Genomic DNA, 1,153,433 nt, shown 5'->3' on the forward strand with positions numbered 1-1,153,433 from the left:
CAACTTAAATGGCATTGTATTTTTTTTATTTCAGTTTCTGTGTGTTCCTTACTAGTGTATAGAAATACAATTGATTTTTTAAAAAAGGTTTTTATAGATTTATTTTAGAGAGAGAGTGAGAGAGCACACATGTGAGTAGGGGGGAAAGGTAGAGGGAGAGAATCTTTAAGAAGACTCCCCACTGGGGATGCTTGGGTGGCTTAGTGATTCATTGAGTGTCTGCCTTCCACTCAGGGCATGATCTCAGGGTCCTGGGTTCGAGTCCCACATTGGGATCCCTACAGGGAGCCTGCTTCTCCTTCTGCCTATGTCTCTGCCTCTCTCTCTGTGTCTCTCATGAGTAAATAAATGAAAAAGTCTTAAAAAAAGAAGAAGACTCCCTGTTGAGCACACAGCCCACCCAGGAGCCCCTAGAAATAAAATAGACTTTTATATGTTCTTATATCCTATTACCTTACAGAATCATTAGTTCTAGGAGTTATCTTGTAAACTCATTGGGACTTTTTAGGTGCAGAATCATGTTATCTGCAGGTAGGGACAGTTTTATTTCCTCCTTTCTCATTTGTGTGCATTTTATTTCCTTTTCTTACCTATGGTAGAGTTTCCAGTACTGTATTAAATGAAGTGGTGAAAGTGAACATCCTTGTCTTATGCCTGATCTTAGAGGAAAAGCATTCAGAATTTTATGATTAAGCACAATCTTAGTTGTGGTTTTAGGAGATGTTCTTGACTAAGTTGAGGAAGTTCTCCACTATTCCTGGTTTCTGAGAGTTTTTATCATAATAGATGTTTAATTTTAGAAAATTCCTTTTCTACAGCAATTGATATGATCATGTGATTTTTCTTCTACTTTTTAATGTGGTAGATTATAATTGACTGATTTTCTAATGTTAAGTCAGCCTGTCATCCTTGGAATAAACCTAATGTGGCCATGGTATATAATTCTCATTATATATTGCTGAATTCTATTTGCTGCCATTTTGTTTAGAATTTTTGCATATATATTCATAAGGGATATTGGTCTGTATTTTTCTTCTTTTGATATTATCTTTGGTTTGCTATCAGGGTAGTGTTGGCTTTCCCATGAATTGACATGGAAAGAGATTGCTTCTATCTTCTGGAAGAGATTGTATGGAATTAGTGTCAATTCTTCTTTAAACATCTTGTTGAAGTCTCCACTGAATGTTTTTGAGCCTGAAGATTTCTTTTTGGGGCATTTTTAAAAGATTTTATTTTTTTATTTGAGAGAGAGTGTGTGTGTGAGAGCACAAGCAGGTGTAAGGGAAGAGGGAGAGGATCAAGAGGACTCCTTGCTGAGCAGGAAGCCAAATGCTGGGTCAATCCCAGGACCCTAAAATCATGACCTGAGCCAAAGGCAGATACTTAACCAACCAAGCCACCCAGGTGCCCCTTTTTTGTGCATTTTAAAATTATGAATTTAATTTTCATAATTGTTGTAATTGTTATGGGCCGTTCAAATAATCTATTTCATACTTGGTGAATCTGTACTTTTCAAGGAAATGATTTGTTTCATCTAATTTGTCAAATTCATGTGTATAGACATGTTCATAGCATTCCCTTGTCATTCTTCTATGTCTCCAGGGTCTACAGTGATAGCCCCTATTTCATTCCTTTATTAGTAACTTATATCTTCCCTCTTTTTTTTCCTGTGTCTTTCTTGCTTTCTTAAAATTAGTCAATTTTATTGATCTTTTCAAAGACCTAGATTTTTGTCCCATTGATTTTTTTCTATTGTTTTTCTGCTTTCTGTTTCACTGATTTCTGCTCTTACCTTTTCTTTTCCATCCTTCTGCTACCTTTAGGTTTATTTGCTCTTTTTCATTTCTTATGGTGGGGATAAAAATTATTGATCTGAGACTTCGCTTATTTAATGTAAGCATTTAGTGCTACAAATTTCCCTCACAGTATAGCTTTAGCTTAAAATGTTGTATTTTCATTTTCATTCAGTTCAACGGATTTTAAAATTTCTCTTAGCATTTCCTCTTTGGCCTTGAATTGAAGTGCAGTTCCACTAAGGCCAGAAAATATACTCTCTATTATTTCTGGTTTTAGAAATTTTTTGAAGTTTACTTTTTATTACTGTGACTTATTTATATTATAACTGGAGGTTTATACCTCTTAAACCCCTTCACCTATTTTACTCATCCCTCCAACCCCTTCCCTTCTGGCAACCACGAGTTTGTTCTCTGTATTTATGAGTTTGTTTCTGGTTTTTTGTTTGTTTGTTTTGTTTTGTTTTTTTAGATTCCACATATAAGTGAAATTATGTGGTATTTATCTCTGACTTACTATTTCATTTACCATAATACCCCCTATGCCCATCTATGCTGTCCCAGATGGCATAATCTCAGGTTTATTTTATGTTTTATGGCTCACAGTATGGTCTCTTTTGGTATGTGTTCTCTGAGCATAAAATGTGCATTCTGCTTTTGTTGGATGAAGTGTTTTATACATGTCAATTAAATCCAGTTGGTTGATGCTTCTGTTGAGTCTTATATTCTTGCTGATTTTATGTGTGGTTTTTCTATCATTGTTGAGAGAGGAGGGTTGAAGTCTCTGACTAAAATTATGGATTTATCTATTTTCCCTTTTGGTTCCATCAGCTTTTGCTTTATATATTTGGTAGCTGAGGTGTTTGATGCATACACATTTAGAATTGGTCTATATTTTTGGTAGATTGACTTATCATTACATAATATCCTTCTCTATCTATAATAATTATCTTTGTTGTGAAGTCTACATTTTTGGGTAAATTTATATAACCATTCCTGATTTCTTTCAATTAATGTTTGCATGGCATATCTTTTTCCATCCTTTCAGTATACCTATACCATTATATTTGAAGTGAGCTTCTTATAGTGTATAGTAATTCAGCAATTTAAAAAGAATCTACTCCATCAAATTCTTTTAATTGGTATATATGTTCATTTACTTTATTATTTATTTATTTATTTATTTATTTATTTATTTATGAGAGGAAGAAAGAATGCAAGCAGGGGGAAGAGCAGAGAAGGAGGGAAAAGGTGGAGGAAAGAATTTCAGGCAGACTCTATTCTGAGTGTGAAGCCCCATGCAGGGCTTGATCTCACAACCCTGAGATCATGACCTGAGCTGAAATGAAGAATCAGACTCCTAACTGACTGAGCCCTCCAGGTGTCCTTGTTCATTTACATTTAATGTAACTATTACTATGTTGGATCTAACCCTACCTTGTTGTTTTCTGTTTATTCTGTTTTTCTGTTGCTCTTTTTATTTTTCTTGCCATCCTGAGGTATAATTGAGCATTTCTTTAGAATTTCATTTTGATTTTTCTGTTGTGTTTTTGAGTGTGTCTCTCTGCATAACTTTTTTTTGGGTGATTGCTCTAAGTATTACATTATATATTCATAACTGTCACAGTCTGCTGATGTTGACACTTTGCCGGTTCAAGTGAAGTGTATGTATAAAATGTATTCCTTACTTTATGTCCCTTTACTCTCTCCCATTTGTATTATAATTTCCTCAAATATTTTATCTAAATATTTTGAGAACTACATTAGATGATGTTATAACTTTTGCTTCAACCATCAAAGATAATTTAGAAAACTTAAGAGGAGAAGGTAAGCCTCTTTACTGATATTTTTTATTATGTTATTTCTTCCCTCCTGATGTTCCAAGATTCCTTTTTTTTATTGTTTTCTTTCTTTCTTTCTTTCTTTCTTTTTTTTTTATGGAACTACACTTAGCCATTCTGTTAAAGTAGGTCTGCTGATGACAAATGCCCTTAGTTTTCCCTCATCTGAGAATGTCTTGATTTCCTCTTCATTCCTAAAGGCTTTTTTCTCTGAATATAAAATTCAGTGGTGGCAGTTCTTTTCTTTCAGCATTTGAAAAATATTGTGCCACTTTCTTCTGACATCCATGGTTTCTGATGATAAAACCACTGTCATTTGAATTGTTTCCCCTCCAGGTAACACCTCATTTCACTCTGGCTGCTTTCAAGATTCTTTTGTCTTTAACTTTTCAGAAATCTTGGCACAGATTTCTTGGGTTTATTCTATTAGAGACTTGCTCAGCTTCTTGATTATATAGATTATTTTTTGCTAAAATTTGGAAATTTTCAGTTGTTACTTTTTTCAAATACTTTTCCAGCTCCACTCCTTTTCCCCTCTCCTTCTTGGGCTCCAATACTGCAAATACTAGCTTTTTATTTTTTATTATTTTTTAAAAAGATTTTATTTATTTATTCATGAGAGACATAGAGAAAGAGAAAGAGAGGCAGAGACACAGGCAGAGGGAGAAGCAGGCTCCCTGCAGGGAGCCCGATGTGGGACTCAATCCCAGGACTCCAGGATCATGCCCTGGGCAGAAGGCAGATGCTCAACCACTGAGCCACCCAGGCTTTTTATTTTGTCTTAGTCCCACATGTCCCTGAGGCTTTATTTGTGTTTTACTAGATTCCTCAGGATTTTCTGTATGCAAGATTATTCATTTGCAAATAAAATAGTTTTACTTCTTTCCTTCCCTTTTATTTCTTGTCCATGTCTCATTATCCTGGCTAGAACCTCCAGTACAATGTTGAATAGCAGTGGTAAGCACCACCTATCTTGTTCTTGATTTTAGGAGGAAAGCATTCACTCTTTCACCATTAAGTATATTAGTTGTGGGTTTTCCATAGATGCCCTTTATCAGGTTGAGAAAGTTCCCTCCTATTCTTTGTTAAGTGTTTTTATCATGAGGTGTTGAATTCCTTCCGCTGCCTTTTCTGCATCTGCTGAGATGATTGTGTGTATATTGTCCTATATTTCATCAGTCTATTTTTTCTCTTTCAGATTCTTAATTTCTATTGTTTTACCTTTCAGTTTATTGATCCTTTTCTCTGTCTTCTCCATTCTGCTGTTGAACTTATCCATTGAGTTTTTATTCTGGTTATCGTATATTTTAATTCCAAAATTTTCATTCAGTTCTTTTTTATATCTTCTATTTGTTAGCTAAGATTTCCTAATTTTTAGTTTGTTCAAGTATAGTCATAATTTCTCACTTAAGCATGTTTATATTGTCTGTTTTCAAATTTGTGTCAGATAATTCTAACATGTTTCATCTTGGTGTTGGTATTTGTATTTGGTATTTGGTGTAATAGTTGTTTATTGATTTGGTTTCATCATTCAAGTTGAGATCATCTTATTCCTGGTATGACAGCTGATTTTCTGTTGAAACCTGGACATTTGGTGTACTATAAGTCACTAGATCTTATTTAAATTTTGCATTTTAGAAAGATTCTTCTCACACTGCTCTCATGGTGGGAAGGGGGACTTTACTTCAATACTGCCAGTGGGGATGGAAGTCAAAACAGGAGGAGAGAATAGGCTCTTTTTTGCTCCTGGGCAGGAGTAGGAGTTCAGTCTCCCCACTGGATCTCTGCTGTTAGTCTCCTGGCTGAGGGGATGGGGGTGGCACTTTGTTACTGTTCCCCATCATCTCCCAATGTGCGGGGGTGAGCTCATTACTGCTGAGCAGTGGCAGAAGTCCTAACTCTCCACCAGGTTTTCTCTGACACCCCCCAGTGATAGAGGAAGGGGTACCTCATTATCACCCAGTGGAATTGGAAGTCTAGGCTTCTTGAATGATCTCCACTGACAGAGGGTGGGAGCGGGTCATGTCTTTACCTCAGAGATGAAAGTTGCAGCTCCCTACCTTCTGTGACACCACTCTGTCAGGAGGGTTGAAGTGCCTTGTCACAGCCGGGTGAGGGTGGAAATCTAGACTCTCCACTTGGCCTTTGCTAGAAGGAGTGGGGTGGGGCTACTGTGATGCTTGGCTGGAGCAGTGCAGTTGTTGCCTAAAAGTTTTCTGTCTTTACAATTGCCCCTTTCTGGTTCTTTGGCTAGAGAAAATAATCTTTTCTTGGGGCTTCTTTCTGCCTGCAACCAATGACATTTCTGAGTTGCTGGCTTCCTTTGTTCCAAGTCTGGCATTTATAAGGCCCAAAGAACACCCAGGGAAACTTCACTTCGTCATTCCTGGGATCTTGAGGTCCCCAGCCAGTGTCCACCTTTCAGTTTCCTTACATTTCTTTTATATGTAATGCCAGATATTCTGCTAGGCATAGCAGGAGGAATATAACAAAACACATCTGCTCCATCTTCCCAGAAATCTTCCCCCCAGATTTTAAAAACTGCCATTTCTAGCACTCTTGGAACCCCCATATAAATTGCTTCATGGTGCTGATGCATTCACAGCGTGGTTAATGCCTTGAGATGGGGATTCCAAGGGTCTCAGTTTTAATGGAACACTGTGCACAAGCTCCAAGAACTCCATTTACATCCAGTCACATACTTCCAGTCGCATACTTCCAGTAATTTTAATAAATTGTCTGAGGGAGTTTGAAAAATTAGAACACATTTACTAATAATTTAGGTTGGGCAATTATCATTGGAAGTCATCAGTTATACAGTTAGTTAACAAAGGTGATGAATAAGAAAAGAAGTAAAATCAAATTTCAATTCCATTTATCTAATAAACTTGACTATAAAAATACCACCCAATTAATGGGCTATCAGGCAATGCAGAAGATGAGTGAGCACAGGAAGTCCCCACAAAAATCTACCATTTTTAGGGGATTGAATCAACTGGCTCATACTCCCTTTATAATCCTTATGACCTCACCAAGTCTCTGTTTCTTATAGTCTTCAGGAAAAAGCAAGCAAACAAGGAAAACTGAAACCTCATCCGGACTCACTCTGTAAGAAATTCAACCGCTTCCTGAATATTTCTACAGGTGGAGAATTACAGATGCCTCCTCTCACTGTAAACTGCTTCCAGCTTTGTCTTACTGACTTCTGACTGTCTACTTTCTGCTTCTGCTGGCTATTGTGTTCTCTTGGCATTGCTTTGCCCAGACGCTGACGTGGCTGCTTTCTCTCCACTCATTTCCTAAGACACTGCTAATATAGTGTTTTGTGGGTAATAGGATCCACCAAAGATTTGAGAATAACAAAGGGGAATTATTGCACAAGACAAAAAACAACCTAAAACTGACCATCCCTGCCTTAGGTGTATCTTGCTGCTGGCACTCTAACTTCTGACTTGAGCTCATCAGGGGAAAATTTTAAATCTCTTAATATTAAGCGATCTAAGCAAAGTCATTTTCCTCTTTTTGTCTTGACAAGAACCAGGGAGCGTATTTATAACCAAAGAGCCATTAAAGCATTTCCTTGAAGGAAAGAATCATTTTCTCCCTGAGAATAAATACTACCTTCTCAAACATGAAATTGATTGAAGTCGGTTTTTTAACAGCATTTATTCCAATGCTTTAAAATGATCGTGATTTTAACCAAAAGGCAATTCATATGGTCTGATAGGTTTTCTTCCCCAATGTATGAATAGATCCACATGAAAAAACTTTCAAAGTTTTAAAGCCAGTCAGATCTTAGTGCATGCCTAACAGTCTCAGCTTTCTTGTCTATAAAACTGGACAATATCACATACTTTCAGAGTTGTGTTGTTAGTATCTTGCAAAATGTGAATACCATAGAAATGTCACCTGGTCTTCAGCACACAAAGCACACTTAACATGTTAGCTGGCCCTTTCACGAGCAGAGCAAAATGAAAGGAAATATTTGGGTGGGAGTTACCACACCTTACCAAATACATGAGTCTCTCTCCATCTGTGATGTATTTACTTTCTACAATAGAAAGAATTTCAATAGGGTATATGAAGATCAAAAGTGACTCAGAGGATAAAAGCATTCTTAAGAATGCCTTCTTCCCAAAATAATCTTTCTCCATACCTCAGCCCATCATTACCTCAGTATATTATCTTGAGATTAAAGACATGAAAAATTATCTGTTAACTTTTATTTTCAATTTTTGAGGTTTAAATTCCATTGTTATTTTCCTAATGTAATGTGCTTTTTACGAATGTAAAAATATTTATAAGAGTTTTTAGGTTCATGTACAACTTCACTTTCCCTAGTTTTTTTTTTTTAATTTTTTATTCATGAGAGACACACACACAGAGAGAGAGAGAGAGAGAGAGAGAGAGAGAGAGAGGCAGAGACACAGGCAGAGGGAGAAGCAGGCTCCATGCAGGGAACCTGACGTGGGACTTGATTCCTGGTCTCCAGGATCATGCCCTGGGCTGAAGGCGGCGCTAAACTGCTGAGCCACCCGGGCTGCCCTCCCTAGTTTTTTCTCAGCCATTCATCCTTCTAGAAGTGTGGGGTTTTTAAAAATGAACCCATTATGACGGAGGAAAGAATAATAACTAGAATTTTTTGTCACATGCTAAACTGAGTCACCCCACTGATCTCCCCTACCAGATCCTCTGAGCATTCTGTATCACTAAATTGTTTGCACAGCTCGACTTGACAACACCCATTTCCTGTGGGGCAGAGAGGTTTCAAAGCCAGTTTTGAACTCTCTTCCTCTCTAGTTTAGGTATGAATGGCAATACCAAAAGGTAAGAGATGACATTCCGAGGAGGCTGATTCTAGACTTTCAAATGCTTTTAATTTCAAATCCTCAGATGTTAATGCCATTTCTGTCTTAGTTTGGACTTCCCCAGAAGCAGAGCCTGAGAAAGGACTGGTTTACTTAGGAGGAGATCCCAGGAAGTAGGTGTATAGGGAAAGGGGGTGAGCAGGCCCATGAAGGAGGAAAGCTCCTCTGTGTGCATTATCATGGTTGTTGCTGTGTGCAACAGGATCTCAATTCTGGGATCTCTGGCAAGTGTAGAAAATTCCTTCCAGAATGTTCCATCCAAAGGATGAGAGGCTGGGCGTTTGTCTACTGGTTCTCATTCTCCACTAGTTGATGGTGGCCCCTGGGGTGTTACCTCCTCACACTTCCATGTTATGCTTATGTGAGGGCTGAGTAGGCTCCTAGCCTCAGAAATAAAAGGCTCTGAGGGAGAAAAACAAGAAGGCTCACCTCATGTTTCAGGTGGATATTGTCATGTGAGCCCACACCCAATTTACCACCAGAACTATGGCTGAATTCATAGGTGAGCCGAGAGGATGTGTCACAGGGTGCCAAAGCCATTATCTGTAAGCATATTGTCTCTTCTGCATCTACTGTTGCGCACTGTGTCTATGGGGGTCATCTAAAAGAAGACTAATTAGTCTAGTCCCAACTACACTGGCATGGAAGGGCACTGTTATTAGTCACCCCTATGGGTGTGGGGCCCCTGAGAAAAGGATGGTCCTCCTCTATCTTCCCTCCAACCTATCTATACCTTTGTCCATGATCCCTTCTACAGAGCACTTTTATGGGACTGTGAGGTGTAGTGTAGCCTCAGCGGGTCCAAGGGGTAAAGCAAAACTGCTGTTTAAGGGAGCATTTCACTTGGCCACAAAAGAGAGTGGCAAAGAATCATCTGATCCTGTCTAGGATGTCTCCCCTGAGCAACTCACCCGGCCTCTTCACATCTGTCCCTGTGACCAGGACAATCCCCAGGCCAAGTTCTGTGCCCGATGCTGCCCCTTATTGGTGAAGTTGTTCCACATGCCTTCCTGGGTCTACTAGTCTGTCCCCCGTGTACACCAAGAACTTATGGAGCAGCACACCATGCCTTCATTTCTCCACTTAAGACCTTGTGCAGTGCTCAGGACACAGCTTCTCTGCAAATACTTGCAGAGGCAAAAGGGAAGGAGGAGGGAAGTCTGTTGCTGCAAGACATCCCTGTGATTTGCTCATATCACAGTTACCAAAGAGAATTCATCTGACACATGCGGGGACTTCCCAGAACTAACCATTGGAAGCACTGCTTAGATGAAATCTCTTGCAAAACACAATAGTTACTTAGGCACTTACTTTTGCCTTTATTATTTTTTAAGAAAGAGATGCTCCAAGAGCCAGTGACTCAGACCACCAGGTGACTTGGCTCTGGTTTCCTATGAGTCAGGCCTACCAGACAGCCGAGGACAGAGGTGAACAGGAAACAGGCTGAGAAAAGCCAGAGAAACACAGTCAACACAGACGTGGAGGAGGCTTCCGGAAGCTTCTGCAACCCTCTCAGGCCAAAGGGCACATGGAGCCACAGACTCCTGGACACTTACAAGTGCATGCAGCTATAATCCCTTCAGCTTGAAGTGATCTAGGTGGCCGTCAAGAATAGGTTGTAAAGTCCCCAAGTTAGGACCATTTCACATGGGCTCTTTGTCTTATTTATTTGTTGGGTTAAAAAACAATCCAAGATGTGAGTATTCATACTTTGATAAACTGTGAATTTTCCCTCCCTTTTCTGTTCCCTACATCCTCTCTCCTTATTCTGACATATTGACAATCCTAATATTTGCCCATTACACAGAATATGTACCAATTAACATCACTACATGAATCAAGAAAAATTAAAAAAAAAAAAAGTTGACTGCTTCTCCTTTAAAAGACAAAAACCCAGAGTAACGAGGCATATTTGAACAGAAACTGCTACAACCCCGTGCCCCTCACAGTCCTTAGCAGCTGCCTGGACTTGTCTGATCTAGTCCTTAGGATGTTTACCATCAAAAGTGTTGCCCGCTACAGAAATGTAGGACTCTAATTACACAAATTGCTAAGTGTTGTGAGCAGGAAATCACATATTACATTTGTAATTCTATTTACCGTGTGCAAATCACCTTCCCTATATTCCCTATAATTTAACAGCAATCTTGGAATTATTATCACTATTTACAGATGCAGAAACTGAGGCACACTAAGGTTGAGGGACATGACCTACTTCCAACCAGGTGGATCCCAGTGCTGAACTCAGGTTGTCTGAGCCTAAACAAGACTGTGTCTCAGGTTCTGTGGTAAACCCCCACCAGTGGTCACTTTCACCCTCCCTGATGCTCCCTCTGTCTCTCTAGCAGAGATGCTTCCCCCTTAGTCCCAGCATGTGGATGACTGTCACAGATAGTGTGCAGCTTAGAGAAATAGCAGCTGCATCTTCAAAGAGAGTCTGGTTCTGATACCTCTGTTTAACATCTGGAAGAACGTTTCAGGTGTATGTTTAGATGAAGTTAGAAACTTTGAGGGAGTTGAGCATTGCTTAAGGGCCATTGAACAAGCAAGACTATAGCTGGGAAAAGAAAATCAAGAAGATGAGGGCTCTTCCAGAGCTAGGAGGAGACAAGGACATAAGGTCAAGGGTCAAGAAGGGAGGGGTGGGAGTGGGGCAGAAAGCATCTGGCGCAAAGATCCATGTGCTACACTAGGCGCTCCACCCTCACACTCACCCAAATCTGGCCTTGCTTTTCTAGCCCTTAGTCCTCATGGACAGAGCTCGGTGCCTGGGGTCTTTCTAAAAAGAAAGCTAGCTTTCTAATGTCCTAGAAAGGACTAGCTCAGGACTCTAATGTTGGCCATGTCCTAGCTCAGGACTCTTATGTTGGCCATGTCGGACTGCCCCTGCTGACCAAGACTTTTGTGGAACAGAGGTGGTTGGATTTGCTCCTAGGTCCAACCCACTGTAGTAGGCAGTTGCAGAGGCAGCACAATGGTATTCTGGGGTCTCCAGACAGCCAGGCTCTACCAAGATTTGGAGCCGGTCAGCACAAGAAGGGGAGCCTAAAGATGGGGCGTTGATTGGAGACTGGGACTCCAAAGCTGCTCATAGTTTTAAGCCTTACGCAAATGCCAACAACTCTCAAATGTGTATTTCTAGCCTAGGCTCTACTTCCTAGCTCTAGAGTCATTCATTGATACTACACATTTGGATGTGTCATTGAAATCTCAAGCTTGTTTAAAATGGAATTTGTAACCGTTCCTTTCATGGGGGACAAGCCAGGCTCTGGGCATCGTCCCTGAATTTCTCCCCCTTGCTCCTACATTCAGCCCAATACTATGTGCTGTATGTGCTATTGGGCCCCCACATCTATCCACTTCTTTTCAACTTCAAGGCTGGCTCCTGGGGCCTAACCCCCACCACCTCCTACTCAAATCATTCAATTCACACCCTTAGTGGCCTTCCCACTGAATCTCTGTCACTGCAGAGTAGCGAGAATGATTTTGCCAGAACATGAAGGAGATCATCATTCCTTGGCTCAAAACCCTCCAATGGCTTCAGAGCAGAATCTAAACTCAAATGGTGCAGCTACATCACCAGCTTCACCTCAAAGCCCTCTTCCCCCACCTTTCCACACTCTGGTGCATTTAGCTCCTCTAAGAGACCAAATCCTTTTTCAATTCAAGGTCTTCAAAATGTGGTATTCTCTCTGTCTGGAATTCTTCCCTCTTCACCACCTTTGCTATGGCTGCTCCTTCTTATACATTCAATCTCAGGATAAGTGCTACCTGAGACCTCCCAGAGCCCTTTCTAGACTCTCAATCAAAAGAAGGTCCTTTTCCTGTTATTGTCTCTCAGAGAGCATTTCCTAGCAAATATCAGGATCTGCTATTATGTATGTATGTGGTTTACTTCTTTGATGCTTGACTCTCCTGCTGAACTCTAAGCTTCATGAGGACAGAGATCCTGTTGCTCTGTTTACCCCTGTATCCTGAGAGCCAGCCCAGTATCTGGTGTATAAAAATGTGGTCATAAGTAGTGGCTGAATGAACGAATAAATTTTAAAACAGAACAAACTAATTTGTTCTCTCAAAAAAGCTTCTGGCCTTCTCCCCTCCAGTCTCTGACTATCCTCAATTTAATGTGTCAGGATGCATATGCTTGTCAGGCAACTCAGAGAAGCAAGGCAAATCCCTCCCCTGGGTCATGAGCCAAACCCTTTCCCTCCTTTATTAATTTAGTAGATAAGCCCATATGTAATCATCATCTTCTATGACATAATAATAATGATATTAATGGGGCTTTTGTAATTTGTTGGGTACAGTCCTTTACTTTCCCATCTAGTCCTCTATAGAACCCCATAATACAGTTATTAGCATTTGCTCCATTTTACAAGGAAGAAAATCAAGGCTTAGTGAGTTGGTGACTTTCCATGGATTGGATGCTATAACCAATACGCAACACTATCTCTCAGATGTTCACAGGTATTCAATGTATTTTGAGATTCAGCCAAGCACTTAAGTCCCTATGTATGAACCAAGCACTATGCCCAGTGTTTCTGTTCACATTCATATTTATTCCCACAACAACCTTGAGGTAGGTCTTTATTATTCTCATTTTTGCAGAAGGAGGATCAATATTCCAAGAGTTGAGGTACCTTCATATGGTTCATCGTGGAAGGGCCAGGAATTGATGTAGCTCCCTGCTCTGAAGTCACTACTCTCTCCATTCCTGCATATTGTGCTGCTCTGCCCAAAGAGAAAGGAGCAGAGGGAACCAGGACTTGACTTGCCCATGCTCTGTTCAGAGGGTGTGGCTGGACAGACAAGCCACTCCTAGAGTAGCCCTTGTTGCTCTTCCACTGCAAGAGTGCTCCTGGAAAGCCATGGGACAGCAGAGAAGACAGGCTTTGGAGTGATATGGATGCCTATGTAATTCATGGCTTTGCCCCTCACAAGCTGAGTGGCCTTGTGCCATGTACTCAACTCTCTGAGCCTCTGTTACCGCTAAGAACTCTTTGAGGCTTTGATACCATTAAGGGGGTCCTGGTGTCAACTTCATGGGGGTTTTTTGTGGGGATTAAATAAGACTACAGAAAGAAAAACCTTAATAAAGGGGTCAGCACGTGGTAGGTCCCTGTTGGTAGGTTTGGTATTTCCAACTTCCTGCCCTCTGGGTTCTCAGGCCTCAGGGAGGAGGCACTATAATTAGGCTATTCTGCTGTGGAATTCCTTAGAGCCTCGTGCTTCTCTTTTTTTCCTTCTATTGTCTGTCCCTTCCTCTCCCACCCACGATTTGAAGCTGACTGTTCTGTCTGCAGGAAATGTGTTAAATGAAACAATGTTTGTGTTTGCGCCTCCTTCCACGAGCTTTGCTGGCATGTTCCTCTGTTCTGGTCCTAGGGGAGCATCTGAAATGTGGTCAGGTTTGCCCACTAACAGTCTCACAGGCATAATGCAAAGAGTTACTAGAAGAGAAATTTCATTTGCAGAAAAGAATATAAAAGTAACATATTCAAATGGATATAGATTTTAGAGACCAGGTCTGGGTCCACATCCTAGTACTGTTATTGACCATGAGTCCAGCTATGTGGCTACCATCTCCAGTGGTCAGTGCATAAGATTTTCAGAATCTGATCAGAATAATGAGGGGCAGTGTTTTGAAACATCTGGACAATGTCAGGCACATTGTAGATGCTTGATAGATGAGTATCTAACAATGCTTGGCATCTAACACAGCTGGCCACAGGCCCAATCTAACCAACTTACCTGTTTTTATAAATAAAGTTTTATTAAGATACAACCACCCCTTTTGTTTGACTTATTATCTCTGGCTGCTTTCATGCTACAACACCAGAGTTGAGTAACTGCAATTCACTGTTAATGCTTTCCTCTTCTTTTAGAAACTAGAAAGCTGCTGTAGACTCCAGGGTATGTGTACAATGGCTATGGGGTCCTCTAGTAGCTACCCATTTAGTGTGTCAGCCAGAATTAAATTCAGCTACGTGAACAGAGAACTAAAATTCAAAATTACTTAAACATGATAGAGGCTGATTTGTCTCTTGTACAAAAGACTGGAGGTGGGCAAATCTAGGGCTGTTCTTGCCTACAAACCCCTCAAGGGTTTCACCTTTCTACTTTTTATCCCTAGGATGAGGCTTTCATCTTCACAGACCAATATGGTGACTGAAGCTCCAGCCATCACATTCTCATTCCAGGTGCCTGCATAAAGAAGGGGATGAAGAAAAAGGAGTGAAATGTATGAACCAATTCTCTTTAAGGATGGTTCCCAACAGATGCTACCTGACACAATCTGCTAATATCTCATTGGTCACACAGGCACACTGTGTAATGGAGGCTGGGAAATGGAGCATTAATCCAGGTGGCCATATACAGATGAAAATGGTGGTGGTGAGAGGTGTTCTATTTACTAAAGGAGATGGGGAGAACACATATTGAGGGGAAACCAGTGACTGTGCATGTCTTAGGATTGTTAGCTAAAAATAGCAAAAACCCAGTCTTCAGTAGTTTAGGTCACCAGGACTTTCATTCCTTAATCATCAAGAAATCCAAAGGCAGGTAGTCCAAGCTAGCATCCATGCTTCCCCTCTGCCTCTTATTTCCCCAGGCTGTGATCTTCTGGTGGCAAGATAGGGGCTGCAGCCTCAAGCATCAAATCCCTATCCTGCTCCAAAAGTAGCACTCAGGAGATGGCAAGGGAGGGCTTTCTTCTTATACTACTTTTCTTTTATATTCCTGCAGAAGTCCCTAGAAGCTTCTCCTTCCATCTCCTTTCCCAGCCTTGGCTCCCATGCTGGCTCCTTGGCTCCCTAGATCGGCAAAAAGGAATGGGATTGCCAAAACTGGTTGTCATGACTTGCTGCATGAGCAAAATTAGGATTCTGTTAGCAAGGAAGAAAAGGAAAGCAACCTGTGAGTGGAATACAATAGAAAGATTTACTATTAACAGAGAAGGGAAGAAATAGTCATTGCTTCCCCCTGCCTGGAGGAACAGGATACTTAGTCTTTCTGGATAAAAGGCAAACAGTGAATTGAATTTGGATCATATTCTCAAGCCTCTTATGGCTGCTATTTATTATCAACATGTTTTGTATCATCACAAAATCTGGAATTAGAGGTAAAATCTGCTCCATAAATCTTTAGGCTTGAACTTTCAGTTCAGTACTCTGCAAGGTGCTGCCTCCACAATGTTCAGAGCTATTTTCAGGTGGATGTTCTGGAAAAAAAAAAAAAAAAAGCAGCTTCCTAAAAATAATTTTGCAGTGGCAATCCTACATCTCCTGGAAATGATGCACCTTATCTTGTTGATAGGGTCTGAAATCTAATGGCAGAGTCATCAGCCCTAACTGGACTGCTGGTAGTAATGAGATTAAATTCCTCTTCCCTGAAAATAGTCCTCATCTTCCAGCACAGCCCAAACAGCACTTTGCAACTTTATCCAGAAAGCCTGATGTTTAAGAAGAGCAAGGGGCTGCCTTCTCTAGATTTGCAACATAGAGTTGGAAGCTTAACATAATAGGCAGTTTGCCTCATCCAGACCTTTCCCCTAGAAGACAAAAAGAAAAGTGGTGTTCCTTGGGGGTCTTCCATGTGCTAGGTGTTTTATATATATTGCTTATCAAAGCCCTGCATTTGTAAATTAGGATGGTCTTATTCCTGTCTAAAACTCCCTTACAGGCTGGACATGGATGAGACTCTAGTTGGCTGAGTTTGGGGCTTGAGGCTGGTGGTCTTCAACTCTGAATTTAAGTATCCAGACTTGGAAAGAACCAAAGGATGTACTCAAGATAGATTCCTCAGCAAATGCCAAGTGTCCAAGTCTAATAACCCAACAATATTGCAAAGAGGAGGAAAGGTTGTAAGAAGTCATAGAAAGACCGGTTTGCACAAATAAAGTTCAAGGGCACATATGGTGTGGGAGAAGCCTTAAAGTTTTCAGATGTTGAATAAGTGTTGAGAGACAATAACAAGTGAAAGAAGCATCTTTTGTTTGTGATGGATGATCTTTTTTATATGTTGCTAGATTTAATTTGTTAGTATTGTTTTGAGGGGTTTTGCTAGGATGCTCATGAGAGATATTGATTTGTAATTTTCTTTTCTTGAAAGTTTTTATCTTATTTTGGTTTTATAGTAAGGCTGGCTCCATAGAGTCAGTTACAAAGTATTCCATCCTCTGCATTTTTTTGAAAGAGTTTGTATAAATTGGTACAGTTTCTTCCTTATATGTGTGGTAGAATCACTAGTGAATCCATCTGGCTTAGGAGTTTTCTTCAGGGAAATATTTTCAAGTATAAATTTAATATATTTAGGGCTAGTAATATGTATTTCTTCCTGAACAAGTTTTGGTTGTTTTATCCTTTGTTCATTTCATCTAAGTTGTCAAACATTTCAGCATAAAGTGAATTATAATATTTATTTATTATACTTTAATATCTGTAGAATCTTAAGTGATGGCACCTCCCTCATTTTTACTATTGGTAATTCAAACTAATATTTAATTGATCTCTATTTTTTAAATGTTTTCTGCTTCATAAATTTCCACTCCATCTTTTCTTCTGCTTACTTTGGGTTTCAACTTGCTCTTATTTTTCTAGTTTCTTAATGTGGAAACTAAGATCATTAATTTAAAAGGTTTTTTTCTTTGCATACATAGGCATGTAGTGTATAAATTTCTCTCTAAGAATGGCTTTAGTGGCCTCCCACAAATTTTGGTATGTAATTTTTTTTCAATTTCATTCAACTTAAAATGCCTTTTAATTTCCCTTTTGGTTCCTTCTTTTACCCATAGGTTATTTAGATGTGTGTTACTTAGCTTCCAAATTTTTCCAGTATCTTTCTGTTACTGATTTCTAATTTAATTTTATTGTGGTAAGAAAATACTATGCTTGCTTTGAATCTTTTAAAATTTAATGAAACTTCTTTTATGGCCCAGAATACTGGCCATCTTATAAATTCTCTGTGTGTACTCGAAAAAAATGTATGTTTTATGTTGTTAAGTGGAATGTTCTATAAATGTCAATTAGGTCAAGATGTTGGTAGTATTGTTCAGCTCTCCTATATCCTACTAATTTTCCATTTGTTTTATCAATTACTTAGTTACTGAGATCTCCAACTGTTATGGGGAATTTTATCTTTTATATACTTGAAATTCTATCAATTTTTGCCTCATGTATTTGGGTGCATGTATGTAAGGAGCATAAACATTTAGGTTTGTGAATCACCTTTATGAATGACTGCTTTATCAGTATGAAATAGTCTTTGGTCTGAATTTGACTTTGTCTAACATTTAATATAGCCATTCCAATCTTTTTGAGGGGAGATGGGGAAGTGGTGTTAATATGGTGTAAATTTTTACTCTCTTTTATTTTTAACCTATTTGTATCTTTGATTTAAAGTGCATTTTTAAAAAGGATTTTATTTATTTGTTTGAGAGGAGAAAGAGAGAGCATGGGCAGGAGAGGGAGGGGCAGAGGAGAGGACAAAGCAGACTCCCTGCCAAGCAGGTAGCCCCACAGGGGGCTCAAGGACCCTGAGATCATGACAAAGCTGAAGGCAGCTGCTTAACTGACTGAGCCACCCAGGCACCCTTAAAATGCATTTATTTTAAGCAGCATTTAGTTGTATCTTCTTTTTTTATTATCCAAACCAAAAATCTCTACCTTTAATGGGAGGGTTTAAGCCATTTACATTTAATTGATCATTGTTGTTATTAGTTTTCAGTCTATCATCTTGCTGTTTGTTTTCTGAAACAGTGTTCATGAGGAGGGTTTATTATGACAATAAACCTTTTCACAGTAATAGAGGATTGGCATTATATGAGGAAATAACTAAGGGAAAGTTCACTCTTAATTTACAATTTATACTCAGCTAAATATCACTCAAGAGTAAAGGCCAAAAATGACATATTCAGACCAAAACCAAAAGAATGTACCTTGAGAGCTTGTTTGGAGGTTCTAGCAGGGGAGCGCAGCTACTCGTATACCCTTGATCGAAGAAAGGTCCTCTTCTATCCTCTATCGGGGATGGTCGTCCTCTTCCACAGAGCCGGCAGCTTTGGGAGGGATGCACATGGAGCGGTGAGGGAGGAAGGGAGGAGCCTCGGTGTCCATCGAAAGATAAATGGATAAAGAAGATGTGGTTTATGTATTCAATGGAATATTACTCAGCCATTAGAAACGACAAATACCCACCATTTGCTTCCACGTGGATGGACCTGGAGGGTATTATGCTGAGTGAAATAAGTCAATCGGAGAAGGACAAAAATTATATGGTCTCATTCATTTGGGGAATATAAAAAATAGTGAAAGGGAATAAAGGGGAAAGGAGAAAAACTAAGTGGGAATTTCAGAAAGGGAGACAGAACATGGAAGACTCCTAATTCTGGGAAACGAACTAAGGTTGGTGGAAGGGGAGGAGGGTGGGGGTGGGGGTGACTGGGTGGCGGGCACTGAGGGGGGCACTTGACGGGATGAGCACTGGGTGTTATTCTGTTGACAAATGTTGACAAATTGAACATCAATAAAAAAATAAATTTATAAAAAAAAAAAAAGAATGTGCCAGAATGAAGGATGCACTTAGGATGAAGAAAATTGAATCCAGAAGGAAAAAAAGAAGCAATAGAGTTGGAATTAATATGATAAAATGTAAACATTTATTTGGTCTTGGTAGTGAGTGTATATGGGTGTGAAAATTTTCTATGCTTTTTGTATGTTTAAGATATTGTAATATAAAAATAAAAGTGCCCTAGAGAGTATGGTATCATGGAAACCAAGCTAGGAGAGTGCTACTGTGTAGAATGATGCTGAGAAGTAGTTGGAGACAGAAAATTACCTATAGTTTTTCAGGATGAAACCTATTGATGAACTTGACAGAAGCAGATCAGTGGCTTTGTGGAGGAAGAACCCATTCTGGTCTATGATTGAAGAGTCTATGAAAGGTCAGGTAGAAATCTTGTGACCAATCTCTTAAGCATTGCTGCTTGGCCAAAGGATCAGACCTTCTCTGATCACCCCCCCAACTTTATCAAAATGAGACAACCTATATACAGCCTTTCTGTGGTTCCTTTTTGCTGGCAAAGCTTGGATTTCATGGGCTAACATACAAAATAGGATCTGGCTCCTGCCCACCCTTGGAGAGTTAACATATAGGCCTACATATCTGAGTTGATATCCTGCATTGGAAATGCCACTTGCCTGCTCAGACTTATGTAGCTCTTTTTAATTTCTAGGTGCTTATTTTAGCTCCCATTTTTGTCTGCCTTAATTCCCCCATTTCCTTAATCATCTTGGACCTTTTGGTATTAGATTTGATTCTATTCATGATCCATTATATTCAATCTTATTTTCTTTTTGAGAGAGATCCTGACTTCCTACTTATAATACCATTCCCAAACAGGCCATATTCTACATATGTTTTGTGTCTTACCAGAATCCCAGACCTGATGTTTCTGGCACATTTACATTCTTGTACAACCAAAATCCTAGCCAAGCAGAATTTTTCCTTCCATATCTCTGATGGCTATTTGTTCAGATTATTCTTGAATATCTGCAGTGATATGAGCCCTCATACTTAAAGGTGCCATGTTTCACTTGGGACAACTCTGGTTGATAAAATATTTTATTTTGAGGGAAAAAAGTACCCCCCCAACTCCCCAACCGAGTCCTAATCAAAGCTCTAGAATGACAATATTTTTGGTATTTGAAATTAGAAAGTTGCCAGTTATATGAGTTAGACTATTGGATTAGAGTTCCAGCTCCCACACTTGAGCTACCACTCTGAGCCTCAATTAACTCATCTATATATGAAGGATAATAAGAGTGCTCACTTTAGAGGATCATGTGAAGATCACATAAAATAATTCACATAATATGTTAGTGCAACACAATGACTGATGCAGAATGAGCACTCTAAAAATGTTAGCTCTTACTAAGCATCAAAGAAAGATATTTTACACTGTAGGACCTTTCTCCCCTTCAGAAGAGCTAAACTGTTCAGGATTCTGAACCAGAGGACGGCCCCTTGATTCAGGGTGGAGTACGTTGGAAGCTTCACTCAGACCCGGTGCTTGCTGGGAAGCATCAATACTTGCATTAATATTAAGGTGAGAAGACAAGGTGCCCTGAGGTGGTCAGAGAGCACAACTACCCCATGCTGGCACCAGAACTTATAGCCAATCTACCAGTGCTCACCATGTCATAAGCTCCAGTGTTATTCATAGTGGTGATGTAGTGGAAGTAAGCATACTTTTATAAAACTCTATGGTTCTAAAAATTGTTACTTCATCTCCATAGGACCCAATGAGATTGGCATTATCATTTCCATTTTACAAATGAAAAGAATCATGAATGAACCAGGGTCAGAAATAACAGAGTAATTGTCTTCTGTTGACTGACAGCTTTCTACTAAGTTATTTTACCAGGTGATTTTGCATATGTTACCTCATTTTAATTAAAAAATAAAATACCAAGTTACCCATGAATAGGGACCCATTTTTAGATAAAGGAATGTAGATTCAGAAAGGTTAAGAAACTTCTCCAGAGTCACATAGCTGTCATAATCCATTAGCAGCAACTCTATGTGCTTTTTACATTCCCTGCATGGCCAAGGAGAATTACATAGAACACTCTGAACAGCTTCAGGTGGAATGGAAATGACAAATAGCCATATTGGCTTGGACCACATTTTCTATCAGGTATGTTATAAATCTTGCTCATGAAAGAGGTTCTCTCCTGTTCCTAATTCTGGTTCCTCAGCATGGAGGAGTCACATTCCTTGAGGGGGAAAAAGCTAAATTAGTGAGTGCATCTGGGGATCCATCTGCAAAATTAGAAGCCCATTCACACCAGCCCAGTGGGTGGTCCTCAACAATATGGAACTCCTTGGGTAAATCACCCTTCCTATTACTAAAGAAATGGAAAATGACAGTTGAGACTATTCAGAGCACACTCTCTGCAGCAATTACAAAGATTTTGACCTTGGTTAGGATATATGAGAGAGCTACTGAATTCAGAGAAAGCCAAGTGCAAAAATGCCAACCTGATGTGCTGGCTTAGAGATTGAGGTTTTGAAGTCTCTTGTATTTTCAAAGCAAAACATCCCTACCTCACATCATTAATAAACCTGGCCACAAAAGAGGAGGGAGAAGTGGGTTCTTATTCCAGTGAGTGTGGTAGTGGCACTAGCCACAGCACCAGGGGCCAGTGTAGATGGGTGATTCTCATCCAGGGGAAGTTTTCCTCCCAAGGAATATTTGGTGATGTCTGAGACATTTTCCATTATCACAACTTGTGGAGAGAGGAGCATGCTATTGGCATCTACTGGATAGAGGACCAAGAATACTCTAAACATCCTATAAGCATAACACAGTTCCCTAAAACAAAAATTATCTGTCTCAAAGAGGACAAACTGGTTATCAGTGAAGAGAGACTCCAACAGCTAAAAGCCTCAATAGCACATTTACAGGTTTTCAAAAAGCCTGATGGGGATGTTCTTTAACAGGTCCCCTAAGAGCAAGGTCCTAAGGTGAGAACTACCATCATGCTGGTGTTCATAGGCTAATTCACTCATTCCTTGTCAGAGGATCTACCTGGGAAACAAGTCATGAGGTTGCTTTCTGGCAGGAAGCCAAAGCAAAGGGAAGAAGTTGGGTGGTAGAAATAGCCAGAGCTGCCTGAGGTGGGCACACCTGTTTTAGTTGGAGTCCCAGAATTACCTGTTGAGATGAGAATATGACAAGGGAGTTGGGGAGTGCAAGATCCAGAAGGGCATAGGGAGATTTTGGGCAAGGTCCACCAAAAACACTTTTAGCCTGACCCCAGGGGAACTTTGAAGTATAAGTGTTGCTCTGGGGTACAAGTTATACCTCCAAATAGGGAATGGATTTGAATCCTCCTACACCCATTAGTCATTAGCTATAGGTAATAATGGAGAAGTAATTTCCTTGGGGCTCCCAGTGCACAGGGTGCTCTCCAGTTGCCTAAGGGTGTCCTCAGGAAATCACTGCATGCTCTGACTGTGGGCAGAGGAACCAGAGGGAAGGCACAGAAGTGGTAGAAGCACACAGGTAGGAGCACACAGAAGGGGTAGAAAGGGATCTGAAGGGATCTGAGCCAAGCACTGACACTGGGTGCCACACACTTATTTCATCAGAGGGCACAGGCTCAACCTGAACCCCAGTCACTTATGGGGATTTCCATGTGCAGCACAGCTACCAGTGACACAAGCTCCTCATCTGTGGCTCTTTACCTCACTGTCTCTGGGAACCAGTGTCGCGATCAAGCTTTGCACAGGTGTTTGTTACGTTCCAGTCCTTAGCTTCTGCTCTAGTCTGGGTCTCTAGATTTGAGTCTCCCAAATCTCCACAATAGTGCATTCACTGGTATAAGCCTCCTGTCAGGGAATCCAAGTCAAACCCCCAAGACTGTGCCCCATGAAAAACCATGAAGGCTTCCTTACTGTTGCTGCAAATACTGGGGACCTGCTTATGGTCCCTCCATGAAGCTGGAGTTTGCTTTAAGTATCTCACCCTTCCACTGAGTGGGGAAAAACAAGTTCCTTTACCTATTTCCACAGAGAGCCGACAGGTGTCCAGGGTTTGATTCAGCTGCCCTAACTGACCTTGTTTGGAGCATAGCCCACTGCCAGCCTGCTGGTTCCTTGCCTTCTTTCTCGACCTGTGTCTCAGGATCACTGTTAAGTCCTCTGCAAGGTCTTGCACAACAGTTTAGTGAGCATTTTCTGAGGCCCAGGCTTGCCCTTTGTCTCCCAGCACCATCCCAGTGGCTCATCATTATATTTCTTCCACATAAACGTGATGCTCTTTATAAAGGAACTATGGAGTGGGGCACCTGGGTGTCTCAGTTGGTTAAGCATTCAACTCTTGGTTTTGGCTCAGGTTATGATCTCAGAGTCCTGAGACGAGTGTCAAGTCAGGCTCTGAGCACAATGCAGAGTCTGCTTGAGGATTTTCTTCCTCTCCTTCTCCTCTGCCCCTTTCCCTGCTCTGAACTGTGTGTACTTTCTCTCTCTGTCTCTCTCTCTCTCTTAAATGAATAAATAAATAAATAAATAAATAAATAAATAAATAAATAAATAAAATCTTTAAAAAAAAGAAATATGAGGAATAACAAGACTTCCTTCCCCTACTTTATATTTTAAACAGATTATTTTATTTGTGTGTCAGCCCTGGTGTATTCTTGTACCTTTATTTATTTGTCTATTTATTTATTTATCTATTTATTTACTTACTAATTTACTTTAATTTCTCTGTCATTGTCTTAGATATGTTTTTTTTAGAAATAATCCACAATTAGATCTAATCTGAGAATCTTTGCTTTTATTTGTTTCAAAGATTAATATAGGTAGTCTTATTTCTGTCATTGTAGTTTCTGCAAACTGTTTGGAATTTTTATGCCTCTTTGCTTCTTTGTTTCCTATCTTTTTTTGTTTGTTTGTTTATTTGTTCTTTTTTGCCCCGTGACTTGAATGTTGTGAATTCTATTTTTCCTGGGTTATGATTACCTTTACATTTCAAAAATAGTTGATCCTGTATTCTTTTATCAGTGTCAAGAATGAGACAGGACCAATTGGCCATCTCCACAGAAAGTGGATGACCTAGTTAGTATACTTTCTTTCTCACCCATGTCCACCTCTAACTTTCCAAGGTTTTTTTTTTATATATATATATAATCTTGGTTTTTAAACCCAAGTTAATAATATTGTTTAATTGTCAATATTTTTCTTTTCATGATTATTTTACATTATTAAGAATATTTATATTTATTTATAATGATTTATATTCAATATTACATTTACATTTTTAATTAATTATTTAGAGAATAACTTTACTTTAACCTCTATCATTGCTCACTCATTTCTTTCATATTATGTTTTCCTCATACTGGGGTTCTATATTGTGATTTGTTCTTAAGATCACTGGACAGGATCCCTGGGTGGCACAGCGGTTTGGCGCCTGCCTTTGGCCCGGGGCGCGATCCTGGAGACCCGGGATCGAATCCCACGTCGGGCTCCCGGTCCATGGAGCCTGCTTCTCCCTCTGCCTGTGTCTCTGCCTCTCTCTCTCACTGTGTGCCTATCGTAAATAAATAAAAATTCAAAAAAATATTAAAAAAAAAAGATCACTGGACAACTTTTTGGGAAAGCAGAATGCAGAAGAGACATGAGTTGTTGCATTCCCCCTGAGACTTCGTCTGTCTGAGTCTTCTCTATTTTCCTTGCCTCAAATTTGTTCAATTGCCATCTATAACATCACCCATTTCTTTCTGATCTTTAGAGTTGCAGAAAAAAATGTGAACCGTGAACTTGATCATTTTGTTCATTTTATTTATATGGCTGCTTATAAGATTTTTGCCCCCTTATTCTTAAATTTAAAAAAATTTCCAGGGGATTCTTAAGTGTGTACTCATTCTTTATATTAATTTCTTTGATACTTGGTAAGCCCTTTTAATCTAAAGATTTTAGCCTTTTAAGCTCTGGAAAATAGCTTTTATAAAACCTCCTGAATCAATTTTTCATGACTCTTATCTTTTGCTCATGATCTCAATCTTTTTACACTTATAGGAAATCTTTTTACATTTCTGAATAATCAGATAATTTATCAAACCATCCTTCAAAATCAATGAGTCTCTTTTCTCCCTTATCCACTATGTTATTCATGCTGTCCAAGATGGTTTTCTAAATTAGGGAATTCATGTTTTCATCAGAAAGCAATCTATCCTGATTTCAAATTTCTCCCTTTTCATCAGTGCCATGTCATCTTGAATCTTGCTGAGAATACAAATTAGGAGGATTTGTCTCCTGTTCCCAGGTTGCTCCCAAGGTTGTGACTTGCCCAGAAGCAGGCAGTTTCCAGCCCCTGCAGGAGGTCTTGTGTCAGTCAGGGCTGCCATTGTCCACAGGAGACAGGGAGAACCTGCTGGGGAGAGGACTAGGCAGTGGGAAGATTCACTGTGAGCTGAAAGCTTCTCTTCACAACACTTCAGCAACCTAAGTTTTCTGGAGTCCTGCAGTCCTTTCTTAGGACCACTGACAACTTTAGGCAGCCCAGTTTAATTAACTGTGTTCACCATGCCACAGGCTGGCTGATGGTGAGCATCACTGCCAGTCATTCCATATAATGGGCACTAGTATAGCTCATTCGTTCATATATTCATTCATTCACTCATTCAACAAATATCATTTGAGCACCTCTCTGTACAGAATCTCATTCTACACATTGAAGATATGATGACACAGTTAGTTCTACTCCCATAAGGTTTTTATTATAGTGGGGAGACAGTGTACAATAAGTTGATATATAATATCAAAGAATTATAACTGGTATGAAGAAAAATAAACAAATCCAGGGTAAGAGGCTAGAGAAAGGAAAAAGTGCTATTTAATAAAAATGGTCTGGAAATACCTTTCTTAAATCCATTTGACCAGAAACCAGAAGAGAGTGGGGATGTGAGCCAAGAGGGTGTGTGGAGGAAAAGTAGTCCAAGAAGGGATGGCAAGTAGAAAGCCCTGAGGTAGGAAGGTGTTGGACTTCCAAAGGAAAAACAAAGAGGCAGATGTGCCTGAGGTTGCATGAGGGAGCAGAGCAGGGGTAGGACAAGTTCTGAGAGCTAGCATGTTGTGCTGTGCTTGCTTCATCAGACATTCCTATGTGCATCTGGACAGTACTCGGGCTTCTTATGGGAAGGCTGCATCATTCAAGATGTAAGGCCAACTCAGCAACATAACTTTTAGCAAACTGCATCTCAGCAGCCCAGCCCCAGCATGTAAGCCACAAGCCTGATACCTGCTCTGATGAGTCCTCGGGCTACCAAAGGGCTCCTTGCATCAACCTCTCACTCATACCCACAGTGTTGGCCAGCTTCCTGCCCTCTCTTGTTCACAAGCCTGGTGTTAAGCTTCAGTCTTCTTGGCCTGAGCCTTGAAGCTGCTGAAGGCCCACACCATACTCTCATTGCAGAGGAGAACCAGACGGCCCACTGTGGCTTCATCAGGGGTCCATTAATCTGGTTAGTGGACTAATTTCCAAGTGGGCTCAGCACTGCTGAGAGGACCACTTACTGCTTCTGCTGTTTGGGACCCTCCTAACATCTGCCAAAGTTTGGTCACCCTGGAAGCCTCTGCCCTAGAGTCCTATCCTTCACCTCAGCCCTCAGTCTTCCCATGGCTTTCTCTGTCTTCTACAGGCTTGTGTTTCCGTGGTCTTCATGCATCCCACCCCAAGCCTGTCTGAATTTTTACAAGTGGGCACCTAACCACCTCACCCTGCTCTGCATCCGAGCTGGGTGATATACAGGGACAAAATCACATCCAGATTTTCATAAGCAAAAAAAAACTTACAATTAAGGAAAAACAAAAGGTTATCTTTCAAAGGAGAGCTTGCAGGATTAGGCAACCATCTGCTTGCCTCTGTTCTAGCTGACCCAGCCACTGAACAACCTTTCTTAAGGGTTTGAGTCTTTCTGAAAATTTTGGTTTGTGCAAAACATTCATCATATACACTGTCAAATTTTATAGCTCTAAATATTTAAGACTACTGTTAGTAAGAACTTAATATCCTTTCTCTAAGTAGTTGGCTAAATATATATTGATTTTTATCAAGATAAATTTACATCAAGAAATTCTTCCCTTGCATTCATTTTGCAGAAATCTATGTGGATTTCTCATCAAAATTTTTTGACCAGTCATGCTAAATGTTAGGATCTATTCCAAACCACCTGGCAGTATAATCAGATGAGCAATACTTGAGTGAGTTATAGGGTCTACATATCACAAAAAAAAATGTCTTGTATAGTAATACAGGGTCTTCCCTTAAAAGTCATTTTTTTCAGAACATAAGTAGTTTCTACAGCTTATAAACGAACTGAGACAAATTTCATTACTTGTCACCCACCCACACCTATAAAGGTACCTGTCAATTAACAGAGTCTATGTTGTCAAGTCACACAGTTAATGGCATTAATTGATCATCCTGTAGGCTGTGTTTTAGGGAAGATAGCCCAGTGTAATATGGGACCAGCATGGCAGGTGGCTCAATGACATTTGATCCTAGTTGACCTCCATAATGCCCCACACTCGATATTGCCAATAGTAAGAATGCAGTGCACTGACAGAGACTATGTGTCTTCACAGACTTTTTTGACCTTATATCACCTTCCAGAGAGCCTGGTCTCCATAAGAAGTCCAGTTGACTTGAACTATTCAGTGATGATTGCTATTTGTGAAAGAAAATGATCTGAATCAAGCATCACCAGATAGGCTTTAAACTTGTCTTTGGAGCCAGTCCACTGTGGATTATGAAAAACTTAATCTTTGATGTTGTGAACAGCAGCTGCTTTGACCAGTTAACTTTAGAAGATAAATTGACCCAGGATATTCTAAAATTCACAATGTAAGCAGTCATTTTTCAAAACTCTTTCTTGGTAGTAGAAGGGGCACAAATTATTAATATCCAACTTAAACAGCAGTAGTTCACAGGCTACAGATTCCATTTGTGAAATTTAAATCTCTGAGCAGTGACTGATGTGCTTGGGAAAAGTGCCTCTTCAGTAAGCCACAAGTTCAGCTGTCCTAGTCTAATTTAAAGCAGGGACTGTGAGAAACTCTCATATGGCATGTGGTGCTGTCCCACCGATGGCAATGTGGCAAAGCAGGGCTATAACCACAGTAATAACTTACATTTCAGAGACATAAGCCTACAACTCATGCAAAATCTGCCCATCCTCTTCTCCTCCAATCCTCTGCTCCTCCAAACTGCAAGGGTCCCAATGTGCTCATGAGTGGTTGTCCTTTCATTGTCTGGTCCCTTCATTGGTGCTCATCAATCAGGAAGCCACCCAAGGGTGATGCCACTACTGCCTTTCTTCCAGAAAGACCCCATTTTCTTAGTTTGGTTTCCACCTGAAGGAAACCACAAGGCAAGGATTTGAGCAGAGTTGCCTTATCTGGGACATAATCCCAGACATAATCCCTTATTTGAGACATAACGCAAGCAGGGAGGAGAAGGAAGTTAATAACAGATATGTTACCAAGCCAGTCATTATCTTTGACAATTGAAGGTTAATTCCAATGAGGAATTCTGGAAATCAATGTAGGAATGACACCTCTGAGAGAAAAGGGGTATTTATATACCAACTCCCAGAAGTGATTATTTGAGGGCTGTTAGGGGTAGGGGTCTTCAGGCCAGTGCAAGCCCTTGAGCAACTGGAAGGCTGGCTGGTGCGCATTAAAATAGTAAGACCCCAGAGAAGATGAGTAGGGTGGTCACAACATCTGTCTATGGAACTTCTTGATTGTCCTCAAGCTGAAGAGACCAAGTAGACTGCATTTCCCATAGGCCTTACTCTATCAGTGGGCACATATCCATGGATATCTGTAGGATACATTCTCAGGCAGAACCGCCTGTTTAAAGGAGTGCACATTTCCTAATTTTAAGATATACTGCTAAATTGCGCTCCAAGAAGTGTTCACCAACTGATACTCCAGCTAACTGCATATCGGAATGCTATGTGGGATCCTGGTGTTCCCTATTACAGTGAAATTGGTCGATTTGTGGTCTTCAACCTTTTTGGAGGGAGAGTGAAATTTATTCCGTATAAAGTTATCGAACAGTTCTGTGAAATTTAACACATGTGTACAGTCATGTAACTACCACTATGATTAAGATAAAAAACAGTTCCATCACCCCCAACAATACACACACAGCCCTTTGTACTCAATCCTTCCCACCCCCCACCCAGCCTCTGACAACCATTAGTACATTTTCATGTCTATAGTTTTGTCTCTTCCAAGTTGCCATGAAATCAGGATATGTAACTTTTTGAATCTAGCTTTTTAAATGCAGCCTAAGGCATTTGACTTTCATCCGTGTTATTGGGTATCAACAGTTCATTTTTTTTTTTTATTGCTGAATTGGAAGTACTACAGTTTATCTGTTCACCCAGTGAAGAATATGTGTGTTCTTTCTGGTTTTGATGATTATGAATAAACATCTGTGTAGAGGTCAACATACCTTTCATTTCACTTGGGTAAACATCTGTGAGTGATATTGCTGGTCATATGGTATTTAACTTTATAAGAAATTGTCAAACTGTTTTCTGAAGTAGCTCTATCACTTTGCATTCCCTGATGGAAAACAAAGGGGTTTCAGTTTCTTCATACCTTCCTTCATCAGCACTTGGTATTAATGGTGTCTCTTCTTTTTCCTTCTTTCTTATCTTTTCCCCTTCTGATTGGTGAGTAGGAATATCTCGTGATTTTAAGTTTTATTTCTGTAGTAACTAATAATATGGAGCATCCTTTCATGTGCATATTTGTTGTTTATAAATTTCTTTAGTAAAGCATCCGTTCAATTCTTGTGTCTATTTTAAACTCGGCCGAGGTTTCTTTGTTTCTTATTTGTTTGCATGTGAATGTCCAATTATTGAAGAGATTATTTTTGCTTCCATAAATTGCCTTTGCAAATTTGGTCAAAATGAAACAAGCATATACATGGATCAATTTCTACACTTTGGGGATCCCTGGGTGGCGCAGCAGTTTGGCGCCTGCCTTTGGCCCAGGGCGCGATCCTGGAGACCCTGGATCGAATCCCACATCGGGCTCCCGGTGCATGGAGCCTGCTTCTCCCTCTGCCTATGTCTCTGCGCCTCTCTCTCTCTCTCTGTGACTATCATAAATAAATAAAAATTAAAAAAAAAATTCTACCCTTTGTATTCTATTTCATTGATCTTTGTGTCTATACTTTTACAAATAACATGCTCTCTTTATCACTGTAGCTTTATAATAAGACTTGAAATCCAGTAGTATGAGTTCTCCAAACTTGTTCTTTTCCAAAATTAGTTTGGTTTTTCTTTTTTTTTAATTTTATTTATTTATTTATTTATTTATGATAGTCACAGAGAGAGAGAGGGAGGCAGAGACACAGGCAGAGGGAGAAGCAGGCTCTATGCACCGGGAGCCCGATGTGGGATTCGATCCCGGGTCTCCAGGATCGCGCCCCGGGCCAAAGGCAGGCGCCAAACCGCTGCGCCACCCAGGGATCCCTAGTTTGGTTTTTCTAGTTCCTTTGCCAGGGTCTAAAAAAATCTTGCTGGGATTTTGGTCAGAATTGCATTGACTCTATCTGTCTCTTCAAGTACCTATAAGTCAGCTTGGAGATCTGACCCTTCTAATTCACAAACATAATATGACTCTATTTATTTAGGCCTTTTTTTTTTTTTTTTGCCTTCTTTTGCTTCTATTTCTTCCATCAGTGTTTTGTACTCTTCGGCACACCTATTCTGAACACATTCTATAAAATTTGTACATAAGTATTTCATATTTTTGGGTGCTATCAGCATACTTTTTAAATTCCATATTTCAATTGTTCATTGCTAGCATATGGAAATATGATTGATTTTTTAAAATTAACCTTGTGTTCTGCAATACTGCTAAGCTCACTTACTATCTCTAGCAGCTTTTTGTAGATTATTTTAGATATTCTATGTAGACAATCATGCCATCTGTCAGTGGAGACAGTTTATCATTTCTCCTTTCCCAGAGATGACTGTTGTACTGGCTAGGACCTCCAATACAATGGAGAATGGGAGTGGTGAGAGCAGAAATATTTGTCTTTTTCCAACCTTGGGGGAAAATATTCAGTCTTTACAGTGAGTATATATTAGCTAAAAGGTTTTTTTGCAGATGTCTTTGATCAGATTGAAGTAATTCCTAGTTTGCTGAAAGCTCTTGCCTATGAATCCTCATTGAATTTTGTTAAATGCTTTTCTTGCATCTGTAGAGGTTATCATACAGCAATTCTTCTTTAGTCTGTTGACATGGTAAATTACAGTGACTGATTTTTAAATGTTGAACAAAACTTGCATTCCTAGGATGAATCCTCATTAGATATAATGTATTATTGTTTTATATATTCCTGGGTTTATTTTACTTATACTTTGTTGAAGATTTTTGTATCGATGTTCACAAGGGATATTGGTCTATAATGATCTTTTCTTATAAAATCTTTTTCCAGTTTGGTATTCAGCATAATACTGGCCTCATAAAATAAGTTGGGAAGTATTCCTTCCTCTTCTATGTTCTCTAAACATTTTTGTATAGTTGATATTTTTTCTTCCTTAAATGTTTGGTAGAACTCACCAGTGAAGATATGTAGGTCTGGAGGCCTTTAATTACTAATTCAATTTTTAAATAAGAGATAGGACTGTTCAGGTTATCTATTTCATTTTGAGTTTACTTTGGCAATTTCTGCTTTCAAAGAATTTGTCTATTTCATCTAAGCTGTCAAATTTTTATGGGCAGAAAGCTATTCATAGTATTCTCTAATTGGCATTTGAATGTTTGCAGAATCTGTAGTGATATCACCTCTTCTTTTCCGATATTTGTAATTTATGTCTTCTGGGTTTTTCTTGGTCAGTCTGGTTAGATGTTTATCAGTGTTATTAAGCTTTTTAAAGAGCCAAATTTTAGTTTCATTGGCTTTTTTCTTTTATTTTTCTGTTCTCAATTTCATTGATTTCTGTTTTTATCTTTATTTTTCTTTTCTTCCGCTTGTCTTGGGTTTAGTTTGCACTACTCTTTCTAGTTCTCAAAGTGGAAATTTAGAACCTCACCATCCTTGGATTATCCTTCTTGTGTTTGAAGATATAATGAGTCTTTTGTCCCATTATAGAAATCAAATGTTGCTTTCTCAGACTCATTGTATCTAAGCTGCTGGCATGTGACATAGGTTCCACCAAACACCTTCTGTTCAGAAGTGGGAAATAGGAATAAATAGGTGAACATAAAATCCTTGAGAAGGTTGGTTGTGAAAGTGTCTAGATCTACAGGAGTTTCAGAGGCAGAATTGGTGTCCAGTGCCTAACATCACTGGTGCAAATTGCAAAGTCTAAATCAAATGTGGGAAGCAGGGATATTTTAGCTAGAATGGCCTCCATAGTGTGGTCTAGTGTTCCAGCATTGCATCCTACAAAATTATCTCTAGATCTCGTAGAAATTCCCTCCCAGGAATACCTTTCCTGCTTAAAATCTTGGATTGAATTCTCTTGACAACTAAGAACCTCTATTGATAGATACATCTTTAAAATTTTTACAGTTCTACGTGTGTCAAATGGTACCCATCTTTATTGTTTAATTATGACTGCAGTCTAGAACGTTTTCATATATATATTTGACCATTTGTATACCTGCATCTAAAGTGCCCATTCATATCTCTTGTCTTTTTCCATCATAACAGCTTTTCTTATTGATTTGTAATATACACAGACTCCATTCTAGCTAATAATCCCTTTGTATTAAATATACTGCAAATATTTCTTCTGCCTGTAACTTTCCATCTAACTTTGCTTATGGTATTTTTTTTTATTGTTGTTCACAAGTTTTTCATTTTTATGACATAACATTTCTTAATTCTCCACTTACATTCTTTTGTTTCTGACTTAAGAAGCCCACATCCAACATTTTTTACATGAACTATCCTATTTTATTCTAATACCCTTAAACTTTTATTGTTAACTTCTTAATGCCCTTTGAATGTATTTATGTGTATGATATAATGTAGAAGTATAATATCATTTCTTTTTAATTGATATTAAAATTTATTGAATGGTCTAGTCATTTATTCTTCTGCAAATGCTATTACAGAAAGATTCAAATATGTCTATATATAATACACAGTGAATCCTTGAATGTGGAATATTTGCAAACTATTATGAAAATATACTCCATATACAAACACTAAATATATTAATATGTAACTAACATTGTGTAATTATTTCTTCATTTATTTCTCACACGATTCCAGGTGGGATTGTGTATAGGGTTGTGCCATTCTTTCAGTATTAGAAGTGACCAGTGGAATATACTAGAGGGACTGATTTTGCATTATCTTCATCTTGTTGGCAGAGCTCTTGTTCATCAAGCATTCTCAGAGGCCCCACACTGGTCAGACTTTTAATTAGGCAGGCTCTAGCTTTAAGAGCTTTCTGCTTGGGCTCCTAGTGCATTCAGTATGTGCATGGAACAGGCACAGAAAAAGAGCCAAAAATGTGTCCTTGGCTGTCATTGGGTAAAGCAAGTAGGGAAAGGAGGAGGGGCCAGCAATTTTTTTCTTTTCATTTTGCCATATGGAGCTGTAAGGGAAAAAAAAGTCTCAGAACATGTCACACTAATCCAGGAGGCTAAAAAGGAAAGCATGATATTGGGCAGAGCCCCTCCTGGTTAAGGGTGAAGAATAGCAGAGGAATGCTTTTCCAGCCTGGGGCCAGCTGCACCTGCTATATTTGGGGTCAGTCTCCTTGAGGCAATGCCTCTGCAGGAGTCACCCAGGGAATTCCTGGGAATTTCCACCCACTTCCTCCCCTCCAAATGGTAGCAAGTGTCTTTTCACTCTGACAGCATTTATGTTTGCATTTGGTTTAGGATAAATTGTCAACTCACTCAGGCTTCTTGGAGAATCCACAACAACCAGCAACTTTTTAGGAATGCAAATGAAATTTTCTTGTATGTGCTATTTTGTGTGTATGCTATTTTCTTTATCATATTTTAAAAAAATATTATGTTGAATTAAAAAAAAATTATTTCTGTAATATCCATACCCAATATAGGAATTGAACTCATGACCCTGAGACCAAGAGTTGCATGCTCTTTGGACTGAGTCAGCCAGGCATCCCTATGTTGAATACTTGAGAGCAATGATTTCAGTACTAATGAAAGACACATAGGAAAGGCAGAAATAGTCATGCAGACACATGCATGTAATAGATGAGATTGGCAGTTCTTTGGTGAAGTTGTGCCCTGTAGAGCTCAAAGGGAAGGAGGGGATGCCTTCAGTTTCACCTAGGGAGGAAAGTTGGAGGGTCCGGAAAGTGTCTCTGAGGAGGTGATGCTGTCATGGTTCTCACTTCCCCTGTATCTGCCAGGGAGAATGTTCACCCTCCATTTCCTGATTTTTCTTGTTAAATATCCACCTTTTGTCTCAAGGCTCACAAGCAGACCTATCCATACTCTTTTGTAGCCCTCTAGGAGATCTGAACCAGCCTCCAGAGCACCCAACGTCTCCTGAGCCTACCAGACAAAAAAGTGAGGTGGCTCTGCAAGAGATGAGGGAAAACAACCCAATCCCCCCACACCAAGGAGTTCTTGGCAACTGTGGAGGAGCTCAAGCTCCATGGGCAGACGCTAACCAGGACCCCAGCAGGAGGGTCAGTATTATGGGCAGGAAGGAGGGTTCCAGGAGACTGCTATCCCATAATCTCACTGAGTGTCTCTGAATTAAAGACCACTCAGAAGGTAGATGCCAAAACAAGTCATAAGGAAGTCTGCAAACAAAACAATCAAAACAAGTCTACCAGAAACTCTGTTAATTACCACAACACTCCCATGCAACTTGCATTTTTATTACCATTTTACAGATGGTGAAATAGGTACAAAGAAACTCAGTGGCTAGTCAGTTCTGATTTTAGTATATGTGCTGCCAAAGCAAGCACATGCTAGTCAGTTCTGAATTCAGTCCCACATCTTCTTCCCATGAGCCCCTCCCACTCTACTGCACTTGGGGATCCAGGGTTATATTTCAAACCAGTGGTTCCCAGCCTTCCTTCAGCCTCCACATCACCTGCGTTCTAAGGCTTGCCCATCAGTATTTCCTAGATTCCCACAGGAATTTCACCAGGGAGGTAGAAAGGAGGCCCTATCTCCACTCCCAACCCTCTGCAGGGGGACATATCCAATTCAGAGGAGGGTGTCTGGTTGGAAAGAAGCTCCTCAGAAATCCTAAAGCCCCCTCCAGGCCACTTGAGAATCCCTGATCCAATTAAACTAATAGATATGGGCCAAGGTTACATAATTTTCTTCCTGCCCACATGACTGCCAAATCCACTCCCAGGGACAATTTTGGATTAACATTTGACACTCCCACTGCTAGCCTTTATTCTTTGGTTCGCTTTAATGTAGGAGTTTATCAAAGAACCACATTTTCCATCTAGTACACTCACATCCAGAGCAGGTGTGAAAGTACGGATAGTGGGATTCCAGGTGAAAGGGGCTCTGTGGCTGCCTGACACAGAGCAGGGAATTAGAAGACTGGAAAGGGATGGGTACCAAGAGCTGGGGCAGCAGAACAGAAAGACCCAGTAGCACATGCTAGTAGTATCCCAGCCACATCCCCCCAGATAGCCCTAGAGGGTTCCTGTAGCCAGCTGATACCAGCACTGTTGATGGCTGCCCGGGTCTCTTGGCCTGAGGGCATTCTCTGGCTACAGGCACATGCTGTGTCCACATACTGGTCAGGCTGGAAGAACTGGGGAGTAAAATGCCTCAGAATGTCTCCCAGCCAATGAGGGATGGGAGTTAGTGAGCAGAGACTGCGGTTTCCTCACACACTGGTGAGAAATTCTGAAGTATGTTCTCTTGTTCTCAGAGACCCAGTGGGATTGAGTCCCAGTGCTCACAGAAGTGACATGCTCACTAACGCTCTTCGAATTTTCTTCTTTTCCTCCACCTGCCTCCAGGTTCTCTCTCAGAGTCTGCTTTGAGGAGACCCAGATGAAGACAGACGCCCATGTAAACATTTTCAATCAAGCTCTTTCCCTGGCTCCCAGACCACGCCCCAGTTGCCTGCAGGATACCTCCATGGCATCTCCACCAGCCTCCTCATTTGAGAGGGAACTTGCTTCTCCTCTCTCCTTTTCTTTCAACTAATGGTATGGGGATTCTCTTCTAAGATATCATCTCCCCCAGCCTCAGGGATTAATTCAAGTGGCCCGAGTTAGATTAATTGAAAGCCAAGATCAAGTCTTCTGTTCACTGGGGAGAAAAATATCTTCTTTTCCAGCCCCAAGAAATGATTGTCACTTGTGAGTGGGAAGGCAGAGTCTGCTAAGAATGGAAATGAGGCAGGTGCTGTCAGGACCCTGTTATTATCCATGGGGCTTTACCCCTTCGGAAGTACGAGCCCCTCCCAACTGCATTTCTGCCTATGGGTTTTCTCAAAAATATCAGAAGACTGTGCTCCCTGAGAGCACAGCAGCTGGAAGTGCCTAGGAATTACTTCTCCCTATGAGCAGCTCTCTACCAGTGACTGGTGGGAGTTGTCACCTCAGCTTCTTCACCCCTGGAGCAGGGAGCACCGATGCCCATGCTTACATGGTTTCCCAGAGTTTCATAGTGGAATCAAGCTTGGGGCATGGAGATGTCCCAGCTGCTTCCATTTCCTGTCTCATTTCCCCACACCCCCACTGGTACTTCCTGCATTTCCCAAGTTTTAGTCAAATCCTTGCCTTGAGATCCACTTTGGGGGAATCCAAATTAAAAGGTGACAATTTTAAGGACAGAGATAAAATAACAGAAGGGGAAAAACCTCTTCTTAGCTATCATTTGGACTGGAGATCAAGCAATGTCTGAAGAAATATGTTGCTTTTTATTTATTTTGCTTAAATAGATCTTTTTTTTTTTTCCAGTTGCAGCATGGAGTCTTAAAAGATATATCTAAAATCCCACAACAGCCACTTGTTCTGCCATTCTACACTACAGGCGGTCTCAGCCTGAGGTTCTCAAGCACTCTCCCCACCTACTCTCATCTTTAAGCACAGACCAGATGGGGCTCCTTGCTAAAACCCTCCAGGCCCTTTCTTACACTCAAGGGATCCTGGCCACCCTCGCACACTTGCCCCTTTCTTTGTTTAACCGAACACCACTCATCTTGCGGGCCCAATTCTGAAGCCTCCTTTTCTCCTTCCTGTAAGAACAAAGTGTCCTCTGTTTTTGGTAGAACATTGCTCCTCCTTCATGGCACTTTCCATGTTGCTCTTGTGTTTGTAATAGGAAGGAAAAATTTGCTATTTAAATTACCAACTGTCTTAGGGGCTCTGAGATGTTGCTTTTGTTTTGTTCTTTGGTCTGGACTCTGGTTATGCAGGTGTGTTTCCTTTGTGCAAATTTATCAAAAGGTATGCTTCTAATGTGTACACTCTGCATGAATGTTGCCTGTCAATAAAAGAGTTTGTTTAAAGATAAACTATCAACCGCATGGCAACCTGGTGGCAAAGAGAGTCATTTTTTCCTCTGAGCACTATGATGCATTCAGTTGTACAGCTTTGGGATTAGGAGCTGTGTGAATGACTCACCCAAAAGGAGGAAGAGAAGCCTTGGAGTTTTCCTGAGTGACAAAGGGGTGTGGGGCAGAGAGACGGGGGCTGGGGGCAGTAGCAATTGCACAACGCCACTGCTACTCTGACTTTCTACTAGCAAGGTGTTATCGAGGCTCACCAAATGCATGAGTAGATTTTTCTGCTGGACTGTGCTAAATGGCTTAGTTCCATGTGTCCGCTGGCACAGAATGAAATGTTATTAGCACACTTGATTCAGGAGCTGGCAATAAACAGCCTCAAGAGAGGGTGAACTCTAGAATTGGCATTCATCGCTGAGAGGACATGAGACCTTATGGGGCCAAGAAATTGGGTGTTGAAGCAAGTTTAGTTCCTACCAAAAGGGCCTGGACATGATATAATTTTCTCAGTATGTTTTTTTTCTTCTTTATTGGGTCTGTAAGTGTCTTGAGGCTGAAGGCAGCAACTGGATACATAGATAGATAGATGGATGAATAGATGATAGATAGATAAATGATAGATAGATAGATGATAGATAGATGCTAGATGATAGATAGATAGATAGATAGATAGATAGATAGATAGATAGATGGATGTTATTCTTGTAGCTGCCCTCTTTCCTCAGCATGAAGAAGGTGCTTGATAAATTTCTTTTTGTGTGAATTAATGGGAGATGGAAAGAAATGAGGGACCTGGGTTGCCTGGATAGCCAAGAATGCTCCTGCCTGTAGAAGGAGCCTAATAGTCCATAAAGAATATAAATTTTCTATTTGAAGAGCCAGGTGGGCATCTCAATTTTACCACTTCCGGCTTTGGGCAAGTGACAACCTCTTTGAACTTCAGTTTCTTCAATACAGAAAAGGTGTATGAGGAAAAAAGTACTTTTGTAAACTGTAAAGTGCTTTTCCGATTTCTATGTTGGAAGGGTCATTTTGAGGACCTGCATTCTAAAATGACAGAACTTACCTGAACAGTTTAATTTTTCTGCCCCCAAATGCCTACCCCCCCCATGTTTGTTGGCTCCAGCATAGTAGTTGTAACAGTCATCTGGAGTGTAGAAATGCAAATTCTCATTGATTTAAATTCACACAGAGCTGTAAGTGATTCCTGACAGACTCTCATTCAGAAAGGCCAGGTTTTCTTTGGTAGGAGGATCTTGGGAATTTCAGTGGGGTGGGGAGAGGATCCCAGAGAAGGGACTGGGCCCTGAAGTGGCTTTATCTCAAACCCCATCAAGAAAAGGCACTCATACCTTACTTTGTGTATTGTCACTGCTGTGAGCTATCATCACTTAACCTGTTAAAGAGGACAGATGTTATAGAAACTTTGGAAAGGCATAAACCAGGTGTGGAATGTGTCTTCTCAGAAGTAACACCTGCAGGAGGAGCTCCCCCTCCAAGCACCTCACAGTAGAGGCGTGATGTTTGCCAGATGCACCCTCCCAGCATCCCTGCAGGGCCCTACCCCATAGTAGCCCATTATAGTTATCCTGTAAATCAGGCCTTCTGACTTGTCTATGGTTAAGAATCCTTTGGCAGTTTTATTCAAATGCAGATTCTAGTTCAGCAGGGTTGAGGTGGAGCCCAAGATCAGCATTTCTGACAAGCTCCCACAGCTGATTCTGACACTGTGGGCCATAGCCCAGTTTTAGGAGCAAAGCTATATAGATCCTTGTTGAATGAATGAATGAATGAATGAATGAAAAATTAATTTATTAAATTTGTTATGTATATCATCATCTCCATCTCTTTCATCTACTAAGAGACTCTTACCTGTCTGCCCCTCCCAGGAAATTGCAGCCTGTTATTTACAGCCAGCTGTCTGACAGGAAGCCAGGATCTATCTTCAGCCACCGGGGCCCCATCTCTGCTTTGAGCAGCAGCTGCCTACCCTCGTCGCCCCTCCCTCCCCCAGTCTGTGCTCTGTAACTCACCAGGTAGCATTTGATGTGAAGATGAAAGGACCAGCACACCTGGGTGTCTGCACCACTCTTCAAGCTCCACTTCCTCGACATCAATCACTCCAACCCTCTCATGGATCCAAATTAAAAGCTGGGCTACCAACTTATTGCTGTAACACATTCTGCCTCACAGCTGACCCCAAGGCCAGCTCCATCCAGCCTAAAAAGGGGTGGTAGGGCAAGCTACATGGTCACTTCCCTCACTCAACCTCTGAGGACAAACCCAATGTCCAGCTGATTGTCATTCTCCTCCTGACCCCCGCCCCCTGCCAGGTGATGTGTTGGAAATATCTGGGAATTGGAAGTAGAGAACACCATACATCTTCAGGACGTGCCTAACAGCACACAGTCTGCCAGGTATTCAGCCTCAGAGCAGCCTGATGGCAAAAGTTCTTCTACAAACCCATACTGATAGGATAGACTATATATTGAGAGTACCAAATACAAACAAAGAGCTTGGCTTCCTGTTTTCATGACTTCTCACTACACAATGGTGCCACGAGACTGCCCCCTTCCATCTGAGCACAAAAAAATCTGACCTCAAACCACAATCTACCTTTCTCCTGAAGTCTGCTACTGAAAGCAGACTTCAGAACCTTCATCAGAATGAATTACTGAGGATAAGAATACCTCCTCATCTCCAACCTCAGTCAGATTTTCATCTTTTGAGTTCCTTTTGATGCACCCCTTTGGACATGGAGAGTATTCTTTCTCAAGAGGATTTGTTCTGAACACAACTGATGACTCTTGAGGACATTTGGGAGTCAGAAAATTCAATCTTGATTTATTTAGCACCTTATAAATCCCAAAGACCATCCATACTGCTGAGGACCCTGTGGCCAACAAAACACAGAGGCCCCTGCTCTCATAGAGTACACATTCTACTAGGTGAGGAGAAAAAACAAATGAGTCAATAAATAAGATATTTCTAGATAGTGTGACAATGCTGTTAAAGTCCATTAAACAAGGTGATGTGATACAGGATTTCAAAGGGTCAAGGAACAGTTTCATGAAGAGGTGACATTTGAATTGGTACCTGAATAGTGAGAAGGAGCCAGTCACATTGAAACCCCATGGCAAAGCAGAGCATGTCACCAGCACAAAGTCCCAGAGGAGGGAAGACTCTTTGAATGTTTCAGGGAGAGAGAGAAGGTCAGCATGGTTGGAGCATGGGAGTGAAGAAGGAGGTGGGTTTGAAGAGCAAGGGCAGATCACGTAGGACTTTGTAGTTGGCTCTAATGCAGTAAGAATCCCTAGAGGGATTTTGGGCAGAGGCAGACAGGATGTGACTTACATTTTAAAGAATATACTGGCTGTTATGTGCAGGAACGATGGAGGAGGAAGGGCACTAAGTCAAAGTGGGAACATGAAGACCAATCAGAAGGTCATTCACCAGAGAGCTAATGGTAGTCTGGACTAAGGAAAGGGCTAGATTTGGAAATTGTGACAAAGAACCTCATGGGAACCTCCAATGGATGGCATCTTTATCACCCCACCCCTACAAACTTCTGCAAAAGTGTCTTCCTGCACAAGTGATCAGCTGTGGAACACACTCCCTAGAAGCTGGAAGTTTGTCCCAGTGTCCTGGTGCCACGAGACTGCCCCCTTTCATCTGAGCACAAAAAAATCTGACCTCTAACCACAATCTACCTTTGTCCTGAAGTCTGCTACTCAAAGCAGGGACAACTAATCAATAAGCAACAAATTATTAGTACTAAATATTTTGTTTCAACTTAAATTCCTTAAAATTTGTTCTGAGTGGGAATCTGCTATTTCCTAAAGTGTGTTCATTCTAATTTTCCTAGGTCTGGACCCTCAGGGTGAAATTTCTGAGTGGAGAGCTGCTTAATCATCTTCATTCTTTCATTGCTTCATGTAATCAAGGCCAATGTTTGCTCACAGCCTATCGTCTCTGTCTTTGCCCTTCATGACTATTAGGCTCAGCAATGTGTAGTCACTTAGGGAGACCCAACCCCATTCCAAGCTTTCCTGGTGAGCAGTAATTGAGAAAGGTAGGAAAGTAGTAAGAATGGACCTATAGCCTTTGGCATTGTGAAGGTCCCTAAAAGCTTTTTCTTGCTATTATAGGATAAGATCTGAGGTCTAGGGAGATAAAAAACCATAAAATAGTTGTTGTGGCACCCACACATAAGGAAGAATGGAAGTATTTAAAGCTATGGAAACCTTATCTGAACTGTGGTTAAATCACTTGAATGTCGATAAAAGAATTATTGAGCAAGATGGGATTTCCTGGAATTCTTGACAATTTTCCTCTATTTAATAGGCTTTTACAACTGGAAGGAATCAACAAGCCAAATTCTCTCATTTCAATGAAGAGGAAATAAGAGTCCAGCAAATGAAAGAAACTTGCCTGCAAATAAAGCAAATTGGTGGTTACCTTCACCTAGTTTATTTCCAAAAGGAGAGCCTGGGACCAGGGCTTGCCTGCCAGTTGCACACTTTGGGAAATGACTCTAAGTAACAGGAGTAGACTGCTAGGAAAGGCAAAGTGAAGAAAGAGAAAGCCAGCTTCTGTCCCTAATGGTCAAGGGTTTCCCCGTGGGATATTCTGGACAGTGGAAATCAGAATGGCTGAGCAGATGCTCCAGGCTGACCCGAGGCAGACAGGAGAGATGCACAGTGGCACTGAGATGAGCAGCTTCCATGTTTTTCCAACACCCTTGGCCATCACTGACCAAGGAGGAGGCTGAAGCCACTGGACATGTGCAAAGGGTGAAAGGCAAGTTAGAATATGGAATTCAAATTCACAAGTATTAATGCTTGCTATGAAATATTGCTTTTAAAATAAGACTGCCAGAATTCCAGATTACTGAAAGATAAGGTACACATTTAACAATACTTTATTTAACAATAAATATGAAAATTCAAGGCCTAAAATAACAACAAACAGTTTAAGCCATCCCATTTTTGATGGGTCTTGACCATGAGAAAGCTTCTCTCTGTTACTGATCCCAACCCTCTGGCTTGCTTCTGCCTCTTGGGGCCACACAGAAAAAGTCTGGTCCTTCTACCCTGTGATAGTCATTTTCAGATCTGAAGAAAATTGTCATGTTCCTTGTCATCCTACAGACTCATCTTCTGACAAAAATACCTACATTGGTACACAATTCTAGAAAGTGAACAGTAAAATTGTTTCAAAGAAACATAATATTTTAACGGAGGTGACCTTAAATATATTATAAATATGAATTCTAAGAGAAACTTCCTACATCCTTCTTCCACCTCCCTATTCCAATGCCAATGGAGACTTGGGATGTCATTATGTTGACATTTCATGATAAGGTGTTTGAGCAGCTGGTTTATGGCTTGTGGTGCTTTACAATACAGTTTTGAATAATGCAGTTAATCCTGAAATGTTATTAAAACATCAGATTAGCCTCTGTGATAAAACAAGGTGACCTGGTTGGTCACAAAATCCTGAATGCAAAAAAAGAGGGCTTACTACCACAACCATGCAAGGAGTTTATATCAAACTCTTCTCTTTCTTCTGGGATGTGTCGAATTTACTTATATATTTACTTACCTAGGCCTTGCCCAATTATTAGAAAAAGTTTTGTAGTCATTTACACAAATATAGACATGATTTCAAATAACATCAGTGATAAGTGGGGACAAAGGAAAAATCAAAATAAACCAGGGGGTGAGTCAGTCCATAAAATAAGAGTCAAAAGTTCATATGCAAATTGCTCAAACTGGGATCCTGTCATCTTGAGGTCAGATAATGGAATTGTAGTCATTTGGAAATGTTACAGGCATCCCTAAGAAAAAAATATCAAGCCAAGGGATGAGAAGTTTCACACAGTGGCCTGAGCTTGGCAGTTTAGAAGCCTCCCAAGTCAGAGCATTATTTTCAGAAGCAAAGTCTATTCTTATTTTCTAGGCATCTAATGTTTCTATAGAGTTATAAAGCATGAAAAACAAAAGTACATATTGTTTAGGGATATATATATTTATAGCACAAAGATATAAAGACACATGTGGGAATAATAACTACCAGATTAAAAAGGACACTAACCTCCAAGATGGGAAAGAGAGGGAGGATCTCATCGAGACTTTAACTCATCAATAGTATTTTATTTCTTTTCTTTCTTTTTAAGATTATTTATTTATTTATTTATTTGACAGAGAGAGAGAGAGAGAGAGCACAAGCAGGCAGAGAGAGGGAGAAGCAGTCTCCCCATAAAGCAGGGAGCCTGGTGCAGGGTTTGATCCCAGGACCCTGGGATCACGATCTGAGCCAAAGGCAGACATTTAACCAACTGAGGCACTCAGGCACCCCAATAGTATTTTATTTCTTATGTTGGATTATGGATATGTGGTTTATTATGCTATTCTTTGTACTTTTATCTAGATCTAAAATATTTCACAGTTTATATTTTATTCTGACTGTTATAGTGGCAAAAGTGAGACAATAAGATCATTTAGGAAGTTATTAAAGTTGCTCAAGGGAGACAGGAAAGTAAACTGGACTAAAATGATAGAGGGAGGTGACATGTAGTACTATGGGGATGACCTAGAGGGAATGATTTGGGGCTAGGATGGGGAAGGATGTAATAACCATTAGATCTCTTTAAGTATATGAAGTTTGAGATGTTTGATAGGCAAACAAGTGAAAATGTTGTGTAGATGGTTGAATATACGAGTCTAAAACTCAGAGGAAAGATCTCGTCTGCTAATTAAAATTTGAGTCATCAACACATACATGTTTTTTATGTATCCAAGACTATAGGAGATCACCTGTAGAGTCTAAATAGAGAAGAGAGCCAAGGAAAGAGCCTTGGGCATTTCAAGATCTGGAAGAGAAGCAGCAGCAAACCGAAGAGTCTGATAATCATGGGCATTGAGGCAGGGAAAAAAAGAAAAATGTGTTATCTTAGAATCAGATGAAGTAGTGTTTCAAAGATGGGAAATGTCAATTGGATCATATGCTACTAAAAAGTCAGATGAGGACAGAAACTTGACCTTCAGCTTTGTCAAGATGTAGGGCAAAGGCAATTAAAAAAAAAAAAAAAGCCCTATCAGTATGGATTGAATGTGCCTGGAGTGACTGGGATGAAAATGAGAGGCAAGAAATTTGAAAGATTTGCTTATATTTAAATATTTTGATGAATTTAGTCATGACTGGGAACAGGGAAATGGGAAATCTGGAAGGGGATACTGGATGAAGAGTGTTTTATTTAAGGTGGGAGATGTTAAAGTATATATGTATAAGATGACCTAGTTGAAAGGGAAAAAGTGTTAATACAGGACAGGAAGGAGATAATGGCAATAGGGAATCCTTGAGTTGAAGGGAGAGGGAACCAGGGTGAAAGCAGGGCTCAGACAGGACATGGTGCAAATCTTCCATTATAAATTGGGATACAAAGGCAGGCAGAATGGCAGATGAAAGGTAGAAGGACAAGTTCATTCTCCTCATTAAGTTGTTTTTCTCTGTGAAATTGGAGTTGAGATCATAGCTGAGATTACGAGGTGAGAGGATATTAGATGCTTACGAATAGAAGAGAAGTAAAATAACTGTTTGAGAGAGGATAAATTTATTGGAGGAGAGTAGTAGACATGTCTGAAAGTGTTGAGTGCTCTTGTGAGATCTACAAATTTGAGGAGATTTAATGTCATTTTCCCAAGTATTATTCAGCTTCTTGGGCACAAACATGGAGTAAGAGAAGCAGTACTCCGGGCTGTTTTCCCAGGAGTAATTACTAGGGGCAAAAGGTGTTTACAAGGAGACAGTTATATTGCATTGTCTATATAACCTAAAAGGGGTAAAGAGGGAAATAGACAGTGAAGGAGGTGATCAAAGATAAAGTCAAAAATTTGGAAGCTTCAATAAAGTCAGATATCTTCTGCCATGGCAGGACCAGAGTAATGAGATAGAAGGAAAGGCAATGATTGTCAGATAAGTGGGATATTTTAAAATGGAGAATTAGGTCCTGATTCGTTTATTATGGATGGGAAAGTCTAGACTATACAGTGCCCATGAGTGATGGCTAAAGGGCGATGAAGAAAGAATGGTGACAAAAGAATCAAAAACACTCACAGCTACCTAAAAAGACATTGATTACTTAACAAAAAGAATAAAAATTAAGATTAAAGATAAAATGCAAATGGTCTCAACATGGGAAGATACTGCAGTGGGGGAAAAGGGAAATGAGAGAGACTAGAAAAATAAAAACATACCAAAGTCATGTTTTATTTGGAGAGGGGATATAAACACTTATTAACTTTAAGTATGGGTAGAAAAAATGTGTTTACATGTATTTATTTAAAAATTAAAGGTAACTGCAGGAAGACAAGAAATAGTATCTAAATTATTAAGTCATTAAGAAGAAAAAAGATTAAAGAAAATCCAATCAGTTCACTAAAAAGCAACATGAGGGGAATGAGAACATAAAATATGGTAAATATAAAACTAGAATAAGATGGCAGGAATAACTTTAATTTGTATAAATTAACTGCAATAAATGCAAATGGTGAAGGTAGGAGGGAAGACTTCTGCAAAAGCTGAAAGACAAACTTGGAAAATCCTTTGACAAAAAAAGAAGTAATAAAACTGAGAAAAATTTTAATAAAAAACCCTTTAAAGATTCTGAAGATTGGCCAAAGCATACAACAAATTGGATGTGCTTATAAAATGGGAGGAGTCTATGACATTTTAGTTTGCAGCAGTTTCCATTTCCCCCAACCTCACCTCTATAGCAAAGGGTTTCTATCTTCATGGGGCAGGCCACAAGACTGGCAGCTCTCCTACTGAATTGATGTTATTGCAACATAAGGCAAAGGGATTGATGTTATTTGCAACATAAGGCAAAAACTATATATACACAATGGAATATTAGTCAGCCATCAAAAGGACAAATATCTACCATTTGCTTCGATGTGGATGGAACTGGAGGATATTATGCTGAGTGAAATAAGTCAATCAGAGAAAGACAATTATCATATGGTTTCATCATATGTGGAATATAAGAAATAGTGAAAGGGACCATAGGGAAAGGAGGGGAACCGAGTAGGGAAAAATTAGAGAGGAAGACAAACCACGAGAGACTCCTAAGTCTGGGAAACAAACAAAGGGCTGCAGAAGGGAAGATGGATAGGCGGCTGGGGTGACTGTGTGACAGGCACTAAGGAGGGCACTTGATGAGAAGAGCACTGGGTATTATACTATATGTTGGTAAATTGAATTTAAATAAAATATTTTAAAAATTATTTGGCTTTCAAAAAGAAAAAAAGAAAAGAAGGCAAAACTTCCATGTCCAGGATGTTATTAGCTTTAAAAAGTAATATAAGGGAATACTATGCTATGAAGACTTTTATGCCAGCAAATTAGACAACTTAGATGAAATGGAGAAGTTCCTGGAAAGGCAAAATTTTAAGAAAATGACTCAAGAAGTTTTAAAAAATTGACTAGACTTAAAGAAGTAAAAGCATTGAATTAGTAATTAAAAATTTTCCAACGCGGAAAAGTACTAGCCCAGATGGCTTCACTGATGAATTCTACCAAACACTTAAAGAAGAATTAACACCAATCCTTCAGAAACTCTTACAGAAAAAAAGGAAGGGAAAAAACTTTCCAATTCATTCTCTCAGGCTAAGATTTCCCTGATACTAAAGTCAATATCTCTTATGAATATATATGCAGAAAGTTCTCAGGAAATTATTAGCAAACTGAATCCAGCAACATATAAAAAATTATATAGCATGACCAAATGCAATTTATCCAATATTTCAAGGCTGGTTTAACACACACACACACAAAAAAACACAATTAAAGTAATACACTATGTTAATAGAACAAAAGACCAAAACTATTGGCCATTTCAACAGATGCAGAAAAAACATTTGACAGAATCTGGCACCCATGAATGATAAAACTCTCAGCAAACTCAGAATAGAAAGAAATTTCTTCAGCCTGATGAAGTGCATCATAAAAAACCTACAACCAATACCATACTTAATGATAAGTGACTACATTTTTCCCCCTAAGATTGGAAAAAAACAAGGATGTCTGCTCTCGCCACATCCATTCAACCTTGTACTAGAAGTTTTAGTTAGTGCAATCAGACAAGAAAAAAGAAATTAAAAGCATCCCAGTTGGAAAATAGAACTAAAAATGTTTTTATTCACAGATAATGTAATCCTATAAGTAGAAAATCAAAATAATAGAACTAATAAACAAGTTCAGTGACTAATAACAAGTTAAATATATAAAAATCGTACTTCTACAAATTCACAATGAACAGTTCAAGAATAAAATTAAGAAAACAATTCCATGTACAATAACATCAAAAAGCATTACAAACTTAGAAATAAAATTAACAAAAGAAGTACAAGATTTGTGCATGGAAAACTACAAAACATTGCTCAGAGAAACTAAAACAAATCTAAATAAATAAGTATTTATGTTTGATTCATGGACTGAAAGACTCAAAAATGATAGTAACTCTCCCCAAATTAATTTATAGATTCAGTGTAAGTCCTGTCAAAATTTTAGCTGTTTTTTTTGCAGAAATTGTCAAGATAATCCTAAAGTTTATATGAAAATGCAAATTACTTAGAATAATCAAAAGGATCTTAAAGGAGAAGAATAAAATTGAAGGGGTTTCAAGTCTCAGTTTTAAAACTTACTATTAAGCTACAGTGAGGTATAGTATAGAATAGGATAGTATAACCTTAGGAGTAGACATAAACAGAATTAAGCATGCAAAAACAAGCCCTTACATTTATGGTCAGTTGATATTTGGATGATTTGTCAAAGTAATGAATAGCTTTTTAAACATGATTCTGGGACAATTGGACATCCATATGCAAAAAGATGATTTTAGATCCTTATTCTAAACCATAAACAAAATTAACACAAGATAAATCATTGACCTAAATGTAAGAACTAAAACTATAAAACTTTTAGAAAAAGCATAAGAGAAAATGTTCATGACTTTAGATTAGGCAAGATTACTTAGATATGATACCAAAAGAACTCTCTATTTTTTTAAAGTATAAATTTGACTCCATCAACATGAAAAACTTTTGCACTTCAAAGACACTATTAAGAAAACGAAAAGACAACCCACAGATCAAGAGAAGATATTTGTGAATCATATGTCTGATAAAAACTTTTATTCAGAATATGTAAAGAACACTTACACTTGGAAAATAATAATAAAAGACAGAAAACCCAATTTTAATTATTTCAACTGTATTTTATAGTTTTAAATTCATTTGATGTTACTGTAAACGGAATTGTTTTCTTAATTTTATTTTTGGATTATTCATTGCAAGTATATAAGAAAAGAATTGATTTTTAAAATTTTGATCTTACAACTTGCAATCTTGTTCAACTTGTTTATTCATTCTAATAGTTCTTCAGAGGATTCCTTAGGATTTTATATATAAGATCATGTCATCTTCAAAGAAAGGTAATTTTACTTCTCTCTTTCCAATCTAGATGCCCTTCCCCACAATCCATATTCTTGCCTAATTGTCCATCAAAAGCTCCAGTACAATATTGAAGCAAGCGGACATCCTTGTCTTGTTTTCCATCATAGAGGAAAAGCTTTCAGGCCTTTGCCATTAAGTATTGTTTGTTGTGGGATTTTCACAGATACCCTTCACCAGGTTGAAAAAGTTCTCTTCTATTCCTACTTTGATAGTTTTTGTTGTTGATGTTATAAAAGTGTCTTGAATTGTATCAAATATCATTTCTACATCTATTGAGATGATCATGTGGTTGTGTCCTGTAGTCTGTCTATATGGTATATTACATTAATAGATTTTTTGGATGTTAAACCAGTCTCATGTTCCCAGGATACATCCTATTTACTCATGGTATATAATTCTTTTTATATGTTGCTGGATTCAATTTGCTAATATTTTATTGAGGATTTTTGTGTCTATATTCATAATAGATAGTGATTGATAGTCTTATTTTTCTTGCAATGTCTTGGTCTGCTTTTGGTATTAGGGGAATACCTACCTAATAGAAACAGTTAGAAAATAGTCAACCCAATTTTAAAATGGGCAACATTTTTAATTATTGCCATTATATTATGAGTAGTTATACACCAACAACCTGATTAAATTAGAAGAAATGGATACATTCAAAGAAATATACAACTTAGCAAGACTGAATCTTGAAGAAATAGAAAATCTGAATAGACCAATAACAGATAAAGAGACTGAATTGAATCAGTGATCTAAGACCTCACAACATAGAAAAGCCCAGAACTGGATGGTTTCCCTGGTGAATTCTTTTTTCTTCCCCCCCTGGTGAATTCTACCAAACATTTAAAGAAGAATTAATGTCAATACTTCTCAAACTCTTCCAAAAAATTGAAGAGGATGGAACACTCCCAAACTCATTACCAGTATTATCCTGAATCCAAAGTCAGATGAAGATATTATGAGGAAGGAAATCTACAGACCAATATCCCCGATGAATAATGGATGCAAAAATTCCCAACAAAATATCAGCAAACCAAATCCAACATACAGTAAAAGTAGCATACACCTTGATTAAGTGGGATTTATCCCTAAGAAGCAGGGATACACAACATACATAAAACAAAAATGAGATATGCCACATTAACTGGTACACCTCTGGGCAGATGGAGCAGCTACACTGTACCTCCAAGCTACTGTCACCAGCCACAGCCTGGTTGGTGGCTGCCACTAATAAACCAAAGCCACCAGACTTCAGAACATTGTCTCCCAGGGGCCTGGCCTATTGCTGCCTACCATTCCAATGCCAGCCTGGCCTTCCTATGTGCAGACATTTTTTTCAATAAATATAGCAACAATACTGTAAGTGTATTTTCTCTTCCTTATGATTTTCTAAAAAAATATTTTATTTTCTCTAGCTTACTTTATTGTAAGAATAAAGTATATAATAAATATGGCATATAAAATATGTATTAATTATAATGTTTCAGTAAGGCTTCTGGTCCACAGTAAACTACTAGTATTTAAGTTTCAGGATAGTCACTTTATACATAGGTATTCGACTGCATGGGGATTGGTGCCCATAACTCCCACCTTGTCCAAGAGTTAATGGTAAGTGGAACTGCATCAAGCTTCTGGCTAGCAAAAGAAATGATCAAAAATTGAAAAGGCAACTGGTGGAATGGGAAAAACATTTGTAAATCATGTATCTGATAAAGAGCTAATATTCAAAATATATAAAGAACTTACACAACTCAATAGCAAAGAAACCTAAACAATCCAATTTAAAAATGGACAAAGGGGGATGCCTGGGTGGCTCAGCAGTTAGGCGTCTGCCTTTGGCTCAGGGCATGATCCCAGAGTCCTGGAATCCAGTCCCACATCAGGCTCCCTGCATGGAGCCTGCTTCTCCCTCTGCCTATGTCTCTGCCTCTCTCTGTGTCGCTCATGAATAAATAAAATAAAATCTTTTTTAAAAAATGGGCAAAGGACTTGAACAGATGTTTTCCTGAAGAAGATACACAAATGGCCAATAGGTACATGAAAAGGTATTCAACATCACTTCATAACTATGGAAATGTAAATCAAAACCACAATGAGATATCTATCACTTTACAACTATTAGAATGGCCATCATCAAGAAAGAGACGAGATAGCAAATGTTGGCAAAGATGTGGAATAAAGGGAGTCCTTGTGCACTGTTGGTGGGAATGTAAGTTGGTATAGCCACTAGGGAAACAGTATGAAGTCTCCTCAGAAGATTAAAAATAGAACCTCTCTATGATCCAGCAGCTCCACTTCTAGGTATATATCCAAAGGAAATGAAAACAGAATCTCAAAGAGATGTCTGTGCCCATGTTCATTGCAGTATTACTCACAATAGCCAAAGTTTGGGAATAACCTAAGTGCCAATGGGTGAATAGATAAAGAAGATGTGATATGTGAGGGAATAGTTAGTATTCAACCATGAGAAAGGAGGAAATCCTGCCATTTGCAACAACTTGGATGAAACTTGAGGGCATTATGCTAAGTGAGATGATCCATATAGGGAAAGACAAATACTGTATGATCTCATTTATATGTGTAATCTAAAACAGCCAAACTCATAGATACAGAAAATAGAATAATGACCATGGACAGGAGTGGGGAAATGGGATGATACTGGCCAAAGGGTACAAACTTGCGGGTATAAAATTAATGAGTTCTGGGGCTCTGATGTACAGCATGGTGATTATGGCTAATGATACTGTATTATATACTTGAAAGTTGCTAAGAGACTAGATCTTAAATATTCTCACCACAGAAAAAAGATAATTATGTAAAATGATGGTGGTGTTCGTTAATGCTATTATGGTAATCATTTTGCAATATATAAGTATATCAAATGTGTAAGTGTATCATATCAAATGAAACTATACACCTTGAACTTACCCAAGACTATGTCAATATATCTCAATAAAGCTAAAGGAGGAGTGGGAATGAAGGGAGGATTTGTCTATCCCTCTCATTAAATAACCCAAACCTTCAAGACATAGAGACTTTGAATACCATAATAATAAACTTGATGAGAGAGAGAATCTAGAAATAAAATCTAGAAAAAATTTTCCGTGAAGCAGAAATCATACAGGTATATTCTCAGACCACAATGCTAAAAACTAAGAAATCAGCATCAAAAGGATAGCCAAAAAGATTGTCTGCTTAGAAATATTAAAATATTTCTAAATATAAGAAAGACAAATACGGAATGATTTCAATATTATGAATTCTACTATGTAGAATTTAAGAAACAAAACAAACAAGAAAGGCAGGGGAGAAAGAGGGGGGAAAACCAAGAAACAGACTCCTAACTATAGAGAACAAACTGCTGGTTACCAGAGAGGAGGTGGGTGGGGGTATGTGTGAAATAGGTGATGGGGATTAAGGAGTGTACTTGTGATGAGCACCAAGTATTGTATGTAAGTATTGAATCAGTGTATTGTACACCTAAAACTAATATTATACTGTATGTTAACTACCTGGAACTTAAATAAAAACTTAAATATTTTTCCAAAATAATTTTTGGATAACAAAAATAAAATGGAAATTATTACTATTCAAAAGTGAACAAAAATGAGAATACACCAAAAGTAGTTCTCACGGGAAAAGTTTAAATTTTTTTTTTTAAATTTTTTTTGTTTTATTTATTTATGATAGGCACACAGTGAGAGAGAGAGAGGCAGAGACATAGGCAGAGGGAGAAGCAGGCTCCATACACCGGGAGCCCGACGTGGGATTCGATCCCGGGTCTCCAGGATCGTGCCCTGGGCCAAAGGCAGGCGCCAAACCGCTGCGCCACCCAGGGATCCCGAAAAGTTTAAATTTTAAATGCATATATTAGAAAACTAAAAATCTTTAAATGAATTAAACATACTACCAGAAAAATTATACAAAAGCTCTACAGAGCAGTTTCAAAGATGTAGGAGCATTTAATAATGATAAAAGAAATTAATGGGCCAAAAAACCAAAGCAAGAATAACCAATAAGAACTAAATTCATTCTTTGAAAAGATCAACAGATAAACCTCTGGCAAACCTGATCAAGAGAAAACACAGAATGGGGCACCTGGGTGCCTCAGTTGGTTAATTGTCCAACTCTTGATTTCTGCTCCAGTCATGATCTCAGGGTGGTGAGACCAGGCCCCAAATCAGGCTCCATGCTCAATGCAGAGTGTGCTTAAGATTCTCTCTCTTCCACTGCCCCCCCCCCGTGCTCACATTCTAAATAAATAAATAAATAAATAAATAAATAAATAAATAAATAAATAAATCTTTAAGAAAAAAATACAGAAGACACAAACAATATTAATGACAAAAAGAGATGTAGGTCAAAGAGGAGATTGTTATAAATTTAAAAAGGCTAAATATATGGAGCACCAGGGTGGCTCAGTCAGTTAAGCCTCTGCTTTTGGCTTGGATCATGATTTCAGGTCCTGGGATCAAACCTCATATCAGGCTTCCTGCTCAGCAGCAGTTTGCTTCTCCCTCTCTGTCTGCCCCTTCCCTGTCTCATGTTCTCTCTCTCTGTCTTTCCTGTCAAATAAAATAATAAAATTAATCTTTAAAAAAGGCTAAATATAAATAGCATAATTACCAGCAAATATGAAAATTCAAATGTAATAGATGATTTCCAGGGAGAAAAACAAATCTTAAAAACTTACTAAAGAAGAGGCCAAACCTGAATAGACCAATATCAATTGCAGAAGAAATGAAAAGTTAATTGAATAACTTCCCTAGAGCAAGCAGCAAGTGGAGATGGTTTAAAAGCAAATTATGCCATACCTGAGAAATACATGTGCCCTCTGTTCTAGTAATTCCATTTCTAGGTATCTGCCCTAAAGAAACACTCATATATGCTCAAAGAGTTGTGCACAAAAGCGTTTCTGACTTTGAGGTTTATTATAGCCAACGAAGTAGAAGCAATCTACATTTCTCATCAATCATGAAGTAATCAAGGGAGCATGGATATCCTTAGGATGGAATACTATGCAGCCTTTAAGAAATTGAATTTGACCTCCATATATGAAAGCAAAAAGACCTCCAAAACATACTGGTCAGCGAGAAAATCAAATTAAAAAACATTGTGTTTGGTATGATCCCATAATGTAGCAATAGGAAAGTAGATTTGTGAATATATATCCCTTTTTATGTGAATGTAAAGAGAGAGGGGTTGAGAGTAAGGGGTTGAGAGTATGCTGACAGTGGCTTCCTTTGCAAGGGTGGCATGAAGAGGCAATGCCACTTCTGTATGACTACTTTCCAAAGAGAATAGATTCAGGTTTTGCTTGTATCCATAAAAACAATAACTCTAACAATAAAACAAAGCTTTCAAATGGAGGACAAAGATTTCTCACAAGACAACTTTTAAGACCCTTTGCAGATGTAAACTTCCACCATTCATCTCCGTCATGGAGACTAGACCCTTACAAAGCAACAGCTGTTTACATTTACCATTCCATCTCCTGGCTGGGCCAGATCAAATTCCTACTTCTCATGGGGTACCTTTCAGAGCTAGAGGGCATTGGCAACTCTGAGTAGTTTCTCTCCAAAGATGCTTTTCTTCCCTTTGTCATTGTTCTCACTTGGCCCCTAAACTCCAGAAGTTAGGCACCCCTGTGGTAAGATTCAGCAGCTGTCTTATAAAACATTAAGTTCCTTTCTGCCTGAAAAACAAAACTCTGTTTGTTGTTTTGCCCAGAATAAGAGTCAAGGAGATACCTATCTGCCCAGCAAGAAAACCAGGTGGGATTGGGGCTTTGCAGGCACACCAATAGCTGCCTGTCGGCTCCAATCAGCTCTGAACTCACTGGTGACACCATCCATTCCTCCATCCTCCCCACTCCTCTTGTTGGGTGACCTATGACCAAGAAACCTGGCTCCATTCCCTGTTGTTTTGCGCATTTATTTACCACTCCCACCTCCTTGTCTGCTGATGTGTGCATGAAGGTCAGGAGCAGGAATACTACTGGCCCATTTTGCCCATAATCCAGTTTTACTGCAAAGCAAACTATCCCCAAACCTATGGACTTAAAATAATGGCTATTTATTTAGCTCAGGCATTGCGAAGGCCCTTCATTGGGCTTGACTGGGCAGTTATTTTCACCTCAGCTGGGCTCCCTTGTGGGCCTGCAGACAGTTCCAAGGCATGCCTGTGGTTCTGCTTTGCAGGATGGGCTTGCTATCAACTGGGTAACAGGGGTGGCTGGGACACATGTCTTTTATCCCGCAGCTGGCTAGCCTGGGCATGTTCACGTGGTGGTGGCACCTATACAAGATGGTTAACAGGCCATTTCCAAGAATTAACTTCTCAAGTAAAGAGAAAGAAGAAACCCCACCCTATAATTTACTGTCCTGTACAACGTCTCTAGACAAGCTTATGGTTAGCAGAGGTTGTCACGCATACCACGGATTCCTAGCTCCTCAGAATCATCTAGTCCAACTCTCCTTTTTGTCTTTGTTGCCATGAGGAAACTCACCCCTGAGAATCACAGGAATTTGCTCTGGCCCAGCCAGGAGATAGAATGGTAAATGTAAACAGCTGTTGCTTTGTAAGAGTCTGGTCTAGAAGGCTCCATGACAGGGTTGAGTGGTAGACGTTTATACCTGCAAGACAAAGGTCTTGTTCAAAGGGACATATATCTTGAGGGCCCTAAAGATCTTCTTAAATCAGATTCCCCTGCAATATGTTACACAGATTTTGGATTTCCTGCTCACCTCTATCCCCAGACTCTGAAATGACCTGGAATTCTATCCCTTTGGGAGACCTGGAGAGCTTGGAAGAATCAGAAAATAACTTTCATTCAAGCCCAGGTAATGGCAGCACATTTCATCCTGCTGGTGAGAGCAGTTGCTCTCAGTTATTCATATGCACTGTGATTAGGATTCTCCTTCCTAAGAGAATTCAACATCAAGGGTTGTTTGGAGGAGAAGGAAAAAATAGAACCAAAAACTTGAGCTGTCAAGTAGAGAAGCCACCTACAAATACTGGATATTAACATTCAGGTCTACCTTCATGGCTGGTGACCTCTACTCCTCAGCTAAATCCAAAGACTTACAGATTTTGAGATATTTAGTATAGCAAAATATGAAAATGTCCCTCAAATATACACTCCATACCTTTCTTCTCCTCAGACACCATCCCCATGATTTTTCACAGTGCCTGAGCCTGTCTTCGGAAGGTAGGCAGGGGGAAAGGAGCATCAAGAATGCCCTTTGCTGGTATCTCTGGTCTGAAGCCCAAAGAGTCACCTACAACTGGGTTTTGGAATTGCATTTTCTGCCTCTGACTCCAAGAACTGATGATTCACTTAAATGATGAGCATAGAGGAAAAAAAATCGAGTTACATCCTAGCCATGCTAATCCCAGTACTGGCACTGGCATTACAAAAATAGAGAGGCAAAATCTTGGACTGTTCGATACTCATAGTCTAGTAGAGACTACAAACAGATATTCTAGTATTTTTATAGCAAAAAGATAACTTCTATAATGAAGTATGCCAAACTAGGAGCAAAGGGGGAGGAGGACCAGTCATGAAGCAGGAAGAGAGTAGGGGTAAAGACTCAGAGGTGAGAATCATCAAATGAAAAGACAACCTATGGAATGGAAGAAAATACTTGAAAACTATATATCTGATAAGTTTAATATCCAAAAAATATGAGAAACTCATAAAACTCAAAAGTAAAAACACATATATTCCAATTTAAAAATGGGCAGAGGACCTGAATAGATATTTTTCCAAAGAAGACATCCAGTTGGCCACATGAAAAGATGCTCTACAGAAGTCATCATCAGGGAAATACAAATTGAAACCACAATGAGATATCACCTCACTAGTGCTGGAATGTTTAACAAGTGTATTAAAAGACAAGATAGTAAATATTGGTGAAGATGTGAAAAGAATCCTGAAGTACTGTTGGTAGGGATGTAAACTAGTGCAGCAACTATGGAAAACAGTATGGAGTTTCCTCAAAATATTAGAAATAGAAACATCCTCTGATCCAGCAATTCCATTTCCAAGTACTTATCCAAAGGAATTGAATCAGAATCAGGATCTCAAGAAAATACCTGCATGCCTGTATTTATTGAACTGTTCTTCACAATAGCCAAGATAGGGAAACAACCTAAATGTCCATTGACAGATGAATTGAGAAAGAGAATGTGGTACATTCATACAATGGAGTAGTATTCAACTATGAGAAAGAAAAAAAATCCTGCCATTTGCAACAACATAGATGGACCTAGAGAACAGTGTTCTAGATGAAAGAAGCCAAATGCAAAAGGACAAATGCTATATAATTTTACTTATATTTGTGATCTAAAATTGTCAAACCCAGAGAACCAGAAAGTAGAATGATTAGCAGGGGCTCAGGGTAAGGGAAATGGGAAGATGTTGGTCAAAGGGTACAAAGTCTGAGTCATGCAAGATGAATAAGTTCTGGAGATCTAAGTTACAGTGTGGTGACTATAGGTAACCACACTGTACTGAACATCCAAAATTTGCTAAGAGAGTAGGCTCTGAGTGTTATCACACACACACACACACACACACACACACACCACATACGGTGACTATGTGAGGTGATAGATATGTTAATTACCTCAGTTGTGATGATTATTTAGCAATGTACAATTATCAAGTTGCACACCTTAAATATGTGTAATTTTTTAATTAAAATTTTAATTTAAAATTTAATTTAAAAAAAGGTTCAGGGGCAAGAGAGAGCATGGCTGATTCTTCTGGGGGCACCTGGCTCAGTATTGTTGGGGCAACATCAATGAAGATACAAGGGAAGAAAAGCAGATATGAAAGAAGTCTGTTATAAATAATTAATGTGATCTGGTGGCTGGAAGAGAAGGGAAAGAGTCAGGACTCTTGAAGATGTGTTTACTTGGGCCTCAAGGTGGGTGATAGGAAGAGTTAATTGGCCAAGTTAAGGAATACTTAACTTGAGGGGACCAGCAGGTGCTGAGACAGGTTTGGATGGAGACAGCAAGTAAGCAGCTGGGTGTGGCCTCTATGGTGGGAGGAGGAGAACAAACCCTTGGGGAAACAAGCCCTGGTCATTTGGTACTGGGGTGGCAGCCAGGGGGTGGGGGAGCAGTGGGGTGAGGTGGGTTGGAGGAAGAGGGTCTGGGCTGCAGAGAGGGACTTTTAGTGAAGCTGAGGCAAAGAATGTGGAGCCCGAAGGAAGAAAGGAAAGAGCAGAGAATGGAGCCCTGGGCAACACACAGTTTACAGGGCCAGAGGAAACTCAAACTGGAAAGGAAGGAGAGGCTCGGAGGGGGGGTAGGAGCCATCAGTGTCATCTGCTACTGAGAAACTGGGGCGATAGAGCGTGAAAGCGGGCACTGTACTGGCCTCCTGGAGGTCACTGGTGACGTCAGTGGGAGCTTTTACAGTCAGGCAAGGCTCTGTTCCAGTGAGATAGGAATGACAGAGAGGTCAGAGTGTGCAGGCAGCTGGTACAGATGGCACTTTGAATGTAATGAAAGAGCATAACGGCATTAGGTGGAAGGGAATACAGCATCTAGGAAGGGCAACGCTTTAAATAAAGGAGACTATATTTAAATGTCATCTGGAAAGTGGGATAATAATAGTGCCCGCGTAGGACTATTATAAGGATTAAACTAGAGCACGTATTTAAGGGTATTCAGCAAAGTGCCTGGAACTTAGTAAGTATCCAGTGAATAGCCACTATAATATTATTATTATTAATTACAATAATGACAGTAGAATGCAAAACACCATGAGGAGACAGAACAATTGATGGCAGGAGGAGGCAGGAAGAAAAAAGGTCCAGAATGCAGGTGAAAGGAGTAATTTTTGTTCAGAAAGGGAATTCATTCATTCAACACACACCAAACACCTACTATGTGTCAGACAGTCTGCCAAGTATTGGGGATATAAAAAAGAAAACAAGCAAAACACTATTTCTGCCTCCCAGGAGCTCATAGTCTAGAAGGCGAGATGAACAGTGACTCAACCACTATTGTGTGGTGTGATGGCGCTAAAATCAGGACTGTGTAGAAGAAACCCACAGAAAGGGACTCTAACCTAATGTTGGCCAGTGGGGGTTGGAGGATCCAAGGAAGACTTCCTGCAACAAGTGATGTCTAGTCCTAGCCCTAGTATCTATAGACAGAGGATAGGCAGCAGGGAGGTAAAAGAGGGAGAAAGAGGAGACAAGGTACAGCAAATGAGGAAGGGAGTGGAGGAATTCACACCAGGATACTCTTTCCTTCTGTGCTGGCACAGTCTTTTTGAGGCTGGAGAATGGGTTTGGAGCAGCTACAGAGGAAGGGAAGAAGGGGCTGGGACATCAAAGAGATGCTGAGTGGTGTCTAGGACACAGGGAACAGAGATGTGTAATTGCCCCATGGCAGCACTCATAGGCTTGAAAAAATCCTCACCTTAATCAAACTTTAGTCAGGGTCCTGTAAGCCCTCCTCTCAACCTTCAACCTTGGCCTCCTCCTTGCTGTTGCATAGCCCAGTTTTGGCAAGAAGCCTGCTAAGTCAGTTTAGAGAGAATCCCCTCCCCCACCCTTGATATCTGATCAAATTCCTCCCCACCCCCACTCCCCACCATCCCCCAGTGACACCTGATCACCCTGGCCTACCTTCAGCAAGAATCCTGTTAGGTCAGCTTAGCAAGAATTCCTCCTCCCTTACCCCTGATGCCTCCTCTAGTATAATTTCCATCCACCAACTCTCTCAAACTGCTCCTCAGCTATAAATTCTCACTTGTTCTTACTCTGTTCAGAACTGAGCCCAGTTCTATACTGAGGCCTCTTTCCTTGTGTTGCAATAGTTCCTGGATAAAGTCTGTTTTTCCTGCTTTAACCTCAGGCTGGCTCAGTTCTCTTTAACAAGCCAGACAGGTGTGAAAAGGGTAGATGTGGTTTCTGTACTATGGGGCAGGCTGAGGGCAGGAGAGTTAGCCAAAGAAAGGATGATGGGATGCCCTCTGAGATTAGGGAAGCCTAGAGAGGGATGAAGGCACATGGAGTCCAAGAGTGGATGTGGTAGGAATTGGGGGTCAGGAAGCCTGGGTGGACAAGAGGCAGAGCTCAGAGAGAGACACAGAGCAGCCAGCAGCTCCAGGTTGGCAAATTCAGGGGCTGCCATAGGCATGGAGGGGAGGGGATAGTCATGAGAAGTGAGAAGCTCAATGAACTATGGGGCACTAGGATGATTACCCAGGAGGACCTAGGATGGGAAGCGGCCTCATCTCCATCACCTTGATGAATGTGGGGGTAAGACCAAGGTTGGGGCTGAGAGCTAAGGGGCTATTAGCTTAGGCACAGCCTGCCTGACAACAGGGGCACTGCATTCTGGATTTACAACCATTCTCTCCCATTGTTACCATAAGTACTCAGGACAGCTTGTGCCCTGGCTTTCTTTTCCTTTTCGTTTTTCTTCCTTTTTTTTTTTTTAATTTAAAAATACAGTCTACGAGTATGAAGAGTGACCTATTTTCTTCCATCTGCAAATTACATTCTGATGTTCACCCTGGGGCTGTTCCTTTGTTGCCAAGTAGGCAAGGCCAGCAAGTACAAATTTACCACTTGATTAAGGCACCATGATTTGCTTTTAAATATTATTATTCGATGACTTCAAACTCTCAGACCTAGAGGTTTTCATTCAACCTCATCAACTAGACATGTAAAAGGCAATTACAAAATAGTGCATGAAATGATGTAGTAGGACTCTGTGGGAACACACTGGAGGGGCCCAGGCCAGTCTTGAGGCTGTCAAGAAAGGCGTTTGGCTTCCAAAGGTAATACCTGCCTTACTTGTATCCCTCCCCACTTTGTCCAATCAGAAAGACACATGAGATGTTAATGCCAAGCAGCTGAGGGCAGAGGGGAAGCAATTTTCTATTATGCTCTTTGGAGCAGTAGAGATGGGGAAAGGACATGGGCCTTAATTTGGATTCATCAAGGAAACTATTAATCAAAGGCTTGAAAGGCACATTCCCAAACTCTAATCAGCATCAGATTTTGAAAGGGTCATTGGCCACATGAAAGAGGGTGCTGCTCCTCCTACTCCAGGAAAAGGATCCCAGGTATCACCCATCTTTAACTTGGGCCCACTTTGCTCCTCAGTCTCTTGGCCCCATGTTTCCAAGACAACAAAGTCTCAGATAAGTCAAATGCTGGCCAGTGAGTTGTCCTTTCCTGAAATAAATCACCCAGAAGAGAGGTGCTGCTGTGGGCCCAAGCAGACAGTTGTTCCCAAAGCCATCGGTGGATAAGCCCCATTGTACATGTGAAGAAGCTCACTGAAGACCAGCTGAAGACAGGACGCCATCTTCCTAGGAAGTACAGAGGCCTATGGGAGAGACATTCAGGATTGAGGAGAACTTGAGACACACAGTTTTCCAGAGTGGCTGCACCAGTTCACATTCCCAACAGTGCAAGACGGTTCCTCTTTCCCCACATCCTCTCCATTTGTCGTTTCCTGTCTTGTTATACAATGTCATTTAAGAAAAAGCTTTCCCTGCTAAACAGAAGTTTGAAAATCATCTTACAATGGCTCTTCAACTTCTCCATGTGCAAAGGGAACAGAGTAAATCAAGATGATAATTAAGCATGGTACCCATGAGAGAAGTCATCTACCCTATGCTAGGGTAGCAGCAATCCCAGCCCTTGATGCACACCATCCCTCCTGTCTCCCATGCACCCCACAAAACTGAAGACCCTAAACCTCAACAGCTCTGACTACATTGTCACAGTATTCTGTGGAAGGTCCTAAGAATAAGTATTCATAAAACATACTTCACCATTCAGTGCATAGCAATAAGATGGTGCCCAGACATAAACCAAGGACAACTGAAAGAAGGGAGCTTTGGTGGCCAGTAAATAAAGCCCTTAGAAGTGAAAAATGCACCCCCCAGATACAAAGAGGCCCAAAGGGAGATTTGTGGTCCCAGAGAAGCCTTGCTCTCTATCTGGTTAAACAGGTTCCTGAAAAATCACTTTAATTTCATTCCAAGAGGAAAAAGATACAAACTAAAAGAGTTGCTGGGGGAAAGAAGTGCCTGGATTCCTAACTTCACAATCATTCAACAAATATTATGTGCCAGGCAGTCTACTTGATCACTTGCCCTTGTAGAAAGGTGAGGTAGGGGAAGGGTAGGAAGAAAGGCCATAATCCACAGAAGCCAAGCAGGAACCCAGGAGAAATAAAACCTGGCAACTCAAAAGAGAAAGTGTTTAATGCAGACCACTGGAATCCCAAAGTGTCCATAATTGCCATGTAAATGTTATCAACCATTGAAGCTACCACATGCTTTAGAGAGAGAGAGAGAGAGACCATCAGATTTCAGGTGAAATAGCTAGTTATGGAGAAACTGCAGAAATGCCCTAAAGCAGAGGCATAAACTGGTTGGCCAGATTCATTTGGATTAGTTGTCAAAGTCATAAAATTGAGAGTTTTTACATAAAAGTCCCAACTTCCATTGCTTGTTTTTTTTCTGAAAACTGAACTTGACAAGGCTGGACCCAAGATACTGAAAGGTAATGGTGAGTGGTAGCTGGGTGGTGCCATTTAGATGGGGACACTTTCACAAATCTTTGTAGGGAGGGGCCCTTGCAACATGAAGAATAAGATGTGCGTACCTATGTAGACATTGTGATGAAGATGGACAGGAAAGTCATCACTGCTGGTGATAGTCCTGTTTCTTTGCTTTTGCTTTTGTTCAGGGTTCCATCTCTTTGCACCAGGCCCTGTTATCACAGACCTAACTCAACACAAGTTAAATCTTCTTGTATTAATCAAATTGTATTAATCACATCCTGATTGATGGACATACCAGATCCTCAGTCAACCAGGAGGTACAAGTGAATAGGGTCTAAAAAGATCCATTTCTGAGGAGATAATCATGTTAATTCCACTTGCTGAGCATGGTTCTAAGTTCTTGGTAAGTGATATCTCTACTTATCTTCATGACAGCCCTGTGAGTAGGTCACATTGCCAACTGCTTTTTATGGATGAGAGAGCGAAGGTTTACAAGTTGTAGGATCAAGATTTGAATTATGGGGTTTTGCTATATATTTGGCAAGCTGAAGTCAGAAGAAGGAGAACCCCAGGCTGAGAGTAGCCCTGCTCAGGGGAGACAATGGTATGAGAGTGTTCTCCAGACCAAAACAGAAGCAGGTCCAGATCTTGAGGAATCCACTTGCAAGTATGGGGCACTTGGGAAATGAGAAATTAGCACCAGAATACTTGCCTTATGAATGTCAAGGAGCTGGAATCCCAGACTGGGGGTCAGATAATAGCAGAAGTTAATATTTATTGAGTTGGTGGCAGGGTGCTACACGTGAAAACTCATTTTTTCTCAACAGCCTCATTGTACAGATGAGGAAAATGAGATACAAAAAGAGCTTCAGAAACTGGCCTGGTATCACAGTTAGGAACTAGTGGAGCTGGGATTGAAGCTCATCAGTTGTTTCCAGAGTCTATAATCATAAATCCTACATTTGCCACCTCAGACAACCAAGGGCCAGCCAAGCAAACAGGACAAAAGTTTAGGTGAAGGGATCTTCTGAGGATGTTGCAGGAGCATCAGGAGGCAAAGTCTGGACAAACAGAGTCAGGGACCTGGTGGAGGTGGGTCAATCTCAGAGGCATCAAATCCAGATGTCTTGGGGGTATGGGAAAGTGCAGGTTCTCCCATCCAGAGGAGAGGGTCATCCAGAGCCCATTGAGCAGAGAATTGGGCTGAATCTGTGAATTCAAAATGAACATCCTTAGTCAGAAATTTCTCCTTTTCATATTTACTCCAGAGAAGCCCTCATCAGTTTCCTGCTGTGGATGGAGTGTTGTTCAAGGATGATGATTGCCACACTGTCCATAATAGCAAAGAGAGGGCAATCTAAGAGTCCATCAAGAGGGGAATAGCTAAGTCCATTGTAATCAACCCATACTTGGGGAACATTCTCAAACAAAAAGCACACATACCCCTCATGAAAAGATTCTGAGACCAATGAGGCAGCTGTGGGGCTGTAAAAGAGGCGTTACCAGTGGCCATGAGGAGTGCAGTAAGCTGATGGCCTCCAGCTGCAGAGCTCTGGGGATTTACTGCAGCATTTGTGTTAAGGCCATGATTTTCCTGGGTGTCCCCCAGCCAATGACAGAGCATGGTGAGGTTGTAAGGCCTAAGCCATTTCTGCCAAATAAGGCGCTCCTCTAGGGGGCAGTCTCTGAGCTTCCCAATAGCTGACGGAGACCCTGTGAGATCCCCATCTCTGTGCTGTCCCTCCCCAGCTTGTCCCCCCTATCTTTCCAGGTATCGCCTCCAATTAATCTCTTCTACTTCTAACGGCTCTCAGTGTCTCTTTCCTAGAGGACCCTGAACTGACACACTTACTGAGGAGTGAAAACAGCAAATTGCAGGACAATGCATACACTAAAATACCATTTATGCAAGTAAACAAACAAGTACATGCCTACCTGAATTAATATTTTTTTAAAGACAGAGGAAAAGAAAAATAAAGGAAGGAAAGAGGGAAACTTGTACATAAAAACATGTATTTTTCTATGCATTGAAAAGTTCTGGGAAAAGCCCACTCAAATGGCAACAATAGTTATTGCTTGGGGTGGAGGGAGGAAGTTAGGAAGTGATAGTGAATAGGACTTCAGATTGTGTATATTGCTATATTTTTCCTTTTACAAGGAGAACACACACAGGTGTTACTTACATAATTAAAAAAATTTAAGACATATACAGGCCCTTCAATTGAGACTGACTTTTCTCAAGGAGGATCCGCAGCATCTCAGCTGAACCCAAAACCTTTAGAGTGGGGACCATGACTACACAGTAACGTTCCATCCAGAAGGTATCTGCCACCCCTGGCCTACTCCCATTCCCTATCTCTGTTGGAATAGCTAATAGCCCAGTGATACATCAGAAAGGTGTCCAGAAAGATCTATGGAGTGTTTTAAATTGCATGAGACTTTGCTGACCTCCCTGGCTGTACTGTACAGAGATGCCATAACTCCCCACTACAGCGTCTCTGAGAATTGCACTTGTAAATCTTCCCCCTCCACCTCATGTGGCATGGAGAATCAGATAATTGTGGGTGACGCTAAATCTAATCAGCTGCATAGATGGTTCATGCAGGAGGAAACCACATTTGTTACTTATCTGCCAAAACTACCTCTTTCAACTTTGAGCTATCAGTCTTCTTTCTCTCTTTCTCTTCTTTCTCCCTGACTCTCTTCTCCATTTTCCCTCCTTCTTTCCCCAGGGCCTTTAAATAGTGCTGAAAGGGTGGCTGAGAGGTGAAGAATCCCAGCCTGGAGACTGCGTCCTGGGCACAGGCTGGAAGCTTCCTCGTTGGACTGCTGGCCTGTGTCCTCTACCTGGCCTTACTGACACTGACAGACTGGTGACAGGTCAGAGGTCTGCAATCTGGAAGCGGTGTCGATGGCTTTCACAGTGTGCCTGGAGGAAGAGAGAGCAAGCTAGCTGGGTCAGGCTATTACCATTTAGCAAATTACTATTATTTTTATTTTTAGACACCAATAAAAATGACATCTGGGACCAGGGCAGATGAATGTTCTATTTATAGAGAACTAGAAGTCTGAGTTATGGCTGGGGGTGCCCAGCTGAGTGTGCTAGGGTGGGGAAGCTTCTGGGAGGAGATGTACATCTGGCACTGCAGGGGCAAAAGGGAACCCAACTTAGGAAATGAGTTCAGCAGAAGTTTGAGAGGTCCCGGAATTGTTGTCTTACCAAGTCTGAAATACCCAGTATCTAACCAAAGGATGTCTTAAATAATATACCATCTTCCAGATGTCGAATGTCTAGTGTCCCTGGCTCTCTATTCATGAAATGCTTCCTGGAGCTCTGTGAGGAGGGCAACGTCATCACCACTCCACTTCTGAGAAGAAAAAGTAACACACCTAAAGTCCCATAGCCGATGGATGTCAGGGCTAGGTTTGGTGCCTGGTTCTGTTGAAATTATCATGTTTCCCTTCCACCTACGTCTCAGTAACCTGCCTATGTCGTCAAGGCAGTCAGACCAGGGAAAAGGCCTTTAAAACTATCTCATTCATTCATTCATTCATTCATTCATTCTACAATCACTGAGTCCTCAATTTATGCAAAGAAAGTGTTGGAGGAGGCACAGAGGAGGGCAAGAGATTAGCTCGAGTGCCAGAAGCATATGGTTCTCTAGCCAGTTGTCCCACCAGCCCACTCCCTCTGGACTGCACCTCCCAACTATGGAGGAAGAGTTGCAGCAGACTAGTGTTTCTCAGACTAACACAGAGGGCTCCCACATTGCAATCCCAGAGGCTCTTGCTAAAAATCCAAGTTCTCAACCTTACTCCAGATTCATTGAATTAGATGCTCCAGTCAGGAACCCACTTGGGAATTAAAACAAACAAACAAACAAAAAAACTGCAGTTGATTCTAAGGCTCAGGCCAGTTTGAGGACTACAGTGAAAGATAACACTGAATGGTCTACCTCCCCTGATGGGATACGTAGAAGCCCAAGTGGATCCAGGGCAGACAGATGAAAGCAGGTGGGTGACATTACACACGGGCATTGCACTGGGTCGCAGAAGGAACAGGGCAGACGAGGAGAGATGGGAACTCAGAGGAAGGGTCTGTGATCTAGATGGACTGGGCATGGTGTCAGAGGATAGAAAGCACTACTGGGGCTTGGGGCTGGCTGGCAGCATATAGGTACAGAATGAGGCATCTGGAATCTAAGGTCACTTGTAGATGTCAACATGTAGAGAATCTATAAGGCAAAGAAGGCATAGAGGAGGATGAAGAAAAAGTGAGTTTGGTTTTAGACATGTAGTGTTTAAAGTCTTAATGAAGTATATAAGCAGACACAGCTTTTAGGTGGTTGGGGGTCCCAACCTGGCATTCATGTGGGGGGAAGGGACCACCTTAGACACTCATGAACTTTAATATCATCACAGAGCTGGGTTTAAGCTGCCCACTCTCATCATCCTCCAACTGAGTGGCCTCAGCCAGGTCAATGGACTTCTTTCAACTTCAAAGTGGGTACAGCATTGACCTTTCAGGGTTATGCTGAGGATTTAATGAGATACCCTATGTAAAGTCCCTGGAGCACTCTTGGAAAAAATCAATCTTAATTCACATTCAGGATCAAAGTTAACATTGAAACCGTGAGCCAGACCATGAGAGAAAAGAGTATGTGGTAAAAAGAAGAGATTAAGGCCTGAACCTTGGGGAAAACAACAGTGAAGGGACAGCAGAAAGAGCAAAAGACACACAAAAAAAGAAAGAGCCTTAAGGTCTGAGGAAAACCAATAACATCATGTAGTCAGAGGTAGCATGAGTATTGGGGAATATTGGCACTCAGGTACCCCACACCAAGGTTTGAAGCCCTGCCTCCACTTCCTAGCTGGGAACTGAGACTTGCTGAAGCTCTTTCCTCTAACGTAAATCTGGGGTGACACGACTTACCACATCTGTCAGTTGTGAGAAACAGTTAAAACGCTCTGGGTAAATTTTACGTTCCAGAGGAGGAAGTCAGTGAATGCTAATCAACATTATTATAATTGTTATACAGGCAAGGCTAGCTAGTGTTTGGAAGCAGAGCAGCAAAGGGTGTCCAATGCCATAGGGAGATAAAGAAAAATGAGGACTTAAGGGGAAAAAACCCTGGATTTGTGATTTCCCTGAGCAGAGATAGAGTAGAAGCCAATTGGCAGGGTGTTAGGGTATCGGCTCAAGATAATGAAGATGGCTGGTATGAACTCCTGCCTGACTGTGTCCCAACTTTTTACAAGTCATGGCACACACAGATAATTATTATACGACATATTGAGACAAACCATTGAGGTCACTCAAAATAACAAAAGACCTGCCCAGGAATTCCAACTGCCCTATCCCCTATCCAGCTGCCCTGAGGGCTGAAGGGATCAACATGCCAGCTTTCTGTAACCATCCCAGTACCTAGGCACTACGGCACCATACCAAGTGGGCACCTGTCCCCACTGCTTAGAGTGATTACCAAAATGAATTTTCCCATGACCCACTTGTTTTAAACAGGGATCAGCACATTTCTTCCATAACTGACCAGCTATTATAGGATTTGTCGGCCATGCATTCTCTGTTGCAACTGTTCAACTTGGCTATTTAAGTGCTAAAATAGTCAGAGGCACACAGAAATGAAGGAGTATGGTTGTGTTTCAATAAAACTTTATTTACAAAAACAGACGGGGGGCTGGATTTGGCCTGCAGGCCTTATTTGCCAACCTCTGACTCTGAGCTTCAAAATCTGGCAATATACTTCCACCAGAATTACCAAACATACAAGACTGACTAAACTTAAAAGAATTGGCACTACCAAATTTTAGTGAGGTAATGGATAAACTGGAACTTTAACACATTGCTAGTGGGGCTATAAATTAGTGTAATCACTTGGAAAAACATTGACAGTCCCTACTACAGCTTAACCTACATGGCCTACAATCCAAGAATTCCACTTTTTGGATATAAATCCAACCAAAATAAATGTATATATGCACCAAAACATATATATAAGGATGTTTATAGTGAATTTATTCATAATAGTCACAAGTTGGAAAATGGTCAAATGCCCAGCAACAGTAAAATGGATAAATAAATCCTGTACATTTAATACAATGGAATACTACACAGGAATGGAAAAAAATACACTCTGCTGCATGCAACCATCTGGGTGCAACTCATAGACATAATATTGAGCAAGAGAAGCTCTAGGATTCTGTAAATGTAAAGTTGTTGAACAGGCAAAACCAGTCTATACTGATAGAAATCAGAAAAGTGATTGCTTTTTCAGGAAGATATGGGTTAAGATCCCTTGCTCTAAGTGGGAGTCACATGTGTGTATATATAAAAAGATTCACCAAAATGGATATTTGAGTTTCTGTACCTTATTTTATATTACACCTCAACTTAAAAATATGTAAATGAGTAAACACCAAAAAAATGCAGAAAATTCTGAATCCAATATGCCTGTCTACTTGGAAGCCAATAATAGCATACTTCCCCTACAGAGTCCATAGGACTGAGCCAGTCTTTGGGGGCACCACGCTTGGCATTGGTAGGATTAGGAGTTTTAGTAAGATTTTTTTTTTCCTTTACTATGCTGGGCATTGATAGTTCACTGGCCTGGGTTAGAGGGACCCTAATATTTGCCTTCTGTCAATGAAATAGTTTCCAGGTGGTGGCCAAGTTAGAGGTAGAGGGAAGGCAGGGGTTGATATAGGAATAAAGGTGTAGGGTGGGATTAGGTGACAACAAATGACAATGAACAAGATTTATAGAAAACAAGCCTTGCTCCCAGTCACTCAATGAAGGATTCCAGCTCTTGCAGGCCAGGATTCCTTCTAAAAGGCCATTCTGTGATGTGATGTTATCTGTCAATATGGGAAATAACAGTGGTCACAGCATGGAACATATACCTAATGCTTAGGTGCTTTGTAGACATCAGGTCTCAGAAGACCAGGGACCTTAGGAAAACATTACCATAGTTACTGTACTGTTAAATTGTCTGTCAGTGTCCTGGTAAGTCTGGTAAGTTCTGGTAAGTCTATACATTGACATCTAATCTTGTCCATATGCATACATTAGGAGGGCCAGCTTTTCCTTGGGTTTCCAACAACATGGAGGTCTGGCTTTACTAGGTAACTAGGTAGGAGCACAGTTCAAACACTGTTATTTAGGTCTGCCCCTTAAATCTGGGTCCTTTTCCAACCTTTGGCTTTCTTTACCCCTGGAAAGAACACCTCCTGCTCTTCTTGTTACCTCTTCAAATTCTGGTGACTGAATGAGTTTTCAGAGGGGGACTGAGGGGTTGCAGGGGACACAGGAAGAGAAGTCAACATCCATGGACCCCTACTGGATTCTAGATGTTGTGCCAAATGATTTTATAGTTCTATGCTGTACCACACAGTAGTCACTAGCCACGTGTAACTATTTAAATGTTTAATTTTCATTAATTAAAATTAATTAAAATTTGAAATTTATTTCTCAGTTGCTCTGGTCACGTGGCTGGTGGCTACTGTATGGAAGAATGTAGATATAGAACATCTCCACCATCACAGAAATTTTCACTGGACATACCTATATATAGACTCTTTCCTCTATAATCCTTACAATAATCCCCTGAAACATTTATAAGTTAGAATGCAGTGGACTGCCTGTAACAGAAAACCTAGGCTCAAAATGACATTAAAAACAAATAATTTTATTTGTTTTTTAAATAATAATTTTAAAATAAATAATGAATTTATTTCTACTTGGAGACCAGAAGAAGTGTGTTTCCAGGCACAGCCCAATCAATGTGTTGCCAAGGACCCAGGCTCCTTCTGTCTCAATGCTTTGCCATTCTCACTACCGCCTTACATCAATCTAGTTCCTCATGTGGCTATAAGATGGCAGCCAGTGGCCTTTGGGGAAAATGTGCTTCCTTATTCATACACCAAGAGAAAGTTAAAATACCTCTCCTCCAGTCTGATTGGACCAATAGGAGCCATGGGCCTTTCCCTGAACTAATAACATTCGCCAGGAAGGGACTGCTGGGGCTGCTTGGGATAAGTCAAGATTCCTCTATGGAATTAGAGGTTAAGAAACCTGAGCAAAATCAGGGTCCTATTGGAAAGGAGGAGGAAGAGAAATGTGTAATGGATAACCTTTAAATACTGCAGTGATTATTCTTATGCCCATTTACAAACAAGGAGACTAAGGCTCAAAGGCATTAAGCAAACTACCTAAGGTTAACAGAACAGGTATGTGATAACACAGAGGATCAGTCTAGGGTCTGTCAAAGCCACTGCTCACACACCGCCTTGCCACACAACACTGGATATATTTTGTCATTGAGTAGCACAATGCCACTCAAGTGGTTATCCCCTCACTTCTGATTAGTAGCAACATGATGATTAGCTAATAAGACAAAGCAGTAATGAACTTGCTCTGATCATCTTTCTGTGTAAGCAACTTCTGGTTATCTGTTGAACAGAACACATTATGCTGCTTTCCTCTCCCAACCTTTCCTTTTATGTTAAATATATGATTTTTATCCTCAGAAGGGGGATTATCTCAGAGCAGAATTGGCAAGGTTAAACACTATCTATAAAACACATTCAGCTATGCCATGAAATGAATTACATAATATATCAGTCATCTACCTGGCTTTCAAAAACCTGCAAATGCATTTCTGTTCGGTATGGGTGAGTATTTTATATTTTGCCTCCCTTCCCATGAAGGTAAAAATGACCTTGGTTCTTAGGAAGTGAAGATATATTGAACGGGTTAGGATCAACACAGTTCCATTTCATTTAGTCTCCACTAAAATTGCAAGGAGTGAAAATAGAGCTGGAATTTATTTTACTATATATTGCCTCATTTGAACTTTAGTAAGGCATTAGCTTCTAAGGAAAACCCTCCCCCTTCCATAATCTCTTATTGATGGCATGTTAAGGAAATTGCCTTGACTTTATTGATTCTGAGCTATGAGGTACAATGTACCCGGTGGTGTGTTAAACTGAGAAAGGTATGCTGGGCTGGCTATACTGCCTTGGAGATGGACTCAGCTGACAGCCGGCACTTTGGCCCTACCCAACACCTATGGCCATTCTCCCCAAAGAACAAATTAATGGGATGCCAGCCGTGTAGGAGCCTTCTCTCCATGACCTTGCTTTAAAAGAGGGAGCCCTGAAAGGAGAGGAGCCTTGCATCCTGAAGAGGGAATAGCAGGACAGGACAGGACCCCACTCATCTACTCATCAGCTGAGGCCAGGTCTGCTCAGTCTATCCCTTTCCTGGAGGGGTTGGAGCAGGAGCCAGGTGGACCAGAAGGTGTATGTCTGGCCAGGTTGCTTAAGTTCTGGGATTCTTGAGGCTTCAGCTGTGAAATAGTCTTGGCAGGGTGAAAAAAAGTTGCTATTTTGACTGGCACCAACATCCCTTTGCTGCATTTGTCCAGGAAACTATTGTGATGGGCCACTCTAGGTGAGTCACCCACACCTGGAGAATAGCCTACAAGCACACAGTGAAACAAGGTGGCAGCTAATATGCTCTGCACAAAAAAAGTTTCCAGAAGTGTATGGGGCTGGGAGAGAATCAGGTGAGCAGGTAAAGATGAGAAGCAGAGATGGAAGGAGAAGGTTGTGGGTTGATCTGATGAAGACAGGGTTGTTGCGATCAGGAATATCCAGTAATAGTTTAAGTCATCTGTAATAAAATACCAACTGCCACCACCAGACTTTGATGAAGTCTGCCATTCACACAAAAATTGGTTCAGGGTAGAATTGGAGGGAGGACAGGCATAGACTGAGGAGGAAGGTCAGCATGGAGCAGAGGGAGGAAGTGGCCCTGGGAAGTAAGTGGGGTTGACATAGTTCAGATGTGAGCATCCACACCCCAGCCCAGGACCTCACTGTTATCTCAGAACCCAGCTCAGTGTTGGACACAGAGAAGACCGTCAACTGTCCCAGGCCATCCCAGCCACTGAATGAACTTGTCCACCTTTGATGACCCCCAAGCCATAGATAAAAACCCCCTCAAGCCTAACAAAAGGACAGTGTCCCTTCTTTTCTGAACATGATAATAAGCTTATTTTCTCAACAGTGAGGTCAGAGAATGGTGTAGGTGAAACAAAGAAATCTATTTTTTTTTCTGGTATTAACTGACTCGTATGGCTGCATTCTGGATGTTATGCTAACCAAGCCTTTCCTTTTTTTCCCCCATCTTAGCAAAAAAAGTGCAGGAAGCTGAGGATGGGTGTGTCTGTGCTGGAGGTGGGAGGAAATGGTAAGGGTCAGGGAGGTTCTAAGGACAACAGAAAAGTCCATCCTATCAGGTAAGTGGTCAGCAAATGCGTGTGGAATGAATTTCAGCCTGAGATGACACTAGACATTATATAGGTCACGGGCCAACAGCTCAAAAACCTCCAGACAGGATTGAGTGAAGAGAGATGGGTAATGAGGGGCTGCTGCTCCCAGGAGGGCTGGTGCCCTTTCTAAGAGCACTAGCCTCTTCTCAGCTCCAGACAATTATTGCCAAGCAGGTACGTGAGTCCCCTGTGGCTAGATCTGATTTTTTTTTCCCCAAGAAAAGCCAGAAATGTGGATTTTCATATAAAAATATCCGTTTTGAAACATTGGAAACCGGTTCAAACAATTTCAAATGCTGTACCAGTCAATAAAAATGCATCTGCAGGTTGGATCCATTCCCCTCAGATGTAGAATAGTGGTTCTCAGACACAAGTAGGCATCACGGTTTGCCACAGAACTTAATAAAACAGGTACACTGGCCTCCACCCCCAGAGTCTCTGAGCCAGCAGTGGTGGGGTGGAAGCCAGACAGGTGCCTGTCTAGCGAGTTCCCAAAGATGCTGATGTAGCTGGCCCTGGATGACACTGGAAGATCCACTGCTCTTGTTGACCACCAAGATCTCCAGGCTCTCTGCCCTGCCAGGGACTGCTGGGGTCTGCCCTCTTCTTCAGGGCCTCCTGCAAATAAAGTTCTCTGTGAGCCCGCTCTCTATTTAAAGCCTGCCTTCGGGGCATGTTTTTAAAATAGAAGCACAAGGCTCTAATTCTTGGGCTCTTTCATTTCCTCATAATATTTTCCTGGCAAGGTCTGGGCCATAAGCATCACATTGTCTTCTCCGAGTCCCAAACCAGAATATTCTTTCCTGGAGAATCAGGTGCCCCAGTGCTCAACTGCATTTGATCATGTTAATATTAGAAAAAATCCAATATAAATCCTCTTGGTGTCAGGGGTTCTGCAAGGTTGCTCTAATTGCCTGAACCTTAAAATACATTTTTAACCTCTTCTGCCTTCAAAGTCAGTTCCAACAAGGCCAGGGGAGATGTCTACACCACTGGGGTTCTCATTAGGGCAGAAGGCCACAGTTTTAGTAACTCAGGGGGGTTGGAAGAAGTAGCACATGCTTATTTTTCCAATAGAACTATGCTCACACAGGATTTCCGCTATGACTTGTGTCTTTTCAAACCCAGAATTGCAGAGATGACCAGATCTTGTCCCTTACATAGGCCCTGACTAGGATGCAGTAAACCCCCTTCCTTCACTGTCCACAGAGAATAATGCAGAGATGGCTAATGACCAAGTTTGTATGGTGGCTCAGAAAGCTAGAGTTACAGGAATCTGGCAGTCCTAAAAGACTCATTGCTAGGGTCCCAGGGTGACCATGCACACACACCCATCACAACAATGGATCCAAGAACTTAATCCCAAAGTCCCAAATGCTTCCTTTCACCCTAAATGCCTGCCCATCTTGGCCTTGAAATCTCCTGAAACTTTCTCACTGATGAGAGATATAAAACTAGCAGGCAAGTCTTAGAGTAACCTTCATGTCACTGTTTGGCATCTGGGAAAGGCCACTGTCTGGGTCAGGATGTCACAGAGCAAGCGAGCTCAAGCAACTGTAAACAAGATGGTCACAGGGCCAGGGCTCTGAGTCTGGAGGGTTCCACTGGAGAACTTCTAACTCAGACAGTTCCTCTGGCTGAAGAGTGAGGTTCCTGACCTGGACCTTCACGGGTAAAATCTAGCCTGGGAAGCTTGCCAAGATCCTGCTTTTGGAAGCCTGCCACTGGAGCCCAGGCTTCCCAAATCATTCACCTCACCCCCTCCCCCACTGTCTCTGTCCCCTTTGACTGGGGTCTGGGGCTGTGCTCCTGCCACTGTTTACTGCACTGGGTGCTCCCTGCTGCAGCTTACACCCACTTCCCTTGTCTGGAATCGGGAATCTTGGAATTGGTAGACCCTAGAGTCCTAAGTCCCATCTGTAAAATGTGTGTAATGATAACTGAGAATCAAATTGGACAGTATCCCTGAAGTTCTTGGCAACCATGAGCTCCTACACATCAGAAGGTGGTGTCTGTGCACTCTGGCTCTTTGTCTTGTCTCACCCAAGTGTTCTGGTTCCTTCCAGAGTGTGCAGCAAAATCTAGGCATGGTTCCCTCTAGCAAGGATGTTCCCCAGGGAAGAACTGGAAGGGAGGAAATGTAATTTGGATAAAAGAAATGAGGTAAAGGTAAAAAAATAAATAAATAAAGTACCTTTTTGAAGGGAATCAGCTCTGAGTGCAGGAATTAGTTTGGAGGCAGAGTCTCCCCCTCCCCACCCTCTGTCCCCACTCCCTTGGGCCTTCTAAGAGCCCCCACAGCTTTACCTGCTGTATGGATGGCCCAAGGGCTGGGCCACGGAGAAGCCCAACTCCAAAGGGTCCCTGCCTCCAAAGGGTCAAAGACAAAATATAAAGAGGCACTGTCAGTGAGTCCAAGGGCAAAAGCACATGAGCACACACCTAGATGCCAGTCCTGGCTTCATTCTTACCAGCTGTGGGTACTCATCCAGTGACTTCTCTTTGAGTCTCAGTTTGTTCATCTGTCAAATTGGGACAAGGACACCCATCTCATGCTGTCTTTGTGAGGACAGCAGGATCTACGTGCATGAGTTTCTGCCTTAGATGATGTTCCCCAGAGGCAGAGGGCAGAGCCTGAGACAGGGATTTGGGTATACGTGGTTTGTTAGAGGAATGCCCTTAGGAGAAGGGGAACAAGGGAAACAAGATGGCATTGGGGATTCTACTAACCAAGGAAGTGGTCCCAGCTTTAGCTTTATCCCATGAGGAGTTCTGGAGCATTACAGATCACAGTCGGCACCACAGACTTGGTCCTTCCTAGAAGCCAAGGGCAATAGACTTTCATACCTTCATCAATCAGTTGTTGTCTACAGGCTGTCTATAAGTAGAGAGGGAAGGGAAGCCTGATGGGGAAGCCTTCTGGGAGAGATGGCTCCCATTCTGCTGAGAATAATTCTCTGGAGGAAGCAGCTATGAACACCTTGGAAACAGTGTGGATAGCAGGTAGGGATGGGCACCCCCTGGGTGAACAGGATTCATGTAGGGACCACCAGTATTCACCATTCACCAATGCTTTACTTCTTTTTAGTACTTCCAGCAATAAAACACCTTGCTCAGCTGGTTCAGAAGCACATCTGCCTCATCTTGACTTTGGTGCCATCCTGAGCTGCATCACAGCAAGACACTAATGGGTGCCCTATCCCCACAGGCTCATAACCATACCATGTGTGTACATGTCCCCCTCTCCTGACCTCACAGGAAAACAGGCAGAAAGTGGGCAGGGTTGCTTTGCCAAGAAGAGAGATGGATTCACCCAGACCAGTCACACCCTTGTCTTTCCACAATTCCTAGTTAAGTGGCTCTTCTCAAAAGGCTGAGATCATGGAATGGAGCCTTGCTTCCCAAAGTGTGGCAGATGGAGCAGCAGCATGAGCATCACCTGGGCACTCCTTTGGAAGGCAGACCCTGGAGCCCTGCCCCAGAGCTACTGACCCAGAACCCAGTCTCACAAGCTCCCAGGGTGATCCATGTACATCCTGAAGCACAAGACTGCTGGGGCAGATGCTTCTCTTCTCTCTCCTCCTACCACACCACTGGCTCACCTCCACTGGAATGCTTATTGCATTTGCTGCAATTTTCACACTTGAATTTTTGTGTACAAAAAAACAGTGGTGAGATGAAGTCGACAAGGAATCTGGAGACCCACAGATCGGGGTTTGAAACCCTGCTTTGTCACTGGCTAGCAAGGTGGCCTTAGGCAAGTGGCTCACCACTCTTGAGCCTTTATTTTTCTCCACATAAAATGGAGAAGATAATTTCTACTTCTCAAGGTTGTTGTGAGCCAAGGTAGTTAAAATATCTAACTGTCCCAAGCACACAGTAGGCGGGACAAAAAAAATCCCCAAGGCCTAATTTAGTGTTTGTCATGTGGTAATATTGAGGAAATTTAATTGAAGTGAATGGAGTGGAAGCAGGCTGACTTTCAGCCTCCAACACAACAGAATGTCTGCAAGGAGGAGGAGGGTTTCAGAAACTTTGATCTTCCTGCTTGCTCTTGTTTCTCTTGCCCTTGATGGTTTTCATATCATGTCTTCAGCTGTTGACATGCGGAAGTATTTGTCTCTGCCTTGCACTATTCAAGAGGATGGATAGAGATTCATGGGCATAGAGAGCAGGGCTAGAAGCCAGGTGGCCTTAACATTTGGAGCTCACAGGCTGACCTCCAGACTTCAAAGCAAATGTAGGAAACTGATGGTATGTGCCAAATTCAACCCTGGCTTCTGTTTTGTTTTGTCTATGCAGATTTTAATTTTTTTTTAATTGCTGGAAGACTTCTAAAAGCAAAAGAATTTAGGAAAAAAAATCATCTGACTTTCTGGCTTTTCTTTTAAGCCATACTGACATCATTCAACCCCCACTGTCTGGCAACCACTGGCTGGAGCTGAGAGCAGCGGCTGTCTTTGGCAGGGCCTGCCCTTTCTCTTTTGCCACACTCCACACCTTTCCCTCTTGTCACCCTCTATCACCATACTGTTCTCTGTTCAGTTCCAACTCATCTGTCTTTCTGGCCTCCCCTTGACTGACACTTGGAAAAGGCAGAAGGCCCCAGGTAATTTGAAAAAGACTTTGGCCTCCTAGAATCCATGGAATGAAGCTTTAGATGAATTGTGTCATCCTTTTAAGCATCAGAGAGGCCCCTCAAGATCCAATATTTTATGTCTCTCACCATTTGAGCACTTAGGGTGTGCCAAGATTTTTGTATAACTTTCGTATTTTATCCTTATGGTGGTTCTGTGAGATGGGTTCAGTTTTATGGATGAGAAAAGTAGTGCTAAAAGAGGTAAATATGTTGCCAACAATCACACCAGGGGCCAGCAGCAGAGACAGAACTTGTGAAAGTGTGAATCTAGCAGAGCCCAGTGTCCCCAAGCCCTTGTCTATAGGCTTAGTATCATATACGTGCATATACCAGGTTGTAAGAAAATAAAAGTCCATGAAATAAGAAAAAAAACAACTAATTCCACCATCAATCATTTATAAGTTTTGAAACCAGTTGAAAAGAAAGGGAAAAAAATCAATCAGTAGCAAATGTTAGTAGATGTCTACTCTTTCACACGCCCTTTAATTTATAATGAATTCTCAAGAGCAAACTCTCCTCCTGATGAGTATGCTGAGGTCAGAACAGGCCTCCTCTAAGACCTGCTGTACACCTGTCAGCAAGCAAAAAGTTGACTGGGGCCTTGAGCTGCCCACACCTTCACATGGGTCTTGCTGCTAGTGGCCAGCCTCCCCCACCGAGTCCTACTCAGCCATGGAACCTATGGGCCCCTTGTCACCCGGCTCTAGTTTCATGTGACATTCTCTTCACTGACACTCAGAATTCCTCCCCTACCTCCCCCAGGCTGGAATGCTCCAGGAGTACGGAGTAAGAGGGACAGGCTGGGCCCCAAATCTGCTCTTCAGGCATAATTTTATACTGCATTATCACCCTCATTTGTGGAGCCTCTTTGAGAAACACTTCTCAGCTTTCCATCTGCTGTGGGGTCTTGCTGCTTTTACACACTGACAGAATGTTAAGAGTGGAAGAGGTACTATTTCTGCATTCATATAGACCCATCTCCTCCCACGGGGATTCCTTCTTCAGTACCCCTGACAGAATGGTGATGCAGCCTATCCATATACTTTTAGAAACATGAAACATATTACCTCAGGGGGGCATTCTGCTCTATATTTCAGAGCTCTGAGTTTTAGTAAGCCCTCTTTAAACCTTCCAGAAACCCACTTCATTTTTATACCATTCATCCATCAGCAAACTTGTGTTAGAATACATTCATTTTGCATGACATAATTTTACAAGTGACAGAAACCCCAAATTAGTCCCCCCCCCCAAAAAAAGGCATTTAAAAAAATAGTTTCAAGTGAGGCTTATCTCAGAGTTTAAAAATGCCACAAAGGACCTGGTGGGGCTCTCATTCCAATTTGTCTGCCATATTATTGCCCCATGAATCTGCAAGCAATCATAGTAACTCCTGGGTTATATGCTTCGTATTAGCAAAATGGATGCTGTGGTTCCAGGCCTCTTATCTAATCCTCCAGAAGAACCAGAAGCAACTCTTTGGCTACCTTTCTCAAAGTCCTAAGACTCACTCTTACTAGCTCAAATCAAGTCATGTATGGATGTTAACTAGATTTATTGTGGCGATCATTGCACGATGTACACAAATACTGAATCACTATGTTATACACCTGAAACCAATATAATGTCATATGTAAGTTATACCTGGAAAAAAAGGAAGTTTAATTGAGACAGATATCCCTCTCTTGGACCAATCACTGCAGCCAGAGAGATGAGATATGGAGTTTGGGTGGGAAGGGGGAATTGTCCATCCAACTCAAACCAAAACCCTGAAATGGGGGAGGAATATATTCTCTAAAGGAAAGTGAGGATACTGTTGGCAGTAGAGGGGGAAACAGATCCTGAGGAGGAAGCCACAGATGTCTTTTACACATCTCTGCTTTGTGCCAGCCACCATATTCGTTACTGAGGATGGCAAGTCAAAAAAAAAACCCAATCCCTGACCAAGGAAGCTAATAGCTTGGTGGAGTCATTCATTATGACTTATGGAATTCTCATAAGTGTCCCTTTCTGGAGTGGAGAGAACATATCCTCCTTTTATGAAATGCCTCTGGGCATTTGAAGACACTTTGCCCACCTCTTCAAAATCTTCCTGGAGTTAAACATCTCTGGTTAGTCTGGTTGTGAGCCCTCTAACAAGGTGTGCAAGACTTAGATCATGACAGCCCCCTCCTGTGGATGATGTGAACACAGGGTGCAGAAATGATGGTACTAGATTAGCTGGACCCTTCTTCCTCGAAGCAGTAGGTTTTGGAACTCGGACTGGAGTGCATGGAGTTTATCTGGGAGATGGTCCCAGGAGATACCAGTAGGAAGGAGGGAAAAACAGCTAATGCAGAGTGGCCACAAATTATCACTGTGGACAGCCAAAAGCCCAACCATCCCAGGGAATTCTGGGAGACCACATAAAGCATACTGTCAGCAATTCCTCAAGGATAGGAGGCTGGGCAGCTATCCCCCAATTCTCACTTGTCATGGGGTGAGACCTCTCTGAGAGTTCTCTTCGAAAGTGTCAAGGTCTTGAAAAACAAGACTGAGAAACTGTCACAGATTGGAGAAAACTAAGGACACACGACAGCTAAATGCAACATATTGGTCTAGCTTAGATCTTGGAACAGAAAAAGGGCCTTAGCAGAAAAGTGGTAAAATTGAATGAAGCACATAGTTTAGTAAGTCAGACTATGTGGATGCTGATTGGTTTCTTAGCTTTGATAACTATGCCATGGTTATATTAAATGCTAACATCCAGGGAAGCTTCTGTGAAAGGTATACTAGCACCCTCTGCACTGTATTTGCAGCTTTTCTGTAAATATAAACTTATTTCAAAATAAAAAGTCTTAAAAAAAATCAATGCTGGACATCTTTCCAGTGCAATAGAGGTCTATAGTAACATTTTTGATGACTAAATAGCATTTCATTGTATAGGCATACCAAATTTTATTTAATCAATATCTAGTTTTTCCCTCAAGTTTTTCTGTTTTAACCACATTGAAATAATAATTCTCTTAAATTCATTTTTGTGTACTTGCCCTTAGGATAAAATCCAAAAAGTAGAATTTCTGGGTGCATTCCAAATTCTCTTTTCCAGTTTCTGAGTGCTCCTGTGCTTGTGTCAATTGCAACTCCTTGGACCACACCTTAACATGTTGAACTCAGATCTCTAGGGGTATAGGCCTAGGGATCTGCATTTTCATAAGCAACCCAGTGATGTTTGAGAAGGCTGGTGTGGTCTTGGCTTGAAAAAAGAAAGAGAGAGGGACACCTGGGTGGCTCATTGGTTGAGTGTCTGACTTTGGTCCAGGTCATGATTCCAGGGTCCCAGGATTGAGTCCTGCCTCAGGCTCCCCACCGACAGCCTACTTCTGCCTCTACTTATTTCTCTGCCTCTCTCTCTGCGTGTCTCTCGTGAATAAATAAATAATTCAAAAAAAAAAAAAAAAGAAAAGAAAGAGAGGGAGAGAATGAACTTAAAGGGGTTGTGGCTACCTTGGTTTGCCTGCGTCTTCCACAAAGCTTGAACTGACACCTCATATGATATGCCTACTTGGTTTTCTTAGCTCAAGAGGCTGCCATCCCAAAGGCAATGACTGCACTCATGCCATCAGCAATTAGTTCTGGGGTGCAGAATCTGCAGAGTATTCTGGAGGAAACACGGGGTTGTGGCCAGGGTGGGTGGAGCTTTGATCTTTTCTAATCCAAGAACAGAGTTAAGTGGGAGAACAAGGGAGAAGCTGAACTGCCATCATCTCAGAGTACCTCTTGTCTCTGCAAACCCAGTAGCTGAGGATGGACATCACCTCTCCTGCCTGGCCTTGAAGAGAGGAGAGCAGTATTTCCCTTGCCAGAAAGCTGTCTTTTCTGCTTTCCAGGGTGACCAATTCATCCTGATTTGCTAGGACTTTTCCAGTTTTCATGCTGAAAGTCTCATGTCCCAGGAAACACCTCAGCCCAAATGATCTTGGATGGCCAATCACCCCAAGTGGCCCAGAGAGAACCCTAGGCCCTAACTCAGAAAACTTCCTCCCCCACCATGTGGCTAGAACAAGTTCCAGACTCTGAGGTGTTAGAGGAGGAGTCCAAGATGCTCCCTAACTCCTAGATCTGACACCTCTTCCTTAACACCCCTCTTCCTTCTCCCACCCCCTTTCTCCAGCCTGCCTCTGCCCTCAAGCTGCCTTCTAGGCACCTGCCAACTCTTATTCAAGTATTAAAATGCAGTGCCACTATTGCCTTCTCCAGGTAACCTTCTCCATCTTCTCCACAGATGCCCACCTCACCAAAATCCTGCTCTCCCACTTAGCAGTCATGCGAATCTGGGCAAGTAGGTTAACCTCCCTAAGCCTTCCTTGCACCATCTGTAAAATGGGTTTTATAATTCTGCTTGCCTCATAGAGGGAGTACTGGGTTAGATTAATTTACCACATAGTAGATACTCATTGGGAGTTCTTTGAATGAATGCATGACTACGTAGAGTTGAAATTCAACTCAGAGCCAAAAGCTAGCAATGTAGGCAATACTTTGTTCTTCTTTTCCTTATCTCATCTATTACTCTGTCTCTCTATACCTGCAACTTCCTTTACCACAGGAATTCTTAATCTTCTCAGTGTTGTGAACCCCCGTGGCAGTCCGGTCCCATAGACCCCTTCTTAATGTCTTCAGGTGAATTAAATAAAACAACAGATTATAAAGAAAGCTAATTACATTGAAATCATTATTAAAATGTAAAATATAATTTTCAATGCAGTACTGTATAGCTTCTATATTAACACATTAAATAAAGTCTACCAGCAGGTCTTATAACAACTACTATTTAAATAGTGAACTTAATGATATTTTAAGATAACTTCAAAAACATTAAAGGAATAGAAAAACATCCATGATTTTTCTTGGTGACAGTCCTGCTGATACCACAGTTTGTTGCCTATGTTTATAATTGATGGAAATGCTACATTTTATCTAGACATTAGTAGAAATAAAGATGTAATGGTTCACCTAGCCAAATTCACAGACCCACTGACTTCTACCCTTGGGCCCTTGAGGGGAGGTGTCTGTGGAACCTAGGTTAAGAACCCCTGCTGTCCATGCCAGCAACCTTGGAACACCACCCTGAGAGCTGCTTCCCTATAGCCTGGGGGCAGAGTTGAATGCATGTTCCATGCTCTCCCTGCTTCTAGAACATGGGATTGTTCTCATGCTAACCCTTAGGAACATTCCTTACACATTAGGAACATCACCATATAAGCATCTTCTGGGCTCCAGAGAGCTTGTCTGTGGGGATGGTTTGTCACCTGGTCTTTCTGTGGCTAGAGTGGCTACAAGAGGCCACAGCCAGTGATGGCTCTGAGTCCCCAGACAGATTCCTCTGGCAAAACTCATAGTGGAGGGTGCCTGAGTGCCTCAGTTAAGTGTCTGCCTTTGACTCAGGTTATAATCTCAGGGTTCTGGAATCAAGCTCCGCATCAGGCTCCCTAGTCAGTGAGGAGTCTCCTTCTCCCTCTCTCCCACCCCCACTCATGCTTTCTCTCTCACTATGTCTCTCTCTCTCTCTCTCTCAAATAAATAAATAAAATCTTTTTTAAAACTTCATAGTTGAGGGATGCAGGCTGTGCCTCATTCTGGTAGGGCCTAGGCTCCCACAGCTCAGGATCCTCTCTTTAGGAAACAATACAAAATTACTAGTATAAAATCAAGTATGACAACAAATACCTCAAATGAGAAAAGAAATGACAACAAATTATAAATATTAAAAGCTGACAATGCAAATATCACAAAATTCATAAAAATAGCATATTATTTTTATTAAATAACTGCCTATCTCTTGTCTAAAATATTTTCCCCTGCATTTATTTATCTGCTTTCTCTTTGATTGCTTCATAACATGACAACAATTTTATAATATTTTATACAGAGCCAACAGAAAGATAATGAAGTTTTTTCTCTAGCATGGTTGAGCAGATTTTTTTTTTAATTATCAATAGTTTATCAAGTTTTCTTGTAGCTTCACAACCCATTACTGGTAAGGTCATAGACATCTTCAGGATTATTGTCAAAGTTGGGGAGTCTTTTCTAAGCTGGAAGTTTTTCCAGCCAGAGCATTTCAGGTTTTCTTTTTTTGTTGTTTTGTGTTGTTGTTTTGGTTTTTTTGTTTGCTTTTTAAATATTTTATTTTTTTATTTGAGAAAGAGAGAGAGAGCAAGCAGGGGAAGGAAGAGGTGGAGAGAGGGGGAGAAGCAGATTCTCCCTGAGCAGGAAGCCCAATGTAGAGCTCTATCCCAGCCCGGGTAGCTCAGTCAGTTCAGCATCTGCCTTCAGCTCAGGCCATGATCTTGGGGTGCTGGGATAGAGCTCTACATTGGGCTCCCTGCTCAGGGAGAATCTGCTTCTCCCCCTCTCTCCACCTCTTCCTTCCCCTGCTTGCTCTCTCTTTCTCAAATAAAAAAATAAAATATTAAAAAAAAAACCCAAAACAACAACACAAAACAACAAGCAGTGGCTCATCTTTATGCTTTGAGTTGGAGACACTCATTAATAAGTCTGTCACCCACACTGTCACCAGAGTGGTCTACTGGGAGGTTCATGCCATCACATCTGACACAAGATAACTTCTGTTTTGATGATACATTGCAGAGAACTGAGTCTTTCACTTACATGTATCTGGCAAATGGAAGAAGTTTCCTCAGACTACATTCCAAATCTTCTTTCTCCTCTACACTCCACACAGTTCCGGACTATGAACCTTGATCTGTGTTGCGCATCATGTGACAATCTGCAGCTCTGCGCCTTTGAGATCCGGTGCCCAATGAGTCAGCTCTGTGAGTGGTAACAGATTCTTGGAAGTCCTTTCCACATGGGATCATCCAGCATGACCTAAGCTAAACCCCAAAGTGACCATGAACGGTGTCCTTCCACACCCAACTGAATGAGTGACCAACTCATCTCTCTCTGGGCCCAATCCTCAAATTGCCTTTGGCTGCCTCAATAGCACCCCACCCTGGAGCAGGATGACAGAGGGGATGTGGAAGAGGGAAGAGGTGTGTTTGATGGATTGTGGTAAACTACCATGGCTTTGCAAATTCTACAAAAACATGTCACCCTGGAAACACTTTGTGAGGTCCTCCTGGGATCTTGGAAGAGGCATGTGTGAGTAAAACAACCTCAATAAACATAAAACTTATGTTTCTTTGGTTTACAGAGATCAGCCCTGTTCCCAGCTGCAGGTAACAGAAAACTCAGCTTATAGCAGCTCCCAAAAGCAGAAATCTCACTGGTGCATATACTGGAAGTCAAAAGTGGACAGCCTGAGGGATTGATCCAATAGTTCCCAAGAGACCCAAGTTCTCTCTGTCTTTCCTCTCTGCCCTCTACAGACCAAGCTTCATCTTATACCCAGCAAACTTCATCTTATACCCGCACCCTCTCTGTTCTTGAGATAGCTGTCAGAAGCCACTGGCCATCCGCCTCCTCTAAGCACTTTCTTAAAGCCTCCAGCCACTCCCTCCTTGAGTCTCGTTGGCCCAAAATGGGATGCCCACCATTCCTAAACCAATCACAGGGCAGGCCCTTGGAATGACTTGCCACCCAATCAAGTCTGCCCCGGGAGCTGAGGTCAAGTCTCCAACCTTGCTGCTTGCTGCCTCTCCATGAGGGTAGAGGAGCCAGTCTGTTGCAGTTTCACAGGGGTCAGGGGTCAGCCCTGGCCAGTAACCTACTGAGAACATAGTCATTTTCAACATCGGATCTGTAGAAAGAGGCCTTCAGAGCTCCAAGCCATCCATTCATTCTTTCATTTATTCAGTAAGCTTACAAGGGTGCCTACTGGGGCCAGGCCTGGGCTAGGAAGTAGGGAGTCAGAAGGGACTTGCATACTGTCCTCATCCTGCAGTGATTGGGCCCATTGAGGAAAAATGGAAGTAAGAAATTTGACCATAAAAATGTAGAATGAGATGATCTTAAAGACAGGAGGAGTCAGGACAGTCTTGGAGGCAAGAATACCAGTTTCAACCTAAAGGGGAAGGTGAGGGAGAGGCTGCTGCAAAGAGAATGATCCAAGGGTGCAGAGGTCTCAGCGAGGGGAGGGGCAGGTCACTCTGCATGGCTGGAGAGCAGGGGAGCATTGGGCCAGAACTGCCTCTTCCTGCTGGCAGGCAGTGGGCACCTGGCCAGGTCTTCATGCTGGCTTCAGGCCTGAACTGCACCTTGAAGGTGCTAATGCAGGTAGTGGAGAGAGAGCAGCATGGTTAAATTCAGGTTTAGAAAGACTGCTTTAAAAAAAAAAAAAAAAGAAAAGAAAGACTGCTTTTTAAAGGATGTATGGAGCAGTGAGGGGAGGGATGCCAGCCAGCAGTTGAGCAGAAATTGCTTCAAATCCTGTGTAGTTGGCTGGCATGGCATTGACTCTGAAACAGCCCCTGTGGCAGAGGGAGAAACAGGCTCTCTGTGGGGAGCCTGATGCAGGACTCGATCCCAGGACCCCAGGATCATGACCTGAGCCAAAGGCAGATGCTCAACCACTGAGGCACCCAGGTGCCCCTATACATGTGCATTTGTATATGTACATGTGTGTTCGTGTGTGCTTGCATATAAATGTTTGTGTGGATTCATAGTGTGTGTGTGTGTTGTGTGTGGGGGCTGGTCAGACAACAGCTTTCCTCCCTCTCTATTTGATGGTCAAATACTTTGTAGAGATCCAGAATCACGTAGGAAAGGGAATACTGAGTTCAGTATCTCTGAGAAATCCCTCTTCCCTTGAAAAACCTGAAATAGAGAAGGGAGTAAGTGCTGCTCAGAGAGAGAGCACCAGCTCTGCCTGAGTCAGGATGTGATCTTGGGACAGATATTTTATGTTCCCGGGTCTCCATCTCCTCCCATGTAAAACAGGAAGAGAATTCCCAGTTCTGCCTACTTCCTGGGAGGCTACAATGGAAAGGAGAGCATATATTTTGGGAATATAAGACTTTCTTTTAGCAGGGCACCTGGGTGGCTCAGTTGGTTAAGCATCAGACTTTTGGCTTTGGCTTGGGTCATGATCTCGGGATTGTGAGATAGAGCTCTGCATTGGCCCCCGTGCTCAGCAGGGAGTTTGCTAGAGGATTTCTCTCTCCCTCTTCCTCTTCCTCTGCCCCTTCCCCCACTTGTGCTCTCTATCTCTCTTTCTCAAGTAAATAAATATTTTTTAAAATGATTTCCTTTTAGGATCATCTGTGTGGAACAGTGTTACCACACTGGACTGTCAATTGATGTAGACTTAGTGTTCTTGTGATTGATCAGCGCTCCCAAATTCCGACTGGAAAGGCATATTCCTTCCCTACACACTCTGGGGAAAGACAAGAGGTCCCCAAGTATCACATACATATTTGGAAGAGATGAAGACTCAACAGGATCTGACTGTGGAAAATTAAGAGTAACTTCCAAACAGAAAACATTCCTATCTTCAAGTAATTGCTGGAATGAAGAATAGAAAGCAGAGGGCACAAGCAACGCTCCCACCCCTCTGAGAACAACAATACAGGATGACAGGGTGGTTGTCAAGTGTAGTAGGGGGAAATATGCAAACAGATCCAGATCAACCTGAGGTAAGTAATCAATCAGTAAACATTTATTGATTACTTACTGTATGCCTGGATGAATGTCATTTCACCAGTCCTTTGTTGGTTTTTTTAAACTATGGTTAAATATACATAACACAAAATGTGCCATTTTAACCACTATAAGTGTACAGTTCAGTGGCATTAAATATGTTCATGCTGATGTGGAGCCATCACCATGTCCAGAACCCCTTCATTTTCCCCATTACACATGAATTCCATACATATGAGTACCTACAATAGTCAAATTCACCAATTCCTTTAAGCAGATGTCATTTTTTTTTACATTTAATTTCTTAAACAATAGGGAAACAATAGTACAGAATTGACACCCTGATTCACTGATTCACTCATGTATTCAATCAAGCTAGCATGCCTAGGTGCAAACTACAGAGTAGTTGTCCTCTGCCGCTTGATATGAACTATAGAGAGACAGGAAAAACATAAAAACACCTCAGTAACTTCTGAATCGCATTTTTGCAGAGGGCTGTGGGAGAGCTGGCAACAAGGAGAAAGGATGTATTTTTGAAAGGATAAAGCCCCCTTATTACAGCATTACACAAAATTCCTGCTGCTACAGTTTCCTTCAGGAGAACTCCAGGCGCGGTCAGTGCTGGTGTGTGCAAAACAATGAAGACATTCTGAAACTCTGTTTTCTAAGCCAAGAACAAGCTTCAGGAGTGCAAGGAAATGTCACCACAAAAGTCTGAGGAGATGAGGGCCCCCTGCAGACCACAATGATTCAGCTTTTCTCTGCACTATTGTTCCCTGGCACACCTTGCCTGGCTCTCCCTGAGTGTGGAAGGGGCAGCCTTGCAAGGGGAAAGCCTTTTGCCAGATACTTCTTAAGCTCCCATTGGCTGTTTGACTCTAGGTGACTGATGGCATTAAGGGTCAGGGCTGTCTGTTATATCTTGTGTGTGTGTGTGTATGTGTGTCTTTGTGTGTGTGTGTGAAGCAGAGACACCCACATCAGTCCTCTAGTGTTCTCCCAAGGGAGATGGAGCTAGTTGGCTGTCCCGCTTGCTTACATGAGATCTAGGGTAAGCTTTTTCCACCTCTGCCCTCTGCACTACTCACATTTGGAGCCAGATAATTCTTTGCTGAGGGACTGTTGTGCATCCTGTAGAAAGTTTAGAAACATCCTGGGTCTCTACCCACTAAAGCCTTGTGGCACTGCTCCCTTGACACACAGGTTGTGGTTATGACAACCCAAAATGCCTCCAATCCTTGCCAGGTATCGTCTGGGAGTAGGGGTGCCAGATTTAGAAAATAAAAAATTAAAAAGATGCCTAGTTGAATTTGAATTTCAGATAAGCAAGGAATCAGTTTATTATATTTGGGACATATTTATACTAAAAAAATATTCTTTTGGGGGAACAAAATCACCTCCACCTTGGAAGCAAAATTACCCCCCATTGAGAACCATGGATCTAGAGTGACCAACCATCCCAGTTTGCCCAGAAGTATCCTGGTTTTAGCGCTAAAAGTCCAGCATCCCAGGAAAACCTTCAGTCCCAAGTGAACTGGAACAGTTGCCACTCTAGAAGATCTACCCTCAATTCTTCATGCTGGTTTCAGCTTTCTGGCTCCCTACAGGCTCCCCACAGGCCTTGGGAGATGCTGGCATTTTCAAAGCATGGAGAGGCTTCCTTACAAGATTGACAGATAAAGCCTCCGTGGGAACTACTAAATGGTCCTATTTTTTGCTGAATTGATTTGCAAACACAACCAAAACATTACCAATAACAGCTTGAGTCAGCCTTCAAAGTGGCCTATTGATTTTGAAGGCCTCAGAGTAGTTACTCTTCCCAGAAAAAAACATCCATATCCCAGATATTTCACCTTAAATAATCCAATACCAGAGCTAATGGGACTTCCCCCACCAACAATGAGACTATAAGTATGCTTTGGTTTTCCTATAAATCCTCAAGATGGATTTTTTTGTGGGTTGTTGTTGCCTTAATTCAGAATTGTATTGACTGGTCTCCCCCCACTGCACCCTGAGCTGTTACTAAGCAACAGAGGTGGGGTTTTTTTCTGTCATTTTATATTGAGCAGAACAGCAAAGTGGGGTGGAGTGGAGGGTGGGGTTCCAGAAGCTTCTTCTGTACTAATGTTGCTATTGCTACCCATGGTGTTAGTCCACCACAGACCCCATACCCCACTCTTTACAATTTTTTTTTCCATAGAATTTGACTTTTGGCAACACAAAAAGGAAATCTATCTTGGATTTCTTAAACCCATCAAGTTTCCAGTCACTTAATGGATACCTTACACCTGTGTTAGTTGGTAGTGTATGGGAGCAAAAATAAGATGTTTCCATGATATTACTCAACCATCGGAAAGGACAACCTACCATTTACATCAACATGGTTGGAACTGGAGGGCATTATGCTGCGTGAAAGTAGTCAATCAGAGAAAGACAATTATCATATGGTTTCACTCATATGTGCAATATAAGAAATAGTGAAAAGGACCATAAGGGAAGGAGGGGAAATTGAATGGGGAAAAATCAGAGAGAAATACAAAACCATGAGAGACTTATAACTCTGGGAAACAAACAAAGGGCTGCAGAAGAGAGGTGGGTGGAGGATGGGGTGACTGGGTGACTGGCATTAAGGAAGGCACGTGATGGGATGAGCACCGGGTGTTATACTATATGTTGGCAAATCAAATTTAAATTTAAAAAAATGTTTTCCAAGAACTTGGAAATGAGGCCTTTCCCCAAGAACGAAACTGAGAAATTTCACATACAATGGCTGTGACTAATTTGGTAAAATGTGCTACTGAGAAGTCTGGGCACACCACAGAATTCCCTTAGGGCTTCTGGACATTATCACAGCAGAGTGCCAGAGCTTGCCTACACCAGCTCGTTGTGCCACTATACACAGTTCTACCCACTGGTAGTCTGAAATCAATCTTGGTGGGTGTATTTATTACCATGGAACTTGGCAAATACTATGTATCAGGTGTTTTTGATTTGTTTTGTTTCATTTTGTTTTCCTAAAGAAAAAGCATTTACTACTAGTCTACTATTGAATAGAAATATAGTTAATAGGTAGAGGCCTGGCCAGTTGAGCTTGACTGTGTCTGGAAAAGAACTATATAAAAAGCCTGGCATTGAAACAGGAGTCCTGAGAATTGGTCGTTCTCTTATCATAGCTAGCCAGGAAGACAAGGTCCAGCCCTTGTAGACATGTGACCCCATCTGGGTGTCAGGGGTATCCTGTGTGTTGAGCTGCTTCAAGGTCCCTCAGGGACCTTCTGAATATAACTTGGCTTCCCAAGTTATAACTTTGGATTATAATCTAGCCAGTTCCATTTCTGTATTAGTAAATCAGCATTCCAGGCTTACATGTCCATCTTGGGGGCACAACTGTAGTAGTTACTGGCTCAGGTATTGGAAAGAGTCACATCCTGGATTTGGACCTCAGCCCTGCTACTCTCCAGAAGTGTAATCTGGAGCATGTTGCTGTTAGTGTCCTTACCTTCATCCTTCTCCCTGATTAAGATCCAGCTCAGCTTTCCCCATCTCTACAAAGCTCTTACCTACTCTAGTGTGCACTGATCATGTCCTTCTCTAAACCATTTATTTTGTTTTATTTCTAGTCTTGTCTCTACCAACTAAATTTTATGATGCTTGAAGACAAGGACGGTGCTTTATATGACTCCTTTATTCCCAGAAAGACCTGTCCCTGTACTGCCCGTGTGGCATGTGCCTGATACAAGCTCATGGAGAGTTAATTAATACAGATTCTTGGGGATGTTCCAGGTGGAGTACAAGGTATGTTTCACACCAACCTATTAAGTGTCAAGCCCCCCACTGCACACTGTGTGCTCTTCCCTTATTTCTCATCTTAGCAGGTGCTCTTGTCTCAAGGACATGACCCTAACTGTATCAGTTAGGATGCTTTTGGATGCAAGGAACAGAAGATTCCAATGCACAGTTGGCTTCAACAATAAGCAAATCAAGAAGCAATATAATCTAAAAGTGGATACAGATCAGCAGCCAGGTGATACTCCTTAGAGACCTAGGAATTTTCCATTCTACTTCTCAACCATCTTGGATGCTGGCCTGTCCTATGGATGATAGCAAAATGACACATCAATACCAGGCACTCATGACAAAGTCCGCAGGAAGAAGTGGTACTATCTCTCTCTGAGTTTCCTTCTCAGGAGAGCATAAACCTTCCTGGCACGCTGCCTCCTCCACTGCACACAGGGTTTCCCTTGTATCTCATTAGCCAGGAGAGGACTACATACACTTTACTTAACCAATCACTGGGCACAAATGACCTTTTTTCAAGTATTGTGACTGCTCCTCCAGGCTCTGCAGGCTCTCCCAACAAAATGGGGGGGATAACTTTTCCCTCTTCTGTAAATCTAATAAAGTAATACAAAAATTCCTTTAAATTTTTAGTGAAAAGAATTTTAGCAGGGATGCCTGAGTGGCTTAGTGGTTAAGCATTTGCCTTTGGCTCTGGGCGTGATCTGAAGTCCCAGGATCGAGTCCCACATGGGGCTCCCTGCATGGAGCCTGCCTTCTCCCTCTGCCTATGTCTAAGCCTCTCTCTCTCTCTCTCTCTCTCTCTCTCTCTCTCTCATGAATGAGTCAAAAAAAAAATCTTACAAAAAAGGAATCGTAACAGAGGCAGGCAGTGCCCTGCCAGTATTTCTTGGACTTTATTATTACACTGTGTGACAAACAACTTCAAACCCAAGTGTTTATATCTTGGGCTTGAAGCCCTTATCCAGAACCTGGGAAAGCTGCTTTGTCTTCAGGAAGCAGGCCAGAAGTGCCAGGGCATTATCATCTCAGCCCCCAGAAGTCCTCAACCCATGATTCTCAGAGATGGTGTATAAATGCCTCAGCTCCCTCACACCTGGAGTAGTGGCAGGAGGGGTGAGGGGAGTGCAGATAACTCTGAGGTGTGTGTTCTACACTGTTTCCCAGATTTCCTCACATATTTAAACTCTAGGCACCTCCTGGCTCACTTCACCACCCTACCTTCCCAGAATCCTCATCTTAGGGTCTGATTTTGAAAGAACACAAGCTAAGACTATAGCCCTGTCTCCTCTTGCAGCCCAGACATGACGGGACTAAATGACCTGGAGGAGAGACCTCAAGTTTGCATCCCAAACATCCTCTCTGACCACTCCATGTGGAAATGCCCAGTACCTAGTAAGCCCTTCACATGCATTGGCTCCTTCTCCTTCTTGCCTCAGAATCACATTCTCAGTAGAAGCAGAAGTAGAAGCAAGCAGAGCAAGGTGACCTCTCATTTGTAATTCCGGCTTCTCATTTCTGTTTGATTATCTAAGGAGTTTACTTTCATGTAACTTAAGGGAGGTGTTCTCTTACAAACAAAAACAAACGGGGTGGGGGGCATTTCAGAGGTGGAGCAAAGAAAAGAGGGAACAAGGAAAGACAAAGACCCCAATATATTATCTACAAAAGGCTCTGGTCGTTCTGAGGGGGTTTCAGCCATCGAAGGGGATGCTGCACTAATAGGTGTAGATTACAGAAAGCACATTTTTTCTTATCTTTTTAATGGAGGAGATGTCAGTATGACTGTCCTTAAGAAGTCCTGGCACTATAATTATACCAAAGAACCGAGTGATATTTAACTCAGGCTGCAGCTAACCCTGTTCCCTGCATGATCACCTTTCTCAGATCATAGCCTTACCTGGGACAATCCTGACAGAGGCTTCAGTCACTCATCCTAAACCTTGAGGACCAAAGGGGTTTCAGAATTTAGAATGTATTTCAGAAAGGTGGATTTGGTGCACATCCCACATCTTCTACAACACCCCCAATGGGCTTTGGGACCTCTCCTAGTCAATGGCATTAATATTTTTGCAGCAGCATGTATACATATTCACACCAAGTGAGATCAATAAAGGCTATAAATAGCCTCCCCTTAGTGCAAGTCAGATATTTCTGGCAAATGAGATAAGCCAGATCAGATTTTGCTGCTACTTAGATTATAATTAACTTCTGGCTTTCAGAGCTTTTTGGATCTTGAGATTGTGGATAAAGAATTAAACAATAGAGGAATGTTTTCATACCAATACATTAACATTTCAAAAAGTAAGTGAATCCTGGCTCTCATCCTAGGTGAGACCTCACCAGTACCCATTTGTGAGAGCCCAGGTGGGGCTAGAGAAAGCCTCAGCCCCTCAGTGCCTGGGCTGGGCTTGAGTCTTATGATCATTTATGTTATATATCATACAGTTGAATGCTAGAAACTGCTGGAACCTCAGGAGCCAGCCAGCAAGAAGGTGGCCAAGGCAGTCCTCAAAGAGAAAAATGAAATGTCATATCTTAGGGACAAGTATGGGGATGGTATGGTCAAGGCTTAGGCTGGGAACAAGGCAAGAGGACCAGACATTCCTATTTGGCACTGGCATAGGCATCACAGGCAGGTCAGCTGGCCTGGACAGACAAACAGTGGCTGAGCTGGACTTCCCTCCAAAAGGCTCCAGTGAAAAGGTGCATTCGTTTTCTGGACACAGAGGCTCTGGTCCTCCCCCACATGAAAGGATTAGGTCATCAGATTAGTGAGGGAATGTCAGGACTCAGGGGATGGCAGAGTGGTTTCTTTTTTCTGAACCACTTAGTGGTATATCTAGAAGGTGTGTTTTTGAACATGCTGCAATCTCTTATCCATCAATTATTAAAAAGTTAAGTGACTTTGGTCTCCAGCAGTCTTCTCTTCCCAGCAGGGTATAATTCAGAAGGTGGACAACTCGGGTTTGATTGTTTCACATCTAGGACTCAAACCTTAGCTCTCAAACCTTTGTTTGGATCCTGAGTAGCAGGGCCCACAGTGGAACAGAGATACAGACTAGGTTAACAGGCAGGCAGGACCATGTCACCTGCCTATCCCCAAACAACCCATTTACATGGGGCCCAAGAAACTCATGGCAAAAGGACTTGAACAGTGTCAGTAATCAGAGTTCTGACACATAAACATGTTTTGTGGATTGGAGGTAGGTGCCATGAGGACATACCCACAGGGCCCAGAGAAGCGCTAGGCACATTGCAGTTGTCACAAATAATAATAATAAACACATAGATAACCTTACAGGACCAGGTTTTATTCTAGGTATTTCACAAATTAACTCAATCATAACAACCTCATGGGAAAGTGTAGCTTATGTTTTGGGTCCCACATCATGATACCTCATCTAATCCTCGATTTTAATTCAGCTTCAATGGGGAGCTGCCTCCTAGGACAGGGCCCCCAGGTATGCACCTATGGCCTGCCTCATGACTCACAAAATCACTGAAACTGCAGAAGGCAACTCAGTCCTCTGAAAGGCAAGGTGGGTAACCCCTGGTGCTGGGCCCCCACTCGAGGCAGCTCTCCATCAAGCAGAGCTGTTAGTTATGAATAAATGTTCCTGCTACTTCTTCACAAGGACAATCCTGGGGAACCCTGCACACTTTTCAGAGGCCTCAGTGCAATGAGGCTCCCACTGTAGGAGCACTGACCCTGACAAGGCGTCCTGACTCTGGTGCTTCCCTCCTTCCCTGCTCATCTACCTACTCTCTCACTTCTGTTTCCTGTACAAACTCTACCCAAATGTACAAACTCTACCCAAGTCCTAGTCTCAACTTTGTCAGAGGCCCAAACCAAGACAGACATATACTATTATTGTATAGATTTTTTTATTTTATAGGTAATTGGTCCACAATGAATATTTGCTGTTGACCAAGTAGGTTAATGAATGTGAGGCTGGGGCAGAAGAATGGTTTGAGCCAAATATCAAAAAGGAAAGATGGGATCATCAGTGTGGTTTGTGCTCCTGGGACTGAGAGTGTCCTGACATCACTGTGCAGACATCTATCCGGACCCTGAGGCAGAATGTGTGTGGCTTGTAGGAGCAACTCAACTTGCCTCCTCCTGAAATCTGAGGCTCCTGGGGGCCTGAGTAGCCTTGCCAAACTTGCCCCATCACAGATTGCAGTCAAAAGGAACTATCCTCTTCTGCCCTCTGGGAGTCAGGCACCCCAAGGGCTGAGAACCTCAGTGTCTGTAATAAGCTGCAGAGATCTGCTCCTGAAAACTTTGCCTGGGTGAGGGCTGTCTCAGAGGGTCTCTGACATGTTGGGCAGTTGTGGCAGATTCCAGGGCCATGTAGCATCAGGCGGCTCAGTCTGGAGATGAGAGAAGAGTGGGCAGGACCCCTGGTGCTGCCTAGAAGGGCTGCAGGAGAGTGGCTGCCCACCAGCAGCCTAGCTAGGAGAGCTGACGTTTCTCAGCATGGCCAGCAGCCCCCATAGAAAGCCCGGGCTGGGCAGGGGATAATGACAACACAGTGGCCACCAATAACCTGCTCTGATTCAGAAGCCCCCATAAGCTGTTCTTGGAGACTCCCAAAATCACCTTGAGATGGGGATTGCAAAAAACTAGAGTTCTTATGAACAATTAATGTGGTATAATTTGTCCTCATGAATGGTAAGGCTTAGAGATAGCTTGTTACAAGGCTGTAACTTAGACAAACATACCTAGAGTTCCTCACCTCCCAGCCTCACTCATGGAAGTGTGACCATGGTTTCTGAAGACAGGCTGCCTAAGCTAGAATCTCAGCTTGGCCACCTACTAACGTACCTAGGACATATCTATAATACATTTGCCTTTTTTGTAAAATAGGTACAATATTAGTAATTGCCAGGGGATCTGTCAGGAGGATTAAATGAAATTCTGCATTTACACCACTTAGCACATAGAGTAAAACCCACTAGAGAACATTATTACCATCAGCACCCTGACCCTGCCCACAGCTTCTCAATTTTCAGCTAAGGCTACAACTGCGAATATTGATCATTTTATTTGGTTGTCCAATTACCTGAACCCCTGTTGTATTTGGAAAACTCCCCACTTTATGAGCCTTCATGGCCTTCAATGTCAACCTGCCACTGTAGATGCTGGCAACGACAGAAATTGCAGCAGTCTCTGCAGCCAGGGCATAGACCATCTCCAGCACCCGCCAACCCTGTGCCCGTGCTCGGCTTTGACCCAGAAGCTGGAAGCAAGGATGGTGGACTTCTTTCTCTTCCTCTGCTGCAGGTTCAAGTTTGCAGCACGGGAGTGGTAGCAATGCCACTGAGGGTTCAATGGCCACAAGGAGTAGAAGCTTCTCCAGATTCCTTCTGCCATGTGACTGTGAGTGTTGCTCCAGGCTGTTATTCTCCAGCTCAGTCATTTGTCTCTGTATTAATTCTCTAGGCACCTGGTGTCCTTTTCTTCAGATTCTCTTCTGCCTCAATCAGCAAAGGTTGGCTTCTGAAGCCTATAGCTAAGAACTATGAGTGATACGACCACATTGCAATGGAATCAAGCCACGGCCTGGAGCTCACAAGGCCTCTCCCTATGAGTGCCTCCTCGAGTCACCTGCAGTCCTATATTTCTAAATCTGAGGCCAGTGCAAGCCATGACTCATGAGGCCCTCATGGCTTCTTGCCTGCATTACTGGGACGCCTTCCCCCAGCCCAGGCTCCATTCTAGTCAGAGCAACACTGCTGGAATGCATGTGGAATCCACCACCTTTTCCTTCACTGGCTCCTCCGAGTCTTCAAAGCACTAGGGGACGCGATACATCTATGCTACGTTCTGATCGCTTCTCAGTTGCATCTCCTTTCCCCACCCAGCCTCTGTCCCCAACACGTAAACACCCACTGTACAGACACACCATGTCTCATTGCTTGTAGCTCACAGGACATGCCAAGCACTAGGGTCTACTCATTCTTGGTCCATCAAGACTTAGTTCAAAGGTCACACCCTCCAAGGAGCCTCCTCTTCCTCATATGGATTAGGTATTAGAGTCCCCTGGGCATGCATCTATTCTCAAATTTTTCTAACTCCTTGATAATGGTCTGTGTCTTTGTAAGCATACATTGTGATTTCCTGATGACAAGGATGTGTCTTTTATATTGATTTCCTCAGCAACTAGAGAAGGGTAAGATTTGGCCAATGTCTGCTGAATTACTGAAGAAGCAATTGTTATGTTGATCCATTTCCTCCCTCAGATTCCCTCAGTCCTTTGTTAGGATCTTTTTCTGAGTTTTTATGCTGTTCTGCAGTGCCCGATGGTTACTGGTGAGCATGTCTTGTCCATCTTGGCCATTATAGCCAGGGTCACGTATCCAGTGTTTGTGAATTTGGCTTAATCTAAGCCAACAAAATGAGGTGGAATCCTGTGTAAGCTCATGCTTACCACACAGCAGAATTGTTGAAAGCCTGTCCAAATCCCTTTGGGGATGCTCCCACTCTTTTTCTTCCCCATGGTCGGTGAGCCCTGCCAGCCCCTACCCACAAAGGCTCCTTAACACATGAGCCTGGGACTATCTGATCATCTTCAGACTAAGAGAGAGTAGAACCCAACTGCTAGAACGCTCAAGAGGGACTAAGTGTGTGACAGGGCTTGAAGGGACAGGTATAAGTGGCCCTGGACCAGAGACCCAGAACTCTGGACCCTCTTCCTGACTTGCTGAGATCCAGGCTACTCAGCTCTCTTTCTGAAGTATCTTGAATATGTCCAGGGCCTTTTTAGAGACATATCCAGCTCTGCCATCCCCAAGGAAATCAAAGAATTCCACATAGTAACCTACAGGTGATATGTGTATAGATGAGGTAGATGTATGCAGACTCTTTTATGTCTGTTCTCCAGGGCCTTTGTTTTAAAGCAGCTTAGGACAAAACTACCTACTCTCTTCTTACCCCTTCTTCCCACTTATTGCATCTTGAGTCATCTCAGGTATGGCCTTGTGGACCCCTGAAACATTGTTCCCAGCCTCTAATTTATTCCACTCCAAGAGCAGTTCTGTTTTCTATCCCCTTCCCCCTCTCCTTCTAGCCCATTCTGTAGGGAGTGAAGTGAGGCTGACTTGGGTCCCCCACGTAGTTACCCTCAGCTTCAGCATATTCATCTGTAAGATGGGACCAATAATATCTATTTTGAAAAGTTGGTAATGAGATAACCATGCTAGTACTCTAAAAGACATCCCATAAATGTTGGTGCTATTCTTAACTCTGACTCTGGCAGCCTAAGGCTCACTGTATTGAGAGCCATTCCTGGCAGCACTAGAGTGTAAGAGAGGAGGGAGAGAGGAACCAGTAGAGCAGTGAGGATGCCAGGGATGAGAAATGATTGAGCTGTTTTACAGCAGTAGATGATGCTTCCAGCCTTGAAGGAGTGGTCCCTGAGCCACACCTGTCATAAAGCATCAGGAAACATCCAGCAGTCAATTCCTTAGTTTCTAAGTGTTTAAATACAAACACAATCAATACCGGCTCTGATTGTTGCAGTGGCCCTTCATCCTGAGGTTACAGGGGAACCACAAACAAAACAGAATGCCAGCCAACCTCTGCAGATGGACCACGCTGTTTAGCCCTTAAATCATCTGTTGCATTCTGGGTGTCAAGGGCTAAAACTATGCACCCACTAGTATTATCTCCATCTCTATGGTGATTTTGCATAACAGGGTAGCCGAGCCTAACTAGAGTCATGTGATTCTATGCACAAATGGAACTGGATTTCCACCTTCTTAGGTCAGATTTCCTAAAGGCAGAGCCTGCCAGCTCCCTACCCTCAATAATGCTTTCCATTTCTAGAATGCTTATTGCTTGTCATCTAAATCCTACAAAATCGTTCTGTGAAGGGAATAGAACAAGAATACATTTCCTCATTTGAAAAAATAGAGAACAAGACTCAGAAAGTGGCATTCAGCTAGTAACCCTAAGTCCCAGGCTCTGTAAGACTCCAAGATCAGGTCTCTCCATTCTCTCTGTTCATAGTCAATGTTTTAAATTTCTACCACTAGCTCTCCCTCCCCTTGAGAACTTAAATAGTCCTGCTTCTTCTCTGATACCCTGCACATAGAGTTGTCAGTTTGCTTATTAGTCCACCGCCTAGACTGACACTTAATCATGCTCATCTTTATAGCACCAGGTGTCTAGTATACTCCTGCTTTCCACATGAAGTCCATCACCTAGCAACAATGGTAAATGTAGCTGGAAAAAGAGCCAGAACAGGCCATATGTGGCCTTGGACACCAGGCACAAGAAACTACATCTAATCCTAGACTAGAGATGCAGAAGGTCTTAGACAGGGCTATAGCATAATCAGATTAGCATAACAGAATGGGCATGGATCTGTGTGGAACACCACAGGAAGGGGTCTCCCATCACTGTTTTATAATATGACAATGCCTAGAACATGAGAGAAATTGGTGCTATACAGATGAGCAACACAGAAAATAAATGAAATGGATGTTTCTGCAAGTTTCTCTTGTTAGACTATGAAGACAGATATCCAGGTAACTCATGTTCCCTTGGTCCTTATTCTCTCTGACTCTCAAGAAGGCACCTTCTCAAGAGGCAGAGAAAAGAAGATTGTGCCAAGTCATACTCCCATCAGCAGTGTTTGAGAATATCAGGTGCTCTATATTCTCAACAACCTTGATGTTTTCTGGATTTTGTATGTATTTGTTTTGCTTGCCCCTTAAACTCTTCACCACTTCTACACCTCCATCCCTGGAGCACATATGGACTGTTGGCCCTGCAGGAACTCTGGAAACTGCAGCTTTTTCCATTATGTTACACTTTATTGATGGTTTGGTGTCTTAGCACCCTCTGTAGACTGACATTCTAGGCCAGTATGCCCAATGGGCCACTCCTTCCTTACCTAGCTCTAGAAAACCCTCATAGATATAGCCGGGTTACATTCCCATTGGGCTAGCCCTCATTTTCTGAGTCTCAAGAAAGCATACCAATACAAGTAACAGTGGGGATTTCATAGGGATTACATCTGTCCTACTTTTTTAGTGAAGCATTTATAAGCTTCAGTTCCTTAATAATTACTAGTAGCAACTTTCTTGGTCACACCTCACCAACACCACAGGTTTGCCAGCAACCAGCTGTGTGATCCTAAACAATTTTCTTCCTCTAGCACCACTCTCAGATCTGGGCAAGCAAGTGGAGTCCCTACTCCAATCCCTATACCTTGGCACCCCACTGTGCTCCCCTTGCTTTGGAATATCTTTCTCAAAGCATTCCTAAGAACACTTATGTACTTGGAACCAGCCAGGGCCAACACTACTATTTCAGCAAGGTATCCTAAGCACAGATTGGGATCCATGTGGGTCTCATCCCCATTTCTCCTGTCAAAATGCCCTCTGACCTATCCCATGGATAGTGTTGACCCAATACCTTGAGGGACATCAGGACTCATGTATATGAGGTTGTCCTAGGGTGACCTGATAAGCAGACTGCCCCTGCTGGCTGATGTGGTATTTCTATTGAGGCATTGCATGAGATTGGGCTGCCAGAATGGTGCTGATATGCTGATTTGAGGTGATTCTCATCACATCAGACACAAGATGAGGTCAGGGCTCTGGGCTTACAATAGCTCATCATCAACTCTTGGCTCTGGGCCCTGTGCATGTGCCCCTGGGCTCTAACTCAGTTGTGTTCTGACCACAGTGCCATGTCTAGTCTATAGTTCCCGAGGGTAGCAGAGGTATTTTACTTTGTGAACCCTCTGCCATGGGTACATAGGACAGCTACCCCTTACCTACCACAGGCTCTGCTCCCTCTACAGTTGGCTGCACCTATCTCTTCCAAGAGTTTCAAGCTGTTACTCCACAAAGCCAATAGGTGTATTGGATCAATGTCCTTTCTTCCCATCAATCAATGTAGTGACATTGTGTCTTTTCAGGTCAGTGTTAAATGATGCTGGAGAACAGATGACTATACCTTGTGTTAATAGCTCCATGAATGAGCCTTGGACTACCTGCTAGTGTGGAAAGCAGGGGTACAATCAACATTGAGAGTGATAACAGTTTAGAAATGCAGTGATTACAGCCTAGAGAATTCAGTAGAAGATATAGTTGGAGGACATGTTATTCTACATTTATGCTATAAAATTCTAAACAGGGAAGGTTTAGCGCCTGCCTTTGGCCCGGGGCGTGATCCTGGAGACCCGGGATCGAATCCCACGTCAGGCTCCCGGTGCATGGAGTCTGCTTCTCCCTCTGCCTTTGTCTCTGCCTCTCTCTCTCTCTGTGTGACTATCATAAATAAATAAAAATTAAAAAAAACATTAAAATTCTAAACAGTAAATTTAGCATGACCAGAAAATGAGGTATCATTCATATTTTCCAGAATATTCTAGGTAAAATTTGCATTTATAATGGTGATGGTCAGTTTTATGTGCCATCTTGACATGGCAGCAGTCCCACATTTTCAAGTAAATATTAATCTAAATAGATATGATAAACATCTCTAATAAATTCACTTCATGTGAAGATTATCCTGACATCCAAATGAGCCTCATCCAATCGGTTGAAAGACTTTAAGTGCAGAACTGAGGCTTTCCTGAAGAAGAAATTCTGCCTGTGAATAGGAGTGTTGGCTCATGCCTACGAGTTCCAGCCCACCTTCCCAACAGTCTTCCTGAAGGAGTTCATACTTGCTTATCCAGCTCTCACAATTGCATAACTGATTTCTTACAATAAATTTCTTAATGTATACATATCCTATTGATTCTGTTTCTTTGACCCTGACTGATACAGTGATCATCATCAATGAAGCACAGTCACAATCTCTGAGAGAGTCACTGGAAGCCATTATTCACAAGTAGCACAGAACATGATGCAATGCCATGAGTAATGATAAGACCAACATTAAATAGATGGCATTAAGGAACCACAGAAGCAAGAAGATCTATTTTGTTTCAATACAAAGAGGTTCCAAGGAGACATAGCACTATGAGTGTTGCTATATTTTTCTCATAGTAGGAGATATTAAATTACCCAGGTGTATTTCACAATAAAGAACGTGAAGAGATGGTTCATGAACCAAAAAAGGAAGACACAATGCCTGGAGTCCACAAAGAATATTCAATGCACTGACAGGACAACAAACAAATACACATGTGCCTCTTCTATACTCATTATTCCAAATCTTCACTGATAAATTACTATGCCTTATATGGGTCCATGAATTTTATAATGTCCTTATTAGAAAATGATTTTATTTCCTAATTATAATTTTATTATTATTATATGTATTATATTATTTTAAAATTATAATTTCTTATTATTGTTTCAAATTTTTTATATAGACCGGGACCCTGCATAAACTATTTTCCCAGAACTCACACGCTCTAAGGATGATCATGCCTTCTTTTCTTGTACCTTTCCCCATTGGTAATGAGGAATTTGACTGGTTATTCTTCATAGTTCTTTCCAGCTCTAATATTCTGATTCTTTTCCCAAGGAATTCAAAGCACCTTTCATCTAGAGTCAGAACAAATTTCAGCCCAGTGGGTGTGGGGTTTTAAATTTTGTTTAAAGAAAATTCCCCCTTCACTTGTCCACTCAGAACCTCTTGCTCCATTCAGAGAAAAGACTCCACTGCTCCATTCTCAGACCAAGGACATCCTCCTTAGGGTAGCTCCACTTAGACTCTCATAGCAGATAAATAACCCAAGCCAAGTGGGTTTGTGTTAGAACACCAGGCTCACATCTTTACTCTCTCATACAGTGCACTTAGCCAGGAGGCCTCAAAGCAAATTATGTCCTCCTCTGCCAACTGGGCATAGTCACACTGCCTAGACTTGACCTTAAAGCAGTGTAAACCATTGCTGCAAGTATATCCATTCATGTTGTTTTGACTCCTGTCTAGCACACACACTTCTGCATGGATGAGCCTGTACTGAAAGGGATGATGGACAAGGACTCAGGGGCCCAGGTCTGGCTCTCCCAGCAGCTATGTGAAACTGAGAAGATTCTTTCTCTCTGGACCTCAGTTCTTTTAATCTATAAAATGAGTAAGTTAGATTAAAGCACTAAGGTTGCTTTTAGTTCTCACATGCTATATTTTCTTTTAATATGTAAAAGGAATTTGAAGAGAAAGTACAAATAATAATGTAACACTCATCATATTCCTTCCACTCAAGATATATATAAATATATAATACACACATACACATGTGTATTTCTGCATGTATGCATATATAGTTTTTAATTTGTGTAGGTAACAAATTTATTCTCCTTTAAAAAAAATGAAGAAATCCAACATTACACAATGCCTTTGACACTTAAAGGGGCATCTGAATTAGCAGTCCTGAAATGGCAGTCCTTGGCCCTGGTTCACAGAAATGTTTGGTTTGGCCAACAATGTGTTTTAAAATGTGAATGCTGATGTCTTCTGATGGGACGTCTGTGCCCTGGTTCCATTATAGATCTGTCCCCCCAACTCCCTATTCACCATACTTCACTCACATTTACACATCTCACCAAGCCACCAAAGGCATTTGAGTTTGTGAACATCAGTTGATTATGCCTACCTAAGAACAGAAATAGTAAGAATGTTTCCTGTCCTGTCCCATTGCACTTCCACTGTATCTCCCAAGAGATATCACACAGGCAGCTAAGCCACTAAGAAGTCTGTTCTTTCTGCAGTGGATATACACAGGAAGAACTTGAGCTTGGAGTGAACAGACTTGGCCCCAGAATCCAGCTCCACCCTTGGCTTCTTTATCCAGAGCTTTCAATTCTTCATTTACCTTCCAGAGATTTTGCGGTGTTCAGCAAAAGCATCTGGCGCAGAAGAGCACACAGCGGGAGCTCAATAAATGCTAATTCCTTCTCTCATCCTGTTGCAGAGTCAGCATGAAACTCTCTCCAATTTCTTCTCCAGGGAAAACGTCTCTGGGGCCCACCCAAGCTGGGTTGTGGTGTGCAACTCCTCATTAAGAGATGTGAAGAGCCTGGAAATCGAAAGGCTGGAGTAGAAGACAGAGTGGGGTTGCCTGTTTTATTTCTCTTGCAATCACACATGACCACAGGGAACAGCATCATGAAGAGGGCAAAATGTGACAGTGGCATAGGTCATATGCACCTGCCCTTCCCAAAATGCCTAAGGCAGCATATCTTCTGGAAGCCCCCTCCCCACCTTTTCTAAGCATGGCAAAGATTTCTTTCAAAAATCACATAGCAAAGGAAGCCAAAGGAATGTTGGTGCCTGTCCCTAGAAGCCACATATCTCTATTTTTGGTTCCCAGGAAAGCCCAGTACACTGTAATTAGCATAATAACATGCTCTCTTCCATAAAGACAGATGACACAGTTGACCCCAGTCCCCATCTGGGCACAGGACGTGTGCTGTGGGTTGTTTTGTCAGCTGTGGACTTGGATTATTTGTTAGTACTCTTTCATCTAGTTTGGACTGGGACCAGGCATTTGCAGGAAGATGGGGAAAGATGAGTATCGGGTCAACTCAGCATCTGAGGGAAGAATGGGTAGACTATGTGGAGTGCGGGAGGATTGTGGGTGAGAGTAGTATAGAATTTGGCTCCTGAAGTCAGCTCTATAAAGACCAACTGGCCCTGACCTCCTTTGGGAGTCAAACCCTTCACTCTCATCTTACCTGAGACTTGGTGGACTCAGTGCAGGCCACTTTTAGTCTTGAAAGTTGACTTCCCCTTGGAGATACCTTCTAATACACTTCAAAATTCAGCGTCCTGGCAAGATGTCAAGTGCATACTCTTAAGCCAGCCTCCCTGAACACAGCGAAACCAAATTACCCATAGATATGCAGCCATGGAGCACTATACATTGCCTATGGAAAGAAAAATGAGGACACACGAAGAAGAAATGGCATCAGGTCAACTCAGGTGTAAAGCTTTCTGAATACCCTGCCTTTCAGATAGCACTGTGCAGCCCCCTGAACAGTCCCTTCCCACTCCTCCCACCATCATGATTATCTCTCTGGTTCCAGTCTGCTCCTCTCCCAATCTGGACTGTGTTCCTCTCACAGATGATCCAAGTCTCTAACATCACATTTACATGTTACAACTCTTTTGGTTTCTGCCTACCCTCACTGTCATTTTGCTGGCCCTGGGGAAAGTAACAAAGAAATCTCTCACCAAACTTTGTTGTCCTCATTTGTAAATGTGGTGATCTCTTAGGCCTCTTCCAATCCAGAAATCCTAATCCCAAAAACAGCTTGTCCAACTGTGAGCAACCTGATATAAGCCTATCAACACTGCATGTGTGCATGTGTATGTATGTGTGTGTTGTATATAGACATGTAGGGAGAGGTATGTATATATGTTAGGCCATCTTTTATAAAAGCCATCACAACCTACAATTATAAAGACCTTAGTCATGCAGATTGTAGATTCAATCTTTATATACTTAATATAGGCAGGGTAGGTGCTGCTACTCACATCCAGATCTGACTTTGTGACCTCATGCTGCATTCGTGGTAAGCAGACATGCTAAAAGTTCTTTCTATCTCAAAAAGAACAGGTAAATGGGGCACTCTTCCTCTGAGTTCTCTGAGCCAGTATAATACTCTGGCATTCAGCAGCTGTGTACTCATGATCAAGTTACTTCACTTCTTTGAGCCTCGGTTTTATCATGGAGGGAATTCATATATCACAATATAGCTATGAGGATTAAATGAGTTTGTTCATGGAAGTGCTCAGCATAGATCTGGCCCATGGAAACCAATAAATAATATTATGTAGATTACTATTGATACTAACATGTAAATGGTCCCTAAAATATTTCTTACCACATATATTCAGAATAGTTTTAATTTTAAAATCCAGTAGCAATACACCATTCCTAGTGAAAAGCATGAATCCAAAGTAAGGTCAGATGAGCAAGTTCTAAGGGGACATTTGAGAAACCTGATAGAAGGAAAGGCACCACCTCTTATAAAATTTTGTGGTCTTCCAGATTGTAGTAATGCCGATGATTCATGCATAACTAACACAGAGCATATTGTGTGTCAATAAACAGAGCTGCCCACAAGGAATGGCTGACAGGTCTCTTTAAAGGAGCACCAATCCCATAAAAGGCCATAAATAAGAATGAACAATAGCAAGAACCTCAGCTTTCAACACAAGACACATTTCCTGCATGGGGCTGGCTTTAAATGCTTAAGGATCCAGCTGGAAACAGCATTAGGCAGAAGCAGGGTCTGCAGCCAGGTCAGCTCCAGCTATCTTCCATGTTGAGAACCCAGCTCCTTTGCATTCAGGAGGTTTGGGGTGAATCCTCTTCCATATCCCAGATAACCAGCTGCTCCCAGGCATGACTCTTGGGGAAAATCTTTCTGGAGCCCAGCGTGATTGAAGCATGTGTCCTCTCATGAGGAGGTCAATTACAAAGTTTCTAAAGTCAAATACGATGGAATCTATCTCTCCAACCAGCCCATAGAAAGAGTCTCACTCCACCATGTTTGCCTTGTATGTGACTATTGAACACACATCCTGAAGCTTCTGGGAGCCTTCTCTCTGAGATATTTGGTCCTTCCAAACAAACCTATTCCATCTTTGAGATGTAAATGGGAATGGAGGTTTAAGCATCTTAGGAAGAAATCCAGAGAGAGACAGAAGAGACTAAAGTGGTGAGCTCTAGCCCAAGACTTGGGAACCCTGAGTTCTGGCTCTGGCCTGAGTGATCTCTATTACCCATGGCTGGGGGTTGCAAACAAAGCTGACCTTCCACCTGTGGATGGGCTCAGGGAAAATGCCAGTTTCCAAGGTGGAGAGGGTGAGAGGGCCCTGAAGCCCTTGACACACTGAGGTCCTACTCCCTTTCCTTTCTCTGGATTTAGTCTATAAAACGTCAGTCCTGAGCTGAACTCTCTAGGCCATGCCTTCTCAACAGGAGTGGTTTTACCCCTACAGAGGCAAAAGTTGTTTCAGTGAGAAATTATTAATCTTTACATGTAAAGCACAGATATCCTCACAGTGCACAACATAAAGATTAATAACATATTCACAGCCTGTCTCATTGTTTGGGGTTTCACAGAGGGTGGATAAAAGAAGTTGTCCCTCCTTGCAAGTTCCGGGTCTTCTTGAATCCAAGGGATCACCAGACATCCTGTTTCTCCAATCTAGTTCTGGCTTTAAGCCAATTATCTATTCACTCTTTTTTTTTTTTTTTTAATGTGCCCTTGTCACTGAATGCCCTGATGTTGAGTCCTGGAGCAGGGATTAGAATATGTCCATGGTGGCACTGCCCAGTGGAAGCCATCCACCATCAGACAAATGGGTTAATTCTGGGAAGACATACTGAACACATGTAGCATGTCTAACATCTCCTGTCCAGAACTCTGACAAATCTAACCAGTTCCAAAATACAGTCTTAGAGTGACCAAATGGTTTATCACCCAAACAAGGACATTTCAGAGAGGAAAGCAGTACTATTAATAAGTACATCTGGACTGCAAGAGTGCCTGGGACTGCCCCCAGATAAACTAAAATGCATGATCTTTATACTCAGACATATCTATGAAGGACAATCCATAGTAATAGATGGTACTGTTTGGCCATGCACAGGGTCAGTTTGGGTTGTCACACTGACCTAGGGGCACTCCTGGCATGAGTCAGTAGAAGTCAGAGATGCTAAGTGTCCTGCAATATACAAAATAGTCCAGGAAAACAGGGAATTGCCTGACCCCAAATGCCAGTTACTACTGAGAAATAACGATTGATACGGTAGGATACTAATAATCATCAATAAGGATATCAAACTTGAGATGGCCATCTCAAACACCCTCAGGGCCAGTCAGGGACCGAAGGAGACATACCCCTTCCTAAGACATTCAAGTTCAGTTCTTGAAAAAATACTGTAGGGACGCCTGGGTGGCTTAGTAGTTGAGCGTCTGCCTTCGGCTCAGGGCATGATCCTGGAATCCAGGAATCGAGTCCCACGTCGGGCTCCCTGCATGGAGCCTGCTTCTCCCTCTGCCTATGTCTCTGCCTCTCTCTTTCTGTGCCTCTCATGAATAAGTTAATAGAATCTTTAAAAAAAGAAAAAGATAATGTCAAGCAAGACTTCCCCTCCATGGCACCAGGTTGTCATCTTTTACTAAGGGTTTACTGATCAGAAAAGATGTTTTGATATATTAAGTGAAAACAAGACGCCACTAATCAGTCCAATCCATTTTACATATATACATGTATGTATGCATTTGCATACATGTATTGTCTTGTCATATGTATACCCACACATGTATTTGGAGAACTACATACATATATGTATATCAGTGTGGGCCTGTGTGTGTGTACAAAAATTCTGGAAGAATATGGAATGCGAAGGGGTGACAAAAAAAGTAGATGACCCAAAGCTTGAATGTTTTCTCCTTTAGAGTGTCCTAGGGCTATGTGATCCTGAAGACCTGGGATCAAGTCCCATATCAGGCTCCCTGCATGCATCCTGCTTCTCCCTCTGCCTGTGTCTGTGCCTCTCTCTCTGTGTGTGTCTCTCATGAATAAATAAGTAAAATCCTTAAAAAAAAAAGTTTCCTAGGGCTATGGGGAAATATGAAGCTTTTTAGTAAGTATTGGCAACTGCTTGAGACAGAAGGCCCCTGAGAAAAGTCTGTGAAAAGAAACAGCAGCCACAACTGTAGGGTCTGGCCCTGTGATTGTCATCACATCTCAAATGACTCTTGCTAGCCCTCAATCAAACTTCTGATAGACATAAATCTACACCCCTGGGCCCAGCCTGCTGACCCATAGGAATTGGAGCAATGCTGACGGGTGGAGGTACAGACTGAGGGGGGCAGGAGGGAACTGGCTGCAAATGAGCAAACCATTCCCACTCCCATGTTCTCTTGTGAGGAAAACACGTGCCCTGGCCACCAACACAATCACTTCTGGGCTCAAAAACAGGAAGAAATTCACTAAACACTACATTGCTAGCACAAAGAACTGAGAAGTTTTGCCAAGAGTACAGCCCCGTCCTGACTGGGGCGTCAGCTAAGTCTTTAAAGGAGGACTCCACTGCAAGGCACATGATTTCTGAGGCAAAGGGGAAGTCCCCCCTGCCCTGGGCCTCCTCCAATGGCTCAGAGATCATTGTACATTAGGCTTATGGCAGGCAAGGGCGCACCAGGATTATCTCCTCATTCATGTGGGGGAAGACATCTTTCCCAAGGTCAGTTATGCTAGGTCCCACCTTTGCATGATTTCCCTCACTACTCACCCCAATCCTATAATGAGATAGGCTCCACACATGTACTATTTCATTTCATCCTACTAGTAATCCCTAGGAGGCAAGCGGGACTGTCCCTATTTTACTGATGAAGAAACTGAGGCTCTAGGACTTTAAGTCCCATAGTTAGTGCCGCAGTCTTTACCTTCTGGTGCCCACCCATCACTGCACACCTCCAGGGAGCTAGCAGCAGGAACTGACAAATGTCCTTTGTGGGCACTGTAGCCATGGATGCTGGCTTTTCTTGGGGCTAATGTCCAAAAATGCAGGGGGCTCCGGAACTAACCCTTTGCAGACAGGATGTAGATGAACTGATTTATTGGCTCTGCCACTAACTAGACATTAGCCAGATATATTCCCCTATGGGGTGCCTGAGTGGCTCAGTCAGCTGAGTGCCGACTCTTGGTTTCAGCTCAGGTCATGATCTTGTGCATTGTGGGATTGAGCCCTTCATTTTGTTCCATGCTTAGTGTGGAGTCTGCTGGAAATTCTTTCCCTCTGCCCCTCCCTCCATTTGTACTCTCTCTCTCTCTCTCTCTCAAATAAATAAATCTTTAAAAAAGAAGAAAAAAGAAATCTTTTCCAGCAACACCTGGACAAGTTAAGTGTAAAAAAATAATGGCATTTGTTTGCAGTGAAAGTTGAGTGTGGAGTAAGGGACACACATTGCTTTCTCTGATACTCAGATTCCCACCCTCCACCCAAATTTTGTTAAATGATGTATTAGTTATCTATACCTGTATAACAAACAACCCCAAACTAAGTGGCCTAAAACCATACCATTAATCCAGCTCATGATACTGTGTCCTGGCAACTGGGACTGGGCTCAGCAGGTGGTCCTTCTGTTCTTGGCTTAGCTGCCTCATGCACCTGCAGGCAGACACGGGTCAGCTGTTGGTTGGCTTTGTTGACATTTCCTGTACTCTCATGTCTCTGAGGCCTGCCCCGACAGCTGGGCTGACTTAGCTCCTCTGGTCCACTTGGTCTGTCTTCATCCAGCAGGCTAGCCTGAGGCTTGTTCACATGACTGTACAGGTTTTCAAGAGAAAAAAGCCTTTTGAGTCATAGGCTCAGAACTGGAAGGGTGTCACTTCTGCCAATTTCTATTGGCTAAAGTAAGTCAGAAGGCCAACTCAGTTTCAAGAAGTAGAGAGACTTCACCTCCTGAAGGGAAGACCGGCAAAGTCATATTGCAAAGAAGCATGGTTGAGGAATAATTGTTGTGACAAATAATATACCACAACTGGTTTAACATAAGTCCTAGTAGTATCTACTTCTGGCTTCCCCAAAATGGTCCTTGCTCCTGCCCCACCCTCTTCAATTCAGGTTACCTTGAAGAATCCTAACCAGGTAGAGGCTAACACTCATTTTTCACCCCATTTTCTGTATCTTGTATCTCATAGTCTTTTTTAATTCTTCTAGAAACTTTCACCTAAGAAGACAGACCCCTGCACACGCACCCAAATAATGAGGGTGGAAAAACCCATTGCCTCTTAGGACCTAATCTCAGCTGGATCCCAATCCATTTTTCCATGTACCCATTCTTTTGAAAAAGAATTTATTGGGTACCTGTAATATACCTACAGTGTTCTAGCATGTCGGAATATAAGGAAAAAGCTAGAGTCAATTTCTGCCCTCATGGAGTTCATAGTGAGATAAGTAGACATAAAGAGCTGAGGATTGAGTTAGCTGACCCATGACACATGTTAATCACTCAATAAATGTTAGGTATTATTAATTGAAGAGGTGTTTTAAAGATTACCTGAAAAACATAAATACAAAGTTTAGCTTGATGTCTAAGATGCAGAAACATTGGATAACTGTTTTCCATTGTTAATTAAAGTCATTGATTACCTCCCGAAACACCAAATCAATTGGGCACTTTTTCCAGCCTTCATCTCATGGGAATGCATTGGAAACTATCCATAACCTTGAGTGTTCTGTTTTCTGGGTATCTATTGACACTGAAGTCCTCACATGGCATGACCAAGATATCTACCCAAGCAGGCCCACTTCCCAGCCCATGTGTTTATTGACCACCACACTGGGCATTGATAACAACAGCAGCCTCTGCAGAGTCGGGGAGTAAAAGCCAAACCACAGAAGACAGAGACATATTTGGGGGGGGGGTGAAGAATAAAACCATAGGAATGTCCCTGTGGAATGACAGAACATGGAAGATGCAGAGAGAAGAAAAGTGGATGGATCTTTTCCAGCTATGGGCACCCACAGGGCTATGGAGAAGATGGAAGCCCAGTCCCTCCAGTGAAACAGGCTTGCACAGGTGCCAGGATAGGACCCTGGAGAATTGGGGCATGGCTCCTTTCCTCCTGCCAAAGATGATGACCTGGCCTCCAGACTGGTCTTCGAGGGAAGCCTTGCTGCTTCCCCCGAGGGCCAGGCAATACCAGCTCCTTAAAGAGAGGAAAGAGGTACGTGCAGGCTCTCTGGAAGTGTTCACCCAGTGCACCAATTTATCTTCATTGTGATTCGGCAGTTATTTACTGCATTCCCATGGGGGCAGCGCCAGCTGGAGCCAAACTTGGTAATCGTTTCCTGCCTTATCCTCAGCAATTGTGCATTACATTCCAGCTGATGCTACGTACACCGATATAAATTGTTCACCAATAAACACGTCTCTTAAGAGCCTTATTTATCTTTGGGAAGCTTCATGAAATAATCATACAGATTCATCATGCCATATTCTGCCCTTAGACTTTATAGGAGATCCCCATTAACTTTAATGTGGAAGGTTGTTAGGTGTCTATTTCCCCCTCCCTTAGCATAGATCAAGGTTAGTGCATGACCAATAAAAGACATATTTTTCAAAAGACCTACTGGATCATTCCTACCCTCCTCCTCAGTGACTGCAAAGACGTCTTCTCCCAGGATGATTTCTCATGTTTTGCCTTCTTCACAACAGAACAACTTCCCCTCTACGCTATTGACTTCAGCCCCCACTTCCAGTACACGCAGGTCTCATGATGGGAAAATCTTCTTGCATTGAAATGCCAGCATTCTATCCTCCCCTTCACCCAATATCTTTCTCCTCACTGTTTCCAGTATAAAGATGTTCTCACTATTGCCACCAAAATCATGGCCAGCCTTCTGTAGGTATTCCCAGCTCCTGGATGGCCTCTGCCCTTGGTCTCCCTCCATTTTATACTCACCTGAAGGTTCTGATCCTGTAGGCTTCAGTCCTCACCTGAACTATGTTGCTTCCAAATTTCTGATTTTCTGTTGATTGATTCATTTGTTTTGGAATGGGCTCTTATGTTAGGGTAAAGGTTAAGCTGCTGTGCCGAAAATACCTCCAGTAAATTGTGACCTTAAAAAGATTGTGTTTTCTCTCTCACATAGCAGTCTTGAGGCAAATGAGGGGCAGCAGCTCTGCTCTTCATGGTCATCTCAAAACCTCGGTTTTCTCCATCCTATTACTCCATGGTTCTTGGTTCTATGGTCAAAGCCAAGTCATCAGCATGTTGACATCTGTGTTTCAGCTTATGAGCTCAAAAGATGAAAGATGTCTTCTCTTGTGTGTGGGGATCACCTGGAATTGATACTTTCACTCCCTCCCCTTGACCCACACTTGGTCCCAGAGATGCATCTTGGTGCTCATGCCCAATGTCAGTCCTGCTGCTGTGTATGAGAAAGGAGGAGAATGGATTTTGTGAACCTCTAGCACTCTCCCCACAGTTGTGCTTGATTGACTTACTTAGGACTGGACTGCTCAAAATCAAACATAGTTAAAAAGAAATCTTTCCTCAGAATAAAATTTGTGTAAAAGAAAGAAAGAAACGCCAAAGAGGTAAGTGATAGACTCTGTTGCCATGCCTCAAATCTTTCTAAACTAAGACATTCTTTTTAAAGTTAATATAAGAAAAGGCCTTAATAGCAAGGGGTCATCCTTGGCTCCTTTCCCACACACAGCATATCTGATCCATCAGCAAATACTGTGGGTTCTTCCTCCACTGTGTATTCAGAATGTAACCATTCTTCACTTCCAGTACCAATCAAAACAACCATCAACTCTCTCCTGGCTTATTTCAATAGCCTGCTAATGATGCGAATTCTGTCCTCCTACAGTTCCATACTCAACACAGCAGCCAGAGTAATCCTTTAAAACATAAATCAGAACTTGTCACTTCTCAGCTCAAAATCCTCCAATGACTTCCATCTCAAATAGGAGTAAAATCCAAAATATTTACAAAAACCTACAAAGACTACATCTGATCTTGTCTCCTACCAGTCTCCCCCTGGGCCCCATCACTTGTCACCCTTCTTCTGCTCCCCACTCCTTCCAAATATGCTATAGCTACACTTGGCTCCTTGCTGTTTCTAAAACATTCCAACCACACCTAACCCCAAGGACTTCACACTGGCTGTTCCCTCTAACCAGAGTGCTCTTCCCCGAAAAACCCAGATGCCTCCTGCCCTCATATCCTCCTTGTCAAATGCCACCTGCTCACTGAGATCTTCCCTAATTCATCCACACAAAGTGGCTACCCCATATCCAGCTGTGTGCTGATAAAAGCTTAACACCAGCTGCCCTTGAATTGTAGCATTTTACATGTGTGATATAAATAATTTCACCACGACCAATTTCTAGCTGAAAACATGAGGTCACTGAATGAAGGCTGGGAGGAGGGATGCACACAGTTTTCAAGAGCTGGTACAAGGTAGCTGCAGGTTACCATTGCCCACATTTCCCCAGCATTCTCTCCCTTTACCTATTTGCTTATTTTGTCCCTATCACATGATAATATTATTCATTCACTCACTTGCTTATTAATAGTGGGTGTGTGTGCCCCAGTAAAATTTGAGTTGGATGAGGGCAGAGACTATAACTTCACCTTCATAGCTCTACTATCCAGAGTATCTTAGGCACTCAGTAATATTTTTTGCAATGAATGAATAAATGAAGGAAGGATATGGCAACTCCCCCAAGAGAAAACATTCTCATCAAATGTATGAGGAAATGCTCTTCCCCACTTGTACTAATTGTCTAAAGCAGTGCCTTCCATCAGGAGAGGGAGGAATGCTGTCCAGAGAGCATGAAACAGTAATTCCTTAATTGAAACAACTGGAGGAGTTGGCTCGACAGAGAATGTGCACACTAGAGGAACCTGGAAGAGGATCAAATCTGGCAGGAGCCGGGGCAGGCAGGGGGATCCTCCCCAGGTTTAAGAATCAGTGAAAACAGATTCATATAGAATATATAGAAGATTAAGGCCAGCAGGGTGGGTGGATTGGTAAGGGTTCCTGGACAAAAGGGTCAGATAAAGGGAAGACAGTAATAATACAAGAAATGCAATTGAAGCAGATGTGGGGTACTGTCTTAGCTATAAAAATTAATAACACAAGTTTTAATGGCAACAGGCAACGTGAGTAAAGTTGAACAGAAAACGGTAGTATCGTATAAAGCTGGTAACATTACAAATTGGTTCAACCCTTTTGGAAAATAAGGTGTAGTAAGGAGAATAAAAAAATGTTTATAGCAATTAACTCAGTAAGCCTATTACCTGTATTTTACCCAGAGGAAGGATTTAATAGAAGAAACCAACTATTAATACAAAGATGCTCTCACAGCAGTCACCATCATAGCCAAAGTCAAAAATGATCTAAATGTTCACTAATAGGAAATGACTAAATAAATGATGGTCTAGTAACTCAGTGGAATATTTGTCATAAAACTCTAAAGAATAATTATGAAATCATATAGCAATACTAATGATGTTTACGACACAATGTTGAGTGAAGACCAAACTATATATAGTTGACTAATAGTTGCAAATCTTTAAAATTATATTCACAACAAGGCTATGTCTGAAGGAAATGTGCAAAAATGATTTTGGTGGAAAGGGGATTTTTTTTTCTTTTCTAAAATCAACTTTATTTAATCACTAAAGTTTTAATATTAATAAGCTTTTGAAAACAGACAATTATTTTTACACAAAAATGGAGGGTTGAAGTGTGGAGAAAAGACGTCCCTTCTCTTGGTGGTTGGTCCGCCCCATGAAATCCACCAGCACCAGAAATCGCCAAAGAACATGGGGATGCAAGCCCCCTGCACAGAGTGCCATCTCGCCTGGCCTCAGTGAGCACTCCATCTGTCCCACCTACTAAGTCTGGGGCAAAAAACGGCTGTGACACTGGGTTTGTGCAGCCTCTTGGGCTTTCAGTAGTCATACAGCATTTCCTGCCTATCAACAAGAAGAACAGCTTGAGACAATGAACTTCATGAGGACACTTCCTGCCTTTCCGGCAAAGCAGTGAGCAGCAGCCCAAGGCTCTGCAGCCAGAATGGGAAGACCCAGCCTTCCTTCGTGAGCAGCTCAGTTAACTTCTGCCCCTGGAGCCTCTTCTGCCGACGGGGAGCTGGGGGCTTCTAGCAATTATTCAATTAGTCTCTGAGCCACCGTACCTTGGTCTCAGAACCCCCCTGAGTGCAAGAGTCAAAGGGGCATATTTTTTTTCCTCTTGCAACTTGTCTTTTCTAACAGCTTACTTTTCCAAACTCTTCCACACTGCACAATGGGAGTCACAGAATGTCACAGAGACCATACACATCAGGGTCAGATTATCTATTCCCCTGGCTCTGGACAAAGCAACACTTTAAATCCCCCATAAAAATGGTTGGCAGCAGTCACCTGAATCTTCTCCAGAGAAAAATAGTCTCCAACCTTCTAGGACTATGCTAATTTGCAAGGCAAAGCAGTGTCCCACAGCTTGGCCATCTGAAAGTGCCACTAATGTAACCGCTCCTACACCATTGCAACTTCACCAATCACATTGCCCCCCTCCTTGGCCCTCAAAGCAAAAAGTGGCTGCACATCAGAAATACTAAAGGCACAGCTCTATGCTTCATTCAACTAATCATCACAATTTTATGTCGTAGATACTGTTAGCATCCCTATTTTATAGATGACAAAACTGAGGCAGAACAAAGCTAAGTAACCTGTCCAAGGTCACACGGTAAGTGGCAGGATCAGGGCTTGAGCTCCTTTGGTCTAATTCTGGACCTACCTACCTCCACAGTGTCTTCTGCTTTCCTCTACATGACTTTGACCCTCAACAAAAGAAGCACAGCATTAACCACAGAGAAGCTTCCAAAATTCAATTGGCCTCCTAAAATATTTCTGAGTTGCTAGGAATTCACTTAAACACAACTGTAAACTTGCACTGATGACCTGCCTCAGGGGAGGCTGAAAAGCATCCCAGCAAAAGGCCAAACAGGCAAACGTTTCTTTAAAAGTGAGCCTCAAATCCACCCCCACCCCTGTGCTCTGGAAAAAAAGTGGTGAGTCTCAAAGTAAAAGTTTAATGGTAAACCTTAATCTTCATCTTTATTATATACATATATACATATTTTATTTATTTATATATAAAATATTTTTATACAGCCCCAGTGGCTCAGTGGTTTAGCGCCGCCTTCAGCCCAGGATGTGATCCTGGAGACCCGGATCGAGTCCCACGTCGGGCTCCCTGCATGGAGCCTGCTTCTCCCTCTGCCTGTGTCTCTGCCTCTCTCTCTCTCTGGTCTCTCATGAATAAATAAATAAAATATTTTTTAAAAATAAATAAAAAATAAAATACTTATAGATAAATAGAAAATAAAGTCTTAAAAACAAAAAGAAGAAGGTTGACAAAAATCCTGTGATACCCCTGGGCCTCGGTAACCCTGCCATGGGGCCCCGTGACAAGACAGAACACAGAGAAGAAAGAACACCCTACCTTCAGAAGAGGGGAGCATGGATGGTGTGGATGGGGGCAGGAGAGCTGGTAGGAGGCAGGGAGGCCAACTTCAGCCCGAGGCTGGCAGCCGCAGACCTCAGAGTTAGACCCAGGAGGAGCCTCCCCCTCAGGGCCTCCCTGAGATATCGCCGCTGGGATAGGGTCCTTCGGTTCAGTAGTTGGGAGGAGAATATGAAATTATGGGAGCAAAACATGACCTCCCGATCACGGTAACTTCATTTATCCCCACAGGCTGGCAAGGAAGAAAGAATACCCAGTTCTAGTCCTAAAAAGCAAAGCTAATTACAAAACTTCCTCTTCAAAGCCCTCTGCTTTTTCCCAATAGCCTACAGGAGAGCTTGGCCTCCTTCCGTTGGCACACGAGACCCTTCGTGATCCCATTCCCACCTCCCTCTGCAGCATCGGCTCCCAGGATTGCAACACCCCCAGAACCACAGTGCTCCCCTTCTCCCACAGATAGACCATGGCTCGCTGATCTCTGCACCCGTCCTTCTGTGCCCTCTCCAGAAAGCCCAGCTTTCCTTGCCCTATGCCTGCTACTTATTTTATAAGACCAGCCAAGCTGCTGCAACTCCACAACCTGCCTCTCCTTATCCTGCCTTCTGCCTCCTGCCCCCCAGTTAGTCAGCCTTACTTTTGGGTGCCAGACACACAGGGTTCAGCTTCATTTAAACCTCACCACATGGTGTTATAATTGTTGGTCACCCATACCTGTCTCCCTCGCTCTGTCACGAGCCACCAGGAGACAGCCATGCCCCTCTCACCACTATCTCTCCAACCCACTCCTATCTACTTCCTTGAGGTTCCTGAGTCAAACCCTGCTAACACATGGACAGGATTAAGTCAGTAGGTGAGGTGATCCAGAGAAGTCTTTTGGAAATCTAGGTAGCAATAGATGTTTGTTGGAAGGGCCGAGATGTTTGTTGTGCGCTAAGTGATTCAAGGACAGGTAACCAGGGAAATTGACCTATGTGACGGTGCTGGGGTGCAGCCCATACTCTGTGACTATTAGCTGAAGTCAGGCTCTCTATTGGCCCTGATGTCTTGTGTCCCTGCATACAAGACTGGGTTTGCACGTGTAAGGCCTTCCTAACAAGACTGTAACTGTCAGAATTTCCCTAAATTGTTCATGGGAAAGCCCTTTTTAATGTAAAGATCAGTTTTTCATTCAAGAGACTGGGAGAATTGGAACATATGAACTGGCCAGTTGTCTCCTCTTGCCATGCTCCGATGCTTGCCTGGGTCAATGCCACCCTTCTGCTGTCCCTCCCTGCCTGGTTCCCAAAGCACCTCTTCCCTGCTGCTCCTCCCTGTCTGCTGCCAGGATCATTTACTAGGCCAGTTTGTTCAAGCTCCCTGGCCACATGATAAAGGACAGTGTGCACAGCACTAGCAGTTTCTATGATGCAGGTCACTCTACTGAGTCATCTGTCACTGTGTCATCAAACATACCACTTTCTGAGCATTTGCTCTCAAAAATGTCTCTGGCTATTCAGATTTCTAAAAGATTCCTCTTATGGATTGATTTTAGGGTAGAGACAAGATTATCCAGCCTCCTGGCTGAAGAATCCTCTTGGTATTTTTAACAGGTTTGACAAAGAAGTCTCAAAAATAGAGATAGGAATTGGCTTTTCCTACCTACCCCAGAAGATTTGCCATTCTGAAATGAATTCATCCCTGGCAATCAGCCAGGAACCCCTTGGCTAGCATTCATCAGAAAGCCTGCCTTCTTGGCTCTTAGGGAATGCAGTAGGATTGCCTGAGAATGAGGGCTGGGGGTCCCTCCTGTGGGAAGACTGAGCTCAGGTCTACACTATCAGGCACCAGGAAACTCCAGTGTGACTACTCAGACTCAAGCACAGAGCAAGGTATGCCTTGGTTGCTGAACAAGTTCCACTTAGGAGAGAGAAAAGTTGGGGCAGATGTGGAGCTTTCCCCCTTCCCTGGTCTGGCTGCAGGATGTTACTCACCTAGTGAACCAGCTGCACACAGTTCACAGGTGGACTTGGCCCAGGGCATCAGAGCACTCCTGGGGCTGTGGGCCTTTGGCCGTGGTCTTCAGAGGCACTGATACTGACCCCAGAATATACTATATTCCCAGGGTTCCTGTATCCACCTAGGCAGACACCTGGGGTTTGAATTAACCCTCTAAGAGCTAGTCTGGTCCCTGGAGTAGAACACAGAGCCTGAAGAGACTTCCCTACCATTACTCTCAGCCATGTCCAGTTCTAGGCCTGATTCTTTTCTAATTTCTAGAGGGTCAATGGCTCCTCCATAGAATTCCTTGGAATAAAGCCTGGCTATAATCTAGTACCTTAGTGTAGGAAGAGAGTTAGCTCAACAAAAGTTAGTTACAACAAAATTGTACCCAGCAAACCGAGCTGCTTCTAGGAGTGCTCCAGAGCCATCTGACTAACCGAACTATGACTGGGGAAAGTGGGGTGCCTGGCAGGAGGTATCAGCCAGGGGAAATAAGAAGCTACCACATAAGGCAATATATACTAAGACAGCCAGGGCATGAAGAAAGCAAGATAGCCCCAGTATGTGGCTGGGCCCTGCTAAGTGAGCTTAGAGTCAGGAGCTGAGTCAGAGCCTGGGGCTTCACTCCTGAGAACAGATAGCTTTATCTGGGCTGGGGAAAGGGGCAGACAAGAGCAAGGGCAATGCTGAGCCCCTCTGCAAGGGTGAGGCATAGGCAGCGTCCCCCAATTGCAAGAGTGAAAGAACGACCAGAGCAGGGGCTGGGGCAGGGAAAGAGCTGCTTCATTTCCTCTAGCCTGAGGACCAGAATTGGCCTGGAAACCTCCTGCGCCTATAGATACTTGACAAGGAGTATCCACCAAAAAGAGAGAGAGAGAGAGAGAGAGAGAGAAAGAGGGAGAAAGATTTCACATGGTATCAGCCAACGGAAGGAAAAGTCAGCTCATGCATGGGACAGAGAGTAACATTCCTTCCTGCACCCACGTAAGTCCTCTGAGGCCAAACCAGCCATGAGGTGTTTGAGTTCCCCAGAGAACCTTCTTGGGGAGGGGTCCTCTCATCCTCAGGAAAGACAACACCTCAGAGATTTTCCTGCCCTTCTGGGTTTTTAAGGGGTAAAGTGCCTGAGGCTCTCAGGATTGCAGGACAAATACCACCAAAGTGCAAAATTATACAAACTGGATTATAAAGGAGAAAGGTTCTCTTGTTTTTAAGGTCATAGGACTTCTACACCCAAATGAACTCTGTCCCCCAAAAGCGTCACTCTGGAAAACCACACACAACTTATGTCTGGCCAATGCCATTGCTGGAGATGTTTTGAGAAACCTCCTGGGGTGACCTTCTGAGACCATTTACAAGGCATTGAAGAGAAGCAGTATCATTGCCATAAAACCACGCCTGTTTTTGTTCAAGAATATTAGTCAAGACCTTTAAATTACTAGGATCAGAAATCTAACTCCAACTAGTTTTCCTTGTTTTTTTTTCTAGTTTCAAATGCTTTATAATTTCACATTATATATTAAGTTTGTGATCCATTTTTGAATTTTTTATAAGGTGTGAGACTTATGTTAAGGTTTTGTTTTATTTTGTTGCTTATAGTTGCCTAGTTGCTCCAAAACAATTTGGTGTAAAGGCTATCTATCCTCCATGGGATCATTTTTACACCTCTGTCAAAAATCAGTTAGGCATGTTTGTGTAGGTCTATTTCTGGATTCTTCATTCTGTTCCATTGATCTTTGTGTCTATCCCTCCACCATTCCCAGACAGGCTTTATTAGTATAATTACTCAGTAAGTCTTGAAATTGGATAGACTTGGGGATCCCTGGGTGGCTCAGTGGTTAAGCACCTTCCTTCGGCCCAGGGCATGATTCTGGAGTCCCAGGATGGAGTCCCACATCAGGCTCCCTGCCTGGAGCCTACCTCTCCCTCTGCCTGTGTTTCTGCCTCTCTCTCTCTCTCTCTCTCTCTCTCTCTCTCTCTTTCTCTGTCTCTCATGAATAAATAAAATCTTAAAAAAAAAAGACATTGGGTAGACTTACTCCTAACACACTATTCTTCTTTTTGAACATTCTTTTAGCTAGTGTAAGTTTATTTGCATTTCCATAAAAATTTTAGAATAATATTCTGTATCTAAAAAAACAATCATCCTGGGATTTTGATTGGAAATATGTTAAAACCATAGAATTAGTTTGTAGAGAATTGATATATTTATTGTGTTGAGTCTTCTAATCCATGAATCTGGTATGCCTCTCTACTTACTTAGATTCTCTTTGATTTATTTCATTAGAGTTTTATAGTTTTCAGCATACAAGTCCTGTACAGGTTTTGTTAAATTTACACTTACGTATTTCATTTTTTTTTTACTTAGTGATCATAAATGATATTGTATTTTTAATTTCAAGAATCACATGGTTACTGCTTGTGTATAAAAATATAGCTGTTTTCTCCATATGCTCATCTTGTATCCTATTACTTAACTCACTGATTAAACTTAGGAGATTTTTTTTTTCTTTCTTTTTCTGGTAGATTCCTTGGGATTTTCTACATAGACAATAATGTCATTTGCAAATAGGAACAGCTTTATTTCTTCCTTCTCAATATGTATGCCTTTTATTTCCTTTACTTGCTTTATTATGCTGGCTAGAATTCTAATACAGTGTTGTTTTAGAGTGGCAAAGTAGACATCTTTGCCTTCTGATCCTAGGGATAAAGCATTCAGTCTTTCACCAAAAAGTATAAGGTTAGTCGTAGGGGTTTTGTAGATGCTCTTTATCAAATTGAGAAGATTCCCTCTGTTCCTAGTTTTCTCGGAATTTTATTAATCATAAATGAACTTGGAATTTGTCAAGTTCTCTGCATTAATTGATATGATCATGTAATTTTTTCTTTAGCCTGTTAATGTGATGAATTACACAGATTGATTTTTGAATATTGAATCATCATTCCATCCTTGGAATAAACTCCATTCCATCTTGGTATATAATTTTTATATACTGCTAAATTCCTTTTGCTAATATTTTGTTACAGATTTTTAAATCTGTATTCATGAATATATAGGTCTATAGTTTTCTTTTTTGTAATGTTTTCATTTGGTATCAGGATAATACCAGCTTCATAGAATGAATTGGGAACTGTTCCCTCCTTTTCTATTTTCTGGAAGAAATTTGTGTAGAATTGATTTAAATGCATAGTAAAATTCTCCAGTGAAACCATCTGGGCCTGGAGATTTCATTTTGAAGAGCTTTAAATTTAGAAATTCAATTTCCTTAATAGTTAAAGGCTGTTGAAAATTATGTATTTCACGTTGAATAAGATGTGATAGTTTGTGTTTTTCAGCAAGGTGATCCATTTCCTCCAATTGTCAGATTTGTCTGTGAGAGTTGCTTACACTGTTGCCTTATTATCTTTTTGATGCCTTTAGGGTCTGTAGATGGCTCCTGTTTCTTTCTTAATATTGGTAATTGATATCTCTTCTCTTTGTCCTTTTGTCAGTCTTGCTGGAGGTCTATCAATTTTATTGATTTTTTTCCAAAGGACCATCTCTTTATTTCATTGATTTTCTCTATTGTTTCTATTTTCAATTTCATTGATTTCTGCTCTTATCTTTATGATTTCTTTCCTGCTATTGGCTTTGGGTTTATTTTGCTCTTCTTTTTCAAGATCCTCATACTTGGGAGCTCTATTACTGACTTGAGACTTTCCCACATTTCTAGTGTATATGTTTAGTGCTACAAATTTCCTGTTAGCACTGCTGTAGCTGTGTCCCACAGTTTTGAAATGTTGAATTTTCATTTTCATTCAGTCTAATGTATGATTTTATTTCTCCTGATACTTCTTCTTTAACCCATCGATTATTTAAAAGTGCATTGTTTAGTTTCCAAGTACTTGGAGATTTTTCAGTTATCTTTCTATTATTGATTTCTAATTTGATTTCATTGTGGTTAGAGAATACACTATGTAAGACTTCAATTATTTTCAATTTGTTGAGGTTTGTTTTACTGGCCCAGAATATAGTCTATCTGGTACATGTTCCACAAGCACTTGAAAAGACTATAGTTTGTTGTTTGGGTAAAGTGTTCCATAAATGTCTATTAAATCCTGTGGTTGGTTGACTTTGTTAGCATCTCTTGATTATCTTTTTTTCATTTGGTTGAGATGTCCCTGGTTCTTGGCATTACAAGTGATTTTCTATTGACACCAGGACATATTCATTTTATAAGTCCGATTTTCATTTAAGCTTTCTGCTACAGTTGGATTAGGAGTGAGAGGCCCTCATCACTGACCCGTGGGATGAAAGCACTGGCTCCCTAAATGGCCTTCTCTGACATCACCCCTGGCGGGGGGTGTTGAGATGCCTTTCTACAGCCTTTGGGAGGCTGGAGGTCTAAGATCCCAGTTGGATCTTTAGTGGCATGGGTAGAAGAGAGGCACATATTTTTCTATGGTGTTTGGCTGGAGTAGAGCAGTCATTGTCTAAAAGTTTCTGCTTTGTTAATCTGCCTCTTTCCTTGTCCTTTGGCCCAAAAGAACAGGCTTTTTTCAGAGCTTTTAAAATCTGTACCTGATGATATTTGGAAGCTGCTGGCTTCTTCAGATCCAAGTTTGGTGTATATAAGGCAAAAAGAAAACCCAGAAAACTTACAAGCATATCATTCCCTTGGTCCTGAAGTTCCTAACTGCTTCTCTCCACCTTTGAGAGTCCTTATGTTTGTTTCACATATAATATCTACCGTTTTTAGTTGTACTTAGAGGTAGATGAAATAGAACTATGTCCACTCTACCTTCCCAGAAACAGAACTCTAATAGAACACTTCCCATTAATTTCCTTCAATCTTTTTTCTATGCCTTTAAAACTGAAAACTTTCTGTACATACAATTATGATTTTTAAATCTCAGCTTATACTGTAAATATGATTTTAATGGGCACAGAATATTCCATTATATTGATAACATGCAATTTCTGAGTCATTTTCTTCTTGACCATTTGAATTGTTTCCAATATTTTATTGTGTAGTTCCTTTTAATGAACATGAGACTTGTTTCCAAGGGCTTACTAGTGTAATTACCACTGTAATTAACATTTTTGTGCATACAATATTATTTCCTTATGAGAGGGTTACTTTTTTCAGGATGAATTCCTAGAAATGAGGTTACTGATCTAAAAGAGAAGAATATTGTATATAGTGTATTTTTTAAAGCACAGTTTGAATGTGTTTATAAGAAACATCTGCAAAGACTTGCCTATAGTATTTGGATTCAAAAAGACCCAAAAGTGTTCACTCCCACTTCAATGCAAGGCTGGGAAGATTATCAGCTTTGACTTAAGCAGGTGTGACCATCATGGTCCTCCCTGCAGGACTCCTTAATCAACCTGCAAGTCAAGAATCATTTATCAGTGTTTGTCTTAGGTATATCACTGCCAAGGAATAATCAACAAATCCTTTATTACCTACTGTCATAGTTCTTAGCTTCATTAGGATGTATGTTTTAGCAATAAATTGTTTTAGAGCATTTGCATGTGCTATGGTTAAAGTTTTTATAGCTTTTTTGTAACATTAAGGCTAAACATGCACTGTTCAAACCAGTAGACAGACACTTGCCATATGTGTGGCCCCCTAAATTTAAATTAGCTAAAATTAAAAATGCAACAACAACAAAAAATTCAAGTTCTCGTTTGCACTCACCACACTTCAAGTGCTCAGTAGCTCCATATGGCCACTGGCTACTCTGTTGAATGGTGTGGATTACAGAAATTTTCCATAATCACAGAATGTTCTATTGGACTGTACTGGTTAAGCAATTTCTCTTCACACTCAGCTATCACAGAGGACCTTTGTTTCGTATTATCTTTCCAGAAATCAATTCAGATTTAGAATGAAGTATATCTTCCTACTTACTGAACACACAAAGGAGCACCCTACCAAAAGAAGCCAGAGGTGATAATAATCACGAACAGCAACCAAGGATTTACTATGTGCCAGGCACTCTGCTACACACAGCCACTTCCCCTCAACCCCATATCTCATTTAAACTATTTCAAATGAGAAATTCCAGTAGGGGCAAAAATGTTATCCCATTCATTAAAAGTAATTTGTTGGGAAGAAACGCTTTATGACAGTGCTTAGGATAGAGGGTGAGTCTCCAAGATTATGCCCAAGGAATTCGAGGTGCTGATTGAATCACTCTGTGGTCATTTGTTTCTCTGCGAGGGAGCCAGCAGAGGACAGGAAAGGGTAGGACTAGGAAAGTGTGAGCGTGCAACATGTGTGAAGCTCCTCAGTCTCTTGGAAAAGTGTCCTGTGATGTAAGAAGCCTCACATACAGGCCTGGGGACAGCAGTTCAAGGAGAAAGGAGAGGCATCATGGGCCGGGGTCTCCCAGAAAGTCAGAAAGATGTCAGTAAAATGCTGGAGTTGACCTCTTGCTGGCTGTGAGACGTTGCTCAAGCCTCAGTATGCTGGCCTGCAGTTTGGAGACAGTGCCACTTAACACAGATATGTGCTTGGGGCCCGCATTGAAGAGATACAAGTGTTTTACAATGCTGCCTCCCAGGTCACCCCCAGGCTTCATGCCTTTGTGGCCTAACAGAGATGGGCACCAACAGAGCCATTGAGGTGGCACTTGTACTCTCTGGCCAACTGCCACAGGGCTACACAGCATTGAGGAAGGGCTATCTGTGTTCTTTTGAGAAAGAAAGGGTGGCTTTCCCTAATACCCATTAGGCTAGAGCTGGTGAGTCACCAGGACTTGCTGGGAGAGGAGACAGGATGAAGTCAGCCCTTTGGGTTCTCCCAGTAACTTACTCCTAGCCACCTACCCCCCACTCCACCCCCTGCACAGAGGAGATGCTTGGTATTGCCAGAAAGCAGCAAGGTGCATCCATGCAATTCTGTATGTTGTGGAGTGGGAACCCCAGCACTCCCTGAGATATTGGGCTTTAAACCTGTCACAGTAAATAGTCAGGAATTAATACACCAACTCCCCAAATCTGGCAATATAATTTGCCATCTAAATTGTTATCTTCTGTGGGACGGTACATAAACAAAATGAGCGGCTCACAGGGACCTTTCGGCAGCCCTGTGCTCATGGGTAATGTTCTTCCCTGAGGAGGGGGAGGAAAAGTAGTTGAGGAAGGGAGTTGGCATTTCACAAATTCCTGCTGCGAGCCAAGCAGAGAGCTAGGCACTCAGCAGGCACTGCCTCTTTTATCTCTGCAACTGTCCTATGAGAAAGGAATTACCATTCCCACCATGCCAAAGAGGAGTGCAAAGGTCAGAGTCATTTGCTCAAGGTCACAAAGCTGGTGAGTTAAAGAATTGCCTTGAGCCTCGGTGGTGGTGGTGCTGGCCCAAGTTTCACGCTCCACTGAATCAAGTCTTCAAACAGTTCCTGGGAGAAGGAGCCAACACAAGAGAGTGATCAGCTCTGTAGAGAATGCCAGCCCCCAGAGGGATTCCTTTTGTCTTTTCTGTGCACCTCTGCCCCAGGGCTGTGTCCCTCCCCTGCCAACAGCCACCCCAGCCTCTCCCTCAAGAGGATTGTCTAAGGGCTCCCACAGCACTCCGCTCACATGAGCAAAAAGCTGGCAGTACCTAGAAGTTTCTGACCTCCCAGGTGGCCCTTAGCCAATGACTGACTGTTTCAAGGCTATGAACGCCTAGCTTGGTTGCCTCGAGTCAGGACAGCTTCTAAGATAGGACATGCTCCAGAGCATCTGGTGGGCCCCTGTGGAAGCTGAGACTCTGCCCGAGCTCATAGCCTTGCTTGGCTTCCACCCTGCCCTGCTCCTCCATCCCTTCATCATTTTCTTTGAAAGCACCTCCCAAGAAATCAGTTTCCCACAGATCCTCAACTCAGGGCTTGCTTCCAAGACAAGAAACCCCCAAGACAGAACATTTCCTCACTGAAGGCAGCCAACTTGTGTCTGGGACACAGCTGACTGAATGACCTTTGGTTCTCTTCTCCACTAATAAATTACTTGAGGCCAATCCCTTTCTCCTTGTCCACCAGAGTGCCTGGCTCATAAGTCTTTGCCCTATTGATGAGTATGGACTGATAAAACGTGTGTGGGATCCCTGAGTGGCTCAACGGTTTAGCGCCTGTGTTTGGCCCAGGGTGTGATCCTGGAGACCTGGGATCGAGTCCCACGTGGGGCTCCCTGCATGGAGCCTGCTTCTCCCTCTGCCTGTGTCTCTGCTTCTCTGTGTGTGTGTGTGTCTTTCATGAATAAATAAATTAAATCTTTAAAAAAATAATAATAAATAAATAAATAAATAAATAATAAAACATGTGTGTTCAAACGTACAATGAGTCATACTTTAAACCCAAATCCCCAAATGCAGATTTTTAACGTCTCACTCAAAAAAGGTATCCACTCTCCCCAGAGAGATCTTAATTTGACTGGTGCTGGTTGGTAGAAACCAGTTATATTTCTTGTGTTCAATAGTTCAACTTCCCCCTTCCCACCTTTATCTAGAAGATTCCTTTTTTGGACCTTCTTTATCTTCATCTCCAGACCTTCCTGCGCCTTGCTCAGAATGAAGAGGCCAGTCCTGCTTTTAACTGCCTGGTAGAGATAGAATAAGACTCTGCCCAGACATACCCCTGCTATGGCTTCTGTTGCTGCCACATGGGACCACTGTTGAAAACTGGTCCTTTGAATTGGATGCATGCTCCTGCACTGAAGTCAGAGCCACAGTGTCCAGCCACGCAGGCTACAGCCCCACTCCAGGGATGCTATTCCCATTCACTGCCCTATGACACAAGATGTCAGAATTGAGTGTACTGCTTGTACAACTGTGCACAGTGGCCTTGCTTGTGCAAGCCCCTCACTGCCTGTGGTACCCTCACTTGGGTGTTGGGGTTGCAGTTCTTTAGATTTGCATTCAGTGTCCAGCTGGTTCCATGGATTCAATCAGAAGATCGTCCAGCCCCAGCTCTGCTCTCCACATGGACCCTCCCCTCCCCCCACTCCCCAAACCAACACACTCCGGCTCTAGACCCTGCTGGTGAGCCCGGGTCACCAACCTAGACCTCCCTTCCGCCTCAGCAACCTCACCATTGGGACTCTTGATGTCCTCTGGCCAGGATGCCTTGGTCAGGATGACCAGGGAGATATTAATATCTCTGAACATTGACAGCTTTAGGGTACACCAGTCATTTCCCCTCTGTTCCTAACTCACTCAGTGTCCACCTTCTTACCTGGCCTCCCAGGTAGGCCTGTTAGGGGCTGAACTGTGTCCTCCTCAAAATCCACATGCTAAAATCCGAAACCCCTGTACCTCAGAATATGACCTTATTTGTAGATGGGGTTTCTCAGGTAAAATGAGGTCATTGAGTGAGCCCTGCCCCAGTAGGACTGGTGTCTTTCTGAGAAAAGCAGAACACTGACTGGTACAGAGGAAAGATCACAGAGAACAAGGGGAGAGGTGGCCACCTCCAAGCCAAGGAGAGGGGTCTCAGAGGAAGGCAACTCTACCAACACCTTGATTTCAGCCTTTTTGGCCTCTAGAACTGTGAGGAAATAAATTTCAGTTGCTTAAGCCACCTCGCCTGTGGTATGTTGTTGTGGTGGTCCTAGCAAATGAGGAGAACATCCCTTGTAAACTTCCCCACCATCTTCCCTCCTGTCAGCTCTGCCTCCCAAATGGTAGAAGGAAGAGCCATCCTTGTTCCCCTAGGACAGCTGAGACCCCCTTATCTTACATTCTCATGATAAAGAGAATGCCAGCCCCCAGGTTGAAGGGGGGTTGAATGCCATCTCAGGTTGAAGATGGCTTCCTGCATCCCCCAGCCAGAGAAGGGGCTGGCACATTCTTCCATGACAACTGTTCTATCACCAAAGTCAAAGCTACTCAGCTACCCCCACCAGCAACCCACCCCCCAGCTGGGGTCTAAGAGCTTCTGTTCTTGCCTGGTACTGTGAAGCAAGTGTTGGTCCTCCCCAGGCTGTAGCCTGGTAACACCCCTTACTTCTCTATTTTACCCTTCAGAATTGGAGAGGGCATCTACAGAATGTTATTTTTCGAAAAATTTTAGCTGCCCGGAAGGAAGCCATTGCTCTCACACAAGAAAAGTAACCTGAAGATAATCTCCCTCATGTGCAGAGCTACCCTGAATGCCTAAGGGACTTCCCCAGAGAGATCCAAGGCAACACTGGACCCCAGAGATGGGAGCCACTTCTAATTTGATTCCCCGGGTCGCAGGGAAATGGAAGGAGGTGGCACAGGAAGAGGGAGGCTGGTATTTTCTTTCCACTCACAGGACTGCAGTATACTTTACATTTCCCAAAGGCCATAATTATTTCCCGGAGAAGAAATTCAAATGACCCAGATAGTTAATTCAGCGAGATTGGCCCAAAAAGTATTTACCTAAAAGGCAGTTTTGTCGAAAAGAACATCACAACATTGTCAGGGCCTGCTCTCCTTGCCTGAAAAATGCAGGTGCCAGATATAAGGCTGAAGCCTAATATAATTAGAGAGAGCAGGAGGTTTGGGAGTTTGAGAGGCAGAGACAGAAGAGGGCTGGAAAATAGGAGAGAGGGAGGAAGGATGGGAAAGTAAGGTGGAGGGGGAGAGAAAGAGAGAGATTGAGAAAGAAAAAGAGGAGAGGATTCCCATGAGCCACCCAATGCAATGACCAGGGTGGGGCTGTCCATGAACTCCCTGGATCCTAGGAATTACCTCTGCATGGAGAAAGGTAGAAGTAGATGAGTAGCTTATTTTTGGCTACCCCCATCTCCCTTCCATGTTCATCTCTGACTGAATGAACTAGGGCCACCTGGTTCAGGTGGTGAAGAATGGTTCACCATTCTTCTAGGGCCACCTGTCCCTTCTTCCAGAGGGCCCCAGGTTCTCCCCACCCGCATGACTGAGACTCAACTCTACGATTTCCTGCTTCCCCTAATGAAATACTCATTTCCTTAGCACAGGGAGCTTAGCTCTGAGCCTAGAGGGAACTCACTGGTGGAATTAACACACACTGATAGCTACCATGTGCCCAGCACCTTGCCCAAGTCCCTTGACCAGGGAAGGCTAGATGTGAACCAAGTCATCATTGTGCAAACAAGAAAATAGAGCCAATGGTGTTCTACAAGAGCATGACAATGTTAGTGTAAAGTGTCCCATTTGCTATAAGAAAGCAAATATCTATTAAGCAGTTATTATGGGCCAGAGACTGTGCCAAACCTTGTGTTGTAATTTTATTTAATCCACAAAAACAATAAGTATAAATATTATCTCTATTTTGCAGATAAGGAAATTAGGAAGAGAGCCAGGGCTGACTTCAAGATGCCATGCCCTTAATCACCATATTACTAAGCCTCTCAGCGCAAGAAAATGTTGTAACAGACTCTCAAGGTCCCTCTCTCCACCCTCTTATCCCTGTCCAAAGAACAACCCAGGCAGCTACCAGTAAGTTAGCCTTCAACCCCTGAACTCATGATATGTCTCCAAGACAGCTGGAGTTGAGTGACATGGAACTAAAAGGGCATCCTTACAGAGAGGGACTCCAACATTTGTGTAGCTATGGTATGGGTTTGCAGTGTCAAGCAGGAGGAGCTGTACCCACTTAATAACCCTGACGTCTCCCCAAGTCTGACTGATTGAAAGAAGCCCATCTTGAGACTTTGGTTGCCTGCAGGAAACCCACATTCTTCCTTGCTCCCCAGTGCAAGGTCAGACCCCAACATGGGACAGTGGAATGTGTTGGGAGGTGAGTCTGTCCTATAGGGCATTCATTATTTTGAGATCCACAGTGGCAGTACACCTAAGCCATGCTCTCTGCCATCAGCCTGGCTTGTGAAGAAGCCAATATTTCACTGCCAACCCAGAGGTTCCTCAGCCTGCCTCAGTGGCTCAGCATTCAAGCGGGAAGAGAAGAGACGCACTGTTTATTGGGCCTCCTCCAATCTCAACAAAAGACATTGTTTCATGCTGAGCAGGAATGGAGAAAGGGTGGAGTCTCTTAGAGGCTAAAGGTAGGCTTCAAATAGTTAGGCCAGTCATAGGCCCTCAGCAAAGCCAATCACTCAGTCTGGCCAATGAGGGTTCAAATGACTTGGAGCAAAATGAACAAACATGTCCCTACTGATCCATCATTTCAGGCATTGTGGCTCTATGCATAGGAAAGTACGCGTAAGTGTTTATTCAAATAGGAACCTATGGCAGATGGGGAGGATGTAGAGTCTGTTTATGTGACATTTAAAGGAGCCTGCTCCCAAGGACCAACATTTCTGCAAGCCTAAGAACAGAGCTGGGTCTGCCAGCATTATCTTTTACACACTACATCAGGCTTATCCCTTCTACGGGGGACCCTATGGGTCAGGGACCACACAGGACAGAAGCTTAACTCTCCATATGATCCTGGGCATACCCATCACCCAGCCTCAGCTCCCTCCTCTGCAAAGGGGAAAGAGCAGGACACCACCACCACCCCAGGTATTTGCAAGGGCTGACATAAAAGCAAACATTTTGTGGATGTTTGCATGCTTAGTTTGAAGGAATAAAACCGTGTAGGGTAAAAAGACTACTGGGAGTGGGGAGAGAGTCCAGAGTCCATGAGAGGACCCATCTGAGAGTTAAATGCAGTTAGCGCTGCTTGACAGAGAGCAAGGAGAGCCCATGGGCCAAAAACCAATAGTTCTACAGCCTTCTCGGGGTTCCGACAGCATGCCACCTCACCCGGAGTAAGACCAGCACCTGTGCATTCAGTCTGCGCCTTCCCACACATCCAAGCATGAAAGCATAGCTCAGGGGGTCAACAGGACCCCCCATTTCCCATGTGTCCGCCTGGCTTCTCAGTCAGAACATAGGCTCCTTGTGTCACACAGGGCGCCTCTGTGTGCCCCGCAGACCTGGGCACAGAGCTGGTACAGGGCAGACCCTCCATAAATATTTGCGGATTGTCTGCCAGGAGGGAGGCCTGCCTTAGGCCAGCTGCATCCCACATCTTCGGCCACCCCTCGACCTGCGATCGCCTTTCAACCTTGATGCTGCAGATGGAATGCGACTTCTACCCACCGTGGAGAAAATTTTCCATGGCACTCAGAGGGGAGAAAAAGCCAGGCGGGTCTCCAGAAGGCTGCAGGGCCACCCCAGGGGCCCTGTGTAAGCATCATCAAGCAGGCCTTTCTGGTGACAGGGGGAAGGCTCAGGTGAAAGCTGGCTTTCCCCCATGCTGGGGCATCGTCACCTGGGATGTTCGCAGCAGAGCCCACAGGAGAAAGAGCGGATGCCAGGGCAGGAAATCCCAGCAGAGCCCCCACACTCTGCAGTGACGTGAGGCCCTGGCCACGCCCGGCCACCCGGCAGCTCCAGCAGGGAAACAGCTTCCTTTTGTGGTCTGACCCTGGCTGGCCGCCAGGGCTTCAACAAGAGCCTTGTGATGTGCACTTTTGAAATGTGTTGGTGGCGCGGAATGGCATGTCTAACTCGTGTTTAATGCCCGTCAGCGTTTATGTCTCTTTCCCACGCCCACGGATGCAGACTGGCTGCATGTGGGGACTGTGGTGGCCAGCCGTCTCAGTGCCTGGCCGTGCGGCAGGGGCCCTCTCAGGACACGCTTCCTTTTACCCTCAGCCTACCCTCTGCCAGGCCAAGGATGTGGCTCCCTTGAGAAGGGAGAAGAGAAGGCAAGCGGGAGCTATACTTAATATCAGCTGCTGGACATGTGTTAGGTTGTTTTCTGTGAGGTGGCAGGGCCCCTGGTTTGCAGGTGGGGAAACTGAGGCTCAGAGAGGTTAAATCTTTCTTGGAGGATAACACAGCTATAACATGATGGAGCAAAGTCCAAACTCCAGCCCGACTCCTCCAGGATTCAGACTCTTCCCAGACACCTCCACCCGTCTCCTAGGAGGTTCGTTCTCCCCAGGATCATTCCTGAAGGACAAGGCAACAGTGGCCACAGCCCACATTCCCACTGCCTACACCCACCTCCTGATGACCACTGGCAACCAGAGTTTGGAAGCCCAAGGGAGGCCCGGTCAGCTCACTCCAAGCTCATGGTTTGCTTCAAGAACATTCTATTTGATTTGGGTTGTTAATTCTCAAAGTATGTCTGTCAAAGTTCAGAAGTTACCGTGCTTATTGTTTTTCCACGATTTTCTTGTTTTTCTGTTGTTTATTAATTATGGCAGCTTCTGCCTGACGGTCCTTGGAGAGACACACTTGGGCTCCAGCATGTTCCCTGGGTGGTCTCCAGGAAACCCAGACAAGAATCGTGTGCTGCTTTGTACTGTGATGACACAGCCCTCTACATTCCTGCAGCTCACAGGAGCTGGGGAGAAGCTGCTAGAACCACACAGTGCCTGTCTTGGGCTAAGTTCCCCTGGAGAGATTAGAACAGAAAAGCAGGTACATGGTTTATCTAGGAGACCCACAGTGAAAACTCCAGAGCAGCAGCAGGCCATGTGACATGGGGAAGGAGAGGAAGAGAATATAGGGGATGTTCCTGAGCAGGCTACTTCTGGGGGCACCTGAGGCTCTCTAGGAAACAGTAGGACATGGCCCAGAGTCTGTGCTAAAGAAGATGCAGTGTTTATCCACCAGTCGTTGGTTTAGTTCTGTCCCAGACAAGCCAAACCCTGTGACCAAAATCCTCAGGCAGAGAGAGAGACACACATGCCCAAGTCAGAGCCTGATAGTAGGCCTGGAAACGGTGAGTACCAGGGGGATACAGGCGGGTGCTCCTCACAATGGGGCCGTGTCAGGTACCACCACTGTGGGACAGAGCTCTTGGGCTCGTTCCCCTCTCCCTCCTTATGGGCTGTAATTTGGATGATACTACAGCATGGGCTCTAGGTCACTTTGTCTGTCTGCACTTTCTCAGGCATCTCAGGTAGGGAAGAAGGAACTGGGTGTCACTTCCCAGTTTTGGAGAGTTCTGAGGGGATGTGGCCGAGGTACTTGGACTTGTCATCCATCAAAGGCAGACCTTCCAGAGAGAAAAGAGGACAGACCCAGAGATCCCTTAATGCACCAGGCACAGACACTAAGGCCTCGGTGACCACTTGCCAAGCTGGAGGACTGCAGTCAAAGCTTGCAGTAATTGTGGAATTTGCATGCTCTTCCTGGTAGCTGTCTCTTAGAAGCAAAGAGGACCACAAAAAAAAGACCAGTCATGGCTCCTCCTGTAGTCAGAGAGAGGAGCTGGGGCATAGGAAGGATGGATCATTTGTAGCCTGGGGGAGGGTGCTGTGCCACTCCCTTCCTTTTCATTATCCAGTAAGAGGCCCACTGCTTCCTTTCCTTGCCCTGGCTGATCCCCCTCCTTGCCTTCATCTCTGTACGTGCCTGGCATCTCTCTTCTTCCCGCTGTGGACTTCTGTCCCCATTTAGCTTCTCTCTCTCTCTCTCTCTCTCTCTCTCTCTCTCTCTCTCAGCCACTGGGTCTCTAAGGTGCTCATCATCTCCTGTCAGACCTCTCTCTTCATTCTCTCTGCACCTCTTCCCCTCTCCTCGGGCTCCCCTGAGCCCCTTCCCCCTCCTCCTTAGAGACTTGTGCACCCCTCCGGGCAGGTCTGGAGTTTCAGTGATGGGGCTGCCTAAATCACCAGGGACGGGCACTGGGGGGCACAGGGCATGCACATCCCAGCATCCCAGTGGCATGCCCAGGCAGCAGGAGGCCTGACAGCCTTGTCCATTGCCATTGCCAGGACAGCTCCCAGCCTCAGCCACCAGCAGCCCTCCATTCGCCCTCCTCCTCTTAGCCATGATCAACATTTCAAAAGGGACGCACAAGCCCTACAGTGGGTTCCTATAATTCACCCAAGGGTTGCGCCTGCCTGCCTGCCTTGAGACAAGCTGCATTCTTCCCTCTGAGTTAGCTATTTTTAAGAAGGCTCCCCCTCGTTTCCAGTTCCCATTTCAGCCCAAGCGCTGAATTAGATTCTTTCTTCATTTTGTAGGCTCCCCCTCTCTGTTATTATATAAAACCATTTCAGCCCTTAAGGAGTTGGCATCTGACATCGACAGCTTCTGAATCCCCAGAACAGAGAAGGGAAGGAATAAACAGAAGGGAGGGAAAGAAATGTTCTGTTTCTGCTCCAGGAATATGAATCGGCGAGAGTTAAATAGCAACAAAGTATTTGGTGTTAATCTTTAATATTCTCAGAAACTTCAATCCCTGAGCTGCCATTCTCCAAGTGACTCTGGCGCCTCTCACAAGATATCACACCTTCTATTATGCTCTAAAAAAAGTACCCACCAGAGGGGAGTTCTTAGTGATTAGACTGCCAAAAAAAAAAAAAGAGAGAGAGAGAGAGAGAGAAAAAAAGAAAAAATCGAAGGTGCTCGTTGCTATTTATAGGGAAATGACTGAAAAGGATGAGACATGGATTCCTTTGCCATCAGTCTGGCCAGTTTTAAGCAGACCCTGCCTGAGCTCGTTCTGTGATGTGATCTCTACCTTCCTCCATATCCAGAGTCAGGGAGCAGAGAGAGTGGCGTGTGACAGATCTCAAGGGCCGCAGCAGCATCAGGAAGTGGAGGCGGAGAGAGTTTGGGTGTCCCCACCCTGGGTGCCTGTGCCCTCCTCAGAGGAGGAGGTGAGCCAGACTGTAAATGCGAATGATAAGATTCTTCCTCTAAACTACATGTGTGGCCTGCTAGCTCCATGTAGGTTCCTCTAGGCAGAGTCTGAGCCCAGGATTCCACCAAGGGCAGTTTATCTGGGAGGGGAACCCAGGAAACACCTGCAGGGAGGTAGGAGATGAGAAGGAAGGGCCAGACAGCCAATAAGGACCATAACATCCAGCAAGTGACCCCTGTGGGCACCTGGGGCACCCTGAAAAAGTCAGAGAAACAGTACAGAACATGCACCTCAGAGTTACCACACCTGAAGGTGAAGGACCTGGAGTATTTGTCTACTGACTCCAGCCAGTCCTTGACTGAGGGCTACAGGAGAGAGGGTGTTAAATTCTCTGGCACTCCGAGCTTGTGCACACTGGCTGCAGAGGACACCTCCAGCGAAGACATGCAGGTGCGAACTGTTGGAAGTACACTGCAATGGTGAGTGAGAGAGTCAGCACCCACGGCAAATATCAGTGACCTGTATCATTCATGTTTGGGGCTAGCGCTTCAAAATAAAGAGTGGGAATTGAAATTAGACGGATGAACGTTGCCTTTAGCATGCCACACCTCTTTTCATTGGGTGCCTCCTGGGTTTCTAGGCAACAAGTTACATTGGGTTTGGAAGTCTTTGCCCCAATACCATAGTCTTTGGAATTTTTCCCAGAGGAAAGTTTTCTCCTCCTTTTGCAGACCGAGGTGCCTGGACATGAAGTCTTGTCCTTACCCTAGATTGCCTGCGGGGCTTTCTGAAGCTGAGAAATTCTTTCCCCTTCCCTTGGCACCTGTAGACCTAGAGTTATGTCCAAGCGAAACAGAGCATTAAGGAGGAAGGAGATGAGTCACTCCCTCCCTGCCTCCCCACCAGGGCTCCCCTCATGTCAGAGTCTCTTCCCAAAACATGCAGCTCTTGTAGAAACACTTAATATTATACGACATGTCTCCTGACACCCTCCCTCCATCCTGGTTCCATGTGGTCAGGCCCAAGCCTCTTCCAGAATGGCAGTCGTAGGACCTAAGTGGCAGATTGTCAAGGAGCTTTTCTCCAATGAATGACTAAATGAAGGTCCTCAGTGCCTAATTGAGAAATTCTTTGGCTACTCCAAGACCTATATTATCAGGTCTAAATCCCCTTATATATTCAAGGCTCTTTACAATTTTCTACCCTGATTTCCCACCCAAGGTTCATGTTTACCATTCCTCTCCATGGCTATTGACCATTTGGCCAAGATGTCACCATTTTTCACTCTGATGGGCTTTGCATGTGCTACTTCCTCTGCCTGGAACACTCTTCCACTTTCCTCTGTCTGTTAAAGGGCTACTGTAATCCTTTAGACTCATCTCCAAAGTCCCCTCCACCATGAAGTCATTTCCAAATCCTCTAAGAGGTGCAAGATGGTCAAATAAGCAGACCTAGCAGGTGTCTGAGGGACCAGGAAACAGAGACAACCAATAGCTCTTTTTAAACAGTTTTGATATTTCTAAAAAAAACAAAGACAGTCAAGTAGCCAATATGCAAAATGCTCTGATCTAGTTTGATCAGAGCATTTTTTTGAAAAAAAAAATACATTTTATTTTTGGTTATGGTTTTGTTTTGTTTTGGCTCATCAAGCTTGGAGAAAGTTACCATCAACCCTTTTGGAGCTTGGGACCTCTAGAGTTCTTATTATTGCCTCTACTTACAGGCATTAAAATTATTTAATCATCTATTCATTCATTCATTCACTCACTCAGCACACCGGGCAAGGCCTGTGGCCTGGGACATGCAGGTCACACACTCTGGAGGAAGTAATCAGCACATTACAGATCGTTAGGACACTGTGAGATTCCTGATCATTTGAAAGGGCTGCCCTGGTGAAATAATGACACTAGTAGATTCTAACATAAACTAAATATTCAGGAGTTTACACTCATATAAATAAACATGTGAATAAATGAGTGGCAGAGAACGGATAGCTCTTTCTTACACTAGAATTCTAATTAATACCTGCACAAGAGGTCATGCAAGTAGGAAATCACCATTTGGCAATGACCACATTAATAATGGCTGTAGGTAAGAATCAAATGCCAATGCTAAAATTAGTGGGCTACTGTCTTCTAAGAAACAGGATATTTGCATAGTCTCACAGACTTGGCTAAGTCTCATCCTTACAAGGAATACATTAATTACAAAGGGAAGAATAGCAACTTTGTGGTGGAGACACCTGGCAGACATCACCTCTACCAAGTGATCAAAGTCAATATCACCAATGATAAGACAAGATGACATTATGCACCTCCTGACATGATGTACTAAGAAGGACATAATATCACTTCTGTGCTTTTGCTGTCAAAAATGCATAACTTCAGTCTAATTGTGAGAATACATTGTACGAATCCTGTAGTAAGACACATTCTATAAAAGAAATACCAAAAAAAAAAAGAGAGAGAGAGAAATACCTAGCATTCTTCAAAAACACGACAGTCATAAAAGGCAAGGAAAGACTGATGAAACATCCCAGGTTAGAGGAGGCTTACAGGATACCTAAATGTGGGAAGACAATGCAGACTCTTGGAATGAAAAAGGGTATTAGTGGACAACTGGTAAAATATGAACAAAGCCTCTGGATAGGTTAATGGAGCTATATCAGTGTTAATTTCTTGGCTTTGATCATTGTACTAGGTGATGTAAGACGTTAACATGAAGGGAAGCTAAGTGAACAGTAGACAGAATCTCAGTGTACTGTTCAACTTTAAGTCTGAAATTATTTCAAAACAATGTCAAAAATATATGGGGGGAAATCCTGCTCTATTTCTTAACCTCACGTTATCACAACACCTGAGGGATTGTTCTAGAATATTTGTTTTGTTTATTTGCATCCCTGCAAGCGTCTCCAGGAACTAATTCTTTCTGGGATCCTTGTGATGCCAGTGCTCCAAAGTTTCATATCATTCCCTCCTCCAACACCCACTCCGTGCATTTGGGGACCATTGCTAGGAGGTACAAAGGGAGCTATCGAAAAAATTCTGGATTTATTAAGCAGTGCTGCTTAAACATCATCATGCCTTTTATGAAGAGAAAAGACAATGCACTGGTAGGGTGATACGTAGATTGTTCCACTCCTCCTTTATCTACGTCCCTTTGTACTGAAACTTTCCGATCCTATTCCCCACCTGGAATCAGTGCTGGCTTCATACTTGCTCTGACCAACAAGCAGCAGAAGAGACACTGTACCAGGTTTGAACCAAGCTGCAAGAGGCCTTGCATGCTTTTGCTCATCATCCTGGAATCCTGTCCCCTCACCAGGTGAAGAAACCCAAGCTAGCTGCTGGAAGATGACAGGTCCTGTGGTGCAAAAACAAGCCAATTGCCAGCCAAAACCAGAAGTGTGCATGAAACCATACTTGATCTGCAGGCTTTCCAACTGACCACAGACTCATGAGTGAGCCCAACTAAACCAGAAGAACCACCCAACTGAGCCTTGCCCGAATTCCTGACTCACAGCAGCATGAGCTAGACAAACGGTTGTTGTTTTAAATCACCAAGTCTTTGCACTGTTTATTACCCAGCATTGGATAACTGATATAGGTAGCAATATATATCTGATATATCTCCATATCCTGTATCTCCCATAGCCCTAAGCTCAAGGACCAATAGTATTATCCTCTCTTTGCCTCAGATAGACAAATGCAAAGACGTGGACCCTTGTTTTAAACAAAGATGAGACCCAATTGAAATAATACCAGAGAGATCTCCTCTCCTAGGTAAGGTAATTTGGACACCTCTTCCCAAAAGGAAAAGGAATCTTTGCAAAGAAGTTTTACTGGTTGAGGAAGCAAAGCACAGGCAAGATCAGCTAGACAATTCCTTAGTAAGAGGTCATCAGTATACCAGGAGCTGCTGGGGCAAGGGAAGCAGAGGTAATGGTTTTGAAGGGCAGGACACTTTTATAGGATAAAGAATAAAGAATGAGGAAGAGAAAAATTGAAAATATCTGATGGGCTGGGGCCACATGGTCAACTTTGGGGTGAGAAGGCCCAGAGTTGGCTTAGGGTTGGGGGTTGGCTGACCAGACAGACACTATTTCTGGTCAAGCAGAGCATTGTTAGGAACATGAGTTATTTGACTAACCTCATATTGGCTGATGTGGCACCCCAGGCACAACAAGCTCTATCTCAGTCCTAGAAAGTTATTTCAACAGAAACAATGACCAAGCTTCTCATCTGAGAGAACAGCTACAGCACACCATAGTTATGGCTTCTATGAACATATGTAGCCTGACTCTATCTAAAACCTCAAATTTCCCCTTGCACTACTTATCAACTCCCCCCACCCACCCATACACACACAAGCCTTGTCCTCACACTGTGCCATGCTGGGCCCCGAAAACATGAGTGTCCAACCAAAGCACTCCTGCTGGGGATTAAGCTGAAATTTTAATATTAATACACTTTTCCCATCCCTTGGGAATTTTGCCCACCTGTTCCCAGCTTCTGGGAGGCGTCTCCAGCTCTGGAGATTCCGTGGCTGGTGCCTGCCGAGCCTGCCATGTGTACTTCCAGCAGCCCTGACACACCCTCCTGCCTCACCCTTGCCAGCCCTTTGGCTGCCCATGTTCCCCTCCTCTTCTCTCTGAAAGCCCTTTGGGATGCACTTCTCCAGTGTGCTGAACTCAGCCCAGCCTGCTGACTCTCTGGGCCTCGTGCAGCCCATGGAGGCTTTTACCCTTCCCTCCGCCCCATTTTGCAGTTCTCTGAGAGGAGACTGTCCTCTTCAAGAAGTGTTAAATAAAGTCTGTATCACCTAAATTGTCTTCAATCATTTTTTTAACATTTCAAAGGTCCCCCTATCCTGGATGCTATGAGAGAAAAACTGGATATTTACTCTTTTCTGTCTCCTTGGTCAGGATTCAGCACGGGTCACTGAGTGGAACACTCTGTCTTTACCTACTGAGGACACAGGCACACTTCCCACCCAAGGTGACAGGTTGTTTCTACTTCAGGAAGTGCCTTCTTGCCCTTGGAAGACAAAATGGCTCTGCTCCTCACAGCATGAGAACTCTGATTTTTCCAAGAACTGGCCATCAGAGCTGAGGACAACACAGCCCAGCTGCACAGATCATAAGAAAGCAATACTCATCGAATATCAGACTGTCCCAATATTTGAATTGAGTAACAACTTGTCATGCATTCTGCTGGTAGGATGCTGCAGGAATAGAAACTTATTTTGCAGAAAAAAGGAGCAAAATAGTCAAAAGATATGTGATAGTCAGGATTTCTTGTTAGGCAGGCAATAGACTACACAGAGGAGGCTTTCCTTGACACAGGTTATCTTGATAGCAGGAATTACTTGCCCATCCTGCCTTACCTGAGACTCCTTCCCACACTAGCCCAGGCTGCCTCCGTGCTGCCCACCGAGTTCCCCAGAATGCCATGGGCTACACTTGGCTTAAAGCTAAGCTTTAGTAGAGTCCAGCCCAACTCAACTCTTTCTCTGTTTTAACCCTAATATGTAAGACAGTTATTAAAATCAACAACAGGGCTCTCAGCCACATACCCTCTTGTTAACTCCCATGATTAACCATGAAGGAGCCAATAAAGAATACGCCACCCCTCGTGATCAATTGTACAATGATGACCTCCCACTCCTGAGCCTGAGCTGTCCTGCCCCTTAAGGCCACTGTGAAGGGCCCAGCATGAGCTGGAAGGTCAAGGGCTGCAGCTCTTGGGAGGCCCATCTGCTTTCAGGGGCTTGCCAGTGGACAGGTGGGCATGAGGAGTGCCAAGACTGGTCCCTGACAGAGGCTCTAGAATGGTTCCAATTTGTGCCAACCTTCAATACCTCTTGGAATAAGGCCCTTCTTCACATAGTCCAGGTCTTATGGGTTGGCGGGAGAAGTTATTACCCATGCCTGCCCACATGGAGCCATATCCTGTCTTTAATCAGAAATACCCATGCAGTAGGCCTAAAGCTGAAATTCATTTCCTCCTACAGGGCTGGAGCAAACTTTTCCCAGGGAGACAGAGTTTTCTCAAGACACCGTTTATAATGTAAGTCCCCCCAAGAAGCTGAGAAGCATCATCTAGTAAATTATATCAGACATGGGCTCCCCACAAAGTAGCTCCTGAAATAAGGATTCAAGTGCAAGCAGTTTATTTGGAATGAGAGAGACTGGGGATGTTAGGGAATAAACAATGCCATGTTGGCAAGTTGGCTACAGGCTCACTAGAGTTTAACCCCCTGGGAAAACTGGGAACTCATGTACATTATTTGCACGTTAGCTGGGGCATTTTTATACCAATTCCTGCAGTCTTGATTTGAAGATGAACCAGTTGGGGAAGGAGGAAGGAGAAATGGGGGGGTGTTAATTCCTAGCATGTCCATTCTTTAATGTGGATCTGTCATGTGGACTTTGGTGGCCAGATGAAACCTTCAGGAAAAGAAATAGAACTTCTGGCACTTGGGAATCAGTCCAGCAGACCACCCTGGAGTAGGGCAGGCTAGGAGGATAGGAGGGATTCCCAGTGGCCACACAGGCCCCTCGATGTGACTAAGGCAGCAGTGATTATTCTAAAGGATACTGATATCTTCCCTAGGAGCTGGAACCTGTGATGGCAGCTGAGGAAGGAGTTCACCATTTCCCAGTGAGGAAAGAGAGATTCTAAGAGGTCCTGTGACTTGTCTACAGCCACACTGTTGATGAGCTGCTCAAACTCTCTGATCCCAAATTCCAAATGTTTGCTACCTGACCAGTTGGCCTGAGTGGTGAAACCAGGAACAAAAGGATGGGGCCTCAGATGGACAGGAAGGACAGGACATGTAAGAACAGATATCAACTACCTAATTTATCAAGCAGTTGTTATCTGCTTGGTCTTGCTCTGAGTGTTTTTCATGAATTTTTTCATCTCATCTTCATGGTAACCTCCTAAGTTTGACACCACTATTTTCCCCACTTACAGATGAGGACACTGAGGCACAGAAAGGTTAAGAAATTTTCTGATGCTGTGAAGCTAGGATGGGACAGACCTAGGGTGCCAACCTAGACAATTCATCTCCAGAGTCTACGTCTGTTAGTAAGACAGACATCTTACTAATCCCACCCTGTCTCTATATTCTCAACAAGTTTGCTCATAGCCATGGCTGCTTGAAGGCTACTGATCTCTCCTTGACTAAACCACACTTCCTAGAATTTTTTGACATCAGCAAAGGGGCCACAGCTGATGAGGAAGTCAGGAACTTCTAAAACATCTAGCTGTCCACCTCAGCAGAGGCAGCAAAGCACGTAAGCAGATTGGCTCTGAGGTCTACAGTGCCAGACTGGAATTCCGAGCTCTCCCTTCAGGCATCTCAGCAGGATTTGAGGGGCAGCCATGTACCAGACACTGTATTAGGCTCCATGGCCACAAAGGTGAGAATGGTAAGAACATTCAGCTGATTCTATATCCAGACAAATAATCAAGTATGAGGGCAGAATGAAGACATGGTCACATACAATGACTCAAAAAAAAAATCTGCCATGTATCCTTTTTTAGGAAGCCTCTAGAAAATGTGTTTTAGCGAGACAAAAACATAAACCCATAAAGAGAAGAATTGCAGGGGTGTCTGAGTGGCTCAGTCACTTAAGCATCTGACTTTTGATTTTTAGCTCAGGTCATGATCTCAGGGTCGAGAGATTAAGCCCCACATTGCTCCAGGCTCAGCTTGGAATCTGCTTGAGATTCCCCCTCCCTCCTCTCTGCCTCTTGTGCTCTCACTCTTTCTCTCTCTCTAATAAATAAATAAATCTTTAAAAGGGAGAGAGAGAGAGAGAGAGAGAGAGAGAGAGAGAGAGAGAGAAGGAACAACAGTAAATCAGAGCAGAGAGTGACAAGATAGGCCAGGATAAAGGATCTGTGCCATCCTAGAAAGTAGTTATGATGGGTAGGGTGTGCACACAGGTAAGACAGCAACAGTGTGGGGGTGGGAGGGGAATGACAGGTTAGTTGATGGATTTGAGAGAAATATTGATAAGATTGACAGATCTGCAGAGGTACTGGGTATGCACTGGGGATGGAGGAATCGCCTTGGATATATAGACAATTAAGCAGAGTGAAAAAGAGCACTTTTTCAAGCATTGAAACATGATCATATTATACTACTTGATCCATTAGTGAGCAATAGTTTTATAGTTTTAATGGAAACAAGAATTTGATTAACCTTGTTAATCAAAGTTATGGTGTTGAGATTGAGGGAAAGGAACAGTGTAAGTGGTGGTGGGATGTTAAATTCTCAACCATCATAAGAGAAGTCAAATAGCGTACAAACTGACACATCAAGATATAGTACAATATTTAGTCAAGTGTACAAAAGGAAGTCAAAAGGTACAAACTTCCAGTTATAAGATAAATAAGTTCCAGGGATGTAATGTATAACATGGTGCCTATAGTTAATGACATTGTATTGTATATTTGAAAGTTGCTAAGAAAGTAGATCTTAAAACTTCTCATCAGAAGAAAAATATTTGTCACTATTTGTAGTGATGGATGTTAATTGCAGTAATCATGTCATCAATACATACATATATCAAATCATTATGTTGTATACCTAAAACTAATACAGTGTTGTATGTCAATTACATCTCAGTTTTAAAGAGGAAGAACTAAATTTTTTTAAAGAAATAGTACAATAGCTCAATACATGCAATAATATATATTATTTAGTGAGGTAAAAAAAAGAGGTGAAAACCTTTGGGTATTTGGGGTCATGGAAGGGCAGAGGAGCCAAGAAGGATATTCCTGTTTTATATTTTAAGTCTTATAGTCCTATTTGATTTTTTTCAACCTATTGATCTTTTCAACATGCAGAATTTACTTGCAAGAAATCTAAATTAATTCCTTTACAAAGAGCCACCAAAAAGTAGGAAATATTTTTGTTTAATTTCTTCAAACTCTTGATCCAGTGGTAATGCATAAATGCATCTGTCACTATGTAGGACCTTTATTATTAGGAAATCAATACCTCCCTACCCCTGCTACAAACATTGAACAGATCCTTAAGAAAACTAGTCTAAAAGGCAGCTAAGAGGACAGTCAGGCCAGGGTGCCAGCAGCTATGTTCCACTTCAACCAGCAAAGGCTAGTTTTAACTGAAGAGAGGGAAAGCAGAATTAGGAATCGTGATATTGAAATTTGTGGTTCATCAGTGAGGGCAGGCTACCACCCCCTACCAGCTCATCACTGGCACTTCTCCAGACTCACCAGTACCCTCCTGCCCTTAGATATGCTATGGCTGACAGTGACCCACAGCAGGCTTGGGAAGTATCCACACTGATGGAAGCACATCTTCCAAATCAGCCCAGGCCAAGAGGAAGAGTTTATTTCAAAGGTATTGAAACTGTGTCAAACCCAATTAAAGGAGAAAACTCTAACCCCCAAAAGTTATCTAAAAGACAAACACGATATTCATATTCCTGGGAAAATGCAAATAATTGTTACAGGTGAAAAGATGTGCTCTCCAATACTTTCATACATAGTAAAGATGGGATGTTTTCTTAGGTGGAATGGGACAGATTCTGTGGAAGCAAAGAGGCCCTTAAAATGTCTTCTTTCATTCCCAGGCATTTGTTTAGATTACCAGCAGGACAGTAGGATGACAGAGGGATGCTGAGTTGGCCAACTCCTAGATCAATGACTCAGCCTCCCCCACCTCTGACCTGGTGTGCAAGAGAAGCCTGCAGTCCATCTCATAGGCCTCCTGCATTCCCAGGGCAGGGGCAGACACATTGCTAGGAAAACTAATTCCTCAGCTCAGGAACCCCACATGGTATACCATGAGACTAGCACTCACAGCAGAAAAGGTTGATCCAAAGTAGCTTTGCAGCAGCCAGAGCCAACCAAGGGTGAGGTGAATTCAGAAAGGCCCAGAGCTGAAGGCCCCCATCTCTCTCAATTTTGGAAATAGCACATACTGCCCCTTGGTTTTTTCTTTCCTTTTGCTTGGCTGAACTTCAGAACTGAAGTAAAATCTGCATGTGCCTCAGCCAAATATTACCCTTAATCATGCTGCTGCTACAACGCCTAATAATACTTTGTAGGATTATATTGCAGAACAAACCCTTCTCATACACATCAACTCACTTGACCCTTAAAACTGCCCAGTGAGGTTGGCAGGGTGTTTTATAGACAATTGAGGTGTAAAGATTTTGAATGTCTTTCCTGAGAACGCCCAGCTATTAACCATCAGATGAGAGTCATGATATTTCTACTCAGTTTTTCTCCACAAAGGGAATGAAGGTGGTAGTAGTAAATGCACATAATAAAATAGTGCAATAAGCAACAGAAACAGGAAAACATAGGAATTAGGACAGGATATAAGAACTGAGAAGAAAAAAAATCTCAACAAAGTCCTGCCCAGTTGGTATAATTGAAGATACCCTGGCAGCCTAAGCGAAAAAGGAAATAAGATTAGTCACATAGGTTTAATTGTAAATGATGTGCCAAAATCAAGATCCAGCATCACACACAAAACTCAACTTGAAAATGCTTAGATCCATTTCTCATCCCAAAAAGTAGGCTATTCCTCATTCAGGAAGCATCTGGGCCCACCAGCTAAGGGCTCATCCCTTGAAATATACAATCCTGTTACTGGTTTAGCACAGGTTCTGAGAACCGTAGCAAGGCTCAAAATAAAAATCTTCTTATCTGAGGCTCAAAAAGCTAAAACTTCCAAATGGAGTGATTGGTTCTGTCTCCTCAACCTACAAGAAAATCAGTTCCAAAGTCTTAGAGAAAAGTCAAGAAAGGATTGGAGTCAAGTCAAGGATTCCCCCCTGAAAAATCTAATTATATCTCATCATCTCAAAGACTCAAGCTTCCATCTGTAGATAGGAAATTAACCCTCCATCCTGAGCTCCTAAAACAAGCCAAATGGAAACTGTTACATAATTTCAGTTGTATCTGAGGAGATCCTCACAAAATGTGGTAGGCACTTACTGTTTACATCTTCCCAGCATCTCTCCCTCTTTCCTTGCTAACAGAACTCAGTTTTTCTTCTGGGGTCCTGATGGGTCAAAATGTCCCACCACTTCATTTGGCCAAGAGATAGGAACATAGCTCAACTGAGAACATTGAGGTTCTTCTAGAAATTAGAATTTTGAATGGACAGATAGAGACATCTCATGGAAAGATCCCAAAGAAGAGAGCTCACCAGTTTTTACTAAGATTTTCATGGATCTGCTGATTCTCCTGGCCCTGGTGATTCCCAAGGCCCATTTGATCAGCTTTTTCTGTGATTCTATCAACTACCCAACATCCTTCCAATGAGTTGTTTTTTAAAATTAAACTAATAAGTGTTACTTTCTGTTGCTTACTATCAGAGAAACCTAACAGGTCCATAAAGAAATGGTACCAGTGAGTAGCCAAACCTTGACATCTCTTTATTACAGGCCAATACAATATAAACCAATCAAGCAGTGCTTATCAGAAACACCTGGAGGGCTTCTAAACAATCTAGATATGCATTTTTTAAAAAACTACTCTGGTGATGCTGATGCCCATGCATAATTAATAATCCCTCCTCTAATGGATGACAGCAAACCTGAGCTCTAATCCCGGACATATTCTATTCTATATGACTGGGGCCAACCCTTAATCTCAGCCTTTGTTTCTCTATAAAGTGAATGAGGTGGTAGCTGTGGGTGGGGGTGATTCTGGAGAACTGTCCAACAAAAGTGGGGGGCCGCTCCTCATCCCAGTAAATTGTGGCTGTGAGGGAAAGAAGATCTGGGCTTGCCAGACCTTTCAGCTTTCCACGAGAAGTGGGATTCAGTATCATTTGCCATAAATGGATGGTAATCACAAAAAATAATGACAAGCAAACAGAATTACTAAACTCTATCTGGAAATGTTGCCTGCTTCAGGCTCTGAGCCAAAGGCTCATGGCCTCTTCACTGCAAAGGGAGATTAAAAAGAGAGAATAAAGCTTACCACTGTCTGAGGGAGACTTTCTCCTTCACGTATCAGTGGGAGTACTGATAAGGACATAATTATCATAATGTGATTCAGTGTTATTCAGTACTGGATCTGTGGAATCCATGTGCAACTGTCCACCACCTTGGTCATTCTGGAGCCTTTGAACCTCCCTTCATGCCCAAGCTGGATTCCACACTTCCTGGTGAGATTTTTCTGCCTGCTTTTGACAGCCAACATGGAGGACATTTTTATGCCATCTGGCCTGGAATTCAGCTTGAGCCAGCATTTTCTACATCATCCCTCACTCTCCATCTCTTTATTCCTGCTGTTTCTTTCCTCCACTCCTAGATCCTTCCATACATCCTATGCAGGGTCTAGTATCTTTGTATTGTCCTTTGCCCCAAAAAGAGGAGAAGCAAAGTACCCAGCCATGACTGCAGAGACAGAAGGTCCTGTTATCTCCTCATGGAACAGATGGGCTACTCAAAGGGACCAAATGACTCGTTGCAGCACACAATTGGCAGACCTGAGGAACATTTTCTCACTTATTTATCCAATATATTTTGAGGACCTCTATTCTATTCCAGGCACTGTTCTCAGGATTAAAGATAAAGACAGAGCAAAGACTCTGCCCTTCACAAAGAGAATGCAGGATATTTTCTAATGGTGGTAAGTGCTGTGATATAAACCCAAGCTGGGGTGGAAGTGGAGAGAGCCTGGGACAATGTTTTGGATAAATGGGTGATAAAGAAAGGGCCTCTTTGAAGAGCTGATATTTGAGCACAGGACGAGAATAAAGTGTGCCATGCAGACACCTGTGGGAAGAGCGTTCTAGGTAGAAGGGAAACAGCCCCAAGAAAGACAGACACTTTATATATTTGAAAAGCAGCATGAAGGCCAGTGTGGCTGGAGCAGGGTAAGTGATGAAACTTTGGGGATGAATACAGAAGTAATATGGAGCTAGAACATGAACCACTATTAAGAATTCTTGCTAAGAAGCTATTTGGTAAGGCAGCCCAGGTGGCTCAGCGGTTTGGTGCCGCCTTCAGCCTAGGGTGTGATCCTGGAGACCTGGGATCAAGTCCCACATGGGCTCCCTGTGTGGAGCCTGTTTCTCCCTCTGCCTGTGTCTCTACCTCTCTCTGTGTCTTTCATGAGTGAATAAATAAAATCTTTTAAAAAAGAAGCTATTTGGTAGAACAGTGGCATGATCAAGCAGTTTTGAGGAATATTAGATACCAACTTCTAGGCCCCAGCTCAGCGCTATTTACAGAAGTCCATACTGCTTCTTTTTCCACCTGGGCCACTAAGCATAGCTGCACAAGTTGTGTACTGCCTAACTACAGTTCACATGGACTATTATAATGCTCTTTGAATTGTGAAGTGTAGTGACTATATTACCTTCTACCCCTGGAGGCTCAGTTAGACTTAATCTCATCCTGGTGTATGAGCAAAGCTAAGCACTTCTGGTTCAAGTTCTCATTTTCCTTACTAGATTGTGACATGGTTGGTCTGGGGGTTGAGGTGCACTTTGATGGAGAACCTGAGGTGAGGGAGAAGTTCAATCTGATCTCCAATTCCCCTCACTCATTATCTTCTTCCCAAGACCTGTGATTTCAGAAGCCAGAGGACAATGGAATGAGCCAGCACCACCTCTACCAATGACAAATCTGAGTTGCTTGGCTCTTTGAACTGGGCAGAGAAAGAGTGAGCCTCCATTCCTCTGAGGCTATAGCATATGTCCTGCCATTAGTAGGTATGAAAGAGTAAAGACAAACTCTTTTTGTTGCAGTTTTTCATTACTTCTTGTTGTTTTGTTACACACCCACACATCCACCCCAACCCCTGACACATAACACACACACACACACACACACACACACACAATTAGTCAAGGTCAAGTGAGTCATCTTCCCTGGTCCCCAAAACCTCACCTAGGACCCCCTCTCATATCCACTCCTCTACTCTATTTGCCTACTTTCTGATCAGATCCCTGACTACATTGTAAATAGCAGCTTAAAACTTAACTCACTTTGCATCACCCCTGGACACAGGCAGAGAGACAGCAGCTTGAGCAAGTGACTTGTGCAGATTGATTGTCCAGCATAGCTAACAACACCTCATTTTGGGAGAATATTTATCTTTGCATCATTGGGGTTTGGGCCTGAGATTGTCATGAAGTGCTAGCATCTCACAAAGCCAATAAAACTCTTGAACAGGGAAGTATCATTTTCACAGACCCATTTTTAGAAAGCAAGTAGTTAATCAGACATAGCAGCTAATTAGCTGAGCTGTGGAAGGAGCTACACATAAACATCTTGCTGGGAGATTCAGCAGAGAGAAACACACAAGGAACACAGTGTCTCACTTCCTACTCCTTCCTGCAGGGAGGAAACAATAGACTAGGACCCATCCTACCTGTACATCACAACATCTCTAAGGTAGCTGGCACCTTTCCCGCTCCCTTTCACCCATGCAGAGCTGCCCTGAGAATGTTCTTAGCCCAGTGGGGCAGGTGAGCATATCCCTACTCAACCTTATGTCCTCTGGCAGAATATCCTTCTAACTGGAGTCTTCTGTCCAGTTCCTGTTATAGGTATCTATTGGTGTGAAACAAACATCCAGAAAACTAATGGCTTAAAGCAGTTTATTATGATCTCTTATGAGTCTGTGAGTTAGCTGGGCTCAGCTGGGTAGCTCTCACTTGATGTCCATCATGCAGTGATAGTCAGATGGCAGCTGGAGCTGTCTGAAGGCTCAGCTGCGCTGGTCATCCAAGATGTCTCCCTAATGGCTGGTGATCAATGGTGGCTACAGGTGGGAAGCTCAAATGGAGCCCATGAGTGGGGTACCTACAAGTGTCCTCCCCATATGGCTTGGGTTTTCACAGCATGGAAGCTGGGTTCAAACAGGGCGCAAGAGACCCATGTAGCAGCTGCTGGGCCTCTAGTCTCAGCAGGCTCAGATCATCATTCTGCTGCTTGCCATTGGGTAAGCAGGTCACTAAGTCCTGCCCAGATTCAAGGGAGGGAAATTAGAATCTGCCTCTTAATGTAAGGAAAAACATGCATAGGGAAGGAAGGAAATGATGGAGGCCATTTTTGGAGACTACCCAGTTCCCCAGAAGAGGCCTTGAGTTGATGATTCTTGTGCAAGCAACTGACGCAAGAAGTGCTCCCAGGAGAAACTGAGTAAGAGAATAGGGGAGCACATCAGGAAACAGGAAGAAGCCCAGCAGGAGTGATTTGGCGCAAAGTTCTAGCCTTACCCTGAATCCAGAGATGAGTGCTAGAGTTTATGCCTGAGAGTTTGACCCAACTTGAAAGAAGGAATGGAGCCTTCCTGTTTCTACACCTGTGAGTAATTTGCTGGTGCCCACAGAGAGACATAGAGGTGTGAATACCCAAACACTTTCCTATCTCTCTACATGACACAAAGTGGCTCCCATAGACCAAGGGCAATCCTCTGAAGAGTCACATGAGCTGCTGTGTAAAGCAAAGCACACAAATGTTAGGGAAGGGGTATATGGAAATGTAAAAGGGATTCAAAAGGACCTGAGCAGAGCACCGTCTGTCTGCTACAACTGACTCAGGTGGTTTGGGGAGAAGATGGAGAAGTAAGGATTTGTCATTAGTATATCCTCATGCATCATTTTGCCCCCAGCTCTTCCATGAGGTGGGGCTTGAAATCCCCATTTATATAGAGAAATCCCACACTCAGATGGATTGCAACTTACCCATAGAGCAGGATCTGAGCCCAGAACCATATGGTCCTGATGTCTGTGCTCCATCCTTAAACCACACTAAAGTCACAGAAGAGTAGGAAACTTCAGCTAACAGCTGCCTCCTCACCACAAGAGGCATGGATGGCCTTCGGGTAAAAGGCCTGGGTTTCCCTCCAGCATCTGACAAAACCACACCATTTGCAGCATGCTCTCCACTGCCACCGTAGACGTGGCAAAGCTCTCTGCCACTTAAGTCATGTTATTCTCAAAGAGGTGCTGAGTGGTTTGTCCTCCATTTAAGCAGTGGTTTTCAATGTGGGTGGGAGTGGGGGTGCTCCTCGGGGACATTTAACAATGTCCAGGGACAGTTTTGTTTGTCACAGGATGGGGGTGGGGACATTGTTACTGGTGTCCAGGAAGTAGAAGCCAGGGATGCTGCTAAACATCCTACAATGCACAGGGCAGCCCACTATTACAATGATCCAACCCCAAGTGTCAATAGTGCTGAGCTTGAGAAATCTTGATTTTAAGGAATAAGTCTCCAACCAAGCTAAATGTCCAAGAGGATAGAAGGCAGAGGAGCAGGGACTCTGCCTACTTTCACGCGACCCAAATGCAAATTAACAGTGAAAACTGAATTTTAGGTGGCTAGTTTTTATCTTCACGAAGTACAGCTGGCTCTTTTCTTTATTTTAGCAGCATGTACTGGTTGGATTTACTGAGTCATTCTACATTCTGGAGTGATAATCACCCACTGACTTATGACATTCTTGCACCAGAGAAGATACCAAACCACCTTCTCAAGGGAAGAAATGAACAGTAGTTAAGTGATATTTAGCAACTTTGAAGGCAAGAAAATGGATAGTAGGATATGTTGCCATCATGGTCTGCTTTCTTCACTTGCTAGTCTATAGCTTCTTAAGCTTCGAAAATAATGATGTGTCTCAGCATTTGGGAATGTGGTATGTGTTCACCTATAGATGAATTGTGGCCATAATTTCCTATGACTGATCGTACTAAACATACTTAAACATCCAAACATGTGTTTCCTTTCAAAGTAGTCACCTTGGGAAGCTGTACACCTATATTTTTTCAAGTATATATTTTCTTTAAGTTGTGAAAAAATACACATTATATAAAATCTATTATCTTAGCCATGTTTAAGTGTACAGTCAGTGGCATTAAGTCATTCACACTGTTGTGCAACCATCACCACCATCCATCCACAAGCCTCATTTCATCTTGCAAAATGTATACTCTGGACACATGAAATAATAACTCATTCCTGCCATTGCCTCTGGCAACCACCATTCTACTTTCTGTCTCTATGAAGCTACTTTAGGGACCTCATGTAAGCAGAATGATGGAATATTTGTTTTTTTGTGACTACTTCACTTAGAATAATGTCCACAGTGTTCATCTATGTTGTAGCATGTGTCAGAATTCTTTTAATTTTTAAGGCTGAATAATACATCAATGTATGTATTTATCATATTTGGTTTAGCTATTCATCCCTCAATAGACACTTGGGTTTATTTTCCATCTTTTGGCTATCATGAATAATGCTGCTATGAACATAGTATACAAATATAAATATCTCTTCAAGTTCCTGCTTTTAATTCCTATGAGTCTATACTCGGAAGTGGAATCATTGAATCATAGAGTAATTCTATTTTTAGTTTTTTTGAGGAGCCCCCATACTGTTTTCCACAGTGGCTACACCATTTGTATTCTCACCAACAGTGTACAAGGATTCCAAGTTCTCAACATCCTCACCAACACTTGTCACTTTCTGTTGTGTTGTTTTTTAATATCTTAGCCATCCTAATGGGTTGAAGGTGGCATCTCATTGTGGTTATGCACTTATTTTGAACAAATCTGCCGTTGCTGAAAATATTTTTGAACTTCATTCTTTAGAAATGCATTCCCATGAAGCTTAGAACAACAAAAGAAAAAAAACTCATTACTTCAGAGTCATATACCTTATTTATAATCTAAAAAGGTCTTTCTCACTTTGAAAAACTGCTGGAATTTGCCAGACTTATCTCTGAGCAAATCTGGGTCATTTCTAAACATCAAATCCACTCTCAAAGAACCAAAGTTTGCAAGATATTATCTTGAAAACCCAGCTTTATAATGGATTTAGGTTACAGTTTAGAATAAGATTATGCCCAAGGTTAAAGTAAGACTCGAAATATTCACTGTTCAATGTAGTCATAAGCCACATGCACAATAGTCATTATCTGACTTAAGCCAAGCCTTGGGTAACCTTGGTATTAAATGGATATTTTTTATTTTGATACCATTCCTGTTTATAGTATTGAGTTGCCAAATGTGGCATGCCCTTTACTGGGTGATGAGAATATAAAAATAAATAAAACAGTCCTTCCAGGAAGGCACACAATCTGATGAAAGAGACAGACATGTGGCAGATGATTACAATCAGAGGTGATATTCAATATGTTTTACAGCCAATGGGGTACAAGTCCCTGACCAGTCAGAACAGAGCAGGGTCCTCCCTAGTCAGAAATTAAACTTTTATTTGCTAGATTATGAGATCATCCACAGATTTCAGAGAGAGGCTGAGGGCTGGCATGGGGTTAGGGTGTAGGGTTCTCAGTTCTGTGTTTGGACAACCGTGTGTGCAAATCAGTTGAGTACCAGCACTGGTACAATATGGTATAGTTGGTGCAAGCCAAGGGTGGGCCCAGAGGAGGAGGTTATTAGCTGGGCATATGGTTGGATGCCCTGCCATGTCCTTTCATCCCACTTATGACTTCAACCACAGCTACAGTGGACAGTTCCACAAGCTGACTGTGTCCTACCTATCTCAAGCACCACTGTCTTTCCATTTTCTGCCCCAGAGCTGTCAACACACTCCAGCTCAATCCGGAAATGAAGGGTACTGACATTCCCTTAGGCAGCCCTCAACCAGTGGTAGGGAAGGGAGGAGATAGGCTGGAGAGACACTTGCCTCCTTTTTCAGTGAATGGTCCTTCTCCACAGTCCCAGGAGCGAGATCTCCATAAAGCATCTGTATACCAGCTTCTCTTCCCTGCCCCTCACTCCTGCTTCCAGCAGTTACTCCCTGAGCCCTTAGCTCAGACTCTGCTTTCAGGTGAACACAAGACAGGAGGAATCAGGGAAGGCATCACCAGGACAACAAGGTTGAAGCTGCACATTACTTCAGAATAGATTAGGGCACAGAGATCTCAGAAAGCATAGTAATCTCAAAGCAACTGACCTGGTCTGCGGTGAAGACATTTGGAAACATTGGCCTAGCTCCTTTCAAAAGCCTCCCCCTTTTGGACTAACTAGTGTTGACTTTCCCTACACCTGTGTCAGCCCCCACGTCTACCTGGGGAGTGCCAATTGAAGAGAAGTTGCATGAGCAAGTAGAGTTCTAAAATCTTATCCACAGAACTGTTTTTGACATCTTTGTATATATTTTCTTAAATTCTTGCTGTCCTATAACCATAATTTTTATTTCATCTTTTCCTTTTTTTGTTATCTGTGTCATTCATCTTTTCAGTTATCCTTTTGCTCCCTATTCCTGATATTTTTGCTTGCTCATCCTTAGGACCAATTTTTATCACCAATTTGAAGCCCTTCGAATTCTTCCTCACTGTCTCTCACACCCATACCCACTGTTCCTCTCACACTACCACCTTCAGTGGAGACTTCATCACTGCATGCCTCAGTGATTGCCAGCAGCCTCCTGCCCCTTGCCACCATAGTCCATCCCCAGGAATATCATCTGCCAGACAGATGATGGGATTTAACTGACATCTGGTTAGGGAACCCAGAAATGCCAAATTTTACGTTTGTCTCAGTGAGCTTCTGATATGAGTTTACCCTTATACACAGGGGCAAGTGAAAAACAAGGTACTGTTTTCATATTTTCAGGCTTAAAATCCTAATGTAGGACTTTGTAGAAAAAAAAAGACTAGAGAGCATGTCTGAGTACCAAGGACAAGGAAGATGTCTTTCCCCTCAGCTCAAGACAAAACTCTCCATGGTCCAGGACCCAAGACTGAGGAGAGGACACACATGTGCATATGACTGCAGAATAGAGAAATATATGTGCTTACTCTTTCAGCTGCCAGGAAACAAGAGGAAGAAAACAGAGCACTGAAAGAAATAAGACAAGAGAGCCTCCTTCCAAACAGGATGTTGGAGACAATAATGAGGGGGAAGAAAATGACTATAAAATGCATCTGTATGCTCAGGTTAAAAAGATATTTGTGAAACAAGTAGACAATAAATAATCTGAGGCAAAATGGGCTGACACCAAAAAAGACAAAATCAAAATTACAAGGACAGTAGAAAAAATATATAGGTAGTTTAGTTTTGCATTAGTGGAATCTTTAAGGAAAAATGGAAGGAGTTAAGTCTAGTCTCTGTAGTTTGGATATCACAGAAGCTTAACATTATTTGTGCATGCATTGAAAGAAAATTATCAAGTTGTCACCAAGAAAGGACTACACAGAACAAAATAAGGTACCCTGGGAAGTCAAACTTCTCCCTGTGTTATCATGACACAGTGATACCTGGAGGGAGACGCACAAGTCTAGTGTGAATCTAGAAGTGGGATCATCCAGGGTGGCATAGATACTTGGTGGAGTCAAGAGGGAACAAGGAAATCATTGTCCACACATCCATACTGATCACCCTCACCTAACGAGTTAGGCTGATGTTTCCTCCTCCAAGAAAGAATGAAAATGGGTGAGAGATTAGGCCATGAGTATATTTCTCCATTTAGAAACCTACCCACAATGGGGGATCCTTGGGTGGCTCAGCGGTTTGGCACCTGCCTTCAGCCTAGGGTGTGATCCTGGAGTCCCGGAATCGAGTCCCACGTTGGGCTCCTTGCATGGAGCCTGTTTTTCCCTCTGTCTGTGTCTCTGCCACTCTCTCTCTCTCTGTGTGTGTGTGTGTGTGTGTCTCATGAATAAATGAATAAAATCTTTAAACAGAAAAGAAAGAAAGAAAGAAAGAAAGAAAGAAAGAAAGAAAGAAAGAAAGAAAAAGAAAGAAAGCAAGCTACCCATGCTTTTTTACTTTTCCCAACCACTGGGCTCAATAGTCAGGTCTATTGTCAGTCAAATCTGAACTGACTCAGGGAAGAAAATCCAGAGTATCAGGAATACCTCTTCCTTCATTCTTGTGATCTCTCTTCTTTACTTTCACTCCATAAACAATGCTTCATTTGCATTGCCCCGAGAAATCTCTGAAGTGGGTCAAGAAAGGCCACTCATTTAACTCCCAAGCCTACTACCTAAGAATTTTCCCCCATTCTGTATCCCAGCTACATCATCCAATCTAGTTCATCAGAGAATGTGATGCAAAGAGCTGAACCCCAAACCAGTAAGATAAAAATGAAATTAATTTTCATCAGACCATCACAAAGTTTCCACACAAAAATTAAATAAAATTCTTAGAAAATACAAAATTTCCAAAAATGTCATCCGCCCTCCATTGTTGTCTCAGAGAAAGTATAGTCCTACAATCAAATCTCTCCCACTTTGTCTCTTGGAGAAATTAAAGTTGCACAATATCCTTTGCAGAGGTGTTATTTATTTATTTATTTATTTATTTATTTATTTATTTATTTATTTATATTTTACATAGCCCAAAGCTGAGATATAGCTCTTTGGAACCTGTGTGGAATCTTGGTTTCTCCTTTAGTAGCTACCACATGGGCTAGCTGCTTGCTGGGTGGGAATGGTGTTGCCCTTCCTTCCAGGTAAGATTTATCCAATGCTAAGTTTCCCATGGGTCCCACTTTCTGAAGTTCCAAATAAATGGGCCACATAAGAATATCTCAGTCCAATCTCACCCCATAAAATATAACCTTTCACTCCAAAAGCTTATCATATAAACATTTTCTTTATGCCCAAGAGAAGGCTGAGGGAAGGAATTGTGGTGAGAAGCACAGCTTCAATCACATCACTCAAAACCTGAAATGGCTCTCCAATGTTTAGACAATGAAGTGTTATTACATCTTCCTGGTATTCAAGGTTTTCCAATATCTGGCCAAAAGTTGTCCCTCCACATCTGCATGCTGTATCTGCTGTTCTCCCCTCCTCCCATGTCCTCTCTCTTCCTGCCTGCCTCCTCTCTAGACTCAACTCCTTAATTAAGTTCAACTCAGGGGCACCTGGGTGGTTCAGTGGTTAAGCATCTGCCTTTAGCTCAGGGCATGATCCTAGAGTCCCAGGATCGAGTCCCACCTTGGGTTCCCCGCCTGGAGCCTGCTTCTCCCTCTGTCCCTGCCTCTCTCTCTGTGTCTCTCATGAATGAATGAATAAAATCTTTAAAAAAAAAAGTTCAATTCTGATTCCATCTTTTCCATGAAGCTTCCCTGGCCAGCCACAGATACTACCACCACATCTCATCCATCCCTGAACTCAGGGACCACAGCTTGTGCTATTCATGTGCCACTGAGTACACACAGTCTCTGGCTACCTGGTGGCAAAGATGAAAAATCATACCCTCTGCACAAAAAAAGGTGATCACACCCTATGCAGAAATTGGTTTTAATAACCAGAAAAATCTCACTCTACAGGGGTCTGACTTTTTATCACTTAGTCTTATATGCAAAGAAGAGAAGCTATTCTAGCCAGGTTACGCTGGAATGAATTATTATAGGATACCCACAGCTTAAAAGATAACTGAAAGTACTCAACAAACAAGTTGAACTTTCCAAAATGACTCTCAAAACCACGGGAATAGCCGAGCCACCAAAAAGCAACTGTGTCTTTTACAGTTAGGGAGCACTGGGGACTTCATCAGTCCCATAGTCAAAAGACCATCACATCTGCCATGATCTATCTATACCATTGGAAGCATGCCCCACGGCACCCTGCCTTTTGACACCCTTAGAGACAATGATTGGACCCTGAGACCAATATGGCTCCATAAGTATGCTAACAACGGAAAGAGCAGTAGCTAGACATTTGCTCGCTTCAGCCTTCCTACACTCATGTGAATGCACCTGATAGGCTAAGTCTAGATCCTATCTAGAACTTGACCTGTAGGGGAATCAGGAAATGTAGTTCTTGGCATTCCAGCCTCTACAGGAAGACTCTATAAAAAGAGTGGAATGGCTGCCACAAAACTATATATATGTTAACCTTGCTCTGGTCTGCCCCTCAGATTCACACATAATTGAATTGTCTGTGGTACCTAATATTTTTTAATTCATTTTGGTAACCACCATTCCCCTAACTCTGTCAAACAGTTAATAGTCTATAATCTACACATGAACATTTCAGTACACTAAGTGTACGCAGCATTTCTCAAACTTTAATGGAAAAATTATTACAGACCTCCAGTATTTGTCAAAATTATTTTTATTACAATGTTATTTAAACTGTAGAAACATAAAAATAGTTATAAAATTCTCATGGTTACAAAATCTAAAAAAAAAAAACTATAAAAACCATTTTGCAAATTATAAACACAAGCAAAAATTCCAAAGTGAATGAAATGGAAACTAACCACATTTCTTTAGCATGATTAATGATGTTGTTTTGTTCAAAGTAAATCATCAACATTGGACCTAACAGTGGGAAAATTCATTTGCACGTCTTACATTTCACATGTTAATGGCTTGCTTCTTTTGATTTTGAGCAGGATGGTCCATTGTTTCAGTCACTGTCAGTATCATTATCATTATTTTTCCGTTTTAACAATGAACTCATTTTTAACCACTGATTTTTAATGGGCCAATCAATTTAATGGTGCATTCCCAAATAGAGTGCTGAAAATTTTAAAGCACCATTTAATGAAAACTCCTTCAGTGCACAATTACTAACACCCTTATTGTTAATGAAGTGTTGAAGGTTGGTTTGTACAAAGAGGTGGTCCATGTAGCACAGCCCTGTGCTGTGACTATGGTTCTAATGGCCACAGCGCAGGCTCTGAGAAGTGGTACACTTCTGTACAACTCGTTCCTCCCACCTCCTTTTCCTATATTAACTACTGTAAGTCCTTCGTTCCTGTGGTTTTTTTTTGAGCTTTACCAACATCCTCATAAACATAAATATAAACAGGAACAGTACTTGGTTGGGATAGTTCCCATGACAAAAGGAACGCCTACCTTCAAATACACAAGAATAAGACAGGAAACCCAATAGGAAAAAATGTTTTAAAAAAAAATAGGAACAGTCCATTCAAAGAAGTAGAGGTTGAATGGCCAATATGCATGAGAATTGATGCTCACACTGACACAATTAACCAAATCACTGATTTAGTTTACTTAACTGTTTAACAGTCTAATTAATGGAATTAAAATAATTATGAGATACCACTATATATCCATGAAATTGGCGAAATTAAAAAGTCAGACAGTACCAATATCTTGAGCATAATGGACAAATATTTGGGGGAAGGAACATTTATTGACTAAAGGTTAAAAAAAGAAAAAGGTGCAGCTATCCTGAAAGCAACCTAGTACTCTTTAAGTATGCTTATAGTCTGTGACCCAGAGAAATCCCACTTAGGTACACATCCAAGAAGAGTTCACACCCTTCAGGTCCATGAAGGAATATGTGTGAGGATTTTTTTTGTAACATTTTTTTTCTAGCAGAGGTTTTGTGATAACTGAGACATGCATAATTAGGGGAATGGATAAGCAAAATATGATGCCAACTCATTACAAAACACACAGAAGCAACAGACATAATGAACCAGAGGTTCATATGGTAATGTAGATAAAATCTAAGAAAGCTTCATATTGATTACAAAAGTTAGAATGGGATCTCTATTATAAACCAAAAACAACTGCATACAAAAATACTATGTGCTTTTTGAAGATATGTACCTATTTCAAGGTACCAAACATCAGAATGTCTATGGGAGAAAAGATATAAGTGAGTGAATGTGTGATATATCTTGAAAATAGAATCAATGGGAACTGTGTTATAGATTGGAAGTGGAGTTTAGAAAAAGGGAGGGATTAAAAATAAACACCAACATCCTGGTAATATAGAAAATCAGCCTACATGATGCTGACAGAAAAGGAGAATGTTGGAGAGGGACATTACAGGAGGAAGGGAGTGAAAACTAAGAGTTTAGTGTTTTTAATGATGTATTTATATATTTGAGAAAGAGAGAGACAGCATGTGCAGGAAGGGCAGAAGGGGAGGGAGAGAAACTTGAGCAGACTCTATGCTGAGCATGGAGCCCAATGCAAGACTTAATCTCACAACCCTGAGATCATGACCCAAGCTAAAACCAAGAGTCAGATGCTTGGGATGCCTGGGTGGCTCAGCAGTTAAGCATCTACCTTTGGCTCAGGGTGTGATCCTGGGCTTCTGGGATCAAGTCTCACATCGGGCTTCCTGCATGGAGCCTGCTTTTCTCGCTGCCTGTGTCTCTGCCTCTCTCTCTCTCTCTCTCATAAATAAATAATCTTTAAAATGTAGTCAGATGCTTAACTGACTGCACCATCTAGTCACCCCAAGAATTCCGTTTTAATTGAGGGATCAAGGATCATCCAAGTAGAAATGTGGAGTTGAATTTACTTAAATGGGTCAGGACTTCAGAAGAGAAGTCTGGTCTAGTTTATTATTTCATTTACAGGCTAACCTGCTGTAACAAAGCTCGAAATACAGATGTTTAATAAAATAAAATTTTAGTATGGTATGACTCTGCTCCACAAGGTAATTCAGGGGCCCAGGCGCTTCTATCTATTCCCTCCACCATCCCTAGAGTGTGCCCTCACTGGGATTGACAAAGCTAGGTTACTGCTTTGTCTGCAAGGGAAGCAGCCCATGGGAAGGAAGGAGGAGGGAAGGTCCAAGACAAATGACTTGTTTTTAAGTTGGACTTGACCAAAAGTTGAGACTTAACCACATCACTTCTGCTCTCAACCAACTGGCTCAAACTTGGCCAAACCTCAAAGCTGGCCATAGCCAGCCACAAGACTGGTAGAGAATGTTGCATCTAGCTAGGAAGCCCAGGGGTTGGCTGCAACTGAATAAAGATGGAAGAAAGGGAAACAGGTCTGGGGGCCTGCTAGTGGTCTCCCCAAGCCAGCAATTATAGTCATGAGTGTACAGGTGGAAATAAAGCCAAGGGAGCAGATAAGATAGTGTAAGATGATGGTATAGATAACTAAGGAAACAGGGAGACCAAGCCTAAAGCACTTTTAGATTTAATGATGGATATTGTAAAAGTAGACTGAAAACCAAGGGAGATATAGCAGAGTGGGGTGTCACAGAAGCTAAAAAACGACCCAGGGAACAACCCCCCACTAGCGATACATGATAGTTTATGAATACATATCCCATCTTCTTCCCCTTGCCCAGGGCACCATCTCTCAAGGACTCCTGTGGACTGAACCCCAACTTGCCCACAGAGACCTGCTCATTAACTCACATTGGATCTGCTTTCTTTCCTTCCCAGTCTCACTTCCCTAAGCCAATGATGCTTCCTGGGACCTGCTTTAGGGGGGTACCCAAATGCAGTCAAGGCCTCAAAATGCACTCTGTGAGTGTTATTATGATACTGCTTTTATGACTCCACACTTGTTCAGGGTATGCTAGGGTTGGAGCCCTCCCTCAGGGCCCCGGCTGCAGACTGAAGAATTTATAACAAAGCTCATAGGCCTATATCTCTGGGTCACATCATCCACACTCCCGCCGCCCGGCTATGACAGATCAGACAGCTACCTAAATTTAATGCCCCACTGAGCTACAACAACCACCACCAAAGAAAGGGGGGATGGGCAGAAAACCCCACCAGACACTCCACTCCTAAGAAAATAAATGAAACCTTGGTCTCTGATGGCAAGGTCAGGAGATGTTTTATTCTCACACATTTGCTATGTCCCATTACAGGCTGGATTCACGAATCCTCAGTCTTTATCTTGACGCTATATTAAATGGGAATTAAAATGAGTGATAGTGATCACTTCTCACAGGAGGCTCAGCCCTCACTAGGACAGAGCAGTTGGAAAAGCTGAGCAGAGCAGCTGACAAGGCAAGGAGGTAGTTCTCCAGGGACCGTAGGGACAGTGCTTCTGGTCCTTGGTGTAAATCCTGCTCAGCACCTTATTGCCTCATCAACTGCTCCCCTATGGAAAGTGGAGCCGCACAGAGGACCTGGCATTTCACTCTGCCCAGCATTTAAAGGAGGCCCTGTGTAATGGAGCTGCCTTCCTGGGAACAAACAACTCTGAGAGAAGAGATTGATTTGAGGTTGAACTTTAGATTTCAAATATTGCCTCAATCTAGATTTGAAAGTTTGGTTTAACATCTTAAGGTTGTGTCTGTGTTCTAGAAATACTAAACAGGGCAGAGAGAATGATGAACAGCTAAAGAATAAAACCTCTTCCATCTTATTTTGCTTTTGTGTCAAGAAAATTTATAGTCATTCTTAACCTCTTTTGGGTCAAGTACTCCTGAGACACTGATGAACGCTCTTTAGCTTGTCCCCCAGAACATATACACCCAAACACAGGAAATGCTGCCTACCCTTCCACTGGCCCTCAGATGAAGGACCTCTGCTAAATAAGGAAGAGAGAGAAGATTGAAAATAAGAAAGAACAGCAAGAAGAACAAGAAGGGGGGAAAAGCAGGAGATATGCTTGAATGGTACTTTATAGATTAAAATCACCTTTACATATGCTAACTCATGAACGTCACAGAATAGCCCTATGGGCTAGGTCATTCTGCATGGGAACTCATAGGAGGGGCTCCCAATCCCAAACTGAGGGTCAAATGGTTCCAAGGCATCTTGAAAGAAGTGCCAGCCAAAGTGAGACCAACCAGGAGGGAAAGAAGAAGGTTCAAGGCTGAGAGGAAGCAAAGGTCTCCTGGTAAGAGAAAATGTGGCTGAGTATGGTAGGTAACCCTCCATCTAAGACTTGTTAGCCCACTCCTCTGCTGTACTCATACCCTACAAAGGCTTTCCCTCTCACTGAGTAAAATCCCATGCCTTACAATGACCTAGAAAGTTCTGCATCATCTGTTCCCCTCCCCCTAATCCCCACTGTCTTTTGGACTTCACATTCTATTTACTTACTCCCAAGGCAATCATACGGACCTTTCTGTTGTACCCCAAATGCATTAACCCCACTAAACGCTCAGGACCATTGCACGTCCCATGCTCTCAACTTGGAAAATTCTTCCCCCAGCTACCTGCTGTTTGCGGATAGGGCTGTTTCCCTCACCTCTGCCTTTCCTTTACTCAGATAACACCCCTCAGTGAGATCTTTTCTGACTTCTTTCTTCCAAACTCCGCAAAAATACTCCCTGTCCCTCTCCTCAGCTTTATTTTTCTCCTTAGCATTTACCACCACCTGACATTTATTTCACTTAACTTGTTTATTCTCAATCTTTCTCCACTGGACTATATGGGGAGGACAGATATCTTTGTCTCTTTTATTCACTAGGATTAGAAAGTTGCCTGGGACATAGTAAATGCTCAACAAATTGTTGTTCTAAAAATGAAGAAATGTAGAAATCCTTAGCAGAAACATCGTCTTGAGAACTCATTTTCCATGGTAAGAACTAGAGAAAAAAAAGTTCTGAGTTCTCAAAAGGTTAAGAGCCCTGAAATAGAAGGAGAAAACGTATGCCATAGGTTGGAAGGAAATAGCTTTCTTCTGCCCAAATGGAGAGGATTCATAGCTAGCAGTAAGAGAATCAGCTAGCTCAGCTACTACGTGACCTCTGATTGATATTCTGAGAATGGGGTGGGGGTGATGGATTTCTCAGATAGGAAGAGGGTATTCAAGGGGCAGATGAATGACCTTTGGCCTTCCTGGTATAACCCAGAGTTGCTGGAAGAGTCCTGGAAAAGATTCAAGTGCCCAAGACAGGAAACAGTGATTCAGGCCCCTGGGGACTAGCCCTCGAAGTAGGGTTTGAGGTGAGGACTGGGTGTGCATCTGGAACTCTTGGAGCTGGGGCAGTGTGTAGAGGGCTGAGAGGGCCAGTGGACTGGCAAGGCCTGTGTGAACACATGGATGGTATGTGGACAGGTCAACCAGTAGCCACAGCAGGACCAAGTACATAAACTATAGACAAGATTCATGCCAACAGAATAGCAAGGCTGTGAATCTCCCTAGAAATGTAAATCTTTCCAGACACAGGGGAGAAGGAACAGGGAAGAACCCTGAGTTACCAAGTAGTCACCAAGACATTGAGTATTGACCAGTGCAATTCACAGAGACAAGAAGTGAAATGGTGGTTGTCAGGCACTGGGGGCAGGGAGATTTATTTGATGGATATGGAGTTTCTGTTTGGGATAATGAAAACGTTCTAGAGGTGAGTAATATTGATGGTTGCACAACAATGTGAACAACTCATTGCCACTAAACTATACACTTAAAACTGGTTAAAATGGGGGGAGGGTGTCTGGATGGCTTAGTTGGTTAGGTGTCTGCCTTTGGCTCAGGTCATGATCCCAAGGCCCTAGTACTGAGCCCCACATCTATGGGGCCCCACATCCATGGAGCCCCACATCCATGCCTAGCAGGGAGTCGAATTTCCCCCTCCCTCTGTCCCTCTCCTGGCTTGTGCTCTCTTTCTCTCTCAAATAAATAAATCTTTTTTAAAAAATGGTTCACTTTATTTATTTTTTGTTAATGATTTTATTTATTTGAGAGAGATAGAGCATAAGCAGGGGGAATGGCAGGCAGAGAGAGAGGGAAAAGCAGACACTTCACCAAGGAGGGAGCCTGACTCCAGCCTCCATCCCAGGACCCTAGGATCATCACCTGAGCCGAAGGCAGATGTTTAACTGACTCAGCCACGCAAGCACCCTTAAAATGGTACATTTAATGTTATATATATTTTATCACAATAAAAAAGATACTTTTTTAAAAAGCAGCATTAATCAAGTTACCTTGAATTGGCAAGAATACTTTTCTTTCTTTTTTTTTTTTTTGCAAGATTACTTTTCTCTACTGCTGAGCAGAAAAGAGGACATGTAATAATTTGAGTCAGTTATAGAAAAATTAAGTTTCATTTTTTCCACAGCTGAGCTCAGTAACTATGTAAATACTCACCACTCTCCCCCAACACACAAGTATTTTTGTGGAGCTCTAAGTGGTTCACATGACTAGGTATATAGTGGCACAAGAGAAGTGGGAAGAGGGAAGAGGGAAACAAAGCTGGAGAGATAACAGTGGCCAGATGATGAAGTCCTCGTAAGTTTTGTTAAGGAGTTTGAGGGCATGAGGGAGTCATTGAAGGGGTTTAAGAAGTAAAACAAATTTGGGGACAAGGGTGCTTCTGTGTGCCTACTTGTGGTCAGAAGCATATAAAATTAATTAATTAAGAGAGTTGGCTCTTCCAACCATAAGACCCTGACCAGTAGGCCTGGAAGCAACTTCAGAGAACATGGAGACCAATATCTTCATGTCAGCTGGGCAAAGCCTTGAAAGAGGAGCACATTTCCATCTACAGACAATGAGGTTGCAGAGGTAGGGATGAGCCAGGTTGGGGAGGGAATGGTTGGCACCAAGACTCTTCCTAGAAAGTTTATCCAAGTGGTTCTGTGCTGGGTAGACTATTGGGAAACACTGAAGAAAAGAGCAAGGAAATTTTAGATTGTCATAAGAATGATTTTCCCTTAAGCCTCCGGAGCCAGACGAACCTGAGTCTGTAACCATGGCCTTCAGCTGGCCACCTCACCACCGCAGAACCCTGTTGCAACCTGTAAATGAGAAGTTCTTGATACACATCTCAGGAGTTAAGCGAAATAGCAGCTCAGTGCCTGACACACAGTAGGTGCTTCATAAATACTTGCTTAAAATTCAGTGTCTTCCTCTAGTCAGTCTCACTGGCCAATTATCTACTTTATGAAGATACTTCACATTTATTATGAAGATACAATTACCCACCTTGCAAAGATACTCCTATTGTGAGACAAGTAACACTATCATGGTTTTCCTGGCTCATTACTGAAGCCCACCCCCTCTAGGCACCCAGAAATCAACTTCACCCCATGATTTCCTCCACGGGCCGGTCCATCCCAGAAGCATATAAATGCACGTGGCTGGAGACAATGATGGGATTGTCTGACTAGACATTTCAGGTGGACATGTAGAAGCCTGTAAGTTTCTGCCTCCCATCCCATTTTAAGAGGACACACTGGCTAAGATCTGTTAGAAAGCATCTTCTCATGTATTAATTATGCCCCCACTAATTACACAGGAGGGTTCAGGCAGCATTATGGGAAGGGATGGGCACTGAGCAGCGCAGGAGAAAGATGACAAGCTTGGCTTTTGCTTTGCACCTGGGTCCAGTCTGAATTCAAGAAAAGATTTTAACAGCTTTTTTCTTCATTCTCTACATACAAGGAGTGGAATTTTGCAATCCCTCATCTAGGGAGCCAGGAGAGCTATATTGGTGATGGGGCTGGACATGAAGCGGAACAGAAGGGGAGCATCTATGTATCTATATCCAGGACCCCACAAAATGTAGGACAATACACCCCATATTTAATAATAGGCTTCAGAAAGAGCCAGGGGAGGGACACTCCCACATTCAACATCTACCCCCCATTGCAGGAACACTATAAAGTAAAAGAAGAGTAGGTATCTGAACATTGAGGAAATGTGGTGTCTATTTCGCAAGCACAAGAGGAAAAGAAAGGCTGCAGGGTTTGGGTCCAGAATGAGGACCCAATTTGCCTTCCCACCCCAAACACACACACACACACACACACACACACACACACACACACACACACACTAGGAGCTCTACTCTGGAGCCATCAGCCCAAGAAAATGTACCTATAGAAAATCCATCAGGCCCAAGCTCCAGAGAAGCCAGCCTACCCCCCATACTCCTCCCCACCCTCCAGGAGGCCATCAGCCTATGGGATCAATGACTAAAGTCTTCCCAGAGTGGTCAGTGACCACTGACTGCCACAGAAAGGCAGTCACCAGACAGTCTGTGGAAAGTGGACACCTAGAGCCATCCAAGGACAATCCACCCACACTCTTCCTCAAGGTTTGGCAACTGCAGCCACCTCCCCTGACTCCTGTCTGCTACCCTGGACCAGATACTCCTGGGGGAAGATGAATCTGTAAAAAAAAATATATGCACAGCCCAAAAATATGTGGTATTTATTTACAAGGTGGTGCTAGTGAATAGCTCATTTATCCTGAGGGGAAAAAATGGGCCAACTGAGTGCCTTCAGGCTATTAGAAACAGTCTTATGGAATCTTTTAATATGTTAAAAATTTTAATAATCGAAATAACACATGTTCATTGCAGGAAAATGAAAACTAAAAACTCTTCTACATAAATGCATGCACATGTCCACAAAAGCACACATAAAAGAATGTTCTTTGTAATGCTGTTCGAAATGGTAGACAAATGCTTAAATAGTAAATAAAAGAAAGTACTTAAATGTCCAATGGGATAGAAAAGGTTGAGTAAATAGGATGAAAGACACAGCTTAGAGAATCCAGTCAATGATATTGTAATCGTGTTGTATGATAACAAGTGGTAGCTACACTTGTGGTGAGCACAGCATAATGTATAGAGTTCTTGAGTCACTATGTTGTATACCTGAAACTAATGTAACATTTTGTGCCAACTATACTTCAATAAAAGAAAAAAACTACATCCTTGCATAATGGAAAGAAGTTAATGACAGAGTCCAGTGAAAGAGGAAGGCAGAGAACAATATCCATGGTATGACTCCACGGGTGGAAAAATTACTTTAAAAGTTTTTATGCATTTACAGAGAAGAGGGTCTGGAAAGATACCCACCCTTGAATATTGGTTACCTTCAAGGGGATAGGAAAGGGTGAGAGGAGCAGTCTTGTATTAGCTTAGATATATCTGAATCCCTTGAAAGTTTGAAAGTATTGCTTTTCGAACTTAGAATAGAGAAATGAGAAAATCCACATTACCAATAAATAAATAAAAACCCCGCAAAACCCTGGAGATAACTCTTCTGGTGTGTGTCTACTCTTCTAGGTCTTGTTTGCAAATAAGACTACACATAGCTAAGATTTGTCTCTAAATAATAAATCGTGCACATCTTTCCAAGTCAACAAGCAAACATTACAGTTTTAGGGACCACCTCATATTCCATTGCATGCATGTACTATATTTACTTAAACATTTCCCCTAGGGCACCTGGGTGGTATAGTCGGTTAAGTATCTGACTCCTGGTTTTAGCTCAGGTTGTGATCTAAGGGTTGAGATATGGAGCCCCTTGGGTTCCCCACTCAGCACTGAGTTTGCTTAAGATTCTCTCTCCTGCCCCTATCACTCCCCCCCCAACTCTCTCATGCACTCTTTCTGTCTCTAAGAAATAAATAAATCTTCAAGAAAAAAAACAATCCCCTATTGGTAGACATTTAGATTGTTTCTCCTTTTCTTTCATTCTTTTTCAAACAAAAACCATGCAGTTATGAACATCCTTATTGCTAGGGTGTTGCTTGTAATCATGATTACTCCCTTAGAACTAAGTCCTAGAAGTAAAGTTGTGGGGTGAAAGGTCGTGTATACTTTAAGACTTTTAATACATATTGTCAAAGTGCCCTGCAGAAAGGTTGCAAGGTCTCTAATCCCTTATCCACAAAACTCTGAAAACTGATAATGCTTTCACAAGTTGAATATCTAAGCTTATTTGGTGTCAGACCCTGATCTGAATGGACACAAGGCTATTTATAGTCTTTTTTTTAATCTCACTAAGTATGAATATTTGTGCATTTCAGGCAGACACATAAATATGTGTATCACCCTGGTTCCTGAGGGAGTGTTATATAATATACAATTTATACATCACACTGCTTTTCAAAAATCTGAAAAATTCTAAATTCCAACAAATTTCTGGCCCCATAGGTTTCAGGTAAAGGATTGTGGACCAGTCTTAATTCATGCTTCCCCAAGCAGACTATGAGACTGTCATTTTCATAAGTTGTTTTCATCTTTGCTAATCTGGTTTTTAAGAATCTTAAGTGAGGTGAGGCACTTTGTCCAAGCTACCTGACCATTTGAAGGCCTTCTGATGTAGCGTGTCAGCTGCTATCCAAGCCTTGGCCCCGCTCCCATAGGTGAGGCCCCGGGGCCGCGCTGCTCATCATGTCTTCACATCCCCTTCAGGGACCACTGGCCCAAGGCATCATATCAGCTCTTCCTCCACTATCAGTGGGAGTTTCTCATCTCTGGTTTCCACTTCCAGCAGGTGGGACACTACTCTTTTCTAACCCATCTAGCTACTGAAGGAGGGAAGAAGAAGTGGTCCCACAGCAGACACAGGCTCCCTGGTAATACTGTTACTTTAGGAAATCTTGTTTCCTGGAGCCTAGGACTCTGACACAGGGTGCTGAGTCAGTGTAAATTCCACTGAAGCTTCACACAAACCATAACCCATGCCTCTGCCACTGAGACCAACCTACCCACCAGAGCCATCCTGCAAATAGGATTATTTTTTTCCACCATTGTCATTTATATCAGTCAAAATGATCATGAAATTATAGATAGAGCCATTCAGGCAGATCGAGCCTACCAGCCTGACTGTCATATAACTAGGGTCAAAAAGGTTATAGGAAACCCAGGCATACCGAGTCAAGGGAGCATCTTGGAGGAAGTACCCAGGGGCAAGATAGGCCAGCAGGAACATGACACTGATGTCCAGGATTAGGGACCATCATAGCTGCCCCAGGTATCTGCACATTGATGGCCATGTCTGTCATACAAATGTGACTTTGAAGCAGAAGGTCAGTCCCTGGTTGATGCATGCAGGTTCCTCCCTTAAGCCTGAGCTCTGAGCATGTCAGAGAATCATGCAAAGGCTAAGTGAAGGCATCAGGAATACAGTTGGAGGGGCTACAATCAGAAATGTGTCTCAGAAAGTGTGGCTAGGGCCTGAGGAGGGGACACTGAATCCCAATAAAACACAAACCTGAGACATATGGGAATAGCTGCAGACAGTGTAACCACTAACACCCAAAAAAGAGTCTTGACACAGAGCCTTCAAGAGGGCACATGTGACAATTCATGTCCTCAAGACAAACAGTGTTTCAGTAACAGTATCTGAATGTCCAGGACCACTTAAGTAGGGCTTTGGGAAGGAGGCCAATGAGATATGCTGATATATCTAAACACGGTATTTTCCTATGGCTCTTAATCTAGGTTACTAAATGCCTTCATACATTGGTGCTAGCACTTTTGTAAGTTACTTAAATTTTCCGTTCCTGATTTTTCTCATCTGTAGAGTGAGGATTGTCATTAGGGTCAAAGGAGATCGTATCTGCAATGCACATGAAACAGGACCTGGTACATGGTAAGCACCCAATAAACATAAGCTAGTGTTGTTGTTGTTTTATTATGATCTTGAGTGGTCGGGATCCCTGGGTGGCGCGGCGGTTTGGCGCCTGCCTTTGGCCCAGGGAGCGATCCTGGAGACCCGGGATCGAGTCCCACATTGGGCTCCCGGTGCATGGAGCCTGCTTCTCCCTCTGCCTATGTCTCTGCCTCTCTCTCTCTCTCTCTCTCTGTGTGTGTGTGTAACTATCATAAATAAATAAAAAAAATTTAAAAAAAAGATCTTGAGTGGTCATTAATATTATATAAGAAGAGGAAAAGGTCTTTGTCATGAGCCTGGAAGGTGTCTTATGGAAAGTAGTAGAGAAAAAAAGAAAAAACAATAAACAAAGAAGGTGTCATTATCAAGATTCTAGTTTCAATTGCCAGATGACAGGGAATACTGAATTTCTTCCAGTTAATAAAATGGATGTGAGAAGACAGAGGAAGAGTTTGAAGCCCAAGCAAAGAAAAAATGAACACACAGTAACTGAGGGTGTTTCAAGGAAACCTATAGAATCCTGGTGGCTGGGCAGTGAGCCCTGAAACTGAAGATGCAACCGCTGCACTTCTGGGGACACGCCAGAAAGGAGGTGCTGGTGGCATTAGGGGGATTGGAGCATATGCAAAATGAGTAGCTTCAGAAAGAGAAACACTTTCTAGAATTGCAAAAGTTGGAGAAAGTTAGAAGATCAAAGATTTAAAGAAGGGCTATACCATCTTGTACTGAAATAATCTCCAGTAGCTGAAATATGTCCCCAAGAGAAACATGGAAGCCAAGATAAAATGGATTCAGTGCTCAGTGCATCAGTGAAATGTCACAAGTCTCCATTACTTTGGCCCTCCTGGCCAACCGAGAGCTTCACCCAGAATTTGGATTTGGAATGTACAGCCCGTGACAGAAGCTTTCCCACCCCAAGATGGAGAGGCAGTCAGCCTGGAATGTGGGGGAGGGGACTCAGGGAAGAAAGAGGCTATGGTGCTCTATGGTGCTATGGTGGGAGGGATGCAAGGGCCCTCAAATGAACAAACACCAACTCGATTAGTTTCAGGTGTTCACGTTCCACTCTAGGCAGCAGAGCTGGGCTCTGTGTGGACATCCTGGCTATGCACCCACATTCCATGAAAGCCAGCCACAGAGGCAGAGAGAAGCTGTCTGTGTCCCACTAACCATTTCTAAAAGCCGCAGAACTTGACTTGTTGCTTGACAAATATCAGATACGCCTACCCTTGGTAAATTAGGTAAGAAACGTAGCCCCACAAAAAGGAGGAGACTCCGGTTCTGAAGAGATACCAAAAGTAGCTTCAGCCCACTTTAGGGAAAGAGAGACTTCCTCAGAGTTAAGGGCATATCATCAAAGAGTTGTGAAGGATTATTTCAGGATAACAAGATCCCTTCAGGAATTTCCAAGCTAGAATTCTAAAATAAAGTGGCAAGAGGGAGAGAAATACAAAACAATACTGCTTATTTCGTGAGTGTATATACAAAACTTTATATGTATATATGAACATATACATATATTTATATATGCATGTTTCATATATATTTATGCGTACACACATATGCAAATATCAAAAAGTGAATATTTGCTGACCATTACTCCAATTTGATTTATCACTATATATATGAACTATATAAAGAAAAAAGAGGGGACAAATATACCAAAAATATCAATAATGAGATTCTGCACAGGACTAAAGATGATCATTTTCACTTTGGGATTTTTTTCTCTATTTTTGAATTTCCAATGTTTTGTGTTTTGGATTGGTTTCTTAGAGAAGATGTTAGATCTCCATGCCCTGCATCCCAGGGAACTCCTTGAGCCTTGTAGAAATGTGCTCAGCTTGTCCCTAGCAACCTCACAAGAGGCATAAATGAAAGGATACAGCAGCTAGGCCCAAAAAGTCCAGCTACGCCTTTCTCCCACTCTGAATCCTCTACAAAACAAAAACGAATTTTTCCATGGTAACCTACAACCTGCTCCGTTAGACACAAAGGCCACTGGCAACTTTTAAATAGCAGCTTCATGCCCTATTCCTCTTCACATATACAACTTGAGAGAGAGAAAAAAAAAAAGCAGTCCAGAAAAGGTATTCCAAACTGTTATGACTGACATGTCAGTTCAAACTGACTATGGTTATCTGGTTAGTGAGAGCAAAGATGATTACTATCCTATTTCTTTTTACTGTTGCTCTAATATGAATTTTTTAAAATAATGACAAATGTAAGTTATACAGCTATACCAGAAAAAATGGTCTTATTTTAAGGAAAAGAAAAAGTAAAACCTCATTGCCTCTCCATGCTCTCAGGAGAAAATTCAGTCTCTTTACATAACTCATTAGGCCCCATACGATCTTGTCCCTAACTGTTCAATGACGTTTGAAGCAACTGGTTCAACTCTAGGAGGTTGTTGTTTTTCTTAGTCAAAAATGGTCAGTTATTGGCAATTTTATGTGGTTGAACATACCTAAAGCCCTCATCCTCAGCTGTGTGCTGCTCCCCAACCTGCAAGCCCCAACCCCTTCTCAACCTCCATCTTTCCACTACCTACCCCACTCTGGCTTCCTCTCCCTTACTTACTTCTACCCTTTCTTCAAGACTTTTGGCCTCTCTGTCATTTCTTGGATACAGGATTTGGGCCCCCTTCTAGGGGCTTCCAAACATCCCATCCTTATTCACTCATTCATTCACTCAACAAATCATTATTAATCACCAACCATGTACATGAAGAAATATGTGCACACACACAAATGTAAACACCAAAGAGTGAATATTTGCTGACCATTAACCCAATTCGATTTATCACTATATACATATAAACATTTGTGACACAATATACAAAGAATACATATCACCATCTAGCTGAAATCTAAACAGTGGGGACACAGTAATGAAAAGGGCAAAGTCAGTAACCCCTAGTCATACTATACAGTAATCTGCCCTGGTTCCTACTACTAATTTCCACTAAACCGTGACCCCTCCTAGGTCATGCTCCATGTCCAGTGCACCATCACACAGCCACAGCTCCACATACCTCTCATAATACATGCCAGTTGAATGAAAAATAATGAATGCCTTAATTTCATCAAAGTTTGTCTGACACCTTATTTCTCTTCTGTTTCAGTTTTTTTTTTAAAGGTTATAGCTCACAACTTATCTTCTGACCAAAGGAAACAGCTGATTAAAGAAGCCCTCTTTTGTTCTGGATTTCCTGGCCAGGTCGAGCAAGTCCTGTTTGCTTTGACCGCCTCTGGAGTGCTTGCTGGGTGAGGTCAGGGAAGGGAAGGAGAACACTGCCTGCCTGTTGTTGGTGTGGCAGGAAGCCAACCACAAGCTCCCGCTGTATGGAGAGGAGACAGGGGTGATAGGAGAGATGGCAAGATAGTGACCAGCCTAGATAAACCCCAACCTGAGGAGAAATGTGTATTGAACCCTTATGCCAGCCTCAGGACCTATCTAGCAAAAGCAGCCCATATGTAATCAGGCCACAGAATTCGAGGGCACCCAGGGACAAATAGGGAAACCAAGACACCAAGCAGAGTCAGTACTTGCCAGGATCATAGAGCCAGACAGCAGCAAAGCTGAGAGTCAAATTGTAGCTTGCAACACACACACAAACACACAAACACAAAAAATTGTAGCTTGCAACACTGGAGTCCTTGCATTTTCCTGGAGGGGCAGAGCTGAACCAGGGGAGGCAGGTGTAGGCTGTCCAAAACTCATAGCTCCTGGCTTCCACTCAACTCTAATGACTTTGGTGATTAATCCACCCACAATTGTTTACTGAGCACATATTACATTCTAGCACCTGCCTAGGTAGGCAGTAGTGGGGAGGTGAATTCCCACCATTGAAAATCCCTACAATGAGAGTGATACAACTTGTGGTGCCCATAAAGTTGTGCAACTCACCTGGGTGATTCTGAGTCTGAGGCTTGGGAAGCCTCTGAAAGGGGAGGTGGCCTCTTCAGCCTACCCTTCCCAGAAGCATAGTCTCTGCTCTCTGAGTGGAAACTTTTACTTGTTTAAAGCGTATTAGGAATCCTGAGAACCAAGATAACACACAGAGGGGAATTGGAATCTACAGCGGGCCAGGCTCTGTGCCAGGTATAGACATTCTACATCCTTTGATCCTCAAAACAATTCTCTACAAATTAAGAGATTGAGGCATCAAAGAAAAGATTGAGAGGACTGAATTTTAGAGTACTTGCTGCAAAGTCCCCAGCATTGTATTGCTTCCTCCAAGGCATTTAGGAGTTGGTCCATATTGGAGAGCATAGATTTTACAGAACTTTTCTGTCATCTCAAACTGTTCTATTAAACAACACTGAACAAAACCATGAGAGCTCACAAAAGTGCTTTCCATTATCCTGCATCTTCTACTCTCACTCCTTCCAAAAGTAACCATGAAGCAAAGGACATTTAGGTACTCAATAAATATTTGAGTATGAATAAGGAAGCTCAATAAATATTTGAATGAATGAGGAAGCTATGGCCTGAAAACCAAGAAGAAAGTGACTATAGAGGCGAAAGTGGAACTGATTTACCTGAGAAATATTCACTACCTGGTTGACAGCTTGCACAGACCAGAAAATTCTTTCTCTATCACCATCCCCACCTATGAAAACACAGAGATGAATGGTGATATAAATCATTGGAGCAATAAAATGTGTACCTACCCATTATCTCTTCAAATGCTTCATGTCTGACTGTGTGCATTCATAGTAAGCATTTCAACCAGACCAAACAGTGGCTAACTCTGATGGGGGCAAAAGTGCCTTTTTAAAGTGAAATTTTAAAATCTTATTCAGGCCAAAACTTGAGAGGTAGGATCCTGGAGCTTCTGTAACCTAGTTCCTTTCTGGTACAGATGGGGAAACTGAGGCCCAGACAAGCAACTGGCCCATGTCCCACAGTTAGTTTGAAGCAGAGTTGTTCTGCCTATCTGACACCTGGAATTCAGACCAAATGAGACAGATGCTCCTTGTCAGAGTAGATGGACCAAGGAGCGTAAAGCTCAGATGGCCAGAGAACCAAAATTGAAATCCAGCTGATGAAGAAACCAGGGCAAAATAAGACAATAGATTTGGAACAACCCCAGGACAGTAGGGTTGACCAGATGTATGTTAAGAAGAGGAAGAAAATTAGGAAATATCCAAGTCGGGCAGCATCAAATGTTGGTAAGGTTGATGGAAATGGGCACTCTTATGTACTGCTGGTGGGACTGCATGTTGGAAGGGACCTTCAGAAGACAAGTTTGCATTGTCTAGTATAATTTAAAATGTGCATTCCTATGACTCAGTAATCCCAATACTTCTCTAGAGAAACAGCTACATGAGTGGACACAGAGACATATATAAGACTGTTTGTGACAGTATTGCCTACAATGGTGAGAAATTAGAACAACTGAAGTGTCTAACCATGGGGATGAATACATAAAATGCAATCGATCCACACTATGGAATACTACCATTAATTAAATAGAGCATAGAAGATCCATCAGGGCCACCATATCCTACTTACATACCATACCTTTGCATGAATTAGAGAAAGATACCGGGATCCCTGGGTGGCGCAGTGGTTTGGTGCCTGCCTTTGGCCCAGGGCGCGATCCTGGAGACCCGGGATCGAATCCCACGTCAGGCTCCCGGTGCATGGAGCCTGCTTCTCCCTCTGCCTGTGTCTCTGACTCTCTCTCTCTCTCTGTGACTATCATAAATTTAAAAAAAAACTATTAAAAAAAATAGAGAAAGATACCCCATCTGGGAAACAAGTTAGAGAAAAGCAGCCCTCCCTTTGGGCTAAGCTAGCAGAGATGGGCTGAGTTTCAGCCTCCTTCATGCCGTCCCAGCTGTGTGACCAGAAAGGTGGCTTCTGAGTTCAATCCTACCAGCCTGAAGGACTGTCAAATGGAAAAATAAGTTGCAGTATAGCATATAAAATATGATGGCTTTAATATATTTAAGCACATATTCTTTATATTTTCTGTGGGGATATAAGTACATTAACATATATGTTAATGAGTAGAAAAAGGACAAGAAGGGTATGATAGCTGTTACCTCTTTGAGGAAGGGGGGCACTGTTGGTCAAAGTGGACTTTAGTCTTATCAGAAGGGTTCTGATTTAATTTCTCACAAGGATAATTCATTTCTCTATAATTTATATAATTAATTTTTAAATTAAAAACCAAAAAATAGAAGTTGGGTTTTTTGAGCAGAAGGAAGGATTTGTGTCATCCTAGGTGATACCCACCACTGTCACAGCCACCAGATTTAAAGGCACCCTGTTCTATGGGCTGAAACCCACATCTGTCCATTCAGGACCTCACATTTTCTGGGGTAGAAAGTGACAGATATCTCAGATGGGATGAAAGAACTTTTTAAAAATAAGAGAATAAGCCTAGTGAGACTCTCTCCTAGGTATGCCTGCAGACAACCTTAGTGACTTCAACTCCAAGAACCCCAGCTTCATCCCCAGAGAAATGAGAAAACAATGAGAGAAATGGGGGGTAGGGTATGGAAGAGTGTCTCCTCTCCCCATCGTTTTCCAGAGGCAGCATTTCCCCAATGCAAGGAGTACCTGTAGGTCCCAATGGAAAATGGTGAGAAAGTCAACACACCAACTTGAGCAAGATCAAAGGAACCATCCAATGACTTTTAGGGGCTTTATCACAGTGAAAAGAAGGTGAGGGAAGTTGACTGGACTTGAAATTGTTTTTTTAATGGTTTGATTTCACGCTCTTCTTGTTGCTTAAGTACCATTCATCTTCCTCCAAATCTCTAGCAGGAGCTTCATATGGCTTGGCAGCTCAATTTCCTCTCAGCCTACTGGATCATACAAAGGTCCCCTGGTCACTTATCTAGGGAAAGCGCACTGGGAGCCATAAGAACTTGCACCACCAGGTCTCAGCATCCCCTTCTTTGCAAGATTTACAGCCATAATGGGAATGGATTTATATCTCAAAACACTTGCTACTCTTGTCATCCCCATTCAGAAGCAGCCCTTCTTCGAGTGTCCCTGCCTTGAATACTATTTAATGACCTCTCAGAACAATTGACCACTCAGACAAGGAGACTTCACTGAAAAGATGATGATGCCTGATATGAATGTACAATTCCAAAGGAACAAATAATCCCACACTATGTCCCCCACTTCCTGTATCCATCTTCATTCCCTTTGCCTAGACCACCCATTTGTCATACCTGTCCGTCTGTTGGTATCTGCTCTGGGGCCATGATGTGCTTACTACCAGGTAGCATTTCTATGTTGGGCACTCTCTGCCCAGAGAGAGGTCCCAGTGACATTTCCCAAGGCCCACTTCACACAAGAGAGGTTTGGGTCCTGCAGCAGAGCCAATCATTTCTCTTCCAGTGACTGAGAGAGAAGAAAAGATCTGGAATGAAAGGGTAGCAAACAGAATGATGAAAAAGTAAAAATCTAATTCAGCATCTAAAAAGCTGTAGCTGAGAAAGGAGGAAATGCTGGCTCCAAGCTAATGTTCCATGTGCTTGTCAGCATAATCTTGTTGCTATTCAACCTGATGTGTAGAGACATCTCACAGTTGAGCTGCTGACCAGCCACAGTTGTAGCTCTTGCTCTGGTCTCTCCATCTCCCAGGCTTGCAGGGTGCAGTCCAGTCCCCTTTGTCCATGTCCCTGCTGCTTCTGTGACCATGGCTGCCTTAGGTGGTTCTCCTGGCAGTAGTCTTGAGGCAAGAATTCAAAAGGAAATTGTTTGAGAAGTGACCTCAGGAAACACTGAAGGGGAGTGAGGAAGTGAGGTGGGGAAGGAAAGAAAGTCAATAAAGAATGTGTTATCAAACCTATTACTGTGAGTGAGAGAGACCCAGCCCCCTCAGAGGCTTCATACAAACAGCATAATGTGCACTTCCAAGCTGTTCCACTGGAGGGGCAAAATGTTGGGGCATCTCTCCTCCAATGCCCATCCACCACAGGCTGAGGGCTGTTTCTGGGTCTTAGTTCATCAGCACTTCTACAGCCTGCCTAGCACACTTCCAAGAGAAAGCCTCAGGCCAAGAGCTGTATGTGCATTCAGTAAGCAGCTGTACCATACAGTGGACAGTGAGCTCAGGAATACGGGTAGTGCACCCACCGACACTGCTACTATTCTTAATCCCCATTTTGCCTGGCAAACTTGCACTTATGTTTCAGGATCCAGGTGAAATGTGACCTTCTCTGAGATATCACCTCCTTCCTCACTGTCTCTCCACAAAGAAGAAATGAATAGCTTTTTCCTCTAAGTTTTACTAGCATTTTACACACATTTTAATTAAACCAGCAACGATGTTTTTTTTTTTCTATTTTGTTGGACTATTCTTTTTCCCAAGCAAACTGCACAATACTAATGAAGAGATCAAGTTTGAACCATCCAGGCATCTTAGTCTCTTCACCCATTTATAATTTGTATTTACTGAGCATATGCTCTGTGGCAAACACTGTTTTAAGTATCGGGGACACAGAAGTAGGAAAAAAAATACTAGGTCCCTGCTTTCTTAATTTTAACAGTTGTGTGTGTGTGTGTGTGTGTCAAAAGATGACAAATAAAAACAAACATATAATATGTTAGTGGTGATAAATACAATGAAGAAAAATAGAGCCAGGTATGAAATAGAAACTAAATGTGTTGAGGGTAGTCGTCTATTTGGGATGGTCAGGGGAAGGCCTACTCTGATAAAATAGCATTTGAATGTGGATGTTGGATAAAGTAAGGGAGTGATCCATTAGGATATTTGGAGAAAAGGTAATCTGGACAAAAAAAAAATCAAATGTGCAAAGGCTCTGTAGTAAAAGCATGCTAAGATATGTTCTGAGAACAGCAGGAAGTGCATAATGCATGCCCAGCTCATGGTTGGTTTCCTGGTGCATGACTGTAAGATCCACTTGCGATCTCTTCTGAGTTGGCCAAGCTGCTCCTCATCCTATACACATCTCAAGCACCACATTTATCATAGGATACTACAAACATTTGCAATGTCATCAGGTAAGAATGGTGTCTTTTGATCATTTTTGTGTCCTTGGTGCCACTCAGTACCCAATCTGTAGCCTGTGCTGAATAGGTTCCTTAAATTAAAGTCATCATTATTCTCCATCTCAAACTTGGGAAAATAGGGATCAAGTCACAGAAAGCACTCATTCAAAGGGCATACTTGCTTGCAAATTAAGATGCCTATGGATATTGGGAACTAGATACAGATTTTTCTTTTACATTTTAACTTCTCATTTCTTCAACATTTTCTCTGCCTATCCTGAGCTTGGTGGTTTCTTTATTTTTTTCCAGTTTTATTGAAGAAATAATTATATATATCACCATGTAAGTTTAAGGTATCTATATAGCATGATAGCTTGATTTACATATGTCATGAAATGATTACAGCAATAGGTTGAGTTAACATCCATCATCTCATATAAATAGAATATTCAGAATTATTCATGTGAGCAACCATTCTTGGGTGGAACTAGGCACTCTTCTGGGAGTTATAATCCTAAAATGTATAGCCTTTCCCTAAGAGGCATTGGATTGAGGCAAACTGTTGAAGATATTTTACAAGCTGACCAGAGAGAATTTTTTGTGCTTAAAAAACAATGATGTATTACAACCTTCATGGATGAACACAGCCTTCAGTCCTCTAGAAATCACCAATGATCTAAGCTAGAGCAGAGGCAGCAGCAGCTCAGGTGTTGACTCAGACAGGCCCAAGTGATTGCATGTTAAAGTATTAACAGATGACAGCACATTCCAGAAAAGTGTGTCATGAGCCTTGCCATTAATAAGGACATTTGGGGTCACAAGAACATCAGTGCTTCATCTGTCTAGCACTCTGTGCCTTTCCTTTGGGCAGTTCCTATTTCAAATATACAACTGAAGGGAGGGGGCTTGGTTAGAGGGTCAGTGACTCCATGAGGGAGGTACGATTAATATTACCATTTTATGAATGAATAGCCCAAGGTTCAGCAAGATGAAGTTTGTGCCCAAATTTACCCAGCTAGAAAATAATAGGGCCAAGGGTCAGACCCAGTTCTTTGTGATTCCAAGGTCCCTTCCCTTCATTGGAAATGACAGGGAGTAGAGCAGCAGCAGAATAGAAGTGTTACAAACAGGCACTGGAAGCTGCCATTGAGGCCACTTTGTCCCTGTAAGCTCAGGCCCCAGAGCTCAGACAAGAGAAGAAGCAAAGGAACCAAGCATTTCCAAAGAGCGGAACCAGCTTTAAGAATCAGCTGAAAGGATGCCTGGGTGGCTCAATGGTTGAGCATCTGCCTTCGGCTCAGGGCGTGATCCCAGGGCCCTGGGATCGAGTCTGGAATCAGGCTCCCCACAAGGAGCCTGCTTCTCCCTCTGCCTATGTCTCTGCCTCTCTCTGTGTGTCTCTCACGAATAAATAAAATCTCTAAAAAAAAAAAAAAACCAGCTGAAGAAGCTTCAAAGAACCCATATGGATTTTCAAGAGTTACAATTTCTCATAAAGACTCTAGCCTGGGGGGGGGGAAGGGCAAAGTATAATCTATAAAGGCAATAGAGCAGAACAGTCTACAGCCAGGTCAGGAACCTTTGGGGACAGATCTGAAAGCACTCTCCTTTCCCAGGAAAACAGGAGCCAGATTAAGACCAAGACAAAGTCTGTGGAGACTTGCTTTATATCTAGGAGGCCACTGGAGACAATTCAGAGGGACCCATTTGAAGAAAATATTTATATGGCAATTCTAGTAGGCTCACCCTAGAAGTACTCCCAATTTAAAGTCACCCTTGACCTATCATTTGAATCTCTTCAGAAAGCAACTAGCCCAGCAGAGTATTTCTAAACCCATCAGCAATGAACCTGGTATCAATATTTAATCTCAAGGGGAAGAGATCTATACTGGTCAGGGCTTACTTGGTTCTCAGTGACAGAAATTCATTTCAAAATAGCTTTAGCAAAAGAGGCAAAAATTAGTATCTATTAGAACCACAGCATAAGAAGGCAAGGCCACCTGGAACCAGGGACACAATGGCAGTCCAATTCCCCCACCTCATCTCTTTCCTCTGCTCTCTGTTAGGAGGCTGCATTTCCTTTCATGAAATGAAACCACGGTTCCCTGGAACTCTAGAACGTGTGCCAACTTCATCATCAAGAAGAAATCTCGAATTAGATAAATCCCAGAAAAGACCCTTATGTCTCCAACCCAAGACCAATCACTGTTGTCAGGGGCTGAAGCACTGTGATTGGCCACATCAGGTCAAGAGCATGGGTTACCAGGAATGACAGTCTTTACTAAAACCTCATGCAGTTTTAGGTATCAGTTGGAGGAAGAGCCATTCCCTGAAGAGACTAGAGGTATAGCAAAGACAAGGCCCTACAGCAACTGCTGGGAGCTGAGCAGCTATACCCATAGTATCTACATTAGCTCCTAGATATTTCCCCCTCACCAATCCAACTCCATCCTTCTTTATGGGAAGAAATCTACTAAACCTATTCATTTTGAGAAGTAAAGCCCTAATGTGATCTTTGTTATAAAGAATAGGAACAGAAACAGACTAAAATGTACTGCTTACAGGACTCATGGTGGTTCTCTACTTCACACAACAAGGTCAATAGTCGTGTCCACCTTGCAGATGAGGAAAATGAAATTGAGAAAAGCAAAAGTGATTGCCTTGGGTCACACAGGTAGTCAGTGGATGAAGCAGACATCTTTTCATATTAGTGGCAGTTTTATAGATGAGGATATATTTTCCAATCTATGGAATCTCTCTTCAAGTATATTTGTACACTGGCCTGTTGGTAAGGTACCCATCCTAGGGTAAGCATCTTATTCAGCATTTTGCAGGTTTTTAGTCCTCCCACCTATGGATATCTGCATAAACATTCATAGCCTGTCTGAAATCCAAACTCATCAGGAAAAATTACCTGAGGCCATTGAATAATGGATTCTTACTTTGTGTCTTTTGTTCTAGTGGGAAGACCCTTTACCAATGATTGTGACATGCTCTGACTGGGCCTTCTTATCAACATAGAATTGACACTCATGCCCTTAGTGCTAATGACCTCCACATTCTAAAAAGATGGCACCTCCCTCATGGCTTCTTAAGAGGCAGCAGCAGTGTTCATTCTATAATCAATCACCAGCCCTGCCCCTGGGTAGTACCTATATGGAAACACTGGGGAGAAGAAAGGAAGTGGGGACCAATGGAGAGTTCTGTGTGGCTTTTTGGTAAGCACAGTGTCCCTGTCAAGACTAAACGACATGCCTCCCCACTAATGATGGGGAGATAGGAGAAATTTCTCTTCACACCAGTGGGAAGAATGGATCAGGAAAATCACTCATGGATATTTGGGATATCTATAAGAAGAAAAGATTTCATCTCCTCCCTGGCTTTCTCTAGTGCTGACAACAGGCAGAGAGGAACATGTTTGGAGAGTGCTCAGGGAATTTGTAAATGTCTCCTGAAGGTGAAGAGTACATGTGAACATCTTCATCTTATTTGAAGAAAAGACTCATAAGAGTTCCCAGGAAGAAAAAAAAGGGGGCATCTCCACTTCAACAGAAGAAACACAGAGGTAAAAGGGGAGGCAGGAAGTATGGGGCTGCCCGAGTGTCCCCCAGGCAAGAGAGGAGACATTCCTTCTGAAAGGATATTTGGACCTGAACTGCCTGTGGGGAGACATAGTCACCTCTGAAGAGTCTTTAGCAGTAGAAAGAGATGGAACAAAACTGAGTATTGCTCCCAGGAAAACCACATACTCTATTCAGAGATGGCCATATCCAAAAAGACCTCAAGCTTCTGACAGAACCGGATTGAACCAGAGAAAAACCAAGACCACCTCACCACATAAGAGTCATATAAGTTGGCCCCTTCTTCCCATTCTTCCCCCACTGCCTCAGTACAGAAAGCTAGAAACAGAGGGAGGGGGAATAAGGGAAAAGAAGACCATGTTTTTCATCCATATAAGTTCTCTGAGCCACAAGTCTAGACAGCAGTGGCAGAGGAGAAATGGTATTGGATAGAAAATTGGTGCTTTTAATGGGACCTGGTTGTGTTTAATCACTGGAGGTGGCCAGAAAGTTATGGAATCTGCCAAGATAAATTAAAGATCAAAGAAGTAGATATTACAGAGCACAGCAATGAGTAGGGAAAAAAATCTTGTGTTTATATCTCTACCACACTGAGTGTTCTCAATGAACCACTTACATTTGGATTCTCCTAATTGACCCATTTTCTCTAATCCTGTTGAACAGTTCAAAGCTCTTCTTTGTTTCTATCTGTGTGGCTTATTTTCTCTTAGCAGACAGACTTTCTCTGGGTGGCTAGGAAGAAGGCCAGCATTCTCCAATTCCTTATTGATCCATAACCCCAGGGATAGGGCCCTTCTCCAACACCAACTGAAAAATCTGAGAAGGACCCTGATTGGTCTTACTTGGGTCACATGACTCCCTATGAAGGGATCAGAGAGTCTTGTGACTGCCTGCCCCCACCCATCATGTTTGAAGCTAGAGATGTGCAATTCCCCAGACCAAGGAAGGAGAGTGTTGGAACAGACAAAATACTACTGATGTCCCATGTGACACCAACATGTGTCTTAAGGAAGAAGGGCTTTCATTCTTTCTGACATCTTGGAATTCTTATCTTTCTACACACTTCTAAAAGATAGTTTAAATCATCAGGGGTTTTTAAAAACTCTTTAACAGGGGTGCCTGGGTGGTTCAGTCAGTTAAGCATCCAGCTACGGTCATGATCTGGGGTTGTGAAATCAAGCTACGTGTCAGGCTTTGTGCTGGGCATGGAGCCTGCTTAGAATTCTATCTCTCCCTCTGCCCCTCTCCCCCTACCATAATTCTGGTATACATACTTCATCTCTCTTTCAACCAAAAAAAACCCCAAAAAACAAAAAACAAAAAACCCTCCCTTTTTTTTTTAAACAGAATCACGTAATTATGAAAGAGAATAAATATGAATGGTAACAATTTCTTTATTTTCCCAAAAGTTATAAAGGCCCATTGACAGAAAAAAAGAAAAAGAAAAGGAAAACTGTCTGGCCACCTCTTTTCTTTCCTTGGGCAACAACCAGGGCACCTGGAAAAAACTAATTTTCCTTTCAGTGGAATTTAGTTCACTTATTCGTATCTTGAAATATCTGGAAAAGTTAGTCATAAGTAGTATCCAAATATCTAAGCAGGACATTAAATCAATTACTCTTCAATCCACCTCCACCCCTGAGACCTCCAGTTTGGTCTTTAGTTCAAGGTACCAAAGATTAACTCATAGGATTTCAGGAAGGTGCTAGAGATACACAAAATAGCATATTGCTAAATATTCCTCTTCCTTTCTTACAAGACTAATCACAAAAGCTATGCCCTCTCTGACCGGCCACCTGCCCAAACCTAAGTAGAACTGATCACATCCATTTTTGTGTCCCTACCATTGTTCTGAAGTCTATTAATCATACCAGGAAGGATATAATGGTGGCCATGTTCATTTATCTCTCTCCCTCTCCCTGGCTATGGATTTCCTAGGGGTTAAGGTTCAGTGTGATTCACCTCTGTGTTCTTAACCTACATCTGGGAGTGTGGCACAAGTAGCAATCTCTGGGATGGATTGATAGATGGATGAGTGGGTGGATAATGTCAAGAGTGTCCATGTCCAAGGTGGTCCATGAATATGAAAGCCCAAAGATATGTTACGGATCCAGGCCAGGCAGAGTCTCCTTTTAGACCTGCACTGTCCGGTTTGTGTAGCCACTATTTGTGGCTTTTTAAGTTTAAATGAATTAAAAGTAAACAAAGTTAAAAATTCAATTCCTCAGTCATATTAGCCACATTTCAAGTTCTCACTAGCTACACTAGCTAGTGATTACTGTTTGGAAGGCACAGATTATAGAGCATTTCCTTCATCACAGTAAGTTCTATAGAGCAGTTTAATAGAAACCAAAAGTACATGCAGACTGACCCAACAGCATGTTAGTAATCAAAGCAATGCAAATAAGAAGCAGAAAGGACCAAATGCCAGATGACAAGGCCAACCGGCAGAGATCAGAATTTCTACAGAAACCTCGGAAGACAAATGAGGTAAGTTTTGGGGATCACACTTTTGGTTCCCACTGACTGCCTGCCTCTTCCCAGGCAGGAACCAAAGTCCAGCCAGTGGGAAGCGGTAAATAGGAATAGAAGGCTGGAGTGAGGAACACAGCAGCTAAGAACAAGTGTAGATTTGCCCTGCACCTTCTCTTTTCCAGGGGAACCCTCATACTTTTGAGTACAAACTTGTCAGGGGAGAAGCAGAGATAAAGAAAAACAAAATCAGAGCATCTGGACATGTCAGTTGGTTGAGTGTCCAACTCTTGGTTTCAGCTTGCGTCCTGGTCTTGAGGTCATGGGATCGGGCCCGGTGTTGGACTCCATATTGGGCATCCTGCCTGCTTGGGATTTTCTGTCCCCTTCTCCTTCTGCCCCTTCTCTCTCTCTCTCTCTCAAAAATAAATAAATAAATAAATTTTAAAAATTAAAAAAATTTTAAAAACACACAAAGAAAAACAAAGTCACTTAAGTAATACTTTCTAGCAAGCCCTTAATCTTTTTTTTTTCTCTTGATGAAAAGAAGCCAAAAATAAAGATGTGGAAGGAATTGGACTGAACATTCAACCCAGAATTTGCCTATGTATAGATGTCCCAGAATTCAACCATTCTCCCGGGTGAGGCTTGGTGAACTTACCCTATTATCTTTGCTTACCCTATCCCTGACCCACTATCTGGCTCAGAGCTGGTATACAGAAAATGTTGTTGAATTAATTGATTACTCCCCTTTCATGACATAAAGAAACAGTCTAGTTGCCCAGAAAAATGTTCATTTGTTAAATGTGGGCAAGAAGGGAAACGATATATCATTTAAGCCAGTGGCTGCTAAAGGACAACATCAAAAGTCTTGGTCCTGACGCCGGTTTGAATTCTGCCAGTAACTAGCTATGCTCCTTGGTCCTCAGTTTCCTAACCTGTGAAATGGAGCGCTTGTTCTGATGTGCTCCGTGGCCTTCTCAGCTTGGTGACAATGGGCCATGTGTTTACTCTTCCTAAAAGTGCACAAGAACTATTTCTGTTTTCTTTTTGGTGGGGATAAAGGATTTTATTAAGGGGTTTAATTAATCCCTCTCCCCATCAAAGGTGAGTTTTGGAGCATCCCCAGTCTGACTGGGGCCAGCTTAAAGTGACCTGTAATTAAGTTGTAAATCTGTTCATGATTGAGCAAATGTTTGCCAGAGACCACAGGCTGGGGAGAAGTCTTCCCTAACTACAGGGGAAAACTGGAAGCCTGCCTGGGTGACAGACTTATGATGCAGAGGGGAGAAGAATGTGGAGCTCTGAGAATGGGCTAATGTAGAATTGCAGGGAAGAAATTTAAACAAAAACAAAAACAAAAAAACAAGGAAGCAGGCATCTTCTGGTGGGTAAGCAAAAAAATAAAAAAAAAGGCAGGGAATAACATATAAAGCTATCTACATATCTTGTACTTCACACATTTGTTTTTACAAAAAACAAAAACGAAAACAAATGCTAGTGAGTTCAATATCATTATACTCATTTTTATAGATGAACCTGAGGTCAGGAGAGGTTTGGTTTGCTTCATCCATGTTGCTGAGAGCCTACTGTGTACTAGGAACAGGTTACATAGCAGCAAACATGATAAACATATTCTCAGCCTTTGTGAAACTTAGAGTCCAATGAGCTCTCAGATACTGAACAAATGATGACCCAAATAATTATGTACGGTTGACCCTTGATAACACAGGAGTTAGAGGCACCACCCCTCTGCACAGTTGAAAATCTGAGTATAATAATATACTATTGCTAGGAAGCCTTACTGATAACATAAATATTTGGGGATCACCTGAGTGGCTCAGTGGTTGAGCATCTGCCTTCAGCTAAGGGCATGATCCCGAGGTCCTAGGATCAAGTCCCGCATCAGGCTCCCTGAGGGGATCCTGCTTCTCCTTCTGCCTGTGTCTCTGCCTCTCTCTGTGTCTCTCATAAATAAATAAATAAAATCTTTAAATTAAAAAAACAATAACAGTTGATTAACACATATTTTGTGTATTATATGTATTATATACTTTATTCTTAAAGCAAACCAGAGAAAAAAGAAAATCATGAGAAAGAAAAAGTACATTTACAGTACTGGGCTGTAAAAAAAAAATCCACAGGTAAATGGATCCATGCAATTCAAGCCCATGCTATTCAAGGGCCAACTGTAATTATAATGATGTGACATTCCCTAAAACGAAAAGGCTAGAGTGTTCACTAGGTTACAGGCTGCCTAACTATCTAACTGGATGGAGAGATCAGAGAAGAGCTCTGGGGAAATAAGTGGAGACTGAAAGGGTTTGGGAGAGGGACCAGGTGAAGCAAATGGGGGCAAGAGGAGAGTCTCTTAGCTGAGTAGCCTCAGAGAGTTCCCCCCTAATCTCTCAGACCGTGGCAGAACCCATGGTAGTGCATTGTTCCTCTTTCTAGCCCTCAGCTAGTTTGCAATTACCTAATAGCTTTGGGGATTTTTAGATTGATGTCTGCCTTCTGCAGTAAGCACAGCTATAGGAGAGCTTTTGGTCTCCACAGTATGCTGAGCACCAAACCCAGGACCAGCACAGAGAAGATGCCTGATACCATTTACTGAGTAAATGAATAAAGCTGACAAGTATGGGAAATTTGGTAATTAAAGAAAAATGGGATAGCAGTTGATCATAATTATAAAAACCTGACCTGTGGTTAGTATAGGGTCTTTAGCACATTGCCTAACACCTAGTGTTTATGCTGTAAATGGCGGTTATCAAAGAATAACTACAAGGTAACTGTAAGCAACCTAGAGTTATACAAATACCTGAAACTCATAAGCTATCAATACCAACTTTTGAAAACCTCCATACCACCTTCTCAGTTTTTGATCTGTACCATCTGGACAATTATTTGCTCAATATTTTTCTTTAAATCAACCCAATGTATTACTTTGATAAATTAAATGGAAAAAATAATCGTTTTTTTTAATAAAGGAGAACTGCAATAAACATAGGGGAATCAAAACTGTTTTGACTAAATTCAGATATTAATGTCTGAGAAATGTTCTTTTCCTGAGGCCTGCTCTCCCTGTTTCAAAAGAGAAGAAATAACTAAAGAAACTTCTTTATGTGGATAGAAACTGATCCCAGATAGAAGGAAGGAAGTACAGGAAGAAAGGTAGTGAAACTAAAAAGTTAAATATAAAAAAAATGGACTGTTTAAACCAAGAGTGATAATAACATGACATACATAGAAGTAAAATATATGACAATGAGAGTGAAAGGCAGGACAGAGATACATGGATTTAAACTGTTGTAAGGGTCTTGTGTTATTCAGGATGTGGTAAAAATACTGATTTAAGATAGACTACAATAAGTTAAAGACACACTTTATAATTTCTAGAGTAACAACTAGAACAATGATACTGTGAAACACAGCAGAAAAGCTAATATGAGAGAGAAAATGGAAGAAAAAGAGGAAAAATAGCAAAGGTATGTTGCTGAGGTGGATAAGAGGCTAGCACCAATTTGAGATTTTGGTGTGTCTAAAAGAAACTTAGCAAGAAAACAAGCTTTGTGCTTTCAAATCAACATTTTCTAAAGCTGCATCTATGACCCATCAGAAATCCCCAGTGAAAAAAAAAAAAAAAGAAATCCCCAGTGAGGTGGGTACCAGGGTTTAAAATCTGGCTTACCTAAGGGATGTGACAAGGAGGCTATCTCCTTATTCAGAATGATGTTTATAGTCGCACGTCCATACCCTCCTCCCTTTTCTCAGGGGCAAATCTCAGAGCAGAATTGGGCTCTACATACTTTATATTAGAGACAGATACTGCTTCTAACCAGAGGCCCTCCTTCTGACCAGTGATTTTCAAGTACAGGTGATTTTGCCACCAAAGGGTATTTAGCAATGTCTGGAAATATTTTTGGTTATCAATTTGAGGGACTGCTACTAGCACCTAGATGCCAGGGATGCTGCTAAATCCTACCATGCACAGGACATCCCTGAAAAACAAAGAATTATCAGGCCCCAGAATGTCAATAATGCTGAGGTTGAGAAACTCTGCTTTAGGACACAATTAACCACAACACCAAAGTGGAGGCTTGCGTTGAAGCCAAGAGGCAAGGAGTTAGCAACATGGACTGTACTGGTCCTGAATTCCAGACCAGGAGAAAAAAAAAATTCAGCCTTGCTTCCCCAGGCTCAAATCAGATCATCATTAACACCAAGGCTCTTCTCAGCAACTTCGGTCACTGATTCTAGAACACAGATAAAGCTCTAATATCACATAGCCGAAGTCCTGGAAATTAGGTAAAGACGCTTCTGCACCATCAAACTGTAGAGAGACAGCATTGTGTGATACAGTTAAGAGATGCTGTTTTGCACAGTGCATCCACAAGGTCTACAATAAGTAAATCAATAACATCCCTAATTATAGAGGACCCAGTGGTCAATTTTGTGCTTCGGGCAGGCTCTCAGGGAGACGGAGTTGTTTTACCCATCTTTGCTTTACTTGGTTCTTTGCTTTACTTGGTGTGTTCTTTCTTTCGTTGGCAGCTGTCGATTGCACCTTCCAATACTCACCTGGGAACCTGCTACCAGGCACAGCTGCCACACTCGCCTCCTCCTTGGCCAGAGTGGAGGCTCCTGGAGCTAATGTGCTTCCTCCACAGTAATACCAAGCCTCAGGGAATCTGCCCTCCTGTTTCCTGCTGACAGCTAGGGCTCTGCAGAGCTTCAGAGGCAAGAAAGCAAAGCTCCCCAGAGTCCCAGTGCTCTTGGCAGGCATCCCCAGGGATTCAGGGCAGGTGAAGAATTCTCATAGGGGCAGGCTTTCCTCCCACTCGATGGTGGCATGTGTGAAGCGTGAGGAGAGTAGGGCAGCTGTACGTAAGGCCAGGGAACCAGAGGGAGGGCTAACACTCCTCCGAGACTTCTCATGTCCCCAGCCTCTGTCCTGACCTGGAGTCTCCCTATTGCTTCTCCAAAAGCAGCAGCCTTGGGAGGTGTAGCCTGTACCCTTGGGGTAGGCAGTATATGGCTATGCTGAGATCATGCTGGTTGGTTACTCAGCTGGGGCTGGTTTGACACTGAAGCTGTTGCTGTTTGTGGTCAGTTTGCCCTCTTGGGCAGCTCATCCACAGCTGGAGCTAACACCTGGGGCAGACTGCACCATGCTCTGGGCCTGCATCTGTGGGGAGCAACCACCACTGGAGCCTCCCACAATTACCCCAAATTCAGCTTGTCTGCAAGTTCATCTTCCCCTAAACCTGCCCTTCCTCCTGCCTTGGGCAATGTGTTGAAGCTAGAAACTTGAGAGCCACACTCCATCCTGCCCGGCTCCTGCACCCAACCACTCACCAAATACAGCTAATTTTACCCTTTGCTCTCTCTCATGTCCATTCTCTCCTCACTCCCCCTCCTCCATTCCCATTGCCTGGTCTTTTTCTACATGGGTCATCTCTTACCTGAATGACTGGAGGGTCCCCAGCTGGTGTCCCTCACTTCCTACCTCCTACCTGACTGTATGGCCTTCTATGGACACATGGATGTATGGATGTACAACATCTACCCTTGTGACTTTTTTTTTTTCAGAAACATGATTCTGACCCTTCCACCCTTCTGTTTAAAATCCTTGGAAGGTATGCTCTAGTTTCCAGAAAACTCCAAATTCCTTTGTAGTGGATAGAAGTCCTATTGGAATCTGACCCCTTCTTTTCCCTTGAGTTCATCTTTGACCAGTCAAACCCCAGGGAGTAATAATTAGACAAGTTAGTCACAGAGGGCAAAACTTTGGCCTCATAGTTTGCCTGTTTTCAAGGTCATTCAGGGAGAGGCAGCCATCTATGCTAGAGAAGCCAGAGTTGAAGCCTCCTGGCTCAGATTCTACAGAGCAACAGCATCCACTGCTGGCCCCAACCCCTGTTCATGGTCCTACACCCCTCAAGAGAGCCTCTCTCAGTATTCCAGACTCCTGCCAGGCCATGCCTCTCCCACAATCACATCTGACAGACAGTAGGAGCTTTGAGCTAAGTCCACCACCTGCCTGTCTTGTTAATCTCCACCGCATCCCTATGAGACTGTATAATAATTAGCTCCATTTTGCAGATGACCAACTTGAGATCCAGAGGTCAAGTAGCTTGCCTAAGATCCCACAATGGAAAGTGGCAGAGCTGGGGTTCATAACCACAAGCACACCCTACACCAGGAGACCATATTGTTTCCTGGGTTCAGGAACCCAGGGTTGCTTTAAAGTTCAAAATGGGGAGGGCACTCTACAGTGTGTTTTGTGTGTGTCCTTCCAGCATGTGTTTTCTTCTGAAAAAATGTTTTCACCACCTTTGAGAATTTATGCATCCTTTTTAATAGAGAGGATTCAGAAGCATTTTGGTGGTGAGTTGCAGCTTGGCCTACCAGTCATGAAGAATTTGCCTTGGCCAAATTTGGGGGGGAAAGGAAGACGCTCTACTTGGTCACTCTGATTCCAGAGGCTGTAAGCATAGAACCTCAGTTCAGGAGGTGACTTCTCATCCAAAAATGCCCAGAAATGAGTTTATGAATTTAAACCCATTGCCAGGGCTCTGCTAGGTATGGGAGAGAGTGCTCTGGCATCTCAGAGACAGTAGCTGAGTTATGTGGGTTCTGTATCTCCCCTCCAATATGGAGAAAATCCTAATCACTTCCCATGGATGACAGGAGGTGAGACCACAGCCCAAAAGATCCTGGGCAGGGAGAGTCTCCGCTGAATTGCACAAAAAGAGTTGTATCAGTTGTGAAGACCTGCACTTGGGAGCAGAGCTAAGACTTCCTTAAAAACTGGATCCTCGGGGATCCCTGGGTGGCGCAGTGGTTTGGCGCCTGCCTTTGGCCCAGGGCCCGATCCTGGAGACCCAGGATCGAATCCCACATCAGGCTCCTGGTGCATGGAGCCTGCTTCTCCCTCTGCCTGTGTCTCTGCCTCTCTCTCTCTCTCTCTCTCTCTCTCTCTGTGACTATCATAAATAAAAAAAAAATTAAAAAAAAAACTGGATCCTCAACTTTCCTTTCTCATCCTTGTGACTGTTCATCTATTTTGTTTGGGCTTCAAAGTCAGTGAAAGCATACAGCATAGGTTATTCGGGAGCTGGTTCTGAGGACGTGGCTTCTTCCTTCAAAGAGGTAACACAGAATTCAACACAGGTTATCCACACTCCCTGTGCAGTACGGGAGAGCGATGCTTGAGATTTGGAGGTGAATCTGACCAAAGGGCAGTCTTCTGGGTGCATGTGTACTCCTGGCATTCAGGAAAACACTGCTTTCTTAAGATTTATGACTTTATTTTATGTTTTAATGCTTTCTGTCAAAATCCCAGGATACTATAGTGACTGATGGGAAGCAAGGAAAGGGAAAGAATACTCTATGTAGTGGAAATAGCAGAGATTAAGGTTTAAAGTGAACAAGGTAGCAAATGTTTACTGAGCACCCATCACACACTGCCAGCTGATTTCCAGATAAACAGAGTTCAGGGCCACACACCCTCAAGGACACTCCAAAGGATCCTGCAATGCCTCTCCGGGAGAATGAAGGCCTATTTGTCAATTCTTCCAGCCAGGGGACAGAGAGTGGCATCTCAGAGGGGCCCCGATTCATGCCAACCCCTCCCCAACTATTAGTGCAGCCTCAGAAAAACCAAGTCCACGAGCTGACCCAGGGCAGGGTTTAGACAAGCAACTTCTCTTTGCTCTTTCTCAGTTCTAAGCCTCTGGCACAGTCACACACGCATTGGACATGAACCTGGTCCTGCTGATGTCTGCCCAACCTCACCGCTCTGACACCAAGGAGTTCTCCTAATTTTTTAGGAGAACTCACCTGGAGCCTCTTGCAGAACAGCCAGGAAGCCCGCCTTGAGGGGATCATGATGTCCGCAGCAGCCCCTCTGCCCATTCCCACTTCTGTATTCTAGCCTCTCCTTCGAAATCAATGTATTCAATACAAAGGTACAAAATGGATGACAGTTGTTTTTAAATGCTGGTTTCATGCCCCTGCCCAAGGCACTCTTTTGTTCTTCTATTTAATTTTTACATCAGATCTGTGATAACAAACGCTGGGGCTGATTCATCAAAGGAAACTGATAATCACTAACTATACATTTTATTTTGTTCATTATTTTATTAACCCCTGATTCTGAGAAATATTCCTTCTGAACAAGCTGGATGTTGGCATAAAATTATTAACAATAAAGAGGTCTTTTTTGCATAGCAATAGGTTTATTACCTGCCAGCTGCAGTAAGTGTGTGGGACTTGCTTTGTGGCAGCAAACAAAATCTAGCAGACACCTTTCCATCTGCCTCCAGGTAAACAAATACCTTGTAACTTAAGGGCTGGGCTATATTTTGCTTTACAGAAACGTACCCATCTTGTCCTGGTTGTGATTCCAGGCAGGTGGGAAATAGTAGATTACCAGGGAGGTAGGGTCAGAAGTCAGGCCCAGGGCAGCCCCTAAAAAGGCAAGGATGGATAGGATGTCCCAAGGATTGGTTGGGGTGGCACCTTGGGTGACCCAAGAATCATTGAGAGCAGCTGAAAGTGTGTGCATCAACCATATTTATGAAGCACTTCCCAAATGTACAGCCCTCAGCAGAAGTCAGATGTATGTAAGCAGAGGGTATTGGGACGATTCTCACCATCTTTAAATCCCTTTCTTACTTTGGGAGAAATTCCCTGGCTTAAGACACCCATGCCTCCTCAATATAAAAGCTGGGATTTCTTTTGCCCAGCTGTTCTTGCCACTGAGTTGCAGGTGGCAGGTTTGGGGTCCACCAATCTGACACATCCACTCAGAGACTCTGAGCAGGAAGCCAGTGCCCTAGAGGTTGTGGTGGCACACAGAGTCCACACTGCTGAGCAGAGCAGCAGAGTCTTCAGCTACCAGGGACACAGGTCCCAAGTAGCATTCAAGCACCAGAGTCGTGGGCACGGATGCGATACTTGTGTCCAGAGGTATATTCTGTTTGTGATAGAATCTGGCCATGGTTCTTTATCAGTGGGCCTTCAGCTTTGTTCCCCTAAACCTCTCAGAGATTCTTCGAGTTATCTAATACTCTTGAACAAATTCTTGTCCTGCTAAGCTGGCTGAGTTTCTGATGTTTGAAACCAGGGGAACCCAGACTGATCCAAGCTCTCTATAAGCTGCAAATGACAGAAGCCCAAAGGAAATTTGCTGAGTTGTGAAATTGAAATAATCCAGGAGAAATGTAGCTTCAGGTATTGTTAGATCCAGGCAACACAGCCAGCTATATAATTTGCAGGGCTCAGCACAAAATGAAAGTACAAGGACCTTTTTCAAAACTTGTTAAGAATTTCAAGATGACAATGTAAGAGCATTAAAACTAGCTCAAGGTCCTTCTAAGCTCAGAGCCTTTTGTGACTGCATAGATTGCATGCCCTTAAAGGTGGCCCTGCCAGGGGCTCAAACAATGTCGCCAGGCCCCCAGTGTCTTTCTTCTCTAGCTCTTGGTTCCACCAAGTCCCAACTGATCCCATGCCTGCACTTGCACTCCAACATTCTAGAGAGAAAGGCTTGTCTGGATTCATACAAACAGCCAAATGAGACTCAGGCCAGTTGTACCCACAGCGTGCCTGGGCGTGCTTACCATAAGTACACTGATTAGCCAAGGTGTTGGCAGGCTTAGGTCAGGCCCCCAAAAGCTGCTTCTGAGAAAAAGATTAGTGTGCAGGTGATTTGTAAAGGACGTGCTGCCAGGTGAGACCTGTAAGGACACAGGGAAGTGGAACAAGGAAAGAGAGGAAGCTAAGCAGGAGTGTGATACCTCGGAGGGTGGCCTCACTTGATGCCATGGAGTTTAAGTTACATCTGAGGGCAGCCTGAGTGGCTCAGCGGTTTAGTGCCGCCTTCAGCCCAAGGCCTGATCCTGGAGACCTGGGATCAAGTCCCCTGTCAGGCTTTCTGCATGGAGCCTGCTTCTCCCTCTGCCTGTGTCTCTGTCTCTATCTCTCATGAATAAATAAATAAAATTTTTAATAAAATCTTTAAAAAAAGTTACATCTGACAGTTATCCAGACCTCAGACAAGGAAGATCGCATTTCTACTCTCCCCATCTGCATCCCTCAGTCATTGATTAAAGCCACTTCCCATGTGGGTGGGCACATAAATTCCCAGGCACTGCTGAGTCTCTATGTGTATAGACTGAGGGCAATCTTCTAAAAAGAAATGCAGATGCTACCTGTTGGAGATGAACACGAAAGTGTGGAAGAAGGGTCCCCAAATGGTACAGCCTTTCTGTGATGTGGGCAGAGCACACGCCCCAGTTCTGTAACATTAGCATACTGACTCTGCCTGAAGTAGCTCTCATAAAATGCTGAGGTACGTGACCCTGAAGTCCCACTGGGAATGTTCTTGTGTGATGGCTTCAGCCAATGAATCAGGAAATACTAGGTGACAGGCCAAGAGTGACTGCGAGATTCTATCTATTTCTGAGCTTTTATGTACCTAACATTTCAAAAAACTAATCTTAGGCTATCTGAGTATATAATCCAAAATTCATATTCCCTATTTTGAAATGAATGAATTGCCTACCAACGTTTGCAGGAACTGTGTGAGCTGCTGAGTCTTTCACAGGAACAAACTTTGTACAAGGTCTGCTCATATCTTTTGACACCTGCACTTAGTCATGGGTGACTACATACTGCTCTTGAGAGATGCTTATCATTTGCTTCATTAAGGATGGGATCCTAGGAGAACAAGTTAATTATTAACAATAAGATATATGGATAAATTTTTATTACAGTTTTGTTGAAGTAGAATTCATATACCATATAATTTCCCTATTTACAGTGTATATTTCATTTTTATTTTTTAATTTTTAAAAAATATTTTATTTATTTATTCATGAGAGACACACAGAGAGAGGCGGAGACATAGGCAGAGGGAGAAGCAGGTTTCCTGCTGGGATCCCAATGGGGGACTTGATCCCAGGACCCCGGGATCATGCCCTGAGCCAAAGGCAGTCACTCAATCACTGAGCCACCCAGGCATCCCTATTTCAGTCATTTTTAGTAGAGTCAAGTAGTACAACCATCACCACAATCAATTTTAGGAGATTTTCATTACTCCAAAAAGAAACCCCATACCCATTAGCAGTCATTCTTGCTCCTCACTCCAAAACTTCAGTGCTAAGCAAAACAGTAGGCAGGGCTGGTGGACCATTCCTCTTGTTCCGGATCTCAGGAACCATCCAGAAAGCCCAATGGGAAAGAATAGTTCTGGAAAGTCCCTCAATTATCTACATGTGCTTGGGAGTCTTAAGTTTAGAGTGCCTTTTTGATCCCCAGCCTCAGTGACTGGCAAATCAACAGAAAGAAAGTAAAGGAGAGGCCATATCAACTCAATCGAGCCAAGCTAATGAATCTGGCCCAGTGTCACAGTCCAAGAGAAATGTGAGTGTTTGCCTACGCAGCTATCCTGAGGGCAGCAGTCGCCTCTGGCACACGAGGCAGAGGTGTGGCCTGTTTCCTTCCTGAACACCAAGGCGATGTCAGGTCATTCCCTACACAGGCTCCACTTCTCCAAATTGAAGCTTGGGGAAAACAGAGCATTCCCTACACAGGAAGCTGGCGATGCTGGTTGAACCAATTTATGCACTTCTGTAAAAAAAAAAAAAAAAAAAAAACAAAGAAAGAAAGAAAGAAAAAAAAAAGCTACTTTTCTTTTAAGGAGAAGGGAAAGGCAAGGGAACATCCAGCTAAGCAAGTTAGAAAATCCTTTAGAAATAAATTGACAACACCACTAAGAGATTCTGTCTGACCATTTTTTTTATTCTTCCAACCGAGGCAAAGAGTTTAGAAAAAATAATCTATGAGACCTAAGGTCATTAAATCAATTAAACACATATGTGTGTGTGAAAGTTTGCTGTATAAAAATCTTGGCTAGAGTGTGGTATTACTGAGTTAGATACATTAAGTAAACACTCATTTGAAGACCTTTCCCACTGGAACGTAAGAATAAGGCAGTGAAAAGAATACATTTTCTGAACATCACATCGGCCCCATTAGGAGAGCTCTGTGATCACATTATTATGTGCTTTGTCTTCAAACAGAGACTTCCCTGTCTTTTTCACCCATAAGCAGAAAAAGTCCTCTCCATGCTCATTATCAGGCTCCCGGAGCCCGTTCTCTCTGATGTGCCTCCCTCCCTCACTTTGGAGCTCTACTTCCTTGAGATCTGTCATTGTCACCTTTATTATAATGGAGTCTTACAATCCCACAGCTAGTGACACTCAGGGGAGGAGTATTCTGATGAGGAGGGTGGGGGTACCGGGGGGGAGATGTCTGTGATGGAAGTTTCCACAGAGGCTACACTGAAAACCCGTAGAGAGAATGGAGGACAGGTAGGGAGACAGGCATTTCACCACCCAGTTCCTTTCCCCTGGTCTCCTGCAAGAAACGTCAGAAGGGCCCTGGAGGGTATCCATGAAAGGAGATCTTGCATTATTCCAGTTGCATTATTCTCTTCCCAGGTACACCAGGCAGGATCATACACAGTTGAGTAAACAGGTGGAGATGATGCATTTTCTTTGTATCCTTTGAGGGCAAAGGGAGTGTAACACACCCATGGGACGAAGGAATGAAAGCTGGTATCCTTTCCTCATGTTCAATAGGGCCTCTGACTCAATGGTAGGCCAGTTAACCAGACCAATAAAGCATGATGAGTTTCTTTCCTTCTAAGAAGAGACTATGCCTCAATGGGTGTTACTCAACTAAAAGAAAGTCGAATATCAGTGTGTATGATTTGACCACAATTTGGAGGGTAGAATTGGCTTGCAATATCACAAAAAGAGGCACCAGAACTGCAAGAGCAATGTTTTTAGAAGCACATCTAAGAAATTGCCAAAAAGATAGGCAGCAATAAATCAGAAAAGGTTTAATTCTTCCAGTTTGTCTGCTTTGGCCAAAACAATAAAATTTAATCAAGTTCATGTGCAGATATGATTTGCATGACTTGTTTAGCATTCTACAGATGAATACAGATCAGATCTATTGATATATCTATCTATCTAGTTGGTTTGTTTTGATTTGTTTTTTGTATTTTTCTCCCTAAGAGTGAACTGTCAAGACAAAAGTAAATTTTAAATGTACGCAGCAATGTGCTGAGTTGCAGAAGGATCCTGTGGATTTACAAAATTGTTAGTGGCCCTCTCAATCCTTTCTATTATTATTATTATTATTATTATTATTATTATTATTATTATTTTGCACTTGCAATTAAAAACATGCTGCAATCTTAAGAGAGATTGGTTCCAATGCCATATGAAAATGGTACACAAGTTGCTCTGCGCTTTTGAACAGAGTAAGAGAAAAAAATGCAGAGATGTGGGAAAGGAAAAAAAATATTCACTTTTAAGATGAGATAAAATATGGGCTCAGTAAAGTGAAAGATATAAGGAGGCTATTCTAGATAGAGAAATACTATAGTGGGAAACTCTTCTGCTAGTAAAGGTAGTACAGGCCAAATTAAGAGGAAAGAGAAGCAACCAGTAGGCATCTGCAAGAGGAAATAGGTTGGGGCAGTGAAATATGACACTTTGCTCAAAGTAACCCAAGGTCATTTTCAGAGCAGTGGGTGATCCTGGAAGAGACTGTCGTGAAGAAAAAGTCCAACAAAGGTAAAAGTTGATGAACATTTACTAGGATAAATTCCAAATGGATTAAATATATAATTAAATCTAAACATTTTTTAAGTGTTACTAGAAGACATGAATTTCTTCCTCTATAACTTAAGATGGAAGCATTTTACCATGACTCCAAATTCAGAAGAGACAAAAGAAAAGATTGAGTAATTTGTCTACATTAAAAAAAAAAAAGAAGAGGAGAAAGAGTGAAGAAAATAAAACATTTTACAAACCCCTTAAAGACAAAGAACAAACTGGAAAAAATATTCATATCATAGACAAACAGCTAATTTTCCTGTCAATTTTATATAAATTGAAGAGGCCACTAGGCAAAAGATACGGCCATCATTTCATTGAATTAAAAACAAAAATAGCTCAGATACATGAAAATATCAACTTCACTTATAAGAGAAATGCAAATTCAAATTACATTGAGATATTTCTAAAATTGCAACTGTTTGATGACTGGCTACTAAATTAGGTTTTCCCAGAAGCAGACCTTGAGACAAATAGTTTATTTGTAAGTAGTGATCCCACTTGGGAGGTGATCACTGAAATTGCCAGCAGGGAAGTGAGGAGAAGGGAAAGAAGTTATGACAGGCTGTGTTATCAGGCCAATTGCCAAGATGGGTATCTGGAGCTCAGCTGGGAAATAAGGAGATAGTGCAGAACACATGTCAGAGTTATCCCCTCAAAAAGAGAGAAAGCAAGGTGTTTATCTACCAACTGCTTGACCATCACTTTTGATGGCTGCTCGTGGGGAATTAACTCTCAGACATTTCTGCTCTGTCTCCCACACTCATGCAGACCAAGCTTGCTTCCTGAAGCCAGAAAAAAGTCCTAGCATAGAGATGACAGTCTAGAAGGCATGGGTACGGCACGACATCCTCCTCTTCCATTGATGAGGCTGCTAGGGAACAGGCACTCTGGTACGTTGCTAGTGAGAATGGAAAATTGTTATGACATCTATGGTAATTGGGAGTGCCAAAGAATTATTGGCAATCTGGCAATACCTAATACTGACTCTGTTCTCCTGGTAAATATATACCCTTTGACTCAGCATTTATTTATTTTAGGAATTTATTCTACAGTTAAAATATGCACATTTAGCAAAAGGCACATGAGGGAGATTATTTATGCAGCACTATTTGCAACAACAAACTCTTGGAAACAGCCTTATGTCCATCAACGGGAAGGGGCTAGCTAAATAAATTAAGGTGCCGTGGAATGCCACACAGCTATATAAACAAATGAGGCACTACTCTGGAAGTAGTGATGTAGTGAGATTTCCAAGATATGTTGGTAAGTGACGAAAGCAAAGGGCAAGAAGATAATATTGTTTTTTTTTTTTTATAAGAAGGGTGGTGGAGGCAAAGTAACCCAAACTCATGTTGACTTATATATGCATATTCTCTATGCTGGCAAGATACAGAAGAAATTAACGACAATACAAAGGTGAGGGTTGTAGTGGTATAACTGGTAGATAGGGTGAAATATATATAAAATTATGAATACATTATTTAATTCAAAAATTAAACTTAGAAATACCAATGGATGTGGGTATCGGGGGGAGGTAATGGAATTATGTAGCACTTTTTCATTCTGTTATATATTTCTGATTTCTCTGAATGTTTTATGTGGTACATGTACTATGTGGCAATATAAAAAATAGTACATATAACTAGTAAGTACAAACGAGGGAGATAAGTAGACAGACAATGGTTGAAAATAATCAAAATGGAAAATTTTATTGGGCTAGGTAAGGAATAAAAATCAACCGGCTGTGGCTAAAGGGGAAAAATAATTCATTGGAAGGGTGTTGGATATTTCATTGAATCCGCAGGAAGGCAGAAGCAATGGATGCGAAATAAAAGCAGAACCATCAGATGACTATACTGTGGCCATGGCTCCACTGGACCGAGTTCCTTCTGCCATCTTTAAGGGAACGGGAAGTCAGACCAGAAATTTCAACTGAGCCCAAGATGTGGCAGCTTCCAGATGTCAGCGTATGAGGCAGGTCACTCGGCAGCAGAAATGTGAAAGCAGATGGCCCAGAACTGGGTATAGTGAGGACATCAAAGGGACGAGAGACTGAGATTGGAGGCAGACCTTTGAAGAGGACCCTAAGATTGTGGAGTCCCACCATGCCCAAGAGAGTGATAGAGCATTCCAGCAGGGGAATTGCCAACACACCCACAAAAATGCCCATAACAGGGCCACCTTTCAACATTGGTCAGACCCACAGAGCAAAAAGCCAGTTTACGACAGTAACCAGTCTGTGAGGAAATGCCTCTTTCCTCTTAGCCCTAACCCCAGACAGGTTAATAATAGCAGCTGGGCAGTGGGGAAGATGTGATGGGGAGAAGGAGTCAACCCATCCTCTTCATAGTCCTAGCTGGGATGGAGAGGAGAATTTTTACCTTCAGCTGGAGATAGAAGTATACACAGATAAACCGAGACTGTGTTTTGCAAGTTAATGACCACAGGACTTTGTTACCTGGCAGAGACCAAGAAGGTCATGGGCATTCATCTCCTATGGCTTCCACTGGTAATGGCAAATCCGCTCCCATGCTGGAGGCTTAAGGAGGTGTTGGGTGGGGTAAGCAAAAAGTTGCTTGTAGGGGTGGCCATCACAAGGTCAGTGAAGTGACATTAGTATAGTGATTGAACATCAAATCTACTCTAGCTTCTTCAGCTCACTTGCTCCTGTTTCAAAGTCCCAAGCAGAAGCATCCGATTGATAAACTGAGATCTTGAGCCTATGCTCCAGGCACCATGTTGCTCACGATACTCTACGTGATGAATTCGCTAAATTTAGGAAAAGGGTTTAGATGAAACTGATATACATGCCCTCTACAGGGAAGCTCTGCATTCACTTTTGTTGGGTATTGCACCTTGCTGAGTGCCAGAAGGGTGAGGAACGGAGGACAGGATTCTAAAAAAGAGTGACATAGACCCTGCCCTCAGTGAAGTGGAGTCTCACTACATTATAGCAAGGACAACACAAAAGTATCTCACTTTTATCTAGAACCTTACAAGCCTAAGAAGCTCTTTAATGTTAATTGCATTTGCTCTGGACACCAAGACAATGAGAAAACTCTCTAGGGTCCAACACAGTGCCTGGCATGTGCTAAGTATTCAGTAAATGTTAGTTCAATGATTCAATGAGCAAAGGAATGAATGGGTAAGGAAGAGTTAAGTCCACTGATAAATGTATGGGCTTTGCAACTGGTCAGTCTAGTTCATAGCTCAGCCTTGTCAAGTGGAACTCACCATGATGATGGTTCTTTATCTGTGCCTTGCAATATGGTAGCCCACGTATGGTTACTGAGTGCTTGAAATGTACTTACTAATGAGGCTGGGGAACCGAATATTACTTTTATTTAATTTTAATTTATTTCTGTTTGAATTAAAATGGCCACATGCAGCTAATGGCTACTGTACCAGACAACACAGGTCTGGAGTTCTAATTCCAGCGTGTAACCTGAGCAAACTCTTTAATTTCCCTAAATCTCAAGTTCTCCAAATGGGAAATGGGAAAAAATAATGTTTCCCTACCCCATTATCTGTGATGGTTTAAAGAGGTCTTATAGGTGAAAAGGTGAAGTTCACTGGGTTGTCAAAGGCAAGGCTTCAAATTTGGCAGAAGCTCAACAAATGGAAGCCACCATTTGGATTCCTGGGACTGCCACCACAGAGCTGACACCAAGACTCAGATTAGAGAGCCTCTCCAGGTCACATGGCTAGGGCACAGCAGAGTAGGAATCGCGTCTCCTCTTTTCCTTACCAGGATGGTTTTCTCACCACCAAGTTAAGCAAGAGCTTCAAAAACCCATTTGGGTACTAAGAATTGTCTGTGCACTGAAAAATGAGTCTTCCCCATATGTTTGCGATTAGTATTCAAATTCATGTCGATTCCACTGGGATTAATAAAACATAAATTCGTTTAAAAGCATTACTGAGTTTATAGGAGCTTTTTATCACTATGTGGATTCTCAATCGGCACTAAAAGTACAACTATTACCTGAGCTTTCTCAGAATCTTTTGACATTGAAAAGGCACCCTCATCCTCTTTTTTGAAAAGGTTAACACCTTCCCTAAAGAAGGGAAAGACAGGGGAGACCCCACACACAAAGGAGTTAAATATTCAGAGAAAACGGTGATACAAGAGACTCCATCAACCAGTATATATTCTAGGTACATTTGCTAGAAACGTGAATGGCAGTTTTTACCAGAGGGTTTATTTAAAGTCAGTTAATAGAAAAGATCAATGTGTAATTTCCTAAAGGATTCTGCAATAATCAGCAGCTATAATAAATAAAGCTCTGAGTTTAGAATGAAGCACACCCATTCAAATTGGGTGAAATAATGCTTTAAATAAGCAGATTATGTGAAAGATTTCAGAATTTTAATAAGCGGTCCTGAGTGGAGTGAATAAAACCCAGAAAGTGCACATGAGGATTCATTGGGATGAAAAAATAAAATACTGCAATTCCTTTATTTACGTTTTATCTAAAAAAAAAGCCAAGCATCACTAATATTTCATGTATGCACTGATAGCAGTACATGTGTATAATTTAAATAAATATACATCTGAAGGTGCATATTCAGAATTGTTTTATGAAGAAGATTGCTCAATGCAAAATCTTTAGAAATTTTTGTTTTAGAAGACAACCAGCTCAGGATCAACATTAGTAAATGGATCCTAATGATCAGTTAGTGATTGGTGAAAACAAGCCAAAAATTGAATCATCTTAGATATATTAATTAGCTTGTGTAACAAACCACCCCAAAATGAGTTGGCTTTCAACAACAACATTTTTTTTTCTTTTCTTTCTTTCCTTTCTTTTTTTTTTTTCTTCCCTGAGAACCTGCACAGTGTCAGTAATCCTGACAATCTAAGAATACAGGTTCCGAAAACTAAGTCATATGAGACAGGGCTGAGAGACCAGGGATGGTTTACGCTATGAAAAGAGAACACGAATGGGAAAGAGAATTAGATGTTAGACATTTACTATCTTGATTTCTTACAGCTTATATTTGAATATAATTTATAGTGGGAGGAAAAATATTTTGAATGGACAATCAGTTGAAGCCACAGAAATAAAAGCAGTTTTTTTCTTTTCCCTAATTGATTTCAAAATCACAATTTTATAGAACGATATGATTTCAGAGAGTTACATTTGTGTGGAATGACACAGTCAGCTGACATAAAATTACTGGAAAATCCTGGAGGAGATGTATATATTACATACTTGTCAACTTTTCTCATTTTTACCAAGGAATTTCTTTCTTCTCATTTTAAAAGAAAACCAGGGGTCTTTGTTTTTTTTTTTTCTTTCCCTCCACCAACTCAAATTCTCTAATTGTAAATTCAAAATATGAGCAGATGTGAAGATGGCTTTGGTATAAACAAAAGAAAGATGGAGTAAAATGCATGCCCATCACTGCATGAGAAATGGTAGGACAAATGTACGGCACCTCCGCATCAGAATGATAGTGACAAGTACCTCTTGTCCACCCAAAAGAAATATGAGAAATAAAATCTATTTTAAAGAAAACTTGTGCACATGCAGTGTCCCTTCTGGGGATAGCTGGAATAGTGTTCTGTTTGAATAATCTTATATTGTCTCCCAGAACTAAAATTTCTGCAGAGTCAAATCAAAATACTATAGAACTCTGTCCCTTATTTAAGAAATTAATTGAATTTATTCCAAGATTTAGAATTGAAATGTAAGATCATCCAATAAAATAGATTCCAATAACCAAGAGCCTTGAATACTTAGACCATGATAAAAATGTATAGTTTTTTGCTTTTAACAGACAACAAACCAAGGCTGCAATGAAAACAAAATGTCATCTCTTTCAGTGGCATTCCTGGAAGAAAAGTCAGAAATGACTAGGTCCTTACTCCAAAAGAGCATTTTTTAGTCAGGAAGTTAAAAAAGTTTCAATCTGTATGTTCCTCCACCTTCCTAGGCCCAAAGGTATTTTTTTGCTGAGTGGTGCAAAACAGAAAACGGACATTTGCTTCTGGCATTGTGACCTTCCCCAGGTCCCTGTCCGAGCTGCTTTGACGCAGTGTATTTCTGGCACATCTTTGTGATATAACCAGCAACCATTATCCATAAATGCTCAACTTGACAGCAAGTGAGAGTCAAAAAAAAAATTCTCTTCTGCATCAATGAAGAGTGCCACACCACAAACACATTTCTTTTATAGGATAGATGAGTTTTTAAAATATTAATTCAGATGGACAACTGCTCAACACTTATTTTTCGTTTAGCCGTACACATGAATCTACCTAATTTTTGTTATAAAACCAGTCGAGCTCTTAAATTTTATAAACTATCTCTAATTTTTTAAAAAAGAAATCTGTAGCTGGTCCATACGTTTTCCAACTAAGACTTAGGACAAAACCTCCACATGCTTAAAAATGCCATCCCCTCCACCTCTGTACATACACATAACGCCCGATCCAACTCCACACTTATCCACTGATGACTAAACCATTTGAGATGGCTTGATGGGGGCCAAGGGGGAAAAGGGCTGGGGAGGATTTTATTTTTTTTTTTACAATAGGCATGCATATATTTACCGAACAAGACATTTTGCTCTGTATTTTGCTTTAGTGTGTGGGGGGAATCATAATTGTATTTAGACTTTATATGGCATGGGTTACTCAGTTCACAGCAGAGGCACCTGCAGCAAATTAATTTGTTGTAGCACATTAATTATCTCATAGCTTCTATTTAGGCTGCAGCTGTTGCTATTATGTTAATAATATTTTTTATCACCACTGTATACAACAGGTTATGGAAATAATAGAAATATCTCTTTTTTGGGGGGCTTCCCCCCCGTCGTTTCCATTTTTCTATGTCAGAAGGGAAGACTGAAAGAAATTTAGGCAAATTAAGCCCCAAAGCGCACTATAATTTTCTATTTCTGAACCGATTTGTAAGAGAATGGGTCACTGAAATTAGCAAAGAATCACCCCACACAAAGATGGCGCGTGCAGAATTTGTGAAAGCGAAAAAGAAGACGAAGGAGAAGCAAAAGAGGGACGGAACACTGCAATGCTGGGGTGGTGAGTGTTTGGATGGGGGCGGGGAAAATGCTGCAGTTTTCATGAAATAATAAGGTGGGGGAAAAGAGGCATACAAAGAGTAGGTTTTTCATTGTTTGTAAAATATAAACACAGATGAATTCTGTCTTTGGTTTGTTCATGCTTTTCACTCTGCACAGCAGGGATGTTCTTAAGAAGTTGCCCTCTGCGAAATTTCACTAAATGGGAACCGTGGACCCTGCATGATGGGATTATAATCACACCAGCCACTCCTTTTACATAATTTTTTGTTTAAGATCCAGTAAGACTCCCTGTTTTTAATATATATAAAGCAATAGACATGTATATGTCGATAAACTGAGAGTTTGCGTCCCCATAGCCCAGTGCAGGCTACAACAAAAAACACCGGTGATATCACATCTACAAATCTCAATGGATTCAAAAACAATATGAAAATTTTTAGCTGGCAAGAACATGTCTGCTGCCTGCAGTCCCTGCAATAGCTCACCATGTTGCCTACTAACCGAAAGATCAAAAATTATCGATTTCATGGCGCTGCGTGCTCTGGAAAGAAAGGCTACTTTAAAATTTGCATTGTTTAAGAAATGAGTTAAAAGAAAAGAATCATTTTTTTTTTCTGAACGCTCTGGAATGTGAAAATGGCTTGTTTTAATCTTATCCATGATTTACTATAATTCTATTATTTTTAGCAGCTGGAGTCCAGAAATGATTTTTTTCGATGAATTTAGGATTTTGCCGCAGTGTACATCTGCAGTCCCAGAATCCTCCGGTAAGTTAATCCTTCTTGCGATGGGAAACGCCTTTAACCTTCTTGTGAATGAGATATCTGCAACCATTTTGAAATTTTTAATAGAGGGGTGTGGGGTGGGGTGGGGGGGGCGTGTGTATATGTCTCCAAAGCGTGATTTCCTTGCAATGCAGCGGTATTGATCTTATTTCTTAGAAACACTGAGAAACATATACCTTTGTGTTCTTTAAATATCATGGATGATGTCTCCATGGCTTTTCCTTCACACTTTCTATGGTAGCCATTAAATGTGCTTCCTTAGTATGGCAAGGACTGTTGTGTCAAACCAAGGAAGGCCTCGAGGACATGCAACTCCAAGCAGGAAGCGTGTTCCTGGCATAACTGAAGCCGCCATGATCACAGCTACCACTGCTGCTGCCACGGCCACCACCATGGCCATCGCCTCCCACCACCTTCACCGCCCCTCCCTCGCTCTGCAGTGCACACCCGATGCAAGCTTTCCACAGTGGCTCTCCGCCCGAATTTGCCCAGTGGGTTCCTAGATTACTCCTGTGTGCGAGAATAGCCAACCATGTAGTCTGACAAGAGGTATTTACAACTACTTAGCCTGTTCAGCTGGAAAGAAATCAAAAGATAACACTGAATCCTGAGATGATGTATTGCAAATCAAAAGTCCCAATCCATAAATAGCCACTTGATGAGCTGCTAAATGAAAAGCTGATCTGATTATTGTCCAGTGTTCTCACGTTGTCAGAAAGAAATATTTTTAAACAGAACTTCTTAGGGAAATTGGGACTTACTATTCATAAATGCATGGAATATTATTTACTCTTACCTTTCTGCTGGGAGAGGTTTCTTCCCAAGGAGATTCGGATATAGAGTCCAGAGGAGACCACACCCTCGTTTCACAGCTTATTTTCTACTGTCTCTGTTTACGTTTAAGTTGGATTGATTAACAGCCACAATTATACATTAATTTAAGGGAACTAATCAAAAGAAGCCAGTCACTCATTCCCCTCTCTCTAAAGGAAGCTCATTGTCTTAGTGCTCAATAAATGTTTAATTAATGGATTTGATAGTTAACTATCCAAAAAGTGAATGGGCCTTCTTTCCAGTGCTGACTTGACTAATGTTTCTGTTGGAAGCGTACAATCCGAGCATTTTTTTCTGTGCCTAAAGGTGATTCAAAAGTGTATGTTTTAGTGAAGGGGCGCTTTTACATTTCAGGTTCCATGTAGTCACTGCTTGATATGCCAATGGTCTAATATCATGACAAGTAATACTTCCTCTGTTAAGCCAGCTGGAGACACTTTGGGTTTCTAGGCACAGAGCCTGAAATTTAGAACCATTTGTCTTCTGCATTTTTGTTGTTGTTGTTGTTGCTGTTGTTGTTTAATGCAGTCTTTTTCATTAAAATGGATTAATTTATGTCAAACCCCAATGGCCAGCTCTAGAAGAAAAAGGTGTAAAAAGATAACCAAGTGTTTTTATGAAACATATTGTCCAAGGTCAATTTTGAAAAAAGCAATTTGACAAAACCACTTATTTCACCAGCTCATCAGGTATTTTGATGCTTCTGTTTCTCCTTGGCTTAATGTTAGCATTTGTCTTCATTTCACAGAAGTTATTCATGTCATATCTTTGGTGAGACAACTGGGACAATTTCTGTTGTTTGAGAGAAGCAAATAAAAATTCTGAGCAATCTGTTACATTCAACAAATTTTTTCTAAATGCTAGTTACCCACTAATTCTTCAGTACACTTCAATTTGATGGGAAAAACAGCTTACTGTATTGTCGCAAGTTTTACATTTCCTTTAATAACATTGTGTTTGCTTACAGCATTAGCAGGGATTTAAAAATCTTAATTCCAAATTTAGATCAAGATATCTAAGTGATAGAAAACGCTTCAATTATTTCGGCATCTGAATAAAGAAATACAAACATACAAGAGTCTTATCCCTTAGATGCTCGAATGGTGCAAATGTGTCTTAGCCAGTTTTAAGAGAGTGCAAAGAAACAAAAGCAAAAACACCACAGAAGCTGAGTATAGAAAAAGGAGACATCCGTAAAAAAATTCCTCAACTATTGATTAATCAGTCATCTGATTTCAAATGTCTGACTCTAGTCAAACCAACTGCATATTCCTTAATACTATATGCGAGGATTAAAATTGGGGGGGCGGGGATCGGTGCCTGGAAATGCTATTTACAATTCGACTTTATACGAGAAACACTGCTTTGACGAAATAACTTTTTCTGTATGATGTGTTTGAATTCTGACTCGCAGAGCTAATCACCACTGGCTTATCTCATTCTACAGAATTACTAGCAAAGAGACAAATGAGGAAGTAATTCCAGACAATGGATCTCACCAAAAATCATCTTAGTGTGTGTACTTTTTCCACTAGTGTGGTCATAGCAGTTAAGCGCTACCACTGTATGTAGTAAAATATCTTTAACACGGGGGAAGAAACTACCCACGATTGTTTAAAGAACACGTTGGCCCCGAAACGTTAGCTTGCCTAAAGCTACAGATGCTACTCCAGGGGTGAATAAGTAGGTTTTCTGCTCTTACCTATGTATAGAGACCTACTGTTTGCATGCATTAATTACAGGGATAAAAGCCTCCAGACAACTTTCACTGTTGCTTTTTGCACTCTCCATTGCTTTGGAGGAAAAATAAGCATAAACAATAGACAAACTGAATCGATCATAATCGTTTCAGCTTTAATCAATGCCAATCTCGCTGGATGACAACCGAGACCTTTCCAAGGGAAATGAAGACTCAACTTCGGCCTATTAAGACGAATTAGAAAGTGTTTTTGAGGAGTCGAAAATCAGCTTAAAAAAAAAAAAATCGCAAGCTGCCTAATTGATGACTCCTTCCATAAACAGCATCATCGATTTCTCCAAAGTATTACCTTCGAAATGCATTTCCTCCAAAGAAACATCCCCACAAATAAATCTATTGATAGTCGCACCCTGGAACCAGATAAAAATGGGACCTGTAAGAATCAACCTAACTGACGGGGCTCTAGAGCTCACCCGTCCCCACCAGTCGTTTGCTCCCAGCGCGACTTGTTGAACTGCGGCCCGGGCGCCCGTTCTCCGGGGAGCTCAGGCCTGGGGGCGGCGGGGGGGGGGCGGATCGCGGGCGGCCCGGCCCCGGCTCACTTCCCGCCGGGACGCGGGGTCCACGGCCCGGACCCTGGGGGGCCGCGCGGCGGCGCACGGCTCGGGGAGCGCGAGGCCCAGGCCGCCCAGGCCGCCCGAGCCGCCCGAGCCGCCGCTCCCCCGCCCCCGAGCGCCAGCGCCGAGAGGCCGCCTCCCGCGGGCGGCGGGCAGCGGCAGCGGGCAGCGGGCGGCGGCAGCGCGAGGCGAGCCGGCGTCCGCCCCCACGGCCCCCGGCGCCCTCGCCCGCCGTCCCGCGCCGCCGCGCCGCCGGGCGACCTCGCGCGTGTCCCGCCCGTCCCGCGGGGAGCGGCCGGGAGCGCGCGGGAACGGGCGGGGAGCGGCCGGGGAGCGCGCGGGCGCCCCGCCCCGGCCCCGGGCGGCGGGACGGCGGCGAGCGCGGGGCGGCGAGCGCGGGGCGGCGAGAGCGGGGCGGCGCGGGGACTACTTTCCGCCGCTCCCGGCGCCCCGCCCCTTGTCCTCGCGCGGCGGAACGCTCCGCGCTGCGCCGGCGGCGGCAGGATACAGCGGCCCCTGCGCGACTTATAAGAGCTCCTTGTGCGGCGCCATTTTAAGCCTCTCGGTCTGTGGCAGCCGCGCCGGCCGGGCCCTGGGAGCGCAGAGCAGGGGGAGGCGGAGACGGAGGAAGGTCCGCGGAGCAGCTCCAGCCCCCGCCGAGCCGCCACCGCAGGCCGAGGACGGTCGGACGCCAGCGGCGGGAGGAGCCTGTCCCCCTGAGGTGCTTGGGCGCCCCTTCCCTTCCCTTCGCTTCCGCGGCTGCTCCCGCGGCTGCTCCCGCTGCCTCTTCCGAGCCAAACTTCGTCGCGGGCGCGCGGTCCCGGCGGAGGCCCGGGGTGGGCGGCGGGGGCCGCGGGCTGGGGGCGCCGGGGAGGCGGCGGGGGCGGGCCGCGCCCGGGGGGCGGAGGGCGGCGGGCGGCGGGCTGCGGGCGGCGGCCGGGCCCGGGTTCCGGTCGCGCGGCTCTTCGGGGCCCCGGGGGCGCCGCCGGCGGGGAGGGGGCGACGCGAGGGCGCGTCCGGGAGCTGGAGGGCCGGCGGGGGCCGGCGGGGGCGGGCGGGGGCGGGCGCGGGGCGGGCGCGGGGGCGGCTGTGGCTTCCGTCCGGGGGCTCCGGCCGCGGCCGAGTTTGGGGGAGGGACCCTGCGCCTCGGGATGCTCCGGGCCGGGGTGGGGGGCGGGGGGCGGGGTGGGGGCGCGGGGCGGGGGCTCCGCCTTCCCGGCCGCAGCGGGGAGTTGGGGTCGGGGCGCCGGGCCTGGGACGCCGCCCGGGTCCCGAGTGCCGGCTCGGTGGGGCCAGTAGACTTGCTGCTCGGATTCCTTGGTTTCGATCTTGAAGGGACGAGTGAAGGGAATTCTTGAGAGGATTGTTACTGTTTTTTTTTTTACCCTTTACCCCCTGCGTCTGTGAGTTTGGCACTGGTGCCTGTTTAGGTCCAGGCAACTTCAAACCTTAGAGGATCCAAACTCCTAGCGCCGACGTTGCACACACAGACCCGTGCCCTGCGCGTGTATTTTCTCGTACCGCGCGGGTGGGTGAGAGCGGCGTGGCACGCACCCGAGGCCTCTGGGGTTCGTGGCGGCGGCTGTGAGACCCTAGTAAGGGCGGGGGCGGGGGCCGGGGCGGGGGCCGGGGCCGGGGCCGGGGGCGGGGGCCGGGGCACCTGGCTTACTGTCTCCTACCGAGGGAAGGGCGGGATTCGGCTTCGGAGCGCCTCGGGAATCTTGTTGGTAGAAAATGATTGATTCAAATACTTTTATGGCAGCGAAACAGGATTTTTAGGGCACTATTCTTTCCCGCAGGGTGAACTCCACCCCACCCCCACCACCCCCACCACCCCCACCCCGCTGCGAAATTGACCACATAGAATTCAAGTGTTGCAACTTCTTTTTGAGTGTTTTGTTTCGGGGGAGAGGATTTTGAACCGAGACTTAGGAAGTTCTCAAAAAGCCTGCTCCTGGATCCGCGAAACTTAAAAAGCTTCGGCAGTTGGGTGTAGTTGTTTCCTTGGTTTTCTGTTCCCTTTTGGAGGGAGCATTGTCTCCATACTTTCTATCTTCCAGACATCTGTGGTCTCCCCCCCCCCCCCCCCGAGTTTGTGAGTCGTGAATGAAGAGAGACTGGCCTGCTGGTATGCAGAGGTCGGCAAAAGGAAATCGAGGAGTGGTTTTAATGAAATGAGAGCTTTGTATCATGAATAGTGGTGGCTTAGACTAGACATCAGCTTGAAGAGACGGCTATCCTTTGATAGAGTCTAGGCTAATGTTTTTCAGATCGCTGAAGTTATGAAGTATTTTGTGTGGAATTTAGGAAGCTCTTGCATTATTGTCAGTTGGTGAACATTTTGAGTACCCTTAGGTACCTTCGTGTTAACTCGTCTTCGCGCTACAAAAGAGTAGACGCAGCTTGAAATGTACAAAACGCTGCCGTTAGGTGTCTGCTTAAGTTAGTGACATGAATTTCTGTTTTGGAGGCTTTGTTTTGGGTCCAAACCAGGAGCTGCTGCAGTGTTTATTTTACTTTAACATTTAAACCCACACAATCTCTAGATTTAAGACAAAAAGTACCATTAAGGTTCACTTGAGAATATCGTTTCTCAAAATTTGCTTAATTTGCACCCAGTATTCATTACTTTGACCCAGTCTTTGTTCCGAAGGCCATGTACAAGGCCAAGGCCCTAAAGTGATTGCAACAGTAACTTGAAAAACTTGCAGAAGACTGTTCTATAGGATTAAAGGAATGCTGAAACTATTCAAGTCTGAAGTCCTTGAAGGGGAAATAAAATGCACTAGGAAGTTTAGTATAGCATGCAACTTAGAGCCCTTGTGTGGAGTACTAAGCTTGCAACTCTTCCAGAGGCTGGAAGTCATTTTAAATAGCTTTCAGAGAAAGCTAAGCTTTAGAAATAAGGTGTTAATAAAGTAAAACATTCACTGGTCGTCAAGTGTCAAGAAATATTCTAGTTTTCCTTCTTTTGAACTAATTGTTAATCTTCGTCTTTTGCTAAGATGATTATGTAGAATGCATGTATACTCCCAATATTAAAACTGACCTAGCTGAATTGAGCTTCCTTCTGTTACTAGTTATGACTAGAATAAAAATTGTTCATATAAATAAAGTTTTGTGTGCCTGTTTTAATAGGTACTTCCCTCCCCAAATAGGAAGGGAAGATGTGAAGTAGGCAGATTTCTCAAAGGGTATTTGAAGATGTAGCACTTAAGGAAACTGTGTAGATATCCTTTTGTATTGTTGGGAGGGTAGGAAGAGGAGCATAACTATCGTTGATCTAGCTAGGGATGTGGATCACTCAAAAGTTTGAATATCTTTTTTATGGTTACAAGTAGCAGTGAAATTACAATCGCCAAAAATGGACTCAGTATATTTAGTCAAATGAAAGTTTTGTGTTATTGAAATGAAAGAACATAATCTGCCCAGTTATAACATGAATTTGTTAACCTTTCATGGTTTACTAGTTGTTGATAATCAATAATTGCAGACAGGTAGGTGGTAACTTTTGAGCTTGGTTGGAAGTATGCTTAACTGCTAACCCAGCTTGAATGATTTTTGTGTAGGACAAACTTCTAATAAAGTCTTAAAATTCTTGTGTAGTGCTACATACTGACTTGTGACATCGTTTATGAAAACGTTAGTTGTATTAACTTTGTTTTCTTACAGTAGCTCTCTTGCTGGGAATTGTTGGGGATATATCTTTTGTTGAAATAGCTTGACTAAAAAAAACATTTTTATACCATAAAAGTAAGTAGTAAACATAGCCTAGGAACTGCTTCTGATTATTCCAGAGCATGTAGCTGTTGCCTCCTGTACCCTTATATAGAGGATACTGATTTGCAGAATCCGTTCTCATTATTTAACAGACCATTGTTTATGTAATACCGTTCTAATTGTGTGATAGAGAACTAGGCTAAAATAAGTATATACTTAGGTTCCATGAAGGGAAAATACATGATTTGTGTTGCTTGAAATGAGCAGGAACTAACTCGTATAGTTTTTCATCATTTAAACTCAGGAGAAAGTTCTTTATTTCCTCTGTTTACTTAAGAATGCTGCTTCTGTTTTTGGGTTTCATGCGAGACAGCTTGACTTGAGTTTGAAACCTAGATCCATCTGCGGAGGTCTGAACAAAAAGTATGCATAAAGTCTACTTTCTCTAAAGAAAAAGATGCTCTTAACAGAGAAAGTCACATTAGGAACCCCTTTTTAGAGTTTAACTGCCTTTGTGAATTTGTTAATTGTGGGCACCTCTTCTAAGAGTCATTACCCACCCCTAGAGTCTCCTTCAAATCTGAGGCAGCAGCAGAGTGAGAGTAGTGTTAGGGCATGTTTTCATTGCATGCTTTGGTCATGTTGAGTGCCCTCCAGTGGATATAATGTAATGCTTGTGATTTTTTTTTCCCCCCTCATCAAGTTTGTGTGGAATATATTTTTGAATAGTTCTGATGAGAAAGCATCAATCAAAAAACCTCTTGAATTCTAGAATAACCTATCTATATCAATACTGGTAATTAAAAGATTGGCTTGAGAAAATGTCATCTCAACCAATATTTATAGGAGAAAGATCAAAGTTAAATTAGGGATTACATTTAGTGTAAGCCACTTTAAGTAGGTTGAATATATCATGGTGATAAAATTAAAAACTCTATAATAATTTGGCGGTAAAAGATCATGTGTTTTGTCATCTTAAAGAATTACAGAAACTAAAATACTCAGAAAAAATTGTCAATTTGTCTAAAATCAGTTACACAGTAAAACATGAATAAGTGCTCAACTCAGTTATATTATCAAGGAATATTTCTGTTAAGAAATAGAAACCAAACTAGCTCAGTGTATGTGAACTCTAGACTATAATGCCCTAGTTATACTATAGGCTCTTATTGTCTAAGGTTGTGGGTCGGGATGTACTATGCCAATATTTTGCCCTTTAAATTTTTCAGTAAAAACCTTTCTCCCTATTCCTGCATTAAAATTCTTATGTTTCTATTAATAACATTATTTTATAAATATCCTTGTTTCAAACTGGATTCTGATCCAGTTTGAAATTGAAAGTCAGATATTAATTTTATGGAAAATCAGTTTAGAAAAACTTTAAAATGTTGCCTGTTTTCCATAATGGGTGGTTGAAGTGAAATCGAAAACTTGACTGTGGAGAAGTACTGTGACATCACTTGCTCCATTTGCTTTTGAAATTTAATTTTTTGAAAACATTGATTTTTTACTATTTAAGAAATATATTATTATGAGTTTTTTTAACACAGCAAGAATGCCTTTCTTTATGTAAATTATTGAAAATAGATTGTGTTTTTTCATAAAGGATCATTTTTGGAATTAATGTTCAAGTTGCTTCTTAGTATTTGCGTCATTTATTGTTTTTTAAGGTCGAATAGCTGCTGTTCCAGTTTTCCAAGACTTTTCATGAGATATGGATGTAGAAGTTCTTTTAAAAAGTTTGTACATACAGCTTACTTAAAGATTCTATTAGGAACTAAATTTATCTCTTGAAATTGGCTGCTTGTCTTCATTACTATAATATACAACATTTTGACATTCAAATAGGTGACTAAAGTAAGATTGCTTTCATAAAGCCATAAAGGATTGGTTTTCTATTCTAGTGGGAATGGCTACTCATGTTTCTAGGATCAGGCCATACAGGGTAACTGAGACCTTGTGGAATACAATAAATTGGAGAGTGTAAGTCCAGTCGAAGTGGCCAGGCTTCAGCAGTTCCAGCTTGTGTGTGTGGGACTATAGTTCATGTTGCCACATCATCTGTGTTGTTGTTGTTGTTGTTGTTGCAGAATAATGTGCATCCTTTGATTTGCACATGTTGGTGAGTGAAATTCATGTTTTAAGACACTATTAAGCACAAATTAAATATACCTACTGCCAGTTTGTAACATCTTCAGTAGTCCCACTCAGAGTAAGTTCCTTATGGTAATGATTCTACTAAATGACTGAGGATAATACGAGTCTGTGGATTCATAATAACAGGAAATAAAACTATTAAATTATTAGGGCCATGTTTAGGTCCTTGGAAAATGCCTTCTATCATTAGGAACTTAAAAGCACTTTTGTTATTAACTCGTTCGTGAAATCTGGGAAACTCACTTGAATTTAGGAATTATAGTTTTGGTCAAGGAAAAGGAGAACTAACAACTCGATCATCTTAATTATAGTTTTTTAAAGTGCATTTTTAAAAGAGATACCAAAACTTTAATCTGTGAAGATATTAAAAATGCTGGACATATTCTAGCTACGTGTACGTAGTCCTGTCAGCCTGAAGTTGTATTGATGTCTTTAAATCATGTCCTGGTTTTTATCTGAAGTCTACACTTTTAACATAAACTCGTATCAGACCAAATCCAAAACTTCAGAGCAAAGTTTAGATAATGAAAGGTTAATTGAATGTAAGCTTTACTTAAATTAATGCATACTACTACTCAGAATACGTTTATGCAGGCAGTTCAATAGATTTTGGTTAAATCTTTTGTTGCTAAGATAGAAGTTTTTCATTTCCAGAATTAGAAAAGTTGAGTGTTTAGTCTGCAAACTATGTCTTTAAATCAAACTGTGTCTGGGCTGAAAATGCAGTGCATAGGGAAAATGCAGTATCTGAAAATAATGCTATAGTTGTGTATGTATATGATACGGTATAGAATACAAACAAAACTGATCAGTGGAGTTTTCACAGAGCAGCTCTCTCAGGGATGCTTTCTCCTTGGCCTATCCCACTATTCCTATGTAACTTTACTGTAAAATTTCTCTTGTAATATTCTAGAAATTTCCTACCTCTTTAACTTGTTGAAAAGGCTACCCCCTCTGCCTCCAAAGCAGTTTGAATAGTGTGAACAGCTGGATAATGCTGGGGTGAAAATGCTTCATGGCTCTTCCCATTTTCTACCCTATTTTTTTCTGTCCATTTCTTCATTAATGTTCCCACAGTTTTGTTTTCATAACTCACACATTGTTGTACTGATAGTTTCCTTTTAACTGATTTGTAACAGGTTTAATAATTATTTTAAAAATGGGGGGGGGGAATATTTTTAAAAATGCCTTAAGTTAAGTCAGTCCTCATGGCATACAAACCGTATCTGTGATTAATAAATCTTATCTTAAATGCTGATAGCTGATCTGACTTGGAAGTAAAAGATATGCAAAGGCCAAAGGGTTAATTTAATAAGCTGCTTTTATTAAAAGGATTTTAGGATAGCTGAAATAGCTGTGATATATGTGTGCATACATACATTTTATTGTATGTTTTTCATGTAAAAGTGTGAGAAGTTAGATTTACTGCAGAATTTTGTGGGAATGCAGTTTGAAGATGATCTTAAATGATTGTAGTAATTTGCTACACTGAGGGGTAGTTGTTATAAACTTTTTTTCTTTTTAAGTATAATTAAGTGGTTTGGGGGTAAGGATGTAGGGAGTGAGTCTGTCTTTGAGTTTTCCCAGATACTAGATGAATGCCATATGTGTAAAACAGGAACAAGGGCTTCTTGGAAACATTTTTCTACCTAACTGTGGAGATTCCCAAGTTGTATCCCATTCCACTGTGTAGAAAGTGTTGGCTTAGTTAAATTCTCTTCTGAGCTGCTGAAAGATTGCAGCAGTGTCAGACATTACTTCAATCTACTTAATAGTTGAGTTAGATGCAAAAGAAGACATTAAATGTTACAGGAAACCTAGTATTGTGAACATAGAACTCTTTGGATAGGTTAGTAAGTTTAGTCTCTATTCTGGCAACTCTCGTTATTTTTTTATATAGAAGATATTCTGTTGGAAAAGCCACATGAGACTGTGAAATTAAGTTTATATTGTTTTTCTAATTATGAATATTTCTGTGATCCATTCATGTAGTAAAACTGTTATTCTGTATCTGATAGTTGTCCTGTATGTCATTATTTCCTACCTTAATTCTGCTGTCATTTTTCCTGGGTCCTGAATCAGTGCCAATCTGATTCTATTTCCCATTGAATAATAAGTGAGGGGTTAGAAAGTTTAAGAGATTAAAAGTCTTGGAATATCTGAAGATTGGGGGTCAGTTGTGAGGCAGAGTAATGATAGTTAAATTGGTATTCCAAAAGTGGAAGCTGGGAAATATGAAAATTTGATTTTTTTTTTTTTTTAAGAATACTTACTAATTATGCTTGAAGACTACCCTGGCTTTATGCTGAAGGGCCTCGGGTTTCTCCCTCTGCCTTATACCCCAGATCATACTACATTTCTCTAGAAAGCTCTAAGACAGGAAGACTATTTAACCTTCTCCACTCTTCGTGAGTCCCATCTCGCCCATCTGAAGCTAAGCAGGAACTCCTTCACCACTCTGTCAATCTGCATCAAGTGTCCATCTTTAAAATGGAGGAAACAGTATATCTTGGTTAGAGGCCAGTCCTGACCGATGCGTTTTCAAGGATTTTGTTCTTTTAGTTATACCTGACTTTTCTGTGTTAGCCTTGTCCCTCCAGATTCTAATCCCATTGCTTTTTTGGTCTCCCATCTGCCACCTTTTATCATCCTCCTGAAATTCACTCAGTGTGCCTTCTATAACTCATAGTCATCAGCAAACCCCTTTTATTTTCAGCATATTTTGGGAACGTTCCCTTCTCTTTTTTACTCCTACTGTAACCTGGCTTCTCCCCTGAGCTTACAGCTCTCCCAGTACCTTTTTTGCACACCTTTTACTACTAAACCAAGAGGTAGAGAAAGTGTTTTTATTTCTCATTGTCACGTCTTAACCATTTTTTCCCACAACTCCAAACTTTGACTCTCATGCCATCAAATTATACTACTCCCTACCACTCTTTATTTCAGTCATCTACCAACTTCCTGGGGAAGTGTTGGGATGTTTGAGAAGAAGAAAAAGTGAGGGTCCTCTCCCTCCTTCCTTGAACACTTTATTAGCTTGGCTCACTGTCGTCTTTATTTCTGTCATAATTCTTGGTGATACCAGTGTTCGTGTAGAGCAGTGATACTCAAAATGTCATCTGGTCTGAACTGTTTGTTACTAGTATGGATTATGATAAGGGGTTTGTGCCAGAATATAAATCACCTGTCACCAAATTCACTAGTTGAGTGCAGTTGACTTTTTTCGTAGCAAGTCTTTTTTTTTTTTTTTTTTTTCCCACAAAGGAAACTGTGTTGATTTATAATCTGGCACAAGCTGCTTATGGTGTCCTGGTCTGGCTTGATAAAAAAGATGCTTCCAACATTCTGGCCTATTTATTAGTTCCTTCGTTTCTTCTCCAGTGATCTTATTTTTCACTCTAAATCGCGTCCACATGTTGCCATTGTCAGGTCTTAGAATACCTTGCCTCCCCAATCTCATTTCAAGTGTCCTGCTGTCTTATTCCTCTGGTAAATACTTTGAATTCTAACAGTCCTTCGGCTCCACCAGAACCTATAATCTATCCAAGCTTTTCCGTATCCTTCACCCTCACTTATATCTAGCTGAAATTTCATGTTGAATCATAATCACTTTCTTGTATATACTCTCAACAACTTCATCCCTTTCTGGCTTCATGCCCAATGGCCTCTGTTCTGTTAGTTCACCCTCTTTTATGACTGTATTTCTTTTTTTCTCAAACATCCCAGTACCTCCTCCCCTGTTCTCACTCATCTAATGCCCTTGCTTTCTATTTCACTAAGCATATTGAATAATTGAAAGGATTCCTGCATGTTTCCATATCCGTGACTGTTCCCTTTACTTTCTCTGTCACTGTGGATGAACTGTAGTGTTTATCTCATTTTAAAACATTTTTCTTCCTGTCTCCCTATTCACACACCACCTACACAAAATACCTTGAAAAAATTTGCTTATATACACTTTTATTTTGAACCGCTACCAGCAACCATTATTAAAAAATTTTAGTCCTCATTTCATTTATTCTATGAGTAACATTTGGCATAGTTGCTTGAAACACTTTTTCTTTGGCTTCTAGGCCACTGTGTCTGCTAGCAGGTTTTCTTTGTACTTCATTGGCAGTTCCTTCTTAGTCTCCTTTACTTTTTCTGTTCTCTCTCCGACCTCTTTGTTTATGTGGCTAAGAGTTTGTTTTAGGACCACCTTTTTAAAAAAAAAAAAAAAAACAACCTAGTTTCACAGCTTTAAACAGATAACATTAATTTGCTGTTAACTTACAAATTTATATCCCTAGTATGGGTTTCTCCCCTGAACTCTAATGCTAATATCTAACTATTTTGAAAAAAAATTAGGGGTGTCTAAGAAACATCACAAACTTAACGTATCTAAAACTGAGTTCCCAGTTTCCCCTAAGGCTGCTTCTCTTAGTTCCTAAATGCAACGGATTCTTTCTGGTTACTCAAGCTTCTAACCTGATTGTCCTTGACTCACACAGAATAACTAAACCCTGTCTGCAAATCTTGTGTGTTCTCCCTTTGAAAATATCCCAAACCTCATCATTTCTTACCATAGCCATGCCATTGTAATCATTTGGCTGGATTACTGCAGATGCTTTCTCACAGGTCTTCCTGCTTACACCTTTGTTCCTCTAAAATGTAGAGGAACACAGTAGCCAGAGTAATCCTTTTAAAGCAATAGATCATGTAACTTTTCTGTCCAGAAACCTCCAGGTGCTTACCAACTCATTCAGGAAAGGCACAAGCCCCTCTTTTCAGCACTATCGCCTACTACTTTCCCCCTCCTCTTCTGTGCTTAGTTTTTTCCTCCAACTGGTCAAGCTTGCTCTCCTAACGTGGTTCCCTTCCTCACCTCTTTCATGCTTTTTCTTGCCGTCCTGTCTAAAATCATAGTCCTTCCCTAACTTCCTATCTCCTTTCTTGCTTTATGTTTCTTCTTATCTTTTATCACTCTGTAATATAATAGATAACACAATATTTTATTTTTGTTTTCTTTTTTCTTAGCCTACCAGAAAGTAAGCTCCAGAAAGACGGATTTTTGTCTGTGTCCTTGACTGTTTCCTTCCCAATGCCTAAAGTCATACTACATAGTAGTAGTTACTTGGTAAATGAGTGCTGAGTGAATCATTACCTCATTTGGATATTCCAGACCTTTGCAGAGATGGTTCCTTCTTGTCATTTATGGCTCATGTACAGATATCACTTCCACATTGAGGTCTTTCTGTTCACTCGTTTTCATTTCATCATATTCTTTTATTTGGTTTGTGGCATTTAATTATACTCTGAAGTAACATTGTTTGCTCTTTCTTCCTCTCCTGGTCTTGTCTTAATTTTGTGTCCCTGGTACCCAGAAGAGTGTCTGGAAGTTACAGGTGTTCCATAAAGGTTTGTTGGCTGGGGGAATGTTCTAGAATTGGACACCCTTTATTTTCCTCCAGCTAATGCCCCATTTATTTCACTGCTCCATTTCACAGTGTGTCCCTATGGATTTGTCTCCACTTTTCATCTCCCATTTCAGTTCATGTTCTGCTATCGTGAATAACTTCCAGTAAATATGCTCCATAGAGCTCCCTATTGGATCTGTGTGTTGACCCAACTATGTGAATGCTTTGTAGCTTTAGTCTTGCTGGACTACTTAGCATTTGGTATCTTTTTTTTAATTTATTTTTTCGTTTTTCCTTCTGTGACAGCACTCACCAGTTGAATTTTCTGTGGTGGTTGTCCAGTATGGTAACCACCAGCTACATGTGGCTATTGAGCATTTGAAATATGGTAATCTGAAGAAACTACATTTTTTTTAATAAAATAAGATGTAAATGTGTAAATAACCACATGTGACAAGTAGGTACCGTATTGGACAGTGGAGTTCTAGAAATATTCCCCCTTCTCTTCCCCTTTATTGCAATAAACTCAGTATCACAACCTAGAAAATTGTGCAACCCAGATACCCAAGATTCTTCTTCTTTTTTTTTTTTTTAAGATTTTATTTATATATTCATGAGAGACACACAGAGGCAGAGACATAGGCAGAGGGAGAAGCAGGCTCCATGCAGGGAGCCCAATGGGGGACTCCATCCTAGGACTCCAGGATCACACCCTGAGCTTAAGGCAGACACTCAACCACTGAGCCACCCAGGCATCCCCAAGATTCTTCCTTAATGCCTCTTATACTACTTTAATTTCTCTCATTTATTATAACCAGCCTATTGTAATCTATCTTTAGATAGAGTACTAGTACTAGAGACATACTTTAGAGTATGTCTTCAGTGTAGGTATTTTTTGTGCTTTGTGCAACTACCCTAAGCCACCACCATCTATCACCTGGACTATTTGTTATAGTTTCTTTATAGGTTTCCTTTTTTTATTTCTTGTCCCCTTTCAGTTTTTTCCATTATAACCAAAATCAGTTTTTAAAAACTCAGTGGATCTTGGGGCATCTGGGTGGCTCAGTCAATTAAGCATTCACATACACACTTAGTTACAGCTCAGGTGATGATCTCAGGGTCCTGGGATTGAGACCTACCTCAAGCTCTGAGATTAGCAGGAGTCTGCTTGAGATTCTTTCCCCATCCCCCCCTTTTTCTCCTTCCCCTGCACGTGCTCACTCTCTCAGGTAAAATAAAATCTTTAAAAACTCAATGGGATTTTTTTATTTACCAGCTTGCAACCTTTCATGGACTTTCAGTAGCACTTAGGGGAAAAAAATGAATTCCTTATGAAAGGCCAGAGAGCCCTACATGATTTGGCTATTTTCAGTCTCATCTCATTGTACTCACTTTTCCACTATAATTAAACACTCTGGTTTCAAGGTTTTGTTCTTAAAAGTGATCAGGTCTTCATGATTCTGGGCTTCTTCACGTTATTTCTTGTTTCTGGTATGTTCTGCTCTATTCCTTACATGCTGTGTTTTACATCCTTTTTCAGGTCTCTGCTTTTGAAGGTTACCGTCAAGAAGCCTTTGGCCACTCTTAAGTAGGAACCTTCCACTTTCCTCGTGTCATTCTACTCCCTTCTCCCGCTTGTTGCTTAGTTGTACACCTATAGCTCTTTGCAGTTGTTTATTCAGTTATTATCTGTCTCCCTATCAAGGATTCAAGGACCATGTGTGTTTTAATTGCCACTGTCTACCCAGAATCTATTACACCTCCTTGCATGTAGCATTTGCATAAACATTTGTTGAATAAATGAAATTTATACATATATTATATTTATGCCATTGATATTACAATGTTCTTGAACTGTTGAGAAAATGAAGGAATTGTTGGGAAACTTGTGGAACAGAAAATCGTGATTAACATCACGAATTGGCAAATCAAGAAAACAAGATAATATACCAGTGAGGCATTCTGTATACCTCCAGGTTATGGCTCATACTGGTGTATTTTTGGACTAAAAATAGAACAGAGATTGAGAGCTATTCCTTGAAGTTTTGTTTTGTTTTGTTTTTGTATTGAGATAATAAAAGTAGTCACATGTTGGAAGTAAAAGCTTTCTAGCTCACTCTACTTTCTGTAATTTGCTACTCTTCCTAAATATGAGAGCCTCATGATTATGAAACCTTTTACTATGGTAAGGCTGTCAAAGGCAGCAAAACTGTTCTTTGTTTGGGAGAGTGACATAAACTTCATGTGCATGGTGGGGTATAGAAGATTGCTAAAGATTAAGTAAGAATCAGGGTGCCTGGATGGCTGTCAGTTAAGCATACAACTCTTGATTTTAGCTCAGGTCATGATCTCAGGGTCCTGAGATTGATCGAGCCTTATGTGGGGCTCTGGTGCTTAGCCTAGAATATGCTTGAGATTCTCTCTCTCCCTTACCCTCTGCCTCTCCCCTGCTTGTGCACTCGCTTCCACTCTTTCTCAATAAATAAAATCTTTTTTAAAAAGCAGATTACAGTAAGAATCTGTGTTGTCTTAATGATGAGGTGTTTGTTTATTTTTATTTTTTTTGATGAGGTGTTTCTTAAGGAGCTCATCGTGTGGTTACTCTGTGAAGTCACATTCGTTTTATACTTAAGTTGAGTCGCTGACTAATACATACATAAGAGTTAGATCATATGCTTCTTCTGCAGTGGTAGCCCTTTGCAGTGTGAGCAACATGTATGGCATTTTTAACAGATTTAAAAATGCAATACCAGAGTCCTATCCCAGCTCTCCTGGGTTTGAGAACCATGGGGATGGCGCAGAGTCCTCTCTATTTTTTAAATTTCCAGGTTGAAACCATTGGAAGGGTCTGGTAGCCAGTTTAAAAGGTCCTTCAAACAAACTTGGAGGTCTTCATAGAAGAAAAAAAAAATAAGAGGCATACATATATTGAAGCCGAATTCTGGTTTAGTCTGTGCTGGTTTTAATAGCCTGAGATGTTTTTCCCAAATAAATGGTCTTGATGTGGTGTTCATATGTCATTTGTTCCAGTTTAGTTTTTCACATAACCTGTTTCTGAAGATACAGGCAGAGGCAGTATATGACCTCAGGAACCTATTCACTTACTTAAAACCACTTTCTGTTACTTGTCTTCACGTTAGGTTTAACATAGTTAATTAAAATATAAACTCATTTTTTATTCTCAGTGAAAGTATGTAATAAATAGATGAGAATGGGCAGCTACTGTCTTCCACCTGTTTTTGTATGGCCTGAGAACTAAGAATAATTTTTATATTTTTTAAGGGCTGATTAAAAAGGTCAAAAGAAGGACAAGATCTTATGACATGTGAAACTACATGACATTGCAAATACGCAGTTTCCATGAGTAAAGTTTTATTGGAATACAGCCATGCTTGTTAGTGTGCATATTGTCTGTGACTGTTTTCACACTGTAATAGTTGAGTAGTTGCAACAAAGATCTTTTTAAAAAAACATTTTTATTGTTGAGGTATAGTTGACATATAGTGTTGTGTTTCATGTGTACAACATAGTGATTTCACAGTTCTGTACATTACTCACTGCTCATGATGATAAGCCTAGTCACTGTTTGACACCATACAACACTATTACAATATTATCAACTATGTTTCCAATGCTATACTTTTCATCTCTGGGTTGTATTTATTTTATAACTGAGAAAAAAATACAAATATATAACTGGGAATTTGTTACTTAATCTACTTCAACTATTTCACCCATCCCCCACTCCTTCCCTCCCTCTGGCAACCACTAGTTCCCCTTATTTATGAGTGTTTGTTTTTTTGTTCATTTGTTTTTTAGATTCCACATAAAAGTGAAATCATACGGTATTTTTCTTTGTCTGAATTAGTTCACTTGGCATACTTCCTGCAAGGTGCATCCATATTGTTATGAATGGCAAGATTCCTTTTTTTTTTTTTTATGGCTGAGTTAATATTCGATTGTGTTTGTGTATATACCACATCTTTATCCATTCACCTGTGGATGGACATTTAGGTTGCTCCCACATCTTGACTATTGTAAATAATGCTGCAGTGAACATGGGGTGCATATATCTTTTCCAAGTAGTGTTTTTGTTTTCCTTGAATACCTATCTGGTTGTGGAGTTACTGGATCATATGATATTTCTATTTGTAATTATTTGAGGAATCTTCCATACTGTTTTCCACAGTGGTTGCACCAATTTCCACTGCCACCAACAGTGAACAAGGGTTTCCTTTTCTCTGTATTCTTGCCAGCACTTACTGTTTGTCTTTTTGATATTAGCCATTCTGGTTTGTGTGAGGTGATACACATTGTGGTTTTGATTTGCATTTCCCTGATGATGAATGATGTTGAGCATCTTTTCATGTCTATCTGTAGATCTTCTTTGGAAAAATATTTGTTCAGGTCCTCTGTCTAGTTTTTAATTAGACGTTTGGGGGCTTTTTTAGTCTTGAGTTGTGTAATAAGTTCTTTATATATTTTGGATACTAAACCTTTATTGGATATATCATTTGCAAAACATTTTCTACCATTTAGTAGGTTGCCTTTTCATTTTGTTGGTGGTTTCCTTTGCTGCCCAAAGCTTTTTATTTTGGTGTAGTCCAGTTTTATGGTCTACAAAGCCTATAATAATTACTATCTGGCCCTTTGCAGAAAAAGTTTGCTGACCTGTTTCAGATAAGATACACTTTTCATAAATTCATGTTCCTAAAGGCATTTACGAAGTGTCATAGGTTATATATAATTGTTGGCTATAGCCTTATATTACATTTCATTTTTCCTAAGGCTTAGTGTTTAAACATTTTCTTATGGGCACATTCAGTCCATCAAATATTTAAAAACTTACTATGTGCTAAGCACTTGTTAGATACAATGAGAAACTAAAGATACAGCCCTAGCCCTCACAGAGTTCACACATTGAACTTTTTTTTTTTAAGGCCTGTGTGCTGTATGGTGGGAAACTTATAACAAGTGAAAAAGAGGAAGGTTATTGCTAAGGAACATAAAGCAATGCATTAATTACTTCTAGAAGTCAGTGAGTCCCTGCCATTAATTCTGTCTATAACCTGAACCTAGAGATTAACATCTAGACATAAATTCTTTCTTGAAAGAAACTCCTATCTCCTTGGCATAATAGACTCATGTTTGAAAATTTTTCATTTTTTTATCAGCAGTAGTGCTATCTAGTTAGGCACAGAGTCAAAGTATGAAGCATATAATGATTCACATCTTAGATGGATTTCTTTTTCTTGTAATCTCTATTGGAAGAATGTATTTTTTTTCTAACCTTTCTCTTGCATTGATCTGCAACATTGTGAAATACTGACCTGTTTATTAGTTATACTCTGAAATTAACTGCTGCTTAGTCAGGCTTTTAATCTGATAATTTGGCAAATGATGTAGACATTATAAGGTTTCTAGAAAGATTCAGTGAGGTAACATTAGGTTCAGAACTAAAATTATTAAGCATTTAAATATGATACAATATTAAATATGTCAAGGGCAGAATTAGATGTTTACCAGATACTACAAGGCAATATCCTAGAATTATGTTGTAAAATACATTTAAAATACGTCCGTCAAATCTGTGATTACATTGTGATGCTTAGAATAGTGCCATTTTGATAGAAAAAGAACTGAATGAAAATCTGTATTAAATTACTGAAAATAGGAAAATTATTGATAAAATTAAATTTCATTTGTCAAAATATTTTGAAATGCAGTAAATTTGATTTCCTTGCTTTCAGAAACATTTTTCCAGAGAATGTCTTTTTTTAAGTTTTTTGGTTTTGTTGTTGTTTTGCCTTGAGATACTAATGGTTGGCTGAGAAGGTTCCACATTTCTTTAGCAGAAAGTCTTTTTTATAGGCCACTTAGCTTTTATGCTTAAAAACATTTCCTTAATGCTATCACTGGTTAACACATAATGGGGCTAAATGATAAGTTTTCTTGGGCAGGCATCATTTCTAATACTAATGTTTTCTTCATATAAATTTAATTCTGGGAGTGTATTCAAAGATATCTTAAAATTTGCAAATGCTGTGCATATTAAATATGTGTTGAATTTTTTTCCCTATGTATCTTTTTTCATTCTTTCTAATGGCTACATAGTTATCCACTACCCCTTCTCACTTGGATGATGTACAATTTCTAGTGGCTTCCTGATTGGCTTCCCTGCTTTTCTTTTGGTCTCTCGTCATCTTTTTTTTTTTTTTTTTCTTTTTAAAGGATTTTCATTTACTTATTTTAGAAAGAGAGAAAGTGAGAGCAGGGGGAAGGGCAGAAGGTGAGGGAGAGAGAGAATCTCAAGCAGACTCTGCTAAGTGCAGAGCCTGATGCAGGGCTTGATCTCAATACCCTGATAACATGACCTGAGCTGACCCCAAGAGTCGGATACTTAACTGACTGAGCCACCCAGGTGCCCTACCATCTTTTTAACATACAGACACTAGAGTGAACTGTAAAAGGCCTAAATCACAGTACATTCACCTCCAGTGGCTTCCTAGTGCACTTTGGATTTCATTCAACATCCTTATTGATCTGGTCTTTTCCTCGTTTCATAGTTCCCTCACTTCTCATTATGCTGGTGATCTGTAGTACCTTTCCCAAAGTTCATACCTTTCTTTACACATTTTCTCTGCATGAAGTGTTCTTCCCCTTCTTTAGTTGGCTGACTGCAACTCCTCTTCTGCTCAAATGTTCCTCCATCATACCTCAACTCACTCTTACCTAGAGTTGCTCTTCTCAACCAGTCACTGTTCTCACCTTCTTTATTTCCTTCACAACAGTTCTCTTTAAGTTTTATTTTTATTGCTTAAATTTCTAATAATGCAAGCTTTACTAGATGTATGAGCTTGATTCTGTGACTCCTCGTCACTGTTACTGCAATGCCAGTAACGTGAAAGGTGTTAAATTTGTTCAGTTATGAAAATATATTTCATTTAATGGATAAATTATTTTTATTTATTCCCTTGTTGATGAGCATTTGGGTAATTTCCAGCATTTTCTATGAATGCTTCACTGTGTAGACCTCTTGGCATGCTTCTGTGAATATTCCTGCAGATTACATTTATATTTTAAAAATGTGGGCAGCCCGGGTGGCTCAGAGGTTTAGCGCCTGCCGTTGGCCCTGGGGCATGATCCTGGAGACCCAGGGTCAAGTCCCACGTCAGGCGACTGCTTCTGCCTCTGCCTCTGCCTCTGCCTTTGTCTCTGTCTCTCTCTCTTTCTCTCTCTCTCATGAATAAATAAATAAATAAAATCTTTTTTTAAAGATTAAAAATTTAAAAAATAAATAAAAATGGAATTTCAGAGTGAGAGGGTGTTTATATTTAATGGGTAGTGCCAACTTCCAAAAGGTTTCTGCCAGTTTAACTACAGTTAACTCTTGAATAATGTGGGAATTAGGGACATCAGACCCCATGCAGTCCAAAGTCTCTGTATAACTTTGATTCCTCCAAAGCTTAGCTTGCTAATAGCCTACTGTTTAGAAACAAAAAAAAAAGCCTTACCAATAATATAAACAGATGATTAAAAGTTTGTTGTATGTATTATATATCGTATTCTTACCATAAAGTAAGCTACGGGAAAGAAAATGTTAAGAAAATCATAAGAGGAAACACATTTATTACAGTACTGTACTATAAAAAAAATCCATGTATACAAGAAACAAGTGTTGGCAAGGATGTGGAGAAAAAGGAACCCCCTTGCGCTGTTGGTGGAAATGCAAACTGGTATAGCCACTGTGGAAAGCAGTATGGAGTTTCCTCAAAAAAATTAAAAATAGAACTACCATATGATCTAGTAATTCCAGTACTGGGTGTTTACCCAAAGAATACAGAAATATAAATTTGAGAAGATATATATGCACCCCTATGTTTATAGCAGCATTATTTACAATAGCCAAACTATGGAAGCAGACCAAGTGTCCATTGATAGATACTGGATAAAGATGTAGTTTATATATATAATGGAATATTATTCAGCCCTAAAAGGAATGAAATCTTGCCATCTGCAACAACATGGAGAGAGCTAAAGAGCATAATGCTAGCTGAAATAAGTTAGAGAACGATATACCATATGATCTCACTCATGTGGAATTTGAAAAAACAAATGAGCAAAGGGAAAAAAAAAGAGACAAACCAAGGAACACTCTTAACCGTAGAAAACAAACTGATCATTATCAGAGTGGGGGCTGGGGATGGGTGAAATTGGAGGTGAGGGTTAAAGAGTACATGCATCATGATTAAAAAAAAAAATCATTAAGTGGACCATGCAGTTCCAATCCTTGTTGTTCAAGGGTCAACTGTATATTCTTAGCAGTGGGAATTAATCTTTTCAATCTTTGCCAGTTGGATAAGCAAAAAAGAAATTAGTTTCAATTATATGTGTATATTTATTGCTTATTTTCTATTTTTCCTTTGAAATGATGGTTCCTGCTCTTCCTCTGATTTTTATTTTCTTAATAATTTTCCTTAGTTCTTTGCATACTAAAGCCTTTAATCATATTCACCTGTCTTGTGATCAGCATGTCATTTTTTAAATGACTTTGTATGCAGTGGGTTTTTTGCGTAGAATTTAAACATTTTATGTACACAAATGATCCTTCTGGTTTCAGAGTTTCAGGTCATGCTTATATTTGGCTTCTTACCATTGTTTATTTCTGTATATACTGCCCTTGCTTATATATCTTGTTTTATCTCATTGCTTTATTTCCTACATGTAAATATTTGATGAATGTAGGTTTAATTTTAATATAGTGAAATAAAAATAGATGAAAACAGGATAAAAGAAATTTTTTTAGAAGATAAGCCCACCTAATACATAATCCTGCCTCCCATTACTTGAAGTATTACCCCTTTCATTTATTAAATTACCATATTATATCTTGGTGTTGTCTGATCACAGTACTCTCTTAGCCATTCATATCCCAAATACACAGATCTTTAATTGCTGTGGCTGTTGATTTATAATGTATTTTAGTATCTGATAGTTATTTCAGTCTTTTTTTATTATTATTATCTTTATACTTCAATTCCAAATGAACTTAAGAATCATTCATTTTCACTGCTGAAGAAATCTGAGAATTTGGCGGGGGGATACATTAAATTTGTAAACTAAGTAAGAGAAAACCAACAGTGTCTTTGTATAATACAAAAGCTTACCTCTTGTGTGTACTTTGTTTTTATAGTTGCTTTTATGAATGAGATCTTTTTGCGATTATGTTTTTCTAATCTCTTTGTATATAGGAATTTGTGTATAATGGCCCCTTTTATTAAAAACTTAGCCTAACCATTTTCTGTGCAGCCTTATCACACTGTAACTTAAAATGAGTGTAAAAGGGGTCTCTAGAGTCTTAACAAAGAACATCCTCAAGTTTAAAAGTATTTAGCTAATCATCATTTTTGTGAACTGGAGAAAAATAGGACTTTCAGTAATGGGAACAGACCCTCCTGCAGAGCTTATAGTTTTTAGCCTTCTAAAATAGACTTGTAGCCTGTTTAAGCTTCTGTGACTGCTGCCTCTTTAAGGAAACAGGAATATTTATTTTATTCTCCTCTTTGAGACTTGAGTTTGTAAGGTTTATTAGCTAGTTTAACAAAAGTATACATGAAATACTTGTGTCTTTTTTTGGACAGTTAATTGAAAAGATTAAAGTACAAAGATTTTCTTATTTTAAAATCATATTTGGAGTTTATCTGAAATGCCAGTAAGAGCTATTTCCCTATTTTATTTTCAATCAGAATATGCAGAATATGTTAAATGTTACATTTAACAAACAGCCATGTAATCATGGTGACTCAGATTAAGAGACCTATGTAATTTTGCTGTATTTATTTGATTAAAAAAATGCTGAAAAGTTGAAGCCATCTTTAATACCCTTCCTTCCTGATTTCCTTTGCACCCAGGTATTAAAAAGCTAGCATGTCACCTTTGTACTTTTACTGCATAAACAGTATTAAACATTTTGTTTCTTTAACTTAGCTGACATAAAATTATATTTGGTAACTATAAAAATGTGTGTGTAGGTAAAGGCTATTTTTTATGTACTGTTGAAATAACTTTTAAAATATCTTTTTGGTTGCCTATATTAATATGGGCTGGAGAAAAACTATCTGCTTTTTGTAGTAGTGATTTGTTCTTAGAGTGGATAAAGTGAAAGTGTGTTTTAAAACATTTTCTTTTTTTCTAAAGGATCAGGACTATTTTAGGATTGTTACTGATCAAAGATGCTGTGTGAAGCTCCTCATTGGTGAGATTGAGGATATATTAGAAGTGCAAAAGAAATTACCATAGTTGAATTATTTTAAATAGTAAAGTCATATTATCAGACACAGGAGGCCTAAATATGCTATCAATGATTATTCAAGGAGTTTCTTACATACAAGGTATACATGTACTCTGTAAAAATATAAGAGAACTGCGTTAAGAATGTGGCAAGTTAGAAAGGCTACATGTTGGCAAAAAAATTAAGCATTTAACTTCAGAATTTAGAACTTTCTAGGTGGGGTGGGGTGTACATCAGATGGTTGGATGTGGCTATTACAGACTATCCTGAGGTAACGGTTGATGCTGCTCACATCTTGGTAGGCTGGCCACTCATACAGGGCCTTCTGTGAAAATTGCCTGCTTATGCTCCATCAGTATTATGGAGCTATGTATCAAATGCCTTGTAAGTTCTTTAACTTTTAACCCAGTAGTTGGAGCAATCCTAATGTGGAAGAGAAGTGCAAGAAACTAAGAGAATCATTTATATGGAAACATGTTTGTTCAGCATTGTTTGGATAGCAAACTAAATGGGGGAAGACAAACTTAAATATTCAAGAAAATGGGAGATATGGTTAAATTACAGTGCAGATACATTATACAGTGCAGATGAAAATATTTTAAGGGTCTAAAATACTCGGAGTTTCCTATGTTTATATTGAAAGTATACCTAATAGTAAGTTTAGTAAAATACTGAATTTACCAGAATGTCATTAACCGTGAGTATCATTTATTATGGGAATGACAAAAACATTACTTTATGCTAAGTGTATATATTACTTTATAGGTAGGGTAGAGAATAGAGAAGACAATAAAATGAAGAAAAGAGATCATTTGAGAAATGTCTTAATTTTTCCTAGTCACAGGCAGTTCATATTTTTTTTCTCATAGCCATTTTTACACCTATGTATTTAAAGATACTACAAAGGGCATTAATGTTAGGACTTTTGGAGGAGCAAAAGTGGCATTAGAACTTTGTTTTTTATTGGCCGGTGTAGGAAGACTCCTCTCCTCTCTGAATACACAAAGACATAGCTGAGGAGTAAAAGTAGGAAGGAAATTATAGTTGAGTTGTGATTTAGAATTGTTAGTGATGAATGAAAAGTGCCCAAACAAGAAAATTTGAGATTATACATTTTTTAATGGACAAGGTTTTAGTAGTGACAGTTAATAAAAATGTGTATATATGTGCTTTTAGATTTACAAAGCAAGTTTTACTTAGAACTGTTTTTAATCTCTGAGGATTTTTCAAAAATTTATCATGCTCCTGAATAGAGTTGTGCTTTCTTACTTGAAAACAGTTAGTGATTGGCTTTGGTTCTTCTAGTGCAGGATATTGGAAAGTGAATTGTTGGTATGAACTGCCAGTATAAAACTGTGGCTTTATAATAGATCTGCTTTATTATTTTTTTTAAAGATTTATTTATTTGTGAGAGACCTACAGAGAGAGAGAGAGAGAGAGAGAGACATAAGCAGGCTCCCCTCAGGGAACCCGATATGGGACTCGATCCCGGATTCTGGATCCTGGGATCATGCCCTGAGCTAAAGGCAGACACTCAACCACTGAGCCATCCAGGCATCCCTGCTTTATTTTTACATAGCAGAGTCACTCCTAGTTAGTAATACTTGAATTTTGTGACATATAAGGTAATATAATTTATCCTAATGGAAACTGGAGAAGTAAACTTTAGTGTAAAACATGTATCATGTCAAGAATTCTCACATAGACTGACAGAAGGCTGTTTCAAGTACACTAGGTGAAGTAGAGGCTCCAGTTCACTCCTTGTGAAATTGAGTAGCAGCTAGTAAGGCTAGTCTTTTATAAAAATGGTGTTTGCAAGAAACACCATCCTTTTTGTAGCCACATAATGAATTAATTATGTAATTAACTTTATAATTATTCTGTAGGAGGGCACAAATATTACATATTATTAATGGTCATTAAGGTGATATGAGTGTTCATTAGATAATTGTGTCTACTTTCCTGCATATTTGAAATTTTTCCTAATGAAAAAGAAAAACCTAGAATGCTTAAGTAGTCATGTTAGGAAAGCTGAAGGAGGGATCCCTGGGTGGTGCAGCGGTTTGGCGCCTGCCTTTGGCCCAGGGCGCGATCCTGGGGACCCGGGATCGAATCCCACGTTGGGCTCCCGGTGCATGGAGCCTGCTTCTCCCTCTGCCTGTGTCTCTGCCTCTCTCTCTCTCTGTATGACTATCGTAAATAAATAAAAAAAAAAAAAAAAAGAAAAAAGCTGAAGGAAAAATTACTCATAAGTAATACTTTGAATAAAGGTATGGATCAGGTTGAACTTTTCACCTAAATAGAAATTATTATTATATATAGAGGATGTTTATTTTTTCTATCCCATATCTTGTTAAACCTTTATAGATTTTTAAATAAAAAAAGATAATTTTGAGGTAACTGGAAAGAATACATGTTTAAATAACAAAAAGAAAAAGGAAGGATGCATGTATCCATTACCTCACTAAATTGGATAAATGGGCAATCCTGATCACCCTCTTTCTTTGTAAAAGCACCACTTGGTGGGGATAAAGCTGGCAAGACCCAGAGGATTCTAATGTAGTTTGTACTTAGTGATCACTTGTATCTACGAACATTTAGTACATCATGATTTGTTAGCATCTTCCCCCCTTTATCTTAAGTTAGTATGTAATGGACTTCTCCCCATTTTTGTTTCCCCTAATTCTTTCTGAAATGCCTATTAGGTGGAGCTTTGATATACATATATATCAATCATCTTGTTTCTTTTTATATTGAGCATCTTTCTCCTTTATGCTCTAGGAGTTTTTTTTCTCAATTTTGGTTATCTAGTGAACTTTTATTATCTCCAGTCTTTTTGAGGGTAATTGAAACGAATGTGTTTCCTTCCCCACCCTTACTCCTATTTTAAAGTTCTGTGTTACTCTGGAGTCAGTTTTTCTTTTGGTTTTTCTTGAACTTTTTCCTTTGATTTTGAAGGTTTTCCTGATGTATTTGGTAAGCCTTGGTTAATTGGGAGCTCTAGGATTGGGCCCCTGATGATTGGGAGGGTGTGGTGGAGAGGAGCCAGCCCTTGAGCTGAAAGTGCTGTCCATAGGAAGAATGAAGAAGGCTTTCTTTTTGGGCAAGATTCTGGCCTACTTCTCTTTGGACAGTATATTCAGTTTCTAAAGAAATTTCTAAAGTGAATAGTTCTCATATTTTTGGTAAGTTGGATTTGTCTGCAGAATAATGTGGGGGAGTGAGTTGGTATATACTGTTAATTATGTAGATCCCCATTTTCCTTCCTGCTTATTTCTATTTCTCAACCTGTTGGAATGACACTTGGCTTCCCTTACTACATAGAATTGTAGTGAAGAGCAAGAATAATTTTTATGTATGCTCCATAAATTTTAAAGTACTATAAAAATAATAGTATTTACAAGACCCCAACATATAAATTGATATAAGTTTGGAATAGGAACTTGCTTTTTTTTCCATTGAATCATTATAAATTATGGTCAAAATATATAGGTCAGTCCCCATAAACAGATTTTACCCAGTAACATGGTTAAATGTCTTGTCTTTACATCAACAAGGAAACAATACTGTAATTTTTTTTTTCCTTGAAGCCATATTCACTTGAATCTTGAACAATGTAGCAGTTAGGGTCAGGACCCCTGCACAGTCTGAAATCTGCGTGTAACTTTTTGCTTGCCAAAAACTTAACTGATAGCTGACTGTTGACCAGAAGCCTTACCAATAACATAAACAGTTGATTAATGCATATTTTGTATGTATATCATAGTGACTGGTTTCTGAGCCTGGTGGCATTAGCCAAAGGAGGAGCCCAGTATAGAACATATTTTTTTAAGTCGCCTTTCTGGGAAATATACCTGGGAGCTGGAGTGGAGCACTCAGTTTCCAGAGAGGTGGAAAAATAAAATAAAAGCTAAAATGCAGCTTCAGTGAGTAGAGAACATGGGTATTTCTTAAAGTGTGGTCTGTAGAAATCTTCATTAAAAATTTAGGTTTCTATGCCCCACTCTAGTCCTGTTGAATCAAAACATTAAACACATAATCCCACTTGGTATCTTAAAAGATTTTTTTTTTTTTTAAGAATTCATGTTTTTTTTTCCTTTTTTTTTAATTTTTATTTATTTATGATAGTCACACAGAGAGAGAGAGAGAGAGGCAGAGACACAGGCAGAGGGAGAAGCAGGCTCCATGCAGGGAGCCCGACGTGGGATTCGATCCGGGGTCTCCAGGATCGGCGCCCTGGGCCAAAGGCAGGCGCCAAACCGCTGCGCCACCCAGGGATCCCTTAAAAGATTCTTATTGACAGGAATCACCTTATTTTCTGACCTTCATTTTGTCATGTAAAAAAAGATCATCAGTTGTGTTTCTACTGTGGACACTAAACAATTGTATCCACAACTCTTGTTATCTTTACATATCAAGTGACCTTTGTGGCTATAAAAATCTAGTACTGCAAGAGCAATTTTAGGAATAATTAACACATGCTTCCTTTACATAGAGCAAGTAGGACTTCAGTGTCTAGTTTCCAACTTCTTTAAACATTTAAACTCCTTTTTACATGGATAGAGTACTCACTTCATGCTTAAATATTTTAGTCCATATCTTTACATATTGGTAAACCAATATGTTAAGTTGTAGTGCAAGATATACTTGTTTATGGGAATACTTTGTGATAAAGGAAATGTTATTATTAGGAATATCTGGTGGTTGTGAGCCTTTAAACACAGTTCTCATTTTCAAGTAGTTTCCTATGTGATTCAGTGTTTTCCTGACAATTACACAGTGAGGCCAAAATGTAAACATAGATGCTAGGATTTACATATATATAAATTATGTATTTATATATATAGTACTTTTGTAATATATGTATATATTTTGTAATGATCAAAACAGCATTCTGGTCAGTAATAGTTGTATTTATAATACATCATTGCTATAAATTTGAACTAGACAGATTTTACTAAAAGGGTGATTATTGTGTTGCAGATTTACATTTGAAAAGTAATTTTAGTTAGTAAAAGATCTCAAACCCAGTGTTCTGATCCAGTCAGCAAAACCTGCTTTGTATTTTAGATGTCTTTGTATTGTATCAGGAAAGAAAAACCATTAGTGAAAATCTAGTGTTTTTTTAAATTCCATGTCCAGTATCACCAGAAAGATCTCTGAATTTTTCAGTGAAAGAAGTTAAAAAGAGAGGGGAGAGGTCTTTTGGGAATTGAATTTGAATAGTTTTTTCCTACCTTGGCTTTCACTATAAATTTTCTTCATCCTCAACAATAATTAAGCTTTCTGACATCCTGAATAACTGTAATTTGTATTTCTACCTAAAAAGAGGTGTTTACTAAAAGAGGTTCAGCAGTGGTGGAGCTGTGGGGAGTGTATTAGGGAGACCATGGAGTCTGGCTTTCACTCTCACATGGTAAAGGGGGATTTGGGGGCTTTTTGTGGATATAATCCATGATGTTTAGCAGGTCATCCTAGTGACTTAAAAGTACTAAAAACAAACTAATTTTAAATCCTAATGACTTGATTAACTCTTTTAGGGTATCTGAAGCACACCATACAACGGTTTTGAAAATCCTGTGTGGGCAATGGCTACCCAAGGTTTGTATCAAAAGTCTTTAGTTACTGAATCGGGGCTCTGCTTCATTGCCATTAACCCAGTCTGGCTCAGATCCCCCTGCTTTACTCTCTCCCTGCTTACTTGTCAGGCTACCTTTTGCTCCATTTTCTGCTCACTCCTCCTAATGGCTTGGTGAAATAGCAAACAAGCCACCAGCAGGAATCTAGTCTGGATGACTGCTTCTGGAGCCTGGATGCAGTACCATTCTTCCACTAATTCAGTGAGTAACTGTTAGGTGGTCCCTTAAGAGTATAGATATTTCATCACTGAGCTAATCCTGGCTATCGTTGTTTATTCTTGGCTGACTTTCAGATTTGACTATTTCTAACAATATTTCAATGGGTCATCACAGATATTTTAATGAATATAACATCTCCATGGTGGTAATGCTAATACTGTTTGATTTTTATAGCTGATTTGATGGAGCTGGACATGGCCATGGAGCCAGACAGAAAAGCAGCTGTTAGTCACTGGCAGCAACAGTCTTACCTGGATTCTGGAATCCATTCTGGTGCCACTACCACAGCTCCTTCTCTCAGTGGTAAAGGCAATCCCGAGGAAGAAGATGTGGATACCACCCAAGTCCTGTATGAGTGGGAACAGGGCTTTTCTCAGTCCTTCACTCAAGAACAAGTAGCTGGTAAGTATTTTATTGCCTTAATCAAAGTTAGAAGGCAATTTTAAGAATGATTCTTTAAAAAGTTAGTATGTAATAGCCTAAATAAAATGGTGTGGTAAAGAAAACATGGAGTGATTGTGATGTTACCTTTACCACTTAGGGTAGCACAAATTCAGGTGAATGCTGAATTATGGACAGTGAGTGTTGAATTTATTTTTTCCAGATATTGATGGTCAGTATGCAATGACTCGAGCTCAGAGGGTGCGGGCTGCTATGTTCCCTGAGACATTAGATGAAGGCATGCAGATCCCATCTACACAGTTCGATGCTGCTCATCCTACTAATGTCCAGCGTTTGGCTGAACCGTCACAGATGCTGAAACATGCAGTTGTAAATTTGATTAACTATCAAGATGATGCAGAACTTGCCACACGTGCAATCCCTGAACTGACAAAACTGCTAAATGATGAGGACCAGGTAAGTAAGGACATGGCTAGCTTTTAATCTGCTTTAGAGGAAACTCTCAAGGAGCCTCAGAATGTTTATCCAGTATCAGTATTTGAAAATCATAATTCTGTCTCTTAATTCCTGTACATTATAGGTGGTGGTTAATAAGGCTGCAGTTATGGTCCATCAGCTTTCTAAAAAGGAAGCTTCCAGACACGCCATCATGCGTTCTCCTCAGATGGTGTCTGCTATTGTACGCACCATGCAGAATACAAATGATGTGGAAACAGCTCGCTGTACTGCTGGGACCTTGCACAATCTTTCTCATCATCGTGAGGGCTTGCTGGCCATCTTCAAGTCTGGGGGCATTCCTGCCCTGGTGAAGATGCTTGGGTAAGAAAACATGGTTAGGATGCTTGAAGCTAAGGAGGAGAAGGGTGCCATCACAGCCTTTCTGATGAGGCTGTTTTTTTCTTCCCAGTTCACCAGTGGATTCTGTATTATTTTATGCCATTACAACTCTCCACAACCTTTTATTACATCAAGAAGGAGCTAAAATGGCAGTGCGTTTAGCCGGTGGACTGCAGAAAATGGTTGCCTTGCTCAACAAAACAAATGTTAAATTCTTGGCTATTACAACAGACTGCCTTCAGATTTTAGCTTACGGGAATCAAGAAAGCAAGGTAAAAGAATTTTTCTGAGTATGGCTCATGGAGCATTGGGGAATCCAGTGTTATGTCCTTCTGTGGACTCTTGCACATTCTTTGTATGCCTCACCGTTTGTGTGTATCCTAGAAAAAAAGCTGGACATCTCTTTTTCTTTAAATATTTGTTTATATAAGGCTAGGTGATAAGGATATAGTGGGCATACTTAGAGCTTTCATACTTAGGTGGAAGATAGGCACTAATTAGAGATAATAACCTAATTACTATTTAATTCATGTATCTGGAAGAAGTAGAGGGGCTGTGATAGCATATACGTGAACCACACCCTGCTTGGAAGGTTTAGAGAGACCAGTGGAAGGAAGTGATAGTGGAGTTCAGTTCACAAGGATGAGGAAAGACTGACTAGGTGAAGGTCAGAGAGAGGAAGTGACACCTTTGAAAGTCCTACTGAGAGAGGAGAGGGATGAATTTACAGAGTAAAGAAGAGGAAAGGTTTGAGATGAAAGTATTGAGATTAGCAGGGCAGGTCCTTCAGGGCCTTGTAGAATATGTTTTAAAAAAGTAATGGAAAGCAGTTCAGTATCAGCAGAGGCATGAAGTGAGGAGATTTGTTTTTAGAAAATCAGGATAGTTTGGAAGTAGGGGTCTGCAGGAAAGTAAAGGGCAAGAATGAGTAATTATTTTATGATACTTCATTTTAAGTAGGTGAATAATGATTAGGAAAAGCCAAGAGCCAAATCATTAGGAGTTCTAAGCACCTGTTCTGGCTCAAATTTTCAAGAAATCTGCTTTGATATACCATTAATATATGGACAATACTGTTGTATACCAACATGGTTTCTGTTTGTTTCTTTTGTTCTGATCAGTGTGAGAGGAAGAATATTGGGGAAAAGTTGAGATATTCTTGGGAGTACTGGGATGCCTGATTTTGAGTGGAATGGTGTAAGAGGGGCTAAATCTGGGAATGGGAATCTGGGGTAATGGGGTTCAGGGATATATTTAGGTCAATGGCAAGCTGGCTGAAATTCTTGTATGATAAAAATGGGTTGGTAGTGTGGCTTTTCTTGGGCATATGGTGAATATTCCAAGACTAACAATATTATATACACATCTTTTTAGCTGATCATTCTGGCTAGTGGTGGACCTCAAGCTTTAGTAAATATAATGAGAACCTACACTTATGAGAAACTCCTGTGGACCACAAGCAGAGTATTGAAGGTGCTGTCTGTCTGCTCTAGTAATAAACCAGCTATTGTAGAAGCAGGTAAGTATTCTGAGTCATGTGTACAGCATATTATAGTTCTAATTAGATTACTTGTCTTAGGAAAAGGGTAATACAACTTGACCTTAATGGGCTGAAACTGAATAGAACCAGTTTGCAGCCAAGATCACATTCAAAATATATGTGCTACTTGACACCTTGCATTGGTGCTGTTTAAGCCTCATTTAGATAGAATTCTTGTTAGCCATCAAAAATGATGGCTGATTACTTGGCACTCTATGTTGTGTGCATGTTAGTAGCAGAGGAAAGGAGTAGGTGGACCAACCAGGGCCTTTTGTTTTTTTATCATAAAGATAGTTACTCTTTAGCTACCTAGCATCAGTTCTTTCTTAACCCACTTAATAGTATTTACCTGGACTCTGAAACCAAGTTTCATATCAAAATTGGAAGAGGAGAACTATGAAAGCATTTATTAGAAGAAAATACTGGGAATAAAGTGTAGGGTTGGTAACACCTATTTTTCTCACTTGTCTAGAGTAATTTGAGAATTTGTGGGAGAGAGGGGCATTATGATTACCCAGGATAGCAGCTGGCACTGAGACAGACAGGTGTGGCTGCATTCATATTCAATAAGGGGATGAAATTCTGCCAGCTATTCCAGAAATACGAGGAGTGCTTGCAGAAAAATGCAGAGTTTTGGATTTAATTGGAATCCTTGAAGTGAAGTGATAAAGTCAGTAGGTAGCTGGAAATGTGTATGGGACTGGGGACCTAGGTGTCTCCATTTTAAGAAGTTAGCTAGGTTATTCTGCTGTTCATTTGTGTGTTCGGAAGACATTCAGCACCTGTGTTTCAAGCACTGGAATAAGCACGTGGTCTGCATTGGCTAACCAAGCAGATAGGGCCCCTGCATTTATTCTTCCATTCTGTGAGAGTGACAAAAATATGTAAAAGATGGGGGCATTACAACCAAGAATGAATTCTGTAGGGGAGAAAGGAACAGCAAATACGGATACAGAATTAACAGGGAGGGAGGAAGGAGGGAGCTTCCCTGAGAAGGGGGGATGTACGGTGGGATTGCTGGATGAAAATGCACTTGTTAGTTATATGAGAAGTGGGGATTAGATGCCTTCCAGGCAGAGAAAAACGTATGCTGTGTCCTAAAGGTAAGAAAGAGCCTGTTGATCTCTAAGTGCTAAAGAGGAAGAGTGTGTAACTAGAATTTAATGAGTAATGAGTGAGTAGCCCAGAATGAGGTTGATGGGCTAGGCAAGGACCATATTTGCAGGACTTTCTAGGCCTGTAAGATGTTCATTCCTGCCGTATTTCAGCTTTAGAACCACAGATGTAGAATATTTCGTTCAGTTTGTAGTGTCAGGTGGGATCCAAATTCTAAAGGGTTCCTTAATGTTATGCTAAAGAATGTGGCCTTTGTTTTATAGAAGATGAGAAGTTACTAATGATGGTTAAGCAGCGGCACAGCATCAGCATCACAGTGGGGTGTTTAGAATATTAATACTAACAATATATGACAGTTTGAATGATCAGAGGCAAGGAAGACCAGGCCACCTAGATGTGTTATAGGCTTCTAGGAATTAAGCAGTTTGGTATTAAAAGTACACAGCAAAAGGATGACTTTGAGATTTCTGAAAGAACCCATAGAGTATAATAACTTAGGGGCTTAACAGTACAACCAGAAGTGGTTTGTGGAAGGGAGAACATTGGTACCATGAAGATACAAATGGAACTACCAGGATAGGTTGGTTAATATTTGGAACAAGGTAATTTAAGATGTGAAAATACTCAGAGTGACTATAAAATGCAGGGGAAGACTAGGCTAGAAATTTGGGAGTTGACCTGTCAGTGTAGGTGGGAAGGGGGTGTGTGCCTCAGAGGCATCTGCACGGGACTCTTATCTTAACCTTAGGCCTGCTGAATCACTGTTTGTGTTTTTAAAGTCTATGGGCTATTCTGATAAGCAGTTTGGGGTTGAGATCATCCACCCTGTTAGAGTGAATAGTAAAGGGAGGGAATGAAATCTGTGAGGGGAAAGAAGGTTGAGGGGAATCTAGTCATTTAACAAATGTTGAGCATTAGCCTTATGCAGGTCCCTGTGTTAGTAGCTGGAGGTGCTATGAGGAAGGAACCAGATAGGGATGATCCTTGTCTTGTAGAAGAGGTAGACTTAATTTTAAAACAGACTGAAAAGGGGTACCTGACTGGGTCAGTTGGTAGAGCATGTGACTCTTCATCTCCAGGTTCATGAGTTCAAGCCCCACATTGTCTTTGGAGCCTACTTAAGATTAAAATAATAATAATAAGATAAAAAATAAAACAGACCTGAAAAGATGAACAGGGAGACAAGGAAAGTATCTCACTACATTCAGAAGTGATTTCGTAGGAGAGAGATGGGTGAAGTTAACCCATTATGTGGGGAATTAAGCTTCCATTTAGACTTCTCAATCAATATAAAGGTCTTTCCTTAGGGTCCTAAACCTTCCTGACACGTGTTTTGGAGTCAGCATCTTTCATGTAATCCTTGGTAATAAGTGTTCCCATGCCTTGTTGAGTTGGTCTTACATCGTTTCCTCAGGTCTTTGCTGCTTTGCTCAGATGTCACTTTCACACTGAGATGTCCTCATTACACTACTTGAAATTGTAGCCCCCACCCTCTTGTGTTGTTTTTTTTTCCCATAGCACTTAGTATCATCTGGCATACTATGGAGTTTCAGTTTATTAACTGTATTTGTTTATTGTCTGCCTCCAGCTAGACTGTGAGCTCCACGAGAGTAGGGACCTTAGAATATTTTGCACATTGGTACAGCTCCAACTCAAAACAGGGCCTGGTATTGGTCAATATTTTTGAGATGATTGAATGGATGAAAGGAAATAATACGAATATTACCTAAGGAGGACAGTGGAGATAACGAAGGCTTTTTCCACATAGGGAGGAACAGTACTCGATAAGTTGTCACTAGTTGAGGTGAATTAGAAAAGAAAGGGAAACTGAGCAACAGCCTAACAAATGAAATAAAGGACTTAGATGGAGGGGGTAAACTTTGGCAGTAATGAGGGACACTCTCTAAGACTAGAGAAGACAGTGCTGATAGGACTTGCCAGCTAACGGCCATCACCTTAGATCTTTTTTCATATCTTAGGTGGAATGCAGGCTTTAGGGCTTCACCTGACAGATCCAAGTCAACGTCTTGTTCAGAATTGTCTTTGGACTCTAAGGAATCTATCAGATGCTGCAACTAAACAGGTAAATTTTGAGTATGCCAGTGCCTTGGTGATAGAATTAAGATGAATATGTACTGAGCATTTGTTTTTATGTCCATAGGAAGGGATGGAAGGTCTTCTTGGGACTCTTGTTCAGCTTCTGGGCTCAGATGATATAAATGTGGTCACGTGTGCAGCTGGAATTCTTTCTAATCTCACTTGCAATAATTATAAGAACAAGATGATGGTCTGCCAAGTGGGTGGTATAGAGGCTCTTGTGCGTACTGTCCTTCGTGCTGGTGACAGGGAGGACATTACCGAGCCTGCCATCTGTGCTCTTCGTCATCTGACCAGCCGACACCAGGAAGCAGAGATGGCCCAGAATGCTGTTCGCCTTCACTATGGACTGCCAGTTGTGGTTAAACTCCTGCACCCACCATCCCATTGGCCTCTAATAAAGGTAAACTGTCAATCAAAAATAGGTTGCAGAATTGAAAATGATCCACCTCTAGCTGTTGGATGGCTGTCTAGGCATAAGGGATTTGCAAGTACGAATCCTATTCCTTAGTAAATAGGAAGTATGGCTGGGGTGGGGTTCTGAAGTATTTTCAAAGTCTGTGCTACTTTTAGGTGATACCAGTAGTGTGGTGGGAATTTTAGGCTAAGAAGATGATTTTGTTGAGTCACATGCCCATCCTTTATTCTTCTTATCTACAGGCTACTGTTGGATTGATTCGAAATCTTGCCCTTTGTCCAGCAAATCATGCACCTCTGCGTGAGCAGGGTGCCATTCCACGACTAGTTCAGTTGCTGGTTCGTGCCCATCAGGATACCCAGCGCCGTACATCTATGGGTGGCACACAGCAGCAGTTTGTGGTAGGTAAATCTGAATAGTGACACCTAGCTATTTAAAAGGAATGCATAAATTCATAGGATCCTGAATTCTTTGGTCATTGGTTCCCTCCATCTTCCTGCCTGCAGGGCTGTTTGCTAATGATTTAAAAAAAAAAAAAACTGACTTGTTTCTGTAGCTGCAGAAAAGATAAAGGAATAATGTGGCTCTTAGTGATGTTGATTTTGACCTCTCCATTACATCATCAGTCTTACAAAGAAAGCATGGGTGTTACATTCTGCTGTGGGGTTAGGCACTTCATATAGTGTTTTCATCTAATCCATACAGAGGTTCACCTTCTTAGGAAGTAGCAGAACCATAATTTGAATCCCAAGTCCATCTGATTTCAGAGCCCTTATTCCCCATTAGAACACGAATTTTGCCTGTAAGTATGTAACACATTTTTTTACTATGTCTTCCAGAAATGGTTTAAACCATTTTCACAGACCTAAGGATACTAATAAATTTCGAGAATAAGTAGCATTTCTGGAATCTTTACCCAGATTGATAATCTCAGCCTAAAGTTTTGATGTCAGCTTTGCAGTCTTTAAAAAGCGACGTTACAAGTATCTAACGAGACATTTATTCCTTAGAATTTATTTTTGAAGATTCAGGTCTTCAAAGAGTTTTCTCTTATTTAATTAGGTTACTTTAGAAAACAGGAGCCTACCAGAACAGATTTTGGGCATCTCCTATTGCTAGTTATGTGTATGCCCTCATCATAGGGCTTTGCCTTTCTCTATTTGTTCCTTTTGGTATTGGCCTGTCTCCAGGAGGTGGCTTACAAGAATGCAAAAGATACCTTTTATTTTCAGTCTTTTGTCTAGGAAGAAAGTATTTGAGTCTTTATAAAAATCAAGTTTTGTGTCTTTATGAAAATCAAAAAGCCACTAGAAGCAGAATCATAACCTTTTTTAAAACTCAGGAACAGGGAAAACGGATCGTACCTACATTTTGCAAAAACTAACTTCCTTCTCTCGTGTAGACTACCCGTCAGATAGTTTTGGAGGTTGTGAGGAGTGGGTCTTCCACTTGACAGCTCAATAGAATTTTAGCGGTTGGTGATAAAACTTTCCTTGGCTTGCACCCAATACACATAGATATACAAAAATAGAGGGAACATATGGAAGAAGAGCATTTGTCAGTCTGTGCATTAATTTCCCATCCTTGTGTATCTTCTATATATTCCTTTTACCTAAAGTGGTTGGTGTCTTGACTGTAAGAACGTTATCTTTGGGATTCTGAGTATTTCAAAGCTGTATTTCCTGTGTGCAGTATGGGTGTGGGGGAGGGGTGCAGCTTGAAATCAGTGCCATCATGAGCCCCCACCCCCCATGTCCATAATGTTCAGTCATGGAATCCTCTTTCATTCCTAAACCATTTGCAAATTCTGAGGGAATGTGAATAACTAGTCTAGGTAATGCTACTCCAAAATAAAACCTTTTCATTTATTGACTTTAGAGAAGAGAATACCCTATTTGTTAACCATGTTTCTTTTGGTAGGAGGGGGTCCGTATGGAAGAAATTGTCGAAGGTTGTACTGGAGCCCTTCATATCCTAGCTCGGGATGTTCACAACCGAATCGTAATCAGAGGACTAAATACCATTCCATTGTTTGTGCAGGTATGTTGATTTCATGTGAAGTGTTCTAGATTTTATGAGTCTGTAAATAAAATTTCAGGATTTTAATGAAAAGCAAAATTTCAGAAAATTAGGGACCGAGTTAAGGGCAGTTTTTCATCTATCTCCATTTATAATGACAACACTCTGCTCATATGCCCCCTGCCAATGAATGACAAATGGAATCTCTGTACTGTTTGCTCTTTTTGTTGAGTACATTTAATTTTATGAAAAGTCCCTTTGTTTTTCTGGGGCAATAGGAGAAGCATTGGGACTAGAGCCTGAAGAAGGAGGATACGTCATAGTCTGCTTTCGGGGTACTGAGTTTTGGAGCTAGGAGAGCTGATATGGGTTGCCAGAGACAGGCCTCCAGCCACTTCCTGTTTTGCCAAATCCAAGCTCAACTAAAACTGAAGAAAGGGTTTGTAGCCAAAAATGGTCTAGAAAAGCTGTGTTCAAGAGCATCAAATACCTGAGAACATAAAGTTCGAGAACATGATTTAATGCAAGTACTATAAATGCCTTGTTTTCTCTGAATTGGGAATGTTTGCACCATAATGGGGTGCTTGCTGTGTTTCTTCCTTAGATTTAATTAGGTTTTGTTTGTGTTTTTCTCCTTAGCTGCTTTATTCTCCCATTGAAAATATCCAAAGAGTAGCTGCAGGGGTCCTCTGTGAACTTGCTCAAGACAAGGAGGCTGCAGAAGCCATTGAAGCGGAGGGAGCCACAGCTCCTCTGACAGAGTTACTTCACTCTAGGAACGAAGGTGTAGGTAAGTAGAAGAACCAGAACCTTTAGCTCATATATACAGGAAAGCCTCAGCTTTTCCTCAGGGGCTTTTTTTCCTGTCCTCTCCCAGCAACATATGCAGCTGCTGTCTTGTTCCGAATGTCTGAGGACAAGCCACAGGATTACAAGAAACGGCTTTCAGTTGAGCTGACCAGTTCTCTCTTCAGAACGGAGCCAATGGCTTGGAATGAGGTAGGCCATATGGACATGTTTATTTGGTAGCGTGTGGTTTCCCCTCCAAATGCTCGCACATATTTATTTGCATTGTGTCCCTGGCTTGAATATCTGTGCTTTCTGCTACTTTAGCAGCCGCTGTGAGAAAGAACCACAGCTTTATTTAAAATAAAAAAATAAAAAAATTATTTATTCATGAGAGACACAGAGAGCAAGAGAGAAAGAGAGAGAGGCAGAGACACAGGCAAAGGGAGAAGCAGGCTCCATGCAGGGATCCCAACGGGGGGGCTCGATCCTGGGTCTCCAGGATCATGCCCTGGGCTGAAGGCAGCGCTAAACCGCTGGGCCACTGGGGCTGCCCAGAACCACAGCTTTAAACAGACTATTCAGAATAAATAATGCTGCTTAACATTAGAATTTGTGAGGGACATGGGTGGAAAAAGTATCAGCTTAAAGCTTCTCTTTCTAAAGAGATGCTTTTCCAAAAGGGAAATATGTTTCCTTTTAAGGAAAGAGGCACTCTATTCTGTTAGCTGGAGGTCAATTTATTGATGTGGTCTCTTTAAATTTTCAGTTTTTCATCTAGTTTTCTATTTGAAATTCTGTGAATTTGTCTTCAGTATTTGTCCTCAGTACAGAATTGTTCTTGAGGGACACCTAGGTGGCTCAGTAGTTGAGCATCTGCCTTCAGCTCAGGGCATGATCCTAGGGTCCTGGTATCAAGTCCTGCATCAGGCTTCTTGCAGGGAGCCTATTTCTCCCTCTGCCTATGTCTCTGCCTCTCTCTCTGTGTCTCTCATGAATAAATATTAAAAAGAATTGTTCTTGAAACATTAGAACCACGCTGAAAGTTCATTCAGTTATGCTACATAGTCATACAGTGGATTATATGAATGGAAAGAGATCCTGTAGATTGTTAGGTGAAAAAGAAAAGCAGATTGCCAAACAGTGAGTAATGTGTTAATTGGGTTTTTAATGGGCAGTGTTAACATGTTCCAGCTTGTGCTGTGTACTTCCCCAAACCTGTTCCTCTCCCAGTCTTCCCATCCAGTTGCTCAGGCTTAAAGTCTTCTTTCATAGAACATATCCTGTTTGTCAGCAACTCCTGTTGGAGAGAGACACCTTGCCTGTTTTGTTGACTATTACATTTGTTGAAAGAATAAATTAGTGAATATCTTTAATACTGTGTATAATGACAAAACATGTTGCTCTGGGTATCAGGAGTTAATCTTTTTTGAGGGGTGGAGTTTGAAGTATTTCTGTGAGTTCTTTGTTCCCTCTGTAACCTGAAAATAAGTTTGTTTTCAGAATGTTAGAGTATACTTGAGAATTTTCATTTTTGTTTTGTTTCCTTACCTTGTACCTATTTATCTAGACTGCTGATCTTGGACTTGATATTGGTGCCCAGGGAGAACCCCTTGGATATCGCCAGGATGGTATGTGTCTCAGATTTCTTGATTAATTCCAGGTCAAGCCCAAGCTCCCAAAGCTTTATCAGAAGAGCTGGTTTGCTCATCTGGGAAACCAGTGTTGGCAGGAGAATAGTGGCAGCAGTTAAAGGCACGTCTGAAATTCCAGAGTCAGCAGCAGTAGCTCTTATGGAGCCTAGGGAATTCTGGGCCGCACACTGAGCTGGCAGCAGGATCACACCAACAAATACGAGTCATGACTACGGGGCTTCTGCAGCTTAGGATATATTACAAGTTGCCTTTGTGTTCCCTTTTTTGGTCAGATATGCTGTAATATCTGTGCCTGCAGCCCACCCAGGAAGTGAGAGGATGGGGAACTCAGGCCCAGGCTCAGATCTGGGTTGGGTCTACACACAGTTCTATTATCAGGGTGTTACGAAAAGCTCATTCAACTCTGGGTAATATATATGGAGCAGGGGGTAGACCGTGAACAAACGCAACTATTCCCCTTATGTTTATAACCTCATGTGGGTTTTCCTACTGCAGCTCATAGAGCTGTCTTATGTGACAGATACATAAATGTCAACCCTTAATGTAAAGGTTTCTTTGGAAACAGCAGCTTGAATTTTCTCAGTACTTTTCTGTCACTGGACTTTGTAACAGATAGATTACATCTGTCAGACCGCCTTGCTTTTTCTTTCATCTCTTGCCCATGACTTGTTGATCCCTGAGCATCATACACACAGTAGACTGCTTGCTGCCCTTCCTCAGGGATTTTGTTTCTCTACCTAAGCAAACACAGAATGTTTAGTGGTAAAATGGATGGTGTGGTTAGAACCTACAGGTCTGCCTCTGATGGAAACAGACTTTGTATAGCCTCGTGGGTGGCCTGGCACTGAGTAATGACTTGGTTGAAGAAGGCTAGAAAGGCCTGCTTTCTGAGATAAGTTCACTGCCGTTGAGGGCCCACACCTCAGTGGTAACTTTATATGTCTTTCTCTTCTTTACCTCTGTCCTTTGACCCTTTTGTTGCCACCCCGACTCTTCTAGATCCCAGCTATCGTTCTTTTCACTCTGGTGGATATGGCCAGGATGCCTTGGGTATGGACCCCATGATGGAGCATGAGATGGGTGGCCACCACCCTGGTGCTGACTATCCAGTTGATGGGCTGCCAGATCTGGGGCATGCCCAGGACCTCATGGATGGGCTGCCTCCAGGCGACAGCAATCAGCTGGCCTGGTTTGATACTGACCTGTAAATCATCCTTTAGGTAAGAAGTTAAAAAAAGCCAGTTTGGGTAAAATACTTTTACTCTGCCTACAGAACTTCAGAGAGACTTGGTTGGTAGGGTGGGAGTGGTTTAGGCCTATTTGTAAATCTGCCACCAAAACAGATACGTACTTTGAAAGGAGATGTCTTAGAACATTTGAATGTTCTCAGATTTCTGGTTGTTAAGTGGTCATGTGTGGAAGTTATTAACTTTAATGTTTTTTGCCACAGCTTTTGCAACTTAATACTCAAATGAGTAACATTTGCTGTTTTAAACATTAATAGCAGCCTTTCTCTCTTTATACAGCTGTATTGTCTGAACTTGCATTGTGATTGGCCTGTAGAGTTGCTGAGAGGGCTCGAGGGGTGGGCTGGTATCTCAGAAAGTGCCTGACACACTAACCAAGCTGAGTTTCCTATGGGAACAATTGAAGTAAACTTTTTGTTCTGGTCCTTTTTGGTCGAGGAGTAACAATACAAATGGATTTTGGGAGTGACTCAAGAAGTGAAGAATGCACAAGAATGGATCACAGGATATGGAATTTATCAAACTCTAGCCTTGCTTGTTAAAATTTTTTTTAAATATCTGTAATGGTACTGACTTTGCTTGCTTTGAAGTAGCTCTTTAATTTTTTTGCAGTAACTGTTAGTTTTTTAAGTCTCTCGTAGTGTTAAGTTATAGTGAATACTGCTACAGCAATTTCTAATTTTTAAGAATTGAGTAATGGTGTAGAACACTAATTCATAATCACTCTAATTGTAATCTGAATAAAGTGTAACATTGTGTAGCCTTTTTGTATAAAATAGACAAATAGAAATGGTCCAATTAGTTTCCTTTTTAATATGCTTAAAATAAGCAGGTGGATCTATTTCATGTTTTTGATCAAAAACTTTATTTGGGATATGTATGGGTAGGGTAAATCAGTAAGAGGTGTTATTTGGAACCTTGTTTTGGACAGTTTACCATTTGCCTTTTATCCCAAAGTTGTTGTAACCTGCTGTGATACGATGCTTCAAGAGAAAATGCGGTTATAAAAATGGTTCAGAATTAAACTTTTAATTCATTCGATTGTGTCACCTTTTTCTCCTTTTCATTAAATGGTTTGTGAGGATACTTCATTTATTCAGCTTTATCCTGAGGAAAACACACAGAGTGAAAAAGTTGAAGTTGTAATGAGAGAGAGCCCCTTACCTCTAGATGGGATTGTTTGCCAACTTTAACAGTGGGCCCTGGGTTAAATTGCACCAGAAACCTCAATTCAGAGGCATGTAATGTGTGGTCTTTGGGCTACGTAGAACCCAGCTGAAAGCTGGCTTTCAGCTTCCCCCACTTCAGACACCATCAGAAGGTACCTTTCCATTAAGGTAATAATGAAGAATTATAACTCCTGGATTTGGATTTCAAGCACCTTCACATAAATGTGACTTATTTGGAGAGGGGAATTCCTTCAGCTCCACTTTGAACTGAAAACTAAGATGGTTTAAGTGATGTTTATCTTGAACATAATCAGAGACCAGAATGAGCCTTCTTCTATCTGTCTGCCAGGTAATCCTGTCATCCTGGTGCTAGATCTGACAAGCTTAGTTCATCCCTAAGGACAGAGTCAGTAGACCTGTTGTGACTTGTGTTTTGGTCTTTAGAAAGTGACAGTGTTTTGTGCTTAGGGGGAGCAGTTTGAGTTACCAGGCATTACTATTTCATTAAGATCATGACTATTAGATAAACATGTTCACTTCCTTTTGGTTGAAGTTCTATGAAAGCACCTGTGGTCTAAAGTGTAATTGGGATTGGAGACGAGACCCTGTACCTGGTGAAGTGGTTGGTTTTAGGTTCCTTCCAGTGCATGACAGAACCATGCCAGCATCACCAGAAGCTTCACTTCATATAAGGTGCCCCAGCACGGCGTTTCACTTAAAGAACTTTGTAAAATCAGAAAACATTTTCAGAGCTTTGCCTAAATTCTTTATAGTTTTGAAGTTCCACTTAAGAATGTAAAGTTCATTAGAAACGACAAATACCCACCATTTGCTTCAACGTGGATGGAACTGGAGGGTATTATGCTGAGTGAAGTAAGTCAATTGGAGAAGGACAAACAGTGTATGTTCTCATTCATTTGGGGAATATAAATAATAGTGAAAGGGAATATAAGGGAAGGGACAAGAAACGTGTGGGAAATACCAGAAAGGGAGACAGAACATAAAGACTCCTAACTCTGGGAAACGAACTAGGGGTGGTGGAAGGGGGTGGGGGTGACTGGGTGATGGGCACTGAGGGGGACACTTGACGGGATGAGCACTGGGTGTTATTCTGTATGTTGGTAAATTGAACACCAATAAAAAATTATTTAAAAAAAAAAAAAAGAATGTAAAGTTCAGGGCAGCCCCGGTGGCGCAGTGGTTTGGCGCCGCCTGCAGCCTGGGGTGTGATCCTAGTGACCCAGGATTGAGTCCCACATCGGGCTCCCTGCATGGAGCCTGCTTCTCCCTCCTCTCTCTCTGTGTCTATGAATAAATAAATAAAATCTTTAAAAGAAAAAAAATGTAAAGTTCATCTGATTCAACAAGGTGATTCTGCAAGTATTCCATAATACAAAGGCCAAGACATTTGGGAAAAAGGAGAGGGCAAAGCTTGCTCTACCAGTGGTCACTGCCTAACTAGGAGTGTAGAGGTAGTTAACATTGGTTGGTACAGAGGCAAATATGGAATAAGGGGAGAATGGAAGATGTGAACATAGTACTTTAGAGGTCGTACTGGAGGTCAGTGTGAAAAGGGGCTTTTTAGTAAAGGATGGAAAAATTGGTGACCGTTTGGAAAAACAAAATGCAGGGGAAAAAAAAATCCATAACCCGCAAAATACCAAGATTTTAAAGACAAGTAGGATCAGTATTAATGATTTTTCTTTTGCCTCAAACTCCATTATTGTGGCTTGGGAGAGCACTGCACGTCCAATAATTGCTATGTTCATAGAAGAGAATGGCTGTCCTGCAGTAGAGAACTACAGCTTCACACAGCAGTGTGTGGATCCTGCAAACATAATACTGACCAAAAGCAAATCATAAATGCATGCTGTAGGACTTCGTTGATTAAAATAAAGGACAAACTGGAGGACATCACCCATGGATGGTAAAAACAAAAGCAAGCTGCTACAGAAATCAGAGTAGTGGTTACCTGAGGACAGGGGGCACCTGGCAATCGATCCCATTGCAGTGTCCACCACTTAGCTGAAGAAAGAAGTTCTTCTGTGTTGGAACAGATGTTATAGACTTGAGGCTTCAGTCTGGTTATTTGAATCCTTGACGGTGAAAGATCTTAAGATAAAAATGCTTTTTAATTTTTGTTTTGATTTCTGTAATAAAAACAGGTCTGAATCATGCTGTTTGGTTTATAAAGTGCTGAGAGTGTCCTGTTGATGGCCATTGTTCTGTCCTCTTAGAATTTAAGGCAGCCTTACCTTGAGTGAATTCCCCCACCAGCTGCAATTGCAGAGTTGAGAGGCAAGGCCAAGAGGATCATGCTGCTTGTTCCTCCTCTGCGGGCAGGCTGGGGGGGGGGGTCCCTTTGCCCTCCCCACCCGAAAAAGTAAGCTAGGAGCAAGTGACAGGCCACCTCTATCACCTGTATGGAAGGGCCTGAGACCGTCACTTCAGGACTCCATACTTCCCTGGTCCTCATTCGAGGCTGTGACATCTGTATTCCTTCCTCTGCCCCATTGAAGTATGAGGTTTTCAGGGCCTCCTGAAGTTTGGGTGATCTTGTCCTTGCCCCACATCCCTCCCAGTTCCTTCCTGGAGCTCCTATTACAGCTCCTGCATATATCCATAGATTCTGCCACTGTGTTTTTTTCTCTCATGGGGGGTGGGGGTGGGGGTGGGGGGAGAAAAGCGGATCTTCAAGCCGAGATAGGAGAGACCCGGTTCCTCTCTCTCCTTGGCCAAGAGCTTTAGTAGCCCCCAGAGTTTCCCTTTCCTGAGCTGTGTCACAGGGATAAACCTGTCTGTGGTCACAACTGACCTGAGAACCTCGTGAGGTCATCTGAAAAGCCTTGGGGTACTCTGGGAACCAGGAAGAGCTAGATGAAAACAACGGTAAGAGCAAATTCTGTTGCTGCGACCTACAAAACCATAGCCTTAGTTGCCCTGATGATTTTTCCCTCCTCTCAGGACACCTGTGGCTGCAGTGTGGCTCTTCAGAGGGACAGACCCCTCCTCTGGGCACCTGCTCTCAGGCTGTAAGGATGGGAAGTCTTGAAGCTTTGGGCCTGCTGTTAATGGAGGGAAAGAGAGTTCTGTGCGGCCATTTGCCTGGTCTCCTCCCTAATTTACCCTCTGGCGTCCTACCTCTGCAACATGTGACATCATGTCTGGAGAGGCTTGACCCGTGGTTGTAGCCAATTAAAGAGCAAATAGCTGAACCATGAAGGTAGGGGGAATGAGGGCCAGTGGGTGTCGTTCTGGGCCCCTTGCCACTGCCAGAATTCCAAGAGCTCTAATGGGCCGGGAGCCCAGGGCCAGCTTTCTCTTAGAACTGGAGCCAGCCTGGGAAGCCAAATGTGAGGATCTGGGCCTCACATGGGGAGGGCGAGGAAGGGTTAGGCCACCTCCTGCTCACCCAGCCAAGCCTGTTCATGTGTCCTGTGCCTGATCTCAGTGGGACCATGGGTGCTGCTTTCCACGTGGCACATTTATGAGAAAAAAAGGATAACTCCAGGATGCCAACCTCCCATCAGTCTGAAGCTTGGCATGGGCTTGCCTCAGAGCCCCGGCACTGTGGGCTGTGCACTCTAGGCCTGCTTGCCCTTTGCCCACTCAGATACATCTTTCCTGAAAAAGGCAATGTGGCGGGACTTAAGGCCAAGAATGGTCCACTCAACAAAACCATTCTGGAATGTTAAGATTTTCTCGTTTTCCCTCAAATAGCAAAGACTCCTGCTCAGCTAAAAAAGGTAAAGAAGAATCTTCAGTGCTCTGAAATACCCTCCGGGAAGACCAGGCATGGAATTCCAGAGCAGTTCACCCGAGAACTGAAGGACGGGAGAGAACAGATTTATTTCCTAGGAAAATAGGGAGACATATGCCTGTCCCTGGACCCAGCAGGCAAGGTAACTGGAGCCAAGGGCCAGGCCTCTTGCTGCTCAGTCCCCCACTCCCCCAGGAGTTCAAGCAAAATCAGTGGGGTCAGGGGCCACATGGGTACACAGCCTGAGGTGGGGCACATCCCCCAACAGGACTTGGCCTGGAGCCTCCTCACCACTGGCAGTGAGTAGGCTGGGAGAGGTGGAAGGAGACTGCCTGCTTCCGGCTGGGCCACTCTTGCTACCTAACTGCTCACAGCACAAGCTCTGGCTACCCCACTGAGGGACACACACAGGTTGTGGAGTTGGGGTCCTTCAGTTCAACCAGACTCTGTGGCCTTGGGCAAGCGGTCTGCCTCCTCTGAGCCTGTTTTCTCTCAGGAATCAAAGCTAAGGCGACCTGCTGTGTAGGTTGTGGTGACGAGTAAATAAGGTAACAGACATATGTTCTTGATGGAGTTGGGCATAGAGCTGCTGTTTTCATGACTAAGCCACATGGAAGCTGGCAAACTACCCAGATCACTGGGGCTGTTGGTGACAGTGTGACCAGCTTCTCGTGATGCAATTAGACAAGGCCACCTGTGTGCCCACTTGTGCTTCTGTGGGCTGGGGACAGTGTCTGGTAGTGGGGCAAATCCCCTCTTTCTAAAAGGCACAGAGCGTGGGAGCTGGGAGGGGGCGGCAGCTATTGATCTAGTCTAGACTTGCCCTTTCACTTTACAGATGGGACATGGGCCCCAGAGAGGCTGAGGAAGGGCCTGGACTTGCTCATGTGGTCCAAGCTGCCCAGGACGCAGTCCAGATTCAAGAGTAAGCCTTCCTCAGTACGACATTCCCAGCACCTTTCTGCAATGTCCACCAAATATTTTCATGTAGGAGGTTTAAGGGCATGTGAGGGAACATAGGAAGAAACTGGAAAGGTTCTAAGGATTTAAGGGGGTAATCAGTAGGACTTGGCATCAAAGTAGAAGCCCCCGCCCTTTAGATGGGCAGACCTTCCAAGAGGCCTGGGTTCCTCAAGCATTTTGCATCCTTTAGGCAAACTGCACCATTTGCCTGTTGGTGGAGCCTTGCCCAGCCCTCCCCAGGATTCTTGGAATCAGTTTGTCCCTGAAATGAAGAAAAACCAGAGAGGTAGAAGTGAGAGGAAGACGAGGCTAAAACCAGTTTCCAAAAGCTTGCTCTGGAGCTGCGGCTAGTTGAACATTCATGCCTACTCCTGTCTATTAAATCTTCTCTGGAGGAGAGAGCTGCTCACAGATGCCACAGGCTGAGGACTGTGGCTTCTCATCTACGTGATTAGCAGACAGGCTTTCTACCTAGCACACACAGGGAAAGAACATTCTCAGAACAGCCAGCAGACCCATGGTTCCCAGATGCATCCTGCAGGAATGAAGCATCCACTCCATTCTGAGTGGGTTTCCTAGGGCCCAGAGTTAGAACACCTCGGCCAGAAGGTTCTGGGTTTAGCTGACTTTATTAGGTCCAGATAGAGCTACAGTGGTGACCTATGTGGTGACACCGTGTAGCCGAGGGCTTGCTGCAGAGCAGGCTTGTGCTAAGTGCCTTCTTGCCTAGTGTCCAACAGCTTGCAGGATTTCCAGGGCCAGGGAAGCCACCCCACTGTCAGCAGGCGAACTGTGAGAAAAACCAAAATAGAAACACCTTAGCCATCTCCAGGGCAAAATGCCCCCCGTTTCAAAGAGGCTGGACTTTTTGTACCTGAGTATCTGATGGACCGGCTACTTCGTAAAACTGCCCCTTCATCATCTTGAGGTGCAGAAACAGGATACTCAGGCTCTGGGACCTCAGTCGGCCCACAGTCCCAGGGGGGCTCAGAGCTGGCCATGCTGGCACCCCTAAACTAGGCCTGAGCTCCTGGGCCCCAATCATCAGAGCCACTTTGGCCAGGTACGCTGATGCTGAGCTCTACGGGCGAGTCAGATGGCAGCCTGACGTGCTGAGCCCGGGTCCTGCAACAGGCCTGCCCAGAGCCGGCCTGCGGCTGACTTGGGTGTCAGGGCCGTGATGCCAGGCCTGCGTCAGCTGGTGGCTCTCCCTGCTCCATACTGCCACTTCCTGGCCAGTGAGCCGGAAGGCTTTGGGTTTCTTACTCTTACAGGTGTGGATGCCCAAATAAGAGCTTAAAATGGAAAATTTGTTACTGGAACAAATTGAGACACATTTAAACCTGTGCCTTAACAACTGTTAGCAAGGAAAAGAGGGACATACAGCACTGCCCTGAAGTATAAAATTAGCTCATGGCACACTTGGCTACACAGAAACAGGGCTGTTGCCAAATAACCCGGGGTGGGGGTGCTGCGTAAGAGGCGGGGCGCAGTGGACGGGGCTGTGGTTGAGAGATGGTGCCGTGCATTCCTGCTCTGCACATCAGAGGGCCCAAGGGCTGGCAAGAGTGTGTTTGAACTCAGCCGGATCCCAGATGCGTCAAAGCTAAGCTGGTGGAGTCCTGCTGCCCACCTGCAACAGGGCAGCCCAGAGGCCCCAGTGACAGGAGGGTACTCCGACCCCTGGCAGAGCCACATTGGAGCAGAGGTCTTCAGACCTCTGAATAAAGCCCAAACAAGACCACTTCATAGCAGCACCCTCCCCAGGCCAGGTCTGCCCGGCGTAGACCTTTCACCGCTGGGGTGCTGAGCGGGGCTGCAGGAGAGGCTACCAGCGTTGTGGAGCCCGAGCCATGTTTTGACACATTTGGTCCCAGTCTGGGTCCAGCTCCGTTAGGTGCTGGCTTCGGCCTAAGGCAGATGGAGGCCCCTGCTGGATGAGGGCTCCCGCAAAGCCAGGCACTGCAGAGGAAGGGGTTTGGGTGCTCTACGCTCAACTCCTGTCTGCTGGGGGCTCTCCCGTGCCCTCTCTGGCACACCTGCTCAGAGGGGCTTCACGCACAAGTCCAGTCCCTGGGGACAGATGGTGCATGCTCCTCACAGCAGTGCAGCCGGAGGCCCGCAGCCCAGCCTAGGGAGTCACTGTCCACGCCTTAAACCACGGGGACCAGCAGGGTGAGGAGGGCCCGTCCCCTGCGACAGCAGGCCTGTTCTCCCCCATGCACCTCACAGAAAACACAGAGAGCCTACCTCTCTGGCTTACACTTGAGAGGCACTGGGTTAGTCTAATGGCACCCCTTCTCCACAGACTTCCAGCAATGCCCCAGCTACATATTTTTCTTCAGATGAACACTGAACCCAAAACACCAGGTTGCAGAACTCAGAGAACCCTGTGGTTCTGAAAACAAACCACCAGGAAACGCTAGCACCCATTCCATGTCTTGTGCGCCGAGTGAAGGCCGGGAACCCCTTATGAGGTGGGTCCTTCTTCTCCCCAGGACCGGGAGAGCAGCTGAAGCTCGGGGGGGGGGGGGCCTGTGGCCCCCACAGACTCCCTCAGCTTGGGACAATGGCCCGACCGCAGGCCGGCTCTGGCACTGTCACTGTCACACACAGTGAGCCCATGTACAGTACATCACCTTCTGACCAAAAGGGTGGCAACCTTCTTACTCCCAGATCATTTTTCTTTGGTCATTTGGCATTAACAGTTCAGATAAGAGTATAACAGTGTGTAAGCCCTACCCCCCACCTGTCACCACCTCTCAAGCTCAGAGCGTGTGTGTGGCGGGGGTGAAGGTGTCATGGGATGACCCTTCCCTGTGGCCCTAATTTCACCGAGCATCAGCATCACTGTGGAGATGCCCACCTGGCAGTTCGTACCTTTACAGCGTGTGACACAAGCCTGGGTGACTGGGCAGCCCAGACTGTGGAGCTCACTTCCCTACATTGCACATATGGAGCATAGAGCAGAGGACTAGGAGGCTGACCTAACCACAGAGTGTCAGCTTCTGGGGACACACAGTCTGTTCTGCAGCTTCCAAGTTTTCCCTGCAGACATGGCCAAAGAAGACGGCCCGGTGCTGTAGAGCACGCTGAGCTGTCCATCCGGGGCGCAGCCCTGCCCAAACCCCCGCGATGGGGTGGTGATGAGGCTGTGCGCGTGCAGGGTGGCCTTCTTTATGAGAAATGCTTGAGTGTTTGCTGAGCCCAGGAGACTGCACTGCCCCTCCTGAGCCTACTTACCCTCCAGCCGGGGCAAGCCACTCCAGAGCCCGCAGGAGGCTGCCTGCATCCTTGAGACTCTCCAGGTGCTTCTCATTGGATGTGACCTGCAAGGGAGGGAGAAGAAAGTGGTTGGATGGCCCATCCCTGACTCAGGCCCCATTGGAAGGGTACCCCGAGTCTCAGGCTACCGTGGCATTAGGGGGGATACCCCGAGACCCATCCCTCCAGGGCACTGCTGACCAGAGCATTAGAGGCAGACAGTATGGCCCCTGGGGAGTGAGCATGAGTTCAGGGTGGGGTGCCTCTGGTGGGTCCCTGAGGAGGATTTGCGTTCTGAAAGCTTGAACTTCTGAGTTAGAACAAATGATGGTGAATGAACTTATTCAGTTGTTAGAGCCAGGACTCCTTGGGGCCCTGAGGCCAATGCAACCTCATATGGACAAAAGATTCACAGTTCTGGATGCGTGGAGACCTGGGGGGCCTGAGGAAAGAAACACTGATAACCAAACCCCTTCCAGAGTACCCTGGGGGTGGGCCTTTGCTCATTGCCACAGTCCTGGGAGGAACAGGAACAACATGAGAATCTCTGACTCTGTAGCGCCTATGAGCTGAATCATACACTCTCAGGGCTGAAAAGGCCTGAATGGGAGAGGATCCAATCCCGGCTTCTGGAGACCTCCTCATAAACCCCTCCATAAAAGTCCATGTCTGTGAGGCAAGGAGAGAAGGCCTTAAGAATGAACTTTGATCCTAGTATTATGCTTGTTCCTCTTTTTCTTTTTTTAAAATTTTATTTATTTATTCATGAGAGACACAGAGAGAGGCAGAGACACAGGCAGAGGGAGAAGCAGGCTCCCTACAGGGAGCCCAAAGCAGGACTTGATCCCAGGACCCTGGGATCACGCCCTGAGCCAAAGGCAGGTGCACAACCATTGAGCCACCCAGGTGTCCCAGACTTGCTCCTCTTAATTCAACCTTTGTGTCCTATTTTTGTCTTCATTATAAAAAAATACTTTATAATAAACGTTTGCATGGCACTTTACCTTTCAGAAGGCACTGCAGCCTCCTGTCAATTGCCTCATCTATTCTTTTTATTTATTCACCTTGCAAGGTAAGCATGTAGCATGCTTTATAGATGATAAGGTAATAGCGGCTTGGCAAGATTAAGGAGCCACAAGAGAGGTACATGTGGAGCCTGATCCTAATCCTACATGAAGCTGGAACCAGACTGGCCTCAGCTGCCGCCCCACCATTCAAGTGTTCTCTGTCTTTCCATTTGATCATAGCAGCCAGGGTTGGATTATCATCTCCCAGGTTCTCAAGAATAGGGCGAACATTTCTTAATCACTTGTGGTGATAGGAAGGTCATGGGGGGTAAAAAGACCTTAGTGCAGACTCTAAATTACGTGTGAGTGAATTTGCACCTCCACTGAGATCCTATCCTACCTTCTGAGTGTGCCAGCGACCAGCTGCCAGCTCAACTGCATCAGGTGTGATTTCTGCAAAGATTTGCATCTTAAAAGAGCTGCATGTAAATTTGTTCTGAAATTACACCCAACTTGATGAGTTCAAAGACTGCTATTTGAAAACGTCAGCTGTAGTTCAATTATGTCTGAAGTAAGCACAAATGTACACTACAGTGGTCTTCAGAGAGGATTCCCACCTGATTTTTCTCAAAACTGTTCCACATACAGCTTGGTTGAGCTATGTCCAGAATCACTGCCCTTAGCAGCCCTATCATGGGATTGTGTGTAGAGGCTGTGCTCCGAGGCAATTACCCCACAACTTGCAAAGAAATAACGAGACTACATTTGCTCACAAGGCAAGTTAGAAGGTGCAAATAGAAAACTACAGTGAGAATGAGGTGATCAAAGAAAGAGATCAAAACAGCATCATGTGCAGCTGATGTCTGTAGCCATAAATGAAGCCAAAAGAAGTCATTGAAAACTATGTGCTTTGGCCACTTAACTCTATTTTATTTTTATTTTTAAAAAAGATTTATTTAGAGAGAGAGAAAGAGCGAAAGTGTGTGTGAGTAGGAAGAAGGGCAAAAGGAGAGAATCTCCGGCAGACTCCCCACTGAGTGAGAACTCCTCATGGGGTTCCATCTCAATGACCCTGAGATCACCACCTGAACCAACACTAAGAGTCAGATCCCCAACCAAGCCACCGAGGCTCCCCTTAACAGAACTCAGTTGAAACATCAGTTATTGTATATAAGTTGCTGTATATAAAGATGAGTTAATTAGAAAATAAATATTTTAATATCAATCAAAGATTTCAGTTCTGGGTAAGACAAAGAAAACACATGCTACCCTTTCCCTCTAAATGCAGTCATAAAACCTGAATAGAATGCACAGCACAGATATTTAAGAATACTGAAAAGTGAACAGCAATAGGCAGACTGGGGAAAGGCACCAGATTCAAAGCACCAGTAAATTGGTGGTGAACCCAGAATAGCTTGGCTTGAAGTCAGCACTGTGGGGCAGAAGAGAGAGCTCCAGGAGAAACCAGGCTTGAGAAATGGGAAAGGAAACTCCCAAAAGCTCACAGAGAGCAGATAATATCCTCTAGGTAACTCCCCCACCCTTTTTCTCAGTTTTCTTGTCCCAGGCCCTAGGCAATTCTGTGGTGGCAGCAGCAACAGCAGCCAGCACAGGAGCCCGGCCCAAAACTACCCCCCTCCCACCTGCTCTGTTCTCACCAATGTTTGGCCCAGACATGGCAGTTGTGGAAGTGAGCAGTTTATGGCCAGACAGAAAATGGGAGATGCAAGAAACCAGGAAAACATTGGAGAGATAACAGATCAGAAGAGCTTGAGAAACCGCATAAAATTGTTTATAAATTCCTAGGCTCACCCTCAACCTGTGTATGCATGGAACTGATCCAAATGGCATACCAAAAACTTAGGGAACTGAACTAATAAACCTCTGTCCACATCCCCGACTGACACCTAGAGGATGGACACACAAGATAGACCCAAATAGCATTGCAAATGCTTAGAAACTGACAGGACATTGAAATTACTATTCCAACCTGCATCCTGATCATAACCAACATAATTACTTGTTCAAATAAAAGTATCAATATTCTCTGTGGGGTTTCAATTAGGCACAGTGTCTCATAATATAATATTTAAAGTAACCAAGATAAAATCCAACATTGCTCAGCATAGACCATAAATGACAATAAACAACAAAATGACACAGATGTTGGAATTATCTGACAAAGACTTTAAAGTCTTGTAAAAATGCTAAAACAAGCAATCACTAATGCTCTTGAAATAAGTATTAAAATGTAATGTAATACTCTTAAAACAAGTATTAGAGGAGAGGGGTATTAAAATAGAATCAAGAGATCCCTGGGTGGCTCAGCAGTTGAGCGTCTGCCTTTGGCTCAGAGTGTGATACTGGAGTCCTGGGATCAAGTCCCATATCAGGCTCCCTGCATGGAGCCTGCTTCTCCCACTGCCTATGTCTCTGCCTCTCTCTCTCTCTCTCTCTTTCTCATGAATAAATAAATAAATAAATAAAATCTTTAAAAAATAAAATAAAATAGAAGAGAATCAAGTATTAGAATAGGATGTGAAAAATTAGAAGCTATAAAGGAGGACCAATGAAAATTTAGAACTAAAAATATAACCCCCAAATTTTAAAAACCATGCCAAATGGATTCATTAGTATAATGGAAAGAAGAAGTGAACTTGAAGATAGATCAATAGAAATGATCCAATCTGAGCAACCAAAGATAAAGTCTGAAAACACAAATAGAGCCTCAGGGACCTGTAGGACAATAACAAAAGGTCTGTATCACTGGAGTTCCAGAATGAGAGGGCAGAGCATGAATGGATAAAAAGTATTAAAAAAATAAATCATAATTAAAACTATTCCAAGTGTGATGAAAGATATAAATCTATAGATTCAAAAAAGTGAGAGAGACTCAAACAAGATAAACCCAAAGAATCCATATCCAAATACATCATAATCAAATTTGCTCAGGACAAAAAATAATTGTGGATGCAGGCAAAAAAAAAATAAAAAGACAATACAAGTTATGTATAGGGGAACACTGATTTGAATTATTGTGATTTTTTTATCACATTGAGGCCAGAAAAGAGTGACACACTTTTAAAGTGCTAAAAGAAGTATCAAACTAGCATTTTATTCTAGCAAAAATTTAATTCAGGAATTTAGGTGAAATAAAGACATTCTCAGATGAAGGAAAACCAATAGAAGCAGAATTTCCCTAAAAGAATTACTAAAGGAAACTCTTCAGGAGCACCTAGATGAGTCAATTGGAAGAGCATGCAACTCTTGATCTCAGAATCATGAGTTTGAGCCCCACATTGGGGTAGAGATTACTTAAAAATACAAAATAAACTTAAAAAAAAAAAAAACTCTTCATAAAGAAAGGAAATAACACCAGAAGGAAACCTGGACTATTAGGAATGAAGGAAGAGCAACAGAAATGGTAAATATCTGGGTAAACATAACATACTATTCCCTTCCTTTAAAATACATTTGATGGTAGAAAAGCAAACATATAATACTGTGTGATGGGGTTTTAAACACATGTAGATAAAAGAGAACTGGAACTGGGGGAAGGGCAGAGGAACTTATAAGGTGGTAAGGTTTCTATATTGTAATTGAAATTGTAAAATACCGATTATAAGTAGACTGTGAAAAGCAAAGTATTTTATCTTTTTTAAGATCTTATTTGAGAGAAAGAGATAGAGAAAGAGAGCAAGCACACAAGCACTGAGGAGGAGGGGCATAGGGAGAGGGAGAATCAGACTCCTTGTTGAGCAGGTAGCCTGACATGCAGCTCAATCCCAGGACCCCGGGGATCATGACCTGAGCAGAAGGCACACAACCAACTGCCTGAGCCACCCAAGTGCTCCAAAAGTAAAGACTTTTATAATCCCAATGGGAATCCCTAAAAAAAATAAAAATAAAAATAAATAAAAAATAAAAAAATAAAAAAATTAGTAAAAATTACTATAGACAAACTGTACTCGTAAAAAATGTTAAATAAGTCAGGAGAGATACAAGCAAGAAAATGAAAACAAAGGGGATAAGCCTAAATAAAAAGGTAGACTATATCCTAACATAAGAATTACATTAAATGTAAATGATCCAAATTCAGCAAATTAAACAGATTTTTCAACATGACAAAAAAATTGACCCAACTATATACTGCCTACAAGAATCTTAATTCAAATAGAGTAAGACAGGTTGGTTAAAAGTAAAAGGATGAAAACATGTATACCATACAAACATGAATCAAAAGAAAGCTCAAGTGGCTACGTTAATATCAGGCAAAGAAGACTTCAGAACAAAAATTTGCCAAGGACAAATAGGGACATAACATTTTAATAAAAAGATTTAATAAAAAGATTTTAATAAAAAGCTCAAGTGGCTACGTTAATATCAGGCAAAGAAGACTTCAGAACAAAAATTTGCCAAGGACAAATAGGGACATAACATTTTAATAAAAAGATTTTGTTATTAAGATATAACAGTAAATGTGCACTCACTTAGCAATAGAAATTAAAAATACACAAAGGAAAAACTGATACAACTGAAAGGAAAAACAGATAAATCTACAACTGCAGCTGGAGGCTTCAAACCACTCTCATAGTAATAGGATGAGCGGAAAAAAATAATCAGCAAGGATACAGAAGAGTTGAATCACATCGTCAGCTAACTGTATCTCAATGGCTTTTGCAGAGCACTAAACCCATCAGTAATAGAATACACATTTTTTTCCCAAGAACCCAGGAATGTTCACCAACATATACAATATCCTGGATCATAAAACAACTCAACTAATATAAAAGGACTGAAACCATATAAATTATATTTTTAATCATAAACTAAAAATCAATAAAGATGATAGGAATATCCCAAATCCCTTGGAAATTCATCAACTTACTCCTAAATAATTGAAAGATCATTTTCCCAAGGAAATCAGAAAATATTTTATTAAGCTTTATTTATATTTTTATTTAATAAAATTTAATAAAGTATTTTAACTTAGTAAAAAATGATATATCAAAATCTGTGGGATGCTGCTAAAGCAGCACTATAATTATGTGGGATACTTTTCAATCTCTCAGCAATATGCAAACAATCAGAAAGGATGCAGAAGTTTTATACTACAAGATGAACAAACCTGACCTAATTAACACATAAAGAAACATTCATCTAACAACTTCAGAATATATATTCTTTTCAAAGGTACATGGGAAGTTTTCAAAATATACCACATGCTGGGTTATAAGGCAAGTTTTGACAAATTTCAAAGGTATTAATCCAGCAAAATGGGTCAGGATCTATATGCTAAAAATTATATAGAATGCTGATGAAAGAAAAAAATCCCTAAATAAATGGATATACTATGTTCATGAATTGGAAGACTCAATATAATACAGTTATTAATTCCCCCAAAATACAGGTTTAATGCATTTCCTATCAGATTCCCAGAAAGTTTTTTTCTTTTTTAAGAGAGAGAGCATGCAAGTGGGGTGAGGGGGGAAAGGGAAAGGGAGAAAGAGAATCCTAAGCAGACTCCATTCTAAGTGTGGAGCCTGATGTAGAGCTTGATCCCAGAACCCTGAGGTCATGATCTGAGCTGAAATCAAGATGCTTAACCAACTGAGCCACCCAGGCACCCCTCCCAGGATTTTATGTAGATAAAGAATAGCTGATTCTGAATTTGTATGGAAAGGCAAAGGAACAAGAATAACTAAAACAATTCTGAAAAAAGCAGAATAAAGTTGGAGGAACCACACTACAAAATTTTAAGATTTACTATATAGCTACAGTAACCATGATGGCATGGTATTGGCAGAGAGACAGACATACAGATCAGTCACACAGAATTGGTAGTCCAGAAATAGGCCCACACAAATACTATCAACATTTTGACGAATGCACAAAGGTAACTGAATGGGGGAAAGACAGCCTTTTGAACAAATAGTGCTACAACAAAGGATGCCTACATGCAAAAACATGAACTTACCCACATATCTTATACCTTAAACAAAATATTATTCAAAATGAATAATGGATCTGAATGCATAAAATCTAAATCTATAAAACTTCTAGAAGAAAATATAGAAGAGAATCTATGTGACCTTAGCTTTGTTGATGAGTTTTTAGATACATAACAAAAGCACAGTCCCTGAAAAAAAAATTGAAAAATTGGATTTTACCAATATTAAAAACTTTGCTCTTTGTAAAATATTGATAAGAGTAAGATAAGCACAGACTGAGAGAAAATATTGGCAAATCACATACCTGATAAAGGACTTTTACCCACAACGTAAAAAGAACTCTTAAAATTCAACAGGAGAACAAACCATCTGACTATTCAAATGGGCAGAAAATCTACATAGACACTTCACCAAAGAAAGTATTATGGGTGGCAAGTGAGCACATGAAAAGGTACTCAATGCCATTTGTCATTAGAGAAATACCAATTTAAACTGCAATGCTATTCCAATACATACCTATTTGAATGGCTAACATTCAGAAAACAAACAAAAGCCCGCCGGGAAGCAGAGTAGCAGAAACTCTCATTGATTGCTAAGCTGGAATGCAAAATGGTACAGCACTTTGTAAGACATTTTGGCACTTTCTTATAAAATTAAACATGGTCTTATCACATGGCCCAGCAATTGCACTCTTAGGTATTCACCCAAGTACACTGAAAACTTAGGTCTGCACAAAAGTCTGTATCTAGCAGCTTCAGTCACTAAAAAGTGAAAGGAACCAAGATGTCCTTCAACAGGTAAATGAAAAAAACAGTGGAGATACCTTTCATGCATTACTTGGGATATAGGTTTGACTGGGTTTTTAGAATGACAAATCAGTAAGGTCTGGATGATTTTCAAGAAGATAAGAGTTTAGTTCACCTTGCTAAGTTATTTTGTCCTGTGATACTGATTTATTTATTTATTTATTTATTCATTCATTCATTCATTCATTCATGAGAGACCCAGAAAGAGAAAAAAGAGAGAGAGAGAGGCAGAGACACAGGCAGAGGAAGAAGCAGACTCCATGCAGGGAGCCTGACATGGGACTTGATCCTGGGTCTCCTAGCCACCCGGGCTGCCCATGATACTGATTTCTTTAATTAGTCAAACTAGGAAATATTAGGACTTCCAGTGACTTTGAAATGACCCTGAGGAGAGAATTACTCTGTTATTCCAGAGTGGGGGCTCCTCTCTGGCCACTGAAGGTTATAAATTAAGATGGGGGAGCACTTGGGTGGCTCAGTGGTTGAACATCTGCCTTTGGCTCAGGTCATGATCCCAGGGTCCTGGAATGGAGTCCCACATCAGGGACTCCCTGTGGGGAGTCTGCTTCTCCCTCTGCCTATGTCTCTGCCTCTCTCATGAATAAATAAATAAAATCTTTAAAAATTAATTAATTAAGATGGGAACCAACCTAATTTTAGAAACATCCCACTGTACCTACCAACCACATAGTGTGGCCCAGAACCTTCTATTTTCTCGGTACTTAAACTTTTTTGAAAACCAAATTGTGGGTCTGCTCCAAGGCCATCCTACCTATCCCTTTTGTACTATGGAAATAAGAGAATGTTTGGGGCACACTGGGACCCACAGAAGAAGGTCAATGAAGTAGAAGTGACACTTGTCCACTGTGATACTGAATTTCTGGTTCAGCAACTATTGGAGAACTTCTCATGACTGTGATTAGAGTAGTCAAGAATTGCAGGGACTCTTTAAGAAAATAAATAATGTAAGAGTGGACTGGCAAAAAGTATGAACATCATACTTCTTCCTGCAATTACTATTTTCATTACTAGCTCTCAGTTAATTCCCATAAGCCAAGACAAACAAACTCAATTTGGTTTTCCAATAATGTTCTATAGCAGAGGTTCCTGGACCTCTAAGGGTCCATGAGTGGATTTCATTATTTCAAAACGTCCACTTCCTGTGAAAAGAGTCATGCCTGCCTCACATTCCTCATTATAATAAAAATATATCAAATATATCAGCTGAATATGGTGTGGTTGTCATTATCTCACCCTGAGACATCTGTCTCGTAGCTGTGTGGCTAAAATCAATCAAAATGGAAACATGAATTATACTAAATACATGCAGTTCCTTTGGTAGACAGGAGCACTAAAAACATGGGGTGTTCAAGAAAAAGATCAGATAAAAAGTTGGGAATTGGAGCTTAGAACCAAGATCATCTTAGAAAGATTGTTCCTCCAGTGCTGTTTAATTGAGGATACATTAAAAACAGATTGTATACTTTGGGCAAATACACAACTTATTCAACCTGCTACTGTGGCTTGAATATGGTGCATGTCAACCGGCATTCATGCATCACTGGGTAAAACCAAAACACTGTAAGGAGAGGCAGGTGTCCTGCAGAATCAATCTTCAAATTCTCTGCCTGGCTAACAAATTGTAAGGTAGTGACTTTATATGCACACCCTACAGGACAGTTGGGGTTGGCTCCTTTCTGGATTTCACTTTCCCAAAGGCAAACTCACAAAAAAAATCATCTTCTATCCCCTGCAATGGCAGGACATTGAAGTTGGTGAGCTCCTTCAGTTAGCAGGTGAGGCTGTGACAACAGGGAGGACAGTGGCTTATCCAGGTCATGGTGGCCACTGAGGGACAAAGCCAGGTCTGGTGCCTACACTCCTTATCTAAGGCCATAAAAAAGGTGTGAATAAGAATGTATTTTAATTTTCTATCTGTGGTATAACATGAATTCATCCTCATAAAGATGAATGGATAAAGCAGATGTGGTCTATGTATACAATAGAATATTCCTCAGCCATCAGAAACGACAAATACCCACCATTTGCTTCAACGTGGATGGACCTGGAGGGTATTATGCTGAGTGAAGTAAGTCAATCGGAGAAGGACAAACAGTGTATGTTCTCATTCATTTGGGGAATATGAATAATAGTGAAAGGGAATATAAGGGAAGGGAGAAGAAATGTGTGGGAAATATCAGAAAGGGACACAGAACATAAAGACTTCTAACTCTGGGAAATGAACTAGGGGTGGTGGAAGGGGAGGAGGGCGGGGGGTGGGCGTGAATGGGTGACGGGCACTGAGGGACACTTGACGGGATGAGCACTGGGTGTTATTCTGTATGTTGGTAAATTGAACACCAATAAAAATTAATTTATTAAAAAAATAAATAAAAAGAAAAGAAAAAAAAATATGACTCACAGCATTGTCCTCATGAAGCTCATAAAATGTTCCAGTGTGAGTTTCTCTGTTTAGAAATGGTTTGGGGAATGGAGAGATACATGGCTCCAACCAAGTCAGGCCTGGGCAGCCTGTGGGGTTTGTTTATGAGTGTGTAATAACATCTGCCTGTGTTTTCAGTGATCCTGAATGTGTGTGGCAAAATTAAGCCTAGGTAGCTTCAGCTTTCTAACCAGAGAGGCCTCCAGACAGGTCCAGGCAACACTGAGACTACAAAAATCCAGGAGATGAAACAGGCAACAGGGAGCCAGCCCAGGTGTTCCCTGGTGCTTGTTATTACAGACACACGCTTCACAGAGCGGAGGTTTGTTTTAATTCCATGGCCCTCAGATCTCACAAATACAAGTAAAAACAGGCAGGTAACTATGACAACTCTACTTCAGAGAGTTTAAATTAAAAAAAAAAAAAAAAACCATCCACCGGGCCCCTTTATTTTGTTCTCTTAACATATACTTTGTCTTCTCTCAGCTGAGGTTTTTAGGTGACTTCAAAGCCATTTTACCAAACGCATATCGAAACATGTCATCTATCCCCTTGCCATGAGATGCCAGAATAGAATCTGGGGAAGAACCTCTGGAAGGTGAGATGGGATTCGGAAGTTCCTCCCCCACCCTCTGCTGGGTGTTGCAGTGCTCACTGTGGGCCTCTCCAGAAATTTCTTGAGCTGTTGCCAGGGTCCTGCCTCCCACATTGACATCAAAGCAAGGCAATATTAACATGCACTGCTCTGCATCCAGGCCAGTATGCTTGCTCATCATGCCTTCGAGGATGCTGAGCACATGTGGGGTAAAATGGAGCAATTCTCATACAGCTTTCAATGGCCTCAGGGCATCCATGCCTTCCCTGGAGTCCATTTAAAAACTATGTTCTTGGGCAGCCTGGGTGGCTCAGTGGTTTAGCACCGCCTTCGGCCCAGGGCCTGATCCTGGAGACCCGGGATCGAGTCCCATGTCGGGCTCCCTGCATGGAGCCTGCTTCTCCCTCTGCCTGTGTCTCTGCCTCTCTCTCTCTCATATGAATAAGTAAATAAAATGTTAAGAAAAGAAACCTTTATGTTCTTCAACAAAAGTAAGTGAGGCCCCTTCCGACCAGGACTAGTAAGCAGGGGGATGACTGGAAAGAAATCTAGAGGTATCCCTGATTGCTGTCAGTAGATCCGCTGATTGGTCACTAAGCAGTGAGGGGTTCCAGCTAGAACCTACACTAGGTTCTAGGGAAGAGAAGGGAAGAGACAGGGAATAGACAGGGCTTGCAGAGGAGCTAGGCCCCATTGCAAAGCCTTGCTCACCTAGATTTGGCCCAGATTCCCACGAACTCAGGCTCTCTGGAGGGAGCCAGAGATCTTACACTAAGCCTGAATGGTACTAGGGCATGCATAGCACCATCTCTGTGTCCACACTGACCACTATGGAGGGATTCTTCTATGCTCTACAAACAGCACAGCTTAGCTTTCATTTGCAGTTGAACAGCATTGAGGTCCAGAGAAATGATGGTAGCTGGAGTATATTGATTCCTCAAGTTGAAGAAGACTGGGGCAGAAGAGGAAGAAACTGGCTGACCACCTCTTGTTCAAGAGCACCCATGGGTTTCTGTGTTGAGTTCTCAATAAGAATTGGGCAGCAGGGGAGTGTGCACAGGGCATTAGCAGGTGTGCAATGCTAAGGCTAACAGGCAAGGCTAACAAATCCTAGGTTTCAGGTAGGAACTGTTGGGATCCACCTTTGTAAGACTAATTGAGCTATAAGGCCTAGGAGTAAAAAGGCCTTGGAATTTGGGTCAAGAAAGGAAATGAACACTTTGACAACCTTGAAAAATAAATACTAGAATGCTCACTTCCCAGAAGAAATGGAGGCTAACAAGGCTTCTGTGCTTTGCCAAAGTTTGCAGGCTGGCAAGCACTGGCACTGAGATAGGACCCAGTCTCCCCAACTTTAAGACCCCTCTCTGTTCTAAGAGATCATTACATTCTCACATCAGCTGCTGCACCCCCTGTACAGCTGGGGTTGGCTGGTGGGCTGATAAATACCCTCCTTGGTCAGATGCTGGCTCTGGCTCTGTATCCTCTGTGCCACTGTGCACCCTGCCCCTTGCAAATCATATGGTACCCTTTGCTCCCCACCATTGTTGTCGACTCCCATCATTTCCACTGGGAGCAGGGACCACAGAATTTCTCTTCTAGACAGAACTTGGTTTTCCAGGTGTTGACCGAAGTACTCTGTGGGTCATCATATGTACTGTCTGCTGAACGGTTCCTGATATGGGGACCACAACTCATTTGGTGATATCCTTCAGCATCTGGCTACCGGAAGGCTTTGTGCATCCCTCTTTGCATCCATGGGTGGAGGTTTGTCCTTGCTAATGATGGGAAGTGAGTTATAAGTTTTCTGGAATGCCATTGTGGACTATTATTTGTTGTTCTCCTCACAGTGAACCTATGAGGAAGGTCTTCTATGATTCCATAGATGGGGTGAGGTTGCTGGTTAATAGTGGAGCTGAGATGGAGATCAGATATGGCTGACTGCATTGCTCCTCTTGCCCTAATCATCATGCTGCCCTCTGCCTCCCCCATTCAGGGTCTGGATGTAGGAACACTGGATACAGAGCCAGAGCCAGCATCTGACCAAGGAAGGTAGGACCAGGGCCTCTAGAGCTAGGGTCAATGTGGTGAACGCTCTCCTCTGAATGGATATTTCCAGATTTGGAAAAGCACCCAGCAAAGGAGGATGGGAGGTAGGCAAACATGTGAAGTATCAAATTGTATGGACTTTAGTGAGAACACACCAGTGTGGGAGGATTTTCTTCTTTCTCTTGACCTTTCTTTCCTCCTCTCGGGTCCTTATGCTCTCCAGTCTAGCCTGACACCTTCATTCTCCTCTCCTGCCCAAACTCCTGCCTGCACCTGTGGGCACCTGCTAAATCCAGGGGACATGGAAATAATATGCTGAGGATTTGAATGTTTTTCCTTTTCATCCCATAAGACATGATTATTTTCTAGAAGACAATTATCTCTATCTACCTCCCTCATTTTAGGCCAGCCAATTCTCTCACCTCTCTATGGGGCAGTCAAAATGCCCTTATTGCTTAAAACTGTACATAATTATATCAGTTTCTGGCCATTAAGTCTAGTACTTTAAAGTGTTGAATATAATATAGCTGGTTTGGGAAATCTTTTAGGCCTAATCCAACTCACTAGCTACAACATCCAGGTCCAAAATATGTGAGGAAAAAGCAGTTTTAATTGGCAAAGAATTATAATTGTGGACCTTGTGTGGATATAAGGATAGACTACAGGATGGCCCAGAAAAAGCTCTAGTGAAATACAGGATCAGTACATGCTATTTTCCCCAGAGGACCCCATCCAAGTGCTTAGAAAGGCTAATATGAGAGAATGTATTTCCAAGGCAGTGGTGTTAGGATGTCAACCACAGGAGGCTGGAATCATTTCCTCACAAGAGAAAACACTCAAGGTAGCAATCATCAAGTGATTTGGAAAGTGTGAGAACTTGGGTCACAGGAAGTGAGAAACTATGTAAGTAGATAGAATTTGAACTTGACCCAAGAAAGTTCCAGCTCATCCTTAGGAAACTATATGGTCATACTGAGGTATCTATATACTAACCCGCCGGCTGCACCATGGTCCAGCTCACTCCTGTCCTGCGCAAGGCCTACCACGGGGGCCACTTAACCATCCGCCTTGCCCTGAGCGGCTGTACCAACCGGCCTTTCTACCGCATTGTGGCTGCTCACAACAAGTGCCCCTGGGATGGCCGTTTCGTGGAGCAGCTGGGCTCTTATAATCCACTGCCCAACAGTCACGGGGAGAAAATCATTGCTCTCAACCTAGAGCGGATCTGGCATTGGATTGGCTGTGGGGCCCACCTCTCTAAGCCTGTGGAGAGGCTTCTGGGTCTTTCTGGTTTTTTTCCCTCTGCATCCCATGATGATCACAAATGCTGAGAGGCTGTGAAGGAACCGGGCATGTGAAGTCCTCTTAGCATCTCAGAAAACAGATACAGAGGCTACAGAAACAAAAGCTGACTTCAGTGAGCAGAGAACATTGGGAGAAAGGTCAAAGCCCTCTTAAAACACCCGTGCAGAGCTCTTAGTTGTATTAGATTTGGAGGTCAAAAAAAAAAAAAGGATCCCTCATTTGTGGTATGGAGTGTGTGTGTAAGGGTGGGGCTTTGAGGTGGGAAAGAAGCAGATAGAAGTGGCTTAATTATTTTAAGATTTTATTTATTTATTCACCACACACACACAGAAGCAGAGACATAGGCAGAGGGAGAAGCAGGCTCCATGCAGGGATCCCGGGACTCCAAGATCATGCCCTGAGCCAAAGGCAGATGCTCCACTGCTGAGCCACCCAGGCGTCCCAGAAGTGGCTTAATTAAAGCACCCATTTCCAGCTCTTTCTCTGAACCTTCCAGTGGATAGGGAGACAAAGTAGAGCGATGTCGATGTCAGGGCAACAAGTCTAAATAAGCCTCCACAACTTCCTTCTTTCCTCAATTCCTCACTCCACCAAATAAGGACACTGTCAGCTATGTGTCCTATGTGCTGTGATGCTATGATTCAGCCATTATACATAAGGACAATTAGGAAAATGCTTTCAATGTAAAGTAAAAAACACAAAACAAATATATACGTCGAACATGACTGCAATTATATAAAATGGGTATAGCCTAAGTTTGAAGTCTGTGGTGTTATAAGAGAATTACACATCCTCATTCCCAAGGCCCTCAGTTTAGTTAGAAGTGGGCAGAAATAAACCACAAGCGTACCCGAGGTGACACATGAAAAGCTCTTCTGGCAACTATAAAGGGTCCTACACGCATTAGTATGATTCTGTACTCAAGATGATTGAACACCTACTATGTGCCAGACCCTATTTGGAGTCTGGGGATCTAGTGGTGTCAAGTCAGAGCTATGGCTGTGAGAAGCAATGAGAAAGTAAACAGAGTAATTTAAGATAGCAGTAGGTACCATGAAGAAACTAGAGCAGGAGGAAAGGAGGAAGTGTGTGTGGCTGGGGGGGATGGTCTCCCTGAGAACAGAATGGTGAGAGCGCCAGCCATGAGAACTGTGCAGGGACCTGTATTCTGCAAAGGCAAGAGCAGCAGCCACACAGGCCTTGAGGTGGGAATGATGCTGTGGATACTGGGGGCAGCAGAAGCATGGAGACAGCTGGGAGAGACTGTGCAAATGGTCCAGGGGGCGGCCACAGGGACCACATCCAAGAGCTCACCTGCCAGCCCTGGATCCCCAGCCATGCTGACTTGACCCCTCCTGTTTTTCCTCCCACTGAGCCTTCAATTAGGCAAAGACAAGACGCTGCCTGGACCTTTGTCCTCAGTGGCAGAGACAGCACCTTCCCTGGTAAAGGTGTGAGGCAGCAGGGAACTAGGGGCGGTGAGTGTGCCAAATGAGCCAACCCCTTATTGTAGGTCAAGTGTCTACACAGTCTCCTTTGGGGAGGACAAAGTCTACATCCTAGACTTTGTGATGTGGAAACAGAACCCTTAAGGTTTCTATCAGGACTCTTCAAAGAGGAGGAAAAGCTGGACATAGAGACCTTACATTTGAAATGGGTGACATGATCCCATACTCATTCTCAGAGTGGAAGGGAGATAAACTCATCCACAATTACTAATAATCTTTTAAACAGACTTATTAGATGAGAGTTTTGGCTTTTGGCGACTACTTTATGATAAATGTTGAAACTATTAGCTAAATTAGTGAAGTCTTCAATCTCCTCCTGTCAACTTTTTTTTTAATTTTTATTTATTTATGATAGTCACAGAGAGAGAAAGAGAGGCAGAGACACAGGCAGAGGGAGAAGCAGGCTCCATGCACCGGGAGCCCGACGTGGGATTCGATCCCGGGTCTTCAGGATCGCGCCCTGGGCCAAAGGCAGGCACCAAACCGCTGCACCACCTAGGGATCCCCTTCAATCTCTTCCTGAAACACATGACTGAGGAAAAAGTTGGTTATGGCAGACCATGAATTCTGCTTGTAGGAACATGCTCCATGAACAGAAACACCTTTGCTGCTGTGAAGTCACTGCATTCGCCAGTACAGGGAGGAGATGACATGGGACTGGGGCCTAGTCACTTGTCCCCACAGGCTCCAGGGAGGCCATGACAAAGGACTACAAGGCATCAAGTTGGGATTTGTTAGGTTTGGACAGAGGGCCCCAGGGACTGAGGGACATGAGTGGTTGAGGCAGCAGGATCTAGAGACTGAGCTAACACCCCAGGATCCTCAGTGTGGGCTGGGCTTTGGGTCTCCAGTCAGGAAGGCAAGTGAAGGAAGACTTTTGGCCTGGTGGGAAGACCCACAGCCAGCAGCAGTGTGGATGCAGGTTTTCCCGGGACTCAGAGGCAGGTGGCTTCCATGAGGCTCACCATCACCTCAGCAGCTGCCTCAGCATGTGTCAGGACAAGGCCAGACACCAGCAAGCAGAGCTGGTGGGCATGCCTAAGGCAAGGGTTGACTTATTTCTTCTTCTGCCTTGCACTGTCCTTTAAACTTCACCTTGTACTTCTGGGATTCTCAAAAAATTGGGGGCTGCTGAAATTTCCTCAAATTGATAAAACTGGGAAGAAAATGAAATGGAAAGAAAAATTAAAGCACATTTGGTTTACATGATTAAAGCCATAAGGCACCAATTAGTCAAAATTTAGGCCAGATATTGGCTGCCGGACAGCTGAAAATTCCCATGGTGGCTCAGTTAGTTTTGTTAAGAGACTTAATCAAATACCAAGAGATTCCATTTGGAAGCATTTTAATAATGCACCATTTTGAGAAAATGAGCAGCCCTTGTGAGCATCTTGTCCTCCCCTCCCTTGGGCAGACCACAGCATGAGGACATTCTTTGTGAGGCCTTGAGAAAGCCTGGCTCCAGAGAAAGAGGGGAGTTGTGGTATCCCTGGATTTCACCTCAGAGAGGCAGGTCAGCTCTCAGCTGACCCTCAAGCATCCATTATGTAGTAGCTAGCTGGTGACAAGGAGCTGTGTGTGTGGTGAAGGTGGGTGGGCCTGGGAAACTCCTAGGAGAAGCCTGTTCTACTTTGGGGGTGAACCTGGTGACCCACGCAGTGCTGAGCAAAATTGGTATCCACAGAAAACAACTTCCCAGACAATGATCAAACTGGCTTTGGGATAAAATTAATTGAAGCAAAGTCTCAGAGACTAGGACAACATCAAGGAGCCTAGGTCTTCCTCTGTAAAAGGCTCTGGCAGGCTGAGTTGACCAACCTCTACAGGCCTCTATCCCTCATCATTGTGGGGAACTCATAGGGCTGGGGACGGGGAAGCATGGCTGTTGCTGGTGACTGGATAGGGCTCAGGGTCCTAGAATCAAGGGAGTTGTGGCTACCATATGGCAATCACTCCTCCCCTTGGGCCACCCAGGGCACTTTAATAGAGATGCCAGAGCTTTGGTCAAGGGAATCTCTAACTGGTGGGTCAGAGCCTCTAGAAAAGCCTTGGGTTCGCTTCAGACTCTGCTCACACATCTTAGTAGGCCAGAGTGGGACACTAAGAGGGCCTTGCAGAGTTGAGAGCCCAGAGCTCTGAAACTGACAGGGACTCCAACTCAAGCTAGGCCAGGTACCATGGGGGAATGCTCAGGAATAGGTGGTTTGGCCATCAACAGGCTAGATCATTGTTTTCCCACATTGTCCTTAATGGCTCACAGGACAAGGTCAAGACTCTTGGAAGTCTAAGAGTATTATCCAAGATGAAAAGCTTTCCATGCTTTCAGATGAGGTGGGACATACACAACTTACATGTGCTTCATGAGCCCCAGGTCAAATGCTTGCTCAGGCAAGTTATGTTGTAGTCTTCTCATGGTATATTAGAACATCTGGGGAAATTCAGGAGGCTGGCTCCCCTGCCCTATTTTTCTGTGTGAAGTTAAGTCATGACTAGCCTTTGATGCACAATACCCTTCCTTCTGGGGTCTGTGGGTCTGTGACGATCATGCGATGTATCCCACCTTAGGACAAACTTGTGCTGTAAGGGCCTTCTGAGCTTCCCAAGGCCAAGAAGTCCTGGTGGAGCATCCTTAAAGGCCCCCACACTCAACTATCCCTGCATGTGGCTCCAGAAAATAAAGCCTTCACACAGGGATGCTGCAGAGCCAGCAGAGGAGCAGCATTTGCAGTGCAGCTCTCAGGCCAGCCCCTCCTCTGCTCTGTGGACCAAAGTGCGTACCAGTTACACAGACTCAATCAACCTAGGGGAGATATTTTATATCCAGACCAAACTGGCACTCAACTGTCACTGACTAGTTCCTTTTTTCCACATGACCCAATTGAGTGAAAAATTAAAGCAAGCTTTATTACACTCTTCTGAAATTAGTTTCACAAGAGTTTTAGAACAGATCAGGATTCTGGGAAAATTAAAGTGTGATAAGCATGACACCCTTATTTTGTATTTAGAGTACAATTACTCAATCATCATTCCAAGATATCCCTTGGCAATGGATAATTTCATCTTCCTCCATTAGCTTCACTAATAATTTCAATGTACATCCATGAAAAGAATAAAGGCCACAGACTGGAAATATTACATATCAGCTGACACGTCCTTTTATAGAAAATCCTAGAAACAAATATTGGGCCTAGGATAGGTAAGTGAGTTCTAGGAATTGATGGTTCTGTGCAAATGCACAGTCTTCCAGCATATGAATGAGGTGGTTTCAGGAGACAGTAGTGTATTCCAAAAGCTCCCTTAATTGGGGGATATTATGAGGCTACCATCCATTTCACCCCACAACAAAATGCCACCATGATTCAGTTGCTACTTTGATGAGATGCTCTAGTTCATGACACTGAAACAAGAGTTAAGATTATAGGAATTCTGGGACTATTTTAAAGAAATGCAACTTTATGAAAAACAAATTCTTATGCAGATTATCACTTAATGGACCTTCATAGGGTTCCTTTAAACAGTACAGTCTCCATGAGTCTTTAAGTTACTCAAATGATAAAACATTGGTTTTACAGTTTCCTATAAAATTAAATTACTTAATAAAAGAGAAGTGTACAATAAAGTACTTGAACATTACTATAGTTGAAAGCGTTCTGGGGAAAGTCCTTGACTCTTTGGTGGCTCATGTTTTTTCCACCCTCAATACTTTGTGTGACTCAACCTTCAGTGTGAAGGTACAATGAAAGTACTATTTATTAGTATGAACTGTTATGTGTGAAAATTACAGACTGTTTTCTGTATTAGTTGGAATATATATGTATATTCTAATGTATATATTAGAAAAAAGCACATGTACATGCATCACATAAGCAGCCCAGGATAATGACAGACAAGATTGTTATCTTAGGTTGGAGACCAAGAGATAGATCACTCAGAGAAAAGATGATTTGTAATATACAGTAAAAACTACCTGCTCAAATAGGGGGCCCAGAGTTCAGAGAAAAGAGAGGAGGATGGACACATTCAGATTGGGTGGCTACAAATGCCCAACCAAGAGAGGGTCTGGGAGTCAAGACTAGACATCCAGGTAAGGTACTCACTCCACCCAGCTGAGGGTCCATGACCTTGAAGCAAGCCCCTGACTGACCCCATGTCCATACTGCTTACTCCTCTGCCCAGGAAACTCAAAGAATCACTCTGTACTGTTATAGGGTCTCAGTCTCAGAGTTAGGAAGTACAAACAAAGATCTTAAAGCCTTTCCCTTCCTCTAGATCTCTTTTTCAGCTTTTGTTGTTTTCCCTGAGTGTATGGAGATGGGAGGAATCAACACTCATCCAAAGTTCAACCTCAGCCTTTCATGCTTGGATCCAAGGTGGCCATGAGACCTTGAACTAGTCCTACTAATAATGTGTACTAAATGCTTAACTGCAGGCCAGGTACTGTTCTAGGCACTCAGAGATGAATTAGCTCATTTGAGCTCCTGAGCGTTACACCCTGTTAATGTTCCCATTTCATATATGAAGAGACTGTGGCACAGAAAGGTTACATTTTGAAGAAAGTTATTAAAAAGCAACACTGAAATTCAAATCCATAAAATGATGAAATCTGAGAATAAAGTGCATTGTTGTCTCTCATTTTTTTTTGTATTAAAACAAGTGGCAAAAACTATTACAACAACTTCTATAAACATGATATCTTTCTAAATTATTTCTTTTTAACCATCTATATCACATGTAGTTTTTACCTAGTTGATGCAGGGCTTCTAAAATTGTGCTTTTTACATTTTTCTATGTTCTTTTTCTATTTCCTTCTCACATTCATTTTTTCTTCATGTATTAATAATTTTAATAGCCTTACTGAGGCTTAATTGACATGAAAAACTACAAAGAAATTATAAAATCTGCTAAATTGTATGTATACATACAATTGTATACATATATGAAACCAACACCATACTCCAGATCGTGAATATATCCACCATCCTCAAAGTCTCCTCTATTTGTAATCTCTCCCTTCTCTCTGCTCCCATTTCCATGTCCAGGCAACCACTGATCTGTCTTCTGTCTTATATACTATTTTGCATTTCATAAAATTTTATGTAGATGGAATCAGTATATATTGCCTAGCTGCCTTCACTCAATATAACTATGTTGAGACTCATCCATGTTGTAGAATGTATCAATAATTCATTCCTTTTTATAGCTGAGTGGTACTCCATTGTATGGATGGATATACAAGGTTGTTTATCTGATCACTTACTGATTGACTTTGGATTGTTTCCAACTTTGGGCTATTACAAGTGGAGTTACTATGAACCCACATATTCTGCTGGTGAGAATGTCATTACCACTTCTAATGACCTTCATTCCTTTGTGTAGGTACAGATTTCAATCTGGTACTCTCTTCCTTCCAACTAAAGGGCTTCTTGTAGTGCAGGCCTGTCTGCTGGTAATGAATTCTTTCAGCTTTTCTATTTCTGAAAGTGTCTTTTTTTTTTTTCTTTTTCTTTTTGCCTTCGGTTTTGAAAGATATTTTTTGCTGGATATAGAATTCTAAGTTGGCAGTTTTTCCATTCACTATTTCAAAGGTGTACCCTCATTGTCTTATCTCTTGCACTGTTTCCAAAGAGAAATGGGCTGTTATCTTCATCTCTGTTCCTCTGGGTGTTTCTTTTTCCTCTGACTACCTGATTTTTTCTTTATCACTGGGTTTGAGCAATTTGATTGTAATGTACCTTTACTTTTCTTCATGTTTCTTGTGTTTGGGGTTCACTGAACATATTGGATCTGTGGGATTATAGCTTTCATCAAATCTAGAAAAATTCCAACTACTATTTCTTTGAATAAGTTTTCCTGCCCTTCCCCTACCTCTTTTTTCAGGGACTCCAATGACATATATGTTAGGCTACTTGAATTTACCCAAAAGTTCACTGATGCTCTTTATCTTTTTATTATTTTTTCTGTGTCCCATTTTGGATAGTGTCCATAACTATGTGTTCAAACTTAGTAGCTTTTTTTTCTACAACATCTAATCTGTCGATTTCTATCAATGTATGTTTCATTTCTAAGAGTTCTATATTAGATCTTCTTAAAAAGAAGCATTTATGTCTCTGCTTAAGTTTTTAAGTTGCAGAATACAGTTATAATAACTTTTAACATCCTTGTCTGCTAATTCTAACATCTGTGTCAGTTCTGGATTTTTGATGGATTGTATTTTTCTGCTTCATTGTATACCTTGTAATCTTTGATGCCAGATATTATGCAATTTACCCTGTTGCTTGATATTTTTGTATTTTCATAAATATTCTTTGTTTTTGTTTATGGATGCAGCTGAATTACTGGAAATATTTTGATGCTTTTGAGTCTTGCTTTTTTTGATTTGTTGGGAAGTCAGGAGCACTTCTCAATTTGGGGCTAATTATCCCCTGCTACTGGCGATTCTATTCTTTACTGTATATTCTATCTTATGCCTCATGAATCTTGAGGTTTTCCAGGTAGGCTGGTGGGAAAGCTATTCCTGGCTCTCTATGAGCACTGGGCTCTGTTCCTGTTAATCCCTTTGGATAGATCTTTCACTGGCCTCACACATAGGCACTGATTATTACTCTGTGGACTATTCAAGAGGGACCAGCTTTAGGTCTCTGAGGTTCCTCTGTATGCAGACCTCTCCTCTCTAGTGCAGTGTCCTGTGATCTCTAGCTGCTCTGGTCTCCCTGGACTCTCAGCTCTGTGTCCAGGAGATCAAGAGATCTTGCCTCTAGCTCAGTTTCCCCACCATATACTGTGGCCTGCAAACTCTTGAGCTGAAGCAGTAATAGTCATCATCTCTCAGGGACCACTATCTTTATCTTTTATGGCCTGTCTTAAAAGCCATTGTTTGTTTATTTCAGTTTGGTGGTTGTTTTTGTTTCAGGCTGGAGGGTAAATCTGTGCCCTCTCACTCCATCCTGCCCTGAAGCAGAAGTCCTCATGTATTAATTTGTAATGCTTTCATGTTCAAAATTTTTCTAACCATTTCTCTATTGGTGGGTACCTGAAATGTTTCTAGCTTTTCCTTTTTTGGGCACATGCATTAGTTTGTAGTATATTTTAAGATCAGACAGCCACACGGACAGCCAATGATGCATTGATATTCAGTCACAGTGGTGATATTTTTCCTCAGAAGGCATAAATTGCATTAAGAAAAATAAAAGACCTTGTGCTGACTCATGGGTTTAAAGATGGGTGGTAACCACAGAATCTCAAATTCTTATTTGTAAGAATATTTGGGCACAGAAATAGCCAAATTAATTATAGGCCTTGGCCCAGAATACACAACTATAACCATATCAATCCAGAATACAAATTCTGCCAGGCTCCATTCACTGTAGTTCATTTAGGTTTCTGAAACCTCAATAGGCAGTGCGGTCTATTACATCCCAAAGAGATGTGCTACAATCTGTTGGGTCTCTTTGTGTCCTATATCTCACGACCTCATGTGTCTAGGACTTCTATCTATGTGGTGGCAGGAAAAGTAAAGGGTGAAGGGAAAATATGCCACCATCTTAGCTACCCAAATCTGGCAACCCAGATGCAGTAGCTGGTCCACTGATAGTTGTGTGTGAGAACACCTGAGATGTGTGTGTCCTGCACTATTCACCACACTGGCTCAGAGGCCGACAGTCCAGTGGGACCGCAGTAGAGTGAGCCAGGTATTCCCACAGCCTTCATGAAAAGATGTGGGTGATTGTGTACAGCCTGCAGTGCTTAGGGAATGCCCTAGAAGATGTCACTCATTTATTACTTCCTATAAAGAATCACATGACAGCGATGAGAACAAGCAGAGCTACATATATGTGATTTGCTATGTGGGCTTTCGGGATCATGAGGTTGGTAATCCCGTTACAGAAGAGACCTGGGAAGTTCTTCTCTTTACCTCCTGCCCAGTTAGAAACAATTTGCTAATTGCAAAGGACAGTTTAACAGCACTTTGTTAGGGGTTACAATAAAGCATTGGTATGGGTTTTGCTTTTGAAAGTATTTGTCTTATTTGACCTGATATTTAGGTGATTTTGAAGCAAACCATTAAGTACATAGAAACAAAACATTAGATCAAAAGATCAAACTTAAAAAGAATGCCTACAAGATCAAAGCCTCTTGTTCATCCTCTCTTGCTCCAGGAGTGTCTAGCAGAGGGAGAAAACATTTCTTTTGAGAAATATTCTTTTCAAAGAAAGATGAGAATCTGACTTTAAGAGAATGGCCGAAGGGTGGAGAGATGATAAAGGGTGGGGAAAAATCAGTAATGGCATTCAGAGCAAATCTCTCAGCTACTAGTCCAGACAAGCTGGTGCATCCATTAGATGTTTGAACACTCACGAGAGAACAACTCAGCTGCTGGTGAACTTGCTCAGAACCCTTCCTACCATCTGCAGGGTCCAGAGTGATGCCATGTGTCCATTAAAATGGTCCACACATTTAATGCCTGACTGAACATTTTGGACGGTCCCTTGCTGCTCTGGACCATCCCAGTCAAAGCCCCAGCCCTTGTACCCTTCTTATGGCTGAGTGGGGAAGTTAGAGGATAACAACAGATGACAGAAAAAGAATCAAGGCTCAGAACAGACTCACTAAGAGGCAACCCTCAGAGTCAAGAGCTCTTTGTCTTTGTTCCTTCTTTTCACAGTTGAGGACACAAGTGTGATTACATAAAATCACGGTCTGTGTGGAAACCAACATGAACAGAACCAAGAGGTAACCCATAAACTGGGAAAATAGTGGGGACATGGATCACAGAGGGCTCCTTTCCCTGGCAAAAAGCCACAAATCAATAGGTATAAGATCAACTAAAAACAAAAACAAAAAAAAACAAAACCTAAAGGGCAAAACAAGAGCCCAGAATAAAAGAAACTCACATGGTTTTGGACAGCAAATTGCACTAAATCCCGCTTGCAGTAAGGAAAAAACAAATTACAACCACAGCAAAATATCATTTCCACCTACTGCCTGGCAGAGATGAAGCAGCCAAGGAGGGAGTGGGAAAGATGTCCGTAGAGAAAGCTGCCACTTGTGTCAGCTGTGTGTCAGGAAGGAGAGGGGACACGCAGGCTTTTCTAATAGATGCATAAAGCACGTGTGGACTGGTAGACGGGAAAGGGTTAGCAATGGCTGCCTTCAGAGAGGAGAATTTGATGGCTGGAGAAAGGTGGGGAGGAGTGGTCGATCATTCCCTCTCTATTCTCTTTATTTTTTTTTAAGATTTTATTTATTTATTCATGAGAGACACTGAGAGGCAGAGACACAACACAGGCTGAGGGAGAAGCAGACTCCCTGTGGGGGGCCTGATGTGGGACTCAATCCTGGAATCACACCCTGAACTGAAGGCAGACATTCAACCACTGAGCCACCCAGGTGCCCAATAAAGAGGTCTTAAAAAAAAACACTCTATGATGAATGGCAAGGCCAGGGTGGGGCTGAATGTGGGGGCGATAAGGAGGGTGCACAGAGCAGAGACGAGGAAGGCCACCCAGCAGGCGTGGCTGGGGGTTGAGGAATACTAAGCAAAGGGCCGGGGACTTGGTTTTCTAATAAGCACGAGGGAAGAAAGTTGTTCCTGTTTAACTTGGTGGAAGGAAGGAAAATCAGACCAAGCAGCAGAGTGGGATACAGTTTCCTGCTGGCTTAAGGACTAAAAGGATGTGAAGAGAAAAACAAGGCAGCTTCCTCTTTCTGCCCTTGGGATATGGGTTTCGGCTGTGAGTGGAATATGATGCTTATCTTTATATTGACTTTTCTTGGTCCAAAATTCAGAAACAAAAGCAGAGCAAATGGGGGCCCTGTGGGGTGAAATCTGGTTGTGTAATTTCGCTCTGCAAAGGACAGGATGTGGAGCCGTGGCCAAGGGAGGACACATTATAGCTTCTTTCTCCTTTCACCCCTGAGACACCAAAACTCTCTAAGGGTTTGAGCCTTCTTCAAACGCCTCTGGCTAGAGATTTGAGTCCGTGGAAGCAGTGTTCTTCTCTCAACCAAATCCCCACAGTTAAGAGCCTCAAACCCACCTAGGATGACAACATTCGCCAGAGTCCAAATATAGGAAATAGAGTCATTCTGCAAAGTACTGCGCTGAGGTTGACATCATGTTTGTTCATAACACTTAGTCCAGTAAATCTTACTATTGGCCAGGGATGTACATTTGATGACAGGGTCTACACAGCTGGTTTTCTTAAACTAGAGTTGAAACTTTTTTGTATCGTGATCCCATGTGCCTGGGTATAAATACAAGGTGATTGGGTTAAATGTCTTCAGAGTTACTTCCAGATCTTTTTGAGTCTAAGATGGGTGTGAGCAGACCCAAATGGAACATAGTGATTTCTTTGATGAAGAGAATTATCCAAAAATTCAGTTTGCTTCTAACTTATCCTTTGTATATAGTTTTGTGGGAAAACTAAACTTCCAGTAATTTCACAAACAAAAGATGAAATATAGTATGTAGTGGACATCTCTGTGGCCACAGAAATCCCATCTCCCACTTTTTGCTTCTTATCTGAATCCCAATTTTGTTTGGGTATGCGCTTCTCCTCATGGCTTGCCTCAGGGAAGTTGAGCCCACCGCAGCCCCAGAGGTTATTTCTAATGAATCTGAGCCAATCCTGGTAAACAGAATTCCAGCCAAGGCACTGATCCTAAGTTGGTCAAGGAGACTTTAGGGGAAATCTGCTGGGAGCTTCTTGAGAAGGCTTCCTCTCCAAGACCTAGGTAGGACCTGGAGCACCTTGTTGGGTCTATCTTGCTGTGATGTCTGGAACTGCCGCCAATGGCCTGCTCCAGTCCAAGAAAACAGCTCATGTAAGGAGGAAGGCAATTCAAGAATGAGAAGCAGGCAAAGCCCTGGGACCCCCTGTACCTCTGGATTCCTTCTATGAGATGTAGCATGCTTACACCAGTTTGACTCAGAGTTTTTATAATTTGCTGATGACAAAAGTGATAATACATGACCCTAAGAATGCTTCAGGGGACCTTATTATACCCCAGTGGATAAGCAAACACCTGCCAAACCCAACATGGACCTGCCTGGTGGTGTTTACTCAGAGAACAAACCGTCCTGGAGGTAATTCTTTGAATGGCCAGTTCCCAACCTAGTCTTGAAATGTGACGGTCAAAGATGGTGAACCTTTGGGTCCTCCTTTGTTCACGTTCACAACAGAGCAGGTACTCCCACCAGCTGTCAGGGATGTATAGCAGCAAGCACACTGTGGTGGGGAGGGAGCTCCACTGACAGTGCTGTTGGGGGTGCATCTGAAGCATCTGGGCAACTCCTGGGGCTTTCCAGCTTTTTCTATCATAGCTGCATCTCCCATACATTTAAAACTTTTTAGTTAACCTATTTAAGTTGTTCTATTCTGGCTGTTGTTATGGCAATCATATACCATGTACTTAAAATGTTCCTAATTTTGGAATATCACACCATCATCTGAGTGCACCAACCATTTTAAAATCATGGCTATGACTTACTGAGCTTATGGTTCCAGGTATGGGAGGGAGAAGACTGCATGAAAATGACTGAAATAAATGATTAAATCCCCATGGGTGAGTCTATCCTCTGAATTCTTAATTATATTTTACAGGCACCTGGACCCAACACCTCCTTAAAATAATTGTAAATACCGTCACAAAACTCCCTCAGATTTTTAAAAAAGTTTTAATTTATTTATTCATGAGACACACACACACACACAGAGGCAGAGACATAGGCAGAGAGAGGGAGAAGCAGGCTCCTTGAGGGGAGTCTGATACGGTACTTGATCCCAGGACCCAGGGATCATGACCTGAGCCAAAGGGAGATGCTCAACCACTGAGCCACCCAGATGCCCCCTCCCTCAGAAATTTAGCATTACTGAGGACACCCACAAAATACAAGGTGAGTGGAATATGATTTTGCTGTCTGGACCCAAACATTTTATGCCGACAAAGGGTCAAAGCTGAGGGGAACTTCTGCAGGATGAAAGCCTGAGCAGGATCCTCTGACATCCCACAGAATCTCAGGCTGATGGTGGCTGCAGAGTCCAAGGTCGACATGGCAGGAGGAATCCCAGGGCATATTCACCCCGCCTCTCCTCATTGTACGGAGGAACCAAAGGCTCAGGGCTAGAGGGTGGAAGCTCAAAGGACGGAGCGAGTCAGTCTAGCTGGAGACTGGACCTGCCCCTCATCTTCTCCATTAGAGCAACCTTATTTCAGTATAAGATCTGGTAAGGTCTCTGCCCTACGACATCACAGGGATGATGATGATGGCAACACCAATGATGATGAAGACAGCTAAGTTCACTGATGATTTACTGTTTGCCATCACTTTGCATGGATCCACTCATTTAATATACAACAGCTGGACAAGGAAGATACTGTTACTACCTCCATTTAACAGAGAAATTACGGCAGAAGTTAAGTGCCTTTCACTCAACTGGAGAGTGGAATAGCTGGGATTTGAACCCTCCCAGTCTGGCCTCAAAGGCTCTGCTCTTACTCTTTAGGTTATACTGCTTCCCTTCTAGGCATTTGTCATCTTCAACTGGCTTCCACTCCTCAGTGAGCTCTTTTTAGTGCTGTGGTCTTCTCATTGACTCATGGGCTTGCACTGGGGAGGGGTTCAAGGAGACCCAAGTAATTGGACTGAGCTGTGTTCCTAAGGTGCTTACAATTGGTGCTGCCCCGAATTGTCTGGACTCCTCTAAGTCATGAATTTCCTGTGGACAAGGGCTATGGCACTTATATCCTGACTACTATGTCTTGATACTCAGGACCACTGCTACCCTTCTAAGCTCTTGCCTCTACACAGGAGCCCTGGAAACTACAATTCCCAGACTCCTTTGCCAGCAGGTGCCACATTAGATTTTGCTGGTGAGATCAATCACCTGAACTTGGGAAGGTAGGCAAAGAGAAGTCAATATTCACTGGAGGCCCTGCAGACAGTCACTGAAGGATTTGCAGATGGCAGATATAAGGTAGGCTCCGTGGCAGAGGTAATGTTTCCTCTGTATCCTGAAGGATTAGACCCAATTTGCAGAGTGGAGAGGAAGCAGAATGACTCCCTATAGAGAAGATGGTGTGAACCAAGGCAGGAAGGTGTGAAGAGCATAATGAGTCCAGGGCCCCAGTATGGGAGTGGTATCAGTGTCACTGGTGGTTTGCCATGGAGGATGCTGAAAGGCAGGTGGAGAGAATGTACAGGGCCAGTTGTAACGGGTTTTCTGGGTCATGCTAATGAGCTTATATTTTATTCTGTCAGTAGAGGAAATCGTGAGAGATTTTTTTTTTGGAAAGGAAGTGATCAGACTTGTTTTATAATGATAATGTGACTTTGAGAAAATATGGACAGTGACAGTGATGTGAGAAGTCCCCCACTTTCATCCAAACACACTGAAATGTCGAGAAGCACACAATCCAAATGCCAAGGAAACACATAACTCAGTCAGAAAGAAAGGGATCCCTAGAGAGTAGTGGAAAGCAGGGCAGGAAGCCAAAGCCTCTGGGGAACTTGACCAGGGACAGGCTGTAGCATCAGCCTGCTGCATGCTGGAGGCCACAGGCTCCAGACTTGCCAAACCAGAGCTGAGCTTCCCAGCTGAGGCTGGGAGTCAAGATGATCTGTCTGGCTTGTGCTGCAGGTATGGGGAACTGTCCGCCAGCTGAGGACCATGTGAGGACGCTGCTGGCTGTTAGAGTCACTGATGGAAAATGAATTATTGGTGAGACATTAGAGGCCTTTGGTGAGGGGTGACATTTGTGCTGAGCCCTAAAGTAGAGAGGAAGTAGCCACACAAGGAGCCCGAGGAAGGGCGGAGCACAGTGAGCAGAGGCAACTCCAGGCCTAATGTCTAGATAGCAAGGGGCCTGGAGACAGGGTGCTCTGTCCCTGTGGCTGGAAGTTGATGAGGGGAGCAGAGGCCTATGACATTTCAGACCTCTGCAAACAGAGCCCCGGGTGCTGTGATGTGCCACCCCAGGGCCAGGAATGTGCTCCCTCCTTTTAAGAGTCCATCCATCCTTCAGGAACCTCATGTCTCCTGAAGTTTCTCTCCCTCTCATGCCTCTACGAGGGCCTGCTGTGCTGCCTGCTGGCCTGGTCATTGCTTATTCACTGTTTCATTTCCCTGTATAGGAGCTTTGTGATCCTGGATTCCTTCTGGAACCCTAACTTCTGCCTCTCTGTAATCACTGATGCCTGGTGCCTGCAGGGGGCGGGGTGGAGAGGGGGGAGGTTCTTTCTACTATAAACACTTTGAAAACAGAACAGAGGGAGTGCGTGGCTTTTCAATTTTGAGACTGTTGCCATACAGTCCGAAGGCCACGTGAACATTTTCAGCATATCACAGTGGCAAAGAAGGAGACAAAAGGATGTTGACAATGAACCTGTTTGAAGGATGGGCAGACCTTTCTTCCTTGAAACACAGACCTAATCTGAGGGGTCTTGACCCTTAATACACATCAGAATCATGTCTACAGCTTTGAAACACAGAGATTTCTAGACCCCTCTAGACCCAGCAAGTCAGAATCCTCAGGGGCTCTGGGCAAGCGCTCTTTAAAAAGTTCCATAGGTTGAGGCGCCAGGGTGGCTCAGTTGATTGTCTGCATTTAGCTCAGGTCATGATCTCAGGGTCCTAGGATCGAGCCCCACATCAGGCTCCCTGCTCAGCAGGGGGTCTGCTGCTCCCTCTGCTCTTTCTCACTAATAAATAAATGAAATCTTCTAAAAATTAAAAAAAAAATAAAGTTCCATAGGTTAAGAGCCAATGAAATCAATTGAAACCGAAGAAAACCTCATACTATTAACGGATTTGATTTCTGTTCTCTCCAATGGGCCACAGTGATGCTTTCCAAATCAAACTGCCTTAGCCAACGTAGCCGCCCTCACGGTGAGAGGCTGAGGATGGCGAGGCTGTCAGCAGTCTTTCGATGGCCTGATGCACTCTCGTGTTGCAGACGAGCATGCGCATCAGCTCAGTGTCCCAGGCGAGAAAGGAAATGAAGGATGGCCTCCTGCGTGCCGATGTCATACCCACACTTTTCAGACCTATAGGTCAAAGGCCTAACACAAATCAACATGTCCACGGTCAACAGCTGACTAGACCTCACTTTGCCTTAGGAGTTTACAGTAGATGAAAAGCTGCCTATCTCCACTGAAGAGACTGCATCTATCATTGGACTCTGCTAATGAACATAAGAATCAGACGCCCAAATAATACCATATACCACATATGGCAACTGACATTCAGTTTAAAATGCACTAGAAGGACAGTAATATTTGGCTTACAAGGTTAAGACACAAACTTATACCAGAAAACTACCAAAACACTCCTAAAAATTGGTGTTTGGGCTCTCTGATGGATAAATTATTTGAGGTTTTCTGTCAATAAGGAGAGATAGCATCGGGACTCATGGGCAAAAGTACTGGCTTTTCCTAAGAGTTTAAGGCTCGCTATTCAATCCCATATTGGTCAGTCCCCAAAGTGATGTGTAACTTTAACACTCTGCCATAATTATCCCTGTGTGCTCACGGTATTTTTCCGTCTTTAAAATAAACAAATAAGTTAACCAGAATTAGTGCTGTTTAAAAATATTTAGATCTTCCTAGTCTAATTTTTCTCCTTTAAATAAAACAGGAAACAAGATTTTAATCTAAAAATAAGAAATAAGAATCCCAGGGGTGCCTGAGTGGTACTGCCGGTTAAGCATCTGACTCAGTTTTGGCTTAGGTCATGATCTCAGGGTCATGGGATTGCACCCTATGCTGGGCTCCATGCTCAGCATGGAGTCAGCTTGAGATTCTCTCTCCCTCTTACCCTCCTACTCATGCACTCTCATATAAATAAATAAGTCTTAAAAGAAAAAGAAACAAGGGTCCCAGCTACCATAATTACACCAGCTGTTGTTGAAGATTAACTCACTTGAGAGTTATGTTCTCTTTCTCTAAACTGTGTATCAGAAGAGGGGTAACCCTGGACAGGCTATAAACTTTCCTGCATATAGGGGATCCTGGAATCAGGGTCAAATAGAAGAAACATTCAAAATACTTAAGAATTGGCATAGCATGGGACTGAACAACCAGAATGGGCACCATGGCCAATCTCACGTGGTACACACTGGAATGTTCAGGATAGATCTCAGCCTGGGATAAAACAGCAGGTTTGGAATACCCAAACTCTTTGGAAAATCACTGACTCTAAAGAACCTCAACAATTCAGTAAAAATGGCTGCCAATTATTCTCCTCTAATATAGTCACACCTTTGACGATATAGCCATGCAACTCCTCCTATCAAGAGGTAGGCTCTATTTCCCACAGCTGATCTTGTGACTTGCTTTGGCCAACAGGATGTGATGAAAGTAATGCATCAGTTCCAAGCCTAGGACTCAATGCACACTTCCATTCACCCTTTTGGACTTCTGTCTAGGAGAACAAGCCCTCGCCTAGCCTGCTGGAGAATGAGAAGCCATATGGGATGAATTGGCCCAGCCAAGACCCCATATAATGTGAGACAGCCCAGCAGACTTGCACAGCTACCTACTTGACTGGTAGCTGACCAACAATGAATGCGATAGCCCAGTCAAGACCAGTAAAAGAATGGCCAGCAGCTTCCAAACTAAATGGCTGACCTGGAAAACTGTGAGACATTAAAGTGGCTCTTGTTTTAAGTTCACAAGTTTCAGGGTGATTGGTTAATGTAGCAATATTTAGTGAGTATAACTGGAGGTCTCCTAGAAATTTGGATGGGGAGACTCTTGTGTTCTGTGATCCTCTGCTCAAGAGGAGTAATTTGTAAACCCAGTGAACAGATTATTTTTGTGTTGCTTTACTTCCAACCATAATAGCCCATATATTTTCCACATTGCAAATTGTAATTTCTATTACAATAATTACTAATGACCATAAAATATTCCACTGAGAGAGTAAAATATAATTTCCCTGATCATGCCCATGTTGGTGGATTTTTAGATTCACTACAATTTCTGAACTATAAATAATTTCCCACATCTACCATTGCCCATGTTTCTGGCGATTTCTTTAGGATAAACTCTTAGGCACAGAATTACTGAGTCAAGATCATTAATTATATATGGCTCCGGAAACACGCCAGCTGATACTTTCCATAGGGGCTGCATGTTTCCTGACACCAGCAGGGAATGGCCACTGGTTTCATCACACATTGCCAGTGCTGGATTTATTTTGGGGAGGTACAAATTTAGTGGATGAAAAATTGAAAAAGAGCTTTGGTCACATTTCTTTGACTGGATGAAAGCCTGGGGCAACCATAGAGCTGTCTGATTTATATACCACTGGATAAATGAAGTTGGCATAAAATTTTGAAGATGTAGAAAACTCAGGAAGAGGTAAATGTGACTCAGATATTTATTTCTGGAACACTTACAGCAGCTCTAAATTGTGAAAACTGGAGGGTATTTATCTGCTTTTCTAAAAAGAGTTTTCAAAGGAGGAACCCTCATTTCTACAGAGACAGTATTTGTGTACAACTTCCCTCTAAATGTGTGTCTACAATGGGTATTATTTAACACAATTATATTGAGGAGATAATAATGATAAATTGACAATGAATAAACCCTATGGGATCTCAGTTTTCATTGATCTCTGTATTAAAATTATTCTTCAGTTGCAGAACACTTCCCAAATAATACGAGTAGGCCTGGGAGAGGCTTTGTCTTAATCAAGGCCTAACAATATACAAATACAGCCCCATGCCAGTCTGATGAGGCTTCAGTACACTTCCACAGCCCACCCAGGTAGTCATGAGAAGCACCACGTAGGTTCCAGCTAGGGGTGGGGGGAACACCCTCCCAGGCATGATACAGGTGATGTGTGGCTAACAGCAGTTAAAGCACTGACATTTATAAAAGAGAGTTAATTTTCTCTTTGCAGGAGACAAGTTCTAGCTTGAAATGTTATGCCCCATTTCTTACATTCTGGTAGGTTTGCATAGCAAACGAACAGGTGGGGTTATAATTAATGCTCTAGAAACTGGGCCTAATGTTCAGCATATCATATCCATGCAGAAACAAGGAGATTCCACAAGCTGCTGAGCCCTTGTGCAAGCCTAGCCAAGACCAGGTCAACCCCAAGACTGGAAGAAAAAGTCAGATTATGCCAGGGGCATAATCTCGTATGTCTAGTAGGGATCTCAAATTCAACATGTCCTAAAGTGAACAGAACTGAGCATCAATCTTGTCCTCAAAAATCAACTCTTCCTGCAGTCATTCTTTTTTTAATTAACATTTTTAAAAGTTTTTTATTTATTCATTTGAGAGAGAGAAAGAGAGCAAGTGAGAGCACAAGCAAGAGAAGTGCAGAGGGAGAGGGAGAAGATAATTTGCTGAGCAGAGAGCCCCACTCAGGGCTCCATCCCAGGACCCTGGGATCATGACCTGAGCTGAAGGCAGATGCCTAACTGACTGAGCCACCCAGGTGCCCCTCCTGTAGTCATTCTTGATTCCCTTTCCTATTTTGTGCCCATATCCAAACTGTCAGGAAATCTGTCAGGTCTATCTCCACAGTGGATTTAAAATGTGACCCCTTCTCACCACCCAAACTGCTACCACCCTGGGCCAAGCCACAGTTATCTCTGTCCCTGGTATTGCAGTAAGTAACCTGTCCTTGACCTTCTGCTGGTCTCCTCCCCCTGCTCCCACCCCCCATTCTCTCCACACTAGTGGCCTTGGTGCTGCTCCTTGAATCTGCCATGCCTGGCTGTCATTAGGTTAGGCACATTCCTATCTCAGGGCCTTTGCACCTGCTGTTTCCTCTGCCTGCAATGTTCTTGTCCTAAACTCTCCTACAGTACTCACTCCCCCACCTCTTTCAAGTCTTTACACAAATGTCACCTCTCAATTGCTACCACAACCCTTCATGCCTTGCCTGCCCATACCTTTGTGAATTTCCCCCTAGGACTTGTTACTTTCTGATATCCTCTATCATTCCCTTATTTACTGTCTACTTCCCTCCATAAGAATGTAAAGTCCACAAGAGGGATTTATGTCTGTTTTGCTTCACTGACACATCCCCATATCTTGGAACAAAGTCTGGTACATAGCAGGTAAGCATTTGTCGAATTGACTTTTTCCTTCCTCTTAATTTTAGACCCAGAATCAGAGATAAGAAAGAGCATAATTATGAAACCCCCAACTCCAAAAAAGGTCACATTAATTTGGAGTCATAACAAATAAGACATTATTATTACTCACTAATAATATTGTTACTAATATTTCTGCAAACCAGTGCTTCACCAGGGCTGGCATTCCTGCCTCAGTTATGCTATAGATAAGCTAGAAGCACCAGGACACTTTAAACAAATAAGCAAACATCAGTCCCAAGGAAGGTTCATGAGCTCAGATCCTGTAATACAGACTGAACACTTTCTGGACCCAATAAAATTAAATCTTTTATCACAGCCTCCCAAACTTGTGACCGTTTCACAGGTTTTGGGGGCTTTTTTCTGATCTAGAATAATCAGGACCCAAAGTCCTGGTGGGGAGGTAGCCGAATCCAGATTGAGAAGGATGATCATAAAAGGGGGGTCTAGTAGGATAGAATCCCTCAAGCTCAGGGACTTGTTCAAGATGGTGCAGCCACATGGATGGATCAGATCCAGAAACGGTCAAAGGGTGCTGTTGTATTTCAGTCCAGAATGAAAAGGTGTGATTTCTGAGTCATTTTTTGCCCGGGGATCATCCACACTGCTTGCCGCTTTCATTAGTCAAGCCTGAGCACTGAGTGAGATGGGGAGAAATCAGTACCCTGCAGGGATGGTGCCATTCATGCAAAAAATATTATACTAACTACATTTTTTTCTCTCTTAACCAGCTGGCATTTTATTTCATGTTTAAATGAAATGCTATTCAATCTTTTAAGATGATGGGAAATGTGCATTTCAACATAACAATGTTGAATACAATGGACTAAGGCTTCCCAGGCCTCAAGATAGCTTCTAATTAGCTCTAAGTTACATGCCAGGAATGGATATAACATGTGAGCACTAACTTATTTAATGGTATACAGCCAGCTGAAAAAGATTTCAACCAATCTTCATTTATTTAACTTTTCATTAATTAACAACTTAAACACTGGGTAGAACGGCTGGTTGATCACAGTTTTCTACAGAAACAGGCTATGTTTAGAGTATGGCAAAGGAATGCATCTGAGTAAAAACATTTAAGTATCTATTAATATAAATGAAGAGATATGACAGGACATAAACACGAAATAAAAATTTGGTTGGCACTGAATGCTCAGTGTCAGATATGTCATCATTAACAAATTTCACAATCCAAATATCTGTAAAGTATCAAAATACTTGTTTGTGAAAAATTAGTTTGAATCCCTGATGGATATAACACCATTTGGGAAGAGGAACTCTATTTCTAAGAGTTATTTGATGTTGATCATTATAGTAAAACTCAGTTTAAGGTTTTAAAACCATCTTGGCATCATGATTAATACAATATTTTTATGATATTAATAAATTTAACAGCTTCTATTTACGAAGGTCACTGAATCCCAGGCCTAACTGGTGATGAATGGTCATGCTGAGGATGTCAGAGTCAGAGCAAGAGCATGGGAAAATGAGAATCATTTGAAGCACTTGGGTGAAGAAAGTGGGCATTTCATACCTTACAGGAAACTACTTTTATATATCTAAGCACTGTAAAGAATGTGTGGCTAGTGGAGACTTGCACAGACATAGTTAAAGAATCCAATTATCAGTTTTAACCGTGTTTAACTTTCAGAGATAAATGGAGTTTTCTTCAATTTATTATTGAGTGGAAACAAAATAAGATCTGAATTAAGACTTACTAAAATTGTTTAAGCAAGTCAGTAAATCGAGCTTTTCATATGTCTGGGGTCCAGAAGGAGAGAGGACGTGGATGACAGTAGATGCTAACACCACCATCTTGGCTCTCACACATCTGGTGGCCTTTTGAAGGAAGAATATAAAAAGGTGGAAGGCTGATGAGAACAAAGCCATGAAAGATTATTTTTTGGATACTCAAGTCAATGATCAAGAGAGGTATTTTTGTGGAAACTCAGCATGTTATAAGAAGCCATTTCTTTTAACTATTTTCAAAGTTCTTGAAATATTTAGAATATTGCCCAGTTGCAGCCCTGTTTATTTACTTCCAATTACTCTCCCAAAAGTTCAGATTTCAAGTTGCAAAATGGTCCTTATTTAAAGTGAACAGATCATTTTAAAATGAAGGGAAATGATAAAAAAGCTCTGATTCTAAACAAGAAATTCACGATGAATGTCTCTTGAGGAAGTACAGGGAATCACAAACATTTCAAGTGATCTAATGTTAGCAGAGCAGTTATCTTTGATTCCATATCTATCAAATTTAGATAAATAAGTTTGGTTAAATTTTTAAAAAATCAAAATAATTTATTCCCTGACTAATTTGATATAGAAAATTTCATAATATTCAAGAATAAGTGAATTTTTTCTTAATATGAAAATATTACAACAGCCTGCAGCCAAAGACTGGAAGACAGAATTGTGTATTTACGTCAGAACAAAATCAATATCATATTCAAAATTCATAAAACATCAAACATTCAAATACAAATGAACAAATATAATTGTTATTTAGACATAATGATTTTTAAAAAATTACAGCGCTGCTTCTGATAATAATTACTTGGTATTGTCTTCTTCCCAGGGTTTGGGAGAAAAGACTTCATTCTTCTTGAGGAGCATTTAAAGAGCTTCCAGTTCAGGAGCCTACACCGATATTTGACTCTGCTTAAATCAAGATGATCATTGAAGGTGTCATAGCAAGAAGTAACTCTAGGGAGGCTATTAACAATTTAGCATTTGTAGTTCATGCTGAAATGTTAATTTCACTTCCCAAAGAAAACGAGAGAAGAGGTATTCATTAAAATTAAGATCTTGTGACTGCAGGAGTGTGCTACCACATTTCTACTTGAGCACATTCAGAGTAACAACGCAAATGTCTCTGCAGAGCCAGAGAGGTTAGTGAGGTCGCAGCTTGATTGACTTCTCCCGAATTTACTTCTTCACACAGTAAAATGCAGACAACTGACTTCTGATTATTCAACAAATGGAAGGGAGTCTGGATACATGTCTAGCAGTGTTCTCTGAGATAAGGGGTTCTCTGGGCCAGGTAATATGATATTTTAGAGCCCAGCTGTAAGTCTGTCTTCTGCACTGTTGTTTTCTTCTGACCTGCTTGAGTCTGTAACTCAGGGTCATCTTGGGTAGCAAGTCCTGCAGATATACCTGTGCTCTGAGGTAAGCCACATTGGGAAGGGCAGCAGCCTGTAGAAGTGCCCAGGATTAAATCGAGGAGATACATGGTAGAGCGTGCAGTGAGAGGGGACAACCAAGTGGTGTTCAAAGATCTCCTGGAAAAGGAATAGAGAGCCTATAGCCATGCCAAGTGACTGTTACCACTGGTATATGGATACTAAAGGAAGGACACATTAGAAGGTTTGGAAAGTTGCAGGAGTGAAGGTACTCAGTATCAGTGTAAGATAGTGAGCCATCTCAGACATTTCCTTCTTCAAGAGAACATGAATTTGTTGGCGCAGTAGAATCAGAAACTTAATGTAGATAAATATAACACTTGGGATCATGGTTTTTAGTAGCAAGCTGCAGAGATCAACCCTGGCTGCTCTAAGCAGAGAAAGCTACTGGGGGCTCACAATTTTGGGGGGAGCTGAAAAATTTGAGGCTAAGCTTCCAGGGACAAAGCTCACACCAATCACCACCTCTGATACAAGGTATTCCAGCTTGCAGCAAGGCCAGTTCTGATTGGAAAGGCCATCATAAGACAGTCATGACTGGCAGCAGTCCTGTTTTTGCTCTGAAGTGCCAGGAAGTCAATCTGGCAAAGTGAGATCCCATCACTTCTCCAGATAGCAAACTCACCATCCCTTGCTTATGTCACTAGCTCCTACGTCAAACTTTGCAATGAGGGGGTCTGACACAAATGGCTGAAATCACTTGTCTGTGGCTCAGTTGCAAGGGAGCCAGGAATAGCAAGTACATAGTATTATCATTAGAGATGGTCTTTGTTTCCTGCCAAGAATTATAAGGTAGGAAACATTCCCTTTTTATGGAGTTGGGTACACACACTGAGCCACCAAAATGATGGTTAGGCCTGGAGGGGGAAGATTTATACCTGGAGAAAGGAAATTCCAGCCCTTTGTAAAGCTGAGTGTTTTCTCCCTTTTAAATGATTACATATCAATATTGATAAAGATACATCGTGAGAAACTTCCATTCCTACAATAGAACATTAAGATCTGGATAGACTAGAAATTCTCACATTATAAAAGCCACATGTGCTGATAAAATATTCTCTTAAACATACAGCTGAGTTAGCAAGGAAATAAGGTAAATCCCCAGCAGGAAAACATGAGGAAGAAATTAAAACATTCGGCTGTGTTTGCTGGTGTGGCTGCCTTTGAACATGCTTATTTTGGTACCCCAAAACTTGAATTTCCAGTTCCTTTCTCAAATTTATCCAAGGTCTCAATTTCTGTCCTTATGTGCTGTGGAAACTCAATCTATATATTAATCTCATTGTGAACTAGTACCAGAATAAATTCTTGGACTGGCACCAATCTGTGGTTCACACTTTGAGAAGCACTGCTTCTAGATTTTGTTAAATCAATTATACCTGCTAACTTTTCAAAGATCATTGCTAAATAAAAGGGAAAGAACATATATCTTTCAAACCAGTAGAACAGAAAAAAAGGTATGTATTTATTTACATTACAATCAGTTTATTAGAAGCCAGGAAAAAACAGAAGGGGAATAAATCAGAAATACACAAAACAATAGAAAAAAACTAACTCCATATAGGATCACAATAAGTGCAAATGGAATAAACAGACCAGTTAAAAGACAGAGATTGTCAGATCAGATAAAAACAACAAAATCTAACTTGATGCTATTTATATGACACTTACCTAAGGCATAATAGAGGGAGTATGGCTTGGGGTAAAAAGATGGAAAATGAAATAACAAGTGTGACAGTTAATTTTATGTTTTAACTTGGCTAAGCCATGGTACCCAGATATTTTGCCAAACACTATTTTAGATGTTTCTGTGAAAGCATTTTTTTAAGATTATTTATTTATTCATAGAGACACACACACACACACAGAGAGAGAGAGAGAGAGAAAGGCAGAGACACAGGCAGAGGTAGAAGCAGGCACCATGCAGGGATCCTACGTGGGACTCGATCCAGGGTCTCCAGGATCATACCCTAGGCTGCAGGCGGTGCTAAACCGCTGCACCACCAGGGCTGCCCAGCATTTTTTTTTTTTTTTGGAGAAGATTAACTTTTAACTGGTAGACTTTAAATAAAGTAGGTTACTTCCATATCACAGTGGGCCTCGTCCAATCAGATGAAGGCTTCAATAGAAAAAGGCTGATACCACCCACACCTCTCACTACCCCTGACCCAAGAAGACGGGAATTCTGCCAGCAGAGTGCCTTTGGATTTGGATTTGAACTGCAATTCTACCCTGGGTCTCCAGCCTGCTGGCCTACTCTGCAGATTTGGGGCTCACCAAGCCTTCACAATTATGTGAGCCAATTCCTTAAAGTAAATCTCTTTATTCATATACATATATATGGAAATCTAGTATAACTCTCCCCATCCACACACTGTTAGTTCTGTTTCTCTGGAGAACCCGGACTAATACAAGCAAAAGAAAGGTAAAACAGATCTAACAGATCTTAAGGCAAAAAGCATTATTTATAAATGAAGATGAAGGCCCAAACACAGTGTTAAGAGAAGAATTCTCTATGAAGCTGCCAGGAAACTAACAATTCCTATGTTGTATACATATAAATACCACAATCCTAAAATATATGAAGTAGAAATGAACAAATCATAAGGAAATATTGAAATCGATAATCAGTGAGAGATGTGTCACATCCCTCATTGATTGGTCTATCAAGTGGCCCAAAACATCAGGGAGATCATAGAGATAGGAATGTAACACAACTAGTAAAATCAACATAATGGCTATACATAGAATCCTGTACTCTAAAACTAAAATATACATTTTTTTTCAAACCTGAAAAAGTGCAAAAAACTGACATTAGGCTACAAATAGTCTCAATTAATAGCTAAGAACTGACATCATATAGATGGCATTTTCTGACCTATAATGCAATTAAAATAGAAAAAAAAGTAAGTTTTTAAAAACCTCATGAATTTTGAATATTTATTTATTTATTTGTATTTTTTATGGGAGTTCGATTTGCCAACATATAGTATAACACTCATCCCGTCAAGTGCCCCCCCCCCAATTTTGAATATTTAAAACATACTGCTAATGCAACAGAGAGAACAAATGGAGCACAAAGTATGTTTAAAGGGACATAGAACCTATTTAGAACTAAGAAAAGAATAAAAGGGTTACATATTGAAATTTCTACTTTTTAATTAAAGGTCTACTGCAAGGACAAAGTCGTAAGTGCTTTTATTAGAAAATAAGAGAAATTTTAAAGTTATAATGGAAGAGAATGACCATCATACAAGTGAGAAGTGGTTACATTTAGGAGGGGTCTGAGCAGAATGTCGGAGGGGAGGGACTGGCAATTGTGCATCCTAAACTATATCACGGTCACCCATCTGGTCTGCATTATAATTATTCTTTAAATCATGCAAATATGTTTACCCTTCTGTATGAAAGATATTTTACAATAAAAGAGAACAATTAAGAAAGCTGAGTTAAAAGTGTAACTGAGAAAGTTATGCAAAGAATAGCAAAATACCAGAATCCAGCTCCATGCTCTTTGTAAGAGCCACTTCTAAAAAAGCAAAAGGATATATAAGAAGGTTGAAAGTAAATATGTGGAAAAAGACCAACCAGGGGAGTAATGCTTAAAGAAATTGGGCATAACCATATTAATCTAAACACAAAAATAGACCTTAAGATAAAAACCATAAACAGGGACAGAGAAAGTTACTACAAAATATTAAAAGTTTCAAATCATCAGTATGACAGAACAATTCTAAACTCCAATATATCTAGTAAAATAGTGTCAAAATATAGGAAGCAAAAACTGATAGAACTCTAGGAGAAATCACAAATTTACCACCTGGCTGATAATCAGGCATATACAAAATTTAAGTAGATATGGAATATTTGAACAAGATAATTAACAACCTCAGTGTAATGGAAAGAGAGAGAGAGAGAGAGAGCTTTACACCTAACAACTGAAGGATGTATATTCTTCTAATGCACACATGGAACATTCATAAAAAGAGATAATATATCAGGCCATAAAGCAAGTCTCAAAAAATCTGAAGAACCAGAATCTACAGAGATCATGTTTCTTGACCATACACCATTCCATCAGAAGTTAATCACAAAAAACCAATTCACAGGTTTGGGAATCTAAAACCACACTTAGAAATAACTTATGACAAAAAAAAAAAAGAAATAGCTTATGATTCAAAGATGGGATGATGAAATGGTTTTTAAAAGTTAGGTCTGAGACGTAATAAAAAACACCATATGTCAAAACGTGTGGAACGCAGCACAAGTGGACCAAGGAGAGATATTTGTAGCCCTAAATGCTTATATCAGAAAGGAAGAAAGGCTAAAAAGTCATGAGCTTATTATGCAAATGAATTAGAAAAAAAAAAGAAAAGCAGAATAAATCTAAGGTAACTAGAACTTGCTACAGGAACAAAGATGAATGAAAGAGAAATGAGTGCACACCATATAATCAACAAAGCCAAGAGATGGTTGTTAAAGACCAAGAGAGTAGATGAACCTCTAGCAAGGTTGCTCAGGAAGAGAGAGGACACAAAACACTATTAGGAATGAAAAGACGGGCATCAACACAGATGCAGCAAAGATGAAAAGTATTAGGGCACTTAGCGGCTATGTGTCCCATGGGCAAATTATTTAACCTCTACAATGCTTTGGTTTCATCATCTGTAAATTAGGGTTATCTAACGTGCCAGTTTCATCTAATTGTCGGGAAAATTAAACTGGTTAATGGATGTAATATACCTAGATGAATCCTTGGCAATAAAAGTGAAAAGTAATACATCTAGTGCTCACTAAATGTTGGTTGTTGCTGCTATTGTTGGTGTGTAATTATTTGTTCGTTTCCCCTTAGCTAGTTGGATTATTTTATTAGCATTTTATAAGATCAGCTTTTGGTTTTGCATTACTTCCTATTTCATTAATTTCTACTCTTATATCTAGCATTTTCTTCCTTCTGATTTCTCCCGGTTTAATCTGTTACTCTTTTACAGGCTTCTTTGGTTGAATAATCAACACATTTATTTTCAACGTTTCTTGTTTTTAACACTAAAAATGTCCCTCTAGCCAAAGTTCTGATGTGCTGCCTAAGTCAAGCTATTTAATTTTATTACTTCAATTCTATAGTGGTTTTAAAGCCCAGGGGTTCTCTGACAATCCTCCTATCAAAAGATGAAGTGTAATTTCCTGCTTCCCTCAGCCTACTGACTTGACCTGGAGCAGACATAAGTGATACAGAGTGACTTCTGAAGGTGGGTTATAAAAGGCAATGCAGTTTCCACAAGGTTCTCTAGAGATGGTCATCCTTAGAAGTAGCCACCATGTTCTGGGGAAGCCCAGGCTACGTGAAGAGGCCGCGTAAAGAGATAACATCAATTGCCAGACTTAAGAGTAGCCTTCAGATGATTCTAGCCCCCAGCCTTTGAGATGTGCCAGCTGATGCCCCATCGTGCAGAGGAGCAGAGACAAGTTGGCTTTACTGAGTCCAAGCCAAACTACAGATCTGTCAGCAAATAAATTTTTTTAGGCCAGTAAGTTTCAGTGTTGTTTGTTTTATGGAAATAGATGACCAGAATAGTTCTAAATATTTTCAGTTTGAACATCATCAAATTCTTTTAAAGCCATTATTATTCAAGAGTAGGTATGCCACAGTTCCCCATGTCCCAAAATGGTAGTGGTGGTAATGGTGATGGGATGGCTTATTAATCGTTTCTAATTTAATTTGACTGTGGTTAGAGATGTGGTCTGAGTATATAATTTATTTTAAATTGGTTAAGAAACTTTGAGATAACCTCTAAATTTCCATGTGTCTTTGTAAAGAATACATCTTTGTTCAGTGCAGGCTTTCATTATATATGTATATGTGTGCATATGTAGATACACACATGCATACATGAAAACACTTATCTAATAGACATTATATATGGGTCTCCCATAGGTAAGTGGTTTTCAAATGTTTTATTCTCAGAACCCTTTACATTTAAAGGAAATGAAAACCCTGAAGATCATCTGTTCATGCGGGGACTATTTATCAATATTTATTGTATTAGAAATAAAAAATGAGACATTTAAAAATATTTATAAATTCATTTTAAAATAACAAAACTATTCATATCAGCAATTGTTTTTAATATTTAAAAAATATTTTTCCTAAGAAAGAAAATTTCAGAGCAAGAGTATAATTATTTTACATTTTTGCAAATTCTTTAATGTCTGATGTATTAAAAGACAACTGGATTCACAAATTTGTTTTTGCATCCAATCTGCTGGGATATATTGTTCTGAATGAAATATACAAAGAAAACTCAGCTTCACACAGATATGTAACTGGGAAGTGGAGAAGTATCATATTCTTTTCAGATGATTGTGAATATTCTTCTTCGATGCTACACCAGAAGTCAACAAGTGAAGTTTCTTAAGGATAATTGTGATGTGGACTGGAAACCAGATCAGTAAACTTCCCAAGCCCTTTTTACTTGAAAATCCGTTGGTTTATCTTGCACTTGGAGTAGGTCATTAACCATACAAAATTCTGTAATCTCCTGTGTTTTGTCATCTCAAAAATACTCATCTACTGAATTGTAGGGATCTGCCGAAAATGTTGATATATTTTGTGATAGAATATAAAAAAAAATCACATTAATTAATATCACCACTGATCTCACCAGAAAAGTCTTTACCTATTGGAACACTGTCAAACTCTCAGTGGTGACTATTATGTATCCCTAAAATTCTAATTTTTCCTTGAAAACTCTATTTTATGGCAAGAACTGCTGTTAGTTGTTTTCCCTGAAGTGACAGACTTCATTTTTTGAGAAAAATACTTGCTAACTGCTTGAATCTAACCATAATTTGTTAGTAGCTGTTCTTTTGAGTAAAAATGGTGTTACGGGATTCTGGAATGGCAATGTGACGAGCTCCACAGACCCACATCCCAGTAAAACAAGCAAAATGAGTAGAAAACTTTTTAAAATGGTGTCTAAAATTGTCTGAATAGCAAATGAAGAAATACTTATTCAAGAAAAATCTACTAACACACACAATGATAACAGTGAAAGTCTATGGCAGGTCAACCACAATCCTTTCCATTCCCTTCCAGCTCAGCATGATGGAAACTCCATTGTAAACTGGTGTAGCAAAGAACACAGAGCTCCCATTCCTGCCAATTCCAAGTTAGGGCCTATGATACACCTCCAAGAGGGGCAAGACACCAACATTTTTCATCCTGCCCAACTATGTGTTGAAGAGGCTAAATTCTGGGTAAGTACAGCTGAGAAACTGGAAGCTCCCTTCCTTCGCCCAGTTCCTATACAGACAGCAGATGTTCTCTGTCAGGTGTGGCACACTGAGAACGGTGGTGCCCTGGTTTCCCTCACCCCAGGAAGTTCATAGGGCAGAGGTTCCATGCTGGAAGAGATAAGCTGACATGGCCAGAGGTTGCCACCTCTATCCTATCCTGCTCATAAAGCAGAGGTGTCACTCTGAGAGAAATTGGCCACTGTGCCCTCCCCCAGCTCCAGAGTTGTGGCTCAGAGATTTTGTACAAGGAAGAGGCAGGCCATAAGAACAAAGAACTCCAAAGCTGTCCCCAAAGGAATTGACTTTATTGGAACAGAGTGTGATGAAATTCGAGCCCAAGGATGTTCTAAAAACAAGCTTTTGGTGGTAAGCAAGTAAGGGAAGGCTAGTAGCTTCATCATAGTAGCAGGCTAAGTTGCAGGCCAGCTTCTTATCAGAGAGAACCATGAAAGGAGCTCAAAAGAGAACCCTCCTGGGGTCAGAACAAAAGTTGAGGACTGGTCTCAAAACCCCTGCAAAGGGGTCCACATTTATTTGGACCAGAATGCAGAACAATTTTTACCCTACAGCATTCTCATAAACAATTACAGCAATCAGTAATTAATAGAAGTTTACAGCTAGATGTGATACCAAAGAGGCAGACAGCTTAACAGAGAGATCAGGGAAAGACACAGACAGCCTGGTAAAACCATGATCATCCCAGGGTGACTGTGCAAATGCCCAAGGCAGAACTCTTGAGAAGGCTGCACAAAATGCTCTATACTGTGGGGAGGGTGAAAAAAAATAGACTCTACTACAGTAATATTGTTAGTCATGGAACAAATTAAGTTCCATATTAAATAATTAATATTGTAAGTCATGGAACAAATAATAATAACAAACTCTGGGGGGAAGGGGAACCAGTAACCAGAATTGCTACAATATATTATCTAAAATATCTGGTTTCCAACAAGAAATTAGGACTATACAAAGAAACAGAAAAATATGATCCGTACAGTAAAAAAAAAAAAAAAAAAAAACAGGAAACAACTGTGATAGGACCCAGATGTTGGATTTAACAGACATGAACTTCAAAGCAGTATCAGAAATATCCTGAAAGACCTCATGGAAATCATGTATAAAGAAGTAAAGTGTGATGACAATGTTCATCAAATACAGAATATCGATAAAGAGAAAATTTTTTAAATATGAATTCTGATTTTGAAAAGTACAATAAATGAAATAAGGTCACTAGAGACTCCCAACAGATTTGAATAGGCAGAAAAAAAGAATCAGCAAAGTTAAGATATATCAATAGAGATTATGCAATCCAAAGCACAGAGAGAAAGCAATGATGAAGAAATATGAAGGGAGTCTTAAGAAATGAGACACCATTAAATGTACAGTACAAGTATAATGGGAGTATCAGGAGAGGAGAGACAGGGGCAGAAAAAATATTCAAAGAAATAATGTCTGAAAATTTTGCAAATCTGATGAGAAGCAATCTGCACATCCAAGAAGCTCTCCAACTTGACAATAATAAAGTAGAAATCTTCCCTGAAATTGAAGCTGAACTTACTTCTCACTTCAATTGTGGGTCATCATCTCACCAACTATCCAGGCAAAATCTAGTGTGGTCCTCTGTATTATCTTGTTCCCTCACACATTACATCCAACACAAGAGCTACTCCTGAAGGCACTACCTTGAAAGTACACTTCAAATCCCTTTATAGCAGTGCATCATCATCACCTGTATCTGTACTTACTTAATGCAGTAATCTCTTAACTAGTACTCTGCTTTAACTCCTGCCCACCCCAATCCTTTATTCCCAGCAGCACCTGCACCAAACTAACACTTATTCTGGTATCCACTCATCTCTCCTACACCATCCCCTCTCACCTACTGCATTTTGGCCTCACTGTCCTATCTTTTCCTTAAGCAAGTCAAATTCACTTACCATAGGTTTACCTGGTGTTCTATAGGCCTAGAATAGTCTCTTCTACATGACCAGCTCCTACTCAGCACTCAGGTCTTGGCTACCAGAGAGGCCTCCCTGACGAACCCTTCCCTAGTCTTTCTCAACTAAAAAATGGGCTAAATACTGAATAAACATCTCTCAAAGAAATGGCCAACAAGCACATGAAGAGATGTACAATATCGTCAACCATCAGGGAAATACAAATCAAAACCACAAGACACCACTTCATACCCACTAGGATGACTTTTACTGAAAAGACAACATAGCAAGTGATGATAATGTAAAGGATGTGGAGAAATCAGAGCTCTCATACACCACTGGTGAGGATATAAAATGATGCAGCCACTTTGGAAGAGACTCTAGGAATTCCTCAAATGATTAAACATAGATTTACCATATGGACCAGCAATTCCATACCCAAGTGAAACAAAGGTCTATACTAAAACTTGTACATGAGGGGCACCTGGGTGGCTGAGTAGTTGAGCATCTGCCTTTGGCTCAGGTCATGATCCTGGGGTCCTGGGATCAAGTCCCATATCGGACTCCCTGTGGGGAACCTGCTTCTCCCTCCACCCATGTCTCTGCCCCTCTGTGTCTCTCATGAATAAATAAAATCTTTTAAAAAAACGTATACATGAACTTTTATAGCAGTATTATTCATATTAGCAAAAGGTAGAGAAAACCCAAATGACCATCAACTGATGAATGGATACAATGGATATAATATAATGTAATTATTTGGCAGAAAAAAAAGGAATGAAATACTGACGTGCTAGAATATAGATGAACTCTGAAAGCACAAAACTCAGTGAAAAAAGTCAGACACAAAAGGCCACACCACATAGTGTGTGATTCCATTTATATGAAAGGCCCAGAGAAGACAAAACTTTATAGAGAGAAAAGTTGGTGATTGCCAGAAGCTAGAGAAAGAGGGCAAATGGGAAGTGTTTGCTAATGGGTATTAGGTTGCTTTGGAGGTGATAAAACTGCAGAGATGGATGCACAATTGTGGATATACAATCCAACATTGATTTGCATACTTTAAATGAGCTATATGAATTATATCTCAACAAAGCTGTTATAAAAAAACAAAAACTAGTATGTGGTGCCCCCTTCCCTCAACTGTGTGAAGCTCCATGAAGGCAGGAACGTTTCCATTTACCATGTATGTCAGCATCAACAATAGCATCTTGCATGTAATAGGCATTCAAATCTTAAGTGAGTTAACATCTTGGAATATGTTTTGCATTTTTTTAAAGATTTAATTTATTTATTCATGAGAGAGAATAAACAGAGAGAGAGGCAGAGACAGACGCAGAGGGAGAAGCAGGCTCCCCAAGGGGAGCCCAATGCAGGACTCAATCCCAGGACTTGGGGATCACAACCTGAGCCAAAGGTGTAGACACTCAACCACTGAGCCACCCAGGCACCCCTATCTTTTGCAGTTAGCCCATACATTTCTCTATGCAATTTTCTGCTTCCTCCCTCTCTCCCTTCCCTCCTTTCTTTCCTTCCTTTTTTCCTTTGAGAGCGAGAGCACATGAGCAGAGAGGAAGGAGCAGAGGGAGAGGGAAAGAATCTTAAGCAGACTTCCTGCTGAGCGCAGAACCTGACTCAAGGCTCAATCCCATGACCCTGACATCATGACCTGAGTCAAAATCAAGAGTCTGAGGCTTACCTGACTGAGCCTCCCAGGCTCCCCAACTCTTGTGCAATTTTCTAAGTTAATATTGTAACAGTCATTTTCTAAAAACGTTAGTACTCTCATTAAACATTTTAATGCTTGAATGATTGAATATTTTAATGTAATAAATAGTCACACATCTATTTTCTTAGCAAATCAAATTCATTTCTTCTGATTTGGAAACATTACCACTTTACTTTTTAAGTTTTCACCCCACACAGCTGATTATTTATAAAGGTAAATATCCAACATTAGGATTTGAGAAGTTTCTATGATGGAAGAAAAGATAACCCAGTTCAGCTCCAGCCTGCTGGTCCCTCCCCCACCCACACACGCATTTACCAAATTACAAATATTTTTTTGTTGGTCAAATATATATTCCATCAATTTTATTATAGTGGGAACCTCACCATAAATGGCTGATGCTGAACAGAATTGGAATTCTGATGGAGAAATTTACCAGAATATTCTAGAATGTTCTGATTTATTCCACAGTGCTACCTAAACCACAAACCAGGGCTCTGGCACCCTCTAGAATAACTTTCTGTGGTTATAGACAGGAAAGATTTACTCTCTGGTCCTCAGGTTGGGAAAGTTGCTGCCAAACTCCTTTCCTTTGATATCTGTTTACTGTTAACTCACAAATGCTGCAGGGAATCAAGCAACACCCCCCCCCCTCCTATTGATGCAGTTTTATTTACCCTTTAGCTAATGGGTGTATCCGATACCATTGTCCCAGGGATTAATGTACAATATTAATGAGTCTAAAGGAAAAAATTGTTCTCAACTCTTTATCGTACCTCTTGAGAAAATCCCAATGGAGGCAAATATAAAGAAAACATGACAGAAAAAAAAATCTCTTTGTTTCCATTCTTCCATTTCATGACTGGTAAATGGCAATGAATAATAATAGGTGGGATTTTCTCTGGCACAGAGAATTGAGAAGATATTTTTAAAAATTTGGGTCTCAAAATTGCACTTTGTAGAAGAAGTGTAATACTCTAAGAAGTCCACGTGGGTTTGAACTGTGTTGTTAGGCTAGTTTTAAAAAATGGTTATTTTATATTTGAATAAAAATTGATATTTGAGTTTGGTTTTAAATTCAGTAAGTTGGCATATTATTGTATTTAGTTTCTAGTTCAAAACTTTAATTTCTTAAATGCAAACATAATAGTACTGAAAGGCAGAGAGCTGGAAAGAAACACTACAAACAAATCTTTTGTTTTGGAGTGTAGCTACCACTATCCTAAAACATTTTACTCAGAGTGTTCTATATAATAAGGGTACTATGCAGCGTGCTGGTAGGAAGAAAAGTCCTGGGCTTGTAATGTGCCCTGAGGGAAATCCTGCTGCACAGGGTCAGCCAGTCACCTGAGTCACCTCAGGTGCAGGCAATCAGCAGGGTATTCTGTGAGGTGAGAGAAATCTAGAACTACATTTTGGATACCATGTATCCAGTGATTGTTTATAAAGAAAATGGGTGGCATTTGGGTTAAGTGCTCTTAATCAGTGATTAACCTTTCTATCATTACTGGTAAAAGAAGACAGATCCATTTAAAACATTTACTCCCAGAAAAAGTTAATTTTGTTCTAAACAAAACTCTGGAGGAATCCGTACCACTGATTAGAGGATGGTGGAGTCTAAGGAGTAAAGGACTGGGTCTGAAAAGGTATCATTAGCTGTAACAGGTCTATGAAAATGAGTTTAGATATGTCTTACATCCTTTAATGAAATGGGGTCCTTCTTTCACTTAAATGCAATAGTAAAGCTAGTACAAGATGGCCCTGGAAATGGCTGTATGAACACTCAGGCAGCCCTGGAAATGGATGTGCAGGCTGTGTTTCTCCCACACGTCTGAGGGCATTTTCTCTGGGGGGTGGAGGGGGTGCTGTGGGCAGGTGCATGTGAGTGCTCATGACTGCAACTTTCCTCACCAACCAGGTGGTTTCCATCATAAGAGCTGCAGGCCACCTTATTTCCACTGAGATCTCAATGGGTCAAAAGACTTAAAAGTACTTTTCATGTTGTAGGTGCATGGTTATTGTAACTCATCAGAATGAGCAAGGTGTTTAACGGTTGTCAGTTCTGGGAGAGGCCAGATCAAAATGGATTGAGAACCTGCAAGGCTGTGGCTCTCTCAAAAGCTAGGTTCTAGTAAAGAAGAAGAAATATTTGCACATATCGTTTTATTAGACTAAATACTGGAACATGGTTAAAGCAAGCACATCTCCAATCTGCTACAGCAAATGCCATCGTATCATCATATTTGTTTCTTAAACATCTAACACTATTGGGTGTTTACCATATGCCTGACACTTTCCTAAAGCTTTGTATGATCATGTCATGCAAGCCTCCTAAGAACTACACGAAATAAGCTTTGCTATTTTGTCCAATTAATAGATCTGGAAACTGAAGTCAGAGAGGTTAAATAACTCCCTTAAAATCACTGAATTAGGAACTGGAAGAGCTGGAGTCCCTGAATAATATCCATAGAGCCCAAGCTTTTATGTATTCATTCCACAGTGATTTCTTTGTCTAGATAGATACAAAAGTTTCTCATAACTTAATATGACTCAGATGTGATAGACATATGCTATATTTTGAGTGTTTATGGTTTGAGACAAATATAAGCTTGCACTTTCTTTAAATTACTATATACACAGCACATGACTGGAGAATCTGCTACCTCCAGCTCTGCTGCTTTCTGGCTATGTGGCTTAAAGGAAATTTGAGTGGTTTTGAGTCTCTGTCCCCCCAACTATAAAAGCACAGATTTCTTGGGGGGGATTAAAGATAATATATGTAAAGCATCCATCTCATTGTGAGCACTTGACAAAAAGCAGCCGTTATTATTAGGAGATAATCTAGGGGAAAGTCCTGTGTAAACCATGCCATATGAATCAGAAGGTATCGCTATTACCGCCCTGGTAACGATGATGAACATGTTAATACAAGTCAACTGTTGGAGTCAAAGCACATTCTACAGGAACAAGAGAGTGACTAGGTCCCCCGGAACCTCATATACATGAATATAAATTCCTCCAGGGTCGCTGGGACTGAGGGAACCATGCACGAATTTTGCCCAGTCTCAACAACCCAGGCTGGGAGCTGAGCACAGTTGCTCAGCGCCTTCTGTCCTGAACAAGAATCCTTCTCAAGGGGGAATATTGCTCCTGAGAGGCCCAGCCTTGAACGACGCCATGTCGGCTGCACTCTGGAGCAAGTTTTGCATCCAGCAATTTAATGCAATTATATCTTACTGCCATTTTTTAAAGCCTGGAAACTGTTCATGGATCTTAATTGCCAGGTCTTTCTGGTTCTTACTTTTTTCCCTTTATAATGCAGCAAAGTGGGACTCTGGGAAGGTGCTTTCTTCTAAGATCTCACATTTCCATTACTACTTCAGGGGGCACCTTTAAAAGAAGAGGAGAGGTGTTAATTAGGGTGGTTATGGCCTCTAAAAAACCATTCCTGGTCTCCAGTGCCCTTTAGAAAGTCAGCATTAGTGTGAAATGGGCTAGGGGTATAAAATATTCAACAACTCTTGGGGATTGAAGCCTTACTTCCTCACACCCAGTGCCACCCCCACTCCAATGACTACAGCGCCCAGAGGCTAGACTGGGGTTGCAGGTAAAATTTCCATTCCATTCCCTTTGCTCAAAGTCAGTCTCTCTCTCTCTCTCTCTTTTAAAGATTTTATTTATTTATTTATGAGAGACACACGGAGAGGTAGAGACACAGGCAGTGAGAGAAGCAGGCTCCCTGTGGGGAGCCCAACGTGGGACTCAATCCCAGGACCCCAGGATCATGCCCTGAGCTGAAGGCAGACAGACATTCAACCACTGAGCCACCCAGGTGTCCTTAGTCTCTTATTTGGATTGTTGTGGACAGTGTTTTTTTTCAAGTGATGCACCTACCCTAACTGGACTATAAGGTAGTTTCCCTCAAGCTAGAGACCATCTGCTTCAGAATCATCTCGAACTGGATAAAAAGCTTATTCCAGTGCCCCACTCCAGGCCTAATGAACTAGGACCTTTGGCAGGGATCAAGAATCTGCGTTTCTACAAAGCTCCTAGGTAATTCCCATAAACACTGAAGTTTGAGAACCACTGGTGAAAGAAATGGATGCTGACTTACTTCTGGCCAAATTATCCAATGCTCAGCATGTATTGCTTGCTAGGCTACATCACAAATATATTAAATCTATATTCAAGATTTGTGCTTGACTCAAAATTAAAACTAAAGAAACTGAAATAAACGTGTGCCAAAGATTTACAGGATGACATTTCGAAAATGAAGTGAAAGGGACACATTGTAGGTTATCTTTATGACTGGGAATTAGGGAAAGGCTTCTTAAGCAAAGCTCACAATGTACAAACCAAAGACAAGTTGATAATTTTCTGGTCAGTGAAGGACACGACAGACAGTCAACAAACACGACGGGCATGGAGATTAGATTTTCCATCTTTAGATCTGCATATAAATATCTAGAATATATCAGCAATATCCGCATATCAGCCAGGAATACCAACAGAAGCATGGGCAAAGGATATGAACAGGAAATTCACAAAAGCACCAATTTGCAGAGAAATGCAAAATGAATTTACAGTGAAATACTACCTTGCACCCATTAGAATGGATATAAGTGCCTGACAAACAGTAAGGCAGGTAATAATGAATGTTGACAAGGATGTATAAGAGTCAAGAACGCTCATGGACCACTGTGGGGGCTTAGCCCGCTGCAGCTGCCCTGTCAAACAATCTGTCAGGACTTACTGAAAGAAAAGATGCCCCAGTATGGTCCAGCAAGTCCATCCCCAGCTCTCTATTCTGGATGCAAAGAAGAGCTGGAGTCCCTGAATAATATATGTAGAACCCAAGCTTTTATATATTCATTCCACAGTGATTTCTTTGTCTAGATAGATACAAAAGTTTCTCACAACTTAATGTGACTCAGAAGTGATAGACATATGCTATATTTTGTTCACTACATGAACATAAAGTAACATGAATGGGGTTTTTCAGTATAGTGTTAGGTAAAAACTGTAAAACAAAACAAAAGAAAGAACATGATCCCTTGAATAAGAACAGTATCACTTGTGTAAATTAAACGTACATGCATACATATATAAAAGAGCTCTCTGCAAGTGGATACTGAGGCAGAAGAAAACAAAATAGCTTATGGCTGAATTACAACAACATAACAGTGGGCATGGTACATTGAGGGAAAGAAACTTTAAATTCAGATATAAGGCAAAGAATGAACATTTTTCTTAACTAGGAGTTAACAGTATCTGCTAAATACAGTAGTGGTCTCACTGCTGTATTTACAAGAAGTTAATTTGTCAGCAAGCCAGGAGCCCACATCCAGGAATCCTGCACCCAAGCATGTGACCTGGCCTCCTCCACAGGGGGCATGGCTGGTAGTAAGGATGCCTACAAGATCCCGAGTGTGCCCCTCCCCCAGTCCAATCCCACTTGCAGATGGTGAAAAAGGCAGATCCACTGGGATGTTCCTGGGGGGACAGGTATCAAGTCAAGAAAAACTAACAAGCAAAATTACTGCAGTTCAAGAGCCCCAGGAACAGAAAGACCTGAAGATTAAAAACAAAAATAGAAAAAAAAAAGTAGATTTGAAACATTTCCTCTTTCTTATGGGTGGTGGAGGTTAGTTACCTCCCAGCATTCCTATGTGGGGAGGGTAGTGGAGCTTGCACCTGGTTATTTTGCACTGTTTCATGATCCAGCAACAATTTGGTTGTGTTGCTTTGAGGAATTCTGACTGTGGCTACAGGTCTGGCCCAGCAGGAAGCCAGGCCAGCCTTAGCTCAGGTACTGAGATGGCAGCTACTTAAACTGGGGCTGAAGCATTAAGAAGGTAGCCCTTTCTCTGCCTTTCCATTCAGTAAGCTGGTTCTGAGAATCTCTGGTGTGCTAGGCCTGGGTTAGGGACAGAGCAGGGACACAGGAAGATACAGGCCTGGCCCCTGGGGAGGAGACATCAAGCTCTTGTCACTATACCACCTATTATTCCATAGTCATTAACCAATTCTCTGCTGAATAAGAAAGCTACACTGAGCGAGGGGACTGCTGAACATGTGTTTCATTTAGAAGATCCTTTATTAAATTCAGTGCATTTATTAAGTGTCTACAAAGGCATGTAGCAGAGATAGCAACCCTGACTTAATGCAGCAGGGAGAGTAGATGGGAAAAGTTTAATAGGAACTCAAGAATATAGAAAACAGGCTCAGGTGCAGCTACTATGTACAGAGGATTAAGTGCCCATTTGGGGGGTGACAGCTCTGTGTGCAGACAGCATGCAAGGGGCTAACTTAGACACAGGGAAACAGGGTTTGGACAAGTGGAAAGAACAATGAGGGAAGATGAAAGCAAAGGCAAAGGCTAGAGGTGGAGGGCATCCTCTCTCTCTGGGACTCACCTGCCATCATTTTTCTCTTCTATTTCATCAAAGGCCATATAAGGGCATTTCCCTCTTTCACCTTGTACACTGTGATCATAGGAGGGTTTCCTTTGCTTTTCTTGTTTCTCAGTTAGCGTCTTGTGACTAACTATGCAAGTTTCACTCTTGCATGGAGGAAGTACTGTACTAAAATATTAGGCTGGAAAAAAATTAGCAACACAAGAGAAAAATGAATGATCACCTTACCAAACAAGGTAATTAACTAGCCAAATGAGACGACTGCACTAGGAGGGAACTATCAGGCTTGTTTCATACAGTGGGAGACTGCCCCTCATGCCCCTCATGTCTTTGCAGTGCAACCTACAGTTTTCTGATGGTTTAGGTGATAACGCTTTTCATTTAAGTCCATCTTGACACTATTGACTCAGTCCATAGTGATCGTTAGATGAGTATAACGGCAATATTCTCCTAAGAATCACCAAGGTAATGCCCCCTTTTCTAAAAGTGACAGTTTCACTTTAGTTGCTCAGAAAAATTAGGACATCCGAAAGAAGCCCAGGAGGTACGAGTGTCCTGGGGACTTTGAAGAATTACAATGAAGTACAAGTTAACAGACTAGGGACTGACACAACTTTTCAAAAAAAAAAATATATATATATATATTTTAAGATTTTATTTATTTATTTATTTACTTATTTATTTATTTATTCATTCATGAGAGACACAGGCAGAGGGAGAAGCAGGCTCCATGCAGGGAGCCTGACATGGGACTTGATCCCCAGACTCCAGGATAACGCCCTGGGCCGAAGGCAGGCACTAAACCACTGAGCCACACAGGGATCCCCTCAAAAAATATTTATATTTAAGTATAAGTTATTCATTGGCTTTTTTTAAAAGATTTATTTATTTTATTATTTTAAAAGATTTTATTTATCTATTCATGAGAAACACAGAGAAGCAGAGACATAGGCAGAGGGAGAAGCAGACTCCCTCCAGAGAACCTGATATGGGACTTGATCCCAGGACTCCAGGATCACAACCTGAGCCAAAGGCAGATGCTCAACCACTGAGCCACCCAGGCGTCCCTATTTATTTATTTTAGAGAGAGAGTACATGCATGCATGGGAGGAGGAGAATAGGGAGAAGATCCAAAGCAGACTCCCCTCAGCATGGAGCCCAACATGGAGCTCGATTCCACAACCCATGAGATCATGACCTGAGCTGAAACCAAGAGCCAGATGATTAAGTGACTGAGCCACCCAGGTACCCCTCCCTATTCACTGGTTTCTTAGACGAAAGATGAGTTAAACTCTAATCAAATACAAAAAAGAAATCAGATTTTATGTTATTACATAAAGCAAATACTTTCAATTCAAATACTTATCCATTCAGTAAATTCTAGAATTTATGCTGTCTTGGTAGAAAATGGTTTTGAGAGACATAGAAATTGCATGTGAGAAGCCTCTGGAACTGAAAAACTGTTTTTAATAAAAGAATGGATTTTATAACACATGTGTATGTATATGTGTGTATATATATATGTATGGATAATACATATTGTAAATGTATATACAAAATTCTGTAACTACTGACACATATGTATATATGAATATGTCCGCATAGATGTATGCATTTATATATATAATAAAATAAAGCCAGGCCTTTATCATACAGTATACACAATGACTGGATTCCTGTATCCGCCACTGGTCATTAGTGGGGGCAATTTGCTTCAGCACAGCTTGGGCTCCCCAAGGACAGACTGCTCTGATCTGTTCTCCCATTCTCTCTGCAGACAGCAAATCCATAGCATTCTGATCACGAGAAGAAGTATCATTACATTTCACAAATCGATATGGACAACTCTTCAAATTTGATTTTTGACTACAAGTCTGCAGCTAATTCCTGCAAGAATTTCATTATTAACTGAAGTGCAATTTAGAATCTGTGATTGAAACGCCTGCTTGCTGCAATCCCCAATTCTCCTCTTCAACTAGATTACTCTACATTTGTTGGAAAATGTATTAACTGCAAGTTAAAGAAAGTGGTATTTACATGCTTGTATACACATAGGACGACTCATATGGTAGAATAGTATTACATACTACCTCCTCTGTTTAAAAAGGGTAAAAAGAAATATATTAGATCAATGGTAGACTTAAGGCAAATGAAGCTTAGAGTCAACAGGACACAGGTTGGGGAGTTTTGGAAATAAGAGAAAAAGCTCACACAAAATGCATATTTTGGGGCTTGTATGTAAAGTCTGCTTTATAGATGCTCTGAGCTGTTTTTAATGAAGTTTCTTTTTTCTCTCCCTAAGTCACATGACCCTGATTGGTGGGAATGGACAGTTTAGCTATTTCAAGGTCCTTTAGAAATGGTTCTCTTTGATAATGTCTGGGGCTTTGGCGGTACTCAGTGGATACACTGGCCAGACTAACAATCACCAACTCAGAAGGCAGATCCCCCTGTCACCCCATCGAGAGCAGGATCTGTAGAACATGGTGGCAAATGTTTTATGTAAGGACTCTGAATTGAATGCAGTGTCTTGATCAAGCAGTTTAGGAGTAACTACTGACCTGACTACCTGACCACAGTGAGGTCAGTGTTTGGTAACATTGCATTTATATGTTAGGATCTCCATCTTGGTGTTTCCAAGTGCTTGATAAGTAGCCCAGCCCAATACTTTGGGCTGAGTTATTTTGTTTATTTTTTGGTGAAATGAGATTTTTTTTAAAGGGTTTGGAAATAAACTGCTGGTTTTGGGGGGGGGGCGGGCAGGGAGAAAACAGAACATCTAGCACTCTCTCCATTTACCTTCACATCTTAAGCAATGTTCTGGAAGAAGGTATTTTGATAGACAAAGTCCATAGAATGCTTTGTTCTGAAGCAAACTGCACCAAATCTCTCATCTATTTAATTTAGCTCATTATATCATGTGTACTTTTTAGTCAGACCAAAAATTTGCCTCAATGGCCACTGATAACCTGCTTTTCCTTTAGACCTTTTTCTCACATTTCTTTATAGTGTCTCATTTGCTTTGACACTGGCATCAGGTCACGGCTGCCTATTTTCTCTGTACCATCTGGAACCCACACCAGTCCAGCACTCACTCAGAGAAGCTGCTTCGGAATTCCTGATTATTAACATAATTAACACCTTCTCATTCTAGAACAGGCCACTAGTCACCTTTCAAGTGAAGCAATTATGGAAATAAGACATCCAGATGTGTAGTAATTTCATAATAACTACACACCCATGTAGTGCCAGAGAAGGCCTCGAGGTTTCAAACCCGCTTAAGTATGCAGTGATGCCAATTAGGATGATAACTTGTATTTATGTGGCGCCATCCTGCCCCACCAGCCTAAACTAGTGCATCAAGGCATACAATTAACAGTCACATATAAGGAGTGACAATATTGGGAACACCAAGCATCTTTTCAGAAGGGAATACGGGCAGAAGAAACCTTAAGGGCAAATGGCTTTTCTCTTCCCATGGAACAAGCTCTCCCAGTGAGTCATAGCTGTCCGGGAGGGCAGAATGAAGCTCTGGCGTCTTCCTTCCTCAAGTCTTCTAGAAAGAGGGGTGACACTGACAGAGATGAAGACTTGGCATGTCTGAGCCTGGGGCAGGGAAGGATGGTGGGTATGCCAGATGTTAGCACCCACAGGAGTCTGGATAGTTCAGGGTGGTCATCCTAGGATGATATAACTGAACAGGATAAATGTGCAATTCAGCAGCAAAAGACGAAGAACCTACTTGTGAATACCGCAGGGAGATAAGGCTTTGCAGCAGCAGGTGTGAAAAGATGGTGTTTGCACACTGCGTCCACAGCGCCATATGGTTTCCATAGACAGTGATGTGATCATCAGTGCCACTGACCAAAGACCTGAGTTAGCATGGGCAAGAGAGGTGGCCAGCTCCGTCCTCTACTGCCAGACCACAGACAGAGCACACTCACTTCTGGCCAATGTGGTTTCAGACAAAAGAGACCAGAAAGCTGGAGGGTCTCGAAACCCGGAACACAGCAAGAGATGTGGGACACTGAGAGAGCAGAGATCTGACTGCGATAAACAGATGTATCTGGGTTGGCCTTATTTTATTGTCAGAGAGCAAAATTAGATTCATCTAATTTTGGAAACTGCAGGGAAGAAGTTCCATAGAAGGCATACACATTTGCTTAGACATAAACTGGACAATCTGTTATAGTTGTTGGGGTGGAGGAACTGGTGCCCTGAGCACAGAGGTGAGGGGAGGCTACCTCTGAGACTCAGCCAAGGAAAGCAAGTCCCACAGAGTGGCAAATACGCGGGTGACAACAATGACAAAACCATGGCCACGTTCCTACATGGGGTCAGACATGTAATCCTCCTCAGTTGCCTGTTCCTTTATTTCATTGCCTAAGAAAATTTTTTTAATTAGCATGGAATAAAATGGACTTTTCCGTATATAGTTTTATGGTTTCTGGTATGAAAATTGCATTTACCACTGCCACAATCACGATCCAGAATGGTTCCATTGCCAGAAACAATCTCCCTCTGCTGCCCCCATTCCCAAACCCTGGTAACCACTGATCTCTTCTCTGTCCCTAGAGTGATGGTGTTTTGAGAGTGTCAGATAAATGGAATCCTATTCTTGACACTGGCTTCTTTGATTCAGCACAACATCTGCAAAATCCAACCAAGTTGTATGTATCAACAGTCCCAATTCTTAAATAGAGGGTAATGAGGGACCTCAATTGGCTACTTTGGCTACTTTAAAATCTCTGTTTTTTTTTTTTTTTTTCAGATGTTCTAAAATTCTTGGTTCTACCTGGGGAGCAGTGAATCTAGTTTAAGGAAATTATAGTATCTGGTGGCACTCATGGATCTTTTTCTTTCCACTGGTGCTTATTTTAAAGAAAATCTAAATTCTAAAAAAAGCCCCAAAGCCCACATCACTATAAAAAACTTAAATGCTATGGATGAATACACATAAGTAGGAATAAGAAAATGAAATTTTGCCTCTACAACTTACACTTTTAATGGGACACACTATTAATGGTTTGATGCCTATTCCTATGGACTCATTTCTAACCTTATCTAGTCATAGATAGTCAATATTTATAAAAATGAAATCTTATTATAAATACAGCTGTGCAACCAAATGTCATATGCATCTTTTTCTATCAATACATATAGTTGCACCATATTATTTTTAAGAACAGGATAGTCTTCTATCATATAGATGGGCCAACATTTACATAATAGGTCCCTATGGATGAACATTTAGATTATTTCCAAGTTTTCATTAAGACAATATAGCAATAAACACCTTTATTTATATATCTGTTAGGGTTTTAAACCATTTGAATAAAAAATAAAGCTCTTCCCAAAAAAAGGGGTATTTGTTGGAAAAGCATATTAGATTTGACAAATGGTATTGCACTGGGGACTAAAAATATAGAAACATACAGGATTATTAAAATATAAGTGCCAGAATTCAAGTTCCCTAATTTGTGTGAGCATGAAGATGTTTCAGATTAATATCACATTAATTGGCCTTAACTCCACAAGACCAGTGTTTCCTCTCTGGACAGTTAAATGCCCTGAGGCTAAGAGCTGTTTCCTGCCACAGATTTTGCAATCCTGCTGTCACTGAGCTTTCTGGACTTGGTGCACTAGAGTCAATGTCAGAGATTAGAACTGGCCAGCACAAGGACTGTGTCTCTAATCCCTAGCATGCCTATTTCCCCCTTGTTCCATTCAATCAACTTCTGCCAGCTTATCTCTCTCCCCAAGTGTCTTGATTTTGCTTTTGCAAGGAAATGGACCCCATACTGACTACTTTTTACAAGTCTTACAAATTATCTGGCAATCAGAGCCCATTTGGTCATCTCCCAAGGCTGGCCACTGCTCACGTACTATCCCCACTCCTCAGGCAATGCTTACCTCGGCAGTTCTTATAGGCAAAACCAGTCAGGTTGGGTCTAACTATTCTCCTACTGTTCTACAAACTCATCCAGGAATGAGGCTGCAGGGACCCGAGTTGTAAGTGGAAAAGCAATGATGCTACAAGAAGCAGGTGCATCATCAAGGTGAAGAGTGCAGAGTGAGAGGCTCAGAGCCAAACCATGGACTAAGAGGTCTGTTGACCCCTAAGTCATCTAAATGTTCCAAAGAATCTTCTGCCTCCAGCAGCACTTTGTGGCTTAAAGTACTTTGATGCCCACAATTTCACTGCAGAGTAGTTCCAGGCAACAGAGCTAAGCCTGGAAGCAGTCCAGCCATGGCCATGGAAGGAGTCTGGGGTTCTGGGCTTTTGCTAAGCCCTGCTGCTAATGCTCACAGTGGCTACAGAGACTAGAAAGAAAAGAGGCAAGGGTGCAACAGGGAGCCAGGAGGAGAGGCCCAACTCTGCCCATCTCTGGGGGCAAGGGTGGTCCCCAAGATCTGGAGCTTAGCATTTGGCATGGTAGTTTCCCAAAGATGAAAGGGTTTGCTCATGTAACACACACACACACACACACACACACACACACACACACACACACATCCCTCTCATAAAAATACAGAAGCAGCCTCAGGTCCCTGCTCTCTGGCTTTCATTTAACTTTCTAATGAACTCTTTCAGTCACAGCAGCCATTTGGGTAAAAGAAGGGAGTTGCCTTCAGACAAACTTAGGTATGGGTTAGCTCTGTGGGTCAGGCCTGCAACCATTCATTAGGGTAAGAGATCTCGTTTATCCTGACTGAGTCAGGCAGGACTGTCTCCTTGGGGCCAACAGTTGAGGAAATGGCACAGCAGTGATACACATAAGGGACTCGTCAAGAGAGCAGAACAATTGGGCAAATCAATTCAAACTGGGCATGTGCTCCTGGGTTCTTGACAGCTAATCTGCTCCAATTACCTAAAGAAAGGAGTGTTCTTGGGTTAATAATGTGTGCAATTATAGAATAAAACCTGTTTAACATTCATTCCTTGCTCTTATCTTAAAAAAAAAAAGGAAAAACACGAAGAAAAATGTGTACCTAAGATTATTCTTATGCTTTTTGTTTCCTGTCCACACTCCCAATCCCAGGGTAACAAAAATGTCACAGTGTCCTTTAGGATTCCTCCTTTTCTATATTTACCTACATGTTTTCTTAACTATTTTATAAACTCAAAGGAAAAATAAACTTTTTCTCTGCAATCCACCTTCCTCTTCATTCCCAACCAGGCCAGATTTGTAGACTCTTGAAAGTTGTTGGAGACAGATTTCTTAGTACTTTGTTTTCTCCATTTGGAATTTAATGAGAGTTCCCCAGTAACTCCACTGATCTCTGACTGTTAATAACCTCAGATTATTCCTTATAATCTGCCTTATAAAAAGCAAGTGATAAATATTCATTAATATGGAACAAGTAGATATATTACTAGAAGAAAATACACCAAAATTATAACAAATTTATCTGGGAGTATGGTATAATTTTTCTTTCCTCTTAAATGTATTTCCAAATTTTCTATAAGCTAAAACAAATAGTCTTTAAAAATTTTTATTTTAAAAATAAAATACAATGTGAAAATGTACCTGTTCTAGAAGTACAAGATCATAATTAAGTGAAATAAGATCTTGGGATTTGGGGTCTTAGAATCTCCTGGTTGTTTCCTTAGTAGCTGCTAGAAATCTGAGCATGACTACTGTATGGCCTGTGGGCCTGTTCCTCCAGAAAGCAGAAATTCTCCAGCCAAGAGGAAACAAATAAAACATAAACCAACAGACTACATTTCCCTTTCAAAGATTATCTGTCCTAAAGGAATCCATTATAAAGCAAATCTGGGGGCCTTATCAACATTTGTGAATTCCAATCAAACATTCACACGATTTCAAGAAAATTCTGGAAAACAGTCAAGCCCGAGCAAGAATCAACTTGATTTCATCATGATTAATGACACTAGTGGTACAAAAGGACAATATTTAGAGCTTCCTATCTTCCCAGTGACAAGTCTTAGTTGGAAGCCAGAAATCTTGGCTGCTCAATAGACTACGACTAAGCTTGCACCTTTGCTGCTTGGATGGCCAGATGGTGTGGCAGGAAAAATCGTTTAAGATCCTTTCTTTAGCAAGGTTGGCATCAACCTTTAAACCAACTTTAATCAATCTTTAAATATACTTTCTAGTCATCTCATGTGGAATTTCTGAAACCATTTTCTTTTCAAGCAAAGCATCGTGTGTTGAGATCCACAGGGCAGGATGATAACACACTTCTGAATAACTTGTGCATGGCCATGCCTAATCCAGACAACACAAGAAAGAATCTTTCCGGAAGGTTCCATCTTAGACTGTATCAATCAGAATAAACTGTGAGGACATCATCCAGAGAGAGATGTTTCAGATCAATGCACTGAACAGAATCATGCAGACAAGTGTAACCTGGATCATTTCAAACTGCAAACTGACTGCCAGTGGGATCTACACAAGTTAATGTTATAAGAGCAAAACCCAACAATGTACATGGCCTCAACAGACATGCATTCACAGACAGGAACCAGTTTACAGTTGCTGCTCATTTCTGTCTATGACTGTGAGACTTTCCACATCCTTTTCAATGGAGATGTGCCAAAAGAAAAAACAAACAAACAAACCAGAAAAATTAGTGCAGAGAAGTTAGATACCCAATCAGAAATGGGGGCTCTATGCTGGGCCTGTGCTTGAGGAAAGAGGTGAAATCAGTAGATGTCTCCACCCGCCTTAGCCTACATTCCTTTTTCTTTGTCTTGGTGTCCAGTACTTTTTTTTAAATTCAGAAATCTTTCCTACCTTACCTAGGGTAATGAAGGAGAGTGCCATCTTATGATAACCTTCATTTTTGTCTAAAACAAAATGGTTCCCTTTTGTCATCCATGCAGGAGCTATTTCACCTTCCATTGTTTGCTGCACAGGACAGAGAGGGCTGGGATGCTGGCTATTTAGGACAGGTATAGCATAAAATACACCATGAATGCCAAGTTACTAAAGCTTCCAGGCCTGGCTTTCCTATTTTAGTGGACGGGGACTATTTATTATAAGATCATAAGATCTTGAAAGGAGAATGTAAGTTCACAGGACAGGACAACTAAGGAAAATCCCACATGCACTGGCAAAACTGAGAGTAGGGGAAGGTCACTGTTGCAAAATTGCTTCTTCCCCTCTCCTCCTTTATTAGAAATGTGTTGCTATGGTGACAGGAAGAGGGCGGAACATGGGAGGTCTGTGAAAGGTAATGCAAATTGGAGAAGACTTAACTTACAGAAACTTTTGCTAAAATTATTTTTGTGAATAGGGTTGAGAGGCTGCCTCATCTACTCTCAGGTGGAGGCCTGTTGAGTATCTTGAGGTCCTATTGGCCACCTGGTTCTTTGTTTCCCCCTGTCATGTTGGGGGGATCCCAAGCTCTGGCTAACACAGAAGATGTCTCACCTATTCTGGGTTCCTTCGAACTCTACATTTCTGGACCTCTGCAATTACTTTGGGGGATTTTTTTACAGGTTATTTTTCTGAGTAGGGTATGAAAATATATACATATAAACAAATATATAGAGACACCTGGTTTACCCATCTTTAGAGGTTCCGTGCTTGTCCATAAGTGCATGGTATGGTGAGCTGTGGGCAGCGACACGGATGCAGCTCTGCAGGTGCTTCTCTGGGCCCTCTTCTGCTGCCACCCCTCCACTTCCACACATGTTCCAAAGGGGTGGCAGGAAGTCCCTTTGTGTGGCCACATACCATTTAAACAAAGAACCAGTTCTGGGTCTTTGAAGTTTACTGCCTAAGAATAGATATCTGAGATGTATGTATTAAAAACGAGAATGGATTTGAAGGCTTATGGAAAAGAATTAACTACAAATCATAAAAAAAGAAAACAGTTTCACGTCTAATTAATTTTTGTTTTCATTCATCCTTTGAAGGAGTAGAAATAAAGAAGATTCAGACAGAGCGGGGAGGAAAAACTGAACAGGGCTCTGGAATGTCATAGCTAGAGGGGAAAGGGCCAATCAAAATGATGGCTCATTTCCTTGGGACCAAGAATTTAAGGCAGGATGAAAATTTCTAATACTGAAGGTGACAGAGAAAAAGGGCAATATGGGGAAATTGATACTGATAGGAAACTGCTGGTTATACAAACATGAGAAACAAACCTTGGACAGTTGTCACATGATTTTTAAAAGGTATTTTTAACAATGGCACCCAATTCCTTCTTCATAATAGTATTCCTTGCAAGACAAGTAGAGTGGATAATTAAATCATGAAACAGCACTATTACACATGCTCATTAAGTGTGCAGTTGTAAGTTAGCTTAATTTGAGTTAGGACCTAAGGCTCAGGCCTTTAATGCTGGCTAACTTCATGGTAAGATGATCTGAGGGTAAAGCATCAGATTTCATGACCTAGGACTTAAAAACTGGTGACAAAAGTAATCAGCAACTTTGAATATTTATCTATCTCTATTTTCACTTATTTATTTTTTTTCTTTTTTTTTTGTTTTTTTTTTATAAATTAATTTTTATTGGTGTTCAATTTACCAACATACAGAATAACACCCAGTGCTCATCCCGTCAAGTGTCCCCCTCAGTGCCCGTCACCCATTCACCCCCACCCCCCGCCCTCCTCCCCCTCCACCACCCCTAGTTCATTTCCCAGAGTTAGGAGTCTTTATGTTCTGTCTCCCTTTCTGATATTTCTCGCACATTTCTTCTCCCTTCCCTTATATTCCCTTTCACTATTATTCATATTCCCCAAATGAATGAGAACATACACTGTTTGTCCTTCTCCGGTTACTGTGGCCAAGTTCAAAAAGGGTGTTGCCTGAGTTCTCCTCTGGGATTTTGATGGAATCTTGTCTCACATTTAGATCTTTCATCTATTTTGAGTTTATCTTTGTGTATGGTGCAAGAGAGTGGTCCAGTTTCATTCTTCTGCATGTGAATGTCCAATTTTCCCAGCACCATTTATTGAAGAGACTGTCTTTCTTCCAGTGGATCGTCTTTCCTCCTTTATCGTATATTAGTTGACCATAAAGTTCAGGGTCCACTTCTGGGTTCTCTGTTCTGTTCCATTGATCTATGTGTCTGTTTTTGTGCCAGTACCACACTGTCTTGATGAACACAGCTTTGTAGTACAACCTGAAATCTGGCATTGTGATGCCCCCAGATACGGTTTTCTTTTTTAAAATTCCCCTGGCTGTTTGGGGTTTTTTCTGATTCCACACAAATCTTAAAATAATTTGTTCTAAGTCTCTGAAGAAAGTCCATGGTATTTTGATAGGGATTGCATTATACGTGTAAATTGCCCTGGGTAACATTGACATTTTCACAATATTAATTCTGCCAATCCATGAGCATGGAATATTTTTCCATCTCTTTGTGTCTTCCTCAATTTCTTTCAGAAGTGTTCTATAGTTTTTAGGGTATATTTTGAGAACCATTTGAATGGTAAATGGTTCTCTAACCTTTTATTTTCAGGTTGTAGGTGTCCTTCTGTCTAAAATGAGTCTCTTGTAGACAGCAAATAGATGGGTCCTGCTTTTTTATCCAGTCTGAAACCCTGCGCCTTTTGATGGGGTCATTAAGCCCGTTCACGTTCAGAGTTACTATTGACAGATATGAGTTTAGTGTCATCATGATATCTATTTAGTCCTTGTTTTTGTGGATTGTTCCACTGAACTTCTTCTTAAAGGGGAGTTTTAAGAGTCCCCCTTAAAATTTCTTGCAGAGCTGGTTTGGAGGTCACATATTCTTTCAGTTCCTGCCTGTCTTGGAAGCTCTTTATCTCTCCTTCCATTTTGAATGAGAGCCTTGCTGGATAAAGTATTCTTGGTTGCATGTTCTTCTCATTTAGGACCCTGAATATATCCTGCCAGCCCTTTCTGGCCTGCCACGTCTCTGTGGAGAGGTCTGCTGTTACCCTAATATTCCTCCCCATGAAAGTCAGGGACTTCTTGTCTCTTGCTGCTTTAAGGATCTTCTCTTTATCTTTGGAATTTGCAAGCTTCACTATTAAATGTCGAGGTGTTGAACGGTTTTTATTGATTTTAGGGGGGGATCTCTCTATTTCCTGGATCTGAATGCCTGTTTCCCTTCCCAGATTGGGAAAGTTTTCAGCTAGGATTTGTTCAAATACATATTCTGGCCCTCTGTCCCTTTCGGCGCCCTCGGGAACCCCAATTAAATGTAGGTTTTTCTTCCTTAGACTGTCATTTATTTGCCTTAATCTGTTTTCATGGTCCCTTAATTGATTGTCTCTTTTTTCCTCAGTTTCCCTCTTTGCCATTAACTTGTCTTCTATGTCACTCACTCGTTCTTCCACCTCGTTAACCCTCGTCGTTAGGACTTCTAGTTTGGATTGCATCTCATTCAATTGATTTTTAATTTCTGCCTGATTGGATCTAAATTCTGCAGTCATGAAGTCTCGTGAGGCCTTAATGCTTTTTTCTAGAGCCACCAGTAGCTGTAGAATAGTGCTTCTGAATTGGCTTTCTGACATTGAAGTGTAATCCAGATTTTGTAACTCTGTGGGAAAGAGGGCTGTTTCTGATTCTTTCTTTTGAAGTGAGGTTTTCCTTCTAGTCATTTTGCTCAGTGCAGAGTGGCCAAAAACAAGTTGTATTGGAACACGGGGGAGTATCACTGGTCCGTCCAGCTGGTCTTCTGGGGGAGGGGCCTGTTGCGCTGATTTTCAGGTGTTAGCACTTGGGGGAGCTGCTCTGCCCCTGCCTGCTGCAGGGCTCAGCGGGGGTTGTTTACCCCGTGGGGCCCCAGGAGGATCAGCCGCAGTTGCTATGGCAACTCTGGAAGCCTGGATTCAGCCTCCGCAGGAACTATGGGGCTCGGGGCTCTCGGTTCTCCGTTCTCCGTCTGCAGGGCCTGGAGGCTCCGGGGCGGGGCCGCTGATCTGCTCAGCTCGGGGCAGGAGCGTCCTCGCTGTCCTGGGCCCTCCCGGCCTCTGCCTGTCCCGGGGGAGGCCGGATCCTGGGCTGTGTCCCGGCGCCCTGTGCTCCGGGGCCTGCGCTGTTGGATTTGGGCTCCCGCCCTGCAGCCCCCTCCCTGGAGCCGCTCCCGAGCCCCTCCGAGCTGCTCCGGGTCCCGCCGTGCGCGCTGCAGCCCTTAGGGAGCTCGGCGCACTCTCCTGCGCTCGCAGGTGTCTGTGAGTGTCCCCGAGAGCCCGAGGGCATCTCCGCCCTCCTGGGTCCTGCTCCAACTCCCTGCGAGCCCCTTTCCGCCCGGGAAGGTTGGTGCAGCTCCTGCTTCTCCGGGACGGGGCTCTCCTGTGCTGGGGACACTCGCCCCGGCCCTAGCCCAGCTCCTGGCAGGGCCCCTCCCCCTCGGAGGCCTTTTGTTCCTTTATTTCTTTTTCCCCGTCTTCCTACCTTGATAGAAGCGCGAACTCTTCTCACTGTAGCAGTCCAGCTGGTCTCTCTTTACATCTCAGGCCGAATTCGTAGATTTTCAGGATGATTTGAAGGTTATCTAGGTAATTTGGTGGGGACAGGTGATTTGGGGACCCTGCTCTTCCGCCATCTTGCCCCTCCCTCTATTTTCACTTATTTAATGAATCCCTAACAAGTTTGGTAAGAATAGCTTCATCTTTGTATCAAGTTTAATGAGATTGGAAATTATTAAAATATGGCTTGATGGTAGCTGATAGTTTCTTGGGAACACACTAAAAATTCAAGAGATGGTAAGACAAAATGAAAGACTTTTTCCCTCTTGCAAAAAAAGTTACAACCACTAATGCCACAAGATTTAAGAAAATTATGGCCTGTGATGAGTATAAGCAAAGAATGCTAGTGTAATGCTAGCCTACGCTACAGAAATTGGTCCTTGCAAAACAGGTGTGTCCTGGAAGCATAAGATTTAAGGGAGTTGGATGTCAGAAGAGTGAGGACCGAAAGAAAAGATGTAGTGGTCTTTGAACCTCACTGACCTTCTCATCTCACATTATTTCTTATCTTAGATATTTAAGAGTTGTCTAGCCCAAGGCTTTTGGGGAATATGCAATCAATCAATCAATCAATCAGTGGAAAGGAACATATCAACATGAGGTCACTCAAATAAAAAATGCTCCATATGCTTATAAAGAAATACTTAACTTGAGAACAGGAAAAGCTGCAAACTTCTTTGAGAACAAGGCTTCTTTAAGAACAAGAGAGGGGGAGAGAGAGAGAGAGGGAGAAATGCAGACAGAGGGCAGGCAGAAGGAAGCAGCTCTGTCAGCTGAATGCAGATACAGTCTCTGCCACCCAGCACAGGAGCACAGCTTCCACCCAGATTTTCTCAGCTCGTTGGAGGGTAAGTGGGGGAATCAGGGCTCCCTCAGTTCACCAGTCCCAGCCTCAGGCACTCCTAGCAGGATCCCAGTACTATTATCCGGAAAATCTCCACACTAATGAAATTGCCTCTGGAGGAAAACACTTCTGTACCAGAGAGAACAGCCAGCAAAGGCTCTCAGAAAATAGCATGCACTAAAGGTGCCCCCATATGAAGTTTCAAGCCTGTAAGGAAATGCAACAGGAAATGATGGTGGTAGAACTTCAAACCCCTCTGAAACTTCCTCCACTGTTACTGGGGTCAGTTTCTTCTCACCAGGTTTCAAGGGTAAGGAGTTAACACTCTAGAGGTTTAAGGAGAGAACTTGATGGTACAGGCGGGCGTGGGGCTGGCTCAAAGGTGCGGAAGAAATTTCACCCCAATCCATGTCCACCCCTCTTTACAAACACCCACGGTCTGTCCCTCCTGTGACTACATCACTAAAGCCCTCAGGTGGGTCTCTAGCACTGGCAGTTACAGAGCCTGGCATCGACTGGCACCCAGCAGGACTGGGCTCTGGGTGGCCAGCCACCCCTGCGTCCACCTGCAGCATGTGGGATGCCCTGCACAGGAAGCCATGGGGTTGCAATCCCACCGTCACTTGCTGGGGGCGGGGCGGTGTGGAGGAGTCTGGTCCTCTGCTTCCTCATCCAGGAGACAGGGGAAGGGGCTGCACTGTGGCTACAAACCACCTTGCTGAGGCCGCGGACGATATTAACTCCATATGACAAGTGCTCTACAGCTCATGCTTATCAAATATCATCTTGTTGGACCATCAAACAATCTTTCTACCCAGGCCTTAGTCCTGTTTCTAGACGGGTAAACTGAGGCTCGGAGAGAATGCGTGTACATAATGAGTCAACTGCCAATCCACTTCTTACTCAAAATCCTGATAAGGCTCCAGTTTTACATGTCTGGCCTGTAGAGTGCTACCATATAGTATGTATTTTTATGCATATTTAAGAGTAGGCAATTTTGGGGGCACCTGGGTAGCTCAGATGGTTAAGCCTTTGGCTCAGGTCATGATCTCAGGGTCCTGGGATAGGGTCGTGGGTAGGGCTCCTGGCTCAGCAGGGAGACTGCTTCTCCTCCCACTTGCTCTCTCTGTCTCTCTCTCTCTCTCGCTCGCTCTCTCACTCTCTCTCTCACACACACTCTCTCAAATTAATGAATATAATCTTAAAAAAATTTGGTAAAATAAAATTGACCATTATTCTCACAGACTCTTTGCATGGGCTGGGGGGCAGGTAGGGACAAGTTCAGGCATAGGAGCCACTGTCATCACCCCTGTCACTAGTGTAGTCAAGGGCCTGTGTGGAGGAGGGAGTTCCCCAATTCCCCTGTTCTGCCGGGTGGGGTGAGGGAAGGGCAGGCACCCGAGGGGCATGTTGCCACCAAACACTCTCTGCTAGAAGAGGACAAAGCACATGCAAACATACACACATGCATGCATGTGTGCACAAGCGCAAACTCGTACACGCATACACATAGTATCTTGAGGCCCTGTGGCCCAGAGTTCATCAGCATCACCACCAACTGAAACTGCTCACCGCTTTATAGTTTACAATGCTCTTTGCATGATGTGCTGAGGCTCTGCCAGCCTCATTTCCTAAGGTGGGATTTTCAAAGCCACTTTGCAGCCAAACCAGTCTCAAACACAGACAGTAAGTGCAAACACAGTTCCTCTTGCCTTGCATGAACCAGAGGCTCAGCCCTCTGGGTCTGCCATCTAAACAGGAATCCCAGTCTCAGGCAGCTCTGGATGTGGTGGCCCTTGAAGCTCTGAGATGAGGGGACATAGAGACCCACAGGGAGAATGTGTGAGTCTTTCTGTCTAGCCTCGTCCCTGGAAACCAGAGGGAAAGATGATGAGAGCTAATCAAGTTCTCAGAGCCCCACACCCTCTCTTCTCTCAAAGGCAGAGAGCTTTCTCAAATGGAACAAAGCAATTTCTTTACCAAGAGAGCTTTTATGTTCACCTTCAAAATAGCATTTCTGCTTTGCACAGAGCCAAAAAGAGGACACCTTCCTTGAAAGAAGGTAAATAAGAAGAAAGTATCGAGGGCTCCAATTTTTCTCCAATAGGATCTGAGTGCTTCAGTATAAGGGTGCCTGGCACCTGGGATTTGCCCCCTGCTCCCCAACAGTGACACAGGTATGGGGAGGATGCTGCAGATACAGCAGGAAGTTCCTGCTGGATGCTGTCTCTGCTGCTCAGAGGTCCAGGCCCAAAGGTCTCAGCATGACAAGGGGGCATTCCCTGCAGCATGCCCAGGAAATTCCCAGGTGCTGAGAAGAAACACCAAAACTTAATTCCTGACTTATGTGGGGTCCTTATTAGCTGGCCTTGCCCATGAATAGCTCTCAATTGGAATACTTTTCTGCACTGGGCTTGCTACAGATTCCCTCCTCTGCTGACCTTCTGTATAAAACCCTGAAGACGGCTATAAAAATACCAATGTGATCGGATAGAACAAAAACCATTATGAAACAAATCCCAGTTGCCTGGACATAATGTGCCAGGAAGTTCTCAAGTGCCCAAGGGGAACTCCAGGGAAGAGACACCATGTGCTTTGGAGAAAGAGCCATGCATGAGGTAGGGGTGCCAGCTGTGGGCAGGAACCTGGGGTAAGCTTCTGGTGGATACAGCCAACACTCTGCCCATCCCCTCTGGTCTCTGTGTGTCCATCCACAGTCCTGGCCCCGAGGCTCCCGTCAGAAGTCTGCCCTTGACCTACATCTGCTCTACCCATACTCCCAGGGAGCAGCAAGTGCCTCAGGATGACTCTTGCACCTGAGTGACATGGAGTGCATGTATGGAGCCCAGTCCCCTGGTCTCAGGAGCCATCCAGTGGCCCTTGTGGAATCAGGGTGAAACCACCCACCATGGGACTCTGCCTGAGATCCCAAGCTTGTTTGCCTTTCTTTCCTTCTATGTCTCATGCTTCCACCTTCCTCACAGGTTTCTCCCGAGAGCACTTCCTCAATAAACTAACTGTACCCAAATCCTCACCTGCGAGGCGATTTCTGAAGGACCCACCCTAAGACAGGTTCTGACTGGAAGGGACCTGGGAATGGGGCTCCTCTTAGGAGGCGGGAGCACAACAGTCTGTATCTACTCTTCAATTTTCATGTTGGGCCTCCAAAGAACAAAGGTGGGAACTATACTTTAGAATCTAGAATTCTCCTTGCAGCTAGAGGAAAACAGTCCTTTCTGACACACTACTTTGCTTACCAGTGTATTTAATCAAATTCATGGCTAAGGACTCATCTAGTGCCACTGCCTAACACATGTGGGCAGTAGGGCTTGTAATGGCTGCTGGTTTTCTCAACAGTGATTAGTAGTATTTGCATAAATTTGCAGAAGCACTTATCACAAAAAAATAAAGTATCCACCTAAGCAGTGCATGAAAATCAGCATAATATTAACCAAAAGAGGAAAGTAGAAAGGAAAATGTCACCAGAAATTTTAACTTATCCATCTTCATTCTTCCCCTTTAACACAGTTTTGCTGCTGCTTATGTCACATTTGCATAATTAAATTGCTGGGAGTCTGTGTTTTAATTTGGATGGAAAGTATATATTACTTCTACTGTGTAAAAATTATTTGATGTTTTATTGAGTTTTTGATGCTCAGTCTTCAAATTACTAAAGAGAGAAAAATAGGTTGAGTGTTTCCATCCTCCACTCCACCCTACCTGACCACGAGGTGTGCAGATATTGTGAGATGGTTACAGGTAGAGAAGTAAGGCCAAATAATTGCGAACAGATACAGGCTTCAGAGAGGCAGTGGAGCGTGGGGGACACATCCAGGCCAGTCTGTCCATGTCGCAGGGTCTTGCCACCAGTTTGCTGATGATGTCAGGTAGGAGTCATTTCTCTCCTTTTTGTTCATTTAAGAACCATCTATTGATGTCTACTCTGGGCCAATGAGGGAAACCGTCTAATATGGTAGTGATGAGCCACGTGTGGCCATTTAAATGTAAATCTAAATTTAAATCAAATAAAGTTAAAATTCAGTTCCCCAGTTCCACCAGACACATCTGATGTGCTCAGCAGCCACCTACGACAATGGCTACTGGGCTGGGTAGTACTAATCTACATTTCCAATTGTAGAAAGTTCTACAGGACAGTGTTGAATTAGATGATCTCTAAGGGTATCTCCATCTCTAATGTGCTACAATTAAAGTGATGTAACAAGAAGCCTGAGTTCATACTTGAAACCACCTGCGGCACAAAGTTGAAGCCTCTGCCATTTTATAGGTGTTTGCTGGGAGGCTTTCATGGAACTGGGTGGGCATGAGTGGCAAACATGGGAGACAAAGGGGCAGGTTTCTCCTCTGGAAGGCAATCAGAGTCTCCCAGGAGGAGACAGGCATGTGTACAGACAGTTTACTGAGTGGGAGCTAAGGATGGTTCCTCAGCTGAGTATAGGACCAACCTCCTCCTATTTCCAAATGGAAGCCTGTCTGTTATTCCACTGCTGGGAATATCCCAGGCCAGCATTATAACTGCTGTTGCATCTAGATCATGTTCTCCAACATGTGAGCTCTTCATTCTCCTACCAATCCTGTGGTTATACCATCAAGGTGTTGACATAGGCAGGGTTATGTTTCAGTATAAGCAACAAGACAGAAATAGGATGACTGATATGGGATTTACCTTATGTGGCCAGGCCTGGTGATGATATGAGAGTTTATGTTATTGTTCAGCAAATATTCACTTGGGTTTGGCCATGTGACTTGATTTGGCTTCACGGGGTAGAGATACTTCCCATCTCCTTGATTTTGGGCCTGAGCATGTGACCTGATTTAGCCAATGGGGGGTGTCAGTGGACATGACACAGGCAGAAGCCTATAATGTACTCACATGATTTAGATTTCTGTGCTTCTGCCACTTGCCTGAAAGGACCCAGCTCTGACTAGTCCACTGGCCTTGAGGAACAGAGCAGAGCTGGATCCAACTTGTGGGCCGGGCCAAAGCCTGGATCAGCAGAACTCAAGTGACCCACAACATATGATCCAGAAAGAAATGCTTATTGGTGCGATGCTGTGGAGCTCTGGGTAGTTTGTTACATTACTGTGCATTATTGTGGCAATAGCTGATGGTGCGAGAGGGGAGGGATAGGCCCAGTTCAGGGAAAGGACATGGTGTGAAGCTGTGATTTTATTTAGTGACTAATCTCTTCTGAGGAGCTAGCCTGGCAACACCACATCAAGCATGATGAAGACAGACCAGGTGGGTTCTGACCACCACCGTTCCACCTGTGAGAGCTTACCTTACTACAGAAACATGCCCAGACCAGAACAGCAACTCAAAAAGAGAAGCATGGATGTTGCAACCAGCTCTATCATTATATCATAACTGATTTCATGGAAGACATATGTGCCCAAGTAATCGTCACCAAGCACATAATTTGCCTCTACTGTCAATTTTTTTAGGCCCTATAATTCTGAGGGAAAGGGGAAATTCTGAAAATAACCTCATACCTCAAGATCTTCATTTTCTCTCTTCTCTCCCACTTATGTTATCATCAGAGAGGTCTAGGCAGAAAACCACCAGCTTGTAGCAGGGTCTGGTACAGGAGGACAGACCCACAGAGATACATGAGCTATTCTCCTCACCCCACCTCACTCTTTGGCCTGCTTACAGTGTAGTGGACAAGACCTCTCATCTCTGTGCCTTGGCCTCCGGGCTACTCTTCCTGAGAATTGGTGGTAGGGCGTTGACTAGTCCCTGTGGTGAGGCTAGAAAAAAGAAGGACTAGACCAATGAAGGGCTGGGGGCCACAGTCAAGAAATCAGGACTACTGATTGATGGCAGTCCTGCAGGCTCCATGAGAGGAAGCACTGCTAAGCATCCCCACATTTTACTTCCCTGTAAAGGATGATGCTTGTCTCTCAGAAGATCAACACAAATAACTAGATGAATTGTAACAATGTACTTGAGAGTTGGCTCATTTTGTTTTGGAAATGAAATGGAACCTGAAGCATCTGTAGAACTGTCTCTAATACCAGAACATTCCCTGAACTATTTATAAACAAATTTTGCTATAGTAAAAGCAAGGCAAGCATGGAATTTTTAGCTGAGGTGTTAAATTAGGTGATGTTAGGAGAAAAAAATACTTTCAATATGGTTTGTGCTGAGATGTGGGGGAAGGAGAATAAACTGCCATCATGGATTAGTGAGTTTCCTTCCTGCCGTTGAAGTGCTAGGTCAACGGTGAGTACAGAAGTATATGCGGAGCGTGCATTAATGAGCTGAGGGTTCAGAAGCAAACTTCCCTACCTGAGTTCTTGTGCATGGGGCCAGGCTACAACACCCAGCCATATCAGAAGTGCACAGCCGCGGCCACTTCACATCCATGGGCAAGAAAGCAGATGGGACAGGAAGAGGCCTGCCCACAAAGCTGACCTACTGTGCTACAATCTAATGCTTTCATGTTGCATCTCTATAGAGCGTGACATTTCTACTAGATCTCCCTCATCTATGTTGCAATTAAAGCTGATTTAGGGGCTCCTAATAATTAGGATTGTTGCTAATGTCATTAGAGCTAAAGTCATATAAGAAATATGCAAGCAACTCCTGCCTAGTAAAGAGCCAAATGGACAAAAAAGCAAACCTCCAACAGGCTGAAGTCTCATTTTAATTTGAACCCTCACCAGTTCCTATGGTCATATAAATTGTACAGAACAATGAATAACCCTCTGCTGCCATGGAAGCTTCTCCCACAGCCTCATGCTCAACAGCTTTTTTCTTTCCCATCCGGACCGGGGAGGAGATTACCCAGGACAAGATAAGAGTGAGGACCTGCAGCAGAGCTGGTATGCTTATCTCTGTGCTTTTACACAGTTCACAGGAAGAACAGCTACTGCCTTGGACAGCACTTGGGGCACCTTATATTAGCCTTTTATTTTTAAACACTTTAAAGAAGATCACATCTGTTAATGCCGAGGTTTGATAAGCTTTTCTTTATTTGCCCAGAGCGTTCTCCTAGCAGCATCACACCAACAGTGGAAGCTGGGCCAGCTCTGGGTAGAAGGTACACCCTTTGGCCTCAAGCAGCTCATCAGAACCACGCTAAAGCTGGGAGCCCCTCCATGTGCAAGCAAGAGATAGTATCTGCAGGAATCAGGAGGTGGTGGCCCCTTGTGCTTTCCCATGAATTAGGGCAGGTAAGCCCAGAGAGCCTCAGTGTCCCTATATAAAGCTTGATCCAGCCCCCCAGGGCTTGCTTCCCCCTGGAAGAAAGGAGGGTCCTGTGGACACCTGGGGCCATACCAAGGTTGGCAACCTTGGTGGCCAACCTTCCATCCAGGGCAATTTCATTGCCTGACCTCCAGGGCCCACTATCCTGAGATCCACAGCAAGGTCTCACTCATACTCAGAAGCCATCCTGTAGGGACAGGACACTTGGTGTGCACCAATGCTTTCTCATACTGCATCTTTAATAATTTAGTACAAGTCTCTCTTTCCCACTAGGCTTTGAGCTCCTGTGGCCGAGGGAATTTTTATATAAATTTTACTTCCTGTGCCTGGCTCAAACGCATGCAGGATTTCAATTCTTTCTCCTTCTTCTTCCTGCCTCTGTCTTTCCTCTTGTCCTGTCTTCCCTTCTTCTGGATGGTTGAATGTCCTCTATGTCTGTTTAATGCACTCTGCTAACTGCTAGTGGGGTGTGAACAAGACAGTTCCCCAAAAACCATGCGGTCTGCATGCAGGAGCTAAACATAACAGTGACATGAAATGTTACAATGGGGTAAGGACAGGATGTTACCTCCCTATAGTCAGAACTGTAAGTGGAGACATGCAGAGACACCAGTGATGTGCTGGGGCAAGAAGGGAGGACAGGGGGTAGGGCTGGGAGGGAACAATGTTCCAGGTGGAGGGGATAGCTCAAAGACAAGCCAAAGTATGGCCAAGGAGGAGAGTTGATGGTGGCCAGAGTGGCCGCAGTCAGAGTACAGGGAGGATGGAGAGGCAGTGGGAACTTGCCGATGGGCTTAAGCTGAGCAGTATGATGCTTCCTCCAGGTGCTCAATAAACATTTCCTGAGGACATGGCATATACTTTCACTGGGATACACTTTCCTGCCACTTATATGGCCCACTGTTCTTGGGTGGACACATCATGACTGTCAGGACTGGACTTCATTTTATTTGTCTCTTGAGAGTTCCTAGCGTCTTCTTGTTCATGTCTCACAGGGAACACTAGGCTTCCTTTTCAAAGAGCATGTGCTCTATTTCTCACATACTGAGGTCCTTGGTACTCTTTCTCTGCACAAGGTGAGCGCAGTGAACATCGGCTCAGTGTTCCTATCAGAGGCCTGGATGTGGGGCCCAGGAGGGCAAGAGGCAAGTCCACAGGAGGTGTGAGGGAAGACAGAAGGGAGGCTAGTGGGGCAATGAGAAGAGTCCTGCTATTTAATTTTTGTATGCTTAGTTTAATATTTTCAGGCTTTTGGCTGTTCATTTTCATTATTACAAAATGAATAAGAAGTACTTTTATGTGTGTTTGCTGTAGAAAAGAAATCTAAAGTAAAATAATTGAAAAAGATGACAGCAAGTAGGGCTACTACATCCTTGAGTTCTCTTGTTCTAAAATAATTCATTTTAAAAATCATTTTCCAAGTAGTTTTAAGTATACCACATTGAACATGACAAAAGAATGCAAGTCAGTCATCTGGATTTGAGTGCTCTGTCGCATATAGACTCACTGCTTTTTCTGATGAGCTTCCAACTTTTCTAATGGCTTAAAAATAACCTATAATACATGAGTCATTACTCAGGATTTATCTTCAAAGGACTCCAATTACAGAATTCAGTCACTAGAATCCCCCCTTTTAAACATAGGAACAAGTATTCAGGAAAAAAAAAATCACAGAATCCACAAGTAAGGATTTATACTTTTTTTTTTTTTCCTGAACAGAACAGGCACTAAATACAAGTGTCATCATTGCAGTTCTGAGTTCAAAGGCACAGTGCATCGGCTTTAAAGTTCATCCCGGGACACCTGGATGGCTCAGTGGTTGAGCATCTGCCTTCAGCTCAGAATGTGATCCTGGAGTTACAGGTTTGAGTCCCACATCGGGCTCCCTGCAGGGGAGCCTGCTTCTCCCTCTGCTTGTGTCTCTGCCTCTCTCTGTCTCTCATGAATAAATAAATAAAATCTTTAAAAAAAAAAAAGTTCATTCCAATAGGAAACTCAGTCCAAAGTCACACATGTGCTAACTAGTCTTGCCATGTATATAACTGCTTTCAAGCCTTTAGTATGTCTCTTTGTTTTTTGGGTGAATCATAAAATAAAGAATTCTCATTTTGAATATTTCCAGTATAGACTTCCAGTATAGACTTTTTAGACTTAATCTAAAAAATAGGTGAAGCCTGAAAGCTCAAAACACTGCAGGGAATAAGCAAGATGGGTACTTTCCCTGGCTCTGAAAAATCAAGAGATGGCCACGGTCCTTCCAGACCAGTCTCTGATTGATCTTGCCAACTCCATTTCTTCCTCCTCCTTTCTTATATGCATTTAACACTCCGTCTGAGACTTCCTTTCCTTCTCTATATATGGCTCTCCCTTTCCTGCTTCCATATTCTTTCTCATGCAATTCCACATCTCTGGAATGTTCTTCCCTCTACCTCTGTATATCCAAATCCTACACATGTATTGAACTCATCTCACATATGACCTAAGAAAACTGCCCTAGTATCTGCAGAAAAAAGGAGCCTCTCATCCCAATGGAATCACTGAATTGCATACTGCTGGCATGTGCCATCTACTCTAGGCTCATCGAGGGCAGGGTAAATCCAAGGTGACCCCAGGGCATGGCTTGATTTACAACAGCCATCAGTACCTGCTCCCTACATGAGCAGTAAGGTATTGGCAAGCTATAAGCAGGAAGATTTGCTGATTTAGTAAAATTTAAAGTAAATGGATGGAGGCACCAATCTTAACCACTAGACCACATACGTGTACCCCTATGTTATTTCAGCATTATTTATAATAGCCAAATTATGGAAACATCCAAGTGTTCACTTCCATTAATAAATGAATAAAGAAGAGGTGGTTAAATATATGTACAATGCAATACTATTCAGCCATAAAAAGAATGAGATTTTGCCATTTGCAACAACATGGATGGATCCAGAAAGTATAATGCCAAGCAAAATAAGCAAAAGAGAAAGACAAATACTACATTGTCAGAGAAAGACAAACACTACATGATTTCACTCATATGTGGAATTTAAGAAAGAAAACAAATGAACCAAGGAAAAAAAAAGAGAGAAACAAACCAAGAAACAAACTCTTATCTACATGGAACTGCTGGTTACCAGAGGGGAGATGGGTAGACAATGTATCATTGAATTATACTTCTGAAATTAATATTATTGTGAATATTAGCTAAACGAATTAAAATAAAAACTTAATTTTAAAAAAAGTAAATTCATGGAGAAAAGGCAGAAAAGAATAAAGGTCTCGGATATGAATGAAGTTTTGGTACAGTAGTACTGTTCACAATCCAACATTTCTAGGGCCCAAAACAAGGTGCCCTAGAGAATAAGGCAAAAGCTACCACTTTGGTTTGTCAGCCAAATGCCAGGGGATTTGTACAAGTGCCTTACTTACTACACTGTTTTATTTCTCAAAATAGTTCTAGAATGAATGTATTAGGATCCCTGTTTTACAGAGGAGGAATGGGGAGTCAGAGAGGCTAAGTGAGCTCAGAGAGGCCCAAACTGCTAAAATTCCTTCTGCCTCTATGTCCCACTCCCTATGCTGCCCCAAGAACACTATACTCTAAGAGAAAGAAATATAGCAGCACATAAACTACAAGCCCCAGGAACACAAAGGCAAATGTAACTGTGAGACTCTTCTGAGCATGGGTACTTTTACAGCAGGAAAAAATCAAAAGAGGTCGATAGAGGTCCCTCACATCTGCATAATGCATCATATTTCTTAGTGTCCACACTCATGAATTTACTCACCTATTAGATTCAACATCATCTGAATCAGTAAGATATGAACAAATAGGGTTTGGCTGGGCCTTGTCAGAGTGCAGTAGAACCCTAAGTCCTCAGCTTTTGGAAGACCCCAGAGATGCGAACACTTTCTGCAAGCCTACCTGGAACCGAAAGACCTGAGGAAGTGAAGCGCCTCATAAAGCTGTGACCAAAGTGGGTTCACACTTCCCCACATCAGTCTCTATGATATAGAGATGGAGTGGTGGAAGTCTTCAGTCAAGGCTGCAGTCTAGCACACCTGGTAAACCAGAGGGTCTCCAGGGCTAAGGCCAGACTAATGGTCACAGGAGATGGAAGGCTGAACTCCTCCTGAGTCCATATACCCCCGCATCCAATGTATCATTTACGGAGCTTATTTTTCCCACAACAACAAAAGTGCCCATCCTTCCCTCCCTCCATATCTAATGTAACTCTTAGAAGGCAGTCACAGACCCTTGCCATCTGACCAGGAGCAAAAAAAGAAAAGCACCTGCTGAACAATATTTGCTCAGAAACTGGAGATCTCTGGAATGATCCTAAGGAAGCCTGATTATCTTGGTTGGTTGCTGAGAGCTTGTCTCCAACAAGTCCATTCCACACAGGATGGACTTGAGCCAACCTCCTCTGCCTCCACCTCCTGCATCTGGCCCATTCACTAGCACCCAGCACATCACGGGCATGTGATTGAGAGGGACATGGAGGTGTAGTTGTCGAAGCAGCAGTAATATGATTGCTAGTAGTAGTAGTAAGCAGCAGCAGTGGCTTCTAAAGTCCTACCCTTCCTGTAGAACTGGACTCTGGGAGGAGCCAAGTCAGACTTCAGAGGGCTAAACTGGAATCTTTGCTACCCTCACTCTGTTTATCAAATATGAGCATAAAACTAATGACCTCATGGAGCTCTGGGAACACATATAAAGCAGAGAAGTTTCTCCCTGGAGGTTTCTCACTATGGAATGTGGGGCCCAAGGTTCCTTTTTGTCATTTTCAATGCCATAGCATAATTTTTCTTCATGTGTTTTTTTTTTCCTCTGTAAAGTGAAGGAAATATCACCATGGCACCACTGTCAAGGCCACACATATCTTTGTGAAAAATAAGATGGAGATTATTTTGTCCATCTTGCCATTATTAATATGGGCATAAATTCCTTTGATATTTCATGGGTATATTTCCAGGCACATGGTAGACATTTTAAAATTTAACACTACATTATGATAAATGTGATTTGTGAAAGTCATTTCTTTACAAACACAGATCTTTTTCCATATTTTAGGCAAAACTACTATCCATCATCTTTAGCATTCCCATATTTAACCTGAGAAGATAATAAAAGTGTAAATTGAAAGAATCGTTTTGTACTATTCTAACTCAGCTATCTCTTTCTCCCTTCCAGGGAAGCAACATGTTATCCATCTTTTGTTTTTGATTCTATTTTTCTTGTTTTTTATTCCAAGGCCCGGGCCTTTTTAAGAATGAAAGTTATAGATCCCTTCTCCAGAAAAATGTGCATGAGCAGAAACAAAGTTTTCATAGAACTAATTATATTTCATGGGAAGTTTATTTCCTTAACATAAATACAATGTAGAAATAATCTTTACAAAGAATTATGTAGCTTTCACTATCTTTTTTATGTGCTTATTGAACATATAAACCCCACAAGTGATCCTGCTTAAGAACAAACTTCAATTTGAAGGCTCGCTGTTATTTAGCTTGAGTAAGAAACTGAAATTATGGTATTGGTGCAGGATAGCCAGGTGGGCGTGTGGGGCGGGAAGGGGAGTGTTTTAACAGTATAACTAAAGCTAAGCCTGCATCAAGTAACACCAGAATCATCCTGTATTCTTTGTAATGAATTCGTCATTTACTCTTCACTATGTCTTTCAAGAAGTGTCTGAGTTTGGCAAGATTCCCCTCACTGGAACTGCCTCGGTCATCATTGAAAAGATCCAGAAATCCAAATTTCCATTTTAAAGTCGGAGCAGGAAAAGCCCCCAAAGGTGTTGGCTGCTGTTTCCAGATGTGTGCAGATTGCCTATTGCAGAGAAATGAATGAGGCTTGGTCCTTTTGGAGACCTTGCCACCAGGCCTCTTCCTCCAGCACTGGGCCGTTCATTTGCAGGACACCTGCCTGCAGGCTCCTCTTCCAGAATGGAAGTTCAGTCAAAAGAGCACATGACTTCTCAGGAGCACCAGGAATAGGAGCTGAAGGACCTGGTAATGAAAGATTCTCCTCATTCATATGGCCAAAATTAAGTGTTCCATGGTCAACTTCTCCTTTTCAGCTGTTTTCAGGTGTATTCCTTTTCAGTTCACACCAGAGTGCTCTGGACTCATGACAAGTCAAGCCACCTGAGTTATTCTCTGGAAAGCCCATAAACTCTAGGCACTAGATGGGAACTTTACACTCTGTATCACAGCTTGACCAAACCCTTTAGAAGCTGGTGAGTCAAGGCCTTGGCTCCCCTAAAAGACAAGTTAGCACAGCAGGAAATACTTCCATGGGATTGTTGGTGGAAGGCCTGGTGCTAGGGTGTGTGGAGGCAGAGACTTATGCCCTTTCTTCTTCACAAAAAGAGTCAAACCAGGAGCTGAAACAATACACATCTGATGGACAAAAGCTGTGGCCTGGTTTCTGGAAATACACCAAGAATTGCATCCAGTTTCAGCTAATGAAAAGTGGCATAATTGCCAATTCCTCCAGGATGTATTTAGAAATAATTAGAAATTAGAAACTCCAGGCATTCTAGAGTAGTATCTGATAGGGAGTGCTTCATTCTTTGTCTTCTCATGGATGCTCCCCTATCCCCCCCAGGTCCTCCCTCTGCCCCCAACATTGCTATAGGAGCCTTACTGGCCACTTAGACATAAAGCTTTCCCTTGGAGACAAACCCAAGCTTCTGTCTTTTCAAATACAGCCATCTTCCCTACCACATGTGAATCTCCACAACAGAGGGATAGGTGTGTTGTGTGTTGTGTCCACTGTGACTACTAGGGTCACCCCCATTCACTGGGTAGAAGAACTGACCTTCCCTCCTTTCTGGGTCACCTTCTAGGGCATACATTCTCAACAGGGTGATATTGATCCAAAAGAGGTGAAAATTGGCTCTTGGTAGGGGCAGGACTAAATCTTAGATATTACAGTGATTTATGGCTCTCCCAGGGACCAACAGATAGACAGAAAGGCAGAATCTCTGCAGTATTAAAATTTAATAGCAAGAGGCAATTAGAAAAAAGTGTCTCAAAAGGTTCCCTTGGATGCATGATGATGATGATGATGATGATGATGATGATGATGATGATAGACTGACAAATACCACTCCAGTGTATTTGAAGAATGGGGTTGGTGTGTCTCTGGACTGTCATGTTCTCTGGCTGTGGTCTTGTGCTCTTTACTAGGCTGTAGGCATCTCTGCAAGGCTCCAGTTACCACCTGGATTCAGGGACCCCTGACTCCCTCCCCCATCCATGCTCCAACTATCACTGTAGCCACCGAGGAATGGTGAGGGTCACAGCACACACTGTTCTTCCTTCCTTTATCCCTCAAGGCATCACTGACTTGATTAGTATTTATAATAGTATTCACTGAGAGTTTCAGAAGGAATTTGCCATTTTAAAAAGAAGGCTAAAACTCTGTATATTAAGTTTTGGTGTTCCCCTGAGGTCTTCACTAGTCCTGCCACTGGGGTCCCCATTTTTAGCCACTGCTTTCCCTTGCCCCTTCATATTTTGGGGACCCCGCTCTTTTAGGTATAAGGACATTTTTCCCATGCTCTGGTCCCAGGTTTAGGACACTCTGACCACCAAGAAGTAGCCAAAAATAGTTAATAATCATAACAGCCCTTTTGATTTGGCCAGGAGAGCAGTTTAGCTGCTCTTAACCTAACCTACTCCTTTAGATTTCATCTCTGCAGAGCCCAAAGTCCAAGTCGTGGAGGAAGGCAAATGACTCAAGGGACCTAACCTAAGGTGCTGATTAAGAGGGAAATGTGTGTGCCTTTGAGGTCAGACAAGGGCAGCTCAAAAGAAAGTAGGGCATATCCATTTTCAAATCTCAAGCAAACTAGACCTGCAGCACCTTCTACCCACTGGGTGTCAAAATGGTGCCCATGGAACTTGGAATCTGCCTCTTGCCCTGCTTTCTCATACTTTTAACTCTGCTGGACTTGCTTTTGATGTCAGCAGTAGATGGTAACCTTCCTCTTTAGGCTTGGGAATCAAAGAAACAACTTGACTCTAGCCTCTTCCAGGGATACTGCCTCCTGCTTACTCTGTGAAATTTGAAGCTTGGTGTTCATTGCTCCTGGGTATCCCCCTCTTAGAACCCTCTCTGGACATCAAGTTCCCACTGGTTAGAACAAGCAGGGTTTGGCTCCACTAAGCAATGACCTACCTCGCTGAGTATAAACCAGATACTGTTCACTCAAAGGGCTGGGGAAACAGGCACAAATTTGTACTGATGTATTTGATGAGCAATCTGTTATATACTGGACATGAAATCAATAATAACTAAAGCAAAACAAGGAAAGACTGTGTTACAATTTTCCAACTTATTTCCACGGGTTAACCTACTACATTAGCCAGAATGATGCTAGATGAAATAACAGTTCCCACCACTCCCATCACCCAAATCTCAGGAGCCTAGAAGTTTACTTTTGTCTCCTCTAACAGATGGTTCAACACAAGCTTCAAAAGGCGCCTGCTACCTGGTACCTCAGAGACACATGCTTCTTCCACCTTCTGGCTCCACTGTCCCATGGGTGGGTCTCAGAACCCTCTGTATCCAGCTGGCAAATGGGCAAAGAGAGGAAAAAGCAGCTTTGCCTCCTAAGGAAACTCAACCCAGAATCTCACATATATGTCTTCCCACAAGCAGCTAGAATCTGAATGCAAGGGATGCTGGGGTATGTAATCCCGTTGTGGGCACCATGCTTAGTGCATCATTGGCCACTCTGTGGCCCCTTCTTCTCCCATCAGTCCACAGTGCCTGAGCAGAGGCTGTGCTAGAATCATGATCTCACAGGGAGGGCCTTATGAGACAACGAGGACCAATTTCCTTTTACCAAAAGGTTTGAGTGACTAGGCAGGGGCCTCTTATTTCCCAAGGATCATTGGCTGCCATTTTCATAAATTGCATCCACTACAAATCAAGCTTCTCTGGCTATCTCTGAAATCTGTTTTCAGAGATTTCAATGGAGAATAAGTTTTAATGGTTTCATTTACTCCTATCTCATTTATGGAGCACATTTGCAGGTAATTCTCACTTTTGTTAAAGTTTTTGATTTCACCTCCTAAATTACAAACACTGGGTGGTAACATGCTTCTTGCTCATTAGGACAGGGAGCTCTCTGAGGTCAAGACCATATAGTAAGTACTCTTTATTGTACTTTCTGCTTCTAAGTTAGGAAGCAGGCAAAAGCTTGACAGAGGCCAGCTTATACAAGGCTCCTGGAATCTCAGGAAATGAGGACCCCACTCTGAGGCAGATCTGCCAGCCCAACAAAGAAACTGTTTACTAGAGTATAACTTAATTTCTAAATCTGTTTTCATGACAGGAACATATAATTGTAGATAAGAACTACTGTGCGAGCCTTTCCAGGTAAACACTTGCCCTCTGTTATACTGTGGAAATCCAGAATAGCTAACTGACCTCACTTTTACCTTGTGGATCTCCTTTCCCCAGTGATCTGGGTCACTGCCTTTCCCTTCCCCCAATACACGTATCAAAGCATTGATGTGTTCCTATTATGTTCATCATTTTTGAAGGAGTTGCTCTCAGCTCGCCACCACATTGGAAAGCAGCTAGAAAACTCTTATTTGCCAATGAACTGACTGTGCTGATGGCAAAAACAACTTTCCAAGAGTGCCTACCTATTAAGGAGAGCCTGTTCCCCCAAAAGAGATCTCTGGTGGTAGAATTTTAGGAACAGATGATGGCTTTCAGGGAAGACAGAGATACTTTGAGGTGGAAAGCATTCCTAGTCCTCTTCAATCACCCTGAGAAATGGTAGCTTTTGGTTTACCCACATCTAAGACTTGCCCTGAGAAGAGGGATCCAATCCTGGGTTGAATCCCAACCTCCAAACTGCGTGCCCTTGGGCTCAGCAAAAGCTTCACAGAACCTAACTTCTGCTTACAGCTCATTACTGCACCCATCCTGGACTTAGTGATGTTTTTTAGAGTCATCGTCTCTATGGATACATTTTTAATGCAGATTTGGGGGTAGAAAGTCTTCAGGGCAGTATTCATAATCAATCAGCACTTCCTTATTGTAAGAGAGCTGATTGTCAAGATTGTTGTTTGGGAAAAATATTGTAGAAGATCTCAAATCAAACTGTATAATCAGCACTTGTGTTTTATGCAAATTAAAGACATATTCTTACACTGCATCACAGGAGCTAATCATCCCAGCACCATCACTCAGAGAAAGCATCTGCCACCCGAAATTTAGAACAATAATTCACAGTCCATGGAACAGTGCATCACCACAGATTAGACTTGTTATAAATTTATAATGATTTCATATAAAAACATTACATTTTAATAGTTTCAAGAAATGACAGGGTAGGGCTGGTATAAATGTTTAACTAGCACTTGTCTCATATTCACACTTTGTTTATTTCATTACTGGGTATGCTAAAATGAAACAGCTAGCTTAAAAATGTCATCAAATTCAAAACAGAAAACTTCTGAACACTCTATGCAAACCAGATTGCTAGCCCCAAGGATATCCCACAGCATCTTTTAGATAAACACCTGGGTATGTCATTTAACTATCAAGCCATTTTCCCTTATGCGTAAATTGTTTATCACTCTAACCTTGGTGAGATGAAAAATAGGTCATGACCTTCATAATTGAATTTGTGTTCATATTTGCAGGCCACCACAGAGGGGCCCTGTCCCCTTATGTTCCCTGTGCCCAACTGCTCATTGGCTCTACTGTGACTTCCCATATTTTTCTATAAAGGAAAGAGGATCACTCAAAGAACATCAGGTCCTATGAATATGAGATTGAGATGTGACAGTCATCGGGATGTGTCAGACACACAGACAAGGCCCGAAGCTGCCTGGCAGGAATACATTTGATTTGTTATCGTCAGATGTATATTGTCTAGTGTCCTGTCTCTTGCTCATCTCTCTTTTCTCTGAATTGTCAGTGATTCTGACTATTCTTTTCTGATGTGATCATTCCTACAGCTCTAGGGATGTGGCAGCATTATAAATCATAACATCAGCAACTATATCCTTTATGTCTCCACTATTTATTAATTGTAGACCAAGCAGATTTAAAACTCCATGCCATACAAGCCAGTGCAAAAGGGTGGTCGTGAGACAGTAGGTTTCATAGGATTCCTTTCTCTGGGATTTTTAATTTTTTAAATAATTTCCGTAACACTTAAATCGTTATGACTAAAAGTCACATGTTACCTATACAATCAGAAATTAAAAATAAAGATTTAATTTTGTTAGCTAAGGAGGAAAAATGTTTCTCTGGTCTAGGTGGTCCATAAGGAAGACAGGATTGGTGTGGAAGGCAAGGTGAAACCAGGCAAAGCCCATTAGAGCCGAGAGCCTGGTGAGCAGGTGCAAGTGGCAGGTTCAGGTTGCGGGTAGGAGCCAAGGCTGAGGGAGCAGGAACTAAAGGAAGGGGTGAGGACAGCTGGGAAATGAGATGCAAGGCAGAATGAGGCCTGGCAGTTCAGGTAGCAGGTGGAAAATGCTCCCTCCTCATTCTTGGAGAAGTGGAATGCTGATGGATGAAACAAGAAGGCTCAGGTGCAAGCTTTAAGTAGAGCCTGCAGGTTGAGAAGGGACAGGAACACCAAAAGGTGTGATCATGAGTAGCAAGCAGGGACTTGGGGTACAAGTGACCAACAGAATCTAAGCCTCTTCTATTTCTCAGGCATCTTCGGCAACCATGGGGAAGTGCTGGGACCCTATGGCATATCAATTGTTTTACGTGGTGATTAAAGGAAATGGTGACCCTAAAAGCCTGGTATATGTGAGAACATTTGGGTGAAGCTCTGATCCTTATAGTAACCTACAGGGCAGATGCTAAAATCGCTAGTTTATTGATAAGAAAAGAACGTTTCAGGAAGTACCTTGGCCAAGGTTTCCCAGTGTGGAGCAGAGGCTTAGACCTACACCTGAAATTGAAACCTTCCTCCTTGTGAATGCTATCTTGGAAGGAAGAAGTAGCAGCTCCACTCAGTAGTTTGCATCCACCTCTGAGAATGTGTCGGTGCAATGTGGGGCACACCCCACTCCCCCAAGTGCCAGAGCACTGAGCTCGGAGGAAGGCCACACTAGCTCCAGGCTGTGTGAGAGCCAGTGAGATGAAACTACACACTGTATTTGGTCTACCTCCCTCAATGTCAGCTCCTCTGAGTGGAACACCAAGATCCCATAGCTACATAAGCAGGGTGGAGAGTTCCCCGGGACTAGAGACTGGCCTGCCCAACGCCCAGCGTGGCACAGGGTAGGGCTCAGCACATTTGGTGAATGCAGACATGAAATGGAAGTGGCTCTGGGATTGGTCTGCTGCCTGCCCATCCAACACTTCACCTACTGTCCCTGAGGTGGTCTCCCCCACAGGAGACAAGGAGTTGATGAATGCCACTTAGTTCAGGCTACTGCAGCAGGTGTCATAACAGATCTAGATTTTGATCTGAGAAGGAGAGCCATGATCTCACTTTGGGCTTAAAGGGGTTATTATTCCAGCTGCTGTGTTGAGAACAGGCTGTGAGGGAGGGTGGGGGTTGGAAAGTCTAAGGTACAACAGCCAGCCAAGTGACGGTACGGAGCAGGCCGGATGCCATGAGGCTCAAGTTCAGGGGCTTGAGGGAGTAAACACAGAGGTGACTGGAGAGGCAAGGGACTGGCTGAGCCACCTGAGGAGTGAATGTAGATGGAGCAGGACAACATGCTATCCCAGAAACCCAGAGAGGAGAGTTTCTCGAAGGGGAGAGCTACCATGTGGCACAGGCCACGTGAAAGGCAGGTGGCGGGCTGACGGGTCACCAGCTACCACAGTGAGGGCGGGGTGGGGGTGAAAGCCTCACAAGCTGGATCCTAAGGGGTTTTACAGGGGCGGGGGGGGGTGGCAGGGAAATGCAGCATCGAGGCAGGGATGTGGGGCAGGAGAAATTGTTTTCTCCTTTCTAAAGGCAACTGGAGGGTATTATGCTGAGTGAAATAAGTCAATCGGAGAAGGACAAACATTGTATGGTCTCATTCATTTGGGGAATATAAAAAAATAGTGAAAGGGAATAAAGGGGAAAGGAGAAAAAATGAATGGGAAATATCAGTGAGGGTCACAGAACATGAGAGACTCCTAACTCTGGGACAAGGGGTAGTAGAAAGGGAGGTGGGCGGGGGGTGGGGGTGACTGGGTGACGGGCACTGAGGGGGGCACTTGGCGGGATAAGCACTGGGTGTTATGCTATATGTTGGCAAATTGAACTCCAGGGAGGGAAGAAAGAGGAAAGAAGAAAAGAAAAGAAAAGAAAGAAAAGAAAAAAGAAAAGAAAAGAAAAAGAAGAGAGAAGAGAAGAGAGAAGAGAAGGAAAAGAAAAGAAGGAAAGAAAGAAAGAGAGAGAGAGAGAAAGAAAAGAAAAGAAAAGAAAAGAAAAGAAAAGAAAAGAAAAGAAAAGAAAAGAAAAGAAAAGAAAAGAAAAGAAAAGAAAAGAAAAGAAAGAGAGAGGGGGGGGGCAGGTGATGTAACAGCTTACTGCGCCCGGATGGGAAGGACCCAGCTAAGGGGACTGTGACAATGCGGGAGGGATGTCAGAGAAACATCCTGGAGCAAGAGGGAAGAGAGGGCGGGGGGCCGAAGGGGAGGCCAGGAGGTGAGCGGCATGGATGCCGGGAGGTGGCCACGTTGGGGCAGGAGTTGGAGGCAGCTCTCTCCCAGCGAAATATGAAGAAAAAGTCATCAGCCAACAGAGAAGATGGGGGGGGGGTGGAATAACGGGTTTGGAGAGCTTTCAAAAGATTTGAACTAGAAAACAGGAGACTTAGATTTGATCGAGAGAAAACTGATTGGATGACATAAAATTTGGGGAAAAAATAAGCTGATTTATCAAAAGTGCTCATTTATTATCCTGCTGTTTGCCAAGGGCTCTTGAACACAAACTCCTCTCTTCCAGGGGTCAGGACTGACACGGGTCATTCCCTGAGCAGGCAGACGACCGAATCCACCAGAACGTGGTGCACATCCTCGGTATAACTGCTTATAAGCTCAAAGGCTATACTGCTGAAAATACATCATTATTTGGGGATTATTTTACATCACAACATTACTAGAAGTTTTCATATCCTAGCATGACTCACTAAGACTTTTTTCAAAGGAGCATCTTAGTGGGTGGTGGGGGCAAGAGTATTTTAATTTGTTCCCCGTACATTTCTGTGAATGTGTAATATTAATCATGATGATAAAATGCAGCACCTTACTTGAATTTTGATATAATGGAGGCGTATTAAGTGCAAGTTTCTGCCATAAAATCTTTGAAGATAGATGCTAATGCTTTGGTGTTGTTTCTAAGGAAGGTGGCTCTATTTCTAGTGGCTCTTTTTTGATTTTATGTTATTATGAAGTTGGAACTTCAGCCATGCTAATAAAATAGCAACAACAAACTAATCGAATAAGGCTATGCTTGAAATTTTAGCTGTTCATATCACATGGGTCACTGTGTACTTAGAAAGGAGCTCAGGGGCGCCTGGGTGGCTCAGTCGGTTAAACATTTGACTCTTGATTTCAGCTCAGATCATGGTTTCACGGTCGTGGGATCGAGCCTCGTGTCAGGCTCTGAGCTGAGTGGAGTCTGTCTCAGATTCTTCCTCCCTCCCTCTCGGCCCCTCCCCCACTCAAACACACACATTCTCTCTCTCTCAAAATCTTTTTTTTTTTTTTAAGAAAGGGGCTCAAAACAGTTCAGCAAAGACCAATTTTTATTTAGAAGAGTTTTGCTGATAAGCATGTTTTACTATAGCCTAGTTTCCTGAGGCACCATTGTTAGATACCTCAGTTATCCAGAATAACACACTTCTCAGCCCTAGCAGAGGGTTAACATTAAGAAAGATGGTTGGAACTAGTAAATTCATTTCAGGTATGACCTGAAAACTGGCATAGACGTGTGGAATTGAAGAACACGAAAAATGCCACCATTGAGAGTACTGTTGACATGTATACTGAAAGTTCCCAGGAATGATGGCACCAAATTATTTGGGGATTTTTTTTTTTTGAGAAAATACAACTTTAAGGGAAAAGCTAGAATTTATAATTGAATTAGAGATTGATACATTCAGGTTACTGAAAGCAGAGATCAGTTAGGAACATTCAAATTAGAAACATATTTATAAAAGTAGGCCCTGGACGATTTTGCCAATTCTTTTTTTTTCCAATTTTTTAAAAAATTGTGATAAAATACACCTAACATAAAATTTACCATCTTAACCATTTTAGGTGCATAATTTCCTCCTTATTTGAGGTAAATATGATATGACGTACACTATTCAAGATGATGATAATGGTTAAAGATGGTAAGGTAAATTATGTGGGTTCAAATCCCAGATCTACCACTTACTCATTTGGCCCCCTATGCCTCAAAAAGCAGCCCTAGGGGAGCACATATTAATATGTGCTCCCCTAGGGCTGCTCTTATATTGTCCAGGTCAATGACTCAGCTTGGTGGACAGCCCAGAGAAAGCACTTGACACATGTTGGCTTTTACATCATTATTAAGAAGGGGGTCAAAACAGTAACTTTGAGGAAAACTATTTCCCAATCTTTAGTGTCATCTGATGAACAGCTGGCAACAGTAACTGGAATTCCCTGCACTTAGCAGCAGAGAATATTCCACGTTCATGACAGCTCAGAAGATCCAGGCACCCTACCCTGGATGCGGTGTTTCTGGAAAGTTTTTGTGTAGTAACATAGTTTCCAGTGTCATTTGCTGCAGCCATGGCACTGACGTGCAATCTGGCTACCCACCAGCTTTTGGGGTGGTAAAGGAGGCAGTAAGCCTGTGCACCTCTACACTGTGGACTCTGAAAACCATGCTGCCCATCCTCAGAATGCCTCAGGGCCACTGGTGAGACTCAAACCATAGACTCCAGCTCTCAGGGGCCAACCAATTAAGCCTAACAAGGCACAAGGAGCTCTTTTGCGGGGGTGGAGGGGGTGGGGGGGCACAGAGAGATGCCCACAGTAATTGGCAACAGCCCTCTGGTTCCCCAGGGCCTATGGATTCTGTGTTGGCAGCAGGGAAGGGCCGAGGAAGGGTCAAGACCTTGAGGGAGGCCAGATGGGATCACCTGGCTTCATGCATAAGTCATGAGCAGCTCTGCTGATGGCTCTGAGCTCTCCTGAGCAAGGCCCAGCACGGCCGATCCCTGATTTGGGGAAAGCAGGCCACAGAGGCCTCCTCTGTGCCAGGAGATTGCTGCTTCACCACGTCTGACTGGGACAGCAATAAAACTGACTTCCGAGCTCCAAGGCAAGCAATAAAACTATATGCATTACGCAGTGTGCATTCCAGTTGAGCCGTCACCGATGCCCTGGGCAGAAGGTGCCTATCACAGACAGGAAGAATATGTGTTCTCAAACAGCAGTGGTGTTGACTGAGAAAATCAGTGTGCTGGAAGTCTACAGCCTGGTAGGGTCAGACACCTGGGTCCTGAGTATTTGTGAAGACACTTGCCATTTCCAAAGTCTATACCTGTACATGTGTATGTATGCTTTATTGATGGCTTTGTGCTGTGATAAACTGTGTGCTGCACTATTATCTCCTATAATCCTAACGTAAATGCTCCCTCTGGTAAATTGTACTCAGATTTGAGATGTCAAATGACTTGTTCAAGGACACACAGCAGGTAAGGGACAGAGAAGTCTGAACCTGCCTATCTACGTCCATGTGTCCTCTCTCAATCCAGTCACTGGTGATGACTACAAGGGCTCACTCAGTAACTCCCCTCCCCATTCCCACTTCCTGGCCTCTGCCCTCAAACTGATCGATCAGCAACAACACTGGCTCCCTGCCCTCTGCCAGACCGAGAGCTGTGCCTTTTGTCCACATTACTGCATTATTAATGCATTTGTAGGTGGATATTATCATTTTAGCAGATAGGAAAACTCTCGTACTTTCTGCTAGCCAGTTTCACGGGATTTTGTAATCAATATTCTCTCCCTGGTATTTCTCTTCTAGTGCTGTTGAAAGTCTTTCCCCTTGTGAATTCTTTACTAGTTAAACTAGCTTTAGAAACAGAAACCATAAACAGTATGTCAGCTTTGAATGTTATGATCATGTTCAGATATAAGAAAAATTAAAATAAGAAATAAAGGGGTGCCTGGGTGGCTCAGTCGGTTACGTGTCTGCCTTCAGGCCAGGTCATGATCTCAGGGTCCTGCGATTGAGCCCCACATTGGGCTCCCTGCTCAACAGAGGAGTCAACTTCTCCCTCTCCCTCTGCCCCTGCTCATGTGCACTCTCTCTCTCTCTCTCATTCATTCTCTCAAATTTTTTTAAATAAATAAAAACATTACCAAAAGTAGATGTTAGCAGGTCTTCTAAAAATAAGCGGACACACACAGATTAGAGCCCCAATCCTCTTCCTTGAAAACATAGCTGAAAGTATAAGCAGCTGGCTCAAGAGAGACTGGATTCTGAAAAGAGAATCTCTTAGACCCAGATCTTTTTTTATCACCTCAGTAACCATCCACTCTGGATTTTCAGGAGCAGACCCTAGAGTAGTGTTTTTCTTTTCTTCTTTTTTTAGAGTAGTATTTTTCAGAGTGTACACATGAATCTCCTGAGGGGACCATGCTGACATGCTGATTCTGATTCAGCAGACACGGGGTGGGACTTGAGACTCTGCATTCAAATGTGCTTCCAAGTAATAAAGCTGCTGTAGATCTAGGACCATGTTTTGAATGGCAAGGGGTTGGAGGTCCTGTGGACCCCATCACACCATCAAACTAGCCCTGAGACAGTATTATTTCAGCCTGTTCACTACACTCTGGATTCAGAATCCAGAAGTGCTTTTCATTGGTAATCTCAGTATCTGGTCTGCAAATAGTTGTTTTTACTGGGGCACGCCCTGGGTGAGAGCTGCTTTATGTCCCAGTAAACAGTAACACTGGCCTCATTTAAAAGAAATAAAAAGGGAATAGATAAAATTTGACTGGATTTTTTTGGGTGTTGAGTTTGATTAAATTCTTTACAGATTTTGGATACTAGCCCTTTATGTACACTTGCAAATATCTTCTCCCACTCTGTAGCTTGCCTTTTAATTTTGTTGACTGTTTCCTTTGCTGTGTGAAAGCTCTGAAACTAATAATACACTATGTTAATGAAACTGAATTTCAATTAAAAAATTTTTTGACAATATACAGCACTAGCCCTCATGACCTTGAGCTCTGAACCTATGAAAGTTGAATGAAACCAATTCAAAATAGCCTCAAATAAACAGCAGACATTTTTCATGCCCTAATGTTTTTACAATTATTGAGTGAAAAATGTATTTGGGAAAGAAGACAACTAGGCATTCTGAAGCCTAGAAATTAATATAGTGTAGGAATAAAAATGATGATGGGGATGTTGATGATAAGAACAAGAGGTACATTTCTGTGCAGTTATGTTCCATGCATATGCTAAGCATGTTGCTTACACTACCTCAATCCTCACAACAGTGTTATGGTAGAAATATTATTTCTATTTTTCATATTAGAAAACAGAGATCAGTGAAAACAGATTACTTGGCCAATTATTTGCCAAATAATAGTGAGACTTGAATCCAAGGCTGCCCAAACCCCCAAGCCTCTTCACCAATATGCTGAATGAGCTCTTTCATTGGGAATGCAGAACAGGCATCTTGTCAAAGTTCAGACTTCACCCACCTCAATGTAACACTACATCCTAAAGCTGTATCAAATAAACTAAAGACTTTTTAAAAATAAACTTAGGACAATTGATATTCTTGATTAAAGACATAGATCAAATTGGTTTAAATAAAATATTCCATATTGCAAAGAAACCATTTGGATAGATTCACTGTTTACCTCAACAAAGGGTTATCTGTTAATCACACATCTGAAAGGCTGCCCAGTTTAGATCTGCTAATCCAGAAAAGACAGACAGTCACAGTGGCACCATTGCAAAGGCCAGAGATGCTCTCAGAGCAAATAGCAAGCAGCATTTGGGTATTTAAGGCACCCCATGTAGAGAGCCCTTGGGATCAGAAAAGGAATCCTGGTCAAATGGCTTTATGGCTTCCCTATGAGTTCAATTCCATTCTTGAAATCCTCTTAAGACTTGATGAATCACCAAACTCTACCTTGAACCTAATAATACACTACATGTCAACTAACTAATTTAAATTAAAAACAAAGAAAATACAGATTAAAATACATCTTATAACTTTTTAAATGGCTGTCCTTAAAGACAAGAGACATGGAGATGGATGTTAACCAGACTTATTGTGATGATCATTTCACAATATATACATATATCCAATTAAATTGTACATCTGAAATTAATGTTACATATCAATTATATCTCAATTAAAAATAAGAAAATTAAAAATGATATGAGATGAGAAAAAAATATGTACTTCAATGGAAACCCAAGGAACCTGGGCTAATTACTTTGCTGGTGGTTCCCATTAGCTCAGCATCAAAGAGGGTGACTATTTATTTAGATTAAATACAATGGAAAGGGGATGGAATGGTCTTTTATTTGTATTTATAGTTTTGGAAATATATAGTAATTCCCTAGAAAATATGTACTTCCAAGAGTAATAACATCTTATATTTTAAACAATCAGCATCCAGTTCAATAGATTCTATAAATGAAATGCCCTAAACACATATCTTTAGAAAACACACCTGACATACATAGAGACGTATACAAACACACACATACCATTGTGTATATGTACAGCTCCACAGGAGAACAATTTGCAAAAAGATACACAGTAAGTATACAAATACACTTATACATATAGCCTATCAGCAAATTGCTCTCCTGTGGAGGATGTGGGGTAAACGTCTACATACCACAGTCAAGTATATGCTGTTCCCTTTGCCAAGAGGGTAATTAATTTAGGCAGATTACCAGACCTGTAGTGCTAATAGACTACCCATGAAAGGCTGTTGGATTTTCTGGATCCATCTGCCACAGTTCCTAACATTTCTCTCATTCTGAGTTCAGAAAGAACTCTTCAAGTTGGTTTTATAAATAATTCAGTTGGCTTTTGTCAGAGTGCATTCTGTTACTCAATCTCTCCACTGGGTTTTAAAATTCAAAAGCCATGTTTTGTTTATGAATGCGATAATCTTTCAAGTCTTTATGAGGACACTAATTAGAATTTTGTTTTTTAAAGTCTTGTTTCTTATTTTGTTGTTGTTGTTGTTTATCATTTTTTAACCACTGGCTTTTCTGGTTCACCTGTGGCCATTCTTTAGCTACAGACTTTCCTCAAGTGTCCAGTAATTGATTCTTCTTTGTCTATTCATATTCATAAATGAGATCTATATGAGTACTGGTAGCCTGATGAGCCACCTTAGGAATTTATAAGATCTCACTTTGGATTCCTTAGGGAATCTCCCTTAAGCAGAGGCTGCTGAGGGCAGTGTGCAGCCTTGCCCTGGGAGAAATGAAGGAGAAATGAGTCAATTTAAATTTAGAGGAGGAACAGGATCTGAAGATTGAGCATCCACTTTGGTGGAGGGCAGTGGCTTTGGGGGGCCGGGGCAGCCCCAGCACGGAATTCAGTTACCCTTGTACCTACCCCAGGGCATCTTGGAGAAGTTCCCGTGCTAAACAGGTCCAAGGATGGGGCCAGGGCCCAGTCTCTGCTCTCCCTCTGAGCCCCTGCTGCCCCTGAGCCTGGGATTCATCCAAAGTTTCTTAATAAACCTGCTTATTTGCCTGTGGTGATCTGAGGTCCCCTAAATTCTGAATACCCTTTTTGTTAAACTGGTGTTTAACAAAATTGGGGTCTTCTAGAAGTTTCCCAAATTAGACATCTAGTACTGATTCTTTCCCCTGTTTTCAGTGAGACTATACACTTTGCTTATTTTAATTTTTTTACATTTGTTTACTTTTAAACATATACTGATCATTTTGATGGAATTTGTGGAGGTAGTCAAAGTAAAAACATGAATTTGTTACCACCGTGATTTAAAATCTCAAATCATTTAGAAATGTGTCAATATGTGTGGTTTTAATTTTAAATATTTTATTTAAATTCAATTTGCCAACATATAGTATGACACCCAGTGCTCATTTCATCATGTGCCCTCCTCAGTGCTCCTTCCGCAACCCTGTTTCCCAGAGTTCAGAGTCTCTCATGGTTTGTCTTCCTCTTTAATTTTTCCCCACTCAGTTTCCCTCCTTTCCCTTATGGTCCCTGTCTATAGGTGGTTTTTATGCATATGTATATATGCATACACAAATATAGGTTGCGGGTGTCCAGAATAAAACTAAACATTAACCACGGTAATTGTACAGATTACAAATTTAAGGATGATTTTCTTCTTTTTACTCATATATTTCTCAAGTTTTCTACCATGGCTATATATTTCCTCCCCCCCTTTTTTTAGATGCTGTAAGTTTTTCTTTATAACAAATTCACATAATATAAAATTCATCATTTCGAAAGTGTATAATTCAGTGGTTTTCATTATATTCACAAAGGTGTGAAACCATCATCATAACTGGTTTTGGATCACGTTCATCACCCCCTGAAACCCCATATGCGTTAGCAGTCACTCTCATCCCCTCCCTTTTGAGTCTTGGCAACCACTAATGCTTCTGTCTGTGTAGGTTTGTCTATTCTAGGGCTTCACATAAATGGAATTATACAGTATGTGGCATTTTGTGTCTGACTTCTCTCACTTTCACTTAGCACTAATGCTCTCAAGGTTCATCTTTGTTGTAGCACATATCAGTACTTTGCTCCCCTTCATGGCTGGATAATAGTCCACCGTATGGGTATACCACATTTTATTTTGTCCATTCATCAGGTGACGGACATTTGAGTTGTTATCTTTCCAAAGATAGTCAATAATTCAAACGTTCCCCCATAAAACATATGGTTTTCCTATACTCTTAAAACCTGCCTGGTACCTGCAAATACCTGGACAGAATAAGCAGACATTCTTGCATTAACTGGTAGTCAACGAATAAGCCAAATCTTCTTTTCAACATGGTGATGGTATCCACATATGTTGATTTCTATGGTATTTACAATCATTATTTCAGAACAGTAGATCTTCCTTCCAAGAATGTCATCTTAGAATCTATCTTAGAATCTATCTCATTCTGTCACATACAGCATTCAGAAAGCAGTACTTGTGCAGTTTTGTGTAAAACCTGCTCGGACTGTGAGGAGAGAAAAAAAAATCTATTTTGCTGCCCACTCATAGAGTGCAACCTTTAGAAAGAGATTATTTCCCTTACATTCTCATCAGGGACTGGCAAAGAAAAGTATATCATGTTATTACAGAGCCTGGAAATGTAATGACTTCCAGGTTGCTAAGCAACGCTGCAATGTTAAAGGCCCCAGTATCTGTGATCTCTAGAGACACTCTCAAATTTCATTAAAACCTGCTCATAACCATTACACAAAAGGTCCATGTGGAGTTTATAAACAGGCTTCATTTCTTGACATAATAATGAAGGAACAACAATAACAACAAAGCGAGTGGCATCAAAACTTTTGTGATACTTAAGGCTAAATATTTTGGAGTCCCAACTAATGAAATCTATCAAGTTCCTAGGAAGATTTCATAGAAAGCAAGCACTACCTGTTTATAGTAAATAAAAGTACTTAATATCTTGAAAAAATACACTGTGTAGAACTTTTGAGACTTTCTTTGAATAAAGGATAAATACATCCTAAGTATAAATCCAGAGGGGAAGCAAGGATGATTTGAAATGAGAATTCCAACCATTATCTGCTTCAAGGAAGGTCGTGAGAGTGGCAATAGGAAAAAGCAAAATGTCACAGGTTAATTCTTAGGAACACCTTCAAAACATTCCCTCTAGCAATGGCGTTGGAAAAGCTAATCTCTAAAACAAAAAGTTACGGCAGGTCTCAATAACGATCACATGGGTACCCCTGGAATGCTGGTGTAGGATGTTGACTCAACACCCTAAGATGCTAATGAGACTTAATCTTTCCATACTGCATGTGTAGGCCACCTAACCTCCTCAACTATCTCCTGAGGTTCTAAGGAAAAAGAGTGGAAGAAGACTGTGCAGTTTGCTCAGCGTTACTCATCAACCCTGAATCAAAATATTACAATATAAGTAAATGTCTACAGACATAGATCAGGAGGGTCACTAATTATCATGGTTGACTTTGAAGGCAAATTCCTAAATACAAACTATGCCTGCATGTGGGATCATCAAATTTATTAAGTTAAAAGAGTCGTTACAGGATGGCAGAGGGTTCTTATTACCCAAATATTTATTTTCAAAACCCAAGTCTCCATGAACTCTGACTGAGCTGGGAAGCACATGTCTTTGGGGGCATATATAAGCTCACTGATAAACTGATGGGTGGTTTGCTGTCAGGCGCTCACACACAAAAGTGCCCAGCTGGGCTTAAGCAAAATGTTTTTCACTAGTTAGCGTATTTGTGATACACAAATCAATTGCAACATGAAATTCAAATCTTGCAAAACATACAGGATTTCATTACCCAAAACCTTTGAAGAGTGAAGATCTAGGAGATAGATTGGATGATCACCAGCTGAAGAAGGGACAAATATCTTCAGGTGTGAAGATAGGACAGACACTTCAAAAGGGAATGCTAATTTGAATAGCAATGGAAAATTCATGAAGACTTTAAATAGTCTGGCAAATGAATGAGACCATATAATGTTTGTCCTTCGATTGACTTTCACTCAGCATAATACCCTCCGGTTCCATCCACGTCAAAGCAAATGGTGGGTATTTGTCGTTTCTAATGGCTGAGTAATATTCCATTGTATACATAGACCACATCTTCTTTATCCATTCATCTTTCGATGGGCACCGAGGCTCCTTCCACAGTTTGGCTATTGTGGACATGGATGCTAGAAACATCGGGGTGCAGGTGTCCCGGCGTTTCATTGCATCTGCATCTTTGGGGTATTAAATCTCCAGCAGTGCAATTGCTGGGTCGTAGGGCAGGTCTATTTTTAACTCTTTGAGGAACCTCCACACAGTTTTCCAGAGTGGCTGCACCAGTTCACATTCCCACCAACAGTGCAAGATGGTTCCCCTTTCTCCACATCCTCTCCAACATTTGTGGTTTCCTGCCTTGTTAATTTTCCCCATTCTCACTGGTGTGAGGTGGTATCTCATATGGTCTCATTCATTTGGGGAATATAAAAAATAGTGAAAGGGAATAGGGGGGAAGGAGAAAAAATGAGTGGGAAATATCAGAAAGGGAGACAGAACATGAGAGACTCCTAACTCTGGGAAAGGAACAAGGGGTGGTGGAAAGGGAGGTGGGCAGGGGGTAGGGATGACTGGATGACGGGCACTGAGGGGGGCACTTGATGGGATGAGCACTGGGTGTTATTCTATATGTTGGCATATTGAACACCAATAAAAAATAAATTTATATAAATAAATAAATAAATAAATAAATAAATAAATAAATAAATAAATAGTCTGGCAAAAAGAAACATTCTAAGATGGTGCTAAGAAGGTTAAATGCGCAGGCTATCATTCAATTGTGATAATGTGAAAGACGACACACAAAAAAGTCTAGAATCACTGGTAGAGTCCCATGTGATGGAGTGGAAGGCCAGGCTACAGGCTGCCTTGGCAGGCTCAGAGCAAGACCCGCCCTCTGCTGTCTCTCATGGGAACATGATCACTCTGGGTGGGGTCACCTCTGCCCTGGCTGAAGTCAGGAGTCCCTGAATTCTGCAGGCTCTCCCTCACGCCTCACCCATCCTGTCTGCCCAGAATGGTTGGGACCAATCTCCTCAGGCACTTCATCCTAGTTTACACTGGTCATTGTGCAAAGCCAGGTCTCCCTCTTCCCATGGATTGTCATTCCCAAAAGGCTCTGTACAGACCTTTCTTGGGCTCCCTGTTTATCCCTCTTGAACTTTGTGCACTGTGCCCTTTGAATAGTCACCAGCAAAATCTCTTGTATCTTCAATCTCTTCCCAGAATTTTCCCTTCACTTTGTTGCTCTAACTGAAAGTGGGCTGTTCCCTCAGAATGCTGCCTCTCCTACAGGTACTCTCATTTGTTGAACCACTGGACCTGGAGGTGGCTCCTTGGTGCTAACTGATGCTTGCTGACAATTCTCTGTCCCTCCTCCATTCCCCCTTCCTCAGCTTTAAATCTAATCTCCCAGAGATTGCCATCTGCTACTCTTCCCTGTTGCCAATATAGGATCACTTGGTCTACAGCTCACTTCCCTTGTCCTCAACACTGTTCTTATCACAGTGCTTGGCAATATCAACATCCACAGAGAGGATTCTTTTACCATCACTCAGTTCTTTGGCTTTTCATCCAATGATCTTGGATTCCTTCACAATTCAGACACTCATTCCTATGGTTTTACCCTAGACCTGGTCATTATCATTAACTGCAGCCTTCCAGAATCCATATGCAAGCGTCTCACATTCTGATCACCACCTCCTATCATTCCTCCCTCCAGTTCAGACCTCTCCTACTTGGAATTCCAGACCTACGAATCCAAGAGCCAACTAGACACTCCCACTTGGTTGTCTGATTGGCAGCTCATATATAACATATCCCAAACTGAGCTCCTGACTCCCCCTGCTCCCCAGACCAGCTCTCCCTGAGTTCTGACCATCTAGGATTTGGCTTAGACCAAAATTGGACTCATCTTTGACTATTCTTTTTGTCTTGACCTATATCCAATCTGTTGGCAAACACTATTGGTTCTCCTTTCAAGATCTGTCCAAAATGTAACCACTGCAAGCCATGATCAGGAATGTCCTGGACTGCAGTAACCTCCTGGCATCTCTTAACGCCGATCCTCTTCAATGAACTAGTAACCAGGTCAATCTTAGGCTCCTGCTCAAAACTCTCAGGATAAATGCCAATCTTTACAAGGGCTTACAGGGCTGCAAGGACTTCCTCCCTCCACCTCACCCTCTCTACATTATCTCCCTTGCATCCTACATGTCTATTCTTCACTTAGATATCATCCTAGTAAGACCTTCCCTGGCCATGTTATCTCAAGTTGCAAATGTCCCACTCTACTTATTTCTTTCCTGCTATATTTTTCCTCTTAGTGCTTTTACTGCCTAAAATATAACATAGTTATATTTATATCTACCCAGTTATCATTTCATTCTCGCAGAAAGCTTCAGTAGAACAGAGATTTTTGTCTGTGTTGTTCACTACTGCATCCTCAGCCTTTAGAACCTGTCTGCCACAGAGAGCACTACTTGCTGAGTGGCTACTCTTAGTGAAGACCTTTTCTGCATAGTGTCACAAAATACTAAGTAGTAACTCGTTATAAGAATACCTTTAGGGGCACCTGGATGGCTCAGTAGGTTGGGTGTGTACATTCAGCTTGAGTTGTAATCCCAGGGTCTTGGGATCAGGCTCCACATCAGGCTTTCTGCTCAGAGGGCAGCCTGCTTCTCCCTCTCCCTCTGCTGCTCCCCCTGCTTGTGCTCTTTCATCTCTCTCTCTAATATTTTTTTTTAAAGAGAATGCCTTTATAATTTGTTAAAAGACAAAATCAACTCACTTTAATAAATTTCAGAATTTTTTTTCAAATCAAGTCCCAAAATATATCCTAACATTATTTACCACAATTGTTAGGTGGCTAGTTTATGTGAATTCACACCAAGTGGTTATTTTTCAGTATCACTGTTCTGGAACAAAAAGGAACTCCTATGTTACAAAACCATATGCCTAAATTTGGTCAAGCACTTCTGCTGATCAAGTACTTATCACCACCACTCCCAAGAAGAGGTCATATTATACTTTTAAATTCAAGTTATCTAAAAACTACAATTTAAAATATTCACTCAGGAGCAACTAGGTGGCTCAGTTGACCTTGATTTCAGCTCAGGTCATGATCTCCGGGTTGTGATATTAAGCCCTGTCTTGGGCTCTGTGCTGTGCATGGCACCTCCTTAAGATTCTCTCTCTCCCTCTCTCTTTATCCCTTCCTCCTTCTCTCCAAAATAAATAAATAAAATTAAATAAAATATATTAAAATAAATAAAATACTCTCAGATATTTAAATATCAATTGAAAATCATTTATTTTATCTTTAGCTTTTTCCATGATTATTTAAAAACTGAAAATCTGAAACCAAATTCTCGTTCCTCATTACATACAGTGTATCTACTTGAAAACAATCTTTTTAAGGAAAGAAACATTCTTATGAACATAATATAGATATTAACTATTGTTTCCTTCAACTGGTGGAATTCATTTAAAATTAATGTAGATTATATAAAAGGAAATTATATGTAAGATAATTTTTAAAATAAAAATATTAAAAATATTTAATGTAGGTGTTCACATGGGGAGGATGCTTAGAATAATTTTCTTTGCTGTTCACATCCACAAGGAAGTATTTTTCAAACACGTTCATCCTAATACTTAAATACTTTGAATGCTCATTATTTTGACATGGTTTTGTTAAAAGCATGTCATTAAGGAAATCCCACATAACCAAGAGAGTCTGTGGTGTTCTGCATAACAACACTGCACAGTGGGGCTGATGATGGTCAAAATGATCACTAAAAATCAGGAAAACTCCAGAATTAGGCATAATTACTATAATTTGAACCAGATAATAGGTCCCTATAAATGGGAATATTCAAGGTTTGAATTAATAAAGGATCCTTCAGAGTAAGCTGCTTCTTTTTTATTTTTTTTTCCTCCCTGGTTGTTAGGATGCTATAGAACATAAAACAATTCCAAGGACTCTTAGCTTCTTATTTACAATGTACACTGGGTGCGTTCTCAGGGAATTAATATTGTGGAAGACAGTAGCATCTCTAGCAGGTCTTTCCTCTTTCTGAGAGATGTTCTACCTATTGCCAAGGAGGGCAGGTTGGTCCTTTCCACACTTCAAAAGTTCCCTCTCTCATGCTGACAAATAACCTATTTCTTTTGCTCCATGAACATCATCCCATTTATATAGTTTTTACCCTTTGGTTTAAAAAATTGTGAGGAATACAGATATTCACACAGTGCCAAAGTATCTCTCCAAGGATTGCTTTACAATTGCAATAGGAAACATATCTGCAAGATGGAGAGATGTGGCACACAGGCCCTTGAATAAGCAATCAAACTGAGCCCACAGGTGGGGCAGCCGGCATCATATGCTTCCTATGGGATACAACATGAGGGATCATTGCCAGTGAGATATTCTAACCAAAAACGTCATAAAGAAACAATCATACATTCTAAAATATTGAACATTCTACCAGTCAACTGACTCAGGCTCTTCAAAAAGTCAATTTCCTGGGGGAAAAAAACAAAAAGCAAAAAACTCTTCTAGATTAAAAGAGACGAAGGGAAGGCTGACTGGCTCACTGGAAGAGAATGAGACTCTTGATCGTGGGGTTGTATTGTTTGAGCCCACATTAGGGGTAGGGGTTACTTAGAGAAAGAGAGAGAGAATGAAAGAGAAAAAGAAAGCAACAATTAAATTCAGTATGTGAGCCTTGACTAGAATATGGTTCTTTTTAAAGATTTATTTATTTGAGAGAGAGAGAGGGAGGGGCAGAGGAAGAGAAAGAATCCTCAAGCAGACTCCCTGTTGAAGTTGGAGCCCAACATGCGGCTTGATCTCGTGACCCTGAGATCATGACCTGAGCTGAAATCAAGAGTCAGACGTTCAACTTACTCAGCCACACCAGTGCTCCAACTATCATATGGTTCTTTAAAAAAAAAAAAAAAAAAAAAAAAAAAAAAGCTACGAAAGACATTTCTTTACAACTAGGAAAATCAAATGTGAACTGGAGATTACCAATATTATGAAACTATTATTTTCTTAGGTGTGATAATGTTGTAGTTAGGGGCCAAATGTCATGATGCTTCAACATTCACATAATTCAGAAAACACAGACACATAGAAATAGAGAATACAGTAAAATGGTAACAATTCTGATAACAATTCTTGATAACACTGGTGTCCTTTCTACTGTTCTTTCAACTTTTCTGTGGTTTTGAAACTTTTGTGATAACAAGGTGGGTAAAAGTATCACAAATGGCAATCTCTTTAGAGAAAGTAGAGAAGAAATTTTTTCCCAGAAGAATTTGAGGAAGTGGGCAGGGAAGATGAACCTCTTGAGGAAAAGTCAAAACAGAAAGACAATTTTGCTGCCCGGGGGACACAAACAGATTGCGCGAGAGGCCAGGAAGGTGACCAGCCTCGTCCCAAAGAGCCTCCACGTGGGAAGGAAAGGAGGGAGCGGGTGCATGTAGGGGGAAGATGAAGGAAATGTGAGGGAGGATGAGACATGTTCAAAGTGGATTTCAAGGAAGCTTTCTGTTACATGCACATCCTGAAGAAATCTCTGGCAAAGAGCTGCATGCTCCCTCAGGCTCTTGAGAGGGACAATTGTTTCTCAGCAAGATAGAAGTCTCCATCCCGAGAGGGATTGGCTATCAAGCACTCTATGCCACTGGCCGTTTGCTTTCTGAGTCTGTCTTGCTCCAAAGCTTAGGAATACTTCCTCGGGGAATTAAGTACAAATTCTAGGCAAGATATTGCTTTTTCTCTGTTGGAAAGAGACAAGTCAGTCATTCCGAGTTCCTAATTATCTTGCGACCCTATGGCAATCACTGGTGGAGAATGCTTGTCCAGCCTAACTACAAATGGATGTGTATGCATTCGGGGAAAGATCCCCCTTGCAAACCCATAAAAGCATCCCTCAGATTTTCAGAAGAATTTTCTAAGTGGCCAGATTTCACAAAAATTTATTACATTTACTTTTTACTCATTTACACAGTGTTTCTCTTAGAAATTTCATTGGCTTCATAATCTTCCTTTGTTTTTCCCTTCAAGAAAATAAAACAAAAAATAATAATAAAAGAATAAAGCAAGAACAGAAGGTCTTACTGCAAGAAAAATAAGCTAGGAGGGAGATAGGAATCATTTTTCCTTTTTGTTATACCTCAAGAAACATTTCTTTACCTTTCTAATAGAAATGAGGTCCTTTCTGATCCTAAATCTATAGCTCATCCTAAAACAAAGGATGGCTGCAGAATTTCTAGTTTCCTCATGTGGTGTCCTCAAAGCTTTAAAGACTCTGTGTGAAGAAGTGCTGTCACACTGATTTTCAGCAACAGAGCAGCTCTCTTCCCATGCTGGAATGAAAGGACCAGGGGACATACATGAGAATTTGGAAGGGAAATGATTGTAAGCACAGGGAGATTTTCTGAAAGCCATAGGGTAAAGGGGCTCCAAAAGATAGATACCTGTAGTAATCTTTAATACTAACCCTCTTCAGAGAGCAATCCCGAATTGCACTCCTGCCACCTCTGCTGCACCAAGTAGACAGGTGGGCAGCTGACAGGTGTTAGACACATCAAGCATTTCACAATCACCCTCCCACGGAGCACTTCTCTGCTTTCATAAAGTAGTCAATAGTCTATGTTTAAGCCAGTTTTACAGAACAAGTCTGTGGCGGTTTATGTGTAGTCGATATTTTGAGTGTCGAAATAAGCTAGCTTTAATTAAGTAACGAGTAGCTAATCTATAATCATTACCCTGGGAAAACTGCCACTGATATCAAGTTTAAGGGAAAGGTAAACATGGGAGCACCTTGCAAGGTTCTATCGCACTTTTAAAGCTAGAACACAAAGTATAATTATAAAACCTCCCAACTTTCTGGTAAATTACAATAGATAATTAAATTCTTAGGTTTATTCAACATTTTCTGGAGGTTCTAAATACAGACTAAATAAGGAAGGGCACCCTAGGGGCAGAACATATCCCAACTCCATTGGCACAAATTAAACATTTGGTATCTTGAATCAGTTATTGAAAATTGTGATTTTAGGGCAGCCCCGGTGGCGCAGCGGTTTAGCGCCGCCTACAGCCCAGGGTGTGATCCTGGAGACTCGGGATCGAGTCCCACATCAGGCTTGTTGCATGGAGCCTGCTTCTGTCTCTGCCTCTCTCTCTCTCTCTCTCTCTCTCTCTGTGTGTGTGTGTGTGTGTCTCTATGAATAAATAAATAAAATCTGTAAAAAAAAAAAGAAAAAAAAAAGAAAATTGTGATTTTAGAAAGTAATTGTCACAATCTTGGGACTATGACAGATATTTCAAGAATACAGGCCTTTTTGTGTGACACACTGGGGGGAATCTGTTGTATTATGCTCAAAGATAGCTCTCTGATGACCGTGGTTTACCTGTTACTGATGTGCTATTATCTGGCCTTGTAAACTATGGGGCCACATGTATTTTGATGTTACCCTCTCTGGATGAAACCAGCAAGCTCAATTGGCTTAGGGAAAGAAAGTTACTCCCCTATCAGGATGTAAAAAGACTCTTCTTCTTGAGAAGTGCTCCTGGAGGGAGAGTGCATTTGGGTGAATATCCTTTGAGGAAGATCTTCAGGAGCCTGTCTTTTCCTTCTTAACTCCTTACAATCAGGAGGCTCCACCTATCAGGCTTCCTCCATCCAATTACTGACACCAGGTAATAAATCTAGAATGGTCCCTGCTTCTCTATCATATCTGGTTCCTTTAGTCCGGTGAGGTGAGGTGAGCCTGCGAAGCTGGCCTCCTGAAAGCCACAGGAAATCTTTATTTACTTTCTTTTATCTTTCAAGTTCCTGTCCTGTACATATCTGCCTATCCAGTCTCCTGAGAAGCGTGGCAGGGATATTGTGGAGGAGACTGTGGGCTAACTAAATGCCTTATGACGTCCCTCTCAGTGTGACCAATGCATCTGTAAGACACTAAAATGAGCTCATAATACACACAGTGAACAGCAAAAATGAACAACTGCCAATGATGAAAGCAGAGATTTTATAGGTATTTCTTACTCAGCTCATTGGATACCTATTAAATACCCATTCCCTGCCAACTACTATGAGAAAGCTTTATTTCCTAGAACAGACAATTGGAATTCAATTAGATGCTGCCACTGCCCTTTTGGTTCAGAGGTCAGAATTTCCTAATTCTAGAAAAATAGTGTCCAAACTCTAAGTGCTACTGGAACTGTCTGGTCTTTCCTGACCCTTTTCTTTCTTTCTCTTTTTTTTTGTGATATATTTTGTTTAAATTCAATTTGCCAACATATTGTATAACACTCAGCACTCATCTCATCATGCGCCCTCCTTAATGCCCATCACCCAGTGACCTTATCCTCCCCCCACTCTTCCCCTTCCGCAACCCTCTGTTTCCCAGAGTTAGGAATCTCTCATGGTTTGTCTTCCTCTCTAATTTCTCACCAACTTCCCTATTTTCCCTTTTAGTCCCCTTTACTACTTCTTGTATTCCACATGTGAGTGAAATCATATGATAATTGTCTTTCTCCAATTGACTTATTTCACTCAGCATACTACCCTCCAGCTCCATCGATATTGAAGTAAATGGTAGGTATTTATCTTTTCTGATGGCTGAATAATATTCCACTGAATGTATGTGTGTGTATATATATAACACCTTCTTTATCCATTCATCTGTCAAAGGACATAGTGGCTCCTTCCACAGTTTGGCCATTATGGACACTGCTGCTATGAACATTGGGGTACAGGTGTCCTGACATTTCATTACATCTGTATCTTTGGGGTAAACAACCAGCAATGCAATTGCTAGGTCATAAGGTAGCTCTATTTTTAACTTCTTGAGGAACCGCCATACTCTTTTCTGGAGTGGTGCACCAGCTTACATTCCCACCAACAGTGCGGAAGGGTTCCCCTTTCTCCACATTCTCACCAACATCTGTTGTTTCCTGTCTTGTTAATTTTCTCCATTCTCACTGGTGTGAGGTGGTATCTCATTGTGGTTTTGATTTGTATTTCTCTGATGGCAAGTGTCGCAGAGCATTTTCTCATGTGCTTCTTGGCCATGTGTAGGTCTTTGGAGAAATGTTTGTTCATGTCTTCTGCTCATTTCATGACTGGATTGTTTGTTTCTTGGGTGTGTTGAGTTTGATAAGTTCTTTATAGATTTTGGATACTAGCTCTTTATCTGATATGTCATTTGCAAGTATCTTCTCCCATTCTGTAGGTTGTCTTTTAGTTTTGTTGACTGTTTCCTTTGCTGTGCAGAAGCTTTTTATCTTAAGTCCCAAAAGTTCAGTTTTGCTTTTGTTTCCCTTGCCTTCATAGATGTGTCCTGCCAGAAGTTGCTGTGTCCTGGCCCTTTTCTTGTGTCTCCCATTCTAGCTCCCTAAATTTCAGACCGTTTGCTCAGGATGTGTTTCCTCCTTCCAACCTGTGGACGACCTTGCCAACTTCATCCCTAAAGGGATTGTTCCTGTGGAACTTCTTTGGTCCCTCCACTGTAGCACTGACTGCACTGTTTTGTAATGACACTGGGTGTTTTTCTACTTCTCTAGTAAAAGGCCCTTGAGAACAGGCAACAGGAAGATCATATTTTACTATCTTAGTATCCTTGGTGCCATGATTGCACATAGGAATAATTCTACTAAATGTTTTTATATGAATGAAAGAATATATCTCCCAAGTGCTTTCTAGATCAAAATTTGATCAAAGTCAGCTTGATGAATGAATGCCTACCCAGTCCATGTCAGTAATGGGCAGAGCAGCTGCAAGGCAGCCAGCTGCTTGGAAAGAGCACAAGAAAGGGGCAATCTAACTTGGACTGATACCAGCTCTACCATCTCCTACTTGGTGGCCTTGGGGACATTACTTGACTTCTTTGAATTTTATTTTTTTTTATAAATTAATTTTTATTGGTGTTCAATTTACCAACATACAGAATAACACCCAGTGCTCATCCCGTCAAGTGTACCCCTCAGTGCCCGTCACCCATTCACCCCCACCCCCCACTCTCCTCCCCCTCCACCACCCCTAGTTCATTTCCCAGAGTTAGGAGTCTTTATGTTCTGTCTCCCTTTCTGATATTTCTCACACATTTCTTCTCCCTTCCCTTATATTCCCTTTCGCTATTATTCATATTCCCCAAATGAATGAGAACACACACTGTTTGTCCTTCTCCGGTTACTGTGGCCAAGTTCAAAAAGGGTGTTGCCTGAGTTCTTCTCTGGGATTTTGATGGAATCTTGTCTCACATTTAGATCTTTCATCTATTTTGAGTTTATCTTTGTGTATGGTGCAAGAGAGTGGTCCAGTTTCATTCTTCTGCATGTGGATGTCCAATTTTCCCAGCACCATTTATTGAAGAGACTGTCTTTCTTCTAGTGGATCGTCTTTCCTCCTTTATCGTATATTAGTTGACCATAAAGTTCAGGGTCCACTTCTGGGTTCTCTGTTCTGTTCCATTGATCTATATGTCTGTTTTTCTGCCAGTACCACACTGTCTTGATGAACACAGCTTTGTAGTACAACCTGAAATCTGGCATTGTGATGCCCCCAGATATGGTTTTCTTTTTTTATTTTTTTTTTTATAAATTAATTTTTATTGGTGTTCAATTTACCAACATACAGAATAACACCCAGTGCTCATCCCGTCAAGTGTCCCCCTCCGTGCCCGTCACCCATTCACCCCCACCCCCCGCCCTCCTCCCCTTCCACCGGTTTTCTTTTTTTAAAATTCCCCTGGCTGTTCGGGGTCTTTTCTGATTCCACACAAATCTTAAAATAATCTGTTCTAAGTCTCTGAAGAAAGTCCATGGTATTTTGATAGGGATTGCATTATACGTGTAAATTGCCCTGGGTAACATTGACATTTTCACAATATTAATTCTGCCAATCCATGAGCATGGAATATTTTTCCATCTCTTTGTGTCTTCCTCAATTTCTTTCAGAAGTGTTCTGTACTTTTTAGGGTATATTTTGAGAACCATTTGAATGGTAAATGGTTCTCCAACCTTTTATTTTCAGGTTGTAGGTGTCCTTCTGTCTAAAATGAGTCTCTTGTAGACAGCAAATAGATGGGTCCTGTTTTTTTATCCAGTCTGAAACTCTGCGCCTTTTGATGGGGTCATTAAGCCCATTCACGTTCAGAGTTACTTGAACGTCTTCTTAAAGGGGAGTTTTAAGAGTCCCCCTTAAACTTTCTTGCAGAGCTGGTTTGGAGGTCACATATTCTTTCAGTTCCTGCCTGTCTTGGAAGCTCTTTATCTCTCCTTCCATTTTGAATGAGAGCCTTGCTGGATAAAGTATTCTTGGTTGCATGTTCTTCTCATTTAGGACCCTGAATATATCCTGCCAGCCCTTTCTGGCCTGCCAGGTCTCTGTGGAGAGGTCTGCTGTTACCCTAATATTCCTCCCCATGAAAGTCAGGGACTTCTTGTCTCTTGCTGCTTTAAGGATCTTCTCTTTATCTTTGGAATTTGCAAGCTTCACTATTAGATGTCGAGGTGTTGAACGGTTTTTATTGATTTTAGGGGGGGATCTCTCTATTTCCTGGATCTGAATGCCTGTTTCCCTTCCCAGATTGGGAAAGTTTTCAGCTAGGATTTGTTCAAATACATATTCTGGCCCTCTGGCCCTTTCGGCGCCCTCGGGAACCCCAATTAAACGTAGGTTTTTCTTCCTTAGAGTGTCATTTATTTGCCTTAATCTGTCTTCATGGTCCCTTAATTGATTGTCTCTTTTTTCCTCAGTTTCCCTCTTTGCCATTAACTTGTCTTCTATGTCACTCACTCGTTCTTCCACCTCGTTAACCCTCGTCGTTAGGACTTCTAGTTTGGATTGCATCTCATTCAATTGATTTTTAATTTCTGCCTGATTGGATCTAAATTCTGCAGTCATGAAGTCTCGTGAGGCCTTAATGCTTTTTTCTAGAGCCACCAGTAGCTGTAGAATAGTGCTTCTGAATTGGCTTTCTGACATTGAAGTGTAATCCAGATTTTGTAACTCTGTGGGAGAGAGGGCTGTTTCTGATTCTTTCTTTTGAAGTGAGGTTTTCCTTCTAGTCATTTTGCTCAGTGCAGAGTGGCCAAAAACAAGTTGTATTGGAACACGGGGGAGTATCACTGGTCCCTCTAGCTGGTCTTCTGGGGGGGGGGCCTGCTGTGCTGATTTTCAGGTGTTAGCACTTGGGGGAGCTGCTCTGCCCCTGCCTGATGCAGGGCTCAGCGGGGGTTGTTTACCCCGTGGGGCCCCAGGAGGAACAGCAGCAGTTGCTATGGCAACTCTGGAAGCCTGGATTCAGCCTCCGCAGGAACTACGGGGCTCGGGGCTCTCGGCTCTCCATCCGCAGGGCCTGGAGGCTCCGGGGCGGGGCCGCTGATCTGCTCAGCTCGGGGCAGGAGCGTCCTCGCTGTCTCGGGCCCTCCCGGCCTCTGCCTGTCCCGGGGGAGGCCGGATCCTGGGCTGTGTCCCGGCGCCCTGTGCTCCGGGGCCTGCGCTGTTGGATTCGCGCTCCCAGAGCCCCGCAGCCCCCTCCCTGGAGCCGCCGCCCGAGCCCCTCCGAGCTGCTCCGGCCCCGCCGTGCGCGCTGCAGCCCTTAGGGAGCTCGGAGCACTCTCCCGGGGCGCAGGTGTCTGTTAGTGTCCCAGGGAGCCCGAGGGCATCCCCGCCCTCCTGGGTCCTGCTCCAACTCCCTGCGAGCCCCTTTCCGCCCGGGAAGGTTGGTGCAGCTCCTGCTCCTCTGGGACGGGGCTCTCCTGTCCTGGGGACACTCGCCCCGGCCTCAGCCCGGCTCCTCGCGGGGCCCCTCCCCCTCGGAGGCCTTTTGTGTCTTTATTTCTTTTTCCCCGTCTTCCTACCTGGATAGAAGCGCGGACTCTTCTCACTGTAGCATTCCAGCTGGTCTCTCTTTACATCTCAGGCCGAATTCGTAAATTTTCAGGATGGTTTGAAGGTTATCTAGGTAATTTGGTGGGGACAGGTGATTTGGGGACCCTGCTCTTCCGCCATCTTGCCCCTCCCTCGACTTCTTTGAATTTTAGTTTTGAACCTGTAAAATGGGAATGATCCCTGGGACTGACCTCTAGAGTTGCCATTAAACAAGACAATGTACCAAAAGTCCTCAACACAGGGACTAGCACAGAGTTATAAACATCTGCTAACTACTTTTTAGGGGCCAGACACTGTAACATGATGAAGATACAGTGGTGAAGGAGACCACATCACTGCCCTGGTAATATGCAGATGAGAACAGGAAGTAAGCCAACAGTTAGAAAAATGGCTGCCACAGAGATAAGGACAGGAAGCAGTGGGATAGACAGGACGAAGGATTAAATTGGTCTCGGAGTAGGTGCTGGCCTTATATGATTCTGAGTAATCTGCTGCCATTTATCTCTGAATGTACTGAACTCAGTATAAAGTATGAATAGAACTGAGTTTCAGGATAGGCAAGTTCCAGGCCTCAGCTGAGTTGAATGGGCCCCAGAATCTCCAACCGTGTTTTACACAACTTGAACCCACTGCTGACTGACCCAGAGTAATTTAGAAAGCTTAAGATTTTAAAACAGACATCATAGATGGCTGGCCTGCAAAAATGATGGGCATTCCTGCATAGCTAAATCAGAGACATCAGGGTGACGGTGACTGGAAGGGCTTTTCTCTATGAGACAGTAAAACTGGGTATATAAGTCTTGGACTGAAAAAAAAACAAAAAACAAAAAAAATAAGTCTTGGACTGTCCAGGCTGTTTTTCTTGTTAAGCAGTCATCATAATTTCAACATGGAACATTTTTTATCTTGCTTTCTAAATGAAAAGCAAGAAAACTCCAGGAAGAGGCTTCGTGGTTCCTTGGAGAAATGGCTAACTCTAGGGCTGCTGCAGAAAACAGGTAGAAAATGAACCTGGAATATCATGTTAAGATGGAAAGTGCTCAATTGCCCAAAAATAAACCCACACCTACATGTTCAGTTAATCTACAACAAAGGAGGCAAGAATACATGATGAGGAAAAGTCAGTCTCTTCAATAAAGAGTGCTGGGAATACTGGACAGCTACATGCATAAGAATGAAACTGGACCACTTTCTTATACCACACACAGGAATAAATTCAAAATGGATTAAAGACCTAAATGTGAGACCTAAAGTCAGAAAAATCCTAGAAGAGAACACAGGCAATAATGTCTCTGGCATCATTTCTCTAGATATATCTCCTGAGGCAAGGGAAGCAAAAGCAAAGATAAACTATTAGGTTTGCATCAAACTAAAAAGCTTTTGCACAGGAAGCCATCAACAAAACAAAAAGGCAATCTATTAAATGAAAGAAGATATTTGCAAATTATACATTCAATAAGAGGTTAATACCCCAGGGCACCTGGGTGGCTCAGTGGTTGACCATCTGCCTTTGGCTTACGTAGTGATCCCAGGGTCCTGGGATGGAGTCCCACATCAGGCTCCCTACAGAGAGCCTGCTTCTCCCTCTGCTTAAGTCTCTGCCTCTCTGTGTCTCTCATTAATAAATAAATAAAATCTTTTTTAAAAAAAGAGGCTAATATCCCAAATATATAAAGACCTCACATAACTCAACATAAAAAAAAAAAACAATTTTAAAATGAGCAAAGGACTCAAACAGATACTTTTCCAAAGAAGTCATAAATATGGCCAACAGGTACATGAAAAGATGCTTAACATCACTCATCATCAGGGGAATCCAAGTCAAAACCACAATGAGATGTTATCTCACACCTGTCACAATGGCTAAAATCATAAAGACAAAACATAACAAGTTTTGGTGAGGAGGTAGAGAAAAGGGAACCCTTGTGCACTATTGGTGTGGACATCAACTGGTGCAGCCACTGTGGAAAACAATATAGAAGTCCCTTAAAAAATTCAGAAATACCATATGACCCAGTAATTCCACTACTGGGTATTTAACCAAAGAAAACAAAAACACTAATTTGAAAAGATGTAGGCACCCCTATGTTTATTGCAGCATCGTTTATATCCAAGATATGGAACCAAGCTAAGTGTTCACTGATAGATGAATGGACAAAGAAGATGTGGAGGTATATATGTATGTGTCTGTACATATGTGTTTGTGTGTGTATATACACTATATATACACAATGAAATATATATATGCAGTATTATACAAATTTATATACTCTACCATAGAAAGAACAAAATCTTGCCTTTTGCAACAGCGTAGATGGACCTAGAGAGTACTATGTTACGCAAAATAAATCAGAGAAAAAAAAATACCACGTGATTTTAGTTATATGTGGAAGCTACAACACACAACACACAAAAACAGAAACAGACTCAAATATAAAGAACAAACTGGTGGTTGCTAGGGGGAAGCAGGGCAGGGTATGGGTGAAATAGGTGAAGTGGATTAAGAGGTACAAACTTCCATTTATAAAATAAATACATCTTAGGGATGAAAAGCACAGCACAGGGGATATAGCCAATAATATTGTAATAACTTTGTAAGGTGACAGATAACTACACTCATTGTGGTGAACACTGTGTAATGTATAGAAAGAACTGTTGAATCATCACTATGTTGTACACTTGAAACTAATATTAACATTGTCCATCTATACATCAATTAAAAAAAGAGTACACATGTAATTACAAAAAAAAAAAAAAACAAAAAAAGACAGAAGTGCTTAAAAAAAATGATGGAGGCCTGTCAAAAGCACCGCAGACATCCAGAACAAGTTCCCACTGGCCATATAATAGAGAGCAGTGGGTTACAAGACAATGAAGAAAGGAAAATTCATTGAATCTATCATGATAATAATAAAAAGACAAAAAAAATTAAATGGAGAAGAAAACATAGAAACAACCCAAATGTCCATCAACAGATGGAAAGATGTTGGTATGTGATATAACACATAATACATATGTATTCCACATACATACAGTGGAATATTACTCAGCCTTAAATGGGAAAATTCTGGCACATGCTACAACATGGATGAATCTCAGATATTACATGAAGTGAAAAAAGCCAGACCTAAGAGGGCAAATATTGTATGTTTCTACTTATATGAGGGACTAAGGGTAGACAAATTTATAAAGACAGAAAAATTTTTAAGATTTTATTTATTTATTTGAGAAAGAAAGAGAGAGCATGAGCAGGGTGAGCAGCAGAAGGAGAAGCAGACTCCCCTGCTGAGCAGGAAGCCTGATGTGGGGCTTGATCCCCAGACTCTAAAGTCATGACCTGAGCCGAAGGCAGATGCTTAACCTACTGAGCCACATAGGCTCCCCTACAGACAGAAATTAGAATGCATACAATACCGTTGAACTATATAATTAAAACTAGTTAAGACTGTGAATTTTAATTTGTATGTTTTATATATATATATATATGCTATATGTATGTTATGTTATATATGTTATGTATTGGTTGTATATTATATATTATATACTTAGTTATATACTTAATATATGATATTAATATATAGTATATATAACATCTATATAGCTCAATTAAATGAAAAGGGATAAGCAGCATCAGAAATGACTTCTGTTTTCACATATATAGGTCAAAGTTACTTGGATTCCACTTTTCTTTCACAAACAGACTCTAACTGGCCCTTTATGTGATGTGTCAGAACCTGTAAAGAAATCGTTTCAAGGTAAATCTCTATCTCCCTTCTAATCTGTCATCCACAATCTGCCCTGTAGATTTAGCTTTTCATGCCCTACAGCTGTCTATCAAATTGGCACAAAAGTTGTCTTGAATATAAGCCTCTGGAGCATCCCCAGCCTCCACTGCCAATGGGCCCCCTCAAGATATCTGAATCTAGAGATAAACACAGACTAACGAGCCAGAATATGATGCAGATCAACCGAGCCTCCACTTCATAAATTTTAACAACAGCTACTATGTATAATGGGCTCCCAAACCAGCAGAGTAATATTTACAGTAAAAAGAAAAGGAGCCAGTTTTCAAAAGTACTTTCAAATAAATGTCAGCTCTATATATTTATAAAATTTGAAACAAAACAAATGGGAGTTGGAAATGATGGAAGCTAGAAAACCTCCATTCTACAACCACTACAATATTAAATACAATGACTGCCATTGAATAATCCCAGTGATAAAAATTCACATCACCAGCGAAGGCGCAAATAGACACCATGAGTCTCTGGATGGGATGGAGTGAGAAAGACCGTTTCCCTTCTGGAGTTTTCCTAAATCTAGTCATCAGAAGACAACACACAGACCCAAACTGAATGACAGCCTACAAAATGCCCAGCTATATTCTTCAAAAACATCATGCAAGATAAAGAAAGACAGTAGGACTATTCCAGATTAAAGACATGTCTAACAACATGTGTGATCCTGGACTGGATACCAGAGGGGAAAATAAAAAGGCTATGAAAGACACCATTTGGGCCACCTGCCAGAATGGGAATATGGATAGTACATCAGTAAAAGAACTGTATCAGTTAGATTTTTTGATTTTGATTACTGTGGTTAAAAGGACATCCATTTTGTTTGAAAATGTACCTTTGATGCCTTAGGGGGTGAGAAGGCACAATGTCTCTAACTTATTCTCCCACAGTTCAGAAAAAAATTATGCTCATAAACAAACAGGCAGAACGTGATAAACGTTATCAAGAGGTGACCGCAGAGAAAGGTAACCAGGGATTCTTTTACTGAAATCAGGTGGAAGAAAATCAGTCCTCTCTTCCATCAGCTGCCACTGAAGTCACCCACCCTGACCCTAGCTCCTGTGTAGACTCACCATTCTTCTGAGAATCTTCAACAGAAGCTTCTGTTCTTTTGGGTCCTCCTTAGATGTTAGTAAATCAGCGAAGTTCTCTGCATTTTCAGGAGACAGACTGTCTGGGTTTTCCCCTCCATACAGCTGAACCAGTATGGACAAACACTTGGATGACACTTCAAAAATTTCAGGATCCTCATTTGGAAGCTGCAAATGAACAGAAAGGACTACTTAAGTTCATTGAGGACTGTGTTGGTATTCCTCAAGAAACACAGAAAAATTTGGCTCAATGGAGAGAATGTCAGTCCAAATGAGTGTAAAGATTGAGTAATTCAGTATTTTTTTCAATCTCTTTCAAAATGCATACAAGAATTCAAGGCAATGGGGCACCTGGGTGGCTCAATGGCTGAGCCTCTGCCTTTGGCTCAGATCATGATCCTGGGGTCCTGGGATTGAGTCTCATATCGGGTTCCCTGCTCAGTGGGGAGTCTGCTCCCCATCCCCTACCACTGCCTATGTCTCTGCCTCTCTCTCATGAACAAATAAATAAAATCTAAAAAAAAAAAAAGTCAAGGTTAATGGCACAAAATCAGGAGAAAGTTCCTCAGTCTTTTTTTTTTTTTAAAGATTTTATTTATTTATTCATGAGAGACACAGAGAGAGAGGCAGAGAGAGAGAAGCAGGCTTCATGCAGGGAGCCTGATGTGGGACTTGATCCGGGGACTTCAAGATCATGCCCTGGGCCAAAGACAGGCACTAAACCGCTGAGCCACCCAGGGATCCCCCTCAGTCCTTTCTTGAATCTAAGTAAAGAAAAGCCTGTAACAAGCAGAGGACCAGCATGTATTTTATATGCTTTCCTAATAGGTGAGTACATTCACAAGAATGTGTGTGTGTGTGTGTGTGTGTGTGTGTGTGTGTGTGTGTGAGAGAGAGAGAGAGAGAGAGAGAGTTTGGAGGAATGGAGAGTTTGAGCTTTCAGGAGCACAGCCTATCCATTCTTGCTTACTCTCGACTTGTTTAGGAAAAATCTACTTCCTCGAAGATATAAAGGAACATTCTGAACTTGTCCATGTTCAAATTATTGGCTAAACAGGTGGGACAGAAAACACTGTTTCTGTTATGTATTACAAGGTATAATATGAATGATAATCATACTACAAAGCATTTTCACCTTTTCATTTTTAAAGTTTTATTTTATTTGGAAGAGCACGAGATGTAATTCCCGTGCCATACACTTCACTCGTTTAACAGGTACAATTCAGGGACTTTTCATACATTCAGAGTTGTACAGCCACCACCACAATCAATTTTAGAATTTTTTTCATTACCCGAAACATGAAATCATACAAAATATGATCCCTTCTGATTGGGGTCTTTTATTTTGCATGATGTTTTCAGGACTCATCCCTGCTATAGCAGTATTTCATTTCTATTTTTATTGTCTAAGAAGACCCTGCTGCGTGGACAGACCACATTTTGTTTATCCATTCATCAGTTGATGGGCATTTGAGTTGTTTTTACTTCCTGGCTATTATGAACAATACTGTTATGAATATTTCTAAGTTTTTGTGCAGATGTAGGTTATCATTTCTCTTGGGTGTATAGAAATGATTGCTGGGTCATATAATAACATATGATAACTCTAGGTTTAACCTTTTGAGGAACTATCAGACTGTTTTCCAAAGCTGCCAGTAGCATCAGCAATGTAGGAGGATTCCAGTTTCTCCACATTCTCACCAACACTTACTGTTATCTGTATGTTTAATTACAGCCATCCTGGTAGATACCGAGTGGTAACTCACTGTGGTTTTCATTTATACTTCCATGATGACTGAAGATGTGGTGCGTCTTTTTATGTGCTTACTGGCCCTTTGTACATCTTCTTTGGAGAAATGTCCATTCAGATCCTTTGCCCACTTTTAAAATGGGCCATCTGCCACTTGATGATTGAGACTAAGTGTTCTTTATGTATTTTAAAAACAAGTCCCTCAGCAGATTTTCAAAAATGTTTTCTAATCTGTGGGTTGTCTTTTCACTTTCTTGATAGTATCCTTTGAAGTACAAAACATTTTATTTTGATGGCTCCAAATGTATCTACTTTTTTATTGTTTGTGATTTTGGTATGATACCTAAGAAACCATTACCTCCTCCAATGTCCTGAGATTTATGCATCTAAGAGTTTTTATACTTTCAGCTCTTATGTTTATTTTTTCTTCTAAGAATGTTTTGGCTTTTACACTTAGGTCTTTGATCCATTTTGAGTTAATTTTGAATGTGTTAGCAGGGGTCCAACTTCATTCTTTTGCATGTGACTTAATCTTTTATTTTGAGATATCTGTGGGTTCATATGTAGTTTTAAGAAACAGTACAGAGAGATCTCATACATATTTCATCCATTTTCCCCAATGGAAACATCTATAACTAAAGTAGAATAGCACAACCAGGAAATTAACTTTGATATAATCCTTTGACCTTATTCAGATTTTACTGCTTTACTTGTGTTTGTATGTATGTATGTATGTGTATATATATATATATATATATATATATATATATATATATATATTTAGTTCTATGCAATTTTATCACACAAGTAGATTTGGTAATACCCACTATCTTAAGATAAGGAACAGTTCTAGCATAAAGATTCTTTTCATAGCAAAGGCCAACTCTCTCCCTTCTCCAATTCTAATCCCTGGCAACCACTAACCTGTTCGTCATTTTGTCATTTCAAGTAAGTTACATAAATGAAAGCACACACACACAGTGCATATGGCTTTCTTCACTCAACATAATTTCTTTGAGATTCATCCAAGTTTTTGTGAGTATCAACAGTTCATTTCTTTTTATTACGGAGTTGTATCCCATGGTATAGATGTACCACATTTTAACTACTTGCTCCTCAAAGGAAATTTGAATTATTTCCAATTTGGAGCTATCCCAAGTAAAACTACTAAGAGAACATGTGTGTAAGTTTTTACGTGAACATAAACTTTCATTTCTCATTGACATAAATGCCCAAGAGTACATTACTGGGTTGAATGGGAGGCTCGTGTTTAGTTTTTTAAGAAGCTAGCAGATTGTTTTCTAGAATGGCTGTACTATTTTAATTTTACTATTTTATATTCCTAGAAGCAATGAATAAGAGATCCAATTTCTTAGCATCCTTACCAGCATTTGGTGTTATTGGTATTTTTTATTTTAGCCTCTCTAGTAGGCAGGTGGTGATAACTCATTGTGGTTTTAATTTGCATTTCTCTAATGGTAACTGATAGTGAATATCTTTTCATCTGTTCATGTCTTTTGTCCTTGGCTAACTAGATTGTTTGTAGCTTTATTTTTGATATTTCAGAGTTCTTTTAATATTCTAGATATGACTTCTTTTTCAGATATGTGGCTTGCAAACTTTTTCTCACAGTTCGTAGCTTGTCTTTCCATCCACTGTATTCTTTTGCAGAAAGAAAATTTTAATTTTGATTAGGTCCAATTTGTGGTTTTATTTCAGGGGGATTGTGCAAGTCTAAAAACTCTGTCTAGCCTTCGGTCCTGAAGATTTTCTATTTTTTTCCTAAAAGTTTTAAAATTCACATTTAAATAAATTAATTTTGTATCACCTATGAGGTTTAGGTAGAGGTTCTTCTATTTATTTATTTTTGCCACCAAATGTACAATTGCTCCAGCATCATTTTTAAAAATTTGTTTCTCCAATGAATTATTTTCACAACTTCATTAAAAAATCAGCTGGGCATGTTTGTGCAAGTCTGTTTCTGAGTTCTCTATTCCGTTCCATTGATCTTGGTGTCTCTCTCTCCACCAATAATGCACTGTCTTGTTACTGTAGCTATGGAATAAGTGTTAATACCAAGTAGAGTGTGTCCTCCAACTTCATCTTTTTCAGATTATTTTAGCTATTCTAAAGTCTATTATTTTTCTACATAAATTTTAGAATAAGCTTGTCTATTTATTAAAATTTTTTATTGGAATTTTAGTAGGGATTGCCTTAAAACTGTCAATGGAACTGGGGAAAATTGACATTTTTAGTCTGTTGAGTCTTCTAATGCAGGAACATACACTGTCTCTCCATTTAGGTATGTCTTCTTTCATTTCTTTCCTCACAATTTTGCAATCTCAAGGATATATATAGGTCCTACATACATTGTGTAATATTTATATATTAATACTTAATTTTCTTCGCAAATTACAAATGGTGATTTTAGTATTTGTTTCCACACGTTCAATGTTGGTATAGTAATACAACTGATTTTTGTTTGGTGATCTTAAATCCCACAGTCTTGCTGAACTCATGTATTGATGCTAAGAGTGTTTTTGTAGAACCCTTTGAATTTTTTACATAGACAATTGTGTCACATGCAAACAGGGATAGGATAGTTTTAGCTCTTCCTTTCCAAACAGGATGCCTTTTATTTCTTTTCTTGCCTTAATGCACTGACTAGAACTTCCAGTAGTGTATAGTGATAAAAACAGGGGGAGCTGACACCCTTGCTTTGTTCTCAATCATATAGAAAAGAGGATTTAGTCTTTCACGATTTAGTATGATATTAGCTGTAGGTTTAGCATAGATGCCCTTTATTAGGTTGAGGAAGCTCCCCCTCTACTTCTAGTCTGATGAGAACTTTGATCATGGGTGCTGGATTTTGTCAAACACCTTTTCTGTAATAATCGATACGGTCATGTGTATTTCTTTCACTTGTTTATATGGTAGAATACATTTATTTTTGAACGTTGAATAAGCTTTGCAAATGCAATAAATCTTGCTTGGTCATTGTGTTTTTATATATTGGTGCATCTAATTTGCTAATATTTTGTTGAAAATGTATCTAAGTTTATAAGAGATATTGTAGGTTTAGGTTATGTGTTGTTTTTTTGTAGAGTTTTTTTTAAATATGCAAATATAAAAATTTATTTTAAGTGGCGAACGCTTATTACAAAAATTAGCAAATATCTGGGCCTTTTCCTTTTCAGTTTCTCAGTTTTATAGATGAAGTGATAGAAGGGAGTGACCTCGGTCCTTTCCCATGGCCTCACCTGGAGCGGTCGAGTCTATCGGCTCTCTACCCGTAGGGTTTTTTGTTTTTGTTTTGTTTTGTGTAGCTTAGCATGAGGGTAGTAGTATCTTCATAAAACTCTCCTTAAAACTGGCATTGAAAACTCTTCACATGTTTGGTAGATAGAATTCTCCACTGAAATCATCTCAGTCAGGAGAGTTTTTTTTTTCTTTTCAGAAACTTTTAGATTATAAATTCAATTTCTTTAATGACGATAGGACTATTAAGGTGTTTATCTTAGTTGAGTTTTGGTACTTTTTAAAGATTTATTAATAATAAATAAATATTTATTATTTATTAATAAGTAAATAGAGAGAGAGAGAGAGGCAGAGACACAGGTAGAGGGTGAAGCAGGCTCCACGCAGGAAGCCCGACGTGGGACTTGATCCCAGGACCCTGGGACCACAACCTGAGCTGAAGGCGGCGCTAAACCCAAGCCACCCGGGCTGCCCAGTTTTGGTACTTTTTAAAGAATTTGTCCATTTCTTCTAGTTACAGAATATATGAGAATAAAATTATTCAGACTATTCTATTATCCTTTTAATGATTATAGATCTATATTGACATTTCCCGCTTCATTCCTTATATTAGTAATTTTGTATTTTTATCTTTGTCAATTTGCTAGAGATTTTTCAGTTTCATTGCGTATCAGGCTTTCGTTTCATTGATTCTTCTGTATTGTTTTCCCATTTTAAATTTCACTAATTTCTGGTCTTATCCTTATAATTTCCTTCATTTTGCTTGCATTGGGTTCGTTATGCCTTTTTCTAGTTTCTGGAGGTGGAAACTTAGATTATTTAGATCTTTCTACTTTTCTAATGTAAGATTTTGTTACAAATTTAAATTTTGTTATAAATTTTCCTCAGTAGTACTTCAGCTGCATTCTACATAGGTTTTTAAAGATTCACTTATTTTGGAGAGAGAGAGCAAGCATGAACAGGGGAAGGGGGGGGAACGGTAAGGGAGAGAACCTTCAAACAGACTCCCTGCAGAGCATGGAGCCCAACATGGGGCTCAGTCCCAGGACCCTGAGATCATGACCTGAGCCAAAATCAAGAGTTGGTTGCTTAACTAACTGAGCTGCCCAGGCGCCCCTGCATTCTACATATTTTGATATGTTTTCTTTTTCATTTAATTTTATGGATTTAAAAAATTTCCCTCACAACATTCTTTTTGCCCCATGAATTATTTAAAGGGTATTTTCTTTTTAAATGTTAGAAATTTTTCTATGGTCTTTACTGACTTCTAGTATGGTTTCATTATGGTGAGAGAACCCTTTCCATAATACTTTATTTTACATTTGTTAAGGTTTATTTTATGGCCCAGGATGTGTGAATGTCACATGGGTACTTGAAAAAAATATATCTATTCTGTTGTTATTGGATAGGGTGTTCCATATATGTCAATTACATCCTGTTAATTTTGTTGTTCAATTTTTCTATATTTTTTAATGATAAATTTATTTTTTATTGGTGTTCAATTTACCAACATATAGAATAACACCCAGTGCTCATCCCATCAAGTGCCCCCCTCAGTGCCTGCCACCCAGTCACCCCCACCCCCCACCCTCCTCCCCTTCCACCACCCCTAGTTTGTTTCCCAGAGTTAGGAGTCTTCATGTTCTGTCTCCCTTTCTGATATTTCCTACCCATTTCTTCTCCCTTCCCTTCTACTCCCTTTCACTATTATTTATATTCCCCAAATGAATGAGACCATATAATGTTTGTCCTTTTCCGATTGACTTATTTCCATTGAAAGATGAATGGATAAAGAAGATGTGGTTTATGTATACAATGGAATATTACTCAGCCATTAGAAATGACAAATACCCACCATTTGCTTTGACGTGGATGGAACTGGAGGGTAATTTTTCTATATTCTTGATGATTTTCTGTCTAATTGCTCTTTCAATTGCTGGAGAGTAGAGTTTCGAAATCCATTATAACTGTGCATCTGTCTATTTATTCTTTTTGCACTACCATTTTTTCCTTCATATACTTTGAGGTCTTGTTTAGCATACGTACATTTGGAATGATTGTCACCTCAATGGGATTGCCCTTTTTTATCATTATCCAATACCGCCATCTCTAGTAATTTTTCTTGCTCAGAAGTCTACTTTATCTGATATTAACACAGACAGTTCTGCTTTTCTGAAGTTAATATTTGCATCATACATACTTTTCAACCTTTTAATTTCAAGCTGCCCATATTATACTTGAAGTGAGTTTTTTACAGACAACATATTGTTGGATCATGTTTTATTACCCATTGTAGCTAACTTAGTCTTTCAATTGGTGCTTTTAGACCATTTACATTTAAGGTAAATATTAAGATGCTAGGGTTTAAGTGCAATATGTAAGTTTATTGCTCATCTCCTGTATATTTCCTCTGTTTCTTGTTATTCTGTCCCCCTGCCTCTTTTCTTTTTAAACATTCCTGTGGGCTACTTGAACATTCATTTTATGGGAGTAAGAGAACTTTAATTCTCAGTAGTAGTTTCCTAGGATACCATAACAATGTACCACAAACAGGTGGCACAAACAACAGAAATTTGCTGTCTGACAGTTCTGGAAGCTAGAAGTCTGAAACCAAAGGGCAAGGCCACACTTCCTTTGACACCCATAGCAGATTCCACCCTTGCTTCTTGCTACCTTCTGGCAATCATTGGCATTCCTTCACTTGTAGCTGCATAATTCCAATCTTTGCCTCTGTCAACATGTGACATTCTTCCTGTGTGTCTGTCTTCACATGGTTGTCTTCTTATAAAGACACCAGTCATAATGGATTAGGGAGGTACTGTCCTCGACAATGACCTCATCCTAATTACATCGGAAACAACACTATTTCCAAATCAGGTAAAATTCTGAGGTACCAGGAGTTAAGATTTCAACATATTGTTTTGGTGGTGACACAATTCAACCCATAACACTTCCTACCAACTTTATTCCTTTTGTGCTAAGCTGCTTATTTACCTTGGTTTTTCTGCTTCTTGCACTTATGCTCTCCCAAATGTCTAGCTGTCTTTGGCTTTTCTATTTTATGAATGAAAGATAGGGCAAATTTTTATAGGCAGCTGGTATGGATTTTGTTTTCATTTGTATAAATCTCTTTCTTCAGCTGGCTTCCTCTATGTTTTTTAGTTTCCTCAAATTCTACAATGCTTATTCCTAGGTCCTGACCCTATAGTAGAAATCACATCAGAGAGATAGGTCATCCTTTTTACAGTGCAGTTCTTGACTGATTATGCTGGAAAAAAGCAGAGCAAAATGGATAAGGGGAGGCGTCTGATTGGTCTGCTTGTTCTAAATATTAATCTTCAATTAGCCTGGGAAATGCCTCAGGGCCTTTATCAGTTTTTTCACCTCACTCTCAGTTTATAGATCTTCTGCATCTGTTCCTACCTTCTGGTTAGTTTTCTCCTATGTGCGTTTTGGGTAATAGGTTTCTTAACTATTTTGCTTCAGTCCCATCTGCTTTCTATCATCTAGTAATTGCACAAAATTTCTTTTCCATTAACAGCTTCCCTTTCTGTTCTCCCTAAAATTTAAGATATATTTAATCTTTTATTTTTATAGATCGTCAGTACTTGGAGAGGTAGGCAAAGGTATTCTGGCTTCTATTTCAATCTACTTTAATATTTCTTCATTTTTGAGTTAATTTTATTTCATTGTTCAAATAATTGGAAACTATCATAAGCAACATTTTCAAAGTGGCTTATTTCTTGGAGAATTGTAAATCTCATAGTGTGTTTGTGGGGCATTTTTGGTGCCCCTCACCCAAAAAAAGACTGTGAAAGGTATAAAAATCCCCCCAATCTTCTCTGGAATAACAGGGGAAGTATATAGCCAATTGCCTACAATAACAAACCAGCAGACAAAAACAAAGAAAAATGGCAAAGCAGGACAATGATGCTTAAAGGATGGAAAGCAAGTGAGGTGAGTTCTACTCTTGTAGCACATTCCTTAAATTAAAGAGACATTATAAATTAAAAGTCTCAGAAATCCAAAGCAGCTAGAGCTCACGGGACAAAGTATCAGAGAAAAGACAGAAGGGCAAGGCTCACTCAAAAAGAAAGATAACCTGGATAGCAATTTATCCATTAGATAAAATCAATTTATAGTTAAGGACCTTCCTATAAAGAAAACTCCAGGCCCAAAGGGCTCTACTGGTCAATCCTACCAAACATTCAAGGAAGAAGTAATACCAGTTCTACACAAACTCTTCCAGAAAGTGAAAAGAAAAGACAACACTTTCATACTCATTTTATATGGCCAGTATTACCATGATACCAAAACCAAAGACATTCCAAGAAAGAAAACCACAGACCCATAGCCTGCATGAATATGGACAAAAAAAATTTTCAACAAAATGTTACACTGTACCCAGCAACATATTAAAAGGATTATAGGAATGCCTATCTGGCTCAGTTGGTAGAACACATGACTCTTGATCTTGGAATCCTAAGTTTGAGCCTTACATTGGATGTGGAGTTTACTTAAAATAAATAAATAAGAGATTTGGGTATGTAATTACACCTCAATAAAACTGCATGTATATATATAATACATAAAAACTCTGACAATTCAATAACAAAAAGACAAAATCCAATTTCTAAAAGGGCAAAGAAAATAGACATTTTTCAAAAAAAGGGTAGAGAAATCATCAATAAATACAAGATCCTCCACACTACTAGTCATCAGGGAAATACAAATTAAAAAAAATAATTAAAAACACAGAAAAACCAAGAAGGTGAAAGACCTATACACTACAATCTACAAGACATTGATGAAAGAAGCTGAAGATGACACACAAAGAAATGGAAAGATATTTCATGCTCATGGATTAGAAGAATATTCTTAAAATCTCCATACCACACAAAACAATCTACAGATTCAATGCAATCCCTATTAAAATACCAATTGTATTTTTCACAGAACTAGAATCATTCTAAAATTTGTACCGCATCATAAAAGGCTCAGACAAAGGAGTCTTGAAAAAGAAGAACAAAACTGGTGGCATCATGCTTCTTGATTTCAAAACTACAGTAATCAGAACAGTATGGTACTAGCACAGAAGCAGATACATAAATCAATGGAACAGGATAGAGAGCTCAGAAATAAATCTATGCTTATATAGTCAAGTAATTCATGCCAACGAGTCAGGAGTACTCAATGGGAAAAAAAGTCTAATAAACGGTGTGGGAAAACTGGACAGTTATGTGCAAAAGAATGAAAGTGAACCACTTTGTTACACCATACACAAAACAAAATTAAAATGGATTAAAGCCCTAACTATGGACCTGAGACTATAAAACTCTAATTAAAAGAAAGCTCTTGGACATCAGCCTTAGCACTATTTTCTGGATGTGTATCCCCAGGCAAGGGAAACAAAACCAAAACCAAACAAAAACAAAACCAAAGGACTACATCAAACTAAAAAGCTCTGCAACAGCAAAGGAAACCATCAACAAAACAAAAAGGCAACCTACTGAATGTACAAATGGTATGTTTGGTAAAGGGTTAATACCTAAACTATATGAAGAACATATACAACTTAGCACTAAAAAACAAAACAAAACAAAAACCAACAATACAATTAGGAAATGGGCAGAGAGACATTTTTTCAAAGAAGACCTATAGATGGCCAAAAAACACATTAAGAGATGCTCAACAACACTAATCATCACAGAATGCAAATCAAGACCAAAATGTCATATCACCTTCACACCAGGCAGCTAGTATCAAACAGGTAAGAAATAAGTTTTGGTGAGGATATGGAGACAAGGAAACTCTTGTGCACGTGGTGGGAATATACATTAGTACAGGCACTATGGAAAACATTATTGAAGTACCTCAAAAAATTAAAAATAGAAATACCATACAATTTAGTAATTTCACTCCAGGGTATCTATCTGGAAAAAACAAAAACACTAATTTGAAAGGATATATGTTCACTGCAGCATTATTTACAATAGCCAAGACATGGAAGCAATCTAAATGTCAATCAATGGATGAATGGAAAAAGAAGATGTGGGATATTAGTCAGCCATAAAAATGAATTAAGTCTTGCTGTTTGGTATAACATGGACCTAGAGGGTATTATGCTAAGTGAAATAAGTCAAACAGAGAAAGACAAATGCCATACGATTTCCAAAAAACAAATGAACAAATAAACAAAACAGAGCAACAAAAAAGAAACAGTCGTAAATTCAGAGAACAAACTGGTGGTTGCCAGAGGGAAAAGAGGTAGGAGGCTAGGTGAAATAGGTAAAGGGCATTAAGAACTACAAACTTCCAGTTATAAAATAAGTCCTGACAGGGATGAAAAACGCAGCATAGAGAATATAGTCATTAATGCTGGTAATAACTTTGGTGACAAATGTTAACTACTGCTACTGTGGTATCTCATAATGTATATAATTGTTGAATCACTAGGTTGTATACCTGAAACTAATATAATACATCAGTATTGAGTATACTGTGCATCAAGTATACTTCAATTAAAAATAATAAAATAAGAAAAAAGTAAACTACTAAACAATATCTCTCATGAACACGGATACAGTCAGTCCATAACATCATATTAATAAGTAAAAAAGAAAAGCCATATGATCATCTCAATAGAAAGAGTATTTATCAATATTCAACATCTATCTTTTTAATTTTTTTTATTTTTTTACTTTTTTTTAAAAAAGGTTTTATTTATTTATTCATGATAGACATAGAGAGAGAGAGAGAGGGGCAGAGACACAGGCAGAAGGAGAAGCAGGCTCCATGCCAGGAGCCCGACGCCGGACTTGATCCCAGGACTCCAGGATCGTGCACTGGGCCAAAGGCAGGCGCCAAACCACTGAGCCACCCAGGGATCCCCTAACATCTACCTTTTTTTAAAAAAAATATATTTTTAGTTTATTTATTCATGAGAGACACACAGAGAGAGCAGAGACATAGATAGAGGGAGAAGCAGGCTCCTCATAGGGAACCTGATGAGGGACTTGATCCCTGGGCTGGAATCTAGCCCTGACCCAAAGGCAGATGCTCAACCATTGAGCCACCCAGGTGTCCCTCAACATCTATTTCTAACAAAAACTCAGCAAATGAAGATAGAAGGAAACTTCCTCTACCTGATAAAAGGCATGCTTCACCCTGAGATCAAAGACAGGATGTCTGTTCTCACCACTTCCATTCAACATCAAATGGGAGTCTCTGCCCAGAGAAGTCAGGCCCAAAAAAGGGGCATCCAGATTGGAAAGGAGGACACAACTGCTTATTTGCGAAGACATGATCCTTTCTGTAGAAAATCCAATGGAATTTACAAACAAACTCCACTTTTATACCCATAAATGAGTATAACAAAGTTACAGTATTCAAGAGCAACATACAAAATCAAATGTTTTTATATGTAAGGAACAATCGAAATTGGATCTAAACAATACTATGTATAATAACACCTAAAAAAAATTGAAAAAAACTTAGATGAGACAAAGGATGAAAGACCTGTATACTGAAATACACAAAATATTGGTAAGAGAAATTAGAAGGGACCAAAATAAAGGGAGGGATATACCTTTTTCTTAGGTCAGATGGTTCAATTTTCTTAAAATGACATTCTCTCCAAATTAGCCTACAGAGTCAATGCAATTGCATTCACAATCCTAGTAGTTTTTTGGTTTTTGTTTGTTTGTTTTGGTAGAAACTGATAAGTTGATTCTAAGTTTCATGTGGAAATGGAAAGAACATAGGATAGCCAAAACAAATTTGAAAAAGAACAAAAGTTGAAAGACTAACATTACTGGCTTTCAAGACTTATAAAGGTGCTCAAACAATATGACAAAACATAAACTTCAGTCTGTACCTTTTACCTTATAAGGTATATCCGATACCTTGAAATTAACTAAAAATTGTTGATAACACAGGTGAATTCTAGTGCTAAGATAGCCCAGAATCACTGGGGAACATCCATACTCAATCAAAGAAACTAAGTCCTCAGGAATTGCTGAAACTCATTTCATTCTTAAAAAAAAAAAAAAGTGGCGGATAGACCAAAATATAAGACTTAAAGCTATAAAACTTAGAACACTGGGATAAATCTTCTTGAATTTGGATATGACTGCAAAAGCATAATTTACGAAAGGAAAAAAGGTAAAATGAACTTCATCTAAATTTAAAAATTCTCTTCAAAATGCACTGTCTAGTTCATAAAATGCTTAATAAGTTAGATATTACCACCACTTACCCCATCACAAAGTGTCCCCCTCTTTAAAGAGACCCATGAAGAAGCCTCAAAGAGTAGAAAATATTTCCTGATCCCAAGGAACTGTCTCCCCGCCAACCTGTCCCACTTTCTGGGCAAAGTACATCTCCTAAATGGTTGTATTTCCATTTCTGTGTGGTGACCAAGATTCTCAAGGCCAAAACCATGACTCAACTTTAGCAATTATGTTAGACTTCATACCTGTATAGAAACTTCACCCTATCTCATCTTCGTTATTTATGTTTTCTACTTTATTTAGAATTGCCAGACTTAAAAAAAAAAATGAACACCCAACTTAGTTACAATTTAAGATAAACAAGGAATCTTTTCTTAGTGTAACTATGTCCATTTGGCATCTTGTATTTTACTGTCAACACTAAATTTACTGCAAACATTCTTATCAGCCAACTCAAACGCTAATGGAAAAGATAAATACGTATATACACACACATAACTTAGAAATATCTCAAAGTAAACTTACACTTGAATTCTTAAAACTATTTTAAAACAATTAAAAATCACAGTTGTGTGTCCCTTTATTCAACTTACACAATACAATAATGCATTTGAAAGTTGTTCTCATTTTAGATTTTATTTTAAAAGTACTTCCTGGTGGTAGTACTTTGTCAAAAATACGCAGGAATATTTATTTTCAGAGATGAGAACAAATTAACCAAGAAAGAAAGAAAAATCCCTTATAATGCAGTGTTTTTTATTTTTATGCTGTTTAAAAGCACCTTGAGAACAGATTCGGTCTGTATTGTTAGGATCTCTTTAACGAGATTTCACATTTGACCATCCATCCCTGTTCTTCTTCATTTTAATATATTACTCCTGCCCAAATTCAGCTAAAGAGGCAGCAGAAAATATCATTAAGCTGATAAATGGTGGTAATTCCAGATAACACAGCCCAAGGAAGCACTATTGCCCACAGACTTGACATTGCCCCTTGCCCTTGAGAAGGATATTTTTTAGTCTCATTGACCCCTGGGCAAATTATATTCCTAAAGGTGAACATTTAAAGGGAAGAAAACCTGTCACTACCATTATTGATTTAGTTGTAAGTCTATATATCATAGACCAGAGTGCTAGAGGAAAAAAAAAATCCAAAAACAAGTTGAAAGTCATAGGTTGATCAAATTGGTCTTGACTTTCAGGGTTCCTCTAACTGTCCTGCCCAACTCTTGTAACAAAACTTTACATTTTTCTTGTCACTACAGAATAGGGAAACAGAGCTCTTTTCAAAACTCAACGCAAGTCCAGATAGGAGGAGATTTAAATGATTCTACTGAAGCAGCAAAGCTGCAGAAACAGCAGAGGGATTTAAGTGGATTTCATTGACATGGGATCAGAGAAAGATGCTCGAGAAAGCCACTTGGGAAGTAACCAAATGTTCCCTCATGCTTCCACTTGTGCTTCTTACAATCTGTTTTTCACCCAAAAGCCACAGTGGTTGTTTAATCAGATTGTATCACTCTTCTTAGAACCTCCAGTGACTTCTCCCTGCGTTTAGAATACAGTCTAAACGCCTGGCGGTGATCCACAAGATCCTGAGCAATGAGACAGTATGACTGCAGTGAATGTGCCAGAAGCTAGGCAACGCAGAGAGGAGAGCGAGAGGACATGGAGCCTACAGAACATCAGTTAGGTCCTCATGCACTGCCAGAACCACCACTGGCTGGCAGAGAGATTCTTAGGGAGATATTATAGGCAGTAGATATTATATTGGGTGGTAGCCGATCCTCCCACCATGGGTGTGGATTTGGGGAAGCTCTGCTTTAGGGAGGCCTCATTGTCAGTTCTACTACCACCCCTCCTCAGAAAATTCAGGAATGCTTTATCCTGTGGTCCTGTTTGGTTACTCCTCAGCTTCGACTGCTCTAGGGGAAAGTCTGGGCACCAATTTGGAAGGCATATACTATACTACTTGGTCTTCTGCATGTGAAAGTTGGAGAAGAGCATATGAGAAATCAAATCTGGAGCTGTTCATAGAGCCTGTGGAAAATGCCCCGGTTCTATATCATCCCCTGAGGCCAGAGGTGCTGTGGAGTTTCAGTGAGAAGGCCAACACCTGCCACCATGCTGGCACCTTCGTGGGATTTTTTTGGGCCAGAGGCTTCCTCTGCCCTAGTTTAACCCTGCTACAGGTTTCCTTTTGTCCTTCAGAAATATGTTGATCTTACTACTGATTCCTGTTTCCCTTTCTCTGCATCATTATAAGTTACTTCTTTTTGAATTCTTGCACTTTTCTTTTAAAGGCATCCTGTGAGAGACAGGTGATGAGTGTGCCAGAGAGAACAGTGGAAAGAGGCCATCCTGTCGGAAGATTTTCATGGCAAATCTCACATTTATCCTATAGGATTATTTTGATGAACTAAAAAAGTGTGGATGGAATTAGGATAAAAATTAAATTTGAATATGAATTTGGGAAGAATCTATATTTTTTAAGTCTTACTGCCAGGTACCCAGCATGTCTCTCCATTTATTTAGGTCATATATTATGTCTTTCAAAGTTACCATGTAATTCTCTTTTCTTTCTTTTTTTTAAAGACTTTATGTATTTATTCATGAGAGACAAAAAGAGAAGAGACACAAGCAGAGGGAGAAGCAGGCTCCCTGCAGGGAGCCCGATGTGGGACTCGATCCCAGGACCCTGGGATCACAACCTGAGCTAAAGGCAGATGCTCAACCACTGAGCCAACCAGGTACCCCCTGAATTTTCTTGTTACATTTATTTTCAGCCTTTTTTATGGGATGGTTTTAGTCACTTCTGTAAAAGCCCCCCCCCCCATTTCTATTCCTATGAGACAAATGTCAGCAAAAAGAAAAGCTTTTGGTTTTGGGTGTTACATTATAATCCACCAACTTACTAAACTTTGCTTTTAAGTTCCAACAAATTTTTTACCTCAATCTTTTTTTAGGTATAAAAATTTTATCAACTTCAGTAATGATCATTTCTAGATTTAATATTTCTCATTTCTAGATTTAATATTTCTCTTATCTATAAGCCCCCATCTCCTTGCCAATCACTGTTGATTATTAGTGGTAGAGAAAGGTATTCCTCTTTTAAAAATTATAATGAAAATGCCTTCAGTTTTATTTAAAATGTTTACAATGTGGATGGAACTGGAGGGTATTATGCTGAGTGAAGTAAGTCAATCGGAGAAGGACAAACATTATATGTTCTCATTCATTTGGGGAATATAAATAATAGTGAAAGGGAATATAAGGGAAGGGAGAAGAAATGTGTGGGAAATATCAGAAAGGGAGACAAAACATAAAGACTCCTAACTCTGGGAAATGAACTAGGGGTGGTGGAAGGGGAGGAGGGCGGGGGGTGGGGGTGAATGGGGGGCACTTGACGAGATGAGCACTGGGTGTTATTCTGTATGTTGGTAAATTGAACACCAATAAAAAATTAATTTATTAAAAAAATAAAAATAAATAAAATGTTTACTATTAATTTATAGGAAGTAACTTTCAATGTGTACAGAAGATTCACTGTCTTAAATAGTTTTAAAAAATAAAGAATGGCTAGTTGAACTTCCTAGCATTGATTATGACTATGTTTTTAATCTCCTTCAACTGCCTAAAATATTAAATTATGCTTTTCTAGTGCTTGAACTTTCTAGAATTCCTGTATCATATGCTAGTTGGTTATATTGGTTCATTAATATATTGTTAGATTTGACTTTTTTAAAAGATTTTCTTAGCTATATCCATAAGTAAAAGTGATCTGCAATTGTTCTTATTTTAAAGTAGGTTATGGCATTAAACTCATTATAGCTTTAGGAAAATGAACCAGAAAGCTTTCCATATTTTTCTATACTCTGAGTTAAACAGCACAGGAATGATCTGTTCCTTGAAAATTTAGAACTCACATGTATAACTACCTAGACCTCTAATCTTTTAATGATAATCTTACAGATGCAAAATATCACATTACTACAATCCAGTTGTCTGGTGAGGTTTTTTTCCCCCATATTTTAAGCTTTTCTTTTAATAAGTAGTGGAATTCTAGTATTTACCCTTCTAAAAGAAAAATGTTCTTTCCCTGCAGCTACAGAAGAGCAGATTATATTCTGTTCATAAAATAGTCCTTGAAAAGATAATTTATAATAAAGTCTTGTAAGACAGAAAGGGTGATTGTGTCCTATGAAATCAATGTTTAACTTTTAAAACATAAATGACTCTGACTGGTTATTCTACCTAGTAATGTTTGCTTTGATGATAATACTTATATTGACAACCTTTAATTTCTACATGGTAAATACATACTTGCAAGATTTCTTTTTGAATTGGCATATCCTGCTTTTCCACCTGCTTGTGGTATAAACAAATTAGACTTTGTAGATTCCTATTAAACAATGAGATTAAGAGACTTACATCACCAGTGATCAAATTTTTACTTTTGAAGCTTGATATTTTTATCTATTCTGATGCCAATTTTGATAATTTATAATTTGCTATATAATCTACTTCTTTGTATTTCCAAAGTCAATGCCTTGATGTGATACATATTTCAAATGTGAGTGCATGTGTGTCCTTTTTCTAAATGCTACAGTCACAGAATAGGAAACATTACTTTTACTTGTAAATGGACAAAGCAATTTTATAAAGACTCGGAAGATGTGGTGCTGGTAACAATGTAGGAAAACAAGTACATTTCTACATCTTTAATTAGCATATAAACTGCTAAAATCTTTTGGGAAGTTATATGGTAATGAATATTTATTGAAATTTGAAAGCACCTTTTAACCTAGCCATCTTACTTCTGGGTCTTATCTAATTAATGGAAATGTAGAAGTACCAAAAAACATATAAAGATGTGTATTGTATCATGTTTATAATAGCAAATAAATGGAAACAACTTGAATGGCCATCCATCAGGAGATGTTTGAAGTGAATAAATATTAGTACATTTATACTATGAAATACCATGCAGCTGTTAAAAAGAATAAGATTGATGTGTAAATATTGACCTGAAAGATGCTCATAATATGGAGATAAGTAAAAAGTTACAAAATATCTGTATATATACTATGGCCCTATTTTGTTAGGAAGGAGACCTAAAACAAAACAACAAAAAAATCAATGATACAAGTGCATGTGACTGCAAGCAAAGTGAGAAGAACTGCAAGAACACATGCCTAATGTACCCAGTGGTTACAGTAAGGGACAGTTTAGTTCTACTTTAGGGGGTGACTTCAGTTTTACTTTAACCATTTCTATACTATTTGAACTGTTATAATGTGCTTAACACCACCTTGTGTAACTCAAAAATCTGAAACAGTGTTAACTATACACACAGATACATAAATACTAACATCTGGCATAAATCTGTCTTCCTTTCCCTAAAATTTAAAAGAGGGTAAATATCCTGGGTGCCCTCTGTCATGACCCTCAGGTACTGACACAAGGCAAATGAAAGACTTATTATAACCAACAATAATGCCTGGAGAAAATGTGAAAGGCTAAACCAATCTTTAACAGCTCCACTAACAGACTAGTACTTCATATGACCATCAATTAATGAACAAAGCAATTTGCAAATACTACTTTTTGGTTATAAGATTCAAAAACGTATTACAGATTATATAGTTTATAAATCTGTTAAAATTACTGTATACTGGGGACACTTAGTCTGTTAAATGTCTGACTCTTGATTTTGGCTCAGGTCATGATCTCATGGGTCATGGAATCGAGCCCCATGTCAGGCTCCCTGCTTGGCGGGGAGTCTGCTGGAGATTCTTTCCCTCTGCCCTTCCTCCCACTTGAGCACTCTCTCTTTCTCTTTCCCTCTCTCTAAAATAAATAAATATTTTAATGGGCAAAAGACATGAACAGAAATCTCACAAAGGAAGACATGGACATGGCCAACAAGCACATGAGAAAATGCTCCGCATCACTGGCCATCAGGGAAATACAAATCAAAACCACAATGAGATACCACCTCACACTAGTGAGAATGGGGAAAATTAACAAGGCAGGAAACAAAATGTTGGAGAGGATGTGGAGAAAGGGGAACCCTCTTGCACTGTTGGTGGGAATGTGAACTGGTGCAGCCACTCTGGAAAACTGTGTGGAGGTTCCTCAAAGAGTTCAAAATAGATCTGCCCTATGACCCAGCAATTGCACTGTTGGGGATTTACCCCAAAGATACAGATGCAGTGAAACGCCGGGACACCTGCACCCCAATGTTTATAGCAGCAATGTCCACAATAGCCAAACTGTGGAAGGAAAAAACAAACAAACTAACTAACTGTGGAAGGAGCCTCAGTGTCCATCGAAAGATGAATGGATAAAGATGTGGTCTATATATACAATGGAATATTACTCAGCCATTAGAAACGACAAAATACCCACCATTTGCTTTGATGTGGATGGAACTGGAGGGTATTATGCTGAGTGAAATAAGTCAATCTGAGAAGGACAAACATTATATGGTCTCATTCATTTGGGGAATATAAAAAATAGTGAAAGGGAATAAAGGGGAAAGGAGAGAAAATGAGTGGGAAATATCAGAGAGGGAGACAGAATATGAGAGATTCCTAACTCTGGGAAACGAACAAGGGGTGGTGGAAGGGGAGGTGGAAGGTCAGGTGGGCGGGGGGTGGGGATGACTGGGTGGCGGGCACTGAGGGGGGCTCTTGATGGGATGAGCACTGGGTGTTATGCTATATGTTGGCAAATTGAACTCCAATAAAAAAATTAAATTAAAAAAAATAAAAATAAAAATATTACTGTGTACTGAATGCAGGATATTAAAAAATACCTGAAGTCCTCTTCATATTAAAACCATTCCTTTCTAAAGAGCTCCTCTGGAAATATAGGTTTGAGCTAGAGAATATACCCCCAAAGGAAAAAGAGAATAAAAGATAATACATTTATCCCTATAAAGGGTTTTTATTCTATTAAAAGAATGGATATTTTAGAATAAAACTGAAAGGCTAATAACATTCAAAAAAAAAAAACACTTCTTAACAGTAAAATCTTATCTAACCAGGCAATTTTTACAACTGGAGGAAGAAAATTCTCTAAAATCAGTTACACATAGTTATGGCTTTATTATCTAGACATTTATTATGAATTCCATAAGGTAAAGTCTCAGCTCTATAAACTAATGGTTCATTTATTCAAAGAGACTGATCCAGAATTAAAATTAAATTGAAATTGTCTAAAGTTTTACACTGTAGGACTCTGTTGCCCTCAAAGCACCTTTACTGGGATCTCTGCCCCCATGTACCTTCGTGATCAGCTAGGCACTGCAGAAGACTTGATCACTGGAGCTGAAGTGGCAGTTTTCCCACCAATAGAGCTGTTAGGGCAGCTAATTTTAGAGCTACAATGAAATTGCTGGAAATACCCCCGGGTACATTATTTCAGCACATTAATGAGGCTGTTCACAAAGAGAGTTTATTACAATGAGATAGATGTTTATTAGATCAGTAATATGATTACAGAACATGCTGTATGGTAAAGGCCTCTGGGAGCCATAGGCAGGATAATTTTGCAGGCATTAAACAAAACAAAAAAGCCAAACATCATTATCAAAACTGCTAACTTCACTGTATCCCGGTTATGGATAAATACCCGCACTATTAAATATCCACATAATTTTCTTGCTTCAAGTATGATGCATAGGCAGACTTTCTGAGTTTAAACAAAATCAAAGACTTTTGGTGGGGGGTAGAAAAAATAAAACAAATCCCACTTGGAGTGTTTGCTGCTCATTTTAAATATGGCCCACTTCTAAAGACATCCAGGAATTGTATTTCAAGGCTGTAGCCATAATGGGTTTTTCACTGCATGTTATTGTACTACTGAGTAATAAAGATAACACCAGCATCTATAATGATACAACAAAGATAAAAACAAACATGGGGGGTAGGGGGGAATTTACTATGTGCCAAGTACTTTGCTTGGAGTTCCTGAAGCATTGGTTGTCCTCCCAACAATCCTATGAGGTATTAATACTTTCTCCTTTTCTTTTTTTTTGTTTGATGTAGAAATGGATACTTACTAACTTCCCCATGGTCATTCTTCTGGTAACCGATAAAGCCAACTTAACCACAGGTAAGTAAGTGGATGTTCAGAGATGACCCAAATGAATCATGGAAATGCCACCATGTCTTGCCAAACAGGCTCACACGGAATGTCAAATCAATTAGTTAACATTCTTTGGTTTTCCCTTTGTAAAGATGCAGTCATTTCTCTTTTTGTTGCTATTTCCTATAAATGCACAACTCCAAAAATGCTATCAGGCTATTAACCCTACTGACAACAAAGCAACAGCAGTTTCTACAGCTCAAAAACCCAGCACACATTTTAGGAGGACAAGATATTTAAGGACCAGGTTGACAAAGTAAAATGCAATTAGTATGACTTTGAAGTAGGTCAAGGTTTCTTTAGAGAGATAGATACATAGATACATAATATATAGATATTAGATAATATATGTATATTATTTATCTATCTACACATAAAATGCATGGCAAATTACTCATTATCCATCAAGGAGTTTTTTTTTTCAATTAATTTATTCTCTTAAGGGGGAATGTGAGTGGACAGAAGAGGAAAGGGAGAGAGAATCTTTAGCAGACTCTATGCTGAGTGCAAAGCCCAATGCAAGATCAATCCCACAACTCTGAGACCACCACGTGAGCCGAAATCAAGAGTCAGACACTTAACTGACTACACCAACCAGGTGCCTCAATCAATGGAGTTTTCAACAGTTTTCTTCAACAATCCCAAAAGAAACAGCATAATTGAGTCTGACTGTTTCTCTCTGACGAACCAGTAAAGAAGTTTTTCCATGGGGGAAACCAATCCTGAAAATACTACTTTCTCTAGAGGATCACATTATAGTGCAAAGAATAAACATAACCACTTATATTAAAGAAATGGTATTTTTATAAAATAAAAATAGTAGTAGCAGGTGCTACTCCCACTTATCTAATAATTCTCTGACAGAAGATACATAGAATCAATGAGACAAAATCTTAATAGTATTCGATGTCTGAACTCTTTTACAAATATGACACCACATAGATGTCCACCTTACTCCTTATAACACAATAATCCTGAATAAATAAAATATCTAAATGTCAAACAAAGCATAGAAACACTAAAAGAAAATATGGCAAATATATTTATATAACCTTGGAATAGGAAGACCTTTAAAACATGACAGGAAACTCAAAGGCATGAAGGAAAACACTAAAAAAATTCACTACTAACAGGAAACCATCTTTATAGCTAAAATGCCAATAAAAACTAAAAATACAAAGAGAAAATGAAAACATATTTGTTATAACAAAAGAAACTTAATATACAAAGAACTTTTTTTTTTTTTTATGACAGTACAGAGAGAGAGAGAGAGGCAGAGACACAGGCAGAGGGAGAAGCAGGCTCCATGCACCGGGAGCCCGACGTGGGATTCGATCCTGGGTCTCCAGGATCGTGCCCCAGGCCAAAGACAGGCGCCAAACCACTGCGCCACCAGGGATCCCTACAAAGAACTTTAAAAAACCAATAGGAAAAGGTAAACTAAGTAGAAATAAATGGACCAAGATTATACTAAAGGGATTTCTAGAAAAAAGACCCACAATGAAATGAATACAAAACATCAAAGACCTACAATGTTTCATATGTCAGAAAGGCAAAATGTCACAAAAAAGTCAGTATCAGCAGGGCTGTGGGGCAAGGAGCAGTTTCTATTTTACTGAGAATGAAAATTGGTACTCTACCTTTTGAGGACAATTTGGCAATATATATCAAAATTAAAAATTTATAACTCTTTCACTTAGCATATTAAACAATTCTCCAGGGACACAGAGCCAATAGGGGTTATGTAGATATGCAGGAAGAGATTTATTATGAAGGACTGGCTCACATAATTATGGAGGCTGAGAAGTTCCACAACCTTCCACCTGCGAGCTGCAGGCCAAGAAAAGCTGGTGGTCTAGTTCTCATCTAAACCTAAAGGCCAGAAAGCAGAGGTGATGGGTGGAGCTTGGGGGCAATGGTATAAACCTCCTTTGAGTCCGAAGATCCAGAAACCAGGAGCTCTGCTGTATGAGGGCAGAAGAATTTGATGTCCCGTCTTAAGCACAGAACAAATTCACCCTTCCTTTGCTTTTCTGTCCTATGTAGACCTCAAGGGATTAGATGAGGCCCACTCAAGCTGGTGAGGACAATCTGCCTTACTGAGCCTACCATGAAATGCCAATTACTTCCAGAAACACCCTCAGAGACACACCTAAAGATAATGTACCATGCATATTCACTAAACACTCAGAAGGGAACTATTCTGCTCATACATCAGGATGACTGACTCACTTTCATTTGCCCTTTTCCGAATCATTTATGTGAGGCCCCGGCATGAAAATATCTCAGTTTATTATTATTTTATATTCTTTTATATTTGCTCAGTATTAATGCTCAAAGTGTTTCCAACTAATTACTAAACAATAACTATTACACAAAAAAAGGAGTTTAGTTCTTCAATATTCAATTTATTTTACTCTCAGTGATAAATTAAGAGAAACTGATTACTGGGTTAAACATTGAATTTTCTGTATTTGCAGTGTTTCTGCATGATGGATTTTGTAATTATCTTGGTCTCCACATTCCAAACAGCTTTGAGGTCTCATTTACATGAAATGTGAGTTTCCTATTTTTTGCCTCAAGTCTATCTTTAATTATGTACTAAGCCATAATTACAAAATAAGTTATGAGTTGAAAATTTTATCCTTCAATTCACACTGACAAAAAGAAAGATAGGAACAGCTTAGCCACACAATGTATACTTAAATTTACTTCTCTGTAAAATGAGTGGTTGTCTGCTATATTTGAAAATGTGCAGACCAACAAGGCCTGTCAGTGATGGTGGCATGATTACAGCAAATGAACCCCATGTGCCACGTTTTCAAAGATGTCACACTAAAGTTCTTGAAGATGGCTTACTCCCAAGGACAGACTTGGGACAAGTTAGGACAGTAACCTAACTACTAAAGACCACAGGGAATCCAGTCAAAGTGAAAATAAAAATACCTATTAGAAGATACATACATATGTTTATAATGTTAAAGAATGGTAAACTGGTTTCTTTTTTTTTTTTTAAGAATGATAAACTGATTGCTAATGAGTATGCTAATGAGGTCAAATTGATTGAGGTTGATGTTTCCCAATTATTTCATCATATCATGAAGGCATGGCCCAAAATAAGTCAAAAATTGCTAAATAAAATTCTATATGAGAATAAATTATAACTTTGAGTTATATGAGTACAATTTCATATATGAGTACAATTGAGTACTCAATTGTACATATATGAGTACTCAAATATGAGTACAATTACTTTCTGGCCCAAGGGATACTTCATTTTTATTTTATTACTGAGTACAATTGATACAAATGTTATATTAGTTTCAGGTGTACAACACTGAACTTCTCTATATATTATGCTATGCTCACCCCAAGTTTAGCTACCATCTGTCACATCGCAATGCTATTATAATATCACATACAATATATGTCTAAGATTTCCTATCCTGGGGCTTTTATTCCCATGATTATTCATTCCATAACTGGTAACCTGTATCTACCACTCTTTTTCACCCATTTTGCCCATCCTCCCACCCCCTTCACCCTAGCAACCATCAGTTTGTTCTCTGTATTTATAGGTCTCATTCTGCTTTTTATTTATTCATTTACTTAATTTCTTAGATTTCACATTTGAGTGAAATCATATATTTGTCTTTGTCAGCCTGATTTATTTCATTTAGCATAATATACTCTAGGTCCATCCATGTCCATGTTGTCACAAATGGTAACATCTCTCATTCTTTTTTATGGCTGAATAATATTCGTGTGTGTGTGTCCCATTTATTGATGGGATATTTAGGGTGCTTCCATATTTTGGCTAATGTAAATAATGCTGCAATAAACACAGGGATGAATATATCTTTCTGAATTAGTGTTTTCATTTTCTTTGGGTAATTACTCAGCAGTGTAATTACTGGATCATATAGTATTTCTATTTTTAACTTTTTGAGGCATCTCCATACAGTTTTCCATAGTGGCTACGCCACTTTACATTCCCATCAGCAGTGCACGAGGGGTCTTTTCTCTCCATATTCTTGTCATTACTTGTTATTTCCTGTCTTTTTTTACTTCAGCCATTCTGACAGGTATGGGGTGATATCTCATTGTGGTTTTGATTTGCATTTCCCTGATAATTAGTGATATTGAGTATCTTTTCATGTATCTATTAGCCATTTGTATGTCTTCTTTGGAAAAAATTTCTATTCAGGTCCTCTCCCCATTTTCTGTTCACATCTTTTTGTGTTGCTTAGTTGTATAAGCTCTTAATCTATTTTGGAAATTAATCCTCATTAGATAAATCATTTCAAATACCTTCTCTCATTCAGTAGGTTGCCTTTTTGTATTGACAGTTTCCTTTTACACAAAAGCTTTTTATTTTGATGTATTCCCAGTAGTTTATTTTTGCCTTTGTTCCCTTGTCTTAGGAGACATTTAGAAAAATGTTGCTATGGCCAATATCAGAGAAATTATTGTCTTTGTTCTCTTTAGGATTTTATAGCTTCAGGTCTCATATTTAGATCTTTAATCTATTTTGAGTTTATTTTTATGTATGGTTAGAAAGTGGTAAGTTTCATTCTTTTACATATAGCTATCTAGTTTTCCCAACACCATTTATTGAAGGGACTATCTTTTCCTTGTATATTCTTGCCTACTTTGCCATAGGTTAATTAACCATATACTCATGGGTTTGTTTCTGGGCTCTCTATTCTGTTCAATAAATTTTTGTGCCAGTACCATACTGCTTTGATTATTATAGCTTGTAGTATATCGTGAAATCTGGAATTGTGATAATTTCAGCTTTGTTCTGCTTTCTGAAGATCACTTTGGCTCTTCAGGGTTTTTTTGTGGTTCCATACAAATTTCAGTATCATTTGTTTTAGTTCTATGAAAAATGCTACTGGTGATTTGATAGGGGTTGCACTGAATCTGTAGATTGCTTTGGTTAGTATGGACATTTTAAGAACATCAATTCTTCCAGTCCATGAGCATGAAGTATCTTTCTACTTGTTTGTGTCATCATCAATTTCTTTCATCAGTCTTTCATAGTTTTCAGAGTACAGGTCTTTCATCACCTTAGTTAAGTTTATTCCTAGGTATTTTATTCTTTTTGATATAATTGTAAATGGAACTGTTTCCTTAATCTCTCTCTGCTACTTCATAATTAGTGTATAAAAATGCTACCTAGTTCTGGGTATTAATTTTGTATTGTGCAAATTTATTGAATTCAATGATTACTTCTAATATATATATATTTTTTTGGTGGAGTCTTTAGGTTTTTTCATGTCGTCTGCAAACAGTGACAGCTTAACTTCTTCCTTACCAAATGGATGTCTCTTATTTTTTTCGTTTCTGATTATTGTTGCTAGGACTTCCAAAGGGATACTGTAAGAATAGGAAAATGTAACGTTGCAGGTAACCAATATTTTTTTTAAGAATGTTTCTGGTTGATATTTTTATTTATTTATTTATTTATTTATGATAGTCACAGAGAGAGAGAGAGAGGCAGAGACACAGGCAGAGGGAGAAGCAGGCTCCATGCACCAGAAGCCCAATGTGGGATTCGATCCCGGGTCTCCAGGATCGCGCCCTGGGCCAAAGGCAGGCACCAAACCACTGCGCCACCCAGGGATCCCGTGGTTGATATTTTTAAAAAACACTATACGATTTATTTGTAAATTATCATTATCTCAAGTGAATTTTAAAATGATATGCCTTCAAGAGGCCCACAGAGTTCTTCTTATCTAACCATTATCTTGGTGGTAGGAAATGGTCATTATAATTCCCAATCTTTCAAAAGAACTGGATGAAAATGCTACCTTTACACATTGTGTCAATTGGTTTCACTAGGTCACTGGATAACGACATGGTAGGGGCTATCTGCCTCAAACAGTCTGCCTGAGAAGAGAGACCAAGCAGCTATGGTCTTTCGACAGTAATTAAAGAGCAGACCCAGGGGCTGCTATTGGTGATGTCCTCTGTAGCAAAGGGACACAATCCAGCTCCTTCAGGAAAGTCATCAAACTATAATTACAATTCACAATGACCACAAGTAATATAGATCCAAAATCTCATCTGCTTTTTTCTAAAAGAAATTACTAATCTGATCATTTCATGGATATAGCACAGATCCCAAGACAAGGAATCTACTGAGTCTGAAAGTAGAACATTTTTATGTCCTGTAAAGTTCTACTTTAAGTAGAACTTAAAGTTTTATGCTAAGTCATATCTAGTACTTAGATCAAAAATATACATAAAATATATACCATAGCACTACAGAGTGTATTTACTGCCACTTTTAGTTCTGTTCTTAGTTTTCACTCAACAGAACAGTATGTTGACCTTTACTGGCAGAACTAGAGTGAATTCTGTTGATAGCAGCTACTGTGAGAATTGCAGAACTGGTAAATATTTATGAAGTTTTCCTACTGTGCTGGCCACTGGCAAGAGGCTGGAAAGGATGTGTGCTCCTGAATCATCCAAGAAGCTTCAAGTTGCCTATCAGATATGAGTCTGGGATTTCCAATCCTACATTTAGGAACAAACTGTTTACTAAAAATGGTAAGGTATATTAGGAAAAATGCTCAAGATTCTGAAGCTAAAATACACTCCAGATATTTCTCTCCATCTGATGGAGAGAATGTCAGGTATCTTTAGAAGGGAAAGAGTTGGCGGTAAGCTAGCAGTAAGCTGCCTTGCTTGATTTCCATGTCTTACATATTATACTCTGGGCAGAGCAAAAAGCACCCTTGGTCCTCACTAATGCAGTGAACAGATGCCTCTGTGGCTTCCTTTGGGCCACTCTTGGAGTGGAAAAAGGTTTCTGAGGCTGAGGTTGAATGTCAATTGTCCTGTGCCCTCTTAAAGCATCCCTGCCCTACCTCAATGAACATCAAGCCTTTCTGTTTTATCACCGACACCCCAAATGAAAATGGAAAAAATCTGAATGCCATCACTGATTTGCCAGAAATGTGCACATACTGGTTTGTTAACTTTCCCAAGGAGGCAATCCAAACCTACCACTTTGATTTCTTACTCTAATTAAGGGAATTTCAAGCAGTATCAAGCAGATGGAATGACTTCTTGAAAGGATGTGAGAGAGAGATTCTGTTTATTTTTTCAAGCTCTTTTGGTCCTTTTAGAGTACCTGAGAGTTAGGTTCTTGAGGAAGAGAAGGCCACGGGGAAAAGTGACAGAAAATCATGTACAGACATGACATGAGGTTTGAGACTAGGGAATGAGAGGGTAGGGTGGCAATGCCACAATGTCAGGGGACATCTTAAGAGTCAGGATCACTATTTTACTTTTTCCAAGGTCAAAATACCTACTGTGTATCCAGGGTTCATGTTTATTATAACAACAACAGCAAGGAGGGGGAAGGAGACAGCACAGAAAGGCATTTTTTAAAAAGCAAAAAACATTGACAAATATCCTGTTAAACCCTTAGTATAAATAATCCCACCATTTCTTTTTGTGCACTTCATATAAACATATATTGAGAATAACATGAATAACATAAGTCAGCTCATAATATAATTTTGTTTTGGCATTTAGTATATCTTATTCATGCATCCCACAATTATTTATTAAGAGCTTGCAATGGCTTAGCACTTTGAAAAGTGCCAGGGATAAAGCTGAGAACTAAACAGATATGTGGCTGCCAGTCAAGATAGTGTGTGACTTCAAAATTTGCACCACTATCTCCACCATAATGAAAATAAGAAAAAAATTAAAGATATAGATTAATATCTCTATGGACCAGAAACAGAACAAACACAAAAAAGTCTGAGACTCAAAAGTACTGAGAAGCAGCAACCAGGAGATGGAATTTCCAATGTAAGTGAGATCACCATCCCATATAGATCAAGGACAAAAGCCAGATCCAGAGTATGAAACAGGGGTTAGGGTTCCCTGTCCACAAAAGGAAGCTGAAGAAGCTGCTCTAGCTTTCAGGCTCTAGCTAATAAAGGCGTTTCTTCTATTGTTGAAAACAGCAGCAACCGAACCTGAGCTAAGTACCCTGCAGGCTCAGTGCCTGCATCTATGATAAACTCCAGTTTCACCATGAGATGGAAATTTCGGCTTCATATCTCTTTCGGGATTGAGGGACCCAGGGAAGAGTTGAGATAACTGCAGTACCACTAGGCAGAGAGGAGTTGGTGCAGAAAAGAAACAACAAAAAGAAAACTTAAAAAAAAAAAGGGGGGGGGGGATCCCTGGGTGGCACAGTGGTTTGGCGCCTGCCTTTGACCCAGGGCGCGATCCTGGAGACCCGGGATCGAATCCCACGTCAGGCTCCCGGTGCATGGAGCCTGCTTCTCCCTCTGCCTGTGTCTCTGCCTCTCTCTCTCTCTCTCTCTCTGTGACTATCATAAATAAAAAAAAAAAAAGAAAGAAAAGAAACAACAGCACCACAAAACACAAATAACTCTCACTCTTGAAAAGCCTGAGTAGGAAGGAAGCCTGAAATGGAAAAAGAGAACTGCCAAACACAACAACTACCAGGTGTATTAACTCACAGTGAAATGAAAATAATTGAGGAAAATAATAAAGAAATAGTAGAGGAATGACTTCCTATTTTTTAACAATTTTCTTGATGCATACTTGGCTTACAATAAACCACACATACTTAAAGTGTACAGCAATCAAGATACTGAACATATTTATCCACAACCTTCAAAATCATCTTTTCACCAATATCTGACCAAATTCTGATTACAGTAGTTTCACAGTAAAGACTTACTATGAAATCATTAGTGTTAACCCTCCAAATTTTTTCTTTTTCAATGTTGTTTTGGCTGTACAAATGTCCTTTGTACTTCATGTAAACTTTAGAACCAGTTGATCCATTTCTACAAAAAAGGCAGGTGGGAATTTGATTGAAACTGCATTGAGTTTACACATCAATTTGGGGAAAACTGGTATCCTAACAATATTGAGTCTGCCACTTGTGAACAAGGTATATCTCCATTATTTATAAATTATTTTATTTCTCTAAGCATTTTTTTTGGTTTTCAATCTTTTGTCAGATTTATTCCTGTATTTCATATATTTCTGCTACTGTAAATAGCATTATTTATTTCAATTTCCAAACATTTATTGTCAGAAATAAAATAGATTTATGTATATTGATCTTGTTTCCTGCAACACTGCTAAATTCTATTATTTCTAGTAGCTATTTTTTAGATTTCATTGGATTTTTTTTTGACAAAGATAATCAAGATATCTGGGAATAGAGACAGTTTTACTTTATCCTTTCCAATCAAAATAATTTTTTATTTCTTTTTCTTGTCTGACTGCACTGGCCAGGACAACAATACAATGGCAAGCGGAAACAGTAAAAGTAGGTATCTCTGTGTTCCTGACCTTAGAGAGAAAGCATTAAATCTTTCAACCATCAAGTATGATATTAAATGTTGGTTCTTTATAGATATCTCTGCATCTATTAACATGAATATATGGTTTTCTTCTTAGTTTGCAAATGAAGTATACTAGTATGTTTCTAACCAATCTTTGCATTACTAGGATAAATCCCAGTTGATGAAGATGTATTATTATTTAATGTATTTGTTGGATTCAAACTTAAAATTTTACTTAGAATTTTTACATGTTCATGAGGGATACTGATTGGTAATTTTCTTTTCTTGTAATGTGTTTGTATGAATTTTGGTATTGGGGAAATGCTAGTTTCAGAATGGGAAATAGTATCCCATTTTCAGTTTTCAGGGAAAGTTCACTTAAATTTGGTATTTCTCAAAATGTTTATTTGAATTTACTACTGAAGCTATCCAAGTCTGGAGTCCTCTTTATGGAAATATTTTTCTAAAAGTTCAATTTCCTTAATAGATATAGAATTATTCAGGTTTCTTTACTTCTTTCTCTTCTCTTCCTTCTTTTCTTCCTCCCTCTCTCAGTTTCTTCCTTGCTTTATTTCTGAGCTTTGAGAATTTGGCTCTCTCAAGGAATTTGTCCATTTCATCTAAGTTGCTGAAGTTAGCATAAAGCAGTTTCTAATATTCCCTTATTTTCCTTTTATTATTTGTAAAATCTGTGGTGATATTTCTCCACATTTCTCTCATTCCTGATATGGGCAATTTGTGTCTTCTTTCATTTCTCCCTATCAGTCTGGCAAAGGGTTTAGTAATTTTGTTGATCTTCTCAAAGAAGTGGAATTTAGTTTCACTTATTTTTTTCTTTTTTTTATAATAAATTTATTTTTTATTGGTGTTCAATTTGCCAACATACAGAATAACACCCAGGGCACATCCCATCAAGTGCCCCCCTCAGTGCCCGTCACCCATTCACCCCCACCATCCCCCTCCTCTCCTTCCACCACCCCTAGTTCGTTTCCCAGAGTTAGGAGTCTTCATGTTCTGTCTCCCTTTCTGATATTTCCTACCCATTTCTTCTCTCTTCCCTTCTATTCCCTTTCACTATTATTTATATTCTCCAAATGAATGAGAACATATAATGTTTGTCCTTCTCCGATTGACTCATTTCACTCAGCATAATACCCTCCAGTTCCATCCACGTCGAAGCAAATGGTGGGTATTTGTCGTTTCTAATGGCTGAGTAATATTCCATTATATACATAGACCACATCTTCTTTATCCATTCATCTTTCGATGAACACCGAGGTTCCTTCCACAGTTTGGCTATTGTGGACATTGCTGCTAGAAACATCGGGGTGCAGGTGTCCCGGCGTTTCACTGCATCTGCATCTTTGGGGTAAATCCCCAGCAGTGCAATTGCTGGGTCGTAGGGCAGGTCTATTTTTAACTCTTTGAGGAACCTCCACACAGTTTTCCAGAGTGGCTGCACCAGTTCACATTCCCACCAACAGTGTAAGAGGGTTCCCTTTTCTCCGCATCCTCTCCAACATTTGTTGTTTGCTGCCTTGTTAATGTTCCCCATTCTCACTGGTGTGAGGTGGTATCTCATTGTGGTTTTGATTTGTATTTCCCTGATGGCAAGTGATGCAGAGCATTTTCTCATGTGCATGTTGACCATGTCTATGTCTTCCTCTGTGAGATTTCTCTTCATGTCATTTGCCCATTTCATGATTGGATTGTTTGTTTCTTTGGTGTTGAGTTTAATAAGTTCTTTATAGATCTTGGAAACTAGCCCTTTATCTGATAGGTCATTTGCAAATACCTTCTCCCATTCTGTAGGTTGTCTTTGAGTTTTGTTGACTGTATCCTTTGCTGTGCAAAAGCTTCTTATCTTGATGAAGTCCCAATCGTTCATTTTTTTCTATCATTTTCCTGTTTCCTATTTCATTGATTCCTACTTTGATCATAATTATTTCATTTCTTCTGTTCATTTTGGGTTTCATTTGTTCATTGTTCTTCTTATTTTCTAACATAAATGTTAGAAATCCTTCTTATTTTCTAACATAAATGTTATGTTATAAACTTCCCTCCCCTTAAATGCCATTTTAATAGGATCCAAATTCTGACAGAGTGTTTTTATTTTCATTTAGCGAAATGAAAATACTTTCTAATTTAATTTTTTATTTTTAATTTGATCTATGATTATTTAGAACTATGTTGTTCCAAATATTTTTAAATATTTCAAGTATCTCTTATTGATTTCTAATTTAATTCCATTATGATGGGAGAAAATATTTTATATGAGTTGAACAATTTTTAATTTATTGAGCCTTCCTTTGTGGCTCAGAATATAATCTATCTTTCTAAAATGTTCAACCTGCACCTGAAAGAATTTGTTTTTTTTCTTTGGCTGGGTGTTCTATGAATGTCAATCAGGTCACACTAAATGATAGTATTACTTAAGTATACCATTTTCTTGATTTTCTTTCAGTTTCTTCTATCAATTATCAAGAGAGGATATTGAAATCTCTGGTGAAAACTGGATTTATCTTTCCATCCTTGCACTTCTAACACTTTTTTGTTTTGTTTAGTTTATTTAGGACTATTATGTCTACTTAAGTGATCACTTTATCATTAGAAAAATGACCTTCTTTATTCCAAAGTAACAATCTTTGATCTGAAATTCATCTTGTTTATTATTAAAATGGGCATTTCAGTCTACTCTTGACTAGTATCAGCTTGGCATTTTCTTCCATTCATTTTCTTTGAACCTACTTATGTCTTTATATGTACAGTTAAGTTTCTTGTAGACAGTATATACTTGAGTCTTGTTTTTTTACCCAGTATAACAATTTCTGCCTTTTAATTGAGGTGTTGAGACTGCTTACATTTTATGTGATTGTTGATACTATTAGGTTTAAGTCTATCTTCTTGTCATTTGTTTTCTATTTGTTCCAGAAGTTTTTGTCTCTTTTCTCTTTTTCTGTCTTCTTTTTTTAAGATTTTATATATTTGAGAGAGAGAGAGAGAGTGAGTGAGAAAGAGAGAGAGATCATGAGCAGGGGGGGCAAGGGTAGAGGGAGAAGCAGACTTCCCATTGAGCAGGGAGTCCGATGCAGGACTCTATCCCAGAACCCTGGGATCAAGAGCTGAGCTGAAGGTAGACGCTTAACCAATAGCCACCCAAGCACCCTTCTTCTGTCTTTTTAATTAACTGTTGTTTATTATTGCATTCATCTCCTTGGTTATTAGTTATGCCTATTTGTTTTGTGCAGTTGATGCTTTAGGGTTTAACAGTATCATCTTTAATATAATACCATCTACCCTCAAGTGATCTTATTTTGTGCTAGTATAGGAATCTTAGTATACTTTCACTTCCTCATTTCCAGATTTTGCATTTTACATAAACACATGCTTTTATAAACCTCACAATACACGTAGCTATTACTGTAGTTTAAATGGTCAATTATCATTTAGACAGATGCTAGAAACTGAATTTAATCTTGTTAAGTGTAGGACACCTGGGTGGCTCAGTGGTTGAGTGGCTGCCTTCAGGTCAGGGAATGATCCCAGAGTCCTGGGATTAAGTCCCACATCGGGCTCCCTGCATGGAGCCTGCTTCTCCCTCTGCCTACCTATGTCTCTGTGCCACACTCCCTCTGTGTCTCTCATGAATAAATAAATAAAATCTTTTTAAAAAAATCTTGTTGAGTGCTTGATATACATGTATTCCTAAAAATAGTCACAAGGTATTTTTTTCCTGGGAGGCAGTTAATTGGAAACAGTTTCATCCTTTCAGATCTTTTAGGATGTGTTAGGTGGGTCTGGAGCAGTCCTTAGTCTAGCACTAATTATTCCCCACTACTGAGGCAAGATCTTCCTTTCCAATGCTCTGTGAATTAAGAATTTTTTCCAGTCTGCCTGGTGGGAAAAAGAACTATTTTTGGCCTTATGTGAATAATTGACTCTATTCTCTAATCCTCATGGGCTGTTTGTTCCTGGCCTTGGGTTGTTTCCTCATATACATGTACTCTGCTGAATAACTGAGCGAAACCCTCTGCAGCTCTCTGAGATTCTCTCCCTATGCAACTTTCTGCCCTGGGCACTCAGGTCATCTTGTTCTGTTCCTCCTCTCAACTTCATCTCAACCTGGTCTTCAGTCTAAAACAAAAATCTCATAGCATACTCTTGTTTAAAACCCTTCCAAAATGCACTATTACTACCATAGAATGAAACTACAACTATATCAGATGACTGACATTAGAAGAAATGATGCCTTAGTTTCCTGTAGATTCTTCAGTAAAACCCAAGAGCTCACTCTCTGTGACAAAAAAAGCTATAAGAGTTGAGACAGGGAAGTGGCCAATCTACAGAAAAAGGTTTATAACTGGAAAACAATGAGCAGGCCATACAAGGCAGGTTTAGAAGTGACCATTGGGAGCTAGTGCCCAGGTGCTATAGACATTGAATTTCAAGTGCCACAATCTTGGGAAACAAGATAATCTTCAAGAATTCTATAGGGGAAAATCAATCCAGGGAGAAGGACTAAGACTTTTGTACTAAAGGAGTAGATGGCATATGGGGGCCAGATTTCTTCCTTTCTTAAAGTGCTTAATTTTTAATTTTGATATGATTTTGGACCTACATGAGCTACAAGTAGTAAAAATGAGCTCACTTTACTGCCCTAAATAGTAACATCTTATTATGCCATAGTATAGTTACAACAAACAAGAATTTAATATTGAGACATTACTATTAACTAATTTATAGACCTTTGACAAGTTTTGTCAGTTTTTCCACTAATGTCCTTTTCTAGTCCAGGATCCAATATGGGATTCAGATAGGATTTAGCTATCATGTCTCCTCAGGTTCTGACAATTTGTGATAATCCATCGAGTTTTTCTTGGATGTTAATGACCTAGACACTTTCGAAGAATACTGACCAGTTAGTATGTAGGATAACTTGGTTTGACTGATGTTTCCAAATGATTAATTTTGGTAAATGCTTTTTTGCCAGGAATACCAGGAAGTGATATTGTACACCTTTCAGTGCATTATATCAGTAGGTATAGGATGGATATCAATTAGCTTATTACTTGCAGTATTAACTTTGTACACTTGGTTAGGGTGGTAACTATCAGTTTTCTGAACTGTAAAAAAGAAAAAATAATAAAATTTTTCTTTTACTTAGTATTTTGTGGAGAGGTAATTTGAGGTTTTATTTCTTATTTCTCATTATACCTTTACTCATTAATTTTAGCATCCATTGGGATCCCTGGGTGGCGCAGCGGTTTGGTGCCTGCCTTTGGCCCAGGGCATGATCCTGGAGACCCGGGATCGAATCCCACGTCGGGCTCCCGGTGCATGGAGCCTGCTTCTCCCTCTGCCTGTGTCTCTGCCTCTCTCTCTCTCTCTCTCTCTGACTATCATAAATAAATAAAAGTGTTAAAAAAATTTTAGCATCCATTGATAGTGCCATATTTCATTTGACTTAGAAAAGCAAAGTGACACTGGTTATTTAATTAAGACTTACCCTTAGTGAAAAGGCTTACATATGTTTTTCACGATCTGTCTCTGACAAGTTTTCAAAGTACACTTCTTGTCATTACATTGGAACACCCTGAGTTCGGATTCCACCATTACCATCAGAGTCCCAAACTTCCAACTTACACCTATGAGTATATCCTCTGGGGTGTACAACCCCGTAGTCCTTCACCCATCCCCATACTATATCTGCTCGGTACATTGTCATCCATTCTTCAAACAAAATTCAAAAAGCCCTGGAGGATTTGGGGAAGAGGAAGAAGCACAGGGAACCTATCTCTCCACCTGGACAACAATTGCAGGGGCAGAATCTGCCTGGTGGAACTTCCTAGGAATTCTGGAACCTACTGAAGGCTTACAACTTCTAGGAGAAGATTTGACAGTAAACAGGTTAATTTTGGTCAATCTACTCTTAGGACAGTAGTAGTTGCCCATTCCCTACCCCAAGCCCCATGACAGGCAGCTATTCCTGTGTTGGGGGGCAGCTTACACAAAGCTTACAGGAACTAAGATAGACCAAAAAGTCTCAGTCCTCCAAATATCAGGAATAAGTTCTTTAGGTACTGATTGCTGCTTCTGATTACAGGTGCAGACAAAAAGGCAGCCAGCCAATCTTCTTGCACCTCATTGTTGAAAGTCACACCCCCTCTGTATACAGTGACTTGCAGATTTAAAGAGACATCATCCTTTCCCCTCACCCTACTGTTTTTCCTCTTTGGGGAACCAGATGTTGCAAAGCAGCAACATATACTAGGAAAATTAGAAAGTAACCACATGTAACCACCACATGCCCAGGGAAAGGCACACACTTAGAAAAGACCTGGAAAGACCTTACATTTGGCAGACTGGTCCTCAGCACAAAGACAACCTACAACAATCAAAAATATAAATTAACCAAACAACAAGAAAAAAAATATCAAACCCTAGGGATAGTGGGAAAATCTTATTTGCAGAGTTACCACTATTAGATTCAAATGTCCAGTTTTCAACTTTTTTTTTTTTTTTTTTTTTTTTTTTTTTTACTATCAAGGCATACAAAGAAACAGGTAATTGCGGCCCATTCAAAAGAGATAAGTACATCAACAGAAACTGTCCCTGAAAAAAACCTAATGGTAAATGTAATAGACAAAAACTTTAAAGCAACTATCCTAAATATGCTCTAACATACTAAAGAAAGCTGTGTAGAAAGTCAAGAGAACACTGTACAAACAAAATGGAAATGCAAATAAAAAGAAAAACCTAAAAAGATATTATGGAGATTAAACAGTAAAGTAAATGAACTGGAAAAGTACACTAGAGAGATTCAAAGGCATATTTGAGCATGAGGAAAGAATCAGCGAGCATTAAGACAGGAAAATGAAAATTATTGATTCCAGGGAACAGAAAGAAATAGATTGAAGAAAACTGAACAGAGCCTAAGAGATGTGTAGGACACCATCAAGTGGGCCAACAATATACATTTTGAAGGTTTGAGAAAGAGGAGAGGGAGGGAGGGAGGGAGAGAGAGAGAGAGAGAGAGGCAGGCAGATATAATATTTGGAGAAAGATTGGTTAAAAACTTCCCAAATTTGATGAAAGACCTGAATATAAACATCCAAGAAGCTCAATCAGCTCCAGGTAAAATCAACTAAAAAAAACCCAAAAAAACAAAAAAAATCCCACCCATATGAAGACACACAAAACTCAAAATTTCAAAGGCCAAAGACAAAGAGAATCTTGAAAGCAACAAAAGAGAAGTGTCCTAAGTCTCAATAGGTTTTAAATGATAGATATCACACAAAATATCTTGCCCAACAAGATGAATTTAGAAATCAGTGAAAATACAAAAACTAAGTCATTCACAAATTTATAGAAATTAAACAACACATTCTTAAACAACCAACAGAGCAAAGAAATCATAAGGGAAGGTAGAAAATACTTACAGATGAAGGAAAATGAAAACACAATACACCAAAATTTATGAGACATGGCAAAAGCAATGCTAAAAGGGAAATTTATAGCTATAAATGCTTATATCAAAAAATAAGAAAGGCCTCAAACCAATGGTCTAAATCTACAACTCAAGGAACGGGGGGGGGGGGGGGGAGAGAAAAAGAAAAAAAAAACTAAATCCAAAGCTAAAAGAAGGAAATTAAAAAACAAAACATTAGAAGAAAGATAAATGAAACAGAATAGAAAAACAGAGAAAAATCAATGAAACCAAAACTTGGTTCTTTGAAAATATCAACAAAATGGATAAACCCTGAACTAGATAGACAGAAAAAAAGAGATGATTCAAATTACTAAAACCAAAAATACAAATGAGAATACTATGGCCAATTCTATAGAATTAAAAAGGATTATAAGAGAGTATTTGAACAACTGTAAGCCAACAAATTGGATACTCTAAATGAAATGGGTAAATCCCTAGGAATATAAAACCTACCAAGACTAAATCACAAAGAAATAGAAAATATGAATATACCTATAATTAGTAGAGAGTTTAACTCAATAATCAAAAATCTCCTGACAAAGAAAAGCCCTGGTCCTGTGGCTTCACTGGTGAATCCTATCAAACATTGAAAAACATCTAGTTCTAATCCTTTTTTCAAACTTTTCCCCAAAATGGTAGAAAATATTTCCCAACTTGTTCTGAGAGGCCAGGATTATCCTGATACTAAAGCCACACAAAGACAGTCTAAGAAAACTACAGATCAGTATCACTGAACTGATGCAAAAATCCTCTTAAAAATGCTAGCAAACCTAATTCAGCAGCATATTAAAAGTACAATACACCATGAGCAAGTGGGATTTGTTCCTGGGATGCAAGATACAAAAATTCCATTAATATAATACAATACAAAATACAATATAAAATTTGACCAATATAATATACTGCAATACTACTGAAAGCAATACACAGAGTCCGTGCAATCCCTATCAAAATCCCAATTATGTTTTTTCAAGAAATAGAAAACCCCATCTAAAAATTCATATGGAATTTCAAATGACTGTAAGTAGCCAAAACAATTTTGTAAAACAACAACAAAACTGGGGGACTGAGACTTCTTGATTTTAAAGCTTACTATAAAACTACAGTAATTAAGTCACTGTGGTCCTGGCATAAAAACTGACATACAAACAGAATAGAGAGCACAGAAGTAAACTCTCCCATATATATGGTCAAATGATTTTTCACAAGGGTGCCAAGGACATCCCATGGAAAAAAGGACAATTTTCCAACAAATGGTGCTGAGAAAACTGATATCCACTTTCAAATGAATGAAGTTGGAACTAACATATACAAAAATTAGATCAAAATGGATTAAAGATCTAAATGTAAGACCTAAGGCTATAAAATTCTTAGAAGAAATACTGGATGAAAGCTTCATAACACTGGATTTGGCACCAATTTCTTGAATATGACACCAAAGGCATAAGCAACAAATGAAAAATTTGCACAGGCACATTGGGGCATGAAAATTTTGTACATCAAAAGACATTACTGACACAATTTTAAAAAAAGCAACCCACAGAATGGGAGAAAATGTTTTCAAATAACATATTTAAAATGGGTCAATATCCAGAATATATAGAGTGTTCTTAAAATTCAACAACAAAAAAACCAGATTCTAAAAATGGGCAAAAAATATTTAAATCAATTAATAACCAAAGTGAAGAAATACTTAGATAATAATACACTTATACTTGGTGACTTCAATCGAGCTCTTTCTACCCTCAATAGGTCTTCTAAGCACAACACCTCCAAAGAAACGAGAGCTTTAAATGGTACACTGGACCAGATGGATTTCACAGATATCTACAGAACTTTACATCCAAAGTCAACTGAATACACATTCTTCTCAAGTGCACATGGAACTTTCTCCAGAATACACCACATACTGGGTCACAAATCAGGTCTGAACCGATACCAAAAGATTGGGATCGTCCCCTGCATATTCTCAGACCATAATGCCTTGAAATTAGAACTAAATCACAACAAGAAGTTTGGAAGGACCTCAAACACGTGGAGGTTAAGGACCATCCTGCTAAAAGATGAAAGGGTCAACCAGGAAATTAAGGAAGAATTAAAAAGATTCATGGAGGGCAGCCCCGGTGGCTCAGCGGTTTAAGTGCTGCCTTCAGTCCAGGGCGTGATCCTGGAGACCCCGGATCGAGTCCCACATCGGGCTCCCTATATGGAGCCTGCTTCTCCCTCTGCCTGTGTCTCTGCCTCTCTCTCTCTGTGTGTGTCTCATGAATGAATAAATAAAATCTTAAAAAAAAAAAAGATTCCTGGAAACTAATGAGAATGAAGATACAACCGTTCAAAATCTTTGGGATGCAGCAAAAGCAGTCCTGAGGGGGAAATACATCTCAATACAAGCATCCATTCAAAAACTGGAAAGAACTCAAATACAAAAGCTAACCTTACACATAAAGGAGCTAGAGAAAAAACAGCAAATAGATCCTACACCCAGCAGAAGAAGAGAGTTGGTTAAGATTTGAGCAGAACTCAACGAAATCGAGACCAGAAGAACTGTGGAACAGATCAACAAAACCAGGAGTTTGTTCTTTGAAAGAATTAATAAGATAGATAAACCATTAGTCAACCTTATTAAAAAGAAGAGAGAGAGAAGACTCAAATTAATAAAATCATGAATGAGAAAGGAGAGATCACTACCAACACCAAGGAAATACAGATGATTTTAAAAACATATTATGAACAGCTCTACGCCAATAAATTAGGCAATCTAGAAGAAATGGACGCATTCCTGGAAAGCCACAAACTACCAAAACTGGAACAGGAAGAAATAGAAAACCTGAACAGGCCAATAACCAGGGAGGAAATTGAAGCAGTCATCAAAAACCTCCCAAGACACAAGAGTCCAGGGCCAGATGGCTTCCCAGGGGAATTCTATCAAACGTTTAAAGAAGAAACCATACCTATTCTACTAAAGCTGTTTGGAAAGATAGAAAGAGATGGATTACTTCCAAATTTGTTCTATGAGGCCAGCATCACCTTAATTCCAAAACCAGACAAAGACCCCACCAAAAAGGAGAATTTCAGACCAATATCCCTGATGAACATGGATGCAAAAATTCTCAACAAGATACTAGCCAATAGGATCCAATAGTACATTAAGAAAATTATTCACCATGACCAAGTAGGATTTATCCCTGGGACACAAGGCTGGTTCAACACTCGTAAGACAATCAATGTGATTCATCATATCAGCAAGAGAAAAACCAAGAACCATATGATCCTCTCATTAGATGCAGAGAAAGCATTTGACAAAATACAGCATCCATTCCTGATCAAAACTCTTCAGAGTGTAGGGATAGAGGGAACTTTCCTCGACATCTTAAAAGCCATCTACGAAAAGCCCACAGCAAATATCATTCTCAATGGGGAAGCACTGGGAGCCTTTCCCCTAAGATCAGGAACAAGACAGGGATGTCCACTCTCACCACTGCTATTCAACATAGTACTGGAAGTCCTAGCCTCAGCAATCAGACAACAAAAAGACATTAAAGGCATTCAAATTGGCAAAGAAGAAGCCAAACTCTCCCTCTTCGCCGATGACATGATACTCTACATAGAAAACCCAAAAGCCTCCACCCCAACATTGCTAGAATTCATACAGCAATTTGGTAGCGTGGCAGGATACAAAATCAATGCCCAGAAATCAATGGCATTTCTATACACTAACAATGAGACTGAAGAAAGAGAAATTAAGGAGTCAATCCCATTGACAATTGCACCCAAAAGCATAAGATCCCTAGGAATAAACCTAACCAAAGAGGTAAAGGATCTATACCCTAAAAACTACAGAACACTTCTGAAAGAAATTGAGGAAGACACAAAGAGATGGCAAAATATTCCATGCTCATGGATTGGCAGAATTAATATTGTGAAAATGTCAATGTTACCCAGGGCAATTTACACGTATAATGCAATCCCTATCAAAATACCATGGACTTTCTTCAGAGACTTAGAACAAATTATTTTAAGATTTGTGTGGAATCAGAAAAGACCCCAAATAGCCAGGGGAATTTTAAAAAAGAAAACCATAGCTGGGGGCATCACAATGCCAGATTTCAGGTTGTACTACAAAGTTGTGGTCATCAAGACAGTGTGGTACTGGCACAAAAACAGACACACAGATCAATGGAAAAGAATAGAGAAACCAGAAGTGGACCCTGAACTTTATGGTCAACTAATATTCGATAAAGGAGGAAAGACGATCCACTGGAAGAAAGACAGTCTCTTCAATAGATGGTGCTGGGAAAATTGGACATCCACATGCAGAAGAATGAAACTAGACCACTCTCTTGCACCATACACAAAGATAAACTCAAAATGGATGAAAGATCTAAATGGGAGACAAGATTCCATCAAAATCCTAGAGGAGAACACAGGCAACACCCTTTTTGAACTTGGCCACAGTAACTTCTTGCAAGATACATCCACGAAGGCAAAAGAAACAAAAGCAAAAATGAACAATTGGGACTTCATCAAGATAAGAAGCTTTTGCACAGCAAAGGATACAGTCAACAAAACTCAAAGACAACCTACAGAATGGGAGAAGATATTTGCAAATGACCTATCAGATAAAGGGCTAGTTTCCAAGATCTATAAAGAACTTATTCAACTCAACACCAAAGAAACAAACAATCCAATCATGAAATGGGCAAATGACATGAAGAGAAATCTCACAGAGGAAGACATAGACATGGCCAACAAGCACATGAGAAAATGCTCCGCATCACTTGCCATCAGGGAAATACAAATCAAAACCACAATGAGATACCACCTCACACCAGTGAGAATGGGGAAAATTAACAAGACAGGAAACTACAAATGTTGGAGAGGGTGCGGAGAAAAGGGAACCCTCTTGTACTGTTGGTGGGAATGTGAACTGGTGCAGCCACTCTGGAAAACTGTGTGGAGGTTCCTCAAAGAGTTAAAAATCGACCTGCCCTACAACCCAGCAATTGCACTGCTGGGGATTTACCCCAAAGATGCAGATGCAATGAAACGCCGGGACACCTGCACCCCGATGTTTCTAGCAGTAATGTCCACAATAGCCGAACTGTGGAAGGAGCCTCGGTGTCCATCGAAAGATGAATGGATAAAGAAGATGTGGTCTATGTATACAATGGAATATTACTCAGCCATTAGAAACGACAAATACCCACCATTTGCTTCGACGTGGATGGAACTGGAGGGTATTATGCTGAGTGAAGTAAGTCAATCGGAGAAGGACAAACATTATATGGTCTCATTCATTTGGGGAATACAAATAATAGTGAAAGGGAATATAAGGGAAGGGAGAAGAAATGTGTGGGAAATATCAGAAAGGGAGACAGAACATAAAGACTCCTAACTCTGGGAAATGAACTAGGGGTGGTGGAAGGGGAGGAGGGCGGGGGGTGGGGGTGAATGGGTGATGGGCACTGAGGGGGGCACTTGATGGGATGAGCACTGGGTGTTATTCTGTATGTTGGTAAATTGAACAGCAATAAAAAATAAATTTAGTATAAAAAAATAAAAAAAATAAAAAAAATAAAAAAATAAAAATGGGCAAAAAACTTTAACAGATACTTCTACAAAGAAGATATGCAAGTGACAATCCAAACATGAAAAGATGTTCAATATTACTAATAATTAGGGAAATGCAAATCACAGTTATAATGAGATATCACCTCACATCCATTAGGATGCCTACTATCAACAAAATAGAAAACAACAAGTTGTTGGTTTGGATATAAAGAAATTTGAACCCTTGCACACTGTTGATAGGAATGCAAAATAGAATGGCTACCGTGGGAAACAGAAGATTGGTTCTTCAAAAAATTAAAAACAATTATCAGAGGATCTAGCAATTCCATTTCTGGGTATACATTCAAAAGAACTGAAAGCAGGGTCTCAAAAAGATACACCTATGTTCGTAGCAGCATTATCCACAACAACTAAAAGTTAGAAGGAACCCAACTGATCATTGACAGAGGAATGGATAAGCAAAACGTGGTACATAGATACAGCAGAGTATTATTTAGCCTTAAAAAGCACAGAAATTCTGATACAAGCTACAACATGGATGAACCTTGAGGATGTCACGCTAAGTGAAATAAGCCAGCCACAAAACAACAAATACTGTGCGACTCCATTTATATGAAGAACTATGGTAGTCAAAATCCTAGAGACAGGAAGTAGAATGGTGGTTGCCAGGGGTTGGGGTGAAAGGGAATGGATATAGAGTTGCAGTTTCACAAGATGAAAAGATTTATGGAAATGAACAGGGGTGATGGTTGTACAACATTATGTATATATTTAATAACAGTGAACTGTATAAACAGTGGTTCACATGGTAAATTTTACATATATTTTACCACAATAAAAAAAATTGGAAAAAAATCCATCCAGCCCTTCCTCCTTGGCCCAACTCATGTAGTTAGTTGTTCCCGCCATAGGGCCTGATGGCACCCACAACCCTATCACAGGATCTGCTATATTTTATTGGGTGATGGATTTGCTAGTTTGCAGCTGTTCCTTGACCTTATGCATGATGCTTATGAAGATCTATTGGAGATCCTGTCTGTTTTCTGAGGAGTATACTCTGGATCTCTGTAATTTACGAATTTGTTGTCAGGAGGCTGCAGGTTTACCGCTGAAATTGCTGCTAGACATTTCAGTGAAAGAAAAGTTGTCCAGAGGACATGATGGGAGACGAATAGTGGAGGGAGACGTGGCAGTGAGATTTTCAAAAAGTCTAACGTAGAATAGCTGTTGGCTGCCAGAAAAGGGATGTCACTCATTCACTAGAGGGTAGAGGAAGCTGGGAAAGGACAGAGAAGGTAGAAATTTAGTATTATAAATTTTTTTTGCTGAGGAAAATGGGATTATAAAAGGTAGAAATGAGGACTTAAAACCTTTTACAATTATGAAAGTAATAAATGTTCAATTTATAAAATCTCAAATACACAGATGGGTGTTCCAAAAACAGAAATCACATGTACTTCTACCACGGCAGGCACTGTTAAATACGCCTGTCCTATCTACCCCTCTGCAGTTGCAGGCAATCATAAAAATGACCGTGCAAACTTTAACCATGCAAAATGATCCTAATGAATGGGGAAATTACAACTATTCCATGACCTTTAAAACTTTTCATTTCTCAATATCAATTACAAACGTACACTGATGTGCAGGAAAATAAACAATAAACCTAGTATTTATTGCTACAACCCAAAACACTAGAAACATTGAGAATTAAGATCATTTTTTATCTTGTTTTGTTGTTTTCTTAACAAGAGTAGTTTGGGGTACCTGGGTGGCTCAGTCAATTGAGTGTCTGATGCTTGGTTTCGGGCTCTACAACAGACATGGAGCCTGCTTCGGATTCTCTCTCTCCCTCACACTCTGCCCCTCCTGCTTACCGCGCCCCCCCCCACCCTGGCTATCTGAAAAAATTAAAAATTAAAAAAAAGAGAGAGTAGTTTGAATAGTACTTGCTGCTTTTTCCTCATGTAATTCACCAGGAAGTGTATCGTTCCTATGCCTTTGGGAAACTGTCTTATTCCTTTCTAACTCTGGCTCGACTCCCAACATTTTATCCTTTTGTGCTTTCACTGTTGGAATATATCTCCCAGAATTCATTTTTTTAAGATTTTATTTATTTATTCATGAGACACACACACACACAGAGAGAGAGAGAGAGAGAGAGAGAGAGAGAGAGAGAGAGGCAGAGACACAGGCACAGGGAGAAGCAAGCTCCATGTGGAACCTGATGTGGGACTCCATCCTGGGACTCCAAAGGCAGACGCTCAACTGCTGAGCCACCCAGGTGTCCCTCCCAGAATTCCCTTAATGTAAAGGGTTTTTTGTTTTTGTTTATGCTTTTTTTGTTTGTTTTGTTTTGATTTGGTTGTGAGTTTTTTGTTTTTTTATTTTTGCCTGCATTGCTTCCTCTGAGACTTCATTCTTTTCTTCAAAACCACATTCCTTATTTATAAAGGTGATCTCACTTCCACTAAATTCCTCCGGCTGCATATCTAGAACCTCTTCAATGGCATCATTGTCAACATTCCTAAACTCTGCTGCTTCTTCTGCAACTCCATTTACATTAGATTCAAATTTCCCTTCCAACATTAATGCTTTGAGCTTCTTTGTTGCCCTTCTGTCTTTGCTGCACAATTCGCTTTTGATTATCAGTTTTTGTAAAATGCTACGTGGATTTATCACTAGAAGACAAGGAAGCAACGCAACCACATACTTTGCTGTCTGCGGATGAACTAAATCATAAATGCAAAGTGAATTATAAAAATAATGCTAATTTAAAGTATATATACATTTTGGATACATATAAATTTTTGATGATATATACTTTGAACTTTTTATTACATTTCAAATTAGCATCATTCTATAATCAATATATATTCTGATATTTTATTTAGCCTTATATTACAAATATTTTCCCATGCTGTTAAATATGTTTGGGAAATAGGATATTTAATGGCATAGAGACTTCTACGCTAAGAATGGAAATTAATTTCCCATTGAGCAATATATAAATTATTACCAAAGTGTTTGCTACTGTGAGAGTTTAATGGTGTGAGAATATGTTTACAGAAGTCATTCAGTACTTCTCTGATTATTTCCTATACATAGATTTTCTAGAAGTAGAATGGCTACACTAAAGGATGTAAATAATTTGAATCAATAATTTGATACAGACCTATATATATTTTTAATTACCTCTTTTTTAAGATTTTATTTACTTATGAGAGACAGAGAAAGGCAGAGACATAGGCAGAGGGAGACCCAGGCTTCCTGTGGGGAGCCTGATGTGGGACTTGATCCCAGGACCCCAGGATCATGACCTGAGCCAAAGGCAGGCACTCAACCACAGTCACTCAGGTTGCCCCTATTTACCTCTTTTTGTCCCCAAAGTCAGTTTCCAACTGTGAAGATTGTGTTACATTTTTAAAAATTAATTTTCTGTTATTCATAGCATGCTTCAATGTGTCCAGCGAAATTAACATTGGACATTTGCACTTTTGTTGTTGTAAATGGCCCACTCAAGTCCTTTACCCACTTTTCTCTTGGGTTCCTCTGTCCAATTCTAGGTGATTTATATGATATCTTTCTATAAATCATCTCTTTATAGACACTGCCTCAAAAATGAACAAGTATGGAACCCCAAAAACCACAGGCTATTATTGCCTTCCTGCCTTTTGTTACATCAGTGAAATGCATAAATATAAATTCATACCACAATTCTGATGTGTTTTTAGCTGGTTCTAATAACTTTTAGAGCTGGTTATGAATCCACTTACTAACACTCACTTTCCTCAGTGATGCACATAAATTCAACCATTAATTATAAATCTTTTTTAAGTCAAAGCAAGTGTACTGGGAACAGAGAATAAAGTACACCTCAAAATTCTTTATTTAACTAGACTTTGATTTTGGCATGACCCATGTTTCATAGTTTCATATTCAGTTCTCTGTCCCTCAAACTCCTACTTCCTCATTTTCTTCTATTGATCTGTACTGTTACCCTGGTCTTGTTTTGTGAAACAAGTGACATGCTTTCATATTAAAGCATTACTATTTAAAAGAAGTCCTATAAAGGGGGCAATAAGAATAAGAAAGCGTTTGGGTAATCATGGGTGAGAAGGATTTTCTAGAGGAGTTGCTTTCTGGCACCAGTCATACTCCATCACATAAGTGAACACTTGCCTATTCAACTTTGCACTAGCAGATCTGGAGAACAACCAAATGCTATTTAAAAACCTATCATGGAAAAAATAAAAATAAAAACCTATCATGGGACACTTGGGTGGCTCAGTCAGTTAAATGACTGACTCTTGATTTCAGCTCAGGTCATGATCTCAGGGTCCTGGGATCAAGCCCCGAGTCAGGCTCCACACTTACTGGGGAGTCTGCTTGAGGATTCTCTCTCCCTCACTCTCTGACCCTCCCCTGCTCTCTCTAAAATGAATAAATTAATTTAAAAAAAACCATATTGCTATATTGCAACCACTTCAAGATAAAGGTATAAAAAGTAATGGCAGAAAACACACCTGCAGTTTTGGGAGTCTTTCCCACAGCTACCCAAGTCTAAATACTGAACATCAGGATCCTGAGGGGTCTCCTGTTAGAGAATGTAATGATGCTGTGGCTTCTATTTTGATGGCTCAAAAGCTTTTATGCTCACCACTGCTGTGGGGAATTCTAGGGCTGGGTTTTTATATTTTGCAGTTAGTACAAGTATAGCAATTTCCAGAAACAGAAGTCCTTGAGCAATGCTACCTGCCCTTTTGTATCCTTTCCTGTCAATCTGAGGCACAATATGGGTTATTTCAGGAATATAGGCTGCCCAGTGAAGGTCAGGACAACTGCCAAGAAGAGGTCAACCTCTAGAGAGAAATCCAGATGATGTAATTTTTAAGCAAAGGAGCTGGTGAGCCATATCATTACCACTCCCTAGGAGGTGCTGGCTTAGCCAGGGCAGGACAACAAGGATACAGACAAACTCACTGGATAAATTTGTACATGAACCTATGCCCTACCAGATGCGGTCTATTCTTGGTTATACTAAAGGAAGGTAGAAAACATACTGCATTTGTTAGCAATTAGCTCATTTTCTTATGCAAATATTAATCAAATCATGAAAGTAAAGCTGAAAAGAAGGGACATCTAAGCCAAGAGCTGAAAGCTGAGGAAGAGTCAGACAAGTAGAAGGAGAAGGAATATGTTCTAGACAGAGGCATGGGAAATCAAAGTACATTTAAAGAACTGAAAGAAGCTGGGATGCCTGGAGGCTCAGTGGGTGAGCATCTACCTTTGGTTCAGGGCGTGATCCTGGAGTCCTGGGATCGAGTCTCACATCAGGCTCCTTGCTAGGAGCCTGCTTCTCCCTCTGTCTGTGTCTCTGCCCCTCTCTCTGTGTCTCTCATGAATAAATTAATAAAATCTTAAAAAAAAAAAAGAACTGAAGGAAGCGAGGATATAGAACACAGAGTAGGGCAAAGAGAAAGAAGAGATGAAGCTAGAAACTAAGTGTCAAATCATACATGGTTTACAGAACCTGTTAGGAAGTTAAAATTTATCCATGAAGAGTGGGGGATCATTGAAAGGTTTTAAGCCAATGAGTGACAAGTCTTGCATTTTAGAGAAAGCATGCTGCTTCCACTGTGAAGACGACAGTGGGCAGGGCAAGAACGGGCATCCCAAGGAGAAGGCCCCCAAGGCCCTGCAAGCACAAGATGGTGGTGGCCTTTATGACACTGCCCATGGGAGTGAAGAGAAATGACAGTTGTGATGTGATGAGCTTCAGTGGCTTGACTGAATAGGGCAGGATGGCAAAGGAAGAGAGGCCAAGATGATGCCTGCAGTCTTGGCTGGGCAACTGAGGGGAAGTGCATTTCATTCACTGACACAAGACACAAGAGGAGAAACAGTTTTAAGGAGGTGATTATGGGTTTGTTTTTACCCTGTTGTGTCTGAGATGCTTATGGTGCATCCAGTGTAAACTCCCAGCAGGCAGGTGGGCAGTGGTTAATTGGAGAGAGGGATATCCCTATTAAACAGGGCACTAACTCCTTGGAGCAGTTGCTTAGTAAAGAACTATCGAGGGATCCCTGGGTGGCGCAGCGGTTTGGCACCTGTCTTTGGCCCAGGGCGCGATCCTGGAGACCCGGGATCGAATCCCACATCGGGCTCCCGGTGCATGGAGCCTGCTTCTCCCTCTGCCTATGTCTCTGCCTCTCTCTCTCTCTCTCTCTCTCTCTCTCTCTCTGTGGGACTATCATAAATAAATAAAAATTAAAAAAAATTAAAAAAAAAAAAAAGAACTATCGAGATGCCCAACTTCTTGGGTTTGACTTTGCAAATGTACTACTCAGTACCTCTGGCCTCCGTCACCATAAACCATAATCACTATAAACTATCACCTAGATTTCAGGCCACTGATGATGAGGGCAACATGCAAGAGAAGGAACAGACAAGTCCAAGCCCATTACTATTTAAAGAGAAAAATCTACTTGGTTATTTCTTGAGAGAAAGAAATTAGAAAATAAAAAAAAAAGAAACCTTTTCCCCCCCATACTTAGTAGGGTACAAGTTTTAAAATTGCACAGTGATATCAGAAACACGAATTGGTAAGTATCATGTTGATACAGACTAAAATGTTGCTACTGGCAGAATCATTAACTGCTTTGGAGATGGCTCAGATCCCTACTCATCTAGCACAGGAAGGAGCTCACATCCTGATGCTCGGTGAGGGCTGCCATCCTGACCTGACAGCAGAGAGCCATGATCTCAATGGCCAAGAAGCCATGGTTAATGTGAAACATATAGACCAGGCTACATACTGCATCTCAGACATACAATAAAGAAAAGTTTTCAAAAATAGTGATCTCCTTTAACTTTGAAAATGCCTACTTTAAAAAAAAAAAGAAAAGAAAATGCCTACTTTTAACTGAGGGAAAAGGAGGCTGTAGCATAATTCCTTAGAGCAATGAGTTATCTAGTTATAAAACTCATAGGATGTACAGCCTAGCTTCTCGTTTCCTCTTCTTAAATACAATATTTAATTCAATTACTTTGCTTTATTTTTTTTTCAGGAGACATGGTCAATCGGTTATACCTTTTATTAGCCAGATCTTATACTATGTTCCAGTTGAGGGTTCCAAGATCCCCCTGAAAATGTGAATTGTGCACAGACCTTGGCATACAAGAAAGTGTCTGCATTTTTCTGGGAAGAGGGTCTAGAATCCTCAGATTCCTAAAACAGGTGACATTCAAAACAGACTAAGAATCACTATGGCTATGTTCTAGTATGATTCTACTACAGCATAGAGTAAAAATATAGAGCATAAATTAGGGGTTGACAGATTTTCTTTTCTCTTAAGGATATGTTTACTTTTGTAGGACCATTATCTGGAAAGAACCTCAAAAGGTAACAAGTTCATCCACCTGCCTTTAGGCGAAATACCTCCAAAATTATCCAAGTCAGATGAAAACTGAAAGTCTGTTTATTTCTCCCTATGGGAAAGTAATTCCAGCACCTCATTCTGTAACCTATTACATTTTTTAACAACCACTATAAAATTTATCTTTGGTCTATATGTGCTCTAGTTTAGGTCCTAAATTGCCTTATTACTATTTTTCTTCACTTTATACACAGCAATAAATGTGTGTTAATCTTTTCCAGAGAAGATAGATGGCAATGTTCTTGTCACGGTCCATTTTTAAAACCAGTGATTCTGGTGATCAATGTGTATATACACAACACAGCTCACACAAGTTAGGCAGACGTCTGGCCATATACTAGAATATAAGTGTGATCAAGTTACTGGTAACGAGAGTTCACCGTCTCAAAGAGCTAGGGGGAAATCTCACAGATGACACAGGGCAGGAAGAAGAGACTCTCCTGCTGTTTTGGTCAGTCGGAAGTGTGAATGTGAAGCATCTGGTGAAGATCCAACTTAACCACCGGCCCAGAAAGTGTGGTCCGTCAACAGCCCTCAGCCCTAGCCTGACGTGTGATTATAGTTCCCTTGCCCTCCCCAAGGAAAACTGTGCACTCCAGCCTGCCATGTACGCTGGTAACCTGACTCCCTATTCCAAAGCCTAGCTTTGCTTCCTGTGGTCCTCTTTACATGAATACTGGGCCTCCCACCAACAGTGGCACCCTGTCCCAATATTGCCTAGGATTCATTTGCACACTGAAGGGTTGTTTCCTGCTTTCCCAGGGCAGTGGACCCACTTTGGCCCCACGGCAACCCAGGAAATTTGTCCATTGTCCTGCGGGTTGCAGTCATGACTTCTCCAATAAGATCTGACCCAGAGCGTCAGGGTAGGGGTGCTCCAGATCAAGTCTGCCCTCCCTTGAGTACTCTTGTTCAGCTTTCGGGCACCTTACAGAGTTCTTCCTAAATCTTAGGGTTACTCTTTTTTTTTCATAGTTAATAATGTTTTATATTAAAATTCTCCTATTTAAATCACTGTGTGGTTTCTGCCTTCTGATTGGGCCCAGACTGAAATAATCACAATGAAAACTTATTCTTTGATTACACTCATGGGTAGTACTTGCTAACAGTGCATCTTCTATTGTTCTTAGTTTTCTTTCTAGTTTAACTGTATTGTGGTTAAAGAATGTGGTCTGTACAATCCCTACTTACTGGAATTTATTGATATCCTTTTAGCTACTGCATGGCCAACTTTTCATTTTTTTTATTTTTTTATTTTTTATTATTATTTTTTTTTATGGCCAACTTTTTAAAGATGTTTCTGGAAAACTGAAAAGAAGGTACAGTTTCTGTTTTCAGGGTACAGAGATGGATCTATTTCTCTTAGCTCATTCTTATTAAAATATTTATACCCTTTATACGGGGGTCAGCAAACTTTTTCTGTGAAGAGCCAAAGAGTAAATAATATAGACTTGTGAACTATAAGGTCTGTGTTGTAACTCAACTCTTATCAAGGAGCAAAAGTAACCACAGACAATATGTAAACAAATGCTCTATGTAAACAAATGCTCTGTGTGGCTGTATTCAATAAAACTTTACTTACAAAAATAGGCAGTGCAGGGGTGGAGGGCACCTGGGTGTTCCTGGGAGCCAGCCCTGTGTCCATCAGGCTCCCTGCTTAGCATGGAGCCTGCTTGTCCCTCTCCCAACCTCCTCTGCTCCTCCCTGTGCATGCGCGCACATTCTCTCTCTCCCTCTCTCTCAAATAAATAACAAAATCTTTAAAAAAAAAAAAACAGTCAGACAAATGCAGAATCCACTCTAGGTAAAACTTCTAGGACACTCTTTTTCACACATATATTATAGACCAGGTTTTGGTGTTTACTACATTCTCAGATTTGCTTTCTTTAATAGGTCAGTTTATTCTAATTAGATTTATTGTCAAACTTCTCTTTGATCTTAATTTTATTCTTATTTTATATTTTCTTTCTAAATATTTTTTAATAGTAAGTGTAAGGTTTAATGTACAAAAAAAGCTTTTAACAGAACCAAGAGAAGGATTCTACAATGATAAGGAATAAAATTCACAGGAGGATAGAACTATGAACCTTTTTGTGTCAAATATTAGAGCACGGAACTATATAAACAAAAGGACCAAAAACACACAGGATGAAATTCAAAAAACTCAGCAGTATTGAGAGGTTTAACTCCTCTTTCTCATTGCTTCACAGACCAAGTAGATAAAAATAATGATGCAGAGCAAGGGTTAATAAACTGTGGCCTGTGGGCTAACTCTGGCCCACTACCTATTTGTCAATTTTTAAAATTTTTATATTTTATTATTTTTTCAAAAGATTATTTATTTGAGAGAGAGACTGAGAGAGAGAGAGAGAGAGAGAGAGAGAGAGAGAGAGAGAGAGAGAGAGAGAGCGCATATGCTTGGAGGGGCAGAGGGAGAGGTAGAGAGAAAATCTCCAGCAGATTCTCTGCAGAGCGCAGAGCCTAATGCAGGGCTGATCCCACAACTTGGAGATCAGGACCTGAGCTGAAATCAAGAGTCAGAAGCTCAACAGACTGAGCCACACAGGTGCCTCTTCATCTGTCTTTCTTAAGATATATCTTCTTCATTTGTCTTTTTAAACATTTTTCTCTATAATTATTATCCTATGTTTCATATATTGCATCAGTTTATATATATGCATATATGTTTTTTTAATTTCATGTCATTTTGAGTCTCTTATATAAGAGAGTCCTAGTTTGTGTTAGTCTTTCTTCTGTTCATTGGAGCCTCATCTGTTTTCTGCCCTTAGCCTCTCTGGGTTCAGCCTCCACACTCTGAACTAGAGCGCCCATGTTCTATTTTCCATGTAGCTTCATTCAAAAGGTATTTTACACCAAACATCCTTCCACTCTGGGGCTTGGGGATGTTCCCTCAGGTTGCAGGATGTTCCCTCACTTCATTGTGAACTCACTGCCACTTTTTTTGTGGGTGCTCTACTCTGCATATGCCATTATTTAAAATAACCCAGAATTGATGGATTTTTTTCCTCTCTTTTTCTCCTTACCCCATTGAACCAAACCTTTATTTGCTAAATACAATTAGGTCGAAGGAATTATTCATCCAAACTGCATTTGCCTTCCTTTGAAAGGCACAGAGCAGAAAAAGACAAATCCTAGTAGCTTTGAGAGAACTGAGGAACTGCCTCTGTCAAGACTGAAAGCTACCAGACCTGAGTTCCCAGGGGGTTATAGGGACTCTCAGCCTTTGGATCCCCAAATATGGAGAGGTTTTCAGGAGTCTTCATGGAATTTCAACAACCTGCCCTCTGACTGGCTGCTCTGTAGGAGTCATGAGTCTAGGGACTGGGTCCTCTTCAAGTTTGGGTCAAATTGTTTAGTTGGTCCAAATTCCAAGTTTCTACTAGGCTCTTTCCATATATTTGGTGGTCTTGTGTTATCCTATTTACTATCTCTGTAGAGATTTAGGGGAGTATGTCCTAGGTCGACGTGCATGCTTCTGCATTCCTCAGGAGTCCTATATGCCAAGTTCAACTCTAAAAATATCTTTGTGAGAGAGAACTGGTCTCCATAATGATTTCTTCTTCCTTCTTGGAATTCATTTCTTAAATTTTCTACCACCCATTAAGAATGGATTTGAGAATCTGCCTTAAATACCTATTGAAATGAGTGATAAGCCATCTAGTTTTAAAATAAAGTAGAAATTTAGGGATGCCTCTGGTGGCTTAGTGGTTGAGTGTCTGCCTTTGGCTAAAGTTGTGATTCCCAGGTCCTGGGATCAAATTTTGCGTTCGGCTCCCTGTAGGGAGCCTGCTTCTCCCTCTGCCTATGTCTCTGCCTCTCTCATGAATAAATAAAATCTTTTTAAAAAATTAAAATAAAATAAAATAAAGTAGAAATTTAGTATTCCTGGGTCAAATAATCTTCTGAAATTTCTTTTGGTTCTAGCTTGGAAAGAACTAAAGTGGCAGAGAAATTCAAGGCATCATGAAATTCAAGTAAAATTACTTTCACCTCAGCAATGTTCTGAAGGATGCACAAACAGGTGAGCTCTTACCAGAGGAATGAGCAGGCTGATGAGGTCTGTCAGAGGTTTGCTCAGCAGCAGCAGGTCCTCCGCAGCCTGAGTGTCCCCTCCTGAGCCAGACTTCTGGGCCTTGAGCAGGGAGAAGAAAAGGGAGGGGTGTTGGAGATTAGTCGGTTTGGCCATAGGAGACAGATCCACTCAGTGTAGGAGAGGAAGGGGGCTGAGGAAGCAATGCCCTGTGGCCCCCTGAGGAGTAGCCAGCCTTGTTGTAACAGGACACAAAGAGCACACCCAGTGCCACTGCCACCAGCACGGGCTACACAGGCAGACCTGGGCAGTCCACAGCAATACCAACACTGTCCCTGAAAGAACAATGTTGGTGTTCATGTACTATGGAGGGGACTCTATCTTTCCAACCATGCTGAGATGAGGTGCTGTCACCCCCATCTTTCAGGTGAGAAAACTGAAGTTCAGAGAAGTTAAATAATTTGTCAAAGGCCCTACAGACAATGAGAGACAAAGCCGGACTCCAAATCCCAGATGTTCATTTCTCGGGGGCATTTTTATGCACACTATCTAATGCATACCATCATCGTATAGTTCTGCTAGGCTTGCCTTCTCTGTATGCATGTGCATGCTTGAATAGCATCTAGAATATTAGTCCAATGAACCAGTGCACGGGGAGGCCCCAGACACAGGTTGACATTGCTTAGGAAGGATGGGCTTAAATTGCATTGGAAAGAGGAAATGAGGAGTGAGCGGCTCTACTTGGAAGTGTGTCTTCTTCCAGGAGTTTTATGAGGCGGTCTAGTCTCTGCTTTGAGGGGTGAATAATTTTATATTGAAAAAAGGCACAGACTATTGTGCTTGCTCCAGTATATACACATTACATTCACACACTTTCTGTTTCTAATTTTACTCAGAAGAAACCAAACTACTTGTATGCAATGATCTCTGCCAGAGCCTTCAGAGCAGGCTGTAGACTGCCTGTCTTGGATTATTAGCCTGGACTCCAGGACCCTTCTCATGAAGGGCCAGCTCCTTCTGGACAAAATTTGAGCTGCTTGCTTTCTCTGGCTCAGAGGGACTCGATTAAAAAAGCATACACCTGCCTTTTAACAACCTGCACCTCTCTATAGCCAAGGGGAACCACAGTAATCTTAGCACGGAGCTTCCCTCTCCGCTCCCCACCCCCACTTCTGGCCTTCCCAACTGACTTTACCAGAAAGGTAGGATTTCCTTCCAGAAAACAAATGTGCAACCCCAACCCAGAGGTCTGAACCCTTCTGACCCTTGGCTGTTGATCCCGCCTTCTGGAGCACAGTGGGAGATAGAATCCTGGCCTTTTCACATTAACACATCATCCTTTAGAGCAAACGGATTCTCTCTTGGGAAAGATCAGACAGTCTTGCAAACAAGCACCTAGGCCGGGAGGGGGCATGATGGCACTGCTTCCTTCCCAAACGTGGAAGCAAGCAGATGGTGCCACAAGAACAAGTGGACCCTGTGGGACTCTTTCCATCAGGACATCCAGTGTCCTCCATATCCTCTAAATCTACATAGTCATTTCTTATTGTTCCCAAGAAACATCCAGACTCTCCCCCACCAAGATTCAGGTAACACCTCCTTGCAAAGCTGCCAAGGGTTCTGGAAAGAGCATGCTGCCTCTCCACACAACAGAGAAGTTCACACCAGAAATGCAAGAGAAACTTCTCTCCTTACAAAAATATGGGACTGCAGCGGATGCTTTGTGCATGGAGGGATCCCGGCAGGGGCTCCCACAGTAAGAAAAATGGAAGCTGAGCAACAATTTCAGAGGCCCAGGCCCCCCTCCCCTCTCTATCTCAGGTCCCTAATGTCACACTCCCTAGAGGCAACCTCTTAATACCCAGATCTATGGCCCACTGTGTGCATTTTGTAAAGGGCTCTCTCCACAGCAAGGAAGTTCTCTTTCTGCTATGATATAGCTATTGTCCTCTCCATTCAGGTCCTCTGCCCTTGCCTCTGGTCCATGACTCACTTGCCTCTGTCATGGCCATAGGGTAACTTGCCCCACTCCCAGGCATCCAGTGTTCTTGACCCATCCAGTTATAGTCTAAGCAAGAGAAGATGGTAGACTGCACTGGAGCCTGAGCAATAGGGTTTGAGAGAAATGACTGGACTTACTAGATATTTAAGGTAAAATCTATATTAGTGGTAACACATTAGATGTAGAATATGAAAAAGAAAAATTTTAATGATGACTCCCAGGTTTCTAGTATGCACAGCAGGAGGAAGGTGGCTGACCTTGTGGGCAGCAGAATGTTTTGGGGAGGCAAATGCTGAATTTAGTTTTGGACATGTTGAATTTGAGATGACAACGGGGTGTTCTATCTAGCGATCCTTTTGAGAAAGCTGCTGGATCTCTAAGGATGAATTTCATGGGAGGACTCTGGGTGGAAATATAAACTTAATATTCTTAAACAGATAAAATCTGGGAATGTCAACTGATGAGCCACTTTTATTATTAAATGGCAATATGTCATTACTCAAAATGAGATAAAGGAGTATAGCATTAAAAGATAAAAATAAACAAATGGCCAGGGGAAATATAATTCTATTCTATCTAACTGCTACATGAATCTAGTGGCAGGTAGTAGGTACTCAAGAGAGTTGTTAAATGAAACACGGAGGTGGGCATCTGGGTGGCTCAGTTGGTGAAGCACCTGCCTTCGGCTCAGGTCATGATTTCAGGGTGCTGGGATCGAGACACCTACATCAGGTTTCCCACTTAGCGGGGAGTCTGATTCTTCCTCTCCCTCTGCCCCTCCCCCTGCTTACTTTCTCTCTGTCAAGTAAAGAAGTAAAATCTTTTTTAAAAAATTAAAAAAAAAAAAGAAACACAGAGATAAGGCAGTTGTAGAGAACAGGAGAGAGTCAGTTCCTCAGGTAGCTGCTCTCTGACATCCCTAGCAGTTTAAGTACAAAATGGACAAGCTGCAATGGTGGGGCCCAGGGCAATTCAGCACTCACCGTGCTCCCCAATTATCATCACATGTGTACTCACAATGCACAGATGACATGATTTGGCCCCTACTCTGTAGGGTCTTGTGGTCTGCTCAAAAGGATAGCATGCTTACCAATGACTGGGCTGAAGGCAGAGTGTGAAAAGTGACATAGAGGTGGACCCAGTTGGAGTGGTGAGGGGAAGTAAGAGAGGGTGACATGTGACTTTGTCATTTTGATGGTGGGAAGGAGGTCTACAGGGGAATAGTGTGGAGGGCGGTGTTTCAGGGGCTGGGGACGGTAGGAGGAAAGGCACAGGGAGTGAGATACGAAGAGCCGAATGTTTGGCGTGGGTGTGGACAGCGCAGAGGCCTGGAAGGCACCCTAGGGCTGGATCATACAAGGCCTTGACTATCTCACCAACAAGTATGAAGAGCCCATCTCAGATAATGAGATGTTGTTGAGGTTTGCCAAGGAAGGGAGAGGCCTGGTGAGGATTAGAGGCAATGGCAGAAAAACCTCCCTTGCATTCAGCAACCAGGCAAAGGGTAGCTCATGGGCAAGAGCAACAAGGGGAACATGACAGAGGAGTCCAACTGGATAATTTCCAGAGCTATGGAAAACAGACTACAGCCCTCACTAATGATAGTCTTTAAGTGTGTGCAAGTCAAAGGAGGACTCATGGCCACATTCCAGGCTTTGAGCAACACCACCAGCACGTCTGCAGCACCAGCATAGAAACAGTCCATGTTCTAGGACTATCATTTCGCAAATGATAGTCAAGGCCCAGATTGGTGGTGGTGGTGGTGGCGGGGCGGGGGGGGGGGGGGTGTCAGGTGACCTGGATTTTAATATTGAATTGGGCTTCCCCAACCCCCAAAACTCGCCTAGGTTCTCTTCCCATGTTTACCCTGCAGCATTCTGTAACTCACAGTAGCTGCTGCTCACAGATATAATGGGATGATGATTTCCTTGCCATTTGTGTACTGACGGTCTTCCCTCCGAAACTGCAAGCCCCCTGAGTGCTAACACCCTTCCTTTCCAGATCCCTGCTGAATTCTCAGAACCTAGCCCTGTCCTGGGTGAATAAGTACAAAAACAAACCATAAATTACTAGTTCATAAGCCTTTCAGGAGTCAGTTTAGTCTCTGAACTATTTAGAACTATGGCCTGAGCAGCCTCCCACATGCCAGGACACAGACATGAGGAAGTCGTAGTCCACAGGAAGCCTTCTGGAAGCAGATTCCTTCTGGAAGCAGGGATGTGAAATGTTCTTGCTGTTAATGATGCAGCAGTCATTTCCTGCTTCCCTTCCCTGAGCCCGGCATATACAAGATACCACCTATACACATATATTCACATATATTTTCTTCTCTCATTTAATTCATACAATGACCCTGTAGGGCATTTCTTATCATTTCTACTCTGTACATGAGGAAATCAACATTAGGCAGGTGAACTTGCCCAGGGTCATACAGGTGGAAGGTGGTGTGGGTAGGATGTGCATCCAAGGCATTTTCACTTGCAAGGCCCATAGCACACCAGTGAGTCTGGAGCATGTACTGGTATATCCACTTCCATATCTCCCCCATACAACCCCCAGGAGGTTAAACCAGGGCTGACTTTGAATAACAAGGCATGTTGGCGCCAGGGACTAAATTTCCGATAGAGAGTCTAACAGTGCCTTCCCATGGTCCCCACCTCCCAAGAATACATTCTTACATCGTATCACGCTCCTTCCTGAAAAAGAAAATCTAAGCACTTATCATTTTAAACACTGGCAACCCTCAATTCTTCTACTTTACAGTAGTTTCTGTTAGAAGTAGATCACATTTTGAATGCAGAAGAATCCCCAGGGTGGAGCATGTTTATAAATGGAAGAGGTGACTTTGGGTTTGGAAAGTACTTCTAGCTCCGTGTTCTAGGAGGATGTGTTTTTGATACACATGCCATTTCTTTTTCCAGCTCTTTCCCCTGATTCAATTTCAAAGACTCTGTCAGACTGACACCAGTATATGAAGATCAAAGTCATAGTCAAGGCCAAAAGCAATATGTGACAGGTATTACGGGTGAAGATTTAGAAAGATGTTAGCAGTAAAACATACAGTGGTGTGGAAGAAATGAAAAAGTAAGACATAGTGATCTACCAGTATACTAGAAAATTTTTAAAAAACAGAATAAGAAAATATTTTGTATTAAGGAGTTTTAAAGATCCTTGAATCTCTCTTTAATCACTTGTAATAAAAGGATTTCTATTGTTCTGGAATTTTTAAAACTTCTGATCCCTTTTATCTATAATCTACAAAACATAATCTTTTACAGACTGATATCATCAAAGCATCTTGCAAGAGTACCTATCGACTGCACCTTGAAGAATTACCTAAAACCACTGTCAAGGCTGAAATAAGAAACAACATTTTCTGAAAAAACACTAGAAAAAAAGAGGAAAAGAGAAGAGAAATCCATGACTCAGAATTACAGAAGTACTTAACAGTGCTCTGTTCATTTGCAATGACTATAGATGAGCAAATAAAAAGAACTAGGTTGTTTGAAGGCCACTTCCACCTACCAGCTTTACAAGTTTGGGTTAAACATTAACTATAATGTTTACTGAGGGGATCTTGGAATTATTTATTAAACCATACTAGACAAGCTAAACACTTAACTGGCTCGACTTGGGATAAAAGATACCATTTATCAGAATGATGAATACTACAGACTAAACCAGAGTCTGGGGAATCATTCTTGGCTCTGCTACTATGACTCCTGGCAAAGTATCAAAACAGCTTGGTTTCAACTTGAGCTTCTGCATCTAGTCAAGCCAGGATACTACCATTTGATGTATATCTCTTGCAATTTTACCAGGATTTTAAATATAGCAATGAACTCAGTTTGGCTGTGTGCTTTCACATAATCTAAGTACCAGCAGACTCATTTAGTTAAATGAAATACATATGTGTGGGCACCTAATACTCAACAACAAAAAAAAAACTACTCAAACCCACATTCCCTTCCTTTCTTACAGCGTGACACAAAGTAAATCCAGGTTATAGTTTGGGGCAAATTGACTTTTTCAATGATCATACTGATTATACTTCTAGTCCTCAAAAACCATCTTGCAATTCCATGTTACTGGTCATAAAAGGAAGTGAGAGAATTTGTGTGTTGTACATGTATGTCTATGTGTGTACCTGTGCGTATACAAACACGTGTATGTGTGTGTGCATGTTTGCCTAAAATCTTAATCCATTGTCCATAGCAAGTTAATGCATCCTATTGAGTGTAGGCTGGAGTGCCGTCCCAACACTGGTAAGATGGCACACTGCTGGGCTGGTCCAAGGGTGCCTGTAGGCAAACGATCTCCATCAGGAGACTTACCCAACTGGGGCCTGGCTAGTCTTTCCTTTGTCCTTTCTTGCTTTCCTTTCAGATTGTGTGATCACTGGGAGGGCGCCTCGGTGGCTCAGTCAATTAAAAGTTTGGCTGTTGGGCAGCCTGGGTGGCTCAGTGGTTTAGTGCCGCCTTCAGCCCAGGACATGATCTTGGAGACCTGGGATCAAGTCCCATGTCAGGCTCCCTGCATGGAGCCTGCTTCTACCTCTGCCTGTGTCTCTGTCTCTCTCTCTCTCTCTCTCTGTGTCTCTCATGAATAAATAAGTAAAATCTTAAAAAAAAAAATTCTTCTTAAAAAAAAAAAAAAAGTTTGGCTGTTGATCTTAGCTCAGGTCCTGAACTCAGGGTTCTGAGTTCAAGCGCTGCATTGCATGGAGCCTATTTAAAAAAAAAAAAAAAAAAAAAGTTTACAGATTGTGTGATCACATTATGTATCCTTGACATTGGTCACCCCAATGACATTGGTTGGTCATGCCCAAGATGGCTTATCTGGTAGTCTCTACAGAATCATATGTTCTTCAAAAATAAAGACAGATTAGAGGAAGATCAGAGGAGAGAGAGAAGGGGAAGTATGACATGGTGTAGGGGTATTCAAGGCACAGCAGAGGCCCTGTACCTGTAGAGCCAGCCGGACAACACTGGATGTATAGGTCAGCATCCCGTGCAGAATATCAAGCAGGGAGAAGAGCAGCGCAGCCGCTGTCTCATTGTTGTTCTTATTGTCCACATCCAAGCACAATGTGGCAGTTTCAGTGAACAGGTCACAGACGTGACGGACCAGTCCTAAGGGTAAAAAAGGAGAAGGGTACAACATGCTTCATAAATTACAAAATAATGTGTCTCAGAAACCCAATGGGGCAGGCGTATGTGTAAACTCGAAGCAGTCCTTCAATTGCACTCATAGCAGATAGCCCCAGGCATGGTTTTTAAAAAGGCAGGTTTCCAGGTCTCACTCCCAGTCTGCTCAGGAGCCTGAGATGTGTTAAATAAGCTCCCCAAGTGATTTGATGTGAGGGTTCCCCAAATTACACATTGAGAAACACGATCCTAAGTGAACAGGCTTCACAAGAAGAGAGTGCTCCGGGGCACCAGAAGGAAACATGTTGCATAGGAACATCCTGTCCCCAGGTTCTCTGAAGGTACAGTTCTTCATGATGTGGATCAGGCTTTACAGGAGAACCCAGGGGACCCAAGGATCTACAAGTTATTGGGTCACTCCAAGAGGATAGAGCAATGAAGTGTATTTTTTTCCACATGCATTCCAAAAAAAAAAACAAAAAACTGAAATGAAGATCAACTATGATTTTAAGAAATCTGACATTTGGAAATTTCTAGGTTCTATCATTTTGTCTCTGCAAACCTCATACTAAGTTAATAGTGCAGGTGGTCTTCAACTTTTAGTTTGATGTAGTGTATCCCAAAAAAATGCATTTTCACAAGTAGGGGCATTGTTGCTTCCACTTGAATTGACATTTTTATTGATATTATGTATGTAGCATTACTCTTTGAATTCACAAAAATGATTCAGATGTAAATGTGGTGAAAATACAACACACAGTGTTATAAACCAGGACCTTTGGCATCAGTAGATCATCTGAATGTTCTAGAAAATTAAATCTTCAAAAATAACTATTTTACACAGCAGATGGTGGGGGGAGCTATACTGTAAGGTGGACTTTACTGGTCCTGCAATCCATTTGTCCCTAGTTTTCAGATGATCAATTGGATGAAAACTCTGCCAAGCACATCCATCCAAGCTTTGGTTATCTCTTCCAAACAAGGCCATTGTCATTTCCAGGAAAGCAATTTAGTTCTCCTAGACAAATGCAGAGTAATTCTTAGATTTCAAAATTAATTAATTTTGTCACTGAAGGCAGAAAGAAACCAAAATTATAGAGGCCTCATTCAACATTGCACTCCTTATGACAAGGGCTGGTACAAGTCACAAAGCTGAGGATAAATATATTTGAAGAGAAGGTAGAATTAACTATTGGCAAACTTTCTTTATCAATGACAAAGTTTTGAGGTTGGGTTTTTTTTTAAGATTATTTATTTGACAGAGAGAGAGCATAAGCAGAGAGAGCAGCAGAGGGAGAGGGAGAAGCAGACTCCTGCTGAGCAGGGAACCTGACATGAGGCTCGATCCCAGGACCCTGGGATCATGACCTGAGCCTAAGGCAGATGCTTAGCACACTGAGCCAGCCAGGCGCCCCTCGATGACAAGGTTTGCTTGCACATATCATCAATGACACACAGTACAGAAAAGCAATTATTATGACATGCACATGACACCAGAAGGCATTCTCCTCTGAGGTAGGCAGCATCACTCACTCGCGTGCCATGAATCGGCACACTGGTATTCATGAGTTGCAGGTAGGGCAAAAGGGCTATAAAGCACAGTGTTTGGTAAATACATGTTGCAGGAAGTTTTCCTTTGAGGGTTTATGATTACTTTGTGACACATCACGTAGATGGTCAAAGGTGCAGAGGGTGAGTACTGGGGAAGTGTAGCTATGTGAGCAGCAGAGAAGGATGTGGCTTTTCCGAAGGAGAGGTGGACACCTGGACATCCAGCTACCTGCTGCTTGATTCAGACTAAACAGCTGGTGAGCAACAGTGAGCCATCTTCCTAATCTTCATGCAGGCTTCAAGGAAAGAGTGCAAACAATGACTGCAATCGAACCCCCACTGGGATGGAAAGTCTTTCCGGTCTGCTATGTGGAACAGCAGGCAACAATTGCCAAGCTCTGACTTTACACACTCAAGTCACCAGCTGTCAGGGAAGGTGCTCATAGGAGATTAGAAATGAAGCATGACATGAAGTATTTCTCCACAGCAGTGATAATGCCAGCAAGCTCATTAGTATGATGTCAAGTGGTCTATTCTCAGCCATACATTCAGTGCTCTTTATGGCCAGAATTTTCACTTCAGGGTCAAAATATATGTTTTTCTCATTTAAACTTTTTATTATGGAGACGAAGAAAGACACATGATGGTTTTGTAAAAGGAATCCCCATCACTTTCCTCAATAATTATCAATAGTTTTGCTCATCTTAGTTTAATCTAGTTCCACTTTTTTTTCTTATGATTTTAAAGCAAATACCAGATATAATCTTATTTTTCCTGTAAATACTTCTGTATAGTCAACAGATAAAGATTCTTTTAAAAAAAAACATTATTACCACTTAATAAAATGAAATTTATTTACTATGGGTGATACCCAGCCTATGTTCAAAACTCAACTGTCTCAAAATTGTCTTTTTTAGGATTAGTTGCTGAAATCAGGATACAAACCAGGTCCACACATTTCATTTGGTTGCAGACCTTAAGTCTCCTTTAATGTCTAACAGTCTTTCCCCTGCCTGCAATTTTCATGCCATTTATTTTTGGAGAAGTTAGATCATTTTTTCCTGTAGATATTCTTGTGGTTCCTCCATCCCTGTATTTCCTGTAAAATGGTAATTGTAGTGACCAGAGACTCCATTTAATTCTGGCTCAATTATTTTGGCAATAAGACTTGGGGCTGGGTCTCTACATGTCCTGTTGCATCATATCTGGAAGGATACACTGTCTAGTTGTTCCACACTTAACAATGTTAAAATTGATCAAGTTCAGGAGTAGTTAGCCTAACCCAGTCATTATAAAGTTTCCCATCAAATGTTACCTACTAATGACCACTGTCTAGTCCCATCATTTCATTAGACAATGGTTATATAGTAAGTTTCTAATTCTATCATTCCTTCTGTATTTTTTCAGCTGGTTTTCTTCTATAAAGAATCTTCTTGGGGTGCCTCAGTGGCTCAGTCCATTAAGCATCTACCGTTGGCTCAGGTCATGATCCTGGGGTCCTAGGATGAGCCTACATCACATGGAGGGGGAGAAATCCCTGCTCAGCAGGGAATCTGCTTCTCCCTTTCCCTCTGCCCCACCCCTAGCTCCTGAGCTCTTAAATTCACTGGTGTACCTTCTCTCTCTCTTTCAGAGAAAGAAAGAATCTTATTTTATTAATGGTTTGGGTATCATAAAATATGGTTTGTAAAGGAAAGACAAGATATATGTTTGATAAACGTTTCTTTGTTATCATTTACCAGTTTTCAGAACCATGATTTTGGAGTATTAGCAATTACCAAATGTGACAAATGGGGGAGTGATTGGGGAAGCGAGAAAAAACCAAGAAGTTACTAAATTAGTTCATTTTGTGACATCATTGTGAATACAGTGGATTTTTAAAGAATACATTTTATGGATTTCAATGGATTCAATCTTTTTTTTTTAATGTTCAACTTATTTCCATCTTTGGCTATTAACAGCCCCTTGAAAATGTCCTAGCCTTTGCTATAATATGTCCCAATTTCATCTCAGGAATTCCTGCCTCAAAGATATTAAATAAAATGAATTAAAAAGCTTTATGAAGAGTTTAAAAAATAAAAAATTCCTGTCTCAGACTGGGCATTAGCTACTTCTCCAAAAATCTTGGTTTAAGAAGAAACTGTATTTAGAAACCACAGTCTGAGGACCAGGGATGCTCATTGCTACAACGTCATTGATTCAGTAGACAGAGATAAGAAGTATACATCCAAAAAAAAAAAAAAAAAAGAAGAAGTATACATCCATAAAAGAAAAACAATGACTTCATACAAATACTTCCAATTTCAGAGTCCAGAAATGGGCCCACACTTATATGGGTCACACAAATTTCAACAAGTGAATTCTTTATAAAAACATTCTTTTCAAAAAAAGGGGGTGGAAAAACTGAGTATCCATATGGAGAGAAGGATTCTTGACTACTACATCATATGATTTGCAAAATTAATTTCACATGAATCACAGATCTGCACACAAGAATTAAAACTGTAAAGGTTCTAGAATAAGATATAAGAAAAGATCTTTGTAACTAGGAAGCAGGCAAAATTTCTGAGGTCTCAAAAAGTATGGATCATTTAAAAATGAATAAGTTAAACTTCATCACAAAATTATTTACAACATAGATATCTAATAAAAAGCTTATATCCAGAATACAGTTCATATAATTCAATAATAAAAAGATAATCAATTTTAAAGACTGGTAAAAGACTTAAACAGTTTGCTAAAGATGTTGGTCAATAAGCACATACAAAATGTTTAACATCATTAGTCACAAACAAAATGCAAATTAAAATCACAAGATACCACTACACACAAACAGGAATAATTAATAATGAAAAAAGCTGACAACACCAAATGTTGGTAAGGATGTGGAGTGACCAGTACTCATCCATTGCTGATAAGAAATAGTTGCAGTTTTTATTAATTTAAATAAACAGCATATTACCTAGCAATTCCACTCCTAGGTTTTTACCCAAGTGAAAACCTATATCCACTGAAAGACTCATTAGACCTTTGTTCAAAATAGCCCCAAACTAGAGTATAGCCTAAGTGTCAATACGAGAATGGGTGAACACATTAAGATATTCATACAATGGAATACTAGTCAACAGTAAAAAGAAATGAGCCACTGAATCCCACAAGGACATGGATGAATCTCAAAAAGGATGTTGAGAGATAAACACTACAAACAGGTATATAAACACAATGGTATGAATACATTTACATAAGGTTCTGAAAAAAAACCTTTTTTTTTTTTTCCCAGAAAAATAACCTGAGATCAGAACAGTAGTAGGCTCTAGGGAAGGGACAAGATAGAACCTTCTAAGGTGATGGAAATCTTGCATACTCTGACACAGCAGTCTGTGTGGGATGACAGCATTTACTGAGCATTGCTCTATGTCTGGCAATGGGCCTCTACTTGGCTTTTTACATTTTCTAAAAAATTTTTTAAAGATTTATTTATTTATTTATTCGAGAGAGAGAGAGAGAGAGAGAGAGAGAGAGAGAGGCAGAGACATAGGCAGAGGGAGAAGCAGGCTCCACGTAGGGAGCCCGACTTGGAACTTGATACTGGGACTCCAGGACCGCTCCCTGGGCCAAAGGCAGGCACTAAACCGCTGAGCCATCCAGGGATCCCCAAGCTTTTTACATTTAATACCTCACCTGAATTCTATAACAGATCTGTTAGGGAGATGCTAATATCTCCATTTTATATAAACGAAAAAAAACAAACTCCAGAACAGGTACTCAAATAACAAATTCAAGGTCACAGAGTTAAGTACAAGTTATAGAAGTGATTTGAATCCATGTATAACTCCAGAGTCCATATACTTTTGTCCATATACTTAGACTCTTAGACCAACCAGTGGGGAACTGAGACCAAAAGACCAATGAGTAGGCCACTGTGATCATGCCATAACCAAGTGGTGGTGGGAAGCAAGGAGGAAGGCAGACACATCACTAAAGAAGTGTGATTTGTTATTTGGTGGCAACAGTGGAATGGAGCCAGAAAGGGTAAGGAATAGGAGAACTGTGTCAGCACGGGAAGACATGGGGAGTGAGTTTTCTAGGCACTGTAAATTAGCTTTTAAGACATGATGAGTCTGTGATAACATCTGAAAGCCAATGCCCAGAGGCAGCTGGAGATTAAAAACTAGAAACTGGATGGTAGTTGAGACTGGAAAAACAGAAACTGAAGACAACCAGAGAGAGTGGAAGAGTTCCCGGAGGATAGTCAAGACAGACAAGCAAGATGAGCAGCACTGAGCAAATCCCAGACAGGGGCAGGGTTTATAGAGGAAAGGAAGGAAAAGGTGCTCATAGGGAAATCATCCTGATAGTATCATCATCATGTCATAGAGAAAAAGGAATGATGAAAATTTAAAAAGAAAAAACTGTCAAGGCTGTTTAATTGCCACAGTTCATAACCCTGAAGAAAGTTCACTGACTGGGTCATTTCCAGGCAATTAATGCCAGTCTTTGGTAATCCTTTGGCCTGAAGTCAAACTTCAAGTTACTGGATCTTTCTTGGTGCACTTTCCCCATAAACCCTGTACGCTTTGACATGTTTGCTTCCACACTGCGCCCAGAATTTCCCCAAGAGGGAGTTAGGGAATACTGCTTCTTGGAAGGAAGGACTTGAATCTGCATTCACATAGGCTGACAACATAAAGCTACCCACATTCACTATGGAAAAAAGTGAGGGACCACTCCTTCTCCCCTCATCTTACCCCAGGGGACTCAAGGATGGGATTGTGAATATTGGCAAAGCTCTGTGAATAAGCTGAAACACAACACATTCTACTAAAGTGGAGGAATAAATCTAAGGAGGCAAATGGAGGGAAAGGAAGTTAACATTCCCCTATTTGTTCTTTTATTCTCCACAGAGAAGTGTTAGTCAAGAGAAAGATACCCTCACCTCCGAGAGAGAGAGAGAGAGAGAGAGAGAGAGAGAGAGAGAGAGAGAGAGTCAAGTTCAAGGACATTGCCAGGACTGTATTCTTCACAGTGAAAATTCCCCCAAGGATTCAACTGTCAGTGGGCATGAGTGTATGGCTCTTTCCACTCTACTCTTCCACTGAAAAGACTGGTATACAGCATAGTCAGAGGCCTCCATCCCTGGAAAAGGCATGGGCATTCCTTTCATTGTTTGGGTTTTCTTTTTTTTTTCCTCTCTCCCTTCTCTCATCCAGACCCAGTCTGAGATTTAGTAGTTACCTGTGGCTTAAGTCAGCTCTGTTCCAGAGCCCTGGGCAAATGTACAGCCCTTGCTGTGTCTCCTGCCTCTGTTGGCACAAGCTGGTACACATCTGTGTGAAGCAAATAGGGAGGTTCTCCTGCTTGAGTGTTAAGATGCAAGACTGATATTTCAATACTAAGGCAAATACAAAGGGAAAGACACAGCCTACTTTGTTTCTAGTAGGGGGACCTAATATAGGAAGTAAGGCTAGACACAGCCTTTTATGGAGACGAGCACAATAAAGATTTCTGTGCCTTGCTTGCCTATGAGCTCCCTCAGAGATGCTGTACAAAGGCATCTGAAATGGTGCCTTAGCATTTCCCAGTCCTCTGGTCAAATGCCACCATAAGAACTTAATACTCCATCCTAACACTTCCAAAAGAAATCAGAATTCATTAAGCCACAGAACCCAAGAATTACTTTGCATTAATTACACCCAACTCATCAAAAATAAAATCCAAGAATTATTTTGTATTAATTATAAGCAAATCTCTAAAGGAGTCATCCCCATGAGTTATTTTCAAGTGTTTAATGTTCTGGGAATATTAATGTGCATGAGCTATTCCCAGCTCCTCCGGTCATTGTGTCCTGATTATATTATTACTTCTTCAAAATCTGTTAGAGAGTTAACATGAGAGCACACTTTGAAACTCCAAGCTTTTGAAAGCAATTTCTATTTCTATCATTACTGATTCGAACACAACATTCTAAATCCAAACATAACCTCCCCAAACTGAGGCTTCCTTGTGGATAATTTTATATTTGCATCATAAAACATGTGGCCACTTCCCCTTTAGTGAACCTGGTTCACTAAAGTCACCCTGAACAGACAATCTGGAAGAGGAGTATAAAAGATAAAAGTATCTGTGAAATTTGATGTGGGAAACTCATTCTTTCCCAAACTGATCACTGCCATACCCCAAATGCAGAATCACAACAAATCAGTTGAGTTAAAAGTCTACTTTTAAACAGAAAAAACATGCAGGGTGAACGTGGTAATGCCCATCTTGGACACACTGGCAGGGTAAATGGAGTCGTCTGTGAATTGTAGGGTTGGGAGCATCCAAGCATGCAAAACCTGTTCTGGCTGAAGCAGCCACCCACACCCATACAGACATGACCCCAAATGACCCCGTTTCTCAGGCTCAACACTTATGAACTATTTGAGTGTGGGTTTTTGCCTGTGTTATTCCAATCCCTTCCTAAGAGACCCTATGTGTCCACATTGTGCCCCAGTCTCCATTCCCCTGTGCATTGTGGCCCCAATTCTGCACCTTGGAGCTTTGGCTTCACCCTATATTTCAAGCCTTTACCCTCACACCCTGCCCAGGCACCAGGGCCAGACTCCCAAACTGGCCAGCTTTCCTCAGTCAGAGAGGGATGCTGAACAAGTTTCACTTGATGCATAGGACATACCAATTCATGAAATGAAGTAACCTGCCAAACCCAAAAACTGACAGTACTTCATGGTCAGAGGCTGGCATTTCTCAAATATGCCAGAGGCTAATGTTTTATTTTTTTTTAAGATTTTATTTATTTATTCATGACAGACACACAGAGAGAGAGGCAGAGACACAGGCAGAGGGAGGAGCAGGCTCCATGCAGGGAGCCTGAAGTGGGACTCGGGACTCGATCTGGGGACTCCAGGATCACACCCCAGGCTGAAGGCAGGTGCTAAACCGCTGGGCCACTGGGGCTGCCCGAGGCTAATGTTTTAATTAAAAATCTCTCCCTGCCCCCATTGAGTCCCACGTCCAGCTCCCGGCATGGAGCCTGCTTCTCCCTCTGCCTGTGTCTCTGCCTCTCCCTGTGTCTCTCATGAATAAATAAATAAAATCTTAAAAAAAAAAAAATCTCCCTGCCCCCAAAACCTGAAAGGACACTCTATATGAGAGTATCTTTAAAACAATCTTGCCCCAGCTCCCTTGAACCCAGTGTTCCCTGAACCCCCAAGATTCAAACAGAATGGGTCTAGCACTTAACTCCACAGAGGAGAACAGCATATTGAATTATTCCAAGTATAAGATTTATTCTGGTCACCTTCCCAGGAGACCATAATGCCCTTTTCTGTTTGAGGCAGAGAATCACTGCATTTTAGCAACATGGAAACCTACTTCTATATCCCCTGCTCTATGCATACTTGGGAGGTAAAAGTTTTGGATAGAAAAACTCAATTACAAAATCACTGAAAAGAGAAGTTTAACACTTGAAGGATTTATGCACTGAAGATAAAGTAGCTTAGAACTAATTTGCACAAACATAACCGGAGCCATTTTTGAAAGGGAGAACACAAAAAAGTAGAAGTGGATGCTAATTTCATATCCAATACTTAAGATCCAATGCTGTTTATGACTAGTTCAAAAGTAAATTTTATTAACTTTCCAATTTCTACCAGGAAGTCGAAGGTATAACAAACGATTGATCATATATGTACAATGCTCAGGAAAGTGCTGGAAGAGAGTAGGGTGGAAGAGCAGGGAAGGAAACATTCTCAGGAAGAAGTATGACCCCTCTCAGCAGCAATACACTCCGGGATCTGCCCCCAAAAGTGTGGAAAGCTTTGTCCAATGGAATTTTGACTTCAGTGTAGCACTTGCTGAAGTATGAAGGGGCTTTTATGAGCTGGGCCCTGAGCTAGAGCATATCCTCTGGAGTTTGACATACCACATCTTCCCTCCTTCCTTTTTTCCTTCTCTGTGGTCTATCTGAGATAATAGGTAAACATTCAAGAAAGAACATGCATCATTCCTTCAATCCCGAGTTCATTTGCAATATGCTGAGCATTTGCAATGTAAATTTTATAGTGCTCAATAAGGAAGGAATGAGAAAAAAACCTCAAGAGATGGGCCCTTCCCTTCAGGGCCCTTAGGAAGATAGCCATGTGTGAAACAGATAATGGAATAAAATGACAGCTTGGTGCTATCAGGCAGTGGGAGTGATGATCCAATTCACACTTGTCATTTTGTCTTATACTCTGTAAAAATGCAATTAATTATTTGTATGTAAAAAGCAGGACACAGACAATACAAATATCCCTGACATCCTATTTTCTCAAAACTCATCATACATAAGGGTTTGCTATAGGGGGCATACGAAACACATGCAAATACAAACATACATATATGTGTGGAATGTAGTCTGTAGCTTGCTATTTTTCACTGAAGAATGTATCAGAAACTTCTATATCTTACCACAGTATACATATATAGTGTTAACTTGTTCTTTTAAGGAACTGTTCTTTCAAGGGAACTGTCCCTTTTTAAGATGAAATTCCATGATACAGCTAACAATCCCAAGAAGGAGGGGTAAAGTTCAGGCACCCCTTGGTTATTGTGTAGCATTCTCTCTACACAAAGTGACTGTCCCCAGCCACAACCAGCTGTTTCATTCCCCTGGAGTTCCAGAAACGGGGGCAGCAAAGGCAAGTTCCTCTCTAAGGAAAACACTGAAACATTTTAAACAGGGAGTGGCAGTGGCAATGCCTCATTTCAAGGACCAGTGAGCAAGAACGCTAGGCTGTAGTGAGGGTGGAAAGGAAAATGATGAGAGAGGAAGAGAAACTTGGGGAGACCCAGAGGCTCTGAATGTCATATTTGGGGGCCCTTGGTTCCAGCTGTCTCTGGGGGCCAGGAATTAATCTTGGGCTGAGTTCCATCAGACATGCTCTCACTGGTAAGACTTTTTTTTTTTTTTTTTAACATAGCTAATCTGAATTTCTGATACACATAGGTAAAAGTCCTAACCAGCTCAAGGAACTGTGAGTTCTAATTGTGTTTTTAAATCTTCTTTTTGGGGGCAGAGTATCAGTCTCCCAGGTGTCAAATTTCAAGTTCCTTATCTTCAAAAGCACCATGATTTCTTGACTCCATGCATTATCCACTTCCCTCACCTTCCCTTTCTTTCCATCTTTTTTTTTTTTTTTCCAGAGTCAAGGTCTTCCTGCAGTTCCAGGTCACCTTCTTATCCCCAGAGGCAACTAGTTTCACTCTTTTACCTACTTATCATTTCCCTGCATTTCTCTAGATAATACACACTTGTATTTTTTGAGTTGTAGACATTATCTGTTGACTTCCTCCTATGCAGGGAGGACGATGTAGCTCTTTCCCCATGCCCTACCTCACATGTAAACAGTTTCCACTCCTTATCCCTCCACTATAGGCATCTCTACCAATCAGATTGACAGTAATTACATTGTTATGACTGTATAAACACTATTCCCAATTAAGTCCCATGGAAAACTATGATTATTTTTTCTTTCCTGGGCAACTTCATGTTTTCTCTAGAGTTAATAACTTTGAAGACTTGACTCATTTTAATGGTGCTTTGGGAGTGTGGTAGGATGAATAATGCCCTCTCCCCAAAGATATCCATATCCCAATTCCTAGAAACTGTGGCTGTCACTTTATATGGCAAAGGGAACTTCGCAAATGTGATGTGGTTAAAGATCTTGAGATAGATTACCCTGGATGATCCAAAGGGGTCCAATGTAATCACAAGAGTTCCTTTTGGAGTGAAGCAGGAGGTCAGAGTGAACAGGAGATGTAAACACAGAAGTATGAGGCTGGAGTGACACCGGGCCGAGAGGCAAAGGACTCGGGCAGCAGCTTGGGTTTCCAAGGCAAGGAAACAGAGAAGCCTCCAGAAGGAAAGAGGCCTGCCAACATCTGGACTTTAGCCTCCTGACCCCCAGAACTGTACCAGAATACACTTGGGTGTTGTTATAAGCCGCTAAACTTGTGGCTTTGTTACGACATAAATAAGAAGCCAAATACAGGGCAGCCCGGGGGGGCTCGGTGGTTTAGCGCCACCTTCAGCCCGGGGCGTGACCCTGGAGACCCGGGATCGAGTCCCGAGTCAGGCTACCTGTATGGAGCCTGCTCCTCCCCTCTGCCTGTGTCTCTGCCTCTCTCTCTCTCTGTCTCTCATGAACAAATAAATAAAATCTTTAGGAAAAAAAAAAAAAGAGAAGAAGAAGCCAAATACAAGCAGGAAGTAGAAGTAATTCCCTGTGTGGAGCCTCCATCCTAACCCAGAAGGCCTTAGCCACTTCCTGATGCTGAGATGCACTTTTGAGTCCACCTCAGCTGAGGGACCAAGAATTTAGAAAACCCCAGTCGGATGATATGGGAGACGCTCTGTATTCACTACCTTGTTCTATGGGAAAAATATATGCAGTGGCTCATTTTGGGTTGGCCAAAAATAGGGAAGGAAACTATATCATTCAAATTATAGCACAGGAAACTCCTTGGACCTGGAGCCACATGTCTCAGCACTATCAGAACCTAACAGGATTGACTGTGCTCAACTCACTTCATTCTCCTGAGCCTTAATTCCCTTGTTAGAAAATAAAAGGAGCACTCTGTGGTATTGGAGGTTTCTCTTAGCTCTAATGTTTTACAAGTCAGAATGTGGCAAATGAATATAATACTCATTTACTCTAAACCTATTAAAACTCCACAGGGAAAACACTTTCCACATACTATCAATAAAGATACAAGATAACAATCTGGTACTATTTATAAACCAATACTCTAGAGCTAAAAATGAGATATTAGAATAAGCCATGCAGAGAAACAGTGATGATAGTAAACACCTGTATTGCTCTTACCACGTGCCTAGTACTATTTTAACTGCTTTAACAGATATCTAACCAAAAGTCCCTTTGACTCCATTTTACAGAAGATGAAACTGAAGTTGGGAAAGGATGAGTAACTTTGCCACAGCCATCTGGCTCCAGTCTATGTTATTACTCACTCTGCAAGACTGCATTTTTGTAACTGAAATGACTGCAAATAGAAAAGGAGGAAAAGAAGGACTATCTGTGAAGTTTATTTTGTGAATACAAAACAAAATACAGGGGTACCTGGGTGGCACAGTAGGTTGAATATCTGGTTCTTGGTTTTGGCTCAGGTTGTGATTTCCAAGTCTCGAGATGGAGGCCTACATTGGCTCCCGCATCAGCGGAGAGTCTGATTAAGACTCTCTCTCCCTCTTCCTCTACCCCTCCTCCATGCATGCAGGAGCACGTGCTCGCTCTCTCTCTCTCTCTCTCTCTTTCTCTCTCTCTCTTTCTCAATAAGTAAATAAATAAATCTTTTTTTAAAAATACAAAAAAACGGGCAGCCCAGGTGGCTCAGTGGCTTGGCGCCGCCTTCAGCCCAGGGCCTGATCCTGGAGACCCGGGATCGAGTCCGACGTCAGGCTCCCAACATGGAGCCTGCTTCGCCCTCTGCCTGTGTCTCTGCCTCTCTCTCTCTCTCTCCCTGTGTCTCTCATGAATGAATAAATAAAATCTTTTAAAAAATACAAAAAAAAACCCAACAGGTTTTAAAAAGATGTAATTAGGAACAGATAAGGCTAAGAAAGGAGGGAGGAGGGCAGCACATACCAAGTGGAATCTCTCACACCACTAGAGAAATATAAAGGGCTAAAAAATAAGCAAACAAGTAGAAGGGACAGAAAATTGCCACACTGTGCCTTGAAAATAGATCTGCTTTGTTAAAAGTATTATTTTGCAAAAGTTATTTTAGCATTTGTACACAGCAGGTCTGTTATCCCATGACAATCTTCTACTTCAGTTACATCTTTCTGCATTAGTTAATTAACAGGTGCCACTCACACAGTGAGCCCATCAAGCTGCTGCAGGAGACATGGAGCAATATTAGATATTCAACACCAGTGCTGTCAAGTAAATGACAACAATCAGCAGGGAATGCATTTCATTTTCAGTCTTCTGGTGGAGAAAATAAATATTAGTTAGGAAGAATTTGATATGTACCTTCTACATATCAAGTTTCTGAAAAAAATTTGAAGTCATATTGGAAATCAATTCAAGCTATAAAGGAACTTATAAATGCTCACTTAAATATGAATCTAAAAAAATGAAGCCTGCAGAAATAACCATAGAGGAAAATAAATGAAGAAACATGGTTTAAAAAGCTGAAGAGCATTTAAAAAAAAAAAAAACAGAAGAGCATAACACTCATTCTTTACCTCCTTGCACTTGACTTTCTGATGGCTCTTATCACATCTAACCTTTCCGAAATGCTGCCATCTTTTTTTGGCTTATAGGATGCCCTACTCTTCTAGGTTTCCTCCCCGCCCATTCCTTCTCAGTTTCCTGGAGCACTTTTCTCCAAAACCCCACAATCAAGTGTACTTATCTGATAAATGTCTGTGTTCCCTACTAGACCATAAATTCTACAAGACCAGAAAACATATCTGTTTGGGTTGTTCCTATCTTATCTAAGCCTAGCACAGACTGTGGCTCATAGCAGGTTCTTGAGAAACGTGTGTTGAGTGGCTAACATTACATGACCAAAGAAGGGCTCATTCTAGAAATTCACAGCTGATTAATCATTAGAAAACCCACTATGGGAAATCATACTTAACAGTGTATGGAAATAAACAAAGATCACCCAAAGGAGAACAACTGGAGGCTATTCAAAGCTTGCTATAGCAAGGGAGTCAGCTACTACCACTTGCATTTGGCAGAGACTCAAAGGCAGGCAGAGGAGTCGGAAAGCTTTATAGTAAAAAGACAGGAAGGCTTTGGGTATGCACTGATTCACCGTTGTTGGTATGGGAAAGCTGGAAGCAGGTTGACTAGAAGTAGGGCATGTTATATTATTGATTTAGGGAGCAGATTTGGCTTCCTGGGCTAGGTGCTACAAAGACTGGGAGTTAGTCATATATGAACTGGCCACTGGCCATTTCCATAAAGCCTCTCAGTAGTGGAGACATACCCACTAAGGCCAGGAACTGGAAAAGGATGCTCACTCCCAATCTTCATTCAAAATTCTGTTGGCTAATTTAGCCAAGGCAATGATATTTAACTACTCTGATAGTTAATAGGCTTCTCTAAAAGCCTACTGAGGGAGGGGATCAATGAGATTTGAAATCATTAAAAAAATGAAGCAGAACTATACATATTGACATATACATATGTTTATCACATCAAATATGGTAAACTAAGAGGAAATACACATAGAATAACAGCATTTAGAAAAGGCATTTTAAGAGTCATTTATTGAACATGTCCTATTTCTCAAGCACTGTGCTGTTTTACAGACATGATCTCATCCAATCTGCCATGGCCTCCTAAATTATCCTCACTACCCTACAGATGAGAAAGTTGGGACCTTCCAGAGAAATGGAAGTGAGGCACAGCTCCAGACCCAGATTCTTCCTCATTACCTAGTACTGCTTGGTAAGCCTTGTACATGAGGAGAACCCAGCTCATCAACCCAGGTAAGGTCACTTTTAAACTTTATACCTTTCTGCATTAATGAAATGTTTACATTGAATACATGTTGTTTTTATATTCAGAAAAGTTACAGCTATTGCACATCTCTAAAAATTAAAAAGAATGAATGATAGAATACTTTTTAAAAAATATTTCATGTATTTATTCATGAGAGACACAGAGAGAGGCAGAGACATAGGCAGAGGGAGAAGCAGGCTCCTCAGAGGGAGCCTGATGGGGGACTCGATCCCGGATACTGGGATCATGCCCTGAGCCAAAGGCAGATGCTCAACTGCTGAGTCAACCAGGTGTCCCAAATGATAGAGTACTTTAGACACTTGTAGACTAAAAGCTACTGTTCAGAGTTCAGACTGAGCCTCTGAAACACCATGGACTCATTCTGATAATTTTGTGAGGCTTGTTCCACCTTGAAGGGAATCTAAAGAGTCTTAGCCATGAGAAGCTTGATACCAAGGAAAGAAATACTACCCAGTGTCTTGTAGGACATCCAAGTGCTGGCTTTGCCTGTTTAGATGGCTTCGGTGCAGGGGCATAATGTGAAAATCAAGGATAGAGAAAATGGAGGTGAAAAACTGATACACTCTCATCATCCTTCCTGGAAGTCTCTGAGCAAAAGCGGTCTCATCCATAAGCTCCAACCTGGTCCCTCTGCCTTCTACAAAACTTCCACCCCCTGCCTCCCTGAGTCACTCACCTCATGTAAGTCTCCCTCATATCTCCCTTCATCTGTCTTTTTCAACTAAGCCAATTTCTCAGTTCCAAAGGAAAACTTCAACTGGCCTTGCTGCCCCTTGAAAATACCATCCTATCCATTTTTCTTTTACTGACAATGTAGACAAATCTGCTTCCTATTTTTTTCTGCTAGTAAAGCCACTATTAGAGTTTTCAAAAAGTACTTTACCATAAGCACTTCATCTCTTCTCAACACTTGTTTCTCACTGCTATCCTGGGTTCTCTATTGCTCATCACCAGCTGGTTTGTCACAGAATACTTCACTGGACAATGGGATGGTAACAGGATCTTTCTGAAGACCAGAGCATCTCTGGAGGGCCCCTGGTGTTATGATTTCATTCTCTAGCTTGGCCCAGCGCTTCACAATCAGTGGGTGAATCTCCTCTGATAATACAACCAAATCCTACTAACAACTTGATGAGGCAAAGAGTAACACCATCTCCCTTCCCGGCACAATCCTTTCCTCTCATCTGACTTGGGTAAAAGGGGACAGACATTTTCCCTCCTAACCTTCATCTCCCCTGAGACTATCTGCAAAGTTCTTTCCAGCATAAGAAATGTACTTGTGGTGTTTTCAACCTACTCAGCACTAATAATACCCTGAGAGCCAGTAAACACAAGTTCTATTGTGGATTACTTACTTAACTGATGCTACTCCAGAAAGACAATTCTCAGATGTCACCTTCCACCAATCTTGGCTAGAAAAATTCTAATTGCTGGATTCTAATTATAAAGCCTAAAACACAGGGTGTTAATACACAGGTTATGACCATGATTATCCTCACATATGAATTCTTTCACTTTTCCAACTTATTAATTGGAGGACACGAATCCCAAATCGACATCTTCAGGAAGAGGTAAAAGGCATAATGAGTTTTTCCTGTCCCTGAAATCTGAAACTTTTTTGGCAATGCCAATTCTTCCCTCTCAACACAAATGCCTGACACGGAGTCCAAGTTGCGCCCCTTTTCCCACACCTCTGTATGCTGCATCAGCTCCTTTTCCATTCCAGGTTTAACTTGTAGGTATCACCACATACCTACAATTACTGTTTTCACCTCCTGAAGATCTGCTCCCAATCTCCATAGCCATCCTGCCAGCAGGGTGGCCTAATCTTGCTCAACATCAATGCTGGAATGTCCCCACACCACTGAGAGAGCCTGAGTATTGACCAAGCCATCCCTTACCTGGCCAAGCATTCAAGGCCCTCCACACTTTGGTTCCAGCCAAGCCTGCCAACACAGACTCACTTTTCCAGTCAAGATGTACATTCCCTGTCCTCTGTGATCTTGTCCTTCACTCCTGCCTCTGTGTTCTGCTCCCATTGCTCTTTCTGGCTAAGGTAGCCTCTCTTCCCCATCCTGCCTCCAGCCTCCACCTCACTTGGCACACTTTCACTCACCACTTTCTCCTTTGAAAGCTTGTTTACTCCATCCATTTTGCAATACTATCCTGTATTGTTACTTATCCTTTCACAGAAAATGCTTCTCCCTAACTAGACCACAAGCTCCTCAAGAAAGGAAATATAACGGAATGAAAAAATGTATTTTAGAAATATTGAGTACACAATATTTGAATTGCACAAGGTGCTTTTTGTGAGTTCTACAGTGTCAATCATTGTTTCAAATATAGATGATATTCAGCAAATATTTTTTAAATGAACAAATAAATGACTAATTCAGACCACTGCCGCTTGAGTGTATGAATATATCTTGTGCATCATTCTACCCAGAGCCCATCTCAGTGGACTCAATAAATCTGTGTAAATGGCAGTGAGAAAAGCAGACAGAGGAAGGGGACAATGTTTAGGTGAAGGTTATGAATATCACAGGTTAGACTTTGTTGTAAAAGGAAAAACATTCAGTGTAAGAGTAATAGTTGCTTAGAAGGTAGAAGTGTCATTTATAACAACAAAAGATGAGATAATTAAGAATAAATGTACCAAGAACTTCTAAGATCCACATGAAGAAACAATATTACCAAAGGATAAAGAATCAGACAAACAGGGACACCTGGGTGGCTCAGTGGTTGAGCATCTGCCTTTGGCCCAGGGCATGATCCTGGAGTCCTGGGATCTTTTTCTGTTTCTCATGAATAAATAAAATCTTTAAAAAAAGGAATCAGACAAATGGAGAGTCATACCATATTTTTGTCTAGAAAAACTCAAAATCATAGACATGTTGATTCTTCCTAAAGTAATCTATGAATTAAAAGTAATTGCAAAAACGTTAGGAGTCAACATGTTTTTTGAAACTAGACAAGCTAATTACAAAGTTATTGTGGAAAAAATCAAAAGGTAAAATAGCAAGGAAACTCTTAAGATAGGTAAAGTAGTTAGGAACTATCCCAACCAAATGTCTAACTACATAATAAAACCATGAAAATTAAGAGTTTGGCACTGACATGGGAATAAATAAAAATCAAAGAGAAAAATGAAAAGTCTAAAAATCTGCACAAAAACATACAGCTATTTAATACAATGGCATTGCAGATTGATGGTGAAAAGATGGAACATTCATTTAACGGTATTACTGAGGAGCCATCAAATAATAAATCTTACTTTCAAGACTTAAAACCAAATAAGATCCAGGTAGATCAATAACTTAATAATCAAAACTGAATTCATAAAAGTAACAGAAAAAAATCAAGGATAGTTTAGAGTTAAGAAAGCATTCCTAATAGAATACAAAACCCAGAAGCTATAGAAGATTTATTAAATACTACTTACTAAAACTCTGATTTCTGTAGCAAAATACAACATTATTAAAATGAAATATCAAATAACTAAGTGGTAAATATATGCATAACATATCACAGGAGTCAACTTTCACTTACCTGTAAAGAACACCAAGAAACTGATAAGAAAACACTAGAAACACAGGAGAAAAGTAGTCAAGAGGAATATTTCCAAGGGAAGGAAATACAAATGGCTCTTACATAAAAGAAGAAATGCTCATAATAAGTAAACTTCAAAATAGAAAGAAACCTGGATGCCTGGGTGGCTCAACAGTTGAGTGTCTGCCTTCAGCTCAGGGCATGATCCCTGTCCTGGGATCAAGTCCCACATCAGAATCCCCACAGGGAGCCTGCTTCTCTCTCTGCCTATGTCTCTGCCTCTCTCTGTGTGTCTCATTAATAAATAAATAAAATGTTTTTAAAAAATTAAAAAATAAAGAGAGACTAAGAGAGGACTATGATATCTAGCCATGACAGTATACATGGTATCAAACTCATCCTTCTATATAAATAAGATTAAACCTAGACAAAACATATGACATAACCCTTTTTCAGATGTTAGATAACAAACAGTACAGGACTCTGTTTCCTGAGAGAGGAGATGCATGAAATAAGCCCTATAATCACCCTGGTATTTTTTCTGTCTTTCCTGGCATTTCTCGTATTGAGGTACTTTCCAGATGAAGGCATGGGGTAGGACTCAGAGCAAAGCAGCCTCGCTTTGCTGCACAGCAGGAGACTAGAGCTAGGGTTTGCTGAAACAGCTGTAGTTTACCAGGTAAACTAATGCAGAGTGTGCAGCTGCTCAAAAAAGCAGTTTTTTAGAAATCTGCATAGTGGTACCCTAAAGTCCTGGGTCACATGCCAAGATGTCAGTTGGATGAGATTCCAGGTAGTGTGATAGACAACAGCTCCCTAGAAGATGTGGGTTAAAGGGAGAGCCTGAAATTGCACAGAGCTGGGAGACAAGGAGTTCTGGCAATCCAGAGAGAATAAATCATGCTAAATACTCTGAGTAATGAACTGAGACCTCAAAAAAGCCACATCTTATTAAAAAACCCATGGGAACAAAAATTAAAAACAAGGCTTGAAAGAGTCAAGCTGAACTACCAGTAAATTAAATGACAGCTAGAAAAGAACTCAATATTCTCTAAAGACATCAAAATTCAGACTCCTTACTGTGCCTGCATAACTGCTACCATGCAATAAAAAATTATTATACATCGCAAAAAATCAGAGAATGAGAAAATGTAACCCATAACCAAGAAAAAAATACATTAAATGGAGACATCAAGATGACCCAGGTTTTTAAAGCAGCTTATTAAAATATATTGAAAGATATAGAAGAAAATATGGTCATAATGAATTAAAAGATCAGAACTCCTTAAGAAATGAAAACAATAAAGAATGGAAATTCAAAAACTAGAAAGCATACTATCTAAAATGAAGTTTTCACTGGTTGGCATCAAGAGAAAACGAGAGATGGCAAAAAAAAAAGTGTCTGTAACATAAAAGATATGTGCAAATTATCCCATCTGAAGAAAAGAGGAAAAGTGTAAATTTTAAAGAATAGAGACCCTAACAAATCCAAATAGACTATTATATATACACACATATGCAGTATATACATAATAACTGGAGTTCTAGAGGAAAAAGAAAAGTAATGGGGGAAAAGAAATATTTGGAAAAATAATAGCTCATGGTCAGCCAAATTTGATAAAACAAAACAAACCGTAAACTTGCAAATTCAAGGAGCTCAACAAACTACAAGCAGGAAAATTATAAACAAAACCATACCAAGGTAAGTTAATAGTCAAATTAAAGAAAATCAGGGACGCCTGTGGGACTCAGTGGTTGAGCATTTGCCTTTGGCTCAGGTCATGATCTCAGGGTTCTGGGATCAAGATCCACACTGGGCTCCCTGAGAGTAGCCTGCTTCTTCCTCTGCCTGTGTCTCTGACTTCTTTCTGTGTTCTCATGAATAAATAAATAAAATCCTTTTTAAATTTTTCAAGAAAATCAAATATATCATATCAGAAGTAAGAAGGGACATTTCCTAATGATGTAAGGGTGACAATCATAAATGTAAGAACACTTAATAACAGAGTTTCAAAATACGTAAGACAAAAACTAATACAACTAAGCAAAAATAGATCCAGTCATAACTGGAATTTTTAAATACTTCTCTCTCAGTGATAGAACCACTGAAAAAGAAATCAGTATATAGAAAATTAGATAAAAAAATAAAATCTGAATAGCTCTCACAATCGCCTTGAGTTCAACAAATTTTACAGACTATACAGATATACAGTCTATATCTATATCCAACAACTATTACAGAATACACATTTTTTTGCCAGTACACATGAAACTTTCAAAGACAGACCAAATGCCAGGCCAAAATAGCAAGCCTCAAAAATTCCAAAAAACTGAAATCATACAAAGTGTGTTATTTCAACATAATTAGAAAGAAATTAGAAATAAGTAACAATAAAGTATCTAGAAAGCCCCCAAATGTATGAAAAGTAAATATACTTCTAAAATACAATCAAGTTAAAAAAGAAATCACAAGGAAAATTAGAAAATAAGTCAAAATGGGTGATAATGAAAATACAACAGGGCTCAGCTGAAGATCTATAGTTCTAGATGTTAGAAATGAAGAAAGCTTTAAAATCAATTCTCTAATTCCTCACCCTAGGAATCTAGGAGGGAAATCCTCTCCCTTCAGGTAGGCCCAAAGTAAATAGAAGGAACTAATAAAGATAAAAGGAGAAATCAATGAAACAGAAAATAGACAAATATTACAGCTTCTTTTAAAAATTAATAAATTGATAAAAGTGAATAAGAAAAGCACAAATTAAAAAATACAATAGAATACTATTTTGTAATAAAAGGAAATGAAATATCAATACATTCTACAACATGGGTATACCTCATAAATGCCATCAAAGTTTAAAAAGCCAGATACAAAAGATGATATATTGAATGATCCCATTTATATGAAATGACCAGAAAAGACAAATCTAAGAAATCAAAAGCTGAAATGGGAAATCTGATCCAGCAAAAAATCTGCCCTAAATCTCATGTCTCTGTATTATTTTCTGTCTTATCAAGTTTGCTGACAAATTAAATATCATGCTCAATTAAAATGGACCCTAAGTGCTTCCCCTGGATCCACTTTATTCATTCAATCAGTCATTCTCTTGCCAATACTTTTATTGAGGTAGGAACTCAATTCTTACAGGTAAAGAGCAATTGAACATTGGTTTTCAAAGTTATTTTTATTGATGAAAACTCTTTTGCTCAAATGTATCATGAAGATCCCCAAGACATAAGATGATGAGAGTAGGGGTGTTCTGTTGAAATGAAGAAAAGGTATGTTGGTTGTGATCTACCTTTGAACAACTTCTCTCAACCATCCACTTTCCCCTTTTTTTGGTGGTCTAGACAATCAAGAGTTGACTACATTCAAAAGAAAAATCCAAATTAAATATTTGCAAAACTTCTGAAGCACCAAAATGGAATCCTAGCATTCCTTGGCAAAGTCACAACTTTTTTTTTCTGAACTGTAGGGTGCTGAAGGCAGGACACCTTGGGCAAATTTTTATTGACTGGCATAAAATGCATGGTAGGCTCCCAGCCTGGGTATAATCTACCACAAAATGCAAAGGGTGGGAGTTAAGTTTTCACTTCTACACAAAGTAGTTAAACTGGAGGATTTTTCAGTTGTTCAATTTCACTTTTGGACTTTTGCTATGTGGCAAAAAAAAAAGTTTTTAACATATTAAAATTTTAATTACCGTATTAATTCTGCAAAAGCTTGCCAGCTTTACAAAAATGATGATGATAAAATAATACCTGCTCAGCACAATGAGGCAAATGACAAGGTTGTCTGTGGCCAGGGACTCCCTGCCTAGAAAGCCCACCATGCCCGTCCTGCCCACCTGTCCTCATGATGTATCTAGCCTATATAACCCACACACAATGTACCACATACCATGGCCCAGAGTCTCCTGCAAGCTTTTTTTCCCTTGTCTCTGCCAAGAAGATTCCTCATAAGGATTTAGGACTTCATAAGAGCTCCTCGGCCAAAGGTTCACTGGACATTCTGTTCTTGCCTAAACCTGCTGCATAGTCCCTATTTGTCCCTGTAATAAGTGTTAAATTCGGAAATTTGTTCTAATTTTACACTTTAAGCTTTCAACTATTTTGCTAAAACATCTATTAATTCTTCTGTTCCATTGCTGCTTTCATTTGAACTCCGAGTTGAATATTTGATCCACTTATCTTCACTTTTCTTATTTAGAATAAAAAGAATTCAAACCTACTTAATCCAAGAGCTTAACTGAAAATACAGAAAGCATAACATATAGATTCTCTGAGCCTTTTTCTAAATAATCTGTAATTGTAGTTCTGATTTTTCATTAAATATATTTTGATAGAATCAAAAGAACATATAAATAAATTATGAAGCATAATAAAATGAACACCCATAAATGTTATACTCAACATGAAAATTAAAATATCACCAATTCCATTTAATCTGTCTGGATAATCCTCCCTAGATACATCCACTGTTCTATATTTTATGTGTTTTATTCCCTTGCTTTTGCTTCCACAGTCTTATTATATGTATGTATCCCTAAATATATTGTTGGATCTTGGGTTTTATAAAATTGGTTATTTTACTACATGTGGAAACATGTGGAATTGTGCAGCTTGTATTGTTTTCTCAATGGTTTGTGCATTTGGCTTTAATACATTCATCTCATGGCTAGAAAATATCCTAGTGTAGAATTTCACCATATATATCTCCGTTCTTCTACTGATGTTTACTGGGGTTGTTTCCATGCTGAGTATTTTTGTATATTTCCCTTGATCAACATACACAAAAATTTCCCTAAGATTTGTAGAAAAGGAATTGCTCAAAGGATATACAGATGTTCAACTTCACAAGGTAGTGTGTCTACCATCCACAGTGGAGTTATAAATGCACACTTCCATAAACAGTGTTCACTTAGATCCATAACTTCACCAGAGATCCAGAGCCAATCTAATAGTATAAAATGGTATCTCATTGAGAACTTAATTTGTATCTCCCTATTATTAAAAAGGCTTTTTTCTATTGATTATTTCATATTTATTTATCATTTATCTCTTCTATAAATGCCCATTTACTACTTCTTAATTTTCTATTGGATTGTCTTTGTCAGTTCTTCCTGAATACAGGGAGCTCTTCATAACCCAGGAAGTTAATGCTAGGTCAGTTACATATGTCAAAAATAGCTTCTCTTGACTTATGCCTCATCTTTTTACTTTTAGATAGTGTCTTATGATAAACAGATTTTTAAAAATTTAAAGTACTCAGGGATCCCAGGGTAGCTCAGCAGTTTGGTGCCTGCCTTCGGCCCAAGGCGTGATCCTGGAGTCCGGGGATCGAGTCCCACATCAGGTTCCCTGCATGGAGCCTGCTTCTCCCTCTGCCTGTGTCTCTGCCTCTCTCTCTTTCTCTCTCTCTCTCTCTCTCTCTCTCTCTGTGTGTCTCACGAATAAATATCTTCTAAAAAAATTTAAAGTACTCAAATAAATCAGCCTTTTTTATGATTAGCGTTTAAAAAAATCTTTACATATCTTAAGATCATAAAGGCATTCTCCTACATTTTCTTCCAGAAATTTTACAGGATAGTCTTTCACATTTAAATATATAAAACTCCTGGACTTGGTTTTCATGCATGGTATCTAGTAGGGGTCCAATTTCTGTTTTGTCCTCATACTGAGAAATAATCATTCTTGGAGCATTTACTGAATACTCCATCACTTCTCCAGAGATCTGCATAGCCCCTTCCATCATGGAATAAAGGTAGGGCTCTATTTCTGAGTAATCTTTTTATCCCTTTGGTTTTTTTGACCATATTGTAACTCTCACAAGAAGTCACATTACTGCAACAAAACTATCTCAGGGAGATGGACATTTCTTAAGGTCTAATTAATCCATCAGTGGATGTCTCCTGCTTCTGGTACAGGGAGCACAGAGGCAAATAACAAAGCCAACAAGAGATCAAAACTTGGTTGTTAAATCAAATATGCATAAAACATTCCAAGGATTATCTATAAAAATAATTGTGACATCAGCTCCTCTTTATAATATGAGCATGCTGTGATCTAAGGCTGACCTAGGAAACAGAGAAGAGGGCTTGGTTTTAGAGGTTTCAGGTCATGGTTGTCAGCTCAAGTCCTGTAGGGCATCCTACCTTCCTCCAGACTTCTTCAGTGACAGGGAATCACATCAGAAGAGCTCTCAAGATCCTGTCCATTTTTTTTTTTGAGAGAAAATTAGAGACAAAGCATGAGCAGAGGGGGAAAGGCAGTGAGAGGGGGAGACATAGACAGACCCCCTGCTGAGCAGGGAGCCTGATGCAGGGCTTGATCACAGGATTCTGGGATCATTCCCTAAGCGGAAGGCAAACACTTAAGTGACTGAGCCACCCAGGTGACCCAAGGTCCCGTCCATTCTAACATTCTCAAAAATAGTTCCTGCTAATGCCATAGGATACCTAAATTCTTTACTAATCAATTATGTAGTCTAGAGTGTTGAAAAATATTAAAAACACTGAGTTCTGAGCTGGCTGCAAAATTATCCTAAATAATGATGTATATCTTTCAGTTTAACTTAAAATATAACATATATGTAATTTGTATGCATGCTTTATACATCATGTGGGTTTTTTTGGGGGGGTTGGTTTTTTAAAAAAAGAAGAAACCTGATGATTAAAAGCTGATATTTTAATGTTCTAAAACGTCAAAAAAAGGAAAAAAAAACCCCACACTCTGTCCTTCTGAAAAAAAAAATCTGAATCTTACTCAGGATGCAAATAGATTTTTATAGTCAGCAAGGACCAAAAACAACAACAAAAGCTTTTGCACAGGGAAAGAAACCATCAATAAAAAGGAAAGGCAATCTATTGAATGGGAGAAGATATTTGCAAATGACATATCTGATAAAGAGTTAATATCCAAAATATGTAAGAACTCCTGCACCAAAAACCCCAAACAATTCAATTAAAAAAGAGACACAGGACCTGTACAGACATTTTTCCAAAGAAGACCTACAGAGAGCCTACATGAAGAGATGCTCAACATCACTAACCATCAGGAAAATGCAAGTCAATACCACAAAGATATATCACTTCACACCAATCAGAATGGCTAGTATCAAAAAAACACAAGAAAAACAAGCATTAGTGAGGACATAGAGAAAAAGGAACCCCTACACCATTTGCGGAAATGTAAATCGATGCAGCCATTGTGGAAAACAGTACAGAGGTTTTTCAAAAATTAAAAATAGAAAAATTTAAAAATTAAAAATAGAAAAACATTAAAAGTAGAAATATACTATAATCCAATAATTCCATTATGGAGAATAAAAGCACTAATTCAAAAAGATACATGTGCCCCTATGTTTACTGCAGCATTATTTACAATAGCCAAGATAGGGAAGTAACTTGAGTGTTCATTGATACCTGGATGCATAAAGAGGATGCACATATATACACACACAATGAAATATTAATTGGCCATTAAAAGGAAGGAAATCTTGCCATTTGGGACAAGATGGATAGACCTAGAGGGTATAATGCTAAGTAAAGTAGATCACAGAGAAAGACAAATACCATATGATTTCACTTATTCATAAAATTTACAAAACGAACAAAAAACCAGAAACAGAAGACTCGACTACAGAGATCTGGTGGTTGCCAAAGGGGATGGGGGTGGAAGGATGGGCGAAATAGGTAGAGGGGATTAAGAGGTACAAACTTCCAGTTATAAAATAAATAAGTCAGGGGGATGAAAAGTAAAACATAGGGAATACAATCAGTAACACTGTTAACAACTTCATATGGTGACAGATGGTGACATTTATCTTGTTGGGCACGTCATAATGTATATAATCATTGACTGTCTAAGTTGTACACCTGAAGCTAATATTGTATGCTACTGCTCTTCAATTGAAAATAAATTTTAAAAATGTTATCACTGATACCACTACCACCACCAAAAAAGCAAGGCCATGTAAAGAGGAGCTAGAACTAGAAACACTGAGTTCTAGTACTTCAACATTCAAAACTAGTCATTGGAATCAGTGCTTTAATTTCAGCCATAGTAAAGGCCATTGTGGTTGCGCCCAAAGATATAAAACCAAAGCAAAGAGAAAACAACAAAAACACTCCATGAAAAATTTTACAATTGTTATTTGGGGTGCTTTTTTTTAAAACTGGAAGTATAATTGGCAGTGTTATATTAGTTTCAGGTGTGCAGTATAGGATTCAACAATTCTGTACATCACTCTGTGCTCATCATCGTAAGCGTACTCTTCATCCTCATCTATTTCACCTATCCTACCATTCACCTCCCCTTTGGAAACCACCAGCTTGTTCTCTGTATGTTTAGTCTGTGTTTTTGTCTCTTTTGTTTTGTTTCTTAAATTCCAACACTAAAAACAAAACAAACAAAAAACAAAAACAACCTGATTGGTGACTTGATTTTTAATTAAGACTAGGGTATATTCAGTTGGTCAGGTAGAAAATGTGTCCCTCGCACATGCCCCCCACCACCACCCCCGCCACACACACACACACACACACACACACACACACACATACACACACACTGGTATGACTCTTCCTTCACATCTCTGCTCAAATGCCTGCTCAAAAGCCTGCTTAAAAGACAGGCTTTCCTCAGTCATCCTGTGCACAACCTCCATGTCCAATGTTCTACCCCGTTGTGGGTCACATCATGATCTAACATATATTTGACACACAGATTGCATTTTGCATTCTGGGGGAGAGAACCCAAAAAGGATCATTATCAAGACCAAAAGCCTTTGTTTTATCCACTAACCAGTGCCTAGAATAGTGGCTGGAATACGTTCTCATCAAATATTTTAAAAAATGAGTATGTGAATGACTAAATGGATGGAAATAAAAGCCACTTCCATTATTTGGGACTATAAAATGGCTCAGGGCTTCAGACTGATGTATGCAAATATGGAAATATAGAGCATAACTTTGAATTTCATTTTCCATCAATGTCTGATTACCTACTGATTAAATCTGACAACCTCCAAAGGGAGAAAAATCATTATTAGATCCCAACCTATCGTCTATAACAACCTAAATGTAACTAATGATACATTTTATTATACATAATAACTTTTAGAGGGAAAAATATATGGCCATACTGTCACCATAAAATTTTTCAAGGAACTTTGCTCTATATTTGAACACAGCCATATAAGTGTATAAAAAAGTATAGTTATACTTGACTTATAAATGTAAACTGTAAACATATTTAAAGTTGTTTGTAAATACATCATTTTGAATCTAATCATGAATTGTAATTTAAAATTCACTGAGCTGTTGCTTTCTATCACACATATATTATGTGTCTACACACACAGAAATGGACACAGTGTCCCTTCAAGGGAAGAAAATGAGCATTTTTCTCAATGACATCTAGGTGCCATATTAAATTTTCAATATAACTAACTAACAAAGACATTATCCCTATCTTCTAGATGAAAAAGTAGTTCACCCATGTACTGGCTGGGTGCAGGAAGGTCACACACTACTCAGCTATCACATGGTAGTGCCAAATGACAATCCAATCTAACTGACCTGAATCTAAGGCACCCATTTACCCCATGTTAAGCCACTATCTGTATATATAAAGAGTACTTGACTCTTTTAAGGAACCTTTTCACTGATGTGTAGTGGATATCTAAGAGTATAAATATCCTAAGCACACAGATAAATTTTCCTCAAACTCAACACATGTAAAACAGCCCACAGCTAAAGACAGAGAACATTACCAGTGCCTAGATTCCTCTTGTACCTCCTGCACACATTATCGCCCTCCCCCAAAATCATAACTACCCTGACTTCTAAAATTAAGAATTAGCTGCTGGTTTTATATTTTGTACAATTAGAATCACATGTTACGTTCATGAGATCCACCTATATGACACTAACAGTACAGTATTGCTATGTGGCACTATATTTGTGACTACAGCACATTGTATAGAAATATTCTCATGTTGATGGGTTTTTGAACAGTCTCTACCATTTTGTTATTACAAAGATTATGCTATCAACATCCTTGTACATATTTCTCAATGTTTTGTAGGTTTGAGTGCATAAGTTTTGTCCCTTAGATTTATTCCTAAGTATTTGATTTTTGGGATACTACTATATATGGAATCATCCTTCAATTTTTTTATTGTTAACAGAAACCTGGGTTTTTTTTATATCAATCTCATATTTTTTTTTTCAATCTCATATTAAGTGATATTTTATAGTGACCTTATAACTGGTGACCTTGATTAATTTGCATATTAATTCAGTAGTGCATTGATTCTTTTGAATTTTCAAGGTTCACATTCATGTCATCTGAAAATAATGGTACTTTTATTTCTGTCTTTCTAATTCTCATGCATCTTTTTTTTTTTTTTTTTGGTACCTATTGCACTGGATAGGACCTCCAATACAGGCTTAAAAGTAGTAATGGTAGATATGTTTGATTTTTTTCAATCTCAGGGAAAAATTGTCATTATTTTGATATTCTGATATTCAATATGACCTTTGCTTTGGGTTGGGTTTTTTTTTTTTTTTGAGATATTCTTTACCAAATGAAGGTAGTTCCCTTCTAATCTTAGTAAGCCAATAGTTTTAAAATCATAAATAGGTGTTATATTTGTTAAATGTATTTTCTGCAGTGTTAGTCTTTTAATTAGCTATGTAGCAAGAAAAACCAAACTAGAAATACCTGTCTCACATAACCAGTACATACATTAATGCAATCATCTTAAAATTAGATTACAGAGCACATTAACATTTTTATCAATACTATAGTTCCTTCATCCTACACTGCTGGCCCTAACATTCATTTCTGTGGAGGGAGGAAGCCAGAAGAGAATCTCAGGCCTCCAGGGCACAGAAGCAGAAGCCAAAGAGAAGTTACTTGGGCTGCTATATACATCTACCCACTCATTTTATGGCCCTGGAGATTATTCCAGCAATACAAACAAGCTGAGAGCATGGTTAGATGGGTTTCTTAATTGTGGATAGAGTATATACTGTAGGGAAGAGAGTGGAAGCTGACAATGATTCATACAACTTTCTTTTCCAAGTTTTAAGGCAAGAAGCAATAGAATTGCAGAAATCCTGGGTTATAGTCACATTTTTCTCTTGCTACTGCTTTTTCTTCTCTTTTGGAATTGTCTTTTACAATTTTTCTTTACCTTTCCACCAATTTTTTATCACCTCCTCTGTTAATTTTTTTCTCTCAGATCTCTTTTCTTGCTTTCCAACAAGAAAAGCAAGTCCTTCATTAATGAACCCTTCTCCTGTTCTCTAGCACTGACGCAAGTATTTTCTTATTTTTAATCAGAAGTCTCCAAAGTGATATATCCATTGGAGTGTGTTAAAAAAAAAAAAAAAAAAAAAAAACAAAACAAAAAACTTAGGACTTGTTATAATTATTTTTACCAAGCAAACAAGAAAACCCACCAACAACTGGTCTTTTCACTGCATGTATTCTTCTGCACAAAGCTAGGGGTATCTGAGGATCCAGACAAGAGGCTGGGGACAGGAAGTCCCAGGGAAGCAGAGTGGGCACTGAGTTTTTTAAAATTTCACCACACTGGGACATCATAACAGTTCACGTACCTCTGGTTCCATGGATGTATCAACTGTACTATGTCACTTTGAATTAATTTAAAAATTAATAAAATAAAAAGAGACAAGTGCTTTATAATGATCCCTGCAACAACAAAAAAGTGAAATTGAAGGTAATACTAATAACACAGGCATATAAAGATCCAGAGTGATTTTGCTCGCAGTTTTCCTCCACCACATCATGATGTTAAAAACAATGACAAGGTAATTGAATATGAAAAGAAGCTTTAAAAATGGAAATTACGACAACTACTACTGTTACAATGAACTTGCTACGTATTTTGTCTTGATACTTTAGCTAGAAATATGAATCTGTCAAAATTAACAAGAAAATGTAAAACTAAGCACCCAAATAGAAAATAAATCTCTGTATTTCATGTGATTCTAGTACCATTCAACATTTTATGAAACGTAATGATAAATATACAGAAGCCCCTATGAGGATTCACACTGTACAATAAGTCAGAGAAAGCACAAACCATAAGGACACTTTTCTTCTCATGGTAAAAACGGCTAAAATAACATCCAACTGAAAAAACAGAACCTAACATTTAATCTTTATCAATGAATATTGTTGGCAATATCTTTAAAATATTGATGAAAACTTGAAGCAGCAAGTATTAGAACAAATTCTAAATTATGAGAGGGTGGATCACAGTATAGTTATTTCAGATTTATTTCAGTCATAGTCTTAGGAGATTCTGCTCCTACCAAAAAATAGTCAAATAATTATTTTTTCTATGAGTCACTAAAGAAAAAAATGAGCTGGAAATGATATATTCTTGACAGTCAATAATTTATTTACTAGAGATGTTTTTATTAAAACCTGTGTAAGTAAAGTCACAGAATATGTGCTTTGATATCAATTTTTTATAAAAGTATTCTTAGGATAAGGTTGGAAAGACAACTCTAAGTGAAATTTGTTTCTCGCCTCATTCACTGGCAAACTGCTGCAGTAGGGTTACTGATTGACACAAATATACAATGTGTTAGAGGAAAAATAACAAAATTAAATAAATATCCATACATATGACTATATGCATATAAATAATTTATGGAATATGAACTTTGTACAAGACAACATTCTGACTTCTTTACATTCATTCTCAGGTAACATCTGCAACAGTCCTCTACTGGATATTATAATTAAACCTACTGTCACAGGTGAGGCCACTGGACCCAAGGTCACAGTGGCTGTCAGTTGTATAGCCAGAGCTGGAACCCAGGCAACCCAGCTTAAGAGTGCCTGATCCAAACACTAGGCCACTGATGTGGTTAGTTTTAGAAAAACAAGATCCTGACAATAGGCAAATCTTTACAACATTTTGTAATAAGATGCAGAATGATCAGAAAAACACATGGATTCATTGATTATCTCATGGCTAAGATGCTATCTCATGGCTAAGATGCTTCAAGTTGTTAAGCTTGAAGATGATTTATGCAGTTTTTTTTTTCTTTACAAAAAAGTACTTGCTGAGATTCTTTGATAACAAAGAAGTTTTAGGTGTGCTATCAGGAGGTACTTACACACATATGCACACTTCATTCCTTAACACACTCTTCACCCATTCCTCGAAGGTGAAGAAGTTTAAACATTGAGTGAAAACGTTAACTACTAATAGAGAGCATTAAAAAAAAAAGATATTTGATAAAGTTTCCAGCATCATCTGAATTGGGTGGCTAAAAGCACTGTAGGAAGATAGTTCCCTAAAAATCTCAAGTCTATTCCATAAGGAAAATCAGAGAGAGAAAAAACCTTTAAACATACAGTGCAGGAGGTGGTTTTTGTTTTTGTTTTTAAAGAGCCATGGCCATTATATCATACCATATACAAAAATTAATTTGAGGTGTTTCATAGATCTACATATGAAAGGTAAATGATAAAGCTTTAAGAAAAAAGCACAGGAGAATATCTTTGTGACTTTGGCTAAATTTCTTACACAAGGTACAATAAAACATTAACTGTTAAAAGTTTAGATATCATTAAATTAGTGACATATACTCATTAAATTTGCCATTGAGGAGTATAAAGTCCACTACAGAATTGAAGACAGTATTTGCAATATACAAAGGAATCTCATCTAAAATACATAAAGAATCCTATAAATTAGACACCAAAAAAGCCAATGTTAGAAATAAGTGAAAGATATGTATGTGTTTTCTAAAGCACACTTTAGAAAAGTGCTTGGCAAAATCTACTGAAGACTAATCTACATCTTCCTTAAGATTCAGGAATTCTGGGATCCCTGGGTGGCGCAGCCGTTTGGCGCCTGCCTTTGGCCCAGGGCGCGATTCTGGAGACCCGGGATCGAATCCCACGTCGGGCTCCCGGTGCATAGAGCCTGCTTCTCCCTCTGCCTGTGTCTCTGCCTCTCTCTCTCTCTCTGTGACTATCATAAATAAATAAAAAAAATTTAAAAAAAGTTTATTAAAAGATTCAGGAATTCCAAAAAAAAAAAAAAAAAAGACTCAGGAATTCCACTCGTATGTGTATGTGTGTGTGTGTGCACACGCATGTATGTAGCCAAAATAAATGAGGGGATATGGCCACAAAAACGTGTACAAGAATATTAACAGCAGCTTTATTCATAATAACCATAAAGCGAAAACAAGCCAAATGCTCATCAATAGGAAAAGAGAAGGATGCCTGGGTGGCTCAGTGGTTGAACGTCTGTCCACCTTTGGCTCAGGGTATGATCCTGGGGTCTTGGGATCGAGTCCTGCATCAGAACCCCCATGGGGAGCCTGCTTCTCCCTCTATGTCTTTGCCTCTATCTGTGTGTCTTTCATGAATAAATAAATAAAATCTTTTAAAAAAAATAGGAAAAGAGAAACTGCAATATAGTCATACAATGGGTTACTATATAGCAATTTCTTAAATTAAAAACACTCATAAAAAGGAATAAAGCGAATGACTTTAACAAGAATTATGCTATGAAAGTAGCCAGACCCAAAAGTGGATATATTTTGTATTTCTTTGATATGAGGTTCAAGAGCAGACAAACTAATCAATAGTTCTAGAAATCAGAATACTAATTAGCTCTGGGTGAAAGGTGGACTGGAAATGAATTTGAAGGAACTTTCTGCTGTAGTAAAAATGTTCTTAACTCTGGATCTAGATGTTGGTTTCACATATGTTTTACATATGTTCATCCATATGTAAAAATTCATTAAACTGTATGCTTAAAATTAGCCTACTTTATTACTGCCCGTTAAAGCTCGATAAAAAGTAAATAAAATATGACCAAAAAAATTTGAAGCTATTTTCATACCCATTTAAATGTTTTCCAAGTAAATCACAGCAGGTCTTGAATCTATATAAGAATGCAAAATGTTTCAATTAGTTTGTTAGAATAGGCAATGTTCTGGGAAAATGATATTTTGCTAAATAAATAATTAACAAATCTTTGCATAAACGGTTTATGGTCTTGAAAAGAGGTCTCATTTAGGAAGCAGAGTCAATAGTGCACATTCTCCATGCAGCTCTATGCACTGTTATGAGGCTCATTTTTCAGCTATACCCACCATTAAAACCAAGTATCAAAATTACTAAATCAGAAGAAAATAGAGAGGTCACAGAGTAGGAATAAATATTTACAAAACCCATATCTGAGAAAGGACCTGTAGCCAAAATATACAAAGAATCTTTAAAGCTCAACAATAAGAAAATAAACAATCCAATTAAAAACCGGGCAGCAGTTTAGCGCCTGCCTTTGGCCCAGGGTGCGATCCTGGAGACCCGGGATCGAATCCCACGTCGGGCTCCCGGTGCATGGAGGCTGCTTCTCCCTCTGCCTATGTCTCTGCCTCTCTCTCTCCCTCTTTGTGTGTGACTATCATAAATAAATAAAAATTAAAAAAAAAACTAAAAAAAAAAAAAAAACGGGCAAAAGATCTGAACACATACTTCATCAAAGAAGATACACAGATGGGCAGCCCCGGTGGCTCAGTGGTTTAGTGCTGCCTTTGGCCCAGGGTGTGATCCTGGAGACCCGGGATCGAGTCCCATGTCAGGTTCCCAGCATGGAGCCTGCTTCTCCCTCTGCCTGTGTCTCTGCCTGTGTCTCTGCCTCTCTCTCTCTCTCTCTCTCTCTCTCTCGCTCTCGCTCTCTCTCTCTGCCTCTCATGAATAAATAAGTAAGATCTTTTAAAAAGATACATAGATGGCAAATAAGCCTATGAAAAGATGGCCCACATCACATGGTGTTAGGGAATTGCGAATTAAATGAGATAACTACCATGAAATCTACTAGAATGGTGAGAATTCAAAATGCTGACACCAAATGCTTAGTGAGGATGTGGAGCAACAAGAACTGTTGTTCTCAACTGGTGAGAATGCAAAATGGCACAGTCACTTTGGAAGATAGTTTTACACTTTCTTATAAAACTACACATAGGCTTACCATACAATCCATTGACTGTGCCCTTTGGTATTTACTCACGTGAGCTGAAAAAACTTTATTCATAATTGACAAAACTTAGAAATAACCAAGATGTCTTTCAAGTGGATATACAAACTGTGATAATCCAATGGAATATATATGGTAAATACAATGGAATGTTATTCAGCAATAAAAAGAAATGAGCTATTAAGCCACAAAAAGACATGGAGAAATGTCTTAAATGTGTATTGTGGGTGAAAGCAGCCAGGACAAAAAGGCTACATACTGTAAGATCCCAAATATGGGAAGGTAAGACTACAGAGACATTAAAAAGATCAGGGGTTTGGAGTGAGATGAAGGATGAATACATGGAACACAAGAGGTTTTAGGGCACTGGAACCATTCTATATGATCTTGCAATGGTGGATACAAGACAATGTGCATCTGGCAAAACCCACAGAATTAATTATACAATACAAAAGGTGAACCCTAAAGTAAACTATGAATTCTATATAATAATAATAATGTATCAATACCGGTTCACCAATTATAACAAATATTAACATTAGTGTGTTACAAGAGAGCAATCTGTGGGGGGTGGGGTGGAAGAAGGGGGAGAGACAGGAGGCTGGAGGCCTCTCTATACTTTCTGTTGAATTTCTCTGTAAGCCTAAAACTGTTTTTAAAAAAGGTTTATTTGAGGAGAGCACGTGCAAGAGCATGAGTGGGAGGGGCAGAGGGAGAGGGAGAGAGAATCTCAAGCAGACTCTGCACTGAGCATGGAGCCCAATGTGGGGCTTGATCTCAGGACTCAGATCACGACCTGAGCTGAAATCAAGAGCCAGATGCTTAACCACTTGTGCCACCTAGGCACACCGAAGATTTATTTATTTGAGGGGGGAGAGGGAGAGGAGGAAAAGGAGAGATGGTCTCAAGCTGACTCTGTGTTGAGTGCAGAGCCTGATGTGGGGCTGGATCTTGTAACCCTGAGATCACCACCTGAGCTGAAACCAAGAGTCCGACACTTAACCAACTGTACCACACAGGTGCCCCCTAAGACTGCTCTTCTAAAAAAAAATTTTTTAAGACTACTAATTTAGAAAAAAATAAACTAAACCAAATCTGCAAACTGCTAATAAAATGCTAAATCATATTTTCAAAAATGATGAAGTGTATCTGATTAAAAACTAAAGTATTTCACACATTAAAATAAATAAAATTAGTTTTAAAAAAAAACCTTATTTGTGTCTCACCATAAAGGGAGCCAAAGAGCCCCTGCTTTCCCCCATCTCCACAAGGACACACAAAACACTGCTATAGATCCAGACTCTGCTTTAGGGAGGAGAGAGAGATAGATTTTGAAGAGACTATAAATAGACTTGCAATCAGGCTATTTTCAACCAGAAAAGAATTAGACAAGAATTAGACTCATTTAATTGGAAAGTTCATGTTTGGGAGAAAAGTTTAAGATTTTTTTTTTTTTGGTTCTTTTGTTTTTTTCATTTGGACTTTGCTATGCAGTTGAGATGCAGCTTGTGAGAGGTTTTCATCTGTACATACATACATTTCTGCCCCTCAACAATATATGAGTCTACATCATAAGCAACATATATCAGACATATCACCTTTAAAGTAACATAACCCACAAGGTCAAAACCGGGTTTCTATTTCCATGCTGGTATTCTGATAGCACCTCAGTGGGCTCTCCAGATTTGGGTGGCTGGTTTTCCTTAAAGAGACAGCCACCTTGCCAGACTCAGAGGCAAACCCCATTGACAGTGTTCAATGCTAGATGGCTGCGTCTTTGAAAGATGAATGCCATTTGGGATTCTACTTCTTACAACTGCTGCTGTTGCTCTTATTATTATAGGAACTGTTCTCTCCTCATCTGATGGACTCACAAGCACATACCAAATGCAATTATCTTTAATTAATATAATTTTTCAAGTTCATTTGTTCCTTCATTCAATCAAATATTTAGAACAAAAATGACAAGCTTGATGTTGTACCAGAAAAAAATCCGGATAAGCATCCTTTTATCCAATATCAAACACCTGATTAGGGTCTTAGTAAAACCCTCTGGATTGGCCATTCTGTCAAGACATGATTCGGAGGACTGAGCACTGAATGGTCATGTCACCAATCTGTTTACTGCTTCAATTTCATAAGATAGACTCGTGCCCAAACAATTATCCCTTCTTTTTTCTTTGTCAGAATGCCAGAGTGAATGCCATTTCTAGCTGTAGAGTGCAGCTGGTGGAAGCCCAAGATAAAAGAATGCATGTCTTTATTCCCTAGGCAGAGATGCCTTTTCTAAACACTGGCCATGTCTCAAACAGAAAGAAAATGCAAGCCACTGGCCACCAGGGACATCGAGAAGATGCTACACCGTGTCTACAAAAGGAGGGACCTCAAATCATCAGTAATTTTTGCCTCAAAGACAGAGGGCACTGTTCCAGTCCATTTCTTACAGCAAACAGAACTAAAGCAAAATCTTGGTTCCAAATGAGAGGCAGAACGTGCTGAACAGTTGGTAGTAAGCACTTTGTATCAAATACTTGGTGTTCTGGAAACAGAGGTGCCAGCCATTGCTCAAGGCATAGGGGGTAAAGGGAGCTAAGGTTTAGAACCTCTGCATCTTGGGGTCATCCCAGCTGCTTTCCCACTGTGGGGGTCCCATCCTCAAGTTTCTGCACCTTGTTGGCCTCGCTTCCCTCATTTGTACAACGAGGGGTTCTAATAAGTGACTTTTAGGAATATCCCAACTCTAGACAATGGGATTCGAAAAAGGGTTACTGAATGAAATGGAAGGAAACAAAATCCAAATCAGACAACTGTGTCCAACCGGAAAGATCTTTTGGGCATGGGGCAGTGAAAGAAAGATAGGTGTTAGGAAGGAGGTGAGGACAAACTATGATGCTTAGACAGATTCCTTTGTGGTACAAGTTGTTAAGAGAATGGGAGATAGATGGACTAATGTATTCAGCCATTTATAGCTAATATCCAAGAGATACCCCAGAAAAAGACTGGATTAAGTCCAAAGTTTGGTGCTTATATATACGGAAGATCACTTTATTGTTTGCCAATCTCCCCTTATATTATCTGTAGGTGGAAAGAGCTGATACCTTACATTTTATTAAAAATGTTAATGCTACATCATTGCTCTCTGGGGACTCATTTTTTTAAGCGTGTAAAATTCTACCTTTTACAATAAGATGCATATACTGATGTTTGAAATCTAAGTCATCTCTTGACATTTGACTAAAAGTCAAAGCAGTGGACCACAGGACAAATAGAACACTTCACCCATGAAGGTTGACTATTAGCTTCGTTTCATGGTCTGTAAATGAGTTATTAAACTCCTCTATAAAGTTTTATTACTGTTCTAATCCCATTAATAACTGTCCTCGGTTTAAATGGCCTACTGTTTGCTGAATATGCCAGCGAAGTGCTGCAGTAATTGCTGCCTGACATTAGATTTTTCTCCCTCTAAAACTAAAGATATAAGAGAGCAGGCGTTAGAGACACTATGCAACACTGATTATATCCTTTAAAGGGAAAAGGAAAGAGCCAGATGTTAGCAGTCTCTCTTTGTATGGGGAAAACCTGCTTGATTCCACATTTCTGTCTTTAGTTTCTGAGCATTTGCAGCCTAGACAGAAGGAAATAAAAGTGAATGTGTGTTTCAGCACATTGTGAAACCACTTAGGGAGAAAACAATTTACATCTTAATAGCTTCCTTTCATTACATTAACTCCTCCTCTGCTTTTCATCTTGGAGACTGCAGGAATGTTTGCAAACATTGGCAAGGATAGGAAAGAATCACAGACTCTCCAGAGTGGTGAGGAAGCTCTAGAGGACTTAAGCCAGCTTCCCACTAGTGTTGGAATCGCTTCTCTGGCTCATCTCCCTTCCAGACATGTGGCAATCACTTTGCCCAGAAGCTGACCTCTCCACACTGGTCTTCAAATCACTGGAAAGATCTTTCTTATGTTGAACAGGAAGTGGGTACCCTGGAACCTTCACTAGGGCTTGAGGTCTTGCCTTTTGGAGCGACTCACAGCATAAACCTCCTCACGTTTCATGGCAGAGGTGGACACCTATCTGAACACAGTGCTGGGAGCTCATCAGGCCTACAAGCCAACATCCCAGCATCTTCTGTCACTCTTTAGGATGAACGGCTTCCAATCATTCCACTCCAGAAAAAAACTGCCTCACCATCATGGGTGCCTTAAGCCAAGCAGCCTCCAGTTTCATCTGCAATGTTTCTTTAGTGTTTCATCCAGAAGTAAACTCAACATTCTTCCTCACACCAGGAGACACTGGAAGCCCCAAGACTGAGATATCAAGTGTGACCCTACTGAAACGCAGTGGGGTAGAGATTTGGAGTTCAAAGTACATATGACCATGTAGGGGAGATATGGATAGGAGTAAATTCATAACTGCCATCATGAGAAACTAACACAAGAAACATTTTATTCATTTTGAACATTTCACACACTTAAAATTAGTAAAATAATAACTTGAATTATTTCTTTTTACTTGGTTGATGTGTGGTAAGAAATTTTCAGGATCTTTTGATCCTACAGTTTCAAGAAGTTGCTTCTAAACTAGATTTACTATCTTGCAAAATACATGTATATGAAAAATATATGTTGAAACTTGGTCTCTTGTGTCCAAAGTAGCTGGCTGGCCACAAAATATTCACGGCTGTCTTTCCAAACTGGGCAATCATCACTGGGAAGTGACTGTTCGGTCTTGTACCCCACTGCCTGAACTCTCTGCAATCTAACATGGCTGTGACACTTGCTCTCACCCATGGAATGTGAGCAAGGGGATGTGTGTTCCTTCCAGTTAGGATTCTTTCTCAATTATGGTAAAATACATGTAACATAAAATCTACCTTTATCTCACAGTATACAACTGAGTGACATTAAATACTTTTACAATGTCATGTAACCATTGCCACTGTATCCAGACCACTTATTATCATCCCCAAAAGATTTTGTATCCATTAAACAGTAACTCCCCATCCCCTTTTTCCTAGGCCTTGGTAAGTGCTATTCTTTCTGACTCCATGAATTTGTCTATTTTAGGTACCACATATAAAGTGGAGTCACACTGTTATTTGTCCTCTTGTGCTGGCTTCTTTCATTTAGGGTGTTGTTTACAAAGTTCATCCATGTTGTAGTATATATCAGAATTTTATTTCTTTTTATCACTGAATATTATATTGTATGTATATTTTGTTAAGCACTGTATTTTGTTATCTATTCATCCGTTGATGAGCACATGGGTAGTTTCTGCCCTTTGGCTATTGTGAGTAATACGCAACTAACATTTGTGTTTAAGTATCTCTTTGAGTACTTGTTTTCAATTCTTTTGGGCATACACCTCAGAGGTGGATTGCTAGGTCATATGGTAATTCCATGTGTTTAACTTTTTGAGGAATCACCATACTGTTTTCCACAGCAGCTGCGCCATTTTACATTGCCATCAATGTAAGTATTCCCATTTCTCCATATCCTTATCAACATTTCCCTCTTAAAAAAAAAAAAAAAAACTAATTGTCATCCTAATAGGTGTGAAGTAGTATCTTATTATGGCTTTGATTTGCAGTTCCCTAATAACAAATAATATTGTGCATCTTTTCATGTGCTTAGTGGCTATTTCCATGGCTTCTTTTGAAAAATGTCTATTCACGTCCTTTGCCCATTTTTGAATTAGGTCGTTTGTGTTTTTGTTGTTGAGTTGTAGGCATTCTTTATGTATTCTGGAAATTAATCCCTTGTCAGATAAATGATTTGCAAGTGTTTTCACTTCTAAGCTGGGATTCTTAAGAAGGTGTGCCTTCTTCACTGTTTTACTCTTCTGTCTGCTGGATACGAAAGACGCTAAGTCTCAGGGGAGTAATGGAGCTATGAAATGGAAGGAGATGGACACCACATGGAAGAAAGCCACCCACTGACCAGAAAGGCCACGAATTCTACTATTTATACAACTGAGAAACTTCCTTTGTATTAATCTACTAAAACTTTGGTTCCTTTTCTCCACAAGCTACCATTCCCCAACCCAACACAGTCCTTTTACCAAATATTCACAGTCCTCCTGATTGTATGATCTAGGAGTTCATAATTTCCATCCCCTAGATCACATGGCCATTAATGCCTCTTAAATATGGTCTCAGGCATTCCTTGATCAACCCTCCTTTTTTTAAAATTAGCACAAACTAACAGCATCATCATTTTGTTGAGACAGACTTATCTGGAGTTCTGAAATCCCTCTATTACTCTTTTTGTAAATGACATACTTTCCATCCTATGAACTTAGCACCCCTATTTTCTCTGTAACTTTTTAAGAACAATGACTGAATATAAACTTGCAGTTATAAGATGAGTAAGGTGTGGGGACCTAATGCACAGCATGGTGATTACGGTTAACAATCCTGTATTGTATATTTGAAAATTGCTAAAAGAATAGAACTTATATGTTCTCACCACAAAAAAAGGTAATCATGTGATATAACTGCATTATATGTATACTAAATTCAAACATTTATACATCTTAGATATTACACAATGTTATATGTTAATTATCTCAGAAAGAAAAGAAAGAATTCACAAATAAATAATTACAAAAAAATAACAATGGCTTGGAGCTATTTTTCAGTACACAGCATTATAACCTATTTGAAATGATAAAGCTTAACTTATTTTAAATGGCTGACACTGTCTTGGAATCAAATAATTTATCTTGGGCTTCATGTCTCTCATTCCAATGATCTGCTTATATGGTCCCATGTGAGGAACACTTAGCTATTTTTAGTACTTACTTTTAAATACTTAAGCTAATTTTATTAATTATACATGAAAGTTTTACATACATTATCATTTAATCCTCCAACAAACATACAAAATAGGTACCATTATCCTAAAGAGATTAAAACCCAAAGTATCTCACAGATTAAGTCACAGACTCATGATTCTAACTCAGCTATTTCAATTGCCATACCATGTGACCCTCTTTTACTTGCATGCTAACTTCTCAAATTCTTCCCTAAATAATAGTTTTTTTTTTTTTTTTAAGTGTTTCAAAAAATCTCTCAGGAGAGCTTTGAAATATTGAGAGGAGGCAACTCTGGGAAATGAACAAGGGGCGGTAGAAAAGGAGGTGGGTGGGGGGTGGGGGTGACTGGGTGACGGGCACTGAGGGGGGGCACTTGATGGGATGAGCACTGGGTGTTATTCTATATGTTGGCAAATTGAACACCAATAAAAAATTTTAAAAAATATATTGAGAGGAGGCCTATAGATTCACACCTTCTATTATATGCCCCTCCCTCCTCTTTAACATATTTTTAATCTCATTTAATCAAAAAACTTGTTAAATGTCTTTTTTCCTTTTACTGAAGAAAACTTTTTGGATAAATGATAATATGGCTTTGATATTTCTGGGTGTTTCTGGCATTATGAAGCCTAAGCGAGAGCTGGTAAAGATATTCCTGGGAAGGAGAGTAATGGTGCACAGGCCCTTCTGATTCAAAGAAACCTGAAAAGAGAGATAAGTGGACAGTTGCATCTATCTAACACCTAGTCCATATTTTAAAATCAAATACAATAAAAGATGAAAAACGAGATCACTGCTCAAAATTGCTCTGCTAAATCCAAGATTATGGTCTCAGCTTCTGCCAGTGATTTTCAGTGTGCTCCAGAAAGGATCTGCCCTTAGGAGATCAGCAAGCAGGATCCCAAAAGTGAGGATAAGATAAGAACTGAAGAAAAAAATCAGTCAGCAGCTCAAATTGTATTCAATTTGGCAGCCTTAAAAGAATCCAGCACACAATGCCTCATGTAAACATATGTGGAAGGGAGAAAGATACAAGGTACATCACTACAGATGAGGTCAACAGATGGAAAACACAGGGTCAGGGCATTCTGTGGCTGAGCTCATGAGCAGAGTCTCAAAGCCCTTACTCTAGAAATGGAATATGAGCACTATACTAGGTGGTCCACTTTCATTCAGTCAGTGCATATTTACTTAGCAACTCCCATGCACCACGAACTGTGGAGGGGGAAGTCAGTTGTGCATGGCAAAGGCAGGTTCTGGACTTCATGGGGATTTCTTTCTAGCAGATGACAGGGACATTAAGCAATTAACTGCTACTTCCTATTTTAATTAAAGCTGTAGAAAGCACAACAGTCTCCCTGAAGGAATATCAGGGAAGGGTTCTTTGAGAAAATGGTATTTGAACAGAGCTCTGAAGGCAATAAGGAGGGAAGAAGGATGAGGAATGGCACATGGGAAGGTGGAAGGTGTGGGGTAGAAAGAAGCATGGTACACAACAGAAATTGAGATGGGGTGAAGAAGGCCAAAACACAGGCAGCAGATGGAAAAGTGGCTGGAGATGAAGTAGATGGAACAGGAGCTCTATGCTATGTTAATGATTCCATTCTTGTTCCTACAAACAGCATAAAGTTAACGTAGGGAGCAATATAAGATCTGCCCTTGAAATGATCATTCTGCCTGTTGCTATATGAAAAACAGACCTGATATCCTTAGGAGTCAGGAACGCAATTAAAACATTTGAAATTTTAAAAAAAAAATTTTTTAAGATTTTATGTATTTGAGATAGAGAGAGAGTGAGAACAAGAAAACACACACACGAGCAGGGAGCAGAGGGACAGAGGAAGAGGGAAATGCATGCTCCCCACTGCAGTAAGCCAGATGTGGGACTCCATCCCGGGACCCAGGGACCACGACCTGAGCCAAAGGTGGATGGTTAACCGACTGAGCCCCCCAGGGGCACATGAAATTTTAAAATTCAGAGCAAAAGAATTCCTGAATTTCAAAATAGACAACCCGAATAGACATTGTACCAAAGAACAGTCACTAAGCCCAAGAAAGAATGCTCAACATCATTAGCCATCAGGGATATGCATGTCAAAAATCATGTGAGCTATCACTTCACACCATTAGGATGGTCATATAAAAAAGACACAAATAATCTTTTCTTTGTTCTTGATGGCTAATCCTACCAACCAGAATAGGTCACTCTGCATCATTTTTTCTAAGATATGACATGCCTTTTTAATCTGCACACTTACTTATTTATGAAGCATTTTCTATGGTTTTAAAGTATTTATCTGGGGATCCCTGGGTGGCGCAGCGGTTTGGTGCCTGCCTTTGGCCCAGGGCGCGATCCTGGAGACCCGGGATCGAATCCCACGTCGGGCTCCCGGTGCATGGAGCCTGCTTCTCCCTCTGCCTGTGTCTCTGTCTCTGTCTCTCTCTCTCTCTCTGTGACTATCATAAATAAATAAAAATTTTAAAAAAATAAAATAAAGTATTTATCTGTTCAATTTGCCCAGGTCTCTCTCTCTTTCTCTCTCTTTTTTTTTTTTTTTTAGAGCACCAATCATCCTTATTATGTTCTATCTCCTTCGCCCATGATATTGACCACTTCCTCTACTTGTAATTTTAAATCACCGGTTTCTTTTGTGTCCTTATGAAGACTTCCTGCTACCTGATACTTTCCGTTGTGTTGACTCAGTTTTTTGCAGCTCCTGGTGTGGCTTTCATGTCTGTTGACAGGTCATTTCCAGTGTCACAGGCTAAAGTTCCCTTCTTCCATTTCTTCCCAAGCTCTCCCAGTTTGCTGTTCATCTCTTTCTCTGTTCCACGTCTCCCCCTGAGCTCCTGCATCTCTCCTTGAGGTCCTTCTCCTAGAGTGAGTCTATTACATCCCTCAGACTTAGAAAATGTGTGTCCTTTCTTTACCTTTCACATAAGTTCCCTTCCTCCAGGTTTTATGAATGGTTCCTTCCTGAAGGTTACTCAGCTTTGAAAAATAACAGGTACCTGCTGAAGAAATATGGACAGGGCCAGGGCCATGGCCAGTGTGGTGGTCAGCATGAGTGGAGTCACTCTGCAGCCTCCATGTACATCTCTTCAACATTCAAGAGACCAGTGTGGCCATGGCTAAGTCAATCTGGACAAAGCTCTTGCCAACATCCCACCTTGCCACATTTTTTGAGGTCGCTGCCTTCAGCTGGAAGGCAAGTTCAGAGATGACAGAAATGGTACATGAGTGTGGTCTCCCCTGCAGCCCTCCACTTCCCCTGGGTGCCCTAATGCCCCTGTGGTTTGGAACATAGGGACATCACCACCTGGCTGACTTGTATCTTGTCACACCAGTCACAGACTCATTAGATGTGTCATTCAGGGCTGTGGCACATATTTGAGGAAAATATACACCTTGTTTAAAGTCTAAATGAGGTGTATACTGCTCATTTTTGTACAGAATTCATGTTATTTGGCAGGTATGCCTCAAAGGTTTTGGCTGGAAGTTTTGCAGGGTTTTTTTCTTTCCCACTGAAGATGCAGTTGGGCTTCTGTTTTATGTGGACTTGGGGATATAGAAACAAAATTAAGTGTTTTTTTCCCCTGTTACATTATCCAGAAACATTCAGAAGTTCCTTAAAAAAAAAATCGAATCTGCAATTCATCTAGCAAGTAGTTTTTTACCAAGCACAGCACTAAAATAGTAGTAATAATAGCTATTATTTGTTGGAACTCTATTATTTGTCAAGTGCTTTACATACATGATCTCATTTAAATCTTCCCAACCCTGCAAAGAAGATTTAAGCTCTACTTTATCAACGAGAAAACCAATTTCATGGCCCCACTGTGAGGGCAGAATAGGATGATGGAATTTCAGATCTCTAGATTTTTCATTTCATGGAAGAAAAGCTCAAATAATGTACTCCCTCTGAGAGTTGGACATATAAATAACATGGTAAGACAGGGGACTGGCCACAGCTCATAGGCAAACATGCCCTCAAGAAGCAAAGACTTGACAGTCCAAGCTTGAGTTTGCCTAATAACTCCTATGTCCTGAAACCACTCTCCAAAATCCTGCCTTCTACAGGTCAATGTTTTTTATTGTTTTCTGTTAGAACCTCAATCTAACTGCATACATGAATTTATCATTGGAAAATTTACAGATACAGACATTTATATATAAGAATTTCATTTTATAGCTTTCTGGCCAGGGAGTATTTTGTTAACTAAGGCATCTCTCCTGAGGGGTTTCAAAAGTCTCTTATAATTCATTCACCTGCAGAATGCCTAGATAAGTATGACTGCCACTTTACAAGTAGGCAACCAAGGAAATGGGGTAAAGGGGAGAATACTGGATTTTCCTCTGATTCATTAAGTACAGTAAGCTATTGGTTAGTATGAGTGGCAAGAAAAGATAAACTTTGTCACAATATAAGCTGAAAGAGAACCTTGTGACTTACCTCAGAATTCCACTAAAGGAAAATACTGTCCGATACAGATCAAGCTCAGTTAAAGATTTCCCAGATACTTAGTTTTTTTTTTTTCCTTTTATAAGGTTTTATTTATTTTAGAGAGAGAATGAGCATGAGAGCAAGTAGGGAGATGAGCAGAGGGAGGACAAGCAGACTCCACACTGAACACAGAGCCTGACTTGGGGCTTGATCCCATGACCCTGAAAACCATGGCCTGTGCTGAAATCAAGAGTCAGAGACTAAGCCACCCATGCACCCCTCCAGACACTTACTTTTATCTCATCCCCACACACATCTTTGAAAACTGAGGCTGCAGTGTGTTCTAGTCCAAGAAAAAGATATATCGTAAGATTTAAGCTGGGATCTTTGTTGTCTCCAAGTTTTATTACAAGTCTACCTTTATCCAATTATTAGCTTAACAGAAAAGGGTTGTCAAAGCATCTTTGAGAAAAGAAAAGCCCCTTTAGCATCCACCTTATAGCTCACGTAAGTTTGGTACCATTATCATAATGAATAATTTCATGTCAATTTGAGCAATGCCCATTCTATGTCCAGTTAAACTTCAACTTTTTTTGAAAGCACTCTTTACACTGCTACAATACCATCTTGCACATTTAAGATGAGGATAATTTCTAACAGAGAAAAGCTACTGAATTAAATGTATTCTTCAGGGGGATCCCTGGGTGGCGCAGCGGTTTGGCGCTTGCCTTTGGCCCAGGGCGCGATCCTGGAGACCCAGGATCGAGTCCCACGTCGGGCTCCCGGTGCATGGAGCCTGCTTCTCCCTCTGCCTGTGTCTCTGCCTCTCTCTCTCTATCTCTCTGTGACTATCATAAATAAATAAAAATTTAAAAATAATGTATTCTTCATATAGGCATTTACTTTAGATTTATGTAGATATGTTTAAAAACTCTTTGAGGCAAATAAGGGCAATCTGTTAATGCAAAAGGTTTCAAGATATCAAGATAGTAAGAAGTTATAAAAATTCAAATATGTAATGAAAGTGTTATTTATTTTTATATATTTTTTACTGGAGTTCGATTTGCCAACATATAGCGTAATAGTGCTCATCCATCCTGTTTAGTGCCCATCACCCAGTCACCCCAACCCCTCACCCACCTCCCTTTCCAGCACCCCTTGTTCATTTCCCAGAGTTAGGAGTCTCTCACGTTCTGTCACTCTCACTGATAAAAGTAAGTGTTAAACATATACACGTTCTTGGGTAACAATACTTTAAACTAGATTATTTGTGCTTTTTTTAAAACATTAACATTTACATATTAAGTGAAAGACATCAAACACAAAGACCACATATATAGGATTCCATTTATAGAAATGTCCGGATAAGTAAATCCATAAAGATAGAAAATAGATCAGTGGTTTCTGGGGACTGGAGAAGAAGTAAATGGGAATAACTGGAGGGGGAACATGGAGTTTGTTTTGGGGTTTTTTTTGAAGTCATGACAACGTTCTAGAATTAGACAGTGGATATAGTTGTATAAACTTGTGACTAAAACCACTGAAATAGGAATTTTAAAATGTTGAACTTTGTGGTATATGAATTTGATTTCAATTTTTTAAAACTATAAACAACTAAAATTTCACTAAATACATTAGAGTATTTTTTAGAATCATCTTGAGAAACTTTAACACATCAATCCTTAAAATCTAAGTTTTTCCTCCCACATCATGGAATCCCTAAGCATAAGGGCACAGAAACTGCTGTTAGGTACAACAGGGCATTTAGAAAGCTGGGGGTTCAGAAAACTGAGGTGGAATGCTTGGGCCACTAAGGAAATTAGGCCTTGGCAGTCAGGGAGTCACACTGGGCCCTTTGTAGCATGGCCATTAATGCACTGAGGGACCAGCTGGACTGCATCCAGAACTAACCAGAACTGTAGAAGACCCCAGTATCATCAGGTCCATTAGAGTTGTTGCTACTTAGGCAATCTGTTCATGTTAAGGCACAGCTTAGCCTAGAGTGAGCTCCAGCCAACCTACGGACACAAGAGTCAAAATAACAGGATTTTTGTTTTAATTCGCTGATTTATGGGGTGGTTTGTAATCTGACAACAGCCAGTAGAACCTGAAAATAAACACCATCTAAAATAAATTGGTATAACTGAATAAATTCTCAATAATGGATGGAAGTAAAATGAATGTCAAAATCAAGGAACACCATGCATTTTGAAAGATATGTTAAGAAGGGCTACTATAAATAGCTACACAGGGTAGTAAAGAAATAAATAGGTCTCAACAGCTGTGAAAAAAAAATCAGTAATGTATTTCTGGCATCTTAAACAGTGAGATATAAAACAAATTGTGATATCACCATCATCTAAACTCTACCTGCACACTTAATTTGGCCAAGTATGGTATTCCCCCTGCAGGGAACTGAAATAATCAATGTTGTCTAAGTAGCTCTGAAGGGGGAAACTAGAATCAACTAGGGTAGAAATTACAGAGAAGCCAGTTTCAGCTCAATATAAAGAAAATCTTCCTAACAATTAGAATTTTTCAAAGGTGGAGTGTGCTGCTTTGTGCAAAAAAAAAGGGCTCTCTAATGCCAGAGCCATTCACACCGTAATCTCTCAAGGTGACAGCCAATAAGAGATTCCAGCCCCAGGCAGGAGCTAAGTCACTGCAGGATTTTTTCTAAACTGGATCATCATCAGCCTCACCTAAAACACTGGGCTGATCTTTACAAGTTAGCTGAGGGAGGCAGGTAGGTAGGTAGTCTACCAACCAATTACCTAATTCTCCATTAAAACTGAACTATTAAAAAAAAAAAAAAACTGAACTGCAGGGGTGCCTGGATGGTTCAGTGGGTGAAGCCTCTGACTTTGGCTCAGGTCATGATCCCGGAACCCCATCAGGTTCCCTGCTCAGTGGGAGTCTGCTTCTCCTTCTCCCTCTGCTCCTTCCCCACCCCCTATATTCCCATGCTTCCTTGCTCATGCGCTCTCCCTCTTTCTCTGAAATAAATAATCTTAAAAAAAAAAAACAACAACCATACAACACTGAACATCAGTCTAGTCACAAGTTTCCAATTGATTTTAAAGCTTTCAATGGCTTTAGACAAAAATAACGGCCCTATGCAACCCGAATGGACCAACCAGTTCTGCTGACTTTTACTGCTGCTCTTTGCTAGTGTTCCCTGTACTGCAGCCATGTCCACCTCCCTGCCATTCCTCTGACAGGCCAACCACATACCCGCTTTGGTTCTGCACTTGCTTGTTCAGTTGCCCACCAACACCCAGTCACCTGCCGGACTCGCTTCTTCACTTCTTTCACGTTTTTACTTTATCACTTCAAAGCAAGGCCATCTTTGGCTACCCAAAGTAGAGTTTCTATCCCACACTGATCCAGGCATTTCCTATCCCTTTCCTCCTTTTATTTTTCCCTCAGTACTCCTCACCATGAAACATCTAATGTTATCTAACATAAACCTCTTCTTCATTTATTTGCTGTTTATCTTCTCGACTGGAACATGAGTTTCAGGAAGGCAGAGATATTTATCAGTTTTATTCATTGCTGTGTTCCTTGCACTAGAACAATCCCTGGCATGCACTATCTGTTGAAAAACTGAAAGAACTAGATGGGGACGGGGTATCAAATTATCTGCTTTTGTAAATAAATTTTTATTGAAACACCCTATTCATTTCTTTATGCACTGTCTATGGTTGTTTTGGAGCTCTAAGAGTGGAAGTGAGTAGCTGCCACAGAGGCTGTGGCCACAAAGCCAAAATAGATACCATCCAGCTCTTTTCTAGAATAGTCTGCCGACCCCTAGTGCACTGGTTGTGGTGCTGTATGAAGTTATGGTTCTAAATGTCTAGGTAACTGAAATAGATTTGAGATGGCCCTATGTTCTTTGCAGCTCCTGGAACCTCCCTTCTAAACCAGCCTGACTTAGTGATTTCCCTCAACCTACAGCATGTGATGGAGGGGGCATGAGATCTCTGAGGGGCTTTGCAGCTTCCATGCAGGCTCTTCCTGAATGTGGCTGCCATGTTAGGAAGCCTGAGGGAGCCCCCCTCGAGGATCCAGGCATACGGTTGAGCCCAGCCCAGGCTGCCAACCCACGGGGTGGGGAGAAAATAAATGACTTATTATAAGTGACTTAGTTCTGGGGTGGTTTATTATCTAGCAAAGGCTAACTGACTATAAAATTTATTAATTATCATTTTTAGATTAAACCCTTAGGACAGATGTCTACTTTTCTTCATATACCTTCATACTATTATAAGGGCAGCAGGCTCTTCCTTAACATACTAATTTATATCCAATTTTCTGTTATTTCTTTTTTGTTGTTATTTCTTAATAACTAAATTTTATAGATGTTGACTTATAAAGATTTAAGAGTAGTTTTGAGAAACTTTGGGTTAGTTATTGTATAACAGAGGTTGGCAAACCATGGCCAGTGGGATGGCCACCTAATTTTGGAAATAAAATTTTATCGAAACTAGGTCATGCCCACTCATTTATGGATTTCAAAGGCTGATTTCCTGCTATATTAACAGTACTGAGTAGTAATGACAAAGACTATGGGGCCTATAGGAAATGTTTGCCAACCTCTACTGTACATTATTTTGAATCTTAGTCATAAAAGTAGATGAATATAAGACAGCTATCAAGTACACCTTCAAAGCCCAAACAACTCTCAGTGATTTTCTGGTTTCTTAAGTAAACACCAATCCAGGGAGTCTTATAATAAACCTAGTAAGAAATGAATATTTTGATTTCTGACACACCATAAACCAATGGAGACAAACATAATTTCTTTAAATGCTTCTTTCAAGGTGCTACAGTGTTTTGGCTGCTGCAGTCTGTCATGTAAATACATCTTTCTGACAGCTCTGCTGGTAAAACTGAGCTGGAATTAATATCCATTATTGAAAGGTCACTGCACAGGGATAAGCTAGCAGCCAGTTTTAAAATGTTAATAACTCTGATATTTTTCAAATGTAAACAAAAGGTCTTACTTTATTTTATAATTCTCTCCCCTAAATGGTTCATTTACAAATGAAAATGTTTAAGCAAAAAAACCCTGAATTACACAATGCAGTTTCATGCTGGTGATATGTAGTGACTCTACTTACCAGAGTTTGTGTGCTTTGTGGCATGGCTACCAAGTAGCAGACACTGTACCGCTACATACTTATTTGAATCTAAGATGCCACGATCAGAAGAAACAGCCTTTTATTATATACCACTAAGAAAAAAAATGCTGCCAACTGCATCATGGCACACACTTTATCACTTAGAACCCCATCCTACACTCAGTGTAAGTGCTCTGAGACTTCTGATGTGGAGTTTCTCACAGATTACCTTTATATGGATATAAAAAGGAATATATAAGTAAAACTAATTGGTTAAGTTCTTCCAAAAAGTTCTTCCCCTTTGGAGGAGGACTCTTGTCATTTTTCAACTCAGAACCATGGATGTCCATTTTGTTCCACATGCTCTGTACCATCAAAGCACGGATACAAGAGAGCATAGCCGGAGCATGCCCCACACAGCACTCTTACCGTTGTAAGTGCACAGTCTGAGGATGAAACTCAGCTGACACTGGCCTAATACAGTGCTAATATGAGGCACTTGAAAGCAAGAATAATTATTTCTTCTTCTACCTTATATGGAGATGATTTTTAAGGATCAATGTTGGAAATATCTCTGTTTGGAAGAGGGAATTTAATTCTGTGTGAATTGTAATAAATATGTAAACCAGTAACTGAGCCAGAACTGATCTGAAATAAAGATTACCAACACTAAATTCAAAGCAACCATGTACATTCAAAGCTGTATGGTGACAGGTTGCCAATGACTCTTCATGTGGCCACATTCCAGTGAATCTTAATACACTCTGGGTTTGCAAACATGCATCGGGTCTTCACCCAGCCCTGGAAAAATCAACCCACACATTGAGTAGCCAAGGAGTTTGGAAAGCAGCAGAGCAATGATAGAAAATCAGACCTGGTGCTCCTCTCCAGAGACTGGAAGCAGACTATTCTACAGGCCACAGGAGCTCCTTCCTACCCCTCCTTTCTATCCTCTGCTAGCAGGGGCCGGCAAGGAGTTCCCAAAGTCTGTACTCTGGGAATTCCACTACCCTTCCTCATCCTGCCATCTTTGCTGCCTGATACCTCTCCTCAGACTTACGACTGTGTGGACTCACCAGGCCCACTATGTATTTCTACTTCAGCTGCCACAAACAGCTTATGATCCCAAATCATTCATCCACGATCTCCTGCCATCAAGACAGAAAAACAATTTGGCACATCATCTTTCAAAGGCAACAGCCTACCCATTCTCAACCCCCAAACCCCTTCCACAGTGACCTTTGGAACACAGAGTCATCAGAAAAATCTCTCAAATTGTCCACCCCTTTCCATCTGGGTGGTGTCACCTTATTACATACTGCTGCTTCTAGACCAAAGATTGGCAAACATTTTTCTTAAATGGCAGTATGGTAAATATTTCAGGCTTTAGGGACCACGCAGTCTGTATCTCAACTATAGACACTGTCATTATACAACAAAACAAGCCAAAGATGCATGTAAATGAATGGACATGTCTATGTTCCAACAAAACTTTATTTGTAAAAGCAAACTGCCAGCCAGCAGGCTACAGTCCACTAAATCTCAGATCAACAGTCTCTACCACCTGCTTCCTCTCTCCCAACACCCTCAGACCACTAAATCACTTCCACTTATTCCCTGAGCACAATATTATTACCATTAACTAACGCTACTCTTGCCATAATTATTTTTGTGATTTCAGTTCACTCCACAAATCCTGGAATGGGGCCAGATACCATGAGAACTGAAGCTTATATGGTTGGGGGTGAGGACAGACTACAAGAGGGAAAAATATATATATAAATGTAAAATCTCCCCTCTATGAAAGAGGGCCCTTGACACATAAGCTTCATTAGCTTCCTGGTAAATCTGTCTGTGCTTCTTCAGGTGCTCTGGCTCTAACAGCCCATTAAACACAAAATCTCTGTAGCCATCGGGGTCACCTCATAAACAATCCTATGCCTGATCTCTCATTTCCCTAAGTTCCTGTCCTCTAGCATTTTGTCCTTCATCCCACCTCAGCCATGTATTTCTGTGCATTCATGAACCCATAGCTGCAACCTCTCTAATCTCAATTTCAGACGTCTTGACTCCTTACCCACTCTCTCGGCCAGCCAATAGGGCTACTAAGAATCCTACAAGCACTACTTCACAGTATCCTAATGCTCAGTCCAAGTTAGAATGCTTTGAAGGGGTTCATGGATGGGTTTTTTTAAATTTATTTATTTATTCATGAGAGACATACAGAGAGAGGCAGAGACATTGTCAGAGGGAGAAGCAGGCTTCCTGCGGTGAGCCTGATGCAGGACTCGATTCCAGGACCCCGGGATCCTGACCTGAGCCAAAGGCAGATGTTCAACAACTGAGCCACCCAGGTGCCCCCTGGGTGGGCTTTTTGTTTAATGGAATAAATGCCAGTAAGATTTACAGGAAACCAAGGTGGTGATACAGATTGTTCCTGACTTTGCTCCTCTCAAAACAAGTCACAGCTACTCAGGAACCAGACACCATTGAGAGAATTCTAGAACACAGAGGTGATGCTGAAGCATACCCCTGTATGGAAGACACTGAGACAGACCACATTAGAAGGATAAGAGAAGCAGCTATGTGTTGGCCACATTGTCCCTCCCCCAGGCCACCAATCAGCACCATAAGGAAAGTCCCTCTGAGCCATCAATTCCTCCAGCAGGGAAAAAGGAACCCACAGGGATGGCCAGCAACCCCCCAACATTGTGGGTGGCTATGCAGGAGCCCCGAGTCTCATCTTGCACCACAGGGATCACAAGGGGAATCTGTAGGGCTCAAAGGCTGGATGTCTAACAGTGAAGTGGGGAGGGGCTAATGACATCCAGCACAGGGATCTTGGCAGACTGAACTTGTACCTGGGGAGCCCAAGTCATAATCTCAATGAATAGCTTTCTCATCTGTAGATTCACGTTGGGGGTACACTGTGACAAGAGGACTCAGTGCAGGGTGCAGATCTATCTGATTTGGATCTTTGAACCAGTTTTGCCTCCCTAGTGCCCAGTTTGCCACACCCAAGCAAGAAGCTGAATCACTGCCTGGGCTGCTATGCAGAGTGAATTCCAGCATAATCTGACCAGAAGGGCTGGGGAAAACTGGAAGCAGTGTGGCCCAGTAGCACTTGAGCCAATAGGCAGGTGAGCAGGAAGAGCTGATCACCCCCAGAGGAAAGCCAGAACTGGGTATGGAGCATCCCTGTACTACACACAACAGGGGGATTCAGGCATGGGAGTGGCGACACATCTCCACCCACCGTAAGAGTATCATCTGGCCCCATCTGACCAGAAGAGCTAGTGACAAATCCCAGAAGCTGTGCAACCTGACCGCACTTGAGCCAAGAGATGGGCAAGCAGAGCCAAAAGTTTTCAGAGCAAATCCAGTGGCTCTGTTCAGTCAGAGAAGTCAGACTGTAAGTTGGCTTCACTTAAGACAACAAAAAGCTTTGCCAGCTTTAGAGCTGCTTCTCCTACTGTGCCCACCCAAGAGATCTAATTCAGAGCCCTGCTGATTGCTGAATATAGCCTTCAGCCAATCTGACCAGGGAACCTAACCAGAGCATGCAGGAAATTATATGGCCCATTCAATAACCCAATATACAACAAAGAGCACAGGTTATGGTTTCTCCCATCTGTAGAGCCAAACTGGAAGCCTCATCTGACCACGGAGTTCAGTATACACTGTGACCTAATTCACATTTGCAAATGAGTTAGACAGATGCTCTGTGCCATCCTGCTGCCCTCGCAGGACAGGGAGGCTAATTCATAGCTCTAATCTACTACTGAATAAAGTAACCCAGTCTTAACCAACTAGTAAACCTAATCAGAGAACCCAAGCATCCATGGAGCCCATCCCACTGCCTCAACTCAGGTAGGGAATGGAGCCAGCAGTCCTATCCAACTATTCAAGCACATCTCCATCACTGTCCTCAGGGGACAAATAGCTGCCTTACCACAAAATAGACCAAAATAGCCCATTCTACCTGCTCAAGGTAGACACACTCAGAAACCCAGCAGACACACTCAGAAACCCAAACTGAGCTAACTGGTGAAGAATCATCTCTGCCAAAGCAGAGCTGTAAACTTGAGGGTCTTGATTACTCAAATGTGTGGATATCAACCAAAAAAATCAGAATCATGAAAAGTCAGGTAAATAGCACACAACCAAAGTAAACTAATAAAGTTCCAACCACTGCCCCAACCCCCACCCCGCCAAAATGGAGATCTACATACTGGTAAAGAATTCAGAATAATCCTTTTAAGGAAGTTTAGTGAACTACAAGAAAACACAGACATGTAAATGAATCAGGAAAACAAAGTATGAACAAAACAAGAAGTTGAACAAGGAAATAGCAGCCATCAAAAACCAATAAAACAGAAATCCTAGAGTTGAAATATACAATAACCAAACTGATGAATTCAATAGTTTCCAAAGTAGACCCAGCAATACAGAAGAACAAACCAGTGACATGGAGCGTAGGACAAGGTAATTACACAGTCACAGAAGCAAAAAGAAAAAGAGAAGAGTGAAAAAGTCTACACGAAATATGGGGACACTATGAAAAGAAACAATATTCACATTATGGAGGTTCCAGAATAAGAAGAGAAAGGAATGGGAAGTATATTTAAAGCAACAATGGCTGAAAATGTCCAGAAAAACGGGGAGAGAAATGGATATCTACACGCATGAGACCCATAGGACACCAAATCATTTGAACTTGAACAATTACAGAGACGCAGTCTAATAGTCAAAAGTCAAACACAAAGAAATAATTAAAGAACAGTAAGAGAAAAGAAGGAAGTTACGTACAAGGGCACCCCCATAAGACTACTGACAAATTTATAAGCAGAAACATTTAAGCAAGGAGAGAATGGGATAGCATATTTAAAATATTCAAAGAGAATAGCTGTCAATCAAGAATTCTACATCCAACAAATCTGTCTTTCAGAAACGAAGGAAGAATAAACTTTCCTCAAAAAAAATAAAAATAAAAATAGGAGATCATTACCATCAGAACCGCCTTACAAGAAATACTAAAGGAATTGCAAATGAAGAACTAAAACTATCTCTATCTGTAAATGACATTATTTTATATAAGGAAACTCTAAAGACTTAACTGAAAAACTGTCAGATTTAATCAGTAAATTCAGTAAAATTGTAGGATACAAAATTTAAAAATCAGTAGCATTTCTATATATTAACTATGAATTTTCTGAAAAAGAAAGAAGTCCATCCCAATTCCAATAGCATCAAAAGCAACAAAACGCTTAGGAATAAATTTAAGTAAGGAAGTGAAAGATCTCTACTCTGACAAATGCAAGCTATTAATAAAAGAACTTGAAGAAGAAAGGAAGAAATGGAAAGGTATCCTATACCTTGGATAGCATGGATTGGCAGAATTAATAGTGTTAAAATGTCAAAACTATCAAAAGCCATCTATATATTCAATGCAATCCCTATCATGATGCCAATGACATTTTTTTTTTACAGAAGTAGAAAAAACACTCCTAAAATCTACATGGACCCATAAAAGAACCTGAATACCCAAAGAAATCCTGAGAAAGAAGAACAAAGCAGGAGGCATCACAGTTCCTGATTTCAATCAAGAATATAAATCTGTTGTCATCAAAACACTATGATACTAACAAAAATAACCCAGACAAATAGATCAATGGAAAAGAATGAAGAGCTCAGAAATAAATCCAAGCACATATTGTCAATTAATATTTGACAAGAGAGCTAAAAATACTTGAGAGAGAGAATGAAACTGGACCAATATTTTACACCACTCATGAAAATTAATTCAAAATGGATTAGATATTTAAATTTAAGACTTGAAGTCAAGAAAATCCTACAAGAAAATATAGGAGTAAAGCTTCTTGACATGAGTCTTGGTTATGACTTTTTGTATGTGATACCTAAAGCATAGGCAACAAAACCAAAAATAAACAAGTGGGATTACATCAAACTAAAAAACTATATAGCAAAAGAACCCATCAAGAAAGTGAAAAGGCATATGAAATGAGAGAAAATTTTTTCAAACCATACATCTGATAAGAGGCTAATATCCAAAATATAAAAAGAAATCATACAACTCAATAGCAAAAAAAGTAACCCAATTAAAAAATGAGTAAAGGACCTGAATACACATTTCTCCAAAGAAGGTACAGAAAAGGTCAAAAGGTAAGTGAAAAGATGCTCATTAGAAAAATGAAAATTAAAACCACAATGAGATACCATCTTAATGCCTATTAGAATGGCCACCTTCAAAAAAGACAAGGAATAACAAATGCTGGCATGGATGAGAAAAAGGACCCTGGTACACTGTTGGTGAGAAAGTAAATTGGTGCAGTCACTATGGAAGATAGGATGAAGGATCCTCAAGATATTAAAAATGGACCTACCATATAACTCAGCAATTCTATTTCTGGGAATATTTCCAAAGGAAATGAAAATACTAAATGAAAAAGATAGCTGTACCCCCATGTTCATTGCAGCATTATTTACAATTACTTAAAGGTGAAGGTTGGGGGGAGGAGAAATAGGAAGAGATAGTCAAAAGGTACAAGCCCCCCATTGTAAAAACAAGTAAGTACTAGGGATGTAATATACAACCTGATGACTATAGCTAACGCTGCTGTACGATATATAGGAAAATTGTTAAGAGTAAATGCTAAGAGTTCTTGTTATAAGGAAAAAAATTTGCATTTCTTCTTTCTTTTCTTTTTATCTTATCCGTAGAAGATGGATGTTAGCTGAACTTATCATGGTAATCATTTCTCAATATATGCAAAAAAAGACCAGCATGCCATATGCCTTAAACTTATACAGTGATGTTATGCCAATTATTTCTCAATAAAACTGGAAAAAATGCTTATAAGAAACTAACAAAGATTTTGCGAGACTTATATTGTAAGAAGCACCACTGATGTATATACTAAAAAGAACAGGGGTAATTACTTTTAGAATGAAAAGAGGTTGTAGGACCCCAAACATCTACAGATAGGAATCAGGCTTAGAATCTTACTCAGCTACAAATATCTTTTTTTTTAATTTTATTTATTTATATATGATAGAGCGACAGAGAGAGAGGCAGAGACACAGGCAGAGGGAGAAGCAGGCTCCATGCCAGGAGCCCGATGTGGGACTCGATCCCAGGACCCCAGGATCACGCCCTGGGCCGAAGGCAGGCGCTTAAACCACTGAGCCACCCAGGCTGCCCAAATATGAGCCATTCTTATAGAAAAAGAACCAGAATCCAGAATTTAGAGGCAAGAACCATAGAGAAGCATTTGCAGGGAGAACTACTCTCAAAGCAAGGGATTTTTTTTTCCCCCTGTGGAACAAAGATGACTCAGGAAATGTGTCTGCCCAAAATTTGAACACTGTCATGCATCAGTGACAGCTATGTACTTTTGGTTTTTCCATTTAAATGAGAGTTCCTATGATGGTCCTTCTTTCCATGTCTCCTCATTGTAGTCTAGAAATGTGGCATAGAAGGCAACTTGCATCCTCAGTTCACGGGTCTTTGAGTTTGAGAGGACCAAAATTAAAGGAGCTACACCTGACAAAAATTTCCCCAACAGGTCTCATGTATATCTAGACTTAATTTAGATGACAACATCCTTGTTATGAAGTCTAGAAGAAACCAAAATGTCCTTCGACTGGGGGATGGATTAAAAACAAAACAAAACGAAACAAAAACCTGTGGTATACCCAGACAAATAGAGTATTATTCAGTGCTGAAAAGAAATGTGCTAACAAGACATGAAAAGACATGTGGGAACCAGAAATGCATATAGCTAAGTGAAAGCCACAGTCTTAAAAAGCTACATACTGTAGGATTCTGACTATGCCATCCTGGAAAAGACAAAACTATAGAGACAATAAAAAGACAATTAAAAGGAGAGGCCATAAATGGGGGCAAGGGTTACATGGGAAATCTGTCTCTCCCTCTCAATGTGGTTTTAAAACTAAAACTGGTCTGGGACTCCTGGGTGGCTCAGTGGTTGAGCATCGTCTCCCTTTGGCTCAGGGTGTGATCCCAGGTCTGGGGATTGAGTCCTGCATTAGGCTCCCTGTGAGGAGCCTGCTTCTCCCTCTATCTATGTCTCTGCCTCTCTCTCTCTGTATCTCTCACGAATAAATAACTAAAATCTTTTTTAAAAAAATTAGAAAAAACTGGTCTAAAAAATAAAGTCTTTAAAAAAGTTCTTAATTTTAATGTTATAGGTATGCATAAGATGTAACATAATGCCATCTTCAACTCATCCAATCTCATTTTCCAAGATGCCTTGGACTAACTATATATGTTTTTATTCTGATTGATAGCAATAAGCCTAACTACCATGCTTATACTTCTTGGTTTCTCATCTATAACAGTTCCTACAGGAGGAAGGAAACTTTGAGCCCTAAAGGAAAATAAATGAACTTAGAGAAACTACCACAATCTCACCACATTTCCTATTTTTTTCTGATAACATTAATATTATTTATAGATTCTCAAATATCTACTTTGATTTGTCAGCTTTGAATAGCACTTCCCGAGTCCCTGCTATGTATGATGAGGAAAATAACAAATAGGCAAAAATCAAGACTCAAAATGAATTCTAAGAAGCATGTACCTTGTTCATAAAGCAGCTTCATATTTGAATCTTTGCAGGCAACCAGATTGTTGAGCAATGCAATCACACTTTGCATGGTGTTACCCAGGATGTTCTCCTGATGCTCCTGCAATAGATCACAATTTGCATCATAACTATACAGAATTGCAATTACATCATGATAGAGACAAATGATCAAGTGACCTCCATCCCTTCATTCTTTGCACAAGGTTAAATGATTATCATTCTGCGCTCTAATGAAGCAGATCCTCCTGCGGTAAGGCACTCCCCATCAGTGAGTTAAGTCAGCTGGGAGGCAGCACGAATCATTCAGAGCACCAGTACTACTGCATGCAGTCCCTACCTACAAGCTAAGTGACAACCACACAGCCCCCTGTGCTTTAGATGGGCGACAGAAGAGTCAGAGTGACTAGAATCGACTAGGTAGAGCTTAGGAGACCACACCTGAAAGTAACTGAGGTTACAAAATAAAGCTACCAGGTCACAGAGTGATAACATGCATCAGAGTGACCAGGGGACCCTTGATGGACACATGGTTTCCAAAGCTTACAGAGACACCAACTTTGCATCTAGCTCTGAAGCTGCTCTGTCACCAGATGTGTGCCTCCCAGTAATGACAGTCACTTGATGTTACTGGTCTCACCATCTAGGTCTGCTTGATATTAGACAAGAGGTTTGCTTATCAAATACTGGTGCCTAAAAATTTCTACATTTCTTTAGAAACACACACTTAAGAGTAGATGTTAATGTCTGAATGGTCCACTGACACCAGTTTAAGAAGATGAATATGGAAGCAACGGTCTGCCATCAATTTCATCTAATTATTCATATAGTTGGCTGGAAGGAAAGGGTGATTAATAAGCACAAGATGACACAACATGTTACTCATGATAAAGTAACTAATGATACATAGGAAACCTAGTCTAGTCGAGAAAAGAGAAGCTAATAAATCTTTGGGGGGTTTTTTCCTCACTTTTTTTGGTCCCATTCGATAAAATAACACTTCTGTTCCTTTTTCAAAGACTAGCCTGTCAGCAAATATAGGTCAGTTTCATTGGCGAGAAATCCATTGTTCCTTCGATATACACATTTCTTACAATTAAATGCACCTTTTCTATGATGTTCGTGGTAATATTTTTGCCTCCTTGTGAAGCCAATGCTTCAGTTTTCCCTTATACTCATAGGGTGGGTACCACTTGTTGGTATAGGCATTTTCTTTAGTACGAAAGATAATTATCCAAATCCTCACTACCCCTGAACACTATGAACCCAGGACTGTACCCTGGCCAACCAGGTTCCTGGACTTCAGAGTCCCTGCAAAATAAAGGCCTCTGCCAGCCCCACAATTCAGTTTGCAGAGGGGCATAAAGCCAAGGTGTGCTCTGATAATTAAAATGAACTATATTCATTGACGGTCTCTAGGATAAGATATTTGATGCAAAAAATAAAAAAGAGACCAATAATCCTATAGCCAGACTGGGAGAAATGGTTTCTTTTCTTTTCTAGCCATTATCAAAGACATTATTGTTTTTTGTTGTTGGTTTTTCAAACCATTCATACACTATGGCCTTTAATATAAAGTGAAGGCTTTGTAAAGAGTAGAGAATTCTATTTAGGTACTCTTCTCTCTTGTATATAAATATGCTTCCTCCATAGTGCTGGGGAGAAAGAGTCCCTGCTCCTGCTCCAGAGGATGCTGTAGTTCTCGGCGGTGGGGTGGGGTGGGGGAGGGAGCTAACATAGCTACTACTGTGGCCCATGTCATCATTTCTCCCAGGAAGAATGAAATACATGCAAAGAGTGGTTGAGAAGGTGTAGAAATGAGTTAAACACACTTCCAATAACTTCTATCAAATTGATTTATTTCATTTCTCTTAGCAACTTTAATAAGAATTGTTCTTGCTGTTCACAACCCTATTAGCCTGCAGGGGTAAATGATGCATTGGAAAACACCACAGTAACTGAAAGTCAGAGTAAAGGATTATAGGAAGGGAGAAAACAGGGGGGTACATATGTGGGGCCATGGTTGTTCTCAGGCACTCCGCAAGCCTGGTGTAAAGACAAAACGGAAACTCAAATTTGGTTCAAAGATGCTAGGTCAAAGTCAGAGGGGAGGGATGATCCTGATTAAACACTGGATTCCCCATTAGATGCTCCTCTAGGGCAGCCCTTCAGCCCAGAAAGCTAGGATTGAGTTTCAGAGTACAAAGATGGTAATAGAAGGCTAGATAAAGTTCTGATGTCTTTTTTTTTAAATCCTCATGGCTTATGAATAAAAGGAGTCCACACCATTGGCATCTCAATGCATGCAAGTAAGCAGTGCAAGCAGAGAAAGAAGTGGCTGAGGACTTGCAACAGCACCTTTGGCACAGAGTCAGGGGGCCTAGGCACCAGCAGCCTCTGTTCTGATCTTGGCCCTTGGTAAAGCAGCCATGTGGGCCCAAGGCGAGCGACAAGGCAGTGCTGAAATTTGTAGACTATCACTCTGTGCCATGGCCTGTATCCCAGGCACGTAACCTGCAATGCATCTCATTTAATCCTCAGGGAGACACTGAAGTGGCTACAGTCCTCCTTTATCTACAGATAAGGATATTGAGGTTAGGGAGGTGAAGTATCACTTGCCAAGAATCACCCGACACTTCGACAGTGAAGCTGAGACTGTCCGTGGGATGGCAGAAGCCATGCACCTAATCACCCTGCAGCACTGCCTGGTGACCACAGAGATGGGCTACAAGAGAGGAGAGACAGTATCAGAGCCACCAGCGCATCCCAGGTAAACCCATACCACCTGAAGACCCACAGGGTGAGGTGGGAGGACTCTAAAGGGGCCCAGGTTAGGGGGGTAGAAAGAAGCAGAGAAATACTGAGCTGGGGCTGCTATGGTAGCACTGCCCTCTCTGGGCCACCACCACTGGCATCTCCCAGCTTTGTGAGAGCCCTCCATATATACCACAATGTTGTAAGACCTACAACCCACAAAGGAAGATGGAAGTGGTAGGCAACTATAAGAAAGAAAAGAATAAGTATATTACTCCAAAGGCTGGAAATATGTAACTTAAGCTCCTGACCACAGCCCCATTGCTCAGACACTCAGCATTAGCCCTGGCAGATGGGTAAGAAAGGCAGCCGAGCTCTTCAGAGAAGGCATCACTGATGGTGCACAAAGCCACAAAAGGCAATCCCACTGCATTTTAGGATTATGACGAAAGTATTTAACTCCTTTACAAATAACCCATCAATAAGCACGGCTGACCTAATTTGTGTGCCTAATGCCATCATGTATGGACATTTAATAAACAGAGCACTTGAGAGTTCTAATAAAACATAGCGTTTGCCAGTAGAGATAATTAGAATTGAAGCAGCAAAATTCTAGTGTTTGGCAACATAGATGAAACAACTTCATTAAAATGTACAGCTTCAGCAAATGAAAGGCAGGGGAGCACTGGACCCTGAAGAATCAGCCTTCTCGAAACTAATTGCTTCAGTTCTTAAAGAGGACAGCTCTGAACTGCCAAGGGCACGGCAAGGAAACACTACTGAAGAATGATCAGCCTTCCCAAAGCGGTCTCACTGTAAACAAAGCATTATACTTTATTCTAATATCTGAGGACGGAAGTGGCGCTAGAAGACTTCAGATGGCCAGACTCAACAGATTGGCAGGGGTCTCAAGAGTCAAGGCAGGAAACACCTTTAGCAATTGAAAGTAATGATGAACCACAGTCACACTCTCTTGCCCTTGGTGTGGGGTCAGAATTCCAAAGACAGCAAATTAAAAGACAATCACTGGTACCCTGGGAGGTTAGAATCCAAGGGGAGGCTGAAAAGCAGAAGCACATTCCAGTGTTATGAACGTGAAATTTATAATCTCTTGGGAAGAAACACGGGCCTATCCTATTCAACACACAGTGAGATCACATTTCAAGGAAAAAAGTGTTTGCACGTTGTACTACAGGACGCTGGTGTACTGTGCACGTGCTCACAGAGTGCAAAGATGCTGCTCCAGGACAGAGTGGGGTGTCCACTCACTTTCCTTTTTATACCTTCTCCCATACAGCTAGATCCCAAGACATCTGGAGCCCATAAAAGACACTTCGGAGCATTTAGATGAAATAAATGTACTGGAGAAGAGGACACTTTTCATATTACTGGTTTTTTTTCACAGGGCTGTACCACACACAGCTCAAACTCGATAGCATCTAAACTGAACTCATCCTGTCCTTCCCTGTCACACACCCCTCTTTGGTTTCCGATCTCAATGAGGGCTCTACCATCTGTCGACCAAGCAGCCATAAATCCTAGAATCACCTGGGGCTACCGCCTCTCTCCCACCTCCCACACCCCATCAGCGATAAATGCCCCTTGATTCTCCCCCACCCCCTTCTTTAAGCTCTCCTCTGCCAAAGATAGGATGCTTGTCATCTTTGGTTGGGACTGCCACAAGCTCCCAGTAGAGTCTCTGCTTCTCACTTCCCTCCCCTGCTAACCAGGCTCTTATTTCTCAAGTGGTAGGACTCATCCCCATTCCTAGGGCCTAAACCTGGGGCCTGCAGGCCCAAGGAGCATACTAGAGTCCATACTAGGAGCCCAAGGGGGAAAGTCATGGCCTCCCACCATCCAGTTTGTCCAGAGCCTGGGAGATTCAAAGGCTGGAAGGGTGGGGAGGCCACCAGACCCAGGGGATGGCATTAGTGAGGGGCCTCTAACTCCAGTGCTCTCAACCCCAGAGAAGAATCATGGATTCTGGATTGTGGATTTTCGAAATATTCTCGTGACTTATTGAGCCAAATTCTGACTCCTGGAGGTAAGAAACAGGAAAGAGAACAAGCTGGAAGGAGCACAAATATAAAATCAATTTCTCTCATTTCCCTCATAAATATATATATACACGGGATTTCCTGGGGAGGAAGGCCAGGATTTGGGCATCCGAAGGGGGAATGCTTGGGGTATGAAGTTGGTACTGCAGTCACTACCACTGGGCATTTGCTCTAGCAGTTGTGAAAGAGCCAAATAGCCCCTCTGCCCTGCGGTCAGGGCTGCTGGGGCCTTAGCAGGCTCTCTGGAGGCTGAGGGAGAACCTCAAGCATGCTCTTCCCCATCCGTAGCCAAAGACGTGGGACTCTGGCCCTAAAAGCCTGGAGGTATTGAGTTAAGTCCCTTCTTTTATTTGGGTCATCATATTTCTGATTAAAGATAAGAGAGAAAAGAATTTAACTTTTTTAATTTGACTGACAGATTATTATAGAGGCCCTCTAGCAGCAGCAAATACAAGTTCCTATTAGCAATACATTCCAGCTGGCACAGAAGGGAGGCTGTGGTTCCAAATGGTACCACTTGCCAATCAGTATGCTGAGCTCAGCTTGAGAATTCCAGTCCTCACTCAACCCCAGTGGCAGAGTGCTGTGGATACCCTCCTGGCAGGTTAACTGTGATCACTTGGCTTGCTCAGCCCTCCTGCTCTTTCACATTATTTAAAAGCTTCTGGAGGAAACTCCTATCCTCTGGGCTCCTGTTAAGACTCTACACCTCAAGGCAGGCATACTGGGCCAGAGCCAATGCTGCTCAAGCAGGAGAGCCCAGGCAATGGGGATGGAGGGAAGCAGCAGGGACCCGTGTCCCCAGGGGGGAGACTGTGCCCCTGTCATTTGCCTGCCGGGGGCATTGACAGACAGGCCCAACTGCCCCACAATGCCCCAACTGAGCTAACCCAGGCCCGAAGTAGGGGGGATAAGAAAATACAAGCGTGCCTCCAGACACACAACTCTTACCGCCTTCCTGTCACATCCCTGCCACTGCCAAAATAATAGATAATTGTAAAATGTTACAAAAATAAAGGCCTTGACAAACTAATTTTCACTCTTAAAAAAATTCAGGCTAGATGTTGTTTGCTGAAGCCAGGAGCTGTGGGGATGGCTGCCCTTCTTGTTGGAAAGTGCCATCGTCACCTTCCTGTGCCTGACTTCATCACAGCCTACTGCATGACTGGTGGCTCATCCAGTCCTTGCCTAACACCGAGCCCTTGGAGGGCAGGACTGAGATTTTTAATCATGTCCCCAGTGCTAGGTGCAGTGCCTGGTAGGTGGAGGCCTCTGGTAAATTAACGGGAAAACAAACTGGCTCAGAGTTGCTCAGGGGAATACAGCTGGGGAAGGGACAGGTAGCTCATGGGATTCTCCATCAGGGAATTAACTTGTCACTGAATAGAAATTGCCTTCAATTAAATAATTGATAAATATTTCTTGAGCAACAAAAATCATCTTCCTCAAGAAGTTTAATAGGGTACATACTTACTTTTGAATATTTGCAATAAATGATAAATTCAGACCTTTCTACTTTAAATAAAATACATAAAATCTCTCCCATGTGAAATAGTTGTCAAGAACTCATGAAACACTTGCATCAGCATGGAAAATACATACTCCAAAAATTCTGAAAGGTGTTGACACAATTTTTTATAAGATTTTTTATTTATTGAGAGATAGAGAGCACGAGATGAGAGAGGGGCAGAGGGAGAAGCAGACTCCCTGCTGAGCAGGGAGCCGGATGCAGGGCTAAATCCCAGAACCCCGAGACCATGACCTGAGCAAAAGGCAAGATGCCTAATTGACTGAGCCACCGAGGTGCCCTGATGCTGACACAATTTTAATGGCACTCCTCCATTAAAAATGACTGCTCATGAATATAAAGAAGTGTCCCATCTTAAAGAAAGAAAATATTACATAGGGTGAATGATAATATCAATACATTCAATTATCACAAGACAGTTTTCAATTAACAGCTGTCTTCTGCAATGGCAGTTTGCAATGTGCCCACACTGGGAGGGAGTTTACCAAGTATTGGTAATCACGACTCCTGTCTCAAAGGAGTACCAGCAAAGTCTGCAGGAGAAAGACAGTGGTGATTGGCAAGTTTATTTGAAACCAGGTTTTCAGTGCACATAAACAGATAGCGTAGTAAAGCAGAAAGGAAACCAGCCTGAGGAAAGTAAGAACCCTTGGCCTGCCTCAAACCAGTAGGCTAAGCTGGAGTGAAGCAAGAATCATACTAACTGACTTTGGAAGAATCTTAGAGAACTTTCGAGTTCAATCTCTTGATTTTAAAGGTAAGGAAATTGAGGCCCCATTAGAGAATATGAGGAGTAGACCAGGACTTCAACTCAGAAGTGCCTCTTCCTTCCCCATCACCTAACTTTGTCCTCACAGTTCTAAAAATCACATCACGGAATGCAGAGTCAAGTAGGCAACTTTAAAAACTGATTTTTATGTTTTACTTTTTTACTTATATATATGTGTGTGTGTGTATACAGCATGACATATATATATATATATATATATATATATAGTTGCAAACACTGGAGTAATAATATAGGCACTGCTCCCAGGAGCTATGGATTCAGTTGCCCTTAACATCTCTCTGCTAGTGGTAGGTGGGCTATTTCTTAGGACATAGGAATACCTCAACATAATACCTACTGACCCCCCACACTCCAAAAGCACATAATGTCTGGATCACACTGGATATTTCAACTAGCTTTTGTTGCACAGGGCTATCTCTAAGGTGGCAAATGAAGGCCTAGCCATCTCACTACCTGAGTTGAAATTTTAAAGGAACACTGTTTTCCAATAAATTATTCTGAGCAGGCAACAAATCAGACGTCAGGGAACTGCAAATACATACATTGGATATTTACAAACCAGCAGCATAAGGCGGCCCAGATCTTTGTCACTCACCCTGGAATTTGGTACACTTGGTATTTTATGCATGATCACGGTTCTGTTCTCAATCTCTATAACCGAGGGCAATCAGCTTTCCTTTTCTTAGACTCTACTTAGATAACAACAATCATATTTGTATAATATTTGTATAATCATTTTGGAATATTCAATACACTCATTTTTGGCCACACAATGATAGAAAGTATACCATCTTGGGGAATAAATTGGTCGTAACGGGATAAAAATCACCTGAGGAATTTTTCATCTCCTAGATAATAAAAAAAATGTCAGCAAAGACCCAAAATATTAACTGGAATTGAAGATACTCTAATACAAGCATAAACTGGGTACAAGTATAAAAGTATTAATATGGGTCATGCTGGACAATTATGGGCAGGGTAAAGGGGTCTTGTGTTGGAAAAAGGTTTGGGAGAAGGGATCAAAAAACAGACACTGAGCAGACAGCAGGGCATGTGCTGGGAACACAAGAAAAATAAGGAGATTCCAAAGGAGTCAGAAGATTGGCCAGCATGACCAAGGAAGAACGTAGCCATTTACATTTTTGGAACCTAGAAGGGGGCTACTGAGAGCTTAAATTAATTTCTTAGACCAAGCCAATCTGGGCATCTCATAAGGACCTTGAGATATCAGCCGAAACCAGATACCCTTCTTCGACATCTGTTCTGGGACAAACCTCTATGGGGGTCTTGGCTGTATGCTGGACAACCAAGATTCATCTATGGAGTGTCCATTTGTTCATACTCACTGCCTCTGGATCAAAGCAACAGTCCCACCAGTCCCTGGGAAGTCCCTTAAGTTTAGGAATGAGGGAGAAGTGAGGAAGAGACAGGGAAGGGTATGGGACTTTCATATTTTTAATTCTTGTATCTCAATAAATGAGCTTTAGCCTCAAGAAATTACATATCAAGATAGCTTCAATAAGTTTTCTTCAAGCAGGTCAAAGAGAAGATCAGAAATTAGAATGAGTGCTAAATAGGGAAGGACAAAGGATAGAAGGGAGAGAGACTGGGGAGGATGGGAAGGAAGAAAGGAGGGACTACTGGATTTCCTCAAGAAAGAAAAATGAGCCCAGAAAGGATAAGCTCAGGGTGCAATCCCAAGTCTCCAGATGCTAAAACACAAAGTCTCTGCATCACAGGGCAGCTGGTCACCTCAAATAGGAACTAAAGGTCAGCCAAGTGACCCAGTATGTATCTGGCCACTGGGTGCCTCCAAATAAATGCTGACCAACATGTCAATGGGAGATGCACAGAGACAACAACTCAGGGCCCTGCCTATCAGCACTGCCTAGTATCAGCCCCCAGGTAGCTCATGCCATTCTCAACAGGGAGGAGAGGAACAAAGGATTCAGTTTCATGCCAAGCCCTTCAAGCTATTTCTCAATTCATGGATCACATGTGTTAGGATTGTTTTCTTGCTGCCACACTCTCACCTAGCCACCCCACCCCCCACAGTCCCCATGAGTATATGGAATAATAGTGTCACTGTCCCTCCTGGGTGTGAATTTTGATTAGCTGCAAATGAAAAGATGTGCAGTCCCCTTGCACAGACCAGCTGACATGGGATTCTCCATTCTGTTGACTTGCGTGACAAAATGGATGGGCATGTCAAGTTTGTTTGTGTGGGGTGCACAGAGAGGGGGAGCTGATCTTTAGGACGGCTTCCCTGAGCTGTCCCTGAGTTTCTGAGACATGCATATGCCACTCAAGAAGGACTGGAGTCTATTCATCACCAATCTTATTGGATAATCTTAGAATTTCATCTCTCAGGGCACAAGTGGCACATTAAACAACCAAACCAAACACACACGTGCACATACACAAAAACATACCTTGAAAACTGTTAGGGAAAGTCATCATAAAGATGTGACTGCCAGTTGACTCCAGGCAACTGGAGGCTCCTCACCTCCTCCCTGTCCTTGGAATGTGGGTTCTGCTTGCCTACCCAGCTCCCAGAGGTTGCTTCAGAGACATAGCCTCGAGATAGTGATGTGGTGTTGAGAACACCTGCACGGTATAGATGACTGAACCCAGTTAAGGCCTCTATTTATAAACTTTTAATGTTTGGCAGACAGGTGCAGAGATCTACTGCCTTGCTACCATCCAAGATAAGCCACATATGTAAGTTCCCTTTGCTTATTAAATTGCCACCTTCCACCCTGGAGTGACCTGCCTGTTTCTTTAATCTCTCTCTGCCTTCTAGTACCAACATTGGTTTCATGGTTGTAGAGAGTTGTAGACAGTTGTGAACCAAAAGCAGAAGAAATAATCACTGCAGCTTCAATTCTGAAATATTTCACGTCACTATGCTCTGAAGTTCAACACAATGTAGGCTCTGCTCCATCAGAACAACTCCAACGGCAATGACTTTGAGCCAAGTCATCGTCACCAGGTCCAAGGGCAGGGCAAGAGGCAAAACCTCAGACAGTTGGAAATGTCATTTAAAGCCACACAGAGGATAGGAAGCCCTTCCCTGCCAGCAACTGAGCAAGACAGAGCACCCAACTCATTATTTTGCACAAGCTGCCACATCCAGATGCAGGGTTGAGAGTTCTAGCAGGGTCACGCAGAAGGGCAAGCCCTTCCCCTGACACCTGCAGAAGTGCGCAACCAGTGAGAAGTCCCCTGCTGGAGTTTCAGGCTGACCTCCAAGGTCCTCCTCTCTTTTAACATCCTTACATGCTAAACCCAATGCTGTGTCTTCCGGCAATGGAGAGAAGACAATGGAGTAAGCACTACTGAGAGTTGTTTATAATGCAACCAGGAGGATGTTGAGGAGGTGGGGATCATGCACATCTTCTGTCTCAAATTCTCAGATTTTTTTTCCCTAAACTCAGCTAAAAGTCAAAGAATCTACTTAGGTTATAATGGACATAAATGGATTTTCTGTCTAACATTAGCCCTAGCAACCAATCACATGTAGATTAATGTAACTGTAGATAAACCAGCATCAATCACTTTTTCTTCAATACAACTTATGTAAATCCTCTCTTTCCACTTTTTTATTTTTTTAAAAAAAGATTTTATATATTTATTTGAAAGAGAGAGAGAGATAGGGTGCAAGCAGGGAGAGGAGCAGAAGGACGAGCCCATGAGCAGGGAGCCCACGAGCAGGGAGCCTGAGATGGGGCTCAATCCCAGGACCCTGAGATCATGACCTGAGCGAAAATCAGGAGTCAGCCACTTATCAGACTGAGCCACCCAAGCACCTCCTCTGTTTCCACTTTATTTTTTTTAAAGATTTTATTTGTTTATTTATGAGACATATAGAGAGAGAGACAGAGAGAGAGACAGAGACAGAGAGAGAGAGAGGGGCAGAGACACAGGCAGAGGGAGAAGCAGGCTCCCGACGTGGGACTCAATCCTGGGTATCCAGGATCCTGCCCTAGGCCAAAGGACAGCGCCAAAACGCTGAGACACCCAGGGATCTCTGTTTCCACTTTAAAAACTCTAACCTCCTTTGTCTCTCCACAGCACATTTTCGATTTCAATCAAACGTCTGTCTCCTGGATTGTAATCCCAAAAACTCCCAATTAAAGCACATATTTTATTTTGCAGCTCACAAGTTTTGTCTCTGATGCTTTTTAAATGAATATTTCAAAGTGAGGTTAAATAATATCAAATCTCTATGCTTTCTTATAGTCAAACAGAACAGTTCTGCAGTCTCAAATATTTGCTTGTGGAATGTAGCAAAGATCACTCAAAGAGAAGTTTTAGTACAAGACAGGTATCCCCTATCCCCATCATTTCAACAAGCACCTAATCAACCTAAGAACAAAAGGTTGTTGGGTGAAACAATGTCCTCAGAATCCTGCCTTTCCTCAGCCCCCAGAAGAATCCTAAATACTACATGCCACCTGAGTTACCATGAAGTCCAACTTCATCACATAAGTATTGTGAGAGGGAAGCAGAAAAGGAAGGCTTAGGAATTATTATCCTCTTAATCACAGGATTTTACAATACAGAAAACAGAACTGCCTCAGACGGAATGAATGTAAGCTCTCATTTTTTAAAGTGGTTTTAATGTGAATTTGCGTAAGTTTTAAAACACAAATACATACATGTATATATACATATATATGAATACACACACACAGAGGACTTTATAAATATGTGAACCTTTATAAATATGTGAACAATCTGACTATTCATTATGTTGAGTAGTTTGCCCAGTTGATATCCTTTCGTGTTACAGAAAATAGTATATACTACTTTGAAGGTAAAAAAATGAACGATCTCTGCACACAATTGAATGTCATTCCTTCAATATCCCTAGTCATTCCTTGGATATCAATTCCTGGACTACTAAAGACCAGCCCATGTCAGGCTCACCCTAGATCATGATGACATGCCCCAACCCACACCAGACACCTTCCTTTGGGGAGCTGATCATCCAGTGGGAAGGCAGGGAAATAGAATGGGCTGAGGGAAGCATGGTGTGCTGACTGTGCTTAAATACAGGGGGCGTAAGACCCTGGCAAGCTAAGAAGACCAGAAAAGGTTTTAGGGAGATGGGAATGGAGCTGGGCAGGAACAACCAGCAGGCTTGGAAAGGTCTAGGACTTGAGGAAGGGCACCAACCATGGGACTTGGGAACCTGAGGTTGACAGAAATGGGACATTCCAAAGGCACCCTGAAGCTGATTACTCTGAACAGCTGTCTAAGACTTTTGTAATCCATACTAAATCTCAGCTAATAATAAGTGCCTGGGAGAGTAATTTCTTTTGGATTCAGTGGAGTTAAAAACAACCTAGATATACTTCAATTAAGAAAAAAATCTAAAGGGGTGCCTGGGTGGCTCAGTGGGTTAAACATCTGCCTTTGGCTCAGGTCATGATCTCAGGGTTCTGGGATGGAGCCTCATGTCCTATTCCCTACTCAGCAGGGAGCCTGCTTCTTCCTCTCCCTCTGCCACTTTCTTACTCTCAAATAAATAAATAAATAAAATTTTTTAGATATCCCTAAAAGCTGGAAGTACGTTGTCACTGTAACTCACAGGAATAAATCAGTTACATCACCTCTGCACAGAGTGGGCAGGAGTGGCTCTGTGTCATTCTTTAGGTCAGCTCCCCAGGGCCCACTCCCTGCCAGCTTCTCTCAGCTCCTCACCTTATCCATGGCCAGTCTTCATCACCTGACCTCAGTGTGTCATCTTCTGCTTGTACTCGCCCCTATGGCATGGAATTCAGACAGAACCTAAAGTAACCAGAGTCCACCTCTGGATGGAAAGACCAACACTGTCTTTTTAGTGACACCAAACAGAAGGTACACTACTTTCTAGGGACTTTTCCAATATATGGATTCTTACCTATCCCTACCTATGAAGTTGTACAGTCTGTAAAAAGCTAATACTGTTTCTGATTCTGTTACTATCTACAAATAGGATTTAGCTGTGGATATGCTTGAGGGCCAATTATTTCACCCTTGTAGGGGCTGGTTCTGGGTGATGACTGAAAGCTAGATTGGGTATCTACAGAGGGATGAGGATATACTTGGAGCCAAAGGAATTATAACTTATAAATAAATAAATTATAAATTTATTAGGAATTCTTAAAAATCCTCAGGGCTTCTGCACTTCAGAGACACTTATCGGTAAGTCTTAGTTTTGTTTTTAACTCTAGAATCAACCTTCTTTTGTATGAAAGCTCTTAGATAATGATACTTATAAGTTTAAAGAGATCAGGTTAGGAAGAGAATGCAAGATACTTTGGATGTAAGACAGTGATATCAAATAGCAAAAATGAAAGAACAGTATATTATTAGCTGTTTTTGTTTTTTAATGGAACTCACAGGCTTCTGTGTGCTCCCCACAAATGCCTCAAAGTTGCCATGTGGATGAAAACCTAAATGAAGTCTCAGAAAAGATAATGGAGCTTTAATGATGGAAATAGTAAGAAAATTAAATCTCATCATGTTCCATTAAGCATGCTCTTAGCTCCCATTTTTACTAAATTATTTTAGTATGATTTTGCCTCTGTCTATTGAAATAACCTTTTATGGCAATTTGATTTGCAAGCATAAATAAGTCTCATTTATTTTTCACTATGAAACCCTGTGGGATTAATAAGAAGAGATGGATCATCAAAAATCCTAGCCATTCTGCAATCAGGAAGTAGCCATTCAGAGAGATGGATACTTTGCCTAATATTTTATATTTATATCCATGAGGAAAGTATTACACTATAATTAGGGTCTCATTCAACGACAACGTTTCACCTGCTAGAGGGACCATCTTCAACAGCCTTGGCTTCCATACCAGCCTTGAAAGGGAGCCAGAGTCGTCCCCACTTCCTGTGCTGGAGGGTCATCTCACCTCCTCAAAACTTAATCCTCAAGCTCATCCTCCTCCATCCACTCTTTAATGGACTTCTATCATGTTTGGAGTGCTTTGTTACTATTGGCCAGAACTGCTGGAGTGTTTGCTTCCAGAAGGATGCCCCAGGACAGCCACCTAGATATGAGTCCTAAAGCACAGAATGGTGAATTGTAAGTCATCAGGCACTTGGTCCAGGGACAGGCAAACATGGAACACAGCAAAGGATAACAGGAGTGGCTCTTTAATTCTAGGCTCGGCAAAGAACAGAACCACCTGTCAGAATATGCAGGTGGGGTTTTAAATCTTTCCAAAGCACACTTACTTCCAAAAAGTATAACGATGAAAAAGGTATGAAGTATAACTGGGAATCACAATTTGTGAATTAGAGGGGTCTCTAGGCCAAATCTTGATGACTTTTATCAAGATTTAGAGGATTTAGGAGGGAAAATTCACATTCAGCAGGAATGATAACTATGGGAGGAAAGGCTGGGAGACCCATCACACCAACTCATGACCAGGCATGAGTCCACACCTACTTTCTATTCTAATTCTATTGTATTGACTGTCTGCTATTGTAATTCTATATTAAGGACTGAAGAACACAAAACACAATAAAGAATGAACTTATGAAACAAATTCCAACTATAGACCATTAAACTAAGCAAGGATACAATTATTGACATGTCTACACCCAGTAATATGACAACCCTCAAATTTTGAGAAGCAAAGAGAAATATACAAAAACATACTAATAATGGGACACTATATTCACTTCCCTCAATTTAAGGAAAATTAAGATTAAGGAAAAAATCAGTAGGATATATCTTATACATACAGGATACAAATATATATATATAATATATATATATATATATGCCAAATTCTGAACCCTATAGACAGTTTTCAAATGCACAGAGAATTCATGAAATGTACCATAGCATATACAGACATCAAATTTCCCCCAAAATAGAAATCTACTCATTGTACCAATACTATAAATTTTAAAACCAGACAAGTTTTTATTAACTGCACTTTTAAAATTCTTGAGGGAAATACAGATCAAGATTGAAAACTTTTAAGAAAATAAATATAATGAAAACATTAGAATTCAGGAGGTACTGCTAAAGCAGCTTATAAGATGAAAACATATAGCATTAGATATAACAATAAAAATAAAGGAAGTATTCAATTTTTAAGTTCTAGAAAAAAAATGAAGTTAGTGAAAGCAAGCAACAGGATGAAATTTAGAAAGATAAAAGCAAAATTTAATCAATCCGGAGAATTCTGCTTCTATTAGGATATGTTAGGTTACAAAGTACTTAATTCAATTTGTTACTTGTTTCATGGTCGTTTTCATAATTCTTCTCTGTTCTTCTTCTTGCTCTCTTCCCTTGTGGCTTTATGACTTTCCTGAGTATCATGCTTAGATTCTTATCTTTCTTTTGTGTGGTTACCAATAGGTTCATATATAACATCTTATATACATAACACTATATTAAGTTGATGGATGCTTAAGTTGAAATCTATTCTAAAAGCACTGAATTTTTTCTCCCACTTTCCATTTTATATATACAGTGTGATACTTTACATCCTTTTATTATTTGAATCCCTTGACTGATTTTTGTAGATATAATTGATTTTGCTGTTTTTGTGCTTTAACCACCATAGTGGTTTTATAAGTAATCATCTACAATTTTATTATATGTTTGCATTTATCTGTGGAATTCCTCCCTCCCACAATTTTTTTTTACCCCTAATTATGGCCTTTCTTTCCACTTAAGAACTTCCATTAACATTTCTTGTAAGGTTGGTTTAGTGGTGATGAACTTCTTTAACTTTTGTTTGTCTAGGAAACTCTCTCTCCTTCTATTCTGTACCTTGCCAGGTAGGGTATTCTTGTTCACAGGTTTCTTCATTTCAGTACTCTAAATATAACATGCCACTCCCTTCTGGCCTGGCCTGCAAAGGTTCCACTGAAGAATCAGCTGATACCTTTATGGGGTTTCTCTTGTATGGAACAGTTTTCTTTTCTCTTCCTACTTTTAAAATGTCTTTTAACACTATTTTTGGCACTTTAATTATTATATGATTTGTTGTGGACTTCCTTGAGCTGACTTTGTAGGGAGATCTCTGTGCCTCCTGGATCTAGATGTCTCTTTCCTTCACCAGATAGAGAAGTTTTCAGCTATTATTTCTTCAAATGAATTTTCTGCCTCCATCTGTCTCTTTTCTCTTTCTGAGATCCCTATAGTGCAAAAGTTAATTCTTGATATCATGGGCTTCTCATTTTTAGTTTTCTTTTATCTTTGGCTGTTCACTTTGGTTACTTTCCATTGTTGTCTTCCAGCTCACAGATCTGTTCTTCTGTAACAACCTCTATTCCACTACCGATTTAATCTAGTGTTTTTTTGATGTATGTTTGTTTTTCGTTTGTTTTTTGGTTACTGACTTCCTTGTCTCTGACTGGTTCTTTTTTATATTTTCTCTCTCTTTGTTGAAGGTCTCACTGAGAATCCTCCACTCTTTTCTCCAATGCAGTGACTATCTTTACGACCAGAACTTTGAATTCTCTGTCAGTCATATTGCTTATTTCATTTCAGGCTTTTGCTGTGGTTTTGCCCTCTTCTTTCATTTGGAACATACTCCTCTGTCACCTCCTTTTGTCTAGCTCTCTGTGTTTGTTACTACATTTTAGGAAGGTCAGCTGGTCCCCTCATCCTGAAAGTAGTATCCTTATAAAAAAACAGCCCTGTGGTGCTCCAGAGCAGAATGCCCTCTGGTGAGAAACAGGCATTCTTGGGGTTTCTTCTTATGTGGACTGTGTATACCCTGCTGTTGTGGCTGAGCCATGTTTGCCTTCAGTACAATTGGCTGTAATGACTCACTTTCCCGGCTATGGGTACACTAAGCAAAGTTTCATCCCTGTGCTATTAAGGGGACTGTCTGGGGCTGCCACAGACTTAAAGTTGGGTGATGTAAGCACTCAGATCAAATGCTGGCCCCTAGTCCATCTGCTGGGGCTGCAGTCACACAACATTGCAGGGTGCTCTCCCTATACTAACCTAAGAGGCTTTTGTGGGTTAATTAATCTATGACAAAGGAGGCAAGAATGTACAATGGGGAAATGACAGTCTCTTCAACAAATGGTGCTGGCAAAAGGGGACAGTTAAATGCAAAAGAATCAAACTGGGCCACTTTCTTACACAATACACAAAAACAGACTAAAAATGAATTAAACTTAAATGCGAGACATGACCATAAAACTCTTAGAAGAAAACATAAGCAGTAATTGCTTTGACAATGTTGCCTTAGCAACATTTTTCTAGATATGTCTCCTGAGGCAAGAGAAATAAAAGTGGAAATAAACTATTCGGACTGCATCAAAATAAAAAGCCTTGCATAGCAAAGAAAACAGGAAGGCAACCTATTGAATAGGAGAAGACATTTGCAAATGATATATCTAATAAGGATAATGTCCAAAACATTAAAAACTTATACAACACCAAAAAAATCATTTAAAAAATGGGCAGAAGGGGCAGACTGGGTGGCTCAGTAGTTTAGCACCGCCTTCAGCCCAGGGCATGATCCTGGATATCCGGGGTCGAGTCCCACGATGGGCTCCCCGCATGTAGCCTGCTTCTCCCCCTGCCTGTATCTCTGCCTGTGTGTGTCTCTCATGAATGAATAAATAAAATCTTTAAAAAAATGGGCAGAAGACCTGAACAGACATTTTTCCAAAGATAACATATAAATGGCCAACAGACACATGAAGTGATGCTCAACATCATTCATCAGGGAAATTCAAATCAAAACCACAATGAGGTATCACCTCACCCCTGTCAGAATGGCTAGAATCAAAAAGACAAGGAAGAGGTTGGGATCCCTGGGTGGCGCAACGGTTTGGCGCCTGCCTTTGGCCCAGGGCGCGATCCTGGAGACCCGGGATCGAATCCCACATCGGGCTCCCGGTGCATGGAGCCTGCTTCTCCCTCTGCCTATGTCTCTGCGCGCCTGCCTCTCTCTCTCTCTCTCTCTCTCTCTCTCTCTCTCTCTCTGACTATCATAAATAAATAATTAAAAAAAGGCTATAAAAAGACAAGGAAGAGCAAGTGTTGAAAAAGATGTAGAGAAATAGGAACCGTTGTGCAGTGGTGGTAAGAATGTAAACTGGTGCAGCCACTGTAGAAAACAGTATGAAGTTCCCTCAAAAAATTAAAAACAGAAATATCATATGATCGAGTAATTCCACTACTGGGTATTTACCCAAGGAAAAAAAATTCAAAAAGATATATGCAACCCCATGTTTACTGCAGCATTACTTAAAATAGCCAAGACACAAAAGCAACCAAGTGTCCATCCATAGATGAATGGATAAAGAAAATGTGATGTATATATACAATGGAATGTTACTCAGCCATATAAAGACTGAAATCTTGCCAGGTACCAGGCACATGCCCCTAACCTGAACACTAAACATAACCTAGTTCTAACCCCTAACCCCCACCCTCTGGGGAGGTCTCTGAACTGTAGGATGCCAGGCATAAGCTTTAACCCCAACCCTGAACCTAGGTCTGAGAAAGCAGGTTCCTGAACATAAAATAAGAAGATCTGAGAAACAGTTTAGTTATTCTGGAGGAGACCCAAACATTTAAGAATTGGTAATATTTCTGAAAATGGGTCTGAAGGTAGAGATTAAAAACAGAAGGAATAATTGAATATCTATTTAAAGAATATTTAGAGCCCCAAGTCCTTCCTTGCTTCAACTCAGTAGATGGCTACATCTATTTTCACCCCAGCAGAAGACTGGAGTTTTATTCTCTGGAGAGGTCTCTGAACTGCAGGATGCCAGGCACATATCTTAACATGGACTCTAACCCTAGCTCTAGGCCTAAGTCTAACTCTAACCTTAGATCTGAGAAAAAGGAAAAAGATGTAATATACACACAAACACACACATACAAAAATAACACTCACCCTTGGGGAAAAAATGAAATTTTGCCATTTGCAATGATATGGATGGAACTAGAGAGTACTATGCTAAGTGAAATAAGTCAGTCAGAGAAAGACAAATACCATATGATTTTACTCGTGTGGAATTTAAGAAACAAAACAAAGGAACAAAGAGAGAGAAGAAAATAAAGAAACAGACTCTTAACTATAGAGAACTGCTGGGTATCAGTGGGGTGGCAGAGTGGGGAGGATGGGTGAAATAGGTGATGGGGAAGAAGGAGTGTACTTGTGATGAGCACAGGGTGTTGTGTGGAAGTGTTGAATCACTATATTATACACCTGAGACTAATACTGCACTCTTAACTAACTGGGATTTGAATAAAAACTTTTTTTTAAAAAGCACACTTATCTTGATAAGCACTGAGTAATGTATAAAATTGTTGAATCATTCTATTGTACACCTGAAACTAATATAACACTGTATGTTAATTGTACTTCAATTTAAAAAGTATATTTAAAAAAGAAAGAAGAAATGGCTAGTCAGGAAAAGGACTCCAATACAAGTACTCAAATAGTTCTCCCTTAAGGTATTTGTCAGATTCTGAAAGTACATGAGGCATTAAGTTCGAGAATGAGGCTGGGACATTCTGAAAGATAGAGTTGAATCCCCTGGTCTTACAGGGCTGAGGGGACACAGAACTATCAGGTGTTAATAAAAAGTCCAGGAAAGCCAAATCAAAAGAACAGGACTATAACAGAGTTAAAACCAAATCATGATAAAATAGCCCTGACCCAGCTTACTTTCTAATTGTATTAAGATGATCAGCCTCTATCCTTAAATGATCAAGGAAAAAAAGGCGGGGTGGTGGCACATGGGTGGCTCACTCAGTTAAATGTCCACCTCTTGATTTCAGCTCAGGTCATGATCTCAGAGTTGTTAGAGTAAGCCCTACATCAGGCTCCACACACCGAGCCTGTTTAAGATTCTCTCTTCTCTCCCTCTGTGCCTCTCTCCCACCTCCGCTTTCTCTCTCCCTCTAAGAAAAAAGAGGTGGGGCTGCTCTCTGATAGAAGATATACAATCAGTAATCTCTACTGTTTTTGCATAATATACAATGAAAAATTGCTAGACATGAAAAGAGGCAAGAAAATTTGACCAATATTAAGAGGAAAAAAATGCTAGAGTTATCAAAAAATGATTTTAAAATAATTATGAATAATGAAGAAAATAGTCAGAAAATAGATGAAATAATGGATAAATTCAACAGAACCCTGTAATCTATTTTAAAAAATATCAAACAGGCATTCTAGGACTGAACAATTAAATATCTATATTAACAATACAATGGATAGGCTTGAAAAGTAATTTACATACAACTTAACACTTGCCTTTGTGTTCTGGAAGACAGGTTAAGAAAGTAAAAACTAAGCAGAAGGGGAAAGAAATGATGGAAAACAAGACTATAAGAAACATGTAGGACACAAAAGATTTAACAGGTGTAATTTGAGCCCAGAATGAAGAGGGAATGAGCAAGAATGAAGGAATGAAGCAGAAGAAATATTTAAAGAGGTAATAGTCATGTACTTTCTGCAACTGATTAAAAAATATTTCTAATTAACAAAAAATCTTAACCCACAGATTCAAGAAGCTCAGTTAATCCAAAATAGATTTTAAAAACCACAGAAACATATTATAGTAAAACTGTAGAAAACCAAAAACCAAGTGAAAAATCTTAAAAACAAAATGTCAATTTCACAAGAATAAAAAGTTACCCAATGATATTCTTTCTATCCCCCCGTTTATTTTGGTTTTCAATGACTAGAATTTAATATAATATAACGGATGCTTCCATCCCTCTCAGAAGTGAGACCATTATAGTCAAAGGATCATCCAAGCCAGTAAGTATGGCCTGTGATCAGTAAGAACTCTTGTAAGAAACAGTGGGTTTGCCTTTATATTCAAATGCTTAATATTAAAAAAAAGTATACATTCTCTTAAATTTAAACATATTAAATTAGCTATAATTAGCAAAACCTAGGGATTAGAGAATAAAAATCTAAAGAATTAATTTCCTATTTCAGATTGTCAATGTGTCACCTGTAGAACAGGATTCAGGGGTGGGGGGCAGAGACAGACAACTGCATTTAATTTACCTTTATTTTCTCTAGATTATTATAACCAATGTCATCATTGCAAAATATTTTACAAGAAGGGAAGAGGAAGGGAAGGGGGAAAGCAAGGGGGAAGGAAAGAGCAGACAGTGGGTTTGTGTTGTTTGGCTTTTTCCAAGTAATCCAAAATCACTTGGCTCTAAGGATGAAAAGTGAAAACAAATCCTCTGAAAGTCCCTGGTGCCTCTCTTGATTCATCTCAGTAGTGCTTCAATAGCAATGAAGGAAGACACTAGAAATTCAGCATCTTCTTCTCCCTAACAGAAACTGGCACAGATAAGAGGAGGGATTTCAAAGCCTCCTCTTATTTAAGTTAAAATTATTATTACTTGTTAAATATACAAGCCTGACAGGATACAAATGAAAACTAAAACCAGAATGTAGACATCAACACATTATCCTCCTTTCTAAGTTTATAAATATGCACTTACTGAGCATCTACTCTGTCCCAGCACTGTGCTCCTGTCCATCCCACATTCTCACACACCCAGTGACTGGATGTGCAGTGGCTTGCAGGGTTGCATCATCATGGTGGGAAACATTCTCATAACCATTGAGTCTGTACATCATCCCTTATAATAAATCAAATATTTATGGAACTGAAACACACCTTAATAGAAAAGATCCAGGTCTTTACTTTTCTAGAAGTAGGATTTGGGTAAAAATATATAGAAGTACTGAACCACTTGAAGAAGAGTAAGGAGGAAAAGATGAAATTAAAAACATTTTTTAAAGGTGTGGGACTTTCTCTAGAACAGAGGTTAAATGGAGCAGACAATGAAGCTTGGAAAGAGATTTAAACATGTATATGTCTTCACATCATGTTAAAAATGGGGACAGATAGGCTATTTACAAAACAGTGCAGAGAGGAGTACTTAACAAGAGCAGAGACAGTAGACTGGAGTAGTTCAAGGTACCAACTCTGGATCAAGACAGTACCAACTCTTACCAGCCTGACCTCAGCAAGTACTAACCTCCCTGTGCCTCTGCATCCTTCAGCTGTAAAATGGGGGAGGGGAGGAGGAGAAAGACTTCATAAGGTCGCTATGGGGATTACAAGTTAGTGTGTATAAAGCAGCAACTGGTATATACTAAACGCCCTAAGCTTATTTTAAATAAAGTAAATATTAGAGAAAACCAAACTTAGATCTTAATTTCAAAGTACAATTTACAGCAAATTTTAAGTAGATTTGAAAGTTCAATGTCAAAAAATAAAACCATAATCATGAGAGAGAGAAAGAGAGATGCTTTTCAAATCAGGAGGAGGAAAAGCATGTTAAAGATTAATATCAAAGACCAAATCTACAATCTACTCCTTTGATAAGGAGTTCAAAATTAATAAAAATGTCTTTGTCTCAAATCACCATAAATGCAACTAAAAATCAAATGACAGACTAAGAAAATATGGGAGTCATATACAATAAGTTTAGTGTAATATGTAAAGAGTTCTATAAATCACTAAGAACGGGCCGCCCGGGTGGCTTAGGGGGTTAGCACTGCCTTCGGCCAATGGTTTGATCCTGGAGATCCCAGATCGAGTCCCACATCGGGCTCCCTGCATGGAGCATGCTTCTCCCTCTGCCTGTGTCTCTGCCTCTCTCTCTCTCTCTCTGTGTGTGTGTCTCTCATGAATAAATAAATAAAATCTTTAAAAATATATATATAAATCACTAAGAAAATGGCAAACATGTATACAGAAAAATGGCCATAAATAGGCAATTGACAGAAGAGTAAATAAAATTTCTAGTAAATGTCTTCACTGAAAACTTTATTGGTATTCAGAGAATTGCAAATGAAAATTATGAGATCTGCCTATAAAATATAGATTTATATAGCAAAGATTTATAAATGCATGTGTATGCATTTATTACTATTGGCATGAATCTAGAAAATAGATGATTTTATAAACTGTTCTAAGGGATATAAATTGATATACCTCTTTTGGAAATTCTACCTTTACAAATTTCTCCTGAAGATTAAGAATATGTATAAAGACAGAAATGTATGAATAGGGATCCCTGGGTGGCACAGTGGTTTGGCGCCTGCCTTTGGCCCAGGGCGCGATCCTGGAGACCCGGGATCGAATCCCACATCGGGCTCCTGGTGCATGGAACCTGCTTCTCCCTCTGCCTGTGTCTGTGACTCTCTCTCTCTCTCTGTGTGTGGCTATCTTAAATAAATAAAGAAAAAAATATAAAAAATGTATGAATATTTTAATCAATAGTCACCTATAAAAATAAAATTCATTCAAAGCACTCATAAGCATTTATTAAATGCTATGTTGAGATGAGTTTTGTGAATCTAGCAGTTAAATAGATACAGTTCATCCCTCACAAAGTTTTCAAATTAGGAGAAATGAGAAGAGAATGGAAAAGAGCTAAGTGCCCAATGATTGCTTAAAAGCAATGAAATAGAATTATGCTTATCAAAAAGTAAAAGAGATGTGTGATAAATGCAAATTAGAAAACTGTATTAATACTTAGACATAGGAGCATATGCAAGATTGGAAGGCAACACACCTGTTAATATGACTATCCCCCCAAAAAAATAAAAAATAAAAAAATAAAAAATAAAAAAAATGACTATCCCTTGCTAGTTGGGAAAAGTTGATTTTTATTTCCTTCTTTCATATTTCAGCATCTAAATTTTTTAATGAAAATTTTGAAACCAGAAATATGTATGTATTTGAGAAGGAAATGGCTCAAGAGATGCTTATTCATTCATTCATTATTTAATCAACACTACAGATAGGCCAACTTTCATATGCCACATTCCAGGTATCGCTCTACCCTCATGGAGCTAAAATCATAGTGAGCAGAGACACGAAGTGGACAAATAAGCAGGAAAAACATCAAAAAGTGTTAAGGGCCACATTAAAAAATAAACCTGGGTGTTCTGATAGCAAGTAAGTAAGTACTTTAGCTAGAATGGGAGCAGAGGGAGGCCTCCCAAAGGAAGTAAGATTGAGATTTTAAGTTAAATGACAAGAGAAACCAGTCATACCAAGGTGAGGGGTGGGCATTCTAGGCAAATGAAACTGTGAAGATCCAAAGTGGAATCCAGTTTGACAAGCTGGAGCAACAGGAACGGCCAGGGTGCCCAGAATACATGGGTGAAGGGGCCTGTGGTAGGAGATGGGGAAAGAGAGGTCCAGGGGGCGGATGATGGGGACCACTGGAAGTCCATGTAAAGAGGTTTCGTTTTATTTTTCAACAGGATGTCAAGACAAGGAAGGTTTTTCAACTGGAAAGTGGGAATCAAACACAAAAGCATGCGTGGACTCCCATCAGGGATTCCCAGCTGAGACTGAATCTGTTAATTTAAAGAGAAACTAGTTGGTATAACGGCATGTTTTTCTCCAGGACATTTTAATTGATCAGATGCTAGTGAAGAAGAGGAAGACAGCTGGGCTTAATGAAAGCTGGAGGTCTGACAGGTAAGGGACAGGTGACAGGGGGAGGATATTTCAGAGCTTTCAAGGGCTGGAGGTGGATAGATTATGGAGCCAAGGAAAGGCAGGGATGACATAAAGAGGCTGGCAGACTGACTGAGGGTGGCTGGATCAGTGACCTGGACAACTCCTTTGAAGAACTTCTGAGAGAACTACTATGGTTGTGGTGTGCTAGAAGAGGAGGACAGTCAGGCGGCTGCTCAAAGATGGACTGCAAAGGCAATGTACTTATGAGAGTGACAATGTCAGAAATGTTTCCACAGGGAGGACAGGTTGTGCAGGTAATGGAAAAGAATAACAGAAAACGGGTGAAAACAGTCCTCAACATGAAGACTGCAGTCACCCAGAATGAGGACAGCAGTAGACACAGAAAGGAGGAGAATGTGCCAAACTCCAGAGCGACACAGATGCTACCAATATTCTGGGCCAGGAAATTCCTTCGTGTGGTGGCCATCCTATTTATTAGTACGTCTCTAACCTCTGCCTTCCAGACCACAATAGCATCCTCCTCTGAATCTGTTTCAGTTCCCTTGGGTTGAGAACAGGCTGGCCCTGCAGACTCCTCATGCAGCAGTCAAGGTAAAGTCCACTCAGGACCGTGATCTCATGCAGCATGGAGATAACTGAGAAGGCAAATCCCAACCAGAATGGATACTCAGATATTCTGCTGTCTTCCCACTCCACGGTGGGGCATAATGTAACGGTCTCAGGGCAAGTCCCACGTGCCATTCACATGGCAACCCAAAAGCTACCTCTTACATGTTCTCTTGACACAGGGCCATCCCAAAGGATTCTTGAGGAAACTGAACTGGCTCCAAAGAACTTTTCTCTATGTAGACCAAGGAAGATACACAGAGGCTTTTCTTCTTTAGGCTCAAAACTTGTACGGATTTGCACTCATCAGGACATGGTGAATTGTGCATTTATCTTTTATATCTTAAAGAAAATGTGCCTTTCCCTTCCCCTTCCCTCATAGCACACTCCAGGCTGAATGTTCTAGGCAGATTGTCTAACATCTTGCACAATCAAGACCCTGGTAACACCAAACAATGAATTCAGTGTAGGACTACTTTGTATTATTGTCTGGGTTCACTCCCCACAGAGGAACAGAGTATTGAGGGTATTCATGGGAAAGGGACAGGTTTCTGGGCAGGTCCTAAGGAGGCAGTAACTCCCACATTCAGAGAGGTAATCTCTGATTACCATCCTGAGCCAATGGAGTTACCAATGGACAATTTTTTTTAAAGGCCAGAAAGAGATATACTCCTCAAAATACAAACTTAGAGATTTAGGTGGGAACCAGCTCTGCATAGCAGATGAGATCCAAGGTAAATGTACAATTCATCACAAAGCACATGGAAAAAAGTGAAGAACAAAACTCCTAAGTGCAGCAACTGCACTGCATTCTCTTAACATGGGCTCCCTGCTCAGTGGGGAGTCTGCTTCTCTCTCTCCCTCTGCTTGCCACTTCCCTACCCCCAATCATGTTTCCTCTCTCTATTTCTCTCTTTCTCTCTCTCTCTCTCTCTCTCCCATAAATAAATAAAATCTTTAAAAATTTCATTTCTAAGCATGCTTTTCACTACTGGCAAGTAGTCATCCCTGACTTCCCAAAGGGCTCAAGCTAATAAACCTCAAAAGTTTTAAGGCACCTTAGAGATTAGTGGACCCACTGAACATCACAAGAATTTCCTATATGCAAAACTGACCAATGCAGAGACATCCAAGTTGGAGCCAACCAGTCCCTCACTCCCCCAGAGCAGGCTCCATTGCAAGCAAGAGTGGAAGCACCTGACCTTGCTCCAGTCTGCCATTCCTGCCATCTATCTAAACAGCTTTACAACACACATACCTTCTAACCCCCTAAAATATTAATTGCTAAAATATGGCTCAACTGGAGCTATGGAAAACTATAAAACATTTTATAGTGAAATAAAAATAAAAATCCAGTGCTTCAACAGACACAGAGCATCTCAGGAGACCAGAGAGAGAGAGACATATGTGAGCAATCTCCCAGAGCACATGAGTAATATATTTCAAAGGAAAACCTGTCATGGAGAGCAAAATGAATTATTTTTATAATGAGACATAGAAATTGCCATAGTTATTTGGCACAGCAGGAATTATTCACATGTGAATCATTGGGGGCAGCATCAGAATAAAAAAAGAACATTATTTCTGCTTTGACCAATACAGATCAAGAAACATTAACGTGAATTTTAATCTAAAAAAACAGCCAATATATGTGGGTATGTTTATCACCCATCAAGTACACAAGCACAAAAAGACCCAAGCAGAATTTCATAGTTAATTTCATTTGCTGCTTCTACAAAGACTGCTCTGTATTGTTCTCATGATTGCATCCATGGTGGACTTATTATAAAATATAGTTAAGTGGTTTTCTGTTAGGATCCCATTATTGCTGAAACAAATTACCACAAACTTAGTGGCTTAAAACAACAGAAATTTATTACCTTATAGGTCAGAAGTCTGAGATGGATCTCATTGAACTAAAAACCAAGATGTTGGTAAGGCTGCATTCCTTTCTGGAGGCCAGCCTTTTCCAGCTTATAGAGCCTCATGGCATGCTTTGGCCTGTGGCCCCTTTGCAGTGCCAAAGCTAGCAATGGCCAGATTAGTCTCCTGCACTTCATTCCACCACTTTGAGAGCTCCTTTTGCCTCCTCCTTCCACATTTAGAGGTACTTGTGATTACACTAGGTCCCCTGAATAATCCAGGATAATCTCCCTAAGGTCAGCTGATTAACAACCTTAATTCCATCTGCAACCTTAATTTCCCGCTTGCAAAACAACTTAAAATTCACAGGTTTCAGGGATTAACACAGGGACATCTTAGTAGGTGGAGGCAATATTCTGCTTACCACAGGTGGAAACTCTAAAAAACATTCCTAACTATAGCAGAGAATCTACATAAATGCAGAAAAAAGATTACTCATTAAAGGCATTTTTTAAAATGGCAACATTGTGAATAAAAACTACTGGTTAATATCTACAAAAATAAGAAATCTCTATTTGTTAACACTGCTTTACTGACATATCCTAAAATGTACTTTTCACGTAAATGGTTCCCTACAGATGTTTCTCAATTAAATGTAATCATGTCAAATCCTTGCTTAATGTCCTTCCAAGACTCATCAGAGGACACGAAGTGGAGAACCCTTTGGCAGGGACGTAAAGGTCTTCACAGTATGGGCCCAATGCACCTGACGCCAACGACTGCTCCCCCTTAGGCCTCACTCATTCAATGTAGGCCTTTACTGAGCACCTGCCATGTGCCATTGCCTGATGGAGGTGCAGGGATAGAATAGTAACGAAATCTAACCCAGCTCCTGCTGTCTGAAGTCAGGCATTCAGTGATAGACTTTAATCAACTAATCACACAAAGCAAACATAAAACTGCAACAGTGACAAGTGCTGTAGAGAAGTATGGAGTGCTGTGAGCATCTCACCTGGTCCAAAGAGCCCCCATGATCCTCAGGAGGAGAGAGCCAAGAAGGCTCAAGAGGGACTGTTGGAAGTTACCCTTGCCAGGAGAGCAGCAGTCATGTGGGTAAAGGAAGGTGGGGGTCGGGGGGAATGCACCCTTGGAGGAAGGGGACAGAGCAAGCACACACTTCTGCTGGTGCACAACACACTCCATCAGGCAAACTGCAGCACTTCCTGCTCACAAGTGTGCCCCACTCGTGGAAGGGGCTCTAGTCACCCCAAGCCAGAGAGCTGGCCTGCTGTTACCTGTTATAACTTACATGATAATGAACCTGCTGATTTCTGTTGGCCCCCATAGTAAACCATGAGCTCTCTGAGACCAAGCCCCCGAGCAGTCCCTGATGGACTGATCGAATGAATAAGTGACCATCACAAGTCACACACCAACTTCTACATCATAACACTTCCCATGTCTCTCCTTGATGCTCTCAAGAAACAGACATAACTCTGGTTAGCACCCATTATTTCTCACAAGGACAATCGGTAAGTGCAGAGCAGCACTGAAATCAAGAGATAAGGAAGTGAACAAAATATTCTAATGAAAGGAGAAAGGAATGATTAATGATGTTTTTAAAGGGAATTAATATAATGGATAAAATCAGTTGAGTTGGTAAAACAGCTAGTGACTTAAGGAGGAAAAAATCATGAAACACTAGCTATCAAAATATAGACAAAATGGAAAAAGTCACAAATACACCAAATTAGGAAGATGATCCAGTAAATAACCAAATATGCTAAAGAAATAGTTATAAAACTCCTCTCAAAAAATGATGGATTTGGATGATACTTTAGAAAAATTCACATTTCCAGAATAAAGGAAAAAAATGTTAAAAGGAACTAAGGAAGCAGTTGTTAATGTCATCAAATACTAATAAAAAAATACAATACATGAAGAGACAAATCTCCCATATAGCAAAATTCCAAATAATTTATGTAGATACTGTGCCCTCGAAAAGATGGAACTGAATTCTGCATCCTTTGAGTGTCAGATGAGCTTTATCTGACCTGCTTCCAAAGAGTAAAACATGGAAGGTGGGGGGCGGGGGGCGTAACATCACACAGGAGAAAGCTGATAAACCTCAGCCACACAGTTACGGTTGACGCTCAGCGACAGAGCATGTTGACTGCCTGAACCCTTCATGTGATGTGATTCAAAAACACTTCACCTCTGTGGTATTCCTACCCCAAACCCATGACTGTCTTATCCTGAGGAAAACAAAAAACAAAACAGGGCACATTCGGATTATGCCAGGGCTACTCAAAACCACCAAGGCCATCAAAAAGAAGGGAAGTCTGAGGAGGAGATTAAGGAGACTCAGTGTATTGTACTGGGTGATGCTGAGAAAAGAAAAAGGAACCATGAACAGCTAGGGAACTCTGAGTCATGTGTAGGATTGCTAACTGTGACAAACGTAGCACAGTAAGATAAGAACTTGCAAGGGGGTAAGTACAAGGAACTCTCTGTTCTACCTTCACAGCATTTCTGTAAATCTGAAACTACACTAAGACAAAAAGGTTTTATTTTTAAAGTGGTCAGTGAGCTAGAATCTCCTTAAAAAGAACCATACCAGGGAGGAGCTAAGATGGAGGAGGAATAGGAGGGCCCTAGCTTGCCTTGTCCCTCTAATACAGGTAGGTAAGTATCAGATCATTCTGAATACCCAAGAAATTGATCTGACACCTGACAGAACAAGCTGCACAACTAGACAGAGAGGAGGTCACATCATATAAGGTAGGAGGTAGGAGGTGCGGAGCTTAATTTGGGGGAGAAACGGATCACAGATGCTGCACGGGGGGCGGGGGGGAGCCTTGATCAGAGAGAGAGGCAACAGAAAGAGGAATGCAAGGAAAACACTTTCCCAAAGCCACTGACTGGGAAAACAAGAGGGGCTGATTTTTTAGAGTTTTTACCACCACTGGGGCTCAAAGACCAGTTTTAGAGTTCTACAGCATGGCCAACATGGAGCCTGGTGGGCAGAGCAGTGCTCCTGTGGAGAAAGGACAGATACCTGGGAGCAGATCTGAGGATCCCCCTGGGAAGGAGGCACACTGGGAGAGATGGTCTCCCCTTCTCAGAAATATCTGGTAGAGGTGGCATTGCCTATCCTGGGACAAGAGAGCCAATAGGCACCATCTCCTTCCTTTGCCCTACAAAACAGGTGCAGAGACACCTGCTGAGGGCAGCTACCCTGGACACTGGCTCTTTGCTGCACTTTACTCCAAACTCCATGCCCTTGTACTTGGGCATGACCCACATTCTGGAACAAACCTGCATCTGTCCTGACATAGTGACACCCTCCTCCAGAGGACCAGTGTGGGTCCACTCCAGCCAGGGCCCTAAATTTTATGTAGGTTTAAGACTCAGCTGACTTGCCTGGGATAGAACACAGGTATACCATGCTCCAGGCATGCAGACTGCCCAGACACTGACAAGGCAAAAGCAGGGATCTGAGGGATGCCTAAGACAAATTAGGGGAGATTATCTGTTCTTCTGGGAGGGTTCCTGGACAGCAGTGGGTGTGAACTCCCCTCTCTGAGGAGTAGGGTAAAGGGCTGCTGCCATTTCTCTCCCCTGCCCCTCAGCATAAACTCAATTCAGTAAGCAGCACAGCACCAGCAGTGGCAGCCTAAACTGCTTGCAACAAGCCCTGCTACCCTGCACTCTGTAGGTGCTGCTTTTCTGGGAAAGTATGCCAGAGAACCAGAGCAGCGGGCCCCTCCCCCAGAAGACCAACACAAAACCATCCCCACCTCTCCACATGTACCATGCCTACTGACCATAGAGGTCTACAAAGCTTCAGCTATAGGAGAAATAGCATCAGATCTGTTTTAACAAGCAGTCCAAAGTACACCTAGTTCAAACTCCTCACACTGTGGGCAGGTTCCAAATACTCCCCACAGCAGGCAAGGAGAAACTCTGCAGAGGACTGACCTGAGGGAAAGAGCAGCCAAAACATAGCAGCAGAGTATACACACAGCATACACCAGAAACACTTCCTGAAGAGCCAGGCCCTGAACAGTGTAGAGCTCTTCTTCATAAAGCCATTACTCTTAGGAAGAGGAAATGTAACAGGCTTTCCTAATACAGAGAAAAGGCAGAGACCTAGATAAAATGCCAAGATGGAAGAATCTATCCCAAAACAAAGAAGAAGAAGAGGTCATGGTGAGGGATCTAATTGAAACAGATATGACTAATATGCCTAGTCCAGAATTGAAAGCAATAATCATAAGGACACTAGCTGGACTTGAGAAAAGCATAGAAGACACCAGGGAGATGTTTATTGCAGAGACAAAAATTCTAAACTAGTGGGGCTGAAAAAAATGCTACAAAATGCAATATTGACTTGATAATAATGACAACAATGGAAGAAGCAGAGAAACAAATAAGTGATATAGAAGATAAAATTATGGGAAATAATGAAGCTGAAAATAAGAAGGAAGAAAAATATTGGATCACAAATGCAGACTTAGGGAACTCAGTGACTCCATAAAGCACAATAACATTCATATCATAGGAGTCCCAGAGGAAGAAGAGAGTGGAAAAAGAGGCAGAAGGTTTATTCGAGGAAATTACAGCTGAAAGTTGCCCTAATCTGGGGAAGAAAACAGACATTCAAATCCAGAGGGCACAGAGAACTCTCATCAAAATGAACACAAGCAGGCCAACACCAAGACATACCATAATTAAATTTGCAAAATATAGAGAAAAAGAAAAAATCCTAATAGCAGCAAGGCAAAAGAAGCTCCTAACTTATGAGGGAAGACAAATAAGGCTAGCAGCAGATCTCTCCAAAGAAACTTGGCAGGCCAGAAGACAGTGGCAAGATATATTCAATGGGCTCAATGGGAAAAATATGCAGCCAAGAATACTCAATCCAGCAAGACTGTCATTCAGAATAAAAGGAGAGATAAAGAGCTTCCCAGTCAACCAAAAACTAAAGGAGTTCATGACCACTAAACTAGCCCTGCAAGAAATGCTATGGGGGGCAAGGGGGCACCTGGGTTGCTCAGTGGTTCAGCATCTGTCTGCCTTTGACGCAAGTCATGATCCTGGGGTCCTGGGATCGAGTCATGCATGATGCAGTCTTTCATGAATAAATAAATAAAATCTTTAAAAAAATGTATTAAAGGGGACTCTTTGAGAAAGAAAGACCAAAAGTAACAAAGGCTAGAAAGGAAGAGAAAGTCTCCAGAAACAATGACAGTGCAAGTAATAAAATGGCACTAAATTCATACCTTATCAATAATCACTCTGGATGTAAATGGACTAAGTGCTCCAATCAAAAGTCATAGGGTGTGAGAATGGATAAAAAAGCAAGACCCATCTACATGTTGCATACAAGACACTCATTTTAGAACTAAAGACAACTGCAGATTGAAAATGAGGGGATAGAGAAATATTTATCATGCTAATGAACATCAAAAGAAAGCTGGAGTAGCAATACTTCTATCAGACAAACTAGATTTTAAACCAAAGACTGTAACAAGAGATAAAGTAGGGCACTATATCACAATATAAGGATTTATCCAACAAGAAGATATAATAATAATAATAATAATAATAATAATAAATATTTATGCCCTCAACTTGGGAGCACCTGAATATATAAAACAATAACAAACATTAAGGAATTAATTGATAATAATACAGTAATAGAGAGGAATTGAACACCCTAGATACAATAACACACCAGAAAATGAACAACAAACAATGGCTTTGAGTGACATGCTGGAGCAGACTGACTTAACAGGTATATTCAGAACATTTCATCCTAGAGCAGCAGAATACATATTCTTTTTGAATGTACACGGGACGTTCTCCAGAAGAGATCACACACTAGGTCACAAATCAGGTCTCAATGAGTACAAAAAGATTGAGAACATACCAGGCATAGTTTCAGATCACAATGCCGTGAAACATGAAGTCAACCACAAGAAAAAATTTGGAAATATCATAAATACATAGAGGTTAAACAACCTCCTACTAAAGAAGACTTGGCTCAAGCAAAAAATTAAAGGAGAAATAAAAAAATACATGGAAACCAAAGAAAATGAAAACACAATAGTACAAAACCTTTGGGATGCAGAAAAGCAGTGATAAGAGGGAAGTATATAACAATACAGGCCTACCTCAAGAAGCAAGAAAAATCTCAAATAAACAACCTAACCTTACACCTAAAGAAGCTAGAAAAAGAACAAATGAAGCCTAAAGTCAGTAGAAGAAAGAATATAATAAAGATTTGAGCAGAAATAAATGATACAGAAAAAAACAAAAACAGTAGGACAGATCAATGAAACCAGGAGCAGGTTCTTTGAAAAAATTAATAAAACTGATAAACCCCTAGCCAGACACACCCAAAAGAGAAGAGAAAGGACCTGAATAAATAAAATCATGAATGACAGAAGAGAGATCACAACCAACACCACAAAAATACAATTACAGGAGAATATTATGAAAAATTATATGCCAGCAAATTGGGCAATCTGAAAAAAATGGATAAATTCTTAGAAACATAAAAATTACCAAAACTGAAACAGGAAGAAATAAAAAACTTGGACAGACTGATAACCAGCAAAGAAGCTGAATCAGTAATCAAAAATCTCCCAACAAACAAAAATCTAGGGCCAGCTGGCTTCCCAAGGGAATTCTACCAATCAATTCAAGAATAGTTAATACCTATTCTTCTCAAACTGTTACAAAAAAACAGAAATGGAAGGAAAACCTCCAAACTCATTCTATGAGGTCAGCATTACTTTGATTCCAAAACCAAAGATCCCACTAATAAAAAGAAGCACAGGCCAATATCCCTGATGAACATGGATACAAAGGTTCTCAGCAAGATACTAGCAAATCAAATCAAACAGTACACTAAAAGAATCATACACCATGATCAAATGGGATTTATTCCTGGGCTGCAAGGATGGTTCAATATTCACAAATCAATCAATGTGATACACCAGATTAAAAAAAAAAAAAAAAAAAGGAGGGCACCTGGGCGGCTCAGGTCATGATCCCAGGGTCCTGGGATTAAGTCCCACATCAGGCTCCCCTCAGGGAGCCTGCTTCTCTCTCTGCCTATATCTCTGCCTCTCCTTGTGTCTCTCATGAATAAATAAATTATTTTTTAAAAAAATTAAAAAGAAAGGATAAGAACTATATGATCCTCTCAATAAATACAGAGAAAGCATTTGACAAAGTATAGCATCCATTCTCGATAAAAACCCTCAATAAAGTAGGGACAGAGGGAACATACCTCACAAAGGCCATATACAAAAGACCCACAGCTAATATCATCTTCAATGGGGAGAAACTGAGAGCTTTTCCCTCTTCTGTCATGAAAAAGACAAGGATATCCACTTTCACCATTGCTATTTAACATAGTACTGGAAGTGAAAGCCACAGCAATCAGACAACAAGAAGAAATGAAAGGCATCCAAATCAGGAAGGAAGAAGTCAAACTCACTATTCGCAGAAGGCATGATACTCTGAAGAAAACCCAGAGACGCCACCAAAAAGCAGGAAAGAATATCCAGTGGAAAAAGACAGTTTCTTCAACAAATGGTGTTGGGAGAATTGGACAGTGACATGCAGAAGAACGAATCTAGACCACTTTCTTACATCATACACAAAAAATAAATTCAAAAGGGATGAAAGACCTAAATGTGAGATAAGAACCCATCAAAGTCCTAGAGGAGAACACAGGCAGCAACCTCTTTGACATTAGCCATAGCAACTTCTTCCTAGATACATCTCCAGAGGCAAGGGAAACAAAAGCAAATGTGAACTATTAGAACTTCATCAAGATAAAAAGCTTCTTCTGCACAGCAAAGGAAACAATCAACAAACTAAAATGCAGCCTTTGGAATGGCAGAAGATATCTGTAAATATCATACCTGATTACCTGATAAAGGGTTAGTTAGTATCCAAAACCTCTAAAGAATTTATCAAACTCAATACCCAAAAAACAAATAATCCAGTTGAGAAATGGGCAGAAGACATGAACAGACATTTCTCCAAAGAAGACATACAAATGGCTAACAGACACAGGCAAAGATGCTCAACATCACCCATTATCAGGGAAATACAAATCAAAACCATGATGAGATATTATTTCACACCTATGAGAATGGCTAAAACTAACAACACAGGAAACAAGAGATGTTGGTGAGGATGTGGAGAAAGGGCAGCTCTCTTACACTGTTGATGGAAATGCAAACGCCATTCTGGAGAACAGTACTACTATCAAAAGATACAAAAATAGTGATTTGAAGGGACATAGAAACCCTGATATTTAATTTTTTTATTTTTATTTTTTTTGTCTTTTATTTTTTTATTGGAGTTCAATTTGCCAACATATAGCATAACACTCAGTGCTCATCCCATCAAGTGCCCCCCTCAGTGCCCGTCACACAGTCACCCCCACTCCCCTCCCACCTCCCTTTCCACTACCCCTTGTTCGTTTCCCAGAGTTAGGAGTCTCTCATGTTCTGTCTCCCTCTCTGGTATTTCCTACTCATTTTCTCTCCTTTCCCCTTTATTCCTTTTCACTATTTTTTATATTCCCCAAATGAATGAGACCATATTATGTTTGTCCTTCTCCAATTGACTTATTTCACTCAGCATAATACCCTCCAGTTCCATCCACGTCAAAGCAAATGGTGGGTATTTGTCGTTTCTAATGGCTGAGTAATATTCCATTGTATACATAGACCACAGCTTCTTTATCCATTCATCTTTCGATGGACACCGAGGCTCCTTCCACAGTTTGGCTATTGTGGACACTGCTGCTAGAAACATCAGGGTGCAGGTGTCCTGGCGTTTCACTGCATCTGTATCTTTGGGGTAAATCCCCAGCAGTGCAATTGCTGGGTCGTAGGGCAGATCTATTTTTAACTTTTTGAGGAACCTCCACACAGTTTTCCAGAGTGGTTGCACCAGTTCACATTCCCACCAACAGTGCAAGAGGGAACCCTGATCTTTAGAGCAGCATTATCAACACAAGCCAAATTACAGAAACAGCCCAAGTGTCCATCAACAGATGAATGGATAAAAAAGATGTGGTGTGTGTGTGTGTGTGTGTGTGTGTGTGTGTGTGTAATGGAATGCTACTCAGCCATATAAAAAAGAATGAAATTTTGCCATTTGCAATGATGTGGATGGAACTAGAGTGTATACGCTAACTGAAATCAATCAGTCAGAGAAAGACACACACCATATGATTTCACTGGAATGTGGAATTTAAGAAACAAAACAGGTGAACAGGGAAGAAGAGATGGTAAATCATAAAACAAACTCTTAAATATAGATAAACAACTGAGGGTTGCTGGAGGGGAGGTGAGGTGGAGGAAGGCTAAATGGGTGATAAGTATTAAGGAGGGCACTTATTGTGATGAGCCCTGGGTGCTATATGTAAGTGATGAATCACTACACTATTCTATTCCTGAAACTAATATTCTATTCCTGAAAGTAATATTTTACACTATATGTTAACTAAAAAGAATTTAAATAAACTTGGGGGAAAAAAAGAATCATGACCAGACAGCTTCAGAGGTGAATTCTATAAACAAATTTTGTGAATGAGATAAAATTTCTATGCTTTATTCAAACTAGTAAAAGACAGTGACACTATTAGATCATTATAACTTATAGCTATGCATATAAATTATGTATGATACCAAGAGGAAAACCACTAACAAAAGCATTCAAAGATATAAACTCAAAAGCACTATAGACAAAGCAAAATGGAATTCTTAAAAAAAAGTACAATTAGTCCACAGGACAGCAGAAAAAAAGAAAACAGAGAAACAAAAAAAAAAAAAGAGGAAAAAACAAAAGGCAAACTTATGAACACATCAATAGTTATATGAAATATTAAACATATAAACACATCACTGAAAAGACAGACTTGCAGAGTGGATGAGGGGGAGGACCTAACTATGTGCTATCTATAAGTAACTTATTTAAGATGTAAAGATAAAAGTTGGTTGAACCTTAAAAGGATGGAAAAAGATATGCATGCAAAAATCTATAAAAGAAAGCAGGTGTGGCTGTACTGATATTAGGAAAAAAGACTTCAGGGGAAAGAAATTAGAAGGAACATTGAGAGATATTACATAATAATAAAATAAATAATGATAAAATTACATGATGCAAACCACCAAGAAGTCATGAACGTCCCATATATGCATGAATGAAACAACACAGCTGTGAAACACCAAAGCACCACCAACTGTGAGATAAGAAAAGAGAAATGACAAAGCTACAACTACAGTTGAAGGCTTCCACACCTCTGCAGTTGACAGTATAACTGGAGAGAAAATCAGCAAGGTTATAGGAGAACTTAACACCATCAGCCAACAAGATTTCATCACGTTTATACAATACACTCCACGGAGTAAGAGCAGAATACACATTCCTTTCACAGAACCTAAGCCAAGAGAAACCCTATCCCGAGATGTAAAACAAACCTCACCAAATGCACATCAACTGAGCTATGCAAATACAGTGTGGCAATGAAGGTCTTCTGGTTTTGATACTGTACTATAGTTATATAAGACATAACCACTGCAGGAAACCAGGTGACGTGCATGAGACCTCTTGGTATTTCCTTGCAAAACTATAAATATTTCAAAATATAAAGGTAAAAAAATCAGTAGTGGACTTGACATAAAAACTAGAGATTAATTTTATTTATAAATACTGGTACAAAAATCCTAAAATGTTGTCTGCATATAAAACCCAGAAGTACATTGAGAATAATAATGCACTATATCCTTACCTAGTTAAATAGATTTTTTTTGTGTGGCTACCTAACACCTAAGGCTATTTTATGGCAGATGCTTGATGAGGCTAGAGACTTCTAATGAGGTATGGCTTCTTATTCTCACAGCACTATTTCAGATGAGGAAGAAAACAAAGGTCTCTCTGAAATCTGCAGGATGGAATGCAATTTGCCATGCAAAGAGATGGGAGAAGAATATTCTGGGGAGAGACTAGTAAAAGCAAAGGTCCTGTGGTAAGAGAAAGTAGCCCTATGCATTGCCTATTCAGTAAACTGAGGGGTCAATATGGTGAAAGCACAGCAGGAAGGGAAAGAGAAGAAATGAAGAGGGTGCAGTAGCCATAGCACATCACATAGGGTTCTGAAGGAGTTTGATTTTATGACACACATACTGGGAAGTCACTAAGAATAGAAGTACACTGCTGACTGTCCTCACATAAGACATCATCAGGCGACGTAAAGTATATTTCTGGATCACTTGAGAGTAGTTAATTCTGATACAGAAAAAAAAAGAAGTAGAAAATGGGATGTTTGAAACCTTTAAGTGTGACACGTACAGGTAGAGAATATATGTGCTGAACACGAATGGAAATGGATGAGAGCACCAAAGGATTCAGGATTCATTAAACATGCATGAGATATCAGACCCTAAATATTCATGATACACTAAATATAAAACTAAATACAAAACCATATTTGGAAGCACCAAATATTCACTATAACCTGCAGTTTTAGTTAAGCCACACACTGGTGACATCTATTCAGGTCCTGTGTGTTCTTTGCTGGAAAACACAAATAAGAGCCATAAAATCCAGCTTTGACAGTGAGTTTGTCAAAACTACAGCCAGGGCCAACTGCACACATCTCAGTGTCCCTCTTCTACAGCAAATACATACTGTTGGTCTGAGATATTTTCTGTTGATGGGCCCTCTTTCTCACATTTCAACTCTGAGGAGGCTGATGCAACAGACAGGTGTGAGATATGAATACACTCTTACCTGGGACTTGGGTATATATTTCATCTTGCTTGTACTCTACTTAAAGTATGTTAATTTACCTTAACCCTTGCTCTCACTGTGTGCTTAATTGACTCAGCAAATTGTGTGATGTGAATTTTTCTATTTGCCCTGTGATCTTTTATGTCCAATAAATTCTTGGCTACTTTGTTTACTAGTACATTCGGAGGTGACCATTATATAAAGTAATTACGTACATGACAGTGGGTTACACAAAGATGTGTACTGAAAACCCTACACCAATCACTAAAAAGGAAAATATTCAATTGATCCAAAAGATGGCTACAAAAGACAGAAATAAGAGAGAAAAAAGGAACAATAGAAAACTAGTAGTAATATTATAGATTTAAATATATTAACATTGCTAATTACACTTAATGAAAATGTTCTAAACATCTCAAACGGAAAACTAATATTATAAGACTGAATAAAAAGGCAAGCCCTAAGTACATCTTCCTTCAAGAAAACACCTCTTTGAATATAAAGGCATAGATAGGTTAGAAGTTAAGGGATAGAAAAGCACACATGCCTTACTAATAACACTGATCATGGAAAGCTAGTGATGATGGTAACCTCAAAGTAGATCTCAGGATAAATAACCTTACCAAGAAGAAAGAGCGGCATCTCCTAATGATAGAGTTCTATTCCTCAGTATCACAAATAATTTAAATTTTATTTTTACATAGAATAACAGAGCTTCAAAATAGAAAACAAAACTGATATAACTAAAAGCAAAATAGCCAAAGCCGCAAGACACTCTCTTACCTTTCTCTCAATAAGTAACAGACCAGTAGCCAGAAAAATGAGTAAAGATATAAGACTGAACAACACTAACAACTAACTTGACCTGACATTCATAGAACACTCCAGCCAACAACAGCAAACTATACAATCTTTACAAGTATGCAGGGACCATTTACCAAAATAGACCATATACTGGGCCATAAAACAAGTCTAAAGAAATTATATAGCATGCAAATCATACAATATATGTTTTCTAGCTACAATCAAATTAAATTGAAATGATTAAGAAATATATTTAGTAAGTCCCAAATACTGCAATTATATAAGACACTTCTAAATAATCCATGAATCAAAAAAGACATCACAAAGGAAATTAGAAATTACAGAGAACTAAATGAAAATGGAAACAAAACATCAAAATTTGTGGAATGGAACTACAGCAGTGCTTAGAGGGAAATTTATAGTACCAAATGATTATATTACAAAAACAGACAAGACATAAACTTCAGCTTCTACCTTAAAAAATGAGAGTAAGAGCAAAAAATGAAATCCAAAGGAGAGAGAAGGATATAAGAGCAGAAATTAAAGAAATAGAGGGAAAAAAAGAAAAATCAATAAAACCAAAAGCTAGTTCTCAAAGCAGAAAAAGTAAAAACTCGAGTGGATCAAGAAAAAAAAAAACCTCAATTTCTCATTGCTGTTCAAATAAGCAATATTGGAAATGACGGGGCACCACTACAAATTCTTAAGACACTAGAGGGTTATGGGAATATCATAAACAACTTCATGCCAATAAATCTGACAATGTAAATGAAATATACACATTTCCTGAAAGATATCAAGAAGAAATAAACTGAATAACATAGTGAAAATCAACTTACACTTTGAACCCATGCTATAAAGATAATTCTAGACCTAAATTGTTTCACTGGTGATTAGTAAAAATTTAAGCAGAAAATAGCACCAATTCTATTTAAAAAAAAAAAAAAAGAATCTATTCCAAAAAACTAAAGAGAACAGAACACGTTTCAACTCATTCCTTGAGTCCAACATTTCTCTGCTATAAAAATCAGAAAAAGATTAAGAGAAAATAAAATTTCAGAGCACTATCCTTCATAGACATAGTCACAAAACTTCATAACATTTTTACTAAATAAAAAGCCAACATTATATAAAAGAAATTAATAGAGAATAGTCACATGTAGTTTAGATCTAGGTGGCAAGTTTGGTTTAATATAAACATCAATAAATTTACTATATTAAAATAATTTTTTAAAGAACTATATGATCATTTCAATAGATGCAGAAAAAAAAAACCATCACAGTAAAATCTCAGCATACTAGGAATTAAAGAGAACTTCTCAGCCTACTAAAGGACTCTATGAAAAACATACCACACACTTCAGAGATAATCCTTTCTCCCTAGGATTTGGAAAGAGCCTAGGATATCTGCTTTTACCACTCTGTACAATACTGCACTGGAGGTCCCAGCCAGTGCAAAAAGGGAAAGAAAACAAAAGGCATAAAGATTGTAAAAGGAAAAGTAATAGTTCTATTTATAAATGTCATGATCATTTATGTAGAAAATTCAAAAGATTCTATCATAAAGCTATTAGAAATAAAAAGTAAGTTTGGCTAGGTGGCAGGATACAAGGTCAGTATGCAAAAATCAATTGTATTTTTATTTTTTATTTATTTATTTTTAAATATTTTATTAATTTATTCATGAGAGACAGAGAGAGAGGCAGAGACATAGGCAGAGGGAGAAGCAGGCTCCATGCAGGGAGCCCGATGTAGGACTCAATCCTGGGACCTCAGGATCATGCCCTAGGCTGAAGGCAGACACTTTATCCGTGAGCCACCCAGGTGTCCCTCAATTGTATTTTTAAATGCTAACAATAAATAACCAGAAACAGAAGTTAAAGAATGCCACTTACAACAGCATCAAAAATATTAAATACCTAGAATTAAATTTGAGAAAGGTTGTATTACCTTCCTATACAATGAAAACTACAAAACATTGCTGACAGATACCACAGAATACCCAAATAAATAGAAACATACCATGTTCATGGATCAAAAGACACAGAGTTATACAGATGTCAGTTCTCCCTCAAATCATGTACAGAGTCGATAAATCAACAGGCATTTTGAGAGAGAAATTGAAAAGCTGATACTAAAATCTATGGAAATGCAGAAGACTACACATGTAAAATAATGGGGAAGGGAAAGTCCAGAGATAAAGTCACACATAAATGATTAATTAATTTTTGACCAAAGGTATCAAAGTAATTCAACAGAGAAAAGATAATTTTTTTTCAGCAAATGGTGCTGGAACAATTGGATACCCTCAAGAAAGAAAATAAACCCAACTCTCACTTCACACCATATACTCAACTATATTTCAGATCTCAGTGTAAGAGCTAAAACTATCAGAGAGGGAGGCAAACCATCAGAGACTCTCTTAACTCTAGGGAACAAACTGAGGGTTGCTGGAGAAGTGGTGGGTGGGAGGTTGAGGTAACTGTGTGATGGGCTTTAAGGAAGGCGCTTGATATGATGAGCACTGGGTGGTATATGCAACTGATAAATCACTAAATTCAACCCTGAAATTAATAATACACTATATGTTTACTAAATGAATTTAAAAACAAAAAAACAAAGTAAAAGAAAGCACATGAGCAAATTTTATGAACTTGGTTTTGGCAAGTATTTGTTAAGTAGGATACAAAGAAGTATCTAGTATTAAAAATAAAACTACTTGAACTTCATCAAAATTGAAAACTTTCAGTCTTCAGAAACTTTAAGTATTCAGAACACTACCATGAAAATAAAAAAAACAAAACACACTACCATAAAAATACTCAGAATATACAGCTGACAAAGTACTTGTAGGTAGATATAAAAAAGAACTCTTACAACTCAGTAACAAGAAAACAAACAATAAAAACAAAGGGCAGAAGATTTGAATACATACATATACAGATGGCAAATAAGCCCAACAAAAGTAATAATCAGGGGAATACAAATTAAGCCACACTGATATGCTACTACAAATCCATTAGAATGTCTAAAACAAAAAAAAGATTAATCATACCAAGTGTTAATGAAAATGTGGAATAACCACAACTCTCATCTCCTTAGCAATGGGAATCTAAAAGAGTAAGCCATGTTCCAAAATGGCTGTGCAGTTTCTTAAAAGGTTAAACAGTACCTATTCTATATGCCACCCACTCCATTCCTAGGCATTTACAGTGTGTCCACACAAAAACTTATAGACCAATATTCATAGCATTATTCATAATAGTCCCAAAGTGGAAACAACCTAAATGTCCATCTACAGATGAATGGATCACTAAACTGCAGTATATCCATGCAATGGATAAAGAGTTTCCACGCAATGTGAAGAGTTCGAGTGGTACAGAAATGTCTAAGATAGAATGTTATCTTCCATAATATCACACCACACAGCTTACTGCATATTCTTATTCTTTGCAATGGAACAATACTCAGCAACAAAAACAAATGAACTACTTATATGTACTACATCACTAATGAATTCAAAATAAGTTTGCCCAGTGAAAGAAGTCCATTAAAAAAAAAAAAGTTCATATCTTATTACTCATCTATATAAAATTCTATATGCAAAACTATCATGTGAAAGCTAATTTAGAGGGGCTGAAAGCTAATTAATAGTTGCCTGGGACAAGAAAGGCATCTAGAGAGATGGATTACAAATAGGAATGGAAATTTTAGGGGGATGTTGGAAATGTTCATTATCCTAATCACACATACATATGTAAAAACCCATCAAATTATGCATTCTAAATACATACAGCATATTGTATGCCCATAGACAGTAAACAATAAGTGGAGATCCAGTGAGTGAATGAGAAATATATTTCAAGTCACCATAATGACAATTACAACAGCAAACAGTGTCAGAACAACTCGATGGAGAAAAGGAGGTGTGGGGAAGAGAAAAGCTGGATTTGAACTCATTCCATACAACAAAGTTATTGTAGGGCAAAGATTCAAAATGTAATCAAGACACTATAAATGGACAGAGTAAAAGATTAATATCATATAAACTTGTTGAGGAGAAGTCCTTGCCCAAGCATGCTGAAAAACATAGAAGCTTTAAATAAAAAATAAAATAAAATATAAAAGAGGTGTGCCTGGGTGGCTTAGCTGGTTAAGTGCCTGCCTTTAGCTCTGGTAGTAATTCTTGGGTCCATCCCCCTCCATGGAGCTCCCCGCTCAGTGAGGAGTCGACTTCTCCCTCTGTCCCTCCCCCTGCTTGTGCTAGCCTGGGCTCTCTCCCTTTCTCTTTCTCTCTCTCAAATAAATAAATAAATAAGATCTTTTTTAAAAAGATGTATTTGACAGATATCAAAAAGCAAACTGGTCAAAAAAACAACTGACAATTGAATGATACTCACTGTAAGTATGGCACAATTGGTACTATTTTATACTACTGCTATGTGAGAAATTTTATATTAACACTTTTGAGAGTAACATAAAATACAAAAGATGCATATACTTTGGCACACTAATTCAACTGTTAAAAATTTAGAGAAACTCACAGAGGTACAAAGATATGGCAAAGATATTCTTCTGTTGGTGTTGCTCATATTAGCAAAAAAGGTAAAGGGAAAAAAACTTTATTCATCAGTGAAGATTGGCTAAATAAATGGTGTTAATAATGAAATATTATATGGCCATGAGATAGAATAAATAATACATATGTGCACATGCACATGCGCGCGCACACACACACACACAGGTGTTGTGGACACTATACAGTAAGGCAGATACAAAATAGAATATTCATTATGGTTCTGTTTTATACTTTAAAAAGATACAGATATAATACATGGGTGGAAGATAAGAATATGAATTAAGCTGTGCAGTGCAATGTGATACTATAGAAGATCTTTACATTCTATGTTAGACTTTTTTTTAAGATTTTATTTTATTATTTAACAAAGTAAGCAAGTACACAAGCAGGGGGAGTGACAGGCAGAGGGAGGAGAGAAAAGCGGATTCCTTGCAGAGCAAAAAGCCCAACTCAAGGCTCTATCCCAGGACCCCAAGATCATGACCTGAACAGAAGGCAGATGCTTAACTGACTGATTCATCCAGGGGCCCCCATGTTAGACATTTTTGTACCATTTGAACTCTTTACAAGTAGGCACTGATTTTGTTACCAGAGATAAATAAACCTAAAAATCCTATGTAATAATTTGCCCCTACTGGCTTCTTCTCACAGTCTTTCTCCAATTTGGTACCTCTAATAAATCCAAAATGCAATTTCACTTGCTAGTGCTATTTAAAAAGCTTTCCTTTCCCCATAAATCTGTAAACTGCTTCAGTCCATCAGATTTCCTGGCTCAGTCTGAAAATCCTTTGCAGCTCTGGGTAAGCATATAAATTCTGCTTTTTCTTGCTCATCCAAGAAAACAAACACAAAAGAGCATCAAAAGCAAATGCTAATAGATGTTTGTGGCTTTAATTGAAACTAGTAACTTTTTGCTGACATTTCTACTTTCTTAAAAAGTGAGTATTCTCAATAGTTTTGTTCATGAATAAACTTTATCGAATCCTACATTACCAAAGAAGTTTAAGAAAAAGTAACATTCAGTGGTTACATATGAAGAATGGGTAATCACTGATTTTACACTAGGTCCTTCCAGTGAGTCTTTGTAATTACCACGAGTCATTCTACTCTGTTCCCATCTATCAAAGGGGCCGAAACACAAAAGTTTTGGAGTCATGAGACTGGCAATGCCTGATGACCACGATAGGCATTTTATTTTTTAACACAGCCTGAAGCCAAAGGTGGCCAATGGCCAATGAATGGACATCCCCAGACACTCCAGAGTCAGGAAACCAGTAAAATCAAATGGTATCAACCAGCCATGAACAAAATTCAGGGGAGCTATGACCAAATTACCTTTCATGGGTACATCACTTGGCCCATCTTACTATTTCATCGTCCCCCCCACCATCAAGGAGACAAAGATCAGCTGGTGACTGCAGTCTAGGAAAGAAGGATCTAAATATAACAGCCATGCCTTACCTCTCTCACTTGTTCATGAACAAATCAATACATACTGAGAGGCAAAAATCAGGAGGGCAATATGCTCGGCACAAATGAGGTTATACACAGCAGGGTTTCTTCCCTAAGTGGAATTCACAATGTCACTAAGGATACAAGATGTAGGAAATCACCTAGTACAGCACCATCCAAAAGAAAAAGAATGCAAACCACATGTTTTAAATGTTCTGGAAGCGGCAATAAATGAAAAGATAAAATTAATTTAATGATACTTCATTTAGCCTGATGTAGCCAAAATTATTATTTTAACATATAATCAATACAAGAAAATTAATCACCTACTTAACACTTTTTTTTTTTTTGAAATCTGGTATTTGACACTTAGAACACAACTCAATTCAATGCTCTGTGTGGCTACTGGTTACCACACTGAGAAGTAGTGTGCCCTAGTTTACCCTCCGTTTGCAAGTCTAATTCCATAACCAATTAGGAGTAAAAACCAAAAACTCTAAAAGCTACACCCTTGTGAAGTATATATCACTTGTCTGTTTCTATGCTTTTTAACTAGACAGTCTCCTCAGAGAGACGGGAGAAGGAATACTGTTTCCTCAAAGTGAAGCCCAGGCAGAACTAACTAGAAAGAAGAATGATGATGGTAAAACTCAGGATTCCACCGGCTCAGGAGAGGCCATATGTAACACATTCCCAATATGTACACTGTAACTGGCCAGAGAGATCTTAAGCTCTACTTTAGCATTTTTTGCAGTGGACCTAATATGTGGTTTTTATCTTAATAAAGTCCATCTTCTTTCAAACCAGTTGGGCTAATTATGCAGAAACTAGTTATGCTTTATGCCAAGTTTGCTGATACAAGTTTATTTTGTTTAGCTTCGACCCATTTATTCGGCTAACCAGGTAACAGGATACTGAGCAGATCAGTCATTTGTTCAGTAGCTATACGGGCAACTTCATTCAATGTGGCATCAATAGATTACGCCCCATCCCTAGAGAGCTGTTTTACAAATACAAATTGATGACATAAGCTACCAAGAACAGATCTATGCATATCTATTTCCTACCCCTCTCACACACACACACACAAAAAAAAAAAAAACCCACCTCAAAGCACATATTCTAATGACAGTATGTGAGTAGTGTGTAAAGTCATCTTTATACAACAGCAGTTGGGTTATACAGCTCCATTCTGCGAACTACAGAAATCCTGAATAGGTATTCACATAGATTAAAGAAACAGATTTCTCTTATATCAAGTACTCTGTATAACTTTGAAAGGCTCTTCCTAAGTCAAGCATTTTGAAATTTTAATGGAATCTTGTTTTCTACTTTAGAAATTCACACCCATGTGCACAGCAGAATTATATTAATGGCATATTGGACACAAGCGTGCAGATTCTTAATCTTATAAAGAACTTGTCTTTTTCCCATACCTAAAAGAACCAATTCACATCAGATGGGTTGCAACTAGAAAAGAGCAAAGTAATTTTAAAAGCCTGATGAATGCTCAGGACTGAAAACATTCTTTAAATGTAATGTGGCTGCCTGTCTGTACTATGTTGGTGTCTCCATGATTAAATCCTTCAGGCTCTGAGGGTCCATAAAGAGACTCTTTTCTAAAGATACCAATGACTTGAAAGATTTACTCAAGCCTGCTTCAGCTGCTATCCTCAAGATTGTTAAAACAATATAATTGTCAAACTAGTGTATTGCTAATCCCATTTTTATTGTTAACATTTGCCATCCAAATTGCTCTTTAATTGTTTGTTTTGGAACAGACACATAAAATATCATGACAGCAGTATTTTGGCACATATTGGAAAATCTGCCATGAATAAAGATTTTTTTCCAATAAAATACAGTTTGCCTATATTACTTGGTATCAAAATGATTTACTGAAGTAGGCCAAAGCATAAACCACTAAAATAAAATGAAGAGAGATTAGAGTTATAGCAAAATCCAAAGGCTGATTCATCCAAATTCATACTTAAGACACATTTAAAAGCAACTTCTACACTTTGGAAAGTGGCAAAGGGGGAAGAAGAATGCCTTCTATCCTGCTCCACAGGCAACTCTGCACTCCCAACCAAGCCACTGGGTCCTTCTGATGGTTCCCATTCTTGGGAACTTGCATTTGTAACACAGATTCAGACTGCCTCAGCATGCTAGACCTGAAGACTGTGCAGAGGAATCCATTCAGCTTAACCCAGCACACACTGCCTGAGCCTCCAGACTCCACCCAACACATTTGCCTTGCAAGGTGAAGGAAAAGGCAGTGCCCTCAACCAAGTGGGCCCTGCCAGGGAAGCTGCTGTGACAGCTCCTTTTTTTTTTTTAATTTTTTAATTTTTATTTATTTATGATAGTCACAGAGAGAGAGAGAGAGAGGCAGAGACACAGGCAGAGGGAGAAGCAGGCTCCATGCACCAGGAGCCCGACGTGGGATTCGATCCCGGGTCTCCAGGATGGCGCCCTGGGCCAAACGCAGGCGCCAAACCGCTGCACCACCCAGGAATCCCGACAGCTCCTTTTTTATAAGCAATCAGCTAACCTGGCTTTCCTCACCACTTGGCCAGCCAAGAGCTGGGACACTTGCCACTGGGTCTCAGGATTAAAACCATTCTGCTTGCTTTCTGGCCTGAATGTGGTGTTAGAACCCCTGAGCCCTTGGATCAAACCTCTGAGACCAGCCCTGTGTTTTATGTCCCTTTCCCTACTCGCCCTATGGCTGATTTCAAAAGCCTCACTGATGGAGATTTCCAGAGAACTCACAGAATCCAGCCCTCAACCAGTCTCAAGTTTTCAATATAATCCCATGACCTTAAGCCTGATTCTCTATGAGTCCCAACGTCTGGCTGAGCAGCCTAACCTCCTCAGCACACACAGCCCCTGAGCTAGAGGCTCAAAAAGATTTTTAAGTGGAAGATACTATCTGATTTTGAAAAGCATCAATTATTCACAAAGCCAAACAAATATGAAACCACCACAATATAAAGCCTGTAGGATCCATGCCCAAACTATGCTCCAGCCTCACTCCCTGCAATTCTCCATGTTCTCTGGTCCAGGCACATCTAAGAACTCACCATCCCCCATGCTGGAATGCCCATTCTCCTCATGGCAATTCTCTCAAGGCCACATTCAAAGGTTACTTCTTTTGGGAGACTCCTTTCTTTGCAATGAGCAGGGGCTCCCTCCCACCCCTGGAGTCCATAGCATTCTCAACCTCCTTCCCTAAAGCTCCCACACCACTCCTGTCCAATTATGTGCTTGTACATCGCTCTTCCTGCATGATGAATCCAGGGGGCCAGTTAGCTATCCAGACAGGAGGGAGCACTGTGCCTTCTGAAGAGGCGGTTATGACTAGAGATTTTTTTTATATATATAATAAAAACTACTTTCAGTTGGTTATGTCTTTAACCAGTTGTTCTGTTTTTTAATTTTTAGTATAGTTGACACACAGTGTTAGTTTCAGGTGTACAACACAGTAATTTGACCAATCTATACATTATCCTCTGCTCTTCACCATACAATGCTAATGCAATGCCATGGACTATACTCCTTATGCTGTCGGTGCCTTTTATTCTCATGACTTTTTCATTCCATAATTGGAAGCCCATACCACCCACATCCCTTTACCCATTTTGCCCATCCTCCTCAACCCTGGCAACTATCAGTTTGTCTTCTGTATTTATAGATCTGATTCTGCTTTTTGTCTATTTGTTTTCTAGATTCCACAAAGAAGTGAAATCAGGTGATCTTTGTCTTTCTCTAACTTATCTCACTTAACATAATATTGTCTAGACCCCACCACCCATGTTGCTGCAAATGGCAAGATCTTATCCTTTCTATGGTTAATATTCCTCTGTGTGTGTGTTTATATATGTTCATCATCCATTCATCTATCACTTGGGTTGCTTCCATATCCTGGCTACTGTATAATGCTTGGATAAACGTAGGGATGCATGTATCTTTTCAAAGTGTTTTCTTTTTCTTTGGGTAAATTCCAATTAGTGGAATTACTGGATCATATGGTATTTCTATTGTTAATTTTTTGAGGAATCTCTATACTGTTTTCCACAGTGGCTGCATCAATTTACATTTCCACCGAGTGCATGAAGGTTCTGTTTTCTCCACATCCTTGCCAACACTTGTTATTTCTTTTCATTCTTGCTGTTTGGTGGTATTTCATTGTGGTTTTCACTTGCATTTCCCTGATTATTAATGATGTTGAGCATCTTTTCATGTGTCTGTTGGCCATCTGTATGTCTTCTGTGGAGAAATGTCTGCTCAGGTCTTCTCCCCATTTTTTTAATTGGATTGTTTGGGTTTTTGGTGTTGAGTTGTATGGGTTCTTTACATATTTTGAGTATTAACCCCTTACCAGATATATGTTTTCAGATGTACTCTCCCTTTCAGTAGGTTTGTCTTTCTGTTTTGTTGGTGGTTTCTTTTGCTGTGCAAAGCTTTTTATTTTGGTACAGTCCCAGTAGTTTATTTTTGCTTTTGTTTTACTTGCCTGATAAGACATATCTAGAAAAATGTTGCTATGGCTGATGTCAAAGAAATTAGTGCCTGTGTTCTCTTCTAAGACTTTTGTGGTTTCAAGTCTCACAGGTCTTGATTCCATTTTATTTTTGTGTATGGTGTAAGAAAGTAGTCCAGTTTCATTCTTTTGCATGTAGCTGTCCAGTTCTCCCAACACCATTCACTGAAGAGATTGTTTCTTTCCCACTGTATATTCTTGCCTCCTTTGTCATAGATTGACCATAAGAGTATCAATTTATTTCTGGGCTTCCTATTCTGTTCCATCAGTACTGTATGTCTATTCTTAGGTCAGTACCATACTGGTCTAATCACTATAGCTCTGTACAGTATCTTGACCAGTTTGATCCATACTTAAAGTTCTTTGCTCTACATGCTTAAGGTTTGCACATGGTTATTTTTATATAAATAGGATATCAAATTCACAGTTCTGCTTCTTACAGCTTCACTTCCCTCCAGGCCTACAGAAAAGACAGAAGCTGCCTGCAATTCCTACCCATCAGATGAGAAACATTTACTTTCTTACTGCAAAACATGTAGGAAAGAATGCACTGCTGGTAAGAGAACATTCTTTGAGGAACTCTAGAAAAGGAGGAAGTTATAAAGCCCATATAAGGCTTTAAGTACATGAAAAGAAGCTGGAAAACAGTTATGGGCTAAGAGGAGATCAAAAAAAGTCATCAGGACCACCAGCTTTTGCTTTTTTAATGGGTGGCTAGAAAACAAGTAGTAGCCAATATGCAGGACCCCGAACAATCTTTTCATTATGTCTTTTCTGATCAAACTGCTGCCAAGAAGCTGCTACATGTATGTAGATACCACATAGGGCCTTGAGCATAGGAACCAAACCTAACTGAAGTATATACTGTATTTCCCTGAAACTAGGAATCCTTCAGTTCTAAGATACATCATTATTTTATTAAGCCCTAAGAAAGAAAAATGCTGCCAATTAAACTATGACATGATTTCTTGTTACTCAGAAAGTTCATTTTATTTTTATTGAAAGAGCCCTTTTAGACATATTCAGACATATATTTTTATAATGCATCACTCTTGGGTACTTATAAAAAGAAAAAGAAAAGTGAAATGAATCAGTTAAGGCAATGACAAGCAGGTCACCTGGCTGAAAGCAATTGTAAAATGCCAGTGATTTGAAAAGTACATCCCAGTTTCAGAAATGGTAAAATCTGAAAAAAAAAATGTGCATCACAGAATTACTAAAATGCTGTTTCATGCCTTGCTCAGTGACAAAAATTTAGAAAGGACAAGGTAATTGTTCACAGGATAACAGTTACAAAGACATTCAATTGATTAAAAAATGTATTTATACAGAGGGGAAAGTTGAGATTATTCAACTCAAGAAAGACAAAAGAAGAAAAGGGATTTAATAATGTTCTTCAAGGACATCAAAGATTTGTTCCCAAAAGCAATGATTTCCAACTGTTTTATTTACTTTTTTTTTTTTTTTTTTTTTTTTTGGCAGCAGGACCTTTTTTTAAAAAAATATTATCCTACAAGAAACCTGAGTGTGGAGCTGTTCTGGTTAGAGGGAAAGTATCATCCCAGTCATGCCTGGGAGGTCACAGGGCTCAGGACTGGCTGAGATCCTCACCTGGAGAGTAGTTGTCACCTCTACCCACTCTCTCTGACAGCTCCAACACATGACAAAGGTCTATATCATGGCATTAACCAATTAAATTAAACATTTACCATGGTTTGTAAAATATGAAGGTGGTCATTATACAAAGATAAATCAAGCATAGAGGAATCTTGGTAACCCTCAAGAAGGAATTTCCTATATGCAGATTTGAGACTCCAAGGTGATTGCCAAAGGTAGGATGAGAATTTTTCATCAGTTATAAAAGGAGCTGTACTGACCTGAATAGGTTAAAAACACCCCGCCACAGCAAGGGGCCCCCTCTTAAGGCCTGTTCTAGCTCAAGTGCTCTCCATGCCTTCAGCACTGGTCTCTGCAAATGCAAGCCTGATGTGGCTGGGTTTGGCCAGCTTTCACTCTTGCCCCATGCCCAACCAATCCCAAACCAGGCAGTTTACCGTACCCACTGTCCTCTAAAACAAATGCAATGTCACAAGTCACATATACCCTATGAAAACGGGGAGACACACAGGCCACTTGGCAAAGCTGAAAATCCCTATCAAATAGCTCTCCATCTCCATGTGTCTTCCTCTCATTTTCTCTATTTCTTCTTCTGATACTGCTCATAAAATTCCCTTACTATTTGAAGCAATTCAATCCAGGCTCAAACCTTGCACATTTCACCAGCACAGCAGCTCTGTGTCATCTGTGTCACCAGAGCATGCCTTGGGAATACCACCCACCCCCAACCCTTGCCCCCATCCAAACCATATAGCTCTGCAAACCCAACCCACACTCCTGGAAGGAAAAGATTCACCTCCACCATTTAGCCATATCAACACACAAACAACCTGTAGATTAATAATATTTCAGGATGATTAAGTAAAGCTAATTTTCCATGGGTACAATTATCAGACTAGGGTTACTGCTCCACTGAAGACCAAGGTAGGTTAGGCCAATCTGGCTGGGGAAGTGTTCCCTCCTCTGTCCCTTGTGCTCTAAGTTAGCTATATACAGAAAGCTTTTAGTGAAGGGAAATAGCTGACCCAGGTACAAGAGAACAGTTCTTCAGCTAAGGGCACTCTGTTGCTTTAAATACCAACTTAATTTCTAGCCTACTTCTCAAACCTGCCTTTGCTATAAGCAGGGATTCATCAGAAGGGAGAAAAGTCAACTCTGCAATCCCATTTTACCCTCTATACATAGGAACCATAGAAGAAAGGTTTTCTTTAACAGATGGTTTTCAATTGCATAGCATTCTATACATAGGAAAAAAATGATGTATGGAAGTTAAGTTCTTCTACATTCTAAAGAACATAACTTTCTGACCATAAGCACAAAACTGCTGATGTGACCCAGTGACTACCAAGTCAGAGGGCTTTATCAGAAAATTCATACTGAGGTGCAGCAGTCATCCTTCTACCCTTCTGCACAAACCAACCTCAGATAAAGGGTTTGTGAAAAGAGGGCAGGCCATTAAACAGTGTTTCTATACAATTTCAGAGCTGGACAAGAGCTCAGATAGAGAAACAGGGACCTGATAAGGTGAAGTAAGATGATAAAGGGCACAGAATCCTTCTGGACAGAGTTAAGGTTAGAACCCAACCCCACAACATGGTCAAAACCTTAAAGTTTTTTAAATGTCACTTGAATTCCAGATACACATTTCTCTTCTTACCAGAATTACTTCAAAAATGAGTGGGATCAGTTTGCTCTCTTCCACAAGTCTGTTAAAAAGAAATAAAAAGATAACCACACATTAGATAACTCATATTTAAACTACCCTGATCAAGGAGCACCGCAGCCCCATGTTTTATTACTTAAATTCTGTGAACTAAAAACCAGATGATTAAATACTCATTTTTAATACATTGAACTACATCTATTAAATATAAGAAATATGGGGTTCTTTCAAGTGACTATTAGCTTAGCCTTACTGATCTGTAGCAAGTATAATCTTAAGTAGATTGACATTTATAAATGTAAAAATTAATTAAAATTCACAATTATTATAAAGACTATGAGGCTAGACAATGTCAGCTGAAATCATGTGACCAGCCTTCACTGCACAGTTAAATTAGAAGCGTGCCACACTGTAATCTCTCATATATGCCTCATTAGCTATCTTCTCAGTATTAATGAATGAATGTAAAATGATTTTTAATCTTTTATATTTTTAAAAAAAGAGTAGACCCCAATCACCCAATAGACTTTGGGAACTTTCCCTCAACCAAATTAGTTATGAATTATTATCTATTGTGACAGAAGATTGTTTTCATCCAACTTAAGAGAAAATAGCCTCAACAATTCTTACTAAAAACAATACTTCAGTCCCTAGATATCCTTTCAGTCCAGGGCAGTAAACCTTTTTCTGTAAAGGGTCAGATGGCAAAGATTTTAGGCTTTCCTGGGCTACACAGTCTCTACAGCAACCACTTAACTCTGTCACTACCTTGTAAAAGTAGGCATAAATAATACATAATTGAATAGCATGGCAGCGGTTCTAATAAAATTTTATTTACAAAATCAAGGATGTGCTATATCTGACCCATAAGTTATAATTTTCTGATTCCTGGTCTGTTTTAAAAATAAATCAGATTCCTTCATTTTATTAGCATTTACTTTGTATGATAAACAATAGCACTTAAGCATGCTGCCTTCATTGCGGGTATGTACAGTTTGTCTATTTCACAGAAAATGCCAGATGGATAGGAAGGGAATTTGTCATCGGGCCTCTCTAGAGCTTGTTTGTCTATGATAATACACTGATAAAAGAAAAGCCTATGAGACTTGCCAAAAATAGATCACAGTGTTAATAAATATGTGTTAAGAGAAAGTGAGGTATGGCGAGAAGTCTCAAAGACTGCAGGGAGTGCTTAGAAAGCCCTTCAGTATCTAGCAGAAATAAATATGATTATTTCTGTAGTTCCAATATATTAGGGGGTAAGGTTTTGACTACAAATATTAAATTTATTTACAGTCTCTCACTCTCCTGGGCAACTTGAAGGTTCAGATGAGAGGCTGAAGCTCCTTACACCATGGGCCTAGGGCAGGACCAGAAAAGTACAGACTCAAAACATAGTACAAGCTCAGGCCAGCACATTCCCAGTCATCTTCCTCAGCTCCCAAGATGTTGACCATCTCTTTCCCTAAATTGGCTCTCTAAAATTTTACGATATATACTCTTAGTAGGTCCGGACTGAAATGACACCTGAGAGTTGCCCTAGTTCTTGGCACCCCAGCCAAGAAAGTTCCCAGGACATGGGCTCCACTTCTTCTCCCATGGTACCTAGAAATGAGAGCTGCTTCTTCTACACTCTCCCTCAACATTCAGATCCAGAAGCACCCACTCACAACACCAGCACCCTCGTGACAGTATTTTTAAATAAACTCTACTGCTAGGACATGACTGTAGAAACTTCTATAATTCATTCTTATGAATTACAACTAATCCTTATCCAGGGCTTCTGCATGATGAGCAGGCTGGCTTGGACTACCTCTTCAGGCCCCTTCAACTCTCAGCTCTAGCATGCCAGGCTTCACAATTTTCTAAAACTGTGAATGTCCTTTGACAGGACATAATTCAGAACTACATCTGGTAAATGAAAAGGGAACTTGAGCTAAGTAAAAGCAATTTCAGTTAAAAAAAAAAACACACACAGCATTTCTATGACATTTTCAATGATTCATAAACTAAGTGTAAATTCAAAAACCAAACAAACCAACCTCTAAAGCAAGTATGGTACAAGGACAACTGCAAATGTTTACAATGAGTTAAGGCAGTGTTTTTCCAGACTGGGAAATGACCAATAAGTGCACAATGACATGAGTTCACTGGGTATTGACTAGCATTTTCTTAATTAAAATAATGAAATAGAGAATATCCAAAGCTGTCCTGTCACACGCAGTATGGTTCCACGACATTTTTGTTTTGGTTTTAGGTTTATAGATTCATACTGGGTGCTGATATAAAATGCATTTTTCTTACATGGGTCAAAGACATCTGAAATCCCCAATTTTAGATTGCTTTGGAGACAATATTTGCCTTCAATATGCTCTTAAACTTTGATTTTTAAAAATCTCTCTCCTTCTTTTAACCACCTCCTCTCATACCACAGTTGGCCCAATTAGTGGCTTGGGTTTCCAATGATCAAACCCTTGATGTGCTCTGAGTAACAGAACAATCTTCTCAGAGCTCTCTTCCTTTGATTTGCACTCTGGAGAGCAGCCCCAGTGCTCAGGCCTCTGTAGAGCAGGGAGGACAAGGCTTACCTCCAAAGAAAGCTGATGTGGCTGAGTCTCAGGGAATTATTCAGGCAGTAAGTCTTAAATTATTGGAGTAGACTTTTGCAAAAGGCTATCTTATTTTTGAGCTCTGTTCAGTGGCTGGCCACCATGATTTTAAATCACCAGCATCATTTTACTACATCAGCCTGTTATACCCTACACTCTAAAATAATATAAAATGTCTATGTGTTTATGGACAGCCTGAGGACAAGAAGTAAAAAGATTTATCTGGATTTTTCTGGATTTTTTTTAAAACCAAAAACCAACAAGAGACCTTTCTGAAATTATCCCTCAACTTCAAAGGACTATGAAGATATTAACTACATCACAGTATACTATTCTTTGTTAGCCATCTAAGCACACTGTTTTTAAGTAATTCCAGATGGAAACTGAAATACCCTGCACTCCCCAACATAGGACCACTTGACATTTGGCGGGAGGGGGTCTTGTTTTTTTCTTTCCTTTAATGATACAATTTAATAATCGATTGTATGCTGTTAAAGAGTCTTCCTTACAAAATTTTGATTCATAAGATTCACTGGGATTTTATATATCTGTGGTTTATATTATTAACAAAAAGGGTGTTGTTTGAATTAGAATTGAATACACTTAGAAATGTCTTTAAGAGACATTATTGGCATTCTAACTCCCTCCTGTGCCTAAAGTAATTGTTGCCCTCAGTGTTGGGAAACTTATTTTTTAAGATTTTTTAAAATAATTATTTATTTGAAAGAGAGAACAAGTACCAGTGAGTAGAATGGGGTCGGAGACAAGGAGCAGAGGGAGAGGGAGAAGCGGGCTCCCCACTGAGCAGGAAGCAGGACAAGGAGTTCTGGTCCCAGGATCCTGGGATAATAACCTGAGCTGAAGGCAGATGCTTAGCCGACTGAGCCACCCAAGTGCCCCAGTGTTGGGAAACTTTCTAAAAGTTTTATTTACTGATGCTTCATAATTCATTCTAAATATAAAGTATATCTAGTGACAGATACAAATAACTAGATGCAATTTAGGTAGGAAAAGTAGGAACAGGGAGATTCCTCTGCTTCTGTTCAGAAGTGAGTTGGGCTTCATTTCAAACCACTGTTAACATTTTTTAAACTTTCCTTTGAAACATAAAGACTATCTTGAGTTGAACCAAGAATAAGAATTAAAAATAACTAAATAAAATGCTACCATACTGCTATTTATTCAGGGAAAAGAGGAGCCAGGAGGAGGTACAGGGAGGGAAAGGAAAGTCTCTGCCTGCCTTGGGCTCAGGTTTGCAAGACAAGGAAAGCAGCCCCAACAGTGATTAAATGGGTCTAAGGAGATACCAGGTTTGGTCATGGCACTGCAGTGTCAGGTTTGCTTGCCTGCTTCTGGTTTTTACCTGCCCATGTAGCAAGCAAGCACCAGAAATCAAGATCCTCCATCTCCGCAGTCAGCCCTATCCATTGGGGACACTGTTCATCCCTCCAAAGGGCTCCTCCATCTACTGTCCCTGCATTTCAACAATTCATGTTGTCATATAAATCTTACTTAGTCCTGGAGATTTTTTTTCCTGAAATCTATCTCAGCACTCAAACTATTCCTAAACCTATTAAGTATTTGCCATGGGCTAATCTTATAAACTCAAAATCCATACCTTCAAACTTGGGAGTCAAATAGCTTAAGAGACTCTGAAGACTGTACAAACAGAAGTAAGTTCTAGCAGAGATGTAGGTTCTGTACAAACAGAAGTAAGTTCTAGCAGAGATACAGGTGATAAGGGAACCAATCCGGAGAAAACCCAACAAGCCCAGACCAGGAAGAAGAGGTGTTCACAAGCGTTGAAAGAATTGGCCCTATACTGAGAGGGTGAGCAGGGGGAGTGGCACAGCCTGAGTAGTAAAAGGATGACGTGAAAGATGGAGCAGAATGATGTAACCTTGGACACCATATCAAGAAGTCTAGGTTTTACCTACAGGTTACAGGGATCTGATGAAAGATTCTAAGCAGAGAATGACACAGTAGGATTTACTGTTCAAGCTCCAATCAGACAGTAATGTGTAAAATGAGCAGGGGAAGGAGTACAGTCCAGAACATTCCTACTCAAAGAATGGTCTGCAGACCAGAACCAGCCTGCACACTCTCACAGGTCTGTGACAAGACAACTACCCAAACTGGAAAGATTGTTTCTGTCTGTTGGGTCTGATGATAAGAAATTTGAACTTTGTAGCAGTTTAAAACATGACTCCCCCAAAATATGATGAAACATGGGATATTTGCATATAGCTGCAAAATAGTTCCCCACAAAGAAATTTACAGTGGAGAAACATGGCAGACACCATCTTAAATTTTTTTTTTAAATTTATTTACGATAGTCATACAGAGAGAGAGAGATGCAGAGACATAGGCAGAGGGAGAAGCAGGCTCCATGCACCGGGAGCGTGACGTGGGATTTGATCCCGGGTCTCCAGGATCGCGCCCTGGGCCAAAGGCAGGCGCCAAACCGCTGCGCCACCCAGGGATCCCAGCAGACACCATCTTAACCAAGGGAGCATGTTTCACATCACCAGAAATAAGACAATGACATCACACACACCCTGATATCATGCACTGAGGAGGACACACCATTGCTTTGGAGGTACTTTTGCCAAAACTACAAACCTCAATCTAATCATGAAAAAAAAAACACCAAACTCAAATTGAGCGGCATCTTACAAAGTAACTATCCAGTGCACTTCGACAGTTTTAAAGCTATAAAAGGCAAGGGAAGAGTGAGGAGCTGTCCCTAACTCAGAGGGATTCCTATTAGGTAAGAAGACTAAATGCAGTGTAGAACCCTAGATCAGACCCCAGACTAGAAAAAGACATTAGTGGGAAAACTGACAAAATCCGAATAAGATCTGCAGCTTAGTTAATATTATTGTATCAATGTTAATTTCTTGGTTTTGATAACAAGTTAACATTCGTGGAAGCAGGGTGAAAGGCATATGGAAATTCTTTGTACTACCTTTATAACTTTTCTGTAGGGATAAAATTATTTCAATATTGAAAGTTTTGGTTTTTGTTTGTTTGGGGTCTTTTTTTTTTTTTGTTTGGTTTGGTTTTGCTTTATGGCTCCCAAATTCTTTGACTCCCCTCTCTGAGATGTGGGATCTATGTCATCTCTCTGTGAGGCTGGGCAGGTTTGTAATGGTTTTGACCAACAGTATAGTGCAGAAGTGACACTGTATGACTTCTGCTTATATTCTGAGTACCTTTTTCAGATTTGACTTTTATAATATCTTATAAAAATATGTTTCCTGGTTATCTTTTGTGACATAACAAACTATTCTAAACTTAGTGTCATAAAGCAATGACTACTTTATGATCCTAGTGAATTATTTGGGTCATGGATTTGGACAGGGCATGCTGAGGATGACCTGTCCTCATTTGCTGATGGCAGCTGTGAAGACACAAAGGTTGGCGTTGGCTAGAACAGTAGGGGGGCTGGAGGCATCTGCAGACTTTTTTACTTATTTAAATTCAACTAGCCAACATATAATACATCATTAGTTTCAGATGTGGAGTTCAGTAATTCATCAGTTGATCTGTAGGTTTCTTTGCTCACATGTAACATGGGGTGACTCAGAAAAGGCTCAATTAATTCTGCCCAGGGACCACCTGCTGCCACCCTCTCCAAATGGCCTGGCCTCTCAAGCACAGCAGCTGGGTGCCAAGAGGGAGCATTCCTAGACAACCAGGTGGAAACTGCCTGGGCTTTTCACCCTCAGCCTTGGGACACACAGTATCACTTCCACTGCATTCTAAAAGGCTAACAAGCCAGTCTTTAAGGTCAGCTCAGCCTGGAGTGGAGGAGAAACAGTCATCTCCTGATGGGGAAGTAGACAAAGAGCATGCAAGATGGGAGATTTTTTTGTAGCCATTTTTTGTAAGACTCAATCTGCCACAGCACTGGTCCACAGCACAATGAAATTTTAAAAACTGTTTCTTCGCCACAGTTAGTGTAACATTAGTTTAGAACCAGAGAGAATGGTTAACAGTTAATAGAATAGTTAATAGTAATAGTTAATAGGCTACTACAGCAATCCAAAGGAGTCATAACTCAGGCCTCATATTTGTTTTCTATTGCTGAATAACAACTTAGCACAAACTCAGTGTTGTGAAGTAATACCCATTCCTTCATTAATTCAAAGTCCTGTTGGTCAGAAATCTAGCTCTGCATGGCTGGGTTACCTGCTCAGAGGGCCATAAATCTGGAACTAAGGTGTCAGTGATGCCAACTTCCCCTTTAGAGGCTGGGTGACAATGGGATATGTTTTTAATCACATTCTTTTGTTGACAGAATGCAGTTCCTTGCAGCTGTAGGACTGTGGGCTGTCTTTCCTTGTTGGCTACCAGCCATGGGTCCCTCTCAGACCCTACAGGCTGCCCACATTCCTTTGTACATGGATTCTTCCATCTGTAAAGCCACCAAGAGGACTCTCCTTCATGTAAAATCCTTGAGCTTCAAATCTCTTTGACACCCCAGTCTCTGACCTCTAGGCCACTCCTAATCACTCCTATGATTAGTAAGCCCATCTGGATGATCTTCATATTTTAAGGTCCATTAGTTTGGGACCTTAATTACATCTGCAATGTTCCTTCACAGCAGCACTAAATTACTGCTTCACTGAGTAACACCTTCTGGGAATCTGGAAGGCCACCTGGAAATTCCATCCATTCCACTCGCCTCATCTTTTTTTTTTTTTTTTTTTTAAGATTTTATTCATTTATTCATGAGAGACACACAGAGGCAGAGACACAGGCAGGGAGTTGAGGGACTCGATCCCAGGATCCTGGGATCATGACCTGAACCAAAGACAGATGCTCAACCACAAAGCCACCCAGGCATCCTCTCACGTCCTTTTTAAAGGAATAATTCATATTGAGTTCTTTGAATAAGCTGCTTCTGGTCAATTTATCTAGAAACCCTAAATAGATGCTGGACTTTTTAAAACTTCAACAATGCTGGTTAGGAGTTTAAGAGTTACTATTTGTTTATAACTGAGGACTAGACTACAAACAAAGTTTTTTCATTTCTTATGACTTACATAATTTGCCAGCCTCGTGGACCAACAGCAATCATTTTAAATTAAAAAAAAAAAAAAGATGTTCGACCATCTTTAACATCAAGCTGAATTTCAAATTATTGGTCCAGTGAATCAGCTTCAAAAAGAAATGGTTTTATAATGTGTAGCTATGGCATGATATTATGTCTAGCCTGAAAGCAGGAATATTTGTAATGTTTCTCCTTGAAATGTTTGCCCTTGCCTGCAATGCTTGCTAACCCTCTTGCACAGAATTGCAGAAGTCTTACCAAGGGTACACATCTAAGGAGGTATTTTTCACAAGAAAGGGGCAGGGTTGAAATTTTAGCATCTCTGGCCAAAACATTTTTAGATCTGGTCATTTTACAAAGACCCAAAGAGTCCTTCGTAGGGGCAAGCATTATACTTCTTCCTTGAAGAAGTTTATACTCCAGTGGGCAAAAAACATATACAATATAAAAATAACTTAATTCAACTTATAAAGCTGACTGCTTCTTTTGCTGAGAACGTCTCAAAATTAAGTTAGAATACAAAACTATTCCAGAATGTACCTCCCACATGCAGAATCTCCCATTTCCTCAAAGAGCATGAAAAAGATAGGAATTTCAGTAAGAAACTATGGTTAAGCACAAAACAAATATTTTCCAATAGAAAGGAGATTTATATACATTTAAAACTGTACCTTATATCAACCACTGTGCCAAATGTTTTTCATCCATTACCTCAGTGGATACACAATATAAGCCTGTGATACCCCACATCTGTTGAACAAGGCCCCAGCCTACTTCCACCACAGAAAGTACAGAAGGTGAGATGGAAGAACTGTGCGCCAAAGGACCTCCACACGGTATGTGGACCTCATGTGCAAAAATCTCCCTGCCTCCCTCTAACTCCAGTGCTACCAGTGCCCAAAGGTCACAGTTTGTCCAGGGCCTTACACTAACTGTCCCCACACAGGCAACAACATTCTTGTTCACCAGCCCAGGGCTTTGGTTCCTTTGTCCCCACATCCTTTATGCTCTGCCTGGGTCCTGGGCCCTGACCCTTTGTCTTTCTGAAGACTGTGGCTCTGCAGCTGGTTCCTTTTCTCTAATAATTCTTTGAATCCTTGGCACTCTTCCCAAGATGTGATTGTCTGGTCACATAGCTCTAGATCTGCACTCCAGATAAGAAGTATGTGGCTTATTGCACCAGAGCAGGGAGGGGACTAATTGAAAGAACCACTATCAGTAAGATAAGTGAGATAAAGGACTGGCAAGGGCACAAACCAGAGACAAGTCCCTAAGAGGACCACCAGATTTCACATGTGGCCAGCATCTCTTTTCTGCTACAGATGTGAGCCTAGGACTATAAAAAAGAAAAAAAATTGTATAAAAGTCCTTAAATTCTTTTCAATTTAATGATCCTACCTATTTTCCATGGTCCCTTTTGGTCCTGTTACTTAATGAAATGTAAGAGGTTTTTTTTGGAATCTACTTAAAGTCAGGTTAAGATCTGTCTCTCTTTTCTTTCACACACTCATTAATGTACTGAGTATCCATTAGGTCCCATGCATTAAGCTAAGTTAGAGTTATATCAGGTATTATAAATGCTAGGAGAGATGTCTATAAAGGGTATAGAAGGGGTGCGCCTGGCTGGCTCAGTCAGTAAAGCAAGCGACTCTTGATCAGGAGTTGTAAGTTCCAGCCCCACGATGGGTGTAGAGATTACCTAAAATCTTAAAAAAAAAAAAAAAAAAAAAAAAAAAAAAGTACAGAAGTACAGGAGTGACAACAGAAATACAACTGACCCTTGAGTAACACATGGGGTAGGGGCGCTGACTCCCTGCAGTTAAAAAAAAAATCCATGTTGAACTTCTGACTCCCCCAAAACTTAACTACTAATAGCCTACAGTTGATCTGAAGCCTTACCAATAACATAAACAGCCCATTAGCACATACTTTGTATATTATATGATTATACACTACATTCTTACAATAAAGTAAGCTAGAGAAAAAAATGTTAAGGAGATCATAAGGATGGAAAAATACATTTACAGTACTGTACTGTGTTTATAGGAAACAATCCACCTGAGTAGGCCTACACAGTTCAAACCCATGTTGTTCAGGGGTCAGCTATAGTCTTTTCTGCCTGAGAAGACTAACAAAGGCTTCTAAGTGAATCAACAATGACAACAGTACACACAGTTACCATGTGGAACTTGGTTCCCACAGGTGTACATGTGGTAACTCACTGGATCCTAACAACAACAACAAAAAAATCCTAAGAGTCAGGTAATATGATGATGATGATGATGAATTTTTTTCACATGAGAAACTGAGATACGAGGAAGTAAATTGGTCAAGTGACAAGGAGGTGGGCAGAGATATCAACCGAGGCAGCTTAGATCACACCCCACAGTACAGGTACTTCTTGAGTTGAACCCTAAAAGAGGAGTAGGTTATTGACAGGCAGAGAATAGATGCAGGGGGAGGAGGAGGACACCTAGGGATGAATTATGCCCTGAGCAAAGAGAACAGCATAACAAAGAGCTCATTATAGGCAGTGAAAAGCAAGTGAACAGGCACATTTGTTGCAGTAGTAGAAGGAGTGAAGAGAAGAGAATTAAAAATCAGGCTGGAGAAATAAACCAGAGCAGATCACAAAAGATCTTGTCAGCCATGCTGAGGAGCTTAAAACTTATCCCCTGGATGTGGGTTGGTCAACTCCAGCCTGCAAGCCAAATCTTGCTGGCCACCATCATTTCTATGGCCCAAAACATACACATGGTTGTTACATTTCTAAATGCTTGCAGAAAAAAATCAAAAGAATATTTCATGACATTTGAAACTGCATGAATTTCAATTTTCAGTTTTCATAAAGTTTTCTTAAAACACAGCCATGCTCATTCATTTACATATTATCTCAGGCTGCTTTTACAATGCAACACTAGGGCTGAGTAGTTGCCACATGGCCCATGTGGCCGGCAATGCCGAAAATGTTTACTATCTGGCCTTTTAGAGAAAGTTTGCCAAGCCCTACTCTGGATGACTAGCTGCTACTATGAGCCTGATTAGGCAAAATGAGGTCATTTCCAGTTTTATATTTTTACAATGGTTATTCAGGTTACAGTGAGGAGGATGGACTGGAAACAAAAAGGACTGGGAACAGGAAGATCAGTTAGCTGATAATGACTACTCTCAAAATAAGAAGTGATAAGCACCAAAGCAGGTGTAAATTGGAAAAGAAAAATGAGAGAGATCAATGAGGTTGTATCAATAGGATTTCAAAATCTACTGGATGCAGGAGAGAAAGAGGATACAAGAAATACAGAATGACTCCAGGTGCTTGATCTGTCCTACCTGGGGCCACCACGATGACCACTACCGGAACAATTCCCATCACAACAAGCAATCTCATGGAAACTACTACACATCACACACTGGGTGTAATCAGCACCTTACCTCTCACCCAATCCTTACCATGATGTAGGAATGAGTCACCTCGTTCTATAGAGACGGAAACTAAGATTGAACCTTATCCAAGTAACATAGCTAATTAATTTCTGAGTTCATAATGTTAACTGCTCTAAGACACTATAATATATAGAGGGTAAACTTGCTTTGGATTAGAAAATGAATTAAGTTCTGAAAGATGAGCGACAAGTAGAAGTAGACTGAGGGTAGAAACCCAAAGCACACCAACATTTAGAGGGTTGACAGGAAAAAAAAAAAAAAAAAAACACCCAGTGGTGTCAATGTTCACAGAATGCAGGAAGCAAAGATGTCAGTGAATGGAATGGAAGAGAATTAGAAAGAACACCTTAACACCCTACTCAACCTCCTGAATGTTTTGACCTTAGGTTCAGTCCCACTTTCTATAAGTTATACTTGTATTACACTGAGTAACTCTCCAAGCTTATTTCAGGAGTTATTTCTAAGATCAATATGTGATACTATGGTACTAACAAACAATATAGAATGATGATTCACTTGAAGCCACTGAACTGAAGGCTACCTCGCGGACTCTCAAAACCACCAAGATGAGTGATGGATTATCATTAATGCTAATGTTTGATAAGAACCACTAGCCCAAATGAGTAGGTGTGTTTTTAACAAATAAGAGTTTTTTCCTGATTATAGAAAATAATTATTAGAAATCACACAAAAAAATAGGCAAGATCTGAATAGATATTTTTCCAAAAAAAAAAACATACAGATGGTCAACAGGTACATGAAAAGATGCTCAACATCATTAATCATCATGGAAACATAAATCAAAACCACAATGAGTTATCACTTCATACCTGTTAGAATGACTTATCGAAAAGACTAGAAATAACAAACATTGGTGAAGACGTAGAAAAAAAAGAGTGTCCTTGTGCCCTGTTGATCAGAATATAAATTAATGCAGCCATTGTGGAAAACAATATGGAGGTTCCTTGAAAATTAAAAATAGGACTATCATATGATCCAACAATTCCACTTATAGGTATTTATCCAAAGAAAACAAAAACATTAATTTGAAAAGGCATAGGCACCCTCATGTTCACTGCAGTGTTCTTTATTATAGCCAAGATACAGAAAGAAGCCCAAGCATCCATCGATGAGTGGATGGAGAAAGATGATGTGGCGTATGTATACATACACATACACATACACACACACAGAGTGGTATATTATGCAGCCATTTAAAAAAACTAAAAACCTTGCCATTTCTGACAATACGGATGGACCTTGAGGGCATTCTGGTAAGTGCAGTAAGTCAGATAAAGACAATTACTATATGATCTCCCTTATATGTAGAATCTAAACAAAACAAATAAACAACCCAAACAAAATCCAGCTCACATATACAAAGGAAAGACTTATAGTTACCAGAAGCTAGGTCTGAGTGGGTATGGAAGAAATGTGTGAACTGTTTTGATTTTTTTCTTATAGTTTAAATAAATTGAATATAAATAAACAAATGAAAAAAGAACAAGGCAGGCAGATATACTCTACCAGTTACCAAAGTTTATTATAAAACTGCAATATAACAGAGTATGGTATTACTTTAAAACCTCTGACAAATCAAATTAGATGGAGAGAAAAAAATCTTAATTTTGTAATACCTATTTATATAAAATTATTTATATAATATATAGAAATACAGAAGCATGAAATATAGCATATTGCCTTTGGGAAAAGTAGAAAAACTGTACAAAGAAAATATTACAATCCCAGTGTTGTAACAAAATCATTAATAATTGATTTTGTTAATCAAAATTAGCGGGTGGCTCAGCTGGTTAAGTATCTGCCCTCGGTTCAGGCCATGTTCCCAAGGTCCTGGAATTGAGCCCAATGTTGGGAGGGAGAGGAGTCTGCTTCTCCCTCTCCCTCTGCCTCTAACCTTGCTTGTTCTGTCTCTAATAAATAAAATCTTTTAAAAAAAATCAGGAAATTCTGAAGTATTATTTACTTGTCTTCTATTTATATAAGGCATAGGATCCACCTCATCTGGAAAATAACAGCTACCATTTCTTGTGCATGTTACTCTAACCCTTGCACAGCCATATCTCATTTAATGTCTAATGACACTTATAGAAGAGGACACTGAAGCACAGGCTAGTAAAGCAATTTTCTCACAACCACTCACAAGCCAGTAATGATTCTGGAATTAGAACTGGAATCTGCCTAATTTAAACTATATTACATCAGAATAGAGGGTGGGAGAAAACAGTCAACTCATACCATATATACTGGGGCTTATTAAAAATATTTTCCTGGGCAGCCCGGGTGGCTCAGCGGTTTAGCGCCACCTTCAGCCCAGGGCGTGATCCCAGAGACCCCGGATCTAGTTCCACGTCGGGCTCCCTGCATTGAGCCTGCTTCTCCCTCTGCTTGTGTCTCTGCCTCTCTCTCATGAACAAATAAATAAAATATTAAAAAAAATAAAAATAAAAATATTTTCCCATGCCATTAAATACTCATTTAAAATATGAGTTCTTGTACCTTCATAGTTTTCTAACCTATAAGGTAGCTAACCCTCTATTGAGGGATCCTTGTTTTCCACTTTTTACTATTACTCACTAGGAAAAAAAAACAAACAAACATAGTGGTTAAGGGATCACTTCAAAGGAGTTTGAATCCTCACTCAATTGTCCTAGCTCTGTGCTCCTGGGTGAGCATAAGCTTATTTTCTTTGTATGTAATACCACCGCCTACTTCATTTTGTGAGGTTGAAGAGTGAATAAGATTGTGTGCATGAAGCATACAACACTGTCTGGAACATATTAAGCTCTCTTTGAAGACAGATACTACCTATCTTTACTTTCATTGTGATTGCTGTTTTTTATTAGAGAGAGAGAAAGAGAAATGTGAGAGGGAGTGAGGGGGTAAGGCAGAGAGAGAAGGAAAGAGAGAATCTGAAGCAGGTTCCATTCCCAGTGTGGAGCCTGAAATGGGGCTTGACATGGAGTTCAACATAGGGCTCGATCCCAGGACCCTGAGACCATGACTTGAGCTGAAACCTGGAGTCAGATGCTTAACTGAGTGAGCCACCCCAGGGCCCCAGCTTTCATTGCTGTCAAATAATGTATTAATGGACATTCTCATATACAAATATTTGTGCATATCTTTTACTATTCTCTTAAGAAATATTCCTAGAAGTTGAATCAAAGGACATTTAAAGTTTAACACATACTGACACCTTGCATGTCGCAAAAGATGTGCTAATTTATAAAACTGTAAGTTTCACTAGCTTCTCAACAAGGTGCTGTTAAAAAAAAAAACCTGCCAATTTGACTTTTTTATTATCTTAATGGAATTTTCTTGATTACTAATTTAGGGTTACTCTCTTTCATATTTATTGTTAGGAAGGCCCTTTTCATATCCTTTGTCCATTTTCCCTTTGGACTACCCTACTTTTGAATTTCAAAATAACTAATGAAGTGTGTCCCTAAAAGCTGACCGTTTTGTTTACCTTGTAACAGTTGAATTTATAACTGCAAGTAGACAGAAGACACACACACACACAAAAAAAAAAAATAGTACATTTTGAGGGTATGAAGTGTCTCAGAGGCATTTACCTCAATGAAGACCCATGGTTAGTCTCCTTCACTGCCTGGGGTTTTTTTCCAATGTTATACTCTATGGCAAGGAATCCTAAGTGATAACACATGTTCAAGATGGTAATAAAACTATGCCAGGAAAGTCACAGAACATTTGAAACTCAGACCACTGTTTAGTCTGGCAGCTCTCATGCTCTTTAATTATATCACAGAGGCCCCGTCTGTACAGCAGACAGCAGACACTGTAATATATTCTGACCAATAACTGTTATCACACAAAATCAGAAGACTTGATAAGGAGGAGGATATGGTGTTGAGACATGAGAAATAAATTGGGAGTCTGTATTTTATGCTTCATGTTACATTCCATTCCATTGGGCTTCACTTTGTTCTATGGAGTTGACAGTGACAGGTGTACACGATATACTCAGACAATGCATGGCTTTATCAAAAGTAGATAAACAACAACAAAAATGAGTCTGTAGCAAAAGTACTGTACTATTTCTGAAATGGTAAATTTTCTTGGTAAATCACCAAAAGAGAGTACAAATATTAAAACAGAACTCTGATGCTAAAATCGGCCAAAGGGTACCAAAGGATCTATTCTTTCAGACTTTAGAAGGTACAATGATCATATCATTTTCTAGCTGTAAAAACCAAAGAAATAAAGGCTTATAAATTAACTGTATGAATCAAAAAGAGACCCAATAACCATATAAACACAAAATGTAAGGGCACCATAGAAATGCTTTATAGAAAGACAACGGTATCATCCCTCCTTGCCACTGTTCTCAATGCTGCACATTTTAACACCATTGGAAGCAAAATAAATTTGTTTTACAAGTACAAAATAACCAAAAGGCATTAACTGATGAGTCAAAAATCAAAGAAGCCAATAAGGAAAGTTGGAAACTCCCACCAAGTAAAGATAAATATATATATTTATCTTTATATCTATATATCTTTATATATAGATTGGTTCAACTGTCATCTCTACACACTCCTTAATGAGCCTATAAAATAAAGATGTTAGCCTGATATTGAAAAGACAAGTAATTTAAAGACTATTCCTTTTAAATCCTGAAGATAATGATGCTGATGGTGGCTGGAGAAAAGGAAACCTGTTTATAATGGTAGAAAATAAAGTCGATTGCTTTGATGCCACACCAAAGTGTACATGAAAACCAAGTATTGCACTGAAGGTAACAATGCTTAGATGGCTAATGGCCTTGAGAGCTTGTGAAGGTTGGCTTTTCCCAATGCCACCATAACAGCCATCTACTCATGGGCACTGCCACTCCCACCCTGCACCATCACTTCTACTGGCACACAGACCATCTTGAGCTTTCACCTCCCCACTAAATTAGCTGGAAAAGTTCACTGTTCACTAACAAACACAACAATGTCTGCACAAACCCCACAGAAAGGTTGCTCTATACAACTCAAGTCATTTCTCAGTAATTCCTACACAATTGAAGAGCCTGCCACTGAACGAAGCCCAACACTTAACTGCTCAGGTGTGTGATCTAGCAGTGGAATTTACATCACATCCTGACAGCCCAGGTTAGACCTCCTGCAGTCAAGTAACCAAGGTACTTGAGCACTATGATCCTTGCAATGCTTCCATGTTGCCTTGACAATGGCCAGAGTTTGCAGAACAGTCACTGGCTCTGTCTGGAGGTCCAGCAAGCCTAGGGCCATTGACAGCGAGGAACTGAGAAGATGATTAGGGATGTGTCGGCTGTAGTGCACTGCCCACTTGTCCAGGGCTCCACCAAGTTTCACTAGTAAACACCTGAAGAATCACAGCCCCAAAGTATGGCCCTAAAGGTGTTAAGTCTGTGCAAATAATGAGTGGGTGATAAGATATGACCAAGGGCATGGCACACCTGAGATTTAACCCACATTCTAGGTATATATGTAGCAAGGAACTTGGATGACACTCACTTTAAGCAGGAGTTCAAAGAGAATGTGTAGGAATGCTCCGAAAACCTATACAATCCTCAACTCATAAAAACCACTACCCCTAAAACCTAGAATACCCAGGCTAAGCCCTATCTAAGAAGGGTTCTAGAGAAGACTGAGACCCCCAAAAAGGTGAGTCCCTCTGTTTTATCTGAAAGGGTTAAAAATAAACAGTAATCCTGAACATACTTTAATGGTTTATTAAGAAAAATGTAATACTTTTTTCCACAGGGAAAATAATTATTACTTATTTTTAAAGGCAAGTATAAAAAGAGGACCTCATAAAAATAATGATCACCACAATGACCACCACTTTTCAGTGACCAAAATACCATTTTAACTATGTGTCTTATAATAGGAAACAACAGATAATAACAAATGATAACAGTCCCAAACAGAAATGCATAAACAAGTCTTTCATACAGTGTTAGTATTGTTTTCATAAATATTCTACAAATGGGAATCTATGACCTAGTTTCCAATTATCTAAATAGAAATGCAATACCTTGATCTCACAATTCATTGACTTCATTGCTTCCAAACACTTTTCTTATCCCATCCTCACGCATCCAGTTTCTACAGTTTTAGGGCCCTAATGGCAACTTTCACTTCAAAAGTCTCACTTACAAGCTTCCCAAAGGCACAATACCACTTCCTAACATCCCAGCTCAATGATCTTTCCACGCATGCAGGGGTTCCAACACTTCTCCATTAGGGAACACTGCAGGGGACAGGATGTCAGTCTACCAGGGGACACCTCCTGGGAGACAGGATGTCAGTCTAGCAAGCCACTTCTTACCCTCTTGCTTCATTGGTTTTAGCCTTCCTCCAAGATTAAGTTGGGCAACTTTTCTAATAAAGGATCAGAAAGTAAATACTTTTGGCTTTGCAAGCCATATGATCTCTTTCAAAACTACTCAGCTGTGCCACTGTAATGCAAAAGCAACTACAGACAATAAGCAAATCCATGTGGTTGTGTTCTGATAATATTATCTTTACAAAAGCAGGTGGGCTGGATTCGGCCCATAAACTGTAGTTAATCAACCTCTGTACTAGACCATTCTCATCAACATAGAAATGTCTCTAAACTATTGCTCATCCTAAAAAGAAACAAGAAATGGCCTATCTTCTCCTAGCTCCCCATTTTCAGCTCTCCTTTAAGCCAAACTTTCTCCAGAATTACTGAGGCACCACCTCATAATTCCCTCCTCAATGAACTATACCAGGCTTTTGCCCCACATGCCAGTGAAAATAACCCCTAAGGAAGTTACTCCTACTGCCACAATAATGTTTACTTCTCCATCCTCATCTTCCTCATCTTACAGACACTCACAGGAGCATCAAACATTGTGAGTATTCCCTTCCTCTGGGAGTCCCTGAAAATCAGAGGCTTGCTGCTTTACTTCTGACGCAAGCATTCAGGCAGCCAGTCAACTCTACCATTTTCCCAGGGAAGCCCTGAGCACCGGCTCAAAAATAGCTGGCCTCAACCCCATACTCCCCATTCTCAAATGCTTTCTGTTCTTTGCACCACTAACTAAAATTAAGTTTTTTTTCAATCAATTTCCTTGTTTATTGTCTATGATCCCCATGAAATCATAATCTTCATGAAAACCAGGGAAATGTCTGTTCTATCTCAGTGAACACAACTATTTGTGGGGTGATGCAAGGAATGTATGAAGAATATTAACTTTTCTTGCAGGTAGAAAACTATCAAAACTGACTCTGTTCTGAAGGTCCATAATCCTATGACAGAAATAAACTGCAAAACTTCAAGAGCTTCTATGGAGAACCAAAAAGAAGCAAATGAATTTTCCTGTGGGCAAGTAAGGAAATACTTCAGGGGAAAATGTTAGGTATCATTTTGTTAAAGGTGGTGATATCCCTGAACATCTATTTAGACACAGAAGGAAGGAACTGTGAATTATTGTTGATTGTAGCCCCCAAAATACCAAGGGCCACTCTGACTAAACAACTAAATGCTGGCTTCTGACATGATGTGTAGTGAGTGGCTCAAACCTGGGCACCATGTGGCTAGAGACATTACCATGTGGGACTTTTAGCCAGTCACTGCCTGTTACACCATAAACTATCACTGAGCCCACAGGAGTCAAAAGAGAAACACTGAAATGACCAAGCATATAGGCAATGAGAAAGTTCAAAGATTAATTTGGGTTTTTTGTTTTGTTTTGTTTTTTAAGATTTTATTTATTTGACGGGGGTGGGGTGGGGAGCAGAAGGAGAAGGGGAAGCAGACTCCCCACTGAGCAAGCAGCCTGATGCAGGGCTCAATCCTAGGACCCTGAGCCGAAGGCAGACACTTAGCCAATTGAGCCACCCAGGTGCCCCGAAGATTATTTCTTTTTTTTTTTTTATTGGAGTTCAATTTGTCAACATATAGCATAACACTCAGTGCTCATCCCATCAAGTGCCCCCCTCAGTGCCCATCACAGAGTCACCCCCACCCACCGCCCACCTCCCTTTCCACCACCCCTTGTTCGTTTCCGAGAGTTAAGAGTCTCTCATGTTCTGTCTCCCTCTCTATTTCCCACTCACTTTTTCTCCTTTCCCCTTTATTCCCTTTCACTATTTTTTATATTCCCCAAATGAATGAGACCATATAATGTTTGTCCTTCTCCGATTGACTTACTTCACTCAGCATAATACCCTCCAGTTCCATCCACGTCGAAGCAAATGGTGGGTATTTGTCGTTTCTAATGGCTGAGGAATATTCCATTGTATACATAGACCACATCTTCTTTATCCATTCATCTTTCGATGGACACCGAGGCTCCTTCCACAGTTTGGCTATTGTGGACATGGCTGCTAGAAACATCGGGGTGCAGGTGTCCCGGCGTTTCACTGCATCTGCATCTTTGGGGTAAATCCCCAGCAGTGCAATTGCTGGGTCGTAGGGCAGGTCTATTTTTAACTCTTTGAGGAACCTCCACACAATTTTCCAGAGTAGCTGCACCAGTTCACATTCCCACCAACAGTGCAGGAGGGTTCCCTTTTCTCTGCATCCTCTCCAACATTTGTGGTTTCCTGTCTTGTTAATTTTCCCCATTCTCACTGGTGTGAGGTGGTATCTCATTGTGGTTTTGATTTATATTTCCCTGATGCCAGTGATGCAGAGCATTTTCTCATGTGCATGTTGGCCATGTCTGTGTCTTCCTCTGTGAGATTTCTCTTCATGTCTTTTGCTCATTTCATGATTGGATTGTTTGTTTCTTTGCTGTTGACTTTAATAAGTTCTTTATAGAACTATACTTTATAGAACTATACTAGTCCTTTATCTGATACATCATTTGCAAATATCTTCTCACATTCTGTAGGTTTTCTTTCAGTTTTGTTGACTTTTTCTTTTGCTGTGCAAAAGCTTCTTATCTTGATGAAGTCCCAATAGTTCATTTTTGCTTTTGTTTCTCTTGCCTTCATGGATGTATCTTGCAAAAAGTTGCTGTGGCCAAGTTCAAAAAGGAGTTACTGGAGTTCTCCTCTAGGATTTTGATGGAATCTTGTCTCACATTTAGATCTTTCATCCATTTTGAGTTTATCTTTGTGTATGGTGTAAGAGAATGGTCCAGTTTCATTCTTCTGCATGTGGATGTCCAATTTTCCCAGCACCATTTATTGAAGAGACTGTCTTTTTTCCAGTGGATCGTCTTTCCTCCTTTGTCGAGTATTAGTTGACCATAAATTTGAGGGTCCACTTCTGGATTCTCTATTCTGTTCCATTGATCTGTGTGTCTGTTTTTGTGCCAGTACCACACTGTCTTGATGACCACAGCTTTGTAGTACAACCTGAAACCTGGCATTGTGATGCCCCCCAGCTATGGTTTTCTTTTTTAATATTCCCCTGGCTATTCAGGGTCTTTTCTGATTCCACACAAATCTTAAAATAATTTGTTCTAACTCTCTGAAGAAAGTCCATAGTATTTTGATAGGGATTGCATTAAATGTGTAAATTGCCCTGGGTAACATTGACATTTTCACAATATTAATTCTGCCAATCCATGAGCATGGAATATTTTGCCATCTCTTTGTGTCTTCCTCAATTTCTTTCAGAAGTGATCTATAGTTTTTAGGGTATAGATCCTTTATCTCTTTGGTTAGGTTTATCCCTAGGTATCTTATGCTTTTGGGTGCAATTGTAAATGGGATTGACTCCTTAATTTCTCTTTCTTCAGTCACATTGTTAGTGTATAGAAATGCCACTGATTTCTGGGCATTGATTTTGTATCCTGCCACACTGCCGAATTGCTGTATGAGTTCTAGCAATCTTGGGGTGGAGGCTTATGGGTTTTCTATGTACAGTATCATGTCATCAGCGAAGAGGGAGAATTTGACTTCTTCTTTGCCAATTTGAATGCCTTTAATGTCTTTTTGTTGTCTGATTGCTGAGGCTAGGACTTCTAGTACTATGTTGAATAGCAGTGGTGAGAGTGGACATCCCTGTCTTGTGCCTGATCTTAGGGGAAAGGCCCCCAGTGTTTCCCCACGGAGAATGATATTTGCTGTGGGCTTTTCATAGATGGTTTTTAAGATGCTGAGGAATGTTCCCTCTATCCCTATACTCTGAAGAGTTTTGATCAGGAATGGATGCTGTATTTTGTCAAATGCTTTCTCTGCATCTATTGAGAGGATGATATGGTTCTTGTTTTTGCTTTTGCTGATATGATCAATCACATTGATTGCTTTACGAGTGTTGAAGCAACCCTGCATCCCAGGGATAAATCCCACTTGGTCATGATGAATGATCTTCTTAATGTAGTGTTGGATCCTATTGGCTAGTATCTTGTTGAGAATTTTTGCATCCATGTTCATCAGGGATATTTGTCTATAATTCTTTTTGGTGGGGTCTTTGTCTGGTTTTGGAATTACGGTGATGCTGGCCTCATAGAACGAGTTTGGAAGTATTCCATCTCTTTCTATCTTTTGGAACAGCTTTAGTAGAATAGGTATGGTTTCTTCTTTAATCGTTTGATAGAATTCCCCTGGGAAGCCAGCTGGCCCTGGACTTTTGTGTCTTGGGAGGTTTTTGATGACTGTTTCAATTTCCTCCCTGGTTATTGGCCTGTTCAGGTTTTCTATTTCTTCCTCTTCCAGTTTTGGTAGTTTGTGGTTTTCCAGAAATGCGTCCATTTCTTCTAGGTTGCCTAATTTATTGGCGTATAGCTGCTCATAGTATGTTTTTAAAATCATTTGTATTTCCTTGGTTTTGGTGGTGATCTCTCCTTTCTCATTCATGATTTTATTAATTTGAGTCTTCTCTCTCTTCTTTTTAATAAGGCTGGCTAATGGTTTATCTATCTTATTAATTCTTTCAAAGAACAAACTCCTGGTTTTGTTAATCTGTTCCACAGTTCTGGTCTCTATTTCATTGAATTCTGCTCGAATCTTTATTAACTCTCTTCTTCTGCTGGGTGTAGGATCTATTTGCTGTTTCTTCTCCAGCTCCTTGAGGTGCAAGGTTAACTTTTGTATTTGAGTTCTTTCCAGTTTTTGGATGGATGCTTGTATTGCAATGTATTTATCCCTCCAGACTGCTTTTGCTGCATCCCAAAGATTTTTAATGCTTATATCTACATTCTCATTAGTTTCCAGAAATCTTTTTAATTCTTCTCTAATTTCCTGGTTGACCCTTTCATCTTTTAGCAGGATGGTCCTTAACCTCCACGTGTTTGAAATCCTTCCAAATTTCTTCTTGTGATTTAGTTCTTATTTCAAAGCATTATGGTCTGAAAATATGCAGCCGAGGATCCCAATCTTTTGGTATCGGTTAAGACCTGATTTGTGACCCAGTATGTGGTCTATTCTGGAGAAAGTTCCATGTGCACTTGAGAAGAATGTGTATTCAGTTGCGTTTGGATGTAAAGTGCTGTAAATATCTGTGAAATCCATCTGGTCCAGTGTATCATTTAAAGCTCTTGTTTCTTTGGAGATGTTGTGCTTAGAAGACCTGTCAATTGTAGAAAGTGCTGCATTCAAGTCACCAAGTATAAGTGTATTATTATCTAAGTATGTCTTAACTTTGGTTATTAATTGATTGGTAAACTTGGCAGCTCCCACATTCGGGGCATATATATTGATGATTGTTAGGTCTTCTTGTTGGATAGATCCTTTAAGTATGATATAGTGTCCCTCTTCATCTCTCACTACAGTCTTCGGGATAAACTTCAGTTTATCTGATATAAGGATGGCTACCCCTGCTTTCTTTTGAGGACCATTTGAATGGTAAATGGTTCTCTGAGCTTTTATTTTCAGGTTGTAGGTGTCCTTATGTCTAAAATGAGTCTCTTGTAGACAGCAAATAGATGGGTCCTGCCTTTTTATCCAGTCTGAAACCCTGTGACTTTTGATGGGGTCATTAAGCCCATTCACGTTCAGAGTTACTATTGACAGATATGAATTTAGTGTCATCATGATACCTATTCAGTCCCTGTTTTTGTGGATTGTTCCCTTGGACTTCCTCTTTCTATTACAGAATCCCCCTTAGTATTTCTTGCAGAGCTGGCTTGGTGGTCACATATTCTTTCAGTTTTTGCCTATCTAGGAATCTCTTTATCTCTCCTTCTATTCTGAATGAGAGCCTTGCTGGATAAAGTATTATTGGCTTCATGTTCTATTCATTTAGGACCCTGAATATATCCTGCCAGCCCTTTCTAGCCTGCCAGGTCTCTGTGGAGAGGTCTGCTGTTAATCTAATATTTCTCCCCATAAAAGTTAGAGATTTCTTGTGTCTTGCTGCTTTAAGGATCTTCTCTTTATCTTTGGAATTTGCAAGTTTCACTATTAAATGTCAAAGTGTTGAACGGTTTTTTTTTTTTTTTTTATTTTAGGGGGGAACCTCTCTATCTCCTGGATCTGAATGCCTGTTTCCCTTCCCATGTTAGGGAAGTTCTCAGCCGTGATTTGTTCAAATACATATTCTGGACCTCTGTCCCTTTTGGTGCCCTCAGGAACCCCAATTAAACATAGATTTTTCCTTCTGAGGCTGTCATTTATTTCCCTTAACCTCTCCTCATGATCTTTTGCTTTTCTCTTTTTTCCTCAGTTTCCTTCCTTGCCATCAATTTGTCTTCTATGTCACTCGCTCGTTTTTCTACCTCATTAACCCTCGTCATTAGGACCTCTAGTTTGGATTGCATCTCATTTAATTGATTTTTTAATTTCTGCCTGATTAGATCTAAATTCTACAGTCATGAAGTCTCTTGAATCCATTATGCTTTTTTCTAGAGCCACCAGTAGCTTTATAATTGTGCTTCTGATTTGGCTTTCTGACATTGAATTGTAATACAAATTTTGTAACTCTGTGGGAGAGAGGACTGTTTCTGATTCTTTCTTTTGAGGTGAGTTTTTCCTTCTAGTCATTTTGCTCAGTGAAGAGTGGCCAAAAACAAGTTGTACTTGATAGCAGGGCAAACTCTTCTCACTGTAGCATTCCAGCTGTTCTCTCGTAAATCTCAGGCTGAATTCGTTGGTTTTCAGGATGATTTGAAAGTTACCTAGGTAATTTGGTGAGGGCAGGTGACTTGGGGACCCTACTCCTCCGCCATCTTGCCCCCTCCCCCCAAAGATTATTTCTGATGAGAGAGCCAAACTATCTCAATGGACCCAACTGAAGACCATATGGTAAGGATAGGCAATGAAATGTTTACCAGCTCACCATGAACTTAGGGAAAAGCTCTGTGATAGTAACAAGATAATAAAAGAAAATAAGCAGAAGTATATACATCTACCAGTAGCAGGCAAAAAACCTGTTAAGAGTTTTTCCTTTCTGAAAACATAATGTCGAAACAGATTTCAATTGCTGTTGATTTTCCTCACACGTCATTAAGGAAAAGAGAATGCCCTAAATCAGTTCCTAAGGTTTTAGGCTCATACCCTTCTGTAACTCTATCAGAATCAGAATGCAGGGGTGGAATGAGAGAATTAATTTAATACTCACTCCATGAGTGCTTATGTAAACACCTACATTTTCGATGTAGGAGATACAGCGATGAATTATAGCATGATTAACATAATAAAGAGTGATTACAACTCCATTGATGTGCTTCAAGTCATCAGCACAGGAGTGTCCCAAACCTAGGAGGATAAGGGAAGGAAGAGGTTCCACTGAACCAGGAACCAGGATCATATTATTAACCAGAATGGTGCCAGGAGCTGCCACATTGATAAAAATCAAAGAAAGATGGTGCCAGCACCTAGTGATGATTGCGAAGGGAAACAACAGAGAATTATACATTTGCTGTTAATAGATCTACACAACAATAAAGATGACTGTGTTAAGGTACCGGACCACTCTTACAATAAATGTGATGTAATGAAACTTAAAAAAAAATAAGACTCCAAAGTCCACTATGATATTCACTTGGGTTTGTTTTTAAAAGTGGCTCTGCTGCATAGTACAAAGAACAATGGACCAGGAAGTCTGATCCAAAATCTGATCTTCTTCAAATTGACTTGAAGTTTGGAGTACACAAATTCCCTCTGGGGCCTCGTTTCCTCATGTGTAAAACGAAGACCTGAGCCCAGGGTATTAATCATGTCCTTTTTATTCTGTATTTTTGTTTTTTTCACATCTTGAGGTCTTGCCAATTCTGGAAGGAATGCCCTTCCCAGGGCTAATTCTCAAGAGACAGCAAACAACTCTTCTTGGAGCTCTCCTTTCTTATGCAGATCAACCAATCCAGAGCCATAACGCCAATGGCCTCCTTGGCCACTCCCGGTCAAGCTGATGTTCCCCAAGGCCAGGTACTGAACCAGAGCTGGCCCCTATTCACCCTGGGGCCAGGTACCAAGTGACCAGAGATAGCCCCTACACTCCCACAATCCAGTGAAATTACTCAAACTAGTCAAGCCTACACTTGCTCCCCGCCTCCTTCATTTGTAAACTACAATAAGGGCTCTTGTCTATACTTTGCTGTCTCTTCCCCTGTCTCTTGACTAATCCTATTGCTTCTTCACAGGGCTGCCTTTGGTGCAGTATGCCCCTCCTCTTTGGATCTGTGAGTATAACAAGCTATCTTTCCCAGGGCAGTTTTCTCCTATTTCTCCAGTTTTCTCCAACAGACCTAAGGACATCCTGCAAAATACCAAAAGCTTTACTGAATTCCCTCTCAGATAGAGTAGGCCTCTGCCATACACAATCAGGAAAGCACTATTTGCAAAGGTATACCATAAACTCTAAGTGCTTTCCTTAAATGTAAATGTCACACCAAAAAAGTAAACTGAAACCATCCACTCTGACCTAGAAATGGCCTTCGATTGTGAGGCGCTATTCTATTAACGGTTTTCAAAGACAGTTACCAACCACTGGAGGTTCAAGAAAAAGAATTTTCCTGAAAAAAAGTAAAATGCTGTGCTTTCTAAGAGCAAAACAATGCTTATAACTGTTAAAGGGACCATCTCAGTGGAAGTACACAAAATATCCCAGCAAGGTTGATCATTAGGGTAATTTTCATTTAATTTCCAAATTCTTTTCAACTAATATTTAAGTACCAACAATATGCGTGTTATGCAAGTGTGCAGCACTCTAATCCCAAATTGAGGTGGAGAGAAAGGAAAATAAAGTTTTTGGTTTAAGGAGCTGATGAAAGGAGGAAACTCAAAATTGCCCAGTATTTTCAATCTTTTATATTTGCTCTATCCCCTGAAATGACTATACTTTTGTAAGAAGTGCAGAGATGTACCCAATTTCAACAAGTGGCTAGGAGCACTGGGGAATGGGCTATGTCCACGAAGGAGGAAAGATAAGGTAAAAATAGACGCCCAAAGGCTCGGTGCCTATTGCAAAACCCCTGGGTTTTATGCTGTGAGTGCTAGTAAAGAATAAATGGGAAAGCCACAGAGGAGTGACACTAGAATGGAAATGGGAGCTGCCAAGACTCAGATTGACTTGCTTCTCATGATGATGCTTTTTGATATCCATAGGCAACTTGAGAAGCAGCAAATTATTTCTGGAGAAATCAACTCATTCTCATTTTAACAATAAAGTGTTACTGTATTACATAGTTATCTTACTCACAGATTTCATCAGAGGAAAGATTTAGCTGGGTAAATTCAGCTAACTGAGAAGAGCCAAAACACCTAACTGGTTTATTTTAACTACAGGGAAACCTCTCAAACCTCTCTGATATTTCTCATAATTGGGGTTTTTAGTTTTATTAGACTATAAAATTTAAATTAAAATATATCAGATATGGCAAAAAATGTTATTATTAATATAAATTAGGGGCATCTTGGTGGCTCAGTTAAATGTCTGCCTTCTGCTCAGGTCATGATCCTGGAGTCCTGGGATTGAGCCCCAGGCCCTGAACCCTGAATTGAGCTCCCTGCTCAGCGGGGAGCCTGCTTCTTCCTCTCCTCTGTCCCTCCCCTCTGCCCTACTAGTGCACTCTCTCTCTTCATATAAATGAAATCTAAAAAACAAAAAAAGAGGAATATAAATCAAAAGGCATACAATTTGTTTCTGTTATTAAAATTTTTTCCCCCAATTCTTCGTAGGGCATTGGAGCTCTGGTTTTGATCAGCGTCATGAAACATTTCTTTCTACTCTCAAGAGGATACCTTCTCTAGGAGTACTTCTTTTACTAGTTCTTCCATTAATCATATGAAAAGGAGAAAGGGGAAGGGGGAGGAGGAAGAAGGGGAATACTTGCATAGCATTTTCGTGGACTGGATGCTAATATTACCCCTATTTTCCAGATGAGGGAACTTAGGTACAAACAGGTTAAAAAACTTGGCCAAAATCATACAACTATTTGAGTTAAATTCCCTTAGGGTCTCCTATAACCTTCTAGACATGATTGGACCTTTGAAATCTTACACTGTTTTATAGAAACCTATTGATAAATGTCTCCTCCACTAAATCCTTAGCACCTTGAGGGGAAGAAATTAAACTGTCCCTTATTTCTGTATCATTCAGTAGTTGCTGATTGGATGGATGGATGGATGGATGGATGGATGGGATAAATGAACCAAAAACCAATGAGGGAAGTCAGCTGAAGCATGGTGACTATAAAGGCAGGAGTATTTTTCACTGAAAGCTATAGCATGGATTCACCATGAATTTCATTTAAGAGATCACTAAAATTTTATTCTTCTAAAGGCATTTCTGTGAATCTTGTCATAAAACAAACAGCTCTAACATTTTTTGAGCAAACTAAAATGGTAATTCTTAGATACACAATAGAAACCACCTTTTGCAGTTCGAGATAAGAGGTAAATTTTGTTCCAAAAGAGCTCAAGAAGTTAAAATTCAATTTGTTTGTTAAGGAAGATTTGCTGAAAGCTAATTAGCTCCTAATGAAAACAAGCTTCTGGGTTCTACTGTTCTCCCTAAGAGCAACGGTTTGGTGCAACCTACTGTAAAATTGAGAGAGAAAAGGGCAGAGCTCAAAGGAGTTAACACATCCCTTCTGATAGTAAAATTAGAACAACATGGGAAACAATTTACCTTTCTGTTATAAACCCAAGAAACTAGATTTACCAGGGCAGTGGTGCTTTAAAAAAAAAAAAAAAAAATCCTGGTCAGATACAATGCAGATTTGATCATGCTCTTGTCCCTTATTTGAAGGAAAAATAAATTCTCAATTGTACTCTAAGTTTTTGAAGACTTCTTTACCCACTAAGAATCCTACAAAATAAGAAAAAAACAATGAAACAATGTTGCACTTGGCATAGAATGATTTAATGTTCCAGTGGTTATTATTTGGTACTCTAAACTCTTAATGCAGTTGACCCTAGAACAACACTGGTCTACTTATACAAGGATTTTTAAAAAAATAAATATAGTACAATACTATAAATGTCATCTCTTCTTACAACCTTCTTAACAACATTTTCTTTTCTCTAGCTTACTTTATGTATGTATATAATACATATAACATACAAAATATGTGTTGATCAAAAATTTATGTTATCAATAAGACCTCCGGTCAATACTAGGCTTCTAGTACTTAAGTTTTAGGGGAGTCAAAAGTTATGCAGAGTTTTGACCATGCCTCTAACTCCTACGTTGTTAAGGGTCAATTATATATGCAAGCTACACTGACTATATTTCAAAGAACATGATGCAGATGAAGCTAAGAAGTTAAATTTAAAATAAATGATTTATTTTATATTACTAGAAATCTGTATATGAAAATTAAGGCATTCTACTCTTGATATACACTTAAGATCAGCATTTTGCCTAAAAGTCACTGCTACCAGGTAACGGGACAACCTCCTAGGTTAATGAGTTACCATTCTAAGACACAGGTCAAAGTAAAGTATAGGTAACACTCTTCTTAGGGCTAGAGCTAACTTTGTTTTAGTTACAGTAAGCAACTAAATATAATACATTCACAAAAACTAACCTGTTAGACCATAGAATCAAATAAAAATTAGCAAAACCAAAAATATTATCTAATCTCAAAGCAATAAAACTAGAAATTAGTAACAAAGAGGCAATATTCACCTACACAATGGCAAATTTCAAACACAGATACACATTAATGTGGTAAAGGTTTGGCACAAATAGATACTCTCATACACTGCTGGTGGAGAATAAGCTGGCACAACCTAGATTGGGGGCATTGAACAACATTTTTCAAAATACAAATGTTAGACTAGTAGTTCCCAAGCTTGTCTGCATACTGTAATTACTTGGAGAGGGTCAACATTACTATGCCTGTGTCTAGCCCTGGAGATTTTTATTAAGTTGGCCTGGGGTGTGGCCAGTCTTTAGATTTTTTTTAAAGGATTCCCCTGATGACACTAATGTACAGATAAATTTGGAAATCACTGGTTTATGTACCCTTTGATTAAGTAATTCTACTTTTCATTACTTATTCTACACATATATATTCACACATGCAATGAATGGCCTATGTCATTAATCATAGCTTTGTTTTATGATACCAGAAGTTTAGAAAAACATAAATGTTCACCAAAATGGAACTTGTTAAATAAATATGGAGTATTTATAAAATGCAATTCTTATGTATCTGTTAAAAAGAAGTACAGATGGTATGTGAATTATATCCCAATTAAGCTGTTGTATGTATTTTTAAAAAGAAGTGCAGAATGGTGCATTCAACATACTACTACCAACTCTATGAAAAACCACACACACACACAGGTAAGAGTGGCTTTCACCTTGAGTGAAAATATGCCTTTCTCTGTATACTCTTTCAAATACTGAAATCTGTAATATGTTATTCATTAACTCCTAAAAAAATATTTTTTTCTTTTTTTTTAAGATTTATTTGAGAGAGAGCATGCAAGTCAGCACACATGCATGTAGGGGGAGGGGCAAAAGATTAGAGACAATCTTCTCACTCTCATAACCCTGAGATCATGACCTGAGCTGAAACCGAGAGTCACACTTAGCCAACTGAGCTACCCAGGCACCTCTTAAAAAATAAATTTTAAAAGTTAAAATGAAATATAAAATCAATCTGGTCATATCCTTCTCCAAGCAAACAGAATCTGTGTAAACAAACAGAATCTGTATAAGCTAACATTCAAAGGGGCATGACAGAACATTTTGGTGTGATGAAAATTCTCTATCTTGATAGAGGTAGTGGTTGCACAATTATACACACTTCTCAAAACTCAGAAAACTGAATACCTAAAATGAATAAGTTGTAGCCTATGTAAATTATTCCTCAATAAACCTGACTTTAAAAAAATTTTTTAAAGCTTATATGACAACCAAACAATGCCAGTAGGAATGCAAATTGGTACAATGAATCTGGAAAATTCCTCAGCAATATCTACTCAATCTGGGCAAGCACAAGCTCTATGAGCTAGTACTTCTACTCCAGCATCGGTGCCCAAAAAAAGACATGTGTACAGATTCACCAAGGAACATTCAAAGGAAAACTTATTGGCCAAACCATTCAAGACAGCAAAAAAATAGGAAAGTTGTTTAAAGTAAAATGGATTAGCAGACTATGGTGTATTTGCTCAATGGAAAGCCAAGTAGGAAGTGATTCAGTTTGAGGAGTGGCACTGCCAAGACCAAGGAACTGTTGGCAAAGAGCGTGAGCAGAAAAAAATGCAAATGCCCCAACAATAAAATGAGTTAGTTAACCTCACTCATGATAAGAGAAATGTGAATTAAAATTACTCTGAAATAATCTATTTCATCATGCTGGAAAAATTCCAAAGTTTAATGACAAATTCTAATGGGAAAGCTGCAGGAAAACAGGCATCCTCAAACATGTCCCTTGGAGACGCAAGATGGTAAAATCCCTATGTTGGAAAATTTGGCCATATCTAAAAAAAAAGTTTTCAAATGCATTTATCCTTTGTTTTTTTTTTTGTTTGTTTGTTTTGTTTTGTTTTTTTTATTTATAATAGTCACACAGAGAGAGAGAGAGAGGCAGAGACACAGGCAGAGGGAGAAGCAGACTCCATGCACCGGGAGCCCGACGTGGGATTCGATCCCGGGTCTCCAGGATCGCGCCCTGGGCCAAAGGCAGGCACCAAACCGCTGCGCCACCCAGGGATCCCCTGCATTTATCCTTTGAAACCTAAATCCATTTTTAGGAATTCATCCCATAAGATGTACAAGCATACATACAAGATGATACAGAAGATTGTTCATTGTTTGCAATATCACAAGATTAGAACTCAAGTCTATCCACTGGACACTAATTAGATAAATTATAGTATATCCATACAATGGAAGATTCTGTAACTGTAAAACATAAGCTCTCTATATATTGCTACAGAAGCAAATGTTGGGGTTAAGTGAAAAAAACAAGGATCAGGAAAACATACATAATATGCTACTTGGGCATAAAAGGGAGAACTAGAAAAAGTACATATTCACGTTAGCTTATAGTAGGGCACTACATAAACAAAGGTAGTTAGCCATTTGTGATCATGGGGAAGTGAAGGAAAAATAGAATGGATAGAGGGAGGAATAAGACTTCTCAGTATCTATCTTTTGATATATCTGTATCTGTTTTTCTATCTATCTATCTATCTATCTATCTATCTATCTATCTATCTATCTATATTTTTTCCTCAAAGGAAATCTATTGCCAATTCCAAAATGTTACACTGTTTTTTAAACTCCAGCTAGAGAAATAAATACAAACTCTGAGGTCTAATTACATATAACTTTTCCCTCTTCATCCCTCCCTTCAAGGTGTGTGAGTAGACTTTGCAAGTTACACATAGGTTGCTACAGCCTCTGGGCCTAGGACTTTCCCATTTAAAGTATGGGGTGGACATTAAAGGCATTCAAATTGGCAAAGAAGAAGTCAAACTCTCCCTCTTCGCTGATGACATGATACTCTACATAGAAAACCCAAAAGCCTCCACCCCAAGATTGCTAGAACTCATACAGCAATTTGGTAGCGTGGCAGGATACAAAATCAATGCCCAGAAATCAATGGCATTCCTATACACTAACAATGAGACTGAAGAAAGAGAAATTAAGGAGTCAATCCCATTTACAATTGCACCCAAAAGCATAAGATACCTAGGGATAAACCTAACCAAAGAGGTAAAGGATCTATACCCTAAAAACTATAGAACACTTCTGAAAGAAATTGAGGAAGACACAAAGAGATGGAAAAATATTCCATGCTCATGGATTGGCAGAATTAATACTGTGAAAATGTCAATGTTACCCAGGGCAATTTACACGTAAAATGCAATCCCTATCAAAATACCATGGACTTTCTTCAGAGACTTAGAACAAATTATTTTAAGATTTGTGTGGAATCAGAAAAGACCCCGAATAGCCAGGGGAATTTTAAAAAAGAAAACCATAGCTGGGGGCATCACAATGCCAGATTTCAGGTTGTACTACAAAGCTGTGGTCATCAAGACAGTGTGGTACTGGCACAAAAACAGACACATAGACCAATGGAACAGAATAGAGAACCCAGAAATGGACCCTGAACTTTATGGTCAACTAATATTCGACAAAGGAGGAAAGACGATCCACTGGAAGAAAGACAGTCTCTTCAATAAATGGTGCTGGGAAAATTGGTCATCCACATGCAGAAGAATGAAACTAGACCACTCTCTTGCACCATACACAAAGATAAACTCAAAATGGATGAAAGATTTAAATGTGAGACAAGACTCCATCAAAATCTTAGAGGAGAACACAGGCAACACCCTTTTTGAACTTGGCCACAGTAACTTCTTGCAAGATACATCCACGAAAACAAAAGAAACAAAAGCAAAAATGAACTATTGGGACTTCATCAAGATAAGAAGCTTTTGCACAGCAAAGGATACAGTCAACAAAACTAAAAGACAACCTACAGAATGGGAGAAGATATTTGCAAATAACATATCAGATAAAGGGCTAGTTTCCAAAATCTATAAAGAACTTCTTAAACTCAACACCAAAGAAACAAACAATCCAATCATGAAATGGGCAAAAGACATGAAGAGAAATCTCACAGAGGAAGACATAGACATGGCCAACATGCACATGAGAAAATGCTCTGCATCACTTGCCATCAGGGAAATACAAATCAAAACCACAATGAGATACCACCTCACACCAGTGAGAATGGGGAAAATTAATAAGGCAGGAAACAACAAATGTTGGAGAGGATGTGGAGAAAAGGGAACCCTCTTACTTGTTGGTGGGAATGTGAACTGGTGCAGCCACTCTGGAAAACTGTGTGGAGGTTCCTCAAAGAGTTAAAAATAGACCTGCCCTACGACCCAGCAATTGCACTGTTAGGGATTTACCCCAAAGATTCAGATGCAATGAAACGCCGGGATACCTGCACCCCGATGTTTCTAGCAGCCATGTCCACAATAGCCAAACTGTGGAAGGAGCCTCGGTGCCCATCGAAAGATGAATGGATAAAGAAGATGTGGTCTATGTATACAATGGAATATTACTCAGCCATTAGAAACGACAAATACCCACCATTTGCTTCAACGTGGATGGAACTGGAGGGTATTATGCTGAGTGAAGTAAGTCAATCGGAGAAGGACAAACAGTGTATGTTCTCATTCATTTGGGGAATGTGAATAATAGTGAAGGGGAATATAAGGGAAGGGAGAAGAAATGTGTGGGAGATATCAGAAAGGGACACAGAACATAAAGACTTCTAACTCTGGGAAATGAACTAGGGGTGGTGGAAGGGGAGGAGGGCGGGGGGGTGGGGGTGAATGGGTGACGGGCACGGAGGGGGACACTTGACGGGATGAGCACTGGGTGTTATTCTGTATGTTGGTAAATTGAACACCAATAAAAATTAATTTATAAAAAAAATAATAAAGTATGGGGTGGGGAGAGGTTGGGGAGACAGCAGTAGGCTTTTAATGCTTTGTTCTTGATCCCTGGAGCCTCTGTCAAGACTGTTTGCCTCTTTCATAGGAAAAGAAAACAAAGAGAACAGAAGAATGAATCCAGAAAGAGACCTTACATACAGCAGAGGTGCTTTTTAAATGGGTGCTGGAGAGTCAAAAGTAATTTTAGTTAACAAAATTATTTGGATATCTTTTGTACTCAAATTTATCTTGCCCATTCAAACTGTTACACTGTATTATATATAATTTAAAAATTATTTTTCTCATTTTAAAAACTATTTGCCTAAGTAGAAATCTTTGCATATATATATGGAGTTTTTCTCTACAAGCGATACTTTGAAGAAGAACTGAAGATTGAAGGCTGTGCACCTTTTACAATTAAATATATAAATAAATATTAAAAGGTTCAATGTTATCAGTAGATAAGTAAATGCAAAATGAAATCTCATTTTGGCAAAGATATTGCCAAAGGTATGAATAAATACTTATATAAAAAAATCTCCCAATAATTTTGACAAATAAAAAGACAAATTTCAGAAAAATATAGTGATACTATTTGATTTTTTAAAAAATCAACAGCCAGAAAGCAAAGCCATTTATTTCTGTATGTGCATATTGAATTTAAACAGCCAGAAAAGATTCAGAAGAGACACACACCAAAGCAACAGCAAGTATTACCCCTGGGACAGAGACCTGTGTATGGCAGTGTGGGAGGGAAATGAGGAAGCCTGGAGGACCACTTGATTTTACTGCTGGATTGTAATACACACACAATATATTCAGATGTTACTTGTCACACTAAAGCAAGGAAAAACATTTTTAAAAATTAGTTCATTGAAGGGTGCCTGGGTGGCTCAGTCAGTTAAGTGTCTGCCTTCAGTTCAGGTCATGATCCAGGGATCCTGCTTAACAGGGAACCTGCTTCTCCTCCTGCCCCTCCCCGTGCTCCTGTTTTCCCTCTTTCTCTAATAAATAAAATCTTTATAAAAAATTAGTTTATTGAATTCTGCATGTTAACATAAGAATAAAGTGTCTCCCAAGTGTATTCATTTTTAAAATAAAAAGACTATATATATAGGTCATCAACTTCACTAGGTTCTTCCCCTCAGTATGAGGCAATTCAGATGAATTTCATAGAGAGTTGGCAAGAAGAAGAAGGAGCCTAGAAAACATGCACATGACTGATCAAGAGTCAACATTAAAAAAGTAAATGCAATCTACCCAATCTAATGAGAGGATATAATCAGTATACAGTATTGGCATCTGGTATCAAAATTCCAGGAAAGAAGTAATTGTATGAATTTATATTTGACTTTTTTTTTTTTTTTAGATTTTATTTATTTATCCATAGACACAGAGAGAGAGAGAGGCAGAGACACAGGCAGAGGGAGAAGCAGGCTCCATGCAGGGAGCCCGACGTGGGACTCGATCCCGGATCTCCAGGATCATACCCCAGGCTGTAGGCGGCGCCAAACCGCTGCGCCACCGGGGCTGCCCTATATTTGACTTCTAATACAGATACACTCTTTAGAATGAAATATCTTCTGTAGGAAGAGAGAACAGTGCCGTTGAGTGATGAGTGCAGAAAGCTCATTGGTCAAACTTTTAAAAGGCTAGAGAGACACAGGATTTAGAACTAGGAAGGGTAAATGGTCCCCAACTTCTTTTGCAACATGGCAGAGAGTACAGGGTAGCATTTATATGTCACTCTCTGGAAATAAGTGAGGCCACTCACAGCAGAAGGCAATAGGCCTGGAATCTACAGCAGCCTCAGCACTACAGATGCCCCAAAGCCCAAGAGCACCTTGGCACCCCTGTACCTCAGTCATGGCACACCTCTGTGCCCTGGCCCAGCTAAATACAGAGAGTATCTACAAACAGACTTTCCTGCTCCCTAGTAATACTGCTGGTGGCTCATCATTCTGCAAGACCTTCTGTGGCAGAGCAGATGAAAAAAACAAGGGGTTTGGGGCTGTATGACTTAGTTCTTTCCTAAAGACCAACCACAGAAGTGCATTACACCTGCAGACGGTATCTGAACCCAAAGGTTCTCAGACATCACCTAACAACTAAAACTAGCTTTCTCCTAGGGCCTCCTCTTCTTTGCCCCATCTGTAGACCTGGGGCTCTCTCTCTGACAAACTATCCTGCACCTGCCTGAAAGCAATTGCCAGCATCCTAGGAACTAGTTCTAAGATATTTGGGATCATCACACAGAGTAACTTCAATAGAGGCCAAAGTTCTCCTCTGCTAAATGAAACTATGTCAACTTAACAAAATGGTAGAAAATAAGTCTATAAACATTACACAGATTTAATAAACTGCTCAGTACAATAGGAAGCACTAATTGACATTTCTTAAAGTACGTGTGTGAGGTTTTTTTTTCCTCTTTAAAGAATTTAGCATTCTGAAGCAATCATGAATCTCACAGTACAAAAAGTCCAGTAAGAGATACAAATAGAGACCCAAAATGGCATCAACATGAGATCGCACAAGTCACCAACCTTGACAAATGAACTGCTTTGGTAACTCAAACCTTGGTCTCCCAGGATCTCATCATCTTTAACATTTTTAGAATATATGAAACTCGTTTTATAGATGAAAGACAAGAAAAAGAAACCCGGAGTACACTACCTGGTAAAAGTTGGGTTGTGTTCAGTCATGGCAACTAGCAGCTTCAGAGCATATGCTGGTACTGGGTCAGGCTCCGTGAGGATGTGCTCATACCTGTAAGGATAAAGTGATTTTAAAAAATAACTCGACAGTTTTTGTCACTGAACCTCTCCTCCAAACAACAGAAGAAATATGCCATATGGTCAAACATAAAGACACTGAAATAATGTATAAGGTACAGGACCCACACAGGATGCTTCATGTCCTGAAACTTCAAAGAGCTTCACCCGACAATGGCAGTGAGGACACTGACCTGCCTCACAGAGGTCTGTTTTGGGGAAGATTCAATAAGACAATCCAGGAAAAGATTGGTATTGGGCTGCACGCATAGTAAGAGACCAATTAAAATTAGGCATTTGTGGCAGGGTCCCCAAGAGCACCCTCAAGTTCAGAGAGGTGCTCGTGGTGGAGACTCAGGAGAGCTACCCCACCAGATACAGATGAATCATGAAGGAGGAGGGGTGGACAGGCTTCCTTAGGCTCTCTTCCACCCGAGCAAGGTCAGACAGAGCACAATCTTCTCCAGCAATGAAAATGCAGTGCATGCATGGGGTGTTTCTGCCTACGAGAGACTCAAGTGATCACGGTTTTTACTGGGGGCCAAACACACCAGCAACCTCTAACAGGAATCAAAACCCCTCCCAGGGAGAAAGCAAGCATTCAGCATCAACCCTGCTGTCTACACAACAGTCCAGGTAGCCTGACCTTCCTTTAGCAGTTAAACGGAGTCTGGAAACACTCTGGGCACCAAGTTCTAAGATGCCAGCCTGCCAAGGGCCAGCCGATAGCCCAGGAAGCAGTCCTTTCTAAGGAGAGCAGTCTCAGGCCTGCTCCATGAACTCTTCTCTGCACAGTATTATTCTAATTAAAACTTAAAAATCTGAAATGAAAATCACTGGGGCCCCTGGGTGGCTCAATTGGTTAAGCATCTGCCTTCGGCTCAGGTCAGCCGGCACCCGGCTCCCTGCTCCACAGGGAACCTGCTTCTTCCTCGCCCACTGCCTCTCCCCCTGCTTGTGTGCTCGCGCTCACTCTCTCGCTCTCTCTCTAATAAATAAATAAAATCCTTTTTCAAAAAAAGAAAATTCCCAGAAAGAATAAAAATAAATAAATAAAAGGTCTTTATTATTAAAACTTTCCACAACACAGTTCAGACTGCACCCCCTATGTGATCTGTGAGGCAGACTATGTTGTAACCTGTCCAGGTTCAGCTATCCAGTACACAGCACCATGGAGGTGCTCAGGAAACAACTGTCAGGCAAAGGAATGGACAAACAGTTAGAGAAATGGACACACAAGCAGATAAACGAATTTGAGTTTATGACTCAACTCTCTGGAACAATCACCAACTAAAAAGGGAGTAAAATATCCCCCCAAACCCAAAATGTATATTTAAAAATCCATGACATGAAGCGGATGCTTTTCATCTTGAGAATAGGGCCCCAGGCTCTTACTCAGAGCCTACTTACTCTCATTTTGGAAATCATTCTATAACAAGCTTAATTATGCAGCCTCTAATCCCACAGCCATTAAAAAGGAGCCAAGTAAAGGGAGGAGAGGGACTATGACAGAAAGAGTGGGACTTGAAGGCATAAGAAAAAAAAAAAAAAAAAAAAAAGCAAACCCAAGAACTCCAAACAGAGAGAAGCCTGGGGAGCATTTAACAGAGCAGCAGCAGCTGTTCATACCTCAATGGGACCACAGGGCCCATTACATACCATAATGCTCAAAATGGGGGTAGTGAGTCAAGAAAATGTTAAATTGGGTAGAGTGCTCTGTTTAAGAAGGCAGGAAGCACCATATTTTAGAAAGGTTTCTCATAAAACATTTTTAAATTTTAGCAATTAAGAGTTTTGCCTACTTATGACAAAGATAAAAGTCAAAATACCCATCATTCATATACAAGATCATAAATGTTAATGAGTCAAAGAGAATGTCATGTTAAAAAATACAATACAACCTAAGCCTAATTTTAGGAATGAAAAAAAATCAAATTTAGTAAAACAATACATTTTACCTTATGAATAAAAAAAAAAGGAAACAACTTTAAAGGTAATAAAAATGTAGTCATAAAATTTTAACATCCAGTTTGAACTCTTTTTAAAAAATGAGCAACTCAGCATATCAGACAGATATCATTATTCCTTTCTATAAGAGTCTTGTAAAATAAAAAGCTCTCATATCCTAAGTTTGGGGCACCCAAGGCGATTTAGTGGTTTGCTAGAAAGACTCACAGAAAAGCTGTTACACTAACAATTAAGATTAGTTACAGTGAAAATCAGCCTATATGAAAGGCACATAGGGCAGAGTCCAGGCAGGACTCGGAGCAAGCTGTCATTTGTCCTTTCCCAGTGGAGGTATGTGGACAGAGCTTACCCTCCAAGCAACACTGTGGACAACACAGGTAAATACTGCCAGCCAGGGAAGCTCCCTGGAGCACCGGTGTCCAGAGTTTCATTATAGGTAAGGCACATGGGCAAGAAGGGTCTGTGTGGAGCCTCCAGCCCCTCCAGAGGTCAAGCTGATATGTCATGGCCCAAGGCCCCCACCAAAATTCACATTGTTAGCATAAAGTATCTAGCATGGCTCAAGGCCCCATGTATACAGACTCTCTTATCAGGCAGGATATTCCAAAGGCTCAGAAGTTATCTCTCAGGAAAAGGTTAAGGGCCAGTCTCTTTGTAACAATGTAGGGCTTGAACATCCCACACTTGCTAAGTTAACTCTTCATGACACACATCCTAAAGAGGGAAACTGAGGCACTTCTGAGTTTAAAGTGAGGCACTGAGTTGGATAGGAGAAAGATGCACTCTTCCGCTGCCTACCAATATTCAGAAACTATCAGCCAGAGACTTTCTACTCAAGTGAGGATGGGAGGCTTCCAACAAGTCACACATATACACACACTCTAGATGCTGGGCACCCCTTGTCTCCATTCCCAGACTTAGCTAAATCACAGAGGAAAGGACCCCAAACCTACATGAATTTTAAACAGCTTCAAAAAAAAAAAGAATTTTAAACAGCTTCCTATGTAATCTTCTGTACTTTTCTTGTGTCAAGAACAAGAGAAAATATGGACAACTGGTTAGGAATGTAATAAACAATCTCAATAAGACTGAGAAAATATAAAATATTTTAACACAGAATTAACAGGAATATGTAGAACCTACATTTAAAAAGAACACACGGATGAAAGCTTAACTGCCTAAAATTCAAATGTTGTGGGTTGAGATTATCCGACCTTGAAATGGGAGGTAAAGATGAAGCCCGTACCAGCCTGTGCATGAGGATTTCCCCAAAGAATATTATGTTTTTCTCCCCTTGAAAAAAGGGTAAGATTCATAATAGATATGTTTAGAATACAAATATTGAATATATTGAATATACTTCCGTTTCATCAAAGATAGGTTTGTAATGGTCAGCAAGAACTAGCCAGAAGAATGCTGTGATTTATTAAGCTTGTCTTCTGAACAGAGATAAAGCAGCTGAGCTGATACTAATTGGATCTCACACTCTTTTGAATGTGACTTGGCAGGAAAAAAAAAAACAGTGATAAGTCTAGACTCCTGAAAAGGTTTGGAAGGAGAGTGACCAGAGGAAGAACTGGTCCATTCTGATGGACAGAGGCTGGAAAGGAACATTCCAAGTGCCCTGAGCCAGGATACAGACTGAGATGGCTGACAACATAACCCCCCCCCCCCACTCTTGTCCTTCTAGAATCCTCCCACATAAGGAGTCTTTTCCAGGTCCCAAACAGCTAGAACCCAGGCAGGAAAAACCATTCGTAGTCAATCAATCCACATATATCCCAAATGAGAGAAAACTTCTAAAAACCACATATTCAGGAATCGAAGGGATGGTCTCCTCCCTATCTTGCTAAGTGCCTAGTGAAACTGGTGCCCAGTTAGGTAAACTAGCAAGAAGTGGAAACAGGCTATCAAAATAACTCTGCATTACTGGGAGAAGCTACTCTGGGGAAGTGAGCAAAGAACTGGCCAAGTGGAAAGAAGTATCTATTCTGCTGGGGGAAAGGAGAGGCCCATATCTTGAAGAGGTCCACTCTGTTTGGAGTTAGCCACAAATGCACATTTCTACATCGCAATGGAGTGTGCTCTGAGAATTTGGGTCGGGGGGGAGGGGGAGAAGGATTCTAGAACTCCCAAGGAACTTTAGAGGGAAGTATAATGAGGAAGATCCCACTAAATGAAAAGCTGAATTACTTTACAAAATCACAATAAGTATTAAGTGTTGTGGGATCAGGAAATATACATATAAATTAAAAAAACAGAAAGGTGATACACATTGGACAAGAAAGAGTGATCTGTACTTAAAGGTGCTAATTTAGGGAGACATTCAAATCATAAAATGATTAAATAAAAGGAAGAAAGTAAAACATTATGATGCTTCTGCTATATAAAAACATTTGTGATTTAAATTTATCTGCAAAATAAAATTAAGGAAAAGATAAAGTCAAAATACTCTGTCTATCCTGATTTCCATCAGAGAATGCCAAGTTCATGTCTATTTTAACATAGGCTAAAAAAAAAAAAAAACACATAGGCTATTTGTGGTTAAGGGGTACAAAAATGCAATAAACAATCATCTGGATGTCCTCTAAGCCACCAACATATAAGCCAGGTAGTCAAACTCATGACTTTTACTGGATATTATTTCAAAGCCAGATAAACATCTCTATGGTGTATTGCCACTAATGGAATTCACTTACAAATTCCAATTTCTAAGAGAAAATACAATTCTAATTTGTCAAAAACATAGCCATCTCTGAGATTCTAAAAAACAAAGCCTTAATAATTTATGAAGTCATTATGGCCCTGATGATTGCACAGGTCACAAGAGAATTATAAAGAAGAAAGGCAATACTCATTTTCCCCAGGAGAGAAATGCCAAGTGCCATATTGTCATAAAAACACTGTAAGCACATTTATATCAGCATGATCTCTTTTCAAAACACACAAGGCTAAAAGAAAATATGAAAACTAAAATACATGTTGGCAAAGTAATTCCAGCCTAGCAAAGGCAAATTCCTATAGAGATTTTCTCCATGGCTTACGACTGCCCGTAAAGCCTTTCTGGACTATCCTACCTGTATCAACCCCTTCCATGTCCCTCTTACTACCATTCTCTAACCCCTGACACTGTTTTACGTTTTACAATTAACTGAAACCACCTTACATATTTATCTGTTTACTGCTTTGTCTCCCCCACTAGAATATAATTGCACTGAGGGGCAGGGATCCAGTCTTGCTCACCATATAATCCTCAGTGCCTGGCACATGGAGATCACTCAATATATATTTGTTGAAAGAAAGAAGGAACAAATGAAGGAAAGAGGGAAGGCAGGAGGGCTTTAAACCTTGTAGGCATAGTCATACAATCTAGTATAAATGACATCATTTACTTTTGTATGAATATTAAAATTTCCTCTTTCCCAAGAAAGCAATGGTGTCTTTCCCAAGTGAAGGATCTAGTCCCCACTTATGGTTAAATACGGAAAGAGAAATGCCCTCACTTTATGAAACAAGTCTCCAAAAAAAAAAAACATTCAGTCAGGAGAAGACTACTTTCAAGACTACGAGTTCATTGATAATGACTTTGATATTTAACTTTTGAGAGGTGCCAATTTTAATTGATGTAATCACTCTGGACTTAAGTTCCAGTAAACATTGCCTCGTCTGTATGAACCTTTCAAAGAAAATTTTGTCTCTCTGCTGAAGGAAATCATAGCAATTTCCTGAGTATATATGGTTATCTTCCAGAAAAAAACTTTTTCTCATGAATCATCCAGATAACTTGGTTATATTAGTGGTATTGCAACTACCTTAGGGAAGAGAAGCTGAAGGAGGCAAGGAGAGGAGAAGTGAGAACATGTGCACCAAGTGCCACAGAGCCAAGATTTCATTATAAGTATATACTAATCCCAAGAACCAGACTGCGAAGTGCCAACACCACCAATTTGAACATGCAGAGTTTTCTCAAGCTGGTATCAGAAGAGGAACTCAAAAAGGTTGCAAGCATGAGGGAGGTTTGATAACGGTAGCTGATATAAAGATGGAGGGACCCGTGAAAAGATATGTAGGCACCTAATGGGATGTAGGGTGCCACAGAAACAGGGACTTTGAACCTACAATTATGTACTGGGGTGAATAATGGCCCCAAGTGATATATATGTCCAAGTCCTAACCCCCAGGACCTGTGAATGGGACCTTATTTTGAAGAGGCTTTATAGATGTGGATAATTTAGGGTAGGTCTTAAACATAACGACAGATGTCCTAACAGGCAAATTCGAGGCAGACACAGGAGAGAAGGCCATGTGAAGACAGAGATTGGGGTGGACACTGCTATAAACCCAAGAATGCAGGCAGTCATCAGAAGCCAGAAGAGAGGCATGGTTTTTCCCTCAGAGCCTCCCAAAGGAACCAACACTGCCAAGACTTTGAACTTCTGACCTCCTGAACTGTCAAAGAATAAATTTCTGTTGTTTTAAGCCAGTCGGTGTGTGGTAATTCAGCCTTAAGAAACTAATGCAGACTACAAGAAACTGATTCTGCCAATAACCTGACTGAGCCTAGAAGCAGCTTCCTCCCATAGTCTTCAAGCTCAGACCAGCAGGCACCTGACCTCAGTGGCATGAGATCCTGAATAGAGAACCCAGTCACACTGTGTCAGACTTCCAACCTACATAGCTAAGCACATGTTGTTTTAAGCCACTAAGTGTGTGATAATTCATTATGCATCAATATGCATCTAATGGAAAAGTTAAGAGTTTAATATTCTTATAATTATTATATTTGTTAATACTCATAATGCAAAGTTACATAAAAGTTTTGATGGTGAGCATCTTTTTCTTGTTCCTGATCTTAACAGAAAAGCCCTTGAGTAGTATTTCAAAACCGTGATCAGAAGAGTTCTGGGAGATGTTACTAGGATAAGCCATAGGAAATAGTATCTCAACATCATAAAATGTTGAGAAACACTGAGCTTCAGAAAGTTAAATGGGTGAATTATGGAATTCAAAAGCCAAGGGATAGTAAACACACAGAACATTTCAGAAAGAACATGTGTTCTGTGGCAGGTTTATGAACATTACACAGGCACACTGTTGAAGGAAGTTGGCTTCAATATTTAATTTATACTTAACTAAACCTTTCTATTTACAGGACTTACAGACTTCTTCAGTTAAAAAATAGTAATTTCTGAAATATTTGGCTCTACCAAACAGTACATGTTCCATAAGGGCTGTGCCTATCTTGGTCATTATTATATCCCCAGAAACTAAAAATATGTGGATATAGTAAGATGTACTCAATTAGGATCGGTGAACAAATAAGCTGGTTAAGAGAAAAAACAAAATAATAAATAAAATTAAAAATTAAAATTAAAAAAAAGAGAGAAAAAACATTCTCTCCCCAGCTCACTTCACGAAACTATCACATGCAGGTATCCCCTGAAAATAAGTTGGCCTGTTTATTGTTCACTAGTCTGCCCCTTCCACACCTTTGCTTACCCCATTCTTGCCTAGAAGATCTACTCCTTTTCTATGAAACCCTACCTAGATTTCAAAGTCTAACTGAAATACCACCTATCAACGGTGTAATAATTCTCCACACAGAAAAGGCACTAAACAAATATTTACAACTAAAGTTCATCTCTTCAGAAAGCAAAGCATGTATACTGTGAAGAGGTGACAATTCTTTTACATTAATTTATTAATATATATAGAAAGCAATCCATCCATGATATTTACGATAGATGAGGTGATGGTTAATTTTAAGTGCTAACTTAACAGGGCCACAGGGGCAGAGACAGCGACACTTGATCAAACATTATTCTAGGTCTGGATGAGGGTAACATTTAAGTCAGTAGACTAAGTAAACCAGATTGCCCTCCCGAAGGTGGGTGTGCCTCATCCAAGCAGTTCAAGACCTGAGTAAAACAAAAAGGCCAAGTGAAAGGGAATTTCTCTGTCCTACTGCCTTGAGCTGGGGCACTGTTCGTTGGCTGGCTTCAGGCTGGAAATACCAGCTCTTCTTGAGTCTCCAGCCTGTCAGCTTTCAGACTGTTCTGTACTCTATCAGCTGTCCTGATTCTCAGGCCTCTAGTCTCAAACCAGAACTACCCCATCGGCACTCCTGGGTCTCCAGCTTGCTGACCATCCATCTCAGGACTTCTCAACCTCCATAGTCATGTGAGCAAATTTCCTTATTGTAAATCTCCTTCTCTCTCTATATATATATACACCTTATTGGTTCTTTTTTTTTTAAGATTTTATTTATTTATTCATGAGAGACACAGAGAGAGAGGCAGAAACATAGGGAGAAGCGGACTCCCTGCAGGGAGCCTGATGTGGGATTTGATCCCAGGACCCCGGGATCACGCCCTGAGCCAAAGACAGACACTCAACCTCTGAGCCACCCAGGTGTCCCCATCTTATTGGTTCTATTTCTCTGAGACCCATAACTAATATTTAGTAAGATATTTACTCTTACAACTGAGTTTTCATTCATATCCCTAGCAGTTCTGATAAGCACCTGGAACACAGGTATTACATGGTATTTAACAAGATTAAATTACTATCCTTCCTGAAAATTTCATTAAAGCTTTTAGAAAAGACATCCACTCTTTCCCTAGGATCAACACCCAGGAGCTATTTAACCACCAAGTAAAAAGAGCCTCTCTGAGAACAATGCCACATAGCTGCAGGCAAAGCAGAGATGGTGAGAAAGACACAAACACACAGGACTGTACGCATCACTCACACCCCTGAATCCAGCTATATTTAATGCCAGCAGAGCTCATAATGTGAGCACATAATTATTTTCCAGATTAGTTTTGAGTGTTACCACTTGGAAATAAAATAGTTTTAACTAATACAACACTTTTAAGTGAAAATTGAGAAACCTACTATATATATGTGCATGAAAAGCTTAACCTCTCAGCTTTAGCCAAAGTCTTGCTTAAAGTCAAAGAAAGATTAAAACTTTAACAAAATTAAAAGTATGGATGTTAATATGCATATTTGCCAAACTAAAGCCAATGTCATGTCACTCTTATAAACTGCAGAAACTTCACAATTCTTTTATTAAAGTACAACTGACATACAATATTTTATTAGTTTCAGGAATACATTATGGCGATTCGGTATTTTTATACATTACAAAATGATCCCTGTGATGTCTAATTATTACTACCTGTCACCACAGAGTTATTACAATATTACTGCTGGCATTCTGTAAACTGTACATGACATCCCTATAACTAATTTATTTTATAACTGCAAGTTTGTATTTCTTAACCCCCTTCACCTATTTTGCCTGCCCACCCCACCCCCCTTTGGGTAACCAACAGTTTATTTCCTGTATCTACCAGCCTGCTTTTGTTTCATTTGTTTAATTGTTTGGGTATTTTTTTAAGATTTCACATATAAGTGAAACCATATGGTATTTGTCTTTCTCTGTCTGCCGTATTTCACTTAGCATAATATCCTCTAGGCCCATTCATATTGTCCAAACGGCAAGATTTCTCATAATTCTTAAACCATATATTTACCTACTCAGAGAAGAACATGAATTTTTTATGATTAACATTTCTAAACTTATAATCACCAAGAGTTATCACCAAAGACTAAACTCCTTGCCAAGATTTCTAGTTTTCTAGAGTCAAAGTTAAATGAATGCATTAGGTAGATTTCATTTTTAAGTTTTTATGAACATTTACTGAGCCCTTACTATATATACCAGGTAGGCACAATCAGCAATATCTATTTTAACAGCCACTTCATACCTCTGATGTACTATTACTACTACTTTTGTACAATTACAATCTTCCTTTTAAAGGTTAATAGAAAATAATGTACCTAAAAATAATAGTAGCAGTGTTACTACTGTCAAGAGTGTGCCATACCCTATGCACTATACTATTTTACAAGTGGTATCCCATTTAACTGCCCACAAGTATCTTCTGAATTATATACTATTTTCCCCATTCTACAGATTGGAAAACATATACTTCTATTTTTCAACTGCATGTGGTTTCATTTGTATTTTCCTCTGTAATTCCTCATCACTGGAAAAGGTAAAGATATATATTATAGGGACTACATATTATTTATTCCATCTCAAATAAGTAAAACAAAAGCACTGGATTATAGATTTAACATTTTTCATTTTGCAAACTCTTCCAAGAGTGGGCAAACTTCAGATAATAAGAAATTTTATTTCAAATTTGCATAGGTGTTACCAGTGATTAGTAAACTGTGAAGTCCTGTTAAAGGAAATCCTGTCCCTACCATGGGGGCACCTCTCAGGTCCTGAGAAATGCTTCCCTACAAGCTGTTAGCAGATATCCAATGTACATCTCAAAAATTACATTTTCCACAAAAAAAAATCTATTTTTAGGCATTTTCTTATCAGAAAGATGCATATAATTATATATAGTTTAGAAGTGTAAGATGGCTCTGAAAGCATGAATTAATCTCAGAGAGAAGGTTCTAATCTTATATTTATTTACCCATATTAGTACAAACATACACACTCAGAGATAATAAATGGAACCAAAAATACATTTACTGATAGTTTCTGAGAAAGCTCCACATAACAAAGTTTTAAATTTTGTTCCATAGAGATAACCACTTTCTTGCTTTGGGTATCAGAAGTATTCTTACAGTATATATTCGTTATCAGGAGTCTCCCTGAAACCAACTGCAGCAGTGCAGACATGAAAAAGAAACAAGGGTCTGGCTCTATAAACTGAGCCATCACAGATCAAGTTCCAAGCGCTAATCAGTCAAGACAAGCCTCCTCTGCCAGGAGGAGGGCTGATACACACTGGCCACACACTTCATAAAATGAACCTTCTTAAATCGACGATGAGTAGTTGAGTGCTTTGGAACATAATAAGATCTGGTTGTTATATATTGTGGAAATTATTTTTTTTTTTTTAAAGAGAACCAGTGATCTGAAGAAGTTGAACAAACTGAGGGGAGCATTTGGCGAAACTGTCACTCCTAAAACCTGCAGCCCAGGCCCTGAAGGAAGCCATGATCAGGCAGGCACCAGTGCAGTGCAATCCAGCATTTGTAAAATTTCCTTTAATAGTGATATCTGGCATACGCTTTTCAACTTCAATTCCATTAAAGTTTTTGAGTTCCATTCCAGACCACCAGGGTAAAGCAAATGTGGCAATAAGAACAGGTCAAATGAACTTTTTGGTTTTCCAGCTCATATATAAAAGTTAATTTGCACTATACTGTATACTCTATTAAGTGTACAACAGCATTAGGTCTAAAAAAATGCACATACATTGATTTTAAAAAACTTTATTACTAAAAAACTAAAGTTTGAAACATTGTGGAGAATTACCAAAATGTAACCCAAAGACGTGAAGTGAGCAAATACTATTGGATAAATGGTACCAATAGACTTGCTCGATGGAGGGTTGCCACAGACCTTCTGAAGCACAATAAAGCAAAGCATAATAAAACAAGGCAGCCCTATACTTTTGTTTGATAAGACTCACAGTGTGGTAGAAAAAAATTCAGTGTGCTTCAATTATGTCATTTTAGAGTTTCATGCGTTTAGACTGGGTCCTCTCAGTCATCACCCTACTAAATGTTTGGTATGTGAATAGTGGAGTCAAGGAAAAAGATGATCCCATTGTATTAATTAATAGTCATTATTATGTGGTGTTCTAGCACCACCACCAACTCTCCCCACCCCACCAAAATATCCTGTTTATAAATAAGCTTTTTTTTTTTTCCATTCCAAGAGTTTGGGGTGAAGGAAGATTTCTTTCCATCTCTATTATTTCGGAGTAGAACTAGGAAACATCCCAATTCCATGTTCCAGTAGTCTTGTAATGTTGACCCTGAATAATAAACCTTACCCCTCTGGCCACAAACACCTTTAAATCTGCATAGCCTCAGAGTCATGTGCCTTTGGGAAAACAGGTAAGGCTCTAAATGGATTCTCCTGGGTTCTATGCAGTGTAGGCGCTGCTGCTTCTGTTTCTGGATCTCTTTTACAGTAAGTACATGAGCATATGTACAAAAAAATAAGGACATAGAGCCTCCAATTCCATCATTAGACCTAGTTTGAAGGAAGCATCCTGAACATCCAACACTTCTCTGCATGAATGCAGCACATGGGACTTACTGGGGAAGTAAGACATCTCTAATGAGAGCCAGCAGACTGCTGTCAAAGTTGACATTCGCTTCCTTCTTGCCATCCCCAACCTCCTGGTTCACGAGTAAAGATGTGGTCTCTGAGAGCAACCGCAAGCTGAAGAGCCTCCACTCCACTTGAAAGAAAAAAAAAATGCTAAGAATGTGAGTACGTGGAGACAGAATGAAGACAGAAGTGTACCCAAGGCATTCTTGTTGACATGGTCACACTTACCATTTTGGCTCTGAACCAAGGAGACCAAGGGTGGCAGGATGTAGTCAACAACCTTAAAGAAAAGATGTAAAAGACTTGGTTCAAATCTTTCTGATCACAACACTGGTATTAACTACTATCTGTGCTTTTTGCACTGACAGAATCACTAATCAAAAGAGGGGGGAGAATCAATAGCTGAATTTATCCTGGATTTAAGTTCTTCATGACATTTAATAAACCACCAAGCTCATTTAACTCTGAAAAGGTCCTCAGGTCAAAATGACAGTATGATCATCAAAACAGTAATTTATCAAACCTTCAGAATTTATAAAGGAACTTTAGTATATAACACAAAATCTGGTTGGCATGGGTTGACATTAAACCACCAAATTAATATATATAAGCTGGTGATCATTACTCTAGTTTAAACTACATAATCAAAATATTGGGGGAAAAGGAGACACTCAATCCTCACGCTTTATTAAATACATCAAAGAGCCATGACAAATTAATCTTGGGTGCTAAAGAGATTCAAAGATGTAAATCTACTACACAAACTACTTCTAGGATTTCCTCACTCAGAGCACAATCATATATGGTTTGAAATCTACTCTAAAACAACCAATTTATTCCCCTGGATGAAAATAATAAAAAAAGGACAAATTGTTTCCACAGTCTAATTTGGAAACCTACTCCCCCATTTAACGTTTGGTGACAATAAACAAAATTCGTGTTGTTTACATTTGAATTTATTCCTGATCCTGAAATATGTACTTGTTCTCCCTACACTGATAAAAGGGCAGGAGAAACGGATCACAGCCCAACAATACCATCTTGCTGTCTAAACCAATGAAAGGAAGCCCTCCACAGGTAAAGATCTCCACAACATGGATAATAGCCCATCAATGTCAACCTATTCTAGCTCCACCTTATATAATAAGCTTATGTATAATATTGTATCTAGATATTTATGCAAGAACCCTAAGAACTAGAGATGTTTTGTTTACCCTCTTCCATTAAGTGATGTCACATCACTCAAAGCATAGACATCATGCTGCACTAAGGAATCTGGACAGTTCTAAACTTGCAGTTATATCAAAAGCAAAAACTAAGCCAAGGAAAGAAATGTATCCTACTATTAACACCTATTAACATGATCAACACCTATCTTAAAAGATTTTGGATAAGTAGGACTGATATAAGTGATCTAAGTTTCCAATTCAAGTTTGAAAAACAGTTAAGCATGGCCAAAAAGCAAGATCATCAGAGAGAAGATGAACAGACAAAAATCATCAGTATTCCTATAAGCCTACATTGACCAATTAAATAACATAAATAAGATATGATCTACAACTACAATAAAATTCTAAGGAATCTATGATATTATGACTTTTACAGGAAAAAATGCAGAAAACATTTACAGGTATGATCATCGATAGACTTCAGAAAAAAAGCTTCAGAGTTGTCACAATCATCTTCAAAACAAGAAAAATGCTAAACAAACAAAATCAACAACTCTTCTCAGACACCTCAGAGAACTGAGGTCATGGAACAAACAATTGTCCCAAAAACCAAAGAGCCAGGCAAATACAGAGAATCATAGCTTAGTGGGCACATAAATCGTCACGGGAGCCAGCAACTGGTACAAGAACCACAAAAGTCACTGAGAAATTGTCAGAGCCTGAACCCAGTCTTAGTGGATCTTCCACACACCCAGGAGTTTACTTTCCAGAATCCTCACTAGATTCTCAGGGTAGAGATCAGAGGCGAACCTCTCACGATTCCAGCAGAAGGAGGAAAAAATTAACCACTGTGAAACATGCTCAGAGCATCCTTTTCTCCTTAACAAAGGCCTGGACACAGGGGTCATTATTTTACCAGAACCTAACTGACACAGGAAGGACAGACCCAACTCTGGCACCCTCTAAGCCTTCCTCTCTCCCCTGTGGAGGGAAACAATTGAGAAGGACTTGTCGAGGTCAAATGCACAGGCTCACAGAAAGAATTCTGTAGGACTGTGGGACACTTCCTCTCCCGCCACAGCTTACCATGACATTGACATGGCTCCTGTATGATAACACAGATGACAACTGAGAGTTACAAGACACGGGCTTTATGTCAGAAGGAGTTATTAGAGAAACCCAAAACAATAGAAGAGATGAAAACAAGGACTCTGGAAGGAATTGCAGCCTCTGAAACCACAGGTTCAGCAAACCATGAACACGATGCGGCTTCAAGCTTCACACATGTAAAACCTCACACTAATGATTCATTTATCAGTTCATTTTACCTGCTAGATCATATGGAAGTGAAATATTCAAAGTGTTGAGAGAGAAAAACACCAGCTTAGAATTCTGAGTGAAATGATCCCTCAAAAGTAAAGGAAGAAATAAAGATTTTCTCACGAACAAAAACAGAAGAAAAAGTCTGCCAGGAGACCTGCCTTGCAAGAGATATTTTAAAAAGGTCTTCAGAGAAGGGGACTTGGCCAGCTCAGTCAGAGGAACATGTGACTCTTGATCTCGGGATTGTCAGTTCAAGCCCCACATTGGATATAGAGATTACTTGAAAATAAAATCTTTTTTTTTTTTATGGCAGTTCTTCAGAGAAGAAAAATGATATTAGGGCAGAAACTCATTTTTCCTTATCAGAGAAGGAATAAATGAAGGTAACACATAGTCATTGATGAGAAGACTCCAAGAGGTCACCTCTCCTCAAATTAACCCATAATTCTAATGTATATTCCAAGGAGGTTTTCATAAACTCTTCATATGGATTCCACAATGTATTTGCAAAGTAGTGATACTGTTATAGAAACAGAAAGATGGATGGAAATCAAAAGGGACACACTAGTGGGTGAACAAGGCTTAACTTTGAATAAATTTTTCTCTTCCTCATTTTTGAAGCTGCTCCCTCCCCTCACTTGTTTTTTTTTTTTTTTTTTTTTTTTTTTTTTTTTGTAGAATCCTTAGTTCCAGGAACTCAGTAATCAATATTGACATTGAGCTGACCCCGACATCTCACTGATGTCACTTCAATATATACTTAATAACAAGATTCAGATGGCCATACCAGTGTTAGTCATGAGAACACCTTAAAGACATGATGGAGACAGCCAGCAGGACATGTACCAGATTCCTATCAAAACATTCAGACCCTGTATCTTCCTATAAAACCCCTCAGTCTCATACTCTGGGTAGGCTTACAGTCTTGGAGCCATTAGCTTGCTACAGCCTCCCATGCCTGGCAAAGTAATAAAGTGTCTCCCATCTTTATACCCTAATGCTGTCATTCTGTTACATTTTGGCTCTAGAGCACAGAGGTTAGTTTTCAACAATGGGAAAAAAAAAACAAGAATAAAGAATTTTCAACAAATTGTGGGCAGGAATGATTTACTCTCCCAAGTTTCCAGGTTTATTGTAACAGATGGAAATAAAGTGGTACAAGCATACGGTTAGATAAAGAGATTTAAGGAACGCAACAGAGAACCTAGAAATACACACATATGGGAACTCAGCAAGAGGCATATAAGAGTGCAAAACATATATCAACAGTGCAAAAACATATAGACTATTCATTTAAAGTTATAGGTATAATTAGCTATCTGTTTGGTAAAAAAAAAATAATAAAATAATTAAATAAATAAAATAAATAAAATAAAAAATAAATAAATAAAATAAAAAAAAAATAATACCAGAGAACACTTGAAAAAAAAAAAAAGATTACAGGAGGATTAAATATCTACCAGTTAAAAAAAAATGGCTTTTAAAGGAAAATATGAGAACATAGTTTTGTAGTATAAAGTAGGAAAGGGCTTCTTAAATAACATCTAAAAAGTACAAACGAAAATTTAAAAAACATTTGTATCAGATGAGTCCCCATAAACAAAATGAGAAGAAAAGCCACTGACTTCAAAGAAGTTCTACAATCTCCATATTTGACAATGGATTAATATGCTGAATAAAAGAAATCAATGGAAATAGACAACTCTCAAAACTGGATAAAAGATAGGAACAAGTAGTTCCCCAAAGAGAATACACAAATAGCCAACAAACAAGCATGTGAAAACTACTCAAACCGACTAATCGTCAGAGAAATGAAAATGTGTGTCAATGAGATACATATACCCAGTTAAGAAATCATATTAATATCAAGAACTTGCAAAACTAGGGGAAAATAGGTACTCGCATACCACAGTAAATCAGTAAACCAATACAACTTGGATAAAGAATTTCACAACAACCAAAGTTGAAGATGAACACACCCTGCAACCCAGCAATTCCATGTCTATGTGGCATGTTCAAAGATACTCATTGAAGATCTGACTTCAAGAGTTCAAAAGTAGAATGTGTAAATTTCTTATCATTGTATTTCATGAAAGCAATCAACTTGCAAAAAGATCTGACAGCATGACACTCTGTAGCCTGAAACAATATAGCCTTAAATACATATTAAATGTAAATTTCAGTATTAAAAATATATTTCATTGGGCACCTGGGTGGCTCAGTGGTTGAGTGTCTGCCTTTGGCTCAGATTGTGATCCCAGGGTCGCATCAGACTCCCCAGAGGGAGCCTGCTTCTCCCCCTGCCTGTGTCTCTGCCTCTCTCTCTGTGTCTCTCATGAATAAATAAAATCTTAAAAAAATAAAAATATATTTCATCAGTTTTAAAAGAAGAAATCTAGTTCATTATAAAATCATTTAATTTTTTAATTAACAGTTTTCCTTTGAATGACTGAAGGCAATTATTGTTGTATCTCAGGATGATACAAATTCAATCCTTCCAACTGAGAGTGATCCTTTAGAAGTAAACAGGTACAAGATAGTAATGGAGAAATAAAATGCTTGCTACAATATGTAAATGAAGACTACAAGACAATTCAGAAGATTATTTGACTATTCACCTTTAATTCATATTTTTGCTGAACAATGACAGTTGATTACATTATCAAATGAAAACTACCCATAAAGACACAGAGTGAAAAATAGAAATAAAATTACACTGAAAATGTCTGGATGCTTAGCAATTCAAGCAAGGCAAGGGAGATAAAAACTGAAAAACAATTTCATCCATTTTAATAATATTCTATTCAATAACTACATAAATCAAAATAATATATGGTTTTCAGGGAAAGATCGCTGGTTTTAAAATCCTAACAAGGAAAAAGACCACATATCTTTGGGGAAAATGTTTGCTTAGAATTAAACATACAATGATTTGAGCAAAAAAGAACAGATGAAAATTAAAGTTTTAAAATATTAGTTATTTGGGAGTGTAGAGCAAAGAAACAGTTCTTGGAGTAGAATTTTAGCAGAAAATTCAAAGAAAATTTAACAAAAGAAATTTAAGACAGTGAAACGTTTCAATATATTCCCATACAAATCAGAAGGCTTAATAAATCTACTTTCAAAAAATGCAAGAAAAAAATTTGTATAACTGATACATCTCAACATTTACACAAATATTAAGTGTAAGTAGACCTACAGGAGACCTACATACACACACACACACACACACACACACAAATGATTTTGATGAGCTCGCAGTAGGTAGGTATGGGGATTTTACCACCACCACTATCAAAATTTAATAGCAACTAAGGGATAGAAGGGAAATGGACACAAATGTAAAATAATTAACATTATATAAATTGGAATGTGTGGGTGAGCCAGAGTTTCCTGGCAGAGAGGGAGGTGTATTTTATTGTTGTCACTGTCCTTGACATAACTAGCTGCTAAGAGTTAAAGTCCTTGAGATTCATCTATAGAATGACTTAGGCCTTTTTTTTCCTATCTTTTGAGATATTTAGAGTAATTTACTCTGAATTTATTTTGAAAACATCCAGATGAACCTTAAAACAATTACCTGGATATGTAAGCTACAAGATACCAGTCAGAGAGGAGAAAGTAACTCTACACTGAGAGAGCAGATTGGCTCATGATGACAAACTCAGCAAAATTCTAGCCTCTGGCCCCAAATCCCTGGAAATCATACAGTCACTCACACACAGAGGCAGAGAGGGTGCTCAAAGTGAGGCAGCAGATCATGGGGCATGTGGGGCAGGGGGGAAAGAAGCACAGGATTGATGATTACCTAAGCCCCAGCATCAGGGCAAATTTGTTCTTTTTTAAAAAAAGTATCTTGATATCTGTATTTAAAGACAAATGATTTCTTCTATATCCCTATGCAGTTTATTTTGCCTTATGCATTTAAAAACATGTTTCCGAGAATGAGTTTATGGAATTCATCAGACTGCCAAAGGCTTCCAATGTACAAAACGTAGCAACAAATCATGGTCTGTTGCCAAGAGTACCATCTCATTGGGCTCATTGGATTCTTGTACCCTTCCAAGCGTGGCCGACTTGCCCGATATTTCCAGTCAATCCAGAGAGCTTTAAAAATGGACTCATTTCACCAAAGAAAATAATCCTTCTAACAAAAGCATCAAGATGAAGACACTTCACAGGTGTGAACTTCTGATTAGAGTCTTTCAAATGCTAACCAACCATCTCTTGAGGATGTATTCCTGATAGCATACAAACTAACCTTTCCGAGGGCAGACATTAAAACCGACTGGTGCATGTATTTTATACCTCTGTGATTAAGTATTTTCAAGTAAATTACACTAAGTATCTCAAATAATATGGAGAGAAACCTTAAAATGACTCATGAAATTATTTCACACTTCTCTCCCTTAGCATACCAGATTCTATCTGCCTCTAATCCCCACGGCTCACCCAGGAGCCCAATCAGGAGTTAATTCCTACCTGTCTTCAAGATTTAATTCAAGAATAAAATCATCCCTAAAAATCATCACCAGATCCTGTCAGACTGAGTAGGGCTCCTGGCTACACCCCATGCAAACCACCAATACAGCACTTTTCAAACCATGCATGGTCCAATCTTTATTACATTGGTTTCTTCCTCCCAACCAGTACTGAACCTATTCAGAGCAGGGTCTTATTCCAGCTCACTAGTGTATTTTCAGTGCTTTATGAGGTTTTTTGAGTTTTTTAAAAGATCTTATGTATCTGAGAGAAAGACTGCAGAACAAGAGTGTGCACGAGAAGAGGCTGGGGGAGGGTGGTTAGGAGCAGAGGGAGCAGGAGAACCAGGCTGTCTACTGAGCAGGTAGCCAGATTCCAGGACCCCAGGAGCATGACCTGAGCCAAAGGCAGATGTTTAACTGACTGAGCCACCCAGGCACCCCTCAGTGCTTTGTTCTAAAGAAGTGGTTTGCAAAAGGTACTTATAAAATACGTGAGTAATAAATACATAAATCAAAGACCCAAAATTTTGGGGGGTCTACTCATTATATCACTGCTATAACTCTATTCATCTTATTAATATGAATAGGGTGTAAAAAAAAGTTTTGAGGGATCCCTGAGTGGCTCAGTGGTTTGGCGCCTGCCTTCAGCCCAGGGCATGATCCTGGAGTCCCAGGATCTAGTCCCACATCGGGCTCCTTGCATGGAGGCTGCTTCTCCCTCTGCTTCTCTCTCTGTATGTGTCTCTCATGAATAAATGAATAAAATATTAAAAAAAAAAGTTTTGAAACCTAAAAGGTATTTGTTCTACACAATGGCAATTTATCTTAAAAAAAAAAGAAAAGAAAGAAAGACTGACCTAATTTGCTTTTTTGTATCCTAGTTGTCAGCTGAGGTCACCCCAAACTTCCAGTTCTAAATAAAATTCTCAGGCCTGCACACTATAAGAAATCTCGAGTCCTCTCCCAGATTTCTGGGAAGGCGCAGTGGTTTATTTACTTTCCCCATGGTTCATTGGTGACTCTGCATTTTTATATACTCTAGGATTTTATTATCTTCTTACCTTCTATTGCTGTTTGCTTTAGAACTGATTATACAAATGAACAGTGGTCCAACTGTCTATGACAGTTAGGACTCTGTCCCCTAGCCTCTGCAGGAAGCAAGCAGGGAAGCCAAATCCCACCTGCTGCCAGCAGCTTAGGATGGTCAGGGTTTGGTGGCTGACTGCCAGCTTCATTCTTTTTTGTACCCTGCCCCTTCCAACTCAAGACCGGCCACCATATGACAATTATGCTCCCCTAACCAATCCCATAGGAGGCCCTGTTTCTCATTAGTCTGTCTCCAGCTCCCCTATGGCAACAAAAATAGACTTTAGGTCTTCCCCCTTTTTTATTTTAACACTGAAGATTTTACACCCTCTGCCTGCCTTTGAGTCTCTGCCAAACGCAAGCAATGGTGCTGACTTCTTGCTACAGCAGGCTCCAAATCAACAGCTTCTGCCTGTTGTCGTCATTCAGGTGGTCTTCCCTGATCTCCAACTTTCTCAAGGTACCATATGAACACCAAGACAGAATGTAGTCCCTTTTAAAGGACGGAATTTAAAATCTCACAAGTTGTCAATACGTACACCAGACTTCACTGAGGGTTTGCAGTGATGCAGATTGTTTAACAGCAACAGCAACAATTTGCAATTAAACATTAAACATCTGGTTTTTAGTTGTGTTTGAATCACCTGCACCTTTTTCCCCCCATCAACCTCCCCATACAAGCTCTGGGGCTCCTGCCCTGTTGCCTGCCTCTTCTAGGCACCCCTTTGTTCCTGCCTTCTTTCCTCTTTTTTTTTTTTCTCTCACCTGCCCCCATCCAATGCCTGTTCATTATTTACACAAATTTTACTTATCCTTCCTACCCCTCTGCCCATGGCCGCTTTGTGCATCCAGGCTTCAAGGCCACACCTAGAACCCTACTTACAAAGGAAGCATAAGTCCAGTACAGATCCATCTATGGCCTAATGGTTATAAAGAGGCCAGGAAGATGTTTCAAGGTAACAGGTTTTCTCTGTCTTCCACCAGACCATACTGCCTGACACACAAAGAGGACATCCTCCTCCACATAATCTGAGACCCACACCCCTCCCAGAGATCTGTCCGTTCTCTCTTCCAAATACACTTTTAAACAGCGTTCATTATTTTCTTCCTTAACACCCACGAATTTTTTTACTAAGTTTTTAATTTTAATTCCAGTGTTGTTAACATACAGTGTCATATTAGTTTCAGGTGTACAAAATGATGATTCAACAATTCTATACATAACACCCCTTGATTTTTATCTAAACTTGGGGCTGGTTGCCATAGACCCAGAGAGATTCAAATCCTGTATCATACTGACACAAAGAATGATTGCTGATTAATCATGTTACAGAATGCTTCTTGATTTTAAAATCATAAATGGGGAGTGCACTCTGACTCAGGATAAAACTCAATCTGTTATTCAGGATAAAACTCAATGTGTTTCATGACAACCCAATCCAAATGGCAACGATGAAGTAGTAATAAAGAAAAAAAAAGGGCAAAAACCTAAAAACCCTCTTTATGAAATCACTTTTATTTTTTTAAAAGATTTTATTTATTTATTCATGAAAGAGAGAGAGAGAGACAGACAGACAGACAGACAGACAGACAGACAGGCAGAGGAAGAAGCAGGCTCCATACAGGGAGCCCGATGTGGGACTCGATCCCGAGTCTCCAGGATCATGCCCTGGGCCGAAGGCAGGTGCTAAACCGCTGAGCCACCCAGGGATTCCCATCAAATTACTTTTAAGTCACAATGAGAAAACCATGACAATATCCAACATTGCATATGACAAAGACAGTGTTCTACACCTTTGATTTTTTTTTAAAAGATTTTATTTATTTACTCATGAGAGACAGAGAGAGAAAGGCAGAGACACAGGCAGAGGGAGAAGCAGGCTCTGTGCAGGGAATCCGATGTGAGACTCGATCCCAGTACTCCACCCAAGCATCCCTATACACCTTTGATTAGCATGGCTTTGCTCACTGGTACTAGGTCTCCCTATTAAAAACAAGAAACTGGGATGCCTGGGTGGCTTAGTGGCTGAGTGTCTGCGTTTAGCTCAGGGCATGATCCTGAGGTCGAGTCCCACATTAGGCTCCCTAAAGTGAGCCTGTTTCTCCCTCTGCCTCTGTCTCTGCCTCTCTCTGTGCATCTCTCTTTTTTTTTTTTCTCTGTGGATCTCTCATGAATAAATAAAATTTTAAATAAGTAAATAAATAAATAACAAGAAACTGAAGCATCAGAGACAATATATAGTGAGTACCTTTTGCTGCTGTGAAGTTAGATGGTTTGTTCATCAGTGCTTTCCTCTTCTAGAATCTTCCACAAAATGTATAAACAACATAGACACCATTTAAGTAAATACCATTGCAACTCTAATCAATCTCCCCTGCACTAATGATTTCTATCATAAAATTCCATCATTCATTACTTATTTTAGTTGTGAGGATAATACACCTGTGTATAGAGCAATCCAAGGAATTTTAATATTTAATTGATGCTCGCAGCATTGTTTTCATCAACAAAGAAATTAATCCGTGGTAAAAATCATTTAAGGACATGTCCAGAAAAAAAAAATAGAGTTGTATTTCACCTTTTTTAAAAAAAATGCACATTCCAAAGTCTAGGGACTTTTTATTTCTTTGCTCAAAAACTGGGCCCCCCACTCAAAAACTAAGTGTGCATATGTATGTATATTGCTTGTTGCTAATGAACCTCAATGTCCCAAAAGAAATGAAAGTCTTTGACTTAAAAATGCTGATAGCTCTGGGACACATAAGCTAGACAAGCACAAAGGCATTGAAATATGTAAATAACACTCACATGGCTAAACCTTACTTTTGTTTGTTCTTAAAGCCACTGATGCCTGAGATGATACTTCATCATTTAACGGACTGATTTTCCATTTTAAGAAATGAAGAACATTAAGTTCAACAGTTTTAAATAATCATGTAACCATATTCAGATTTTTTTCTCTTCACAAAGAAAGCAACAATCTAACCTGTGGAAAGTATATTTCTGAAATAATCATCTATGATGAAAGTATGCTTTATACTGTTATTTCTGTAGAGGGGTGGTTTTCCTATTTTTTATTTTATAGATGAAAGTATATCATTTGAAAAGTGAAGTCTACTATTCTAGGCACTCAATTAAAATTCTTATCCTACATTTGAAAATTAATCACCACTTCCTTCATTGCAGCAGGCCTTGGAAAATCTAGTACATCTGACAGCACAATAATTAACATGTTCACACCAACTGCCAGTCCCCTTTCCTCCACACAAAGTAATATTGGACATACAGGGAAAACATGCCAAAGACATGAATTCCACCTCTGCTAATGGCAGAGTGGGTCATGCACAGCACCCTTTTTGAGGAGAACGACTAAGAAAACTAGACACAACTTGCTTAAATCCTCTTTACAACACTAAACACCTAAAAAGATGGTAAAGAATTCCCAAGGCATAAGATATTGGCAAAATTTCAGAACACTGGCACCTGCCATTGGCAGTACTGGGACTGGGAGACACAGGCACTACTGTGTACTTCGTACGCTACTGAGGGGAAGGCAAAATAGTGAGCCCTATGCATTTATCCTTTGATCCTCTACAACCACCACTCTGGAAATGGGCCCTGAAGATATGCCTCTAGTCATAGGAAACCGTATATGCACGAGGTTATTTGTTTAGACCTGAAAAATATTAGCTACTACCTAAACATCCCAACACAGGAGATGGGTTGAATAACTTATGACCCACATACACACAGTGAAGTACTATGCTACTCCAATGAAGAAACAGGAAGAGCTCTATGAACTGACTAACTAACTGACTAACTAACATCCATTATGAAATGAAAAAGTGCAAAAAATATAGTATGTTACCTTTTGTACAAGAAAGAGCGGAAATAAGATACCTGTCCCCTTCACAAAACAGAAACACTGAATGAGAAACCAGAAAACAATGAAGCCAGCTACCTGTAAGCATAGGGAAGGTATGAGGGAGCCATGAGGTGAGTGGAGGGGATATCCACCCAGGGGAAGAAAGTGACACTGCTCTGAACAGATCTTTTTCTAGAGCTTTGACTTTTGGAAATGCTATTAACGCTATTATCTTACACATATTCAAAAAATAAAGCCAAAAAAGGATAGGAAGGGGAAAAGAAAACCTATAATTAAAAGCAGACTGAAAACAAATCAACTGCATTGCAGGTGAGTATTAGAACTACTCTAAAAGGGGAGGAAGGGAACCAATCCAAGTACCTTATGCACGTAGCACGGAGTACACAGCCCCAGTCATGCCTTGCTAACAACTGGGAGGCAGAGGAGAGGGAGGAATTCCCTCCCTGATTCCTTGACTTCATTAGGTTTGTTTTTGTATTGGCGAGTGTAAAGTCATTCTGTAACAATTTTAGATGCATTATACAATTAAGCAAACGAGGGAATATGATGCTGTTGGAGGCCAGAATTTTTACAGAGGAAGAAGGGGCACACAAATATGAAATGGGGAAAGGCAAGAAAGAATCATGTGGACATGGACTGGATGTGAAAGTATTAATGTGAACTCATGATTTCAAAATATGGATATGTGTGTGTGTGTCCATACAAGCATATGCAAGCATGCATATGAGTGTGTTGTTCATATGTGTATATATATGTATCCATTTCCTAACTCTGTTTTATGTAGACATTTCCCAAAAGCTAAGACATCCTAGAAAGGAGGATCACACATAGGGCCCTAACCAACTAATGCCATTTTCCATGAAAAGGAATCAGGGTTCCTCAGAGAATTGACTGGGAAATGACTAGCTCAGAGCAGGGAAGCTAAGAGCTGAGGCAAGAATATCTTGCTATGTCAGAAAGTTAAAAAAAAAAAAAATTAACTCAAAAAAATGATGGGGAATGGCACAAGCACGTAGAAGCCAACTTGAAAGGCTTTACACTGACCAAGTCTGGTATAACATGAGCACCAAAATAATTTCTGTAATGAAGCCATTGATAAAAATAGGAATTTGTGGTACACAGAATGATTGCAGACAGAAAAATGCCCACCATCCTTATCCCTGAAACCTGATCATTTATAATCTTACACAGCAAAGTGGTTTTGTAGATGTGATTAAGTCAAGGATCTTGAGATGTTTATCCTGGATTAGACAGATGGGCTGAATATAATAAAAAGATTTCCTTATAAGAGGGAGAAAGGAGGGTAAGAGTCAGAGAAGGAGATGTGTCGACAAAAGCAGAGGTCAGGGGGGCTGCTGGGTAGCTCAGTTGGCTGAGCATTCGACTCTTGATTTCAGCTCAGGTCATGATCTCAGGATTGTGAGATCAAGACCCGTGTTGCAGTCCATGCTGGGCATAGAGCCTACTTAAGATTCTCTCTAGAAAAAAGAAAAAAAAAAAAAAAAAGCAGAAGTCAGAGAGAGAGAATACTTCAAGATGCTACACTGCCACCTTTGAAGATGTAAGAAGGGGCCATAAGCCAAGGAATACAGGCAGCCCCTAGAAGCTGGAAAAGGCAAAGAAAAAGAATTTTTCCCTTACAGCTTCCAAAAGGAACACAGGTATGCTGATACCTTGATTTTACTCCCAAAGACACATTTCGTACTTCTGACCTCCAAAACTCCAACATAATAAATTTGTGTTGTTTTAAGTCACTGAAGTTTTGATAATGTTACAGAAGCAATAGGAAACTAATACAGAACATAAGTCCATACCAGTGACTGATTAAGAGATATGCTAATTCATATCAGTTACTTTGCAAAAAAAAAAAGGCTTATATTTACCAAGATCTAAACACTTTTTAACTTATTTTTGAAAAATACTTTTATATTATGCAACCTTTTTATTCAATATAACATATATATTTAAAGGTATACTAATTCTAGGCATATGTCTCAGTTAACTTTCACAAGATGAACGGACTCATGTAACTAGCACCCAGATCAAAAAAAGACTTTGCGATAACATTGCAGAGCTCCCTTATAGCCCTCCCTTCCAGTTACTACCTGCCCCAGGAATAACCACTATCCTAACTTGTAATAGATGAAACAACCCTGTTTTTAAATTTAATGCAACGGTATTATGATATTTTGTATTTGCCCTCTTTGTCTCAGAATTAACTTTGTGAGATTTATCCATTTTCTTAAGCATACTTATAAATCATATTCTTTGCTTCATAGCATTCCATCATATGACTAGTCCATAAATTGTTTACCCATTAGACTGTTGATGATGGACATTTGAATAGTTTCCTGTTTGGAGTTATGACCAGCCTTCTATATGTATTTCACAGAACATACATTCACATTTCCATTGAATGTATAATTTAAAGGTGAAATTGCTGACTCATGGTATATACTACATTCGGCTTCAATAGCCACTACCAGTTTTCCAAAGTATTTGTACCAACTTACATTCCCACTAGAAGTTTTTGAGAGTTCCACACCTTACATCCTCACCAACTCTTAATTCAAAAATCTGGTTTAATTAAAGATAAATTATTCAATATTTATTAGCCTCCAGGCTTTAGCCTAAAAATTTACAAAAGGGCAGGACTCCATTTAAAAAAGTGATGCCCATTTAGTTTAGATTTTTAAAGAAACTGAAATATATTTTAGCAACTTATGTATATTATTGCCAGAACTTTCTAATAAAGAATCACTTTTATTTTTCCCTTTGCTATTAGTAAATTTTTTTGAAACCCCCGTGAATGGGAACAAATTCTTTATACAATCAAATCATTGTATATTTTTTACTGCTCTGTAGGCCACACTGTTGATTTCCAACTCCAAAGAACCAAATGGTCTAAACTCCAGAAAGAATCGGAGTTTAGCAATTGTGCTTATCAAGAATTAAATGCATGTAATCACTTCCATATAATAAAGTATTGATCAGCAGCCTTGAACACAGTTTGTGCTAACATTTCAAACAATGTAATGCTCCTTGGAGTGCTGGATCTTCAATTTCATGTATTCCAGTCATGCCCAAGAAGTGGTAATTAGAAGATTTCCCATGGGTTATAGCATTAAAAAATATTTTTTACAAAGACCATGAATTGCAGAGGTGCCTTTCCTATCATAATATGGGGCTGTAGCTATTATGATGACATTTCATGTTTAGTAAATAGACTAATTAAATGTCTGCATACATATAAGCACAGATACTTAAAAATATTGGATCTTAACAAATTATCCATGGGGTTATTGTTCAGTAGGATAAAAATTCAATAAGCAACACTGGAGCAAGTAAGAGCTCAATGAAAAATTGAGAAATCACTGCTGAGAAAGTGACCATAACAACAGTTTCTGGTAATAGTGGGTATGGTTATTTGAATTAACCCTCTCACTGAAAACAGTGCAAAATGCCAGATAAAATACAAAAGAACAAAATCTTAAAAGTATTTAAGATCTGAAAAAGACAGTGGGGGAACTTTCAGACCAATTTCTTGAATGAAAGCCTTAACTACAGAGTGGAGTAGAACACATGAGTGCATACCTGATTGTGCCCTGGAGGCGCCTACCAATAAGACAAGCACAAGCTCCAGCGAGGCCACAAGGGCCAGAGAGAGATATGTGAGTCCAGGACTCCCCAGCAGATGCAGTTTTGTATAGTCTCCTACCCTGAGCTGGGAACTGAGGATTACACTCTCAGAGTAATGGAGCAATCAGATCTAGTCACCAACCCCTCCACATACATTAATACTCCTGGGAACTGCTGAGGAGGCTCCCCTGGGAAGTTATGATCTCAGACCTATCGTCTGTATTTTATTTAAAGATCTGTATTTTACTTAAAGAAAAGAGAGCTTCTTTTAAGTTCAGCTTTTAAAGAGTTAATATGGATAATGTAATTTTAGGATAAGCAGTAAAAGAACAAGGAGTACCTAAATGCCAATCTTCTGCAGAGAAAAAATTAATGAAAAAAATGTAAGTCATTAGGAAGAAAGATAAATTAGATGTGGGAAAAGAGAAAATATATATGACAAAGTCTGAAAGAAGACGGTAAAATGATGGCCAATATACTAACAATTACTGTAAACGTAAATGGAGTACATGCTCCAGTGAAAGTTAAATATGGGTCAGATAAGATTTTTTTAAATACTATATGATATTTACATGACACAGATCTAAAACATAAGGATAGAGAGATGTTGGAAGGAAAAAAATGAGATACATCAGCAAATATTAAACAAAAGATAGTATGTGTGATTATACTAAATGAGACAAAAGAGGCCATAAGGTAAAAAGCATTACTAGAAATAAAGGTCACTTCACAATGAAACAAAAATCAATTTCATAAAATGACATAACTTCAAATTTTCATGCACCTAATAATATGGCATCAAAATACATAAAACAAAAACTGAATTATATAGGGCGATATAAATTCATAATTGCCTTAAAGGAGATTTATACATACTCAGTAAGTTATAGAAAAATGACACAGAAGTCAAAATCAAAATCACAGAAACAGCTGGACAAGCATTTCATTTAAAAAATTCTCAAACAGCCAATAAATGTTTGAAAAATGATTTAGTCACATTAGTAGTCTTGATCCTACCATTTAAAACTATGGTGAAATATCATTATATATTCATTCATTAAAAAGCTTGAAATAATAGGAGTTGAGAAGCATGTGGGAATCAGATGCTGCACTGCTGGTATGAATATAAACTAGTACCACCTCTTTGGAAAACACTACAGCATTTTCTAGACAAAATGAGTTTGTAAATATTCTATAACCACTAATTCCATTCCTATGTATGTATCCTAGAAATATTGCATGTTTATGTGGTGCAAAATATATTCACAAGAATCTCCAGAGCAATATTTTGTAAATGCCAAAAACCAGAAAGAGCCTAATGTCTATCCAGAAAATATAAGTAAATTGTGGTATCTGCATATACTCAACATTAGGATACAATACACTAATGAAAAATTAAACCATAGAGATACTTACAACACAAACCATAGAGATACTTACAACAGGGATGTCCTACAGACACTGAGCAAAACAAGTCACAAATGAACACATAGAGTACAGATACAAAGTACAAAAGCAGGCAAAGCCAATCTATATTGTTTAGGAATGCATAGACAGGCCTACCAAGGAATGCATAGGAATGATTACGATGAAAGTCAGGATAGTGGCCCCTCTCCCAGGAGGAAAGGAATCATGATTGAGGGGAATTCAAAGCTACAGTCATGGTTTTTTAACTGAGTGGCAATTTCTTGAGCACTGGCTTTGCAACTATTTGTTAAACTATACAAGTTTTAAGGCACTTTTAAAGAGGGGGGAGGAGGAGGAGAAGAAGAAAATAGCCATAAAAAATTGGTAGAAAGTTTCTAACCCTAAAAAATAATTATTCTCTCTCTCTTGAAACATGTGTCCTCAGAATCCCCAGATGCCATGTAAGAAGTCAGGCCACCCTGAAGTCACTCTGCTGGAGAGACCACATAGAGGATGGAGAGAGGTGCCTGAAGAGTCCCAGCTGGAGGCAGATATGTGAGTGAATGAGTCTTCAGATGATTCCAGCCCCAGGCACCACTGACTACAAGTACTTGAAAGACCCCAAGTTCAAACTGCCTTGTTGAGTTCAGTCAACCCCTACAACCATTAGAGAAAACAGAAAGTGATAACTAGGGGACTCATCTTACCTGGCTTCTTTTCTTGAGGCTTTCTGTGGCTGAGAATGAAATCACATAGCCTCTCCTCCCTCCTCTAAAGTCAGCACTCAGCTCGCCTAAGGATAGCTTTAAGGCAGAGCTCCTGAAATGCATGCAGTTTGACTGCCCAGAAGACACATGCCAATGTGTAAAGACCTTCCTGTTTGTTACGGAGCAAGGTAGGAGTGGGTGCTACCCATATCTAGTGGGTAGAGGCCAGGAATACAGCTAAACATCCTACAATGCCCAGGACAGCCAACACAAAAAGGAATGGTCCGTCCCCTAAATGCCCATAGTGCAAACACTGAGAAACACCGTTCTAAGAGTTTATGCGGTTGGTTGGGTACAACAAATAACCAGGAAAGCAGCAGCAAGCTGGGCTAAGTTTGGGCCAGAAGGGAAAAAGAATAACAAGCATAGGAAATCCCAAAAGGGTGCCTGGGTGGCTCAGTCAGTTAAGTGTCTGCCTTCAGCTCAGGTCATGATCCCAGGGTCCTAGAATCGAGTTCCACCATCAGGCTCCCTGCCCTGCAGGAAATCTGCTTCTCCCTCTCCCTCTGCCATTACCCCTGCTTGTATTCGCTCTCTCACTGTCAAATAAATAAATAAAATCTTTTTAAAAAGGAAATCCCAAAGAAGTCAACAAGGAGAGAAGACACTTCTTATGTTCATTTGGGGGGGGGGGCAGCTTTTCTGAATGGTTATTTCATGTGAGGAACACATATGAACCAAATATATGCAAACTAGTCTCTTTACTTATAGAATTACCGAATAAACAAAAAAAAAAAATCTTTCTCACAAGCTGCCAGAACTGACCGTAGAGCAATAGTCTTTCAACAAAATAGGATACTGTATTATTGCTTCAAAAGCCGACAACGTGATCTTGATAAATTCTTCTGATGCCATCAGTCCTAGGAATACAGTTAATTATTATAGGTGTTTATTTTCATGTGCAAAATCACCATATCAAAGTACCTCAAAGACGTAAAATGTCCCATGATTTACTCACCTATGGCTCCATCTATGTTAGTTTCTCCTGAGTCTATAGATTTAATATGACTCTGTAAAAAATAAAAAGTATTAAGTGAAGATTTTGAAATAAGTCTGAAAGAAAATGTTTTCCCCAAAACTGTACATATCATTCTTACTGAAATAATTCCCGAAAGGTATTAAATACTATGTACATATTATAAACACTATAATCATGGTCTTAAAATATGATATGAAATAATATATATCTTATAAACCATAGTCATTTTTTAAACATAGAGATCACTATCCATGAGATTTAATACTGGAATAAATTCAATAGCAATGAAAGCACAGAAAGGTCACCCTATAAAAGATAATCCAATTAATACATAACCATGTCCAATATGCTACACTTACTCACTCCTTGGAAGTTAGTACGGATGTACCTAATCAGGTGAAACAGTCCTCTCTAAGGAAGGTTGGGCCTTATCTGCCCTGAGTGTACACTGCATCCGAATGCAGCAAAGCAAGGCCTGCCTTCAAAGTTCACCACTGTTATTAGTCCCTCTTCTATATGTCCTACCATTAACCCCAACACCAACCCCAATGCCATGCCTCCATGCAAGATGACTCCCAACACTATTTTAGAAGCAGGCCTGAGCAGCACAGCTATGAGCTCCCTGGGTGAATTTTCCAGTCTGAAGCTGAATGCACCACACAGAAGAGGTATTCTGTGAACATGAGCTGAATGAAATAATAATAATAAGCAGCATGGCCATGTTAGTGATGTATGGAAGCACAGTACTGAGTTCTGGCTCCTGGCTTACAAAATAATACATATATAATATTTTATATATAACAACAAGCAGCAATTAAAATGTAAGATTACTCTGGTATAAAAAAAAAAGTGAGCAATTAACCTAGAGGGAAAATGAGTCTACTATGATCCAATGGTTCTTCTCAAAATACTTGATAAATATAAATGACTATATATCACATATATAGTGAACATCTGTTTAGGGTTTTGTGCTTATAAAGAATAAAGAAAATCCTTAAATCCATATTTGACTTAAGAACTAAGACATTCCAGGGGCACCTGGGTGGCTTAGTCAGTTGAGCATCCAACTCTTGATCTCAGTTTAGGTCTTGATCCTGAGTTCAAGCCCCATGCTGGCATGGAGCCTACTTAAAAAAAAAAAAAAAAAAAAAGACAGAAAGAACTAAGACAGGCCCAATTTTTTTGCATGAGTTTCCTCCACCCCATGTCATTTATTTGGAGATAACTACTGTCATGAATTTATCATTTCCTTGACATTTTTTAATAGTTTTACTAGATATACATACATCCCTAAATAGTATACTGTTTGTGTATTTTTGGTCTTCACTGAAATGGTATCAAACTGTATACAGTCTATACAAACAGGACAGTATATAGCCATTGAAATGTGGAAAAAAAGAAAATTTTAGAGTTATGGGAAAATAGTTAAATAGAAAAATATTGGGGTGCCTGGGTGGCTCAGTCAGTTAAGCATTGACTCTTGGTTTTGGCTTAGGTTGTGATCTCAGGGTCATCTAGCCTCATGTGAAGCTCCGTGCTCAGCAGTGAGTCTACTTCCCCTCTTCCTGAGCCCCTCCCCTCCCCCTCCCCCTCCCCCTCCCCTGAGCCCTTCCCCCTTGCTGTCTCCCTCTCCCTAATAAAATCTTTAAATGTTAAATAGAAAAAACACAGAATACATATATATGCATATGTATATACACATACAGCTCAATCTCAACTACATGCATCAGCGTAAGTTTTATATGTATGTATATATGTTACAAATACAGTTTTCTACACACACAATGCATATATGCAAATTGAAAACACTATGTAAACAACAATAGGTTAACACATGGTTGTTTCTGAGAGTAGTGGAGTTATGGATGATTTTTTCTTCATATATAATTTTCTATATTTTCTTTAATAAGCATATTTTCATAACTTAAATGAGTACAAGTTGCCTTTAAGAGAAAATCTCAAAGACATACATTCTTTGAAAGCTGAACATACAAGACTCTTTAAATCATTTATTTCAGTCTATGATTACAAAAACAAAATACTAAAAAAGAAAAAATGTAACAAATAATAATTTTTTAAAAAGGCAATATAAGCCTGTCATAATTTGGTTGATATAATTTCACAAAATTCCAAAATGGGCACATAACTTTTACTGAGTAAATATATGGATTTGATGTTGAGTAAAATATTCAGAGAAAGATGTCTTTTGACTTAAATAAGTCTACTTAAAGATCTATGGATTACTAAGCAAAGAAAGAAGGTACAGTGTTTATACTACCATCTTTCCTGTGTATATATTTTTAAATATAGATATTACACAAACATAGATGAGGACAAAAATTTTGGAGGAAGACATCACAGGAAACCACCAGCAGAGGTTTTCTTTAGGAAGACAGAATGCTGGCCTGGGAGGTGGGCTTTTGCACCATTTGCACTGTTGGAATTTTCTAGCCATATATGTATATTAATTTTTTCCTTTTTTAATGTCAAGAAGGGTTCTCTATATAGTGAAATTATGGACTTCTTTTAACTTACTTTCTTCCTTATACTTTCTGTTTAATTAAAAAAATCCCTACTGAATGTTTCATTGATTTACAAATTTTAATATCTTTTGATACATTTCTTCTTCTACTAAGCATGAAGGCATATAAATTAGAAAAAGAAGCCAGATGCACCAGTGTGCAGATAGAGGTCTCGCTTGAGATAAGCAATCATGAATTTAAAGTGAGACCAGTTATAAAAAAAAAACAAAAAAAAAACAGACCAGTTATTTCATTGAGTTTTTGTCTCTCCATATTTAGCCACTCAAAGCAAGAGGTAGGGAATTATATTGCACCAGAATTAGGGTTTGCCAGAGGAGGACTCCAAAGGAGGGAAGCAAAGGGAGTTACAGGTTTGTGTCAAGCAAGAATGTCAGCTGAATAGGGATTCGAGGCTGAGTGAAGAGAAAAGTGAAGTCACTGGCCCTCAGGAGGGCAGGATGGTGATCGGAAAGTGCTAAGACCAGTTTCAGTCTCAGAGGAATCTATGGGGAGCAGAGGGGAAGTAAGGTGAAAATCGGGGATGGTGGCCAAACTGTGGCACTGGAAATGTCATAGGTGCAGGCAGCTGAGAGAGGGTTACAAGCTCCTGAGGAAAGAGGCGGTGGAGAGGGTAAGAGGCTGAGATGCTGGAAGCATGGTCCATAGTGATGTCTGGTTTTCTGAGAACGTGGACAGACGCAGCATGGAGACACTAACAATGAGATCAATGCTAGAAAATTCTGAGGAATGAGGGGCAATGATCCAGGAATCTGTGTGAGCACAGCAGAGGAGTAACACAGGCTATCTTCTGAGGGTGCAAGCTTCAACACTGGAAGTTTCAGCAGAGAAGCTGAAAGGATGGCCACCTGCTCCACAGCCAGGCTTCCTGGGTAGAGGAGTATGAGGCAGAAAACGGTCCTATCTAGAGGGAGAGGCTGTGCCACGAGTGCAGGCCAGGGCTCTGCAATATCATTCAATACTTCAGAGAAGTCCAGAATGAGCTCCTACAGCAAACTATGTATATGAATTAATTTGCTGTTCCTAAAAGGAAGGGGGAGCTCATAGCAGGAATACCTGTATGGCAGCACATAGCATCATATTTTTTAAAATGTATGAGTGCACTCTCTTTGCTGTAACTACTGCAACTGAAGTCAATACCTATCCACAAACCAACATTCGCTGAAAACAAAAATCTGCATAAGGCAGGAAATACATCCCTTGTAAAATAATTATCTCAATGCCCAGGATAAGTAAACATTTATGAAGTAATGGAGATTATGATTACATTTTGTATACAAATCTATCAGAATAATTTTATCATTTCTTGCCTTTGAAAATGAAAATCGTTGAGGTCTTTTTTTGTAGAAAACTATATAGCCACTGCACTGCCATTAATGCACTTTTATAAACTAAACAAGGCCAAGGCTTAAGGAAAAAAAAAAACACACACAACAAAATCCTCTTCCTCAGCTCATTAATCAAGAGCATTTTCAAAAGGACATAAGAAACACAGTGAACATTAGGTTATTCCACATCACGAGTTCCCGAGCGTATTTCCTTAATGTCACTGCTTCCTATTTCCCAGCCCAGTTCAACGGAGGCCCCAGAGAACTATGGTATTTACCGCAGGATTTCCCCATAGTGCTTCCCCAGAGACTCACACTATCCCTAGATCCTTTTTTTTTAACTGGAGAGAAAGAGGCGAGTATGATGACACAGTGCTTCAGTTAATAAGAAGGAAAAATAGCAATTATCAGCTGTGTAATCCTCTTTTGCCTAGACCCTTTGAAAGCTTCATAATGGTTTAAAGGTGCCCTGCTAAATCATTTCCAAATACTTGCTTCTTTAAAATATAAGACGACCAAAATTTTGTTTTAGGTAGTTAAAAAATATGTTTACAAAATGTTAATTCTGATACTCCTGTGTCCATATGTAAGAAGCATCCTGAAGTTTCCTACCAAAAATATAAAAGATGTCTATGGGTCAAAACTGGCAAACAATTGCCTAGTGCCAGCCTGAAAAGCAACGCCAACAGGAAGTGTAATTCCACCGCTCCCTCCAGCCTGGCCTCTTTGGGACTCTTCTAATGAGCAGCCATCACACCAGCCCACCTATGGTCTCCGTACCTGTTCAAGGCAGGCCAGCAGTTCCCAGACAGCCACTGTAGAGGAAGCCCAAAAAGTTCTGGGCAACAACTTGCTGCCACTGGACACAACTACTAAAGATGAGCCACGGTCAGCCCTGAGTGACTCGGCGGTTTAGCGCCACCTTTGGCCCAGGGCGTGACCCTGGGGTCCCAGGATTGAGTCCCACATCGGGCTCCCTGCATGGAGCCTGCTCCTCCCTCTGCCTGTGTCTCTGCTTCTCTCTCTCTCTCTTTCTTTCTCAGGAATAAATAAATAAAATGTTTTTTAAAAATAAAATAAAATAAATAAAGATGAGCCACACTTGAATACCTCAAATTTAGGCAAATTAAGCTACTCTACCAGATACATTTTGAAAAATGTTGAAAATAATATTTATCTCCAGATAGAACAACAAGGTTTTCAAAACACAGTGCTGGGGTGCCTGGATGACTCAACGGTTGAGTGTCTGCCTCTAACTCAGGCCATGATCCCAGAATCCTGGGATTGGGTCCTACATTGAGCTCCCCATAGGGAGCCTGCTTCTCCCTCTGCCTGTGTCTCTGCCCCTCTCTGTGTGTCTCTCATGAATAAATAAAAAGTAAATCTTAAAAAAAAAAAAAAAGCCCACAGTGGTAAATACATACACAAGAATGATCTGGCCCCTCAGGCCACCAGGATAGAAGGTGCCCTGTGCTCTGGACAGTTTCACGAAGCCATTGTGTAGACTGCTCTATAGAACACATAGACCTGTGCAGCCCCCTTCTCCCCTGACAAAAAGCCAAAACAAAACAAACCCTCTCAAATAAGGTCAGGAAACTTTTGCCTACGCAAAATTTAAAAAGATTATTTCAAAGCACAAAACTCAAGAGGCTTTAATATGCTAATCTGCACTGTGAATTTCTAAGAAGCAGTAGACTGTTGGATGAGTTGACTTTGCCTGGTGGCATCAGTAGGGCACTGTGACTTCCATGATACCTTTGGCATCTTCTGGATAGATTACGAATCAATTCACAGAAGTACAACCAACTCAACAGTTGATAATAAATGCACAAGAAGTCTGGAGATAACTAAATCCAGGTTCCTCGTTTTAGTCAATACCTCTTTCCTTTTACTAGGTTTTCATCAAAGCCTTCAACACTGAGTAAAAGAACAATGCACACATAGCTAAGGCCAAATAACAGATGTGATGAGAAAAATAATGAAAAAATTCTGGGACTGGCCATGATCCAAACTAGGAAAATAGCCTGAAAAAAGCCAAAAGATATTTTCCATTTTATTTGCCTAAATTCCATCTACCTGAGTGACATTATCAAGGAAAAAAACTGTTAGGGATTTTTTAATATACTAATTATCTTTCAATCAGGCAAGTTATTTTCCACTCCCTAAAAGGGCCTATTAAGGAGACCCTACAGACTACCTCTCCAACCACACAGAGTTTGCCCAATGAGTGAAGATGAGGAGATTCCCCCTTAATGTGGCCTCCTCCCTCGTCCAGAGCATTGCATTAGATGGAGCAGATGTGTTCTCCCTAAAATACAAACATATAATTCCTGAAGGTCCATAAAGACTTCTGGTTGTAGACACTTGCTGGTTCCTTGAAAACCTAAAGTGTACTCAGTTAATGTAGGAAGAGGAAAGTACTCCACAGAAGAAAAAAATAAAAGAACAAGCAAGGACAATTATCCACATCCCAAAAAAAACAAACACTGTGCCAAAAGATTCCAAGATGGCCACAAGGGCAAAATTACCATTTCCAGGCAACAATAATTTAGTGCAGTGGATCAATTACAGTCATGCCAAGATGATACCTATATTGGACTTAAAAACAGATTAAAAAGCAAATTAAATAAGATAGTAAGTGAAATTCTAGTAATTGCAAATCTGTGAATGCACAACAATGAAATTATGTACTTTGCAGACCTTGGAATTCAAGGCACTTAGGATGATAAAGATTTGGTATGAAAAACAAAAGAACCCTAACTGCATTGTCTGAACACATTTCTTAAAAAATCAGTGACCTCCACTCAACATTTGTACTTCAAAAATTCATATTTTACTCTATGATGAATCTTCTAGAACACTACATTCTCACTTGTGGAGGACAATCATTTTTTTTGTATTCCACACTTACAACAACATGGAGATGTTGACTTCATCTTAACTAGAAACCTCTATGGCGTTTTGAAAATCTCAGTTAAGTGTTATTAATATCAAGGTAAGACTGGAGATATCGTATGACAGATGTCTTAACTCCCTCTCTGTGTAGCACCCCATTTCATCAATGATATATTATTCCAGACAAGGAAAAAATAATACAATTCATGAGCCACAAAGAGATTATTTTTTGCAAGCAAAAATGAAGTGAAAGATAGGATAATGATTTGTTTTTCATTGCTACTCATCTCATCAAAATTAAAGAAAAAGTTAAATTAAGCTTAACTGAGAGAAATGCCATCATGAAAAGAGACACTACATATAAATGGACAACATAAGCCAAAGTAAATAATGATGATAATATATTCCCAGCATTCCATTCTCAACAGGTTTATGATTTTAAATTTTTTCATAATGTTTAGTACCAAAACCTATGAGAGTGTTTTCTATGGACTTATTTACCCTACTTGGGCAGTATCTGAACAAAATACATTATCAGGAGAGAATGTATTTTTTCTCCAAATGTCAAATTTTATTACAGTCAACAGATAAAAATATAAAAAGGTCACATCCCTAGAGACAAATAAATACCACAAGGATTTTAAAATTACTTCATTCTGACACCAAATTCCACAAACAGTAGAGACAGCCACATTTTTATTAAGAACGTGAAAAATTCAGTGTTACTCACAAGAAGAGTTCCATAACTGAAAAGGAATTCTTCTGTTACAACTTGAGGTCGAAATACCTGTGTGATGAGAGTTTCCATAGATTAAATCCTGAAAGCCAGGTATAAGAAAACAAAATGAAAATGTTTTATCTGAGAGGGATCCCTGGCTCAGCGGTTTAGTCCCTGCCTTCAGCCCAGGGCATGACCCTGGAGTCCCGGGATCAAGTCCCGCATCAGGCTCCCTACATGGAGCCTGCTTCTCCCTCTGCCTGTGTCTCTGCCCACCCCCCCCCACCCTCTCTCTCTCTCATGAATAAATAAGTAAATCTTTAAAAGAAAAAAAAAAGGAAAGAAAATGTTTTGTCTGAGTTGATGTCTCTTAGATTCAGTGTACCAAAAAGGTAGTCATATTTATATGTTTTTCTTCCTAATAAGACAGTACCTGAGAAGTTACGAGATGAAGCACTATAGGCATCAGAGGTAGATACAACTTCAGCTGTTTTGCTTGGACCGTCGAAGGGTGTTTACGACCAGAAATATTGGCCAAGGCATTAAGAATGTCACCTGCAAAGCAGATCCCAGAGCACATGTGAAGATTACAGACCACAAATACTTAGGGACCACCAGTCACTGCCTGAACACTGATGGGATTGCTGTGGTAATTACTCTCCAAATGAAAGAAGTGGGTAGGGGCTGTGTTATTTTATTCACAGAAAGATTATAATAGAAAACTGTGGCCTCTGAGAACACAATGAATACAAGCTGGTTCCTCCATCTAGCAATGGAGTATCTAGCAATTTTAAATCGATTTTATAGTAATGGTTTTAGATATGATTATTCTTCCTTTTCCTTTTTTGTCTTTTCCAAATTTTAACCACAAGCACTTCTCATTTCTATAAACAGAAATTATAAGTGAGGGGTATCTTGGTGGCTCAGTTGGTTATGCATCGGACTCTGAAATCTCAGCACAGATCTTGACCTCAGGATCATGAGTTTAAGCCCCACATTGGACTATAGGTCCAGTCTACTTAAAAAAAAAATTATAAGTGAACAGATTACAGATTGCAATTTTTAATAATAGAATAGGATGATAGCAAAACAAAGATCAATTCCCGAAACTTCCCACTGGATGATAAGTCCAATCATAAATAAAACTTGTGATGTAGACATCTGAATCTTAGCATCACATCCTAAAACAGGATGAGTCTGGCACAAAGAAACTCAACTACCATTTGACCAGACTGTAGCCTTCAAGTCAAAGTTTTATAAAAGGTTACAATTAAAAAAAAAAAAAAAGCTCTATTTTCAATCATTAACACACACACACACACACACAAAAAAAAAAAAAAACCTCAAAATATTAGTAAGGAGGAAAAAGATACTGTCAATCAGCCATGAAGATATTTTAATTATCCAGATTTATACTCTAAATTTCTGAGTCCAAAGATATTTTACCACAAGAGCTTGGACCAAATTTAACATTTTTAACATTTCTGGTATATAGCTACATCTGCTGGAAAAGCAAGGAATGGGATTTAAACAAAATGTATGCATTCCTTAGATTATTTTAATTTCTCCAAATAACAATGAAAACAAGAGATTATCTGGAATAAATGTCTTTTGCAAATTATTAGAAATTTTATTTAAAATTTTTCAAACCAAAGCAATGTGTAAACTTTGAATTGAATATAAACATTCTTTAATATTTAAACTCTAATGCCTATGGCATTTTTAAACTCTTTTAACGGTAAACAAGAGTGTGGCTGTAACCCGAAGGAAAAATTTTTTTCTTTAGAATAGGCAGAGAGAAATCTTGAGAAAAGTTACCCAAAATAAGAAGCATCAGTCCAATTCCAAGCTCTTAGAGTGCCTTCCTTGTGTTTATTTTCCAAAATTGCCAGTTCACCACAGATAAAACCTCAGGGTAACCTTTAGCCTGCTTGTTGCCTGAGTCATGCCACCGATGCAAAATAATTGTAAAAACAGATAAAGCAAATCTTGATATCTTAAAACTACACAATCAAGGAAAGGTGTCACTATGCTCACCTGTGATAAGCAAGAAGCAAGAAAAAAAAAAGAGGCAAAACCTAAAAGCCATGCACAGAAAGGCAAGCAGCAAGCGGCCTAAGGATGAGCCTCTGATTTACCCAGGATCCGCGGCAGTTCCTGCACGATGTGACGGATGAGAAGGTCCAGGCATCTGGACAGGTATTCATTGCTGCTTTGCTGCTCCTTGCCTGGAGTGGTCTTTCTGCTGTCTCTCTCGATGTACATCACCAGTCTACATACAGGAAAGTGCAAAAGATTACCTCTCATGATAAAACAGTTGATAGCATCTGTCTGAAAATGCCGCCAAGGCAAGTGTTTCCAGGGGGCACAGTCCCAATCATGCTGACATTTGGATTTGCTGCGATTTGTCAGGCACAACCTATTTCTGCCTTAGAAAAATCTAAACGTTTATGCAGTAAGAAAATAAGGCAACTTTGGATGTATCTGCCAGTGTATTACAAAATAATGCCCTGATTTCATTTAGCCTTGGCCCGTGAAAAGAAACCACATTCTTCAGATGACAGATGAAAGACAGAAAAAGGCATCTGGGCAGAAGACTGCTCTTCAAGTTTCAAAGATTCAAAGTAGAACCACAAGTTGTCTGCACTTCTGTTGGTCATCAGTACTAAACTTTGTTGGAACCTCAGGCAAGTCACATGAATTCCAGTTCCTTCGGTAAATTGTATACGTAAATCCAAAGAAAAAAGTTTCATTTCAACACTGAGCGATACAGAGAGCACACACTATATCGAAACATCTGGATTTCACATGTCCCTCTGTCTCCTAGTTTTATGATCTCTGACATTTAACAAACATGACTTCTTCAACCCACTGGCATTCAGTAAATCAATCTCTGACCAACTGTGCCTAGCCCACACCCTGGGAACATATTGGACCATCACCCTAGACACTGAGGGTGTACCCAAAAACTTTTAGGTTCACATTTCATCTGCTTTACTGGACCCACCAGGTACCCTCCCAAATGCCCACTCACTTCAATTCTCAAAAGGGCAGTGATTTCACTGATTTCATCACATAAAAGTCCCTTAATATCTCCCATGTCATCGTCCTTCTTCCCATTCCCAGCTTCATTGGCCTCACTCATACCACACAACTTCTACTTCTCAGGATTTCCAACCAACTCCTACTCTCAACTGGAAAGAGGTGGTTTTGCACACAACACACACACACACACACACACACATATATATTTATATAAAGAATACTGAAATAAAAAAAAAAGAATACTGAAATCATAATGCTTAGCATTCATGTGGCTCTTCGTAGATCTGGTCATGTATTTTGCTATTTTACTATTTTTACTTGGAGCTCTACTAGTGAACACACATGGCCAACACCAAATCAAGTTTATGTTTCCACCAGCCAGTTAATATCTTCTGTTCAAGTCCTTGATTTCCATCCTAGCCACACTTTAACAAATACAAGTCACTAATCAAAATGCAGGGAAAATACTCATGAATCAGCAAAAATGTATCAATGCTACTTAAAGAATTCACAGCACAAAACTTCTTGATGATAAGTAAACCACAGAAATGAGACCCCATGACTTCATGATAGGTAGAATCTAAGAGCTTCAGGAGATGTGTTACAATGCCTGGGAGCAGCCTGCTCAGCCAGTCAGCCTGGAGCTCCCCAGGAACAGGCAACACACAATCACTGTGGCTGGGAACTTCCAAGACAAGAGTAGCAACTCCAAGAACTTCTTAACTACTTGGCACTGTTCCCTCAGCCCAATCCAAGGAGTGAGACCTGAAAATACCAAGGATGGGGAAACTCATCTTCCTTTTCTGCCAGCCAGAGGGGTTGCCTGACATCTCCCTGCCCAGCCTTACCATCTGTCCAACAGCTTTTCTGAAGTGAAAGATTATGGCGTCTTCTCCAAGATGAGTATTTCAAACATACCCTCTAATCATAATCTCTCTTGATCCTACTTGCACATTCTTCCACTGTGACCATTCCTCAACTTCAGGGAAACTTCTAAATGAATCCATGACATTTTCTCCCAATCCATCAGCTTCCTCTTTTCTTCACTTACTTCCAACTTCGATTATATCCCATCATCTATCATTTCATTACTCTTTTGTCCTCTTTCCTTTGCAGCCATCTAGCCAAATGAACTCTGGATCAATCCAATGATCTGCTTTCTGGATGCCTGAGAGCAGGCTACTGAAGCTAAACTCTACGATAAATGTGTGGCACCACTACTGAACGGCCCAGAGCAGTATCAGCAATCTGACTACATTTCATTGGTCAATATATTCTCAGTCTATTTTCAAATTTTTCTTTTCTTCATCCCCAAGTGTTCACTCTCTCATGAGACTCTAAGCAAGTGATTTTACCTCCTATTGTACAAAGAAAATAGAAAGCATCATGAAGGAACTCTCCTTCCTAATTCTCAATATGTGCGCCTACTGTGCATTCCATCATAACCGCCTTTCCTCCCATTCCAACAATGGCCCTATCTCTTCTTCCCCCTAGGCTTTAGATTTCATTCTCTCTCACCCTCTCAGAACCTTAAAACTGCCAATTACTCATTTTCCCTTTTATATATTTACTCTCTCTCATTTAACAAAATACTTTTCATGTTCTTCTAGCAACTTCCTCATTGCCTCTCTAGACCCCTTCTTATCAAACCTCTAAAGAGAAATCTCTACCTAACACTTCCATAGCTCCTTCTACTTATTATTCAACCCACCCAAGTCTGACTCAAAAGGGCACTACTCATCACTTGCTTAAAGGTCACTGACAACCTCCATGAGATCAAATCCAGGGAATACCTGTCAACAACATTCAACACTGTTGTCACTCCTCCTGTTCCTCCATATATCATGACACCATACTTTCCTAGTTTTCTTCTCTAACTTCTTTAGTTGGTCCTTCTCTATGTCTTTGGTTGACCCATGCTGCTAAATGCTCAAGTTTATCAAGACTCAGTTCTATGGGACCCTGGGTGGCTCAGCGGTCAAGCATCTGCCTTTGCTTCAGGTCATGATCCTGGGGTCCTGGGATTGAGTCCCACATCAGGCTCCCCGTAGGGAGCCTGCTTCTCCCTCTGCCTATGTCTATGCCTCTTTCTCTCTCTCATGAATAAATAAAATCTAAAAAACAACAACAAAAAAAGATTCGATTCTAGATCCACTGCTCTTTTCTTAGTACCATTTGACCCAGGTAATCTCATTCCCACCAATGATTTGATCTTCCAATTACATATCTGCAGCCTAAACCTGATCTCTAAGCTACAGACTATTATATAGCCCACTGCTGATTTGACTTTTGCTTTTGTCTCAAAGGCATTTCAAAATCTACATATCCCAGATAAACATGATGATCATCCCAACAAACCTGGTTGTCTTTCAGAACATAATGTCCCATTATGTAAGGCATCACTCTCTACCTTATCAAACAAACCAGAAACCTAAGAGTCATCCTTATTACCTCCCTTCCTCTTACTTCCCACACCAAGTCAATCATTAAATGCTCCCTTACACTTTTCCACTCCCAGTCATGTGCAAGCTTCCATACTGCCTTCTCCTGGGCATCTATAGTAGCCTCTGAGCTACCATATATCCTTCTAACCCTTATACACCCTACATCTATGTGGATCTTGCCCATCAAGTTGCTCCTGCATATAAAGTCTTTCAATGGAATCCCACTGTCCTTAACACGGGTGTTCTTACAACTCTCTATCATGATCTTCAAGACCTATAAGGTCTGGCCCCAGACTACATCTCCAGCTTTGGCTTACTTTCTTCCTCTCCAGTTACACTGGTCTTCTTCCAGCCCCTCTCCCCCTTCCCCAGCAACAAGGTATTGCCTCTCTGCCTCCAGGGCCCTTCTATTCTCTCCTTGCCAGTGAACTCCTACACATACTTCATCATTCACTGCAATGATGTTTCCCTTAAATTAAATCTCTCAACGATATAGTCTCAGAGCACAGAATACATGAAGGCTCTTACCCAAGTACAATTTTATAATGTATTTTTGATTATCTGAAAATGTTTGTCATCCCAGAAAATTCAAAAATACCTTAGGGCAAGAACTATATCTGATTTTGCTCACCACATCTTTCTACTTCTAAGCACAGTTCCTGATATGAAATCAGTGCCCCATAAGTATTAAGCTGACTAGACACATATTGCTGTTGAAAGTACTCTAAGACTTTACCTAGTTCTCTGAAGCAATTCTTTGGTCTTTACTTTTCTCAAGATCTTTTTCTTAATTCTACTGTTTGATGTGTTTGACATTTATATTGTTGGCTTACATAAGAAGTAGAAAATGAATATTTTTAAAAAGAGCTTTTTCTCAGGAAGAGATACCATAAGTAAAATCAAAAGACAAAGGAGGGAAAAATATTCTCCCATTTGATTCATCAAAGGATGAATGGATAAAGAAGATGTGGTATACAAATACAATAGAACATTATGCAGCATAAGAAGGAAATCCTGACATCTGAGACAACATGGATGGATTTTGAGGGTACTGTGCTAAGTGAAATAAGCCAGAGAAAGAAAATACTGCATGGTAGCACTTTTATGTGGAATCTAAAAAAAACAAACAACAACAACAAAAAAAAGTCACACTCATAGAAACTGAGAGTGAAAATGTAGTTGCCAGATGCTGGAGGTAGGGGGTAATAAGGAGAGGTAGGTAAGAGGATACCAACTTTCCTCTATGAGAGCAATAAGGTCAGGGGATCTAATGTAAAACACGGTGACTATAGTTGAGAACACTATCTTGTATAACTGAAATTTACTAAGAGAGTAGAACTTAAATGCTCTCAAAAAAAAAAAAAGGTAAATCTGCAAGGTGGTGAATTTGTTAATTAGCTAGATGAGGGAGTCCTTTCACAATGTATCAAATCACCACAATCTATACTTTAAATATCATATAATTTTATATGTCATTTATACCTCAATAAAGCTGAATTTCTTTTAAAAAGATAAATTAGGGGAAATATTTCTAATTCATATCACAAAAGGTTATTTTACACATACATACACACACAGATATATATGTATCTATATACAGATATATATCTATATATCTATATCCCTGTATGTATATGTGTGTGTGTGTGTGTATATATATATATATATGCCTCCCAGGTATCAATTAGAATAAAACTAAGAAGCCAAGAGAAACAAAAATGAAGGATAGGAAAAGTAGTACACAGAGAAAATAATATAAATATCCCAAGCAAGGAGATGTTACACTTTGCCTATAATAAGAGAAATGTACAGTTGGCCCTTGAACAAGGTAGGGGTTCCCCTGGCATAGTTGAAAATCCACATAAAATTTTTGATCCCCTCACCTGAAAAAACTAAATTACTAATATTGGAACCACAATAAATCACTCTTTACTGTGATATGCAATTTACCTCAGAGATGAACTGCTGCTCAAACACGGAAGACTAGTGTCACATGACATTAAGCAGATACTCTCAACACCTGAACTCACTGCAACTGCAAAAGGAAGTAGCTACAAAATTCTTACAATAATACAATATGTGCTACAGTTAATTTTATGTCACTATGATTTAATACTGCATCATTACATTTGTTTCTCTCAACTACAAATGGCACCCTGTGTAATCTGTATAACTTTTGATAAATTTTAATATTTTTAAAAATATTTATCTACTTATTTTAGAGAGAGAGCGAGCACACACATGAGTGGGAGGAAGGGCAGAGGGCAGGAGAAAAGGGGAAGCAGACTCCCTGCTGAGCACACAGCTCTAAAGGAGCTCAATCCTAGGATCAAGATCACAACTTGAACCAAAACCTGGAGTTGGATACTTAACCAATGAAGCCACCAAGTGCTCCAAATTTTTCTACTTTTTATGATAGATTTATATGTATTTTATGGCAGTAAATAATAAAACAGACTAGTATCTACATATATTTTATACATTCATGACATACTCAATTTTTTCATTTTTATGCTATGTGCTTCATCTGTTTTTTCAAGTTTTCACAAATCTCCAAAAAAATTTCCAGTCTTATTGAAAAAATCTGCATATAAGTGGACTCACACAGTTCAAACTCATGTTGGTCAAGGGTTAACTGTATATTAAAATAACTCTTTTTTTTGCCCTCAAATGGCCAAATGCAGAAAGTTTGATAGCAAAGACTACCATCAAGACTTGAGGACACCAACACCCTAGTACTACTACTGGTGGAAGTATAACGACACAAATCCCATAGAGAGCAGGTTGGTAGTACCTTCAAAATTAAAAATCTAGCAAATCTGCCTCTAGGAAGAAATTATTACATATATACTTGTATACATGTGACACACTTATATTTTCCTGCCTTTAATAGGAAGATACTGAGGAGGAAGATGCCAAACAAAAGAGGGCTGATTGAATAAAATATGGTCCATCATTATACTGTAACTATCAAAAAAGCCAAGGAAGCTCTCTATATACTACAGGGAAAGAACAACATATAAGATACATTAATTGTTGAGTAAAACAAGCAAAGTTCAAAACAGTGTTTTTTTGTGTGTAAAAAGAGACAAATAAGATCTATCATCACATTTGCTTGGATAGAAACTACTCTGGAAGGAAACATAAACCATAAGCAACTACTAATAATGCTTAATTTTGCATGATGGTGCTCTGGGGCTATGGAACATGTGGTGGAATGTATCTCTCACTTTTGATTTTTTTTTTTTTTTTTTGGTTTTTGAACCATGGACACAAGTTATCTACTCAAACATGAAGTAATATCATTATCCTACAGAGTCCATTTTTTTAAGTCACAGGAATAAAAAGCACAGCATAGGGAACATAGCCACTGATGCCATAAAAGTGTTGTATGGCAACGGATGGGAGCTACACTTGTGATGAGCACAGGATAATGTACAGAGCTACTGAATCACTATGTCGTTTACCTGAAACTAATGTAACATTGTTTGCCAACTATACTAGGAAAAAAAAAAGACAGAAAAGTTGTTTAGGTAATGTAATTCTCAATAACACAAATGATGCCAAATGATAAATAATGCTAAGTACAGGCAAAGAGACTACTCCTCTTGGTAAGATCTATAGAGATATGCTTTCTCATAGTGCCAAGTATCAAGATGACTTTTAAAAAAGTAGTAGACCAACAATAGTACCACAGCAGTACCCTAAAAGTTTATTACAGTCCCTGGCCCATTATGATTTCTAGATTTTTTTTTTCTCCTTTCCTTCAGGAGGGTTATTTCATCTAACAATATTAAGATGGAGGTATCACCCAAACCTGTATATAATTCCCTGCAGCACTATCTAAAACTGTGATCCTCAACAAATTTATTAAACTCTTAAAAGCTTCAGTTCTTTAATTATAAATAAGATAATACTGCCTGTGTTGTAAGAGACTGCTGTGAGGATTCAATGAGCTAGTAGCCTGGAGTAGGACACACAGTCAATTCTCAAGAAATGGTAGCCAGTACTACTAATTATTGTTATTACTAATATTAATAATTATTGCTACCCCTACCACCAAACTCAAGAAACTGCTCTCTTGAGTGCATGGATCTTAAGAGAAGGATCCCAGAGGGCAAATTACTACTCAACCTACTCCCTTACTCACAAATCATCATGTTAGAAAATCTTGCCTCTAGCTTCCTCTGCATTTGGAACCCTGCCTCAAGTGATTACAATAAGAGAGTGTGTGCTGTCTTTCTGTAAAACATGTGGAAATACAGGTCATTAAAACTTTACTACTCCTTTTGATCTAAGAAAAAATGTAAACATTTCCCGTAAGGAATAAAATAGCTATCAGGTCCATTTTGTTTTAAATGAACATGCAGAACGTACTGCTATTTATTTACCCACTCTTCTACTAAAAGACATTATGGCTGCTGTCAGCTTTTTTTCTTACAGACCATTCTGCTGTGAACACTGCTGCATCTATCTCCTGGAGTACAGGGGCAAGAGTAGCTGAGGTATGTATATAGGAACAGAAGCATGAAAGTTCCACATCACTGCACTGCCCCACTGCTTCCCAAAGTGGCTGTCCCAATGTACTCCCAACAGCCAGGTAGGAGTTGCCTCTGAGTTACAAGCTCATTGATATCTACTGGTGTCAGATTTCACCTTTACCGATCTATATCTTGTGGTTTTCATTTGAATTTTCATCCTAATTAACACAGTAAGCATATTTTCATATTTCTTTGTTCATATTTCCTCTTTTGTGAAATACCTGTTCAGGTGTTTTGTTCATTTTCCCACTGAGTTTTCAATCTTTTGTTACTGACTTAGAGGCATTATTTATATGGTTTAGATTTACCCTCTTCCCCTTCTTTTTTCTTCTTTTTCTTTCTTCTCCTTCTTTTGGTCTATCCCACTGGAGTCTTCAATTCATTGGAAACTGATTTATCATATGGATTGGGAAGGAATCCAAATCCATTACTCTTTCAGGTAGATAACCACTTGCCTGGTACTAACTAAAAAGGCACTTCTAAAACTAAGTGTGAAAGAGGAAGAGTAAAATAACAAATATGTGGCAAAATATGATTCAAAAGCAACTGATCCCTGAATTACCTCCCCCTCACCCAATGAATCTAGGTGACTGTCACTGAACTGTACCCAGGCACTTACTGAAATCTGGAGGTTTATTCTCCAGAGAAAGTAAAACAGGATATTTCTAGACTGGGAGAAAGTAGACCAAATCAATGAGACCACTGCCTAAGTGCAAACATGGAGAGACTAAATGAGTTCCCACTAGGGCTTCCAGCCCCCTTCCCCACACAGGCTCCTAGGATTCTGTCAGCCAGGTCCCTGCCTTCCAGCTGATGACTAGAATGTTCTTTATGCTCTTTAGCAAAAATAGCCCAAGACAAACATATCAGAAATATTAATGCTGAAGTTTCACATTTAAAAATGCCTACACAGACGATCTTAGTGTGACACTCAAAGTCAAGAAAATTTGTCCATGTACTGAGAACTTCTAAAACAGGTTGTCATTCCTTCAACTCTTAACTATGACCAGACCAAACACTGCCACTTATCTGCAGGTATGATTTTGCTTGACATTATATATTTGCTGATATTCATCTGTATGTACTCTTTTTCATTGTTGTATAGTATTCCAGTATATGGACCTACCACAATTTATTCATTGCTGATGGATGTTGGAGCTGTTTCAATTTATGAACAGTGCTAAGAATATCTTATGCTGGCACATGTAAGCATTTCTATTGGGTCTACACCTGTAAGCAAAATTGCTGGATCACAAAGTATTCCTAGATTCAGTTCAGTAGACACAGCTGTTGATCAGTTTTCCAAACTGATTCTTAGGAAAATTTACATTCCAAGAGGCAAATATAAGAATTATAGTTTCTCTACATTTTTGCCAAAATCTGCATGATCAGGCTCTATAATTAGAGCCATTCTGGTGGGTATCCATTGGTATGTCATCACAATCCAACTGAATTTTCCTGATGACTAACAAGGTTATGCATCTTTTTGTGTGTTAAATGGCCACTTGGAAATGACTTTTGTAAACTTCCTGTTTAAGTCTTATGTTCATTTTTAATTAAATTATTTTTTTAATTTTATTTTATTATTTTAATTAATTTTTAACGGTAGGACTAGGATTTATTAAACTGTGTCTTAGTAAAGGCGCTGGGGCTTGCCCATGGTGCTCTTGATGTATAAAGCCCATTTTGCCGATTCTTCTTGAGCAATGACACTAGGAAATTGACAGCTAAGTGGATGTTGTACACGAGCTCATCATCTATCATCTTCACGTGGCCAACAGCCACTGCCAGACATAGCACCTTCTTCATCTGGAATTTGATGGTGGACTTCACTTCATCCACTTTGGCCACCATGTTCTCACTGTGGGTCAGCAAGGAAGGGAACTTGCCAGATTTATTCAGGCCTGGACCCAGGATTCATGGGATCTGCTTGATCAGAGATTCTGAAGCCAAAAAGGCAACATACTTCTTGGCCAACTTCTTGACTAGTTTTTTTTTTTTTTTTTTATTCTTGTTGAGTTTCTTCAGCACCTCAATGTCCATGTGGGGAATATCCACTGCCTTGGCCTCATCACAGTGCTGCTGCTCCCCCAAAACACACACGGAGAACTTAGGGCAGGGGGTGGACTTAAGCCTCACGGTGCCCGAGAAGCATTTGTCCTTCTGAGGGTCATAGTTCTTCAGGCTGATGCAGCTCCACCACCTCCAGAAACTTCCGGCACTTGCACTGGTTCCCGTGCAGGACCTCCCGCACCGCCTTGTACAGGGTGTTGCGGGAGACTTCGCTGCTCATGGTAGCTCACGCCACAGTAACCGGAAAAGAGAGCCCTTTTTTAAAAAAGATTTTATTATTATTTGAGACAGACAGAAAACAAGCAGGGAGGAGGACCAGAGGGAGAGGGAGAAGCAAGCTTCCCGCTGAGCAGGGAGTGTGATGTGGGGCTCCATCCCAGGTGGAGGGTGGAGATCACAACCTGAGTCAAAGGCAGACACTTAACTGAGCCACCCAGGTACCCTCTGTGTTCATTTTCCTATTGGGTAATCCCCTTTCAGTTCTTTAGAGATTGTAATTAAGAGCCCATTGTTGATTATATGTATGACAAATACCTCCCTGTACCCTATGTCTTATCTTGTTATTCTCTTAATGATGCCTTTTGATGAACAGAAGTTCCTAATTTTAAGGTAATCTAATCTATCAATGTTTTCCTTCCTGATAGTGCTTTTGTGTCCTATTAAAAAATCTTGGTCTACTCCAAGGTCATGAAGATATTTGCTATCTATTGGAAGCTTTATTGTTTAAGTAACATTTTTATATTATACATGCAATCTACCAGAATTGACATTTTTGTACAGTGTAACTTAATACACTCTCTATAAACTGATATCCAAAATAATCCAGCACCATCTATTGTAAAAACCATCTCCCACTGCCTTCCCCCTATCTCTTCTGTTCTTCTCCATGTTTTCTATCCTATCTCTCTATCCTGATCCCCCCTCACTTCAGCAGATTAATTCTCTCTTCAGCTGTGTCTAATCCACTGAGCTCCTACTTTCAGTTATTTTATTTTTCAGTTCTGGAATCTCCATTTTTATCCACTGTTATCTTGTGGTTTTTGTTTTTTGTTTTTGTCATATTATCTTATCTCCTCATAGGCCTGATTACTTTCTATTGAGAGTTAGATTCTATACATGAAAACTGGAAGAATATTTTGAGGCCTAGGATTAGACTTCACCAGACAGGATTTAAGCTTGCGTCTGGAAGGTAGCTGGTGTATCAATGAGCCTGGATCACCTGAATCCACTCAGAGATTGAGATGATTCAAAAGTGGGCTTCTTTCCTTGTTCCAGGAAATCCTTTATATAAATAACAAGCAGTCCAGAGACAGAAAACAGATAAAGTATAAATGTTTATCTACTGGAAATCAGGAGAGCAAAAAGAAATCCTGCCAAAATACACAGAGTATCAAAAAAGCAAATTAACTCTTGTCTGTAAGCAATTGATTTTTCCTCAGCATTTAAATTCTGTTACAAAATGTAATAATGTTTTACCTATCATAGCTTGAAAAATCTTTTTATAAGGCAAAAACTACTCAAATAGTTTCTCAACACTAGCACAGACTTTTAACACATAAGAAAATATCCATTCCCTCTGCTGGGAGAAATAAAAAACTGATGGGATCCATAACAATATCAAACTAACTCTAAAATGACACTCCATTTCTTTGTGCTCTCCCCAGCGCCTTCCCATTACAGGATGTGTTTACACAGGCTATAGTAGTATAGACTGACTTTACTGACAAGGGAACATTAGCTCCTAAAAGAATTCACATTCTATGAAGAAAATAAAATGCGGGAACATTTGAGTGTAGTGTCCATAAACACTTTACAGTTGCTCTACAACAAAACTGTAAATGGTATTTCTTAGGCATTCTACAAAGAGATCAAGTTTAAAGGATCAACACTGAACTATAATCCAAGTAAACCACAAATAAGTAAGATCCACTTCTCTTCCCCTCCCCCATTACCTTTAAGAGAATTATTTCTGCCCAGGACATGTCTGCTTCCCAATCTACTGCCTGCCCCCCATTTCCTTCTATTTACCACTATGATTCATTCCCACTAATGTGACCACAATTTCTTTACTCCCATCTCCCAAGGAATCTTTATGCTCATTCCACACACACCTTCACCTTTATGCTTCCCTCATCTGCCTCATGCTATACCACTAGGCTTCTATAGCTAAACTTGACATGCCCTAAATTCATTCATATCTCCAGTACTTACATCAGTGCAGTACCTTTAGTAAAATGAGCTCAATGAGTACAAGGATAATGATATTCATTTATTCATTCAATTTATTCACATTCATTACAGTGTCCACTACATGCTTAGCATTTTTCTAGATGGTGAGGATATGGATCATGGAATATACATTTGAGTGGGAAGAAGACAATTAACAAATAAATAACTACAAGATACTTTACATGGTGATAAGTCCTAAAAGAAAGTTAAAGAAGAGTAAAACAATTAGTTCCTTGCCAGAGAAGGCGTCTCTGACAGGATGACATTTAAGCAGAGAGCAGGAGTGAAGAAATGAGCAACGTGGAGGCCAGCACAAAATGTTTCAGGCCGTTGGGAAGGCACATGCAACATCCCAAAAGCAAGCATGTGCTTAGTGTATTCTGATGTGGTTGGAGCACAGCAAAAGAAAAGATCAGAGAGACAGACTCTAGATCTTGTAAGACATTAGAGGCCATGGTAAGAAACTTGAATTTCACTCTCAATGAGAAGGAATGGCATGATCTGATTGTGGGTTAAAGACAGCGCTCTGGATACTGTGGGAAGGACAGATTACTCAAACGTAAAGAAGAAATACCAGTTAAGAGGCAACTGTAATTGCTCAAATGAGAAATTGTGTTGGCTTTGATGGGGATGGTAGCATGTAAATGGTGTCAATTGATGAGATTCTAGGTATTTTAAGGTACAAATAATTAGACTTCCTATTGCTTAGATGCAAGATGTGAAAGAGAGAAGCCAGGAATAACTCCATGTAACTAAACAACTGGGAATAACTCTATGTAATTAAACAACTGAGAATAGCAGAGCTGTCATTTATTGAGAGGGGTAGAGACCAATGGAATTGCAAGTCTGGACACGTGTAGATATCAACAAAAACATATGTTACTCAGAGATTTGGGATGGAATAACTAGATAATACTACTGAGCGTGTTGAGTGTTATTGAGATGGTAGAGTCTGGGAGTGGAGATGGAGTTGGAAAGCAGGTCTGGTTGGTACATGTTAACTTGAAGATTCCTCTTAGGCATGCCACTGAACATTGAACACTTGGCAATCGTATAAGCCGGGAGTGGGAAGAGGTCATTTAAGGTGCCTATCTGCAGATAAAAGGTTTTGAAGCCACTGGATTGGATGATCACCTCAGGACAATAATGAGAGGGAAACAAGGAGGGCCAGGAATGAAGCAGAGTGGGGAGAATCAGCTAAGAGAGCCTGAGGTGGAAAGAAAACAAGGATTGTCTGTTAAGTTCATACTGTGAGCTCTATAACTACAAAGGTAAATTCTAGGTCCAGGTGGCAAGTTGAACCCAAGTATTTTACTTCCCATGTTTTCATCTTCCCACAGGAAGTCCACTGTAGCCCTAAAAACAGGAAACTGTATCACCGTTCACAGCCAGAGCCTTGAAAGAATTTCCTAAAGATGATGGTGCAGGTACAAGTGCAGCAAGGGAAGGCCCAAGTGCCCAGAATAGAAAACCTGCCTGGGGAAGTGGGGAAAACCCCAGTAGTACACTAAACTCTAAATGGCAGGGGAAAAAGACATAGAGGCTGACAAGGGGAAGTAAGTTTCTCAACCCTATGAATGACTCTTAAAGGAATTGCATACCAGCCAACTTGGCACAAAGGCCATGCTAACTAAAAGGAGAAGGAACGCAGAGTTCTGTAAAAAGGAAGGAAACATTTATCTTTGTCTTTCCATCAAGGTAAGTGTACTCTTTAACCTGCTCACCTGTTTCCCACATCTCCCCACCTCCTTCCCCTCTAGTAACCAGCAGTTTGTTCTCTATAGTTAGGAGTCTGGTTTCTCGGTTTGTCTCTTTTTTTAATTTGCTCCTTTGTTGTTCTTAAATTCCATGAGTGAAATCATATGGTATTTGTCTTTCACTGGCTGACTTGACTCAGCATTATACTTTCTAGCTCCATCTACACTGTAGCAAATGGTGATATTTCATTCTTTTTATGGCTGAATAATATTCCAGTGTGTGTGTGTGTACACCACATCTTCTTTATCCATCATCAATCAACAGACACTTGGGCTGCTTCCACAGTTTGGCTATTATAAATAATGGTACAATAAATATGGGGGTGCATGCATCCATACCAGTTAGTGTTTTTGCATTTTTTGGGTAAATAGCCAGTAGTGTGATTATTCGATTGTAGGGTAATTCAATTTTTAATTTTTTGAGGAACCTCCATACCACTTCCCACAGTGGCTATACTGTGGTTGCATCCTCTCCAACAGTGCACAAAGTTTTCTTTTTCTGCACATTCTCAATAACACCTGTTGTTTATTGTGCTCTTGATTTTAGCCATTCTGACAGGAGTGAAGTGACAGTTCATTGTAGTCTGTATTTGTTCACTGTAGTTTTGATTGCATTTCCCTAACAATGGGCAATGGTGAGCATCTTTTCACGTGACTATTGCTCATTTGGATATCTTCTTTGGAGAAATGTTTGTTCATGTCTTTCATCCACTTTTTAATTGGATTATTTGTTTTTGGGGTATTGTTTTGAGCTGTATTAGTTCTTTTTATATCTTGGATACTGTTTATCAGCTATGTCCTATGAACAATTCTTAAAGGAACCACATACAGCAAACCTGGTACAAGGGCCATGCTAACTAAAAGAAGGAGCACAAGATTGTGGGAAGGAAATTTTTTTTATTTTTATTTATTTATGATAGTCACAGAGAGAGAGGGGCGCAGAGACATAGGCAGAGGGAGAAGCAGGCACCATGCACCGGGAGCCCGATGTGGGATTCGATCCCGGGTCTCCTGGATCGCGCCCTGGGCCAAAGGCAGGCGCCAAACCGCTGCGCCACCCAGGGATCCCAGAAGGAAATTTTTTAAAGCAAAGGAATGACTCAATGAAAAGTGGCATATTAAAGACTATTAATCTGGTAGTGGCAGGAAGGATGAGAAAGGGAGTAAACCAGACAGGCAATTAGATGTGACATGTGTACAAGTGGAAGATAAACAGAAAGGAACTCAAGAAGAACAGACTGCCTGGAAATGGTGCAAATAGGAGACAAGATTCCCATAATCTATTCCTGAGAGAATGGCACCTACACACTGTGGGAAGGTGATTAGATAGGTTTTAAAAATGGAGAAGACACACACCTTGTTTTAATTTAATCCATGCCCTTCCTTGAAGATGCCTGCACTCCCTGACCACCTTTAGAACCTCCCAGCCCTGAGACATCTCCACTCCCTTCAAGTTCTGCTGAATTCACTGTGCCTATCAAAAGCATTGCTCCATTGTCTGTTTCTACTGTGGATCTTCCCACACTACTGCCATATGTTGCAAAATGGGGATATCCATCTCATTCAGATTCATCCTAGACAACTTCACAATTGGTTCCTTGCTGCAGCTGTATAGTATTTCCAGAGAACCAAAACACTTTACATTGCTTCACTACACACTAAGCCCATTTTTTACCTATATACTGCACATTCTTGAACTCATAATTGGTGTGTTCCCCCATACAGCAAAAATTTGTATTTTAAATAGGAGATGCATTTTTCTTCCATCTCCTTGTCAGAACACTCAGCAAAACATCCAACTTAAAACTTCTGTTTATAATTAAAGCTACTGTCTCTCAGTTTAGGGTAGCCAGGTAATAAATGGTGTTTTGGCCCAAATTCAAATTGCATTCACCAAACATATCTACAAACCTAATCAGTGATTATTTCTTCAGTTCCTAAATTTATAACTGGAACAGACAAACTCAGCAACTAGCAGAATCCATTCACTGGCTATCTGATCTGTGCTGTGAGTGCTATTATGATCAGAAGGGATATGTGGCAGTGTCTGGCATGTCCTCTAACAAGACAGTAAGCCATACCAGCAGAAAACCAAACCACAGAAATTATACCAATAGCAAAAAACCGAAAGGTGCGGAGGTGATAAAATCTATTATGTCCCCATTTAAACTTCCTAGTTGGCCAGTGTAGAATCTTAGAAAATGACTAGGATAGATCTTGAATGACTGAAGGTTATCCAAAATATGAACCGGCTGGGACTCCAGCTGCAGCTGGGATTTAAGATTTAGTATCCGTACTGGAACAAATCAACACAGCCCTGGAATTGTAGTTGCTACTGCCCTGAGAAAGGCTCTTTTCTGTTATCAGTGTGGAAGAACCACCAGCATGCATCTGCTTTTACTTATCAGAGTAAACAGTAAATGTTCACTGCCTTGCCTTTGAGTTATGCCATGGATTCTGCTCTCAGCCATTAAACAGTTTGCAAAGACCTAGATCATCTTGATGTCTACCCAACATCACACTTGTATGCTACTTTGTGGACATGAAGCTGATTGGACCTGAGGAACAGTTAGCAGCAGGTACTTCTGTTGGCTTAGTAAGACATATGAGAGATGGCTAAATCCCATAAAAAATCCATGGGCCTAATAGTCCTCAGTGAAGTTTCTGGGGCTCACTGGTCTAGAGCATGTTGGGGAATCCCTCCAAGTCAAAAACAAGTTATTGCATCTTCTACGGACTATGACCAAAAGAGTGGGCTTTTGTGAACTTAGAAAGCAAAATATGCCATCTTTGAATGTGTTCTTCATAACTAATTTTCTGAGCAGTCCATTTAAAAACTTGCTAGTTTTGAGCAGGGTTGGTGTGAATAAGGGCTGTGCTGCACTTCCAACCTGCATTGTGAGCTACTCTGCCACTCAGGCCTCATGACCTAACACAGCAAGTGATACTCTGAGTGTCTGTGGTACACAGTGGTGATAGAGGGAGCCCCAGGGAAGCACCAACAATATGCAAGGATTACAACACACATATTTAGGGATTCTATGGTCTGAAGGGTTGTATACAACCAAAATACACATGTTGGAATCCTAACACCCAATGTGATGGTGTTAGAAAGTGACTAGGTCATCTTTGGGAGGTGTTTATTAGGTCATGAAGGTAGAGCCCTCATGAATGGAATTAGGCCCTTATAAAAGATCCCAAAGAGGTCCTTAGTTCCTTCCTCCATGTGAGGATACAAAGTCTGTGACTAGAAGCCTCATCCAACCATGCTGGCACCCTGCTGTCATACTTCTAGCCTCCACAACCATGTTTCTGTTGTTTATAAGCTACCCAGACTTTGGTATTTTGTTATAGCAACCCAAACAGACTAAGGAGTTTTAGAGCAAAGCCACATGCTCACCTGCAGATTACTATTCTTCTGAGAAACAGCTCCTGATAGAGAATGAATGCATAACTACTGACACCAAATTATCACATCATCTGAGTTACCTTTCACTACGTGTATCATTAACCTGAAACACCAAGCCACTAGGTTGGGCATGCAGAGCAGTAATCAAGTAGATTGATCAGTATAAGAGACTGAGCTGGAACAGGGCCAGAATGTACTAGTAAGCTTCATAATTAGGTAGCTGAGATTCCTCTGACACATACTCTTCTGATTCCCCCATTACCCCTGCTTCTTAATCTTGATTAAGAATTATCGGGATCCCTGGGTGGCGCAGCGGTTTAGCGCCTGCCTTTGGCCCAGGGCGCGATCATGGAGACCCAGGATCAAATCCCACATTGGGCTCCCGGTGCATGGAGCCTGCTTCTCCCTCTGCCTGTGTCTCTATCTCTCTCTCTCTCTCTCTCTCTCTGTGATGACTATCATAAATAAATAAAAAAAATTTAAAAAAAATAAAAAAATAAAAATAAAGAATTATCTATGACCAACTGACAGAAGAGAAAAAGCATTGAGCCACTCAATGGTTTGGTACAACATGCTGGCACCAAACTGAAGTACACTGCTGCAGTTTACAAACTGAATTGCAGGAGTTCCTAAAGGAAATCCTCCCCAGTTGGTAGAGCTTCAAATACATTTTGTTGTATTACATTTTTAAATTGAGATATAGCTACAAGTACAGATGCACACTGATTCATAGGTACTGGCTAACAGCTTAGGAGGATGGTCAGGGACTTAGAACAAGATATAAAGACTGATAACAAGTGCTGAGAAAGGGGTATGTGGGGAGATGTCTCTGAATAGGCATAACACACGGAAGACATCTCTGTACCATGTAGATGCCTTCAATGGGCATCCATGTCAGAAGAGGCTCTCAATAATCAGGTAGACAAGATAACTTGTTCTGCAAATGTCATTCATGACTCTCCAGCCACCCCAGGACTCGCTCATGCAAGGCCCACATGCAAAATGGCCAAGATGGCAACAGTGGAGGCTATGCATGGGCTCAGCAAAAGAAATGCTCATCAACCATGACCTGGATATTGCCACTCCGGCCAACAAGAGAAGCCAATGGGGAGCCACCAGATTGGCCCCATTTCCTGGGGAGACCAACCAGTCATCTAGCAACAAGTAGGTTTATGGCAGAGGCAGTGAACTCTCCTTAATGGAATAGTTACATATCCTAGATACAGATTTGCTTTCCCTGCCCATAAGTGTCTGCCAGTGGCACCAAGCATGGATTTAAGAAATGCCTTATTTACCATACTGATAAACAATATAATACTACATCTGACCTGGGAACTTATTAAGAGCAAAAGAAGTGTGGTAATGTGTTCAAGTTTAATTCACTCATCTCAGCAAGCACCCCTCTAGCCAGGAGCCCCTGGCTTGGCTAAAAGGAGGAATGGCCTACTGGCAACTCATCATGGTGCAGCTGGGAAATAATGCAATAAAAAATTATGTTCTGGGGGCGCCTGGGTAGCTCAGTTGGTTAAGCGTCTGCCTTTAGCTCAGGTCATGATCCCAGAGTCCCAGGATCAAGACCTGCGTCAGGCTCCTTGCTCTGTGGCAAGTCGGCTTCTCCCTCTGCTCCTCACCCAGCTTGTGCTATCTCGAATAAAATCTTTACCAAAAAAAAAAAAAAAAAAAAGGAGTGAATGAAAGAAAGAAAGGAAAGGAAAGGAAGAAGGAAGGAAGGAAGGAAGGAAGGAAGGAAGGAAGGAAGGAAGGAAGGAAGGAAGGAAGGAAGAAAAAGGAAGAAAGAAAGAAAGAAAGAAAGAAAGAAAGAAAGAAAGAAAGAAAGAAAGAAAGAAAGAAAAAGAAAACAAGCTAGCATGTGTCATGTCTTACAGCATTTCACAGGATTTCTTACTTCCCATCTCTATGACCCTGAGGCTCTGCTAGATTGGTTCCAAAGAAGGAAAGTTCCCACCAGAGGACACAACAATCCATTTTAGGTAATAAAGAGGGTTACTCTATTGGTTAAAAGTGAGTGGTCATGATTACTTTGTAGACAGGGGCAACTAGAACCAGGGGATTCTGTAAAGAGCCTCTAGGCAATTCCATAATAACTAAAGTTAATGAAAATCTCAGCAAGCAAGAAAAGGTAGGCTCACTGAGGATTCATATCTTTCAGGTAGTTGACATGGTCAGAAAAGTACAAACCTGTGATGCAAGCTTATTTATAACAGTGTAACTACTGATTCAAAGGGATTCCTGACACACATTTTTAAATGCCCTCAAAAAGGTAGCTTCACCAACTGGTTAAAAGTTGTCCTTTAATCTGTACTTTCAATATAAGACAGTGGTGTTTTCTTTCCCTTAATATGACATTATGATGGGTAGAAATAGTGTTTGGTAATCATTTTAATTTGTATCTCTTTGATTCCTTGAGGCAAACTATCTGTATCTATGAATCTCTTTACAGTATATGGGTTAACTCTTTGTTATAGATGATGCTGCATTTAAGATTTAAATATTTATAAATAAAATTTTGTGCTAACAAAATCTGTAATTTGGGGAGTATATAAAAGTTTCTAATCTATATATAGTCAAACCATCAGTATTTCCTTTTATGGTTTCTTTCATTGCTTTTCTACTCAGAAGTTATTTTTGTCCATATTTAAACATATTTTCTTCCAGCTGTTTATAGTTCCTTTTTGGTATAGAATTCTTTAATCCATCTGGAATTGGCTTTTGTATGGGGTAAGCAAAGAAAATTTTTCCCACACAGTTAACCAATTATACAGAATAAATGTTTCTTTAAAAAAAAAAAAGCCTTCAAGATCAAAGTAGACTTTTTCTTCATTTCACTAAATACCATATTAATAGTAAGCTATGAGGAAAGGGGAGGGGAAAAAAAGAAAACCTTGAAGAAAATATGATCCATGAGGAGCCACTGAAATTTCAGGCTCACAGAGCAAATCTATACAATGAGCTTACAAGACTCTTCATCCTCTGAAAGGGTTATCATTTCTAGAGACACATAAGACCCTATTTTATCACCTGTCATATTCAATATAAGTATGAAACCATTTGGAGAAATAGGTGAACAGTTTGGGGCCATCATATAATTTTTATCTGATCCTGACAGCTCAATTTCACTGCCTGTCATGCTAGATAGATTTGAAAGCTGACATCATAGAAAATGTGCTGATATTTAATCCATAAAAGGCCAATGGTGATGACAGTAAGCAGGAAAAAATATCTACATAATGTAGCAAAGGTTATCATGGGCTATTTCTTTTTTGTATATTTTTTTATTGGAGTTCGATTTGCCAACATATAGTATAACACCCAGTGCTCATCCCGTCAAGTGCCCCCCTTATCATGGGTTCTTGATATGAGGTTTCCAGTTCTCAGTCAGATGGGCAGCATCTTGGTTAGTTCAGAATTCTAGCTGCTAGTGGAGTTCCAGGGGACAGGTAAGAAAGGAAGAACAATTTTGCATATAAACTCATCTCTAAGAATTTTAATACCTAAGCTTTTGCATACATTTATATTTAACCTTGCATTTTATAGACACCCTAATAGAATACCTAGGCTGCAAAGCACAAAGCAATAAATACCAACTATTTTCCATACTTTGGCTGTGTTTCTGGGAGTAACACATTCATAAACTTAATTTACAAAGCTGAAACAAAATTTGAGCTTTGACTACCTTAAAGATTCCCTTAATCCTTCAAAATCACCTGGAGCCTATTGCTAACATTTTTTTTTCTTCCTTAGATTTTAATTACAGGACTGAAACATTCTTACTATAATAAGATTAAAATAAAAATGAATAAAAATAAGAAACAATTTCTTGAATAAAAATAACAATCTCCCTATCCCACACCCTTCCCCCTGATATAACCCACTTGGTATTATACTTCACTGGTTTTTCTTAAAACAAAGTTTTATACAAATAGAAGACTTTTTGCCATTTTTATTTGTTTTATAAAAATAACTTCATTATATGTGGTTCTGCCCTTTCATTTTGCCACTTATCTATATATAATGAACATACCTCTGAGTTAATGAAATGAATCACTTACTTATATTATAGCTTTACCATCATTTCAATATCAATGGAGAGTAACTGTATTTCCAGACATTAACCACTAGAAACAATGCTACATTGGCACCCGCAGGCATACATCCTGAATAATTCATACTTCTATTTCTAACACCAAATGCAGGCCTGTTAGAACCAAAGTGATCTGTATTGTTAACAGTCATAGATGTTTTTAAATTACTTTCCAAAAAGTTGCACCAATTTGTATTTCCAGGAGCAGTACTTAAAAGTGACTTCGGATTTCCAATTATGCCAAGATGGAGCTATGCCCCATCCCTCCCAGATCTTCCCTCTTATAACTAAAAATGCCTGGACATAATATAAAGAACAAGCATAAGATGACTTTAAAATATGTGAGTTGCCTAAAGAATAAAGAACTTGATGAACAATACAGCCGTGAGTCTCTTCAGTTTCCTTATTGCTGCTCACATATTCAGAAAAGGATGCTATAGAAGATTTCAAACTAGAACTATCCAGAAAAAGAAAAGGCCTGCTTCCTTTACCCAAAGCACCAGTAGAAAGATGGCCTAAGGGCCAATTTGGTGGGGGTTTTGGGGGTTTGTTTGTTTTTTTGTTTGTTTGTTTATTTTTTAGAATACCTGCCCTACTTTGGCAAAACACCAACAGAAAACTGCATACAGCCCTCTCTCCCTCCTCTACAGTTTCAGTGGAGCCAGGTAGTGGACCACCTGCTGCTTGGGGTGACCCCAAGCAGCAGGTGGTCCACTCTGATTCCCCAACTGAGAGGTGTGAACAAGGCCAACAGGGAGCTAATCTTCCATCCTCTGCCTGGTAGGAGCAGACAGCGATGATCTGCTCCTACCACCCAGTGCCCCACCCTGGGAATAGCATCCTTGAGATGAGCAGGCAACTGATCCTCCACCCCCTGCTCAACCAAAGCAAGCCACTCTCCAATTTCCCAGAGGATGGCATCAGCATATCTCAGCAGGAAGCTATTCTTCTCTTCCCCAACCAGCAGAAGCAGGATGCAATCTGATTCCCCCATTAGTTAGTGTCAGTGGGGTCCAATGATGAGCTGAGTGTCCATTTCTTAATAAGCAACAAGACTTAATAATAGAGTAAGGTGAAGACACAGAATCTAAGATAAATAGGCAAAATGTCCAAGACACAATCAAAAATCATTAATGGCAGTAAGAACCAGGAATATCACAACTGGAATCAAAAAGACAATCAATAGATCTAATACCTATATGAATCAGATGCCAGAATGACTTCATAAGAATTTTAAAAGTCATAATAAAAATGATTCAAATTCTCTTAAAACCAATGAAAGAACTGAAAATTTCAGGGAAAATAAAAGTTATAAAAGAAAATGTAAAATACAGAACTGAAAAATATAAAAAACTCACTGGATGGGCTCAATAATAGAATGCACATGGGAGAGAACATAATCAGGGAATCACAAACAGATTAATTATATTTACAAAATCTGAAAAACTGATTTTAAAAAATACTTAAAAAGAAAAAAAAAAAAAGCAGCAGGGCTCCTAGATGGTTCAGCCAGTTAAGCACCCAACTCTTGACTTCAACTCACATCGTGATCTCAAGGTTGTGAGATTGAGCCCCAAGATGGATGTGGGTGGAGCCTGCCTAAGACTCTCCCTCTCCTCATCTACCCCCACAAAAGAAAAAAAAAAAAAAAGGCAGAGTCTCATGACTTATAGAACAATTACAAAATACTTTACACAAGGATACCTCATTTTATTGAGCTTGCAGATAATTGCATTTTTCCAAATTGAAGGTTTGTGGCAAGTCTGCATAGGTCAAGTCTATCAGTACCATTTTTTCAACTGCATTTGCTCACTGATGTCTCTGTCACATTTGGGTAATTCTCATAATATTTAAACTTTTTCATATTATTTATTATATTTGAATTGCCACAATCTCATGATAAAACTTTAGTGAATGAGGAGTTGCTTTTATGAAAGCAAACGAAGCAATTTCTTTTTTAAGATTTTATTTATTTATTCATGAGAGACACAAAGAGAGGCAGAGACATAGGCAGAGGGAGGGAGCCTGATGCAGGACTCAATCCCAGGACCCCAGGATCACAACATGAGCCAAAGGCAGATGCTCAACCACTGAGCCACCCATGGGCCCAAACAAAGCAATTTCTTGAGATGGAAATCTATTTCTGGTAAAGATGCTATGAAGATTGTTGAAATGACAACAAAGCATTTAGAATATTACATAAACTTAGCTGATACAACAGGATTTGAGAAAACTGACTCCAATTTTGAAAGAAGTTCTACTTCGTTAAAATGCTATCAAACAAAATTACATACTACAGAGAAATCATTCATGAAAGGGAAAGTCAATCATCGAGGCAAACTTCATTGTTGGATTACTTTAGGAAATTGGTATAGCCACTTCATCCTTCAGCAACTACCACCCTGACCAGTCAGTGGCCATCAATATCAAGGTAAGACCCTCCATGAACAAAAAGGTCACAGCTTGCTGAAAGCTCAGATGATGGTTAGCTTTTTTTTTTTTTTTTGCAATAAGGTATTTTAATATTAAGATATGTATATTGGGGATCCCTGGGTGGCGCAGCGGTTTGGCGCCTGCCTTTGGCCCAGGGCGCGATCCTGGAGACCCGGGATCGAATCCCACATCGGGCTCCCGGTGCATGGAGCCTGCTTCTCCCTTTGCCTATGTCTCTGCCTCTCCCTCTCTCTCTGTGACTATCATAAATAAAAAAGAATAAAAATAATAAAACCTTTAAAAAAAATGAAAAAAAAAGATATGTATATTGGTTTTTTTTTTTCAGAGTAATGCTATTTCACATTTTATAGACTTTCAACTTAAGACTTTTAAAAGTTTAAACATAACTTTTATATGCACTGGGAAATAAATTAATTTGACTCACTTGATTCTAATATTGTATATATTTGCTTTATTATGAGTGGTCTGGAACTGAATGTGCAATATCTCTAAGGTCACCTATATTTGTATTCTCAGAGGAAAGGAAGAATGGAACTGAACAAATATTTGAAGGAATAAGGCTTGGAAAATTCCCACATTTAGCAGAAGAAATATACCTACAGATTTAAGGAGCTGAACAAACTCAAAACAGAAGACACTCAAAGAAATTCACAAAGATAAATTATAATTAAACTTCTAAATCCTAAAAGACAAAGAAATTATCTTTAAAACAACCAGAGAGAACTGGCCCATTACCTATAAAGAATACCAATTATAATAACAGATTTTTTTCATATGAAACTATGAAGATCAGAATAAAGTGTAATATTTTGGGGGTGACTTTAAAAAATTCATCCACCAAAGTTTTAACTGCAGAGAAATATGCTTTAGGAATGCAAGAGAAATAAAGATTGCTCAGAAAAAGATAAAGTAATAGTTCCTTTATAACAAACCTATCTTTAAAGAATGGGCTAAGAAAGTTCTCTAAACATAAAGGAAACTATAACATCAATCTAAGAATATCAAAAAAAGTAAAGAAGAACATCAGAATGAGTAAGTCCAGGAGTATACATAATAGTCTAGCCTATATTAAAGGCAGAAGTGGCTTTACAGACACAATGAAGTAGATGTCACAGAAAATAAAACTATCAGAGACAAAGAGGAACTTAAATAACGATAAAAGCATCTATCTACCAGGAAGACATAATAACCCTAAGTATGTATGCACTAAACAATGGAGTCTCCAAATACATGTAGTAAAAATTGTTAGAGCTGAAAAGAGAAATAGACATATCCACAATTATAACACAGACTTCATAATTCCATTTTCAGTATTGCTAGAAATAAAAACTTTAAGTACAAAATATCTAAAAAACACAGCAAAATAAGAAAATCTAACAGAAAGAACACTCCACCCAATGAGTAGCAGAATTCATATCCATTTTAAGCACCCATGGAACATTCACTAAAATACATAACTTACTAAATTATAAAATAAACCTCAAATTTTTAAGAACTGGAATCATTCAGACTATTTTCTCTGACCATAACAAAATCCAACTAGAAATCAATAACAAAATAACAAGAGAAAATCTCTCAGCATGTGAATATTAAACAACACATTTCTAAATAATCCATGGATCAAAGAGGAAGTTTTAAAGGAAGTAAAGATGCAGAGAACTGAATCAAAGAAATTTTTAAGAACAACATAAAGTATGTACAAAAGCAGCAAAAGTGTTGCTGTAAAGGAGACTTATAAAACTCGATCTACATGAGAACTTTTATAGAGAAAGGTCTCAAATCAATAATCTTAGTCTCTACTTTAAGAAATAAAAAAAATAGGGATCCCTGGGTGGCGCAGCGGTTTGGCGCCTGTCTTTGGCCCGGGGCGCAATCCTGGAGAACCGGGATCGAATCCCACATCGGGCTCCCGGTGCATGGAGCCTGCTTCCCTCTGCCTGTGTCTCTGCCTGTGTCTCTGCCTCTCTCTCTCTCTCTCTCTCTCTCTGACTATCATAAGTAAATAAAAAAATAAATAAATAAAAAATAAAAAAAATAAAAGAGCAAAAAAGGACCAAACAATAAGCAGGAAAGAAAGAAATGATAAGAATCAGAGAAGTAATGACACTGAAAACAGAAAAATAATAAAGAAAATGAATGAAACAAAAAACTAGTTACTTTTACAATAATTTCTAATACAACAGATCAAAAACAGGGCACAAATTAGCAATATCAGGAATGAAAAAGGGAATTATAGATCCTTCAGCAGTTAAAAAATAATACCAGAAAAAAAACTTTATTTTCATTAATTCAACAACATAGAAGAAATGGGCCAATTCTTCAAATACCATAAATTATCAAAACCCAACTAAGACAAAACTAATAACCTGAATGGTCCTGCAATGATTTTAAAAAAATGGATTTGGGTAAAATGCTCCAAAAATATTTAAAATGAATCTTCAGGCCTAGATGAATCCATTGGAGCATTCTACTAAACATTTAAAGGAAACTTAACACCAATTTTATACAATCTCTTCCAGAAAACAGAGGAGGAAGGAACATATCCCACCCTCCCTTTATGAGGCCAGTATTAAATGAATGAAAGAGAGAGGGGCAGCCCCAGTGGCCCAGTGGTTTAGCACCATCTTCAGCTCAGGGTGTGATCCTAGAGACCTGAGATCAAGTTCCACGTCGGGCTCCCTCCATGGAGCCTATTTCTCCCTCTGCCTGTGTCTCTGCCTCCTCCCTCTCCCTTTCCATCTCCCTTTCTCTCTTTCATGAATGAATGAATGAATGAATAGATAAATTGTTTTAAAAAGGGGGGGGGAACCAAGAGATGCCCCCTGGCCCACACACACACTGCCCACCCAGGAAGAGGGCAGATTGATTTTCTGATCAGGATAATGAAGATACTGTCTCCTTCTGAGGGTAAAAGTTGGGCAACTCTGCAGCACCCCATAAAATAGGGGCTTCCTGGGCAGCCCCGGTGGCGCAGCGGTTGGCGCCTGCGGCCCAGGGTGTGTTCCTGGAGACCCTGGATCGAGTCCCACGTTGGGCTCCCTGCATGGAGCCTGCTTCTCTCTCTGCTTCTCTCTCTCTCTGTGTACAAATAAATAAAATCTTAAAAAATAAAAAATAGGGGCTTCCAAATCCTGGCGCTCCTCAGCAAAGATACAAACCACCTCCCGGTTCACACAGAATCCACCTGGGCCTGCTTACACATTGTTCCCTCCAGCATAGGACCTGGGAGTCAAGAGGGAACCAATTCAAACATAATCCTCACGCTGACCACTGTGCCTTGGTTAATCAAGTCCTGTCTCTGACCCAGGAGTCTATGTCTTCTGCCTGCATCTATGAAAACCAGCAGGTTTACTTATTAGCTTACAAGTAGGATGAAACCTTTCAGTTCTTAAAAATTATTTATTGCTAAGTAATTATTGTAAAATAAGGAGTCGCTTGTATAAATATGCCACAATTTATTTATCCATTTACATTTAGACATTTCTGCTCTTTGAAAGGCACTCTTAAAAGATTAAACAGGCAAGTCACTGATGGAGAAACAATACTTGCAAATCACACATCTGATAAATAACTTCTATCATAAATATATATTTTAAAACTAAGAAAATAACCCATTTTTATAATAGAAGATATGCACAGATGGATCAACAAATAAGATAAAGAAATAGCAAACAGGTACATGAAAAGATGCTCTAAATCATAAGTCACTAGGGAAATGCAAATAAAAACCCCCATGAGATAGAACGACACACCCAGTTGAATGGATAATGTTAAAAAAAAAAATAACCAGTTATAAGGAATTGTTGGCAAGGATGCAGAAAAACTGGAATTTTCAAACACTGTGGGAAAAATGTAAAACAGTACAATTACTTTGGAAAATAGCTTGTCTACTTCTTAAAAACATAAGACCAACTGGGACACCTGGGTGACTCAGTGGTTGAGCATCTGCCTTTGGCTCAGATCATGATCCCGGGTTGCTGGGATTCAGTCCCTCATGAGGCTCCCTGCAGGGAGGATGCCTCTCCCCCTCCTATGTCTCTGCCTCTCTCTCTCTTTCTCTCCCTCCCTCCCCCTCTCTCTCATGAATAAATAAAAATATTTTTTAAAAATCATAAGACCCAGCAATTTCACATTTAAAAAGTTACTCGAAATGTTAAAAAGTATATCCAAAGATTTATCCAAAAATGTTCATTTTTTTAAGTTAATTCATTTATGAGTTAAAGGATTACAAAATGAAGATTTCCTAAATGATAGAATTAGGATAGAATTAGAAATTCTATCATTTCTCCTATATTGATTAGCTATGAAACTTTTATAAGGAAAAACTTTGCCAAATCAACTATTTGGTTATTCTGAATGATAGTCTGTTAAATGCTAGGTAAATACTGATTTTGGCCCCTGACTGAACAATTTTCAGGATAATGGTCACCCATCCTAATAAAGGTTATTTATTATAATCATGACCTCAGGAGGAGGGGCAAGATGGCAGAAGAGCAGGGTCCCCAGGTCACCTGTCCCCACCAAACTACCTAGATAACCTTCAAACCATCCTGAAAATCTACGAATTCGGCCTGAGATGTAAAGAGAGACCAGCTGGAATGCTACAGTGAGAAGAGTTCGCGCTTCCATCAAGGTAGGAAGACGGGGAAAAAGAAATAAAGAAACAAAAGGCCTCCGAGGGGGAGGGGCCCCGCGAGGAGCCGGGCTGAGGCCGGGGTGAGTGTCCCCAGGACAGGAGAGCCCCGTCCCGGAGGAGCAGGAGCTGCACCAACCTTCCCGGGGGAAAGGGGCTCGCAGGGAGCTGGAGCAGGACCCAGGAGGGCGGGGATGCCCTCGGGCTCCCGGGGACACTAACAGACACCTGCGCCCCCGGAGAGTGCAACGAGCTCCCTAAGGGCTGCAGCGCGCACGGCGGGGCCGGAGCAGCTCGAAGGGGCTCGGGCGGCGGCTCTGCGGAGGGGGCTGCGGGGCGGGAGCGCGAATCCCACAGCGCAGGCCCCGGAGCACAGGGCGCCGGGACACAGCCCAGCATCCGGCCTCCCCGGGACAGGCAGAGGCCGGGAGGGCCCAGGACAGCAAGGACGCTCCTGCCCCGAGCTGAGCAGATCAGCGGCCCCGCCCCGGAGCCTCCAGGCCCTGCAGACGGAGAGCTCCCTAGTTACTGTGGGGGCTGACTCCAGGGCTGCAGAGCTGGCCCCGCCGCTGCGGCTGTTCCTCCTGGGGCCTCACGGGGTAAACAGCCCCCACTGAGCCCTGCACCAGGCAGGGGGCAGAGCAGCTCCCCCAAGTGCTAACACCTGAAAATCAGCATCTTAAAAGCCATCTACAAAAGGCCCACAGCAAATATCATTCTCAATGGGGAAGCACTGGGAGCCTTTTCCCTAAGATCAGGAACAAGACAGGGATGTCCACTCTCACCACTGCTATTCAACATAGTACTGGAAGTCCTAGCCTCAGCAATCAGACAACAAAAAGACATTAAAGGCATTCGAATTGGCAAAGAAGACGTCAAACTCTCCCTCTTCGCCGATGACATGATACTCTACATAGAAAACCCAAAAGCCTCCACCCCAAGTTTGCTAGAACTCATACAGCAATTTGGTAGCGTGGCAGGATACAAAATCAATGCCCAGAAATCAGTGGCATTTCTATACACTAACAATGAGACTGAAGAAAGAGAAATTAAGGAGTCAATCCCATTTACAATTGCGCCCAAAAGCATAAGATACCTAGGAATAAACCTAACCAAAGAGGTAAAGGGTCTATACCCTAAAAACTATAGAACACTTCTGAAAGAAATTGAGGAAGACACAGAGATGGAAAATATTCCATGCTCATGGATTGGCAGAATTAATATCGTGAAAATGTCGATGTTACCCAGGGCAATTTACACGTTTAATGCAATCCCTATCAAAATACCATGGACTGTCTTCAGAGAGTTAGAACAAATTATTTTAAGATTTGTGTGGAATCAGAAAAGACCCCGAATAGCCAGGGGAATCTTACAAAAGAAAACCATATCTGGGGGCATCACAATGCCAGATTTCAGGTTGTACTACAAAGCTGTGGTCATCAAGACAGTGTGGTACTGGCACAAAAACAGAAACATAGATCAATGGAACAGAATAGAGAACCCAGAAGTGGACCCTGAACTTTATGGTCAACTAATATTCGATACAGGAGGAAAGACTATCCACTGGAAGAAAGACAGTCTCTTCAATAAATGGTGCTGGGAAAATTGGACATCCACATGCAGAAGAATGAAACTAGACCGCTCTCTTGCACCATACACAAAGATAAGCTCAAAATGGATGAAAGATCTAAATGTGAGACAAGATTACATCAAAATCCTAGAGGAGAACACAGGCAACACCCTTTTTGAACTCAGCCACAGTAACTTCTTGCAAGATACATCCACGAAGGCAAAAGAAACAAAAACAAAAATGAACTATTGGGACTTCATCAAGATAAGAAGCTTTTGCACAGCAAAGGATACAGTCAACAAAACTAAAAGACAACCTACAGAATGGGAGAAGATATTTGCAAATGACCTATCAGATAAAGGGCTAGTTTCCAAGATCTATAAAGAACTTATTCAACTCAACACCTAAGAAACAAACAATCCAATCATGAAATGGGCAAAAGACATGAAGAGAAATCTCACAGAGGAAGACATCGACATGGCCAACAAGCACATGAGAAAATGCTCCGCATCACTTGCCATCAGGGAAATACAAATCAAAACCACAATGAGATACCACCTCACACCAGTGAGAATGGGGAACATTAACAAGGCAGCAAACAACAAATGTTGGAGAGGGTGCGGAGAAAAGGGAACCCTCTTACACTGTTGGTGGGAATGTGAACTGGTGCAGCCACTCTGGAAAACTGTGTGGAGGTTCCTCAAAGAGTTAAAAATAGACCTGCCCTACGACCCAGCAATTGCACTGCTGGGGATTTACCCCAAAGATGCAGATGTAATGAAATGCCGGGACACCTGCACCCCGATGTTTCTAGCAGCCATGTCCACAATAGCCAAACTGTGGAAGGAGCCTCGGTGCCCATCGAAAGATGAATGGATAAAGAAGATGTGGTTTATGTATACAATGGAATATTACTCAGCCATTAGAAACGACAGATACCCACCATTTGCTTCAACGTGGATGGAACTGGAGGGTATTATGCTGAGTGAGGTAATTTTATCGGAGAAGGACAAACATTATATGTTCTCATTCATTTGGGGAATATAAATAATAGTGAAAGGGAATATAAGGGAAGGGAGAAGAAATGTGTGGGAAATATCAGAAAGGGAGACAAAACATAAAGACTCCTAACTCTGGGAAATGAACTAGGGGTGGTGGAAGGGGAGGAGGGCGGGGGGTGGGGGTGAATGGGTGATGGGCACTGGGGAGGGCACTTGATGGGATGAGCACTGGGTGTTATTCTGTATGTTGGTAAATTGAACACCAATAAAAAATAAATTTATTAAAAAAAATCATGACCTCAAAACATTTTTTACATTAGTATTTTAATATATTGCAATCATTATTCCTTTTAATGCTCAAAATGCCATCTTGGGCCAAGAGAATCTCGTTCAAGTTGGACCTTATGTTCTTTTGACATGACCTCAAGCAGTTTTTAATAATTTTCTTGCTTTCAGGAATGACATGTCCTGGGCTCTATTTTGCTTATCTCCTGCATGAATGTATAGCTGTGCCAAATACAGAGGCCATTTGCAAAAAAAGGCATGGTTCCTTTTAGTGGAAAACAGCATTTTAGGGATTAAAATTTGTGCTGGATTTTTAGTAGATATAAAACTATAAAATAAGTAATTTCTTTCAAAAGAGACTAAGTCAGTGACGTCTGGGTGACTCAGTGGTTGAGCGTCCACCTTTGGCTCAGGTTATGATCCCAGGCTCCCTGGGTCCCCTTAGGGAGCCCTTATCCCTCTCTCTCTGCCTATGTCTCCGCCTCTCTCTCCCTCTCTGTGTGTCTTTCATGAATAAAGTCTTAAAAAAAAAAGAGAGACTAAATTAAATAAACAAAACAAAAATTTTAAAAAACTAAATCATGAGTTCATCCTAATAATTTTGATTTAAATTAAGGATGATAGGATTTTACTTTTTATTTCATAATTGTATGTTTTCTTTTATGATGAAAATCTTGGTTCCTGTTACAACTGGCATAATTATTAGCTTTCTCTTCCTTTACATGTATGTATATGCAGTAGTTTCAAGCTAGCAATATAATTATTAACACCAACAAGAACAAAATACAGCTGAAAGTTTCATAATGGGGTTTTGTGTTCCCTAAAATATATCCCAATGGAAATACACTACCAAGTATTGTGATTTAAAAACACGTTTACATCTCTTCTCTGGGGAATTATACCGTAAAGTTATTTTTCCATTTTTACATACTACTTTCTTTTTATCATTTTTATTTTTATTCATGTACATTTACATGGTTTTTAAATCTAAGTCATAGGGATGCCTTGGTGGCTCAGTAGTTAAGCATCTACCTTTGGCCCAGGGCATGATCCTGGAGTCCTAGGACCAAGTCCCACATGGGGCTCCCTGTATGGAGCCTGCTTCTCTCTCTGCCCATGTCTCTGCCTCTCATGAATAAATAAATAAAATCTTTAAAATCAATCATCAATCAAAGTCATAAACCAATTATATTCAGAGAAGAGCTTTCATCCCTACCCTTTCTCCCTATTCTCTTCCTCTATAAATTGTCATTTTTTCTTAATTTTTCATTTATCTTTCCATTCTCTTTTTGAAAATATTAGTAAATACATGTATCTTTTCTGTTCTCACCCCCTTTCTTATAAGTACTGTTCTGCACCTTGCTTGTTTTCGGAATAATAATATATCTTGGGGACCACTCCATGGTTGTGCGTGTATCGAGTTCCTCCTGGTCCCTTTTCCATAGCTGCCAAGTCCTCCATTATGGGAATTGTTGTTGGCAGAATCCTAAAGATGTGCCTCTCCCAAGATTCCCACCCCTCTGGCATCAGACACTAATGTAGATACTAGGGTGGAGAGAATTTGAAGAAGTAATTAAAATCTCAATTCAATTAAGCTAAAAATACAGATTATCTCTATGCATCTAACCCAATCAGGTGAAACCAGTAAAAGCAGAGTTTTTTGTGACTGGTGGCAGAAGAGGGAGGTCAGAGACATTGAGGAGGATGGAAGGGATTCAAGGAATAAGTAGCCTTCCTGCTGGCGTCCAGGGGGGAAAGGAGACAGCTCTGCTGTGAACTGCTGATAGAGAGAAAGGTCGGTCTCTAGAAGCTCAGTGCGATCCCCGGCCAAAAGACATGAAGGAGACAGGGACTTCAGTCCTACTGCTGCAAGGAAATAAATTCCACCAACAATTAGTGAGCTTGGAAGAGGACCCTAAGCCTCGGATGAAGATTGCAGCAGCAGCCAACACCTTCCCTTCAAGCTTGTGAGATATGAGCAGAGAGTCTCACTACCCAGAGCCCTGACTCCTGACCCAGGGAAACTACTGGATTAATTATGTGCATTGTCTCAAACCATGGAGTTTGCAGTAATTTGTTACAGCAGAAATAGAAAACTAACACAAAGAAAGAAAGAAAGAAAGCAAGCAAGCAAGCAAGCTAACACAAGGTTGCCCACAGTTCTCTAGCCAATCTCCTGCTGCTGCATATTTGCATTGTTTATAATCTTCTGCCGTAACAAGCAATGCTTAGTGGATATGTCACTTCACTTCTTTGCTAATAACAGATCTTTGCACGTTCTATCCTAGAAGTGAGATGGCTGGGCAAAAGGTGAAAACATGTAATTTTTCTAAATATTGTCAAATTCCTCTTCAGAGTAGCTACTGTATATTCCCACCAGCAACGTATGACAAGGCCAGTTTCCCCATGTCCTCACCAAGAGAATATGTTTTCAGACCCTGCCCATGCACTGAGCCAGAAATGCTATCTCTGCTGGTTTCCCTTAGAATAAGTAGTGGAGTGCATTCCTCTTACAACAAGGAAGCTTTCACATCTACTCATAGGTTTAAAGGTCCTCCTCATTCCCCTCTCCATGAAGTGTCTGTTCATAATCTTATTCTGTTTCTGCCACATCCCTTTTATCTGTTGACGAGTTTTGGCTTCTACATCCCATGTTAGAGGCTTCCCTTAAATATCTGGTGATTCTTGAGGCCCATTTATATTTTTAAATGATGCACTGAAGGGAGGTGTGTGTACAGGAGCAGGCCCTAAGACTGATGGGCTCCACTCCAAGAATGTCCGGCAAGGTGTCACTAGCTGCAGAAGGGGACATCCAAATGGCAGCCTCTATGGTACTTTTATTGGGTTTTGGTCACCTTCCCAGAGATGAATCTCCAAATTCTGGCCAACAGTACATAGCCAGGCTGCTAACAGTCTGCAAGTGCAGTAGGATAGGGGGTGGAAGTCCTCACCCTTCAGAGTATGTAGACTTGCGTACAAACCTCAGATTTCTCACAAGGCACCTCATGTCCCTCTTATCTATATGTGGAAATACCCAAATTGGCAGCGTTTCCAGTTCACACGATCCAGAATGCATTTTCAAGTCTCCCGCTATGGCAGAAGAGGTGGAGTCTCCTGACTATTTGTGTTGGAGGAAGAAGGTGGGAATCAACTCTTCATGCAGGTTCCCTATCAATCCTGTCTTGAGTCTCCCCTCCTCCTCACCACCGCCATCAAAGGTAGCAGGCACCCCTAATTCCCAACCTTTCCAGAATTCTGTCACACAGTCATCAGGTCTCCTCACAGCTTTCCCCTTGCAGACAAAAAGGGATGTCAGCAATCTCCATTCTGCTAAATGAGCAAGCATTTACCCACCAGCTTTCCAGCTTCCAAACTACAAAGATGAGGTGACAGTGCTCATCAGCTTTAGCCATCTTTCCCTTTGCCTTTATAGTTTTGCGACTTTCTCACTCCTTTACTCACAAGCCTGTACAGGATCACAAGAGGGCATGTCCAAGCATAAGACAATTGCTAACATTTCTTCATTTAGAAATCCTCCATCAGTTCCTTTCCTCCCCCTGGCATTCGGGGCATGTGAGGGGTCCTAGAACCATACTCTATCTTTCCTATTGTTTTCACATGGACTGTCCAGGTCTCTGCCATAAGTTCTGTGTGGTAGGTGTGAACTTTCATACTGCCTTTCAAAGCACTAACACCATCCTCAGCAGAGGCCATGTTCTTTTTCTTCCTCTGCTGAATTTCAAAATACTTCCTCTCCATAGTTTTCATTACTTCTTAAAATTCTGTCCATCCCATCTGTTCTGCCCCAGTAAGAGCTGCCTGTTCTTCTTTCTCCTCCTCCATCCAGTACCGTGTTTCTTTCAATGGACTATGACAAATCTGCTTACTTATGACTTTACCTACTCAGTACTGGACCAGGACAGGTTGTGGCAAAGAAGCAGGTGGTGAGACAGAGCTGTTCTCTTCAAGTGCAAAGAAATGAGGTCATCTGCCTGCAGCTTCACTGACCAGGGGCAGACTGCCCCCCTTTCAGTCTTGCTCCTGACCTCCTGGGTACAGGCATGCTGGCCCCATCAACCACATCCAGAAAGCATCTGCATCTAGGATCCTGCAGAAGTCCCAAGGTCTGCTATTCACTGAGGTTTGGAGGATAGCAAGTCAAATCTGCCACACAGCATGGGGAGAGTGGAGCCTGTCCTTACTTCTCCAGCAAGGCTAAGCCTCATCTTCCAGGCTCCTACTCTACATGCATTTTACTCACTATTGCTCCAGAGAGATAGCACAGTAGAAGTTAGAGCCAGGGTATGCTTTCAGGCCACCATTTTCCCACCACTGCTAAAGTTTCTAAATATTCGTTCAGACACACAGATATCACAGCAATTTCCTAGGAGGACCAAAGATTTTATATCCAGGCTTTGATGGTCTGAATTTAGTTCTTTCCCGTTAAAGGGTTTCTCCAGTTGGAGTTAAGAGGGGTATATGAGACAGGATGATCAGAGTGGCTCTCAGAAGAAGAGACCCTTAAACTGACCAGAAACCTGAATGACCTGAGGAAGCCAGCCATGAAAACACCTGGGAGGATGAGCATTACAGGCACAAGGAACAGTACTTGGGAAAGGCTCTGAAGTGAGTCTAGTAGGCTTACTGTGTTCAAAAAGCAATAAGATAAACTATGTGGATGGAATGGAGTGAAAGTCAAGAGTCACAGAAGACAGGCTAAAAGTGGGCTTCTGCTAGGTGAAGTAAGGAAGAGGAGGCCATGGTAAAGAGGAAGGCTATCATTTCAACATGACAGGATGTTTTAGAAGAGTCTGAGTGGGGAAGAAACAAAAGCTGATCGACACTGTATAAGAGATTCTCTAGTTGCTACATGGAGACCAAACTATGAGCCCAAGAAATGATGTAAAAACATCTGTTGAGAAAACTGTATTATTTGTCCTGGTGAAAATAATGGTAGATACACAGAGTAGAGGCAGCAAAGCGAATGGAGAGAAGCCTTTACAAACAGACAAGAACAACTTCTGCTTCCATTTCTAATAGACTAATGGACAGGATACATATGCTCCCATTTGAAACAACTGTACAATATATCAAGACAGTATGGCACTGGCATAAAAACAGACACACAGATCAATGGAACAGCATAGAGAATCCAGAAATGGACCCTCAAAACTCTATGGTCAATTAATCTTCAACAAAGAATATCCAATAGAAAAAGACAGTCTCTTAAACAAATGGTGTTGGGAAAATTGAACAGCCACATGTAAAAGAGCAGAACTGGACCGCTTTCTTACACCATATGCAAAAATAAATTCAAACTGAACAAAAGACCTAAATGGGAGACAGGAACCCTCAAAATCCTAAAGGAGAACACAGGCAACAACCTCTTTGAACTCAGCCACAGCAACTTCTTGCTAGACACATCTCCCAAGGCAAGGGAAACAAAAGTAAAAATGAATTCTTGAGACTTCATCAGGGTAAAAAGCTTTTGCACACCAAAGGACACAGTGTAATATTGAAGTTTTTAAATTTCAATTTTAAAACTAAAAAACAACCTATGGAATGGGAAAAGATATCTGCAAATGTCTTATCAGATAAAGGTCTAGTATCCAAAATCTATAAAGAACTTACCAAATTCAACACCCAAAAAGCAAACAATCCAATTAAGAAATGGGCAGAGGGCATGAACAGACATTTCTCCAAAGAAGACCTACACATGGCCAACAGACACATGAAAAAATGCTCAACATCACTCAGCATCAGGGAAATACAAATAAAAATGACATAGAGATACACCTCACACCTGTCAAATGACTAAAATGAACAACTCAGAAAACAAGAGATGTTGACAAGGATGTGGAGAAAGGGAACACTCTTATGCTGTTGGTGGAAATGCAAGCTGGTACAGCCAGTCTGGAAAATAATGTGGAGGTTCCTCAGAAAGTTAAAAATAGAGGTACCCTATGACCCAGCAATTTCACTACTGGGCATTTACCCCAAAGTTATAGATGTAGTGATTCAAAGGGACACATGTACCCCAATGTTCATAGCAGCAATATCCACAAGAGCCAAACTATGGCAAGAGCCCAGATGTCCATCAACAGATGAATGGATAAAGAAAACGTGGTGTGTATATACAATGGAATATTACTCAACCATGAAAAAAGAATGAAATCTTGCCATTTGCAACAATGTGGGTGGAACTAGAGGGCATTATGCTAAGTGAAATAAGTCAGAGACAAATACCATATGATTTCACTTATATGTAGAATTTAAGAAACAAAATACATGAACATAGGGGAAGGGAAGGAAAATGAAGTAAGAAGAAAACAGAGATGGAGACAAACCATCAGAGACTCTTAAATCTGGGAAACAAACTGAAGGTTGCTAGAGGGGAGGGAGGGGTGCGGGGATGAATTAGCTGATGGGCACTACGGAGGGCACTTGAAGTAATGAGCACTGGGTGTTGTATGCAACTGATAAAAAACTAAATTTTACCCCTGAAACTAATAACACACTATATGTTAACTAAATAGAATTTAAATAAAAAGCTAAAAAAACACAACTACAAAATACATGAAACATCAGTTTTCAAGACACTGGATATAAAACAAAGCTCGACAATGATCCCTAAAATGTGAAAAGAAAGAAGGCTCTGTAGGAGCTTCTATATACCCTTCACTTAGTTCTGATTAGCCTGTGACATAAGGACATGCTAAAAGGCAAAAATCAAGGAAGAATCTAATAGAATCCCACAAATGCCTTCCAAGTAATGAATATGTTCAACTAAGATCACACGCTCATGAATATTGGTATATGACAGTACCTATCTATAAGAAAAGACATTTTCAAAGATCAGATACACAAAATTAAGCTAGGAATCAGCACTGACATAGACATTTACAACTGATTTGATGAGGATGACACAAACTTTGACCCCTATTTAAGCAAAATGTTATTCTTTCCCTCAGGAAAAAAAAAAAATCTGTTCTTCTCATTTTCAGACCTGTATTACAAAAAAAAAAAAAAAGTCCTCATTTATTAGTATATTTTTACTATGGTCATTTTAAAAAATCTGTGTATGTTTGTTTTCTCTCTTTATAGAAGCACATTCATCAATAAAAAAATTTGTGGAAATTTGTTTTTTTCTCTGGTTATACAAGTATAAACAGCCACATTTTGCCTCTTAACCCATAAATCTTAAAATATTCACTCTCTATTTACAGAAAAAAGTTTTCCAATCTGTAATCTAGATAATCTCAGCAATTCTAGGGTCTCCTCAGTATTCTTCAATAATTAAAAAAAAAAAAAAAACTAGATCAAGAGACAGTCAACCATATACTCAAGGCTCCTCTGAGTTGTAATTTCACATGGACCAGACAGTCCAGATGTTAATCAAAAGCACCAGAGCATGAAGAGAATCTGTGGTGTGTCAGACAGCTTCTCCTTTTAGAGAAGGTAGGTGGAACCCACGGAGAGTGAAACCTTCCCAACCTACAACCAGTCCAGAAACTTCTCCCTGCTTCTTCCTCTACACTTCACTAGACTGTTCTGCTGGGCTTCTAGCTGCTCATTCCAGAATCTTACAAAAGTGAAAACTATGGCCAAACCACCAGTCAAGAATGCCTCCCAAATGCCTCCCAAAGAATGCAAACCAGAACTTTAATACCCTGCCTTGGACTGTCATCAGATCTAGGGACCTCAAAAAAAAAAAAAAAAGAAAAAAAAAAAGATCTAGGGACCTCTGGCTATTTCCCACTACCCTGCTTCAGCTCCAGAAGTCTTCTCCAGGTCCTCAGTACTTCTCAGCTGAGGTTTTACGTGGAAAATTAAACCCTTAGAAAAGTCTAGGGAAAAAAATTTCAATGTTAGGTACACAGAAGCCAAGAAATACTACTAATAAAACAGGTTCCAAACTGATGTTATTGATGAAATCATATCAGAGAAAATCATACCTTGCTTGGCAGCTGAGCAGCAACATCTCATGGTTATGAATCAAAATATATAAAAGAACCAGGAAGGCTTTTGCTCTAATGGAAGTTGAGGGGCTGTCAAGTAAACGGATAATTGTAGAGACAAAATCCTGTAAGATATGAAAATATATTTTGAGAAAACATGAAATGAATAGAGCAGTCAACTATCAGGATTAGTCGTGTATAATAACTACACAGGTAGCAAAAATAATAATAATAATACCAGCTACTGTCTTTGCATTCTTAATTCGTGCCAGACTCTATACTAAAATTTAATATGTATTATCTCACTTAAACCTGAAAACTAGCTGTAACAAGTTGACAATATTATCTCACTTTTTTAAAAGATTTTATTCATCCATTTGAGAGAAAGAGCACGTGAACAGGGGCAGGGGTGGGTATAGAGGGAGAAGGAGAAGCAGACTTCTTGCTGAGCAGGGAACCTGATGAAGAGCTTGATCCCAGAACCCCAGGATTACAACCTGAGCCGAAGGCAGATGTTTAATCAGCTGAGCCACACAGGAGCCCCAATATTATTACTATTTTGAAAAGTTAACCAATTCAAAAAGTTGGACTGAAATCAAGGTCAGTGGAACAACAAAGCCTGCTTCTTAACCACTCAACCACCTAACACTTAACCACTCAACAACCTAACCCACTAACAACCTATTGTCACACTTAAAATGTGACAATAAATAACTAGAACTGGGAAGTAACAACTGCATGTATACATGAACCTCTGCACAAACCTGTGTATTATACAGAAAGCACGTCTCTAGTTTACACATCTAGGGTCTACTGATATAAGAATACTCAAAATGACTTAAAAGAAAAACCTATATTTCTATAACGTTCTTTAACTAGAGGCATAATACAACACAGAGGAATGCATAATAAGATTAGCATTATGTTCCCTTCTAACAGACTGGACATTGTTTCAGGTGCCTATTGATATGCAAAAAGGAAATGCAACACATACACATACACAGAGTCAATGAATGTAAGCAGGCAGGAATAGACAACTGTATTGTTAGCAAGACAGCTACAGAGAGCAAGAGTAGAAGTTCTCAACAGTCCTTAAGAGAAGCAAGCACCGAAGAGTGACACAGTTATGTTCAAGGCAAATGTAAGCAGTTCAAATTTTTGGCCATGTCACAGTCCTTTTACACTGGGTGCTATGTTGCCAAACAGGAAGAATTTACATCGTCAGGCACATGCTTTTTATTAAGGATGGAGATATATCTATATACCTACATTTATGCAGGAGTCTCACCTAGTTCCTGGAACTAAATAATCAAGCTAATTCATCACCTGGATTTTAAGAAATGAATCAACACTACAGGATCTTTGAGTAATAGATCTGTTTCCACCTTTCCAGTAAGTAGACAGTAGAAACCCATTTCTCCACAATCAATTCCCATTCTAATTTATACCCTGGACCCAAGGACCATGATGATTACAAATCTGTTTCCCACACTAACACCACCCACCACACATACAAAGATGTAATTACAAAACCACTCAAAGATCCGCTAGCCTTAGACTGAGAAACTTTTCTGATTACAGAAAACTAAAAAGTCATGATAACTGACTGCAATTCAAGATCTGGCAACTTTGTGTCACATAAAAGAACATTACCAGGACAATTGCAAAACCTGAATAAGGTCTGTAGAGGAATTACTAATGTTAAATAAATGTTAGCTTTTTAAACCCATGGCTTCTTTTTTCAGGAATATTCAGTGAAGTAATTATAAGTAAAGGAGCATATAAAAAAAAAAGTAAAGGGGCATCAGGATCAGGTCTGCAAACTCTTCTCAAATTGGACACACACACACCATAAAAGAAAGACACTATAAATCAACCATGGTAAAATGCAACATTTGCTAAATGTGAGTGAAGGGGTATATTGCAAGCCTTCCAACTGCATGTCCAACACTCAACTCAGAACCTACCCTATATATGATACTCACCCTCTGAGGATCATCAGTTTAAGACCAAACTTAAAAAACCTGAGCACCTTCCTCGACTCCTCCCTCCTCCCATGTCCAATTGATCCCCAATTACTGTGAAAGTAATATCCCACTAATGTTGCCTTATATTTAAATGCACCATTATATTTTTCCCAGAATTACTATAACATGTTTTAGCTCACTTTGCTTTCTTCTATCTATCCCACAAGTAAAAGCCACAGTGATCTTCTCCAACAGCAAAGAAGATTATGTTATTCACCTATCAAATATTCTCAGTAGTTGCTGCAACCCCTGAAATGAACCCTTATCATGACTTACAAGACCCTTCATGATCTGGCTATTTATTATCTTTCCAAAATCATTTATCATACCACCACTCCTCTATATAGCCCCCAACACTCACCCTGAAGAAATAAACCAAGAAAATAGAAAATACTGAACGCAGGAAAGAGATAAAGGGAATCATGTTCCAGATGATAGCTATAACCAAGTACAGAGAGAGCCTAAGCATAATGGAGTTGGTCAGAAGACTCCAGCAGAGAACTCTTTTATGAGAAAAAAATGAAGAGAATACCTGATGCATTGGAATACAATCTAAAAACAGACGGTAATGTAATTAAAGTCTGCTGAATTTTGAGCTAACCAAAACTGAGTCCAACAATACATAAAAAGTACTTTAAAAAGATCACCACCAAGTAGAGTTTATTGCAGAAATTCAAGACTGGTTCAATATTGACCAATGTAATTCAGCATATTAAATTAAAAAAACCACATGATCATATTAATAGATAATGAAAAAGCACTTGACAAAATCCAACATCCATTCATGATTAAAACCCACCAAAGGATAGAAGGGAAATTCCCCAATCTATAAAAGACTATCTAGAGAAAAATTGCAGCTAACATCATACTATAGGGAAACATTTGATGCTTCCCCAGTAAGACTGGGAATTAAACAAGCATGTCCATTCCCAGGACTCATAATTCAGTATTTGACCGAAAGTCATTGCCATGGTTGAGGAAGAAAAATAAGAAAAAAATCATTCATACTGTAACAGAAAAAATATTCTCAGAGGTATGATTATCTATGTAGAAAATCCTAAGGAAGCTACAAAAAGGCTTCTACATCTTACAAATAAGTTTAGCAAGATCTGGTGTATTTCTATACACCTGCAAGGAACAATTTTAGAAAACAAATATTTTTTTAAGTATCACTTTTCAATAACTCTAACAATAACAACAAAAGAAATACAGGTATAAACCTAATAAAATTTGTGGATAATCAGTAAACTGAAAACTATACAACAATTATAAAAGAAAAAACATTAAAGACATAAATAAATGGAGGCATTTCATGTTCATCTATTAAAAAACTCAAGATAGTTAATATGCCAATTTTCCCCTAAACTGACCTACAGATTTAATGCAATTCCAATCAAAAAAATCTCAGCAGGATTTTTTTGTAGATATAAACAAGCTGATCAAATTTATATGGAAAGACAAAGGAACTCATGAGCAAAACAGTTTGAGGGGGAGGGATGATAGAATCACGCAATTATTTTAACACATTAAAAAAACCTACAGTGATCAAAACAATGTGGTATTGACAAAATGACAGATACAAAGACCAAGGAAAGAAAATTCAGAAAAAGTCAATTAGTTTAGGACAAAGCTGTAAAGGCGGGGGGGGGGGGGGGAACCTGGTTGGGCATCTGCCTTTGGCTCATGTCATGATACCAGGGTCCTGGGATCAAATCCCACATCAGGCTCCCTGCAGGGAGTCTGCTTCTCCCTCTGCCTATATCTCTGCCTTTCTCTGTGTGTCTCTTATGAATAAGTAAATAAAATATTTTAAAACAAAATAGTTGCAAAGGGAACTTAGGATAAACTATAGTATTTTCAATAAGTAGTGCTGTAATGACTGGATGTCCACAAATAAAAAAAATTTTTTTTACTTCATTCCATACTATGCACCATATACAAAAATTACAATCATACAAAATGAATCATACAACTGAATAGAAAATGTGAAACTATAAAGTTCTTAAAAGAAAACAGAACAGAAAATCTTCATGACCTTAGGTTAGAAAAAGTTCTTAGATACAACACCAAAGCACAATTAATAAAAGAAAAAACTGGTGAACTGAACTTCATGAATATTAAAATTATCCTCTACAGAAGACAATGTAAGAAAAGACAAGCCAGATAGTAGCATAGAATATTTGTAACCGGAATACACAAAGAATTCTTAAAACTCAATATTAAGAAAAAATATTTTAATAGACAAAATATTTAAACCAATATTTCACCAAAGAACACAGAGATTTACAAAAACACGAGAGGATGCTCAATGTCACAATCATTACAATAATCCAAATTAAAATCATAAGGAGACACTGCGCAATTATTAGAATGACAAACTGAAAAATGACTAGCGTGTGGCACTAGAATTCTATATACATTGCTGGTAGAAAATGGTACAGTTACTCTTGAAAATAGCTTGGCAGTTTAATAAAAAAATTGTTAAACACACACCTAATCATATATAATGCAGATATTGCACTTTAAAAAATTTTTATTTATTTATTCATGAGAAACAGAGAGAGAGAGAGGCAGAGACACAGGCAAAGGGAGAAGCAGGATCCATGCAGGGAGCCCGATGTAGGACTTGATCCCAGTTCTCCAGGATCACACCCTGAGCCAGAAGGCAGACACTTAACTGCTGAGTCAACCAGGCATCCCTATTGCACTTCTAAGTATTTATTCTAGCGAAACAAAAATATATGTTCACAGAAAAACTTACACATGAAAGTTGACAGCAACATTTTTCATAACAGTCAAGAAATGGAAATGACCCATATGTCCTTGAATGGGTACATGGGTATATACACCATGGTATATCTACATAATGGAATAGTACTCAGTATTAAAAAGGAAAAACGAGACAAAATCAGAGAGGAAGACAAACCATAAAAGACTCTTAATCATAGGAAATAAACTGAGAATTGCTGAAGGGAACGGGGTTGAAAGATGGGGTAACTGGATGATGGGCATTGAGGAGGACACATGATGTAATGAGCACTAGGTGTTATATAAGACTGATGAATCACTGACCCCTACCTCTGAAGCTAATAATACATTATATTTTAATTGAATTTAAATTTTAAAAAAAGATCATTAAGGGACGCCTGGGTGGCTCAGTGGTTGAGCATCTGCCTTCAGCTCAGGTCATGATCCTGGGGTCCTGGGATTGAGTCCCCAGTCAGGCTCCCCACAGGGAGCCTGCTTCTCCCTCTGCCTAGGTCTCTGCCTCTCTCCGTGTGTCTCTCATGAATAAATAAAATATTTAAGAAATAAAATTAAAAATAAAATTTCAAAAGATAATGAAAATGCCCATCACATCAAAAGCTTAAACAAACGACCTGATAATCACAACATGGATGAATTTCAACAGCATTAAGTAAAAAAAGACCTCTCAAAAATTACATACGATATAGTTCTATGTACATAACATTTTAGAAAAGGTAAAGCTTTGGGGCAGAGAAGACATCAGTAATTGCCAGGGAATGGGGTGGGAGGTGGTTTGTATAAAAATGGAGCATCACAAAGTCATTTTTTCAGATGCTACACCTGTTCTATATCCTTCTTGTGGTGGTAGTGAAAGGGTCTATGCATGTGTTAATTCACAAAACTACTCCAAAATGTAAATTGCATTGTATATAAATGTTAGAAATGATAAAAAGTGAGAGACGGAGAGACACAGACAGAGAGAGACAGAGAGAGATATCAGGCAAATAAAAATAGAGAGCAGAAAATGTGTTTGTGTTCCTATTACACAAAGAATTGGATAATGACTCTTCCCCACACACAAGGCAGAATTTAGGCCAAAAAGAATAAGAGGAGGAATACTTTTTAATGCTAAAGGCCACCATTCGAAACAAACACTTGACAGTAATGAATAATGAATGCTATGCCTTTAATAACATAACCACTCTTATAAAGTGGTAACTATAGAAGATGCAAGAAGCAACAGAGTTTATCACACGACTCTCTGCCCAAGACTGTCAAGAGAGCAAAAATAAGTGAGAATATAAAAGACTTAATGACATAAACAACAGATTAGATGTTATGGGTATATATCCAACTTTACACTTAGCTAACAGAAAATGTACCTTTTCCTTAAACATAAAATGTTTCTTTAAACTGACCATATAAAAAATCAGATTATTTTAAACCATAAAATACACTGTTTCTAGATTTCACCTCTCCCCCACCAACCTCCCCTCTGACAACCACTAGTTTGTTTTCTATATTTAAGAATATTTGTATCTCTGGCCAACAAGCACATGAGAAAATGCTCTGCATCACTTGCCATCAGGGAAATACAAATCAAAACCACAATGAGATACCACCTCACACCAGTGAGAATGGGGAAAATTAACAAGGTAGGAAACCACAGATGTTGGAGAGGATGTGGAGAAAAGGGAACCCTCTTACACTGTTGGTGGGAATGTGAACTGGTGCAGCCACTCTGGAAAACTGTGTGGAGGTTCCTCAAAGAGTTAAAAATAGACCTGCCCTACGACCCAGCAATTGCACTGTTGGGGATTTACCCCAAAGATACAGATGCAATGAAACGCCGGGACACCTGCACCCCAATGTTTATAGCAGCAATGTGCACAATAGCCAAACTGAAGGAGCCTCAGTGTCCATCGAAAGATGAATGGATAAAGAAGATGTGGTCTATGTATACAATGGAATATTCCTCAGCCATTAGAAACGACAAATACTCACCATTTGCTTCAACGTGGATGGAACTGGAGGGTATTATGCTGAGTGAGGTAATTTTATCGGAGAAGGACAAACATTATATGTTCTCATTCATTTGGGGAATACAAATAATAGTGAAAGGGAATAAAGGGGAAAGGAGAAAAAATGAGTGGGAAATATCAGAAAGGGAGACAGAACATGGAAGACTAACTGGGAAACGAACTAGAGGTGGTGGAAGGGGAGGAGGGCAGGGGGTGGGGGTGACTGGGTGGCAGGCACTGAGGGGGGCTCTTGACGAGCACTGGGTGTTATTCTGTATGTTGGCAAATTGAACACCAAAAAAAATAAATTTATTATTAAGAAAAAAGAATATTTGTGCCTGTTTCTTCGTTTCTTTTCTTAAATTCCACATATGAGTGAAATCAGATGGTATTTGTCTTTCTCTGACTTATTTCACTCTAAAATCCATCCATGTTGTTACAAATGGCAAGATCTCATTCCTTTTTTATGGCTGAGTAATATTTCTCTGTGTGTGGCATCATCTTTATCTATTCATCTATCAATGGATACTTAGGGTGCTCCCATATCTTAGCTGTAGTAAATAATGCTTCAATAAACAAAGATGCATTATCGTTTGAATTAGTATTTTCATTTTCTTTGGGTAAATATCCAGGTGTGAAATTATGAGATGTTAATTTTATATTTAACTTTTTGAGGAACCTCTTTACTGTTCTCCAAAGTGGCTGCTCCAGTTTGCATTCCCACCAACAGTGCACAAGGATTCATTTTTCTTCACATCCCCACCAATATTTGCTATCTAGTCTTTTTTATTCTAGTCATTATGACAGGCATATGGTGATATCTCATTGTGGTTTTGATTTCCATTTCCCTGATGATGAGTAATGAGCCATCTTTTCATGGGACTGTTAGCCATCTGTAGGTATTCCTTGAAAAAATGTCTTTTTTAGGTCCTCTGCCAATTTTATTTTTATTTTTTTTTAATTTTTTTTAATTTATTTATCTATGATAGTCACAGAGAGAGAGAGGCAGAGAGAGAAGCAGGCTCCATGCACCGGGAGCCCAATATGGGATTCGATCCCGGGTCTCCAGGATCGCGCCCTGGGCCAAAGGCAGGCGCCAAACCGCTGTGCCACCCAGGGATCCCTCCTCTGCCATTTTTAATTAGATTTGGAGGTTTGGCTGTTGAGTTACATAAGTTCTTTATATATTTTTGATATTATCCCCTTAATGACTACATCATTTGCAAATATCTTCCCTTATTCAGTAAGTTGCCTTTTTGTTTTGTTGATGCTATCTTTTGCTGTGAAAAAGCTTTTTATTTTGGTGTAGTCCCAATAATTTACTTTGCTTTTGTTTCCCTTGTTTGAAGAGACAGATCTTAAAAACATGTTTCTATGGCCAATATCATAAAAATTACTGTTTTCTTTTAGGACTCTTATGGTTTCAGATCTCACAGATTCTTAATCCATTTTGAGTTTATTTTTGTGTATGGTGTAAGAAAGTGCTCCAGTTTTCCCAGCACCATTTGTTAGAGACTGTCTTTGCCCATTGTATATTCTTGCCTCTGCTATCATAGATTGACCATGAAAGCACAAGTTTATTTCTGGACTCTTCATTCTGTTCCATTGATCTGTGTGCTTATTTTTGTGTCAGTACCACACTGGTTGGATTACCACAGCTTTGTAGTATATCCTAAAATCTGGGATTGCGATACCACCAGCTTTGTTGTTCTTTTTCAAGATTGCCTTGGGCTTTTGGGGGGTTTTCTGTAATTCCATACAAATTTTAGGATTATTTGTTCTAGTTCTGTGAAAACTGTGTTGGTATTTTTATATGGATTGCAATAAATCTGTGCATTACTTTGGGTAATATGGGCATTTTTATTATTTTTTTAATAAATTTATTTTTTATTGGTGTTCAATTTACCAACATACAGAATAACACCCAGTGCTCATCCCGTCAAGTGCCCCCTCCAGTGCCCGTCACCCATTCACCCCCACCTCCCACCCTCCTGCCCTTCCACCACCCCTAGTTCGTTTCCCAGAGTTAGGAGTCTTTATGTTCTGTCTCCCTTTCTGATATTTCCCACACATTTCTTCTTCCTTCCCTTATATTCCCTTTCACTATTATTTATATTCCCCAAATGAATGAGACCATATAATGTTTGTCCTTCTCCGATTGACTTACTTCACTCAGCATAATACCCTCCAGTTCCATCCACGTCGAAGCAAATGGTGGGTATTTGTCATTTCTAATGGCTGAGTAATATTCCATTGTATACATAAACCACATCTTCTTTATCCATTCATCTTTCGATGGACACTGAGGCTCCTTCATTTTTAAAATATTAATTCTTCTAATTCATGAGCATGAAAGAGCTTTCTTTCATTTCTTTGTGTTTTAAGTGAAAGTCTTTTACTCTTTAGGTAAGTTTATTCTAGGTATTTTATTATTTTGGGTGCACCTGAAAATGGGATTTTTCTTAATTTCTCTACTTTATTATTAGCATATTTTGTATCCAGTGACCTTACTGAGTTCATTTACTAGTTCTAGTAGTTTCTTAGTAGAACCCTAAGGTTTTCTATATTTAGTACCATGTCATCTACAATAGTGAAAGTTTTACTTCTTACTTACTGACTTGTATGTCTTTTACTTCTTTTGCTTGTCTGATTGCTATGGCTAGGATTTCCAGTACTATGCTGAATATAAGTGGTGAAAGTGACATCCTGTCTTGTTCCTGATCTTAGAGGAAAAGTTCTTGGCTTCTCACCATTGAGTATGATGTTAGCCATGGGTTTTTCATATATACCTCGGGGCTTTTATATATATTGAGCTGTTTCTTCTAAACCTATTCTGTTGAAGGTTTTTAATCATGAATGAATGTCATGCTCTGTCAAGGGCTTTTTCTGTGTCTATTAAGATAAGCATATGGTTTTATCCTTTTTCTTGTTAATGTGATGTATCATGTTGATTGATTTGTGAATAATAAACCATCCTGCATCCCTGGAATAAATCCCATTTGTTTGTGGGGAACGATTTTTTTATTGTATCGTTAGATTCAGTTGCTAATATTTTGTTGAGATTTTTACATCTAAGTTCATCAGGTATATTGGTCTGTAGTTCTTCTTTTGTAATGTTTTTATCTGTTTTGTTTTAAGGGTAATGTTGAAACTCATAGAATGAATTTGGAAATTTCTTTTCTCTATTTTTTGGAATAGCTCAAGAAGAAAAAGTAATTTTTATTAGCATGATGTGATAAAACTAGACATTAATAAAAGCACCAATAATCCAAAAGATCCTTGCACCTGGAAATTTTTAAAACACTATTTTAAAAAGCCTTGAGGTAATAGAAAAATATAAGCCAAAATTGAAAAACTTAAAAATATGCTAAAAACACTATGTATCAGAACTTATGGGATGGATAGATTTAGAATAGTTGTCAGAAGAAAATAACAATCAGTACATACATTTGTAAATGAAAATGAAAGAACAAAAAATATGTGAACAAAAAAAAACAATAAAAATGAAGAAAATCAAAGAGAATAAAGATGCAAGCAGAGGGGTAGTGAGTTAGAAAATTGGGAAAAATGGTAAAATATAAATGAGTCAAAATGCTGGCTTTCTGAAAAACAAAATAAAAAAGGGATACAGCAAAGATACACAAAAAAAAAGAAGTAAAAAAATTCCCATTGCCTGGCTTTGATGTGATGGTTCAAAAGTTGTGTTATGTGCACATATTGAATAGCAGTTCATATTTTACTGATGTATAATGTTCTATGTGAACACAGAATAATATACAAATCCATTCTATTGTTAAACATTTACATTGTTTGGAGTTTGGGACTATTATGAGAAAAGCTGCTATGGGGGCAGCCCGGGTGACTCAGCAGTTTAGCACTGCCCTCCGCCCAGGGCATGATCCTGGAGTCCCAGGATCCAGTCCCACATCGGGCTCCCTGCATGGAGCCTGCTCCTCCCTCTGCCTGTGTTCTCTGCCTCTCTTGCTGTGTGTCTCGAATGAATAAATAAAATCTTTAAAAAAATTTTTTTAAATAATATATTTTTTTAAAAAGCTGCTATGGACATTCTCATGTGGCTTTTTGTGAACAAATAACATATGTATCTACTTCTCTTGGATATGAACCTGAGAGCAGAACAGCTAAGAACTAGGCACCTCTTTAGCTTTAAATAGAGGCTGTTAAATTATTTTCCACAGTGGTTGTACTAATTTATTCATCACTAAAAAGAAAGTTGCATTTCCATATCCTTCCCAACACTTGTTATTATTCATCTTTTCATTGTATCTAAATTTCTAACTCTGAGTTTACAGCAAATAAAATGAACACAAATGACAATTTAGGAGAACCTTTCTAAACAGTCTAGTATTACTTTAAAGCTATCCAAAGTTTTATGAACAAGATACCACATCCCTTATTCTAACTTTAGGAACTAAAAAGGATTCATGGCAATGAACAAAGGAAATCTATATTTAGGTAGATTTAACTCCCTGACAAAGAATATAACATAAGACTTTAGTATAAATAATAAGAAATCAAGAAAATGAAAATGTGTATTAACTTAAAGAAAATACAACATTACAAGTGATGAAAACTCTTCCTAAAGACTTTTATGTATATTAAAATGCATCTCCTTATATTTTAAACATTTAATTTTTTTAAAGATTTTATTTATTCATTCATGAGAGACAGAGAGAGAGAAACAGAGACATAGTCAGAGGGAGAAGTAGGCTCCTTGCAGAGAGCCTGATGTGGGACTCGATCCTGGGACCCAGGGATCACACCTTGAGCTGAAAACAGACATTCAACTACTAAGCCACCCATGCATACTCATAGATTTAGCATTTATGCATTCAAATCCAAAAGCATTATGCCAAAAATCTAATTAGTGTTTTCCTTTTCTTTTCCCAGTACCTAGTAAAGGAGCTAGATAAAACTGAAAACGCCATAATTTTCACTCTACTAGGTCATGAAAAAGCTTCAATAACTAGGTCATGAATCCCTTTGATAAAGAACAGTAAAATTACAAACCATTTAAGAAAAAACTTGAGAGAAATGTATGGCCTACCAAAGAAAGCCAAAGCTTTTGACTGAGTAATAACAAAAATCTTGAAAACTGGAATGGCAGAATATACTAACTGGGAAAGAACTTGAAATCTGGAGCCAAACAAAACTGACTACAAATGCCACATTCCTTGACAAAATAACCTCTTTAGGATTCTGTTTCCTCAACTTCAAAATAAAATGGAGATGATTACACTCATAATGATTGAAGGCTTTTGCCCAGCTTAAAAATACTAAAATAACTAAAAACACTAAATAATGTATTTTCCATACAATTACTAAAACATATCCTAAAGTGCTGCAAGAACTAAATTTTTGAAATGTGTATGGGAAATATAAATAAAATAGAAAGGGAAAAACAACCAGAGGTATATTTAAGACTTTAGCAAATAAAAGATAAAGAACAAACAATTCATTTATTGAAATTCTTACTTTTCTACTTAACATTAGAAAGACTCCAAAAGTGTCATTAAAAATTTAAATTTAAGTAAAGGGGAACAGCCTTACAATACTATACATCTGTCAAAATAAATACATAATCTTTGGAAAAGTATGTAAAATATGTATAAATCACTTATCAATAAAAAATTCGTGAACACTCCAGTTAAAAAACACATGAACTAGCAAACAACTGATAAAAGAACTCTAAACTGCCTAACAAGGAAATAAATCATCTACTCTCACTAGTAGGGAAAGAAATGCAAATTTCAGAAGAATAAGATTCCATTTTATTGCAAAGCAGACCAGCAAAGATGAAAATGGATGGCAGCTAGTGTTGGTCATGGATAAATGGATAAACCTTAAATATAGCCCATATGAAAATAAGTGTTCAACCTTTTCTTCAGCTGGGAGAAACGTGAGTTATTTCTCAAAGGCCTTAAAAATGTTCTTTTTTCTGACACAACTCTTACAACTCAAAAAGTTTATCCTAACAAAGTGATGAACAAATGAGCTTTAAGTACAAGAATGTTCATTGGTGGTATTGTTTACCTGACACAATAACAAGAAACAATTGTAACATCCCCAAACAGGGGATTTCTTAAGGAAATCATAACTGTAGCAAAGACTATATCCAGTTTCATCGTCTTCTTTCATGGCAAATGCTAGCGATGCACTTGGGCAGAGGAGGTGGTAAAAGTGGTACTACATGACTTCCAGAGCCAGGTCAGAAAAGGCAATGTGAGAGGGGGTATAGCTCCGTGGTAGAGCATTTGACTGCAGAAAAGGCCATGTGGCCTCCACATGGTTCTCTCAGGAAATGTTTGTTTTTATTTATTTTAGGGGTGGGTGGTGCAGGCAGAATGAGAGAGGAGAAACTCAAGCAGATGCCATGTTGGGTGTAGGGTCCAACATGGCACTCAACCCCATGACCCCAAGATTATAACCCAAGCTGAAATCAAGAGTTGGATGTTCAACCCATTGTGCCACCCAATCACCTCTCTCAGAACACTCTTGGAACCCAGCCACCACACTGTGAGGAAGCCCAAGCAGCCTTCAGAGGCCCACATGGAAAGCAAATGAGGCTCTCAGCCCACAGCCCCAGTGGGTGCCCACTGAATGGCTAGCACCAACTTGCTGCTCATATGAATAAGCCATCTGGAAAATTTATTCTCCAACCCCACTCAATCTTCCCAGCTAACACAGCCTTGCCGGAATTACAGATTTGTGAGCAAAATGAATTACTGTCCTTGTGTAAGCCACTACATTTTGAAGTAGTTTATTACAGAGGAAAAGGAGTGAAATATGGCTTAGGTATATAATGAAAGATGAAACTTTCCAGGCACAAAAAAAAATTCATACAGTAATAGCCATAATTTTAAAACAGAGAAACGTCCACAAGTAAGTGATGAGATCTATTGTATTTCTTCTTGATGTAGTAGATGCAGCCATTACTGACAATCTTGCAAAACTAAAATAATTTATGATTTTAATCGGGGAGGAAAAAACTAGACAAACTATAACACCAAAAACAAAAGAAATTGTATACTAGATTTGTTTGTAACATAGTAACTCTGGGTCCCTTGAGAAGATGCAATATATTACAGACTACAGTTTTGGATCTAGGCCTAAAAACATCTTATGCCCTAAATAAATTCTCATTTAGTCATTTCTGAAAAAATGAGCAGTCTGAATGAACTGCCTACAACTAATTGCCCAGGACTTCATAATTAATCTTGAGCAACATGCACCACACCTCTGGAACAGTATTAGTCTTACAACACTTGAGGAGGGAAGATTATAGGCTGCAGGCAAAGATTCAGTGCCAAGAATGAATAATCAAAACTACCTTTAGAGAACCAAAAATGACCTCAGGTCATTTCAGTTTGCAGTCCACTATGTATTCAGCTTTGATTTAAATTCATCTTGCCATTCCGCTCAACATACCTAAATATTACATGTGGGGGAAAAAAAAGCAGAAGCTGTGTAGGTCTATAAACCAACCACAGCATGACGAGTTTATGTCCAACAATCAAATGGTATTCGGCAGTGATTTCACAGTGGACAGATCTATCTAACGAAGATGAGATGATGAAATATTCAGAACGCTAGAAATTGGTCCAAATATATGAAGCTTCAAAAGCAAACAAAATGAAACCATCAAAATTCAGCAAAAAGATAAAACATCCCTCTAATACATCCCATAAAAACAAAAAACTATTAAATGAATAAAAATAATGATGAGGTCGAGAACTTCAAAATTATCTCCTGCAAAATCTCAAGAGAGAAAATTGATCTGCTTCAATCAACTGTCACAGGTAAAAAAAAAAAAAAAAAAAAAAAAATCAATGAGTACAGCCTGGCCATCAACGGATAATAGCCTCAAGGAAAGCAATGAGAAATCACTGATGCAATTTTCTCCTGTTTGATAGAGATGGAAATTAAAAATGTACTGATTAAATCTCAAAATTTTTTTGAATTACACTTTTCTTAAAGTTTAGCCAAGTATCTAACTAAAATGTCTCACAAAATACATTTATTAATGTAGATGGACTAAAATATCACAATACAAACTCATGGTCTGATGGATGTGCATAAATTACCATATTTTAAATGCTTAATTAAAGGCCATTGAGTCAGTATGCCTAGTAACTCTGAGGAGGAAAAAAAAAAAAACCTGAGTAGGCTTAGTATTCAAATTTTTCTAAATTTACATGCACAAAATTTCTCAGTGATCTTTCTTGGTACTTCCAAATAACAGTGGTCTACAGCTTCTGGCTTATTATTAATTGCTATTGTACTACTTGGGCAAAACATGAAATCTGAAACAACGACTTCAAACTAGATTGCTAAAATAAAGATGGGCAGCGGCTATTGTCAAAATTAATAAGGCAAAAAACTTTCAGAAGGCAGTATTTCTAATCAATAACACTCAGAAGGAAGCTGTTCTTACCAGTGAGTATGAACAAACTCACCTGTGAAATATGATATGCCTTTAAAAATTAATGTGTAAATCTTTAACCCCCAAAGTATATATAAAATCCAAAAGATGCATTACTGATTATCCAGCTAGGAAGTACATTCGAGGTCATGTACCTTAGGAAAAACATAACTGAGGCAGATGTTTGAACCTATATAGCTTAAACAAGTTGATGTGAGTTTTCGAAGCTTGATTAGCTGAAATACAGCAGAGTAGAGTTCCAGGAATTTTATATGCTTTCAATTTTCTGACAACGACACTGAATTTTTATGATAAGCTTTTTTTCTTTTTTTTTTTAAGTCACAGCCGTGATTTATTTACAAAGCAGATGTCTAGTTTACTGTAACTTTCATATATTTACCCTTTATCCTTATATGCATTTATATACATAGACATGTAGTTACACATATGTGTGCATATGGATGGATGGAGACAGTCACTACAGGTTTAGAATGACATACTATTCTATCAGCCTGCATTTCATCACTTGGCCTTAGCTTATTCAAACATTGGTTGTCTGCAGTTCATTCTCTGATGGAAGCCTCAGGAAGAGCTCCCAGGAACTAATCTCTTCCATGTTCATACATCTATCTGTGGTTTTTATAACAAAGACCCAATGTAACTGAATATAAAATCCTTGGTTAATATCTTTTCTTAAAAATCTTAAATACCTTTCTCCACTGAATTGTGGCACCACTATGGAAATGTCCGATGCCAGTATAATTGTCATTTCCTTATAAGTGACTTGCTGAGATATAAGGTCCTTTTGCCTAGATGCTCAAATGACTTTTCTTTCAAATGTCATCTGATTGCTATTGTAGAATGATTTTCCTAGATACACTGTGTGTCCTTTTGATTTCTCCATTCAAGTACTCTTTGTATTCAAGAAAACATGGTCTGGATTGTAGCTTTTAGTATTTTTTTTCTGTTTTGATGACTTAACTTTCTTCTTTGTGTGTTAGAGTATCTTTGTATTCTATAGACCTAAGACCTTCAGTGAGATGCTTTTCATCTTTCCCTTAATTTGATTTTTTTTCACTTTTTTGTTTGTTGGATTATCTTTGTCTTCTCTAGATCTAAGACATTCAGCAAGATGCTTTTCATCTTTAATTTGTTTTTTCCACTTTTCTCTTTTCTATTCCTATTATCTTTATGACAAAAGTGTTAGTACCTATTTCCCTTTGTGTTCCTTTATAAATTGTCTTCAACTACCTTCATGACTGCTTTTCCTTTAATTTTGCAATCTTTGCTGAGATAACGTCACCTTTTTGTACTTTCCTATAGCCCATTTCTGTTTTCCACTCTATTTCTGATATATGCAGTTCTTCTATAGCCTCCATTCCAAATTTCCTAGTATGTTTCAGTTTTTTAAAACGTCAAGTTTTGAAGTTTTCATATGCTTTGTGCTCATGTTTTTATTAATGATCATCTACCACTCAGGGAAATATTATTATCATTTATTCTTATATTTTTACACTCTCTTAACACTATATTTTTCATGGATTTTTTTTACCACAAACTTTTTGCTTTGTTGGTGTCTGAATGATATGGATTTTCTCATACTTTTGAGAAGGACAGTCTACTGTGGACAGTGAAGATAGGCCAGGATAACTGTTATTTTTGTGATGTGAGAGCTCTTTCCTCTGTTGTAACCGAAATGTTCACACATATGGCCTCTTGGAGCAAACTCCACAGCGCCTCCCCAGATCTGCCTTACCTGATGTCCTCCACATCTTTTCTCTGAGGGTTCTTGCCATATTTAATGTGCATTCTAGTCCTGGTCTGTCCAGCATGGAGTGCTGTCCTAGGACAGAGTTTTCCTGGGTATTTCTGAATATCTTAAAGAGCTTACCATTACTCTTCCCATCCTGGTCTCCTTAGTCTTTCTATACTCAACTGCACAATAGAAACTATGAAGTCTCCCCAACTTTCAATGACTAATCTAAGAACTGCATGCCAGGCTTTCTATTTTGAGTGGGGAATTTTTCTATTAAAGGGTGAGTACTTGGATTCTCCAGTTTCTGGGGCTGTCAGAATTCACCTTCTCCTTCTCTCCACAACCTCCCAAACAGCTGCTGACCCCACACCACCATTCACAATTTCGCTGCACCCATTCCTATTCTGGCATTTGTGGCATAATTTGAAACCTTTTTAAGGAGATCTGAGGAGGTAGAAAATTCTGTACAACAGCAGCAGCATTCTTCCTCCCCAAATCTACCCCAACAGGAACACACTATTATATACTGTTTACCCTTGAGTTTTTCTGTTTCTACAAAATTCATAAGGGGCTATGATGTTGATTCTATCATCTGAATATCCTGTCTGTAAGACATTATAATCTAAAATCAATGACAGAATGACAGTTTCAAATATGGACAAGCCAAAAAACATATAAATATTTTTAGCTAAATATTTTAAGTCAAAAAAAACCCACACACACACACACACACACACACACACACACACACACACTCTTATTAAAAATCTACTCATTGCACCAGGTTGGCACCACTCTGAATAAGCACAAAACGACCAGCGATCTGATATGTCTTTTATACCACAAAATAAAGCACTAAGGCCTTCCTAAACATCAGTACAAAACATGAACCTCCGCCAAAAGCCCAAAACATGGGCAGCCCTGGTGGGGTTTAGCACTGCCTGCAGCCCAGGTTATGATCCTGGAGACCTGGGACCAAGTCCCACATCGGGCTCCCTGCCTGGAGCCTGCTTCTCCCTCTGCCTGTGTCTCTCCCTGCCTCTGCCGCCCCCCTCTCTGAATAAATAAATAATCTTAAAAAAAAAAACAAACAAACAAGAAGGTGTACACAAAAGCTGTGGCCAACTTCCCAATCTCATCAGTATACCAAAAGATCCAGTGTTAAATTCCACAAATAATCCATATAAGCAATATAACTCTTCTTTCAGAGCACTCTTTCCAATCAGAATAACTTTCCCAATGCTAGAGTATGTTGTCACTGAAAGTTGTGTAATTCATATGTGAATTTAATAGAATGATACTTCCTGAATCACAAGGCGGAGGGATATCTGGTAGGCTTTTAGATAGCAAACATTATTTTTGAAAGCTAAACTTCCTTAAAGAAATGTTTTTTTAATTAACTTCAAATTCACCTCTTAACTAAAATAGTATGCCTAAAGTCCTTCAAGAAGGCCTGTAAATTGAAGAAGATGACTAATTTTGGGATGTTTAAGACAGAATAAAAAAGAGTAAGAACACTTTTTCTTATATCCAAAACAAGCAATAATTCAACTAATAACATAGCCTGTCACCAGAGAAGATACTCACTCCCCGGCTCCCATGAAGTCCTACATCACGTTCTATCTTGTCTATCATAAAGTACCACATTACAAACCTGCCAGAATATTTCCATTAAACACAGGTGGTAATGTTCAAAGTTAGTTGACTTAATAATCCATATACTATTTTCAATAAGGTGATAGGGTTCCTAAAACCCTCTAAATTCTGAGACTGTAAACTTTAAGAACAAAAAGAAAAAAAAAATCAAGAAATGGGCAGAAGACAGGAAACAGATGTCAGCAAGGATCCAGAGGAAGGGGAAATCCCTTACACTGTTGGTGGGAATGCAAACTGGTACAGCCACTCAGGAAAACAGTATGGAGGTTCCTCAAAATGTTAAAAATAGTATGACCCTACAACCCAGCAATTGTACTACTAGGTATTTATCCCAAGGATACAAACATAGTGATTCGAAGGGGCACATGTACCCCAACGTCTTTAGCAGCAATGTCCACAAGAGCCAAACTATGGAAAGACCCCAGATGTCCATCAACAGATGAATGGATAAAGAAGTTTTGTGTGTGTGTGCGCACGCACACACACACACACAGGAATATTACTCAGCCATCAAAAAGAATGAAATCTTGCCATTTGCAATGATCTGGATGGAACTAGAGGGTATTATGCTAAGTGAAATAAATCAGTCAGAGAAAGACAAATGCCACACAATTACACTCGTGTGGAATTTAAGAAACAAAACACATGAACATAGGGCTTCAAAGGGAAAGAAAAATAAGATAAAAACAGAGGAGGCAAACCAACTTTACTACAAAGTATGAAATTGTACTCCAAAGTGATTATATCACTTTACTTAGGAGGGTTCCACTGGTCTATACCTCCACCAACAATTCTTACCGTCGGACTTACATTTCTGCCAACCTGAAATGTATGAAACTGATTTTGATTCATCAAAACCTTCATTTGATTCATCAACATTCAGTGTGAGCACCTTTTCGTGACATTATTGACCATTCTAGTTTCTTCTATGAAGTAACTCTTCATATCCTATGTTCATTTTGTCTTGTCTTTTCCTTTTTATATGTAGGCTATTATTTATATGCTGGATACTAAGCCTTAAGAAAACTTTCCCTTCAGCAAGGACACAAAGATAGCCACTTATATTTTCTTTTAAAATTTGTTCAAGTTTCCCTTTACATATTTTAGTCTAATAATGTAAGAAAAGAGACCTAACACATGAATATCTTTCAAGAGAATGGTTGACTAAAATGTGGTGCATCCACTACAAAGTATTGTTTTTAAAAGGGAGAGGGGCATGTACAAAACCTATCTATGAACAACAATGAAATGATCTCTGAAATATATTACTAAGAAAAAAAAACCCACAAGGTGCAAAATGGCATATGCTGTCCTTTAGTCTAAAGAAGGAAGAGACTACTACAACACCCACCAGAGGTCACATTAGAGTCTACTAGATGTATCAATGCAAAAGAGGACCATAGATCACATTTTCAACCAGTTTGCTCAGGAACAGAGCTTGCTGGCAAGGCAGCCTCAGATGTTGCTCTGGCTGCAGCCTGATGACCACAGCTCAGGCATACTAAGAAAAAAGCCACACTGGGTGGGTATGGGAGTCACTCTGAATTAGAAACTTCGTACCCCACAGGCACCAATTTCTCCTGTAAAAACTTCATAGGTGACAGGTTGGTCTTAGGCTTCCAGAAACACAAAGCTGGAAAGCTAACTGAAAGTATAATTCTTAACCCTTTACCCACAGACAAATATAGGAGCATTGGGGTGGTTGGGGAGAAGGCAGATAGATAAAATGAAGAGATAAATAAAAACAGTATATCTATAAAATAAATAACATTAATAAAAACCTTACAGAGATAAATAGAGAGGGATAAATACATAGATATAATACATGGATATAAAGATAAATAGATATAGGGAGAGAGACATAGTTGTTTACATTTGATTTTTTTTTAAATAGAAGATTTAAACAGGTACTAATAAAAATGTTTGCATTCAGTGTGGAAGGAAGGAAACAAGTAGAGAGGACAGATATGGAAAATAGTTTCCTCTGAATTGATTCTTTGTAAACTGCCATTAAAACCATACGAACATTTTACATGATAATAAAAAAATTAAACTTTTCAAAAGCAATCCCTTCAAATCAAAAAGAAACTGATACTTAAGGGTATATCATGTTGGTGACTTAAGAAGACAAAAAAAGAATTATTTGAAAAGAATTTACAACGCACTAATCTGACTATACATCTAGTTGGACATACCCTAAGCACTAAAACAACTGCACAGGGATCCCTGGGTGGCGCAGTGGTTTGGCGCCTGCCTTTGGCCCAGGGCGTGATCCTGGAGACCCGGGATCGAATCCCACGTCCGGCTCCCGGTGCATGGAGCCTGCTTCTCCCTCTGCCTGTGTCTCTGCTTCTCCCTCTGTCTGTGTCTCTGCCTCTCTCTCTCTCTGTGTGTGCCATAAATAAATAAAAATTAAAAAAAAGAAAACAACTGCACAAAAATCTTAGATTGTATTCAGAAATCATAATATTGTTCTGAGACATATAAATATTATAAAACAAGTAAGAAATTAAGTTAATGTCAAGAGAAAACAAGATTTTCAACTTGAGAAAAAATTACAATATAAAATAAGCTAGGCAAAATAGTGAAATTGGAAATACCAGTATGAACAGTAGATGTAATTTTTAAAATAGTTATTTCCTAGCTCAAACTGCTGGGAATGCCTAGAAACAATAACCAACCCAGTAGCAGTAAGTACTCCTATCCTATATCACAGTCTCTAAATACCATTTCCTACTAGAGGAACTGGGGCTCTTTGGAGGGATGACTGGTTCCAGATGCAGAGAACATGGAAGAGAAGCCTAAATAGAACGCAAGAAGGTAAAGACTGTTGGATTTCGAACAAAAAGCCCCAGGAGGCTACTTGTGGAGGCTTCCACTGGCTAAAGAAGCAACACTCTCAGTACTGAAGAAAACATCACCCACAATGGAAACATATCAGAATATTAAAATCTGTGAATTCATAAGGGAACTAAAGTATCCTTTAAAATCCCAATCCTAAAGAGTCTTTGGAAACTGCTAGGAAAACCAACTCATGATTCTAAAAATCAGTAAATAAGTGAATCAAGCACCTACCCTGCCTTTGATTATGTAAACCATTCCTCAGGGTAACCAGAATTGAAAAGAGTTCTTTGAAAATAGAGCAATTTTGATTAAGACATGAGGTCAGAACAATAATATTAAAATATCAGGATATTTTCACCCATAACAAAACAATGTATCTCAACAATTATCATTAATGGCTGCTAAAACCACTACGAGGAGAGCAGATGAGGAAACTTATAACCAGTATGGTAGACTGGAACTGAAGCCACTGCTCACTCTTTGTATGGGAAAAGGCAGAGTCAAGTTATCGGTGTATGTATTCTGTTATGAAAAACACACACCACCTGAGCACCTAGGTGGCTCAGTCAATTAAGCATTTGCCTTCAGCTCAGGTCATGATCCCAGAGTCCTGGGATCGAGTCCCACATCAGGATCCCTTGCTCAGGAAGGAGTCTGCTTCTCCTCTGCCACTGCTGCTCCACCAGCTTGTTCTTTCTCATTCTGTCAAATAAATAAATAAAATCTTTAAAAGAAAAAAAAAAACACATACACCACCAATGAAACATCTTCAGGGGAAAAAAAAAACCTAATTTGGATCTGATCAAACCTATAAACTTGTATGAGAAATATAGGACCAGCATTTTAAAGGACACCACACTAAGTTGTTTGCTAGATTCAATCAGCAAAACCCAAACATGGAAAGGCCCATGAACTATGACTGTTTTCCTTAACAGGTTCATTTCATTTTTTTAAAAAGATTTTATTTATTTATTCATGAGAGACACACACAGAGAGAGAGAGAGAGAGAGAGAGACCCAGGCAGAGGGAGAAGCAGGCTCCATGCAGGGAACCTGACGTGGGACTTGATCCTAGGTCTCCAGGATCACACCCCGGGCTGAAGGCGGCGCTAAACCACTGAGCCACCGGGGCTGCCCAACAGGTTCATTTCAAAGACTAAATACATAAATATTTTTTAAAAGATAAGGGAATCTATAGATTTAAAGACAATGAAAAGACAAATCAACCTGAATTAGAAAGGGGACATACAGACCTTGATTTGATCCTGATTCAAATAATCTAGAAAATAATCATTGATAAGCCAAATGAACTCTGAATGGAACTTATTTAAAACAAAACAGAAAAACAAAACAGAGAGCTTATTAATTGGTTGGGGTTTAATATTATTATTAATATATCTATTTTAAAATATTGCTTATCTTCTATAGATATAGCTGAAATAATTACAAATGATACAATGTCTGTGTTTTACTTCAAAACAATTCAGAGGTAAGAGAAGCATGTAGACATGAAATACAAGTGAAGAGGGAGCAGAGATGAGGCAACATTAGCATGTACTGAAAATTGATGATGAGGATGATGGGCAAATGTGGCCCAATTACATTGTTCTCTCAACAATTTTTAGGTTTCAGTCTTCTTACTGAACACACCCATTCACGTATACCCACATCCCACACACAACCTGCACACCCCGCCCACACACAAACCCCAGAAGTGCACACACCACCCCACCCCACACACACCCCCACCCTGTACACATACACAAACCCTACACATAAACACACAAACCACACACACACCTAGCACACATCCTGTACATATACATAAATCCTACAAACATACACTCCATACCCCATACATATACCCCCACAAACACAACAGACACACCCCACCCATATGCACAAACCCTGAACAAACACACATATCCCCACCTCCACACATATATACTATACACACACACACACTCCAGTGCCCTGATAGCCAGGCTTTGGCCCCATCACTCTCACAGTAGCCCTTCCAATTTCCATTTCATCTTCACTGTTAGATTCTTCATCTTTGATATTTTCCTGAAAGTCTTATCTCTTCCAGGACTATCCAGCATTTTAAAGTTTTTTTATAGCGAGAGTTCGTAAGGTATCTACTCAGCCATATTGGCAAAAACAGATATCTTTTAAGAATCTGTTCTTGTTCTCACCAGATTTTCTATATTCCATAACCAATCACCTTCTACCAGTCACCCTGACATCACAAGTCATAAATTTCATAACTAGCATGATTTCTGACCAAAGTCAAAACTTCCAATAACCCAGAAATAACTCACTGTGGTTCAGTGAAATAAAAGACAAAGATTATGAAAAAAAAAAAGAAAAGAAAAAGAATTTACCATGTGACATCTAAGTATCGTGGCTGAAATTTTCAAAGATAGAGAAAAGTAAAACGAAAGGGATGATGGGATGATGGGATGATAGGGCTGTAGCCACGCACTTAATACTGTCTGAAACCAAAATATTTTGGCAGATGTGAGACACATAATCTGGATGCAATGCTTCCACACTTTTTCCTGGCACTGAGTCTATTTGCAAACATATATGCAATCATAGTGGTTTTTTATCTACAAACTAGGAAGGGAAAAGAACTTTCTAAAAATGAACGTAACCTACCAATTTTACTTAAAAGTTTTAGCTTAAAGGAATAATTCAGGATGGCCATGCAAAAGAATTTAGCAATAAGAATGCTCTCCCTGGGAAAACAATGGCAAAAATAATTCTTAGAGGGGCAATAAATAGTGAGCTGCTAGGATAAATGGTGATACTTCCATGGAAGCATTTCATAAATGGTGATGGAATGTCATTACCCTTTAAAAATAATATTGAAGACTTATACTGGGATGCCTGGGTGGCTCAGTGGTTGAGCGTCTGCCTTTGGCTCAGGGCATGATCCTCAGTCCAGGGATCAAGTCCCTCATCAGGCTCCCTGCGAGGAGCCAGCTTCTACCTCTGCCTCTCTCTGTTTCTCATGAATGAATAAACAAAATCTTAAAAAAAAAAAAAAAGAAGAAGAAGAAGAAGAAGAGTTATACTGACTTAGAAACACATTCCTCACATGTCATGCAATAGAAAAATATGGATTACCAAACTATATATATATATATATATATATATATATATATATATATAGTTGATCCAATTTCTGCAAAAAGATTCTAACAAAATGTGAGTGGCAGCAAAGAGGTGGGAATATGGAAACACAAGTATACACATGTATATGTGTATATGTTGTGTCCATGTACAGCAAATATGAATTTGAAAGGGATATAATAACAATTTTTACAGAGATTACCTCAAGGAGGTAAGCACTTTGGTCTTCTGTATTCCGTACATTCTGAATTTTCTGTACTAAACATGAAAACTCCAAAGTTCACAAAAGTTATAAATATAACCTGCTAAAAATAAATTAGATGAGCATATTAAGTTTCTTGCTCTTATAATTAAGGGAAATTGCAATGACCTCATCCAACATCTCTCTCCTCAATAAAACAACAGGAAATACATTTACAAACTCCCAAACTAATCCAGCCCCAAGTATTAAAGATTGAATATTTGTAGGACACATTAACAGCTTGGAAGAACCACAAAAATAAAACTAAAACAGCAACGAAAACCAAAAAAAAATTTATAGGACAAAGACTAGTAAATAAACTCACACCTCAGCTACATGGTTTTCTCTCACATCTGGTCACATGTTCCATAAGCCCTTTATTCACAACCACTCACATATGTGAACTATGAAAGTTATCAACTCCCAAACTAGCAATGACACAAGGATTACATATAAAGTACCATTTCCCAGTGGTTCAAAAAGTATCCTGTTGAGTATTTGGAGAGAAGAAAATGGACAACTTGTCATTTGTTGTATGGCTCAATTTCTCCAGTTACTAGAATATTGAGAACACATGGTTTGTGACTCAGAGTCCCCTGTCACCATGGCTGTTATCACTCACTTTTCCCATCCCAGGGTATAGAACTAACGTTTGTTTCTGGATAAAGGAATATTCTGCCATTTAGCATATTTATGAGAAAGCAGATCCTTTTAAAGATGACAACACAAAATAAACAACACTGATGCACATCAGTGCTGGATAACAGTCATCAAAGGGCACTGACATGCAAGTAGCTCCTGCAGGTGATAAGCAAACTGAGCAAATTCCTTCACTACCCGCTTGAGAACATGAGCAGGATTCAGAAGGGAATAATAATGGGGATGGTCTAGTTTAAGGTGAAAACCTGGCTACTGTCACATAGTTCCAATGGAGACCCAGGTTAGCTGCTAACTGCAAGGGACTATGAAAACATGCAGTATGCTGCTAATAATCCCTTACTCCGTGTTTCATTATAAGAGACGGCACATGTCTAATGATTGCTGGTCAAATTTCAAGTCACTAGTACTCTCATCATCTATCTTTCTAGAGGATAGTCTAGCTGTATCCATGCAGACCTGCTATTAACAGCTGTGGTAATCTATTAGGAGTGAACACAAAGATGTATGCAACACAATGTTCACTGCATCAACCCGTGGAAATCAAAAAATGAGAAGTGCTTCAGTAGTAGTGAAAGAATTAAATTATTGCGGTACCACACAATGAAAAATTGTATATTATTTTTAAATGTTCTTAGGGAATACTTAATGACAAAATATCATCAGGATGAATCTACACATTGGGGCACCTGGGTGGCTCAGTTGCTTGAGCATCTGACTCTTGGTTTAGGCTTGGGTCATGGTCTCAGGGTCATGGGGCCTGCACTGGGCACAGAGTCTGCTTGTCCCTCTCCCTACCCCTCTGCCCTTCCTCCCCGCCTGCCCCACACACACACACACATGCATACGCATGCTCTGTCTCCAAATCTTAAAAAAAGATAAACCTACACATTTTGATCTTAATTTTATAAATGTGTGCATAAAATACATAGACACACAGACAAAAGACTAAAAGGAGACAGACCCACGTGTTAATAGTCATTATTTCTGGGCAGTAAGATTATAGCTGATAGCTTCTAATTTCTCAGAACTGAACAGTAATTTCTCTTATTTAAAAGGAATACCATGAACTTCTTTAGGGGACTGATTTTCCATTTTAAAAAGATCATGATATACAGGCCATGATTCCCCAAAAGTACACATGCAGTTCTTCTTCTGTCTAATAGGAAAGAGTAAACCTGGTATTTGTTCCTAGGTCCTCTCCTCTTCCATTCATTCTAACCTGTCAATAACCAAACTCTCAGAAAAGTAACTCAACTTAGCAATAAGAAGGTTGCTAAACCTGCCCCTGAAACATACATGTATATTTTTTAAATGCACTTTTAAGTAAAATAAAACCTGTGAGGAAGACCACAACCCCACATGATCTAGGTCTCTCTCCCTCCACTCCATCCCAGCTTCTTCCCAATGGCTTCTTTCCTCTTGCTCACCAGGTTTAGCTCTGTGGGCCTTTTTTCTCTTTCTAGATCTTCCCAAGATCCCTCATGCCTCAGGGGAAGCTAAACTACAAAGTTCTTTCCCCAGAGATTTCACAGGGCAAACTCCTTCTTGTCATTCAGGGCTCAGATGGAATGACACCTCCTCAGAGAGGCCTTCCCTGATATTTACCCTGCCCTGCCCACCCAGATAATGATATATGACTCCACTCCCTGAACAACTGCCTATTGCACTCTATCACATTACTGTTTTCCGTTCTTCAGAGCATCAACACTATCCAAAATTGTTCTGCATCCTCATTTGTCTGGCATGAGCATTAGCTCTAGCACTGACATCCTCACGAACTTGACAAAATTACTCAACACACTAAGTTTCATCCATGAAAACCCCAGGATGGCAAGTCACTAACTAGCCCATAGTAATTGTTCAATAAATGGTCATTTTTTTTAATTAAAAAATAGAATCCTCCATTTTAAACGAGAATTCACTCTATATTATTGACCTGTCATAGAAACATCTTAAAAAATAAAGGATAAGAGAGAAGATGATGCACTGTTTCCTATTCTCACTAAACACAACTAAAAACCCTGGACATTGGATATAAACAAACATAAGACAACTCTGAAAAGTAGAGAGAAGAAGAACTAGTAGGAACCTCAGCACCTGAGCATCCACTTGGCAGTGAGCTCACTGCTTTGTTTTTTTTGTTTGTTTGTTTGTTTTGCCTCAGATATCCTGGATTGAATGTTGGATAATCTAGAAACCTAGGAACACCAATAGGAACAAAACACAAGAAAGGTCAGCTCTCTAGAGCCAAAGGACCAAGAAAGGGGCAGCTCAGAGAGATCGAAAACTTTCAAACCATAGCTACTCTACTCCAACCAAACATCATGGAAAAACCATGATCCCAGCCCCATCCGCAAAGGGCAAGTAGAGAGCCTAGACTCCTACCTTCAATAGTTAACTGTCGACACTCTCCCCATGAGAACAACACCAGAAAAAAGCCAGTGGAGATCTGGCAATAACATCTCACCCTAGCAGTAACAGTAGCCATTCGCCCTAACTCTGGTATCAGTACAGACCACATGGAGAGCCTGGGCCACTGTCCATATATAGCAGTAATAAGATTCCTTTCCCTGTCAAGATGGCAGCAGAAAAGGCAAGCGGGAAGCCTGCACCTTGAGCACCTTCCACCAGATATGATGAGGCTCACACTCCCACTCTGTGGTGCCAGGGGAGATAGTAAATGAGGAGCCCTCCCCACTCCCGGCTTGGGGAGACAGGCATCAAAGGAGGCCTATGGAAAGTGTGGACTTCCACCCCAGTACAGCAGTAAACAGGGGCTCTCTGTACCCCTGGAGGACCAACAGAAGCCCACTGGGGAACCTGATCTTCCACTCCAATATGGTAGGCACAGGTATCACCCCCTTTCTCTGCCATTTCCATGTCAGAGGAGGCCTACTAAAACAGATTCAAATAAAATCCAAAGCCTTAAAACACAGCATCCTAAATGTTTAATGGGCACAGGGTGTTGGTTTCGAAAGATGAAAGTATTCTAAAGATCTGTCCCAAAACAATGTGAATAAACTTACCGCTAACTATAAATTTAAAAATGGTGAAGATAGTAAATTTTGTATTATATCTTTTCTACCATGGTAATTTTTTTCAGCACCAATATTAATCAAAATCAAAAGATTACTTATTCAATACCTTTCAGCATTCGATTATTATGTTAATATGGAATATACATTATAAAACAATTACAAAAATCATATTAATCAACGTATCTTATTTTACTCCCTTTGTAAAATACCATATTGGAACAAAATCCATATCTGTTCTGAGGGTGAAAAAAAGACTCAGCCTCTCTTATTATAATTTATACCATAAAACTATTCAAATGGTGCTTTTTCTAATACAACGTAACAATATTTAATGACTTAGAAAACTTAATAGCAAAAATTAGATACACAGACTTTTGGGGAAAAAATTTGTTTCTCTGAGGCTCAAACTTCTTAGCAGTCTAAATCAGACTAATCAGAGTAAAGGCAAGAAATGATTTACTCTCCATCTTGAGTTTGACAGATCAGGTTTACTAGGTAAATAAATTATTCATAATTACTGAAATTTTAACTTTTATTATAAAAACCAGAATTTAGTGTGTGGACCCTAACACAGAAGAACCAAGGCAAAAACTGTAAGAAAGTGGTTCCATTCTACACTTACTAGTAGCATTACCTTAACCAAGTTCTCAAAACTCCAATTTGACAGGCATCTCCCCTCTAAAAAGAGGATAACTTGTCCAGTAAGTTTAAAGAACACCACACACTACATTCCCCTAGTGAAGATACATAATATGCATGAGCATACAAAACACTGGGAAAAGCTGTACAATTAAAACTATCTCTTTCACTTTGACACATAGCTTTCCAAACATGTATATATAAACATGGTCCACTTTTTCTACCTGGTAACACCTCACCCAATACTAATACTCTAGGACAGAGCTTCTCAAATTATAGACTTCAAACAAACCACCTAGAGATCTCATTAAAACATAGATTGAGATTCAGCAGGCTCGAGGTGGGGCTTAAGAAGATGCATTTCCAACCCTCTCCCAGGTGATGCCCATTGCTTCTCGTCTGCAGATCACTATCAGGCAACTGGAGAGGAATGTTGAGGAAGACTACTACAGAGACTTCTTCATAGCTGTGCAAGTTTTGTAATCGGAACTGGATATTTTAAAATTCTACTATATATAAAATAAAGGAATATCCTAGGATTAGAAGGAAACTAAATTAAAAACAAGAGAAAAGGAGTTGTCAAGGTGCTTTGTGTTAGCCAAATATTAGACAAGGAAAGGGGTAAAAATGAGTCCAAGTAAGCAGAGAATATAAAGGGACCCTCCAAACAAAAGACAAAGCATATGGGGGTTGAGATGGGGGCTGAGGAGGAAGAGGCATAAGGAATATCATCATATAGAAAGGACTCATAAATCTTCCAACTTTTCATTAATGAAATGGAACATGCTGGCAGAGCCATTTACTGGATTTCTATTTTAATCACTAAAAGACTCCACAACATCTTCAGATGAATGGCCTGGGGTACAGACATTTGGCAAAGTTCAAAAAGGTCCCCTGAGATAAAAACTACATTCTGCAGAAATGGCATTACTTGTTTTCTCCTGCAATTGTAGTAGCTCAACAACAATTTTTAAAGTACAGTAATAGGTGAAATCTAAGTCAAACCTTTTCTTGGATTAGCCTCTGAAGATGAATCCCACAAGACAGCATTGCAGTAAACAAGGTCAACATGTACTGCTGAACTTTGCAGATGGCTGAGGCCAGGGAGTTTATTACTGAGTTCAGTCCCACCTTCTCAATAACATTCTGGAAGGCAGTAGGAGAATGACGGGTGATTCGACACAAGGCCTGCATAGACAGAAGAACAAGGTCAGACAACCCAAGGGCATTAACCATGCCTCAGAAAGATAACACATGTTACTGTGTAAAGAAATAGAGGGTGCTTACCTGGCTCCTTAATTACTTATTTTGGCATAAGAAAGGTGGAAACTTTCAGCATATTTAAAAATGAAACAATCCAGCCACCAGTAAAAACTAAAGACAACAAAACTTCTATGATAAGCATAAATATTTTAAAGCATTAGCAAAAATGATAAACTAATTTATAAGTCTGTATAGAAAACTTCCCTTTAAGTAATAAAAACCATCAAGTGTCTTCTTTTTTTGGAGACACTAATAAGGACTGAATAAACAACCATAAAAATAATTATCTAGGGATCCCTGGGTGGCGCAGCGGTTTGGCGCCTGCCTTTGGCCCGGGGCGCGATCCTAGAGACCCGGGATCGAATCCCACGTCGGGCTCCCGGTGCATGGAGCCTGCTTCTCCCTCTGCCTGTGTCTCTGCCTCTCTCTCTCTCTCTGTATGACTATCGTAAATAAAAAAAAAAAAAAAAAAAAAAAAAATCTTTAAAAAAAAAAAAAATTATCTAACATTTACTGTTTAGCATGTGAAAAATGTTATCTCAGAGTATCTGAAGACGATCATATTTAATTCTCCCAATAACATATAAAAAAGGTATTGGTATTAACCTATTTTATAGACAATAGAGCTAAGTCATAGAATACTTAAGTTACTTGCCAAAAGGCATATACCTACTAAGTGGCAAAGCTAGAATTCAAACCAAGATAATCAGACATCTGAACTTTTCCTAACTTGCTCACAAACTATCGGAGATAAAACATAATTAATAAAGTAATAGATGGGATCCCTGGGTGGCGCAGCGGTTTAGCGCCTGTCTTTGGCCCAGGGCACGATCCTGGAGACCCGGGATCGAATCCCACGTCGGGCTCCCGGTGCATGGAGCCTACTTCTCCTTCTGCCTGTGTCTCTGCCTCTCTCTCTCTCATTCTGTGTGACTATCATAAATAAATAAAAATTAAAAAAATATATTAAAAAAAAAAAATAAAGTAATAGAATGGAACAAATGTTATAACAGAAATGAGTTCACTGAATTATGCTTGGAAAAGAAAGTAAAGCATGTCAACAACACAGGAAGATGACCTTGAGCTGGCTGATGGGAAGGTGGGAAGTGGACAGGCAGAAAAGTAAGTAAAGAAAATTCTAGCCTGGACCTAAATGTGAGACCTAAAACTATAAAAATCCTGGAAGATAACACAGGGAGTAATTTCTCTCGTATCAGACATGGCAACTGTTTTCTAGATATGTCTCCTGAAGCAAGGGGGGGAAGCAAAAATAAACTATTGGGACCACACCAAAACAAAAAGCTTCTGCAAAGAAAAGGAAACAATCAACAGAACAAAATGACCATGTACAGAATGGGAAAAGATATTTGCAAATGATAACTCTGTAAGAATTAGTATCCGAAATATATAAAAATGTTCACAACTCAACACCCAAAAACTAAATAATCCAATTTAAAAAATGGGCTGAAGACATGAACGGACATTTCTCCAAAGAAGACATCCAGATGGCCGACAGACACATCAAAAGATGCTGAACATCACTCATCATCATGGAAATGAAAATCAAAACCACAATAAGATATCACCTCATTTCTGTAAGAATGGCTAAAGTCAAAAACAGAAGAAACAAGTGTTGATGAAGATGTAGAGAAAAATGAACCTTCATGCACTGTTGGTAGGAATGCAAACTGGTACAGCCATTGTGGAAAAAAGTACAGAGGTTCCTCAAAAAGTTAAAAAGACAACTATCTCATAATCTAGTAATCATATAACTCAGTGTTTACTTATAATCTAGTAATCATAACTCAGTGTTTACTCCAAAAATACAAAAACACTAATTCAAAGAATACGTGCACCCTTATTTATTATTGTTTATTGCAGGATTATTTAACATGTCAAATTATGGAGGCAGCCCAAGTTTCCACTGACTGATGAATGGATAAAGAAGAGGTGGTGTGTGAGCATGTATATGCGTGTTTATGTGTGTATAGTGGAATATCACACACACACACACACACACTGGAATGTCATTCAGTCATAAAAAAGAACGAAATCGGAGATGGGGCAAGATGGCGGAAGAGTAGGGGTCCTCAACTCACCTGGCGCCAATAACTCACCTGGCCCCAATAACTTCCCTAGATAATTTTCAAAACATCTTGAACACCTACATATTTGACCTAAGATTTAAAGAGAGAACAGCTGGAATGCTACAGGGAGAAAAGTTTTCACTTCTAACAAGGTAGGAAGGTGAAAAAAATATATAAATAATAAAGTAGGGGAAGGGAACCTCGAGTAGCCAGGCTAAAGCTTTGGAGCTGCCAAAGCCTCCAGGCCATGAAATCCAAGCCCTGGAGAAGCGAGAACTTTATAAATCTGCACAGGAGTTTTCCCTGACAGAAAAGTACTTAGCAGGGAAATCGGGCTGAACCACAGGAGGAGCAGTGAAGCCTCAAGATTCCTGGAGTCACTATAAGAGGAGGGACGCCTGGGGGGAAAGCTCACCATAAAACAAGAGTCCAATATCGATAAAGGGCTGGAGCGCCGCAGCCCTCCAGAGCATTTTGGAGAAGCCAGTCAGACGGGCTCCAGACAGAGTTGGCTGTGCTCGGTTCCCCTCAGGGGTGGCAGTCCCCAGGAGCACTGGTCCAGTGGAACAGAGCCCCAGATCCCAAGCAGACAAAGCCGGAGATGTTGCGTTCCCCCTGGACAGGCAGAAGCACAGAGAGCACAGGACAGCGAAAACTCTCCTGCAACCAGGCGCCTTGCAAGCTGTGCAGATCAATGCACCTCCATCTGCCCTTACGAACATCTAGGCCAGTGTGGACTGGGAGACTGCATTAGTTACTCACGGGGAGCTCGACTCCAGAGCTGGAAATCTGGCCACCATCATTTTAGTTTTCTTCCTTGTGTCAGCTTGTGCCTGGGAGAGGCAGGGCCTCTATGAAACAAAGGCCTCATAGCATAAACAGCTCACACATAGCCCAACACCTGGAGAGGAGCAGGACATCACCGCCAGGCACAGACACCTGAGAATCAGCACAGCAGACCCCTCCTCGCCCAGAAGAATTACTGGAAGAACAAGGGAAGAACAAGTTTACTGACAAAGCAGCACTAGAAAGCTCCAAGACTGAGGGAAAATAGTATATAGAACTAGACGGTCCATTTTTTCATTTTTCTTTCCTTTTTCCATTACGACTCATTTTTATATCAGACTAAAACTTTCCAATATTTTCTCCTTTCCCACCTTAATATAAATATCCTACAATATTTTACCAGCTCTTCATTTTTAAGTTTTTCCTTTTTGACTTTCATATTCCTACAGTTACATGTTTTAGATATACTTTTCACTTCTGGATTCCCTTCAACATATTCAATTTAATTTTGGTACATATTCAAGATATGGGTATTTGTTTTTTTTTTTTCTGCCTTGTTTTGTATTACAATGCTAGAAATTAGTACTTTCTAAAACATAACAAACAAAGACCCAGAATCAAGTGGAACACCATGCTGGTTCATTTTGTGAGATTATATTCTCTCTTCCTTCCCATTCTGTCCCCCTCTTTTATCTTGTTTATGCTTTGGGGGTCAATGTTGGGGCTGTCTATAAGTGTTGCTGGTTAACATAAACTTGAGATTGAGCATCTTCTAACATACAGAAGAAAATACACTCAGAACCAAGATCGCCTTTCTAGGATCCCTCAGACGATATTCTCTCTTCACTACCACTGCCTCACCACCACGGCATCCCCACCTTTTCTTTCTTCTTTATTTCTCTATTATTTTTTTCTTCTTCTTTGTTTTTGGGTTGTTGCTTTTTATTTTTACTACTTTGTATTAAAATTTGATTTTGACCTTAGAGGTCAATGTTTTATTTTGTTCTTTTAATCTTTTTCTTTTATTTTCTAGTCTCTGACCTCTTTGGAGTCACCTAGGGTGTATTTTACTTAGGTCATGGTTGATATTTTTGACTCAGCCCGCTCATTCAACCACTCTGCACTGGACAAAATGACTAGAAGGAAGAATTCACCACAAAAGAAAGAACCAGAAACACTACTCTCTGACACAGAGTTACAGAATCTGTATTTCAATACAATGTCAGAAATTCAACTCAGAAGTACAATTATAAAGCTATTGGCGGCCCTGGAAAAAAGCACAAAGGACTCTAGAGGTTTTATTACTGCAGTACTGAAGTCTAATCAGGGCAAAATTAAAAATACACTAAATGAGATGCAATCCAAACTGGATGTTCTAACTGCTAGGGTTAATAAGGTAGAAGAGAGAGTGAATGACATAAAAGACAAGATGATGGAAAGGAAGGAAGCTGAGGGGGAAAAAAAAGAGAAAAACAATTAACAGCCCATGAGGAAAGGCTTAGGGAAATAAATGATAGCTGGAGAAGGAAGAATATATGTCTAATTGGGATTCCAGAAAAGGCTGAGACAAAAAGAGGACCACAAAGTATGTTTGAACAAATCCTAGCTGAGAATTTCCCAAATCTGGGGAAGGAAACAGGCATTCAGATCCAAGAGATAGAGAGGACCCCCAAAAAATCAATAAAAACCATTCAACACCTCAACATTTAATAGTGAAACTTGCAAAATTCAAAGATAAAGAGAAAATTCTTAAAACAGTGTGAGACAAGAGATTCTTAACTTAAATGGGGAGAAATAGCAGATTAACAGCAGACCTCTCCACAGAGACCTAGCAGGCCAGAAAGGGCTGGCATAATATATACAGGGTCCTAAATGAAAAGAACATGCAGCCAAGAATACTTTATCCAGCGTGGCTGTCATTCAGAATAGAAAGAGAGATAAAGAGCTTCCAGGATACGTAGAAACTGAAAGAATACGTGACCACGAAACCGGCTCTGTATGAAGGGGGCACCCTGTAAAAGAAAGAGGGAGCCCAAAGAAACAATCCACAAAAACAGAGACTGAATAGGTAATATTATGACACTAAATTCATATCTTTCAATAGTTACTCTGAACGTGAAAGGGATAAATGATCGCATGAAAAGATGCCAGGTTATCAGACTGGATAAAAAAGCAAGACCCATCTATACGCTGTCTACAAGGGACTCATTTTAGACCTAAGGACACCTCAGCTGAAAATGATGGAGTGGAGAGCCATTTACCATTCAAATGGTCCTCAAAAGAGAGCTGGGATAGCAATCCTCATATCAGATAAATTACAGAGTTCATATCAAAGACTGTAGTAAGAGATGATGAGGGACACTATATCATACTTAAAGGGTCTATCCAACAAGAACACCTAAGAATCATAAATGTTTATCCCTCTAATGTAGGAACTGCCAAGTAGATCAATCAATAACCAAAGTAAAGAGATACTTAATAATACACTAATAGAAAACTTCAACACAGCACTTTCAGCAAATGACAGATCTTCTAAGCACAACATCTCCAAAAAAACAAGGGCCTTAAATGATACACTGGACCAAATAGATTTCACAGATATATACACAACTTTCCATCCAAACGTAACTGAATACACATTCTTCTCAAGTGCACATGGAACTTTCTCCAGAAGAGACCACATACTGGGTCACAAATCAGGTCTCAACCGATACCAAAAGATTGGGATTGTCCCTGCATATGTTCAGACCACAATGCTTTGAAACTAGAACTCAATCACAAGAAGAAACTTGGAAGAAACTCAAACACACGGAGGTTAAAGAGCATCCTACTAAAAGATGAATGGGTCAACCAGGAAATTAGAGAAGAATTAAAGAGATTCGTGGAAACTAATGAGAATGAAGATACAACCATTCAAAATCTTTGGATAAAGCAAAAGCAGTCCTAAGAGGGAAACACTGCAATACAAACCATGCTCAAAAAATTGGAAAAAAAAAAAAAACTCAAATACACAAGCTAACCTCACACCTAAAGGAACTAGAGAAAGAACAGCAAGTAAAGCCTACACCAAGCAGAAGAGAGATAAGATTTGAGCAGAACTCAGTGAAGTAGAGACTAGAAGACTGTACAACAGATAAACAAAACCAGGAGAGTTCACTCTTTCAAAAAATTAATAAGATAGATAAATCCCTAGCCAGCCTTATTAAAAAGAAAAAGGACTTAATAAAATCACGAATGAAAGAGGAGCAAACACAACCAATACCAAGGAAATACAAACGATTTTAAGAACATATTATAAGCAGCTATCTGCCAACAAGTTAGGCTACCTAGAAGAAATGGATGCATTTCTGGAAAGCTACAAATTGACAAAACTGGAACAGGAAGAAATGAAATATCTAAACAGGCCAATAACCAGCGAGGAAATTGAGTCAGTCATCAAAAACTTCCCAAGACACAAAAGTCCAGGGCCAGATGGCTTCCCAGGGGAATTCTATCAAACGTTTAAAGAAGAAATACCTATTCTACTAAAACTGTTCTGAAGGATAGAAAGGGACGGGAGACTTATACACCAATATCCCTGATCAACATGGATGCAGTAATTCCAAGATACTAGCCAATATCCACAGTACATGAAGAGGTTTATTCACCATGACCAAGTGAGATTTATCCTCGGGATGCAAGCGTGGTTCAACACTCATAAAACAATCAGCCTGATAGATCACATCAACAAAGAGAAAAAACAAGAACCATATGATCCTCTCAATAGATGCAGAGAAAGCATTTGATGAAATACAGCATCCATTCCTGATTAAAACTCTTCAAACTGTAGGGATAGAGGAACATTCCTCAATATCTTAAAACCCATTTATGAAAAGTCCACAGCAAATATCATTCTCAATGGGGAAAAACAGAGCCTTTCCCCTAAGATCAGGAACACAATCAGGATGTCCACTCTCTCCACCGCTATTCAACATAGTATTAGAAAGTCCTAGCCTCAGCAATCAGACAACAAAAAGAAATAAAAGGCATTCAAATTGGCATAGAGGAATCAAACTCTGCCTCTTTGCATATGACATGATACTGTATATAGAAAACCCAAAAGACTCCACCCCAAGTTTGCCAGAACTCATACAGCAATTCAGCAATACAGCAGTATACAAAAATCAATGCACTGAAATCAGTGGCATTTCTATGCACTAACAATGACACTGAATATAGAGAAGTTAGGGAATCAATCCCATTTACAATTGCTCCCAAAACCATAAGATACCTAGGAATAAACCTAACCAAACAGGTAAAGGACCTATACACTAAAAACTACAGAAGACTTCTGAAAGAACTTGAGGAAGACACAAAGAGATGGAAAAACATTCCATGCTCATGGATTGGAATAATAAATATTGTGAAAATATCTATGCTACCCAGAGAAATTTACACATTCAACTCAATCCCTATAAAACTACCATGGACTTCCTTCCCAAGGTTGGAATAATCTTGAGATTTGTATTCAATCAGAGAAGACCTCGAATACCCAGAGGAATTTTGAAAAAGAAAACCAATGCTGGGGTCAGCACAATGCCAGATTTCAAGCTGTACTACAAAGCTGTGATCATCATGACAGTAGGGTACTGGCACAAAACAGACAGATCAATAGAATAAAATAAAGAATCCAGACAACTTATGGTCAACTAATATTTGACAGAGCAGGAAAGAATATCCACTAGAAAAAGGACAGTTCCCTCAATAAATGGTGCTGGGGAAATTGGACAGCCATGTGCAGAAGAATGAAATTGGACGATTCTCTTACACCATACACAAAGATAAACTCAAAATGGATGAAAGATCTAGTTGTGAGACAAGAATCCATCAAAATCCTAGAGGAGAACCAGGCAACACCCTTTTTGAACTTGGCCACAGTAACTTCTTGCAAGATACATCTATGAAGGCAAGGGAAACAAAAGGAAAAATGAACTACGGACTTAAGATATAATGCTTCTGCACGCAAAATAAACAGTCAAAAAAACTAAAAGACAACCTACAGAATGGGAGGAGATATTTGCAAATGACCTATCAGATAAAGAACTAGTGGGGAGGAGGGGCAGGATGGCGGAAGAGCAGGGTCCCCAAGTCACCTGTCCCCACCAAATTACCTAGATAACCTTCAAATCATCCTGAAAATCTACGAATTCGGCCTGAGATGTAAAGAGAGACCAGCTGGAATGCTACAGCGAGAAGAGTTCGCGCTTCTATCAAGGTAGGAAGACGGGGAAAAAGAAATAAAGGAACAAAAGGCCTCCGAGGGGGAGGGGCCCCGCGAGGAGCCGGGCTGAGGCCGGGGTGAGTGTCCCCAGGACAGGAGAGCCCCGTCCCGGAGAAGCAGGAGCTGCACCAACCTTCCCGGGTGGAAAGGGGCTCGCAGGGAGTTGGAGCAGGACCCAGGAGGGCGGGGATGCCCTCGGGCTCCCGGGGACACTAACAGACACCTGCGCCCCGGGAGAGTGCGCCGAGCTCCCTAAGGGCTGCAGCGCGCACGGCGGGGCCGGAGCTGCTCCGAGGGGCTCAGGCGGCGGCTCCGTGGAGGGGGCTGCGGAGCCGGGAGCAGCTCGGGGGGCTCGGGCGGCGGCTCCCCAGAGGGGGCTGCGGAGCGGGAGCGCGAATCCAACAGCGCAGGCCCCGGAGCACAGGGCGCCGGGACACAGCCCAGCATCCGGCCTCCCCCCGGGACAGGCAGAGGCCAGGAGGGCCCAGGACAGCAAGGACGCTCCTGCCCCGAGCTGAGCAGATCAGCAGCCCGCCCCTGGAGCCTCCAGGCCCTGCAGAGGGAGAGCTCCCTAGTTACTGTGGGGGCTGACTCCAGGGCTCCAGAGCTGGCCACCGCCACTGCGGTTGTTCCTCCTGGGGCCTCACGGGGTAAACAGCCCCCACTGAGCCCTGCACCAGGCAGGGGGCAGAGCAGCTCCCCCAAGTGCTAACACCTGAAAATCAGCATCTTAAAAGCCATCTACAAAAGGCCCACAGCAAATATCATTCTCAATGGGGAAGCACTGGGAGCCTTTCCCCTAAGATCAGGAACAAGACAGGGATGTCCACTCTCACCACTGCTATTCAACACAGTATTGGAAGTCCTAGCCTCAGCCATCAGACAACAAAAAGACATTAAAGGCATTCAAATTGGCAAAGAAGAAGTCAAACTCTCCCTCTTCGCCGATGACATGATACTCTACATAGAAAACCCAAAAGCCTCCACCCCAAGTTTGCTAGAACTCATACAGCAATTTGGTAGCATGGCAGGATACAAAATCAATGCCCAGAAATCAGTGGCATTTCTATACACTAACAATGAGACTGAAGAAAGAGAAATTAAGGGAGTCAATCCCATTTACAATTGCACCCAAAAGCATAAGATACCTAGGAATAAACCTAACCAAAGAGGTAAAGGGTCTATACCCTAAAAACTATAGAGCACTTCTGAAAGAAATTGAGAAAGACACAAAGAGATGGAAAAATATTCCATGCTCATGGATTGGCAGAATTAATATCGTGAAAATGTCGATGTTACCCAGGGCAATTTACACGTTTAATGCAATCCCTATCAAAATACCATGGACTTTCTTCAGAGACTTAGAACAAATTATTTTAAGATTTGTGTGGAATCAGAAAAGACCCCGAATAGCCAGGGGAATTTAAAAAAAAAAAACATATCTGGGGGCATCACAATGCCAGATTTCAGGTTGTACTACAAAGCTGTGGTCATCAATACAGTGTGGTACTGGCACAAAACCAGACACATAGATCAATGGAACAGAATAGAGAACCCAGAAGTGGACCCTCAACTTTATGGTCAACTAATATTCGATAAAGGAGGAAAGACTATCCACTAGAAGAAAGACAGTCTCTTCAATAGATGGTGCTGGGAAAATTGGACATCCACATGCGGAAGAAACTAGACCACTCTCTTTCACCATACACAAAGATAAACTCAAAATGGATGAAAGATCTAAATGTGAGACAAGATTCCATCAAACTCCTAGAGGAGAACACAGGCAACACCCTTTTTGAACTCGGCCACAGTAACTTCTTGCAAGATACATCCACGAAGGCAAAAGAAACAAAAGCAAAAATGAACTATTGGGACTTCATCAAGATAAGAAGTTTTTGCACAGCAAAGGATACAGTCAACAAAACTAAAACACAACCTACAGAATGGGAGAAGATATTTGCAAATGACGTATCAGATAAAGGGCTAGTTTCCAAGATCTATAAAGAACTTCTTAAACTCAACACCAAAGAAACAAACAATCCAATCATGAAATGGGCAAAAGACATGAAGAGAAATCTCACAGAGGAAGACATAGACATGGCCAACACGCACATGAGAAAATGCTCTGCATCACTTGCCATCAGGGAAATACAAATCAAAACCACAATGAGATACTACCTCACACCAGTGAGAATGGAGAAAATTAACAAGACAGGAAACAATAAATGTTGGAGAAGATGTGGAGAAAGGGAAACCCTCTTGCACTGTTGGTGGGAGTGCAAACTGGTACAGCCACTCCGGAAAACAGTGTGGAGGTTCTTCAAGAAGTTAAAAATAAAGCTACCCTATGACCCAGCATTTGCACTACTGGGTATTTACCCCAAAGATACAGATGTAATGAAACGCCAGGACACCTGCACCCCAATGTTTGTAGCAGCAATGTCCACAATAGCCAAACTGCAGAAGGAGCCACAATGTCCTTCGACAGATGAATGGATAAAGGATGTGCGTGTGTATATATGTATATATACGCACACACACAACGGAATATTACTCAGCCATCAGAAACGACAAGTGCCCACCACTTGCTTCAACGTGGATGGAACTGGAGTGTATTATATTGAATGAAATAAGTCTATCAGTGAAGGACAATCATTATATGGTATGGTTTCACTCATACGGGGAATATAAGAAATATTAAAGGGATTATAAGGGAATGGAGGGGAACTGAGTGGGAAAAATTAGGGAGGGAGATAAACCATGAGAGACTCCCAACTCTGGGAAACAAAGGGTTGCAGAAGGGGAGGTGGGCAGGAGGTTGGGGTAATTGGGTGATGGGCACTGAGGAGGGCACTTGATGGATGAGCACTGGGTGTTATACTATATGTTGGCAAATTGAACTTCCAAAAAAAAAAAAAAAGGAAAAAAAAACAGCCAAGATATGGGGGGCGGGGGGACGAAATCTTGCCATTTCCAACAACCTAGATCGAGTCTAAGAATATTATACTAAGTGAAATAAACCAGTCAGAAAGAAAAACAGTATACAATTTCACTCATATGTGAAATTTAAGTAACAAAATGAATTTTTAAAATAAAGATGAAAAAAACAGACTCAACAATAGAGAACTGATGGTTACCAGAGGGGCAGTAGGTGGGGGGGGGGGGGAGGGAGGTGAAACAGGTGAAGGGGGGAAAAATACACTTATAATGAGCCCTGAGTAATGTATAGAATTGTTGAATCACTCTATTGTATACCTGAAACTAATAAAACATTTTATGTTAATTGAATGTATACTGGAATTTTTAAAAATTGAACTTAAAAAATCCAGCCAGAAAGCAGAGAACAAGTGTTCACACAGAGACATGAAGATGAAGAGCATGTTTTAAGAAGGGGAAGTTGATGCAATGAAAACACATTTCAGGTGTAGGAGGAAAAACAGAGAGTAGGAAATATGCTGGAGCCACAGTTGGTCTACCAAACCAGGACTTTTGAATTTTATGCCATAAGCAATGGAAAAACCTCAAAAGATTTAAAGCAAAAAAAAAAAGGGGGGGGGGAGGCGGGTATGGGAGATGGTCAAATTCTGTGCATATATAAGAGACTACAAAGAAAGAAATAGTTTTACAAAAACATTCATTATAGTTAATGTCCTATAACCTCATTCTTTCTGATTTATATTTTTAACAGATCTATAACCTTGATCAATAGTTAAACAATCAAACATAAGATGAATTGTAAGGGGCACCTCGGTGGCTCAGTTAAGCATCAGACTATTGATTTCGCATCAAGCCATGATATTGGGGTCATGAGATCGAGCCTGCTGCAGGGCTCCTGGTTCAGTACAATTCTGCTTAAAACTGTCTCTCCCTCTCCTTCTGCCCCTCCTCCCACCTCCCAGCAGAAGCATGTGCTCTTAAAAAAAAAAAAAAAAAAAAAAAAAAAAGAATTGTAAGTAAAGAGGGGAAAGATAAAGATTTCAAAAAATATTTTCATCTTAAAAATCTCAGGAAAAAAAATTAAATATTTTTTCTATCTCCAAAGATGAACTTCCTTTAAAAGTTATTCCTATCAATAAAATAAGGAAAACAAATGTTGATTGGTATAAACTCAATCTTCTACCAAAATGAACATTTAAAGTACATATATTTACTCAATACTAAAACTTTAGTTCCAATCCTTATGAAAATGCTGATGTGACCTTATTATAACCCGAAAGGAAAAGATAATGCAACTAGTAACAATGAAAATGTAGAAGGACCCTCTCAAATTGCTGTCTCCTGGGGTGGGACCAAAAGGTGAGGGGTAGAGAAAAGACAAGGAAGTTTTCACCCTTTTACATATGTCCTGTTCAAAGTTTTCAAAAAATGCACTTTTATAATAATTTTTAAATTACATTCTGATGCCATGACTATATTACACATTTTTAATTAGATGGAAATAAATATTTAAAGAAAATTTACATTATTTTTTTTAAGATTTATTTGAGAGAGCAAGCAAGGGGAGGGAGAGAGAATCTCAAGCAGACTCTGCTGAGTGTGGAGCCTAACATGGGGCCCAAACCTATAACCCTGAGATCACGATCTGAGCCAAAATCAAGAGTCAGACGCTTCACCAAATGAGCCCATCCAGGCATCCCAGGAAAATTTACATTATTAGTAGTGTATATATTTACTACCATATCTGAAATTACTGAACAAACACACTGAAAACTAAGCATTTGCAAAGCACTACATATACACCCTTCTGCCAAAACAAAGAGTCCCTTTCCTCATGGAACTGATTATCATATGGGATGTATAATCTTGTCTCAATAGTCACTGACAAATGAAAACAGGATCTCAAAGATATATCTGTACCCCCATGCTCACTGCAGCATTATTCACAATAGCCAAGATATGAAAATAACTTAAGAGTCAATCAATGGATGAATTGATAAAGAAGATGTGGTATATATGTTACACATATACATAATGGAATATTATTCAGCCGCAAGAGAAAAGGAAACTCAGCTATTTGCAACAACATGGGGTAGTCGACCTTTAAGTCATTATGCTAAGTGGGATAAGACCAAGAAAGATGGATACTATATGATATCTAAGTACTTACATGTGGAATCTAAAAAAGCTAAGCTCATAGAAACAAACTAAAATGGTGGTTCCCAGAGGCTCTGGGGGTGGGGGGGTGGGGGGAGAGATGGGTAAATGTTGGTCAAAGCATACAAACTTCCAATTTTATAGTGAATAAGTTCTAAGAATCTAATGTACAGCATGGTGATTATAGTTAATAATATTGCAGTATATGTTTGAAAGTTGTTGAGAGAATAAATTGTAAATGTCCTCACTACAAAAAAGAAAGTTAAGTATGTGATATGATGCAGAGGTTACCTAACACTGTGGTAGTAATCATTTTGCAATATATACATGTATCAAATCAACATGTAGTACATCTTAAACTTACACAATGTTATGTCAATGACATCTCAATAAAGCTAGAAAATATAACAATAATCACTGACTCTGTGTCAAACATACACCAGGGATCTCTATTCATTTACAGATAGCCATAGCAGAATGAAATTACAGGAAAAAAATATTGCTCTATTTTTTTAAAAGATTTTTTTTAATTTTTTATTTATTTATGATAGTCACAGAGAGAGAGAGAGAGAGGCAGAGACACAGGCAGAGGGAGAAGCAGGCTCCATGCACCGGGAGCCCGATGTGGGATTCGATCCTGGGTCTCCAGGATCTCGCCCTGGGCCAAAGGCAGGCGCCAAACCGCTGTGCCACCCAGGGATTCCCTGCTCTATTTTGAATAGAATCCTATTTCAGTCTCTCCTCTCCCTTCCATGGGAGTTACAGTTGGCTAAGTTAGACATGATGGCTTGGAAACCATGAAAGTAGGATTCTTCAAGTCTAATGCCCAAACTGTATATGTTTCAGTAGAAAAGTAGCAACTAATATCTGAAATTAAGAATATGAAAAATAAATTTACCAAATACAAAGCTAGCTCTATTCTAGAATGTGAAAGTTTTTAAACCTCATTTATAGTGGATCTAAGAAAATTGCTGTGTATGAAGTCAAAACAGAATTATTATTTTAATCCAAAATTTTTTTAAAAAAACAGCATTTTAAACAGAGTCCCTAAAGGTCATGCTTCAATCAGAACTTTTTGAACAAATAAGGTCTCAATAGTGACCTCAAGACGCGAAACACTGTCGTTGGCATTTTAACAATTGTTGGGGCAGCTCTCACAGCAAAACTGACTTTCTAACAATATAAAATCCCTACCTCATCATAATGATCGTAATGAGGATATTTCTTGATCAAAGATTTGTCCAGACTACTTCCAAATGTGTTCAAACCAATATGAGGGCAACTGGAGTGTCTCATCTTCAGAATACTGCTCAAAAGCCTAACAGACTTTCCATTTTAAAAAGCTCATGCAGAAAATAACCTTTAACCCACTTCTGGATATCAAACAGTTGAGAGCTTCATGGAGGCTCAAGAGCACATTAGTGGCTTGTATTTTCTGAACAAAAAAAAAAAAAAAAAATCAAATCTCAAGTCAGATCTCCAGTGCACTGGTTTTGAAATATTTACTTAATAAAAAAGAGCTTGAAACTACATTTTAAAACTGGGGGGAAAAAAACCACTTCTAGTCTAAAATTCACTTCAAAATTTGCTTCAAAAAGAACATTGTGTTACCTCCAGAAGTCCTGACGATCTACATAACAAAAGCAATTTTTAAGAAATAGACTAAGTCAAAATGGAGGACGCATATCTATTAGAAACATGGACAGAATCACCATGGAATAATAACCTTAAAAACCATTTGTATTTTATCTTTTGAATATTTTTTTTCATCCTATCAAAATTACCTTGGGAGCTTTTTTAAATTATACACACTCTCATCTGACTCCTGAGACATATTAAAATACATCAGAATAGGGGTTGGGGGTGTGCATAAAGTGGAAGTAGTAGTCAATGTTCCTTGAAAGGCTCCTCGCCAACCCCAGAGGGAACCACAACGTAGCAAAATTCTTCACTTTTTATCCCCTTCATCTCAGCCCATCAGCAATGATGTTTACTCCACTTATCTTCCTCATCAGCGCCATCCTACTCAATTTAACTCTACAGGTTTCTCTGGTCCCCCACGATGGTTCATAGAGATTCCTTGTAATCCTAATAATTCTAGTAATCTTTTATTCATCCAGTATATTCCTAAATCAGGTCCACTCCTCCCAAAAAGCAATCCATAAGCCATAAAGCCATTCCCACATGGGAAGGAGAAATTCACTGTCTTTCACTTCACACCATGCCAGTATTTCCAAAAGCTTCAAGGACTAGGGCAATGGTTCTCCCACTTCAGCAGGTATTAGAATCAGCTGGAGGCTTGTTAACATGCAGATTACTGAGTCCCTCCCCTAAAGACTCCAATTCAGCAGGTCTAAATCAAGGGCCAACAACCAGTATTTCTAACAAATTCCCAGGTGCTGCTGATGCTGCTGGGCTGGGGACCACGCTGATACAGAGGAATCTATGGGACCAAGATATGACCAGGAAATCAATGCCAGAGACAGCACAAACCATTACAAACAAAACAAGAAGCAGCTCAGTGCCCCAGCTCTGAACACCACTCTTCTCCAGCAGAACTCATGCAGAACTTCATCTGGTTAACAGAGACCTGCCAAACACCTACCATGTGTGCTTAGGAAGTGAACAAGACAAAGGGTTCCTACCCTCCTAGAACTGACACGAATAGGGAAAACTATGCTTATATACATTATATTAATAGAGCTGTGGTTGTTGCTATGCGCAAAAATACAAAGAGATTTGAGGAGCCAGGGGATGTCACCAGAGGAGGTAACATTTAAACTGATACCTGAAAGATGAAGACTCAGCCATGTGAAAAGAGCATCCAGGCATAGGGAACAATAAGGGGGTAAATCCTGAGGCAGAGAAGTGCTTGCAAATTCTATAAAATGTCAGAACAAAGTGTGGTTGAAATACAAAGAGTGAGACAATGAGCTTTAGGAGACATTATAAAAAAGGTAGGCAGGGGCCAAACAACCTGAGATCTTGAAGGCTGTGATAAGAATTCCCATCTTTATCACCAAATGGGCACATTAACCTCTGGCACACATTCCTGAGAGAAGAATTTGGAAAAAGAAAAAAAAGGAAGTTCAGCTCTGTAAGGCATGCTAGGGAGGAAGCAATTGTCTTTCCCTGCTAGGAATTTGCATCAAGTGTCTTCAGAATGCCTGTTTTCAGTTTCTGCCACCTCAATCTTTAATAAATCCTCATGTAAACCTGTTTACAAGACACATTTTCTTAGGATTACATTAGAATAACTTTATTTTAGGATCCCAACAATGATTTCATACTTTTACATAATAAAATATATGTAATATATTTATATTTTATATAATAAAAATGATCACCCTACCTTTTTATTATTTATTTTTATTTACTATTTTCCTCATCTCCCCAATAATGAGGGATGTTAAATGTTATTAAACAATTACTCACGATCTCCCCCCCCCATTCATAATGTGGGACAGAAGGATCCCTCTCTCTCAATCTTTGCAGGAAAAATCCTAACTTGTAATCAAAGACCTGGCTTCAAACAGAGAAAGAGAGAGATGAAAAAATATAGTCTTGGGGGGATCCCTGACTATCCCCCTTGCGGGTTCAGTGGTTTGGCGCCTGCCTTTGGCCCAGGGTGTGATCCTGGAGTCCCAGGATCAAGTCCCACGTCGGGCTCCCTGTGTGGAGGCCTGCTTCTCCCTCTGCCTGTGTCTCTCTCTCTCACGAATAAATAAAATCTTTAAAATATATATATATAGTCTTGGTTTTAAAGGAGTTTATAACCAATAAGGATTTATAGTATAATACGCTAATACAACTGATTTACTAAGCAAAAGGTGCTAAATGCATTAAATAATATTGCACTGAAAGTAAAAAGTGCTCACCAATTCCTAGACAGTGGAGGTAGAAACATAGCAGAGAGAGGTAAGACAGACCTGAAAGACACTCAGGAATGAGCCTCCCAAGACAGGTTAAGTACCTGAGTGTGAACAGTGAGGTGGGAGGAGTTAAGGGAAGAAAATGTATAAAAAAGAATACCTAACCCTTCATTTTTCTTTTCTTTTTTTTTTTAATTTTTATTTATTTATTTATGATAGTCACACAGAGAGAGAGAGAGAGGCAGAGACACAGGCAGAGGGAGAAGCAGGCTCCATGCACCGGGAGCCCAACGTGGGATTCGATCCTAGGTCTCCAGGATCGCGCCCTGGGCCAAAGGCAGGCGCTAAACCGCTGTGACACCCAGGGATCCCCCTTCATTTTTCTTAATCCATCTCCTCTCACCTTCCCTTCTCCAAGGTCAATATGTCTGCATTTGAGGAAAGGGGGCATTGGGGGGAGGAGGAACCAAGCACAGGGGTGAAGGAGGAAGAGCGGCAATGGCAAGGAAGACAGAGGATGACATAGCAGAGGTGACCAGAGTTGATAGAGTCGGTTACAAAGAAGTAAATTTGACTGACCAAACAAATCAGTAGAAATATGGAGAGTAATGGGAACCAGGTCTGTCTCTACCTGAGAAGGGATTTACAAACATGGGAAATGGGAAGGCTTGAAAGAATCTTAAGGTATTGAATTAAAATTGGAAGTATTGATATGAATGCATGAATTTTGTTCCAAATATGTATAATATATATAAAAGCAATTATAAATGTATGTGTATGAATGGATATATTTTTTTCTAACTCTGAATATTAAGAAGGCCTAGAAACAATGACGCCCCATAGCAAAAGCACAAAGAGTGTCCAGATCTTGGCTTCTAAATACCAAAGGTTCCCCAGAGAAATGATTGGTTCCAGAGCTGGCAGAGAAAAAGCACAAATTAACCCAGAACACCCGTGTGCTGTCAGAAAATAATGAAATGCTCAAACATGATAGAGATAGGTCCACAGAACACAGAAGCTAGCTTGAAGGGACCGCATTGGCTAAATCTAGGATGACTTTGGCATCCCAACAAAGAAGGATATTGGCAGTAATATCAAATTATGACCGACCCACTGCACAAAGTAATTATTCATCAAAGTAATGATATAAATACACATATATACATGGGAGAAGGGAAAGAGCTTCCTTACAATAGAATACCAAGCAATACCAAAGGCCTATTTTTCCACAACTCATGAGGTATATAATAAGAATGGTTGTGGGGGCGCCTGGGTGGCTCAGTCAGTTAAGCATCTGCTTTTGGCTCAAGTCATGACCTCGCGGTCCTGAGACTGAACTCTGCATCTGGCTCCTCATTCAGTGAAGGAGTCTGCTTCTCCATCTGCCTTACACTGCCCCCCACCTCCACTTGTGCTCACTCTCTCAAATAAACAAAATCTTTTAAAAAAGAAAAAAGAGAGGTGCTTGAATGGCTCAGTCAGTTTAGTGTCTGCCTTCCACACAGGTCATGATCTCAGGATCCTGGGATGGAGTCCCACATCTGGCTCCCTACTCAACAGAGAGTCTGCTTTTCCTTCTCCTCCCACCCCCCACCACTCATGCATGCTCTCACTCTGTTTCTCTCTCTCTCAAATAAATGAAATCGTTTTTTAATGTTTTTTACATTTTTAAAGGGGGCAGTAGAGAACGAAACAAAAAAGATGTGCAACAGAAACTACACGTGGTCTACAAGGCCCCAGATCTTTATAACCTGGGCCTTTATAGCAAACATTTACCAACCTCTGATAGAGAAGGAATAAAAAAAAATAGGTGATCCTCCTATGCCTACCATCACAGACTGGTTACAGGCAGGAGTCCTCAAAGGTGCTAAGAAAATCTCATGAGAAAGCACCAGACAGACTCCCTACAAAATAAAAGACCTATTTTTTTTTAAATTGTAAAGGACATGAAATACACAGGAAGACTGAGGAACTATTTCATAGTGGAAGGAAACTAAAGAAATAGAAAAACGATCTAGAACATATCATACTGAATGGGATTTTGGAGCAAAGAAAGGAGAGACTTTTTTGGGACAACGGACAAAATTTCAGTAAAAAATGAATGATTCAGGTAAATGCTAAGAACAAAATATAAAAACCCCAAGATGAAAGGGTAAAGCTTAATGCTAGGTGAAGCAAGGGCTAAAAGGTACACAACTTTGGTGGGAACTGGAAAAAACTTTGCCAAGGAAAGAAATCATGTTTGAATATAAAGATAAAAATAACATAAACCCAATTAAAACTAGACAGATTTTTTAAAGGTCCAGCATTAAAATGGATGTTCTTTAAATTTTTTATTTAAATTCAATTTAATTAACATGCACTGTATTATTAGTTTCAGAGGTAGAATTTAGTAATTCATCAGTTGCAGAGAACACCCAGCGCTCATTACATTAAGTGCCTCCTAACGTCCATCACCCAGTTACCCCCACCTCCCCTCTCCCATCCCCTCCAACAACCCTCAGTTTGTTTCCTATAGTTAAGAGTCTCTGATGGTTTGTCTCCCTGTTTTTATCTTATTTTATTTTTCATTTCCTTCCTCTATGTTCACCTGTTTTGTTTCTTAAATTCCACATATGAGTGAAATCAGATGGTATTTGTCTTTCTCTGACTTACTTCACTTAGCATAATACCCTCTAGTTCCAACCACATCATTGCAAACAGCAAGATTTGATTCTTTTTGATGGCTGAGTAATATTCCAGTATATATAGACAAGATGTGGTATAAAATGGATATTCTAAGATAGAATTCCAAGATTCCTTGAGAATGGTCACTGGTATACTTTGTAACTCTTTCAGACAGTCTTTCTGGAATTACTAACACCATAATTAGGGTTTTTTGGGCCACTTTGAAATCATGTGGCTCCAGAAGCATTTGTGTGTGTGTGTGTGTGTGTGTGTGTGTGTGTGTATGTGAGAGACAGAGACAGATGTTACATATCCTTTGCTTCATGATATTCAGCGAGCAGAATGGTTAGCACTTGATATTCAAAATTACATAGCTAAATTTAAGATAAGAAGGGTGCCTGGGTCGCTCGGAGGTTAAGCATCTGCCTTTGGCTCAGGTTATGATCCCAGGGTCCTAGGATCGAGGCCTGCATCAGGCTCCCCGGCAGGAAGCCTTATTTTCCCTCTGCCTGTGTCTCTGCCTCTCTCCCTGTGTCTCTCATGAATAAATAAATAAAATCTTTAAAAAAAAAAGTGGGGGGGGGGAATATCAATAAATATCCCCAGGATTTAGCAATATGAAAGTCAGTGGAGATCTGAGCAAGATCATCTCCAGTATCATTTTAGGACAGATACTACACTAGGTTAAAGAGAAAATAGACCAGAAAGGAGTAACAGCTGGTGACAATAACTCTTTAAAGAAGTATGGCTGTGAAGAGGGATGTACAGCCCAGACACCCTTTGATATGTTTGCATGTGTGCTTTTCTTTTTTTTAATGAGGTAAAGAATACTTGAATGCTAATTATAATTAGCAGGATCTAGTAGAGAAAGTGTTAAAGATTCAGGAAAAAGCAAAAGTAACCATTTGAGTTAGATTCCCAAGAAGGGAACAGAAAGAAGATGTGAAGAAACATGGAGAGGTTTGTCTCTGCCAGAAGGGACAGTTCATCAACTGTAACAGGAAAATGAAGGTTGGAGGTTTAAGGAAAGAGAATGAAGGACAAAAGGGAGAAGCACAAGAAGGATCAAGCAAAAGCAAGGCTGCCATATAATGTTGAGTACAGAGGAGACTAGTGATCAAAAAGACCATTTTAATAAATCATATGAGTAAGGTTTGTATTTGTTCAACAGAGTATTAAATTGATACAACCATGTTAACACATCTTCATACATAATTATCTTTTACACCAAGTCACTATAACCATGTGAGCAAAGTAGTAGACAGCCAATCAAAACACAAAAGCTGCAAAACCACAGATGCCTGAACATAACGTGAATTCACTTTATAATTAATTCATGATAAGTGTATTTAGCATAAAATCTGAAAGAAGGAGCTAAAAGAAAAAGTCAGGCAACACTAAACATAAACCAAACCAAATGCTGTACCCTACCCACGAGCACAGCTTTCCACTATCACTTCCCAATCATTTCTGAAACGATATGTATGGTCCCATAAGATCTTACCGCAATTTCCCCCAATCTCAAGGTTTACCAGTCCCAGTTTTGAAAATTTTGCCTTAAAATTATTGTTCTCACCATTTCTGTGTCCTACTTATCCAATGAAATTTACTCTATTTCCAGGACAGTTCTTCAAACCTGGTGTTTAAATATACCCAGATATGTTCCCAAAAGATGCTCCATCTTACCGAGATTGCTGTTATCCTGAGAGAATCAACAGTGGAATGTCTGAATAGGTACCATAAAACGGGTCCAATTTCTCCTGTAATAAAGCCCTGAGCCTGAGCAGAAAAAGTAGTGCAGACGTTTTCAATAATCTTTGCTGCCATGTGATTCACAACACGCTCTTCCTAGAGAAAGGGAGAAGAGTAAAAGGTAGTTATTTAATAGGAGAAATACATACATGAAATTTCTTCATAACCAGTGAAAATAAAGGCCTGATGCCAAGAGTATATCATCTGCCCCTGTGTGCATTAGGTAATTAGGAGGTGTGATCATTCTTTCAGGCCATTATGAAATTATGACAATTTAATCACTAAATCAGTTTAATCTTTTAATCGCTAAAACTTAGCATAACATAATCTTAATATGTTTTAATAAAAATAAAATGACAGACTCTAGAAAACAGTATGGAGTTTCCTCAGAAAGTTAAAAACAGAACTACATTACAGAGTGTCTGGGTGGCTCAGCTGGTTATGTGCCTGCCTTCAGCTCAGGGCATGATCTCAGGGTCCTGGGATCAAGTCCCACCTCAGGTTCCCTGCTCATAGAGGAATATGCTTCTCTCTCTCTCCCTCTGCCCTTCCCCTCTCTCATGCTTGCTCTCTCTCAAATTAATAAAATCCAAAAAAAAAAAAAAAACTATCTATGATCTAACAATTACACTACTAGGTATTTACCTAAAGGATACAAAATACTGATTTGAAGGGACAGCATTATCTATAACAGCCAAATTATGGAAAGAGCTCAAATGTTCATCGACTGATGAATGCATAAAGATGTAGTATATACACATACACAAGGAATATTAATCAGCCATCAAAAAGAATGAAATCTTGCCATTTGCAATGACAGGTATTATGCTTAATAAAAGAAGTAAATAAAATAGTAAAATAAGTCAGAGAAAGACAATTATATGATTTCACTCATGGAATTTAAGGACTGAAACAGAAGAACATGGGGAGGAAAAAGAAGGCAAACCATAAAAAAAAAAAACTCTTAGAACAAATTGAGGTTAACTGGAAGAGAGCTGGGGGGATGGGTTACATGGATGATCGGTATTAAGGAAAGCACTTGTGATAAGCACTAGGTGTTACATGTAATGACTCCCTAAATTCCATACTTGAAACACACTGTATATTAACCAACTGGAATTTGTATAAAAACTGGAAAAAGGGGGATCCCTGGGTGGCGCAGCGGTTTAACGCCTGCCTTTGGCCCAGGGCGCGATCCTGGAGACCCGGGATCCAACCCCACGTCGGGCTCCGGTGCATGGAGCCTGCTTCTCCCTCTGCCTGTGTCTCTGCCTCTCTCTCTCATTCTGTGTGACTATCATAAATAAATAAAAATTAAAAAAAAAACTGGAAAAAGAAAAATAAAAAATTAAAGGGATGAAATAATCTGAAAATATGTAGTAAGAACATAAAAATGGAAGAGGATTTTAAAATCAAAAGGAGCAAGAAGAACAATCCTTAGGAATCACTCAGGGCTGGGAATAATTAGCATGCCAATCAGCCAAACACCACCTAAATCACAAGGCAATGTCCCAAGAAAGGTATTACCTGAGCAGGGTCACCAAATTAACACTAAAGGTTGTTCTGGATTGTCCTAACCATGCTTAAAAGATAGCCTCAAAAAAGATCAAACTGTTTCCACATAACTTAAGTGAGTTCAAGAAAAATTACAAAAGTACTTAAAGGAATATGAATTTTTGAGAAATTTAAAAATTAAAAAAAAAATTTAAGTAGGCTCCAATGTGGGCTTGAACTCATGACCCTGAGATCAAGAGTCACATGCTCCTCCAACTGAGCCAGCCAGGCACCCTCAAAATAAAAAATTAAAAAAAAAAAACTCTAGCACAAAACAATATAAAAAGCACAATGTCTGGCATCCATTTAATGTTGCCACACATACAAAAAAGCAGAAAAATAATGACTCTTAAAAAGAAAATTCCGTCAGTAGAAATGACACATACAAGGTGGACTTAGAAAAAAATATATTAAAATGGCTATTATAAATATTGTCTATACACTAAGAAGGAAGAAGAAAGCATAAGTACAATAAAAAGTGATATAGAAGATATAAAAATGGCTCAAATCAAAGGCTAGAGATTACAGAGTGTTATATGAAAAATACATTGAGTTGACAGAATTAGATTCTGGAGACTTCATAATAATAAGATGGTAGTTTAAACCTATTCAACAATCACACTAAATATAAAAGCCTAAACATACTAATGAAAACGTAGAGATTCTCAGATTTTTAGAAAACAGGATTCGCATACAGACTATCTACAGGAAATCCCCGTATAAGTAAATTCACAGGTTAAAAGAATGGAAAATATGTATCACACTAATGTAATCAAAAGAAAGCCAAAGTGGCTATATGTCTTCAGGAAAGTAGATTCCAGACCAAAAAGTATCTCCAAAGGTAAAGGTTACTTCACAAAGAGTCATTCAAACAGAAGATATAACAATCCTATTTATGCCTGTTAACAACAGAACTTCAAAATATCTAAAACAAAAATTGATAAAACTGAGAGAATAAACAGACAAATTCACAATTTTAGCTAGGAAATTCAATATTTTTTCTCAGGAAGTGACAGGACAAGTAGCCAGAAAGTTAGTAAGAATATAAGAAAAGGTAAAACCATCAACCAACTTTGATACTGATAGAACATTCTTGTCAACAAAAGCAAAATAAATGTCTTTTTCAAGATCACACAAACCATTACTATGTTAGACTATATTCTGAATCCTAAAACAGCCCAGGAAACTCCATATTCACAAATTAATTTGAGATGAGTCACAGACTTAAATGCAAAAGCTAAAATAAAAAAGCTTCTAGACAAGATCTTAAGTAGGCAAAGCTTTCTTAGGAAAAAAAGCACTAAGCATAAAGGAAAAAATCGGTAAAGTAACCCCCATAAAAATTGTAAATTTCTGCTCATAATGACACAATTATGCCTCATAGTGTCTACACTGGGAAAAAATATTTGAAATACATACACACTAAATACCTGAGCAGTTTATATAAGTTATATGTCAGTTGAAATACTGAAAACTACATTAAAAATTATGTGAATATATTCCATGTCTGTTTAACAAGAAAATATACAAATATAAATATATAAGTAAAGGAAGGTCATAGAGATACAACACCTGTTAATAGTGAGTGTAGTAGGTATTGAGTTATGAGGAGGTCCACTAATTCTATTTCAGACATTTTTACATTATTTGCATTGTTAAAATACACATTACTTTTTCAATCAAAAAGTTATGTATTTTTCATGAAAATATAAAAAAAAATAGGAAGCTAAGTTAGACCTGGGTTCAAGCCATTGTTTTACATTCTACTAGCTATATATCCTTGGGCATTTTTCACCTCTGTGCTTCAGTTTTATCACCTATAAAAACAATAAAACACAAGGCAGTTTGGAAATTAAATAACATACGTGGACATTTAACATAGGTCATAAAAGATAGTATTTTTAAGTCGTAAATTTTTTATGTTAGCTTTTCTTCCTATCATTAATATCATAAAGTATGAATTTTAAGGCTGCTAGAAAAAAGTTTTAAAGATACCTGAACTTCTTCAATGCTTCCTCCCCATTCCTGATGTTTCCTACTATTTGGCAAGATTAATATAATCTTTTCATCCTCTCTCTGTTCCTTTATCCATTCTACCCAAGAAAAAATAAAATGCTCCATCTAGTTGGCAAATTTGAAAAGAATAAACTGAGCATGCCTAACTGCTCAGCTCAACTCCTGCCCCTTTCTCTTTGAGTCCAGGCACAACCAAACATATTTCCCCATCTTAAGTCTTACCTAGATGGGTACTCCACTTGAGAGCGCAGTCATACCTGGGTGGTACAAAGATTCATTAATGTGGGAGTGCAATATAAGGAAGTCTACTTGCCCACAAATATTAAGCTATGCCCTCCATCCTCTCTAGCTCTCAGTACATACACATATGACATTTTTGTCCCATATGCCTTGTTCTGTGTCTTCTCATTAGGTTCTGAACCTTTGCCCTGCATATAGGGCAGGGGGGAGTGCAATTTGAGAGGGGGAAGGACCTTTTCAAATACCTTAACATATGCTTTACATCACAACTGTCAGTCAATTCCTAGAAAACTCATTCCCAGTACTGGAAAACCACGACTACTTTAGCACACAGGTTGGAAGGGAGCCATGTGTCATCCCCGTGCTCTATAAACTCAGTGAGGCTGTCAGGCCAATTCAACTTGCTACTACCTGAAATGAGTTATCCTAGTCCCTCTGAAATCCCCTGTGGGACACGATACAAGCAATAAGATTGGTGCTATTTTCCGCTTAATTAACTCTTTGGAAGGGATAACTGGACTGAACTAATACTGTCACTTAAATCAAAGACCTATTTCATCATATTATGAGGATAAAAGCTATGATGATTAGTAAATTATCCTGTGAAAATAAGCCTATGATGATTAGGCTATCGATGAAGAGCTATACTATTTCTTTAACAGTGTTAAGTAATTCTAATGTGTTGTGGATAGATTTAACAAAAAAGTTTTGCTGCCAATGTTAGCCTATGTGGCAACTTTTCAAAAAGAAAAGTACCAAAATTAACATCTAAAATATTGACATTAATTATTTTCACATGTGTTGATTTAGTACAACTATAACCTTTCTTCTAAAGATCTCAAGGTACCTGGAGTTTGGTTTACTGTTTCAGTAACTCATTCAACCAAGAAAATGGGATTTCTCTTTCTTTAAATATAGTAGGCTAGATATCTAGACAACTCTCTCCCTCTAAAAGCAACTAAAAATGCTAGATACAAAATAAGAAAATAAACAAACCTTAAAAGTATCAATGAACTAGCACCAAATTCTTAGGCCAGTGACTGTTAGGCAAGAATCCTCAGAGGTACCCAGAGCTCTTAAGCTGATGTTCACCCTGAGAGCATTTGTCCAACAAAATGAAAAGGAATGTGAGGGAAGATGAGAGCCCACACATATTGGAAGTTAGATGAAGACCCAGCTCCAATTAAAGCCAGAGCTTCCGGTGCCTACAACCAAGTATAACAGAGATGAACAAAAAGTAATTCTCCCATCTCCCTGACTCCTCATTGATCTGAGTTGGGAGATGAAGGTGTGTGTTAGGAAGAGGAGATTACAGGAGGGGAAGCAAAATGTATAAGTAGTCCCTCAATTGATTTACAGAGTATCTCCTTCAGAAGAGCCATAGTTGTTCTAACAAGCTAATTTCTTAACAGCCAAGTGCAATCAGAAGACACCAAAACGCTATCTTTAATTATTAAAAATACTTTCAACCTACAACTGTATTCATGGAAAAAATAGATTTCAACAATAAGAGCAGCAACAGAATAACCACTAAAAGATTAAAAGGAATTATTTCATAAAGCAATCAAACCAGAAAGACATGAAGAAAAAAGAAACAAAGAACAAAAGCACAAAATAAGATAGCAGCTATGAATACAGCTACACCAACTACAAAATCATAAATGGGCTAAATACTACAGAAAAACTGTAAAGCAGAATTTTTAATACAATATTAAGAGAAACATCAAAAATAAAATTATTTGGGGTGCCTGAGTGGCTCATTCATTTAAGCATCTGCCTTTGAAGAAAAAAAAAAAAAAAGCATCTGCCTTTGGCTCTGGTCATGAACCAGGGTCCTGGGACTGAGTCCTACATTGGGCTCCCTGCTCAGCAAGGAGGCTGCTTTTCCCTCTCCCTCTGCTGCCGCTGCCCCTGCTGCTGTCCCAGCTGTGCTCTCTCTGTCTCTGTGTGTGTGTGTCTAATACATAAAATCGTTTTAAAAAAAAATTTTTTTTAAATAAAGTTATTTACCTAGAAAAGCTAAAAATAAGAGAATGGAAAAAGATACACCAGTCATATCTAGCCCAACAAAGGATGGTATAACTAAATTAAAAGACAGAATAGGCTTTGAAAAAAAAAAAAAGCATTACTGGTGATTTTTTAAGTTTTATTTATTTAATCTCTACACCCCACATGGGACTCAAACTCACAACCCCAAGATCAAGAGTCATGTGCTCTACCAACTGAATCAGCCAGGCACCTACTGGTAAATTTTTAAAGTAACAACATAATGATCAAAATTTCAATAAGCAAGGAAAATACTATCTAATTTTTTTATATATCAAATAACTAATATTCAAAATACATAAAACCAAAATATAAAATTGCAATCATATCAAAGAAAGCATTTCAAACATCTATCTCAGTAGGTGATAAAATAAACAGACAAAAAGCAATCAGTATAGATATAGAAGATTTATATCCCTATCTATCAGATTAACAAGCTTGACCTAATGTAAAGGAAAAAACACATTATTCCAACAATGGTAGAGTTTGCCTTTTTTTTTTCCCCAAGTATACAGATATTGAGTCATGAAAGAAGTCTCACAAATTCTAAAGAACTGAAATCATACACCATTTCCTCTAAGCATAATACCATAAGCTAAAAAAAAAAAAAAGATAAATAGAAAAACTATAAGCACAGGCATTAAACAAGTAAGATACAGAAGAGCTATAGGATTTAAAAGTACAAAACATGTAATGGGATAAAAATAAGTCAAATATGAATATTTGCACAGAAATCCAACCAACATAAATCCTTGAAAGGTATTATAAATGGTATTTCACCAGTTCTTGCATACTGAATTCAGCAAAGCCAAACTCTGAAGCCTCCCCTGTGAAGTTACCTGCCACAGGAGGAGAGGAGATGCAACTTCACCCTGGCATGGAAAATGCCATGCTTTGTGCCTCTTATCCTACACCACATCTCTGGAAGCCATCTGTCCCACTTGATACTAACTCAGGATCACTTCCTCATGCCCTTCTCAAAGGTTCACTTTAAGACATATTAGGTAACTCCATCCTTACTTACTATGCCCTTTTGCATCTTACTGAATAGCATTCAAAACATTATAGAGAGTGGCTCTCTACTCCTGTTGGACAGATGGTCACATCTTCTGGTACAGTGCTAGCCACACCCCCAAGACACTTCACCTTCTGGTGAAGGCCAGAGTAAATGGATTTGGCAGTATTGGGTGCCTGGTCACCAGGGCTGCTTTTAACTGGCAAAACAGATATTGTTCCAATTAGTGAACCCTCCCATTGACCTCAACTACATGGTCTACATGTTCCAGTACAATTCTACCCACAGCAAATTCAGTGGGATAGTCAAGGCTGAGACAGGAAACTTATCGTCAATGGAAAGCCCATCTCCATCTTCTAGGAGGAAGATCCAGTCAATATCAAATGGAGTGATACTGGTGCCGGGTATGCTGTGGAGTCCATAGGAGTCTCCACCATCATGGAGAAGGCTGAGGCTCACTTGAAGGGTGGTGCCAAAAGGGTCATCATCCCTCCCCCTTCTACTGATGCCCCCAAGCTTGTGATGGGCATGAACCATGAGAAGTATGGCAATTCCCTGAAGATTGCCAGCAATGCTTCCTGCATCACCAAATGCTTAGCCCCTCTAGCCAATGTCATCCATGACAACTTTGACATCATGGAGAGATTCATGACTCCATGCCATCACTACTACCCAGAAGACCTTGGGAAGCTGTGGCATGTTGGCCAAGGGGCTGCCCAGAGCATCATTCCTGCTTCTACTGGCACTGAAATAGCTATAGGCAAGGTCATCCTTGAGCTAAATGAGAAGCTCACGGACATGGCCTTCCATGTCCCCACCTCCAACCTGGTCCTCTATTAGTAGTAAGTACCCAGAAAGAACCTGATGTTGAAGCACACACATTTCTTAATAAGGAGATTAAAATTAAACTGTTAAAATTACAAAGTCAGAAAATATAACTGTACATTTTAAATTTTTTTTATCAAAAGCCAAGAATTTTAACTCCTTTTTCTCCTTGTTTTAGGTACCCTATTGTCTGAAAGATTTCAAAAATAATATATATGGCTAACATCTCTAGTACTTCTAATTCAAGCCCAGTCTTTTCTAATTAAACACATAAACAATTTTACTACTAGTTTTCTTTGTTTAAAAAAAGAGAGAGCGCTCTAATTAAAAAAAAAAAAAAAAGAAAATGAAATTTCCTCTTAGGGGCACCTAGGTGGCGCAGTTGGTTAAGCATCTGCCTTCAAATCAAATCATGATCCCGAGGTCCGGAGATGGAGCCCCACATCGGGCTCCTTGCTCAGTGGGGAGCCTGCTTCTCCCCCTCCCTCTGCCTGCCACTCCCTCTACTTATGCTTTGTCAAATAAATAAGTAAAATCTTTAAAAAGAAAAAGAAATTTCTTCTTAAACTAATTTTGTTACTTCAAAATTACTGAATAAGCTATTATTTAGAAATAATATAATAGGACAGCCACATGCAGAAGAATGAAACTAGACCATTTGGGGGATGCCTGGCTTCTTCTCCCTCTTCCTCTGACCCTCCCCCCTCACTTGTGCTCTCTCTCTGCACTCTTTCTAATAAAGACTCAGAGGAGCCCAATTCAGAAGCTCATGGAAGACCATCAAGAACTACCTGCCTATATAAGAAATATCACCAGGTGGGGGTGCCCAGACCTTAGCCAACACCAAAACACGAAAGAGTAACACATTTGGATTGAAATTCACATCCTCTGGTCCCAGTTCAAGGTCTCTGAAAAGCCAGCCCCAATTCTGACAGTCTGTCAGTATCCCCTTGAATACCTCTTCTTCCATACTATCACACTCCGTTTTCAACAGTCACACCAGATCTTCCTACTGTTTGGGGGATCCACCATATTGTCTCCTACTCTCTAAATACTTGCCCTCTCTCCACCTAAGCATTGATATCTGTAACAAGGACAAAAACATCTGATTTGCATCTCTATCAACATTGTTAAGTTACAGAAACTGTGTTCAGAAAATAGGCTGACTGTTCAGAAAACATTGTCATCATACCTTATGTAACTTTAAAAAAAGAAAACCTACTAAAAGCTATCTTGAACTCCTGACAGTCTCCATGTAAGTCTGTAACTTCTTCTCCCAAAATGCATCCCACAACATGGCATAAGATAAGGTTGGTATGTGGGCAAATTACTTTGAAAATGTTGCATACACAATCTGCCCCACCTCCAAGTAGAGTCACAGTTACAAGCTTTGAAAAGCACACACACAAACACACACACACAAACACCTGTTCAACCTTGTTTAATCCAGTGTCTCAATATATTTGACTAGAAAATATTTTATTTTTATAACATAAGTATCTCATGGCAAAGCCAATTTTCTACACATAATGAACAAAAGAGTTTATAATTTAAAACTAAAGTTGGCTTCTAAGAAGTCTACATATCAAATTAAAATGAAGTAAAATCTGTACTGCTTTCTTCCCAATGCAGAAATTAAGAGAAAGAAAAGAGGTAAAAACCGGTTTTTACCAGGCCCATAAATCAACAAGACACATTACTAAGTTTTGATGCAGGGGAAAAAAAATTCAGTAGGCAAAGCAAAACAACATCTCACTATATTTAAAACAACAGAAATAGCACAGCAATGTGAATATACTCAATACCACAGAACTATATACTTAGTGGTTAAAGTGGTTAAGTTTTATGTTACATGTATTTTACCAAAAAAAAATTTTTTTTTTTTACATCCAAAGAGAAATAGGACAAACCACATTCTTGACGATAAGGTAATGCAACTTCGTTATTTTATTTTTTTTAAAGATTTATTTATTTATTTATGATAGACATGGGGGGGGCAGAGACAGGAGGAGGGAGAAGCAGGCTCCATGCCAGGAGCCCGACGTGGGACTCGATCTCGGGACTCCAGGATACCGCCCCCGGCCAAAGGCAGGTGCCAAACCGCTGAGCCACCCAGGGATCCCCAACTTCGTTATTTTAACAAAGAAAAAAGGGCAATTAAATCCCACCTACCTGAAAAAGTTAACCATCTCATAAACAACCCTGGATCCAGGACAAATTTAAAACGAGAACTAGGGATTATCAATAAAATAGCAACAATGAAACACTACATGTCAAAACTAGTGAGATACAGCTAACATTAGAGGGAGAGAAAAATTAATAGCCTGAAATGTCTTAATGACTACACAATGAAACCAAAGCAAATGAAGTTACAAAAACAACAATAAAAGTCTGGTTCAAAGAACAAAGGATTAAAAAAAAATCTCTCCTAAAAACTGAAGGCAGGGCAGTATCTTAATTCATCTTTACCTTTCCTGTATCCAGCTAGTACATAATATATGTTTCATAAATGTTACCTGTAAAGAATGAGACCTACAGCTGAAAGAGTGAACTTAAGCAATAAATACATTAACTGAATGTCACCAAAAATTCAAAAGAACTTGTTACTTTAATTCAGTTTTTTTAATTAAATGTGTCATTCTATTATTAGTCTCCTCATTGAGTAGGCCTTCCATTTTCTATTACTATGAACTAATTCTCTTCAAATTTATTTACAGATGTATTCTTAACATCCAAATAGGTGAACCTGAAGAGGTGAATGTAAAATACACAAGAAAAAGGAACAAAGATAGATAAGAAACTCTTGAAAAAGATGTTAGTAAGGGAAAACTCCCCATGTACTTAAAAAAATCATTAAATAATATATAGTATTAATTTGGATATATATATCCAAGTATTAATTTGGATAGTATGGCACAGAGACAGATAATACACCAACAGAATCAAACAGAGTCCAAAAGACACTGATGTGACAGGGGACACTGCAGAGCAGTGGGGAGAGGGTACCCTTCTCATTAAATAATGCTGGGAGAGGGGCACCTTGGTGGCTCAGGGGTTGAGAGTCTGCCTTCGGCTCAGGGTGTGATCCCAGGTCCTGGGATCGAGTCCCACATCAGGCTCCTCACAGAGAGCCTGCTTCTCCCTCTGCCTATGTCTCTGCCTCTCTCTCTCTCAGTCTCTCATGAATAAATAAAATCTTAAAAAACAAATAATGCTGGGAGAACTTATTACCCATATATTTTTTAAGAATATATTTTAAGAAAATGAAAAGCCCAACCACAAATCACAAAATATCTGTAACACATATAAACAACAGAAGATTAATATCCAGATACATAAAAATTCCAGTGCATGGACTGCCATGACCTCTGCAATTTGTTCAAACAGTTCAGAAAATAGAGGAATAAGTAAATAATAAATGCATGTAACATGAATATATACAGCTATATTACAACAAAGGAGAAAAAATGTTAAAAACTACTGAAACTGATGGAAATAAAGGTCATCATTATAGTTTTCTTCCCTTTTCTAATATTTCAAATATTTTTTAACAATAAGGGAGGCAGTGTACCAAATTCCTATAAAGCAATGGGAAACAAAAAAAAAAGATAAATAGAAAAGGATGGTGATCCTATTAGTAATAACAAAAATGAAAATAATTAATGTCCATGAAATTGACAAAAATTTAAAGTCTGACCATATTAAATGTTCAAGATGTAGGTTAAGGGGTACTCCCATACCCTACTCCTGGGAGTGTACTGATATACACATGTATCTGTGTGTACTGACACATATTGAAACAACATACTACACAGTAGTATAAATGAATGACTGTTTTCACAATTAGCATGTATCAATTTCAATTTAACTTTGGAGCAGAAGAATTAAGTCTGCACAGGATTTGGTGCCATTTATTTATATGAAGTTTAGCCTTAAGAACCAGTCAACGAAATATCTTGCAATACAGGGGCACCAGGGTAGCTCAGTTGGTTAAGAATCCAACTCTTGATTTCAGCTTAGATCACAATCTTGGGTCGACCTCCACATTGGGCTGGGCATGGAGCCTGCTTGGGATTCTCTCTCTCCATCTCCCTCTGCCCCGCCCTCTAAAAAAGGAAATGGGGGAGGGAGGGAAGAAATATCTAGAAATACAAAGATGGAAACACAATAAAGAAAAACTTGGGAATGTTTATTATGAAGTCAGAATAGTGGTACTCCTTGAAAGAGCAAGCTACAATCCAAGAGAGACAAAGAATTCTCTAAGACCCCAGCCCCTTTTTTATTTTCAAGAAAGTGGGTATATCAAAGTGTGTGCTTTTAACCATACATATAAGCATACACATAAATTTCACGAAAAAAGAACCTACATTCAGAAATACCAGTAGGTGCTGGGAAAAGTTTTCCTACCTGGAAAAAAATTTTTAATTTTTGAAGAGGCTTAAAAATCATTTACTTTCAACTATGTCCTAAATACATTAGACATATATGTTAAAGAACTGCTATAACTGAGTTATTTTTGTAAAGACAGAAACCCTTTTTTAGGGGGAATATAAACACCCCTAATTTATCTGTCCTACAGAAACAATGTTAGAGTTCAGGTTTCCCCCACTATCCAAAAGTACGTACCCTGTTCCTGTGAAACCTTTGCTAAGCCCCAACCGAGTAAAGCAAAGAGCAATTACCATTAAGTTAAACAGTCAAGATTTTGAGCATTCCTAGACTCCAAAAATAACCTCTCCAGCTTCTCTGATACTTAGCACACATCTTGTTAACAGATGTAGAAAATATATCATGACAAAGGACAGTCACTCAAAGATATGACTGAAACCCATGGTGACTTGATGCTAAGATGCTAAGTATAGTAGTTCCAGGGGATGGAAGGACCTTGGTAGGGGCAGGGGGAGGTTTCCCTGGGTAACAACTCACTGCAAAACAAACCCTGAATGCTATTTTTGCTTTTTGCCCTTTTTTGTAGAAGCAGAGATACTCTTCCCATTTCTTTCAATTAGAGAAAGGAAGTACTGTGGATCTTTTGTAAAAGTCAAGTGATGTAACGCAAACTTTTAAAAAGTGAGGGACACCTGTTTGTGCTGTCCAAGCACATACTTAACTGCCTTTCAGATATACAACAAAATTTTCATAAATTAGAGAGTCCTGGACTTCCCTCCCTCTTTATGAAAAATACACAAGACCTGTCATACATACAAAGGCAATAAAAGGTACACATGCTACTAAAATACAAAATAGAATTATTAAAAATAATTATTTAATAACAATATACATGGGACAATGGGACACCTGGGCGGCTCAGCAGTTAAGCATCTGCCTTTGGCTCAGGTCATGATCCTGGAGTCCTGGGATCGAGTCCCACATCAGGCTGCCTGCATGGAGCCTGCTTCTCTCTCTGTGTCTCTCATGAATAAATAAATTTTTTAAATCTTTAAAAAATAATAACAATATACATGGATAACAGACATTCTTCTTCCTATTACATGTACAATGATAAACACAGGAGGGGACAGGAGAAGATATTCAATCAAGGATACAACCAATGGTCTAGAATCAATCATCTTTTATTACACATTAAGCTAACTTCTAAAAATTAAAGTACAAAGTTTTTAAAATTTCTTTACACTGTTGAGAAAGTTTCTAGAAGACTCTTTTCTCCCTTGAGCTCCTGTATTTTGTTCTTTCACACTTAAATGCTTGACATCTTCCACTTTGTATCTTTATCTTATCTCCTACAATAGGTGAGATGTATGTATATGTGAATAGTCACCTTCTTCATCTCTGTGCCCCCAAGTGTGCCTGGCTTGAGGCCTTGAATGATAAACTGAAACATGTCTTTTGACTACAGATAAACATGACTTAATTCTTGGATTATTGGTAAAGTACAATTTACCAGCTTTATTCATAGCCCATAATAACAGCTGACAACGCATTCAACCCTACAGGCTAGGAAGTGTTCAAACTTCATTTCTGGATCACTAGGGGGAAACCCTTGCAGAACTCTTTTATACTTGGAACATCATTCCATTTCCATACCACGCAGCAAGTAATGAACTCAAAAGGAAGATGTTTATTGTGACATATTTTTTCATTCCTTAAGGAATGTCTTTTGCCTATGGCTTTGCCTTGGGTGAAACAATGTCAAATGGTTTAAAGCAAACAGAAATTGCAAACCTTTTAGGTCAGCTACTACATCCTTTACATAGTAACACACAGGAGCTACTTACACCAGTTGGTTAGTTAGCCAGCTGGCTGGTTTTCAGCATGAGAAAGACTGTGAATAAATGGGGGGGGGGGAGTAGTCACATAATAAATACCATTTAATATTAAAATGAATGGATACTAGTGGAAGCTTCCTGTTTCTGAACCACAAAATGGCAACCTGACAAGATAATCATGGGGCTTTGAGGCTCACAGAAAATCCTCTGCACACACCTTGCTCACTAAACTGGTATATCAGTAAGTTTAAAAACAGGGGAGGATGAAGAATATGCTATTAAAAAGCTACTTATGTTTGTGTTTGCTATCATCTTTTAAAAGGCAAGACATTTAAAAAGTGAAGGAGAAAGCTACTTCATTTTTACACTTGCTCCATTGTAGGTCACTTGCTCATGGTGGCTTGTCGGGATTATTTAAATTCAGGAGCAATACTTGGTTGACAAGCTCCTGCACTGCTGCAGGCTACAAACCGCACACAGTGCCTGAAGGGTTATTACAATTGAGGGTGTCTACAGAGGACAACAAAGGAGCCTTACCCCTTCCCGAAGGCACCTCATTAGCACTGTGTACGCAGCCAAGGGAACAGCCCAGCATTCTCTAGGGTTCTTTTTTTTTTCTTCCTAAAACGAAGTGGAAGGGAAAGCAGTGAAGCTAACAGCACAAAAGATATATTAACCCGTTCAAGAAAAAGACAGTTTCAAATACACAAACTACCTAAAACTTCTAAATATTCTTTTTAAAGTATTACTACCTGACAATTCTGACCCAGTTAGGGGTCTTTTTACTACATTGTACATACAAAGTATTTCTCCTCTTTCTCATCATATTCTATGATGTTCATCAGACCCCCTCATCAAAAGCCAGACAAAAAGAAGTGAAAACTGACAATATGATCCAGTTGGTAGAGAAACTACTCTATTGATAATTGTAGATGATAATACAGATATTCCTACCTAAAAGGTAGTACATTATCTGAAATGATTTGAAAGCACAGAATACACAGCTCTGGGGAATATCTCAGGAGAACCCAAAAGTACAAGTGAAAGAGAGCATATTACCTAGTAGGACAAAATGCTAAATAAAAATAAGCAAATGTAATTAGCAGGTACACTGATTTTAATGATATTGGCAATGATTCTCTCACAGAAGAACCAAATTAATAACCACTAAAACCCTCCTGCAATGTATCAAATAAAATCAAAATATAAATCAGGTACCACACAGAAAGGTGAGAAAAATTAATCTCTTTACAGCAAAAGAAATTAGGTTTTGGCCATTGTTAAAGAAATATTTAAGACTGTCTAAATTTTAGAACTGGTACCTTAACTGATCCAAATTTTTTTTTCCACCTATGATGAGAATTATGGCCCATTAAAACCATGTCCTTGATTAATCACAGAATTCTACACACAGTCAGGGCACCTGAGTGGATCAGTTGGTTAAGCATCTGCCTTCAGCTTAGGTCACAATCTCCGGGTGCTGGGATGGAGCCCCAGGTCAGGCTCCCTGCTCAGTGGGGAATCAACGTCTTCCCTCCCCCTCTGCCCCTCCCCCCACTCATTCGCTTGCTAATAAAATCTTTTTAAAAATCCACACAGTAATAGTCTAGAAATTATCCCAAACTGCTGCTCCAGCTTAAAAATCACTAATTCAGCACTCAATTTCCCAGCACAATTTACCTCCCTCCCAGCTCACTTATTCAAAACTTCTATCATGGGGATCCCTGGGTGGCGCAGCGGTTTGGCGCCTGCCTTTGGCCCAGGGCGCGATCCTGGAGACCCGGGATCGAATCCCACATCGGGCTCCCGGTGCATGGAGCCTGCTTCTCCCTCTGCCTGTGTCTCTGCCTGCCTCTCTCTCTCTCTCTCTCTCTCTCTCTCTCTCTGACTATCATAAATAAATAAAAATTAAAAAAAAATAAAAAAAATAAAAAAACAAAACTATCACATTCTTTCTGTAATTTATCACCTACCCTCCCCTCCAGCCACTTAAGACTCCCTAGAGTCTATTATTTAGTCACTCCAGCCAAAAGCCTGAACACTTTCCTCTCTGACATGCCCTTTTCCATTCTCTGAGTAAACCAACCCTGGGGGGCGCCAGTGGCTTGTTTTCTCTAGGCATGTGCTCAGGCAGCTGGGCTCACAGAGAGACCATGAATGACTCAGGATCACCAAGTCCAGGGACCCTCAATACCACTCTGCAGCCTCCCATTCCTCTATGACCAATTCCCTGTTTGAAAGGACAACTTCGCACCTATGATCCTCTCAGCACTGCACCTACCTTCCTCCGCCTCTGAGATCATGGAAGTCCTAAGAACGGAGCTCCAGCTCCCAGCATTCCTACACCTGAACCCATCTGCTGTTTACCCTCAGTGGTTATAACCAGAGAGGCTCCTCCACCCCTTTTATGTGGGCTCAGGATCCCATTCCCAACCTGCATCCTTCAGGGTCATTAGGTTAGGGACTATTCCATACCACCCCTACATATTCAAAGCCCACTGGGCCCTTTCATTTCCATTAGAATAGGCTAACTATCCCCATCTTCCAAACAGGGGCCTTACAGCCTCCGCAATTTTACACAAACATTCTGGCTTCATGTCACCTCTACCAGCTTTCTCATCTCCTGCTAAACTCTCAGCACAGTCCAGCATGCCTTCTGACTCAATTCAAAGTTAAGTAAATAAGTACATAAAAGAACTCTTGTTGGGATGCCTGGGTGGCTCAGTGGTTGAGCATCTGCCTTTGACTTAGGTCATGATCCGAGGGTTCTGGGATCAAGTCCTGCATGTCTCTGCCTTTGTGTGTGTGTCTCTCATGAAAAAATAAAGTCTTTAAAAAAAAAAATAAAGAAAAAGAAAAAAGAGCTCTTGTTGAGTTTCCAGTGACTTCCATGTCACTCAACCCAGCAGGCTCATTTCCATACTCTTTCAGGAACCGTAAACTATATTTGGCCTCTTGCTTTCTCTTCCCTGAAACACCCTCTTCTCACTCCTAACTTTGCTCCTACTTTGCTTACTCACATTCAGGTTCAGAATCTTTTCTTATCATTCTCCAGTGTATTCACCACCTTTAAACCAGAGTCATCTTTTTTTTGGCATTTAAACCAGATGACATCATTACCCTTTTTTTTTCTTTTAATAAATTTATTTTTTATTGATATTCAATTTGTCAACATACAGAATAACACCCAGTGCTCATCCCGTCAAGTGCCCACCTCAGTGCCCGCCACCCAGTCACCCCCCCCACCCACCTCCCCTTCCACCACCCCTAGTTCATTTCCCAGAGTTAGGAGTCTTTCATGCTCTGTCTCCCTTTCTGATATTTCCCACTTATTTTTTCTCCTTTCCCCTTTATTCCCTTTCACTATTTTTTATATTCCCCAAATGAATGAGACCATATAATGTTTGTCCTTCTCCAACTGACTTATTTCACTCAGCATAGTACCCTCCAGTTCCACCCACGTTGAAGCAAATGGTGGGTATTTGTCGTTTCTAATGGCTGAGTAATATTCCATTGTATACATAAACCACATCTTCTTTATCCACTCATCATTACCCTTCTTGAGAGCCGTTGTGACTTCCCCTTGCTCACAGCATCAAGACAAAGAGATCTGACTGACTCAGTCAAGGAGTCTTTACTGGGGTCATGATCTTGGGGTCCTGGGATTGAGCCCCGCCCCCCTTGCTCACTTTCCTCTCATCCCACTGGTCTTAGTGCAGGGTAACACATTATAAAAGCACCTGCGAAGTACCAGGAAGTCTTCTAAACAATGGCCACAGAGCCTTGAGTAAGACAAATATTCTGCTTGAATCATGCTTAGTGGGGAAACAAGAGGAAGAGGAATGGAAGGAAAGGGAGAAAGAGGAAGAAGTAGGCAGAGGAGGAGGAGGAGCAAACAAGACAAGTAAGTCCAGATGGTGAGGACTGCTATAAAGAAAGCCAGAGCAGAGTAAGGAGCTAGAGGAAGGCCACAGACAGGGTGGCTCCCTCTCATACTGCACAGTGCAGTATGAGAGGGAGGAGGAATGTCAGTGTGGTGCAAAGAGGCAGAAGGCAGAACAGCAGTGAGACCTGAGGTCACATAGGCACTGGGACAATAGCCCACAAGGCCAACAATGCAAGTGATGGGATTTGGCTGTGACCAAAGCAAGACAAGAAGCAATGGAGGGCTCTGATGAAGGACACTGTACTCTCTGTAATGGACACAAGAATAAAGGAAGGAGACCATTACAACAGTCCAGGTGAAAGGTCATTAACAGCTAGACAAAAAAAAAAAAAAAAAAAGCAGAATAGAAATAACTGGGCTCAAGGTAGGAGGTATCCTTGATTAAAAAAAAAAGAAACACATAAACTGTATGTATGTTGCCTCCTAATGTCCTCTGTAGAATCTACTCTGGTCTTCCATCCTCAAACTTGTCACCTTTGCTCTTCAACTATGCACTATTTGCACAAAGAGAACCGATAGGACAGGGCTTAGGTCTCTGTATTATACATAGTATATATTATCCCTTCAGGTCAGCACTGATCTGAGATCTTAAGGTTCACATATATCCAAAGGGACAATTCCACAAAAGCCCTCATCTTATGAAAAGTTACTGATTTTTTGGATCCAGGGATATAACTTCCTTTTCTAGTTTGCTATCCTAAGTTGTAGTCAAATGCCACAAATCATCCCTTTATTAAAGTAGCCTTAGTTTATATCAATTAAAGCACATACCAAAGAAAACAATTCTCTAGATCTACTTTTTGAAACAAATAGAAATAGGATTCTGTATGATTCCATTTATAAGATTTTAGAAAATGCAAACTAATCGATATGACAGAAAGTGAATCAGTGTTTGCCTGGGAGCAGAAAGAGGGACGGGAGGGAAAGATTACCAACTGTGTGGAGAAACAGGTAGGGATGCAATTAGAACAATTATTTACCAGGGAATAAGGCACACAGGGAACAAAAATAGGAAAGCCACAGTCCCCCATATACCCTTCTTGACTTCCTTCCTAGTTTTCTAGCTTCCTGAATGTGTAGTGTCTTCAAAATATAAAACTACCTAAGAACAAATTCATACAAAACTAGATGTACAAAAGTTTTATGAACAGAATGAACTAACTCAAATGAAAGTATTTCTTAAAATAGAAATATATGGAAATACCATTTTTGTGCACTGGAGGACAAAACACCAACAATATACTGATACTTTCCTAATTGATACTTTGCTCTTCCTCCATGCACATGCTAATAATTATTTTGTCCAGTAGAATTCCAAATATGCAGAAGACTCAAAATTATCAAGGTAACAGTACCTCCCAATTTGATCTGCATAGATCAATGCAATTTTTTAAATGATTTGCGGAATTGGGCAAGCTGATTCCAACATGCAAAGGGCCAAGAATAGCCAAGACAATAATGGGGGGAAAAAAAGAGGACAGTTTGCTGTATCAGCTACCATTATTAATTGTGGAGCTAAAGGATTTTAAATACTGATGTTTTATAATAATTATGATAATTGCCTTCAAATGATGATTGCCTAGGAAGTCAGCTCAGCTTCGATACTAAGGATACTCAGATTACACAACATTTGAGCAAGATCTCAAGTTATACAATATTTGAACAAGATCTGGGACCCAAAACATCACAAATGTAGTGAGAGAACCTCCTGATCAACTACTACTTACCAGTACTTCCTTAAAACTCAGTATTACCAATGTTTATAGCAGCAATGTACACAAGAGCCAAAACATGGAAAGAACCCAAGTGTCCATTGACAGATGAATAGATAAAAAAGATGTAGTATACATATACAATGGAATATTACTCGGCCATGAAAAAGAATGAGGTCTTGCCATTTGCAATGACATGGATGAAACCAGAGGGTCTTATGCTAAGTGAAATAAGTCAGAAAGATAAACACCATATAATTTCACTCATGTGGGATTTAAGAAACAAAACACATGAACATAGAAGAAGAAAAGGAAAAATAAGATGAAAATTGAAAGAGAGGCAAACTATAAGAGAAGCTCAACTCTAGTAAACAAACTGAGGGTTGCTGGAGGGGAGGGGAGTGAGGGGAAAGGATAATTGGGTGCTGGGCAATAAGGAGGGCACTTGAAGTCATGAGCAGTGGTTGTTGTATCCAATTGATGAGTCACTAAATTCTACCTCTGAAATTAATTTTTAAAAAAACAAACCCTCAGTATCAAATATCTTATAATTTATCATTATCAACATTCATAGAAACACTAATGAAACATTAATTTTTCTTTGTTGAATTCGATAGCACTTCATATTGTAACTTAAGAAATAAGAAGTCAAATTCTATAGTCACAAACTCTCATGGACAAGTTGAGCTCTATTTGCACAAAGCAGTATTTTTAACTGAAATGAAGCTTTTATACTCAGAAAACCAATGGCCTCATCTTCAAAGAGTCAAAGATGGCAGCAACCTAAAAAAAAGTAGTTTGAGGGACATTTGGTCGATTGGTTTTAAAATATGGTGTGAGAATTTCCTATACTTTGTGGGATGCACTGGGAGGGAGACCATGACAGACAAGGAGACAGGCAGACAGACACTGATAGCCTTTCTCTTTCAAAGGTAAAATTTCCCCCAAGGTTCCTTAGTCACTTGTCAAAGTCAAAACAACTTTTATAGGATATTAACACTTGTCAGCCAGAATATGTCAGAACACATCAAACAGCAGTAGAGTCCCTCAGATGGTCTCACCTGGGTGGCTACAAGGTAGATCAGCTCCCCAAGCGTTGGTAAGAGGCACTGTTTTAGTTTGCTATTCCTGAAGTTTTCCCTAATTAATTCAGTTAAGACAGTAATTGCCTGAAAAGGAAAAAAGGTATATTAGTTCACATGTATTTCTCAGTTCTTTAACCTGTATGTAAAAGACACTCCACTCTACAAAATTTGCCCTCCATTTTTAAGAACTAGTGTCCAAATTATTTTCAAAATATGAGACTTATTCCTGAAAAAAATTAGTAACTATCCCAGATGAAGGTAAAAATATATTCAGTAAAAGAAAGGCACATACACATAGCACTTTTCAGCTACCAAGCACTTTCACTGTATTGCTGATCCTACAAGGCAACTCTTGCTCCATCTCTAAAGACAGGAAAGGGAGGCTGAAAGACAAACAGCAGGTCTCTGTCCAGTTCACTTGGACAGCCAAGATCTAAGCACAGATTTTACCAGGCTAGAGCCTACCATCCTCCAGCACACCCCAGTTTGAAAAATTCTTACACTGCATGAAATGTTTAAATGATTCTTCTAAAAATCTGGGTGAAGGAAATGTTATACCAAAGTTTTGAGATAATCCACTTTGAAATTCAGCAGGATATTTTATCAGATCCAGTTAAGTTCATGGGAGTCATGCTAAGAAAATCACATACATATGCTCATTGCCAGAATTCATACACCAGAACACAAACTAGTCAAATCACAGTGTGACCATAAAGTAGAATAAGGTAGATTCAAAATGATACATGTAGAATGGCCCCATTCTGAGATGGAAAAAAATGTATATAAAATAGTGCACCCTAAACAGTGTGATTCAAAGTACAGTGCACAGATAAAACTGTTTCTTACTGTCAACAAAGATTTAAGTACAGAAACTGAAAGTAAGCATTTAAAAAAACTTCCAGAAGAATCTGACAATGCCACAACTTCCAAGCACGTGATCATGGGCCTCACTCTGTAAACAAGAGTGTGGATGAGTTGGGCCTGCATGTGGGGTTACTGCACAATAGCCATGCACTGGAGAACACTTGTTGATGTGGTATTTTTTAAACAGCTTTATTAAGTTATAACTGACACAGAATAAATCACATATATTTAAAATGTACAATTAGGTACATCTAACATATGTATACATCTATGAAATCACCACCGCAGACAAGATAATACCTCCACAGGTTACCTCAAGTTCCCTTGGTAATCCCTCCATTTTGCTCCCTTTCTTCCTTTCCCTGGACAGCTATTGATTTACTTTCTGTTATTAATTCACATTTTCTAGAGTTCATGTAAATGGGATCATATACTATGTATTCTTTTTGCTCTTGCTCTGTTCGCTTAGCATAATGCTTTGGGGAGTCACCCATGTTGTAGCATATATTGATAGTTTGTTCTTTTTATTATTGAGCAGTATTCCCCTGAACAGATATATTGCAATGAGTATCCCCCACCACTTACTGCCTCACACAGAATGAACCCTCTGTGAAGTGAGTGAGAAGGAAAGGGAAACATGTAAAATCACATTAGTGCTTGCACCAGGTCACTTCTACAGTCTTCCTTTTCCTTGACCTTAACTAATCATCCACTAGCATTACATCAAATTATCTGATATTAACAATATTCAGACTTTGGGGGGTTTTATTTTGTAACCTACAAAAACAGCAATTCATTACCAGCATACCTACCCCAAAAGAATGCTAGAGGAAGCATTCCAAAGAGAAAAATGATAGAGGAAAGAACCTTGGAATTATCAAGAAGGAAACAAGAACATGAGAAGCAAAAATATAAGTAAATATAAAAGGCTTTTCTTCTCTTTTTAGGTTTCCTAAACTATGTTTGTTGGTTGAAGCAAATATTATAATAATGTCTGCTTTGGCTCTAAATATTTAGAGGACATATTTACAATTATATAAAAATGAGGGAAATTGGGACAGCCTGGGTGGCTCGGTGGTTTAGCACCACCTTCTGCCCAGAGCGTGATCCTGGAGACCCAAGATCAAGTCCCACAGGGCTCCCCGCATGGAGCCTGCTTCTCCCTCTGCCTGTGTGTCTCTGCCTCTCTCACTCTCTGTGTCTCTTATGAATAAATAAATATTTTTTAAAAATGAGGGAAATTAAAAGGTTGAAAAGGAGGTAAGTTGTCTATACTTCACTTAAACTGGTAAAACGACAGGTTATGCAAAAGTCTACACATATATATTATATGTATGTTGTATATCTAATATCTAGAACCAGTAAAATCTATACAGATACAAATACTATAAAAAATTAAAATTATAAAAAATGTTCAGTAATTCATATAAAAGTAAAAATGAAAAATAGCAAGAAGAAGAGCAAAATGGTGGACTTAGTATCAAATATATAATTATATTAAATGTAAATGGTCTAAATACAATTTAAAAAGTTCATTTAAAATATCACCCAACTTTATGCTATCTACAAGAAATATCAAAGATGGTGATATAGACAAATTGAAAGCAAATATAGATGTTTTGTGTGTGTGTGTGTATATATATATATATATATATATATATATACACACACATATATATACAGCAGTAATCAAAGCAAAACAGGAACGGCTATGTTAATATCACACAACAGATTTCAGAGCAAAGAGAATCACCGGAGACCAAGAGAAATATTACATAATAATAAAAGGGGCAATCCACCAATGAAATATACCAATCCTAAATGTGCATGTACCAAACAGTTGTAAAATATGTGAACCAAAAACTGACAAAGTTATAAAAAGAAATGAACCCCGAATTATACTTGTAGACTCCAACATCTTCCTCTCAATAATTGGTAAAACAAGTGGGCAGAAAACAAGACATATCAAAAGGACATTACACATACAAATTTGCAACTTAGACAAAATGGGCCAACCCCTTGGAAAACACAGACTATCACAATTCACTCAATATGAAATAGAAAGTTATTTGCAAATGACATGATTGTCTTTACAGAAAATACCAAAAAAATCTACAGAAGCAAACTCCTTACAACTTATGAGGCTAGCAAGGTGACAGGATAAAATATTAGGATTCAAAAACTAACTGCATTTTTTATATAAGTAATGAACACATGGAAACTTAAAAATGCCATATACAATCACTGCAAATGTTAAATAGTATAAGTCTAATAAAACGTATAGGATCTATATGCTAAAACCACACAATATTGTTTAAAAGAAATCAAAGAAGCTCTAAATAAATGGAGAAATGAATTTGTGTGCATGTGTATGTGTGTGTTGTATTTTCTGTAATTATGATGTACCGACATCTTAAAAAAAATCTTTCTGACTGGGAAGAAACTGGCCTTCCCAAGGGTAGCCAATTCTTAGAGACATCAAAGACCCAAATAATTATCTCTTCGATATGCAAACTAGCCAATCCTCTATCTGGCCCATACACTCCAGGAGGTAATATTCTTCTGCCTTCATCATCTCAGAGCCAGTTACCATCCAACTAGAGACTACCCTATATCCCAAAGCCTGCTGAAGTCAAACAACCCAACACTAAACTATTTACCCTTCCCTTGTCTTCCTTTGCCTTTCCTGTGGAAACCCCAATAAAGGCAACGGCTTAGGCATTCCCCTTGCTGCTATATTCTGCCTCCTAATCACTGTGATATTCTTCCATGTGGCCCTGTATGGCACACCTTGCCTGTCTCTAGGACCTGTGAGTATAATAAACTTTGTTTTCCTGAGCCTCCCCTCTGTCTCCTCTGGTGGCCAGTCCTGATTGACTATCTTCTAAACAAATACAAAACAAGAAATATACCATGTGCAGAGAGAGGAAGACAACATAGTAAAGATGTCAATTTTTCCCAATCTGATAGCCCAGTTTAATGCAATTCCTATCAAAATCCCAGCAAAATTTTTTGTAGCTATCAACAAGATTATTCTAAAATTTATGTGGAAAGGCAAAAGAATTAGAATAGCCAAAACAATTTTGAAAAAGAAAAGTGGTTGAAATTATTCTACCTGATTTCAACACTTATTATATAGATATGTAACCAAAACTGTGTGGCACTGTCAAAGAGACAGACATATTGATCAATGGAACAGAGAATCCAAAAAATAGCTCCACACAAGTAGAGCCTAGTATTTTTTTTTAACGAAGGTACAAAGGCAATCCAATGGAGGAAAGTCAGCCTTTTCAACAAATGATGCTGGAGCAACTGGTTATACAAAAGACAAAGAAAAAGTAAGCCTTGACCTAAGTCTAACACTTTATACAAAACATTAACTTAAAATAGACCATGAATTTAAATGTAAAACATGAAACTATAAAACTGGGGGGTGGGGGGGAGAATGGGAATGGGATGTAGGTAAAACAGTAGACTTGACACCAAAAGCACAGAGACGCTGTATCAAACAAGATGTGCAGTTGACAAATAAGCACAGGAAAATATGTTCAATATGATAAGCAATTTGGGAAATGCAAATTAAAACCATAATGGGAGATCACTATACACTTATCAGAAGGGCAAAAGCACAAAATAGGGACACCACCAATTGCTGCTGAGGATGGAAAGTAACTAGAGCACTCATACAGTGCTGGTAGGCTACAAAATGGTATAGCCACTCTGGAAAATAGTGTAGCAGTTCCGGGGGGGGGGGGACTAAACTAAACATGTGATTACCCAGAAAACTGTACCCCTGGCCATATATCCCAGAAAAATGATGACTTGGTGGTAAGTTTACTCTTTACCTAACTTCAGATCTTAGGAACTTATCCCACAGAAATGAAGACTTTCATCCACACAAAAACCTGCACATCAATGTGCAGCTTTACAAATAATTGTTAATACCTGAAATGACCCAGGTATCTTTCAGTGGGTAAATGGGATTAAATAAACTGTGATACAACTGAATAACATGGAATACCAGTAAGGAAAAAAAAAAAAAAAAAGGAACTGACACAAGCAACATCCTAGATAAATCTCCAAAGAATTATGTTAAATTTTAGAAGTCAGTCCCAAAAGGTTCCATACCATATGATTGCATTTATGCATTCTCAAAATTACACGAGTATAGAAATAGAGTAAATTACTGGTTGTCAGTGGTTGGGGTAGGAATGAGACATGTGATACAGCAAATATGTATGGTTATAAAACAGCAAGATGAGGGATCCCTGGAGATGAAACTGTTTTGTTTCTTAACTGTTTCAATGCCAATATCCTGATTGTAATATTGTAACACTGTTCTCCAAGATGTTACCATTGTGAAAAACTGGATGAAGTATACATCCATAGCATTCTGTATTATTTTTTATAACTGCATAGAATCTAAAATAATCTCAAAATAAAGGGTTTAATTCTTTTAAAAAGTCAACCTTATACTAAATTTGAAACCTGGATCCCACTCTCTACTTCACAAAGTTAGTGGCAGGGATTTATAATATTTCTCCATTTTATAATCCACTGGCATTTTTTATAAGTATCACTTGAAATTAAAAACATTTCAACACTGCAAATCTTTAAAAGAGATAAAACTGTCTGAACTGCCTGCATCATAACAGAAATTGCTTCAGCCCTTGGTGTCTTGTAAACAGGCACCCATCATATAATCTACCCTAGTAATACCACAGCAACCTGACATGTCTCTTGCAAAAGCTAACTTTGGATAGCACTAAACAGTACACAACAGATAATGTTTTTTTAGATTTTTCCACTTGCTATTTTTAAATTTTGAAAGAAATTTTAATATTAAAAAGGAAAAGTGTAAGATTAATAAACAAATATGCCACATAAATGACAAATACCAAGAAGAAAAGTTTTTGTTGACCTAGGTACAAGGACATTGGAAAATGCTGATATGAAACAGAACAAAAAAGTTAAAAATACATTTGTTTAGTTCATCGAACTCAAAAATCCAAATAATGTGTAGATACTGTTCTTATGCATATTTTCCTGTATTCTGTAAAAATTCACCTAGTCTTCTAACACTGAAACTAAGAGAGCTAAAAATACTGGGCATCAGAGTGGCTCACTGGGGTTAAGGGTAGACTCCTGATTTCAGTTCAGGTCATTACCTTATGAGATTGGGCCCTGGGTCAGGCTCCATGCTTAAGATTCTCTCTCTCTCTCCCTCTGCCCCTTCCCCCCACCCCCACCACAAACACAAGCTATCTCTCTTTTAAAAAAAAATTTTTAAGAAAAAGAAAAATAAGATATTCAAATATTATGCTACTATTACTTCATTTTTTAAAAAAACTAAGAAAAATGAGGAGATGAGAGGAGTCTTATTTCCAGTATCATTATGCTTTTAGCATATCTACACCATCATTAATGGAAACTATCTTTCTGCAACCACAGGCATGATTGGTTGACCACTACAAATAATAACTTAAGATTATACTAGTTCCTAAACTACTTTGAAATCCAAACCTATTTTATACCTACCTTTGACAAGGTGGAATAAGGCCTTTTTTTGGTTTTTTGTTTTTGTTTTTTGTTTTTTGTTTTTGACTTTCTGAAGTCACCTGGTTGAATTAAATGGTCAAATGTGTGTCACTCTTACCTACCCTGGACTGAGTCTCTTAGGTCAAAGGCAAAAAGACAGGAAGATGAATTAAGAATACCAAAACATGGAAGTTCTACAGTTATAAAACTAATATTCTGACACTTGCACAGTAATAAATTTACTTGCTCCTGACTCTCAAAATAGTTCGTAAATGTTTCTATTCAAGGGTATACAATTAACAACTACAAAAAGAAACTGAAACTCCAGATCTAGAAAATATCTAGCATTTCCTATTTGGTCAGCATTTTTAAGCCAAAGAGACCTCTTTTTTAAGTCCTACGTAACTACTCCTAGTGGGAGATACAGCAGCAGTCATCCTAACAACTATAACATAATCTTTTAAATTAGATATTGTTTAGCATTCTCCCCTGACCTTTGAAGTAAGAGGTATCCCCAACATTTCAGGAGAACAGAGAATTCTAATTGATACCAATCTGCCCAGGCTGTTTTTTTTTTTTCCTTAGAACCCCGCTTTCAATGTCCCGAACATAGCTAGGGTAGCATAAAATAAGAACATAAGCCTCATAGTCCTTTCTTAAATTTTATTCATATTAAATCTTAGATTCCTTTGGATCTTGCATTTCTGATTAAGACTTGCCAAGTAAAATCACACTTGTAGACTTGAAACTCCAAACCCTCTTTTTCACAAGTACTGGTTTAAAAAAGTGAGAGAGAGAATGAAGTCTTGACACAAAGACAGGCCAATGATGCAAAAGAAAGATAGAAAACCTGTTTGAATAAAATAAAATTCTGTTCTGTATTTAATAACTGAAAATGTTATTGTAATGAAGCAGCATTGTCTGCACGATGCTCTCCTGGCAACACCTTGACATCAAAGTTTTCACATCATCTTCTGTGGATGTAACCCTTAATCTCTAAATCTCAGTATATTGGTTGGGCAACTGCATTTAAATTGGCACCTAACTTCTAAAATCAGATAATGGGAAGATGTGGCAAGGACTGCTAACACATCACTTCCCTGTTGAGGCCTAAATATAAATAAACAACCTATAACTGGATTCCTTCTCTTAAATAAACTATCAGGAAAAACAAATAAAACATATAAGTAGATTTCTTACAGTCTTTTACAGTCCTACAGTAAGTTTGGAAGCACTAGGCACACAAGATTTATCAACTTCCCAGGGTTGTTTCGGGGTTTTGTTTTTAAATTAGGTGTCAACAACTCTAGACTGCAAAAGAAATTTGTCATTTTTTGGTCACCAGTCCCTCTTCCTAACATCCCTCCGCTTCCTTCTGGGGAAGTACCTCTCCTATACTGCACTTAGTCTGTGGGATAACAAAACAGACGTTCTGCACTCCAAATATGGAACCTGAAAGGGTCCCTGACTCCCTTCAGAAACATCTTTCCTCCCACGGACTGGTACAGTCAAGGAAAGGCCACAATTCAAATTCAACCAGCAGGGTTCTTGCTCAGAAATCTGAACCTTGAGCGGCGTGACAGAGTAAAGAAACTGAACTTCATTCACCATTCTGGCAGGGGCCACAAGCAAGACCCCAAGAGGGTCCTACTCCAGAGGCCTTCTAGAGCTGCCAGATCCTGACTGCTTGAAACTTTTTCTTGGAGCCTCTGACCTTGCTCATTCCCTCCTAATAAATACCGCATATGCTTACATGAGGCAGACACAATCTGGAAAAGCAGTAGATAGTACCAAGCTGACCAATTCCTCTTCTTTCCTGGACACATAAAAAGATTTCTCAGCCCCCTTTGGAGTTGGATGAGGCAGTATGACTAGTTCTGGTGACTAGCTAAAAGTGGAAATGATGTGCATATGCCCATGTGCAATCTTCCAGTCTCTCTTCCTTGCCCCAGGAAACTTTAAAGCATTACACAGGATGGAGATGCCATATAGGACAGAAGCAGCTTGGAAGGCAGAGGTCAGCTGCCCTCAGAGCCACTTAGGCCCTGTAAGAACCAAAGGTGAGCCCGAGATGTTGATAGTCTCCATTACCGCAACATAAACTAGTCTATCATGAGACTGAACCCTTGTTCAATGTAAGGAGACCACTCGAGTTATACACAGAAATAAAGGAGTTTTCATACTTTAAAATAATCATTAATAAAACACTCAGTAAACTATCACACATATATCTAAGGGTGAAAGATCATTTGTGCGGCAGCTAAGATCTGCCATCAACATTTATATCATGAATCTGCACCCCAGCTGCGAAGCACTAACCACCAGAAAAAGCAGTGTATTACACAAGTATATGAATAAATCTTGCTATGCAGATTAAGAAATTAGATGTCACAATGCAATAAATCTGTAATGAATCTGTAGTTTGAAATCTGAGTAACCATTAAAACTTTTTGTCCTTTCAGATGGATGGCATACAACATATCCTGAATATTCCTTACATTGAAAATAACAAGAAACGTCGGGTAAAATATTTTTAAGTATCTTAATAAAAATGTACAGCTAAATTGGAAAGAAATTAAGGAAACCTGAAAGACCAAAAAATAGAGAGAAAAGAGGAAAACAGAAAAATAAGCAAGCACTCAAGCACTACTTTAACCTTGGACACCTGGGTGGCTCTGTCAGTTAAGCAACTGACTCTTGATTTTGCCTCAGATCCTGATTTCAGGGTCATGGGATTGAGCCCCATATTGGACTTCATGCTCAACAGGGAGTCTGCTTGAGAGTCTCTCTCCGTCTCCCCCTGTGCACACGTGCTCTTTCTCCCTTTCTCTCTCACTCTCTCTCAAAATAAATAAATCTTTTTTTTTAAAAAAAGGATACTTTAACCTTGGTGGCATGTGCTAAATCTTGGTGACCTTGAAATAACCTTTTGAAATGGAACAAAAGACAAACCTTAGGCCCTATCCATAGTGTGGCATCAAATATAGGAGATCATTTACATTCAGTTGAAATCCCAAGGATGTAGGAATAAAAAATGAACCAGCCTGCAAGAGAGGACAGTAAGGAATCCTGAGATCTTGGTACTGAATGAAGCAGTGGGAAATCTTCCTGAGAGCTGAACCAAGTCTGAAAAGCATGTCTACAGGTCACATTCACATTGCCTCTCACCTGGGAGACCAAAGACTCAAATACCTGGGAGTTTTCGAGGCTGACTAGTGATAACATGACCTTAATGACAGTCTATAGTTAATGAGGTCAAAATGCTAGCATTTCCCCCAGCAGACTGTAGAACAGTGATTCTCAATTTTACTAAAGAATTTGTAAAAACACAGTGCTAGACTCCACCCCCAGAGTTTCTCATTCAGTATGTCTGGGGTGGGGGCCTGAGAATTTGTATATCCAACAAGTTGCCCAGTGATGCTTAAGGTCTAGAACAACACTGAAATCACTACTGTGGGACTCAACATTGCCCTCATATTGGAATCATTTGCAGAGCTTTAAAAACTATAGATACCTGAATCCAGCCCCAGAAAAGTCTAATTTAATTGGTCTGGGGTATAGCCTGGACATCAGAATTACAGAGAACAGAGTCTGAAAACTCAGAACTGAAACTGTTGGAATGGTTCTACAAATGCAACCTGCCCACCCACCCTAAACCACCATTCCCAGGTGGGCCTGAAAAACATGAGTTAGTGAGTGGGGCACCAGCACCTTTGAGAAGCCCTTGGCTATCCTTGACAGGCCAGAGGGGACAGTGGAAAATACTGACAACAGAACTGGGTTTTCTGGTCACAATGGGAATAATGGAATCTAGCAATGATAAAGGCCAATGAGTACTTAACCATAGGCACAAGTGCCACAGTGAGTCACATGGCAATCTGGTGATCAAAGTACTCTGACCCACTAGAATCCAAGACAATGGTAAACTGCCATCAAATCAGCCTAATAATTTGATGTTTGACATATAATAAGAAAATTTCTAGGTCTATTGGGCAGAACCCTAAAAAAAAAAAAAAAAAACAAACAAAAAAACCATACCAAGGATTCACAGCTTCTCATCCAGATCCAATGCCCAAGACAGTTCAAGATCCAGAGCTCGTTCACTAAGCTAAAGGTCCCTTCCACAAGGACCTCTAAAAAATGGCCACAGTGAATGCTGTGGATCTTCCCCTACCACTTTCCTTCCCCCAGAAAGTCCTCAGACTTTTACCATGGGACTTAGCACTGGGAAAATTCCCAGACCCTTTGAACTTCTTAGATACTGGCTCTGAACTTGGCTGATCTCTGGAGATCTAAGAAGCCACTATACTCCAGTAGTCCGAGCAAGAAAGAGCTCATCGAGGCCTGGTGCCACATAGGATCTTACTAAATCCATTTCACATCTGTCCAATGGCCCATGGGCCTATCTTTGGTTATTTCCCTAGTCCTAGAACGGCAATGAGAAAAGATATAGTCAGTAACTAGTAGGATCCCCACAATGGATTCCCACCCAGTGGACTGAAGACTGAGTACAAAGAGACAAAGTGGAAGCTCCTAGAACTACAACACCTGCCTTGTCTGTCCATCCAATGACAATAAACTAAAAGCAAGCCATATCCACTAGATCAGTGATTAGGAACCAGTGTCACCAAAGACTTGAAAAGCACAGGGATGGTTACTTCTAACACATCCACATTTAACTTGCCCTTTAGGCCAGTACAGAAGCCACAAGAGTTCGAGATACAGATGACTGCAGATTTAATCAGCTGATGGTGCCTATTGTAACTGTATCTCTACAGAAGTAAATTAACATAGCCATAGCCCCTGGCACTTGTTCCGCTTTCTTTTCCATTCCAATCAGGGAATAAAATCAGAAGCAGTTTCTGCTTGCCAAATTGCCCCTATATCAAGTCTCCTGCTCTGTCATAATATAGTCCAGAGGGACCCCCTCATCTTGATAATCTTCAGGATATCATACTGTTTCTTTATACTGGTGACATGCTAAATAGACCTGGTAAGTAGCACCCTAATTTGTATGTCAGAGGGTAGGAGATAAGTCCTGCAAAAATTCATGCCTATTACACTGGTGAAGTACCTAGGAATCCAGCGGTCTTGGGGCATGTGATAATATTCCCTCTAAAGTAAGAGAGAAGATTGCTGTACCTTGCATTACTCACCCAAATAAGGAGGCTCAATAATGGGTGAGTCTGCTTGGATTTTGGAGGCTCCAACCCATTTACTGATCATTGACAAGGCTGCTAGTTTTGAGAGGGGTCCAAGAAAGGGTTCTACAACCAGTCCAAGCTAAAGTAAAAGCTACTCTGTCAGCTGAGTCTTTTTTTTTTTTTTAGATTTTATTTATTTATTCATGAGAATACACAGAGAGGAGAGAGAGAGAGAGAGGCAGAGACACAGGTAGAGGGAGAAGCAGGCTCTATGCAGGGAGCCCGACGTGGGATTTGATCGTGGGTCTCCAAGATCACACCCTGGGCCATAGGCAGCGTTAAACCGCTGAGCCACCGGGGCTGCCCTCAGCTGAGTCTTAAGACTCAGCAGACTTAATGCCTTTGGAACTGACTGTGGCAGATAGGGATGCTATACAAAGCCTGTGGCAAGCCCTAGCAGCAGAATCATAACACAGACCCTCTAGGATTTTGGAATAAGGTCTTGTCCTGCCCTCTGTCAACAATCACACTCCATTTGAAAAGCAGCTCCTGGCTTGTTGCTGGACCCTGGTGGAGACTGAATGCCTGACCCTGGAATAATAGGAGACCTGACCTACCCATCATGAACTGCATGTTACTATAACATTGGTTGCACACAATAGCATTTTATTTTTAAATTACAGTGGTAAGAATGGGCCCAAGCCAAGCAGTTTTATTCACTCCAAATGCAGGTGACTCAGACTCCTATGGTTATCTGCTCCCACTGCTCAGCTGCCTCTCCCTTCCTTGACCCATTTTTATGACTTCCTAGGGAGTTCTGTATTTCCTCCCTCTCCAGTTCACATATGGATCTGCATCAACAGAAAGTGGATGGCCACTTCACTGTAACCCCACTCAACTTGGCCCACAAAGACAATGATGAAAGAAAATACTCTGAGTCTGCAAAACTTTGTGTGGTACACCTATAAACAAAGAGAGATGAACTAAGAGATGGATCTACACCAACTCAGAGGCAGTAGATAAAGGGGATCAAAAACCTAGAAAGAACAAAATCATGCCCCCCCCAAAAAAAGAGAAAAAAAAAGAAAACTTTAAACTGTAGGGAGAGAGGTATAGATGGAAGCCTCTTGAATGGCAATAGACTGTAAATACATTCATAATTCACCTCCAGAAATGCCCCACCAGCAGGTATCAATAGTCAGCTGGAAAAGAAGAACCACCTGGGGATGCCAATCAACATCCTTCACCAGTTTCCCTGGTACTTGCTCAATGAGCCCATGTACAAACAAAACAGCATGGAGGCCAAGGCTGGAGGCTATGCAAGAGCCCAACAACATGGACTTCTCACTAGGGATAACTTGGCCATTGCCATTGCCAAGTTCCAACCTGTCATGAACAAAAGCCAACACTGAGTCTTGATGTAACTCCATTCTCTAGAGGACCCAAGTGGTCACCCAGTGGCAGACTGATTACACTGGAACTCTGATCATGAAGGGAATGTTTTGTCTTCACAGGGACAGATGCCTATTCCATGTATTGATTAACCATCTCTGCCCCTGCACTTCAGCCATCTCTACCATCAATAGTACTGCCCCTTTAAGTCAGCCTCCCAATCAACTCCCAAATGTTGTGCCAGGAATGGCATGTACCTCCCTTCTTCTCTTTGGACCAAGAGGTAAGAGCAACCCTGCTAGTACTAACCCCGGATAACTGCACCATCTCTCGTAGTTACTCATCTGTTTGTAAATGAACCATCAGTGAATTATCCCAATTTGAGGGCACCATGTGTGAGGAACTATGAATGATATAATTCCCTCTGCAAGCTTCACTTTCCAGTTTTTCCCATATTGGTTTCTGAAACCAATTATCATTAAAATGATGACATTCCCTACCTTCCTCTGTCCCCATGAGCTAGATTCATCTTTTCCTTCCTGGAAAATCATATCAATATTATTATACACTTAGACTGACCAATGACTAAGTTGCCAGGTTTCATTTTCGGTAATAGCCTTCAAAGACTTCACAAACTATTGATTTTATAGTTTTGAGTTAGTTTTAGTCAAATTAAAAAAAAAAAGGAACTGTTAGACTTGCCAGGGACACTGAATTCATATGTCATCTTGGTATCAGAGAATAAGCCCCTGTATTTGGCTTCTTGACTACTCATCAAGCAACAATGTTCACCATTGGCAAATGTGGCAGTGGCTAAGGGGGGGGGGGGGGGTAAAATAAAGTAAGACATTGCCAGTCTCCAGAGTCCTCAATCTAGTATCAGCCTACCATGACAAAAAAAAGTCATGCTGTTCTAACAAGTGCTTTCTTACCAATGTCAGGTACTGCAGCCAAGGACTCTTTGGTAGCTATACTGGAAAGAGATACATACCCTTTATTTCCACCCTCCTCCACCTCCTCCTGGCAACCACAAACTAAATCTGACCAAGAGGGAAGGAGAAGTCATTCTAGACAGAAAAAGCAAAGCCAGACACATATTCCAGGTACTGCCACACTGTCGTGGTAAACCCCTTCTTCTGTACTTAATGAAGGAGGTAGCAGGGTGTAGATTTTATATATATATATATATATATATATATATATATATATATATATATATATATACACACACACACACACATATACACACACACACATCTTTATCGAGAGTCAAATGACATTTTTACTTGGGATCAACAGAACACAATTATGCCTGCTACATAAATGTTTTCTTAAGAAACCAAGTTACCATTGTCCTTCATTAATATTGAGTCATTTAGGGTCTGGAATAATTTAAAAGTTATGGCACAAAGAATATAACCTCAGTAGTGTGGTTGGATCTTACTATATATAACTACTATTATTTACTTGTTACTATGCTCTTAATAGTTGTCCGTCAACATTCCTCAAATACAAAGGAAGCTCATTTTAAATTGCAGTTTTCTGCCTCAGGGATCAGCTCTGATTAGTTTTGTTTTGTGCAATTCTCTCCATCACCAATTCTCTTTCCAGGTTTCTTTCATCTAATAGAAAATTAAATGTGATGCTCTGCTAGGCTCCCAAGGATTACTAAATTATATCACATTCAAATATATAAGCCTCACAACTGCTGCTCTTAAAATATTATAACAAAGGTATATGCATAGCCTATGTAAAATGAGCATAAAAATTACAGCAAAAACACAGAAGCTAAAAATCGTTCTACAACATGTTAGGTAAGAAATTAAATGAATCCTACCATTATAAGAAACTAGGAAACATGCCTTTTAAGAATTCTTTGATGTGAGCTGTTTAATGTGTGTTTAATGCAAAAGTGATTCAAATATGGCAATTCTACCAGATGATACGTACTTTAGGCATCATGGCTCAATACAACAAATCCAGAATGTTTCACTTTATCCTACACAAAGACCTGAATACTATTCAACTCTTTATCATTTTTTAACAAATTTGTTTCTGACGCTGTCTAAAAAGTAACAGTAAAACAAGTTTGTTTAGCAGGGAGGTACAAGGGCAGAGTTGCTAAAACTAACAATGTGGAGCATAGTAATTGAAAACTGTCTCAGCTCGGGCTATACAGGAGCCAGCTATGGTTTCACAGTATCTAATGTTAAAGATGGCATCGCCCAGGCCCTCAACACAAAACTCCTGAGAAGACTACAATGACACAACAATGGGGCACAAACCACTTTGTGGGGCTTTTTAATAACTACAAAAGGGGGGAAAATATAAAGACTTCTACCAACAAGGTAGAAGTCTTTTTTTTTTTTTCCAGGAAAGCATCTAAACACCATTTTTACAAATTGCTATCAACAAGAAGAACTGGCTTAACTGCAGGCTTTAGACAGAAAAGTATTACCAGAAACATGGCTAATTTTTTTTTTCTTAGAAGTTCTTCCCACCCACCACAATTGAGTAAGTACTGTCTTGAGCTGTGACACATATACTGGCAGACATACAACACTTTTGTTAACCAAGTCCCAGTGATGGGCCAAATTTAAATATCATATCCGAAGAAGAGAGAAATCATTTTCTCTGAGATCCTGGTCAAAAATTTATGTCTCTCTCTGTTTGCTGTTGCCCTGGCATGCAGCAAAGGTGATACTGAACCTAACTCAAAGTATATCTAGAGGTGAGATGAGGCTAGTGTCCTTCACACTCCTGCTAACATTTCCAAACTTTTTGTCATGCCAAAGGACCCCTGATTAAAAAACTAAACGGAAACCCACAGAATGGGAGAAGATATTTGCAAATGACATATAAAAGGCTAGTATCAAGATCTATAAAGAACTTTTCAAACTCAACAGGTAAAAACCAAACAGTCAAGAAACAGGCAGAAGACATGAACAGACATTTCTCCACTGAAGACAAACACATGGCCAACAGACAGATGAAAAAATGTTCCACATTACTTGCATTCAGGGAAATACAAGTCAAAACCACAATGAGATACCACTTTACACCAGTGAGAATGGCTAAAATGAACAAGACAGGAAACAACAGATGTTGGCAAGGATGTGTAGAAAAGGGAACCCTCTTGTACTGTTGGGAATGGAAGCTGGTGCACCACTCTAGAAAGCAGTATGGAGGTTCCTCAAGAAGTTATAAATAGAGCTACCCTATGACCCAGTAATCACACTGCTGGGTATTTACCCCAAAGATACAGATGTAGTGAAATGGCAGGACACCTGCACCCTAATGTTCATAGCAGCAATGTCCACAGCAGCCAAACAGTGAAAGGAGCCAGGATGTCCTTCAATAAATGAATAGATAAGGAAGATGTGGTCTATATATACACAATGGAATATTACTCAGCCATCAAAAAGAATGAATACCTACCATTTACATCAACGTAGATGGAACTGGAAGGTATTATGCTGAGTGACATAAGTCAATCAGAGAAAGATCATTATCAGATGGTTTCACTCACATGCGGAATATAAGAAATAGTAAAAGGAACCATAAGGGAAGGAGGGGAAACTAAATGCGGAAGAATTAGAGAGGAAAACAAACCATAAGAGATCCTTAACTCTGGGAAATAAATGCTGGGTTGCAAAGGGGAGGCAGGTGGGGGGATAGGATAACTGGATGATGGGCATTAAGGAGGGCACATGATGGGATGAACACTGGATGTTATACTGTATGTTGGCAAATTGAATTTAAATTAGGAAAAAAAAAAGGACCCCTGAGTCTCACATAATAATAATGCACCAGCCTCCTGGGCGCCCTAGACTACTGACCCCCCGGCTCACTCCTCTTCTCTACTGATTCCTTGCTCCTCACCTTCCTTCCCATCTGCAGTCATGTCCATATCTTCAGCAAAGTGGACATCCATGTGGTAGACACACCCAGAACCCCAACCACATAGTTCTCATTGCTCAGTTCGTTAGCCTGTTTCCATTCCAATTCAGCCACTGACTCACAGTCATTTCCTGGACCCTGACAGTACCTCCAGTACTTCTTAAATTCAAATACTCTCTAATCTCCACTCTCATCTTTTTAAGATCCTTTCTCGGGCAGCCCTGGTGGCTCAGAGGTTTAGCACTAATCCTGGAGACCTGGCATCGAGTCCCAAGTTGGGCTCACTACATGGAGCCTGCTTCTCCCTCTGCCTGTGTCTCTGCCTCTCTCTCTCAGGAATAAATAAATATTTAAAAAAAAAAAAAAGATCCTTTCTCAAAGCCTTCCATGATGATGTTTCAAATGCAATAATAATGCAATAATACCATCCAAACCAATGAGTACATTACCTTCTTTTCAGCCTTCTTTACTTGCTTCCCTACGTGGATTGAGTCCTGGGGTATAATAAGACTCAAGACCATAGGATCTTATGTAAACGGGTTTGAAAGTGGGCACTCTCTCCCTCCAATGGACTCAACCACTCCTTTGACTGGAAACCCAACAGTCTTTTGGAGAACATCATACAAGAAGGCAGACTCGTTTCTTTCACCTTAAATTCTTTATCACAAGCTTAGTTTCTGTGGAATGTTCTCTTTCCCTAGTAAGCCAGCTTTCTCATCCAAGGAGAGGACAGCTTCTGAACTTATCTACTTCAAATCCCCTGGGCACGCATTCCCCTCTTTCTGATGTTGACCTTGACATAGTCCATTGTCAGAAGCCAGCAGATGCAAGATCTTGCACATCCTCCCACCACTCAATCTTAACGCCCTCCCTGATCCACTTACCTTTATTAATTCTCTCTTCCTATTATAGAAGATAAAGTGTCCCGCCTCTAACCTAAGGCTAGTCACCCTCCTGCATCACATTCCCTTCTACCCATCTAAAGGATTATATACCTTCAGCTAGCCCCTCACTAGCCTCTTTCTTCAAGGTCTCCCTCTGGAGTGAATCTCCACACTGGTAGCTGAACTTCTTTATCTTGATACTATGTCCCACTTGCTCACAATCATTCCCATCTGACTTCTACCACATATAAACTGTTCTTATGAGTTACTAATAAACTATCAAGTCCTGTTTTCAAATTAACCTAATGTCTGTTTTCAAATTAACCTAAATCTGAGAAGCAATAAAAATGATGACGATGACACATGGTCATCTCTTCCTATCTACTAAAGCAACTAAAGAGTTTCTATTAACCACTCTCCCTTTTCAGGCTCCTTTATGACTTCCTCTTTCTCTATTTAATATCCTTTGTCCATTATAAAGCTTCATGAGGACAGGGACATCTTTTTTGTTCACTGTTGTACATCCAGTGCCTACTCCATTTACTTGTCCAAAAATACCTTTATCCATACCTAATATCTTATATGAAATTAACTCAAATCATAGGCCCAAATATAAAATCCAAAACTGGAAAATTTTACAAAGAAACTGAAGAAAAATGTTTTGTGACCTTGGACTAGACAAGGACCTTTAAGATATCAAAAACATGATCCATGAAAGAGAAAATCTGATAAATTTGACTTGATCAAAATTAACTTTTAGATAACACTATAAAGAGAATAAAATGACAAGCCACAGCATTGAGGGGGATTGCAAACCACATCTGATAAAGGATTTATATCCAGAATATATAAAGCACTCTCAGATATAGATATTTAGATACACATACAGATCACTGAGTAGTGAGCATTGGTAAATGGATGGATAATAGGAAGACAGAGCAAAGCTCAGTAATAAGAAAACTTTAACTTTGAAGATTATGATTTCCCCAAAATGAATTGTTCTATGCCCATCCAGCCTGATCTCTTTCAGTCACATACTTCCCAATGGCAAAGTGATTTGGATCATCACTAGTTATACCTACTACATCATGCTGTTATCATTCATACTACCTGTCTTGTACTTTCTCATAAAGCTACATAAACTTGATGTTGAATGAAAATAAATGTAAATAAATATAAACATATTAATGTATATACTACATGGTAGAGTAGTATACTACTATCTACACTATCTTAGAGAAGGACTAAATTCATCAGAAATCATCTCCCTTTAGCGTATCACAAAAATTTTGATGTATTAGATGTTCATTATCATTTAGTTTAAAATACTTTAATCCTCTTGCACATTCTTCCCTGACACATGAGTTGCTTAGAAGTATTTTTTTTTAATTTCCAAATATTTGGGGGGATTTTCCAGATTTCCTCTTATCTATTTATAAGTTAATTCCATTGTAGTCAGAGAATTTATTCTAAATTTTAATTAATGTCATTACTTCCATTTATTTTAATCCTTTGTTAAGATATGTTTTGTGGCTGAAAATGCCTTAGTGGATATTCAGTGTGCACTTAAAATGAATGTGTTTTACAGTTGTTGGAGTTAGTGTTCTGTGAACATCAACTAGTTCAGTTTCATTTGTATCATTTAAATCTTCTGATTTTGATCTGATTTTGTCTCCTTGTTTAAAACATACTCAACAACAATAATGGATTGGTCTACTTCTACCTGTAGTTCCAGCAAATGTTTCTTCATCTATTTTAAAATGCTATTAGTTGATACAAATTAAGGATTTTTAATACTACTTAATGAGGTTTTTTTAAAGATTTTATTTCATGTATTTGAGAGAACAAGAATGAGAAAATGAGCAGGTAGAAGGAGCAGAGAGAGGGGAAAGAATCTCAAACAGACTCCACACTGAGTGTGGAGCCCAACACGGGACTCGATTCCATAACCCTGAGATCACAACCTGAGCCAAAATCAAGAGTCAGACACTTAACCAACTGAGCCACCCAGACTCCTCGAACTGAAACTCTCACTATAAAATACTCATCTCCATCTCTGACAGAATTTCCTTACTGTCTACTTTGTTATTAATATATCTACACAAGCTTTCTTGTTATTAGATATCCATGGTATATCTTTTCCCACATCTTTAGCTTATCTTTATATCTAAAGGAGGTCTCATATAAACTGTACACAGCTAGGTTTCTCTCCTTTATCCAATATGATAATCTCTCCCCTTTTGAATAGACAACTTAAGCCATTGACATTGAATGTAATTACCAATGTGGAGAAGTTTAAGTCTAACATCTTGCTATTTGCTTTCTCTTTGACCCATTTGATCTTTCTTCCTTCTTCCCTGACTTCTTTTGAATGAAGTATTCGTTTAGTATTCTATTTAATCTCTTCTATTAGCTATTTAGTGACAGCTGTTTCATTTTTTACTAGATACTCTGCAGATTATAAGAGCAATTGTCAGTTACCACAATTCACCTTAAATCAACATTACACTATTTCATATACAGTGCAACATAAACTATGTATATAATACACACAAAACAGAGAAAGAAATATTTGTTAATTGTTGAGATTTTTTTCTAAAATTCATGATAGACATCAACTCACACTGCCAAGAATCTTGAACCTGGACCAAGATATACATACATTGAGGACACTAGGCTTATCATACTCAAACTGCTTAAAATCAAAACTAAAGAGAAAATCTTGAGAGCAATTAGAGAAATACTATATATTTCATGCTAAGAAACAATCACATGAATGAATGCTGACTTATCAGAAACTATCCATGCTAGATGCTAGAATGATATTTTTAAAGTGTTGGAAAAAAAAAAAAGCTATCTCAGAACTCTGTATCTACGAAAAGACTCTCCAAAATAAAGAAATAAAGAGGAAATGGATAAATTCATTTCCAAACAGAAAATGTTAAAGTAAATCTTTCAGGCTAAAGGGAAATAGGCCTAGATACAAAACTGGGTTAAGAATAAAGAATGCCAGGGGGAAAAAAAAAAAGAATAAAGAATGCCGGGATCCCTGGGTGGCTCAGCAGTTTAGCACCTGCCTTCAGCCCAGGGCACGATCCTGGAGTCCTGAAATCAAGTCCCACATCGGGCTCCCGGTGCATGGAGCCTGCTTCTCCCTCTGCCTGTGTCTCTGTCTCTCTCTCTCTCTCTCTGTGACTATCATAAATAAATAAAAATTAAAAAAAAAAAAAAGATTCTCTCTCCCCCTACAACCTTCTCTAAAAAAAAAAAAAAAAAAACTATAGAGGTAAATATGTAAGAAAATATAAAATTCTTTTTCTTAATCATAAATTCACAGGGAGCCACAATAGTCCAGAGAGATCCCATACTCTCTTCTTCCAGGCTCCCACAATGATTAATATCCTACACAATTATAGTACAGTATCAAAAAACAAAAATTTGGCATTGGTACAATATAGACATATTATCACATGTGTAGATTCATGTAACCACCATCACAACCGTAATACAGAACTATTCGATAATCACCAAGATCTTGCTGCTATCCCTTTACCGTAAAACTCTCACTCTCAGTATCCCTAATCCCAACAACCCAGTGGTCTGTTGTCTAGCTCTATAATTTTGTCATTTCATTTTGTCATTTCAAGAATAACATTTGACTTTCAGCACAACACCCTTGATATCCACCCAAATTATCATGTGTATAAGTAGTTCCTTCCTCTTTACTGTGAAGTACTATTCCATGATAAGGATTACCAAGATTTGTGTAATAACTCACAAATTGAAGGATATTTTAGTATTTTCAGGTTTTGGCTATTGTAAATAAAGCTGGTATGACAGTCAAATATAGACTTTTGTATGAATATAGGATTTCTTTTATCTGAAAGGGAGCCCGAGAGCAAAACTGCTGAGTCATATGGTAAATGTGGGTTTCATTTCTCACAAAACTACCAAAACATCTTCTAGACATACCATTTTAGACTCCTACCAGCAATGCTGATAACTGTATCCAGTTATCAGCATCTTTGCAAGCACGTGATCTTGTCACTACTTATTATGCTGTTTTAATATACGTGTAGATGTATAGGTTGCTTTTCTCTAATGAATAAAAATGCTAACCATCTTTTCATGTACTTATTTACCATATATAACCTCTTTGGTGAAATGTCTCTCAAGTCTTTTGCCCATCTTCTAATTTTTTTATTTGTTTACTGATGACTTTTGAGAGTTCTTTACTACTGTAAATATGAGTCCTTTGTCAGATATGTAGTCTGCAAATATTTTCCTTCCATGTGCAGTTTGTCTTTTCATAATCTCTTAACAGGATCTTTGCCAGAGCAAAAGTTTCTCATTTTGATGAAGTCCAATTTATTGATTTCTTTTGTTTTTTATGGATTATGCTTTTGGTGTTAAGTCTAAGAAATCTCTGAGGGTCACAAAGAGCTTTTCCTCTGAATACTTTACAGGAAAATAAGATAATCCACAGAGTGTGGAGTTTTGCTGTCAAGCACTTAAAATATTGGCCAATAACCTCCTTCCTATGAAGGCATGATCCTCAGATCTAGTTTTGACCTCCTGGAACCTCAATGGAAAGTCAATGGTCTTCATCAAGCCCCTCTTAACCTAGTGGGACCTGATCCCAAAAAATCTATCTTCCCAGCACTGAGCAACTGCTAAAACTTCTGCACAACTCTTCAATCTCCCAGCTGCTGCTTTCCGCCCATTTCCATGCAGTATCACTCGGCACATGCACAGCTTTCAAGTTAGCCAAGGACTGCAGAGTACCTGGTACACACATTTTGTGACGTTGCTCTTGAAAGATTCCTCCCTACTCCTTTTCTACCCTGTCTAGTAATGCCAAATTCCAACCACAGTCCTTTGGCCCAGCAAGACCATTGTGTTCTACCTGAACTCTGTCCCCCTGCATGAATTCGGAGCTCCTACAAGGAGTAAGCCAATTAAAAGTACATCTCCCCTAGACTGCCTCCTTCTTTTGAATAGTGTGTCCTCATTAGCTTCTATGTATTTCTATTCTTCTATTCTGATTCATTATTGTTATGGGCCAAAGGGTTTGCCAATACAGCTTCTCAACCACTGCCAGAACCAGAACTCCAACCCACGTCTGATTTTTATGTTAATGTTTCAGTTTGGAAGAAGTATATTCCAAACATGAACAAACAAAAAACTGGTACGGGGGCACCTGGGCAGCTCAGTTAAGCATCAACTCCTGGTTTCAGTTCAAGTCATGATCTTGGGTCGTGGATCCAGCCCTGCATCGGGCTCTGCACTGAGTGTGGAGCCTGCTTTAGCTTCTTTCTCTCTCCAAGTGAAAACAAAGTACTGAACAGTCTGATTAAAATAAATGGATACATACATCCAATGCTTGTAAATCCAAGGATCCTTCTGAAAAAATGATGATACTGGATTCTGTAGAGTAAAGGGACTCGGTGGGTTGGGAACAAAGAGGGAAGGCGGGTTATTGTTGGCTGTTTGAGGTGTGTTCCATGTGCACCTGTAACTCATTCTAGCTGATGATTCCTTAAACCTTAATAAAAAAAAAGATTGGCTAGCATCACAAGGGGAAAAAAAAATTCTCCCTCTCCCTCTGCTTCTCCCTCTTACAGGCAGCTATAAATTTATATGGAAGATACTTTTTTCTTTTCTATAGTTAAAAATAAAAATCAACAAACTTCCTTGTTACCTCCTGTGTAGACAGGTAGGTTGCTCTTTATTTCCCCTCTTCCAAATGTCCCTTCTACTAGTAGCAGTAGACTATCAAGAGTCTTATTCCCAACTAATTGCTTCAGGGAAACCTCAAATTTCATCTTCTATTCTTAAATTGTGCTAAATCTCAAAACCGTAATAGCAATAACCACCAGCCCACCTACCCTAAACAGCCTTATTATCTTACCATTTCAGGTTTCAGTTCTTCTCTTGGACTTATGATAATTTCCCTTATCTTCTTGTACATTCAGCTAAGTATTTTAAAGTTCTGTTATATTTTAACCTGCATTTCTAATTTTTTTTTACTATTGAACTATTTTCAGATTATCTAAGTAGCTACACTGCCATACTTAGAAGGTTATATATTATTTTTATAATTAGAAAAATGAGAATCAATGTTATATGGAAAAACTCTAGGGAAAACAATTTCACATCTGTGCATAAAACACACTCAAAAGTACAGCCAAAAAGTACAAATATCATTTGCTCTTCAAAAAAATTTTAGGGGATCCCTGGGTGGCTCAATGGTATAGCCCCTGCCTGAGTCCCAGGATCAAGTCCCACGTGTATACGTGTAGATGCAGTCTTAGGTTGCTTTTCTCTAATGAATATATATTTATATCCACATCAGGCTCCCTACATGGAGCCTGCTTCTCCCTTTGCCTGTGTCTCTGCCTTCTCTCTCTCTCTCTCCCTCGAATAAATACATAAAATTAAAAATTAAAAAATTTAAGTTGGGCGCCTGGGTGGCTCAGTCAGTTAAGCATCTGCCTTGGGGTCAGGCCATGATCCTGGGGTCCTGGGATGAAGTCCCACACCGGGCTTCATGCTCAGTGGGGAGTCTGCTTCTCCTTCTCCCTCTGCCCCTTCCCCTTGCCTATGCTTGCACATACACACACACTCTCTCTCTCTCTCTCTCATAAATAAATTTAAAAGGGGGAGGAGACCTGGGTGGCTCAGTTGGTCAAGTGTCTGCTTTCAGCTCAGGTCATGATCTCAGGGTCCTGGGGTTGAGTCCCACATTGAGCTCTCCCACCCAGTGGGAGTCTCTTCTCCCTCTCATTCTCTAATAAATAAATAAAATCTTTTTTAAAAAACAAAATTAAAAAGAATTTTTAAAGGTGTAAGTTGAATACTAGGACTGTGGAAAATAAGACCTATGACAGAACAGACTATGTGCAGTTGTGCTAGCAATGAAATGCTACAGTACTGACACCACCAAGGACAGCAGAGGAAGTGGTGCAATTATGTAGCTTAATACTGAACCAAGCACTTGAAGTATACACTCTATACTACAATCTCTAAAATATACATGGGATCTGTCTCTAAATGAATGCAGTCCATCACATCTCCTACCTAGAGTTCCAAAAGCACACAATGTTCAGAGAAAACTATGTAAGTTAAATAATGCTTTCAATCTCCATATCTACTGCTTAACATAAAGTTTAATTCTAAAACCCATTCAGTAGGAGGCTGAATAACACAGTGTTGATATTCCTAAGTCAAGAATTCTTAGGAGCTACCACTCTTTTGAGCAACTAAATCACAAAATGTGATTATCCTCCAAAAAAATTATGCCATAAAAAGTTTGAAAATTAATTTCAAAACAATGACAATAATGTTGCAGAGCATAATGAACTTAGTGAATATGTTAAAAATGAAAAAAAAAAAAGGGATCCCTGGGTGGCGCAGTGGTTTAGCGCCTGCCTTTGGCCCAGGGCGCGATCCTGGAGACCCGGGATCGAATCCCACGTCAGGCTCCCGGTGCATGGAGCCTGCTTCTCCCTCTGCCTATGTCTCTGCCTCTCTCTCTCTCTCTCTCTGTGTGTGACTATCACAAATAAATAAAAAATTAAAAAAAAAATGAAAAGAAAAAAATAACAGCAATCAATGACAATAGATAACAGATCATAAACCAAAATTGCATTTTAATTTAGAAAAAGGTTAAAACAAAAGTTATAATCCATATAATTATTTCCTTATTGTATATTTAACATGGTGGTTAAAGTGACACTGCAAAGGAAAAACATGTACCTCCACAATGCAGATATTTGGTATCACCTCTTTAATCAAGTGATCAAAGCAAGTAAAACCAATAGGGGAACTCTGACACTATATGCTTCTCAGTATGATGAAATATGAAGTACCCACCATTACCTATGATAAATTCTTACCCAAAAACAAAATTTAATCTGAATCTAATCAAGGCTCTCAACCTAACTTACAATTTACAGGAAATTGAGAGACTAAAGAACCAAGAAAACAGAATAGACAAATCCAAAATGTAAAACATTCTACAAGACAAGTGGCTTGAATTCTTCAAGAAATAGATGTCATTGGAGGGGGATGGCAACAAATCTACAAGAATTAGCACAAAACAAACCAACAGGGCAGCCCCGGTAGCGCAGCGGTCTAGCGCCGCCTACAGCCCAGGGCGTGATCCTGGAGACCCTGGATCGAGTCCCACATCGGGCTCTCTGTATGATGCCTGCTTCTCCCTCTGCCTGTGTTTCTGCCTCTCTCTCTCTCTCTCTCTCTCTCTCTCTCTCTCTCTGACTCTATGAATGAATAAATAAAATCTTAAAAAAAAACAGATTATCAAAGGGTAATAATACATCACAAAGCAAGTGGAGTTTCTTCTAAAAACACAAGGGTGATTTAATTTTAGTAATACCAACAATACTTGTTAATAGAGATAGAAAAACTTTGCCATTAGCTCTATACATGTCCTATAACCAAACTCAACACTCATTCATAATAAAAATAAAGTAGAACTTGGTAGATCCTTATTTAACAAGATTTTATACCAAAAGTGAGTATTTGTGAGAATACAGAACATGTAAAATTCTCTTTAATTGGTGTAAGGATTTTCATTTTACACAGCTTTAGAAAATCTTTTAGATAATCCTCTAAAATTGAACATATGCCAACACTGTGACTAGCAATTCTAAATCTATGTATCAAAATGCATGTCCAAGAATTACTTATAGCAGTCAAATATGGAAAACTACCCAAATGTCCATCATCATTGGTGTACTATATTCATTTAATGAAAATGAACTACAAGTACCTAAACAAACAAGGATTTCCCAAACATAACATGGAACAAAATAAGCCAAAAACACAGGTTATATGATACACTTTAAATACAATTCAAAAGCAGGCAAAACAGTCTTGTATTAGATATCACAATAGTAGTCACCTGTAGAGCAAAGAGAGAGACAAGTAATAAGGAAAGGGGTCTCCTGTTGTGCTGGTAATGTTCTATTTCTTGACCCAGTTGGAGTTTTGGGGTTTTCACTTTGTGACAAGTCACTGAGCATGACACATGTGTTTTGTACACATTTCTGTATATTTGTAACTCTTCAATTAAGTAAAAAGCATTATAATTTTTAATTCAAAAAGCACAAAGTAATCCCTATATCCCTAAATAGGTAACACAAATTGAAAAAATATATAATTATATATAAAATGATATATTAAAAATATATTTTTAATTATGTAATTTATATTTTATATAATATCAGTGATGGAAGTAAGAAGTAAAGAAACTCAATATTTTGGCTATGCATATCATCCAGTGACTTATATCCCAAGAACCAAAATAAAACGCACAAAGATACCTTAAGCTGCACTTTGCAGTTTTGTTAGCAATATTTGTATTATTTTTAAACTATTATTCTAAACTGTAGTTCAAAGGCATAATTAGCAGCCAAAGTTTTCAGTTTAAAAGAAAAAAATTTATTTTTAAACGTTTTATTTATTTATTCATAAGAGACAGAGAGAGAGAGAGAGAGAGGCAGAGACACAGGCAGAGGCAGAAGCAGGTTCCCTGCAAGGAGCCTGATGCGAGACTCGATCCTGCATCCCAGGATCATGCCCTCAGCCGAAGGCAGACACTCCACTGCTGAGCCACCCAGGCATCCCCAACAATAAAATTTTAAATCAGCAAGGTAAAAACTCTGAATTTAAAGTTGAATTAGAGGTGCCCATATGAACAAACTTATTTTCACTTTAGGAAGTAAAACTTCCTAATTCTGACCCTTGAAAAGTTCTAGAAGAAATGACAATCTCCGTAGCAGTGAACACCCCTTCCCAGACTGTGTTCTTCTCTAAGTACCATTTCCAACTAAAATCAAAGTTTCCTGAAGAAACTAGGGCTGATTATTCCCAAGATAAGCCTGAGAAATCTTGTTGACAGAATGCAAGAACGTTATTAGAGACAGTAGCAGGGTCATGTTCAAAAGCAAGAGGCAAACTCAAAAGGGCTCCCATTAGACTTATTACAGTCTTAATCAATAAAGACTACTATTGCAAAAGAATGAAATATATAAACATATATATATAAATCCATAAGTTCTTAATACAAAAGGAATCATGGGATGCATCAAGATTTCAAAGGTACCAACTCATTGTTCTGGAAAATGGCCTATAAAGGAAACAATCACTTATCCTGCCTTTGCTAAACAAACTATACTTTAGGATAATAATTTAGTTGATATAAGAAAGTTCTTCCATAAGAAAAACTCTGAACTTCAAGTGAGAAAGTAAGGCATTTAAGCAATGATCATCAACGGATGCTAATAGCTAAGTAAAAGAGCAATAGATAACTTGCAACAAGGCTAACAACACTTGGAGCCAGTGAGGCAACCAGATATTCCCCACCTCCCCGTGTGAGGCAATAGGAAATACACAGCACCAATTATGAAGAATTCCTATCCCCCTCCAAAAAACTGAACTTGAATCTAATCAAGGATCTGTATCAAAAACAACAGTTCACAGGAAATGTAGGAGATTAAGGACCATATTAAATGACATCAAAAGGGTAGAATAGAATTTCTGACATTCCAGCTTTGGCTAAGACAAATGACAATTTATCTTTAATAGATGGCACTAAAAAACAATGGGGAAATGTTTGAAACTAAAAGACGTAAGAGTCTACCTTATCTAAATGGAACACAAGACCCTATTTCAATCCTGGCTCAATGAAAATCACAAAATGAGATGTATGGGACCATCAAGGAAATCTGGGGAGTGGCTATTACCCCATGATTCCTTGGGAAGAACTAGAATGGCAGAAGCACACAAAGGAGCGCCTGTCCTCTGGCCGCCATGAAGCTCAGGGCACCATCAGCCCAAACTACCCACATTCAAAGGCCAGGACACCTCCACTCAGCCCAGGCCGAGCATGGAGCAATTAATCTGAGAAGAAGCCTTACAGTCCAAGAGGTGGCCCATAACCACTATAAACCTCATTGTTGATAACCTGTCCCTGTGCATAAAGAATCTTAATGGTAGACACCTGCACCCCAATGTTTATAGCAGCAATGTCCACAATAGCCAAACTGTGGAAGGAGCCTCGTGTCCATCGAAAGATGAATGGATAAAGAAGATGTGGTTTATGTATACAATGGAATATTACTCAGCCATTAGAAACGACACATACCCACCATTTGCTTCAATGTGGATGGAACTGGAGGGTATTATGCTGAGTGAAGTAAGTCAATCAGAGAAGGACAAACATTATATGGTCTCATTCATTTGGGGAATATAAAAAATAGTGAAAGGGAATAAAGGAGAAAGGAGAGAAAATGAGTGGGAAATATCAGTGAGGGTGACAGAACATGAGAGACTCCTAACTCTGGGAAATGAACAAAGGGTAGTGGAAAGGGAGACGGGCAGGGGTTTGGGGTGACTGGGTGACAGGCACTGAGGGGGGCACTTGATGGGATGAGCACTGAGTGATATGCTATATGTTGGCAAATTGAACTCCAATTAAAAAAATAAATAGATAGAATCTTAATGGTACGAGACCTGATTTGGGACATGTTCCCGACTTACTCTATAATCAAACCCTCCAGTTTGACTCAGATAGAGGAGACTGCACTTCTATATATGATAGATTTTTAATTACATAATGACAAGGATACCTTTAATTACATTGTCAAGGAAATTACTGAAGCTGTTCTATGTTCTAGTTCAATGAAAACTCTGTAGGTAAATGGAATGTCTCCATAATCTCATTACATAAAATAAAGAAGTTTCATTTACTGGATAGATGACTATTCAGGGGATCATTAGAAAGGAAACCAATCATTTATCAACAATAATATACAATACACAGACTGCTAAACCAAATTCACAGGAATGTTTTTTGTTCCACATTTAAACCACAGCCATTCAAGATGGGTACGGGCCGATGCCTACGTGACAAAAATAACCATGATGTCCACACTGCCCCTCACTGGTGGGTTCTGGGGTGCACTCTAGCTCTGTCTCTTAGTAATACCAGATTATTCTTTCTCTATGACAATAAGATATACAAAGGTTTCCCATCCAAATGGTCTGTATACTATCGGTTAGGATATCTTGCACCCAAAAATGATGAAATAAGACTCCTTGAATGCCAGCCAGATTGAAACGTATGATCATTTGTACATAAAGTGACTAACTCCTGAGCTTCCTATAGGTGAGCTTCCTATAAACTTCTAATCCTATTATTGAAAAAAAATCTGATTTCTATAGATTTGTCAAAATGCTTTTTCTTCAACTGGGGAGTTAATGAATTCAAAAAACTCACTAATTTTTCTGTAATTATTGAAAAAGGTTTTTAATGATAGCCTAAATGCTCCTCAAGCAGTATGAACTGAGTAGCAGTGGTACTCTAAAATGAGAGGGTCCGGATGCCCTGACTACTCAACAAGGAGGTGCACGTCCTGTCATGGGTGAAATGTTTGTCAACAAATCCTGAATCATTACTCAAAAATCTAAAAGATCCTAAAGACCAGATAAAATGTTTTCATCAAATAAGTGACATCTCAGTGGGTTGGGCAAGACAGCGGAAGAGTAGGGGTCCTCAATTCATATGATCCCACAAACATACCTAGATAACTTTCAAAACATCCTGAACATCTACAAATTTGACCTGAGGTTTAAAGAGGTTAAAGAGAGAACATAAATAAAATCTTTTTTTTTTTTTACATAAATAAAATCTTAAAAAAAAAAAAAAAGGACAGCTCCAGTGGCCCAGCAGTTTAGCACCACCTTCAGCCCAGGGTGTGATCCTGGAGACCCGGAATCAAGTCCCACGTCAGGCTCCCTGCATGGAGCCTACTTCTCCCCTGACTGTGTCTCTGCCTCTCTGTGTCTCTCATGAATAAATAAATAAAATGTTTAAAAAAATAAAAATAAAAAATAAAGATTGAACAGCTGGAATGCTAGAGAGAGAAAACTTTTTGCTTCTAACAAGGTAGGAAGGGAAAAAAAAAAAATCTAAAAGAATAAAGGGGGGAGGAGGGCCACAACTAGCAGGGCTAAAGTGGAGTGGCAAAGTCTCCAGGGCACAAAAGCCCAGCTCTGAAGAGGCAGGAACTTTACAAATCCGAGCTGGAGTTTTCCCTGATGGAAAGGTGCTTATAGCAGGGAAATTGAGCAGAATCACAGGAGGGGCAGTGAAGCCTCAAGATTCCTGGAGTCACTAGAAGAGGAGGGGCACCTGGGGGGAAAGCTCACCGCCAACCTTAGTGCAATATCGACAGCCGCAGCTCTCCCGGGCATTTTGGAGAAACCAGTCACTAAGGTGGGCCAGCTCCAGAATGGCCTTTACGTTACAGCCCAACCATAGACAGAGATGGCTGTCCTCTGTCCCCTCTCCCAAAGGGCACAGGGCCCCAGATCCCAGGGCGCCTAAGCGGACAAAGCTGTCTATCTTCCAGGCCCCCTGGGACAGGCAGAAGTGGGGAGGGCACAAGACAGCAAGAAATCTCCTGCAACTGGGCCCCCGCAAGCTGTGCATGTCAATGCACATGTGCCTACCCCCAGGAGCATCTAGGCCACAGTTGACTGGGAGAATGCGGTTAGTTACTTGTGGGAAGCTCAACTCCAGAGCTGGAAACATGACTACCACCACTTTTTTTCCCCCGCTTTATTTCACCTTTTGCCTGGGAGAGGCAGGGCCTCTAGGGAACAAAGGCCTCACAGGATAAACCTGGCAAGGGGCAGGGCATCTCCACCCAGGCACAGACACAAGAATCAGTACAGCAGACCCCTCTCCCAGAAGAACTCCTGGAAAAGCAGGGGAAAAGCAAGTTTATTGAAGAAGCAGCACTTGAAAGCCCCAGGACTGAGAGAAAATAGTACATAAAACTAGATGGTCATTTTTTTTTCCATTACAACTTGTTTTTATACCAAACTAAAAATTTCCAATATTTTTTCTCTTTTCCCACCTTAACTACAATATTATATCAACTCTTTCTTTTTAAGTTTTTTTTCCTTTTTGACTTTCATATTTCTACAATTACATGTCTTAGATATATTTTCCACTTCTGGATTCCCTTCAACATAATTTAATTTTGATAGATATACAAGATATGGGTATTTGCTTTTTCTGCCTCATTTTGTTTTACAATAGTGGAAATTAGTACCCTCTATAACAGGACCAAAATAGGGATCCCTGGGTGGCGCAGCGGTTTGACGCCTGCCTTTGGCCCAGGGAGCGATCCTGCAGACCCGGGATCGAATCCCACATCGGGCTCCCGGTGCATGGAGCCTGCTTCTCCCTCTGCCTATGTCTCTGCCTCTCTCTCTGTGTGTGTGTGTGTGTTACTATCATAAATAAATAAAAATTTAAAAAGATTTTGAGAAAGAGAGCATGGGCAGGGGGAGAGGGAGAGGCAGACTCCCCACTGAGCAGGAAGCCTGACATGGACCTTAATCCCAGGATCCTGGGATCATGACCAGAGCCAAAGGCAGACACTTTTTTTAAAAAATTTCTTTTTAGGGATCCCTGGGTGGCGCAGCGGTTTGGCGCCTGCCTTTGGCCCAGGGCGCGATCCTGCAGACCCGGGATCGAATCCCACATCGGGCTCCCGGTGCATGGAGCCTGCTTCTCCCTCTGCCTGTGTCTCTGCCTGCCTCTCTCTCTCTCTCTCTCTCTCTCTCTCTCTCTGACTATCATAAAAAAAAAAAAACAGGACCAAAATACATACAGAATCAAGAGGAACACCCTATTGGTTCATTCTGTGAGATTACATTATCTCTTCCTTCCTATTCTGCCCCCACCTTTTATCTTCTTTATGTTTTGGTGGTCAATGTTGGGGCTTTCTATAACTATTGCTGGTTTATATAAATTTGGATTAAGCATCTTCTACCATACAGAACAAAATACACTCAAAACCAAGATTACCCTCTAGGACCCCTCAGGTAGACTACACTGTATCTGCACCACCATTGTGCCTCACTACCACCATCCTCCCCTTTTCCCTTTTCCTTTTATTTTTATTTTTTCTTCTCTTTGTTTTGGTTTTTGGCTTTTTATTTTTACTACTTCTTTTTAAAATTTGTTTTTCACCTTAGTCCTTTTGTTTTATTTTGCTCTGTTCTTTTTATTTTCTGGTCTATGACCTATTTAGAATCATCTAGGGTATATTTTACTTAGGTCGTGGTTGGTATTTTTGACTCAGCCCGCTCATTCAACCACTCTGCACTGGACAAAATGACTAGAAGGAAGAATTCACCACAAAAGAAAGAACCAGAAACACTACTCTCTGACACAGAGTTACAGAATCTGTATTTCAATACAATGTCAGAAATTCAAGACAGAAGTACAATTATAAAGCTATTGGCGGCCCTGGAAAAAAGCACAAAGGACTCCAGAGACTTCATTAATTCAGAATTGAGATCTAATCAGGTCGAAAGTAAAAATACATTAAATGAGATGCAATCCAAACTGGATGTTCTAACTGCTAGGGTTAATAAGGTAGAAGAGAGAGTGAATGACATAAAAGACAAGATGATGGAAAGGAAAGAAGCTGAGGGGAAAAAAAAAAGAGAAAAACAATTAACAGCCCACGAGGAAAGGCTTAGGGAAATAAATGATAGCTGGAGAAGGAAGAATATATGTCTAATTGGGATTCCAGAAAAGGCTGAGACAAAAAGAGGACCACAAAGTATGTTTGAACAAATCCTAGCTGAGAATTTCCCAAATCTGGGGAAGGAAACAGGCATTCAGATCCAAGAGATAGAGAGGACCCCCGAAAAATCAATAAAAACCATTCAACACCTCAACATTTAATAGTGAAACTTGCAAAATTCAAAGATAAAGAGAAAATTCTTAAAGCAGTGTGAGACAAGAGATTCTTAACTTAAATGGGGAGAAATAGCAGATTAACAGCAGACCTCTCCACAGAGACCTAGCAGGCCAGAAAGGGCTGGCATAATATATACAGGGTACTAAATGAAAAGAACATGCAGCCAAGAATACTTTATCCAGCGTGGCTGTCATTCAGAATAGAAAGAGAGATAAAGAGCTTCCAGGATACGTAGAAACTGAAAGAATACGTGACCACGAAACCGGCTCTGTATGAAGGGGGCACCCTGTAAAAGAAAGAGGGAGCCCAAAGAAACAATCCACAAAAACAGAGACTGAATAGGTAATATTATGACACTAAATTCATATCTTTCAATAGTTACTCTGAACGTGAAAAGGATAAATGATCGCATGAAAAGATGCCAGGTTATCAGACTGGATAAAAAAGCAAGACCCATCTATACGCTGTCTACAAGGGACTCATTTTAGACCTAAGGACACCTCAGCTGAAAATGATGGAGTGGAGAGCCATTTACCATTCAAATGGTCCTCAAAAGAGAGCTGGGATAGCAATCCTCATATCAGATAAATTACAAGAGTTCATATCAAAGACTGTAGTAAGAGATGACGAGGGACACTATATCATACTTAAAGGGTCTATCCAACAAGAACACCTAAGAATCATAAATATTTATCCCTCTAATGTAGGAACTGCCAAGTAGATCAATTAATAACCAAAGTAAAGAGATACTTAGTAATACACTAATAGGAAACTTCAACACAGCACTTTCAGCAAATGACAGATCTTCTAAGCACAACATCTCCAAAGAAACAAGGGCCTTAAATGATACACTGGACCAAATAGATTTCACAGATATATACACAACTTTCCATCCAAACGTAACTGAATACACATTCTTCTCAAGTGCACATGGAACTTTCTTCAGAAGAGACCACATACTGGGTCACAAATCAGGTCTCAACCGATACCAAAAGATTGGGATTGTCCCTGCATATGTTCAGACCACAATGCTTTGAAACTAGAACTCAATCACAAGAAGAAACCTGGAAGAAACTCAAACACACGGAGGTTAAAGAGCATCCTACTAAAAGATGAATTGGTCAACCAGTAAGTAGAGAATTAAAAAGATTCATGGAAACTAATGAGAATGAAGATACAACCGTTCAAAATCTTTGGGATAAAGCAAAAGCAGTCCTAAGAGAGAAACACTGCAATACAAACCACTCTCAAAAAATTGGAAAAAAAAACTCAAATACACAAGCTAACCTCACACCTAAAGGAACTGGAGAAAGAACAGCAAGTAAAGCCTACACCAAGCAGAAGAAGAGAGAAAAGATTTGAGCAGAACTCAATGAAATAGAGACTAGAAGAACTGTACAACAGATCCACAAAACCAGGAGAGTTCGCTCTTTCAAAAAATTAATAAGATAGATAAATCCTTAGGCAGCCTTATTAAAAAGAAAAAAGGACTTAATAAAATCACGAATGAAAGAGGAGCAAACATCGACATGGTGGAACTGGAGGGTACTATGCTGAGTGAAATAAGTCCACTGGAAAAGGACAAACATTATATGGTCTCATTCATTTGGGGAATATAAAAATAGTGAAAGAGAATAAAGGGGAAAGGAGAAAAAATGAGTGGGAAATATCAGAAAGGGAGACAGAACATGAGAGACTCCTAACTCTGGGAAACGAACAAGTGGGGGGGGGAGGTGGGGGGGGTGACTGGGAGAAGGGCACAGAGGGGTCACTTGATGGGATGAGCACTGGGTATTATTCTATATGTTGGCAAACTGAACACCAATAAAAAATGAATTTATATAAAAAGTAAATAAATAAATAAACAAACAAAAAAACAGGAGCAAACACAACGAATACCAAGGAAATACAAACAATTCTAAAAACATATTATGAGCAGCTATCTGCCAACAAATTAGGCAATCTAGAAGAAATGGATGCATTTTGGAAAGCCACAAATTACCAATACTGGAACAGGAAGAAATGGAAAACCTAAACAGGCCAATAACCAGCAAGGAAATTGAAGCAGTCATCAAAAACTTCCCAAGACACAAAAGTCCAGGGTCAGATGGCTTCCCTGGGGAATTCTATCAAACGTTTAAAGAAGAAATAATACCTATTCTACTAAAGGTATTCTGAAGGATGGAAAGGGACGGAATACTTCCAGACTTGTTTTAGAGGCCAGCATCACCTTAATTCCAAAACCGGAAAAAGACCCCACCAAAAAGGAGACTTATACGCCAATATCCCTGGATGAACACAGATGCAAATATTCTCACCAAGATACTAGCCAATATCCAACAGTACATGAAGAGGTTTTTCACCAGGACCAAGTGGGATTTATCCCCGGGATGCAAGCGTGGTTCAACACTCATAAAACAATCAGCATGATAGATCACATCAACAAGAAAAAAAAAACAAGAACCATATGATCCTCTCAATAGATGCAGAGAAAGCATTTGACAAAATACAGTATTCATTCCTGATTAAAACTCCTCAAACTGTAGGGATAGAGGAACATTCCTCAATATCTTAAAAGCCATTTATGAAAAGTCCACAGCAAATATCATTCTAAAATGGGGAAAAACAGAGCCTTTCCCCTAAGATCAGGAACACAATAGGGATGTCCACTCTCACCACTGCTATTCAACATAGTACTAGAAAGTCCTAGCCTCAGCAATCAGACAACCAAAAGAAATAAAAGGCATTCAAATTGGCAAAGAAGACAAACTCTGCCTCTTTGCAGATGACATGATACTGTATATAGAAAACCCAAAGACTCTACCCCAAGATTGCTAGAACTCCTACAGAAATTCAGCATGTGCCAGGATACAAAATCAATGTACAGAAATCAGTGGCATTTCTATGCACTAACAATGAGACTGAAGAAAGAAAAATTGGGGAATCAATCCCATTTACAATTGCACCCAAAACCATAAGATACCTAGGAATGAACCTAACCAAAAGGTAAAGGATCTATACCCTAAAAACTACAGAACACTTCTGAAAGAACTTGAGGAAGACACAAGGAGATGAAAAAACATCCCATGCTCATGGATTGGAAGAATAAATTTTGTGAAAATATCTGTGCTACCGAGGGCAATTTACACATTCAACTCAATCCATATCAAAATACCATGGACGTTCCTCACAAGGTTGAAACAAATAATCTTGAGATTTGAATTCAGAGAAGACCCCGAACAGCCAGAGGAATATTGAAAAAGAAAACCAAAGCTGGGGACATCACAATACCGGATTTCAAGCTCTACTACAAGTCATCAAGTCATCAAGACAGTGTGGTACTGGCACAAAAGCAGACACATAGATCAGTGGAACAGAACAGAGAACCCAGAAATGGGCCCTCAATTCTATGGTCAACTAATATCTAATGAAGCAGTTAAGAAAATCTACTGGAAAAAGGACAGTCTCTTCAGTAAATGGTGCTGGGAAAATTGGACAGCCATGTGCAGAAGAATGAAACTAGTCCATTCTCTTACACCATACACAAAGATAAACTCAAAATGGATAAAAGATCTAGTTGTGAGACAAGATTCCATCAAAATCCTAGAGGAGAACCAGGCAACACCCTTTTTGAACTTGGCCACAGTAACTTCTTGCAAGATACATCTATGAAGGGAAACAAAAGGAAAAATGAACTATTGGGACTTACGATAAAATGCTTCTGCACAGCAAAATAAACAGTCAAAAAAACTAAAACACAACCTACAGAATGGGAGGAGATATTTGCAAATGATGTATCAGATAAAGGGCTAGTATCCAAATTCTATAAAGAACTTATCAAACTCAACACCCAAGAAACAAAAAATCCAATCATAAAATGGGCAGGAGACATGAACAGAAATTTCTCCAAAGACAACTTACACATGGCCAACAAACAGCACATGAGAAAATGCTCTGCATCACTTGCCATCAGGGAAATACAAATCAAAACCACAATGTGATACCACCTCACACCAGTGAGAATGGCGAAAATTAACAAGGCAGGAAACAACCGATGTTGGAGAGGATGTGGAGAAAGGGGAACCCTCTTGCACTGTTTGTGGGAATGTGAACTGGTGCAGCCACTCTGGAAACTGTGTGGAGGTTCCTCAAAGAGTTAAAAATAGAGCTGCCTCCTGAGGGGAAAATACATTGCAATACAAGCATCCATCCAAAACCTGCAAAGAAAGAAAAAAAAAGAAAAAAGAAAAAAAAAACTGCAAAGAACTCAAACACAAAAGCTAACCAAATAGATCCTACACCCAGCAGAAGAAGAGAGTTAATAAAGATTCGAGCAGGGGGCTGCGCGGCCCCAGGAGCAGCTCGGAGGGGCTCAGGCAGTGGCTCTGCAGAGAGGGGGTTTTCCGGCCAGGACTGCAAATCCAACAGTGCAGGCCCCGGAGCACAGGGCACCGGGGACACAGCCCAGGATCCGGCCTCCCCCCGGGACAGGCAGAGGCCAGGAGGGCCCAGGACAGCAAGGACGCACCTGCCCCAAGCTGAGCAGATCAGTGCCCCGCCCCCGGAGCATCCAGGCCCCTGCAGACTAAGAGCTCTGGAGTTACTGCGGGGGCTGAATCCAGGGCTCCAGAGCTGGCCGCTGCCACTGTAGTTGTTCCTCCTGGAGCCTCACGGGGTAAACAACCCCCACTGAGCCCTGCACCAGGCAGGGGGCAGAGCAGCTCCCCCAAGTGCTAACACCTGAAAATCAGCACAACAGGTCCCTCCCCCAGAAAACCAGCTAGACGGTCAGGGGAAAAACAAATTATTGACCAAGCAGCACTGGAAAATTCCAGGGGAAATCAAGGGACTTACAGTATACAGAATCAGAGGATACTCTCCCTTGATTTGTTTTGTTTTTGTTTTGTTTTTTGATTTCTGTTTGCTTCCCCCATCCCTTTCTTTTTCCTTTCTTTTTCTTTCTCTTTTTTTCTTTTTCTCTTTTCTTTCCTTCTTTATCTCCTCTCTTTTTCTCCTTTTCCCAATATAACTTGTTTTTGGCCACTCTGCACTGAGCAAAATGACTAGAAGGAAAACCTCACCTCAAAACAAAGGATCAGAAACAGTCCGCTCTCCCACAGAGTTACAAAATCTGGATTACAATTCAGTGTCAGAAAGCCAATTCAGAAGCACTATTCTACAGCTACTGGTGGCTCTAGAAAAAAGCATAAAGGACTCAAGAGACTTCAGGACTGCAGAATTTAGATCTAATCAGGCAGAAATTAAAAATCAATTGAATGAGATGCAATCCAAACTAGAAGTCCTAACGACGAGGGTTAATGAGGTGGAAGAACGAGTGAGTGACATAGAAGACAAGTTGATGGCAAAGAGGGAAACTGAGGAAAAAAGACACAAACAATTAAAAGACCATGAGGATAGATTAAGGGAAATAAATGACAGCCTGAGGAAGAAAAACCTACGTTTAATTGGGGTTCCCGAGGGCGCCGAAAGGGACAGAGGGCCAGAATATGTATTTGAACAAATCCTAGCTGAAAACTCTCCTAATCTGGGAAGGGAAACAGACATTCAGATCCAGGAGATAGAGAGATCCCCCCTAAATTCAATAAAAACTGTTCAACACCTCGACATTTAATAGTGAAGCTTGCAAATTCCAAAGATAAAGAGAAGATCCTTAAAGCAGCAAGAGACAAGAAATCCCTGACCTTTATGGGGAGGAGTATTAGGGTAACAGCAGACCTCTCCACAGAGACCTGGCAGGCCAGAAAGGGCTGGCAGGATATATTCAGGGTCCTAAATGAGAAGAACATGCAACCAAGAATACTTTATCCAGCAAGGCTCTCATTCAAAATGGAAGGAGAGAGAAAGAGCTTCCAAGACAGGCAAGAACTGAAAGAATATGTGGCCTCCAAACCAGCTCTGCAAGAAATTTTAAGGGGGACTCTTAAAATTCCCCTTTAAGAAGAAGTCCAGTGGAACAATCCACAAAAACAAGGACTGAATAGATATCATGATGACACTAAACCCATATCTGTCAATAGTAACTCTGAACGTGAACGGGCTTAATGACCGTGACCCCATCAAAAGGCACAGGGTTTCAGACTGCATAAAAAAGCAGGACCCATCTATTTGCTGTCTACAAGAGACTCATTTTAGACAGAAAGACACCTACAGCCTGAAAATAAAAGGTTGGAGAACCATTTACCATTCGAATGGTCCTCAAAAGAAAGCAGGGGTAGCCATCCTTATATCAGATAAACTAAAATTTACCCCGAAGACTATAGTGAGAGATGAAGAGGGACACTATCTCATACTTAAAGGATCTATCCAACACGAGGACTTAACAATCCTCAATATATATGCCCACGAATGTGGGAGCTGCCAAATATAATCAATTAATAACCAAAGTTAAGGCATACTTAGATAATAATACACTTATACTTGGTGACTTCAATCTAGCACTTTCTACCCTCGATAGGTCTTCTAAACACAACATCTCCAAAAAAAAACGAGAGCTTTAAATGATACACTGGACCAGATGGATTTCACAGATATCTACAGAACTTTACATCCAAACTCAACTGAATACACATTCTTCTCAAGTGCACATGGAACTTTCTCCAGAAAAGACCACATACTGGGTCACAAATCGGGTCTGAACCGATACCAAAAGATTGGGATCGTCCCCTGCATATTCTCAGACCATAATGCCTGGAAATTAGAACTAAATCACAACAAGAAGTTTGGAAGGACTTCAAACACGTGGAGGTTAAGGACCATCCTGCTAAAAGATGAAAAGGTCAACCAGGAAATTAAGGAAGAATTAAAAAGATTCATGGAAACTAATGAGAATGAAGATACAACCGTTCAAAATCTTTGGGATGCAGCAAAAGCAGTCCTGAGGGGGAAATACATCGCAATACAAGCATCCATTCAAAAACTGGAAAGAACTCAAATACAAAAGCTAACCTTACACATAAAGGAACTAGAGAAAAAAACAGCAAATAGATCCTACACCCAGCAGAAGAAGAGAGTTAATAAAGATTCGAGCAGAACTCAACGAAATCGAGACCAGAAGAACGGTGGAACAGATCAACAGAACCAGGAGTTGGTTCTTTGAAAGAATTAATAAGATAGATAAACCATTAGCCAACCTTATTAAAAAGAAGAGAGAGAAGACTCAATTAATAAAATCATGAATGAGAAAGGAGAGCTCACTACCAACACCAAGGAAATACAGATGATTTTAAAAACATATTATGAATAGCTCTACGCCAATAAATTAGGCAATCTAGAAGAAATGGACGCATTCCTGGAAAGCCACAAACTACCAAAACTGGAACAGGAAGAAATAGAAAACCTGAACAGGCCAATCCAGGGAGGAAATTGAAGCAGTCATCAAAAACCTCCCAAGACACAAAACTCCAGGGCCAGATGGCTTGCCAGGGGAATTCTATCAAACGTTTAAAGAAGAAACCATACCGGGGATCCCTGGGTGGCACAGCGGTTTAGCGCCTGCCTTTGGCCCAGGGCGCGATCCTGGAGACCCGGGATCGAATCCCACATCGGGCTCCCGGTGCATGGAGCCTGCTTCTCCCTCTGCCTGTGTCTCTGCCTCTTTCTCTCTCTCTCTCCGTGTGACTATCATAAATAAATAAAACATTAAAAAAAAAAAAAAAGAAAACCATAGCTGGGGGCATCACAATGCCAGATTTCAGGTTGTACTACAAAGCTGTGGTCATCAAGACAGTGTGGTACTGGCATAAAAACAGAAACATAGATCAATGGAACAGAATAGAGAACCCAGAAGTGGACCCTGAACTTTATGGTCAACTAATATTCGGTAAAGGAGGAAAGACTATCCACTGGAAGAAAGACAGTCTCTTCAATAAATGGTGCTGGGAAAATTGGACATCCACATGCAGAAGAATGAAACTAGACCACTCTCTTGCACCATACACAAAGATAAACTCAAAATGGATGAAAGATCTAGTTGTGAGACAAGATTCCATCAAAATCCTAGAGGAGAACACAGGCAACACCCTTTTTGAACTCGGCCACAGTAACTTCTTGCAAGATACATCCACGAAGACAAAAGAAACAAAAGCAAAAATGAACTATTGGGACTTCATCAAGATAAGAAGCTTTTGCACAGCAAAGGATACAGTCAACAAAACTCAAAGACAACCTACAGAATGGGAGAAGATATTTGCAAATGACGTATCAGATAAAGGGCTAGTATCCAAAATCTATAAAGAACTTATTAAACTCAACACCAAAGAAACAAACAATCCAATCATGAAATGGGCAAAAGACATGAAGAGAAATCTCACAGAGGAAGACATAGACATGGCCAACATGCACATGAGAAAATGCTCTGCATCACTTGCCATCAGGGAAATACAAATCAAAACCACAATGAGATACCACCTCACACCAGTGAGAATGGGGAACATTAACAAGGCAGCAAACAACAAATGTTGGAGAGGATGTGGAGAAAAGGGAACCCTCTTACACTGTTGGTGGGAATGTGAACTGGTGCAGCCACTCTGGAAACTGTGTGGAGGTTCCTCAAAGAGTTAAAAATAGACCTGCCCTACGACCCAGCAATTGCACTGTTAGGGATTTACCCCAAAGATTCAGATGCAATGAAACGCCGGGACACCTGCACCCCGATGTTTCTAGCAGCCATGTCCACAATAGCCAAACTGTGGAAGGAGCCTCGGTGTCCATCGAAAGATGAATGGATAAAGAAGATGTGGTTTATGTATACAATGGAATATTACTCAGCCATTAGAAACGACAAATACCCACCATTTGCTTCAACGTGGATGGAACTGGAGGGTATTATGCTGAGTGAAATAAGTCAATCGGAGAAGGACAAACATTGTATGTTCTCATTCATTTGGGGAATATAAATAATAGTGAAAGGGAATAGAAGGGAAGGGAGAAGAAATGGGTAGGAAATATCAGAAATGGAGACAGAACATAAAGACTCCTAACTCTGGGAAACGAACTAGGGGTGGTGGAAGGGGAGGAGGATGGGGGGTGGGGGTGAATGGGTGACGGGCACTGAGGGGGGCACTTGACAGGATGAGCACTGGGTGTTATTCTGTATGTTGTCAAATTGAACACCAATAAAAAATAAATTTATTATTAAAAAAAAATACATGAAGATAACAGGCTCCTGAAATAACCTGGGGATATAGGACCAGGTTGTCCTCTGTAGGGCTGCATAAATCACTGACACTCCTGGAGATAGAACACTGTTGTTTTTGGGTATGGATAGAGACAAGGCTGGCTAGACAAGCAAAGGCAAAGCTGGCCATCCTCAGCACCGTGGCTTTTCTCAGTGGGTCTTCTTGTTTCTTTCCTGAGTAGGGTTTCCCACACAGGAAGGGCTTATACATATTAGCTTCCTTCCTAGGTTTTATTGGGGGTACAAAATAAGTCCTGTGTAAGAGATGATCTCCATTTGGGACCCTGCAATTGAAAAGGGGAAATAAGACATGCCCAAGAAAGAAGTAGGAGGCTTTATGCATATAATGTGAAAGACTGCTATGGATAAATTACAACAAACCCAGGGAATTAAAGTTTTTCAATTTAAATGGGGGAAAAAAAAAGAAATAGGGAAAGGGATTATAAGGAAAAGGAGGGGAACTGAGTGGGAAAAATTAGAAATGGAAACAAACCATGAGGAATCCTAACTCTGGGAAACAAACAAAGGGTTATGGAAGGGGAGGTGGGTGGGGGGATGGGCACTAAGGAGGGCACTTGATGGGATGAGCATTCTGTATTATACTATATGTTGGCATGTGAATTTAAATAAAAACAAATGGAAAAAATTTTTTTAAAAAAAGCAGTGACACCTCTTCCATAGATCCATCTAATTGGTCAAATTTTGGCTCCTAGGAATCCCGGTCTGTGGGATTTTTCAATCCTTGGCCACTGTTCTCCTTAGTCATCAGATGAACCTCCCTATAGGGTTGTACACTCTCCAGGATTTCAAATGTCTACTTGGTAACCACATGGACACCAAATGACATCCTGAAAAATCAGACAACTGGTTAAAATCAACAACCACCACGTAAGTGATGAAGACAGGGACTACGTGGCCTTCCAGCCTGACAACCCTTAATGGAAAACAGTGAACATGGGATTCTTCGGCCTGCTGAGAGCATGACCAAAACGAGGGAATTATTAAAATCAAACACAGAGACCAGACTTAAAAATTCCCTGAGCAGATAAAACCAGTTAGTCATACAAACAAAGCTTAATTCAACTTATTTTGAAGAACAAGCAAGGATAACTTGACCTAGGTCACTTCTTGCTTTTCTTCTGGATACTATAAGTAAAATGTAAACAGTTCTCCAAAATCAGTAGGAGGTAACCACTAACCAATTCCCTTTAAGAAAATTCCAGTATTATAACCAATCACCGTAAAGACTAAACACTCCCTGCCTTCACAGTATATAAGCTGCTTTACCACAGACTACTTCTGATCCTCATTCCATGTTCTGAGTGCTCCTAGTTTACAAACTATCCCTTTGGTATGTGCACAATAAACTTTTACTAATTACTACTTCAAAAAAATTAAAAAAGTAAAAAACCATCTGAATACTGACTGACAGGATATTCAGAAAACACTACTGATTTTATTGGGCATGATAACAGTGTTGTGATTTTTTTTTAATTATTTTCTGTTAGATAAATACACTGAAATGTTTATGAATTAAATATGGCATCTGGTATTTTTTTAAGATTTATTTATTTATGACAGACACAGGGAGCGGCAAAGACATAGGCAGAGGGAGTAGCAGGCTCCCTGCCAGAAGCCCAATGCAGAACTCAATCCCAGGACTCTGGGATCACAATCTGAGCCAAAGGCAGACATTCAACCACTGAGCCACCTAGGTGCCCTGACATCTGGGATTTAAAAAAAAAAAAAAAAAAATTCTACCATAAGGAAGTGGGGGAAAGGAGAGGGAATGAGATGGGGAGGAGGAGGGTAGAAGGTAGAAAGAGATGACAACATTGGCAAAGTGCTGGTGATTACTGGAAGTGAACGGTATCCCCTGATTCTGGTCTATTTTTATGTATGTTGAAATTTTCCACAATAAAAATGTTTAATGAAGGGATCAAACTAGAATGTCTGCTAATTTTCCTTCCAGTTCTAAATAGATTCTATTAGATTCTATATTCAACTTCATAAAATACATCCATTACATGCTTAAAACCAAATCTATGCACCAGAACATCAGGAATACTTCTTAAAAATTATTACATATAAGAATCATAATCATTACAGGGTGGTAAGTATGTTGTCTAGGAAGAAAGGCTTAAGAAGCTATCTCTTTTGTAGAAAAAAATGAAGAATGTAATAAATGCTTCTAAATACATATAAGAGATCACAACAGCTCTTTCCTGTGGCACTGGTGAAAGAGTTAGATGAAAGAGACTTAAATTATACCAAGATAGCAAAATAGCTTTTTCTCCATCTCTTCTCTTTGTAACAAATTATACTGCCATACTTTCCTACCATTCTTTTAATCATTTATTAAATCCTTCAACACTGACTCAGTGCCTAAAATACTCGTTGCTCTGCTGGCCAGGCACTGTGGGATACAAAGATAAATTATTAAAAAAAAAAAAAAAGAAGTTGTATACCTTAAATGCCTGTAAGATCTTCAACCACATTTTTTTTCATCTACCAGTAGTAAACCTACTATTGAAATCTGTCCTATCTCACACTTGAAATTTTATATGATTTCCTGAAAAACTATCTACGAACACCTACAATTATGAGTGTTACAGAAACCTGGTCTCCAGAAATCTGAAGCTAAGATTCATCTATGGACTCCCTCCTCACAAATCCCCTGAAACGACTGCATTTTTCTGTACAGGCTGCCACGGTGTTTGCTGATCTCAAATGGTAATAATGGACAATGGAATAAAACTACGTGCCATGCAGTAAAAACTCCAAAAACCTGGGAAAAGATGAAACACTGTACTGTATACCTGTTAAACCAGCTTCTTGAAGTTGAAAGATAAATTCTTAAACTTGTAAAACTTTGTTTCCAGTGTTTGAGTGCCCTCTACTGGCTGCCCTAATTATCACAACCAACTGTTCATAGGAATTCAGAGCGTGAGGAATAAAAGATGGAATCATCAGGAACACGTGGCACAATTTCAAGTTACTCTGTGAATTTCTCATTCTCCACAGGAACTTAGTTCACAATATGCATAATTCAGAAGTTCCCACAGATAACTCCTTACACACTATTGCATTTTTTAAGTAAGTATAATGTTTTCCAAGTTTCATTTCAAATAAAACATCAACAGTGCATGAATGAAGGACATAAGAACCTCAGGAATTAACACCCATTCCTCCCCCCCTTGATGGAGGCAGCATCAAGAACACAGTGTCTCATAAGGAAGAGCAACAGGACCTGGGCAGTATTTTGAGAACAGGAGGTACACAGTCTCTGAACAGAGGGAAGCATTGGGTAGTAAACAAACTGGAGGGCACACAGAGACAAGTTTGGTTCAAGAACTGTCCAACCACACACACTCAGTGGCAGCAGCAACAGCAATTGCCAGGGGGACAGACCATGGGCATGGAGTCAGGGACTGAGCTAAGCATGTCACTCAGGGTGACTGACAGGTCCCCAGAGGGCTTCTGCCCAGACCCACAGGAATTCCTCCAGCAGTGGACAACAGAATATACTGTCTGCAGTCACAGCACACGGAGCCCCCAAACATAAGGACACCACGTGGGTTCAGACAACCTCTTAGTTCCAGCCCTGGCCTCCAGCCCATCTTCCCAGATTCAGACACAGGGCACCTCTTACCTCCACACCTTCCACGGCTTCTGCCTACATCCACCTCTCCTTCATCATGTCCAGCATCAAGAGGGAACTGACCCTCCCCACAAGAGCCTTCACAGCCCTGACACTTCTGAATATAGAGATCAATCTTTCCCAGGAAATGTCCTACTGATGTCTAGGACAACAGTCTCTAACCAGGTGATTCATTCAGGCTTGCTGCCCTGTGCTGGGGTTCATCATTCACAATGCTATTTAGTATGCCATTGTGTGACTGTGACACACTTCATCCATTCTACTGTTGATACACAAACAGGTTATTTCAAATATAGGGCTGTTGCAGATAATGCTGGTGATACACATTCTTGTACATGTCACTTGGTACACTAGGTTGCAAGGTAGGGGATGCCGGCTTACAGAGTAGAGATGTGCTCAGTTTTCCAGTGTGGCTGTGCCCAGGTCCATTCCCAACAGCAGCATACAAGCCTGTCTTCTGCTCAGTACTTTCACTAACATTTGGGACTGTGAGACTTCATTTTTGCCAAACTGGTGATTGTTTTGCTATTTCATTTTGGTTTTGATTTGCATTTCCCTGATACCTCAGGATGTTCCATATTGAATATTAGAATTTATATTGGCGAGACCTGGTTATTAAAGCCTGCCTTCAAATATAACAGCAATAAGCCAATCTGTCAACACTGAAATCTATCCAGAAAGAAAGCCTATATCCAGAATAAAATAATTTTTTACTGCCTCTACCACTACGAACCTGGTCCAAGTCACCATCACCCCTCATCTGAACTACCACATACCATAGGCTCTTAAAGTGGTCTCTCTACTTTGCCCCTGTCCTCGTAACACAGTAATCCTCTTCAAACATAAGCCACATCAAGGCTCTCCTCTGACCAAATTCCTCCAATGGCTTCCCATCTCATTCAGAATACAGTCCCAATTCTGACTAGGGCTTACGACAAGCTTGGCATCGATGACCTAGCCCTGGCTACCTCACTAACATCATCTCCTGTATTCTACTCTTGACTCTCTCTCATTTAGTTCTAGCTACATCACCTCCATGTTGCTCCTCAAAACATGCTAACCACTCTTCTATCACCCGTCCTTGGCACCTGCTGCTCACCCTTCCAAGTGAGGGAACCTTCCCTTCAGGTTTCTGCTTAGAGGTTCTTCTCCAAGGCTTTCCATTACCAACCCACCTAAAATAGTGCTAAAATAGTACCACGTCATCCTTCCCAAACCCTACTAGCCTACTTTATCTTTTTCATTGCATCTATCACCACCTCACACTAGATATCTGCTCTCTCCTCACACTAGAACATAGACCCTATCAGAATGGGGATTTTTATCTCTCTGCTCAGCACTGTACCCCAGTGTACAAGACAATACCTTGTATTATATACACAGCCACTGACACATATTTGTTAAGGAACAAAAGAGTATCAATACACAAAATAAAATAGTATCTATGAATTTCTTCTAGAACAAGAATTTGCCTGGAGTAATAATGGTCTTTCCGCATGTAACACACTACCATGCCCAGAACAGATAATAAATGCTTCAATTAGTAAAAGAACAAATTTGCCTTTTCTTTTGCTATTCCCTTCTCTCCTACCCTACCAGATCTTCTAAAACAATGCAGAATTTACTTCCATTTTACCATCAATTTTTTCATAGTATATGTATTCTTTTTTATGAATCCATTCTTTCCAGGTTATACTTCATTAACAGCTACTATTCGGACTTAAATGCTAATGGATTCATTGTTTGCTTTAAGATTTTATTTATTTATTTGAGAGAGAGTGTGAGTGAAAGCAAGCATGAGTAGTCGGGGCAGAGGCAGAGGGAAACGTAGAAACAGACTCCCCACTGAGAAGGGAGCCTGACCCAGAGCTTGATTCCAGGACCCTCAGATCATGACCTAAGCTAAAGGCAGATGCTTAACCAACTGAGCCACCCGGTGCCCCGGATTCATTGTTTATATTTGCTTCTTCACGATACATGAAAATTTGGTTAGAGGCAGCTACTCAAGTAGCTTGCTCAAGCGCAAATTTTTTAAAAAGTTGGCGAAATTAAGACTGATATTAAGAAATTTTAAAAAAGACTGATATTAAGACTGAGTCTCTGAATTTCTGAACAAGTCTTCTTCCTGTCCTGACAAGCAGGCAATAGGATGGCTGTACAAATTCAAGGTCACATGATCCTTTCAATGTTCTATTACTATTGTTTTCTGTATCCTCAGTTTGTAGTGTTACAAATAAATCATATGCAAGTCTAATTTGCCTTTATTTGTTTATAATCTGAGTTTTGGTTTTCTTTTTCTCTTGTAATTACAAATTTCACCAGGATAGGTCTGAATGTGCATTTTTTTTCAATGTCTTGCCTGACATTTGATGAAACCTTTCATCTAAAGATTGAGTCTTTCTTTAGCTCAGGGTGAAATTTTCTTCTATTATTTCTTTCATGAATGTTTGCTTTGATCTCTCCTTCTTGAAATCCTAATATGTTTATCTTAGATAAGTGCTGTCCAACAGAAATACAATTCAAGTCACAAAGGTAATTTAAAATTTTCCAGGAGCCACATAGAAAAAAATAAAAAGTGAAATTAATGAAAATATCCAAATAAGTCCAAAATATTATCATCTGAAAATGTAGTCTGTAAAAAATTTCCAGGTGAGATGCTTTCCTCCTCTTCCCCCCCAACACTGAGTCTTCAAAATCTGATATGTGTTCTCTACTTGAAGCTCATCTCAATTCAGACTATCTGCTTTTCAAAGGTTTGATACCCATTTTGGGCTAGTGCGTGCCATATTCGTCAGCAGAACAGATCTTCTGGAACTCTTTTCCAAGCTTTTTTATTTTTTAGTTAATAATTTTTAACCTTTCCTTTTCTTCTGAATCCTAAGAGAAAGCATCCAGCTGATCTTTAAATCCACTAACTTAGCTTCCTAAAGTATTTACCCTACTCATGATGGTGCCTATTGAACATTTTTTTAAAAGATTTTATTTATTTATTCATGAGAAACAGAGAGAGAGAGAGAGAGAGAGCGAGAGACAGGCAGAGGAAGAAGCAGGCTCCACACAGGGAGCCCGATGCAGGACTCGATCCCGGGACTCCAGGATCACGCCTGGGTCAAAGGAAGGTGCCAAACCGCTGAGCCACCCAGGGATCCCCCTATTGAACATTTTAATTCAACAGTCATGCTTTACACCTCCAGGGCCTCACTTCATGGCCCACTGCTCCTGATTATCTAGGAATGCCCTCTAGAACGTCAGGACTTGGTCTTAGAATTTTAACTTCTTCTATCTCCAACAGCCACTCTTGTATTGAAAAACCTTGCTCTGAGCCATCGGAAAAAGTCCCCCCTTCAAGCTACTAAAGCCTCTCTGCTTAGTGACACAGCCCTACGTGTCACTACGCCCTATTTTTTTTTTTTAATCTAATCTATCTATCTCCAATAGCCAAGTTGGGTACCACCAGGGGTCACAGAGGCCACAATTCACTCTTCTTGGTCCAAAAAACAATAAAAAGGTTAGACTTAGTGACATTTCCTGTAGTGGCTCAGAAATCTCAGTTTGTAGGAAATGGGGATAGAGTTAAAAAACAAAGGAAATCCTTAAATTAACTGTCCATTTCATGTCCACTTAGAGAGACCAGGACTAACTGAGATGCCGTCCCAGGAACCGGGTGAGATACTGAGAGTTACAGAACATTTTCCACCACTACATAAAGTTCTATTGGGCAATACTTGGCTAGATGATTCCTCTTAAAGCCCCAAATACCACATCACAGATTCTGGCTCTCCAAAAATCCCTTCTTCCCACTTTCTCCTTCCTTCAGTTGTTCTTGCTCTTGCCCCTAAGAGCCTTGGTTCTTTGCGCCTATTTCAACTCCTGACACTCCTCTAGTCCAAGGGATAAAGGATACTCAAAAAGGCAGTATAATGATAGCATTCACTTGATGGAACTTAGATGTACTGATTAACTTAGAAATGCTTCCCAGTATCAGTACTTGAAAAAAAAAAATGCCTGATATTTCTAAGTATCTTTCAAGCATGCATGGCCATTTAACACTGGGATCATTGTCAGAAATAAGTGACAATTGGTGAGGATGAAAACACTAAATTCTAGGTGAAAAGGATTTTAATCTGAAGTATGAACTGAGCTTCAACTAGGAAATAAGTTAGGTATAATAAAATGTTGCTAGACTACAAGAAAACTCATAATAAAAGACCTACCCAAAAATTCTTGAAATAATACTGAACAGAGCCCACAAGCCTTTTAACTCTGCCATATCACCTTTAATAACAGAATACATTGTAAATGTGCAGCTATGTTTACGCCTAACGGTCTACTGAGGTTATTTTCTAATTGCCACAATTCCACAAAGAAATCTTAAGTGAAAGTCAATGTACACTGCATGTTCTAAATTACAAAATCAGGAACAACCTCTTTTTGTCATTTGTAACAGTTCAGTAATAAAAGAGAATTACCTCGGTAACAGGTGTATTTTCCTGGAGCTCAGTTGTATGCAAGGCCAGTAAACCAATCACCCGAGCAACCTTGGCCCGTCTGTAAATGAAGAAAAATAAGCTCTGAAGAGGAGAATTAGGGACCCAAGTAACCAACCCTGGTTAATTACGTTACACAATGTGAGCATTAACAAAAGATAAAAATGAGATGTGCCAGGGTGAGCATTTACTCTCCCACCTATATGGTCCTTCCATACGCGAAGAGACATGAACAGCAATGCCCTCTGCAGGAGCCTCTGTTAATGACTAAGGTTGAACAAGTTGTGCTTTAGTATTAAATGCAAAATAAAATTTTGGCAAGGCCTAACCAAAGAGGAGAAGGAAAATGTATTTAACCCTTTTACTTCTAAGTACAGCACTATTTGGCTAAAAGTTATGTCTTACTTATTAATAGACCAGTAATTTTATACATAAGAGGTAAAAAATATCAGAACAGTTAAACATATATTTACATATCTACTTTTATAGAAATGTTTACAATGATAGATCTTACAAATATTGTTCTAAAAACTAGTTTTAGTGAGGAATTTGTTTCATTATCCAACAGAAAATAAGGTTGAAAAATTATTAAATATCATTTTCAGATGGTTTGCAAAAGTTTGGTCCTAAGATTTTATTTAATTGGAAAAAATGATTGAATATATGAGTTGATGAGAACCGTATTTTTTTTCCCTTGAGAACTATATTCTCATTGATGCTTACATATTCTCTGAGCTAATCAGTGTGTACATCAGCCAGAGACCTCTACTTTTCCAGTTATTTACACAGGAGGGAAAAAAATCAGAGAAGTATCACAGGGAAGTGTTCATGCTGTCAGAACTCTAACATACAGACATAATTCTTAGGGATTTCAACACTTCTTGAATTAATCATTCAAGTCTCTCAAGTTAAAGAAGTCCTAGGCATTTCTATGACTAGCATCTTGCCTCTAAATAAAGATTATACTGTTTATTCACTGTACAGTGTTATACAAGTGTACAATACACTGACTCAACACTTCCATACATCACCCAGTGCTTATACAAGTGCCCTCCTTAATCCCCATCACCTATTACACCCATCCTCTCACCCACCTTTCCTCTGGTAACCATCAGTTTGTTCTTTTAAGAGTCTGTTCCTTGGTTTGTCTCTCTCTTTTTTTTTCCATTGCTCCTTTTTGGGTTTTTTGCTTATTTGTTTTGTTTCTTAAATTCCACATAAAAGTGAAATCATATGGCTTTTGCCTTTCTCCGGCTGACTTATTGTACTTAATATTATACTCTCCAGCTCCATCCCGATTGTTGCAACTGGCAGGATCCCATTCTTTTTTATGGCTGAATGATCCACTGTTGTGTATATACATCTTCTTTATCCAATCACCTATCAATGAACACTTGGACTGCTTCCATAGTTTGGATATTGTAAATAATGCTACAAAATACATAAAAGTGTATGCATCCCTCTGAACTGTATTTTGTATTAAATACTCAGTAGTGCAATTACTGAATCATAGGGTAGCTCTATTTTTAATTTTTTGAGGAAGCCCCACACTGTTTTCTTTTTTTTTTTTTTTTTAATTTGTTTTCCACACTGTTTTCCACAGTGGCTACACCAGTTTGTATTTCTACCAACAGTGCACCACCACATCCTCACCAATACTTGTTATTTCTCGTGGTTTTTATTTTAGCCATTCTGACAGGTGTGAGGGGATAGCTCATTGTAGTTCTGATTTGCATTTCCCCGATGATGATTGATGCTAAGCATCTTTTTAAGCATCATTGGCCATCTGGAGGTCTTCTTTGGAGAAATGTCTGTTCATGTCTTCTGCCCATTTTTTAACTGGATTTGTTTTCTGGATGTTGAATTATATAAAAGTTCTGTATATATTTTGGATACTAACCCTTTTATTGATAGGTCATTTGCAAATATCTTCTCCCATTCAGTAGGCTATCTTTTAGTTTTGTTGATTGCTTCCTTCACTGTGCAGAAGCTTTTTATTTTGATATAGTCTCGAAAGTTTTTTGGCTTTGATTCCCTTTGCCTCAGGACACCTATCTAAAGAAAATGTTGCTATGGCCGATGTCAGAGACATTACTGCCTGTGCTCTTTTAGGATTTTCATGCTTTCAGGTCTCACATTTAAGCACTTGATCCATTTTGAGGTTATTTATGTGTATGGTGTAAGAAGTGGTCCAGTTTTCCCAACAGCGTGTGTTGAAATGACAGGCTTAAAAAGATTATACTTTTTTTTTTAATTTTTATTTATTTATGATAGGCACACAGTGAGAGAGAGAGAGGCGGAGACACAGGCAGAGGGAGAAGCAGGCTCCATGCACCGGGAGCCCGACGTGGATTTCTATCCCGGGTCCCCAGGATCGCGCCCTGGGCCAAAGGCAGGCGCCAAACCACTGCGCCACCCAGGGATCCCCAGATTATACTTTAAAAGTAACCATTTGAAAAGATTTGGTAGGACATTAGATCAAAAGTTACAAGAAAAAGCATCTAGTCACTGCTCTGCCACTACCTCATTTTCTGACCACAGCCAAGTTGATTAGGTTTCAATTTTCACACGTGTGCAATTTTGAGGGATAGATGGATTAACTTCTAATTTTTTTTTACAATGATGAAACAAATGCTTATTATCAAAAACTGACTAATGACAGAATGGCTAAAATTAACAAGTCAGGAAACAACAGATGTTGGTAAGGATGCAGATTAAGGGGAACCGTCTTATACTGCTGGTGGGTATGTAAACTGGTATAGCCACTATGGAAAACAGTAGGGAGGTTCCTCAAAAAGTTGAGAATAGAGCTACCCTACCACCCAGCAATTGCACTACTAGGTATTTATCCCAAGGATACAGACATAGTGATTCAAAGGGGCACCTGCACCCCAGTGTTTATAGAAGAAATATCCACAAAGCCAAACTATGGAAAGAGCCCAGATGTCCATTGACAAGAGGAATGAACAAAAAAAGATGTGGTGTATATATATACAATGGAACATTACTTGGCCATCCAAAAAAAAAAAAAAAAACTTACCATTTGCAAGGACATGAATGAAACTAGAGGGTATTATGCTGAGTAAAATAAGCCAGAGAAAGACAAATACCATATGATTTCACTCGTATGTGGAATTTAAGAAAGAAAACAGATAAACACAGGGGAAGGGAAGGGAAAACAGAGGGAGGCAAACCATAAGACCATAAGAGACTATAGGAAACAAACTGAGAGTTGATGGGGGTAGAAGGAATGAGGTAACTGGGTGATGGGCATTAAGGAGGGCACTCATAATGAGCACTGGGTATTGTATGTAATTGATAAATCACTAAACTACCTCTAAAACTTAATTTAAAAATTAAATTTAAAATCAATTAATTAAAAATTAATTGTTTAAAAACCGGACTAATGAATTAGAGAATGCAAAGCAAAAACTAACATCTTGGCTCAAGGACAAGCCCAAAGTACTTAAGAAACCTTATTTTTTTCAATCTACACAAATAATGCCTACAAGATTTACTCAACTAAAAGAAACATGTACTATAACATGATCATTAATATTTCCCGAATCTCATCAGAAACAATTCCTTTCAGAACAAGAGAAAACACACCATCTTAACATCCTTATAGTTTTAAATTATAAACTATTTAAAGTAATAAAAACATTTCTAGTTTATACCAAACACTTCATATAACTATATCTTATATGTGATGCTGTCAAAAATCAGGCTTATCAGTTTTCTTACTAAATTACTAAATTTCACCACTTTGGGTGCCCCTAATATCCCATTATACTGTACCTCAGAAGTATATTCATATACTTGACATATGACATATTCACGTATTCATGACAGCACAGAAAATTGCACTGGCCAATAACCTTTGTGCAATGACAGATATGTTCCAAATCTAAATTGTTCATGCTATACAGAATATATCCATCAGTCACATGTGACTATCAAGCATTTAAAATATAGCTGGTCCAAGTGAAGAACTAAATTTTTGTGGAATTACTTCTAAATTTAAATTTTAATAACCACATGCAGCTAATGGCTACCACATGAGAGTAGATCTAAAATGTTGTAGTTCCTTCTTCATGTGTTTACCCGTTTATAATTTGTGTCCTGCAACTGGCCCAGAAGGTCATGAATATAAGACCTGGTAGTGCTCAACAACACAAACACCAAGACAGTACCTTGCATTTAGCAGGACCTCAATAAATGTTTGTTGAATGAACAGAACATCGACATCAAAAAAAGATAACTAAATGATCAGTGGAATAGGAGTAAATAAACATATGACTGCATGAGGAACAAGTGGAACAGGGAACAAGTGGAAAAGTGGAACAGGGTTTCCAACATAAACCTCAAACAAGAATTTAAGGCTAACACCGCTAAATGAGAAAAAGATTCCTCGTAAATTAAAAGCAGGATAACCTAATAAATGGTATTGTTATACATCATATAACAAAGAATTATGAGTAAAACCAAGAGTAGTGGGAAACTTCAACCTACTTCTCTTCCAAGTACAGTAAGAAGGCCAAAATGAAACCCATAATAAAATTAGTAAGGTCAAAATAACAGATGTATATACCAAACTTACTACCATCTACGAACAGTGACCACACTCACTGAGAGGCGACATTTATTACTCTCAAATTAAATATCCTGGGCTCAGTCTTGTCCCCACCGTAAGAGACGGGGGGACAGCTCCTTGGCTAGTTACTCATACTTTGTGTGCCTGGTTACTTTTATGTTAAATAGGACTATAATATGTACCTCCACAAGTTGTTCAAAGAATCAAAAGAGAGAATTCATGTAAAGCAATTACCATATCATCTGGCATTTAATATGTGTTGTAGGAGTTAGCTATTATTACATCATTTACTACATTAATAACATTTTTTTAAATGATTTTATACTGGACCACAAAAATAAATGCACAGAATCCCTAAATGCAGAAATTATATAGAACACGTTACATTATAAAAGTGAAATAACAAAAATGAAGAAAACAAACATATATAAATTCAGAAGTACTTTTTCAATTTTCATTTGATGCATGAAATATACAAATGTTCATCAGTCACAACTGCAATCAACACAAATAATACCAGTTGCAACCTAGGTGCATTCTGCTGCTTTATGGAGAAGACTGGACACTGACATCTACCTTTCTGTTCCCTTAAGAGTCTGCTCAAAGAAAACATAATTTATAATTAAATGATAACTAGAAACATAAAGAAGTGCTGAAAGTAGACCAAAGTGTTTAAGAAAATCCCAGATGATCAGCATAGATGAAATCATATTGACAGAAAATGAACAGAAGAGATCCCTAAGAACCAAAGATAAAGGCAGATTTTCCCAAGGAAGCCCCATAGACTCAGTAAACTAAAACAGAAGGTGAGGATGAGCCACTGGATGACCACCAGATTACCGAACTGTACAATGAACAAGTGAGCCAACCAGGTCTTGCTGCCTTCCTATCTCCCTCCCTGGTATGCAAAATAAACCCTGCAGTCCTGGCCTCCAGCATAAAAATGGAAAATTATTCCTACAGTAAGCAATCTTTCCTAAGGCAGGATTCAGATGTAGATGTGGGGACCAGAGACTGTGGTCCTCCACACCAGATACTAGAGTAGAAAAGGGGGGTTAATGGAGGAAACCCATCTCCATCCAAAGAAAAACCCATCCTGGCAACACTTGAGTAGGTTTCCAGCCTGCCTACCGGCTCTTTAGCCAACCGAGCTCCCAACATATAAGTCAACTAGCTAACAGACATCACCATTCACATGCCAGCCCTTTCCCTTAAAGAAGTTGGAGAAACAGACTTAGAGAAGCAGGAAATCTGTATCGCCAACTGATCAATTCAACCATTTATTCATAATATAAATTAAGTACCTAAGACCACCAAGAATTTGAGGAACCAACAGCCCTAAAAAGCAAGACCATGATGAAAAAGAAGTGACTCACAGGCTAAGGAGATAAGAATAGAACTCGTATAATCCTAATGTTTAATCCTAAATCTTAGTCATAACATTTATAACCCTAAATTCTGTTCCAAAATAGGATTTTTATAATCCTACATTTTATCCTCAAATTCAAAAGTACATTATAGACCAAATTCAGGCAGCTAAAGAATCAGAACATAAAAAGTTGATTAATATGATTGTTGAAATAAAACAGAGATACTCAAGAATAAAATAAGCAGGGATAAATATCAAACTTGAAAGCTCAAAGATAAAATTAAGGGAGATCACTGAAAGTCTGGAAGCTCTTCAAAAGACTGAACAAAGAATTACTACATGACCCAACAATTCCACTACTAGGTTTATATCCAAATAAAATGAAAATATATCTTCACATAAAACCTTACGCACAAATGTTCACAGCAGCATCATTCATAATAGCCAAATTTGGAAACAACTCAAGTGTTCAACAAGAATGGATAAACAAAATGTGGTACTTTCTGTACAATGGAATACTATCCAGTCATAAAAAGAATGAAGTACTGATACATGCTACAACATAAAGCCTGAAAACATTATGCTAAGTGGAAGAGACCAGATGCACATGCATGCACACCCAAACACACACAAATCACATTTTGTATATTTCACTTATATGAGATATTCAAAATAGGTAAATCTATAGACAAAGTAGATTAGTGGTTTGCAGAGACAGAGGTGACGGGACAATATATAGGAGGTTTCATTGGGTGGTAAAAAATGTTCTGAAATTATATAGTAGTGATGGTCACATAACTTTGTGAATATGCTAAAACCATTAAATTTTTCAAAAGAATTTCCATCACATCTACAGACTTAAAGAAATCACAGAATCTTATCAATAGATGAAGAAAAAGCATTTTACAAAATTCAGACCCATGTACAAAAAAAACTCTCAGTAAACCAGAAATATTCTTCAACTTGATAAAGACTATCTAGAAAATACCTACAGCCAATATCCTACTTAATAATTAGAAACTCAGGAACACCTGAGTGGCTCAGTTGATTAAAGTGTCTGCCTTTGATAAGGAAGATGTGGTATATGTATACAATGGAATGTTACTCAGCCATTAGATACGACAAATACCCACCATTTGCTTCTACATGGAGGGACCTGGAGGTCCTGGAGCAAATTTCACATGCTGAGTGAAATAAGTCAATCAGAGAAGGACAAACATTATATGGTCTCATTCATTTGGGGAATATAAAAAATAGTGAAAAGGAATAAAGGGGAAAGGAGAGAAAATGAGTGGGATATATCAGAGAGGGTGACAGAACATGAAAGACTCCTAACTCTGGGAAACGAAGAAGGGGTGGTGGAAAGGGAGGTGGGCGGGGTGTTGGGGTGATGGTGACGGGCACTGAGGGGAGCACTTGATGGGATGAGCACTGGGTGTTATGCTATATGTTGGCAAATTGAACTTCAATAAAAAGAAACTTTTTTTTTTTTTTTTTTTACGATAGTCACAGAGAGAGAGAGAGAGAGGCAGAGACACAGGGAGAGGGAGAAGCAGGCTCCATGCACCGGGAGCCCGACGTGGGATTCGATCCCGGGTCTCCAGGATCGCGCCCTGGGCCAAAGGCAGGCGCCAAACCGCTGCGCCACCCAGGGATCCCTAAAAAGAAATTTTTTAAAAAAAGTGTCTGCCTTTGGCTCTGGTCATGATCCCAGGATCCTGGGATTAAGGTCCATGTCAGGCTTCCTGCTCAGTGGGGAGTCTGCCTCTCCCTCTCCCCCTGCCCATGCTCTCTTTCTCAAAATCTTTTTTAATTTTTTAATTGAGAAACTCAATTTCCCACTAAGATCAGGTACAAGGCTGTTGCCTCTCACCACCACTCTTCAGTATCATACTAAACCTCTAGTTATTGCAGTAAGACAAGAAAACAAAAGGTAGACAGAAAGAAAGAAAGAAAGAAAGAAAGAAAGAAAGAAAGAAAGAAAGAAAGAAAGAAAGAAAGAAAGAAAGAAAGAAAGCTGTCTTTGTTCACATAGTACATGACTATAGAAAAGCCTAAAGAATTGACTCCCTGACCACCCCCCCCCCAAAAAAAATCCTCCAGGAATCAGTGATTACGGCAAGGTGCAGCATACAAACATATAAAAGTCAACCACTTCCCTTTATACCAGCAATTAACAAATGGAATTTAAATACAACACTATTGGGATCCCTGGGTGGCGCAGTGTAGCGCCTGCCTTTGGCCCAGGGCGCGATCCTGGAGACCCGGGATCGAATCCCACGTCGGGCTCCCTGTGCATGGAGCCTGCTTCTCCCTCTGCCTGTGTCTCTGCCTCTCTCTCTCATTCTGTGTGACTATCGTAAATAAATAAAAAAAAAAAATTAAATACAACACTATTAACATTAACACCCAAAAATGAAATACATAGGAATATATCTAACAAATATGTAAAGGACCTATATGAGATACTATAAAACTATGATTAATGAAATTAAAAAAAACTAAGGAAATAGAGAGGTATTACATGTTTATGGATAAGGTGACTCAATATTATCCAGATGTCAGTTCTTCCCAACATGATCTTGAGATTCAATGGAATTCCAAATAAAAATCCCAGCAACTTATTTCATGGATATTGACACCCTGATTCTAAGGTTTATATGGAGAGGCGAAAGATCCAGAATAGCCAACACAATACTGAAGGAGAAGAACAGAGTTGTAGGACTGATGCTACCTGACTTCAAGACTCACTCTAAAGTTATAGTAATCAAGACAGTGTGCTATTAACAAAAGAATAAATAGAAAGGTGAATGAAACCAAACAGAGAAAGATTTGCATAAATATACTCAAAGGATCTTTGACAAAAAAAGCAAAGGCAATACAAAGATGGTCTTTTCAACAAATGGCACTAGCATCAATACACAACCACATAAAAAAAATCTAGAAACAGTTCTTACTCATTTGACAAAAATTCCAAACAGATCAAAGACTGAAGAGTAAGAGGTCAAGGTTTAAAACTGGTAGAAGGTAACATAGGGAAAAAAAAAAAACCCACATAACCTTGGGTGTGGCATTGACTTTTTAGATACAACCACCAAAGGCACATCCATGAAAGAATTAATAAGCTATTCTTTATTTGAAATAAAAGTTATTCTGTGAAAGATAATGTCAAGAGAATGAGAAGACAAGCCACAGACTGGAAAGAAAATATTTGCAAAAGGCATACCAGATATAACTGTTTTTCAAAATGCACAAAGACCTCTTAAAACTCAACAGTAAGAAAATAATCCAATGAAAAAAGGAGCCAAAGATCTTAACAGATACCTCAGCAAAAAAAAGATAAACAGATGGCAAATAAACATATAAGAAAACACTCCACATCATATGTCATCAGGGAAATGCAAATTAAAACAATATACTACCATACTCAAATAAGAATGGCCAAAATCCAAAACACTGACAACACCAAATGTTAGGAAGGCTATGAAGCAACAGGAACTCTCATTCATCATTGATGGGAATACAAAATAGCACAGCCACTTTGGAAGACAATTTGGAAGTTTCTTATAAAACTAAACATATTCTTTCCACATGATCCAGCAATCACGCTCCTTGGTACTTACCCAAAGGAGGTGAAAACATATGTCCACATGGTATTTGCAGCAGTTTTATTCATAAATGTTAAACTTGGAAGCAACCAGAGTGTCCTTCAGTATGTGAAAACTGTGATACGTGCAGACAATCAGATATGTGGCACTAAAAAGAAACGAGCTGTCAAGCTATGAAAAGAGAGGGAGGAACCTTAAACACATATTACTAAGTAAAAGAAGCCAATCTGAGGAGGCTACATATCACAGGATTCCAATATTGTAGGGTTCCAAGTAAGGCATTCTGGAAAAGGAGAAACTATGGAGAAAGTAAAAAGTTCAGTGATTGTCAGAGGGATGACCAGACAGAGCACAGATCTTTAGAGGACTGAAAATACTCTGTATGATAACATAAAGGTGATATATGTCATTATAGATTTGTCTAAATCCATGGAATGTATAAAACCAGGAGTGAATTGTAGTGTGCGCTATGAACTTTGGTTGATTATAATGTGCCAGTGCAGGTTTATCAGTTGTAATAAATGTACTGCTCTGGCAGGGGATGGCGATAATGGGGGAGGCTAGCCTGTGTGGGGCCGGGAAGTAGAGGAGAAATCTCTGTACCTTCCTCTGAATTTTGCTGTGAACTTAAAACGGCTTCAAAAAATAAACTATTAATACAAACCAAAAAAAAGGTGAATTTTATGATAGGTGAGTTATATCTCAATAAAAGAGAGAAAGCAAAAGAAAATGAAGTCAAGAGACAGGAAAGGCACCTCGATGGTGCATTCGGTTAAGCATCTGACTCTTGGTTTCTGCTCAGGTCATGATCTCAGGGTCACGAGATTGAGCCCCCGTCAGGCTCCATGCTCAGCACATAGTCTACTTGAGATTCTCTCTGCCTCTCTCTCTGCCCCTACTGCTCACTTGCTCTCTAACTAATAAATGTTTAGAAAAGAGAGAAATAGGAAACCCCATGCCCATTCTATAGAACTTTCAGAAAAAGGATGAAACACTGAGGAAGAGATCCTCAGGAAATAAGGAAGCTAAAGAAAGCCTGTAGCACTTCACAGACTTAATTTTCCAAAGCAAATTAGTAAAAAAAAAAAAAAAAAAAAAAAAAACCTAGGCACATTACAGTAAAATTTCACAGGCTGAGGATAAAAAGAAAAATCCAGACACCGAAAAGCAAAACTCAAACCAGTCACATATAAAGGAGAAAAAAAGGGCAGCCTGGGTGGCTCAGCAGTTTAGCCCCTGCCTTCGGCCCAGGGCATGATCCTGGAGTCCCGGGATCTAGTCCCCTGTCGGGCTTTCTGCAGGGAGCCTGCTTCTCCCTCTGCCTGTGTCTCTGCCTCTCTCTCTGTGTGTCACATGAATAAATAAATAAAATCTTTAAAATGAAGAAGAAAAAGACAGTTGGCTCCAAGTCTTCCAGAGCTGTGCTGACACGACAGAAGTATGCAAACTCCGAAGCATGGCACAGGGTGAGCCAGCCTGAGGACCCTAGAAGGTCTCACTCGGCCTCCTAAGCCTGAGCCCTAAAGCCTGAGAGAAAGCCTGGAGGAGGCAACAACTACAGAAGCAGAGCCTCCGAGAGATCTTTAATTAAAAAGAAAAGAAAAAGGAAAACTACTGAAAAAAACGAAGTCCAATCAACCAAGAGGTGAAATAAAGAATTTACAAATGGAGACACTGTATTTAAAAAATTGATGAACACTTTACCTTACTCAAGTGTCAAACTTATACCAAAAATTAGCAAAGTCCCTCCTAAAATTTATATGAATCCCAAGGGACCACAAATAGGCAAAATAATCTTGAGGAAGAGAAAAAAGTTGGAGGTCTCATACTACTCTGGCCTTCCTACACTGGTACACGGGTGAGGGCATGGACGAGATGGAGTTCACAGAGGCCGAGAGCAACATGAATGACCTGGTGTCTGAGTACCAGCAGTAGCAGGATGCCACGGCCGAGGAGGGGGGAGTTCAAGGAGGAGGCAGAGGAGGAGGTGGCCTAGAGCTGATACCTGGTAAAGCGCGTGGAAGCTGTGTGAACTCTTTATTCGCTCACAACCTGTTCTCTGATAGCCATGTCTCTGTGTTTTTTGTTTTGTTTTGTTTTGTTTGTTTTTTTTAACAGGCAGACTTCTTTTTATTAGTAAAAGTCACAAATAGGAAAAAGGTTAATTGGCTGATTTTGAGGTGTGTGCTTTTAAAAATGTCTGTATTAATATGTTAACAAGAAAAGAAAATACCAAGCACATTTTTGTCTCCCAATTCTGAATTTGCCAGCAAGAGTTGGTGAAATCAGCAGGGTATTAAAACAAAACCCAGGAAAACTCAGTCAATTTTTTTCAGTTGTCTGACTCATTTCTTTCTAATCACCTTCAATTGATTTCCAGTTAGCTGAGGACAACATGACGGTCAAAGACGGATTTTCGCTGCTCTTGAACTTGAAGCTTCCAGAGCTGCTGTGCATACTCTACCTTATTCAGCACATTGGCTCGACTGCGGGAGCGGGCCAGCACATCATGGGCATTTGCAAAAGGCTGGTGATCCCCAACATCGTCATCGCTCTGTATCAATTGTGAGTGTCCAAACAGGCGTCTATTCAGTATGGGTTCAACCAGGGTAAGGTACACCATGTACAGAAGTAGAAGGCCCAAAATGGAGAGATAAATTATAATGGTAACCTTGATTGTAACAGAGCTTCTTTCCTCATATTTGCATTCACAGCGTAGACAGTAGGCTTCTACATCAGGCCCTCGCACAGGCATGGGATCCACAACATGAAGGCAATCGCAATCTTTTTGAGATATGTTCTTATTATAAATATGCCCAGAATTATCTTTATAGGGAGGACAGATACAGATTGTAAAACTCAACTACTACAAAGCTGTGGTAATCAAGACATTGTGGTACTGGCATCAAAACTGATATTTAAACTAATGGAATAGAACAGATAGCCCCAAAATTAACCCTCACATATTTGATCATAAGATTATCGACAAAGTTGCCAATACCATTCAATGGGGAAAGAACAGCCTTTTCAACAAACAGTGCTAGGAAAAAACTGCATATATGCACAAGCAAAAGAATGAAGTTAGACCCTAACCTAACACTACATGCAAAAATTAACTCAAAATGGATCAAAAGCCTAAATATAAAACTGTAAAACTCTTAGAAGAGATGAAAAGCTTTAAGATATTGAATCTGGCAATGATTTCTTGCATAGAACATTAAAAGCACAGACAAAAAAAAAAAGGAAAATCTGAGTTTCAAAGGATACTATCAAGAGTGAAAAGGCAACCCACAGAATGGGAGAAAATATTTGTAAATCATATAACCTGATAAGAGTTATATATATATATATATATATATATATATATATATATATATATATATATATATCCTGGATATTAACCTTTTCCAAATCAACAACATAAAATAACCCAATTAGAAAATAGAAAATAGGCAAAGGACATGAATGGACATTTCTCCAAAGGTAAACAAATAGCCAATAAATACATAAAAAGATGCTCAACATGTCTAGTTATTGGTGAAATGACTAGTAAATCAAAACCACAATGATACACAGTTTCACACCCATGAGAACAGCTACTATTTAAAAAAATGATAAAGAGGATGTGGAGACATTGGAACCTTTGTGCGCTGCTAGAGGGAATGTAAAATAGTCCAGCCTCTGTGGAAAACAATATGATGTCTCTTCAGTAAGTGAAAAGGTAGAATTACTAAACAATTCAACAATTCCACTCCTAGAATATACCCAAAATAACTGATAGCAGGATCTTGGAACAGATATTTGTACACCAACGTTCACAGCAGCATTATTTGCCATAGCCAAAGTTAGAAGCAACCCAAGTATCCATCAACAGATAAAAAGATAAAATGTGGCATATACATCTATGGGATATTAAATCAATCTTAAAAAGGGATGACATTCTCATACATGCTACAACATGGCTGAACTCTGAAAACAGTAGGTGAATTAAGCCAGGTGCAAAAAGACATATATCATATGATACCAATTATATTAGGTATAGAATGGGAAATTCATAGAAACAAAAAGTAGAATAGAGGTTACCAGGACTGGGAGGAAGGGGAAGGGGAGCTAAAGTTTAATGGGTAATGGCTTCTGTTTGGGATGATGAAAAAGTTCTGGAAACTGAGAGTGGTGATGGTTGCACAGCATTGTGAATATACTTGATAACACTGAATTGTGCACTTACTAAAATGGTCAATTTCATATTACATTTATGCCCACAGTTAATACAATTTCTTAATAAAATATTACACATTATATGTGGATTATACGTCTCAATAAAGTTGATTGGCAAAAATTACAAAATTTCATAAATATCCACTATTTAAAGTTCTAACAAAAGGGCATTTTTATAAACACCAACAAGAATGCATGTTAAAATACAATGTTTCTAAAGAATGTTTTAGCAATTTAACAGAAGTCTCAAAACTATTGCCTGTATTTCTTCATTCTAATTCTATGAATCTGCCCTAAGGAGAGAAAGAAAAAAACAGGAACCAAGACTTAAATGCAAAAATGTTCATCAGCATATTTTTACAATGTTATAATATTATCCAAAAATAGGGAACAGGGTAAATTAAATAATCAGACATTCATAGTACAGAAGACATACCTTGAAAAAATTTTGGACAGTTAATGATATTAAAAAATACATAACATATGAGGCACCTGGGTGGCTCTGTAGGGTAAGTGTTCAATTCTTGATTTCAGCTCAGGGTTGAGATCCAGCTTCACAACAGGCTCAACACTGAACATAGTACCTGCTTAAGATTCTCCCTCTCCCTTTCCCTCTGCCTCCCCCTCTGCCACTAAAAAAAAATAAAATAAAATAAAGTACATGTTATAAACATATAAGGGGAAAAGAAACAAAAATTTCAACAGTGACTATCCCCCAGCTAAATTGAGAACCATTACATGCTATTAAGATGATATGACCTGGGTCAGAGATGGCCTCACTGGAAGAAATAGTATTTGAATGGAGAAGACAATAAAAGAAGGTTCCAAGCAGAGGATTTGTCTACCTTATTACTTAGCATTTTCCTCAAACACAAGCTATTTTACAATTAAACTTTAATATAAAAATATCTATTTTTACAAGTCAGCAGGGGGCACCCCATTCAAGGATATAAATTCCAGCTGAAGTGTTAAGTTTTGTTGCTTTCTTTTTAGTGAGCACACCATAAAACTTCTCAAAGTTTTACATGCCCAAAAATTACTTAAAAACCCTATTTGCAATGCCAGGTTTTATCTTGGGGAAGTAAAGGAGATATATAACAAAATTATATATCTTAGGAGATATATAACAAAAATTATTCAAAAGAGCATTTTGTGAATACCTCATTTCTCCCAAATGTTGCCAGTGAAGAATAATTGCCATTCCCACATTTCACAAAAACCCTTTCACCTTTATGTTGCCATATGCTTATCTAACAATAATACAAGATAAGTAGGCTTGATAATACCAAGTACAACCACTATAATCTCCCTGGCCCAACATATACTACCTACCAGTAAGAATCAGGCACCAAGCAAGGTATTTGATACACTTATCTTGCTCAAATTTTATTAACAAACATCTATGAGGTAGATACACCATTCCCATTTTACAGTTGAGGAAACTGAGGCTCAGCACTTAAGGCAATTTGCCCAGCAGGCAGATCTGTCTGAATCAGAAATCCATTTAATTTTATCATCCTACACAGACTCCCCAGGAAGCTGAGACTCAAAAAGAAGTAATCTTCTGGCCTGGTCTCACTGGCACCCAGAGCCTTCTAACACTTCATCTAATGTGCTTTTCACCATGGTACACTGCCTGTATAAGAAGTACACATCCTTCCATCAGGAATTTACACAGCATAATCCCATTAGATTTTAAATAACATCAGAAGGATGTTATTTTATTCAAGTATCACCTAAGGGAAAGAAGTAATCGCAAGAGAAAATGGAGGAGGCAAAACTAGAAGACAGGGATTGTTTGGTCAAGAATACTCAAAAGAAGCACAGTAACAAAGTTTCCAGACATAGTTTATATAATCCTAGACTTAAATTCATAATAATACTATAAGGCCTATTTTGAAATCTTTTTAAATTTACAGTTGGGATGCCTATTACTTGCCTGATTGCCTCAGATTCAGAGTAATTATTATTTAAGTATAGAGTATCAGAATAATGTGTTTTATAAATATGTATGTTGTAATTATTCAACAAATAATAATTTATTAAAATATAAATGTTACTTACATATCCCAGTTTGGAGCTATTCGCAAGTGCTGGATTAGCAATTGGAACTAAAATAAAACAATAAGATGTACATTTCATTCATGAAATGACATAGAAAGTGACTAACACATCTGACCTGTCTACAACTGAAATGTGACTCCTTTATGAGGAAACAACAAAATAAGTTCAAAATCACTGTGTACTCAACTGCTTTTGGACACAAGGATTAAACAGAATAATTTTGGCAAACCTATTATCTTGATACATTTTTTCCCACGGTAATTACATCAAATTAGTATTTTTGCACTAATGTTTTAATCTCAGCAGAAGTACAAGAGTCACGTGCAAAAGGCATGCTGCAAGGACCACGAAATGAGACTTTACAACTGAACTTCCTACCAGTGGGGAATGAAGGAGCCGGGTGGCCAACTCCCGGTGTCCAGCCAAAACACACAGATAGCAAAGGAGATTCAGCTTGGCTCGAGAGGCCCCCGTGCTCTTCTCAGTGGAATCAATCTGTGAGCACACCTGCTGCAAAAATTCATTCCAATCCTGGTCTTTCAGAAATACTAATTTATCTACTGGAGAGGAAAGAAAATATTAAAAGTGGGTATCATGCTAAAAAAAAAAAAAAAGCCAAAAACATTACAAAAGAAATAAGACAGAACAGAGAATTTCAATAGCTGAGAGGAGGACAAAGAAAATCCTAACTTTACAACATCAAAACCAAAAAGTCCTCCAAAGATGACACTACTTTTACTTACTCTTCTGGATTCCTCTTTTTCTATTCATGGAGACTTTTTCTCTATGTGATGGAATACTATACACAAAAAAGACACCTACAGGAGAATCAGCCTACAACCTAGAATCTAACAAAATATCAAGCTAAATAAAATCATATTACAAAAAAGCAAGAGAGCCACTGTATAAAGCTATCTAGCCTTAGGATATTGGAAAAGCCAAGAATCATGCAGTTGTTCAAAGGTTCCAATGAAATTATTGTTAAGAGTAACAGGTTAATGTGGCAGCTGAAGTCATGTGGGAGATCCAAGTTCAACCCTCTACAAACAGAAAACAAAAACTGGGCAATGAGATGCCATCCAAAATTAAGAGTTTCAGCTAATTTCTATCTTTAAACAAAATAAGCTGTAATAATAATTTCCTAAAATAACTCAAAGTAAAGGGAAAATGGGAAAGATTATTCTGATATAATAATCCTCTAAGGTTTTCATGAATAGTGGTTCTACTTGGCACAGTTTATTTAAATTTGAGTATATTTTATTTTGAATTTACTTTGATTTGATTTTAAATCCTAGATTATAGTCTAGCTACGATGACAAAGTTTTCCTGGATCTAGCTTAACAGCACAAAATAGATTTTATCAAAGAAAATACATCAAAATTTAAGGCATAAAACAATTTCTGTTTGTCCCAAATACGACTTCCCATTAGGCGAAAGGAAATGTAACAATTATCCTTGAAGTGTCTCCATTCCCACACCATCCCCACAAAAGAACCATCTGACCCCCAATGTCAACTGCCCCACTCCTGGAGTAGAATCTCATTTCTTCATTATGGTCTCCAGCCCTCTTTACCTATAGGAGCACCATAAATGTTGGAAATTCAATGGACTCTACAAGGGGGAAGGGCAAGAGAAGAGCCCATCCAACTTTATAGGAACTTTCACTCCCCTAAGAGTACAGGGCAGCCCAGGCTCAGCTAAGGTGAAAGGCTGGCATAAATGGATTACCGGTCATTTATATTGTGCACAACACCTCCCCAAGGATATAGCCAATTTGCAAGAAAACAGGACCTCAGCTATTCAATAAGTGAGATATTCCATTTGCTATTAAATTTCTTATTTGTATGTATCTTCCAAGACTCTATGTGTTTGACAAGGCCTCTAGAATCCTACCTGAATGTGCCGGTAGATGCAGTATCTTTGGATCAAATTTAATTGGTGGTTGTTTCATTATCTGTGGTTGAAAAAAACAACAAAATCTTTTAAGACACCTTTTGAGACAGATACCGATCTCCTGATAAAATTTCCTATTTCCAGATTATAAATCCATTGGGACAGAAAAAAAAATCACTGAAAATTTGTCACTAAAAAGAATTAAACACTGCCCTTCAGATTAAAATACACAAACAGGGATCCCTGGGTGGCGCAGTTTAGCGCCTGCCTTTGGCCCAGGGCACGATCCTGGAGACCCGGGATCGAATCCCACGTCAGGCTCCCGGTGCATGGAGCCTGCTTCTCCCTCTGCCTGTGTCTCTGCCTCTCTCTCTCTCTCTCTCTCTCTCTCTCTCTCTCTCTCTGTGACTATCATAAATAAATTTTTAAAAAAATTAAAATAAAAATAAAAATAAAAAAATAAAGTAAAATAAAATACACAAACACTCGGGGCGCCTAGGTGGCTCAGGTGGTTGAGCATCTGCCTTCAGCTCAGGTCATGATCCCAGAGTCCTGGGATCAAACCCCGCATCAGCTTCCTGCTCAGAGGGGAGTCTGCTTCTCCCTCTCCCTCTGCCCATCTCCCCACCACCTTGTTCATGCTTGCTCTGTCACTCTCTCAAATAAATAAATAAAATCTTTTTTTTCAAAATAAATAAATAAATAACATACACGAACACAAAAAATAATTTATAAAAATAAAATCATTTCAGGGCACCTGGGTGGCTCAGGCAGTAGAGCAGACTCTTGATCTCTGGGTCATGAGTTCAAACCCCACACTGGGGGTAGAGTTTACTTTAAATAAATAAATTTTTAAAAAATCATTTCAAGTGATATCTGCAATAAATTAAAGTGTCATTGAAAAAGAAGCACTTTTTCACCCCTGAAAAAGGGGCACCTGGGTGGTTTAGTTGGTTAAGCATCTGCCTTCAGCTCAGGCCATGATCCCAGAGTCCTGGGATCAAAACCCCCGCCCCCCCATGGGCTGTCTTCTAAGCAGGGAGCCTACTTCTCCCTCTCCCTGCTTGTGCTCTCACTCTCTCTATCAAATAAATAAAAATCTTAAAAAAAAAAAAAAAGAAGCAGCACTTTACCTTGGTTTACTCTTAACCTTAACCAATCTCTAGGTTAGAAATTTAGTCATTTACCAAATACTTATTGGATACCTGAGAGGGAAGGCAGTATGCTAAGTGCTAAGGGGGAAGATAAGACACAAACCAAGATATAAGACACAATCCAATGGTCAGAGAGCTGATACTCTGGTTGGAAAGATAAAACAAAAGGTGTTAAACAGCAAAACAAAAACACCAATATTGATCAATACAAAATGGGCAGGATATAATTATAGATGGAACATTTTACAAAGAGAAATTTTTCTAAAAAATTTGAATGTGGCAAGCACTTGAGGCTAACATGGTTTACAGAAGAGCTAGAAGGAGATTGAAGTTTTAAAGAATGGTAAGAACTTCACTCAAGTTGAATTAGAAAACACACCACTTCAGGAAGCCGTAAAAGGCATGAACAGGAAAGCACACAATTGTTTTGTTGTTGTTTTTTTTTTTAAGAAAGTGGGGGAAAAAAACAGGTAGTTGGATCCCTAAGTTTGGAACAGCCAGGGTACCTTCATCTTGAGACTTTTAGTTTAAAAGATCAACTATGATATCTATATCTAAATTCTCCAAAACCTCTCTACAGAGCCATTTTTAAAAAGCTTAGTAGTATTCTTGCCAAAAATGCATAACCTCATACATACTAATCATAAGAAACACTTAGCAAACCCAGCTTGAGTGACATTCCCCAGAATACCTGACCAGTACTCTTCAAAATGTCAAGGTCATGAAAGCCAAGAAAAGACTGAAAAATTACAAGGCCATGAAAGAAAAGGATAGCTGGTAGGAGAAAAGGGAGGCCTACTAGCAAACTGTAACAAGAAACCCTAGAACAGATAAAGGACATCAGTGGTACAACTGGTAAAATTCCAATAAATTTGGTAATTTAGTTAATTGCACTGTACCAGTGTTAATGTCCTGGCTTTGCTAACCATTCTATGGTCCTATAAGATGCTAACATTAAGAGAAGCTGGGTAAAAACCATACAGAACTCTGCTATTTTTGAACCTTCTCTGTAGGTCTAAAATTAGAAGTTAAAAAAAAAAATTTCTAATAAGGCTTCCTTAAAACAATTAAGTATGGTCATAAAAGAAACAGAAAAGAATATGGTCAAAAGATCTTACCAACTGTTCTTAGAAGATCCACTGGGTAAATGACAGTTTACACATTAAGTTGGCATGATATACAATTACTCTGCCAGATATCTGAACTCAGAAAAAGAATTAGCTCCATTATGAAAAATAGCTGGGTAATCTATTGTAAAATTTTGTCTATCTAGTAAATATGCATCCAAAAACTCATTTGTTCTAAATTATAGTAATGTTCCCCAATGAGATGAGTAAAAATGGGCATAATTTAAAACAGAAAAAGACATTTAAAAAAAGAAAATTAAAATACAGAATAGGTAGTACAGAGGGACTGAGAAATTACTTCTTCTTAAAGAGACTACTCATCATCCCCTAGTAATACAGTAGTACATTCCAAATGACATGAAGCCACAAAAATCTCCCTGGATATGAAATGCACCTGTGAATCATGACTCCCCAACCTCCCAGTGTCTCTCCACCATCTGGCCTGTGGTGCAAGCACTGTGAGAGGGTATGGTCTCTGTGTGCCTGCCAACCCACCCCAGCCAGGGGAGCAGTCCTCACTCACATGGCTTTCATAACACATCCACAACAAGAGTGGAGAAATTCACTCAAGCATGTATGAAGAAACGAAGGGACTAAGGACTAAGGTCTGAGGTCTAGAAGCCCATGCATGGAGAGGAGGCAGAGCTGATGCACCACTCAGTGAAGCAGAAAAAAATGCAGGAAAAGGAGAAGGGTGCAGACAGGATGGGCATGAGAAATGTAGACACTGTGGCACAAATGACATAAAAGTAGACATGAGGAACAGCAAAGAAGATTTGGAATGAAAAAAACCACCAGGATTTCGGCTCTCAGCGAAGTCTAAAGCTCAGCCCTCATCTGTCAGAGCATCTTTCCACACCTTTGGGTTATCGATAATTGGGGTGACAACAAGATCAGAGTCCATGTAGATAAGCTTTCTCATCTGGGATTCCAGGTCCTGCTGACTCAGGTGTTCACTTGTAATCTGAAACAAGAACAAAAATGAGGCTTTGTTTCTATGACTAGTGAAGAGCTTTTAAATTAAATTGAGATAATAAGATGTTGAGTAGAACAGTACTGGGTCACCTAGATCAGTGCACCTCATTTTGCTATTTGATACACTTTCACAGTCTCTTTGATCTTCACAAAAATCCTCAGTCATATGTATCATCATTCCTGTTTTTACAGAAGGAAAACACAAAGCTCAAGTAACTGATTTATTCATGTTTACCACAGAGGGCGGGTAGAACCAGAAAACAGGTCTTCTATAGTCTGAGTTCTAAGCTATGATGAGGCAAACTGGTTTTTCAATTACCAGCATGGTTTTGGTCATTCCTTTATTCTGCTTTATAGAATATTCAATACAAAGTTAAAATTACACCATAGAAGAATTTCAGGGTTAAGTACTAACCTGTTACCTAGGTGTTCCACACTTCCATCTTTATAAAGCTAGAGTTAACACATAATGAAAATGAGTAACCAGATATTTGCCATCAGTTACTCCTTTGAGATGTTTCTTTGTGCTCTACTTGAACAGCAAACAGAACTCTCATTCCTAGTAGTATGCCTCAGGATTTCACATTAGACAAAAAAAAAAAAAAAAAAAAAAACGGATTTATGCATTAGGAATTTCCATTGAGGGATCCCTGGGTGGCGCAGCGGTTTAGCGCCTGCCTTTGGCTCAGGGCGCGATCCTGGAGACCCGGGATCGAATCCCACGTCGGGCTCCCGGTGCATGGAGCCTGCTTCTCCCTCTGCCTATGTCTCTGCCTCTCTCTCTGTGTGTGTGTGTGTGTTACTATCATAAATAAATAAAAATTAAAAAAAAAAAAAAAGGAATTTCCATTGAAACATTGACCAGCAAACTGAACAAAACAAAAAAAAAAAATCAGTGAAATGAAAAATGAGGAAATTATCCAAAACTGAGGCAGAAGCATGAATAAAGGATTAAAATAATTAGCTAATAAAGTTCCTGGAAACCAAGACCACCCTCTTCACAACTTAGAAAACAGACATAGGAAAAAATACATTAAAAGTACAGGGCAACATTGTAAAAGAAAAAACTTAATGCTTAAAGGCATAGATTTTCAAGATAGAAAAACTTCAAAGAAAGGCCAACATGAATGACTTAAATTATATTCTTACATTAAACTAGTATAAGAATCAAGTAGACCCCAATTAAAAAAATACATAAAAAAAAGAATCAAGTAGACCAGAAATTTATAGGTGAAAATTAATTTCCTATATATAAACAAAATGCATGCATAGATAACAGATTATAAAAATGAAATACGGGGATTCCTGGGTGGCTCAGCAGTTTAGCGCCTGCCTTTGGCCCAGGGCGCGATCCGGAAGTCCTGGGATCGAGTCCCGCATCAGGCTCCCTGCATGGAGCCTGCTTCTCCCTCTGCCTGTGTTGCTGCCTCTCTCTCTGACTCTCATAAATAAATAAATAAAATCTTAAAAAAAAACATGTAACCAGTGGTTCCTTTGGGTAATTAAATTAGAAGTAGTTTTTATTTTTTTTTTGTTCTTTTGTACAGTTTCCAAGTTTCCTACAATTAATATAAAAGTTTTGTAGGGCACCTGTGTGGTTCAGTCAGTTAAGCATCTGCCTTCAGCTCAGGTCATGATCCCAGGTCACAATCCTGAGATTGAGCCCCACCTCGGGTTCCTTGCTCAATGGAGAGCGTGCTTCTTCCTTTCCCTCTCCTCCTGCCTGCCACCCAACCCCTGCTTCTGCTGTCAAATCTTAAAAAAAATTGTAATTGAATTAAAAGGTATCACTTAAATTATAATTTTTTTTTTATGATAGTCACAGAGAGAGAAAGAGAGAGAGGCAGAGACATAGGCAGAAGGAGAAGCAGGCTCCATGCACTGGGAGCCCGACGTGGGATTTGATCCCGGGTCTCCAGGATCGTGCCCGTATCACTTAAATTATAAAAGATAAACTCTTATATAGTACTTCTATCATTACTGCTGGAATATTCTCAATAAAACGATTAAAGTGCACTCATCTACAGTAACCACATGCCAGAAGAGATTTAACATCTCTAACATTTCAAAATGCATTTTTTACTTTTATATTGATTTTCTATCTCACATAGAACTACTTAGAATGAGATTTTATTATAACACATTTGTATTTCAATGCAGAAATAAGTTTCATGCAACCTAAATGCATTTCACATTACATAAAAGTTACAGAAACAAATGAAAGAAATGAAAGCAATTCTCTCTCTCAAGACTAAATACAGTAACTTGGAAAAACTTTAATTCAAAATATCTCCGCATTCAAAAACAACTGACTGAAAAAAATTAAAGACCTAAATAAATAGAAAGACATTCCACATTCATGAAGGAAAACTTTCAATTGTTAAAATAGCAATACTCCTCTCAAATTGACCCATAGATTCAACATCATTGCTATCACAATCCAATTGGCTTCTTTACAGAAGCATGCAAACTGATCCTAAAATTCACATGGAAATGCAAGGGACTCAGGATAGCCAAAACCATCTTGAAAAAGAACAAAGTTGGAAGAATCATACCTCCTAACTTCAAAACTTACTTAAAACTGCAAGGATCAAGAATGGCTAGCTAGGGGTGCCTGAGTGGCACAGTTGGTTAAGCACCTGACTCCTGATCTCAGCTCAGGTCTTGATCTCAGGGTCATGAGTTCAAGCCCCACATTCGGCTCCATGTTGGGTGTGGAATCTACTTTATTTTTTTATTTTTTTTAAATTTTTATTTATTTATGATAGTCACAGAGAGAGAGAGAGAGAGAGGCAGAGACACAGGCAGAGGGAGAAGCAGGCTCCATGTACCAGGAGCCCGACGTGGGACTCGATCCCGGGTCTCCAGGATCGCACCCTGGGCCAAAGGCAGGCGCTAAACCGCTGCGCCACCAGGGTTCCTGGAATCTACTTTTAAAAAAAATTATCAGGGCATCTGTGTGGTTCAGTTGGTTAAGTGTCCAACTCTTGATTTCAGCTCATGTCATGATCTCAGAGTCATAAAATCAAGCCCTGCGCTGAACTCTGTGCTGGGCATGAAGCCTGCTTGGGATTCTCTCTCTCCCTTCCACCTCCCCCCTGCCTTCCCCCTCCTCTTGATCTCTCTTTAAAAACACACACACAACTAACCAGTTACTATACTACCACCATGAGAAAAGATGCATAGATCAACAGACTAGAGAATCCAGAAATAAACCTCACCTTTAAATTGCTAGTCAACAAGAATGCCAAGACAACTACAATGCAACAACAAACACGCACACACAAGTATGAACTACGTCACAATTAAAATTGTACTTCAAAGGACACCACCACCAAGTCACATACCCAGAATACATAAAGAATTCCTACAACTCAATAACCAGGTAAAGATTTGAATTCTTTCAAAGGAAATATACAAATGGTACGAAAGCATATGTAAAGATGCTCAACATAATTAACCATCAGAAATACAAATCAAAACTAGATATATTTTCACACACCCCAGTATGGCTATAATGCAGCATTACTCACAACAGCCCAAACATTAAAGTGAACAGAATGTCCAAAGATGGATGAATGGATAAACAAAACGTGGTATTACATACACAATGGAATATTATTCAGCCTTAAAGAGGAATGAAATTCTGACACATGCTACAACATGGATAGCCCTTGAAGATATGCTGAGTATAATAAGCCAGACACAAAAGAGCAAATATTTTACGGTTCCACTTTTATGAGATTACTAGGCAAATTCACAGAGACAGAAAGTAGAATCATGGCTACCAGGGCTGGGAGGAAAGGGATATGGGGAATGATTGTTTAGTGGGTACACTGAACACAGTCTCAGTTTGGGATGATGAAAATGTTCTGCATGGTGGTAACAGCTGCACAAAAACGGCAATACACTTAATGCCACAGAACTGTACACTTAAAAATAGTTAAATGATAAATTTTACCTAAATCAGATTTTATCACAATTAGAAAAAAAGACAATAACAAGTCTTGTTAGGGATGAATAAAAACTAGAGTCTTCACACACTGCTGGAGACAATATAAAATTGCCCAGCCATGTTGGAACACAGTTTGGCAGTTCTTCAAAGATTAAACAGAGTTACCACAGGATGCCCCAATTACACTCCTGCAGGGTTAAAGAGAAATTAAACACACATCCACTCAAAATAATGTACACCAACATTCCCAGCAGCACCATTCACAATAGCCGCAAGGTGGAAACAACCCAGATGTCCACCAACCAGTGAATGGAAACATAAAATGTGGTATATACAACAGATTATCTTTTGACAATGAAAAAGAACATGGATTGATATATGCTATGATTTCGATGAATCTTGAAAACATTATGTTAGGTGAAAAAAGCCAGTCACAAAAGAACACATACTGTGTTATTTCATTTATATGCAATATCCAGAATAGACAAATTTATAAAGACAGAGAGATTAGTGGTTCCCAGGTGAGAGGCAAGAGAAATTAATTGAGGGAAAACAGGAGTGACTGTTCATAGGTGTGGGGTTTCTTTGTGGGATGATGAGTGTTCTCAAACTGACCATGGTGATGGCTGCAGGACTCAGAATATGCTCAAAGGCCCTGAATTGTACACTTCAAATGGGTGAATTACATGGGTTGTCAATCATATCTCAGGAAAGCTGTTATCAAAGAAATAATTATGAAACAATTCTCTCTTAAGAGTACTTACCAGAGAAACCAGTGATCAAAGAGGACTTAATTGTAAAATTTGTTGTTTCAATCATAGTTTGGATATCAACGTGGCAATTATTCTTCTGCCTCTCTATATCTTATGTGGGGGAAAAAAAAAAGGAAAATCCCCTCTCCGCTCACCTTGGTTGAAGGAGAAGTTTTCTGTGGTGAATGTTGAATCATATCCTCACCAGGACTTAATCCCACTGCAGTGCTCGTTCTTGGAGTTGGACGAGAACTGGAAAATACAGACTAGTCAATACTACTCAGATTTTAGAAACTATCTGTTTACTATTACCGGGGTGGGGTAATAGACGGACATCTATCTCACAGAAAAACTGGTCGAATATAAAGATTCTACAGGATCTCATTTATTTAAACTCAAAATTTGTGTTTATCCAACACTTTTTCAGTAAATGTCTTTAAAGCAATTTCCTGGCTAATTTATTATTTCTTGTATTTATAGAACCCATGTTATATACAGTACCTTCTATTTATTTTATTATTTTTTATTTTTATTTTTTTTAATTTTTATTTATTTTTGATAGTCTCACAGAGAGAGAGAGAGAGAGAGAGAGAGAGAGAGAGAGAGAGAGAGAGAGGTAGAGACATACGCAGAGGGAGAAGCAGGCTCCATGCACCGGGAGCCCGACGTGGGATTCGATCCTGGGTCTCCAGGATCACGCCCTGGGCCAAAGGCAGGCGCTAAACCGCTGCGCCACCCAGGGATCCTGATTTTATTATTTTTTAAACATCTGCTGGTATCAGGATTGACATAATAAAATAGATTGGACATTCTACAAAGGATGGAAAATATTTACAATTTTATTTTAGAAAACTTTTTTTAAGATTTTATTTATTTAATCATGAGAATCAGAGAGGCAGAGACATACACAGAGGGAGAAGCTCCTCAAAGGGAGCCCGATGTGGGACTCTATCCCAGGACCCCGGGATCATGACCTGAGCCGAAGGCAGATGCTCAACCACTCAGCCACCCAGGTGTCCCCAGAAAACGTTTTAAATGGAATATTATCTTGGTAACTATTTAAGAAACAAGTAATAATCTGCATCTATTTTTAATGATTTCTCCTACCCTTTAAAATGGTCTCATACTCTGTGGGTCAATCCATTACTCTTGGGTCTCTGAGTTTTTTTTACATTAAAAAAAAATCTTCGACTCAGATCATTAGGGTCTTTTTCATTGAATTCCTTCAAATTCCTAAATATCAGGATTCTTCCCTCTCTCTCACTTAACTGTTTATTCATTCATTGAACAAGTACTTATTTAACATGCCAAAGATTATAAAAAGTTTTTTTTAAACTGAACTTAAAACATCTAAAATCTATGTAGATATATTTAACATACTTTAGGGTAAAACAAGTCAAGAAATTATACTTCACTGTTATAACCCCTATGTCATTAAAACTATTTGTGTATAAGACTAAAACTATAAACACAACACACATTACTAAAATTTTAAACACGTTGGCCTTAATCATATTAAAATACCATTCTGATCTTTTTAAAATTATTTCAATGACTACATTAAACAAATATTACTTAAGCCTACACATAAAACATTTAAAAAAAAAACATAATCTGCTCTTTCCTGTAAGTCTTTATCCAATAAAGAAGCTGAACTGCTAAAATTTCAAATTCAATTCTATTTGAAGGGAAAGTATAAAATGAAAAGGTTTTAAACCTTGTGAATAGGAAAGATTGTGGTTTGGTTAAAAACTTTTAAAAAATGCACAGCCAAATCAACATTCCATTGGCCAGCACTTAACAGTAACTTTGAAAGCAGAGATTGAACCCGAAATTTGACATTCACATCACTATCCTTCATCTCTAACATAGTTTGGCACCTGGATAACAGATGCTTTGCGATGACCTCGGTGTCATGTCCCATGGATTCCTTAGGCTCTGTCATCTTACCTACCTGAGTAGAAACATGGATTCATTCGGTTGACCCCCAACAGTACTTTTGGGCCGCAATTCAGATGGATTTTCTGTGGCAAGAAAGAAAAATATTATCCATAAAGGATCAAAAATATCATGAGCAGAGGAGGATGCAGACAGAATTTCAAGAGAATGGTAACAAAAACTAGAAACAGCACCCTAAAGGGCACAAACATGCTCCAGCAAGAGCTCACCTAGTCTAAAAGAGTGACTTAGTCGCTGACCACTCTTCTCCCCCTTGACTTGTCCACTCGGAGGCTTCAAAAACTCCTTGGAATCTCGCGTCCCAGAATGTTCCATCACTTTTTTGCTGTTCAACCAGAGAAAACCAACACAGTCAAATTTATTTTGAGTTTTCTATAATTTTCTATGTAGACCAAGAGGTGGGAAAAGATCATTAAATTACACATAACATTTCGCAAAGCCATGGAGTTGGAAAGTATTGTCATTAGGCAGCTAAAATGAGCACTTGCTATATCTAAGGCATTCTACTGAATTTATAGACCTTATCCCTGAAAAATAAACAGCAGCACTTAGGTTGGAGAAGGAAACCAGAATTCAAAGTACCAATAAACCAACAATGAGTCTCCCTTTTCTCCCCCTCTTCGAGTATTGCCTGGCCTGGGTTCAAAAGCAATGAGTACAGACCAAAGGAGCCACCAAGAGAAGCTTCCTACTTACTTCTGTTCTAAGAAATAGGAAAGGGGATCTCTAAGGGTCAAAGCAGGGGAAATCTCCTGGTTTTGGTGGGGCTTTTGTTTTTGTTTTTGTTTCTTTTTTCCATTTTACTCTGTCCCAGCCTCCAGGTAATCCTGCAGCAGCTAGCTAGGAGAGCGGCAGCTTCTAGCCAGTGCCTAAAACTGCGGGAGGGGTATCTTCTCTAATCAGACAGCTATGAGGGCAGCCATGGTGGTGCAGTGGTTTAGCGCCGCCTGCAGCCGGGGGTGTGATCCTGGAGACCCAGGATCGAGTCCCATGTCAGGCTCCCTGCATGGAGCCTGCTTCTCCTCTGCCTGTGACTCTGCCTCTCTCTCTCTATGAATAAATAAAAAATAAAATCTTAAAAAAAAAAATCAAACAGCTATGATCTCAAGAACAGGAGGCAAATCCCTGTTGTTCTTTTTTCTCCTATCTCGCTGTCCTCCTGCCACTTGGCCCCAAACACTTGCAGCAAGACATAAAAATTATAACACAGCATGACTAGGTGGGGTATATTGCAGGATTGCAGGGCTGGCTCAATATTTGAACACCACCAATTTATGTAGGAGTCCATAATCAGGCTAAAGAAAACCAATATGATCTTATCAACTGATACAAAACGGCATTTGACAAAATTGAATGTTCATTCAAAGTGAAAAAGAACAGCTACACAAACCTCCAGCGCATCATACTTAATGGTGAAAGGCTGAATGCTTTCATCCTAGATACAGAAACCAGGGCAAGATGTTCACTTGCATCACTCCTCATTCAACATCTTACTGAAAAAGTCTTAGCAAGGGCAATAAGGCAAGAAAAGAAATCAAAGGCATATAGATTTAAAAAGGAAGATGACAAACTAAGGTCAGAGGTGTTCTATGACTTGCTGATGCTGGAGGAGTGAGACCAGAGCCCTGCTTTCTGTAGTCCCCACAGAGCCTTACACAATGGTGAGAACATGGCTGAAACTCACTGCATCAGAGAAACCCAAGTTTGGGAGAGACCTTAAATAGAATTCAGGCTTCTCTCTCCTATATACCGAATTTGCCAAGATCAAAATCAAGAATCAGACAACTATTCACCACTAAATAAGTGGAGGGGGAGCGAAGTCAATTAGCAGAACTTTATTCGACCACTTTTCACCTTGTTCTTAATACGATCACTTGTGTAGGTGTCCTGGGCTAAGAAGATTTCATAATAAAAATGAGATGTATTAGTCAGAATCAGACAGGAACTAGGGTATGCTCTGGTAATATACAACCCACAAATCCCAGTGGCTTAGAATCTCCTAACTTTGTCACAATCACATACACAGCCATTGAAGGCTTGGCAGGGAAGCTACCCTCATCACAGTCACTGAAGACCTAGCTTGACAGCAACCCCATTTGGACATTTTCGTCGCAGGTGCCTCATCAGGAGGAAGAAATGTGTCAAATCTCAGGGGCTCATAAATTTTTTATACAGAATGAACATCACTTCTGTTCACGTTTCATTAGCCAAAGCAAATCATGTAACCACACCTAACTCAAAAGGAGTAAATGAGATCCTACCGTGTGCTTGGCAAGGTGGAAAGTATTACATTTTTAGAGCTAATGACCACCATACTAAAATCACTGACTGGATAATAAACAACTGATCAGAAAGTGAACAAAATTGAAAACATCAAATTCATGGATAAACTCTTTAAGCAATGCTTAATCAAATGTTTGATTTTCTCCTAGTAAGCAGAGAAAGTCATATCATTGATGCTGCATTGACAGAACAGTAGTCAGTGCAATCATTTAATAACCATGCCCCCACACAAAGATAAGCTTATATACTACCTGACATTGGAATCCTCGGTGCTTGACTCCCGATCTTTCCTAGTGAAAGCACTCTTCCAAAATGAATGTTGCAGTAGGCCTGCCCAAGTTAATCTAAATAAAATACAAATGTTAAAGTTCTATTTTAACATGATTCACCATGCATACATAATTGCCAAGTCATGTCCCAAATACATCTACTAGGTTTTATGATTTATAAATTTCTCTATATGAATGTACCTCAGCAATTCTTTCATACTTTCTTTTTAATTTATTTATTAGAGAGAAAGAGACTGCATGTATGGGTACAGAGAATGAGGAAGAGAATCTCAAGCCGACTATCCACTGGGCATGGAGACCCACTCAGAGCCTGATCCCACGACTTTGAGATCATGACCTAAGCGGAAACCAAATGTCAGATGCTTGACCAATTGAGTCATCCCAGTGTCCCTATTTTCATTTTAGTATACAATTAACCTCTTAGCAACAACAAAAAAATAATTCAAAAGTCTTAAATGGTACAGAACTAAAGAGTCTGACAACTAAATATTAGAAGTCTCAGGGTTCATATTCCACAGAGCCTAATGAAAACATTTTGGGTTCTCAAACGTAGCCTATAAAAGGAGTCTATAATTAGCTTAAAATTTTAAAGCAAACACATCAGATATTATCAATCTATAATTCTGTCATCCTTTAGTCTACATACCTTCCCTGTTTCATACATTTCATTTTTGGGACTTCATTTTTAGAACTTCATTCAGAAATAAGAAAATTAGCCTCATGATTTTACAGAGTCACACTTCTGCGCAGGAGCTAAAATGTTATCTAGCTAGATTGTCCACATTAAAATGACTTTAGGCTGTATCTAAAACCCATACTTTCAATGCATTAGTTTTTACTACTAATAGAGTATGCTTCTAGTTATAATCATCAGACTCAGAATGGTTAAGCCTGACTGAAATTTCAAAACAAAAGAGAAAATTTGATGATTCAAAAGATCTCTATTGAAATAAAAACAACTTTGGGGTGCCTGGGTGGCTCAATCAGTTAAGCATCTGACTCTGCATCTCAGCTCAGGTCTTGATTTCAGAGTTGTGGAGATCCATGCTGGGCATGGAGCCTACTTAAAAAAAAGAAAAGAGAAAAAGAATTAAAAACTACTTTGATAAAAATTAAAACATGATTAATAAAAAGAATCTGCAATCACCTATAATATCCGTTTTATATAAAGGGCTCTTAAAACTCACTAACAGAGAAATAAAAATTGGAATTTCTTTTTTGTCAGGCAGTTTGGCAAATATTTATAAGGTCGATAAAATCCATTGTAACACTGGGAGGGAAAGGGCTCTCTAGGGTTGCTAAACCAGCACACATTCCAAGAATGTAGCAAATGCATCAAACTGTTTCATGTTCTTAGCCTCTGGCCACCAACCCCACTGTCAGAAATCTCTCCAAAGGAGCTAACTGCTTAAGTGGACACTAACAAATACACAAAAGGATTTTTACTGTAGCAGCCTATATAATATTCTGAATCAGGAAGCACTCTAAATGTTTATTGGGCTTATGGTTATGTGTACATTCTGCAGCCATTTGAAAAGACTTGGTGGACATAGAGAAAGAACTAGGTAATAGAGCGGTATCATTTATGCAATAAAGTATACAGTACAGTGATATAAATATGTGGAAATGTGGATGCAAATTCTAAATTAAGTATATTTGAATCCCATCAAAAGGTTTCTGGAAGACTATAGCAAAATAATACTGATCCTAAAGGCATCCATTTCAAGCACAAGGGGTTTGTCCTAAAACTTACATGAGAATCAGCATTTCCTTCTGCAGTTTTTCTCTATGTTTAATGAAGCTAGAGAAGCATCTTTTTTATATGCTATATGAAATTTACACCCTGAAGCAGAGATCCCAAACACTTGCCTAACACCCCCACCTCCCCGTTACCTAGTGGCAGAATCCAAACTAGAGAGCAGTTGCTCTTGTCTGCCATTCCAGGGAGACACCCTCCAGACTCCCCACCTCCCTCCTGCCCTCTGCTATCCCATTCCAGTGATTTCTAACTTTCTGCTATTACTATTACCCAGAAAATTCACACTGCGCCTATTACCTTCTCACCTGATACCCTCATTACGACAGGATTATCAAAGAAGCATAGCACATTAAAATACCACTCAATATAACTACATTAACTGTCTTGATAGCATCATCCCCAGTTCAATAGTGTAAGACAGTTTTAGCCTAAAATCCCCAAGGGGGGGGGGGGAATGCCCCTCTTGGATTCGGGGGTTACAAGAAAATCTGTCAACCTACTAGGCAACTATTTAATATATAAAAGGAGAAATGGACTTTAACACTTCCTTATGATTAAAAACCCTGCAAACAGAGAGAGAGAAAGAGAGACAAACCAAGCAACAGATTCTTAACTAGAGAGAACTGATGGTTACCAGAGGGGGGTGCAGGGAGGGCGAGCGGTGAAATGGGTGATAGGGATGAAGGAGTACACCTGTGATGAGCACCAGATGATGTACAGAATTGTTCAATCACTGTATTGCACATCTGAAACTAATTATCACCATGTATGTTAGGGGCCCCTGGGTGGCTTAGTCGGTTAAGCAGCAGCCTCTTGATTTCAGCTCAAGTTCATGATTTCAGGGTACTGGGATCAAGCCCCACATTGGGCTCCCTGGTCAGCAAGGAGCCTGCTTGAGGATTGGTTCTCTCTCCCTTTCCCTCTGCTCCTCCCCTCATTTACCCTCTCTCACTCTAAAATAAATAAATCTTTAATATTACACAGTGTGTTAACTAATTAGAATTAAAAAAAAAACCCACAGACAGAAAACACACTCGGCTTTTTTTTAAGAGTTATCTGACTAGCTCTCTGTATATTAAGAATAGTACCATTTTAGCATATATGAAATGAGAAAAAGATTCCTCTTCTTCATTCATATTAAAACACTATCCACACATACCTTTTCTGAGGATCTTTTTGAAGTAAACCATCAAGCAAATTAATAAAATCTGAAGAAGCTTTAGGAAGAGAAGCATCTATACAGATTCCCAAAAGAAAAACCAGTGGTAAGTATATGAATACATACTCTTCATAAACACTTAGAATAATAGTATTTTGAAAACACATATAATTTTTAAGAGAACACTGAATCCATTATTAACAATTACAGCTTCCATTTAATGGGGGGTGAAGTGTGGGCATAAAAGTACACAATATTTTTACTATACCATAAAAAAACATGAATCTCAAAAACTAAGACTGCACTACCTCTAAACTTTCTCTTTACTGAATAAGCCCAGTAAAGATCACCAACCTGACAAACTCCTACCCCTTGTCTTCAACTTTTAATTATGCCTCATTTTCTGAGGCATTCTTAATTTGACCACCTTGACTTTATAATGTAAAATGATAAGAATACTTGCAATCCCTATTTTCTTCCTTTTTTATTTTAAAGATTTTTAACAGGAAAATAATATACATGACAATATCATGATATTGGTCAATTCCAGTATTCTCCAAATGTTAGGCTTTTTTAAATTAGAATATACCATAGCCAAATGATCAGTCTTTGGTTAAAGTGGCCATGAGGGCAATGGACAAAAACATCACAGAAGGTTTTACAGCAACCACGGCCACAGTCAAAGGAAGATCCCCAGTTAAGCCTGGGCCACCAAAAGTATCCTGACCATACCTCTGACACCTACATTTTCATATTTCTCTTCCCTGCATAAAAATCCTTAACTTACAGGACACAAGAATAATCAATACTATGAGTATTCAAAACCAAACAAAAATCAGAAGTCATCATGACAAGAGATAGTTTTTGTAGAAATCATTTTTAATATAAAAGTTAATGGAAGAAATGCAGTTTTGTTTTAATAAGTATAGATTATTTTCAAAACCGTGTTTTGGGGTTTTTTTTCCCCCACTTAGGATGACTCTTGAAATCCTAAAGGAATTCTATATTCCAGTTCTTTCATTAATTACTTCTAAAAGTTTTTTTCTTTTAAAAATGTAAATTTTCAGGATCCCTGGGTGGCGCAGCGGTTTGGCGCCTGCCTTTGGCCCAGGGCGCAATCCTGGAGACCCTGGATCGAATCCCACGTCAGGATCCCGGTGCATGGAGCCTGCTTCTCCCTCTGCCTGTGTCTCTGCCTCTCTCTCTCTCTCTCTCTCTCTCTCTCTCTGTGTGCCTATCATAAATTAAAAAAATAAAAAATAAAAATAAAAATGTAAATTTTCTTGGTAAAGTCCTGTTTTAATGTGTGTGTCTTGAGATTCATTTTTTTTTTTTTTTGTGGTGTACAACAAAGTACTTTATTATGTTTGTGCCTTTGGGGTTTTTTTTCCCTTGCCTTAAAGCTGTTAGTGGTAGATTGTTACATTCATTAAAATTCATATGATTAAAGTTCCAATACTTTTAAAACACTGGAACTATGCCTAGTTTAGTTTAAAAACTTGTCAGGGACATTCTGATTCAAAATAAGCACTGACAAATACCAGACTTGTCCCTATTTGAACACTAAACAGAAATAACTACATAGAACATGAGTACAAAGTAGAAAGTGGTAGATACACAAGGGAAAAAAAAAAAAACACAAAAGTTTGAGCTTTTAAAATCTTTAAACCAGACTCTTGTTGATATAGGAGCACAAAATAATTTGTGTTTTTAAATGAGGGAATCTATTAGTAGTACTTTGTTCTTCATTTCAGGGTCTGAAAAAACAATTTAAAATAAGCAAAAGGAAAGCTAACATTTCTAAAAATATCAATCTGTGACTATATATAAAAATTAAATTTGGAAGTTAGGAATCAAAAACAAACTTTGGACAAAAGTGTCCCATTAGTATCAATTATAAATTAACTGCATTTATAATTTTTAAAAACCCTACCTTTTGGAATTGGTGGCAAAGGATCTTCATAAAAAATCTTTTCAATTAATTCTGAAAAAGTTTCTGAGAAGAATGGAGGTTTTCCTAAAATCATAAGAAAAACTGCAAAATTAGACAATAGCTTGCTATCACCAATAATTCTAAATAAATCTCACCTACAGATATAAAATTATACAATATACAGGAAAAAATATATAGTAATAACTTCTTACTAAGTGCCCAGATCAGGCACACTGTATATTTTTGTATTTCTGTAATTTAAAACTTATCATCCTAACAAATTTGCTAATGCAAAAATGGACCATTACCATGATCCAAGGGCTGCATGAGTTGCTGGACACATCTGAATAATTCACAGGCACAAGGTACCTTTGCAACAATTTCCACTAATAATCACAGTTTTTTAATAAGTACCCACATTTTTGCAAACGATCATTAAAAATATCTGTATGTCAAAAGTCCCTTGTCCTATATGTCAAAGGTTCTAGACATATGCCTAGACACCAAGCATACAGGAGGAATACAGAGGGAAGCAAGATGAAATGAGTTATATAAAAATATAGAAAAGCCAGCTTTTTTCACATTTTCCAGGCAAAATTCTTTCAAACTACAGATTTAATCTGTTTGTGTGTGCCCAGCTCTGATTTTAAACTGTACCAGAAAGTAATTACCTGAAAACATTTCATAAAGCAGACAGCCCAAAGACCAGAGATCACTGGTGATGGAGAAGTCTGTACCCCTCAAAACTTCTGGTGCTGTATATGTAAGAGATCCTAAAAGTATAAAGAACAACTCTGTTAGGCATTTGTATCAATCCCAAAAACAATCTACCTACGAGGGATCTGGTAAGGTGAAAAAAGAATGGAAGAAAATACACCCATAAATACATGCCTTCATCTGTACCCCACATTTTTTAATGTTTTTTAATTTTCAGGTTTCATTTACAAGGATACGTATGAATACAAACAGGTTTTGAAAATCCAATTGAGTTAGTGGTGTGGCACAATTAGGTATATTCTTTTTAATTTAACAATTTAAATAATCAAAAGAACCTTTGATTATAATATTCTCATTAGAATAGATTAAGTTATATAGCAGTAATACCCCAAATTCCCACCAGCTTACCAACAAAGGTTTATTTATTACTCCAACTACACTTCTACTACATGTCAGCCCAGCGGCCTGGATCCTTAGAGTCACTCAAAGAGCCAGGCTGATCGAGGGCCCATCTCAATTCATGGTTCCTCCATCACCAGGACAGGGGAGTAAACATAGTAAACTGGCTCTGAAAATTCCAACCTCAAAGTAACTCACATCACTTCTGCTCAAACTTCCTTAGCTTTGGCCAGGAGAAGATGCAATCCAGAAGAACAGGAAATATTTAGTGAATAGCACTAAGATGTGCTACATATACTTTCTACAAAGTTTAACATTATATAGAAGTAGCACATTCTTGGGACCCCTGGGTGGCTCAGTGGTTGAGCATCTGCCTTCGGCCCAGGGTCCTGGGATCAAGTTCCACATCAGGTTCCCTGCAGGGAGCCTGCGTCCCCCTCTGCCTAGGTCTCTTTCTATGTCTCTCATGAATAAATAAAATCTTTAAAAAAAGAAAGAAAAAGTAGCAACATATTCTTGAGCTAGCAAGTTCTCTTATTTACTGATTAAACAAACCTTAGAGGGTCCCCTAATATGTAAGTCACACACACAGCTAAGCAGTTGCAGAGTACCCACCAAAATTCCACCTAAAAGCCTCCCATCTTCCAATGAGAATGTTCTTTTCATGGATTAATCATCAATCATTTGGAAAATAAAATTCCACTGAGGTAAACTTTCCAGCAAATATCTTCAGGACCTATTACAGCCAGAGCAGCAGTCTCATGTGGTCTCAAGTTTTAAAGTTCTCCTATGTGACATTTTTGCTATACTATCATATTTCATACATACATTCGCTCATGCAGCAAACACTTATGGAGGACCTATTTGCCTTACTTTCCCAGATCCTCAGAAAGCAAACATAAATAAGACCTGCAAGATGCCCAGGCACCCTGCCCAGGCACATCATTGATAGGTGTTGAAAGTGAATGTCTTCCCCGATTATAACGCAAGTTCAGTTAGGCCAAGGATTTTTGCATTTTGTTCACATCGGTATTTCCAGTATCTAGAACATGTCTAAATTTCTGTTGATTTCTGTACTTTATTTCTTTCTTCTACATTAATTTAATAAATGTCCTAAAGGAACAAATGAATATGATGTCCCTACGTTCACAAGTGCATCAGAAAAGACAACATAGAAAAATGATTACATATGTTAGGTTTGACCATCCATTTATACATAGAATATCACAGAAGAGGGATGCCTGGGTGGCTCAGTCATTAAAGCATCCAACTTTTGATTTCAGCTCAGGTCACAACCTCAGCAACCTAAGATTGAGCCCCACACTGGGCATAGAGCCTGCTTAAGATTCTCTCTGCTCTCCCTGAGCCCCTCCCGCCCACAGCCCCACTTGTATGCTCGCTCTCTCTAAAGAATATTACAGGGGTGCCTGCCTTTGGCTCAGGTCTTGATCCTGGGGTCCTGGGATCAAACCCCACATTGGGCTCCCTCAGCAAGGACTCTCCCTCTCCTTTCTGCCCCTCTCCCTTGCTTGTGCTTTTTCTCTCTCAAAATTAATAAATATTAAAAAAAATTACAAAAAAAGTTATCACTTCACAATCTCCCCTCAAGTACAGTGACTCTTAACACCCCAGGCCCCATCTCACTGGCAAAACCACCTTTCAAGAATGCACCCTAACAATCTCCCTTACTTTCAGAATATCAGCAACTCATCAATGTTGAAAAAATATCTACAGAGCCACTCATGAGTGCCAGGCACTGTTCTAAGTGCTGAGGATACAGAAGGAAGCAGGACAAAATGGCCATCCTTATGTTCTCATGAATAGTCAGAGACATAGAAAGCAAGGATAGGATACAGGCTTTATTAGAGATGCTTTACACTCTTTACACAGTATTGGATCTATACGAAAACCTTTAGGCTATTGCAAAGCCATCCCCATATCCAGACTTCTGTTATTTCCAATATATTATTTTGACTGACAAAAATATAAGGTCTATCATCTCCTAAACACATGACTTGAGCAGTGCAGGGTTCTGATCTATAAGCTCTCCACATACCTTTGACTCTACTTTTTACGGTTTTCTTCAGTACATTCTCCCCGCTATCACCTCCTCCTTCTTCTGCTGCCACCAAAGCAAAGAATTCCTCCAAATTTTCACCTTCTACTTTGGCCAAGCAAAAATTACTAAATTTCAACGTGCCGGGCCCTTCCAAGAGTATCTAAGATGATTAAAAAATAAACATGTTCAGAAACCAGTTCCATTTGCACTTCCATCAGCACCTCTTCAAATCCCATTGAAGAACTCTAAGCACTGGTTTTCTTGCTTCATCCTACTCAAAAAATTAAATGCATACAAGTTTTTAAAAGCAGCTGAAGAAAAAAAATAAATAAAAAATAAAAGCAGCTGAAGAAAAATAAACCCACCATTTTAATAATAGAATCAAATATAAAACTGTCTTTTCTCAGATGTATAAAATGAACACATCATAACCACAGATAAAAACCACATGCCTCTGGGAAAGATGAAGAACAACGTATGTAGAACAAACAATCTTTCCTCGCCAGTCCTCCGTGACAGCTCAAGGAGAACTTGAAAATCCACCTGTTGAACGCATAATTTACTCACAGGTTCAAAACTAGGGTTTTGAAGTTAGAGATCTAGCCCTTGGTCCACCACTTATTGGCAGTCTGACCTGGAGAATTTACTTAACTTTTCTAAATCTCAGTCTCTTCACCTATAAAGTGGGAAAAATAAAACTGAACTGTGCAGACTGTTATACGATTACCTGAGGTTATACATGCAAAGGGCTTTTGACCATGACCAGGTCAAGTAAGCTAACAGAATTTGTGACTGGAAGTTATTATTCGGTGATTGTTGAACCCCCTGCCAGTGTTCTGTTACTTTTATCTTTTCACAGTTATTATCTTTTCTGTTACTTTTGTATCAAGTGGATCTTTGTTTTTAAAAGCAACTTAAAGTTTTTTTGTTTTTTTAAAAATAAAAAAATAAAAGCAATTTAAGGTTTACCCTTAATCTCTAGTCACAAATACTAAGCTTGTCTACAACCTACAACAGTGACTTTTAAAAAAAATTTTTGAGCACCAGAATCCCCTGGATTCTGTTAAGATAAACTACTAGTCCCTACCCCGAGTTTCTGATTCAATGGGTCTAGGTGAGGCCCAAGACTCTGCATTTCTAATGAGTCCCAAGCAATGCTGATACTGCTGGTCTAGGGAACACACTTTGAGAACCACTGGCAGGGGCCAGATTTTTTTAAGTTAGTAAATATTTTAGACTTTGCAAGCCATAAGGTCTCTGTCCTGATGACTCAACTCTGTAGCCAATCGACAATACATAAAAAAGGTGTGTCTCAATAAAACTTCAGTTACAGAAACGGTCATGCTGCCCAACCCTGCCAACCCCTTTTCAAAAGGTTATAGTACAATCATCATGAATTTCCTATATTGTAAACATATAATGTTAGGCTTCTTTAAAACAACTCCCTCGGGATCCCTGGGTGGCGCAGCGGTTTAGCGCCTGCCTTTGTCCTAGGGCACGATCCTGGAGACCCGGGATCGAATCCCACGTCGGGTTCCTGGTACATGGAGCCTGCTTCTCCCTCTGCCTGTGTCTCTGCCTCTCTCTCTCTCACTGTGTGCCTATCATAAATAAATAAAAAAAAAAAAAAAAAAAAGAAAGGGCTTTTTAAAACAACTCCCTCACAGGAGTTGGCAGACATACAGTCACTTGGGCAAATCCCAGCCAGGACCTGTTTTTATTTAAGCATAAGCTAAGAGTGGTTTTTACATTTCTAAATGGTTTTTTAAAAAATAAAAATAAAAATGTATCTTGACATGTGTAAATTACATGAAACTGATATGTTAGGGTCTATAAAGCTTTATTGAAACAAACCCATACTCCTGCATTTACATATTATCTACAGCTGCTTTCAGGGCTATAATGACAGTGAAATGGTTGTAGACTTGGCACAAGCATAGAGATATTTCAAACAAGAACTTCTCTTCAGTATATAGTTTTTATGGGATTTTTTAGAAATAATCATATTCTCCTATGGAGGGCCTACAGTAATGTTTAACAATATTCAACTTTTTATTTCATCATGTACACTTTAACAAAGTAGCAACTCAAAGCAGTAATAAGTACAATCTCTAAAAATATGTACTTATAATAGAAACCATTGATTGAAAACAGCAGAAAGTGTCCTAGAAGCTCAACCTAAATATAGTACAGAATCCATCTTCATATCATAGACAAGGAAGCAAAGGCACAGAGAGAAAAAGGATAACTTGTCCAGGGTCACACAACTTCTAAATGTCAGTATCACCTGCAACTCTGAAACTAAGCAGGTTTCATGCCTCTACTACACTGAAACACAGCTATTTATGGATCATTGATTTTATCAAAGAATAAGCTCTTTGACTCATAATGACAGTAATCAAACAATAAAGCCAAAAATGGCATTATCAAACTAAAACAATGGCTCATAATCATATAATTTAAGAGCTTAGTCTTATTTTATAGATCTACTGAGCTCCTCATTCACAATATATCTCAGCAGCAATAACACTCAAAGGACTCTGAAAGAAGGGGAGACTTCTCATTCTAAAGCTACTTCAGCAGATAGCAAAAATACAGCACTATATATATATATATATATATATATATATTATATTTTTTTTTTTTTTTTTAATATTAACTCGAGGGGTATCTGTGTGACTCAGTCAGTTGGGTGTCAACTCTTGGTTTTGGCAGGTGATGATCTCCATCAGGGGATAGGCTCAATGCTCAGCACAGAATCTGCTGAAAATTCTCTCTCCCTGTTCTTCTAACTCCTTCTCCTAATCGTGCTGGCTCACTCTCTCATTCTCATCCTCTCTCTCTCTCTCTGTCTCTCTCTCATAAATTAACTCTGTAAAAGAAAAAAAATTAACTCAATTTCAAGATGTCCTATATTTTATCTAAATTTTATCTAAAAATAGAAACACCTGTGAGAACGCATTGTAACTTAAAATAGAAGCAGTTAAGAAATCAAACTTGTCATGAATTACCTTGCCAGGAGAAATGTCACAAAAAAGAATGCCAAGGTGATGAAGATGATGTAATCCAGTAATGATATCAACCCCAAATTCTCTCACAACATCTTCTGGGAGGTTTTCATCTTGAGCAATAACCATTTCCAAGGAACCACCTGTAAGTTGATTAAAATCACCCATTTTAACACACCAGCATAACACAGTGCCTCTGGGAGCTTCCATGCTGGGGGATGCTGAGCTTTAAAAAATTATCAAATCCATACACACGGACAGCCTGGCAGGAAAAATACACATGTGAATGATTCAAGCACTCTAAGAGGAATCTGTGTGCACACTCCAGAGCCAGCTCCCAGAGAAATACTGCTCAGGCTCAGAGACTAGTCAGTAAGCAAGCAGGTGGGATGAAAGGAGAATCCCTATGGTGCTAGGATTTCTAACTCCAGATCCCTCAAAAATTGAACACCTGCTGAAATTAGTGGTAAATAATCCAAATTGCATTTAAACACATCATGCGAAGTATAGCTACATTTACTCGGTGCAAAGTTAGATCACATTCTACAAAGTACTGGATGGCAGAAAAGATGTCTTTTCTTAAGAGAAAATCATAACTTAGTGTACATTACTGAAGAAATGAAACAGCAAAAGCAGATATACTGTGAATTCTATTTCTATACTCTTCTGAAGTCTAAAGTCCCAGTCACATGTCTACCATCTAAGTGCCAGGAACAGTTTTGTTTTGTTTTGTTTTTATTTTTTGTTTTAATTTATCTATGATAGTCACACAGAGAGAGAGAGAGAGAGGGGCAGAGACCCAGGCAGAGGGAGAAGCAGGCTCCATGCACCGGGAGCCCGACGTGGGATTCGATCCCGTGTCTCCAGGATTGCGCCCTGGGCCAAAGGCAGGCGCTAAACCACTGCGCCACCCAGGGATCCCTGTTTTGGTTTTTTTGTTTGTTTGTTTTTGGTTTTTTTATGATATTCACACAGAGAGAGAGAGAGGCAGAGACCCAGGCAGAGGGAGAAGCAGGCTCCATGCAGGGAGCCCGACATGGGATTCGATCCCGGGTCTCCAGGATCGCGCCCTGGGCCAAAGGCAGGTGCCAAACCGTTGCGCCACCCAGGGATCCCTGTTTTGTTTTGTTTTGTTTTGTTTTGTTTTGTTTTGTTTTTAAAGCATCTTGGGGCAGCCCTGGTGGCTCAGCGGGTTTAGCGCCGCCTCCAGCCCAGGGCGTGATCCCGGAAACCCTGGATCGAGTCCCACATCAGGCTCCCTGCATGGAGCCTGCTTCTCCCTCTGCCTGTGTCTCTGCCTGTGTGTGTGTGTGTGTCTCTATGAATAAATGTTTTTTAAAAAATTCTTTAAAAAAAATAAAAAATAAAATAAAGCATCCTGGCTTTATAAAAAGCCAATAGGAGCAAAGTTCAGAGAAACACATATAACCCCAAACATAATGTTCCTTCCTCAGAGCACTCTTCTTTCTGAAGATTGTATGTCCCAGGCAGCTGTCCTAACTGGGGTTCAAATAGAACTCTTTAAAATAAAAAAATAAAAATAAAAACCTTGGGGCACCTGGATGGCTTAGACGGTTAAACATCCTACTCTTAATTTCAGCTCAGGTCACAATCTCAGTGTTGTGAGATAGAGCCCTGTGGCAGGCTCTGTGCTGGGAGTGGAGCCTACTTAAGATTCTCTCTCTGCCCAACCTCATCCCCCAGCATCCCCACCCTCACCCTCTCATTCCTAAAATAAATCAATAGATACTGTTAGCTGTCATCTGAAAGTTCAATCAGAATACTATGGTAAAAGTAGGGGGTATTTTGAAGTTTATTTGGAGCAGTTTCCAATCCATCGAAACAAAACACAGGCATAAATTAGTAAGGCTATGACAGTGGTCAGGGAGCAGAAATAACAGCTAAAGCAAAAAGTAACACAGGGAAAGTCCCCGGATCACCACAAAAGTGTGTATGACTGTGGAAGTAATTAAACCATAGTCCTTTCCTATTGATTCAGAAAAAAACAAACTGCAAATGAATTATTATTCCAAATAACTTCTTTCTTGATTCAGTTTTATAAATTATAAGTGCCAACATAATGGGTAAGACTTACAAAGTTAGAAATTACAATGTGTCTTAATATTTAACGATTCTTTATTATTACTCAATGTATAAATAGAAGTAAGCTAACAGTGGTACTTTTTCCCTGAAGACACAGAAATTAAAAGCCCAGAAAATACCAATATATTCAGTCATTCTCCTCCCTATATATAGTCCCAGAAAGTTGTAACAAGCAAGAGCTGTAACAAGTTATCTCTAATTATTGTCAGATGGTCCTATTGTTGGTTCATCTTTGTACTTTTTCACATTGCTTACGTTTTTATCAACTCTTAAGTATTCTCTTTATAAAAACAAAAAGATGCTCACATTATAAACTAATTAGCTTACTAAGAGCTACTTGACCTAAAAATACTTGGTTTTGTTTTTTTTTTTTAACTAGTAAAACTTGTTGGAAAAGTTAATCACTAAAAAAAATATTTCTAAATTTTTATGCAGGTGATTTAGTAATATTTTATACCAAAGTTAAGCCCAAATTTTACTTGTCTTCCTCTTACCAACTATCTTTGCTTTTTTATCCTAATAACCCTCAAACTACATTGCTACAAGTGAACATAGTCAATAGTATCAAATACTTATATTTGCAATACAAAAGGAAAATAACAACTTACAATATAGGTTTCTTCAAAACTACTTAAGGTGGATATCTCTGTAGCACTTCTGGCACATACTCACCTGTGCAGAGTTCCACCACTAGCCAGAGATGATTGCTGGTTTCATACCATTCATGAAAAGTTACAATATTCTTGTGTTTAATTTCATGGGTGAGACGGACCTATAAAAACACAACATTCGCACACAAAAGAAAGTTCTTAAAATGCCTACATCTATTAAGAAAAACCTAAATACACAATTGGGAAGTGGGTAAGAAAATAGTGGAATTTAGTGGAATTCTATACAGATATTAAAAGCAATGGTTGTGAAGACTGGTGACATGGAAAATGCTAATGTAATGTACAATCCTAAAAAAAATAAAATAAAATAAATAAAAAATAAAAAAAACCTTGCACAATCCAGTTTTGTATATTTGTGTAAACATTGCAAAAGAAATGTTCATAGGAAAATGAACAAAAGGAATATATCAAAATAGCTGCTGTTATGAGCAGAACTGCTAGTGGTTTTTTTTTTCTACTTTTTGTATTTTCTACATTAAGTACACAGTACTTTTATAATCAGGAAGGAAATAATTTTCAAGGAAGAAAAACCTGTACTAAGTAAAAATAACCTCAAGGTTCAATAATACAATAAGTAAATTACATATCAACTGACAAAACATTAGCCCAACATTAAAACATTTCATTTTGTATCATAAAAAATGACAGTATAATGATGTTAAGTGAAAAAGGCAAGAAACAAAATTATGTAATACCGTGACTTAAATTTTTTTTTTTAAAACTCAGCATGGGCAGCCCCTGGCGTAGCAGTTTAGCGCCGCCTGCAGCCCGGGGTGTGATCCTGGGGACCCAGGATTGAGTCCCACATCGGGCTCCCTGCATGGAGCCTACTTCTCCCTCTGCCTGTGTCTCTGCCTCTATTTATTTATAAATAAATAAATATTTTAAAAAAAAAATAAAAAATAAGACTCATAGCAAAAAAGACTAGAACAAAGATAAACAGGGACTGCCTCAGGTGATAAAACAAGGCTTTTTTTTTTTTGGATGTCTAAGTTTTCTATAATGATGATGTATTACTTTTAAAATATTTAAAAGAATTCTCAAAGGAATTAAGAAAGAAAAATAATTTTCTCTTTAAAAATATCCTTAGTGAATCCTAATATCAATTCACTCGGGTTATTAAAAGAAGAATCGTTACAGTGAACACACTGATCTTAAAATGTACATTTCCATTAGATAAGAATACCTGTGCACAAAAAAAGAAAACAAGAGTGAATTCAAAACCCAATAATAAAGATGCAAGAGCCTGTTTTAAAAAAATAAAAAACAAAACTAAGTTGTCTTAGGGATTTTTTTTTTTTTGCTTTCTCCCTTCAAAATCCCATTAAATATGGAAACTAAAACCCCAAAAACATGTGCTTTACTAACAAACCTTCCAGACTCAATTGGTGACAATTACCCAATTGCTTTGGATCCTTGTTTCTGATTCTCTTACACACACACACACACACACACACACACACACACACTCAACTATCCCTCAGGCTCAGCACAGGCTAATGGGCCCATTGCTCCATAGTAATATAGAGTTCCCTATTTTAAAAATGGATATGTGGTACACGCTCAGAATGACTAGATGGGCTCATATTCTAATGCAAAGAAAGGGAAGTGAATCCACATAATTTAGAAGACAGGTGAGGAGAAAAACAAAAATCAGAGTGGCAAAGAGAATTTGAGGAGCATCTTGTAATAAACTCTTAATAAAGGGCCAGTAGAGAATGGAAGACACAGGGTGAGCATGTTTAAATGGATCCCCACTGATTCGGGGGGCGGGGGGGGGAGGTCCTAATGACAAAATAAAGGTGTGGAAACTCCAACAGAAATCAGGGCACAGCCCAGCTTCCTGCACTCCCTATCACTCAAAGTGTATTCCCATGTGACCACTATGAACTTTAAAGTTAGATTTGTAAGCCCCCTTTACATTTCTGTGGACAGCATTGTTAGGTTTTGACTAAGAACTGCATCATCTCCAAACTCTTGCATACATCCTAGCTCTTGACCACCACTCCTGCACTTTCCAGCTCGTTCACTCTAGTACTTCAATTCTGGTTCAGTTCAAACATCCACACTCCACATATATGCAAGCAACTGAAGCAGACAAGCCATGCTGACTGATCCACCTTCAATTTAGGATCCCAAACTCAAATGGCCCCAGCCAGTCAGTCTGTCCTCCAAGTCACTATTCACAGGTTTGCTTTCCTCTTGCCTAAAACACTGCCTTCCCCACACCCCCCACCACTTCCTAACTGAAGACTTAGCTTCTCATCCCAGAGAAAACTTCATTGGAAGAAAAATCCCTTGTGGTCCTAGCACCAAATCTGTATCTTGTCCCATATACCTCTCTTCCTGGAACTATCCACACTCTTTACAAAAGCCAACACTTCCCCATACCCATTAGAATAGCTACCTTCAAAACAAAAACAAAAACAGAATAACAAGTGTTGGCAAAGTTGTGGGGAAATAGAATCCCTCGTGGACTGCTGGTGGAGTGTTAAATGGTACAGCCTCTGTGGAAAACAGTGCAGCAGTTCCTTAAAAAATTATAATAATAAACAGAGAATTCCACTTTCTGGGTATATATCCAAAGGATTTAAAGCAAAAGATGTCCTGAAGATACATGTGTACACTCATATTCATAGCAGCATTCTATTCACATAGCCAAAAGGTAGAAGCAACCCAAGTGTCCTTAGGTAAATAGGTAAGCAAAATGTGGCATATACATACCGTGGAATATTATACAGTCTTATGAAAGAAATTCTGACATGTGCTACAACATAGATGAATTCTGAGGACAGCATGCTAAGTGAAATAAGTCAGTCAAAAAAGACAAAAGAGGTACGATTCCAATTACATAAGGTACTATTCACAGACAAAGTAGAATGATGGCTGCCTAGGACTGGGGAAGGAAAAATGAGGAATTATTGTTTTATGTCTAAAGAGTTTCAGTTTTGTAAGATGACAAGAGTTCTGAACAATCTATCAGTCGCACTCTGCGTATTTACCCAAGAGTTGAAAACTTAACATTCACACAAAGATCTGTACAGATGTTTATAGCAGCTTTATTCACAACTGAAAACAAGATGCCCTTCAATAGGCCAATGAATAAACAAACTGGTACATCTATGCAATGCTGCTCATCAATAAAGAGAAATGAGTTATCAGCCACAAACAGACACAGATAAATACATACTGCTAAATTAATGACGTCAATCTGTAAAGGCTACATTCTATACAATTCCAATTATATTACATTCTAGAAAAGACCAAACTATGGACATAATTAAAAAAAAAAAAAAAAGTCAGCTGATGCCCAGGGTTGGGAGGAAGGGGGAAGGATGAATAGGTGGAGCACAAAAGATTTTTAGAGCAGGGAAAGTGTTCTGTGTGATACGGTATCTACTAGGATAGGTACAGGTCATTACTCATTTGTCCACAACTATGGAAAGTCCAATACCAAGGATACATCCTCATATAAAGTATGGCTTTTGGATGATTAGGATAGATCAATGTGGGTTCATCAATTGTAATGTATGTGCCACTCTGATAGGGATGCTGACAATGGGGAATACTATGCATGCAGGGGGCCAGAGAATAAATGGGAAATTGCTACACTTTGATTTTGTTGTGAATCTGAAACTGCTCTTAAAAAATTAACTTTTTAGGGGCGCCTAGATGGCTCAGTTGATTAAGTGTCCAACTCTTGATCTCAGCTAAGATCTTCATCTCAGAGTCATGAGTTCAGATTGGGCTTCATGTTGGGCACAGAGCCTACTTTAAAAAAAAAAAAAAAAACATTAACTTTAAAAAAATCAATTCTAGAGATGGTGATGGTCGTACAGCAATAATGTACTTAATATCATCAACTATACACTTAAAAATGGTTAAGATGGTAAACTTTTTGATACATGTATTTTACTACAATGTGGGGGGCAGGGGAGCTAAGTTTGGTCCAGGAGCCTAGGCTATAAATTTCAAACCCAAGTCAGCAGTCTCACTCAACATTCTTCCTTTGGCCAGCTAGCTTTATAAATGACATACTAAATTTAAAACCAAATGACCTAATATAGACTATATTTTCCTTGACCATTCTCAAAAAAACACTAATTTGCTACTTAGGTATGTTTATTAGGCATTATTCAGAATTGCAGGCACTAAACAAACAGAAGGCCACCCATTCCAGGTTGAAAATATGGCATTTGCTATAGTGAGTTCAGCGGCTTCTGTTTATATGCTGCTACCTCTCCCTGATCATAGCTCTGTGTTTTCCCAGAGAAAAGGAAATATAATTGACTTACCCAATTGGTTATTTCAGGCCTTTTGCACTTATCAGTACAAAGAATAGCTACAAAATTGATTGTTCCCTTCCGACGCCCTTTATAAACAACAGTGTTGCTTCCTCTGCCAATCTCCTCATACAGGATGAAGTTTTCCATCTCTGGGTCGAATTCTCACATTGGATGAAAGGGCAGCCTAATGGCATTTCTAGCTCCTAAAAAGTAAACAAAAATAACACTTATAAATATAAGCTAGTTACATAATTAATTAGCCTAGGATATTTAATATGTAAACCTAGTAATTCTATAAACTCAGAAAATTCACCTACAAGTGAAAGATGAATTTTCACCTTTTTGCAGGGTGGAAAAAAAAAAAAAAAACTAAGGGGAAAATAAAACAATTGACAAATACTCAACTTCCTTCAACAAAATCTCAACAAAAATGATGGAAATGACAGCTATTTCCAACACATATAACAAAATGAGGGATGAATGAGATGTCCGCTAACATATTTTGATACTTTTCTAACATTCTTCTTACAAAAGGCACATCTGTATAGATGTGTGTCAACATCTGTATAGAATGTAGCAATATATGACCCACCTAAATCTCAAATTATGAGAAGCAAATGAGACAATGTAAATTAAAATAGGTTATAAACAAATCTGGAATAATAATATTCCCATCTAATCCACAAAGATTCTAAGAGTCAATCCAAATATTATTTGAAGTCAGCTGTCACCAAACTACTGGGTTCTGGGCCAAATCCAGCCTGCTTGCCCGCTTCTGTAAAGTTTAACTGGAACATAGCCACACCCATTTATTTACATATTGTCTAAGGCTCCTTTTAGGCTACAGCTGCAGAGTTATGACAGAGTAATGGCCTGCACACATTCTAAAATACCTGCACATATTCTAAAATACCCCCTACCTGTCCCTTTACAGAAAAAGTCTGCCAACTCCTGTTTTAAATTTTAAAAAATACTTTTAACCACTTTATCATCCAGGATATAAGCAGTTAAGAGAGTTCATTTTCTTAGCCAACAGAATGTCCTAATTGCAATGTCCTAATTAGGAATTGATGTTACTCTTTTATCAATCAGATTTTATTTAGAATTTAAGTACATTAGTGGATTCAGTATTTTAAACAATACATTTACAAAATAATCAAAGTATTTATTTGATTGGCAAATATATTTTAAATTGGTATCTCTTTGGAAGGATTTCACATGCTATAGAAAATTTTCTAAAAATTATCCAGTAAGTTGTAAAATATACTCTTTCAAAGCAGCTGTTTCGGGCAGCCCTGGTGGTGCAACGGTTTAGCGCCGCCTGCAGCCTGGGGTGTGATCCTGAAGACCCAGGATCGAGTCCCATATCCGGCTTCCTGCGTGGAGTCGGCTTCTCCCTCTGCCTGTGTCTCTGCCTCTCTGTCTCTCTCTCTCTCTCTCAATAAATAAATCAATCTTTAAAAAAATAAAAATAAAAGAAGCTGTTTCTACATGGTATTCAATAAGTCAGAACCTAGAGAAAAATCCTTTGAAATAGAACGTAAAAGAGAAGTTAATTAGTATGGCATTTCTTTGGGGGCAGATGAAAATGTTCAGGAATTATTACTGATGGTTGTTCAACTTTGTGAATACACTAAAAAAAAAAAAAATCACTGAATTGGGGCACCTAGGTGGCTCAGTTGGTTAAGCATCTGCCTTCAGCTCAGGTCATGATTTCAGGGTCCTGAGATGGACCCTTTGTGTGCTCTCTGCTCAGCCGAGAGTCTGCTTTTCCCTCTCCCTCTGACCCTTTCTCTTTCAAATAAATAAAATCTTGGGATCCCTGGGTGGCGCAGCGGTTTGGCGCCTGCCTTTGGCCCAGGGCGCGATCCTGGAGACCCAGGATCGAATCCCACATCGGGCTTCCGGTGCATGGAGCCTGCTTCTCCCTCTGCCTGTGTCTCTGCCTCTCTCTCTGTGACTATCATAAATAAATAAAAAATTAAAAAAAAAAAAAAAAAAAAACAAATAAATAAAATCTTTTTTAAAAAAATCACAGTTGTACATTTTAAAGGGGTGAACTGTATAGTTCAATTTTTGTTGATATAATTCACATGTACCTTAAGTTTAAAGCATACGTTGTGATTTGATACATTTATATATAAGAATATGATTACTATCATAGCATTAGTTAATGCCTCTATGTCACATAATTATCATTTTTGTGGTAAGAATATGTAAGATCTAATCGTGTAACAACTTTGAAGTACATAATACATTATTTTTTAGCATAATCACTATGATTACATCAGATCCCCAAAACGTATTTTCTGTCATAGGCTATTACAAAAACAGCCTGAAAGCCAAGTTTGGCCAATAGGCAGCAGTTTGTCCTGTTCTAGTACAGGGAACCAGTGATGTAAGAATCTAGGAATAACTAATTCTATAATTCCATCTTCCAAAGAAATTAAAACTTACTACAAAATGGGAAAAATTCTATAAAAAGTATAGGCTTCGGTGTCCATCGAAAGATGAATGGATAAAGAAGATGTGGTTTATGTATACAAGGAATATTCCTCAGCCATTAGAAACGACAAATACCCACCATTTGCTTCAACGTGGATGGAACTGGAGGGTATTATGCTGAGTGAAGTAAGTCAATCGGAGAAGGACAAACAGTGTATGTTCTCATTCATTTGGGGAATATGAATAATAGTGAAAGGGAATATAAGAGAAGGGAGAAGAAATGTGTGGGAAATATCAGAAAGGGAGACAACATAAAGACTCCTAACTCTGGGAAATGAACTAGGGGTGGTGGAAGGGGAAGAGGGCGGGGGGAGGGGGTGAATGGGGGATGGGCACTGTGGGGGACACTTGACGGGATGAGCACTGGGTGTTATTCTGTATGTTGGTAAATTGAACACCAATAAAAATTAATTTATAAAAAAAATAAAAAAATAAAAAAAGTATAGGCTAGTAATTACACTTAGTTATTTGGATTACAAACCTAGTCTATCAAATCAGAAGAACTCATACCATTGACAGTGAAATTCTTTGAATTCTAAGTAGAAAAGATGCAGGAGAAATCTGAATTTAAATTCATGAAAACCTAGAAGTGTCACAGATAGTATCTATTTACTTTAATGAACACTTTTACTAAGTTCCCTCTATGTTCCTTTCCTCCTAAAACCCATTCATTAAAAAATAGTGACCCATGACCCACCAAAATGCAGCCCAGACAGCAGTAATTTTGGGGCAACAGGTCAACATTACATTACATAGTATGTAATATAGCCAAAGTAAGATTAAATTGACAATATATTAAGATGGAAAAGCAATCTAGCTAGAAAAAAAAATAACCAAAAACCTTTAATTAAATGTTCGCTAATTGACTACATTAGGTTATGCCAGGATAAAGTGTTGAAGTTTTTATATAAGATAAATAATTGATTCCTTGAAAATAAAGTTTTAAGCCATAAGGGAAAAAAGTTAAAACTTCAAATTTTGAATTTGATTCACGCCAAATTCTTTCCCTCAATCTTTTACTTAGTAGTGGCATCTGAGCAGACCGAATGGCCTGAAATTAACAAAAGGCATCAATTACAAAGTCTGCTTTAGATAAGGGTAGTTTACTCTGGAAGCACTTCCCCTCTACCCGGCTCAGTTTCCTTAGAGTAAAATAAGAACTGGATCTTATGATCTTCTAAGTTATCTTTCAAGTTTGAAACTCCAGTACTTTAAGATTCTTTTTGGCTCACTCCAAGGCCATTCTCACCTTACACTTATTAACGTGCATTTTTTAATGCGTAACCTCTTCAATTGCAAAATAAAACACAAATACAGGGAAAACCCACAAAATAAATGTATAGGTTAATGAATTATTTTAAGAGGGACACCCTTGTGATCACCACCCAGATGAAGAATATCACTTTGCCTCCCACTCCAGAAGTCCCTTCCTGGCCTATGGTCATCACAACCCCTCCTCCTTTCCAAAAGCAATCACTCTCCTGACTTTCACAGTTATCACTTCCTAGCGTTTCTTTATCGTTTTCTCCTTGGGTGTGCATTTCCAGGCACCACAGTTTAGTCTTTCACATCTTCTAAAGGCGTGGTGCGTCTTTTAAGACTCTTTCAATCTACAAGTTCACCGAGGTATTATCAAAGAAGCCAGAACGAATCATATATATGAGCAAATGAGGCATCTAATATTCAGGAGTCGGGCCTACATTCAACAAACTCTGAAACTGACCAGGTGTTAGAGATACGCGGATAAAGACCAGAACCCTCCCTCCACTTTACTCTGCCTTCAGATCATTAACTCAACTAGCAGCAGCTGCCCCAGCCCAGATCTATTTAATCAGGAACTCTGGAAGCAGAGCCCAGTCATCTATGGTTTAACTTACCCTCAAGTTAAGGGTAGTGCACGCCAACTTCGCTAACCATAGGCCAAAACAACCTTTTTCGAGGGCATAAAAGGTGGCAGGCACCGTGCCAAGCATTCAACAGGTGCTCCTCCTTAACAACTGAATTAACTACAGGCTTTCAGCTTGGCCTACCTCGAAAGTCCAGGCGCTGAGTCGCTGCTTCCCTACTCCACGAGGCTCAAGACCAGCGAGCTGGCGGCTTTCACTGCCTCCCTACCTCCAGCGACATCTGTCTACACAGCCGGCTTAGAACTCGGGAAGCGTCGCCAAGGTTTTATGGGGGAAAACTCCGAGTCTGGGGCGTCCATAAAACGCGCCTCCCGACCCCCCTACACCTAAGTCCTCGAAGAGCTGTCCCGTATGCCCTAAACCAAAGCCTCGAGATAATAGTTTAAAGTTTTTAGTAACACGATAACAAAGCAGAGCCCGAAGAAACAAGACGCGAGAGGCACAGGGCTCACGGAGGGAGGGCAGGTGGATGGCGCCCCTTCAGGCCTATAGTGTCCCCCGCACGGAAAGACACGAACCCAAATTCGTGGACCCCAAAGCTGCCAGTGCCACTCACCTGAACGCACAGCGGGAAGAAGCCGCCCACCCAGGGTACTGCTCCCGCCAAGGCGCGCGTCTGGGCTCTAGTCCTTCGGGATAGGTCCACTGGCCAAAGCTAGGGGTGAAGCAACGGAGTAGAGTGGAATGCGCAGGCGCAGTTTCAGGTGGTGTGATCCAGCACCCCTCTGCGTTTGGACTTGCCCGTCCCGTCTCCATGGCAGCACGCAGAACGCCGGAAGCAGCGCGCGGCGCTGACTGGCTGAGCAGTTTGGGCTGCTATTGGCTGGGGCCCGGAAGTGTGGGGGCCGAGGCCGACGGTTTGCCCACCCTAATCGGATGTGAGGACTGGGGTTTGGGGCGGACAGGGGACCAGCCAGGGCGGTAGGTGCGCGGCTGGAGGCAGTGGAACCGTGGGCCCTTGTCACTTCTTCCCGTCCCGTACTGTCCCCAGTTTCCTTCCTTCCGTTTTCTGAAGCTAGCCGGAGCTCAAGGACGTGGCGACGGAGTCTGGGTAACTAATGGCTCAGAAAGAAGCGGGTTTCTCGAGTTCCTCGCCCTTTAGAAAAGAGGACTATAGATCACCGTGCTTCTTGCACGTAAGAAAACAGACCAGATCCTCCATCTCGAGGTGATTGCTTATGGCTTTTAAAACTCCAGAGTCCTCTAACACCAATAAAAATTAATTTATTTAAAAAAAAAAAACTCCCAAGTCCTCAATTTCCAACCATCAGACACATTAACAGCAGCTCCTCTCTTCCTTCCATCAATTAGCTCAGTGGTTCTCAAACTTTAAGCATCAGAATTGCGTGGAACGCTTGTTGAAACGCTCTTCTGAGCCCCACCGACAGAACTTCTGGTTCTCTGGCTCTGGATGAGGCCCAAAATTGCGCAAGTCTGTCAAGCTGTCAGGTGATGTAGATGTTATCAGGGACCGTGCTCTTCGAACCTGTGTGCAGAGGACCTGTGCCTCTCTTTGATCTCAAGTGAATCACAGTTATTGTTTTTGCTTCTGACCTTTCTTACATTCTCAGGAACCTGTCTCAGTGGCTTCCGCTTTCAGGATAGAACCTGGAAGTACTTTCCAAATGACATAAGTAAAAGGCCAAAAGCAGTGGAGAATGAAGAATGCCTTCTAAGCTCGGTGGCTTTTTCTGCCCAGAATGATGGCAGCAGCTGGTGTTCTAATCTTTAGTGGGAAAATGGACAAGATTTCCTGTTGGGGAAAGAGATTTACCTAATACCTGGCAGACAGGAAGATCTCCCAATAAAAGAGCTATCTCAGTGCCTTATTTCTACTACATAAATTTCACTGATTAATAATCCCCAAAAATGTTCAATAAACACCGAATGAGCCTTTTAGTGCCTTACTCTTGCATGTGAATACATAGCCAGAAATAGCAAGATATGTGAGGAAAGACCCTAACATGAAGGAGATGAAAATAGCAAATCAATGAAAGTAACTTGGAGGAAACAATCGATACAGAAACCAGACTAAAACTTAAAAATTATTAATGTCATTATAGATGGGGATCCCTGGGTGGCGCAGCGGTTTGGCGCTTGCCTTTGGCCCAGGGCGCGATCCTGGAGACCCGGGATCGAATCCCACATCGGGCTCCTGGTGCATGGAGCCTGCTTCTCCCTCTGCCTGTGTCTCTGCCTCTCTCTTTCTGTGTGTGACTATCATAAATAAATAAATAAATAAAAATTTTAAAAAAATGTCATTATAGATGTATAATGGATAGCATCTATAGTTTGCATTCTCTTTTTTCTTTAATCCAAGAGATATTTAAGAGTTGGATCTTTGTTTAATTAACAACTGGATAGATTCTGCTGTTACTTTTGGCCTGCACGTTTTTGGTTTCGGGGAGCTACTGAAATTTCCTTTGTGGCCTAATAAATGGTTAATATTTTTTAATGTTCCACAGGAGTTTGGAAAGAAGATCTGTTTGTTGTGTTCAAAATTTCATATGCATATTTTCAAGCTTATTAACTGACATGTCTGAATCTTCCACACCTTTTTATGTTGCTTTATCCTGATTGCCACTTCATGGGAAAGGTGTTTTGGAGTTACTCATTATGATTGTGGATTTGGCAATTAATTGTTTCTAGGTTTTGCTCAGGGACAGTGAGCTTAGAAAAATAACAACAAAATGATCCCAGTGGAAATAAATATAGAAGAAAAACATTATTAAAGATAAAAACAGAAATGAATGAAACAGAAGGAGGGAAAAATCTAACCAGGAGGTATAAATTCAGAGGGCAGGAGATGGTTTCCATGGTTCTCTTCTGGGTTGTAATTTCCCCCAGAGAACTAGACGCAGAAACTGACCCTGGTGCCCTATGGTCTCCAGCTCTCCCTAAGATATGATACGTTCCATGCTCTGGTTACCAGCTCAGGGAATCAACTATCCTGGAGACACAAGCTGAAATCTGCGAGCCCTAAGAAGTTTACTCCATCACTCTGAAGGCCTGGGAGAGAGCATCATCATTCTTCTAGCACCAGGTTAAAAGTGTAAATACACTGAAAAACCCAGATGCCACCTCCCTTATGGATGGGAGGTTTTCAACCTTCCAATATTAACCTATAGTCTTTAAAATTTCTGGCCTCCTGGGATGTCTTTTCCCTTTAATAACAAAATCAATCACTCTAAAGTCTATTACACATACTGTGGCGACTCCAGAATGGGCTAGATTTCCAGGGAAATTACATTTTTTGGTCACTTCTTGCAACAAATTCCTTAATAATTGTTCCTTTCTCACCATCTTATCTCCAGCACATCCTATTCACCTCTGACCCTGCTCCCCCTCATGCACCTGATGGTGATTTCTTCTTCCTTCCCCAAAGCCCATATTACTGTGCAAAACATATTTTACTGATGGTGTGGCAATAACAGAGGTTACAACATTGAAATAAAATAACTTAAAAGTATTAGATATTGTCATAGTAAGGGTGTTAGAAAACAGGCACTTGCACACTGCTGGTGGTAGAGCAGTTTGGCCATATATATTGAAATAACAAATGTCCATCTGTACTGGCCCAGCAGTGCTTCTAAAAATTTATCCAACATATATATTATGACATTTGAAAAATAACATATGCAGGGATCCCTGTGTGGCTCAGCAGTTTAGCACCTGCCTTCACGCCCAGGGCGTGATCCTGGAGTCCCAAGATCGAGTCCCATTTCGGGCTCCCTGCATGGAGCCTGCTTCTCTCTCTGCCTGTGTCTCTGCCTCTCTCTGTCTCTCATGAATAAATAAATAAAAATTTTTACAAAAAAATAACATATGCAAAAAACTATTCAGTGCAGCCTCATCTATAATTTTTAAAAACTGTAACTCAAATGTCTATCAGCAAAATACTGATTGTTAGAAATGAATTTCTCTTTGTGTATTGATAACAAAAACTACTCCAAGACTAGTTATTAAAGAAGAAAAGATGCCTAACATTGAGCATAATATACTAACATTTGTAAAGAGAAAAAAAAAAGGAACAAGAATGCATGTAGATATTTGTCCATATAGTCAAGGAATAGCTCCAACACCTCTTGAAGGAAAGACAAGAAGCCAGTAGCTACTGACTGACTGTTGGAGGGGCCCTGAGTGGGTGCAGGGCTGGGTAGAAGAGGCATACTTTGTACAGTTCAAATTGAAACCACAAGACTGTACTACCTATTCTACCCACACATCACATAATTTAAAAGAATATATATTTTAAATTATATATAACATATACATATGTTTTATACATACACATATATATACGTATTCCCATAAATGGACAAAACGTAGTGTGACTCATCTGCGTTCTGCAAGCCTCCCAGCTATGTGCCACCCTCCTCTCTCAGACTTTCCCTGTAGCTCCATTTTACCCCTCCCTCCTCTTCTACTCAGTCCAGGACAGATGTTCTTCCTTCTTTGTCTTCAGGGGAGTATTGTCTCAGTCCCATCATCTTATCTGATGGACCCATTACTCACGTCCTCTGGAGGAACTGATCTAATCTTTCATCAGCAGGAAGGTTGTTAAGGAATTTCCTGAAACAAATATTGTCTGCTCCTGATTGTTACTTTTAGGAATGCAAAGAGTCTGTAGATTATTTGAATTTTGAGTTTTCTCTTAACAAATCTCAAGCCAAGTTATTAAGCCAACCTCCTTAACAGTCTCTGAAAGGGGAAGGGCTGGTTCCCTTTCCTCTTTCCTAGTACACAGTTAACACTGAATATTCTTATCCATCCAACTCGGCAAGCAGCTCTGATTTTCTGCCTGAGGATATATTCACATGTGATAGGGTGATGTCAAATGTTTAACATTTCCTTTGCGATTTGTAAAAAATTATTTGTAAGCTTAGGAAGACATTTCCCATGTGGAAATTAGCCTTTCACCTATTTTTCTACTGTTATTTGTTCAGTTTTTGCATCAGATTATTTAGTCCATTTGGAATTGATTTTGGTGAACATTGGGGAATTGGGTTCTAAGTTTATTATGCTTCAGAATAATTAACCAGTTATCCCAGCACTAACATTCTCCCTTTCCTCAGGCACTTGTGATGCTTCTTTCATTGTAGACCAGTTGTTGTTTAGGGTTTTTTTTTTTCTTTTTAAGATTTTATTTCTTTATTTGAGAGTGAGAGGGTGAGCACAAGCAGGGTGAGAGACAGAGGGAGAAGCAGACTCTCCACTGAGCAGGGAGCCCAATGCGGGTCTCGACCCCAGGACTCTGAGATCATAACCTGAGCCAAAGGCACTTAACCAACTAAGCCACCCAGGTGCCTCCAGACCAGTTTTTTTAAAATATGCACATGAGGAATCCCTGGGTGGCGCAGCGGTTTGGCGCCTGCCTTTGGCCCAGGGCGCGATCCTGGAGACCCGGGATCGAGTCCCACGTCGGGCTCCCGGTGCATGGAGCCTGCTTCTCCCTCTGCCTGTGTCTCTGCCTCTCTCTCTCTCTCTCTCTCTCTGTGTGTGTGTGTGTGTGTGTGTGTGTCTATCATAAATAAATAAAAATTTAAAAAATAAATAAAATATGCACATGAAGGTCTATTTCTAGCTTATGTATTTTTTTTATTTTTTTTTATTTTTTTATTTATGATAGTCACACAGAGAGAGAGAGAAAGAGAGAGGCAGAGACACAGGCAGAGGGAGAAGCAGGCTCCATGCACTGGGAGCCCGATGTGGGACTCGATCCCGGGTCTCCAGGATCGCGCCCTGGGCCAAAGGCAGGCGCCAAACCGCTGCGCCACCCAGGGATCCCTAGCTTATGTATTTTAGATCTCTATTTGTGACGTAATTGGAGATTATTCTGAATAATTTGGTTTTAAAATTTTATAACACAAAAGAAAGAAAAATTACCTGCAGAGAATGAAGGGGCAAGATGACAATGAGAACCTAGGGAGGGGGATGGTTAAGACAAGGCAGTGCACCATGTGTGATGGGTAGTCATTTAGAGTTGAAGCTCTGAGCTATGCTAATAGCCAGCCTGTGGCTGCAGAATATCAAATTATGAGAGAAAAAGTCTGGCATGGTGACCCTCTGGAGTTCACAGCAGTCTGGGAGCAGGATCAGAGGAATCACATGTATTAACCATGCATTCATTCAACAAATATATACTCAGTCTACTATACATCAAGAAAAACATTGGCTCGAGTCCAAAGCAGTGAACAGAAAAGTAGCATCCTGTCTCACAGAATCTGCTGGAACTAGAGAGAAAAATAGTAGAATACATAGTCAATGGCGGTTATGCATCTTGATTTCCTTTTGAGATATGCATTGTGGGTGATTGTCAATTTTTGGCAGGCAGAACATGAATCTCCTTATATTTGAGTTATGTATTGCTTGCTGTCTTGGGTTAGGTTGCCTATAAGTAGAACCGGAGAATGGATTCTTGTGCATGTGATTTATTGGGAAGTGTTCCTAGAGGGGAGTGAGGAAACTAAAACAGGGCATAGGAACGGCTAAGCAGATGTAGTCTGCCTGGCAACAAGATCTGTCCTGAACCCACTGGCAGCTCTGAACCATAAATCGCAACCCAGAGTTGGTTCCATCTTGAAGATGACATACTTTCGAATGCTAGTAGCAGTCAAATATTGGTGGAAGGCTACTAGGGATGAGCAGCCTAATTTCCAAGGTTAAGGTGGTTACTGTTCACATAAGACTCAATTTCAGCAGAAGGAAGTAAATGGAGGATGAGTACACTGGCCAGGTAGCAAAAACCTTGGTGAAAAGTCAGGAGCATGAACTACATTCACCAAATGAGCCTGACCCTAGCCTTACCTGTAATTCTAACTAGTGCACTAGAAGTAACCCCAGCTCCAGTCGTATAGTTCTCTTTGTCCTAAAGTTAGCAAAAGCCATAAAATCCTAGCCCAAACCATAAAACCCTAAATCTGTTTCAACCCTAGACCTACATCAGCCCTAAGTCTAATCCTAGTCCCAATCGTAACCCTGACTTTAGACTTATCCCAAACATAACTCTAGCACTAGATTAGCTTGAGCCCTATCCTTTGCCCCAATCTGAGCCCTGATCCTAACCCTAACCTTAACTGCAGTTATAGCTCTGACCCTAACCCTAGTCATAGTCCTTTAGTTCTCTTTATTCTTTCCTGAGGTGTTTTTTTTTTTTTTTGAGCCCAAATCCCCAGTCTTTCCAATATTTCTGTGAACCACCCTGTATCTTATCAATATAGTCCCATTTTATTTAATCAAAGTCCATTTCTGTTGCTTCCAGTTAAGAGCCCTGGCTAATGTGGAAACGGGTCCCCAAGAATAGATGCAAACTAAAGAAAGACCGTAAAATTTCAGAGCACATGTGGAGTGGATATCTGGTCTGCCTGGGGACCACGGCAATGAAATCTAGCTCACTTTAAGGGAGAGACAAAATGGGAATGGTTCCCATAATAGCCAGCAGGGATGGAGAGATAAACAGAATGTGCTCACCCACAGGGATATTAAAGTGGAGCTAATTGATCATGTAATATCTACTAGTAAAATAGATAACAGTGTACTAAGATGCTATTTGATTTGTATGACTCCTATCCCACCCACCCACCCCCAAAAAAGTTTAGGTCTGGAAAACAGAGGTATAATTTGAAACACTGTGATGGAAAATCATGACCCTCACCCAAGTGCCACACCTAAGACGCATTAGGAGTCTTTGAATGAATGGGAGGCCCAAGTGCCTGTGAGAAAAAATACTTCCACCACGCACAGAAACATACTTTGCATCTTCCTCCTCGTATTTTCCAAAGACTTGAAATCATTGATTATAGAAACAGTGCACCAGGGAGAGGGAAATTCCTGGACTGGCAGGGGAATACTTGGCACTGGCTTTGAAATAGCAAACCCAAACTGATTTGACCAAGAGATCTTGCAAAATGACAACAGATTGCCATAGGCTTCATCAGTTGATGTCTTAAATATCGCAGTTGCTCTCCAGATGTGGTTTCCTTACTGTAGTAAATCAACCTCAACATTTGGTACATAACTTGTTATTTGGCTAATGCATTTTTATTTAGCTCAGGATATAAAAGGGAAAAAATCAGGGTTTTTTTTTTTCACCTCCTAAGGTAATTAGTGCACTTTTAAATTTTGCCCCAGGATTTTATTCACTCTGGCTCTGTGCCACTTTAGTTCATGGTGGTATTGACCCTTTCATCATCCTATAGGATATCACACAGATTCATTATATTGAGGCCATAATGCTGATACAATCAGAAAAGACAGAAGTAACAAACCCTCTAGATTCCCTAATAATATATACTTACCCCTGTGAGGATAGGATATAAGATTTAAGAAATCCTAAGAAAATTCAGATACCTTTTATTTGGTTGAATTATCTGACAAGCCAGTGGTCCCTACTTCAAAGCAAAGAGGAAATTACCATTTCTTGTATCTCTACCACTAAGAAAGATGCACAATGTTTGCTGGACCTCTTTGTATTTCCTAAGCAAAATATTCAGATGTGTTACTCTGAGTCTCCTAAATCATATGAAAAGGATGGCAAATTTGAGTGGATCCAGGAACAAAAGAGCCTCTCCAGCCTGTCCAGGCTAATGAGCAAAAAGCTTTGTGATTTGGTCCATATACTCCAATGGATGCAATGCTACTCTAAGTGTCTGTGTCAGATACTTGTGGATCCTGTGAACAGTCCTGACACCACTAGCTCAGGGGTGGTACCCATAAACTTGAAACAGGGCACCCTCTTTTTATCAAGTAACTACCTTTGAGAAACAGTTCTTAGAAGCTGCTGGTTAAAAGAAGAAGAAGAAGAAGAAGAAGAAGAAGAAGAAGAAGAAGAAGAAGAAGAAGAAGAAGCTGGTAAATACCATTAGATATTAAGTAGCCTTGGGATATGATCTGCTTATCATGAACTGAGTTTTATAATCCACCAAACCATTAAGATGGGTGTGTCCAGTGTTATTACCACCTTGTTAATTGTGTGTCCTGAAGGCATTAGCAAGCTGCCTGAGCAGGTTGGTTACACTCCCAACACACCTACTCTTGATGCATAGAAACTTTCCTTTTAAAGAAAGAAAGAAACTGCTTTATTTTTTAAAGTAATCTCTATACCCAATATGGGGCTCAAACTCATGACCCTGAGATCAAGAGTGCTCTGCCCACTGAGACAGCCAGGTGCCTGTACAAACCCCCTTTTAACCCACAGCTTTTTCCTCTTGGGGAATTCCTTTTGACCAGTTGACTATTGAAGAAAAAGTCAAACCTGGCTTACAACTTTTTCCAAGGTTTCTTGAAACCAACCAAAAGTGGACTGCTTTGGCATTATAGATATGAAAGACAAAGAAAGATGGCTTTGAAAACTAAATGAAAGAAAATCCTCCCAGTGGGGGAACTTTTAAATAGCAAATCCACTTTTCTAGATAGAGAAAGGCCCAGAAGTAAAGAGCAACAGGATTCACAGGCAGTGCCTAAAGGCCACAAGCAGTGAAAGCCTCCTAGGACATCATTCCTTTCGTAATCTTATCCTGATACATTTAATGCAACGGTCTCCCACACACTCTTCTACTGTGCCCCCTCTTGGTCCTTCTGCTATGCCCTCTAGACTTACAGTCTGTCATCAACCAAATCCCCTGACTGTTCCCTGAACACTTGGCTGCTCCCACAACCCTCTCCTGGTTACTTTTTTGTCCCACACCTCAAATGCTTTTGTCATTGTCTACCACTCTCATCATATTTTTACTTTCCCAATCACTAAAATACTCTCCTGTGTATACTCTTAAAGTGCCCTGAACCTACCTCTCTTTCCTCATTAAATTCAACTGGAAAAACCAACTCTGGTTAAATCCAACTTTCTTCCTCCCTGTTATGCCAACATGGAGCAGAGGACTGGTTGGCCAAAAATACGCAATCATGCTGATCGAGTCCTGCTTTAAATTTAAAACCCACACTCCTAAAATGGTCTCTCAGGCGTCCAGGAAATCCTACATTTTCTTAGATAATTCACTGTTTCCCTCTTTGAGCTAACTATTTCAGTTTCTCTCTCCTGCAACATCTGATATGCTCACCACTACCCTCACTCACAGTGGAAGCACTGAATCAACCCATTTACATCTATCTGAATCCATGAACCCTGTCTCCCCTCTTATACAGTGAATGGGCAGCACCCCCACCGCGCGCGCACACACACACACACGTTTTCTGGATCCATCCTCCCTCTCCTGCATCATCAATTGGCCCTCCAGCATTAACTCGATATATTCCAATTTTTTTTCTCTTGCTAGATACAATGTCATGAAAAGAAATTAGGAAATTTGATGAAATTGATTTATTTTTAGCAAAATTCAGACTACTAGCAATAGCTTCAAATAGAAAAAAATTTCAATAAAACAATAACCAAAGAAATTGAAAATTTTATGAAAGAGTCCCAGTCCCTCAGAAAGCTAAGTCAAGGTAATTTTTATGAACCCAACTTCATTAGTAATATGTCCTTTTAATTTTTGTAAAGATTTTATTTTATGCAGTTGAGAGAGAGAACATGATTGCAGGGGGGCAGTAGAGGGAGAGGGAGATCTAGACTTCCCACTGAGCAGGGAGCCCGATGCGGGGCTCAATCCCAGAACCCCAGGATCATGACCTGAGCTGAAGGCAGATGCTTAACCAACTGAGTCACTGAGGTGCCCCAATAATATGTACTTTTAAATTGAAGTATAGTTTGCACACCATGTTACATTAGTTTCAGGTATACAGCATAGTAATTCCACAACTCTATTCATTATACTGTGCTCACAAGTGTAGCTCCCACCTGTCACCACACAGCACTATTACAGTACCATTGACTAGACTCCCTCTGCTGTGCCTTTTATTTCTGTGTCTTATTCATTCTATAACTGGAAGCCTGTGCCTCCCTGTTTGCCCATCCCTCCTCCCTCCTCGCCTATGGCAGTCACCAATTTGTTCTCTGTATTTATAGGTCTGTTTCTGCTTTGATTCTTTATTTTTTAGATTCCACATGTCAGTGAAATCATATGGCATTGGCCTTTCTCTGACTAATTTCACTTAGCATAATAGCAGAACCGTGTACATTTTAGGTAACTTGTCAGAAAAGGCCTTCTTGTCTTTTAGAGATACACACTGAAGTATTTATGAATGAAATTATATGTTGTCTGGGATTGGGATTTGCTTCAAGATAATTGAAGGGATGGGGGAACTGAGTGAGGATGGAGATAGATGTGCTCTGCTCTGGTCATTGTTGAAGTTGGTGATGAATAAATGGAGCCCATTATATGATTTTATTTTCATGTTTGAATTTTTTTATAGTTTCTTTTAAAAAACCTGCTATGTTGGTCATGGCTGTTAATCTTGGAATATCAAAGGATGAGGAACAGCCTCTAGATATACATTATCCAGATCATCTCTTTAAAAAGAGGAAGAAGAGGGGGACCTGGCTGGCTTAGTCAGTGGAGCATGTGACTCCTGACCCCTGGGTCATGAGTTCCAGTTCCACTTTGGATGTAGAAATTACTTAAAAATAAAACCTTTCTTGGACACCTGGGTGGCTCAGTGACTGAGCATCTGCCTTTGGCTCAGGTCGTGATTCCGGAGTCCTGGGATCGAGTTCCACATCAGGCTCCCCGCAGGGAGTTCCCTTCTCCCTCCGCCTATGTCTCTGCCTCTCTCTCTATGTGACTCATGAATAAATAAAATCTTTAAAAAATAATTTAAAAAATAAGACCTTTTAAAAGCTTAAAAATATATTAAAAGAGGAAGAGAAACTAAGAAGAAATTAGAGAAAATGGCATACTTAGAGAATCTTTTTAAGACGTCTTTTCTCTGAATTGTTCCAGGTTTTACCTGAAACCCCTGTCACAGTGGACACAATGTGACTAATAAAACAGTTTATAGTTTTCTTCCAGTAGCACAGTTTTTGTTTAATTATTCAGGATCCCAGAGAATTTTTACTACTAAAATAAGGGGAAAACAGTGTCCTGCCAGCTAAAAAACTCAATTCTCTCAGGTGCATTATTCTGTTTTTCAACCCTCAGTTCTGTGCAATTCCTGTACTTACCTATTTCTAGGACAGAAAAAACCCTTTAATGACTGTCATTTCATATTTACTTTCTGGTCAGAATTTGTACCCCTTGATGGTTTTTTCAGTTGTCTCACATATTCTTTTTATATTTTATTTTTTTATTTTTTATTTTGTTTATTTTATTTATTTATTTATTTTAAAGATTTGATGCATCTATTTTAGAAAGAGAGAGAGCATGAGCAGCAGGGAGAGGGAGAAGCAGACTCCTCACTGAGCAGGGAGCCAAACACAGGGCTGGACCTCAGGATCGTGAGATCATGACCTAAGCTGAAGGCAGATGCTTAACAGACTGAGCCACCCAGGCATCCCGAAACATCTTATGTATTCTTATGTATTTATCCTTCCATATGAACTGCAGGACACTGTCATTTCCTTAAAATAAAATTTCTTTGGCATTTGATTGGTGTTATATACAATCGACTGATTAATTTGGGGGATAAATGACATATCACAACAACAGTTTTTCCATCTGGTGAACTTGGCTAACATGTAATGACTATCCTTGGGTTTTAGTGAACTCTAATTAAACATGACAGCCCTGCATTAGCTGCACTCAGGCAGACATGGGGGGCCTCCAGGTGGCCTTGACCAGAGAGTTCTGCAGAGGCCAGAGGCCTGAGTGAACCACTTGCAGGCTGAGCACAAGAGATGACAAGAATAACAGGATAGATTTTTGGAAAATGTAAACACTCGGATTTACCAGGGAAAAGGTCAGAACTTCCTGCAGTCAGGTTTGATGTGGACTCAGGCTGGGTGTGAGCGAACCAAGAAAGGCACGTGCAAACAATTGAGGACACTGCTGCTCTATTAGTTGTGTCACCTATGCTTTCTGTCTACACTTTCTTTTCCTAATTTATTGTGCCTTCTATTTTTATAGTTTTGTCCTTCCTATGACTTTCAGTGTTTTAAAATTCATGTTCTGGGCGCCTGGGTGGCTCAGTTGGTTGAATGTCTGCCCTCAGCTTAGGTCATGATCCTGGGGTCCTGGGTTCGAGTCTCATGTTGGTTGCCCTGCTCAGCGGAGAGCCTACTTCTACAGCTCCCTCTGTCACTCCCTCTGCTTGTGCCATTTCACACTCACTCTTTCAAATAATAAATAAAATCTTTTAAAATATCATATTCTTTTGGGTGTCTTTTGTAAACCCCAGAAAACTAGACTTTTACCCAGTCTGAAAGTCTTCTCTTTCTGAAGCAGGATTTAACTTTTTGAAGCTTCCTATGATCACCAATTACACATTGGCCTTATTTTTGTCATGCTCTATGTTTGACTTTATTATGCTTTATCATTGTTCCCCTCTATTGAGCATATTGCCTATGCTCCAACTGTTTTAATTCCTTTAGCAATAAGCCCTAACATCTACAAATATGTTTATCTCTCCATCAAAATGACACATTACCCAAGACAATATCTTCAGACTTACCTTCTTTTGTAAAATTTAAAAAAAAATTTTATTGTAGTATAGTTGACATTTGATGTTCATTAGTTGCAGGCATATGACAGGATGATTCAACTTCTCTATACGTTATGCTGTGCTCACCACAAGTGTCTGTCACCACACACTATTGTGTGTGTATAAATGTGTGATACACACACAGTATCACTGCCTTTATTCCCTGTGCTACACCGTTCATCCCCATGACTTTTTCATTCAGTAACTGGAAGACTACACCTCCCCCTCCCCTTCACCCATTTGCCCATTCCCCTACCCTCAACCCCCAGACTTAACTTCCTTCTCCAGCTTCTTTCCTCTGCAGGGATTTTGTGGAAATTGCACTTTCACTTCAAGTTACTAATTTTATTTATATTTAAATAATTTGTTCATGACCAGTGAATTAAACATTCTCATCATATTATTAAAAGTTATTTCAACTTAAGGGGGCACTTGGGTGGCTCAGTCAGTTAAGCACCTGCCTCAGGTTCAGATCGTGGTCCTGGGGTCCTGGGATGGAGCCCCGCATTGGGTTCTCTCTCTTGTGCTCTATTGAGTGTGTACTCAATATCTCTCTCTCAAATAAATAAAATCTTTTTAAAAAGTTATTTTGACTTTATGCCGGTTTCAATGTTTACCATTATTTTTTAAATAAACTTACTTTAGAATTGTTTTAGATTGTTAGAAAAATTACCAAGATAGCACAAAGACTTCTCATGCCCCACACCCATTTTTCTCTGTTAACATCTTATCTTAGTATGGCCCTCTTGTCACAAATATTGATACAGAACTAACATGCGCGTTTTATTCAGATACGGGTTGGGTATTTTTAGAATGTCACTCAATTGAGATTTGTCTGATGTATTTCTCATTATTAGACTAGGATTATGGGTTGGGGCAGGAGGACCACAGAGGTGAAGTGTCCTTCTCATCACATCATATCAGGGGTACATGATGTCAACACTACGTCTCTGTTGACAAAAGCCTTGATCACCTGGCAGAGGTGGTGCTTACCAGGTTTCTACACTGTAAAGTGACTCTTTTCCCCCCTTTCTATACTGAACTTTCTGGAAGGAAGTTTCTATATTTAACCCAAACTTCTAGAGTGGGAAGTTCTGTATCACCCCCTTGAGAATGGAGATCTATATACTTTATTTGGAATTCTTCTGCATGGGAGATTTTTCTCTTCCTCTCCATGTATTTATTTATTCAATCATTTATTTATGTTAGTGTGTATTCATGGATATTTAATTTCTACTTTGGGTTATAATCCAAATCACTCAATACCACTTCATTTTTCGCTCAACTTGTTTTGCTTTAACCATTGGGAATTCTTTTAGTTGACCCCTGTGTCCCATTGACAACCATTTTGGTTTGGTTTTGAGCATTTCTTTTCCTTTTGTTCTCTTTTCTTTTTTTATGTTAGTGTGTATTCATGGATATTTAATTTCTACTTTGGGTTATAATCCAAATCACTCAATACCACTTCATTTTTCGCTCAAATTGTTTTGCTTTAACCATTGGGAATTCTTTTAGTTGACCCCTGTGTCCCATTGACAACCATTTTGGTTTGGTTTTGAGCATTTCTTTTCCTTTTGTTCTCTTTTCTTTTTTTAAGATTTATTTATTTATTTATTTTAGTCAGAGCAGGGGTGCAGGGTATAGGGTTGCAGAGGGAGAGGGAGAAGGAAAGAGAATCTCCAGCAGACTCCCTGCTGAGCACAGACCCTGACGCTCAGCTCAATCCTACAACCTTGAGATCATGACCTGAGCTGAAATCAAGAGTTCGTCACTTAACCCACTGCAGTACTCAGGTGCCCCAAACACATATTACACTTTATCATTATTGTTTTGCATGTCATCTTTTAGCCTCTTCATTTGCATCGATGTTTGTTTGTTTTCCTAGAGTACATCCTCAAGTAGGATTGATGTCTTTTTTTCTATTTTATTTTTTTTAATTTGTATTTATTTATGATAGTCACAGAGAGAGAGAGAGAGAGACAGAGAGAGAGAGAGGCGCAGAGACACAGGCAGAGGGAGAAGCAGGCTCCATGCACCGGGAGCCCGATGTGGGATTCGATCCTGGGTCTCCAGAATCGCGCCCTGGGCCAAAGGCAGGCGCCAAACCGCTGCACCACCCAGGGATTCCTCTTTTTTTTTTTTTTTTTTTTTAATAAATATCTATCTCTTAAAATTTTAAAGGTAAATCTGAAAGAAATAGAAACAGACTGTAAAACCTTTCAAACCAATTGAGACAGGGAGGAAAAGACTCAATAAAATGTGTTCTTCTTAGCAAACTTTTGAAATAGAGGGGAGTAGAGGAAACAAGGACTTGATCAGGTTTCCTCAAGCTGTGTGCCATTTGGAGAAGCCTGGGTGGCTCAGTGGGTTGAGCGTCTGCCTTTGGCACAGGTCATAATCCCATGGTCATGGGATTGAGTCCTGCGTCAGGCTCCCCAGAGGGAGCCTGCTTCTCCCTCTGCCTATGTCTCTGCTTCTCTCTGTGTCTCTCATGAATAAATAAAATCTTAAAAAAAAATGTTGTGTGCCATTTCTTCCATCTGGCACTGGGATGTGCAACCCCGGAGCATGCTTCACAGGAGGCTTCCGAATGGAAGCCGACTCCAGTTTGAGTCCTTTTCAGGAAGAAGACCCACCCTCTCTGCAGCACATCCAAGATGATGAGCCATGGCTGCTCCTGCCTTCTGCCCTTGCCTTTTTGCTCTTGTCCGCAAGAACGTCATCCCATGTGGTATGGGGAGGCTTTGTGTCCCGTCCCACTGGATGATTCAAGTTAAACGAAAGCCATGAGAGCTTCATTCCTGTCCTGAAAGTCCTTGTTTGTCACCTCAACTAACAAACTGAGTACCATTTTTTTGAGAGCCCACTGCTGTATGCCATCAGTATAATTGCTCCATGTGGGGTGGGCTTGGGAGGAATAGAGTAAACTGTTTCTGCCCTGCCGTATTCCCTTAGCTAACTCGGCTTCATCTGTGCCAAGGTCTTATACCCTACGTGGAGGTTATTTCTTACCAGCTTCTTTATTATGAAGCTCCAGTCAGAGGAACGGGAGCCTGTTCTTATTGGGTCAACGACTTTATGTTGCTAACCGTGATAAATTTAGTAACAGCAGGGGGAAAATGTTCTACTTGCTGATGCTGAGCACTGTGAGATTGTTACTATTGTTTTCTTTTCACGGCCCTGGCAGTGCACAACCTGCTGACCCTGCTTCTCCTTATTCCCAGTGTGACATAATCAGAGTGTCTAGAGAAGTTTCCATCGAGGCTCTTTGCTTTGCTTTGACAGTTTCCAACAGAATCTGTGCTAAGCACAAACACTGACCAATACGCATAACAGTCATGGCAGGGTAAGGGTTTTAGTCTGGGTCTCCACCTAAAGGAAGCCCCAGATTTTTCAAGCTCTGTTTGGTGATCCCACAAGACATGGGGAGGAGAGCAGATAAGTGAGATAGGGAAAGAAAAGATAGCCAAAGAAGGGTGTTTTTATCAAGCGAAAAGAACTGGAACTTAATCACATGGAGGAAGTTGGGCAGCCAGCATAAAATTTACATTGTCCTAAGGGGAAAGGCAGCAGAAACTTCTGGGACCAGGTCTTCAATACTCCCCAGAACTTCCCGGCCACTGTACTGAGCAGGGCAGCCTTCAGTTGCCTGAAGAGGTGAAGGAGATGCAGGTGTTGGCAGCTGGCACTGGCTGTAAGGCCACGGGAGATAAAGGGAGAGTCCCAGCTGTGTCCCTCACAACAGGTTTTCCTCAAGTTAATTCATATGTCCTAATATGCTGCGATGGTGTGATGGTCCTTGTACCTTGCCTGACCATAAGTACTGGCATCTTTTCTTGGCAACAGACTCCACCCCTAATTCCCTATAGTCAGATGACCTTGCCGGGCCAATCAGATAACCTCATGCTTCTTCTTGAAGCATAAAGTGAAGTAAAACAATAAGCTTATAATTTGAATAATAAAGCAATTTTTCCTTATCCTTTACAAAATAAATTGAATAACAATATATCTTTTGTGCGTGTGCCTGTTTCTCAGATCCCCTGTGGCAGAAAATGCTAGCAGAGCACCAAAATCTGTTCTCCCCTTCTTCCTGGTTGCTTAGGTAGACATTTCCCAGCTTCCCTCTAGTGACTATGGCCATGTAACTAAGACCTCTAGCCAGTGAAACTTGAGTGGAAGTGGTTTGTGTGTTCCTGCCAGGCCCGGCTCATGGAACCTCCCCTACAGGCTCCTCCATGCTCTTTCCCTCAGCTCCTCACTGAGTTGGTCATGCCCAGGGTGACCCAACATGGCAGAGCCAGAATGGTATCTGAATGGCATTGCCCATTCAGTCCACAATCATTAGTCCATTAGTGAAATATGTGGAAAAGAGCTCCTCTACCCATCTGGAATTACTCTAGATTTTTACTTGAGCAAAAGACAAACCCCTGTGTTGAACCATTACATTTTACATTTACTTATAACATCAGTTTAGCTCACTCTAATTAATATGCTCCCTGATATCCCCCCTTGTACCTCCATGGACCTGGGATGAAGAATACATGCTCAGGGGAAAATAAAACAAAACATGAATATGTACCACTAGGAAAACATTGGCCACGTGTAAAATATCATGTACCAGAAAGTCTTCAAGGCATATGAATTTGAAAAGACTCAGATGGGAGTAAGTAAAGAATTAAAATAGCAGAGGTAGTTTCCTATCAGGATAAACTGAGAGTGAGACTCTTTAGTTTGGAAAGGGAATTAGATAAGCAACCATGCAAGCCTGAGGTTTAGCTGGTGTCAACAGAGTCATCCAATGAAATGTAGAATCCTAGGACTTGGAGATAAGTTTTATGACAACTTTATTTTATGATAATTTTCATATTAGCCAATATGAACAAATATACCATAGTCAGAAAGTAGTACAGGACACTCATTCCCTTGAGAATAATACTGTAGTTCTTGAGAACAAATAGGATCTCACAGGGTTTTTGTTTTTAAGATTTTATTTCTTTATTTGAGAGAGAGAGCAAGAGAGCCAGAGAGCCTGAGCATAATTGCACGTGAGTAGGGGAGGGGAGGGAGGAGGAGGAGAAGCAGACTTCCCGCCCAGCAGGGAGCCTGATGTGGGACTCTATCCTGGGACTCCAGGATCATGACCTGAACTGAGGGCAGATGCTTAACCGACTGAACTAGCCAGGTGCCCTAGCAGGGTTTTTATAGATGGTCCCTTCATGATCGAGTCCCACGTCGGGCTCCCTGCATGGAGCCTGCTTCTCACTCTGCCTGTGTCTCTGCCTCTCTCTCTCTGTCTCTCATGAACAAATAAGTAAAATATTAGAAAAAAAGATGGTCTCTTCATAATGGATTGTGGAAGAGAAGGATAGTCAGGACTTATTCACAAGATCTTTTAATAATGATATAAGAAAAACAAAAGTTACTACATTCTCCACCTCTGACAAGACAATAAAATGTCAATCAGTAAGTGTATTATTCTGGGTCAGATGGCTTTTTGTTAAGATTTGGAAGGATTGACCTTTTGACAAATAATTATTGAGCAACTACTATGTTCTAGGCATTGTGTCAAGATTGCACCTAGGAATAAAACAACCTTGTAAATCAAGAGAGAGAAGGCAGAAAATAAACAGTAATGAGTACATTTTATAATGGGCTAAATAAGAGAAAATAGAGGAGGGCAAAGGGAATTGGGGTGCCTAAGGGCCTTGCTAGGAAGGTGAGGGGAAGGGCCATGTGGAAGAAAGGAATTCCGAGTGAAGGGAACAGCGCACAGTGCTGAGGTAAGAGTATCTGTGGATGTTCAAGGAATAGCAAGGAGATTGTTATGCTTGTCCAGTGAAGTGAGTGAGTTGGAGAGAAGAGGAAAATGAGGTGAGGGAGCAGGGAGCAAACCATGTAGGTCTAATAGGTAATTGGAAGGATTTCTGCTTATTTTCTGGGGGAAATGGGGAGCCATTAGAGGGTTTCAAGGGAGAAGGACCATGAAATGAGTCACATTTTACAGGGACATTGGCTCCTGTGTTGATGACGGACTCTAGGGAAGATAGAGGAAAAGGCAAGCAAGCAAGGATTAAGGACATTCTTGCAGGGATCCCGGGGACATGATGGTGGTTTTGGAGCAGGTTGGGAGCAATGAAGGCAGTGAGAAGTAGATTCTGGATTTTATTTTAAAGGTAGACTCAACAGAGTCCTTGATAGGTTGGGAACAAAGAGAGAAGTTAAAATGACTATGAGGTTTTTGGCCCGAGCAACTGAAATCGAAAAGACTAGAAGAGTCAAACTACTTGGGGCGAGACAGCAGTTCAGGTTAGTGCATCATAAGGTTGAGATGCCTATGAGACATCCAGACAACAGTGTTAATTAGGCAGTTTGTTTACATGAGTCTGGAGTTCAGGAGGGAGAGTCAGGGCTGGAAGTGTAAAGCTGGAAGTTATCCATGCATATAAAGCCTCCGGACTAATACCAGGTATTAAAGAAGGTATTGGTAGTAATCTATTTTTTTCTTACTTCTAAGGAACCTGTGAGCAACTGGTCAATATTTTATTTTTAAAAATATTTTACTTATTTGAGAGAGAAAGAGAGAGAGCATGAGCATGGAGTTTATTTGGGATTCTCTTCTTCCTCTCCCCCTGCCTCTCTCTCTCTCTCTCTCTCTCTCTATGAAATAAATTAATTAATTAAAACAAAACAAAACAACAAACTGAGACCTGGGAATAAGACATCAGTGACAACACAAGTGTGGATATAATGTGATTAGACTTCTGTTCTTGTTCTGCAATGGTAGCAGGTTTCAGCTCTTTTCTTAGACGATGTTTGTGTGGGAGGTGTTTATAGGTGAGTAGCCCATGACCATTTGGGGTGCTCTAAGTTCAGTTAAGCTGATGTTTTATTTATAAACATTTTTCCTTCTTCACATAGTAACTGCAATAGTTACTAGAAATATTGATTTTAATTAACCTTCAGTTTTGTGACCCTATGGTACACTCTGCCAGTCAATTTGGGGGCCCACTTATGTTACACTGGAGTTTTATCATATTCCCAAAGTATTACTGGTGGCAGTAGTGGTGGTTGTGGTGGAAGGGGAGGTTGTGAGTGAGCCCTCCAACTGACCCTGAAGTGGTCTCCGTTTCTCCTCAAACTGGCATGGGGCCATAGCCTGGATCTTCCCTGAAAAACCCCCAGGGATCCAGCTACTGAGTGTCTTTCTTGCTTCTAGGTCCTTTTCTGATGCTGCCCCCTGCCCTATGCATGATTGGTTCTGGTTCCACCTCTGGGTCACCTTCTTAGATCCTCCCTTACCAACTAGTCTATCATAAATCCTCCTCTTATTCTATTTCTAGTGTTTGCACACTTTTCTTCCCAGAATGTGTCACAAACTAATTGAATATGCACGCGTAGCATATTATCTGACTTTTCTCCTGGACTGAAAGGTTCAGAGGGCCAAGACTGTACCTTTTTTCACTATCACTGTTCACTATCACTCTAGCCTATCCAATACCCAATGCGCGCACACACACACACACACACACACACATTGTTGATAAATTACTTATTTACATACTTTCGTTTATTTTTTTTTTCAAGATTTTATTGATTTGTTTGTCAGAGAGAGCACAAGCAGAGGAAGTGGCAGGCAGAGGGAGAAGCAGGCTCCCCACTGAGCAAGGAAACTGATGTGGGACTCCATCCCAGGACTCTGGGATCATGATCAGAGCTGAAGGCAGACACTTAACTGATTGAGACACCCAGGGATCCCTTATTTATATACTTTTAATAATTTCCTCTACATTCTGTATCTATTGTTTGAGCATCTACTATGAGTCAAGCCCTGTTGTTGGTGTTGGAATGCAAGCAATGAATAAAGCAAGCAAAAATATCTGCCAATAGGCTGCTTTTTTGCTGATGAATCTGGTATTTTATATATGTATGTCCCCTGTGATACTTTTCAGTTCACTTGTTTGCTCAGTACCCATTTTATTGATGGGAGCTAGGAGCTGGTGGTTAAATGCTCCCTTCTTCCATCTTGATTTTTTTAAATAAAGATTCAATTTAAAAAGATGTAAAGATTTATTTTAGAAAGAGCACAAAGGGGAGGGGCAGAGGGAGAGGGAGAGAGAACCCCAAGCAGACTCTGTGCTGAATGCAGAGGCTGATGCAGGGCTTGATCTCACAAACCTGAGATCACAACCTGAGCTGAAACCAAGAGTCAGATGCTTAACTGACTGCACCCCTCAGGTGCCCCCTATCTTGATTCTATGCAATTCCTCAGAGGGTCCCAGTAGGACTGAGCTCTACTTGTTCACAGAGGAGATTGTCTAGATCAAACACCTTTGAATGGGTTTTCTCTCCCTCCCTGTTTCATTCTTTCTGGTCCTGATTCATTTTCCGACCCCTGTTCCATGAGATCACTTCCCAAAAGAAGGTACTTGCCCTTCAATCCTTCTCTAACACTGCTTTTGAGGAGAACCCAAGCCAACAAAGCTGGCATTTTAATTCTTTTGTCAGGTCACTTTCTAAATTTTTTAAAAGATTTTATTTATTTATTCATGAAAGACACACACACACACAGAGGCAGAGACACAGGCAGAGGGAGAAGCAGGCTTCTCACAGAGAACCTGATATGGGACTTGATCCCAGGATCTCAGGATCATGACCTGAACCAAAGGCAGATGCTCAACCACTGAGCCACCCAGGCATCCCTGTCAGGTCATTTTCTACATTTCCATTTTGGGTCCCTGGCTGTATTTTAGGTTTCTAAAGGGTGGGCATCAGATATTCCTTTTTTGTATTTTCTCATAGCTATTTATTCAGGGCTTGGCAGATATCAGTGAACATATGCTGATTCTGATTTGATTTGACAGAAGGAAAGAATACAGTGGCTATCTGTGCCCCAAAGGAGGCCAGAGTCACTTCTGGTATAGAGACCTGTGCCTGATGTTAGGTAAGGCTGGGACCTGCCAAGAAATTAGTGCTTTCTTTTCTGCATACCCATCTGGCTTCCCTCCCAGGTCGCTGCACCCTAGACTTTCAGGAGCAGCAGGTCTCCAGCTGCTGAAGTAGTTCAGGGCCCAACACCAGGGGCTCACTCAAAGGGCCCTGCCTGCCACCTGCTCCATCCAGGCTGGGAATGCCAGAAGGAAACCAGCCCCTCCTCCTCAGGGGTGGGATGCACTTGTCTGTCATCTGGTGCTAGAAACAGGATGTCAGGACCCTGTGCCCATGGGACCACAGTGAGGGATTCAAAATGAATGAATGGATGACTTTAAAATTTGGCACCAACCTTGACTAGACCTCATGGACATAGAAAGTGACAGGCAGCCAGTAAAGGTGCAAAGAGCATTGGACATATTCGGCAGACAAGAATTGTAGTTATAGGTCTACCACTAATTTGATGCTCCTTTGGTCATGTACCACTTTTCTGCCCACGGCTTCCTGAAAATGAGAAGGTTGGACTAGATGATGTCAAAGATCCCACAGCTCTAGGATTCTTAAATTACAGAATTAGAAGGAATCTGATCTGTCAGTTATCTTTCTTTCTTTCTTTTTCTTCCTTCCTTCCTTCCTTCCTTCCTTCCTTCCTTCCTTCCTTCCTTCCTTCCTTCCTTCCTTCCTTCCTTCCTTCCTTCCTTCCTTCCTTCCTTCCTTCCTTTTTCCTTTCTTTTTACTTAGAGAAACATGTTGCTAACAGCTCCATGTCTACTCTAAACCCACAAGGAGATAACACCAGCACATTTGCTCTTGCATATTCCCAGGTGGTTGTACTTCTCTACATTCCTACTTGGCATTTACTTGATTGCTTTTTTGTAATTAAAATTTTTTAAAAGATTTAAAAAATGTGTTAAGTAATCATTGCATCCAGTGTGGGGCTCAAACTCATAACCCTGAGATCAAGAGTCGCATTCTCTAGCAACTGAGCCAGCCAGATGCCCGTGTAACTGAAATTTTTATTGAGATAGTTGTAGATTTACTTTAGTCATAAGAAATAATATACTTCACTCAGTTTACCCAATGATCACACTTTGCAAAACCTTAATGTTATTACTAGAATATCGACATTGATACGATCCATCTATCTTACTACTTAGATCTCCCCAGTTTTACTTGTACTTTTTAAAGTGCATTTAAGTTCTTTTTAAAAAAGTCATTTATTTATTTATTTATTTATTTATTTATTTATTTATTTATTTATTTATTTATTTATTGAGAGACACAGAGAGAGGCAGAGACATAGAGGGAGAAGCAGGCCCCCTACAGGAAGCCCTATGCAGACCTGGATCCCAGGACCCCAGGATCATGCCCTGAGCCGAAGGCAGATGCTCAACCACTGAGCCACCCAGGTGTCCCAAAAGTGTATTTAAGTTCTATATAAATTCAACCACCTGCTCTAAGACCACAAGTTCTAAAACCAGAAGGATCTCTTGTGTTGCCCTTTTACAAACATACCTTGCCTTCCTCCCATTAAACCTCATCTCCTACTTTGTTTCTCAAAGATCTTTTTATTTGGAAATAATTTCAAACATACTGAAATGTTTTAGTACACATTGTACCTAGATTCACTGACTTCATATTTTGCCCACTTACTTTATCGTTTTTCCTATCAACATTTTTTTTTTTCTGAATCACTTGAAGTTACATACATCATGCCTGGACAATATTTCAATGTGTACTTCTAAGAATATGGGTATTCTTCTGCATAACCATAGTAGAAGTTATCAACAGCAGCAAATTTAATATTGATCCAATACTTTAATCTACTATCAGGATTCGAACTTTGGGGGCCCCTGGGTGGCTCAGTTGGTTGAGCCTCTGCCTCCTTGCCCTGTCATATACTCAGGGCCCTGGGATTCAGCTGGGTTGGGTGCTCTTCTCAGCAGAGTGTACTTCTCCCTCTGCCCCTCCCCCTTCTCTCAAATAAATAAAAAATCTTCAATAAAAAAGGATTCTAGCTTTGTCCACTGAAATATCCCTGCTAGCATTTCCCCACCTCCAGTATAGGATCCAGTCTAGGACAAGGTATCATATTAAGTTGTCATGCCTTTTTAGCAACGTTTAATCTGGAACATTGAGCCTCCTTTGTTCTCTGTGCAGCATGGAACCCAATGTGGGGCTGGGACTCACTACTCTGCGATCAAGACCTAAACCGAAATCAAGTCAGACGCTTAATGAACTAAGTCACTCCGATGCCCCTCTTTTGTCTTTTGTGACGTTGACATGTTTGAAGAATACAGCCCCTGCCCCTTTTTGCTAAATGTTCCTCATTTTGCCTTTGTCTGAGGTTTCATCATCATTAGATTCGGGTTATGCGTTCTCCCTGGAATACCGCCTAGGTGATGTGTACTGAGGACACGGTATCCATCTACTCTCGTTGATAATGTTCATTTTGATCACCTGGTCAAGGTGTGGTCCACCTGCTTCTCTGTCAATGTTTCTTCCTTGTTATTAATGAGCCTAAATGATCTACGGGGAGACAAATTAAGCCAAGCAAATATCTGCTCTCCAGGAAAATCCGCTCTAGTGTTGGCATCCAGCGACGGTTCTTGCCTGAACTAATCGTGACTGTATACTTCAAGTCCCCTTCCAGTATTTGAAACCAGGTTTTCTATGGTTCAGCTTTCTCGCGTCTTTGGCTCCGGTCAGAGTCCTCTCCGCGTCTTCCCAATGTCCTCTGCGACCTTTGGGCAGAGACCGGGCCGAAGTAGTGCACTCAGCAGCCCCGACTGGAAGTGAGCTAATCTGGGTTGTTTCGCGTTAAACCGTCCACTAGTGATTTGCATAATACTGTGGCTTGTGAGCAGACTTCCTGGATCCTTTTCTGGTTCCGCCCCCGCCCCCACCCCCACCCCCACCCCCACCCCCACCCGGCCGCCCTCCACCCCTCGGTCGGTGGCATTTTTTCAGACTGTCCATCGACAAGCCCCTCCTCCCCCCCCCTCCCCGCCCCCGGCTCTGCCCTCCCGCAGCTCAAGCCTCAGGGTTGCTTTCCTCGAGTTCCCGAGCTGCCGGAGAGCCTGGCCTTCATTGCTTTGGTGGCAAACGGTGCACGCGGGAGTCCCGTGTGCCCCTTAGGCTGACCCTAGACGCGCCGAAAGGCCCCGAATTAAGTAAGCGCGCGGGGAGCGGCGCGACAGCTTCCCCACCCGAGGACGGCGCAGGGGCGAGCGCACGGCGGGCCTCTGGCAGCGGCTCGCTGCGCCCCGGGCGCGCTCCGTCGGGCGAGCATCCCGGAGGGCGGCTCGCAGGTGGCGGCGCGGGCCGGCGGGCGGGCGGGGCCGGGCAAGGGGAGGGCTCGGCGCGCGTCGGGCGGTGACGGCAGCGCGGAGGGGAGGTGCGAGCCGCCCGCCCGCGGGGGAGCCATGGCGAGAGGCCGCGCCGCGGCGCCCGCATCAGTGCCCCGGTCCGCAGCAGCGCCCCCGCCCGCCGCCCCGGGGCCCACCCCGGCGCCGTGCCCCCGCGCCCCGCGCCCGTGACGCCCGCGCGCCGCGAGCGAGGCGCCCCCGCGAGAGGGGCCGCGCGGGAGGGAGCGCGGGGCAGCCGGAGCACCCCACGACCCCGGAGCCCCGGAGCCCCGGAGCCCCGGACCCCGAGCCCGCGAGCGCCAGGTCGGCGGCGGGCGGCGGGCGGCGGGCGGCGGGCGGCGGGAGGAGGGGGCGCCGGAGCGAAGCCCGCCGCGTGCGCCCCGGGGCCGCCCGGCCGGCTGCCGCGGAGGGAACCGGAGCCGCCGGGCGGCCGGGGCCCGGCCGAGGACAGCGAAGCGGAGGCAGCCAGGGGAGCCGAGCGCCCGGGAGCCCCGCGCGGGAGGCCCCCGGGGCCGCGCCTGCTCGGGGTAAGACCGGGGTCCGCGCCTCCGGCCGGCGGATGGGGAGGGAGGGACACGCGTGTTCGCGGAGTGTGGGCGCGTGATGCGGCGGCGGCGGCGGCGGCGGCGGCGGCGGCGGGAGGGCCCGGCCTCCCGGCCCGCGAGCGGGGAGTAGCCCTCCGGCATGCACCTGGGGGAGACCCTCGCGGGGCCCAGAGGGGGCGCCGGGAGGGCTCGGCGTGGGGCGCAGCGCGTGGCCTGGATTCCGCGCTCCGGCGCCCTGCGAGGACAGTGAGGCGACCTTCAGGGAGCCCCGGGCCGAGCCAGCCCAGAGAGCGAGCGGCGCCCCGTGTCCCACTCACCCGCGCGACTCACGTGAATCACATCTTCTGAGCGTGCCTGGGACCGCCCGACGGGCGCCTTTTAGGAACCTTCCTTTCCATTTTGAGAGTTAACAAGTTTACTTCTGTCACTTTTTTTGACATGGGGTTTTAAATCCTTTCCGAATCGCCAAGGTCAGCCTCTTGCAGGTAAAAACAAACGAAAGGAAACGCGGTCTCTTCTTTTGTGAGTTGTGTTCAGGGAAGCACGGCCGCTCCTGGGGCGGGCGCTGGGTGCACGCCGGCGGGTAAGCCTCTGTGTTTAAGCCCTTCCTTCCCCGCACTTGCTCTGAAACTGAAATCAGCGTTCACTTTGAGCGTCTCCCAAGTATGAGTGTCTAGGCCTCTGACTTCTTTTGTAAAAAGTTGTTTTCTGATATTTTTCACCAGGACTTAATTGCATCAAAGAAATGTGTAAACGTTGTCTGGCAGGATGGGCACCCTTTGCTACAGCATCTTTTGTTTGTGGCAGCGAGTGATAGGGAAGCAAGCTACGAACTTGCTTGGGAACAGGGTCCTTTTCAGTTTCCAGCAGAGAGGGAGGTGGCCTGACTGAGCAATTGCCAGCCCTGAGCAGTCTGCACCGGGGAGGGTCTCTCCACGTCCAGGGGAGGATGACAGGGAGTTTGCATGGCAGGTTCAGAGTTGGACCTGGAGTGACAGATGGCACCTTTCTCTCTCTGTTGGTCTGGAAAGATCACACTTGTGTGCCCTCTGATATCTGACCCCAGTTGTATCACAGGGGTGCCCAGACTGAGCCATCTGGGGAGCTGAGCACGGCTCAGGGTGCTGAACTGGGTTAGAAAGCCCATGTCCATGTACAGCAGCTTTGGCAAGACTTGGGTCTCAGCTTGGCCCCAGCATGAGCCGGTTCCTGTTTGACTCCCTAGAGGCCTGTGAGATTTGGTTTCCCATCCCCAGCTCTTCCTGGAGGGTGTCTCTACCCTGGCTGTGTTGCTGATGTTCCTTCTGAAAAGGACACAGGCCTTTTTTTTTTTTTTAAATATTTATTTATTTATTAGAGAGTGCACGCACACACGCATGTGTGAGAGCATGGGAGGGGGGTGCAGAGGGAGGGGAAAAGAGAATCTTCAAGCAGATTTCCCACTGAGCACTGAGCCCTCTCCAAGCTGGATCCCGGGACTCGGAGACCATGACCTGAGCCTAAATCAAGAGTCGGCTGTTCAATCGACTGAGACACCCAGCACCCCAGGTCACAGGCCTTTGAGTGGAAAACCTGGATTCAAATTCCAGCTCTTCTCTCTTTATTGGCTTTGTGACCTTGGGCCCTTCCTTAACCTCTCTGACCTGGGTTTCCCCTCTCTGGGATTGCCTGCCACTCTGGAGCAAACAGACCTCATTGGATTCTTACAAGCCTTAAAAAGTGTTTTAAATGAAAGTGTTTGTAAAAGTTTGACTATAGGATAGGGGAGGGCTTTCAGGTCTCATTCCAGCAGGACTAGGTGTGTGAAAGGTAACCTTTTTACTAGGTAACCTTTTTCAGCCCTGACAGGGATAATAAAGCAGATATTATAATACTAATTATTCTTTCTTACAAGTTTGCTGTGAAGGTCAAATCAGATCAGGTGAAGGGGCTTAGAGGGGCACCTGGGTGGCTCAGTCAATTAACTGACTCTTGATTTTGGCTCAGGGTCATGAGTTTGAAGCCCCACAGCAGCCTCTGCTATGGGCTAGAGCCTGCTTAAGATTCTCCTTCTCGGGATCCCTGGGTGGCTCAGTGGTTTAGTGCCTGCCTTCAGCCTAGGGTGTGATGATGGAGTCCGGGGAATCAAGTCCCACGTGGGGCTCCCTGCATGGAGCCTGCTTCTCCCCCCCCCCCCCCCCCCCCCCCCCCCCCGCCTTTGTCTCTCCCTCTCTCTCTCTGTGTGTCTCTCATGAATAATTAAATCTTAAAAAAAAGATTCTCCCTCTGTTCCCCCTCCCCAAGAGGGCTTTGAAAATAAGAGAGCAATATTTGCATTGAAAGCAGTTACTAAACTTTCAGTTTCCAAACCAACAGCACCTGACTGGCATTTGATGTGGACTCTCTTCTAGTCATTGCTCTGAGCCCTAGCCTCTGATCTTACACACAGTAGGTCTCTAATCACTAGATGACTCTTGAGCTGACCATCTCACGTAGGTTCTTAGACTTTATTTTTCAGTCTACAGTGTCTTTTGTCTAGAGATACACTGCTGAATGGGCCTTCTGGTTCCTTCCCCTCCCCACCCCTGTTTTTTGGAACAAATGCTACCCATTCTGACTTGCCTCGTTATTAGGTATATCCAAATGGAGGCCACGTCAGTGCTGAAGAATTCAACATTTTAGTGAAGAGATAGTAACTACTAGGCTATGTGTAAATCTGGATGCCTCTAAGCTACATATAATGCCAATGATGTGCAGCTGGCTTAAATGCTTTGACATGTTTTATGGAGGGACCTGTGGCTTTATCATTCACTGAGAAGCTCATTTAATTATGTGTTTGTTAGGAGTGCATGTGAGGTGGAAGAGGGTGACACACAGGTGGCACACATCCTTGTTTGAGCTTCTGGTTCTCCATTTGAGGAAGGGCTGCTCCCAGCTTCTGGTTTGTGGGAGGAGGGCTGTAAATCTCTTTGAGGACTAGCACATAGCAGTGACTTCTCCTGGTGGCTCCTCGCAGCCATGTCTCAAGCTGTAAAGTGGATTATATTGATGCTTCTTAAACCTGCCCCCAAACCTTCAGGTCAAAGGAATCTGTTTCAGTGTGTGTTCAACGATTCCTTTGATGGAGACTAGAAGGCAGGATCCATCTGTTTGTTTTAATATAAAAATGCTTTAAATTGTTGTCTGGATTCAAAAAGCACTCAAGGATGATGCACCTTATTTTCCCTGAGGCTCTCGTGGTTTCCTGCAGCATAAGTATGTGTACGCCGATTTGGAAATCTTGAAACTGGATTATTTCTGGGGGCTCTGCTAGTTCCAGACTTCATGATATGCGAGGACTTTTGAAAGCAGAAAGTCCTCTCCGAGATGGATTTTTATTAACAGCTGAAGAGGGTGCTCCAATATCCAAGGGTATGTTAGGGAATCAAAGAACCACCAAAGTATAAATTATCTGGATTTTGAACGTTAAGCAGGACCATGCTCTGGGTATTCAGGGGACTTTGAGATCATTTTTTACCCCCAAGAATTTGTTGAAGGTAACTGTGGACTTGTGGATAAAGTGGTTTGACTTTTTCTGAAAAGTATCCCCTGTAGCGTACCATTCAGAACACTTCATTCTTTATCGTACTTCTCCTCAGTGACTAGACTTAGTTCCTAGATAGTGAGATTATGTTGATTAATGATGCTGTGGTCTCCTGAATTATGTTCACACAGAATGTTTATTAGCAAATCCTACATTGGATTGCATAGATACGGTTTGTATGTGTCATTTAAGATGGGTATTAATTAGAATAAGGGTAAGGATTTTGATTTTTCTTCTTCAGGTTTAGAGAGAAAAAGCATCTTTACACACGAAGAGCCCTGGGATTTTTGACGTTCTCTATCAGTTCCTCTGGTGGTTTTGGTAAAATCAAGAAGTCCTTCCAGGCAGTTCTTCACATCAGTGGTGTTTGCTGTGGGCCTAGATTTTTTTGATGGTAACATTCCATAAGCTCTCACTTTTCAAGTTTTGCAAAAAAGTAAAGAAGGCAGGATCTAGTGTAGGCTTGTTTCCTTTTATTCTCCTTATCAAATAATTTCCAGTTGCAGATGTGGTCAAACATCAACCGTCTCCCTAAAATGTTAGAATAGGTTTGGCTTCACTTTTGTTAGCGGATCATGAATTTGAACCAGGAGGAGCAGGTGAGCAATGAGTGCAGAAGCCACCATTGAAGTTGTTGGAAGATCTTTAGAAAATTTTTCCTAGGGATCTCTGGGTGGCGCAGCGGTTTGGCGCCTGCCTTTGGCCCAGGGCGCGATCCTGGAGACCCGGAATCGAATCCCACGTCGGGCTCCCGGTGCATGGAGCCTGCTTCTCCCTCTGCCTGTGTCTCTGCGTCTCTCTCTCTCTCTCTCTCTCTCTCTCTCTCTGTGACTATCAGAAATAAATAAAAATTAAAAGAAAAGAAAATTTTTCCTGGGGGAGTGGGGAGGAAAAACTTCGTTTTTGCTATTTATGCCAAAGGGGACCGAGAGTCCAGGTTCATGGTGGGACCACTTGGCCTGAGTGGAGGTGAGTGATGCTCCTGAGACAAAGATCCCAGTGGTGCTCTTTGTGCCTGACTTTTGCTCCCTGCTGTCCTGGCTCCAGCTAGTTGCAGGAGTGTAAGGATTCACTACCCAACCTGTGGCAGGTGGGCCTGTAGCCTGTCAGCATTACCTGGGAGCTTGTTAGACTTGCAGAACCGCAGACCCTGACTTGCTAAATGTGAATCTGCATTTCATTATTTTTTTTTTTTAATTTATTTATTTATGATAGTCACAGAGAGAGAGAGAGGCAGAGACACAGGCAGAGGGAGAAGCAGGCTCCATGCACTGGGAGCCCGATGTGGGATTTGATCCCGGGTCTCCAGGATCGTGCCCTGAGCCAAAGGCAGGCGCCAAACCGCTGCGCCACCCAGGGATCCCCTGCATTTCATTATTTTATTTTATTTTTTATTTTTAAGTAGGCTCCACGACTGAGAGATCATGATCTGAGCTAAGATCAAAAGTCTGATCTTAACAACTAAGCCACCCAGGTGCCCCAGAATCTCCATTTTAAACATATCTCCAGGTGGTATTGATGCCCAGAGACCTCTTCACCTCCTCGTGGTTCCCCAGAATGTTCTTTCCCCATGCACAAGGCCAGACTTTGCGTATGGTGGAAAGAACAAGTGGCCAGTACACACTTGTTCCCTGCCCCACTTGGGACAGTTGGTGCTCAAAGCTGGATTCCACCGTTAGCCCTCTCCTGAAAGGAAAGAGACTGGGGTTTCTCAGAAGTTTGTTGAACCCAATCCTTCCCCATGGGGGGACAGGGCAAACTGCTATTCTCTATCAGTAGTGGAGAAAAGCAGTCCTAGATGTGTTCAGTTATTAACCCTCCCTACTACAACCCACACCTAGAACACTGGGTGACGTTTCAAATTCTTAAAAATACACCAAAACAGGGAATAGGTGGTTCTCCCTAAGCTCTAGCCATGTAGTTGAACTAACTCTCCACACATTTATCTCCATTTTGTTGAGCAGATTGGAAGTACCAAGTCATATGCATAGGACATGACTAGACAAGGTGGAAACTAGAGAGAAGGTAGGTGGATCTGACCCCCAGTGTATAGATAGCCTTTCTCACCCACCCTTCTTCCCTCCTGCCTTCCTAGCAGGTACAGAGCTCTTGGCCCAGGGTGGTCTTCTAATTGCACATAGGGATGGGTGCAGGGAACCTGCCTATACAAAATTCTTCTTTTCCTGCCCATGAAGTGCCCAAGATCCCAGTCTGAGAGATGAAATTGCTAATATACTGATCAGCTTTTATTCTTTTTAAAAAGTTGTGGTATAATCTATACAGCAAAATTTGCCATGTTAGCCATTTTTCAGTGTACAGTTTTGTGACATTAAACGCATTCACATTGTTGTGCCAATACCACCTTCATCTGTCCCCAGAACTTTTTCATCTTCCCTAGCTACCAGGCTATACCCATTAAACTCCCAACTCCCCATGCCCCCATCCCTCTACCTTCGGGGCAACCATTCTAAATTCTGTCTCTATAAATTTACCATTCCAGGTACCTCATATAAGAGGGATTGTACTGTTTTGGTTTTTTTATCTGGCTTTTCTTACATATCTTCAGGGTTCATCCTTGTTGTATCATGTACCAAAATTTCCGTCCATTTTAAGCCTGAATAGTATTCCATTTTGTGTATGTGCTACATTTTGTTTATCCATTTATCCATCTTTGGACACTTGTGTTGCTTCAACCTTTTTGGCTTGTGAATAATGCTGCTCTGAATGTAGGTGTACAGATATCTGCTTGAGTCCTTGCTTTTACCTTCTTTTGGGTGCATACCCACAAATGGAATTGCTGGATCCTGTGGTAATTCTGTTTAATTTTTGAGGAAGAGCCATACCATTTTTCTGAATGGCTGAACCACTTTATTTTCCTACCAGGAACATACAGGTGTTCCAGTTTCTCCACATTCTCACCAACACTTCTGAGTTTTTGTTCTTTCTTTGATAATAGCCATCCTAATAGGTGTGATGTGTTCTTTCTTTCTTGCTTTCTTTCCTTCTTTCAAGATTTTATTTATTTGAGAGAGAGAGAGAGGTCATGAGTGTTGGGAAGGGTAGAGGGAGAAACAGACCCCTGCTGAGTAGGGAGCCTGATGTGGGACTTGATCCCAAGACCCTGATATCATGACGTGAGCTGAAGACAGATGCTTAACCAACTGAGCCCGCCAGACAGCCCTGATGTGGTTATTTCTTTTGAGTTACTTTTCTTTATTCTGATATTCTCCCAACACTAGCCACAGTCTTTGTCTGGCTTGGAGCTGTGGAGAATTCCTAAAAAATGGAACTCTACTTCAGTCCTTGCTCCTGATTTCTGTTTTATTCTGTAGGCATCATATTGAATTTACTTACTAAGTGTGGTGAGACTCAGATTAATAAGGTTTCTAGGAGCTGCTAGTGTTTTTGAGTCTGTGACTTGATGGTCTTTCCTTCCATGCTTCCCTCTCCTTTTTTATTTTTATTTTATTTTTATTTTATTTTTTTAAATTTTATTTATTTATGATAGTCACAGAGAGAGAGAGAGAGAGGCAGAGACACAGGCAGAGGGAGAAGCAGGCTCCATGCACCAGGAGCCCGATGTGGGATTCGATCCCGGGTCTCCAGGATCGTGCCCTGGGCCAAAGGCAGGCGCCAAACCGCTGCGCCACCCAGGGATCCCCTCCTTTTTTATTTTGAATGGGAATTTGGGTGTGTGAGTTGGGGGAGTCAGGACAATAGTGTAAAGGCAATTCTGAGTCCAGGATTCTTTTTTCTTTTTTTTTTTTTTTTAAAGATGTTTTATTTATTCATGAGAGAGGCAGAGCTTGACGCAGGACTCGATTCCAGGACCCTGGGATCATGACCTGAGCCGAAGGCAGACACTTAACCTGATCCACCCAGGCGTCCCTGAGTCCGGGGTTCTAAGAATAAATTTGGTTTGCCCATTGGCCCTTGGCTCCGAGTGGAGGTGTTTGGCAGGCTTGCATTTGCAGAAATCTGGCAACACAGTTGTCACGCCTGAGGGCCTTGCCTACATTGCAGAATTTCAAACCTGGGAAGAATATCAGAGATTTATTTAAACTCAAGTATCAGGCAGATTCTTGTCATGGTACATGGTTGGAATTGATGAACTTTGTGCCAAGGGATTAAAAATATGAACCAACCAACAAAAAACCAAACGTATGATTCAGGAATAGCAACCTAATGATTTTGAGGGAAGATGGGGAGAAGGAAAATGAGCAATTTGTTACACACATGAGTCACTGGTGTTGTGTCTGTGAGTGTTCCAGTTGGACGCAGAATTTTTGAGACAATTGGTTTACTGGCTTTGGTAGTAGGGAAGAAAACAGTGTCATCCAGACGGTGGGTATTCCATTTCAACCTTTGCATCTAGAAGATGTTTTTAAATGAAAGGATGGATCCTTTGGAAATTGTACAGTTTTTCTTTACATGCTTAAGTGGGACATAGACTTATTCCATTCACTTGTTAAAAAATAAAATCCTTCAGATTTACCAATTTGTAGGGATAAACTGTAGCATGCTATTGGTATGTTTAAAGCCATGTTCTTTTTTTCCCCCTTTAAGATGGGTGCTTCCCCAGGGTTAGAGGTGTTGAACCTGGTAAAAACTCCTGTTTATAGCAGTCAATTCTGAATCATTACCTAGTATGATAACCTCATATGGTTATTAAAGGGATTGTGTGAGTTAATGTGTATGTGTGGCTCACAGTAAACATTTTGTGTTAGCCATTATTATTGTTTTGAACTCCTTATGACGTGTTCATCCACAGATAATTTCAGAGCATGTCCCCTGTGCCGTGCCCCAGGGGTATGTGTTGCCCTTTGTCCTTATGGTCCTCACAGGAAGAGCCCCCATGACTTGAGGAGTGATGTGGCTGCAGATTTTGCTCACCTGGCAATGAACTTCCCTTCTTTAGCTTTGAGGAGAAATGGTTCACTCTGCAAGGATCCCAAGGCATCAGAGAAATCCCTTGGGACTTGACATTTCCAGAGTCTCTGTTGGAAGGAGTATGGTGTGAAGTATTTGAGAAAATATCTTTCTGTGTGAGAAGACAAGCAGAACATTCTTACTATTATAACAGATAAAAGGTATGACAAGCAAATCACTGGGAAAATAGGCTATGAACTGTTGACTGACGCAGTAGGTGTGTTTATGCTGTACTTGGATGATAGGAAAATGGTTTGTATTAAAAGAGATTGTAAGAGGAGTATCATAGCAACTGTTGAATGTTAGCTTGAAAAACTTTTAGTTAAGTCTCTTGATAGTAGAAAAGATACTCCTATAGAAGAGAACAAAGAATAAAGAAGAGAGTTTGGTTATTTTATCACCAGCCTTTTATCCTTTTTGGTAATTCTTTATGGTATCCTGATTGAAGAGGCCACATGGCAGAGGATTCAGCACAATCAAATGTGAGGATTTCCCTCACAGACTCAGAAGTTGCAGGCACATTTGTTCAGTAGGGCAGAGCAGGGATGCAGTGTGGAGACTTTGTGAAGAGAAGACCATGGCAGGGCCCAGGTGTCATGAGGGGACGCGGCCATCTTCTCTCCTCAAGCATGCTCAGGCAGGTGTGTGGTCCCAAGCCCTACCAACCACCGGAATGACAGACCTTCATTGGAGCTCTGGCTTGGCTACACATGAGAGGGGGTGATGGCTGCGGCTGGGTGGCCAGTGATAGTCTGGATAAAGTGGATTCCTTTGGGCGACCTTGAGGAGATGTGGCTTGCTCTTTGAAGAGATGGTGGTAAAGTTAGGGAGGGCTGGCCTCAAGGATGAGGCTGAGATTTTTGAATTGCTTCAATCAATTGTGATAACTCAGTTGTACAAGGGTTAGGATATGCAGGATCCTGTTTTGGATGTCCTGGGTTTGATGTGTTTGTGAGATTTCCTAGTGGAGGTGTTTAGGGCAATGGAACATCTGGGCCTGAGGCTTGGAAGGGAGATCTGTGTGTGAGGGGAGGGTCTGGGGGCCATCCCCGAATAGACAGCAGTAATGTCATGTGAAGGAGAACTCCTAGAGGTTGACCGGAGGAGATGAGAAGTGCTGGGGGAAGAGAGTGTTCCTGCAGGGAGGAATGAGGTTCATGGGGCCTCTCTGCTGTGATAGGTCAAATAAGATAACATATTCTTTGGATTTATTTATACTTAGTTGGCATGCAAATATTTGTAGAATTGTATCAGGAGATGCTGGCTTAGCCTGTAATCATAGTAACATGTTGACTGTGAGGATTCTTGCGGCCTTCAGAAACATTTGCAGGTTTCTATGCCAAGTATCATGTGTGCTTGTCTCAGGGGTGTCTGTATTTAATGAATTTCTGAAATTAGTGAGCTCAGAATTAAAGATTTTACTGCACTTTCTTGAGAATCTTATGTTTGTAACTTGAGGTTTTACATTCTGTACTATTGGAGCTGTGGAGTCATGGTAAAATTGGAGGGAGTTAGAAATTGCTTATTTTAGCCAAGGTGACTTCTGCAGCCCCATCACAATGGATCAAATAAGCAATTAGCAATACTTACCATTGGTGAAGATGTGGACCAGGTGGAAGCCTCATGCATCATACACAAACAACAACCACTTGGAAGATTGGCAATATTCCCTAAAGCTGAATATTATGATCCCAAGATTCACTCCTGGACATATATTCAACAGAAACGTGTGCTGTCTTCTTAGTAGCAGCTTTACTCATGTCAGCCCCCAGGTGGAGAAACCCAGATGTCTATTAACAAAATCGTGCTTTTTCCATACAATGGAATACTACTCAACAATTTAAAAAGGAATGAATTATTGACATGCAACAAACAGATGAATGTTACAGATAAAACATTAAGGTGAAGAGACCAGACAAGGAAGTATACTCCATAGGATTCCGTGTTCAGGAAGTTTACATACAGGTAAAACTATCATATAATAAGGGTGAGAAGAGCAGAGTTTACCTACAAGGAGGTATTGACGATGCAAGGTGGGTATATAAGGAAAAATTAACGGCGCTGCATGCATAAGACAATGAAAAGTTCTAGTTAATTTGGCAACTACTTTAATGCAACATGAAGTAAGATAATTGTTCTACAGAATGTAACCGTGCCCTAACCTGTGGTTTTCATCCCATTGCCTTCCCCCACTCCACATCCATGGATCCATTTGGAACATATGCACCCCTAGTACCTGGGCCTTAAGGCCGCTGTTGTCCAGTCTTTAGGGTAGTTAATGAAGCCTGGGTGTTTACTCATTTTCCTTGGTTCATGAAGGGTGTGGTGTTATTACTGTGGCCCAGGGCCAGGCCTAGGGTGATGTGATAGAGGCAATTACCTTTTTCAGGTCCATAATTTAAGTAATCAAGAGAAATAATATTTTAGTGCAGAATTTCTTAAAAAACGCAAAGAAATCTATGATGAACAAAGCATCAGTATTTGTAATAAAGACAGAATCATTATTACTGATTTTTCCTCTTGCCTCATGCTCCCATGTGGCCTGGCAGGGCACATCAGGGGCCCGAAGATGGAGCAGGAGGAGTGTGAGGTTTGAGAGCCATAGTCTTGGCCTGGATGTCTGATTCAAGAGAATAAAAAGTGAAAAGGCAGGTTGGTAAAAACTGAATGGCAGTTGATTCTGTTCATGCTTTTCAGTGTTTTGTGAATGGAAACTTGTGACTTGGAAAGGATGCTTCTCAGTATATTAAACATTCTGACAAGAGCGTATAATGTATAAAAGTACTTAGGATGGTCCTTCAGAGACTGTCATTGTTCTTTTAAGTTTTTGTGAATTTTGTAGTGTTAACTTATGGCAAGAGTGGCTTGATGTTCTAAATCAAAACAGGAAATTGTCAAGGTTCAGATAATTTGTGGCATTAATGAGATATAAAACATTGTCTTTTAGTGTGTAGCAGTCTTTAATAGTAGAAAAATTCATTATTACCCACCTTTTAGCTAATCATGTGATTGCTATTGATATAATTCCCTCATAGGCAGGGTGGAATCTAATAATTTGCTAGCCTCCATACTGCTTGCTTACAAACACATCCATGCTATTGTATGTTCCCAAGCATGGTTTCTGAAATGTGGCCTCCTTTTTGTCTTTTTCTGGTGAAAAAGGCCCATGTATCATGTCCATTTGGCTCTTCTTTGTGATCAGGATGTGTTGCCTGGACTGAGAAAGGGGGGGGGGGTCCCAGATATTTCAGCACCTCTTCCAATTGCTATGGATACGGTATCAGTGCCAACTGTCCCCTCAGAAGCTGAAATGCTTGTCCTTCCTGATGCTAAGGTATAGGTTCTTCCAAGTATTAGAGGACTTTTCAAAGTGTCTTATATGGGAATTACTTTCAAAAAATTACACCGAAGACGGTTAAAAATTCCCCGCCTTGAAAAGCTCACTTCTTTGTTCACATTCTCCCCGCCCCCTTGCCAATTTTGCTGGGCATAGTTTTCTCCTAGCAACACGCAGTGGTCAGTGGGAAAGTCAAGCTGGCTGAGAGCCTCCCTGCCAGGGACCATCTTCCCCGGTCACTAGGGCACCTGCAGGGGCCTCTGCCCTGTACCCTGGCAGCATGGCACACCTGTGATGGCACACTGGACTTTCTTTGGGTCTGTAAAAGTCTGTCATTAGGAATCTGTTGCTTTGGGGCACCTGGGTGGCTCAGTTGGTTGAGCATCTGCCTTTGGCTTGGGACATGATCCTGGAGTCCTGGGATCCAGCCTCACATCCAGGTGGGGCTCCTTGTTCAGCGGGGAGCCTGCTTCTCTCTCTCTCTCTCCCTCCCTCTCCCTCTCCCTCCCCTCCCCTCCCCACTTGTGCTCTCTCTCAGATAAATATAATCCTTTTTTAAAAAAGAGTTCTATTGCTTTAATACATGCTGGGTTGTTGAGATCTCTTCTTTCCTCTCGTGTTCGTTTTAGTAGGCTGTGTACTTCACGGACTGTATCTGTGTCACCCAAGCTGTTGAATTTATTGGCATAATCATCATCCTTTCAATTAATGAGAAGATTGGTAGTGGTGGCCTGTCTTTTGTTTCCGATCTGCGCCTTGGGCGTTAAGAAGGTCTCCGTGCAAAGGAACTGCTGGATCAGGGTAGCTGAGCTCCGGGCAGCGGCGGGGGAGGGTGGGGGGGGTTTCAGGGAGCGGCGGGGCGGGATGGGGAACGGGAAGGGGAAGGCGGGGAGGGAGGCCGGGGGAGGCCGGGGGAGAGCTGGGGCCCGGCCGGGCTGGAGGCCGCCTCTCCGGGGAGGAGCAGCCGGGGAAGGAGCGGTCACGTGGGCGGTGAGCTCATTAGGCTGGGGACACCAGCTGTGCTATTATTAGGGCTTTTAAAGTCCGTGGCAGATGTTCTTAGGCCGAGTTCCAGCCTCGTTCACTTCCCACATATGGCACAATACAGTACATGGAAAAGGAGCCGCGCGGTAACCAATAGCTTTTCCATGAAACACATCACTCCTTCCCCCCCTGAACTTTTTTCCTTCTCTTCCTCTCTCCCTTTGTGCCTTTTTTTTCCCCTCTCCCTCTCGTTCCTTATCTTTTTCTTGCCCTTTGTGTGTGTTTTCTGTTTCTTGTCTCTGTCCTTTGTCCTCCTCTCGCTCCCTGCTGTTCGCCTCTGTCTGTCTGTCTGTCTGTCTCTTTCTGCCCTGTTCCCGCTCCCCCCAGCCCTCTCCCTGTCCCTCCCTCTGGTACTTCCTCCTTTTCTCCGTGGAGGCCCTCGTAGTTTAACCCTAGTGTGGGACTAGGGCAGGACAGAGTGGCCCGAGAAGAAAGTTTGCCCCTTTTAGATTAGAAGTGAGCCTCGGCGTTTCCTAGAAAGTGTAAGGAGCGCAGGTAAGTCCGAGGGTGAGGAACGCTGGAGAGGGTCTGCTCCAGAGCCCGTCCTACAGCTGCACCTTCGCTTTGCTTCTCGGCTCCAGGGGCGCAGTAGTGGCCTTAGGGCCACTGTGGCCCGGACAGACTAAGGAGCCAGCCAGGGCACTGGTTACTAATGTCCATCTTTGCACACGGTTTGTGTGTGGGATCAGCTGACGACCTCTCACCACCATTGACCTGGGTCCCCCTGACCAACTTTTATCAGGAAGCCTCGAGCAGCCCTTCCCTCGTCCCTCATTTTTATAGTAACCCGGCTCAGCTTGGAAACACAAGGTAGAATCAGTATCAGATCGACCTATTGTTCGGGGAGGGAGGTGGGTGGGGGGGACTGAATCTCTACAGAGAATGTGCTGTTATGTACTAGGACTCAATGTTTATGCTTTAAAGCTCAAAGTGATGCAAGCTTCATTATAGAAGTTTCCTACTCTTTCTGAGCACTGACGTTTTGAGATATTACATTAATTTTGTAGCTACAACAAATTGACCCTATTTTAATTTCAAGAATAATGAAATAATACATAGATCAGTGTCCTATCTCACTCTAATCATGGCTACAACTGTCAGAAATAGATTTTAAGGAAAGCTTCTATAATCTTGGCATTTCTCTTCAAAGGAAAGAAAATGTAACTATTTTAGAAAAAGTACTTTTTTTTTGGATTTTAAAGATTATTTTGTTCTGAAAAAGGTATTAAAAAAAAATAAGCCCAAAGCCAAACTGTAGAGTGATATCAGCATGGGGAGAGAGTTACTGAGCTGGGCACCTCATTATTCTTACTGGTTTCTCTGCTAATTTAGAGATTGGGAAATAAAACCAAGAATGGCCTTTTCTCACTTCCCTAACTTTATCTGAAGAAGGGGAATCATTAAGTAGGATTTTGCATGGTGCCCACCCCAGCTCTTGCAGACTGGTGGGGACAGGTGCCGTGGCTCTAGCTGTGGGCAACAGTGACAGGTGTACATATGTGCCGCATCTCATCGTGTTTGCTGAGTGATTTACGCTTATTCCAGAAATGTGGTTGGTTCTGATTTCCTAGGTCTACAGCAGGTAAGAGTCAGCTTCGGCTGGAGTCAGTGACTTGTCGGTAGGATGGGGAGCTGGAGATCTGGTTAGAAGAGTGATTGTAAGTATGTGTTGAGTGGCCTCCCTGGGCCAGGTATTGAGGTGTGACAGTAAATTAGACCAGGTCTGGGGCAGGTGAGAGAGATGCAAACGAGTAGCAGGTGTAAGCTGTAATGCCAGGTAGTGACTAGGGGTGACAGAGGGTGGAGTGTCTCTGAAGGCCTCCTTAGGAAGGTTATGGATGAATAGAGACCCAATAATAGGATGAGCCATGGAAAATATATGAACACAGCATCCTCTCAGGCATCCTCTCAGGCAGAGCATGGTCAGGACAGGCCAGTGTCCCACTGGCCTGCCTGGCTGTGGTCAGCAGTTGAGATTTTATTTTGAGTATGGTGGGAAGGAAGCTGCTGGAGGATGCTGAGCAGGGATATGACATGAATGGATTTACTTTTTTTGCATGGGTTCCCCAGCTGCTGTGTGGAGAGCCAGAGTGTGGGAGTAGGGAGAGGGGGAAAGAGTTCTGTGTTGGTACAGGCCCAGGCAGAGTGGTGCAGCTCCAGGCCAGGGTAAAGGATGTGATGTGTTGGGGTAGAGGCTCAGGACACCTGGCTGTGGATGTGAGGAGCTGCGGCAAGGAAGAATTTAATGTGATGTCTTAGATTTCATATATTCTGAATGGAACTCTTAACACTGGAAAAAGTTTACATAATTTAAAATTCCTGATGTTAAAAGCCATTCTATGTAATTTATTGGTCAGGGGTTAGTCGGGACTGCTGGAGTTAAAGTTTGCCCAACATCTATGAAGTGAGTGGAGGCATCTTCGTCTTAAGCCTGAGCTAAAGGCCGAGAGGAAGGAGAAGGCTGTGTTCTTTCATAGCTCACAAGTTACGCTCTCCTTGGCAGGGGGAATGAGGTGAGTCTCAGACTTCATCCCAAATCAAGGAGCATGAAGTAACTGTTGAACAGATTATGGAGAAGAAAAGGAACAGTGTGCTTCAGGGCAGAGCATCAGTAACAACTGATTATAGTAAACCATAGCGAATTGAATTTTCAACATTGAAAAAATCCTGAAGATTCTTCAAGTGATTCTGTAATATTTTCTTTGTGTACTTTGCCAGTTGGCTTAGTCTGTGTCTGGATATGGTGCCCTACTTGAACTTCACCATTCTGAAAATGCTTCTCTTATAAATTAGAGTGGGGTGATCTCAGGCACGTTGCCTGTTCCCTCACAATGTGGACGATAGCATTTTCCCCCAGTGAGGATCAGAATTTCAAGGTTACAGAAATATTAAACAGCTAATCCCAGGTTTATCATTATCACTCTTGCTTACCTCATAATCTGAGATGATTTCTCTCCCTGGAAGGCCTGACCTTGAACCTTGGCACGGGGAGAAGATCCGACTTTGCCACAGCTCCTGGGAAGTGAGAGGATTCCGCTCTTTCACCTGCAGGGACTGAGTTAGGAATGCTGAGCAGCCTCCTTTGAAAAGCATGTGCTGAAGCTTCAAGCCCATCAGCCACTGAGGTTATCAGTAAAGAGTCTGGAAGGTGCATTCTCTTGGAATCTGAAATATTTAAGGACAGAAGATCTTGCTGCTTTCTGGTAGGGTATGGCAAGAATAATTGACACTCGAGCTGGGTTTATTTGGGATTGCAGTAGGTGAGGATGAGTTGGGCTTGCCTGGTTATTCCAGAGGTGCTGCCATCTTGCATCTTGCTTGCCATCTTGGTGGCCCCTCCTCCCTACTTTATCCACTGCCCTAGTCTTAGCCTGTGTAGCACAGAGGAGCTGCCTGTCACCCCATACTCATCATGGTTTGGCCATCTTGCCAAGTATGGTGTGAAGCCCCAGGATATTGCTCAAATTCACCTCCATGTGTCAACACTCAAAGGCTTCTTTCACACCTCTGAGCACTTCTCTTCTAGGCCTTTCCACTATGTCTTGTTGGCATCTGAATAAATAGATACCAATTTATTAAGAACCAAATTAATGCCAACGGCCATTTCCCTTATTATAAGACTTGTCCTATTTTACTTCTTCAAGTCTTTTCTATCACCCCAAGACTGTGGCACCAATATTTTTAACATCTCAAAACAAGTGTAGTAGGCTGCTGTCCTCCTTAAAATGAAACTCCATTGTCATTGAGTTAAAACACTGGCTGCTTTGTTCGGAAATGTGGGAAGGAAGGGATTTTTCCTGTAGAATATTATCAAGTCAGCTCTTTCAGAAGTATAAATTCTGGGGTAGGGTTTCCTTAAAATATATTTCAGTGTATTTGTTCTGGAACTATTGGCACATCACATTCTGGGCTCTTTTTAATGGGCTCTGGGTAATTACCGTGGCCTCCCATCTCAGCGAGTACAGTAAGCCATTCAGGAGGATAGCCAGTTGCTTATTAGCTGGCAGCCGGTGGCCCCTGACCCCTCCTCCTTGGAGATGGTGTGAGGCACAATTAGAGAGCCCTTGCATGGGGATAAGTGATTGGTGAGGCATAAATAATGCAATCTACCCTGTCTCTCTCTGCATATGGCGGGCTGAGCAGACTTATCTTTGGATGCCTGAACCTCATAATCTGGGTCCCACATGTTTAGGCTTTGTGACCTTGGTAAAGTTCTTAGCCAATAAGCCTCCGTTTTTCCATCTATAGAATAAGACTGGGGAGCATGATTGTGGGGATTCACTAAGGTGAGGTATAGAAAGGTCTGGCTCTTTTTTGCTTGTTGGCAGCATGCAGCAGGCACTCAGTGAGGGGAGCTCTGAGATCCACTCTTTTGGGGTTGCTGACACTTCCGTATATTGTCCTCTCCTTCCACTCCCAGGCTCTCTGCCTCCATCATGGAAGACTGAGACATTTGGCTTCTGGTCATCTTCCCCTGATGATGCATCATTCGAGACTCTGATGACTCACCCAACACCTTGACCATCTCCTCTCCACTGGTGGCCTCTCCTCCCTACCTTATCCACTGCCCTAGTCTCAGCCTGGACTGGGTCTGTGTCATCTCCTGAAATTACCTGTCCCACCTCTGAAACCCTCAACATCACTACCCTGTTCTTTGAACTCCAGACTTTCTTGGCCTTTGCCCACTTGTGTTGCCTCATCCAGGTTCCTGGCATCTCCCCCTCCACCCTGGCCTATGGTCACTGAACACCTGTTGGCCTTCCTTTGGGCCACCCAGCAGAACTCTGCGCCTGCCTTCCAAGGGCTGCTGGAGAAGTTACAGAATCACCTGTCGGCCAGAGTGTTGACCCTGTAAAGCATCTTCAGCTGGGTCACAGGCTCTGCCTGCTTGTTTGTATATGTTTTTTTTTTTTAAAGGTTTTATTTATTTATTCGTGAGAGACATAGAGAGGCAGAGACACAAGGCAGAGGGAGAAGCAGGCTCCCTGCAGGGAGCCCGATGTGGGACTTGATCCCGGGTCTCCAGAATCTCGCCCTGAGCTGAAGGCAGATGCTCAACCACTGAGCCACCCAGGCCTCCCATGTTTGTGTATGTTTCTTGAGATTTCTCTCTCTGCCTTGAGCCACCATGACTGTTCTTGACTTTCCATGGCTTTCCTAAACATCTTACCCCCCCCCCCCCAGGGTGAGCAGGAGCAAGCAGACTTGCTGCCTCCCAGCCTTCACATCCAGATGTTGGCTCCTGGGAGTGAAGGAGGGACCCTCTTCCTGACTGAGGCGGATTTGTGTCAGCCAGTGGCTCCCATTCCCTCCTACCTCCACAGGAGTGACGCTTGGAAAACTAGTCCTTCTTTCTGTGTCTTCAGCCTCATGCTATCTGGACTACATCCTACTTCCTGGGACATACTCACTTCTCTCCCCTCTTTCTAGACCCCTGGTCTCTGCGGCCATCGCTCTTTCTTCCCCTTCACAGCCTGTCTCACTGAAACTGCCTAGGACCCTCCTCCCTTGCCCTGTTGCCCTCAGGCACCTGAGCCCATTATTCCATCACCAAGAGTGCTGAATTTGGTGCTAAGTCCAGGGCACACCCAGTTCTGGCAGTCTTGACCTTTGACATCACAGTCTCTATACTCCCATTCTTTCTTTCTTGAAATACTCTTCCCTGGGCTTCTCAAAAGCTGCTCCCTTCTGGCTTTCTTCCCACGCCTTCCACCACCCTGCCTTGTAGGCTACAAGCTCCTCGGCCACCATGTAGCCTTTGGTGGTGGTGTGTGTCCTCAGGGTGTCACCTCAGCTGAGCACCTTGCCACTGGTGGTGACCAAGCCTGTGGCCTCATTTGCCATTATTACCCAAATCTTGTCTGCTGAGCTCTTGGACCCATTTAGCTAGCTACCTACCTACCCTACCTGCCTGCCCACTGCACATCTCCATTTTGGGATGCACAAACATGACCCCTGCTCATTACCACGGTCACTACTTGCTTGCCCTATCCCCCACCTCCTCCCTACCAAGAAAGGGGTCTGCCTGTGAGCCCAGTCACATGGAGGTTAGCACCGTTCCCAGCTGCTCGGGCTGGAACCTGGACCTTTTCCTGCCTCTCCATTTCTCTCACCCCTGCCCCTTCCCCTGGGTATCTGCCTCCTAGATCTTTCTGAATGCTCTCTGGGCTTGGCTGCTCTAATGTTTTCTCTACTCTGTCCCTAAGGTGACCTTTCAAAAGCATATGTCAGATCCCTTCACTTGCTTATAACCTGTCAACCTTTTTGGGAACTCCCCATGGGGCCAAAGAGGCTGCTGCTGCCCCTCCTTCCCTTGCTAAAGCCTTTCAGGGCTTTTCAGTCCCCTCCCTGGGCCCTGCTTTCTCTTCCTCCTCCTGGACTTTGCTTGTGCTGTTAGCTCTGCCTGTAGAGCCTATACCCTGAACCTGCTCCCTGTGCAGCCTGTTCTGGCAGTTTGGCTAATTCCTGCTCGCTTTTTAGGTCTGACGGGAGGCTGGCAGTAGAAGCCTTTTCTGACCCCAGGTAACCCTTCTGTATCAGCACTTTTCCCGGTGGCCTATCGCTGCTGATATTTTTGTCTGTGGCCCCTTGGAGGTAAAGAATGTCTGCGAGAGGCTCCCATTGGACAGTGGAGGGCATGCAGACATCTGTTCTGACAGGTCGCACTTGACCCAGAGGGCTGTTCTTGTCTGTGTATCATAAGGGGTAGAGCATTCTTCCCAGTGGTTTGCAGGTTCCACCAGGGCAGAGACTTTTATTCAATTCATTTCTCCCAATGTTCCCAGTACTGTGAGAGGTAGGCAGCAGTTCCTGGCACATGGTAGGTTCTCAATAAATACCCAGTGACTGAAGAGCAGACGTGAGCCTTTCGATCTCGTTCAGTTTTCATGATGCAGGTTTAAATTGCTCTGTTCATCTTCCAGTCTGATAGGTGGACATGGATTTGGAAATGGCAGCGGCCCCTTGGAGTGGACTTTCTCTTGGCCTCTCTGTACTCTCTTGTAGTATGTTTGTGAACCTTTTAAAAATCACAAGTTGTAATCACCAGAGCCATGTAACAGAATTCCTGGGTCATGAGATAGCTGTGGCTGCTCTGACTCATGTGGCAACTGGGGAAAATTGATGTGCTTCTGATCTTGAGAAACAGACTCGACCTGACTATACACGTCGAAGTGACTTTTAACCTTCTGGGGAGTTTATGGTCCTTAGAAATTGACCTAGCAGGGCACTGCAGATAGCGCTGTGGTACCAGGCAGCAGGAACCTGCCGTTGTGCGTGACGCAAACAGAAGATGCTTTCCTGGTTGTAGGATTCAAGTAACTACATGGATACAGTTCTTTTGTCATTCATGTACTGGTGAGGTATTTATAGTGTGCCCATTTTTCTAATGATCTTATTTGCTGGTTTATGGGCTTTATTCCTAGCCTTCCCCCAAGGAGAACGGAAGCTGCTGGAGGTTGGGAGTCTCATCTGTGATGTTCACTGGGGGGTGCTCAGGACCTGGCACAGTGCCTGGCAGAGAGTTTCTGTAGAAGGCATGGCAGGCAGGGAGCTGAGGATGGTGAGCGGACGTGTAGCCCCTGTCCCCTGGAGTTTATCATCTGGTGGTATAGACAGAAATTAATGAAATCTCACAAAGAAATGTAGAGTTGTAGCAGTGACTGGGAGGCCGGTGTGCTCAGAGGACTGTTACAGGAGCTTTTTGGCCTCCGGAGTTTGAGAACAGGGTCCAGAGGTATCTAGCTGAAGGGAGGGGCAGGGCTTGTTCACATGGAGGGAGCAGCATGACCCATGTTGGGAAATCATGTTAGAGGACTCTCTTTCGGTCTCTAAAAGTGGACTCTAACACCTGCCTTTCCTTTCTCCGTGAGAACAACAGGCGACATTTAGTGAGTGTTTACGTGGATTATAGTATTTTATCCTCCCAGTGACTTTGCTGAGGTGGATCCTGGCGAACCATTGGAAGTTGAGTCGCTGGTCTGAATTGAGGGGTTTGAGTTCAGACATTTTCACTGGTGTCCATGCTTCTCCCCCTTCCAGAGGCAAGCCGTGTGTGGTATAAGGTGCCAGAAGGGTGGCCAGTCCTGGATTCCCAAGAGGTGTCTTTAAGGGTTGCCACAGGGAGAGCCATTGGACCTTGTGTAAGTGAAAGACATGGTTATGGCATCCTTAGCACGTTGCCTGACAAGGGTGTTGTTCAGAGAGGTCAACCACTTTTTATAATGGGGACCTCAAGTGGAGGGGAGGCTGGGAGTGGGGTGTGGCAGAGCCCACTGGATAACTCGAGTTGAAATCTTTCAAGTAGAGTCTCCTCCTAGAGGTGGTGCAGGGGTGTTGGGATAGGGTTAGGAATGCTGAAGTGGTCCATTTACTGGTCCATTTTGGTCCATTTACCTGGACCAAAATATCAAGGATACATTGTTTTGTTTTGTTTTGAACTGCCTTGCTGTGCAATTGAGTTATCTGTTCTGTGTTGTCTTTTCACTTTCTTGGTGCTATCATTTGCAGCCTAAAACTTTTAACCTTGATGAAGCCTAATTTATTTCTTTTTTGGTTACTTGTGTTTATCATGTTATGACTAAGAAACCATTGCCTAACTTAAGGTCATGAAGATCTATATTTTCTTTTAAGAGTTTTATAATTTTAGCTCATACATTTAGGGCTGTGATCCATTTCAAGTTAATTTTTGTATATGGTGTGAGTAGGAGTCCAAGTTTGCTGGTTTGCATATAGGTTATCATTCCCAGCACCATTTGTTGGAAAGACTTTATTTCCACATTGGATTGTCTTGTTGAAAGTTAGTTGTCCATACGCCTAAGGGTTTAGTTCTGGGTTCTCAGTTCTGTTCCACTGATCTGTAGCATTATGGCAGTACTACTCTCTTTGGATTAACCACAGCTTTATGGTAAGTTTTGAAATCAGATAGTGTGGGTACTCCAACTTTATTTTCCTTTTTCAAGATTGTTTTGGCTATTCTGGATCTCTTACATTTCCATTTGAATTTTAAGATGAGCTTTTAATTTCTGCAAAAAAAGGCAACTGGGATTTTATTTTGATAGGGGTTGCATGGAAACTATAGATCAATTTTGGGACTATTTCTATCTTAAAATAGTAAGTCTTCCTTATCATGAGATGTCTTCTTATCTATTTAGATATTCTCCACTTCTTTCCTTATCCATTTAGATATTATCCACTTCTTTCCACAATATAGTTTTTAGTATACAAGTGTTACACTTCTTAATACCTCAGTATTTTATTCTTTTAGATGCTATTATAAATGTGATAATTTTCCTAATTTCATTTTTAGAATGTTCCTCACTGGTATATAGAAATACAACTGATTTTTGTATATTGTTTGATCCTGCAACCTTGCCAAACCTGTTTATTAGTTCTAATAGGTTTTTAGTGGGTTCCTTAGGATTTTTTATATGTAAGATCATCTCATATGCAAATAGAAAGAGAAGCTTTACTTCTACCTTTCCAGTATGAGTGTTGTTTATTTCATTTTCTTGCCTATCTGCTCTGGCTAAAACCTCCAGTACAGTTTCTGTGTTGAACAGAAATGGCAAGAGCAGGCATCCTTGCCTTGTTCCAGATCACAGGGGAAACATTCATTCTTTCATCAGTAAATGTGATGTTAGTTGTGGGTTATTCATAGATGCTCTTTATCACGTTGAGGAAGTTCTCCTTTATTTCTAGTTTGTTGAGTGTTTTATCATGAAAGGATGTTGAATTTTGTCAGTAGTTTTTCTGGCATCTTTTGAGATGGTCCTGTGGTTTTTGTCCTTTATTAGTATGGTATATTACAGTAAATGATTTTCAGATTATTACTTCATTACTTATTTTTTAGGACTTCCATTAAATGAAAATACTCTTGAAATAGAGACTTCTGAGTAAAAATTGCTTCTGCTTACACATTGTTTTTCACTGAAATAAAGTCCTTTGTTCCTTTTCTTTTGGAAAATGAACCCATGAAAGTGATTGCTTCCTAGTCTGTGTTCCAGAGAAGAAATACAGTTCTTCATGCTGATGGCAAGAGGGCTGTCCCACTATCTAGGGCTGATCATCTGTTGCCACTGCTATGGCTGCTGTCTCTAATATTTAAGTGGACCCTGACCTGCCAGGGTCTGGAAGTGTTCCTAATTATACTGATCTTCTTGTCTTGTCTTTAAAAAGAATGATGATCCTGGGTTCTTATTACCAGAGAATGTTGGCCTCCTTTGTAAAGAATATATTAGGAAGGATGCTTATGTGGAATTTGATCCCTGGGAACTCTGCTTTAGTGTTCTTGCTGATCTTGCCTCCCCCTTTTGGGGGTAAGGATTAGTGTATCTGCAGCCATTATTGTGGGTTTATGGGCAGCAGCTTAGCAACCGTTTCATGGCACTCAGCTGTCTCAGTTTGTCCCTGCTTGTCATCCTCCTCCTCCTGCCTTCCCTCTTCTCCCACTCCCCTCCCTCACTCCCCCCTCCTCTTCCCTGTCCTTCGCCTCAGCTCTCCTCTGGTCTTCCCATTCCTCTTCCTTCTATCCCATCCCCCAATCCCTCCCCCTCCCACCCCCTTCCCTCCTTTCTCCTGGCCCCTTCTGTTCTCTTTCTAGTCCTCTCCCCCTGACCCTCGCCCTCCTGCTTCCCCCTTTGTCTTGGGAATCCTTTGTCCTTATTGTGACCCCTGGCTCCCCTCACCTCCCCTAATCCCCCTCTGCCCTTTGAGCAAATCTCTCTAGTTTCTGATGGATGTTGTTTTTGGCTTTTCGCCTGTGGATTTTTCCACCTCGAGACCCTGTGGCCTATTTTCTCCATGAACGAATGTGGGGAGTCAAGGGGAACCCAGTTTTCATGGCCTCAGACAGACTCTGTCTGCAGGATCTAGCGGTTTCTGAGCCAGTCCCTGCCTTTGCTTTTCTGCATCCTTAGTTCTCACTGTGACTTCTTGAGGGTGGCAGAGCTCCTCCCCCACCATCCCCAGGGGACTCTAGTTGGAAGATTTGAAAGAGGATAGTGCTGTGGCCTCTCATAGTTCTTGATGACTTGATGGGCAGCCTTCTTACCAGCCCTTTAAAATGCTTTTGATTGGTGGGAGACAGTATATTTTAAATAAAACAAAATGATTGCTATGGTCATAGTTTAATATTTTGAAAATGGGAGCTTGAGCGTTCGCCGTCTGGTTGTGATTCTTTGCCCTGGTCTGCAGAAGTGGGTTGGCTTGGGATGGAAAGGGTAGTGCTGACTAGCTAGTTCTTTTGATTTGCTGGAACCCAGATGTCTTAGGCTAGAAGTTTACCTTTCAGGTGGCCCTAGGTACTGAGTCGACTTAGATTTTGGACCTTAAAACTGATGTGGGAATTTTAAAATAATGTTTATCAGTTCTGCCTGGGTATCTTTCCCCCTCACCCCCATACTTTTCAGGCTTTTTTTTTTTTTTTTTTTTTTAAGGTCACTTGACTATTGTTTGTGTTATGTGGACTTTTTTTCTGGAAAGAGGGCAAGTTTCCTAGAAAGTAGTCAATAAATTGGATTTGCCAGTACAAGTTTGGTCTTGCTGTGCCAAAAGGCTGGGCTCCAGAGCCAGACCGCCCAGGTTCAAGCCCTATCTGTGCCACCTGCCTGCTGTGTGGGCTGTTTCTCCTAGAGTTTCGGTCTCCTCCTGGGTGGGGCTGAGATGAGATGCCTTCTTCATGGGACAGTTAGGGTAAGGGGAGGGAGTGCTGCCAGTTAAGTGCCTATTAATAAACACCGTGTATTCGTTATTATGAATATTTAGTTACAGAGGTCAGCCATTAAAACAGCCTTGAGCTGGTTGCCAGTTTTCTTTATTTTCTTTCTTGTGCTCTGTTTTTTCACTTGAATTTCATGAATTCCTCTAGATTTTTAAGTTCGCCCAGCCTAAGAAATTAAAGCTGTAAAACCAATTTAGTTGAAGGAAATAAAATCTCTACCAGCTATGCCTGTGTGTTTCTTAAAAGCTCCCCCCCCCTTTTTTTTTTAAAGATGTGGCCATTCTGAAATGTGATGATTTAAATTTCTCAAAGCAGGAACCTGTTGGTACCATAAACTTTGACTCGGGAGGACCCATTTTATAGCACATTATATCTCCATAAATGTATATCTTTTCATTTTATAACCTTTAGAAGCTGGACTCCTGCCTTTATTTAAGAGAACCTCAGCGTGCAAACTGTTTTGGAGTAGAGTTTTCAAGGTGGACTCGTGTCATTATTCGATTCATTTAGACACAAGCTGAATGCTCTCTGTGAGGTGGGGTAACAGTGACTCAATCCTTTGCCTAAGACTTACACTTCAAGTGAGTCCACTGAAATCTTGGTTCTCTGCATGATTGGGCCCCAGACTGGGATCCAGTTTCTACTCTGGTCTTCAGTTGTCCTGTGATCCTGAGGCCATACCACCTGGTTTCCACCCTGAACCAAATTGCCTTCACCTGGGATGATTAGAAATCAGGCCATTGTATTTAGTAAACTGAAACCCTTCATAGTATCTCTTGGTGAGTAGGTACTTCTGAATCAAACCCATCCCCCTGGGCTGCTGTTATAATCACCCATTACATATAATGGTGACTTTAAAAATCTGTGTATTTGAGCTTTTGGGTTATGTGAATTTTAGAATTTAGACAATTCAGTGTATCATACGAGTGGAATCCTTGTGCCTACATGTCTCTGAGCCTGCGAAGAATTGCTGTCTTTCCCTGTTAACATCCCTCCTCTGCCAGTATGATCTTAGTAATGTGTGTTCTGGGACAGTCAGTGGTCCCCAAACTGAATGACAAATAAAAACCAGGGACTTAATTAACTTGGGTTGCAGATACCAAATTTGGAACTGGAGGCTTTACCTTGATAATCATGGATTGGACTGAGCAGCTTTTGCAATTTTCTTTCTTTTTGTTGATTCAAATTTGCCATAGAGCATACTTGGGGGAAAAAAAAAAACCCACATGTAATTTTCGTACCATTCAGGAACTCCCAGGAGACCCTCTGAAGGCCATAGCTTGGGAAGCCAGGTTAGAGTCCACCTGGTGAGAGCATATGAGGGTTCTGGTCTGGGCCCCTCTGCTGCCTTGTCTGGCTTATATAAGATCTTCCCCCTCTGGAGGAGATTGTTGGCTCCTCTGACCAGCTGGGAGGATAAACCAACTGGTGCCAGGAGTTCCTCTGGCTCTAGTATCCCACTCCTAGGAACATGGAATTCAGAGGATGTCTACTGAGTGCTTGGAGCCCTTCTGGGAGAGGGAAAATGAATCAACGTCTTTACAGTTAAGTTTGAATTTAGACTAGAAGGCACAGTGTCTGCTAGAATTTGTAGTACTTGTCTTGGGAGGAAGAAATGTAAATGTTTTCTGATAAGACTAACTCCTGATCCATAAACCCATCAAACACTAATGGGTTACTTTTCTGGTGTATGAGTAGTTTTCTCCTCCTCTTCCTCCCCCTCCTCCTTCCCCTCTTTTTTTTTTTTTAAGATTTATTTGAGAGAGAGAAAGAGGGAAGAGAGAACCTGTGCATGGGTGTGTGCTTGCACAAGCGGTGGGAGGGGTAGAGGGAAGAGGGAGAGAGAGAGAATCTCACGCTGACTCTGTGCTGAGCGTGGAACCTGACTTGGGGCTTCATCCCATGACCCTGAGATCATGACCTGAGCCAAAAATCAAGAGTTGGCCGCTCAACTGACTGAGCCACCCAGGCACCCCCTCCTCTTTTTCTTAACAGAAGTGTATGCTTTTTGATTGTCTATTCTGAATATTGTGAGTTTTGGTATTTCTGAGGGCCCTGAAGTAACTATTTTTTGTTAAATTGGATGGCCTTGATTTCATTTAGTTTTTAAGAGACAGTGCAAACTTTGAAATGGGAAGTATTTGTATATATACATGTTACCTAATTCAGAATAACATTTTATTGCCTAATATTTAAATTCATTCTTTACATTAAATGTGGCCAAAATATTAGGTTGCTTTTTAAGAAAATAAAAGTAAAGCAGATTTAAAAATTCATGATTATTATATCCCTGAGTTATTCTCCTATATTCAGTGGCAACAAGGAGGAATGTAAATCGTCCCACACAAGCCAGTCTTTTGGCAGATCTGAAAGAAAAATGGGCTCATTTAAGATTTACTTTAACCCATTTCTATCCTTCAATTCTGAGTTTGCCATTAATCAGGTGGAGAGAAAAGAAGAAAGCTCTGGAACCCTCAAATTTGAAAGATTAGCCCATAGATATTTATGGTTGACTTTTTAGGTTAAAAATATTGACTCTCAGGGGCACCTGGATGGCTCAAGGGGCACCTGGGTGGCTCACTTGGTTAAACATCTGCCTTTAGCTCAGGTCATGATCCCAGAGTCCTAAGATTGAGCCCCACGTGGTACTCTCTCCTCAGCATGGAGTCTGTGTCTCCCTCTGCTCCTCACCTCGCTCATGTTCTATCTTCCTCTCTCTCAAATAATATTAAAAAAAAAAATGATTCTCTTTTTTGTGAAATAGTTTTTAAGGTTCTGTGATTGAGAATGGAACAGATGAAAGCAAGAGAACATTCCAGCTCATACTGCTCAGAAATACTCAGTGTTGATACACAGAGAACATCTTGCCAGAAAATCTCCTTTGTGTGTGAGGTCCACTGATTTTTTTTTTATAATTCATTTTTATCAAGACAAATATATGCACATAACTTTTTGAAAAAATCTTTTTTGTTATAAAATCAAACATAGTTATAGAAAACCACACAAAACCATGACTAGCACAGTGAATTATGACTAGGTAAATATATTCTATAGTGACGGCCCAGTTCAGGAAGTATAACTTTGTCAGCTTCTGCAAAAGCCCCTCTTACCCTCCCTCTAAAGGTAACTGCTGTCCAGACTTTTTTCATAATCACTGGGCACCATAATTTTTTTGGCCTATTTTTTAAAACCTTTTTTTTTAGAGAGTGTACAAGCAGTAGGGGTTGGGGGAGGGGCAGAAAGAGAGGAGAGAGAGAATCTTAAATGGGCTCTATGATGTGGGGCTTGATCTCACGACCCTGAGTCTGATGCTTAACAGACTGAACCAAAAATCAAGAGTCTGATGCTTAACAGACTGAGCCACCCAGGTGCCCCTAGAAACATGAGATGTATATGAAGTCTTTTAATATCCAGATTTTTTCTTCCTTCACTTCCTCTTCCTCTTGGTTTATTGAATAACCCAGTTCATTGGGCTGGTGTATTGACCACAGCTCTGAAATGACTTTACTTGTGTGCACACTCAAAGTACAACTCAACATGTTCTTCAGTCCAGTATATTTCCTACCATGTACATGGTTTCTAAAAAGTCAAGTAACACTAAGAGGCCAATGAAAACAACTATTTTCCATGCCCACCTGTTCAGCTCTCCATCGTATTCCCTAGAAGTCACAAGCTCTCAATTTTTTCTTCTCAACTTTCTTTTATAGTTCTAAGTTATCCTTGTATGTTAACTTGATTCTCACACTTGATTGGTATTTGAAATGGGTATAGAATTCTCAGTTGAGATAACTTTCCCTCAGAATTCTGAGGGCCGTGCTCTCTGTCTTTTAACCTTTAGTATTACTGTTGGGAAGTCCTTGACCACTCTGATTCCTGATCCTTTGCATGTCACTCAATTTTTTAGAAGCTCCTGAAATTTCAAGATGATGTGTAGGATGTTTTTCATTCATTACACTGGTCGTTCAGTGGACCCCTTCCAGTTGAAATGTATATTCTTCGGTTCTAGCAAACACAATTTTTATGTATAATATAAATATAAGGAAATATTTATTATATATGACAAAAGTATAGATATAATTATGTATAAATCCACAATATAATCATATATATAATTTTTGTATAATTTTTACATAGTTTTTTGATAACTTCCTGTTACTTTCCCATTTTTCCCGCTATTCTGGAGCTCCTTTTATTGGCTGTTTTACCCCTGGGATTGGTCACCTCTTTTTCTTATCTATTTTTCTCTCTTATTAATTCTTTTTTTTAATATTTTATTTATTTATTCATAGAGACAGAGAGAGAGAGGCAGAGACACAGGCAGAGGGAGAAGCAGGCTCCATGCAGGGAGCCTGACGTGGGACTCGATCCAGGGTCTCCAGGATCACGCCCTGGGCTGCAGGCAGTGCTAAACCGCTGCACCACGGGGGCTGCCCTCTCTCTTATTAATTCTTATTCTTTTTTTATATTTCCTCAGCTTTATTCTTAGTTCTTTAATTTCTTATTTCTGCTATATGTTAATTTCCAGTATTAATTTATGAAAGCCCATTTTTTATTCTCTGAATGTCTCCCTCCCATTTTTTTGGAATAGTGTCCTATTTGTATTTTTTGGAGACAATGTCTTCTCTCTCTGAAGGCATTAATGATGATATTTTGAAATTTGCTTCTGTTCCATGCATTGTCTCTGTTACCTTTGAATTTCTTTTTTCTGTTTGTTTTGGTCTCTGTTTCCAAGTGAGAGGTTTTTTTTTCAAATGTCTGGTGGTCTTTGGTTGTCCATATTTGGGGACTTCAATCCTGATTGGAGTTCTATATGGAGAGTGGGGTTGTTGGTTATTATGAGTATTATGAGTGATGGGACATAGCATTTGCACTGGGGATTCTGGGTATTTGTGGTTGTTTCCTTTGGTGCTGGTCTGTTTCCCCAGAGGAGAACCCTTGGTCTCCTGCCTGGTGGCTAGTATTCTGTGAATTGAGTTGGGGAAGTGAGTGGGAGGAACTTACACATACTCCCCTATATTTGATCCCATCTCAGCCCTGCCTGGTGTTCTAGGGGTCCAGTACTTCTGTGGGTCAACCCCTCTGACTCCAGTTTTCTGCTGGAATGAAGAGAGAACTATTGCCCGAATGTTCAGGCAGGTCAACAGGATCCATGGGGGCTGGAAAGGTGTCAGATTGCTCATTTATGAACCTTCTGCTAATCCCAAACTTGTTCTCTCTCACCATCCCCCACAGTTCAGTTCCTAAGGTTCTGAGCCTTCTCAGAGTTCCTTGCTTCTCCTTGGGACCCCCCCTGGAGGCACTTGTTGCAGTTGCTTCTGCTCTGCTAAGGCAGGTAAAGCTAGGTCCTGCTGCTTTTCATCTTATGAAACTTCATTGAAATTTTTCATGTTCTCTTCTCTCCCATTTTCTTTGTCTTTATAGTTTATTATATCAAACATTTTCTTCCTTGTGGGACTTAGGGTACTAAAGTCAAAAGCCCTCTGGCTGACTTTATTTTGAAGGCAGAATTTTATTTTTACATACAGAAAAGCTAACATTCTACCATTAGTCCAGTTTAGAGGCAACTTTAGCTATCGTCTTCCAAGTGGTGGCAGATCTCCTCATATATGCCAGTGTTCACCAGCCCAGCCAGAGGTTCCAGCCTTCTGAGTGAGTTAACAGTGAGCATGAGGGTGGTGCACATCTTTCTGTGGCCTGTGCTTTGATAATCACTAGGGAACCTTCCTTCCAAGGCAGGCAGGAAGCTCAGTGGGATCCATGCCTTCTCATTTTCCCCTGCAGTGGGGATAAGATTAACCCTATTCATGGTTCAGGGGCTCCCTTATTGGGGACTTCCCCTTTATCTGCAGCTTGCTTTTCAGCCTGCTATGGTGTTTTCCTGTTTTGGCTCCGGTGTGTACTTAAGGACCAGTCTGAGTAGCTATTTGATGGCCCAAATGCTAAGGGAACTGACCTTCTAAAGTCCTATAGAGGATGGCTAGCTCTCTGCCACTGCAGTTGGATGAGCCAAATTAGGAGGGAAGGGCAGTGATGGGTGATACGTATGTGACCTCAAAGACTGTGAGACCTTCATCTTTTAAATCATGAAAGACAATGGAGTTCTAGCTGCTTTATCCCCTGTTCTCAAGAACACAGGTCTGGTGGCTGTCTAAATGTGACAGATTTTTTTTTCTGTATTGAATTTATTCTCTCCCTTCTAATCCGATTCTCTACTGCCTGGTGACACCCTGGTGACTCATTTGGAAACCTTTTGTGACTTGCAGCTGCCCTATGACCTTGTGATATGATAGCTGAGCTGGTGCCCAGCTTTGGAATTATGATACCCGCTGGCTTCCTCAGAAGCAAGGAGGAGGCATCAGTGAAGTAGATCCAAACTCACACAAAATTTTTCAAAGATAATTAAAAGTCAAAAGTACCCCTCCTGGGCAGGGTTCTAGGGGGCATTTGCCCCATGCTGAAGAATTCAGCATGTTGGTGTCTGAGGGATGCTTAGCTTGAAATGACTTGTGGGTTGAGAGCAGTGGCTCAGATTATGGTCCCCAAGCAGCAGCGGCAGCCTTACCTGGGTACTTGTCTGAAATGTAAATTCTTGTATCTTATTCCACGCTGGAGAAACTCAGGGATGGGGGTCCAGCAATCTTTGTTCTAACAAGCCCTCCAGAAGGTTCTGACACATGCTTGCTGGTTTAGATGATCTTATAGGTTCACATCAAAGTCAGTCCTGTGGACGTGGGGGTTAGTGACACAAAGCCTACAAATCTCTCTCCCACAGATAATCTCATCTGAGGCTTCCTGTGGGAAGTATCCCTACAGCATCACTACCTAAGGCCCCTATGCCATTGTTGAGCAGTTTCAGCCTGTGATTTGGGAAAGTAGCAAACTGGACCAAGAGCATGGTTAAGTCTTGAAGGAAAAAAATAACTTGTTTTAACCTGCATCATGTGAAGAACTAATGAAGGGTGCATGCATGTACATGTGCGCGTATGGATACGGGTTATACAAACAGTTGGCATTCTGGGGATTTCCTTCCAATCTTTCTTCTGTGTGCATATGGCTCTGGGATGTATATTTCACCTCACTGAGCTTGCACTGCATGTACCCTGTGTGGAATGTTCTGTATTATGTCCCTCACCTGCTCCCCAAGCCATCAGGAAAGAGCCCTAGACACCACTGTCTAAGGGCTGAGGCAGCAAGTGGCCCCAGGCTTTGAATTCTGGTTGTCAGCAGCACCTATCCACGCTCTGAGAAAAGTGTGTGCTAGGTGCACAGGCCCTCAAGAAGTCATTTTCCTCCATGGTATTTGGGGTTGCTGGTGCTCCTGGCTCCTCTTGAACCTTCTGTTAAGGGGGGGGGGGGCAGCAGAGGGAGCCAACTGGCCGGGCCACTCCATTGCCATTCAGATTCCCTGACACTGCAAGCTGGCTGAATGTTGCTTTTTCATGTGCTGCTGGGAATAAGCCGCTTGATTCTTTCCTCCCAAACAATGGCTGTTTCTATGAGTTCCTGCTTCTCCCAGGCAATGTCCCATACAATGAAACTTTTCTTTTCCATTTGTTTAAGCTGGTGGACCTTATGGACTCTGTCTAGTTGACTTTTATCTGATGTTTACAATTAGTGTAGTGTGATAGCCGACTCATTCTTTGCGCAAAGAAAAAGGTGGATCATGGCATTCCCTCATTTCCCAGAAAAAAAAAAAAAAAAACTATGGAGAGAAAATACCACAGATCCTTCAGAGTAAAGAATCAAGTTGGTAGCAAGGGAAGACAGTAAAAGAGAACCCTTAGGGCAGGTGGATGCTGTGGGACCGGGGGAGTGTCTCCTCTTGGTTGGGGAGCTAGGTATGCTCTGCTAGGGTCCACATTCTGTGGGGTAGTCTTCTCTCTTCCTGGACCCAGGCAGAGATTGGAGAAATCCAGAGGAGCTGCTGCCTCTTTGCCCTTGGCCCTGAAATCCAGGCTCAGAAGAGCCAGCAAAAGCTGGGTAGGTGCCTGTGCTCTGGTCCTGCTCTGAGTGAAGTTCACACTGACCCTGCTTGACCTGGCTCAGCAGGTTGTGCAGGCTTAAACTGGCCTGAGCAAAGAGATATCCTGACACCTGAGATGTTGCCCTTCCTCCCTTCTTGGTTTGTATTCCCTGAGCAAAGTGAGACCCCAGACCTCCATTTGCTTTTGCTAAGCTTGGTGTTGGATTTATTACTCACCCAGTAGGGAATCAAAATCTATATCCCTGCAGACAGCCTACCCTACCCTGACACTAACTTCAGCTATGACAAAAGGTACTGGGATGCATAAACATCTGCTATAATTTTTAGTAGAAATTTCTCTAAATACTTTGGCTTTTTCTGAAGAATCTTCCCTTGGTTCTCTAAGAGTAGTTTCAAGGAGTCAGTGTGTTAACTGAGTGTCTGGTGTCATTGCCATTGGGTATTGACACAGCATAGACGGGACCTGTCCTTAAGCTAACATTCGTGTGTGTGTGTGTGTGTGTGTGTGTGTGTCTTTAACAGAAACAATAGCTACCATTTATTGAGGACACATTATGTGCCAAGCTAAGCGCTTAGTCACCATGATCAATAAGTACTTGTGGAGTGAGTGACCTCCTTTAGTTCTTCCTCTGGCTGGAGAGACAGGCCTGGCTGGTTTCATGGCCCACCCTGCTGTCCTCCCTTGTCCTGGCCTCTCGCCGGGATGGAGAGTCAGATACATGCTGCACAGAGAGAGCCTTGCAGGCCAGAATTGGGAGCTTGGGTCTTGTTTTAGCAAAGATGAGAAGCTGTGGGCGGGTTTAAGCAGAAGGCTTAGAAATAACTCAGCCCAGGTCACCTGCTCACAGCTAAGCAGTTGTACACCAAGACCAAGAATCAAGGACCTCCCACTGCTCACCTGGTGACTAGAAGATTCAGTGTTATATTGGGGGACTCACTTTACTCCTAAAATGGCCTTCTGCTGTTTTACCACCATCATACTTGTTCCCAGCATGGTTGAAACATTTCTAAAGTATGTTAGGGTTTATTATGGTGGAACGTGTTGAGGACTTGGTTGTTTTATGCACTGTAGCAGATACAGCTGAGTCAGCAGAATCCTTCCCTCTTTCCAGACTAATCGTTGACATGATCACATCTGAACATTGCTTCCTAACAGGTCAGCTGTGGATGCCCAAAGCTATAGATTTGTGAAAAAATTCTTATTTTTCAAATTGCTGTATGGCGAAATGGACATTTTTCTTTTGGTGTCCAATTCTGTGAATTTTAACAAAAATGTAGAGTTGCTGGTCACCACTAAGATATAAAGTAGTTCTGTTACCCCAAAGATACTGCCCTGTTCCTTCCTAATCCCTTGCTTCCATAGACTAAACATTTTTTCTTTTTAAAAATAATGGCCTTATTAAGATAACAATGTACCTACCTTACAATTCACACCTTTATAGAATTCACAGGTTTTTGGTCTATTCATGGAGTTGTTCAGCCATCATCACCATAATCAATTTTGAAATGTTTCCATTACCCCAGAAAGAAACCATGTACCACTAGCAGTGGCTCCCCATCTGCCTCTAGTCCTCCAGCTGCAGGCAACCACTATCTGCTTTCTGTTCCTATGGATTTGCCTATTCTGGACATTTCATATAAATGAAATCATATGTGGTCCTTGGCATTTGGCTTTTGTCACTTAGCATCATGTTTTCCAGGCTCATCAGTGTGGTAGCATGTGTCAGTACTTCATTCCTTTTTACTGCTGGATGTTACTCCCTTGTCTGCATAGGCTATATGTTGTGTATCCTTTCATCAATTCAACTTTTGGATTGTTTCCACTTTTTGGTTATTATGAATAATGCAGCTATGAACATTCATAAACAGGTTTTTGCATAGACATATCTTTTTACTTCTCTTGAAGGGCTACCTATGAGTGTAATTGCTAAATCATAGATATGGTAACCTTTTGAGAAATTGCCTGATGCTTCCCAAAGTGGCTGCTCTATTTTGCATTTTCCTAGAAGCAGCATTTGAGGCTTCCAACTTGTCCATCAGCTTACCAACATTTGCTATTATTTATCTTTCTGATTTTAACCATCCCAGTGGGTGGGATGTAGTAGCTTATTGTGGTTTTGATTTGCATTTTCCTGATGGCTGCTGATGTTGAGCATCTCTTCATGTGCTTATTGGCCATTTGTCACACAAACTTGTGAAATTATTTTGTTAATTAAAATATATCTTGGATGAATATCCAGTAAATGGTTAAAATATTTCAACATAAGCAGAAGTCTACCCTTTTATATCATTGATCTTTAAATTATTTGTAGCAGACATATTAACTAATGTTAAATAGGTTATTTCACCAAATGAGTATTAGAAATTATAAAATTAAAAGCATTCTTTTTTGTCCTGTTCACTTAGAAATCTTATAGAAAAGTTCCTGCTTTTTAATGTCTCAAATACATCATAAAAGTGTATTTTTTTATATCTTTTTTTTTTTTTAAAGATTTTATTTATTCATGAAAGACACAGAGAAGCAGAGACACAGGCAGAGGGAGAAACAGGCTCCATGCAGGGAGCCGGATGTGGGACTCGATCCTGGGACTCCAGGATCATGTTCCGGGCCAAAGGCAGGTGCTAAATCGCTGAGCCACTCAAAAATCCCGTATTTTTTTATATCTTAAGCTTAAATGTGTGTCTCACGAGTATATAATATTGAATACAATATTGAAAACTTGGAAGATATATATGTATATATATGTGTGTGTGTATGTGTTTATGTATATATACATATGTGTGTGTATATATACATATATATTCACAAGGTCTTATACTTTTTTCTGGCCCTGATTGTGATAATAGACTGCTCTCTACTCTTTTTAATACCTTCATTGACATTTCTATTTCCAATCTATGGTTTTATTTAATTTTTAAAAATTTTATTTATTTATTCATGAGAGACAAAGAGATGTAGGCAGAGGGAGAAGCAGGCTCCCCACAGGGATCACGACCTGAGCCAAAGGCAGATGCTTAATCCCTGAGCCACCCAGGGGCCCCTCCAATTTAGTGTAAAACAGAAAAATCTCATGTGAGAAACAAAAGTACCAAAAGTGCCTCATTCAGAGGAGCCAGTTGTGTATGGGTTTGAACGAACTGGTAACCTGAGTCATGCTGAACTGCTATTAATAGAACGGGCCCTGTGAAGGGCACCTTCTGCTGCCTTAGCCACCTCAGATTGAACCACTTCCTAGCTACCTGTGATCATGATGATGAGAAGTAGGGTAGTGGTGTGTCTTAAGGTATACTAATTAAAAGCAGTGTATCACTGTTATATTACTCTTTGATTTTTTTTTATTAGTTTCAGAAGTAGAATTTAGTGACATCATTTGCATAGAACACCAATGCTCATTACATCACATGCCCTCCTTAATGCTCACCCAGTTACCCCTGCCCCTCAGTCCTTTCCTCTCCAGCAACCCTCAGTTTGTTTCCTAGAGTTAAGAGTCTTTTGTGGGTTGCCTCCCTCTCTTTTTATTTTATTTATTTTTCCTTCCCTTCCCCTATGTTCTTGTGTTTTGTTTCTTAAATTCCACATGTGAGTGAAGTCATATGGTATTTGTCTTTCTCTAACTTATTTCGCTTGGCTTAATACCCTCTAGTTCCATCCATGTCATAGCAAGTGGCAAGATTTCATTCTTTTTATGGCTGAGTAATATTCCATTGTACATATGTACTCACATCTTCTTTATCCATTCATCTATTATGGACATCTGGGTTCTTTCCATAGTCTGGCTATTGTGGACATTGCTGCTATAAACATTGGGGTGCATTGCCCCTTCGAATCACTATATTTGTATCCTTTGGATAAATTCCTAGTAGTATAGTTGCTGGGTCATAGCGTAGCTCTATTTTTAACTTTTTGAGGAACCTCCATTCTGTTTTCCAGAGTGGCTGTATCAGCTTGCATTTCCAGCAATAGTGTATGAGGATTCCCTTTTCTCTGCATCCTCGACAACATCTGTTGTTTCCTGAGTTGTTCATTTTAGCCATTCTGACTGGTGTGAGGTAGTATCTCATCTTGGTTTTGATTTGTATTTCCCTGATGCCTAATGATGTTGAGCATTTTCTCCTGTGTCTGTTGGCCATTTGAATGTTGTCTTTTTGAAGAAATGTTTGTTCATGTCTTCTGCCCCATTCTTGATTGGCTTATTTGTTTGGATATTGAGTTTGATAGGTTCTTTATAGATTTTGGATACTAACCCTTCATCTGATAAGACATTTGCAAATATCTTTTTACATTCCATAGGTTGCCTTTTAGTTTTGTTGACTGTTTGCTGTGCAAAAGCTTTTTATCTTGATGACGTCCCAACAGTTCACTTTTGCTTCTGTTTCTCTTGCCTTTGGAGACTTGTTCAGCAAGAAGTTGCTGTGGCTGTATTACTTTTTGATATTTAGACTACCTGGGATGTCCAGTGCTACTTCAAATATCAAGGAGATGGAATATTCTTATGTAAATATGGCTGAACCATAAGCTCCTGGGAGCCTAGAATTCAGTTTTGGGTAGGTGTTTTTTTTTCTACATAGACCAACAAACTTAGAGTGGTGCTTGGATGAATGAACAGGCAAACAGATGAATAGGTGATGGAAGTAGCAGAAACTGCTTGCCAACCCATATACCCATTTTCCACCACATTTTCTTCTGGATTTTGTGCCACTCTCTTTAGCTTCCTTTGCAGTGTATGGGATGGGGATGGGAAGATAGATAGATGGGGGTGCCGATTAACATAGGCCTGTCACTGTTGTCCCATTCTCCCTACCATGGTTTTGACATGGGCTGTAGCAATTAGGACAAATTTGCTTCAGCTTCCTAAGGAAAGTTCTTTTGGGAGAAGACAGACAAAGGGACACATGAAGACTGCTTCTCTCCTTCCCCTGGACGTTGTCATGTCTGCAGCGACCCTGTACCTATTGCCCTCCCCTAGCTATCTGAGGAGAACCAGCCTGCCTGCAGACACTGACGTTGTGCATGTGCCTCCATGGAACAGGAGGGACACACGGGTAATGGGGTTGACTCTGATTCATTGCCTCTCATGCAGGCCATACGTCCCTTCTCCATAAAGCACCTTATATCTTTGAGAATTCACCCTGTTTAATCTGCTCCCTGCCCCGCCCCTTGTTAATCAGAAGTATTTGAAGAAACTGGAAGGTAAAACCAACTGAAAGATCTTTTTTGTTATGTTTTGTTTTAATGCCAGTAAACCTGAGCATGTCATTTAAGGCTGAGCTCAGACTTCACTTCCTCCTTCACTCCCTCCTCTGCCCAATGTGTATTGGAATTGTCCTTGCACATTTGGCTCTCTTGGTTTTACTTACATTTTTCTTACTGCTCTGCCATGATTGGGGAGGGGTAGTGGTATTTTGATGGGAAGTCAGACCTGTGTCCAGCTTTTGGACAAGTAACTCCTCTGACCCTCTCTCTTATGTTTAAAATGTGGATCATTCTCATGTCATCTGGCAGTTATGATGATTACATAAAATAAGGATTGTTTAAACTCTCTTTTGTCTTGTTCATCTTCATGATGGTCACTGAGGACCAGAAGAACCCTTAAAGTCACCCAGTCCTGCCTGATGCAAGCATCTCCCCTGACATCCAGCCTGTCCTTGCTCGTCATTTGTTTGGCCACCTGAGTTGTTGAGTTTATCTCTCATACCCCAGTGGCTCTTGGCAAAGTGATTTATATGTATTTAAGGTATTTCTTTAGATGCCACCATCCCATATCTAGCATGATACATTTGTTATAATTAATGAAACTACATGGACACATCAGGATCATCCCAAATCCATAGTTTACCTTAGCATTCATTCTTGACTTTGTACAGTCTGTGGGTCTGGACAAATGGATAATAACATGTATGTATCCATCATTATAATATCACACAGGATATTTCATTGCTCTAAAATTTCCTTGTGTTTTGCTTATTCTTCCCTTCTCCTCACCTCTCACCCCTGGCAACCAGTAATCTTTTTACGATCTCCATAGTTTTGCCTATTCCAGAATGTTATATAGTTGGAATCTTATAGTTTGTAGCTTTTCAGATTGGCTTCTTTTACTTAATAATATGCGTTTCTCCTTCTCTTTTTGTGCTTGATAACTCATTCCTTCATAGGAGTTAATAATACTCGATTGTGTGGACGTACTACAGTTTATCCATTCATCTACTGAAGAGCGTCTTGGTTGTTTCCAAGTTTTGGCAGTTATGTATAAAGCTTCTATAAACATCTGTGTGCAGGTTTTTGTATGAGTACAAGTTTTGGATTCCTTTGGAGCTTGATTGCTGGATCACATGGTAAGAGTATATTTAATTTTGTAAGAAGCTGCCTATCTTCCAAAGTGGCTGTGCCATTTTGTATTCCCAGCAATGAATGAGAGTTCCTATTGCTCCATATCCTTCACAGCATTTGGTGTTGTCATTCCAGTAGGTGTAGTGGTATTTCACAGTTTTCCTGATGACATAGGATTTTGAGCATATTTTCATATGCTTAATTACCACCATGTATCTTCTTTGGTAAGGTGTTTGCTGAGGTCACTGGCCCATTTTTTAATTGGAATTTGTTTTCTTATTGTTGAGTTTTAAGAGTTCTTTGTATTTGGATGACAGTCCTTTAGCAGAAGTGTTGTTTCCAAATATTTCCTCTGAGTAGTTTGTCTTCTCATTCTCTTGATATTGCAGGGCACAAGTTTTTAATTTTAATGAAGGTCCGGCTAATCAATTATTTCTTTCATGGATTGTGCTTTCCTGTTCTATCTGAGAAGTGATAGCCACACCTGATGCTATTTAAGTTTTCTTCCATGTTGTATTCTCAGAGTTTTATAGTTTTGCGTTTTACAATTATCAGTTTTGAGTTAATGTTTTATGAATGGTTTAAGGTCTGTGTTTAAATTCTTTTTTTTTTTTTGGCATGTGGATGTCCAGTTGTTCTAGAACCATTTGTAGAAGAGACCATCTTTGTTCCTTTGTCTATAATCAGTTGACTATATTTATGGAGGTCTATTTGTGTGCTCTCTATTCTGTTCTGTCGATCTGCCTATCCTTTCACCACTATCACATTGTGTTGATTACTGTAGATTGTAGAGGTCTTGAACTCATGTAATGCCAGTCCTCCAGGTTTGTTTTTTTCCTTCAGTTCTGTGATTGCTATTCTGGGCCTTTTGCCTCTTCATATAAACCTTAGAATCAGTTTGTCAATTTCTATAAAATAATTTGCTGAGATTTTGATTGGGGTTGCATTGAATCTATAGATCAAATTGGGAAGAAGTAACATCTGGACGATATTGAGTCTTCCTGTCCATGAACATGGAATATCTCTCCATAAAGGGTTCCTAAGAATTGCACTATCAGTGCACAGAACATACAGAAACTTTACTTGTGTGGAGCATGATTTCCATTTGAGAAATATAGGCCCTCAACAAATGAGTAAATTACAGTTTATTAGAAGGAATGACTTCTAAGAAGAAAAATAAAAAGGGAAGAAGATACTGAGCATTGGGAAAGGTGTGCAGTTTTAAACAGGGTAGTCAGGAAAGGGCTCTCTGAGGGGTTGAAGTCAGTAGGATCTGATAAAAGGTGAGACAAAAGGCCTTGAGGATACCTGGGGGAGGAGGTTCCAGGTAGAAGGAACATGTACAAAGTCCCAGAGTTTCGAGGAATAGAGGATGCTGATATTACATGACTTATTTTAAAGTGTATTCATTTAAATATGGAATAGACAACCATTTAGTTCCATTTAGTGAAGACTAAATAAAAAATATTTTCAGTGCCCTTAAAATGTTGAAGAGCTACCAAAGAGTCCCCAAGTGTTGTCCCTTTGCATTTGGGAGGGTGGAAATGCAGTAGCATTGACATGTAGGGTGGTATAGTGCATAGAGCAAATGCTGCCTGCCCTCCAGGCCTGGCTTCACTTAACGGTCTTGTTGGGTGGTAGTTGCAGCCTGTCACGGGGTAAAAGCCTGAATCTTAATGTTGAATGTTCATACATTTTTGTCAGGCATATTTTGCAATCCCTTGGAAGTCTCATGAGCTTCATTTTGGGGCTATACAAACTGGCCTTCTGAGGGATTTAATGGCTAATACAAAAGGATCCTCTGAAGACTAGAAGCACCACTCAGGCCTTCAAGCTGAACTAAAGTTTATTTTGTTTTTTTAAAAAACTCTTTAAAATGGTATAATTTTAGATTTGCTGAGAAGTTGCAAAGAGAGTACAGAGAGTTCTCATACACCCTTGATCCAGCTTCCCCTGATGTTAGTATCTTACGTGACCAGTGACCTTCAGCAGTGTGCACTTGTGTGCACATATGCATGCACATGTGCGCATACACCCATATGCACACACATACCCGCATGAGAGAGGCAGGTCTGTTACCACTGGGTCCCCTGGTAGCTCATCACCATCACACCTCCTAGGTACATAATGGACTCTGTCTGCGGCAAAAGCAGGCAAGGAACTACTTTGAAGCTCAAGTTCCAAAGCATGAGATATGGGGGAACAATCAGCTGTCTGGAGAGCGCCGAGTATCATGTGAACTCGGTGCCTCTTGAACTTTATTTAGGAGAAGATTGGCCTCGGATACTTAATATAGACCTCCCAGCTATCATGTGAGAATTCCATTCTGCTCAAGTACAAATACAAGAGAATTTGGAAGCATTTGCTTTTGCTTCTCTTAATGCTAAGTCATCCTACTTCTGTCCCATCTAATTTCTGAATCTGAAGACCAACAAGATATACCAGTTTACTAATTTCTGAACCAGGAGTGATGAGGCCATTCATCCATCCATTTGCCTGGATTTTAACTTTGTTTAGTAGAACTTTGTTCTGGAAGTGGTACAGGTTGTTTTAGAAATGGACATTCAATCCAAACGATGACAGCCGTTGGCACTCACTCTGGGGCTTAGGAGAGAACCCACACCCTTCTAGGATGTTCCTGACACCATCACACTGGAATGCAGCTGTCTCTCATGGAGGCTGTGGGACGGGTGCTCCTGACCATGGCTGCCCAGCTGTGGGAGAAAGGAATGTGAAATTGCAAAACAAGTGGTGATCAAGATCCTGCTCAGGTGTGTGCAGCAGGGAGATCCGTAGTGAACAAGATTTGGACAGTAACAAAATGGAATTTTCCAGACATAGGAGTAGAATGCTGCCAGTTATTTATGGGAAATCTGTTACTCTCACAGAGGACTATTGGTATGATATTGCCCTATTAGTGGAGATGCAAAGAAAGTTTTTTAATGCTTTTAATTCCTTTTGGCTATGGATAGAGTTTTAAAAAAACACTTTGAATTCATTTTTTTTCCCCACCAGGGCCAATTTCAGGAAAATAAAGCTGTATTCACATGTTTGAAAAATGCCAGTTATACTTTTATCATTAAATATGTATGTATATTTTGGGTGGCTCAGTTGGTTGAGCATTTGCCTTTGGCTCAGGTCATGATCTTGAGGTCCTGAGGTTGACCCCTGTAACCTCAACAGGTTCCCTGCTCAGTGGGGAGTCTGCTTCTCCCTCTGCCTCTGCCCCCTACTCATGCTGTCTCTCAAAAAAAAAATATACATACACATACACATAATTGTCTCAGAGACTGTTTTCTGCTTAACCTCTCAGAAGTTATAAAACCAGCTTAAGTAAATATATTGCTGTGCTTCTGAACCAACTTTGAGTAAAATACTTCTTTTGCTCATTTTGTTTTTTTTCCCCCTTTCTTCTCATTGACCATGTATGCTACCTGTTTGTGTCTCAATACTGTCTTCACGCCTTAAATTAAGGTATTTTGCTATTGAGAAAGAGCAAAACAGTGCCAGGTCTTTAACAAACAGTGTTCAGTCTGATGTGAAATATAATTTTCACAGTAAAGGTTCCATTTCATTGAAAAACAGTGCAGGATAGTCCTTTCTCTCCTGCCCAGCTGGATTTCCCCATGACCCCCTCCAAGGAGTTGTTCTTCAGGCCCTGCAGGCTAGAACTAAGGCATGCTTGTTTTACTGGGGCAGGGGGTGCTGTGCAGTTTCACGTGGATCCTTGCCCACAGCCATCATGGGAGATGCATGATATCATCGCTGTGTTGTAGATGTAGAAAATAAACCAGAAAGTTAAACCAAGGTCATATGGGTAGTGAATAGTGAAGTCAGAATTCCTGATTTTCCATTCCCAAGTCCAGTGCTCCTGGACCAAGGGTCTGCAAAATACTGCATCCTACCACCTGTCATTGTAAATAAAGTTTTATTGGCATATAGCCACCTCTATTCATTTGCACACTGCCAAGGGTTGTTCTCCTGCTACAAAGGCAGAGTTGAGTCGTGACAGAGACCATACTTGCCTTCAAAGCCTGGAAAAGTCCTGTCTTGCCCTTCAACTGAAGAGAAAGCTTGGCAGCCCTTGTCACAGTCCATAGCTGAAAATGCATTCAAGTTCTTTGTGCCATTGGACTTTGTCTTCCAGGAAAGCCTTTGTGACTGAGTTTTACTGTGAACAAAGTCAAAGCAGGTGGGACAAGGCAGCTGTCCTTACTGTCTCAGGGGCCTGATATGTTGCCCATGTATGGGCCACAGATTGTTGCCATGCTCCTGTGGAGAGGTAGAGTTTCTCTCCTTCCCCTGGAATGCAGGCTGGACTTGTGATTGATTGATTGATTGATTGATTGATTTATTTATTTATTTATTTATTTATTTATTACCAGTGGATAGTGGCAGAAGTGATACTGTGTAACTTTCAAGACCGAGTCTAGAGAGATCTGGGATTTCTGCCTCAGACCTTTAACACCACTTTCTAGGGAGATCCAGCAGCCCTATGAGAAGCCCAAGGAGCCACATGGAAATAGCATGTTGCCACATAAGGGAGAGTTCCCAGCCTTTCCGTCATCCCTGCCACAATGCTAGACAGTGAACCCATTCTAAATGCTCTAATCCTTGTTACCATCTGAGCAACGTCATGAGAGACCCAATTGAGAACAGCAGAAGGACCACCCAACCAAGCCTATCCTATTCCCACAGAATTGGGAGAGAGAGTCCATCCTTGTTTTTAGCAAGTGTGTTCTGTGGTGGTTTGTTGTACAAGAGATATGTGAGACCAAGGTGAGATAACACCTGGGGGAGAGGCCACAGATGCCTTCTAGATTGGGTAGTAGTGACACATCACAAAAATGTGAATTTTCAGACAGTCCCATGTCAGTGCCGGAGTACTTTGAGGTGTGAAACAGACTTTTGGATTTGCCATCTGGGGGAGTTACCCCAATGTAAATCTGAAGAACTCTAAAATATTATCAACTGGAATTTGGGAAGCTATCATGTGATTCTAGACTAATTAGAGAATGGATGTTGCTTTATTATTTTTTTTATTATTTATTTCCATGAGCTTCTCATGGAAAAAGCAAGTGAATGATAAGCATTTTAAGCAGCTTACAGAATGGTTCCTGAAATACTGAAGTTAAAATGTTTGTGTTAAGGCTTCTTGGAAATGAAAGCTTTTTTGAAAATGATTTGTGAGATGCTCTTACCTTGGAATATTAAGGGTTTATTTTCAGGGAGTTAAGTGCGTGCATGCTTGTGTGCATGTGTGTGTATGAATGAGGTGTTTTTTTTCCCCCAGCAGTCACATTGGGTATGGCTGTTCAGTTGGATACTGTTGATGCTAATCAGAGGAATTGCTGGAAGGGCTGGAATAGGTATGTATGTATGTATTTATATATTTTTAAAGATCTTATTCATTCATTCATGATAGACATAGAGAGACAGAGAGGCAGAGACACAGGCAGAGGGAGAGGGAGAAGCAGGCTCCATGCTGGAGCCCGACGCGGGACTTGATCCCGGGACCACAGAATAGCGCCCTGGGCCAAAGGCAGGCGCTAAACCACTGAGCCACCCAGGGATCCCATGGAATAGGTTTTTAAAACACGTGCCTTTCTGCAGATCTAAATCTATGGCACTTGTTTTCACTAAGCCTTCCTGAGCCCTCTGGCCATGAAGCTCTCTCTTAACTTACTAGGCATCTCAGGATGAACTTGCAGCCCAGAGCATTCTTCCATGGTGAATTCTTTGCCTACTGGATAAAGACCAAGCTCTTCATAGCATGGGGCAGACAGGCCAGGGCCGTCTTAGTGTACAATTATATATATTATAGTGAGTGGTGCCCCCCTGGAGCTATGTGATGATATGGCCTACACCTGCCCCTGCGTCTCTAGCTTTATCCCTAGCATCTTTTTTTTTTAAGATTTTATTTATTTATTCATGAGACAGACACACACACACACACACACACACACACACACACACACACACAAGCAGAGACACAGGCAGAGGGAAAAGCAGGCTCTATGCAGGGAGCCTGACATGGGACTTGATCCCTAGCCTCCAGGATCATGCCCTGGGCTGAAGGCGGCGCTAAAACGCTGAGCCACCCGGGCTGCCCTATCCCTAGCATCTTGAGTTCTACCCACATTGAACCTTTTTAGGGTTTTCTTACTTTTACTTTCCCTGCTCTTCCAATTAAATGAATAATCCCCACCCACCCACCTTGTTATTAACAATAGCTGGGATTATAACAACACCAACATAATCACACATTGCACCCCAAATAATTTTAAAATTGGCTACACTCATACCATCAACATACTTATGAAATAAGATTGGTTTTGTGTAGTTCTTTTTGTCCTCAGATTGTATCTCGTTGAGTGTGTACAGAGTATTGTGAGCAAGAGTGACTTTGATGATTTCTTCTTCCAGTGCTAATGTTACTCATTTGCTCTGTGACTGTGTTCTTTTCCTTCTGTTTACATGCAGTATCCGTCTCCCATCTTCATTGACTTAATTTTTTGATTATATAAAATGCTAACATGACCTGGAGTCCAAAGCCATAGGAAAAAGTGCATCCAGAGACAGCGCACATTACTTTCACCCTGTTCCTACCCGCCTAGAAAGATAACTAGTTTTCAGTTGTTTGTTCCTCCGGTGTTTGTGTATATAAAAATGAACAGCAATGGGGCGCCTGAGTGGCTCAGTCGGTTCAGCATCTGCCATCAGCTCAGGTCATGATATCGGGGTTCTGGGATCCACCCACATAGTGCTCAACCGGGAGCCTGCTTCTCTCCTTCTGACCCTCCCCCAGCTCTTGTTCTCCCCCCCCACTCCAATAAATAAAATCTTAAAAAAAAAAAACCACAGCAACTTGTATGTGAATGTTTTATTTCCCCTTCTTTCTTGTACAAAAAGTAGTAACCTTGTATAACTTTCTTCTTGCAATTAGCAATATATTCCAGAGACTATTTTGTAATCTGTTTATGGAGATCTTCCTTGTAGATATATTTTTTTCTTTACTGTTGTGTGGGATTCCATTGTTTGGTTGAACAAACTTTTATATAAATGTTTTAGGCTGCTTCTGATGTTTCCCTCTTATAATTTGTGTCATGATGAATAACTTTGCATGATTTTTAAAAATGTTCTCTTATGTTGTACATATAACTTACTCAGTTTATTTCAGAGTGGTTTATTTTGCCATCCTATATGGGATTTCATCTGCTTTTGTATCTTCCAACTGGTTATTGTTCGTGGATATGAAGGCTGTTGACTTTAGTGCTAATATTTCTTGCTACTTTACCAACTTCCTTTATTTATTATTTCTCTTGTTCTAGATATTATAATCATATCATCTACAAAGAGGCCATTTTACTACTTCTTTTCCCATTCTGATGCTGCTAATTGTTCTTTTGTCTATGTGTTAGCTGACACCCCCAACATATTGTTACATAGTAATGGAGGTACCAGAGCCCTGGGCTCATGACCCGAGCCAAAGGCAGATGTTCAAACAACTGAGCCACCCAGGTGCTCCTGTGGACTATTTTTTTTTTTTTACTAGATCTAGGTTGTTGAACTATATTGAAGTTTTTTAGCATTTATAATCATTTTTCTCCTTAGACTTAGTAATATGGTAGATTATATTAATGGATTTTTAAATGTTGGTCAGCTCCTGGAATAGATAATATATCCCATGATGTGTGTATGTTTTCTCATTTTGTTTGTTGTTTTTTGTTTTTTAATGTGCCCGGGAATAATGTAAATGTACTTGGGATTATCTGGTCTTTGAATGTCTACTAGAATTCCCCTATGAAATTCTGATTGTAAATTAAATTGTAGAGTTTGATGAAGAAAATTTTCATTGTGGGAAGTTTAAGGATTTCTTTAAAAACTTTTATGTTGGGTTATACATTCTCTATTATAAGTATAAACAATAAGCTAACCAGGAATTTATTTAAAACTAGTCCATTTTCCAGAGATTGGAATTTTGCAAAATGATAGAAAAAAGGGAACCTCCCAAGATCGGACTCATCCTGTATTAAAGGCAAAGCTATTCCAGAGTGTTGCTTTTGTTACTGTATAACATGCTGGTAGAGGCCAGGCAGGTAACACAAAGAGGTAAACCAGCTGGGCATTAGATACCAGGGGAGTGGTGGCGACTGTGGCACATGGAGGGTACTGGCTCCCTATTCCGGACCAACTTCCACTTCTTAGGACTGTGAACCTGATGTTGCCAGATCTTCAAACTTATTGGGGAGCTGAGAAATCCAGATTTTTTTAATGTGAAGACTTTTGACTTTTAACACTTGGCAATTAGTTCAAACATTAACAACACAGTATAGGCCAGATAAAATAGAGTTGTGAAAATGTGACCCCATCAGTTCTCCCAGGGCCATGTGGGTGGTGTGGTTTTGAAGTTGTGAGCAAGCTGTCTTCCTTGTGTCTGCTGTTAAACTCGCAGTTATGAAGAAGAAGGTCCGGGGTGTGTTAGACTCACCAAGGTCGTGGACAGATGCCACTTGTACTGGAAAGATAAGGGAGAGGAGGAGTCCAACTTGGGAAAGTGGCATGTGGGGATTGATCCCCCAAAGTGGGGTCATGAACAGTGCAGAATTGGTGCCTCTGTGGGACCTCCACTGTTGGCACCCCTGAGGGCAGTGAATAGCGGGGACCAGTGAGGAATTACTGGTTCCTTGCTTGGAGATGACTCAGTTCTCCCCGCCCCTGACCCATCTAGTTCCTAGCCAGTATGTTTCCTCCAGTTTCCTATCTTGCTATTACCTCTATGTGTTGTGGTTATCATGGCCCCTTCACCCTAAGGAGATATTATCATCCCTGAAACTACATGATGACTGCAAACTAGCTATTTTTATTCATTTAGTGTGTTCATTGCTGTTCAAAAAATTCCCTAGTGGCAGCTCTGTTAATTTCAGAAAGACTAATTGGGTGCTGTGTGTATGTGTGTATGTGTGTTTTAAGTAGGCTCCATGTCCAGCCTGGAGCCCAGCATGGGGCTTGAACTCATGACCTTGAGATCAAGACCTGAGCCGAAATCGAGAGTCAGATACTTAACCAACTGAGTCACCCAGTCACCCCTGGGTGCTTTTTCCTGGGGGGAGAGAATGTGCTTCCTGTTAGCCCCTTGGTATCTACGGTCTCTGACCTCACTGCCTTCTGTGATATTCTTTTTTCTTCCTGTGATATTCTCATACAGAAACTTTTGGCTTCTACTTTCAATGCCATACATTCCTAATTATTTGTGCTACTTCTTGAGTAATCCCAAAGTCTGTTTTGGATTACTTACTAAAAGTGGATAAAAATTGAGTCATGGTTTCCCACTTCTGGGCAGATGCTTATGTTAATGTTTTGTAGAAAATTTCTTCTTTGCTGGCAGGATGGTTTAAGTCCAGAATCTGATTTTTAATGTGGACATTCACTTTCCTCTTGGGGGATTATTTAGAATGAATAAACCTAGGAATAGGGTATTTTTGTGTGTATGTACCTAAGCATGAATCGTTAGCTAAAGGAACTGTTATGTGGTACAACTTGTCCAGAGAATTTAGAGTTTAAGGGCTTTATTAATTATGGTTAAGCACATTTTATTGAAAAGAACAATCTCTAGAGCTGATTAGCTGTGTCCAAGCTGAGAGCTGTTTCTTCTCAGTTGATCCTGCAAGTGAAGTCAGAATAGTGACAACTTCTGTTACTATAGCTACGGAATCTGTTTTCAAAAACACAAGGCTATGATTTCATTGTAGTTTGGTGCACATTGAGAAGCTGATATGGAAATGGAAAGGAAGCTTTATTCAAAAATACAGTTGAAAATAAAAATTTTCTGTCCTCCTTTGATGCTTAGATGAGAATTTTTTTTTCTTCTTTCAAGCTGTCAGGTTCTGTGGGTCAGTTTCGGAAACTGACCTTAATTCCTTCATTCAGGAAGCCTCTCAAACATTCCCTTCTCGTTCTAATATGACAGATGACTTAGTGCAAATCCATTGTCCTTTATATTCACCACAATTGTGATTAGCTTGTTATGTAGTTGTAATTAAGTTAGAAGTTTGGGTTGGTTATATTCAGTTGGGCGAGTCATCTAATTTTCCACATTGACAGAACCTTTATTATATTCCAGACACTGAAGACACAGCAGTGAACAGAAATGAGTCTTCATTTTAATCAGCTTCTGTCCATATGATATAAAGCATAGACTATAAGCCATGTGTACTTGAATTTTTATGTTTTTATATATTTTTTTCATATATATATATGAAATGCTCTCTGAAATAGGGTCCCCACTTTCCCAACAAGTTAACTCCCATTAGCGGAGCTGTCACTGAGCATTTATTCTGCGTGCTTAGAGTTCATTTGATTTGACCATATTATCTCATTTAACTATTATCTCATTAAACCTTAGGACAGCCCTGTACAGTTAGGTACTGTTACAATGTTCCATTTTACAGAGGAGAGAACTGAGACTTAAAGAGGCTAACATTAACTTGCCCAACTTCACACAGTGACTAATGGTGACTCTTTCAAAGAAATTGAGCTTATAGGAGAAGTGCTGTTGGAAATGCATTTGTTCCTGTGGTGTTCCTCTGGCTATGGTAAGAAAATGTACTTATTATATTCAGGCTATTCGTGAGTGTGGGCATCTGGGATGGTGCAGTGGTGCTAAAGCTCCACCAGCCATCGAGAGGTGAGGACCACACTGTCATGCGGGAGGGCAGCCAGGGACCTAATAAGGGAGGGGTAGCAGAGGACTGTTGGGTGTAGTTCTGTGGGTGGGGCTGGGGCACAAGGTTGGGACGCCTATGAAGATGACTTATCCTTATTATATTTGCCTGTGTTGCATTTTTATTAAAACAGATACCCTGTATTCTGCACCTACTTTTGTAGTCTGCCATTTTCCCACCTAGTCTGTCCTGAGTATCTTGGCTTGGCCACCATATGTCTCTCTGCACTGATATTAGAAATGGTGTTATGGTCAGAAGTGTACAAATGTGTTATATGAGTGGGTCATGCTAATTTATTGACTTGAGATCCATATTATTAGACATTTTCATACTAGCTGTTCTCTGTTCAGTGCTAAGGGGTAAGTTCTCTGTCTGAACACAGTTGTGATTTTTCCCTAGGAAATACTTGTAGAAGTGGAATTGCTTTTGATGCATGCCCCTGGATGTGAGCTAGCTCATTATCTGCACCCTTGTTAGCAGTGTAGGCTATGGGGATGGGGGGAGGTGTGCCTATTTGATAGATAATATAGTATTTCATGTTTTAATTGTCATTTCTTTGATTTTTTTAAAAATTTCTTTTTTTTTTTTTGTGATTTTTTCCTACTGAAAACTTACTGAATTTCCTTTATTAAAGATTCATACAGGGCAGCCTGGGTGGCTCAGTGGTTTAGCGCCGCCTTCCGCCCAGGGTGTGATCCTGGAGACCTGGGATCGAGTCCCACATTGGGCTCCTTGCATGGAGCCTGCTTCTCCCTATGCCTGTGTCTCTGCCTCTCTCTCTGTGTCTCTCATGAATAAATAAACAAAATCTTCAAAAAAAAAAAAGATTCATACATAAGCATTTTTTGCTGGGGATGTTAACATTTTTAGTGTAAAATGATCTTCATGATTTTTTTGAATGCATTTGTCGCAAAATTGGCATTATCTTGTAATATTAATTTCTTTTTCCCGAAGGATGCTCTTCTTATGTCCTAACCATTCTGAAAAACTTCAGCTCTATGTAAGTGGTAAGAGAGGAATACCATGAACAAAGCTGATGTTTATCTTATACATTTATTGGCATTTGCAGTGTGCAACACATTTGCTGCATGCTTTGTAAACAGGCTTGGGTTCAATACCAGTCCTACCTCCAGGTTCTGGACTGTGGGCGAGTTTTTGCTAGCCTCACTTTCACCATCAGCAAGCTGACAGGGGCTCCTGTGCAGCCTCCTTAGGCCTCTGTGAGTTTTATGTCACCACTTCTGGGGGTAAGGCACCCAGCCCTGGCCAGGCACATGGTCATTCTGCAGTAACTAGGAGCCATTAATACTCTTTTCCTTGTTGAGACCATTATGATTTTTTTTTTTTTTAAAGCCAGACTCCTCCCAGGGAGTGAGTGCAGTAAAAGCCAGGACCTTAGGAGAGGTCATGCACAGAGAACTTCCTTCTCCCCTCATTTCCCACCCTTGTCTCACATTCCTGGGCCTCCTTCCCACTCTGGTTACTGTATTAACTTTATCCCGGAGCATGACAGCTTAGCAGCTGCTATTCTGACCTGGGCAAGGTTTATTACTAATTCAGGCTTATACATTGAGAGGGCAGGTGAGGCCTTGTGGGCTTGCCTTCTCCAAGGATCTACACTCTCTTCCAACCCACATTTTTTGCTCCCCAGAGACCCCATGCTCCTTCGAAGTGATGACACATGCATTTGGGCTGCAGGGCTTTCTGATGAGGACATCTGGCTCTTCTCAGGGAGCATTTCCTGTTAATAGCAGCAGCCCTCCAGCCTGGAATCTCAGAGATTGCCAGCAAGCCATCCCACAGTGATTTTTGGATGAGGTTACCACTCTTGCCACCCTCCCCAGCTTTGGCCAGCCTCCAGAACTCCTCCTGGTGTCCTGGTAATGTGAAGAGATCTCTGCTGCCTCCGTTTCAGATTTTCTGATTGGGATTTGAAGTGGGGGCAGGGCCTGCCACCTGTCGGGCTAGCCTCCTACTCCAGTGGCTGGCAGGAGAAAGTGTCCAAAGGCCACTCTCTGTCCTGAGTTGATCTGGGAGTGCAAAGCGACTCTGTTGTGCTAGAGAAGCTTCTCTGCAGAGCAACATACTAGAGTTACTGTTCCTCCCCTGGCCTGGGAGCGCTGTCTCTGAGGGACCCACAGCTATGCTTTGAATGTCTTCTCCAGCATTTGGGGCTGGCAGGTCTCAGGTGACACATGTCTGTGCAAGGCCCTGGCTGTGGGCTCACTGAACTGGCTTTGTGCTGGAAGGCATAGAAAGGTTCCTCTGCAGACCAAAGGGGAGAGGCAGGCTGTAGGCGAAGCTCTGCTGCTCAGCCTCCCAGGCCGGTCCCCTTTTGCAGGAGAGGTAGCTATTTCTGGCGTGTTATAAATCTGCAGCCGCCAGCTAGGGAGAGCTGGGACTGTTACGTAAGGCTGTCAGCTCAGTCTTTTATTCCCTTGCCTGCCTCCTTCTGGGAGACAGGGCTGGGAGGCAGCATGGCTGGGCATTTCTGTTCTCTCCAGTGCAGCGGGGTTATTTTTGGAAACTGGGGGATCTGGTCACACGACAGCAGTTTTCATTCATGAGACCCAATCTATGAAAGGGGCCTGTCCTTCATAGCATTGACTGGGGGGCAGTGCTGTGTGTGGGTGGGTTTGCTTCTGTTCGAGGTTTAGAAAAGACAAGGCTGAGCGATAGGACCAGACACCAGATTTTTTTCTGGAGTTATAAACATTTTCTTTGATTCTTGATTTTCTTTTAGAAGCTGTTAGAGGGATTCACTTTCTTTGGAACCAGAGAATGGTACAGCCTTGAAAATGGCATTTATTTCATGTGTGTACGTGTGCATGCGTGTGTGTGAGCATGAGAGCATGGGAAAGTGGGTGTCAGGGAGAAAGACATGCATGGTAGGTGCTTGAGTGCGGCTCCTAGTCCACGCCTTCAGTGGCCTTGCTAGTGGAAACCGTGACAGTGCCCGCCTGCAGTCCCCAGCTGTCCCCAGTCCTGGCCTCTCCCTTTCCAGGGCCCCTTTTCCAGACTTCTCATAAGAGACCACAAGAGGCCCTGACAGTCATCCTTGAGACCATATGGTATCTCCTTTCCTGTGCCTTGGGGTGGCCCAGAGTGGCTGACTTCCTGGCTGTGGTGGCTGCAACCGACTCCTCCAAATGTTCTTTCTCATTCTGCGGGTTGTCCCACCTGCTCTCTTCCAGGATGTCTCCTTCCCTTTATGGTGTGGTGTAACGGTAGTTGAAATTTTTGTGTAAATAAGAAGTGCTTCCCAGTCCCACTTCTGCTCTTATCCAAGATGAAACTTTGGGCAAAGCACTTAGCCGTGTCCCCCACCCCATGCTTCGCTAAATGAGAACGGCTCCAGCAGGCTCTAGCACCGGTTCGGTTTGATGGGACAAAGGGCTTCCAGCGTGGGAAAGCCTGCAGTGAGTTGTATCGTCCTGCGGGGTCAGTGGCTGCTTCTGGGCCCCTGTGGTCTTTCTCTCATGTGGCACCATCGCTGCAAAACTGCAACTCACCCCCTCCTCATCCTCCAACTGTTCCAACTGTGCATAATATTCCCCACTACTTAGCTGCTTGTTCAGTTATTTAAGGAGCTGGCTGGGGCTCCTGGGAGTGGCAGAAAGACCAAACGAGGTAGGGAGAGAGCAGAAAGATGGAGAAGTAAGGTAGGACCGGACTTCTGTGGTTGCCCCTCAGCTGTCTGCCCGCCTGCTTGGCATGGCCCCAGAGATCAGATCCCACCTTGGGCTGGCTATGGGGGGGGGGCATACATATTTCTTATGTGCACTTGAGTGGCTTCAGTGGGGTCTTCACTTTGAGTTTGTTTGCCCCCTTATGGCAAGAGAGTTATTTTTTGTTTTGTTTTGGGGGGGGGGCAGAGGGAGAGGAAGAGAGAGTTTTAAGCAGCCTCCATGCTGAGTGTGGAGCCCAACATGGCATTCGATCTCATGACCCAGGGATCACAACCCAAGCTGAAACCAAGAGGTGGATGCTTAACTGACTGTGCCTCCCAGGTACCCCCGGAGGGTGGTTTTGAGTGACAGTGGACAGATGTAGGAGAATGGTCAGTGGTGAGAGATCATGTGGGATATGATTCTTCACTTGACCGTGAACGACACAGTCACACAGGATTACTCACAACTGTAATAGAGCGGCGTCTTTAGTGCCATTCAGATCTAGGTTCAAATCCTGGACAAGTTATTTAATCTCTCTGAGGCTGTTCCTCTCCTGTAAAAGGCAGATACTGATATTACTTTTATAGGTTGGTGAGCAATAAACAAGATCATGCATGTAAATTACCAAGCCGAGTGCCAGGCCTGTGGGCTCCTTTTACAATGACAGGAGTGCTGAGGCTGTCTGCGTTCTGAAATAGTGTATGTAGGTCTCACCACCTTTGAAGCACCCAGCAGTTTGCTCAGAGAAGCAGCTGTTGCATGGCTGGCCTGAGAGTGGGGTGCGCCTTGTGCCTGTCGCATCTTAGCCAGGGACCTTTGTGAGTGAGTCGGCCTCCAGTGAGGGTCCGGGCCCGGGAGTGGGTGCCCTGAGTCCATAGCCTGCAAGTTACCTGGCCCCATGTGCGCATTCTTGAGAGAAAAACAGTGTGTTATAAATATGCTTCCACTGTATGTTCAAGTGCTAATGCTTAGACTCTTGTCCAGGCCTGGCAGGCCATCTGTTTTCATCGTGTCCGCTTCTTCTAGCTGCTTGACAGCCAGTAGGTGGCACCTGCATTTTATGGATGAGGGACATTTTGGAACTTGATCAAGGAGTTAGTGGATGGTGGCAGAGCCAGGACTGAATTCAGGCCTGTTTGGTCCCCAGTGTTGGGTCTAAATCACCTTCCTGTGGGGCTGAGAGGGTCTGGGCTGACTCTGGTTTACCTTGTCACCAGGCCTGGGGCAACACAGGGGCTCCTGAAGTGTACTGTGCTTTTGGAACCAAAGGCCCTTGTGGGAGGCAAAAATTCTAAAGTCCTTCTTTCAAGATGGCTGTCCCTTGGCTTTAATCAGTCCAGTACTAACCTAGGTTCTGTCACAAAAAGGCTTGCAGTTGGATTTAAGGTTACTGATCACATGACTTTAAGACAGGGAGATTGTCTTGGATTAGGTGAGTGTAATCACATGGGCCCTTAAAACAGAAGAGGAAGAGGAGGCTCTAAAGATGTGGAGCAAGGGGAGGACAGGTTCCAGGCATGAGAAGGCTTCAATGTGCTGTTGCTCTGAGATGTGGAGGGCACGGGCAAGGACCAAAAAGGGGCCTCTGAGACAAGGATGTTGTGACAAGGAACACAGGATTGCTAGGAGCCAAGACTGGCCCCCAGCGGACAGCCCAGCAAGGAAACAAGGCTCTCATTCTTGGAAACGCAAGAAACAGATTTCAACCAACAACCCCACTAAGCTTGGCTACATGTTCTTCCCCAGAGCCCCAGGATGGAGCGCAGCCCTGCTGACATGTTGCCTGGGACTCAACAAGCCCATTTCAGATTGCTAACCTATAAAACTGTCAGTAGGGGGGATCCCTGGGTGGCGCAACGGTTTGGCGCCGGCCTTTGGCCCAGGGCGTGATCCTGGAGACCCGGGATCGAATCCCACGTCGGGCTCCCGGTGCATGGAGCCTGCTTCTCCCTCTGCCTGTGTCTCTGCCTCTCTCTCTCTCTCTGTGTGTGTGTGTGACTATCATAAATTAAAACAAAACAAAACAAAAAACTGTCAGGTACATAGATGTCCTTTCAAGCCATCAAATTTGTGGCCATTTGTTGCAGCAGCAGTAGAGGACTGCTACAGTCCTGATGAACAGTTTGTCCCTTTTTGAAACTTTTGCTGTTCTTGGACCTGTTTGTTCAGAATTGCTAAACTATGGCAGTTAAGTCTCAGTCCCCAGATGTATTGGATGCCTCTGCCCAGAAAAGGGAAGCCATAAAAGCTCAGGCACCTGGCTGGCCATGGAGGGAGTCACCCCGCACTGGCTTCTTGTCGCCTGTGGGTCCATCAACCTGGAGCCCTGTTCAGGTTTTCTCCCAACAACCTCTGAGTTTGTCCTGGTGGAAGCTCCTTTTTTTTTTTGGCCTTGTGCAGTAGGTTATTTGTGTCTGCAGAGGGCATCTGTGTCTGTACAGTATCACTTGGCTCTTCTGGCAGAGGTCAGCTATATGTGGGTGATGGAGAAGGGTTCAGGTGGATGATATGAGTTTGGGGGAGTTGGGAGGAAAAGGCTGATGAGGACATAGAAGCCTTCCCATAACTTCCTGCGGTTTGGGGAATCCTCATGTGGCCTAGCTGCGAGGGACTATCTGGTTCATGCTGGCTCAGGTTTTTCCCTTATCCAGATGAGGCATCTGGGTGCCAGAGAGGCAACACCACTGCCTCAGTGTCACACAGCTCTCTGGATTTTAGTTCAGGTTCCCCAAAATTACGTGCTGGAGGGGCATAGACTTGCACATGTGTACTTTGTCAGCAACAAACTGGAGTGGCCTGTCGCATCCTCTGATAACCTGGGGGGCTGGGTTGTTGACCACAGTTAAGAGGAAGAGGGAGGCAGGGGAACCTTGGGCAAGGGCCTGGGGCCCTGGGCCAGAGAATTCTCTCAGCTCAAATGGAGAGCCGCCTCTGTGTGTGTACTTTCTCCTACTTCTTTTCCTGGCACCTCTTTTGCTGGAAAATTGACCAGGTTGCAGATTTCTCACTCCTCTGCTGAGAAAAATCCCTCCTTCCCAAAGTCTCCACAAGCAGAATCCAGGCAGTGAAACAGAGGCGCTTTCATTGCTCAGGACCATCCACTCTCACTTTGCTTAAGCCCTGTTTGTTTCTTCTGCCTGAAAGAGGCCTTTTGCTTGGTGTGCCAGGGTTTGCCGGAGCCAGAGAGCACCCAGGGCTGTGGCTGTTTTGTTCCTGAACCCCGCGGAGCCTCAGAAATGCCTGCGTCCGGTAGTCGGAGGGGAAGGCAAGAGACTAGGTGTCAGGAATTGTGTTCATGTTGGGTTTCCATCGCTTGTCTCCATTAAGACCTGGATTACTAGCTCTGTGACCTTTGGAAAGTTGTTGAACCTCTCTGAGCATTCTTTTCCTTAACTGTAAAATGGGGCTGGTAACGGTACCCCAGCAAGGAGACAGAGGTGGTGTTGGGTGGTTAGAGCTTCCAAAGTGCTCTAGACACAGGGCCTGGCACACACTACCAGCCCTTAATAAAAGTTGATATTGTTGGAACACCTGGGTGGCTCAGTCATTTAAGCATCTGCCTTCAGCTCAAGTCATGATCTTGAGGTCCTGTAATCAAGCCCTGCATCAGGCTCCCTGTTCAGTGGGAGTCCGCTTCTCCCTCCCACCAACCCCTCCATGCTCTCTCTTGAGTGCTCTCTCTCACAAATAAAATCTTAAAAAAAAAAGTCGATATTGTTAAGATTGTATGCATTGCCTTACAGAATACTGTGTTCAAATTGTGCACGTGTAGGAACATTCTAAGGATCACTTCTACACAGTAAACAAATAATTTAGGGGGGCAGTTTGAGAGTTTGTAAAACTGGAGGGTTTGCTCTGTGCTTATTAGCATGGTGCTGGGTACTTGCATCCACGTCTAAAATCTGTTTAACAATCTGAGAGATGTGGATATTATTGCCTCAGAGAGGTGGAATCTGAGGTTCTGAGACCTACAGGAACTCATCTCTCACTCTTTTTCCCCCACATGATGCTTTTGGGTTGTTAGGGTCCCATGCTGGGTGGCCTCCTCTGCAGTGGCTGCTTGCCTCCTGAGTCTGATTAGATGCCTGGTCCTACTTATTTCTGATCATTGAGGTCTTAGAGATCCAGAATTACCAGCAGAATACTGCATTATGAGTAAAAATGCTGCAAAACAACTGTCCTGGGAAAACTGATTTTGAAATGTTAGGGTGTCTCTCCCAGCATGATTCACCTGGCTGCGCCTTGGGGAAGGAGAGAAGAGTCGTCACCCCTCCCCCACCATCCCCAAGTCTCCCTAGAGGGCTGTGCTGTGACTTTCTTCAAGCTAGAAACTGGGTGAGGGACATGCAAGCCAGCTTTTGAGTGGTTTATAAATGAGGCTTCCTGATTCCTGAATTGTTGTTTGTGGGTCATCTTACACGAAATCGCATTTGGTGTGTATTGGTCAGTAATGGAAAGGATGCGGTGAGGTTCATTTGGAGCCATTTGGAGAGCCCACGGAGTGTGGTCCTTATCCCGGGAACACCTCAGGAGAGTGCTTCCGAAGGTTTTCTGTTGATTTGTTAGTCCTCAAGGTTAGCATCTGGAGTTGTAACTTGGGAGTTCAGGCCCTTTGGTGCCTATATGGATCACAGAACTATACCTTCAGAGCTTTAGCAGATCCTCAGCATCATTTGGGCCAAATCCTTTGTTGTTCACTCGTTATTGTTTATTGTTTATTCTGTGAATATTTACTTAGTACTCAGCAGGTGCCAGGACCAGCTCGTGCTGTCAAATGCTCACAATATGTGGGAGACATGTGTCTGGGACAAGTGATGACAAAGGCATGGAGGTTGTGTCAGATACAGGGAGGCTTTTCCCAAAGTGCACTCTATTCGGTAAATGGCATGCAAGTAGGTATCATGAGGAGAAAGGTTTCACGGTGAAATAGGATTGGAAATGCTGGCATGTGAGTGTTACAGTAGAATCTGATTATTTTTGAGAATGTTAGATGTACCTGACACGGAGGCGTGTGTCTTATACAGATTATCTCATCTTACAGCATTCAGTAGTTTGGGTTGGCTGTAATTATAACTGTTTCTGTACTGATAGAAGTTCTAGATTGTTTTTTATTTGATTTTATTGATTAATTTAAAGATTTTATTGAGAGAAGAGAGCAGAGCTAGAGAGCATGTGTCTATGTGTGGGGGAAGGGCAGAGGGAGAGGGGAAGCAGATGTGCACCTGAGCAGGGGGCCTGACACAGGGCTCCATCAGGGGACCCTGGGATCATCACCTGAGCCAAAGGTAGATGCTTAGCTGACTGAGCCACCCAGGTGCCCAGTTCATGGGCTGGAGATTGGTCTCTTCATTTCAAGGAGGGCTTCTGAATACAGTGGAATATTATTCAGCCTTTAAAAAGAATGGAATTCTGACATATGCTACAACATGGATAAACCTTGAGGATATTCTGCTAAGTGACAGAAGCCAGTTTCAAAAAGACAAAGTATGGTTCCACTCACAGGAGGCACTTCGAGTAGTGCATTCATAGGATAATAGAAGGTAGATGGCTGTTGCCAGGTTTTGGCAGGAGGGAGAGAATGGGGGGTCGTTTAATGGATGCAGAGTTTCAGTTCTGCAAGAGGAAAAGTATTCTGGAGATTGGTTGCACAACAACACAAATGTACTTGGCACTACTGAACTTTACACTTAAAAAAAGATTAAGAGGGTACATTTTATGTTTTGTGGGTTTTTTGTTTTTGTTTTTGTTTTACCATGACAAAACAAAAATATGCCCAAAGGAAGTCATACAGTGAGAATTAAAAATCACAGATTACGGGATATGATGTACCTCAAGTGCAGTGTGCATAGGAATGCACCTGCTTGTATCTTTAATTATTTTCATTGGGGTTTGAGATGAGAAAATAAATTGGAGTAGTTCTGTTTTACCTAAGAAGAGAGGTCTCTCAAGCTTCGGAAGGCTTTGCCAGTTGCAGCAAATAATAAATGTACTTTGTACTTCAAAATAGTTGCTTGTGTTCCTTTTTTTTTTTTTTTACAAGGAGAACACCAAACATACTTTATTAGCACAAAAAAAGCAGCCATAACAAGGCACAGCAAGCAGAAACGTACATTAGCAGTCAAAGGGTTAGTGTTGCATACAAATATAGCTTTTCTTTTTTGTAGCCTTGGCAATAGCCATCAGGATGTAAAAGAACTTTTCTGTAGCAGCAGGTAAGGAAACCAAGGAGCACTCACCAGTGGTACAGAGCACATTAACAAAAAGACACAAGAATGAATTCGACTAGTGCAAAATGTCTAGCACAGAACCGTAAATTCAGTTCAATACTAAGAAGCAAACACTAGAACTTGGTATTACTTCCAAAATAGCTCACTCAAGTAGTACTGCATACTATTCTAAGTGACAAAAAGGTGCTAAGTAAAGTTATTTACAGATAGAATGGTTGTACAGTACCTTTTAAATCTGCAATTAGGGTTTCAGATTTTCCATTAGAAATTAACTGCTTTGAAATTCTATAAATTGTACTTAAGCTATTCAGCTGTAAGAGTTTACAACAAAGAGCTAAATACTGCCATCCAAATTGTTCACTACAGTTTAACAATAATCTCAACATCAGCAACCACTGCTGTTATCATCTGACTTGTGTGGGCATCTTCTAGTCTCACTTTCTTCATGGTTCACAAACACATCATGGGCGCGGGAAAAGATCCAACTTTAATCAGCGCGTAGACTGCATGTACTAATGTAAAAAAAAAAATCACACACAGGACTACATTGCAGCTCTTCCCAATGTGTTTTAAGTTAAAGCATTCATTCAAAAAAAAAAAAAAAACACCTAAGGCCTTGAAATAAAATTCTATCAGCTTTATAAGCCTGAACTTTTAAGAGCAACTATTTAGAAAACCTGGTTTACTTAACAGTACCTTTTGCAGAAGAGACAGGAGACTGACTATAAACTATATCAACACTTAATTGAACTGCACTATGCCCTTGTGGCCAGAAAATTGCATTTTTCTTTTTTTTTCTCAAAGGAAGGCAGTCTTTATTTTTGGACTTCCAAAGCTTGATTTATAGTAACTACAAACAGCGCTACTTTTGGAAGGTTATAGAAAAATTCTTAGAAAAAAATAACAATTTCAAACATTAGTCACACTGTTGAAATACTCATCCAATATTAATAATTTGTTCTTCAGTAAGAAATAGAATTCTTCATAGCAAATGCCCCAGAGTTGCTTTACTCAATTACAACAGTCATTAAAAACCAAACTGTTCACTCAATCAACAAAACGCTTTTGTAGCCTTACTGAACACCTATAGCTCTGTCCTCTGTTGTCTCAATAGGCATCAAGTTTATCTGAGTAACAGCAGATTGCATCTGACAGATACTAACACTAAGCCTACATACTGTACTGAAAAAAACCTAACACTGATATGTGTGCTTGCTATAGGTGTACTGTCTGATGCACATAAAAGCAGATCTAGTTAATGCCCTTTGGGGGCAGGAGAGTTTACTTTGCCTTGACTGGTTCTCGTTCTAACCAGCGAACTCTAACTTTTTGCTTATAATGATACTCTTTCAGAAAATCCTGCAACATGGATGATAAAGGGAGCCCATCGATTCCATCATATGTAGTGCATCTACAGATTACTGCACGGCAGATATATTGCAGGCTAAAAGGGAAAGTCCGGTTTAGTGATATAGTAAGCAATGGTTCAAAAAACATGCAAGAACTGGGATCTTTATAATGTTCCAAAAGTCCTGTTACAGTGGAGGAGTGAAATTCACATGGGTCGTGGGCGTCAAAACTAAAGTTGTGGTTCCATTGTTCGATTGGGGCATGCAGGGATCTGTTGTAGCGACGGAAGCTCACAGAGAAGAGGTAGTCCTCCTGCGCGGAGTCCCTGAGCAAGAATGTGCCTTCAGGTTTCCCTTCAAGGAGGGCTTCTGCTTCGTAACGGTCCATCACTCCCCAGTAACAGGGATTTCCTGTGATCTGAAGCAAGTCAGGCACGAGGCAGTGTATGTAATCAATCTGCGTATGGACTTTCCAAGCTCCCTGTCTGCTAATGTGGGCATGGCTGTCTCCAGACACCTGACGTTGCTTCTGCCTACGTGACTGCAGACACAGTGTGGTAGTGTCCTCTTCTGAGTCACAATTAGCTTGAGGAATTGCAGTACTGTCCCCACGTACTTCAGTCATTCCGGGAGCTAACTTTGGTCCCAGTTTATATAACGGATTAACCCGTGCGGTGGCTTCAAATGTATGTATTTGTGCATTGGGAGGAGGGTCAACCCCCTCTTCAATACTAAGCCGCCTTCTTTCTCGAAGCCTATCTTCTTCATCTTCTGTAGAAACCAAGGATGGATCAAATGTATCAAAAAATGTTGAGTGTGGGCTCACAGGGGCTGTATGCTGTTTAATCAAATGCCATTTCTGGGCTAAATCTGAGCCAGCAGGAAAAGGGCATTTCTCAAGCATTAATTCAGAAAGGTGTATTTTTCTTTTATTAGAAAAGAGGGGTTTTGACTGCTTGCTGTAAGTTCTCATGGGAAAACACAAGCCCACAGTATCCTGCAACCTCTGTCTCAGAGAGCGGCTTCCTACAGTTCTGCTGGACATGCTGTCCGTATCGTGCATGGAGCTTACGCCATACCGCCTCTCCCTCCTTTGAAGTCCGCTTCGAGTTCTACCAAACTTTTCATCAGTATCCAATGAACTCTGCGTCTTTGTAGAACAGGAATGTTTTTTCTTCCCACCCCACGGAGCATGCCGAGAATGGGAATCTCTTCTTGCTAGCCTTGCTCCTGGGGTGACACACGAATCATTATCCTTTTCAATGCTTATTTCGACAATCTGAGGAATTTCAGTAGCACAGTTTTGGTTTCTCCTTGAAGAATTCTTGGAAGGGCTTGATCCCAGTTGTAAGACAACGTTTTCTCTTAAGGGACTGCTTTGTTGTTGAGGAGTGGAGTCTCCTATACTGAGGTTTCTCTCTTTCACAGACAAACATCTGTTGGAGTTCATGTCCACGTTTTCACTACGGCTCCCTCCCTCGTGACCGAAGAGATTCTGACCCCTGTATTTGAAGTGATTCCACATCTTCCCCACTTTATCCATTGAGTATAAGATCGGCTGCGGCGCGCGGGGCGGCCTCATCCAGGGCACCTGCGGCCGGGCGGAGGGGCCCGGACGGCGCAGCCACCGACAGGGCGAGTCCGCCCGCTCGCGCGCCGCTCCCGTCCCGTCCCGTCCCGTCCCGTCCCGTCCCGTCCCCTCCGACTGCCCGGCCGCGCGCCGTCTCGCTGCCTCCTGCCTCCGCACGGAGCGCGGGGACCCCAGCTCTGCCGATGCCCCCGCCAGACCCCCACCCCCTTCCCCCGCACCCCTCCCCCAACCCCCACCGGAATGGAAAATCGCTTGTGTTCCCTTTTGAGGCTTGAGTAAGCATTTGCTGATGTGTCCAGAATACATTTTTTTTAGAAAGTGCTTATACTTGAGCTATTAGTTTGTGTGTTTTTTTTTAAAAAAAGATTTTATTTATTTGAGAGAGAGAAACAGAGAGCACGAGCAGGGGGAGGAGGGGCAGAAGGAGACAGAGAAGCAGACTCCCCGTTGAGCAAGGAATCCGATGTGGGGCTCAATTCAGGACCCTGAGATCATGACCTGAGTCAAAGGCAGAGACTTAACTGACTGAGCCACCCAGGCACCATTGAGCTATTCGTTTTATAACAGTATACTCCTGGGTTGAGTGTAGGACTACTGTAAATTGAAGCAAAGGCGCCAGGAGGCAGGACAGTAGCAATTTAGGGCTTGCCATCAGGATTTAGGCCAATTCCCTCACCTTATGGACTGTGAAAGCAAAAGTTGTAGAATCCATGGTTGCAGTCCTCTTTAAGAACTCTGTATATTAAAAAAAAAGAAAGAAATCTGTATATTTAAGACTGCTTATTTAAAAAAATATATCGATTTGAACAAAATTTTTCTAGCTTTCAGTAGAATGGTGGCATTTTGCAAAGGGACAAAGTATTTCAAACTTCTCCGTTAGGGTCATAAAGAATGCATCTGAGTATAGATTACGGAAGATTTGAGTGAGTTCAGTCTGTTAACATGTTTAAAACTTTTCGAAGGCCATGTTCATTATTTCTCTGGGTAGAGCAGTTTCCAGTGATGATAAATTCATAGCAGCTCGGAAACTTCTCATGGCTGCATGGTTGCCTTCTCTGTGGTACAGCTCTAATTGACTCTCTGCTCTCTCTAGCACATTGGGTTGTTCGTGCATTTCATGATGATAAACATCCTTGGCCCACGTCCACCCAAGCCAGAGGGCCACATATGTTTAGCCAGGCTGCCCTTCTGAATTTATTACCAGCCCTCCCACCCCAAGTAATGCATACAACCACGAGTTTCTTAAAACTTTGCCAAGTTGAACCTTGTTATAATTTTTAAATCTTTGTCAGTCTGATTTTTTTTTTTTTCGGATCACTGTTAAGTTTCCTTAACATGTTTGGTGTGTGTGTGTGTGTTTGTGTATTTCTTTTTTGGGGACTGGAGAATCTTTAAAAAAATTGAGAGAGGCAATGAGCAGGGGGAGGGACAGAAGGGAAGAGAGAAGCAGACTCCCCATGAAGTGCGGAGCCCAACTGTGGGGCTCAATCCCAGTCCCTGGGATCATGACCTGAGATGAAGGCAGACGCTTAACCGACTGAGCCTTCCAGGTGCCCCTTGCCTCAGGTTTGTGAATCATGTGCATTATTTAGACATTAATTCTACGTGTCCCTGGTTTAATTTCACTGCCATTCTTGCTATAGCACTCCTTCCTCACCTTCAAGTTTTTTTCCATTGATCTGTTCATTAGTGAGAGCTATAAGGTTGTGGTCAGCATACTTGGCTGGAGCTTCCCCAGGATTATCCAGGGTCCAATCTTTAAGTTCTTAAATATCGGACAGTGTCTCTCTGTTGTCTTTGTATAGAACAGTAGCTTAATTGACTCACTGGTCATTTCTGGAGGTCTCTGGTCTGTCTCCTCAGGCCTCTGCTGCCCACAATGTTTTTGGGGTTCTGCTTGGGAATTCCAGGCTTTTTCTTACCAGGTTGCTTATCCGTTTGTATTTGAGTTTTGTTTTGTTTTTTTAAGGAGATCTTATTTATTTATTTATTCATGATAGAGAGAGAGAGAGAGAGAGGAGGCAGAGACACAGGCAGTGGGAGAAGCAGGCTCCATGCAGGGAGCCCGACGTGGGACTCGATCCCGGGACTCCAGGATCACGCCCTGGGCCGAAGGCAGGCACTAAACCGCTGAGCCACCCAGGGATCCTCATTCGTTTGTATTTGAATCACTGACTAGATGTTACAGTCTTAACCTCTGGTTGCCTTTCACTTTTCACCAGGGATATATACAGGTTCTCCCCTCCTTCCCACTTTATATTTGCGTGTTCGTTTTAATGAGAGCTGAATTCATTTGTATCTAATAGGAACTCTTGGTGTATTGTGGTACATACCCTCTTGTGGAGGGAAAAGGTCACAGGCCTAGGATTGTAGTTATATGTCAGAACTGACTGTACTTTGTTGGGTAAAGTGTTAACTTGCCCATATTTTTGTTTTCTTTCTTAAAACTCTAGATGTTTAATACTGGAGCAGTAATTCTCAAACTTTCTTGGTCTCAGGACCCATTAAAAATTATTGAGGTTCCCAAAGAGGCTATGTTCATAGGTGTCACACTGATTCTCACATATATTGTGCTAGAAATCAAAACAAAAATTTAAGCCACAAGGATACAGAAATACAGATCCCACTATTAAGCCTTCAGGGCAAGGTGTCACCACACATTGTGTGGTCTCTAGAAAACTCCACTATGCTTAGAAAATCGTTCTGACACTTCATACTGGTCTCAGGGAACCCCATGGTTCTCAGATCACACTTTGAGAACTGTTGTGCTAAAGTATGTCCGCAAATTATTGCGGTTTCCTTTATCAAAACTGAAGAATTTGATTGGAAATACCTTGACTTGAAGGAAACGCTTTTCAGAATTTGTGGTCTGAACCCTCATCATCTCAGGGCCCTTTTTTATTGTCCTTTTTTGAGAGGTGCTACTAACTTACTCTTCTCTCTGGATTGTCCCATAGATTCCCTGTAAGAAGCCCCTGCTGGTGTGCCAGACCGACCCGGGGCTGTCCACCCGACGACTGCCCCAGACTCCGGCAACGGGGCCCCCGATGGCAGTGGGCACCTCCCCGTGAAACCTGCCAAGCTGGACGCCACAGCTCCGAACGACGACACTTTGGCCAACTCTGTGCCCCCTTTGGAGGCGTGCAACCATGCAGTCCTAGCCTGCAGCCCGGGCATCCCTGAGGAGCACTATGTAAGCGAGGCTGTGGAAGATGCTCCCAGCTGCAAAGGGTACCGGGATGCCTGCACCATCACCGGTAAGGGGAGCCCTTTCCTGTGGGGCGGGGGGGGGGGGGGCTCAGTGAATGAGGACTGGGGGAGGCCGTGGCCACAGCAGTGTGTCTGGGTGAGGTGTGAATGGCCAGGGGGGAAATGTCTGAGCACAGAGTCTGAGCTTTGGGATTTTGAGACCTGCCATCCAGAACCAACATAAGGTGAAGACAAGCCTTTAGTCATGCTCAATGTAGTTTGGTGCCTCCTCCTCTCGCTGAAGCTCAGTTTCTGATTCATGCATACAGACAGGTGTGGTGGAAATCACACATGGCTGCGTTGTGGGTTGCAATCTTGGGGAACTGTTTTCAGGGCCCTTCGTGTACTGCCAAGACTTGCACAGACATGGCTTCTTAGAGATGCCTGCACCAGTCACACCTTCCTCATGTCCCAGGAGCAGAGTTAATCATACTAGAGCTCTTGCTTGTTCTTTTCCCCCCAGCCCTGAGGGATCATCATTGAGACAAGTGCTTGGAGCCAGTGCACTCAAGGGCTCTGAGCAGACATGATGTGGGCTGGTGTGAGCAGAAGCAGCAAGGAGCGCTGTTAGAGTTACATCCAGATGCATTCCTCTCAAAGTTTGCCCCAGTTGTTGTCTTGTCTGCAGCATTTACTTTCTCCTCCTGTTTGAAATAATGCCCAGTGACAGCTTAAAATGTGCAGATTCCAGCAGCTTTGTATTGTTCTGTTTCACAGATAAGCATTGAGGACCTCCTGTGTGTCAAGAGTGTCCTAAGTACAGAGGAGCACCCAGGTGGCCCAGGATCCCAGTCTGGGTGCCCAGCCCTTGTGCTGAGCTCCGGCCCCATGAGTGGCCCTCTATCTGCTTGTGCACGGAATCCCACACCTGCTTGCCTGCCCACTTCCAGAAGGAGACATTTCCTACGTCTCCTCTCCCTCTACATTATCTGTTTCCTTTTGCTCGTGGATCTCTCGTGTTAGCACAGAAACACACTGTGACCTCTCCCTTTGTTAAAAGACTCATTGGTGGCCCCCACAGCCAGTCTCTGCTCCTCTGTGTACACACTGCATTTTCTTTTCTGTTCTCACCTGCATCCAGTGTGAGCAGGCTGCGACCCCATCGCGCCCCCAGCCCTGAGGGCCTTGTCCGGTGTAGGGGTCAGTCCTTAGCCTTCATCTTCTTGCCTTTTCAGCAGGAGTTGACACTGCTGACCACTCTCTTCTCCTGGAAGATCTCTCTTGGCTTCGAGTCCCCATTCTCCCATTCTCTGACTTTTCTGGCTGCTGCTCTCCCCAAGCCTGGGAATGTTGCAGGGTCTCGGGCTCAGTCCTTCCAGCCCCTCACTCTCATAAACACCCAGGCCTCGGGTGATCTTCCCCAGTCTCTAGGATTTAAAATCTGCCGTATGCTGACCACTGTCTAGCTTCTGTCCTTAGACTAAACCTCTCCCCTGGAGGCCAGACATGTTGGTCTGACTCCACATACATCTTCCCTGGGATGCCTCTGGGCATCTCAGACTGAAACAGCCAACAAGGAACTGATGTGCACCTCTTCCTGCTTTTCCTGTGGTCTGTCCTGTCTTTAGAGACAGTACTTCTGTCCTTCAGTGGCCCAGGCCAAACCCCTTGGAGGCATTCATGACCCCTGTGTTTCTTTCACACCTTGGTTTACTGGAAAGTCTGTTGGCTCTGTTTTCAGTGTGTCCAGAGTTTTATGGTTTCTTACCAGCCCCATGGCATCTACCCTGTTCCATGCCACCAAAGAGGCTTTTTAAACAGTCAGGTGATTTAACTCTTCTCCAAAACTCCAGTGGACTCTTACCTGACCATGGCCTGTGGCGGTTTAAGTGACAGGGCTTTCCCACCCCTCTGACTATCTCATCTGTGCCCACTCCACCCCGGACACTTTGGCCTCCTTGCTAATCCTTGGACTCATCAGGAATGTGCTGCCTCAGGGCCTTTGTTCTTGCTGCTGCCCAGCACCTGGATCGCCTACCACCTAACCCCTACTCCGCCTCATGTCCTCGTGATTCCCTCTTCACTTTCTCCAGATGGCATTACATTAGAGGCCTTTTTGTGAACTCCCTGAATAGAGAGTGGCCCACCATTTCCTTTCTCTTTCTCCCTTTCCTGCCATATTTTCCTCCCCAGACTTAGTCATGAGCTACTATGTGTTTTGAGGACAAGGACTTTGTGCAGCCCTGTATCCCAATGACTGAAATAGCACCTCATGTGGCCAGTGCTTGGCAAGTGGGGTCTATTACTCCCTTTTTTACTGGTAAAGAGAGTAAATCATGAGAGGTTCGGCATCCTGCCTGAGCTCCTGAGCTCTGAGGGGTGATATTTGTATGTAGGTCATGATCCCAGGATGGGAGTTCTTAGCACCCCTAGAATACAGTCCAGTGGGATGGACAGATGAGCGAAGGAAAATTGACAATGTGCCATGGTTGGCACAGTGTTAAGCATGGTCACATGAGAGCACACTAAGGGTGAGCGTCTTGGAGGGAAAAGTTTGGGGGAGGACCGAGAGGGCTTCCTGGAGGAGGCAGAGTCCCAGCTGTGTTCTCATTTGCCCAAGCATGGGAACTAACCCTGGGGCTTCCAGTGGCATCTGTGCCAGCGAAATCCAGGAAACATGCAGCCTGTTGAAGTAGTTTCACTTTCTCCAAACGTGACAAACAAGGACAAAGAAATGGTAGAATGTGGTGCTGAAACTTCAAACCCCACAGGGCGTGGTGCCTGGATGCTGTTTGCTGGACATCAGTGGGAGGACAGCTGAGAAGCAGAGCTCAGCGCCATCACGTTTGGCAGTGGCTTAGTAAACAGGAGTGTAAGCACAGGCCCCGTTACACATTGAGGGTGCTGGGTGGCCAGATGATGCAGGACAGTCTCAGGTTAAAGGTTTTCTAGATGGTCACTGAGAGGACGACACAGAGTGAAAAATATTCTCAGAGAGCCCTGGAGTGTCCCCAAGAATGCACATTTGGCTCCAGGGGCCCTGCCAAGTGTAGTCCTGGGAGCCCACTTGGCCTCAGGCCTCTGATAAATATCCCCCGCCCCCGGTTCCCAGTGAGCAGCGAGATGAACAGCAGACTTTTTGTTCCTCTTTAATTTTTAGGCAAAGCCAAATACCCAGCACAAAGCCCGGCTCCCCTGCTCCTCCCCCACCCCTTCGCTTAGGGATATCACATTTTGGGGTGCGTCATTTTCTCTTTGGGGTGGCTTAACAAGATGAGCCGATAGGGTGCCCAGGCTGCCCGGAGTTACGTAACCCATTGTGCTTCCAGGGCAGCTCGCAATCTTAGGATTTGCCCCAACAGGCAAACCGACAAAGCTGCTGAGGAAGGCGCAGGCGGGTGGCTGTGCCGAGGTCCTGCCCCATCTGGGTTCTCATGGAGAATCCCTTTTCTCTCTGACTTGCCTTTGGAGTCGATTTGTGTACATGGCCTTGGTACTTCAGTTCGGGCAGCCTGTCAGGGCCCAGCCTCTGCCAGGACTCTGCCAAGGCAGGCTCGTTCAGACAAACTCATGTGGTAAGTTTTCTGCTGTTTGTTTTGTTTGTGGTGTGGCCGGAAAGCAGAAGAGACCACAGGAGAAGTGGTGTCTCTCCTGCTCTGTTCTGCTTGGCAGGTCGCCCTTGGCCATGTGATGGGGAAATTGCAATATTGAATCATTGAAGGGCAGAGCCAAGGGTCCTTAGGGCCTGCTCCCGCCTCGTCCCCTCATCCCAGCTCAGTGGGGGCAGCACCGGGGGGCCGTGAGGAGCAGCTGGGACTGGGCCTCTCAGACTTCCACCACCTTCCCTTTTGGTGTGCTTTGCAGCAGCTAAATGGGGAGGGTCTCCAAGCCCCCCTCTGGCCTCTCCAGCTCTTTAGTTTGTCCTAATCCCGTGTCTTCATCCTGGTTCTCAGCACCTCATCTGGCATTTGGGTCAGCGAGGACTTTTTTGAAAGGTGAAGAACAGAGTTAATGTCTCCCTTCTTCTTCCTCTCTTTCCTGCCTTTACTTTTTTTTTTTTTTTTCATTCCTTTTACTAAATGTACTTGGCCCCGTACCTCTGATCCACACCTCAGTGCTGGAGAGCTTGCAAATCAGTTCTGCTCTGGCTTGTCTCCCCTGCTGCAAGGGCTGATCAGAGTCCGAGGGTGGATGAGCGTCTGGTGTCTGTCCTGTGTTGTATGTGCTGTTACCAAGAGCTGTCTGGGCCCAAACCCAGTAAACTCCTGAGAGGGAAGCCCCTCTTGGCCTGTTGAAGTGGTTCAGTGTTCGGGACATATGAGTTTGGACAAGAGTTTGGGCTGTGACTGTATGTTGGGGGGCTATGTAAAGCTTCTTCAGGAGTGTTCCATGATTCTGCTCAACCAGTAGCTACTGGAGGCTAGCCTTTTGCGGGGATCCAGCATGAGAACTGGCTCTGGCCCAGGGCACTGGAGGTGGGCAAAGGTGTAGATGGCCAGCGGTGGCCCTACAAGAATTGCTCCCACTCTGCTTCGGGAGCAGCCCTGCAGGGGCATCCTCCCCATCACAGGGCCTCCGTTTAGGATTTGTTCCTTTTCTATCACTAGCCTAAGCTATCGGACTTGATGGCTTATCCTCTGAAAACATGCTCAAAGAAAATATTATGGATGTCTTTTATGAATTAGGTTTGATGTCTTGCTTATCAGTTCTTGTCTAGCATAAAATTCCTCATATGTTTTCTATTGAAAAGTTATAACTTCAATGGTGCTTGGCTGAATGAAACAGAAAAGAATAGAGTGAAATATCCCTTCTTTCATGGGGTGAGAAAATGTGAACTAGAATCTAGGGAATCACACATGTTTTCTAAACTCATAACTTGGAAAGATTCTTTGCTGCTTTGTAAAATCTGCTCGGTTTAACAGTTGGTTTTCACACATGGAATGCAGGAGGAGGGCCTCATATGCTGATTTCTAGAGCTAACATTTAATCTTCAGCAAAACACGCAAACATTCACATCTGTCTTTTAAATGTGCCATGTGAATGATTGTGGAGGCCCCCAACTGATCCTCCTAACCCCCCTCAGTCCCTCATCATTAGAGGGACACAGGGTCTTTGACATACATTATAAAATTTAGGTAAAATATATTCAAAAATAGTAAATTATATTTAAAAAATTAAAAAGCAATCTTATTTTAAAGTATTAATCAGGCATGCTTTTCAGAGGCTTCAGAACATTGATCCCATCTGCAAGTAGCATTCCTCATGGCATTCCTTCAGATGCTACGTTTTCCTAGTGGACTTAACATTAACTTGATTTGCAGGTGTCAGAGTGAGGGTTGCTTTCTACAGGCTTTGTCAAGTGCTCTTTTTTTTGATGGGACCAGACCAGGGCTCAGGGGTCCTTGCTAGCTAAAGGGCCAGGTGTGGGCCTCTGGCCTCAGGACCTTGGATTCCCCTTTGGCCAGGGTCTACTGGAGGGGCTTGCCAGGGTCTCAGCAAGAGAGGGTGCAAGATGTGTTGTTGGGCTCAGATGTTCCCTTATCTATGCTTACAGTCATGACTCTGGGAATTGTGGCCTGGAAAAACTTGTCTGTGTTCTCTGAGCCCCAATCTGGTGTGAACATTGACAGATTTGAGCCCCTCACATTGAAACTATCATGAACTGGAACTTTAAAGCTGTAATTAGACCTGGAATAAATCAAATTTCATAAATCATGTATTAGTCAGGGCTCTCCAGAGAAACAGTACTAACAGGATATGCATATAAAAAGCAGTTTATTATGAAGAATTGACTCACAGGATTATGGAGGCTGACAAGTCCCAAGGTCTGAAGTCAGCAAAATGAAGACCCAGGAGAGCCTGTGGTGCAGCTCCAGGCCAAAGACCGACAGCTTGCAAACTAGGGAGAGCCAGTGTTTCAGTTTGAGTCCAAAGGCAGGAAAAAGTTGATGTCAGCTCCAAGGCAGTCAGGTGGGAGGAATTTTCTTACTCTAGGAGGATGGTTTCTCTGATCTATTCCAGCCTTCACCAGATTGGATAAGGCCCACCCACTTAAGGAGGGCAGTCTGCTTTACTCTGTCTACTGATCTAAATGTTAATCTCTTCCAAAAATACTCTCACAGAAACACCCAGAATAATGTTTGGCCAAATACCTGGGCATCCTGGGTGGCTCAGTGGATTAAGCATCTGCCTTCGGCTCAGGTCATGATCCCAGGGTCATGGGATTGAGCCCCACATTAGGCTCTCTGCTCAGAGGGAGTCTGCCTCTCCCTCTGCTTGCTGTTTCCCCCTGTTTGTACTCTCTGTCTCTGTCAAATAAATAAATAAAACTTAAAAAAAAAAAAACACCTGGGCATCCCATGGCTCAGTCAAGTTGACAGTTAGCCATCACAAATGCTAACACAGGCTGACACTGAGTAGTTGCTCTGTGCCTGGCAGGCTTCCAAGCACTGCTGTGGAAACCCATTTTGTCCTCAGCACAACCCTATTGGTGGGGGAGGGGGCACTTATCATCCACACCTTTAAGGAGGTGCAGAGTTGTCCTCTCATGTGAGATAGGGGTCCTTGGGGCTTGACCCAGTCATGTAGTTTGCTGAACCTATTTCAATGAACTTCCTCCATTGTGAAATTTTTAAAAAATAATTTGATTTAACTTGGGTTTCAAATTATAAAAATAATACATGCAAATTGTAACACTCAGATTGTACCAAAGCATAGCAATGTAGAATAACAGTTACTCTGCCGTCTATATAGTTTAATGTTTTTTAAAAAAATCATTCTAAGTTTTTTTCCTAAATTTTGGGACCATACCCTCTACCCTGATAGGCATTTTTAAAAAGTTGACAGTACTACTTGTGAATGTTTCATTAAGTACATATAATATTGCCTTATTCTTTACAATAGCCTCAGGGGCTCCTGGGTGGCTCAGTTGGTTAAGCATCTGCCTTTGGCTTACGTCATGATCTCAGGGTCCCAGAGTTGAGCCCTGCATTAGGCTTTCTGCTCAGTGTGGAGTCTGCTTCTCCCTTTCTCTCCACCCCTGCCCCCACTCATGCTGTCTCTCAAATAAATAAAATCTTAAAAAACAATAGCTACAAAATCTCCTATTGCTTATCATTATCATTATCATTTTTTTAATCCAGCAGTTATCAGGTGTAATGTTCCTTTTATAACATACTTTTTAATTCCACCTTTATAAACTGCAAATGAATAGACCACTAAGCCTTCTAAAGAGAATTTTAAAAGAACCAGTGTAATGCCTTACTGTAATGTAAACAAGAAGCTGAACAAACTGCTGTGACCTGGATTTCGGCTGGGACTGCATGCACATGGCCGCCTCAGGGTGCATGATGATCAGTCAGGTCTGGCCCCTGCAGGTAGAGTCACCATGAAGGTGCACCTGCCAAGGCAGCTGACTGTGTGCTGGACAGTTAAGATCCAAGTGAGAGCCACTCTTTGGGGCAGACCCCTTCTGTTTGGAGCCTTAAAATTATTTCCAGGGTTTACACTTTAACAGTGCTCCAAGGAACATTCTTGCATGTGTATCTTTTGGGTCACTTATCTACGTGTCTGTAAGGTAACAGGGAGTGTGCATATAGGATTTAGTCTAATCACGACACTGCCCTCCAGAGAGCCTGTACACATTAAGGGCCTAGCGTGAGTGTGAGGGAGTGGCTGTTTTTTTGCCAGCTCTGGGCATCATCAACCCTTTTCATCTCCATTAATCAGATGGTCATTAAAAAGGGTACTTCATTTTATTTTGTATCTTTTTCATTATGAATAAATGCACCTCTTTCCTGTTGTATTTTATTTTCTGCAAACAGCCTGGGTTTTCTTTTGTCTTTGGTCATTTTTTCTAATTGGTTGTTGACCTTTAAGAGGTATAATTGAGTTTCTATTGTGTGTATAGAGGATAGGGCAGTGTGCCAAGTTGAGATTCTTTTACACTTGAGAAGAGGAAAAATATCTTAAAAATAGTAACAGGAATTACTATTTAACTGCTATTACTATTTATTTGATATTCATAGGAGAAGCAGAGGGTGATAAAAGATTGTATAAAGGGGATTTCTGAAGTGGCATTTCCAAGAAGTTTTCTATGGGAAAGCAGTATTTAAGAATCAGTCTGTAGGAGTTAGCAGGGTGGGGGTGGGGGAAGAGCATTCTCAGCAGTGAAGACAGCATGAGCAAAGGTCCTGTGGTGGGAAGATTATGGATAGCTAACAATGATAGAGCACTTACTATGTACTAGACATTATTTGAAGTAGAATATCCTTTTATATCCACCTGAATTTAAGTCTCATGTATTACTTATGCACCATACTTCCCCAAACCTTGGCCATTTAGAACAGCAAACATTTATAGTCTCACATATTTCTGTGGGTTGAGAATTTAGGAGTAGCTTAGTTTGGTGGTTCTAGCTCAGGATCTCTCAGGATGATGCCAAAGGCTGCAGGGAATATCACCGTTCCCAGATTTTTGTTTTTAAGATTTTATCTATTTATTCATGAGAGACACACAGAGAGAGGCAGAGACACAGGCAGAGGGAGAAGCAGGCTCCATGTAGGGAGCCCGATGTAGGTCTTGATCCTAGGACCCCAAGATCACACCCTGAGCCAAGGGCAGATGCTCAACCACTGAGCCACCCATGTGTCCTGATGTTCCCAGATATTTGAACTACTATGCAATGAATACACTTGGCAGGAGAATTTCTGGAGTTGAAATTTTAGTCTTGATGGATGTTGCCAGAGAGGTCGTATTTTTGTATTGTTCAGATAAAGGGGGTGTTGGCCCCCTGGGCTCCCTCCTGCACCCCAGGTATTAGCAAACGCCTTGCACTTTGCCACTGGAGGTGTGAGAACAAGAGCACAGATGGTCTCAATTTATATTCCTCACTGTACGTAGAGGGAGTTTTTATTTTTATTTTATGTGATCTGAAATAAATGCCTCTTAACAGTTTCTGGTTTTAGCCCATGGAATAGTTATTTCCATAATTCCATGTAAGAGAATAGTTATTTGTACTTTCCTTTCTTTATTTGCCAATGGTAGAGAAGGCCTAGCTGAGGCGGAAGGCTGCCTCACTGGATGGCCGTGAGGACCAACTGAGTCACTGCACGCGGAGTACTGAGCTGCTGGCACATAGTAAGTGTTCAGTTAGCCAGTTTCTTTGTTGCCTGCAGTCTGTCTATCGTCTATCCTTTGTTTGTTCATCGATGTGCAGTCAGCCTGGGGGAAAGCCCTGGGCTGCCCGCAGCTGGGTGGGTGAATGGAGGGTAGAGGGGAAGGAAGAACAGCAGGTGGCACAGTTGTTTCACATGTTGCCTTTCCACTCCCGAGTGGTTGGCAGGCCCCTTCCCCATCTTTTGTCTGTCTTGCTGTCTCTGAGATAGGCCCACGGCCCCTCTACGTGTTCTGGGCCTCAGGCTTACTCTGTTCTTTCTTACATCAGCATGCTCCCATCCCTCTCTCAGAAACATGCTTATCTTTCACCCACTCATGGCTCTTCGCTCATTTCTTCCTTCCTTTGGCCATCTGGGTTTGTTCTTCCGTTTTGTTCCTTTAACTGCTCTCCTTGTTCAGGGGCCGGCTCTGTGCCGAGTGCCAAGCTGGGCGGGATTTGGCTCCGGCTCTGCAGGGAGTGCCAAGCTGGGTGGGATTTGGCTCCAGTCACTGGGATGCCTTGCCATGTGGCCTCTGGGAGGGGCAGGCCTTGGAGGAGGTGGAATTTGTTTCTCTACCTGTCTAGTGGGAATGGTGGCTTTATTGGGGGGAGCAAGTGACAGATTTTTGTGAAATACTTGGAAAAGCCTGAAGCTCTACAGGAAGTCCAGTAGAACCTTCTAGAGTGATGGAAATGTTTCTCAATTAAACTTTTTAGACTTTTAGCATATGATATCTCTCTCTCTCTCTCTCTTTTTTAATTTTTAGTTGATTGTAGAAGTGATTGGTATCTCTGCATCATTTGTAAAAAAATGATTTTGAAGATACTTCCCCATTACATTGTTGAATATATTTTTTTTCACTGTTGAATATTTGTCTCAAAAATTTCTTGATGAACTCTGGGCTCCTGGGTGGCCCAGTCAGTTAAGCATCTGCTTTCAGCTCAGGTCATGATCTCGGGGTCCTGGGATCGATTAGGCTCCTTGCTCAGCAGGGAGTCTGCTTCTCCATCTCACTCTGCTCCTCCCCTCTCTCTCCTTCTCTCTTTCTCAAATAAAGAAAAACTATTAAAAAAAATATGTTACTTATTTAGAGAGGCAGGGAGAACGTGAACAGTGGGAGGGACAGAAGGAGAGAAAGAATCTCAAGCAGACTTTCCACTGAACGTGGAGCCTGATGCAGGCTCAGTCTCACAACCCTGAGATCAGGACCTGAGCTGAAATCAAGAGTCGGACACTTAACTGACTGAGCCACCCAGGTGCCTCACAAATAAAAATTCTTTTTTTTTTTAAGATTTTATTTATTTATTCATGAGAGACAGAGAAAGAGAGGCGCAGAGACATAGGCAGAGAGAGAAGCAGGCTCCACGCAGGGAGCCTGATGTGGGACTCCATCCCGAGACTCCAGGACCACGCCCTGGGCCAAAGGCAGGCACTAAACCACTGAGCCATCCAGGGATCCCCCACAAATAAAAAATCTTAAAAAAAATTTCTTGATGAACTCTTGGGGTCCTTGCTAGAAGTCTTTTCTTTCCTACTAATAGATGTTTCTTTTTATTAGATAATGAGGGAATTTTTTGGTGTGTGTGTAGGGAAAGGCCTCTTTTTACTTTGGCTTCTAGGAAGCTCAATTGCCTTAGGTTTTCACTGAGTAGCTATTCTGTTAAAACTGTCCTTGCCTACTCCTGTCTCCTTCTATTTAGTAAGATACATAGAGTGCTCTTCTTTTATACTTATTCTAACATAGTTCTATTGAAACCTTAGTGGACTTACATAGGGTTGAAGAAGAAATAAATGGATGTTGGCCCCCTGTGCTTTCTCAGGGTGCCATGAGCTTGCTCCAGTGAGAAGTCCACCCACCTCCATGTTTTAGCCAGAATAGATGCTGACAGTAGCAGTGTGGCTTCCTGGGGTGTTCTGGGCCTAAAGCATGTTGGCTTTGGGGCAGAGACATCTGGGTGTGTTTTACAGCTACAGCATTTACAGTGTGTCCTTGGGCAGGTCAGCTAGTCTCTGACCTGTTTCTGCATCTCTAAAATGGGGTGACAGTAAGAACCTCAGGGTTGTTGTTGGTACTCAGTGTGGTGATTCCTATTAAGTACTTAGTACAGTGGTGCATGGAAGGTGTTCAGTAAGGTTTAGTGACTCTATTTAGAGCCTCTGCTTAATTCCCATTTCTATGAAGCTGCCTCAGCCAGCCCGGTTTACCATGAAATCTGGTGCAATCCTTGCCCATTGTCCTCCTCTGGCAGTTCACTGATTGATTTTGAATTCCAGAGGCAAGGAGCCAGGCTTTGGATCACCCACTGGGGGTACCCTGTGCCTTATACAAATAGATCACCTTGCATTTGGTGATTTGAGTCTTTACATTCCCTAGATGCCTGTCCTGGGAAACAGACTGAACATACGCATGCTGGTAGCGGTCAGTCTGAGCAGCTCTGGGAAGGCTCTGATGTTTTAAGCCATAGTCCTGCCAGGAACTGCCTCAGAGCCAGGAACCAGTGGGCATCCTGTTTCCAGAGGACCAGTTCCGAGGACTTACATTTTCAGTTTTGCTTTCTATCTTTTAAATCTTCCCCCCTTCTTTCCTCTCCTCTCTTTGTCCGCCCTCCCTCTCTGCCCCTCCCCTGCCCTCCCTCTTCACTCCCCTTCTCCTCTCCTTCCCCTGCTCCCCCCACCATAAAAGAAACTGTTTCTTATTTTCTTTTAAAAAATATTTATTTTGAGAGAGAGCGTGCACGTGTACTAGTGCATGGGAGGAAGGGCAGAAGGAGAGGGAGAGGATCTCCGGCAGACTCCTCACTGAGCATAGAGCCCAACCTGGACCTCGATCTCACAACCCTGAGATCTTGACCTGAGCCAAAATCAAGAGTCGTTGCTTAACCAACTGAGCCATCCAGGTGCCCGTTTTTTTCTTTTTCTAAGCATTTTAAAGCAGGGGTGGATCTCAGCAGGCAGATTCTGGAAGCTGTGCCACATTCAACCAGAACCACTTAGGTAAAGACAACAGGTTACAGGCTCTGCTGGGTTAATGTTCTTTAGTGCTTTTCTGGCACACAGAGGAGATGAGGTGGCCTGTGGTAAACGAGTCCTTTCTCTTGTCTGGGTAACAGGCACCCTCTTCTGTTACCTGACCCATCCTGGGATAATACAGGAGGCTACCTAATGCTGATTTATGATACGCTGGGGTCTAGCTAGAAGAGGAAGATTAGCAAAGGCGTTTCCCAGACACGCCGCTGAGCGTGCAGGTGAGCGAACAGACAAGAGAAGGAACTGGACCTTAAGCACTGTGTATTCAGTCAGTAGGTCTAGAGAATTCTCAGATGCAGCTAACCAGGAAGGGATTGCTGAGCATTAGGATGTGAGCTCTGGAAGTCTTCAGAGCTGACCCCTGGGAAAGAGAAGGAAGGATGAAGAGCATGCAAAGAACTGGCCACTTGGGATCCCTGGGTGGCGCCTGCCTTTGGCCCAGGGCGCGATCCTGGAGACCCGGGATCGAATCCCACATCGGGCTCCCGGTGCATGGAGCCTGCTTCTCCCTCTGCCTATGTCTCTGCCTCTCTCTCTTTCTCTCTCTGTGACTATCATAAATAAATAAAAAAACAAAACAAAACTGGCCACTCATCCTCTGGGAGACTGGAAGCTGCTGGAAGGTGGTTTTACCCTGAGTTATGGCCCTGCGGAGAGGCTGTTTCAGACCTTACCCGTCCTCTCTCATCCTCCCACCCCTGCCACCCCAGCACTGTGGCAGAATAGGAGATGGGGTGCTGGGCATGGTGGCCCCCCTGAGCATGGGAGTCCTCAGCCTTCTGGGCCTTTCCACCAGCCCCATTGTACTTTGTGATTTCCCCTAGTGCCTCTGGGAGCCCAGGTACAGGGCAGGGTGAGGTGGACACTTGTTGTCCTGCAGAATTGGGTTGGGTCTGCTGTGCACCATGAACGTACCATGGATGGAGGAGGGTAGTTGAAGCAAAAGGCTGTGGGATTCAATCCGTAGGGAAGGGCACGATGAAGGCAAAGTGGAGGGGTCACGGGGTAGTGGTCTTGATGTGTAGTAGGGATAAATGAGGGAGCGCTATGAGGGGAGGGGGCTGAAGGGGGTGGTCCTTGTCAGGGAGGGGGCCTCTGAATTTCAGATTTCAGAGGTGGCCCAGGCGTGGCTGGCAGAGGTGGAGCGTGCAGTACAGGGAAGGAGCTGGGAGGTGCTGACAGCAGCCTGGGTGACCCCCTGAGCATGGTGGGGAAGATGGCTGCAAGCCCTATGCCAAGACTGGAGGGACTGGGAAGTGGAGAGATGAGCGTGAGCACAGGGTGGTGTGAGTCTCAAGTGAGCAAGGGTAAGAGCAAGTGGAAGAAAATGAATGTGGCTAGAGGAGCCGGAGAATGCCCACACTAACTCCAGATCAAGTGAACCAGCTCAGGACAAGACTTGATTGTTCATCTTATAGAAGTTTTTCAGCCTTCCTGGATCTTGATCTGTGTGATGGAACATGTGTGTGGGCCAAACTGAACTTTCCTAGTGGGAAAGTTCTCTCCCTCTTCCTTCTTGCTTCATAATGATTGGAAAGATGACGATAAGGCTATAAGCATAGGGGCATGGCGACCTAGACATTCCTTCTCTTCTCTCGATGGGTTGAAAATGAGAACGGAATTCCTAACATGCTAACTTTCAGCTTATCTGATAAATATCAGTGTATTTCTTTTCCTATATCAAGAAAAACCGTTACACCTGTCAATTCAGATTATCCTTTTTTTTTTTTTTTTAAAGATTTTATTTATTCATGAGGGACACACAGAGAGAGAGGCAGAGACACAGGCAGAGGGAGAAACAGGCTCCATGCACCAGGAGCCCGACGTGGGATTCGATCCCGGGTCTCCAGGATCGCGCCCTGGGCCAAAGGCAGGCGCCAAACCGCTGCGCCACTCAGGGATCCCCAATTCAGATTATCCTAACTGCAGGTGTGAACTCCATTGCTCAGTGTTATTTCAGGTCCATTTCTCCCTATTGATGTGGGGGTCTGTGGTGAGTAGAAATGGGAAGGCACAGATCTGAGCTTGAGAAAGGGTGTGGAATTCTTCTGATGCCCAGGCTCCTCTTACCTGCCTGGGAGGCTGGGAGTGCCCTGCTTCCCCCCACAGGTGTGCATGCAGCACCCTCTAGTGGATCAGGGAACCACCAGCAACAGGAGAGGCAGCCTTAACCCAGAGACCAGAATACCCACAGTGTCCTGGGTTCACAGCTTCTGAAAGGGACTGAAGGGAAGAGGAGGTTAATTGTCCAGAGAATCCAACACGTAAGGCAGATAGCTTCAGTTGTGTAGAACAAAACAAGTCTCCGTCCATCCCTCCATGCCTCCTCACTCTTGTTCCTTCCACCTTTGTTTTAGTGATCCTCATCTGCTGTTTGCTGGAGTTAATTCCAGAAATTGTTTTTGCAAGCGGGAGGGTATTCTGAGAGCCAAGTGTGATCATGCCTTTCCTGTTTGGTCCGTTAGGAGATTCTTTTTTTTAATTTTTTTAAGTTTTATTTATTTATGTGAGAGAGAGAGAGAGAGAGACAGAGACACAGGCAGAGGGAGAAGCAGGCTCCATGCAAGGAGCCTGACGTGGGACTCGATCCGGGGTCTCCAGGATCACGCCCTGGGCTGAAGGCAGTGCTAAACAGCTGAGCCACCCGGGCTGCCCAGATTCTTTTTTTTAAAAAAGATTTTATTTATCTATTCATGACAGACAGAGAGAGAAAGAGAGGCAGAGACACAGGCAGAGGGAGAAACAGGCTCCATGCAGGGAGCCCAATGCGGGACTCGATCCCGGCACTCCAGCATCACGCCCTGGGCCAAAGACAGGCACCAAACCAATGAGCCACCCAGGGATCCCTGTTAAGAGATTCTGATGGTGGTGTGATTTCAATGATTTATTCTTCTAGCTCTCAGTCATTGTACTTTAGTATTTTACTTTATGTACTTTATGTATATATTTTAAACTGAGTCAGATTTTGCTGGGTAACAAACCACTCCCATATCCATAGTGGCTATTGCAATGTTTATTCTGAGATCGTGGGTATAGGTCACCTGAGAATTGCCTGGGCTTTAATTCAGGTCAGTTCCCCTTATCTCTCATTTGAGGAATTGGGCTCAAGGGACAAGGAGCTGTCTCAGGCCATACCTTCCTCCTGTCAGAGGACAGGGTGTACATGGCCAAACTCAGCCAACACATTCAGAGTCTCTAGTTGGATATGCAGTAAGTGACGGCCACTCACATTCCAAATTGGCTAGGGCAAGTTCTGTGGCCCAGCTCAAAGTCACAGAACTGCAAAGTGGTACTTTGTTCACAGTGAACCCAAACCAAAGCAAGGGTAGGTAGTGAAGGAGGAAGAATTGTGAATAAAACAAATAGCTGAATTTTAGAAGATCCTCAAATGGCTGAAGCCCACAGGTGGCCTTCGGGAAGCCTCAGGGGATCAGCGATCTCTCCTATGGCCTGGAATAGGGGTTGGCAGACCTTTCCCTCAAGGCCAGAGAGTACATATTTCAGGTTTTTGGGTCATGGGATCTGTGTTGCAACTCCTGGCTTCTACGGTTGTGGATACAAGCAGCTGTAGACGATACCTAGAGGAATGGGTGTGCAGCTGGGTTTCAGTAAAATCGTTACTTATGAATAATAGGCAGGGGCTGGATTTGACCGTGGATCATAGTTGGTGGACTCCTCGTTTAGAGTCAAGCCCTGATTTCTATCAGGCTGTCAACAATAAGAGAGGAATACCCCCTTGTTAGTTGGGAAGCTGCTGTTGAGTCCAATAATACCCCACCCACCATTCAGCATTGTTAAGCTGTAAACAGTGTTCTGTGGCATTGAATTTTCTAGACAGCCAAAGCTTATTGTCTCTAAGTATGAAACCTCATTTTGCTTAACTTAGTTTCCATGAAAATTTCTGTAAAGGGAGTAGAAGACCCTTGGTCTTTCCAAGGATGATGGGGAAGGTGATTTAACTTCCTGGTGGATTCAATATTATCTTTCACAGTGTTTTTGGCAGAGAACTTTGAGGTATGCCTAAGTAGGGGCAGTAGGTGTGCTCAGTGACCCTACTTTCCCACTTTCTCTTGTGGTTATATTTTTGTATGTGTAACCACTTCATTGAGATATAATTCACCCATATAGAATCTATAACTTGATGGCTTTTAGTTTGTTCACAGGGCTGTGCAATTATTACCACAAATCAATTTTAGAACATTTTCATCACCTCCAAAGGAAACTCCAGATCCTTTAGCTGTCACCTCCAATCCGCTCCCATCTACCCCCTCCCAATGTGGCTGAATTTTTAATGAGCTTTTGAGGGTCACCTCTTGGAATCTGCTGCCCTTGTTTCTTGGCCCTAACAGGCTCAGCCCTGGCCTTGGAGAACAGAGTGAGGGAGCTTCTTGAATGCTCATAGTGCTCTGCAAGTATACACCCAGTAGAGACTTACATTGCCTCTAACATGTGTGCGTCAGAACTATATCACCTGATAATATAGCTTTAACTTTTGTCTTTTATTATACCTGGTTATTTGTATTCTGCTTTGGAGGAGTTGCCCTTTGCAATTTTCTGCTTTTTGAATATACATGTGTGTTGGTTTGAGACCTGGTCAAGTAAAGTGTTTCACACTCAAGTGTTTTATTCGTTTTATCTATTTCGCCTAACTGCTTATTGTTGGGCTGTAGTCATGGTTTTAGGGATGAGTTTTTAGTCTTTTAATATCCAGATGATCTCACTTCATGTTTTGAAAAAGTAACCATTGTTCGCCTATAACCAGAATTTCCTGCCTAGGAAATAATTTAGATGAACAATAAAGCAGCAAACTGCATTTAATGGAAGAGGCACAGTAGGCATTATGATTTTACAAAATTGTGTTCTATTAATAATATAAAGTTTTCCTGATTCAACATCTGACTGTTTATCTCAGAGTTGACTTTCATTCCATAGTAAAAGCTAATTTTAGGGAGGATGTGGACCTAGAACTCTGGCAGCTCCTCAGGTCAGGCTGCCTTGAAAGCTTTAGAGAGGGTAACTATAAGTACCGGGTTTTTGGAAAACAGAAAGCAATTGTAAGTGTAAAAAGTTAAAAATTTCATAACAGGAGAGATTGCACCTGAACCTACAAATTAGAGTGACAAGAGTCAAGAGGTAAAGAGGGAGATTGGTGAGATAAAGTATAATAAGCTACTTTATTTTTGTTATGGAGAATCAGAAAAATATAGCTTTACCTCCAAGTGGCTTAAAGGTAACTACCCATATCAGTAAGGATTGGGTTTGGCTGCACAGAACAGCGGCTTCACCTGGTAGGATTTATTTAGTGATGGTAGCTCTCCAGGAATGTTTGTGTTATTATTACTGTTGTTTGTTATCATTGTAAAAAGTACAGCTGGATCCCTACGTAACTTTTACACCCAGTAAAATCCAGATCACTCGAAGATAGAATGTCAAGAATGAAGCCATAAAAGTGGAAGAAGAAAATTATTACTGGACATTTTAATAATCTTGAGGCTGGCAACGCCATGCTAAAGACTGATACGGAGGCTATAACTATAAAAGAATGATGGATCACTTTGACTATTTAAAAATTAAGCCTTACACAGGGATTCTTGCTGTAAGACGATGTGCCTGTTCCTGCAAAGCTTGCATGTTCTGCAAAATTGTCGGCCAGAAATAACAGGAATTATTTGGTGACTTTGTAACCAGAACATTAAACAGTACAAAGCACAAACGGTGCGGTACGGTGGGAGATAAGTTGAGGCGGACCAAAGGTTAGGAGGCATGCAGGAGGGGGAGGGTCTGGGGCCTTCAGCTCCCATGAAGGGGGGCACAGGAGGAGATGCAGCCTCTGGAAGCAGAGAGCCATGCAAGGCTGCGACACACCTTCTTAGGAATAGAGCTCTACTTGTAGCACATATTTTAAACCTCTTTAAAATAGGGCTGAAAGGGCTCCTGCCTGTGCAATATAAGAGCACTTCCCTACTTACCACCGGCATATGAGCTCCCAGTAGAAAGTCCTGTAGCAGCACATAAGGCTGTGTGGGGAAAGCCAGAAAACACGAGTAGGCTTGCAAGACCAGGGACAAGCTGGGAGGTGGGTGGGGCATGGGAACAGTTGCATTATATTTGATAGACAAAGGGTTAATATAAAGTTCCTCTGTGTATATTGGCAGTAAAGAAGAGATAAGCAAGAAAAAATATTTATGAGCATCCTGTAAAAGAACTATTAATAGCCAATATGTCCATGAAAAGATGTTGAGTATTATTAAGAAATAAATGTTACTGGCCAGCATGTACATGAAAAGGTGTTCAGCATCACCAGTCAGGAGGGAAATGCAAACCCAAACCACAACGAGAGATCAATTCACAGCTGTTAGAAGGGCGAATATGGGAAAGACAAGAAACAGCTGGTGTTGGTGAGGATGTGGCGAAAAGGGACCCCTTGTGCACTGTTGATGGGAATGTAGATTCGTGCAGCCACTAAAGGGATATTTATTTCAGTGATCTTTAACTGCACAGATATGAAATGTTTATGGGTGAGGGATTACATAACTGTGAATTGTGGTATATGCTGAAAGTGGAATCCTACTCAGCCCTTAAAAAGGAGGTGGATCAGAATTTATTGCCTTGGAGAGATGCTAGTGATATATTGATAACATCGCCAGTGAATTTTCCAAGGCATGTGGAGGGGAGAGAAATAAAATCACAGTAAATAGAAAAGAGATTTTTCAGAGTGTTTTGGAATTAATGACTGTGTCCGGTGCTTTTGGACGTTTTTCTTCCTTGTACTCCTTTTAAATCTCTGGCAAACTCACCTGTGAAATTCTCATCGATCATCAAGTACTGGTACCTCTGCCTTCAGAGTGTTTCCTGAATCTAGCCACTTCTACCTGCCTGTGTCATTCTCGCCTGGACTGTAGCATCCTGGCTTAGCCCCAATTGGGAGTCCCTTCAATCTGTCCACACAGCAGCCAGAGAGACCTGTTTAATACTTGAGTCAGATCATGGCACTCTTGTCACAGTAAGGTCAGGCCTCCTGCCATGGACTAAAGGTTCTGGGAGCTATGGACTGTCTCCCCTCACCTGCATTGCTCTACCTCCCCTGGCTCCAGCCACACAGGATGCTGCTGGGCTTTTTATTTTATTTTATTTTTTTTATTTTACTCTTCCCTGTGTTAGAACACTGTACCCCTAGATCTTCATTCCAGTTTCTGCCCCAGTGACCTTTCCTTAGAAATGAACAAATAATTGATATTTGTGGCTTTATAATATTCCATCGGGGATCCCTGATGGAATAGGGATCAGCGGTTTAGCACCTGCCTTTGGCCCAGGATCCTGGAGTGCTGGGATCGAGTCCTGCGTCGGGCACCCTGCATGGAGCCTGGTTCTCCCTCTGCCTGTGTCTCTGCCTGTCTCTCTCTCTCTGTGTCTTTCATGAATAAATAAATAAATAAAATCTTTAAAAAAAATTCCATTAAGTTGGTATGATTTACGTAAATACTGCCCTTTTGCTAGACATGAAGGTTGTATTTGGCAATGCAGTGAATATCTTTAATTTTCAAAATTAAGAATTTTAAAATTCAAATATAAATAACTTCTAGCATTAGTTTCAGGTGTACAATATAATGAGCCAATAGTTCTTTACATTCCTCACTGTTCATTGAGATCAATGTACTCTTAATCCGCTTTATCTATTTCATCCCCCACCCACCTCTCCTGTGGCAACCACCAGTTTATTCTCTGAATTTAAGAGTCTTTTGTTTATTTTTTTGCAATGAACATCTTTTATTTTATTTTTTTAAATTTTTATTTATTTATGATAGTCACAGAGAGAGGCAGAGACACAGGCAGAGGGAGAAGCAGGCTCCATGCACCGGGAACCCGACGTGGGACTCGATCCCGGGTCTTCAGGATCACGCCCTGGGCCAAAGGCAGGCGCCAAACCGCTGCGCCACCCAGGGATCCCTACAATGAACATCTTTTAAAAAGTGTGTTGAAGATGGGACTGTTAACATATAGGAAATGTGCAGAAATAATTTACATTTGTAAATTTGTATTTGATGAGCTTTTGTTGTTTTAACTTCGGATCTCCTCAGTAGTTGGCCCAAGTTAGGGTGATCATTGTTCAGGCAAGGACAATTTTTAACAGCTTTGTCGAGGTATAATTTACATAACCATATAATTCCCCCATTGTAAGTATGCAGTTTGGAGATATTTTGAGTAGATTTAGAGTTGTACTACTGCCAGAGTAGCTGTACCATTTCCCATTCCCGCCTGCAGTGTGTAAGGGTTCTAGTTGCTTCACATCCCCTCTAACTCAATCCACTGTGTGTCTTTTCTGTTATAGACATTTTAGTGGGTGTGTAGTGGTATTGCGTTGAGGTTTATCATCAGGGACACTTTTGTTATTTGGGTTTTTTTAATTTGTTAAAATGTATGTAACATTTCCCACTTATCCATTTTTAAAGTGTGTTATTCAGTGTCATTTGGTTCATTCAAATGTGTGTAAGCACCTTCTATTTTGGAACATTTCATCATCCCCAAAGGGAGCTTCCTACCTGTTAGCGCTCATTCCTGTTCTTCCCTCCTCTTACCCTCTGGCAACTACTGATCTGCTTTCTATCTCTATGGCTTTATGTGTTCTGGATATTTCATATAAATGGAGCCATATCATATGTAGTCTTTTGTGAGGGGCTTCTTTCACTTAGCATGATGTTTTGTAGCAGGTATCCTTTTTATGGACAAATAACATTCCGTTGTATCGACGTACTACATTTTCTCTGTCAGTTCACTGGTCAACATTGGGTTGTTTCCACCTTTTGGCTACTGGGAAGAGGGTAGCTGTGGACGAGATTTTGTGTGAATACCCACTTTTAGTTTCTTTTGGGTATAACCCCGGAGTGGAATTGCAGGGTCAGATCATGATTCTGTGTTTAACTTACTCAACAACTGCCACACTGTTTTCTAGAAGGGGCACCCTCAAGTATGATAGAGAGTGATAGACTAATACTAATACACAGGAACAGCAGGCATGAACTGGGGCTGTCTTGGGCAAGCCAAGACAAATGGGCACCCTTGCTCAGCCTACCCCTCCACCTGCTCCTTTCCCTTCCCTTCTGGCGTCAGCTACCATCCAGATGGTATGCTTGGTTCTTTTGTATGTTCTTCAACATCTGGTCCACGTGTATCGTTTCTTGCCCCTGAGGTGCTGAGGTCCCCAGGTCCCCAGTCTGAGAGAGAAAAGGAAATCCCTAATGCTGTGACTGTCGTTTATTTCTTAAAAAAAAAAAAAAGTGATAAAACATACATAACATAAAACTTATCATTTTAGCTATTTTAAGGGTATAGTTACCTCTCCAGTGTTGAGCAAGTACTGCCTTCATCCTTTCCTAGAACTTTGTCATTTTCCCCAGCTGAAACTCTGTACCCTCTAAACACCAACCGCCCATCCCCCCATCCCTCAGCCTCAGAGCACCACCATTCTGCTCTCTATCCCTATGAATTTGCTACTCTAGGTACCTCACATAAGAGGAAGCATTCAGTGCTCGCCCCCTTAGCTGTGGCTTATTTCGTATAATGCCTTACAATGTCTTACTTTGTATAATGTCTTCAAGGTTCATCCATGTTGTAACATGTGCCAGAATATTCTTCCTATTTAAAACTGAATGATATGCTGCTGTGTGTATAGACTGCATTTCGATGTTCGTTCATTTATCCATGACCGCTTGGGTTGCTTCTGCCTTTTTAGCTGTTGTGAATAGTGCTGCTATGAACATGTATGTACAAGTATCTGTTCAAGTCTCTGCAGTCACTTCTGGATATATACCCAGATTTGAAATTGTTGTATCATAAGGTAGTTCTGTGTTTAACTCTTTTGAGGAAACTGGTTATGCATGTTTTTATCAGATGCACTGTAAACATGATTATATATTTTGCACTTTAGATTTTTTTTTTGGATTCCTTTCTTAGATTTAATCCTATATGTGAGAGTACTGGTTTGAAGGTCATGACACATTTATTGGTTCTCCCAACATGCTGTCAAGCTGTTTACTGCCAGTGTTGTTCCAATTTATACCAGCTCCATCTGTCTAAACACTAATTCAGCTGTGAACACTTTAATTGCAATCATCACATCGACCCTGGCTATTTTTTTAAAATATTTTATTTTTTCATGAGAATACACAGAGAGAGGAGAGAGAGAGAGACAGAGACATAGGCACAGGGAGAAGCAGGCTCCTTGCAGGGAGCCCAATGTGGGACTTGATCCCAGGTCTCCAGGATCATGGCCTGGGCCAAAGGCGGCGCTAAACCTCTGAGCCACCTGGGCTGCCCTCCTGGCTATTTTCATGTAAAATTATCCCCCCCCCCCGGTAATTTAACAATTATAAAATATACACTTTTAAGAGAAATTATCAAGGAAATTAGAAGACCAAAGTAATTTTTAAAAAACTTTATTTATTTATTTATGAGAGACACAGAGAGAGGCAGAGACATAGGCAGAGGGAGAAGCAGAAGCAGGATCCTCGCAGGGAGCCCTATGTGGGACTCATTGCCGAGACCCTGGATCACACCCTGAGCCTAAGGCAGATGCTGAACCACTGAGCCACTCAGGCATCTCAAGACCAAAGTATTTTTTGGGTTTATCGCACGATAAAACATCCCAATGGGTTGTAATGCTCCCTATTTTCTGTGCAGGTTTAGCTTTGGACTGAATTTATGCACATTAATTTTGCCTTTTAAAATAAATTTCCGTAGAGTTCAAGCTGTATGTCTCAGTATTAGAATCAATTCGACCTGTAATGTAGTATCATCTGCTCTTGTAGATTTTTTTTTTTTTTTAGATTTTATTTATTTATTCGAGAAAGAGAGAACATACGCACATGAGAGAGCAAGCAGGAGCACAGGAGCAGAGGGAGAGGGAAAGCAGGCTCCCCACTGAGCAGGGAGCCCTATGTGGATCCTGGGTTCATGAGCCGAGCTGGGCCAAAGGCTGATGCCCAACCAACTGAGTCACCCAGGCATCCCTGTAGATTTCTATACAAAGCCCATCAGAGGTCCTATTTCTGAAAAACTGGATTTGGTTCTGCCATTTTAGGAGGCTCCCCAGCAGGATCCGCCTCCTTTGCTTTGCCCTGCCACCTCTTACCCTCTCTTCTTGCACAACAAAGAATATTTGCACAACAAAGGTCAGTTGCACAAGATTGCCTAGCGTCCTGTCCTGTTGGAACTCCTGCTTGTGAACTGGTCCTCTTTCAGATGGGTAGTCTCTGCTGCAGTGCTCCTGGCTGGTAGGTGTCCTCTAAGCTGGTGTTCACGTGTGATTATGTGGTAACTCAGAACCTGACACCCAGTGTATTTGGAATCTACCTCATGTAATTGTTTATCCTTTTTCTTAGAAAGGGTTGCTTCTGCTGGCAGTTAGGGTTACAGCCATTGCTGACAACTCCCCAGTGTAGGTTTTTCTTTCTGGGATTGGCCTTTTCTTTACGTTCCCGTATGGGTTTCTCTGTGTGGCCTTGCCTCTCCTGTAGACCCATTTGTGCTGCTGCCAGCAAGGGAGCTGGCCCTCAGTGGGGGAGAAGCAGGAGAGGAGGGGAAGGAGGACTCGTGTCTTTGCCTTCCGGGGCTGGAGTGTGAGCCACTGTGCTGCAGGGAGACAGCAGGGCCTCATGTCTGGACCCCCTACAACTTAGCCATGAGACCTCCTTGCTGCCCTGAACTTCGTAGGCCTTTCCCCTGTGTAAGGAGAATGAGAGGACGAGGATGTGCCCGCAGGGGGCCCACACTGGTTCTCATGGGGAGTCTGAGAATGGTCTTGTGTGCAAGTAGGGACAGGGTGGAGGTGTGGGCCGGATGGAGCCTGCAGAGAGACCTCCTTGCCCTTGCATACTGTTTGAATGTTGAGCCACATGCCTTACTTAACTGATTTTGTTTTTAAAGAAAGCAGGTTCAGTTAGTCAAGACCACGAGGGGCTAAGTGTCAACTCTCAAATGTTGGTGTGCAAAAACCCCTTGTAGGGCTTGACTTAGAAGTCAGTTCCTGGATTGTACCACATAGATCCTGGTACAGGAATTCTAGAGTGGAGCATTGGGGGTCATCTAAAGGTCCCTCATAGAGAAGCCTGCCTGTTGGCAACATCACCCCCATGTACAATTCATGGGAGATTCCTTCCCTGGAGAGTCCTTGCCAGGACCCACTAGACTGGGAGTGAATTAGGGTTAGGAGGAAGTGGACTAAGATGTGGGGGGCCAGCACAGCCCCTTACTAGCAGACTCACTTGGGCTCCTCACATAGTCTGAGACTTTGTTTCCTTGTTTGTAAAATGTGTTCTTAATTCTCACCCTGCATGGACTGCTGGTTTGTGAGAATACGAATAGATGAAATTCTGGAATAGGTACACATGCTTTGCATCATTCAGCGCATGTTTATTGAGCACTTACTGTTTACCAGGCAGGGTGCTACCTAAACAGCGAGGGATAGATCAACATTCAAGATGACACTGTCACTTTCTGAGGCCTCTCATGTGTGGGCTGTGCACCAGACTTGTGTCTGTGGCTAGTTGCTCAGTAACATTTAGGCACCACCTCAGCCTCTCTGAGGATAGTCTCCACTTCCATTAGGTGAGGCAGTTGAGCCAGTAATTTTTAGCTCTGGTGGTCCCTTTGAGTTTGTGAAATCATAACTTTTGTGATGTAGAGCATAACTACTGATTTCCCTGAGAGAGTGCTCTTAACTGTGTGACCCCATAATAGGAATTTTCTAGAAAGACACCAATTACAAAGTATCAGGCATGTCTCTGGCACCAGTATGGCCTGTAAATCTTTGCATCTGCACTCTTTAATCTTAATAATTTCAAGAAAAATGAATTATTTCCAAGTCTGTACAAGTGGTTTACAAATGGCTGAGTAGAGAAAGGTCTCATCTTGTGCAGTTTTTAAAACATTGTTATGGGTTTACTGTCACTGCCGAGCATAATGATGGTAAGAGGCTTACCTCCTCTCCAGAACTTCCCCAAGCACAGACCTGGGGTCACACTCCTCAGTCACCACTGATGTGGCCAAGTGGAAACATGGTGGGTAAAGAAATGGAATGGATTAGGGTAGGGGAGGCAAAAATAGAAAATATAGCTTTTAGAATATGGCCAGTTTTGTTGAGTTAAGGTTCCTTTACTTTTCCTTTGATCGTCACCTTTACTATAGTCTAGAACATTCTCCCAAGGCCTAGAGTGAGACACGAAGATGGGAAATTCCAGAGCACAAACAGGAGGCACACACACGTTTTAATGTGGCCCTTGGATGTTTACAAAATTCTAAGTGAGTATCTAACATTTAAAGTTCAAGAAATCTCATGTAAAAATGCAGATTCCAGTCCTCTCAGAAGAAATCAGCATATCTGGGGCCATGAGCACCTCCTGGGTGGAGCAGGATGTGATGTACTCACAGCCCTTGACCTGGCTGCTCAGACATGTTTAGGGCAGGGATAGAACTCTTCTGCAACTTTATGCCTTTGTTCAGTAGATGCAGAAACTGAGTTACAGACGGATGAAGATAGGACCTGCTGGGGTGAAAGGGAGAAGTTGGGGACAGAACCAGTCCTGGGGTCCCCTCCTTCAAGCTCTTGGAACAATGCTGCTGCCATAGTTGGGTCCCAGGCACCCTCCAGCAGGTGGCAGTCGTGCTGCTGGCTTGCCTCACTCACCGTCTGTCTCTTCCCTGACTTGACCCTGTGTTCCCCTGATTTTGCTACGTTCTTCTCATGAAGCTCTCCTCTTTATCCAGCACTATTCCCCCTCTCTTTTTGTTCTTTCTTCTTCCCTTGCTGTTGCCCCTGGATTTCCTGGAGCCTGGGTGAGTGTGTAGGTTGCTTCTCCCCTGCGTCTGTGCAATTCTCTCCTCTCCTGGGCCTAGCCTTCCAGCTTCAGTGCTGCAGGCAGGAGGCCCAGAAACTCCAGTGGAGCCACCCTCCCTCCCCGATCTGGGGGTGGCCACCACTCACAGCATGTAAGTGCATGGTCCTTGGATACACTGATTTCTTCTGAGAGGTCAAGGATCTGTGTCTTTACATGAGACTCCCTAATTTTAAAATGTCAGGCATTAATGTAGAGTTTCTCCCTCTGCTATGAAATGTTAAACATTATCTTGGGTGCCTGGCAAATTCCATGAAGCTGGCATGTCACCTGTGTATCAGAGGGGCCTCCTTCGAGCCCCTCTGTGGGAATGAGGATCTAGCCCAAGTCAGATGTGGAGTGGACATAGCTGCACCTATCACCCCAGACCTTCCAGATACCTAGCAGTCTCCAGCACCCTGCCCCACCTCCCAGGCAGCCCTAGATGTAGCCCTCATCCTCAGGTAGGAGGACCCACTCCAAAGCTTATGTCTTGGAGAAAGCCTAGGAGGGATTGGAGTTCTGAACAGGTGAAGAGACCCACTGTGGTTTGCTCCCAAAGTGGTGCCATAAGAATAGGGGGTATTGGATTGAATCTGTGTTTGCTGAGTGACTGAGAGGATAATCACTTCCCGGTGGGACTTGCCTCCATGCTGAATGAAAGCCTAGGGGCAAGCCAGGAGGGGCGCGAAAACACTTGGCACTAGATGGCGCCACCTCCCCTGTGCTGAAGGCTGGGCGTTGGTCCATCCTGGGGACACAGGGCTGACAGACTAGCCCTGCACCCACTGCTCATTTTTCCTTGCCTTTGTCCCCATTATTTATCCAGCACTCAGCTAGCACTTACTGTTTGTTGCCCAGCTGGATGTAAAGGTGGCTAACTCAGTTCTTTCTCCTGAGGGGCTCATAGTTAGTGCAGAAGGGATTGCAGAAAACACTCATAACATTGTAGCAAAAACACTCAATGTACCATGTACATAGCCACAGGAGTGGAGTCCAGGAAAGCTTGAAATACAGGGTGACCTTTAAGTGGTATTTTGAGATGGAGTTTGCTGGGCAGTGAAGGGCTTTCTAGGCAGTGAGGACAGCTGGTATAAAAACCAAGATTTGTGAAAAAGTATCTTTAGCAAATGGTGAGAAGTTGATGTGGCTTAACCAAAGAGGTCTTGGATAAAACAGCAGAGCCTGCACTTGATAAGAGAGGATGTTTTAACAGAGACCGAGATAATAGTGGCTTCCACAAGGTAGACCTTTCTTTCCTTCCTCAAAGTCCCAGGGGAAGGGTAGACTCCATCAGGTAGATGGTCCCAGGCACCCAGGGTTGCTTGGGCGTTGCCTTTACTTGTGTGATTTTTTAAAAAAATATTTTAAAAATATTTTTTATTTTTATTTTTTTAAGATTTTATTTATTTATTCATCAGAGACACACACACAGAGAGAGAGGGGCAGAGTCACAGGCAGAGGGAGGAGCAGGCTCCATGCAGGGAGCCTGATGTGGGACTCGATCCCAGGTCTCCAGGATCATGCCCTGGGCTGAAGGCGGCGCTAAACCGCTGCGCCTCCTGGGCTGCCCTACTTGTGTGATTGAAGATGGTTTCAGCACCAGCTACCTCTCTGTATGTGACAGCTGGAGAAGCCATGGCTTAGAAGCTCTGTTCACACCCTGTTACCCGGACTTGGGGACATAACCTTACTGCAAGGGAAGATGGGAAATGTAGTTTTCGGCCAGGTGGCCCTGTGCCTAGCCACACCTTGGGAATTCCATTACCAAAAGGAAGAAGCAGAAATTGGATATTGGGAAACCTCTGTCCCATCAGCTTCTATCTTAGGAAAGCGTGGGCTGAAACATGAAGCACTTTATAGAGAGCCAGGAGGTTTGTAAAGCATGGCAGTACCATGCTTTTAAAAAGCATCCTCTTTCCACAGATGGCACCAGTGGCCGTGTGGCCAGCAACCACGGGACTGTTGTAGTAACTCAGGAAGGAGGAGATCTACCCTGACTGCCTGGGTGAGCCTGGCCTTTTGATAGTTTGACAGGCTGGGCGTTAGTGGGTTCCCAGCTGTGGTTGCTGCACATCTGACTGAAGCCAAGGACCTGTTTGGGTCTGAGTTCAATCAGCAGGCTGATGCCCTTTATTTGAGGTTTATCTGAGGACATGTTTTTATAGCTTGTTAATAATGTAAGTTGTGGGGCGTGCACCTGGGTGGCTTAGTCGGTTAAGCATCCAACTCTTGGTTCTGGCTCAGGTCATGATCTCAGGGTCCTGGGATCAAGCCCCTGTCATCAGGTTTTGAGTTCTGCTTCTTCCTCTCCCTCCCCTTTGCCCCTCTTGCCATGCTCTCTCTCTCAAATAAAGAAACTTAAAAAAAATTGATGTGAGTTGGATCAGTGGAGAAATGATGACTGTCAAGAGTATAATGGGGTCCTTGCTTCCAGGTTGGGCCAAAAGTGCCCTTTTATACCATGAGCTTGAATAAGCTCCAGGAGAGGGGGCAGGGCCTTCTGGGGCCCCTGACCCTTCCTGGTTCTGCAGACAAGTTACTTCACTTCCTGTGCTCTAGAAGAGAAAATCATTCTCCTGCCTCCCTCATTTGTCAGTGTGTTTATTTATTTATTTTTTTTTATAAATTAATTTTTATTGGTGTTCAATTTACCAACATACAGAATAACACCCAGTGCTCATCCCGTGTCAGTGTGTTTAACTGCACATCCCTATCATGCTTGTGAAGTCATCTTCCTGCTGAGAACAGAACCTTCCTGATGAGAATATCCTGGGGATTCCCCAGTATTTCTTGTGTGCCTGCCTGGGAGATGGGTGGCAGAGGGGAAGGGTATAGATTTCAGACAGTTGAGGCTTCTCAGGCAGGATCTGCCAAATAATAGCTGCATGGCCTTGACCAACAAGGTATTCTACAGCTCCTGTGAATCTCTACTTCCTCATCTGCAAAACAGAACAAATATAACCTGTCCCAGGTTGCTCAGAGGGTCAGAGAGTGCCCCGCAGGCTTGGGGCTTGCAACAGTGCAGGCATTCCTGGGGAATTCTTGAAGGTTCTCATGCTATGTTTATCCAACCTCAGGCCTGCGGTATGTCTTCTCCGTGAGGCAAATGTGGTGCTCCCCTCCAAAGGAGGACCCCTGGGCCTTTGGTCCTGCAGCCCAGGTCAGGTTGAGGAATGCTCCCTGGGTCTCTGTAATCCTTCCCTATGTTCTGATTCTCTGGGCCTTTCAGGCGGCTGGAAACTTGCTGTGTTCATATGGCTGGTCCCATTATGGCAAAATCAAATACAGTGTTTTTTTTAAAAAGGCATTTTGGCTCAGTCTCACCTTTCAATATTTTATCTCACCTGTCATCACATGCTCTGAGCGAAACAATCTCTCTTGGACATAAAGACCCACACTGTAAATAGGTTGCCCTTCAGCCCCGGAAATGTGGAAGGACAGGTCAAGTCTCAGAGTTTGAGCGCTGCCAACGTGCTCAGAAGTGACATGGTATTCTTAGAAGGGACTTTTGTTTGAGATTGTTGCCTTCCCCACCACCAAAAGCAGTGACACCAGAAGATTCTAGCCTGTTGCGAGGGTGAGTCATGCAGGAATGTGTTGGTCCTCTGCCTGTTCTCCTAGGCATAGGCTGGCAATGCCTTTTGTGGAACCAATCTGTGCTCAGTTAAGAGACGCCTCCAGTTGGGCGTGACCCCATGTCCCCTCAGTCACAAGGCTGCCATTTTATAACCACGAGGCATCCTTTCAAAATGAGCTTTGTGGGAACTTAGTCGTCACTTGATTGTGAGGGGAGAAACCGATTGCTTAATTATGAGCCCATCTTGAGCCTTTTGGGTGGCGTTTTGTTGGTGGTGGGAGGTGAGAAGAGACACAAGACCTCTGTCTTGAGGTTGGGCTGTTGGCTCTGGCCTCCGGGAGGAGGCAACTTCTGTTCCCAGCAGACCTTTGCAAAGTGGCAGAGCGGCTATGGCCTGCTTTTCAGCTGGCTGAAATGCCAGGAGCGCTCCCAGTGACATTTCCCACACAACGCAGAGAATCCCAAGTGTTCAGATGTTATCCCCCCTCCAGTCCCTAAAGCTCTAAGAAAAATTCTAAATGTCTTCACTTTGTACTTATTTTTCTTCTCTTTCCTTAGTGCTTGCGAAACCACACTGACTTCCTGAATTGAAATGTTCTGCAGTGAAGCTTTGCATATTAAGTTGAGCAAAAAGGGGTTGTGCGGGGGAAGAGGGGTGCAAGGGGGTGTGTGGGGAGCGAGAAGGAGATAAGGGGAGTCTGACAGGTGCATTCAGTGGGGTCTTGCTCAAAGGGAGACACTTGGTCACAAAGGGAATGCTCCCTTTACCTGTGATTTGGTATTTTTTTGCCTGCCATGTAGCCTAAACCATGAAGGACAGAGGAATTTTGGTAAATCTCTGGCATAGCTGTTCTGGGCATGGGAGGCTCCGTATTCTACTTGAGTGTGAGCAGCTCTGTAGGCACTGCCTTGCTGCTTACCTTTGCTTTGGTTCAGGCCAGGAGCAGTGAAGGGACTGATCCTCCCTGCTGTGCTGGCTTTGTTTCTCCAGTGAACCCCTGAACACCTGCCTGGGGCTCTTCCTACCGCCTCCCCTTCCAGCTGGCCACACCCTGGGATTCGCTCCTACTGTTTGCACCACTCACTTCCTCTGTGGGTGTTCAGACGGGGCCTCCCTCCTTTGATGCCACCTTCCACGTCCTCAGATGACTCATGACTGTGATCTCTCATCAGCACCTCTTCCTTACTTTACCTTGCCCATGTGTGGTTTCCTGGTTCTTGAGAGGATTTTCTCCTGCCTCTCCCTGCACTTTGGAGAGGGACAGGAGTCCGAATCTCATGCCCTGCTCTCCACCTTGATCCTGGCCCCCGCCTTTGTTTACTACTTCAAGGCAAGGACACTGTGCAATAACCTTCTTAATTGCTCTTACTGCATTCTTCATATCTTTCAAGTGATTTTTCTCATTGAAGTCTCATTCCTCGAATGAAAGACCCAGTTAACTCTCTCGTCCAGCCATGAGGACCACAGGTGCTTCGGTTTATTTATGGGTTCCCAAGACCTCCACTGCTCCCACCTGCCATTTACCATCATGAGTCATGAATACTCTCTGTGAACTGGCCCAGTATGGTGACTGATATCAGAATTAGTGGAGAGATCATCAACATGCATCCATTAGCATTTATTTACTTCACTGTTCTCAGGGGTAGAGAAGTTGTGGAAGACTGGTCTTGTCCTGGGTACATTTGCTGTGGTGTTGTGTTTACAGCTTAATTAAAAGGCCTCTGTTGTAGTGTGCTTTATATGGGTTGATTCACCTTCATAAGCATTATGGGGCATCTTTTGAGCACAGTCTAGGCCAGGACCTATGAGGGGTACGGTGATAGATTGAGAACAACTGCTGATGGAAATTTGCCATCTCACAGGGGAATGTGTTGGATACTAAAATACCCAGAAGATAGAATGTAACACTGCCAAAACACTGTGTTAATATAGAAGGGAGGAGAGAGGTTAATTCTGCATGACTTGCTCAAAACACCAACATTTCTGGGATGATCCAGCTCTGCCTTCAATGGAGGAACACTTGTTGCTTTAATGGGTGGAAGTCCCACAAGAATGCAAGCACTACAAGAGCAGGACCATGACTGTTGTGTTTACTGTTGCATCTCCTGTGTCTTTGGGACTCAGGATGTATTTGGGTAGATGAATGGAAAGAAATACAGGCAGATCCACAATTCGGGGAATTAAATGAAGGCAAAATCCCAGATGAAGGGATGGCTTGACTGGTTAAGAGTAGCAGGAAGAAATTAGACATATTGGTGAAATTGTAACTGCTTTGGTTTATGCATCAAGTGATTGAAAGAGAATGGTCAGAGAAATAGTTGGGAAGAATGAGCCCAGAAAGCACACGAATTGTGGCTTTACTTCGAATGAAGTGGGCTGCTAAATGGTATAGGAACTATTTCGGGTAGGTCTTGTAAGTTTCGAGAATGGATTTTAAATTGGCAAAGAGATCTCTGATGCGGCCGTAGCTGGCCTCTCCATGCTGTGGGTAAGTAGCTGAAGATATCTGTTGAGGCCACAATGCCAGTTAGCTGGCAGCAGCAAGGCCAAAACCATTTCTGGCCTCTCATTTCCCTATTTTCTTCTCTCCAGACGTGTGCAACAGCACCGATCTTCCGGAAGTCGAGATCATTAGCCTGCTGGAGGAGCAGCTGCCCCATTATAAGTTAAGAGCCGACACCATCTACGGTTATGACCACGACGACTGGCTCCATACACCCCTCATTTCTCCAGATGCCAACATTGACCTTACAACCGAGCAAATTGAAGAGACGCTGAAGTACTTCCGTGAGTAGTTCCTTTCGTTTGGTGAGGCACTGCAATGGCCCATGCTTCTTAGCTGTGGCCCTGCATGGGACCTTGTACTGGTTAGCAGGTCTTACAGCCTGCCATTCATGGACGGGTGCTCCAGGAAATGTGGCTGTCGGGTTTAGTCTCACACATGGCCTTGATTTTGAGTGTTATGAATAGATATTTTAGTGTATTGGGACCAAGTACGAAATTTCATTTGAACCAGTTTTCTCATAACTGTAGAGAAGAATTTGAAAATGCTCCCATTTCCCCCCTCTTACCAAAATACCATGTGAATCCTTAGAAACTCCCTGGGAAGGAGTTTGCATTTAAACCAAAGGTACTGGGAATTCTTGGCTGCTTAGTATTATTTATAGGACATAACAAAGCATGTATAACAAGGCTGACAATTTTTCTTTTTTTAAAAAATTGAAGTATAATTAATATACAACATTATATTAATTTTAGATGTACAACATAATGACTTGATATTTGTCCGTGTTATAGAATGCACCACCACAATAAGTCTTGTTAACATCTGTCCCCATACAGAGTTAGAAAAAAATTTTTTTCTCATGGGGAGAACTTTTGAGATCTCTCTTAGCAATTTTCAAATATGCAATACATAATATTAACTGTGGTCACCATGCTGTACATTTTATTCCCATGACATATTCATTTTATAACTGGAAGTTTGTACCTTTGACCCCCTTCACTTGTTTCTTCTACTTCCCCAACCTTCCTGCCTTTGGCAACCACCTGTCTGTTTTCTATATCTGTGAACTTAGTTTTCCAAGGCTAATGATTTCTGTATGAAAGCCCACTAAGCTGGTTATTCAGGAAAATCAAAAGGCTGCTCCAGTGACAAACCAGTTCTGCCTTGGGCTGACACCTGGTAGGGTGAGCAGTACACTAGGTGGGTTCTCTCCACCCCACCCCCCACTTCCCAGTGTGTGAAACCTGATTTTGCAGATTTAGAAAATGTGATAATTTTAAAAATTCATGCTAATGATGTTTCTGATGTTCATTCAAGAGGTGCCTTTGTAGAAATAATTTTACTCTCTGGAAATTCACTGCAACCCTATGAGATGGGTAGGACAGACCAGCTCTCCTTTGTCTTAAAACTTCTGACTTTAAAATTCCAGTCAACTTTAGCCTAGTCTAAATTAGTGATGTCACTTTGGAAGTGACATCATTTACATACCTGTGTATCATTATGTCACCTTTAAAAATAAAAAGTATAGCAATCTTGCTTCTACTTGATGGTAACATGGTTCAAAACGAGCTTATAACAGCAGTAAGTTTTCTGTAATTATTGTCTCAATACAGAATGATCTCCAGTGTTCTTAAATTTGGGAAATCACTTATAATGAGTTGGAACTACAAGTTTCTCTTTTAGAAAGTATCTGGGGCTATTTTCACATTTTCTCTATTAGATGTTAATGAGGAAGGAATTTTGTTTAGACTGATCTGTGTTTTATACCTAAGACAAATCCTACAGTCTTTGTGAACACAGCAGATAATCCATTTCAACAGGAATAAAAATAGAATAGTCCACACCAGGGCAGATATGAAACATGTTAGACTTGTACCAGTGTTCACATTGGAGCTTTAGAATTTCTGATGTGTCTGGTAGCATATAGGAAGCTCTTTGGCAGTCACTTTTGTTGACGCACGGTATCTGTTACACCAAGAGATGTGGTGTTGGGTAGAAAACTGTGTCCGGAGTCACGTCCTTGGCAGGTTCTGTATTTGGTTCCTTCAGACTGCTTCACGGTATAATTCACAGCAGAACTATTTTTTCAAAACTCCTCGTGTGTTACTTAATCTTCCTTAAGAGATTGTGTGATTCTGTTGGACCCTGCTTGGCTGTTTCTGTCACCGGAGGCTCCTGGATCCCTTCTCATACACAGATTAACCACTTACATTTTCAGCATAGTGGGAACCATCCACAGGGAGTACTTCACTGTTTTTGTAGAATTTTCCTATGAATTGCTCCTTTCATCCCTGTGAAATGTCTGCAGTTTGGGCAGGGCTGGTTTGATTCTCAAGGAAGTAGAAGCATAGTATTTATTCCATAGTACTGATCTCCCATCTTTTCAAATACTTGCAACAGCAGACTTGAACAGACACTGTGGCTTATTTCTGTTTGTTCGTTCTGTTTTTATTTATTTATTTTTAAGATCCTATCTATCTATCTATCTATCTATCTATCTATCTATCTATCTATCATCTATCTATTTATTTTAGACAAAGAGGATGTGTGCAGGAGAGCGTGTGTGCAGGTGGGGGGTAGGGGCAAGGGAGAGAGAGAATCCCAAGCGGACTCCCTGCTGTGTGTAGAGCTTGAACTGGGGGCTTGATCGCAGTTGATCCCAGGACCCTGTGATCATGACCTGAGCTGAAATCAAGAATGGAACGCTCTTAACCAACTGAGCCACCTAGGTGCCCCAGTTACATATTTAAGGGAGGGAGAAAAAAAATATGATGGATTTGGCAGTGGATAAAACAAATTATACTAAGATTAGAAGAAACAAAGTAAATGCTGAGCAGAGGTTCTAAAGGTTCTTAGAGCATAGTTTGCCCCAAGTCTGACCTTAATTCTGTATTTTCTTCTGTGATACTTGCACTTAGAGCAAAGTAGGTATTTGCTAACTTGATTAAATGAATGATCAAGGTTAGCTCTTACATATAGCACACTCCTTAGCAGGGATTTCAAACTGAGGTCCTAGGACCCCCAAAAAGTCTGTAGAGGGAAATTGGGGATTCTGTGAAGTTCTAAAGGAATGAAACGATGTCTTTATTTTCACTAACTTCTAACTGAAATGCAGCATTTCCTGTCACTGTGAAGATAGAAAACAAAGCATGGTGGTATTAGCAGGACCTGTGATTTTTTCACCAATAGAAATCAAGATTTTCATGTCATGTTGCAGTGGAAACAGATACTTTGAAATACCACCTTTACTCATCACTGCTTTGAAATTACATTCATTATTAGGCATGCCGATAGCCCTTGCTATCTAATACATTGATAATGAAGCTCTTATAGCACAGACTTTTTTTTTTAAATATTTTTTTCTTTATTTATTTATGATAGTCACACACACACACACACACAGAGGCAGAGACACAAGCAGAGGGAGAAGTAGGCTCCATGCACCGGGAGCCCGACGTGGGATTCGATCCCGGGTCTCCAGGATCGCGCCCTGGGCCAAAGGCAGGCGCCAAACCACTGCGCCACCCAGGGATCCCTAGCACAGACTTTTTGCAAGTTTTAATACTTGCATTGTAATATAATTGGTTTCCTTTTGTAGTCCTTTGTATTTTATGTTATGTTTTCAACTGTTTATTCTTTTTTTTTTAAATTTTATTTATTCATGAGAGACACAGAGACACAGGCAGAGGGAGGAGGAGGCTCCCTGCAGGGAGCCCAATGTGGGACTGGATCCCAGGTCTCCAGGATCACGCCCCTGGCCGAAGGCGGCACTAAACCGCTGAGCCACCCGGGCTACCTTTATCTTTTTCTTCTAAGGAGGGGTGCGTGAGCCTTGCCAAGCTGGCCTGAGAGGTCAGTGGAAAGCACAGATCAGGGGCCCTGCTCTGTGCATGGTGTCCTCTTTGGGTTTCATTGTTTGTTTACACGTGTGTAACTAGGAGATGCTCTGACCACGACACAGTGACTCACCTGTGTGTGTTAAATCAGTTGTGAGGTGTGTGAGAAGATAACAGAGCTGTTTCCTCTTCGGTTTATTTTCTTATCAGTTAGGGCAGTGATTCTCTGTTATGGGTGGGAGTGGGGAGAAGAGACCCTAGAGATTTTGATAATGGGAGATGAGGTAAAACTCAGCCCTCTTCTTACAGGCCATCCCTCAGAGTAGAGAAATTACACTTTGCCTTTTAAATCTGGCCCTTATCTGGCTTGTTGTTTTTGTTTGTTTTGTTTTTTAGTACATGTACTGCCAAAGTGAGTACTTTTATTTTTTTATTTTCAGTAGCCTCTGTGGCTAATATGGGGCTTGAGCTCCCAACCCCGAGATTAGGAGTCATATGCTTTGCCCATTGAGCCAGCCAGGTGTACCTCACCTGGCTTGTTAAGAAGAGGTGTCTACCTCTTTGGGGGTCTACCTTTACCAGGTGGTAGAATGACCCTTTCAGGCAAATATTTAACAGGTTGATTTTTTGACTCCCAGGGAGTGTGAAAAACACAGAACATGAAAATGATTCACACAGCAAACGTACCCATAGATAGGGGACATTTAGGACTAAGTGGTCTAGGAGGAAGAAAGAACAGTCAACGTGTAGCCCTTGCCGTTATCAGGCACTGCTCCTAATTCCTTACATGTATCTCATTCAGTTCTCATAGTGACCTCTGGGAGAGAGTCTTGCTGTCCCCATCCTGCAGGTGAGGACACTGAGGCACAGGGAAGTTAAGACGCTTGCCCAAGGTCACACAGCTAGCACAGTGGGGTGCTGAATTTCAAACCTACGTTGTCTGGTTTGACTGCATGCTTTACTTTCTCAGAAGAGCAAAGTGAGAAAACCACTTAAGAATAAAGCTTACTTGGAAAACATGATACAAAGAGCAAACCCTCAGTTTGACTGTATCAGGAACTATTTATCTATAAAATGTGTGTCCCACATATTCAAAATTCAACTTTTTTTTTCCCCCATAAAGGTCGGCGTCCCAAGCGACAATCAGCCAGATATAACTTAATTTCAACTTGAGGTTTCCTCCCTTCTTCCCTTGTGGTTTTGTCTTTGTCCTGTGGTCTGGAGGTCATGCTTCCCCATCTCTGGTGGAAATGACTTGTGGGTGCTTGGACCTTTCTTGCCACACAGCATCCTGTAGACACCAGACATGAAGGCAGCTGTGTTGGTGCCAGGTGGCCTGCATTTCCAGGGCCTGCTCTCTGTAACTTTTTTTTTTTTTTAGATTTATTTATTTATTCATGAGAGACAGACAGAGAGGGGGAGGTGGAGAGAGAGAGAGAGAGAGAGAGAGAGAGAGAGAGAGAGAGAGAGAGAAGCAGGCTCCTCCCAGGGAGCCTGATGTGGGACTTGATCCCGGATTCCGGGATCAGGCCCTGAGCCGAAGGCAGATGATCAACCGCTGAGCCACCCAGGCATCCCTCTCTGTATCTCTTTGGTTAAGGAGACAACTCTGTCAAAAGAAAAGAAAAATCTCTTTATGTCTCAAGTGCATAGGATTCTCTGGCCATTTCACCTCTTACTTTACCTGGAATAATCTTTTTTCCTGAGGAGAAGAGAAGGTCATAAGGCAAATAAGAGTTTCAAGACATTGTTCTATTGTTTACTTTTGCTGTAAAGTAATGTTAATCAGCCAACAAGTATTTACTGAGCGCCTGGTATGCACCTATAATCCTTTGTGAACTTGACTTGTTTGAGTTCCAGCTGAGGTTTTCTGGCTAAGGAAGTGAAAACATCTCTTGGATTATTGATTTTCTTCCCTTACCTAAGCAGAGACTTTGCCACTGGCTCGGGCTAACCCAGGAAGCCCTCAAGGCCTCTGCTGGCATCCTGCACGGGGTGGCTTGCCTTGCTTATGTGGGAGAAGCCAATAGGGTCCGGGGGCTTCCACATTCAACCAGGTCCCTGTGCCATTTAAAATTTTTTTTAAAAAAGATTTGTCTATTTATTCATGAGAGAGAGAGAGAGAGAGAGAGAGAGAGAGGCAGAGACACAGGAGGAGGGAGAAGTAGGCTTCATGCCGGAGGCGACGTGGGACTCGATCCCGGGACTCCAGGATCGCGCCCTGGGCCAAAGGCAGGCGCTAAACCGCTGAGCCACCCAGGGATCCCCCATTTTAATTTTTTAAAGTTTAACTTAAAAAATTCACAACCATTGCTGGAGCACCCAAGGCCTATGGCAAAGTGGCTTGTCCCTAAGGTCATGCATGGTGTCTGACTTGCGTGGGCTAGGGGTCGTGTGTGGGTCCCCCTACTCCGCCGCCCGGCGCTCTGGGGTTGTGTCCGTGGAGGAGTGAGTGCAACCCACAGTCAATATCATACACATTTCCACGCATTTCCACTGTATCATTCACTTGTGTCCACACGGTCCCAGGCATCATGAGTGTTTGTACAAGCCTATGTATCACGCTTTACCATCTTAGGACTTGTTGTGGGTCAGCAGGGAGTCTGCTCGGGGACGAGCCATGAAGGCCCAGAGCATCTGCAGGGGTCTCACTGGCCAGAGCGTGGGCTGGCCCTGGATGTCCTGGTGCTCCTGGAGCAGGGCTGACGTAGCAACCGCTCCTTTCTGGACACTTGCCCTCCTGTCTTTCGGGCCGGTCCTTCCAACCTCTCTCACTGGGTTTTTCTCTTCTTCTGAGCTAAATCAGTGGTTGTGTCGATCCTGATGAACTGAGAGAGCTTTTAAAAATAAGCCCTTCTTGGGATCCCTGGGTGGCGCAGCGGTTTGGCGCCTGCCTTTGGCTCAGGGCGCGATCCTGGAGACCCGGGATCGAATCCCACGTCGGGCTCCCGGGGCATGGAGCCTGCTTCTCCCTCTGCCCGTGTCTCTGTCTCTGTCTCTGTCTCTCTCTCTCTCTCTCTCTCTCTCTCTCCTCTGTGTGTGTGTGTGACTATCATAAATAAATAAAAAATTTAAAAAAAAATAAGCCCTTCTTGAAATGGTATTTAAGCCCGTAATTCAAATGTCCAGGTAAGTGTGACGTGCTGCTGTAAATGTCAGGACGCCCAGCCTGCATCTCCCTGTGTGCTCCCCTCCCAAGGCTTAAGTACCAGCTACGTGCTAGCTCCTCCCAAATTTCTGTCCAGTTCTGATTCCCCTTTCCCACCTTCCCTTCCCAGCTCCAGGCTCCCATATGTAGTCATTAACTTAGCACATCCACTGTCAATATTCTCCCCCCTCCTTACATGTTTGTCTTGATAAATGTGACATGATTTCCCCCATTTCTGCATCCTGCTGGCTGTTAGCCAGCTCTGTTAATTCTTCTTGCGTGTGTATCTCAGATCCCTCCTCTGACCCTGCTGCCACTGTCATGGGTGAAGCCAGTGCCATCCCATTCCTGGGCTGCTGAAACTTTACTTTTCTACTACTCTCTTTTATATCAGCAGCCTGGCTAGCCTTATCTCGAGATCCACTCAGGTTATGCTGCTCCTTTGCTTCTCACTGCTCTTTCAATAAAAGGCAGAGTCTTCTAGGACCCTGTGACTTGGCTCTTGGCCTCTCTCCAGCCAGCCTCATTGCACCTTCTTAACCTCGTACCAGCCCCACTGCGGACACACCATGCTTGCCTCACAGAGGCTCCCTCTGAACCCCCTCCTCTTTCTTTCCTGTTCTCTAATTCTCAGCACCAATGTGCCCTCTTCAGAGTAGCCTTTCCGAAGCCTTCCTTGAGCACCAATCTGTGATGTCCCTCCCCATTCCTTTCTGCTGCCTTCATGGCTCTCATCTCCCTGTTTGCTTACATTGTGATAATGCAAACAATAATAATACAGAGTCACCTTTATGGAGTGCTTCCTGTTTGCTGAGCTTGTGCTAAACGCTTTACCTTCATGAGTCCATTAAGACACACACACTGGATTGTGATCCCCTCTTTGTTAAATGATTTTTTTCAGATACAATGCACTGGTGTATCCAAACTGGATTGGCTATTTAATCCTTAATTTAGTCTTTAAGGTATTAAACTTAATTTTCATAGATACAGCTCTTTTTTGGTGTTATTCATGAAATGATAAACGTTAATTGCGTGATTACATTAACAAGCAAAACAGAAATGAACAGGTTTGGGAACAAACACCCATGACAATTGGTAGGGAAAGAGCGTGATTCCTAAGAGCCTGTATGCCCAGGCTCGAGAGACAGTGGTTGGCTGGCGGGCAGTGGCAGCAGGCAGTGGACTTTCTGGGGGCCACAGGCCCTTATTTTGGCTACAAGTCAACTAGGAGTTGGGAATAGAGAAGCTTGTAGCACATCCCTCCTTTCTAGCCAAGACAAGAAGTCTCCTCATCACGAGATGTGGTCTTTGAAGTGTTCATGTTGGAGGGGTACCCAGGTGAAGATCAAATAGGAAACATCCTGATTTAAGTATTTCCCACTGGAACTTTTATTTATAATGTGTATCTGTGAGCAGCTGAATTGTGCCTGGCAATGTAGTTCTGCCTCCCTTCAGACCTGCCATCTCTGGTTTGGTTTGTTACTTTTTATTTTTGGTAAAAATCTCTTTTCTCCTTCCTCTGCTTAACAGTAGATGCTTGTCAGTCTTTTTTCTTAGGTTCTCCTGCCTTCCCCCACCATCCTTTGCTTTGGTCATTGTGTCTCTGGAGGAGGTGTCTACATCTCTCTCTCTACCCACAGGATGGAGTCTCACATAAGCTGAACACAAGTTTGTCATCTTCACACCCGCCTTTCTTACTAGCTGTCTGATTTCCACGGAGACCCCAGGCACTTGGCAGCAGCCCATGCCTCATCCCATCCATTGTGTCCTCAGAGGCACCCATTGCCCTGAGAGATAGTGTCCACTTCTGATTTTCAGGGTAGAGGAAGCAGGGATGCTTGTCACTGTTTGACAGAATCATGGAGCCCACTCCATGTCTCATCTTTTAGCATCTGGCTGTGTAGTGAACATAAATGGCCTCTAAAGAGAGTGAGATTTTAAAAATAATACATAAAAGTACACAAAAGTGCGCTAATTGTAGATAATTTAGCAAAAATTAGGACAAAACGATGACTAACAGCCTTAGCAACCACTTCTCAATTTTTGTTGAGATATTTTTAGTGGATTTTTTTTCCTTCCACAAATATATTACATATCTGGGAACATAATGCTTTTTTAGTTAATTGTGTATGTTGACCATTTCCCCATGGCGTTAAAATTCTTGAAAAACACAATTTTCATTGTTGCTTAATATACTATCATTTATATCTAATCATTGATCTGTTATTGGGAATCTGGGCTGTTTCTAATTTTTTCTCAGATGACATGCCAGCGAATGCCCTTCTACATCAGTATGTGTACACCCCACTCATGATTTCCTTAAAGTGTGCTTTTAGAAGTTTACTCAACTTGAGAATGTGGTGATTTTTATGTTTCTTTGAACTATGTTATTACTCATTCTTAGATTAAATGTTAACTTACCGCAACAGAAGCAGCCCATTCTTGGTGAGCAGACACTAAGTCATGAAGTCATTGGGAACCCTGAGGAATACATGCTGAGTGAGTGAATGAGTAGGGCACCATTCCATAAGGTTTTAAGAGTTCATAAACTTCCTGATGTTTTTTTGTTCACCTGAGAATGGTCGGTAGAGATCCAGAGATTTGGTGGATGCCTCATTCTTTGGATTCAGAATTCTTTTTGTGTTTCATCTCTAATTTCTGTTGGATGGTTTCTACGTGGTGATGGTTAATGATAAATGAAAAGGACATCCATCAGGTGTCTATCACATTCTGGGCACTCTGAGTCCCCCTGTAGTGCTCAGAGGGGGAGACTGTCCATTTTGAAAGTGAGGAGGCTGAGGTTCAGAGGAGACCCTCCAGTGTCAGCCCAGGGTCACACAGGATGGGCAAGAAGCAGGGTCTGAGCCCAGCTAGACCAAGCCCATTCTCTTCCACAGTACGATATCCACAGGGTAGCCCACGCCTTACTATCTAGGGTTTGAAAAGGTCTGTGCTTTTGCGGTGCTTAAGTGGAGAGCATTTCACCTGTCCCCAGCTCTGACTTACGATCTTCTCATCTTCAACCCTATCTTTTTATTTCCAAGACATCAGGCTGGGCAGTACTCAGATGCACTTTGCCTGAAAACACTGCTTTTGGTCTTTAAGAAGACTGGAAAAAGTCCATTGTATGTTTTCTTATAAGACACCTGAAGAAGAATGTCTTAGCCTTTTCTTGGCTTGTACAGGTGGTTACCCATTAATGAATGTTTAGAAAATGACAATAATAGGTAAAGGCCTGAAGAAAATGATGGAAGTAGACAATTGTGTGTGTGTGTATTTTTTTAATTCAAAGTGTTATCATGGGATCATCTTAGAATTTTCACCAAGGACAGCTTAATGAGGGAACAATAATGCACATTATCTGTAGAAGTTTAGCTAGAATTGAGAGGTGCAGCTTATCTGTGTGGGGTAGTGATGTCTATTTAGGGTTTAGGGTAGCCTTCCTATATGGTAAAGGTTTTCTTTTTCTGAGTGGTTCTTTTTTTTTAATATTTTGTTTAAATTCAGTTTGCCAACATATAGTACAACACCCACTGCTCATCACATCACATGCCCTCCTTAGTGCCTGTCACTCAGTTGTTACCCCATCCCCCACCCACCTCCCCTTCTGAAACCTTTTGTTTGTTCCCCAGAGTTAGAAGTCTGTCATGGTTTGTCTTCCTCTCTGTTTTTTCCTCACTCCGTTACCCTCCTATCCCTTATGATTCCTTTCACTTTTTCTTGTATTCCACATATGTGTGAAACCATATGATGATTGTCTTTATTTGATTGACTTCTTTCAGTTAGCATAATACTCTCCAGTTCCATCTACTTCGAAGTAAATGGTAGGTTCATCTTTTCTGATGTCTGAATAATATTCCATAATATGTGTGTGTGTATATATATATAATCACATCTTCTTTATCCATTCATCTGTCGAAGGACATCATTCTGAGAGGTTCTTAGAGAAGAAAAGTCGTGAGAGACCCAGCAGTCAGCCCCGTGTTTGAGGGCCTCACTCCCCTCATCTGCCAACTCCATGTGTGACCTTGAGCAAATCTCAGAGTCTCTTTGGGACTCAGATTTTTTATCTGGAAATTAGTCAGCATTAAACATTCTGTGACTCTCTGAATATGTCATTGAGAGCATTTTACTCTTTTGTCAAAGGTATCCCATGACAAAGTTCTCTTGTTATTTCTTGTTTTTGTTTTATTGCAATTTTTTTCTGTATTATTTAATAGGAATTATGAGACTTGGGGCTTTAATTTTCAGTTTTAAGAAATTGTTAAAAAGTAAAACAAGTTACATAAATATATATATATATAAAAGTAGTATTTGCTTTTTTAAATAAAAGTGCTTTTGCTCTCAGGTGATAATTCTAGGGAAAATCATAAAGAATTCTCAGACAGAATACTATAGAAATATTGGCCTAATTCTCCAGGCATGTTTTAAATTGCCTACAACTTTCCTCATTAAGATTTAGATCTCTGCAAGGCTTATGTTCTAAGAGACTACAAGCTATTGGAAATAATTTCTGTATTCATTGAGTAAATCCCAAGGGGGCAGAGCCCGTGTCTGCATCACGTTTGAATGGGCCAAAGCTGCCTCAGCTCAGTGCCTTGCATTAAATAAATGTTTAAGGAGATCCCTGGGTGGCTCAGCAGTTTGGCCCCTGCCTTCGGCCCGGGGCATGATCCTGGGGTCCCAGGATCGAGTCTTGCATCGGGCTCCCTGCGTGGAGCCTGTTTCTCCCTCAGCCTGTGTCTCTGTCTCTCTCTTTCTCTCTGTGTCTCTCTCATGAGTAAATAAATAAAATGTTTAAAAAAAATTAATAAATGTTTAATAAATGCTTCTTAAGTAACAGAAAATGAAAAGATACATTTTTAAGTTAAACTTTTCCTCTTTTTTTTTGATAAAAACAAACAAAAAAACTGCATATGGAATACAGAGATCATTTTGGTTTTTGCTACCTTCCAAAGATTGCCTTCATCTGATTAAAATCCTAAGTGCAGCAAAAATAGAGGCACTGCAATATGCTCTAATCCTCAACAAATGAAATGGATAAATAGCACCCAGTGCTGACTTTCTGAAGAAGGGGGTTGATAGTTAATATGAGGTGGTGGCATAGGAGAAAACATGGTGGGGAGTTGCCCTGCAGAACCCTGGGTATCTATTCTCACCCAGGTGTTGTGTGTGGTCGGTGGGGCCATGTGAGGGGAGTAAAGGTAAATTATAGAGTTGGGTGGAGGATGTGTTGGAATGGAAAAGAGATCTGCAACCAGGGAAAACTTCTCATTTTCATTTGCTAACAAAAAAGATACCAAAAGCATGCATTATATTTATGAATAGTTGCCATGAATTTCTCTCCTGTAAATGCCCACATTTTGGCCGTGTCCTTCTGCCATTCCCAAAACCTGAAGCCATGTTGCTTACAGGTGAGCATCCAAATGAACCCTGTGTTATGCCTTCTCCCCTCTCTTGCTCACCCCTCACTCAAGTGGACTCTTCCTTGGGTGCATTGTCACTGCTTTTAGCTACCCAGGGGTCTGAAAGGTCAGAGGCGAGAGCAGAGAAGCTGGCTGTATGGACACTCCCCACATGTGAGCCATACCTGGCCACAGCATCTCCACCCAGGTGTGGGCCTAGGCCTCAGGCGATAGAACTGGAGGACGAGTGCCTGAGAGGTGGTGCAGAGCAGCCATATGCTGGTGCACCTGATAGCACCTGCAGCTCTGGACACAGTGCCCGGTCAGCAGGATAGCCAGGTACTCATCCTGGGGGCAGTCTACCCACTAAGCTAAGCTTAGTAGCTAAGCTTACTTTGGCATCTGCCACCTGCCAGTTTTTTTTTTTTCCTCAATAAACCAGATTCCAATGTTGAGTATCTTTTAAGACCAAAAATGCTTGGCAAGCAGTTCTGTACAGATTGACTGTTTTCCTTTTCATGTCAATCCAGCACGTCTAAGACAAAGTTGGAACAGACTCAGGTGGGAAATTGATATGACAGCTCAGCTTGCACCCCATTGGCTCCTCCTGGGGGATGTGCTCAGGCCACAGAGACTCAGAGTTATGGCAGGAGCAGAATTGGGGATTGGTGGAGTGAAATGTCCCATGCAGCTCCCCAACACTGCAGGAAGCAAACTGGGAACTGTGGAAACACATCCAAGCTCTGTTTCTTCTCTGTGTCCTTCTTAGACATACAGGTGATTTTAATAACTGCATCAAGGCCTGGCTGCACGTTGGCTCTGCAGTGCTCTGTTGAATGCTATCTCCCCACCTTTGGATGTGTCTCTAAAAGCCAGACTTCGTTCTGCCCCAGAGAACTCTGGAGGTGGCATGGGTGCCTGCTTTTCCTGTGCCTGAAATGAGGTGGAGATGGTTTGGGAGGGCGTAGTTGACAGCAAGCTGTTTGCTAGCAGCCTGCCTTCTGCCACAGGAGCTCAGTGACTGGCAGTGGCGATGTTTTTGTTTTTTGTTTTTTGTTTTTTTTTTTTTTTTTAAAGAGAGGGGCACAGAAGCCTCCTCTCTGTCAATTTTCTGTAGCAGGTGGGAGGAAGGTCTGTTTGTAAGACTGTGTTTCATGGGGGAAGTCCATTTTGGGTCTTCCCTTCTCTGTCTTTAGGCTCCCAGCCACCACTGGGTGCAGACAGGCTAGCCACACTATTTCTTGAAGGAAGGAAAGCTCTAGAGACTGGGAACATATTCCAGAGGGAATTGGGGCTGTTGAATGTTTCTGCTTCCAAGCAGGAGGGAAGCACACAGGGAGCCATCCTTTTACCCACCTGCTTAATTGGTTGGCAGGACATGCCTTGTGCCAGTCACCGAGAGGCACAGAGGAAAGTGGCATGTGGCAGGTTCCATAATGTTCAGATACTTTGGGGCAAGCTCCTAACTGTGTTATTTGTGCTGTAATTGTTAATGTTTACTCATCTTTTAAATGTATTGAATAACTATTCAAAATTATGTATATATGTATACGTTCAAGTATATACATAAAATCGTTCATATGTGTATGAACATTTAATTCATATGCTCACACAACTAATAATCAGAAACTTAGAAATTAAATACTTTTTTAAAAAAAGATTTTCTGGGAAGCCCTGGTGGCTCAGTGGTTTACCGGTGCCTTCGGCCCAGGCCGTGATCTTGGAGACACCAGATCAAGTCCCATATCCGGCTCCCTGTATGGAGCCTGCTTCTCCCTCTGGCTGTGACTCTGCCTCTCTCTGTCTCTGTGTCTCTCATGAATAAATAAATAAAATCTTTAAAAAATAATAATACAAAAGATTTTATTTACTTATTCATGAGAGACACAGAAGCAGAGACATAGGCAGAGGGAGAAGCAGGGTCTCTGCAAGGAGCCTGATGTGGGACTCGATCCCAGGACCTTGGGATCACGCCCTGAGCTGAAGGCAGATGCTCACCACTGCGCCACTCAGGCATCCCAGAGATTAAATTCTTTTAAACATTAAAATTTGATTACAAATGTATGTAATAGATTACCCTTGATGCAGCAGGCCAACTCTATTAGATTCTCTTAAGTGCTTGCAAAAGAGAACTTACAGCTCACCTTGCAGCATAGGACCCAATCCTCCTCCTACCTGGATATAGTTTGTGACCACAGTGTTAGGCCTACCTAGTCTTTCACCTGCCTCCTCATTCCATATCCGGTTGGCTTATTCATAGCCTCCCTACTTAGAGAAATGTTCATGAAATGCTTTATAAAAGATATTAGTGGCAGAGACAGAAGAGTCATACACGCCTACTCTCCCCTACTTCTTAAGATGGTTTAAAAATATCTTCCTATTCTTTCCTTTATCAGTTGCCTTGTTCACTTTTTTGTCCTTTAGTTTTGGTGTTCCCTGATTTCACGGCTTTCACAGACTCCACTTATTCCCTTTAAATGTTATTAACTGAGGGACACCTGGTGGCTCAGTGGTTGAGCATCTGCCTTTGGCTCAAGGTGTGATCCCAGGGTCCTGGGATCGAGTCCACATTGGGCTTCCCCTAGGGAGCCTGCTTCTCCCTCTGCCTATGTCTCTGCCTCTCTGTGTGTCTCTCATGAATAAGTAAATAACATCTTTAAAACAATGTTATTAATTCTGCTTTTGATGTTCAAATTGCCTGGCCCTGGTCATCCTTTTATGCCAGCTTCTGCACCTTATCACTTCTACTCCAAGACCTTGTTAAGCTATCTTTGCTTTCTTGCCAGCTGGTATTATAGGTGCATCTTGATTTTTTCCTGCCCCAAGACATGGAATTAACAGCTCTCCAAGGAGCCCTGATGACATTTCACTCAGAGCTGGACACCAAAGTATTGACCTGCATGTCGTTGGTGGAGTGGTATCCTTGCTGGGCCACTTTTCTTAACAGAGCTAGAAATAGTTTTGTTTTTTTTTTTTTTTTAAAGATTTTATTTGTTTGAGAGAGAGAGAGAGAAAGCACAAGCAGGAGGAGGGCAGAGGGAGAAGGAGACGCAGACTCCTTGCTGAGTAAGGAGCCCAATATGGTGCTCCATACCAGGACCCCAGGATCATGACCTGAGCTGAAAGCACATGCTTAATTAACCAACTGAGCCACCCAGGCGCCCCTGGAACTAGTATTTCTTTTTAATATCAGGAAGTCCCATTGATATTTTCAATTTAACTCTTTCCTGATCATTTTTATTCTTAAAAAAAAAAAAAAACACAGTATTTTTGCTGTGAGATGCCAGTTAGGGTTTTTATTTCCTGTAACTGAATCCCTTCTTCTATTTTTTTCCTTTCATGTTTCATGTGTAAATAATTTTTAGATGTCTTCTTAGCTATTGATGGGAAGACTTCAGAGGTGGACCATGCCTGGTTTATATCCACATGCTCTTATTGCTGAGTGATCCGAGGCTAGCAGCTTAAACTTTTTGCCTCCCCCCCTGCCCCGCCACATCCCCCATCTGCACATCGAGGGGGCTGGTAGTTAGGTAGCCAGGTCTGAGGAGTAAGTGAGCTAGAAAGTGCTGGCTGCCTGGTGTGCAGCCTGCATTTTCCTAAATGATATCCAGTGATGAGGGTGAGTGAGAGGTGGCTTCTGGGCTGCTCCTGGGACTTGTCCCTGATCCTGGTTCTCCCAGGGTGGAGCAGTGATGGGGGCAGCCCAGGCATGGTAGTGATGGGGTGCGGGAGCTTGCTTTGCAAGAAGCCCTGAGGGAGGGAAGACTAGGACCCCTGGGGGCCATGGGACTCATAGAGGAAAATGTGAATCTGAAGGCAGATGCACCTAGATCTTAACCTCAGCACCATCTCTGCAGAGCTGTGGACAGATTGCTCTGTCCTTCTGAGCCTATAAAATAGGAGTTTTGGTGTGGATGTTCACTTTGAATCCTGCTTGAAGCCCATGGAAGTCACCCATAAGTGCTGCTGTTTCCTTTGTATTTGTTGATGCTCTGTCTTCTTTCCCATTTTCTTAAAACATGAATTGGACATGTACAGTTTTTGCACTTGATGTAAGTTGTGTTCAGCAATATATGACTGCTTAGAAAGGTGTCCCCCCACCCTGCCCCCCCGCTGTCACTCTGGCTTATTACTGTGAACTCAGTGCCTTTTCATTAATTATGCAGGGACAAGCCAAGACATGATGTTTCTACCTCATTTCCCTAATTATAGCTTAGAAAATTGTACTCTCTTTTTAATTGCCCGTACTGGCTTACTTATGTTTTTAAAGAATTTTGAGTAATGAGGATGATCACAAACTAATGCTTATTGCAAACTCATTTTGTCCCAGGCACTGTGCTGAGTGCTCTGCCATCCACTAATTAATTAAAACGTGGCCTTGTCTCAGAGGCAGCTACTATAATCACCCCATTTAGCAGATAAGTCTCAGGTGTCTAAGAGGGTCACAGAGATGGATGAGGAGCCTGGACTAAACCTCAGGCCATCTTACTCCAAAAGCTCAAGCTCTTAACTATGACATTGAACTGCCTACAGAATGCCTGAGGGGCCCAGTGGTTGAGCCTCTGCCTTCAGCTCAGGTTCTGATCTCAGGGTCTTGGGATCAGTCCCGCGTTGGGCTCCCTGCATGGAGCCTGCTTCTTCCTCTGCCTGTGTCTCTGCCTCTGTGTCTCTCATGAATAAATAAGTAAAACATTTTTTAAAAAAAATTAAACTGCCGCTATTAATCTGTTGTCTGTGTGTCCATCTATCCATCCATCCATTATTTTTTGCTTTTATGATGATGTGTTATAATAAAGTATGTTTAAAAATTCATAGCACTGGAAGGTAAATGTGTCATGCCTTTGTTTAAAGGGTTTCTACCCACATTTGACTTTCTGTGACACTTTACAGAATTTGCATTTCCCGTTTGTTCATTAACCCTCATTTTGCAAATTCATATTGGACCTTGAACCTTTTCCCCAGCCCTAGTGGGTTGAACCTGGTGAGCGTGCTGATATTTGAGGAATCTGTTCATTGTTGACTGGCGGCCTAGGGCCATCTTTCTAATTAGAAACACCTTAAAAAACGTTAAACAAAACCTCAGAAAACCTTGAGGCACTAGCCTCTGCTCATGTCTCGTGAGGAATGACATGTGGGAGGTCCGGGGGGGGGGGGGTGCCATGGGGCTGCAGAGAACTGCTGTCCTTATAGGAGAGAGACTTGGTAGAGGACCAAAGGGTGAGGGATGTTCAGATAATGAGGACAGGTAGAGCTGGAATGAAAATCATTGGCTGCTGACTTTAAATAGGCAAATGTCCTAGAAAATCTTAAATGTGTATCTAAGTTGGGGTCAGGAAGAGGGAAGGTCAGGGATTAAACTAAGGGAGGGAGATGATGGGGGTCTGCTCCCTACTTGGACCAGGAAGAATTTGGAATTGGGTGGTGAGGGGGGGGCAGGTCCTCCGGGGTATAGGTGACAGCTGGGGAACGGCCTGACTAGGGACAGTCCCATTTCCTAGCACCGTACATTTTCCAAACTTTCCCAAAAGCTTGCTTATGGCTCAAGCCAAGATTCATCACCAGCTGCCTTTAACTTTCCTTTACTCTTCTGAGACTCAAGGAGGTTCCTCTATTTGATGTTGCTAAAGAGGCAGGAACCCCGCTTTCCACACGGGGTAGGACATGCCCTCACCATGTGCAGGCTGGGCCAAGCGAGCTCAGTTGGCCACCTGGCAAGTGGGAAGATCTGCTTGTAGCATCTCATGCTCGTGTACAAGCATGACCTGGTAAAAGCATAGGGCCCTGGGGAGGGGATGTACCTGGAGCTGGGAAAAGTATCTGGAACCTACACAAGGGACAGGAAGCCAGCTCTGGGGACCTCAGAACACAATATTAAAAGGCTCATCTGCTTCTCATGATTTAGAAAGGCTGAGATAGATTTATACATGGTACAGATTCTGCCCAAGAGTCTATATATAGGGTTTGTAATTGTGTGTGTATGTATATATGTACACAAACATATAGTTTTCTTAAATTTTTTTTTTTACTCAAATGCAGAGAGAGAGATACACACACACACACTATATTACCCACCCCAATTTATCCATCCTGTTGAAATACCTCACCATTCGAAATGTGATCTGGGGACCAGAAGCATTGCCATCACGTGAGAGCTTGTTAGTAATGCAGAATCTTGGGCCTGCCACAGACCTGCCGCAGCAGAATCTACATTTTAGCAAGAGCTCTGGGTGATTCACATGCACATTAACTCCCGGAAGCCCTGCCCTCAAGCGATGTGTCTCCACGTTTGTTAACTGAGGCATCATATGCAATTGGAAGAATAAAGGGAAATTATCCCTGTTCAGTCATTGTAGCAGGAAAGAAGCATGCCCTCTCATAGTGGAAAAGAGACCCCTTTACTATTACTCATTCATAAATTACATGGTCTTGAGTAGAAAATTAAGAGAAAAAACGAACAAAGCCCACGCTGCTGCTGTTGACATCCGCAGATTAGTTATGGTATTCGGCCAACAGGCTGGTGAGGTTCCATAGGTAGTTTTGTTTAAGGGCATTGGTTTTGGAGGGAGATTTTTGCCCCCAGAGGACATTTGGCAGTGTATGGAGACATTTTTTGGTTTTTGTATTGACAAGGAGAGGATAGTGCTACCCACTTAGATGCCAACAGTGCTGCTAAACACCCTGCTATGCCCAGGACAGCCCACCCACAGCAAAGAATGATCTGACCTTAAATGTCAGCAGTTGTGCTGAAGTTGAGAAATCCTGCTTTAGAGGATGGAGTTACCCTATAGTACATCCAAAATCTAATTATCCTGTACTCACTTGAATGAAATATTTAAAACATGTCAAACACTTAGAAATAGTAAATGTCGAGAAGCCTGGGTGGCTCAGCGGTTTAGCATCTGCTTTCAGCCCAGGGCGTGATCCTGGAGTCCTGGGATTGAGTCCCACATTGGGCTCCCTGCTTGGAGCCTGCTTCTCCCTCTGCCTGTATCTCTGCCTCTCTCTCCTTCTCTCTCTCTCTCTGTGTCTCTCATGAATAAATAAAATCTTTTTTTAAAAAAAACCCTAGTAAACGTTAACTCCGTTTTTTTTCCCCCTTAGGAAATAACACATTACAGACGCATTTAGGACAGTTGCAAAGCTCCCTTTCCCTCCTAACCTAGAGGCAGCTACTATCTTGCAGGTGGGCTGTTTTGTTCTGCTGTTTGTACTTTGATCACACGTGTAAGTGGCCAAGAAACAGTATATCGCATTGCTTGGGCCCCTTTGTCATGGCATCCTCCCCTGTTGGTATGTTGTAGGCTGTTTTTTCAGAAGTTTGAGCAAAGGCATGAACAGTGAGCAGAACTGCATCTCAGTGAAAAACATTTCCATTTTCTAAATAATTTGCGTTTCCTTGAGGTGGTGGTCAGATTTTCAGAAAAGATGTTTAATGTGTTAAATCAGATTGGTGAGAGAAAACTAAAAGTAATGGTTGCAGATTTTAGAAGGTGGGCATTTTTCAAAAGCAGACTGAGCAGTGAGTGGCCCAGAAACGAGCAGATATTCTTGTCCTTATGTTTGTTGGAAGTGACCATGGTAGCGAGGCCCCCTGGCCCGCACCCTCCTTTCTCCCTGGGTGGCACCTCTCAGCCCCTGCTCCCAGCATTCTTGGAAGACATTGCCTCCATCTCTGCATCATTTTTCAGAGATGGCCAGTTTCTATGGCAACTGTTAGATTGAAAGATGAGCAGCAAGCAGGAGGCGAGGCTCGAGTGAGACCTCTGGGTGGTGGTGTGTGTCCCTGACGTCACCCTCCTCGCGTCTGGATAGGACAATTCCGGATACTCCCATTCAGGGCTGCTGGCCACTGCCGCTTTATTAGCAGGGCTGTTGGGGGCTCCGAGAGCTCTGCAAATTGCCTCCCTTTCTGCTCTTCCCGTCCTCGCCCCACCAGAATTCTTCTTTTCACTGCCTCTTTTCTGTTTGGGCTGCAGACTGTCATTAAGAATGCACAGCTTAATTCCGGTGTGTTTCGGGATGCTCTTCTGCCCAGTGTTCTGGAAGGGCAGGGAGGCATGGCAGTGTTTTACTTGATGTTGATGGCGCTGTGAAGTCCGTTCTTTCCTCTGCAAGAATACTGACTATGCAGAAATTTATTGAAGCGGATTATTATGAACTAGACTGGTATTATGAAGAATGCTCGGACGGTAATTATGGCTCCCTGCAAAACAGAGCAGGAATGTGGAGGGACATTGTCTCCCTCCGGGGTGGGGTGGTGGTCCTGAAACCTTTCGTGGGGACACGGGCAGGAGGTGGGGGCACTGGAACCCACACTGCCGCAGGCATGCATGGCTCTGACAGGTTTGAAGGCACGGTGGAGGAGATGGCAGGTGGGCAGGGTCATGGATACTCCTCTGCGGTTAGTCGGTCTTTGCTCAGAAGGGCTGACGGTATTGGTATGCAGGGCTTATGAGCATCATACTTCTCTTGGATCGAATTCTCTCTGGGGTGAGGCGTGAGCGTGGTGTTGATGCGTGTGTGTGTGCAAGGGGGAGATGTGTTCAGTGACCTCTGTGCTATTGGCGGGGTTGGGGAATAGTATATTCAGAACTGTTGGCAGCAGGCCTGGAAAAATCCTCCCTTCCCTGAACCCAGACGTGGTGGGGTGGGGGTGGGGGTGGGGGGAGATGTGGGAAGGCTGGAGAAAATGCAGAAGCAGCTTCCCACCCAGCAGGCAATTCAAATGAATTTTGCCTGTGGGATCCCACAGAGATGGGGGTGGGGAGATGTTGGGAGGGGCAAGGAGACACTGTCTCCTTCGGTCACCCGCTCAGTTTGTGCAGGGAGGGTGTGGCACATTCCATAGGAGACTGGGCTGGACAGGTCTCGGGAGGTTTCAGGTACATGGCAATAGCACCGAGGTGCATTCTCAGGCCACGGGAGAGGGCTTCCTGTGGTGTTGGGCATCAGAATCCTGTATGACACAGTTAATCTGTCATCTTTAATTTCTTCTTCAAAATAACCCTCAAATCACATGTCTCTTACACACACATACATGAAAAGAATACAATTAATATGTACAGTTTGAGGGTCTCTTCCCTGATGATGGTATGTTCCCAGCCCCACACGAACCACTAATAGGTAAGGTAACTGTTTTTTAATTGAATCGGGAGTTTCAGACTGCCCTAACCATGACCACATTTGATTAACCTGAATGATGTAGCAGGCTGGGAGCTGGCCTCGTTAGTAAGCTGAAGAACTACATAATTGTCTCTTATCTGCTGATTTCTGTCTTTTTTTTTTTATTTCTGTCTTGACCCAGGGCTACAGGGGAGGGACCAAGAGACTTTCTTGGAGAGGGTGAATGGGTATGTAAACGTGCTGAGAAACTTCCCCTGGTGAGTCCCACTGCCCCCCCAGCCTTAGGTGAAGATGGTGTCATGTGGAGCCCCTGTGCATTTTAAAATATCCTGAGTAATGGTGGTGGTGGGCAGCTCCAAGCGTCTTCAGGGGAAAAGGTGACTGAATCCTTCTCTTTGTTTGGATACGTTGTTTTGAAGCCAGTTCCTGTCCTGTTACCCCACTCCAAGAGGCAATGATAGGGATGCTTCTTTTCAGAACTGTCACTGAACTCTTAAGAGTTTCCGTGGTGATAGTGACTCACTGAGCCCTCCCTAACTTTTTGGAGTATGGACCTCCTTGGTGGATCACTGGAATGGGGAGGATTAGTTTCAGCACAGAGCCTGTCCCAGGCTGTGGATGGGTTGGGTGTGGCTGTGGCTCCCACGGATCCCTCCTAGAAGTGGGGGAGGAAGGTTTCTTACTATCTTGACCCAATTGCTACACCATCCAGCCCTCTTTATACCCTCGTCCTTGGGGATAAAGCCAGTGGCTTGTGATAGGCAGTCTGAGGGGTGAGAGGAGGCTGGCTGACTCTTATCTGGATGTCTGTCAGATGGACTTTCTTACCCAGCCATTTCTCAGTTGAGTCTTTTGGCCTGGAGGCAGCCAGATCTCTCTTCTTCCAACGGAAAGGAAAATGGAAGGAGAAGCGACTTCTCTATCCAAGGGTAAATCAGTGTTGATTGCAGTTACTGTCTGTATGTTGAGCGAAATACTTGCCATGACCCTCCATTCCAATTTGGATGAAGGGGAAAGGCTATTGGGACAGACTTTACTGGGACAACTGGCGTTTTCATAATCCAGGTTTTAAAAATAGTGAAACAGAATAAAAGGGACAGAAACCCAGAAATCATCTAGTTTAGGAAACCCAGGGGATTGGGATTTCAAGTAAATGCTAATTTTGTAGTTAACTCGCTTGCTCATTTCTGACCAGTTGAGTTCTTACCTGGCCTCTAAGTTAGTCTGGAAATGCAGTTTGCCTTTGTTTATACGTGCGTCTTTAAAATTGCAAATGAAATAGCCCTTTCATCTCCCAGACCCGACCAACCCGGTGAGGTGGCCAGGTAGTAGACACACAGCACTGCTTTGTCTCTCTTATCATTTGGCATTTGAATCTTTAATGAGGGAAACTTCTAGGGAACTTTCTATGCTAATAACAAAAGATGAGTCCAATGCTTTGAAAAAGATGCAAAATCATCATTTATGTCCGAGTTAGTGACTCACGCTTCAGTTGCAGGGTTAGCACTGAAAAGTAATACACGTATGGTGGGAATATAGATGGCAGGACAATGAGGATCCCTCTTTTAAAACTGGAATAAAAAAATAGCTGCTGTTTTCTTTTATCTCTGGAGGTGTGGGAGAGCTTCATTCCGTGTTGAATGACCGGATCCTTCCCTTTTATCAGTGGTAGTTATGGAATCTTACTATCTTTCCCACCCCCCCAAACAACAACAGTAAGACCCCCAGAGGGTGTAACAAGGGGCATGGGGCAGGGACTTAGAATAATAAGAAACTGGAGGGGGGATAGTTGCCCATTACCTTCAAGTAATTTTTAGAGATTTGAAACAGCCAGCTCTCGACACATGTAGAATGGCCTTTGCAGAATTTGTGCAGATAAACCAGTGCCTCCTGTTTAAACTATGGTGTCAGATGGAGTCATGGCTGCCTACATTGGATGTGTCCTGCCTCTAAAGCCTGGTGGATTGTGAAAATCACCCAGTTGTTTAAAAAGATTCTCAGCTTTACTCCAGACCCAGAGAGGTCCTGAGAAATCTGAATTTTTAGCACATACTTTAGGTGATTCTTTACATCAGGTGTGTTTGAGAAACTGTGCCAGTGTCAGTGGAGACCAGCCCCAGGAACAGGGGTCTGGAAAATCATTCTTTAGGTCTGTTAAAGAATTTCATGTTCCTTCTTGGCTATGCTGATGACTTTTTTTTAAAGTATGCTTTTAAAAACTGAGGCCTTTTTAATATTTAAAGAGACTTGGGGTCAAGTGTATGTCTTTAAGCTAAAGAAAAAGCATGTCCTTCTATAATGACTCTAGAAGTACATATATCGCCAGAAAGTGCGCTGGCTTGGAGTTTCTGAGGCCCACTTTTCACTCTGCATGGCTCTGTGGTTTGGGCACATCCTGGGATGTCTGTGAGCCTCTGTCAAGTCAGATGCCCCATCTGGAAAATGGGGATAGCCACACTGACAAGAGGCATAGTGAAGAGTGTAAGGAATATAAAGTACAGTTGACCCTTGAACAACATGGGAGTTTGGGGTACCACCCCCCCCCCACACACACACACGATGCAAAGTTATGTGGAACCTTTGACTCCCTCACCACTTAACTACTAATAGCCTACTGTCGTCAACCAAAGCCTTGACAAGAACATAAACAGTTGATTAACACGTTTTGTATGTTGTATGTATTTTTCTTAGTATAGTATTATAGTAAGTATAGTATAATATGTAGTATTCTTATATAGTATTCTTAGAATAAAGTAAGCTAGAGGAAAGAAAATGTTATTAAGCTCCTAAGGAAGAGAAAAACGTGTTCACAGTAATGTATTTATCGAAGTTCAAACCCAGTTGTTCAAGGTCAGCTGTAAAAACTTTTCGTAAATGGTGATGTGCTAGGCCAGTGCTTAATTTTATTGTCTCAGAGATAGTCTAGTTGGTAAATTGTTTTTAAAAATTCTTTTTAGGGGCAGCCCCGGTGGCGCAGCGGTTTAGCGCCGCCTGCAGCCCAGGGCGTGATCCTGGAGACCCTGGATGGAGTCCCACATCGGGCTCCCTGGATGGAGCCTGCTTCTCCCTCTGCCTGTGTCTCTGCCTCTCTCTCTCTGTCTCTATGAATAAATAAATAAAATATTTTAAAAAATCCTTTTTAGAAGACAAGTGGCATTTTGAACAAGATATAGTAGTATCTTTACTACTACCTGTTTTTTGCTACAGTTTCTTTTGTAACCTGGCACCCTCATTGCCCGCAGTACAGCATTGTAGATGTGAATGTCTGGTGGGGGGATGGTCTTGCTCATGCTAATATTGATCTTCCCCTGGGAATGCTCTAGTAGACGGCTGATGAACTTGTTCCTTGGGCTTCTTACTCCACAGTGAAAAGTCAGGTACTGTTACTCGCTTGATTGCAGGGACCCCTAAAATGGCACCCCAAGGTGAGGCTTGGCTAATTTGGGAGTAAAATTTTGCTGGAGGTATTTGAAACACTAGTTGAAAGGCTGCTCCTAGGTTTTCGAGATGATTTTCTAATGTTCCTGCACTTCGTGTCAAACAACTCAAACAGGCTGTCATTTGTTCACTTGGTGTTTATTGGGGGATGCACCTTCAAAAGGGGCAGATGGCTTTTCCCTTTCCAGACGCAGTGCCCTTCTGAATGGCTATAAAAGTGACTTTAAAAAAAAATAAGTGGGGCGCCTGGGCGGCTCAGTAGGTTAAGTGTCTGCCTTCGGCTCAGGTCATGATCCCGGGGGCCTAGAATTGAGTCCCGAATAGGGAACCCTGTTTAGTGGCGAGTCTGCTTCTCCCTCTGCCCTACCTCTCCCCCTCCCCCTGCTCATTTATGAGTGCATGCGCTCTCTCAAATAAAATCTTAAAAAAAAAGAGGAATTAATTATAAATGCATAATGTAATTGTCAGTTCTGTAAGTGGCTTTGGTAAAGTAGCAGTAATGCCCTCTCTCAGGTGGAGATGCAAGCCCAGAGCCCGGGTTTTGGAGCATAATGTCCCCCCCCCTCCTTTTTTTTAAATTGTAGAAGCAGGTCTTTGGAACCTGACCTTCAGAAATGGGTGCTCTGCTCCAATGGAACCAAGAAGTGGAAGGAGGGGAGGTGCTTGAAGCACTGGGAGAAGTCTGTACAGTGGATGGCACTGGGAGAAGAGGGCAGAACGACAATGGTGGCAGGAGGGTGCAGTGGGGTCAGGTGCAGCAAGGGGCGGCAGATAAGGCACAGACCATGGAGGTCAGGAAGTGTACAGCTCACATCTTAAAATGGGGAGGTACCCTCTGGAGGGCTGCAGTCCAGTGGGACTTTTGACAGTGGCAACACTCTGAGCTGTGCTGTGCTGTCCAGTATGGTAGCCAATAGCCACATCTGGCTCTGGAGCACTGGAAATGTGGTGAACATGACTGAATTTTGGATTTTATTTAATTATAATTTATTATTTTTTAAGGATTTTATTTATTTGAGATACAGCAAGAGAGAGCGAGAAAGAGAGCACAAGCAGAAGGGGAGGAGCAGAGGGAGAAGCAGACTCCCTGCTGAGCAGGGAGCCCAACTTGGGGCTCCATCCCAGGACTCTGGGATCATGACCTGAGCTGAAAGCAGGCACTTAACTAATTGAGCCACCCAGGTACCCTGGATTTTATTTAATTTTAATTAATTTAAAATTGAATGTAAATAACCCCAGTGGATTTTGGCCACTCTTGGGACAGTGCATGGTAGAGCTTTTTTTCCTTTTGCTAGAAATTGGGGCAGTGACTTCTCTGATGGTATATTGAGTAGATCTGGAGAGGGACACACAGGAAGGATGCCCTTCCGCCCTGCAAGAGGTGACACCTTCCACTTATGGTCTTCCTGTGCAGTGTTTCTAGGGATGGTCCAGAACTCAGTCTCTGCCCCCCTGCCCGAGCCCCAGTGTCTGGTCCTTGCCTCTAGGACAGCACACACCCTTGCTACTTGGCTCTTCCTGGGGCCAAGCTCCTTCTCAAGGGCTTCACGTCCAGAGGTCCAGGATCTCTCACTTGGCACAGGGATTCCTGGGCTTTCTTGGCTCTGGCTTTTGAAGAAATTGCTCTGTCAGAGAAGCTGTTTTTTGGCCTGTCTCTGCCTTTAACCTTGAAATGAATGCACGTGTGGATAAGGTTTGAGAATTCCTTAACATCCCTGGGAGAGGGCACAAAGGAGAGATTTGGAGTAGGAGGCAGGGAATATCCTGAAGGACTAAACCCAGAAATATGGGGTGCCATGAAGAGTGTAGGATGGTTTGGTGTTCAAAATGCCATGTCCTAAATGTTTATTATATAATATATACAGACTTGGACATCATTTGTTAAGGATAGCCTAGATTCGAGTTAAAAGCTGAGTATAAACAACTTGGTTATGAGTCATCACTTGAGAGTATTCTCAAATACATGAAATCAGCTTTTGTTTTCATTTGTACACGCCGTGGCCGAGTACAGTATCCTACACATCTTAGAGTCAGTCTGATATTTGCTGAATGAATAATGCACAAGGTGGAGATCCTCCCGCCCTCCCTCATTCCCTTGCCAGGGCTTCAGACTTATGGTCATTTGAATTGAATTAAGTCTAATTTGATCCCATTTATTGTGATTAAATGGCATTTTTCCCCAAGTGTGTGTCCTCATAAACATTGTATTTAAAACTTATGCAGATTTTCAAAATGTGATTTTAAACCCTCTGCCACTGAATTCTGCTAAGCCTCCTTTTTATAAAGAACCCATCTTTAACGTTGTAAAATGTAATAATCATTTTTCAGGTTCCAAAATATTAACCAGACAATGCATATGTCTCTAGGGTTTTATTTTTAAATAGCATTTTTACTCTGTTCTGGTTTTCTATTTGAGGCATTCATATGATCTTACATTCTTATGGAGGTAGCAATTCACGGTAGCAGACATTTTTAGCTCTCAAAACAGGATCCTCAGCCCTAAGGATCCAAAGATGAATAAGAACTATCACCTGAACCTGGGCAGAGACTTCTGTATGATGGTCTTGCCTCTGTGCAAAGCCTCCCTCTTGGTTACTTAGGGGAGGCAAATCAGCAGAGAGGTGGAATAGGTCTCCTGGTGTGGCTCTTAGGAACTGGGAGACCTGCCACCGTGTAGCTGGGAAGCAGCTGAAGCACAGACATTGCGGAATGTGCTGCAGCTCTTAGCTGCCAGCACTCGGGGCCACCTTCCAGTGGGTTTGATGGAAGAACCTGCCATTTTCACTTTTAAAGGCAAAAATCAAACACTACGGAGGAATTGGTATTGAGATACGCAATTAAACCATGGATTCTTCTTCCAGGCAACAGTGTAAACTCTTAGGCTTTAGAATTTTTCCTCCTTATCCTAGCAATTAGAATTTATAAATCTGACTGTATACAACACAGATTTAGGAGGAGAGTGGGGGTTATAAAATGCAGATTTAAAAAGAGCAAATGCAATGTATTACCAAAGAAAGACTGAATTAAACTTAAAACAGGTAGTGGTTGCTGCCTTTTTTTTTTTTTTTTCCCTTCTGCTAGTAATCAGAATGATCACTCTCTTCCCTGTTTAGCACTGTGGCAGGCTGTTTACTCAGATTGGTCTCAGGGGCGCCTGGGTGGCTCGGTCAGTTAAGTGTCTGCCTTCAGCTCAGGTCATGATCCCAAGGTCCTGGGCTCGAGCCCCATGTCTGGCTTCCTGCTCAGCGGAGAGTCTGCTTCTCTCTCCCTCTGCCCCTATGGCCCTTGCTCATGCTCTCTCTCTCTCAAAATAAATAAATAAAATCTTAAAAAAAAAAAAAAAGTCAGATTGGTCTCAGAACACACACCAAAATTCTCTCATCCGAGGCATTGGGCAATGATTCACCAGGGCAGCTCCTCTGCTGGAGTCCTACCTTTAGACAGGTGTACCTGCTTAAGGCTTGTTTGGTATTGCCCTGTGCAGTTGCTATGAAACTTCCAGGAAGCTACCATTCCTCGTTGCTTCTGGGGGGAGGAAAAGTAGGGAGAAGACTCTGGAGGTGGAGAGCTTACCTGAAGTCCTACACCTGCCTGCCTGCCTCCTGTCTGAGTCGACAGCACCTGGCAAGGTCACGCTGGGGCAGGCAGGGCATTCCCATTCTGGCAGGTGCTTCTCCTGCCACGCCCCACCCTGGCCCTCCCCTGGCTTCTGGGAGCCACCCCCTTCCGGGTCTGTCGTGGGTGACGCTGGGCCGATGGCCCTGTGCACACCCTCCACTCCAGCTCAGCCAGGGAATGTCCTCTGCCCCGTCCAGGGCCCAGCGTGTACCCCAGGAGCTCTGGTTCCCATGGCTCCTCTGGGCAGACAGCTGGGAGCTACCCCAAGAACCACCCCTTAGGGCAATGTTTGGGCTTTGGGGTGACTTCAGCAATGTCCCTGAGCGATGTGGGAAGGGAAGAAGGGTATTTTGAATATGACTACCAGGATGAAGAGAGGAAGCCCACCCGTGAGCGGCATGAAAGCCTGGACCTCTTGGAAGAGGGTAAATTCTGTACTTTGTTCAAATCTAACCCTTTACTTGTTAGTGTCTAAGTAGGCCTGGCTGTTTTACTCATCTCACAGCACTCTTTTATTTTCCTATTGAGGTATAACTTCAACTACACAGATCTTCCATGGTGAATGGCTTGAATAATGACCCCCACGTAAAACTACATGCAGCATGTCCAGTGCCCTGAGAAGTCCCCTTGCACCCCAGGAGGGAGATCATTGTCCTGGCTTCTGTCACCTTAGATTTGTTTGCTCCTTTGTTCTTGTTCTATGTAGATGGAATCAAATAATGTGCATTATTTTGTCTGGCTCCTGTGGCTTAACCAATTCATACACATTATTGCAAATATCTGTAGTTGTCTGGGATTTTTGTTTGTTTGTTTTTTCCCCTTTCTGGCATTCCAGTACTCTGCTTTAAGAAGTTTAGTTGTTTTATTGTGACTGAATGGGTTTGGGTAAATTAGTGGGCAAGAGACTGAGTCATTATTAAATGAAGTGTGTTTTTGTGCTGGCATTTATTTTTTTAAAAATCATATTTGAAATAGGGATTTTGTTTTAAACTTAGGATTTTTTAAGAATTTTTAAAAAAGATTTTATTTATTCATGAGAGATACACAGAGGGAGGCAGAGACACAGGTAGAGGGAGAAGCAGGCTCCCCAGGAGGAGCCTGATGTGAGACTCGATCCCAGGACTCCAGGATCACACCCTGAGCCAAAGGCAGACACTCATTGAGCCACCCAGGCATCCCTAAGGATTATTTATTTGAGAGAGAACGAGTGAGCGTGTGCAAGGCAGGGGGTTGGTGTGGGAAGGGGCAGAGAGAATCTGAAGCAGACTTCTTGCTGGGAATGGAGTCCAGTGTGGAACTTGATGCCAGGATCATGACCCAAGCCAAAATCAAGAGTTGGATGCTTAACTGCCTGAGGCACCCAGGTGCCCCAAAGTGGTTATTCTTTTTTTTTTTTTTTTTTAAAAAGAAGGCTCCATCCCCAGCATAGAGCTCACTGTGGGGCCTGAACTCAATCCCGTGATCAAGACCTAAGCTGAGATCAAGAGTTGGATGCTTAACCCACTGAGCCACCCAGTTGCCCCTAGGATTATTTCAAATATAAAAGTATAAGGGCTGATGTTGAAATCACCTGAGTACCCACCATTGGGTTCTATCAGAGGGATGCTGTTTTTGGACAAGTCGGAGGGTGTTAATGATAGGCCCAAAAGCTTGGTGTGAGTTTCCTAGTTGGGCTAATGTGGCTTTCACTCACAGCCCAGAGCAAGGGATTTTGGGGGTACAACTTGATGTTTAAGCAGTGACTGCATGTGTGTTCTTTAGGTCTCGGGTAAAAACAATCTGAATACCTTCTCAAAATTCTGCTCTGTGACAATTTATTTTCATGTCTCAACTTTTATTTTAAAAATTATTTATAATCAGCTGTATACCAAAAGTGTTTTTCTTTTGAGGTTTCTATTCTGATAATATTAACGTTTTACCTACAGGAAGTTAAAAACATTGCACTGGAGAAAGCAGGGAAAGGGAACAGCCAGAAGAGAGCCAGGGGACTCCATGCTGAGTCCTGGTGCTTCACCTGGTCCTTTTGCAAAGGAGCTAGTGGGGGTAAAAGGAGGTGTGGCTGGCCGATGGAGAGAGACTATGCATTAGTCAGGTTCCTGGAAATGCTCAGGAGAAAGGTATCCATGTGCTCCTGTGGAGCCAGGACCAGCCTGGGTTTACCTGGATCAGCTAATGTTCCTTATGACTGTGCAACCCAGCATGTAGCCCATGTGCCCACATCACCTGGGAACTGGTTAGTGCTGCAAACTCTCAGGCCCCAGGCCTATGGAGTCACAGCCCACCTTTTAACAAGATCTTCCGGAGATTCCCGTGCATATGAAAGTGTGAGATGGGCAGTTGCCATAGAGCTTATTAGTAAGATGATTTGAGAAACCAGTCATTGAACCATATGATTCTAAATTAAAGGCTACACAAGATTCTGGAGCAGTGTCTTATAGCTTAGTCAGAAGAAAAAAAATTGTATTTCAAATAGTTCCTATATCCGTATTTTTAACTTTAAGGAAAAAAAAAAAACGGTGAGCCAGATGATGATGATGAGATCCAGTGTTTATTGTGTACTTACTGTGTGTGCCAGGCACCATTCTAGGTACTTTATGTGAATTTGTGCATTTAATCCTTAAAACAACCAAATGAGGTTAAGTGCTATTATAATTTTCCACTTTATAGGTTTATAAGAGAAAGCTTAAGTGACCTTGTCCAGAGTCACAGAGCTAGTAAGTGATTTCATCCTGAGTAGAATGGCTCAAGGGCCCTCTGCTCTTAACCATTATGCTAACAGTTCTCAAAGTGGGGTCCCTTCCCAGGAGCATCAGCATTGCCCAGGATTGTGTCAGAAATACACATTCTCAGGCCCTGTCCTCAGACCTGCTGAGCCAGACACCCTGGGGTGGAGCCTAACAGACTGGGTCTTAACACGCCCTCCAGCTGATTCCAATGTACATTGTCCTGTGCTGGTCCACATCTCATAGATAACCATGGGTGTTGGTTTGCAACTCCCTGTGGAGGTTCCCGGTGTAATCTGAAACCCGCCCCTATACTCCGTGGGTAGGGATTGATGAAGAGGGCAGGCCACTCCAGATTGGTAGGTGACATGTTTAATAAGCAAAGAGAACTTTCATACAAGGCTTATCTTGGGTGGCAACAAGAGAGTGGATCTCGGCACCCACCTGCCAAACCTTAGAAGTTGAGATAGAGGCTTTAACTGGGTTCAGTCACGCATACCATGCAGGTGTTCTCAACACCACATTATCTTCTCAAGGCCGAGTCCCTGGAGCTGCCTCTGGGAGCAGGAAAGGCAAGCTGAACTCACATTCCAAGGACAGGGAAGGGGAGCCTCCAAATGCCGGAGTCCAGTTCACAGGTCAACTGGAGGTGACTTCTTTTTGTTGACATCCCCTAACACAATATCCCTACTTTATGATCATATTCAAGTGGGCACTGCTCTGTATTTGCCATCTTAGGATTACATTCTCTTCTCTTGTTTTTTCCCACCCTACTACCTCCTTCCTTTCTCCAGTAAAATGTTTAGCTGTCGTGGGGTGCCTAGGAGGCTCAGTCAGTTAAGCAGCTGACTCTTGTTTTCAGCTCAGGTCATCATCTCAGAGTCCTGAGACTGAGCCCTGCATCAGGCTCAGTATTCAGTGTGGAGTCCGCTTGGGACTCTCTCTCTCCCTTTCCCCCTTCCCACTGCACATGTGCTGTTTCTCTAAAATAAATACATAATTCTTAAAAAAAAAAGTTTAGCTCTCTTATAGGGGTGAATTGTCAATAATTTCAAGACAGTAGGCTAAAAAAAAAAAAACAGTTTATTGCCAACATGCTCAGTTTTCTTTGTAAAATCAAATTCATGAGATGGGCTTCCAGCCTGAAGGAAATCTGGGGCATAGATCACAAGATAGAGGTTGCTTTGGAAGGTTTGGTTTCTGTGGCCAGTCCTGTGTCCCAGAGCAAGCCACTTGCTGGGCAGGACCTTGCTTTTCTCTGACACCGTCACACCACCTGGGTCTTGAGTTAAGGGGAAGCAAGTGTGTGTGTGGAAGAGAAGTGCTCTTGAATAATGAAATTATTTGCAGGATGTGGCCATAACTGTTCCTGGATTCTGAGCTGGTTTAGGTGGTTTTCTTCCCTGCTAACTGATCTAAAAGAGGTGCTTCTGGAGACTTCTGGGTGGCTCAGTGATTCAGTGTCTGCCTTTGGCTCAGATCGTGATCCTGAAGTCCTGAGATTGAGTCTGCATCAGGCTCCCTGCAGGAGCCTGCTTCTCCCTCTGCCTGTGTCTCTGCCTCTCTCTCTCTGTATGTGTCGTGAATAAATAAAATCTTTAAAAAAAAATTTCAAGAAGAATTTAAAAAACCAAAAAACAAGAAAGAAGTGATTTTGGTTGACAGCTGAAGGACGGATTTAATACTCGGATTGTTCTGAGACCTGTGAATACAGGAGATGTTTATTTTCTTCCAGTCACCTTGTGAGGGTGATAGGCACTTTGTAATGTCACCCTTCAACCTTCAAAACAGCCTTTGAAATAAATGCTATTCCCGTTTGCAGTCCAAGCAACTGAGGCCCAGCTAGATTGTCCTGTCCAGAGTTCCACCCATGTCACCCTGCGTGGGGGTCTGCCTTCCACCACACCCAGGCATGAAGCTGATGGAGTTCAGGGCCCTTCCTGGCATCATCTCATTTAATCGTTTTAACGCACAGAGTGGGTGCTCATAGGGCGACCGGGCTTCCGGGAGAAGCAGCTTGCTCACACCAGGCAGCTGCGAGAGGCAGCTTGGCTCTCCCTGTCCTCTGCAGAGAACATGTCTGAGCTCTGTGTCTTCTGGCCACGGAGGCCTTGAACAGTGCAGAAACAGAATTGACCTCAAGCACTTTTGGGCTGTGTGGCATTCTCAGAGGAGGGCTCTGCTTGTTTGTCCCGGTACCCTCTGCCTCGGGGCGAGAGCAGGCAGGGGCTACATTTCCATGCCGCTGGGAGTGGGGTTGCAGATCATGCCCCCTCTGTGCCCAGCAGGGTGTTGGCACCAGCCACCAGGAAAACACTGGCGAAGATAGTCAAGTTTTGTGGTCACTTCCTTATCGTTTCCTTTGTGGCAGATTCGCACCACATTCTCAAGAGAGTGCCCAAGGAAGCCTGATCTCGTAATTTCTCCTCATCTGGACGCTCCTGAGGTTGTTACCCAACTGCAAGATTCCTTACCGGATTCCTGGCAGCTGGCGGCATTTGAAAAGAGTGTATGGAATCCTCTGGGGTTTTTGGTTTTCTGAGCTCACGGCTGCAGGAGATCCTGTGTTCTGTCCTCAGAGGTAGCTGCTGATGGCCAGGATGTGAGTGGCCACATCAGTCTTTGGCACAAAGGGCAGTTTTCAGGTGTTGAGCCCTAACTGGAAATCAGTAAGGAAGTCAGCCCATCTGCTTTCTGGCTTAAGACCACTGCTACTTATGAGTTGATGCCTTTCTTTTTAACACGGCTTCTTTCTTAGCAGTTTCCTACTTCATTATCTCTTTGTGCCACACTAGACTTGATATGGCCCATTTCTAGATGGCTTCTCTCTCTCTCTGCCCCACTCCCACCCCCCAGGAAGCTGGGAGGAAAGGGGAGGTGATTCTCTAGGACATTTGCTTATCTTGGGGTGACAAAATATACACTGGGGCCTTGTTTTCACCCCTCTCTGGGGTGTTAGTTAGACATGAGCCTTTTTTTTCCAAAGACTGGTCTGGGAGAAAACAGAATCTTCCTTTTTATTATTATTATTGTTTTTTGAGTATCAGTTATGTGTTGGTTCCAAAATAAGACTGCATTGCCTTCACAGGACCTACATAGCCCAGGTGGGAGGGGACATGGGACATTTGTAAGAATTATGTCCGTTATGGTTGTGGCCATGGCCATTTTGGGTGGGTCTTCACCCTCTTCCTATACCCACTTCAAGGGCTGCATCAAAATAAGTTATTTTGTGATATATATATATATATATATATATATATATATAAAATATTTTGTGTTATAATAGTTATAATGTATGTCTTTTTTTTAAAGATTTTTTATTTATTCATGAGAGACACAGACTGGCAGAGACATAGGCAGAGGGAGAAGCAGGCTTCATGCAGGAAGCCTGATGCAGGACTCGATCCCAGGACTCTAGGATCATGCCCTGAGCCAAAGGCAGACGCTCAACCACTGAGCCACCTAGGTGTCCCCCCAAATAACATGTGTCTTATGGGTCTTAGTAGTTAATCCACTTGCACTGTTGGGCCAAGTCTAAATTATTTTGAAGATAGATGTTGAAGGAGAACAGCGATGCCAGGGATGAGACTCTACCTTGGAAAGAGAATGGATGTGTCATGCCTGGGGAAGACAGTCCAGAGTCCCTCTTTTCAAAAACTGGAGAGAGGTGGCTCTTGGTTTCTTTACCAATGTATCATGAGAGCTAATTTTACTGACAGTCATCTAAGCAAACGTGGTCTCTGTGGGGTGAACTAGTCCATTTATGTGCCTTTTATTAGTGCTGGTTTTGAGGTGAGGGATTGCTGTGGCTACACAGTTGTGGTCTGAGGAGGGCTCGGTTGGGGATCAAGATAACAAACGAAGGCTTTTACATTGCTGTGTAGCGGGGAAGTGCTTGGAATACAGTCTGTGTAGTTCCAGTTTATGTAGCTACGTGTTGTTTGGGTAACTTAAAATATTGGGATATAACTTACATAGTGTAAAACTCAGCTACTTTGAACAGTGTAATGCTTTTGAGGAAATTCTCTGAGTTGTTTAGCCATCACCCTAGTCCAGTTGTAGAACATCTGGACGCCCTACCCGTGTGAGCTCCTTCATGCCTGTTCATGGCTAGTCCCATTCCCACTCCCAATCCAAGGACTCCACGAATCTGCTTTCTCTCTCACTTGCTTCTATGGGATACTGCACAGGAAGGAATCCTACAGCTTGTGGTCTTTTGTGTTGGGCTGCTTCTAAGCAGGCCTCTCCACATTGCGGCGTGTACCAAACCTGCATTCCTTTCTACAGCTGTGTAACTCGACAGGCACAGACGTACCACATTTTGTTTATCCATTCACCAGGAGAGGTTCCTTTGGGTTGTTTCCACATTCTGGCTGTCAGGAGTAATGCTGCCATAGGCATTTGCATACTTTGCAGCTTTGTGTGGACATGGGTTTTTTTTCTTCCTCTTCCATAGGGGCCTAGGGGACTTCTAAAGTCTGTGACCTTAGGCCATTCATCTAACTTCTCAGAGCCTGAGGTCCCCTGCCATAAAGTATGGGGACACGTGTCTAACCTACTGGCATGGTGTCAGGCCTAGGTACGCAGGGGCTGGTTGCTGCTGTATGGCTGGGGAAGAATAGCCATTTACAGATGTCCCCCTGCCCTCAGGGCACCTGGGTGGCTCAGTTGGGTTAAGTGTCTGCCTTTGGTTCAGGTCATGATGTCAGGGTTCTGGGATCAACGCCTGCATCGGGCTCCCTGCTCAGCGAGGAGCCTGCTTCTCCTCTGCCCCTCCCCGCACTCATGTTCTCTCTCGCTTGCTCTGCATGTTCTCTCTCTCTCAAATAATAAAGATGTTGCTTTCATCAAAATGCTTTGCCAAATCAGCCAGTTCTGGGTGTCTGCGAGCTAGCTGCCCTCCAAGGGAAGGCTGACTGGGAAAGGCACAGTTTTTGTTTTTTGTTTTTAAGATTTTATTTATTTATTCATGAGAGTCACAGAGAAGCAGAGACACAGGCAGAGGGAGAAGTAAGCTCTCTGCAAGGAGTGGATGTGGGGCTCAATCCTGTGACCCCGGGATCACACCCTGAGCTGAAGGCAGACACTCAACTGCTGAGCCACCCAGGTGTTCCGAAAGGCACAGTTTTTACAATGGTGGACTATTGTCCTGCTGGGCCACAGGGAGGAGCAGGAGAGAGATGCAGAAGGAAATAGGCATATGTGGCTCCAAGCCAGATACCAAGAATGGCATCGTAGGGTGAGCATGAGCTATGATGGAGAATGGCCATGGGTGGCAGGCTAGGAGCCAGGTAAGGATGGTTCTGATATATCATATATATATATATATATTTGAATTGAGGTTGCAGAACATTGACAAACTAAATTCAAAAATGTGTAGACAAAGCTTTAAAGGACATTTGTTTTGCAATGCCTGGAAATTTAGCACCACTCGTGACTCATTTAGGATTTCATGGGGATCTTTTTAGCCTTGGCTTTCAGGTTCTGAGCCTTCCAGCCCTTGCCAGGAGCAGGGCAGTACTTATTAGGTTTACTTCCTGGAGGATTGGGGGCCAAATGTAGGGATGCTTTTTCTTTCTTTTTCTTTTAGATTTTATTTATTTATTTATTCATGAGAGACACACAGAGGCAGAGACACAGGCAGAGGGAGAATCAGGCTCCATGAAGGGAGCCCAATGTGGGACTCGATCCTGGACCCCGGGATCATGCCCTGAGCTGAAGGCACAACACTGAGCCACCCAGGCATCCCTGAGGATGCTTTTTCAACTGAAAACTGCTATTCCTGCTCACAGTGAGAGAGGGATAACCCACTGATTTGTGGACCATTCTCTTCTCTGACACCTAACTGCCAGCTCCTGTCTCAACTGGGCATTTTGGAAGTTATTCTATAGGTTTATGGTTTTTATAAATATTATAGAAAATAAAATTTACTTTTCAAAAAATTTTAAGGTAAGAGGAGAAATTATCAAGGAGAGGGACTGGAATCAGGTTCTAAAAAAAGTTGAAAAACAGTGTTCTAATTAATTAAAGAAATGACCTACAGATAGGCTGGAGCACATAGCCAAACAATACAAAATGCAAATATAATGGGCAGTTATGAATATCTTCTCTCCATTCACAGATATTGGTGACTTGGTCTTCGTGTTATTATAAGGGAGCTGTGTCTCCTGAGGTCTTGGCATAGATGCACACACACGTATATATTTTTATAATTTAGTTTTATGTAAATGTGCATTTATGGTTGTATACATACATACTTGTATGTGTGCAAAATATTTATTTGCTCCAAAAATATGTAAAACTGACATAGGAGAAATATCATCAAAATTAGGTTAAGAAGTGGTGAGAGCTGATTGTTTATACAACTTTAGGAGAATCTTTCCACCACAACCCAGTATATAAATGAGTAGTGAGGGCTGCCAACCGTATTTTCTCAGAGAAGTCTGATAAAGCCAAAATGTCAAGGGGGCCTTGTCAAGCCTGTTAATGTGATGAGAAGGCACAAGTTCCTAGGGAGAGTGGGTTGTGTGCTGGAACCTTCTTGCCATCCACTTCCTTGGCCAGGCTTCCTGCATTCTGCCTCTGACCTCCTGCTTTGGCTGCTCCACCACCTGCACTGCCCCTGCCCACTTCTCCCACTCATGCCCTGGGGCTCCTTTGGATGCCCAGTCTGACCTGACCCTGGAGGCCCCCCCACCCCATTGTTTTCTTCCCTGTGGGGGTTTCCTTGGGCCTCAGGTCATCACCCCTGAGCTTCCTTCCCTGGCATCATCTCCCCTGCATTAGGCAGGGACTGGTTTCTATTCAGGGCCTGCTCTCTGTAGATATTGGGGATTTCTTGGCTGGCATCTTCTGTCTGTGAACAGGAACTGTAAAATGGCTGCCAGCATTTATTCTCAAAATTGTTTTGGGGGTGGTTTACTTTGCATAAAGCTTGCGTTCCTGATTTTCAGCCAAAGTGGCCTGCCTGCACCCCTCACCCCAGAGCGGCACCCTTCTCCCTCCACCAGTTAGCTGACAGCCCAGTATGGGCCTCCCTCCCCCTGCCCAGCCAGCCCAGGGCCACTCATCTGAATCTGCCTTCATGATTCCACCTGCCCACTCAAGTGCTTGATTCTTTTCTCATTGCAAGTTGGATCCTTTGGAACCATGACTTAGTACCTCCAGCTTCTGGGAGGGCGTTCCTGCTGCAGGGGGCCTCCTGCTGCAGGGCATTGTGCACGACATGGCACATTATTCCATGGGGATCTCAACCCCTGTCCCCTTTGCCGGTGTTTGCACTAGGTCAACCCCGTTGTGCTTCTGGCCTTCCAATGCATGTGCCTGTCTTGCTGGGGGCAGGGATGGGAGTGGATGGGGTCGGGTGGTGCAGCAGACCTAGGAAACAGAGTGCTCATGTACCCTCTGTCCCAGTGAGAAGCCCAGATCTTGCCTGATTTACCATCCTGTCTCTTAACTCTCTCAAGAGACCACTCCTCTCCATTTTCACAGCCACTTAGGATTTCTTTGAATTAATCAACAGCCTTGACCACAACCCCGCCCCCCCATCCCTACCCCATTTCTCTGTACTGTAGCCAGAACACTCCCTCTTTGAGAACTCTCCAGTGGCTTTTGCTGTCCCATCGTGAAAGTCCAGACTCCTTAAAGGGACTTGCCAGGCCTCACACATGCTGGGCCCCTGCCCAAGGTTGCCCTGATGGGGCACATGGGCTGTGTGTTTTCTGGGTGCCCTCAGAAGGCATAGGTCTTCTCTCCTGGTCAGCACAGAGCCTGCTGCACATGGGATACACTTTAGTGTGGTACTGCAAGAACTGTGCTGTGTGTACGGTATATCTGCTTTGCCTGTGTAGGTTATACTTCTCTTTCTAGAGTCTTAGACCCTAGTTTTCTCATGTTACTATAGAGGTTTACAGCTGTTCTTTTACTGTGGCTTTTTTTTTTTCTTTTAAAGATTTTATTTATTTATTCATGAGAGACACACACGGAGAGAGGCAGAGACACAGGCAGAGGGAGAAGCAGGCTCCATGCAGGGAGCCCGACCTGGGACTCGATCCCTGATCTCCAGGATCACGCCCTGGGCTGAAGGCAGTGCTAAACCACTGAGCCACCCAGAGATCTGCTACTGTGGCTTTTTTTTGTTTTGTTTTTTGAACATCCTCTGAGTGGAAGTGGGTTGATTTGTTAGCACCCCCTTGGTCTGAATTGGAACCTCCATTTGGAATGTTGTTCCCATGGAGAGAGAAACAAGACCATGGTTTATTGTAGATTGAGCATCTAGAAAGTCGGTGCTTGGGAGGTGCAGCCTGTACTTATCTTACTGTTTAAGGGCATTGTTGGTTACTTTCCCACCTCATTGTTCTCAACCCTGCCCTCTCATTTCTTGGAAGAGAAACCCAAGACACACATGGCAGGTCTTGTCTGGGGCCTCATGACCTCGGTAGAGTCCCCTATGGAAACCTAAGCCTCAGAGCCCCAGTGCCAGGGATCTCTCCCTTACACCACAGATGTTTCTTGTTCTATTTATGCTTCTTGAATGTCGTCGATGTGTGCTGGCCTCAGCCTCCCCTTGTATCCTCTGTGGCTCCCTAGCTTAAGATGCAAGCCAGACTGACCTAAGTGCAGTCCTTGCCATGCAGACTCATTGGCTGTGATCTTGGTCGGGTCCTTTAACATCTGTTTTCTCATCTGTGGAATGATCATCGTGACAGCACCTACCCTGTAGGGTTGCTGTGAGGATTCAGGAAAAAACACATAAAATCCCCAGACATAGCAGGTACTCTATAAATGTTAACTGCAGCCCTGCTGGGATCCTCTCCTTATGTTGCCATTTGCCATTTGCTAGCTGTATGACACCAGAGGAGTTACTTAACTTCTCTGGGCCTCAGGTTCCCGTTTGTAAAATGGGGTTAGTTTAAGTTCCTATCCTGTCGTATTTATCGATAATCCAGAGAGAGGGCTATTGAACATGGCCACAGGAAATGTGCTCAGTAAAGGTCTGCTGCTTCTGTTACTGATTTCTCTAAAAAGTTGCATCAGGGAGGATTCCAGGACCTTATATTATAGTCAACTGCATATTTTCTGAAAAATATATTAAGTAATTTTTCCCCATCAGTATGCATGGTCACTACAAAAAAAGTTAAAATTTATAATGCCATCGAAATGGCAATATTTTTATGGCTATCCTGATTTTTTTCCACTGTGTATTTACTATAAATCAGTCCCTCTTGTCTCCATTGGAATTATATGTATTTTTTAAAAAAATATAACTGGAATAACAATGCACATACTCAAGGTCAACCATGGTTTTTCATCTGTGACTCTGACTTCTGAAGCTGGGATCTCTCAAAGGCCTGGGGATTTTTGGAAGGTCTCTACCTCACAATCTGCAGCCCTAACTGAACATGAAAGGTTACACCTGCCCTCCTGTCGCTGCACGCACGGCAATAATATGTGTCTGACTGGTTAATGCTAGAAAACAAACCACTGGTCCAAGGGTACATCTTATTGGATCAATGGTTAAAGCATGTTAAAGCTTCTTAAAAGGAAGCATGAGGGATCTTTGTGGCGGTGGATACACAAACCTACATGCATAGGTAATAGGATTGTTAGACCTTACTTACTAGTCACAGCGGGTGCACACATGCACACTCAGATGAGCAGGAGTTAATCAGCGAAGATCTGAGTCAGATTCATGGACTGTATCAATGTTAGTGCCCTGGTTGTGATATAATTTTACAAAATGTTACCACCACGGGAACTGGGTGAAGGGTGTAAGGGATCTCTGTATTACTTCTTATATCTGCATGTGATTATCGACACATGATTAATTTTAAAAATTAGCTTAAAAAAATGTGAGTATGATTTCTGATGACTACAATCCTGGAGGAAAAAGCAGCTCTGAATCCTGCTCTCTTTATTATGTTACAGTGATGTGGAGCCAGATTAATTAAAGTCAAGCTGGGTTTTCTTTTTCTCTACAACAGCAGAGGACTCTGTTCTCTAAGTTAGGGGGTAAGAGGTGGACACTAAGCAGGCCCCCTAGTCACAACACCGGTTTCAGCACAGAGGCCTTTTGTTACTGCTGGGGTCTGTTTCTGGTTAATGAGCCAGGCCTGCTGATGGTTGCCTGCGGGGCCAGCAGGCAGGCTGGGGGCCCTTCTGCATCTTTTCCTACAATACTGCTGGAGCACAGTTGTCCAGCATGAAAACTAACTCCTGCAGGGGTGCAGGAATCCTCCCTTAAGGATTTCTCATGACCCCGAGCTGATGAACAATTTACAGCAATTTGAGCTGGACTCCACCTCCATCCAATTAAATTCTGGTTTAAACCAACTCTTGCTTTTCCTGAAGTCAGCCCCACTGGAGGTTGAGGGAACGAAAGTGCTTGAGGCAGTGCGTTTCCTCCCAGCTCCCAGAGAACTGTCGAGTTCAGGAGAGAGCTGGAAGGGGGTTTCAGATTTGGAACCAGATTTCAGGTCTCCTTAAGCTAGAAAATCATTCCAATGGATCGGATTTCTCTGAGCTCATTCACTAGGATGATCTGTACTTGCATTTAATAAAATATTTAGAGACCTATCGGATTCCAGTTACAGCTTGCCATTAGCAAGGCTATGGAGGTTAGCTTAGTTTTTTTTTTTGTTTTTTTTTTTTTAGATCTCATTATTTTATTTTTTTTTAATAAATTAATTTTTTATTGGTGTTCAATTTACCAACATACAGAATAACACCCAGTGCTCATCCCGTCAAGTGCCCCCCTCAGTGCCCATCACCCGTTCATTCCCATCCCCCGCCCTCCTCCCCTTCTACCACCCCTAGTTCGTTTCTAGCTTAGTAATACACTTAATTCTCAACTGCCTTGCTTGGGCTGTTACTGAATGTGGGTCATTGTCAAAGCTGAAGCATGTCTTCACCTCTTAAGGAATTATTTTATAGAGTCTTAGTTATAAAGAGTTACTTAGATGTTACTTATTGCAAAAGTGGCAAGTCTAAAAATGTTTACTGCTTGAGTCCTAAACCCATTTACATTCATTCCTTCCTCTACAGAATAAAACCTATGCTACTTTCTTGGTGTTTGTGGAATTGCAAATCGATTCCTTCTCATTGATTTAAAATAAAACCACCCTGCTATTTTTTTAGCCTAGGACTAAAGTGTTCCTTCATCGCACAACCTTTTTCTCCAACAGGAGAACAAAGGCCCCACATGTCCTAAAGTGGCCTGCACGTAGCCTCTTACGACCACAAGAAATTATATATGTGGTGAAATATCACTCCGTGTGCACACACGCGTGTTTGTGTATGGCAGGAATGGTATCGGTCTTTTTGGTGTTGATTAAAAAGAATCTATGACCCTAGTTTTCATGGTAGAGAAACTGGTTGCATAGCCTTAGAATTTAGGCCATTTGCAGGGGGAGGGGAGGGGCTGCGCCATGATGAAATGATCAGCTGGGATTGCTATTTGCTAACTATACCAATAGCCACTTTCTGAAGGACCCCACTCTGTCCATGTGGTTGGGTCTCTATGGTTAGCAAGAGACCCTGTGATTCTCAACATTCACACAGTGGGGGCCCTGTGGCCGACCCATTTCAGTTTGCTGAGTTTATATGAGGCCAGAACCCCTTCTCCAGTGCCTTGTCCTCAGCGCCACCTCTAAGTGTGCACACAAGTGCATGCACATACACACACACAGAGTCCGAACCTTGCAGGATCCAGAGTTACCCCATCCCTGGAGCCCCCCTGAGGCTCTTCCCTGAAACTTGGAAACGAAATCCAGTGCTGCTCAGCTCACGTGGGTTGAACCTGGCAGAACCAGCGACCCTTTGTGCTCAACATGCAGGCACGACATGAGGGCCGCTTTTTAAGGGGGGGGGGTCATTTGCTTGGCTGGTTTGTGACATCAGGAGTTCATCACCACTTTTTTTTTCTTGCAGTTTTATGTGCTGAAAGAGTTGGCCAGATGACTAAGACATATAATGACATAGATGCTGTCACTCGGCTTCTTGAGGAGGTAAGTGTTTCCGGGGAGGCAGAGAGCCATTTATGATTGACTGGTTATAACCTCTGTTGATTAAAGCATACATTATTGTCTTCTCCGTGAAAAATCCCAAAACGGGGCCCTCCCAGGGTATGGTACCATGGCTTTACTTTTTGAACTGGTAGCTCTCTACAGGTAGTGTAACTTTGTCCAAGGTATGTTAGATTTTAAAAGGAATGTTTTAATGACACAAAATAGGAATATTTGCTAGAAAACCCAGTGTGAGATTTTTCCTTACGTTTAACACTGTATTTTAAGGATATCTGCAAGTGTCAGAAAAATACATCATTAGTCTATCTTTGTAATTTTTTTTAACTTACATGAGGTTAAGGAGAGATTATGCAGCATAGAAATAATCAAAATCACCATGGGGAAAAGATATGAGAAAACTTGCTTAGGATTGGATGAGCTGCTAGTATTTCAAAGACTTTGGTTTTCTCGGTTTCTTCTTAGCATTCTGTTGACAGTTGGGAATCCTGGTCCTGTGCACACCTCTACAGACAGATGAGCACCATGTGTGCACCCCCATGCCTAGAACTTGCCAGAACACAGCAGGTTCTTCTAGGTATATATTGAGTAAGTGCCCATCTCTAAACGTTGTCAGTCCTTGATGGCACCGGTACTTACTTAGACCCTTGTTTCTGCTCTGGAACCAAGATTGACTTTGGATCATGTCACCAGTCACTAGCTCATCTCCAGAACAAGAGTAGAATAATGTGCAAGACACAGAAATCATTGTTGTCATTTTCAGCCAGTGGCAGGACAAGGTTGAAACACAGGACGGAACAGGAGTGGTGGGACCTGGAGTTTCAGGAGACATCTATGTATCCCATTTTTTATGTCTCTCTTTCCCTCTGTTTTTCCCATCTGCATATCCAATATTCTTATATTCTGAGGGCTGGACTCTCTGGATTCTCCCCTGAGTTCCTCAGGGCTCACCTGCCCCAGCACTCTGCTCCTCTCCTTCCCCTATAGCCAGCCCTCCATAGCCAGGTAGAATGTGGGCAAGAGCTGAGACTGCCTGGCCACCTGCATGTCATGGCAGTACCAACAACTCAACCCCAAATAAGTGATGTTAGGTTTTGGGCTGTGTGACAGGGCCATTGTGAGGCATTTTAGGACACAGGCCTTCTGGTGGTACTCTCATTGCTGCCATATGGGCTGGTATTAGGTACTTGGGAGGCTAGCTTGGTTGGCACCACTGACTTTTTTTTTTTTTTTTCAAAATTTTACTTATTCATGAGAGACACAGAGAGAGGTAGAGACATAGGCAGAGAGAGAAGCAGGCTCCCTACTGAGGGTCTGATGCGGGACTTGATCCCAGGACCCCAGAATTGGCCTGAGCCAAAGGCAGACACTCAACCGCTGAGCCACCCAGGTGCCCCTGACACCACTGACTTTTGAAAATGGTTCTTCACAGACCCCTTCCCACTGTGTCCTTTCCCCCAACAGTGCCAGGCTGTCCACATCCTCTAGTACTTCCCTAGTATTTCCAGCATCCACTCCTCACCCCACACTGTTAGTCTGTTAGGTCTTCTGAGAGGGCTACATCTGGACCATTCTTTTCATTCCAAGGTCATTCCACTCCTCTGGTCCCCAGAGCCTCAGCTGTCAGGTTTCTGTTTCTCTCTACAGCTGCCCTCCAACCCAAGCCTGTGGTGACCACTTTGCCCCCCCCCCCCAACACACTTAAAGACACTTAGAAGTCCTCACTGTGGTGTCCAAAGGCACACACTGATCATGTTCTGAAACCTCCTCTAGCTTGTCACCAGGGACCTGCCCCATCTTTCCCTGGCCTTGAGCTCTGTGCTGTTGGGCTCATGGGGACCTTTGAAGCTGACCATCACCACGGCCCCCAATGGTCTGTACCCCCGTGAGCCCCCAACACAGGAGTCATCCTGCAGTTCCCTTTGTCTTGTTCACACAGCTGGATTACCTAGAAGCTTTTCCAAGGCGGGCACCATCTGGGTGGTTTCTTTTCTTACCTTGGAAACGACAGGCCTTTCATAAATGTCTGCAGCTGTTGTCATGCCTGTTATTGAGGGTAGATTTTTACTGAAAGCCATTTGTTGTCCCTGCGTCATCTCATCGGTTCTGTGGTAGCTCTTAGCCAGAAGTGCCACTGCTTGTCCCATTTTCAACGAAGGGACCTGAACCAGAGGACAGAAGATGCCTTCATGGCTGCACAGCTGCTTTCCACCCAGGCTGGTAACTGTGATGCGTATGACACTTGCATTTGGCAATGCATTCACTCCCCTATTTAGGTTTTTTTTTTTTTTAAAGAAAAAAAAACCTTTTTAAAATCTATTTATTCATGAGAGAGAGAGAGAGAGAGAGGCAGAGACACAGGCAGAGGGAGAAGCAGGCTCCATGCAGGGAGCCTGACATGGGTCTCAATCCGGGGACTCCAGGATCATGTCCTGGGCTGAAGGTGGCACTAAACCGGTGAGCCACCTGGGCTGCTCTTCTTATTTAGTTTTGGAGAGAATGGCCTGTTGGTTGTCGGAGGGACATTTTTACTTTAAAAGCACAAACCAGATAATGTTTTTTTTATGAGATGCTGCCTCCACTGCCCCCAGTTCTTGGCTTCTGCTGGGGTGGAACTGGCAGGATCTGGTGATCCCTCCACAGGCCAAGACCTGTCTCTGCTTGGAAGTCTGAGGATTGCTCCTGAAGGATCTTGGGATTGTAGCCCTTCGTGCAGATACTAGGTGTCCGTAGTCCTCCCCTCACCACCCAGCCCCCCCACCCCCGCAATCTCCCAAGCAAGTGTCATGCCGCAGAAAGCATGCAGTCATCTTTTTTAAAAAACTGAGCTGTTGGAAAGAATATTTGTGGGACACTTTCTTCAGGTGGTTTTGTTGTGCCTTCTTTGTTCTCTTTATTTTTAGCAGCTCACCTTCGCTGTAGTCTGTGTGTATCTGTGTTTTATCTATAATGCCATTCTTCTTGTCCTGATAAGGACCACCTCTGAGTCACTGCCTTTCTTAGGAACTAGGCGGATTCCCGGTTAAAGTTTAACTGCTTTGGTCACGTGTCATTGTACGTGCTCTGTTTTGCTTGGCTTGGCTTTGGTTCCTAGGCCTGCCACACGCAGGCTGGGCGCTGGGGAGATGTGCACAGGATGCCAAAGCCCAGGGCCAGCGGGGAACTTTTTGCTTCTGCCTTTCAGGGGAAGCCGATGCTGCAGCTTGCCTTGGCTTCCTGCCTTTGGATTTACCTTTGGGCAGAGCTTGCCTCACCCAGCCCACGCCCCAGTTTGGAGAGGGTTGTTCCAGAGGGCCCCTTAGTCATGCTTTTTATCCTGAGATTGGTGAATGAGATGAGTCAGCCATGAAGTGGGAGGCTTGCTGCTCTGCATCTCGGAGGGCTGTGTCAGACAGCACAAGTGCCACTGGCAAAAGAGAACACAGACAGGAAGAGGGAGCGAGCAACTGGAACGAGCTCCATCCACCTGGCCACATTTCCCCGAGGAATGAGGGAACCAGCTCTTTTAATAGTTCATTTCCAAGGGCCTAAATTATTTGTGATCTCTCATTCCCACTGTAGTTCAACCCGGGGGTCATTTCCTAGCTGTTTTCCTGTTTTTAGTAGTAAACACTTTTCATATGTTGGCTGGTTGTAGCAATTGGGAATGTTTTCATTCCTGTAATCCTCCAGGAGAAAACCAACCTGTCTGTCCTCTTAGTAAAGAAAAACCAGAGCCACTACAATAAGTTTTTAGTTATTGTAACTTGTAGCTGAACTATTTTTAGATGACTTTTAAGTAATCTCCACACCCACAAGCCATTCGAACCCACAACCCTGAGATCAAGAGTCACATGCTCTACTGACTGAGCCAGCCAAATGCCCCCTCTTCGATAACTTTTAGACACCATGTAACTTGTTTAATTTTTTTCATTTCATTCATAAATATTTTTACTAGAAGTTCTTGCTCCCCCCCCCCCCAGTAGAGAGGTTTTGTTTATATTACTATAAAGATGAGGTTTTTGGTGTAGATGAGGTGAGAGCTGCCCCACCATGGGGCAGGGATGTTGAGGAGCCCCCAGGTGTGAGGTTTGGGGTGTCATGGGGAAGGTGAGGGGCTTCACTGAGTGCACAGCCCATTGGTTTTTCTCCCCCTGCCCGTTGCTCTTGGGTTCTGGCCTCTATGTGCTATGGGAAGTCTTCACCATCCTTCGGGTGCTCCAGCTGGCCTCACCCAGCAGGCTTTCATAATTATAATTTTTGCTTGGTTTGTTTGCCGTGGAGTCTGCGCACAGAATGTAGTAGCTAAGGCATACAGAATGTCTGTGCTCGTTGGAACTTAATATGATGCATGTCATGATGGATGCGTGATGGCAGTGGAGAACAGTGAAGCCTATGACATTAAGCACTTGCTGGGTATTCAACCTGAGAATTTGTTCTGGTAGAGAGATTTCATTGACTTGAGTTAGGTTTGTGGAGACCACTTCCAAAGAGAAATGGACACTGGTATTGCAGTTTTAATTGAGTGTTAGCCAGCCGAAACTATTTGAACAAGATGCTAATTTTAAGTCGGCCTGGAGAGAGGTTCCCTCCCACAATTCCTTTGGGTCCTTTCCTCCGTGTACCAAGTAAGCACACATGTTGAGTCTCAGAAGTGATAAAGAGCCACTGAGCTGAATGAAAACCCTCCTTGGAAGACACTAACCAGGAGGGATGAGTACACAGAGATGAGCATCTCAGTTCACTGGGCAGTCACTGTTCCCCTTTGTTCCTTGGCAGGCATACAAGGAGGCACACATTATGGAAATAAGTTGGAAGTATTTGTGGCTCCCATGCTGTGACACCTGGCTTGCTTCTGGGACAGCAGTGGGAGAAGTGACGGGTTTCGGAATTGTGGGAAACTGAGGGAAGTGACCATTATCCCACGCGTGGGACAGAGTGCCAGATTCCTGAAATCCAGAGTCTTCTCAGGCTGTACTTAGACCTTCACTGCTCAGCTCATATGTCAGTGAAACTCTTGGATAAGCAAGGGAAGATGTGCTGCTAGTGCACGGAATCATTTGGTAGATATATAAGAAGTTAGAAATAAAAACTGCCATTTAAAAAAAATCTCATACAATTCTGAATCATAATGCTAGAAGATTTTTTCAAGGATAGCCCAGCCAGTCTGCCCCACCACCCCTCTCCATCTAACAGATGAGACAACTGGGTCCCAGGGATATTCAGTCAGACCCTGATCTCACAGGTCTGGAGTTGAAGGGTTTGCCTGGAGCAGGTCAACCTTTGAGTGATACCCACTGTAAGAAACGCATCTCAGGTTGTGACTCAGTACTCAAATAAATATATGACAAGCCAGAGCATAAACGTGAACTGATGCCCTTATTATGTGGAATGCACGTCGGTATTTCAATTTAGTGCTGTTGAATTTCATTTGAAACAAAATATCAGTTGCCTTTACAAAAATGATTCTCAACCTACTGATGGTTTATACCCTATGTTTGGAAAAAGCTAACCTGGAGTGTGTGTACCTAATCCTTGTTAAGTGGAAGCCATTGGCCCAAGGCTTGTTAGTTAGTAGCTGGTCTGAAGCTAAGACTCCTCCCCAGCCTTTTTCCTGCTCTAAACTACATGTTCCCATTTGCCTGCTTTTTACACCAGCTGGACAGAATAATTAGCAGAAGCTTCTCAAATGATTTAGTTTTCCAGAGTTCTCCCCTTGCTAAATCCCTACAAGGGAGCAAGTTGAATCTAACCACAGTGGCAAACAGTCTCTCAGGCATGGGTGAGTCTGCATTTGGTGATGGCATCTGTCCTGCTGTCTGCACTGTCAAGGAACATCTTTCCTCTCATAGAGGCAATTGTACCTTTATTTATTTATATTTATTTTTTTAAATATTTTACTTATTTATTTACAAAAGACATAGAGAGAGGCAGAGACATAGCCAGAGGGAGAAGCAGGCTCCCTGTGGGGAGTCTGATGTGGGACTTGATCCCAGGACCCTGGGATCACGCCCTGAGCTGAAGGCAGTTGCTCAACTGCTGAACCACCCAGGCATCCCTATTTATTTATTTTTTAAAAAGATTTGTGTATTTATTTTAGATACACACAAGCAGAGGGGGAGTGGCAGAGGGAGAGGGAGAGAATCTCAAGCAGTCTCCCTGCTGAGCATGGAGCCCAACACTGGGCTCAGCCTCATGACCCTGAGATCATGACCTCAGCCAAAATCAGGATTTGGTTGCCCAACTGACTGAACCACCCAGGCGCCCCAGCAGCTGTACCTTTTATATGCCACTAACGATCTTCCTTTGTGTACCACTCTGCTATGTATAAGTGATGTCATCAGCTGAACTAACAGAAACTTCTGTTTTTAACACAGTCTTTGTCTCTGAAGTAGGGCAATTTTATGCATTATCTCCATTTTGAAAGTATTTAAAAAAATTTTTTTAAGTTTGTTATTATTTTTAGTAATCTCTACCCACACATAGGGCTCAACCCCACGACCCTGCGATCAAAAGTTGCATGTTCCTCCCACTGAGCCAGCCAGGCACCACTTGAAAGTATTATTTTTAAAGTAAATCTCAGTAGGGGCACCTGCGTGGCTCAGCCAGTTGAGCATCCAACTCTTGGTTTCGGCTCAGGTCATTAGAATCGAGCCCCCTGTTGGGCTCCATGCTCAGTGGGTGTCTGCTTCAGATTCTCTCTCTCTCTCCCTTGGATCCTCCCACTGATGCTCTTTTTCTACCAAATAAATCTTAAAATAATAATGATAAAAATAAACCCAAATAGCCTCCATTGAGTAAAAGAAACATGCTCTTGTATTTCAGAGTAACTTTATGTTTTTGTTTCATATGAAGTAAATATAGGGAGCTCAGTAAATTCCTGCTTCATATGTTCTAAGAAGCCTGCCTCCCTGCGTCAGCTCTTGGCTCTATTGCAAAAGCATTGTGAAATTTCTGTGCTCGCTCATTCAACCGGCAAGCAGTTAACTGAGTATTTCCACGTGCCAGGCCCTGGCAATACAATAGCCCAGTGCTCAGGTGGACAGATTATCAAGTGATTTCACAGATGCCAAAAGCAACTACAGAGAAATGCTTTGGAAAGCATGTTTCTCCCATAGGAACAGAGACTTGTTTTCATTGGATTTAAAGGTTGCCTCCCATTGCCTGAGGTCTGCGTAGCTCTACATTACGTGGGCAGAGCGTTCCCCTTCTCTGAACAGGTATCAAAGGTGGGTGCATGGATGGTGAATTGTTAATACCTTTGTTATTTCTAAATGCCCTGTTTTCCTCAGTTGACACTGAGCACTCTTGGCTCCTTCAGGAAACACAGGTGTTTTGAATGTCTATTCTCCCTTTTGCCTTTCATAGAAAGAGCGGGATTTAGAACTGGCTGCTCGGATTGGCCAGTCGTTGTTGAAGAAGAACAAGACCCTAACTGAGAGGAACGAGCTGCTGGAGGAGCAAGTGGAACACATCAGGGAGGAGGTGAGGAGCTGGTGGCAGTGGCCACAGCCGGGTGGGCTTGGGCTCAGCCGCCAGAGCTGCTCTTCCGGGACGGCTGCTTCTTCTGTCCATGACCCTCTTTCCAGCAGTGTAGACAGCACCAGCTGGGGTAGGAACAGCCTTCACCTGCTCATGAGGCCATGAGTGTCCAGTCCTACCAGGCCTGGACCAGCCCCAGTCCCCATCCCCCCAGAGTCCAGAGCCTCACAGAGACTGGGAGAGACTGAGCATGTGGAAGGAGCACACGCAGGCTAAGATGGCAGTGAGCAGGTGTTCCTGGGGCAGGTGGGCACAGGCAGGCCAGAGGGGGGCCCTGTCAGGAGGAGGCCAGCCTGTGCTGCAGAGTAGGGCAGCGGCTGCACATTCTTCATTCCAATATAATTTTATGTTTGTAAAACAAAACAAAAAAATAGGCTACCGTTGTCCTACAGGAGACCTGTTATTTTCATGATACAGATCTTGGCTGAAGGGCACCGGTGATCAGGGGGTGGGGTCTGAATGCTTAGGTCTTATCTTAAGGGGCTGAGGTTTCAGAGGAGCAACACTGACTTTCTGGAAGGTTGTGGTTATGGGCAGGATGAGGAAGGCTCTGCAGAGATGGAGGGGTCGCGATACAAGGCTTAGCAGTTAGAGCCAGGCCCTCCTTTGTAACTTTTTTCCCATCATCCTATTCTTGTAACTGCAAATTTTAGCTGTGAGGATCTTCACTTGACTTTCTTCTTCTCCTGGTTTTTTCTCCCTTATTTTCTACCAGAAACTTTCTAAGTGGGAGGGGATACCCTTACTCTTGTCTCTTAGATATATTCAAACTTTCCCCCTTAAAGCTGTTCCCAGCCATCGTGTCTGGGTTTAATAATGGTTTTAATATTGATGAAACAGGGTTGCCAATGTATAAGAAAAGTTTTAATCCTGGGCTTCCTTTGAAAGATGATACAATAGAATATGGTTGAGTTTTGGAGAAGTCAACCCCTGTTTCCCTTGTCCCCAGCATCATGACCTGACTTTCCCTTCTCTCAGGCATTAGAGTGCGCCAGGTCAACCTAGTTTTCTGAGCAGAGAAACATGCCACCTGGGAACCAGTAAACGGTCACCCGTTGTCTGTCACATGCTTTTCCTCTACATTAGTGCCCTTGTGTGGGGCTTCCTCACCTCCTACAAACAGCACCCAAATCTTTGGAAGTGGAAATGCCTCTTTTTTCTTGGAAAAGCTTTGAAATTAGAAACTGTAATATGTTCCCCTTGAGCCCATAATGACACACATCATTAAACTGTCAGTCTAGATGTTGAAACTAAAGCTTTTGTGCAGATAAAATTTTCTTCTCTGTGGAAGTCATAAATACTGTGTTGTGTAGGAAAGCTGGAATAAACCATAGACCCCAAATCAAATTAGAGGCAAAGAATTAAATTGTAATTCTCGCTCACAGCACTAGTTCTTTGTTCATCAGTTGTGAGTGGTGAAAGGGAAGTGAAAAATTTTATGGCATAGGTTTGTTTGCTTAAGATGTTAAGCATAAATAAGGCATTTTGCAAAAACTGACCTAGCAGTATCAGTCTGGCCACTTCCTGATGACTGTGTCCTTTCTCCCTATGTCTGAAATTGCTATCTTGTGATCACTGAGTACAGAGCAGAGTCTGGCCAGGCTTGGCTCAGAGCCCTGTGAGGGTGTAGCAGTCACAGGGTGAGGCTGTGAGTGTGCCGAGTGTGCCAGCAAGGGTGGATGAGCTGCTTGTAGCTGCCCACCCAGAGCTGGCATTGCCAGGGGCCCGGTCCAGGGTGGCATTTGGTTTCAGCAGAAGTCAATGGCCTCTTCTTTCATTTGATAACAGGATCTTTTTCTCTGGCCATTTGCCCAGCTGGTCATCTGGCTACTTGCAAAGCCCATATGCTATATTGTCTTGCCCTCCTCCCCACCCAACATCATTCTAGAGCCTTCTAGTCTCCTCTCACCTCCTCTCTGAACCCAAGTAAAAACCATAAATTTAGGCAATCAAAACATAGTTGACTGTGTTTTTCTTAAATGTGATCAAATGTAGCCTCTTATCCTTGAAAAGCACAAAAATCAATTACATGGCTTTACTTTTGGTGAGGAATTCAACAAACATTGTCACCCAGCAGCACATGTTTGAGCATGATGGAGGGGCCCCTTGCTGTGTCTGTACAGGTATCTCAGCTCCGGCACGAGCTGTCCATGAAGGATGAGCTGCTCCAGTTCTATACCAGCGCCGCAGAGGAGAGCGAGCCTGAGTCCGTGTGCTCCACCCCGTAAGTCTCCAGAGGGCCATGTCACTGGGGCCAGGACACAGGCAGCTGGCTGTCATCCATGTCCTTGGAGTTACCTAGGCAGGGCTACATCACCAGCAGTAGGTCCACTGCTCCCAGCCTTCCCCAGACCCAGCAAGTCCACAGGCCTCAAATTAATTGTACTGTTGTAGCAGGACATGGGAGGACAGGGTTGTTCATCAATTTCGGTTGCTCCGGCCTGGTCACTGGGCACAGGGTGGGCCCTGCAGTGAGAGGGTCATATTGGGTTCTGGAGCCAGAGGTGCCATGGTGGACCCTTGGACAGAAGGTGTGGGGGACTTCTCTGAGAGTCAGTGGAGCCTCACTTTAGGAGCATGAACTCGAGAGCCCAGTGGCCTGAGTTCAGACTGTTGCTCTGCGGTTTCCTAGCTGTGTTCTCTTGACTACATTACTTAACCACTCTGTGCTTGTTTGCTTATTTGTAAAATGGGACTACTGCTAGTCCTTTGTTCACAGGATTATGAGCATTAATTGCCTTAATCCCTGTAGAGTACTGAAAACTGTTCTGGGCACATAGGATGGCAGTGCAAATATTAAATAAATTTCTAGGCCTCTGGAAGTGTGTGTATTCAAGTAGTTGCTTCTGCTGAATTGTGAGGCCATGTGGCGACTGCAGATCCTGAGTGGTGGTGAGGCTGTGTGCTGCCCCTGCTCTCCTGGGGGCCCCTTTTGCACCTGCGGGTTTCATGGTCCCTCCAAAGGGCAAAGGCCCTTTGTGCTTCCCTGGGTTTGCTGGAGGCAGGGAGCTAATGTCTCTCCCTAGAACGAGATTGTACTCTCTCCCCCAGACTGAAGAGGAATGAGTCATCGTCCTCAGTGCAGAATTACTTTCATCTGGATTCTCTTCAGAAGAAGCTCAAGGACCTTGAAGAGGAGAACGTGGTACTCCGGTCGGAGGTGAAGTGCGCTCCCTGCCTTTGTACCCTCTGGAGGGTGGTGGGCCCCTTTGCCTTATCTGGCAGCAGGGGCTGTGCCTGCAGCGTCATTCCTGAGGGTGACTGTGGGGGAGCCACCTGTGTGGTGCTCATAGCCTCACTCATGTGCTGGGCAGTGGCTTCTGGGGAGCACAGATGCTCCCTGTCAGTGGGGGATGGGTGGGGCTGAGGACTCAGGGATCCTCTGTGTGAGTAGGCAACTGTGGCCAGGCCCTCCCCGTCCTCCTGCTCACAGCAGGGCTCTGTGGGTGGGGTCTCTCCATGGAAATGACATGGAAGCAGGTTGCTGCCGGTCAGATCTGTTCTAAGGGATAGTACGTGACGACTTGGAGACATAATTCTTAGACAATTAACTTAAAAAGATAGTTGAGACAACTTGGCAACTCATGCTTTTGAGTATTTCTGACTGGCTAGTCACTGTGCCAGATGCTTACCTGTGTTTATTTTTTTAAGATTTATTCATTTGAAAGACAGAGAATATGAGTGAGGGGAGGGAGAAGCAGACTCCCCACTGGCCAGGGAGCCTGACTTGGGTCTTGATCCCAGGACTCCGTGATCACAACCTGAGCCAAAGGCAGATGCTTAACTGACTGAGCCACCCAGGCACCCCTGCCTGTGTTCGGTTTGTTTGTTTTTTCAAATTTTGCAGCAAGGCTGGAAGTCCGTTACTTTGCTTGTCATTTATAGTGAGGAAGCCAGGACCCAGGCTGCTAGGTGTTTGATTTGCCAGCATGGCACAAGTTAGGGAATGACAAAGCTGGGATTTGCAAGGCTCTGGGACTCTGACCCCCATGTTACTTCCCTTCACCCGCTGCCCCTACCTAGAAACACCGACGCATGCAAGTTTAGTACTTTTTGTCTTGTCAGTGAGTTGATGCTCTCCAGCCAGAGGTATGCTTTAAGTTTGGACTGCCCACCCACCCGAGCTGGCCCAGGGCTCCCTCAAGCCCCTGTAGTAAGGCAGACCACCTTGAATTTGCCCCCAAGGTGGAAAGAACCTCATGTCTGGGCTTATCAGGGCTGTGCACAAGGGAAGGGTCATGTTCTTAGACCTTACCTCTTCTAGTCCTCATTGACTAGTGGGCAGCACAAACCCAGAGCCACCAAGAGGGTTGTCCAGGCTTTCTCTGCCAGCCAGTGGCCAAGTCAAGAGTCCTGGCCAGAGCTTTCCATTCCACTGTCTACCTCAGGTAAATGCACTAGTCCTAGATATGCAGTAATTTGTCCCCCTGTCAGAGGGTTCACCTAAAGCACGTGGAAGGAACCTGATTCCAGCAACAGATTCCACATCAGTTTTCAGGAGTGTAGTGTCTCCCGGGGCCAGGGCCTGAGGGCTCAGAGATACCCCTTCTCTGCCTTGGATACTCTTTTCTTTCCTTTTTTTTTAAAAAAGATTTTATTCATTCATGAGAGACAGAAAGAGGCAGAGACATAGGCAGAGGGAGACTGATTTTGGACTCAATCCCAGAATCCTGGGATCACAACCTGAGCCAATGGCAGACACTCAACCACTGAGCCACCCAGGTGTCCCTCGGATATTTTCTTCTTTGGATCTCTATTTTCCAACCTTGTCAGCTGGCTATCCAGAGTCCTGAGATAGCTCTTGGGATTCTGGATTTTAATGCTTTTGTCTTGTACCTTGTCTTTGCTAAGTGAATACAGTAGACCTAACTCTGACTCAGACCTCCTAGGACGGTAGTGCCTTGCATAAAGCAGGTACATGATAAGTGTTAGCTATTCCTGTGGTCATCCTTAGAATGCCTGTGGTTGGAAGAGCTGAGTCTTAGACCCGCTGGGGTCACAAAGGTCCATGTCTATGAGCTGGGACAGACACCAGTAGACACGAGGGTGGCACTTGCAGAACGCGTATCCCCTTGTGTGGCGCCCTCTGGTGGTACACATTTTTCAGCTCTTTGGCTTTGAGGATTGGTGATTCCTTACCTGAGCAGGGCATTCTGATGAGCTTCCTGTATTTGAGGGTGTAATGGATGGCGGGTAGGGGAGGGGGAGGACGGAAGGCAGCTTCCTGGACTCCAGTTTATCCTTGCCCCAGGCCCCAAGCCTTGCCCACCCTACCCGTTCAGGTGTGAATGTGGGGCCTCTGACCTGAGCCTTGTCCACAGGCCTGCCAGCTGAAGACGGAGACCATTACCTACGAAGAGAAGGAACAGCAGCTGGTCAACGACTGCGTGAAGGAGCTGAGTATGTCCTGGTCCTCTTGCTCCACCCTCACCGCCTCTTTTTACTTTCTGCCATCTTGTGAACAGATTTGTATGCAGTGCAGTCTCCCTGGTGGCTTGGACTCCGTAGCACTTTTTCTGAAAACTAGAGTTTTCTCCTGACCTTGCGTGGCAGCCCTCACTCTGACTCGTGAGAAATTGGGTGCTAGGTTGTCAGCCATGTGTGTTGTCCTAATTTCTCACCGAGATGGACAGTTAATTTTGATTTCGGCTTTCTACTGGAATACCGGAGTTATGTGACGCCCAAGTTAAGCCCAGTTATAGAGTTCTCATGTCCCTGTGCAAAAACTAATCAATTATGGTTTCTCGTAACTGACATGTGAAGGTTGAGGCCAGAGTTCTCCGCTTTGCAGACAAGTACCTTTCCCACCTTCTCCATCATCAGTTTACAAGTTAAGACAAAAGGGCAGACACTATTTTGAGTTTCAGCAAGGCACTTAATAAATGAAACACACCCTGTGTTCCAATCTAGTAAAATGAGTTATGACCCTGAATATGGGTTGAAAACACCCAAGGGAATTATACTGTGCAGGTAGCAGTTCCTTCTAGAACAGGGCGCAGCAGGGATTCCTGTTAATGATGTGGATCTGCTCATGCATGACTGTGCGGATTGGGGCACCTTTGTGTGGTGTGGTATCTCCCAACTGACGCCCAAAACTTACCTGACTTCCTCTAAGAGAAGTGGCCTTCTTCCGTGGGGTTGGGCTCCCCACACTGGGCCTGGGAGCCACACCTGGGGGCCTGCTCTTTCTCTTGACAGAGCCCATACAGGAAAACGGAGGCTGTTCCTTCTTCACTCTCCGCTCTCCACTCCTCCCCCTGCCTGGTAAAAAAGATACTTTTTCTTGTGCAAATCACAAAGAAACCATTCTCTTTGGGTCTAACTTCCTCTTGTCATTTCTTGGTTAAAGGGGATGCCAATGTGCAGATTGCCAGTATCTCAGAGGAGCTGGCTAAGAAGACCGAAGATGCTGCCCGCCAGCAAGAGGAGATCACACACCTGCTGTCGCAGATAGTTGACTTGCAGAAGAAGGCAAAAGCTGTAAGGCTTCTGTTTCTTGGGTTGATGCAGTTGGCATTTGCCCCTGAAGACTGTGCCCTTTGGTTTCATAGTTTAGGAGTTTGTCCTGCCCCTTTGGAGAAAAGGCTTATTAGCAAAATCAATAGAATAGAGCTCATTGCCCTGAACTGGAGAGGGATCATATAACCACTGATCTCCTAAAAATAATCTGCACATTAATAGAATTCGTTAAGAAAGGTGCTGAGCTACAGAGTTCTGAAGTTTAACTCATGAATTTTCTGGTCTAGGATTTGTTTTTACACAGTGTACCTAGTGTGTTCTGCTGCAGAATAATTTCCCCTTTAGATTTAAGATGGAGCAGCAGGAAAACAACAACAAAACAGAATTTAGGTTCCCATGTCAGGCCTTTGCTAGAAGCATGAGGTGAAGTGTGCCTGGGGCGGGGCCGTGCCTATTGGAGGCGGGCATAGGGCGGGGATACAGAATGGACACAGATGTAGGAAAGGCTGCCTTCAAAATTACATAAAAGGCAAAATTTTACTCTGGCCTAAAAGTCTCATCATGGAGGTGTGGTAGGATCGGAACAGATCAGTAGTGAGAGGAAAGCAGTGAGATGTCTCTAAGTATCTTAAAAGAGAAGCTGAGTGGCCTTTGCCATGTTGCAGTGCGCGGTGGAAAATGAAGAGCTGGTCCAGCACCTGGGGGCTGCTAAGGATGCCCAGCGGCAGCTCACGGCCGAGGTGAGTGGCTCCTCTCATCCCACTTTCACCAGGCCCTTCCCAGTTCGGGCCATCAGCCTCCCTCTGCTGGGCGCCGCTCTCAGGGTCATGTCCACCTCACTAGCTGTTTTTAATTCTGAATCAAAAGTCATTCTTACTCGTAAATTCCTGGGAGGCCGGGCCCTGCACAGCCCGCCTCCTGCTAAATGTCCAGTAAGTGAAATGGCCAGGGTTCACCGTAGGAAGGAGCCCACGCAGAGATGTGGCTGGAGATGAGGGTGTGACACTTTGCTCTCCCATTCACATCAAGTTGCTTTTTTTTTTTTAATTATTTTTTTCTTTGAGTATCATTGGCACACAGTGTTACATTAGTTTTAGGTGTATAAGTAGTGATTTGACGTCTCTATACGCTATGCTGTGCTCACCACAGTGCAGCCACATCTGTCAGCATACTACTGTCACTGTACCATTGGTCTTTCATCCCCATGATTTACACATTCCGTAACTGGAAGCCTATTTCCTCAGTTGCCCATTGTTAGAATTTGGGAGGTTTCTGAGGCTATAAGCACTGAGCCTCGAGTATTCTTCGGTGTCAACCTGGAGGCACAGGGCTCCTGACCGGCCCCTGACCCTGTGTGCCTTTCTGGTGTTCCGCAGCTGCGTGAGCTGGAGGACAAGTATGCAGAGTGCATGGAGATGCTTCACGAGGCGCAGGAGGAGCTCAAGAACCTCCGCAACAAGACCATGCCCAATACCACATCCCGGCGCTACCACTCGCTGGGCCTGTTCCCCATGGTGAGTGCCCACTTGCTTCGTGCCCTGTGCCCCCGCTTCCAGCCCATGGGGCCTGATAGGGAGGTGGGGTCTGGAGGGGAGTCTTTGTGGGTGGCTTCTCATTCTGCGCCTTAGATCTAGATCTGAGTCAGGGGCTTGTATGCCCAGCTGGTGGCTCTGTGACTACATGAGGTAGATCGATGCCTCCTCTGCCATCCCTCTGACTCAGTCCATTTTTTTTTCTCCTCGTATCCTTAATTGGTAAACTTAGTAGGAACCTCAGATACTTGGAGGATGTTATTCATACATTATTATTTTTCTGACCTTATGAGACTACGAGCTATTTTGGCTTCACAGTGCATTCTAGAATTCTTAAATTGCCCATACAGTTCTGCTGGTTCTTTCTAGTCTTAGTAATCATCTTCTTGGGGGCTTTCAATATCTGTGATCTGAAAAAATCTCTCTCTCCACAAAGAGTGGTGTTTCTATTTCTACAAAATGATTTCCCTGCACTCTTATTTCTTAGCTCTGGCCTGATGTATTGCATGCTTGGGCCTTAAGGAAACATGGTTGAGAAGGGGATCTTCCAGGTGAGCTCTCCCTGCTGGAGGTTCGCAGCACAGGGCAGGCCTGCTCTGCTGGTCTTTTCCCCCTGGCATTTGCTGAGCTTCCTCGTTGCATCTTCTCCTATCCAACAGAAGCTCCCTGAAGGCGGGGACCATGTCTTATTTGCTACTTTCGTCCTTCCCTCTCTGTAATACTCTATCTACTCGGTGCTTGTTGTGTCACAGAATTATACCTACTCAGTAGGTACGAGATTTGGATGGGTGGACAGACGGAAGAACATAAGACCAAGAACTTTTATATTGAGCCTCTGTTTCTGTGGTTTCTTGAAACACCAAATCCTCCTTGAGGAGACAAGAACTTTTGAGAGAAGCATTCCCAAATGAGATATGAGTGGATGGTGGCTCCAATTTCTAAAACTCTGTTCCTTTGGACTTTGGTCTTGCTGTAGGGCTCTTTCCTCTCATCCTTCTCCCCACCCCTGTTGCTGACACTGCCCTGCCCCTTCCACCCTGACCCTTGTTTTCTGGTTCACTTTTTCTAAATCATGATCTCCTTTCCTTTTATATATCAAAATCAGGCTAGAACAATCTCTCTCTCTCAACTTGATTGAAACCTAGTGAAACCAAAACGAAAGATACATTAACATAGCCTTCCAAGGAACAGATTGGTGATCCAGTATGTTCAGAAATCCCAGCAAAGGCAGCAAAGAACATTCTGTGCCCCTGATTCCTCGATCTGGAGCCCATGACATGCAGCTCACAGACTGGCCTATGTAGCGATGTATGCTTTCTGCCTCAGTTTACCTACTTCCTGGCTTCCCATCTTGGTGTGGTGGCCTCCTTGGGGCATCTTATTTCCCGTGCACTTAGGATTCACTCCACTGCATTCCCCACTCTCAGGGACAGACCTGTTTAAAACAAAACCATGACACAGAAAAGCCAAACTGAAAATCTACATTTGGGTTTCTTCTGCAGATTCTCAGCTTTCGTATTTGCTGAGATGAAGCTTTTGCTTGCCTTTTTCTGTAGCTGTTGGCATGGTTCAGATTTTGAAGATGGCTATTTTTAAAGTACACTATGTATTAAAGGTATTTAAGGCACCCTGAGTGGTGCTGTGCCCATGTTTGTGGAGCAGAACGCCCAAATCTGCTGCTCCTGCTCCCAGCCTTTGTAATTGCTGAATCAAACCGTGAGTAACAGTTTCTGCCCGAGGAGTACATTCCCAGCTCTCTTGCCGATGGCAAGAGTTCCTAATCTGGGATCCTCAGACAGGGTTCAGGGGACCCATGAATTTAAGGGAAGTCACACCTTTTATTTTAATCCCTCATACACAATGTTACAGTGTTTCCTTCTCATATGAAGGTGGGCCACAAGCCACAGCATTATTAGCACCCCTGTGACTTTGTCACCATCTAAAATCACAGCTGCTTTCATGGCACGTTTTCAGTTGTAAGATATCTCAAAATCCCATTTGTGCTAAGCTTCTCTTCAAGGTGGCAGTAATTACCAGGCCTGAAGCCAGACCCTGTGTGTTACTCCATCATGATTGTTGTTATTAGTCTAGTGACTAGTTCAGTCTATCTGGCTTCCTTTCGGTCCTAATTATTTTATTCAGTTAAAAATACTATTCTGAGAAGAGGCCCATGGCTTTCCCAGACTCCTAGGATGCTCAGGGCCAAAAAAAAGTCATGGAGCCAGCCTGCAACTTTCTCCCAGCATAGCCTTGAAGTTAGTAGTTTGGTATGTCATCTCTCCTACGTTTCCTCATGCAGAATTCCGAATGTAAACTATATGGTGAATTAGGGTATGAAGAAAAGTTAAACCAGCTTCAGAAGAGCTCACCCAAGGAACCCTCTTACAACATGGGTGATGTTGAATGGCAGTCTCTGGGTAAAATTCATAAAATAAAACTGCATATTTAGAAATAGGAGTTGAAAAGAAGCCCACAAAACCTTCCTGGACTCAGCTTCTTGCCTGCTCCTGTCATGTGTCCCCACCTGGTTCCAGCTTTCAGACTGGAGCATTGTTCTTTGACCGTTGGGCCATGGAGGGGGATGCTCTGGAGTTCCCTTGGTCTGGCTGCTGGGAAGCTGTTGGCCATGGGTGGCTATGTAAATTTAAGTCCGTTAAAATTAGTTCAGGTTAATTCAGGTTCTCAGTCACACTGGCCATGTTTCAAGTGCTTGCTTGGGGCCTATGGCTCCCACAGCAGGACAGTGCAGAAAGAGCATTCCTATCATCACAGGAGGTCTCTTTAATTAGCACAGAGTTAGCCCTTCCCTCAGGCTGTCCTGAGTAGCGTCCTCCTCTGAGGCCCCAACAGGTGCTTTTCTGCACACATCTGGTCTTCCTGCTGGCATTGACCTGTGTCTGTGTGTGGGATTGCTTGTTAGGCTCTACCTCAAGGAGAGGTGAGGAGTGGTGGGTCATTGAGGGAGCGGGGCACCCATCAGGCAGCCAAAATTGGTGAGTCTCAGCTTGGGCCTTCCCCTAACCCACAAAATCCACGACCTAGCTGGAGAAAGATTTAAGTGAGCTAACTGTGTGGGGACTTCATGTGTTTGGTGTCTTTCTTGGGGGAGGAATGGAGGATTAATAGTGGGAACTACTGATAGTAGTAAGAGTAGTGGATTTGTAGAGGTGTGGGCTGGCTACTAAAGGTGGGTAGGCAATGGGTCAGTGGGAAGAGGAGCTTTTCTTGCAGGGGACTGCGGGGCACGAGGACAGAGGCTTGGATGATAGTGCTCACAACAGAGGTCTCCTCCTCCATAAAGTCCCCGCCTCTCCTTATGGGTAGAGTCACAGCTCTATGGTAAGGCCAAGGGACATGACGTTGCTCTCAGACCCTTAGCTGCCTGGGAGTATAGGGGCTTTACTCTCAGTGCCCACTAGGGATGGCTCCATTCAGAATCTGCCATGGGGATTGCGTGGCAGGGGTTCCAACAGTGACGAATGTTGTCAGCCTGGTGTCATGGGTAGTTTGCAGGCTTCTGAGAACCTCAGTTGACATTCCTATGGCTAGTCAGCCGTGAGCCTCTGTTAGAGACTTGAATTGCTGTTCACCCAGTGTGTTTTCTGGCTTTTCTCAGGACTCCTTGGCAGCAGAGATTGAGGGAACGATGCGCAAAGAACTGCAGCTGGAAGAGCCTGAGTCTCCAGATATCACGTATGGCCTGGTTCTAAACTTCCCAGAGACTGCTTCATGCCCCGTGGTCATCAAAACTAGCAACATGTGGGCTTCAGACACCAGCAGGGATCACTGTGGTGCTTCCACATACTTGGGTCCAGATTAAGAGAGATAGAACACAGCCAGTAATATCCTCTAGTTCCCCTTACTGGATTTTAAAGATGTATTATTAACATCTTTTATTATTATTAACATTTTATTATTAACATCATTTTTATCTTTCCTTTTGGTGAAAAACAGTACTTTAAAAATGTTTAATGTCTGTTTGAAAAACAAAAATAGGATGCAGTAGGAGATACAGGGGGGCTCTGAGGGGTGTGCACAAGGCCTCTGCTTCTTGTCTAGATACATTTACGAATATTGGCCTCTACCAACTCTCTTCCTAATGTGGGACTTTGCACTAGGCCTCCCCCGAGGTGTTTCTAAGGAACCTGTGGATCTGATTTCATTGTGTATTTTCTGTACCCAAAGCCCACAGCCAGAACTGAAATGGGATCCTGGGGGTGACCAGAGGTGAAGCTCTATGTATCCCAGAAGGAAGGGGCCATTATAGCAATGTGCCTACCTTTGTCTCCTTAAAAAGGAGCAAATGAGGAGGGGCATCTGCGTGGCTTAGTTGGTTAAGCATCTGACTCATGATTTCATCTCAGGTCGTGATCTCAGGATTGTGAGATCGAGCCCCATGTTGGGCTCTGCATTGGGCATGGAGTCTGCTTGGGATTCTCTCTCTCTCTCTCCCTCTGTTCCTCTCCCACTTGTGTTTGTTTTCTCTCTCTCTCTCTCTCTCTCTCTCTCTCTCTCCCTCCCTCTGCTCTCCCCCCCCCAAAAAAAGGGAACAAATGAGCATCAAAGGGAGGTGCCACTCTTAGAACTAGCAATTTCTAAAAAAAGATTCATGTGGTATTTATCATCTCATTATAGAAGTTTAAGACTTGTCTTGCTTTTATGTATGTACATATATATATACATACATACATATATATATGTGAATAGTCAGCAAATACTCATTCTACAGATATTTATGGATCTCTGTTATGTGCTGAACAGTGAACACTGCCCTCTTGGACTTTGTATTCTAAGTGATCATCATAAAAGAGGAAAAATAGCTGGGAGACAAAAAGCCCTGCCTAAGTATTTTTATTTGTGGGTCAAGCCTAAGGGAGCAAAAAGCATTGATCATCTTGCTAGTATCACCTTTAGGACACAACCACAAATTAGAGCTCTGAATTCAGTGGGCATTGAGTCTCTTGCCTTCCAGCCAATAGTCTTAAAAAACATGTGGAAGGCACAGGGTGGCAGGTTGCTTGGGGGCCCAGCGTGGGTCAGCTGCCTTTTGGCTCCTCTGATGGTAGTTTTTGGAGGATTGAACTCCACAGTCATTCCTGCATTTTTTTATTCATGGATATTGTGCATACCCCCTTTTCCCCCCACCAGTCACCAAAAGCGAGTCTTTGAGACTGTGAGAAACATCAACCAAGTCGTCAAGCAGAGGTCTCTGACCCCGTCCCCCATGAACATCCCTGGCTCCAACCAGTCCTCAGCCATGAACTCCCTCCTGTCCAGCTGCGTCAGCACCCCCCGGTCCAGCTTCTATGGCAGTGACGTTGGCAACATCGTCCTGGACAACAAAACCAACAGCATCATCCTGGAAGCAGAGGCAGCTGACCTGGGGTGAGCCAATTGGGAGTTTTTACTCTTTGTGTTTTGGAGACAGGTGGTATGGATCAGCTATGGGTTCAGCTATCAGAAGAGGGAGGCTGATACAGAATTGCCTGAAAAGCATAGACCTTTCAGTTCTCTTAATCTGTTTTGCCAGCCCTCTGAGTTGCCAGCCCTTGATCAGAATCAAGGGCATATTTTCACCAGTGGAAGGATGTACAACAGGAAGTCTGCTTTTCCATCAAATGCTGAAGGGGAGGATAAATGAGTATTTTTTCTGTTAATCTTCACTGTTGGGCTACAGAATGGATGTTTGTTTCAGGGACCCCTTTGTAGCTTGGGTGTTTGAAAGGCTGAGGAGGACTCAGGCTCTGTCTTGTGACCAGAATCTAGCTTGCTTGAAGGTAGGCTCCCTGCAGGTGCCAGACACACCTCCTGCCCCTGGAGTGGGCAGTGGGCAGTCCCTCTTTGTCCTGAAGCCCTGCAGACACATCCCCCCACAAACGCACACACATATAGGCAGCTGTGTTGTACACCCTTCTGTGACAGTGAAATCGGTGCTCTGACCAGTTGGGTCAGAGGGGAAACTGCTTGATCAGAACAGCTCTTTTAATTCCAGAGGAAAGAGAAATGCCTGTCGAACCAGTAACCTCTCTGGTGACTAGGACTGTAGCCTGAAGAAGCCGACAAGCCGCCGTCTTTTTATTTTTTTTATTTTTTTTTTATTCATGAGAGAGACACAGAGAGGCAGAGACATAGGCAGAGAGAGAAGCAGGTTACATGCAGAGAGCCCTATGCTGGACTCGATCCCATTACCCGGGGCTTGTGACCTGAGCCAAAGGAAGATGCTCGACCACTGTGCCAACCAGGCATCCATCCTCAGGGCTCACAAGGAACATGCTCCTGGGAACGGAATTTTTTTGCATTGTGGGTGCAAATTTTCATTACACCTTAGTGCTCTCCTAGTTCCCAGCAAAACACCCAACAGCAAGAACAAGTTATTCTAGGCAGGCATGCCCTTGCCCATTTTTGCCTAAATTTCAGTGGCTTGCCCTGTTGGCTTCCCTGGCAACAGTCCTGCGGCCCCCAGACGTGTCCACCCCTGGCCACCTAGCAGCTAGGCCTTCCTCGGACTGTGTACCTTGCATGTGCCTGCTGCTGGGGGCACCGCGCTCAGCCCCATCTCCCTCCTTGCAGGAGCGACGAGCGGAGCAAGAAGCCGGGCACGCCGGGCACCCCGGGCTCCCATGACCTGGAGACGGCCCTGCGGCGGCTGTCCCTCCGCCGGGAGAACTACCTCTCGGAGCGCAGGTTCTTCGAGGAGGAGCAGGAGCGGAAGCTCAGGGAGCTGGCGGAGAAGGGCGAGCTGCTCAGCGGCTCGCTCACACCCACGGAGAGCATCATGTCCCTCGGCACCCACTCGCGCTTCTCTGAGTTCACCGGCTTCTCGGGCATGTCCTTCAGCAGCCGCTCCTACCTGCCTGAGAAACTCCAGATCGTGAAGCCTCTGGAAGGTGATCACCGGGGGCCTCAGCCCCTCTCCACCCTCCTCGGCGACCGCCTGTGGGCCCTGATCCACCACCAGCAAGCGGGCAGCCTCTGTAATGCCTACTCCTTTTTCTTCAGAGATAGCCTCCCGCGATGCTGGTTTGAGTTCCTCTGACGGTGCCCAGCTTGGGCCTCCATCCCCTGTGGGGGCGGGGAAAGGGGGGGAGCGTGGGAGCGTGCAGGCAGGCAGGGAGTGACCTCAGCCCACCAGGCCAAAGAAAAGGAATGAGCATGTTCCCAAGAGTTTCCTAGTCCTCTTTCTTTTGCATTTAGGACCTTAGAAGGAAAGCATTTTGAGAGGAAGAGGAACTGATAACATATTAAAAAGTTAATTAGGTCGTGCCTGGGGTCTGAGAAGTGCAGAAAATCATTGCTGTCACCTCTCAGAAACGTTGGTGTCAGGGAGGAGTGCAGAGCAAAGGCTGGAAGTTGTTTATTCAGGGACCGCGGGAGAGTGATCTGCAGTTTGTGGGCTGATGGGTTTTGCTTCCATCTTCAAGTAAAGAGGGCGTGCCTTTCTTCCAGTGCCATGCGTTCTGAGTGAGGCTTCCACAGTCTGGAGCAGGGATGGCCATGGAGGCCAGTGAGTTCTGTACCTCCTTAAACTTGCCTTTCCCAGGGGTAGTCTACTTTTTGGTAGTACCAGGGACACCCCAGATGATTAAACTCCTGGAAGAATTCACCTTTTTTTCTTTTCTTTTTCTTCCAGGCATTATAAAATGTCTTCCCTTTACTTACCCACTTACCCTGTTAAGAGCCACCAGGCGTTTGTATTTCTCATTTTTGACTCCTTTAGTTTGGAAACCCATGTGAGTTTTAGAAGGTATTTTAAGGATTAAAAAAATTTTATTTATGAAAGACACAGAGACGTAGAGACATAGGCAGAGGGAGAAGCAGGCTCCCTCTGGGGAGCCCTATATGGGACTCAGTCCCAGGACCCCAGGATTACAACCTGAGCCAAAGGCAGATGCTCAACCATTGAGCCACCCAGGTGCTCCCGTATTAGGATTCTGTTACATTTCTGATGCAAAGCCAAATAGAAATTTCTGTAAGGCTGCATTTCCCATGTTAGGCTTACACACATATTCTTAGCTACTCCTCCTGCAATTTAATACCACAAATATAGTATTGATGTACTGTATCTTTGCTCTCTGCCTAAAAAGAGTGGGATTTTTTTTATTTTTTTCACCCCATAAGAACCTGTTTTCGACCCTCATGGGGGCAGTATTATCCTTGTTGTGAATGTGCAATGTAAAATGAGGGTATGCTTGTTAAAGACCCAAGATTTGCTGGGTTCCGTAGTCTCCAGAAGAAGGAAGAGGGTGAACTGATGTTCTTTCTTCATGATTATTTTTTGATTGTATAATTTAGGCCCTTATTAGATTTCAGAAAAGGAATGGCTCTTTCTTTTTTTAATTGTTTATTCAGTTGTGAGCTTGGTGATTGTTTCCTGATCCATAATTATGTCTGTTTTTCGTTCAATAAAATCTTCCATTTCTGCAATTTTACTTTCTGCCTTTCTTTTCTTTTTTTCTCCTTTGTCTCTTAAAGCTCATTGGAATTTATCATCTCTATTTCGTCTGATTTCTGTATTTGACTTTGTGTTTTGTTAGATCATCTAAGAATATGTCTTTGGATTTATTTTCCAAGCATATTGCAGGAAGAGATTTTTAAAAATTTATTTCAACCAATTCATCTTTTTTTTTCTCTTAATCTTGTGACTTAGCAGTATTTTTTGTGTTCATAGAATAAGAGGAAATCCCATTAGATATGCTAGGTCAGTTTCATCTGTAGTACCCTGCTCATCAGGAAGCTAAATCACCACCATTATTAAGAAGTCATGTCATATCACTATGGACTGTAATACATCTCATGATAGAGATCCCTCTCCTTCATTTTGTAGTTCTCTGACTTCTCAGCTATTTAAAATACAATGAGTATTTTTTCTTCCTTACCTCCACAATTATATTTTGATTACTTTGTTTAATTTGACAAGATGGACTGCTGACACAGAAGTCTGCCTGACATGGGGTTCAATGTAGCTCTAACTATGGCAGTAGATAAGGGAAAGAAGGCTCAAAAGGGTAACTTATTTGTGAAATAAGGCTTATATCTGCCACACAAAATTGTAGTGAGGAGTAAATGTGATTATGCCTAGCACCTAATGAGTACTAATTAAAGCTTAGGTTCCCCACACTTGCCCCTGTTTCAGCAGCTCAGGTCTGAAGGATGGCCTTACCAGTGTTGAGAACCCAAACCAGCATTGTGCTGGGGCCATGTTCTTACATCATCCTTTTCCACTGGCCCATTCAGAAACTGATAGGATTCCCTTGGTCTTCAGTGGCTCAGGTAAATGTACCTGAGGTGAGGTCCCTGGAGAATGTTGGCTGGGATCACAGTAGATAGCCAATCTGGGTCTTCCATCTGTGGCTCCCTTACCTATTTAATTCATCTTGCTATCTGCTTATTGGTGTCAGCCAAAATAGCTGGGCTAGGTGTTTAAGAAGGGTAGCACTCTTGTCTCTTCATCTTACCTTAGGGTTTTTAAGCAAGCGAAGAAAACAAACCTTTTCAGACTAGAGGAGAGAGAGCAGCATGAAAAAGATGAGTCAGACAGTATTTCCCCCCCTATATTTTGCTCTTTCTTTGTGATTAATTAAAATCAAGATGGTTGTTTTCCAGTAAACAAGTTAATATGTAATTAGAGGAAAACATACACTTCTCAGTTAAGCTAGACATTTGTCCAGCAGGGTAGTTCTAAACTTTAACCCCGGTACTCCTCTGACATACATGAATTTGGTTTTCTCCTTTTGATGATACAACAACTTTTAGAACAGTGGCCTATGGAAGGAAAACAAACAGGGAAAGGCATGGTGACCATAATTGCTTTCTCTGCTGTCCATGCCCTTGTTTCACAGAGCTTTATCTTGGTGCCAACTAGGAACATGGAGGCTCCTCTCTTTCCCTGACCCCAGCCACCTCCTCTCCAGGGTGGGAGGGAGGGAGGGAGCGAGGGGGTGGTAATGGGAGGTGGCTAATAGTGCAGTGATTCTTCTGCTTTGTGCTTGACAAATAAAGGAAGCCAGGCCAGGGAGAGGAGGATAGAAAAGAGGCAGCTAAAGCTCTGAAGAAGATGGTGTTCATATTTAAATTTTAATCTGTGCTCCATCTTGTATTAAAGGCAGAACCTCAGGCAGCCAGGAGATCAGTAGGATTCCTATGGCGTTCCAGGCAGCGGCAGGGGAAAGGAGTGAGGTGTGAGCCCTTTTGCCTGGGTCCTGGACTCAGGAAACCCTCCTGGGGCCTTAGAACCAGTTGGGAATGGAAATGGTCTGTGAGCCTCACAGCCTGATGTAACTCAAATAATGGGGTTGTAGCGGCTTTCGCCGATACTCACTTTTGCAGGATGGAAGACACCTGTATGAGGATTGAAAAAGCCAGTCAGATGTGTTATTGACCTGGTGTCTGAGACACACACAGGGGAGACCTCCTCACTGCAGGCACAGAGATAGTGTATATGATTAGGAAGATGAACACTGGAGCCAGCAGGGATCTGAATCCCAGTTAGCCACCTGCTAGCTGTGCAACCTCTGGCAAGTTACATGACCTCCCTGTGTTCACTCACCTCATCTGTAAAATGAGGACAACAGGGTTATCATGATGATTGAGTTAATAAATGTAGGCCTCTTAAGAGGGGTGCCCAGCACCTAGCAAGTGCTCAGTAAAGGTTGGCTGTTTTCTACCCGAGTAAGGGATGCCTGAGGTGGGATGGGGCTGGCCAGGGGGGTGGTAAAAATACAAGTCCAATGTATCTCTCAGCATAATCTTTCCATTGTAATCTCATGAAATTCCTTTGGGCTCTGCATATTCAGGGAAGGCAAATAACCCCACGAACTTCTGCAGCATCTTGAATTCCAAACAGCAAACCCTCTGTATCCTTGTTTCTCTCTCTAGGCCATGCCTGGGGTAGGGGGAGAGATAGGGGCAGTCTGCTAAACAGATGGAGGACCAAGGTCCACGGGCCTGCTTTCCAGCCTTGGACCTCCAGCCTCCCTGAGTTCTATCCCAGTGTACTGTAAACACCTCAGCCCCCTTCAGAAGGGTGAACGCCTTCAGCACTTCCTGACTTTCCAGCATCTGTCAACTTTCCCTCTCCTCCCCTTTCAAAAGTAGAGGTGACGTGGCCACACCGTACCTGGGGATTTGTCATCATCCTCATAAGAGCATGTGAGTCCTGAGCTGGATGTCACAGTGCCTTGTTAAGACTTTAGTCTTAGTATTTTAGCCAGGAATGTGCCTGTGTGTCCAGAGGACACACAAACAGGGGGCTCATTATGTATCATGAATGGAGGTCTCCAGAGGTGGGTTGAGAAACTCCAGCAGCAGCAGTGTCATGTGTGTTCTGGCAGGCCTTGGACAGCCACCTACAACTTTTGCTGCCCACCATTGATGCTTCTCACTTAGTGTGGGTTCCCAGCTGGAGCACTGATGTCCTTGCTTGTTGACAGACCTGTAGACTTTGGGCAGCAGGCCATGTGAGCTTACGAAAAGAACCTGGCCTTGGGCATGGGACCCTGGCTCTGCCACCATGACGCAGGGACTTTGGAAAATTGAGTTCAGTGAACCTCACTCAGTCCCCTCATTGGGTGCTGGGAATTGTTGATCCCTGGCCCCACCCATTCAATGCTATTAGCACTCCCTGTTTCCCCACAGTTGTGACAACCCAAAAAGTCTCCATCTGTTTATCAAATGTCCTGTTTGGGGCAAAACCATCCCTAGATGAGAATTATTGCTCTAGATGTATCTTAGCATCTAGTGAGAGAACAGGCTTGTGATGCTCTTTTGTCATAGTTACCCTCTTATTATCTCGTTTCTTTTGTATTTAGAATATTTTTCTACTTATATGCAATAGATTCAGGTTAAGTAGGTTGCCGTTGTACTTGTGCACACTTAAAACTGGGACAGACCTCCAAGTGGGTATGTTGGGACTTCCCTAAACATGTATTGGCGGTGTGTACATTTCTCTATAAAGTGAATGTGAGATTGCCCACTTCCAAAATCCTTTCAAGACTCGTTGGCTGAGCTTGCTTCCCAGAAAGTTCCTTCCTGACAGTATTTGGAGGATAGCATGCTCCCTGGGCACACCAGAGCATCCACAGCGCCCATTGAGGGGGTTCTCTGCATCTAGTTCATGTCCCTGACCCCAACGCCTGCCACCATTCCCTTCTCTTTTCTGTTGACTCCTGAGCTGCCAGCTCCTGGCATCCATAGCTCCCCTGGCCCTCCCTTTCTGACATGCCCTGGAGGGGTTCTTGTCTGCCTTACAGAGGACAGTCTTCATAAACCAGTGGTAACTGGGAGGCATTTGTGCGGAAGGCTCCTTCTTTCCCACACCTGAGAACCGCTCTCAGAGTCCCACTCATGAGTGTAGAGTGTTCGTCTGTGTGGCTAAGTAATTCACCTGTAGAACGGGGATAGACACCTAGGCTCATGGGCCATGTGAGGTATAAGAAATGTCCCAAAGGGAAGAAGAGTTGCTCTGGCAAATGGATTGTACAGAATCCCAGGACATGGCAACATACTGAAGGCTCTGGACGCTCCTCAGTACCTCTGCTTCTCAACCCAGGTTTGCTAAGCGTACTCATTCCTGGAACGCCTCTCTTTGTGAGTGTCCGTGATACCCGCGAGGTCCTCAGGGACACCTCTCCGGTGTTATTACAGACCTTGCGTGAATGTCATCTGAGTCTCGGGGTCTGGTGTCACTGAGGAGATCTGTGTGAACTTCATGTGCTTGCCAATCACTCCCGGGTAGCATCATGCCCTCTCCCAGACCTGCAGGGTTTGGGATGCTGGCAGAAGGCCGAAACCCTAATAAGTAAAGGAGGCGAAGGTCATGCCTACAGCTTACCCCTGTGTGCTACTCCAGTTTCCTTTTACTTTTCTCTTGTTGTGTGTCCCAGGGTCCGTGCAACATTGTCTTGCTCTGCCTCTGCTCGCGTCTCACCTGGCCCCAGCAGCAGGCACTTGGCACAGAATCAGGACGTAGGCACCCTGTTTTGAACTTGTCTTGCTCATTTTTCCTCTCTGTTCCTATGATTGATGGGGTGTTGGATCTGGGGATTGACATCACTCGGCTAAAAAAGTTTGTCACCAAATTTGCCACACCATATGGCATGAGTTTTACTTTGTGAAAAGATGAGTTTTTGATTCCTTGACTTAGTGTCCCTCCCAGGCGTGGCGAGTCATCAGCCCCTGTGATGACTCAGGGGCACAGTAGCCAGGGCCGGGGCCACTCCACCAGTGTCCCCACCAGAGTTCACCCACCGGGCTCAGGGCCTGCCAGGGGTCAGCTTCCACACTCCAAGGGTGGTGACAGCCATCGGCTTAGACTTCCATCCTAACCCTCTCTTCTCCCTGTCCCCTCCCATCCCCCACCTGCCCCCCACCTGCCCTTTCTCCTGCAAGGCTCCGCCACCCTTCACCACTGGCAGCAGCTGGCTCAGCCCCACCTCGGGGGCATCCTGGACCCCCGGCCCGGTGTGGTCACCAAAGGCTTCCGGACCCTGGACGTTGACCTGGACGAAGTGTACTGCCTTAACGACTTTGAAGAAGACGACACAGGTGACCACATTTCCCTCCCGGGCCTAGCTACCTCCACGCCAGTTCAGCACCCAGAGACCTCAGGTGAGGGGTCCCGAGCACGCGTGACTGTCTCAGGCAGCAGAAGTTACCCACGCCGGCCTCAGGCTTTCCCCGAGGAGATGCAAGAGCCGCCAGCGGCCGAAAAGGAGGAGGAGGAGGAGGAGGAGGGGTCTGGTGAGGGCACCGCAATAGGTCCTGTAAACCTGGCACCTTTACCAGAGGCCAAGTTCTGGGCCATTCTCACCTCTGTTCCGAGTACCATCCGTAGTGGCTCTCTGTCTGTAGCTTCCGCTCGTCTGTGTGGGTGATGATGAAAGTATTCCCATCGTGCAGTTTTGTTTTTTTAATGAAGAGTCCAGTGCCTCCTTTTTGTAGCGAATGGGTGTAGCTCTCTGCCCGTCTTGGAGGTGATGACCCAGTGGGTCTCCTGATGGGGGAGCAGGAAAGGCTGCTAAACAGAAGTGGATTGTTGCCTCCCAGCCTGCCTCGTACATCAGCTCCTCTGTTCCTGCTGCGGGTATCTCCCCGAGTCTGGGGTGGGGGGCAGATTCCTGAGTCCCGCAGTGATTTCCAAACTGAGCTGAGTAGGGTTGGGCATTTTAAGGGGAAATCAGGAGCGCTGGATGGCTCAGATGGTGAGTGAGAGAATCTGTTACCTATGAGGAGCATCGAAATAGGAGGAAGGCTGGAAAGTGTTCAGGATTTCCAGACAACACGGGGATAGATCAGCCTTTTCACGTTTCTAACTTCAATGAAGGAACTTCTTTCCAGCTTATACATGTGTTCAAAGTGGATTTTTCAAAAGTGTTTTAGCAAAGCTCTTTGACCCAACAAACCCAAGGGAATGTCAGTAAGGTTTTCCAGAGACAGGACCCCAGATAAATCTGGAGAAGAGCTCCAGCTGGTTACCCACCCCTGCTGCCCCATTAAAGATATGACCATGAGTTTGCAGAATTATACTCTAGGCATCACTGGGGTGAAATGCTTTGGGCTCAGGGCCCAGGGACCACAGTAATAGTCATTACTATTTGCCCCAGACTTCCTGCCTGCCCCCCCCCACACACACTACAGTGCTAAGAAGATGAGGAGGCTCTCTTGTGAAATCAGGGCAGAGACTCTGAAAAAGATGAATTCACCCAATGGTCGTCATCCTGAGGGCATCCCAGAGTTACTAGATTTGAGAGGACCTGTATCTTTGTGATTCAGAACTTTCATCCATGGAGGTCACAGTGCTCCCATTAAGTACAGGGCAAGAGAGCTGAGGTGCATGATGGCACTTCCCAGGCTAGGTCCGGGTGCCTGTGCCAAGGGACTTAATTTGAATCCAATGTTTCTGTTTCCTTTGACATAAACTTTAGAGATATCACCAAGTAAAAAGAATTGATTTAGCCCATAAGTTTATGGTTTATTTATTTAGTCTTTAGCAATTAAGTTGCCAGAGTAAGCTTGCAATGGAATGAAAATGTTTCTTATTTAATATCTTTGCACTGAAAAGAGGGAGACCAGCCATGGTATTGTTACTTCCCCTTGTTCTCAGCACCATTGTCCTTCAGGAAGGCAGTCAGTAGTCCAGGAAACCCAGTGTCTGCTGAGTTTGGTGGCCGAAAGGGTAGGAATCATGTCAGGTGTGATGACCCCTCCCTGCAGTCCTGCAGGTGGACCAGAAGGTAAAGGCTAGAACTTTAAAGAAGCACTATGAGGTATGTCTTCAAGAAGTTGTACAGAAGGAATAGAACTTACCATGAAGTTAGTTAAGAACTTCTCTCAGAGGTCAGAGGGAGAGAAGGGACCAGAATAACAGAAGTCCTGACCACTTTCCTTACCATAAACAAAGATGCGTTTATTGCTTCTTTCCTCCTTCCTCAAACCTGCAGCAAACTCATCCCAGCAACTTTGAGGAGAGGCATACAAATCTAGAGAGTTGAAACTTAGAGGGATCCCACGTTGGAAGTATGCAATCAAAAAGAGTTCTATAGATTGCTGAAAGTAACTCAGGCAAGGCCTGATCATTTAGACCAGAGTTCTTTTGGGCTTGTCTTCTAGGTCAGACTTGTTAAAAGCTCAGTGCTGAGGGGATCAGTGCCAACAGTGATTTGGCTCTTTTTGCCCTATTGGGAGTAGCAGGACCCTTTTGATGACTAGAAGGTAAGAAACATGTCACTCAAAGTAAATATCACCCCAGAGGCTCCAAGTGGCATTATATACACAGTTGTGAAGCCACAGGTAAATAGATGAGCTTCAGCAGGAAGGACTGGGGCATTGTCTGTCTTGAGATTTATACTCAGGCTAGTCTGGTCCCTGCCTTGGTTCACCCTTGATGCTTAGGCTTTTCTGTTGCCAGACAGCACAGTTCTGGGGGCTACCACCTGGAAATACTGAGTAGGGACAAACTCTAAAGGCAGAGGTTTAGCCTTTTTTTCTTACAACTGATACTTTGGAAGGAAACTGGGGAGACCTGTTATCTAGCACCTGTTAGCTCATGGTGAAAGGGTTCTGGGTACTGAAAAAAATTTATTAATATATTTTAATGTATTGTATCACTCTGCTGATTTTTATAATCCCCTGTCTTAAAAAGCATGATTCCTTGTTTTTATATTTGTAAATAATTTAGATGATTAAAATGGATTGTTTAAAACAATTTTTAGATTATAGTTTTACTTTTTCAGTGATGTTTTATGTGTTAACTCATATAGAAAGTGCAGTGTATCAGAATGAGTTATTGTACTGTCCATGTTCTGCATTTTAAGTATGTGTAGGAAAGAGTCAGCATGCAGGATAGGATTAAGATCAGAGTTTTAAAGTCATGCAGTTAAGTTGGGAGATGGTTGGTTGGACAGTTTAGCTGAATTTTTTGGGATGCCATGTGATCCTTAAAAGGGAGAAAGAAATAGGATTAGAGCAACATAGAAGAAAGTGAAGGCCAGTTTATTTTCATACTCCTACACATGAAGGCCACTCGGGTGGGGGGACCCGAAGCAGGCTCATACCAGTCACGGTGCCTGTCTGGCAGTGGCCCTGCAATGTCATCATTGGGGCTGAGGTGCAAAAGTGAGTGCTGAAAGCAAAAATCACATTTGGTCAAACAGTCCTTGAAAAATCCCCTGAAGCTACAGCATGTGGACCCATTCCCCTCCCCCTACTCCCCCAGCACCCCAGGCAAAGGCCAGGAATTAGCTCCTTTGAAGCTTCCTTACTTGATGCTTAGGTCCAGGTTCTCTTCAGTGGTGGCTGCTGAGCAAGGCCAGAGAAGGAAGAGCACATAGGGGAAAGGAGCCAGAGGGGCAGTTGGGCCAGCTGCGTATTACCTCAGTGCCTATGCAGGCCAGGAGCAGGTTTGAGCAGAGCCCCATAGCCCAGTGCTATCCTTTCTGTCCCAGGTCCCAGGTGGGTCCTGAGGGAGATTGGACATGGGGGCCTGACAGGTCTGGAAGGAAAGGAAAATTCCCTTCGATTCACAGATCCTCAGGTGTAGGAAGGTTCCTTTTTTTTTTTTTTAAAGATGTTATTTATTCATGAGAGACACAGAGAGAGGCAGAGGCATAGGCAGAGAGAGAAGAAGGAGGCTCCCTGTGAGGAGCCTAATGCAGGACTTGATCCCAGGACCCTGGGATCATGATCTGAGCTGAAGGCAAATGCTCAACCGCTGAGCCACCAGGCACCCTGGAAGGTTCCCTTTTGTCTCCACAGAGAGAGCTGACAATACATTCCCACTCTGGTGGGAAGACTTTCCAACTCAGCCTTTGTTCTGGAGCGGTTATAAGAGTTTGGTCCTTGTGGACAGGGCAGATGGTCTGCTCACACCCACCTGTGTTCGGCAGTGCTAAGGGAAGCCCCTGTGCCCTTGCATCAGGATACGTATAAAACCAGAGCAAAACAGGAGAGTTGCAACCTGGAAGTAGAAAAATAAATGAAGAGAGGTCATTCACTCCTCCCAAACCAACAATTGGAGTCCACCCTGCTTACACTTTCCTGAATGAGCCTGCTCTCCTGGAATGCTTTTTTGATGGCATCCTCACCTCTGAAAACCCATAGGAGGACCCTAAGCTCCTCTAGGAGCACCTGCATGGACCGCTGAGGAGTGTGCACAGGTGACTGACTCTTGTCTGTGTAGGAGGGAGCCCTGGGGTGGTTGTTGACCAGTGAGTGAGTTCTCCAGTGGTACTGCCTAGAGGCGGGTGGGGAAGCACACTCCTGAACTGGTGTGGAAGGCACTTAGCACAAATGGGTCTTAGCTTAGCCAGGCCAGCTCTCCCACCGGTGGGCGTCTGCCACAGAAGGAGGGACAAGAGATGATCAGGGTATAGGTAGGGGTTCAGCTTTGTTGGCATCCAAAGGATCTTTTGCATTTTGCCCCTTTTACATTTCAACCACATTCTTAAAGAATCCCTTTTTCTCCAGAAGATATTTTAGTGGCCACTTGTGGGAATTTTTGTCCTTCTCTGCACGATGCTGTTAGATTGTTCATCTGTTAAATTACATACTACTTAGATGAAACAGGGAGTAGACAGCTTGGAACAGTGGGAAAAATTGACTTAATTATTTTAATTTTGCAAGAACCAAAAATAAGTTGTACAGAAACCAGAAAAAGATGTTATGTGTTTCAAAAATCTCTATGATAGAAACCTCCCAGTGCCTGCAGGTCTGTGTCTGCATCAGGGGCTCGGAGGTCCCTGTCAAGCTGTAGGACCAGATGAGGGCTGTGTTGAAGAAATGTTCAAAAGGCAGAGAAAGAGAGTTAGCAAGTCCATGTTAAGCCTGGAACTAAAGGTTAAAAAAATACCACACCATAACACTGTTTGGCTTAAAAACACTTTTATCTTTTTTTTTTTTTTTTTTTTTTTTAAGATTTTATTTATTTGGCGGGGAGAGTGAGCGCAAGCAAGAGAGAGAGTTAGAGCACGAGCTGGGGCGGAGAGGAGCCAAAGGAGAGGGAGAAGCAGACTCCCACTGGGCAGGGAGCCAGACAGGCACTCGATCCTAGGACCCCGAGATCATGACCTGAGCCAAAGGCAGGTGTTTAACTGACTGAGTCACCCAGCACTGTTATTTTTTTTTAAAGGGAGAAAATTATGCTACTTTATCAGAAACTGTTCTTGATTCCTCATCCCCCAGAGGAAAACACTTGTTAGAGCAGTGTGAAGCCCAGACACAGTATTGATATTAATGGTGAAGCCGTAGGCACACAAAGGCTCTGTGGAGCTTTGCCCATATGCACTCGTCATGGAACTTTTTTTTTCCCCAGAAAAATTCATGGGCAGAGTAATATAAAGAAGTGACAGAGGGACACCTGGGTGGCCCAGTGATTGAGCATCTGCCTTTGGCTAAGGTCATGATCCTGGGATTCTCACATTGAGCTCCATGTGGGGAGCCTGCTTCTCTCTCAGCCTGTCTCTGCCTCTCTCTGAGTGTCTCTCATTAATAAATAAATCATTTTTTTTAAAGTGACAGAAAAAGTCTTTTAAAGGATTTTTCTGTGTTCTGATATTTTGGTCTTTAAGGAAGAATTCAAAAGCATTGCTTTTGCCTTTTTATAATGGACAAGTATCTGACAGGCAAAGACCCCCCTTGTCCTCCCCACCCCCCACAAACACACAACGTGATTACTCTTTGAACAAAAAAGTAACAAAGTCATTAGAAACTAGTAAAAAGGTCAAAACAAAAAGCACCAAGGAAAGGTACAGATGGCGGGATCCCTGGGTGGCACAACGGTTTGGCGCCTGCCTTTGGCCCAGGGCGCGATCCTGGAGACCCGGGATCGAATCCCATGTCGGGCTCTGGTGCATGGAGCCTGCTTCTCCCTCTGCCTATGTCTCTGCCTCTCTCTCTCTCTCTCTCTCTGTGTGTGTGTGTGTGTGTGTGTGACTATCATAAATAAATAAAAAAGAATAAAAAAATATGTTAAGGAAAGGTACAGATGCTCTTAGTTCAAGCCACACCCATAAACTAGATGGCCAGTGGGTTCTGTTTTGCTTGCAGAGAAAAAGGTGGGCCTGTGGGCACCTGTTGATGTGGTGGCAGGAAGGGGAGAGAGTGAGTGTGTGTGTGGGGGGGAGGGGTTGCTAATGAGTTTATAGAAATTGCAAAGCAGATCCAAATCATGTGACAGCAGCTTCACACTAGGTGTTGAAGTTAAGAAAAGGAAATTTGTCAGGGGCATTTGGTTCATTTTACACAGATCTGGCCACTTGGCATGAGGAGGGGGAAGAGAACATGGGAAGCATTCAGTGCATCCCAAAGACAGTACTCTTTTTTCAAGATTTGGAGATGCATTTGTAATTTTTATTTTTAAGAAATTATTTGTGTTAGCAAAAAAAAAAAAATAAATAGAAGTAGGTTGGGTGTGTGGCATGCTAGGTTTCTCCATCCTCAGAAATCCCCTTGAAAGCATCGTTGTACAGGTGTGTATTTTGCAACTCCCCTTAGAAACCTCTAGATGCAGGTATACATTTTGGCATCTATGTGGGCTCATGTGAGGGCTCTTTTAAGAGCCTTCAGAGGGGCAAGTTACTCCTCCCAGCACAGTACCAGTCTCCCTTCCCTGTGGATAGGAAAAGGAAAGGTGGTTTGAATGGACTAAAATGCATGAGTTGGTGTCTACAAATCCCATCATGTGGATGGGAGACTGGCAGAGTCTAGGTGATGCTTTGGGTCCCCACCAGAGCATCCCAGCCTTGTCTGTGCTCCTTTTCCCTCCTCATAATTAGAGCAAGGGGCCCTGGGGTAGTGGGCTTTCCTGGCCATGTTCCCTGGAGGCCCGAACATTCCACTGAGCAGCCATGACCTAGACCCGCATAGCATGCTTGCAGATACCCCATAGTGTAGACTCAGGGCCACCCAGGGAGGAAGCCCCAGCTCACTGGATACTGTGTGCCCTGTCAGGGCACCCACCATCACTGGTTGCAGCTTTAAGATCTCAAGTACCCAGTTTGCAGTCAGTCTTGGGCACCCTGTGCCCCCACCCTCCCCCCCCTGCACCCAGAGGAGCACAGCCAACCAGAACAATTTACCAAGTGCACCTATTCCAGGCAGAAGGCCCACAGGATCAGATCGGAGAGCAAGGGAGCAGGGTGACCCTCGCCCTTAGAAAGCCCTCGTATGCCGCCACCTGCAGCTAGCCAAAGGGTGTGCCTGCACACACAGCCTGTTTCCAGGAAAAAAAAAATTTGAGGCTAGCCACCTGTATGTGGTTCACCAACACAGACGATCTTGAATGATTGAGGATTAACTAAGTTTATAGGTTTTCTTTGATAGATTAGGATCTTGTATAGGTGTCAGAACCTGGTGGAGGAGGTTATAAAATAAAAATAATGAAGGATTAGAGGATGCTTGATGGAGCCCTTTTCAGTGTGAATACTCTAACCCGTGTAATGCTCTCTCCTTGCAACACTGTGAGCCCCCCTTGCCCCCCCCCACACACACATTCCAGACTAAGGAAAAGGTCTGAAGTAGGAAGCTGGAGCAGTGGATCCAAGAAACTGTCCCTCCCAGGGGGCAGCAGGAGGTGGACGCACAGCGCCTGAGGCAGGGCATCCTTGCGCTGTCACTGTCGGGACGGGGAACTAATGAGCCTCCACCCCAGCCTCCTGTCCCTGCGGAGGAGAATGCACCCTTTGAGAAACTGCTCACTCCTGCAGGCAGGGCTTTAGGAACCAGCCTGCTAGCTGTTCCGAGGCAAGTACAAGGGGCCTCAGGCGACTCACTGTCTCTGTGTTGTGTCCCAAGGAAGGGAAGTGCTGCAGCAGCCCGGCGGGCAGTGGTGACGCGCGGAGAGCTGGAGGGCCAGGCGTCCCAGTGGTATTGGGGAGGGGCCGAACCTCTGGCTTGGCACTTTTGATTCCTGTTGATCTTCTTCTCCATTGCTTCTGGGGAATGATGACTTCTGAATTTTAGCAGCCTTTTCCTATCCCCTAAACCCATTCTCGTCAGATGGGTTTCGCTTCTGCTGATGCCACAGTGTCTCTAAAGTGTCCATCTCGCGCTACCTGTTGCAATTGAAGATCCAATATGTGATGGGGTGGAGGAGGAGTGGACCTTTGTTTGACCTTTTGATTTGATATTCTGGCCATGTGTTTAAATGGGGACACACTTCTAATTTTAAATCCAGCCTTGCTTTTGATTTTTTTTTTTTTTAAGATTCTCTCTTCCACTGTTTTGTCTTAGTTACCTCTCTTTACTGCATTTTTCTTCCCTTTCTCTCCCCCAAATAATCCCTCCTGCTTGTTATTTGGGATGCTTCTCTCAGGCTTTTTGTTGCTTTTGTTTCTAGACATGATTGCAGTCAGAGAATCGTGATTGTTCGGTTGCCTTTTCTTCATAGCTTATTCCATTTTCATTGTGTTTGCAGCAGTTTTCCAGTTACTCAGTTTCCTAAGCCATCACATTTATTGGTTGAGATGCAAAGATTCATAAAGGCTGTTTTCATGTGTGGGTTTCTTTCCCCCCATTCCTGCTCTGCCTGGCACTCCCTGTGCTTGAGAGTTTGCTCTGGTGGCTGGGGTGCTGGCTGCCACGCCAGGGGCCACAGGCACCTGCCTGGGCCCAGAGACACGGGTTGGACCATCATAATTGGGACAAAGCAGTCTTACATTGGTCTTCTAGTCACTGCCACCATTTTTGTGCTCTGGCTTTGTCCTTCCTGCCTTCAGCCTACCTGTCTCCAGCATATTTTGTTGCATTTGGTTTCTGGGGCTTTTTGTTTTTGTTTTTTTAAAGACACAGCTGTGTGTGGATCTGTAGGTTTGGGGCACCAATCACTTCTGTTTTGTTTTCCTTTTTGTCAAATCCAAGAGAAAACTTGCCTTAACGAGCCAGAAGATTCTAGTTCCCAGCCTTCTGAATCTTCAGAGTGCTCATGGCATCTGAGAAACAAATGTGTTTCCCCCCAAGAGGTCTCTGGGGCTGAGCTGCTGCAGGGGTGGTGGGACGGGCAGGGTGGGGGGTTGTCCCAGTACCTCACCATGCATGCTATTCAGAGCAGCATCTTCCCCCCGTTCCTCCCCCCTTTTTTTCTTCTTCTTTTTTTTTTTTTTTTTGCATTTGAGTTATGAATGAGGGTGACCTCTACAATCATGATGTCTCCCATAGACTCTATCACTCATTACTCTGCCATTCGCCAGCTTTCTGATGCATGGTCCTAATGCTTCTGTGATTTACTCTGCACCAAATCATAGTCTTCAGCTGCCTTAACAACAGCTCTTCAGAGCTTTAAAAGGAAATAAACTGAGTACAGCTTGTTGCTGTCTTATTTTTGTGAGAAGTCAGACATCCTGGAGATGGCAAGAAAGTGGCCTGGGAGACAGGGACTGCACGGGTTCGAGTGCATCAGACCACACCTGATCCTAGAGCTGAAGACAGTCCCAGGCTCTGAGAGTCTTACCCCTCTGTTGCTGAGGCAGCTGAAGCCTCATCTTCCCGCCCCCCTGCCCTCCACAGATAGACAGTAGTGGAACCAGCTTCCCCAAGCCCCTTTTCGTGTAATCTGGAAAGGGAGCCATGTGGGCCTTGCCCTGTTTCCAGGCAGCAAGGCCCCTCCCCACCCTGTGCCTCTCCCGTCTCCTTGGCAGAACTCGGCACCTGTTTGCCAATGCAAAGACGTGTGAAGCACCACAAGAAAGAAGCCGATTCTGACCCCTAGGAGGGAAATCCAATTATCCCCAAGGGCTCATTAGCTCCTCAAACTGGATCCACTACTGGCCAAAGCACGCTGATGGGGAACCCTGTCTGGATTGGGTCGGAAGCTGGAATTCAATGCACTGCACGGCAGTGCTCAAAAGTGTGGTTATTTTTGAAAGGCCACCTTCGATCCAGAACGTTTGCCTTACACCTTCCTGGCCCAGATCCATTAACAAGGTAGCTCATCACTTCTAACATCTGTCGAGAGCCATGCTGGAATTTGACTCTTCTCATGGGTTTACTTGGATGCAAGGAATATGTTCTGTTCCTCCCCCTCCCCATTTAGCACACCACCCTGGGAAGTGCATGTCACAGACCAACTCCACCTTCACCTTCACCACATGCCGCATCCTGCATCCTTCAGATGAGCTCACGCGGGTCACGCCAAGGTAAGGGACCCCAGCCCTGGGGTGGGTAAGGATGGAATGAGGTTGGGGCACTTCCTGCAGGACTTACGACCAAGAAAAGTCAAGGAAAGAGGCTCATTCTAAACCAACTCTGGCCAGCTCAGGCGTCTCGTAGCACTTGCTGTCACCTGGCTGGGGGTCCCATCTTTACTCTCGAATTGAGGCCTCTGTTGATTGAGATCCACCACAGAGAGAGAGAGAGCTGGATGTATTTAGAGTTGCCCTTTCCATTGGCCACAGAAGATTCTCAGGTGCCTTCTTCTCCAGGTGAAGCTGATGCTACCCCAGGTCATAAGGCCAAGTTTGTTGGCATTTTGCCCTCAAGTTTGTCAGTAGAGCATGATGTTCCTTCCCAGAATAGAGTTACTGAGCCCTGTGGAATCCCTTGTGCCTCTGGAATAGACCCCAGGAACCATGCCCCACGGCCACATGAGAATGGCTGCCATGATAACACTTAAAGACTGAGCCCTGTGCCCTGCACAGTCCACTTCCCTTTGGTGCCTTCCAGAAGTGCTGGAGGTTGACACGACCTGGCAGGAGGACTTGTGTGGCATGAGGGTGGTCGGCCTGGCTTGAGCGCAGGCCTTCCATGGCTCCCAGTGAAAGGGAAAACTGTCTCCCTCCCCATGGCAAAGCAGCCCTCTCAGCCATTGGCTGTGCAGTTGAGCAGCATGCTGGGGTGAATGGAAGGTAAAGCAGAAAAGGAGGGAGGCAAGGAGGCCAGCTCCAAGGGAGCAGATGCCCCAGGGAACACCTTAAACTATGAATAATTCTCCGCAGGTCATGTGAGGAGGACGACGAAGCGGCCCTATACCCTGTTGAGCTGAGAGGAGATGTAGGGCAGAGAGTGAGCCCACGGGCAAGGCAGGGGGTGAGCACACCACCAGCGGTGCCTGCCCTGGCAGGGCCCCCTGGAAGGGAGCTATGTGTGCACGTGTGGCCGCCACTAACCCAGGACTTAGGCGTGGATGTGTCTCTGTGGTTGTGCCTGGCTAATGTGGGCCTTGACAGTGGATACCCCTAACCCCTCTAAATGCTCAGTGGAGCCGAGTGCCAGCACTAATAAGGCCTAACGGGAGTCCTCAGCAGAAGGGGATTCTAAGTTTGGGCTGGTCTTCTCTGTCTCCCTTCCTGCCACCGGAGAACCCACCCCCGCCCCCACCCCGTGGCTCTGTGTTGGAAGAGTTCAGTGTTCTTACCATGCAGTAGGGTGTCTCTTGGGAGAGGCTGGTGCTGGGTGCTCTTCCACTGGAAGCCAGAGGACTCTGAATGCACATCTGTCCCCATCTCTTGTCAGGGACCGAAAAGGCCTGGCAGTCAGTAGCAAGAGAAGGCTTTTTGCCTGACTGTGAAAGAATGACACTTGAAACAAAATCAGAGATCTCCCCAAGAACGGCCCTGCAAACAAGACTTGAAGTCCAGTGTGTTTTTGCCCTCTATTGCTTGTAGACTGGTTTTGCAGACTCCCACGTGTGCCTGTTGAAGAATCCACTTTTTAACCTTAGGAATCTGCTGTGTCTGCTAATCTTGTGTCTCTCTGAGTGCTCCTGACCCTCCAGCATCCCCACCCCTGAGCTTGTGTGAGACGGGCCTGTTCTGGGTTTCTCCCCCTGGGCTGACCAGCCAGCCACAAGGTCACCTGGGTGTGGAGCCAAATGATGCCTTAGCTCACACTTGCTTGGGAACATCCCTCCCACAGCAGGAGGCCCCCTCCTGCCCATTCCCCTAGTTAGTGTTTTGTCCTCCCCTGGCCAGGCTGGGGACAGAGGGTCCTCCAGCTCCTGGGAACCACCCAGCTGGCCTGCTCCACGGGGCACCTGCAGCCCCTCCATGTCCTTGGGTGGGTCCCACGGCAGGTCTCATAAGACTGCAAGGAGAGGACGTGCTGCTCTGCCCCTGGTGGCTCATCCAGCCACCGTGAAGGGCCTCGGTGCCTATGCAGCCTCGCCCCAGCCCTGTACCAGTTGTTAAGAGAGGGCCTTTCCCGGTTTTCAAGCAGGTAGCACTGCCTTTCTCCCTACATCCCCTGTTACATTATCCTGCTGTAACTCCCGTTACTGCTGGACCCCATCTTCTCAGGGACCTCCATCACAGGTCCTCACCCAACATGACAGGAGTGGATGAAGGAATCTCACAGCTTTCCTTTGGTGACACAGGATCTGTATAGCCCATGAGCCTTTTCTAGATCACTCCACAGATGTAGGCCTGAGAATACATGACATGGCTGCCTCTGACCCCACATCCCCTCTCCTTGGGGTGGAATTGGCAGGCACAGGAGAGGGGCTAAGGGAAAGCATGGCACACAGGAAAGAGCATGATGGTGGGAGTCAGGAGGCTGGGCTCCTCCACTGACGTGATACACACCCTCAGCCTCCCCATCACCTAAGGGCCCTGTCTGTACCTGACGTTCCACGAAGGCCATTCCTGCGCTGAGCTCAGATCCCATAGTCCCTGGTTAACCCCTTGCCTCAGAAAAGCAGTTATTAGGAAGGAATGCCTAACATCTGAGTAAATTTGGTAGGGAAAGCAAGCCCCTCAGCATTTTTGGGGTCATTCAGACTTGGGCTTGAATCCTGGGTCTTCTACTTAACCGCGGAGCGTGATATTGACTGGCCATCTAACCCGAGTCTGACCTCCCTCACCTGTGGGGAGGAAGGTTATCCCCGCCCCCTGGGGATCACGTGCAGCTTGTTAACTTTAAACTGTGTCCCTGGCCAGGGAACCCCAGGCCGCCTTGGGTATGAGGGAGGAGCAGGCAGGGAAGGAGGCATCTGGGGAACCTGGGCTAGGGGAGTCCTCCCTGCACCCCTGCAGGAGACTGGCCACTGACCTTTTCCTGGGGCTCGTGGGCGTTTCCGGATGAATGACCTCTTGTCTTTTCTCATCAGCCTTAACTCGGCTCCAACTCCAGCTTGTGGCAGCGCCAGCCACTTGAAGTCCACGCCGGTGGCCACCCCGTGCACTCCGCGCAGACTGAGCCTGGCCGAGTCCTTCACCAACATCCGGGAGTCCACGACCACCATGAGCACGTCTCTGGGGCTGGTGTGGCTGCTGAAGGAGCGGGGCATCTCTGCGGCCGTGTACGATCCTCAGAGCTGGGACAGGGCCGCCCGGGGCTCCCTCCTGCACTCCTACACTCCGAGGATGGCCGTGATCCCCTCCACCCCCCCCAACTCACCTATGCAGACACCCACGTCCTCCCCGCCCTCCTTTGAGTTCAAGTGCACGAGCCCTCCCTATGACAACTTCCTGGCCTCCAAGCCGGCCAGCTCCATCCTGAGGGAGGTGAGGGAGAAGAAGAATGTCCGGAGCAGTGAGAGCCAGACAGACGTGTCTGTCTCCAACCTCAACCTCGTGGACAAAGTCAGGAGGTTTGGCGTGGCCAAAGTGGTGAACTCAGGGCGAGCCCACGTCCCCACCTTGACTGAGGATCAGGGACCACTCCTCTGCGGGCCCCCGGGCCCGGCCCAGGCCCTCGTCCCCGGAGGCCTGGTCCCTGAGAGCCTGCCTCTCGGATGCCCCACTGTCACCAGCGCCATCGGCGGGCTGCAGCTCAACAGTGGCATCCGGAGGAACCGCAGCTTCCCCACCATGGTGGGGTCCAGCATGCAGATGAAGGCCCCCGTGACTCTCACCTCGGGCATCTTGATGGGTGCTAAGCTCCCCAAACAAACTAGCTTACGGTGAGGATGGGAGGGGGGCCGTTCCCCTGGAGGAGACCCGTCTTACTCCTGCCCCCCCCTTCCCCCTGCACTGCGCGCTCTCCCTCTTTCCTCCTCTGTCCCTCCCCTCTTGAGCTAGACAAATCAACCTCGTGCCTAATGGGGGAAGAGCGGAGACTTTGTAAGTGTGTACATAGGACTCGGAGACCTCGTGTCCACCTGCCCTCTCCCGATCCCACGGGAGGCGCCCCAGCACGGTCACCACTGTCACCAGGACTTCGCCTGTGCTAGCCTGGGGGCAGGGGCAGCCGGGGAGGTCCTTTTCTCCTTCTTTCCTTTGAGAAGCACTGAAACTCCCAAGTGCGTTCTTATCCCATGGATAGGAAACCAGTGAATTTGTGGCTGGCTCCCAGTGCTGTGCATCGTGAGCTGGCACGCGGCCCGGGGCACAGCGCCTCTGCCAGCCGGCGTCGCTGGGCACTTCACCTCGCCCGCCGGTCAGAGCACCGGGGGCCCCCCTCCGCGGCCACACGCAGCTGATGTAGCTTTCAGGAGGCCAGGGCCGCTCTTCCTTCTGGGTGGCCCAGCTTCCTCAAGACCTTCCACCACTCTTGCTTCAATGGAGAGTCGCTGCTTTTTTGAGGTGTGACTTTTTTCTTTCCATGCCTTCGACCCAAATCATCCTTCGATGTTCTGTCGTCAGGCCAAACGTCTGACCTGAAAGAATGTATTCACGCTCCCGCTGCGCCGTGCAGCCATCCCCGTCTGTTGCGTGTGAGGTCCTCTTTTTTTCCTTTTTTTTTTTTTTTTTTTTATACGCAGGGAAGTAATGGTACTAGACGGAAAGTCACAGTCTGTGTTCTCTCTGTGATTCCAGGACACTGAAATGAGTTTCAAACATGCCCAGTCACTAATGAGATTGCAGCAGAGTTTTGGGGCCTGGGGTCACAACCGAATTAAAACCAGACCCCAGACAGTTTTAGCAATAGGATTAAAAGGAAAGGGGCTGGGGGCGAAGGGTGTGGGTGGGATTTGTCAATGGTAGAAGGAAAAAGAACCACCACCAAATGTAATAGCCACCTGGTTCACGGGAGCAACAAGGCTTTGGCATTCTGCTGGTTCCAGTTCTTACTGTGATGTCTGAGGCTGGCCCCTGTGCTCCCACCCATGTGGTCTTCATGCAGACAGTCACTGTCCCCACATCCAGCCCTCCTGTTTCAGGACAGAGTGGTCTCAACAAGATCTTTTCTCCAGCCACCCCACCCCCAAGCCTTGGTCTCTGTGTACCACTGTTTATCCCTAGGAAAAGATAGAGGTGCTTGTGGGAAGAACCATAAAAGAACAAGGGAGCCCAGTCCTGTTGCTGTCACTGACCAAGTTTTGGACTTTTATTTATTTTGTGTGTGTGTGTGTATGTGTGTGTGTGCAAGTGCGTGCACGCCATCTTTTCCACAAACATCCGCTGTCCTTTCCAGTTCTGGTCACAGTGTGTCTGTGGCATGCCACTCCAAGCAGGTAACTTATTTATTCTAACCTGAGGGCTGCACTGCCCGTCACAGTGTTCCATGGTCCTTTGTACAGGCATCTGTGGAAGGGTGACATCATATGCAGATGAAATTGCCACGTTGCCATCCCGTTCCCCTCCCCTGCCCCAACCCCTGTGTCCAGTTGAGTGTAAACACCCCCACTGAAGGGTCTTTGAGAAAGTCTCAAAGGAGCAAGCTTCAGTCCCACAATTTTATTTATTCTCAACACGAGGGTGTTTCAGCTCTCCTCGTGGTTGTATGTGTGCACTCACTGCAAGGAAATTCTTTTTATTTGAATGTATTTTAAAGCAGTAGGTAGAGTAACAAAGGAATATAAAACCACAAACTGAACGGACCACTTTATGTATTCAGAGAGGAGCCACCCATCACCACAAAGGAAATACCAGTGTAAAAATCAGCAATTCGGAGGTTGCAGTATTTAGTATAGTTAATGATCAACCTTGTGCAACCACTACCAACAAAGTGTGTTGTAATGCATCAAAAAACAATAAAATTTTATTCTCTAATGGTTATCAATAAAAGAAGTTCAAACGATGGAAACCACACTGGCATTCTGGCTTGTATTTCATTTTTATCATTTTCATTTATCATTTTTGTCTTTTTCATTTATGTGAGATGTAAAGCTCTTCAGCTCTTCGAAAAGATTAAATGAGAGCCATCTACTTTACGTCCTGTTCCAGCCACCCCTTCTCACACAATGCTATCCCTTAGACAACTGTGCAGTTGCAACCTGAAGAGCTTTCCTACTTTTCAGGCCCGTGTACTGTTCTGCCATGTGCCGACGTGCCCGGGGGAGTACATTCATGCGCCATGGACGAGCACCCTACGGCTGCACACAGAGTTACTTCTGGCCTCTTCTGTCACAGCACTAGAACGAAAAAACATTGCATGCGTGTAACTTTCCATGTGTGTGATGAATTCCTAGATATTACCAAATTGCCCTCCATAGACTTGTGTTAAATCTTTGAGGGCACGTAGGTGGCAGAGCTAAGCATCTGGCTCTTGGTTTCAGCTCAGGCTGTCATCTCAGGGCTGTGGGATCGAGCCCTGAGTCGGGCTCTGTGCTCAGTGCAAAACCTGCTTGGGATTCTCTCTCCCCTCACCCCGTGCCCCTCCTCCCCACTCCTCTGAAATAAAACCCTTAAAAAAATTTTTTTTAAAACAAGGACAGCAGGAGGGTCATCAGAGAATTGAGAGAAAAGGGATAAAATTAATTATGCCACCTCTGTATGTGTAAGCAGTGAAATCATGCAGGCAAATATAGTAGTGGGTGGATTTAAAATCAGTTGCTACCATTTGGTCATGGTGTGGCTTTGGGCAAGCCTCTTACTGTGTTTGGGGCCTCTTAACCTACAGAATGTGAACAGTGATATACCTCAGGGTTAATTCATTAAATTTGTCTTGGATATCCATTGTGTGCCAGGCATTGTTCTAGGTGTAGATTCTAGGTAGTAGGGAACTGAGTAGCTTCTGTTCTTGCAGGGTGTACATACAGCCTGTTACCAAACATGGCCTGACCATGCAGAGAACTATACTCAGGGGTTGTGATGAGTGGATAGCAGTCAGGGAAGGCCTCTCCAGGGAGGTGGCATTTGAGACAACTGTGTGGGATCTGGCACAAGACCATGTGGGCAGAGAGTAGCCAGTGCAAAGGTACGAAGGCTGGAAAAGTGTTTGGTGTGTTTGAGGAGCAGAAAGATGACCCATCTGGCTGGCTGACAAAGGGGAGTGGGTTGTGACAGGGAAGCCAGTGTTCTCACCAAATGGTCCTGCCAATCCCCATGCTTCCCAGCCACCCCGCCTTGAACAAGGCATGCGATTGGCTCTGGCCTGTGGGCTGTGAGCCGAGAGAAATCCATGCAAGACTCTCTATGCCTGTCCTTTCCCCTGAAGCCCATATCGAAATGGTGGTTTGTGTTGGTGCAGCCTCCATCACCTTGGGTTGCCCAAGAACCATGGTGCCCTGACTCCCTGCCAACCTGCATTTTGCATGTGATCTGAAGGAGAAACAAACTTGTTAAGCCAGTGAGATTCTTGGGCAGTGCATCAGAATCCAGTGTAGAGCCCAGGCATCTGTTTTATCAAGTCCTCCTGGTGATTCGGGGGCTAAAGTTTGAGAAGCACTGTGCTGGGTCAGGTGGTGTTGGAGTGGGAGTCTTGCTAAAGGAGGGGAGGGTTTTCCCTCCATAGTTTCCCTGTCCTGGGGTCTTGAGAAGGCCAGACAGCTGTGGCCCACCCTGCTGGAAGGGGAGAGGCAGAATAAGGGGTTTATCTGCCCAACTGGGGCGGGAAAGGCTTTGAGACAAGGTGACTCTGGATCTGGGCTTCAAGAATGGGCAGGATTTGCCCCAAGGGGGAAGGCATTTCAAGCAGAGGTTAAAGACGTAAAGGAGAAATGGGAAAACATCAGAGCATAATTCATTTTTCTAGGCCCTCCCTTACCATACCATGGTAACAGATAAAATACAGAGGAGGCAATAGAGTTAGAAAACCCACATTTTTGCAACCATAAAGCCAATTCATCTTGACAACAACAGACACCAAAACCATTGGGTGAGAGTTTGTTAGGTAACAGGATAGTTACACACCTATTTTCCCATAGAAGGTTAATTTGCAAAGGGGGAAAAGTACCTTTGCAGTGGAGAAACCTGCTATGTACCACTGTCAACAAGTCATTAAATTTAACATTATCCAAATGAGACAAACATAGCAGGTACCTTCCTTATGTGATGTACTGGGAAGGACACACCACTTCTGTGCTGTTCTACCAGAATTGCAACACCTGAATTATGAGGTTGACAAAGGGACTAACCCAAATTAAGAACATGTTCTTTTTTTTTCAAAAATTTTATTTGTTTGAGAGACAGCATGAGCAGGGGAAGGGGCAGAGGGAGATTCAGACTCTCCACTGAGCAGGGACCCCCCCCCACTTCAATGTGGGGCTCCATCCCAGGACTTTGGGATGTGACCTGAGCTGAAGGTAGATGCTTAACCAACTGAGCCACCCAGGCGTCCCAAGGACATTTTCTAAAACAATGTAACTTCCCTTGAAAAATGTCAATGTCATAAAAGACCAAGGAACTGTATCAGAATAAAGGAGAATAAAAAGACAACTAATGCAATTCACGATTCTGAACTGAAAAACATCCTATAAAAGATGGGATAATCAGAGATATTTGAATATTGAATATATTTTAAAGTATATCAATATTAAATTTCATTGAATTTAGTTATGCTGTCACTGTGTAAAAGCTTGTCCTATTTCTTAGGAGGTACTAACTAAAGAATTAAGATAAAGGGGCCTAAAGTCTGTCTGCAAGTATTTTCAGATGTTTTTTCTAAAAAGAAGATGTGAGGCAGGTGCCTGGCTGGCTCAGTTGGTAGAGCATTTGACTCTTAATCTTGGGGTCATGAGCCCCAAGTTGGTCATAGAGCTTAATTAAGAAAAAGATTTGGGACGGGACAAATGCAGGCCTCAGGCAGTTTGAACAGTTTAACTGCAAACATGGATATCAGACCCAATCATACAATTTACATTAACAATATGAATGACAAAATTAAAAAAGAAGAATTGAAGAGATCCCTATATGCCCTGTTTTCTCAGTTTGGCTATGTGGTAGATATTGTAGCTTTAGAGACCATGAAGATGAGAGGGCAAGGCTTTGTTATTTTTAAGGAACTGGGCTCATCCACAAATGCCTTGAGACAGTTACAAGGATTTCCATTTTATGGTAAACCAATGTGAATCCAGTATGCAAAAACAGGTTCGGATATAATATCTAAAATGTGTGGCACTTTTGCTGACAAAGAAAAGAAGAAAGAAAAGAAAAAGGCAAAAACTGTGGAACAGACTGCAACCATTGCAAACAAAAAGCCTGGTCAGGGAATACCAAATGCAGCAAATACCCAAGGAAATTCAACACCAAATCCTAAGGTCTCCGAACTATATTTTATTTCTCAACAATTTACCAGGAGAGACTAATGAGATGATGTCTATGCTGTTTAATCAGTTTCCGGGCTTCAAAGAAGTACATTTGGTACCCGGAAGGCATGACATTGCTTTGTTGAATTTGAAAATGATGGACAGGCTGGAGCTGCCAGGGATGCTTTACAGGGATTTAAAATCACACCGTCCCATGCCATGAAGATCACATATGCCAAAAAATAACATATGGCATAGTTGTCTTTAAAGGACTTGGTGTTATTTAAAGTGTTTGTTCTGATAACATTTGGTCAGGCCATTTTAATAGTTGGGATGCGGGGGAGTGAAAGAGAAATTTTTGTGAATTTTAAAAAATAACCTAGTTTTTGTTTAGCCTTATTGAACTATGAAATATGAAGGCCTCAATTTTGTACAATGGACTTTTATTTGAATTCTATAAAAAAAAATATTTGGTGAGCCTGGGTGGCTCAGTCAGTTAAGTGTCTGACCCTTGGTTTGGGCTCAGGTCATGATCTACTGGTTGTGAGATCAAGCCCTGAGTCAGATTCCATGCTCAGTGTGGAGTCTGCTTTAGATTCTCTCTCTCTCTCTCCCTCCTCTTCCTCCCACCCCCACCCCACTCATATACATGCACTCTCTCTCTCTCAAAATAAATAAAGTCTTTTTAAAAATGCAAGAACAGGAAGCCTTAAAAGGTGGGAAGTACCCTAACACCTTATAAACTATAAGAATAAATGCATTCTTCTGTTTTGTGGCTGTGGCATGTGGCAGGAAGACACTTGGTGGGGTGGCTTGTTTTCTCCTCCCTGTTCTGTGTTAAATTTCTTCATTTATATCCTGAACCCTACCTCCAGCCCAGGTAGCTCAACCAGAAGGCACTGTGGCCCAAGAGGAAGTTGTCAAAGAGGCAGTTGATGGGACCAGGAAACACAGATGTCAAATTCTTGGTATTTTAGATTATGAGTACAGAAAAAGCTGAGTAAATGTTTTAAGATCAAAAGATTCAGGGGGCACCTGGGTGGCTCAGTCAGTTAAGCATCTGCCTTTGGTTCACATCATGATCTCAGGGTCCTGGGATCCAGCGCTATGTTGGGCTCCCTGCTCAGCAGAGAGTCTGCTTCTCTCTCTCCCTCTATCCCTCCTCACCAGCTGTGCTCTCTCTCTCTCTCTCTCTCAAATAAATAAAAACCTTTGAAAAAAAAGATTTGTTATGAAACCTACTGGGCCAGTTTCTCTTTTTACTGCTTATTGACTCTCCACTACCCCGATGGCCCAACAGTTTCTCCAAGCTGGTACATGAAGGAGAGCATTGGAAAGGGCTCTAACCCACAACTAACATGGGGGCGCTTCACCTTCCCTGACCCTGGGCCAACTCTAGAGTCTTAGGAGAAGCCCCCAGAGGAGTCTGAGGATCAAAGTACAGATGAGCTAGTTTCACAGTGGGGGCCAAGAAAGTGAAGATATTCCAGAATACCGTCCCAGCTCCTCACCCCTACTCAGGCAATGACCACACAAAAGTAGAAAGGGCAAGTGGGGCTCCCTAGAGAGATCCCCAGGGGATCCCCAAGTATCCGGCACCAGACAGATAAAGGATTCACTTCTAAACATTGCCTGGGAACAGAGAGGCAGGTATACCCTAGGGGGCCTTTCCAACAGGGGGAAGAAAGTAGACACCTGCTTCCCCCAAAGCTCCTATGAGTTCTGTCACCCAGAACTTCGATTCATGTAAGGAGAAGTCTGTGGAGGTGGAAAGTTCTTCTGATTACCTAAATGGATTGGGAATTTAGAAAATTAATTTTGTGCTCATGTGGGCTCCTGGCTGGAACACATATCCTGGGAGGATTATTTTCTGTAGCCAGTAGAGGGCACTTTAAGACAGCAGAAGACCCGAATGAATCTACCCTGAGGAACCAATCCTGAATTTATGTGGGTTTGCTTTTCCCTGGAAAGCAATTCAGGGAAGGCAACCGGGATGAACAGAGACATTGAGGCAAGTCAGGAGGCATGGTCTCAGTCAACCAGGTATACTGGAAGGAGGCATTCCGGGCCAAGGGGTCAGCACACACACAGTCTTGGGGTATTGGTAAAGAAATGTAGCCACTTCCTATATCATGCCATACTCAGGAGACAGGAGAAAGCAAAACATATATATTAGGGTGTTTATATAAATCTAAATATATATACATATATATTCACACATATATATGTGTACATGTACATATATATACACACATATATACACATGTATATATTCACAAAACATTATATATTAGGGTGTTTCCACTTTTGGAAATTAATCCACCCCCCTTTAATGCACCTTCCTTTTAAAACTTATTTTTGTTCCTTGATTTTCCCCAAGACATTTGAGAATGGGCTGTAGATACTATGCCTCTTTACTCTTCATTAGCCCATGTCTCCTAAGCTTGACAGAGCTGCCGCACAGTGACTGAATCCAGGGTTGGAGGAAGTGTCTGGTGGTACTTGGGCATTCACCATGTCTAATACTCAAAGTTCAGGCTGATTCTGCTCTCAGGTCCCAAAGACCAGAGAGGGAAAGTAGGCTCTTTAGCTTAAACCAGCACCATGGACGCTCAGCAATACCTGTGAGTAGACCTGAGAGACCCAGGGAAAGGAAGCAAGACAGGAACCTGGTGCCAACCATGAACAGGGCCGAATCCAGCCGAGTTTCCCATGGCCAGGCGGCTGCATCCCTGAAGGACCACCAGGAGAGGTGACTTGCAAGCAGCAAGCCAAAGAAGTTTAGGGACATCTTTACAGAAGAGAAAAAACAGGGGCACTTAAGTGGCTCAGTCGGTTAAGAGTTGGACTCTTGATCTCAGCTCAGGTCTTATCTCAGGGTCATGATTTCAAGTGCTGTGTTGGGCTCCATACTGGGCATGGAGCTTACAGAAAAGAAAAGAAAGAAAAGAAAAGAGAAAAATAAAGAGAAAAGAAAAGGAAAGGAATGAAAGAAAGAAAGAAAGAAAGAAAGAAAGAAAGAAAGAAAGAAAGAAAGAAAGAAAAGGAAAGGAAGGAAGGAAGGAAGGAAGGAAGGAAGGAAGGAAAAGAAGAATAAGAGAAAAGAAAAAAACAGATGTGTTGTTCTCCGAAGGTCCCAAGTAGATAAGCCCTTAGTCTTCCCTGGGGTCTCTATTTTTCACTGTGATGCTAAGACCCAGTGTAGAATGGCTCCATGTGACCCCTGACTCTCCTGGTTGCCTGACTTCCAGACAGCAGCGGCTTCACTAGCCTTGGGTCATAGCTTGTGAGAGAAGTAATTGCATTGTGTGCTCAGCCTTTCTGAGAGGGTTCCCCCAGTTCTGCAGAAGCTATAGAACTGACCCACGGAAGAGACAAAGTACCTGGCTAGCTCAGGAACTAGGTAAGTAGGTACCTCCATCCTAATCAGCTAATATCCAATTTCTGGTCCCTCTGAGGCTGCCTTGTCAAAGCTGGAGTCCTGATCCCACATGAATACACAGGGATGAAGAGGGGGTCACTGAGCCAGGTGTTAAGAGCCAGCCAAGCATCTGGGACTTTATAAACATGTAAAATGGTGCTTCTCATGCTTCTCACTTCTTAGTGGTGAAGGATTGGTTGGTTTGCTTTAAATCAATCCCTATGGGCCAGTATTTGTCAAATACAACAAAAATACTAAACCAACTTCTAAATTACTAGATTCAAGACATTAAGTTACATTTCAAGAATATAAGAATATAGGGAAAATCCAATTATGAAAATAATGCATGTTATTCATTGAAAGTACACATAAAATACTTAATATAGGGACTCATTATTATACTCAACTTTGTCATTCTGTAATCATAACTAAACAGTTATAACTAGTGATTTTCCATATTAAGCACTTATCTGCTCACTTGGAATGAACACTATATCAAGTTCTTTAAGGTGATAAGTGAGTTGGAGTCTTTTATTTTATCTCAGCTGATTCAGATTGACAAGCATGCTCCTTGCAGGGAATAGGGTATATCTACAATCCTTCCATTTATTCTTTTACTAACACCCACCATAGAGATCCCAGACTCAAAGAAGGAATATTGGCAGGAAAGGAATGCAAGATTTTTCAAGTAATTTCTTGACAAATAATTTTAGTGGGGCTTATTTTACAATCTGCAAATTCTGGCTAAAAAAAAAAAAGCACTACAGAGACTTCAGGGAAGATGATGGAGTAAGAGGACCCTAACCTCACCTCATCCTATGGACACAAGGAGTAACACCGACATCAGTGCAAATAATCCAGAAAACACTGGCAGAAAAGGCTAAATGTAAAGAATAGGCCACATCAAAGAGGGCAGGAAGGGAGAAAACCAGTAGAGAGCTGTGTGAAGCCATAGGACTATCCATGGGAAGGAGAGGTGCCAGGGTAACAGAGAGGGGGAGAAACAAACTCCCCCACTAGGAACCCCAGGCACCAGGGACCTACAGGGGGAAAATGAATCTTCATAATATTTGGCTTTGAAAACCAGAGGGGCATAATTTCATGAGTTATTACAACTAATGGAGCTTAACCCCTGGAACTTAGAGTAGGGAGGGTGAGAGGAAATGGAGTTACCACTCTTAAAGAGATAGCACAAAAGACAACCCTGCTGAGATACAGCATGGGGGCAGAAGTTTGATGAACTGCCTGGGGTATAGGGGAGGGACATTTATTTACTAATCTCAGAACATGTGCTGGGGGGTCAAGGAGACTGACATGGGAGACTTCTTCAACTACGAAGGAGCTAGGGGGTGTCATTTCCCTTTACCACTCCCCAGCCTAGACACAGGGACATCCATTGGGATGTGCCAACACCTGCTACCTAACTGCTAAGAGCATCCCACCCCTCCATTCTCCTACAGACATGCCCCCCCCAGTACACTCTTGATCAGAGCCCATCCAAAGCAGTGCCATAAGCCTAGCAGTATGCAAGCAGCCCCACCAACACTACTCCCAAGTGACTCCTGCACCAAGGATAGGGCAAGATAACCATACACCCTAATCTGACTACAATGGGTTGGGGGCAGATACCTGGTCTGACTGTAGACCCTGCCCACCAACAAAAGCTTCTCAGGGAACACCCCAGGGAAAGCATCCTATAGTTTGGAGCCTACTGTATCTCTGGTAAATGCCTGGTCTGACTAACTCAAGCCCAAGCTGGCCCCAGACTGGTCTCCTAACAACACAGAGACAAAACCCTGTCCATGACAGGCAAAAAGAGCCACTGTAGATGACCGGACTGAAGGAAAAAGCAGCCAAGACACAAGAGTAGGGCACACACAGCACACATAGGAGATAGTTCTGAAGTGCTAGGTGAGCATGAGGCATCTTACTGCAGGGAACTACAGGACCCCTTCTTTAAAGACCACTGCTTTAAAGAACAGGAGAAATAACTGACTTTCCTAACACATAGAAAGAGACACACAGAGAGAAATATGTCCCAAACGAAAGAACAGAACAAAATCATATCAAGAAAGCTTAATGAAACAAAGATAAGTAATATGTCTGATAGAGTATTAAAAGTAATGGTCAAAGATACTCACTGGATTTGAGAAAAGAGTGGAAGACCTCAGTGAGTTCCACAACAAAGAGATAAAAAAACACATAAAAGAACCAGAGATAAAGAACTCAATAACTGAAATTAAAAATACACCAAATGGAATAAATAGTAGATTAGAGGAAACAGAAGAATGGATCAGCAATCGGGGTGGCAGAGTAACAGAAATTAATCAAGCTGAATGGAAGAGAGAAAAAAAAGAAAACAGACTCTGAGAACTCAGTAACACCACCAAGCAAATAACATTTGCATTATAAAGATCACAGAAGGAGAAGGAGAAAAGGGGGCAGAAAAATTATTTTAAGAAATAATACCTGAAAACTTCCCAAATCTGGGGAAGGAAACAGAAATCCAGATCAAGAAGGCAGAGAGAGCCCCCAATAAAACCCCAGGGTGGTCTACATTAAGACCCATAGTAATTAAAATGACAAAAAGTAGTGATGAAGAGAGAATTTTTAAAGCAGCAAGAGGAAAGAAAATAGTTATATACAAGGGAAACCCCATAAAGCTATCAGCAGATTTTTGGCAGAAACTTTGCAGGCCAGAAGAAAGTGGCATAATGTATTCAAAGATACATTTGAGAGGAAAAAAACTCCTGCAACCAAGAATACTCTATCCAGCAAGTCTATATTCAGAGTAAAAGGAGAGATAAAGAGTTTTCCCAGACAAAAGTTAAAGGAGTTCATGACCATTGAACCAGCCCTATAAGCAATGTTAAAGGGAACTGTTTGGGAAGAAAAGATCCTAAGTAGGAATAAGAAAAGTAGGAAGCACAAAAGCAGTAAAATTAAGTGTAACTATAAATATCAGTCAAAGGATTCACAAAATAAAAGAATGCAAAGTACAACATGTATGCCTAACATGTGGAGGAGGGGGAGGAGTAAAGAATGGGTTCAAATTTAAGCGACCATCAACTTAACATACTATACATCAAAGATGTGATACATAAATCTGATGATAACCATAAATCAAAAACCAGTAATAGATATGTAAAAATAAAAAGAAAGGAACCCAATTTTTATTTATTTATATTTTTTAATCTAGTTCTTTTTTTAATATTTTATTTATTTATTCATAGAGATGCAGAGAGAGAGAGAGAGAGGCAGAGACACAGGCAGAGGGAGAAGCAGGCTCCAAGCAGAGAGCTCGACGCGGGACTCGATCCAGGGTCTCCAGGATCACGCCCTGGCCTGTAGGCGGCGCTAAACCGCTGCGCCACCGGGGCTGCTTGGAACCCAATTTTTTTTTTTTTAGGTTTTTTAAAAATTTATTTTTTAAGAGTTAATATGTGCATAAAAGGAAACTGAAAAACACAAGAAGCAAAGAACAAAGTCATCCATAATCACAAGCAGTTTACAGTTTGACTTCTAGGTCCCCTGTGTGTATCTATCTACACAAGTAAGCCTTTTAAGTAAGATCGTACAGTTATGTATCATGCTTTTACACACCATGAATATTTATCATGTCAAAGTCCCCAAACTATGAGTATTTTGATAACCAAGAATACACTACACCAACTCCATCTGAAAAAAAAAAAGTAGTTCTGCCTTTCTTGGAGACAAAAATATAAAAGACAAAAATGGCAACAGGCCTCTAGATAAAGATATTGGCAGAGTTACAATTAAAATACTGCATTCCCTTAATGTTCAGTTAAAACTGAGACATAAAGTAATGGAGTACACAACATATAATGCCTCTAAAAGAATTCATCATCCGGAACCCAATTTTTAAAAATAGTCATCACACCCAGTGTGGGGCCCATCGTAGGGCTTGAACCCATGGCCCTGAGATCAAGACCTGAGCTGAGATCAAGAGTTGGACACTCAACCAACTGGGCCACCTAGGTACACCAGAACCAAATTTTATATTACAAAGAAAGGCAACAAATCATGAGAGAAAAGAGAAAGAAAAGGAACAGAGAAGAACTACAAAAAACAACCATAAAACAACAAAATAGCAGTAAGCATATACCTATCAATAATTACTTTGAAAGTAAATGGACTAAGTGCCCCAATCAAAAGACATAAGCTGACAGAGTAGATTAAAAAATAAGACCCAGGGCAACCCCGGTGGCTCAGCGGTTTAGCGCCGCCTTCAGCCCTGGGTGTGATCCTGGAGACCCGGGATCGAGTCTCACATCAGGCTCCCTGCATGGAGCCTGCTTCTCCCTCTGCCTGTGTCTCTGCATCTGTGTGTGTGTGTGTGTGTGTGTGTTTCTCATGAATAAATAAATACAATCTTTTAAAAAAAAATAAGACCCAGCTACATGCTGTCTATAAGAGACTCATTATAGACCTAAAAAGACACATGCAGATTAAAAGTGAAGGGAGGTAAAAGCATTTATCGTGCAAATGGAAGTGAAAAGGAAGCCAGGGTAGCAATGTTTATATTATACAACATAGACTTTAAAACAACAAAGGACACAATATAATAAGGGAATAATCCAACAAGAAGATATACCAATTGTAAATATTTATGCACCCAACATGAGAGCACCCAAGTACATAAAGCAACTATTAACAAACATTATAGAAGTGATCAATAGCAATACAATAATAGTAGGGAACTTACTTACATTAATGGGTAGATTATCCAAACAGAAAAATCAACAAGGAAATAGTGGCTTTGAATGATATTTTGAACCAGGTGGATCTAACATATATTAAAGACATAATAATAAAGATTAAAGCAGAAATAAATGATATAGAAACTAAAAAACAATAGAGCAGATCAATGAAACCAGGAGTTGGTTCTTTGAAAAGATCAACAAAATTGATTAACCTCTGGCCAGGCTCATAAAAGAAAGAGAGAGAGAACCTAAGTAAACAAAATCACAATGGAAGAGGAAAGATAACAACAACCACCACAGAAATACAAACAATTGTAACAGAATATTATGAAAACCTATATGACAACAAACTGGACATCTTAGAAGAAATGGATAAATTCCTAGAAACATATAGCATCCCAAAACTAAAGCAGGAAGAAATAGAAAAATTGAACAGACTAATTACTAGCAATTAAATTGAATCAGTAATTTAAAAAAACCTTCCAAACAAAAGTCCAAGACCAGATGGCTTCACAGTCAAATTCTTCCAAACATTTAAAGATGAGTTAATACTTATTCTTCTCAGACTATTCCAAAAAATACAAGAGGAAGGAATCTCCCAGTTTCATTCTCTGAGGCCAGTATCACTCTGATACCAAAACTAGATAAAGACACCTCACAACACAAAAAAGAGAACTATAGAACTACAGAAATCATCCACAAAACATTAGCAAACCATTAACATTAGCAACAGTACATTAAAAAATCATACACCACGATCAAGTGGATTTCTCTCTGGGATGCAAAGGTGGTTCAATATTCACAAACAATCAAATTGATACATCACATCAGTAAGAGAAAGGGTAAGAACCATATGATTGTTTCAATAGATGCAGAAAAAGCATTTGACAAAGTACAACATCCATTCATGATTAAAAAAACCCTCAACAAAATAGGGTTAAAGAGAACATACCTCAACATAATAAAGGTCTTATATGAAGAAACCCACAGCCAAAATCATACTCAATGGTAAAAAAATTGAGCTTTTCTCCTAAGGTCAGGAACAAGACAAAGATACCCACTCTCACCAATTTTATTCAACATAGTACTGGAAGTCCTAGCCTCAACAATCAGACAACAGAAAGAAAGAAAAGTCATCCAAATTGATAAGGAAGGAGTAAAACTCTCACATCTGCAAATGACATGATGCTATATAGATAAAACCCTAAAAACTCCACCAAATATTCCTAGGACTGATAAAGGAATTCGGTGAAATTATTGGATACAAAATCAATGTACAGGAATCTGTTGCATTCCTATACACTAATAATGAAATATCAAAAAATGGTATTAAGAAAACAATCCCATTTATAATTGCACTGAAAATAATTTGTAGGAATAAACCTAAACTTCAGCTTGGGTCATGATCTCAGGGTCCTGGGATCAAGTCCCGCATCGGGCTTCCTGCTCCACAGGGAGCCTGCCTCTCCCTCTGCCTTTCTCTCTCTCTGTCTCTCATGAATAAATACATACAATTTTTTTAAAGAAGGAATAAGCCTAACCAAAGAGGTGAAAGATCTGTACTCTGAAAACTATAAAACACTTATGAAAGAAATTCAAGATGATTCAAAGAGATGGGTAGACACTCTGTGCTCATGGATTGGAAGAACAAATATTGTTGAGATGTCTATACTACACAAAGCAATCTACACATTAAATGCAATCCCTATCAAAATAGCACAGCATTTTGCACAGAACTAGATCAAACAATCTTAAAATTTGTATGGAACCACAAAAGACCTCAGCAACTTTGAAAAACAAAACAAAACAAAACCAACAGTATCACAACTCCAGGTTTCAAGGTATGTTACAAAACAGTAGTAATTAAAACAGTATGGTGCCAGCATAAAAATAGACACATTGATCAATGGAATAGAACAGAAAACCCAAAAATAAACTCACAATTATATGGTCAGTTAATTTCCTACAAAGGTGGCATAAATGTACAATGGGAAAAGATAGTCTTTTAAAAAAAATGGTGTTGGGAAAACCGGACAGCCACGTGTAAAAGAATGAGCCTTTCTTACACCATACACAAAAATAATCTCAAAATGGATTAAAAACCTAAATATGAGACCTCAAACTATATAAACCTGGAAGAGAGCATAAGCAGTAATCTCTCTGATATTGGCCATAGCAAAATTTTCTAGCTATGTCTCCTTAGGCAAGGGAAATAAAACCAAAAATAAACTAATGGGACTACATCAAAATAAAGTCTCTGCACAGTGAAAGAAACAATCAACAAAATTAAAGAGAAATCTACTGAATGGGAGAAGATATTTGTAAATGACATATCTGGTAAAGGGTTAGTATCCAAAATATATAAAGAATTGATACAGCTCAATACCCAAAGTCCAGATAATCCAATTAGAAAACGGGCAGAAGACATGAATAGACATTTCTCCAAAGAAGTCATACAGATGGTCAACAAACACATGAAAAGATTCTGAACATCACTCATCATCAGGGAAATGCAAATCAAAACTATAATGAGATATTACCTGACACCAATCAGAATGGCTAAAATCAAACACACAAGAAACAATAAGTGTTGATGAGAATGTGAATAAGGAACCTTCATGCACTATTAGTGGGACTGCAAACTGGTGTAGCCACTGTGGAAAATAGTGTAGAGTTTCCTCAAAAAATTAAAAATAGAACTACCATATGATCTAGTAATTACATTCCTGGGCATTTACCCCCCAAATTTAAAAAATCCACTAATTCAAAGGAATACAGGCACTTCTATGTTTATTTTAGCATTATTTATAATAGTTGAACTATGGAAGCAGCTCAAGTGTCCTTCAATAGATAAATGGATAAAGAAGATGTGACATATATACACAATGGAATATTACTGAAATCTTGCCATTTGCAATGACATGGATGGAGCTAGAGAGTATAATGCTAAGTGACATAAGTCAGAGAAAGACAAACACCATATAATTTCACTCCTATGTGGAGTTTAAGAAATAAAACAAATGAAAAAAGAAAAAAGAGATAAACCAAAAAACAGAGTCTTTACTATAGAGAGCAAACTGATGGTTACCAGAGGTGAGGTGGGTGGGAGGATGGGTGAAATAGAAAAGGGGACTAGAGAACAGGTATCATGATGAGAACTGGGTAATGTACAGAATTATTGCATCTCTATATCGTACACTTGAAACTAATATAAACTCTATTAACTATAATCACACAGGAATGGTCTCAATTTTCTGTGACCAAACCTGTGGACTTGCTAAAGCACACTCATTGTTTTCTCTGTACCTTCTGTTATAAAGGAGAATAGTATGGAGTCCATACTGCTGATGCTGTGTACATAAACCTCATGTCCCCACCAATCTTATAGAACTCAGCCTCTCCCTCCTTCTCCTGGGCCCTTACTTCATCCATTATGCCCTCACTCACCTGTACCTTAAAAACCACCTTTATGAAGAATTTCAAACTTAGAGCGAAGAGTTACATAACACACAGTATGTTCTTACCATCTGCATCAGTCAGGGCTCTTAGTTACAAACGAGAAAATTGCTGTAGATGGTTTAGGGGAGAAAGGCTCAGTAAGGAATAATAAGATTACAGAATCTCTTAAGGACAGAGAACCAGGACTAGAAGCCATGGAGGTAGGAACACTTCCAAACCATGTCACCAGCCCACTGCAGGAGAGCCACTGGAGTCTATAGTGCTGATGCTGTGTACAATTGGTGGGGCCAGCTTCACAAGCCCATGCCCCAGCTGCAAAAGAAGCCAGGGGGGAAAAAGCCTCTGGCTCCTACTTGGGGGTTGTAGAGAATTCCCAAACAGGAGGGATGTTCAAAGGTGCTGAATAGACTGAAGGAATGTTGAATGTCCCCCACAGTCCATCCCCTGGCTGTCCAACACTTAATTACATCTTTTTCCTTACTTCAAAACATAAACCTCATTAGCAACAGGACTTCCATTAACACAATACAGTTGTCCCTTCTACAAATAATAAATGCATGGCCTTCTTTAAAGGGAATTAAAAAAAATAAGAGAAATTTCAGGATCTACAGGATATGCGCAGATCTTATCTTGTTCCATCCTGGCCTGGTCTTGATGTACTGAATCTGTGGATGCATTGCAACATTAGCCATTTAACACATCTTATGTGAAAGAGTAGGGAAAGTCAACTGTGCCAGTTTTTAAGCTATTGTTTCTCAGCTCTGAACTCACCATTTTATCCATGCCTGGGGCTGGGACCCTGTAAACTATGGAGGAGGGAGACAAGGCCCTTCACTTCCTGTCTGTGCACCTTTCCTGTCAGTGTCAACCAGCAACACTTCTACACCCTGGAAGCAGAAGTTGATTCCAGTTAAGTCTTTTTCTTTTTCCTCATTCTCTGAACCAACTTCATCATTCACTCCCCCCCCCCTCTCTCTCTCTCTCACACACACACACACACACACACACACACACACACACACACACACCCTGCTCCATGATAATAGCAGGTAACACTCTCCTCTGAAGCCTGAGTTCCATTTCCTAAGCACCACTTCCCCAAGCTTCTAAATTTAATGAATCCAAATCTCTTCCCTTGTTCCCCCAGCCCTGCAGAGGTGGGGCTCTACTTCCTGCTGTTAATATCACTAGGTTATCCCATGTTCCCTTTTGCTTTTTCAATTTTCCAACACCTGTTCAATTCTCTATATTCTGCTTTTCTGTTGAAAAGGCCAGCATGGTAGCTGTTGTTTCTGGTAATTAGAACTTCATTCCTCCACCACCTCCTTCATGTTCCTTTTGTCCTCAGCTGGTCAAAATTCTTTACTCAGTGGGAATAATGCAAAATTTCACTTGGGAACCATCTGAAATATCACTAGTGGCCATGCCTAGTTGATTTGCAGAGAATGTGGGATACTCAGTGAAGGAAGGACATTATGATTACCAACTACAGCCTTATGACCTGTTCAGAAACAAGGCCTCTAGTATTGTAACTGAACCCAAGTCTGTCTGATGCGCAAAGACAATCGCTGAGACATCGAGTATGTAGCAGGGAAAGGGTTTACTTGAGAGGCAGCCAAATGAAAAGATAGAAGGGCAACCTTTGAATCCACCTGATCTCTGGGAAAGGAGGAGAGTCAGGGATATTTAGGGGCAAACAAGAAAGGTAAACAGTTGCTCCTGTGCTTATTTGTCTGCAGCTGTGAGCAGTTCTGTTATCCTTTTCATTGCTGGTTTCACTCCCCACTGTCTTTTGGTCATTCCTTCTTCTTGAGGGAATTGGGACAAAGACCATTCTAGTTATGACCTGCTGCAATGAAAATCGAGGTTATAGGAATGGAATCATTCTGCACTCAGAAATACTCAAGTTCTAGGTTGGAATCCAACATATTGCATTATCAAGTTTTTTGTACTTTGGTTCTCTCTTGGGCAAACAGTCTGATTTCTGGCGTCCATGGCCAGGGACAAGAGCTGATGAGTCACCACTGCATCCTGCTCTTTGTTGTCCTTAATCTGTAAAACTGCTTGTATCCATGACATCTCAAGGTCTAGATTTTCCAATGGCAGATCCAGCAAATCTGGATGGCTAGAATAAACTTGTTCAATTATCTGTATGCCTCTGGTGATCTTTGAGTGGCCTATGCAGCAACAGGCATGAAGTTTGTCTAAACATGGGTCATTGGGTAGCCCCAGTGGCACAGCGGTTTAGCGCCACCTGCAGCCCAGGGCGTGATCCTGGAGACCCGGGATCGAGTCCCACGTCAGGCTCCCTGCATGGAGCCTGCTTCTCCCTCTGCCTGTGTCTCTGCCTCTCTCTCTCTGTCTCTATGAGTAAATAAATAAAATCTTAAAAAAAATAAACATGGGTCATTTTGGCAATATTTCTCTAAAACTAACTCAGGTTGTCCAGGTTCAGTTTGGAAGGCTTCAGAAAAAAGTTGTTTTAGTTCTCATTAATTCCAAATTAAGAGAATGGGAGAAAATTGGAAACCTTAGTTTGAAGAGTCATAGACAGACATTTGAGGAAATTAGGACCCAGTCCAAAGACAGTTAATCAGAACTAGAACCTAACATCATATCAGAAAGGGAGACAGAACATGGAAGACTCCTAACTCTGGCAAACGAACTAGGGGTGGTGGAAGGGGAGGAGGGCGGGGGGGGGCCTGGGTGGTGGGCACTGAGGGGGGCACTTGACGGGATGAGCACTGGGTGTTATTCTGTATGTTGGCAAATTGAACACCAATTAAAAAATAAATTTATTATTTAAAAAAACACAAAGGTGTTGCGGAAATAATTTCTATAAAATCACCTTCATTTCCAAAGACAGCCAAATTAAACTAATTCATTTGTAAAATAAATCCAATTTTAACCATCTTGACCTAATCATTTATATAAGGACAGCAAGAATAGTGATTGGCCACATAGGTTAGTGGTTTTTTTTTTTTTTAGATTTTATTTATTTATTCATGAGACACACACACACACACACACACACACAGAGGCAGAGACACAGACAGAGGGAGAAGCAGGCTCCATGCAGGGAGCCTGATGTGGGACTCTATCCTGGGACTCCAGGACCACGCGCCAAAACCACTGAGCCACCCAGGGATCCCTAGGTTAGTGGGTTTTTAATCTGTTTTGCTGGAACTTTTCATAAGGAATTTCAGATTGAACTTTTAACAACCTCTTGAGGCTAAGAAGCTTTGTCACATACTTCACCTGTGATACCTCTCTTCCTGAGGTCCCAAAAATATCCTGAGGTTCCTGTACTTGCCAGAAAGGGACCTTTTTTACTCACCTGGTAAGGCTGCTGGGAACCCTGTAAGCAAGGTACAAGGCTGATTTTTCCAACAGGCTTCACTAGCTCCATAAAGGCAATCTAATCACTTAAAGCTGTCTAGTCTTACCTGAGTCTATGCATGTCTCTCTCAAATAGGACATTCTTTTTTTTTTTTCAAATAAGACATTCTAATCAAAACCTTGGTAATATAACCAATATTTCCAGTTGTGTCCTGACATAATGAGACTAGACTCTTATTGAACTTATAAAAATAAATACATGAATATATGACACTCATGGAGAGTTTCTAAATTCTAGAGGGATCAGGTCAGGAGAAAAAGATAAAGGTTTCATATTTGTTTACAAAGGAATATTTTACCAGATTCAGTAAGTCAGTCTTAAATCTGGAGGAGCAAATATTAGAGAACCAGCAATGTTTCAAACAAGAGTCTGTTTGAATGCAGCCTTTCCATTAGTTTCAGAAATTCTAGTTTTAGGATCTTAAAGGTATCAGAGACCTGTATTTGTCATTACAATGCAATTGACAAGGAAATTATGTGGCCAACACTTCAATAATTAGAATGACATTATGCCAGGATGTAGCAAAGCCTTGGGGATTTTATATAACTCCTGGAACAATCATAGCATTCACCCATAGAATATAACCTAAGAGGGTTTACTAACATCTATTTGACAATGCTTTCCCATGTAATTTGACATACCAAATTAACAAGCCTAATCAGTCAAGAAGACTTCATTTAGAAGTTGAATTTTGAGAAATTTGTCTGAAATATCCGGTGTTGAAGCACATGCCTAAATAAGATTACAAATTGCAAAACGTAATAATTATTTATTTAGCCAAGGTGGCAACAAGAGATTCTAAAGCCAAATGCAGAGGGCTACATAGCTGTTAACAAAACTTAGTTCTGTTTGTTCATTTGTTCGTTCGTCATTCATTAATATAATCTCTACACCCAGTGTGGGGCTCAAACTCACGACCTCAAGATCAAGAGTTGGATGCTCCTCCAACTGAGGCAGCCAGGTGCTCCTGACACTTAGCTCTTTGAATAGAAGCTTTGTTCTTTTAGGCAGATTAAAAGATAAACTTTTGTTTACAAGTTAGACCAATTATCTAAGAAAAGTGTCATTTTAACAGAGAAAACCGAAATTCCAATCCTATAACAATGTACATCTGATTTTAAAACTCATTCATTCCAACAGGCTGAATTTTTTTTTTTAATGTGTGCAGTCCCACCTCTTCCCTGCTTATCTTCCATGTTGATATTGAGACAAGGACACCCAGCATGCTGCACGGACCTGTGTTCTTGGGGTGAGTACTGGGATGTGTGGACCAGAATCTCCATCAGGAACGAAGGACCCTCAGCTATAGGGATGCTGTCAACTGTCATCAATTCTCAGAAGCCATTAAGGATTGCCTTGACTAAAGACAGCTGCCTTGCAAAAGGCATGCTCTCTTCCTTTTTAGCCATGTCCTAAAAATCCAACCTTTGTCCCAATTTAGGTTCTTTTGGAACTTGTCAGAAAATCAGTTAGGCTTCTTTTGATATTGCATCACCTGGTCAATGTCTGCCTAATCTTAATCTTGCTCTCTTACTCTCCCTTCTCTTCCCTGGGTGGTGATCACTCCCTAATAAACTTTTTTTTTTTTTTTACATACTAGCCTCCATCATCTTCATCCTGACCATGCAATATTCCTTTCCAAAGATGCCCTTCTCACAGATCTACAACTTTCATTTTTAAATTCAGATTTTGGCCTAAGTTCACCCTCTTAAATAACCAGTCTCACTTTCCTGGCATACAGAATTGTCCTCCTTATTTTCAGTAGTCTTAACATTAGAATTATTTATACCTGTTTCTTTGTTCTTAGATTACCCATAGAACTTCACAAGGCACTAGACAAAGTTCTGAGAGTTTGTTTTTTTTCCTTTTCTGACAACTTTTGCAATAGAGACAACGTGAACTTATTTGACTTTCAATAAGCATGGGCAGAATAAGTTTCATATTTAATGCTGATAATTCTAAAGACATGTCCATTTTAATTAAACCAACCTTAAGTTAGCTTTCATAGCAAATATTTTCCCAGATCATGTGAACTTTTAAAACACCTGTTTCTATATTTGAATTACAATGCCTATTTCTTTTTTTTTAGGATTTTATTTATTTATGAAAGAGAGAGAGGCAGAGACATAGGCAGAGGGAGAAGCAGGCTCCCTGTGGGAAGCCTGATGCAGGACTCGATCCCAGGACTCCAGGATCACAATCTGAGCCAAAGGCAGATGCTCAACCCCTGAGCCACCCAGGCATCCCACAATGCCTAATTCTTTTAGGTACTTACTTTCAACCAACTAATAGAGCTTTTACAAATTTTAGCAATACCATCCAGAGGTAGAGGAAAGATCTCACATTTACAACATATAAGGGCAAATAAACAAGATGCAAACCAAATCTTCCCAAATATCTCCCTTTTATAAAACAAATCCAATTGTAGGATGGTATTGTTTATGGATCCGTTAATTGGTCATTTTTCTTCAGAGTCTAATGAATATTGTGGCCAAGGAGTGTTGCAAAAAAGAGAAAGGATTGCCCAGTTTGGGAGGATACAGCCTAAAGGGTAGCATGTGGGGATAAATTGTCATTTCCCATTTTCCAATTAGAACATAGCTAGTTTTACTCAAAGACACTAAAAGCTGGAGCAACAAACCAACCAAATGAAACCCAGAATACCTCTGTGAGTGTTGGCTCCTCTTCAAATGTTGGGGTCATCCACTGAACCTCTGGCTTCCCACTTTCTAGTTCTTCCCTAAAAGTCAGAGCTTCACCAACTGAATCAAAGGGCTTCCTGTTCAATCTGTTCTTAACCAAGCAAGAAAAAGAGGCTAAGAGAACCCAAACTCCCTATCTGGAGGCAGCTGAATGGGAGGAAGAAATGAGCTCACCTACTGTCACACACAAAATGCTCATCAAGAGATGTCTAGTCAAACTGAATCCAAAAACCATTTTCTTGCCACAAGACTTAAATTAAGCACCAAAGATTAGGGGTATCCAGCCATGGTGGGGCCCCAGGGATGGTCCCCAGGACAGGGATCCTAGGCTATCAGCTGGAGTGGTTATCAGACTCTCTTTATTGGCTAGGAGTCAACAAACCACCAACAAAGAGCTCTGGCTGGTGGACCACATTTGTCACTGAATCCAAGTTTCTCTGCCTGAAAGAAGCACAGCAAAAACAATCCCTGAGATGGAGTGTGCAGCAAGGAAAGGGTTTTTTTGAGAGGCAGCCTCAAATCTGCCTCCCTGAAGGAGAGGGGTCAGGGATATTTCAAGGCAAATGAAAAAGGTCTGTGTGAAAAGCTGCATCCTGCCTATTGGTTTGCAGCTGCAAGTAGTCTTGTTAACCTTTTGCTTAATGGTTTCAGTATCTGCCCATAGTGCTGTAATCATGTATATAAACTGTAGGGTAGAAGAACATTTATAACACGCACGGACAAGGTTAGCGAGCTGTTCCAGTAATCCAGGGGAGGGATAACGTGGCTCAGAGTAAAGTGGTGACAGGAGGTTGTAAAAAGTGGGTGGCTTCTAAATACTTTTTGAAATAAAGACAGCAAGATTTGCTGATGCTTTCAAAGAGAGGCATGAAGGCAAGAGGAGTCAAAGATTACTGCAAGGATTTTCACCTGAACAACTGGGTGGATGGGGTTGCCATCAGCCAAGTGGGAATTCAGGCATTGGGTGGAGAAGATTGGAGGGGGAAGGTCATCAGTCCAAGTTTGGACTTACTGAGATTGAGGTATCCATTAGGTATCCAAGAGAAAGTGATTCCTAAATCTTTGCCTTTGGACCCAAATTTTCACCTTTGACTAGGACACAACCCAATGTCTCTGTGCCCGGGTGTCTCATTCTGGAATGTCTGATGCTCAGCGCTGTGCTTGGACCACAGTCATCTCTTTTGAATGAAAGGATGAAAAAATAAATCAATAACTTCAGTGGATTCCTACATAGGCAAAGTTCATCTTACCCAGACTCTAACCCCACAATTCTCCAGACAGTGCAAGAGAATAATAAGTTTATTCTGCATGCTGTGCCTAGTGTTCATTGGAAACCTATCTTATGACTTCATTAATTGTAGATGAAATCTTTCTTCCTTGATGTAGAGGAATCCCTCAGAGACAGGAGCTTTCCCTCTCCTGTGATAAGTTTGCTCCAGCCGGAATTCAGCTGGAAACTGGGTCAGATAGGCAGCTGTGGTGAGGCTGAGAGGACTGAGGTGTGCAGAGTGGGTGCCCACCTCTCTTCTCCATTTCAATATGGGTATTTTTTTCTTAAAAAGATTTTATTTATTTTATTCATGAGAGACACAGGCAAAGGGAGAAGCAGGATCCCTGCGGAGAGCCCAATGGGGTACTCGATTCCAGGACACTGGGATCATGCCCTGGGCCAAAGTGCTCAACCACTGAGCCACCCAGGCGTCCCTAGTATGGGTATTTTTTTCATGTTGTCCTTCTTCCTGTCAGAACACCTGAGATGGACTCCAGAATACCTTCTCTTGGGGCTTCCCTCTCTGTTCAAGTCCAAGTAATGATGATTCCCCTACTGGTCACTCCTGATTGGGACCACGGCCAGATTCAACCTGTCCTGGGGGTCCAACAGGGAACAAGAAGAACTAGTTTGGATCCTGTGTACGTTCACCCTAATTCAGCCCCAGTTAGAACTCCTGCATAGGTCTGACTCTGCAGTGAGCTGCCTGTCCTTCTGCACCCTGGCTTCTGGTGCCACCCCCTGCAAGGACACTTCCTTAACCCCCAGTTCAGCCTAATGAATCCTCATTATGCCAGGAGAGACACAGAAGGTCAAGGTGCAGAGAATAAATTTCCATATCTCATCCTTTATGTTAAGAATACAAGAATACAGGCACATGGTGGAAATTAAATGTTTATATATCTGAAATTGTTTTGCCTTTCAATTTTTCTCCACTCGAATCTGGGAAGCATAAGGTGTTCACTAATTAGAGGTAACCATAGTTACCAAGTTGCCTTCACAACGTATCTGAGAGTTTGTTTTTTCTTGATTTTAATTCTACAAAAAAAAAAAAAAGCAATTCACTTGCCAATGGTTCTTATTCTGTCTTCAGTTTCATCGGGTGGTTTTCCAAATCTGAGAGACTTTTAGCAGCCATGTTAAACGTATCATTAAAATAATAGAAGAAACCACCCATGCTTAGAAAACAGTACCATACCCTGAGTTCTCTGGCTTTAAAATCTCAGCCAACTAGGTGGGATAACCAGTAGGGTGGCCAGGTGAGTGGGCCTGATTCTGCAGATTTCGAAATGGGCACAATTGTCTCTGCAGAGGTTGGCTCCCAGAGGAGTGTGTGTTTTTAAAACTGTCCACTTGAGGGCGCTGTTGTCTTCTGTGGGGTGGAACCAATCTCCCTTTCTCCAGTTAGGTAACCTGTTAAGCATGAAGAACTTCACCGACATTGGGATTCCCAACTTGCCTCAGTAGTGGTTTGATGTCACTTGAAGACGGGCACCCTTGGGCAGCTGCCTGGCTGGCTGGCCCCTTAATCTGGCTGCTCTGCTTTCTCCCAGCCTCTGCATATTACCTGTCACAGGTCCTGGTGCATTGCACTGTGATTTTCTGAATCTCCCACCTGGCTGGGTCTCTGTACCTATCGCATCAACACAGTGCCTGGCACATGGGCACATTTCCATGCATAATAAGCCAGTGAAGAGTTTGTAACAGTCCACCCAAGTTGATACAAGAGAGCAGTTGAATCCTTTCCAAAATGGAACTTAGAGAAAGATCAAACACATGGAAGTCACTTTGGCTGCAGTCCAGAGGTGTCTGGCAGGTAAGGCTTGAGCTACTGCCAAGTATGGCTGCTCCTGTTTGCCCAGACCAGCACGTGAGCCGTGGAAAGGAGAAGGTAAAAAAGGTCTAGGAGCTTGATTAGATGTAACATTCCAAGTGTCAGCAACTCCTGTCCTCTTTTGAGATTTTCCAAACCAGAAGCCCCTTGGGAGTCATATTAAACAATTTAAAATTAAGATAATAAAACAAGCCACCCCTTCTTACAGAATAGCCTGATGCTGTAATGACTGGATTTAAAATTTTCAACACATCTTGAGATGATAACACATCCAAGATCCTACAGTTCCAGTAGGAAGTGCCAGACCCTGGCAGGCTGAAAGAAGTCAGGGGAAGAGCCTTGAAGGCTATGGTGGTGCTTTTCTTAAGCTTTACACATTGGAAACAGGAAGTGGGGTCTCAGGCACAGACAGCTCCAGAAGATGCCCTTTAGTTCTGGCTTGAGGAGTCAAAAAGGGAGCTCCTAATGGCCCAGAGCGCATGAGCATTCCTGGTTTTCTCTTTCTTCTCTTTCTCTGTTCTCACATGCCACAGCCCCAGGCAAACCCACAGTGCAGTGGTGGCTGTCAGTGATGTAGTAGGAGCCTAAACCCTAAGGAAGGTGAAACTTGCTCTTTGATGAGAGGAACTGTGATCCCAGGAGAGTGAGGCCAGCCCACCCTGGCTTTTTTCTGTTTTCCTGCCACCTGAATATAGGCTCAAATGCAGAAGTGTGTGATAGAACAGGGTATCAGAGCCATGAATTTCTGGGTGGAGGACCCTAAGGGGAGCCCCAGGAAACTGAAAAGTGCAGAGGAGATTGCAGACAGGGAGGAGCTTAGGAGAATGACTCTGCATCATTATTTATGAACTCCTGAGCCATGTATGTCTGGACTGGGTCCTAATGAGCACACCAAAGATTTTGAGAACTAAAGTAATGCATAGAGCACCACCCAGTCACCACAGTGATCACTGGGATGCACACCTCAAATGGAACCAGAGAGTAGTATAACTTCATTGAAAACTGAATTATCATTGGAGCCACAGCCCACAGAAGGTGGGCTGGAACTTCCAGACTGAATCTAACCAGGTTGCACCTGTTAAAACAAAAATATCAACATTTTTTTTTGGTAAGACTTACACAAGATCCAGAGTCTCATATGTAATATTCAAATTGTCCAGGACACAATCCAAAATTACTGAGCATACAAAGAAACATAAAATTTTCAATTTTTCTCAGAAAAGAGAATCAACAGACATCAATGATGAGATTTCACAGATGCTGGAATTATCGAAGACTTTAAAGCGGCTGTTATAAAAATGCTCAAATGAGTAATTACAAACATCTTTGAGACTATTGTTAAAATGGAAAATCTTCACAAGGAAGTAGAAGATATACATGGAAATTTTAGAACTGAGAAATACAAAAACTATACTAAGAAATTCAGTAGATGGGACTCATTAGCAGAATGGAAATGACAGAGAAAGAGTGAGTGAACCAGAATTGATAAATAGAAATTATCCATTGTAAGCCACAGAGAAAAAGCAATGAATAGAGCCTCTGGGACATGTGGAACAACAACAACAAAAGATTGAACATTTGTTGCATCAAAATCCCAAAAGTCGAGTGTGATGCTGGAAAAATATTTGAAGAAATAATGATTGAAAAGTCCCCAAGTTTGGTGAAAGAGATAAACTTACAGATTCAAGAAGCTGAACAAATCCCAAACAGGATAAATGGAAAGAAATACACACCCAAATACGTCATAAACAAAATACTGAAGTCCTAAGGCAAAGAAGATACCTTGAAAATAGCTGGAGAAAAAGGACTCATCTATAGGGGAATCATGATTTAATACGGCAGGTTTCTCAGCAGAAACCATGGAGGCCATAGGAAGCGATAAAGTATTTTGAAAGTATGAAAGAAAAGAACTGTCAACCTGGAATTCTAAATCCAGTGAAAATATCCCTCAGGAAGGGAGGTGAAATAAAGATGCTCTCCAATGAAGGAAAACTAAGGGAGTTCATAGCAGCAAATCTGCTATAGAAGAACTGAAGTTCTTTAGAAAGAAGGGTAATGCTCTGGTTCCACCCCAACAGCTGAACTCATGGCCTCACTGCATCATTGCTACCCTGCTGAGCCTAACTTACCCAGCAGGAGTATGTTGCTCATTTTTCAATTTACAAATGACTCCCGCTATCATTTTTCACTTTACAAAATAAATGCAGAGACTTCAATATACAAAGTGACCTTCAGAGCCAAATGATGTTTCTGAAAACTGTGAGTAGAATAATGGACTTGCACACTCAGGGGAGGCAATACAGCCACCTGCCTGGAGCAACTGGTGACTTTGATGATAACTGGTATCCAGGTCCCACAGAGAACTGTTCAGACCCAATGAGAACAAAATGGTACCAGTGCGGCCCGGGCTCACACACTGAAGACAGAAGGTATCAGAACATTCTAGACACTGGGCCTGAACCTGGGGATGAGCACAGCAGCTGGAATACTCTTATCTCCAGTAGTAGAGGTGGCAACTTCAGGGAGTTTCAGGGCTGGAGGGCAAAATGGTAGATGCTGTGGGTGGCTACACAAGTGATTGTTAAAGTCATCTGAGGGGAGCTGGGGGTATTTTCTTGGTAAAGGTGATGGAAGAATTAATTTCGTGGCTTTTCTTCTGACTCTGTGTCTCTTTGTAGACTGGCACAACCTGGAAAATATGAGTTAAGTTATTGTAAAGATGATCTACAAAGAGTACAGAAGTTTGGAGAAGAGGAAGAAAAATATCTGTGATTCTATGACCCTCACATGACTATTTTCATTTTCACATAATCTTATTAAAAGGAAAATAAACTTAATGGGATCAGAGGACCTTTTCATTTTGCACAAATCATAGTCATTTTCCATGTTCCTACACCATCCTGATACTCATTAAATAGCTACTTAGCTTGATGAAGTCCCAATAGTTCATTTTTGCTTTTGTTTCTTTTGCTTTCGTGGATGTATCTTGCAAGAAGTTACTGTGGCCAAGTTCAAAAAGGGTGTTGCCTGTGTTCTCCTCTAGGATTTTGATGGAGTCTTGTCTCACATTTAGATCTTTCATCCATTTTGAGTTTATCTTTGTGTATGGTGCAAGAGAGTGGTCTAGTTTCATTCTTCTGCATGTGGATGTCCAATTTTCCCAGCACCATTTATTGAAGAGATTGTCTTTCTTCCAATGGATAGTCTTTCCTCCTTTATCGAGTATTAGTTGACCATAAAGTTCAGGGTCCACTTCTGGGTTCTCTATTCTGTTCCATTGATCTATGTGTCTGTTTTTGTGCCTGTACCACACTGTCTTGATGACCACAGCTTTGTAGTACAACCTGAAATCTGGCATTGTGATGCCCCCAGATATGGTTTTCTTTTTTAAAATTCCCCTGGCTATTCGGGGTCTTTTCTGATTCCACACAAATCTTAAAATAATTTGTTCTAACTCTCTGAAGAAAGTCCATGAAGATAAGAAGCTTTTGCACGCAAAGGATACAGTCAACAGAACTAAAAGACAACCTACAGAATGGGAGAAGATATTTGCAAATAACATATCAGATAAAGGGCTAGTTTCTAAAATCTATAAAGAACTTATTAAACTCAACAGCAAAGAAACAAACAATCCAATCATGAAATGGGCAAAGGACATGAAGAGAAATCTCACAGAGGAAGACATAGACATGGCCAACATGCATATGAGAAAATGCTCTGCATCACTTGCCATCAGGGAAATACAAATCAAAACCACAATGAGATACCACCTCACACCAGTGAGAATGGGGAAAATTAACAAGGCAGGAAACAACAAATGTTGGAGAGGATGTGGAGAAAGGGGAACCCTCTTACACTGTTGGTGGGAATGTGAACTGGTGCAGCCACTCTGGAAAACTGTGTGGAGGTTCCTCAAAGAGTTAAAATTAGACCTGCCCTATGACCCAGCAATTGCACTGTTAGGGATTTACTCCAAAGATTCAGATGCAATGAAACGCCGGGACACCTGCCCCCCGATGTTTCTAGCAGCAATGTCCACAATAGCCAAACTGTGGAAGGAGCCTCGGTGTCCATCGAAAGATGAATGGATAAAGAAGCTGTGGTCTATGTATACAATGGAATATTACTCAGCCATTAGAAACGACAAATACCCACCATTTCCTTCGACGTGGATGGAACTGGAGGGTATTATGCTGAGTGAAATAAGTCAATCGGAGAAGGACAAACATTGTATGTTCTCATTCATTTGGGGAATATGAATAATAGTGAAAGGGAATATAAGGGAAGGGAGAAGAAATGTGTGGGAAATATCAGAAAGGGAGACAGAACATAAAGACTTCTAACTCTGGGAAACGAACTAGGGGTGGTGGAAGGGGAGGAGGGCGGGGGGTGGGGGTGAATGGGTGACGGGCACGGAGGGGGACACTTGACGGGATGAGCACTGGGTGTTATTCTGTATGTTGGTAAATCGAACACCAATAAAAATTAATTTATTAAAAAATAATAAAAAATAGCTACTTAGTGGTCCACTAGCTGGATATACATTCATTTCTTTAGTGACTCCCTCACTGTGGAGCATTTAGATCGTTTCCACTTCTTTGATATTCTGAGTAAATGCAACAAAACCCATAAACATTCTTCTTTTTCCTACTTTGAAATTGCTCTATTCTTTCTGGATTTTAACTTACAGCAAAAGAAATAGGGCTGGATGTGTGTGTGTGTGTGTGTGTGTGTGTGTGTGTGTTTGGGAGTCAGATTTAGTTTATTATTTTATTTTTAGAGAGGAGGAAGGAGAAGGAGAGAGAGTCTTAAGCAAGCTCCATGCCCAAGACAGAGCCAGATGTGAGGCTTGATCTCATAATCCTGAGACCATGACCTCCCAAAACCAAGAGTCCAGCACTTAACTAACTGAGCCACCCAGTACCCCTGGGGTGGGGTATATATTTTTTTTGGTAGGGTATATTTTAAAAGTATACTCTCCATGTCAATCTCCATGGATGTTATACATGTTGTCAGCATTGTGTACATCATGTTTTTCAGTTTCTCATCTTTATGCCCATCTTGGAAAGACATGGTAGTGTCACCTGAGCCTGCTTTACTTCTCTGATTTTTAAAATAAGTGTTTGGATGAAGTTGCTTCTAAAACCAATATATAACCTGACTAGAAGAAAACCAGAGATATTTTCCTCTTATTGATTAATAATTAGACAAATATTTATTGAGTATCTACCATGTACCTGACATTGTGGTAGATACTGGGAATTAAGAAATAAACAGACAAAAATCTCTACCCTAGCAGATCTGATGTCCTCGTGGGTAAAACAGAACCAATAAACAAATTAAGTAATGCAATTCCAAGTGATGATAAGCACAAGAAGTTCTCTTGTAAGAAGCAAGGAAAAGGATAGAGACCAATGGAGGAGCTTAAGAGAATGGTCAGGGAAGTCTCTGAACAGATGATGTTGGAGGTGAATGAGCTGAGAGATCTAGTCCATGCTTTTTGGAAAAAGAATGAGCCAAGCATAGGAAGCAGTAGGTGCAAAGGCCCTAGGGTAGGAGTGATGTTTCCAAGGAATAGCAAGGGAGGCAACGAGACTGGAGTATAATGAGTGAGTGAGGGGTTCCTGTTAAGAGATGAGGTCAGAGAGGTGGGACTGATAATGAGGATGTCTAGGGGAAGGTCTGTCCAGCAAGGGCATTGTGTTTGGTGGAGAATCTGGGGCAGGCACTCCCTCATCTAGGGCCCTGATCCTGGTGCTCTGGGAGGACACATCTTAGAGCAGGAGAAAGACACAAACAGATCATTTTAATATATCCTTTCAGACTCCAGAGCCCAGGGGAAATTAGTGAGACAATTTTTTTCTCTTTTTTTGCTTGACCTCTGCTTTATTTATTTTCAGGACTCACAATAATTTGAAGATGCTGAAAAAGAAAATACTCAAGGTACTTAGATCTAACCAAGTAGTCAAGATTCTTTCCTTTGGCTCTTCAACCTGAGACAAGAAAGGATGATGTTTTTGTGTTGTTGTTGTTGTTGTTGTTGTTAAAAGAACGAATGTATAATATCATTCTCCCATCTTCCCTTTCCTTTTATCTGTGATTGGCTGAACAAGAGAACAAAGATGCCATTTGGTCTCTGTAGGTTGAGGTACACCGTGTAAAGATTTCCTCACTTTATAGGAGAGATATGTTACAGGCAGATTTTGGCAAAGCAAATCTTGGGAAAGTGAATTCTGTTCACTGTGGCTGCTGGTCTTGTTGAGGCTTGAGTGGTCATTGGTCAGAGCAGGCCGGTTGGATCTCTTAAACCAGAGGGCCAGAGGTGTGAGCAAATGCAGGAACCAGCAAGGAAGCAAGGAACTAATTCCAGAGAGGGCTATAGGTTCTGCCACTAATTCAGTGTGTGATCTTCAGTAAGTTTATTACCTATAAAATCGGAGTTGGGGTAGAGGAGAGTGTGTGTTGGGCTAGAATGATAGTCATTGGCCTTTTCCACTTGTAAATTCCAATGGATTGACAAAAAGGAACCCTTAAAACAGCCTTAATTAGCAGAACTGAGAGTGTGAGCAGCAGGAGGCCATGGTCTGGGGTGGAGGTTTGAAAGCAGAAGGGATTCAAGAGGAGCAGCTGGCAATGGAGGGGGATGGTGAGGGGCTCCTGAGGGAGGAGAGGTGTGAGTGGGGAGGAGGCAGTGGGAGAGGACGAGGAGGGAAGGAAGGGAGCACCATGGCTTTCCAATGTGTGTGCATTCCCAGGCTTCTGTGAAGCAGGGCTTGAGGAACTGTGGGCTCTTCTGGGGGACACTTACTCATCTTAGCTGCAGAAGCCCGATGTGATCCCCAAGGAAGGGCTGAGGGAGAGCTAGGTTATACAATCCTGGCTTCTAGGTCCCTGTGTCAGCAAGTGGCATAGAGACAAGAGCAGTACATGGCAGTAGAGGAGACTGGCCTGAATCCAGTGGCGACTCTGAGAGGGATTGGGGCACAGATGTTTAGGCTCCCCACTCCGACCCAGTATACCCCACTGGGTGCCATCAAAGCCACCACAAACCCTAATTCAGTCTAATTCAGACTCACGGAGACACATTTCCAGATGAGTCTCCAAGCCCCTTCTCTGCCAGACTCGAAGTGTCTGCTCTAGATGACCTCATAAAAAGTTCAGAATTGACTGCTTCAACCCTGGCACAGCCATGTGTGAGCAGAGTGCAAGATAAGTCACTGAGCTTCTCTGAGCTCCAGCTTCCTCTTTGAAAAATGGGGTCACCTTGCTTGCAGGATTGGGACAGCATCCTGAACAGGTGCTCACGAGTTGCCTTGTGCAGAGTCCTGCACCCCTGAGGAGGCCAGAAAATGTTCTTTTCCTTCCCCTTTCCTGCATTAGGAAAAACTGTGAGACTTTGAAATGAGCAAAGGGGACTAGTGGGTGTCCTCTCAGTGGGGCTCCAGGTATTGATACGATGCTGTTGAGGTCTGTGTTTCCGACTGGGCTACTTTGTAAGCCACAGAAAACTGACAGTCCTGCAAATACTTCTTGTCTATAGAAATGTACGTGAATATTGTCCCCCCAAAATACAACTTATTTCTGCCCTGGATAACAGATTATTCTGCACATTCCATTTTATTGGCCTAACTATACAACCCAGTTTTGTGTCCATCAGCAAATTCATTTCAGTACTATTTTTTTAAGATTTTATGTATTTATCCATGAGAGACATAGATAGAGGCAGAAACACTGGCAGAGGGAGAAGTAGGCTCCCTGGGGGAGCTTGATTTGGGACTTGATTCCAGGCCCCTGGGATTACGACCTGAGCCGAAGGTAGACACTCAACCAGTGAGCCAACCAGGTGCCCCATCATTTCAGCATTCTTGACTGCCTCTATGTGTCTGTCCTTTAGATTCTCCTTTGAAATGATAGGACATCTTACTGGTCCTTTATTAATGAGTAAAATAACATCTTTGATATATGTTCATTTATATTGGTATGATTCCCGTCTTTATTTCTGAAAATGATACTTTACCATCTACTTCTCCAATGACTTATAAATTATTAATTCAGATCAGACCTCTCTCACCCAGTCCCCACTGCTGACTTAATATTAAATTCTAAGTCTTTCACCAGCCTCCACCCCAACACACACACACACACACCCTCACACACTGGTCATCATCTATACCCAAGAACCCCTACCTACCTGGAAAAAAAGGTTTGTTTTGTGAGATGTGTGTGTTCTGCACTAAAAACATATGCACCTGAGTATTTGGCCAGGGCTTGGACCCCTGAGATACAAAGCAGAGACCATATTGTAGGGACTGAACGAGGAAATGACTTCACAAAGGAACAATATAATGTGTGGTCTATTCAGAGTCTAAGTTTTGCACTGAATGCTAACTTCAAGTTAAAGAATTGCAAAGTCCTCAGAGAAAGAGGACTGGTGTCATTTTTCTACCACCAAGGGAGATGGCACTATGTGCCTGCAGGGTAGCCCTGGACTGAGAACGAACCATCTGGGACCAGTTATAGATTCGCCAGCATTCTTTCCAATGTCTTTTCCTTTGGGGCTGCATGTCCTGCTGCATCAGGCCACCTGGGGCCTTTGCTGTATAGGAACCTGAGGTTCCTGGAAGCCTTGGCTAAGAGGCATAGAAAGACTGTACTGTGGGTAGCTGGTGTCAGAATATCTCTGGGTGTCCCCTTGAAATAATTTCTTTTATGGACCCCTACAGAGACCCAATGGAGGGATTGGCCCAAGAAAGGAGAGTTTCTGCTTCAGGTAGCTACTAGAATCACCCAACATGCTATGAAATATGTCTCTGAAATATGGTTAGACCCAGGGGATTGTAATCACAGGCTCCTCCCTAGACCACTGCCACCCCAAGTGTGGTCCAGGACCCACCACACTGGTTTCACCTGGGAGCTTGCTCAGGCCCAAGGCCAGACTTGTTGAATCAGAATGTGTGAGTTATAAGATTCCCTGGTGATTCACATGTACTCCAGAGTCTGGAAGGGCTGGGGTGATGGAGGTCATGCTACTGGGAGTGATCAAGTCTGTGAATCTCATTAGCTGGGGAACTGTGGGCCAGTCACTTTTACCTCTTGGGACCTGTTTCCTCATCTGTAAAAGGACAATAACCTCTGTGCCACAGGGCCATGGAGAGATCCAAGGGATGTGAAAGCACTGACTAGTATTTGCCCCATAATTTGTTTAAAGGCCAAGAGAATCCCAAAGAAGTCCTGGTGAGGGATGGTGTTACTACATCCTACCGCGATGGGCAGGTGGGAGGCTCCAACCCAAGCTGCATCTCTGGTCTTTACCCAGACAAGTGAGTGCTCACTACAAGCAGGGCGTGTTTTCTTTTTGCAGTGAAGCCCAGCAGGGGCCCCACGCCCAGGGTGGCCAGAGCTGGGCCATGGAACTGACCCAGAAGGTCCTTTTACTGGCCATTTTGCCTGGCAGTAGAGAAGTTAACCTCATGTCCAACCCTCATCTCTCGAGCCCTCTCTGGGACCATCTATGCCAGGGGTTTGTCCTTGGGTATTATCTATCAGGCTTTCCTCCTTGAAGATCCTGTGGATTATATGGAACCCTTTGCGCTCGATAGACACAGGGGACTAGGGAGCAGAATGAAATTATTTTAATAGCATAGCAACACTTTAGGACCACGCATCACAGACGAGGAAAATGTTTTGCCTTCCATTTGTACAATTCTGGTGAGGTGTGAGGTTGCACTGGACAATCTTACAGACATTTTTCACATTGAAAACTTAATAAATAGATACTGAAAATGTCAAACTTCAGAGACAATGAGTTATGAGTGTGATTGTTTTCTTTTTCTGCCTCTTCTGAGCCAGGCGGTTGCTTCCTGGTGTGCCGACAAAGGCAGGGTCCCTTAGGAGGGGTACTCATACTCCTCAGCACTACGCCGGCCAAAATCCATCCAGCCCATGTAGTCCCGGTCGCTTATCCTGTGACTGGGGTCCAGGTTCTGCAGGTTCTTAATGACGGACATTCGGCCAGAAGGAGCTACAAAGGGCAGGGGCAAAGGAAGCAGGGCCATTACATCTAAGAGCATCACTATTTCACTCTGTAAAGGAGAACAATGGGAAAAGCCAGACAATACGTAGTATGCTCCTCCTTAAAGGTATCAAAGAGCTGTCCAACAGTGGGATGGATTGCTAGACCAGAATCTAAGAGAAGGACCCAAGTCTGTGTCACTAGGGAGAGTAGTATTTACTAGCCATGGGTATGGCTTCCAATCTATAAGGATTTAAGTGAATCCACAGATTGTGGCCTTCCACAGCTTAGATATGCCTTAGTTTTCCTACTCCTCGGGGTGTTTCCACCTTGGTAGCTGGCCCTCAGTAGATGCCAAGCAAGGGTTTCCTTGGTACTTACCCATTTCTGGAATTTGCCCCTTGATATCCCGAGCATACCTGACTATTGTTAAGGTGACGCAGTTACAATATTTTGTTTTTGTTTTTTTTTTTTTAGTTACAATATTTTGATGTTAGAATGGTTTAAAAAAATAGAGTCAAGTCCCACTGCTAGACAAATACTGTGTACAAATTAATTTGAAAGCTACCTTCTTTTTCAAAATGATAATGAGAATAAGACACACTGTCAGATTAAAATCTTACTTCAGTGGCACTCAAAGAAGAGTGGGCAGAGAGGTAATAAGGAGGTTAATTCATCCCTTTTGACCAAAATGCAATAACTGAATGAGAAATGGACCTTCAGGAGTTAAGTCGTCAGGAACAGGATGATTCTCACGTGTAATTCACATTGAGCAAACAGGGACATGAAGAAGCAGTTTCTTTGGAGACATATGACACAGTCCTAGCCCATAGATCACAGACAGTGACCTTCTGGATGTGAAATAAGTATAATGCCTTCTTTTGTGCAAGCTAAGAGGCAAGAAATGTCCCTCAGGGACCTCAAAGGGGGAAAGCCCAGGGGACTTTAAGAGCAGAGTGATGGAGGACTGCTCCATGGTTCCTATCGTATGAGGGCCCCTGTGACCCCACTGCTCGGGATGCTGGCATCGAACCCTCCTGTATGAGACTGCCCTTGCCAGCTCCTGCCCACAGGCTGCAAGGAGTCAGACTATGACTTATTTATTGATAAATGACCTTGCAGGAGCAGTTTCTCTGTCTTATTGGATAACCAAGTGAAGCTAGCTAAATTAAAAACCAGAAACAATTATACAGAGTAATGTCCCCACCCATTCTTCTCCTGACATCCCCACCTCAATCCCTTCCCAGCCTTGGGATCAAAAGTCAATCCAGACATTCTTGCCTCTTTGCAGATATCTCCAGCTATGCAAAAGGAAAACAGACCTGGCTGTTTCATTGTTCAGCATTTTTCAGGTGAAATACTAGTCTCTGCATTCAAAAAAACCTTGCATATCCAGTTATTTGTACCCAGTTACAGAAATGTGGCCCATTCTTCTGCCTGGTGATGATGAATGCCGCCATGAAGGGCTGGGCATAGCCCCAAGTTCCAGTTAATGAAGGCAAAGCGGCAGCAGCTTCGAGGTGCATAAGCAGCCTAGGTTGTTGGGCTGGGGCAGGGGAGGGGGGTGGTTCAGGAATCACATTCAGCCCTGGTAGCTGTGCTGGTTTCACACCTCAATCTCTCCATTCCACGCACATTTCTGTGCTCACAGTGTGTGCATTTACCTGGGTCCTCACTTCGCTTCTCCAGTGTGACACAAAGTAGGAACTACACCTGGTTTACAGAATTAAATTGAAGGGCCTGCCTCCTTTAAACTTTAAAACCCCCCGAATGGCAGTACAGCTGGGAAGATGACTGGCTTCCAGACCTGCTGGGGAGGGCAGGGCTTGAACAGAGTGTCAGGTGTGCAAAGTCACGTAGGTTATACATTCTCCCAGAGCCTAATGGAACTTACTAACCAGGGCTTCAGCGAGGAATAACAGACAGTACAGATGTTACAGATGTAGCATTAGAGCTTTGTTGGGCATGGGGCAGGTGTATGCTAGATGTCCCCTGCCCCCAATAGAATCGCTTCTCAATCACTGAAAGCTCTGCAGACAATTAATTTCTAACAATAAACTCTTGAGCACTCCTCGAAGAGTACATTATCGTGTTTAGAATCTGTAAGCATAAGTACTGTAGTTGAGTACATATCCAGTATGATCTCAAAATGTGTAAAATATTCAAGGATAGGTATAAATATTTCTTCCTGGTTCATATTTGTCAAATAGGCGAGTAGGATTATTTTCTGCCTTGTGCCCGTTGTGGGTGTTGGCAGCTAAAGTCCCGAGGGGCTGCCATTCCCGCATGGGTTTGTGTGGTACAGCATTCTAGAGGCAAAGGGAGAAAGTGGCTGAGCAGAGATGCTAGGGACAAACTTCCAGTAAGATTTGTAGTATAAAGCCACTGCCAAGTGTCGGTTCTGGGGAAGTAGTTTGGCAACTGGCTTGTTTCTCCGACCTGTTTCTCGTGGCTCTTTCCTGACGGTGGGGAGGGGGTTCCAGATGACAGCTCAGTGAAAAACCTATGATATTTCGGGCTGGTCTGGCTGAAGTTCAACTGACATCCAAGGACAGATATTAAATTACTTTGAGACAGATAATCAATAGGAATTCAAGAAGTTTTCAGACTTTCTCTGTCATCTAATATTTCCAACATCTCTTAATTTAATTTTAGTTAGAAAGCAAAACAGAAGATGGTAGCTGGGACAATTTCCCAAAGAGCGGACAAAATATAACAAATCATCTTTTTATTTTTTCTCCTTCTGAATTCCCCTGGTCGAAAAAGTTTTGATCTTACCTTCATATGAAACCATCAGAGACTCTGGAAAGCCAAGCTCATCATTTTTTCCTTGTCTAGTCAAGGAAAGCCTCCCTGGCACACAGGAGGGTCAGAAAGCCTCATGGGAAAGGGGTGCACCCTCTACCCTTCCCAACAGCATTTTCTGTGGTTTATTGGCTGGCTGCATTGGTCTAGTTTAGCACACCACCCCACAGCCATCCATGTCACAGCGGATCAAGTTTGTTGAAAAAAAAAAAAAACTGTTTCAGTCCCAATCATGATTCCTAAGGAGCCTACAGATGAATGAGCCTCCCTCTGAATCACACAGAATGCTAGAAGGGACCTAGGGAACTCTAGCTTCCTCTGTGCTTTACAGATGAGACAGGCCCAGGAAAGGGACTGTCAGTATGTCACCCTGCTCGTGAGCCACCAAATCACCATAATCCCGCAGACAGACTTCGATGCTGAGAAACCTGGCTTGCACAGTCCTGCTGCAATTGGGACCACCTCGCTAACAGCAAAATAAAAACAAACAGGTCTCTTGAGTAATCATTTTAAATCACTGCCAAGGAGAACTCAAGACTGCTACTGATTCTTTCCTCCTGTTGGAAAGAAAACTGACACATATCGTCACTGTTTTTTCTTTCTTTTTTTTTTTTTTTGTCACTGTTTTTTTTCAACTGTTGTCAGAACGCAAGAGCTTTCTCAGCATCAATGCCTTCCTGCTAGGGGGTTTCCAAGCGTCACACCTGGGTGGCTCCTGGTTCCTCTGCATTTCCAGTATTGGGTATTTGGTAGATCTGCAAAGTCTTTTAGAGTCAGTAATTTGCTTCATAATTACCTTTTAATATCTTCATAATACAGCGTTGAACTTAAGCAGCAACACGGGCCAACACTAGTTCAAGAAAGCTCTTTTAAAAAGGTTTTCCTTAATTAATTGAATCCACCGCATTCGCTCTCAGTTTTCTACAAAAGGAGGCCAGAAAACTGTACGGTCCAGCGCAGTGCAATGGGGGGCGGGGGGGGGGCGAAAGTGAAAAAACCTTTCAGCTTAACGCACCGCCTGTTTCCTTCCCAGGGGCTACCCACCTCCATCAGCAGGACGCTGGGGAAGAGGCTCAGGATTGGGAGCCCCAGGCGGGGTCAGAGGAATAAGGACCCCATAGGCGAATGAGCATCGTACCTTTCCGGGCCTGCTGGATGTACCTGGCCAGCAGGGCGCCCAGGTGCGCGCGGGGCTCGCCGTCCACCTTCTGCACTGCCCTCAGCTGCCTCCGGGGCGCCTCGTCCTCCCGCTGCGCCCCCGGGCCCGCCGGGTCGGCCGGGACGGGCTGCGCCAGGGCGCCCGCCGCCAGTACCGCCAGCAGCACGCACAGGCACACGCCGCCGTTCATGGCTGCGGGACAGCAATGGGACAGGGGACGTGAACGAAAAGGCGGGGGGCCTCGCGGGCTCTGGCGGAGGCCCCGGGGGCTCAGGGCAAGCGCGCGGGGCTGCGGCCGCGCCCGCCCGTGCAAGGCAGGGGCTCGCCAGGCGCCGCGGGGGCACGCGGCGGCCACACCCCGTTGTGTCCTTGGGACGAGCCCCACCGGTGCCCGGTACCGACGGGGACCCGGCCTTCCGCCCGGGCGGGCAGAAGAAATGTCTTGTTTCCTTTAGTTTCAGAAAGTGTTGTTAGGGAGCCCGTCTTGCAACTGGAAAAGCAAGAGTTAAAGCTGCTGAGAGCTAAGAAGCTTTCAATGGGGGGGGGGGGGGGGGATCAAGGGTGAAAAAGAGAGGAGCGCAGCTTAAAATGCAGGAGCGAGAAATCAAAGCCGCGCTTCTAAAGTTTCTTTGAGGTGCACACGGGAGCCGGCAACAAACTACGATGCAAAACCCAAAGGGCTTTTGAGAATCAGAAACAAGCGCTTGGTCTTCTGTCGTTGGCAAAGCGCCGTCGCCTTCGAGATCCACGAGCAGACACGACACCCGCGCTTTTCTACCCCAAAGCCTTGACATTTCCTGCAATATTTAGAAAGTGGATTTAAATCTTAAAGCCCCTTGGGAGTCTATGTGAGGAGACTGCCGGGTGCACCGCACCTCCGTGCAACATCCTGCAACGCCCAGGTCGCGTGCTAATCCTAGCAAATAGCTATCCCGGCACGGCGCGGCAGGGCAGGGCAGGGCACGGGCACGGGCACGGGCAGGGCACGGGGACGAAGCCGGCTCGGAAGACCCCAGCCGCTCTGCCCGCCCAGCCCCCTCTGCGTTTCTGACTTCAAGAAAGGTCTTCCGAGCTGTCTGTCGGGAAGAAGGTGCAGAAAACAGGAAGATGAGGTGGAAGGGGCACAAGACTGCGGACCGCATTCTCACACCACCTCGAGGGCCGGGCCGGGAACCTACCTCGTGGGCTAGAAGCGAAGACGCGGCGCTCGGCGGGGCGGGTCGGCGCAGCCCAGGAGCGGCGGCGGAGCCGAGCCAGGTGCAGGTGGGCCGGCGGCCGCCCCTTAAATAGGCGCTCCCGGCGCCGCCGGCACGTGACGCAGCCCCGCGGCCGCGCGCGCTCGGGGGGGGGGGGGGGGGGCCCGCTGGGGCGCCGGGCGGCGGCGGCTCCGGGAGCGGAGGGGCGGTGGCCAGCGGAGACCCGCCCCGCCCCGGGGTCCAGCCCGCCTCTCCGCCCGAGGGGCTTCCCGTCCCGGCTGCGCCCCGCTCCCTCGCCCTTTCCTCTCCAGGGCGGGACACCAGGGTGTCGGGAACCTCCCGCAGGATGGAGGGGCTGCCCAGTTAGGTCGGCCCTGGGGACCGGAGGGGCCCCGAAGAGGCCAGGGGCGGGCTGGGGAACTGGCCCGGGCTGGGGGTCCGCGAAGTGTAATTCGGAGCTGGGGGTGGGGGGTGCGGGGGCGAGGGGGGTTGCGCCCCGCTTGGAGCAGCTCAGGCAGCTCTGGGCTTGTTGTTGTGGTTTGTTGTTTGTTCGTCTTTTGGGGTGTTTTGTTTTTTTGGATCACTGAGGGGGCTTCCTGGGGGAGGGAGGGGTCCTCCCTTCTTCTCGGCCCCGTGAGAAGCCCTGGAGGTTCCCCAGGATTCCAGGGCAGGTGTTCCCGGGTCAGTGAAAGGGCTTTGGCCTCGGCGGGCCCTTGGGGTCCCGGGCCTCTCTCTGTTCATGCAGCTGTAGAGCGAGGGTGACGCCTCGGGACTTCGCTCGGAGCTTGGCAAAGGGCTGTTTGCCTCCGGGTCGCGGTCGAATTAGCCCCCGGTCGGGTCGCCGACCAGTGGCGCCAGAGTGCCCCGAAGAGCCCTGCGCCGCACCCCATCCCCTCTCCCCGGCCGCCGAGCACTCACACCCCGCGGGACCCCCGCCGGCGCGGCTCGGACAGGACTTCGGCCGTCACTGACCGCCCGCGGGCCCCCGCGTCCTGCCCGGCGCCGTCGCGCCCCTGGCTGCCGAGCGAGGCCACCCGAGCCGGGGCGCCCTGGCGGCCAAACCATCTCGGCCAGCCCGTCTGGGTTGGCGCTCAAGTCCCCCGCATCTGGGCGAAAGGCACTGCCAACCCCATTTCACAGATGGCAAACCGAGGCTCGAAGAGCTGCGCCCAGCCGGGACTGCCCTGGCCGCCCGGCAGAGTCCTCCCAGGGGGCGCCTGGGTGGCTCAGTGGTGAGCGGCTGCTTCGGCCCAGCCTGTGATCCGCGGGCGGGGGAGGGAGTCCCGCATCCGGCTCCCCGCAGGGAGCCTGCTTCTCCCTTGGCCTGTGTCTCTGCCTCTCTCTGTGTGTCTCTCATGAATAAACAAATAAGATCTTTAAAAAAAAAAAAAGAGAAGAAGAAGAAGAAGAAGAAGAAGAAGAAGAAGAAGAAGAAGAAGAGGAAGAAGAAGAAGAAGAAGAAGAAGAAGAAGAAGAAGAAGAAGAAGAAGAAGAAGAAGAAGAAGAAGAAGAAGAAGAAGAAGAAGAAGAAGAAGAAGAATCTTCCCAGCCCGAGACCTCGGGGTCACATCTGTCCCTTGTCCAGCCCCGGAGCCCTTCATTCCTCTCCTCCTTTCCCTTAAGAAGGACTTGGAAGTGCCTTTTTCAAAACTGGCACCTGTACTCAGCTGTAGGGTTCCCTACATGGGCAGGACTGTGAGGACTCTTGCATGGGGGCATGGAGGTCAGGGTGGGGGTGGCTGGGAGAGCTTGGTGGGGGGACACTTCTGGTTGCATCCCCTTTTCTAAACTCTAGAGGCTGCTGTATTTCTGCAACCTACAGGCAACATTTTTGAAACAGCAGCAGATAAGATGTTTTCCAGTGTTTTTTCCACAAGGCTGCTGAGGAGTGTGTAGTTCAGTTGCAGGAACTAGTTTTATTTGTGACTGTGGCCAAGGCATTTCTGGGAACGTAAACTTGCTACAAAACAGAATCACCTAAAAGGCTTGTTCAGATATCCTGAGTCTCTGATTCTGAGGTGGGGCCCAAGAATCTCCCGTTCTAACAAGTTCCCCAATGATGCGCCTGCTGGTGAGCCCCTGAACGCACTTTAAGAACCACTGCTATAGAATTTCCCTGTGGTAAGCCAGTGACTTAACACCCTTCCTTCCATCCACTTAATTAATAATTAATATTTATTGAACAGTTGCTTTGTGCCAGGCATTGGGGATGCAGCACGAACAATGATGACAATATGATGGGGGAGCAGAAAAAACAAGTAAACAGACAGCCCCCTAGTGATTCTGATGTATTTGGGGGACTATCGGGGTGCAGGAGGTGGGAGATGATCCCAGAGAAGTATTTTTTGGGGTTTTTAAAAAAGATTTATTTATTTATTTGAGGGGGGGCCACAAGTGAGTGCTTTAGGGTGGGGGGGAGGGGCAGAGGAAGAAGGAGAGAGAGAGAGAAATCCTCAGCAGGCTCCATGCTCAGCAGGGGGCTCCATCCCAGGACCCCAAGATCAAGACCTGAGCCAAAATCAAGATACAGTCGCTCAACTGACAGAGCCACCCAGGTGTCCCCCAGAGAAATGTTTTGTTGAGGGGGAGCAGAGGAAGGAGACTCTGATTTTAGAAAGATGAGTCTGGTTGTAATATGAGAAGCATTCCAAGTGGGGAGAAGCTGTAAGTCTGCATCTATTAGGAGGGCCAGATGGGATAAAGATAGATTTATATTTTGGTTTACAATGGATTATGAAGCCTATTAGTTATTATGAAACATATCAAACATTATCAAAGCAATGTGTTCATTAGAGGTAATTCAGAAAATCAGTAAAAGTAGAGAAAAGAAGAAAAATTCCATTATCCCGGGACAGGCACTGTTAACCTCTTGATGTCAGAGAAGCTTGTAGAGGCAATGAAACTAGGTGACTGAGGCTGACACTGGGGCTCTGTGTTGTGAGACAAGTGGGTAGGTGGAGTGTTACCCAAGACCAGGTGTGAGTTCAGGTGTGAGGGCCGGGTACGGGGTTGAGGTAGGTAATCTAATCTAAGATTGAACTCATTGCTTGTGTGTGGATGTCCCAGGAACAGGTTGAGAATGAGCCCTAAGCTCAGGACATAGAGGCACTGGAAGTGTGGACCAGAGTCTTTGGGTGGAGGGTGACTGCCAGCCTAGCGGGTGCCTAGGAGGGCAGGTGAATAAGTGGACACCTCTAGGCACATTGAGAGCAAGACGGTGAGTGGAGAAGAGGGAGCTGAGACACCAGAGTAAGGTGTCTGAAGGAGTGGTCAAGACACCAGAGTAAAAATGCCTTAAGAAGAAGCCAAAAGTGACAAGGATTATCAGAAGCTGGAAGAAGGGCTTATGCAGTGGACCTTTATAACTTGCTATAAAGTTGTAGCCACTTCCCCTCTAGGAATTGAATTCTGAGCAGGGATATATTATAGAAGATTCTCTGGGAAAATAAAAAGTTAAAAGGGGTCTGAACTCCATGGCCATACTAATAAGTCTTCCTTCTTAATGGGTCAGAGGGTACTAATAACTCTGACCACTTCTAAAGCAAGGTGTGCCTGCCCCCCCCCACTTTTCCAGTTAATGCATGTGTTTATCTGCATTAAGGAGAATCCATTTATTCACTAAAGGTACTTGCTTAATGCCCCTTAAGGTAGATGCTTTTGGTGCCTTCACTACAGCTAATGTCCCACCTCTGGCTCTGGCTGTTGGGGGAGCGGAGGGAGCCTGATGCAGGGTTGAATCCCAGGACTCTGAGATCATGACCTGAGCCAAAGGCAGATGCTTAACTGACTGAGCCACCCAGGTACCCCTAGCTGGATTTGGACTGGGTAGTTTTGAGCATTCAGACGGTGTTCCCATCTCAAGCTTTTAAAGCACCCCTTTGCAGTTCTCTGCCTCAAAACTCAAACCCAGAAGAGGTTTAGTCTGAAAGTACATGGGTCTTAACATCCCAGAGGACAACCCTCAGTCAGTGGGGGATAGGAGCCCATTTTCTGTCCTCTGTGTGGACCATTCCCAGAAGCTTCTGGAATCTTCTTAAGCTTCCTTTGCCTCTAGCAATAGCCTCCCTTTAGCTGAATTTTCTTTTTTAAATATTTTATTTACTTATTATTTATTTAAGAGAGAGAGAGAGAGCACGAGGTGGGGGGCAGGAGCAGAGGAAGAGGGAGAGGGAGAAGCAGACACCCCACTGAGCAGGGAGCCTGATGCGTGGCTCAACCAGGACCCTGGGATCATGACCTGAGCCAAAGACAGATGCTTAACCTACTGACCCACCCAGGTGCCCCCAGTTGACTTTTCCTCCTCCCCTGCCTTACTCTTCTCATTTCCTCACTTCTTGTATCTGAGGTCATCTCTCAAATAAACCACTTGTCCCCAAAGTTTTCTCTAATTTCAAGATAATCCTACTTAAAAAATCAACTGTCCATTAGGCACTGTTGGGATACAACGGGGAACAATACGGACAAATCCCTCCACAAATCTGTGGAGGAGACAGATAATAAACAAGAAAAATACTTGTATATGCAATAGGTCATCGATGGGCACAAGATTCTGAGAGAAGTAGATCAAGTAGAGGGTATGGGCAGACGACTTGCAGGAACATATACAAACCCCTGCTTGACGTCCCTCTGTTCAGGCTCTTTGATACGTAGACCTCACTAGGTATGTTAAGGAGAAATGGTTTTGCTTTTCAGTACAAATGAACACAAAGGGGGTTGTAATGAGAGTTTTCCTTGTTTGGAGGTTGTGGTTGTATTTTACCACGTGTGAGATGGTAATTAAGTTTCACCCTAAGCCCATCCTCTTGTGTCAGGAAAAGGAAAAAAAAAACAGATAGTGCCCTCTCTGTCTCCCACCTGCCAATGCCTCACCTCCTTACCACTGAGCGAGGCTCACCAGCTGAGGCCCCGAACTGCCCATGATGTGGAAGTTCCTTCATGCCATGCAGGGGGCTGAAAGCATGATGACCATATCCAGATGTGGCATTTGAAAGGGAGTAGTGGTGAGAGGGAATTGTTGCAATTAGGATTTTTAGTCCTGGGAGGTATCTCAAAGACATATGTCCATTCTTCACTTGCAGAAGACTGAGTGGAATTTCCAGGGATGTACTAGAGCCTCCTAATTTATTATTCACAGAATTTAAACTTGTTACTAGTAATTCCTCTTTAAAGGAGGTCAGGAGATTGTTTGCTCTGATTCAAAATACATTGGTTTGAAGGCTTCTTTTTGGGTCTTAACTGTTTTCCCCTGGTACAAATAGTAGAAATGCCATTAATTGTTCTGGAAACTTTCAAAGGCCCCCAGAGCCAGTGTTTCTGCTATCACCCAGAATGATTTGATTGAAAAGCAAGAAGTAGCTGTGGTCATTGGGAACAGTGCTTCCTTTCCTTAATGATGAGCTCCATTAGAATGTCTTGTCTTAGTTTCAGTGCTCACAAAAGTAGGGCTGAGACAGGCACCTGGGAGCAGGAAATTTATTTGGCAGTGATCTTCAGGAAGCAGGGTGAGGGGACAGGGGAGAGAGAGAGGACAATCAAGTGCATGTTGATGAGTGGGTTCCTGCTGTGGGGGCAGTCCCACTGGGGTCTCTGTGAGATACCTCATGGAACATGCCTCAAAACCAGCCCACCTGAGGCTGGGAGGAGAGCCTGGAGGATTTACCCACGGGCTCTGGTGCCCCATTGGTTGAGGGCTGCTCCAGGGATGACGGCTTCCTCTTCACTTCTAAATCGGCCTCCCTGCTCCTACAGGGCCAGAGAAAGTTCTCAGGTAGAGAAGAGAGAAGATGATGGCTGAGGTAGGAATAGCTACCAGGGAGCCAAGGGGACTAGCTGGGCTGCTATAACAAAATACCATAGACTGGGTGGCTTAAACAAAACACATTAATTTCTCATAGTCTGGAGGCTGAGAGGACCCAGGTCAGGGAGCCATCATGGTCAGGTGCCTGGTGAGAGGCTTTTTTCTGGGTTCTCTTCCTGTCGTATCCTCGCATGATAGAGAGACAGAGCAAGCTCTATGATTTTGTTCTGTGTTAGGGCACCAATTCCAGCATGAGGACCTCGCCCTCACGATTACATATAAACCTAATTTCCTTCAAAGGTCCAATCTCCTAATATCATCACAGTGGGGATTAGGGCATCCATATGAATTTTGGGAGGACATAAACATTTAGCCCATAGCAGACTGCAACATGCCTGCGTGGAAAAGAGGAAAAATCCTCTTTCACTGGCATTTCTGTAAGGTTACTAAAATCCTTTAAATCTGGGGAATCCCCTAAACCTGGGACCTCTCATTCAAGGGTCACAAACCCAAACACCAACAGGTGAGCAAAACAGGCTACAGGTCAGAAGAGCAACAGCAACATCACAATGATAAATGTCAAAAGACTCTTGTGAGTGGTAGTTAATCCTCCTGGGGAACTCTCCAGGGAAGTGTAGAACTCACACTTCAGAGTTATCTTATCCAAGTGGGTGAGGGAGCTGGGGTATTTATACAACAACTCCAGCCAGTCACTGGTTGAGGGTGGTTCCCAGAAGGGGTGCATTAATTCCCTAGTGCTCGTGGCCCACTGGGTATATGGGCCAGAGGGGTTTCCAGCTCCCGTGGGAAGGCCTTACGGGGACAGCTACTGATGCTGGTTTTGGAAGCTGAGCCTGCACACACTACGTAGGTCAGGCCAGAGGGGTGATAGGTGGGGCAGTGACACTGCAGATTTACTCTTCTAATGCTTTGCTGACATTCAGTATTAGAGCTTACCATACTTTACCTTAATTTCCTACAACAGTCCTTGGTCCATAGCGGTTGCTCAATAAATCTATTGACTGACCTCTTCATCTATATGAATATCTCATTTGCCAGAGGACAGGACTGTGACTTCTGTGCTGGATGCATGAGAAGTGATCAATAAACATTTACTGAGTAAACAACTCTTAGTTCAATGGACTGGATATACAAGCTGTCTATTGGTGAATGACAAGCCATTGGCTGACCCTGGGCTTGGTCACTGACTCCCAAATTGTCACAGGAATTGTTTTCAGTACCATTTCTTTTGCCAGGGATATAAGAGCTGCCAGAAACAGGGGATCACCTCATGAATGGATAATAGGAATGGGGAGAGGTGAGCTCCCAGCCATTAGTCTCCATGCAGAACAAGCCTTTGCTTTTCAAACTAATACTGAAAAGCCAAGAGGAATGGTAGTTGCTGGGGAAACTGGCTGCCTATGTCCTCAGACCTGTCCCTTGGCTCACTTTCCTTTGTAGAGGTTTAGAAGAAGCTTCTATGGCCATACTCAGGAAAAGGTAATGAACAGACTCAAGTTCTTTGACCAGTAGTCTGGAGTCTTTGTAATCCTGCCAATCCAGCTTTCCTTTAATGCTGGGGCTCCGTGTGACAGAGGACAAGGATGTATCCCTCTAGTGGTCTCAACACCCATCAGAGACACGGTCCACCTTAATAGCCCACCTGGTGCCCAGTGAAGGCCATTTCCTCTCCTTTGAGTTAATTCTTAGGGCCACAGCCTTTCCAGGATGACCTTATTAGGGAAAGCTCTTAGTTTTTAAAAATAAACTAAAGTAGTTTGAATATGTATTAAAGGCACATAATTCACAAATGAAAAGGTAGAAAAAAGTATATAATAAAAACGAAGTCTTCCCCTCACCTCATATTTCCATTCCGTTTCTCTTCCTTAGGGACAGAGTTCCTCTAGTTTTTAGTAAATTCTTCCAGAGTCTATGCACATACAAGTACATCAAATAAGTGTCTCTCTCCCTCTGTCTCTCCCTCTCTCTCTGTCTCTCTCTCTCTCTCACACACACACACACAATGTCCCGATAGAAGCACATATTACATAATGTTCTCTACTTCACCTTTTTTTACTTAAAATATATATTGAAGTCACTCTGTATTATTGGAATAATTCTACCTCAAAATCTATAGAATATCCCTTTTATATGGCTGTGCCATAATTTGTCTAGCTAGTTCCCTATTGATAAAAATGTAAATAGTTTCCAGTATTTTCTAATTATAACAGAAGCTTCTTGAATATACATCAATCTGCACATGTACAAAATTACTGATGGCATGAATTTATAGAATTACAGAATTAAAGGATATGTACATTTAACATTTTGATAAGTATTACCAAGTTCCCCCCACCCATAGCAATTGTTTCCAACTGTCAAGGACAGCATATTTATCTCTTCTTGCTGATGAATTCTTCAGCTCCAGCTACTTGGCCAGCTCCTCAGCCATGCCCACGGCATGAGAGCATTAACTCTGAATGTAGAGAGCTGACCTCACTGAATGACTGGGATTTAAACTTTGAGCAATGGTCCTATTTGAATTCCAATGTGTGTAGGAGGCAAAAGTAGGAGGCACAACCAGTGTGGCTGGTTCTGCCCTCTAGGTGAGTTTTGGAAATGTATGGGGACTTTTTTTTGGGTCAGTACAATAGTAGGGAGCACAATGCCTGCTGGCATTGGGGAGAGGGAACCAGGATGCTGGATGCCTGGCAACCCCCTAGAGAGACAAGCACATGTTGAATGATACACTGGACATTCAAGTAGGTGAATAAAGCCTGTCTATAATGATGCAAGCCTAGGAGGCACCTGGGTGGCTCAAGTTGGTTGAGCATCCGTCTTTGGCTCAGGTCATGATTTGGAGGTCCTGGGATCCATCACCTCATCGGGCTCCCTGCTCAGGGGAGAATCTGCTTCTCCCTCTCCCTCCCCCTGCTTGTCCTCTCTCTCACTCACTCACTCACTCACTCTCTCATAAATAAATAAATAAATAAATAAATAAATAAATAAATAAATAAATAAATAAATAATTTTTAAAAATTATGCAAGCCTAGGAGATTACTTCATGCAACATAAAAAATATATTTTTTCACTGAACTTTCCAAGAATGTGAGGACTGTTAACTCAGGGAAAGATTGCCTTTTGTTTTGTTTGGGATTTTTAACAGGAGATGGCCACATTTTGAAAAATCATGTCACCAGTCCCAAGGGTACTTGTGGTGTTAGAGCTCCCTATACATACCTACACTGGCCCACAAATCTGTTTTCCATAGACAAATCCCTATATTATTTAACCTTTATTTCAAATCAGAAATGCAAAGAAAAATGTTTGTAATATTCAGTTGCAAATTGTGTTACTTGTATTAAGGCCAAACTGACTCACTCTAAATAGGTGTGAGCATCTGACAATTTCCAGTCTTCTAATTAACTGTGTCTGATCATTTACATATTAAGATACATATCATTTTATTCTAAATTACTTTGATATTATGGAAGGCACTTTCTATCTACAATATGTTATATTTGTGACAGTATTTTGATTTTAAAAATATTATGTGTATAGGTGTGTTGTAAGAGTTATAAATTACATTTCAGGCTCTTTCTCTCTCTCTCTCTCTCTCTCTCTATCAAATAAATAAATAAGTACATCTTTTAAAAAAGGGGCCCCTGGGTGGCTCAGTCAGTTATGCATCTGCTTTCAGCTCAGGTCATGATCCCAGGGTCCTGGGATGGAGCCCGTGTCCTGCTCCTCAGGGAGCCTACTTCTCCCTCTCCTGCTGCTGCTCCTCCTGCTCGTGCTCTCTCCTTCTCTGTCAAATAAATAAATAAATATATCTTTTTTTTAATGGTATTTCAGGACAGCAAAGAGAGCATGAGAAGTATTTGTTGTCCAAAGTGGGTGTTGAGTCAGATGGGGTTGGGATTTAGGCCTTAGGAGCATGGACGTTTAAAGCCTGCTCTACCTGTTTTTTGTTATCTTAATTCAATTAGGAGAAAGAGGGCAAAATTTGGGAGAGGGATTAAGGCAGGGGTCCCAGAAAGATGGGGTGCAGTGTGTAAGTGTGTGGAGGCCAAGAGGTCAGGCTGTGGTGCAGAGATTGGGTAAGCACACATTTCCTCTCCTCACCGGGCTACTGAGCAATGGGTTTGACTGCAATATCCAGCCTGCACTCACTTCTTGTGGACAAGCCTGAGATCTGAGGGTGGACAAGGAGGTTGGGGATTCCAGTACTGAAATGGGCAGAGATCTGGGGTTTTAGGAAAGCAAGTTAGGCTGTTTTGCATAAGGATAATGTTGAGCAATGTCCAAAGGACATACTGGTGGACAGGTAGCCCAAAGGAAAAAGAGGATATCATTTCATGTTAAAAAGCAGTGGTATTTGAACTTTGGGGATTTGTACCATAAATGTAAAAGTTCTATTTAGATTTTCATTCCTTAAGGAATAGCACAAACCTGCAGCATAGGCAACGAAATGTTAAAAATTGGCAGCCCAGAAATGAGGGATCTGCGCATATATTTTCCTAGCACCCATGATGATGAGTGAAAGAGAGTTTGTTTACCAGCTTCTGTGACTTCCCTGGAGATGGCTGGCAACAGACGGGCCTCCAGCTGAGCGGGGAGCTTTGGGGTGCTGGGCCCAGGGGCTGCCGAGGACTTGCAAAGGAGTGAGAATATGATCTTATCTGCCAGATTGTGTTTCTTATGTAAGTTTCTGGAGCTGGGAGTTGAAAGGAAAAAGAGATTTAGTCTTTGAGCAAGAATGTTGGTTTGCGGAGTGCCTGTGTGTCTCAGTCGGTTGAGTGGCCAGCTCTTGATCTTGGCTCAGGTCACGATCTTGGGGTCCTGGGATCGAACCCCATGTCAAGCCCCACACTCGGCATGGAGTCTGCTTCATATTCTCTCTCCCTCTCCCACTGCCCCTCCTGCTCGTGCTCTTTCTCTCAAATAAATGAGTACATCTTTTAAAAAAAGAATATTGGTTTATATTTTGGGTCCCTGTTTAATTTGGGACCCACCCCCAAAAAAACAGACCCTAAGGCAAAGAATGATGCAGGTGGTGTGTTTGGGAGGACATCCCAGATTGTTGAACTGAGAAGGTTAGAAAATGAGTCTGAGAAGAGAGAAAAGTCAAGTAAGTGTGGGTTAATGAAGGTTACTGGTGAGAGAGACTGGGGCTCAGTCTGGCTGGGTTCCTTCTGAGTGGCTGTATAGGAAACACCTCATAATTGCCCCACTGGAGCATTAATCTAGGACTCATGTGTCCTATTGTTTGAGGGCTCAGTGATGGGTTGGAGGCAGGGAGGACCTAACACAGGCTGAGAATAGAGATGCAGGTACTGGATGTAGACAGCCACCAGCCTATATGAAAACCTGTCCCAGGCAGCTGCTTATGGGTTCAAGTGGGCGGAGGGGATGTGTATGAAGCATCAACAGTGTCTCCTGCAGCTCCTAAGTGCAAACCTGAGGAAAGTCCTCATTACATTCATGCACTGTTAAAACACACAAGTCTTCCTATTTTGTTCCTATTATTTGGGAATGTATGCACCATTGGGTACAAATATTTTGCTGGGAGAAATGTTCATGAAACATGTCCTCCTTCTCATGCTGAGTACCATTCTTTTTCTTCTCCGACCCTGGAAATTTCATAACTCTTGGGTCTTCCATCCATGGTTTGTGTAACTCAGAGCAAACCACTTTGGGTTTGTAATCCTGTGTTTGCACAACTGTCAAACGAGTCGCGTAGGAATCATGTCCTAGAGCATTGCAAGCTTTTAATGGGATAAACTTTAGCGGAGTGAAGTGAGGGTTTGGGGACAAGAAAACTTGCATTTTCAGCTTTTTTGCACATTCAGCTCTTTTTGGAGGAGGAGGTCTCAGGTCAAGATACTGAGGAGGAGATACTCATGGGAGGATGGAGTAAAGATGAGAGGTGTTTTGGAATTGTGTTTCTAACACAGATCTGTGCCAAACCTCCTAAATTTTATCACTCACTCCCCTTTCTGAGAACAGTGGCTCCATTGAAGTCAAAGTGGAGGGAGAACCATGCTAAAAGTTTAAGTCCACTAAAATTGTCAAGTTTTATGGGGGGCAGTTTCTGGGCTCCCCATGGATGACCCTTGTATAACAAGATGCTAATTTTAAAGAGAAATCTCGGATGCAGAGAGCGGGAGTGATAGCGCAGCTCTTTCTTGGCAACCCTAATTGTGGCAAGAGTTGCCAGGCTGCTAAAGGCATTCGCTTGTGCTATACACACAGCTGGGAAAATCAGAAGTGAGGAGCTGGTTTGTCACCAGCCAAAGCCCTGAAACTCACAAAGCAATCTGCTTTCTTTGGGAAGATACATATGGAGTCTAAAGGACTCGTCTAGAGAAATGCTGCTGGTTTTATAATATGGCCGTATTTCTTTTTCTTCCACCCATAGCTGTTTGCTCTCTTTCTTCATTTATTTTATTTTATTTTATGATTTTATTTTTTTTAAAAGAGACCATGCAATAGGCACTGTAATTATAAAGAACTTACCTTCATAGGGCAGGCCCTCACATATTGACATCGATGCTTCATCAGATGCCATGGATGCCTTGTGGGTGGGTCTGACTTCCAGCTCCCAACCTTTGTGACCCGTTGCTCCACTGTTCTCTCTGGTGGTGAGAGAAGCCTGTTCTGCCTGCAGAAGTGCGCTTCAAGTGCTGGGGATTAATGGCCCCCAGGAACAGCCCTCAACTAGCGACTCATGGGAAGCAGTGAACACGTCCCCACCTCTCTCACCTAAGTCATGTTCTATGCTGGCTGCCATAGGTCCCCAAGAGGGTTCAGCCGCAAAGGCCCTTGGTGGTACCATGCTCAACAATGCTCCTTTCACTGGCTGCCTTCCTTGCTCTGTCTCATTTCCTTATTTCCATTCCCATGTTGTCTGGGATTGCCTCCCAAATAAACCACTTGTCCTCAAAGCCTTTGTTCAGGTCTTCCGGGAAAACCCAAATTATGATAGTTGAATTTTCACCTGAGTCATATTCTAGAGTTACGAATATTCCTTATGTTTACCCCATAATGGGCAATAAACTCTATGTGGACCATGTGGCTAAGAGACCAGCACAGGCCTGGTAGCTAAGGGAATACACTGGGCCTCGAAGAGTTTACTTTTTCCTGGGGCTAGGGGCTGACATATGGATGTGGACACTAGGGTTTATCTGAATGGGTTGCAGAAGCTTCTTTTTGCACAATTTGGCAAAGCATTTGCTGGATATACAGTGGCCTCCCCAGGATCAGGACTCTTATCCATTTTTAAGACCATCAAACCACATGAGAAACCCCAAGTGTACATTTCCTTAAGTCAGAATCACTTATTTTGGACTAGTCATTTTCAGTGTAGGGTCCATTAATTGATTCCATACTCAGAATCATGAAGGGTGCTTATTAAAGAGGCAGAGTTTGAGCCTCATCTTACACCTACTGTATCAGAACCTCTGAAGATAAGGCCAAAAGAAGGTGTTTTTTGACAAGCTCCTGAAATGTCTTGGCTGGACTCCCCAGAAGCCGACTTGAGTGATGCATCTGGTAGGAGAGTGGGAGAAGCAGGACAGGAATAGGGGAAGCTAAGACAAGGTGTATCCCAGACAGAGCCCCATAGAACATAGCCTCCACTGGATCTGGTAGGGGAGCTCTGGTATTTAAGTTACATCTTAGTGTTGTTGCTACTTGAGGCAAGGGGCTGAGCTTTTGTTCTGCACCTGTCACTCATTGGCTAAGGGCAGCCAAGCTCACTGGCACTTCTGGTTCTCTGGAGGTGCAGATAAAGAGACTCCAGTAGCCTGAGCACAGCTGTCTAGATAGAGTTATGAGTGGAAGCTATTAGAAGCTGGGGCAGGGGAGCACAGCAACCACAAATGGGATCCAAGGGCATCTGGGTAGAACAAAGACAGTGTCCATTCCAGCAGGTGATTCTTACACAAAATCAAGATACAGGACTAGAGTGAATTCCATGGAGTGGAGACAGTAGGAGTGGAACTGGGGAGAAGGTAGGTGCAGGAGTGTGGCTCCGTTGGACAGTTCCAGGTGTCCTTTTGAGATCTCCCCACTACTGAGCTATGCAAATATGCCTTTTCATTCTTCCTGGTTGTCAACTGGGTAATTTTTAGGGTATGCACGTGGGCATACACATGCCATTAGTTAGCATGATTGAGTGAGTCCTTCAAAGCCTCTTTCTGCTGGAAGCAAAGGAGGAGCCCCCGTGCTTACTGCCAAGTTCTTCCCCTGCCCAGAGATACTCCAAAGGACATTCCAATCCCAGGAAAGGCCCAATGTAATTATTTGAATGATAGGAGAAAGTTACTTTAGAGGCTATTATTTGTAAGCAGCTGCCTTGGTGTCAAGTACAAGGACAGTCCTGGGAAAACCAAGATTATTATTATTTCTTATAGGTGGAGGAGGAATTGTGTCCACATAAAATAAGTGAATTTTTGAAAACTTATAAAAGGGAAATAAGAGCGGATGGAAATTTAGGAAAGGGTGGGAGGGGATGCCAGGTGCTACTAGGCTTTGCTGTACATCTCCGCCTTCTGCGTTTGTTTCCCCTAGCAGTCACTTCTCAGGAACACTCCTGTGAAGGACTTGTCATTGAGATCAATGAAGCCTCTGTGTAGCCAGGATCTGACCACCACTGGGAATAAAAACATGCTCTTCCTTTCAGGGAGAGGTTACAGATGCTAGACCTTTGTCTAGGGCAGTGACCAAAATGTCTACTGGTTGGTTGTCCAACCCAGGCTTCAGCAATGGAGACTATGATGTTGGACTATTTGCATGTCTGTCCAGGCTTAGAGGATCTGAGTTTTTTTGGGCCAATTCAAAGGTGACTTTCCCCCCATCTCAATTCCTATAGTTTAGGTCTTCATTGATTCTTCCCTAGGCTGTTATCCTAGCCTCTAGATCCAAACCTTCCTCCCTCCCTCCCTTCCCTCCTTCCTTCCTCCCTCCCTCCCTTCCTTCTTTCCTTCATTCCCTTCCTCCCTCCTTCCCTCTGCCCTTCCAATATCTATTGCTGTGCAACAAACCACTGCAAAACTGGGCTATTCAGAAGCTCTTTCTGGTAGTGACTTCCACATTTCCCTTACTTCACAGTTTCCTTGCCTTGCCAACATCTATCTTCTCTGGACCTGAGATCTAGGGTCAAGCCAGAGTAAGGGCAACTAGGGAAGACTGTTTTTTTTTTTCTCTCTCTCTCTCTTTTTTAAAGATTTTCTTTTATTTATTCATTCATGAGAGACACACAGAGAGAGAGAGAGGGAGAGAGAGAGAGAGAGAGAGAGAGAGAGAGAGGCAGAGACACAGGCAGACGGAGAAACAGGCTCCATGCAGGGAGCCTGACGCGGGACTCGATCCCCGGTCCCCAGAATCACGACCTGGGCTGAAGGCAGTGCCAAACTGCCAAGCCATCCAGGCTGCCCAGAAGACTGTTTCTCTAACCAGGTGCCCTCCATTTTAACCCTGAGGCCTGTCCCATCACCCTGCTCACAGTTGACTGAATTTTCCAATTGTGCCTTTTACTCTCAGGGCAAGCACATCCAGGGCATAATCTCATATCGCCTTTTATTTTATTTATTTTTTTAAAGATTTATTTATTTATTTACTCATGACAGAGAGAGAGAGGCAGAGACACAGGCAGAGGGACAAGCAGGCTCCATGCCGGGGGCCCGATGCGGTACTCGATCCTGGCACTCCAGGATCGTGCCCTGGGCCAAAGGCAGGCGCCAAACCGCTGAGCCACCCAGGGATCCCCTCATATCACCTTTTAAAGCTAACACTAGCTTAAGGAAGTCAATGGAAATGGGAAGCTGGTAACCCACAGACTCTGTGGGATTTTGGTGAGTCAGGTGTGGACCAAGCTTGTTGTGTTTGGAAAATAAAGTGCCTGCCACCTGAACATCTCCCCTTCATCCAGGAGAGGACACTTCCTGCCAATTGTGGGCTTGTTCTGCACTCTGAGATGTGAGCTTAGCATTTATTCTTCACCTTGTCTGAAAGTCACTCAGGTGAAGTACTATTTTTAATTGAGGTGACAGGTTATACTTGAAAGAGGTTTGAATGCAGAGATGGGGGAGAAAGGGGAAGACATCCTTTAAATCATAAGAGCATGGGCTTCAGTGTCAGACAATCTCAATTTTAAATCCCTGCTTTACTCCTGTTGGCTGTGTGACCTTGCCTGCGTTACTCTATCTCTCTGATTATCAGTTTTTCAACTTTAAAATGAATAGCATAATGACACCTACTTCTCTTGGTAGCTGTCAGGACTAGCTCAGGCACACAGAGTCCGAACACATAACCCCCAGCCAGTACGTGACATATGCCAACTACTGCCACCACTACTGAAGATTAAAACATGCTTTTTGCTCTTTGGGATTTCCCAAATCTTTTAAACAAAATTTCTGAAGAATTAGGAAAAAAAAAGACACTGCACTTTCACGGTTAGCTCTGGGATATAAACTCTCACCTTGCCTAAATAGTTTCCAACTTTAGAAAAGTTCAATGTACTGAAAGCCAGTTTCTTTTTGTATATTTTTTAATTGGAGCTCGATTTGCCAACATATAGCATAGCACCCAGTGCTCATCCCATCAAGTGCCCCCCTCAGTGCCCATCATCCAGTCACCCCATCCCTCCACCCACCTCCCTTTCCACTACCCCTTGTTCGTTTCCCAGAGTTAGGAGTCTCTCATGTTCTGTCTCCGTCACTGATATTTCCCACTCATTTTCTCTCCTTTCTCCTATAATCCCTTTCACTGTTTTTTATATTCCCCGAATGAGTGAGACCATATAATGTTTGTCCTTCTCCGATTGACTTACTTCACTCAGCTTAATACCCTCCAGTTCCATCCATGTTGAAGCAAATGGTGGGTGAAAGCCAGTTTTAAAGAGCCTATATCACTCATGTCTGTTTTCAGGGTTGAGGGTGGGGGAGAAGGTGTAGCATTGTGCTTATCTGTGGAATTCTTCTCGTGGGACTCAACCTAGAGCCTGGAAACTGCCTTGGTCCTGCTTCTGAGAGAGGCTACAAGTCCAAGAGCATTGTCTTTCCCCCTCATCCTTGGGACAGGACTTCTGCAGTAATGGTTGGGCCTGAGAAGGTAACCTTCAGCTAACATTAGTCCCTGAAGCAAAGAGCATGCATTTAGGATGATTTACAATCTCCCAATTGGGTATGTGTTTGGTGAGAGCAAGGGATGGCCTTCAGAATGCCCACACCATAATTAACTTTCATTTTACGAGAAGTGTGCTTAAATTGTAGTCCAATTTGCAAAACTAGGCCAACTAATGGGTCAACACTGATGCAACTTTGAAGTGTGCTTGAAGTTGTCAAAATTGGAACAACAATTAAAAGACCTTTTATGAGCAAATTACTTCTTTTTGGACATGGTTTCCTTTCATACAAGTGTGCATATACGTGCATAGTTTCTGTGTACTACATTTTATCAATTATATAAGGTAGATATTTTTTCACATTTTAACATTTCCAAAATCAGTACCTGTGTTACCATTGGTGGCACTTTATTGTAGAGACTAGGTGGACTGTGACTGTCATTGCACACAGATGCAATGCAAACTTGGCCTTGATTGTCCATATTGGTGCCATGTCAACTGAGTAATTCTGGGTTATGCATGTTGCCTTTCTTTTTTGAAGACTTTAAGTAATCTCTACACCCAACATGGGGCTTGAACTCACGACCCCAAGATCAAGTCTCATGCTTCCCTAACTGAGCCAGCCAGGCACCCCTTTGCATGTTGGCTTTAAATATTATTTTGAATGTCTTTGGAAAGATTACACTACAATGGACATTGAAATGAAAAGTTGTTGTGTGCTTAGAAGGGCATAGAAACAGCAGTAAAACCTAGAGATGTTGTCAGTGAAGCAAATAGGTATAGTTGGAAAAATTATTGCAGTTCTATATTTTCTCAGCAAACAATAGTCAAGTGTTTTATATAGGTCATAAAAAAAAAGGAAGATACTCACAAGCAGACAAAGCTGTGCTGCATTTTGTATTAAGATACTTAACAAAGGGGCAGCCTGGGTAGCTCAGCGGTTTAGCGCTGCCTTCAGCCCAGGGCATGATCCTGGAGACCCAGGATCGAGTCCCACGTCAGGTTCCCTGCATGGAATCTGCTTCTCCCTTTGCCTGTGTCTCTGCCTCTCTCTCTGTCTTTCTCTGTCTCTCTCATGAATAAATAAATAAATAAAATCTCTTAAAAAAATGATACTTAACAAAGATTGCCAAATTTCTTAGAATAGATGAAAGAAATTTCAAAGCAACAAAGGGTGGGTGTGACTGATATATACATCACATAAAATGATTATCAAGAATTATGTTTAACCAACAGCCTTTTTTGCTTCAGTATTCCTAAAATAATGGTGATTTTGCAGTCAATAGAGTCTAGGGTCTATGAAATACAATGTATTGGAAATGACACAGAACCAAGTCACTAGCAGCAGATGCTAGCATTGCCTGAAAAATACGTTTGCATATTATAATGCTATGCAAATAACAGGCAGAAACTACCCCCAAAATAAACACTTCTTTTGTTCATTGGCCCCTCTTGTAAGCAATTCTAAAACTAGATAAAATAAACAAGGCAACTATTTTCAGTATAAGTCAGCAGGCCATGAAAGACTGATATTTGAGAGAAGAAATTCATATTTTCCCTGGCCCCATGCCTGGGGGCATTTTCCAGACTTGAGCAGAAAAGTTGAGTCCAAGTGGAACCTAAGAGTCTTGCTGGGTAGAAGAGTCAGAGAATGAATTTGGAGTGGCTGGGTGGCTGGAAACAGTAGAGCAGGATGCCAAAGAGGAGAGATTACACAAGGGGAAGCAGTCTAAGCTATGTATAAGCAAGGCAAGACTGCTGGAATACAGACAGCTAAATAGATGTTTAACTCTCACAATAAGAAGTTGTGAAGAGCTGGGAAACATAGCCAGAGTTCAGAGATCTTACTGAGTATCTTGAGCATTCAGTCAAGACCTCAGACCTTACTTTAGGTATAAGAACACATCCTAGATTGAGGACCACATCTCTAGGACATGACAAAACTGGGTGGCTTTAACAAAGCCTAAATAAAAGCCTGATAAGATCAATAAGGTCCACCAATAATTTAGCCACTTGTCAGAGCAAAATTTAACACCATTTAAGGGAAAACAACATAATCTAGACTTCCTACAATGTATCATCTACAATATTCAACATATAATAAAAAATTAACAGATATGGAAAGCAGGGAAATAAGATCCATAATCCATAGAAATGGCATCAAACAGAAGTATGCCTCATAACAATCCAGATGTTGAAATTAACAGAAAAAGACTTAAAACAATGGTTACAAATAAGTTGAAGATTTGAAAGAAAAGATTGACGGGAATTAGTGAATGGAAGGGTAAGAAGACAAGGACTTTAAGAGTTGTTAAAATATGTGTGAAGATTAAAAAGAAAAAATTGACAGAGTGAGTGAATACATTTGTAAGATGGAAACAAACAGAAACCATAAGAAATGGCTCTGGGTTACTCAGTTACCAGGGAAGTAGTGTGTAGTGCTGCAGAGCACAAGCTCTAAACCCAGAATGCTCAGTTTCAAATATTGGTTCTTTCCCTTAGCTATGAGACTTTGAACAAGGTATTCATCCCCTCAGACCCTTAGTTTTCTTATCAGTAAAATGAGGGTAATGACAGTAATAGTGTCTATCCTTTGGGGTTATTGTGCAAATTAAATGGGATAACTGTGAAATGCCTTTCCAGTGTCTTACATATATGAAGAACTATTTTTTAATTGTTTCAAATTTTGTAGAACTCCAGTACTGTCTGCTTTTTCTAGAGCTGAAGAAAGGACTTATAATTTGTGGACACTCCTGTCTCATTCATGGACTTAGATCATACTTTGACAAACAGTTGATTTAGGTACCTTATTGCTTTATGGATTGAACCAGGGAAAGTAAAAGCAATGGCAAAACATCCATGGGAAATTTGTCCAGAGATTTTTAATTTGTTAAACTTCCCGTTTCCCTCAATGGGGAGACAGTACATAAAAGATTAGGTGAGTGGAAAGTGATGATGATGAGGGAATCAGTAAGATACACAAAAAAGAAAAAAAATCCACCAATAAAATCAGATCCTATCCCTTCTGTTGGTTTTAATTTGAAAACACTTCAAGTCATCTTCAGTTTGAGGGGCGACTTCTCATTTAAAATGTAGATCCAAATTCTTCCCTTTATTCCCCAGCTATCAGGACTGTGGATTATTATTTTTTCCAGGTGAATATTTCAGTTTCAGTGTCTTCCTTATTTCATGACCTTGGGTGACTGGGAAATTCCTTGAAATTAAAGTTGGTCACATGGTTTATCTTTTCATAATTTGAAGATGGTATCTGAGACTGTGTTCTGGCTTTAGGGGTTAATAAAATAATATTAGGCCACCTTATCATACCTTAATAAAATTACTGACTGTTGAGCTAGGCAGAAATATTAGTTTGCTGGAGGAACAATTGTTTTCAGTATTCCTCAGTTGAAGCAGACATTTTCCAACAGGAATAAATGAAATAAACCATGCAGGTAGGTGGGAACATGCCACTTTCTTAAACCTTCTTTTTAACTTCCATCAACTCAGTTCAACTTTCCTAATAACCATCAACTCAGTTCAACTTTCCTAATAACCCTAGAGCATCATACATCTACCCTAGCTTTCCTTTCAGTTACCTTTCAATGTATTATATGCATTTTTAGGTTAAGGTATTGTCTGTCCAGCTCCTGAGAGCAAGGACCAAGTTTTATATCCTTTTATATCTCAGTGTCCAAGTGCCTCACATGCAAATACTGGTGCTATTGGTATAACTCACAATATCATTATTAATTGCCATTAGTGTCATTTATTCAAGTCATCAATGTGGTAGATAACCAGAAAAATACCTATTATGTCAATTTAGGTTCCAAAATGATTGATACTCTGTTAAATTCATTTAAGGTTTATAAAGTTATCTAAATGAATAATTTGCAACTCATAAGGAAGTTAAGAACATCTTTGTTTAGGTGGCTGGAAGAACAACTATATTTTTCAATGAAAAAATGAGTGATTGTGATGGTGTGGATCAAACACTCACTTTGGATTCACAGAGATGGGAGGTCAATATTTGGCTTTGTTTCTTAGCTCTATGACCTTGAGGGAATTTGTTTCTCCTTTGTTAGTTTTTGTTTGAGGGTTTCTTTCCTCTCTAAAGAATGATAGATAAAATGCAAAAAGGGGAAATTAAATGATATACTTTCAATTAAAAACAAAACCAGGAACATAACATAAATGTACAGTAATAAGCTCAGGCTAAAGATACAGGTCCTCAAGCACAGAGGCAAGCAACAACAGAAGTTCACATCATTTGTGGAAGTGCAAACTAAAAGTGCACTGTGCAGGGCAAGACACCGGATCCAGGCTCACTGTGGAAGGTACAAGCTGGGCTGGGATTCCCTTGTTTTAGAAAAGAGGTGAGGAAAAAATTCACATTCTGTCACTTCCTGGAGGTATGGCTTACTTAATCTACCTTCCCAGGACAGAAGTAGGAAGACAGAACTTCAGAGCCAGGACCTAGTCCAAGCCTATGTAAATGGATATGGGAAATCTCTAATATCATCACAGATCCTGAAAGACCAAATGGAAACAACAGTGGACCAGTTAATAGGAAGACACGAGACTGAAGGGTGGAGAGAGAGGGAGAAAAAAGAGAGGAGAGACCAATCAATTCAAGATAAGCTAAAAATAAATTCAAAAACACATGAGGAAAAACTAAGTCCAAGAAAGGCAGTCAATAAAATCAGTAATCAAGAGATGAATTCATATCACATAAAATAAAAATAATGGAGTAATCTGAAAATGACTTATGCTAAGAAATCTCAGGAGATGAAGAAACAGTTATAAAAAAGGAAATTATTGAGCGAAAACAAACAGAAATGAAATAAGACCAGTAGATATGCTAAGGGATCAATTAGAAATCTTAGACATAAAAAATATGGTCAATGAAATAAAAGCTCAACAGACCAAATTCTAATATTAATCAATTAGAAGTGAGTCATTAAGGATGAAACTAGAAGAATAAAACACACACAGAAAGAATTTAGACTGAGAGTCTTTAACAAACATCTAAAAGGAGTTCCAGAAGAAATGAATTAGAAATGAGAAGGAAGGGTAATATTCTAAGAAAATTCTGGGAACTTTCTAGAACTAAAGAAAGGCATAAATCCTTGGATTCATAGTGAGCACTAAAACCCACGTAGGATAGACAAAGATAAATCCACATATAGACACTTTTGAGAAAAAATGAAGAACATTAAGGGTAAGAAGGGCATCTTAGAAGAACAAAAAGCACCCACTGCAATCTTACTTCTTCAGAAATGTTTTGGATTCTTTGCATTTCTGTATGAATTTTAGAATCAGCTTATCAATTTCTACAAGAAAAGCCTTCAGGGAGTTTGATCAGACATGTGTTGAATCTCTAAATCAGTTTGAAGAGGATTGTCCAATGTATGATTACACCCTTGAGAGAAGAAGTTTGGAGAGATTAAAATACTTGCCCGAGGTCATGTAGCCAATACATAGCACAGCCAGAACCAAGGAGGTGAGGGGCTCAATAGTAAAAGCAGAAGATTTAGTGCAAGCTAGACTTAACTTTTGAATCACAGCCATATCAGCTAAAATTTCCTTTCTTTTAGGTGGAATAGCACCGAATAAGAGGGGAGGGGAAGAATCTCAAATTGTGGGCTTTCTGAGAACATAAACCTCAGGCACATAACGGAAGATGATTACAGGTGCCCCCTTTCCCCATGAATGTCTATTACTATATATCAAAATCTTACAGGTCAAGGCCAAGAATTATGACATTTCATTCATCAATACATCCCCGCTCCAAGCTATTTTCTTCTCTGTGAAGGTCAGGTTTATCTCTTCTCTGAATAAATTACAAGTTGGCATCATTATTTTCCTGGGAATGGGGAGGGCAGTCCAATGGCCTTTCCTCCTGCTGCAGAAGCAAGATAGCAGAGGCAAAGGCAAGGCATTAGCCTTTCCACCAGAGTTGAAGAACCTCCTCCCCACGCACCCCAGATGAATGAAAATCACAAAGTTTCACAAAAGAGAAAGGTTCTGTGACCTTCCAGGTAACAGTAAGTGGGAGAAGGTTTTTTTTTTTTCCTTCTTATTCTGATAATAAGCCTTTCTGGTTGGGGTGCCAGCAATTTCTTTCTTTCTTCCTAGTGGACTGTGACAGCTTCCAGAAGGCCATCTCCTCCCCCAGTTCTGCTCCTCTTTATTTTATTTTTTATTTTATTTTATTTAATTAATTAATTAATTTAATTTATTATTTATTTATTTTTTACTGCTCCTCTTTATTGTGGGGAAACCACTCCATGTGGTTTGGATGCCCACCTCCCTCCCTCCCTCATGAGTGTGCCATGGCAGTAGGGCTGGCCAATTGCACCACCCCATTCACCTGGTCACAGTGACTTGTTCACAAACTGGCACTTAACCCAAGTAGAGCCAATCAGAGTTCCCATGTAAGTCTTGATATATTACCATAAAGAGTGCTTGTCTCTGTCTTTTTTTGATAAAGTAGAGTCAATAGGGACCTTTGTAAACAAGAGCTGTGAGAGGCCATGTTTCCATGAAAAGGCAAGAATCTGCCTGAGAATGCAGCGATCACAGAGGACTGAGATTGAGACAGGAGAGAGGAGACAGAAGTCAGAGAGCAGCCTACAACATCTTGATCCATTTGTACCTAAGGAGACTCACCACTGGATCTCCAAGTGATGGTAGACAATAAATTCCAATTCTGTGTAGGCTCTTTTGAGCCAGGCTTTTGTCACATTCAATTAAATCTGAATCTGACTTTTAAAAACCCCGTCTTGCTTTGTTTACCCAGGTGAATGGAAGAAGAAATCTTTTTTCTTGGGGTAGGAAGGGTCTTTGTGATTAGGACCAAAGACCCACATTGCTTGTGGAAAAGTCAGCTCAGATGTGGATACAGACATTATTCATCTTCTCTATTCTGGCTTGCCTTAGAGCTCAACGTGACTGGAGCCTTTGTTCTGGAAGGCTCTGGAGTTGTTCTGAGGTGCTCAGTATTCCCACAATCTCTCTTCATTGCTCTCTTTTGAAGGGGATAGAGGAAAAGAGCTGATGGGGACTGATGTGGAAGGAGAGTCTTAGGTCACCTTCCTTTTAAAACATGGCTGGAATGCTGCTGGAAAGGAGAAACAGGGTGAACCCCAAAGCACCCTCACAGCAACAAACACATTCCAACTGGACAAGTCTTAGTCATGGTCCTGAGGAGATCTTGGTGGGGGCGGTGGTCCATATACATAAAGTCAAATGTCCCCTTCAGAATATTCATCTGTGGAATGTCCATTGTATTAACTAAGGTCTGCCCCTCCAATGTCATAGAGCAGCCTACGCACAGCTGAGTGGCAAGCATAGAGAACAGACTGTAATCAACTTGATTTCTCTGAGCCTCACTGACAATGAAGTGATCACATGCTCATAGGGAACTAACACTGATTTACACAGAAGGGCCTGCATGAAGATATTACTGCAGTGGTTTCCAGCCCTGGGGATTGGAGGAACATGGTATTGACCATGGCTTTGTAAATTAGTTAGCTGAAGCTTCTGAAATTAGGCTAGATGTGAAAGAAGTAGAACTAAGAGCTAATAAGAATTCATTAAACAACTTTCCTGACATATAATTAATGTCAGGATAATAAATGTAAAATAAACAGCATATATTTAGCATGTATAATTTGGTCACATTTGACATATTCATACAACCTTAAAGCTTTCACCACAGTCAAGATAAAGAACATTTCCATCTCTCCCAAAAGTTTCCTGGTGTCCCTTTCCTCCTTCCCTCCTCATCCCCAGGCAACCAGTGATCTGTTTTTGTCACTATGGAGTTGTTTACATTTTCTGGAATTGCTAATAAGAATTTTAAAGTAGGTTGAGAAAAGTGTCTAGATAAGACAGTGCTGCCTTCTCAAAACAGGTGGGGTCAGCTCCCCTGAGCTACTCAAGTTGGGAGAGGATACTGTGCACAGCACACATTTCTAGATATTTTCCTCTCACTGTCCCTTGAAAAACAAGCCATATACTAGCCTGTGGTGGCATGTGATTTGGAGATTTTGCGATAGGATTTAGCCAAGTAGATCCCAGGGTATTAGGTGGATGAAGTGGAGGATGAGGGTGGACAAGGGAATGGTCCTGGGCACCTCATCTTAGTCAGAATTAGAGCTAAAGGAACGAAGTTTAAACTGAAGCACAAGGAATGTAGGAGGGTTCCCTTAAATGCCAATATCTGTAAGTAACAGGGCCAATTAGTAACAGAAATGGTGAAATTGCCCCTTGGAACATTTATCATTATTACTAATTTTTAAAAAATAAGATAAGTTCTTATCTTTACGAGCTGAGGTAGTCATGGTCCCATTGAAAGGTCGAGGGATGGACTAAAAACATCTTAAATTCTCATCCAGGTCTAATTCAATCATAAAATCTTAAAGTAAACATACTTTGAGGACTAACTTATCAGGTGAACATCTTTAATGTCTGAACCTGACTTGATAAGCTTCACTTTGAGACTGTGGCAGTAAGCCTTTGTGTTGAGAAGGGTCAGCAGCACTCAGGTCCTCTGACATGGGACATGGGTGGGTTCACACATCTGCACCCGTGTGCTTACCTAGCTGTTAACCTGGACCTGGAGGTGCAGTACACATGACCGACCACTGTCATAGAGTAAGCTACCTTTAGGACATAAGTTTAGGTTCAGAGACAGAAAAAAAAAATCTTTACAAACGGATACGATTCATATCTACAAATAAATCATGCTCATTTCCCCCTGATACATTCTCTCCCAGGCTATTAAAACTTGATGGATACAATTCTGTTATTGAACAAATATCATCTCCCCTATCTTGGAACTCTTCAATGTTTCAGGGCTATAGGTGAACAATATGTGCTGCCTGCAAATCATTTTGCTTATCTTTTTAAAAACCACACTGAAGTTCTATTAGACATTAATGTCAAATGAATTGGAAATCAATTTTTGAGTGCCTTCTCAACTGGGGAGGTGGAAGGGCACTGGAGGAAGTACCCTGAGGTCATTAAAGATGGGAAATTATTCCCATTGTGGTTTTCCTCTCAGTGTGAAGTAAATGTCTGTTTTCTATATATTTATATCTATAAAGTCTATATATTATGTATGTTCTCCCAGCAGATCCTGAGGTAAGGACCATACTATATATGTCTTTAAGTTCCCAGGCCCTAACACAGTACCTAGCCCATAGTAAACCAGAGTTCCAACTGTTTAACATTCATATTGTTTCCAGCTTTTTCTTAAAAGGGGTAAGGGCCTAAAATCTTCATAAAACATTGGGTTCATTATTCCGTTAAAGGTTTATTCCATGAATTGGATTGTTGGATTAAAGTATGTTAATGTCTTTTTATTTTCTTATGTATTTTATATTGTTTTATAAAGTGATTTTTAAATCAATTTACAATTTTAGCATCTCTAATAATGGGATAACCATACTTTTTGTGCCCTCTGATGTGACACGATATGAAGTACACAGTGTTAATCTATGACATGCTCTTGCTCCAAATTTTAACCTAAATTTAGAACTGACTTTTAGCCTTAAAAGATGGGTCATCCTCTAGGGCATCTGACCATGTCTCTTCAATTGGCCATCGTCATGAAAGAATAAAAAAGGGGAGAGTGAGGTTGTTCTAGATTAAAGGAGATTTAAAAGACAGCAACAAATACAATGGACCTTGATAGCATCTTTATTCAACCAAATTAGTTTAAAAGTTATTAAGGGGGCAATTGGAGAAATAGAAATATAGAATAAGTTTGAGATAATAAGGGATTGTTACTAATTTGGTTAATTGTGATACTTTGATCATGTAGAGAAATTATCTTCTATTTTAGAGATGCATACTAAAGAATTTAGGGATGAAATGTTGTATGTTGTTGTAATTTTACTTAAATATATTGACAAAAAATGAAGGAAATATGGCAATAAGTTAATTGCTAAATATAAATAATGGATTTATATGTGGGTTTACTATAGAATCTCTGTTTTTTGATATCTCTATTTTGGCTAAAACTCCTCATTGTCTTCAACATGTGGTTTCCATCTTATGATATAAGATGGCTGTGTAAGCCTGACCCTTATATCTACCTCCCAGAGAATTTAAAGGCTCAATGGTTCTGCTACCCATTCTTTTTACAAGTATGACCTGAGGTGACTTATATTTCTTCTGCCATTATCTTATTAGCTAAAACTAGATTGTATGATTTCAGAAAGCTGAAAGGAAGGCTGGAAATTGTCAACTAACACTCAAGATTCTCTTATTAAAGAAAGAAAGTGAGGCTGGATATTAACAGTCATAGCATTCTTTGCTACAACCTTCAGGCCACCCAAATATTTCTATAGATCCTTCTCCCCATACATGGAACACACTCACTCCATGCCAAAGGTAATGACCATCCATCCCTAAGTCCAAGGTTACAACATGTCCACTTAGAGGTGTAGTAAGCACCTCAAACAAAAAAAAAAAAACAGTTCTTTTTTAAAAAAGATTTATTTATTTGTGGGAGAGGGAGAGAGAGAGAGAGAGAGAGAGAGAGAATGCACGTGGCAGGAGGGAGGGCAGAGGGAGAGGGAGAGAGACAATCTCAAGGACTCCCCACTGAGCACTAGGCTCCATATGGGGCTCCATGCAAGGCCCAGTCCCACAACCTTGAGATCATGATCTGTGCCGAAACCAACACTCAGAAGCATAACCATCTGAACCACCCAGGCACCCTGCAAAACACAGTTCTTAACTCCAGTATCCCAAATTTGGATCTTCCTCCAGTCTCCCCACCTTCATTAATGGCAATCCTGTTCTTCAGTCTAGGCTGCTTGTGCCCAAAAATCTTGGAGCTATCCTTGACCAGTCTTTTTTTCTTCATTGGAAGTCTTCAAAATCCAATCTATAAGGAAGCCCTTTTGCTTTTTCTTTAAATATATGACCACTTCCCAGTACTCCCTGGTCTAGGACACATGCAGGTTTCACCTGTATTATGAATAGCAGCCAATGTCCAATGTGATTCTTTAAAAATTTAAGTTAGATCACATCATTCTTTCATTCTAACCTTATTATGTCAATCTAGCTAAGAATTCCCTTCTCTGCATACATGGAAGTTACCATGGATCAGAGACATTTTCCACAAGATTTGGAAGGCTGATGGGAGGGGACAACCATGTTCCTTTACACTGGGGAGGCTGATGCAAGACGTGAGGCACTCTGGTGGCTCTCACATGTTGTCACCAATCTGCTGAGTAACAAGGTTGGCACAGGGCCGCAGCTGGGTTCCCACTGCATCTGGTTCTTCAGCCTCTCTGCCTCCTGGGTCAGATGTGTGGCATTTCAAAGCAATGACAGGGAATGAATCATTTAATAAATCATTTTTTGCATATTCTTTTATTGGAGTTTGATTTGCCAATGTATAGTATAACACCCAGTGCTCATCCTGTCAAGCGCCCCACTCAGTGCCTGTCACCCAGTCACCCCATCCCTGCCTGCCTCCCCTTCCACTACCCCTTGCTTGTTTCCCAGAGTTAGGAGTCTCTCATGTTTTGTCACCCTCTCTGATTTTTCCCACTCATCTTCTCTCCTTTCCCCTATGATCCCTTTCACTATTTTTTTATATTCCCCGTATGAGTGAAACCATGCGATGATTGTCCTTCTCCAACTGACTTACTTCACTTGGCATAATACCCTCCAGTTCCATCCATGTCGAAGCAAATGGTGGGCATTCGTCATAGAGAATGAAATGACTGAGTAATATTCCATTGTATACATAGACCACATCTTCTTTATCCATTCATCTTTCGATGGACACTGAGGCTCCTTCCACAGTTTGGCTATTGTGGACATTGCTGCTAGAAACATTGGGGTGCAGGTGTCTCGGCTTTTCACTGCATCTGTATCTTTGGAGTAAATCCCCAGTAGTGCAATTGCTGGGTCATAGGGTAGCTCTATTTTTAACTCTTTGAGGGACCTCCACATAGTTTTCCAGAGTGGCTATACCAGTTCGCATTTCCACCAACAGTGCAAGAGGGTTCTCCTTTCTCCATATCCTCTCCAACATTTGTTGTTTCCTGTCTTGTTAATTTTCACCATTCTCACTGGTGTGAGGTGGTATCTCATTGTGGTTTGGTTTGTACTTCCCTGATGGCGTGATGTGGAGTATTTTCTCATGTGCTTCTTGGCCATGTGTATGTCTTCTTTGGTGAAATTTCTGTTCATGCCTTTTGCCCATTTTATGATTGGATTTTTTGTTTCTTTGCTGTTGAGTTAATAAGTTCTTTATAGATCTTGGATACTAGCCCTTTATCTGATATCATTTGTAAATATCTTCTCCCATTCTGTAGGTTGTCTTCTTGTTTTGTTGACTGTTTCTTTTGCCTTGCAGAAGCTTTTATCTTGATTAAGTCCCAATAATTCATTTTTGCTATTGTTTCCCTTGCCTTCATAGATGTATCTTGCAAGAAGTTGCTGTGGCCAAGTTCAAAAAGGATTTTGCTGTGTTCTCCTCTAGGATTTTGATAGATTCTTGTCTCACATTTAGATCGTTCATCTGTGCCCATTTCAGCAGCACTTATACTAAAATTAGATCTTTCATCCATTTTGAGTTTATCTTTGTGTATGGTGTAAGAGAATGGGCCAGTTTCATTCTTCTGCGTGCGGCTGTCCAATTTTTCCAGCACCATTTATTGAAGAGACTGTTCTTTTTCCAGTGGAAAAAGCAGTCTTTCCTGCTTTGTTGAATATTAGTTGACCATAGAGTTGAGGGCCCATTTCTGGGTTCTCTATTCTGTTCCATTGATCTATGTGTCTGTTTTTGTGCCAGTACCACACTGTCTTGATGACCGTAGCTTTGTAGTACAATTTGAAATCTGGCATTGTGATGCTCCTGGCTCTGGTGTTCTTTTTCAATATTCCCCTGGCTATTCAGAGTCTTTTCTGATTCCACACAAATCTTAAGATGATTTGTTCCAACTCTCTGAAGAAAGTCCATGATATTTTGATAGGGATTGTATTGAACGTGTAAATTGCCCTGGGTAACATAGACATTTTCACAATATTAATTCTTCCAAACCATGAGTATGGAATATTTTTCCATTTCTTTGTGTCTTCTTCAATTTCTTTCAGAAGTGATCTATAGTTTTTAGGGTATAGATCTTTTATCTCTTTGGCTAGTTTTAATCCCTCATATCTTATGCTTTTGGGTGCAATTGTAAATGGGATTGACTCCTTAATTTCTCTTTCTTCAGTCTCATTGTTAGTGTATAGAAATGCCACTGATTTCTGGGCATTGATTTTGTATCCTGCCACACTGCCGAATTGCTGTATGAGTTCTAGCAAGCTAGGGGTGGAGTCTTTGGGATTTTCTATGTATGGTATCATGTCATCTGCGAAGAGGGAAAGTTTGACTTCCTCTTTGCCAATTTGAATGCCTTTTATTTCTTTTTGTTGTCTGATTGCTAAGGCTAGGACTTCTGGTACTAAATGATACACTGGACCAGATGGATTTCACAGATATATACAGAACTTTCCATCCAAATGCAACTGAATACACATTCTTCTCAAGTGCACATGGAACTTTCCCCAGAATAGACCACATACTGGGTCACAAATCAGGTCTCAACCGATACCAAAAGATTGAGGTTGTCCTCTACATATTTTCAGACAACAATGCTTTGAAACTAGAACTCAATCACAAGAAGAAATTTGGAAGAAATTAAAACATGTGGAGGTTAAAGAGCATCCTGCTAAAAGATGAATAGGTCAACCAGGAAATTAGAGAAGAATTAAAAAGATTCATGGAAACTAATGAGAATGAAGATACAACCATTCAAAATCTTTGGGATATAGCAAAAGCAGTCCTAAGAGGGAAATACATCGCAATACAAGCATCCCTCAAAAAAACTGGAAAAAACTCAAATACACAAGCTAACCTCACACCGAGAGGAACTAGAGAAAGAACAGCAAGTAAAGCCTACACCAAGCAGAAGAAGATAGTAAAGATTCGAGCAGAATTCAATGAAATAGAGACCAGAAGAACTGTATAACAGATCAACAAAATCAGGAGTTGGTTCTTTGAAAGAATTAATAAGATAGATAAACCATTAGCCAGCCGTATTGAAAAGAGAAAAAACTCAAATTATTAAAATCATAGAATGAAAGAGGACAGATCACAACCAATACCAAGTAAATACAAAGGATTTTAAAAATGTATTATGAGCAGCTGTACACCAAAAAATTAGGCAATCTAGAAGAAATGGACGCATTTCTGGAAAACCACAAATTACCAAAACTGGGACAGGAAGAAATAGAAAACCTGGACAGGCCAATAACCAGGGAGGAAATTGAAGCAGTCATCAAAAACTTCCCAAGACACAAAAGTCCAGGGCCAGATGGTTTCCTGGGGAAATTCTATCAAACATTTAAAGAAGAAATAATACCTATTCTACTCAAGCAGTTCCAAAGGATAAAAAGGGACGGAATACTTCCAAACTCATTTTATGAGGCCAGCATCACCTTAATTCCAAAACCAGACAAAGACCCCACCAAAAAGGAGAATTATAGACCAATATCCCTGATGAACACAGCTGCAAAAATTCTCAACAAGATACTAGCCAATAGGATCCAACAGTACATTAAGATTATTTACCATGACTAAGTGGGATTTATCCATGGGATGCAAGGTTGGTTCAACACTTGTAAAACAACCAACATGATAAATCACATCAACAAGAGAAAAAACAAGAACCGTATGATCCTCTCAATAGATGCAGAGAAAGTATTTGACAAAATACAGCATCCATTCCTGATCAAAACTCTTGGGAATGTAGGGATAGAGGGAACATTCCTCAGCATCTTAAAAGCCATCTATGAAAAGCCCACAGTAAATATCATTCTCAATGGAGAAAAACTGAGAGCCTTTTCCCTAAAATCAGGAACACAACAGGGATTTCCACTCTCACCACTGCTATTCAATGTAAAAAATCATTTTAGAACAATGAAAATATAAAGTGGAGTATCTATCCCATTCCTTACACTCAAACAATTTCAGATGTCTCAGAAATTTAAATGTAAGAAGTTACAATATAAAAATATATTTATTCATAAAGGGGTGAAGAAGATCTTTCTTAGGGAGAAATTAATACATAGACACCATAAGATAAAACATTGATATATTTAACTGTTCTAGATTGAATTATGCACCTCAAGGAGGTACATAGAAGTCCTAATCTCAGGTATCTATGAATATGACCTCATCTGGAAATAGGTCTTTGCAGAGGTAATCAAGGTAAGATGAGATCATTAAGGGAGGCCCTGATCCAATATAGGTGGTGTCTTATAAGCAGAGACACAGAGACAGACATACACAGAGGGAAGATGATATGAAGACACAAAAGAAGAACCCCATGTGACCAGAGAGGCAGACACTGGAGTGATCAATCTATAAGAAAGAAAAAAAATGCCAACAATACCAGAAGCTAAAAGAAAGGCATGGAGGTGCACATGGGTGGCTCAGTTGGTTAAACATCTAACTCTTGGTTTCAACTCAAGTCATGATCTCAGATTCATGAAATCAAGCCCTGCATGACATTGGGCTCCCTGTTCAGCAGGGAGTCTATGTCTCCCTCACCCTCTGCACTCCCCCCCGCTCGTGTTCTCTCTCTCTCTCTCTTTCTCTCTCCCCCTTTCAAATAAATATAAAAATCTAAAGAAGAAAAGAAAGAAGGAAGGAAGGAAGGAAGGAAAAGAAAGAAAGAAGAAAGAAAGAAAGAAAGAAAGAAAGAAAGAAAGAAAGAAAGAAAGAAAGGAAGAAAGAAAGAAAGAGAAAGAAAGAAAAAGAAAGTAAGAAAGAGACATGGAACAGACTCTCCCTTAGAGAATTCAGAGAGAGCATGGCCTTGCCAAAACCTTGAGTTCTGACTTCTGGCCTCTTTAACTGTGAAAAAATAAATTTGTTTTAAGTCACCCAGTTTTTGGTACCTTGTTATGGTAGCCCCCAGGAAACTATATAGACTCTACAAAAATTGACAACATTAGCTCAGAAAAACAAAATCACAAACTCAGGTACAAATGAAAAGAGTTTTAGCAATGGCTGGTAAAATGTTGGTACACCTTCTCTTCCAGAAACAACTATAAAACTGAACAAAATAATTATTGAAAAACAATAATAATTTCAGGGCTTCAGGATGGACCAAAAGCAAACAACAAATTGAGGAGCATATATGTACTAAAAACTGCTGAATTTCAGGTAAGAACAGTAGAGTCCAGTTTTGTTTAAAACGGAATTCTACGTGATATTTACGAGAAGAGGAATGGAGATGCTGTCTCATGTGGTCATTACCATGCTAGCAGTTCTCATTCTAGCAAAAAAATTAAACGCCCAAATGATACATGAGTATATTCTCATTGCAAAATAACAAAACTAATAAAATGAAATTCCACGTTGATTCTATTATCCTCCAATCTCATTCCTCTCCTTCGACATTACTGTAGTTATATAGACACAAATAATTTGGTTTTGTGTTCATTTTGATATTTAAATAAATAAGGTCATACTGTATTATAGTACTGTTTTCAACTTGCATTTTTTGGTTGTTTTTTTTGTTTTGTTTTGTTTTTTGTTTCTTTCAGTTAACAATGCTTTTGGAGAACTTCCTAACATACATGTTCTTCATCTTAATGGCTGAATGGAATTCCGTTTTATTGATATATTGTGTCCCCACTGACAAGCATTTACCCTCTTTGTGCAGGTGTGTGAGTACTTCTCGCATGGACCTGGAAATTCCAAGTGCACGTCGGTGTTCAATTATAAAGGTACAACCCAATTGTCCTCCAAAAGCTGCTGTCCCTGCACCCTTGACAATATTAGATATTATTATGGTTTAAATTTTTTGGAAATTGGCAGGAAAAAAATATATCATCTACAAAATATGTCATTTACAAATTATGCCATTTAAAATGTATGTCAAGGGGCGCCGGGGTGGTTCAGTTGGTTAAGCGCCTGCCTTCGGCTCAGGTCATGATCCTAAGATCCTGGGATTGAGCCCCACGTCAGGCTCTCTGCTCAGCAGGAAGCCTGCTTCTCTCTCTCTCCCTCTGCCGCTCCCCCTGCTTGGGCTCTTTCACTCTCTCTCTCTCTGTCAAATAAATAAACTAAATCTTAAAATAAAATAAAATACAAACCAAAAATAAAAAAATAATCTTTCTTTTTTTAAGATTTATTTATTTATTTATTTGAGAAAGAGAGAGAGAGAGGGAGAGAGAGAGAGGCAGAGACACAGGAGGAGGGAGAAGCAGGCTCCATGCCAGGAGCCCGACGTGGGACTCGATCCGGGGACTCCAGGATCGCACCCTGGGCCAAAGGCAGGCGCTAAACCACTGAGCCACCCAGGGATCCCCCCAAAATAATCTTTCATTTAAAAAAGAATTTATTTTACCTCCTATGAATCTATAATTATTTCAACATAAGTAGTAAAAAAGTATAAACAAAGGAAAAAATACTTTTTTTTTTTTACATTATTTTGCCACTCTCACAGCAGTGCTGGTATTTCTTGCTCATTATATAAGCTTGTTTCGATCCTTAGAGAGAAATATTTTAGGCCTGGGGCCTGTGACTAATAGACCTCCTGCACCCCTCCTCCCACTTCTCCAGGCCCAACACATTTTAGTGAGCAACACATCCTAATTTCTGGGCAAGGAAGTCAGAAGGCTACCTATTAACTAAGAGATTCAAAATTAAGAAGCCCAAGACAAAATAAAGATGTGTCTACGATTCTGTAATTTGTTGAGTCTTGAGATGGATGACTTACCAATGGCCTCCTCCCGCCACCTGCCACCTGCCACCTGTGCTTCCTCCGGGGAACACCACCACAAGATATTCTTCCTATTTGTGTCTGCCAGCCCTTCCTCTCCTCTGGCTCCTTTCGGACTGCACACAAATCCAGTCCCTCCCATCTGAAATTTCCTTCCCAGAGCTTTGCTTCACTCTCCAGCAGATGATGGAGAGGCAATCTCACAGAGGCAGGCAATCCTGAGTGCAAATTCCAGTCAGTGAGGACATAATTCAGAAGACCCTTGCTTCATGCTCAGCATTATGCTAGGGCTCGCCCCCATTTCTGCCCCTTCTCCTTCCTGCCAACATCCTCAATCTCCTCTAAGAGCATCCATGGAGGCTCATACTACTTCACCCCTCCTCCCCACAACCCCAGCCACTGCAGTCTGACCTACATGCCCGCATTTCTGCTGGTGCAGATTTTTCACGGGGCTCACAGATGACTTCCTAATTGCCAGACAGGACAGATTTTTCCTCAGTCTGCATTCTGCATGACCTCCTCACAGCATTTCACCTACTCTTCCCCTCTTGCCCTTGGCTTCTATAACAGAACACCCTCCCAACTCTCCTCCTAACTCAGATTGTCCTCCCTTGGCTTCTCTTCTTCTGCACATTTGTCCCCCTTTGGATCGCCAGGTTTGACCTTGGCTTTTCTCTGTGACTTTCAGAGTGGCCTCATTTTCAGTCAGGCTTCTAGTCCCCCCTATGTCCTGGTTGTTCCCAAATCCACATTTATAGCTCTGGTCTCTTTCCTAAGCTCCAGATCTAAGCTTCAATAGATTCTGGATGAATTCTCTGTATAAATATTCTGTAGACTCTCAAACTCTGTCCACCTTCAATTCTCTTGCTTCTCAAATACTGTTTCCTCCCTTGTACACGATGCTCAACTTGTGTACCTATTGCACTGCCTCTATCCATTCCTCTTCTCTCTCTGTATCAATCAGCACCCACCCCATGAAGTCACCCTTCCATCCCACACCATGAAACATCAGATCAGATTTCCTGAGTGATGGGTGAGAAGCTGGGTGATATAATGTGAAAAGACTGGGAGTTATCTTTTGTGAGCTAAGTTTGGAAAAGTGAAAAAAATGGGAGGTAAAGGGAATCCAAGCAGATTAATTCTCCTTTCTCTCCTGTGGCTCACGTCAGAGTGTGGTACCTGCTTGTGACCCATCATGCATGCTGGGCAAACGTCCCAATGAGTGATTTTGTCTTGTTAGTTCCCCCCAAAGCAGACCCAGAGGTAAGCCAGGCATATAGATAATTTACTAGGGAAGTGATCCCAAGGAACAGAAACAAGAGATAGAGGGAGCAAAATAGGAGGGAGAGCCAATGCAAAGAAGTTTTAAGTTGGCACCGCCTATGTATGGCTAGTGACTGGTGCTCAGTGATATGGGATGGTCTAAGAAACTTTGTGAAATGCATCTCAGAACAGCCCTTCTGGGGAAGGGGAGCATCTATCCAACAGCTGCCATTACCCTGTAGACTGTTAACTCTTCCCAGGTCGTGCATACATGAATATTAAATGAGCTCCCCCAAATGTTCCCAGCCTGGCATGAGAGTAGCCCTGGGGCAGGAGGAGAGATACTCTCAGGAGACATAACTCTGTGAAACTGGTTGGGACTTGTGTAGAACTTGCTGCAGAGGTGGATGGAGTAGGAAATAGGACCAAGAAGATTCTAAGTGGTGTTAAAAATTGTCAGATCCAGACTGGCCTCATGGTTTCCTTGTGGTCCATGCACCAATGCACCCCCTTGCCTTATAGCACCTCACACAGTTCCCTTATTTTGCTTCCCCTTTCTCCTCTCACTCACTCTCCTGGGGCTTGCCCTTCCCAGATAAAGTGTTAGTACTTTAATCTTTGCCTCAGACCCTGATTTCCAAAGGACCCATAGCAAGGCAGTCCTAGGAGACCAAATAATAACTTCGCTAATTGCTGTGGAAATTATATTAATTAAAACGAATGTGGAACAGTCTGGCTATTTATGACAATTCTAGGGACTTATGAAAAGAGGATGACCAGCTCAGGGCAATCAACTTCCAACTATGAATATACTTATAAAGTCAGAGAGCCTCTAGAGCAGCTTTTATTTTTATTATTTTTTAAAACTTTTTAAAGCATTTTTTTTACAAATAAAAATTTGTAAATTTCAGTTTATAAAATATTGAAGTGTTACATATTATAACACATATTATAAATACGTGCACATATTATAAATACAGGATTTGAGAAATTTCCATCAAGTGAGCACAATCACCTAGCCAGGCCCCAGACTTAATAAATATAAAACTATCAACACCCAGAAGCTCTCTTTATGATCTCTTTCAATCATTGCCTGTCTCCAGGGAGGGAATTATTATCCTGACTTCTTTTATTTTTTTTTAAAGAATTTATTTATTTATTCATGAGAGACACAGAGAGAGAGAGAGGCAGGCAGAGACATAGGCAGAGGGATAAGCAGGTTCCATGCAGGGAGCCTGATGTGGGACTCGATCCCGGGACCGTGGGATCACGCCCTGAGCCGAAGGCAGATGCTCAACTGCTGAGCCACCCAGGTCTCCCTTATCCTGACTTCTAACATCAGTATGGTAGCTTTTAAGGAGATCCTTATCTGCTGCAGTCACAGATCAGATTGTGCTGAATATCAGACCCGGAATTTGATTATGATAGATAATGATAGATAATTGATTATGATAGAGCTACAGAAAATACCTGGATTGGAAACTTTTTGGTGTTGAAACCCAATAATCTCGAATCCCAAAACTCCCTTGGCAAAAGCAATCTCCTCCCTCTGCCAGAGGAGAAGCACTTCTGCTTGCCTGGAGACCATGCTGACCTCAGTTGAATTGGAGCTTCCCAAAGAGATACTAATTCTCTTCATGACTTGCTCCCACCAGTCCTCATTTCCTGGAGTCAGATCCCAGCACAGCCTGGATGGGGAATATAAAAGCTTACATCTCAAGGAAATTTCTAAAGCGTATTGCCTATGTGTCAGCAAGAGTAGGGGCATGTGTGGGAGCAGATTGTATTAGCTTTTTTGTGGCTGCTGAAACAAATTACCACAAACTGAGTGGCTTAAAAGAACATAAATTTATTCTTTCACAGTTCTGGAGGCTTGAATCAAGGTTGGTTCCTTCTGGAGGCTCCAAGGGAGAATCTGTTCCATGTCTCTCTCCTAGCTTCTGGTGGCTAGCAGCACTTCTTGGCATTCTTTGCTTTATAAGCATAGCTCTCCTATCTCTGCCGCATTTTCACATCACCTTCTACTCTGTATGTCTCTGCGGCTTCTCCTTTGCTGTCTCTTTACAAGGACACCCAGTCATTGGATTTAGGGCTCACTCTAAATCTAGGATGATCTCACTTTAAGATCCTTAATTACGTCTGCAAATGTAATGGTTCTTGGACCAGCAAGAGCTTAGCAAAGGCACCGTGGAGCAGAGTTCTTCTAGCTAACCCACAAACTGATGATGATGAGCAGAATCATCTCAACAACCACATCCCCCCACCCACCCCCATTGCAGTTAGCAGCACAGCCACCATAGCAACCCTGGCCGCACAGCCTGGAGCAGAGGCACTCAGCCAAGCCATCAAAGGTCCTCTGAACCCCCTTTACTATGGGCACGTGAGTGATAATAAATGATGGCTGTTTTAAGCCATTGAGTTTCAAGGGGTTTGTTTTGCAGTAATAGCCAGTTGATACAGAGCCTATTACATATCTCCCAGCAATTAATAAGCAAATAATAAGTGACGCTTTAAACGATTTGAACAACATAGTAATGCAGCTTGATGTAACAGCTACATAAAGAACTCTGTACACAACTTCAAAGAAGATACATTCTTTCTAAACAAATGTGGAACATTTTCTAAAAAATAAGCATATGTTAGGCCTAAAAGCAAATCTCAACTCATTGTAAAAAGAAAACCTCTACAGGCAAATTTCACAATTAACAAATGATACGAAAAAGTATCAAATTCAACCCCTACCCCTAAAACTATTCATTTGGTTGGAATAGAAATAACCCTTCCAAAATACCTGAAATATAGGGAAAAAAACCCAAGTGGAACTTATGGATAAGTCAGAAACAAACGACAAGAGGCACTACATATAAAAATCTGCAGGGTGCAGCCAAAGTCATACTAAAAAAAAATATAGCTTTAATACACTTGTTAGGAAATAAAATATTTTTAAAAATAAATGAACTGGTCTCCCAGTTTAAGAAGCTAAGAAAAGAACATCAGAGCAATACCCCTAAATAAGTACATAATAAATATAAAAGTAGAAACCAAGAAATGAAAGAATAGAACCAATAAGTAGTTTGTTTGTTTGTTTTTTCTTCTGGAGGAGGGAGGACACAAATAAAATGGACAAAGTATGACAAGTTTAATCAAGACAAAATCAGAGAAACACCAATCAACAACATTAAGACTAATAAAAGTGCTGTACCTGCAAACACAGTAGTATTTTTTAAAATTGAAGTGAATATTATATAAAACTTTATAATAACACATTTGAAAGAGAAAAAACATGATTTTCTAGGTATCAAATGCTCAGGATTGACAAAAGAAGTAGGAAATATAAAGAGACCAATAAGGGATCCCTGGGTGGCTCAGCGGTTTGGCGCCTGCCTTTGGCCCAGGGCGTGATCCTGGAGTCCTGGATCAACTCCTGCGTTGGGCTCCTTGTGTGGAGCCTGCTTCTCCCTCTGCCTGTGTCTCTGTCTCTCTCTCTGTGTCTCTCATGAATAAATAAATAAAATCTTTAAAAATAAATAGAGATCAATAAAAAACAGAAGGAATTGGAAAGGTAATCCAATATCTACATTAAAATATTCCCAACCCCAGGGGAGTCTACTTGTCCCTCTCCCTCTGCCCCTCCCTGTGCTTGTGGGCACACACACACTCTCCCTCTTAAATAAGTAAATAAAATATTTAAAAAAAAAAAAGGAGGGAAGGAAAGCTATAAGCTTAGCTCACTTTATAAAGCTGAAATTTAAAAAAAGAGAGGCAAATTCAATGCAGCAGCATAAAGATAAGATTTATACTAGGTAGGCAAACACGATTCAACTTGAGGAAAATCTTAATGCCAGTCACTTTATTAGCCTATTAAAGAAGAAAACCATATGCACATTGCACTAGGTAACAAAAACTGTTTTGATAAAAATCAACTCATTCCAGAAAAGAAAACTAAAAAACACTCAAACTAGGAATATAAGGAACTCCCTTAAAATGATGAGGATCTTGCCAGAAACTGTTTGCATCTGAAGCACCTCGCAGCTGGCAAGTGCTCCTCCCTGCTCCCAGCTTCAGCCTAGGGATATCACTGGGGTTCAGTCTGGCAGCAGGTCCTCTAGATTTCTCTGTAGATACGCTTTCCCTCACTTGTGATGGGTTGTGCTTCACTCAGCTCACCTCTTGGTTTGGTCTACTATCACTACAGCTCAGATATTCCCACATATTTTTGGCACGGGGCAGTATCCTTTCTTAGCCTTCAAGCAGTGCTGTATTTTTTTTTGTTGTTGTTATATTTCTTTGATCATTATAACTGAAATTTGGAAAAAGAAAAGCACTTTAAAGAATAGGTTTAGGGATCCCTTGGTGGCGCAGCGGTTTAGCGCCTGCCTTTAGCCCAGGGCGCGATCCTGGAGACCCAGGATCGAATCCCACGTCGGGCTCCCGGTGCATGGAGCCTGCTTCTCCCTCTGCCTGTGTGTGTGTCTCTCTCTCTCTCTCTCTGTGTGACTATCATAAATAAATAAAAATTTTAAAAAAAGGAAAAAAAAAGAATAGGTTTAGAGGAGTCATTCTCAAAATCTAGTATAAATGAGAGTCATCTAGGAGTTTTAAAAATGAAGAGTTCTGGGCCCATCCCAAGTAATCTTTTACGTCATTTCCCATTGATTATATTAGTAATCTGTTTTCATTGTAGAATTTTTAAAAATACTGCAAAAATAAGATCACATACTTGATATTTTTTGAAACATGACTTTTGGGTTTGTTTTTTTTACCAGCCACAAGAGGATCACTATTTTACTTCATTTCTTTCTGTACACGTGGGTATTGCACAAGATTCCCTCCCATTCTCATAAATTATTCTGGGGTCTACAGGAGAAGAAAGTCCTAGCCCTGCTAATTCAACACTTGAATTGGAATAGATACGTTACCCCAAGATTTCCAGATAAGCTGTGTGGGAGGGATTCCCTGACCTTCACCTGTGCAGTGGGGGATGCCCCCACCCACCCAAATTTGGGTGCTCTGGATCTACACCCTGTTGGTTATAAGTCAAAGCTTTTAAGAGAATATCTCTGTTTTCCTCACTTGTGAAAGACGAAATGGGTGAGTACAATATTCTTAGCTTATAATGTTCACCTCTCATACAGCTATTGATGTTATCTTACTTAGTTTTCTGGAATGGAATGTTCTAAAAGGAAAGTTAGGACCTTTTATCTCTTATGATTTGCTTTTATTGCTTGAGAATTTAGCCTTATTTGGATAAAATGCCTATTGCTTTGACAGCCATATGATATCAGAACTTACCCCTCAAAGGTGACCCCCATTTATTTTGAAGGATCTCCAGAGTGCTGATATTTCTTATGTTCACAAACTGACATATGGTACCCCTTGACTTCCTTTTTCTTCCTATTTGTCTTCATCCACTGCTTCCCATGCTTCCTGGAGAAGCTCCCTGGCTGTCAGGGGCCATTGTTCCTGATCCTTGAATCTGCTTTCTATTCTCTACACCATCTTCTGGGATATGCTAAGCTCATACATACACATACACATACACACAGAATTCGATTTTTGTGATGTTTGCCTATCTATCTCAAACTTGCCTGGTTTTGTTTCAAAGTTGACTACTCCCTCAATCTACTGGGAGCAGTAGAATGAACCAGAAGTCACTGTGCCTTGGGACAGGTGATGACACTCACAGTGAGTGAACTGAAACCATCAGCACAGGAGCCCAATTGTTAAATGAAGTGAGGGAGGACTGAGCAAGTCTGGGGAAGCTTGGTTATTGAGGTTTGTCCCATTTCTGTCTGGGCAACTGTGAGCCTGTGAATTGCTAGGTGAGACCTCCCTTGCCTGCCACAGGGAGAAGTTGCCTTTTTCTATAAGCAGGGAATCCAGCAAATTTCCTCTGAGTTACAAGGATAAGGAGCATACCTTCACACTTAACAAACCTCGTCTTTTTCTTTTAATTTTTTTTAAAGTAATCTCTATACCCAACATGGGGTTTGAACCCATGACCCCAAGATCAAGAGTCATATGCTCTACCAACTGAGCCAGCTAGGCACCCCACTTTCTTTTCTTTTGAAAAGCATAGGTTAGATACCTGGGTGGCTTAGTCAGTTAAGTGTCTGCCTTCAGCTCAGGTCATGATCCCAGCGTCCTGGGATCGAGCCCCTGCATCGGGCTCCCTGCTTGGTGGAGAACCTGCTTCTCCTTCTCCCTCTGCCCCTACTCTACTCCCCACTCATGCTCTCTCTCTCTCAAATAAGAGGCCACAAGAGGATGACTTGTAGATAAATAAAATCTTTTTTTAAAAAAAGCATTGATCTGTATGTAATGAAAATAATGAACCAATATTGTAGACATTTTGGAAAATGCAAAAAGGCATCCAAGAAAACAACAATCATGGCCTACCATCTAAAGACAACTGCTCTTAATTTGTTGTATATTCTTTTATTTTTAAAAAATGAGTATATATGATAGATGTCTTAGAAAAGTGTGATTGTGGGGTGCCTCAGTTGGCTAAGTATCTGCCTTTGGCTCAGGTCATGATCCCAGGGTCCTGAGATGAAGCCCTGAGTCAGGTTCACTGCTCAAGGGGCAGTCTGCTTATTGCTTTCCTTCTGTGTTCCACCACCTCATGTGCTCGCTCTCTCTCTCACTCTCTCAAATACATAAATAAATAAAATCTTAAAAAGAAGAAGAAAGAAAAGTGTGATTGTATGTGATGTGAAGTTTTCTCTCTTGCTTTTGTCATTTTCACATACCTTCTAGAGCACTTATCTTCTAGAAGCTGATTTCATTTTTCTGAACTGGAAAATCCCGTCTTTCCAATCCCTTTTCCAGAAGTAGCCACTATAGCAGTTTGGTACATATTCTTCAAGATAATTTCTGTGTTTATATAGATATGAAAAATATAAAAAAACAAATATCTTTGAACACACATAGCCCCTTTAAAACAATGAATGGATTTTTGTTGTATGTATTGTTTACTTTTGTTCACTTAACAATGTCTCCACTTACATAATAATTATTTTCTTGGTGCTGCCAGCTATGCAGGCACTGGGAACCATGCACATTTTCCCAGGGCATGCCAGGAACCCCTCTTTTTGAAAACCAGGTACAGAGAATTCCAAAAAAAATTATTTAACTATTCACCTACAGTTTAGGTTGATTCTAATATTTCTGCTTTCATCAGCAATGTTTCCCCCATTTGTCTAACACTCTTCTCACAACCCAGATGATGAGGAAAGTGGCAATTAATTCAGCAAGTGGGTTAACTACCCTCATATCAGCACCACCTGTCTTCTGGATACACCATTTAAAAAATACTAATTGCTATTCCATCTAAATGGGGTTTGGCACTGTTATCATTTTTTACAAAGTCAAGTACTTTCATGTTAGCGATGAAAATTTTAATGCATTGGGTGGAATGGGGACTTGATTCACAAGCTCCTGGGATGCATCGCTGGCCCTTTCTCTGATGGCTGGCTGACCAGTGGCTTCATCCCCACCTCATCTCTTCCAGTCTTCAGCACGGGAGCTGACATACTGATTCTGTTTACAACTTCAAAAGGCATTTTTTAAATGAATTATGTGGGCAGGTCATATTAATTCACAGGAATACCACTTTTAATACCTTGAAATGTCTTCAGTAATAGCTTGCAGTTACTGAGAAGTACAGAAGAAACTTGCCAAGCCTGCCCTAACTGTGCTTCGAGTCACCTTTTCTTCAACCAGTTCCTCTCTCCTCCTGGCCCTCTCCCACCCTCATTTCCAAGTATTTACCCTGGAGAGACATTTGGCTCACACTGAGTCCCCTCCTGACCTGCCTTAGCTATGGCTCCAGCCTCAGGTAGCAGCTCCACACGGTCTCCCGCCCTCAATAGGATGGAAACCTCAGGTCCTAGAAGAAGCCGGAGCACCAGGAGTTCTCTCCTTTCAAATCAACTGTTTGTTTCACTCGGGATAACTCCCTTTTTTCTCCTGGGCTAATTCCTCTTAATATTCTAATTCACTGTGAGCCTGGGTGGCTCAGTCCTTGAGCCTCTGATTCTTGATTTCTGCTGGGGTCATGATCTGGGGTTGCAAGATCTAGCCCCTGGTGGGGCTCAGTGTTCAGTGGGGAATATGCTGGAGATTCTCTCTCCCTCTCCCTCTCCTCTGCCCCTTCCCCTGTTGTCCCTCTCTCTCAAATAATAAATAAATTAATCTTAAAAAGAAAAAGAATATGCAAATTCACTACTGCACCCAAGTAACCCAGATGGTGGATAACAGGGAGCACAGCTCAGCCCACTTGAGATAAACACAGGGGTGTCCTATCTCCCAGAGTGCCAGGTTCTAAAGCCAGCTCATAATGGGGGCAAAAACCCCCATTTAGGTAAAATATCAAACACTAAGTAAATACTTGTACTAAATACTACCTAGTAGGTCAAACAAAATTACATCCCCATGAAGAATTATATGATCATTAGGAGGCTTGTTACGCTATGCTCTTTGTCTGACACTGATAGGTTAGATCATGAATTTTTTTTTGGCCTTATACCCAGAATTTGGATAATTATTCCCATGTCTCTTGGTGTCTCAGTCTCCTCCTGTGTAAAATGAAAGTAATATGACTTCCTATCCCATAGGTTGTTTTGAAGATAGAATGAATGTGTGTAAAGTGCATAATCAGTAATATTTAAACTAATTCACCAATTAAGAATACATTTTTTAAAAAAGATTTTATTTATTTATTTTGAGAGAGAGAGGGAGCATGAGTGGGGTAGGGGAGGGGCAGAGGGAGAAGGAGAAGTAGACTTCCCACTGAGCAGGGAGCCCACTTTGGGGTTCTGTCCCAGGCTCCTGGGATCATGATATGAGCTGAAGGCAGATGCTTAACTGACTGAGCCACCCAGATGCTCCCTAAGAATATGTTTTAAATTCGTTGTCACCTTGTGACATTTGGGGAATATAAAAAAATAGTGAAAGGGAATCAAGGGGAAAGGAGAGAAAATGAGTGGGAAATATCAGTGAGGGAGACAGAAAATGAGAGACTCCTAACTCTGGGAAACAAACAAGGGGTAGTGGAAAGGGAGGTGGGGGGGTGGGGGTGACTGGGTGACGGGCACTGAGGGGGGTGCTTGACGGGATGAGCCCTGGGTGTTATGCTATATGTTGGCAAATTGAACTCCAATAAAAAAATATACAAAAAGAAAAAAGAAAGAAGAAAGAAAGAAAGAAAGAAAGAAAGAAAAAAAGAAAGAAAGAAAGAAGAAAGAAAGAAAGAAAGAAAGAAGAAAGAAAGAAAGAAAGAAAGAGAAAGGAGATTAGTCATTTCCAGGGGATGTGGGGATGAGGAGGTTGTGGGTAACAATGAAGAGGTATGAGGTTTCCTTTTGGGGTAAGGCAAAGGTTCTAAAATGGATTGTGGTATTAATGCATGACTCTATGAATATACTGAAAGATGTTGATTGTACACTTTAAAAGGTAAATTTCATATTATATGAACTTTATCTCAATAAAGCTGTTTTTTAAAGTTGAAAAAAAATAAATTAGTTGTCACCCTATTATCCAGTAGAATATCAATATTGCAGGATTTCTATCCAACAGAGTTACCCCAAAAGTCATGATTTTAGTGCCTATTGGACATTGAATATTTTTGCATCTAACTGCAGTGGCATCCATGGTCAGTTACTAAACAAATACCAGCCCTTGTTATTAATTAGAGGTGGTGACAACAATCACATTATGGTTCTTTTTTTTTTAAGATTTTGTTTATTTATTCATGAGAGGCACACACAGAGAGAGGTAGAGACACAGGCTGTGGGAGAAGCAGGCTCCATGCAGGGAGCCCAACATGGGATTCAATCCCAGGTCTCCAGGATCACGCCCTGGGCTGAAGGAGGCACCAAACCGCTGAGCCACCCAGGCTGCCCTCACATTATGGTTCTAACTCTTGAAACTGCTCCTCAGATACAGAAGAGCAGGAGCATGTGGTGTGGTGCTCTGGAATGGAGAGCTGCAGGTGCGAATCCTCAGCTGAAGGTGACAAGGATGCCACTTGGAGCTGTATTGTCTGGGGAAGTTCACACAGCCCTGCCACAGTGTGTCAGACTCTAACATTTAGTTTGGCCAACTCTCCTCCACTTACAGCCCTCCCCAATCACAAAATTGGCAGGGAAAACCCTGGTCTGGTGGCTACAAATGGAAACCTTCTGACAAAACCTAGAAAACAAATTGCAGTTGATTCCTTCCGGAGCAGGATCCCAATGGGCATCATTTCCTGAATTTCTCTGCCCGCATTTGGCAACCATCCGGCAGGATCTTCTCCAATGCAAGAAGTGACCCCTTCTCTAGAACCCTCAGCTCTTCTCCATGGGCACTTCAACACTGAATGCAGCCCTCAGGCCTTCCAGGCATCGCTTTACTATTCTCTTGGCTCTACAATCCTACAATTTTCAATACTAGTGCCAGCCACATCTGATGCTGTTTTATGTTCCCCGAAGAGAAGAGCTCTCCTCCAATTTCATAGAGATATAATTGAAATACAGGAAACTGCACATATTTAAAGTATACTGTTTGTTCAGTTTGACATATGTATACATCACCCCAATCAAGATGGCAAACATTTTTTTTTAATTTTTATTTATTTATGATAGTCACAGAGAGAGAGAAAGAGGCAGAGACACAGGCAGAGGGAGAAGCAGGCTCCATGCACCGGGAGCCCGACGTGGGATTCGATCCCGGGTCTCCAGGATCGCGCCCTGGGCCAAAGGCAGGCGCCAAACCGCTGCGCCACCCAGGGATCCCGATGGCAAACATTTTAATCAGCACCAACAATACTGACACATTAAATGAACTTGTGTTTCTGCAACGTATATAAATATATATATATAATTGTATATAAATGGGATCAGACAGCATGTATTTTACATGCTGTCTGATCTAGCTTCTTTAGTCTGATCTAGCTTCTTTAGTTTAGCATAGTGATCTTGAGATTTACCCATGTTGTTGTGTGTATACACCGTATGTTCCTTTTTATTGCTGAGTAATATTCCACAGTATGAATATATCATAATATTTTATATATTCATCTGATGATGGACATTTGTGTTGCTTCCACAGTTTGTTTTTGCTTTTTTTTTGATATTGCAAATAAAGACTTGTTATCGAATGTATAAGTCTTTGTGTAGGTGTATGTTTTCATTTTTCTTGGGTAAATACATAGTTGTAGAATAGCTGGCTTGCATGGCAAGTGTGCGTTTAATGTTTTAAGAAACTGTCATGTTGTTTTCCAAAGCAGTATATCATTTCACATCCCCATCAGCCATGTGTGAGAATTCCAGTTGCTCCATGTCTTTGCCAACACTCAGTATGGTCAGTGTCTTTAATTTTAGCCATTTTGGTAAATATGTGGTATTTCTATTTTTCTTTTCCTAATGAGCAATGATGGTGAACATCTTTTCCTGGCTCATTGGCCATTCATGTATCTTTTTTTGTGAAGTGTCGTATTTGAATCTTTTGCACATCTTCTTGTTGTATTATTTTGTCTTCTTCTTATTGAGTTGAGTTCTTTACATATTTGGATGCAACTTCTTTGTCTCACATATGCACTGTACATATTTTCTCCCAGTCTGTGACTTGCATTTTGGTTTTCTTATGGGTGAATTTCAAAGAAAAAAAGGTTTTATTTTGATGAAGTCCATTCATCTTTTTCTCCTTCATAGTTTTTTTATGTTCTAAAAAATCCTTTTTTAAAAAAAGATTTTATTTGTTTGTTTGTTTATTTATGAGAGAAGAGAGAGAGCATGCATGAGCAGTGGGAGGGGCAGAGCAAGGGTCAGAGGAAGAGGGAGAAGCAGACACCTCACTGAACAGGAAGCCCAAAATGGGCTTGATCCCAGGACCCTAGGATCATGACCTGAGCCCAAGGCAGACACTTAACCAGCTGAACCACTTGAGCACCCAGGAAATACCTGAAATATTGGGTACCCCAATATTGCAAAAAGTTTTCTCTTAATGTTTTCTTCTTGAAGTTTATAGTTTTCAGTTTTGTGTTAGGTGTATGATCCATTTTTGAGTTAAATTTTGTGTATTTGTGTGTTCATTTTATGTATGTTCATTTTTTCCCACATGTTTATCCAGTAAATCCAGCACCATTTAAAGAAAAGACAAGATAAAATTTTGAAATGTAACTACCTTCCTGGTTACTTTTGTTTGGAGGAATTCTGTTTGGTCACCAGTCTCAGGAGACATAGTGCATGGGGCTGGACATTATATCCCCAGAAAGATCTGACTTGGATGCAGGGAGGAGTAGAAGAGGGCTGTCACCTTTGTTTTAGATGGCATACTTCTCTTAATGCAGCCTTTTATCAGACTACTTGTTTTTGTTGTGATTGTTGCTCTTTGTCAACTACATAGCACTACTAACTCATACTGAGCTTGAACACAACTAGAACCCCTACATCTTGCTTATGGACTGGTCACTTCTATCTCAGCTGAAGTTTGCAATTCAAGTCCATGGTTTTATGTTTTTAAGCATTAGATTTTATCTGGCTTGCTTTGGCCCATGCTTTCAACCTATTGATTCTAATTCTGTTGAGCAGCACTGTTTGCTGCCATCTACAATTTTCATACCCATGGCATGCCAGACCCCTGCAGCAGGCACAGAGATTCCACAGCATTTCCAAGAGTTACTCACTCGGTCTTCACCTTTGAGGGGCTTAGGGTGCACAGATGAACAAATACAGGTCCTCAGCTTGTCTGAAGAGGGAGGCAGGAATGAAGCTAGCATTGCAGTAGACTGTGGTCTGTGGCAATAGAGGAAAGAGTTCTAGGGACACAGAGGAGAAACAACTAGTCATTATGGAACAGGGAGAGGTCACAGAAGACTGCCAAGTATTTTCAGCTGCTTTAATTCCCTCCATTATGATAATACTCTGGAGAACCTCCCTCCTCATCACTATCCAAGCTGTAGAGTAAGGACTGGACTCACCTCCAGCTCCAGGGAGCATTACACAACTAGCAAACTCCAAACCCAGGCTGCCAGCCTCAGCGTTAGAGCAGATGACATGGAAGGTAAGGAGAAGCCAGAAGATTTCTCACAGATACATAATTGTATGTACTCTTTCCCCATCTGTTTCTTCCTTTTCCTTCTCCTCATTTAAGTCAGCTCAGTGCACGTTGCTTCAGGGGAGGCATGTGGCAAGTCAAAAAATAGTCCACTCTGAAAGTCCTGCTGATGTTGGCTTTACACTTAGAAGTGAATTCCTGAGAATAATCACAGTCAAAGAAACATAAAAGGAGACGGATTCTCCCCAGGCTGAAAATAGATTGCTCTAGACTGCGCAGAAGAGAAGGAAGAGTGAGGTTGTGGTCCCAGGAGTGGATGGGGCACTGCCCTCTTTCCTGGCAGCCCCACTGGGGAGGCAGCAAGAAGAGAGAGAGAGAGAGAGAGAGAGAGAGAGAGAGAGAGAGACTCTCGGCACAGGTGTCACCAAGAACTACCTGGCCTGAAGCAATCAGATTGACAACTGTGGACCTGATGAATAAGGACCAAATAGCCTCCCCTACCCCAATGCCTTGGCACTATGCAAGGTCCAGGGTAATGAGACCACTTAAAGGGTAAGATTTTCCAGAAACGACAGATGTTGTTTTTCCTGCAGCCCAGCAGAAGAAAGGGACTTGAGTGAGAAGTTAAGTAGAGTCATGGAACATAAAACAAGTTCTAATTCTTGAGTTCTTTAGTTCATGAGGTGGAATATATACTCAGCACACACTGAAGGAGATTAAACTCTCCTCCTGCCCCTATTCCACACCACTTCCTTCCCTTGCAGGGTGAGGAGTCATACCCACAGCGCTCCATTGTTCACCCACGCACACCCTCAGACTCCCCCCCCCCCCCGTGCTCTAGAGCCCTGTGCTCAGGAAAGCAGCATTGTATGACAAAGTCCAGTGCTATGGTGGAGAGAGGCTAATCTCACCCTCCCTGAACACCACTGGACACTTGCTAAAAGACGGCCTTGGAACAGATGACCCAAATAATGTTCTAGGACTATATTTCTGAGTATCAGGTGTCAAAAGAGAGTTCTTTAGGTGAGTTAAATAAAGATTAAAGAGTTTATTCAACTGATGCACATCAGAGAGTACCTGAAGGACAGGTGAGCCCAGATCAAAGCAGGGTCAGGGTTTCTGTAGGATAGGGAAAAGCTGAATATACTGATGTGCAGTTTGGGTGTAGATAAGTTTTCACATTCAATGGAAACTCACAGTTCGGAGGTTGTTCCTGTTTCTGGGCTCCTTGCCCAGGGTCATCAGTGTAAGCCGAATGCCATCAGAATAGTATATTCCAAGAAGTATTTCTGCAAGCCTGTGGCTTATGGTCTAGTCGAAGTTTGCAAGGTGTAAAGTCCTACCAAAAAGAAAGAAAAGAGGGGTAAGGTTAGAAGGCAAGAAGGACATTAGGGGCCCCCTATCATGCAGGTTTTCATTCTCATACTCAAGAATCACAGACTGCATCACAAATGAGAGCATGTAGGCAAGAACACGGTGGAAAGTTGCAGGCACCCCCCCCACCTGCAGAATTCTCCTTCCCCCCCATTCTTGAAAGCCATCCCTGCAGACCCTCCTATAGGTTCTAACTTCTCCCTCTTCTCAGGAAACATCCCTATCCCTCTGCTCAGATATAGGGACATCCTCTGTGGCCATCTTTACTGGGACTGGCACACATTGCTCATCCCTGTCAATGCAGGGACAGGTAGAAAGATCGCCGGACTTTGCAGCCCTGCCTTGTCTAGCCTTCCCTTGCCAGCCTTCCTTCACCTTCCCAGCCTTTCTTCCTGACATGTTAGGCCATAGCTTAGTCTGCCCCCTCCCTCTGGGTGACTTTGCAGCTTCTCTGTTATCCAAGCCAGCTTCTCATTTCTCCTCTGTGCCCCCCAAAGCTGGCACCCTGGACCATTCACTCAAGCTAGTTGGTGGCTCTCTCTACTGACCCTTCGATCCTTTGTCTCCCATCTTCTACTAGCCCTTTCCCTACCCCTCTCTTCCTGGGTATTCTCCATCAAGGGTGTGGTGATATCACATGGAAAATCCCAGTTGCCCTCTGGCAGATGTCTACGTTTGCCTGATCCTTGTTTCTAGGGATGTTGGAAAGGTAGCTGTGGAGATGCGCTTGTAGGGAGCCCAGGCACAGAACTTGGAAATGCTTCCTCCGCCTCAGGCCACAGAGGCCTCCCATCTGCTGGAGTAGGAGACACCACCTCCTTTTCCAAAACAGATCTGACAACACTGTCCCTGTCTCCACTTTAATTTGAGTAGCATGTTTCCTGAGAGTAGAGGACAATTTTTGGATTCTCTCAAGCTCAAACAGTGTTTATTCATGGCTGTTTATAGATAAAGAAACCTAACCCAAACTCCCCAGATGAGAAGCATAGAGGAAGTGATGACTGTGACATTGCCCTGCAGCCTCATCCCTTTCCTCCCCGGACAGAGGTATGGGCAGGGCCCCAATATCACACAAGGCACACGAGGCAACTCATAGGTTCCATGAGGGTGATGACAGGTCAGACTGGTTCATGTAGTGACAGGAGAACTCATAGGATTTACTGACTGACTCAGTGTGGTGTGAGGAAAAGAAAAGTCAAGAGGCCTCTAAAGCTTTTGAGCTGAGTAAACGTTGAAGGTGCCATTTCCTACAATGAGATGGAGGGATATGATGGGCTTCAGTGGAAGCATGCTTCAGATGTCATTGTGTGGACAAAACATCTGGTTGAAAGCTGGAGGCAAGGGTCTGGAACTCAGAGGAGAGGGCTGGGGAGGAGACAGAAATTCTGGGGTCATCAGCACATGGACAGGGTCTAAAGCCCTGACAAAAACCAGTGGCATTGCCAAGGGAGCAAGGGTGGATAGAGAAGCAGCCCAGGGCCGACTCTGCTAAAAACCAAGGCCAAATTCTCCTGGCCACAAGTCACAGCCTGAGCATCTGAAAGGGTGAAACAATAGAGGACATCACTGAGTTTATGATATTCACAAAGTCACAGACTCATTGCCACAGTCCTCTCTGCCTTCTCTCATTGGGAGTTTCTTGTCTTTCAACCAAGATGGAGGCCACAATGCTTCCCATGACTCAGTCTCAGAAGTTCCAGTCTCCTTCATTCTCTTCAATAGCTGTGAGTCACTAGGTTCAGTGAGGTTAAGAAAAAAAACCCATAAAAACAAAACAAAACAAAAAAACCCAAAAGACAAAAAACCAAAACCCAAAAATTAACGCTGAGGTATTGTTGCAAGTTTCTTGCCAAGTTGCCCAGGGGACTTTTGGCTCTATGGGCCTGCAGATCTGCAAACTGGTCTTGGCTACAGACAAGGATTCATTATAGAAATAGGGCATGAGAGGTTTAGAAGGACAGGAGGATATAGTCAGGCAGTTTAAGGCTTTAGAGTTAAAGCAATTGCAGGTTATGCCCAGTTCTAGGGTGTGGACATGATATTGTCCCTAAAGCATCAGATTGAATCATAAGAAATACGATTTTGTAGGTCAAAACTTAGTAGACTATCAAGAGTTTCATATGGTTCAACCTGCATAAACATTGGTGAAAGTTTCTAAAGTTGACTTTCTGATTTTGGTCTCAGACCAAAGAAACCTGTTTATATACTCTTTGTCCTAAGAAATGGACTAGCTAGCTTTCTCTTTTCACATTTTTTTGTGTTCACCTGACCTGACTGCTCACTTGTTTCCAGAATGCTGACTGTCAGGTTGGTCGCACCATGACTTTCTGTATGTCAGTCAGTCCATGTAATTGAAATCGAGGAGCTATCACTCAAACTGAGAGTCCAAAATAAAATTTAAAAACCATTTCCTTAACAAACATATTAAAAATGATTACTTTTAGGCCAGGGAGGGTGCCCCCGAGACCTTGGGACCCCCGTCACCACCCGCTCAGGAGCCACCATGTTGGTGATAACCCCCCCCCCCCCCCCAATGAGCCAGGAGGAGGAGGCTCTGCAGAAGAAATTCAACAAACTCAAGAAAAAGAAAAAAGCATTGCTGGCTCTGAAGAAGCAAAGTAGTAGCAGCACAGCCAGCCAAGGCGGTGGGAAACGCTCACGGTGGGAACAGCCTGTGGTGGACCTGGCCACGCTGCAGAGCAGGCAAAGCAGCTGAAGTCAGCAGCCTTCAGTGCCACCAAGGCTGAGACCAAGAACTCGGGCGTCAAGCGTTCTCAACCCTAGAGGGGAAGTTAAAGGACCCTGAGAAGGAGCAAGTCCCCACTTTTCAGCCCTCCCGATCTGCAGGAGTCGCCCAGACGCCCCCAAAGGAAATCTCTGTATGAGGGTTTTGTGCTTTCCAGTGATCGGCTTCGGGACCTGGGGCCAGCGGGGACCACAGTCGTGAGCGCACCGGGACAGGGACCGCGATGGGGACAACGGCAGGGCCCTTTCCGCAGGTCGGATTCGTTCCCTGAACGCAGGGCCCCTCGGAAGGGGAATACTGTCTACGCGTGTGGAGAGGACATGACGCCCACCCTCCTTCGTGGGGCCCTCTCTCCCTTTGGAAACATCATTGACCTCTCCATGGAGCCACCCAGAAACTGTGCCTTCGTCCCCTGTGAAAAGATGGAGACAGCAGATTAGGCCGTTGCTGAGCTCAAAGGGACCCAGGTGGAGTCTCCAGCTCAAAGTCAGCATCGCCCGCAAGGAGCCCATGCTGGACGCTGCCCCTGGCAAGTCAGTCTGGGGCTCTCTCGCTGTCCAGAATAGCCCTAAGGGTTGCCATCGGGACAAGAGGACCCAGATTGTCTACAGCCATGATGTCTACAAGGGAAACCTTGTGGATGGCTTCTAGGGAACGGAGCTGGATTCCGTGTGCCTCACCTGTGCCAACACTGGTCTCAGTAAAACACTGAGGTGGAAGCTCACACATCTCCCTCAGCCTCTGGTTTTCCAGCACTTGGGACTGGGGTTGAGCCTTTAAAAACAGCTGTTAGATTTTATCTCAGTTGTAACACATGGCCAGTGCACGTTCCCCTCTCCCTTCTCCCAAAAGGATCTTGAACACAGAAAAATATATAAATAAATAAAAATAAAAATAGTCACTTTTAAATGGCAACAAAATGTATCCCCGGTGTCTGAGTTAGTGCATAAACTTTTGAGAGTTCCTGCTAAGCTGACTATTGCATTCGCTGAAATATTGCACTAACAAGAGGAAAGGGATTCTCACAGACCAGATACTAAATGAAAATCATCCCAAAGAATTACCGTAATATCCTTTATATCTTATAATTTTGTGGACTGACGCAAGTCGCTTTTTTCTGTCCATCAAAGTCTTTATAAATGGTGTGGAAAATAAGTACCCCATGGCTGGCATCTATTAACAAGATGAACACCCTGAGCACACTATTTCATAACTCCCACTGGCTCCCAGAGGTATAATTAGGGTTGAATTTTTCATGAACACAAACATCATATTCTTTGTCCACCATGCTGTGCTTTGTGCTTGACTATTTCCAGCACTCCACTCAGGAAAACAGAAAAAGAGAGAAAAGAGTCATGTCCTCAGTGAATGGAAATGATTCTGGGGCTTGCTGTAAGGGTCACTCAGGTCCCACCATGTTGCTGGGTGTCTCTTTAAGATCCAGTACTTCCTGGCCAGACCTGCCTATCCTGATTCATCCTTAGGTCGGATGAAGAGTGCATAGTCACCTGCAGCTGAATCTCCCAAGCAGGACTTTCAGATTTGGAAAACAGAAAAACAGAAAAAGTCTTTCATGTTTATTCCTGAGTAGATCTACCAACTCCAATATATTTAAGTCATTAAAAAAATAGTGACATAGCTACAGTTTGTTTTTCTGGACCCAACTTTTCCTCCTGGTTTATATACTGGGTGGTGTATGGTCTGATTTGCAGTTGTGTTTGAAATGCTTTGTTAATGGAAATCATCAGCCATTGCCCCTAGAAGAATCTCATTAAAGTATGATTATTCTGTTCTCCTGCTTAAAACTTCTCAGTAGTTTTTTTTTTTTACACCTATGAAAGTCCAAGCACCTTAGCACAGCCTGTGAGGTCTTGAATGGTCCCCATCCACATTTCCTGCCTCACCTATAACAGGCAAGCTACACTCCTGCTGCTTACAATCCTTTAAAATTCTCTAAACATGCCTTTCGTTTACACAATTCTGGAACAAAATTCTTCATCTGCCTAAAAGACTACTTCAAAAGTTAAGGCACTTTCTGAAGTAGACTTGTTTCAACCCAAAGTTCAGTTTCTTATAATGGGGAAATACTAAAGACATCCTGCTAAAGATAGGAACAAGGCAAAGAAGTAATTATTGCCACCACTCTTTAGCATCAGAAAGACAAAATATCCAGGAATAAATTAAATAAGAAATGTACACTCCTTTATGTGCCAAACTTAAAATACCCCTGAAAGTCAAAGAGGTAGACCTAACCAGTGAAAGATGGAATGTATTCCTGAGGAGGAAAACAACATCATAAAGATGTCAATCCTACTCAGGCTATTTAAAGAATTTAATTTGATCTCTACAAAAACACCAAGTTTTTTTTCCACTTCTGGAACTTGAAAAGATGAATATGAAGTTCCTATGGAGAAATAAAGAGAAAAATTTGTCAAGAAAACCCTGAGAAAAAGAAAAGTACTGGGGAATGGAGTCTAGTCTTACCATATATTTAAACATACTGGAAGTCTACAGTATTTTTTTTATTGAAGTATGGTTGACATATAATGTTATACTAATTTCAAGTGTACGATGTAGTGATTTAACAATTCCATATATTACTCAGTGCTCACCACGGTAAGTGTAGTTACCACACAAAATTATTACAGTATTATTGACTATATCCCCTGTGCTGTGATTTTCATCCCATGGACATATTTATTTTATAAATGGAAGTTTGTACCTCTTAATCCCTTTCACCCATTTCGCCCCCCCCACCCTCGTCTCCTCTGGCAACCAC

The 1,153,433-nt window shown here is 41.2% G+C and overlaps 7 protein-coding genes, 1 long non-coding RNA gene, 1 other non-coding gene and 3 pseudogenes across 18 annotated transcripts; 5 read left to right on the plus strand and 7 right to left on the minus strand.

Annotated features, from left to right (window-relative positions):
- Positions 1-103,206: 103,206 nt before the first annotated feature.
- Positions 103,207-105,241, minus strand: LOC129507152 (uncharacterized). Its single transcript, XR_008663933.1, has 3 exons — positions 105,110-105,241; positions 104,611-104,802; positions 103,207-103,967 (listed from the first exon to the last, which is right to left on the minus strand). It is a non-coding gene; the product is annotated as an uncharacterized LOC129507152 (long non-coding RNA).
- A 105,462-nt stretch (positions 105,242-210,703) lies between these two features.
- Positions 210,704-250,744, plus strand: CTNNB1 (catenin beta 1). Of its 3 annotated transcripts, none has more exons than XM_055321058.1 (16): positions 210,704-210,885; positions 237,269-237,329; positions 237,761-237,988; positions 238,191-238,444; positions 238,569-238,807; positions 238,896-239,097; positions 240,200-240,344; positions 243,461-243,564; positions 243,643-243,981; positions 244,239-244,397; positions 245,917-246,036; positions 246,655-246,805; positions 246,893-247,014; positions 248,372-248,432; positions 249,456-249,676; positions 249,983-250,744. In XM_055321058.1, the coding sequence occupies exons 2-15, from the start codon at positions 237,317-237,319 to the stop codon at positions 249,662-249,664; spliced, it is 2,346 nt and encodes a 781-aa protein (XP_055177033.1). In that variant the 5' UTR covers positions 210,704-210,885; positions 237,269-237,316; the 3' UTR covers positions 249,665-249,676; positions 249,983-250,744. The 3 variants fall into 3 exon arrangements, with proteins under 3 accessions (XP_055177033.1, XP_055177034.1, XP_055177032.1); XM_055321059.1 differs by having other exon boundaries at positions 250,142-250,744; XM_055321057.1 differs by having other exon boundaries at positions 249,456-250,744.
- Positions 250,745-256,212: 5,468 nt separating this feature from the next.
- ULK4 (unc-51 like kinase 4) lies at positions 256,213-846,382 on the minus strand. The gene is made up of 37 exons (XM_055321719.1): positions 846,309-846,382; positions 841,350-841,543; positions 837,056-837,155; positions 834,284-834,423; positions 831,270-831,432; positions 828,769-828,870; positions 828,098-828,181; positions 826,165-826,240; positions 823,208-823,300; positions 820,883-820,998; positions 820,669-820,738; positions 818,870-818,966; positions 813,892-813,996; positions 810,752-810,812; positions 809,237-809,418; positions 808,859-808,905; positions 792,988-793,066; positions 742,104-742,211; positions 735,922-736,005; positions 721,396-721,557; positions 699,686-699,868; positions 669,471-669,598; positions 630,111-630,244; positions 628,406-628,527; positions 627,985-628,041; positions 620,471-620,522; positions 620,278-620,372; positions 601,979-602,030; positions 601,736-601,880; positions 589,526-589,618; positions 552,945-552,993; positions 499,383-499,488; positions 439,504-439,670; positions 432,540-432,638; positions 377,218-377,403; positions 258,839-258,924; positions 256,213-256,385 (listed from the first exon to the last, which is right to left on the minus strand). Exons 2-37 carry the CDS (start codon positions 841,485-841,487, stop codon positions 256,322-256,324), a joined length of 3,825 nt encoding a protein of 1,274 aa, XP_055177694.1. The 5' UTR covers positions 841,488-841,543; positions 846,309-846,382; the 3' UTR covers positions 256,213-256,321.
- On the plus strand, positions 272,709-273,057 carry LOC129507356 (28S ribosomal protein S16, mitochondrial-like). Its single transcript, XM_055321721.1, has one exon. The coding sequence runs from the start codon at positions 272,718-272,720 to the stop codon at positions 273,039-273,041; it is 324 nt and encodes a 107-aa protein (XP_055177696.1). The 5' UTR covers positions 272,709-272,717; the 3' UTR covers positions 273,042-273,057.
- On the minus strand, positions 639,636-640,295 carry LOC129507354 (60S ribosomal protein L10a-like; annotated as a pseudogene).
- LOC129507355 (transmembrane protein 9B-like) lies at positions 804,691-805,483 on the minus strand. The gene has a single exon (XM_055321720.1). The coding sequence runs from the start codon at positions 805,329-805,331 to the stop codon at positions 804,957-804,959; it is 375 nt and encodes a 124-aa protein (XP_055177695.1). The 5' UTR covers positions 805,332-805,483; the 3' UTR covers positions 804,691-804,956.
- An 86,516-nt stretch (positions 846,383-932,898) lies between the features above and the next one.
- Positions 932,899-934,630, minus strand: LOC129507390 (suppressor of cytokine signaling 5-like). The gene has a single exon (XM_055321775.1). It carries the CDS (start codon positions 934,577-934,579, stop codon positions 932,930-932,932), a length of 1,650 nt encoding a protein of 549 aa, XP_055177750.1. The 5' UTR covers positions 934,580-934,630; the 3' UTR covers positions 932,899-932,929.
- A 2,947-nt stretch (positions 934,631-937,577) lies between these two features.
- Positions 937,578-1,058,136, plus strand: TRAK1 (trafficking kinesin protein 1). 8 transcript variants are annotated; one of them, XM_055321773.1, is made up of 17 exons: positions 941,182-941,352; positions 970,004-970,198; positions 1,013,137-1,013,213; positions 1,020,576-1,020,692; positions 1,022,873-1,022,973; positions 1,023,801-1,023,909; positions 1,026,071-1,026,149; positions 1,027,099-1,027,229; positions 1,027,874-1,027,948; positions 1,028,585-1,028,722; positions 1,032,357-1,032,433; positions 1,033,889-1,034,125; positions 1,035,311-1,035,627; positions 1,042,127-1,042,477; positions 1,052,262-1,052,364; positions 1,053,163-1,053,253; positions 1,055,271-1,055,403. In XM_055321773.1, the coding sequence occupies exons 1-17, from the start codon at positions 941,262-941,264 to the stop codon at positions 1,055,274-1,055,276; spliced, it is 2,295 nt and encodes a 764-aa protein (XP_055177748.1). In that variant the 5' UTR covers positions 941,182-941,261; the 3' UTR covers positions 1,055,277-1,055,403. The 8 variants fall into 8 exon arrangements, with proteins under 8 accessions (XP_055177747.1, XP_055177741.1, XP_055177742.1 ...); XM_055321774.1 differs by having other exon boundaries at positions 941,183-941,352; positions 1,042,127-1,042,345; XM_055321772.1 differs by lacking the exons at positions 941,182-941,352; positions 1,053,163-1,053,253 and adding an exon at positions 937,578-937,845 and having other exon boundaries at positions 1,055,271-1,058,136.
- Positions 1,058,137-1,061,096: 2,960 nt separating this feature from the next.
- On the plus strand, positions 1,061,097-1,061,804 carry LOC129507369 (U2 small nuclear ribonucleoprotein B''-like; annotated as a pseudogene).
- A 30,129-nt stretch (positions 1,061,805-1,091,933) lies between these two features.
- CCK (cholecystokinin) lies at positions 1,091,934-1,097,567 on the minus strand. The gene is made up of 3 exons (XM_055321297.1): positions 1,097,478-1,097,567; positions 1,096,279-1,096,491; positions 1,091,934-1,092,344 (listed from the first exon to the last, which is right to left on the minus strand). The coding sequence occupies exons 2-3, from the start codon at positions 1,096,487-1,096,489 to the stop codon at positions 1,092,211-1,092,213; spliced, it is 345 nt and encodes a 114-aa protein (XP_055177272.1). The 5' UTR covers positions 1,096,490-1,096,491; positions 1,097,478-1,097,567; the 3' UTR covers positions 1,091,934-1,092,210.
- Positions 1,097,568-1,139,468: 41,901 nt separating this feature from the next.
- TRNAK-CUU (transfer RNA lysine (anticodon CUU)) lies at positions 1,139,469-1,139,541 on the minus strand. The gene has a single exon. It is a non-coding gene; the product is annotated as a tRNA-Lys (tRNA).
- Positions 1,139,542-1,150,411: 10,870 nt separating this feature from the next.
- LOC129507312 (negative elongation factor E-like) lies at positions 1,150,412-1,151,305 on the plus strand (annotated as a pseudogene).
- The last annotated feature ends 2,128 nt before the right edge of the window (positions 1,151,306-1,153,433 follow it).

The sequence above is a fragment of the Nyctereutes procyonoides genome, unplaced genomic scaffold (assembly GCF_905146905.1).
Source record: "Nyctereutes procyonoides isolate TBG_1078 unplaced genomic scaffold, NYPRO_anot_genome, whole genome shotgun sequence".
Lineage (NCBI taxonomy): Eukaryota > Metazoa > Chordata > Mammalia > Carnivora > Canidae > Nyctereutes > Nyctereutes procyonoides.

Bases quoted from the DNA above. Each gene is read 5' to 3' on its own strand.
- LOC129507356 (XM_055321721.1), top strand. From the start codon at position 272,718: ATGGTCCAGCTCACTCCTGTCCTGCGCAAGGCCTACCACGGGGGCCAC.
- LOC129507390 (XM_055321775.1), bottom strand. From the start codon at position 934,579: ATGAGGCCGCCCCGCGCGCCGCAGCCGATCTTATACTCAATGGATAAA.
- ULK4 (XM_055321719.1), bottom strand. From the start codon at position 841,487: ATGGAAAACTTCATCCTGTATGAGGAGATTGGCAGAGGAAGCAACACT. The intron at 818,967-820,668 runs GTAGGTAAGATG...TGTATTTTCCAG, and splicing joins GAATCCATGTTTCTACTCAG to TTCTCGTCCAACTCCAAGAA. The intron at 602,031-620,277 runs GTCAGTTCTGGC...CTTTTCTTTAAG, and splicing joins TGAAAGACTATTGCTCTACG to GTTGTTGACTACATCCTGCC.
- CTNNB1 (XM_055321057.1), top strand. The intron at 238,445-238,568 runs GTAAGTAAGGAC...TGTACATTATAG, and splicing joins TGCTAAATGATGAGGACCAG to GTGGTGGTTAATAAGGCTGC. The intron at 247,015-248,371 runs GTAGGCCATATG...CTATTTATCTAG, and splicing joins AGCCAATGGCTTGGAATGAG to ACTGCTGATCTTGGACTTGA.
- TRAK1 (XM_055321766.1), top strand. From the start codon at position 941,262: ATGGCCTTGGTACTTCAGTTCGGGCAGCCTGTCAGGGCCCAGCCTCTG. The intron at 1,020,693-1,022,872 runs GTGAGGAGCTGG...GTGTCTGTACAG, and splicing joins TGGAACACATCAGGGAGGAG to GTATCTCAGCTCCGGCACGA. The intron at 1,032,434-1,033,888 runs GTATGGCCTGGT...TCCCCCCACCAG, and splicing joins CCTGAGTCTCCAGATATCAC to TCACCAAAAGCGAGTCTTTG.
- LOC129507355 (XM_055321720.1), bottom strand. From the start codon at position 805,331: ATGCCTGTGCGAGGGCCTGATGTAGAAGCCTACTGTCTACGCTGTGAA.
- CCK (XM_055321297.1), bottom strand. From the start codon at position 1,096,489: ATGAACGGCGGCGTGTGCCTGTGCGTGCTGCTGGCGGTACTGGCGGCG. The intron at 1,092,345-1,096,278 runs GTACGATGCTCA...TGCCCTTTGTAG, and splicing joins CATCCAGCAGGCCCGGAAAG to CTCCTTCTGGCCGAATGTCC.